The sequence below is a fragment of the Lepus europaeus genome, chromosome 1, assembly GCF_033115175.1.
Source record: "Lepus europaeus isolate LE1 chromosome 1, mLepTim1.pri, whole genome shotgun sequence".
Taxonomy (NCBI): Eukaryota; Metazoa; Chordata; class Mammalia; order Lagomorpha; family Leporidae; genus Lepus; species Lepus europaeus.
Window position 1 is genome coordinate 37,301,268 of NC_084827.1, and position 1,042,580 is coordinate 38,343,847.

At 40.2% G+C, this 1,042,580-nt stretch overlaps 3 protein-coding genes and 1 pseudogene across 7 annotated transcripts; 3 read left to right on the plus strand and 1 right to left on the minus strand.

Moving 5' to 3' along the window:
* The first annotated feature begins 166,051 nt into the window (after nucleotides 1-166,051).
* On the plus strand, nucleotides 166,052-688,029 carry CACNA2D1 (calcium voltage-gated channel auxiliary subunit alpha2delta 1). 2 transcript variants are annotated; one of them, XM_062209404.1, is made up of 38 exons: nucleotides 166,052-166,192; nucleotides 258,171-258,252; nucleotides 280,849-280,965; nucleotides 440,884-440,943; nucleotides 484,944-484,985; nucleotides 512,752-512,881; nucleotides 560,768-560,899; nucleotides 577,510-577,579; nucleotides 580,041-580,091; nucleotides 582,345-582,444; nucleotides 607,489-607,647; nucleotides 613,518-613,622; nucleotides 629,082-629,160; nucleotides 630,051-630,100; nucleotides 631,321-631,410; nucleotides 635,487-635,564; nucleotides 637,416-637,490; nucleotides 637,750-637,824; nucleotides 645,321-645,392; nucleotides 648,135-648,206; nucleotides 653,406-653,467; nucleotides 658,904-658,980; nucleotides 660,894-660,954; nucleotides 662,318-662,415; nucleotides 664,205-664,292; nucleotides 665,277-665,339; nucleotides 666,017-666,120; nucleotides 667,354-667,440; nucleotides 668,624-668,691; nucleotides 669,101-669,139; nucleotides 670,496-670,567; nucleotides 670,863-671,015; nucleotides 671,104-671,156; nucleotides 672,699-672,754; nucleotides 673,153-673,282; nucleotides 675,417-675,526; nucleotides 675,897-675,979; nucleotides 683,972-688,029. In XM_062209404.1, the coding sequence occupies exons 1-38, from the start codon at nucleotides 166,089-166,091 to the stop codon at nucleotides 684,086-684,088; spliced, it is 3,264 nt and encodes a 1,087-aa protein (XP_062065388.1). In that variant the 5' UTR covers nucleotides 166,052-166,088; the 3' UTR covers nucleotides 684,089-688,029. The 2 variants fall into 2 exon arrangements, with proteins under 2 accessions (XP_062065388.1, XP_062065473.1); XM_062209489.1 differs by having other exon boundaries at nucleotides 645,336-645,392.
* On the minus strand, nucleotides 588,915-590,342 carry LOC133765142 (zinc finger protein 330-like; annotated as a pseudogene).
* Nucleotides 688,030-723,678: 35,649 nt separating the features above from the next.
* PNRC2 (proline rich nuclear receptor coactivator 2) lies at nucleotides 723,679-724,109 on the plus strand. The gene is given in 2 exon segments (XM_062195467.1): nucleotides 723,679-723,919; nucleotides 723,922-724,109. Coding segments are annotated over 2 exon segments (429 nt in total).
* Nucleotides 724,110-862,130: 138,021 nt separating this feature from the next.
* Nucleotides 862,131-939,500, plus strand: HGF (hepatocyte growth factor). 4 transcript variants are annotated; one of them, XM_062209781.1, is made up of 18 exons: nucleotides 862,131-862,213; nucleotides 869,263-869,428; nucleotides 872,844-872,956; nucleotides 874,383-874,497; nucleotides 879,411-879,553; nucleotides 885,704-885,824; nucleotides 887,665-887,783; nucleotides 905,954-906,128; nucleotides 909,716-909,843; nucleotides 917,772-917,874; nucleotides 919,759-919,892; nucleotides 925,512-925,550; nucleotides 926,762-926,858; nucleotides 931,015-931,089; nucleotides 931,889-932,035; nucleotides 932,956-933,062; nucleotides 933,192-933,337; nucleotides 935,826-939,500. In XM_062209781.1, exons 2-18 carry the CDS (start codon nucleotides 869,364-869,366, stop codon nucleotides 936,000-936,002), a joined length of 2,004 nt encoding a protein of 667 aa, XP_062065765.1. In that variant the 5' UTR covers nucleotides 862,131-862,213; nucleotides 869,263-869,363; the 3' UTR covers nucleotides 936,003-939,500. The 4 variants fall into 4 exon arrangements, with proteins under 4 accessions (XP_062065765.1, XP_062065595.1, XP_062065683.1 ...); XM_062209611.1 differs by lacking the exon at nucleotides 862,131-862,213 and adding an exon at nucleotides 862,367-862,614; XM_062209699.1 differs by lacking the exon at nucleotides 862,131-862,213 and adding an exon at nucleotides 862,367-862,614 and having other exon boundaries at nucleotides 879,426-879,553.
* The last annotated feature ends 103,080 nt before the right edge of the window (nucleotides 939,501-1,042,580 follow it).

Sequence of the window (1,042,580 nt, forward strand, 5' to 3'; positions counted from 1 at the left end):
CTTCTTCCAGGTCACTCATGTGGGTGCAGGGGCTCAAGTACTTGGGCCATCCTCCACTGCTTTCCCAGGCACATTAGCAGGGAACTGGATGAGAAATGGAGCAGCCAGGACTCATACGGGATTATGAGACATACATAATTTATACATAGGAATTTTTATGTTAAAATTTTATTCTATGGGTGGGCATTGTTGGTGCAGCAGGTTAACCCACCATTTGAGATACCTGTATCCTATATCAGAGTTCTGGTTCCAGTTCTAACCACCCTGTTTCAGATCTAGCTTCCTGCTAATGCATCCTGAGAGGAAATGGATAATAGCCCAAGTGCTATATGCATGTTATACCGTGCATATGCGAGACTCAAATGTAGTTCCTGGCTCCTGACTCAGCCCGGCCCCCAACCCTGGCTGTTGTAGGTGTTTGAAGAATGAACCAGCAGATGGGATACCTCTCTCGGTCTCTGTCTCTCTCTCTCTCCCCCTTTGTTACTCTGCTTTCCAAGTAGAAGAAAAATAAACACATGCTTTTTAAAATGTTATGCTAAAATTATCTTGACATAATTTTGCTATGCATATATGATTAATCAGTGACACAACAGAATTAATATTTCAGTGGAGGAAAATATTTCAACATCATGAGAGTTTTATTTCAAGGTTGTCAATGGATCATGACCTGATGGCAGTTGTCAGAAATACAGACAGAATCCTTCTTCAGGCTCTTCACATCCAGCAGTCTTATTTTTAAACTCCTTCACCCACACCCACAAAGTTGACTATCTGCTTTATAAAATGATGAGAGCTTTAATATTTCTCCATCTCTCATCCCTGTCAGTTGTCAACAGAGGTCAAACTCATGTGGATGATCTTAATGAAATCTTCTAAAGGTAACAGTTTAGAAAACCTTTTTCATTTCCTAAACTAAACTCATTTTCCAACCATTAATATCTCATACCTTAAACCTTCCTATTGGCTTGCAGCTTATAACCACCACTCCACTTGTTGCCCAAATCCAAACCTAACAATTACCTTAGATCTTGATTTCCCTATCATTTTTCTTCTTCATTCTATCATTGTACCTGTAAAATATTCTCTAAGATCAACCCAAGTCTTTACCCCTATGAAAATCATTTTATTTCACAGCCTCAACATTTTCCAAATATGTTGCGATAACTTCACATCATCCTAATTTTGGCTTCTTCACAATGGAACTTCTTCCCTGTACATTCTTATTAGGATGCTTCCCTGTTTAGAACTCTTAAAGGATAGCTCAATATCTGCTGAATAAAATTTAGGTTCAAAAGTGTGGTAAGACGTACCCCATCAGCTGTCTCCCTTTCTCCTCTAGCCGTCAAGTTTTCTCTTTGTAAACCTGAACCCCCCTAATCTCCTTCTGCCCTACTCACTCTTCACTCCAGACCTTGCCCAGTCTTCACACTCTCGACTTTACTCATTCACATTCCAAACCTCACTCTGGGAAGCATTTCTTCACCTGTATGTTCTTCCCCCATACACTAATTACCTCTTCTCTACGTGTGATTTCATGACACTTGATAGCATATGGAGTGTTTTATTACAAAAGATGGCTGCCTGTGTTCTTACTAGGCTAGGCTTACAGAGCTAGATGGCAAAGGCTGGGTGATATTCATGTTTTTATCCTCAACACCTAACATAAAGCTATGTATTTAGCAATAGCCCAAATGTTTTACAAAAATAATAAATGTGAATGAAATAATGAATTCAAACTGTCCTATTTATTTTGTTTTTATTTATTTATTTGAAGGAATTACAGAAGGAAAGAGAGAGACAGAGAGACAGAGAGAGAGAAATCTTTTATCTGCTGGTTCACTCCCCAGATGGTTGTAATGGCCTGAGCAGGGCCAAGCTAAATCCAGGATCCAGGAGCTTCTTCCAGGTCTCCCACATGGATAGGAAGGGCCCAAGCATGTGGGCCATCTTCTGCTGCTTTCCTAGGCTATTAGCAGAGAGCTGGATTGGAAATGGAGCAGCTGGGATATGAACCAGCACCCATGTGGGAATGCTGGTGTCCCAGGCAGTGACTTAACCTACTATGCCACAGCACCCATCCTTACTGTTTCTTTTAGCCAATGAATATCCTAACTTCTGACCATAGTATCAAGCCTTTTACAAAGCATGTCCCTGACCTAGAGGAGAATTGATGCTGCTTTCACAGAATGACATGGTAAACTCATAACCTCAAAGAAACCATTTAAGTAAATTCCATTAAAGTAAACCATTTAAGTAAATTAAGTAAAAATAGTCTAATCAGCTAACAGTTATGCTTGGAACTTTCTATAGTAAACATAGAGTGTATTTTGTAAGAAATGAAATTCTGGACCGGCGCCGCGGCTCACTAGGCCAATCCTCTGCCTGCGGCGCCGGCACCCTGGGGTTCTAGTCCCAGTTGGGGCGCTGGATTCTGTCCTGGTTGCTCCTCTTCCAGTCCAGCTCTTTGCTGTGGCCCAGGAAGGCAGTGAAGGATGGCCCAAGTGCTTGGGCCCTGCACCCGCATGGGAGACCAGGAGGAAGCACCTGGCTCCTGGCTTCGGATGGGTGCAGCACTGGCCATAGCAGCCATTTGGGGGGTGACCCAACGGAAGGAAGACCTTTCTCTCTCTCTCTCTCACTGTCTAACTCTGTCAAAAAAATTTAAAAAAAGAAATAAAATTCTGCATCTATAAAGAATGATTACAGTTATGAAATTCTTCCATTTAAATTAATTTGATATTTTTAAGAAATTGTATTTGGCAAAACATTAATCTTGTAGAAAGTGAAACTGAATTTTAAATCACATAAATAATTTTCAAGGTCACAAAGGGAGGACTGAACCAGGATAAAATATATGAATTTGATATACCAGTTAATTTTTTTCTAATCATCACATTCACAGAAATATATATATATATATATATATATATATATGGAAAGTACATAACAGCATGATTTTATTTTGTCACCTCCATCTCTAAATATATGAAGAAATATTAAAATAGATTTATTCTAGTTGTATACCTACCTACTAGAAAGTTCCAGCGATGACAAAGGTAATTATGTTTCTTGTATACAATCCTTTCATTTTCAATTCTTCTTGAACTTAGCACTAGTAAGATTTTTTTCTTGTGCCTTTTGTGCCTGTTTACCCCCAGAGCTGTCAAGGCTATCTCCTAATGTGAAGAAGAAATTCTTTATCTTAAAATAAATGTTATCTAAAAATAAATGCAGTACAGTGTAGCCACCCAAGTTCACCCTGTCCCTAGCAGTCTCAGATGAATATGCATCTCTCTGACATTCTAACAGAGCAAGGGGTAAGCTCCTTTCTGGAAAACTGACAGTTGCTCAGCTAGGAGAGGCAAGGGGAAAGGAGTAGTTCACTCTCCAAGTGATGTGTTTTAAGCCGACGGTCCTCTTCCATTGAGTTTAACCTCTCCAGACATCTCCTACAGAAGAAGGACTTTTCTTTGACAATATCCAAGTGCTAAAGAAAATATCTATACTGACAGGTATTTTCCTAGTTTAAGGAAAAGCCCTGATGCTTGAATTTGCACATGATGGCAAGAACATTTGGATTTCTCAATATTAAAAAAAGTAGTTTAAGAATTTTCTAGGAGGCACAGAATCTAGGTAGAACTGACATTTCACCTAAACCTTAGTAACCTAGAAGTGACTCCTGGTCAGTGATGAAGAAATCACACCCCTACTCTTTGAATTGATTAATATTCATTCAGTCTATTCATCTATTCATTCCTGAAACAAAGTAAGCCTCTTCTATGTGTCAATCATTATGAAAGGCACTGATAGAACGTCTAGGGTAAGATGAGCATTGGGATGAAAATGTCACGGAGAACTCTGAAAGATTCAGTGCTCTCATTGATCCCTAAAAGAGAAAGAAAACTGGTCCAAGCCAAAGAATCAGTTTGTGATTAGAGCCAAAGTGAAGAGAGGGGAAGGCATTTGGCACAGGGGTTAAGTTGCCACCCAGGACTCTCACATCCCATATTGGAGTACCAGGTTTGAGTCCCTGCTCCTTCACCTTTGATGCAGTTTCCTGCTAATGTACACCCTGTGAGACAGCAGGTGGTGGCTCAAACACTTGGGTCCCTATCATCTACATGGGAGAACAGGGTTGAGTTTCTGGATCCTGCTTTGGCCTGGCCCAGATGTTATTGGCATCTGGGGAGTGAACCAATGGATGGAAAATCTCTCTCTCTCTCTCTCTCTCTCTCATTCTCTCTCTCTCTATCTCTCTCTTTCTTTCTCTCTCCCTCTCCCTTCCCCCTTCTCCCTCTCTCTCTCTTCTCTCTCTCTCTCTGTTGAATAAAATGAAAATGCTCACATAATATATACATATATAATTTTTAAAAAATGATTAAAGAGAGAAAAACATTGTGACATACTGGACAAAGCCACCACTTGCATGCCAGCATCCCACATGGGTGCTGGTTTGTGTCACAGTTGCACCACTTCCAATCCAGCTCCCTGTTAATGGCCTGGAAAAACAGAGGAAGATGGCCTGCATTCTTGGACCCCTGCTACCCATGTGGGAGGCCTGGAAGAAGCTTTTGACCTGGCCCAGTCCTGTCTGTAGCAGCCACTTGGGGAGTGAACCAACGGATGGAAGATTCTCTCTCTCCCTCTCTCTCTCTCTTTCTCTCCCTCCCTCCCTCCCTCTCACTCTCCCCACCCTGTAACTCTGATTTTCAAATAAATAAATAAACCTTTAAAAATAATAATTAAAGAAAATACTTGGCACATGTACAAATAACTGTAAGAAATTTAGTAATACCAGAACTAATTCAGAATCAGCAAAAATGGAGAAAAGAAAATTGATTTAGGTATTGTAAAAAAGTGAAATCTAGAACAGGTGTGTAGCAAAGCTGTTACGACACTGCTTGGGGGGACTGGGCTAGCATTCTATATGGGCACCCATTTGAGACCTGGTTGCTCCACTTCCAATCCAGCTCCCTGCTAATGCACCTAGGAGAGCAGCAGAGGATGGCTCTAGTGCTTGGACCACTGCATCCACATGGGAGACCCAGAAGAAGCTCTTGGTTCCTGGTTCCAGCCTAGCACAGCCCCAGCCACTGTGGCCATTTGGGGACTGAACCAGAGGATGGAAGATTTTCTCTTTCTCTCTCTTTCTCTGTCCTTTCTCTCCACCCCCCCCCCACCCTTTCTCCCTTCCTCTCTCTATATAACTCTTTCAAATAAATAAAAATAAATCTTAAAAAAAAAAAAAAAACACTGCTTGGGACACTCCCATCCCATATTGAAGTGACCGGGTTCAAGTCCAAACTCCAGTCCTGATTCCAGCTTCCTGTTAATGCACACCTGGAGCAGCAGCAGGCATTAACTCAAGGACTTGAATCCCTGCCACTCACACAGGGGCCCTGGATTTTATGCCAGCCTCCTAGCTTTAGCCTGGCCCAGCTCCAGCTATTGCAGGCACTGGGAGAGTGCATGAGTACTCCGAAGATCTCACTCTGTTTCTGTCTCTCTGCATTTCAAATTAATAAAAGTAAATACATTTTGAAAACAAGATGGAGAGTCAAAAAGAATCAGTGATTTGCTGGCAGAAATCAGAGAAGCATGACATTTCCTTTTCTGATCTGGGTGGCTGGCTGAATAATGGTGCTATTTCCTGCATGAACAAAAAACGGGGAGAAAGAGAAGGCGGAGAAGGAGGAAGAGGAGTGTGGGTAAGCCTGAGGAAGAAGAAACAAAGTTAGAGCTACCCATGAAATATGCAATGGGGCTATCAAAAAAGCACATTTGCAGGGAGATATTTGGACTGTATTTTAGTGTGGGGTTTGCTAACATGGAAAGCATAAGTGGAAATTCTACTTTTGAATCTTTTAATATTTTCTTCTGAAAATTTACTATGTATATATATAAATAGTTTAAAAAGTCAAAGTTTTTGACAATACAAATTCTTTTATTTATTTTTTATTTTTATTTTTTTATATTTATTTTTTGACAGGCAGAGTGGACAGAGAGAGAGAGACAGAGAGAATCCTTTGCCGTTGGTTCACCCTCCAATGGCCGCCGCAGTCGGCGCACTGAGGCCGGCACATCACACTGATCCGAAGGCAGGAGCCAGGTGCTTCTCCTGGTCTCCCATGGGGTGCAGGGCCCAAGCACTTGGGCCATCCTCCTCTGCACTCCCGGGCCACAGCAGAGAGCTGGCCTGGAAGAGGGGCAACCGGGACAGAATCCAGCGCCCCAACCGGGACTAGAACCTGGTGGGCCGGCACCGCAAGGCGGAGGATTAGCCTGTTGAGCCGCGGCGCCAGCCCAATACAAATTCTTTTAACTCTGCTGCTCTTTCTTCTCTTCCTTGCCTCCGTATTTCTTACTAGCATGCTGGACAACCATTCTTTGACTGTTCCCAGTCTTAGGTATTACATATTGACTTCCAGTTATGGAGGGCGAGGATTTACCTCTTTCCACAGTTTCGCTGATTGGAGTCTTCTTAACATAACTGCATCACAATTGTATCTGGAAAAATAATGTATTTTTATTGCTCTAACTGTGTAAATATTATGTACAGATAAGCGACCCAGTGTGTTTCTTTTCTTATACAAGTTTGTTCTCTGAGGAGTTAATTACAGTCAATTTTTTTTTAAGATTTTCTTTATTTATTTGAAGGGCAGAGTTACAGAGAAAGAGAAAGAGAGGGATCTTCCATCCACTGGTTCGATCCCCAAATGGCGGGAACTGCTAGGGCTGGGCCAGACTGAAGCCAAGGGCCAGGAATTCCATCGGAGTGTCCCGTGTGGGTTGCAGGGGCCCAAGCACAGGGAGCTCGATCAAAAGTGGAGCAGCTGGACTCAAAGCAGCCTTTGGGAACTCGTACACAAACCCCATTCATTCTCCCTTCCCCAGCCCTGCCACCGTGTTTCACAGAGTTCTCCAGATGCTTTCAGGGCAAGAGTGAATGAAGGACATTGGAAGAGCAGGGGGGAACTGGAAACACTACATTTCAAAGTTTAGGTGCGATGATAACTTGTCTGAATGCAGAATTCTAGCTTGGCTGTTTCCTGGCACCCCCTGTATTCCCTGTCCTGTGGTGAGTGGTATCAACTGTGGCTCCATTATTTCAGCAGTCGCTACATACACAACTCACCATGAGGAGGATCAGTATCTTTTCCCTCTTTCCATACAGTACTCAACCACGTGTACTCCTCCCAGCTTACATGATGTCATCACAGAATTGTGTCCTCTTTAACATATTATGATATCACTTGATTATGTTATACAGTCTAGGTACTTAAACTTCCTGTATATTTCTTCCATTTCTCTTGCTTCCAAGAAATAAAAAGTTAATAAAATATTTAATAAGCTCATTTATCAGCTTATTTTAAATAAAGATGAATAAATTAATAAAATGAACATATAAAAAGATATTTTAGACCTATATGTTTAATAGAAGCTTACAATATAACTAAAATTAATATCTTACTATCTCATGGCTGACGCTGTGGTGCAGTGGATGGGCCGCTGCCTGCAATGTCGGCATCCCATATGGGCGCTGGTTCAAGTCCCAGCTGTTGCACTTCCAATCCAGCTCTCTGCTGTGGCCTGGGAAAGCAGTGGAAGATAGCCCAAGTCCTTTGGCCCCTGCACCCACTTGGGAGTCCCAGAGGAAGCTCCTGACTCCCGGCTTCGGATCAGCAAAGCTCTGACAGTTGCGGCCATTTGGGGAATGAACCAACGGATGGAAGACTCTCCTGTCTGTCTCTCTCTCTCCCTTCCTCTCTCCCTCTCTCCCTCCCTCCATCCCTCCCTCTCTCTGCTTCTCTATAACTCTGCCTTTCAAATATATATATATATATATATATATATATATATATATTATACATATATATATCTTACTATCTCAAGCTTACATAGTTAATGAACTTTTCATGTGCATAAAATTCATCTATTTAAATGAATAGTAGAGAAGTTAAAAAGATAAGTTTTCCATCATATCACCCTATGCAAAATCAACTGATACTTTGCCATCTCTGCTTTCTCTGATGTTTCAAAACTTAGTCCTCACACTCAAGAAAAAAAATTAGTAAGCAATTACAAAGTACCATCACTTAACAAAGAAACAACTCAGGTTCCATTATATTTTATGTTGAATTATTAACATAAAATTGGGTAGTAAACATATGGATTGTCCTTTTAAAAATATAAAAGCTGGCTGGTGCCGTGGCTCAACAGGCTAATCCTCCGCCTTGCGGCGCCGGCACACCGGGTTCTAGTCCTGGTCGGGGCACCGGATTCTGTCCCGGTTGCCCCTCTTCCAGGCCAGCTCTCTGTTGTGGCCCAGGAGTGCAGTGGAGGATGGCCCAAGTCCTTGGGCCCTGCACCCCATGGGAGACCAGGAGAAGCACCTGGCTCCTGCCTTCGGATCAGCGCGGTGCGCCGGCCGCAGCGCGCCAGCCGCGGCAGCCATTGGAGGGTGAACTAACGGCAAAAGGAAGACCTTTCTCTCTCTCTCTCTCTGTCCACTCTGCCTGTCAAAAATAAAAAAAATATTTATAAAAGCTGTAAATAGTGGGCAGTAATTTTCTCAATGTAGGAATTCTGGAAAGCATCCACATCTAAGAAGAGGAGGGTATCGATCATGAAAGGCTAGGTTATGTTGCAGTAATAAGCACTTTCCAAATCTCAACAAATTAGATTTACAAAGATTTACATTCTCACTCAATTTCGACGCAGCTCAGCTGGGGTCTCTCCACACATTCATTCTCCTTCTGGGGCACAGGGGAGTCTCCATCTGGAGTATTGTTGTCCCCTTAGGAAAGGGAGTGGATGAGGGAGGATGGGAGATGAGAGAAAGAGAGAGGTAAATAACTGGCTTCAAAATTTTACCTCCCCCCACCACCAACATCAAATATACAATGCCTCTCACATTTTCTTGGTAAATTAAGCAAACTGTATGGCCCCCATCCTATTCTCCCAAGAATTACATTTTCAAGAGGAGAGCTGGAAACACTTGGTGAGTGGCATTCATAAAACCCATAAGGAGCTATACAAAGAATGCAATGGAAAAATTAGAGTAAGAAATATAGAATTCTGAGATGGATAAAAAGCCGGAAAAAATATTACCTTGGCTAAGTAAATTTCCAAAAACATATTCAGAAACATTGGAACAAAGCTGATAAGCAGCTGCATTCTCTCTTTAGTAAATTGATTCCTTATGGATCACTGTGAATCAAACTCTGATTGTTTTGGTAAGAAAAATGCAATAGACCATTCTCAACCTATGACAGTGCACTATTTGAATAAGGAAACAAATTGATGGTGGTCTTATCTGCATACCAAGGGCAACCTCACCATGTTTGAACATTGAGGAAAATGATTTCATCTCAGTTTACCTGCATAGCACAATAACTAGAAAATATGCCATCAAGAAATCCTCAATCAAAATTAAATCTACTGGTTTAATGAATGGGAAATGCCTGACAATGTGAAGCAGCATAAAGACTATTAAATGCATCACAAAGGAAATTATGATACAGTTATCTTCTTAGAACCTACATGTTGGGAAAATTCTTTGTTATTATTATTAACATCTCATAGAGCTACATAGAGGTTGATTCACACTCAGAGAATACTGGGACAATTATAACTGTAATGATCCTTTTGTACACTAAGGGGCGCCAGGACCATATGTTTAACATGAAACTGCTCCATTGGGAGCACTTCTCTGCCAATATCTTATATCTCATTGTGATACTTAAGAAATGGCACGACTATTTAGGAAATAATTCCACCAAACCAAGACTCATGGTAGTCCTTGGAGGGCCAACTGAATCATACTAAAGAAATGAAAGTCTCATTCATCTTATTAAAAGTATTAATATCACTTTTAAAACCTGTTCATAAATTAACTTGCATAGCACCGTCTAGATTAAATCTCAATCAACTTAGACAAGAAATCCTGAGCCTATCTTTTGAAGCCTAATGAGATGATGAAAATATTATTTTATTATCCTTATATGTCCAAGGCTTTATCTGGATTGAAGAGCCAATAGATTGGACCAAATGATCTCATATATCTTCTCCACTCTGCTTAATATTGGTATGCATGAAAAACCAGGTCCCAATTCACAAAGGAGTTTTTAAAGAGAAATAGCAGGCATCACCTGAGATAGATGAGGAGTTCTCACACCTTCCTGCTTCTCCACTAACCATCTACAATCCTCCTCCTTTCCAGAAAGTGCCTGGCTTGGAGACTCATCACAGTGCTCCATAGTTGAGGAAAAGATCCACCTACAATTGAAGGACCCTTATGGGGGAGAGGGACAAGAAACTAGGCCTGGGCAGATATCAGGGGCTTCTTAAGAGGTTGGATGTTCCCCAGAGTCCAGCGGGCAGGACGTTCTCTGGGAAGGAAAAGTCAATCCCCTTCGGAGAGTCTCTAGGCATGCCCAGAGCAGAGCTGCCACTCCCCTTCGGAGAGTCTCTAGGCACTCTCCCTCAGCACCTTCCCTCAGCACTCTCCCTCAGCACTCTCCCTCAGCACGTTCCCTCAGCACGTTCCCTCAGCACGTTCCCTCAGCACTCTCCCTCAGCACTCTCCCTCAGCACGTTCCCTCAGCACTCTCCCTCAGCACTCTCCCTCAGCACTCTCCCTCAGCACTCTCCCTCAGCACGTTCCCTCAGCACTCTCCCTCAGCACTCTCCCTCAGCACTCTCCCTCAGCACTCTCCCTCAGCACTCTCCCTCAGCACGTTCCCTCAGCACTCTCCCTCAGCACTCTCCCTCAGCACTCTCCCTCAGCACGTTCCCTCAGCACGTTCCCTCAGCACTCTCCCTCAGCACTCTCCCTCAGCATTCTCCGGTATGCTAATTGTCCCTCTGAACTGACCAATCCTACGCATGCGCATTAGGAATATGCTAATTCGTTGCCTATATAACCTGTGTGAAACTGCCGCTCAGGGCTCCTCACTGCCTGAGGTGGGGGCCCGTTTGTGCAAACGTTCAATAAAAACCTCGTGCTTTTTGCATCAACTGGTCTGGAGTCTGGATCTTTGGGCGTCCTCCCAAGCAAGTGGGCATCTCTGCAACTGAGAGGTCCAACACAATGACTCTGTCACTCCAAGCAGGGAAATAGGTCTTTATAAAGTCAAATAATACATCCATCAAGAAAAACCATTTCGTCATAACTTCCACAGATTTCCAGAGCAATATTCTCTGTCACTGTAAACTCACAGTACCTCTGGGGCTCAGGTGGTAAAGTAAGGAAGCAAAACCTTGCAGCGTTCAGGCAAAGCTCTCCCTGAGTCACATAGCCAGGAGGTGCTGCAGTCAGAATTTTAATTAAAATTTGTTTGATCACAAGTTCCTACTTCTGATGTAATTAGCACATTAGTTGTTGCCAGATTGGTGCACAGAGAAGGATTTTTCTAATATGTCTGTATTTATAGTAGCAATAATCTTAGCTCATCCATCCTCCTTTAGATGTGGTGCAAAAGTGTGTTTCTACAGAGAAAACACAGTTTGATGTCATCTCTGCACATCTTCTAAAAGTTAGATTGGTTCTGCATTTATATTATTCCTTTAAAGGAATATAATATAAATTCCTTTGAAGTGGAGTATCCCTCATAGGGCCTGACCTATAGCTGTCACTTCACAACCCATAACTACCATCACAATCTGTCAGTTTCATAGGCTGGTCTGTCTATGGATGCCTATAGGAATAAGAAGTTAAGTAAGAATGCAGAAGACTCTCTCTTTTGAGTACTTGTCAAATCACTGGACCATTTTGTAAACCAAGTGAGACTGAATGTATTTGTATATGTACATATCAGTACACATAGTTTATTTATTCATCAACAAATATTTATTAATTGTTTACACAGGTATATGAAATCAGAAGATGAAGGTTTCAGTCGAGCATATGAAAAAAGGCAAAAAAAACAGATTTGCATCTGTTTGACACAGATAAGTCATTTTTATATTGCTAACATAGTCAGAGGTTAGAAAGGAAATTTTCTGTACTTTATGCTTTTTTCATTCCTATAACCGATATGAGATTAGTGATAAAAATTCATGTCAATAGGAAGATTATGGCCAAGCATGTCATTTCTGCTTCTTAGGTAGTAGGTATAAGAAGGACTCTGATTTTTAAAGGTATGAATCAAGATTCTCCTAAATCAGACCCCATCTATAGAGTTATTTATAAGAGGTTATTCTTGAACGTTGGTCATTCAAGAGAGTTTAGTAAAAGTGATTGAAATTCTCCTTGAGATAAAGACCAGTTAATCACTTAAGCAATTGCCTTAGTTTAAACATGATTTGGTTCCCTAGCTTTCACGAAGTGCCAAAGTTGTAAATTGATGGTCGGAGACTTGATCCAATTGTGGTGTCTAGGAGAAGCTGGTTCTCAGGAGAGAATGGTGCTAGAAGCCTGAGCCTGACCCAGCTTTTCTCTCTCCTCTCTCTCTCTCTCTCTCTCTCTGCTTCCTGGCTCACCATGAGGTCCTTCCTTGTCAGGGGCTCCAACATGCCATCTGCCACCAACAGAGTCTGCCCAATCTTGGGCTGTGAGCTAAAATAAACCCCTTTCCTGAATAAACAGCACATCCTTGGTATTTAGTTATAGTAATGGAGCTAAGACAGCAGTTAACGTGAAACTAAATTTGTATGTGCATGTCTTCCTGGTTATAGATAAACGCAAATAGACATCATAGTGTAGGTTTAGCGTTAACTTCTGCCAGCTTTCTTTTTCACCAAGGAGTCAGCGAAAACACACAGCCTGCATGCTATTCCTACTCATATTTCAATCTCCTTTAATCTTTCAGCTCTGCACCACCTACTGGCCTCTTTCGAGTCGCACAGGGACCAGATCCTGCTGTCTCCATCAGAACAGTGACTGCTCTACAGTCAGCTGCAGAGGCAGGTATGTGCAGACTAGACTCCGCACACAGAATCTTGGTCGGTCTTATCTCTAGCTGTGCGTAGGTTTTTGAGCTGCTAAAATTAGTACGTTTTCACTCCTTAGCTACAGACCCTAAGCTTTCCACAGTTATTTACTGTGAAGGTCATCATAATACTCTTCATGTACTTTTCAGCGTTGCACACACTTTCTTCTGTCCTGCCCACTATGGAATTCGAGTGTTGTGTACAATGGTGGGTTTTTAGTGGGAAAACAGAACCTCTGGACATACATCAGTTGTTGGTTATACAACCTGTTTTATGTTCCAGGCATAAGTAGTGTAAGAACATAGATTCATTTTACCTAACAACCCAAAAGAGCTGAGGGAGGTGCAGAGAAATAAAGAAATGAAGGTCTACACGGAGCCAGATTTTCTAAGAAGCTACGGAAATCTGATTGGTGGGGAAAATCTCCCGAGTCCAAACGGCCATATGGGCCCAACCCTGATATCCTGAGGTGTCACATTTACAAGGACTTTGCTGCAAGAGAGCAAGAGGATATTCTGTGGCTTTCCCAAAGCCACAGAGCCAGTAACTGGCAGAGATGGACTTTGAACCCAACAGTTTCTCTCCAAAATCCAAACCTTAACACAAGAAGAGCACCATGTTTCCTAGCAACTATTGAATTCCATGATATTTGCCCAAAATCCTAAGCCCAAGTCTCACTACCCAGTTTCCCAAATGCCTCTTTACTTGTTGATTCCTGTGCACAAGACTTGAAACATAATAAATACTCGACGATGGAGATAGGGATTAATATTGTCCTGCAGTAGAAAATCTCATTATTCTTATTAAAATCTGTGGAAAATATGTGCTGCGTTGACTTTCCATATCAACACTGCCCCATAAGCAGTTCCATGCACTCTCTAGGGTTTGTGCCAATCTAGCAAACCACCAGCCAGAGAGAGACACCTCTTCCCTCTGCACCAAGTTACACTTGCTGGAGTTTCACAAAATGTTTTGAACTCTATAGAAAAAAAAAAAAAACAGATGTTTGAGTAGACATTTATTTTTATAACACTTAATATGTGATTTATTTTAAATTCCTGTATTCTAACTGGCCTTCAGTGATAAATAAAAATCTACACAGAAACAAGATGTTCAATAGGTTATTGGGATTGAATTGGTGAAACACTGTCTCTGATAGAAATGGCACAGTCGGGGTCAACATTGCAGTGCAGAATAAGCTGCTGCCTGTGATGTCGACATCCCATAAGAGCACAGGTTTGAGTCCTGGTTGCTCCACTTTCTCTCCAGCTCCCTGCTAATGTACCTGAAAAAGTAGCAGAAGATGGGCCAAATACTTGACCTTTGCACCTACATGGGAGACCAGGATGGAGTTCCCTGGCTTGTAGCTTCTGGCTTCTGGCTTCAACCTAGCCAGTATGGGCTGTTGCTGCCATTTGGAGATTTAACCAGTGGATAGAAGATATTCTCTCTCTCTCTCTCTCTCTCTCTCTCTCTCTCTCTCTCTTCCTGTCTATTCTTCTCTCTGTGTAGCTCTTCCTTTCAAATAAATAAATAAGTCTCTAGAAAGAAAGAAACAAAGAAAGGGCAGACAGATGATGGGAAATTATTCAGTAAGATTACTTATGTGGTTCATCAGGGTTAATATTTGGAAAGACTGCACTGATGTGTGTGGTCTACCATCTCCAAAACCAGACCTTGATAATTTCTACTCAAGAGCAAAGACTGGAGAATGAAGGGGAAAAAATGTTCTTTTTCTTCCAAGATAATGATTTGAAGGCCTGGATTTGGGGTAAGGTGACTAGCTAAACAAATTGGAAAACCCAGAATGATGGATTCTTCCATGGCTCTCTCCCAACACTTCCCACTCCAAGTCTCTGTAGTGGTAGAGCTTCCTCCAGGAGAGGACATTCCCACTTTCTGTCAGCTGGATTCCAACTGAGAATAGATACAGTAGCTGACCTGAAGGAAAGAAAAGGCAAGAGGACTTACTGCCTCCTGAGGCTCAGGAATATGGTTGTAGATGCTCCTTGTCCCTGAAGTTGTGAGAAATGACAATGGACTCCAACGAGGTTAGCAGGACTCCCCTGCGTGGCTGAGAAGTTCCCGCACATAACCTCTGCCCGCAAGGCCAGAACAGAGACCCAGGAGTCCACTCTGCAAACTGTGAGGTGACTACGTTCTCAAGGTCAAGGCCTTGTGGAAAAGATGGGCATCCTGGAGAGAGTCCCACACATCACTGAAACACCTGCAAGCCGCGTTAGTGTGGGCCCCTGAAGTCATAAGGCAAGGCTGTGGGTGACAGCTGAGATGCTGAGCACAATCCCAGGCTGTGTCACAGGACTGAGGGCTGATGGGGACTAAAGGCCTCCTAGGCCTTCAGTAACAGTGGAATGAAAATACTGGCTCCTGGGGCCGGCGTTGTGGCCAGTGGGTTAAGCCGCCACCTGAGATGACGTCACTGCAAGTGGCAGCTCTACCCGCTATGCCAGAGCGCCGGCCTCCTTTCATGCCTTCTTAGTTTTGCTTCTTTCTAATTGCTTGATTCCATTGTTTGTGTACTCAATTATTTAAATGTTGTTTTCTTGTAAAGAAATTCTTTTTCTAAAAAAAGATTTTATTTATTTATTTATTTATTTATTTGAGAGGTAGAATTACAGAGAGAAGCATTCCATCAGCTGGTTCACTCCCCAAATGACTGCAAAGGCCATAGCTGAGCTGATCAGAAGCCAGGAGCTAGGAGCTTCTTCCAGGTCTCCCACGTGGGTGCAGGTGCCCAAACACTTGGGCCATCTTCCACTATCTTCCCAAGCCATTAGTAGAGAGCTGGATCAGAAGTGGAGCAGCTGGGACACGAACTGGCGCCCATGTGAGATGCCAGTGCTACAGGTGGAGGCTTAGCCTACTAGGCCACAGCGCCAGCCCCAAGAAATTCTAAAAATGTTTCTGTCAAATAAAAGTTTTGAATTCCATAATAGCAGACAATATCTGCATATTTTTACAGTCTAACATATCATAGGTGTAAGAAGTTTCTGAATCATAGTAAGGATTAAAAAAATTCAAACTGTTCAGGCTATGATACAATTTTCCTAGTGTGTTATAGAATGGATAAAAGGGAGGGTATAACAAGGAAAGTGTATCAGAGGTCTTACTCTGAAAGTTAATTGAGATTTTAATGACAAAGCTGATATGGATGTAATAACCTTCAAATGGCAAGGAAGGCAGAAGATGGAACAGTTCCCTTTTTACAAATCAAAAGTTCCATCCCAGGAAGGTTCCAAAAGAACTCAACATCCATGAAACATTGACATGGACTCTGATCAATTATTCATCTGGAAAAACTCCTAGGAGAAATCAACAAAAATCAAATTGCAAACACATAGAAGAAAATGGTCTGAGGCCAAGAGCAATCCGTGCCTATCCTGTCAAAATTGTCTGATTTCCACCTGGAGATAAAATTGAATCTGATTAAGGTGAGGTTTGAAATTCACCACAATACTTTAGCTTTCTTTTTTTTTTTTTTTTTTTAATCTTTCTGGTCATTGTCTTCTAAATTTCTTTCCTTTTGTTTTCTGCATACAAAATACTCCATACTACTCCAAAATGTTTATTCTAATTTTAAGTAAAATACATGAAAATACATGTTAAATAAATTAGATTTCAGAGGAGATGAATGACTGCCTCTCCTGAGTGGGCTCTAATTGGCTGAATTTGAAAACTAAGCACGGTCTGATCCCTTGAGCTGTTTTTGTTCCTCATCTGGTACCAATGCTCTTAAGAACTAAAAATAACCTGACTACTACTTTAGCAGAGTGATTCTGAAGGAATTGTTAGAAATGGAGTCTCCCCAAACTGCCCAGATATTGAAAGCTTTGGGCAAATGGGATCCAGTGGAGTTGATGAAATAAAAACAAGAGAGCTTTCTATAAACTCAGTTTTACAGAGACAGAAAAGCACAGCAGGAACTGTCACAGGTCCTTGCTTCTCCTCTCTTGTCGCTGGGCAGGGATTTTTCTTTGCATTTTGCTTGAGTACGGTTGTTTCAGGCACTCAATGTACACCCTCTAGCCAATTTTCTAAAGAAGAAAATACTACATATGCTTTAAAATGTGGACTCTTTGTACTAGTCATAGAAGAGAACCAGAGATATGGAAGGATTTAAATTAGTTCTGTTTCTCAAAGTCCATTCATAAAACCTCTTTAAGTTTAACCTTTCATGCTTAATGTCAAAAATAGCTCATGGTTCACCATTCAGCTCAAAACTAGATATAATGTCAGAATATGTCTTTCCGTGTCAGAAATCCCATCCTCTCTTTACTTAATCCAGTCAACATCTTTCTGTCAACCATTTCCTTAAAAACAAGCAAAAACTCTTATTAAAACTATAAACCACCACCCCTAAAGAAAAGGCTGACACAGATGTTCACAGTGGCACTGGGACTACTGAGTTTATGGTCTGTAATTTAAACACACACAAATCTGGTCACACACACAGAGAAATATACATGCAGGCTTATCATTTTGAACACAAGCCCTCCACTTTAGGAAAAAGTATATTTTTTTAATAAACAGATCATTTTATATCTTACTTACTCAGTATTAGTTTTATCTTCCAGAGCTCACAAATTAATATAAACAAGCAAAATTTTAAAAAATTTTAAAAGCCCCACTGGTGATGTAGTTTGCATCAAGCTCTTTGTGTTCCTAGGCATTAAGCTGGAACTTCACTCCAGCCTGTGAAGGGTCATTAGTCACCACAGCACCTGAAGGTTCCATATGCTTCTGACAATCCCACTTGATGGATGTGCTCTCTTATCTAAGATTTATGGTTGTGCCCATGAATCATCACCATATATAATTCAAAAACTGGCATCTGCCCTTGTGCTAGCACAGTTTATTTTCCCATCAGTGTCAACATCCTATTTTTAGAAGTTAAAATTAATTTATCCTAATAAAATAGGTAACAATGTGTGTTTATGAGACTAAGTTAATTAGAACTTTAATTTGCTAATTGGGAGATGAAATATTTGCCTCCCAGGATTAAATGTAAACTTGAATTATATGGACTAGATGTTTGGGTAAGTAGAGAACATTCAATTTTTAGAGATTTTTGAACTTGGAAATCAAAGTGGAAAAGCAAGTAAATTGATTTGGATGACTACCTGGCCTATAGGTCTACATTAGGTTATCCTACATACCCACTCTGCTTCTACGAATCAGGATGAAATGTAAAGAGAAAATTGTTGGGATCTGAACTGAATCATACAAGCAAGTTATTCTTTACACAAAGAACAAAGTAGGTGCATGGACACACAACGTGAGTGGAAATCCAGGAAGATGCATTCCTATCTTATAAGCAGACTGGAAGAGTGCTAAGACTACCCACCAGAGAGTCACTCCACTGATAAAACTTTTCCCTAATAGCTCTCTAGTGCTTCACGAATGGGCTCTCTGGTTTATCCTATCATAAAATATCTCTGAAAATCTATCTTGATCTTCTTTCCCAAATTCACTCTGTCATTTTTATGTATCAAATTGCTAAGTGGCCCTGGACTTTATAAAATTCTGTTTTCTTGGAATTTGGTTCCTATTTCTATCTTAAAGTAAAACAAAATAAGACCAACAATAATTTGAAACTCGTAGACATCTTTCAAGGGCAGATACAATGCATCCTTATGCTCGTCGTGTTCTTTTTGGCAGAGTCAATGGCTCCCTCCCTCTCTTGGAATTCTCTCTGTGTCCACTTCTTACTGCATCCATTGGTGTCTAGTCACATGTAATTACTGTCTACTAGATTTTAAAAGAATTTAAAGTCTATGCAGAGTTCACCAATCTGAATACATGACAGAGAGAAAGCAGACAATGAAGTTTGGCTTTTGGAAAACCATAGCACAAGTTATGGTGATAAATGGCTACCTATCCACAGACTACATGGAAAGTGGTACAGATTGTAACTATAAAAAACATAGTGCTTCTAAGAGGGGTTAGCTGCTGCTCCTGTTTGGCCAATTCTTCTTCAGTTAGAATACTAGATCAGTATTGGGGCCAGCATTGTGGCTTAATGGATAAACCTACCGCCTGCAGTGCTGGCACCCCATATGGGTGCCAGTTCGAGTCCTGGCTGCTCTACTACCAATCCAGTTCTCTGCTATGGTGGGAAAGCAATGGAAGGTCGCCTAAGTCATTGGGCCCCTGCAACCATGCAGGAGACCTGGAAGAAACTCTTGGCTCCTGGCTTCGGATCAGCCCAGCTGAGGCCGTTGAGGCCATTTAGAGAATGAACCAGTGGATGAAAAACCTCTCTCTCTGTAACTCTGCCTTTCAAATAAATAAATAAATATTAAAAAAAAAAAAAGAGTACTAGATCAGTATGTTGACAGCCTCTGATTTTTGAGGCAGGTTAGGAATGTGAAATTTCATATGTAATCTCTATTTATTGAAATATTGCGACTAACTTCCCCAATAACATTTATATTGTGGACTAGGAAAAACATGGATTCTAATCATGGAATGTTAGAGTTAATCAAGGCTAAGTCCTGAGCTACCTTCTCGTTGTGTCTTCTTTCCCACAGACAATCTCATTTCACCTATGTAGAACCGCTTTCACCTCTAGGAACATACTCAGAAACTGATATTACTAATTCAAGAGCCAAACATCCAGCTGCATACTCGACATCCCCTCTTTGATGATTGTCCGTAACACTTCACATTATATACTCAAAACCAAACTTAGGATTAAATGTTCGCCACTCTTCCAAGGTAATACACATCAACATGCCTAACGATCAATGTGATTGTGCTAACTCTAATCCTAGCACCTGTGCCTGAAAACTTATTTGTCTCAACCCTTTACCCAACTGACCACAATGTCAATTTTTCCATTCTGATTTCAGCCTCTTACTTTCAATGCCTTCTTTGTTTCTCTACTGTCTTCTCACCCACTAACCACTTGCAACAGATTTCTAACTTCTCCCATAAATCCTCCAGTGCCTCTCCAATATTCTTGAAAAATGCAGCTAAGCAAACTCCCCAGAATTCAAGTCAGGCAGTGTTTCTGTGTCGCAGAATGGATCAACATTTGTCCATTACTTTCTGGGATAAAGAATAACACAACCAGGCCAAGCTAAAAAAAATCTCACTAGCAAGGCTCTGTCTAGTTTGGAGTCCCAACCCTCACATTTACATTGCCTGTTCTCACAATCCACCCCATGGGTTTTTTAAAGCTTTGCTTTCTCTTATCTCCTGCTAACCCTCATTCATGTCAGCTCTTCCTCAGGTTTCTCAACAAACCACAAAATGCATTTATTTCTACCATACACTACAACATAGCACTGTTCACAATTTTTTTCCATTTTTTATTTTAATTTTAATTCATTTTTAACAAATTCAGCATGAATTGTAGCTATAAGTCTAAGAAGATAATGACATTCCTTTCCTGCTTCTGCCCTCCCTCCCAACAAATTTTTAAGTGATAATTGTAATATCTGTTTCCCTATAGAGATTTTACAAGAATAGCCCACAAAGGCAAGAATTCTCATTGATTTATCTTTATTGTATCCTGAAAGTAAGCCTAGAGCCAGGCAGGAGGTAAGTAAAAATATTTATAAATAAATATAAACACTAAAAATATATCATTAAGTTAAAATGTTTAAGTAGATAGATGAATGAAAATGAGGCTGGTCTCAAAGTCCCATTTTTCTAATTTCATAATAAAAGGATGCATCTGTGAGTGAGAAGATAGAACTGTTTAAAATCCTAATGTACTATACACCTTAAATTATGTTTTGAATCACTATTCTGGGAATAAGGAAGTATAAAATATCTTACATTTATATTAAATGTGTCTATATTTACTAATGAAGCTATAAATAATTTGAAACCACAAACAGGAAGTATTTGAGACAAGTTCTTTTCTAATTTCATTCTTAGAGGAGAAGAGAGAGCTTGGGGAGAAAATATAACCTTTAGTTCTCAGGGAGGTGCCTGTGCTCCTACTACGAGATATTTTTCAGTTAAGATTTCCCCCCATTCTACTATAGACTGATCTTTCCCCTCTTGTGCAAGAAATAAGATTACTGTGAGTGAGATTTTAACCTCAAAATGAAAAAAAAAAAAAAACCCCTGTATATAAGAATAAAGGCTCTCTGCAACGAGAGAGGAAATAAAAATCAGTAGTGATTAAGAAAATATTTGTTAGGGGCTAGTGCTGCGCGTAGTAAGTTAAGCATCTACCTGCGGCACCCACATCTCATATGCTCACCTGTTTGAATCCTGGCTGCTCTACTTCCGATACAGCTCTCTGTTTATGGCCTGGAAAAGCAGTGGAAGACGACCCAAGTGCTTGGGCCCCTGCACCCACATGGGAGACCCAGAAGAAGTTCCTGGCTCCTGGCTTCGGATATGCCCAGCTCCAGCTGCTGCAACCATTTGGGGAGTAAACCAGTGGATGGAGGAACTCTGTCTCTTTCTCTCTGTGTGACACTGCCTCTCAAGTAAATAAATACATCTTTTTAAAAAAAAGAGAAAGAAAGAAAATATTTGCTAACCATGAATAGTCAAAGAAGGGCATAAAAGTACTTTACTAACAGCATAGAAAATCACATAATAAAATAATCTCCTTGCTTTCAACATTTAAATTTGAAACAGTTTTGTTTTTCTCAGTAAAATGCTTAAATGATGCTAATTCAAATGCTCTTTACAGAAGTAAGATTTGCTAAAAATACATCTCAGGTTTTACTTATTTTCAAATATATATGTATAATGTAAATTTTGAATATTTGATTATATTTATACATAAAATTAACAATACACAATGTAAACATTTACATCAAAATTTATATTGTGCATATACACATTGATGGAGACTTAGAAATTGAGAAATAGACTCTTTTTTGGTACTTTTTAAGTATTTATCATTTTTCAAAATATAGACCCACTTTTGCAGAAAGCCTGTATTGGCTGCCCGTTCAGTCCTACTTCATGGTATTTGATGGACAATGTGGTTTTTCGCAAGGGATAAGTAAGAATGGTATTTATGACTACAACTTCTGCCCCTTACTGTTCTATTTTGCATTTCCAATTATGATGTACTTCAGGGCGGAGATTCCATGCAACTGTTAAGATGCTGCTTGGGGCCGGCACCATGGCTCACCTGGATAATCCTCCGTCTGCGGCGCCGGCACCCCGGGTTCTAGTCCTGGTTGGGGCTCCGGATACTAGTCCCGGTTGCTCCTCTTCCAGTCCAGCTCTCTGCTGTGGCCCAGGAGTGCAGTGGAGGATGGTCCAAGTACTTGGGCCCTGCACCTGCATGGGAGACTGGGAGGAAGCGCCCAACTCCTGGCTTCGGATCGGCGCAGCGCCAACCATGGTGGCCATTAGGGGAGTGAACCAACAGAAGGAAGACCTTTCTCTCTGTCTCTCTCTCACTGTCTATAACTCTCTCTTTGTCTCCCTCTCTCACTGTCTAACTCTGCCTGTCAAAAAAAATTTTTAAATTAAAAAAAAAAAAAAAGATGCTGCTTGGGACACCCACATCCCACACTGATGTGCCTGGATTCTAGTCCTGGCTCTGCTTCCAGTTCCAATTCTCTGCCAACGTGTACCCTGGAAGACAGCAGCTGATGGCTCATGTACTTGCTCACTGCCACCCATGAGGGAGACCTGGATTGAGCTCCAAGCTCCTGGGTTTGTACTGGTTCAGGCTTGGGTGTTGTAGGCATTTGGAAAGTAATCTAGCTTATTGGGAGATCTTTCTCTCTTCTATCTTTCTCTGTCTTTTGAATAAATAAAAATTTAAGAAGAAAAATAATATACTTCAGTTATTTTGATTGTTTTTTGCAGCACACCATTTAATATTTATAAAAAATATGTTGGGAGAGGAGGTTCCAAGATGACGGAGTAGGGAGGGAGCTTACTGCTCTAGCCAAGGGGAAGATAGTTTTAAAAAAGTGGAGGTAGTGTAGCCTCAGGGAAGAGTTAGGGAGAAAACGGCACAGGAAACTCTACGGAAATTAGAGGGACATGGTGGACCTACGTGGAGGGCATGGGCGCCCACGGCTCAGGACTGCAGCAGCGCTGGGAAGTAAGGTGAGAACAGACCGCAGCAGCCCAAGCGACTGGCAACAAAGCAGCAGGAAGCGCCTGGAGGGAATGAGGCTTGAAGCCCCATGGGAGAAAGTGCACCAGCCAAACTAAAGGAGGGAAAAAAAAAAAGGACGGGATGGACATGTTTCTCTCTCCCTGATCACTTTACAACGATGTCCTGTAACAAGCCAATATATTGGGCGCCATTTTGGACATACGTAACAGTTGCACGAGCTCATGGCTGCACCCGGCAACCAGCCAAGCAAAAAATGACCTACAAGAAAAATCTCTGTGAGTGAGATCCTGTGGAAAGAAGCCAAACTCCTTCCCAGCATTCTTCAATGTTTTTGTGCTGTGTACTTCTCTGGTAACTGGGGCTATTTCTCAACTAACTGTTCACTAAATGCAGAAAATAAAATGTATCAGATTTAAAAAGAAACAAATCACATTGAAATGCCATGTTGAAAACTTTTAATGTGTATTTTAATTTTAAAATACCATGATGTTGAAGTGGTCACAAATTTTAACAATATTTTGAGAGAACTGCGGTGATATTTGAAAATATCCATGATTTCTATTTTTGTCAAAGTCACTGGTACTGTTAACATTATTATGGCTTATTGTGTACATGCTTTTCTAAAGATTTAATTATTTAATTGAAAGACAGAGCAACAGAGAGAGGGGTAGAGATAGAGAAAGAGAATAGAGGTAGAGACAGAGAGAGAGAGAGAGCTAGAGGGACAGAGACAGAGACAGAGGGAGAGATCTTCCATGTGCTGGCTCATTCCCTAAATGGCTGCAACAGCTAAGGCCAGGCCAGGACAAAACCAGGAGCCAGGAACTCCACCTGGTCTCCCACATGGGTGGCAAGAGCCCAAGGACTTGGACTAACTTCCACTTCCTTCCCAGGCACGTAAGCAGGTAGCTGGGTCAGAAGTGGAGTAACCAGGACTCTGACAGGCACTCCAAAATGGGACACCAACATTAAGCAACACAAGCAGTGGCTTAACCTTCTGCCTCCCAATATTAGCCCCTGTTGTCTATATTCTTAACAGAAGATAATCCTAAACTAAGAGAGAGAAGTCTTCCATCCACTGGTTCACTCTCCCATTGGCCATAAGAGCCGGAACTGAGCCGATTTGAAGTCAGGAGCCAGGAGCTTCTTGCAGATCTCCTATGCAAGTGCAGGGGCCCAAGGACTTGGGCCATCTTCTACTGCTTTCCCAGGCCACAGCAGAGAGCTGGATTAGAAGTGGAGCAGCTGAGAACACGAACTGGCACCCATATGAGATGCTGGCACTTCAGGTGGCAGCTTTACCTGCTTTGGCACAGCGCCAGCCCCAAAACAATTCTCGAAGTGTCAGCTACCAAGTTTGACACTAACCTTACGTGTGTGTGATATTATTAAAATATGCTTCTTACTCTCTGCTCTGAGAAGAGGAAGCCGGAGGCTTCGTGAGCGGGAAGTGGTCCAGAAACTGCTCAGGTATGGATGTAGGTGGTTGAGCAACAGACAGTCCTTCCTTCTTGATTCTTCACAAAGATACAGCTCTCTGCAGTGCATCTGAGAAGCAGCAGACAACCCAAATTCTTGAGTCCCTGCCGCCATGAGGGAGACTTAGATGGAGTTCCAGATCCGAGCTTTGATCTGACCCAGTCCCAGCCATTGTGACCATTTGGGGGAGCCAAGATGGCGGAAGAGTGAGGACGCACACAACAGTTTGGGAAAAGAAATTTTAACAAGGGTGGAGTTACTGTACCCTTAAGAAGAGACTCAGAGGAAAAAACTGCAGAGGAAACTCTTCCGGATCTAGTGGACGTGACACGGAGGACCTACGAGGAGCGTAAGGTGGCCCACAGCCCCGCCGCGCCGCGCTGCGCCACGCGGAGCCCTGCCGAGCCCTGCCGAGCCCTGCCGAGCTGCACAGAGCCGCCCTGAGCCGCACCTAACAGCGCCCGGCTGCGCAGTGCCGACCTGACCCGACCTGCACTGAGCCGCGCCACGGACATGGGGGCCACTAGAGTTGGGAAAACAGTGAACCCAGCTACAGAAGCCCACCCACAGAATTTGAGCCCCGGCGCTGGAAGCACAGGTAACCCGAGATGTTGGCCGCGAAGGTTAGATGGTGGTCCGAGCTCACGCGGGGGGAAGGGGGAATTACACCAGGCTGACTGGAAGAGAAAAAAAAAGGGGGGGGGGGGGGGACCAGCTGGGACACTAGCCTCTGCACTCTCCTTGCAAACCCCAGAAAGACAAAGAGCAGGGACCACTTTACATAAGAAAAACAAACTCTTTAGCCTAGGCAACACTGAAGAACCAAACAGCTCTTTGGCCACACCTCCAAGATGCCAAACAAACGTAGAAACCAAAGCAACAAGAGCAAGGAAGTCACTCTCATGCCCCCAAATGAAAAAGGCACCCCAATCCAAGATTATGAAGATGAGATAGAAGAAATGCAAGAAGCGGATCTCAAAAAATTGGTAAGATCATTAAGAAGCTCTCAAAAACAAATTCTTGAACTACAGAAATCCTTAATGGACAAGATAGAAAACCTCTCTCGCGAAAATGAAATATTAAGGAGGAATCAAAATGAAATGAAACAATTAGTAGAACAAGAAACAGAGATAGTGACGAGAAACCATAATGAAATGAAGAATTCAATAGATCAAATGACAAACACATTAGAAAGCCTTAAAAACAGAATGGGTGAAGCAGAAGAGAGAATATCGGAATTAGAAGACAGAGAACAGGAAAGGAAACAGGCAAACCAAAGAAAAGAAGAGGAAATTAGAAATCTAAAAAATATTGTCGGGAATCTACAGGATACTATTAAAAAACCGAACATTCGGGTCCTAGGAGTTCCTGAAGGCATGGAGAGGGAGAAAGGATTAGAAGGCCTTTTTAGTGAGATACTAGCAGAAAATTTCCCAGGTTTGGAGAAGGACAGAGACATCATAGTACAGGAAGCTCATAGAACCCCTAATAAACATGACCAAAAGAGATCCTCACCACGACACGTCGTAATCAAACTCACCACAGTGAAACATAAAGAAAAGATCCTAAAATGTGCAAGAGAGAAACGCCAGATTACTCTCAGAAGATCTCCAATAAGACTCACAGCTGACTTCTCTTCAGAAACCCTACAAGCTAGGAGAGAATGGCGAGACATAGCCCAGGTACTAAGAGAGAAAAACTGCCAACCCAGAATATTATATCCTGCAAAGCTCTCATTTGTGAATGAAGGTGAAATAAAGACCTTTCACAGCAAACAGAAATTGAAAGAATTTGTCGCCACTCGTCCAGCCCTGCAAAAGATGCTTAAAGATGTGTTACATACAGAAACACAGAAACATGGTCACCAATATGAAAGAAGGTAAAGGAAGGAAACCTCACACCAAAAGATCACAGGAATTTCAAACCATATATTAGAAAGTATCTTTGGCAAATGGCAGGGCAAAGTTACTCCTTCTCAATAGTCACATTGAATGTTAATGGCTTGAACTGTCCAATTAAAAGACACCGATTGGCTGATTGGGTTAAGGAACAAAACCCATCTTTTTGCTGCTTACAAGAAACCCATCTATCCAACAATGATCCATACAGGCTGAAAGTGAAAGGCTGGAAAAAGATATACCATGCCAACAGAAATGAAAAGAGAGTGGGCGTAGCCATCTTAATATCGGACAACATAAACTTTACCACAAAAACTGTTAGGAGAGACAAAGAGGGGCACTATATAATGATTAAGGGATCCATTCAACAGGAAGATATAACGATTATCAATGTATATGCACCTAATCACAGGGCACCAGCTTATTTAAAAGACTTGTTAAGGGACTTAGAGGGAGACTTAGACCCCAATACAATAGTACTGGGGGACTTCAATACTCCACTCTCAGAGATAGACAGATCATTAGGACAGAAGATCAACAAGGAGACAGTAGATTTAAATGACACTATAGCCCAAATGGATCTAACAGATATCTACAGAACATTTCATCCTACATCTAAGGACTTTACATTCTTCTCAGCAGTACATGGAACCTTCTCTAGGATTGACCACATACTAGGCCATAAAGCAAGTCTCAGCAAATTCAAAAGAATTAGAATCATACCATGCAGCTTCTCAGACCACAAAGGAATGAAATTGGAAATTAGCAACTCGGGAATCCCTAGAGCACATGCAAACACATGGAGATTGAACAACATGCTCCTGAATGAACAATGGGTCATAGAAGAAATTAAAAGAGAAATCAAAAATTTTCTGGAAGTAAATGAGAATAACAGCACAACATACCAAAACCTCTGGGATACAACAAAAGCAGTGTTAAGAGGAAAGTTTATATCAATAGGTGCCTACATCAAGAAATTGGAAAGGCACCAAATAGATGAGCTTTCAAGTCATCTCAAGGATCTAGAAAATCTGCAGCAAACCAAACCCAAACCCAGTAGGAGAAGAGAAATAATTAAAATCAAAGAAGAAATCAACAGGATTGAATCCAAAAAAAATTACAAAAAAATCAGCCAAACGAGGAGCTGGTTTTTTGAAAAAATAAACAAAACTGACACCCCATTGGCCCAACTCACTAAAAAAAGAAGAGAAAAGACCCAAATCAATGGGATCAGAGATGAAAAGGGAAACGTAACAACAGACGCCGCAGAAATAAAAAGAATCATCAGAAATTACTACAAGGACTTGTATGCCTGCAAACAGGGAAATCTATCAGAAATGGACAGATTCTTGGACACATACAACCTATCTAAATTGAGCCAGGAAGACACAGAAAACCTAAACAGACCCATAACTGACACAGAAATTGAAACAGTAATAAAGGCCCTCCCAACAAAGAAAAGCCCAGGGCCAGATGGATTCACTGCTGAGTTCTACCAGACATTTAGAGAAGAACTAACTCCAATTCTTCTCAAACTATTCAGAGCAATCGAAAAAGAGGGAATCCTCCCAAATTCTTTCTATGAAGCCACCATCACCTTAATTCCTAAGCCAGAAAGAGACGCAACATTGAAAGAGAATTACAGACCAATATCCCTGATGAACATAGATGCAAAAATACTCAATAAAATTCTGGCCATTAGAATGCAACAACACATCAGAAAGATCATCCACCCAGACCAAGTGGGATTCATCCCCAGTATGCAGGGATGGTTCAACATTCGCAAAACAATCAACGTAATACACTACATTAACAGACTGCAGAAGAAAAACCATATGATTCTCTCAATAGACGCAGAGAAAGCATTTGATAAAATACAACACCCTTTCATGATGAAAACTCAAAGCAAACTGGGTATGGAAGGAACATTCCTCAATACAATCAAAGCAATATATGAAAAACCCACGGCCAACATCCTATTGAATGGGGAAAAGTTGGAAGCATTTCCACTGAAATCTGGTACCAGACAGGGATGCCCTCTCTCACCACTGCTATTCAATATAGTTCTGGAAGTTTTAGCAAGAGCCATCAGGCAAGAAAAAGAAATTAAAGGGATACAAATCGGGAAGGAAGAACTCAAACTATCCCTCTTTGCAGATGATATGATTCTTTATTTAGGGGACCCAAAGAACTCTACTAAGAGACTGCTGGAACTCATCGAAGAGTTTGGCAAAGTAGCAGGATATAAAATCAATGCACAAAAATCAACAGCCTTTGTATACACAGGCAATGCCACGGCTGAGGAAGAACTTCTAAAATCAATCCCATTCACAATAGCTACAAAAACAATCAAATACCTTGGAATAAACTTAACCAAAGACGTTAAAGATCTCTACGATGAAAACTACAAAACCTTACAGAAAGAAATAGAAGAGGATACCAAAAAATGGAGAAATCTTCCATGCTCATGGATTGGAAGAATCAATATCATCAAAATGTCTATTCTCCCAAAAGCAATTTATACATTCAATGCAATACCAATCAAGATCCCAAAGACCTTCTTCTCAGATCTGGAAAAAATGATGCTGAAATTCATATGGAGACACAGAAGACCTCGAATAGCCAAAGCAATCCTGTACAATAAAAACAAAGCCGGAGGCATCACAATACCAGATTTCAGGACATACTACAGGGCAGTTGTTATCAAAACAGCATGGTACTGGTACAGAAACAGATGGATAGACCAATGGAACAGAATAGAAACACCAGAAATCAATCCAAACATCTACAGCCAACTTATATTTGACCAAAGATCCAAATCTAATCCCTGGAATAAGGACAGTCTATTCAATAAATGGTGCTGGGAAAATTGGATTTCCACGTGCAGAAGCTTGAAGCAAGACCCATACCTATCACCTTACACAAAAATTCACTCAACATGGATTAAAGACTTAAATCTACGACCCGAAACCATCAAATTATTAGAGAGCATTGGAGAAACCCTGCAAGATATAGGCACAGGCAAAGACTTCTTGGAAAAGACTCCAGCAGCACAGGCAGTCAAAGTCAAAATTAACATTTGGGATTGCATCAAATTGAGAAGTTTCTGTACTTCAAAAGAAACAGTCAGGAAAGTGAAGAGGCAACCGACAGAATGGGAAAAAATATTTGCAAACTATACTACAGATAAAGGATTGATAACCAGAATCCACAAAGAAATCAAGAAAATCCACAACAACAAAACAAACAACCCACTTAAGAGATGGGCCAAGGACCTCAATAGACATTTTTCGAAAGAGGAAATCCAAATGGCCAACAGACACATGAAAAAATGTTCAAGATCACTAGCAATCAGAGAAATGCAAATCAAAACCACAATGAGGTTTCACCTCACCCCGGTCAGAATCGCTCACATTCAGAAATCTACCAACAACAGATGCTGGCGAGGATGTGGGGGAAAAGGAACAGTAACCCATTGTTGGTGGGAATGCAAACTGGTTAAGCCACTATGGAAGTCTGTCTGGAGATTCCTCAGAAACCTGAACATAACCCTACCATACAACCCAGCCATCCCACTCCTTGGAATTTACCCAAAGGAAATTAATTTGGCAAACAAAAAAGCCATCTGCACATTAATGTTTATTGCAGCTCAATTCACAATAGCTAAGACCTGGAACCAACCCAAATGCCCATCAACAGTAGACTGGATAAAGAAATTATGGGACATGTACTCCATAGAATACTATACAGCAGTAAGAAACAACGAAACCCGGTCATTTGCAACAAGATGGAGCAATCTGGAAAACATCATGCTGAGTGAATTAAGCCAGTCCCAAAGAGAAAAATATCATTTGTTTTCCCTGATCGGTGACAACTAACTGAGCACCAAAGGGGAAACCTGTTGAAGTGAAATGGACACTATAAGAAACAATGAACTGATCAGCTCGTGTCCTGACTTTAGATGTACAATGTAATACTTTATCCTTTTTAGTATTTGTTGTTGTTGTTGTTGTTCTAGTACTAGTGGTTGAACTCTGTAATTAACACACAATTATTCTTACGTGTTTAAATTTTAACTGAAAAGTGATCCCTGTTAAATTTAAGAGTGGAAAAAGAGAGGGAGGAGATGTACAATTTGGAAGATGCTCAATCTGACTTGCTGCAAATGGTGGAGTTAGAAATGTGCCAGGGGATTCCAACACAATCCCATCAAGGTGGCATGTACCAATGCCATCTCACTAGTCCAAGTGATCAATTTCAGCTCACAGTTGATGGCTCTGATAGGTCTAAGAGTCAAAGGGATCACACAAACAAGTGTCTGCTAACACTAACTGATAGAATCAAAAAGGGAGAGAAAGATCCAACATGGGAAGCGGGATACACAGCAGACTCATAGAATGGCAGATGTCCTAAGCAACACTCTGGCCTCAGAATCAACCCTCAAGGCATTCGGATCTGGCTGAAGAGCCCATGAGAGTATTGTAGGCATGGAAAGCCAAGATACCATGGAAAAAAAAAAAAAAAGACCTAAATGAAAGATCTCTGTGAGTGAGATCCCAGTGGAAAGAACGGGGCCATCAAAGAAGGAGGTACCTTTCTCCGAAGGGAGGAGAGAACTTCCACTTTGACTACGACCCTATCGGAATAAGATCAAAGTCAGCAAACTCTAAAGGCTTCCATAGCCATGGCAACTCATGACTAGAGCCTAGGGAGATTACTGACGCCATGAACAGGAGTGTCAAATTGTTAAGTCAGCAACAGGAGTCACTGTGTACTTACACCCCATGTGGGATCTGTCCTTAATGTGTTGTCTAATGTGAAGTGATGCTATAACTAGTACTGAAACAGTATTTTTATACTTTGTGTTTCTGTGTGGGTACAAACTGATGAGGTCTTCACTAATTATATACTGAATTGATCTTCTGTATATAAAGAGAATTGGAAATGAAAAAAACAACCTGGTGTTAAAATGGAAATGGCATAGAAAATTAATTAATTTTTTAAAAAAACTATTATGTAGTATCTCTGTCTTTAATGTGCTGTACATTGTTATTTAATGCTATAATTAGTACTCCAATGGTAGTTTTTTCACTTTGTGTTGCTATATGGGCAAACTGTTGAAATCTTTACCTAATATGTACTAAACTGATCTTCTGTATATAAAGAGAATTGAAAATGAATCATGATGTGAATGGAAGGGGAGAGGGAGCGGGAAAGGGGAGGGTTGCGGGTGGGAGGGAAGTTATGGGAGGGGGGAAGCCATTGTAACCCATAAGCTGTACTTTGGAAATTTATATTCATTAAATAAAAGTTTTAAAAAAATATGCTTCTTATCACATATGTATTGCATTCACATTTTTGCTTTTGATTCTAATTCAAACAATTCTTCGACACCCACAAAAATTAGAAGATGACCAAGGAAAGCACACAAACCAGCAACATGTTGATAGGCTGACCTTCTCCTATTGTCTAAGGAAGGCATAGCAGTTTTGTTCTGTGGAGATGACTCTCCACCAGGTTATTCCACTGTCACCTGTCAGCTATGTCCAGTGGCAACCGATTAATTGCACCTTCTGGAGGTGAGGGCTTTTTTCAAGGAAGGGGATAGATGTTGAAAGCTTTAACTTAAAACACATTAGCTCTCAGAAGGCTGTCTCTTGTATATATGACCACCTTACTTAGAGACATAAGCATGAGGGGAAAAAGGAACTTCATTTTCAGGGGAGTGTTTGCTGTCAGAAAATCAAGGCCAGTGGACTGAGTTGCCTGAGGCCTCTCCTGACTTCACCCCCAGGCAGAGATGTGTTAAGCAAGGCTTATTTGAATGGTTTATCTGGGCCTCTTTATTACCATGTGTTTCTTTTATTTAATTAGAGAATGATGAATGTTTACCTTGTCACTTTAGAGTATGTTCTCTTAAATACATTTAGTATTGATAACTCTATCACTATGTTGCATCAGCATGCCTGAAACTTTTGGGGGAAGCCATTCTGGAAACTTGAGATAAGCAATACTTTTTCCTCCAGAAAAATACATTTTCAGGAATCATGAATTTTGCTGAGTTTTGAGGTGTTTACTGACAACCTCACGTTCCTCCATAGGCAGTCTTGTAGTTCAGTTCAGGACTTGTTAAAATTCTCCGGCTTCTATGATTTTCACACAATGACAAAGTAATCTGTAGAAATGTGTCAAGGCCATTTCTCTGCAAGCCATATCTATAAAAGATAAGTTTAGGGGCTGATGTTGTGGCATAACAGGTGAAGCCAGTGCCTGCAACATTAGCATCCCATATGGGCACCAGTTCAAGTCCTGGCTGCTCTACTTCCAGTCCAACTCCCTGCTAGTGGCCTGGGAAAGCAGCAGAAGATGACCCAAGTGTTTGGTCCCCTGCACTCCCATGGGAGACCTGGAAAATTTCCTGGTTCCTGGCTTCTGCCTGGCTCAGTTCCACTGCTGCATCCATCTAAGGAGTGAACCAGCTGATGAACGATTCTCTCTCTCTCTTTCTCTCCCCCACCCTGTAACTCTGATGCTCAAGTAAATAGATACATCTTGTAAAAAATATGTTTATTGACTATACTTTTTTGGCAACAAAATAATCTCAATGATACTTATATTAATTTATTTTTGATCATATTAACTCTTTTTTTATATATTTTTCTTCAGTTAATTCTCACCAAACTCATGGAAATTGTCATACCATGGATCACCAAAAATATTACATTATTCATAAGAGATACATTCATAATTACATTTTATCTACTTTTAATATCAAATCACATACATTGATCAGGATATATTACTCTAGAACAGTCAGACGTACAGAGACATATTGAATGACGAAAGAAATTTCCTATGTATCGTAGGCAACTGCAAATTTGCTGGTTGTTTGGAATTTAGTGACAAGAAACCAAAGCTGACATTAAAGAGGTCATAAGCACTCACTTCCTAAAGATATACCCCCAAAATGAAACTCAGAATCTTCCCCTCAGGATTTGCCATGGACAGCAGAGTGGTTAGTTACACAGGACTGGGCTGGTCTGTCCACACTAGCAAATCACTTCCTCACTCTCCCTCAGTGTCCTCAGGAATGGGGTTTGTAAGAATTACAACAATAACGCTTTTAACAGTTACACTAGCACATAATCAACGCTCAGTGGTAATTATTTAGCATAGAAGTCTCCATATTTTCTGTGCTTCGGTACTCCCCTTTCTAAGTAACTACTTCAGAGTTATTGTGATAACTAACTGCCAACATGAATGTCAAAAAAAATAGCTACTCAATACATGTGTCAATTTGTAATTATTTTATCCATGGTTAACACAACTATCCTCTCCCCAAGGTGTGTGTGTGTGTGTGTGCAAAACACTGGGGAACAGAAGACACAATCACAAAGACTTGTGTGTGGGGAGCCCAATGGACGGGGAAGTGTGTCCTTTGATAGGCGGTCATTTCCAAGCAAAATGAAGGGGCAGCTCTACCAGAACTGGCAGAATGTCCCCTGTAACAAGTGGTAGGGACACCACAGCCTTCTCTGGAGCCATTTTGGCAACAGACTGACTGACATGTCACCAGAACTCTTCCTCACCCCCGCTGACTGTCTACACTCCCGAATCTGATTGTCTACATCCCTGAACGTGATTCTGATGATGTGGGTAGTTTCTCATGAAGAGAGGGACAGGAGTGGGTTCTTTCAGCAGAGGATGACAAGGGATGTGCATCAGGAAAGGTTATTACTGGAAACTAGAACTACTTTAGGTATTTTGAGCAAGAGGTAACATAACAGAGGATCTAGTAATTAAAAATCAGTGGCAACAGTTGGAGAGACGAGCACCAGGCTAGGCCTCCAAGAATGGCTCCAAAATGCTTCTCAAAACTCAAGAAGCCAGGAAACAGACACCAAAACTGTGCTGCAGAAAACTTTAATAACCTCAACATAACATCTAAGATCAGCAGAAACAAACAAAACAGGTGAAGCTTATAAAGTCCCCATATTTCTTCTGTCTTCCAGTGTTTCTGCTTTGGGTACAATTGGCAAAACCTGTTTTGTGGCAAGCACTCTAGCAGCCAAGAAATCTAAGAAATGTAGTCTCGACAATCTTTCTCTCTCTCTCTCTCTCTCTTTCTCTCCCTCCTCCCCCTGGATGAATGGTTTCTTGGTGGTGAACCAATTATGTATGCTAATTTGGAAATGTAGTTTTCAGAGGCAATTTTCCTTAATGATGTTTAAGCACACTAAGACCCCATGCTGTAAGGCAGAAGACAGAGAGTTTGATGAAGTCAAGCCATGGTCTACTTCACAAGGAGTTTCATTGCTGTTGTTGTTTCAATCAATTCAGAGACAATATGGGAGTTAACTTGAAGTCAGAGATGGACTGAATCAAGTTGGAGAGAAGGAAAAGTCATCAAGTAGCCCTGGTTCATGTTCTGAATGAAGGTATCTTTACAAAGCAGACAGAAAAGTCAGCCGACCTTACAGATGACTTTTTCTTTTTCAGAGTTCGTAGATAATCATTTATTCCCTTTAAAGTGTCTGATCAATGTGTTTAAAAAATCCTTTAGAAGCTGAACTTACACTGTGGCAACATTTCAACTCTTATTTCAAGGAGGGACCAAAAGCTCAGTATACCTTTTGAATTATTTTTTTCACTGAAAGAAAGGAGAAGAAATGTGGGCAAGAAACTCACAACTTCTGAAAGCATACAATGATAAGGTTTTGGTTTTCCAAAAAAATGAAATATTTGATGCGACGGCTACAATTTTATACATTTTTAAATATCATTAGAGAGATATTCCCTGTGAGTGTTACCTTTCAAGGACGACATACATACTCAGTTAATCACCAATAATCCATTCATCCAGTTTATGTATAGCCACAGCCAGTCTACTGCCCCCATTCCAGCCTACTCTTTGCTTTTTACAGTCCTTCCATTTGGAAATGAAAGTCAGGATCCTTGCCAATAACAACCACCTCCAGTGTTTTCAGCATTGCTACCATCACCCTGGCAACACAGAAGACAGGACATAAATAGTTGCACTGCCAAATTTATCTATTGCCTTGTTGTGCTGGTGGGAGTTAGTATTGTCAAGGGAAGTTCATACAAAAGATAAAAGTAAATTTTAACTCATCAATGACAAAATTTTCTAAAACGTGAATGCACATTTTTTAAAATTAATTTATTTTAAAGGCATTGAAACAGAGAGAAACACAGAGCTCCCACCCATTGCTTCACTCCCTAAATGTCTCCAACAGCCAGGGCTGGGCCAGGTCAAAGCCAGGGGACTGGAACTCAAACTAGGTTCCCAAGTAGGTGTCAGGGACCCATGTACATGAGGTATAATCTGCTACCCCCCAGGGTGCTCACAGGCAGGAAACTGGAGTTGGCATGAGGGCCAGAATTCAAACTCAGATATGGGATGCAGGTGCCCCAAACAGTGCCCTGACTGGTCTGCCAAACACCCACCCTGTTTTGTTTATTGAGACCAGTAAGCAGAAGTGTAGATAAAATATGGACTCCACGAAGGTCAAGAAAATACCTGTTTCATTTCCCAGCACTGAGCACCAGTGGATGCTCACTAAATAGTTATTAAATGAATGAATTTGTCCAATACAACAAGGGGTCTCTTACAGCAGAAAGTTTGGTATTATTTCTTTACATCCCTGCTTTGGTAGCATTAAAACACTTTTACGAGTCAGGGTCCAGAATATTTTTCATGACAAATTTTATTAGTCATGAATGCAGAGAGTTCATAATGTAGATTCAGGGAGCAGTGCAAGTTGTTATTTTCAATAACTGTATCCTGTATCAGAGAGCTCATTCCAGTTCCAGCTGCTCCACTTCCGAACCAGCTCCCTGGTGATGCACCTAGGAAAGGCAACAGATGGTGGCCCAACTGCTTGGGTCCCTGTCACCCATGTGGGAGACCCAGATGTAGTTCCTGGCTCCTGGCCTCAGCCTGACTCAGTCCTGGTAGTTGTGTGCATTTGGGGAGTGAACCAGTAGATGGAAGCATTCTCTCTTTCTCTCTCTCTCTCTCTCTCACTCACTGTGCCTTTCATATAAAAAATAAATATTTAAAGAATAATGCAGCTTCAGTTAAACTATCTGGTACAACAGACATTATGTATAACCAGACATAATGCTATTGATGCCATCAACATTTTCAACATCGAGTTGGGCTTTATGTACCTTTTTAAAAATGTATGGCATTTCTGCCTCTCCCACGGCACATGTGGTAGATATTTTGCACATAAGAACACCTAGACTCTAAGAGGTCGACAAGTTCAGCAAAGTGATTGTCACAGAAGACAAGGCTTGAACTCAGCTTCATCTGGCTTCAAAGTCCACATTCATTCTGGTCACAAAACTGCCCAGGGTGGGAGGGAGGGCAGTGGTATGGTCCAGCAAGGCTGGCACCCCATAGGAGCACTACTGGTTCAAGTCATGGCTTCTGCTCTTCTAATCCAGCTCTCTGTTAATGTGCCAGGGAAGGCAGCAGAGAATGGCTCAAGTGCCTGGGCCCCTGCCACCCACATGGGAGACACAGAGAAAGTTCCCAGCTCCTGGCTTCAGTCTGGCCCGACCCTATCCATTGCAGCCAATTGGGGGTGAACCAGCAGATGGAAGGCTCCCCAGTCTCCATCTGGAAAATCAGGAGAAAGAGAGGAGACCCCTCATCTTCAGTACTTTAATGGGCCAGATGCTCTTGTTGGGGATATTAACCAGGGTCAGCTAACTGGGAGGGAACTGCTAACTCTCCAAAGGCATCCTTGGAACTCCTTGACATCCAGCCATAGGAACCAGAAACAACAACTTGCTTTTATTTTTCTTTATTCTTTATTTTAATCTACTTACAAGTTAGAAAGAGTGAGAGTGAGAGTGATAGAGACTGTTCATTCATTGGCTCTCAAATGCTGGCAACAGCCAAGGCTGGGCCAGACTGAAGCCAGGAGCCAAGAACTCTGTCTGGGTCTCCAACATGGTCGGCAGGGGCCCAAGTACATGGACCATCCTATGCTGCTACCTCCCAGAATGCATCACCAGGGAGCTGAATCATGTGAGATCCAGGTGTTCCAAATGGCAGCTAAACCCACTGCACCACAACGCTTGCCACAATTCCTTGTTTCTTAATCCAGAGCTGAATTTCCACCAGATGGCACCAAATCATAACAGGGGCTGAAAGGGATGGATTTAAATTTGCTTTTTCTTTGAAAGACAGACAGATTGAGATCTTCCTTCTGCTAGTTCACTACACAAATACCCACGACAGCCAAGGCAAGGCTAGACCAAAGCCAGAATCCTGGAACTATCCAGGTCTTCCACCTGGGTGGCCAGGACCCAAGAACTTGTTGCCCTCTAGGGTGGTGTTAGCAGCAAGCTGACTCAGACTGGAGCAGGCAGGACTCAAACCAGGTACTGCAATATGGGATGTGGGCCTCTCAATCTGTGACTTAACCATTGCACCAAATGCCTATCCCAGGGGGAGATTTTAGATCCTGCAGGCAAATCTCTGGAAATCAGGAGCCTGCTTCTTTAAATCAGGAGTAGATACTTACCCAGCCTTGAAATAAAGCAACCTCTTATTTTATGCAGTTGGGCACACTTCTCCAGCTGTGACAAGGTTTTACTATAGTTGGAGCGAATTTTTCTTCCTCCCTGCTTGCACATAGATCTTTTCTTGTTAGACTTATGGAGCTTGAAATGGAATGGTCCTAAGAAGCTGCCTAACTTCATTTAGCTAAACCTTCCAAATGGCAGGTCCTTTTTAATATGCATGATTCAAAAAAATCAAATTAAATTTTAAAAATAATAATCTGCATGATTCCAAACCCTTTATTAACCATTAAGATGTGATGAAGCTATTTTCCATTCTGTTCATTTCTCTAATTTTTAAATTAAAAAAATATCAAGGGAAATTGTCATTCACTCCTTGAATCAAACATGTGGCACATACCTAAAGGATGATGGACTTTAATTAGCACCACAAGATGTTCTGAACATTCCATCTTTCCTTAAAGCTGTTAGAAATCTACTTCTTAGGATGCTGTCCACTTTACATTTCCAAAAGCAAGCCCCCTTTCTCTTCTAACCTCATTTGGACAGACACTGTCAGAGTCCTGGTGGCCTCTGTTGTTCAAACAGTGGAAATATATAAAGTCCTGGGCAGGCATTGTGGCACACTGGGGGTAAGCCGCCGCTGGGGATACCTGCATCCCCTACTAGAGCAAATGCTTCAAGTTCTGGCTCCTCCACTTCTGATCCAGCATCCTTTTAGTGCACCTGGGAGGCAGTAGAAGATCACTCAGTACTTGGGCCCCTGCCGCCCATAGGAGAGACAAGGATGGAGTTCCTGGTTCCTGGCTTCAACCTGGCCAAGCCCTGACTGTTGAGGGCATTTGAGGAGTGAACAAAAGAGTCTCTCTCTCTCTCTCTCTCTCTCTCTCTCTCTCTCTCCCTCTCTCTCTCTCTTCCACTTAGGCTTTCAAATAAAGAAAGAAAGAAAAAAGAAAAAAGCCTTAGGACTTAGGACTTCAGTATCTCTGGGATGGTCCTCACCACAAATTTGCTGACATGATAGGAATTCAAAATGGGTTCATTAAACTCCTTATATTTTTAAAATTTTTATTATTTGAGAGACAAAGGGATGGCTTCCATCTGCTGGTTTATTCTCCAAATGCCCACAACAGCCAGGCTGGCCCAGGAGCCTGTAACTCAAGCCAGTTCTCCCACGTGGTGGCAGGACCCAATCCCTTGAGCATCATCTGCTGCCTCTTGGGGTCTCCATTAGCAGGAAGCTTGAGCAACAAGCCAGGGCCAGGCACTCCAAAGCAGGGGCCTTAACCACTAGGCTAAATGTCTCCCTCTTACCTTTCTAACACTTGTTTGTAAAACTGATCCATGAGAGTCCAACTGGGATACAACGTCCATACAATTGAAGCAAATGTTTTATAAAACAAGTTTTTTAATGCTCAGCTGGAAGTGTTCGTTGAAAAAAACAAATCAGAAACACTAATTTTAAAATGCGAACTATTGCTATACTTGTAAAGAAAGAGCTTGATGAAAATTGTACACAATTAGTGAAAGAGGAAGAACTAGTAGTTAATACTCGTTCATATTGCCTTTAATTTCGCCAGCCGCCGCGGGATCTGACACAGGGCCTGGTGTGTGAGCTGCCCCAGCACCTTGGCTGCTTGGGACCGTCTGTCTCCACTCTTCCACAGGGCTAGTTTGAGTCAGAATATGACATTGTGATTGTGAGGGGATCTGATTCATGGGAAACCTTCACTGGTGTTGGCTACTGTTCCTGTCATCGCTGCTATCCCAAACATCTCTGCAAGATTCACTCACTGCAAGCAAATCCACGTGGGTTTATGTAGCATATCTGCAGGAAGTGAATTCAAACTCTTAAAATGCAATAGCAGACATCAGGTATTAGGTCTTGAAATCCTCTTAAATGGGACTGGCACCATGGCACAGCGGGTTAAGCTGCCACCTGCAATCCTGCAACATGAGCTTCAGCCTGGCCACGGAGCCACTACTGTTGCAGCCATTTGGGGAGTGAAACAAAGGCTGAGAGTTCTCTTTCTCTCTGTTATTCCCTCCCGCCTCTCTCTCTCTCTCTCTCTCTCTCTCTCTTTCTCTCTGCCATTTGCTTTTCAAATAAATAAAATAAACATAAAAAATACTCACATTGTTAGCATTCATTTTAAAGAATAAATAAGTAAGTCCTCACAAATGTTTGCAAAATGAAATTAAGCAACTGAAGGAAGATTAGCTTAATAGAGACACTGCAAATAACATTTTACAACAGATTAATAATTTTACTACTATTGAATATTTTATAACATGTTAATTCTAAAAATGTGTAAATATAAATTTTTATATTTTATTTTATATATTAATATTTTATTAAATTTTAAATTTTAAAAATGTATAAATATAAAATTTATGCTATATATGTAATGCAAACTGGTTAAGCCACTATGGAAGTCAGTCTGGAGATTCCTCAGAAACCTGAATATAACCCTACCATACAACCCAGTCATACCACTCCTTGGGATTTACCCAAAGGAAATTAAATTGGCAAACAAAAAAGCTGTCTGCACATTAATGTTTATTGCAGCTCAATTCACAATAGCTAAGATCTGGAATCAACCCAAATGCCCATCAACAGTAGACTGGATAAAGAAATTATGGGACATGTACTCTATAGAATACTATACAGCAGTCAAAAACAATGAAATCCAGTCATTTGCAACAAAATGGAGGAATCTGGAAAACATTATGCTGAGTGAATTAAGCCAGTCCCCAAGGGAAAAATATCATATGTTCTCCCTGATCGGCGACAACTAACTGAGCACCAAAGGGGAAACCTGTTGAAGTGAAATGGACACTATGAGACTTGATCAGCTCTTGTCCTGACTGTTGATGTACAATGTAATACTTTATCCATTTTAGTATTTTTTTTGTTTTGTTCTAGTACTCTTGGTTGAACTCTGTAATTAACACACAATTATTCTTAGGTGTTTAAATTTTAACTGAAAAGTGATCCCTGTTAAATATAAGAGTGGGAATAAGAGAGGGAGGAGATGTACAATTGGGGACATGCTCAATTGGACTTACCCCAAATGGTGGAGTTAGAAACGTGCCAGGGGATTCCAACACAATCCCATCAAGGTGGCATCTACCAATGCCATCGCACTAGTCCAAGATCATCTTCAGTTCACAATTGATCATAATGATAGGTCTAAGAGTCAAAGGGATCACACAAACAAGACTAGTGTCTGTTAATACTAATTTATAGAACCAAAAAGGGAGAGAACAATCCATCATGGGAAGCAGGATACACAGCAGACTCATAGAATGGCAGATGTCCTAAATAGCACTCTGGCCTCAGAATCAGCCCTTAAGGCATTCGGATCTGGCTGAAGAGCCCATGAGAGTATTGTAGGCATGGAAAGCCAAGACACCATGGAAAAGAAAAAAAATGAAGACCTAAATGAAAGATCTCTGTGAGTGAGATCCCAGTGGAAAGAATGGGGCCATCAAAGAAGGAGGTACCTTTCTCTGAAGGGAGGAGAGAACTTCCACTTGGACTATGACCCTATCGGAATAAGATTGAAGTCGACGAACTCAAAAGGCTTCCATAGCTTTAGCAGCTTATGACTAGAGCCTAGGGAGATTACTGATGCCATAAACAAGAGTGTCAAATTGTTAAGTCAACAACAGGAGTCACTGTGTACTTACTTCTCATGTAGGATCTCTGTCCTTAATGTGTTGTCCAATGTGAAGAAATGCTATAACTAGTACTGAAACAGTATTTTTACACTTTGTGTTTCTGTGTGGGTGCAAACTGATGCAATCTTTACTTAATATATACTAAATTGATCTTCTGTATATAAAGATAATTGAAAATGAATATTGATGTGAATGGAATGGGAGAGGGAGTAGAAGATGGGAGCGGTGCGAGTGGGAGGGAAATTATGGGGGGGGTGTAAGCCATTGTAATCCATAAACTGTACTTTGGAAATTTATATTTACTAAATAAATAAATATATTTTTAAAATAATATTTTACTATTAATATTTACTACAGATTAATAATTATATTCATAAGGAAGGGTGAAGAGCAAGTTAACAAATCATGAGGCTATTCCATTCCATTTGAAGAAAGTATTTTTTAAAACATGCTGCAATTTCATTATTATATGTTCATTGAAAAAAACAAAGAAAATATTTAAGTACTTAAACAGAAACTTAAGAGTCACCTTAAATTCCACCATCTGAGGCCAGGGCTGTGGCGCAGCAGGTTATACAACTTGCAGTGTTTAGCATCCCATATCAGAATGCCAGTTTGAGTGCTGGCTGCTTGGCTTCTGATACAACTCCCTGGTAATGTGCCTCGGCCACTGCCACCCATATACGATACTAGGATGGAGTTTCTGGTCCCTGGCTTTGACCTGGACCAGCCCTGACTGTTGGAGCCATTTGATGAATGAAATGGAATGAGATATTCTCTCTCTCTCTCTCTCTCTCTCTCTCTCACCCTGCCTGTCAAATAAATAGATAAATCTTTAAAAAGAAAATCAAAAGGCATCTTTTAAAAATTCCATTATTTAAAGGGAAAAGTGTGTGTGCATGTAATTTCTATAAACTTTAAAGATAAAATTTTGATGTATAATTGTTCAGACTTTTTCTTGTACATCTATGAAGACTTGAAAAGAAGGAGGGAGTGGGCCTATGGCTGACACAGGAAACAGTGCTCAAGGCAGAGAAAATAATGCACATGCCCCAAATTGGGAGCATGCCTAGTGTGTTCTAGCAACATTGAAGGGAGTGGTATAGTTGGAATATGTGGATAAAAGAAACAGTAGGTTAAGATAAGATAACCAGTTAAAAGTCTAAAGATTGGGGCCAGTGCTGTGGTGAAGTGAGTTAAAGCCCCAGCCTGCAGCACCGGCATCCCATATGGGCACCAGTTCAAGTCCCAGCTACTCCACTTCCAATCCAGCTCCCTATTAATGAGCCTGGGAAATTGTGGAGGATGGCCCAAGTCCTTGGGCCTCTATACCCACGTGGGAGACCCAGAAGAAGCTCCTGGCTCCTGGCTTTGTGGTCAGTTCAGCTCCAGCTTTGGAGCTATTTGGGGAGTAAACCAGCAGATGGAAATCTTGTCTCCCTCTCTGTCTCTACCTCTCTCTGTATCTCTGTCTTTAAAAAAAAAAATTAAAAAAAAAAAAAAGAAGTCTAAAGATTATGATAACTTGTTCCAGAGCAATGACAGTAGAATTGGGCAAATGTGATTTCATCTGCACATATTTAAAAATTACAGGCAAAGGGCTAGCACTGTGGCATTTCAGGTAAACCTGCCACCTGCAACACCAGCATCCCATATGGGTGTAGGTTTGAAACTCCTCTGCTCCACTTCCGATCCAACTCCCTGCTAATGTGCCTGGCAAAGCAGCAGAAGATGGCCCAAGTGCTTTGGCCCCTGCTCCCACATGGGTGACCCGGAAGAGGCTCCTGGCTTCTTACTTCAATCTGGCCCAGTCCTGGTCATTGTGACTATATGGAGTGTGAACCAGCAAGTGGAAGATCTACCTCTCTGTGTCTCTCCCTCTCTCTCTCTCTCTCTGTAACTATGCCCTTCAAATAAATGAAATAAATATTTTTTAAAAATTACAGGCAAAAAGATTTATTGATGAATTGAAAATGATATGAGTTCTGCTGAAAGACAGTAGCCAAGGGTAACTCCAGGTTTTGTGTATACATTTTTAAGAAGACGGGAGTTGCCGTTTACTGAGTTTGAAAGGAACACAAGAGGATCAGATTGGGTACAGAGTGGAAAAAAATCAGGGGATCCATTTTGAACATAAGTTTGAGAGGTGTAGTACAATTCTAAATGGAGATATGGAGTAGGCAGTTGTGTGAGTCAATTTGGAATTCTGTAGAGAAATTCAGTATGGAGATATAAATCTGTCAGCACGTGCCTGGTTGTTAAAGTCATTGAGAATGCGTGAGATCCTCTAAGGGGTATAGGTGGAAAAAGTTTTCAGGTTCAAGCTGGGTGGCACTTCAACACAGAGAGTTTAGGGAAACATTGAAGAACCAGTCAAGAAGGTTGGGAAAGGGTAGACAGAAAATTTAAAGAAAATCACAATGTCAATGAAGAAAGTATTTCAAGAGGGAGGGAATAGCCAACAGTGACAAGTGCATCACCTAAGTTCCTAAATTCCATGGCTGAGACTTGACCAGTGGATTTTACAACATCCAAGTTGTTCACTGCTCTCCTACTGAGATAGAAAATTTATCTTCAACTGTCACTGTTGTCTTTATATTTCAAATACCTCCCCACTCTGAGTAATGGACTGCTACTTACAGCAGAAGCAATCAGAAGAGGAACCACACAGTCCCATAGTATACATAAAAATGTGGGCTCTGAGCCACAGCCAATCCATCTGTAAATGTGGTACCTCATGTCCTCCACTCCCTTTGGATGCTGCTTTAGCAACACTCCCTTCCATTGCCATTATTTTCTCTGAATGTGAGTATTCCCATCAGCATACAAACTTCCAGAAGTAAATGCATCAAGCAAATCAATTTGTCCTTCTTAAAGGATGCACAGAACCATTTTTGACTGTGATTGAATAGCAGTCATCTCTCTACCTACTTTTATACATTCTCTTGTCTTTTTAAATCTTTATTTGTTTAAAAATATTTTATGAGTTCATTTTATTTACTCAAAGCATAGAGAGAAAAAGAGATAAACAGGGATCTTTCATCCACTGGTTCACTTTCCAAATGCAACAGCAGGGATTGGGCCAGGCAAAAGACAGGAGCTGGAACTGCAACTGGTCTCCCACATGGGGAACAAGCTACTTGAGGCATCATTTACTACCTCCTGTGGTAGGAAATTGCAATGGAGAGCAAAGCTGAGACTCAGCCGCAGGCACTCCAACATAGAATTTGGTCATCCCAAGCAATGACTTAACTGCTGCACCAAACACTCCCTGCCTCTTTTTTTTTTTTTTTTTAGGGGAGAGAGGATAATGTGAAATTGACCACCTTTAAATTCCACAACTTTTAAAATTATTTATCTGTTTGAGAGGCAGAGGGACAAAGGCAGACATATAGAGAGAAAACTCCCATGTGCTGATTCACTCCCTAAATGCCCACAAAGCCTGAGACTGGACCAGCTCCAAAGCTGGGAGCCAGAAACTCAATCCAGGTCTCCCATGTGGATGGCAGGAACTCAAATACTGGAGTCATGTCTGCTCCTCACAGGGTCTGCACTGCAGGAAGCTCAGACATTGAATCAACCACTCAGATGTCAGAAGTGGGCATCTTCACTGGCATCTTAACCACTTGGCTAAATGCCAGCCCCCAAGTTCTGGTAATCAGTTATTCTTTTAGTCAGTATCATAATCCACCTGTGTTGAGATTTAACTCTTTTTTAAATGTAAAAAGTCTAATTATGGGTCAAGTACAAGTTTATACCTAATTATCAATGATACGATTGATTTCCAAGTCATCAATGCTATCTGGAGATTTTGACAAAGAGTCTGATTCCATGGATCTGGAGTGAAAGAGCACCAGGCTTTTCTAGTTTAGGGAACAGGTGTTGCATGGCATTATATCCAATCCCACTATGTCCTGGCCTGGAGTGGCCTGAGGCTCCCTGGTAGGTGACTCTTCTGGGCAAAATATCTCAGACTTACTCTATCAGAGATAAGAAGTTTATTTTCAGTCCAAGACACTGCACTAGGTAGAAGATTTAAGTGGTTTAAGTGCCTCAAGTGGCTTAAACTCAGTTAAGGATAGCAACATCCAAACAACTCATTACAATGCAGTGTGGTCAGTTCTTTAGTAGTGTATCACAGAGACTCATCAGAAGGGACCGTCAACCAGCAGTACAGGAGAAGCAAATTTGGTCTGAAGACCACTTACATGGAAGGAAGGGGTGAAGAGATAGAGAAGGAAACACAGGAATTAGGGAAAACCCTAGGCCTCTGATGTCATGAAAACCAAGGCACATTCATGTGGTTCTGGGATATAAAATGAAGAATCAGAAGCAGTTAGAAATGGGAAGGTAAACTCAACAGTCCGGATTCACAGAGAAAATAGGACCAAATCTCATGATGGAGATTTGACAAATTTACCACAAAGGCCACTGAGAAGTTGATTTTAAAATCTCTCTACGTTCTCCCATGGAGCCCTGGTGTGGAGTAGTCACCTGTAAGCTAGGAGTAAATGAGGGCAAGAGGAGCAAGGCAAATAAAAAGAGAAGCAGACACAGCACCCTGAAATGGGAATCTGGGGAAAAAGTCAAAGTTGTTATAGTCCCATATGGGCACCGGGTTCTGGTCCCAGTTGCTCTTCTTCCGGTCCAGCTCTCTGCTGTGGCCCGGGGGGCCAGTAGAGGATGGCCCAAGTGCTTGGGCCCCTGCACTAGCACTGGAGACCAGGAAGAGGCACCTGGCTTCAGATCGGCGCAGTGCCGGCCGTGGCGGTCATTTGGGGGGTGAACCCACAGATGGTTCACTCTGTCTCTCCTTCTCTCTGTCTCTCTCTCTCTCTCTCTCACTGTCTATAACTCTACCTGTCAAATAAAAAAAAAAAAAAGTTGTTGTAGTCATCCATGGGTCAGATTTCCAAAGTAAAAAGTCTCCGTTTTTAGGTCACAGCGCATTTCTGGCCACTTCTGGCATCTGCTTGAGTTTTAACAGGCTTGTCTGCATGATGTTCCAGCAACATCCGTAAATGTGAAAGAAATTAGTCAATAGCCACAATATTTAATCCACATAATGTCAAGTGATCAAGTCCTTCATCGCATTGAGGAATTGTTTTGGCATCCACCATCCTGCCCATCTATAACCATCCAAAGAATTGATTTTTGAATCAGAGGTACTTTAGGCAGATTGTGAAATTTGTGAACTACATTAGTGCTATAAGGTGCCAGGATGGGGCATGCTGAGAGGCAGGGTTTCTTAGAGCCCCGACAGGGATGCTGCCAAGCCCTGGCAGCCATGGAAAGTGGGCTATTTGCCCAGCATACAGATCTTCAACTCTCTGTGCCCATTTACTCACTCCTTGGCTTCCCTTCCCTCTCCTCCCATCAAAGCTCCTCTCCCCCACACACCCCAGAGGACTTGATGTCAGCTAATTATACCTTTATCCGAGTTTGGATAAATGCATTCTTTTAAGTCTTAGCAAGAATGCTGTGTCCCCTCTTAAAATAGTTTCAGAAATAATAGGCAGGACAACTTTGTGCACTGAGAGAAGACTCTTCCTTCCCCAGAGCCTCTGGAGGAACTACCCCCCACAGATCCAGACCCAGCTGCACCTGAGCCCATTGGTTAACGGACTCCAGGAGAAGTATGAAGCTCCTCCTCTGTAACCATGGTGACAAGGGTTGCTGTTAGACTGTCCCACCTCCAGTCTCCCTTTCCTGATGACAAGCACCCAATGTTTCCATGCTGGGGTTACTAAACCTTCATTGTATCTGTGTAGTTTGTGTAGGGTTAACCTCCCCTCAGACTCCCAATGAGCATATGATTTAGGTCTAATGAGTTTGAGTATCAGGTTCCCCTGGGCTCTGTGAAGGGTTCATTGTTAGGCAAACCAAGTAGGCTATCATGTCAGAGAAGCTAGGGCACAGTTACCAGCATTCTAGGCAGGGACAAGGCAGGGCCAGTGAAACTTGGTTTGGAACTTTGCACAGAAGGCATGGCTCTCCATTTCTGAGTTACCAAGTGGGATGCATTGAAGATGGAACTACTTGCTGTGAAGGGAAGCATGTCTGAAGATGATGCTGGGAAAGGAAAGCAGAGGGAACCAAGAGGAGACCCTGTTTCCCAGCTTTAAGATCCAAGTTTGAGCCACTGGTCCTTTCCATTCTGTGTATCAGTGATTTTCAGTCAGGTGTCGTTAGATCGTGTACAATATAGATGACATAAATCATCAAATATTCTAGCAGTTTCTGTCTGTGGGATTAGACTTCTTGGCCAAATCCAGAATAAATCCTTGAATATGCTTCCATGTGGTGAGAGCTTAAAGGACATCCTATTGCTCCCCAATTCCCTTTCTAGCCTAAAATTTCTCTCCCCTTACCCTAAAGTCTGACTTGTCTTTTACATTTTTTTAAACAGATTGTGCCACAGTTGTGACTACTGCCTGAACTACTTTACGAATTTCCGCTCATGGGATTAGTTTAGCAGCTCCATGGGATAGTTGCTATTTTTATCCTGTTAGTACTAGCTGAGAAAACTTGGCCAAGGTCACACCCTCAGTAAGGGGGGTGGGGGTGGGGGGATAGAGGAAGCCAGGTTTCCACTGCTGAGAAGCCTAAACCTACTAAAGCATTTTTTAACTTCATATTTTATTTGTTGTTTTTTGAGATAACATTCTGAGTTTACATTATAGTCAAAGGCTTCGTGGCTCTCCGAAATAAAGAGTTCAACAAATAAAAAGCAGGAAAATAGGCAAGGGCCATACGCAATAAATGCATGAAAAGATGTTCAACTTCACTCCTATAAATTTTTAAATTGTCACAAAACATTAGAGCTGTAGTAGTATAAAACTCCCATCTATTTGTTTGACAAAGAAGCCTTGACATCAGTGTTTCTTACTTCTGGCTTGATGGGTTTAAGCATCTGTGGAGCTTAAAAATCAACTGCTTCTGGGGTCTCACAAGAGAGTCTGTTTAACTGATTCTGATTGGGTTGTGAACACCAATATGTGTTCCTGCTTATAGGTTTGCTAATATGTAACCCATATCACATCAAAGATCAACAATTTTCTTGCTTCAGATCTGGGCATTCAAAAGATGCCAAAGCCTCCAAAACTCTCCGAAACCTCATGAGCTTCCATATTATGTACACTAGAAAGCAGTTCCGACTTTGAGAGATTATTAAGACAATCCATTATAATATATATTTAAATTGCATATGATATTTGTAGAGATGAGAGTTGGTACCACAGTTCCTGAACCCAGGAAAAAGACATAATGTGAGCAATGGATGGCAACATAATTAAAGTCATTAAATTTAAATAACTACAAATGACCCACTTTTAGCTTATATTGTTGCTAAATTAAGAGTGATATGGGAATTTTTTTTGTCATCCATAACTTGTATATGACCTAGATAAACTTACCAGCATAAAATAGTGCTAATTTACATATTGTTTACACCCACAGAATGTAAACTATTTCAGACTCGGTTCTCCCCTTTGTGGCTGGATTCTGGAATGAAGAGATAATGTCTAACTTTTCACTTTGCCACCTACTCCCTAGATACCATATCCAATCCCTACTGTTCCTCTAGTTCTTAGGGGTCACAGATCTGTAACCCTCATAGAGAAACACATCTTAAGAGTTATGGCACAAAGTTTGCTTTAATAAATCTCCAGTCGTTGCTTCTAATTAATTAATATCCCTTATAGCCCTGACAATTTGTGTAACTTAATTAATATCCACTAGTATTCCTTTCATTCCATTTCCAGAATTTTAAAAAATATTATCATTCCAGCTAAGTGTAAATTAACATTTGCATGCTGATGATAGAATAAATTCTTAGGCCTACTTGACTTCTAATATCTTTGTCATTGGGGGAGGTGAGAAGCTGTTTTTCTGAAATATCAAAATATTACTTAAGTTTAATAAAAGCTACATTCATAATTCTGATAAATAAAATCCTAATATCTATAACCCTAGTGTTTTCAACAACTTTCCTGCTACCTTTCACCCATAAATTTCTAAATGTTTCAGTTTGCTTTTTTTTAAAAGATTTATTTTATTTATTTGAAAGACAGAGTTACAGAGAGAGGTAGAGACAGAGAGAGAGGTTTTCCACCCACTGGTCCACTCCCCAGATGGCCACAACGGCCGGAGCTGCATCGATCCAGAGCCAGGAGCCAGGTGCTTCTTCACGGTCTCCCATGTAGGTGCAGGGGCCCAAGGACTTGGGCCATCTTCTACTGCTTTCCCAGGCCATAACAAAGAGCTGGATCGGAAGTGGAGCAGCCGGGACTAGAACCGGTGCCCATATGGGATGCGGGCGCTTCAGGCCAGGGCTTTAACCCATTGCTCCTGGCTTCGGATCAGCGCAGCACCAGCCGTAGCGGCCATTTGGGGGGTGAACCAACAGAAGGAATACCTTTCTCTCTGTCTCTCTCTCTTTCTCTCTCTCACTGTCTAACTCTGCTTGTCAAAAAAACAAAAACAAAAAACAAAAAACATTTAGTCTTGAAAGTCTTATTTTTTAGGCTAATTATTTGGATTTGTAATGACCTATTCATTGCATCTTGCATCTTGAAAAATATTATGAAAGAAACACTATCTAGGTTATTTGTAACTTCTAGTTTATTGACTCAACACAAATTAATTTAGTATAGCCAGTCAATATTAAAAGAACTCAATGCTATATCACGAAATAATTTATGCATTCAATAGTTGGAGTGGAGATTTGTGGGTCTTTTTGTCCTTTTAAAAGAGCTGTGATGATTCATTCAAAAATATAATTGATAAAATGCTCCTCAGGTAACTTACGCTGTTAAGGCTTTAGAAATAAATAATGGGGGCCAACATTATACCGCAGCAGGTTAAGCTGCCACTTGGAACATCCATATGCCATATCAGAGTGCTGCTTTTCCACATTCTGATCCAGTTTCCTATTAATGTGTCTGGGAGGCAGGAAATGATGGTGCTAGTATTGGGTTCCTTGCCACATACATGGGCGACCATATGAAGTTCTAGGCTCCTGGTTTCTTCCTGGCCTAATCCTGATTATTGTGGGCATTTGGGGAGTGAACCAACAGATGGACAATCTCTCTCTCTCTCTCTCTCTCCCCACCCCTGGGTGTGTCTGTGTGTGTGTGTGTGTGTGTCCCCCTGTCCCCCTTGGTCACTCTGCCTTTCAAATAAATAAATATTTATTTATTTATTATTTATGTATTATTTATTTATTATTTATTATTATTAATTATTTAGTGTGTGTGAAGTTGCATGTTTATTTCAAATGTTTTGAAAAAATAGATATTGTATTAGGAAAAATGTACTCAAAATGATAAACTTCTACATACTAAGGGATAGGGCAGGCATCTGGCCAAGAGTCAAGACGTCCATGTCATATGTTCAAGTATGTAGGTCCCAACAGCTTCCTGCTCTTGTGGACTGTGGGAGGCAGTGACGACAGCTCAGGTGATTGGGTTCCTGCCCCCCACATGGGGATCTCAGACTGTGTTTCCAACTCCTGGCTGCAGGCCTGGATTAGTCACGACCATTGTCAGCTTTTGGTGTGTGACCAGTGGATGGAAGCTCTCTCTTTTTCTTTTTGTCTCTAAAGAAAAGATATAAAAAACACTAAGGGAAAATATGAGCACGTTGTCATCAAAGTGTGTGTGTGTGATTCTGAGAGTGGAGATGGATTTATCTGGCTGACTATGTAATCTACTTCTAGACTTTAGTTCCCATACCCATGTGTGCATAGGATGATGGGTTGGGGGAAGAAAGACCTCAAATACTTATGAATTTAAAAAAAAATTGTACAGCTTATTGCAAAATACAAATATTACAAATTTAAAAAGAAATGTTAAAGCTATTTCTATTCTTCTAAAATGCACATAGAAAATACTCTTCTGATTTCATTCAACTGAATTTGTACCTAGAAGAACATTAAAATTGGGGTCATATGTTCAGGGCCTGGAATAATCAGATAAGACCAAAATAGTAGGGGGTTCTGGTTTGCCATAACTGAATTATATGCTCTTGAGAGGACACAATGTTCAGCCCTATATTGTATGATATTGTTTAATTATTTGCAATAGGCCAATTACTCAAAATTTTGGTTATATTAAATCAAGCATGATCCCACAGACACAAGATCAGGAATGTAGTTATAAATTGACGAAGCTACCAGTTGCTGGTAGTAACAGTTATTGCATTACACATATTCTCTCTGGTTGTATGTTAAACATTTCATCTTTGGTTTCTATTTTCCCCACAATTTCACACTTGCATACTAAAAGAATAGTGAATCTTATTTGTAAGTAATTTAGATTCTTTGAAACTCAGTATCTTGTCTGCTGGAGTAGACATAGTGATAACTTAGGGATTTATGGGAAGAATGAAATTACTGAATGTATGTGAAAGCACCTTTCACTTTGCTTCATGTATAATAGAAGTTTCTTCCTCTTTCCTTTTTTGGTTACAGTGCAACAATCATATTTCATTGTCATTGTCTTTTCTGATAATTTCACCGGATCCAAACCCACATTCTCTATATAACAGTCCGGAACATCTTTGACCCTAAGTCACTCAAGCTATTTTTTTTTTCCTGTGTATTAGCGAGCTCCACGAACTATTATCCACAAATCATTATTTCTGACGCCACTCTCCGAGGTGTGAGCATCTGCTAGCTGTGAGCAGAGGGTGCAGCTGTTGTTCAGAGACCATCTGGGCTGTGTTGCCAAGCAACTGCTGCAAACCAAATCCCGGGGCAGGTTGCTTGCCCGGGCGCACCTGCCTGCCGACCCAGCTATTTATTTAATTAAAAATCTGTTCCTGCACAACAGCTTGGCCGGAGAGGCAACAGAGAAATCGATTACGACTGTATTAAATGACCTCCCCATATTGTTTCATTGACTATTCATTGCAAATCAAAAATGTCCCTGACCACCCCCACTGACTCTTATTGACTTTGCAAAAAAGTGTGCAAGAGCAAAATATAGGTGGGTCCTATTTGCCTGTCAGAGAAATAGAGAGCAATCTGTCAGGAACATTGCCACATGAAATAAACTGTGCCCCAAATAAAATGTTTCATCAACAAGAGAAGCTTCTAACAAGAAGATACTGCATTTTTACTTGCAAAGGAAAAGCAGGGATTTAAAACATGGATTTACTATGAACTGGGGATTGGGAAAGTCAATCTTTTTCCATGGTCTAACTTGCTTTCTTTTTTCTTTGCAATTAAGAAAAATATTTTACCATTTCAGGAGCATGAGAATCGCTCTTACATCGCACTGGTTCTCTACTCCCATACCCTTCTCCCCACTTTCAGAATTGACAGAGACTCAACCAGATGATTGTCAAGCATTAATGCCATTCATTGAAATTCCTTTTAAAACTACTGGGCGTGGCAGGGGCTGGGGAATGCTAGTATACAGATCAACAAGCTCTGTGCTTTGAAACTCAAGTACCCTTTTCCCTCCTAGGAACAACTGGATCTAATCAGAATTTCAACAGGAAGGAAATATACAGGTCTCTGTTGTGATTGTGCAACAGGTTCCTTTTTAATATCCCTGAGATCAATACTTTAAACCGGAATGACAATAACGAAGTGTTCCCAATTTTTATGGGAGCTACTGAAGTCAAGTAAGGCCTTTATGAAGAATTCAGTGTTTGTTTTATCATGAAGAACAGCATACATTATTATTGATTTTCCTTGAGTGATGTATCAATTACCTGTGTAAGGGAAGCTCCTGTTCAGAAACATCAATAACATACAAATAATAACAATGTGATATTAACGAAAGCTCACATTTAAAGACTATAAGAAAGAGCTTCTTAATATTCTACGTGTGTACGTGCCTGATTTTCAATGGTTTTAAAGTTAAAATTGGGATTAAAACGTAAAAATTATTGCCAACATAGCAGTATATCAGTATTCTTGGTTTAGTGCATTGCCTATCTTCGCTCAGGTGCAAAACTCCTGGGCTTCTGTTTTTGCTACCTGCTGCTTGCCCATGCCACATTTACAATCACATTTCTGTTGTCACTGAGATTAACATTACTTGTACTGATTATGGACAATGCTCAACATTAATAAGGATCTCTGACTGTAAAGATATTTCACAGTGTTTATTTCCGATACAAATTTCACGAGAATATGCCGTAAATTTTCCTGGTTCAGCCTTTTTATTTCTACAAGTGGTTGCTTTCAGTAGCCTGTTTATTTCTGTGGATGCTGACAGTAAGCAGTCATGCGCTATTCTCCCTCTTATGCCTCCTTACAGTGTTTTCCTTTGTTCTCCTCAGCCTTTTCCTCCTAACTAACACATACCTTGAATCTTCTATTTGATACAATCTGAGCCTCAAAATAATTTTAAATCTAGAATATTATAATTTCCTTTAACTCAAATCGTTGTTCTTAACTATAAAGAAGCAACATTTGGTCAGAATTTTCTTTTGTTTTAAACCTGAACATACCAATAAGAAGACTGCAACGTATGTGTATAAAGACTCTTCTCAGGGCAGGTATCTGGTATAGTGGTTAAGGTGCCATTGGGTATAGATGTAACACAGCAGGCTAAGCCACTGTTTCGGACCCTTGCATTCCAAATCAGAGTGCCAGTCCAAGTCCCAGCTGCTCTGCTTCTGATCCAGCTCCTTGCTACTAGTGCACCTGGGAAAGCAGCAGGTAACAGTTAAAGTCCATGTTTCCCCGTCACCCATATGGGAGACCTGGATGGAATTCCTGGCTTCTGGCTTTAGGCTGACCCAACCCTGGCTGTTGTGGCCATCTGGGGAGTGAACCAGTGAATAGAAGATAGCTCTTCTCTCTCTCTCTCTCTCTCTTCCCCATCTCTCCCCCATCTCTCTCTCTCTCTTTTCCTTTCCCTCCCTCCCTCTCTCTCTTTCTCTCTGCTTTTCAAATAAATATTCAATGTATATATTACTATCATACCAAATTCAAACTTCAATATTTTTTCTGATTTAGTATGTTCATTCAGAATCAACTCATTCTTCAAACTCCAGCAAAATATCATTTCTTTTGTCAGAATGCTATCTTTTCTGCTGTGTAGTGATTTTCCCCCTTCGGCTAGTATTTAACATTTATGTCTACGTGTCTTGATTCCTTGGAGCTATTGATAGATATTATTGATTGAAGATTATACTGTTCATTCATTCAGTTATAAGCTAGGGATTGTGTTGGGGAAACAAATGGTAAATTTCCTTGTAATCTCAAAGATTTTAAAAACAAGGCAGGGGCTGGCGCTGTGGCTCACTAGGCTAATCCTCCACCTGCGGCGCCGGCACCCTGGGTTCTCATCCTTGTTGGGGCCCTGGTTCTGTCCCGGTTACTCCTCTTCCAGTCCAGCTCTCTGCTGTAGCCCAGGAAGGCAGTGGAGGATGGCCCAAGTGCTTGGGCCCTACACCCGCATGGGAGACCAGGAGGAAGCACCTGGTTCCTGACTTCAGATCGGCACAGCATGCCAGCCGTGACGGCCATTTGGGGGGTGAACCAAACGGAAAGGAAGACCTTTCTCTGTCTCTCTCTCTCTAACTCCGCCTGTCAAAGAAAAAAAACAACAAAAAACAAAAACAAAAACAAAACCAAGGCAGGCATCATTTGCTGATTTGTGAGAAGAAAAGAAGGGAAAGTATTGTTAGAGATCAGAAATCACAACGAATTGTAAGGCGGTTTTGCTTTTGTGTCTAGGAATGTGATAACGCTATATTAACTAAAGATCTAAAACTGCTATTTCTTCTGGGAAAATCATCCTGGCGATCCAGAAATGTTTCAGATTCAACCTGCTCAGACCTGTACTCTAAATGTCTCTCCAGACATGCTTCTCTGTGTTCTGAAGTTCCCCTTCGGGTGCTCACTCTGGAAATTCTGCATGTCATTCTTTTTTTTTTTTTTTTTTTTTTTTTTGACAGGCAGAGTGGATAGTGAGAGAGACAGAGAGAAAGGTCTTCCTTTTTGCCGTTGGTTCACCCCCCAAAATGGCCGCTGCGGCCGGCACATCGCGCTGATCCGAAGCCAGGAGCCAGGTGCTTCTCCTGGTCTCCCATGCGGGTGCAGGGCCCAAGGGGGCCATTCTCCACTGCACTCCCGGGCCACAGCAGAGAGCTGGCCTGGAAGAGGGGCAACCGGGACAGAATCTGGTGCCCCGACCGGGACTAGAACCCGGTGTGCTGGTGCCGCAAGGTGGAGGATTAGCCTGTTAAGCCACGGCGCCAGCCTCTGGATGTCATTCTTAACACTCTTCTTGTATCCCACAGGTTGTATTTACGAGAAAAATATCTCCGCAGCCTCTAATCAGCATCTGCTGCTGTGTGTTTTTACTAAGGGTCTGTAATCAGCTCCTGGTAGTCCTCCTGCCTCTACTCTCAACTGTCTCCACCAATCACAGCACACGCCTGCTCAATGGTTTTTCTGCTTAAACGTACAGTGGCTTCTTGTTGCCTGCTAATGAAGTCTGAAGTTCTCAATGGCCTTCCAAGAACCGGACTTCATTTGGAATGTCCACTTCAGAATTACTTCCCTGATGAAGTTTTGCCCAATTCCACCAGACATAATTCAACACTTCATCTTCATCCTTTGTATATCCTGCATTATTTATATGCCTGTCATAGCTCTTAGGATTCCTTACTCTCATGGTGTTCAGTAAACGCTGGCTACTGACCGTACTGTCTTCACCAATCTGAGACAAACTGTGACAGCTTCATCTCCTTTAAGTGCTCCTCTTCATTTCCCCTTGAGACTGAACCCCTATAATGTGGAGGCAGGACCCAGCCTCTCACGTGTCTCCCTCAGCCCTAGGTATCCTTGCCCATTCTTTACCGAACGGAATTCACTGAATTGAGGGTGTGCTACAGCTGGACCCACAAGATTCTAATCACTGACACAAGAAGTCATCTCCTTCTCCAATGGATGAAGCCTTGTTGGCCAGCATTGTCCAGGGGGCTTTGTTTAGGGGAATTACGGGTCCAGGCAGGGAAATTGCAGGTCTGAGGCAGAAGGTAGCTACCACTTACATGTAACCCCCAGACCAACTGAAGCCCACGTGTTTACCATAAATTCTCTCAAGAGCACAGCATCACTGACCAATCAGAATAAAGCCACAGAAACCACTGAGCAACCAGGGACCTGGACATGAGCTGATCAGACACATCTCAGCCCCAATTTCAGTCTATAAGAACCTTCATCCCAATTCCTTGGGGAGCCTGGGAATGAAGTACTGGCTGGCCGGCTCCTGGCTCTGCGTGTGGCAGTGAATGCCTATTTTCTTCCACAGCCCCGATGTCAGTGATGGGCTTTCTGCATGTTGGGTGATCCAACCCTGGTTTGGGGGTTCTATAGCTATACTTCCAGCTAGTTTAGGGGTTTGTTCCACAACAACCTCACAATGCATCCTTATAAAGTAATTCCAAAGACATGAAGTCTTGTAAAAAAAATTATAAAGGGCCGGCGCAATGGTATAGCAGGTAAAGCCTCTGCCTGCAGTGCTGGCATCCCATATGGGCACCAGTTCTAGTCCCAGCTGCTCCACTTCTGATCCAGCTCTCTGCTATGGCCTGGGAAAGTAGTAGAAGATGGCTCAAGTCCTTGGGCTCCTGCACCTGCATGGGAGACCTGGAGGAAACTCCTGGCTCCTGGCTTCGGATCAGCGCAGCTCCGGCCGTTGAGGCCATCTGGGGAGTGAACCAGTGTATGGAAGACCTCAATCTCTCTCTGCCTCTCTGTAGCTCTGCCTTTCAAATAAACAAATCTTTAAAAAGTGATAAAATAAGCATATTTCAGTATATGGGGAGAAAGAAGGAAACTCATAGTCACGGATTAGAATAATTTGATCACTCTTGGAGTATAAAACCATAGTTGTCAAATTTATAAAATCACTGAAATGTTAGGAAGCGATGAGAAAAATAGAAATTTTGATAGCATCAATGTATGTCTGCCAAATTAAGGTTAGGACGGCTCGCCAGTGATGCCAACGATCACCAATCAGTCTTGGCAAAAGACACCAGATAGAAAAAGGCTAACTACTGTGTGAAGGTGTAGGAACTTCCTTTCCTGTCTCCTAACTCCACCTCCCCATTATGGATCCTGGCACCCATAAACACGAAGATAAGACACAGCCTAGAAACATATCAGCAGGAGATTAACTGGCTCTGTGCAAAGAATCGAAGGATTGTGTAATGTGAATCTAGATGACATCATTTGAAGCCCTAGCAACCGTGGGCTTCCTGTTCCCCCAGGCCTCATCCTTAAGACCTGAACCCCACACCCATCACTCCCTTGTCATTCTTCCCAGGACAGCAGTGGCTTATTGCTAACACAAACCTGAAGGCAGCGCATTAGATTTATAGGGTGAGGAATCAGAAGGGAGACAAAAAGAGAGAGAAAGCAGCAGAGCATGGAGCTGTCTGCTCTTTGCAGGCCCTCTTCCCAGCAGGGGCTGGTTTGATAGCTTAGAGAAGTTGCTCTCAAGTCTCCACCTCCTTGTGGATTCCATAAGGACTGAGTTACAGTTTTTGTACTTGAGGTTAAAAGGAAAGGAAAACACGAAAACAACACAGCTGAGTTTGCATTCTTCAGAATTTTATGACGTGCTTGTTGAGCTGAGAGTTAGCTATTTTGCCATGGAGTGTGTAAGGCCTGATAGCCACCCTGAGGGATTCAACAATGAAAACAAAGGATTACAAAGGCCCCTGGTACTTGTCTTCCTGGAAACCACTGGGACAAGAAAAGCGGAAGCTGGATCTGAGACTTGACCAGAAGGTTCAGAACCATAAGGACATTTCTAGCAATGGAAATTGCGTACTGAAGAGCACGGGGCTGCATGAAATCATGTGGTGGTTAAAGAGAAGGAACTGAAGGTGGTATACATGACCCCGGGTGTGAGAGTCAGCTTTGGGATGGTGTGACGATCTGGCTCCAGGCTTCTGCTACCTTTGGTGGTCCTGCAACCCTGACTTACTTTTCTTTCTTAAATTTCTATTTCCTCTGCGATAACATGAGGATAAACTCATTTCTCTGTCATGGAGTTTTTGTGACGTTTCCTATTAATTTTGTGAAGGGCTTAGCATAGTACCTAACAGTGTATAGCAAAGTACCACTTAATGGACAATAACTTACTAGTAGTTCAGTACGATTGAACCACATGGCTGGATCAAAAGTGGCCTTGCTAAAGTGCCATGCTAAAGAGAATCACTGAATTCTCAAATCGTACAAAAATATCTTTTGTCCTTTTAAGTCTTGCAATGGATTAGAATTGATTTGGGGCACTTACCCCTGATGTTTAAAAGAAACAAATACCTCAAAGAAAACAAGCCTCAAAGAGAAAAGTGAAAAGGTTCTCTTTCTTACAATGCTGCAAAGTGTATTTATACAAATGACTCAGAAAAAAAAATGCATTTGCAAAGAAAGTGTGTACTGTGAAGAGACCTCAGGGTAAGTAAATAAGAAAATGGCAATATAAAAATGCCCCCTTCACATACGTTATTGAGCGTCTAACGTAAAATCAATGGAGAAAGAACACATGCAGTTTTTATAGCCTTCATGTGATGTGCTATTGATGCTGGTGTTAACATTCAGAGCAGCGCATGACCTGGAGTTCCGTTGACTTAGATGTCATTACTACCGTACATCAGGACAGGACGTGTGCTAGTCTCTGTCACTTGGATCCGTGACCTCTCTCCCATGTGATATGTAGTTTAAGATTTCAAACAAACACTAGACCTTGTGTTATGTTTATTTAAGGACTTCCTTATCCTTCGCTTCCTTTTGCTTTTATTTGAAAAAGGGAGGCTTCCAAGAATTCATGGAAAATAGAACTAAAAGATAATACAATTTTTAATGAAGCTTCTTTTAAAGATTTATGTACTTGAAAGTCAGTATTAGAGAGAGAGTGAGAGATATCTTCCATCTGCTGGGTCACTCCCCAGATAGCCACAATGACTGGGTCTGGGCCAGTCCAAAGCCACAAGCTGGGAGCTTCCTCCAGGCCTCCAACATGAGTGGCAGGGGCCCAAGCATTTGGATCATCTTCTGATGCCTTCCCAGGTGCATCAGCAGGGAGCTGGATGGAAAGTAGAGCATCAGGGTCATGAAGAGTTGCCCATATGGGATGCCAGTGTCACAGGCAGCAACTTTACCAGCTACACCACAATGCCAGCCCCATTCATGAATTTTTTTTTTTATTAGACAGGCAGAGTTAGACAGTGAGAGAGAGAGAGAGAGAGAAAGGTCTTCCTTCTGTTGGTTCGCCCCCCAAATGGCCGTTACAGCCGGCGCGCTGTGCCAATCTGAAGCCAGGAACCAGGTGCTTCTCCTGGTCTCCCAGGCAGGTTCAGGGGCCCAAGCACTTGGGCCATCTTCCACTGCCTTCCTGGGCCACAGTAGAGAGCTGGAAGAGGAGCAACCGGGACTAGAACCAGGCGCCCATGTGGGATGTCAGCGCCGCAGGCGGAGGATTAACCAAGTGAGCCACAGTGCCGGCCCCCCATTCATGAAATTTTTCAAGACTCATTATATTTATTCCTGCCCTCTACCTTAAGATGGCTGGATATTTAAATAAATCTGGCAAATCTTTTATTCCCCAGAAATATGTGTGAGAATTACCATTTGTTCAGATTTTCAGGGAAATATATAAGTTTTCTTCCCAGTTTAAATATTAAATGACATTAAGAACCACTTAGCCTATTTGGGCTTCAGTTTCTACACTTAGAAAATAAATCAGGCACTGGCATTGTGGCATAACAGGTAAAGCAACTGCCTACAATGCTGGCATCCCATATCGGTACAGGTTCCTGTCCCAGCTGCTCCATTTCCAATCCAGCTCCCTGCTAATGGCCTGGGAAAAAAGCAGCAGAATGTGGCCCAAGTGTTTGGGCCCCTGCCACCCACATGAAAGACCTGGAGGGGGCTCCTGGCCCGGCCAGTGGAGCCATCTAGGGAGTGAACCAGCAGATGGAAGATATCTCTCTCTCCCTCTCCCTCTCATTCTCTCCCTCTCACCCTCTCCCTCTCACCCTCTCCCTCCCCTCCCCCTCTCCCTCTCTGTCTCTCTTTGTGTGTCCCCCTTTCAAATAAAAGGAACATAAATACATTTTTTAAATTCCATTTAAAAATAACAAGTCATTTAAATAACTGTATGCTAAGACCCCATCCATGAGCTACGGCTTTTTGACTGCTCTGACGTTATTTGATGGAAAACCAGCAAAAGTCTCAACATTATTTGAAAGTAATAAAGTGGTCAAGGTTTCTGGCTTTAGAGTTAATGCAGCCAGTAAAACACTGGACACCAATGCCTTTGGCGAACACCTCATGACAGTTTTGTTTTGATGACTCTGAATGACACGGAAAAGCGGAACAACTCTCGCTCATTAAGAGTTTTCTAAATCTGAACTTTTCAATACAAGCAGAGAGCGCAAATGTGTTAGAGCAGCTGGACTGAATATCTCGGAGATTCCAATCACTCTCTCGGTTTCTCATCTCCAGTGATCAGATTCTGCTGTTTCCCGGGGAAGCAGCTGCTCCTCCACTTTCAGTGAAAATGTTTGTCTCCCAGAGGAGCTCGGCTCCCCGGTGCCACGTATTGTCCCAGCCCACCGGAACTGGACTCAATCTGTGCATGCATTTGCGAAAACAAATACATTTGCCCTAATTTGAATAAATACTTCCAAATATTTTGTAGTATTTGGGGGGAATAAAGAAGATTCTGCAGTATCTTTGCATATAGATAATAAATTGACAGACCGCAGATACTAATACATGAAATAAAATTATTTAATTTCACATCCAGACAATCTTGGAAAAATTGAATGCCACTTCTTATGGTACAGAATAAAGAACTAAATGGCCATTTCTCTTCATCGATATAGTCAGTTTTATATCCTGCATTTTATACAAAGGAGTGATTTTTACCTTTTAGAAATCTCAAGATGTCTGGATGTCAGCTTTTAGGTCACATCTTTTACAAAGCTTATGTAATCACTACCTCCTTTTTATTTGTGCAAAACAATAAGGCTAAACCTGCATTTATTCCAAACAATAGAAGTTAAATCCTGCCCTACTTAGTTATACAATTCATTAATATGTTTCAGTATATTCAAAATGTTTTTCCAATTTTGAAATAAACCACTCCAATATATTTCTCTTCATTTTGAATACAATGTAATAAGAATTCTTATTAATTATTAGAATTAATTTTTATTAATTAATAGAAACTACCAACAGATCACAAAATTTTTGTTAAATTATGCATAAGTGCAGTAGTGTTGACATTATTATAAAGAATATTTTTTCATACATTTTACCAAGTCTTTTGTGGTAACAACCAGATCATATTAACTAAATAATGAGATTTTTTTTCTCAAGTAGCAACGTATTGTGTGTGTTATCAAATATTGAAAGAAACAGATAGTTTTCCCTCCACAATAACCTGACACAGTCTCAATTCAGTATATTTTAATATCCTGTTTTTATAAACATTTCTTAAATATTTTAACATTTTTTCTATTAATTTTTTATTTGAAAGGCAGGGAGAAAGCCAGACAAAAATGTTCCATACACTGGTTCACTTCCCAAATGCCCAGAACAGCTGGGCCTGGGCCAGACAAAAGCCAGGAGTTCCAAAGTTCAGTCAGGTCTCCTACGGAGGTGGCAGGAAACCAGGCACTTGAGCCATCGAGTCACCTGCTGCCTCGCAGGGTGAGCATAAGCAGGCAACTGGAATTGGAAGCAGAGCCAGGCACTAGTGTGGGATGGGCCATTCTAGGTATTTTCTTAACTACTCTGCCATATGCCCACTCCACAAGCCTATCTTAAATTTTTTTGAACTCTAGACTATAATATTTTCTTTATTTATTTTAAAGGCAAAATTCTCTTTACAGCTATGAAGTTAAGACTAATTTGGTCATTGGACAGACTTAACAGGAATGATAAGTCAATGTCAAAAATCCAATTGTGATTCTTGCTAGGAATACTACTTCTTTAGAATATCTTCATAAAAAATCACATGATATTTTATTGAAAAATTTGATGCCATAAGAATAAATGAATTAATGACATTATTTAGCTGGAAATGTTTTAATTACAAATGAGCACTGAGGGTCAGGATGCTCCAATGTATATAACAGAATTATGAGATTGTAGCTAATTATTTCAATATAAAAAAAGGCTTGTCCAACATGACCTATCTAGTCATGGTATTCATTATTCTAATTCGCTTTTAATTAATTCCTAAGGGCTCCAGAGTATTAAAAAAGAAAATACTGCCATATCAACTGCATGAACATTTCCTGGACGTGGTGGTCAGGAATTCTATTTCCAGAGTCTATTCACCATTCTAATTAGCTGGCTTTTAAAGAAAGAAAAATCTAAGGTCTTTTCTGCCCAGAGCAAGATCAAATTAAAAGAATAGACTTCTTTTAAACATATGGACTCTCCTTGTAAGCAGATAACTGTATGATTAAAATTCTCTAGATGAAGTAAATAGGCTATTAGTGAGCATATTTATAGCAGACATTAAAATCCATACAAGGTAAGAAATAGGTTTTGTTTGCCTGTTTTTGAAATGCCAAGATCACCCAAAGCAGAGAAGGGTTGAGGGGCTTTTTTGGCAGCAATTTCTTTTTTCCTCTCTATTTCTTTGAGAAGCAGAGAGAGAAAGAAACAGAAGGGCAGAGTGAGAAGGAGAGAGCACTCTCATCCATTGGTTCATTCCCCAAATGCTTGCAATGGCTGAGTCTGGCCAGGATCAGGTCAGGAGCCAGGAACTCAGCTTCGGTCTCCCATGTGGGTGGCAACTTAATTGCTTGAGGCATCACTGCTTCCTCTCAGGGTATACATTAGCAGGAGTCTGGAGAATGGTTTCATGCCCAGGAATGTGGGTACCCACACAGGTATCTTAACTGCTAGGCGAAATATCCGTTCCCAGAGCAGTTTTCAAGAATGGAGGCATCAGGAGACAGTCAAGTACTCCTAAGCACTAAACCAAGACAAGCACCAAGAAGGGCTCATTTGATTTACTGATATGGAAGTTGCTAATTTCCTTGGCAACTGCAACTTCAATGGAATTGTTGGTAGGAAGAAGCCAGATTGCACTGGGATGAGAAGTGAGTAGGAGGCAAGAAAGAATTCAAGGCGAGTACAGAAACCTTCCAAATGTTTCGCTGTGAGTCAGGATGAAAGAGAGACAGTTTGGGAGGTGACGGGAGTAACAGAGTTCTTTCATCATGTTCAAAATGCTAACAGCATAAAAGCAGGGGGAAAAGAAATAGGTTGACCTGGAAGAGCAAAATCAATGAAACAGCTTCCCTGAGAAGGGGAATTAGGTAGGAAAACACCACACCGCTTCCAATTTTAAGAAAAGTACAGTATTACAAAAGTAGATTTACTCATTGGCAGAGTGTTGAGCATTTTCCTTCTGATGGTTTTCATTTTGAGGTAACAGACATTCTCTGTTTAAGGTGAAGGGGGACATAGGGTGTGGTGGTATTGCTAAAACCCAAAAAATAAACTGCTTGAAGTGGAGAATTGGGGGGAAATTGCTGACATGCATTATTTAAGACAATAATGAATTTAAGGGCAATGCCCTTAGGGTAGCCAGGACAGTTGAGCCTCTGTAACCATTGGCTTTTCATCTGTGAATTCAATCAGCCACAGATGGGAAACATAGGGAAAACAGATTTCATCTGTACTGAATATGTGCAGATATTTTTTCCTAGACAGTATCCCTGAAACAATAGAATATAACTATTTAAGTAGTATTTACATTGCATTAGGTATTACAGGTAGTCTAAGATGATTTAAAATATAGAGGAGCATGTACCTAGTTTAAGGCAAATACCGTGCCATTTCATTTTAGGAACTTGAGCTGCCATGGGTTTTGGTATTGGAGGGATGTCCTGGAAGCAAACCCTCATGGATACCAAGGAACAACTGCATCGGCAAATCTCAAGCATCAAAATCAAATACTAATCTAATTAAGCCTCTAGGTCTAATTACTGGTTCACAGGAGACAGAAGGGATAAATGGATGATAAAGGACATCAGAAGACAGGATCAGTCAAACTCCGTGGGATACAAGATTTCATTGTAACAACTAATAGATGGCATTTTTAAAGGGTAGGGCCGGGGTTGTGGGGGGGGGGGGGGTGGAGTAGACATTGGGTGTGGCAGTTAGACCACCACTTAGGACACCTGTATTCCATATTGGGGTGCCTGGGTTCAAGCCCTGGCTGTGTTCCCAATTCCAGCTGCCTGCTAATTAGCATCTTGGGGCGCAGCAGATGACGGCTTAAGTACTTAGTCCCTGCCACTCAGGGGAGAAACCCAGATTGAGTTCCAGGCTGGTAGCGTCAGCTCCACAGAAGCCCCAGCCTTGCTGTTGTGGGCATTCTCTCTCTCTCTCCCTTCCAGTTAATTAATCAGTTAAAAACAGAATAAAATGGTAAGGGGCTGCTGTATGTTTACAATTAGGAAAAATCAAACATTACCTAGATTATTGATCATCAGAATTATTGCGATTTTTTGTTAGGTTTGCTAACAGTGGGGTAGTTATTTTTAAATGGCTTGAACTGAGGGATTATAGACTGAAGTATTCATGAGCAAACAGATATTACATCTGAGGCTTGTGGTGAAATATCTCCAGGAAAAGTAAGACGCGGAGAATCAGAGCAAGAACGACAAAACACTGATAATAAATGTTGATAAATGACATGGCGACAATAATCACGGGTATCTCTTTCGAACTGCTTGGCTGGGAAGAGGCATAATGTGAGGCAGTGTTAACGGATGCACCTTTGAACAAAGGGGTTTCTCTGTTTTAGGTGATACTAAAACGCATTTGCGTGCTGATGGAAGTCACCCAGTGGGTAGGAAGAAACAGGTGCTGCAGGGAAGAGAGGAACTACAGGAGCAAAGCTGCCTGGGCCTTGACTGAAGATGGGATGCAGAGCACAGCGAGGGAGTCAGAGCGAGCCTTTGGTGCAAGCAGAGAGCCCACCCGGAGTTCCTAGGGACACTGCTGGCTTCTCACCTCGGGGCAGGAATTCAGAGTTCCTGCATGACTACTTCTCCTTTGGTAAGTCAAGTACAAAGCAAGATGAGAGGAGTGAGTAGGAAGACGGTGAGGGGCTGAAAGAAGCTTGAAAGGCAAAGACAACTGTGAGGGAGTGCTTGAAACCCAGCGGGTGCCTTTCACGTGAGGACTGTGTTCCTGCAAGCCCTGAGGAGTGCACCTGCTTGTGGCTGGGCCCTTGGAAAGAGCACTGCAGGCCTCACGTTGTTTTTCCCAGGACAGCATGCTAATGTAAATTGACTTTGGGAAGAACGTGAGTAGGGGACAATGCTCAGTGATACAAACTTTGATGTAGCTACTTGCAGATCATGAAATGTGAAAAAAAAAAATTATATTTGAGATAACACAACCCAGAGCACTTGCATCTCTCACTTCAGTCTTCAAAAGGCTATGAGAATTCTGTAGAATTTTCCATATGAGTTTAAGTAGAGATTGATACTTCAGGTTCAATGTCAGTGACAAGCCTTTGGCCTAAGAGATAAGATGCCCGTGAAGATGATTGTATCCCATATCACAGTACCTGGGTTTTCAATACCTGTCTCCCTGTCTCCCCAACTCCTGATTCCAGCTTCCTGTTAAGCAGACTCTGGGAGGCAGTTGCTATGGTTGCAATAGTTGAGTTCCTCTTACCCAAGAGGGAGTCCTGGATTGACTTCCTGGCTCCTGGCAATGGCCTGGCCAGGCTTTTGCAAATATTAGGGAAGTAAAGCAGCAGATGGAAACTCTGATCTCTACGTGTGTGTGTGTGTGCGTGTCCATGCCTCTCAAAAATGATAGACTTCACGTCTTTCTTTACCTCCTTGGAAGATGTGTGCTTTTGTAATCACTGCGGAAGAAGGAGAGAGGCCAGATGAAAGGGAAGATGTGGAAGGCGCCATGAAACTTCATTAACAGCTTTGAAACCAGGCGGAGTTCGCTCTGTGCCACGCAGTGCATAGCAAGTGAAATAATCATAGATTTACACTCCATCCTGGAGGAAGTGGAGTCTGAAGGCCAATTAGACAGAACAATTTTTTTCCCAATGTGTCAAAATAATGCAACTGGCTGTGCTAAATAAATTCATACTGGTGCACTGCTGTGAAAATTGAATGATTAATAGCCTTCAGTATTATTCCTGCTTGGTTTAAGACACAGCAGACTGATGATTAGAGGGCCAGTAACAATACATTTCCAGGTAGATGCTACAAATTCCATTTTAATTGCCTGCTTTTATGTCATATATACTCCTAGATTACACTTTTGTCCATTCTGCAATTTAACAAAAAAACCTCGGGTAGTAGGCAATGAAGCTATAACTTAAATACTTCTCCTATATGGGAATGCTTACTAACAAATTCAGCAAATCTGACATACTCACAAAATTGAGCCACAATAATGTAAAAATATATATCTGTTTGTTTTCATATGTAATGCTTGATCCATAATGACTCTCAAATAAAAAATAACTTTAAGAAGAAAAAGTGAGTAAAAAATATTTTATCCATGTCACAAAATGGTGGTACTTTATCATAGCTATTTAAGATTTGCAATTTCTATTAAAAAAAATAAAGTGTCCCTTGGGTCTTTCTATTATTATTATTATTATTCTATTATTATTTCTATCTTTATATCTAATTTCATTTGCACACTGATTCTTTTCTCTTTGAGGTTTCTACAAAGTGATGAAGAGAAAAAAGATAGATATTGAAACAGATGTTTGTTCTAGCAGTTAAGACACCCATGTCCAATAACAAAGTTCCTGAATTTGATCTTCAGCTCTGACTCCAGCTTCCAGCTAATGCAGACCCTGGGAGGCAGCAGTTGTGGCTCAAGTAATTGGGTTCCTACCACCCACGTGGGAGACCTGGGTTGAGTTCTGAGCTCCCAGTGTTGACCGCTGCCCAACCCTGGTCTTCACAGGCATTTGGAGAGTGAATCAGTGGATGAGAGGTCTCTGTCTCTCTTTCTATCCCTGTTTGTCTGTCTCTCTTTTTCTATCTCCTTGTCTTACAAATTCAAAAATAAAGTATATATATCAACTCATCCAAATTCTGTTGTCCATCTTTACAGAAATAAAGCTTCATAAAATATCATATGTCAAGTTTTCCAAACTGAATTTGTATTCAGTGTGATTAGCATCATCCACTCATTACAGGAAAATACTGGGAAATATGGATAGATTCTTTGGCAAAGCAGTTAAGACACCATTTGGGATGCCTGCATCCCACAACTGAGTGCCTGGGTTTGAGTCCAGATCCACTCCCTTCTCCACCTTCCTGCTAATGTGCATTCTCGGAGGCAACAAGAATGGAGCACCTGGATCCCTGTTATTCATGTTGGGGACCCTGATGGAGTTCCAGGCTCTTGGCTTCAGCCTGGCCCAGCCCAGGCTATTTTGGCCATTTGGGGAGTGAATTTGGAATCTCTCTCTCTCTCTCTCTCTCTCTCTCTCTCTCTCTTTCTTTTTCTCTTTCTCTCCCTCCCTCCCTTTTTGAAATAAATAAATGATATTTAATGTGAAAAAGATCTTTGCTAGTCTCTCTTCTATGAGTATTTTTTTTAATTTTTATTTTTTCATTTGAAAGAGTTACACAGAAAAAAGGAGAAGCAGAGAGAGAGAGAGAGGTCTTCCATCTGCTGGTTCACTCCCCAATTGACCACAACAGCCAGAGCTGCACCGATCTGAAGCCAGGGGCCAGGAGCTTCTTCCGGGTCTCCCATGTGGGTGCAAGGGCCCAAGAACTTGGGCCATCTTCTACTGCTTTCCCAGGCCATAGCAGAGAGCTGGATCAGAAATAGAGCAGCCGAGACTCAAACTGGTGCCCATATGGGATGCAGGCACTGCAAGCCGCGGCTTTACCCACTATGCCACAGCGCTGGCCCCTCTGCTATGAGTTGAATGTGTGTCCCAAAAAGCATTTACTGGAGTCATTTCCAGTGTTGAGGGAGGGGAGTAATAAGCAGGTGATTAGATCACTAGGGCTCTGATCTCATGAACATATGAATGCCATTATCACAGGGGTACAATCCACATAAAAGAGAAATTGCCCCCTTTCTCTCTGTCTCTTCTCTCTCACCTGCCACCATCTCTTGTTCTCCAGCCTTCTGCCATGGAGCAACACAGCAAGAAGGACTCTGCGGCAGACGGGCCCCCCATCCTATTCCTCACCACCCCCCGAGTGAAATGTGTGCTCACTATAAATTTCTCTACTCCGTTACAGGAGCATTCTGCAGTGAATAAACTGGCACCTAGATTAATAGTCTCATTTCAAAGTTATTACATGCAAAACTAGAGTTTTGACGTGCCAAATAAATAGTAAAAAGCAAACTGAAGATAATAAATGGCATTTTCTGTAGTGCTTTTAACGAAATGATGTAATGAACAGTAGGTAATCACTTACACCGGAGTTAGTGGAACTGTGAATCCCCTGTGGCCAAATCAAGTTCATGGAGAAGAGGCAGGCTGGCAACTGTGTATGACATAAGACGCTGTTGTTCTGCTCACAATCTGAGTTTACCAAATCATTATATCATACACCCGAGGGGTAGTCATAAACAATTCAAATCCTCCAAGAGCTCCCATGGCCCGTCCCTCTTATTTGAGAATTCTCTTATCAGCTGGCTTCTTCAGTAAGTGCAACCAATTTAGAGCTCTGTTCCTGAGAAAGTACTTAGTCACAGTGACAAATTTTGTAATTTATCAAAATCGGACTATCGATAAAGCCATGACATACCTTCACCTTTTTGTTTTAGTTCTGTTCTCTCTACAATTTGATTGTATCCTATATTTCAGGATACAATAAATTTTAAGAATTTTTATTACTTATTTGGAAGGCAGAATGAGAGAGATGGATCTTCCATCTTCTGGTTTACTCCCCAAATGGCCACACTGGTGGGGGTTGGGTCAGACCAAAGTGAGGAGCCAGGAGATTCATCCAGGTCTCCCACATGGGTATAGGGGCCCATGTAGTTGGGCCATCTTCCACTGCTTTCCCAGGTGCATTAACAGGCATCTGGATCAGAAGTGGAGCACCGGGATTCGAACAAATGCTCCAAGAAGAGATGTGACATGGCAAGTGGCTGCTTAACCCACAATGTGCCACCAGCCCTGCCCTGCACATGGTAATTTTTATCTCCACAACTGTAAGAAGCACAGCATATGAGTGGCACCTGAATCACAACACAGTAAGTGTGAGGCAGACTCACAAAAGCAATCCATTCAATTCAGTAATTTAGTCCTTTTAGCAGTTAATACAAATCCAAATATTTATTTAAGTGGTATTGATTAGTTTGAACAAAAACTCTGAAAAAAAAATGCCTTCTTATTTCCAGCCCATTTTGATTGCTACATGTATTTAGCATTAATTTAACTACTTGAGTATTTTTTAAGATTTATTTTATTTTATTTGAAAGGCAGAGTTGCAGAGTGGCAGAGGCAAAGAGAGAGAGAGAGAGGTCTTCCATCCACTGGTTCACTCCTCAGATAGCCGAAACAGCCAGAGCTGTGCCGACCAAAAACCAGAAGGCAGTAGCTTCTTCCGGGTTTCCCCTGTGGGTGCAGAGGCCCAGGGACTTGGGCCATCTTCCACTGCTTTTCCCAGGCATATTACCTGGGAGCTGTTTAGAACTGGAGCAGCTGGGGCATGAACCAGAGCTCATATGGAATGTGGGCATTGCAGGCAGCGGCTTTACCCCCTATGCCACAATGGCAGCATCCAAAGCACTCTTTTGGTTTGGCGAAGTGGCAATAAAACCACCAAGCTCTAGACACTAAAAGGACATTATGTACTCATCGCTTCCCTCCATCAGAGATAAGTCACTGACATAGACTCAACTCTTTAGTGACAAGAGTCAGGTCCAGGGTGCTGACCAAGTTACTCTCTCAGTGAGTAACTGCTTTAAAACCATCAATTCTCTATCAATTTTTATTAACAATGATTTCTACTTAGATTCTTGTTATACAATATGTATACATTCTACAAAAATATTAACAGGACACTGAAAATCACCAGCAGTCTAAGCCTGCGAGATGAACAGTTAACAATCTGTTTCACTTTTTTCCAATCTTTTACTATATCAATATATACAGCGGGTTAACACCCTGGCCTGAAGTGCCAGCATCCCATGTGGACACCGGTTTGAGTCCCAGCAGCTCCTCTTCCAATCCAACTCTGCTATGGCCTGGGAAAGCAGTAGAAGATGGCCCATCCAAGTGGGAGACCCGGAAGAAGTTCCTGGCTCCTGGCTTTGGATCGGTGCGTGAACCAACGGATGGAAAACCCCTCTCTCTGTCTCTACCTCTTTATGTAACTCTTCCAAATAAATAAAAATAAATCTTTAAATATATATATATATATACACACACACACATTTATTTAACAAGACTATACTAAACATGAAGATGTATAACCAGTTTCTTTGAACAATTATTTATTTGTGTTTTACTCAGTATATTGGTTTTCTATTCCTGTGTACTAAGTTATCACAGTATTAGCTTTTTAAGAGGAGGATACTTTTAAGAAATTTGTGGAAAGTAAAATTAAAATATAGGTTTATTTGGGTACGAAAAAAACCTCTGAAATCTATGCACAGCTGTTTTGTGGTATGTATTTTCCATGAACTTTCTGAAGCAGCCTCATACATCTGCTTTCTGTGGGTCAAGAGTCCAGCGCAAGGGGCTGCCTCCTCTGCGTGGGGTCTCACAAGGCTGCAGTGAGTCAGCTGGGCACCATTTTCATCTGTACCCTGACAAAGGAAAAGTTTGCTTTTCGGCTCAAGTCAGGTTTTCGCCAGAATTCACTTCCTTGTTGCTGTAGGACTGGAGGCCACAAATGTTTTCCTGGCTGCCTAGCTGGGAAGGCTGCAGTTCCTCTGGGCGTGGGCTGTCTGCATTTCCTTAAAGCTACTTGCAGTTCCCAGAGGCTGGATGCAGTTTCTTACCGTGTGCTCTTCTCTACTTCACCAAGAATGCAAGCGGGGGCTGGGTGTTTGGTGCAGTAATGCGATGCTGCATGGGACGCTGGCATCCAACTGCTGGCTCCAGTTTCCTGCTAATGCACACCCTGAGAGGCAGAGGGGGATGGCTAAAGTCCTTGTGTCTCTGCCTCGGTTGAGTTTGGGATTCCCCGGCTTTGGCCTAGCCCAGCCCTGGCTGTTGTGGGCATTTGAGGAGGGAACTAGCAGATGGAAGATCTAAGATCTCATTCAGCCACTTTGTCTTTCAAATTCAATGGGAGGCGGGAGGGAGGGAGAGAGAGAGAGAGAGTACAAGCTGAGTCTGTCACACCAAGTATGTCCCATTTCTCTTTTGAGAGCATTTACCCTATTAAGTCAGATGCATCCAAAATAATTTCTTCTTGAATTAACTCAAAACAAGTGATTTCAGACCTTAACTATGCAAGTCATAGGTCCCACCCCTACTCAAGGAGAAGGGATTAAATAGGGGGAGAACATAGAGCGAGAATCAAGGGTACCACATTAAGGTCTGTCCAGCATACACCAGATCATTCAATCAACTAAAAATGATAATTTCAAAGGCAACTATTTTTATAACTGTTTGTTTTTAGTTGTAGTATCAGAGAACTATGACCAAGTTAGTTTAGAACATAAAAAAGATTTGTAGAGCAGAAGAAAGCCAATTAAATGTTGAAAGAATGACTGAATTTTTAAATCACCCTTTTCCAAGAAAAATTCAAATAAATGGTATAAGAAAAGATTCCCAAGGAATCTTAAATTTTTGAGTGAAAGATTTTTGGAGGATAAGTTATCTAGAAAATTCCAAAGTATCACTTCATAGATTATTCACTACAAAGTAAATTAATAAATTTTAAATGGAAAACTGTGACAGGTTTTAACCTTAGCAAATCACCAAGTTCAACCAAACAAGTGACGAACTGAGAGTATATGCTTACCGCGCATGTGCCTTGCTGAGGACACGTCACCTGTTTATCAGATGAGCCAAATAGAATATCCTTCTGCTAGCTCAGAAGTGACCAAATATCAGTAACTCTATGGCGCAAGCAGATTTGTAAGTGGTGAGAGTGAAGGTAGCGGGGGAGAAATTCTGCAAAACAAATGCCCTGGGCTCTTCCAAAATGTCAACATCACAACACACAAAAGCAAAACCCAGGAAACCATGAGTGATTGAATTAGGAGACCAAAGTGCACAGTAATTCTTGGCATCGTGAAATTCTTCATTAGACTCTTGTTTTTACTTTCTTATATTTTTATTTTACTTCTACTTATTTGAAAGACAGACAGCCAAAGCAGACAGAGAGATCCCCATCATTGATTCAGTACCCAGATGCCTACAACAGCCAAGTTTGGGCCAGTCTGAAGCCAGGAGCCTGGAAATCAGTCTGGATGTCTCATGTGAGTTGCAGGGACCCACGTACTTGAGCCATCACCTGTTGCTTCTCACCGTGCACGTTAGTAGGAAGCTGGAAGCTGAAGCAGATCTGGAACTCAAACCCAGGCAATCCAGTATGGGATGCATCTTGACCACTGAGCCATTTTCCCACCCATGGATTCTTGATTTTTGAAAAATCAAATTGGAAAACAAAATTAGAAGATAGATTATATATACAGTAAATGCATTATATGAAAGTTGAGCCCAGTGCTGCAGCTCACTAGGCTAATCCTCTGCCTGTGGCGCCGGTACTCCGGGTTCCAGTCCTGGCTGGGGCACCAGATTCTGTCCAGGTTGCTCCTCTTCCAATCCAGCTCTCTGCTGTGGCCGGGAAGGCAGTGGAGGATGGCCCAGGTGCTTGGGCCCTGCACCAGCATGGGAGACCAGGAGAGGTGCCTGGCTCCTGGCTTCGGATCGGCGCAGCATGCCGGCCGTAGCAGCCATTTGGGGGGTGAATCAACGGAAGGAAGACCTTTCTCTCTGTCTCTCTCTTTCTCTGTCTCTCTCTCTCTCTCTCTCATTGTCTAACTCTGCCTGTCAAAAAAATAAATAAAAGAAAAGTTGAATTTCTTTAATCAAGTAATTGTATTGTAGAACAATAGAAGACATGGGCCAATTCTTAGGGGATATCTGCCAAAGTACTGAATGGTGATGTGTAGTGTCATGCTATCTGCAAATAAATCTGTGTGTGTGTTTGTGAGAGAGAGAGCAAGATTGCTGCATTAAAACACGGATCATGGCATTGACTTTGGGACCAGGTAGTAGGCAGTAGTTGGAAGAACCTTGACGAGGCACCTGGTAAGAGTTTGAAAGTGTTTGCATAAGATGGAGAAAAGGGAATTTCTGTCATAGAGCACAGAGAAGTTTGGCAGTACTAGCACCTGGGATAAAAAACAAATAGAAAGGATTCCTAATGAGCTTGCCAATCCAGCTGGGAAGATTTCCAATCAGAATTTAAAAAGTGGAAACCTACTTCTCCTAGTTGCCTGTCTTAAATCGAACTGTCCTCTAAAAATCTTTTTAAAGCGCTAACTTCCAGTACCTGTGAATTTGACCTTATTTGATAATAGATTGCCGATGTAATCATGTCAAGAAGAGGTCATCAGAGTGGGCCCTAATCCAATATGATTGATGTCCTTGTAAGAACAGAGGAGGAGAGAAAAACACACAGAGAGACGTGGGGAGAATGTAACATTACAGCAGAGACACAAATTGGAGTGCTGTATATACCAGCCATGAAACTCCAAAGATTCCTGGCAACACCAGACATTCAGAGAAAGGCATGAAGCGATGCTTCCCTAGTCTCTTCAGGGAGAGCATAACCCTGTCCACACTAGATTTTGGACTTCTACCCACCAGAACCGTGAAAGAACACTTTTCTGTTGTTTGTGGCCACCCAGATAGCAGCAATTTCTTCTGGCAGACCTTGAAAACTGTGTATAATAAAATGCATGAACAAAGAGATGAACCAGCAAAAGACCCTCTTTGGTTACTGAGAATTTATAAAATAACACAAAGGAGCCAGGACTTTTGGGGTTTAAAAATAAAACTGTTTCATATCCCCAGCTTGTCCTAGAAGACATCCACAAATAAGACATGACTTGGGGCAAAGATCCCTCCACAGTACTCCTGTAGGACCTCCTGTTTAACACACAGAGATCTAATTGACTGAAAAAAGCTTGCCAAGGAGCTGAAGAAGGCTCTGCACGGTTCTCTCCAGCAGGCAGGCTACAGCAGCCTGTAGGACACTGGCTCCCAGAGACCTCCCTCCAGGCTCTGCAAACAGGAAAGCCTGTCTGAGAAGCTACATGCAGATGACTGTCATCTAGATAATGGAGAGATCTCCAATATGGGTCATAGAAAGCTGGCGACAGTGGCTGTGCAAAATGCCAGTGTTCCATGTTGGAGTGCCTGGGTTCAACTCCTGCTTCTGCTCCTGCTTCCCACTTCCTGTTAAGGTGGCCCCTGGGACACTGCAGTGATGGCTCAAGTGGTTGGGTTCCTGTCACTCACCTGGAAGATCTGGACAGAGTTCCCAGTTCAGGCATGTGGGGAAGTGAACCAGTGGATGTGACTTCCATGTTTCTCTCTCTCTCTCTCTCTCTCTCTCTCTCTCTCTCTCTCTCTCTCTCTGCTTCTGCCTCTCTATAACTCTGTCTTTCAAATAGGGAGGGAAGGAAGGAAGGAAGGAAGGAAGGAAGGAAGAAAGGAAGGAAGGAGGAGAGGGGAGAGGAGGGGAGAGAGAGAGGGAGGGAGGGAGGAAAAGGCTTTTGGCTTTCCTAACTTTTAAGAACAAGAAGAAAATGGAGGAATCTATTCGAGTACCAGTGTAGGCCATTTCTCACCCAAACGGCAAGATGATTCAGTCAGTATGCCTCAGAACCCAAATTATAGAGCAATGAGCTTTTAAAATTATTCCCAAGGAGCTAAACAGGAGCTGAACTAGGCCCTAATCAACAAATGAAAATCCTCATTTGGATTTCAGAATTGCTGTGAACCAGTGGCTTCTATGTGGCTCCATTTCTTATTCTCTCCTCTTCTTCATTAGGAGACTATTTGATTATATGATTATTCTCTTACCTTCACAGTTGTACGTTGAGTTTGTGTGTAGCAAAAAATTACTCTCTTTGATTGATAGGTCTTCAGATGGGAAGAAACCATCTCAATAAACAACATCCAAGGATAGTCACCTGGACCTCGCCCAAGGAACCAGATTCAAGTAGCTTCTCCAGCACCTAGACCAGAATTAGATGACACAGTCCTAGACTAAGGTTGTGATGGTTGTGAGACTTCATGCTATTGAAAGGGAGAAGGAGTTGAGTAGCGTTTGCAAGGGGGAGGGTGGGCTACAGATAATTTGGGAACTAAGATATACTGTGACAGACTAAGGATGGTCACAAATTGTCTGATGCTCACTCACATACAGGTGGGGTCCATATACCTTTCCTTTCGATGTGGGAAGACTCTGTAACTGCTTTGACCACTAGAATATGGCAGAAGTCATGCCAAGCTAGATTTTGGGCCCCAGCATTAAGAAATTGGGGGCTGGCGCCGTGGCCCAACAAGCTAATCCTCCGCCTAGCCGCCGGCACACCGGGTTCTAGTCCCGGTCGGGGCGCCGGATTCTGTCCTGGTTGCCCCTCTTCCAGGCCAGCTCTCTGCTGTGGCCTGGGAGTGCAGTGGAGGATGGCCCAAGTGCTTGGGCCCTGCACCCCATGGGAGACCACGAGAAGCACCTGGCTCCTGCCTCCAGATCAGTGCAGTGCGCCGGCCGCAGCGGCCATTGGAGGGTGAACCAATGGCAAAGGAAGACCTTTCTCTCTGTCTCTCTCTCTCTCACTGTCCACTCTGCCTGTCAAAAAAAAAAAAAAAAAAGAAAGAAAGAAGAAATTGGGAACTTCTATTTCCTTAAGAAACTCACCATGCTGTGAGAAGGCTGAGCCATACAGAAAGGTGTTTTAAAATGTGGTGTTTGGGGTCAGCCTGGTGGTGCAGCGAGTAAAGCAACTGCCTGTGACACTGGCATCCCATATGAGCACTGGTCCAAGTCCCAGCTGTTCTGCTTATGAACCATCTCTCTGCTGATGTGCCTGGGAAAGCAACAGCAAATATCTCAAGAACTTAGACCCCTGCCACCCACATGGGAAACCCAGTTAGAGCTCCAGGCCCCTGACTTTGGCCTGTCTCAGCCCTGACTATTGAACTCATTTGAGGAATGAACCAGCAGAAGGAAGATATTTGTCCTCCTTCTCTCTTTGTAATTCTGCCTTTCAAATAAGTAAACAATGAATCTTTTAAAAAAATTTTTTAATGTGGATTGTATTCATGTATGCTGAGCTGAGAGGCCAGGAGATGTCTCACTGAAAACAGTTCTTTGCTCACAATTCCCAAGACAAGAGGCACATAACACCACGTAGAGATACACAAGTCACCAGAGTCACTCACGAGCCAAGAGTGAGAGACAAGCATGGGCAGGAGAGTTTATCACGGTTTCACAAAAAAGGCAAGGGAAGACAGGATAAGTGGGATTGTGATCAGCTAGCTTGAGCCATTTTAGGAGATTCTGGGGAATGGGAGTTGCCTCAACCCTGGGATGACTAGCGTAGAGGAATATTGTAGTCTGGAGTGTAAGTCAGATAGAGGAGGCTGTTCAGAGCATGGGCTCTGGATCAGTTAGTTTGTATTTTGAAGGTATGTTCCTGGAAGATGTGCTTGCTGTCTTTTCTCTCTCTCTCTCACTCTCTCTTTCTCTCTCTCTCTCTCTCTCTCCCTCTCAATATTTACTTATTTATTTGAGAAGTAGAGTAGAGAGAGAGAGAGACAGAGATAGAGAGAGAGACAGAGAGAGATCTTCCATTTGCTGATTGGTTCCCCAAATGCCACCAACAACTGGAGCTGGGCCAGGTTGAATTCAAGAGTCAGGAACCCTATGCAGATCTCTCATGTGCATGGCAGGGGCCCAAGTACCGTCATCTACTGTCTTCCCAAGCACATTATCAGGAAGTTGGATCAGAAGTAGAGCAGCTGGGACTGGAACTAGCATTTCTAGTGGCCACTTAACCCATCGTGCACAATGTCCACTCTAAAGTTTGCTGTCTTTAAGGACTGTCTTGTGCTGGGAGGTATGATTTCTTCCCAGACAATAAAGCCTTAGATTCTAGAGTATCAAAAAATAAGAAAATAAAGTTAATATAGAAGGACAGGCTGGTCAACAGATAGCCATGCAAGTGGGTCATGTTAGGTATTCAGTTCACTGAAACCTACAGCTAACTTCAGCCACAGTCATTAGGCAAACGTACCACATGAGAGACCCCAGGCACAAAATCACCAAGCTGATCCCAGCCAGCCTCCAGAGTCAAGAAAGCTAATAACAAACCACATTTTAAACCACTAGGTTTTGAAGCCTACAAACCCCAACAGTAGAGAAAATGAAAGTGTGTCTGTCAATATACACATGTGAATCCACCCCCACAGAGCAAATCTGGCAAAACAGTAACAATTGGTCAATCTAGGCATAGTCTTTATGGATATTCTTTGCAGTATTATTTCAATATCTTTGTATATTTGAATTTCTTTAATTAGACATTTGAGAAGGAAAAAAAAACAAAGAAATACAGAAAAAATATCTTCTGTGTGAGATGGACATGAATTCTTACTGTTTTATGCCAGCCAGAAAGAGCTAAGCCTTTTTGTTAGGCTGATGATTAAATGGCAAGAAAAGCAGCCCCATTGTGGGTGAAGCCCAGATAATTAGAGCCCTTCTGCTCTCACCATAAGAGGAGAAGAGATGCTCTGTAAACAAAAGAAATGTGGAAATATTGCTAGGACTAAAAATATTCTCACATTAGGCAACTTTAAGAGATCTGGGGATTCCTGGCATTGCCTCCCAGCAAAATCTTGGGGGCAAAAAGGTGTTTTTACATTTTTGTAATTGTATATTACAAATGCCATAGCTTTCAAAAATGAAATAAAGGCACTAGACTGACTCATACATGGAGAGGTCCGGGAGCAGAGGAGGCGTCACACAAAGTTGATCATTATTTCTAGACGATATCAACAAGGTTTCTTTTCTGTCTTCCTCTGCCTTTCTCAGGGACAGCCTTAGCCTAAGCCTCACTCCAGTATGGCAGCCACTGGATCCCAAGGCTACCTGCACTCTCAGACCTTCAAAAAAGAGCAAGGAATCTTAACAATCTGAATTGTACTCAGACCAAATGCTGTCTATGCTCACAAAGTCCCAGGCCATAACTGTCTAGAAGGTGGAAGGTGATCATCAGCTCTTCCTTGCTTGTATGGTCCCTCTCACAAGTCCAGAGTGATATCAGTATCTCCAATACCACCAAAAGGAAACAGATCTGCCAGGAATGTTATAAGAGAAAATAGATCCTGCATGGACAACCAACCAATAACCACCTAACCATGTATTCTCTCTACATTTCTCATCTACTTATTCTGCACTTTGTTTCATTTCTTCTTGTGCTACAGAATAACCACTGGTCACCACTTCTGAGTTAACACAGTCACTCTTATATTAGAAAATCTTTGTTCCTAGGCAAATGTATGGGAAATGTGTCTTAATTTGAGTTATGTAACCAAAAAGTATGGCCATGGCCTGTGCTATAAATTGCAATAAGAAAGAGGTACCTAGTACAGTCATTTGGTTATGGTAAATAGATTCACTGAAAAAGGGATTATGAAGAGGGCTGTGTAGCCAAACAATAATTGTTTGCTCCAATGTTCATCATGGATGAGCCATTGGCTGGTGATTTAAGACAGTGTAAGAGCCAGGCTCCAAGATAGCTCTCAATGAGCTTGATTCTTGGTATTCATGCACTATGTGATTTCTTCCCACACTGAAATGGTGTGTGCTTTATGTGAGTTCTGTGGAAATTGCACAGTGACATCCAAGGCTAGGTAATAACAGGCATTGTAGCTTCTGCCTTGATCTGTTAGATTGCTCTCTCTAGGAGAAGACAAATACCAGTTGTGAGATCACTCAAAAAGCCAAAGAAGTTCACATGGGAAAAAAAAAACAACTGTGGACCTCATCCAACGCTAGTCTCATCCTACTTGGATGAGGTTTAACAACTCTGGAAGTAGAACCAGGAACCCTGGTTGAATGTTCAGATGATTATACCCTCAATCAATATCTTGACAACAACAGAATTTGTTATGCATATTTCTAATCTCTATCTTGTGAAAGGAAGATCACTGGGCAGGCATTTGATGTTGCAGTTAAGATGCCATTTGGGATGTCTATATCCCATATCAGAGTGCCTGATATCAAGTCCAGGCTGCGCTTCCAATTCCAGTTCTCTGCTAGTGCAGACACTGAGAGGGGGCTGGTTGTCACGCAAGTACTTGTGACCTTGCCGCCCACATGGTGGGTGAGCCAGAGTAATGAGCTCCAAACTTCAGCTTGCCCAGTCTTGCCTGTTTGGAGACTTTAGGGGGTAAACCAATAAATGGAAGGTGTGTGTGTGTGTGTGTGTGGTTGTATCTCTGCCTTTCAAATAAAATGAAAATAAATAAATAAATAAAAATGTTTTGGAAAAAGGAAAACATTTTAGCACTAGATGTGTGTGTGTGGGGGGGTGTGCATTCATCCCAGGATTAGGTATTATATTTTATTAAAAGTTCTTTTAGAATCAAAAGAAGATACTTTAGTTTTCCTAGTTAGATACTGATTTAGCTTCATTTTTATAAGAATTAGTTATTGTGTACATATATACATATTCCGATCATTTCCCCTCAGTTGTATAAATCTGATTATTAAGGAAGAAATTGAAGCCTTTAAGAAATTAAGGAACTTATCCAAGTTCTCTTGGTTAGTCAATGGCAGCCCAAGGATTCCAGACCACATGATTTTACCTCAGAGCTCATGATTTTAATCTTTGCATTTTAAGGGGATCAATCCGTAGTCAAAACCCTAAATGCTCATGATTTAGTAGGGAATTAGGACTGGTGGTATTTTATTTAGGATTTTGTATTACATTCACAGGAGATTGCTCTCTATATCATTTATACTATATTTTGACATTTGGATGTCAGAATAACGATAGCTTCATAAACCAAATTGAAATGTTACTTCTCTCTGTCCAGATTCTGTACCAGTTTATAGGGTAAAGAGCATATATTCTTGTAAAATATGAAATAATGTATTTTGAAAGTGTGGAATCAAATTACCTCTTTCCAGAATTATTTTGAGACTATTTTGAGTCATATATTTTGATGGTTTTTGTTTAGAAAGAATCACAAATTTACAGAAGAGAAAGCTTTGTTTAATGTATGTTTTGAAAGCCAGTTTGTCAAATTGATATCCTATCATCTTTTAATAATTTACTGTGTCATTCCCATAAACAAGGACTTACCATCTATGTAACAACAATGCAACCATCAAAATCAGGAAGTTAGTGCTAAAACATTTTTAATCTTTTCTTTAAAAGGATTTTATTTAGGTATTTGAAAGGTTGAGTTGGGGTTGGGGGGGAGAGTCAGAGAGAAAAAGAGATCTTCCATCTGCTGGTTCACTTTCCAAATAGCCACGATGGCAGAGGAGGGGCTAGGCCAAAGCCAAGAGCCTGGAACCCATCCTGATCCTCCATATGAGTGGCAGGGGCCTGATCATTTGGACCATCTTCTGCTGCCTTCCCAGGGGCATTAGCAGGGAGATGGATTGGAAGTGGAGAAGCTAGGACTCGAATGGGTCCATGTGGGATGCCACATTGCAGACTGTGTCACAACACTGGCCTCTACAATTTTTATCTTAATGCCTAGTCACCATCCAAGTGTTCCTATTTGTTCCAAAGATGCATTGCTATGACTTTGGAACTGCTGTAGTTGGTAATTGCTTTGTGGTATGCCTTGAGATTTGGTTTATTTTCTGGTATTTCCTCGTGATTAGATTCAGATGATGTGTCGTTGGCAGGGGCAGGACATAGGTAGCTGCACCCTCTCCACGCTGCATCCTTTCAAGAGATCCGTGATTACGATTTTACCCATCACAAATAATGATTCATTTTGACCACTTTATTAAGAGGCTGTATACCAGCAGTCTCCATTGTAAAGTCACTCTGTGGAATTAGTAGATGTTTCATGTAGAGACACTACAAATCTATGTAAATATCTTATTCTTTATCATAGTTTCACTTTATTCATTTATTTTAATTGTATCCATGGTTTCCCACTCTATCCAATGGTTTATAACACACTACTACCATTATTAGGCTCTCCTTCCCGCCTCTGATGTGGCCAGTGGAAACCATTTCAAGCTGGTACTTGTGTTCTTTTGACATGTTCCCTTCATTTTTGAACATTTCTTTGTCTGTGGCACAAGGTGTTCCAGGTTCATCTTGTAATTTCATTGCTCAAGAAATGATAGTAGTATTTCTTTCAGAGGTCTTGTTACTTTCAGTGAGAAAGGTTTTGGGAAGAGAAGATCTAAAATCTTGTTGCTTGAGTTATTTTCTAAGTAATGGAACTGGGTAATGGAACACCCCTGCCTCTGGTGTTTAATTGCCCTTTGTTTATTTTTCTTTTTTATATGTATTTATTTATCTATTTGAAAGTCAGAGTTACAGAGAGAAGGGGAAGGGGAGAGAATCTTCAATGGCCAGGACTAGACCAGGCCAAAACCAGGAGCCTGGAACTCCATCCTGGTCTCCCATGTGAGTGGCAGAGACCCAAGAACTCAGGCCATCTTCCACTACTTTCCCAGGTGAATTAGCAGAGATCTGAATTGGGAAGTGGAGCAGCTAGTACATAAACCAGCGTCCACATGAGATGCCAGCATTGCAGGCAGTGGCTTTGCCTGATACACCACATCGGCCCTTTAATTGCCTTTCTTACCCAGCTTGAGCCATGACATCCCACCCCATGCTGGGCCACAATTCTGTATGGATGCTCCCCTTATATTGCTTGACACCTCACGCTGGGCCACACTCCCTTAAAATGACATTGCCTCATCCTGCTTAGGTTCTGAGTCCCCACACAAGGCCACCCCTACACCTGTTTGGGTTGGCCCCCAGCTTTAGGCTACTTCCCTTCCCACCTACCTTTCTCCTTTCCATCTAATAGCTTTGGGACTGAGTTATTTGGAAATGAAAAGGAGTAAACCAGAAAGGAAAGGAAGAAGTGAGAATAATTTTTCAGTAACTGTTCTCAATTTCCCCAACTGTTATTCATTTTTTCCTAATATTTAATCATGAAGCTTTCTTTAAATATTTTTATATCAGACATATTTAGTCATAATGAAAATCCCAAGTAGAGAATTTGACAGACAAAATGCTGATCATATCTATTAGGAATTTTGGAAGACAGTTCTCCACCAGTCTGCCACAGGTCTTCATGTGTAGCGAGAGGAGGCATGGATTCTCAATCTCTGAGAGATTCCACCCTATCCTGGGCTATATTGTGAGGGATCTTTTGCAAACAGCCTTGGAAGACAGAGATTCTATCTCTTTCAAAGAAGGCAGATTTGTGTTCTCTGCCCCATAGGGCAAAGAGGTCTTTCTCTGGTGTGAAGATTTAACAGGTTTACTTGCAGCCTAGTATAAAAGCTTGGGGGCTTCCGTCTTACAGCACAATCCACTATGCTGTGGGCCCTCCTTCTCTCACCTGGTGGGAGCTGGAGTTTGAGGACCTGGCACAGGAAAGCGATAATACTCTCGCTCCTCATGATGCTCTGAGCAGTACACACCGTGCTTTGCCTTGGAATCAGGAGCCTCCTGTCTTCAGCCAGCATCTGTGAGACTGTGCAGGCCACCTTGAAGAAGATATTTCTGTGTTGTAAAATTGTTTGTTAGCAAGCATCCATGAAAAGAAAGTTCAAGACAAAAGCCATCAGAGGACACATAAAAATGATATGAAGAATTGCCTCTCAACCAGAGACATAAATAAGGAGAGCCCTACAATTTGCTCCAATTTACTGCCTGAAGAAGGGAGCCAGGATACAGTGCGGGGAGGAGCAACCCAGGCAGAGCCTCCTCAACTTCCTGAGCTGAGGAAACTTCCATCCAGTGTTGACTGCCAAGGGTGGGCATTTGGCCTAGCGGGTAAGACACTAGGGAGGATACCTGCATCCCAAATCATAGTACCCAGATTTGACTCTGGGCTCTGGCTCCTGACTCCAGCTTCTTGCTAATACAGATCTGGAGAGGCAGTGGCGATGGCTCAACTACTTGGACCCCTGCCACTCATGTGGGAAACTTTGGATTGAGTTCCTGGATCCTAGTGGGGACCACTGCAAGCATTTGGAGAGAAAACCAATAGATGAGAGTGCTCTCTCTCTCTTCCCCATCTCTCTTCCCTCTCTCAAATAAATGATTTTTTAAAGAAATTTAACCAGTAGTGATTTTTATTTTTTAAAGAGAAAGAAGTGGTGAGCTCCAAGGTCTCTCCTATGTGCCTGACCTTGTTCAGCAGTGTTATTTATAATGGCCCAAAACTGGAAACCACACAAAGGTTCATTAACACAAAATATGTAAGTTGTAGTATAAACATTCAATGGAATAGTACTCAGCAATAAAAAGGATGAATTATTGATATATACCACAATATGAGAAATATCAAAATAATCACGCTGAATGAAAGCCAGTCAATGAAAAGAGTGCATGTTATATAAAATTCTGGAAATTGCAAATTTACAACTGAAATAACCAGTGGATGCCTGAACTGGGAGTTACAGAATAGCGTAAATTTGGAGATGAAATTTGTATGTTAACTTGGTTGTGGGGATGATTTCATGAAGGCACACATATGTTGAAGTTTATCAATTTGTGCACTTTAAAATATACACATTTTATTGTATGCAAGTGATACATTTAATAGATCTGTTAAAATGTGGAGAAAACAACCAGGGAAGAGTGGATCTATTAAATTCTGCAGTATCCAAATCGATTTCTGGGTTGCTTTTTTTGTTTTCTCACTTTTACGTTTAAAATGTCTTAAATTGAATGCTGAGAGCATTTTTGTGCTGTCATTTAGTAACAGTATTCATAAAATTAATTTGCTTTCTACTTCAAATTTGACCACTCAATCTATAATTCAGTTTTGAATTTCGTCTTGATCCAATCACCGTACAGAGAAGTTGTGTTACTCTTTAGTTAGTGGGGCTTTTTAATGTTAACTAATGGCTTGCCTTTAGGGTAGATAATATTGCCAGTAGAATCTCGGCTGTGGTTGTTTGCTAATTTCCTCAGAATCCTGGGTGGTCCCAGATCCCCTCCCAGGGCAGTGCCTCCACATCCTGAGGCACTGGCAGCTCAGGGTTGGTCTCTCCTGGGAGAATGGCACTCTGCCACCTCATCTGAAATATCAGAGCCCTGTCCTCTGGAGCAGCCTGGAGTCACTGCATGACCGGCTGGTAGAGAGGTGTGCAAGTCCAGCAGCTCCTGTCACCGTGAAAGACATTGCAGAGGCAGTTACATGCCGGTGTCCACTTCTCAGTAAGCTGGTGTAGAACTTACTAAGACCACTCCCTTGCCTGGCCCTTTCCCCATTCCTGTCCTACGTCTCACTTCTTACACGGTCAGAGGTTTTGCTTTGTTGTTTTGTTTTGTTTCTGAAAGGCACTATCTCAATAAAACCCAGGAACCCAAATCGCTGTCCCATCCTCTGCTTCAGGGAATCTCAAGCTAAGATAGCAATTTACCATGAATTTTTAAGTATTTCATGGATAGTTTAATAAAAATACATATGATATACACACACATTGATATACTTTATTTATGCATATATATTATATCAATCCTATTTTGAAATAGAAACAGATGCTCCCTTTCCCCGAAGTACTGTTGTTTCCATTTCTTCCCTCAATCCAGGCAGCAGCAGTAGCTTTCTACACATACTACTGAAGGGGAGAAAGACTGACATGACTGAGAGTAAGGAGTCAAATGACAGTCACAGCTGTGTGGTTTCCCAGGCGACTCCTGAAACCCACTGCACTGGAGATAACCTCGATAGCACAGATGTTTACTTGCAAGACTCCCCCTACAGGGGCAAGCGTTGTGATGCAGTGAGTTAAGCTGCTGCTTACAATTTTCACATTCCATATAGGGGTGCTTGTCTGAGTACCAGCTCCACCGTTTCCAATCCAGCTTCCCACTAATGTACCCGGGAGGCAGCAGATGATGGCCCAAGTACTTGGATTCCACTCAACGGAGGAGTCTTAGATTGAGTTCTGATATGGACTAGGCAGGCAGCTATGTGGGTCTGGTGAGCTGGAGGTACCTGCAAGCCATTAACCCCGCCCCCTACCTCCCATCGCATATGGAATTCTATTCCCCTACTTGTCTATTCAAATGCTCCCTTTTCTGGGATGCATCTGTTTCATCCTGGACCTGGGGGGTGGGGGGGGGGACTGCCATGAAAATAGGATATTGAGCTCCAGCTGGAATTTATGGAGGTACCACAAAATTCCCAGGTGGCCTCATGCCTGCTGCAGAGGCTACCCCAGCCCTAACCTCATGAAGGAAGTCAGCACTGGTAGGAGCGCTCTCTCTCTCTCTCTCTCTCTCTCTCTCTGTGTGTGTGTGTGTGTGTGTGTCTTCTGCCACAGATTATGGTTGGAAGACTGCCAGGTATTCTCTCTGCTTCCCCTCCCCCACGCCTTCTCCTGTGGGACAGATCTTCTGGCCCACTGCCCACCCATGACAGATATTTCTCTGTGTGGGGCAACCCATGCTCACACGTGTATATGTTCACTTTATTACCTTTTAAATAATAAAACTTGGTATCAGTTTGTGCACCTATACATGTCTGTACTTAATGTGCTTCTCTGGGTGAAAGGCAAGATCCTGGGGAAAAAAATAATAATAACCCCTCACCCACATCAGTTCCCAGCTTCTGCTTTGACTTGGCACAGCCATGGCTGTTGTGGCCATTTGGGAAGTGAACCAATGAATGGAAGATCACTCTCTCTTATTTTTTTTTCTATTTGACAGGCAGAGTTATAGATAGTGAGAGAGAGAGACAGAGGGAAAGGTCTTCCTTCTGTTGGTTCACCCCCAAAAGGCCGCTGCAGCCGGCGCTGTACCAATCCGAAGCCAGGAGCCAGGTGCTTCCTCCTGGTCTCCCAGGCAGTGGAGGATGGCCAAGCACTTTGACCATCCTCCACTGCCTTCCTCGGGCCACAGCAGAGAGCTGGACTGGAAGAGGAGCAACTGGGACAGAATCCAGCGCCCCGACCGGGACTAGAACCCCGTGTGCTGGCGCCACAGGCAGAGGATTAGCCTAGTGAGCCACGGCGCCAGCCATGGAATGCTTTATGATTCTATCTTCTGGGAAGACAAAATGAGGATCAGAAGCCACAGTGTTAACATGAAGAAATTCATCCTTCGGAAAGAGTTCTCTTCCCATTGTAAATCATATTCTGAGGAGGAAAACGAACTGGCATTAAACAGGGTTTTATTTATAGGAAAGAAAAATGATAGCTCAATTCTTTTTAAAGAGAAGTCACACCAAAAGCTCCTAAGAAAGGAAAAGACTCTCTCCTTTGCAAATGTCCATATTGCCCTCTGAATCTCTGTCCAGTTATGGGAGCCAGAGCACGTCGTACACAGTGATGTATTTGCTTTTGTTCACAGCATGTTCACAACAAGGCTATGGATTCTGGGTCAATAGGCTGCAAATGAGATCTTAGATTCTATTCTTAAAAGATTTCATTTTTCAGCACTAATGAGGGAGGGACACAGAAAGAAAATAGTAATATATATTAAAATATATCTATATATATATCTATATCTATATCTATATATCTATATATATACATTTAAAAACAAAACTGTACCATCCATTGAAAATGTTTACATTCATTGATCCTTACTTTAAGGATCCCAACTTAATCTCAACAGCATGATCCTTACCATGTCTGTAAGCTTAACATTACTTGAAAATCCAATGGAATACATGATTAGTTCCTATTTCTTCCTTGGTTATAAAGTGAAACAACATTCGGAATGCCTATTAGATAATCCCAACCCATCCATGTGCAGAGTTTTCTTCCATGAGCACGTAAGAGAATTGTAAGGAGGCACGAAGGCTTCACAGAACATAATTGGCTCCATTTTAATTGGACCCTCGAGAAAGACTGCCCTGCTGCAGCTTGAGGCTTTTCTCCTGGGAATAGAAAAACCACAGCTCCTTGCTTGCCCGTTTCATTCCTACACATCTTTAGCATCAATTTCAACTGCAGAGATGGTAATACTAAAATATTTATTAGGAAAAAGTTAACTAAACTTCACGGAAAGAATTTCTTCATAAATCTGATTCTATCTCATGGAGTTTGCAATTTTCAGCAAGTTTGTTTTCAAACTTGAGTGACTGAACCCATTGGTATATTTTGTATATTTGTAAGACAATTTTAAGCCTATGAGTACAAAAATAAAATAATTTCCAATTATAAAATATTAAGCAGAGATTATTTACAGGAGCAGAGAAGTTAAACTAGGATTCCTGGATTGAAATAATCTTTATTTTTTTTCCTGAAGGATTTGTTGCTTTCTTTGCACCACAGAATGTTCTTTTTTTTTTTTTTTAATTTTTTTGACAGGCAGAGTGGACAGTGAGAGAGAGACAGAGAGAAAGGTCTTCCTTTGCCGTTGGTTCACCCTCCAATGGCCGCCACGGCTGGCGCACTGTGGCCGGCACACCACGCTGATCCGAAGGCAGGAGCCAGGTGCTTCTCCTGGTCTCCCATGTGGGTGCAGGGCCCAAGCACTTGGGCCATCCTCCACTGCACTCCCGGGCCATAGCAGAGAGCTGACCTGGAAGAGGGACAACTGGGACAGAATCCGGCACCCCAACCGGGACTAGAACCCGGTGTGCCGGTGCCGCTAGGTGGAGGATTAGCCTGTTGAGCCACGGCGCCGGCCCACAGAATGTTATTAGTTTTGTGTTCAACTAGTATAGGTTCTTGAGAAATTGTTTTAAATACCAATTCTCCTGTTCACTATTGGAATAGTAAACAAGCTTGTATCATAGTTTTGTTTTAAGTCATCTTTGTCGACAAACTGAGTTCCATTGTTTTCACTGACACGTGCTGATTGAACATATCTAAGAGGCCCAGGGTGATATGGGGTACAGTGTAATATTTCCATTCCTGTATACACTGTGTAACCTTCAAGTCAGGGTAATTAGCACATCCATCAACTCATACATTTGTCATTGCTTTGTGGCCAGAACACTCAAAAGTCTCTCTTCTAGGTATTTTGAGATATATAGCACATTGCTGTTACCTACAACATAGTATGGGAGCAGAGAATATTGGTCACCAGGGACTGCAGAGAGGAAAGGCAAGAGAGAGAGGTGGTAGAGGGAGGTTGGCCACAAGTACAATCCAAGTCTCTTCCAAATCACTCTTTCTTCCCTGGTCCCAATTCCTGTGTTGCTCTCCTCAGAGGGGGCTCAGCACATTCATCTTTCATCTGTTTTGTGCATGTAGCAACTCTTGCAAAGCTCCTAGTGGCCTATACTTGATTGGTGTTTGTAGCTTGACGATGCACTCCGGTGAGGGCCAGATCCATCATTGCTGAATTATTGAATTATCTGGGTTTAAAATAATACAAGGGCCAGATCCATCATTGCTGAATTATTGAATTATCTGGGTTTAAAATAATACAAGTTACTTTCAGCTATTTTCTCTTCCCTCTGAATTCATAGAAGACTGTAAAAATAAAAAGATCACATTTCTTTCACCAAGTTGCTGACAAGTAAGAAACAAAGGAAAACAACAAATAAATTAACAGAGAAGTCAAACCAGACTAAATTTTGACAAACCTAAGGAATAACTAAGAGTTTTAATAGCAATACTTTGTTTTGTAGAAGGCTTATAAACATGATTGCAAAAGACCTGAAACAAAAAAGTGACTAACTACTCTAGGTAAACACACTAATGCTACAAACTGGATTATTATATTTTCAATCATGTGACAATCCCTGAACTAAGGGGACAGCACTGTGTCCTAACGATCACCCCCAACAAATCCTTGAGCCATTGTCCCACTTTGCTAATCTCTTCACCCTGACTTTCTTTAAATTTGTTGTGGAGCCACTTCCTTAATGAAGCAATCTCTGCGATACACCCACCGGAAACCCATAGTTGTCACATCTTGACTACAGAAAAGGTATGACTTAGTCAAGGCTTTATTTTACAGCCTCTTGAATGCTGGTCTGTTCACACTTCCTCCTACCTTCCTCTCTTGGTCCATAATCTTTGGTTTCTGTAAAAGAGCCTATTCTTATGCTGTTTGAACCTCATCTTTCACCCACATACATCCTGCGCTGTTCAGGTAACCATGACGATACCTCACAGGGCTGAGGTTATGCGCCGTATGAAATGCAGCCTGCTGTCTTAAACTTGTGAGCCCACCTTAGCCAAAATATGCACACATACACACAAACACACACTCACACTCACACAAAGAAGTCTCCTATGAAAACCCCATGACATCTGGGAAAGCTTCCAACATCACGTGTGCCGTCAAACAATTTAATGAGTGGGAAAAGAGGATGATTCCTTTGCTGGGAACGAGCAAAAGCATACGAATCTTTGCTACTACAAAAATAGTCTCTAATTCTTTCTAAATTATTCCAAATGCTTTCACTTCTTCAGTTTTTGCCTGCTTAAGATAAACGTTGTTAGACACATGTGCTAGTTAATAATCATAGCATGGCTGAAAGGCAATGTGTTTTCTGGCTTGTGATTTAATTACTGCTCACTTAGTCACTCTAATCAGACAATTGTGGTACACCACGAAGACACTGGTCAAGGAATAAGAAATATTAAGATCTGGGGCTATGATAGCAATTACTGGACTATCCACTCTGTGTTTTTTGACCTATGAACTCCATCCTAAGATTTTGTTGACTCAGATTTACATATTCAGTCATTACCTCTTTACTGCTAATGCAAACATCTCTCATTCTGGCTTCTCTACCAAGCTCCAGTTCATTACTGTCTTGAAAAAAAGAGCATAAAACTCATTCAAAATAAGTCTTTGCTAGAGCATTAGTGGAAACACTGAGTCAGACACAGAGAAGAAAAAAAAGATATTGCATGTTTTCTGAAAACCAGGAGGACTTACAATTGAACTGGAGGAATAAGTCATGTCATAGTGAGCCTTTGCTCTAAATGACCACTTTCCTTACTAAACTGGAATGTATCTGATGGTCAGTACTGCTACACACTGTCTTGCATGGGCTCCGGGAAGTAGGAGGCAGGCACAGCCCTTGGGGAACTGGCTCCTCTCACTCCCATTTTTTTCTCCTTCCTCTCTGCTTCCTGAGTTCTTGCTCTCATCTCAGTACTCAGGATCCTTTTTTTTTTTTTTTTAGCTTTTCCCTCTATCATTTAAATTCCCACTAGATCAAATTGAAAATTTGAAATCAGAGCTCCCAACATATTGCCAGTCACAAACGTTTCCAACCGAATCAAATTTGCCATTGAAGGGCAATTCCATAAACCTCTTGTTTCTCCTATTTATTATCTCCCAAAATAGGCATATCTATCTTCTCACAAATCAGCATTGATTTTTCTCACAAGAGAATCCTCCAAAGTGAGAAATGGGCAATATTTCATATGGTGAATTGCTATAGAGTACGGAGTCATTATGTCACACCAGATGTCTTAGAATCTGAGCTGCAGTGGAGTAATGGTTAAAAACAGGAGATCTGGATTCGAATTCCAACACTTCCACCAACTCTTTGTGACTCTGAGACATTGCCTTTCAAAATTCTGCACTTTCCTTTTCTCTGCTTTAAAACACAGATAATGACGTTGCTTATGTTATGGAGAAGTTAGGAAGATTAAGTGAATGAAGCCATGTAAGGGTTTCCCACAGCTGTTAAGGAGTAGAAGTACTCAAGAAATGCCAGCATTTGTTGTTTTGAGGATCATTATCAGACAAGCCTGCAGAGAGAGCAGGGCTATCACTTCCAGTGGGAGGGTCTGAGACCTCAAGTGATTTAAAGTGCACAGCAGAAAATATCAACGAGAGGCTCCCACCAGTAAGAAAAAGCAAAAGCCTTTTTTAAAAGCTTGCAAGAACATAGTTGGTTGGAGAGTAGAAATAATGTCCAGAAAACATTTCATGGAATGATTCTATGTGGTCAGTGTGCCTTAGTCTGGAGCACGTTTTTGTTTATTTATATATAAAGTGTTCCTTATCAAGGCTCATTTGTCTTCAAAGCTAACAAGATGCATTTTTGTATTTCCTTCTGTCTTTGGTTGGGTTCTTTGGAAGCTGAAATTGAGATTAAGATTTTTGTCCAAATAATTTCTTAAGGAAAGGGAAGTGATGGCGGCAGGATCAGGCAGGAACTGTGGTTTCTGTCTGAGACCAGTTTCGTTGAGAGACCATAGTGGGAGGCAGAGGTCTCCCTCTGCAAACATCAGACTAGAGAGTCAGATTCAGGTTGAGCAAGAAGCAGCCGTTGTACCCTGATCTGGGGAGGGATAGCCTTCTGGTGACACAGCTCTAAGGGGAGACTCCTGAGAGAAGGAACAGCTGTTGTTCAACACCCCCATCACACACAGTAGCTGAAGGTTGGGTGGCGGGCTGTATACAGCCAAAGGGCTTTGAGAAGGGACCAATACCATCCACTACGTATTTGATTTATTTTCATTCAGGTTGTCCTCTGTCTCCCTGGACTGTACACAGGAGACCAAAGCAGAAAAAGCCTTCTGTTGTTGTGGGGGACCTCTTCTGCTGTGTGTTATGCTTCTATGTATTGATACGTAAACCGATGTTTTCTCTGGCTCCATTAATCCAGGGGATGTGAACGAACAAACAATGGCAGTAACAGAAAATAACTCTAAGCACCCACAGCAGAACATCTGTCCATCTGGCTCCCATTGGGTGTAGCATCTCTCATGTGTGCTCCCCCTGCCCTTCATCTCGGAGTGCCTGTGCTCTTTCCCTGAGCTAGTTCTGTCTTCCAGCCAGTAGGCTGTCTCAGGACATTTCTGCCACTGCTTTCTGATCTCAGTGGGGCTGGGACTATATCCACATGTTTCTCTGAGCAGTCATTAAACCAAACTGAGTAGAAACATCCCTCCCTTGTGCTACATTCTAACCATCATTCTGTTCAAACGTCTTCCAGGATGAAGTGCTACTCTGTGCCATCAGCCTCCCTCAATGACTATAGAAGGGTGATGGGCTCACACTTACAGAGCTCGTGCCAACAGCACAGACAAGAAGGTATCACTGTGTGTGGATAATCCCATTTATTCTTCATAACAATCCTACAAGGTCAGCACTCTCGTATTCATTATCTAGATGAGGAAATGAAAAAAAAAAAAAAGGTGGGGGAGAAAGAGAGAGAACAAGAGACAGAGAAAGAAAAGGGATGAGGGATGGGAGAGAGAATTTGGAAAATACAACCAAGAAAGATATAAGCTGAGATTCAAACTTCAGTATTGTTTATCTCAGAATCCATGTACTTAAAGAATATATATATATATATATATAATATATGTTATACATATATGCTTTTCTTTCTTCCTTTTTTATTACAATGTTTTCCTCCTTTAGACTTTTGCATAAATTATAGTGCACACAGGGCAAGCTAAATGGAAGAATTGTTTGCAAAACACAATCATGTAAAACTCTGCCCTTGGACCAAGTTCTTTAACGGTTCAAAGTTAATGTCTCCCCATTTAGCGCTTCATCTAACAGTTTTAAAGTTTATTCTTCTTCTTGCATGGTTTAAGTGTCGTAAATGGGCAAGCCAGAGATCAGCTTTGAGGACAGAGAAGCTATTTAATAAAAAAGCCATTTGGTTGATCTTCTGTATTCCTATTGTATCTCATATGTGTGTCTTTACATGTAGTATATGTCATTTCCAAGATATAATTTCAAGATCTGCTCATATATAAAGCAACACAGAGATACAATAAGAATGTAGAACAATCAAAAGACTGAATGATAAGGGTAAATTTTAATAAACATTGTCTTTTAAAAACAGTAACAGCAAACTCTTATGGAGTTTCAAATACTTTGTTAATAATAACACAGAAAGCAAGAATGCCCTAAATGGAGTTCAATGGTCCAAAGTCCTGGCATTATCTGGGGTTATCATCAGAGTAACCACATAAAGAATAATAAAACAACATGCAATTATCAGTCTCACAAAGCAAATAAGAAAAATAAGAAAATACTTTATCTAAAAGACTGAGACAAAGCTGAAAATGGGAGCACAAAAAAAGACATACAGAGTGCAGAAAGTAATGCGGCGGATTTCACGTCAAATGTAGTGGTGGTTACATCATCTATAAATAGACTAAGCATTCCTGTTTTTTTTAACAAAGATTATATATAACACTGGATTTTTTAAAATAAAAAAGAAAACATCACAGCAGATACCACAGAAATACAAAGGATTATAAAAGATTGTTATGATCAACTATACATCAACAAACTGGAAAATTTGGAAGAAGTAGATGAATTCCTGGACACACACAACTGACCAAAACTGAATTATGAAGAAATAGAAAACCTGAACAGACCTTTAACAGAAAGCTGATATATGGCAAAACGCATTACTATCAATAAATAGAGAAATGTCACAATGAAAGGTTTAACTCACTAAGATGATATAATTCCAGACTTTTATATGCCTAATAACCTTGTTTTAATATATAAAACAAAAATATATGAAAATAATAAATTTACATAGCTTCAGACTATTTAACACATATTTCTTTGTAACTAACAGGACAGATAATACATGGAAGATTTAAACAACCTTATTAACAAAGAACTAATTAGCATATTAATAAGCATTACATCTAAACCATAGAACTCATATTCTTTTTAAGTTCACACAGAACATTTAACAAAATTGACCGTATGCTAGATCGAGCAAGTCTCAGCATTCTTTAAAACACTGAAACAATACAAAGTATTGTTACTTTTTTAATATTTGTTTATTTGAGAGTCAGAGAAAGACCAACAGAGTGCTTCCTCCCATCCATTGATTCACTCCCCAGTGCCTGCGCTGGCTCCCCAGGGACAAAGCTGGGAGACAGGAACTTAATTCAGATCTTCTGTCGGTGGGAGGAACCCAATCATTCAAGCCATCACCACAGCTTCCCAGGGTCTGCATCAGTAGGAAGCTGGAATCCGGAGCTGAGTCAGCAGTGGAACCCAGACACTCCAAAATGGTCTTGGGACTTTAACTGATTCCTTGACAGCTAAGGCTAAAAACCTACCACAAAGTATTACTTCTGATCAGAGTCATGGAGCTAGAAATTAAGAGCAAAAGAAAACAAACAAAAAATCCCAAAAAGAAAACAAAAAAGTTGCAAATGAAGCAATGCTCTTCCAAAAATCCTGTCTCAAAAGAGAAATCGCAATTGAAATTTAGAAAACAATTTAAATAGTGATAATGGAATACATCTTACCAAAACATATGAGATGTGGCTAAAGCCACACTGAGAAGGAAATTTGTACAGAGGCAAAAAGATCGAAAAATCAATAACTCAGCATCATCTCCAGAAGCAGTAGGCGCACATAGCAGACAGATCTGGATTTCCTCATTAAAAGGAACCAGAAGAGGTGAACACTTGGCACAGCAGTTCACCAGTCAATTAGGATATCCGTGTCCTGCCATACGGTGCCTGGGTTCCATACCTGGCCCCCGCTCCTGACTCCAGCTTCCAGCTCATGCAGACCCTGGGAGGCTGTAGTAATGGCTCAAGCAATTGGGTTCCTGCCACCCACATGGGAGATGTGCTTTAGAAATGATTTCAAAAAAAAAAAAAAAAAAGCAGGTAGCTCAATATATCTTATCTGCAGGGAGAGCTCGAATGAGTAGAATGAGCAAAAAGCTGTCACTAAAGAAGTCACTCACATTGCTGGTAAAGGGAGGTGGCTGGCAGTTTGCAGGTGACACGATGACCTCGTTTTTGTCTCTTTAGATAAGATTGTGACGTGTCCTTGTTCTGTCTCACTTTATCATGGTCTCAGAATGACTTGTCTGTTGCTGATCTTCCTAAGAATGGTTGTGTTCAGCAGAACAGCTCCACACACTGCAACACTGCAGCCTGGCCGTGGCACCAGGCCATCCAGGACCACACAGCCCCACATGCTCACGACAGAACTGTCTCAGGATGGCAAGGGCTGCTTGCTTCTTTCTCTACTGTTTGTCCCTAAAAATACATAACAAAGCTAAAAACACAGTCACTAATGAGCTAGTGCTGAGTCTAATGCCAAAAGTTAATGCAGCATATAGTTCTTAAAAAATGGTAGCTGTGCCTCGGATAAATATTTCAAGGAAAATGGGCATCATTTTGCCTCCTGCATGCATCTGACAAATACAGTGTCTCATTGGAGGAGAGTTCCGTAAGTAACCCTGAGGGGAATATAAAAATGAGGACTGGATAGTGATGGTCTTTTAAAAGCTTGCACTTCAATCATATATATGAAAAATATTTCTAACATGGACCATTTATTATAAATAAGAAAAAGTGGGGCCAGCGCTGGGCCTGCAGCACCAGCATCCCATATGGGCGTGGATTCAGGTACCAGCTGCTAGTCTTCTGATCCAGCTCCCCACTAATGGCCTGGGAAAGCAGTGGAAGATGGCCCAAGCACTTTGGCCCCTGAACCCATGTGGGAGACCTAGAAGGTGCTATGTTATGGCTTTCTCTGGCACTGCTATTGCAGGAGAGCAGGGGAATGCCACCAAGTTACTGCCAAGTAGGAGACAAATCCAAGTTCCCACTCAGCCTCTGTGAAGACCAGAGAAGGAATTTGTCATTCTGATGAGTAGAGGCGGAACTCAGGCTCCCTTTCAGGCCTTTGCTGTCAGCACTCTGACCAGAAAGGGTAGGGTGTTTCCTTGTTGCCGGTTGGAGGTGGGAATTCCAACCTCTATTGACAGAAGGGCAGAAAAAGTAGCCTTGCTGTACTGGGTTTGGGGAAATCTTGATTCTTCACTACTCCTCTGATGCCACCACAGTGCAATCAGGAAAGGGTGCCTAACTAGGCAGCAGTTGGAGGAAGACAATCTTAGTGCCTTTTGTGCTGTTGAAGCAGAATACCTGAGGCTGGATAACTCGTAAAGAACAGACATTTATTTCTTACAGTTCTGGAGACGTGGAAGTCCAAGGTGGAGGGACCCATATCTGGCAAAGTCTTACTGCATCATCCCATGGTAGAAGAGAGATGGGCAAGAGAATGAGTGTACATGAGGAAGAGTGAAGGGGAAAGAGAAGGCTTTATCAGGAATCTCTTCCCATGATAATGACATTAATTCTCAGATTTAATCACCTCTATAATGGCCCAACTCTCAACCCTGTCACATTGGAGATTCAGTTTCCAATGCACAGACTTTGAGGGAGATGTGGAAACCACAGCAAAGGCCAGGTTCCCCAAACAGTCTCCACTGACACTGAGGGCAGGGGCCCTCCTTTCTGTCCAGTGGGGAAGACATTTCAGCTCCCTGTTTGTTCTTCTCTGACATCCAGGATGGTGGGTTGGCCCACCTGGTTACACTCTGGGAAGGTGGAAGTCTAGGCTGTCCACTTGATGATCTTGGCTGTCAAGAGGCAAGGGATAGAGCCACTGTTGCGTTTTTGGTGCTTGGTTGAAATAGAGTCACTTTTTTCTTATCTAAGATATTTTCTTGGAGGCAGGCCCTGTGGCACTGTGGGTTAAGCCGCGGCATAGGATGTCAATATTCCATATCAGAGCACAAACTTGAGGTTTGGCTCCTCCGCTTCCAATGCAACTTCCTGCTAATCCTCTTGACAGGCAGCTGATGATGGCAAAGTGCCTGGGTTCCTGCCATCCATGTGGGAGATCCAGATGGAGTTCCTGGTTCATGGTTTTGGACTGCCCAGCTGTGGCTATTTTGGGTATTTGGAGAGTGAACCAGCAGATGGAAGATTCTCTCTCTCTCTCTCTCTCTCTCCCCTTCTTCTCTCCCTCCCTTTCAAATAAATCTTTATAAATAAATAAGTAAACTGCTTCCTCCTTTGCTAAATGTCTATTTCCTGGTCAGCTGGCTACAGTGATTGGACTTTTGTTTGAATTATTTGTTTCTGTCTTTGTTTGCCACTTTCCCAGAACCTGGTCTAGAATCTATGGGGCAAATAGAAAACCTAGGGAGCTGCTCATGCTTTTCCTTTGCTCCTAACATCTCTAATGTGTGTGCCTTCCTTCCAGCATGTTTTTATATTGATGTATAATGGCAGGATTTTCAGTTGTAAGCACTGGTAGAAGCAAGAGTCCAAAAATAAACTGATTGTGTAAATTAAAATTCAAAATGTGTGTTTATCGTCAAGTCCATCAGTGAGGATTTTATCAAATGAGACTATTTGATGAAAAGATGGTCATCTCACATGACCTTTAGCATCCAGTTTGTTTCAGCATTGCCTTGAGAAAGTTCTGTTTGACATGAGTAACAGTTACTCCAATGTCCTTTCTCCTTGGCCTATGAGCCACAGCCAAGAATCCAGCTGTTGCTTATTTTGGTAAACAAAGTGGTACTGGCTCAGAGTGACACCCACTTATTTACGTGTAGCTTAAGACCACTTTTTCAGTGCACTGATATTGCAACAGAGACTTCTATGGCCTACAAAGTTGAAAATGTTTGCCCCTCTACAAAAAATGTTCACTGACTTACTTTAAATGTTTCGCTTTAATGTCTCAGGACTCTTACATGCTAATTCAACCTGAAGCTGAAATGAAGAATAAGATATTTTATTTCAAATATGAACGATTAGCTACATTCAATAATTTGTTATTTTAGTCAATAATTGGGTCTTCAGACATTTAAACATCCATAATGGGTGAAAAAAAATTACAGGTTATTTTTTCTTCATGTGATTCATTTAAGAAAATAATAGGTATCAAAGAAAATCATAGATGTGTCAGCTGGGAAGCCAAAATTTACCAAAGCCTATTTATTAAGACATGTTGAGTTTAACAATTTAAATGTGTTTAATTTCTTATACATTATAATCTCAGCTGAAACATTGTGGCGTTCAAACTCAGCATGACCCAAAAGAGCTTTTCTCAGTAACATAGTGAAACCATGGTTTGGGTGAGAAATACTCTAATGCTCAAATAAGAGAAAAAGCTCCAGGAATGACTGTGCAACTTTTTTTTTCCTAAGACTGCACGGCCTGTTTGAGAGCGAGCTAGGAAACTGCTGTTGCTATGGGAGAGTGAGAAGTGGGAACTGACACGAGTTCAGATAGGTGGCATGGGCCCGATCATGCAGAGCCTCACCCATCGCAGCAAAACCTTAGATTACGCTGGAACTGAGCAGCCACTGGAAGGTCTGGGGCCTAGGAATTACATGATTCAACCAAATTTTTACAAAGAACACTGTAGTTAACAGAAGGTGGGACTGTAAGAAAGTAAGAGGAGAGGAGCCGGCACTGTGGCGAAGCAGGTAAAGCCGTGGCCTACAGTGCCAGCATCCCATATGGGCGCTGGTTCAAGACCCGGCTGCTCTACTTCCAATCCAGTTCTCTGCTATGGGCTGGAATAGCAGTAGAAGATGGCCCAAGGCCTTGGGCCCCTGCACCCACGTGGGAGACCTGGCGGAATCTCCTGGATCCTGGCTTTGGATCGGCACATCTCCGGCCATTGTGACCATCTGGGTAGTGACCCAGTGGATGGAAGACCTCTCTTTCATTTCTCTCTCTCTCTCTTTCTCTCTGCCTCTCCTCTCTCTATGTAACTGTGACATTCAAGTAAAATAAATAAATCTTAAAAAAAAAAAAAAAAGAAAAGAAAGAGGAGAAAGGTGGATGCTGGTTAGGGTACTATTACAAGAGCTAATGGAGGTTTGATCTGGGAAGTATAAAATAAGAATTGGCTGACCTTGGTTCTTGGGAGGCAGCCTCTAGATCCTTGAACTATCCTGGGTGATGGGAATGTCTGGGTCTTCACAGCTTCTGTTAAACAGGTTAGAAGGCTCTTACGTAGCTACAACTACGAAGGGTGCTTCAGAATGGGAGCTGCATAGGGCAGACAGTCCAGCTGGGGGATGAGAGGGCTTTGGGCCACACAGGAGCCTAATCTGGGAAGACAGGAGTGAAACCTGGAGACTGAGTCCAATCTGTGGCCACTGAATCAGTTCTTCGTGCCTATCATGAAACCCCAAAAGAGATTCTGATGGTTACAGCTTGGGTGAATTCTCCTGGCTGGAACCCCTGGACATCCAGTTCTCCACTGCTGTGATTGGAAGGTGACAACATGGGGAGAGGACACAGGCAGCTCTGGCATTTGAGGCCTCCCAGACTTCCCCCTGTGTGTAGCTCTTCTTGGTTTGTCCTGATTTGTATTCTTTTTGCTGAACTACAACTTCGATAGGAAGGTGAGTGCTTGATGGTCGCTAGTGAACTCTCAAGTCTGAGGAGGTGGTGGGAACCCCTAGATTGGTAGTCAGTTGGTCAGAAGTAGGGATGGCTCAGTTGGCACCGTGGCTCACTGGGCTAATCCTGCGGCGCCAGCACTCTGGGTTCTAGTCCCGGTTGGGGTGCCGGTTCTGTCCCGGTTGCTCTTCTTCCAGTCCAGCTCTCTGCTGTAGCCCAGGAGGGCAGTGGAGGATGGCCCAGGTGCTTGGGCCCTGCACCCACATGGGAGACCAGGAGGAAGCACCTGGCTCCTGGCTTCGGATTGGTGCAGCACTGGCCGTAGCAGCCATTTGGGGAGTGAACCAACAGAAGGAAGACCTTTCTCTCTGTTCCTCTCTCTCACTGTCTAACTCTACCTGTCCAAAAAAAAAAAAAAAAGAAGAAGTAGGGATGGCTCTGGGAACCCCTGAAGCGGAGCTGGCATATGCCGCAGGGCAGCCTGGTAGAGAACCACGCCCTTGGCCGGTGAAGCTTGGCCTAATTGCAGGTAGTGTCAGAAGCCACTGCTGGTGGTGGCAGTGGGTGATGATGCTAAAGGGTCAGGTTTCTGAAATGTCTTGAAAATAGTGTTAAAGGATTTACTGAGGAATACGATGAGAAGCGAGAGATAAATGGAGGATTTCGGTGTTGTGAAACTTCTTTACTGAATAAAATATACAAGGGTTTCATATTTATACATATATTATGTACATATATTCATATATTTGAGAGGTAGCATTATGGAGAGAGGGAGAAACAGACAGATCTTCCATCCACTGGTTCAATCCCCAAATGGTCGTAACTGACGGAACTGGGTGGATCTGAAGCCAGGAGCTTCTTCTGGGTCTCCCACATGGGTTCAGGGGCCTAAGCACTTGGACCATCTTCTGCTGCTTTCCCAGGCCACAAACAGAGGTCTGGATCATAAGAGGAGCAGTCAGGACACAAACCAGCACCCATACAGGATACCAGCACAGCAGGTGGAGGCCTAGCCTACTACACCACAGCGCCGGCCCTTCATATATATTTTTATAAGAAATATAAAAGGAATATCTATCTGTAGACTTATATATATATCTCCATACCTATCTCTATATATTTTATAGTTATGTGAATGTTATGTTATATATTATAAAACATAATTTATGTACACAATTAAAATTTTTAAAAATTAAAAGGCACAGTGATAGAGGATAAGAGAGAGAGAGAGTGAGAGATCCTTCATCCACTGGTTCACTCACCAAATGGCCGCAATGGCCAGTTTTCTGCTAGGCCAACGCCAGGAATCAAGAACTCCATCAAGGTCTCCCATGTGGGTGGCAGGGGTCCAGGCACTTGGGTCATCTTCTGTTGTTTTCACAGGCACATTAGCAGGGAGCTGAATCAGAAGTGGAAAGGGGCCGGCATTGTGGTGCAGTGGGTTAACGCTCTTGCCTGAAGTGCCGGCATCCCACATGGGCGCCAGTTCGAGACCCGGCTGCTCCACTTCTGATCCAACTCTCTGCTGTGGCCTGGGAAAGCAGTACAAGATGGCTCAAGTCCTTGGGCCCCTGCACCCACGTGGGAGACCCGGAAGAAGCTCCTGGCTCCTGGCTTCGGTTCGGTGTAACTCCGGCTGTTGCGGCCAGTTGGGGAGTAAACCATCAGATGGAAGACTTCTCTCTCTCTCTCTCTCTCTGTCTCTCTGTCTCTCCTCTTTCTGTGTAGCTCTGACTTTCAAATAAATAAATAAATCTTTAAAAAAAAAAAAAAAGAAGTGGAGAAACAGGGATGCAAGCTGGAGCCCATACAGGATGCCGACTTCTCAAGCAGTGGCTTAACCAGCTGTGCCACAATGCTGGCCTCTCATTTATATTTTTATAAGTAAATGTAAGAGGAATATATATCTGTAGACATATGTATATGTGCCTAACTCTCTATATTTTATAGTTATGTGATTATGTTATATGTCATATAATCACAATGTTAGCATAGTTTATGGAGTAAATTATGTATACATTATTTTTCTAGTATAAAAGGGGAACACCCATGACAAGTTATAACTATTGTACTTTTCTTTGAGTAATCATATGTAAATTTGCTTTTAGGCTTTTAAGGATATTTAAATTTCACATATTGAAGGTGTTTAATAACTACTTGATGTTTGGTGATAACAGTATAATTTGTCTTATGTTGAGGCTAATCAACCTAACTATATCAATTGCCATTTGTCTGAATTTTCCAATTCTTACTAAATACCATATATATAATTTTATGGGTAATTTTTTATGTCACAAAATACACAAGCAAAAAAAAAATGTACAGTACTCCATAGAACATTGGGCATGCTATTTCTGCCTTATAAAGGATTAACATAACTTAAATTGGGGATTATTTCCATTTACTATTTAACATAAGGACCTATGGGAAAGAATGGACAAAGTAAGTATTGAGCTACTTCTTTGCCCAGAAAAGCTAGGGAAATTGTTCAGTTATCATTCCAGGGACTGATGGTAAAAAGCTGGGGATATTTGAAATACAGGTAGGAAAGTGCAGCTATCAGGGAAGAAGAGACAAGGACCAGCCTCAGGCATGTAGCAGAAGGCCCCCAAGGATGCAGAGGTCCATGGCCAGAAAGTCCATCATGGGGGAAAGGCTGGTCAAATAGCCCAAAATGACAGTCTGATGTTGAACTTGAAGTTCTTGCCTTCTGGTGGGTTTTTGATCCTACCTGTGATCTGATCACTAACAATATTAACAAAACTTCAGGAAAATTGTTCACAACAAAAAAATTTTGGGCAGTGCTTTGGGAAAATAAAGGAAGGGAATAGTATTCAGTCTGGGGCAAAGAGGGTAGGAGAAGGTGGGAGGCCCAGGAGGGATGGAGCAGGTGAGTGTAGTGAAGCCTGAGGCTGAGAGGTAAAGGGAACCCTATCCCTACCCACTTTTGCTCCAAATGAAAGACCAGAATTCCTTCTATTGTTCTTTGCGCATTAAAACAAATGTTGCCTCCAGAAGGGCTGAAGGATGCAGGATTTGTCACAGCAAGAGGAAATGAACAGGTGTCTACGCCAGATGAGAGTCCCTCCTGTGTGACAGTCAGCACTGAAACTAACCACAACAGCCAATCAGGAAGGCGGTAAGTGTTCAAAGAGCAGGCAGACTTGGCTGGAGTGCCACCAGGAGAACAAGCCCTAGGAAATGTACTGTAACTTTCCTGGCAGGGACCGACCAGGCCTCCTTATGGGATTCTACAGGAGCTAAAGGGCCCAGCATCTGAACTTTTTCTAAATCCTTGCAACAATATAACTTTCTTAATATTGTGCACTCTTGCAAAAAATGTGGCTTTATGCACAGAGGTGAGAGGAGATGCAGTGTTACAAGAGCCCCTCAAAAATAAATCAACACAACAGTACCCCTTAAGGGTGTGATTGGTTTCCAGTGTTATCCCAGTTGGATTGGCGAGGGGTTCATTTTTAGTTGTAAAACATTTATGTGCAAGATAAAATGTATTCAAAGTGAAACACATACCAAGAGTTAGTGAAACCAGGGGACTCCACAAAATAGTTTGGATACCACTGTGCTTAGGTAGCTAAAGAGTAAAAAGGATCTACAGAGATGACAATGTAGCTGATATGGATGGGTGATAAATTGCAACCCTATGGGAGAACTTATTTTCCTTTACATTCATTAGGAAGTGATAAGGCTAAACAAATATACATGCTATAAATGCTATACCACGTTCAGCCATGGGGTCACACATTAACGGTATGGTTCAAATGAACCTTTGATTTCTTGTCCACTGTTCCTGGTTAGTGACCAGGCATTTGTGCTATGGACTGAACTGTAAATCCCTCAAATTCGTATGTTGAAGTCCTCAGTTCCAGGACCACACAACATGATTGATGTGGAGACAGGAGCTTATAATGGTGAGAAAGATTAAGTGAGTTTGGGGCCAGTATCCCATATGTGCACTGGTTCGTGTCCTGGCTGCTCCATTTCCCATCTGTCTCCCTGCTAATGCGCCTGGAAAAAAGCAGAGAGGGGGCCCTCGCTGTGGTGTAGCAGGTAAAGCTGCCGCCTGCAGGGCCAGCATCCCGTATGGGCGCCGGTTCGAGTCCCGGCTGCTCTTTTCCAATCCAGCTCTCTGCTGTGGCCTGGGAAAGCAGTAGAAGATGGCCCAAATCCTTGGGTCCCTGCACTCACATGGGAGACCCGAAAGAAGTTCCTGGCTCCTGGCTTCAGATTAGTGCGGCTCCACCTGTTGCAACCAACTGGGGAGTGAACCAGCAGATGGAAGACCTCTTTCTTTCTCTCTGCCTCTCCTTCTCTCTCTGTGTAACTCTGACTTTCAAATAAATAAAATAAATGCTAAAAAAAAAGAAAGATGACCCAAGTTCTTGGGCCCTTGCAACCACATGGGAGACCTAGATGAAGTTCCTGGCTCCTGGCTCCTGGCTTTGGACTGGCTCAGCGAGGGCCATTGTAACTATCTGGGTAGTGAACCAGCCGATGGAAGATCTCTCTCTCTCTCTCTGTGTAATAACTCCACCTTTCAAATAAATATATAATTCTCAAAAAAATAAATAAATAAAAAAGATTGAGTTAGTTGGAGTGGACCCCAATCGGTTTTCAGTGGTTAGGAGATGACAACATACATGGAGACACTGGGAGGTACACACACAAACACACACACACACAGAGGAGACACTGAGGGAGACCACAGAGAAAAGTAGTTATCTTCAAGCCAAGGTGAGAAGCTTCTGGTTAAAAAAAAACGGCCCTGCTAACACCTTGGTCTTGGGCTCCCAGCCTCCCAGACCAGAGAATAACCTTCTGCTGTTTAAGCCACCCAGCCTACGGTATTTTGTTATGGTAGCTCTGCCAATTGACATGATTTATAAAGTTCACATCCACTTAGAAATGGATTTGTTGGTTTTCAATAGAAAGAAGCCATCTGGTAAATCCTTATCTAACTCATGATTACTGGTGCAATGCCATAACCAACCATCAACTCCCAAGGAACCCATGCAGACAGATCGCATGAGCTGGGAGCAGAGGCCACTTGGGCAAATTCCAGGTGGCTTAGTGAGGTTCCTGTCATTGTTTAGAATAATAAAAATATTTTCTTTTGATACTTTGATGCCTTTTCCCTTCAAAGCAAGATATTGTATTTGCGAAAGTACTGATAATGGAAAACAAAGTCATTTATAACAAGTTTGAGGGTATCAGGACTCCAACATTTACACTTAATAAATACTGTGGTAGTTACTGTGTGATCCTGGCTACATTTATGGGCCTTATAGTGCCTTGGACTTGGAAAGCCTGTGTGGGGGCTGGCGCTGTGGCATAGTGGGTAAAGCCACTGCCTGCAGTGCCGGCATCTCATAGGGGCGCCAGTTCAAGTCTCGGCAGCTCTACTTCCGATCTAGCTCTGCTATGGCCTGGGAAAGCAGTAGAAGATGGCCCAACTCCTTGGGCCCCAGTACCTGCGTGGGAGACCTGGAAGAAGCTCCTGGCTCCTGGCTTCAGATTGGCCCAGCCTCGGCTGTTGAGGCCAATTGGGGAGTGAACCAGCAGATAGAAGACTTCTCTCTCTCTCTGCCTCTCCTTTTCTCTCTGTGTAACTCCAACTTTCAAATAAATAAATAAAAGCCCGTGTGTTTACAGGGGCTGAAATTGTGGTTCTGCAGGTGAAACTGCTACCTTCGGCAGCAGCATCCTACATCAAAGTGCCGATTCACATCCCAGCCGCTCTGCTTCCAATTCAAATTCCTGCCAACGTGCCTAAGAAGGCAGTGGAAGATAGCCCAAGAGCCACCCATGTTGGAGACCCAGCTGGAGTCCCTGGTTCCTGGCTTCAGCCTGGCCTAGCCCCAGTGGTTGTGACCATTTGGGGAGTAAACCAACAGATAGAAGATTCTCTCTCTCTCTTTCTCTCTCTCTCTCTTTTGTGGCTCTCTGTCTCTTTCTACCACTATTCATTTCAAATAAATAAATAAATCTTTGAAAAGCCTATGCATTTGCTTTTTAGAAGATTAAATGAACACTATGCATTTCAATAAGTATACTGTCACTTAAACTCGGAGAATTGTATGCACTCCTGAACTGACAATGACAAAGCTATAAGCAGTTTCAGGGGTATATGTCAAATCACAAAGAGCTATACTTACATGAAGTGACTGGCTAGGCTAGATGTTTGGATAGGTGCATACAGCTTCAAAAGAATCTATATACTCATTTAGATTGAAAAATTAGAAACTTCAAAACTTTCACTGGAAAATTTTCGAAGGCATGGGAATGGCATGGATACACAAGCACGAGTAACTAGTAAAGAACAGTTATAAAATTTTCAATGTCATTTTAAAGTCGGTACTTTAAAAGGTTTGACTCACTGAAGACAAGTTTTGATCTATATCATGCACGCACACACACACAAAACCCAACTTATTTAAATATTGCAGTGTGTGAAATAAAGTCGCTCTTCAGGCACAATACAGCTCCGCTAAAGGTGACAGAAAGGAAACTGTAATTGCCAAATATAGTACTGCCTTTGGGGAAAAATTCTAGAACATGAGGACACCATGGCAATAATTAGATGAATAAATTTAGAGCAGCAATACATAGTTTTAATTAAAAATGTATATTGTTTTTGGATTTTTCCCAAGCTCTTTCAAAGATTCAGATAGAACCAGCCAAAATCTTGGTGATTTGTCAGCAATCCTATATTATAAGAAAATCAGAAGTATAAAGAATTTACCTAACATAAAGAAAGCCTTCTTTTGCATTATGTTTAACACCAACATAGAAATTAATTCAGTGATTCAAATGCATGGATTTTCACAATTCATCATTTTAAAAGTTAACATCACTCTGGTGTCCAGGTCATAAAAGGACATTGAATTACATCAACTAGAGTCATGCATGAGAAGTGCACTCATTCTGAATCTGTAAACAGAGATGAGCTAAATGGCCTAACTGGATCAAATTTCAATGTTATTTAAAAGGCACGATGACTTTGTTCAACAGAACTATCAAAGATGGTAGGAAAGCTATGTTGAAAATATATTTTAACAAGCATAGAGCAGAGCAATTATTTAGGTTTATCTATAAAAGTCATTGGCAACCTAAACCAGTAGTCAATCAACAAGTGTCCAAGAACACTGCTACGGACATAAAAAATTATAATTTCTGACTCTAAAGAAATTTATATTATGAGAAGTAGATAACATAAATTTTTTTAACATTTATTTAATGAGCATACATTTCCAAAGTACAGCATTTGGATTACAATGGCTTTCCCCTCCCATAACTTCCTCCCACCCGCAAGCCTCCCCTTTCCCGCTCCCACTCCCATTCACATCAAGATTCATTTTCAATTCTCTTTATATACAGAAGATCAGTTTAGTATATATTGAGTAAAGATTTCAACAGTTTGCCCCCACATAGCAACACAAAGTGAAAAATACTGTTTGAGTACTAGTTATAGCATTAAATCACAATGTATAGCACATTAAAGACAGAGATCCTACATGAGGAGTAAGTGCACAGTGACTCCTGTTGTTGACTTAACAAATTGACACTCTTGTTTATGGCGCCAGTAATCACCCTAGGCTCTTGTCATGAGATGCCAAGGCTATGGAAGCCTTTTGAGTTCACTGACTCCGACCATATTTAGACAAGGTCATAGCCAAAGTGGAAGTTCTCTCCTCCCTTCAGAGAAAGGTACCTCCTTCTTTGATGTCCCATTCCTTCCACTGGGATCTCACGTGTGGAGATCCTTCATTTAGGTCATTTTTTTTTTTTTTTTGACAGAGTGTCCTGGCTTTCCATGCCTGAAATACTCTCATGGGCTTTTCAGCCAGATCCGAATGCCATAAGGGCTGATTCTAACTGATGTGATTTTCAACTAAAGTTATGACATGAGATAGCTATTCCTGACCTATTGGTATTGTAAGAAGTAGATGACATATTCACGTGAAATATAATTGATGCAATTTTCAGCAAAAGTTATGACATGAGGTAGCTATTGCTGACCTGTGACAGCCAGATAAGGTTATTCCACCTAAGTATAGTTGAACTGGTACTTGAAGGATATGTTACAGTTGAATATGATAAGAAGGTGATTTCAACAAAGGGTGAAGATCAAGAGGATACTGTGCATGTTTGGGCCAAGTCAAAGACAAGAGCCAGGAACCTCATCCTGCTCCCCAACATAGGTGGTGGGTTTCCAAGTACTTGAGTTACTTCCTGCTGTCTTTCCGGGTGCATCAGCAGGGACTTGGATGGGAAGCAAAGCAATGGGACTCAAACTGGCACTCTGGTATGGAATGCTGGCGGGTGGCCAGCGTTGCAAGCAGTGACTTAACCCTCTACGCTACAAAGCCATCTCCTGACAATTGACTTATGAGCTATCAAATAATAAATACTTAAATTCAGAATCTCCAGGATAATTATTGAGGGAAAAACTGTAATTGCAAAATATTTGGCAAACATATGCAGTACCATATTAACATAAATGATAGAACTTTAGAACAAAAGTGTTTACAAAACAGAAATAGCATTTTTTTTATCTTTTGCCATTTTGTGGAAAACAAATTTATTTCAAGCTTCCAGGTAAAATTAACAAAATATGTAAGCTTATCCTTTTTTGCCAGGTATATAATCTTTTATTACTTTATTGTGATTTTAAAATTGATTTCACAATGTGGAACATTCACAAAAATGTCAATTACTTTTTCCCTGCACAGGTATTTTTAGGGCATAGTTTGGAAATATAAGATATTTGATAGGGATGTTTGGCACAGCAGTAAGACACTGCTTAGTGTACCCCAACGCATGTCAGAGTGCCTAGGTCCGGGTTTGAATCCTGGCTCCACTTCCCATTCCCGATTCCTGCTATTGGGCACCCTGAGAAGCAATGGTGATGGCATTTGAGTCCTTGCCACCCACATGGGAGATCCAGATAGAATCTCTGGCTCCTGTCTTTGGACTGCTCTAACTCTGGCTGTTATGAGTCTTTGGGAAGTGAACCAGTGAATTGAAAATCTCTTTCTCTCTGTATTTCTCTGTCTCTCTCAGTCTCTCTTTCAATCTCTCTCTTTCAAGTAAATTAAAAAAAATTTTAAATAACTTTCAACAAAAGTACCTAAATAGAAAAGTGTAAGCAGGTGGCAGAAATATTAACATTATAAACACAATAAGGTAAATCCATTATATTTTTACTATCGTAACAGTAGTACCTTAGCACAGACTAAAAAACTACTAAGGAGGAAATTAGAGACATGATTAAGTCATTTAGCATGTGCTACAAAGCAAGGGTTAACCAAAGAAAGCGGAAACTACCAAGAAATAATTCAAAAGGGAAATGCAGTACCGGCATAAGGCCACTAGAGGGGGGGTGAAAAACACTGCCACATTCCATATAAATATACTTCTGCAAAGCAACCTTTCATTTAATCAACAAACGACAATTTATTACTTTTAAAAGCATTAGTTATTTTCATGGTATTTAGTTATAAGAAAAGTAGCTATACTTATATTTGGAGATAATTTATAAACTAATAAGCTGATGACTTGATCTGAGCCAACCAACCAGAAATCATGCTCTTAGCTCTTCTGTCTTTACTGTGGCAGGCATTAGGCCACCTAATTTTAATAAGTAATTTTTAAAATTTCTATTTATTTATTTGAAATGCAGAGGGAGATAAATTGCAGTGTTCTTTATCCATTGATTCACTCCCTTAAATGTCCAAAACGGCCAGCGCCAGACCAGGCTAAAATCAGGAGCCTGGAATTCAGTCTGAATCACCCATGTGGGTGACAGGGACTCAAGGACTTGAGTTCCCACTGGCTGCCTCCCAGGGTGTGCATTAGCAGGCAGCTGGAAGGGAGAGCAGAGTAAAGACTCAAACTCAGGCATTCCAGTAGGGCGTACAGGGGTCTCACATGGTATCTTAACTGCTGCCCCAAATGCCTGTCTCGCTACTTAATTCTAACGGGACATACCTGAAAACAAGTTGAAAGCCAAGATACTTTATGTTTCAGTTATTGTGACTGTGTATCACTTAGATGAATCCAATTCATTTAATTTAACAAAACAAAGCAATACTTATTTAAAATGTATGTTTGTCATTCAAGTATAACTTCACCCTGTGATTATACTGTGGCAGAAACCTGCAGGCAATTTGCTTATGAAAAATGTTTAAAGAAATTGTAATTCATGATGAATCCCAATGTTACTTTCTTAAGTGTCACAAAAGCTCATCTAATTCTTCAGAGTGTCTCCTATTCAGCCATAAGTTAATTTAAATCAACTTGATTATATCAATGCAGCTAGAAGTCATTTAGCTATTTTATTTTGAACCTGAAACTGCTGCTTAAAAGGTTGGAGAACACATATACCATTCTGTATACATGCTTCCTTCTCAAATTTTATAAGTAGTTAGTCCACGTGGGCTCTCTCTCTTATGTTTATTCAAAAGTCAGAGAGACAGAGGGAGAGATGGACAGAGGTCTTCCATCTGCTGGCTCACTCCTCAGTTTCCCACAAGAACCAGGGCTGCTGCCATCCATCCACATGCAACCTTGAAGCTTTTCATCATTTTCAACGTTTTCATTTCTAAATGTTTTACAAGAATATGTCAAAAAAAATCCACAGACAAATGGAATTAAAAGATACCTTTATTTTGGTGCAAAACAATTGAAATCAAATATATAAGAAATTTTAGAAAACTTCAGGGTAATTGTGTACCATGAAAAAACTATGCATGGACTTTCAAAATTTTTTGACAAGAAATTTGAGTAAAATGGACCTTTCATTTCATGTTTACACTAACTTTCTGAAGCACCCTCATATATAGTATTGCCTTAGGTATCAAAAAACTTGACAATTATTTTTAATCAAAGTTTCACATTTGCTTTTTCTAGCCCATAAATGTTACAGTAACATTTAATTATACATTGTGATTTAATGATAATTAATACTGATTCAATAAGTACTATATTTGGTTCTTTGCCTGTAATGGTTTTCTCTCCCTCTCTCTCTTTTTTAAAGATTCATTTTATTTCTTTGAAAGACAGAATTACTGAGAGAGGTAGAGACAAAGAGAGAGAGAAAGGCCTTCCATCTACTGGTTCACTCCTCAAATGGCCACAACAGCCAGAGCTGAGCCAATCCGAAGCCAGGAGCCAGGAGCTTCTCCAAGATCTTCCACACAGGTGCAGGGGCCCAAGGACTTGGGCCATCATCCACTACTTTCCTAGGTCATTAGCAGGGAGCTGGATCAGAAGTGGAGCAGCCAGGACTCCTGTCCATATGGGAAGCTGGCGCTGCAGGCCAGGGCTTTAACCTGCTGCACCACGGCACCAGGCCCCAGCAACAGTTTTCTTTTATGTAATAATGATGATCATATGAGGGCTAGCATTGTGGAGCAGCAAGTTAATCCACCAACATCAGCATCTCATTTTGGAGCAACTGTTCAAGTCCCAGCTTCTCCACTTCCGATCCAGCTCCCTGCTAATGAGAAAGAGAAAGCAATGGATGATTGCCCAAATGCTTGGGCCTCTGGAACCCACGTGGGAGTCCCAAATGGAGTTCCAGCCTCCTGGTTTCAGGCTAGCCCACCCCCAGCTGTTATGACCATTTGGGGAACTTAGGGGATGGATGATTCTCTCTTTCTCTCTCTCTCTCTTTCTCTCTCTTAGTCACCTGCCTTTCAAATAAATTAATAAATAAATCTTTTTTAGAAAGTAAGAAAGCAAAAAGAAATCATAGGATAATACAACACTGAAGGAATAGCAGAATATTGACACAAAAAGGCCATTGGACTATCAGAGGACATAGATTCTTTTTCTGACTCTACCACTTAAGTGATAACAAGCAACTAACAAACTTGTGAACCCTGGTTTCTTTACTTAACTCTAAATACAACTATAGGGACTGACGTGGCATAGCAGGTAAAGCTGCTGCATGCAGTGCCAGCATCCCATGTGGGTGCGAGTTCAAATCCCAGCTGTTCCACTTCCAATCCAGCTCTCTGCTATGGCCTGGGAAAGCAGTGGAAGCTGGCCCAAGTCTTTGGGCCCTGTGTCCACGTGGGAGACCTGGAGGAGGCTCCTGGCTCCTGGCTTCAAATCGGCCCAGCTCCAGCTGTTGTAGCCACTTGGGGAGTGAACCAGCAGATGGAATACCTCTTTCTCTCTCTCTGCCTCTGCCTCTGTAACTCTGCCTTTCAAATAAATAAGTAAATATTTAAAAATAAAAATAGTAAGTACAACTGTGGTAGCCACATCACAGAGTTTTCTGAAACTGCAAAAGACAATGTATTAGATGTTATTGTACGAATTGTGAAACATGCGGAGGTACATTCATGATCCTTACTATGATTAACGTTACCTCTAACCAGAGACCCAAAAAGTATCAGAAGATCAAAAAGGAGCACGTGACAGCTTATAAGTCCATAGCACAATTAAAGAATTTAAAAGTTACTACTTAAATAGGACAGATTCTTTTTTTTTTTTTTAAATAGGACAGATTCTAATTAAAGTTGTTGAGTGTGCTTTTCATATACAAAATATCCCGGGTAAATACCATACAATTTAGCGTTGCTTAATTAAACAACCCATGAAAGAGTATAGGAGGGCTAAGTTTTGACAAGGAGGGTAGATCCAGATTGTAGAGGGTTTTGAATGCCTGTTTAAGACAGTTGTCCTTCGTCTAAGAGGAAATGGGGACTCACTGAATGTGATTGAATAGGATAATGATACATTTTCAATTTAAGAAAATTAATTTTACAGGTGGGTGACTAGCAAAGCAGTTAAGATGGCACTTGGTATCCTCATATCCCATATGAGAGCACCTGCGCTAGGGTCCTGGCTCTGCTTTTTCTGATTACAACTTCCTGCTAATGCACTTTCCGAAGAAGCAGGTGATGGCTCCAATAGTTGGGTCCCTGCCACCCATGTGGGAAACCCAGATTAAGTTTCAGGCTTCTGGCTTCTGCCTGGTCTAGCCTGGTTGCTGTAGGCATTTGGGGAGTGAATGGAGGATCTCTGTCTCTCTCTCCGACCCACTCGGTATGTGCATATCTCACTATCTTTCAAGTAAAATGAAAATAAAATTTTTTTTTCAAAAATGTGTAAGAAGGGACTGGTATTGTGGCACAGCGGGTTATGCTGCTGCTTTTGCTGCCAATGCTGGCATCCAGGATGATCACCAGTTCAAATCCTGCCTGCTCCACTTCTTATATAGCTCCTTCTAGTGTACCTGGGAAGGCAGTGGAGAATTGCCCAGATGTTTGGGCCCCACCACCCATGTGGAGAGATAAGGATGGAGCCCCAGGCTCCTGGTTTTGTCCTGACCCAGTCCTGGTTGTTGCTGCCATTTAGGGAGGGAACCAGTAGATGGAACAGATCCCTCTCTCTTGCTCTTGCTCTCACTCTGACTCTGCCTTTCAAGTAAATAAATAAATCTTTTAAAAAAAAAATTTAAAAAAACAACACAGGAGACAAAATTGACAAACCATTAGCTAGACTAACAAAAAAGGAGGGGAGATTTTATTATGTAAAATCATAGCTGAAGCAGGAGACACTACAAATGACACCATAGAAACACAAAGAATTGTTAAAAGTTGCTATGAGCTGTTATATAACAAACTTGATAACTTAAAATAAATGGACAAATTCCTGTACACTTACACCTTACCAAGATTGAATCATGAAGAAATAGAACACCCAGGCAGATCAATAATAAATAATGCAATTCAATCAGTAACTAAAAGTCTCCCATTAAAGAACAGCCCAGGACCAGATGGTTTCACTGCTGAATTCTGCCAAACCCTTAAAGAATTAGCATCAATTCTTCTTAAATTATTCCAAAAAATAGAAGAGAAAGGAATTCTTACAAGCTCATTCTACAAGGCTAGCATTACCTTGATACCTAAACCAGACAAGGACACGCACACACACACACACAAAACAGCTATAGGCCAAGATCTTTGGTGAACATAAATGCAAAATTCCTTGAAAATACTAGCAAACTGAATCTAATAGCACATTAAAAAGATTATTTCACAAATGTATAGGCTTGGTGAACTAGAAAATTTTATTTTTATTTACAAGATGATCAAGGTGTCTATAATAATGACTTAGCACTTAAAATGAACAATTTTTTCCCAAGAGGAAAAGTCCAAAAATTCTTAAATTTAGCTCTCTTAGAACATCAACTAGATAGGGGTTCTTACGGAACCCTCAATTGAAGTAATTTTATAAACTTTAAAATTTCACAAATTCTAGGACTAAGAACTACAAACACTGTATTTTTATTTATAAAGTTACTACTCAAAGTGTCCACTATATTGACGCAGTGCTTAAAATAAAAAACGTGGCTAGATGAAAGATACTCACAAGTTAACATAGCTTAATATAAATAAAGCAAAAGACTGAAGGTGCCTTGATGAGCCGGCTTGATTCCATAAACCCATAGGTTTGGTCTGGCCTTTTTATTAGGGTGTCATAAAATCATGCATGCAAGTACGCACACAACAGTGAACGTGTCCTTTGGATCAGCAAAAGGTCAAAAGGAGCAAGCACCTAGCACGCTCACTAGTAGCACAAAACTCCTTGCTCAACCACAGCTCAGGCAAGCAAGGATGGTTCAAAATGCACAAATCAATAAGCATGATATACCACGTCAATAAAATGAATGAGAAAAATTACAGATTTGGAAATTACAGATTTAGAAAAGGCATTTGATAAAATACAACAACCCTTCACGATGAAAACTCAACAAATTAGATATAGAAGGAACATACCTCAACATAATAAAGGCTATATATAAGAAGCCAAAAGCTAACACATACTGATTGATGAAAAGCTCTCTAAGATTGGGCACAAGGACTGGCATTGTAGCTCAGTGGGTTAAGCTGCTGCTTGAGGTACACACATCCCGTATCAGAGTGCCAGGGATTAAACCCCACCTGTGCTCAGATCCAGCTTCCTGCTAATGTGACTGAAAGGCAGTAGATGATGGCTCTAATACTTAGGGTCCTGCCACCCCCTTGGGAGATCTGGATAGAGTTCCTGGCTCCTAGTTTCAGCCTGGCCCAGACCTGGCTGCTATAGACATTTGGGGATGAGGGGCCGGCACCGTGGCTCACTTGGTTAATCCTCCGCCTGAGGTGCCGGCATCCCATATGGACTCCTGGTTCTAGTCCCGGTTGCTCCTCTTCCAGTCCAGCTCATTGTTTTGGCCTGGGAGGGCAGTGGAGGATGGCCCAAGTGCTGGGGCCCCTGCACCCTCACGGGAGACCAGGAGGAAGCACCTGGCTCCTGGCTTCGGATGGGTGCAACGCCGGCCATAGCAGCCATTTGGGGAGAGCACCAACGGAAGGAAGACTTTTCTCTCTGTCTCTTTCTCTCACTGTCTATAACTCTATCTGTCAAATAAATAAATAAATAGACATTTAGGGATGGAAGACTTACCTCCTCTCTCTGTCACTCTGTCTTTCAAATAAGCAATTAAATGAAATAAATAAATAAATAAAGGTTGGGGCCAGTGCTGTGGTGTAGTGGGTAAAGCCGCTGCCTTCAGTGCCGGCATCCCATATGGGCACCGGTTCAAATCCCAGCTGCCCCACTTCTGATTCAGCTCTCTGCTATGGCCTGGGAAAGCAGTAAAAGATGGCACAAATGCTTGGACCCCTGCACCTGCAATGGAGACCCGGAAGAAGCTCCTGGCTCCTTACTTCAGATCGGCACAGTTCTGCCTGTTGCAGCCAACTGGGGAGTGAAACTAGCAGAAGGAAGATACCTCTCTCTCTCTCTCTCTCTCGCTCTCTGCCTCTCCTTCTCTCTGTGTGTAACTCTGACTTTCAAATAAATAAATATGTCTTTAAAAAAAAAGAAAATAAATAAATGAAGTTTTTTGGGGAAAAAAACCACAGTGAGATATCACGTGTCTCCAGTTACATTGGCTATTATCAAACAGACAAAGATAACAAATGCTGGCAAGAGTATGAAGAGGGAGCCTTGCACACTGTTGGTGGGAATGTCAGTTAGTACAGTCACTGTGGAAAAATGGAGGGTCTTCAACAAAAACAAAAATAAGAAGTGGGCACTTAGCCTAGCAGTTAAGACATCTGCATCCCACATCAGAGTCCCTGGGTTCAATTCCCAGCTCCAGCCCCTCACTCCAGCTTCCTACTGACCCAGACACTAGGAGATAGTCATGATGGCACAAGTATTGGGTTTCTAATATCCACATAGGAGACCCAAATTGCATGACTTGCTCCTGGCTTTGGCCCTGGCCCAATCTCAGCCATTTGAAGAGTGAGCTAAGAGATGGGAGCTTTCTCTCTGTCTCTCTCTTCTCTCTCTGCCTCTCAAATCAATTAGTTTTTAAAATAAATTTTTAACTAAAAATAGAACTACCATATATGATCCAGCAATCCCACTACTGGGTATATATCAAAGAGGAAGGAAGTCAGTCTGTCAAAGACACATCTGCACACCCATGTTTATTACAGTGCTATTCACAGTGGCCTAGCAACGGAGACAAACTGAATGTGTCTCCACCGATGAGTTGTTAAAGAAAATGTGGTACCCAGACAAATGGAGTACTACTCAGCTGTATTAAGGGACAAAATCCTGTCATTTGCAACAACATGGATGAAACTGCTTTATGTTAAGTGAATTAATCAAGCACAGAAAGACAAGTACCATACAATCTCACTCATGCATAGTCTAAAAAAAGAGTGATTTCATAGAAGTTAAAAGTATAATGGCGGGGGCCAGCACTGTGGTGTAGTGGGTAAAAACCACCATCTGCAATGCGGACATCCCATGTGGGTGCTGGTTTGAGTCCCAGCTGCTCCACTTCCAACCCAGTTCCCTGCTAATGACCTGGAAAAGCATCAGAAGATGACCCAAGATGCACCCACATAGAAGACCCGGATGAAGCTCCTTGCCCTTGGCTTGCTGCAGCCACTTGGGGAGTGAACCAACAGATGGAAGATACCTCTCACTCTGTCTCTCCCCTCCCTTTGTAACTCTGACCTTCAAACACATAAATAAATCTTTTTTAAAAATGTAATGGCGGTTACCAGAGCCTTGGCAGGAAGAGGCAGGGAGGAATGGGGAAAAGTTGGTTAGTAGGTTCCAAGGTAGTTAGATAGGAGTAGGCAGTTCTGGGTTCTATTTTACAGTAGGATGGCAATAAATAATGCTATTGAAGTGTATATTTTTTATTTTAAAAAACCTGGAAAATAGAATTTTGAATGTTTTCACCATGAATAAATGTCAAATGTTTTCACCATGAAGAAATGTCAAATATTTAAGGAGATCTTTATATTTACTCTGGTTGGACATTAAAAATGTATGCACATATCAAAACATGACATGATATCCCAAAAACACCTGCAAATGTTGTGCTTCTGTTAAGATATTTTTTAAAAAGAAATGAAATCAGGAGACCTTACAAAGCTAACAAGACAGAATGAGCCAGCCTTTGGGTTAAAGTCCACAGTGAGCACAAGACTGAACCCTATGCATTTCATCAGTTTTTCAGATACAGACATAACATATGGCGACCTTACAGAAATCCTCCTTAACTGGCTACCTCTTCACGAGAAATCCATTTTGGCTTATTTGTGTCTTCATGAGTAATGAAACTCATCTAAATTTAGCTGTGCCATGAAATTGAATCCCACGACTTAAATAATAACTGGCATCTATTGGCATGTGTAGGAATAAGCGTGTTAATATACTCCAAATCTGTTGGATACAACATGACAACTTATTCTGCATATCTTTTAAAAGATCAGCTGTTTATACAAATCAGGATGAGTTTAAATATACATTGGTTTCAATAAGGAAATTTCTTTTTGTTGACCAATGGCTTCTTTACACAAATTCAAGTACATTTAAAAGTCTTATGACCCTAGGAAACACCAGAAGTAAAGTCTTCACCAGCAACAAGACATAATGCTGATGCTAATTTAAAGGAAAAAATATTTCCGTCTCAACAGCTGTTACCTGCTGTGTTCAGACTCTCCACAACATGGCTTCTCATTTAAACGTAGAAATGACTGATGTCAGGAGAAGCAGTTCTTGCTGCTTAAATGGCAGTGGGTAAGCGTCCCAATTACCAGCCAAATACCAAGAACTTGATAGATATGGTTTCTGCTGCTGAGGAGACAGTGTGGCTTCATAGCCCTGCAGTAAAAGTAAAATCAGAAGCTTGCTGGAGTTGACTTACAACAAGTCTCAGCATTGGTTGGAGACGGGAATTAATCATTCTCAAAGTCAAACCAGCTCAACAAACATGTTGGCAACAAGACTGCACGTAACAGGAGCAAACTATGTGGAAGCTTCTTTGTGCATTATTTAATGGACTTGAATGAGGAAATATAATGAACTTTAGGACATTAAATAAGCAAAAGATTTTATGTATTTAAGAAATAAATTTTTAATTTGTATCTTCTCTGCAAGAACAATAAATATAAGCAAACAAAATTCAATCTAAACTTTTTCATAATCTTTTAAAAAGTGCTGCTTTGAGAGTTAGCATTGTGGAGTAGTGGGTAAGGCACGCGTGCATCCCATATGGGCCCTGGTTCAGAGTCTCGGCTGCTCCATTTCTGATGCAGTTACCTGCTAATGCACCTGCGGAAGTAGCAGAGGAAGGCTCAAGTCCTTGGGCCCCTGCACCTATGTGGGAGACCCAGATGACACTCCTGGATCCTGGCTTCAGCCTGGCCCAACCCTGGCCATTGTGACCACTTGGGGAGTGAACCAGTGGATGGAAGATCTCTCTCTGACTCTCTTCCCCTCTCTGAACTCTTTCAAATAAATAAATAAATAAATCTTTTTAAGTATTGTTTTAGGGAAGGCGCTTGGCCTAGAGGTTAAGATGCCACTTAGGGGCCCTGCATTGCACTGCAGCGGGTTGAGTCTCCGCCTGTCACATGGACATCCTGTATCAGAGCCCTGGTTTGAGGGCTGGCTGCTCCACTTCAAATCTAGCTCCTGCTAATGTGTCTCAGAAAGCAGCAGAAGATGGCCCAGGAGGTTGGGCCCTGGATGGGAGACCAGGATAGAATTCTTGGCTACAGGCTTCATCTTGGCCTAGCCCCAACTGTTGACTGTTATAGCCTTTTGGGGAGTAAACCAGCAAATGGAAGATTCTCTCTCTCTCTCTCTCTCTTTCTCTGCCCCTCCACCCTTTGCCCCTCTGCCTTTCAAATACATAAAATAAATCTTAAAGAAAAAAAGACATCCCTTGGGATGCCTATGCCCCACATTGGAATGCCTGCGTTTAAGTTGTAACTTAGCTCCCAGTTCCAACTTCCTGCTAATGCATGGCTTTGGAAGTGACAGGTAATAGCTTAAGTACTCAAGTTCTGGCCACTCACATGGGAGACTTAGATTGAGTTTCTGGCTCCTAGATTCAGCCTGGCCCAGTCATGGCTGTTGCAGGCATTTTGAGAGTGAACCAGAGAGCAGAGGGTAGAAGATATTTCTCTCTCTTTCCAAAAAGCAAAAGTGTTGTTCGATCTGTAGTTGCAGAAGTATTCTTATTTGATGTGTATATAGTGCCTAAAAACATGTCATAAAGGAAAACATTCTAAATATATAAAACTGATTTTATATATACAACTGATCATGTATATAAAACTGGTTTGCATATATATAATCAAGTACTTGAGTTTTTTCTTCATAATGACAATAATTTATTTGATTTATTTTCTGAATTGATTATTCCAGTCCAGTGAACTAATTAAAAGAATAAATGGATATTGCAATGATGGTAATAGTGCTGAGTATCTCTATTTTATTTATGACTTTGTTCATAACTTTTTCTCTAAATTCCTAGTCAAAGGGATTGTCTTAAGTGAGCCAAATTAAGGCATTCCAGAGGAGAGTATTTTGCTCAGTGGTTGTGAAACCTGCATCCCATATCAGAGTGTCTGGGTTCAAGTTCGGCTTTTTCTTCTGAAGCCAGCTCCCTGCTAATGCACATGCTAGAAGGCAACAGGTGATGGCTCAAGTGCTTGAGTCCCTGCCATGCACAGGGGAGACCAAGAACGAGTTCTGGCCTCCTGACTTTGACATGGTCCTGCCCTAGGTGTTGCAGGCATTTGAGGAATGAACCATGGGAAGGAAATCTCTGTGGGTGTCTGCCTCCATCGCTCTGCCTTCCAAATAAATAAATAAATATTTTAAAAAAGAAATTCCAGCTTGAGGTGCTTAAGTTTTTTTAAGGTTTATTTGTTTATTTGGAAAGCAGAGTTAGAAATTCTGTATCTACTGGTTCACACCCCAAATGACCACAACAGCGAGGGCTAGACCAGGCAGGAGCCTAGAGCCTCAAACTCCATCTCGGTCTCCCACGTGGGTGCAGGGGCCCAAGCACTTGGGCCATCTTCCACTGCTTTCCCAGGTTCATTAGCAGAGAATGGATAGGAACTGGACCAGCTGTGACTTCAACTGGCACCCATATGGGATGCCAGCATTGCAGGCAGCAGTTTAACCACTGTGCCATAAGCTGGTCTTGGGTTGCTTACTTTTACTAGAATTTGCTGACAATAGTAGTCCTTGGGTGACTAGAAGCCTTAGGTATGAACTTGACCCTTTTTCTTTTACTTATCTGTCACAAGATTCCACTTTCCAGTATGCATTTTAATCTCAGAACATTGCTTTTTCATAGTGCTAAGGGATTAATAGAGAACAAAGGAAACAAATGTATAAAGAGTGGCAGGAAAAATTACCTGACAATAAGAAGCCCAAATTCAATCCTGGTAACACAGCTAATGAAGGAATTCTCTTAGTTGCCTTGTTCCTGTTGTTTTTATATATACACATAAAAGCTGGAGTTAGCTGGAGTTGTGTTCCCTGAGATTCTTCTGGTTGTCCAATTTATTATTCTGATTGTGTGAGAGGTCAAAATCAATCATTATATATTATTGAAACAACATGTCTTAATAAAACAGAATGGCAGCACATTTTGTTTTTGTTTTTGTTTTTCGCAGAAACCAATGCATCGATTTTAAAACAACATAACTCCATTTCTATTCCTAGTTCAAGAAGTAGATCATAGACTACAAAGTTTGGTATAATTTGTGAGGATCTTCTGAAAGCCTCTTATATACATTCTTATGTCTGTTCTAGATAATTCATTTAACATTGCATTTACAAGTAACCACATTTTTCTTTTGGAAATAGCAGTCAAAATCATTTAGTTAGGTCTTGAAACGGCAGTGTTTGTAAGCTGTCATAGAGCAAAAACTCTATGTAATGGAAAAATTGTGTAGGGTAACTATTAAAAGCTGTAAATAAATCACCACTTCCATTATCTTCAACTGAGATCACTGAATACAAATATAAGTCAAGGACTTACAAGTGCTGAAAATGGTATCATTTTTGCAAGCTATCAGGTCATCCTGCCTCAGCTTTATGAGAAATGAGAGAAGACATGAGACTCCTGAATCAAAAACACGGGACTTTTTTACTCCTTGAATCAGCTGACAACAGAGCACCAGCTTTTAGGCCTTAGCCCAACTCCTGGAAGCAGAGCTGAAGAGGGGCAGGTGTTACCCATGCATGCGGTGAGTGCCATTAGTGGAGAGGAGTCCTGAGCTGAGTAAACACACACTTTATAACCGACAGTGAGCCTGACTAACCTTTGCCCCATAAGGAAATACTACATCTATTTATGTACAACTATAAACATACCTGTCTTTTGCTCTGGAGGGAGTCATTATCCCATGCTTCCAAGGTTGTTCCTGTACAAACATCCTTGGGAAGATCATCCAAAGAAAAAATTACCAGTTTCTCCACTAGCAAGATGTACAGAAATCCAAGGTAACCATGGAAAATGACTCCCAGTGACATGTGACCTCAAGCTGTTTAAGAATGGTTCATCAGAATTGCACATGACCATTGTTTTAATGATTTGGTGACTATTTTAAAATTTACTTTGTGTGAGTGAAGTTGAACATCTTTATTTAGTAGAACCATGAAGCCTTTGACTATAATGTAAATTTAAAATATGTAATCTCAAAAAATCATGACATTAAATTGAAGAAAAGTGAATAAACCTAAGAGACAAAAAAATGGCTAATCATCAAAGCCATATTAAAGATACATATTATGCTATGCTAAAGCTGTTTGCATTTTAGATAGCTATTATAATTGGAATTCAGGACAGTAGTAAGACAAAAAATAAGGAAGAATATAATTATTTATTTATTCATTTATTTATTTTTGGCTTATTTGAAAGACAGAGGCATACAGAGATCTTCCATCTGCTAATTCACTCCCCAGATGACCACAACAAGCCAGGGCTAGGCTAGACCAAAACCAAGAACCAGGAACTCAATTCAAGTCTCCCTCATGGCTGGCAGGGGCCCAGCTACTTGAGCTATCATTTGCTAGCTTCCCAGAGAGTACATCAATAGGAAATTGGAAACAGAAGCAGAGGTGGGGCTCAAAACCAGGTTCTCCAATGTGGGATGTAGATGTCCCAAACAGCATCTTTACAGTTGCACCAAACACCCGCCCTGAGAATATCATTTCAACTCAATAATTATTTATGCAGGGTTGACTCTGCTAAAGGCTGCTATCTGAGTCATAACTTTCCAAAGCCAAAGCCAATGATCAAACCTAGGCTCTCCTTTCAGAGTGGTGACCACATCTCAATCCTCCAACACCATTTCTCTTGATTTCCAGGATGCTGCAATATCTTGGTTTTCCTCTCACGTGATTGGTAGCTTCCTCCTTAGGTTATTTTGCTAAATGTTGCTTATATGACACAACTAATTTTACTTTGTCTTTAAAGTTTTTAGCTCTTCTTCTCCATCTAACTTCTCTTAAGTTGATCTGATTGCATCTCACAAAAGATTGATATGTCAGTTACTCTGATCTGATCATTACACATTGTATACATTTATTGAGAAGTCACACTGTAGCCCATAAATATGTGTAATTACTATGTGTCAATTAAAAAGAAAAAACATGTAAAAAAAGGAATGAAATTCTGAAAGACATTACAACAGGGATGACAAACCTTAAAGATGCAATGCTAAGTGAAATAAACCAATCAAAAAGACAAATACTATGGGATTCTGCTTGCCTGAGAGACTTCGGGTTGTCAGAAATCATACAGACATGGCAGGCATTGTAGGGTAGTGGGGTAAGCTGCCACTTGGAATACCTGCATTCCATATCAGAGTGCCAGTTCAAGTCCTGGCGACACAACTGCCAATCCAACTCCCTGCTGGTGTGCCTGGGAAGCAGCAGATGCTGGCTCCAGTACTTGAGTTCCTACCATATATGTGAACCACCCAAATGGAGTTCCCAGCACCTGGCTTCAGACTGGCCCAGCCCTGGCTATTGCAGCCATTTGGTTGGAAGCTTGCTATATCTCTCTCTCTCTCACTCTCTTTCTCTGACACTCTGCCTTTCAGATAAATAAATCTCTTTTTAAAAAATCATAGAGACAGGAAGTATGATGGTTTAGGGTTAGCATTTAGTGCAGTGGTTGACACTGCTTGGGACGTCGGCATCATATATTGGAGTCTCGGGGTTTGAGTCCCAACCACTTAGGGAGTAAGCAGGAAGATCTCATCAAAGCCATATTAAAGATACATATTTATGGGTTACAGTGTGTCTGTCTGTCTGTCTCTGTGTTTCTCTCTTTCAATGGAAAGAAGAAAGAAAGGAAGGAAGGAAGACAGGGAGAATGGTGGTTTCCGAGGAGTGGAAGCCAAGGGGTGGTAGATCACTGTCTAATGGGCATAAAGTTTCAGTTTGATGAGATGGAATGAGTTATGGAGATTGATGGCGGTGACTGCTCAGCATGAATGCCACTGAATGGTACGCTTAAAAGAAATTAAGATGGGGGCGCCAGTTCTGTCCCGGTTGCTCCTTTTCCAGGCCAGCTCTCTGCTGTCGCCCGGGAGTGCAGGGAGGATGGCCCAAGTGCTTGGGCCCTGCACCCACATGGGAGACCAGGAGGAGGCGCCTGGCTCCTGGCTCCTGGCTTCTGGCTCCTGGCTTCAGATTGGCACAGCTCGCCGGTCGTAGTGGCCATTTAGGAAGTGAACCAACGGAAGGAAGACCTTTCTCTCTGTCTCTCTCTCTCTCTGTCTAACTCTGCCTGTCAAAAAAAAATGATTTAAAAAATTTTTAAAAAATGAAAATAAGATGGTAAATGTTACATTAAATGTATTTTACCACAACAAAAAATGAGAAAAAGATAATTTTTAAAAATTTAATCAAATTCATAATTTAATTACCCAAATTATATCCTTGGATGATATAGTCAGTCTTTCTAGATCACTAGACTCATTCATGCAAGCTGCATTCATATTTCTATTAAAATATAACTGCGATGTCAAACTCCTCACATGCAGTAGAGAATCCTTGATTTACTCCAATCCATCAGGATCAGTTTCTCCTCATTGATTCCCTATTTTAGGTAAAGGCACAAATGTCCACTCAATTGTTGAGGTCCCAAATTCAGAAGTTGTGCTTGATGTCCCTTTTCCATACCTTTGATAATCCATTAGGAGGTCATGTTAGGATTACCCCAACATACACATGGCATCTGCTCACTGTCTCAAATACACCACCTTTGCACTAGCTATTATCATCTCTTGCTTGTTCTACCACATTAAGTTCTCAAATGCTTTATTCTTGTCTTTTTTTTTTTTTTTTCCTTGACAGGCAGAGTGGACAGTGAGAGAGAAAGAGAGAAAGGTCTTCCTTTTGCCGTTGGTTCACCCTCTAATGGCCACCGCGGTAGGCGTGCTGCGGCTGGCGCATCTCGCTGATCCGATGGCAGGAGCCAGGTGCCTATCCTGGTCTCCCATGGGATGCCCAAGCACTTGGGCCATCCTCCACTGCACTCCCTGGCCACAGCAGAGAGCTGGCCTGGAAGAGGGGCAACCGGGACAGAACCGGCGCCCCGACCGGGACTAGAACCCGGTGTGCTGGCGCCGCAAGGCGGAGGATTAGCCTGTTAAGCCACAGCGCCGGCCTTATTCTTGTCTCTTAATCATTCATGTACAGCAGTCAGAAGGACCTTTATAAAAGTGCTTTAAAATTTTTCCAATGATTTCTAATTTTCAATGGAATAAAACCCACCTTCTTACCTCTTGTGCCCTAGAAGATCCTGTAGCATTAACTAGTGTTTACTTCTGGATTTCTTAAAAATTTTTATTTATTTATTTATTTATTTATTTGACAGGTAGAGTTATAGACAGTGAGAGAGAGAGAGACAGAGAAAGGTCTTCCTTCCATTGGTTCACTCCCCAGATGGCCGCTATAGCCGGCGCGGCGCCAATCCGAAGCCAGGAGCCAGGTGCTTCCTCCTGGTCTCCCATGCGGGTGCAGGGCCCAAGCACTTAGGCCATCCTCCACTGCCTTTCTGGGCCACAGCAGAGAGCTGGACTGGAAGAGGAGCAACCGGGACTAGAACCCAGCGCCCATATGGGATGCCGGTGCCGCAGGCGGAGGATTAACCAAATGAGCCACAGCGCAGGCTCCTTATCTTTTTATTTATTTATCTCACAGGGAGGGAAAAAAGGAGGGAGAGAAAAATCTCCATCCATTGGTTCACTCCGCAGATCCCCACAGTGGCTGAGGCTGAGCTAGGCCAAAATTGAGAGCTGGTAGCTCCATCCAGGTCTCTCACATGGATGGCAGGGACCCAATTACTATTGTCTCCCAGAGTGTGCATTAGCAGGAACCTGGAGTTGGGAGCAGAGCCAGGACTTGAACCCAGGCACTCAGATATGGAATATGGGCATCCTAAGCAGGATCTTAACCACCAGGTCAAACACTCAACCCTTGGACACTCTTTTTATGCCACCGTCCCAGATTGTCTCTGAGCTTCACCCACCTTGTCTTCTTTATTTCTGCAAGCGCATCACACTTTTCCCCATCTTGAATTCATTTCACTTGCTTTTCACTTCCCCTGGAATACTCTTCAGTTTTCTCTGTGGTTGCATCTTTTTCTTAGTAAGACCTCAGTTTAATTGTATCTCAGAGAGATTCCTCGAATTTCCCACCTCTTCCAAATCACTCACTCACTCACTGTAGCAGGCACATTTACTTGTGGATTCTGCAGTCTTTCTTTGATTACAGAACCTTGATAGGATCACATACCCTGAGGAAGAGAGTCTTCAAGGGACCCTGGGGCCTTCCCAGCCCCAAAGCACAGTTCTTGATTATTTTAAGGCCATCGAGACTGTCTGAGACTACGGAAAACAGATTGGCCTGGAATAAACCAATCACGGAATTCTGGAGAAGCTTTGGTTGGAGGCAGGACATTCAGCTTCTAGAGAAATGTATCACCTTCTTTAAAAGAATGTTTCTAGGCGCCTGGCTGTGGCGCAGCAGGTTAACGCCCTGGCCTGAAGCGCCAGCATCCCACATGGACGCCGGTTCTAGGCCCGACTGCTCCTCTTCCTGCTGTGGCCTGGGATAGCAGTACAAGATGGCCCAAGTCCTTGGGCCCCTGCACCCATGTTGGAGAACTGGAAGAAGCTCCTGGCTCCTGGCTTCGGATCAGCTCAGCTCCTGCCGTTTCAGCCAATTGGGGAGTGAACCATTGAATGGAAGACCTCGCTCTCTTTCTGCCTCTCCTCTCTCTGTGTTACTCCGACTTTCAAATAAATAAATAAATTTTTAAAATGTCTCTTTAGGGGCCAGCACCATGGCTCACTTGGCTAATCCTCTGCCTCCGGGACGGGCGTCCCATGTGAGTGCCGGGTTCTGGTCCCAGTTGTTCCTCTTCCAGCCCAGCTCTCTGTTGTGGCCCGGGAGGACAGTGGAGGATGGCCCAAGTGCTTGGGCGCCTGCACCCTTGTGGGAGACCAGGAGGAGGAGCCTGGCTCCTGGCTTCCAATCAGCACAGCGTGTTGGCCATGGAGGCCATTAGGGGGTGAACCAACGGAGGGAAGACCTTTCTCTCTGTCTCTCTCTCTCTCTCTCTCAATGTCTAACTCTGCCTATCCAAAAAAAAAAAAAAAAAAAAAAAACTCTTTTTTTTTCTTTTTTCTTTTCTTTTTTTTTAAATTATTAAACTTTTATTTAATAAATATAAATTTCCAAAGTACAGCTTATGGGTTACAATGGCTTCCCCCCTCCATAACTTCCCTCCCACCCACAACCCTCCCCTTTCCCGCTCCCTCTCCCCTTCCATTCACATCAAGATTCATTTTCAATTCTCTTTATATACAGAAGATCAGTTTAGTACATATTAGGTAAAGATTTCAACAGTTTGCCCCCATATAGCAACACAAAGTGAAAAAAAATACTGTTGGAGTACTACTTACAGCATTAAATAAGAGTGTACAGCACATTAAAGACAGAGATCCTACATAATATTTTTTTAAAAAATTAATTAATTTTCTATGCCATTTCCAATTTAACACCAGGTTGTTTTTTTTTTCATTTCCAATTATCTTTATATACAAAAGATCACTTCAGTATATAATTAGTAAAGATCTCATCAGTTCGTATCCACGCAGAAACACAAAGTGTAAAAATACTGTTTCAGTACTAATTATAGCATCACTGCACATTAGACAACACATTAAGGACAGATCCCACATGGGATGTAAGTACACAGTGACTCCTGTTGCTGACTTAACAATTTGACACTCCTGTTCATGGCGTCAGTAATCTCCCTAGGCTCTAGTCATGAGTTGCCAGGGCTATGGAAGCCTTTAGAGTTCGCTGACTTTGATCTTATTCCGATAGGGTCATAGTCAAAGTGGAAGTTCTCTCCTCCCTTCAGAGAAAGGTACCTCCTTCTTTGATGGCCCCATTCTTTCCACTGGGAGCTCACTCGCAGAGACCTTTCATTTAGGTCTTCATTTTTTTTTTTCTTTTCCATGGTATCTTGGCTTTCCATGCCTACAATACTCTCATGGGCTCTTCAGCCAGATCCGAATGCCTTAAGGGCTGATTCTGAGGCCAGAGTGCTGTTTAGGACATCTGCCATTCTATGAGTCTGCTGTGTATCCCACTTCCCATGTTGGATCTTTCTCTCCCTTTTTGATTCTATCAGTTAGTATTAGCAGACACTTGTCTTGTTTGTGTGATCCCTTTGACTCTTAGACCTATCAGAGCCATCAATTGTGAGCTGAAATTGATCACTTGGACTAGTGAGATGGCATTGGTACATGCCACCTTGATGGGATTGTATTGGAATCCCCTGGCACATTTCTAACTCCACCATTTGGGGCAAGTCCGATTGAGCATGTCCCAAATTGTACGTCTCCTCCCTCTCTTTTTCCACTCTTAAATTTAACAGGGATCACTTTTCAGTTAAAATTTAAACACCTAAGAATAATTGTGTGTTAATTATAGAGTTCAACCACTAGTACTAGAACAACAACAACAACAAATACTAAAAAGGATAAAGTTTTACATTGTACGTCTAGAGTCAGGACAAGAGCTGATCAGGTCATTGTTTCTTATAGTGTCTTATAGTGTTTCTTATAGTTTCTTATAGTGTCCCCAGGATACCATTCTCTGAAAATGACTCCTGAGACTCTCAGCTATTTTACAGTCCTGAGGATATCCGGGCAAGAGGACTGGCCCATATGCTGAAAATTTCAGAAGAGAAGAAAAAGTTTCTATAAATGATAAGATAACAGAGCTGTGGAATTAATCTGACTGGAGCTTTTCTAGCACCTAACTTCATGTCATGTGAGACAATAAATATCCATATTCACTAAAACTATAGCTTTTTCCCCTTCTAAGTTGAGACAGGAAGCCTCCTCATGCTATGTTCAATATGTTGTTGTCCTATTTTTTCTTCTTTTTTTTTTTTTAAGATTTTATTTATTTATTCATTTGAGAGGTAGAGTTACAGTGAGAGGGAGAGACAGACAGAAAGGTCTTCAATCCACTGGTTCACTCCCCAGATGACCTCAATGGCTGGAGTTGAGTTGATGCAAAGCCAGGAGCCAGGAGCCAGGAACCAGAAGCTTCTTCCAGGTCTCCCATACTGGAGAAGGGGCCCAAGCACTTGGGCCACCTTTTACTGCTTTCCCAGGCCATAGCCAAGAGCTGGATCAGAAGAAGAGCAGCCAGGATTCAAACTGGCATCCATATGGGATGCTGGCAGTGCAAGCAGAAGATTAACCTACTGTGCCACAGCACAGGCCTCCCTATTTTTTCTTCTAAACACCTTCCTCGATGAGGTCAGAGACCTCATTCACCTTGTTCATTTCCATACTAATTTATACAGCACCCAGGATGGTGCCTTGGGCCTGGCAGGTACTCAGTAGATTTTTTTGAATTGATTAATAAATGAGTGAGATAAAATCAATGTCAGAAAGAGCTTATAATAAATTAAAAGGAATAAAAAATGTTTCATACACCCTTGCACATGTAATAGGTGTAATAATCCTTTGAAATATGTTAATGTGCTTTTCTTTCATCTTTCTGTGCTGTGTAATTTGCCCCCAATCATCTATTTTCTTTGAGGAGGATTCGGGTTGTTAAAGAAAGAGAAAGAAGTAACCATTTAACTTTTAAGAATAAAGTAGGTTTTTATGAGTGATTTACAAGACAATAGTCTACACTCCATGTGATTTTCAAAAAGAAAAGAATTTTCCAATTGTTTAAACTCTGTTAACATGCTAAGCTCTCTAGCTGTCCCAGACCTGCAGCAAGGTAGAAAAACATTAAGAAAGTGATTCTTGGGCAGACTCAACGCACCAGCGCTGGAACGCGAGGTGAGCCGAACCTCCATAGCCCGAGATACCAGCAGGCAAGCGGAAAGAGGAGGCTAGAGGGAACGAGGCTTGAAACTCCGTGGGGAAAAGTTCACCAGGCTAACTAGAAGAGAGAGAAAAAAAATTAAAAAAGTGACTGATACGGACACAAGTTTCTCTCTCTCCGCTCACCTCTCACAGGCGAGCAAGACAGAGCAGGCGCCATTTTGGACATACGTCATAAGCAGGGCGACCTCAGGTCTGCACCAGCCCTGAGCCTAGCAGAAAAACCTGACTCTGGGGGGAGGGGTGAAATAACAGGAGATTAGCATCTAACTTGGCAACCCAGTGGGAGACTGCAGGAGAACTGGAGCCCACACTGAGGGCAGCACAGATTCCCTGTGTGGTCCTTGGGAAAGAGCTTCCGATCTCTGGCTCCTGTGGGTATATCATTTGCCTGCTAACTACCTCCAATTACGTTCAGCTGTGCGGAATTACTTCCCTTTTAAATCAAAAAAAGAAAGAGATTTACCACACCTAACCTGGGAGTGTCATCCTTGACACACCCTCAACCCTGAGGAACCAAACACAGCTCTCAGTCCACACTCATCTCAAGCCTCTAAGGCTCCACTGAAAGCAGACAGTCCACTTAATATAGAGCCATAGTGTAACAAGAAAAAACACCACAGTGAAGAAACCAAATATCTCCAACATGCCAAACAACAAACGCAAAAACCAAGCTAACAAGAACAAGGAAGAAACTATGACACCCCCAAATGAAAAAGACACCCCAATTCAAGATTATGAAGATGATGAGATCGAAGAAATGCAAGAAGCGGATCTCAAAAAATTGATAAGAACATTAAGAAGTTCTCAAAAACAAATTCTTGAACTACAGAAATCCTTCATGGACAGGATAGAAAATCTCTCTCGTGAAAGTGAAATATTAAGGAGGAATCAAAATGAAATGAAACAACTACTGCAACAAGAAACTCTGATAGTGACTAGAAATCATAATGAAATGAAGAGTTCAATAGATCAAATGACAAACACATTAGAGAGCCTTAAAAACAGAATGGGCGAAGCAGAAGAGAGAATATCAGACTTAGAAGACAGAGAACAGGAAAGGAAACAGGCAAACCAAAGAAAAGAAGAAGAAATTAGAAATCTAAAAAATATTGTCGGGAATCTACAGGATACTATTAAAAAACCCAACATTCGGGTTCTAGGAGTTCCTGAAGGCATGGAGAAGGAGAAAGGATTAGAAGGCATTTTCAGTGAGATACTAGCAGAAAATTTCCCAGGTTTGGAGAAGGACAGAGGCATCTTAGTACAGGAAGCTTATAGAACCCCTAATAAACATGACCAAAAGAGATCCTCACCACGACATGTTGTAATCAAACTCACCACAGTGAAACATAAAGAAAAGATCCTAAAAGGTGCAAGAGAGAAATGTCAGATCACTCTTAGAGGATCTCCAATTAGACTCACAGCAGACTTCTCATCAGAAACCCTACAAGCTAAAAGGGAATGGCGAGACATAGCCCAGGTACTAAGAGAGAAAAACTGCCAGCCCAGAATACTATATCCTGCAAAGCTCTCATTTGTGAATGAAGGTGAAATTAAGACTTTTCATAGCAAACAGAAACTGAAAGAATTTGTTGCCACTCATCCTGCCCTGCAAAAGATGCTTAAAGATGTGTTACACACAGAAACACAGAAACATGGTCACCAATATGAAAGAAGGTAAAGGAAGGAAACCTCACAGCAAAAGATCACAGGAAGCTCAACTTCTCTTTGACATAGAATTAAACTCTGATGCTCTGTTAAAGCAATGTGTTAAAGTAATCTATTATGTTCTCTTGATGTCTGTTACCAGACTTTAAGTTTCTATAATGGAAAATGCTATTAATACAAATGTTTGAGAATTAAAAAGTCTAATGATCTTGTGTTACTAGACATGATAGTTATCTTAATGAGAAAGCCCCAGAGGCCTAAAGGGTTAAATACCTGTAAAATCCTACAGGTGCTTTCAAAAATACTGTGAAGTAAGCAAGTGCCTCTTGTTGGTTGATGAGTTTATAATTTTAAACATGGCGACTTAAAGTCTTTTGTCATCCACAGTCATATATGATTTGCTGCTCATAAAACTAAAGCGTTGTTGGTTCTGTGTTTAGCTGTCCTCCTATAGGTTCCTATGGACTTTTTCCAGCCACTTTTATTGTATTCAGTACTTTGGGATGGCTCTGTAAACAGATGAAGCCAATAATGTATTAACAGTACCAACTGAGAGAAAGTATGGTTAACTGAGGTTTCTAAAAAGAAAAAGCAATTCAAATCAATTGGCAATCTACAAAAAGAGTTAAAGATTTTAAAAGCTATTATTAAAATTGCTATATTGGTCTATTATGCTATATTATATGTGTGTACATATTGTATGTCCACATGGGGAAATTTTATTAAGAGTTTTATTTTAAATGGCTTATAGATAAGATTGTCCATAAATTTAAGCTGCTAAAATCAATCAAAGATACATTTTAATTTGTGTGACCTGAATCTGTGTATCATATGTTTTAGACTTGTTGGTAGAAAGAAACTAAAAACATTTTAGATGGTTGTGCTTAAGTTTACTGGCTAAACAAACTACACCTTGTTAGATTATTTAAGAGGTGTTTTCAAATACATGATTCTTAAAATTTGTAGAAGGCATTGGACCTTCTGGTAAATGTTTTCTTAAGTTGTTATCTAATGGTTGAAACAGTTTGCTAAGTATTCATGTGATATTGCTATTGTCAGCAAGCGATCTAGGACTTGCTCCCTCACTTCTCTATTCTAAGCCCAACTTGTTCTTTCATTTCTCTATTCTCTTCAAGGTAGGAAACTAATTCTATTATAAAGGAATCTGTAGGATGCACAATTTAATCTTTAGACCTTATAAAAGAGATGGCTAACATTTTTCTGCAATAGCATAGCCAAAATAAGAACTTAAATAATAATCTCATAGCTAGATTCACTTCGCCATCAGCGAAGTATACAGTAAGTAGAAAAAACCTCCCTTTCAGACCAAAGGGAAAGAAAGTTTTAAAGTGAGAATATAATTTTCCTCATGGGCATTGTCTACCTTAGAAAAACTACTACAGAACATGCCTGTGACTATAGACTTGTAGTTCAGGCCACCGAAGATTAGAGATGGGACACGGGCACTCCCTTGACTTGCATCCTCTGGTCTGCTTTAACACAAGCCAGGAGGAAAAGAAAGCTCGGCATCAGAAGCAATGGGTGGCAGGCCTATTAATGGCTGATCTGTACAGTGATCTGCCCTCAAGGAGACCCAACAGGCCAGTCCACTGCAGTGGCTTTCAATGTGGTAAGCCTGGGCTTCAGCAGAAGTCAGCTTGTGAAGAGCCCTGGCAGCTCTGCCAAGAGTTGGATCACTGGAAATGGACCTGCCCTGGAGTCGAAGGATGCCCAGGTCAGAGCCACAGATCTTATTGGCTCTAAGCTGAAAAGCCCTTCACTCAGCCCAACTTCCAAAGGGACCACTGCAGCTGAGGGGATGGTCAAGTAGGGTCAGCAACATTGAAGGCAGAACTGTAAATTTCTTGTTAGAGATGCCACCTGCCTTTACCTGGCCAGCTCTCCTCCCAGCCCAGCCAAGTAATGAAAGTCAACAGAGTGCCTTCCCCTAGGAGGTTCACACCTCCCTTAGGATATACCCCATGTGAAGAGATAGATAGGTCTGGGCCTCTGAATTTACAAGGCCTAAAGCCCATCAGATTATTATCAAGTCCCTTCTATCAGGTTCTATTTGCCTCTCAATCAGAAAACTTAATTGTAGCTTAGACAGCACCTTTCTTAGCTCCTCTAATAATGACTCTGTCCTTTGTTCTAGGCCCTGTCTAGTGCACTTGGGCCTCATTCCTTTGTAATCATAACCTCTACTCTACCACCAATGGCTCTACTCCCAACATGTGTGTACTGATGGTCCTCTTCCCCACTTAATGCTGTATAATTGTTCAAATCTGGTAAATGCCACTCTTAGGATCATTGGTTACTATCCTCACTCTGTCTTTTATGACCTTGTCTAAATATGATCAGAGTCGGCAAACTTGGAAGGCTTCCATAGCCTTGGCAACTCATGACGACAGCCTAGGGTGGTTACTGGCACCATAAACTAGAGTGTCAATTTGTTGGGTCAACAACAGGAGCCACTGTGCACTTGCTCCTCATGTGGGATCTCTGTCCTTAATGTGCTGTACATTGTGATTTGATGCTATAACTAGTACTCAAACAGTATGTTTCACTTTGTGTTTCTATGTGGGTGCAAACTGTTGAAATCTTTATACTAAATTGATCTTCTGTATATAAAGAGAATTGAAAATGAATCTTGATGCAAATGGAAGGGGAGAGGGAGCGGGAGAGGGGAGGGTTGCGGGTGGGAGGGAAGTTATGGGGGGGGGGAAGCCATTGTAATCCATAAGCTGTACACTGGAAATTTATATTCATTAAATAAAAGTTAAAAAAAAAAAAAAAGATTAAAAAAAAAAAAAAAAAAAAAAAAGAAAGTGATTCTTCCCACCTGTTGAGGGAGACAGGTGAGAGAGGTTTCCAGGTAGGAAGGCTGGGAAACATCATGAAGAGGCTTAAAGATCATTGGAAAGGCCTGCCCTGTCATTATCATAAACACCGAAGGAAGGAGCTCTCTATGTGCAGGAGTCCCAGAACCACGGAAGACTGTTGTGAAATGCAGAGACATGGCTCATACTTCATCTTGGAAGTGTGAACGCCTGGAGTGAAGAGCTGCGTGCCTCAAAGGGACAGAGCCCAGCTCTGCAGAGACAGAAGGCCCTCCCCAGCAGAGAGGAAGTCAGCAAGGATCCGGGGAGCATAGTATAAACCTGAAGAGTTCTCAACCTCTGCTACAAATAGGTATCTGTAATCCATACCTCACCTTCCAACTCCACCAAACATACCCAATTGCCTGCTCAGTATTTCCACTTGGATGTCAGATTGAAATCTTAAAATTAGCATACTCCCCCAAGTTAGCATACCAAACCCAGAATTCTTGTTCTATTCCTTTCTCCAAATCTTCCTCCTCCTGCCTTGTCTGGCTCAGTAAATGTTAACTCTCAGACCAGTTGTTCAGCTCAAAGTCTGGAATGGGTCTTGACTTCACGCCGAAGCGAATTCTCAATTTCAGCAAGGTGGACTGTTCCCTGCGTTCACGGTACACTCACGTGAGGATGAAGCAAGGAGGCAGAGGGATCCAGGCAAGGAAGAGACCCATCCTTAGAACCCAATCCTGTTGGTACTTTTCTCAGACTTCCAGGCTCAAGAACCATAGGAAAATAAACATCTGCTTAGGTAAGCCCCTCAGTCTACAGCTTTCCTTATGGCAGCCTAAGCCGACCACCGTCGGCTGCTGTCACAAGTCCATAGGCTCCAATGACAGAGGTTTATTTTCTCACAGTTCGGGATACTGCAAGGTCAAGATCAAGGTTCTGGTGAACCTTATTTCTGCTAAGGCTCTCTTCCTTTCTTGCAGGCGGCTTCTCAGGATGTCCTCATGCTTTTCCTCCATGCAAGCATCAATCTATCTTCCTTTTCCTGTTAGGACACCATCCTGTCCAGGTGATCACGTGCAAATCAGGCAGTCCTAGGATGGTAGGTTTCCTAGCAGTATCCCCACCTGCAGTTTTCCTGTCCTGAGAGGGTCTCCAGATGGAAGGCCCCACCACACTCACGTGACCTGGCCCTGGCTTGCTCGGAAACAAACGTCACGCTAACTGCGAACAAGCCTCTTCACACTCTGGCCCCAGGGTTGCTCTTCTGTTTCATTTCCCACCACTGCCACAAACATCTTCCTCCTCAGCCTGCAGAAGCTGTGTCAAATTGCCCATGCTGCTGTGCGGCTTCACAACTTTAAGCTTCACCTAGGAAACTCCATCTTCTTACCAATCCTACTTCCTCTTAGCGCAGACTCCACTGATGCTTCACATCCTGGCTAAACGCTTGCTCCTTTGCTAACCCCAGGGTCATTCTGTTCTGCACACTGCCATTGCATCTTGAATCCCCCAGATCCGATCAGTGGCCGCACCTATTGCCTGTGTGTCCTATGCTAGATTGAATTCAAAGCCTCAGTGCACCTGGCCCAGGAAACTGTCCTCTTCTCGCCTGGGGCTTTTCCATCTCGAAAGTATAATTCAGGTGCACCCACGAATCCTCAGTCTAAAATTTCTCTGGAGCATCTTCCCAGTCTCCTGAGATTAGCTAGGCTTCCTGTAAACAGCCCCCCTCTCCTTACACTTATATTTTGGCTGCATATTTATTTATTTGCTGTTTTTCTCACTCTGAAATAGTGATTGCCTATCATCTATCTGCTAGACGTAAGCTGTCCAATTCAGCAGCCACTCACCACATGGGGCTAATGAGCACTCGCAGTGCAGCTCATCCAAACTGAGATGTGTTGTAACCATAAAACAGATACAGGGTTTTGAAAACAGTACCCAAAATATGAATTATCACAATAAATAATTTTTATGTTGATAACCAGTTGATAATCTCTTGGATATATTGAAATAAACAAATTATCAAAATTCATTTCATTTTTTTTCTGTTTAATCTTTTTAACCTGACACTAAAAAAATCACAAATTTCACATATATCACAAATTATGTTCGTATTAGATAGCATTGCACTATATCATGGCTTTCAGGAGTGGAAAGTACATATATTGATTCTCTAGTTATTATTTTATGGCCTCAAAATAAATTAATTACTGAATAAATTAATAAATGGCAAGTAATCAGTAGAAAAATAGCTGCATCATTCAATTAGCCATAAGTGACAAAATGTGCATAGGTCGTATGTTACAAATCCATCAAAATGATTTTAGATCCATTGTAAAATGATCGTCTTTGGGGGAAGTTAAACAGTATAAGAAATCAAGGACAAAGAAACTATCCTGAAAACCCTATGTTGGCAAAGTTTTGACTCTAAAAATACATAGATATTCTGACTCGATTTTAATAAATTTTTTTTCATTTGAATCTGTGTTTTGGGGGCAACTCTGATTGTGCCTGTCATAGGCAGATGCTTCTGTTCTCTGAGACTGGAGACATAGGAATCAGTAGGTGGTGATGCAGATGGCAGAGAGAGGGTGGAGTGACATTTCAAACTGTGGGCGGGACTAATGCAAATTTGGCAGCCCAAATGGAATTTCTGTGGGCCTGACAATTTTTGCAAGACATCTTGTTTCGAAAGCAATCCACATCTACCCACCTCCATCTTTAATACACACAAGAGGGTCTTTAAAAAGTTCACGGAAATGCACATTAGGAAAAATATATGCACAGATTTAAAAAACTGTTTCATACCAAAATAAACTTATCTTTAGTTCCATTTTCCTGTGCACTTTTTGCAGTCCCTTCATATGTATTACATACATATAACAGAAAGAAAGGGACTTTAATCCTCTCCATTGGAAATCTTATATAATCATCAAATGCAAGAGATTCCCCCTCAAAATTTAACTTATGGAATCAAACTTTATATTTCTAACACATAGGAAACCACAGGAATTTCTGTGAAAAGTGATCTTGGGTAGGCGTTTGGCGTGGTGCTTGAGACGCCACTTGGAACACCCATATCCAATGTTGAATGCCTGGGTTTGATTCCGGGTGCCACTCCCATTTCCAGCTTCCCGCTAATGTGCTCCTTGGGAGGCAGCTAGTGATGGCTCACGTATTTGGGGCCCTGCTACCCATGTGTGAGACCTAGATTGAATTCTGGCTCTAGGCTTTAGCTGGCCTAGCAGTGGCTATGGTGGGCACTTGATCTGTGAAGCCGTGGATAGGTATTCTCTCTGCCTTTCAAATAAATGAAATAAAATTTTTAAAAACTTAAGTTATCTTAAACATAACAAAATATATTTTGTTTTCCTTATATATTTAATTATATAAAATATTATATTATAGGCTGGTGCCGCAGCTCAATAGGCTAATCTTCCGCCTGCAGTGCTGGCACACCGGGTTCTAGTCCCGGTCGGGGCGCTGGGTTCTAGTCCCAGTTGCCCCTCTTCCAGGCCAGCTCTCTGCTGTGGCCAGGGAGTGCAGTGGAGGATGGCCCAGGTCCTTGGGCCCTGCACCCCATGGGAGACCAGGGGAAGCACCTGGCTCCTGGCTTCGGATCAGTGCAGTGCGCTGGCCGTGGCGGCCATTGGAGGGTGAACCAACGGAAAGGAAGAACTTTCTCTCTGTCTCTCTCTCACTGTCCACTCTGCCTGTCAAAAAAAATATTATATGCATACAGTTTTATAGAAAGTGTGAATTATTAAATCTGATTTTTTAAGATTAAGTGACATTGGATTGCATGGCCATAGACTACAAACCACCTGAGTCAAGTCAGCCTCTACACCAAGCCCTGCCAGCATTCCCAATACCATTTCTAAGTAATCAGAGTGGAAGAATTTTTTTAAAGATTTATTTTATTTATTTGAAAGTCAGAGTTAGAGAGGTAGAGACAGAGAGAAAGGTCTTCCATCCGCTGGTTCACTCCCCAAATGGCTGAAATGGCTGGAGCTGTGCCGATTCAAAGCCAGGAGCCAGGAGCTTCTTCCAGGTCTCCCATGCGGGTGCAGGGGCCCAAGGACTTGGGCCATCTTCTACTACCTTCCCAGGCCATAGCAGAGAGCTGGGTCGGCAGAGGAGCAGCTGGGGCTAGAACCGGTGCCCGTATGGGATGCTGGTGCTTCAGGCCAGAGCATTAACCTGCTGCGCCACAGCGCCAGCCCCAAGAATTTAATCTCTATGTCCTTGACCCCTACTTTTCTGTTGAGAAAGTGTCCTTTAGCTAACTGATATCTTCTCAGAGAAATCTTTCAACAAAGCCACCTCTTTCAACTGTCTAGCAGTAAGAACTCATTGGGCTATATCCTCTGTTTTTAAAATGTGCTCGATCAAGGCCATCGCTTTGCCATAGTGGGTAAAGCTGCTGCCTGCAGTGCCGGCAACCCATTTGGGCACCAGTTCGAGTCCCAGCTGCTCCACTTCTGATCCAGCTCTCTGCTATGGCCTGGGAAAGCAGTGGAAGATGGCCCAAGTCCTTGGTCCCCTGCACCTGCGTAGGAGACTGGAAGAAGCTCCTGGCTCCTGGCTCCTGGCTCCTGCCTTCAAATCGGCGCAACTCCAACAGTTGCAGCCAACTGGGGAGTGAACCAGCTAATGGAAGATCTCTCTCTCTCTCTCTCTCCTTCTCCTTTTCTCTCTCTGTAACTCTGACTTTCAAATAAATAAATAAATATTTAAAAAATAAAATAAAATGTGCTTGATCATCAGAAGACCAAACATGTTCCTGCAAAAAATTAACTTTTTGAAAATTATTTCAGCTGACATTCTGTAGCTATAGGTTCTGCACTTGTAGGTTTAACTAACTAACCATGAATCAAAAATATAACTATGAGGCCGGTGGCCGCGGCTCACTGGGCTAATCCTCCGCGTGCGACACCAGTACTCCGGGTTCTAGTCCTGGTTGGGGCGCCAGTTCTGTCCCGGTTGCTCCTCTTCCAGTCCAGCTCTCTGCTGTGGCCCGGGAAAGCAGTGGAGGATGGCCCAGGTGCTTGGGCCCTGCACCCGCATGGGAGACCAGGAGGAAGCATCTGGCTCCTGGCTTCAGATTGGCGCAGCACACTGGCCGTGGTGGCCATTTGGGAGGTGAACCAATGGAGAGAAGACCTTTCTCTCTGTCTCTCTCTCACTGTCTAACTCTGCCTGTAAAATATATATATATATATATATATAATTATGTTTACAATGGTTGTATCTCTACTGAACACTAAGACTTTTTTCTTAACATTGTTCCCTAGACAATATGGTATAACAGCTATTTATACAGTATTACACAACATTTCCATTATATCAAGTATGATAAGCAATCTAGAGATGATTCAAGTGTAGGGGAGGATGTGCTAGGTTAATGCAAATACTATGCCATTTTCTGTAAGAGACTTGGGCACCAAAGGACTTTGATATCCACAAAGTCCTCTGTAGATGGCAAAGGATGGCTCTCCTTCCAGTATTCTCATCGACCAAAGCTGTAGAAAATTGTATGTTTCTTTTTTATTTGACCAATAGAGTTCGACAGTGAGAAAGGTCTTCCTTCCGTTGGTTCATCCCCCAAATGGCCGCTACAGCCGGAGCTAACGCCAATCGGAAGCCAGGAGCCAGGTGCTTCTCCTGGTCTCCCATGAGGGTGCAGGGTCCCAAGCATTTGGGCCATCCTCCACTGCCTTCCCAGGCCACAGCAGAGAGCTGGACTGGAAGAAGAGCAACCAGGACTAGAACCAGGAGTCCATATGGGATGCCGGTGCCATAGGCGGAGGATTAACCAAGTGAGCCACGGCGCCGGCCCTGATTGTATGTTTCAAAGCTGAAACTATTAACTGACTATGATTTAAAAGACCCACATGTTTAGCAAAGTTTAATAAACATTTAGTCCTGAATTCCTGTTGAATTTAATTTTGAGTTTTTCTGGAGTAGGAAAAAATAAGAGATACTTACATAATCAGTAATGTAAGAGGCTCTGGAGTAACCACATTTTTATACATTCTTGGTTGGCATGCATAACATTATAGCTACAGTGCAAAGTAATTCGGAATTATTTGGTAAAACTGTGCATACTCAGCTACTCAAAAACGCATTTTCAGGATTTTGTTCTAAAAAATTCTCAAATATGTGAACCAAGAAATAGGTGCAAGGATGTTCATGGGAACGCTGTTGATGAGAACAAACAATGGAGAACCACACAAAGGTCTATTAATATTGATAAAAGGACTTAGAAGTGAATTTGTACATTGTAATTCTACACCACAATAAAAATGAATAATCTATACCTAAACCTAAGATGAAACTACCCTGTGGTCCTAAAGTTGAGGGGAAAAATAAGACGTGGAGACTATAAACAGTAAAATTCCATCTATATGAAGTTTTCAAACATGCCACATCAAACTGTGCTGATCACAAATGCAGGCAGAGGAGATTTAAAAATATTAAATTTATAAATTTAAAAATATTTTTTAAATATAAAAAAAAAGCTCAAAATAGTGATTGTGTGGTGAATGAGAGAAGCTACTGGAATGAGGGCAGGGCTAGCCTGGCCTCCCAAGGTGCACTGGGAAAACCCGGTTTCCTAGCCTGGGTGGTAACTACGGCAGTGTTTGATTTATACTTAGAGTCTGTTATGAACATTATCCACCAAATATATTTAGAATTATTGAAAACAGGGTTATAAAGGAAAGGAGAGGAAAAATAATAGGGACTAAGAATGACAGAATAAGTGGCAGGAAACAAGAGCGAAATGTTGGCCATGATGACATAGGCTCAGTAACAGTAAAACGGTGATGATGGTGGTGATGCTATAGCACCTGATGTTTATGGAGTAGCTGTTATTTTCCAGGCAATGTTCTCAGCTGATGTGTGAGAACACTAAGTCGCTTAAACATTGCAATAACTCCATGTGACAGGTTCCATTACTACCTACACTTTTTTTTATTACTAAACTGAAGCAAATACAGTCCCAGGGAACTTGAAGAAGTTCCACATTTTGTAAGTGGCAGGGCAGGGATCCCACTGCAGACAGGCTGATTCCTTAATTCCGTGCCATCTAAAGTGTCCGAAAATCGTGGTCCCCAGGCAGCAAGCGCGTGATTTGCTTTCTGCCTACCTGGTGCAGTTTCCTTGAACTGTCCTCAGTCTTTCTCAGAGAAAAGGAGGGTCCTTAATGGGCACTTTGCTCTTTGGCAGGGAAGTCAGCCAAAGTGTTTCAGCTGGGAGATCAAAAGCTTATCTGCAAGGTGGGTGTTTGGTTCAGTGGTTGACATGCTGTTTGGATGCCTGCTTCCCACCTTGGAGAGCTTGGGTTTGAGTTCTAGCTCCACTACAGATCCAGCTTCTTGCCAATACGTGCTTTGGGAGGCAGCAGAGGGTGGCCCAAGTACTTGGGTCCCTACCACCCACCTGGGAGACTTGGATGGAGTTCCTGGCTCCTGGCTTTGTCCTGGGCCAGCCCTGGCTGTGGCGGGCATTTGGGGAGTGAACCAGCAAATGAAGATTTCTCTCTGTGTGCCTCTGTCCATCTCTCTCTGCCTTCCAAATAGTTAAATAAAAATACATCTGAGTCTGTACTTCCACCTTTTGAGAAAGTCTGGTTGTCGTATCTTCTTAAGACTGGTGATCCTGGGGCCAGCACTGTGGTGTAATGGGTAAAGCCACCGCCCGCAATGCTGGCATCCCATATGGGCCTCGGTTTGAGTCCCAGCTGCTAGACTTCCAATCCAGCTCTCTGCTATGGCCTGGGAAAGCAATGGAAGATGGCTCAAGTTGTTGGGCCCCTGCACTCACATGGGAGACCCAGAAGAAGCTCCTGGCTCCTGGCTCCTGGCTCCTGGCTTCAGACCAGTACAGCTCTGGCCGTTGTGTCCAATTGGGGAGTGAACTAGCAGATGGAAGACTTTCTTTCTCTCTCTCTCTCTGCCTCTCCTTCTCTCTCTGTGTAACTCTGACTTCCAAATAAATAAATAAATTGTTTTAAATAAAAAAAGACTGGTGATCCTTCCTGGGATACTAAATTTGGAATCTGTGGTAGAATTATTGGGTCACTTTTTAAAGATACATTTTCATGCATTACTGTATGAACATCTTAGTTCCTTCATTTTCTTCCCAAAGAAACAATAAGCCTTATGCACAAAATAATATTTCATTAAAGAATAAAATGAGATACTACTACCTCCCACATTTTCTGCCCTACTGAGGGCAGTGTCAAGGCTAGATATCTGTACAGAATTCCAAACAAGGAAAAGTTAGAAGAGTCTATATATTTCTCAAAAATATCACCACATAGCGTAACCACCTTTTATTCCTCATATCATTGTGATGACATTATTTGGTCATCACAGTATTTATTCTTATATTTTATCATTCCAGTTAATAGAAGTCATCATCAAACAAAATTATATGTGAGTCACCAAAATGGCCAAAAAAAAAAAAAAAGAGTAATCATTGAGACAGAGTCACCCTCCCTTCATTACCCTCAGCCTTCATCCCATGCCCTGGACGGTGCTGGTCACTTCCTTCCCAGCTCAAGTCTCTGCAGAACCTAAATCCCCTCCAGCTCAGTCCACACTGCACCGCACAAGTGAGGGCGTGAAAGGGATCTAAAGGGTTCTCCAGACTCAACGCAGCAAACTCCGCTATTTCTAGCTGCTATCTCAAAGCTGCGCCTTTCCAAACTCCTTTCTCTTTTTTCAAACAATGTGTCATTCTGTTTTGCTTTTAAATATTTACTGGTGATTTACTTACTTGAAAGCCAGAGAGAAGGAGAGAGAGAGAGAGAGAGAGATAGAGAGAGAGAGAGAGACTTCCATCTGCTGTTTCATTCCCTAAATGCCTACGATAGCTAGGGTTGAGGCAGGCCAAAGTCAGGAGGCACAGGGAACTCCATCCAGGTCTCCCATGTGGGTCTCAGGGACAGAGGTACTTGGGCCACCAACCGCTGCCTTCTTAGGCACATTAGCAGGAAGCAAGGTGGATCAGAAGTGGAGCAGCCCGATCTCTAACTAGGCACTCCAATATGGGATGCAGGCATCCTAAATAATGGCTTAATCTGCTGCACCAAAATGCCCAACCCTTACACAAGTTTATTCATTTCTGTTTTACTCTCAACAAATTAGTAAATTTAGCTTCAAGTTTCTCACCTGAAGAAGGGGAATAAGGAAGCAAGACTGCTTTACAGGGTCATTGTGACAATTCAGTGAGAGAAAACAGGGGGAACATATAAGTGCTTAATAACTGGTAATTTGCTTAATTCCCATGAACCCAGCTGGATAAATACACTTCTGATCCAGACAAGAAGAAGCTCCTGGTCCTGGCTTCAGCCTGGCAAAGCCCTGACCATTGTGGTCATCTGGGGAGTTTCTCTCTCTCTCTCTCTCTCTCTCTCTCTCTCTCTCTCTCTCTCTCTCTCTCTCTTCTCTCTCTGTATCTCCCCCTCTATGTGACTCTGTTTCAAATAAAATAAAATAAATCTTTTTAAAAGACCCAAATAATGACCAAAATATCATTTAGTGTATATGAGCAGCATCAAATACTCCAAGTCCTCACCCCAGCAAACCAATTCGATCACTGACTGTTTGCACCTGCTCCAGTGAGACAGTATGTGGCAGGCCCCTGCCCCACCTGCTGGAAAACAGGCAGTGAAACCACAGTTTTGCAAAGATTGCCCAGTAAGAGGAAGTAGACATAAAGGGATTGGCACAAGCCAGATGCATCCAAGGTGGTGTCCGGATTAACCACTTGCCAACCTTCAGCCTCATTATACCTTCATTGTAATCCAGTAACATGGTAAAAACCACTGCCCTCAAGCCAAGAGAGTTTACAATTGCCATGACAACCAGCAAAGATAGAAAAGGAGTGGAATCCTGGGAATCACCACCCTTTCCCAGAAATAAGTGGCATGTTCCACACAAGTCTAACACACATTTGTCAAAATCCCTAAAGAGGAACTGAGACAACCCACAGGGGCTGGTCTGTCTGTGGGGCAGTCTGCTTCTTACCACTTCATCCGCTAATTAAAAACCTCTTGCTTTCACTGGGCTGGCTCATCATGCATTTCTATCTTTCACTGAAGCCAAGAAGCCAGCCCAAGCCGTGGGGACCCACAGACGATCCGCTGTTGTGCCATAACTCCAGTATCCCAACATGCACCAGCCAGGGGCATTTCTACGAGCCAGGATCAAGGTAGCCTTGCAGCTGGTTGTTTTCTGAACTAGGGACCTACCGAGGCCAAATGGACTTCCCTCTCATTTCACGATGGTTTGCACCTAGTTACCAGCTTCCTGGCCTCTCCTTCTCTGTCCCTCCCTTTTGTCCGTCCTTGTGGGGACTGCTAAAGGAAACTTCCAGTTGCGCGTAACTGATTGTGTTGCTCCTCTGTTGAGTCTTTCTAAGCATTCATTACCGAACGAGCAGAACTAAAATGCATTGCTTAGTTCTTCTTTTTGTAGCTTCATTCTGGATCATTACTTCTTTTCCCTCTCCCTCTCCTTTCCTCTTCCCTTTCTCATCCTCCTGACTTCCTCTTCTCTTTCTTTTTCCCCTCATTCTCCCTCTCCTTCCCCTTCTCCTTACCCTTCTTCCCCCTCTCCCTCTTCCCACTCCTTCTTTTTATTTATTTTAAATGAAATCTAACACACTGGCTTTTAAATACATTTTCCTTTAACATGGCAAACTTTTTCCTGTCTCTTGGCCTTGTGTTCCTAGGACTACTGTGAGTATTTCCTCGCCACTTCTGGTTTTCAGCCCGTAGACTTCAATGTGCTTAAGTGTGGTTCTTTGCTTTTTATTTATCCCGATTGGGTTTCTCAGCGCTTCCTAAATCTCTGGCTGACAGCTTGCACCAGTGTTGAAATTCACGACCATTCTCTATCATCTCTCTGCAGATCCAGTTATGTGTGTGTCAGACTTCCATTCTGTCCCCCAAGCAGCTCTTATACTTTGCTGTAGTTTTGTGTTTTTGTTTTTTCTTTTTTTCCTCTCTTTACTCTGAAGATTTTCCATAGGCTTGTATTTCAGTCCTCTAATCTGGTCTTTGGCTGTTCAATCTGCTGTACTTTTTTTTTTTTTTAGCTCTAAAATTTCCATTCAACTTTTTATAGGTTTCAAAGCTCTGGCAGAATCCTCCACCTTTTCATCTGTTCCATATTTTCTCTTTTTTCCTGAACATCTGAATCAAGATGATTGCAATACCCTTGTCTGTGTCTCCACATTAGGAAATAAATAGTCTCATAGAGATTTCAAGTTTCGTTATCTCCCACTTTCTTCCTGGAGGAAGATCATATCAGTAACTTCTGGATTGAGGTTTTCATAGCATTTTATCTCATTCTATGTTTTTGCTTCACGTCCAGCATACACTCTATGGCTTTTTATAAAAAGACTTATTCATTTTATTTATTTGAAGGCAGAGTTACAGAGAGAGAAGGAGAGACACATAGAGATCTCTTCCATCTGCTGGTTCACTCCCCAAATGAACTTAACAGCCAGGACTGGGTCAGGCTGAAACCAGGAGCCAGGAACTCCATCCAGGTCTCCCATGTGGGTGGCAGGGGTCCAAGCAGTTGGACCATCTTCTGCTGCTTTCCCAGGCACATCAGCTGGGTGCTGTGTGGGAAGGGGCCCAGCCAAACCTGCAAACTGGCATAGTGGTGTCCCTATGGGATGCAGGTGGCAGCTTAAGCCACCACACTACAATGCCAGCCCAGCTCTAGGGCTTTTCAATGTCTGACTTAGACCTTCCATGAAAGGCCCCACATTGTCATCTTTGTCCCCTAGGCATGGTGACACTCTTGAGAACCCTGCTATGCTTTCTGGAAACTTTCTTCTGAGCTTCTTAAACTGGCCAGGTGTCAGGCACAAGTCTCCCATCCTCTCTTCTCATCACGAACAGAGCCCCCATGGGTCTCCTCCCATTTCCCTCCCTCCCCGACAACTAAGCCTGGCAAGAACACTGAAATCTCTCCTGTGATCCACAGTGATCTTATCCCCAGGCACAGCCCACAGTCCCAGGTGCTTACTGAGGAAACCATAGCTCATTTCCCTGCAGTCCCCCTGAGTCCAAATTTTGGCCCTTTGCTCTGGTTTAGTTAGCAATCTTTGATGCCTTTAAATATTTTATGTGGGGTCAGCGCTGTGGTGTAGCAGTTAAAGTTTCCAGCTGCAGTGCCGGCATCCTATATGGGTGCCAGTTTGAGTTCCAGCTGCTCCACTTCTGACCCAGCTCTATGCTGTGGCCTGGGATAGCAGTAGAAGATGGCCCAAGTCCTTGAGCCCCTGCACCCACATGGGAGACCCACAAGAAGCTCCTGGCTCTGGCTTCAGATCAGCCCAGCTCTGGATGTTGTGGCCATTTGGAGAGTGAACCAGTAGGTGAAAGATCTCTATTTCTCTCTGTCTCTGCCTTTTTGTAACTCTGCCTTTCAAATAAATAGATATTTTAAAAAATACATTATGTGACTTTTCTGCTTGTTTTTCAGAGTGCTGCTTTTTGGGGTGCTGCTGCTGATTTCCTTCTGTCAGATCAAGAATACAGCTCCGGTGCTCCACGTGGTTTGCCTCCCCCTGGAGTGATTTCACCGAGCTACCTACCACTCCTCTTCTACATCCTGCCCTGTGAAACTAACTATTCACTAACTCATCAATCCCCATCGTGTTGTAGTGGAACTCTCCCCCAGCATCTTGTACTATGGCTCTTCTCAGTGTCTGCAATTAAATGTGCTGTTTGCTTAAGGCCTTTCCGTGACCAAATTGTAAGATCCAAGGCAACAGAGACCACTATACTTTGCATATGTGTGCTCTCCTTCCCAGGAACTATTGTAAACTTTGACAAATGAGAGGTGTGTGTTCCAGACCTTCCTCTGGGTTGCCTACCCTTGCACTCAGTTCTGTAACTAACCAACATTTTCGTGCTTGATATTTCACTTCCCAGAATGTAGCACCAAGTACCCTAAACCAGTGGATCTCCACCTTGGCTACAAATAATGTCCTGGTTAACAAGGCCTTTATAAATAAGCATCATTTTAAAATATTCTGTTTTCTGTGATGAGCACTTGTCATAGCAGTTAAGAGGCCCCATGAGATGTCCACGTCTCATATCAGAGTGCCTGAGTTTGAGTCTTGGATCCAGTCCTGATTCCAGCTTCCTGCCTATGCACACCCTGGGAGGCAGCAGGGAACTGAGTTCCTGCCACCCACATCAGAGACTTGCAGGCATCTGGGGAGTAAATCATAGGACAGAATCCTGCTCTCACTCTCATTCTTACTCTCTGCCTCTCAAATAAAAAAATAAATGAAAAAAATTTAAATAAACTACTCTGTTCCATGTATGATTAATATGTATCAGTAACAAGGGCAGGTAATTGTCCAACAGCCTATAGCACAGAATTGAATTTGAGGATCCCATGCACCTAGCCAGGACAAATATATTAGTAAGTTGTCTCCATTGAAATGCAGGCAGAAATTATCTGATTTGCTGTTATACAAAGGCATTGGTGTATGTGTGTGTGTTCACATGAATAGTCAAGGAACTGTCACCCATTTTAGTTAGGTTTTCATTTTTTCAAATTCCAACCAGAAGCTAAATACAACTGGAGACTGGTAAGCATTAATTTTACTCCAATTAAAGTATGTGACCATTAAGCAAAACTTTTCTTCATTTTGAAGGAAAAGAGAGCTGTACAGTAGTCTTTCCTTATGTTCAGTGTGCAAAATGATTTCTGCTTTTAGAACCTCGACACCCAATTGTTATTTTTTACAATTTAATGTGCTGTTTGCTTAAGGCCTTTTCCACTCTAAAAACCCTGGGTGGGGCTGGGGGAGGTCTTTAGGTCATCTGGGGGCATGTCCTTGGAGAGAAGAGGTTTGATTATCTGAGTTCAGGTGCTGCCTAGCTGTTCTCTCTCGGCTTTCTGGCTCAGCATGTGATCACTCCTTCACACCGGCAATGACCAGTGTCAGCCGACACACGGCAGCCAGACCACCCCGTCCTGAGCTGTAACCTCCAACCTGGAAGCTGAAACAGACCTTTTCTTTCCCAAGAATCTCCTCTTGGGTATTTTTGCTGAATTAATGAAAAGCAGACTAAAACAGTAGGAAAGAACTTTGAGTGTGGTTGTTGTAACTTGGCTGATGTAATTATATCAGAACTCTGTTTTAGGCAAAAAGCTCTCAACTATCTAAAAAAAAAAGTCTGTTTTTCCGAAGATTTGCAGTAATTTAAATTGTGGACCAAAATTTATGTAGCTCCCAGAGAGGGTACATTTGATTCCTATTGCTGCCATTACAAATTACAAAAAAAAAAAAAAAAATACAGTGGCTTAAATCAGCACAAATTTATTATCTTCTGACTCTGGAGCTCAGAGATCCAACACAGATCTCTTGAGCTAACATCAAAATGTCAGCAGGGCTGCATTCCTCATGGAGACTGCAGGGGAGAGTCTGTTCTGTTGCTTTTCTAGCATCTAGAGACCATTGCATTCCTTAGCTCTGAGGACTCTTTTCATGGTAAAAGCCAGCAAAGGCATTTAAGCCTTCATTCTTCCTGTCTCACTTAGAAGAGTCTTCTAATTACATTGTGCCTACCTGGATCATCCAGGATTATCTGCTGTTCTCCAAGTCAGGGAGCAGCCTTAATCCCACCTGCAATCTTGATTCTCCTTTGCCGCGTTATATGGCATATGCACAGGTTTAAAGGATTTGGATGGAAAGCCTTTTAGGAGCTGTTGTTCTTCCTACCATTCCCCACTCTTCCCTTCAGAAGCAGTCATGGAGGATAACGGACAAGAACAAACCTCCCAGAAACTGAGACCCAGCAGCTATCAAAGAGAATAGAGAAGGAAATCCGACTCAGAGATGGAGACCAGGGTCTGAGAGATCTTATGCAAGGGTAAATATTTTGCTCATGTCTGCTCAGCAAGACTTTGCCATCGCTGAGGAACAAGAGCTGCTGTGTTTAAATACAGGCTCCTTTTTGCAAATGAGGATTGGTGCAGCAATCTTTTCACTGCCCAATCTTTGTAGTGCAGGTGAGTGGTGGGAAACTTGGATTGTGGAGACCCATGGAAACCTGTCCATTATGTAGAGGTCCTTAACATGAAGCTGGATAAAGACTTGGGACAGAAATGGAGCTTAGAGAAATAGAGAGTGTTCCATGTGGGGAAGAAGGAAGCAGGGATTTTTATGGTTAAAGGGTAGTCTGTGACAGTCAGCTGATTTACCACCAGAATGAGTGCCCCAGCTTCTGCAGCATTTCAATGAAGTTACTGCCCTCTTCTGAGTTGACCTCATCGTTTCAATTAGATGATTGAGACAGAACAGATTCTCCCCTGCAACCTCCATGAGGAATCTAGATTGGGTCATATGAGTGGTTTAACCCCAAAGCAATGACAGCAGAAGTCATATGCTGTTAAGAAGTGGATACTCCTTGTCCAGTCTCCTTTTGTCTGGATGCAAAGGACCGTGCCCTAGGAGACAGCGGATTTTCAAGAAGGAAAGAGCCTTGTTCTTTGAAATGCTACTAGGAGAAATCTGCTGGTGACAGGCAAGTCTGCATGGACTACAAAGTGAACAAAACCTAATTTCCTTCTCTGTGAAGCTATCAATATTTAAGGGTTTATGTGTCACATAAATCAACATTAACATAATACAGAATTTCCTACAGAGCAAGCATGGTAGCACAGCAGGTTAAGCCACTGCCTGGGATGCCAGCAACCCATGTAGGAGTGCCAGTTCGACTCCTGGATACTCTGCTTCTGATCCAGCCCCCTGCTAATGCCATGGGGAGGCAGGAGATGATGGTCCAGGTACTTGGGTCCCTGTCACCTACAAGGGAAACCCAGAAGGAATTCCTGGCTCTTAGCTTCCAGCTGGCCCTGTTCTGACTTTTATGACCATTTGGGAAGTAAGCCTGCAGATGGAAGCTCATGCGCTCGCTCTCTCTCTCTCTCTCTCTCTCTCATTCTGCCTTTCAAATAAATAAATAAATATTTACAAAAATAATGAATTACCTACATAGTGAGAAAAACTCAATTTATAAAAGTAGAAAGTATTGTAGAGTGAATTCAACTTTCCACTACTAAATATCAAAATTTATGAAAACCATAGCATGAGTGGACATTTAGTTCTATTTTAATCAGTACTAAAAGGTGTAGCTATTTAGGCACAAAAATGTCCATTTTGTTGACTATTCCGTTGGATATGCCTTAAAAAGTAAGAACTTGTTAAAACACATTGTTTAATGTAATTTAGCATGAGCCTCAATCAATTTTTATTTTTAAGGGTTTTGGTTATGTGTGAATTTAACTTGTCAAATCAGTTCCAAGGCTGAGACTATTTTTTATATTAGAGATAAATATGTACATGTATGTATAAATCTTTTTAAAAAGTGGTATACATAAGAACAAATTCCATGGACCTAGATATTTGGAAGTACTGAACAGATAATAAGAATTAACCCATTTCTTTGCCCTAGTTTTTCATGAGGTAAAATATTACATATGTATTTTGGCTTTGGAAATTATTTTTATTTTTTAAAATATTATTTATCTATTTGAAATACAGAGTTACAGAGAGAAAGGGAGAGAGAGAGATCCTCCATCTGCTGGTTTACTCCCCAGATGGCCTCAACAGCCAGGGCTGAGCCAGGCTGAAGCCAGGTGCTTGTAGCTTCTTCCAGGTCTCCCACGTGGATAACAGGGACCCAGGTGCGTAAGCCATCCTCTGCTGCTTTCCTGAGTCGTTAGCAGGGAGCTGGATTGGAAGTGGAGCAGCCAGGACTTGAACCAGCAGCATTGCCAGCGATGGCTTAACCTACTATGCCACAACGCCAGTCCTGGAAATGATTTTCAAGTTCTTTTGTCTACAAAATTCTTTTAAAAATATTTTATTTATTTGAAAAGCACAGTGGCATAGAAAGAGAGAGGCACAGAGACAGCTTTTCCATCCGCTGGTTCACTTCACAAATGCCCTCCAGGTTGGGCCAGATGAAAGCTAGGAGCCAAGAAGTTCATAGAGTCTCCCACGTGAACGACTGGGACACAAATACTTGGGCCATTATCTGTTGCCTCTCAGATGTAGTAAAAGGAAGAAGAGGCAGGACTCAGTGTGGCTCTCTGACACAGGATGTGGGCATCCCATACAGGGGTTAACCTGCTGAGCCTCAATGCCTGCCCTGCAAAACTCTAATTTAAATTAGTAAGTTTTATACCACTGAATCTATATATTTATTTATGCCAGTCTTTGCCTTAGTGCTCCTATCTGTTCACTCATATTAGTTGACAAAACAGAAGTAAAGAACCCAAGCACCCAACTCCAGATGACACAGATTTCCTTGGAAAATTCTGAATGAAGAGAAAGCTGAATACATGTCTATATCTTCTCTGTTGAATTCTCTTCCCCTCTATAGCCACATTTTCTTTGGAGTATCCAGATTACTTTTCTGCTCAAGGCAATAAGACTAACTCCTATTTTTAACCACAATAAAGAATTTTGCTTTACTTTTGGCTTTGTTCTCTGAAAGGATTCTGTGGCCTATATAAATCCATGTTTTATTAGAAACGGTGAAAATGAATGAAATTGTCCTTCAATGCCACTTAAAGTAGACTTGAGAAACATTCAAGACTGTTTAGAGCATTTTACTAATAACATTTTCTTTTTATTGTTCTTACAACTTATATTCATGGTAAATTAAATAAAATGTCCTATTCAATCTCAGAGTGAAATACATGTATTGAATCAAATCTATACTGATTTTCTTACCAAAAGCAAGCTAACTTTTTAAAAATGATTTATTTTTTGAAAGTCAGAGTGACAGAGAGAGAATGACAGAGAAACTTCCATCACTGGTTCACTCCCCAAATTGCCACAACAGCCAGGGCTGGATTAGGCTGAAGCCAGAATCCTGAATCCATCAGGTCTCCCAAGTGGGTGGCAAGGGCCCAAATACCTGGGCCATCATCCACTGACTTTCTAGGTGCATTGGGAGAAAGCCATGTGCCAGTGTTAGTGACCTTGACCCATGCAAGGGAGAAGTAGATCCCACCAGCAGCTTAACTCAGAAACTGTTGCTAACAGGAATGCCTGATCATGAAGTTCACCTGACTGAACCACCCTTCTCCTTGTGTCCCAAGGTGATCCTGGGTTACAGGCTTTGGCCTACACATTTGTGTTCTATGTGTCATATCCTTTATGTCGTCCTCTCCCCTTCCCTGGCCCACCGCACCTCACATCATCTTCCACTCTGATATAGTCACTTAATGAATAATGTACATATAAACAAATAGTTCTGGAAGTGCAGTCCCTTGCCCAGCAGAATCAGAGTCACTTGCAATTTTGGTAGAAATTCAGAGCTTGGGCACCAGTAATCTGCTTTTATGGAAAAGATTTATTTATTTGAAAGTCAGAATTACAGAGAAAAAGGGAGAGAGAGAGAGAGAGAGGGAGAGAGAAATTTTCCATTAGCTGGTTCACTCCCGAGATGGTCACAAAAGCCAGAACTGGGTCAGGCAGAAGCCAGGAGCCCGGAGCTCTGCTGGGGTCTCCCACGTGGGTGCTAAGGGCCTGAGGAATTTCCCAGGTGCGTTCGCAGGGAGCTAAATTGGAAGTGGAGCAGCCGGGACTGGAAACCTTGCCCCATGGGATGCTGGTGCTACGGATAGTGGCTTAACCCAGTAATCTGTTGTTGAACAAGTCTGGAAAGTGTTTGTGACACATGCTCAAGGCAGAGAACCATTAGCCTGTATGGGCGACGCTGTAATTTTGAAAGGACAACCACAGCCTTCTTGCTGCCATTGGAGTTTTCTCCCAGCAGCTCTTGCATACAGCCTGGACTTCCCTTTCCAGGGGCTGAGTATGTGCTTTGAAACTGCTTAGAAGAGGACAAGCCCTGATGTTTACACAATAGACCCCTCCCAGGAATCAATTCTGAGCCTTCAGGGGATAATAGGGATGTGGTTTGCTTACACAGGCACCGTGTCAAACTCTGATCACTTCTTGCAAGTCTTGCTTTGGGCCTCATAATTATATTTACTGAGCCCGTTATTTCACCAGAGACAACCATGCCTACAACACTGGCAGTCTGGTCATGTTTTCAGGCATTTAAATTATATTCAGCTGTATTTAGTGTATTTTTCGAGTTCTACAGCCATAACCACAATCAATCTTGGAACATACACCATCATCCCTAAAAAAACACCATACATATTGGCAGTCATTCCTCACCTCTCTCCAACCCTTGGCAAACATTAATTACATTTATATCTCTATGGATGTGTCTCATCTGGATATGTCATACACATAGGGTTATACGCTATGGGGTCTTTCAGGGGCTGCTTCTTTCACCTGGTATGTTTTCAAGATTCATCCAGTATGTTTCAGTATTCCATTTTTATTGTTAAATAATGTTCCATTGAATGGATATACTGCATTTTGTTTACCCATTCATGGGCATTTCGTGTGTTTGTATTACTATGAATATCCCTGCTATGAGTATTTCATGTACATATTTTTGGATGAGCTTTTGTTGTTTGTCTTTCTTAGATAAATATTTAGGGGTGGAATTGTTGGATCATATGGAAACTCTATGTTTAAGCTTTTCCAAAGCAGCTGCTGTATTTTAACATTCCCACTAGCAATGTTATTTATAAGAGTTCTTGACTTGCTATTCTGGGCACAAGTTTCCAATTTTAATACTTTTTAAGTAACAAAGGCATCATGCATCAGAACATTTATATGTAACACATAAACATATACATGTAACACATAAACATATACATGTAACCCAGCTTCTGAGCAGCAAGGAGAAATATAGGTACCTCTCGATTCTTAACAGAATGTTTAGCTCTTAGTATGTTAATAGCAAATGAATAGATAATTCATACAGACAGAGTAGAAAACTGAGAGAATAAATATATAAATGAATGATTAAAGACACACAGTTGCATTTCCAGTCTGTATCATGGTGAGCTCTTCAGTCACATTATGCATTTACATCTCTATATTCTACAGGTGTGAGATAAAATTTGGCCTTTTTTTCCACAGTGAAATACAATAAATCACTCTTGATGCTATTAATATAATTAAGTGATCAGTCCATCAATTAATATTTCCAGGGTTATCAATATAAATATTATTTTGCATTTACAAAACTTTATGGCTAGAATGGTGATTGTAGAGCTAGATTTGAAGCTAAGCAGAAATTTGAATTGCTCAGGCTCCTAATTAAAGTTCACATCTTTCATGAAAGCACAGCATTTGTTTCAAAATAAAGACTGATACAAAAATGATCATTTGCAATACATGTATATAAGTTGATGATTGCCTGTATTTTAACATTATGATTACCATTTTAAAATAAATATTATTTTTTAAAAAATTTGACAGGTAGAATCATAGACAGTGAGAGAGAGAGAGACAGAAAGGTCTTTCCTTGGTTCAATCTCCAAATGGCCGCTACAGCCGGTGCTGCGCCGATCCGAAGCCAGGAGCCAGGTGCTTCCTCCTGGTCTCCCATGCGGGTGCAGGGCCCAAGCACTTGGGCCATCCTCCACTGCCCTCCTGGGCCACAGCAGAGAACTGGACTGGAAGAGGAGCAACCGGGACTAGAACTGGTGCCCATATGGGATGCCAGCGCCACAGGCATAGGATTAACTTAGTGAGCCAGGGCGCCGGAAAATACTTTCATCAGATTTTTTTAAAGTTCTCAGTCCAGGAGTTTGGTGCAGGAGTTAAGTTCATGCTTAGGATGCCTGCAACCCTGTGAGAGTGCCTGGTTTAAGTCCTGACTACTCTGCTTCCTATTTCAGCTTCCTGCTAATGTGTACCCCGGGACGCAGCAGGTGATGGCTCAAGAGCTTGGGCCTTTGTCACCCACATGGGAGACCTGAATGAAATTCTGGGTTCCTAGCTTCAGCCCAGCCCATCCTTGGCTGCTGTGGGCATTTGGGGAATGAACCAGTGGATGGAAGATTTCTGTCTCTCTCTGCATCTTTGCCTTTCAAAAGACATTTTAACAAACTAAAAATTTTTAATAAATCTGTTATAAGAAACAGCACTGAACTCAGCTATTTGTCTTAATGTTTCATTGAGAAAATAAAAAATAAAACATTTGGGGATCCAATAGACTATACCAGAACAAAATGCATTGTCAGAATTTACTGATCTGATTGTCTTTGTGTTGTCATATTCACCTTTTTAAAGCTTCTTATTTACTTGATCAAGGTGAGAATATTTTGTTTCTGTAAAATGTTTCATTTTTTTCTTCTCCATTGAAAGGGAAAAATAATCAGTAATGTGAAGGTGTCCTACTGAGGTACTGCTGTTTATGGAAGAACGGTACATGCAGCAATAAATATGTGTAGCCAGTGACTTAATGTAGAAGCAAAGTTGAAGTATCTGATGAATGTAAATGCCATTTACAGCCTTACTACTTCAATATCATAAATATTCTTCTCATTGTACAAGTAAAAAGATGACAACATAAAATAAACTCTACACATATACATAAATGATACAAATAAAGAAATAGATGTGATGTGCCGATCTGAATTGCAGTTTTATTGTTTTCAAAGCAGTGTTTCATAGGGGATCCAGATAATTATTTTTTAAATATGAAAGTTAGTATAAGCTTCCCACAGTGATTAATTACCTAAAATGGACTATGTCTAGGAGAGAGGCTAAGGATTTTTATGTTTTTAAATTTGTTTTCACTTATGTATTTGAGAGGCAGAGAGCCACAGAGATAGAGGGAGACAGAAGGAGAGAGCTTCCATGCACTGGTTCAAACACCAAATGCACAAAAGAGTCCAGGAGGAGGGAACTCAATCCAGGTCTCCCACGTGGCTGGAAGGAGCCCAAATTGAGCCAACACTGTTGCCTCCCCAGGATCTGCATTAGCAGAAACCTGGAGTCAGGAGCCAGAGATGGAAATTGAATCCAGGTGCTCCAACATGGGATGTGTTTGTCTTAACCGGCAGACTAAATGCCCTCCCCAAGGTTAATATTTTGTATACAGAAAAGTTCTGGTCACTAGGAATCAGTATGCCTTCAATGTCAAGGTCACTAACATTTGTCTGAAATAAGTACAAAGTTAAACTGGTATCTGTCACATTTCCACACAGAGCCAATACTTGTAGTTCTCATCCAATACTATACAGATTGAAACATGTACTGGCTGACTTGCTGAAAATTTTATTTTTAATAAATCTTTCTATCTTCCTTCCTTTTTTTCTGTCCCATGTAGTGTCTTGGACTGCTGTGCCACATGCCTGCCTGATTTTTTAATGAAAAATGATAGTTTAGTATCATAAAAATATTTCTATAATACCAATAGCCATTGGAATTTACATTTTATTTGGGTGAATTTTATTGTATCTGAATATACATATATATATATATATATATATATATAAAGTTGTTAAAAACAAATTGAAAAAACCCTGTATTACATATTTCCAATCATTATTTTTCCAGTTAAATCTGCCTTCATACATTGTATTTCCAAAAAGGTTTACTGATTCTTAGACAGCATTTTCATTCTTATAGGCTTTTTTCTAAATCAATAGTCTCAACCTTTATCGATCTCGGGTGTACTAACGTATTAGGTACATTTCAAAGAATGCACAAACATACAAATTTCAGAAGAATGAGTAAAACAGTAGTACTTTCTCAGAGCACAAGTACATGTTAAGATTCATCAAATGTTTGCCACACGCTGGTTAATTGTTCTTACGAGTAGTTGTTCAGTAGTGTTTACAGTGACTTGCAACACATACAAGGATTTGTTTTCAGCTGAAGTCCATGAAGAGGGAGAAACTTTCAACTTGAATGGCCACATGTTTATCTGTTTTCCTCAATGTCCCTGACTCTGGGCATGGCTATGGATGAACCAAGGATCTAACTATTCTATACAGCATTATCCTCATCCCATAGCATTAGCCTCATGATTTAAGAAATTGAAAACTAGAGCTAGGAAGGGTAAGAGACTCTATCTACATATCTCAGCAGCTAAACAGCAGAGCAAGAATTGGACCATAAGGCATGGTGTTTAAGAGCCAGGGAACTTGGCCGGCGCCGTGGCTTAACAGGCTAATCCTCCACCTTGCGGCGCCGGCACACCGGGTTCTAGTCCCGGTTGGGGCGCCGGACTCTATCCCGGTTGCCCCTCTTCCAGGCCAGCTCTCTGCTATGGCCCGGGAAGGTAGTGGAGGATGGCCCAAGTGCTTGGGCCCTGCACCCGCAAGGGAGACCAGGAGAAGCACCTGGCTCCTGGCTTCGGATCAGCGAGATATGCCGTCCCTAGCGGCCATTGGAGGGTGAACCAACGGCAAAAAGGAAGACCTTCCTCTCTGTCTCTCTCTCTCACTATCCACTCTGCCTGTCAAGAAAAAAAAAAAAAAAAAAAAAAAAAAGAGCCAGGGAACCTGAGGCCGTGTGCCTGGGTTCAAATCCTAGGCTGCTCCAATTATACATGCTGTGGATAAGCTTTGTAGATACATCTGTGCCATTTCTAATACACCACCACATGTCAGCATAGTTATCCTTAATAAAGGAGGAGTTCCTAATGATTCAAGAGTCAACAGAATATCTGAGATCAAGAGTGTAGAATATGGGGTGGGTGTTGTGGTGCAGCAGGTTAAGCCTCCACTTGGCCCCCTGGCATCCTTATCAGAGTGCCTGTTTGAGTTCTGGCTGCTCTGCCTCCAATCCAGCTCCCTGCTAATGAGCTAGGAAAGAGGCAGTAGATGGCTCAAGTACCCAGGCTCAAGAACCCTGGCAGAGTTCCTAGCTCCTGGCTTTCACCTGGCCCCGCCCCAGCTGTTGCAGGCATTTGTAGAATGAATCAGAGGAACAAAGATCTCTCTCTCTTCCTATCTGCCTTCCAAATAAATAAATCAATCTCTCTCTCTAAAAACAACAACAAAAAGCCTGGATATTAGATGGAGGCCCAGAATATGGACGAGTTCAAGTTTTCTTATGAACAAATGAATGTGAGACATGGGAAGGAGCCTGAGACACATGGCTCAGCACAGAGTTCATGAATATTTTTATAAACATGAGCAATTTTTCAGGGTAGAACAAGTTGATCACTGAAGTAGCTAAGTCCTTGTTGCCTTTTTCTCTCCTAATCCCGTTTACTCCTTCCTATTGTTGTTCATGAGCTTTGGTGGAAAAAAAAGAAAGTACAGTTAGAAAGAAGTTGTTCCTAAGGTTGAACAGGAAAAAGACATAGGTATCATTAAGGGTCATGAGTGATTGACCATAAAAATTACATACAAAACAATATTTCACATGCAGTGGATTATGATGTTTTCCCAAGTTTATATAAAAATCCTTGGCGCAGGCATTTGGCTGAGTGACTTCAGTGCCAGCTTGTGGTGCCTACATCCCATTTGGGAGTGCCTGGTTTGAGTTCCCCGGATCCAGCTTCCTGCTAATGCTCACCCTGGGATGCATGCCACCCACAAGCTCCTAGCTGTGGTCTGAACTAGCCCTGGCTGCCGCAGGTATTTTGGGAGAGAACCACTGGATGGAAGATCCTTTCTGTCTGCCTCTCCTTCCTTTTTTTCTTTTCCCTTCCTTTCTCTCCCTGCCTCCCACCTACCCTTCCTTCCTTCCTCCCTCCCTCCCACCTACCCACCCTTCCTTCCTCCCTCCATCCCTCCCTCCCTCCTTTCCTTTCTTCCTGATTTTACTTATTTGAGAGGTAGAGTTACAGTGAGAGGGAGACAGAGAGAAAGATCTTTGCGCTGGTTCACACCCATTGGTTCTTTCCGTAGGCCGCAATGGAAAGAGCTGCGCTGATCCGAAGCCAGGAGCCAGGAGCTTCTTCCGGTCTCCCACTCGGGTGCAAGGGCCCAGGGACTTAGGCCATTTTCTACTGCTTTCCCAGGCCATAGCAGAGAGCTGGATTGGAAGAGGAGCAGCCAGGACTTGAACCTGCGCCCATATGGGATGCCTCAACTGCTTAAAACATTTAGGACTGGCACAGGCTGAAACTGGGAGCTAGGAACTCAATCCAGGTTTCCACATAGGAGGCAGGCACCCTGCTACTTGAATCATCCATCACACGCTGCCTCCCAGGGTCTGCATTAGCAGGAAGGTGGAACTGGAGCAGAACTGGGACTTGAACCCATGCACTCTGATGGGATACAGATCCCAAGTGGCATCCCAACCTGTCAAATAACCACCCATCCCAAATATTTATTTTTTTGTTTTAAAAGATCAGTTAAATATTAACATCAGGCAACCTGTTCTACTTTTAAATTATAAAAAGTGTCTTGAATAATTATTCCTGTTTTCAATAAAATTGGAAGATAGTGGATATATCTTATATTTGTCTAGCAATAAAATTTTTCATTAACACTGAAGTAAATTGAGTTGTGCTACCCTTTCACTCACTTGTGCTACCAAGTTTGTTCACAGTTTTTGGCCTTCATATTTCTTGTTGTCTAACTTTTGTTTTTGGGGGGGGGGCATTGTGTTTATCTGTATTATGTGAACAAACTCACCCTTTCCTTCATACCATTTCTCCATCTTTTTTCAATTTTCCTTTTCTCTGTGGAATTGCTCTGTGCCTTTACTAATTTTACCACTTCTTTTCCTCTTGTATTACTTAAGGAAAAAAAAAAAAGTCCCTCTGTGTGAAAGACACTGAGCTATTGCCTTTTTGGGGGAAAAGAGGTCAAAAGAAGGGGTGGAGCAGGGGTGGAGTGAACAGGATGATTAAATTGGGGAAGAAAAGCCAAAACAGAACTGAGTTGTGTTCCTGAGACCTGATGAGCCACGCTGGTCTTTGTTCAGACTGATTCAAGTCTCCAATTCACAAGAGTGGATGAGGGATTGTTACCAGGCTGACAGTTTGATAAGAATGCCTTGTTATTGAAAGGGAAAAGTTTTGCATATTTTGAGAAATAAAAAAGAAATTTAAAGGAAATGTGTTTCCAATCCACTATCTGATCATCTTTTGAAAGGGCTAAGGACTCAGATATGGAATAAAAAGAATTTTTAGAGCCTAATAGAAATTCACAGAAGTGACAATGTACATAGTCTTCCCAAAGAAAACAGCTTGCTCTTGTTACAAATAGTGACATGTGCAATGACATCATTCAGTTAAGAGCATTATTAATGGAAGATAGATTAAATATCACCGGACAGTAATCAACCTCTAAATCTCCATTTTGGAATGCTGATATTTTAAAGTTATGCATTTGGTTATTTTAAAATAACAGAAAATTCATCTGCAAGTATCTTGACAGCATAAAGTATATTCTCAAAAATGAATGACATCTGAGCAGAAGACAGATTGATCTCTTACAGCAACATCTAAGTAATAAAATATGAAGGCATCTTCAAGAAGATCACAGAAATGTCTATTACAAAAAAGCTATGCATGGATTCCAGTTTCTTGCCAAAATTATTTTCTAATTCCATTTTCCATGAACTTTTTGAATTGCCCTTGTACGTGCAGCTTAAAATTGTAAACAGCTCTAGCCATTTTAGAACAACATTGCTAAGTCCCTGTCCTTAGTTTGAAAGGTACGCTGTGTTGAGATACTGCTAGGTCTGTCATGAAAACACAATAGCATATCTGATGGCATTCAACATCCTCCCAAAGATTTCTTCCCCAAACTGTCAGAAACCCTTAGGAATTATACACTATCACCTTGTACATCTTAAGGAAAATACTTTACTGGATAATATTTGCTCTATACTGAGTTTCAAATGTTTTCAAATACCAAACTTCAAAGTTTATATCTCCCATCTGTGATAGATGGCAATAATATCATCTCTAGTTTACTCATTTATCAGTGGAATATAGGATTTTCATTGTAAGTTTGCTGGGATGGTCATACGGTCACATGTTCTCAATGATAATGGTAGGAATTTTAGTCGTATCAATCTAAAATATGAGGCTGGGGGAAAAAATCGCTCTCTTGCTTTCTCTTCCATCTTCATTACAGCTGGGGGAGAAACCCCAAGACTGTTTTGTGGGGCTTCCATGGGCACCTGTTTAACAGACTAACTTGTATATTACCTGTGCCTTGCAGTAATTAGTTATTGTTCAGGAGGTGAACTTGACCCATAACATACCCAAATGCTTACAGAAATATACTCAGCTACACTGGTGTTCCATTGTGTTTAAAGAATAAGAAAAGCCCCGTTTCAGAAGACTGTATCCATAAAAGCAAACAAACAAACAAACAAAAAAAGAATGAAAAAACACCCAAAAAACAAAAAAAAGCCAGAAAATTTTGCAATAATTATGGGTTTGATCATTTCAATTTTTGCTATCTACCTCTCATTAACCACTTTCCATTGTGTTTCCATTCTTGGTGAATATTTAGATAAATAAATAACTGTATTCTCTATTTCCCTTTATCTATGTAGGCCCAAGAATGTGGCTTCCATATTCCTTTGTTCTATAACTCACAACTCAAAACAAACAAAACAACTAGCTCTAACACTAAAGAAGAATCTTATTGTGAAATCTAGATTTTTAGAGTTGAATAGAGTTTGTTTTTTAAAAAAAGAAAGTCATGCTGTAGGCCCTGATTGCTTTCTAAGAAGTCCTTGTGTTTAGTGAGGGAAAGGGGAAAGGAAGAATAAAAAGTTCTATAAGAAATTCAAAAGAAAAGTTATTATTGGGTTGAAAAGATATGATGGCATTTTTAAATAGCTAGTTTTTTTTTTTCTTAATGCTCAAGTTAGCATAAGTTTGCCAATCGAGGACTCCAATGGGCAAGTAATAAACTTTCAATAAACATTTGCTTCATGCTCCTTTCCGTCTGTTTAGAAAAGGTATTTCTTAAGAGTTTATGCCATTCTCTGTCAATTGGGTCATGGAAAAATTTCTTCTAAGTAATTGCCTTGTTTGTAGAAAATATTTGAACACTTTTATCATTAAGCTTTGTTTGTTAGAAAGGTGGAGAAAGAGGGAGACCTCTCAGCTACTGGTTCAGTCCCCAGATGATCACATAGGCATGGCTGGGCAAGGCTTAAGTCAGGAGCCTGGAACTCTGAGTGTCCCATGTGGGTGGCAGGGACCCAACTATTTGAGCCATCGCCTGCTGCCTTGCAAGATACATATCAGCAGGAAGCTGGAATGGAGAACAGAGCCAGGACTTGAACCCAGGCACTCTGACATAGGATGCAGGCAATCCCACGCAGTGTCTTAACCATCACCCCAAACATCTACAACCTGCACCCCTTTATATAACTTCTGCAAATCTGTTATATGCTTACTCCTGTTCTGTCTTCCTTGGTTTATTTTTAAAAACATGTTTTTGTTTTTAATTTGAGAGGGAGAGAGGGCGCTCCCATATGTTGCTTTACTTCCCAAATGGACAAAATGGCCAGGGCTGGGCCAGGCCAAAGCTGGGAGCTGTGACCTCAATCCAGGTCTCCCATGTGGGTGGCAGGGACTCACTCACCTGGGCCATTACTGCTGCCTCCCAGAGTCTCCATTGGGGGAAGCTGGAGTAGGATCCACAGCCAGGTAGAAACCCAGGCCTTCTGATGTGGGATGCGGGCATCTTGACTGCGGCCTTAACAATTGGGTCAAGCACCTGCCTCCTGTGTTTCTTAATTTAGCATAGTTTCTTTCCCATGTTGCTTTTTCATGAAGGCCTCTAGATGCTGCTTTACTTTACAAATACTGATGATAAACTTTGACTTAACAAAAATTCACTACACATCCCCTCACCTGTTCTGGGAATGGCTACTTCTGAGTTTCTTTCTAATTTCCTTCACCTGAGATATTCTCAAAGAGAGGATGGTTGAAGCTTTCTGTTCCTTTGTCTTTAATGTCACATATGTCTGTGCATAGAAACACAATATTCCTTAAATCACAAGTATATCTGATTATGGCTCTTCATATACTTTCACTTACATATCAGCAAATAAAGACCTTTGTCAAGGTTTTCAACACGGTTGTCTTAAAATATGCAAAAAAGTGGGAAATTAATTATTGCCTTTTAAAGATTTTTGGCCAAGAGTAATTATTTTCCTTTTTTTTTTTTTTTTTGCATTTTTGAATCTCTGTACAGGAGAACAAAAAAGGAGAGAAGGAATTAGATAATTTTCATTAGGTTACTCTGTCTTATTCTAATTGAATTTGGAAAAAAAACCAAAAATATCCTCCTATGTACATACAAACATAGGCTGTTATAAAAATACAAGATAGAATTTCATGTTACCAATATTCATAGCATAATCTCAAACAAAAAAAAGGAGTAAGGGTAAGTATTTCATGGCTATTAGATTTTTATTGTTTTGTTCATATTTTGTTAATCTAAGGGTAATGTGCATGAACAAATTCAGCATTTCTATGAAATAACTGAGCTACCAATTATAAATGTTTTGCATAAATTATATTGCCCTTGATAATTTTTATCACGAATGAGAAATTTTGGTGAGTTAGCAAAATTTTATTAAATTAATAAGATACGATTTTTATGGAGTTTTCTGAAACAATAGAGCTGAACTAAAAAAAAAAGAAATGCATTGTAGAAGGCTATAGTGAATCCAACAGAAACATAAAGCTATGTTCGGTGAATGTTCTTGTTTTAGCCATCATATACAGGAAATAAATCCACATTGAATATCCTCATTAGAAAGGTTCAGGTCGGTAAAAGCAATGAATGGAACGGCACACAACAGAGTATTAAGGAATGACTTAGGCTCCCAGCTGATAGCCAACGCTTTCAATAAGAATTGTAGAAGCATCTCTCCCTTCAAAAGCCTCAGATATTGGAGAGCACAGCGCCTCATCACAGCAATGCCAAGAAACGGAGGTTTGGCTCAAAGACCAACGAAGTTAATCATGAAGCCTGCCTTACCTTCTCCAGGAGTTTATTACATTCTTTAAGGCTCTCCTGCAAAACATACAAAGTTGACAACCGGTATACCACAGTGGGAAGTCTGGAGTCCTTAATGGAATAATTGACAAGATATATGATGATGACGTTTTCACGCACTGTGTTATGACATAGGCACAGAGTTATCACATAGACAATAATGAACTTCTTTCACTCTGGTTTTCTTACTCCTCATGCGGGGGAAGAAAATCTGCCTTAGAATCATTAGAAATAAAAAAACAATGATGGACTTGACACTATTTGGTTGTCTTAGTTTGGAGTGGAAAGCTTTCTTCGGTTATATAAAATACCCTCTGGAGCTCCACTTCTCAATCCCATTACACCCCACTTCACCCCTCACTGGCTGCCAAATTCTCTTTGCCTAACATAAAACAAAGTAAGTTAAGTCTCGGTGGGGTGCCCTTTGTGAGGCCACTCAAAGCAGAAAGAGAGACAAAGAGCAAGATAAAGATGCAGAGCATAAGGCAAACAAGAAAAAAAGAAAAGAGAGGTAGATGGGGAGCAAGGCCAAAAAAACACCGCTGGACTGAGCATCATAAAATCATATACACTTAAAATCTGGACCACCACCATCACCACCACCACCACCGGTCTTCGGAGAGGTCGCTTTCAGACGACTGGAAAATCCATTTCGAATTAATAAGGGCCTTTCTTCTTTCATTCGTTCCTCCTGGAACTAAGGCACTAAGGGCTAATTATTAAAAACAGGTACTTGGCTAACAACGATAGGCTGCTTTCGCACACGCACAACGGTCACTTTTCTCATCAGGAGCTGGGCCCTCTGCGCCGCCGACGCGGCTTAGCAAGTCTGAGATGCTCAAGCAAACTTTCCCACCCTCGACCCGGCAGGTCCACGGCTACGAGGAGGGCCCAGGGCCAGCGCCGCGGGTTCTCTCCCGGGGGTGGCCGGCGCGCGCCCAGCCCGGGCTTCCCCGGGACGGCGGCGGCGGCGGAGCGCGCTCGGCTCGGCACCGCACGGCACCGCACACGTCGCAGCTCCCCCGGCCCGGCGCCTGGGCGCGCGGAGGGCCACCTGTGCCTGCTGCGGCCGCGACGTGACACACCTGAACGTGCCCTGCAGCGGCCGGTGCGGTTCAGGGGCTGCGGGGAGCCCGAGGGAGCGAGGCCTGTGCGCCCTCCCCGCCCCCGCGCCGACCCTTCCCTTCCGAGCTGCGCCTGGGAGAAGGGGGCCGCCGGCACAATTAGCACAGGGGCTCTGCCCGCCCCGCTACCCACGGGGCGCAGCCGGGCACACTGCCACCTGGTAGAGCCCCCCACCCCCACCCCCCAGTGGTGGCCACAGACCGGGTCTCGAGTCCCCAGGCAGGCGCAAGAAGGGCTAAAGGGGGCTGCGCCGCCTGCGCGCGCGGAAATAGCGGCGGCCCGGGGCCTCCGCAGCCCAGCCCGGCCGACTCCCACTTTGGGGAGTTTCCTGCCTGCCTTGTATGGTGGGCTGCTCCCGGCCCCGTCTCCCCGCCCGCCCCACCCCGGCCGCCGCCTCCAGCCTCGCCGGCCCAGGCCGCTCGGAGCCGTTCCCCTCCCACCACCTCCACCCCGGCCCCTCCTCCGCGCCCGCCCCCGCCCCCGCCCGGGCAATCGCGGGAAATAAATCAGGGAGGAAGCGCGGCGAAGGGAGGGCGAGCGTGGGGTGTGCGCGCTCGGGCGCCGGCGGCACCGCCGAGGTCTGTTGGCAAAAGTCGCCCTTGATGGCGGCGGAGGCGAGGCAGCCGCGGCGCCGAACAGCCGACGCGCGCTAGCGGGGTCCGCCCGCCCCTTTCCCAGAGCCCAGCGCCGCCGTTCGCCGCCGCCGCCCGCCCGCCCGCCCGCGCGCCGTTCGCCGCCGCCGCCGCCGCCGCCGCCGCCGCCGCCGCCGCCCGCGGGTGGCAGCGCCGCTCGGTCCCCGGCCCCGGGGCCGGCTGGGGGGCGGTCGGGGCGTGTGAGGGGCTTGCTCCGCGCTCGCGATGATGGCTGCGGGCCGCCCGCTGGCCTGGACGCTGACACTTTGGCAGGCGTGGCTGATCCTGATCGGGCCCTCGTCGGAGGAGCCGTTCCCTTCAGCCGTCACGTAAGTGGGCGCGGGGCTCGGCCGGCCGCCGGCGCGGGTGGGGAGCGAGCGGCGGGCGGAGCCGGGCGGGGTGGGCTCCGTGGGCGCTGGAATGCGCAGGGCCGGGGCCGTCGCGGGGGAACGAGCGCCCGCGACTCGGCGGCGGCCGTGCCTCACTCACGGCTGCTGCCGGGCTCCCGGCGACTTGAGGAGTTCAGAGGTCCGGAGGGGACGCGGGCCGAGTGGTGTCTCGGCGGTGCGCGTTTTAGCAGGAGCTGGTGGGGCCGGGCCCGTCCTCGGGGAGGCGCGCTCTGACGGCTGCGGTGTCCAGAGCCGCCCCGGGTCCGCACACGGACCGGGCGCGCTCCGCAGCTCCTGGCGCCCCGGAAGCCGCCCGCGCCCGGCCCCCGCAGGTGCCGGGACCACGCGCCCGGACCTCCTCCGGCTCGCGATCTCCGTCTCAGTGCCAGCTCCCAGGACGGGTAGATCAGTTCACCCGAGCCTCCTGCCCTTTTTTTTTTCCCCCCTTTCCCTTCCCATTTGATTTTTTTTAACATGTCTAAAATAACTTTGAAATAATAATAGTAATAATAAAAAAAATCCTGGCTGCAATTTTGGAAACAGACTGTGTAAAGGTAGCAGGAAAGGAATGGGAAATCTCAATATTCTCTTAGGAAGCAGAAAAAAGCTGTGGACTTCAGTCAGTGGCACGCATCAGTGTGTACATACATATGTATTTTTAAAACGCGCCAAATAGCCTACCCGGCAGGCTGGGGATGCATTGATTTTGGTTCTTGAAGCTACTTCCAAGCTTCTCGGAGTAGGTGATCTTAAGTGCATGAGTCACTCCTAATGCATTGCACATAACAAAATAAAACCCAAGCCCAAGGTAGCCTTCCCGGCGTTGAGGCCGCTGGGAGCTGTTTGCTGCGCGTTGTGGGCACAGCGCTGGGGTTTTGGGTGGGTGCTCACGGAGACTGGGTACCGGCTGACTCCCTGCAGCTGTGTCCGACCTGGGATTCAGGGTGAGGAGTGGTTACAGCAGGTGTCAGTGCAGGCATCCCCAGGCCGCACAAGGGCAGTGCCTGCTGGGTTTTTTTTCCCCCATTGATTTGGCAGGAACGTTGGATGATCTTTCCGATTGTAGGTCCTTTTTGTTAGAAGCACAGGGGGTGACTGTCCTCTTCACTGGCTGAACATTCCAGCCCCATGTCTTAAAACACACACACAGGACGAGGTGCCCTAAGGATGCTGCAACAGTCGTTCACTCCTAGGAGGAAATCACTCTCGCGTTTGTTGGATTTTTTTTTTTTTTTTTTGAAGGCTTTTGGTAGGTGGGCCCAGAAAGTGGGAACGCAAACCAGCTTGTTTCGTGTCAAAGACAGAAACTGCGCTTGAGGAAGCAGTGGTATTCTTAACGTGTCCAGATTTCACCTTTTCGGAGTGTTGTTGTTTTTAACTGGCAATTTGTCACCATTTCTGTCATTTGGAGGGCGTGCATGGTCACACCATCGGGAAAAAGGACTTTTCAAAAGAGAACAAAATGTAGCGTTTTAGGTATGAACGTGCCAGGGTAAAATATTAATGTGGAAATTCCTATTGTAAGAAGGACATCCACCAGCAGTGCTTCCCTGAAATTCAAACGGCTCAACTTTCACTGTGAGCTGTTTACCAGGCATTGGGGAGAGACTAAATAGTGGGCTGAAGTGGGGGTCAGGACATCACAGTTGAGAGGATTTGAAATGTTTCTGAACAATGGAAATTCAAGATATTTTCAGGTTACATGAAACGTTAGTTATTTCATGAATTAAGAATTGAATGAAATATCTTGTAGAGCCAAGTCAGTGTCCTGTAGGTAGTATTAACAATATTTTTGGCAGGATTCTGTATCTTCAGGTGTTTATTTGGAAATTAATGAAACCCATGTGCAAAGGGGAGGAGAAATGACAGTTGATGTTAGTAATGTATCTTAGATTTCTGAAAAAACAGATTAAAAAAAGGTGACATTAATTCATCAAAATGTAGTGCCATTTGCCTTTCTTGCATAAAAATAATTCATAGGGGATGTTTATCAGAAGGATCTCAAGTCTTGGAAAAATTTCAAGTTTATCAAAGCTGAGTACAGAGGTTGTAGCTGTTCCTTAAGGCAAATTATGCTTCTGTGTATACATTTCTCTGGAAACCATTAGTAAACTCTCTTGTTTTCCTGGCAGTCTTGTTTTTCAGAGAAAAGGTAAAATCTGAAGTTTTTACCATTAGAATAGGGAGAACATGCCATTAACACACTGTAAAATTAATTAGGTGGTAACTGGAGTTGGCCTTGAATTAGAATTAGTTATTTGAAGTTTTTTTTTGTTTATTTAAGTAGGATGTTTATAATAGCACAAATGGCTTAAATCCTATTTACAAAACATTAATATCATCCTAAATCTTTTTCTGGTTTAACATGAATCCTAATATAGCATATTCTTCTGGATTAAAAGAGTAGTTTAATTTATCTAAGAGTTAACATTGAAATTACTGTTTTTTTTTTTTTTCCTCAGACAAAGGAATTTTGATGCTATTCTTTCCCAAGGTTAGGTGTTTCTTTTTTGAACTGTTTGAATACAGTGCGAAATAAATACGTGAAATGGAAGCAAACAGCCAGTGGGTATTGGTTTATTGTAAATGGAAATGTATTATTTTCATGTTATATTATACACATATTACAGTGGTGTTTTAAATCATAGTTTTCCGAAAAGCTCTATTTAAAATTTCTTGGTACAGATGTTAAAAAACTTCTGTATTATAATTGAGGATTACTTGTATCATAGCCAGTATTATAACGTTAATTTGAATCTGTCTTTAATTTTAAGACTTTCTTTAAAAATATTATTCTTACAAGCATTGCAGTTATAATATTATGTCAATTGTATTAAAGTGCCAGTCAGTCACCAATAATTGTCTGAAAGCCCATTTACCTAAGGGGATTTTAATATAAAACTGTTCAGTGGTGTAAATTTATAATTAAGAATTGCAAGTGCCTACAGGAAATAAGCATAAAGTCTCATAAAGAAATAGGACTTTTGGGGTTTAAATACCTAGGATGTAAATTTTTTTTCCTGTTGATTGGCAGATTTGTGTTTACAGACTATGGAAAATAAATTTCTGTGTGTCATGGCATTGGAATGCATCTCTATTCCATTCCTTAAAGGTGACATAGTTCTCCTTTGAACTTAACAATTTCTGTTTGCATACTGCATATACAAGGAAATGTGACTTAGGATAAAATGTGTGATAAAAGATTTTAAATGTAAACCTAAAAACAGTGACTGTTATAAATCCCTTTCTCAGTTCTTTAATTGGTTTCCATCAGTTTAATCACAGGATTACATTGATTATTCTACAGGTGTTATGTTTAAAATATGCAGTAGTAAATACATTTTTCCCATGTAAGTAGCAACTTAATGACAGACTTATTAATTTTATACCTGGCTGTATGTATGACTGTTTGGCTTGGTGTTTGAATGAGCCAGAGTGAAATGGATATAATCTTAAAAAAATTTTTTTTTGGAAAGACAGGAATTTGAGCGCAGTATGGTGCAGGAAAGGAAATCAGATGTGCCTTTAGTATCTCCTTTTTCTTCGCTGTGGCATTCATTAAGTTAAATGCAGTAAATACATATTACACCAGAATATGTAGCAGGTGGTTCATTTTGAAAATAAAGACTTTACCATTCTTTCTCTTCAAGGAAACCTGGCTGCGTAGATATCCTTCTATTATTTCTCCCAACATTTATAACCACGAAGTGTTCTTTCTTCTAAAAGGACTTACACACAGGGAGTTTTTGCAAACACAGAAACAACATGTGCAAATTATGTATCACATTCAAATTTAGCCCTTATATTTAGGAGCATGTACTCATAAGAAACAGTTTTTACAATTCCTAAACACACTAATTTTAAAAATCATGCCTGTAGCAAACTGTGTTATTTTATGTATTCTCTGGGCTGTCATTATAAGACACTTACGTGGAAGTTCTCTTCTGTTCCCTATTTTTCGAAATAGATGTGACATTCCAAGAAAGCAGTCTTCTGAATTCAACTCTTACTGTCTAAGATGTGGCTTCAAGCTCTAACTTTTAATCTGGAAGTCAAGTGGGTAAAATGAAACATATTTTGGACAAATTATGCAGTTTGATTGTCGTAAGTGCCTTAATACGTATGGATATCGTGGACCACACAGTTCTAGAATAAACATGCGTAGAATTTTGGAAAAAAGAATCGGATTGTGTTTGCATAGTTCTGAAAAGTCACTTTTCGTTGTTACGAAAGGGACAACCTTTGGTCACTTGCATTAAAAGAAGTGTCGGCAGTAGTGTTTCAGACAGCGCGTAAGCGGCTTACCCCAGGGGAACTCCGTCCTATTATGTCCACTCCACATTTCCTGAAAGCTGCTGGTGTGCGACAGGCAGGGTCACTGCGTGTGTCCACCAAGCCTTCCCTTTCATGGGCTGCCTATGAGTGATGCCAGACCTGTTCCCAAGCCTTGCATGCAGTTGCTTTCCAGTACAATTGAAACTGGGCCGTGGTGGTCAGCCATGTAGCTGACATAGGACTCGCTTTCTCTCGTTTGCGCACTGGCATGTGAAAATGGTGATGTGGTGTTTATAGAGCAGAAAGAAAAGATGATGGACTGCAGGATCCATTCATTGCGTAGAACTGTTAGAAGGCAAAAATATCATATTTACTTTCTCTTGAGGTTCAAAACACTAAGGTTGCACAATGAATTTGTCTAGACTGTGTAATTACAATATTCTGTGTACTATAATATTTGTGTGCAAATGTGCATATGTTTGTGCATGCATACATATTTAAAATTTCTAGTGGTTATGTTAAAAACAAACTCTAGTAGGATAAGTTTATTGCCAGGTGTTCATGCTTTAAGATTTCTACCAATCCACAACTATTTACAGGGATTAAATCTCATTCAGAATATTTTTGTACCATTAGCATTTAAGCATAATTTGTCAAAAGAATCAAATGAGATATTGCATTAAAAAAGCAGCTTGAAAATGTGGAGTTAACATAACTGATGGTTAACAAAAGGAGTTTTGCCATCTTTTAAACAAAACTAGTATGAAAAGGAAACTATTGTACTTGGGATGTTGGGCACCTTAAAAGTTCTTTGCACACTAAGCAGTTTTATTTTTGCCATTCAGTTATGGGCTACTTTGAAATTTGTAAGAGTTAAGCACATTTGCTGGTGTGAAATATTCCGAAACACATTTAGGAATGAAGATGAACGCACGCAGGTTTGAATTGTGATTGTCAAGTATAAACCTTTAAGTATCCCTGCTTTGTTGGCTATAAGCATCTTTTGGAATAAACTGCTGTTGGTGATTTTGTAAGAGTCAAGAAAGTGGCCACTGTGCTTTTGAATACTGCCATTTGTTTATACAGGTTCCAGCAAGGTTATGAGCAAGACAAAGATTGATGTTGTCTCAACACATTGGCACACCTCTATAGTTAATTTCAATAATTCATAATGGGGCTGTTATATATGAAGCAATATTTGAAGTTCTTTTTGAATATGAATGTGGGATATTTCTGGCTAAATGTTATTTTAACATTTGCTTCAGCTGATTTTTTTTTTAACCATATGCTCCGTGGATTAAAAAAATTTTTTGGGATACATTTAAAATTCTGTGTCTTATATGGAGGAACAACTTAAACTAGAAAAGATGGCAGTGGAACATAATGGTGCTGGCCATTTTAAATGCTCTGGATTTAGGAATAATCTTACTGTCTGTTAAGTTCTTTTTCCTGAAAGTTGAGAATTCATGATGATGGTTTCCCGGCAAATAATGAAAAATAATTCCTGAGTTTTATTTAAATAAAGCATTCTTAGTTTCCATCTGTCTCTGTCTCTCTCTCTCACACACAATTACTGTTAATCATAGTTTATTATTTGCATTTAACGTCAAATCAAAGGAAGAATTTTTGCGTCTCCCCTTCCCCCTGGAGTTTTTTGTGGCCAGACCTTAATTTCAAGTCCTTCTGATGGTTTCAGAGGGACCTCTTTTTACCACCATTTCCCTGAAAGGGGGACAGTTGAAGGATCTCGACCCATAGATAAATCTGTAGTGCCTAACCAACACTTGCACCAGAATTGTCAGGCAGCCTCAACAAGAGTTGCTTTTGACATTTGCCCACAATGCTATGGGAATAATTGGGGGAAAGAGCTAATAAAATTGTTTCTTTGCTAAGGCACATATTGTTGGACTCCATCAAGGGATGGTTAAACATCAGTGCCTTATTTTGAGAGTTCAAAGAGGAATGGCTCAGATCAGTGGGCTCAGGAATACTGGGAAAATATCTGTTTACAAAAGTGATGTGCAGGCATTGTGCTGCATGTGTGAGTGGGACAGAGAAAGGAAGCCTTAGATTTAGGAGGTGTGAATTTACATTGAAGATGCGAGGTGGAGCAGTTGGTTATTTTTCTTAGCCTCCCTCCCCCTTCCATTTGAGCTGAAGTGTGATTTACTACCCAGGATACTTGATTTTAGAGACCTGAATACTCGATATAAGACTTAGGGACCGAAGATAGGAAAGTTGTCTGGATCTCAAAATACAGAAGCACTTGCAAATTCTCACTTTATTTATAACGCTGGGGAAATGCTTCATCAGATGAGAAATATTAGTATAATTTTTAATTAAAGTTTTATTAAGAAAAGTTTATTAAAAGCTGATCATGCAGACAGAACTTTGGTTAGCAAATTTCTTTCATTAGATCACAGGAAAGGAAATAACTTGTAGGTAGGCAGCCTTGTAGGCAGTGCGTGATGGTGAGTGGTTAGCCCTCCAAGAAAACAGTACATTTCATTTTTAGAAATAGTTTTGGTTTATATACTTTTTTCAAATTTATTTGTGAGGCACGGTGAAGAGAGAGCTCTTAGATATGCTGGTTCACTCCCCACATATACATAATGGCATGGGATTGGGCCAGGCCAAAGCCAGGAGCCAGGGACTCCATCCAGATCTCCCAGTGGATGGCAGGGGCTCAAGTTCTTGAACCATCATCTGTTGCTTTCTCAGGTGCATTAGCAGGGATCTGGATTCCAAATGGAGCTGTCAGGACGCAAGCCTGCACACTGTTATGGGATGCAGCATTGCAAGCAATGGCTTAATGTGCTGGAGTGCAGTGCCAGCTCTCTCCACAATCTCTTTTAAGGTCTCCTGCTTCACATATTTTTAACATCAAATTCAATTTAATTAGACAATTAATGCCATCATTATTTGGTGGAAATTGTGTCCTGCACTGAGCTACATGCTGTGAATACGATTAAATGGAGGAAGAGAGTCCCCAAGGAAGACATTCATAGTGCCAAGCTGACTGTGAAACTGTGGGATGCATCAAAGCATGAGCGAGTTCAAAGCACATTGCATGTGGAAGTATGATCTCAAGAAATGTGGTCTGTTCTGTGTTAGGCATGGAGCTTTAGAGTGGGAAGCGATGCAGGGGCAGGGCAAGGGCAGGGTACTACTGGCTCCAGTCTAGGTTCTAAATTTCATGTGTCATGATGGGCCGTGTTCATAACACATGAACATATCATGGTCATGGTAGCCCCACTCTTTATCCTGTGCTGCTACTGGGATTTTTAAATAAATAATTTCAAGGGGCTGGTGCTACAGTGCAGTGGGTTAAAGCCCTGGCCTGCAGTGCCAGCATCCCATATGGTTTCCGGTTCGAGTGTCAGCTGCTCCACTGCCAATCCAGCTCCCTGCTAATGCACCTGAGAAAGCAATGGAGGATGGCCCACGTCCTTGGGCTCCTGCACTCACGTAGGAGACCTGGAAGAAGCTCCTGGCTTCAGATCGGCTCAGCTGTGTCCATTGCAGCCATCTGGGGAATGAACCAGAAGATGGAAGACTTCTCTGTGTCTCTGTAACTCTTTCAAATTTAATAAATTAAATCTTGAAATTTCAAATCAAAACTGGGGGAAGATGGATTAAAGAGGGCCAGTATTTAGGGTGGGGACAATGAAAGCATTAGTAGGCTATCATAGCATTTGCTGAATGAATGATGCATGGGATCTAAAAAAGGATATTGGCAGTGAGGAAGTGAAACAAGTATGGGATAACTGTTGGGCTTTGGTGGTTACAGAATTTGAAGAATCAGGAAGAGAATAGTTGGAGGTACATCATGTTTCATTGCACTTTGTGAGCTGGAGAACCCCGGAGGAGCTATTGGCTGATGTTGTGGTAATAGGCTCACTGTTGGATGTTCTGAGTTGGCTGGATCTTGTAGATGTCTCTAAACCTTAGACGTGTATATCCCAGGGGAGTTTGGAGGCAAAGTCAGAGCAGTGCCTTTGAAGCCAGAAGAAGGGATTGTTTATTTATTTCTAAAATTATTTCATAGTTATGTGTGTGTGTGTGTGGAGCTCCCATTCACTGGTTCATTCCTCAAGTGCCTGCAACAGCTGAAGTGGGCTGGGTGAAACTCCAGTGCTGTAAATTCAGTCCACATCTCCCAAGTGGGTGGCAAGGAGCCAACCACAAATGCCATCACCTGCTACCTCCAGGAATGCACATTTGCAGGAAGCTGGAATCAGAAGTGGAGCCAGGAATTGAACCCAGGCCCTTCAGTATGGGATGCAGGCCTTGTGGTCAGTGGCAGGACCACAAGAGCCAACACCTGCTCCAGTTGTTTGTGATGACAGGCACTGTGAGGTTGAGAAGAAGAGCTTTCACCTACAGTTTAATTTGCAGAGAAGTGATGCAAGGTGGTCCCTTTAAGGAGGTCATCAGGCCAGTGATACTTGAAAGCAGTTTCCGAAGAGTGTATGATTACAGTGGCTTGAGGAGCTGGTGGAGCTGGGATATGAAGATAGAAGGTGAAGGCTGTTCTTCCAGGATATCTGGCAATATTTGGGAAGACTAACTTCAGGGAAGACAGGTTGAGGGATTTGGGATTCTTTTGTTTTACTTTAAGAATTCTGTTAGGCCATTTGCAATAACAAGTAGTAGAACATTATCCACTGTCTTATTTCAAAAAGTAGACTGTTTTATCTTTAGTAAGCCTTACTTGATTATTTGAAAGGCAGAACTACAAGAGAGGGAGAGTGATATCATCCATTCACTGATTCATTCTCTAAATGCCTGTGCTGGCTGGGCCTGGGCCAGGGAGAAGCCAGGAGCCAGGATCTGCCATATGAATGACAGGTACCTAAGTACTTGAGTCATCACTTGCTGCCTTCCCAGGTGCATCAGCAGGAAGTAGAATCAGATGTGGAGGTGATGGGGCTGTCACTGTGGCTTAGCGGGTTAAAGCCCTAGCCTGCATCACCAGCATCCTATATGGGCGCTGATTAAAGTCCTGGCTCTCTACTTCTGATCCAGCTCCTTGATAATGCACTTGGGAAAGCAGCAGAGGAATGCCCAAGTTCTTGGGCCCCTGCGCCCATGTGGGAGACCTGGAGGAAGCTCCTGGCTTCGGATCAGCTCAGCTCTGGCCATTGCAGTCATTTTGGGGAGTGAACCAGCAGATGGAAGACCTCTCTTTCTGTGTGTCTCTTTCTGTAACTGTCAAATAAAACACATCTGGAAAAAAAAAAAAGTGAAGGTGAGACTGAATGTGAGTATCACAAGAGACCGCTGAAGCCGCTGCAACACAGTGCTCTCTCTTGGAGTATTTTTAAATGTGGTGGAGCTGGATGATCAGTCACAGAAGTTAGAATCAAGGGTGTGCCAGCGGCTGCCAAAAGGAATGAGACTGCCATCAGGATCATGTCTCAAATCAGCCTCTGCTTTTCTTTGTGTAACCGGGAGATCAGCTTTGGAAAAGGGACTCTGGTTGCCTGACCTTGAACCACTTCTCCATACCAGGCCCCAGTCTCAATAGAAGGTTACATTGCAGAAGCCCAGTTGCTGTTACCCAGGATGGCGGAAAAGGCAATTCTCAGAAAAAGGCGCTCGGGGCTGGCAAGGGTTGTGCAGACAACTAAATAAGTGTTACCAGAGGGGAGATTTGAGCATATCAGAGGAAGCAGACCAAATGGCAGAGAGATGAAAGTGCCGAGAGAGGCCGTGATTGATGGGTGAATGTTCTGACAGAGGCAGGTGAGCAAGGGATCAAGACAAAAACAACGTCTTACAAAGTAACTTTTGAAATATGAAACTGCCTTGAGAATTGAAGCAGATGGTTGGGATATGGGCTGGGTACAATTTTAATTTACGGGAGATGGTTTTGGAGGAATGTTCCAAATGACATATTCCGTTGTCAGGAAGGAATGACGTGATTCTAGAATGTAATACATACAGGTGGTCATATTCAAATTTTGAGATACCTAGAGTATAGAGTTTTCTTTTTGCTTGGTGGTCACTAGACTCAAGTTACCACCCACTACATTCCTTCTGGACACAGCAACATTTGGTTGTCTTTTGTCTTTGTTTTTCATCTGCTTCTTTCCTAGGAGAGATTATCGTCTTGAGGATGCATGTAGTTTTATGAGATGTCATCAGATTTTGTACGTGTATGTGCTTGTAGTAGAAAGATACTACAGCAATATAATTTAAAAGGAAGCAGAAAGAACAAATGATCCTTGCCATTGGTGACTTAGCATTGCTTATTTATTAGGTTCTAGTGGTGGTTTACTGGTGCTGCCCTGGCTGTTCTCTCTGCATCATGTCAGTGTAGGGTAGATGTTGGAATGGGAGCAGATCCTTGACAAGAAAACACAATCATAAGCCTGAGCAAGCAGTGAGCAAGCAATGAGAACATTCCTGCAAAGCACATCCCTGGGTGACCCTTCCGGAGGCCTCCTGGGTCTCCTGATGATCTGGAAATGACTGGCAGCTGCCATCACAGCCACGTTCCCTGAGTTCCCAAGATGAATGAATGCATGAATGGTTAGGATTGCAAGTGCCAGCAGATCTGAGAATCCATGTTGATCTCATTGGTAGCGTTGAGTGTGGAAGAACCACCGTGCAGTTTGTGTCAAGAGAGGAGAGGTTAGGGAGGACTGTTTCTCCTTCAGTGACTCCGCTCTTCATTTCCGTGGATACTCACACAGCCTCTTTGAGCTCGTTTTGATGCCTGCCTTCAGGGATGAGCACTAGTAATTGCAGTCATCCTTCAGTCATTATAATGTTGCTTTCCGATATGTTTGAGCTCTTTTTTATATGCCAGCCAGTACTGTGAATCAGTACTGTCTTGGTGCTTTGGTCCATTTAACCTTCAAGCCAGTTCTCCCAGATAAGTATTGTTCTTATCTCTGTTTTAGAGATGGGGAGATTTAACTTGGAGCTAAAATTAATCCTAAACAGCTTTTAGAGCCCCTCACTCTACCTGCTGTGCTTGGCTGCCCTTGGCAGGAGCATCAAGGTGTGAGCAGCCATTATCTCACCTCTCACCTGGCCCCAGATTCTAGTAATCAAGGTGAAGGGGGAAGGAGCCACTGGAAAGCAGTTTCTCCATCTTTAGAACAAGGATAATTTTTTTTTAAGATTTATTTATTTATTTGAAAGTCAGAGTTACACAGAGAAGGAGAGGCAGAGAGAGAGAGAGAGAGAGAGAGAGAGGTCTTTCATCTGATGGTTCACTCCATAATTAGCTGCAATAGCTGGAGTCATGCCGATCAGAAGCCAGGAGCTTCTTCCGGGTCTCCCACAAGGGTGCAGGGGCCCAAGGACTTGGGCCATTTTCCACTGCTTTCCCAGCCACGGCAGAGAGCTGGATTGGAAGTGGAGCAGTTGGGCCTAGAACCGGCGTCCATATGGGATGCAGGCACCTGCTACGCCATAGAGCTGGCCTCATGTTTGGTTTTTAAAAATTGACTTCTGTTAAATATTTTTTGTTTAAATTTGAAAGACATACACACATGAAGTGAGTGAGATAGAGATCTTTCCTCTGCTGATTGACTCCTCATATGGTTGCAGCAGCTGGGGGTAGGCCAAGCCACAGAAGCCAGGTGCCAAGACCTTAATCCTGGTCTCCCCAACGGGTAACAGGGGCCCAAATCTTTGAGCCATCCTCTGCTGCTTTCCCAGACACCTTAGCAGGGATCTGAATTGGAAGTTGAGTAGCTGGGACACAAATCATCACTCCCATGTGGGAAGCTGGCATCACAGCAGTGGCTTAACCTATTGTACCATGATGCTGGCCCCGAGGATAATCTTACTCTTGCAGCCTGCATCATGGTGTTGCCGTGAGGATCAAGAAAAGAGTGCATGGGAATGTTGAAGGGCGAGTTAATGGCCAGGCTTTATTATTTGTGTCTTTGTGTGGTCTTTCTGTGTTCAGAAGATCTTGAGATCATTGGTGATAGTGGTTCAGTGAGCTAGATTACTGTGCTAATATATCTTTTGGGCCACAAAACAAAACAAAACAAACACACACTTGAAATGAATGCGAAAAGAAAAGCTTAGCAGGCCTTAAAAATGTCTCTCTCTAAAATGCATGTAACCTTTTATCATGAAAAGGAAATGAAAGGTGATGGAGTGGAATGCAAGTGGACTTGGACGGGTGAAGTGCTCTGTCTCTAGGTTAAGGACAAACTCGGTGACCTCAAAGGGACCCTGAAGAAAGCAGCAGCACAAAGGATGGGATGTGTTTGATCTTGACATTTCAGCCAGCACCTGTTGTATGAGAACTGTGCCACGGGAGATCGGATCTATTTTTAAAAGTCATAATTCTGCCACTGATAACCTCTCATCATTGAACAAAGACATGCGTTTTTGCAGCCTCAAAACAGAATATTTGAAAGTTCATAAATGAATCCATCCATGATGTTTGTAGAAATGATTCCATTCAACCTCATGGAGTGAGTGAGTACAGATAGTAACATTGAGACCAGTCGCATTTTTTTAGCAACCAACACAGAAGTCTGCAAAAAATCTGCCAAGAGTATACCCAAAAAAGGCCAATTTTCACTCGACTCATCCCAGTGATGCTTCCTTACACTCATCTAACCTCACCCGTTCACTTCACAATAGAAACGGAGCCAAACCTTTCGCACTACACTATTCTGTTTTGGTAAAAAGCAACATTGAAGTTTTCTGCTTCATATTTGAACTGACTTGTGGAGCAGAGATATTGTAGATTAAGCTACTGGTTAATACCATGACTAAAGAGAACACATCCAGGATAACTGTTGAAGCAGGCGGATGGCTAGGGCAGGCACCTCTTTTTTATAGCAGTCATTTCGACATTTGCCAGAGAAAGGAACGTGTAGAATTCTTAGGATGTTTGGCACTTTAAAAAAAGAGCAGCCCTTCTTTCTGTGACATTATATTAGAATTGACTTAAATTTTCAAAAGTGTTTGAGGACGTCAGTGTTTGGGACATGGGATGCCTCCCGAGGGTTGGTGCACTGTGGGTGTGCGTATTGCTTTAAACGAAACCTATCATATGCTTGGTTGTCTCTGCAAACACCTGATTTTCCTGTCAACATCAACATAAAAATTGGGATTAATTTTCATGAGGCAATATTTTATTGTGTAGCATGTGTAGCTCAGTTCCCAGGGGGTTGATCCGTGAAAGTAAAGGTCTACTGGTGAGTAATTGTTTAAAATTTATATTAATCCTCAGTGGTAATAAATAAACATGGGGGAATGGTAACTCATCACAGAGCAAACCATGCATGATAATTAGATGAGGTCATTCATCTCCTTAAATTGTCAGATGTGACACAACCTGTCTGTGTGGTGTCTAAGAGCCAGCTGAGGCCCTGGGTGTAAATGGCCATGACAGAGGGGGGCCATTTGATCCAAGCCTCTGGTTTTTCACAGATGTCCCCATGAATCTATTCGTATAATATGCACCAGGGTCTAAAACCTGGCGCCCACAAGCTGCCCAGGATGTGTATTTTTCCTTCTCCTTTCAGTTTCTTTGGTAATACTATCCTAATGGCAGAGAAACTCATACCAACAAACATGTGTATGATTTTGATATGGCACACATTTATAAATATTACATTGTGTAATGCATTAGCCTTACATAGAATATGTATTAGCATAAGGATTTATATGAAATGAAAATTAAAATATGAATGACATACATGTATGTAGAGTTAGAGGTGTGACATGTATATAGGATCTGTAGGTTTACGAGACATTGTAAAATCTGAAAATGCTTTGTAGTATCCACAAGTACCTTCTTACCTATCAAGGACTGTAATTTTCATCAGGAGTAATTGGGACATCAAAATGGATGTGGTGTGTGCTTGCTGATTGTTGCTTTCAGTTTTACCTCTCCTGCCATCCTGCTGCTTCCCATCTCCCTCACCAACACCGTGATGCGGCATTACTGCACTCGTGCCCCGCGGTTGCCAGGCGTGTTGACAGGTATTGCAGTAAAGCCGGGGCCACCCTCGCCTGTCTTCTGAAAGTTCAGAGAACTCTGTGTAGGTGGCCAGGTATGGTGGGAAGAATTGGGGTTTGAGGCAGGCAGTCCCGGGGTTAAACCCTACTGCTGAGACAGCCTGTGTGGTCACAGAATGTTAGTTTCCTTTAGCTTTGTTTTCCTACTCTATGGAGGAGAATCACACTCTACCTTTAGGGAAAATCATGAAGCTTAAATGAGAGGCAGTCAAGTGCTGGTGTACTACGTATTTTCCTCTGAACTTAGGGCACAAATAGTGGAATGTGTTGGGTCCTTTTCTTCTAATGCAGCCATTAGATGTGGAGGTTTTTCTTGCAGTTCCAGTGCACACCTGGAGGGATCTCTGGAGATGATTCGGATTCACTTCATTTTCTTGAAATGATTTCTTATACTTTTTAAGATTTATTTATTTGAAAGAGCTACATGCAGAAGGGGGGGGGGGGAGAAAGCAAAAGGAAAAGGAAAAAGAGGGGTCTTTAATCCACTGGTTCACTCCTCAGTTGGCCACATCCATCAGAACTGTGCTAATCTGAAGCCAGGAGCCAGGAGCTTCTTCTAGGTCTCCCATGTGGGTGCAGGGGCCCAAGGACTGGGGCCATCTTCTGCTTTCCCAGGCCACAGCAGAGAGCCAGGTTGGAAGTGGAGCAGCCGGGACTCCAACAGGTGCCCGTATGGGATGCCAACACTGCAGGCGGTGGCTTTACCCGCTATGCCACAGCGCTGGCCCCCTCTTGTATTCTTTGCATTAAACAAATCAAAGCACTGGAGAAATCATTCCTAGAAAAGACCTAAGAAGGGAAGACCCAAGTGGAAAGAAAGAAAGAAGGAAAGAAAACACTCCAGATGGTTCCTTGTTCCATGTCCTGAGGTTGCTTTTAAGATTTTTTTTATGCAGTGTGTGACGGCTTTTTGTCTGAAACTGGATTTTGCATCAGTGGAAGAAATGACCAACTTTAACCTGCTTGTTGAATGCATAACCTCTCTGTTTACCACAGTAGGACGGATTCCTGCCAAGACACCCAGATCTGTGTTTAAATGTTTCTGAGTTTCTTATCCGCGCTTGGAACCATCAAAGTCTCATTCTTGTACATGACTATGGCACATGGTGTGCTTGCTGCTTTGTAATAAGCTTTTGTCATCCAAACCATAGGACTATCTTTTCAGTCCTCAAAATGTTTCCTAGCTAACACCACATTAGAGGTATAGAAGACAGATTCGTTCATTAAAAATAGATGCTTTTGAACATTAGGGTTTACTGATCTCATTGAACTTGCCTGGTTGCTTAATGGCTGAGCTCAACAATTTGATAGCTGGATAACTGACATGTTAACCTTCCCATTGGTGAAACTTCATAGGGATTTCGGGAGAATGACCAGTGTTAATTCATGCCTAGTGCTGGCTCCTAGAAAGCATGGCCCTTGAACACTCCTGTGCCTGTGGACGTGTTCCTGAGAAAGGGAGTTCTGCCCCTGCATCTGGTTGAAGGTACACTCACCTGCATACAATGAAGTCATTGATCTTGAATTCTTATGTGCAGAAAAGGCAGCTTTAGTGGCTCATTATCACCTGATGATTTGGGGTCTGTGAAAGAGAGCCCGCCCCCATTTTTTCACCTGCCAGTATTTTTCTAGTAATTGCTGCAAACTGCCTCAAAATGGTAAGTTTAAAACTATGCAAGCAATCATTGCTATGGTATCTGTAATATATGATAATGCCTTTTTTCTTAGAGATGAGCACCACACATGTTACCTTGAATAAGAAATGATTATTATGAAATGTTTTTATTAAATTAGGCTTTTTTTAAATTTATTTTACTTGAAAGGCAGAGTTAGAGAGAGAGAGGGAGAGAGAGGGAGCGTGCACGCAAGCTCTTTCCATCTGCTATTTCACTGCCCAAATGGCCACAGCGGCCATGGCTGGGCCAGACCGAAGCCAGGAGCTTCATCTGGGTCTCCCAAGTGGGTGCAGGGGCCCAAGCACTCCCATCCTCCACTGCTTTTCTAGGCCATTCGTAGGGAGCTGGATTGGAAGTGGAGCACTTGAACCTGTGCCCATATGGGACACTGGTGCTGCATGCGACAGCTTAACCCACTATGCCACAATGCCAGCCCCAATTGTGTTGTCACTTAGTGCTAATTTACAATAGAGTTCAAGGCATTGTAAGGTCTAGAAGAGGTATCTGTACAGGATCTTGTATATGTGGCCCTTTGTTGTGCCCAGTTGATTAGCTTTCTTCTGGACAGGTGTGATCAAATGAGAGAAGTCGGAAAAGCCATTAAATACTCAACACATACACAAAAATGATGTGAATCAGAATTTACAAAGGCAATAGAAAGCTGCTCACCAATTTAAAGGAACCAGACAAAGCTTTATAACGGCATTGTATATAAGGATACATAGAGACACTGAATTCCATGTTTAAAACTCAGCAAGAAACATTGATTGTGCTTTGGTATTTTCTATGGGAGGTAGCATATTACCACAAACGCTATGGTTTGAAGTAACATCCATTTAGTACCTCACAATCCTCAGGGGGAGGAGTCCCGATGCTCTCTTCAGGGTCTCATGAAGCTGTGGGACAGTGTAGACTGCTCAGTTCCTTATAAGGCTCCCTTCTCCCCTCTCAAGCGCAGATGGCAGTGCAGACCCAATGAAAGTTCTCTCACAGCGTGGCAGTGTTATTTCTTCAGTATCAACAGGAAAATCCCTGTTGAGAAAGGGGCCCTGTCTCTTTCAGGGGCTTTCAACTCTTAAGGTGGACCACCCATGATCACTCTTATCAGCTCACAATCAAATGGTTTGGGATCTGGCACCTAACTGAATGCCTTCATTTTTGCTGTATGAGGGGAGTTGTCATGGGAGTGGCATCCCGTTCGTGCTCAGGGAGAGTGGGCTTCACAGGGGCAGGGACACCTGGGAGCCATGTTGGATTCTGTCCACCACAGATTGTTTTGTTCAGCAAGCATCATAAACACACCCAGAGCTAGAGAACGGGGGCACTCATTCCGTTCCCACTTCAGCTGTTCATAAGCTTTGGAAACACTCGAAAGCGGCCGGAGACATGTCATTCGTTTACCTCTAAGTGGACTGTGATTTGTGACATTGATTCTGATCCATACTGTAGGGAAAGAAAATTCCAGGAGCTCATTAACTGCTCATTAGTGGGGCTGTCATGATTAGCCAGCTGGACTCTTCTCCGTCTGTGGATAAGGATTCTCTGTGCTGTGGTTTAAGCTTGTTTATAGTGTTATTGTTCATAATACGTTGAAAAAATTGTAAAACAATTTTGAAACGTAAAACATTAAGACAGTTCTCAATCAGGGTTTGTATTTGTATTTCCTGAAAATGTGTGCGTTCTGCTTGTATAGACAAGGCCTCCTTTAAAATTCTAATCAGCGTTTATTATTTGGCCAAATATCTATGTAGAATGGTCATGTTCTTTGATATTTCCATGACAAGTATTAACTGAATAGGTTTAGGTGAATAACTGAATTCTGCTTTTCAAAGAAAAATACTGATAAAATACTTGTTCTCAAAATCAAGTACTGGGTGCTCACTGGTTTACCCTAACAAGGGGTGCCCTTGTAAGTTGTAGACAGGTGTTCCTTCACCCTGCCCTCTGCAGAGGTCATCATTTTGCTTTCAGAGTACTGCTGGCTGTCTGATTTGTTCAGGATTTGTCTTTTAGCATTAATTAATTTACTAACACCAGGGGACCCTGGTCAGAGCAACTGTGTCATCCAGTGCTTTTCACACCAACTCTGCTAAAGGAGCAGGCCTTATTTATTTAGTAAATTTCATATGTGTTGCAAATTTCTATTTCTGTGACATGCAATAAAAAGCAGTTAATGGAAAAGTGAAATAAAAAAAAACACACACAAAATACATAGAGGGCCTCATGTTGAGGTGCAGTGGGTTAAGTTAGTAATTTCCAATGCTTGACATCTCATATCCGAGTGCCTTGTTGGAGTCCCAGCTGTCCCACTTCCAATCCAGCTTCCTGCTAAGGTGCCTGAGGAGCAGCAGGTGATGGCTCAAGTTCTTGGGCCTCTTGACATCCATGTGCAAGAATAGTATTGAGTTCTGGGCTCTTAGCTTCAGCTTGGCCCAGCCCTAGGCTGTTGTAGGTATTTGGGAAGTGAACCAGCGGATGGAAGATCTCTCTCTGTGTCACTCTGGCTTTCAAATAAATAAATATTTTAAAAATACACTATAAATCTTGTTTTTAAACAATTAGACTCAATAACCATAAACTCTTTCACAGTGTAATAACACTATCTAGAATACTCTGTTTCTGTACTTGTGGACTGACACGAACAGTTCACAGACCAGCAGCATCTGCAGAGCAGTCTAAGTGCCTCTAGTTTATTTGAGTATTTACAGTGACAAAATTGCTGTTTTCAGTCTGAATATGGCATAAAATGAAAGTGGGAGACTCACATTTGATGACTTCACATTGAAATGCTAGGTTCCAGGCCATCAAAGAAGGAGGTACCTTTCTCTGAAGGGAGGAGAGAACTTCCACTTTGACTATGACCTTGTCTAAATATGATTAGAGTCGGTGAACTCAAAAGGCTTCCATAGCCTTGGCAACTCAGGACAAGAGCCTCGGGTGATTACTGATGCCATAAACAGGAGTGTCAATTTGTTAAGTCAACAACAGGAGTCACTGTGCACTTACTCCTCATGTGGGATCTCTGTCCTTAATGTGCTGTACATTCTGACTTAATGCTATAACTAGTACTCAAACAGTATTTTTCACTTTGTGTTTCTATGTGGGTGCAAACTGTTGAAATCTTAATATATACTAAACTGATCTTCTGTATATAAAGAGAATTGAAAATGAATCTTGATGTGAATGGAAGGGGAGAGGGAGTGGGAGAGGGGAGGGTTGCGGGTGGGAGGGAAGTTATGGAGGGGGAAAGCCATTGTAATCCATAAGCTGTACTTTGGAAATTTATATTCATTAAATAAAAGTTAAGAAAAAAAAAAAAAGAAATGCTAGGTTCCACTTGAATGCTTATCTTCCAGTTTATTAATTGGATCACACTGGTGTTTTCCTTGAAGCAAAAGTCACTTTTGATTTGAAGGGAGCCTTCTATTTGATTGTTAAATGCTGTAGTCCCCTCCCAGAATTTTACAGGATTTATAAGCAAATAAGGCCTTTCATGCTTTCTCCTTGGAATGTTTACTGTTTGCTATGGGGTCAGACAGTTGCTGTCAGCTGAGCATTTCCTTTGATATAGCGGTGATGGGAAGGTTGAGTTTCCTCTACTCTTTTTTTTTTTTTCCCCCTTGGATGATCTTATAAAGCATATTTGGCCAATGGGGTCAAGGCTATATGGAAAATCTCCACTGATGTCTCAGATCTCAGAGTGCCTACTGAGGTTGAAAATATACATCTGGTTACTGTACTGAAAGTCTTCCAGAATCAAATGATATCATTTTTGTGAAAGGCAATTAAAAATTTTCCAGGAATGGAATCTGCCTTTCATCTTTGGTGCAAGTGTTGGCTTAGCTAGACATTTGCCAAAGGTGTTCTTTATGGCATGTAGCGTTTTTACCAAATGAAACAGCGCATGTTAAGTTACACCAGTTGACGAGTGCCACATGGTGTTTGTGTTTTACTTTATACCGTTCCCAGCAGTCATTTCTAAGTGATATTGTCGCTGTATACAGGTTCTTCAGCAATTGTCTCAAGCACATCTTAGAGTGTCCACAGAGTGCCAAGATACAGTGGGTTCCTAGAAAACCTGGATGATGTGTTTTAGGGCTCTCTTGAGGGATTCGCGTTCTGTTCTTTACTGGATCACTTAAAACTAATTGAATTATGCTAGATCCTGATTTATAAAGATGCTGCATCTCCTGGATAATAATTAGAAAGGTCAAGAAGAATACCAGTATTAACAGTGCTAGACAGACTCTTGTTAAACTTCCCTGTGTAACTATTCCCTTTAAGTGATTTTTCAGGTTAAGCTAAAAAAAAAAATACCTCATTGATAAGTTCCCTTATAACCTCGTGGATCTCATAGAGTATATATTATAGTTACTTCCATGTAATTGGAGAATCCCCTTCCAGAAAGAGACTGCAATTTTGAGTAATACAGAGGCCAAGATTCTAAGACAAATCTGCTGAAGTCTCTCCAACAGAAATTGTCCATCACCTTGGTAACCATTAGAGTTAATTATTGCAATAAAATATTAATTATTATTACATTTAATGTGCACATCATTTATAGCATCTTGGCAAGATGGCTCTCATACAAGATTTTTAATTTAACTTACGCAATTTGACCAAAAATATGGTGTGAACATTTGGATCCAGATGTTCTAATAAACTTGCCATCTAAAAAGCTAGTATTGTTCTTGTGAACAGCTTTGGTTAGGTGTTGGCTGGGACTTCTTCCTAGGGCTGCATGGAGCCACAGGAAAGGAATGCGTGTGTAAGAAATATATATGGATGAAGCCACCAGAACCAGGATTCTTATCTCCAAATTATCTGTAAGATCATTCTGTTGATCTGGATGGCCTGGAAATGAACTTCTTTGCCTTAGCATTTCTTATCCCTAACCATCCTCATCTCCCACCAGACTGTGAGTCATGGAACACTGGTGCGTAGAGGCAGCCCCAGGTCAGAGCATACCCTGAAAGTGAAGGATGGGTTTAACAGTGTGCATGGCAGCCGTGCTGGGATCTGACTTCACGTCCCTGTGTCTCCCTCTCCGTACTCTTCTACCAGTCTATTTTCTCCTTCCTGGGGTGCCCACAAATTCTTTCTTCCAGGGTCAGGAATCTTTCTGCCACGGGCTGTTTGGATCTTTATAACATCATTTTTGGATCATACAAAATTATCAGCTTAAGTATTAGCCTGCTATGGATTTATTGAATTATAAGTTGTGTGTATGGTTGCCCTGGTGTGGGGGGTAGAACAACTGATTTTGTGGGCCTTATACAGTCTGGGCTGAACATTCCCCACATGTGTTCCTTGATTGATCTAATCCCTGCTTTCATGTTGCACTCACAATTTAAGTACTGCTCCCTATTAAAAAAAAATCCAAGGGAACCCTTCTTTCCTAAATCATTGCATAAATAGGATTTTTCTAAAGATGCTATTTGAAAGGGAGTTTAAGAAATAAAAACTCGGGGCCGGCGCCATGGCTCACTTGGTTAATCCTCTGCCTGCGGCACTGGCATCCCATATGGGTGCCAGGTTCTAGTCCTGGTTGCTCCTCTTCTAGTCGAGCTCTCTGCTGTGGCTTGGGAGGGCAGTGGAGGATGGCCCAAGTGCTTGGGTCTCTGCACCTGCATGGGAGACCAGGAAGAAGCACCTGGCTCCTGGCTTCGGATCGGCTCAGCGCTGGCTGAGGCAGCCATTTGGGGAGTGAACCAATGGAAGGAAGACCTCTCTCTCTCTCTCTCTCTGTCTCTCTCTGTCTCTCTCTGTCTCTCACTGTCTATAACTCTACCTGTCAAAAAATTAAAAAAAACCCTTCAATGTGGGCCATTAAATGTAGACCATATGTTTATTTTATTTTTTTAAAGATTTCTTTGAAAGAATTATACAGAAAGAAGACAGAGAGAGAGAAAGAGAGAGAGAGAGAGGCCTTCTGTCCGCTGGTTCACCTCCTGGTTGGCTAGAGCTGTGCTGATCCAAAGTCAGGAGCCAAGAGCTTCCTTCAGGTCTTCTACGCGGGTGGAGGGGCCCAAGGACTTGGGCCATTTTCTGCTGCTTTCCCAGGTCATAGCAGAGAGCTGGATCAGAAGTGGAGCAGCCGGGACTTGAACCTGCGCCCACATGAGATACCGGCACTGCGAGTGGTGGCTTTACCTGCTCTGCCACAGCACTGGGCCCCACCATATGTGTAAAGAGATGATGTTTCTGTCTCTGCTGACCTGTGTCTGGCACTGCCATGCACTGTGTGGGAGGAGGAACTTTGGGGGATCTGCTTCTGAAAGGTTGCTCAGCAGATTTCCCCCTTTCTAAGATCAGATACTGTCTACCCGGAACATCACATTCTTTGCCAAACAAGTCATTTCTGGGGGCCATTTGGCCTGGCCATTACGACTGTGGTTCAGACACCTATGTTCCAAATCTGATGGAGTGCCTGGGTTCAATTCCTGACTCCTGATTTCAGCTTCCTGCCTATGTAGGAGGCCATGGTGATGGTTTAAGTAGTTGGGTCCCTGCCACCCAATGGGAGACCCATCTGGGAGGTGAACTCTGCTGTGGGCATTTGGGGAGTGAGCCAGCGGGAAAGTCATCATTTTAGATAGGTATCAGTGGAACGTGATGCTCATAAGGAGGTCTGTAAGAAACTAAGCATGGCCAGTAGAGAACTCCCATGAGTGCGTGTGGTATTTGTAACAATAATGCCAGAGTTCGATATAATGAGATAATAGACAGCAGAATATTGGTGTGGCAACCATTAGGGCAGGAGAGACAGATGCTTTGAAGGACATGCACTTGCAGCGTAGAGGGTGGTTGAGTGTTGTATTTAAAGAGTTCAGTGATAGCAACCAACGTAAGAGGAAAGTGCAGCCTGATCCCCACTCCCCACTCCCCACCCTCCACTTACTAGTTTTTTCCTATTCTGTGGCACTTTGAATTAAAGGTCAGAAATTTATCAAAGGCAAGTACGCCACAAAATTGTTGTTTATAAATAATGACAAAGATTTGGAAAACATTGAAAGCAGCTGTTCCTTTATGTCACAGAAAATATTTTCTAGCATTTTTTAAAGAGGCAGAATTTGATTTCTGCCTCCTAGGTAGGGAGTAAATTTCTGAATACTTTTCTCGTATTTTTATCTGAGCATGGTTCTATTTCTGACCGTCGTGATGTGCTGGGTTAAAAGCAGTGCAGGTTTTATCTTATAAAGGAGACACCATCATGAGTTGGTAATGGGGTGACAAACTGGAAACGGTGTGCTGTTTGAAATCCTCAGTTAATATTGCATGTGATTTAGCCTTACATTTTGTAGACATCAGGTCTCGACCCAGAAGATTGATGATTCATATTCCTGACCCATCCTTGGTCTCTCTATTCTGACGCAGTGTGATGCATTTTATGATATTTGTTTTCCATAATGTGGACAACTAGAAAAACAGTATCAGAGAAAGTTGGCTGAAATTAACTGAAGGCTTATTATGAGGCACCTATGGGAGAGAAGTATTACCACATAGAATTTATGCAAAAACACCTATTTTTTCCCCCATAACCTGAGGCAGAGTTTCTAATTCCCAGCGTTGTTGGCAGTTTGAGTCAGTTCTTGGGGGAGTTCTGGGGGAGTGTTCTGTGCACCAGCGTTTTGTCACATCCCCTGAGTGTTTCAGTCACTAGTACTGGGTAGCAGGTATGCTGTTCAAACAGGCAAATTGGTGAGATCCAGATATTTTCTAGATTAAGCTGTTAGGCTCAGTGCTTGGTGAAGCCGGCAGTGCCATTATGTAACGTAGTCGGGTGCACAGAGGGTGGCATTCCCCTGTTCCTGGAGGTGCATGCCTTTCCTGAAGGGGAGGATTCTGCAGCAAGCCATGTTGTCACCAGAAGTGTATCCGTTTGTGTTCTTCCCTGCTGGGTCTGGAGCAGAAGGGAGACAGTGTCACCTGTCATTGGGCACACACTGTGGACAGTTGCCAGGGTGGCCTTGGGGCATGCTGTAATTATCACAGGGCGCACACTCTGGCTAAAGGTGTTAGCCTGGCGCAGCTGTGTGGTAGACCAACAAAGATTTTCTTGATAGGAAAGGCTCCTCCTCCTGGCCCTCCCCTCCTGCCAAGGGAGAAATTACAGAGGTTCCCCCCCCCCCCCCCCCCGGTCTCCCAAACAAGCAGGGTGCAACTGGGAGAAACTGTGGAGCCTCATCTGTCGGCAGGTGGTGTTCCGTCTTGGGTGTGATGTTGAAATTTTTGAGAGCTGTGCTGAGCTGAGCTGGTAGACCAGAAGCATCCTGATGAAGGTGAAAAGAAAACTGGGTGTCTGCTCACCGACTTCTCGCAGAGACAGAGCGCATTTGTCCTCTGTGGGGCAGGGCCCTTACAAGGAAGACAGCAGAAAGTGGAGTGGTGCAGAAACAGAGCGAGCCCGGTGAGTGCTGTCTACATGGGTTAAGAGGGGACACCGCTACGAGAGAGGCCAAGTGGAGACCCAGATTCTCTGTTCCCTGGTAATTGTCTGCTTTGTTCTCTCCAAAAGTCATTTTTGTGTTTCTTTTTTTTTCTCTCTGCGGAGAAATAATACCCGATTTTACCTCTCTAGGTGCTTGGACCTAATGGGACTCTTGATGTGTTTCTGAACCACTTTACTCTAACTTGGGAGATGCTGAAAAGATCCCCTTTCCACTGGTTGGCATCTCCTTTTCACGCTGTCTGCTCCACCACACCTCTCTCATACATCATTTTATTTACACAGCATAAATACATTGCATTTTCACTGCAGTCAGAATCTGTTGCCTTAGGCTGGCATTGTGGTGCTGCGGGTTAGGCTGGTACTGAGACACTGGCATCCCATATGGGTGCCGGTTTGAGACCTGGCTACCCCATTTCTGATCCACTTCCCTGCTAATGTGCCTGGGAAAGCAGCAGAGGATGGCCCGAGTGCTTGGGTCCTTGCATCCACCTGGGAGACCCTGAAGATGTTCCTGGCGCTTGGCTTTGGTCTGGCCCAGCCATAGCCGTTATGGCTATTATGTTAGTGAAACAGTAGATGTAAAGATATCCTCCCCCCCTCCATCTCTCTCTCCTCTCTCTCTCCTCTCTCCTCTCTCCTCTCTCTCTAACTGTGCCTTTCAAATAAATAAAAATAAATCTTAAAAAGAAAATCTGGTGGCTTTCTGTGCATTTTCCTCCCCTTTTAAAAAAGTTCTCAATCACTGCCTTTTCCTTTTTCTGTTACAGAAAATATGGCAAACGTTAACTTCCTTTTTTTCTTTTTTTAAGATTTATTTATTTATCTGAATGTCAGAGTTACATACAGAGAGAGGTCTTCCATCCACTGGTTCACTCCCCACCCCAGTTGGCCACAATGGCTGGAGCTGTGCTGACCTGAAGCCAGGTGCCAGGAACTTCCTCCCGGTCTCCCTCGTGGGTGCAGGGGCCCAAAGTCTTGGGCCATCTTCTCCTGCTTTCCCAGGCATTAGCAGAAAGCTGGATCAGAAATGGAGCAGCTGGGGGCCCGGCACCGTGGCTCACTTGGTTAATCCTTCGCCTGCGGCGCCGGCATCCCATATGGGCGCCGGGTTCTAGTCCCAGTTGCTCCTCTTCCAGTCCAGCTCTCTGTTGTGGCCTGGGAGGGCAGTGGAGGATGGCCCAGGTGCTTGGGCCCTGCACCCGCATGGGAGACCAGGAGGAAGCACCTGGCTCCTGGCTTTGGATCTGCTCAGTGCCGGCCGAAGCAGCCATTTGGGGAGTGAACCAATGGAAGGGAGACCTTTCTCTCTCTCTCTCTCTCTCTCACTCTCTCTCTCTGTCTCTCACTGTCTATAACTCTGTCAAAAAAAAAAAAAATGGAGCAGCTAGGAATTGAACTGGTTTGAACTGGTGCCCATATGGGATGCTGGCACTACAGGTGGCGGCTCTACTCGCTACGTCACAGCTTTGGCCCCATTAACTTCTTTTTAACAGCGTTTATTTTGGTTTAGTTCATGCCTTTGTTTACTTTCATGTTGTTTGTTACTAGGATCCCTTGGTTTCCACCTGTCGTTGAGCCTAATGGCTGATGTTGGCCCTTCCTTCTCAGAAGTGGCTGGGTTTACACAATACATTGTGGGTCTCCTGTGCAGATGCTGTTTCACCCATGTGTTTCACTGTGCAGTCCACCATCTGATGTCATCTTTAGGACATTTAGATTGTCACGCACGTATGTGGTGTGTGTCGGATAAGCTTCTATGCTCATGTCCGGATTGCAGTTGTATTAACTCCAGTAAACCACTATTATTGAGAAAGACTTCCTGCCTCTTCCTTTTCCAAGATCTACTCTTTTTTTGTTTGTTTGTTTTTTAAGATTTCATTGATTTATTTGAGAGCTGTTCATTCCCAGCATGGGACGCTCCTAAGGGTTGCTGTGTGCCCCCCTCAAATTTGTAGGGATTCTAACCCCCAGGCCCTCCGAATGTGACTTTATTTGGAAATAATGTCTTTGCAGTTGTAATGACATAGGCTCAGTTCATCCTAGAGCAGAGTGGGCTCCTAATTCAATATGGTACATGTCCTAATCATAGAGAAGGACAACAGGACACAGACACCCATGGTGACAGTGCCTTGAAAGATTGGAGTCATGCTGCCACACGCCAGAGAACGAGTAGATGCTGAGAGAATGAGCAAGCTTGAACCGACCCTTCCCAAGAACTTACGCACAGAGCTTGGCCTTGCTGATAGCTTTATCTCAGAGTTCTGGCCTCCAGAACTGTGGGTCTGTGCTTTTTGTGGCTCTGTCGCCGTAGCCCTAGCAAAGTTCGGGCACCAGCGCTGTCTCCGAGCTGCTGTGTGTAGAGGCCTTCTAGGTCACACTGTCATCATACTCTTGAGTTACTCAGTGGTTTGCCAGTTGAGATGAGACTTTATTACAGATAGTTTCATTAGGACATTTAGTAGTGCCTGCTTCCTTTGTTTAGATTTCCAGATGCTCTTGCTGGAGGGGTGGACACATGCTGACCCACTGTGACAGCTTGCTTGTCTTCTGGGCTTTGTTACTCAGCTGAGTAATTCTAGATTTAGACCACAGGCTCTGTGGTTCCAGGAATAAGATGCAGTACCTTTAAGCTGGAGGCAAAAATGCAGCGTGCCATGGGGCCTAGTCCCACGTAGCCACGCCATGGGTTAGACTCGATGTTGGGAGCTGCCTGACCAGAATGGCAGTGCCTGCAGCCAAGCTTGTCTTTGAGGAACTGCCAGCCAGAATTCCAGGCGGTTTCCCGCCACTCTCCGACTCCGTGTCTCGGGAGCTTTCTTAGCATCTCGTATAGAGAGAGGCTTATATCCGGTGTGCCTTCTGTACTCCTCTCTGGCACGACACCAGCCAATCTGCTCCAGGTTTGGGGAATGTGTGATGGGTAAATAGGATGATGCCTGCCAAACAGACTTCCCAAGAAATACAGAACCCTTGGCTTTTGAAGACTTGTTTTATAGAAAAAAGGAGGCTAATTTAGAAAGCTTTTTGTCTCCCCTTCTTTTAATAGGTAATGGTAATCTGAATTTCTGTTGGGATGTTATAAGTTAGAACACTATGAATTACTAGTATGTGCTTTTTTAGGATGATGATGATATGATTATAAATATGAGTGGCTGGTTATCACCGGTGGTTTATGCACTCAGGTCACAGCAGGGTATGCTTCCACGATGTATGTGTGGGGGAGGTGTAAGGTCACATGGAATGAAAAGCCAGGCTCACTTGATTCCAGCTTTTTAGAGAAAAACCTTTGATGCGTGTGTCCTGGAAACATCCGCCTCCCTGGAATGGGTGACGATCACTTGCTCATTTGTAGATGGCATCCATGCTGCCAGCGTCTCCCCCTCTTTCCACCGGCCACCTCGGGCGGGATGCTGTTAACACTGCTGCTCCTGTTTCCCACAAGTTAGTCCTCCATATACCATGGTCCACAGTTAGGTTTAGGCGGTCTGCCTACCCTTTATTTATGTTGCCTGGTTTCTTGGAGGTCTCCCTTTCCAAGCTGTGCTATAATGTGTGTGCAGGGATAGATGTGATTTTTGTGCTAGTCAGGGGACCTTGGGTCACCACTAAATGTGTCTGCATCTCCGTTTCTTCATTGGTAAAATGGGTTCAAATGCACTCGCCTACCCCGCTCCGTGAGGCGATGTGAGAGTGAGTGATCTGAAGACTCAAGAGCACAACATTGGCCTGTGCTGGCAGACTGTCCACATCCCTCGCTCAGCCACTGTTTTGGGGTCATGTGACGCTGAAGTCACAGTTAAGTTGGTTTCTGACCTTGTCTCCTTCAGACAGGAGTAATCACATACTATGCATTTGCTCCATAAATTCCTTCCAGGCTTATTTGTTAGCAAACTCAATAATATTTTGACTCTTTAGTATTCCATCTTCATTTATTTTTATTCTAGTTCTTTGTTTAAATTTGGTAGATGTAAAATAAGTTACAGTGTTATTCATGGTATTATACCCATATGATTCAAGGAGTTTTTCACTATATATGCATGTCATATATTAAATTATTAAATATTATCAATAATATGTTGTAAAGTTGTTGGTTTATATAGGGACTCACTGATAATACAATAACTCTTCATTTCTCTCTTTCTCTGTCTCAAAATGAAGTAAAATAAGGAGCAGGTGTTTGGTCTGCTGGTTAAGAGGCCAGTTTGGATGCCTGTGCTCTGTAACAGAGTGAGTGGGTTCAAGTTCTGGCTTCAGCTCCCACTTCCAGCCTCCTGCTGATGTAAACCTTAGGAGGCAGTAGGTGATGACTCAAGTAATTGGCTTCCTGCTACCCATGTTGGGGACCTGGATTGAATTCCTGGCCCAGCTCCGGCTATTGCAGTCATTTTGGGAGTGAACCAGAATGTCTGTCTTTGCCCCTCTCTCTGGCTTTCAAAAAATACAATATTTTATAAGCATTTCAAGCCACAGTTTAGCAGTGTATTAGTCTCGGGAGAAGAGAAGCCAATAGAAAGGCTCTGTATCTTTGGTACTTTATAGCATACCTGTAATAGTACTGGACACATTAAATATCTGCACCTACCACCTTAAAAGCTTTACTTGTCTAAATGATTTCTTTAAACAAATATTTTAGCTGTAATTAAGAATTGTTAAATATGGAGCTATTTGGGAAAGAAAAATATCGCAAGAAGAATTTTCCATAATCTATGAAAATAGAACAGTTTCCATCATCTGTCTTTGAAAGGAATAGTGGAGCTTGAGACAAAAGCCTGTGTCAGCCTTTGTCCTCGTTCTCTGCAGGGAGGTGCTGGTCAGCAGGGTGAGGCACGTGCAGCTGAGACCAGAAGGACCCTGAGCTTGCAGGTGCATTGGTTCCTTGGCAGAGAAATCGGCGCATGAGTAGAAGAACCCTTGCTGATGACCCATTTTCCTTTGAGTAAATGTTAGATACTGGGAAAAATTAATAAGTTTAATACAAAGTTCCTTTTTATACTGATAGAAAAATGTTTCTTAGTATACAAAAGGTAAAAAGTGATTGACCAAGAAATGTCCAATTAGGGTTTGCCTGGAAAAGTGATACAAGAAATAGTAATATAGTGTCCCAAACACTGGGTAGGGGTGGGTGGGCATTTGGCACAGTGTTCATCACATACAAGAGTGCCTGGTCTGAGTGTTGGTCCCTCCACTACCTGTCCCGCTTCCTGGCACTGTGCACCCTGGGAAGCAGCAGTTGATGGCCCCAGTACTTGGTGCCCTGCCACCCATGGGGGAGACCCAGATTGAGTTAGAGGCTCCTGACTTCAGCCTGGCCCATCCCTGGCCATTGTGGGCATTTGGGAACTGTTCCAGGGAATGAATGACCTCACTCTGTCTCACTGCTGTTTAAATAAAATGAAAATAAATCAATAAAAATTTTAAGAAAATGTCTTAAGGTATAAAACAAATAATATGGATTTGGGGGCAAATTCAAATAATATTTCTCTAATTTTTAAGGGAAAATGACTAAGTTAAGAGAATTCAGTGAACTAAACACCACTTAGCAGACTGCTAATTCTTACTGAAATGGCTTTTAGAGCTTGCTTCCACCATCATTTTATTATGTCTGAGACAACCTGGGAAATTTTTCTGTTAGTGCCAGATTTAACAAAATATTTTGATAGTCTCAAGGGAGAGGCATAGTGTTCATTCTAAATAGATCTTTTGTATTCTAAACCTTAAAAAATATTATTTACTTAAAGTGTGGAGAGGGGAGCTCCCACTCGCTGCTTCACTCCCCAGATACCCAAAACTGCAATGGCTGGGCCAGACCGAAGCCAGGAGTTGGGTACTCCATCTGGGACTTCCTCGTGGGTGGCAGGGACCTAAGTACTTGAGCCTTCACTGCTGCTTTCCAGGGTCTGCACTAGCAGGAAACTGGAGACAGGGTACAAAGCCAGGCTTACAAAAAAGGGATGCAGGCATTTTTTTTTTTTAAAGATTTATTTTTTACTTGAGAGTCAGAGTTACACAGAGAGAGGAGAGGCAGAGAGAGAGAGAGAGAGGTAGGTCTTCCATCCGATGGTTCACTCCCTGATTGGCCACAACGGCTAGAACTGTGCCAATCTGAAGCCAGGAGCTTCTTCCGGGTCTCCCACGTGGGTGCAGGAGCCCAGGGACTTGGGCCATCTTCTTCTGCTTTCCCAGGCCATAGCAGAGAGCTGGATCAGAAGTGGAGCAGCCGGGACTCGAACCGGTGCCCATATGGGATGCTGGCGCTTCAGGCCAGGGCATTAACCAGCTGTACCACAGCGCTGGCCCCAGGGATGCAGGCATTTTAACAGGTGTCTCAATTGCTAGGCAAATCTTTTTTAAAAGTTTTTTTTTTAGAAGATTTGTTTTATTTATTTGAAAGTTATAGAGGGAGGTAGAGACAGAGAGATCTTCCATCTGCTAGTGCACTCCCCAGAAGGCCTCAACGGCTGGAGCTGCGCTGATCCGAAGCCAGGAGCCAGGAGCTTCGGAATTCCAGGTCTCCCACGCCGGTGCAGGGGCCCAAGGACTTGGGCCATCCTCTACTGCTTTCCCAGGTCATAGCAGAGAGCTGGATGGGAAGTGGAGGAGCTGGGATTAGAACTGGCGCCCATATGGGATGCCGGCGCTTCAGGCCAGGGCTTTAACCTGCTGCGCCACCGCGCTGGTCCTGCCAAAGTTGACTTTTTAGAATGACCTCTGGTGTTTGGTGACACAATCCTGAGGAGGATAGCTCAGTGATGTTATTTGAGATGCAAAGTGGTAATAACCAGCAGTGAAGCAGAATTTTTGTGGAATCTCCAAATCTGGCTAACGCAGTGTGCGTGTGTGTGGGTGTGGGTGTGTGTGAGAGAAAACGGGAAAGAGGGAGAGATCCTGATTTAGTTTTTTAGTTTTGGCTTGAGCCTTATGGATTTAGCATCTCAATTTCCATGAGATGATTTTTTTTTTTTTACTTCCCAGCAAATGAGACCTCTCTTGTGCATGCCTGTTATGAAAAATGTACGCTAACACAGAAGATCCTTGAGTGAACTTCACTGAAATTGTATATTATATTTTAACATTATTTATTTATTTACTTGAAAATCACAGAGACAGACCAAAATCTTTATTACCTGGTTTACTCCCCAAATTTGTCCAACAGCTGGGGTTGGACCAGTCAGAGCTATGAGCCCAGATCTCTGGGTCTGCCACATGGGTGCCAGGGACGAAGTATTTGAGCCATCACCTGCTGCCTCCAGTGTGTGCATTAACAGGAAGCTTATACCACAGTGGGAACCAGGACTTGAACCAAGGCTCTCTTACTGGGGATACGGGCATCCCAAACACTCACCCCATAACATATTTTAAATAATATTGCTTCTTGATTATTTGAGTCATCAGCTGTTATTTGGATCGACAATAATCTGCAGGATCTATCGTGCCAGATACCAAGCAGAATGCCAAGACTTTTCTTAAGTTATTTAATTCTGACCTAAATCCTATAAAACAAGGAAGGACCTTATTCTCTCCTTTTTCTAAGTGAAGAAACTCCAGTGTTGAGCGATTGAACCGCTAGTTGTGGACATAGATGATGACAGTGGGCAGGGATACAACTTGGATCTCTTGATTCTGCGTTTGTGCTTTCGAGTATACATTGTGTTACCTTCTCATACAGAGCTGCTTGGGTGTCAGAGCACTGAAAATAGCATTTAACATAAGAATAACTTTAGTTGGAACATGATAAGAACATCGTAAGTCTGTGGTTTTCTTTTTTTCTAGATTAGTGATTTTTTTCCCAAAATTATTTATTTCTTTGAGCATCAGAGAGAGAAATGGAGAATTAGAGGGAGAGTTCTGTCATCTGCTGGTTCGCTCCCCAAATACCAGCAAAGGTTGGAGCTGTGATCTAAGTCTTCATGTTGATAGGAGGAACTCGGCCACAAGAGCCCTCACAGCTGCCTTCTAAAGTCTGCATGAGCAGGAAACTGGAGTCGGAACCGGAGCTGGGAGACTCTCCTGGGCACTGCGGTGGGAATGTGGTTTGTGAGAGGACGACATTTAAATTTCTGTCTCTTTAGATAAAGGAACATTTTCTTAAACTCTTGCTTCTGCCCTACACTCAGATACCTAAGGTGTCGATGGAATGAACATTTTATTTTCCAGAATAATACATGGGGCAAAAACATAATCAAGTTAAATAGGCAAATGGATGTCGAAGAAGCTTATTTTATCATGCAATTCTGAGAGAGAGGGAGAGAGAGCACGTGCACAGGAGAAAGCAAGCAAGAGGACGCAGACTTGAAAGATTACCAGATTCTCATTCCACTCTGAATTTGAAACAGCTGGAATGAATTCAGTGAGGCGGGCTCACTTCTGAAAGCGAGGGCTACAGAAAGTTAAAAGACTCCTGGCTTGGTGCTGAGGTCACCTGCTTCGTAGCAGACTAAAATAGAAGACTCTAAGTGTTAAAGAATTCATTCTGCCTTCCCAGTGCTTTCGTAGCTTTATTTTTAGACCTGTGCTGCCAGCACTTTGGGAGCATTGTTTGCCCTCATGTGCTCGCTCAGTCACACTTGCTTCCTGACAGGTGAGGGAGACTTGCAAGCCAGTCACCTGGCATCAGCCATCCTTGGTGTGGCTGCCCCTGGGGACCCCTGAGCTCAGAAAACAGATACCCTGTCTACTGCCTGTTAACGTGTGCTAGTTTCTTTCTAAAGGCCCATCAGTCAGAATGAAAGGGTGTTAGATATTGGTACTAGAGTGGTAGAAAACATTTAATAAGAAGTGGATTTGATATAAGAGTGATAGAAAATATTTAATAAAACATGGATTTGGCAAACCACTATGATGGATTGATTTGCAGGGAATGGATGAGAAGGTATGTTTGAGGGCCTCCCTTAATAACCCAAGCTGCTGTCATAAGAGTCCCAGACCATATTAGCATTCCAGTGTTTTGGTGATCACATTTTTATTTTTGAAGTTGTGTAGGTGTGTTTACTTACATTTCTGAAGAAATTAGAGAAATGACTATTTTGAGATTCATCTTGAGCATGCTGTTAACTCAGAAGAAAAGCAAGTGTTGTAATTTAAAAGGTCATGTTAAGAGTCATAGTTTCCAACACTCAAAGACTGAAAACCAGGAGACAGTAGTGAGCAGAAGAGACCTCCAACATTGGCTTTTTCAAGAACTGTCCCCATTTATGTTGTCCACCAGAATTGGGAGAGAACAGTGGTTTTCTATCACACATACACTTGGAATCACCAGGTTAATTTGGATAAATCACCAGTGCCATGGCCTTACCCTGGAGATTATGATAATTGGCTTGCTTTTGGTATAAAAACAAAACAAAGCAAAAAAAACTCCCCAGATGATATTACTGTGTGCTCAGGGTGGAGAGCCACTGGGTCAGAGAACCCAGCAATAGGAATGGCTTCTGTTTGTGGCCAGTACTGGCTTCATCTAGGGCTCTGCACTTTGTTTCTTCATATTTCAATTTCTTGTGTTAAGAGGCTGTTAGGAGGCCGGCGCCTTGGCTTAACAGGCTAATCCTCCGCCTTGCAGCGCCGGCACACCGGGTTCTAGTCCCGGTTGGGGCACCGGATTCTATCCCTGTTGCCCCTCTTCCAGGCCAGCTCTCTGCTATGGCCTGGGAAGGCAGTGGAGGATGGCCCAAGTCCTTGGGCCCTGCACCCGCATGGGAGACCAGAAGTACCTGGCTCCTGGCTTTGGATCAGCGAGATGCGCCGGCCGCAGCGGCCATTGGAGGGTGAACCAACGGCAAAAGGCAAGACCTTTCTCTCTCTCTCTCTCTCACTATCCACTCTGCCTGTCAAAAAAAAAAAAAAAAAAAAAAAAAAAAAGCTGTTAGGAGAAAAGCAAAAATCAGTAGTTTTCAATATACAAGCAGTAATTAAAGTAAGTCAGGTAACTGTCATTACCTGATAGTCTACACACAATTGTCAGTTATGTTATTTGTTGAGTACCTACGATGTGCAAGGCACTTATGGAGAGTCTAAGGGGTGTGACCTATTTATTCTCAAGGAGTTTCTATCTGGGGAACAGACAGGCATGTACAGGGGTGCTATAGTGAATGCAGAACAAGTATCAGCTTGCATGCTCAGGCAGTCAGAGAAGCTTTAGAGTGGGGGTGACAGTTGCACAGTTCCCAGGTTCTTGGTTTGCTGTACTCCCCATCACAGCTTTGAGCATTCATTCTCTTTGAAGCTCTGTGGGTAGCTACAAAGTAGCTGTCTGGTCTTCTCCCCATACATAAATATTCCTCATTAAATCACACTGTCTTGGGACCATCTTTAATTAGCTGATCATCCTGTGTTACTACTGCCTGGTACTTGCATAAGGATGTTTATACCAACCAGGTTAGCTTTTGATTTGACTTTAGAAAAAATGACTAGGATTTAGGTGCAAGCACAGTAGGTAGTAGGTTGGATTTTCCAGCTTGAGGTCACAAAGAAGAAAATATTAAACCAAAGTAGAGTCTACACCTTGATTGCAGAAAGAAGGAACATTATTTCAGCTTCGGCAGAGTCCATACCATTCATCTAAATGCATTTTTCTTATGTTCACAACTTCCTTCTGGTGCTAATTGCTCTTATTTAGTAAAAAGTAAGATTGAAGAGTTTCCAGTATCACACACTAGTAAAACATCTCATCAGGATTCAAGCATCATCTAGCAGCTTGCCTGATCTCAAAAGCAATGTTCTTTTCACTCTGCTGTGCTTCCTCATATAAAGGAATAATGGAAATAGAAAAAGTCTCGGAGATGGAAAACTGGGATTGTCAGTCCCCAAAGTGGATGTCATCCTGATGGAAGAAGAGGGAGCCACTGAGCATTTTTGAAAGGGGAATGTATTTTAGAAGCCTATCTCGACAGGTATAAGGTATATCAGTTCAATAAAAAAATTTGATTTATTCAAAAGCTGTTTATCAAAGGTGAACTATATTCCACACAGTCTCTAGTTCCTGGGCATGAGGTTTCATTGATGAGTGCTTGTCATTGAGAACTCTTTGTGGGATGTGCTTTGCTACAAAAACTTTGGGGATAAAACCACAGCATCTTCCCTTCACATGTCATGTTTAACCAGCCTGTTGAATAACTGGGTCCTAATTGGGATTTTTCTTTGCTTAATTGTGATTGATGGATTCCAGGGGGATAAGACTCCCCAGGGATCACTGAGGCTTTTGTTGTAGCTCACATGGTCTCAAGGGGATGAAGGGATGGGATGGAAGGATGGAAAGAAGAAATAATGGAAAGGGAGAATGGGTAGAATTTGGTTCTATGATAGAAATGAAAGAGATAGGAACAGTCATACGTAGTGGCAAAAGAATTGATCCAGGTGAACTTTCTATTGCCTATCGACTCCAATAAAGCTGCCCCCATGGAGAACTGTGTTCGTTTTAGATGTTGTCTGCTGTGAGAATCTCCCTTTTGTGTTGTTTTTTGTCTGTGCTCTTTGAACCTTTATGTTTGTTTCACACAGATTTCTTAAAACTTCTGCTGTATATGGGATGCTGTAGTATCCCCGTGTTCCAGATATCATTGATTTTTACTCTAAGTGTGGAAATAAGTTCATTCACAGCACAGAACATCCTGTTTATGAAACTTGATATGTAAGACTATGAAAGATACCACTTTTGGCACATTTCCTTATATCTTCAAAGAGAATTCACATTTTGAGAGATTATGGGAGGGATTATATAGTAGAAAGAACAGCAGATTATTAAACTAAGTGGTACTATTCCTGTTTGTGGTAAAGAGAATGTTAGCTATCCACCAGATCTGATCTACAGGTGATTTGAACTGACTGGATGACCAACAGTCCTTGGAGAGTTTTTATGTATTATTAAGTGTCAATATTATGGCTAGAGCAACAACTAAAATTGACCTCATGAAGCACAAGAGCTTTTCCTGGGCTTCCTAAATACTGTGCTCCAACTCAATGTGAACTGAGCTGCTCAACAGAGGGAGGGGCTAGGAATTGTTTGCAGTGAATTCTCAAAACCTTATCTGTGCCAAGCATAAGCTATAGAGTGAATGTATCAGTGATCTTACTTACCATGCTTGTTCCTGTTTTTCTTCTGTATGTCATTGTTGCTACTGATAAATATATTTGATATTCACCAGCATTTTTGTTCATGGGAACTTTTTCCTTCAAATATATTTTTGATGATCAAATGTCATTATGAGAGAGAGAGGGAGGGAGAGGGAGAGCGAGAGCAAGCCAACTCTTTTCTGTTGGTTCATTGTCCAAATGTCCACAATGGCCTACTTGGACTGGAGCTAGAGTCAGCTTCTGGGAACATGATTGGGTCTTCCACAAGGGTGGCCTAAAACAAATTACTTGAGTCATCTCTGCTGTCTCCCAGGTCTGCACTAGCAAGAAGCTACAGTCAGGAGCATGAACGGAAGTCCCAGGATCCATATAGGAGTTCTGTGTGCTCTCAAATATCTTGAATTTCTAAAGATCAAAGGTCAATATCATTATTAAAACTAATCTTCACTCAAACATTTTAGCAAGCATTGATCTTATTAGTCATTTTTGTGCACAATGCACAGATTTTCAAAAAAGTCAGTTAATAAGTATTAAATAGCAATAATCTTCCAATATTGGGAGATATAGGAGACTATATTTTATAGATGTATAGAAATATTAAGAAATGTTTGGTGCAGTCATATTTTACTTTAGTGACTTGAAAAACTAACACAAGTAAAGGGGCTCAAAGGCGGATGTCAAGTCCATTTCCCATTGCCTCCGAATGTCCAGTCTATTTTCATAGCTCTGGCAATGTGAGCTCACACAGTGAGCATGCAGCTAGTGCATCTGTGTTCTTGTGGTAATACCGCTTAGAATTTAGCAGAGTGAAAGACAACTGTTAGGCAGTTGTTAATTTAAGCTCTGCCAATCACATTCTTTGGTCTCCTTATGATATTTGTAGAGAGGCAGTAAATAGAATATTTGATGGTTGGGCTAGGTTTTATATATGTAGATGTGTCATTTGAATTCACTGAAGCATACTACTGATTTATTATAATTATTGAGCACTAATTTTTTGCTAGAAATGATCCGGATAAAGTGGGAAAGAAAGTGGGAAGTCTAAAAGTTGAGAATTACTGAAACATGAAAAAAGATTCCTGGATTAAAGCAGATAAGAACTCATTCATAAAGAGCAATAAAGTGAACACCAAAGTGTGATTTCTGAGCCAGGGCTGCTACTACAAGATGAGGCATCTTTTCCTCCTCCTATGTAGCACAGGCATCTGAACCATAAACCTGAAGTTGGGAAGTGTAAGGATATGGTTCTCTCTGGTGATGGTTGGACAATGCCTTCTAAAGAGACACCATTCAAACTAGAATGACCACATTGGGAAAGTAGTTCCAACTGCATAGCTATGATGATTTGCACCATGTAATACATAAGCGCACACTAAATCATGTTCCTGGGAATCCTCTTCTGAGTTCCACAGGCAGCATTTCTGTTGGCCCCTGAGCCACAGTATGAATTCCTGGATTTTGTCTTTTATCTCCCTAGCTACTAGCTAGGAACATTATGAAGCCATAGCTAGCTGTAGAACTAACCGATGAACAATACCAGAGATTGTTGTAATGTTTTTACTTAGAAGTAATTTCTTCCAGCTTTGGAATATGATTCTGTTTTTATAATAAATTTGTCTTATATTTGTATCTTAACTTAGAGATCTATTTTTAAAACTTTAATTTTATGTCATTCTGGACCTTCTGTTATATTTTTTTTGATACGTTAAATGCATATGTTTAAATAGAGAATGTACTAATGGAGTATTATTTTCTTGTTACTACTGTTGTCTTAGGCATCCATTTTCACGTTCAAATTGAGAGCAGTTCTTGCACAATGATCACATTTTATGTCCAGAACCCCCAAGAGTAGTGACCAACTAGAAAATTTATAGTATTCCTCTTTACAGGGGATCATAAACTTATCTTAATATCAATAGCACCTCATCTAATCAGTTCTTAATTTTAATCAAGTTTTAAAACCATCCACACAAATGAGAGTAACTCTCAAAATCAGCTAAGTCAGGAAAGAATCTTGCATTCCTTGAATTCCTCTGTTTAAATCCCCGCTGGGTGTCCCAAATAAATATAGATTTAGTATTTGATTGACAGTAACACATGTTGAAACCTAATCCTAAATTCTCTGCTCGGATGGACCATATTTGGCAACTCATGGCTCCCTCTGGACTCACTGATCCAGCAAAAAATATCTTTTCTGTTGACTACAGAGTGACACTGCCTGAGACACAGGGCCCAGGTTGTGGTTTTCGTTTTACAGTTGAAAAAATAATAGGGTATGACATGATGAGGTGATTTGAAAAGTTATGAAGTGATGCTAAGTGTGGTATTAGTGTGAACTTCTGTACTGTATAGGAAAGCAAGTTTGCAAGACAGGTAGCTGAATGCATTCCTCTATCATTGAACTTCATCTTCATTTAAGCCTTCATCAACAGTGATAATAGCAAACTTTTAACAATTAACCTTGACCAATTTAAGAGTTATTCTCCCAAGTCAGAGCTGGCGGTTAATATGTGGGAAAGGCCTGGCTGGTGCTGAGCTTTGCAGAGGAAGGGGTCTTGTGACAGACATCCTCTGAAATGAAGCTGATCTGTTCTGCCTGTTGTCCCTGCTGGAGCTCCGTAGCTATCCATGTTCCTGCCAGGCCCTCTAGGCTGCACCTGTCATTCTGTGTCCTCCTCTGGCCCACTCGGAGGCCCTTTCAGGTCACTGGCACCCGTCAGCCGCTTCCAGGTCTCTCTTTGGCTGGGGTTTCAAGATCTTATTTAGAAAGTTCCATCCAAATGACAGCCTGCTCTGTGTCTTTTGGCGTCTTTCTTGGGTTGCCGATTTAGTTTTAGTGATTGGGGGTGTTCTAAGCAAACTATAATTAACTTTACCCATTTATACTGATTAAAAACTCTTCAATTGTAGAATTGCTTGATACGTTTTTCACATTCAGTTTGAATATTTACTTTGCTGCTATATCTAGTAAGGGAGTGTGGTTGAATTTGAGTGCTTTGGAAGGTCAAATAGTCTTAAAATGGTCTTGAAATTTTTTCTATGTACGTTAGAAAAATATTTTTTTTTTTTAAAAAAAGATAATACTGTTTTTTAAAAAAGCTTTCTCCTGGAAAGAACTGGAATAATAGATGTTGTCAGCCTTGTGAGGAGATTGAAGAGGACACGTGGATTGCTTGTTCTGCATTATTCAAATCTTCCTGTGCTATGTGGCTTCCATAAGGGGTGGGTGGGTCCTGACCATCTGAATCAGTGCAACACCTTTCTCTAGATACTAGTGAGATCCAGGTTGGTCTAGAAGGAGGTCCAGAACCATTGTTCAATAAACAGGCAAGAGAATATTGCTCTGGGATATAGATATAAAGTTTGGAATTGCTGTGCTGAGGTGTTAGCAGAGAAGGGAATAATATGAAAATTAGCTGCAGAGAAAGAAAACTGGAGTCCTAATTAGATTACACTTGGAAGTCCACCCTACTTTAGAAATTTTACGAGTGAGCCAAAAATAATTCCATTAATTGTGTAAGCAGTTTGAGTTATTTCTCTCTGACTACCAAAATAAATGGCACTGGGCAGGTGTTTGGTGCAGTAGGTAAGCTACCACTTGGGTTGTCTGCATCCCGTATGGGATTGTCTGGGTTTGAGTTCTGGCTGTGCTCTCAACTCTCTATTCCTGCTAATGTGCACCCTGGGAGGCAGCAGGTGAGGGCTCAAGTATTTGTGTCCTTTACCTGGGAGACCTAGATGGAATTCTCAGCTCCTGGCTTCAGTCCTAGCCCAGCTGCCTGATGGGAGTTCTATGTCTGTCTGTTGGTCTGTGTCTGTCTCTTTCTCTCTGCCTTTCAAGCAAATAAAAAAAAGAACTTCTAACTAATACAAAATTATACTTTTTGACATTTCTCAAATATATTAACTCTAGGATCTTTCTTTGATAAGAGTCTTGTCATCGTTGCAATTGCAGACTGAACATCTTGACTTCAGTATCAACAAGATGTGTTTAACCAGTTCAAAGTTAGTGTACTTTTCAGCCCCGTCTTCTCTCATCTCAGCCTTCTCTCTCCTTCCTTTTCTTTGTCTTCCTGTGTATTCTAAGTGGAATCTTCAGAATCAATCCAGTACCTTCCCCTTTTATGCTCTCCAATCCTCTTTCCATCCAAATCTGATTGGCTACCATGTCTTTTCTGGCCCCATTGCTGTTGGCTTAGCTTGAGCTTTCGCCTCCTGTTAATTCAGTTATGAAATTTCATTATTATAAATAACCACATGTTCATGTTCTGCCTTCCAACCTCAGTGATTTGCCCTCTGTATTGCAGTTTTGTGTCTTAAAAAACAAGCAAATAGGAACAAATTGTGATCATGTCCCTCCATTATTTAAAAGAATTTCATTGGACTCATCGCATGTGGGATCATATTTAGAGTCTTCAGACTCTAATTTTTTCATTTAAAAAAGATTTTAAAATTGTACATATTTATTGGGCAGTATGTGAAGTGTCATTACATGTATGTCTTGTATAATAGCCAATCAGGGTAAATACATTTATCCCTTCAAACATTTAACTTTTCTTTTTAGTGAAAACATCCAAAATTCTATCTTCTGGTTTTTTAAATAAGGAAATACAAAGTATATTAGCCTTAGCTTCTTCACTTAACAAAGTGACCTCCAGTTGCCATTGCCAGTGACAAGATTTTATACTTTTGATGGCTGAATAGTATTCCATTGTGTATATGTAACACATCTTCTTCATCCATTCATCACAAGCCTCTGCTTGTGACACTGACATCCAATTTCAGAGTGCTGTTCTGAGTCCCAGCTGCTCTGCTTCTGATCTAGCTCCCTGCTAATGCTCCTGAGAAAGCAGAAGATGGTCCAAGTGCTTGGGCCCCTGCTACCTATATGGGAGATCTGGATGGAGTCCTGGCTCCTGGCTTTGGCCTGGCCCAGCCTTGGCTGTTAAGGACATTTGTGGAGTGAACCAGTGGATGGAAAATCTGTTTTGTTCTCCCTCTGTCTCTCTGTTGCTGGGCCTTTCAAATACAAACAAATAAATAAATCATAAAAACCCCACAAAATTGTCGTTAACTCAGTAGAGATAGTGACTTTCATGAGGCTAAAATTTTTATTTCATTTATACTAGCCACAAGCCAGCCAGATTTTGTGAATATTTGTGTATGTGTTTGTGTGTGGTATGTGTGTGTATGTCAGATTTGAATTGTGACATAAAGGTAGGTTCTGTTCTCCATTAGAGTTGTTTGTGATTAAATGAAAGAGGAAGAGAACAGAAGGAAGATCTTAAGAAGGATGGGAAGAAGGAGGGAAATAGGAGAGAAATTGTGGTGGTAATGCACTGGGTCCTCACTTAGAAACGAGTGCAGTGACTGTAAGGGGACATTGAATTGTCATGTCTACGAGCAGCGTTTTAGGTCTTTGGTTATCGTAATGTGAGTGCACCACACACACACACGCACACACACACTTGTATATATTTACTCAGCATATCATCAAGAATTAAAAATAGTACCAGCTCATTCTTGATCTGAAAAGTCTTCCTTGAACCAGTTTTCCAGCTGGGATGATGTTTGTCTTGGATGTGGCAGAGAAGTTAGAGAGGAGCACGTTGGCTGTTTTGCTGCAATAAAAATCACAAAGCCATAGCGACCATCCCCTCCCAGCTGCGTTCTTTCTGCCTCATTCTGTTGGTCTCTGTCCTTCCTGTTGGGACTGGGGCTCTGAAGCTATCGTTTCCTTTCTTGAGCATTACTCGTGTGGTTCAGCTTCAGACTTCGGCAGTCTACGTGGTTAAGAAATGACTTCAGCACTAGATGTTGAGGTCAAAGAGTGATTGGTGCAGCCTTCCTGTGAGGCCTCCTCCTTGGCTCCCTTCAGTACTTGTCTGATCTTGTCCCACAGGTACCTCTACCAGAGCCCCTAACACATTCATGACCATGGTGGTTGGCTGTTTGATCTCTACCTCCCTGCTGTCTTTCCCTCCTTTTATCATCTAATAAAAGCCACCGTTGTCTTTCATGTAAAGCTTGACCCCACTCCCGTGCTAGTTTGGTTAAGTCTGCTTTTACCATCTCTGAGCCTCGTCTTTGTAACACTGGCTGTCACGTTGCAGGGCGTAGGGATGATTACATGAGATCGTATATGCTTAGCACATCCTCTAATACGACGGTGTATGCCTAATAAGTTTGGCTGTCAGAGGAATGTAATTGCCTCTTCTATACTAATAGGGTTCTTTGTGCAAATACCTCATTAAAACACTTGTTGCTGTGAATCATAATCACTGGTTTGCCTTTGTGTTTCTCCACTAGTTTGTGTGCTCTGTCAGCACGGATCTCTACTTATTCAAATGCTCAGCTCGAGGTAGAATTAATATTTTTCTTAAGATTAAACAGTTGCAGGGTGGGCATTTGGGCTTGCTGTTGGGATGCTGGGTGGGATACCTGCATCTCACATCTCACAGTGTCTGGGTTTGATCTTAGCTCTGCTCCTGACTCCAGCTCCCTGATGGTGCAGATCCTAGGAGGTAACAATAAGTACTCAAGTGGTTGGATCCCTGCCACCCATGTGGGAGACCTGAATTTAGTTCCTGGCTCCTGGCTTCAGCTCCTAGCTGGGACCGTTGTGATGTTTTGGGGGTGGGCAGATGATGGGAGTATGCTCTCTTTCTGGCTCTAGGACAAGGATGCAACACATACAATTTGAAGAATTCAAGCTGTACGACTTCAGAAAGAAAAGCACTGAAATTCACAGTGTCAGAAACTGGTTAGAGGGGCCAGTGTTGTGGTGCAGGGGATTAATCCGCCACTTGAAACACTGGCATCGTGCATCTGAGTCCGGGTTCCATTCTTGGTTGCTCCACTTCTTTTTTTTTTTTTTTTTTGACAGGCAGAGTGGACAGTGAGAGAGAGAGAGACAGAGAAAAAGGTCTTCCTTTGCCGTTGGTTCACCCTCCAATGGCCGCCAGGGTCGGCGCGCTGCGGCCGGCGCACCACGCTGATCTGAAGCCAGGAGCCAGGTGCTTCTCCTGGTCTCCCATGGGGTGCAGGGCCCAAGCACTTGGGCCATCCTACACTGCACTCCCGGGCCATAGCAGAGAGCTGGCCTGGAAGAGGGGCAACCGGGACAGAATCCGGCGCCCTGACCGGGACTAGAACCCGGTGTGCCGGCGCCACAAGGCGGTTGCTCCACTTCTGATCCAACTCCCTGCTAATCCTCCTGGGAAGGTAATGGGGGATGGCCCAAGTACTTGGGCCCATGCCACCAATGTGGGAGACCTGGATGGAGTTCCTGGCTCCTGTCTTCAACCTGGACCAGCCTTAGCTGTTGCAGCTATTCGAGTGACAGCCATCTGTTACTCTGCCTTTCAGCTAACTTAACAAATAAATCTTAAAAGAGATTAGGCATTTTAATCTCTAGTTGGAATTTTATCAGACTTTTGTTTTCAGTGAAGAAATATGAATTAAGTTGATCATACTGTCTGGTATCAGTTATGGGGTTGTCAAATTCTATGACCCAGAAATGCTTGCTTGCTTTTATGTAGATTATATTGCCAATCTGAAGTACAGTCATTTTAATATTTTGAATAGCAGTTTAGAATTTGTTGTTATAATCGTTAGCTTTCCTTACTAATTGGATTCAGGAAACAGCAGGCCACTGCCAGGAAAGCTAAGCTTAAATTTACAATTTAACACAAAAGTGTGTAGACAGTGAATTGAAGCAAAGGACAGTATTACAGACTGAGGAATAGCTATTCTGATATAAAGAAGTTGGGAGTACCAGAACTCCCCAGGACAGATATATATTGTGTACCCACAAAGTGGGATTCAACCCGGAGAGCCAGATGGTAAGAGACTCTGGTTGACTTAAGAGGATCCAGATGTTCCTCATCACCTTTAAGATCTAGATTTGGAACCTATGTGACTACATCCAGAACTCTGCATTATTTATACATTACAAGAAAAGCTTAGCGGATAAAGGACCTACATGGCAGTTGAAATTATAAATTTTTAAAGGATATTTTCAGTTTTATTTCCAATTTTTGTTGGAAAGGCAGAGAAAGGGAGAGAGAGCGAGAGAAAGAACACTAGCTCTTGATGATTAACTCTGCAAGTGCCTGCAACAACTTGGACTGAAACTCCGAGGCAGGAGCCCAAGTCAATCCAGGTCTCCCATGTGGATGGCAGGAATCTAACCACTTAAGCCATCACTGCTGCCTCCTAGGGGCTGTGCTGGCTGGAAGCTGGAGACAGGAGCCCCAGTGAGTATCTGATGTGGGATGCAGGTGTCTTAACCACTAGGCCTAATGTTCACACTGAGAAGGTAATTTCAGTTCAGGAAAAAAAAAATGGTACTAAACCTTGAGGTTGATTTAAGGCGTTAAGGGCTGAGTATTTATATCTTGAATTGTACAGAGGGAGATGTTATCTAATAATTACTGAAAGTTGTAAAATATATTCAAAAGCACGAATAATTCTGTAATGCTAAAAAGAGGAAATGATGGAGAGCATTGCATCTGTAGTTTTCTTAACACCTTTATCTGTATTACCTCCCATAAGTGTATCAGGTAAATGCTGGGAATGTATTTTATTCCCACTTTATTTTTTTTTTTAACATGGAATGACTGAGATTTGTAGTAATTAAATGACTTATGTGCTTGACTCCAGTTACTGTGTTGTTTAGCTATGAAATATTTCTGTTGGCTGAGATATGTAGTACTAAACATTGACCACAATCTGAAGTGTTATATTACAATGGCAAATAGACATGCATGCTATTCCAACTTCCTTCAGACAGTTTATTGTACTTAAATAGCCTATTAATTGTACTCATGAACAACTTAACATTCAATGCAGTTCCTCCAACCCTTCTAGAATACACATCTTGGTAGGTTTCAGTGAAATAGTTGTGGTAATTGGGGTGCTTTGCATGCTTAGATGACATGTGTGCTTAGAGTTTTTTTTTTTTTTTTCTTTTTTTAATGCAGCTGTATTACTACTTTAGTACTATTAAATGAAAACATCTGGGGCTGGCACTATGGTATAGCAAGTTAAAGCCCTGGCCTACAGCGCCAGCATCCTCTATGGGTGCCAGTTCGAGTCCCGGCTGCTCCACTTCCTATCTAGCTCCCTGCTAATGCACCTGGGAAAGTGGAAGATGGCCGAAGTCTTTGGGCCCCTGAACCCATGTGGGAGACCCAGAAGAAGCTGCTGGCTCCTGGCTTCAGATGGGCTCAGCTCCGGGCATTTTGGCCATTTGGGGAGAGGACCAGCAGATGGTCTCTGCTGTCTCTGTCTCTACCTCTTTTTGTAACTCTTTCAAATGGATAAATTAAAAAAAAAATCTAAAATCTGAAGAGCAGAATGCCATGGATAAACAATGATGAGTGTGTTTCATTTCCATAGCAGCAAAGCACAGGGTATAAGGGATTGGATCCTGGAGTCAGGATGCTCGACCCTGACCTTGTCACTGACTAGGTGTGCAGGGCCTGCCCAGTGTCCTTTCCTTCTCTCCAGCTGAGTTAAAATACCACATCACCCATCATGCATGCCATCAGAGTTGCTTTTTTCATTTTTGTTGTTATTCACTGTTGTATTCCTTTTGTCTAGGATAGTGCTGTACATGCAATAGGCATTCAATATTGATTTTTTAAGTAACCTACCAGGTGAAATGACTATTACCTACCCACAGAATAGTTTGAAAGTAAGCTACTTACCATAATTCATAGCAAATGTATGAAACACTAGTTGTTGCTATCATCATTGTCAATCATTTTTATGATTGTGACTGAAGGTTAAAGTGATATAAAGTAGTAAGAGAGCTGGCATTTGGGAGAAAGCCCCTGCATCTGGGAAAGTGTGTATCTAGGGGTTGTTTCATGTCACTCAAATGCCCATGAACCTCCATCTCTTCTCCTGTGTCTCATAGAAAATTAATTGATTCCTGTACTTCTAATGGCTGAGTCCATCCTCAGTTTTGGAAATCTTTTTGAAGAAGAAAAGATTCTAGAAACAGAAAAGCTCCCCAAGTGTCCCCCCTCCCCCACTGCGAAGAAGTCATTTACATGTCTCCTATTGGGAATGGCCTCTTATTCTGTGTTTTAGGTACAAGACCCACTGCTCTCAAAAAAATGCCTGCAAGCAAACTGACTGGCTCAGAATCCATCTGTAATACCTTGTGCTCTCCTCTGTTGGTGCATTTAACTGCCTTCGTTTTGAGTCAGTTGGTTAATTTCCTCCTGATTTTCTGTGGGTAAGAACTCAGTCTGTTTATCTCCAGCCTTTGTGTTACATACTCCTCAATACAAAGCAAAGGCTCAATAAATGCTTAATTTTCACCGTTGACCTTTGGCAGTTTTATTTTTTACTTTTTATTCCATCTTTTTGCTGTTTCCTCCATTCTTAGTAAAGGGTTGTTGCTGCTGTGTTTCATTCTGATGTTGCATTAGAAATTGATGAGGTGTCTACTTTAATATAATAAGAAATCGAATATAAATTCTATATATATAATGAGGAATTCAAGTGTCTAGTTATTTTTAAGTATATTTGGTTTTATGCTTTAGCTTGGAAAAAATAAGCATTTCTTTGCAATTATGATTCTTAGTTTTCTCAGTTGTATTTATATGGAAAAGGTGCAAAGGAAAGCTTTTGCGTGCATGCTGTGTAGCCATTGGTAGGCAACCCAGGAGACCTTAGACCTGGCAGGGACAGATATTCTTATGAATGGAATCTAATTGTTGGAAACAGTTTTTCAACTGTTCATTTCATCCCATTAAAATAATTATAAAAATGTACAGAAATGCTTCCTTTATGTCTGCTGTTACATTGAAATATGATAGCCAGTGGCTTAAACATTATTTCCGATTCCCATGTACATATTATTGGTTGTTCATTCTTTTTGTTCAAGTGGATGGAGAACTGTCAGTTGAGCCATTGCATAACATACACAAATTTTTGCGTTCTTCAGCATGTATTCAATTATGTATTCATTGCATCTAAGAACATTCATAATTGCTGTGCTTTGTGTAAGAAGTTAGTATTACCTTATTGCAAGATGAACTTCCTGTCCATTATTTCATTCAAATAATGCATGTCTGTGCAGAGATAAAATTGTTATATCCAAATACAATTTCAAGGTAATTCAGGTGTTACTGTCCCTTCCCTACCTTTCTTTCTCGTTTTTTCCCTCTCTCCATCCATCCATTCCTTTCTATTATGTTTGGATCTTCAGGACACAGCTAGAGGACTATAACCCGTAATCTCATATTTATGAAATTCATGGAAGATATTGTTTATAATACAATCAGATTGATGTAACCCCTAGAATATTACCTAGAAAAGGGGCAACTTCTACGATTAGGGCTGATATGTTTGTTTCTCTTCTCTCTGTTATTCTAGTGACTTACAGCAGCAGCTGAACATTTAAATCCAAAGGGAAATATTCCTAAATTAGAATTGTTGTATTGACGTGGGAGAAGACCCAATAATTTTCTTTCTTCCAAGGCACTGACCGTGTATTGTTTTATCTGTTCTCCCGATCACATTAGTAAGTGCATTCATTATAACCTGTTAGCAATTTAACGTATCATCCCTCATAGGGGTCTTTTTAAATAAAGGGACATTTAAAGAAAGAAAAGTTGCTATGAGCAGGGGACAACTAATTACAGTTGGGAAGGGAATTTAGACTTTCTAGTACCTTTTAAACCCTTCACGTGGGACCACAGAGTTCAGCTCTGCAAACAGCTGCCTTCTACATGGCAGGAATCTGTGCAGAGAAATACAATGGGAGGGAAAAAAAAATCTGTTGAAAACATTTAAGGAATCTAAACGTCAAATATATTTATTACTTTTGTGCTAGATTCTATTTTGGCTTGCCACAACATGGTACTCCTCTGTCTTCTAGGTAATTAGAATCCACTGTTGTGAATTTAAGCAGCTTATTCTGGGTCATCAGAAGCTTCAGAGTCAGAATCGGGTGAATCAGAGAGAGAGAGAGAGAGAGAGAGAGAGAGAGAGAAGTGGAAATGGCACTGCATCACTGGCCAGCCGTGATTGACCCATTGATGGAAGTGATGAGGAATTCCCTCTGACACCATACAGCATGCAAAGTCCATAAGCTGTCTCTGTCCAGTAGCATACTAGTGTGGCAGATGTGTTGCTAGGTTCTAAACCCATCTTTGGCTCACTCCCTGCCTCCACCTTGGTCCTCTGGGCTTTCTGTGTCATTATAAGTGCAGATGACCTGTGAGTGATGCTCAGTATTGACAAGTACAGTGCAATCAGCAGATGCTAAGATATTGATGGGGATGATTGTTAATGGGCTTGTTATCCTGCTCATCTGTACAGCGTTCGGTGTAGTTTTGGTCTTTTCTGTCTGCGTTTCCACACTGTGTACCTCAGAAGGGAGTAAGACCCCTAGACTGTTTTGTTTCTGCATGAGGAACACAAGAGGTTACTGTCATAATAGCATTGGCCTCTATTTGAAATACTCTTAGTACATGAAGTTACTACATCACAAAAAGGATGCTTCTTTTTAAAACTAGTAATTTCTGGGCTAGGCGTTTGATACAGTGTTTAAGCTGTAGCGTGGGACTTTCGAATGTCATACTGGACCAAGTGCTTGGGTCCTGGCTCAGTTCTCCATTTCAGCTTCCTGCTAATTCGCACCCTGGGATGCAGCAGATGATATATCGCTCAAGTCTCCGGGGCTCTGTCACCCGTGTGGGACATTCAGATTGAGTTTTTGGCATCTGGCTTAGGTGTGGCTAGTCCTGGTTGTTGACAGAATGAACCAGCAGACAGGGCAGCTCTCTGAATCTCTTTGTCTTTGCACCTTGCAAATAAATAAACTAAATCAAAATTTAAAAACTATACACTTTCTATGATGACTGTTTTAAAAAAGTTTAGATTTTTATGACTCAGTTTCTTCATTAGCATTTTCTACATTGGATACTTAGTGTTGTGCCTATTTGTGTGGGGCAATATTGTTCCATAACTGATTGTTATTACCTCAAGGAACAGTGATGTCTTTTTAAGATTCTTCCGGGGGCCAGTGTTGTGACGCAGACAGGTAATCCACTGCCTGTGATGCTGGTATCCCAAATCAGAGCGCAGGTTTGAGTCTCTGCTGCCGTTCTTGTGATCCAGCTTCCTGTTGATGCTTCTGGGAAGGCAGCAGATGGTTGCCCAAGTATTTGGACCCCTGCTGCCCACATGGGAGACAAGGATGGGGTTCCAGGCTCTTAGCTTTGGCCTGGCCTAGTGCTAGCCCCAGCTGTTACAGGTATTTTTGGAGTGAGCCAATGGATGGAAGATTTCTCTGTCTCTCCCTCTATTTCTCTCTCTCTGTAATTGCCTTTCAAGTAAAGAACTGTTTTTTTCAGAAATTCATCTATGCAGGAGCTATGGGGCTGGGCCTTCCAGGACCTCTGGAACTGTAAACATTTACAGTAACTCCTCATTAATGCTTTTCTAGAAATTGCATTCTGCATCTTGGTGATTCAATTTGCATTAGCTTCTTTGCTAATTGGCCACTTCTTGTTGATGATGCAGTCCTTAGACTCTTTAGGGATTCCTTAAAGCAGATTTTACCAGACTTCAACTCTGTTTCAACTCCACGTTACTAAAGCAGGGAGCATACTCTACTTTCCCAAGAGGCTTTTCTTTCACTCCAAGAAAACACTGAGTGTTTGCACACAGGTAACAGTTACTGACCTGCTTACTTTTTTCTTTCTTTCTTTTTTCTTTTTCTTTTTTTCTTTTCTTTTTTTTTTTTTTTTAGTGATTTTTATTTACTATTTGAATGTCAGAGTCGTGCAGAAAGAGAGTGAGAGAAAAAGAGAGAGACAGACAGGTCTTCCAGCCACTGGTTCACTCCCGAGATGGCCTCAATGGCTGGGACTGGGCCAGGCTGAAGCCAGGAGTCAGGAGCTTCATCCAGGTCTCCCCAGTGGGTGCAGAGTTCCAAGCACTTAGGCCATATTCCTCTGCTCTTCCCAGGCCATTAGCAGGGAGCTGGATCAGAAGTGGAGCAGCTGGGACGTGAACCCGCAGCCGTATGGGATGTCCGTGTCGCAGGTGGTAGCTTTACCTGCTACATCACATGCCGTCCCAGATTTTGATCTGCTTTCTGTTAGAGGAAGGTGATGACTGAGGAGACAAATTGCTCTTTCCAGTCTAATTCCTGCAGATACTGACTGACCTTGAGTAAATGCTGGAGTGCTCTGCTGATCCACCCTGACCTCGTCCTTTCTGTCAGCCTAAACTGAAGTCTGGACTCTCCAGGTTGCCTTCCTTTTGCCTCATCTGTCTGTTCCTGGGGATCCCAGGGACAGTCCCTCAAACTCTCACTGTTTTCTCCCTGAGCTCATCCATGTCTTTCAGTCATTTATTTGAAAAAGAGAAAGTAAGAGAGAGAGAGAGAGAGAGAGAGAGAGATCCATCCCCCATCCACTGGTTCACTCCCCCAAAAGCCTGCAATGAGCTGGGAACTGATTCTAGGTCTCCCACATAGGTGACCGGAAACCAGTCACTTGAGCCATCACTGCTGCCTCCCAGGGTCTGCCTTAGCAGGAAGCTGGAGTCAGGAGCTGAAGCTGGCCAGGAACACAGGTGTCTTAACTGCTAGGCTAAAGGGCTGCCCCATGAACACTTTTTTTTTTTTTTTTTAATACTTATCAACTGCAAAGTAACGTGAGGTGTTTTGAACTTATCAACAAAATTATAAAGTATGTAAACTTCATGCAATATAGAATTTTAACTTCAAAGAATGGTTTATGTGAGCATTTTATTTATTTATTTATTTACCAGGCAGAGTTTGACAGTGAGAGAGAGAGAGACAGAAAGGTCTTCTTTCCATTGGTTCACTCCCCTAATGGCCGCTACGGCTGGTGTTGCTCTGATCCAAAGCCAGGAGCCGGGTACTTCCTCCCGGTCTCCCATGCAGGTGCAGGGACCTAAGCACTTGGGCCATCCTCCACTGCCCTCCTGAGCCACAACAGAGAGCTTGACTGGAAAAGGAGCAACAGGGACTAGTACCCGGGGTGCCGGCGCCACAGGCAGAGGATTAGCCAAGTGAGCCACAGCGCTGGCCTATGTGAACTTCTATTATGTACAAAGCATCTACTGAGTTCTCATCACGTGCACTAGTTCATATAATTCCTCCACAAATCCACTGAATTAGATACTGTTACCTGCATGTTGAAGATGGGGAAACTGTGACAAGGAGCGTTCATGGTCACAGAGCAAGGAAGAAGGAGGCATGGGATCTGTGGGTCAGCAAAGTGGGCCAGCTTTGTACTTGGAAAGCTGCTGGGACAGGAGAGGAGTATGTCAGTCCGGAAGTGGTGCTGTCTCGGACTGTTTTGCTTCCTGGACATCTAAAGGCTGCTTTGTTAACAGAATGTATATTTAAGAATGGAGATAGGCTCACTAGGCTAATCCTCTGCCTGTGGCACCGGAACCCCGGGTTCTAGTCCCGGTTAGGGCACTGAATTCTATCCCAGTTGCTCCTCTTCCAGTCTAGCTCTCTGCTGTGGCCTGAGAGTGCAGTGGAGGATGGCCCAAGTGCTTGGGACCTGCACCCGCATGTGAGACCAGGAGGAAGCACCTGGCTTCTGGCTTCGAATTGGCACAGCATGCCGGCCGTAGCGGCCATTTGGGGGGTGAACCAATGGAAAGGAAGACCTTTCTTTCTCTCTTTCTCACTAACTCTACTTGTCAAAAAAAAAAAAAAAAGAAAAAGGAGATAAAATATAAAGAAGCCATTACATCTTAAAGCCACCGCATATGCAACATATACATGAGTATATTGGCATTAATGTGGTAAGTGCCACCACTGTGAGAATTCTTCCGTGTGCATTAGATACTTAAAGGTGGTAGAAATGACAGCCCAAGCCATAGCTTTCTACAAAAGAGAATAGTCTATCACGGAACCTCTAAGAAACAAAAGAGAACAACAACAACAACAAAACTCCCTTCCTGGTTTGATGATCACCTTCTACTATTTTACAGTTGCACAGTTTCTTTTTCTTTCTGTTCTAGGAATCAAAATTCAGTGTCAGATCTTGAGGAAGGACCCTAAACATATTGGCTTTAGCAGTATTCCCATCCCTGTCCAGGAAAGGTGAGCGCTGGTGCAGGACCTCATGTTGGTTTTAAGCAGTTGTTGTCTTGCTCGTCCCCTGTGGGGAAGCAGTGGAGCTGCAAGTTTAGTGCCCTTTGATGGCCCTGACTTGTGTGTGGCTGCTCCCTGCTGCCCTGATCACACCCTGCTGCTGCTCTCTGTGTCTCCTGGAGCTGCTAACAGCAGACGCAGGGCGACCTTCCAGGGTCTTCTGTGAATGGAAAATACCATGAAGGATGAAAAGTCACCACGGAATTATTTTCAGTTGGGAGAGTTTTGCTTTGAGAACAGAAGACTGCTGGTTAAAACATAATCTGGATTTTATTTTCTACCCCATCTGTTCTCTAGTTTGTTACACCTCCGTTCAGCCACTAGGGAAGTAGCCAAACAAAACAAAAATAAACCCCGGCCTCCTCTGATTGTGAAGTTCAAAGAAATTTCGAGAATATTGGCTAATTTGTTTGAGTTTATGAGTCGAAAGTCAGTACTTCTTGTTTTCATATGAAAAGAAGACGGTTCTGCCAGTAGGAAGATGAAGAGATGGAGAGATTAGGTCGGATTTAAATTAGAATTCAGGAGCTTCTGCTGTCAACCTGCAGAATCTTGGCTTCTTCCCATGATTCACTGTCCTAATGTACTTGATTTCTTTCACTACTTTGCACTTGCATCTAGCTCAGATGATAACACAACAGTTACTACGGTTGTTCTTAGGTATTTTGAAGTGGAAAATACGTGAAATATTATAGGAGAACTAATTTTTGATCAGTTATTTCTATCAGCTGCTCAAAGAATTAAGAGCTGTTGACACTTGACATTTTGCTGGTATCATTGTGGGAGGATCATATCAATACATTATGTCTTCATACATGAAATTTGCCATTTCTTGGCACTTCCTAGCCTGATTTAACATTTGTAACTTTAAAAGCAGCATTATTAAATTTGGAGGTGTGACACAGTCCAACAGTCTTAACAAAAATGTGTGTTGTTGGATGTAGGCTTCATCCTTACTGATCCGGTGTTGACATTAAATTGCACATCTCCAATAATATTCAGAGAAATGACATTCTTTTGAAGTAGGAGAAAGATTGGGGTTGCAGCTAAAATGCTTTAAATTTTAGGTTGTAAAGAAGCCACAGGTAATTCTAAGAACTGTATATCACAAAGATGTCTGCCTTCATCAGTAATATTTTCTACAATTGTTTATTAAATAAGAATAGCAACAAAAAGCAAAACAGCCTGAAGAAGGGATAACAATATGTTTTGCTTCAACAGCCATCATTGTAAAGACATTTAATGATTTATAAAGGTATGTAGCCATTGGAAATAGCATGTTTTTCAAAGAGCCATCTTAAGTGCAATAATTAGTAAGTCTCTTAGAACTGTACTGTAAACATTATATGTGATATCTTTAATTTGCTACCACTTTATCCCATTGTATATGGACTGCGTGTGTGTGTGTGTGTGTGTTGCAGGGTGCTAATCTACTTGCTTACATAGATGCGATTATTTTTGCTTGATTGTTAAAAAATAAATAATTATAATTTTTTACAGTGAAATGGGATTAATAATTTTGCATACAGATTACTTAAATTCATGTGGAGCTGTTAATATATGTATTTGAGAGGCAGACACACAGATACACACCACACATGTGGATACACAGAGCTTTCATCTGCTAAATTCACTCTCCAAATGCATTTAGTGACGGGGGGGCTGTTCTGAGATTGAAACTAGGAGCTGGGAACTAGATATTGGTCTCCCGTGTGGGAGGCAGGAATCCAACTATGAGAGACGCATCACTGCTGCCTCCCAAGCTGCGCATTAGCCGGGAGCTGCAGTCAGGAGCCAGAGCCCTGTTTGGACACAGATTCAATGTGTCCAGTGTGACTGCAGTGTTAAATGCCTACTGATTGCCTTGGGGCTATACTTTGTTTCATTCTTCCTACCTGCCTCGTGTATTTCTGCAAAGTGCAGGTTCTTAAGAGCACTCCCTTGGCTTGGGTTAGGATTCAGCATGTTAACATGTGATTTGCAACAGGAGTCAGTTTCATCCCTCAATCTCATGTACAGATGTATCTCAGAAGTATTGTATATTTTACACTTTATTGCATTGAAGCAAAGTTTCCATAGGAGAATGTGGCAGGAAGTAAGAACTGAGACTCTGGTTGATGAAAAAGGACAGATATGCAATACTGTTGTGTAGATGCGTGTTTTTAATCCTTTGCTAAATGCACTTGGCGCAGTGGTTATTGCTACAAGGAATGTTGCAAAAAAAGGTCCAAGAATGCATTATCATTCCCTGCCCCAAAAATGTTCTTAACTTACCTGAAAAAGTTCTAGTTCAGTTATTTCTAGTGTTTTTTTTTTTTTAAATTCTAAACCTAAATATTAATTCCAGGATGTTGTTAACGTTATGTAATAAAAATACAATGTCAGCAAATGTAGACAGAATAGCTGGTGTCTTGCAGTAGTGTTCCCAAAGTGTGTTTATAAGTGAATTCTTCAGAAATCAAATCATATATATTATGAAAATAAGCAATTTCCAGTTTGTAAAGCCCATTTAACCTACACGGTAACAGATTTGTAATTGCAATAGCAGTATTTCAACTCTCTTTGACCAGCAGGCTTTTGGGCTCTTTTACTCATCATGGGCATCAATGGGAGACGTTGTTGGGAACCAGAGGCAGCCAACGGAGCTGTAGGGGCAGAGATACATAGGAAGAAGTCTGCTTCTCTAAAGAGCTAATAATTCCTTGCAAAGTAAGTTGTGTTCCATGCCAGTGTAAGCTTCTGCACTTTTCTTTTTGCAGCAATGGGAGCAAAAGCTCCAGCCTCTTTGCATGTCCAGATAGCAGGACCCTAAGGGAAGAAGGAGCAGAACACAAGCTGAGCAAAATAGGATCCTGCCCCCCTGGGAGCTGGTGAGGCAGAGAGAAGGCGGGCGATTCTGAGTCATCCTCTTGTGCAATAGTGAAGTTTCATAAGAGCTGTTGGAGAAGGAGGAGGGAGCCATTAATGCAAGCAGTGGGGAAAGCATTTATATTGGGTCTGCAATTCACTGGCAGCTAAAGGGTGAAAGAGCATCTCGGAGCAGGAATGTGATTTATGCCTCATCCACATGCATTAAACGATTCTTACATCAGGCCCCAAGGTTTTCCCCCATCCTGCACCAACATTCTGTAAGAAAGAACTCCATCTCTGCTCTTTTCAGTAGTGAAAAATGTATTCCATTGATTTCTGCTCTTCTACTGATTTCAAATTGTATAAAATGTTTTATCCTCCCTGAAACCAGTCTCTTTTTTTGCCATTTTTACAAAAGGCAAACAAGCCTTTTTTTTTTAATCTTTACCATTTTAATTGCAATGTTTATTTCATATTGTAAGTCTGGACAAACCTTTTTTTTTTTCCTATTTTTCCCCTCTTCTCTCTCAGTGGTCTATTTTTTTATTTGAAAATATCTTACAGCTCAACTGTATATATTAGTCTGCATGGACTGCGATACAGAATACTATATCGTGGTCACTTACACCACAAACATTTATTATACTTAAAGTGCAGGCCAATTTGATTCCTAGAGAGGGTCTCCTGCCTGGCTTGCTTTGGTGATGCACCCCGATGTGGTGGAGAAAGGGCTGGCTCCCATGCTTTCTCTCTCTCCTCTTCTAAAGTCATTAGTCCCATTGTGTAGACCTTGCATCTAACTCTAATTACCTTCCAAAGATTCCATCTGCAAGTAAAGTCGTTATGGCACCTGGGACTTCAACATATGTGCATTTAGCAGTGAGGGGGGTACATGGTAAATAGTATTCGAATCAAAACCAAAATGCCCTTAGAAACCTTCAGTTGATGCATTAATTTTAGTCAGATTCAATGTGATACATGAGAGCTTTTTTTGTGTGTGTGTGCCTACTGTAACTGAAAAGAGAAGCCAGCTGATTTTTCTGCATCTCACTGTTTCATAGTTTCGATCCTTGCTCCGCAGGGTAGACATGTACTTCAAACAGACTTGCACATTTTGCCAGCAGCTGCTTTGGCTTGTTTATTTTAAAAAAATCATGTGGTTTTTCAAATATGCAATATTTTTGTCATCTTGATTTGGTATAAAGGGGTACTTTGTGAATATTTACTGATGTCAACATTGGTGCTTTTGATTAGTATGACTAGAACTTTAATTAAATGGAAATGGAAATCTACCGTGTGCATATATAGCAAATAAGCATTAATTAAGTACTTAATTCAAAGAAGGGTATACATGCAAAATTTCAGATGTTCCTGTGGAGGTGGGGGCAGGGCAGATGAGAGCATCCCCAAGCAGTGAAACCAGCCTGCCTTATTCTGAAAATCTTGGCTCCTGCAGCGTTTGCTCCAGCCACACACCATGTTGGAAGTGTTTACTACCGATTCATTTTGTCCCTTTCCATCAGAGTGTGTTCTCTCTGTCCCTTGTTTTAAATATCCTCCTTCTATGGTCTTCCTTTTTCTTATAACTAGCTGTTAAAACTGCTCACTCTCTCCCTTCCTCCCTCCCTCTCTTTCTCTTTATTTTTCTTTCATTCTTTCTCAGTCCACATTATTTGCAGCTCTATCTCTCCTTAGTGTTTCTGGTGCTAACAAAGGAAGAATATGAATCTGGATGGCAAAGGTGACCCTAGGGCCAGCTAGCTTCCTTGTGATGAAAAAGTTCAGCCTCAGGGTCAAGTTTTCTCTTTGGGAATAGATCAGTGGCCAGTGTATCTCAGCGAAAAGCTGAGGTACAAGTTCTGTAAACTTGTCTAGTGGAGAAAAGTACTCAAAATGAGTTGTGATTGATTTTCTGATCAGGGCTGTGTTCTGAATGAGATGGTGAGTGTGTGAGATTCCCTCCTGGTCACACAGTGGAACTGATGATTTGTCAGAAATCACAGTGCCGTTTCAATAGAAGCAATTGAGTTGTTGAAACCCAGCCTTGAGACTGGGAAGAAGTATTAAGTCATCTGCAAATCCCTTCCTACCATGATATATTTTTATACAGAACTGTCTCCAAATATATTAACGCCCCCCACCCCCCCCCCACCCCCTGCCTGTCCTCTTTTGGGAACAGAACAAATCTTTGTGAGCACCAGCCATATAATAGATTTCATCCCATTTCTAGCTATCTAAACATGTCACTTAATTCGTCTTAAATACCAATAATGCATCGAGTCTTTTCAGAAGCACCATCCCAGGCCATGTCACAGTTTCGTAGCACAAAGCATCTTATGGGGGAGGTGGTCCTCTGGCACTTACTTAGACAACCAGTGACAAATAGAAGGTCAGCTCTCTGATTTAAGGGGTCAGCATCCTTTCTTCTCCGGAGGGCCAGTACCCCGCCCACCGCCCCTCCTCTCACAGCTGTCTGAATGGTCTCTGTGAATGGGCCGGCACGCCTGTGTTTTGGCCTCAGCCCCTCTTAGTGCAACACTTGAAAAGAGCAGGTGCGGGTCAGAAGTGAATGGGATGGGCCCAGGATCACTGCTGAGGAAGCATGTTCAAGCAAGTCACCAAGTAATCTGGGAATGACTATGGACAATGAAGACAAAAGAACACTTTGGAGTGGAGATCACCCCCTTGACCCAGGAGGGCCCTGGGATGAGAGCTCTGGGAAGGGCCACTTGTTTATGTTTGCCTTTCACTTTGGTTCTGGTGCATTTTAGCTGTCAAGAGGAAAGAAAGCTCTGGCCATCAGAAAATTTCCTTAAAGTTCGTCAAATTCCTTTGTGTAGTTATTCATGATTATCTTCCTGATATCTTGGGAGAACTCTGTATGTGTTTATAACCCAGCTTCACATTAACCTGCATTTCTGTTATTTTTGGGTTCACAATAACTTTATTCCACAATGTGCCTCTTAAATAATCTCAAATATGATGTAGGTAAAATACATTCATTCAAAAAAATCGATTCAGAAATACTGTGTTTCTATGAAAATTTTTATATTTTATTTATTTTCCTGTTTGAATATAAAACAATAATATAGAAAATAAAATCATACCAAGTTAAAGAAAGGGAACAGACCAGTGCAAACCAGAAGGGAAATAAATGTGTATTGTCATTTATATATGGATACCGTGAACTAATTGTTTGAGGAGTTGAAGTATTTTTCCTGATGCTTAGGTATGACAGAAAGTCTTACCATGTATGGTTTTTCAATACATGAGTTGTTGAAAAATTAATAAACTCAGGACTGGATTTTGTAAGCTTCTTTCCGTAACGACTAAGGGTTAAGTACCAGTCACATTTAGTAAAAGTAATTTTCCAGGGTTTTAGGTTATTGTGGTCTGATAATCCTTGCCCTCCATATAAAATCCAGATTCCAGAGGGGTGTTTTTCAAACTGTTGCTCACGAAGTAATTGTACTCTTCCGAGCTAGGCTAATGATGAAGGTGGCCGCAAATAATTTGAAAATATGTTCTATTCAACCCTTTTGCTTTTCAAAGACATTCTTCATATACATCAATAGGAAGTGAGTATTTTCTAGTTTCTGAGTTTTTGTGAAAATTTCTACCTGATGGAGATGCTTATTGAATGAATGCACTTTCCTCCCTCTACATTTCTATAAAAATGTTGGAGAGTGTTTGAAATTGCAGTTGGTTTTTGTTTGTATAATAGTATCAGATCATTCGAACACTTGAAAATCAAATGATCTGTTCTTCAAATTTATACAGTGACCCAAAGTCATGGGATTATTTTTATCTGTGTATGATGTCTGCCATAAAAGTAATGACATAAAATTGTATTATGAACTTTCTGAAAGCTCGTATTGTTTACATATATTTGACTTTTTTTTTTTTTTCGGACAGGCAGAGTGGATAGAGAGAGAGAGAGAGAGAGACAGAGAGAAAGGTCTTCCTTTTGCCGTTGCATGTATTTGACTTTTTATACCATTCCGATCAGTCATAAAAATCACTTTTGCATTTTATCATATTCTTTGGAGGTGAGAAAATTTGAGATTTGAAATGCAAGTTAACACTACACAGAGCAGAGAAGCTAGGTTATGGGAGGGTGAAGGGATGTGGCAAGGTACTAATTATTTTTTCACTTCTCCTATAGGAGCAGTAAGAAATAGTGCCTAAAGCCTATGGATAGTGCAATAGAGCCTTAAGATGCTGTTTAATCAAGAATAATGGAAACATTAAAATAAATTGATAATTCATGTAAATTGGAAGAAGGAAGTGAGAAGGATGAACATCAAGGAGAAGATAAGCAGGGAGTAGCCAGGAGTTAATTGTCATGTATTTCATAGGAGGAATGAAAGGGATTTTGTATGGCCTACAAAAGCAAAAAACAGAGGTTAAAAACAGACAATCAGATTCTGAGTGTAGCTCAAATGGGAAATAAAAAAAATGGAGAAAATGTGTATACTTCCATGGAATAAAACTGGGTACATATTGGGGCCAGCGCCATGGGGTAGGGTAAAGCTGCTGCCTGCAGTGCCAGCATCCCATATGGGTGCCGGTTTGAGTCCTCGATGCTCTATTTATGATCCAGCTCCCTACTAATGGTCTAGGAAAGCAGTAGGAGATGGCCCATGTCCTGGGGTGCTTGCACCCACGTGGGAGATCTGAAAGAAACTCCAGGCTCCTGTTTTCCGATCAGCCCAGCTCCAGCCATTGTGGCCATTTGGGGCGTGAACCAGTGAATGGAAGATATTCTCTCTCTCTCTCTCTTCCTCTCTGCCTATGCCTCTCTGTAACTCTGCCTTTCGAATAAATAAATAAATCTCAAAAAAAAAAAAAAAAAAACCAAAAAACAAAAAACAAAAAAACCACCTGAGTATATAATGAGAAGAAACATTTATTTTCATTTTGTAACCTTCCATACCATGGCTTAACCTTTATAATTCAAGGAGTTAATAAGTGGTTCAGTAGATGTGTTCAGTTTGAAACGTCAGACGTTTGAGTAGCCAGTGATGCTTGTCCTGGGAGAATAAAATTGGGCACACAAACATGTTTCCTAAATGCTCCTTTTTGAGATACTCAAAGATATATTGTTTTTTCTGAAATTAGTGCAGAAGCTTGTCCTAAGAGTCATAATGCTGGTGTATGATAAATATATAATATTTGTATATGATAGGATATAATGTATAATAGTATGGATTTGTTAAAGTGCTTTTCAGATTTTAAACGGTAAATATTAGATGCTTCTGTTATTCATTAAGGTTGTCTTTGAAGTGCTTTTCTGGTGAGGAACCAAATGTTTTCCATAACTTTACAAGGAAGAAAGTTGCATGGAAGGTATTTCCCTGGCTTCTTGTGACCATGCTTTGAAATTAGTTCATCAGTGGTGACTTGCACTAGTCCAGGGAATCTGTAATTATTAAAAGCATCCGAATTCATTCCTAATGCAAGTGGTTGGAGGATTAAATTGAGAAACTGAAATAAAAACCAGGTACTGACCTAAGTCATATGTGGGACATAGGCAAATTGCAATCTTAACACTAATCCAGGTGCAGTCTGTTTTAAGCTTGAGCAATCATGCTAGGGGATTTCTGTGTTTCACCAGGCGAGATGTAGTGTGCTATTACTGTCTTAGTTTTAGAACATAATTAGTTTCAGACCATAGTCTCACGGTGGGGGATGCTTTCCCAAGATGGAGTGTTGGGTGCTCTAAAATGGAGTCCCTTCTGTCCGGGTGTCACTTCACCACTAAGTGGACAGTAGAGTTTATCATGTCAGGAAGAAAATGTTTTGGTATTTCTGAAAGGTGCTACAAAGAAGGCTGTAGAAATACATGTACCCTTGTTCTTGTTTTTGGAGACTTTCAAGGAGCTATGTGTGCAGGCAGGTTGATTAGTTTCCACAGAGGCTCTCCAGGCGACTCATAGCTCATTGGTGTTGAGGGCCAATGGTTTAGCAGCAGATAATTTTTCCTGAAACTAAGAATGCTTAAGTATTTGTGTAGTCAGAGCTAATGGAAGACAGAGATATGAAGAACATTTGCTAGGCCCAAGGGGCTTCCTTTTCCGTCTTCTGCCTGCATTCTTGGCAGGTTTACAAAATTGCTAAGAACCACACTGGCCATACTATTTCTGAAGTTAAAACAGGGGCCAAGACAAGCCAACATGGAGAGCCGAATCCCACAGATGGCCATAGTTGCATGGATCCAATATAACAGTCCTGATCTAAATAGAAAAGAGAATTTAATGCCTTCCAAAGCCACTCTGAAGCTTTAATCAATAACTGGAATGTTAGATTTTTGGCAAAATAAGAGATGCTAGATTTTAAAAGCTGCCTGCATGACCCCAATAAAAGAAAATCAATTTTTATTAGGAATGGAACCTGGCAGTTCTGCACAATTCATCCAGAATTTCCTTGACAAAATTTGAGTAATGGATTAGCTCTGGTAGAAATTAGCTAATTTTTTTGTGACTTAAAAATGATGTATGAGAAGCTTCAATCAATAATAGTTGCATGAGAGAACAGTTTGGAAGTAGGCAAACAGCATGTATAATACAGTGTCATGTGTATATAATTATCTCAGCATGCCAAGGGGTGGCAGGCAATCTACAAGTGGCAGAGAATTGATAACCCTCCATTTCATCGTTGAGCATTTCTTCCCGACGTTGTGTGGGTTCTTTCGATGTTTTCATCCATTGCCTTTGAGATTTTTCTTAAAAGCACGCACCCGACGTTGTGGAATATGGCTCACTTTCATAAACAGTGAGCTGAGCGCTGTTGAAAGCCAGCTATTTTATTTGTCAGTCTTTGAGAAGTCTGGTAACAATGAAGAATAAAGTCAGGCTCCGTACCCCATGGAAATGCCATGCATATGCATGATTCAAGGTTGTAACCCACATGCATGTTTACAAATGAGACATAGAGTGTGTGTGGAAAATGCAAAACCATTCCTTGCCTGTAGGAAGAGTTTAACCAGGGCCGACCCAATGGAATGAATGAAATGCCTGCTGTTTTTGGAATATCTATTGTTTACTCACTGTGAACAGAAGATATAGCTCTTAGTCAAAGCTTCTGTTTTTTCCTTTTGGTTATTTCTCTTTGAAGAGAACATTAGCCTTGTACTTAAAAAGAAAAGCAAGGACAGTATCTACTGAAAATCTTGAGTAGTATGCTGTCATTGTCAGGTTCCCGGCTGTTTTATATTTATGATAACAATAGGGTGAGATTTAAGAGTAGTGCTGTTTCATTTCCAGCTTGTGAATGACAGGTATTTATTGAGCTTCTGAAGATGGATAGCAAGCCAAAAGACTATATGCTGAAATCCCCTGGTTATTTAAAAAGAAAATTTGGTAAAGGTTGGGGTCCAGTGACATTTCTTACCAAACTCCCCAGCTGTTGAATTGGACATAATCAACTAGATGCTTGTTTGGAGACAAAGAATTGCAGATTTCTCATATTTCACAAAAGGCAGGGTGCCTGCTGCCTTGCAGAACTCCTTTGTGACACCTGTTTTCTGTATGGCCAGCTCCAGCTGACACAGAAACAGGAGGATGCTTCGCTTGGTGGTGTTCTGCTGATGGGCGCTAGGGTGTTTGCAGTGATTAAGCTGCCTCCTGGAGCCAGGAGAGCCCAGGGCCCAGCACCAGTAACAGATTGTCTCCCCCAGAGACCTCAGGGATGTGCTGTTTGGGACTGCAGTTGATGAAGACAAGTCTACAATGAAATCAGTGATATTTGGTGGTGGTTGTGGTAGCGGGTGGGCTTGAGTGTTTTGACTAAGCTGTATGTAAAGAAATACAAGTCGGGCCCTGGCCACAAATGTCTGTGCTTTTGCAGAGGGGGAAATAAACAGGGAAAGCTCATCAACTTTCTGATATAAGCCACAACAATTGCAGAGCTGTGAGAAGTCTTCAAAGCCATGTGTGGCTGAGTGGTGTAGACAATGTGCCCTTGGAAAAGAGAGAGGAGAGAAAGTACCCAGGAGTTGGGGCAGCCAATGGGGAACACCTTGTACAGATGGAGGCTGGATCTGGCTCCACTTCCCGCCTCTACTCCTCCTTTCTCTTATGATCAGGATGGCTAGGCATTTGATCTGTGCACCTGCAGTGCTAACAGGAAAGATTGGATGATGTGACTGGGAAACCTCTGTGTCATTGAACACATCTGGGAACAGTCTTTCATGATGTCAACCCAAGAACTTGAACTGCAAGCAGCCAGCAGTGCCTTTGTGTCCTCCTGGAACCTGGAATAGGACTTTGAGCGATAAGGCCGTAGATGGAGGCGATTTTGTATAATCACAGATGTCCTGTGGGTGATGCGGTGAGGGCAGACAGCGCAGTTGTGAACCTGAATGATCCCTCTGTGTGTGTGTGTGTGTGTGTGGACAGTACGGGAACATTGACTTCGAAAGTTGTATGTTCGTATTTTCTCTGTACTACATATTTTCTGTGTCTTTGAGGAGGAATTGCCAATTTTTCAATTGAATTATCCCCAGAAATTCAGGCCCAATCCAATAGTCGTAGGGGTAAGGGGATACATGAGGAAGTTCATGGAAAGATAGAATAGAATTAAAAGTGAGTTTATTTTGCTGCAAAAAATGATTTTCATAATATGTGGAAAGCATGTATTATGAAGAAACTATACGTGGACTTCTAAAAAATTTGCACCAAAATAAACTCTTAAATTCCGTTTTTCTAAGAAGTTTTTGAAGTTGCTTTGTGCACATGTCTCATATTCCTTCACATTATTGCTCAGCTTGTTGAAAATTAGGCAAGCAGAATCTGATCTCTAGATTCTAAATCCAGCCACATACTTGATTCTTTTTATGCCCCCCCCTTTTTTCCTTCTTAAATTATCATGTTGAGATAGGATTTCATGAGGGTAAACTGAGCTACCTTAGCAACACTGTAGACATAGCCCAGAGGGGTGTTAATCAGAGGAATAAAGACATTTCACCGTGTCAACTTTCTGGACTCTCTGTCTTGCCTAATGATGTGAGGAGAATTGGTTGGCTCACTTCAGGACTTTTGAGCTCCCCTAATGATAGCCATAGGCTGATTTAATCAACAAACCATGCAACTGCAGTAATTGTGAATCAGATCCTTGTGACAAAACAAATGTGTCACAGCCAATTGCCAGAAGATATCATTCTTCTGTACTCTGAATATTTTTGTAGGGTTTTTTGTGTTGTTAATTGTACATTTTAAAAACCATCAAGAACATAATGAAAAGCATTGCGATACAGAAAGATCTTATGAAGGTTCTGCTAAATCTGAATCCTGGTTCTTGTCATTTAGCTTTGTTTTCCCAGTTATTTACTGGATCTTCTGGTACTGAGAGTGCAGCCACTGTTTATTCTCCTTTGGATAGTGGATATAACGATGACAAAGCAGGGATCCAGGCTTAGGAGGAGGGCCTGTGTGTGATACGTGCAAGTGTGAGATGTCTTGATCCATTTGTGCACTTCTCTGGGGAAGTCTCGGGCAATTAAGTCCACCTATTACAAATAGAGGCCTCTCCATACACAGTGATTTGGTAGGAGAATGGGTAATTCCTGTTAATGACTAGTACATCTGTTCATTTATATTGTTTTGTATTGGTGCTTAATTAGGTGTCAAGTTGGAAGAGAAGGAGACCGTGAAAGCGTGATTCCCTGCTAAATGTCAGAGACTCTTCCTAAATTACCTGTCTTTCTAACAAGCAGGAGACACTGAGACAGGCATTGTGTTCTTCTGACCTTAAAACATTTACCTTGTCTTGGAGAAGTGTAGTGTTCCTTGGGAAGGGAGCTGTGTTGATTAGTTTGCATTGAATGTCACCCATGTCCAGTTTCATGGGGAGTGACCCTTGTCAGTCTTTAGCTGGCAAACAGATGGAGGGCTTCCCATGGGTAATACGGTTTTTCTTAAATAGCCTTTCTTTCTCTGTAAGGGTTTTCTTTAGAAAATATTCCCCTGATTAAAACTGAGGCTATATGAATTAAAATCACAACTTCCTCTCCCCCTTAGATGTGTCTGGATACAAGCAAAAGAAACTACAATTGTGTATTTCCATTTTAAAATGTTTGATCATAGATACACTAATTTTAGAATATAGATAAACTAGTACATAGAGTTATGTGGTGAATAACAGCAAGGATTTAGAAATCCAACCTTTGAAAACAGAACAAGAAAAGATTTGTGGTAGAATGGAGATCTGAGGAACCAAGTGTTGTCTCTGTTAGCTCAGGAGTTGCTAGTGTCACAGCCTAAGAGCCCTTTTAGTCAGCTAGAAGGCATGGTTTTCATTTCTTATTGATGTCAGTGGGTGGGTTGAGGTCAAAGATTGTTAGTTTTCGCTTGACAACTCATGCTATGTCATCAGGCAATATGATGTGTTTTAATAAAATTTATGAATTATGTATGAGACCCTGTAACAATTAAAAAGGGGGAATTGACAGCACAGAAAATGAAGTTCTTAGAAATGAATCTTGGGGCCGGTGCTGTGGCACAGTGGGTTAATACCCTGGCTTGAAGTGCCGGCATCCCATATGGGCGCCTGTTCTAGTCCCGGCTGCTCCACTTCCGACCCAGCTCTCTGCATGGTCTGGGAGCGCAATGGAAGAAGGCCCAAGTCCTTGGGCCCCTGCACACATGTGGGAGACCAGGAGGAAGCTCCTGACTTTGGATCGGCACAGCTCTGGCCATTGCAGCCACCTGGGGAGTGAACCATCAGATGGAAGACACCTCTCTCTCTCTCTCTCTCTCTCTGCATGCCTCTCCTCTCTCTGTGTAACTCTGACTTTGAAATAAATAAATCTTGAGAAAAAAAAAAAAAGTGAACCAGCAGATGGAAGACCTCTCTCCCTCTTTAAAAAAAAAAAAAAAGGAATCTTAATGGGCGATGTTGGCTTGAAGAGAAGACTGATCTGGTTCATCACCTTGAATGTGAGTGTGTGGAGAGCTTGTGTGGGGTGTGCAGTTTTCCTTAACAAATGAGGAAAAGGAATGAACATGATAGCGACAAAATGAGTCGAGAGCTGGTGATTATAGTAACTTGAACTGGAAGACGCTTTCCAGTAAAAATAAGGAAGTGAGTTAAGACTGCCTTACTAGTAAAGATCGAAGTCTACAACCTACTGGTATTCTTGCTATTCGCGTTTGTAATCTTTCTCTTTTTTAAGCTGTGCCTTCAGGAAACACTTTGGCTTCTAGACCCAGCAGTATTTCATCACCCATTGTTGTGGAGCCTTCTCAAGGCTTCAGAAAATGTTACCAGTTATTTAGGATTTTATCAACAGTTTTCAAGATTCTCAGTCATGTTTTAAATTTGCATGAAAATAGTATTTTAGGTAATATTAGGAAGTAAAACTCTGCTTCTTCATAGCATAGCATACATTGCCATGATTGTATATAGACTGAGGTCTTGCCTCATTGAATTTATTTATTTATTTTTTTAAAGATTTATTTATTTACTTTGAAGTCAGAGTTAGAGAGAGAGAGAGAGAGAGAGAGAGAGAGAGGGGTCTTCCATCCATTTGTTCACTCCCCAATTGGCTGCAATGGCCAGAGCTGAGCTGATCGGAAGCCAGGAGCTTCTTCTGGGTCTCCCACGTGGGTGCAGGCTTCTGCTTTCCCAGGCCATAGCAGAGAGCTAGATTGGAAGAGGAGCAGCTGGCACTCGAACTGGCACCCATATGGGATGCCAGCGCTGCAGGCGGTGGCTTTACCCACTAACGCCACAGCACCAGCCCCCAATTTATTTTTTTTATACTAACCAAATTTGTATGTTATTTATTGGAGAATTGTTTCATGCATATCTCAAATGCAATGAAGAATCTCACACTAATTTCCAGAGGAGCAGTCAGATTTTTGTAGGCATTGTCATGCTAATATTACCTGGAAATTTGGAAATGCTATGATGAAGCTGCACATATATTAAAGGTAATAATTTATTTCTTATTAATATTTATTTGCCACATTTTAATTTTTGGGACGGCAACATTGGAAAAGAAGTTAAATACAAGTTAATTATTGCTGCAGTTGAGAATACTTTTTGTATTCTGCAAAAGTACATGTGATACAAATCATAAGATACAAAATGATAAGTTTTTAAACTTATTGTTCAATATATGAAATTGAAATTCAGTTAATTTCATTTTCTTTTTCTAATAACAACGCTTATTAAATATAGTAAAAATACTATGGGGAATTTTAATAAAAGACTGAAAATGACAAACAATACACAACGTTCCAAGCCTATACTCTTGTAAGAAAATTACACATTAAACATTTCATAGAATTTCATTGAAGTGAAAGTTTTAATCTCATCAAGGACAGGTGACTTTTCAGTGGATTTCTATATCAAGGATGGTTTTTCCAACGTACGTACGTAGTCATTCCTTCTTGAAAAACTTAAGACTACAGATCAGCAATGTATTTATTTCTCAGCCTTAAATTTTAGTTCTCAATGCTGTAGACTTTGTAGTACAACCCCAAGACTTAGTGAAGACTTACTACGGGGATGGGGGGCGCATGTTGTGATGCAGTGGGCCAAGTTGCCACTTGGGACACCTGTGTCACATATCCGAGTGCCTGGATCAAATCCTACCTGCTCTGTAGTTCTGATTCAGCTTCTTGCTAATGTGCCTGCAAGGCAGTGAATGATGGCATGGGTAATTGGGTTCTTGCCCCTTACATGGGAGACTTGGATGGAGTTCTTGGCTCCTGGCTTTGGCCTAGCCTTGTTTTGGGTGTTACTTGTATCTAGGGTGTGAACCAGGGGTAGAAGATCTATCTCCTTCTCTGTGGCTCTCCCTCTCTCTTTGTCACTCTGTCTTTCAAATAAATAAATCTTCACAAAGAGGCTTATTATGGAGCAGACATTGTTGTAAGCTGTTTATATGTAAGGTCATTTAGTTCTCATCAGAACCTATGACTTACATCCAATTATTATCCTGCTGTTGAAGAACTGTCCCTGTTTCATCTCACAAACAGCCAAAGCAGGATTAAAATGCAAGACTTCTGGTTCAGAGCCCAAGAATTTATCAGCCACTTTGCTGTACCACCAACCAGGAGGGAAATAACTCCAAATCATATTTCTTTCTATGAATAGGTGTGAATTAGCTTTAAAATTTTAATTTTCATTATACTGTATGTGACACATTGCATTGCAGGAGATTCAGGCAGACAGTAAATTGTACAGAATGGAATCTAGACATAACCCATCTCCCCACTTCTTTACTTGCTCTCTGGTTGGCAGTTTGTCTTTCCAGTGGTGTTCACTGCTTGTGTTACTCATTGTGACAGTGCACATATAATTGGATGCTTGTTTTCTTAAATATGCTTATAGATAAGTTCATAATCTGTGCACTGTGACTTGCTTTTCCACTGGAGCAATTCACCTTTTTTCCATGAATAATTTTTTTCATGACTTTATTTTCCATTCCATTTTAAACTCTTTGAGAGGCTGAGTTACAGAGAGAAGGACGGACAGAGAGAAAGGTCTTCCATCTGCTTGTTCATTCCTCAAAAGGCTGCAGAAGTTGGAGCTGGGCCTGTCTGAAGCCAGGAGCTTCCTCCAGGTCTCCCATGTGGGTGCAGGGGCCCAAGCACTTGGGCCATCTTCTACTGCTTTCCTAGGCCGTAAGCAGAGAGCTGGATTCCAAGAGGAGCAGCTGAGACTAGAACCGGTGCCTATATGGGATTCCGGATGCGGGTGGAGTCTTAACCTACTATACCATAACGTCGTCCCTTGTTTTTAACTTTTAATCATTCCGTGGGATTGATAAACCACCAAGCACTTAAGAATTCCACTCACATAGGAATATTTAGATGGCTTCCATTTACTTCCTGTTACAGATAACGCCCCAGTGAGCAGCCTTGTACAGAGTACTGTGTGGAGATCTCAGCATTTTCCTGAGATGAGACCTAGAGATGAATGGGTATTTTTCATGATTTTCTTTCAGAGGGAACACATGCAAACGCACACATACAGATACACACAGTGATATATACAGTATTTGTTGATGGTTTTGAATTTGTGTTTGTGTATAAGATATTTTGTGGGTGTTTTTTTCTTTTTTTTTTTTTTAACAGGCAGAGTGGACAGTGAGAGAGAGAGAGACAGAGAGAAAGGTCTTCCTTTGCCGTTGGTTCACCCTCCAATGGCCGCCAGGGCCGGTGCACCGCGCTGATCCGAAGCCAGGAGCCAGGCGCTTCTCCCGGTCTCCCATGCAGGTGCAGGGCCCAAGCACCTGGGCCATCCTACACTGCACTCCCGGGCCACAGCAGAGAGCTGGACTGGAAGAGGAGCAACCGGGACAGAATCCAGCGCCCCGACCGGGACTAGAACTCGGTGTGCCTGCACCGCAAGGCGGAGGATTAGCCTATTGAGCCGCGGCGCTGGCCCCAATATTTTGTGTTTTAATTATTTATTTGGTTATCAATGAGCTTGAGTTTCTTTCCAATAATTTTTGTCCTTTTTTTGCTGATAATTTCTACTTCTCTTCCTGCCAGTGATACATGTTTCCTATTGATTTTCTACTAGTTTTTCTTATTAATTTTATTAAAATTAATAATTTTTATTAAAATTTATTTTTCCTATTAATTTCCTACTTAACTGTGTAGATTCAGTATGTCTTCTGTTTTTTCTTTTGGATTGCTATGTAGGCATACTGTTGGCAAGCAAAAAAATCTTTTTCTTTTTCTTTTTTCTTTCCCCAGTGTTTATGTTCCTTATTCCTTGGCTTATCCTTATTCATTGTATGTTTTCAACCATGAATCTGATTGATAATGTTTGTTAAGTTAAGGAAGGGTCCCTTTTTAACTTAACGTGCTTTAACAAGAAAACAAATTGAATACTGAGGGCCTGCACTGTGGCATAGCAGGTAAAGCCGCTGCCTGTGGCGTCGGCATCCCATATGGATGCCAGTTCACATCCTGGCTGCTCCACTTCGATCTAACTCTCTGCTAATGTGCCTGGGAAAACAGCAGAGGATGGCCCAGGTGTTTGGGCCCCTGCACTCACGTGGGAAACCTGGATGTAGCTCCTGGTGGCTGTTTGGGGAGTGAACTAGCAAATGGGAGATCTCTCTCTCTCTCTCTCTCTCTCTCTCTCTCTCTCTCTCTCTCTCTCTCTCCGTTTCTCTGTAATGCTGCCTTCCAATTAAATAAAATAAATTTTTAAAAATTACCATGAAATGGAATTCTCTTCTGATAATTTTATGTAAATTAGTACTGCACCACGGAGAGATTTTCAGAAAATATTTGACTTAGAGGATGACTGGAAATCTTTAAGGAAAACTATTTCTTTAAAATATTTATTTATTTGAAAGGCAGAACTGCGGAGAGGCAGAGAGACAGAGACAGAGGCAGACATCGATCGATCGATCTTCCATCCACTGGTTCACTCCCCTAGACAGCCACAATGGCCAGAGCTGAGCTGATCTGAAGCCAGGAACCAGGAGCTTCTTTTAGGTCTCCCATGTGGGTGCAGGGGCCCAAAGACTTGGGCCATCTTCTATTGCTTTCCCAGGCCATAGAAGAGAGCTGGATCAGAAGTGAATCATCTAGGACTCAAACCAGCGCCTGTGTGGGATGCTGGCACTGCAGGCAGTGACTTTATCTGCTACGCCACCATGCCGGCCCCAAGGAAGACTATTTTAAGGAGAATTTTTTTCTAGCAAGAAAAATATAAACATGAAGGATCCTTGAATTAAGAAAATGGAAAGTATGTGATGTCGTTAGTACCATCCAGTGCTCAAAATATTTCGGATTTCAATTTTACACAAAATGGTCTTCAAGTGAATTCTTGTCATTCTGGAGTGAGTACAACCCAAAGGTCATTGCTGTGTACAGCAAGAGAGGAGAAAACACTGATAGTAAGATTGGAAGGATGAGGCTGGTGCTGCGGCTCAATAGGCTAATCCTCCGCCTTGCGGCGCCGGCACACTGGGTTCTAGTCCCAGTCGGGGCTCCGGATTCTGTCCCGGTTGCCCCTCTTCCAGGCCAGCTCTCTGCTGTGGCCAGGGAGTGCAGTGTAGGATGGCCCAAGTGCTTGGGCCCTGTACCCAATGGTACAGGGAGAAGCACCTGGCTCCTGGCTTTGGATCAGCATGGTGCGCCGGTCGCAGCATGCTGGCCGCAGCAGCCATTGGAGGGTGAACCAACGGCGAAAGGAAGACCTTTCTCTCTGTCTCTCTCTCTCACTGTCCATTCTGCCTGTCAAAAAAAAAAAAAAAAAAAAAAAAAAAAAGATTGGAAGGATGGAAAGGGCCAGTTTGGGAAGAGTCCTCACAGAACATTCAAAATGTAACTTAATCTAATGTACCTGGACGTTTTGGAACAGGAGTAACATAAGCATATGTGAAATATATAAAGTAAAACATTCATTGGGTTTAATATGAATAGTGTAACAACTCAAAGTAAGATAAAATAATACATTGATTTGCTTAAGTCCAAAAATGCCACGATATCCTGTTTCCAATTTAATTTCAGATTCTGATTATGACTTTGGAAGAGAAGTCAGCTATGGTATCATTACTGTCCTGCTTCACAGAACTTAATGAGCTTCTAAAAGTAATTTTAGCCATTGGCGAAGACATACAATGTTAGAATAGATAGTACCCTCTGTGTATTTCTCTGCACAATTTGTTTGGCTGCTTTTCCCTGAAGAAACTCAACATTTATCCTAGTCTGCCAGTACTTCTGCCAGTTGCTGATGGTCCCTGGGTTGAGGTTTCCACAGGTGCTGAGGCACGTGCCTACTGCCAAAGCAGACATAGGCAGTTGAGGCTGTAGGTAGCTAACCATATCAGCAACGGGGTGCAATGGCTCCTGAGAACAGAGCCACGCAGGTGTGTGCGCTCAGAGCCCAGCAGTTCTTGCTGTCTGATTACATGGAGGTTGGCTGATTCAGTGGCTTCCTTCCTTCTGGATTTCCTACTTTTTTGTTATTGGGAACCAGTGATCCTTTTATTTTTCTTCTGACTTCAGCAGAAAATAAAATTTAAATAAAATTATTTTTTTAAAATTTAATTTAGTTAAACTTATTTTTATTTTATTTATTTTTATTTAAACTTATTTTAAATTTAATTTATTTTAAAATATTCTGATGGATTAAGACATTTGAAAAAGAATTTTTTTTTATATGTGCTTTATGGCCCATGCATCAGCCACGATTCAATTCCCTCATTTTCTCCATTCCTCTAGTTAAAAAAGAAACAGAAGTTACTGGATTGAAGACCATGCTTTTCTAGGAGAAACCTGGTTTATTGCTCCTTGCTGATAGAATAATTTGACCACACTCTTTGCTCCCCTCAAAGAGCCAGCCATTTATTTTTTCAATTAATATTTTTATTGGGTGACTGTTTTATCCCAGGGCAAAGCTGAGTGCTTTTGATTTCAGCAGTGAAAAGACCCTCTATCGTGCTGATTACCTTCTCCTGGAAAAACAAGAAAATAGACAAGATAGTTGCAAGGTCACGAGTGTCCTAAAGAAACAACTAGAGGCTGATTTGGAGGACAGAAGGCAGGGGTGAAGTCCTGAATTTAACTGACTTGGTCAGGAATGCCTCTGGGAGGTGGAGCTGTTTGATCTTGAAGGGAGAAATATGGTAGGCAGAAGAAGTAGCAAGCGCAAATAGTGTGCTCTTCAAAGATGACTATCAGAGGCTGGCGCCGCGGCTCAATAGGTTAATCCCCCGCCTGCGTCGCCGGCACACCGGGTTCTAGTCCCGGTCGGGGTGCCGGCTTCTGTCCTGGTTGCCCCTCTTCCTGTCCAGCTCTCTGCTGTGGCCCGAGAGTGCAGTGGAGGATGGCCCAAGTCCCTGGGCCCTGCACCCGCATGGGAGACCAGGAGAAGCACCTGGCTCCTGGCTTCGGATCAGCACAGCGCGCCAGCCACAGCGGCCATTGGGGAGTGAACCAATGGCAAAAAGGAAGACCTTTCTCTCTCTCTCTCTCACTGTCTACTCTGCCTGTCCAAAAAAAGACTATCAGATATATAGAGACAAGTTCAACAGTGTCTTTCTCCTCAAAACAATGGTGCATAGAGGCACATGGGCCTATATATCTATCTGTGCTGTAGCAATGTGGCATCTAGGAGGTGGGTGAGTTTTGAAGTAATTTTTAATTTGCTTTATTTCTTTCTTTCTAGAGTCTCATGCTAAGGTTTCTCCAGTTTACTAGCTAAGAGAGTAGCAAGTAAGGAAGACCCTGGTCAGGATTAGAGAGAACAAGAAGATCTGCTCCCAGTGCTCTTGTGTGTCACCCACTAGTAATGAAAGATAACTGGTAGGGTCATACAAATTAGGCAGTGTGACATCAGCCCTTGTTTTCCTTATTAGCCACCCAGAAAAATGTGAAAACTGCCTATCATGTGGAAGTAGCATATGTATGACTGTTCAGTATTCAGAGCAATGAATTCTTTTAGAGCGATGTTTTTCCTGAAAGTGTTCATGTAGAAGTGTAGTGAGAATGCAGAGATGATCCAATATAAACCCCATTGCTGTGCAGGGAGCCAACCTCATGACTGGTATAACCAAATCACCATTCAGTTATTGATCTGTCATTGATCTACACAACAGAAATCTGTGTTAAATGAAACTCATCCACACTGAAAGGATTTATTCTTAAGCAATAAAGATCAAGGAACATACTTTTTCTAGCAATAAGTTGAACATCAGTGAATAATACTTTCTATAAGTTAGAGACAAAGAGATTTCCCATTTGCTGGTTTACTCCTCAAATGGCCACAACAGCCAGGTCTGGGCCAGGCTGAAAACAGGAAGTTAGGACTCCATCCAGGTTTCCTACTTGGGTGGCAGGGACTGTAGTTGAGTTATGAACTATGCTCCCAGTTGCAGTAGCAGGGACCTTGGTTGGAGGTGGAGTAGCTGTGACTTGAACCAGGACTCTAACCTGGTAAACAGGTGTCCCAAGCAGGCTTAACCCACTGCCCTATGATGCCCGCCCCTCCTTTCACATGTGTTTTGAAAAATGGAGCACTATTTCAAGGCTCCTTTTCCCCCCACTCTTCATGCCTTCTCTTAATTTTCCCCCCTCTTTGGGCGCTCTGAATCTCTTTCAGTTCCTTCAGTTTTATTTTTCTTCTTGTAGTCTGATCTGTACCAAGTGGCTATGCCACACATTCTGGGCGTGGTTGTTCACCAGGAACATGGTGTTTCCTGTGGCTTCCCAGCCCAGTGCATGTCCTCAGATGAGAGACCTGTGGTCCTGGTAGCTCCCTGCCAGGTGAGTGTGAGGAGAGACTTGTGATGCACAATGGAATCCCTGCAGCAATGATCGTATTCTGTGCTTCCTTTTGGTAGGTGTTAGGAATTGGATGACTTGGATACTTTTGTTTTTTTTCTGAGAATTTTTTTTTAAATTGAAATTTTATGTATTTAAAAATTTTTTAAAGGTTTATTGATTTATTGGAAAGCCAGAGTTACAGAGAAAGGATGGAGGAGAGAGAGAGAGAGAAAGCGAGCGAGAGAATGAATCTTATATCTGTTGTTTCACTCCCCAAATAGCTGCAACCAGCCCGAAGCCAGGTGCCGAGAACTCCGTCCAGGTACTCCTGGCCTCCAACGAGGAACTCCAACCAGCCACTCCTATATGAAATCCCAGCATCACAGGCCATAGCATCAGGCCTTTTAGTTGGAAATTTTAAGTGATAATAATCATTGTTGGGGCTGGTGCTGAGGCGTAGTGGGTTAAATCCGTGGCCTGAAGTGCCGGTATCCCATATGGGCACCCGTTTTTGTCCTGGCTGCTCCTCTTCTGACCCAGCTCTCTGCTATGGCCTGGGAAAGCAGTAGAAGATGGCCCAAGAAGATAGGCCCCTGCACCCACGTGGGAGACCCAGAAGAAGCTCCTGGCTCCTGGCTTTGGATCAGCACAGCTCCGGCTGTTGTGGCCATCTGGGGAGTGAACCATCTGATGGAAGACCTCTCTCTCTCTACCTCTCTCTCTAACTCTTTCAAATACATAAAATGAATCTTTGGAAAAAAAAAATCATTGTAAAAAATTAAGCACTACAGAAACATGGGTAAGAAGTAGGCTTTCTTTTCAGTTGCCTGACAAGTCGAAAGATAAGCATGCCATAATTTCCTTTGCACCCAGAAAGACCTTCAGACAGTTTTGCCTCCAAATGGAAAGGTTTTTAGCAGGTAAATGAATGCCTCTCACAGGACATGTTTGGGATAACTGACATGATCCTCTCATGCGTGCCGTGTAACTGCATAAAGGAACGTCTGCATTAAGTAGGAGCTGGGCTAGAAGTCCAAGGTGTTTGCTGCTTCTGCAGTTTGCAGACCCAGAATTGATGTTTGTGGTTTGTATCAGTTGAGAAAGAAGTTAAGTTAAATATTCAGTTACAAGAGGTTCAAAATGCCAGTGAGGCCACGTTGCTGCTCAAGAGACAGAGCTTTGGGAAAATGTACCATGGAGCGTTTGAAAAGACAAGAGCAGGGGAGCGGTGCAGTGGAGTTTTTTTTTTTTTTTTTTTTTTTTTTTAATACTTCTCCTGCTCTTGCTGACCTGGCACCAGTAGCGTGAATTCTGACGGATTGCATGCGTGCACGTCCTTTTGTGTTTGTGTTTGGCGAATGGCAGTAAGGAGGGCCATGCAGCCTCCCTTCTGCAAGGGAATGTTTGGAGAGAGAAAAGAAGGGCTGGCAGGCCTGTGGGAGGTTGCTGAGTCACATGTGATTCACAGATTCAGCTTTGGAAACCTTTACACTTGAACGTGACGGTGCAGGGAGGTCCGTTTTGAAGCTGCTGTGGAAATCCACATTGGGGTGTGCGCTAAATGGAGCACTAGGAACAGTGACAGGATGACTAATAACGGGAAAAAATTAGAAGCCTGCCACAGCTCATCTGTACAGTTGATGTTTAATTCATGAGACTGCCTGCCTCATGGTTCTTTCATTTTCAGTGGCATGAGTTACATGGGTGTAAATCTTAGAGCGGCGCCTCCTCATGTCACAGGGCTCATCGGCGCTTCCTACCTGCTTCTCTGGTGACTTCAGGTGATCCAGTCTCCATGTCTGTGCTTCTAATCACCGAATAATTATTTTAACTAGGAAAGAGACAGTCATTAACACAAAGGAGACTCCAGGAGATCAGCCTTCGTGTTTTTAAAGTGGTTATTTTATAATTTACATTTCAGTAATCATCCTGTCATTTACTCCCTGATAAAGGGAACTAACTATACCTGACACAGTGATTTTCTTCTTTTCTTGTAATAATGAATTATCTGGTATTAAAGATTTAACTAGGAAAGTAATTTACTGTGCATGTATGAATCATGTCTTACAGTATATTTTCTATAAAAATATTTCAGAGGCAGAGAGATGACAAAAAGAGAAACACAGAGCAAGAGCGCTTCCACCTGTTGGTTTCAAATGCCTGCCACTGCCAGCCTTGGGCTGGGTCAAAGCTGAGACAGGAACTCAGTCCAATTCAGATCTCCCATGGGGTGGCAAGGACTCAATTGCTTGAGTTATCACCCTGTTCCCAGGGTCTACATCAGCGGAAGCTGGGGTCAGGAGGCAAAGCCAGGATTGGACACAGGTAATCCCATGTGGGATGTGGCATCCTAACTGGTAGTGTCTTTATCACTAGGCCAAATGCCTGAGTGTTCGTTCTGACTTACTGGGCACAGAGGCTTAAACTGGATTTAGCTACATAAAGTGCTATCTTTTTCTTTATTATTTTTTCCCTTTAATTGCCTAGATTTTGACCTACTTTTCAACATATGATGCACAAAAGGCAATAGTTACATGACACTATTGTTTGAACACTAGCATACGTTATATGTAATTTGTAAAGTCAATTTAAATAAAAAATGCTTAAGATTGTGACCAGGCAATAAATGAAGATATCTTTTGACATTTATGTAAACTCTTTTCTTATAATTCATCTTTGCAAAGGAGTATTTTGATAGATCCTCCATCCTCTGGTTCACTCCCCAAATGAGTGCACAGCTGAGGATGGACCAGGCTGAAGCCAGGAGCCAGGAGCTGCTTCTGGGTCTTCCACATGACTGTAGGGGCTCAAGCACATGAGCCATCTTTGCCGCTTTCCCAGATGCATTAGCAGGGAGCTGGGTAGGAAGTGGAGCATCTGGGAGTCGAAACGTAGTCCATATGAGATGCCAGTTGTGCAGGCACTGGTTCAACTCGCTGTGCCACAGCAAGGCCCCATAGGCCAATTTTTATATCAGTGAATCTTACTGTGTATATTTGAGGTTTGCAGTATATATAATGCAACATATTTAATACCTAATGACATATTTACTTTAGTGAAATGATTAACATGTTTGTTATCTCTCAGTTGCTTTTTGTGTGACAAGGGCAGCTAAACTCAAGTTATTTAGTAAAATTCCCTAAAACAGTGCAGTGTTATTAACTTTGGTCCTCATGTGCCTTAGATCTTCAGACTTGTTCATCCTATGTATCTGATCCACTTCCTCTGTTTCTTCTCCCTCCCTCTCCCACCACTGTTTCACTCTCTATTTCTGTGTGTTTGATCTCTTCTTAAACATAAATTCATTTTTAATCGGCATTTCTCATTGTTGATTTCACTGTGTTAATGGGGAAGAACAATTTGATTTTAAAGCAAGCAGTCAGGGCGTTTATTGATATTAACAGGGCAGTTGAGGGAGCCAGCTCTAATCCCCACGCAAGGGGCCATCTTCTGATGAGAAAGTGCAGCTGAGACCATCAGCTGGGCCATAGGACAGTGCGTGTGCTTCTCGGGCAGAGAGGGTCACTGCTGTGACCCTACGTGCTGCGGGGGCAAAAGGCCAACAGCAATGAAATTGCAGTAGATTGTTCAAGCTGGAAAGCTGTTTGCCATCTCGTGTTTGGAAATGTCATTCCTACCTCTCAAGTCCTGTACTGAATGAGAAAGTGATAAAGTACTGGAGGTGGAGTGGACCATCTTGGCAGTGTTTCTCTCTGATGATTTTCAGAAAAAGAGTTCTTGTCTTTCTGATTTGCACGTTGATACATTTGCATTGATGTCTTTTTGATTGTTGACTGATCTCGGTCTTGGAACGGCTGTCAGGCAAACAACACCATGTGAACTGTGCTGGGCCTTGGTTCTTACCCATACGTTTGTTTGTGCACTTGAAGTTGCATCATGAAAACAGCCAAGGCCAGCTGCAGTAGTCGTATTTCCCATTCACTCTGAAAGATGTCATGTTACTTGTAGAACATTTTATGTTGAGAAACAAGTCAGGGCTGACTCTACATGTGACCTGCTACTTTCTGTCAAGTATGTGTGCATGTTGTGAATCGTATGAGAGTCCATCTTTGGGAACATCATGCACAATGCTGAGAAAGTCATGTTATGTAAATGAGCACCATAGACTATCTCGTTGTAAACACAATAAATAATGCCTGATGAATTTGATAATGCTGATAAAAATTTGAAAATTTCATTTGAGGATAATTTATAAGTAATCATGTGCATATTTTCTCAGATTTTTTTTTTAAAGATTTATTTTATCTATTTGAAAGAGTTACAGAGAGAGAAATAGAGATAGAAATCTTCCATCCGCTGGTTCACTCCCCAAATGGCTTCAACAGCCAGGACTGGACCAGGCTGAAGCCAGGAGCCAGGAGCTCCATCCAGGGATCTCACATGGATACTGGGCCATCTGCTGCTGCTTTCTCAGGTACATTAGCAGGGAGCTGCATTGGAAGTAGAGCAGCCAGGATTTGAACCAGTGCTCCTATATGGACGCAGCATAACAACTGGCCACTTAACCCCCTGTACTACAATGCTGGTCCTCCCAGATATATTTTTCAAGGAGAAAAATACCTGAATCATCTCAATTATTTAAATCTTTGTTTTGTAACTATAGATAGCTTTTCTCTTGTCATGTAAAAATAAGACTTCCGTAAATGTCACTTTTTCTCTACATCAATGAAATGGAATTTAAACCCAGGGCTATGACATTCTAGAAAAGAGAAAATAAGAGGCATATCTAAATTTATGATGAAGGGAGAGTTGATGGCTACTATCTGGTGGTTTAATGATAAGAACTGAACCACTTTTTAAAAAAATTTTATTTAATGAACATAAATTTCCAAAGTACAGCTTATGGATTACAATAGCTTCCCCCACCCCCATAACTTCTCTCCCACCCACAACACTCCCCTCTCCCACCCCCTCTCCTCTTCCATTCACATCAAGATTAATTTTCAATTATATTTATATACAGAAGATCAATTTAAAACTAAACCACTTTTCAGATCACTGCATCCATTAGCACTTTTTAAGTAGTTAATTTAATAAATTTTTACTCAGTTGTTTATTTTACTCATTGAAAGGCAGAGAGTGAGTGAGAGATCTTTCCTATAGCTATATATAGAGAGAGAGATCTTCTATCAGCTAGCTTACCCTGTTAATTCCTATAATAGTTAATGCTGGACCATGCCAAAGCCAGGAGTCCAAAACTCGATCTGTGTCTCCCATGTGGGTAACAGGGATCCAAACGCTTGAGCCATCACTTGCTTCCAGGGTGTGTATTAGCAAGAAGCTGGAATGAGGAGTGGAGCCAAGTTTCCAGCCCAGGTACTCAGATACAGGACGCCAGGGTCCCAAGCGGCAGTCTAACTACTGTGCTAGAGTTCTGCCTGAAGGTAGATGTCCTTTATTCACTTAAAAGAGCAAACTGCTCTGTCATTTATTAACTCTGTGACCTTGGGCAAGCACCTTCACCTCTGTTCTTTTTGAATTTTGTAATCTGTAAAGTGAGACTAGTTAATATAGTGTCTACCTCAATAGATTTTTTTTTAATGAGAATTAAATAGTTTGTTCTCTTGGCTTGTTTAGGACAGCTACTGATGCATGGGTGCTCAGTAAATATTACCTGTTGCTTATCAAATATCTTTTGTCTATTTAGAACTATGCTAGAGATTCTCAGAATATGCAAATATAAGATATGCCCATCCATTCTAGGGAATTAACTGTTCTTGTAGAAATAGCTCTAATAAAAGACAGTCTATTAATATGTGTATCATTCTTTGACGGGTTGTTCAGATCTTAGAAACTTAATGGGGTGGGGGGAGGCTGGCGTTGTCATGCAGTGCATTAGGCCACTGCTTGCCAGCTGGCATCCTATATAAGCACCAGTTCGAGTTCTGGCTGCTCCACTTCCAGTTTAACTCCCTGTAATGTGCCTGGGAAAGCAGCAAAAAGTGGCCCAAGAACTTGGACCCCACCACTCATGTAGGGAGAACCCAGTGGAGTCCTGGACTGCTAGTTTTTGCCTAGACACAACAGCTGGGGCTGGGCCATTTGGAGAGTGAACCAGCAGATGGAAGATCTCTTTCTGTCTCTCTGTATCTCTCCCTCTCACTCTGTAACTCTGGTTTTCAAATAAATTAAATCTTTAAAAACTAAAAAGTCTTGGGGAAAAAAACAAAAGATATAGGAGTCTGAGGACTTGGATTGGCCTGAAGAGAGTCTTGGAGCACAGCCTTGCAGGCTGCTTTTCAGGAGTGGAGCCTTAAGGGGGTGATTTCAGCCATGATGAAGGAACCGACAAAACCCACTTGTTTGTTATAAAGCAGATGGCTTGCCTGCACATACTCTTCCATGTGGGAAAGGGGACGGCCGTTTGAGTCAGAATCCACACAGGGCAAGCCTTTGAGTACAGTACGGTATTTGGAATATTGTGAATGCCCAGCCAGTAATTCAGGAGACAAGAGAGATGCAGAATTTTGTATCATGACATTGAATAATGTTTACATGCTTGAATTAGACTAAAAAGACATTTTGTGAACAATTTGTAATGACTGAGAAAAAAAAAATACAGTGAAACAATGCAAAGGAAGATCTTCCCTGAAGTGAGTGGAGTTTTGGTAATCAGCAATTAGAAGTGCAGCTCATTTGGTTCACAGAAACACCAGCAGCAGATTGCTTGGCCACGTGGGACCTCTTGGTTGGCAGCAGGCTGGAGGTTGTAAGTCTGCTGTGTGAGGGCAGGATGAAAACAAAGCTCTGAAGGCCTCAGGGAGCAAATCCCCAGGACCCAGGAAGGAGCGCTCTGGCCCTGCTGCTCACCTGCAGAACAGCCTTGCTGCCAGCCCTCAAGTGCATTCATCGCTGCTTTGTTGTCTTGGATGCTGGTAACAAATGGCCGCAGTGGAGGCAGAAAATATTAACTAAATAAACAATTTTTTTTTTTTTTTTTTTTAATTTTTGACAGGCAGAGTGGACAGTGAGAGAGAGAGACAGAGAGAAAGGTCTTCCTTTTGCCGTTGGTTCACCCTCCAATGGCCGCCGCGGTAGCGCGCTGCGGCCGGCGCACCGCGCTGTTCCGATGGCAGGAGCCAGGTGCTTCTCCTGGTCTCCCATGGGGTGCAGGGCCCAAGCACTTGGGCCATCCTCCACTGCACTCCCTGGCCACAGCAGAGAGCTGGCCTGGAAGAGGGGCAACCGGGACAGGATCGGTGCCCCGACCGGGACTAGAACCCGGTGTGCCGGCGCCGCAAGGCGGAGGATTAGCCTGTTGAGCCACGGCGCCGGCCTAAATAAACAATTTAAAACCACACAGAAAAATCCAAAATGACGGGAAAAAAGTAGATTTCATGAAGACCGTTTGGCCTGGGAGAATGATGCATGTGATATTTGTCAAATGGGTTCACACACACACAAAATGAAGGCAAAGAAACAGGAACAGCTGAACGTTCAGATTTTAGTGATACAACCTTTTTTCCTACTCTGCAGTCCTTTTCCTGTCCACTCTGATTAGCATGGTCAGATCTCTTTCTGCATTTCTTCAGGATTGTTCTAGATAAAAATGGTATCCTAAGGCATTTCAATTTCACACTTGAAGACAGTTTCTAAAAACAGAGCAGTAACATAACTGAAAAATGGTTTAAATTGGGAATAATTTCAGGAATTGACATTCCTGGCATGACACCCATCTCACAAAACAATCCTATGGCTTAATGCAAGATACTAAGCATTCCTTTCTTGCAAAAAAAAATATAGAGTTATCCATGTTTTGAAACATGCATATTTAGCAAAATTGCATGTCTAGGTTATTAAATCTTTGGCTTCCTTATGTTATTTTTATCCAACTACAGGAGCACTGTGGGTGGTTTATTATGTAACAAAAATAGGAGCAGTTTGGCATTGGTAGAATATTTATAGCAAGTGGAACACTTGACTTTTGAAATATATGATCTTATTCCTTCAGATTTACGAATAAGCTATTTATATATCAGCACAATTGAATTCAGGCAGTTTGTTAGATCTTTTGATATTTTAATTCTGCCCTCTCCCTACCCCTTCTGCCCCGCCCTGCTCCGCTCCACAGGGCATAACTATGTGTTTTATTCCCTTGAGTTAAAAATAAGATTATTTCTTAAAAAAAATAGTGTCATAGACAAGAAAATCCTGTTAAGATACAGCTCCAAATGCTACAAGCTTATCAATCTAATGTACCCCTCCTGTATATCCATTACTTTAACAAATATACTTCTTTTCTTTTCTCTATGATGTATCTCTCGTTATAACTTTTCTAAAAGAAGTTTTATTTATTTCAGAGAAAGAGAGATGATTGATAGAGCTCTTGTATCTGCTAGCTTATTCTCCAAATGCACGAAACTATGAAACTGGGAGCTGGGGACTCAATGCAGGTTTCTCATGTGTGTATGTGTGTGTGTGGCAGGAACCCAATTACTTGAGCCATCACTGCTGTATCTTAAGGTCTGTATTAGCAGGAAGCTGGAGTCAGGAGTTGGAGCTGGAAGTTGAAACCAGGTTCTCTGATGTGGGAGGTGAGTTTCCCAACCTGTGTCTTAACCACTAGAGTAAATGTCCCCGCCCATTCCTTCTTTGTCCCTGTGATAACAGCAAGTGGAAGAAGTAGAGGAGTGTGCAAGAAAGATGTCTGTTTTAATACTCTTTCCTTACAACGGGCAGGAGGTGTATCCACATTATGTTCTTTTCCAGAGAACTTATCTACCTCAAAAACAGGAAGGACAGTTAGTCTTGGGTAGGACCTCTTGTAACATGTCTTAGCTGTTTCTTTGACTCCGTTGATCTACCCTGGCCAATTCTCTAATATGTTTAGCGTTTAACATAATTCAATAAGTAACCATGCAGACTTGACACTTTGTACTCAACTGTGACACTTAATAATAAATTAAACAGGATGCAGTTTGTGCCTTTCTGAGTTTGATGTTCCACCGGTGCATGCAAGATGGAATAGATGACCATCTTTCTCTTTCTGAAAATAGAGTCTTTGGAACCATATGCACTACTCTTTCGAAAGCTGTATTAAGACAAACCCAGCCACCAAAGGAACAATACTAATTGGATAGCAAACTTGTTCCTCTTAAACATAATGAAAATTTGAATATTTTATATTTTGCTTTCAGAGTTTGGGCTGTTTCTGTACTAAGAATGAAGAATAGAGGGAGGGATCGCCATTCGTTCTTTTCACTGTGTTGTGCCCAGTCCTGTCTAGAATGTTGATGCCTCTGTTTGCACCTGAGATTTGAAGCCAGGCAGTAGAAATTTCTAACAAGCAGAGCTAAGCATGCTCCTGACTTGCCAAATTGGAAAATCCAATGCGTTTTCTTAAGGAAACAGTTTAGTTATTAGTCTGCTTCTATTGTACTTAGCATCACTGAGTATTCAGGAGTTGGATGAAGTTTCTTGAACTGGCTGGAAAGCATAGTTTTCATTTATTTCTAGCAAATATGCTCAAACTATTAAAATCTTCTGAGAGCAACCTGTTGTATTTCATTGTGAGCTTAGGGATTTGATCTCTGTGAATGTATGTTTTTTCAAGTGATTTAAAGCAAGATATAGGTTTGTACGTAGGCCATGTATTCCCTTTAGCATTTTCTTTTGATAAGATTATTAGGCTTAAATATAAAAAAGAACAAGAATATGTTGAAATTAGATAATACAATATCTTCACATTTTCCTGCAGCTATTGTGATAGAATTTTCAGTTTCTTAAATAAGCACTAATTATGAGTGCAATGTTGCCACATTTTAATGGATATTTTCAGTAGTCAGTTATTTAAAATGAGCAGGGATCTTGAAGTTGCCAGGACTTACTTGACCTTGTCCTCCTCCTCTACTGCTGTCACCTGCTGCATGTTCACCTGAGAACCTTTCCTGCCTGATTTTGCCAGCTCCAGCGTGAGTGGGTGAGACATTCACACTTCCACCCTGATGAGTGCTGGTGGTCGCTGATGGTCTCCAGTGCAGTGCCCATCTGTTCTTCCTAAACCTTTAATTTTTTTCACTACCCACATCAATATACCTAACAGTGTACACATGACTATAACTCTTTTATTACACAAATAAAATAAAGTGGAATGTCTCAACATCTTGCTGTAGTTGTCATGATTATTTCCATTTATCTCAAATCCTCTACATTGTTCCTCTAGTCTCCATGGGAGACATATCCTCCTCCTCAGCCATCCGTGAGGGTTCTTTGTCTCTTTCTTAGATGTTGTTTGTTTCTTTGAAAGTCACAGGACATAGGGAGAGCAAGAATGAGATAGAGATCTTCCAATGCTGATTCACTCTGAAAATGCCAGTAACAAGCAAAGGTGGCTCAAGTCAAAGCCAGGCCCAGAACACCAATTTAGTCTCCCACATGTGTGGCAGTGGCCCAAGTACTTGTGTGTTGTGCATCAGCAAGAAGCTGGGTTGGAAGCCAGTCGCTCTGATGTGGGATACGGTGGCTTAACCTGTGATATCATAATACCCACCCTCTGTTTTTGCTCATTTCTTAATTTCACCTGCCCCTTTAATAAACCTCACATGCTTGGCGTAGTGTTTCCTGCACTCCATTCTTACCAAGAATTTAAGTTTTCCCTGGAACCTTTGATGTCCCCTTCTCCACATGGCTTTCCTCTTTTAGGTAGAAACACGAGCTTAGCGATTCCAGAATTGATTCCCTTGCTGTCTGCTGTCCGGTTTCTACAGCTTCTTTCCTTCTCCTCACGGACAATGTGGATGTGTTTCTGTCACGTTCAATGATGCTGCAGTTCCTGCCTCTCTTCAGAAGCTGTTCCCTTCGCTGGCTCCCGGGAAGCCATGGCTCTGGGTTTCCCTCCCCATATTCTATTCCTTGGTCCCTTGCTTCAAGTGTTGTTTTCCAGAGTTCTGCGTACTGTGTTCCTCCTCCTGCCCTCCAGGTGCCCTCTTCCCTCTGTCCTTTTGCGCATTCTGACTGAGTCTGTACAGTCCGTGGGGATTTTCTCCTTTATTCATTTTCAGAAAGGCAGAGTGGTGGTGGGGGGAGGAAAGAAGAAGAGAGAGAGTTAGAGATGATAGAGACAGAGAGAGATCTCCCGTCCATTGGTTTACTCCCTACATGCCTGCAGCAGCTGGCACTGGGCCTGGCCAACACCAGGAGCCTGGAACTCCATCCAGGTCTCCCTCATGGATGGCAGGGAACCAAGCACTTGGGTTATCTTCCACTGTCTTCCCTGGAAGGTTAGCAGGGAACTGAACGGGAAGCAGAGCAGCCGGAACTCCATCCTAGGCAGTGTGGCAGTGGGATGTGGGGATCCCAAGCAGCCTAACCTGCTCTGCCACAAGGTCTACCCTGGGGCTTTCCTCACTCCAATCCTATGCACTTCTCAGTCACCTTCTGCCTGTCTATAAATGACCTTGAGTATCTCTACTGAGTGTCGATATTTGAGTTTCTCAGAAATACTTCCAATTCACTAAGAACAAACTCATCAGCGTCCCTCTCAAGTGTTCTTGCTCTGGTACTTTCTGTACCAGAGTGACCCTCTCGTCATCCAGCTGAGACACTCTGGATCATCTGCAAGTCTTTGTCCTGTTCACTCTGTGTCCAGCAGCATCGGGAGTCTCGCTGTCCACACTTGAGGAGTTCTGTGCAGCTCACTGCTTCCGTTGCTCTCTCCTCCTTGTCCCTTGCCCTCTCTTGTCACCGTGGAGGTTGAGTTTTCCTTTTTTCTCACCTCTTCCCTAGACTCTCTTCTCACTTGCAATCCTCCTGCTGAGCTACCACCCTGTTGGTGTCAGGGAAGTGATTTTGTCACGTTCAAAGACACACACTTGGTCTTGTCACTGTCTGACCTCTCATTTTCTGGCGGCTCCCCATTCACTGTGAATACAATTGAAATGCTTCAGAGTGGCCCGTGCAGCCCCGAGTGTCTTCCTTGCCGTTCCCTTGAGCCCTCTCTGACATCCTGTCCTGTTTGCCCAGCCACACTTGCTGTCCAGCTGTTCGGAGTTCTCAGTGTTGCTGATGATGCCACGTCCTAGCTCCCTTTGCCTTCCGTGTCACTTCTTTTTGTTCTCTGTCCCACCATCTACTTTAATTACCTACGTGCTCCAGAAAGCCTCCTCTGTTAGCTTTGTAGACCACTGCTCAGTAGTCACTGAATGAGTTTCCTGGTTCCTGAAACCTGTCCCACCATATTCTTTTTTTTTTTTTTAAGTTTTATTTTATTTATTTGAAAGCCAGAATTAGAGAGAGGTAGAGACAGAGAGAGATCTTCCATCTGCTGGTTCACTCCCCAGATGGCCACAACAGCCGGAGCTGCGCCGATCTGAAGCAAGGAGCCAGGAGCTTTTTCTGGGTCTCCTGCGCGGGTACAGGAGTCCAAGGACTTGGGCCATCTTCTGCTTTCCCAGGCCATAGCAGAGAGCTGGATCGGAAGAGGAGCAGCCGGGACTAGAACCGGTGCCCATATGGGATACCGGCACTTCAGGCCAGGGCGTTAACCCGTTGTGCCACAGCGCTGGCCCTATCCCACCATATTCTTGTTCTCCTCTGCCTCCCTCCCCTTCTTTAGCCCCAACTTGTACCTCTGTCAGCACCTTCTTTTGCAGGTTCTAGTATTTACTGAATGTGTTAACAGAATGAACCACAAATTCCTCCTAGTGGGTACATGAAAAGGCTTTATCTTCTGTGTAGAGCCTTCTGGATAAATGTAAGAACACATTGCTAAGTGATTATACCTGTGAGAGTACTTCAAGTACATTGTGGAGGAACGGGAGTTGAGGTCTGATGGGGTAAGCTGCCTCTTAAGACTCCTGCGTGCCATATTGGAGTGCCTTTTATTGGAGTCCTGCCTCCTCCACTTCTGATACAGTTTCCTACTAATGCGATCCTGGTGGCAGGTGAAGGCTCACTTGGTTAAGTCCCTGACATCCATGTGAAAGAATAGGATTGGGTTTGGGGTTCCTGGTGTTGGCCTGGTCCAACACTGGCTGTTGCAGGCATTTAAGGAGTGAACCCACAGGTGTAAGATCTTTTTCTGCCTCGTTGTTTTGCCCTGTTATTCTTACAAATAAATTAAAAAAAAAAGATTATGGAAAAAATGGATAGCATATAGTTTCCGTAAACTTTTTTTTTTAAAGATTTATTCATTTATTTGAGAGGCAGAGTTACAGAGAGAGGTCTTCCATCTGCTGGTTCACTCCCCAAATGGCCGCAGTTGCTGGAGCTGGGCTGATTTGAAACCAGGAGCTTTCTCCAGGTCTCCCACATGGGTGCAGAGGCCCAAGCATTTGAGCCATCCTCCACTGCTCTCCTAGGCCATTAGCAAAGAGCTGGGCTGGAAGTGGAGCAGCCAGAACTTGAACTGATGCCCATATGGGATGCCAGTGCTGCAGGCAGAGGCTTAACTTACTACGCCACAGCACTGGCCCCTCCATGAACTTTTGAAGACCCCTTGTGTGTGTTTGAGAATTTACCAGGAAAGAGAGATTGATAAGGAGTTTGCAAATGTGTCTTCCCTTAAGTAATTTTTCACTATTATGATCAATGTGCTCTCTATTTCCTTGCCTGTATGATTTTTTAACTCACTGTGGAAACACGGAGTGCTTGTATGTTTTAGGAAGAACAGGTAACACCTCATATATTAGAAAAATAATCCGTGCTCCTATAAAGCATCGTTGACAGCTTGTCAGTGGGGCAGAGAAGACTGGACATGTCCTGAATTGCTTTCCAGCCCAGATTCACCTCAGTGAGCATTCACAGTGACAGTGCACTCCAGTGTCAAGTTAGAATGTACTATTTGGATCCTTTTGGAATAAATCAGAATTTAGGCATGAGCTCAGTTCATTTCATTACGTATATTGATTATTTCTATCTCCCTTTCCTAGCTGAAGGTACATATAACACTTCTCACTATCTGTCAGTGTTGAATTATGTTTGAGAAGAGATAATTTGTTTTTGCTGGGTTCTAGGACTTGTTCTGTCAGTGCTCAGAGAAGTGAGATAGTTTGAATGAATTAGATAACGATGTTGGGGAGTGCCTGGCCTGCTGTTTAGGATACCTGTGTCCTACATCACAGTGCCTAGGCTCAATACCTGGCTCTGGCTGCTGACTCCAGCTTAATGCTAATGCAAACTCTGGGAGGCAGCAGTGATTGGTTGGGTTTCTGTTACCCATTGGGAGAACTGGGTTGAGTTCTCAGCTCTGGGTTCTGCATGGCAGAGACTCAGCAGTTGTGAGCATTTGGGGAGTGAGCTAGAGAATGGGAGCTCTGTGCTTCTCTCTCTGTCTCTCTCAAATAAAAATTTTAAAAAATAAAAATATGTTGTCGGTGGTTTTTGCCCCTACTTGTACCCTACACTATTTGTTCTTAACCTAAAAATAGGCCACAGTTTTATATTTATCTAAGAGTAATATTAAGAATATTAGTTTGTGTATGGTCAAGTAGGGTCAGCAACATTGAAGGCAGAACTGTAAATTTCTTGTTAGAGATGCCACCTGCCTTTACCTGGCCAGCTCTCCTCCCAGGCCAGCCAAGTAATGAAAGTCAACAGAGTGCCTTCCCCTAGGAGGTTCACACCTCCCTTAGGATATACCCCATGTGAAGAGATAGATAGGTCTGAGCCTCTTAACTTACAAGGCCTAAAACCCAACAGATTATTATCAAGCCCCTTCTATCAGGTTCTATTTGCCTCTCAATCAGAAAAATTACTTGTAGCTTAGACAGCACCTTTCTTAGCTCCTCTAATAATGACTCTGTCCTTTGTTCTAGACCCTGTCTAGTGCACTTGAGCCTCATTCCTTTGTAATCATAACCTTTACTCTACCACCAATGGCTCTACTCCCAACCTGTGTGTACTGATGGTCCTCTTCCCCACTTAATGCTGTATAATTGTTCAGACCTGGTTAAGGCCACTCTTAGGATCATTGGTTACTATCCTCACCCTGTCTTTTATGACCTTGTCTAAATATGATCAGAGTCAGCAAACTTGGAAGGCTTCCATAGCCTTGGCAACTCATGACGACAGCCTAGGGTGGTTACTGGCGCCATAAACTAGAGTGTCAGTTTGTTGGGTCAACAACAGGAGCCACTAGGCGCTTGCTCCTGATGTGGGATCTCTGTCCTTGATGTACTGTACATTTTGATTTAATGCTATAACTAGTACTCAAACAGTATGTTTCACTTTGTGTTTCTATGTGGGTGCAAACTGTTGAAGTATTTTATACTAAATTGATCTTCTGTATATAAATAGAATTGAAAATGAATCTTGATGTGAATGGAAGGGGAGAGGGAGCGGGAGAGGGGAGGGTTGCGGGTAGGAGGGAAGTTATGGGAAGGGGAAGCCATTGTAATCCATAAGCTGTATACTGGAAATTTATATTCATTAAATAAAAGTTAAAAAAAAAAGAATATTAGTTTGTACTTTTCAGATATTCGCATTAGCTTGTAAGTAACAGAAAGTATAATATTAGAATGACATTGTGTGATCATTCATTTCAGTGGTTCTGCAAATTTCTACTTTATACTTCCATTTGTTTTTTGTGTCGATACTCATTTACCTTTTTACTATCCTAGTCATACAGCATGATTCAATAAATGCTCTTTTTTAGTTTAATTTTTTCTAAAATATATCTAGTTTCAGTGTATTTTGGTCTCTAAAGAGTTTGTTCCACATGTAAATCCAGTCTCTTCGTGTGTTCCTCTAAGGCATTTCAGCTTCTTATGACCGATGCTCAGTTTTCTTTCTTTCCCTTTAGTTTATCAGCTCGCTGTTCTTTTCATAAGCCTCCTGCGTTAGAATCCCTTTGCCATGTCATGCTTTTGTTCCACATTCGAGTTTTGATTCTGTATGTTTAAGTTCATATGCAAAAAAAAGTTAGTGAACTTGTACTTTTGGAATTCTCTACTAAGAAGAGAATACACATGCAGTTAAATCTCTGATTCAAATTATACATATATATATATGTAGTAAGAAGTTGAAATTCATACTTAAATTACTTATTTTTATTCTTACTAACTTTCTAGTATTTCCTGTGTTTGGTCAGCAAAAAAATATTACATGAGGATGAAGAAATTAATTGTATGAAGGAATTGCAAGTTAAATTATATTCATTTATAATTGATGGATATTTGGTAATGTTTTTAATGCCAAGAAACAGTGAAGACAGAACAGTGATTTAGTAAAGTTTTGTGATGTCTATAGCTCATATTTTAAGATATTCATTTCATTAAACTACAAGAGTACTTCAAAAGTTCATTGACAAATGAAACAAATTTATTTTGATACAAAAAAATGAAATCCATGCATAGATTTTTTATCTTACTTGTTTTCTAAGAACTTCTTGAGATTCCCTTATATATAACTGAAAAAAGATCTGAACTTTAATCCTTCAATCATAATTTTAATGATCAAATCTTTGCTTTAAAATTTCAGCTTTGATCTAGTAATTTTAAATCTAAGTATCTACTAAGGAAATAAAAGACTTTTAAGCTTCATGTACTAAGATATTTACAGTGGTTAAAAGCAGATGACATCATAAATTTCTTTTAAAAAGAGAGGGTTGTCAAATATATTATGTAGAGGTACTGGAATATTAAGTGGCCATTAAAAAATAAAATGTTTACAAAATATTTCTAATGGCATGGGAAAGGATTTACGATATGACATCAGTGAGACAGATATGTGAACTTTATATAATGTACTTTTAACCAAATGGAAGAATTTTAAGAGATTAGAAGGGAACACATCAAATTGGTAAGGATGATTAGTCCTGGGTGGTAGAATTATTCATGCATTTTTTTCAATTAATCTTATTTAGTACACTGTTACTGTTGGTTTTGGAAGACATATGCCAAAAGACAAAATCCATAGTTTAGAATTTAGTAATCATTTTTATGAAATTTCAAGAAAAAATAAGTATGTTTTTTAAAAAAATAGATGTTTGTCTTCATATTAGAGAAGGCATTATTATAATTTTTCCCTTTTTGGTTTGCAGGCATTCCTAAAAGGTTATACATTGAAAGTTCAATCTTTTTGTACACTGGGAGGCTAGACTTAGTGGGATCTAAGAGGGAGAGAAAAGATTTAAAGGCAATTCAACCAAGTATTTGAAGCATGAACGTGGAGTATTAGTATGTGGATCTTCATGGGATTTTCTCTCTTCTGATTTTTGCAGTATCAAGTCATGGGTGGATAAGATGCAAGAAGACCTGGTCACACTGGCAAAAACAGCAAGTGGAGTCAATCAGCTTGTTGATGTGAGTAAAACCCACCAAGAGACTTGTCCACCTTTTCTTTCATGTGAATGCTATTCTGTCTTCTAGGAAGCTGCCTTTCTGGGGTTGGCAGCTAGGATAGGATTTGTCATTGGAAGCTAGTGGTGAGTTTGTGAGAGAGACCTTGGTGTAGCTGGTTATTGTGATCAGGAAGTGGCCTCTGAAGCTTAACTTTCGCGCCACACCCTACTGTTCACACGGCCTCCCTCAGATGAGATCACATAGTGCACATTCTCCAGGCACCACCGTGTTTCCATTCTTCAGAACATCCTGCAGAATCCTTCATAGAGTGGTAACCTCAAGTACTGTGTTGGATTCTTTTGTCTTTTGAATATCCTCAGTAGGAACACACTTTTCTTTCTTAGAGGGTGTATTTTATTTCTTCTTTTAAAGATTTATTTAATGTATTAATTTGAAAAGCAGAATGACAGAGAAAGAGAGACAGAGACCTTCCATCTGCTGGTTTCACTCCCCATATGCGTGCGACAGCCAGGGCAGGGTCAGGCCAAAGCCCGGAGCCAGGAACTCCATCCGGATCTGCCACATGGGCAGCAGGGACTAAGTACTTGGGCCATCTTTCTTTGCCTTCTGAGGCATATTAGCAAGGAGCTGGACCAGAAGTGGAACAGCCAGGATTTAAACCTGTGCTTGGATATAGGATGTCAGCATTGCAAGTGGCAGCTTAACCTGCTGTGCCATAATGCCGGCACCAGATTTTTGTCTTTAAAAACACTTGAAAAGTGTTTACAGCCATTAGTCATCGAATTAGTCATTGAGACTGTTTATAAAGGTTTAGGCACAAGGGACGAAGATACTTTACAGTATGATTTTTCTTACGATTTCTAAACTGCTAGGTAAACCTGTGTGTGTGTAGTTTCTAAAATTGCTTTCCTTGGTTAAGGACATGTTCTTGGTTCTGTGAGATTTAGTAAAAAGTAAACGTGTTTTCTTTTAGAGTCTTACTAATTCCGTATCAGTGTAAGTAATGAAAATCAGTGTCAGTCTGAAAATTCTCTTGTGTTCTTAGTGATGCAGTGAGGCCTTCTATGTGCCAAAACTGCCATGGGGTAATGAGGTGAAATGGTATAAAGGCAGTTTCATGTTCAATATGTGACTATTTATGCAAGTTGAGTATCCTTTATCCAAAATGCTTGGAGCCGGAAATTCAAAATTTTTCAAATTGTGGAATGTTCCCATATACATTATGAGATAGCTTATGGATAGACTGTAAGTCTGCACATGAAATTGATTCATGTTTCATAAATACCTTATCCACATAGTCATATCCACATGGATAATTTTATCCAATCTGTTTAGCATACCTGTGTTTTGAATGTGACACATCACACAAAGTCAGGTGTGGAGTTTTACACTGTGGCATCATGTTGATACTCAAGAACTTTCTGAATAAGAGCATTTTGGATTAGGAATGCTCAATCATATGTTGATATTACTCTCTGGGAGAAACTGGATTGTACAGTTAGCTTATGTATTAATAGAACTTAATAAATAAACCATAAACAAATTCTTCAAATATTATTCCAGAATTTCTTAAAAATGTTTGCAGGTTTTAAAAAAAAGTTTATGTATTGAGAGACAGAGGAAAGGAGAGAGAGAAAAAAAGAGAGAATTTTCTATCTATTAATTCAACCCTCAAATACCTGCAAAAGCCAGGGCTGGGCTAGGCTGAAGCCAGGAGCTGGGAATTCCATACGTGTCTCCTACATGGGTGGCAGGGCCCGAGTATCTGTGCCATCATCTGCTCCTCTGAAGTTGAATTAGCAGGAAGGTGGGTCAGAGGTAGAGGAGCTGGAACTGGAACTGACACTGCATTATTGGATGTGAGCATCCAAGTGGCTGCTTAACCCGCTTTACCATAGTGCCCACCCCACATTTATTGCCTTTTATTTAAGACTGTTAAACAAGCCTAAATGCAGTCTGAGCATCCCTGATCTGAAAATTTGAAATCCAGAATGCTTCAAAATCCAAAATGTTTTGAGCTTAGCATGATGCCACAAATGAAAAATTGCACTCCTGAGCTTGTGTGATGGGTCACGGTCAAAAGGCAGGTACGTTAAAGATACTGGATAAAATTGCCTTCAGGCTATGTGTATAAGGAACATAAACCAATTTTGTGTTTACACTTGGGTCCCCTCCCCAAGATATCTTATTATGTATATATAAATATTCCCAAATCTAAAATCATATCACATCTAAAACAAATCTTGATCCAGTCATTTCAGGTAAGAGATATTCAACCTGTATCTGTGAAATAAAGAATGTATTTGAAAATTGAAAAGTGTTCCTTGTTAATAGCAGTCAGGTTTAATTCCAGTCGACACCCACAAAGCACATGATGTGTCCCAGGTGCTGTGCAGGCCACCAAGGGTACACAAAGAAACCCAGTTCCTGTCCTCAAGGAACCTAGTTCTGGTCATCAAACATCTTGATTGCTGCCAGCACAAAGCTGTTGTAAGCTGACACTTGGGGATCAGCAGTGACTCACTGTTAGGAACATGAGTGAGAATATGAAAGTAAGTAGGATAGTCATTGAGCTGCTTTTAAATGATGGAGTCTGTGAATGTTCCCACAAGTAATTTTCATCTAAATACGATTTAAATTGATGGAGGGGAAGGCTCAACAAAAATGAGAAAAAAAAAAAGAGAGAGTATGGATTCTGTATTGACGGAGAATATAAATAAACTGCCTTTGGGAGCCTCTCCTGCACTCCTTCAGTCTTCTCCCGCCTGAAAAACCGCTTGCATGGCTGACCTCCTTGTTAGGTTTGGTGCCAACGTGTTGCCCAGTCTGCATTTGCAGTGAATCGTTCTGTGGGCCCAGTCTTAACCTGATAGTTGTTATGGCTCTAGGAACTGTAGAACACCAGGAAGATTGTAAATGTTGATGAGTGAGTAAATGACCTTGTCTGGATTAGGTTAACAGAATAGAAGGGAAAGGATGAAAGAAAAATCCTCACAGTTTTCTGTTTAGGACACACATACCTCATTACAGTGAGCAAAAAATGACAAAGAATTATATAGGGGACATTTGGGGACATTAAGCCTATTGGTTAAGATGACATATCCCATGCAGAAATGCCTGGGTTTGATTGCCAGGTATGGCTGCTGATTCCAGCTTCCTGTAAATGCAGACCCTGGAGGCACCAGGTCATGACTCTAATAATTAGATTCCTTGGGGTCCATCCAACCCTTGTGGGAGACCTGGATTAAATTCCCAGATCCTGGTTCCTTTTCCTTGGCTCAGGCCTGACCATTGCATTAATTTGGGTAGTGAACCAGGGATGGCAACTCTCTCTGCCTCTCGCTTTCTGCCTATCAAATACATAAGTAATTTTGAAAAATAATTGTATATTATGTAATGGAGAGCACTTTTAGAGATACAGTAGCATTCATTATTGGAAAAAATAATTCCAGTATTAGAGTGCATGAAATGTGTCATTTTACAAAGATCAGTAATTTCATGTGCTTCATTCCTGATGCCTACAGCAACATGATGTGCACAGAAGGAATTAATTTCTTTGACCATGAGAACTTAAAGCAAAACCTGGTGAAAGGATGAGACTGGAGGTTGTAAAGTGAGGACCAAAGGTTGAATAAATGGAGGAATTCAGCATATCTCTGGATGGAGATTCAGTGCCATGGAAATGATAACTCTTCTGAAATTAATTAATGTAGCTGTGTTTACTTACTTCACAGGGCTCAGCCAGCTTATAACATGGAGGCCAAGAACCAATGCATTGTGGCAACATAGGTACAACAGTGCATCTTGGCAATTTTATAAAAACTGCTTATGGCTTCCTAATATATTAGTCTAGGGAAAGTCTATAAATGTTACTGAGTGCCTTAGCAGAGAAGAAATTTTCCCCAGGTCTCTGCCCATCTTAAGTTAAAGAACAAGAATGAGGAAGCATAAGTAGCACCCTTGTCCTGGATGAACTCAATTTTTTTTAAGGGAAAAAGTTTACTGTTGGATGGGACCCTCCTCCCCCCCCCCCCCATGAATTCAAGTTTAAAACTAGCTTTTTCTCAACTCTTTTGTTTTCTAATCATTTGGAGAATACACATATGTAAATTGCATATGCTAATCCACAAAGTAGATGAAGTAATTGAGGGGAGAAAAAAACATGGAAAACAAAGAGGTCCTGCAGTTCTTTTCCTTTTCCTTTTTTTTAGTGCATTTAATGTGGAAGAACCTTTTCAAATGCTAAAGCTAATGCAAAAGCCAAAGGACTTCGTTTTGTCCCCATTAATGCTAGCAGTGTACTATGCCTGGTTCATACATTACCTCAGTAGTCTGCAAGACAGACAACGCAGCAAGCATTGTCATCTTCACTGTGCATGAGGGGATTGTTTGCAAGGTTGAAATTTTGTTCTAGGTTACACAACTGTGAAACTGAATGTAATTCTGAAATGTAAAATAAAAATTTTTGTGTGCTTTAGAATGTATATTAGCATTTTGCATTTTTATAATTCTATGTGTACTTGGGGGAAGTAAGCACATCCCCAACTAAGTACAAGGTTAGCATATCTGGTTCTGTTACGGCTCTTTTTAAAAGATACAAAAGCCAAGGCTCAGCCACCAACATTTATCCACTCCTGAGCATTTCCATTTGAATTTCTTTAAAAAAAGAAAAGTATAGAAGGAAATTCTAAGATGTAAATTTACATGCATAATTTAAAACCTTCTTTTCTTGTTGGTATGCGAAGAAATGGTTTTGTGTATATAGCCACAGATAAATCACCAAGAATGGTAACAAACAATAAATTCTCCCGGGTTTTACCATGATGATCGTCCAGCTGAAGCAAACACAATGAGTATGCTTTATGGAACTCTATAGCATATCCTTAAAAATCATCTTTAAGGCTATACTTGGGTTTTCTGATTGCCAGCTTTGTGATCTGGCCAAGATATCCAATGTCCTGGAGTTGCTGGGATTGGGGATACAATGTATATGAAATATTAACATCTGATCAGAGACCTGCAGAGTGTTCTGCTAAGAGGAAGCAGACCTGGGCAATCAGAAGTATGTCCTCACTGCATTCACACCAGGAACCACAAACTGCTGCCACCCGGAGCTGTCACTCATGTCACTCTTTTCTTGACACCTCAGAGGCCTTGCTCATTAGTACTTTTTCCTAGCCTCCTCTTCCTTCCAAAAGAAGGATTTGACAGCTGTCATTTACAGGTGCTCATTGAACTCTTTAGTGATTCTTTGATCTCTAAACAAAAGATATTTGGTAGTAGGAAACAGGTGAGAAGACAGTATTTTGAAAAAAGTTTTTCCTCATTCCCAAGTAAGCCCAATTTTCTTGGGAGAATTGGAGACAGGGGCCCAACAGCCCACCAACAGTAGTGGGAGAAGCAAGGTGCCAGGATGCAGAATTTCAGGAGCTGCTTGCTCTCATGCTCCTGAACATGCATGACTTCCAGAGGGAGGGAGCTTCCTTTGGCTCTGCCCTTGCCTCATGTCAGCCCGGGCTGACATGTAAAATAAAAATTTTTGTGTGCTTTAGAATGTATATTAACATTTTACATTTTTATAATTCTGTGTGTACTTGGGGAAAGTACTGGGGCCCAGGGACGGTGGACAAGGGCTCATTTCATCTGAAGCTTGTACTCTGCTTTGCTGGATTTGCAGATGTCAGCACCTGTGGCCAGCACATTCGTCCCTGGCCTCTCCTGTGTGTTTCCCTCCAAGCTCCATCTACATAGAACGTCAGATCCCCCTGGCAGCTTTATGAGACTTCAGACTTCATGCACTTGTAATCTAAGAGAGGTCACTGATACATGCTTCCTGGTTGTGACAGAGCCGCTGCTTAAATGCAGATGGAGTTAGAATTTGTAGAAGGTTAGGTTAAAACATGCAAATATTTTTATGAAAGGCGGTGATTGAATTTTCTTTTCTGCGACATTTATGTTTGAAAGTGGACTCATTCTACAGTGTTGTCATGGAACTTCCTGGCTTTTGATTTTTTTCGTGATCTTATAAGTTAGCATCAAAAGCACTACCTGGTGCTGGTGTTGTAGTGTGGTAGGTAAAGCCACCACCTGCGATGCCAGCATCCTGTACAGGTGCCAGTTTGAGTCCCTACTGCTCCAGTTCTGATCCAGCACCCTGCTAATGTGCCTGGGAAAGCAGAAGAAGGTAGACCAAGTGCTTAGGCTCCTGTATCCATGGGGGAGACCTGGGAGAAGCTCCAGGCTCCTGACTTCAGCCTGGGCAAAACTCAGCCATTAAAGCCATTTGGGGAGTGAACCAGAGGATGGAAAAATCAATCTTTATCTGTAACGCTATCTTTCAAATAAATAAAAATTTAAAAATCTTAAAACAAAAAATACTACCTTTGTGTTTCAGTATGCCACTCAAAGATGTAAAGGTGAAATGTGTCCAGAAACAGTCTTCATCAGTTCTGTCATCTTGTGTAAGTTGATAGTGGAGAGCTTAATGCATTAACATAAGCACAAAACAAGGTGCTCAACAGGAGGTGGTTAGGGAACCTGTGGTGATTCTGACCACAGAACAAGATGCACAGGCAGCAGGAAGGGCTGGGCAGCTCCTGGGCCAAGAGCTGCAGCAAAGTGGCTGGGTGATTTTAGAATCCCTTTCCTTGCTGATCAAGTGAGCTCTGTACTAAGTTTCCTTTCTCCCAGAAATGTTGTAAGGGCAATAATCAATACTTGGAAAAAAGTTCCAAGCTTGTTACTTTTACTGAGCAAGTAGAGCTATTTATTATTTTATGTTTAGGTTTGTGTCCAGGGTGGCCTTGTTTCCCTCAATAATGAAACACTGTAAGTCAGTTATTGGGACTCTACCTGCATCTCTTTTTTAAAAAAAAATATTTATTTCCTTATTTAATTTATTGAAAAAGCAGAGAGAGAAATCCACTGATTTATTTCCCAAATGCTTATAGGAGTTGGAGCTGGGACAGCCTAAAGTTAGAAGCTGAGAATTCTTCGATTGATTTAAAAACTTTTATTTATTTGAAAGGCAGAGTAACAGAGCAAAGGAGAGAGTGAGAAAGAGGTCTTCCATCTGCTGGCTCATTCCCCAAATGCCTGTCACAGCCAGGGCTGGACCAGACTGAAGTCTGGAACTAGGAATACCATCCTTGGTCTCCTATGTGGGTAGCAGGTATCCAAGCACTTGGACCATCATCTGCTGCCTTCTTAGGCACATTAGCAGAGAGCTAGATGAATAGTGGAACAACTTAGACTCAAACTGGCGCACCAGTATGGGATGCTGGCATCTCCTTGGCAGCCTGACCTGTGCCACAGTGCCAAGAACCAGGAATTAAATTCAGATGTCCCTTGTGGGTGGCAGAAACCCAGATACTTCAGCCGTTACCTGTTGTCACCCAAGTTGCACATGATCTGGAAGCTGGAAGTAGTAGCAGAGGTAGGACTGAAACCCAAGCACTCTGATATGGGATGTGGGCATCTTAGCCACTGTGACAAACACCCACCTCTCTTGATTGATTTGAAAACTAGAATGAGAGAGAGAGAGAAATATCTTTCATACGCTATTTTACTACCCAAATGCTTGCAGTAGGTAGGTTTGGGCCAAGCCTCAATCATGAGTCAGGAACTCCATCCCAGTCTCCCACATGGCAGGGTCCAAAGTAATTTATCTACATTAGCAGGGAAGTGGACTAGAAGCAGAGCAGCCTGGACTCAGAACCAGCACTTGTATATGGGTTGCAGGGGTCTCAAGTGGTGGCTCAGCTTGCTCTGGGCCACAGTTCTGGTCCATGGCATTTTTTTTTGTTGTTGTTGTTTTTATTTTGTGTGTTTATTTTTCCCCATAAATTTTTGCTTGATGAATATAAACTTCATAATTACAACTTTAGGAACACCATACCCACCCTCCTGCTTCTCTTCCTCCTCCCTCTCCAATTATCATTTGTTTACTAAGATCTATTTTCAGTTAACTTTATACACATATGATTGACTCTGTTAAGTAAAGAGTTCAACAAATAGTATTAAAAAACAAACAAAAAAAAACTGTTCCTCATCAGTTGAGACAAGGGCTGTTCAAAGTCATTGCTTCTGAAAGTGTCATTTTAGTTCCTATAGATAGCCATTTAGTTGCTCTATTAGTTGTCACAGATCAGTGAGAACATAAGATACTTGTCTTTTGGGACTAGCTTATTTCACTAAGTTGTTTTCCAGTTTCATCCATTTTGTTGCAAATGACCAGATCTCTTTCTTTTAACTGCTGTATAGTATTCCATGGTTTACATATCCCATAATTTCTTTATGCAGTCTTCAATTGATGGGCATTTGGGTTTATTCCATATTTTAGCTATTGTGAATTGAGCTGCAATAAACATGGGGGGTACAGTTAACTTTCATATGCTGATCTTATTTCCCTAGGGTAAGTTCCCAGGAGTAAGATGGCTTAGTCATACGATAGGTCTATATTCAAATTTCTGAGGTATTTCAATATTGTCTTCTGTAGTGGCTTTACCAGTTTGCATTCCTACCAGCAGTGGATTAGTGTACCTTTTTCCCCCACATCCTCACCAGCATTTGTTGTTTGTTGATTTCTGTATGAAAGCCATTTTAACTGCAGTGAGGTGAAATCTCATTATGGTTTTGATTTGCATTTTCCTGATGGCTAGTGATTCTGAGAATTTTTTCATGTATCTGTTGGCCATTTGGATTTTCTCTTTAGAAAAATGCCTGTTTAAGTCCTTTGCCCATTTCTTTACTGGGTTGTTTTGTTGTTGAGTTTCTTGATGATCTCTTTATATATTCTGGGTATTAATCCTTTATGAGTTGTCTAGTTTGCAGATAATTTCTTCCCATTCTGTTGGTTGTCTCTTTACTTTCCTGAGTGTTTCTTTTGTAGTACAAAAGCTTCTCAATTTATTGTAATACCACTTGTCAATTTTGGCTTTGAATGCCTGTGCCTCTGTGTTTTTTTCCAAGAACTCTGCCTATGTGAATGTCTTGCATGATTTCCCCTATGGTCTAAGGTCATAGATTTAGGTCTTTAATCCATTTTGAGTGGATTTTTGTGTAAGGTGCAAGGTAGGAGTCCTGCTTCATACTTCTGCATGTGGAAATCCAGTTTTCCTGCACCATTTGTTGAACAGACTGTCCTTGCTCCAGGTATTGATTTTAGCTCTTTTGTTAAAGTTGGTTGTAGGTGCATGATTAATTTCTGCTGTTTCTGTTCTGTTCCATTGGTCTTTCCATCTGTTTTTGTACTAGTACCAGGCGGTTTTGATTACAGTTGCCCTGTAGTATGTCTTGAAATCCGGTATTGTGGCGCTTCTGGATTTGTTTTTGTAGTATAATATTGCTTTAGCTATTCAGGATCTCTTGCATTCCCATATGGATTTCAGCATCATTTTTTCTATATCTGAGAAGAATGTCATTGGTATTTTGATAGCTTCACATTGAGTCTGTAAATTACTTTTGATAGTATGGATATTTTGCTGATACTGATTCTTCCAATCCATGAACATGGAAGATTTTTCCATTTCTTTGTATATTCTTCTATTTCTGTTTTCAGTGTTTTGTAATTCTTATTGTAGAGATCCTTGATAAACTTAGTTAAATGTATTCCCAAAGTGGTGCTTTTCTTTTTTTTTTTTTTGTAGCTATACCCAGTTTGCTCAGAGGTTTCATCATGAAAGGGTATTGTATTTTATCAAATGCTTTCTCTCCATATATAGAGATAATCATATAGTTATTTTTCAATTTGTTAATGTGATGTATCACATTGATTTGTGGATATTGAACCACCCCTACATACCAGGGATAAATCCCACTTGGTCCAGGGGAATTATCTTTCTGATGTGCTGTTGGATTCAATTGACTAGTATTTTGTTGAGGATTTTTGAGTCTATGTTCATCAGGGAAATTTGTAGTTCTCTTTCTCTGCTGTTTCTTTTTCAGGTTTAGGAATTAAGGTGATCTGGCTTCATAGAAAGAGTTTGGGAGTATTCTCTCCCTTTTGGTTGTTTTGAATAGCTTGAGAAGAATTGGAGTTAATTCTTTAAATGTCTGATAGAATTCAGCAGTGAAGCCATCTGGTCTTAGGCTTTTCTTTGTAGTGAGGGTCTTTATTACTGATTCTTTTTATCATTTATTTATTTATTTGAAAGGCAGAATTACAGAGAGGCAGAGAAAAGAGCAAAGTCTTCTATCTGCTGGTTCTCTCCCAAGATGGCCATATTGCCTGTAGCAGAGCTGATCCAAAGCCAGGAGCCAAGACCTTCTTCTGGGTCTCCCATGTGGGTTCAGGCCCAAGGCCTTGGGCCATATTCCACTGCTTTTCCAGACTGTAGCAGAGAGCTGGATCAGAAATGGAGTAGCCAGGACTCGAACTGGTGCCCATATGTGATGCTGGCACTTAAGATTGCAGCTTTACCCACTGCACGCCTATTACTGATTCAGTTTCCATCTTTGTTATTAGTCTGTTTAGGTGTTCTATGTCTTCATGGCCCAATTTAGGTAGGTTGTATGTATCTAGGAATCTATTTCTTCAAGCTTTCCCGGTTTGTTGGCATACATTTCTTTGTAGTAATTTCTGATGGTTCTTTCTATTTCTATGGTGTCTGTTACAGTTCCTTTTTCATCTATAATTTTATTTATTTGGGTTTAACCCCCCCCGCCCCCCCCGCTTTTATTTTGATTAGTTGGGCCAATGGTTTGTCAACTTTTATTTTTTCAAAAAACCAGTTTTTCATTTTGCTGATATTTTGTAAATTTCTTTTTGGTTTCGATTTTGTTGATTTCTTCTCTAATTTTAATTATGTATTTTCTCTACTAGTTTTGGGTTTGGTTTGCTGTTGTTTATCTAGGTCCTTGAGATGCATTGATAGCTTATTTACTTGATGCTTTTCCAATTTCTTGATTTAGGCACCAATTGCTATAAACTTTTTTCTTCACATTGCTTTTGCTATATCCCATAAGTTTTGATGTGTTGTTTTCATTTACTTCCAGAAATTTTTTGATTTTTATTTTGTTTTCTTCAGTGACCCACTGTTCATTCAGGAGCAAGTTGTTCAGTCTTCATGTAGTTGTATATGTTCTAGAGTTTCCTGTGTTATTGATTTACAGCTTCATTCCATGTGGTCCAAGAAGATGCATGGTATGATTTTGATTTTTTTGAATTTGCTGAGACTTGCTTTATGACTTAGCATCTTTTTTCTATCTTTTCACTTTCAGTCTGCCTGTATCCTTGTTGGTGAGATGTGTTTCTTGTAGGCATAAAATAGACGGGTTTTGCTTTTTAGTCCATTCTGCCAGTTTGTGTCAGAGGTGGAATATTGAGACCATTTACATTCAGGGTGACTACTGATAAGTAAGGACTTTGCCTTGGCAGTTTCCCATAAATATTCCTATTGTTTTCATTGCCTTCACCTTCTTTCATAGTGATGACCATGTTTCTGTGGTGCAGTATACCCTTTAGCTCTTTTGTAAGGCTGGATGGGTGGTGACAAATTCTTTGAATTTCTATTTGTTATGGGAGGTCTTTATTTCACCTTCATTCATAAATGAGAGCTTTTCAGGCTACAGTCAGTATTCTAGTTGACAGTTTTTTTCTCTTAAGACCTGGACTATATCTTGCCAGTCTTTCCTAGCCTGTAGGGTTTCTGATAAGAAGTCAGCTGTGAGTCCATTTGGAGATCCTCTGAAAGTAATCTGGCATTTCATGCACATTTTATAATCTTCTTTTTATGTTTCATTGTGGTGAGGATCTTCTAATTCTTTTTTTTTTTTTTTTTGGTCTAATTGTAATATTTCAGAGGTTTGTCTTCTTACTTGGATATTCTTTCTTCTACTCCATTGAGTTTGTTGTGTAGACTTTCCACAGCATTTATTTGTTTTATTGAATTTTTCATTTCCAAAATTTCATTTTGGTTTCTCTTTAAGATCTCAATTTCATGGGAGAAATTTTCTTTCATTTTCATGTCATGTAGATTTCATTAGTTTATGCATTTGCTTTTCTGTTTAGTTTTAAGTAATCCTATAATCAATTTTTTTTTTTTTTTGTATTCCATTTAGGGCATTTCTTGTCTCCTCATCCTCACATTCTAGTGTTGAAGTATTGTGTTCTTTTGGGGGAGTCATGTTGTCTTCTTTATTGTTGTTTCTTGGGTTGCTGCATTTATTATTAGTATTTGTGGAGATACTTTTTTTTTTTTAATTCATTTTGTTTTCTCTTGCCTTGTGATGGCTTTTTATCTTTGGACTGTACCTCTGTGGGTTAGTGGAGTGTCTGCTTTTTCAGTGACTACCTTGAGGTGGGTGGTGGATGTGGTCAGGGAACTCTGTCCAGTGCTCCATGGTGAAGGCAGGATCAACGGTGACACCCAGGTTGGGTGTGAGGAATCTCTTCTCTTTTTCTTTTTTTAATGGGAGGGGTGGTTTGTTATGCTCTGTTGATTTAGTCTCAACTCACTTCCTCTCCTCAAAGGAGACCAGTGCCTGGGCTTTAGCCCTAGAGGGTACAATACCCAGGCAACTTGTGATAACAGTGGTTAATTACATTGATTTTTAAAGCCACAGAATAATCCCAAGGGGATTTCTAATCTTAGGATGACTTTAAGTGTTTCATTAACAGGTGTTAAGTCTTTTCTTTGTTACCATTTTGTTCCAGTATCTTTAATTAACAGTTTCTTAAGTGACACTAGTATTGAAGGCTTAGTCATTTAGTATTTCCTCCAACTGTGTCTCTATCACAGTGGGTCTAAGTCAGGGGCAGTTTTGTCCACCAGAACCTTTTTAGTGATGTTTGGAGATGTTTCTCAGGATCATTACTGGGGCTGTGGCTGCTCCTAGCTTCTTTCCAGCAGCATAGAACCCAGTGCTCTGGCTTAGGGTCCTACACTGCATGGAACATTCTTCCACTATAAAGATATAGGTGGTAGCAAGTGTCAATCAGTACACTTTGAGGTTGAACAACTGTTGTGGAGGGACTGAAGTATTTGAGGCATGAGTGAGTGCATGAAATTCTTGAAGTGCATGTATGTCTGTAAAACTGCCTACCAGTTTTGCTAGGTAGCAGTTAGTCTTCAGCAAAAGCACTTGTTCATAAGATAGGACAGTGAAGGTGAAATTAAACTGGGCTGCTTTTAAAAATCCCTTTGTTGGCAGTGAAACGAATTTCAGTCATTTGGGGTTAGAGACATTAAACAGGCAGCTCACTCAGCCTATGGTTAATTATTTTTTAATTTAGTTTTAATAGAATCTAGTGTGATTTCTTTCACTTACATTGCAAATGAATTTTCAGGACAAAATGCTTCCTCAATTTCCAATTTATGTATGGCTTCAGATAGGGGAAGTAAAAGAGGCTAGGTTGGTAAAGTATCCATAGAATTAAAAATTGATATAATACTTATTTTTGTTTTACTTTTTTATTCTAATTACTTAAATATAATCATCTGTTCCTGTGTATGTGTGGAGAGAATCGGAGGCATGTTTGTCACCTGTTCTGTTTCTTATGTCTTTAACATGTTGCTCACATGTGTCACTGTGATGTCCTTGCGCATATAACCACGGCAATTAGTAATGTGTGCCGGTACACTAGTTCTGATTTCATTCTTCTAACAGTAGTGTTTCATTTGAAATGAGATGTATCTACAAAGCATATTGAATCTGTTACAAATTGATTTAAAATAAAAAAAAATGAAAGAAAAAAAGATGTGGTCTCAGCTAAGAAGCTGTATCATATCAAATAGAGAATAATAGATAGGAGAGCTCTTGTGTTTGGTGTTGAAATGTCAACTTGTTGCAGTTATCACAGGGTAAAAAACACTCTAGACATTTAAGAGTATGACTGAATTACGTGTGTGTATGTACACTCAGATATATGTGTATGTGTATATGTGTGCATGTATGTGTGTATATTCAGGTGACATTTATAGCAGACAAACTTACATTCTACATTCTTCCTGTTTATTAATAGTGAGAGAAACCACAAGTTTTGATCTAGGTTTTATTGATTTAAAATAGCTTAGAGGGGACTGGCACTGTGGTGCAGCAGGTTAATCTTCCGCCTACGGTGCCAGCATCCCATATTGGCACTGGTTCTAGTCCTGGCTTCTCTTCAATCAAGCTCTTTGCCTGTAGCTTGGGAAAGCAATAGAGGATGGCCCAAGTGCTTGGGCTGCTGCACCCACGTGGGAGACCTGGAGGAAGCTCTCTTGCTCCTGGCTCCTGGCTCCTGGCTTCAGATCAGCTCAGCTCTGGCTGTTGTGACCATTTGGGGAGTGAACCAGCAGATGGAAGATCTTTCTTTCTCTCCCTTTCTTTGTCTGCAACTCTGCCTCTCAAATAAATAAATAAAATCTTTAAAAAAATAGCTTTGAGTTGACTGCGGAATAAGATACAAGCCAATCTTCTGACTTTTATAACCTTCCATAATTGTTTCAATTTGATTTTCAGTCTTTATTTTCTAATAATTACTTGTGTCACACATTCTTACTTCTTTTATCCCTTGTTGAAGTACACATTTTCTCTGAGGTGTGGTTATGATCTCATCTTTCTATCATGCACATGTGATTTTACTTCACCTTGAATTCTCATAACATCAATGCCTGTGTCTCTAAATTAGGGCACTGCTATTTTCTCTCCTACTGATAATTCCTTTTTTGTGTATTTGTTATTAGAGTATAATTTTTAAATTGTTGCATTTACATTCCTTACATAACTGCTGAGCACCTTAGTTAGCTTTATTATTATTATTATTTAAGATTTATTTTTATTTGTTTGAAAGGCAGAGTTACAGAGAGAGGTAGGTATCAAGAGAAATCTTCCATTTGATGGTTCACTCCCCTAATGGCCACAACAAACGGGGCTGGGCCAGGCCTAAGCCAGGAGCCAGGAGCTTCTTCTGGTGTCCCAGGTGGGTACAGGGGCACAAGCACTTGGGCCATTCTCCACTGCTTTCCCAGGTACATTATCATTGAGCTTGATTGGAACTGGAGCAGCTGGGACTTAAACAGGTGCCCATATGGGATGCTGGTGCTACAGGCCAGGGCATTAACCTGATGTACCACAATGCTGGGTCTTGTGATTTTTTTAGAAAGATTTATTTATTTATTTGAAAGAGTCACAGAGAGATGGAGAGACAGAGAGAAAGTTCTTACATCTGCTGGTTCACTCCCCAAATGGCTGCAATGGCCAGAGCTAGGCCAACCTGAAGCCAGGAACTAGGAGCTTCTTCCAGGTCTCCAACGTGGGTACAGTGGCCTAAGCACTTAGGGCCAACTTCCGCTGCTTTCCCAGGCCTTTAGCAGAGAGCTGGATTGGAAGAAGAGTAGCTAGGGCTTGAACTGGAGCCCACATGGGATGCCACAGGTGGAGACTTCACCTGTGACAACACAGTGCCGGCCCCAGCTTTATCATTTTGTTAAGTCCAAAATAAATAAATAAATTTTACAATAAGGACATGAAGCTGTCGTGTTTCAGCCTTTAAATTCCCAGCAGTGCCTAACATCGTAACCAGTATCTCTATCCATTTGTGAGTTTAAGCAATTGATATTTATTGTGTTGGGCACATACCAGTGTATAAAACAGACAAAAATTTCTGGCCTCATGAAACTCCTCCTCTGGTGAAGGTAAATAGAAAATACATGATAGCCATGATTTTAATGTGAATTTATGTACAAGAGTACTGGAGGATATTTGCATATGCTGAAAAGTAGCAAAATAGAAATCTCAAGTGTTTAAAATTTGGAAGGCCAGCATGGAGAGAGAAAAAGACGGCTATAATTTACTTAAAAGGAAGTTATAGAGAATCAAATGTATTTTTTTGAATGATGCTAACAAAATGCCATTCCTCTTATACAATAAATATTATAGCTTCATAAATTTCCTCAGACTATATTGGATTAATATACTTTACCAGTATTTGCATTAAGTTCTTTACTCAACTGTGCTAAACATAAATGACAATATACTGAAGAGTACCGAAGAATAACGCGTTTTGAAAGTTTTACTTTTGTTTAAGAGATGTGGTTATTTGGGGTGGACATTCAGTGCAGACATTAAGATGCTTGCCTCCTCTATACCTGGGTTCAAATCCTGGCTCTGGTTTCGAGTCCAGCTTCCTGCTAATGTGCACCCTGGGAGGCAGCGGGTGATAGCTTGCATGATTGAGTCTCTGCCATCCATGTGAGAGACCTGGATTGAGTTCCTGGCTTCCAGGTGTGGCCTTGCCCATCCCCTGCTTTTGCAGGCATTGAGGGAGTAAACCAGCACACAGAAGTTAAGTCTCCTTCTCTCTGCCTTTCAAGTTAATAAAAGTAAATTAATATTAAAAATGAAAGATGACATTATTTGCTGTTTTCATCAAAGGGGAAGATGAAAGAGGTTGGAAAATCAGGGGTTTGCTAGAAAATAATGCATCATTTTAGGCAAAATTCACCAATTTTCTTAGGAGAAAAGTAGGTTTACTTTTATTTTCCTTTTTGGAAAATATATTCTTTAAAAAATTATATTTGTTTTGTTTACTTTAGAAGCAGAGAGATTAGGAGAAAGAGAGCGCCTATTTGCCTGTTCATTCCCCAGTGCCTGGAAGCCAGGAACTTAAGTGAGGTCTCCTGTGTGGGTAGCAAGCACCCCAGCTACTTGCACCAAACACTTTTCTGGCAATATGCGTTCTACCATTGATTAGACCTAGACTCACCAGTTGCTTCTCACTTTGGGTGAAGGAACCTTTGCATACCTCAATATTTCTCTATGTTGGCCAGCTTAGATTATGATAAAACTAACAAATAAAAAGAAATATCCTATTTCTGAATTGTCAAGTATCTTTAGTTAAGGGATCTTTGATCCCTGGAAGTGACCAAGCATCGTCATAATGTCATTCTTTTGTGTTAACACCTCTTGAGATATAAGACATTCTCAGTTGCTAGGGAATACTTAATGGAAAAAAAAAAATCCACAAACCGGTCCACATTGTAAAGTTCAACAAACATTAAGTGAAACTGATTTCATGGCTACTGAAGTCAACCAAAGTGACAGTGAGTCTCTTTTGTTGCCAGAATTAGCATTGAAGATACATGAGTTTGAAGTCAGCCAATGAATATAGTAAGATGATGGTGGGAGATAATGTAACATTTTTCTTGTAATTCCTCTCCTGTTCTTAGGAGATAGAATCATCTTTATTCATCCAGTTCATCTAACTTTTATACAGTATATGCATGTCCATTTTGATAAGTTTTGCTTCTCTGTCTAGACTTTCTTCTTAGAATCTCACCCAACCATGATGGTAATAATGACTGTCCTTGAGCTAATTTCATTATGTTCTGAAGCCTACAGGAAATTGTACATTTTTGACCGCAGTGCTCATTTTTCATATTCATCAGAATCTAATGACTAATGCAGTGAAAGTGCAAAGTGATAATTAATAAATACCATTCATCACAGTTTCCAAATGCAGTCTTTGTTAGGATTTCTGGTTTCAGGAGCAGTGGGTCACTTAGAGAGTTTACTGTAGAAGTGTTCATTAGGAATGCAGCCAGCTGAAGTTGGGAGCAGGCTGCGTCTCAGCAGGAATGTAGGGTTTGTAGATGAAACTCACTGGTGAGGAGAAGGGTGGTGCAGAACCTCTTCCAGAGGCTGATCCTTCTTGTTGACTCTCAGTGGGGAGCTCTGGACCACTGCTGACTCATTGCCACTGTGACAAAAAATACAACTGGCTTCAGCCAATGCCAACTGATAGTCTTGTCACTCTGTTGATCGTAAAGTCCTCTGCTTGTCTCAGCATCTCTTTCCCGTTCCTGTTTCTTCAAATCCGGCAGTGTTGGGTTGATCCCCTCTCAAACTGCCCTTGAACTATCTCGCCCTGAAAATCTAGGGTCATCTTCTAAATCTTAAGGTCGGTTGATTATCTGCAGACTTTGTTCCCTGTGCTATATAAGAACATACTCACAGGTTCCGGGGATGAAGATGTGACACCATGGTTTTATCTGCTGTCACCATCCCTTCTTTTGCTCAATTTCATCTGAACACTATCTTCCTTCCATGAGTCTTTTCAATTCTGCTTCTGCTTATGGCCCTTGATCTGTGGTATTCTGTCCTGTGGCTGTCGTATGGTGAGAAAATGTCATTGGTTCAAAATGTTAACACTGCTTTTCCGGATCCTTATAATTGGGCGCTCTCAAACCACTGGACCAGAAGCCGGCCTGCTTGTTGGTCTGAAGTGAATCCTGGCGCAGTCGTTCGAGGGCCAAGGGCAGGGTCATGTCTTGGAATACTGCCAGCCGCATGTAGGGAAGCTAAGGGCCCCTTTTTCGACAGGGGTTGACAGGAGGAAACCTTCCCCAGAAGGCCAGCTTTGAGCATGGCAGAAATGTGGAGTGCACGACATATCCCACGGAAGAAGTCGCAAGCACCTGCTGGAGGATGGGGTAGTCACAGTTTGTGAGCTGAAGATGTAATATACAGACTCTAGACTGAGTTTCCCTTCGGAGAACTGAACTTGTTCGTGAGCAGCTGTTCTCTCTCCCAGGATGGGCAAACTTTAGAAATTAAAACAGTGCAGATTTATTGTTTCACAATGCTGTCAATCATAACACTAATCACTTAAAGATTAGCATCTTTCTGTTCAAAACACCCTTTTGAGCTCCATTAAGGGTTTCATCCGTTCTGAGATCCAACTCCTTGCAGTGTTCTCTGACATTTGTTATTGATTTTGCTGCTTGGTGTCTGGGTACAAGGGGGAAGCTTATGGGACTAGGTGTCTGGTGTATTCGCTCCTGTTTGTTCTCTTGACTAAGGTTATAGACATGATTGCTAGTAAGAACTGGCCAAAACCTGCGGCCTTCCCAGGGTTCCTCAGTTCTGGGTGATTCTTCACCATTGTCCCTTAGCAGGACCTCCGATTTCCACTGCATTGAGTTTCTCTGGGCCTGCTAATAATGCTGTCTCCTCGTGGGTGGACTGATCCTTAACACTCTGCTCCTTTCCTGCTTACCTCGTGGGGTTTTCCTGGAGTTCCTGCTGAAGCCCAGGGGGATTCAGGACTTGGAGTGGCCCTGCAGACCCCCTTTGCCTAAACAACAAGCCACGTTACCCTTCACCTTCTGCCGCTCTGAAGAGGGAATCCCGCTCCTTCCATGCCCACATTCCAGTCCTGAATCCCACCGTTCTCACTAATACAGTGGTGAGTGATGTACATTGTTTTAGATTTCTTCAAGTAAACAAATAGTGTTGCGTGAGTGAAACACCTTAAAGTGGCATAGAGTAGCTGCCTAAAACTGAGTGCTACTAAGGATCTTCTAGGCCATCCAAAACATGGAAGCTTCCATTTCCATTTGGTCTCTGTGGAGTGTCTGTGTTACGCTATGGCATACTCCTCGTGTGGTGTGTTGTAACTTCCAAAACATTTCTTTAGGAATTTTGGTCAGCTGTTATATCAAGGAGATATTACTTTGTGAAATCACATCAAAATGTATCATTTTGAAAATTGTCTTAAATCTATGAACCAGGAGCCCAGAATTGAATCTGCTGCCCCATCCTGAAGGCTGCATAGGCAGGAATTCCTGGCCAGAGCCAGGAATCGAACACAGCTCTTCTGATACGGGTTGCTGGTATCTTAAACTATATCCTAACTGTTGGGCCAAATGCCCACTCCCAGATTTCATTTTTATTTTAAAGATTTTATTTTTGTTTCCTTGGAAGGCAGAGCTATAGAGAAAGAGGGAGAGGGAGAGGGAGAGGGAGAGGGAGAGAGAGAGAGATCTTCCATCCGCTGATTCATTCCCCAAATGGCTATAATAGCTGGGGCCGGGCTAGGTGGAAGCCCCGAGCCAGGAACTTCATTGGGGTCTCCCACACGGGTGTAGGGGTCCTGGAGGCATCTTCTGATGCTTTTCCCAGGCACATTAGCAGGGAGCTGGATTAGAAGAGTAACAGCCAGGACTCAAACTAGTGCCCATATGGGATGCTGGCATTGCAGGTGGTGGCTTAACCTGCTATGCTGCAACGCCCGGCCCTCGATTGCATTTTAAATACTAATACATTAATATGTCCAGTATTACAGATGGGTGTCTTGTTTTAGTGGTAGAAAGAGTTAAAATAGAGTTAAAAAATAGCTTACACTGTGAAATTGTGTTGTAGTCTTAAGAACCTATTTGGAGCCTTCTACTCTGGAAATCGTGTATGAAGCACTTCGGGAATCTTTCTGAGAGCCTTCAGAGAAGCTGTCACACAGCAGTGAATATTGCATTTTTTCAAAAGCAGGAACTAGTTCTTTTGGTTGGGTCATTATTCTAATTTTAATTCGTGTGTTTCACCAAATGAGACATTTCAATTTTGGTTTTATATATCAACTAGTACAGCTGGTATTTACAGTGCAGCTCTGGACCCAAATTTCTTTATATATTTGAGAGGATATACATACACTTGGAATACATTTTTTCTTCAGATTTATAATCCATTTTTATTTTTTTAAAGATTCTATTTATTTGAGAGGTAGAGTTACCGAGCGAGGAAGAGACAAAGAGAAAGGTCTTCCATGCATTGGTTCTTTCCTCAAATGGCCACAATGGCTGGAGCTGAGTCTATCCAAAACCAGCAGCCAGGAGCTTCTTCTGGGTCTTCAATGTGAGTGCAGGGGCCCAAGGACTTGGGTCATCTTCAGTGCTTTTCCAGGCCATAGGCAGAGAATCGGAAGAGGAGCAACTGCGACACAAGTCAGCACACTTATGGGATGCTGGCAGTGCAGGTGGAGGCTTAGCCTACTATACTACAGTGCCAGCCCCCATAATCATCCATTCTTTACACTGCCTGGTAGTGTGTCTGACACATGTAGGCACGTAAGTAGTGGTTGAATAAATGATATGAAGTGCAGGTTGTGCATCTGAACTAATCACCACCAACTGTGAAGCACACTGTATTCCTTACACCACAGGAAACAGGTTAGACTTGAGCTAGAGAAGCAAACGTGATATTCATGGTACAAAGCACCACTGCATTTCAGATCAATTAGCTCCATTGGTTTTACTGCAAAGCACTCAATATCCTGGATCAATTAAAGTGGTGTTGAGTTCTAACTATTTGTATCCCAGATCAATGAATCTATCCAGAAATTCGTGTTCCTGAATCTCATCTTAGGTTTCAGTGAAAGAGGGAGCTTTGCGGTGGACAGAGTTCAGCATGGATGAGCTGGACGTCAAATAGGACTCGATAACTGCTCCTCAGCAGAGAGCGTAATTAGTTTGGTGTAGTATGCAGGACTCCTGGAAGAAATCACACTTTATGTTCTGTCACTAAATTGATGTGCCTTGAAGAGTTTAAATCAAAAGCTGTAAGATCAAAGTTCAAATGCATATGGACCATATCTCATAGATGGAATAAGGCAATCAATTTGAGGAATAAATTTTGATTTAGATCTTTTACAGTATTCACTTGTAGTCAAAATTTAAAGTCCATATAAACAAATAGGCTCTGTATGAATATAAGCTAATGATGTTGCATCAGTGTCCATGGAAAGCCAGTGTTCACCAGTAGCACCCAAGCCCAGCTGGGACTGGACTGTAGGACCTGTTGGTAGTAAAGCAGAATGCTGGATCTGTGCCTGCAAAAAAGCAGGGTTGAGCTGGTTCCTGAGTGTTCCTGGATTCCCTTCCCAGAAGATGGTAAACACCTGCCAGGCCCTGGCTTTCAAAGATGGTTTAGTCATGCATGTGCACCCCATCTGTTGTAGGCACAAGGGATTTCCTTCTCAGCTCAGCCCTGCAGCCACAAACGCTGCTACCCCTCCTCCGGTTTAATGCTTCCTGTCCAGCAGGGAGTGTAAGCCCCTGTAAACCAGGTGCTGACCCTGCCACTCAAGGGACATCCTTCTTCCATAGACCCGGAGGTGAGCTGGAAGTGCAGCTGGGTTTTCTTTTGCTACTTAGCTTAATTTTGGTATCGTTTGATTCAATGATTTAAAACAAGCATTTAATTTGAAATAAAAAAGACCGTATTACAGTAACCAAAGTTTTAGTTTACATGGAATGACCTTCAGCTCCTCTGTATGGGAGGGAGCTGAAGGGGAATATAGTAGGGGCCTCGTTCTCTCTCCTTCTCCCTCTCCCCTTCATCCCCCCTTTCTCTCCCTCTCAGATTTAGCAATATATCCAGAAGACTCAGAGTTCCATGTGTGGAGCACAGTGAAGGGGTCTCCTTCTGCACATCCTCCAAGGCACAGCCCTTCCCCCACCTCTGTCCACCTCCTGCAAGTGTGTCACTCTCAGTGGTTCGGTTGTTCCATTTGCTCTGTGGGCTTCCGTTCTCTCCCACTGCCAGAGGACAGTTGATACAGGGTTTAGAGATTGTACAGCAACCTCTGGATTGCACAGATAACCACTGTGGTGCACGATGTTTTACAACCTGGTAACAAACCGGTATTTTGGCAAGCTGGTGTTTTCTAGCAAATTTATATTTACATACTTTTTTTCCTTGCACACTCTTCTAAAAGATCCAGATGAAGAAAGAAAATGGTGGATTTTTCTAATCAGTTGTTCAGAGTTTTAAATGTATTCTAATGGGGGCTTTTGAGCCAAATAAGCAATTACTGTTCTTATTAATTTTCCTTTCACACAGATTTATGAGAAATATCAAGATTTGTATACTGTGGAACCAAATAATGCACGTCAGCTGGTGGAAATTGCAGCCAGAGACATTGAGAAGCTTCTCAGCAACAGATCTAAAGCCCTGGTGGTGAGTCCATACGGGATCTGCTCATGTGACTAACTTCCATTCCTCATCTTTTTTTTTTCTTGCTTTATCTGATGATTCTTTGCAGTATGCTTTCTTTACCTTGGTAACTCTGTTCATCGGCTGTGATCATACAAGATGTGACACCATGAACTCAAAATAATCAGTTATCCTTTTTCTTGGTACTGCTTTATTTTCATATAACTACAGATTGTTATAATACATAGGAATAGTATATGCAATCAACATTTACATATTTTTATGTATGTGTGCCTAATATTAAGTCAGATTTAAGCATGTTCTTTTAACAGATAAAATCCACAAATAATACCAACGTCCTTAACAGACAGTGCTCTTATCCTATCACCCCGTCTTCCTGCTGGAAATGGCTAATATCCTTGATACTTGATTACATGTGTTTTTTTGCTTAATAGAGTTGAATCTGACATAGGAAGGTAATTTTTATTTTGCTTATTTCTTAGCCCTATTAAAATCATATTTTTATATGTAGTCTTTGGAGACTTGTGGACAGCACTAAATCTTAGGCATCATCCCTCAGTATCCACCACGGGGTGCCTCCAGGAACCCCTTGGATAACAAAATCCAGATGTCAGGTCCCTTATATAAAGTGGCCACAGGTTTGCACTTAACCTACACGCATCCTTCTGTGTGTTTTCAATCAGCTTCAGATTCCTTGTAACACGCAGTGCAATGTAATGCCATGGAAATAGCTGTTACACTGTGTTTAGGGAATAATGACAAAAATTCTGTTCATGTTCAGGACAGGTGTCATGGTTTTTCTGAATATCGCACTAATCTGGAGGTTGACTGAATAGACTATGTTGTTTGTACAGTCATAGCTATGTTAAAGTTTAATTCATAAATTAGCCATAATCAGAGATGAACAATAATTACTACTGTACTGTATTCAGTCTTGTTGTGATGATATGCACTGTCTGCATGATGAGATGAATGTGGAAGGAATAGTGACATAGTGTTAGGCTAATTGTGAGGGCTGAAGACCAGCACTGCCATTCTTGGTCAGTTGATCCCATAACTGAAGCTTCTGTATTAACAGGTTAGTAGTGGAGACCCAGGAAAGAGGGCTCACTCACATCCCAGGTGAGACAGAGCAAGATTCCATCATGCTACGCAGAGCTCCATGCCATTTTAAAACTTTCAGAGCTCACAGTAACATGTTATTTTCTGAGAAAGTATTTCAATTTGTGCGTTTCTTCTCTGTTGTCAAATTCTTATCTGGATTTATTTCCACATAGATGCTACTATCAATAGCAATGCTGAACTTTCTTGAACAATTTTTAGTATAGGAAAACCAAATAGCTTGATTGTAAGGAATTTAAAGAATTAAATCTACAGCATGTGACAAAACAGTTGTGTCATCATCAATTGAAGCATCTACTAGCAGCATGGGTCCTCACTGGTGCTTGTCTGGCCCACATGTGAAGTGTCTGGTACCTTAACTATAGGCAGTTCAGTGGGTGTGCAATGATGCCTCTGCTCACCCATCACGAGAAAAACATCCTGTCATCATTAACCATTCTGTTGCCTCTTCACTGAAATATCTGTCCATATGTTTTGCACATTTCTATTTATTTATTTTAGATATTTACTTATTTATTTGAAAGGCAGAGCAACAGGGGGAAGGGAGGGAGGGAGGGAGGGAGGGAGGAGAGAGAGAGAGAAAGAGAGAGAGAGAGAATTTCTATCCATTGGTTCACTCCAGAGATGGCCATACCAGTCGACCAGTGTTACAGGGACTCAAGAACTTGAGCCATCGTCTGCTGCCTCGCGGGCATATTAGCAGGGAGCTGGATAGGAATCTAGCATCCAGGACTCTGACACTTTGATGTGGCAGGTGAGTGTCCCAAGTGGTGGCTTAACATTGCTGTACCAAGACACATGCCCCTAATTCTTTGGTGATTTGCAGGTTAGGTACCATAGATAGTAATTCATTTAGTTATATATAATATAAATACCTATTTCCAGTTTGTGCCTAGTAATTTTCTTTATTGTGTATTTTGATGAGATAAATTCTTAATTTTAATGCAAAGTCAAATTTTCATTCAACTGTTCGTATTTTGGGATGTTTTCTCTAAGAAATTTTTCTTAAGGCCTGCATTTTGGCACAGCAAGTAAAGCTGCCACTGGGTGATATTGGCATCCCATATTGGAGTGCTGGCTCAAGTCTTGGCTGCTGCACTTTGATCCAGCTCCCTGCTAATGTGCCTGGGAATAGCAGCGGAGGATGGCTAAAGTGCTTGGGGCCCTGCCACCCACATGGGAGACCCAGATGAAGCTCTTGGCTCCTGGGTTTAGCCTGGCCCATTCTTGGCCATTCTGTGATTTGTGGAGTGAACCAGTGGATGGAAGATCTGTCTCTTTCTCACTCTGCCTTTCAAATAAATTTTTTAAAAATCTGAAGATTAAAGAGAGGTTGGCATTGTGGTGCAGCAGGTTAAGTTGCCACCTGCAACGCCAGCATCACCTATGGGTGCTGGCTGGAGTCCCAGCTGCTCTACTTGCCTTCCAGCTCCCTGCTAATTCACCTGGGGAAGCAGTAGAGCATGGACTAATTGCTTGTGCCTCTGCATCCATGTGGGAGTCCTGAGTGCAGTTCTAAGCTCCTGGTTTTGGCCTGGCCCATTCCTGGCCATTGTAGCCATTTGGGAAATGAATTAACAGATGGAAGATCTCTCTGTCTTTCTCTCCCTCTCTGTAACCCTGCATTTCAAATAAATAAATAAATAAATCTTTAAAAAAAGAGAAATACTTCCCTACCTGAGGTTTTGCACTTATTTTTAAAATGTATTTTATTCTAAATAGTTACACATTTTGTCTTTCACAATGAAGTATTTAATCTACTTGTAGCTGGTATTAGTATATAATTTGGGGCTGCTGTTCAAATTTTTTTGAGCCTATTTTCCTGGGCTCATTATTAACTAATTTGGCTTCCACAGCGAGCTCCCGTGACCAAGCTAGACACTGAGTGGCCAGGTACTTTCCAGTCTTCTTCTTTAGAAGCATCTTCACGAAACTTGCACTTGCTCTTTTTATTTAAGCTTTCATCTCTGCACATAATTATCCAGGAAAATATCTACTGGGATTTTGATGATGATTAAATTGACTTGAGAAGAATCAGGTTTATATATATATATATATATACATACATATTATATATATAATATATAAATATATAATATATAAATATATAATATAATATATAATATAAAATATAATAATAATAAAATAATATACAATATAATAAATATAATAAATATATATATAATATATATATAAATATATATATTTGCTCTTTCTGTTGATAACCAGGACATTCTTTCCACTTGGCAGTTTTTTAAACCATTCAGGAAAGTTTTAAAAGTTTCCCATAAAGTTCTCATACACATTGTATTAGAAAAAAAAAAAAAAAACTTAGCATAGGCTAAGTTCCTCTTTTTTTTTTTTTTTTGACAGGCAGAGTGGACAGTGAGAGAGACAGACAGTTAAAGGTCTTCCTTTGCCGTTGGTTCACCCTCCAATGGCCGCTGTGGCCGCTGTGCTGATCCGAAGGCAGGAGCCAGGTGCTTCTCCTGGTCTCCCATGTGGGTGCAGGGCCCAGGGACTTGGGCCATCATCCACTGCACTCCCGGGCCACAGCAGAGAGCTGGCCTGGAAGAGAGGCAACCGGGACAGAATCCGGCGCCCCGACCTGGACTAGAACCCGGTGTGCCGGCGCCGCTAGGTGGAGGATTAGCCTATTGAGCTGCAGTGCCAGCCCTAAGTTCCTCTTAATCTGTAGACTTCATTCCTGTTTTTAAAATTTTACTTGTGAGAGAGAGAGAGAGAGAGAGACAGACAAGGACACAGAGAGATACCTTACTCACTTATTGATTCTTCAAATGCCCATACTAGGGTCAAAGCTGGAAGCTGGGGCACAATTCAAGTCTCCCATGTGAGTGGCAGGAGCTCAATCACTTGAGCTGTCATTGCCTCTTCTGGAGGCAGGAGCGGGAGCTAGAAATTAAACCGTCTATTCCAATACAGGACCCAGTTGTCTTAACTGCTATGCTTAATACCCACCCCAAATTTCAGCACTGTTGTAGATATTTGTACCAAGGGTACTCTGAATTTTTGATTACTTGCCACTCACAGTTTTGAATTTCAGCCTCCTGTGTTTTATATATAGTGTGGCCTTCAGAAATTTTTCTTATTTTCTTGGTACTTATCAATTATTATGTTTCATAAAGTATTCAGGACCTTGTAATAATGTGTCCAGAATGTGGCTTAGGTAATGCCAAATTGCTAAAAGTTCAAAGATTTAATTAAAAAGAAGGCAAACTTTTCATTCCTGGAAAATTCAAAGCATTATGATCTTCAGCATTGAGGATATGGATACTATTTAAAAGCATTTAGAGTTTTAAATGTTTGCAATAAAAACTTAAGTAGCCAAATAAGGCATTTTCTATTAAGTGATTACTATCCTGGGGGCAGGTGAAAATGATTTGATTCCTCTGGAATTGATTTTATGGATTTGTGTCCTTCCTGTGGATGTAGGAAGCAGGTAATTTGGATATCGAAGTCCTTGCAAAAAGTAGAATGAAAAATTTGTGTGTGTGTGTGTGCATGTGTTGCCTTAATTGGATTAATGTGGAAGCCTATTAAGACTTCTTTCTTACTCACCATTGAACTGAAGCTCAAGACACCTGGTGTGTTATTAGCATCCTGGGGTAGCAGAATAAGAAGACTCAATGGCTAATTAAATGTGGAATTAGTTAGATTTGATGTCAGGGAGAGAGATTTATGTTTGTTTTCAAACTAAACATTCTTTATTTAACTTCTTTGATTCCACAAAAATAGAAAACACATTATTCAGAAGAGAAATATTTTGAGGCTGATTGAAAAACAGGTGCTACATTGTGTTGTAAATGAATGCAAAATGGCATTATTAATTTCCTTCTATTTTTGTTGTATGCTTATACTCAAGGAGACATTTCAGTTAAAGGAGCTTTAATTTATCAGGGTAGGGTAGTAATGTAATTCTATAGGTAACTGCAGTGGAAAAATCATGAAGATATAAATGTGAGGTAGGTGATAAAATATAATGCAGGATAGATTAGATAGTGTTTTGTCATTATTTCTTACACTAATCCTGTGATTTGGACATTGTTTTTGGTCTCATTTTTCAATGAGGAAACTAGGTCTTTGAGGGTTCCTGACTTGTCCGAAGAAATGTCCCTAATAAGTAAAGTGTGCCAATGCATCTCAATCTGTAATGTGTGTACAGAGTACCCTTGCTTGTGTGAAAATGCAGATTTTTATTAAATAGATTGGTCCAGAGATACCACAGTTCAACTAAGCTCCCAGGAAATACTGATGTTTCTTGTTCAATGACTATCTTTGAACAGCAGGAGTGAGAGGATTCATTCAAGAGCATCTGACTTCATTCTTACCTCTTACACAAACAGATCCTTTGGTCTGCCGAAGCGTATGATGCTAACATGAGAGAAATTATGGCTGGGTAGAGTTGTGTAAACTACGATTCATCCACACTGATTAAGAATTGGATGCTCCTATTAATAGAATATGCTGAAATGTGATGCTTTTTTTTTGTGTCTGAATTCTATACCAATTGGCTATTTTCAAAAAATTTATTCAGTAAAATAGGATACATGGTAGTATGGAGACAGTTTTCATTTTTGAGTTTGAAATTTTTAAACACCTTTATTCTTACTATTAGGGCTATCAGCATAACTGAAGATACAAGTGTAAAATCTGTGAAAGAAAATAAGTCTTATTTTATATGCATACTAAAAACTTAACAGTTCATATTTAAAAATTTGGTGTTTTAGAAAAAGGACATGAACAACTGGATTTTTAAACTTTTTCCTGGAATGATTGTTTTCATATCTGTAGTAAATGCTATTGTTCATGTCTGCACAGAGATTTTATATATTTGAACATTACATTCTAATTCTGTCTTCTATAGCCTGTTGCTTCATGCTTTGGTTTGTATTTATTCAGATGTTTTCTCTCATTTCTTCCCCTTAAGTTTTCAGTTTTCAATTTCAGCATTTATTTTGACTTTTTAGTCACACTTTATGGTCTTTTGATCAGCTCCATTAACCAGCCTTGGGAAGAGCTGAAAGAAAAATGGATGCAAGAGAACTTTGTTTTCAAGCCATCTCTTTGATGGCAAAATAGACCTTTGTACCTAAGTAGCTGTGGTTGTATTTGTAGGGATGGGGCTATATAAATTCATGTTGTGATCCTGGTGATTCCAGTGCATTAGTATTAGGAAATCCCATGAGGTAGACACCCTAAACACTTATTCATTCTTGTTCTATGAATGAGGAAACCCAGATGACCCAAGTTCCTAACTATGATTGTGTAGACAGCATGGGGTCATGGTAGAATTTAATTTTAGGAGTACTGTGTATTCCAGTCTTCCTCTGCCTGCCAACACTCCTTCCCCTGAAGGTGACACTAATAATTTTTGCCATTTCCTTTCTAACATTTGTCTTCTAAATGACTGTGTTTCTGGTATGTGCTGTGTTTATGTCTCACACAGTGGCTTCACTGTGATGGTGATTCCACTGACATTGTTGGACTATTCTTAAGCAATCTCAAATCAAACAGTGTTTGGAAGCAAAACAAAAAGTCATTTAACCTTGCTGTTAGCACTCATTTTGACCCACAGTAGGCTGAAATATCTGCAAATTTTAATGAACAATTCATGAGAGAAAGCTTTTGAGCAAGAGCCCAGCCTCCCATGGCCCATCCTGAGAGATGGAGGCAAAGCAAGTCAGTGGCCTCCATTGTTCACCAACTGGTCCAGCACAGAGGGGTCTGCTTGGTAAATGGATGTCTCAAAGAAAATAGGATCAGGGTTATAAAAACAAACTTCTCTAGTTACACTTTTCCAATAAAGATTTATCCTATGTGTCTTGGATTGTCCTGCTAACTTTAATTATAACTGTTGCAATGTAATAGGAAGTTTTAGGTATTGTGATATGCCCCAACTCTAAACTGAACCTTGATATTCAGCTTATGATTAGATTATGGGAAGAGAAGGCTAGGCAAATGACTACCAGTTTCTTTTTTCTTGGGAGGACTAGTTTATTGCTATCTAACCAATTTTCTTTTGTTTTTTTAATCTCTGTGCCATTGGTTCTCCATCTTCTATATTTGTAAGCAGTCACCAAGAGTTTGATAAAAAATGCAGATTTCTGATCTTCAACCCTAGAGATTTTAACACAGAAGTATAGAGAGTAATTCAAGAAAAATTAAGGCCAGGAAGTGAGAAAGGTATTGAAGGAAGCCTTGTGAAATTCTTACAGACTTAAATAAGAATTAAAAACGTATGGTATTTGGCTGTTAGGTGTCATTGATTTACTTTTGTGAGAGGAGATTCAGTCGAATGTGGTAGAACTTAGCAGTGTTGCAATGTGTTTGAGAACTGGGAAACTGTCAAGAACTTTGTTTAGAGTTGCTTAAAATTTGGTAGGACAGAGAAGGGGACATGCATAGCACAGCTGAACACTTTATCCCTTTTGTCTGTTTTTGAGCTTGGAGGGCATATAAACATACTTACAGTCAGGAACTAAGGAATCTGTGAACGTTGAATATTAAAAAAATGTTGAAGAATGATGTTTAGCAAAAGCAGAAAGAGGACCAGACTAAGGTATGTTCTCTTTGAAAGGTTGACAGGATCTTTTGCCTGGAACAGAAGAGATGATTAAAGTAGTTGGTGTTTGGTACAGGGGTTAAGCCATTGCTTGGAACGCTAATGTATTGGAATACCTGATTTGAGTCCTCACTCCACTTTCAACTCCAGCTTCCTGCTAGGAGGTGATGACTCAAATGGTTGGTTCCATCCCACCCATGTAGGAGACCTGGATTGAGTTCCAGCCTTCTGACTTCAGTCTGGCCCAGCCCTGACTGTTGCAAGCATTTGGGGGAATGAACCAGCAGATACAAGATCACTGTTTCTTTCTCTTTCTCTCTGTCACATAAAAAGGAGGGGAGGGTTAATAAATATAAAAAAGGTTGAGTTTGCAGGCAGAGAAAATTTGGAAATCACACTGAATAACCACTTTTGTGTTGGTTGAAAAAGTTTGTTATGATATTTTATACAATGAAGGTCTTGCGAGCAGTGGTGAAGATTTGGAGGAATAAAGTAATAAATGGAGTCTACTGTAAGTAGTTACTTAAGTAGACTCTATATGTACTGCTCTGTAAGTAGTAGGCTGTACTTTTACTCTACTGGAAGTAAGATGACTGATGAATGTGTTTAGTGCCTTGCTGACACTGGAAATGAACAGAAGATACAATATCCTCTCAGTTTCTAAAAGTGCAGTCCTGTCCTGTGTAGGGGTTTGAAGGAGCATCTGAAGATCAGTGTTTTGAGTGTGTGCGCGTGTGTGTGTGTGTGCACGCGCACGTGTGTGTTTTGGCTATTCATCTGCAATCTGTCCTTTGAGTATAAACTTTACCAGCCCGATGGAAACAACAGAAAAAATCCCCTTAAAAGAAGTGTGAAATATTGTGCCATTTTTTGGCCCCCAAGTGCAAGTGTACTTACCCTTCTTTTTAATCCAGTGTAAATGTCTTTCACAGGATTGTTCAGAGAGCTAGCGCATTTCCCTTTTAGTCTGCGCAGTAAAGAGATCTGGCAGTCTGCTATTTGTTTTGCACAGTTGGGATGACTTTTGTTTGGATTTGATACATGTTTGTGGATGCTAACAGTGAAGTCCTGAGACGAGGCAAGGCCATGAGAACGATGGGTGGAAACAGGTGGGCACGATAGGGTTGAAGTGTAACTGACAGTGCAGCATTGCGATTGTACATTGTGGTATCTTCAACAAAACAAAACAAAACAAAAACAAGACATGATCCCAAGAGAAGATCAAGTCAGTTGGACAACTACCATTTCCAGAGGGTGTAATTATAATCAAACTCAGATTAGGTATTTTAATTGATTAGCTGAGATTATTTTTAGAAGTAAAACTTTTCTATGGCATGGAGAAAAGGAAAAGTTGCTAACTAAAATACAATTAATAGACAAGCCATTTAAAGGGATATGTGAATAGATTTTGAATTTATTTTTCTGCATGTAGTTATATGTCTCAAGAGATTTCTAGCTGTTGAATTTTGCTACTAGTGTCCAGCTCACTGGGCAACCCTTGACTGCAAGGGCGATGAGAAATGCAGTTTTTCTCTGGGCCACTGCCTTTGTACAAAGTTGGAATACTCTTAATAACATGTGTATCCAACCAGCTGGTGTGTATGTTATGACTTTTTTCAAGATTTGTTAGGGAATAGAATCTAGAGAAAATTCACTTTAAAAAAGCAGAGGAGAGCAAAAAAAAAAAAATTGCTTTAATTGGCTTTTTAGAAAAACTATAGAGTCTCACCCTTTAATGTAAAACTCACATTCTTCAATTAGCTTTCTCTAACATGGCTTGGCACAATATGAGCAGGCGTCTAATGCAAGAACTGTTCAGTTCACCTAGGGTTGAGGATGGGCACAGCAGCTTTCATAAGCCTCAAGGATATTCAAGGATTGGTTAGCAATATTTGAAGTATCTGAAAAAGTGAACCATATTGGACAGGGTCTGATAATACTCAAGAATTAAGACTTCAAGAGAGCAGACGTTGTTATAGGGATAAAGTGTAAGTTCAGAGAGAACAGTGGGGAAATAAGAAGTGGGAAAAGACAGAAATGCAAGAAGTGGGTTGTAACAAGCTAGAGGCATGAATGAATGAACTGGTTTCTGAAATGCATGTGTGGAGTTTTAACAGAAGGGAGTGAATTAATAATTAGCATTTATTGAATGTCTGCTTTAGTCCAGACACTTTGCTAAATTTTTACTGTGTATTTTAAACACAAATTCTATTCTGCACAGTCAGTATAATTGTCATCATTTAAAGATGAGAAAGTGAAAGCTGCAGGAAATCCAATAATTGGTTCAATCTTATACAGCTAGCAAAGAATCCAAACCTAGTTATATATTCTTAGAAAAATAGTTGATGGCTCCTTGTATACCCACTTATTAGTTTAAAAGCTTACAAACTTACTTAGTTTTCAGCATCAGCTGAGACTAAGACTAGGTTGCTTCCCTAGACTTTACATAGAGTGAGTGATTTGGACTTGGGGGTTTTTGTCTTTTGTTTTTGTTTCTTTATTAATTTGACAGGCAGAATTATAAAGAGAGAGGTGGACAGACAGACACTGAGACAGAGAAGAGAGAGAGAGATCGATCTTCATTCACTGGTTCACATCCTAAGTGGCCACAACAGCTAGGGTTGAGCCAGTCTAAAGCCAGGAGCCAGGAATTCCATCCAGATCTTACATGCGAGTGACAGGGGCCAAGGCACTAGGCTGGCTTCTGTTTTCCCAGGTGCTGGATCAGAAGTGGAGCAGCAGGGACTCGAACTGGCTTCAAGATAAGATTGCAGTTATCCCTAGCAGTGGGTTGACTCATTGTGCCACTGTGCTAGCCCCTGGGGTTCTTGTATTGAGGTTACCTAGCTTTTAGTAGTTCTTTGCACCATCTTCCCACATGATGTCTCAATAACCAAAATATTTATCTGTCATTTGTGCTCTGTCTAGGTGACACATAGCTATTATAACTAATAAAGGCATAATACTTAGGCCTGAGTGGGGTCCCATTGTACAACTCTATTTAAATCCTTTAAAATTGGCATCATAATCTATTTTGTATGCTTGGTAGCATCTCCTGCACTTGCCTATCGCACAGTGCAGCTGATTTATCTACTAAACAAAATATGGCCATAACCTGCAGAATGTATTTCCAGCTGGTGGTTCATGGTGCCCCTTGAGTTTCAAAATCCAGTCCTCACAGACTTGATGGAACCCTCAGTCAGTAAGACATCTTCTCCCTTTTGGTTTGTTTTTTTGCCGATGCTTATGAGCATGTTACATACATACTTACAATACTCCAAACTTTTGCTTTTTTAATTTATTTTTTATTTCTTTCAAACTTTTGCTTTTAACAATATGATGTATTGAGGAGAATCTTGACTTACACTTCAAATATGATTAGTAGAGCTTCAGAATTACGTGGAGATGCTTTGAAGTATAGGCCAGCTGCCAACCAAGGAGGTGCATATGTTTTCTCCTGGCATTGAGAGGCAAAGTAGTCTACAAGCACCTGTCTAATTTTGTTAAAAGATTTGTTCATTTACTTAAAGGAAGAGTGACAGAGAGACACAGTGCGAATGATCCATCTTCCGTAAACTGGTTTACTCTACAATGCCTACAACAGCCAGGGCTGGGCCAGGCCAAAGCTAGGAGCTCAGAATTACAATGGGGTTTCCTGCTTGGATGGCAGGGGCCCTAATGAGTACTTGGGCCATCATCTGGTAGCTTCCCAGGCGCCTTAGCAGGGAGCTGAATCAGAAGCAGAGGTGCGAGTACTCTAACCAGCACTGATGGACGTAACTGTTCCAAGTGGTGCCTTGACCTGCTGTGCCACAGCGCCACCCCAAACACTGTCTATTAATAGTCCTGTTCATTGTTTGATCTGGAAGTAATGTTTGATAGCACTTTACATTCTAATACATGGTTTTATTACATTTGTCAGTACATTTTTGTATTTGATAATTGCATTTTTTCTTAGTTTAGATCTTAAAAATTATTACATTATTAAATTATTATTAAATGTATTATTAAATACATTATTTTATTGCCATCTGAAAATAGTAAACACTATTCACTCAGCCCCTATTTCACTCAGGACTGGTGCTATGGCACAGTGGATTACTTGGGCACAGTGGCACACTTGGGGTGCCAGCGTCTCATACTGGACTGCTAGTTCAAATCCCTGGTGCTCTGCTTTGGATCCAGTTCCCTGCTAATGTGCCAGCAAGGCAGTGGATGATGGCCCAAGTGCTGCTTGGGACTCTGTCACCCAAGTGGGATCCTGACCTGGATGGAGCTCCAGGCTCCTAGTCTCAACCTGGCCCAGCCCTGGCTGTGGCAAACATTTGGACTGTGAACCAATAGATGGAAGATATTTGTCTCTCTGTCACTCTGCCATTCAAATTAATCTTTAAAAAAAAGAATGTTCTTTCAGAACATCCAGTGTTTCCAAAGGCTTCAACAGGACATGCCTGTATTTCTTCAAACCATTTGTTAATATGTTCAGTGGACAGTTCCAGATACACGGCTACATTTCCTCTCTTAAGTTTACATATCTTTGTAGCACCTCTACGGATGTTTAGATCTACGGTAATTATACTGATAGGAATTTGGGGCCCGGCGGATGAGATGGTGAGACACTAAGTGCTGCGTGCAGGCCCCTGTGGCTTTCAGGAGGAAGGAAACAAATGCATACACCTGCGCTGGGCTGCTCCTTGCTGCACACCCAGCCCTCTCATCCTTACAGCACTTTGTCCTGATTAACATACTATGGAAAGGCTAGTGGTGAAGTGTTTTTAAACAATGCTTTCTGTTGTAAACCACTCTGTGGAGAGGGTGACTCCCTCCCCACTGCACAAAGCAGTGTCAGCACCAAAGCGTGCTTGAACTCAGACGCTTTTGTCAGCAAGGTAGTTGTCAAATATACCTTTAAGGTGGAAAGCACGATGAGTGGGCTACTGCACCTCGTTCTGTAATGGAAGGCTCAGATAAGGGAAGGTTTTCCCTAGACCAAGTTTCTTTTGGGAAAATAGTGTTTTCACAGACTTAAGTTGGTTTCTGGATGGGAGACAATATTTAAAATATCAACACAAACATTACTGCGTTGGCAAATTTGGCAAAGCTAATATAGGTTCTGATAACCTAGCACTTGCAGACATTTAAGCAAAAGTTTGTGTTTGGTTTGTGGCTTAGATTGAAGTCAGTGAGAATTAGCTGAAGCCACTGGCAGAGTTCATACAGGTGGGACCCTGCATAATTGGTAGCCTGTGACAAGGACTTGGATGAACAGGTAAGAGTTTCAACCTGGCAGCGACAGAATTCAACCGCGCTCGGGTTCTTCTGAGTGTGGGCTCATCTGGCTTCACTGCCTTACATCTGTGTAGGCAACCCAGAGATAATTAGTGCAGGAGCTGGAACCCAGGCTTGGGTTCTGGGCTACTCATACTGTTCCCTTTCTGTGGTGACAGTCATGGGATTTTACCTGGCAGGCCGAGAGTCTGTGAAATCTACGATTGTTGTTGAATGATAATCTCAAAGTAAGAAAACAAAAATCCGTATATGCGCGGTTTTTTTAGAAGTTCATGAAAAGTGTGTTAGTTTAACGGTTGAGATGGCTATAGTCCACATTGGAGTGCTGAGGTTCAATTTCTGGCATCCACTCTTGTCAGCAGTTTCCTGCTAATGTATACCCTGCACATCAGAGGTGATGGCTCAAGTATTTGTCTTTCTGCCACCCATGAGGGAGATCTGGATTGAGTTCCTTGCTTCCAGCACTGGTTCTGGTACAGTTCAGTCATTGTAGGCATTCGGAGAGTGAATGAGTGGATAGGGGCTCCCTATCTGTCTCTCCTTTTCTTGCTGCCTCTCAAATAAACCAATACTTTGCAAAATAATTTGTAAGAGTTCATAGGCAATGTGTATCATGAAAAAACTGTGCATGGGTATCAGACATTGGTTTTTGAACCCCCTTATGTTGTTTCATCTCTTTTTTTTTTTCCACAGAATAGCCAACTTGTGTCCACAGAAGTGTTCAGATCTGAATATGCTAGTTAATAGTGTTTTGCAGTACATAGAGAAGAAAAGTGATAATCCAAAGCTACTTTTTTTCTATTCACAAAAAAGGCATCTAAAAACAGAGCTTCATGGCATTGCAACAAGTTGAAGACAATCTAAGCCAATTGTGTTTGCTAACATGAAACACCATTTGGCCATTGTTGGAGTTGGACTTTAAGTGGTGTCCAGATTCCTGTATTTTCAGTGGACTTTTCAATCTGTTGGTGTTTGGTTTTCCCTTTTCTCCTTTGACCTCTTGTTTGTCTCCCTCAGAATCACAAACTCTAAACTGTCCTCTATGAATTCATTTCCTGATCTTTCCCCAGGAGCATGGAATTAGACAGCATTTGTGAGACACCCAATACCATTGTGCCTTTTGTGCACACACAGGAGTTTTTTGGAATCTGTTCCTCACAGTTTTGCAGCTCCTGTAAAATCAAGACTGTGTTTGCAAACTTAGGTTGTTTTTTTTGTGCTTTCCTTAAAGTCTCTGGATACAACTTACTAGTACCTTGATAGAAAGCTCTGCTAAATGAACTAAAGCACCATAGAATCAGGAATTTTGAAAATTCATTTGTCTAGCTTTATCCTCAGAAAAAGGAATTTCCAGGGATTTCCAGGGACTGGTACTTTTTAGTGCAGTTGCTTAAGCCACTGCTTGCGATGCCGGTGCCCCCTTTGAGTTCCAGCTGATTGGAGTCCTAGCTGCTCTGCTTCCATTCCAAGTCCCTGGTAACGTGCCTGGGAAAGCTGCAGAAGATGGTCCAAATACTTAGGCCCATCATCCATGTGGGAGACCAGGGTAGAGTTTCAGGATCCTGACTTCAACTTGACCCAACTCTGGCTGTTGGAACAATCTCTCTCTCTGTCTGTTTCCCTCTCTCTCTCTGTCATTCTGACTTTCAAAAAAAATTAAATCTTAACAAAAAAGAGAGGATTTTCTAAACCATCAAACAGAGAATTGGCTTTCTTTTCCCTAATGTTATTAGTGATTCAACTTCCACAATTTATTGTGCAATTATTGTTACCTAACTTGACTTTTAAGAAATTACCTGTCACATCCATATCTTTGTCTAACTTATGCCTATTTTATTTTCTGTACACTATATGTATTGACAGTTGATTGACATTCAGCTTAGAATATCTCACTTTGTGTGCGTGTATATGTGTTTGTGTGTTGTGGAGGTGGGGATTGTAGGAGTGGTATGAGTTGTCATCATCTCATCATAGTATAGTATCCTTGGCAAATCATGTTGCCTGTCAGTTGCTAAGCCATCATTATTGCCAGACATTGAGTTAAATGCTTTACACACGTTATCAAATTTAATCTTAAGGATAACCTTAGGAAATAGATACATAACTGTGTCTGAAAAATCAGACAATGTCTGCCTCCGATCTGTGTAATTTGTTGAATAATGAAAGCCTAGACAATCCAACTGTGTGGTGTCAGGTAGGATAAGTTTTAAACCTACTTATTTCTGACTTCTGTCAGGGCTTTTCAGTAAGAGCTGCAGATTGTTTATTTGGTGTAGAGCTTAAGACACCACTTGGGATGCTTGTATCCAAGCTGGAGTGCCCAGGTTTGAGTTCCTCCTTCACTCTGATTCAGCTTCCTGCTAACACATAACTTTGTCACTGGAGGTGGCAGCTCAAGTAGCTGGGTCTCTGCTGCCGACATAGGAGACCCAGATCTTTTTTTTTTTTTTTAATTAATTTATTTGAAAGGCAGAGTTACAGAGGCAGAAAGAGGAAGAAACAGTAAGAGAGAAAGAGACATCTTCCATTTGCTGGTTCATTTCCCAGATGACTGCAATGGCCAGGGCTGGGCCAGACCGAAGCCAGGAAGGAGCCTGAAACTCCATCTGGGGGAGACATGGATTGAGTTCTTAGATTCTGTGTCCCGGCATTGGCCTAGCTCAGCCCTGGCTGTTGTTGGCATTTGAGTGAATCAGTGAATGGGAGCTGAGTCTGACTGTCCGTCTGTCTCTTAATATCGCTCACATACATAGTAAATTTAAAAAAAAATGTGCTGTAGTTCTATGACCTAATGAGCCCTGTTTTTTTTAAAATTTTTGTACGCATATTTTTTTCATTTTCCATTTTGTACTGTCTTTTGGAAATTATTAACATTTATTCTCTATCTTAAAGCATAGAGGCCAGAATAAAATGTTTAAACATAGTAAGTACTATGGCAAGGCAAATTATAACTGAAAATTAATCATTTTTCATTAGAATATGATCCAGCTGTAGCAGAAGCTACTTTCATGGCTCATATGTGAGACGATAATATATATTCGGTGATTCTGGTATATTATACATGTATGAATATAACTGTGCAAGTATAGCCTTATTGTCAATAATTTAAAATATAAAAATCTAGTATAAGATGAAGTTTGTCTAAGAGGCAACCATCCAGAGAAAAGCTACCTTTTAAAGTTTAGTGACTACCTTTTAGTACCTGTATGTGTGTGATTATCAGTATTTTGTAACGATTTCTGTGTGATTGGACATTAATTAACAGGGTCTTTTAAATAGCTTTGTAGTATTCCCTTATATGAGAATATTTAGCCAGTCTTCTATTGGTAGAAATTTTGTTTACTTATAGAACTAATGCTGTTCAGAGCACATCTTTACATATATGTAGAAAGATTTTTATTTACCTTATTTAAAAAATTCTTAGAACAGGAGTGCTTAAGTCTAAAGGATTTGGGGGCTGGCATTGTGGCACAGAGGGTTAAGCTGCCACCTGTAATGCTAGCATCCCATATCAAAGCATTGGTTTCAGTCCCAGCAACTCTACTGCTGATCCAAATACCTGCTAATGCACTTGGGAGGCAGCAGATGATGTTCCAATTGCTTGGACCCCTGCCAACCATGTGGAAGACCCAGATGGAGTTTCTGGCTCCTGGCTTCAGACTGAACTAGCTCTGGTAATTTGCGGCCATGTGGGAGAGTGAATCAGCAGGTGGAAGATTCTCTCTCTCTCTCTCTCTCTCTCTCTCTCTCTCTCTCTCTCTCTCTGCTGTTCAGATAAATAGAGTAGATATTAAAAAAGGATTTTGAACATTATGCTTTTCTTTTAAGGAAATAAAAATCTTTATTCTTTCTATTCTTTGCTTCTCTCTCTTTTTCATTTATTTGTTAGAAAAAGGGTTTCTGACAGACTTGGAGGGGAGTGACTGCTTCCATGTTTGCCCATTGTCTTAGGGTAAATATATTTTTGTATGTAGGACTTGATTTTAAATGATATACTCTTAATTATTATAATAATGTCAAAAACTCACGCTCTTCTCTGCAGATCAGTGCCTTTGCTGTTGGGAATGTAAGCAGTTCGGAATTAAGAGGCTGGTTGGGCAAACATCTGTCTCCCAGATTTATCTGTCAGAAAGCTCAGCCTCGGAGTTGCAGTTACTGAGCACCGATACAGCCCGCACGCTCTGCCCTGTGTGTGTGATCCCAGCCATGGGCACTGGGCCAGCTGGCCGCGCCGAGCACGTGTGGGCCTGAGGCTCCAGGGCACCTGACACTGACAAGACCCAGTGTGGCTTGACAGCCCAGGCATTAGTTACAAAAGACTGTCTGCTTCTTCCCTGCCTGGTTTGTTCATTTCTTGTCCCAGCACTCATTACTCCCCAATTACATCTCCTCCTGTAATTGTTGGTCTGTTGTGAACCAGTCGGCCCTGATTGTTTACGCTGTCGTTTCTGACTAATTCTAGACCTGTGCTGCAAAGGGCCAGTCACAAATAGTAATGACCCATTTCCTACCCGAGAGTTTACAGAGAATTTGGTACCCACTATATCTTGTTGCCTGTGCAATTTTCCCTCAACACAACAACAGAATGTGGCCTATTACACAGGAGAATAATTAGGTAAATCATCCAGGATGATATTTATATACTCAGAACTTTTCCTTAAAATATGGACATTCCCATAACCATTGTTGTTTGTGGCTCATAGCAATGAGTTTGACTCCTACCTAGGTCTTTGTTTTCATTAAATGACCGCTCCCATCAACTTTCCCCCTTCCAGATAGGAATTTGTAAACTGGAGATCGGAATAGACAAATACAGTATGTAACTTCAGCTGTCTTCGGAACTATATTTTGGCTCACTAGTTGTATCCACTGAAATGAAATTAACCCTCAAGCTTTCTCAGTAGGGAGAGAAACCAACAATGTTTTAAAAAATCTCAAATATCTTATAATAGCAGTGATTTACCAAGTGTTTTCCATATAGAAGACACTGGACTAAGGACTCTATTGGTGTTGACTTACTTAATCCTTACAAAATATTTCCACACTTGGCATTAACGTTGTCTCCATTTTATAGAGATCTTTTGTGCAGGGATTTGTGCAGAGATTTCTTTAATTCCCAAGCTTGATGACATCATTTCTTCCTACACTGCCTTGCACTTGTGTGTATCAAGACCCACTACTGAGTTCTCTACGCTTACTCCATTTAATTCTTCTGTCTTCCCTTCTTCTCCCACCTCTTTTCTTGATTCTTCCTCTCCCTCCTCCTCCTCTTCCACTTCTCCTTGAGTAAATATGATGAGTAAGCACAGAATTAAGAAGATTTAAGCATATTACCCAGGGTCAGGCAGTAATAGGTTGCTATTTTTGTTTCACAATGAGATTATGTATTGTCATGTCTTATTTTACATGAGAAACACTGTGTAAAAGAGCCTGTAATGGCAGCTTAATTGAATTGCAGTGTATGTGCTATGGGGGGAGCTTGAGCCAAAATTAATATTTTGGAGTCCTTGCTCTTTATTTAGATAAGAATAAAAAAAAAAAAAACAGCTCAAATGAAGCAGACAACATGGTAAGATTTGAGATTTATTTAGAGAGTGAGAGAAATGCACAGGAATGTGAGGGCTTTATTAAATGGGAGAGTGGGTCCGAAAGAGTAAATGGGAAGCTCCGTACCAAAAGCTTGAGGGCCAGGCCAGGGGCCACGTACGGGAGTCTGCAAGCCAGAGGCACATAGGGGAGGGAAGAGAAGGGGCAGGAGTGGTGGCAGAAAAACAGTGCGCTCAGCACGCCCCAGACCTCTTATTCACTTTCTGAAAGGGGAGTGGTTACATGGTCTGATTGGCAGGTGAATGGATGCAGGTGGATGGATACAGGTGAGATGAGGTATGGGGCAGGAGATCTGGCAGGGGGTGCGGGGTGTGGCCTTCAGCTCCTGAGCCTAATCTCATCTCCCTGTTTGGGTCCCATATCATAGGTAGAGGGAGAACTGAAGGAGAAAAAGGAAGCCATGGAGAGAAGGAAGGCGAGGGAATGCGGCCTTTCAGTCCTCTGGTCTTACTGGAATTAAGTTATTTGTATAAAAATGTGTGGTGGATTTGTCAGGTAATGGATACACAGGTCATAAAATCCCTCATTTCTTGTTGAGCTCAATGTAATCATTTAGGCTGAAAACCAGCAATTATAGAGCCACACACTGTGCTGGGGCTTTTACACCCCTAAGTGAATATATTCTGGGGATATGTTTTAGGGATTCTGTGCTCTAGGTATTAACACACATTGTATCAAGATATATCAAGATAAAAATTAAGTTTCTGTTACAATTCCTGAACTTGAGCTTAGATACTGTTGTGGGACTCTGGACCCTGGCTGGGCTTGGAGAGAACCCCAACTAGTATAGTCCCAGGTTCTCATGTAAAAATGCACCTGGGAGACATGGATAGAAATTTGCAGAAAAGCAGAATTTGTTGAAAAGCACAGGGATAATGCTCACTCAGACATAAGTGTGGGCAACCTGATGAGAGAATTATCCCTACCTGAGTTGGAGTCGACCTTTTACAGGATATGGGGTGGTGCTTGGACAGGGCCTGATTGGATGTTCTAAGGAGGCAGGGTTGGGTTGAGGATGTGGTGAATGTGGTGATCTCCAGGAAGGTGTCATGGCATCTGGAGCATGATGGAAAGTGAGGCATAGCTCCAGAATGAAGAATGGCCGTGTCAGCCCTGTTTAATCTGAAGGGAAGGTAATAGGATTTGGGCTTTGCATGAGGCTTGGGTGTTGGCAGTCCTTAGCTCCTGGCTGCTTGCTAGTTAACCTGCCTACCCTCATCAATAGCATGCAGTTACTAAGCTTAAAAGCAAAGAGACTAGTAGCTTTTTTACATATCGTGCTGCTCAGTTGGTTTTTAAGAAGTGAACTCTGGTTCTTCCAGACTGTTGATTACAGGCAAAGATGCATAACCAAGTAAACCATTTGCGATTGTAAGTGTAAGGTGTGCTTAATTAACTGAGTTTTAATTACCAATGGTGACAAATGCAGGGCATGTGTAGAGTGGAAAGACCAGAATGCTCATCTCTTTGAGAAGGGAGAGAGGCGTCACAGGAGTGGGATAGCTTAGACCTGCAGAGAGCTGAGTTTAATGCAATCATCTAGGAACACCCCTCTTGGGATTTCATTCTTCATAAAATGTATAGGTGTTTGATGCATTCACTGTCCTTCTTCTGCAGCACATAATTGTCTACTGGAGCCTTATGGTTTTTGCAAATGATGCTATGAGTGGAGAACTGCTCTTTCCTGAATTTCAGCAAGGCCAAATGGCCAGGAAAAGGGGTGGGGGTGGGGGACAACTGCTAACTGTTCTTCCTCCCTTGTAGAGGGCAGCCTCTAGCCTCCAGCTGACATCTCACGCCCACTGCTCCTCTGTGGAAAGCCAAATCAGAAATCCAGAAGCTGAGGAGCAGCAGGTGGCGTGGATCTCGGCCCTGAGAAAAGTTCCCACCTTTTAGTTACCACTCAGCTTATGTGTTTCAGATGCACTCGCTGATTTCTCAGCTGCATAAAAGGCACACTGAATAAATGCTAGAAGGAGGACAGTTTAAAGACTTAAAAGCAGCTCCTGTCAAGGCAGGCCATACTTTTCTTCTCCGCCACCCTCATGCAGGGAAGTTACCCTGTGATCCGCCTGTGTTTTATTGCCACATAAGTAGGCGTCCGTTACAGTGGGAGCTGGTGATGTACACTTGTGTTTGTGTGACAACAGTAATTTCCCACTTCTCCTTTCAGTGACAGCATTTAAGATGGAAAATAATGTATGCGTTTTAACAGAAACAATGAGCCCCAAAGGCTTCTGGGTCCTCTTGGTAGCTTATGTAAATTCAGAATCCCATGGATGGTACAGCTAATGCTTAAAAATTGCATAATATTCCATAAACAGTAACCTGTGAAAGACTGGGGCCACCAATATGTGCCTTCAGTGACATCAGTACATATTTTATGGGGATACTTTGTACTGTAAAAAGGTAAGCATTACTTGCAATTTAAGATTTATTTATTTATTTATTTCAAATACAGAGCAGCCTGGGAGGGGAAGAGTGGAGAGAGCGAGTGAGCTTGCATCAGTGGTGACAGGAGAATTAGAGTCAGCAAGATCACGGTATTTGTTCTTATTTTTACCAGTTTCATTCAGAGAAAGAATAACTTTGAATGTTTACAAGGGCATTTAGTAATGAGCACAAGTAGTTGAGTTATCAAGGACATGCAGCCATATGCACACGAGCCATTCTCACTGAGAGTGTAGTTGTGGAAGGATCCAGCATTATGACTAGAACCGTGCATTCAATACTGTTAAGACGGGTTTTGGGGCCAGCGCCAATGCGCAGTAGGTTAATCCTCCTCCTGCGGCACCAGCATCCCGTATGGGCACCGGTTCTGGTCCCAGCTGCTTCTCTTCCAATCCAACTCTTTGCTGTGGCCCTGGAAGGCAGTGGGGATGGCCCAAGTCCTTGGGACCCTGCACTCACACGGGAGACCCGGAAGAATCACCTGGCTCCTGGTTTTGGATTGGCGCAGCTCCGGCCATTGCGGCCATCTGGGGAGTGAACCAGCAGATGGAAGACCTTAAGTCCTTTCTCTCTGTCTCTCCCTCTCACTGTCTGTAATTCTACCTCTCAAATAAATAAATAAAAATCATTTAAAAAATGGGTTTTCTAAATTCTTGAAGTTAGTTACTATATGAGATCTGAAACTACCTTATTTATTTCTTTTAGTCATTCTTAGGGATTCTGTTTAAATTTTATAAATGTAGATTTTAAAACAAGCAATTTATCAGTTGTCAAGGAGAATATAGTAGATTTCTGCTCTTTGGAGGTTTATTTTGCTCAACCTTTTGATATCTGGTATTCTGATTCAACAAAGGAAATATTAGTGTAAAGGAACTATTTTTTTCCTGGTGACATTGACCTCAGACATGAATTAAAATTTCTATCCATTTCTTAGAAAAATGTAGCAAGTAATTTTCTGAAACTCCCTAAGGAGGAAAGAGAATCAAGTTACACTTTGGTTAATTCTGATACTTGTGGCACTAGATGATTTATAGATGAAACGCACTTTGTGGTGAAATGTGATAATGAGTATCTTTATCTCTTATTCAGGATATAATTTTCTGGAATATTGTTTGCCTCACCTTCTTCATGTTCTAAGTGGAATATGACATTTTATTTTGAATTGACAACTGAGTTTCTAAAGGTTTACCTTGTCTTTCAGTGTTGTCTCACCTGAGTTTTTGGGGGCCAACAGCTTTATCTTTACCTTTCTCTTTACTTGCAACATTTTCAACATTCCCTGAAGGAATGTTTGTTTCAAACAGTAGAGTTTTAATTTTTTATGTAAGGAGGCTTGAGTTCTGGCTTTTCTTATGTTTTTTTGAAGAAGGGAAAAAAAAGTCGGGGGCTCTTCTAGATTGAATGTAGGAACCAATTATTCCATCCTGGTCTCCCACATGGGTGGCAGGGACTCAAGTACTTGGGCCACCACCTGCTGGCTCCCAAGTGCATTAGCAAGAAGTTGGATCAGAAGAGGAGGAATGAGGACTAGCACTGGAACTCTGATATGGGATGCAATTTTCTCAAGCAACAGTCTGTTTATCTATCTATCTCTATCTATCTATCTATCTCTATCTATCTATCTCTATCTATCTATCAGCAGAGTGACAGAGAGAGAGAGAATATTCCATCTGCTAGTTCAGTCCCCAAGTAGACACAGTGGCCAGGGCTGGGCCAGGCCAAAGGCAAAAGCCAGGAACTCCATCCTGATCTTCCACGGGGGTGACGGGGGCCATCTTCTGCTGCCTTTCCAGGCACATTAGCAGGGAGCTCGATCAGAAGCAGAGCTGCTGAAGCTTGAACACTGGGACGCTAGTGTCACAGGTGGCAGCTTAACATCCTGCACCACAGTACCTGCCCTAGGGTACAGAGACATTTTCAGAAGTTTGTTTATTTTGAAAGGCATGGCGAATGGGGCATAGATCTTCCATTTGCTTGTTCATTTCCTAATTACTTTTAAGAGCTGGGACTGGACCAGGCCAGAGCCGGGAACCAGCAGCCAGAAACTTCATCCAGTTCTCTCACTTGGGTGGCAGAGATCTAAATACTTGAACCATCATGTGCTGCTTCCCAGGACGTTCAATAGCAGGAAGCTGGATAGGAAGCAGAAGCGAGACTTGAACCCAGGAAGTCTGATATAGGATGTAGGTATTCCAGGTGGTGGCTCAACCTGCTTTGCCACAATCAATGCCTGCTCCTAAATTTTGATCCAGTTTGGTAATTTCTTTTAGTGGGAGAATTCTGTTCACTTAACATTTCGTTTAATGACTGAGAAACTTTCTCTCCATTATACACACACACACACACACACAAACACACACACGCACACACAGAGAGGGAGAGGGAGAGGGAGAGGAAGAGACATACACCCTTACCTCTTTTAGGAACCTGTTGGGAACATGTTACAGAACTCCTCTCTCTTGGCTGTCTGAGATGAGTAGAATCCCAAAGATGCTTTCCTACTTTCCAGTTCTTACACTCGGTTTCCATACAGATTCCAGTAAATGTTTTCTCCTTTGGGGAAATGAGCCCTGTAGAGTTCTTTCCCCCCTTGGATCTTGGTACAAGTTGAATTGTGTGCCTCCAGAACTTATATGGGAATCCTCAGTCCAGTACCTCAACCTGAGACTTTATTTGGAGGTAGGGTCTTTAAAAAGATAAACTTAAGTTGAAATTGGGGTCATTCTATTGGATTCTCATGTAAGATGATTGATGTCTTTATAAAAAAAGGAAACTTCAGTGCAGACATGTGCAGAGAAAGACCAGGTGAAGACAGGGCCAAGCCAAGCCCACAGTTCCCCAGAAGATACTCGCCCTGCTGACAGATTGATCTTGAAGTTCCACTCCTAGGCACTATGAAAATGCAAATTTCTATTATAAAATTTATTTATAATGTAATTAAACTTATCTTCATATAAGATAAGTTAAAAAATTAATTTTTAAAGCAGTTTAGTTTACCTATCAAATTTTTAAAAAATAAATAATTTACAATAAGTCATTTTTAAGTCAGTGTAAGTAATTAATAAAGAAGATGAGCTTCAAATAAACTTGAATCAAAATTGATACCCTCCAAGAAATTTTGTCACAGAAAAAGGAAAAGAGGCGTAGATTAGTGCCACCTCAATAAGGCACCAAATGTAAGAAAAAGGACGCAGAACAGAAAGGACACAGAATACAAACTCACAGCCAGACCGAATTTATTCAGAGAAAATAAATCCATTGCCATCATGCTCACAGAGGGAACATTTGACAGAGGCCCTGACGCCAGCAGGCTGGGCCCTTTTATATCTTATGTGGGCTAGGGATGGGGGAGGGGGGTGGCGGTAGGGGAAGATGAGCTTTTCCATACTGGTTCTTCAGGTTTGGCCCACTGGCTTCCAAACCTGGGGAAAAATGCAGTGGGTGAGGTGGGGAACAGTATAGGATCTGAGGCTTATGTCCTTGTTCTATTACTCCCCAGATACCTACAGCTGCCAAGGGCTAAAGCCTGGGATGGGAAACTCAATCCTTATCTCTCTCCCGAATGCCAGGAACCCAGCTACTTGAGCCATCACTTCTGTCTTCTTGGGTCTCCATTAGGGTGCTAGATTCAGGATCCAGAGCTGGGAATTGAATTTAGGAACTCTTATATGGGATGGGGTGTCTTAATTGGTGTCTTTTTATTTGAAAGGCCAAGGGAGAGGGAGAGGGAGAGAGATAGGGTGGGGGAGAGAAAGAAAGAGAAATCTTTCATCTACTGGTTCACTCCTCAAATGGCTACAGTTGCCTAGACTGGGCCAGGCTGAAGCCAGGAACCAGGAGCTTCATTCTGGTCTCCCACGTGGGTGGCAGGAGCTCATGTATTTGGGCCGTCTTCCATTGCTCATTAACAGTGAGCTGGGTAGCAAGTTCAGCAGTGGAGCAACCAGGGCTTGAACCAGGGATGCCAGCTGTGCCACAATACTGGCCCCTAATTGATGTGTTAACCACTAGGTCAAATACGCACTCCTCCACTGACTGTTTTATAAGATGATAATATGCTTAGGAATCTGGAGTAGGAGAGACAAAGCTATTTTTCTTTTTCTCTCTCCCCACCCCATTGTAGTATGATGTAGGATTGTCAAACCCAACTTGCTAAAGTCCTGGTTAACAGTCCTATTTGCTTTGAATCTTACCATTGTTATTGGTATAATGATGGAGGAGATTATCTCATGTATTTCAGTACTGTATTTAAATGTCATTATTAGTACCACTAGGGTTATTGGACATTTTTCAAGTCAGAGAGAAAGAACAATTTTTTAAAATCACACATGGAGGCCGGCGCCGCGGCTCACTAGGCTAATCCTCCGCCTTGCGGCGCCGGCACACCGCGTTCTAGTCCCGGTCGGGGCGCCGGATTCTGTCCCGGTTGCCCCTCTTCCAGGCCAGCTCTCTGCTGTGGCCAGGGAGTGCAGTGGAGGATGGCCCAAGTGCTTGGGCCCTGCACCCCATGGGAGACCAGGAGAAGAACCTGGCTCCTGCCTTCGGATCAGTGCGGTACGCTGGCCGCAGTGCGCCTACTGCGGCGGCCATTGGAGGGTGAACCAACGGCAAAAGGAAGACCTTTCTCTCTGTCTCTCTCTCTCACTGTCCACTCTGCCTGTCAAAAATAAATAAATAAATAAAAAATAAAGTCACACATGGAAATTGCTAAATTTTTTTTTCTCACAATATTTGAACCAAGAAAGTTCAGCCCTAATATCTTTTAAAGAAAAACCTGGCATGCAAAGATTTGAGTCAATTAATTCTTTTAGGAGATGTAATACTGTTAATATAGAGTTAGCACACCTCACTGGTGTTGTATTTTTCTTGCATATTATTGACACTTCACCTGTTTGGTATGCTGACTCCAGAAGCAACTCAGAATACTGTTATTGCCAGAAGTCTCATTATCCTGATTTTTGGAGGAATTCGATGAAAACAATTTTCTTGGGCTTTCTCACCTTCTCTCATGACCAGCACATACAGCTGACTGGAAAAATAAATGCTCTTAGCATTTTGAACACAAGTATAGTTCCTTTCATCTCTGTAAAAAATTAATGAAGACAAATATAACAGTTTTTTCTTCAATTTTCAACTGAGCCAAGATGGCAAGCATAGCAAATACAGAAGAAAATAAAATCTAGCAATCTGAAATATGTATCTATCTGCTCTGGCAACCTTTGATCCTTTCAGATTGAGCTATAAAAGAAACCCAGACATTATTAAGATCGAAAGGGTAAACAGATTAAACATTACTTATTCATATGATTCTTTTATAATGGTAGGTATTCTTCCATAGAAGCTTTGGATATAATGAAAATAGACCAAAACAATAATACCTAGTTTTTTTATATCTATGTACATATATATATATGTAAGTATATATACACACATGGACATATATATGTACATTTATATATATATATATAAAACAATTAGTAGACATCATTTCTGCAATATAAAATGTAGCTTAATTTTTTATTTGGCATTGCAGTTAAGGTTTATTTATTTGAAAGACAGAGTAAGAGAGTGAGAGAGAGGCAGGTATACCTTCCATCCGCTGATTCACTCCCCAAATGCCCGCAACAGCCAAGGCTGGGCCATACTGAAACCATGAGCCAGGAACTCCATCTGGGTCTCCCATGTGGGTGTCAGGGTCCCAAGCATTTGAGCCATCATCTGCTGCCTCCCCTCATGCACATTAGCAGGCAGCTGTATTGAAAGTAGAGCAGTGGAGGTTCAAACCAAGCACTTGATATGTGATGCACACAGTCCCATATTAACTCCTTGTGTCACAACACCCACCCCTATTACTTACTGTAATATTTTTAAAATTAGAAAATATACATGTTTAATATAAGAAATATGAGAGTCAGAGGTACGTTAAATCTCATTATTGAAGACAACTATGCTTCATGTTTTTGGTATATATCACTCCATTATTTCTATAAATATTTAAGAGTTAAGTTTAGCATAGAGGTTAAGATGTTGGTTAGGATGCCTGCATCCTGTAATGAAGTATGTGGACTCTACACCTGCTGTATCTCCTGACTCGAGCTTTCTGCTAATGTAGACCCTGGGTGACAGCAGTTATGGCTGAACCATTGGATTTCTGCCAGCGAAGTAGTTCATCGCTCCCACCTTCAGCTTGACTTAGTCTTGGCTGTGGCAGGCATTTGGGCAGTGACCCAGCAGATGAATTCTCCTTGTCTCTGTCTCTGCCTGTCTCTTGTCTCTCAAATGAACAAATTAAAATGCATGTTGCATGCAGCACTCTCACAAAATACATTGGACCAATTCAAATGCATTTTCTCAGTTAATCTTCACAGTTACTATTTTAGAGAAAAGATATCTGAAACTCAGGTACATAAATTTCCAAAGATCACAAGATTAATTGGTCACAGATCAGGACAGTTTGAAACTGAACACATGCTTTTCGTCTCTGAATTTATGTGTTGTTATTTTTTGAACATGTCATAGCTGCCTACATTTTCCCATATTATTCCTTTTGATAATGATATTTAAGTGTTGTTTAAACCATCTTTCTTGACACACCAGAACTTAACAGTTTCTTTTGGGCACAGGCACATGGGAGTACATGGGACTGATGGTTCTAGTCCCTGCTACTCCACTTCTGATTCAGCTTCCTGCTAATATACCTGAGAAGGTAACTGGTGATGGCTTTGAAAGTATTCTCTATAAAAATATAAAAGTAGATTATTTGCTAAGAATAATACACAACTTGATGTAAGAATTCCTCATTCATTAAATTTATTAAAGAAGAACTAGATTAGAGATAAAAATATTGGGCCATTCTTAAAAACTCTGTGTATAGGTAGGGAAACAAATCTATTTTGAACTGTAGATAATGTGATGAAAGAAAATACTAAAACATTTTATTAGTGAAAAATATGCATCAAGCTATTCACCTAAGACATTAGGCCATATTATTGGGATATTAAACCTCCAGTGTCTGTCTACTTTCTTATCATCTCAACTTTAATACAAATGAGATGAAATCACAATATGTAAACCAGGTTGCAATGTTTATATTTGGATATTTATCAAATCTTCCTTCTCTTGTAGAGTTTAAATTTGCAAGTTGTCAACAGTTACTTCATTATAGTCACTTATACAAGTCACTGATACAAATAATACAAGTAATTTATATATTGAAATATTTAGTCTGTATATTCAAAGGTGAGATTATATGGCCATCATTAATATTTTTAAAACTTTATTCGTTTGTATTTGCTTTAAAATCACAGTGACAGTGGGAGAAACCAATAGACAGAGATCTTCCATCACTGGTTTCCTCCTCAAATGTCCCCACAGCTAGGGCAGGGGCAGGCAGAAGCCAGGAGTCCAGAACATGATCTGATTAGGTGAGAGGAACCGAAACACTTGGGGTGTCACCTGCTACCTCCTAGGGTGGGCATTAGTGGGAAGCTGGGCTGAAAGATGAGGCAGGGCTTGATCCCTGACACTGCTGTGTGGGATGTAGGTGTCGCAAGCGGCAGCCTAGCTCACTGCACCAGAGTGCCTGCCCCCATGATTATTTTGATTTTAGGAAGTACATATCTATATTACTGTTACTTATAGTGTTTTCATTCATTCTTAGATTTTATCTTTATTCATTGTAGAAGTTGGATTAGATATGACTCATTACTGTTCTGATTAATCTTGGTATTCCAACTACTGTAGGAAGCTTTCCTCTGATTGGCTATGATTTTTTATTTTTATTTTTTTATTTTAATTTTTGACAGGCAGAGTGGACAGTGAGAGAGAGAGACAGAGAGAAAAGTCTTCCTTTTGCCGTTGGTTCACCCTCCAATGGCTGCCGCGGTAGGTGCGCTGCGGCCGGCACACTGCGCTGATCCGATGGCAGGAGCCAGGTGCTTCTCCTGGTCTCCCATGGGGTGCAGGGCCCAAGGACTTGGACCATCCTCCACTGCACTCCCTGGCCACAGCAGAGAGCTGGCCTGGAAGAGGGGCAACCGGGACAGGATCGGTGCCCCGACCGGGACTAGAACGCGGTGTGCCGGCGCCGCAAGGCGGAGGATTAGCCTAGTGAGCAGCGGTACCGGCCTGGCTATGATTTAATAATGTCCCTCCGTTGTTGATATTCAAACTTTGGGAACCAAAAAAAATAACTACCAAAAAATAGTCTGCTTTACCCACTTAATATATAAAAATATATATTTATACATATACCTGATAAAATTCCATAAAACTTGATAATGTATGCATTACTCTTCATTTCCAGTATTGCTTTATGTGGACAAAGTGATTGGTATGTTTCTTCAAAGAAGCCCTTTGCAGATTCTCATTCTTGTCTGTACAAGTTATTTGTCATTGAGGATGCAGTCTGTGCTCTTGGTTAGCCTTGCGAAGTCCTAACATGATGTTGTCAGCCTGCTCTCTCTGATCTGACATGGTCATTCCTCTTCAGCCCTCGCGATGCTTTAGGCCCTGGCTTTCCTCAGCTTCACTCTTGCTTAGAGCACTGAATCTGGGATTCCCTTTGCTAAGAAAAAAATCCTACTCCTTTGCACCAGGTCAGATGGAGACGATTTGGCGTTTGCCCTTGTGTTTACTTAGTAATTTAATTGTGTGCACTTTAACTTGCCTCATTAAATAAGACATTTGTAGGAGCTCTCATTTTCAATAAATTCTATAGTGTGATTGAACTGTAGATGAAATTTAAAACAAAGGAAGCTTATTTATGTGTTCTAGTCCCCAGTTTTAGATAAAAAGAGAAGATGCTGCCATTCAGATGTTAATAGGATTATACAAAAGAGTGGAAAACCTGGGTTATGACAAATTCTGAAACAGTTAAACATGGACGTACTAAAGAGAAGGCTGTACAGTGTCTGTCGCTCTCTAATGGTTTGTCTCTTAAGAGTAATTACAGTAATGGTCTTTTGCATATATATATACACATACATACATAGATTACTAACCTCAGAAATTAAAGAGATGAGTAGTCTCTGGTAGCGTTTGCACTGTCCTCAGCTTCCCAGTCTGTGGAAGATGTTTATGTGATGCTGATCTTCAGAGTCATTATTTACTGGTGGAGCACTTTAAAAATGCATACTAAGTATTAGTAATTCCTATTGAAATTTATGATTTTACAAGAGCTACAAATATTTCTTTGTATGGAGTGAAAGATATTTTTGCATACCATTTTCTAATTAGGGTTGTATTTCATAATAATTTTAATATACTTAATGAGGAACTTAAAAAATTTTTTTATTAAAACCTCAATTGTACCCTAGTTGATTCCAATTAAAACTCCCCCTTAGCAATAAATTCTGCTTCTGATATATCTATAGCAGAAGGGTAATTGTAGAAAATTATTTTGGGTCTCATTTGGTAATAAGGTTGTTTATGAAGGTAGATGAATACATAATTATTTTTAAGATAGTTTATTACTCATTTGGTTTTATAGTAAAATGCTTTATTACTGGCCTCCAGCATGTTAAATTTAATGCATTCCAGAGAGGATGTGCTATATGCCATGAGCTGAACAATGCCCTGGGACACGGATACTAGAGAAGGCCACAGCTAGATTAAAAATGCTGAAGGTAATTTGTAGATTAAATGCAGACTGGACATCTGTTTGTTTCTTTGTTTGCATGGTAGAGACGCTATTTATTCTGTGATTATGGTGACACTTGGGATTTCCATCTCTTTTTGCTAATATACTGAATTCTTTGTATTGTGCTAAATAATTTACAATGATGCTATAAGAAATACACTTCTCCTTGAAGTAACCTTTTGAAAGCAGGTGGTATGTTGTGGATTGTTTTTCAGTATCTTCCTTCTTTCCTTCCAAAGTCAAGGAATTGGTGTCTAGTCAGTGTTGGCTATTAGAAGAAGTTTAGGTTGCTTCTTAATTTTCAACCCTGTTGTTGTATTGTTGAATGGGGTATTTATTTTTATTTTTAAATTATTTTTAAATGATTGTAACAATTGTACATACTTTGGGGGAATTATGTGACATACAAGTGTATATTATATAAAGTCCAATCAGTATAAATATATCTCCTGAGTCATTTATTATTTTTATATGTTGAAAACATTCAAAATCCTACCTTCTAGTTTTTAAATTTTCAATAGAGAAAATATGCAGTACTTTGATATTATAATCTGTGTGCTGTACAATACAACCCCTGAAACTTCTTACTCCTACATAGGAGTAAGACTTGTCACCTTTCATTTTAATGTCAGTTCTTTTTAGGTGAGAAATTATAACATCTTAGACCTGAAATTTACAAAATATGTTGGGTATTTATAGGTAGTTTTCAACTATACACACAAATCCTTTTATAATCAAGTAGTATATATTGGAGTCTTATTAAATATCAAATACAAGTCCCATACATACATCCTGGAGATGTAAGAGTTTACATTTACCTGTGTATGTGAGTACTTCAAAATGTGTGTGGAAAGCAGATTTATTTTAATGATAGTTTATTTTGGGGCCCCAAATTTTGAAATCTGTGAAGTTTTTTCATAATTACTTTTTCTGTGAACTTTTTGAAGACCATTCAGATCCATGGATTTCAAATTTTCTTTTTTTGTAGCAACAAAACAAAATCATATTTTAATTCTATTTTCCATGGGCTTTTTGAAGCACTCTCATATATGATTATATATGATAGTTGGAATAGTATACAAGTGAAACCGTAAAGAAAATACAAAGTGTCATAAGGATACATGGGAGCGAATATTGATTTTACCTTGTTGAAAGGTGGGCTGGGGTGAAGGAACCTTATAGCAACACTTAAAATCAATATGTATTGAAGGGAAAATGTGCTTGACAAGGCTTAGAAAAGACATATACTAGTTGATAATATACTAAGATAATGCCAGTTATCCCAGGCCTACATTTCTTAAATTCATCAAAATCCTCCCTGTGATTGCAAGAGGGTTTCTAATGATGTGCCTTTCTGCTAATTAATCGTGATAGCATAGAGCTTTAGCTGCCTTGTAACGATATTGTGCTTAAGGCTGCAAATTTTAGCTTGACACAGTGAGCTAAGTGATTCAGATGTCACAAAGGCTCAGAGATGTGAACCCCATTTAAAAAGGGTCACTTAGAGAGGCAGCTTTTCCTGCTCAATATCTACATGTTAATCTAGTATGCGTATACTTTGTTGCTGCCTTTGACCCCTTCATGCTGTCACAAACGGGTCCTGGACTTTAGCAGTAGCAATTCATTGCTTTTCGTATTCGATAAATCATGGAACCATCTGTCCTGCTAAATTTTCAAGCCACACCCTCCCCTCCCCCAAATACAGTATCTGAGTCGAGTATACTTGAGAGGTAATTTATTTTTTTCTGGACATGTTTGGCTTGGTGCTATTTTTTTTTTTTCCATTTATCTCACAACTATAGTTATCTTTTTGTAGACAAATAAAACTTTATGATGTGCAACATAATGTTTTGAAATATGTATACGTTGTAGAACAGCTAACCCGGAGTGATTAAATATGTGTTACTTCATATGCTTAATTACTTATGGTGAGAACAATTCAAATGTTCTGGACAGTTTTCAAGAATACAGATTATTGTTGTTAACCATTGTCATTGTGTTGTACCATTAAGTATCTTGAACTCATTCCTCCTGTGTGAATGAAATTTTGTATCCCTTGACCCATGTCTCCCGAGCTAGTACTGAGATTTAATGTTTGAATTTTCACTCGTCTGAGGTTGAGCCTGAAGCTCAACCACGACCACATACAACTAAATTAAAACCAGTAGTCTACAAAGTAAGTATCAATCAATATCATTCTGAAATGATAGGAAAGTTTCCTATTAACCTTACTTTTAAAGTTCTGTGTATTTGAGAAGAGGGAGGAGAGAAAGAGAGAGTGCTCCTATTTGCTTATTTACTCCCTGAATGCCTGCAATGGCCAGGACTGGGTGGGGCCAAAGGTAGGAGCCTGGAACTCAGCCCAGGCCCCCTGTAGGAGGGTGGGAGCCCAACTACCTGAAACATCAACTGCTGCCTGCCTCCTTGTGTGTATATTAGCAGGAAGCTGGAATCGCAAGTGCAGCTGGCCCTCCAATATGGAATGTAGGGTTCAACTGGCAACCTAAATGCTGAGCTAAATGCCCTCATTTTTTTCGCTCAGTTATATATTTGAGGGAATGGGCAAAACATTGTTTTTCTTTCCCAAAAATGTCTCAAGTTTCACTTTCTTTCCTGAAAGATTGTGTGCAACTAATAATTAGCTGACAAATCTTCCATCTGTTTCATGTTCAATGCAGCATGTAGAAAGATTGACAGATTGTAACTACTGGCTTCTGTATATTAGTTATCTGCAGTTACCAGGTTTGGGACTTATTTAAATTTCTTCTTTGTTCTTTTTGTCAATTATTTAGATTTTCTTAAAATGAAGATACCATCTTGTAAAAACAAAGTTAAACTATTTTAACAACAGAATACATGGGCAGAAAAATACAAACTTAAAATTCTGCTCTTGAATTTACAGTTCCATCAGTAAGCTTACAAAGTTTCAGAATGATATTGATTGATACTTACTTTGTAGACTATTGGTTTTAATTTAGTTGTATGTGGTCGTGGTTGAGCTTCAGGCTTTAAGCTTGGTAATTGTCCGTTTTGTTACAGGAGATCCCTCCTCAATTTTATGTGTGCTCAATTTCCTGATTCATGGAATATGTTTTTAATATTAAGAGATAGCTAATGTTATGAATTCTTATTAATCATCAGTTAATCTGCATTTTATCTTTAGATATTTTTCTTTCCAAAGCATTAAAGAGCTCATATCAGAGTATGGACAGTGATATCAGAGTATGAAAAGTCGTATTTCTGTTCCAGCAGAGAAGTCAGTGACAGCAGAACTAAATGATGAGTCATGCCATCACCTGGGAATTTCAAGGCAAATAACTCTGATTCCTGGATTCAAGAAAAGACTTGTGACAGAGGGGCCCAGTATCAAGTTAAATATTTTCTTGTGCTTCTATGATATAGCTGCCCTTTATAGCAAACAAATATATTTGAATGTTATGTAATAAAGACTGTTTTAGGGCCTGTGTTGTGGTGCAGCGTGTTAAGCCGCTAGCTGTGATGCCACTTGGAATTCCAGCTGTTCCACTTCCAGTGCAGCTTTCTGCTAATGAGCCTGGGGAGGCAGCAAATATTGTCCCAAGTACTTGGACCCCTGCCACCCACGTGGGGAGACTCAGGCTCTGCCACTGCCGCTATTTGTGGAGTGAACCAGTTGGATAAAAGGTCTCTTTCTCTATCTCAGCACCCTCTTCGCCCCCACTTGCCCTTTCATTCTTTCAAATAAATAAAAAAAAGATAGTAATTTTCACTATCAATTTAAAATGTTTTTTGAGGAAATATGTTTATTAATTTAAGTTTACAGTAGACATTTCATGTATGTCCAGAAATATTTAAAATTTTTTCCTTAAAAATTATTCATAGAGGGGCTAGCATTGTGGCATAGTGGGTAAAAAGCTGACTGTGGTGCCTGCATCCCATATGGGAGCCAGTTTGAGTCTCGGCTACTCCACTTCCGATCTAGCTACCTGCTAATGCACCTTGGAAGGTAGTGGAAGATGGCCCAATTTCTCATGCCTCTGCATCCATGTGGGAGACCCAGAGGAGGTTCCCGGCTCCTGGCTGCAGTCTGGCCCAGCCCTGGCCAGTGTATCCATGTGGAGAGTGAACCAGCAGATGGAAGATCTCTCTTTCTCTCTGTAACTATTAGCTTTCAAAAAAATAAAACTTTAACTTTCAAAAAAATAAATATTTAAAAATTATTCATAGAAAAGAGGAAGGGAACAGGTGTCTGGTACAGCAGATGAGCTACCTCTTGTCATTTCAGTGTGCCTGGCTTCAAGTGTTGGCTCTGCAAATGGAGACCCTGCGAAATGGCAGGTGATGGCTCAAGTACTTAGTCCCTGCCACCTACTTGGGAGACAGTGCTTTAGTTCCTGGCTCCTGGCTTCAACCAGACACAACCCTGGCTGTTGACAGGCACTGGGGAGTGAACGAGCTGATGGAAGGTCTTTCTCTGTTTCTGTCTTTTTCTCTTTGTCTTTCACACAAATAAATAAAACAAAAAAATTTTAAGAAGGGAAAAAGGAAGTTGTCCCATAATTGAATAATTCACAGGAATAGAGCAAGATTCAACAAAAGAGAGCTGTGGAAACTCCCAAGAGAGTTCAAGGCAGCTCCAGAATTTTGTTTATGATTTACCTACATGCTGAATGCAGGTGAGTTCAGGGTAGAGTGTGACTCAAGAGATAACACATGTTGAGTACTGCTCCTGTACTTGTTTTTAGTGGTGGGAATATGTGCGTGTGGCCCAGATATTCCTATGAACTTGGCTTGTGTGGACAGTGAGCTAATAACATGCCTGCTCTCCCCTTCCCAGTGGCCTGGAACTAAGAGTGATCGCTTATCAGCCCAAAAGGTTTTTTGATCTATTGCTATTGACCTTGAAGTCTCTGCCTCCCAAACAAATAAATAAATAGTAAAAGGATGAAAAGGCTACCTCTGTGAGGATAAAGGTTATATGAGACAACAGTGTTATACAAGGAATGCTAGCAAACTTTTAGAAGCAGAAGAGTGACAACTGATTTAGTGGAATTGATAATATAAGTTTGAAGAACACAAACTGTATTGAGGATTAAACCCATTTGTACCTCAGAACTCTAGAAGATTTTGGAAATTGGAGCCACACGATATGTTTGAATGGCGAGGTGCAATGTAGGGGTATGGCAAGAGGATTAGTCTGGAGTACCTTTGCAGATTCCTCTCAGAGTCCACCCTGTGTTGAGTCCAAGAAGCTGTGGTTCATACATAATCAGGAGGCATCAACTCTTGTAGAATTCAGTTAGGTCTGCTCTTTGAGCTGCTTTCAAGATCCCCAGCATCATTCTCTCCTGAGTCCCAGAATTAGAACTGTTCACAGGCTTACTCTGTGGAGCTATTGGCCCAAGCAATGGAATGGAATGTATGGAGTTCAGTAAAGTGGGATCTAACAACTGAGCAGCCAGATCCTTAGCTGATAACTTTGTGGTGCATTCCACAAATCTGCGAAGCTGTGCAGGCACAGGGGCTTTCAGTTAGATTTTCAGGGGCAGGTGTTGTGGTGTAGCAGGAGAAGCTATCTCTTGGGATGCCCAGGTTCTGTGTTGAGTCAGGTGTGAGTCCTGGCACCTGGGCTTCTGATCCAGGTTCCTGCTAATGCATTGTGGGAGACAGCAGATGATGGGGCAAGGACTTGGGCCCCTGCCACAGACATGTGAGGCCTGGAAGGAGATCCAGGATCTTGGTTTTGGGTCTTGGCTTTTGTGAGCATGTGGGAAGTGTCCTGGTGGATGGAATCAATCTCTGTGTGTCTGTCTCTGTTGTTCTGCCTTTCAAATAGATGAAAATAAGTAAACATTAAAAAATAGCGTTTCTGTGTCCAAATATTAACTTTGAATAGATGATGATACAGATATTTGAGGAAAACTTTAAGTAGGATGAGGAAGTCAGAATGACAAATGAGAGAAAAAGAAGAAAAAAGACAAAAGGAAAAACAGACAACTGAGACAATTTAGGAAGCAGAAGAAAACTTCAAAAGAGAGCTATGATAAACATCCTTTGATAAGAAGTCTTTCATGTTTGGAAACTATTATGAGAGTATTTACAATGATAACAGAAATAAAAATGTTAAGAAGGGGAGGGGAGATAAAGTTAAGGACGTTGTCCTGCAGAAAACAAAACAAAGCAAAGAAATACAAAATGGAAGAGTTCCAAAATAAAAAGAAACAGTGAAGGGGAGAATGTTCTTTTTTGTGTGTGTATGTAAGCATTCATGGATATGTATGCGTACATATGTATGTGATTATCACAATATGGATTGATTTATTATGAATACGTACTTATGTAGTCTCATAAATACTATGTTATGTATCCCCAGGTATAATTTCTCAAAACTAATGGGCATGAAATCTGAATTGAAAAGAATAAGTATGCAGGACAGTGGAAGAAAAGGACATTAGCCAGAACTGTCAGAATATTAAAGAAGTAGCATTACAACTACAGATAGAAAAAGCAGCCAGCATTGGCATGATGGTTCAAAACGCAATAGACGTTTCAGTAATTACTCATACTAAAGGCAATGTAAAATGCCTTCAGGATTCCAAGGGATGGTTATTTTCATACTAGGATTATGTATCTACACAAGTAAACTAGGAAAATTCTCAAGAGATTGTTCTCCCATGCAGGTTTTCTCAGGAAGCTTCTAGAGAAAGTACTCCTAACAAAATGAGGAGGCAAAAGATCAAAGGAATACATGGATTTTTTTTTTTTCTTTCCAACCTAAGAATTGTAAACAGCAAGAGGCAAGACAATTGCCTGGCTAGGAGTTGAGCAGCAGGGTGGGAGTTTGTTCCAGACCGGTGCAGCATGATGAAGGTATCCAGGAGTGATGTCCCCAAGGAAAACATGAAACAGGCATCGCCCAATATGTTGGACCCCATTGAAATGATTGGTTTGTCCTTTAGAAAACCTTAGATTGTACAACTCCAAGGAAATCACAAAGTTGTGAAAGAAGGAAAATGTAATGACAATACACTGTGTTGCTGAGTGGTGAGTAGATGTTTGTTATAATTTTGTCAACACTGAACCGTAAACTACAAAAAATTGTTCCTAGCTATGCTGGAGAAGCTCAGGGAAAAAACAAATGTCTGTATGAGTGTCCATGTGTGTGCAGAGTGCAGAAGGCAAAATGATATAATTACTTCTCATTGAAGGAATGTTATGGAAATTATCTACATTTAAATACTTAAAGCAATTTTAACATCATGTAATTAAAAATTGAGGTATACAGGGCAGGCCCTGTGGTACAGCTGGTAAGTCACTGCCTGGGAAATCTATATCCCATATCAGAGTGCCTGGGATAGAGTCCTGCCTCCACTTCTGACCCAGCTTCCTGCTAGCACGCTGGGAGGCAGCAGAAGACAGCTTGGGTTCTTGAGTCCCTGCCACACACATGAGAGACCAGGATGGAGTTCTGGGCTCCTGGGTTTGGCTTGAGCCATCCCTGGTTGTTGCAGTCATTGGGGGAGTGAACCAGGAGATGGAAGATCTCTGCTTCTGTCTGTCTCTCTCTGTGTGTCTCTCCCTATCTCTGTAACTCTGACTTTCAAAATAACTACATCTTTTTTTAAAAAAATGAAGCTACATTGAAAATAGGCAGCTCTGGGGACTGGTTGGGATGGGAAATGGTATAGCTGGATTTTGAAAAATCATGTTCTCTTTTTTTTTTTCCTGAAGAGACTTTGTAGTACTGTTTGACTTTTAAATTAAATATTTGTATTTGATAGAAATACAATTTACTTAAAAATGAGTTTCATGTATGTAATTACTGATTGTAAGTGAATACTCATATTTTTTCATTTGTGTTCATTACTTTTATAAAATGTGATGTTAACATTCTCCCCAATTTAGCTTGAATTCTTGTATCTTGTCTAGGTTTGTGCCTTTTTTGACCTAGGGTCATAGCGCTGAAAGATGTGTCGGTTCTGTTTTTGTCGGTTTGCAGTTACCTGGGATTGAAGTAGCGCATGTACACCTGGGAAGTGCCCTTCAGATTCTTTCCGTGTTTCCCCTGTCTCTCTCTCCAGTCCTCCTTTGACAACCTCAGTCATGCAAACCTAGAGGACAGAAGGACTTCTGAAAGGATACTCCAATGTCTAGTCTTCCTCTGCTTTCATTTGTTCTGTAGTGATTCGCAGCGAAAGTTCAGAAATGGCAGTAGGGCTGTGAGTTTTTCAGGAGGTGGGCACGGAAGGGTGATGGGAAAGGTGAGGCAGAAGCACTTCGGTGGAAAGTGATTGTCTTGGAGAATGGCCCTCGACCCATGCCATTGGTAAGGGGGCTGTCTCAGGAGCACTTCCTGATCCCCGAGACATGCAGTCGCGCTAGCTCAGAGGAATGGGCGTAGTAGAAAGACCAGCTCCTTCTGTTGAATTCACATCGGTGAAAAGACTGTAAATATTAGTGCTTTCGCAGAGATGACTAGGGTTCAGAGTCTCCAGCTGGACAAGCATTTGTGTTTGCTGAAAGAGAGTCAGTATGAATGATCCATACATCAGCTGTTACTAGTTAAATGGTGGTTCTTTTTGCTTCTGAGCAAAAGAAGTGAGTAATGTTGGTGAGAGTAATGTTTTATTTTATTTTTTCTATTTGAAGACCTTTCATTTATCATACTGGAAAGGTGCAAGTTTATGATTATCTTCTTGGGAATGATGAGTCCTTGTTTCTGTGTCTGTTCTCCTGATTTATCAACTTTTTACAAAATCCAGGGCCTCTCTAAACTTCTGTCCATAAACAAATGCTGTATTCAAATGAATAATTCAAGTAGTTCGTTGTATCTAGAATCGGCATATCTGATAGCAAATACAATACTGTGCACAAGGAAGCCTTTTGTTCTTTTGCAAAAGAAGCAAAAAACTGGGTTGAGGTGTCAAAGATGTTTGTGCTAAATTATGTATACTTTGGACCGTTCTCCATTCTGAGGGTCATGGCTGGGGGATATATTTAAATACGGGGTTGAATAAGTAGGTTTCATTGTACTTGCTTGCATTTGATAAATTCAAATAAAATCCTTCTTTTAGTTCATCCTAAACAAATCTCCTTTGGAAAGGACAAACTGCTTCTGTTGGGCCCATTGAGATACACAACTATATAGGGACTAAATATTTGTATTGTGTGGTTATGGGGACTTTCTGATAGGTAGTGGCGGTTGCAGGTTGGCTCCATGACTGTGATTTATTATTTAACTATGGGCTGTGTTCATTGCCGCAGGGAGCTGCTCTCCCTGCAGCTCCTTTGAGATCTGTGACTGTCAGAATACTTTGCACAGTGGCTTGGACATCATTCTCAGTTGCAGGTTCCCTCTGAACTCCTCCAAAGGGTTCATTTTCACAACCTCAGCGGAGCACGCAGAGAATTCATGCCTAAGCTTATTGACTCTCTGATATCCAGTGTGTTCAGAGGAGCATAAAACCATAGGCAGCTGTTCTTTGGGGTCCCAGTTGTCAGGTGGGAAATTAAGAAGAGCTCCATGCTGCTCTAAATAATTAAAATTAATACCAGAAGAAAACCTGCTCAATTAGCATCAGATTCCTTCCAGATACTGAATATTAAATTGGTGTCTGCAGGAAACAAGTGTGTATTTGTGAGGCACAAATATTTAAGCAGGGATAATTTTTAATCTGCACTACTCAACAAAATATATCAATTCAGTGACTCTTAATGAAGAAGCTAAGTGTTCAGACGTGTGTGTATGTGTGTGTGTGTGTGTGGGGGGGTATAGGCTTGTGCATATTTATGTGTTTGAGAAACCGACTTCTAATATGCAACCTTCCTTCCATCTTAACCCCAGGCCCCTCAACTCCCTAAACAATCCGCCCTTCTTTAAATTTTCTTAAAATCACTCAAAGATAAATCTGGGAGGATATGAGTGGAAAAGAGTAACAAAAAATACCGTTTAAGAAATATAAGCTTTCATATTGGAGTAAATGTCCAGAAGATACCTGCAGCAGTTTCCTCTGTGGCACTGGAAATCCTCTCCATAAAATCCTTGGGATTATTGTACTGCAAGCGTTCGTAAGAGCCCATAGCACAGACAAATCACATTAGCTTGAGTAGGCAGTGTTGGAGGCTGTACTGCCTAGATGATGCTGTGATAAGCTCCACAGTGGAAAATTCTGTAACCAAGGTGTGATTTCGAATTCAGAGAAGTTTTGCCCTTAGCTCTGTGGCCATCAGGGCCTTATCCTTGTGTTCTTGTCTTTAAATAGTTTGTTTTCTCATTACTTTAATTGTCTGCATCCTTTTTCAAAGGCCCATCAAAGAGAGCTTGCTAGAATACATGGTATTTGAATCATTAAGGAGTTGTTTTATGGTACCCTAGATCTGAAAGTAGAAGGTGCATTTTAATGCTATCATTTGAGAATTTGGGTCAGCTCTTCTGGGAGCTCTGAGTTTGATATTCATTTCATTTCTCTGCTACATTTTCTCCACTGGAAAGACAGTGCAGCGAAGCATGTAGGACAGATGTTGTGTCTGAGAAAGAAAACAGAAAACACAACTGCAGTGAAGTACACTTGGAAGGGAAAACAGAATGAAAATTGCTGTTTCTCAAGAACATCCCAGTCAAGCAAGTAGATTGTCCACTTTTCTTTTTTTATGATTTACTTATTTTGTTTGGAAGACAGAGAGGGAGAGAGATCTTCCTTCCACTGGTTTACTAATGAGATGGCCACAATGGCCAGGGCTGAGCCAAGTTGAAATCAGGAAGTACTTCCAGGCCATATACATAGCCAAAACACTTGGGCCATTTGCTGCTATTTTCCCTGGCAAATTAGCAGGGAAGTGGATTGGAAGTGGGAAGTGGAGCAGCCGGTGCCCAAATTGCCTGCATTGCAGGTGGCGGTTTTACCTGCCACGCCCCAAAGCTGCTCCCTTGGGGCAGTTCTTGATGCCAGTGATGTTACCACTATGCCTACATGCCCATATATAACCTAAGTTAGTAAGAAATCAGTCTTTGGAAATAAACAAGGAACTCTCTGAGTGTACAGCGGGAAACAGGAAGTCCAGCTTAGATTTACCACTAGTAAATCTGAGTTGACCTATATGTCAGTAAGGGGAGCAAGTCTGTAAGCTACCTTCCCCCCCCCCCCCCAAATAAAACCACACACACATTTCACACATTTGTGCTAATTGTTATTTGCCTGAGTTGAAGACAATTGCTAAGCAGAATGTTCAAAGGCTAGTGATAATAAGCAGCAAATGACCTGTACATTAGATCAACTTATGATTAAGAAAAGGAGTATTGACGCTTTTAATCTGTGTATGCTTGTTAAATAGGGATTAGGCAGAATATAGATTGCCTCTACCTTCATTTCCCATGATCTGAACCTGCTGTGCTTGTGAAACCTATAGATAAGGTAAATGTTTCAGGCAGCCCATGGAGCTGTTTACATATTGGAATATATACACACACATTTACATTCTCAAGGAGACCAGTAACATGGCTGAGAAAGTGAATACTTTTAGAGACTTGAAAAAAAGAACATTTTTCTGTGACTTCCTTTTTGTTTATCAGAACAAACTTAAGCTTTTTAAGGTCAGAGGAGTATGGAGACATGATCTAATCTGCTTTCCCCTCAGAAGGTCAAGCTACATCAATAAAGCAGAGTCTGACTGGAATATGAGCGTAGACTAACTTAAGGGATCTGAGCAAAACTGGAAAATCAAAGACCCAGATTATTACTTGGAGAGGTGTCTATGACTTTGTCTTCTGCTGTACAAAGCTATAAAATTCTTGCATGTCTTTTTTACTCTGGATAGAATCTTGTGTCAATTTCAATGAGTTATTTTATTTGTTGGATAGACAGTGGAGTTGGGTGTTTGTGTCTTGATAAATAGTTACTGAGTAAATTTTCCTGTGAGTGCTTATAAACCTGTTTCTTCTTCAGAGATACAAGAAAAAGTCAAGGAGCATGAAGTCATGGGAGCAGAGCAACAAAACAGATGGGCAGAAACATGAAAAACAGTTTTCCAGGCATAGATGATGTCAGCCTGCCCCACTAAGGGGTGCTTCTTGGTTGCCTGGGACCTTTGCTCCCCAAAAGGCCTTGATGTTCCGCTGTGATGACTGAAGCAGCAGTTGGCAAGTGATGTTCACAAGAGCTATGACAGATGAAGAAGTGCTGCAGAGACAGAGGAGAAAGAGTGGAAAGCAATGGGGGCGTGGTAGAGCAGAGACAGGAAAGGAGTAACCAACAAGGGAGAGGGACAGCACCAAATATTGCTGTGAACCTGAGAAAAAGCTCTGGGCTCCTAAGGGTTAGTTCAATGGGATTTGTCTGTGGCTTTTGACTCTTTGATCTACAAATAATAGAACTCACTATCCATTCCCATACACATGAGGGTATTTTTAAAAGTTCATTCATGCACAGATTTCAAAAAAGTATTTGTACCAAAATGAACTTACCTTTGAATTTCATGTGAACTTTCTCATGAACTTTTTGAGGCACCCTTGTACTAAACACTTAACTGTATTTTCTCAATTGTGCCTATGTCCCAGTGTATCAGCAGGTAGGAAATGTGCTTCATAATCCGTATTCTTCCCAGAGGTTCCTGTAGCCTCCGTTGTCTGTCTCTTCAATATGTGATTGCTAAAATAGTTAGGGGAACCATATGTTCCAGATTGTCAGGGTAAGCCTTCTCTTGTCTGCCATCTCATGTATTTATGGATTCTACTTGCTTTGACACACCAGAGAGTTCCATTTTGACAATCTAGCATATGGTCCACTGGTCATAGCAGATCCAATCAGAGTACTGCAAGCTGAAGCTTTTGTAATCATGGATGGTCCTGTGTCTGACACCTTCTAACCATCCCCTACACGGCTCGTCAGCTCTCTTACCACAGTTATGTGCTTCATCTAGAGCTGGAGAGTTAATAGTCAAGGTCATGTTTTAAGAGTGTATGTGGGATTGACCGGCTCGAGGGCCCCTCCTATATATGGTGACACTGGCTGATCCATGAAAGGTACTGCAAGATGACCCAGGCTTGGGATGTGGAGGGGGTTGGAGGGGCCTGGGCCATGTCAATGGAGGAGGACCATGGGAGGTGGCATCTCACCTAGTTGCTCAGCAGCAGGCTTCGCTAGGCAGCCCTTGGATGGGATTGCAGGAGAGGCCGAGTCTCTCCCAGCCTGGGATGGATGGCCAGGGCCTCCTTCCAGAGTGGAGGAGGAGCGGAGTCTCATAGAGAGAAAGGGGGTGATCATAAGAGGGCTTTTCTCAGGTGCTGTGATTAGCAGTCCCATGGGAAGTCTCTTGTTCAGGAGTTCAGCTTGGCAGCAGGAATCTGTGTCTTCAGAATCTATAGCTTGTTTTCTCTTCCTGGTAGATGTGAAGTGGGGTTTTGAGGGGTATAGAAAGGAGGCAGTTTCTAAGTGGGTACAAAGTTGGGCTGTATTTTAAAGGAATTGGATGTGAGTTTGGTTCATTGAAGGGTTGGATCTCTCTCAGTGTGACCCAGTTAGAGACAACCTAAGCAAACTACAGACTGTTACTGTGACTGGGGTGTTGGTGCTTTGCCATGGTTCCTTGTTGGTTCTTAACCTTCAGGTGACAAAGTGGAGTCTTCAGGGGGCCGGATGGGGTTAGTGCCCTTGTAGAAGGCTGGAGGGAAGGAATTTACTCTCAGCCACTCTTCCACCTTTTATCATGTAAGATGGAGGCAATGGTGTGCCATCTCTGAAGCAGACAGTGAGTCCTGACCAGACACCAAATCTGCAGGTGCCATAGTCTTGGACCTCTCGGCCTCTCAAGCTGTGATTTCTGTTATTTGTAAATTATGTAATCTAAGGAACTTTTTATTGTAGCACCAGTGGTCTGAGACAACTTAGGTTTACCTCGCAGTGAGCTGAAAAACGTGGCAAACACCTGGACAATCCTCGTTGTCTCTTTATGTACCCATTAAGCCTCCAGAGCACATCTTAATGAAGCCTGCATGGTACTCATTCTTTGAGAGCTGTGGATTCTCAAATGAGATGCTCATGTTTGTGCTGGTCTCTGTGTCTCTTCATTTAAAAACATTTCTATAGATTTATCAATCTTTATACTTCCTGTCTTCATTATTTTGCTTAGATATGCTGTGTCCTGAATTATTTAGTTTTTCAGTTTAGTCTGTTTTTCTGACCTTCTTTGTCCCTTACATTTAATCTCTTAATCCATTTGAGTAAGTTTTTGTACATGTGAATAGACAAATGCCTCACTTTTTCTTTTCCTTTCCAAATGGTGATTTGATTGGATCAGATTCATGTCTTTACTTATTAGAAATGCTACCAAATACTTTCTATTTTGTTTCTAGGCTTTAAGATCTGTTCCGTTAATGTCTTTGTATACTATTATAACGTATCAGTTCTGTCCCCGACTCCCTCATTGTGTAATTTAATACCTGAGATTTCATGTGCAAACATTTTATTTAAGCAATTGATATTCTTCTTGGTGATTATTAATGTAATTTTATCAGAATCTTTCCATTATCACATCCCCTTTCCTCATCATCTCATTTGTAGTCTTAATTCCTTATAAACTAGCTTTGTAGATTCATGGAGATTGTTCTTTTGAAAGTCATCATCAATGTTTTAATTCCTCTATGCAATTGATTGTTACCAACTCTTTTCAACATATTTGGAATTTTCTAAAAAAAGATTGACTTTTTTATTTATTTGAAATGCAGAGTTAGAGAAAAGGAGAGAGAGAGAGGGAGAGAGAGAGAGATATTTTTCATCTGCTGGGACTCAAACTGGCACCCATATGAGTTATCTTTCTATTACTCACCAGGCGCAACCTTGCACAGAGAAGCATTTGATTGCCCTCTCCAACTAGAAGGAAGCTTTGGGGAAGATGGCTTTGAATATGTGTCATAAAGCATTAAATAGCCTGAGGATGGACAGGTTGAATTCTGGAACAAAGACTGGAAAAGATTACTACACTACTTGTGTTTTTGCCTGAAAAGAGGTTTCCGTAACGCCTCTTTTGAATAACTGCAGGTGGATTGTATTCTTCAGGGAAGGTCTCATATGGACAAACAGAACCACAGGGGCAAGTTTCTTGGTGTACTTCATAAGGTATGTGGCAGATAGAATCCATCTCTTCATTAGGATATTTAAGTTACAGTTCCATCACCAAGTTAATTGTGCTTCAGAAATTCTTAAAGCCCCCCAGTCGGCATTGCCGTAGATGACATTGACCATTGTACTTAATTTGATTCTTACATTGGGTGAATGGCAATGTTTCAATGGATAATGTACATGTTATGGGAATGTGCCTTTTGCAGCTGAGCTGCCACCTCCTCTGCCAACCCTACCATACATGCACAAAATAAATTTCAACTAAACACAAAAAATCAAACAATTTGAAAAATGTGTTCTCATTTCTTGCTTTGGATATCTGTATTGATAACCCAATATATTTTTCCCATTATATAATTTTATCAATGAAACATTTTCTTTAATAAACTGGAACTAGGAGAACATATTATTTTATTTGTTGACAGTACAGGAATTAGAAATAAGAAAATGGGATGATCATTTGGGCTAAGGGTACTTTCAGAGTCAGACATACCCTCTACTTGTCAAGTGTTTTCCTCACAAATCCTGCTACCCTCTTGGTGCCCACTCCCCTAGCCTGTTCCAGGTGATGTAGTCCATGGCTTTGAATGCTTCAGTCCCAGCTCTTGTGAGGAGTTAGACAGGCTAATAGCAGTTAGGTGAGTTGGAAGGAAGTTAGGTCAGTTTTATCAAAGATAGGATTTTAATCCATTCCTTCTGATTGTTATTCTGTTCATCCCCTGATTGATTATATTAGGTGTGATTTTCAGAAAGAGGCCAATCAGAGTCACCTGGTGTGTAAAGAGCCAGCATTGGCAAGCTTCTTTGGTAATTCCTCCCTTGGAATCCCCCTCCTGACTTTCAAGAAATCTCACTTTGCTCACTGTCCCTGTCCGTGTGGAAATTCGTCTTCAGTGTGAAACAAGAACTGAGATCGCCCTCACCCTCATCCACCACAAGCCTCTGACAGATTTTTCTGGAAGTTGTGGGAAGGAACCTCTTTTTGGTAAAGATATTTCTCAGCTTTCCTAGATCACTCAGTAGAGTGAACAAAGTTGCAAGAAGAGATTAAATTTATGGTATGTGGAAATGTTTAAAATATTGTGGCAATTTAGAGATTGGCACCATAAAAATTTTTATTATTACAGAAAATATAACTTTACACCTACAGGGAGAATTGCCATTTTGTTTATTAAACTTTTTATTTATTTGGAAGGAAGATTGACAGAAGGAGAGAAATGAGAAAAACAGAAAAATCTCCCATCTCTTGGCTCGCTTTCCAAATGCTCACATCAGCCAGGATTGAACCAGTAAGGGCCTGGGAACTCAATCCATGTCCCCTACGTGGGTTTCTGGAACAACACTTTGAGCCATCACCTGCTGCCGTCCAATTTGGGCATTAACAGGAAGCTAGCATTGGGTGTGGAGCCAGTACATGAACTCAAGTACTCTGATATGACATATGGGAGTCCCAAGTAACACCTTAACTGCTGTGCCAGAATTCCTGCCCCAGAAGTGCCATGTTAAAATGGCATTATAGAGTTTTGAATAAGCATAATATTTTAAATTTATGAATTATTTCAACTCAGTTTAAATTCAGGTGTACCTGCATTTGATGTTTATATTCCTATCTATATCATATTGATGTAAAGTCTGTGTAAAAGTAGCCTTTTTATAATATTCTTTTGTATTGTGTGCCTGTCTCTCCTGCTTGGTCTGAAGTTAGGCTTCTCTGGGACCATGTGGGAGTCTGGATCATAGGGCACTTAGGACGATCATGCTCAGGTGGTCAGTCAGCAAACAATGAATCGCATCTCACATCTGGATGTCCCTGTTTCCAGATCCAGCAAATTCCACCATGATTGGGCCCATTTGAGTTGGCTTTACAATTAGTTGTAGCTGAACAAAACTCAGTAGACCTACCTGTTGCCATGGAAATGCAGAGAGCTACATTCCAAATTAGAGCCTAAATTCTTGTCTTTGCTCTTCCATTTATTTGTAGTTTGACCTCATGCAGACTATTTCTACGTAAATGGGGTAGGCTGAGATGATATAAAAGACTCCTTTGGCTGTAAACTTCTAGAATCTTCTGATCCTAAATTGGTTTTTGAATTATAAGTAGGGGAGAAATAACATCTGAATTTCAGTTAATAATGAAGATCATTAGTTTCTTCCTAAGCTACACTAGTCCCCTAGATATTTTTGAGCAAAAAAACCTACTAACCTTGGGAGAAGGAGGGCAGGACTATGTGCTCTTTTGGACATGTTAAGATGGCTCACACCAAAATTGTATCTGTGGAGATGTTAACAGGGGCAGAAAATGCTGCAGATTCCCTGTTTAATTACATGAGCTTCGGGTTTTGTCTTTCTGAGATTTTTGGCCCACAGGCTTCTGAAAATTACAATTTCTTCATACTTGTAATACGCAGAACTCTTTCCTTTATATATGATGTATGGGTACATGTCCATGAATGTGCACACATGTGTTGTTTTTACACGTGGAATAATACCTTGAAATAGAGGCTAGCCACAACCAGACCCTTTATTTTCACTTATTATTCAAAATCAAGTATATTGTTCATATATTATGTTTTCAACTACTGCCTTTTCCAAGGCACATGATTTATTTTATGTACTTTTATTTTAATGTATATTGGGTTTTGTTAGTTTTGTTTTAATCCCTATGACTTTTTCATGTTGCTTATAAGTGAAGACATGGAAAATGGAGTGACTATTATAAAGTTCTTTTGTGTCTTCACAGAGATCCAAGACTAATTTACTTTTGATCATTTAAGCTGTGAACAGAGACCAGATTGCCTGAAAATTACCTAGACAAAATTCAGTATTATCAGATACAGTTGAGTTTACACTTTACTTTTTTAAAATAATTATAGGCCGGCACCATGGCTTAACAGGCTAATCCTCCGCCTTGCGGCGCTGGCACACCGGGTCTAGTCCCAGTTGGGGCGCCAGATTCTATCCCGGTTGCCCCTCTTCCAGGCCAGCTCTCTGCTATGGCCTGGGAAGGCAGTGGAGGATGGCCCAAGTGCTTGGGCCCTGCACCCGCATGGGAGACCAGGAGAAGCACCTGGCTCCTGGCTTCAGATCAGCACGATGCGCTGGCCGCAGCGGCCATTGGAGGGTGAACCAACGGCAAAAAGGAAGACCTTTCTCTCTGTCTCTCTCTCACTGTCCACTCTGCCTGTCAAAAAAAATTAATAATTATAAATCTACAGGATATAAAAATTATTTATATAATTATTTTATTCAAGGAGGCTTATTTTTTCTGGTTTCAACAACATATGAATTTTTTTTAAAGATTTATTTATTTATTTGAAAGAGTTACACAGAGAGGAGGGGAGGCAGAGAGAGAGAGAGAGAGAGAGAGAGAGAGAGGTCTTCCATCCGCTAGTTCACTCCTCACTAGGCCACAGTGGCTGGAGCCGTGCCAATCCGGAGCCAGGAACCAGGAACCAGGAGCTTCCTCTAGGTCTTCCCATGTGGGTGCAGGGGCCCAAGGACTTGGGCCATCTTCCAGTGCTTTCCCAGGCCATAGCAACAAGCTGGTTTGGAAGTGGAGCAGCCAGGACTTGAGCTGGAGCCCATATGGGATGCTGGCACTGCAGGCGGTAGCCTTACCCATTATGCCATAGCGCCGGCCCCCCAACAGATTGATTTTTTTTTTCCAAAGATTTATTTATTTCTTTGAAAGAGTTAAACAGAGAGAGAGGAGAGGCAGAGAGAGAGAGAGGGAGGGGGGGAGGGGGGTAGGGAGGTCTTCCATCCAATGGTTCACTCCCCAGTTGGCCGCAACGGCTGGAGCTGCGCCGATCCGAAGCTAGGAGCCAGGAGCTTCTTCCAGGTCTCCCATGTCTCCCATGTGTAAGGGCCCAAGGACTTGAGCCATCTTCTACTGTTTTCCCAGGCTGTAGTGGAGAGCTGGATTGGAAGTGGAGCAGCCGGGTCTCGAACCAGCGCCCATATGGGATGCAGTGCTTTAAGCCATGGTGTTAACCCGCTGCACCACAGCGCCGGCCCCCCAACAGATTGATTTTTAAAGGCAAACTGTTAGAGAAGAACAGGTTATGGAAACCCTGCAACCTAAGGAGAGAGCAGGTATGACAAACTAGATGAGGTGAGATTGTTCATTATTTAAGGAATTCACTTGAGTTCAGTTCATACAGATTCACCTGCATTCAGTTAACTACCTGAGAAAGAAGTTGTTCACTCTTTCTGCTCTCTGAGATTGGTAACAATTGATGGTTAGGAGGAGGAGACATCTTAACGACAGCATTATTGGCCATTCATTTTGGTTTCTAAGCAATAGAGATCATTTGGTTGGTGATCAGGGTCTGTGTATGGCCTATTAATCCGCAAAATATGCCCTTCCCTAGAGTTTGGATTGGCAACTTTTCTGAAGTGGGCTGTGCTCCTGGTTGTCTTTGTGAGGCTGGAAATGAGTAAACTGTGAGAACTGGAGTGCAAGAAGGAGCCTGTGCTCCCTTACTTCTCCAGGACATGCCCATTCCAGTGCCTCTGTGAAAATGCAGATATGCCCTGGGGCAGGTCCACCTATCAGACCCAGGAGAGTCACCTTCATGAGAAAATTTGTTTTCTTTCATTCCATGCAAATATGCAATTTGACCCAAAAGACAATAAAATTTTCAATGAACTAAAAACCTTGGCATGATTTTTCTGCAGAGCTGGCCTGGATGAGAGACTGGGATGTGTAGCTGAAGGTAGGTAGGAGCCTGTAAAGGAGCCAAGAGCTGGAGTAAAAGATGCTTTTGCTTGGATTCCTAGGAACTACTGGGAGCCAACTCGCATGATTGTCATTGTTGGCTGAGTAGGATTTCACAGGAGCTTTCATTGAAGCCCACTCACCTCTGTTGCTCTGATTCATTAACATTTGACCTGAAGTTTGGACCTACAAGTCCAGTGAAACTAATAAAGCTGACAACCTGGCAGGTCATCATGGGATTTGAATCATTACGTTGTTTATTCCAGAGATAAGTTGAAGAGGACTCATGAATTTTAAAACAAATTGGGTAACCATTTTTGGAACTTAACTTAGCTGCATCTCAAAAATGGGAATTTCTTTTTGTCAGGAATATATGCAATTTTGTTTGTCGCTATCAGGATATTAGATTAACAGTCCTGCTTCAAAGAAATAAATTGTTTTCGTCTGCATTATAAATTTTGTTAACACTATAAGAGAGTGACATCTACAGGTAATCTGTTTCTGGATCTATACTTCATTTATGAACCTCAGTATGCATGTGTGTTATGGAAGTTAAAAGCCCTAAACATTATAAAGAGAAAAAAATTATTTTAATAATTTTAGTTATGTGCTTTTAGTGATAGTGTTTAGGAATATTGTCTCAACATATTTGGTGCATATACAGACAATTATACATATATATATGTATACATACACATGACTGTGTGTATCTGTAGTTGCAGTTGGAGATTGGTCAGTGTTGTTAGGTCAATTTTTTTTTTTTTGACAGGCAGAGTGGACAGTGAGAGAGAGAGACAGAGAGAAAGGTCTTCCTTTGCCGTTGGTTCACCCTCCAATGGCCACTGTGGCCAGCGCACTGTGGCCAGCGCACTGCGGCTGGCGCGCTGCGGCTGGCGCACCATGCTGATCCGAAAGCAGGAGCCAGGTGTTTATCCTGGTCTCCCATGGGGTGCAGGGCCCAAGCACTTGGGCCATCCTCCGCTGCACTCCCGGGCCATAGCAGAGAGCTGGCCCGGAAGACGAGCAACTGGGACAGAATCCGGTGCCCCAACCGGGACTAGAACCCGATGTGCCGGTGCCACTTGGCGGAGGATTAGCCTATTGAGCCGTGGCGCCGGCCAGTTAGGTCAAATTTTTATCACTTTTGGCTTATGTACTTGAGTCTCTGCCACCCACGTGGGAGACTCAGACTGAGATCTGGGTTCCTGGTTTTGGTCTGGTCCAGCTCTGGTTGTGGTGAGCATCTGGGGAGTGAACCAGCCAATGAAAGATCTCCATTTCTCTCCCTACCTTTCAAATAAAATGAAAATAAATAAAAACTTTTCTATCATTGTCATAATTCTATTAATGTAATTATGTTTATGGTTCTGTTCTGAGTATAGCAATGTACTTTAACAATCTACTTTAACAATCATTATATAGAAAAAACAGTGAAAGACAATTAACTATTCAAATACAGAATTATACTGACTTTGCCATACAGATGAATGGGAACATCCTGATAAAATCATTGTTTCTTAGGTAGTAGCACTTTGAGCTGTCTTTAAAGAGCCAAACACATATTGATTTGTTTAAAAAAAATATAAACGAAGCCGGCGCCGCAGCTCACTAGGCTAATCCTCCGCCTTGCGGCGCCAGCACACCGGGTTCTAGTCCCGGTCGGGGCACCGATCCTGTCCCGGTTGCCCCTCTTCCAGGCCAGCTCTCTGCTGTGGCCAGGGAGTGCAGTGGAGGATGGCCCAAGTCCTTGGGCCCTGCACCCCATGGGAGACCAGGAGAAGCACCTGGCTCCTGCCATTGGATCAGCGCGGTGCGCCGGCCGCAGCGCACTACCGCGGCGGCCATTGGAGGGTGAACCAACGGCAAAAGGAAGACCTTTCTCTCTCTCTCTCTCACTGTCCACTCTGCCTGTCAAAAAATTAAAAAATATATATATATATAAACGAGAGTGTTAATGTATAGGTCACTATAAAGTTTAGCTAATCTCAATCAGCCAAAGTAAATAGACTTAAAGACTCTGATCAAGTAAAAGTACCTGTTGACTGGTCTGCGAAGAAAAGTGATTACTTAATTGGTGTACATGTAAAGGTGATGATGGGAGTGCAGACGTGGGATGATCTGCCCTTTATGGAGGCCTATTCCTAGTAAGTAGCAGTTCAGAAGTCCATTTTTGGTCCACTCAGCTCTCCAGAAAACATAATTGTGTTGTCTGTCAAACATCAAATATAATATCATCTAAAAACCATTATTTAGTGCTGACTGTGTGCATGGTACAGCACTGTTGCTTATGAGATAAGCTCTTTGATGTCTGAGCACAGCTACTCTTTGCCTTCCAGTGTGTACCGCCTTTAATCAGCTTGGCAGGATGAAGTGTTGCTTGTGGAAAGTAATTACAGGTTTTCAATGGAAATAACAGTATGAAGCCAACTAGATGGTATTTGTCCCACTGGAGAGCATACAAAAAGCATACACAAGCTATGGGACCTCTGCAGAGAGACCCCTTCCAGAGATGATTATAGAGGTGTTTTTGGGGCTGATAGAAACAGAGAGCAACCTGATGGGGGGTTGCACGTCGCCTTGGGTGAGCAGCTGTGCTATCCATTCAGGAAGATCAGAGAAGTTAAGGGGAACATGTTAAATAATAGGCTAATGCTGATGGGGACATGCCTCTCTGAGATGGGTTTGAATTTGAAGATGTGCTTAGAAAAGAGGAAGTGGTATTGAAATTTTAATTACTTGGGCAAACAGTTCCAATGTGACACGATTTCCATTCTTCTCAGGGAAGTTGTATGGCAGAACCAAGGATTTTGCTATAGGTTCTAAGTAAATTTTGATTTTGAAAGGAAATAAGTGTACACTGTGACTTAATTGGCAGCATGAGAGAGCTGGCTGCTTGGTGGGAAAATCTGTGCATTGTGCAGCTGTGTATATATTTCATATCAGATTTACTTAATGTGTGCCTGTGCGATTGGTTCATGAGCAAGTGATTTCCATTCATTACTCTTTTATTGCTACCCAATTTAGGTCACAGTGTGTGTCCTTGCACAGAGTGACATGTGGCTTGTTTTACCATCCCCTTACGTTACGTTATTTTTATGCATGCACAGGGCAAGATATATTAACTGTTCCTCATTCAGCCATTCATAAATACATCTATACAACAATTGTTTATTCATTGAGTCCCTAAAATATGCTAGGCACTGGTTTAGAGAAGAGAAACAGCAAACAAAAATAATTGCCTCCCTCAGGGACTCTTGATCCCAGTGGGAGCATGCAAGTGCATTGCCTTCACAGGAGTCTTCCCTATTGTCTCCTGCACGCACACACACACACACACAGACTTTGGTATCAACACAGCATTCCCCTCTCTGTCATGTGTGAGTAAGGATTACCTGGAAGTGACAGATTTCAGTGAAGGAGGAAGGACTAGAAAATATGAAATCCATAAACCAAGAAGGGGGACAGTATAAAGAGTATGTGATGGTCACCTTAGCGCTTATTCAGAACACAGTTCTTGGATCCCTGCTATTTGGTAGGCAATTTTCTAGGATTTAGAGATAGAACAGTGTTCAAGACAAGCATGTTTTCTCACTGTCATTTCACATTTTGTGAAGTAAGAGAAATCAACAAGAAACGAGTAGAGGTTTTGTATGGTAGAAAGTGCTTTGAAGATTGGAAAGCCCAGGGACATAACTCTTCATCTGTCTTCTGTGTAGGCTGCTCTCAGTTTGACAGTCTGCTTGGCTGTGTGCAGACACACGTTTGCCATTCCAGGAAGAGGGAGCTGTGAGGCCATGGGTTCCAGGATCAGAAGGCCTGATGTGGCAAGAGCTTAATGAACAAGTGCAAGAGTGTTCAGGAGGAGCTGGGAGGGGAGCCAGGGGACAGATGACATATGGCCTTCCAGGAAGCCTTTGCAATGTGTTACCATGACTGGGGTTTTTCTTCACTAGAAAAATTGCATTCTCATTTGTAAGAAATTGAATAAGACAAATAAGTAGATGGGGGGAAAACTTCCAGTTCTACACTCTGGTACAAATATTAACTCTGTGATACTTTTTTTTTTTTCACTTTTTTTTTATTAAACTTTTATTTAATGAATATAAATTTCCAAAGTACAGCTTATGGGTTACAATGGCTTCCCCCTCCCAAAACTTCCCTCCCACCCACAACCCTCCCCTTTCCCGTTCCCTCTCCCCTTCCAATCATATCATGATTCATTTTCAATTCTCTTTATATACAGAAGATCAGTTTAGTATATATTAGGTAATGATTTCAACAGTTTGCCCCCATATAGCAACACAAGGTGAAAAAAAATACTGTTGGAGTACTAGTTATAGCATTAAATGAGAGTGTACAGCCCATTAAAGACAGAGATCCTATATAATATTTTTTAAAAAAATTAATTAATTTTCTATGCCATTTCCAATTTAACACCAGGTTTTTTTTTTATTTCCAATTATCTTTATATACAGAAGATCGATTCAGTATATAATTAGTAAAGATCTCATCAGTTTGTACCCATGCAGAAACACAAAGTGTAAAAATACTGTTTCAGTACTAGTTATAGCATCACTGCACATTAGACAACACATTAAGGACAGATCCCACATGGGGTGTAAGTACACAGTGACTGCTGTTGCTGACTTAACAATTTGACACTCCTGTTCATGGCATCAGTAATCTCCCTAGGCTCTAGTCATGAGTTGCCAGGGCTATGGAAGCCTTTAGAGTGCGCTGACTTTGATCTTATTCCAATAGGGTCATAGTCAAAGTGGAAGTTCTCTCCTCCCTTCAGAGAAAGGTACCTCCTTCTTTGATGGCCCCGTTCTTTCCACTGAGATCTCACTCACAGAGATCTTTCATTTAGGTCTTCTTCTTCTTCTTCTTCTTCTTCTTCTTTTTTTTTTTTTCCTTTTCCATGGTATCTTGGCTTTCCATGCCTACAATACTCTGATGGGCTCTTGAGCCAGATCCGAATGCCTTAAGGGCTGATTCTGAGGCCAACTCTGTGATACTTTTATTTTCCTTCCTCCTTCTTCTTTTTTTTTTTTTTTAATTTTTGACAGGCAGAGTGGACAGTGAGAGAGAGACAGAGAGAAAGGTCTTCCTTTTGCCGTTGGTTCACTCTCCAATGGCCGCCGCGGTAGCGCGCTGCGGCCGGCGCACCGTGCTGATCCGATGGCAGGAGCCAGGTTTGTATCCTGGTCTCCCATGGGGTGCAGGGCCCAAGGGCTTGGGCCATCCTCCACTGCACTCCCTGGCCACAGCAGAGAGCTGGCCTGGAAGAGGGGCAACCGGGACAGGATCGGTGCCCCGACCGGGACTAGAACCCGGTGTGCCGGCGCCCCAAGGCGGAGGATTAGCCTAGTGAGCCGCGGCGCCGGCTGCCTTCCTCCTTCTATTATGTATACCCATGGGTACTTGCTATTATAGCTGTTAATACTGTTGAGTGACTGATGCCATCACCATGCTACCTACAGTACAAATGTTCCTCAGTAAGGGCTGCTTTACATGTTTCTCAGATATGCTGAGTCCCTGGCTGTTAAAATCACTCCTTTCTAAAGTTTGGAATGCCATAAAGGAGGTGATATTCATTTAGGTATCATAGAATTCATCTTTTAGAGGCTATGTAGCCCATCGCTTGCTATCTGAGGTTATAAATATTATTTATTTAGAAAAAGTTAAAATAGATTCAAGAGGAAAGAAAAATCTGAAAGAGTTTTATGATGTAATTGAACACTGTGTTGGTCTAGCCATTTCCTCCCAATGCCCATTTATCTTCCTTCACTTTAATTAGTAAATGCCTAGAGGTAAGTTTTTCTCAACTTTCACATAGGGATCACCACAAAATCTACTATTTGTCATGCATAAAAAAGAGAATGTCTTTATTCAGAGTTATGACTTGATTGTCATTGCTTTAGTTGTATTGATAGCGGTAAAACTAGTAGTCCAAAGACCAAAATCAGCACATTGAAAATTAGCAAACGTGTGTGAAATTTAACCCATTAAGATGGGTCCACTTGAGAATGATAGAAGATACATACCACTGCAATTAACACATTTATATTCTATTGGAGTGAATATTTTTTGGGATAAAGTATGGGAATGAAATTTGCTAATGAACCAAATAATTTTACTTACTGCATATTGCAGAGATGTAAGAATAAATGACTCAGGAATTTAAGACTGAATTACAGTATTTGGCTATTGGAGAAGAAACTCTGGAGAGAAGCTTGGTTTTGGAGAAAGCTGTGACTAGACTTTTCTGTGCATTGCACTTGTGGCAATGGTAGATTTTCTTGCTGTAGCTGCCTGCCTAGGAGTACATGGAATTAGAGGATTGATGCTTCTGAGTGGGATGGCAGTGGATATGTAGTTTCATTTGGGTGGCAGTGAGCATGGAAAAGGAAGTGCAGAGGGCTGACTGTGTGATTATTATTATTTTTCTTTTGACAGGCAGAGTGGACAGTGAGAGAGAGAGACAGAGAGAAAGGTCTTCCTTTTGCTGTTGGTTCACCCTCCAATGGCCGCTGTGGCCGGCGCATCGCACTGATCCGAAGCCAGGAGCCAGGTGCTTCTCCTGGTCTCCCATGTGGGTGCAGGGCCCAAGCACTTGGGCCATCCTCCACTGTTTTCCCGGGCCATAGCAGAGAGCTGGCCTGGAAGAGGGGCCCCAACCGGGACTAGAACCCGGTGTGCCAGCGCCGCAAGGTGGAGGATTAGCCTGTAAAGCCACAGCGCCGCCTGACTGTGTGATTGAAACACTGTTTTTACAGAGTCTAACGGGGATCCGGAGCCTGAGTTTCATGTCAGTTATGCCATTAACACGTGCTGCAAAGGAAGAAGTTTGCATATGTCAGTGGTTTGTAGTTAAATAGGGAAAACAGTTCAAGAAACATGGTTATGAAAAAAAAAGTTCAGCTGGATTTGGGCAAATGAGTGTTGGTGGGGTCAGGTAGAGCCTGTAATGAAATGACTTAAAACAACAAGTAAGACCCAAACATATAGCTACCAGGAATTTAGTGTTGATGACATTAAGACTCTGTATTCACACTTAACAAAATATCTAAAATTAAAAAAAAAGAGAGAGATTCAACGTCTATTGTTGGCCAGCACAAACTGGAGCTTACATACAGTGGTGTGACAATATTTATTTCACAACAACTGTTTATGAAAATTCTCTGGCAGTACCAACCCTACAATTTGTCAACTCCTAAACACGTACAGTAGAAAACAGTGCATACATCTACTAAAAGATGTGTTTTGTTCTTTTTAAAAGCTCTTAACTGGAAACAACCCTAATGTCCATCATCCGAAGACTGAATAAATATTCATACAGTCGCATACTACACAGCAAAGAAAAGAACAGATTACCTCAACACACACCAGCAGTTATAAATCTCACTGTGATAGTAATGTGCCAGAGAAATGAGACGTAATATTACAGAATCCATGCTAGATGATTCAGCATATATAAAGTGCAAGAAGAGACAAGATTCACGGTGACAGATGTCAGAATAGTGGCTACCTGTTGGGATGGGAGGATAGTTGTTGACTCAAGAGCACAAAGGTATGTAGATAAACACATAAAAAGTGAAAGAAAAATAAAGGAAACTCAAAAATACCTTAGGAGGGAACAGCTAAGAACTTAGGTAGGAAGCCAAATCACGAATCTTTAGAGCTGAAGTTCAAGATAAGGAGACTAGAGAGGCAGAACAGTGGTGCAGAACTGTGTAGCAAAATTAAGGCAGAAAGCTCTCTCTTGCACACTGTTTGTGTCTTAGGCATCTCATCTTCGAGTAGTGATTACTGTTGCTAACTAGAACATTATTTGAGTTACTTATAGAGGACTTTTCTTTCTGGATATTTAAGTGAAATTTGTGTTGATTGTTAATAATGTTCAACTGGAGCACTTTAATAAAAAGGAAATGAACTGTAGTTACAAAAAAATAAAAATGCTATGACCTGGGATGGCAATGTCTCTTCCTGAAGGAATGTGCAGTCCGGTGGGAAAGACTGTTGAATAGGCACACACTACTTCTATATAGATGATTTAATTTCCGTGGGCACATACAGAAGAAACTCCTGAAATACAGAGAGGACCGCAGGGCGTTCCAGATGGTGCACAGTGGACAGTTCACAATGCATGAAGGAAATGGTGAGATACAGGAAAGTCTGTAGAATGTGGTTGTGAAGTAGCTGGTGTGCATGTGCCTTGGGAAGAAGGCTCTATGATTGAGGGTGGACACGTGTGGTTTGGAGTTCTGTGACCTGTCTGTAAAGGGGTTGAAATGGTTCCTGTTTTGTAAGTGTTAGAAGAATTAAAGGCCTAAAGCTTTGGTTGCCATCATTTTAGTGAGAGTGTCCTTGTCACACCAGGGAATCTATTAAAAGGAAGAAGAAAAGGCGTGGGGGAAGAGGAGTGAACATTTAGTGAATCTATCCAAGTACGTGGATTCCATTCCCAGCTCTGGTTCCAGACACCAGCTTTCTGCCAATGCAGACCAGAATGGAGCAGTGGTAGCTCCATTAATTGGGTTCCTGCTACTCGTGTGGGGACCTGGATTGTATTCTTGACCCCTAGCCTCAGCTGTGGCCCTGCCCTTGCTGTTATAGACGATTGGTGGGTGACCCAGTGGATGGAAGTATTCTTTGTCTGTCTCTGTGTCTGTCTCTCTTTTTGGCTCTAAAATCGTTAGTAAAGCTTTAACTAGAGGATGAAAGGAGGAGATGAGAACTGGTATCTTCATAAACTGGCATGAACAGCTCTGGGGGGGTGTAGAGAAGTTACAGATCAGAGGGGTTCACAGTCAGGCACAGGAAGACACCAGGGAGAGAGAAGTGCAAAAAACAAGACAGAGAAAGCAGCTTAAAGTAGACAGTCCACAAATGCAGAAGAGAGGAAGAGAGGAGGGGAGTTGTGTAAGATATGCTGAATATGCTGAATAGGAGGCTCAAAGGACAAGAAAATATCCCAGGATTCTGGTTTGCAGAATCGAATGGACTCTGGCTTTTTTTTCACCAAGAAAGAGCATGCAAGATGGGCATCTACTTCCAGTTTGAAAAGGCCTGCACTCCTGACAGTTTCCTGCGCCCTTGCATCCTGGGCTGCACCATCCTTTCGGTTTCCCCTCTGCAGCTTCTCTATGGGTCTGAGCTCTGGCTGCGAGCTTCCTGGACACCCTTTTGGCTGTCCTGTCATAAGCCGTTAGCAGGCTCTATACATGTAGGGGCTTGGAAATGCCCCCTGGTTATGGAGTCCTGTTCACCATTCTTAGTTGATCCTCTTATTTATCTTTTTAAATCTCAAATATCTCTACAGTTCTATTTTTCTCTCATTTTATCAAAAGCCCATTTTAGCTTTTCATACTTTTAAGCATTATGCAATGTACCAGCACTGCATAGCCCAAACTAATTTCTCAACATTTTCCCCTAGTAATTATTGTCCACACTGGCCGATGCTGCCTCTTATTTTTGAATATCTCTGGCTTTGGTTAAATACTATGAGCCAAAGAAAAGAAGGAGTAGAAAATATTTGGTTGGAAGGACAGTGAATAGCTTGGTTACACCAATAAATATTTTAAAAATTTTTATTTTTTAAAGGATTTATTTATTTGCGAGTCAGAGTTACAGACACAGAGAAAGAGACAGAGAAAATCTTCCATCTGCTGGCTCACTCCCCAAATGGCCACAATGGCAGGAGCTGGGCCCTTTCAAAGCCAGGAGCCAGGAACTTCTTCTGGGTCTCCCACATGTGTGGCAGGTGCACAAGCATTTGAGCCATCCTCTACTGCTTTCCCAGGCCATTAGCAGAGAATTGGGTTGGAAGTGGAGCAGCCAGGACTCAAACTGGCACCTGTATGGGATGCTGTCACCAGGAAGCTTAACCCACTATGTCACAATGCCTGCCCCACCAATAAGTCTTTGTAATTAAATACCAAACAGAATATCTGTTTCTCTTGCTCACTCTCTTTTTTTTTTTTTTTTTTTGGAGAGGCAGAGTTAGACAGTGAGAGAGAGACAGAGAGAAAGGTCTTCCTTCCATTGGTTCACCCCCCAAATGGCTGCCACGGCGGAGCTGTGCCGATCCGAAACCAGGAGCCAGGTGCTTCCTCCTGGTCTCCCATATGGGTGCAGGGCCCAAGCACTTGGGCCATCCTCCACTGCCTTTGCAGGCCACAGCAGAGAGCTGGCCTGGAAGAGGAGCAACCGGGACTAGAACACGGAGTACCGGCGCCGTAGGGGGAGGATTACCTTAGTGAGCCTCTGCGCCGGCCAGTTTCTTCCTAAAGTACCTTTATTAGCTCTCCTACTTTCAAAAAAGAATCTCTGGAAGTGAATTTCATATCTAGGGCTTTTTCAGTTCAAGCACTTACTGGATATTTATAGAGATAATACCTAAAACAGCATGTCTTAGCTGCTATTATCGAATATTGAATATCCTTTTAAAAAGGTTTTAATTTGGGTGAAATAATGATCAATTTTAATCTTTCCACATTCCAGTAATATTTGACTGAAACTTTTGTTTATAAGATATTGAAAAAGCAAACTTTTTGCCAAAAATAAATTTTCTTCTGCCTATATGAAGTAATTAAGTGACTTAATTCACCAAAAGTAGGAAGATAAATTTTACTCTTAATTTTTTTTTTTTGTTCAGATGTGCAGCTTATAGAGTCTGTAAGTTTAAGGTGGTCAGCTTTGGAAGCTTTAACGCCTTCAGTGCAGTAGGATAGTTGAGTCTACAAGAAGTATGAAGTGCTGGCTATACCAACCATGTCCCTGTTTAGTACTTCTGCAAAGAACCTGCAGACTAATCAGAGAAATGGCCAGAGACTCAGGAGCGTTACCCAGCAATGCCGTATTATGTGTTTACATACTATAATAGAAAGTTGTTAGATGAAATATTAGCAAACAGATTCTTCTGAGCTGTTTTGAATTTAATTTCACTTGGTGCTGGAGCATAAATAATTGAGACAGTAAAAAAAAAAAAGAACTATATCATAGAATCTGTCAAAAAAGTAACATCTTTTAAGATCAACATACAGAAGTTTAACAATCCAGAGAAAAATGGGCAGAGTGGAAGAAAAGACATTACACACAGTCAAAATGCTAGCCAACATATAAAAAGTGCTTATCATATTCCTAGGGAAATGCAAATCAAATCATTGCTGTTAGCTTTTTTACAAATACATTTTTACTAGGAAAACAAATGTTATTTTTAAAAATAAAGGATCTTTATGATTTTGATATTTGCCTTGAACCTATTTGAATGGCAAGTTTCAAACAGGCTTAATTCTATATACATTTGTTGAGAGTCTTCTAGTTGATGAGTCTGTTGGTTCCAGAAAGACTGTTCTGTGATTGAAATGCATTTATGAAACAAGGCAAATACTTTCTGGGTTCAGTCTTCTTTAGAGTATTAAGTTCTTCTTACTGCTTATTTGAGCGTGGAAAAAGGTCTCACACATTTTTGTTAGAAATGAATTAAAGAACTTTTCTGATGATAAACTTGTGCAGTATTTTGGATTTCATAAAATACTTTTCATGAGTTCATGTCTACAACCGCTATGGTTTGTTTCACAAGGATCTGATAAGCGAATTCACACCCATTTTCACAAAATTTTTCTCTAATTTGAGAGCATTTGCAGAAGCGTGTTAATTAGGCTTTTGAAAACCCAGGTTTGTTATAACCACAGTGGCCTACAAGAGAGCTTGTCTCCCAATAACCTATAGCAGGACCCTGCTATTGTAAACCTGAAATCAAAACCTGGTTTCAAACAAATGAAAGAGATGTACCTCATTATTTATTATCTAAAGGACAGGCAATTTTTCTTTCATTTTCCAAATTGGTTTATTGAGTAGAAATATTTTGCGGCTTTTTTCCTTGGTAATTGAATGGCTCCAGGATGGCTGTCTCGATATAATTTTATAAGAAATAGTGCCTAAGATACACACAAATATGTCATCTTGTAGCTCAAATAGATGATTTTGCAAACTCAAATAAATGGCCATCTGTTTATTTTTTCATCATATAATCAGTTAAAACCATTAAAATAAGTTAGAAGAAGTATAGCTGCATGGCTCCATGTTCCCTCTCATTTCTCAGGATGAAATCCTATAATAAGAGTGAAGGAAAATACAGAAGAAAATTCTGAAAAAACTGGAAACTTTACAGTTTAAGAAAATGGACTTCAAATTATGGCAAGCAACTGTAGCATAAGATTCAGTTTTACAATGAATTCATCCTGGAGACAACTACATAACATTTTCAAGTAGAGTCCAGTGGATTGTTGAGGTTTTTTCTAAGGACTTGCAGTAAAAGGTAGATAGACATTCAGAAAAGAAAATGCGCCCAGAGCAGATTCAGTGAGTCCCCAAAGTCAGCCAGAAGGACCTGTCACAAATGAGATTTCAGAGTGAGATCCTAATGTGATCTTGGTTAAATATAGAGACAAAATCTATACAGATACCTCCCCCAGAAAAGAAAACGAACAAATCATTAATATGCATGGTTTAGATTTGACCCCAGAGATCTTAGACCAAATATGACTTAGTTTTGCGTTGCTCTAGGAAAATTGTAAGGCGATATTTAGAAAAAAAATTATGCAGTGAGATTGAGCATTTTAATTTGAGAAATAGGGCTTTGGTTCTAAGGAGCAGATGCTCAACTGTGGATTGAGAGACCTGATGCAATTAAAAGATGTTTTTAGGTGTGTGTGGGGGGGATCAGTCAGCCATGGATCGCCTGTCAGGCCTACCTTGGCCAGCTTTCTGTGTGACAGATGCAGTCAGATTTTCCAAAGTCTATTCAGCCAGCCATTCATTTGGCACCAGCTCCACCAGCAATAACTTATAAGACCTGGGTTTGGAAGAAGACTAATATGTCAAACCACCTCCTCCCTTTTAATATAAAGAGATCTGATGTGATACTGCAGTGATAGGAGCATGCCTGAAATTAGGATGACTTTTCAGGAAAGGATCAAGTCAGATTGCAAACAGAGGGAAGATACCTAATTAGGAGAGTCTGCTAAAGGTCTCGGTGTATATTCTGTTCCTTCAGTGTATGTGCGTACATGTAGCAGAATAGAGAAGTACAGCTCTTTAAAATAAGGTAAGAATGTCTTTTTTTTTTTTTTTTTTTTAGAGTAAATGGTTTGTTATCAATTGTGTGTCTAGGATAACACTAATTTTATTAAAATCATAGACGAGGCAGCAGGTGCATCTTGAGTAGCAAAGTGGAGCCTTGAGACACTAAGTCATTTACTGGAGGCACAATTTGATTCAACTGATACGCTTTCCCTGGTCCATTCTTTTCCTTTTCTTTCTTCGTTTCTCTTCAGGTCAGAGGCTGGCAGCATAATTAAAATCTGAATTATTTATGAGGAGCCATTAAAGTTGGTGGCTCGCAGATTAGTCAAAGACAGCAGGGCTGACACTAAGCCGCATTTCTTTTACTCTCACAATAAATGATACCTCTCCTATATGCTGTGAAAAAAAGCATGTGGAGTTAGTTTTTATAAGGAAAATATGAAAAACATTGAGACTGTTTACATTGTGATTCCATTCTCATTATAATGCACCAAACAGGTCTTTTGTGTGTGTGTGTGTTTACATAAAAAATGCCTTTCAGCCAGTAATTCATTAATATTGAATAGGAATGTAATTACCAAGGGGAGCAAATTTGTCGATATATAGATATGATTAGAACTATAAATATACATGCAACGGGTATCATTAAGTGTGCTTTTGCTATTTGGACAGGGCCATTGAAACAGTTCTGAAACATCTGTCACCAGCAGGATATGTTGGGAAGCAGAAGAAATGGAAGTGATGCCTGTTTTATCAAAAGCGTTAGATTTGTAGACGTAAACATCATTTAAAAAAATCTGCCAATTAAAATTACTTTACAGCCCTAACGTCAGTTTTGAAAACAGTGAGAGCCTTCATAATAATACGGAACTAGAAGATTCTGCAGATTTTCAGAGGAGAATACCCCATCTTAATGTGTTTATTTCTAACCTTCTCCCAGTCGTGGGGGAAAGGCACACTGTGATGGGTTTCATTGCGCCCAGGGGTGGCCCTTCTCCTTTCTGCTTGCCCTACCCATGTGAATTTTATTCATTTATTTAGAGGAAAGTCAAACATCTTTTTGATTTTCTTGCCTGTTTTCTTATCCATGAAAAAAAGACCAATAATGATGGATAATAGTTTGGATGGCTCTACTATAGAAACCAAGTCAATATATCCAAATTTTTATTTTCATTTTTTATGCCTCTTTTTAAAGATACTTTCAATCAGGATAAATTGCTGCCCTTTGGAAATAATCACTTTTATCTAACACATGTTCAGTTATATTCCTTTCTAATTTCAGAGTTAGTTCTGTGGATAGGGTCCATCTCCTGATTTTTTTTTTTTTTTTAAATAACGTCACAAGCGTCTGTATTTTTTTTTTTTTTAAGTTGGAGAAAATGCTTTAAAAATAATGCCGTTCAAGGTTGGTTGTTGTAACATAGCAGGGTAAGCCACCACTTGGGATTCCAGCACCCATATTCAAGTGCTGGTTTGATTGTTGGCCACTCTACTTTCCATCTGGCTCCCTGCTGACATGCCTGGGGATGCAGCAGATGATGGCCCAAGTCACTGGGCCCCTGCCACCCATGAGGGAGACCCGGATGAAATTCTAGGCTGGTGGCTGCAAGTTGGATCAGCTCTGGCCATTGCAGCCATTTAGAATGTGAACCAGTGGATGGAAAATTTCTCTTTTTGTGTCTTCCTGCCTCTCTGTCACTCTGCCTTTTTTTTTTTTTTTTTTTTTGGACAGGCAGAGTTAGAGAAAGGTCTTCCTTTTCCATTGGTTCACCCCCCAAATGGCCGCTACGGCTGGCGCGCTGCCCAGATCCAAAGCCAGGAGCCAGGTGCTTCCTCCTGGTCTCCCATGTGGGTGCAGGGCCCAAGCACTTGGGCCATCTTCCACTGCCTTCCCGGGCCACAGCAGAGAGCTGGACTGGAAGAGGAGCAACCGGGACTAGAACCCAGGGTGCTGGCGCTGCAGCCAGAGGATTAGCCAAGTGAGCCGCGGCGCCGGCCCACTCTGCCTTTCAAGAAGTAAATACATAAGTAAATATTTTCAAAAATAATGCCCTTCAGGTTTAACCAATCAAGTGTATGCTGAAGCTTTCTGTATTCATCTGGAGCCAAAGGATCAAAGCAGTTTTTCTCAGCATAGTGATGTGTGCATGTAGAAGAGTCAAGCATCTGTCCTTGTTCCAGAGCTCTTGTCTCTTGTGGGAGACTTCCCGTCTCCTATGCAGACTTTTACAGTTAAGGCAATGATGTCATATGATATAGCAATGATAACAGTAACAGCTACTGCAATGGTAATCTACATTTACTGTCTCTTGTTATTTGTTAGCATGGGAACATCACATGTTATGTCATTTTTAGGAGAAAAGATAGGTTGATCAGCTTCATAGTGGCATTTGAAATTGGTCTTAGGTCCAAATAAGTCATTCAGGAAGAAACATGAGCCCATTTAGAACACTTGAGGTCTTTGAAAGTAAACAACCAATGAAGCATCAGACTTTACTATTTTTAAGATATCATTTACCTGGCCAGCGCCGCGGCTCACTAGGCTAATCCTCCGCCTTGTGGTGCCGGCACACCGGGTTCTAGTCCTGGTCGGGGCACCGGATTCTGTCCCGGTTGCCCCTCTTCCAGGTCAGCTCTCTGCTGTGGCCAGGGAGTGCAGTGGAGGATGGCCCAAGTGCTTGGGCCCTGCACCCCATGGGAGACCAGGAGAAGCACCTGGCTCCTGCCATCGGATCAGCGTGGTGCGCCGGCCGCAGCGCGCCAGCCGTGGTGGCCATTGGAGGGTGAACCAACGGCAAAGGAAGACCTTTCTCTCTGTCTCTCTCTCTCTCTCTCTCTCTCACTGTCCACTCTGCCTGTCAAAAAATATATATATATATCATTTACCCAATCTTTTCCACTTGGCATGACAATTTTATGTGTATCTCAGCATGCTTTTAAGGTGTGCTATGTGGAAGTGACTGCCACCTTTAGGATGTAACCTCAGAAGTGTTTGAAAAGACAAGGCTTTCATGGATTAGGACCTTAAAGGAGATTTCCTCAGTCTAAGGAAGACTCACTGTAATGAAAATACCAGAGCAAAGGAGTCCTCTTTCCGTAGGTTTCCACCACAATTTGCTCTGTGAAGAAAAAAGAGTGGAATGAGAAGTCTGGAGCTAAGAGTCTTAGGGCCACATGCTGATGCTGTTCCAGAGAGAAAGGGCTATGTTGCCCTTGTGTGTTGCAGGGTCCCCAGATTCTGAGAGCCTCCACAGGAAGTGTTGAAGCGAACTTTTGAAACACTTTATAATGCATCTCTCTCACCATCGACTGATAAATCAAACCCATGCCTCTGGGAATTGTGATGTCATTGAAGCAAAGTTACTGACTATATGGTTGTCGGAGCTATTCTGATACCAAGTTATTTCCCAATTCCTCTTCCAGGGAAAGGGTTAATTTTATTTCTTTTTTTATTTTATTTTTTATTTTTTTTATTTTTGACAGGCAGAGTGGACAGTGAGAGAGAGAGAGAGAGAGAGAGAGAAAGGTCTTCCTTTTGCCGTTGGTTCACCCTCCAATGGCCGTCGCGTTAGGTGCACTGCGGCCGGCGCACTGCGCTGATCCGATAGCAGGAGCCAGGTGCTTCTCCTGGTCTCCCATGGGGTGCAGGGCCCAAGCACTTGGGCCATCTTCCACTGCTCTCCCTGGCCACAGCAGAGAGCTGGCCTGGAAGAGGGGCAACCGGGACAGGATCGGTGCCCCGACCGGGACTAGAACCCGGTGTGCTGGCGCCGCAAGGCGGAGGATTAGCCTATTGAGCTGCGGCGCCGGCCTAATTTTATTTCTTACGCCATGAGAAGTTCAAAAAGCATGCTAAATACATTAACTGACTGTTTGACAATCAAAATGTTTCTGTTTCTAGAGTATTTGTGGGCTCCTCCAATTTGTGCAGGATACTCTGCTTTCAGGCCCTGCTTGTTCCCATTGACGAGCAAGTGTTGATGATACCCACTTCAGTTGATTGGGTCTCCATGCTAGGGAGTAGCAGAAGGTACCTGGAGTTAGCCTGAGTGTGTAATTCACATTCAAATACAGGCTCAATGCCTTGGTAAGTTAATGTGTACCATAAAAGTAGTCCAGAGAGGTTCATGTTAGAGCTGTACTTAGCTCTCTCAGAGTTGAAACACTTAATGTGATAGGAGAGCATACATGGAAAAGGGCACTGAGCTATCTAGGATTTAAAATAAAACTTAAAAACTACATTTTACATTTCAACCCTCCACCAAGTCTATCTGGGCTGAGGCCATATACAGTGGTGCTTTCTTGTGTAGCTGATGGCACTCAAATAGCCTTTTCTACTCCATGCATCTGTATCCATCTACCTTGTCATCTCTCTTTCCATATCTGTCTCACTGTTTATTCAGCAATTAGATGTGTGATTTTAAGAATTATAATTTCCTTCTAATAAGCAGAAAGTGCACCTTAAAAGACGTGGGCTTATGTAATCACCTACTAGGTCAGATGAGTGATTATTGAATAAAAAGAGCATTATCTTTGGAAGACACAGGTGTGATGAATATTTAAACAGTTTGAAGTGAGCTTTCTTGGTGGTATATTTCATGTTTTCCTCTATAATTGTTTAGAGTGACATTGCAGGTTTGTCAGAGCAGAGGTGGTTATGCCCTGTGAGCATCAGTTCTGTAAACTCTGCAGGCTTGATGCACTTCATGTAAGCTGGAGGGCCTGGATGTTGGGCCTGCCAGGAATGCTAATGGGTAGAAACTCTTCCTTAAGGAAGACAGTGTGTGTCACTGTCCATTGAATTGAGCAGCCTCACATGTTTTCAGATTAGCCAGGGAACAATTTTTTTTGGTTGACATTCTCAGAAACATTATTTTTCTGCCCTCACCCTGGGGAGAAGGATTAAGTGAAAACTAGAATCTGAAGGAAGTGAGGAGGAGGAGGAAAGGCATTGTCACTATGGGGAACTTTATTTAAAAACTCATGGAAAATGCATGCTGTGAAAAAATGCATGGATTTCAAAAACTTTTCACACCAAAGCAAACTTATCTTTTAATTCCATTTCCCACTAACTTTTTTTAGAGTGCCTTTGTATTCTCCCTGGGGTGGAGAGGACTTGATTTCTCCAGTCGTATAAGAGGGACTTGCTGAAGTCCTTCCCCTTTCAAATCCAGCATCTTCAAACTTCACTTGTATCCACTTGTCCCTCTTTCATCCCAGTCCCCCCAAAACCATTCTTTCTTTTGCTGGAAGCTAGATGCTTCATCTGCTTTCAAAAGCTTTTGCCTCTCATCTTTTCAACTTTGGGCTCTCTCTTCACCAGCCCGTGTTGCCTTGTTTCATTCTTAATCTCTTCTAGTTGGGCTGGCAGCTCTCTCAAAGAACCAAAGTGTACAGAAACTCTAATCTGCTTTATCTTTGTGAGATTAAGTGACAAACAAATATTCTCAAGCTCTGTATGTTTCCTTGGTTATTTGGTTTATTCTTTTGCTTTATGGCCAAGTTTATGCCAGAGCTTCCCAGATTTTGAGATTTTATAGACAAGTGTATTTTTTTTAAAATATGGGAACCAATCCAGATGACTAACAATGACTGTATCTTACCAAAGGGAGGATAAGAACATTAAAAAAAATGGAAGGACATATTTATGACTATTCTATTCTAACTACTTGTTTTAGGGTTTATAGAGTACTGGAGTGTGGAATTTGTATTCTCACATGTTAACTCCTTTATTTCTTTATTGTGATATCATTTTTCCATGCTGTGCCTACATTTGTGTGTCAGGCATTCCCTTATTGGCCTTAACTCAAAACAGGGAGTATCCCTTAAGTCTGGATTGAGTTGCCAGTGGCACATGGGAATAATCCAAAGATGTAATATGCATTTTCCCTGAAAAATAGATGACTGGCACTGAATTTGTGTTTGCATTGTCAGTACATGGGTAATGTATATGATGGATGGTTAAAAACAGAGACTGGTGTGGGCTTGGGGCCAGAATCCTGTTTCACATTCGGTGCCAGTCCTTTCGAGGAACAGAGCCTACTAGGGCTGCTAGGCTCAGCTAAAAGACCTTATGTCAGCCACAAAAAGGGAAAAATGAACACTTTTCTTGACTGAAACTCACAGATATTTTATTTTCCTTTCTAATGAAATATATTAAAGCTTGACACAGACACACATACAAAAACAAAGATAATTGAGTTATAATCTGGATAAAACTAGGAGCAAACAAACAGCTTCCAAGTTGTAATAAATTAGGGTAGAATTGTTGCTACTGCCTTCATCACTAATACCATCTCTCATGACACCTTGATACATATTGTGGGGAAGGCATTGGAAATGTTGAAATTTGTGATAGTAGGTATTATTTCCAGTGATGATAATGTAATAATGAGCCCATACCAACTAAGTGATTCGTTTGTGTAATTTATTTTATTTGAAATTGTGTTGCTTTAAATGTTAAATGCCCTAGATATTTTACTTAAGTCATTTGTAATTTTCTTTTTTCAAAATAATATCATCATAGCATCTTTTATTAGGTGGTTTGATTAGGGGTCTTCATTCTCAAGCTTCATTTGTAAGCTAAAGATTTTCTAAAGAGGACAGTAAGCTCATAATTCTGATGTACTGTAAAACAATTCTAATTCCATACTACTCTCTTTTATATGTGCATTATATGTGCAAGAGTAATCAGTGTACATCAGTATCTTCTCCATATACACATGAATGCAATGCTTACATGCTCTACATGGTCAGCACTACTCTGTATGACTAGGCATGGTGATCTTTTGCAACATGTTTTAGGTAACATTCACAGTGAATTGTACAAAGTAAGAATAAATACATGCATCTATATCTTCTGTTTAGTACTTGACTGCAGGTGTTCATAGTATCCCACAACAACTTAGCTCAGGTTCTGATTGTCATACTCTCATATATGTAGACATGCATACATATTGGAAGACTGAGCATGATTCCCAGTAATTCAGAATGGCTGCCTCTGTGAATGGGTATGAATGACTGTATGAATTGACTTAGAGCGTGGAGGTAGTAACCTGAAGGACAGTTGGCTGGTAGTTTAGGTAAGGAACGGAGGTCGTAGAGAGAACCATTGTCTGTGGTGACGACGTAGATGTTGTTCCTGGGGGAGACACCCATTCTTGTGACCTTCCTGTACCACTGGAGAGAGATCAGGTTTTACCTTGTCCTGCAATCCATGTGATAACATTATATCCACACTTGAGAGATGGAGCAGGCCAAGGGTCCTGGTAACACCAGAACTCACAATCCATAAAGCTGCAAGCTGACTCTGGAAACCAGTAAATTAAACAAGGTGATGGAGTCTGCCCTGTCAGGTCTTTTAAGCCAGTTTTCTCACTACCTGTGTTTATAGATGTTCCTTACATATTTCAGCAAAGACATGAATGATAGCCTAACATTATATGTATCTGAAATGCCACATAAAATATCAGACCTGTGATAATTATTGCTCCAAAGTATATGACACACCATATTGCTAACTCAGAAACTGATGTACTTCTTGAGGCAAAAAGGGAGGCTGCACAAGCTAAAAAGATGTAAATGCTTCTCCTGTAGGTCTTCATTGAATTACTCCCTTCTACCATTAAGAGTTTCTCCCAAAACACAAGAGTTTGTAACACGAATAATTGGGTAACACTCAAAATCTGCTAATGCTAACTCTGTGATGATGGATGTGTTAATGAGTTTGATTGTACTAATCCCTACCTAATGTTTATGAATGTATCAAATCTTTAATTTTTATTTGTCAGCTATACTTCAATAAATCTAGAAGGAAAAAAAAAGGGCAAAATGAATGGAAGTTTAAAGAAAAGTGAACTAAAAACAGGTTTATGAGAACAAGCAACCTTTGTTACTTTACTTTTTTCCTTGTTAACCACATTTCTGGAGAACAGGATATCTGAGAAATTTTTATTAAGTGTTGTTTGTTCTGTGTTCACTTTTGGAAGGATGGAAGAATTAACCAAATTAAATTACATAGATGGAATGTGTTGAGAAAGTAGAAGTGATCTATTTAAATCTTAACGATGTAGGGGCCACCATTGTGGTGTAATGGATTAAACTGTCTCCTGTGATGCTAGCATCCCATGTGGGCACCGGTTCGAGTCCCAGCTATTCCACTTCTGATCCAGCTCCCTGCTATTATGCTTGGGGAAGCAGTGGAAGCTGGCCCAGGTGCGTGGGACTCTGCACCCATGTGAAGACTCTGATGAAGCTCCTGGCTTCTGGCTTCAGCCTGGTCCAACCGAAGCAGCCATTTAGGGAGTGAACCAATGGATGGAAGTCTCTCTTCTCTGTCCCTTCATTTGTCTCTGCAACTCTGCCTTTCAAAGAAATAAATAAATCTTAAAAAAACACACACACACACAAACCATTCATGATGTAGAATTCATTTTTAATGGCTCCTTATTTAGTGTGTAGCAAAGCAAAAATATACATTTTGTATTTCTTATTGGTAAATTAGAATAAAGATTAGCTACTTTGTTCAGCTGTTTTTATTTTTAGCTTTTAAAGATAGATTCTTTTATTTATTGGAAAGGCAGAGTGACACAGAGAGATCATCTATCCTCTGGTTCACTCCTCAGATGTCTGCAAACACTAGAGTGGGGCCAAGAGGAAGCCAGGAGAGAGAAATTCCATACAGGTCTCCCACATGGGTGGCAGGAGCCCAAGTACTTGGGCCACCGTCTGCTGCCTTCTTAGGCTGTGGCTGTCCCAAGCAGCAGTTTAGCTCAATAGTGCCATAGTACCTGCTGCAAGCACAGCAATTTTAATAAATTTATATATATTATTAAATATATATATTTTTATTTGAGTAGGAGTGAGTGAGCATCAGGGCTATGGTGGGGGGTTGAGAGAGAGTGAGAGCTTTCCTGGTGGGTCACTCATCAAATGCCTCCAAGAACTGTGGCTTTGGGCCAGAGCAAGAGGTAGGAACTTAACCCAGGTCTTCCATGTGGGTGGCAGGGATCCAGTTCTTTGAGCCATCACCTCTGCCTTCCAGGGTGGGCTTCAGCAGGAAGCTAGAGTCAGTAGCCAAAGCCAGGAACTGAACAAGCTCTCCCATGGGCAAACTAGGCCAAACCTCCACCCCTGGTAGCATAAATTTTCACTGTTTTGTTTTCACATCAGATTAGAAACCTTCAGGCACAGAGTCAAAGGGAGGGGAGTTTACTTCTCAAATGGAGATGTCAAGGAAACAGAGTTCCTTTCCAGCAAATCTGCCACTTGACCTCATGTTTCTTAGCTGTATAGGAACACACTAAAATCAAGGTCATTTGCTTCAGAGAACCTGCTCTTGTACCTTGCCAGTTCATGGACTATAAAAATCAACAGGACTAGAACCCAGCACCCATATGGGATGCCGGCATCGCAGGAGGAGGATTAACCAAGTGAGCCACGGCGCCGGCCCCTCAAAGATATTTCTAATACATGCTTTGAACTTCCTGTGATCTTTTACTGGGAGATTTTCTTCCTTTACCTTCTTTTGTATTGATGGCGTGTTTCTGCGTGTAACACATCTTTAAGCATGTTTTGCAGGGCTGGATGAGTGGTGACAAATTCTTTCAATTTCTGTTTGCTGTGAAAGGTCTTTATTTCACCTTCATTCACAAATGAGAGCTTTGCAGGATATAATATTCTGTGCTGGCAGTTTTTTTCTCTTAGTACTTGGTCTATATCTTGCTCTGTTCCCTCCTAGCCTGTAGAGTTTCTGAGGAGACATTTGCTGTGAGTCTAATTGGAGATCCTCTGAGAGTAATCTGGCGTTTCTCTCTTGCATTTTAGAATCTTTATGCTTCACTGTGGTGAGTTTAATTACAATGTATCATGGCGAGGATCTCTTCTGGTCATGTTTATTGGGGATTTTATGTGCATCCTGTACTTGGATGTCTTTGTCCTTCTCCAAACCCGGGAAGTTTTCTGCTAGTATCTCACTAAAAAGGCCTTCTAGTCCTTTCTCTCTCTCCATGCCTTCAGGAACTCCTAAAACCCGAATGTTGGGTTTTTTAATAGTATCCTGTAGGCCAGCGCCATATCTCACTAGGCTAATCCTCCACCTGTGGTGCCGGTACCTCAGGTTCTTGTCCTGGTTTGGGTGCCGGATTCTGTCCCAGTTGCTCCTCTTCCAGTCCAGCTCTCTGCTGTGGCCCGGGAAGGCATTGGAGGATGGCCCATGTCCTTGGGCCCTGCACCCGCATGGGAGACCAGCAAGAAGCACCTGGCTCCTGGCTTCAGACCGGCACAGCGCACCAGCTCTTGCGGCCATTTGGGGGGTGAACCAACGGAAGGAAGACCTTTCTCTCTCTCTCTCTCTCTCACTGTCTAACTCTGCCTGTCAAAAAAAAAAAAAAAAAAGTTTCCTGTAGATTCCTAATAATATTTTTTAGATTTCTAATTTCCTCTTCTTTTCTTTGGTTTGACTGTATACTTTCCTGTGCTCTGTCTTCCAAGTACGATATTCTCTCTTCTGCCTCACTGATTTTGTTTTTAAGGCTCTCAAATGTGTTTTTTATTTGTTCTGTTGAATTCTTCATTTCATTTTGGTTTCTCTTCAATATCTCAATTTCATGTTCTACTGAATTCCTCATTTCATTTTGATTCCTCCTTAAGATTTCATTTTCATGAGAGAGATTTTCTGCATGGATTTCAGTAGTTCATGCATTTATTTTTGATTACTTCTTTTTTTTTTATTAAACTTTTATTTAATGAATATAAATTTCCGAAGTACAGCTTATGGGTTACAATGGCTTCCCCCTCCCAAAACTTCCCTCCCACCCACAACCCTCCCCTTTCCCGCTCCCTCTCCCCTTCCAATCACATGATTCATTTTCCATTCTCTTTATATACAGAAGATCAGTTTAGTATATATTAGGTAACAATTTCAACAGTTTGCCCCCATATAGCAACACAAGGTGAAAAAAAATACTGTTGGAGTACTAGTTATAGCATTAAATAAGAGTGTACAGCCCATTAAAGACAGAGATCCTACATAATATTTTTTTTTTAAAATTAATTTTCTATGCCATTTCCAATTTAACACCAGGTTTTTTTTTTTTCATTTCCAACTATCTTTATATACAGAAGATCAATTCAGTATATAATTAGTAATGTTAAGTCAGCAACAGAAGTCACTGTGTACTTACATCCCATGTGAGATCTATCCTTAATGTGTTGTCTAATGTGCAGTGATGCTATAACTAGTACTGAAACAGTATTTTTACACTTTGTGTTTCTGCGTGGGTACAAACTGATGAGATCTTTACTAATTATTTTTGATTACTTCTAAATATTCTTATGATAAATTTTTTGAGTTCCATTTCTTGCATTTTTTTCTATCTCATGAACTTCATAGTCTTGTGTTGGAGTGTCACGTTCTTTTGGGAGCGTCATGTTGTGTTCCTTGTTCTTGTTTCCTTGGTTTTTGCATTTGTTGTTTGGCGCTGTGGAGATATTCTTTGGTTTCTTCTTTTTTTTTTTGTCCCCGCTGTGGCGGCTTTTTTCGTTATACTATGACTCTAGATTAAGTGGACTGTCTGCTTTTGGTGAATCTCTAGAGGCTTATGGTGGGTATGGCCAGAGAGCTCTGTTCAGTTCTTCAGGGTTAAGGGTGTACCAAAGGTGACACACCCAGGTTTGACGTGGTAAATCTCTCTCTCTCTCTTTTTTTAATTCAGAAGGGAAGTAATTCCGCTCAGCTGAACTCTTCTCCTTGATGGCAATCAGTGCCTGAGCACTAGCTCCAGTAGGTATAATATTCCCATGGACCACACAAAGGATCTTTGCAGTCCTCAGTGTAAGCTCAGATTCTCCTGCAGTGTCTCTCACCAGGTAGCCAAGGCCACCTGAGCTTGTGGCATCTCCCGCCGAGACTACTCATGTCTCAGCCACACCCCATGAGTTCTCCCACACACCCTCAGTTTTTTTTTTTTTTTTTTCACAATCCCAGTTCATAAGATCCACACATTCACTAGGTCTTAGTCTTCTGTTATTACTCCCAACCAGAGTCAGATTTTTCTGTTTGGCTGAGGGCAGGTGCAGCCCTGAGCTGGCGCAGTTGTCATGTATGTCCAAAATGGTGCCTGCTCTGTTGTCTTGCATGCCTTTGTAAGGTGAGTGGAGAGAGAGAATTTTGTCCGTACCGTCCCTTTTATTTTTTTCTCTCCTCTAGTTAGGCTGGTGTACTTTCCCCCATGGGGCTTCAAGCCTCCTTCCCTCTAGGCTCTTCCTGCTGCTTTTCTACCAGTGTCTTGGGCTACTGCAGTTTTGCCTCACCTCTCTTTCCAGTGCCTGTGCGGAGGAGACTCTCGGCAGCTGGGCTCCATCCACCATGTCCCTCTAATTCCGGAAGAGTTTCCTCTGCCATTCTTTCCCTAACTCTTCCCTGAGACTACACTATCTCCACTTTTAAAAACTATCTTTTCCTGGACTATCAGTGAGCTCCCTCCCTATTCCGCCATCTTGGAAACTCCCTCCACTTTGGATCTGGCTTCCTGCTGTTTTATTTGGGAAGACAACAGCTGATAGCTAAAGTGTTTGGGTCTCTGCCACCCACGTGGGAGATCAGGATGGAGTTCCTGGCTCTTGGCTTCGGACTGGCCCAGCCCTGGTTGTTGGGGGCATTTGGGAGGTAACCCCAGGATGACAGATTGATCTCTCTTTCTCTCTCTCTGTTGGTCTGCCTTTCAAGTAAGTCTTTAAAAATGTACACATCAGGTTCTATGACATAATTATGCCAAAGTCTAAAGATTTTCTATCGCTATTGTTCTTTGCCAACCTGACAGTGATGGAAAGCAGTGTTTCAGAAAGGCAAGTGTTTGACGTGGCCAGCAACCAAGGCACTCTGAAATTGAACACAGGAGCCCCAACTCATATCTTAACCACAATGCCTCCCCATGGATGCTGTTTTATATAATTTATATGTAGCCACATTCTATTATTGTACCTTACATATGAAGCTGCTTCAGTTAGTATCAGGTTAAAAAAAATGTTACTCTCTTGGTTTTACAAAACTGCCTTCAATTGTTTGAAAATAAGGCACTTGCTTTGTATTAGCTGTGACGAGGAAAACTTGGATTCTGATATTACCTTTCACATTCTGTAATGATTGAAACCCTGTTTTGAATGATCACGTGAGCCTCAGCACAATTCCGAGAGGGTCGAACCTGGATGTGGCTCTTGTGTGGGGCCAGAGGGCACCCTCTGTTCTCACGTTGCTGGAAGTGCGCCTGTCCCCAATTATCTGTCTTCAAAAAGGGAGGGTCATTAGTGAAGATGGCTCTCTGGTGGGAGACATGTATGGATCTACGGAAATCTGCCAACAGTTTGCAAAGAACAGTTAACAGTGAATGCCTCACTGCTGAGCAGGCACCATTAACCTTACGCGTGAAGCCCTTTATCATTGTCGTTTTATTGTAGTTGTTATTATTTATAAACATAGTCGTGACCTGTGGCAATGTAGACTTTCTAACAGAGTTACCGTGGTACTCTGTCAGCCTTGTAAAATCTACAGCTCTTCTTTGCTGGGCCTGCTCAGGATTTTACAGTTGCTAGGTCGGTGCTAAAAGAGGCTGCTGCTCAGTGCCATAGCCTTCACCTGAGCTGTGATACATCTTTGTGTTATTTCTTGAGTCTGTTTCTCTAAATTAGAAACTAAGTTGGCTTCTTTGGATCAGATATTGAGGTACCTGGAGGCTTCTTTCTCTCTCTATTTCCTAGACTTTGGATTTATTTATTTATTTTTTTGTATAATATTTGTCTTTTTCCAAACCCCAGGTTCATTGAAGAGTGACTAGATAATGTTAAAATGTCATTATTTTAATCTTTCCTAAGGAAAATGTATAAGCTTGATACAAATGATTATGGAGGTACTCTCTTAATCTTTAATATATAGTTTACAAAAAAAATGATTTTTGCCAACCTGCTATCATGCAGTCTGACCACACCTGTGCTTCTGTGAAGGAGTACCAGCCTGGCCAGTAGCACATGTCCAGAGTTGGATTTGTTCAGGGCAGCATTCGAGGGCTCTATTGGGCTGGGTAGGCCTCTCTGCCTTCACGCCCAGAGTCACACATCCAAGTATGGCTTGGGAAATGTTGGCACAGTTTAATTTCACATGAGTTTGTTACTGAATGTGTTTTTCTACTCCAAAATCACAGTCTTCATTATATATTTCCCAAGAGACAGGAAAGAGGAGAAAGGAGATAATATGGCCGGCATTCTAGGGGCTTCTGCAACTTGTGCTCTGTTCTGCTTCCCCTTCTTACATCTGGTGACTCAGGTGGAGCAGAGACCTGCCTGGAGAAGCAGGAGAAGGTCCCAGGTGTGAGGAGCCTTGTCTGCGCCTCATCTCCTCTGTGCAGAGAGAAGAGACACAATTGAGCCAAATTGGCACTGGCCAAAGGCAGTTTGCCTTTTTCGTAAAGGTCTAAATTATCTGGGTATTACCCAAAATAGGGAAAATACTTTGACCAAATGGTTGGCAATTGGATAAGCTCGTATCTCAGCCATTTGTTGAGCAAGGAAGATAGTCCCTTCTCTCAGCTTTCCTACAACCAACATATCTCATACCTGCTAACCCATTCACAAAACAACACTTCATACTCTCACATATACACCACCACGTCCACATATCACATTCTCACATACATGCTAGCACACACTCAGGTACACACATTCACAAATCAGCTTAAAGAAGAAGCTTAGTCACATCAACATCAGTAAAATAATGTTTATAAAAAATGTTGATAATGTAACATCAAAAAGGTATGATGGCAGCTGCTGTCTTACCAGAGTTCCAGTTTGAGTCCGGGCTGTTCCACTTTCTATCAAGCTCCCTGCTAACGGCCTGGGAAGGCAGCAGAAGATGGCCCAAGTGCTTGGGCCCCTGCCACCCACATGGGAGACCCAGATGGAGTTTCAGGCTGCTGAATTAGTTCTGGCCCTGCCTTGGCTGTCACAGGCCTTTGCTGAGTGAACCAATAGATAGGCAATCTTTCCACATCTCTGCCTTTCAAATAATTTTTTAAAAGATCAATAAGATAGTAATGATTTAAATCTGTATTAATATTTCTAGACAGACATAAAATACGGAAGGATATAAGGCTATAGACTGTGTGTTTATTTTGCTTATCAGTATTTTGTAGTTTTTTATGATGAGCTTGAGGCACTTATAAAATAAACGAATATTTTTTGGTGTTATTTATTTTTTTGGACAGGCAGAGTTAGTGAGAGAGAGAGAGAAACAGAGAGAAAGGTCTTCCTTTTCCATTGGGTCACTCCCCAAATGGCTGCTGTGGCTAGCGCGCTGTGCTGATCCGAAGCCAGGAGCCAGGTGCTTCCTCCTGGTCTCCCATGTGGGTGCAGGGCCCAAACGCTTGGGCCATCCTCCACTGCCTTCCCAGGCCACAGCAGAGAGCTGGACTGGAAGAGGAGCAACCGGGACAGAATCTGGCGCCCCAACCAGGACTAGAACCCGGGGTGCCGGCACCACAGACAGAGGATTAGTCAAGTGAGCTGTGTCACTGGCCAATGTGTCATTTAAAACCTAATAACCAATGAAGGTTCTTGGACCAGAGACTTAGGGCTCTGATAGGATGTTACTGACATTCTGCAATAAGTTTACCCTGAATAAATGATCCAATACATATATGCAATAGAATACCTGTCCTTTACGTAGGTGAAGCCCCAAGTATTTGTCACTCATTATAATAAATGACTAGCTAACATGGAAAGGAGGTGTAAATATGTCAAGAGCTTATGCTATGCCAGAGGAAAAGCTGCTAATACCGTTAAAATTAACCACTAACACACATATGTTTTATTCGTCAGTATTGCCAGTTTTTCATTGGTGAAAATGGAGACCTGGAAACCTCCTCTCTCTGTTTTAGAGGCTTATTTATTTGAAAGGCAGAGTGACAGGCAGACACAGAGAGAGAGAGAGATCGTCCATCTGGTGATTCACTTTCCAGATGCCCACAACAACCATAGCAGGATCAAGCCAAAGCCAGGAGCCAGGAACTCCATGCAGTTCTCCCACATGGGTGGCACAGACCAAAGCACTTGAGCCCTTATCTGCTGCCTCCTAGGATCCATTAGCAGGGGGCAGGATGGGAAACAGCGTATCCAGGACTAAACTAGTGCCCCAGTACGGGACGCTGGCATCCAAAGCAGCAGTTAACCTGCTGTATCAAAGCATCTGCCCCGTAACCTTCTATTTAAAGTGAATTTAACAGCACTACGAAAGAGTTTTCGAACTTTCTCTCTTTCTTTCCTCACACCGCTGTGGGGAACTTGCAGCCTTTTGAGTTACTGAATGTTGAATAAAATTTCACTTTTCCCCAAAATTTGGGATTCTGTTTTAATCCACAAAGTGCATATACTTGCAAGTTTTAGCATATACAGTTCTCAGTTATTCCATAGCTGGAGCTTGCTTTCATCTTTGGAAACACTAAACCAAAGGGTTCTCTTCCCCTTGGAAGCCATTAAAGGTGAATTTCAATTGTGCAGTGGAGACTTCTGTAGGAGTGGAGAATTACCCTGGGGTTTATCCAAGACAAAAACAAATTATGCATTGGTGCGGGGCTAAGCAAACGCTGAGCTCCAGGGGATTCAGAGAATTCTGCCTCGCCTGTGATGACAGTGATTTGAGGAAGACAGTAGTTAGCCCTCGACACTGCGAAACCCTAATGTTCCCTGGCTGGAGTGGATTTGCCATGGAATAGCCTGGGAGGCAACACGATGCCTCACTTGTTTGGCACCAGTGCTGCTTCATTTCTTGGAGTGGACATCCTGGGGGATGCTGTAAGTATTCTCAGGAAATCAGCTCCAAGCCTTTTGTTACATTTTTTTATTTTATTCCACTTTTCCCAAGTGTGAGAGTCAGTGTGATCAGAAATTTTTTTTCCCATGCATAATTCATATGATTGTGATGGACAGCACTTTTAAAAATAATGCTGGTAACTGTGTTTATATATGTGTGTTAAAGTTGCAAAATTGAGGCTGCCAAAAAAGGGATTTTGCTAACAGATTTTTTAAACAGCCTTTGAGACTTGGTGTTTAGCTAATCTTTAATGCTGTCCTGTTAAGTGTACAGTTTTTTTTTCTTTAAGATTTGTTTATTTGAAAGAGTTAGAGAGAGAGAAAGAGAGAGGTCTTCCATGTGCTGATTCACTCCCCAGATAGCTGCAGTAAAGACAGGAGCAAGGAATTTCATCTGGGTCTCTCATGTGGTGCAGGAATCCAAGTACTTGGGCCATCCTCTACTGCTTTCCCAGGCCATTAGCAGGGAGCTGGATTGTAAGTAGAACAGCCTGGACTCAAACCAGTGCCCATATGGATGCTGGTGTTGCAGGCGGCAGCTTAAGCTGTTATGGTACAGTGCAGGCCCCTCAGGTGTATGTCAGTGGATGCCCTGTGCACCTTCCTGAGGATGAAATCCGTGGGACATTTTGGTTTGCACTCCTGACCTGTGCACTCACACCCATCACAGCTCCTCTTTGGTTTCTGAAATGCTTCTTTGCCTCTTCAGTTGAAGAAATGGATACATTATCTGTGCTGAGGTACAAATCATATTTGTAAATGAACATTCTCCACTGCCATACATTATCTGTGCTGAGGTACAAATCATATTTGTAAATGAACATTCTCCACTGCTAGTGATGCATTTTCATGATCTGTATTGCTTTTCTCCTTCTGAGTATTTCTTTAGGTTTCTCTGAAACTTAGATTTAGCTATATATTTTTTATCTTGTATTTATCAAACTTTTCTGATCCATAAGTAAACTTTAAAATTACAAGAGAAGGCCGGCGCCGTGGCTTAACAGGCTAATCCTCTGCCTTGCGGCGCCGGCACACCAGGTTCTAGTCCCGGTCGGGGCACCGATCCTGTCCCGGTTGCCCCTCTTGCAGGCCAGCTCTCTGCTGTGGCCAGAGAGTGCAGTGGAGGATGGCCCAAGTGCTTGGGCCCTGCACCCCATGGGAGACCAGGAGAAGCACCTGGCTCCTGCCATCAGAACAGCGCGGTGCGCCGGCCGCAGCGCGCCTACCGCGGCGGCCATTGGAGGGTGAACCAACGGCAAAAAGGAAGACCTTTCTCTCTGTCTCTCTCTCTCACTATCCACTCTGCCTGTCAAAAAATAAAAAAAAATAAAAAATAAAATTACAAGAAATACACAGTCTTGTAGAAAGGATAGGATATAATGATTAATCAGATTAATATTAACTGGATATAATGACAGTAATCAGATTTCAGCTTTAACATACACGCAGGTAGTTTTAAACTAAGTATACCTTAAAACATTAAGTCGAAAATGTGACTGGTCACTAGCCCTATTTCTGCCATCCACTTGGCACATGTGTAAACCTGAATCCATCTTGTGTAACATGGGAAAACATGAAAGCTACTCACAAGGTAGTTTTTTTTTTTTTTAAAGATTTATTGTATTTATTTGAAAGTCATAGTGGGGGTGGGAAGAGACGGAGGGAGAGATTCCATCCATCTGGTTCACTCCACAAATGGCCATGACAACTGGGGTTGGGTCAGACCAAAACTGGGAGCCAGGAACTTGATCTGGGTCTCCCATGTGGTTGGTGGGGGCCCAAGCACTTGGGCCATCTTTGCCTGCCTTCCATGCACATTAGCAGGAAACAGAACCAAAAGCAGAGCAGCTAGGACTTGAACCTGGGCTCCCATGTGGGATGCTGGCTCCTCACACTGTACTTAAAACTTGTTAAGTGCTGCTGTCCATGGAAGAAAGTTGGAAGAGGATCCCTGGGTAGTGAAGAACTGTGTTCTAATTTTCCTCCCAGGTGACCTTGTTTTTCTGTGCTGGTAAACATCCTGTAATCATAACTATTCGGTGTTTTGGATTTTGTTTCCCCCTTTGTTTTTCTTCCCCTGTGTATAATTTTGTTTTCCTTTTATTTCAACTTACATTAAGACATTCACCATGGTGTTAAGTCTTTCAGCAGTTCCGCATGTGCTTTAAGCGTGTTCTTTGATTCAGTTTAACACAGGTAGGTACTGCTTGATCTACCGGAGAAAGCTAAAACTCAATCTAAACATCTAAGCACATAACAAAAAAAAGTAACAAACATTTTAAAATGCAATTAAGATTAATATTTTAGATTGTTTTCTTCCTTGTGTTCAATTTCCTTTTCATTTGGGGGATTTTAGGAACCTCTTTGATAAATAAAGTGATTTGTGGGTAGATTTGGGATACCTCATCCTGATTGTCATGAAGATTTGAACTTCAAGCTGATTAAAATATCATAAATGAATATACATATGAAGTATCCATTGCCTTTGAGATGAAAATGGCAATTTTAATAAAAAATGCATTTTGTTTTCATGAAACATTTTCCCTTGAGAAGTTCAATGCCTTTGAAAAACTAATAAGCCCATAAATTATCTCATTAAGGTGCACCTTCATTAATGAATGAAAACTCTTTCCCTCTCATTTAAAGATACAAATTAAGGTGAAGCACCGAAGGGCGCTACTTCTGAAGTAGTCTTATCAAGGAAACATGAGCTCAGCCCAGAAAATTCTTAAAAGTCTTTGGTTCCCATTCCCTTTGTGAAGCCACTGTGAGATTTCTGGTCATCTTTGAAAAGGGAAATTATGACCTTTAAGTACAAGAAGCACTAACCATTTTTTAAAAACCCAAAAGGTAGAGCAAGAGATAAACAGTTCTGTGACTTCACTCTTTGAGGCGATACAGAGTAAAGGTGAAACATTTGGACGTGGACTTGGACTCTGGGGTTCTCTTGCTTGCTGATCCCCTGTAGGTTGGTGAGGGAGTGGGCAGACCTCCCTGACCTCTACCTTCTGACCCCTGAAGGGGAACCTGACAATGCCTTATTTATGAGTGTGTGATGGGGATTAAGAGAGGAATGTATGTAAACCTCCTACCTTATTGCTTGTCAGTTAGCAAGTGTTCCTCATTCTTGGCTATGTTAAAAATGATTTGATAATAATCATTATTGACAGTAAGGAGTCAATATTTGGATGGCTAATCACTTTTAATTAGGAATTTTATTTCCCTATCATTGGAAAAGAGAAGAATCTATCTTACCGTAGTCATCTTTCAAAAATGTTTGCAAGGCAAGAACTCCTTCTGCAACATTGAATTTGAAAGAATCTGTTACTAAAATCAGTTTTTTTCCCTCCCTTTAAAAAAGTGATTCATAAATGAAAGTAAGTGGCATTTATGGAGAGTGGGATGGTCGATAGTAGGGTAGGAGTCCAGAGAATTTTAAACGAAGAGGAGCTTAGCTTTGAAGTAGGCAGACATACAGGCTAAAATTGTTAAGATTTGTGAACTGGAAGACCACGCCTTTGCCACGCCCCTGTGTGGCCTCATTCCCCTACCTGGCCACACCTGGGTGCCCACCAGCCAATCAGGTTAATTAACCACTCCCCTTTGGAAGTGGGTTAAAAGCTGGACACGGTGTGGCCTGGCCTCTCTTCTTCCCCCGGCCTCTTGCCAGGAGGGGGGTTGCTGTAGCCCTGCGCCTCCAGGGCACATGGCCTTTGAGCCATGTGCTCTAGGCTTCCTGGCCTAGATACAGGCCTAGATGCTCTTCCATGTGGCTGGTTCCTGGTGCTCAGTATGAACCCCTATTTACCTCCCTCTCTTAAATAAAGCTCTCAACTCTCCTATGCATCTTTCTCACTAAATAAAAGCTTAAAATGTACCATGCTGCCTCGTTTATCTGTGCCATTATTTAAAATTCTTCTCTAAATATTAGGCAAGAACCCTCTTGGGCTTATTAATATTGGGGATTTAGTAATAAGCCCGTGGTGAAATTGTATGGCACCCCAAATTCCGGTAGCACATGTGGCACCTCAGATAGCACTGCTGGGGAACTTGAAGGGGCCACATTTCAGTGTAAATTTTAAGGGGTCTTTTCTGATTTCAGCTTCACATACTTCTTTAAACATTTTAATAAGACAAAATATTAGTACAGCACCATTTAAAATGTTTTGATACAGAATTTAAATATTTTGAACACAAAAAAATCAATTTAGAATTTATCAGAATGTTTGATAACATTACTATCTAGAGTTAACTGTACAATTCTTGAATACTTTAAAACATTTCTTGAAAATTATGTGTGGTTTTAAAATGTGGTGACTTTCATAGTACAATGTTTATTTCCTAAATGTCTCCCTAATGTGATTTTCAAGGCATACCTTTGAAATTAATGTTATACAAAGATACTTTTTTTTCCACAAAATATTTTTTTCTGCACTAAAATCAGTCTAAACTTGATTCATAAAATTAGCTTGGAATATGTAGATCTGTGTATAATACCTAACAAGCAAACCCAGAAAAGACATGCACACAGAGACTCCATTTGCAGAAGGAAAATTTTCTAAGTTATCTAATGACAATTTCTTTTGTGTTTTCAATTTCCTGGAGGAGCTCTTTCGCACTTCCCAGAGGCCTGATCTTTCAGCGGCTGCTACACTAGGCAGTTGATGAACGAGGAAGGAAAAGTAGACTTTATCTGAAAAAAAGTAGCCCCTAAAACCTTAGAAAAAAAATGAGAATAAACTAGTAAAACATGAGTATAAACTATTTAAAATCCACAAATCAAATTCTTTATTTAACAAAGGAGTGGAATGGTGGTGGTGAATTTGAATCTAAGGTACATAACTTGTTTTACTCTCAGATTTTGAGAATTTCTTGTAATACCTGAGGCCACCGGTTATGTGATTGCTTTGTTTTCAGTCTCTGGTTTTATATCTTAGACTGCTGTCTGATGAAGGTAATATTTCAGAGAGTTTAGATAACTGATTAAACATTTTGCTTTTCTGATTTGTGTATTATAGTCTACCCTATACTAATATTTTTACTCCTGGCAATCAAATCCATTTACTGCTGCTTTCATGATGTTCAGTTTCACATAATGTCAATCCCTCACTGTGTGTTATGTATTTCCAGCTTTGTTTTTCTTTCTTTTCAAGCTTCATAGTATTCTTCTGATGACAAATTTTAGCCTGTTTCTGTGAGTGGAGCAATTGAGAAACGCTTTGGGAGAATGGTTTTAGAAACTTGGTGTTCTGATGATTAAGTGAGCTGGAGGGGGTTTCATCAGCATGGCACTTCCTCCCATACCCAGGCTCCTGTAGGACAGTACTGAATAGTAGGGGAACGTATGCCTTTAAGAATGCAAACAGGCAGCATTATTTCTGCCCTTAGCTTGCCATTATGGTAAATGTGTACTGTGGGCCCAGCATGAACGCTTCTGATGTGCTTCCCCTCCTGTCCCTTCCTTGCATTCTTGACCCCTCACCCCTTTCTTCAGCAGGCAGCCTCCCAGTGCTCAGGAGATGGAAATCTGAAATGAGAGATGTGGGTGGAATCCCTAGATCTCTTGGGACCTCTTTTGTCATGAATCCCCAAATTGATCCCACAGGTTTCAGCTGCGTATTCCCAGGACATTTGAAAGTTCATTGTGGATATTGGTTTTTCTTCAGCTGTCTGACCTTAAGCAGGTCAGGTCTGCAAAGCAGTTCCTTGGAGCTCCGGTCCTTGAATTAATGCAAAATGTATTCCGGAATAGCACAGTTTGCTATGCAGCTGCCTTATGTAGACAATAAAATATAGGAAAAATAAAAGTGTTCAGGCTTGAAATAAGAAGACATAGTTTTGTATCAAGTAAGTAAAACTCTATTAACCTAAACTGTTAATAAATCTTACAAAGGTGTCTGATTCATAATCAGACTAATAACTGCTGAGAAAATATGAAATGAGCAATACAGATTTGAGTTCTATCAGTACTGACTCAAAGGCTACTTTAAGTGCTGGGTTAAATCCCCAGGTTTGTGTAATTTCAATTTAGTTCTAATTTTAAAATATTTCTCTAACTGTACTTTAAAGCACTTTTTAATTAAGACATTGAGATTGCTTTCTAAGTGAAATTTAAGAGTTCTTCAGGAACTTAGTAGGATAGATGCCAGTGTAATGGCACAGCAGGTTACGCTGCCACTTAAGACATTGGCATCCCATATCATGTCGATTTGAGTCCTAGCTGCTTCACTTCTGATCCAGCTCCTTGCTAATCTCCCTGAGAAGGCAGCAGAGCATGGCTCAAGTATTTTGGCCCCTGCCACCCATGTGGAGACTAAGATGGAGATCCTGGCTCCGGGCTTCAGCCTGGCTCAACCCTGGCTGTTGCAGCCATTTAGGGAGTGAACCAACAAATTGATTCTCTCTCTTTCTTATCTGTCTTTTCCTGTTTCTCTTCCTCTTTCTCTGTAATTTTACCTTTCAAGTAATCTTTTTTTTTAAAAAAGAATTTAATAGAATAAATTGATGAACTATTTATATAAAAGAACAGGAAATAAAAGATATGGTTTGTGAGATTTTTTAATGTATTTATATTGCCAGGTTAATGATATACTTGTCTCTAAACATGACATTTTTATCTATTTTTATTTTTAAAATTTTTAAAAGATTTATTTATTTATTTGAAAGGCAGAGTTGCAGAGAGGCAGAGGCAGAGAGAGAGAGAGAGGTCTTCCATCTGCTGGTTCAATCCCCAAATGGCCACAACAGCCAGAGCTGGGCTGACCCAAAGCTAGGAGCCAGGAGCTTTTTCTGGGTCTCCCATATGGAGACAATGACATGGGCCACCTTCCACTGCTTTCCCAGGCCATAGCAGAATGCTGGATTGGAAGTGGAGCATCTGGGACTCGAACCGATGCCCATGTGGGATGTTGGCACTGCAGCCTGTAGCTTTACCCGCTAGGCCACAGTACCAGCCCCTAAATATGAAATTTTAAAACTGTGTTCTGTGTTCTTATGAAATTAAGATAACTGTTTTCTAGATCTAGACTTAGATCCAAAAGATAAAATAAGATTATTATATCGAAGATGACATTAAAACCCTCTTGGATTTTGTCTGTAGTAAACTAGAATTGAGAAGAGGAAGGGTTGCAAGATAGTTTGGGAGCTATTGGTTTAGATGTCATTTGACATGGAGGAAGAAACTGAGACTTACACACGTTGATTGCTTTGCTTGAGTGACACAGCTGGTAGGTGAGTACCAGGAATGGGATTTAAATGCTAGTCTGTGTAACTCCCAACATTGAAAATCCTCTTCTTTCTCCCATAGACTGTCAAGAGCATCCAAAGCTGTAGCATGTGTCCTTTCTTCAGCACCATCAGTGTAGTGGTGCTGTCATTTCTAATTTGCCCACTCTTAGCTAGGTCAGCAACATCTGTACTAGTTGTTGCTTCCTTATACTCAGTATCATGATCATTTTACCATGGACCCTGAGAGGAGTACAACCAGGGTGGCTGAGAGCCCATGAATATTAAGAAACTGGAAACTAGGCCCACAGTGGTGGTGTGTGTGAGCAAACACACCAAAAGCCCAGGGCAAGTTCTGGTAGATTCTGTAGATACACCATGAAGCTCCCATGGGACCCTCCTGCCTTGTACAAAGTAAATTGCTGGGAAGGAAAAATGTGGTCACTCCTACTGCTGTAGAACAGCAAACTGGTTGGAGATGTTGCTGTGGAACCCCCCAAAATGGGTCGGCTTGTCTGATTCACAGAAAAAGCCCATTGCTGAGTATTGGGTGTTGGAAGAAAGAAGTTTACTGCAGTGCACAGAGCAAGGAGTGAGGAGCTATGGTTTAGTTCCTGGTCTACTCCAAGGGTTAGAGATGAAGGAAAGTATTTAGGGGTTGAAGTTAGAATGAGAGGTGCATGTTCAGGGTTTGTTTAGGTTCCTGGTTGGTCAGGGTTTGTATATCCATGCTTTGATTGGTCAATGATCCTGTGTTAAGAAATTTCTATGATGGCACAAGTGGCCTTCAGTCATATTGGAGAGGCTGTGTGCAGTTGGTTACTTTCTGTCCAAGACTCGGAATTAACAGAGAAGAAGCCCCTTGAAACAGTACTGACCATGACCTGAGACCTACTGGAGAAGCAAATGACCTTATGAGTGGTGATCAGACACCGCCCTGTGCCCTATGGGCTGCTGGTGTCAGAGGTGGCAACTTTACACCACAGTGTAGATCCCCTCATTGATCTTTTTCATTCAACAGAGATTTGTGTCAAATCTACCATGTGTCTAACACTGTGATGAGTCTTGAGAATAGGAAGATGAAGGGATCCAGTTGGCATGTTCTCGGGCATCAACCAGTCTCTCTGCAAAGACAGATCACCCATATGTGGGACATTATATGAAGGAAATTTTTATTTCAGTAAACACTTAATGCATACGCACCGTTTATTAGGCACACAGATAGCACTGGAGATATCAGAGAGGCTCCGTAAGATTCCTTCTCAAGAACACAGACTTCCCTGGCAAACAAGCAATCACATCGTCTTTGTAATCCAGTGGGACAAGGGATTGTCAGAAAGGCCTTGGGAAATGTGCCTTGTGAAAAAACTATGCGTGGATTTTGAGACTTCATTTTGCACTAAAATTAAGTCTTAATTTCATTTTCCCTAAATGTTTTGAATGCCCTCAAACAGTTATTCCTGAAGGTGTCTCTTGAAGTTACATGCTTGGTTCTGGGAAGCACAGAGGAAGGAATATCTGAGGCAGCAAGAACCATACTGCTACCTAAATGACCTAGAGAATACAGGAAGAAAAGCATCTTGAGAAAAGCATGGTGATGTTCATAAAAACTTTCACTGTGAAAGACCCTTGGACACTAGCTTGCTGTTGAAAATCAACAGATTATTTCTTCAACTTAATTATTCCATTATCTATCAATTCTGGGGTCCTGGGTTGATACCTGAGAATATCAGGGTAATTCACAAAGTCTGTGGAAAATTGAAATTTAAATGTTTATTTTGGATAAAAAAATTTTGAAATTCTAGCAATTTCTCTATAACATGAATTTCCCATGATCTTTTTGAAGACCATTCATCAAAAGTGACTGTGACATGGTCATCCTCTGAGACATTTGCTTGTAGACAAGTATAAAATGACTCATAGTTAACCTTCTTGAGATTGTTTAAGATGGCCTTTTTGCTGTGTTGTATTTATTTAAGACTCTTTCTCAATTTGCTATGAATGTATTTTTTCAATTCAGTTCAATTTAATATAGAGCACCATTGGTTTGTTTCTAATGGATACTTGAAGTAGGAACTAAGTAAACTAAGATGTTTACCATCTTAGTGATGAACATATAACAAAAGAAAAGGCTATGGGGGAGGGAGGAAGTATTTATGAAAGAGTAGTGGACGCCAAGGGCCCTGAGCCCTTGGAATTGGCTGATGTACACCATGGAAGCAACACGGACAGAATTGATGACACATATGCACATGTGCCACTGTGTTTCAAATATGTATGCTGCTTTCCAATAAAAGAAAAAGGAAATGATTTCAAAGAACTCTTGATTGTCTAGTAAGATGTTGTGTGTTTCCCTGTTTCACAAATCTAACGAGCTCTGTTAGGAAGATTCCATGACATTTTAGATGATAAGTTTTTCAAAGGCTTTGGAAATCACCCTAGGAGAGGCAGTAATGTGCTCATTCCTGGCTTCTAGTTGTATGTTCACGGACTTGTGATGATTTTTAGCGAGCTCTTGGCTTGTAGCCCATGCTTATGTCAAAGCCTTGATGATTTTAGGCATTTTCAAATTCAGTGACTTTGATCATGAGGCTTTCTCTTGAGATCTGATCTGCTTAGGACCATCCTTAATGAGATGATTAACAGCTTCAATATGTACTTGGGCATGCCTGCTTGTGTAATCTTTGGCTTCTTTCCTGTGTTGTGACTTCGGTGAGTTGAAATGTCAAAAATCAGATGAAGTTCCAAAGGTTGGCATAAGTCCACCTGCTAATGAGAGCATTGGGAAGTATAGATCTGTTGCATGTTGGTGGTTGGGCACTAGACAGACCACATGAATTCTGCTCCCTCCTCCCTATGAATTTGCTGAGAGATTTCCTATATGATAAGGTTTCAGGGCCTCTGCCTTTCAGCTTTTCCATCCAAGAAAGAAGATAATACTTACACTAACATATAAGATGGTTGAAAGGATGAAACCAGGTTTTACATGAGATTGCATGTAGGAATAAATATTACTTAGCTATAAGAAACTATGAGTGAAAGTAAACAGAATTAATGCTTGTGTCACCCCAGCTGTGCTTGGTATTTCCTGATCTTTTAGTTGACATCTTTAATTTCTAGGTAAGCCACCAGTTGCATACCTGTGCACATGTGTTTTGTGACTTTGTGCTTATGTACTTGAACCATTTACAATATAGCTGAGGAAATTGTATTATATGCTTACGGAGTATAGCATAGTGGACTTACTCTGAGGGTTATTTGTCATGTTTGCAAATATTTTAAGTTAGTATGTATTTTAGTTTACAATCTGTACCTTTGGATTCAGAGAAGAATCCCATTAGGAGATCAAAATATTACCAGGAGCATATACATTCTTCATAATATGGTTGTAAAATAAAGAGTACTTAAATAGGTCAGATTTGAAGTAACTCAGTCACACCTCTCTGATAGCTAGTTCAGTAGACTAAGATCCCAGAAGATTGGGTAGGAGAGAGTTGGAAACAACCTAGCAGACTAGCTGGGAAGTGTGTGTGTGTGTATGTGTGTGTGTTTTGCCAATAACACTTTTAATTCTGATCACTTATTGAGCAGAAATTCACTGAGCTAACTTTAGAAGTGTTAATTGTTGCATTTTCTGGTTATTTCCTGATTTACCCTAAATTGAGAAATTTGCTGTGTGTGGGAGATTACGACTGGTATTAGTATTTTGAATTTTGTTAAGAGTGGGAGACTTGTAAAGCTTGTGTTTAGGATTTAGAATGTTTCTCATACTTTCCCCTTATTCTGAGTTTTTATATAATTTATATGTGTTGAAAAAGTATATAGCTATTAGAAAAAGACACTTTAAAATATGCTTATTATAAAGACCATGTCATAGAATTAATACAATAATTTGGATTTTTATAGGTGCTAGTAAATGATTGAAGTGTACCTGTCCAAGAACATTTGAATTTATAATTGAATTAAAATGCCAAGTTAGAAACGTAAATGGATTCAACTGTTGCCTAGGAAAGGGAATTTCTTTTACAAATTTCTTATTGAGTTATATGTTATTTTTCTCTTCAATTATAAAGTTTGAAATTTAGAATGAAATCATCCATCATAGATGGCAAATTGGATTTGTGGAATGAAATATCACTACTAAGAACATATCAGTCCAAAGAAATCAAAAACACTAGTTTTTCCTCTTCACTTGTAATGTTGTCAAGTTAGATACTTTCAGGAAAATCTCCATCTAAGAAATACTACTGAAGAGGGGAAAGAAGCTTCTAGTAGCTTTGGTTGAATTCTTGTTCTAATTTAAATTGGGGAAGAAAATGCTTATTCTCAGAAAATGTTTTTCTGACATACAATTGGTTACTGAAGAGATTAAGTTACGAATGTCACATTTAATTTAAAGCAGAAGAGAGGAATAACATTATCACAGAGAACTGTGCTTTTCTGTGAATGTCAAGTACAACTTGCTGAAGGTCTCTTGGAAAACAAGAAGGAAGGACTTTGTGCATTAGTTAGGCATGATTAGAGCACCCAGCAGTTTAGAATACAGATGCCAAAGAATAGTATTGATACCTACTGTGAATGCAGGATGGCTCCTGGAATCGCCCTTTCTCTTCTATTGCAGGGGAAGGAGCTTACACTGCTAAAGAGGCTTGATTCCAAAGCCTCTCAAAGACTGTAGAAAACAGTGTTTTTGGCCAGCGCCAAAGCTTAACAGGCTAATCCTCGGCCTTGCAGCGCCAGCACACAGGGTTCTAGTCCCGGTTGGGGTGCCGGATTCTATCCCGGTTGCCCCTCTTCCAGGCCAGCTCTCTGCTATGGCCCGGGAAGGCAGTGGAGGATGGCCCAAGTCCTTGGGCCCTGCACCCCGTGGGAGACCAGGAGAAGCACCTGGCTCCTGGCTTCGGATCAGCGCGATGTGCCAGCCGCAGTGGCCATTGGAGGGTGAACCAACGGCAAAAAGGAAGACCTTTCTCTCTGTCTCTCTCTCTCTCACTATCCACTCTGCCTGTCAAAAATAAAACAAAAAAAAACAGTGTTTTGCCTAGCAAGTGGTGTTTCACATCCTCTAATTCTCTGTTTATTGGTTAACTTGGTAGCAGTCCCTGCAGAGACCTTTTCTCCTTGTGGCTTCCCCACCCCTCTACCCAAGGATTTATTTCTCTTAACAGAAAAAGGATCTTGTTAGCATGGCGCTGTGTGACTGCAAATGTTCTGTGAGTCTTCCCATTTCTGTTCAGTTCTTAAGAGGGTTACTCAGGTAACATTCGTCCACAGTTTCTGGCACGCAGTCATCGCTATCTAAGGCAGGTGATGAGTATATTCCCATTAGATAGGTAAGGGAATGAGTCATGGAGATAGCGGCTTCCGGAGTTCAGAGACATCATTAGGGCTGGCCCACAATGACATTGTAGGAATACATCTAAGCTATCCTTGTCCTCTTGTGTACTGCCCATTGGTTGTCACAGGACCTAAGATCCACCCACCAGAGTAGTTAGGCAGAGCTACTTGGCATTTGAGGCAAAACCTAGAAAAATAAAGGAAATCGGGGTACTGGAGCTGTGGCATAGTGTGCTGAGCCTCCGCATGCGGCACCAGCATCCAATATGGGTGCTTGTTCGAATCCCAGCTGTTCCACTTCCAATGCAGCTCTCTGCTAATGGCCTGGGAAAAGAGCAGAAGGTGGCCCCGAGATCTTGAGCCCTTGCACCCACGTGGGAGACTCGGACAAAGCTCCTGGCTCCTGGCTTTGGATTGGCCCAGCTCCAGCCATTGTGGCTATCTGGGGAGTGAATCAGAGGATGGAAGATATCTCTCTGTGTATTTGTCTCTGTTTCTGTGTGTTATTCTGCCTTTGAAATAAAATAAATAAATACATCTTAAAAAAGAAAAATGAAGCAGATCTAGACATCATGACATCATGAGAATGAACATAAAGGTGCTGGTATGAAACTTTAATATTAGAATAGACTCACAATGGAACTTTGATTCCATGTTTCCTTTATTCCAGCTTTCGGTGTTACTGTCAGCAAACCTCACTTATTTGGTATGGCAGAATTTCAAGTGATTTGTGAGAATGGGATGTGTCCCAGGCAATTTCAAGGGTTGTAGGAGGTGGTGAATGAATGATGCTGCCACTGCTTTAGAGGTCCTCACTTCTGAGCAGTCCCTCTGCCCTTGGTGAGTGTGCTGGCAGCATTTTCAAATACACCAAAGTATTCACAGGGGTTATGGGTGGGACCCTGGTTGTCTGCCGGTGCACGTGTGTGATGTTTCTTTTGGGTGTCAAACATTATAACTTTTTTATATGCAGAGAAAAGAGTTGATTTTGATCATTGCATCATGGAGAATATTTGAGCGAAGTGCTTATTACTTTTTATAGCTGCCATTCAATCTGTTTTGTAGTTTTAAGAAAAAGGAGAGGAGTCAAGTGTAAGTATCACCTTGTTAGGTATTATTATCCTCTTTTAGTTTATTCGTTTCCTCTGGGGACTATGTTTTGGTAATTTTATTCCCTCTTAAGCCACACTTCAGGTCACCCTCAGGTGAGGGAACCTTTTATTATCTGTAGAGTGATAAATGGCAACACTTGAACTTCTGATTTTGTTAGTAATTTTCACAGATCATTTTATTTAATGCCCATTCTATTTAAATCAAGGCTGTTATGAGTTCAGAAAGGTATAGGGATATGCTTGTTCTTTTAGAAACAGAAGTAGCAAAAAGTATTCTTCGAACCTGTAACATGTATAGGACAAAGCAAAATGTTTCCTGTTTTTCAAAATCAGGTTTTTATGTTCATAAATGTTTCCTTATGTTAACTACTTAAAATCTTTAAAAAAAAAGTTATTTATTTGCTAGGTAGAGTTAAAGACAATGAGAGGGAGAGACAGAGAGATCTTCCATCTGTCAGTTCACTCCCCAAATGGCCACAGTGGCTGGAGCTGTGCTGATCTGAAGCCAGGAGCTTCTTCTGGGTCTCCCAAGCAGGTGCAGGGGCTTAAGAACTTGGGCCATCTTCTACTGCCTTCTCAGGCCATAGCAGAGAGCTGGATTGGAAGAGGAGCAGCCGGGACTAGAACCAGCACCCATATGGAATGCAGGCGCTGCAGGCAGAGGATTGACCTCCTGTGCCACAGTGCCAACCCCAAGAACTGCTTGATTCAGTTTCATTTTTCTCTGCTACCTGGTTGGACTAAAAATTCAAAGAAGATGGTTATGGCCCCCTTGTGGTCAAATATAAAAATTTCAGCATTCAAAAAACTTTTTTCTAAAACACTGTTTTTGAAAATTCTAAAGCAGTGATTTCAAAAACATAAAAGAGCCCAATAGATAATAAAGATATCAGTTGATTGAATGCTTAATCAACATATGATCAGATATCCGTTTTCTTACATTTAGATTATGTGAATTTTCCAACCTTCTGTGATGTTTAGTTTATGTGTGTTCATATTCATAAAGTATTAAAATTATTTTTATGGGGCCCCTGTTGTGGCATATTGGTAAAGCCTCTGCCTGCAATGCTGGCATCCCATATGGGTGCTGGTTCCTGTCCTGGCTGCTGCACTTCTGATCCAGCTCCCTGCTAATGGCGTGGGAAAAGCAGTGGAAGATGGCCTAAGTACTTGGGCCTCTGCACCCATGTGGGAGACCGGGATGAAGCTCCTGGCTCCTGGCTTCAGCCTGGCTCAGGACTGACTGTTGCGGTCCTTTGGAGTATGAACCAGTGGATGCAAGGTCTCTCTGCTTCCATCTCTCCCTCTTTTCTCTCTAACTTCTGGCTTTCAAATAAACAGTATACATCTTTAAAAAATATATTATTATGACACTGATGCTTAATTATTTATAATCTAATACCTAAAATCTCTTTATGTAGAAAGATTTGAGACAGCATGTATTATGTGTCTTTGGTAGTTACATCCTAATTTTTAAAAAATACATTTATTGATTTGTTTGAAAGAGTTACAGAGAGAGGGAGAGACAGAGATCGTCCATCTGCTGGTTCTCTCCTCAGATGGCTGCAACGAGCAGCAATGGGCCAGGCCAGCTGAACCAGGGTTGTCTTCCAGGCAGCAGTTTTACCTGTTATGCTACGGTGCCAGGTCCAAATCCTAACATTTTAATTAAAAACAGTTATCTAGTTCCTCATTAATTCATTTGGCATTTTTATTAGGAGAAGCATTTTTGCCATATTAGACTAAGTATTAATGAAAGTAAGTTTTTGAAATGTTTTCTCCTTTCTCCTATGTTTTATGTTCTACATAATAATGAAAGGCATTAACATCAGAGAGCATATACCTGAGTGTATATTTGTTTTCAAAAATTATTTAAAATTTATGTATTGGAGAGAGAGAGAGCATGTGTCCTTGCTGGTGTACTCCCTAAATGCCCATAATATCTGGGGCAGGGCCCAGTGCCTGAGCCAGGATGTGAGTACCCAGTCTACTTCCAGTTTGGATGGCAGGGACCCCATTACTGGAGCCATCACTGCAGCTTTGCAGGGTCAGAAGTGGCAGGAATCTATACATAGGAGGTGAAGCTAGGAATCAAACCCAGGCATTCCAGTAGGGGACACCAGTGTCTAACCCACTACGCTAAATGCTCACATTCTGAACTCACAGTTCACTTGATAATGTATTACAAATGGCATGGTAATTGATCTTGTTGTAGTTCTGTTAAGATTTTAAATGACTTCTAAGTGAAAGAGTGTTGAATTTGAGGGCTTGTGTCTTTTTACAGAAACAACTTTAAATACTCAGAAAAGATAATCAGCATTTGGGACAATTGCTCTGTAAAGTAGCTTGTGAAAAGTTACATAAGATTGTTTTATGGCTCAATCTCTACTTAAAATGTGCAAACAGATGGTAGTGAGCAAAGCAGGAATATAACTGCAAATATAACTGCTATCTGTGAGTCGTTTTAGTGAAACATCATCTTTTTGGTTCTGATGTGGTTGTAGGAGTGGAAAAGGGAAAGAGGCCATGTAGTGTGTGGGGTGTGTCCCCACTTTGAAACATTCAAAGGCTGCACCGCCACGATGCCGATTGATATTCCTATTCTCATCAGGTCCGCTCACTGGATCTCATGGGATAAGCTTCTATCTTCAGGGAAGAAATAGAAGAGCTAGCAGAAATTAAATGAATACTTCAATAAAGGTCACAAAGAATTTATCAGGGCTTTGCTAGATTAAAAAATATCTGTGAAGGCAAAACTAATCTCTGGTGTTAGCCGCTAAAGCACAAGGGATACTCCTCAGATGCTGGTAATTCCTGTGTTTTTTGGTGTGAGAGCATCACATGAATACGTTTACTTGTTAAAATTCATGATAATTTATGCAGTTTTCTGCACACATACACACTAGTCTTAATCGATAAACTTGTTTTAAAAAGAGAAAAACAATATTTGTAAATGCCTGTAGGAGGTTATACGTTCATGTGAAAATATTAATATGTCAAGGATAAAGCAATCTTCTCTGGAATACAGCTTTTTGAAGAAAACATGTTATGATGCTTTTTAATGAACTCTTCCACTTGAGATAAATTATTTTATGACGAATGTCTTCTCTATAAGCTGGAAGGCAGGTGAGTAGGGAAGGATTGTCTTCTAAATGATCAATTAATTGTTTCCTTACCAAAAGAAATTAGTTAACTGACTGTTAATGTTGGGACACTTCTGCTTGAAAGCTCTCCTGAAGTGTCATATAATGAATTTATTATTTGTGTGTCCTTGTGTGTGTGTTTACTATAGTAGAAACGATATGGATATGTTTTACCCTGAATCTATATGGCATTGAACAAGTCTTAATCTTGGGTTCTTTTTTTTTTTAAGATTTATTTATTTATTTGAAAGTCAAAGTTACAGAGAGAAGGAGAGGCAAAGAGAGAGAGGGAGAGAGAGAGAGAAAGAGAGGTCTTCTGTCTGCTGGTTCAATCCCCAATTGGCTGCAATGGCCAGAGCTGTGCCAGTCTGAAGCCAGGAGCCTCTTCCGGGTCTGCCATGCGGGTGTAGGGGCCCAAGGACTTGGGCCATCTTCTACTGCTTTCCTAGGCCATAGCAGAGAGCTGGATCTGAAGTGGAGCAGCCAGGACTCCAACTGGTGTCCATATGGGATGCCAGCATTGCAGGCGGCAGCTTTACCCACTATGGCACAATGCTGGCCCCAATCTTGGGTTCTTAATTTGTGAAACTGGGGGCCAGTGCGCCGAAGTTCACTTGGCTAATCTTCTGCCTGTGGTGCCGGCACCCTGGGTTCTAGTCCCAGTTAGGGCGCTGGATTCTGTCCCGGTTGCTCCTCTTCCAGTCCAGCTCTCTACTGTGGCCTGCAAAGGCAGTGGAGGATGGCCCAAGTGCTTGGGCCCTGCACCCTCATGGGAGACCAGGAGGAAGCACCTGGCTCCTGGCTTTGGATCGGCACAGTGCCGGCCGTAGCGGCCATTTCGGGGGTGAACCAATGGAAAGGAAGACCTTTCTCTCTCTCTCTCTCTCTCTCTAACTCTGTCAAAAAAAAAAAAAAGTAAAACTGGGAACAATTACTGTATAGTTGGCACATTAAATAAATGACACATAAGAAAGGCTGTAGCACAAGACATGGCGCATGAGATGTTTTCAATAAAAATTAAGCTTCAGACTCATAGAATGGCAGATGTCCTAAACAGCACTCTTGCCTCAGAATCAGCCCTTAAGGCATTCGGATCTGGCTGAAGAGCCCATGAGAGTATTCTAGGCATGGAAAGCCAAGACACTCTGGCAAAAAAAAAAAAAAAAAAAAAAAAAAACACCTAAATGAAAGATCTCTGTCCTTAATGTATTGTTCAATGTGAATTAATGCTATAACTAGTACTGAAACAGTATTTTACACTTTATGTTCTGTGTGGGTGCAAACTGATGAAATCTTTACTTAATACATACTAAATCGATATATAATGATAATTGAAAATGAATCTTGATGTGAATGGAATGGGAGAGGGAGCAGGAGATGGGAGGGGTGCAGGTGGGAGGGAAGTTATGGGGGGGGAAAAGCCATTGTAATCCATAAACTGTACTTTGGAAATTTATATTTACTAAATAAAAGTTTAAAAAAAAACTAAGCTTTTTTTCCTCTTCCCTTCCCTCCATGGAGACTTGACCTCAATATACTGCTGCAGATGGTTGAATTTTCTGACACAGAATTTGAGAAAGTAGATATTTGTTACTTTAAACTGTGTATCGTTTGTGAAAGCATTAGGCAGGTGAATCTTTATTTTGTTGGTTGTGGATTGATCAGTGTGTTGTGGTTATGGGCCACATGAGGGTGGTATCCTAATTTGGGGTGCTATTTGATTTTAAATTTTAATAATGTGATAGTTCAAATCTGTAGTACTGGCAACAGTACTTTGGAAAGTTACTTGCTTTATAACAAATATATGCATACTCTTTAGCCTCACACTCCTATTGCTGAATATATGTTCTCAGAAAGTAATTTAAGAAGTAGGAAAAATGCTAAAAAACCACAAACATGGAATAGTAAAAAATTACCTCTAGTGCAAATGTCACATGATCATGTAATTATAATTTATTCAGGGAGTTACATATTTAAAAACTAATACTGTGAAAACTTTGTTAAAATATGGCAAATGTTTCATGGGGAAGAGTAAAATTTAAAAAGTCTATGCTTATTTACTAATGATTTATTATTTATTGTAACTATACACCTGAACATTGACTTTAGAATTGGGGAATTTGTTAGCATCTCTAGAGCTTATGATGGTGGAATCTGGGATAATAATATTCCTTTAACATCATATATTTTTCCCTTTTCACCTGGTGTGGGTGACATGGAGAGGAAGAGTAGTGTATAATAAATGTCAGAGCAATTACTATCTTATTAGTCCTAGAACAGTTTTCCTGTCACACTGATTTCTACTTACCATGCATTGTGATTTTTGTGGGTGACAGTACAGTAAAACTATACAACTCAGATGTTTTGCTGTAGAATTCTGTTTGCTTCTCCCCACAACATACTTTTGAAATTTGACCTATATGTCTTTTAGAAAATGTAAAAGGTAAGTGTGAATTCTTTGACAAGCACAGTTAATGTAGTAGCAAAGAGGAATGTGACGAGGCTTCTGGAAGCTTCCATGTTCAGTGGCCTATCTGTGTTTCCCGTGGCCCTTCTTTTGCCCTTTGTTTGCAACATTCGTAATAGAACAGTGGAATCTCTCTCCATTCCCACCTTGGGGTTGGAGGGCACTTTCTTGAATGTATGGGTGACCAGGCTGTGTTCCCAGGGTCAGCGTAAATATTGGCTGTCTTTTTTGGTTGGAGGGAGGAGATCTGTGGGCTGCTTTCCAGTGCCACACTCTAGGACCAGAAACACAAAACAACCCAGGAAGGGCTGGGCAGGCTGATGTGATGAATGGTATCCATGTCCTACCACCTCATTAAAAGAACAGTTCAAGAGGAGCACGTGCTGATGTAGTTTTCTGAGAATTTATTTATTCCAGAAACATTTAGCACAAGCCTTGTATGGACAGAGGTAGAGATGTGGGAACCTCCTGATGAATGTGACCTGGGCCTGGTCTCCAAAAGCTTACATAAGACAAAAGTTTGTGCTGCTCAGTTTAGCTTTCCTGAAATGCAAGTTTCTTCTTTCGCTTTTTATACTTCATGAACTAAAGCCAAGGAAGATTTTATTATACGAGTACTGGTATTCTCAGATAGATGTAAATTAAATTTCACATAAGCTTGTCTGTATATTTCTAGAAGAAATAAAACTGGCATGATATCTGCTGTAGGGCTTATTTTTTTCCTTGCTAGAATCAAAATTTTAATACATTCTTTGAAAATACCATTAGTGTGAAAGAAACAAGAGTTGTACCTGTTTGCCAGTAACTACTGGACAGTAATAAAAAAAATAAAATCCACAGAAGTACCATTTTTTTTTTAAATGAAAGAGTAATTTTTCTGTCAAAGTGAAACATATGTATCCACTCTTAGATCCATTTCCAGTAGAAATATGTAAATCACCAAAAGATAGGCACTAACATTCTGGAATGTTCAGACCAGCATTTTTTTTTTATTTTTAATAAACTCAAGCTAAAAACAATATGAATTTGTCTTCCCGGGTTTATTTCTTCAGAGATTATGGGTCAGAGTTTTGTTGTCATCCATAGTCTCACCCTGTTGTGTTTGCTTACACAGTCTTCATTGCGGTAGGAACCATATATAAGTGGTGTCATGACACAAGGGACAGGGAAAGTGATGCACCCTGCAAGGGCTCCACATGTGGGAAGTCTCCTATGTCTGGGGCTTGGCCTGGGATTTGTCAGTTCCCTCCCTCTCTCCCTCCCTCCCTCTCTCCCTCCCTCTCTCCCTCCCTTTCTCTCTCTCTCACAATTAGACTATACCTACAGTTTAATCTAAGTCTATATCCTCTGAAAGAATCTGAGAGGATTTTATAATAGACAACTTATTTATGTAAACTGAGAGACATTTTATTCAGTAGTTGAATATTTCCTTACTTGATGATGACTTTGTTCACAAACACTATTAATTGCTACCAAAAAAAAGAAAAAGAAAGAAAACACACTGACATCCTCTGTGGCATTGTATTTGGAATACTATGAGGTTAAAAAAGGTCATGGAAAATGAAATTAATAGGTAAGCATATTAGTGCAAAGAATTTTGGAAACCATGCATCGTTTTGCTCATACATTTTCCATGAACTTTTGGAAGGCCCTTGTAGTTCTCAGTCTAAGTAAACATTAGAATCATCTGGGAAACTAAGAAAAAGATTATTTTTATTTTTCATCTACTTGAAAGGTAGAGTGACAGAAGAAAGGACGTAAGGAGGGAGGGAGGGAGGGAGGGAAAGAGAGAGCAGGATCTATCTTCCTTTCTTTGGTTTACTCACCAAATGGCTGCAACAGTCAGGGCTAGGCCAGGTGGAAGCCAGGAACCAGGAACACCATCATGGGTCTCCTACTTGGGCCCTCTTCCGCTGGCTTCCCAGACCATTTAGCAGGAAGTTCTATTGGAAGCAGAGCAGCCAGGACTGCAACTGCAACTTTAATAGGGGATGTGGGCGTCAAAAGCCATGGTGTAACTCATGGGGCCACAATGTTTTCCCCATCTGGCAAAGTTTTGACCTGCCTTGGTCCTGCATCCTTTAGGAATCCCAGTATAATTGGTGTGGGTGGAACCTGAGCTTCCCTTAGGCTTTTAATGTGTCTGGTATTGAGATCCGCTGGTTTAGAACACAGTATACAATTAAACGTTGACAGTAATCCTGAGAAGTTGGTTGCGCCGTGGTGGTTCCAGGTGTATCAGGTATTTTAATACACCATTTTGAGCTGGCACCGTGGCTCACTTGGCTAATCCTTTGCCTGCGGCGCCGGCATCCCAGGTTCTAGTCCTGGTTGGGGTGCCAGGTACTAGTCCCGGTTGCTCCTCTTCCAGTCCAGCGTTCTGTTGTGGCCCGGGAGGGCAGCGGAGGATGGCCCAAGTGCTTGGGTCCCTGCACCCGCATGGGAGATCGGGAGGAAGCACCCGGCTCCTGGCTTCGGATCTGCACAGCGCCAGCCGTAGTGGCCATTAGGGGAGTGAACTAATGGAAGGAAGTCCTTTCTCTCTTTCTCTCATTGTCTATAACTCTACCTGTCAAATTAAAAAAAAAAAATACACCATTTTAGTAAATCCTCACCAACATCTTATGTTATTTTCTCACTTTTAAATGTGATGAAGCGAAATAGAGCTCACAGTGTTTAAATAATTGCTCCCAGTAATTAAACACTTTAAAATCATACAACTCCAGGTCTTAATCACAATTCCAAGATAAAGACATCTCTAGGAGCCTACAGGTTTTTGTAACTAATCTTTAGCAAAACCTGATCTGATCTTGTCCTCCTTTTTCCTATGAGGTTGGCCAGGTGCCATCCTCTTGCCAGCTTAGACTGATGTGCATTTGCTACCTCCCAGTTTCTGTAGATAAAGAGTATGGCATGCCCTACCAGGGGCTTCTGCCCTGGGCTCCCCAGGCACCATCTCAGCGAGTTCTGGCCTCCTCTTGCAAACTTGGGGGTTGTTGGCGGCACTCATTTCCTGCAGCTGTGGTACTCATGGTGGCTTGGCTCTTCAGAGGGAGTGGGAGAAAGCCTCCGCTACATCAGCTGTGGACCCTTTGGTAAAAGCAATGACATGGTTAGGCCAGGCCCACCCACAAAGTGATTTCCTTGTTTGTTGACTCAGTGTTAAAGGATTAGGAGTCTTAATTATAGCTGCAAAAACTGCTTCACCTTTCCCATTTACACTAGTCCCCGCCTTACCTGTGGCTTCACTTTCCCTGGAAGTCAGAGGTACTCTTGTCAAGTGCAGTTCTAAATTATTAAGTGGAAAGTTCCAGACTGAAAACTTTCACATTACACACTGCTCTGAGCAGTGTGATAAAATCTCACGCCGCTCTTCTCCGCACTGCCCAGGATGTGACTCATCCCTTTGTCCAGATATCCACACTGTCTGTGCCAACAGTCTCTTCCTAGCTGTCCTGTTTATCAGATTGGCTGTCAGGGTATGGCCGAGCTTGTGTTCAAGGCATCCTCATTTCACTTAATGATGATCCTAGACCACACAAACAGTGATGCTGACAATTTCATTATAGTAGTTTATTATAATTGTTTTATTATTAATCTCTTACTGTTCCTCTTTTATAAATTGAACTTCATCATAAGTATTTCTGTATAGGAAAAATTGTGTATGTAGGGTTCAACAGCCATCCGCTGGGCTACTTGGAAGGTATCCCATGTGGATAAAGGTGACTACTATAATATGAGTGATAATCATCATTCCCTGTCTCCACCTCCACTCTAGGGCCTGGACTTGAATATCATGGGGCACGAGTCTTGACACCTATTGCAGATTCTGCCTTCCACAAACTGGAACTCTTTTAATAAGAGATAGACAGGTGCCGATGTGAGTCCTGGCCACTCTGCTCCTGATCCAAGTTCCTGCTAATGTGTCTGGAAAGGCAATGGACAATGACCCAATTCCTTGTCCCCCTGCCACTTATTATGGGGAAACCTTGATAGAGGTCCTGGCTCCTGGTTTCAGCCTAGATCAGTCCTAGCCATTGCAACCATTTAGGGAGTAAACCAGCAGATGGAAGATCCCTTTCTTTCTCTCCCTCTGTGTCACTCTGCCTTTCAAATAAATAAGTAAATCTTTTTTAAAAATGAGACAAGGAGCAGGCATTGTGAAGTAACAGATTAAGACACTGTCTGTGATGTCGGTATCCTATATGGCCAGGGATTCTAGTCCCAGCTGTTCCACTTCCAATCTAGCTTTCTGCTAATGCACCTGAGAAAGCAGCATAAGATAGCCCAAGTGCTTGGGCCCCTGCACCCACGTGGGAGACCTGGAAGAAACGCTTTGCTCCTGGCTTCCGTCTGGCCCAGTCCCAGCTGTTGTAGCCATGTTGGGAGTGAACCAGCAGATGGAAGATCTTTCTCTCTGTCTCTCCCTCTTTCTAACTCTGACTTTTGAATAAATAATTGAATCTTTAAAAAAAAAAGCACCTTTAAAAAAATAAAAATGAGACAAGAAAGAAACAAAACCCATCCATACTTAAAAGAGGTGAGGCTATAAACAACTAGCTTTTGTGTGTCCCACTAAATGTGATTGTATATTGGAGAAATAATGGATACTGGAAGTGTTAGTATAATGTGCAGAACATTCTGCATTCCAAACACTATGTGGGTTCTTATTTTCAGATAAACCATTGTAGATCTGGAATAAGCAGTAGAGCCGAGCAGAGCATATCTAATCAAGTACAGAACAGTTGAACACTGGGCCACACTGTTATCAAGTGATATTTTTATTAAGCCAAGTTAGTCTAACGAATTTCCCTTCTGCAGTCTGTCGACCCATTTACCTGAAGAACCCATGTAAATCACTCTTATGGATAGGCTTGTAATTTCAAAATCAAAGAGATTTTAATAGCCTGCTATTTTATCTTCTCAAGGCTCAAATCTTATACCAGAGCCTTGTCCAGAATCAACACCAGACTCTCAACTTTGTCCTTCATACAATTTATTTTATTCTCCTTTGGGAACATTCTTTGCGCTGGTCTGTCTCAGTTCCTAAAGTTCTTTTTCTGTTCTCTCTGAGCCATTTAAGGCCATGACAATAATTTCAGCTGACTCATTTTCAGCTCTCCTGTCCTGTGTCATGTTCTTTCAGGCCTAGAGTTCTGAACTCAATTCGGGTGAATCAATTCGCTCTCAATTCCATAGAGGGGTATGGACACAGTTTTATTATATTTGACTTTCTACATCATAGAGTCAGTATTTTTAATTATTTTTGGACTTTCTATACCCTATAGCCTCTATTGTCCTCTCTATGATACCTTCTGGTTTTACTAACCTACGTCCACGATGTTCAAAGAAGATATTTAGAAAGATTAACATGACTTTGGAGAACTAATAAATACCAAGGTTGTATGAAATATTTTGCTGCCCTTGTGCAAATAAGAATTCTGATATTTTATGTATTTTCTATAATGCAAGGAGAGTGACTTCTGAAGCTGTTTTTATATGACAAGTTAAACCAGGAATAGTAAATGACTTAACTGATCCTTCTTTACAAGGAAATGTTGAAGATATCTAGCACATAATAAAGTATACAAGCATATAATTTGAACATTAATGGAGGGGGCAGAAAGAGCAGTCAACTAAGGTACTTTCTAGGTCTAACATTAGAGGATCAAGCTCCTTTCAATCTCCTGTGTTTATTTTTTTTCTTCCTTTGGGATATTAATAGCAAACAGATCCACAGATGAAAAAAGCTAACAGTGTGGCCCATCTGGATTGCTGATATAGTGGAATATTGGGTGAGCTGTTTCTTCCTCTGCTCAGAGCCTACTGCAGTGGTTGTGAAGCTCATTTGCTTTTTATTAAAAAAAAAAAAAGAAGAAGATTTACTTATTTATTTGAAAGGCAGAGTGTCAGAGGGAGGGAGAGAGACAGTGAGAGATATTGTCCATCTGCTGGTTCATGCCCCAGGTGGTGGTAAAAGCTAGGAACCAGAAACCCCATCCAGGTCTCTCTCTTGTGGATGGCAGGAACCCAACAACTTGCACCATTATCCCCTGTGTCTCAGGTGCAGGAAGGTGGATCAGAAGGGCAGAGTAGCAAGGACTTAAATCAGCGCTCTGATATGGGATACAGGCATCCCAACTGGTGGCTGTTGGAAAGCCAGCCCCATCAATGGCCCCCTCAATTGCTTTTTATTGCTCCCTCTAAGGAGCCAATAGCTAGCAAACTTCTCAGAGCCTGTTTCTCATCTAAAATGCAGTTCAGCCTTTTCTCTTGAAGAGTTGTTGTGAGGATAAATGAGAAAAGATGAGTGAGATGCCTTGTAGAATGTGAGTCAGCTCTCAATACATTGGCTACAGAGCATCCCAGGTGGCTGGGGGCAGTTGTGCATTTTGAGCCTTTCCTTCATTGCTTTGAGAAGCCCTGAGAAGCCATGAGTCTTTGGTTGAAGGAAGTTTGTGTACCATCAGTGCGACTGCTGTTCACCTGTGTTTTGGAAGAGTTGTCTGTGACTGACCCCCAAGCAAGCCAATCAAACCTTTCTCGAGGACATACTTTACAAATGATTTCATATTCAATACTAAAAACCAGTAAAGTAGAGTTTGGTAAAAAGTTCTTCACATAGACTTTACATTTTGGAATCAGTTTGATTTTGAACAATGGTTAGGCTACTTTAAATATTATAGCATTTAGTTTATGTCTAGGTCTTCGTACTATCTTAAGTCTGTATTTGCATGGAAACTCAAGTAAATGGGTCATTGACTCCCATTTTAGAAAGTCCTATATTTTAAAACAAAATAAAAACCAGAATTCAATACCTCTCTTACCTCAACACATTACTGAAACCAGCAAAGCTTCTCTTCCATACAAAACGTGTGTTTGTGTGTGTGTATGTAAAATAAAGACATACCAGCAAGTGTTCATACCAACTGTGTTGAATAGGCTTGTGTCTGAATCTGTTTAGTCGTGGATTGCCTTGAAAAATTGATTTAAGATATGGATTTTCTCAACAAAATGGATATTCAATGTCTACACAAAATTTTGTATACAATTTCTAGAGATTGTCTGAACTCTCATCTTCTATTCTGTTAGATGGTTCTAGAACCTCACTTTAACACCACAGTTTGATGTATTTGAGTCAGAATGAAAATCAATGGGATTAGATTAATTTTTAAGTGAGGTTATGGAAGTACAGAAAAGTGAAGCCATTCAGTCATAAACATAAGATTATGTCAGGGAACTAAACCTATTTCTTAATTCCTGCTTTACCCATTCTCTCTTATATCCTATTGCATATAGCAATTTAATTCCAACATCAGCAAAGGGATACTTTACTTAACTGTGCTTTTTTTTTTTTTAAACTTTGATATTTGTTCTTCGCTGTGAATGCATCTCAAATCCATATCTTAAAATTCTTGTACACATTATGACAATACATGCAAATTTAAATATATGCACATATATTCATATGTGGCATTTTCTAGTGGTTACCTGTTTAACATTTTGATCAGTTGTTGCACATGTGTTAGCTAATATTTTTTAACGGTAATATTTAATGACTGCTTATCACTAGTACTTTGGATCAGCTTAAGGTTATACATACACATATATTTATATATCAAGAATACTGCTAATTTAAAAGCCAGTTTACTATTTTGATTTTTGGCATTTTCATTTTTTTAGTTTTGTTTATATTAATTTTTAATTAGTTTTTAACAGAATCCATGTGATTTGTAAAGGAGCAGCTGGGACTAGAACCCGCGCCCATATGGGGTGCCAGTGCTGCAAGCAGAGGATTAACCTACTGCACCATGTTGCCAGCCCTTCTGTTCCTGCTTTCTACAGCCAAAATCACATGCTTGTCAATGATTTTGTCCTACTAAGTAAAATGCTTATTTTCTTAAAAAGATGTATTTATTTATTTGAAAGGCATAGTTACAGAGAAAGAAGGAGAGTCTCAGAGAGAGAAACAAAATCCTTCCATCCATTGGTTCATTCTCCAAATGGCCACAATGACAGTGGCTGGGCCAGGCCAAAGCCAGGAGCCTGGAGCTTCCTCCAGGTCTCCCAAGTGCATGCAGGAGCCCAAGCACTTGGGCCATCTTCCACTGTCTTCCCAGGCAGTTAGCAGGGAGCTGGATAGGAAGTGGAGCAGCGGGGACATGAACTGGCATCCATATGGGATGCTGGCACCACAGGCCATAGCTTAATCCTCTATGCCACCACACTTGGCCTGTAAATTTTTTATTTTTAATAACATTCTGTAGCTGGTTTTATCCTCATAGATACCTTGGAGGAAGAGTTTGTAAATTTGGCAGACTGGAGAATGGAAAAGTTTTCATGCTTTGGGAACCAATGCATTGAAATAACAGAGTTTTTTAGAACAAGTTAACAGCAAATTAGCATCTCAAGACACAACCCTAGAAGCCAAATACAAAAAAGAAAAAAACTAACAGCTAAAAATCCTGAAAAGAACTTTCATTTTTAATTGGTTATTTATGCATTTCTCAAAGAACTAATTGTTATAATTATTTAGCACCTACTGTGTGGAAGTCATTATGTCAGATGTTTGACATTAAAAGTAAGAGCTCAAGTTTTTAATAAATGACAATAACCTGTATTAGGGTTTGACATTGTAACATAGCAGGTAAAGCCACTGCCTGCAAGGTTGGCATCCTGTTGATTCCTGTTCTTGGCTGCTCTACTTCCATTCCAGCTCTGTTAATGGCCTTGGAAAAGCAGCAGAAGATGGCCCAAGTGTCTGGATTCTTGCCAACCCACGTGGGAGACCCGGGTGAAGCTCCTGGCTCCTGGCTTTAGCCTGTCTCAGAGCTGGCCTTTGCAATCACCTGGGAAGTAACCCAGTGGATGAGATTCTCTCTCCCTCTCTCTCTCTTCTCTCTCTCTCTCTCTCCTGTCTCTGTCTCCTTCTCTCTATATAACTCTGGCTTTCAAAATAAATAAGTATTTAAAAATAAGCTATACTAAAGGAAAGATGAAGTGTTTGTGATGAGGTAGAAATCAGTAAGCAGTCCTGTGACTTGAGGAGAGAGGGAAGTCAGCAGGCAGGCAAAAGGGCTACGTTCACCTGCCCACGGGGATAAAATGATCTTCATTTGCTGCCAGCACCCTCAAACTTGATAAGACCTTATTATGGCTCAAACTAAGCCTTGCTCTCTCTTGAAGCTCCCTCTATTCTCACTACGTACCGTCTAATAATATGTATGACTGTCTAACAGGCATCCATGACTGCAGTTACAGGTAAATGAGGTATAGCTGTAGTCTTGAATGGTTCCCCAGGGTGCTCAGGCCTCAACTGATGGTGGATCATTTTTGCTTCTGGTGATTGTTCTCTTAGAAATTCCTTCCCAGAAGTCTCATGACTGGGCCCTCCCACTTTCCACTGTCTTCCCTTCATGCTGCATCGTTGTGCTGCTCCTTTGGAATCTGCAGCAATTCTGTTCTGCTCACTGCTTCCCACACACTCTTCATTTTGCTCAATTTTTTTTTTCTTAAAGAATATTCTGTCACATAAAGGAATGTATCCTGCTTTAGAGTTGAGGTTAGAGTTCCTCATGTCCTGGTGAAAACCTTTGGCCTTAGAGACAGATTAGAGAGAACCTCTTACTTCATTTGTATTACAGCTGGCAGGTCTTCCACCACCCAGTACTGCTCAGCTTTTCAGAATTACAAGAGTTTTTCCTCTTCATATCAAAATCATGATACTATTTATAAAAAAAAAAATTCTATAACTTCTTGGTGATCATTTTAGTGTGTTATCTGAATGTTTAAAAAACCAATATTTTTGTAATGCTGAATTGATTTAATGGTTATTTATTTTTAATGATTTATTTATAAGGCAGAGTTACAGTGGGTGAGAGAGGGAGAGAACGAACTAGATTTTCTATCCTTGCTTCACCCCCAAAATGGCCGTAACAGCAGCTGGGCCAAGGTGAAGCCAGGAGCCATGTGGGTGGTAGGGACCTAAACACTTGGGCCACCTTCTGCTGCTTTCCCAGACCCATTAGTAAGGAACTTGTTCTGAACCAGAGCAGCTGGGACTGAAGCTCAAGTTATCATATAGGGCGCTTGCTGGGTTCCAGTCTTGACACCCCGTTGACACTGCTTTTCTATTAATAGGCAGTCTGGGAGGCAAGAGCTGGTGGCTCAAGTACTTGGGTTCTTGCTACTCTCATGGTAGACCTGCATTGAATTCCAGGCTCCTGGCTTTGGCCTGGCATAGTTGTCCCTGTAGTGGGGACTTGGGGAGTGAACTAGCAGATGGAAGATCTCTCTGCCTGTCTGTATTTCTCTCTGTCTCTCTCTCTTTGTGTATCTTTGTCTTTCAAATTAAAAAGACAAGAAAAGAAGGAATCCCAGGTCATATCCTAACTCTGATAGGAATATGAAGAATCTGTGTAGGGAAGATGTTAGGAGTGACTCTTAATGCGTAACGTTCTGTCCCGAAGTGTCATGCATGTTTGAGATGTGCTTTACAAATTGTCTTTATCTAAGCACTCTAACACAGTGTTCTCCAGGTGTGGTCCAGGAACAACTGTCTGGGAGCTCCTCAAGTCATGCCTGAGCAAGAAGCACTCCATATATGGCACAGAGCCGAGAGTTTCAGAGGAAAAGGATGGAGGGTTCATTGACTTTTCAAAAACTTAAACTTATGTTGAAGAAGTGTAGTAGAACAGCAAACTACCCACCATTATCTCTACTGACTGTTAAATTGTTTCTTTGTTTTCAAATCTCCCTGCTATTCTTGTCATTACTTCTCTTTAATCTAGTAATTTGCACTTCATTACTCTTGTCATACTGTGATTTTATTAACTGAATTAATACCTAGCAATGTCTTAATTCCTTGGCTTAATTTCTAATGAAGTAACTTTCAATGAGTATGAACCACACAACCATAAGTTTTTGGAGGTTCTCCATAATTTTTGTAAGCAATCATGAGACCAGAACATCTTGAGAAGTGCTAATGGGGTAAAATTGGTGTCCATGACAAAAACAAGTGTGTTTATTTCATCCACACATGATAAAGACCCATCTAAATCCAGGCAACTAATTTTTTGGAAGTAGATTTACATTGATTTCTGAATATAAAATCTACATCCTGTGGATTTTGGAAAATCATGGTATTGATTTCTAGTAGACTTGCTTAATGAAGTTCACAGACCCTTTGGTTTGATGGACTACAGATGCCAAGCCTTTTCCTGGGTTTTAACAGATATCAAAGGGCTGACGCTGTGGCGTAGTGGGGTGAAGCTGCCTCCTGCAGTGCTGGCATCCCGTATGAGTCCTGGTTCAAGTCCTAGCTGCTCCACTTTCAATCCAGCTCCTTGCTATGGCCTGGGGAAGCAGTAGAAGATGACCCAAGTGTTTGAGCCCCTGTAACTGCATGGGTAGACCTGGAAGAAACTTCTGGCTCCTGGCTCCTGGCTTTGGATCGGCCCAGCTCCGGCTGTTGCAGCCATCTGAGGAGTGAACCAGCAGATGGATGATCTCTCTGTGTGTGTCTGCCTCTCTCTCTCTCTGTGTAACTCTGCGTTACATATAAAATAAATAAATCTTTTAAAAAAATAACAAATATTGGCTGGCGCCATGGCTTAACAGGCTAATCCTCCGCCTTGCGGCGCCAGCACACCACGTTCTAGTCCCGGTTGGGGCGCCGGATTCTATCCCGGTTGCCCCTCTTCCAGGCCAGCTCTCTGCTGTGGCCAGGGAGTGCAGTGGAGGATGGCCCTAGTGCTTGGGCCCTGCACCCCATGGGAGACCAGGAGAAGCACCTGGCTCCTGCCATCGGATCAGCGTGGTGCGCCGGCTGCAGCGCGCCAGCCGTGGTGGCCATTGGACGGTGAACCAACGGCAAAAGGAAGACCTTTCTCTCTGTCTCTCTCTCTCTCACTATCCACTCTGCCTGTCAAAAAAAAAAAAAAACCAAAAAAACAAAAAACAATAAATAAAAAAATAACATATCGACAAGGTTGACTGTAGACCGTCGGCCCTCTGTCAGGAAATGGAGAAAAGTATGGCTCCTGCTAATCCCGTGGAGCCTTTCGTTAATGATTGTGACTTTTGAATGACATGCTTTCTACTTTGAAAGAACAAACAGGCCAGCGTCGTGGCTCACTAGGCTAATCTGCCTGTGGCGCCAGCACACCGGGTTCTGGTCCTGGTTGGGGCACTGGATTCTGTCCCAGTTGCTCCTCTTCCAGTCCAGCTCTCTGCTCTGGCCCGGGAGTGCAGTGGAGGATGGCCCAGGTCCTTGGGCCCTGCACCTGCATGGGAGACCAGGAGGAAGCACTTGGCTTCTGGCTTTGGATCAGCACAATGCGCTGGCCACAACGCACCGGCTGTAGTGGCCACTTAGGGGGTGAACCAATAGAAAAAGAAAGACCTTTCTCTCTCTCTCTCTCTCTCTCTCTCTCTCTCTCTCACTCATTCACTCACTGTCTAACTCTGCCTGTCCAAAAAAAAAAAAAAAAAAAAAAAAAAAGCAAACAGATCAGATGAAAAGACTACAATATTCCTTATATTATGAAAATAAGGTAATAATTTCCTAAAGATTCTCCATATGAAAACACATTGAGAATCTGTATATGGTTTTTCTGCCTCTAAAATATTTTTTATGAGTATTCTCTTTAGGCGGTCCTTTAATTATTGATACTTAGATTTTGTTCTCGGCAAAATAAAATAAGTCAAAAGGCATAGATCTGAAAGTTGTTGGGTTATTGGGACCTAAAATATAGTAGGAATTTAAGGATCAAGCTTGTAATTTTCATGTAAGTATATATACATAAAGTTACCTTGTTCACTTTTCAGATAGTTTTCATTTAAACTTTTTTTAATGAAAAAACTTAAAGTGGGATTTTTTGCTAAAAATGATTGTTTTTGGAGTATATATATTTTTAAAGATGTATTTATTTGTTTGAAAGTTAGAGTTGCAGAGAAGCAAAGGGAGAGACAGAGACAGAGACAGAGAGAGGTCTTCCATCCACTGGTTCATTCCCCAGATGGCCGCAAAGGCCAGAGCTATGTTGATCCGAAGCCAGGAGCCAGGAGCCAGGAGCTTCTTCCGGGTCTTTCATGTGGTTGCAGGGGCCCAAGGACTTGGGCCATCTTCTACTGCTTCCCAGGACATAGCAAGGAGCTGGGTCAGAAATGGAGCAGGTGGTACTTGAACCAGCGCCCATATGGGATGCTGGCATTACAGGTAGTGGCTTTACCTACTACGCCACAGCACCAACCTTGGAGTATATTCTTAATAATTAAAATATAACAATGTCACCTAGGCTTCTGGTTATAACTCTTTTATAAATAAATTCACTAGCTAGTGGGTAGTCTATTAATTGTTTTATGGTTAGATTCACACATGGAAACAGAATGTAGAAGTAGAAAGGGCTGTGATGCCTTCATTTCAGTGTTACAGAAATTGGAAATTAATTACATGGAGACCCAATTATGCTTTCTTACAAGCTGAAAATGTGTAGAAGCAACTTTTATGAAATATGCTATATATTGTAACGTGATCATCAGTCATTAAAAACTAGCAGATCACTTCTTCCTGAGTGACAAAGATTTGACCTGCATGACTTTTCTCCATATTAGTATAGACACTATGGGTCTCTTTTTTTATTTTTTATTTATTTATTTTTTAATTTGAAAGACAGAGTTACACAGAGAGAGGTGAGGCAGAGAGAGAGAGAGGTCTTCTATCCGATGGTTCACTCCCCAATTGGCCTCAATGGCTGGAGCTGCGCTAAACCGAAGCCAGGAGCCAGGAGCTTCTTCTGGGTCTCCCATGTATGTGCATGGCCCCAAGGACTTGGGCCATCCTGTACTGCTTTCCCAGGCCATAGCAGAGAGCTGGATCTAAAGTAGAGCAGCTGGGTCTCGAACTGGCACACACATGGGTTCCTGCACTTCAGGCCAGGGTGTTAACCCATTGAGCCACAGCACTGGCCCCATGGGTCTCTTCTTGAGAGACTGCAGTCCCAAAACACTTCCAATGTTTTCAGACAAGTGCTTATTAGATAACTACCTCAGACAGTGGTGGGCTCCTTAGGCTATAGCATAGTCATCTTAGAAATGCATAAATTTTAACCACGTCTTTGTGATGAATGCTTAAAATTTGCAAACACTATTTGCAGCATAGAGTGCAGAAAAGAAACTGCCCTCAAGTGGTGGATTCCATGAAGACCATTTGGGCAAAACTTGGCTACTTGTGCTCCTTTGTGTTAATTGTATGCCAATGTCTTTATTGTGATAATACAAAAATAAAGAAGTAATCCAAAATTCGGAACTGTTCAGAAGGTTAACTGGCTCTCAGCATAACATAAAATACATGGACTGTCTGAGAATTCTAGAAAGAACACAGCATATTCTACCAAAAGGCACATATGCGAGACTGAGGTGCAAACTCTATTGGGTTTATTACTCAAGTGCTATAAAGAAAAACAAATTTCATATTGATAGCAAAGCTTAGATCACTCTTCCTTGATCTGTTCTTTTCTCCTGATCAGTAATCAGATTCATAACAAAAACAGTACATATGTGCATACTGTAGAAAAATCTTATAGAGTAAGGCGTCCTTATCTTTACCAGGAAATACTTTGAATGGGAACAGTCATGAATAAAGCCTGCAGATTATTTTGATGTTTGCTAGAGAACCAATACTTTCAGGCTTCATAACTATAGAGCTAAGGAAAACATTCGGCTTGCTCCTTGCTGGTTGTCTGAACTTGACTGAAAACCAAGCATCCTTGAATATCAATTCTTTGCATGTCTTAAATGAGGCTAAGAATAATATCTGTTCGAATGGGTTGTTTTGCAAAGTAGATTATCTAGTGATGGTGAAGCCCTCATACAGTGTCTCCCGGATTATGAAATATCTCAGTGTTCATTAGCCATGGTGTTGGTGGTGGCGTTGCTCACTACAATGGGCAAGAAAGAACCAAAATGCAGTTTTCAAAATGGACAATTACTGATATCTTTGTCCCCCAAACTATTCTGAATTTCAGTAGCTTTCTTTAACTTCTTTTATTTCAAATGAATAAGACAGAATAATGTTCATGGTGATCATAATGATTTTTGTGTGTGAAATCGCACTATGCATATTGGGTAGATTTTGTATTTTGGGCCACATTATAATAATTGAGATAAAGGTGCTAAAATTGTAGTTCTACATGAAATAAAACTTTCTGCCTCTTTTCACTAAAAAAATGTATTTTAGTTGCCTTTGGAATTTATTTGAACCTGTCTGTGAAATTCTTTATATGAAAGACATACTCACGTCAGTGTACCATAAAGTGAAAATGTTGATTTCTGTTTGTTCTGATTGAGCTTTCCTGTTTTAGATCTTCCAGCTTCAGGATACTGTCACCTTGTGTATGTGACTTGTGATAAATTCAAAGTGGGTTGCTTTACAGGGCCAGAAAAAAAGATAGTTGAGAGGAACAAAAAAAAAAAAAAAAAAAGCAAAAAACCCTCTTAAAGGCTGGGCCAGTCAGACAGATGACATGAATGAGCAGGCACTGAGCTTCTGTGGTTTATGGAGAATGGTCAAGGACATGATGAGAAAGGAAGCAACCTTTTATGAAGCAGGGGACTGGAAGAAATTCTCAGTGGTTTCGCATAAAGTGAGTGTCACTGAATGCAATTAATTGTGTCTTCACTGTCATCTTCTTAGCAAATGGGATGATTGGAGCATTCCTCTGGTTTCCTCTGCTTCTCTTTCCCTCCCCATGTAGTGAAACTTGTTTCAGCTCGCAGCAGTTTGAAGATCAAGAGTTTGAGAGTTTATTGCTAGTTGTTGGTTTTTTTTTTTTTTTTTTTTTTTTGGATAGGCAGAGTAGACAGTGAGAGAGAGAGACAGAGAGAAAGGTCTTCTTTTCCGTTGGTTTACCCCCCAATGGCCGCTGCGGCCAGTGCACCACGCTGATCCGAAGCCAGGAGCCAGGTGCTTCTCCTGGTCTCCCATGTGCAGGGCCCAAGGACTTGGGCCATCCTCCACTGCACTCCCGGGCCACAGCAGAGAGCTGGACTGGAAGAGGAGCAACTGGGACAGAACTGGCACCACAACTGGGACTAGAACCCGGGGTGCTGGCGCCACAGGCAGAGGATTAGCCCATTGAGCCATGGCGCCAGCCTATTGCCAGTTTTTGTTAATCAGATGTGTTCACTAGTTTTTTTGTTGCTTACTTAGGGAGATTTTTTTTCTCCAGGACATTTTTCTCCTTTGGTCCTCTACTTCTAGATTCCTTGTGCTTTTTTGCTAGGAGTCTGGCCTTTGGGCAGCTGAAATATTGGACAAAGTGAGACCATTCTTGGGACTAAAATATGTCTTATTATTGCAATAGTTGAAGCCTTAAAATGTTTCACATAAGGAAGAATAAATTAGCAGTTTGGCTTTTGGAAAAGGGAAGTTTGGAATATTTACAATGAAATAGTTCATGAATATGTAGCAAGGCAAATCGATTATGATGAACTGCTTCATAATCTATGGTTATTACTGTGTCTAGAAAGATTTGCTTTGTGTGGTGAGAAATTTAAACAATATAAGGAATATTTGGAAACAAAAGGAGGAGTGAATGTCAGGAGAATGGAACCAGAAAGAGAAGCTAGTTACTGCTTTTAAATGTGCCAGAACAGGAATTCAATACCAGCAGTATTTTCCCAATGACATGCCCTTGCCCAAGACCAGAACACAGTTTGCGCCTTCCTGTTTTGGTGGGCTCTCACTTCTGGCCCTTTTTGTGACCTCTCTATGGGATTGTTTGAGACTTGTGAACTCCTCAAAGTGATCCTGGACTGACATGCCATCACAGGGTTACTTTGAGATGTATAGTGCAGTTAGGTATATTTCAGGCCACCTAATTCTACAAGATAAAGAGAACTGCTTGCTAGAAGGCCACTGTGTAACGCGTCTCCACATTGAGGTAGCCACATAAGTGAAAAGAAGAGCCGTGGTTTTGTGATGAGTGGTTATAGCCAAAGTATCTGTCAGTGAAAATGTGAATTAAGCAGAAAAGTCTCCTTGAGGCAAAATGAATTTCAACTAGTGAAATTATTTTCTAAGGCACAGCAGGTTGCCACTTGGGACACCTGCATGCCATGTTGGAGTGCAGGTTCAAGTCCTGGCTATTGTTCTTCTGATCTGGCTTCCTACTAATGCATCCTGGGGGGCAGCAGGTGTTAACACAAGTACTTGAGTCCCTGCCACTCAAGCGAGAGACCTGGGTTGGAGTTTCCTGTTTCTGGTTTCTGCCCGGCCCAGCCCTGGCTGTTGTGGGAGATGAACCAGTGGATGGAAGAGCTCGTGCTCTCTGTCTCCCCTACCACTCCCCACTTTGCAAATAAAGACGTATTTAGGAAGATTCATTGAATGTCTCTTACCTATTTATATCTTATGGGACTGTAGAATTATTTATGTTGCACAGAATTTTAAACAACATAATAGATAAATGCATGTGATTCTAAGGCAAGATGCCAACATTTAGAACTAATTTGAAAATCTGTTTTTAAGGTAAAGCAAATTTTGAAAATTTTGCTTTTAAGAAAATTATTACTGTGAAAGAGGTTTTGACATAAAAGAAGAAATTATGGTGAAGAAGAAATATAATCTAATGAAAAGACTATGGCATTAAATTTTGAGCAGTACTTAAAATTAGTTAAAATGTCTAACATCAGGCCGGTGCCGCGGCTCAATAGGCTAATCCTCTGCCTGCAGCACTGGCACACCGGGTTCTAGTCCCGGTCGGGGTGCTGGATTCTGTCTTGGTTGCCCCTTTTCCAGGCCAGCTCTCTGCTGTGGCCCGGGAGTGCAGTGGAGGATGGCCCAAGTGCTTGGGCCCTGCACCCCATGGGAGACCAGGATAAGCGCCTGGCTCCTGGCTTCAGATCAGCGCAGCACTCCGGCCACGGCGGCCATTGGAGGGTGAACCAGTGGCAAAAGGAAGACCTTTCTCTTTGTCTCTCTCTCTCTCACTGTCCACTCTGCCTGTCAAAAAAAAAAAAAAAATTCTAACATCAGGACATAATCAGGACATAATAAATATTGAAAAGATTTAACAGGAGAAATTTTAAAAATGATTAAAATAGGACTAATGCATGAGTTACTTTAGTACTTAATTGCATTGTGTATTACATAATAACGTTTATTGCTAACTCATGTGGCAAGTTTCTGAGGTGCCAGATTTTCCTTGTAGATGTGGAGATTCAGATTCCTGACATATTTGGAGCAAAATTATAAGATCTCTTGGTACTTTCATGTTTCTGATATGTGACTTGGTGCATTTATAAAAGCCTCTTTTGAATAAATTATCTTTAGGAACACTGAATTGAGAGCTATTTCTCTCTGTGAATGTTTCCCAGGAGACAATGTTGATAAAGCTGAAATGAGATGTGTATGTCTTGTTGCTTAGTTTACTTCATAATGATTAAACCCTTTGGAGGCTTAGAAATGCTTTCTGAACCACATGCATATTACCAGGAAATTGAAGAGTTAATTGATTTTCTTGATGCTTGCCACAAGGAGTAATTTTGATAGATTGAGAAGATAATTCATTGTATGTACAAGGATTTGTGCTGAGAATTGACATGTTTTTCATTTAAACCATGCCGGTTTTATGAGTTATAGAACAGGTGGTTTGCTTTGTGGTGATGCTGGTGTTGAGGACTGAGGGGCTTATTCCCCACCGTGCTGGGTGTTCTGACAGTTGACCAAGAAAGCTGCCTTTGTCCAAGGACTTGCCCCCTCCATGGAGGCAGCTCATATCCAGCGACTTGTTGATGAGGGGCTGCAATCCCATGTGAAGGACGCATATCATCCATTGACTTCTATTGAGAACAGAAGAACATTAGGTCACTAACTTAGAGCAGCTGGTAACAGAGTGAGAAAATACCTTTATCAGAGGAGATAGGTCAGTTTATTTCTCAAATGTTAGCAGGAATTATGACAGTGGTACACTGGACTGACTGTTTATCAACCTCTCCATCCCCCCAGATTCCTTTTTTTTTTTTTTAATTTTTTAAAATTTGTATTTAGTTGACAGGTAGAATTACAGAGAGAGAGAGAGAGAGAGAGAGACAGAGACAGAGACAGAGAGACAGAGAGACAGAGAGAATGGACTCCCTTCTGCTGGTTCACCCCCCAAATGGCCGCTACTACCGGCCCTGTGCCGATCAGGAGCCAGGTGCTTCCTCTTGGTCTCCCATGCAGGTCCTGGGCCCAAGCACTTGGGCCATCCTCCACTGCCCTCCTGGGCCACAGCAGAGAGCTGGACTGGAAGAGGAGAAACCCGGACTAGAACCCAGTGCCCATATGGGATGCCGGTGCCACAGGCAGAGGATTAGCCAAGTGAGCCACAGTGCCGCCCCCCTCCCCCCTCCCCCCCCAATTCTTATGTTGTGTCCCAACCTCCAAGGTGATGGTACTAGCAGGTACGGGTCTCTGAAAGTTCCATGGAATATGAGGTGGAGCCTCTGTTCGTTAGGATTAGTCCTCATAAAGAGCCTGGAGAGCGAGAGTATCCCTTCCACTGTGGTAGGACTCATCAATGAGGTGCCACCTGTGAACTAGAAACTGGGTCCTCACCCAACCCCGAATCTACTCGCACCTTGGTCTTGGAATCTTCAGCTCCCAAGAGAGTGAAAAAGAAAATTATGTTATTGGAAATCTGCCCAGCTTATGATGTTTTTGTTATAGTAACCCGGGAAGATGCAGACAGGTGGAGAAACGGCTGCAGGGCATCCCAAGTTTACAGAGAGTCTACACTCTTTGGAGGTAACAAAGAAGCAGGGATGAGGTACACAGCTAATGGAATTTCAGCATGACAGCGTGGGTGTTGTGGTGCGGTGAGGTAAGCCACAACTTGGGACACCTGCATCTCATGCCAGAGATGGTTCAAACCCCAGCTACTCTGCCTTCAATCCAGCTCCCTGCTAATAATGCGCCTGGGAAGCAGCAGGTGATGGCTCAAGTACTTGGGCTGCTGCCTCTCTCATAGGAGACCTGGATGGAGTTCCAGGCTCCTGGCTTCATCCTGGCCCAACCCTGACCATTTGGATAGGAGACCAGTGTATGGAGGACTCTCTCTCTGTGTGTCTCTGTCTCTCTCACTCAGTCTCTCTCTTTCTCATTGTACTTTTCAGATAAATAAACAGATCTTTTCAGGAAATAATTTCAGCACAAAAGTCCATGAAGTGCAAATAACAGAGACCTAAAATGAGGACAGAAAAGAGGACTACGACCCTAAAGTTAGAATTTTACATGGCAACACAGGGGAAAGTATAATTTGCCTCTAAGGAGGAGAGTGATGTGATCTAATGTGTATTTTAAGCATGTGCTCTTATGTAATTTTAATTGAAAGCAGGTTTAATTGAAAACAGGCCTTATTTTTGTTGCTAGTGAGCTTGTACAAGCTTGTCAAATTGAATAGGTGGCATGCCGGAAGAAAAAGAACAGGTTTATAACAGGACCAACAGATGAACAGGGTGAGCTGAGCATCGTCTGTATCACGTTCAGGTTTAGTAACAACCTGGTACTGCCCCTTGGTCTATGAATTTTAGACATATACCCAGGATTCCATGACCACATCAGCCTGCAAAGGGATTGGCTTCTTGAGAGGATGTCTCTGTGTCTGTATAAAATATTTTTGAGAGATCTATTTGCAGTTTATCATGTTAGAAAACAGCCTAGGCTATTGGATGTCTGGATAACCAGGCTTCCACTTGGTAACTCTCAAATCTACTACACATCTGCACTGAGATAATAAATCTCTCAAAATAACACTTATTTCTTCATTTTGGGGGATATAAATGACATGTTAGATCAGTATATTTCAGTTCCACGAGACATAAATAAAATTTACATTTCACTTCTAAAAATTGTACTAGGACATTAACTTTGAACATGCCAGAGAAGACCCAGTTCAAAGGTCTGGTAGCTTCCATCATAACTGGATGAACCATGGCTCCTCTGTTATGTATGAAGGCAGAATTTCCCCATGCTGAACAAACTGTGGCACACAGGAACTCTAGGCTTATGTTCTATTATGTTTATCATTGCAGTGGAAAAAAATGAACTGCCTCTTACTTAGTGGTTCCGTGTGAGTCCTGGATTGAATCTTACCATTGCTGCTTGTAGAAATGCCAGATGGGGTTCAGTCTACCAGTTGAATTTGAATTTCAGGTAAACAATGAGTCACTTTTTCAAAGTGACTAAACGTTGCATAGGATGTGCTTACTGTACACAAGGATTCCTTGCCTATCTGCAATTCAAATTGAGCTAGGGGTCCTATATTTTGATTTGCTAGATTTGGCATCTTTTCTTGGGATTCTTGTCTATCCATGCACCTGTCATGCTAGTAAGAGTGATGGAATGTTGACTCATCCTAGCCTTGTTAGCTAAATCTCCCTGCTCCAAAAGGAGCCTCAGAACCAAACTTGTGGTATTATTATCCAAGAAGCTATGCTCTACAAACAGTAAACTAAAACATATCAGTGAGCAAAAAAATGTTTTATATAACTAGTATCTGTCTAATAAACCTCTGTAATGATTACCTATATACCAACAAATCCTTCTTATATTGCTTCAGAATTTTCATGTATCTAAATTTCAGTATGAGAAGGTGGACACAATTCCATTAAATGTCTATGTGCATCTTGCTTTTCCCCTTCTCTCATGGGAGTTGCTTCTAGGAACAGAGAGAACTTATTAGCTCAGAGGGCATGGACATTGTGAAGTCCCTTGATGCCTAGTGCTGTGCTGATTCCTCGCTCTGAAGAAATCCATCTTCCAAACCAGAGTCTACCCATGGACAAAGCCTAATTTCCTGAAGCTCTGCACAAGCTGTGCAGACCCCAAAGCCCTGACACCTTCCTACCGAAGTCCCAGACTGAGCTTGAAAAGTCCTGCTCCTCCAATTCTGTGGTCTCAGATTGAAAGCACAACCCCCTAGGGAAAGCCCCTTCAGGGACCTGAAGATTTAATGTTGTGGCTGTGTTTTCCAGACCTTTGCATTCTTTCTGTGGTGACCTCTTCCTGCATATCCTGTAAACACAGACGACATCAAGGCACTCTGAGTGTACTTCCAATCATGTTGGCATTCAAGTTTTAAACCACTACCGATGCAGCATCATTTTAAAGAAAGGTGTTTTGAATTAACCTTAGTAAACAAAATGAGTCCAGCATTAACTTCCTTCCTCAATTCATTGTTTCAATAATATTTGTAATCATCCCGCTCTGGGTTAGATTCTGTTCCTGGGGACTATCCTTATTCACATTAGCATCTGGGAAAAAAACCTGATTTGATGTTTAGGTTGAGGAATTTGGAATCCCTTAATGACTGCAGATCTCCCCAGAGAATTTTCCCATGTAGTGTCGTTTGCAGTATTGTTAGCAGTTCTTTTTAATATTTTTAATTTAAGTTTCCCATGATGATTTCAGATTCAGCCTTACCTGGGGGATTCTTTTAGATTGTGTTGTAAATGTCGGTCTGAAAGTACCAAAATTATACTTTGGTTTGTTAATTTCTCGAAACAAAGAGGCAAGATTTACTGGATTCAGACAGTGCACAAATATGGCATTGCCTATACAGGGAGCCATTTGGCAACAAGGAAGCATTTCACAACCTCCATTGTTTCAGAAATAATGCCTGTTTTTGTTTCTTTGACTATAAGAAAGAACTGGAGATAGAAGTTGCCTGGCATGTTCACAGAAACAAGCTCGTTAGCCTTGGACTCTCTCCTTATAACTGTTGGGAACAGTAAAGAAAAACCAATCTGTTTATTCCCTGCTCCATATGCATGAGGCCGCCTATGAGGCAGTTTGATTGACACACTCAGTGTAGTTGTCTGCTTGCTTTAGCGCAAGCTGCGGGTTTGGGTTCACCTATCACTCACTTCCACTTTGCTACCAAGGTCTATTGTGGCTTTTCTTTTCACTCTCTAAATGGTGTTGTGATGAATTGCCCACGAGGGAATTTTTAGGACATCTTAATCCCAGTCTGACAGAAATCCCTCTGATAAATAATCTACCAACCCCTATGCCAAATGCAAGTGGATCAGTGGACAGAGATTTACGACAGCTTTCACAGAATGAAAAGTAGTAGCAGGAAGGATTTGCTGTGCACTGAGAATCGAGCGAGGGTCCCCATTTCCCAGTTTAATTTCTGCCAGATACATCTGGTGGGAATGTACTCTGCAAAACAGTTTCTTTAAAGCTGTGATGTGTGTGTGTGTGTGTGTGTGTGAGAGAGAGAGAGACAGACAGACAGAGACAGAGACAAAGAGAGAAGGAATGGGAGTGAGAGAACATAGGTTCACCTGTGTTTGAATATTGCTTCACTGATGGAAAATATTGAAAATTGCTTTTCGTAGGGCAATTATTACAAATTAGTTTTATGATTTCAGAAAACTTAAAATCTACTCTGAGCAAATTTAAAGGCTAAACACATAGTTATTGTCCATAGCCAGGTGTACAGTAGATCCCCTGGACATATCCTTAGCTGAGATTTTGTATAAGATGGGGTTTACTTTGATGGATATAAACTGATAAAATTAGATCATGATCGTGAATAGTGATAATTCTGACAAAACAAAAACTCTTTACTTAGTGTAGGGTTAATCTTGCATATATAAAGTTAATTAAAATTAGATCTTAGTAAAAAATAACAATGGAATAAGAGAAGGAGGAAGAAGAAGGGTAGCATTGTGAGTGGGAGGGAGGGTAGAATAACTGTTCCTAAATGTGTATATATGAAATGCAGGAAGTTTTTATATATTAAATAAAATGTTTCTAGGTAAAAAAAAATTACAGAATTTCAAAATTGTCAATAATTTGTCTAAGAATAAATTATTGTCAATAATTTGTCTAACAGTTGCTAAAGCAAGTGTGGGGAGAGTTCTGTGACTCATAGATGTGGAACAGTAATTCAATACAATAGGTCACTTAGTTTAAGTGATTTAATTTTGGTTCAATAATGAGTTTTTTGCTGAAAAACACATGGGAAGTTACCTGCAAAAGTGTTAATTGCATTATAATTTGATGTTTGATGACAAGTTTTTCGGATGTGACCTGTGTGATACAAAGATTAAGAAATTTGATAAATTGAACAATTACCCTGCAGTACATATTTTTTCAATTTTCATTTATTTATTTCAGAGTGAGAGAATGAGCACTAGATGGAGCGAGAGAGCAAGAGAGCACACCCCATCTGCTGGTTCACTCCCTAGACACCTGGGCCAGTGTCAACTTGAGTGTCAGGGACCCTACTGCTTAATTCATCACCTGCTGCTTCCCAGGAAGCTCAAATGAGAATCTGAGAGCTAATTGAAACCAGGCACTGTAATGTTGGAAGCAGGCTTCCATACTGGTGTCTTAACCCTTAGGCCCATTGCCCACTCAAGCCTGCAAGACTTTAATGTAAATTCTATAGTTTTATGATAAATTATGAATAATGTCAAGGCATTACTGCTATAAGAGTACATGTCAAAACAGACTCTAAGTGCCCTCTTGCGTGTATATTATGTACATGCATTTATTTATACATACATGTGCAATCTGTTTCCTTATTGAATATTTAAAAAGTGGAAAACAGTGTTATGGGTCAAAACCCAAATTTAGTCATATATAGCAATTCTTGCACCATGACACATAGACTGAGTTCTGTCACTCTCTTTGTATAGTGACAGTCCCCTTCCCTTGCCCTTGAGGTGTACAGTGCAAGTTCAGAGCAAGTCAGAATGTGACATGTTGCTGTTTGCTCTTACAAGACAGCTTTATAAGCTCCTTAGAGAGGGCGAGAGGTGGTCTTTCCACTTCAGTAATGAAGAAAAGAGGGGGTTTGGGCTCTTGTGTACCCTCTCAAGCAATGCATCACATATATTTTTGTATATTTTGAAAACAACCTTTAGAAAGGAAAAACCTGTAACCTCCTAAATCCATAGAGGTCATTAAAATAGGCATATGGTTGCTGCCTCTGAAACAGGACTGTGATTTTCAGAACAAACCCTGCAGAGGTTATTAAATTCCAGTAGGTACAGGTGTCTGTCTGTTCCTCCACCTCTGGCACTGCCTGCAGGTGACCATGTGGTCTCATTAGGGCTGCAGCACAGGGGCAGGGATCAGAGTTGCTCTGCTCTGGGGTCTGCAAAATAAGGGGCCTGTGCATGCGTGTGTTGATGTCCAAATTAAACCGCACTGCACCCTTTCTTTTCTAAAGTCTCACATCTCCTCTAATTAACCATGGAGAGTTGAGCATAGGGTCTTTGTTAAATGAAAGAGATCTTATAGTCGTGGTAATACTTTATGCTTTACAAAACTTCTCATGGTCACTGTGTCTCCTTTGACCCATCAGTCTCTGGAGGGCAGTTGCTGTTGGACATGCAGGACAAGAGAGCACAGGGAGGCACTGGGAGAGGGGGTGACTTGGCCAAGATCAGGGAGCTGGCTACAGTCAGCCTGCTTCCTTCTGAGACCTTGGGCCAGGTTTTGCACCAGGGGCTGGTAACACACCTCCAGCCTCCAGACTTTCATCTGCTTCCCCGGGAGAGTTTGTGATGACATGGAGGGTGATTTGGTTATGGCAATCAAGGCTACTGCATTTAGGGGCTGAAAAGAGAGATTCTCCCATGAAAGGAGGACTGAACATCGGGTAGACTTGGGTTGAGGGCATTCACAGTCGCCAGGCCCATCAGGAAAGCAGGTTTTCATAATTTCCTAAGTATGCTTAAATCCCATCTAATGCACTTATTCCTTTTTTGTTTTTATAGATAAATCTACATTCATATGACTAAAATGTGTTTATTTTCTAAGGAGTACTAAAATGATTAAAACTGAATAATTATAATTTCTTGTCTTAGTTTCTAGCTGTAACATACACATGATATCTTTCTCTATATTTTAATATACTCTATTCACTGTTATTTTTCTAAGTGAGTTATGTCACTATGGGAACAATAATTTTTACCCTTTTTTAATTTTGGTATCCTGCTATATCTTAACACCAAATGCACTACTTTCTTTCTGCTATGCTGAGACCTAGAAAAGAGATAGATAATGAGCCTCGGGCATTGCCTGAAGAAGCAGAATGGGAACTGTTCTTTTTGCAATTAAATTTGCATTTGTGGGATATTTTAAAATTTTATTTGAACGGAGCTTATTATTTTTTTTAAGCATCTAAATATCTAATTTGACTTGTTGAATGTTTAGTAGTGGTAGTTTTTTTATTAGACAAATTATGAAATAAAATTTTAAAAATACATGGCTGCTACTTATTAAAAATTATTACAATTAGGAGCTGGCTTTGTGGCACAGCAGGTGAAGCTACCACCTGTGATGCCTGCATTCCATATGAGCACTAGTTGAAGTCCTAGCTGTACCACTTCTGATCCAGCTTGGTAATGTGCTTGGGAAAGCAGCAAAAGATGGCCCAAGTGCTAGGGCCCCTGCCACCCATGTGGGACAGATGTGGATGGAGTTTCAGGCTCCTGTCTGTTTTGGCCATCTGGGGAGTGAACTAGTGGATGGAAGATCTCTCTCACTGTAGATTTACTTTTCAAATAAATAAGTAGATCTTTATATAAAATAAATGATTTTAAGTTATTTAACACTTTAATTTTACCTTCCTCATTCATGGAAAATAATTTTTTTAATTACTCATTTATTTAAAGGATAAAGTGAGAGAAGGAAAGACAGAGAGAGGGAGTGATATCGAGAGATCTTCCATCCACTGTCTACTCTCTAAATCATCAAATGTCCAGATCTGGGTCAGGCCAGAGTCAGGAGCCACGAACTCTATCCTGGTCTCCCATGTGGCTGGCAGGGGCTCCAGTACTTGAGCCATCATCTTTTGGCCCCCAGGCTCATCAACAAGAAGCTGGGATCAGAAGTGGAGGCAGAGACAGACACAGGAATCCGAAAAGCAGTGTAAGCCTTTGTTCCACAACACCTGCTTTGTGAAACAGAATTTTTAAAAATCAATACATGTGGACCAGCATTGTAGTGTAGCAGGTTAAGTTGCCCCCCTGATGCCAGCATCCCTTATGGGCACTGGTTCATGTCCCAGCTGCTTCACTTCTGATACAGCTTCCTGCTAATGGCCTGGAAAGACAGCGGAAGATGGCCTAAGTACTTGGATCCCTAAGACCTGGAAGAAGCTCCTGGCTCCTGACTTCAAGCTTCCGCTGGGCCCAGCTCTGACTGTTATGGCCATTTTGGGGGAGTGAACCAGCATATGTTCTACATATGAATGTGTGTGTTTAGTTAGGCATGTATGTGTGGTAGATATGTATGTGTGTTTAACTGCCAACAAATAATGAATAGTATGGATTAAATGCAGTTAATTGATTCACATTGGACTCATAATGTTAGTTCCAGAAATAATAACTCAGAATTCAGTAATTTGGGAAAAGATGCATAAAATTCACATTCATGTCATATTTTGTTAAGTGCATATTTTAAAGTTATGATTAATAGAAGTACTATAACCTCAGAAAAGCTGCCCTTTAGACAGTAATGGGCGCCTTCCAGATAAAAGCACATTCAGTGTGGTTTTTTTTCCCTTCAACTTTTAATTAGCTGGTTTTTTTAAAGAATGTTTAAAGCTGTACATCTATCGAAATGAAAAGAATTGGAAAAGGCATATGTAATAATAAGATGGAAATCGCTGGAGCAAATCGATTGAACTTGGCTCAGCCTTCTCTTTGGGAATGATTCCAGTGTGTATCACAACTCTGAGGATAAGCTTTTTAATACTTCAAAGGGTCTGCAATTGTACATTCTATGCTTTGAATTTATGTTTGTGTACATCTTATTTTGGAATACTTTTACCATGGAGAGCTATTCGAAATGACATTTACTCTACAAATAACAGTGGCTGCCTTCTTCTAGGATGGTCTAGTGGCTTAGACTGAGTTGTAACCAGTTTGATCTGAACAGCTACAGTGGCGGTAAACCCTGGTGCACTGCTGCCATGTCACAGGTGCCTCCCTCAATGCCTGACAACTGATGACTGGGGGCACCAGATATGAGTGGAGCCACCTAGTAGTGGACATACTTGAATGATTAACAAACATATATACTCAAACATTTGTTTATTTATATTTATTTTATGTGTAAGGTAGAGTGACAAGAGACCCAGAAACCAAAAGCCACAGAGAGACCTTCCATTCACTGTTTCACCCCTCAGATGCCCACAGCATCCAGGGATGGGCCAGACAGAAGCCAGGATGTAGGAGCTCCGTCCAGGTCTACCATATGGATGGCAGGAGCCCAAGCACTTGAGTCCTCATCTGCTGTTTCCCAGGATACATTTTAGCAGGAAGCTAGGTTGGAAGCATAGTAATGGGTTGGAACTGGCACTCTGAAATGGCATTCCCAAGTAATGACATAACTACTGTGCAAAACACCCACTTTTGAACATATCTACTGTAAGATTCACTTTAAGATTTATGTATTTTTTATTTAAGACAGAGACAGAGATAGAGATTGATTGATTGATTGATTGATGGTCCATCTGCTGATTCATTCCCCAAATGGCTGCAACAGACAAGTGTGGGCCAGGTGGAAACCACAAGCCTGGAACTCCATGCAGGTCTCCCACATGGGTTGCAGGGACACAGGTACTTGGACCATAATCTGCTGCTGCCCCAGGCACATTAGTAGGAAGCTGGATCAGAAGTAAAGAGCCTGGGACTTAAGCCTGCACTTGGTTGTGGGATGCTGGTGTTGCAAACAGCAGCTTAAGCCCCTCATCACAACACCAGCTCCACTTAAAGGTTCTTTTTAAATTGTGTTTCTTATTAAGAATCCTTTATAATGTGCAAATCTCTGTTATCTATGCCTATGTCATTCTCTAGTGTCGGGTTTTCTTTTCCATCTCTCTTTTTTAAACATTAATCTTTTTGAAAGGTAGAGTTACTGAGAGAAAAGAGACAGTTCTTTCATTGCTGGTTTACTCTCCATATGGCTGCAACAGCCAGGACTGGGCCAAGCCAAACCCTGCAACTCCATCTGCATCTCCCACATGGGTGCCAAAGCCTAGGCAGCTGCGCCATCTTCCACTGCTTTCCCAGGTGAATTAGCAAGGAGCTGGATCGGAAGTGGAGCAGCCTGGACTTGAACTCGCATTCGGATATGGGATGCTGGCATTGTAGGTAATGGCTTAACCCCCTGCATCACAACACTGGCTCCCATCTCAAGGTTCGTGTTTTTTTTTTCCTTAGGATTTATTTAGTTATTTGAAGGTCAGAGTTTCAGAGAGAAAGAGAGATTTTCCATCTGTTAGTTCACTCCCCAGATGGCCACAATGACCAGGGCTGGGACAGGCCAAAGCCAGGAGCCAGAAACTTCATCCAAGTCTCCCACATGAGTGACAGAGGCCCAAACATTTGCACCATCTTCTGCTGCTTTTCCCAGCCATCGACTGGGAGCTGGGTCAGAAGTGGAGCAGCTAGGACTTCAACCTGTGTCCATAGGGGATGCTGGCATCACTGGTGGCGACGGCTTTATCTGCTATACCACATTGCTGTCCCTGAATCTCAGGGTTCTCTAATCTCAAAAGCTATATTCCTGGGGCCTGTGCCGTGGCACAATAAGTTAATCTTCCACGTGCGGCGCCGGCATCCCATATGGATACCAGTTCTAGTCCCGGCTGCTTCTCTTCTGATCCAGCTCTCTGCTAATGGCCTGGAAAAGCAATGGAAGATGGCCTAGCTCCTTGGGCCTCTGCACCCATGTGAGAGACCTGGAAGAAGCTCCTGGCTCCTGGCTTTGGATTGTCGCAGCTCTGGCCATTGCGGCCATTTGGGGAGTGAACCAATGGAAGGAAGACCTTCCTCTCTGTCTCTCCCTCTGTCTATAACTCTACCTCCAGATAAAGAAATATCTTAAAAAAAAAAAAAAGCTAGTCATTCTATAAGCTTCAGTTAGATAAATGATACAGCTTTACATTTCTGAATTATTCTATGGTTTATATATAGCTTTCTCCCTTGAATGTCCTTTTGGGCATTTATTCCTTTTCTCAAATACATCGTCTTCCAAAGTATAGAATAGCTTTTAAATAGGGCAGGTTCACAAGCTGGCAGTATTTCAGAGCAAAGAGTGAGATATTGAAGGATCAAAATGAAATAGTATAAAAACAAGTCATTGAGAAATAGAGCTAACAAAAATAGTGACTTAGTACAAATGGAAAGCCATACAAAGAAAGCATAAGAGCTGAGGTTCTTGGGGTAGGCATTTAGCCTAGTGGTTAAGACAACAGTTAGGATGCCTGTAGATTTATCTATAAAAACAAAAAAGGAATAAGTGCATTAGATGGGATTTAAGCATCAGAGTATCTGGGCTCTGTTTCTTTTCTTTCTTCTTCTTTTTTTTTTTTTTGACAGGCAGAGTGGATAGTGAGAAAGACAGAGAGAAAGGTCTTCCTTTTTGCCATTGGTTCACCCTCCAATGGCTGCTGCGGCCGGCGCATCTCGCTGATCCGAAGCCAGGAGCCAGGTACTTCTCCTGGTCTCCCATGCAGGTGCAGGGCCCAAGGACTTGGGCCATCCTCCACTGCCTTCCCGGGCCATAGCAGAGAGCTGGCCTGGAAGAGGGGCAACCGGGATAGAATCCGGTGCCCCAATCAGGACTAGAACCTGGTGTGCCGGCACCGCAAGGCGGAGGATTAGCCTGTTAAGCCACGGCGCCGGCCTGGGCTCTGTTTCTGTCTCTGGTTCCCTACTCTAGCTTCTTGCTAATGATGTCTCAAGTAACTGGAGTCCCACCCCTTGCATGGGAGACCTGGACTGAGTTCCCAGCTCCTGGGTTCCTGACTTGGCACCAGCCCTTGCTGTTATAGGTATATGGGGAGAGTAAGCCAGCAGATGTGAGCTGTCCCCATCTATTTGTCTGTCTCTATGCATTTCCAATAAATACATGAATGAAAAGATCCTGTGTTCTTTATTCATGAGAGAGAAGATAAAAGTAAGGCTAAGTACAATTGTATTTATTCTTTTCAAGATAGAAATAGCCTTTTTAAAATAAAAGTATACGCTTATTAAAGAAAAAAAAAAAAAAACAGAGGCCAGTGCTATGGCATAGTAGGTAAAGCTGCGCCTGCAGTGCTGGCATCCCATATGGGTGCCAGTTCGAGTCCCAGCTACTTCACTTCTGATCCAGCTCTCTGCTTTGTCCTGGGAAAGCAGTAGAAAATGGTCCAAGTGCTTGGGCCCCTGTACCCACGTGGGTGACCCGGAGGAAGCTCCTGGCTCTTGGCTTCGGATCGGTGCAGCTCCGGCCATTGCAGCCGTTTGGGGAGTGAACCAGTGGATGGAACATCTCACTCTCTGTCTCTCCTCTCTCTCTTTGTAACTCTGCCTCTCAAATAAATAAATCTTAAAAAAAAACAAAAACAAAAAACAAAAAACAGGGCAGTAGAAAATGATTTAAGGACAGAAACAAAAAGATCTCATTATGTTATCACCCCATATTATATTCTAATTAATATAATTACATGAATGTATGAATGCTTTATAAATATATAATATGAATTATCAAACATTAATTCCATAACCTCTCTTTTTGCTAAAGCATACATAATACTCATTCTACTTGGATTTATTAGAAGTTTAAATGAATATCAAGAGAACAAGGCCGAGGCACACTAGGTTAATCCTTCGCCTGCAGTGCCAGCATCCCATATGGGCACTGGTTCTAGTCCTGGTTGCTCCTCTTCCAGTCCAGCTCTCTGCTGTGGCCTGGGAAGGCAGTGGAGGATGGCCCAAGTGCTTGGGCCCCTGCGCCCACATGGGAGACCTGGAAGAAGCTCCTGGCTTTGGATCAGCACAGCTGCGTCCCTTGCGGCCATTTGGGGAGTGAACCAATGGAAGGAAGACCTTTCTCTCTGTCTGTCTCTCTTTCTGTAATTCTACCTGTCAAATAAATAAATAAAAATCTAACAAAAAAAACCGAATATCAATAATTTTCGTAGCACGTTTTGCTGCATTATTTGTGATAGATATGCATATGTATGTGTGTGTGCACACTTAGTTTGTCACATTTTTTCTTAAGTGGAAACTATAGAGGTTGCCAACTCCAGGCCAACAGTACTCTGATTCCTTCCCCTTAAATTTGCTTTACTCATTCTTGCACTTTTTAATGTGAAACCATGCTGATGTACTCTTTTTGTATCAGTCTTCAGTCCCAAAGAATAATGCTTTTGGATTCTTGATGTGTATTGTATGGCAGGCATTTCTCCTTTCTCATTGATGAGTTGCAGTCCATTCTGTAAATCCTTGCATAACAAAATTTGTTTCTCTAATCTTGCGACATCCATTCATGTGTCTTGAACAGGTTGCTGTCACAGGGGATGCAGTGCCTGTGATGGTCACTGAGAAAAGCTGATCACAGGTGTCTGGAGGGAACGTTGTCTGCCTGAAGGCTGTCCTATATGGACAAAGTCAAGGATTCGCCATGCTTCCTTGTAAACGTGAGGAAGTGAAAATAAACAATCAGAATCCTACTTTGGGCATCATGTACACTCCTCACATAGTCATGTTTTCATATTTTGGAGTAGTTTGAGTCTATGAAAAGAATGGCATTAATTTTGAATAGAAAGGTGGTCCCAACTGTCACTGGAGCAGTGTAGCAGTGTAGTATTAATGAAGTCGAGGATTCAGGTTGTACTAGGTTTCTGCTCCACAATCCCTTTGTTTTCCTTGGTGGTGGCCTAGAGGACACAGGTTTGCTCTAAAATGAAATCCCAAGTATCTCTTTATGTTTGAGTGTAAATAGGAACAATCCATTTATTTTCTGCTTCTCATGCTCATGTAGATAGAACCCAGGGCATTTAAAAGTGCTGCACAAACGCTGATACCTGACTTCTACCACCAGACCTCCTCACTGCAGTGGTCTGGGATCCCACCATCATATCAAGATATTTAGAATTTTCCCCGATCCTTCTAATGTGCAGCAACATTTGGGAAATACCGCATTGGAGCCTTGTTGCTCCCTGAGTTCCATTCTAGGTAGGAATGTGGAGGTCCAGAGAGGGAAGAGATTTGTCTAGAATCCACACAGAATGTTAGCAGCAATGTCAAATGGGAACATAATATCCTTGCACTCATTGAAACCTCTTTTCCAGTCATTCTACTGCTTCTCTAGGTTTTTAACCTCTGCGTGCCTCAGTTTCCTCATTTGCAAAGTGGAGATCTCAACCTACCTGGTAGGGTTTTTGCATTATGTTGTCATATGGAGCAAACAAAATTTTGCCCGCGGCGTGCTTGGCACAGCATTTGACCTACAGAAGATGACACTCTTTGTTTTCATTACTTTGTGCAATATATTAGAAAATCATATGTCTGTCAGTTCTGGTCTTTGCAGCTTGGTGACTTGTGATACATGGCTTACAACATTGTGGCACTGACATGATTTTAAACACTTCTAAAATGTTGAAGGAGAAAAATAAGTTTATTTTTAAAATGTATTGTCAAGCACTTATATATATATGTGTGTGTGTGTGTGTGTGTATGTAAGCACTTAATAAATATATTATCCAGAAATGCAGTGATAGGATGAAATTAAAAATATTCTGTTCTTGTTCACCACATAAATTTTAGATTTGTTTTGAATATGCCTAAATATTACATCCTGCCACGATAACAGTGTTTTTCCTTTAAAGCTCCTTAATAAATATTAATCTTTCTATAAATTTGAATCTCTCAAAAAGTAGCCTTTCTTCTCTGTGTTAAAATAATCAGGTTTTACTTGATAGTGCAGTGCTTAGCTAGATTTTTTTCATCGACTTGGTTTTATTCAGTACTTTGATTTTTAAAAATTATTTATCTGAAAGAGAGAGAGAAAGAAAGAGAAAGAGATTTTCCATTTACTGGTTTATTCTTCAAATTCCTGCAACAGCTGGGACCTGGCCAGGCCAAAGCCAGGAGCCTGGGCATCAGTCTGAGTCTCCCCCGTGTGGGTGGTGGGGATCCAACCACTTGAGCCATCACAGCTGCATCCCATGCTGTGCTTTAGCAGCAAACCGGAATCAGAACAGGAATGCAAACACAAGTGCTGCCATATGGGATGTGGGCATCCCAGCTGGTATCCTCACTGCCGTACCAAATGCCCTCGCAGGACTTTGATTTTTAAGAATTCACATAAGAAAATGTTATTTTCCCTCAGAAGTAAATGAGGGTTTTAAAATACATTTATTTATCCCTAGATATTGGCCCTACTCTGTGCCCCCACCCCCAATGTGTTACTTCAGAGCTGTACTCCTTTCCTCTCACGCTACCATATCATCCTGTGTTTTATAACAACCAATCGCTATTCAGAGATATAAGAGAAAGCACCAGGCGGCAACATCTTCAATTTGTTTGCCCAGCGTAGTCTCATCCCTAACCGTTCACCTTGCTGATGGATTTCTGACTCGGGTGAATCACACTCTCACTCTGCTCTCTGCACCTCTTTCCTGACTTCAGTGACCTCTCTGGTTCTTTCTTAAAGCCAACAAAGCTACAGCCAGGTCCACTGAAGAACCATAAACAAGCAAGAATATCCGGACCTCCAGGCCCACCAAGGTCATGTTGGATCTGCTCCTTACTGTGTCTTAAATCTTTTCCCATGTTGTTGGTCCTGATGCTCCCTGCTATGGGAGCTCCTTGGCTGTCTAACTGGAATCCCTGCTGAGGGTGGTAGTCCTGTCCACCTTTGCCAGCATTCCTTGTAAGATTATTCAGTGGCATTTTTTTTTTTAATGAGAAAACTAGCATAGTAAACTGGTGAACATGTAGCTCCTCCTATTTGAAAAATTTCATTGCCAGTATTTAGGATTATAAGTGCCAAGTGTCTTTTTACTGAAGCCATAGTTATTAGACCACATAGGTAGGACTTGCAAAATGATTCCAAAATCACTTCTAGCTTAGCTAAGCTCCCGCTTTGAGGTCATGTAATAAAAAGAAATGAGGATACTTGGCAGGAGTCGAGAGTTATGAGTTACCTGTAACAAGTAGGTTACAGGTCACCAGAATTCAGATCTGATGGACAGGCTCCCGGCCATCTGGGCAAGGAGTCCCCATTTTGAAGTGATGCCTTCAGAGATCCCCAGCGGAGGAAGATCTGTAACACCCCTCACACTGCCCAGGAGATGGATCAGCACAGCAGTCTGTCTCCTTGCAGCTGACCAAGGCCCTTTGTGCCATCCTCTGTCGTCTTTCTCCTGACCCAGCCATTAAGGGTGGCAGCAGGGGTGGGATGGTAGGCACAGAGCTTGGTATCAAAGTCGTGTGAGGTAGTCTGTAAATTTCCCAGTCTAAAGCCAGGCAGTGAGAAGATGGAAATGTTTCATTTGATAGAGATTTTGTTAGGTTGGCTTTTTTTGTCAATGCTCAAAAGTGATTAAATGAATACATGATAACGTTTCAAGGAGAGTTAGGGAAAGATTTCAAGTTGCAAAAGAGGAAAACAGCTATTTGCACCAAAAATATCTGATGGTAAGCAAGATCTTCAAATATTTATTTTCTTTTTATGTAGTTTCATTTTTTACCACCATCCCACCAATCCAAACCTAGGCCTCATCATTATACTGAGAGGGGGGAGGGTGTGGGCATTTGGTCTAGCAGTTAAGATCCTGAGTTAGGATCCCACTTTGAAGTACCTGGGGTTCCATGCCTGGCTATGGCTTCCAATTCCTCAGTACAGACCTTAGGAGGTAGCAATGATGGCTCACGTGGTTAGATTCCTTCCACCCTTGTGGGAGACCAAAATTGAGGTCTAGGTTCAGGGTTGCCACTGATCCCTCTGCCACCCACCTGCCCCCATGACAACGAGGGCCTTTGAAGAGTGAGCCAGTGAACCAGTGGGTGGCAACTATCTTCCTCTTTCTCTCCTTCCCGCTTTACCTCCCCAAAATGAATATTTTGAACAACTTTCATCACCTTCCTTACTTGATTATCTCCTAGTTAGTCTTAAGACATAGTTCAGGGGCCAGCATTGTGACTCAGAACACTGGAATCCAATATGGGAATTGGTTCAAGTCCCCGAAGCACTGCTTCCAATCGTGCTCCCTGCTAAAGGCCTGGAAAAAGCAGTGGAAGGTGGCCCAAGTACTTGGGGACCCTATCATCCCTGTGGGAGACCTGGATGAAGTTGTGGGCTCCTGGTCTAGACCAAGCTATTGTGGCCATTTGGAGAGTGAACGAGCAAATGGAAGATTCTTTCTCTCCTCTCTTGTTCTCTCTCTTTTTATCTCTCCCACTCTCTCTGTAATTCTCCCTTTCCTATAAATAAATAAATGTTAAACAGCAGCAACAAAAAGACACAGTTCAGAAATCACCGGTTCAGTGGAACCCTCCCCGCTCAGTATCACATCCCACCCCATTTATGTAACATTGAGTGTTCCCTTGTGTGTCCTGATAGTACACTGCTCACTCCATCCAACCACCCATTGCCCTGATTGTCGTGGCCCTGTGTCTCTTGTTAGGAGACTGTGTAAACCTTCAGTGCAGTGGCTGTCTAAATGTGACTCTGAAAAGATAGTGTAAGTAGAGTGCTAAAAAATACCCAAAACATCAGAAAAAAGCCCATTTTTAATCAAAGATGTGAAAATGCTGTCCATGCCCATTATGACCACTTTCTTGAGTCTACTTGTTCTCTCTCTCTCTCTCTCTCTGTCTCTCTCTCTCTCTGTCTCTCTCTCTCTCTTCCTCTCTCTCCCTCTCTCCCTCCACCTCCTCCCCCCCCTACTCTCATCCTCCACCTCTCCCCTCCCCCCCACTCTCATGCTGGGTACTCGACCTCCATTATCCAGTACTGACACAATGCCTTGCCCTAGAGACACTTGCGAGGGATTTTTCATCCAGGCTTCCCAGTCCTCCCTGCCCCACAGATCATGGTTCATCGTCTGTTCTTTTTCCTTCCAGACTTGACCTTTGCCAGATAGTGCTGTTAGGACTGTCCTTGCCCAAAGTCCGAAAATGGCTTCAGAGCTCATTTTTCATTAAAATATGTCACAATACGAATAGGTATTAACTGAAAATATGCAATGTTGCTTTTCCTCTCTCCTAGGGAAGACTTTTAATGTTTCTGCTTGGACTTTAGCTTCCTAGCTGTGACTCATTTTTAAAAGTGAAGATTGAAAGAAGAGTCGCTGTGACATCACTGTGTGACTGCCCCAGCTCTTGTGTACACACAGATCAGTAAGGGAAGATAATGTTTCATTGTTTTTGTTGTTATTGTTATTCCAGCACAAGAAGTAAACACATATTTTTTAACTCTGTATAAATTACAGAAGATAATTTATCTTTTATTTGACTTTTTTTTTTCTTGGCACAAAGCAAAATGAAGTTTGGTCTCTTGAAAGGTGGAACTGAGATAGTTAGAAGGGCATCTGTGCCATGCCTGACTCTCAGAATCGTGTCAGCCAGGCTGCCACAGCAGGGATTGCCTATGGCAAGTGGTAACCCAACTCCCAACTCCTGCTCATGGGAGGATGGTGGGGACTCAGCCACTGGCTGGCACCAGGGCGTCAGAGGATACACGGGGCACCAGCAGGTACACTGAAATGTTCCCTACTAGAGTCTGTTTATTTTAGAAATTTAAGTGGCTCTCTTATTTCATTGGAACCATTACCCAGACAACAGTGTTGACTCATAATTTTCATGCCAAAATTATTGCCCTCAGATCTCAATGTGTAATTACTATGGTTTTGCAGCTGTGACTCTTTTCTTTAATTCATGACATCCAGTTGATAAGATATACATAATAGATCAATGGAACATTTGGAAGCCATTGTTTTATAAGCATACGTAGTCTTGGCTTTCATTCAGTATCACCAAGTGAACTTTCAGGTTGTATAGCAGATAATCAAAGATAAAACACCAGGTATATACTTTTGACTAGCAAGTTAAATACATTTGTTCTTAACAGTATCTACTCAGATACTGAATTTTGGATGGATGTAGGGTGAGGGTAAAAACTCAAAAAATCTACCAGTTTTCTAAGAAAAGCAAGAACAATTCAGAAAACTCTACAGTGCATTAAACATTTTTATACTCCAAAATTGTATGCATCTCTATAGATTATGATATGTTAAACTCCAATAAATGTTTTACTTAGGTTCTTTTGAATTCTGTATAAATGATACATTTTATTTTGGTTCATGCTAAATCATTTTAGGCTTAAAAATATTCTTGCAAACCCACGCATCTCAAAAGATTTGGCAAACTACAATGAGAAAAATTATGGTTAATTCCAAAACTGCTAAAATATCCCAGATATTTGTCAATTTTCCAAGGACTATTTTGAACACACATGGTAGAAGAGAATAATTTTCTATTGTTGTCTGGCCATTAGTAATTGAAAAAGAAGATACTGTATAAATGTGTATTGTTGGAAATTGTTCCTGAAAAATTTCCATCAACGTATAACATTAATAATATTGAAACATTTTTTTTTGTACCTGTTTGGGCTTATTTACTGTTGTTGATTATGAGGGATCAAAACCCAGGTAAAAATGCAACTTTGTATATATATAACTGTGAAGCTTCAGGTTAATTCCTTGTACAACCCCTTGGTATCAACACATCACTCACCAATACAGATTAGCAGAAAAAGCAGCTGATAAAGGGATTAGGAACTAAACCAAATGGCTTTCCTTGCAATTTACTGATGATTTCAAAGTGACCTTGCAAAATGCTATTATCTGAGTAATATTTTCTGTGCAGGTCAGGGTAGGTGCCTTGGTACAAAAGAATAACAATTTGTTTAGCAAACCTTGTAACTATAGAGACCAACTGTGCTGTGTGTGTGTGTGGGGGGGTGGTATTCATGTTAGATGTTGCACACATAAAATAGAAGAAAGGGTTGCTTAAGTTTTTAGCATTTGGACACATATATAGACTCAGTGGAGAGCATAGAGTTTGGCCCCCAAGTGCTTGCACAATTTGGAACCACCTCTGAAGCACCTTGAGTGTTTACTTTCTCTTTTCTTTACTGGTTCTGTTCATCTGGTTACCTTAATAGATGTTTCTTCTTTTTTTTCTTTAAATTTAGTGGCTTGCTACAACTTTTTACCTTTAGATAAACATTTGTGAAGATTTATTTATTTGAATGTATGTACACACACACACACACATGAGAGAGAGAGATCTATCCACTAGTTCACTCCCCAGATGGCTGCAACAGCTGGAACAGATTGAAACCAGGAGCCAGGAAGTCCATCTATGGGTGGCACATGGGTGGAAGGGGCCCATCTACCACTGTCTTCCCAGAAGCATCAGCAGGGAGCTGGATAGGAAGCAGAGCAGCCTGGATGTGAAAGGGCACCCATATTGGATGCCATTGTCACGGGTGGTGGCTTAACCTACTGGGCCACAATGCCGGTTCCACAAATAGATGTTCCTCAAGAACTGACCCTTGACTGTTTACATTCTCTTTGTATGATCACATTAAAATTGTTTACATGTAAGAAGATGGCTCTCAAGGTAGCTCCCCACTGCAAAATATTGAGATCTGTAAACAGACTCCCAGATTGCATAATGCACCCTAAAACCTTAAGTTCAGCATTCATCGTGTCCCTTCTTCAAGGTTTTGTGATTGAAAAAAATTGCTCCTTTTCAGTCATATTTTTGCTTTGCCATTTATGGACCCTCCCTTCCACACCTTGCAGGTTTAAAGGAGCTTCAAGTTAGGACAGGAGTTTCTGCCAGAAAAGCGACATCAAATTCAAAATTGAATTTCCGGTGATTTAGATTTCTTTTTAGAAAATACTATCTCCAACATGAGATGTTGTCACTGTACTCTCTCCATGGATTGTGTCCTACATACTTGTCACCTTCAAGTGCCTTCTTGCATTGGGCTTCAGGAGACGAGACTACACCACCTCAATCAATTATAATTTAATCTCTCCTTATGTAGAGTAACTGTGCCGGCCTTATCCTGATTCCCACACTTGTGTACATAAACTCAGCTGAACAGGATGGCTATTTGATATGATTTGCTTTCCTTAGGGCACTGTTATTTCATTCTAATTCTGCTGCTTCACTCTGCAGGCTTCATATTCCACTGAGATCCAGAAGGGGACACCTATCCTTGGCAGTTTTTTTTTTTTTTTTTTTCTGTGTGAAGCATACAGCAGCAGATATCTTGTTTTAAAGATTTTTCTCCATCTTTAGAGAAAATCAATTAATTCATTATCAAATATGTATGATAGTGTGTATACATGTATGTGCCTGAGTGTACCTGTGTGTATGTGCTGTTTTTCATTCGCTAAATGACTTGGGGCCTATTCTGAAAGAGGCTGCATATTTTTATTACGATAATAATGCCTATTTAAAAAAAATTAATATTTATTTGAAAGGAAGAGTGACAGAGAGAGGGGGTGGGAGGAGGAGAAAGGGAAGAGAGACAGACAGAGATTTTGCATCCACTGGCTGTCTCCACAAATGGCCACAATAGCCAGGGCTGGATCACAGCAAAGCCAGGAGCCAGGAATTTCATCTATGTCCCTCATGTGGGTGGCAGCAGTCCAGACACTTGGGCTGTCATCTGCTGCCTTCCTGGACTCTTTGGCAAGGAGCTGGGTAGGAAGCTGAGCAACTAAGTCTAGAAGTAGTGCTCTGATCTGAGATGCCAGGGTCCCACACTTAACCCACTACACCACAACACCGGCTCTTAATAATAATGGTCCCTTGGGGTTACTGTGCTTGGCCCTCACTGCTAAGGGACTAGATGTCAAGTCTCCCTCATTTTCTTTGGAATCTCATTGAATGTTAAATTGTTTTAGGGCACAAAGTCATCTTACATTTTTTGCCTTCCCATTGCTCTGCATTGTAATTGTAAAATTCTTGAGGGTAGGAACTCTATTTTGGTGCTTATTGTAACATATCTTATAGTCTAGACCAAGGTGGAGAGGGATAATGAAAAGTAATTCAGGTTTTTAAATGCATGGATTTCTTAAAATATGACTTCACAGAGTTCTTTGTAGCGTGTGGTTAGATTTTTGGGAGAGGGGCACAGTGTGTACTTAGTAGATATTGAGCAACATAATTCACTCTTTGTGTTTCTAAGATGAACGTGAATCCCGATGGAGAGAAAAGCGTATCTGATTAAGTTTGTATATTGCAGCCTTTTCTTTTGAAATATACACGTTAATGCTATAATTCAGTTTCTCCATTTCTTTGCTTTGTTCACACTTTTTGCTGCTTCCCTTCAGTTGTGTTTTTCTGCACACAGGTACACATGCATGCTTGCACACACGAATACCTCTTTTACAAGCAAAAGAAATTAGTTGGGTTAGTCATCTTGTGATTTTGACTTTTTTTTTCCCCTTTAACTCTTTCTTTGATTTTAAAAAACACAAACCCTTTTAAAGTCAAGTCTAAGTTCTCCTTGATAGAAGGCAGAAATGAGTGGAAGGAAAAACCAAAGGGTTCATACAGGATAATATTCAAAGCAACTTTCCAGTGTTCTTTGAGCTAGAAGGTGGTGATTAGTTTTTCAGATTTAGAGAAAGTGTGAGACAACCTAATTAAACACCTTTTTACTGAAAAGCAGCTTGATAAATCCAGATTGCTTTGGGAAGCCCTCAAAGCTTTTATCATAAAGCTAATACTGCAAAAGTCTTTTCAACTAATAGCTTTTGAAGAATTACTTCCCAAACTGGAAATAAATCATAACTATGGTTAAATAATTATGCATGTTAGAATTCTTACATTAGATGCAAAAGTGTATCTTAACATACATAAAATATATTGTCAATAAATGCATAGTAAGCACATTTCCTAATAATAGTGAAGGCAAAGTGATATAATAGTTTTATGAGTCTTTATCTCTTAGATTTCTCTTTATAAATCCTCATAGGGCAGTGTTTTGGCATAGTGGTTATTTTGGCCCTTGGGATGCCTGCATCCCATATAGGAACTTGGGTTGGAGCCCCTGCAACTCTGATCAGCTTCTGGCTACTGTGCACCTTGGGAAGCAGCAGGGGATGGCTCAGTAGCTGGGACTCTGCCTCCCATGTGAGAGACCCAGATGGAGTTCCAGGCTTCTGGCTTCCTCCTGGCCTGGCCCTTGCTGTTGAGGACATTTTGGGCTGAACCAGTAGAAGGAAGATCTGTGTCTCGCTCCATCTGTCTTCAAACAACATGAAAATAAATTTAAAAATTAAATCCTTAGTAAAAAAAAAAAGTCATAATGCAGGAATTGGGTGGAGATAAGGAAAGAACAGCAAATCTTAATAGATCATAGGTTTATTAGACTTGTACATAAACCTTTGTCTACTTTATGAACATAATGTTTATTATTGCTCTCATTTGTAATATACTTATTAAATGTGACTTACTTTCGTGCACTTAGAGGGGAATAAATTTGAAAACTTTCTGATGTCAGTCAAGAACATACCTTCCTTTCAAAGAAGAATAGTTTTGTGGTTGACCTTTTTGGCTTTTCAATTCCCAAACAGACAGGTTCTTTCTGTGATAGGACTTGACTCTGTCAAGTGAGAGGCACGGATCCAATGACCTCTACGATCCATTCCAGTCTTTAACAACACAGGATTCTATAAATTGATTTTTCTCCATGATGCCAGGAGGCAGTGGTGATGGATTTAAGGGTATTGTGCGGATTCCTATTTTATTGAGTGTGGTCCAAGACGCCATCAGAGAATATTTGATATGATAGTATTGGAGTCTGAAGAGGACAGAGATTGCAGTTAGATAATGGGAAAGGTTGGTATAAACTAATCCACCCACTATAGAGTTGATTAAATTTATCTTTCTGGGAATTGACTGTGTGGTGGTGTTTTATATTACAAACGAGATTTGAGGAAAGTTAATGAAGCCGAATCCTCGTTAGGTGGCCGTGTGATTGATAGCAGAGGATTGGTATTGTCTTTCGGTAATTAATCTCCTTTGTGCCATAGGAAAAAAATTTTTTCTGAAACAATTTATTCATAGTTAATACAATTATGGATATGAAGCAATTAAAGCTTGGCTCATATTCAGGATAAAGGAAAACTAATTGATACACTGAATTTTTCATGCAGGGAACAAGAGCAAAACAATCCAGCCATGCAGATGAAGTCTTCTGTAGAGGTGAATAACAGTACCATTGTATCCACTTAGGTTGTTTACTTTCAATTTTAGAACTTCGCCTGACTCCTAAAAAACCTTCAGTGAAGAGATCCATATTGGCAATTTCTCATGAGTGAACACTAGGCTGTTTGATTGCAAACTCCACAACAGGGAAGTTTCCCAAGGCTGATTCTTGATGACATGAATTTCAAACTCACTTATCTTGGAATTGTTTTAGCAATTAAGTTTCTGGATCCCATTATTCCATATATTTAATGTAATCCTTAAATTCATGATTTTTAAAAAAAAGTTTAAATTCTTCCTATTGCAAAACCATGAGTTAGCCCTCATGTAGATGCTGTTTTTTATTCATTTGTATGTTTCCAACAGCTGGCCTAGTAGAAAGCTTGATAACAACACAAAGAAGGAAAGCTGAATTTTTCTTATGAAATTGTTTTTGCTCGTGTGCTTTTCCCTTCTGTCTCCTTCTGTAAGAATCATGCTGTTTACTCCTCATTCATTCCCTGTCTGCACTGCTCTGAAGCTTTACCCAGACTTGCCACATTTGGCTGATACCTCTCATTCTTCTTTTTATTCTATTTGGAAAGATAAGGAGACTCAGAAAAAAGATATCTCCAACCCACTGGTCACTCCCCAAATGCCTGCAACATGTGGGGCTGGACCAGGCTGAAGCCAGCAGCTAGGAACTCAGTCTGAGTCTCCGGTGCCTCACATGCCACCCTGCAGGGTGTGCATTAGCAGGAATCTTGACTGGGAGTAGAATAGACAGGACTCGAAACCAGAAATCTGATAAAGTATGTAGCATCCCAAGCAGCACCTAAATCACTGTGCCAGTCACTTGCACCTCCATGAAATTTTTGAAGTATCCTAATATGTGTCCAAACTAAGCCCCATCCTTCTCTTTCACTTACCTTTTTAATCATAAGTGTCATTGAATTTTCTGGTGGAAGTAATAGTGGAGTTTCTGAGTAGGAAATCCTACTCTCAGAATGTTTTTTTTTTTTCCAGCTTTTTAAAATCTCACCTTTTGTTCCATTGTTGCAGTCCATTCTTTTCCACAGCAAAATTTCTACTCTTATATTATCAGGATGGGTACTATTTAAATAGGTTTTGGCCATACAACCCTATTTCACTTGGCCTAAATTCCCAGCTACTTTCTACAGCGAAGTAGTGGAGTTCAGTGCGGTAGGGAGACATGAAGAAAAATGTTCCTCACTATCCATGTTAGATTTCTTCCAGGACTTCCATGGCTACCAAATCTGGAGATGCTCAAGTCTGTTATAGAAAATGATGAAGTAGGATCTGGCATTCCCCACAGCAGTTAAGAGCCCACTTGGGACACCCGCATCCCATGTTGGAAGTGCCTGCTTGGAGTTGGGACTCCTCTGCTTCAAATCCAGCCTCCTGCTAATGCAAGCTTGGAAAGCAGCAGATGAAGGTCTATGTGCTTGATTTCCTGCCTCTCATGTGGAAGGCCTGGATTGAGTTTGGGACTTCTGACATTAGCCTGACTCAAGCCTGGCTGTTGCAGGTGTTTGGGGAGTGAAGCAGCAGGTGGAAGAATCTCAATCAATCTCTCTCTGTCTCTGTCTCTGTCTCTCTCTCCTTTTTATATAAAAATAAAAGAGAAGTATTTGCATATAATCTAGGCATGTACTTCCATATATTATGTAAACAGTTATTATACTATATTGTTTTAGAATCAAAACAAGAAAAACATTGGTATATGTTCAGTACAGATGCAGTTTTTTTCTGAATATTTTTGTTTTGCAGTTGATTGGATCTGTGGTTGTGGAACCTGAGGACTTGAAGAGGGAACTGAAATCAGATGGAACAAGATGCTACTAATTTATAAAATAAATGCAAAGTTGATTAGATACTGAGAATCTTTTTGCACATGTTCAGTTGGCTGTTTGACACATACCTGGAGCTCTTCTGTAGCTGGAATGTAAAGAATTAGTCCTGTTTATAGTTTGTCTTCTGCTTATGTAACATTGAGAACCAGTTGTGTAAGGGCATTCATCAAGAAGGGAAGAGGCAAGGGCTCTGGAATGGGCTCCTCTATTAAAATTCCTATTTCTGTGCCACTGAGGGTCCAGTGATTTAGGGAGGGCTTGAGCCTGCTGATGTCTGTCTGTTTATCCATCTATAAAATGGAGCCAATTGTAGGATCTAGTAAGATTATAGGAAAGATGGATGGATAGTTCATGTTAAGTATTGGGTAAAGGATAAATATTGAAAATATGTCACCTTTTATTATATGTGTGTGCATCTGTATGTTTCATTATAAGGCATTTATATATTTGTCATTATGTATATATATATATACATATATATATATATGTGTGTGTGTGTGTGTGTGTCATTATGATATGGTAACTGAGATACCATATGTAAAGCTTACAATTTGGAAGTTGGCTGCACATATTTTAGCTTCCATTCTTAACACATAATGTGCATTGCATAGTGGATATACACTTTTAATTTTTCTTAAAAAGGCAAAAAAATAAGCCTTCTTCAACTTTGCATTTGATTGCCAAGAACTTAAAGTTTAGGAATGGGTGTTGTAGTACAACCAGATAAGCTACCCCTTGGGATGCCCACATCGTTTCAGAGGTCAGTTTGAGCCCCAGCTACTTGACTGTTTCCACTCAGTTTCCTACTGATGCACCTGGGACGGTGACAAATGATAACCCAAATACTTGGGGCCCTGCCATCCATGTGGGAGACCAGGATGGACTTCTAGGTTCCTGGCTTCTGCATGACCCAGCCCTGGTTGTTGCTGGCATTTGGGGAGTGAACCAAGAGATGGAAGAAGATACATCTCTGTGTCTGTCTGTCATTGTGCCTTTCAAATAAATACACCTCAAAAAAGAACACATACTGAAAATGCAATAATTAAAAAAAAGAACTTAAAATTTTGTCAGTGTTTAGAAGTCTTATATCTAAGAAATGTGAGCAGAAAATTATAGGATGATAGTATTAGAATTATTCAGAGAATGTCTAATAATGCCAGTTACTGGAAGCTTTTATTGAAATCATTAGAACTCACTTGAGAATAAGAGAAACAATAATTGTATTACTCAAGTTAATGTAATACTAAGTAGCTACTGAATCTTTTACAGCATTAAAAACACATTCTCTAGAAAAAGGGAAAACAGGACATTTTTTTCCAAGTGATAATGAATAATGTTTCTGATATTTAGAAATCGGAGTACACTGCATATTTGATAAATTTGATTGACTGATTTATACATCATACTGATTTTCAGAGGCCTAGGAGGAAAGTTTACACAAATGAAAGGGGCAAACCATACACAATTTTATCTACCACAGAATGTGATATCTTCAGCCCTCCCCAGTGTAGTAACAAAACGAAGAGGAAGAAAGATTGTTTCCATAGCAACATTAGCAAAACAGAAAATTTGTCTACTCTTTCGGATCACACTTTGCTTTTTTAAGGACAGCCCACTCGTCAAACTGGCAGCTTGTGTGAGTTAATTAAACTCAAAAGTAAAGTAGTTAAAGTATAAAGAAATTAAGACTACCGGTCAGGAATGATAGATAGTTTACAATTTAGGAGTAGCCTGAGGAAAAGGAAACAAATCTGCTTTGTGACAAGTGTGGGTGGCTGGGCGGGGGTGGGGAGCTAGAGAGAAGTGAAATCTCAGAGCTGGAAGGCGCCACAGCAGATTGAATGGGACAGTGTCTTTGGAAGTGCTGTAACCTAGAACATAGAGGTCCATCCCTGTGGATTCCGCCTCTAATGAAATAAGGTATCTCTTTCTTCCTTTTCCCTTTCCTAATTCATAATAGCTGATGTTGACTAAGGTGTCAGTTATTTTTTTTTTGGGAAAAATTTCTTGAAAAAAAATTTTTTTATGGGGCCAGTGCTGTGGTGTAGTAAGATCACCCTCTACCTGAGGTGCCAGCATCCCATATAGGCACGGGTTCATGTCCTGGCTGCTCCTCTTCTGATCCAGCTCTCTGCTAATGTCCTGGGAAAACAGTGGAAGATGGCCCAAGTGCTTGGGCCCCTGCACCCACGTGGGAGACCCAGAAGAAGCTTCAGGCTCCTGGCTTTAGATTGGCCCCGCTCTGCCCACTGTGGCCATTTGGGGAGTGAACCAGTAGATGGAAGACCTCTCTCTCTGTCACTCTTATTTCTGTCACTCTGGCTCTCAAATGATTAAATATTTAAAGAAATTCTTAAAATTTTATTTGAAAGGCAGAGAGACACAGAGGGAAGGGTTGGAGGAAGATAGAGCTCTTCCAGCCACTTCGGAAATGCCTGCATCAGCAGGAGCTAGACCAAGCAAAAACCAGAAGACTAAAATTCCATCTGGATTTCCCACAAGGTTGGAAGGAAACCAAGTATTTGAGCAATCATCTGGTGCCTCCCAAGCACATTTGTAGGAATTTAGAGCAGAAGTAGAGTGGCCAGGATTAGAACCTGGGTACTCCAATATTGGATCACTGCACCAAACACCAACCCTGCCCCTCCAGTCTATGTTAACCCCTAAAATATTCTGAGAAATGAGTTTATTGTATCTGTTTCTCTGACAAAGAAACAAAGTTTTTTCCATGTTGGTGGAATAAATTGAATTCTTCATTGACCAAACCCTGCTGAAAAGTTGAACTAAAAATAAAAACCAACTTTGGAATTATACTCAGAACAGCTGAGTGAATGTTTGCGATATAATAGGTTACCACCTATTGTTAGGAATTTGTTGCATTTTTGAGTTCCTTAAATTTATGTGTTGTACCTTATTTGGAAAGTTAATAATTTATACTGTTTTGAAACTCAAATTTGGTAAGGGAAATACAATGCTAAACAATTTAGGGATTATAAAATGTTGAAAGATAAATTATGAGACAAGAAGTGGTCCTTTACTGATAGGATCAACCTTTTAAGTTAGTTTTCACTGTTGATGAACAGATACATTTCTGATAGAGCCAGAGTTCAGCCTGCTGGTTTAGATCCTTTATCAGAGTGCCTGGTCTAGATGTTGTGCTCCTGGGTCCAGCTTCCTATAATGCAGAGTCTGGGAGACAGCAGTAATGACTGAAGTACTTGATCCTGCCATCTGGGTTGTGTTTCTGGCTTTTGGCTTTGGCCTGATCCGGCCCACGTTGTTGCGGGCATTTAGACAGTGAACGAGTGAAATACTCCTAGGAGCCCTTTTAATGTGCCTTTTAAATAGATTCATCTTCAGTGTCATATATATGTCAACTTATATGCATTTATATATCAAGGAAGTAAATATAACTTACAAAAGTATGCTCTCATAATGTATATAAGTAAGTATATATATAGTTTTTATATATTTTTGCCTCAATTTATGGTCCTTGAAAAGAGTTGAGGTATTTAGATTCATCTTCTGTCCCATTTAAAAATTTTAAAGAAGTAGGAATAAAGTGCTAAAAGATAATTTTCACAGGTACTTCTCAATCTAGATATTATTCCACACCCTCGTGTTGATTATGTTAGTTTGGATTAGGTTTAATTAAACCATGTTCTTGCCCTTTCCCTAGACTAATGAGACCCGCATGGGCTTTGGTACATTTCTAGACTTGTGCCAAGGCTTCACAAAGACCATCCGATGGTGACAAGTGACCTTGCAACCTCTTCTCTGATCTTTCTGAGAAACCTCTTTCAGCCTCTTTCTCATCTTTTGTGTCCTTCAGCTCCTTTACGTTACCAATTTCCTGTAGATATTTGATCGTTTTCGTACAAGTAGGGCAGTTTTCCTCTACCTTGCATAAACTTCTATGCTTTAGGCTTCATTTGACAACCAACATAGTTAAACCAAGATAAAACCCTGAAGCCCACACAAGTTCCTGCAAATTGTGAGTGGTGAGGTCTCGAGGATAAGTAGATTTGAAACCACTAACTAGTATCCTCTGTTCCAGAATGAAGAGAGACAAAGAAAGGTAAGACTAAGGAGTTATAAGACTAAAATCTAAAGCAAACTGACAATAGGGTATTTCAACGAAGAAAAATAGTAAGGTGACTTTAGATAATTACCAAATGCAGTTTATTAATGCGAATGAATGATTTTTAGTGCATTTTGTTGAGGCGTTGGTAACATTTCTCCAGATTCTAGCATACATTTGACTAACATCCTGTGATGTGGTTTCACACATTTCGTCTAAAAGACAAACGCCATTTTGCCTTGTTCATTATTTTACAGTTTCAAAATAAAATTAACTTCTCAGAGATGAAATTTTTCCAACTATAATAACCACTAAAGGCAAGATTCCAGATTATGGCTAATTTCTGAATGGTTAGCATTTCAATTAGTGACTTCTGTCTCACCTATTTATGTCTGACGCATCAGACTTACTAGGTTTATTTTTCCAAAGATGAACCATACAGCAAATGCTTTTTTTTTGTGATTGGTTTCTTTATCATGGCAGAAAGAGCTTACTGTGAACATGAGACTTCTGCTCCAGCAGTGCTTGAGAGTGGTGCTTCTCCAACCTCGGTGTACATCACAATCGGCTGGAGCGTTTGTTAAATCATAAACTGCGTTTCTGATCTGAGAATTTGGCTAACAGGTTCCCAGGGGATGCTGCACCAGCTGTCCGGGCACACTTTGAGACTCACGGTTTAGCAACACCAAGACTCTGCAACAAGGTGTAGACTGCATGGGCGATTAAGAACTGCTGCTGACAAAGTGAAGACAGCATCAGTTCGATACATGATGGTGGGAGTTTGCAGGTCGAGATGGATCAATGAACATTTCTTTTGAAGCAGACTCAACCAGATATGATATGTCATGAATCTTTAAATACAGTTGCTTTCTTGGCATCCATTTTGGGGCCCGGTAGAAGTTGCTTCAAACACAGTGAACCCTGTCACCTTGGCCTTGTTAAAATCTTTCCCCGTGTAGTTTACCATTTGTTCTTCCTCTCCCTGACAGCTGCTGACCGCAGTCTCCCCAATGCTCAAAACCAGAGCCTTGTAGATAAGTTCCCCCTGCTGCGCATGTTTCCCTCTGTCACACTCTGCCCACACACTCTCCATCTCCCTATTCCTATCCTCCTTCTCCTCCTCCTGCTCCTTGCCTTCTCTCTTTCTCTCTCTCTCCCTCTCCTGTCAGAATTCTCTCTCAGCTTCCCACTGGCCCCTTCCTGGATTTCCATGGCTGTAGCAGCTTCCCATGTTTGGAGAACAGGTTGACTGATTGTAGATTCACTCTAAAATCCCAGAGTGGCTTTCCATGTGTTAGCTTACATCTCTGTCACAGACCCAGCTAGATTATATTAATTTTTTAAAAACCTCTAGTAGAGTGTTTTCCAAGTTTAGTGCAAGGAGAAATCATAGCCTATTAAACAGGCAGATTTCCAGGAGTGACGCCAGGGATAGAATCAGCATCTTTGGTTGGTGGTGGGACTGGGCAGAGTCTGGGTGAGATTCAGGTGAGTTGAACAAGCTCCTGCAGAGATTCTTTGCAGGTGGCAAAGTGTGGCACAGATAGGGAAATTACATTCAGTTGAACAATCTTTTAGCTTTGTGCTGTGGAGACAAAAAAAAAAAAGTGATGCTAATGATCAGTTGTGTATTATTTACTTTGGCCACTGCCATGGGAGTTTTGATGTTCTTACTGAATGATAGCTCCTTTCCCCTGGCTTCTGTATTCCAAGAGTCTGCCAATTTTCTGGAGCTAATTATAACTCTGAAGATTAGACTTGAAGCCTCGTGGTTAATTTCAAAAGCAGGCCCTGAATAAGGCAGATCTGGGCTAGAATCTAAATAATACGATCCAGAAGCCACGTTCCAAAGTTTTATTTTTCACTTGGCCACAAATAGAAAAATAAATGACTGGCCTGGTTTCAGCTAGTTTTATTTATACATTTTGCATATATTACACATTACAGCTTACCTAGAAACAAAAATAGTTTGTAGTATGAGGTTTTCATTTCACATTACCTGGCATGACATCAATGCAAGGAAATAATTGGCTATAAAAAAAACCCTAATCAACAAAACCGTGTAGTGCACTGCACACAGGGTAAGACGTGTGTTGTTTGGCTTACTGTGATTTACGATGGATCTGGATGCTTCTCTCGTGTCATCATTTCAGTATTTATGGAGGCATGGAGATTCCCAGGTACAAGTGGAGAGATGCAGAAAAGATGCCTTCGCCCTGCACAGGGACAGGGACGCCATGCAAATTCATCAAGCACCTGGTGTTCTGGTCTCCTTTTCTTTTGGTCTCACTTGGGGAAACTGAGGCTTCAGTAGGTGGGCGTCCTTCCCAACTGAGGCCCTCTAGCTTTAGCTTCTACTCCCAATTCTCCCCCCCCTTCACTATTTGAATAGCGATAAAGAAGTGACCCACCTACTTTATTCCTGTTCGGAATTCTGTTTGAGTATTTTTAATGAAAGGTATATTCATTCATGTATGTATCCAATAAGCGCGCTTATATTTTGAACGTTGTTACTTAGCCCGTTCTGTTTCTCATGAGAAACAACGAGCAAGAAGACAACCTCCCCCATTATTTTTTTTTTTTCTTTTTTATAAACTTAAGTGGATGGACTGGTGCTAAACTAAACATATTTTTACTGGGTTTGGTAAAGTCATTCAATATTGAATATTTGTCCTAAATTAAAATCAAATTATATTTAAAAATTGTGTAACCTGAAATCAAGTTTGGTGTGCCTTGCTAGGGGGAAAAAAGTGGGGGAGGCGGCAAGTAAAAGATGGTGATTGTGATTAAATGCTCCTGGTTCATGGCATTCAGTTAAAACAGGAAGTCTGCCAAAGCACGATTTAGGCAAGCATAAGATGTAACAGCAGCATTTGATGGTCTTTGTAAGAGTGGAATTGCTAACAGTGAGGGGGCGGTGCGTGTCTCTGGTTAAGTTGCCTTGCTTAGGTAATGGGGTGGAGCCTTTCAAACTGCATGAGCAACACCTGTGGAGCAAAGGATGGCTTCTTGCTGAAGAGAAAGAACGGGTAGACTTCTAAATAAGGCCTGTTCTGTGTTGGTATGCTAAAGGTGCACTGTGTTCTCACTGAAGTTGGGTGCCATAAAGTTAGGCTGGTGGAGATGGCTCAGGTTTTATTTTCCGAGACATTCTGCCTTCTTCCACTCATTGTCTTTACATGTCCTAAGTCCTCAGCAAAATGCTGCTCTTATAGCACTGACCTTAGCTGATGTCTTTTTTTTTTTTTTAATGTTGTTGATGGTTTTTATTTAATGGATACAAATTTCATATGTACAGCTTTTAGGGATATAGTGTTTTCTTTCCCCCATTCCTGCCCTCCCACCCCCACTCCCATCCCACCTTCCACTCCCTCTCCCATTCCATTTTCCATTAAAATTTTTTTTAATTGACTTTATATACAGAAGACCAACTCTATACTAAGTACAGATTTCAACTATTTGCACCCACACAGACACACAAAGTATAAAGTACAGTTTGAAGACAAGTTTTACTGTTAATTTTCATAGTGCAACTCATTAAGGACAGAGGTCCTACATGGGGAGCAAGTGCACAGTGACTCCTATTGTTGATTTAACAACTGATACTCTTATTTATGATGTCAGTGATCACCAGAGGCTCTTGACATGAGCTGCCAAGGCTATGGAAGCCTTTTGAGTCCACAAACTTTTTCGATTTTTAGACAGGGCCACATGCAAAGTGGAAGTTCTCTCCTCCCTTCAGAGAAAAGTGCATCTTTGATGTTAGCTGATGTTTTGTTCAAGGTAAGCTATCCCTTGAAAAGGTGATAGCTTTCTTCCTAGGAGATTCTTCCCCTCATGAAGTTAGTTGATGGAATTTTCTTTGTCATTGATCTCACACACACAACCTGTTGGGAAAAAGAATCAGCGATATCAATATTATGTAGCATTTACAGATTAAAAAAATACACTCTGAACAATGTCAGCAGATACAGGCCAATTCATTGTAGAGGTTGCTGTGGGTTGGGAAAGGGGTCAGGGAAGTGAATCAGGTGAACTTCCAGGTGATTTGTGACATGTTACTTATAAAATGAGAAGGAGAGCTGGAGCTGTTGAACCCAGGAACTCTGATGAGGATGTGGGCATCTTAACCACTAGGCCAAACCCTGTCCCACAGACATTCTTCAGGGCCCTACTGTACTGTAACAATTGATGAAGCTTGATGGAGCAAATACCAGGTGCTGGCCATAGGATATGATAAATGTGTATCTAACTGAGTCCCTGTACAGGACCTCGTGAGCAGATATTATGACTGTCAGGCTCCAGTCATCTCCCTCCCTTAGCTTAAAGTTTCTTTGCAAATGAACTCCTTAATAAAAATAATTCAGCGGCTCGCGCCGTGGCTCACTAGGCTAATCCTCCGCCTTGTGGCGCCGGCACACCGGGTTCTAGTCCCGGTCGGGGTGCCAGATTCTGTCGCAGTTGCCCCTCTTCCAGGCCAGCTCTCTGCTGTGGCCAGGGAGTGCAGTGGAGGATGGCCCAAGTCCTTGGGCCCTGCACCCCATGGGAGACCAGGAGAAGCACCTGGCTCCTGCCTTTGGATCAGCGTGGTGCGCCGGCTGCAGCAGCCATTGGAGGGTGAACCAATGGCAAAGGAAGACCTTTCTCTCTGTCTCTCTCTCTTTCACTATCCACTCTGCCTGTCCAAAAAAAAAAAAAAAAAAAAACTCAGCACATTCAGGGAAGGATTCATCTGGCTCTCCAGGGTCCCGAATCACAGGACTCACGAGGCCATTTCTCTCCTCCTTAGATGACACTTGAAGCTCAGTCTTGTCCTGAGGGTTTTCCCCAGGTACTCCAGGCCCTCAACAAAAAGAAGCTCCCACCTGCAGGTGCTCCCAGACTGAAATCTGCCCTCCCAGCATCAAAACTCCCCGAAGAACCCCATCTCCCTGTGTCCAGTTGTTACAGGAAGGACAATGACAGTCTCAGTGCTCCTCACATGAAAGAAGAATTTCCATGTGGACAGGGGCAGTGAGCAAAGCAAGATTTATTGAAGTCAGAAACCTCCTGCTGCAGCAGTCAAGAGGAGGGGCTCCAAGGGACAAAGACCCTGAGAAACTTTCCGCTGTGGGGTCTTTTATACACAGTTTCAGGGGATAAAACAGCAGCTAGCCATCAGTCAGATGGTGGGATGGAATTGTAATCCTGCTAGCTTGCTCAGGATAAAACAGAAAACCCATCAGTTGGGTAGGACTGGTAATTTTGTCTTGCTGTTGATAAAACTAGACACTTATTTCAGGGATGCTATCAGCAATTTGGTCTTGGCTAAAGGCAGCTTCTGAGGAAAAGTATGCATTTTTCTCCACTCTTAAAGGGGACTCTGCGTCTTATTGCAACAGAGACCTGACCTAACTGTATGTCTACCTCCTCACACAATCCAAGGGACTGTGCACAGAGACCTTCTCATGAGCTGATCATGCACCTGCCACCCCCAAGTTCAATTTATAGGGCAACCTGGGGATTAAGTGACAGCTCCCTAGCTCTTTTCTCTGTGCTTTGAAAATGAAAGCCTACTTTCTCCCGCAGCCAGGCTGTCTGTGATTGACTCAGTGTGCATCAGGGAATGGAACTCCATTTCAGGATTCTATAATGTATATATGGTATATGTACATAAAATCCTTTTAGAAGCAAGAACTACGCCTATATTTTTGTTTCCTAAACCCTTACACATAGCAAGTGTTTTGCGAATTTTTATTCAGTAAAGCAAAGGTATGTTATACTACTTATCCTAAATACTTTTCTTGCAGCCCAGTTACGTATGAATTTATTTAGTTGCCAGTTATCAGATGTTGAAGCATGCCAAAGTTAACTCACACTGGTTAGTCTATTCATGTTTTATAGGGTTTTAACCTTAAACCATAATTTTGAGCCTGATTTCTTTAGCCAATAGAGATTTTTTTCCAAAATATTGGTAATGTTACTTCATACAAACATTTTAAACAATATGCAGGTATAACAGATACAATAAAAATAGAGCAGCTTCTATACACATTAAGATTTTCATAGTAAAATCTTTGTGCAGTAGGATATAACAAGTTGCTAAAAGGCTTTGGGAGTATTCTACTGGACACTTATATTTATACGAATTTCAATAAACTGCATTGTTTCCCGTTATTTAGTTAAGGTTCTTAGAGAAGAGCATTTTATCTTTGAGATTGAATATGTATAATAATAAATATTCATGGAGGAATTGTGATCTTGTCTGTTGAGATTTTCAAGAGTTCCCATCAGCATAAGAAAAGCTGGAGAAATGTCACATCACACTGTCTGCCCCTCCCCCTACTTCCCAGGAAGTTAGTTGGGAGGGCATGGCTCAGTGATCTGTTCATCTGTTTGATACCATTTATGGTAAAAAATAAAATAACATTGAACTCATTGACTGCTTTATTCAGTTGTTGCATATGCTTTTGACTCACCATTGTGTTCTGTAGACACTAGCTTTTCCGCAGGGCCAAATACAGTGAAAATTTTGGGATCACCCAGGGATTTTCATTTATTTAACTCTCACTTACATGTTGAAATGGTTGTCAGTGGTCATAGTTTTCATAGTGTTTATTCTACATTGTTATTTCTGTGTTTCAAATGAAAGGAAAACAGTACTGAGTTTATAATAGCTAGGTATTTGTCATACCAAGTAGGAAATACATAGGTAGCCAAGTCTTTTAGTTGCTGTAAAAATTAATTTCATTGCCTTCAATTCCATCGGTAGTAAAAAGCAGCACCAGAATTGGAGACCAGATCTGTTCATTATACTCTAAGCTTCAATTTAATTGATATACCTGAATACCTTCATCTGAATCTGCTGTTTTCAATAGGTATTGTTAGGCCAATCAAGTGATTATGCTGATCCTTTTAATATGTTAACCTGTTGATGAATGTAGGTGAAACTCATTATAGTGATAATTACATTGTCAACATAGGAATAATATAATATCTTAAGGATTTGCTAATCCTTATTGGTTGTTAACTGTTTGACTATGAATAACACACCACACACCACATGCATCTTTTACTTGGATTAATCTGTTAGAGATATCTATTACCCCTTTATTAAAACAAAAATCTGGACATACATTAGCCTAAGAAATTGTTTTGGAATTTAGTGATATTTGTTTGAATGGTGTCTCTAAGTCCTTTCTTGCTTTTTTTGCATGAGTATCAATGTTATTGAAGTCTAACTGAGCTGTCATATGATCCCTGACAGTTTTCTTTCAAGGATATCAAAAGGAAAAATGTTATAATTAAATATTTAGGAAACTCCTTTTATCTTTAATCTGAATTAATTTACAGTCTGGGAAGCAAATTATTTATAGGTTTGTTTCTAAGAGATAATGTATTTAGATATTGATTACAGAGAGAGAATTATGTCTTTATATACCTTGTAATTATACAGCTTTTGTTAGATTTTCATATCACTTGACAGGGTTCAATGCTGGTAGAAAATATGACAAGAAGTAAAGGTTGAGAATGAATGAGCCTTCAAGGGAGCTGATCTTTTTCTTATCTGATTAAACCTCTCCTATTCTTTCCTTTTTTTTTTCCCCTTCTTGGAGACTACTGCATATCCAAAGCTGTTTTTACTGATTAGCAGTGATCCCTTAGGATTTGAGGATAGGAAATATGGAAAGTCAGTTTGCAAATCAACACTTTGATTTTTTGTTGCCGCTCTGTTCTTCATATTTCATAATTTTTATTAATTTGCTGGGAAGTTTTCCTTTGACCTGAATTACATTTCTGTCAGGGTTTTGTTTCTGATACTACAACATGATCAGGGTGATTACACATTTTGTAGGTGTTATGGGAAACTAAAGAGTCTTCTTGAGGAATGAGCAGAATGTTAGGATTGTTCATTTTGTTAAAGTTGTGAGTCCTTCCAATCTTTAAAATTATTTTCCGTTTTGATGTTTAAACACATAAGTAGGGAGCTATGCATTCATAAAACAGATAACACATTGTACATATCCTTTGTCCACATATACGTGTTCCCATATACACATGTGTTATCTCATTTTTATAAAGCTTTCAATGAGCCTTTCTTATTTATTTTAATAAGAGCAAATTAAGGTTCAAATTTCTCCCATTGGTATCCCTGCTGAGCTAGGTTCTTTCTTTGTGTCTAGTGTTCTCCCTGGTTGCAATGCTTGGTACTGTGTTGTACCATGTAGTAAATTAAATGTGAAAAATACATTATCCTTTTTCTGAAATTATTTTTATCAGGTATACTTATACAGCCAACTATGAAGAGAGGGATACTCACATTTTATTAGACAGGGATTTTATCAGTTTTAACACAGCTCACCCATGGCGTTTAGTGGTAGGTTACTTGCTTTATAAATAATAGGTCACTTGACTGGAGCCAGAAGTTCCAGAAGTGGAGACTTGAAGTGTCTAGAAGATATGTAAATTTCCTGTAAGGAAGGTCCAACTGATTTTTGCCCCAAGGAAGGGCACCATCAGTGATTATGTTTTTCCAAAAATAGATGAAATATCTAAAATTCAGTATTATGCCTTTCTTGGAATGAACAAAGATGATAGCAGTAGTTGATTTTTCATGATCATATTTGTAAATTTCCAATGTTGGTATATAAAACATAGAAGCTTTTCAGATTAAAATGTGTTTGGTGAATCAGAGTGCCTAGAGTGCTGGCTCTGCTTTCTGGTCATAAGCTCTGTGGGAAGCAGCTAGTAATGGCTCAAGTGGTTGGGTCCCTGCCACCCCTCTTGGAGACCCAGATTGAGTTCCTGGCCCCAGACTTCAGCCTAGCCCAGTGTTAGTTGTTTCAGGCCTTGGGGGAGTAAAGGAACAGATGGGAGTCCTGTCTCTGTCTCTCTTTCTTTTTCTAGTTACTCTGCCATGGAGCAGCTGGGACTCGAACCAGTGCCCATATAGGATGCCAGAGTTGTAGGCAGAGGCTTAACCTGCTGCGCCACAATGCAAGTGGCCAAAATTCTTTTTTTTTTTCCTAAGGAAAATATGCACTACATTGTTGTTAATAGTTCCTCTTGTTCTTCATTTTTGCCTAGCAGCTGATAGCCAATACTGTTGTCATAGAAGCAGACTGTGAAGTATTTTCCTTGAAGTTCCATCTTGGGGATTCTTAAACTGAGATGTCCCTTTAGGAGATACTATAAGGTCACTGGTGATACCTATATATTAGCTTAGAAAATGAATAGATTATATTAGTATACTTCTGGGATAGAAGCCAGTGTGCTGATATGACAGCTGGTGTAATGGAATGATTCCATTGTCCAGTGTAGACCAGGCTTCATTAGGGAGAGCACACACTGAGAAATCGTTACTGATCACAGGTGACATAAGCCTGCCAACTGCTATGAGATTTAAACTTTTCTAAAGCCTAGCCAGATAAACCCCATTACTTAATAAGTGAGTGTAGTACATTTACGTTTATTGCATTTGTTGTTACGTTTGGCCTGTTTCTGCCACCTTCTCTCTGCTGTGTAGCGAAGGTCACAGGTAACCTCAGTCTTGAGCTGTCTCCTCAGTGGTACACAGGGGCAAGCAGAACGCTAAGAACTCTCCTTGCTCTCTCTGCCCAGCACTGCTCTCAGCGCTTATTTCATTCTTTGGCCAACGTCTGTGGCAGGTTTTCACATGAGAAAATGTGATAAGAGACTTAACTGTTCTCAAAGTTGCACAGCTGGTGGGCGGAAGGTCTGGAATTTACAACCCAGTGGTTTGGTTCCTGACTCTGAATCACTGCATGGTACTGTCTTCTGGGAAGGCTAATCACATGGGAAAAATGGTGGTAAAACTGGGAAATAGAAAGAAAAAAAAACCTAACAACTATTGGGGAGAGGGAACACAAGTGCCTACAGAAAGTCATTAGATGACACTAGACAAATGATCTCTAACAGAATATAATGGAATACAATTTTGAAGGTGTTAAGGACAAATAGGTGATCGTGGAATTGTCTGATTAGTATTCGAGAGAGATGCTGAAATAAAGCTATTTTGAGATGGGGGGACTCTGAGTTTATTCTCTCTCAGGTAAATCTCTGAAAGGTCTATTAAGAATGGACTGCAGGGCCAGACAGTTAACCTAGCGATTAAGACACTCACGTACTGTATCTGAGTGCATGGGTTTGAGTCCCAGTTCCTGGTCCCTGTCTTCAGCTTCCTGCCAGTGATGACCCTGGAAGGCAGAGACAATGGCTTGAGAAATTGGGTTCCTGCCATCCCAATGGGGGAGCTAGATTGTGTTCTTAGGTCCTGGCTTCAGCCCTGGCCACTACAGGGAACTGTAATTGGTTAGCTGGTTCTCTGCTTCTCACGAAAAAAAAAAAAAAAGTATTGCAGAAAAGAGGAAATTATTACATTTTTTGTGGCTTTTTGTGAAAACTATGCTATATTAAAAAGGTGCCTAATATAGTGCTCAGCACACATTTATGAATCTTTCAGTGTCATTTCCTGTCCACTAATAGAAATATATGCTATAAAGTTCTTTAAGTGTATTTTCCAACAAACTTCTTTTATCCAAATTTAATATTTACTAAATTTTTTTTCTAATAACCAAAATATTAGTAATTTGAGGATACTTTTAAAAATATTTATTTATTTAAAAATCAGAGTTACAGAGAGAGAAGTTAGAGAAAGGAGAGAGAGAGATCTTCCATCCACTGATTCACTCTCCAGATGGCTTCTGTGGCCAGGGCTGGGCCAGGCTGAAGGCAAGAGCCTCATCTGGGTCTCCCAAATGGGTATAGTCACCTAAGCACTTGGGCTGTCTTCCACTGCTTTTCCCAGGCCATTAGCAGGGAGCTGGATTGGAAGTAGAACCAGCTGGGACTTGAACCTGCACCCATGTGGGATGCAGGAGTCACAGGTGGCACCTTACCCGCTGCACCACAATGAGAATGCTACTCTTAATGATGCGGAGGCATGGAACCCAGTGATACTCAAAATGATGTATTATTTATATTGCCAAAGAGTCAATACTCATACATCAAGTTGTTAAATGAAAATTTAGAATTTATGAATTGTAAGTATGGAGTCTTGTGTCTTTTTTGTGTCCCCAAAATTGATTACAAAACCCAAGCATTCTATATAACAATCACAAGCGCACGTGGTCATGTGAATTCCAACATTTATTTTTCTTGTTTTTCAGCGCCTGGCTTTGGAAGCAGAGAAAGTTCAAGCAGCCCACCAATGGAGGGAAGATTTTGCAGTAAGAACTCTTTTTAATCACTCTTAAGTAGATTGACATGGTGAATTTGGCTCATTCTGATTACATTACAGTCTTTCTTTATAGTGAAATCTTAGGGTGTTGTGAGACCAAAAAAAACAGCTGTTCTTCGTTGCTTTAAAAAAAAAAATTGTTTTTGAGTTACTAATGCCTGTTAAGTGACTCAGAAATGTTCTTGTTCATGTTCTGTGTTTTATAAAGCAAATTTAAAAGCCTCTTGAAAAGTTTTTGTATATTTAAAGGTATTAAAAATTTCATTAAAGGTAGTCCTAAGTGACAGTATCTGAATTGTCTTTCGAGATACTACGAATACACTGTTGAAAAACATGCTGTATGTAACTGCTAGGAGGTTTGCCTATTATAATCACCTTGATGGTAGGTCTTGTGATTAAAGTAAGACTGAATATATTAAACCTGCTCAAATTTAATTTGCTTCACATTAGCTAGCAGTAATCTGTCTTCATTTCTGGCCTAATTTTAGAAAGGCTGGCGGACTTTAGCTCTTGCATGTTAGTTTTTTCTGTAAACTTATTTTGTGCTCCGAGAGTCCCTCATTTAATTGTGCAAATGGCAGAGAACCCCTTTGTCCTGAGGTCAGTCTCCCAACTCTGTACCCTTCTATAGCTGAGGAGCAAAATAAAGTCTCTCTTCCCGACTTGGCCAAATACTTCTGCTCCGAGATTTGAATTTATTTGATTGATAGTGAAAAAATGTCTTCAGTTCCTCATCACAGAACAATTTTAGACAACTCTTTATGGGATTGTAGCACCCATCTTTAAAATAGAATTAGAAGGTGAGAGATTGATTATGCTGTTTAATATTTTGTAAAACCGAAGTCTCATGTTTGGAGCTAGGAAAGTTGTGCTTCCATGGAACGCTAAACTAAGGTTTAGGAAATCTGCACTTTTCTCTGTGTTTTTATGGTTTTGTTGTGTATCAAAGGAAAATACATTAAGTGATATTAGAAGGGTACCTCAAAAAGCTTATGGAAAATGGAAATAAAAGATAAGTTTTTGGTGCAGAAACATTCTCAAATGATAAGTATACTTGGTCTTCAAAATTCCATGGAAAATGTGTTTCATGGGAAAACTTTGCCTAAATTTCAAAACAACTTTACACCAAAATATACTAAAAATATACTAATATTAAATGGAAGTGACTCCCAGTAAGAACAACTGGCATGGCAAAAGCAGTGTAAAGTATAATATATGTAAAGTTAGGCAATATAGTCTGCCTAGTATTGTATAGTACCTTTGGCACTATTTTAATTTAAATCCTGAGTAAATTGGAGAACTTAAAGGCTCACTAAGGTCACACAAAATCAGCCTTTGTAACGTATAGATTATATATGTGCTGATCAAAAAACTGTTTTTTATCTACATTAAAATAATTTGGTAGTATTTTAATTAATCATTTACTAAATTGTATATATATATTTCTGTTTTCAAAGGCATAATGATCTAGAAAGAATAACATGGCAAGGAGGGTTTTAGTGATGGCTTTTATATTATTGATGTTTCATTTGACTATTGCTTTCTGCATAGAAAGTTTCCTTCCCCAGGTGTACAGTAAATGCCTTAACTTTGGGCTAACACTACGTTAGCATTTTGCTAATACCTTTTTGCCTGCTACATGTAATGGGTAACCCTAATGTGTAACACAAAAAGACTCAACACATGTTGGCTATTACCATATTTTATTGAATTCAAGCCATCATCAATTGTTAGACACTGTGTCATTTTATTTATTTCATTCTTTAAAGCAAAAGAAGCCAATTCAACTCTGAGATGCCAGTGATTTTAATTGTGTTCTTGTAAGTTGTCAAAATGTGAAAAAAACAATTTATAATGAAATGTAAACCCTCATTTACATACTTTCAGTGCCTGTATACTCAGTCTTAGACTCATGTAGTTCCACAAAAAATAGAAAGTTTACTCAGTGAGTGTTAGGACTATTAGCAAAAAGTGGTCACCGAGTGGGAGAACTCTTGAACAAATTCTATTTCTGATTCTCCCCAATGACCTCACAAGGTATTTAGGAATTACACACATATTGATACGTCAGAAGAGACTGTTACAGGGAAGACAAGCAAGGCCACTTTCAAGCCTTGTCAACTCATTTCCTGAGTAGTCTTCTTGAAGGAATGCGGGTGATATTCACAGGACACCTGCCTGTCATGGTTTATACCCTGAGACTTGGTATTTTCCATATCTTACCATGCTGGTCAGACATCAAGTCTTTACAATAGGCCTGCCTTTTGAAATGTCAGGTGGTGATTGAACATGGAGATTGAAGGACCATTTTGCGCTTAGAGAATAGAAGCTGAGTGAAGGTTACCTAACCTTAAGACTCAGAGAAGTGAAAAGTAAGACGCACTTGTCCCATTTTTTCCCCTGATAAACTGGGTGGTGCTTTAGTTTAGAGATAGATAGATATAACTAAGTTAAATACATCTTTAATGCCAGAATACAAGTCACATTCCTGGTTTGAAACACAAACTCATCAACATTAGATCTCTCCTTGTTTTGTGAGAAGGCACAAAAAATTGCAGATTAAATCTGTATTTTCACCATACATTTGAAGCTAAGTGCTACCATCTCCCACAAGGCCCTCCTTTTAAACTTTTTAATCCTTTCATCTTTTAAGGTATTTAACTATTTGTATCAGTGCAGTAGTCCTTTAATGCCATCCTTTAATAATTTAGCACTGAGATGATTTGGGAGGCAGAAATAATTTCCTAAAAGGTACATTAACATTTCAAAAAGAAATATAACATTCTGCGTCTTCCCTCAAGTACAAGTGGGCAAGTTTCATTAATATTACTTAGGCAAAATGTTGATTAACATTCCCTACTGTGTAATGTAGAGAAATCTCATGAACAACAAGAACAAAAGGCATGGCAGGATATGCTGGCAACAACAAAAGGTGTCCTGTAATTCTCACTTTCCCTCAGCTCTGCTTAATTCCCAACTGAACGTACAATGGAGGGAACAAAGGGTCTGCACTCTAAATGGATTAAGATTTATGCGGTCGTGCATTTACAAGTTCAAGCCAATATTTGTAAATAAGCTGTGTCTACCAGCTGCCTTTCAGGTCTCCAGGTCACTTATGGGTGTTACAAGTGATATTTCATGTCACTGGTGATTGACAAATTATTTTATTAAGGACAGCTGGGAAAAAAAACTTCGAAAACTGTGAATGAAATAAATGCAATTATTTCTGCCAAACAGATCTTTTCCAATTGCATTTGAAATCTCATTTGATTGCATTGCAATGGTTGGTTAACTAAAGCAATTTTGCTTCCAACTAAGCCTGCAATATTAATTGTCCCTACACATGTATAAACATAAGGGGTGTCTAATTTGGATTTTAATAACTAGGAACTTTATGTAGGGCTTATTAGCACCAGCTAATAGGCTGAGTACAGACATCTAGAAATTGGCCAGTAAATAAAACATTTGAAGAGCTCTTTTCAGTATAGTTTCACAGAAGTCAATTAGAAGGTGGATATTTTTCTAGTGAAGTTGAATGTTATTGAATGTGAATAGGCTCATTTAGTTCATCAATATAGCTTTAATTTTATGATTTTTAAAATCATTTTGCCAAGTCATACTTTCAAATGTCACTTTATAGTACTGAAAATTTTGTGTTTTATGAGTGAAAATAATAGGAGCTGATATTAGGTGTTTAATCATTTCATCTATCCTCATTCATTTCACGGGATTGCATTGTTCTTGTTGATTGTAGCACAAACATTTGTGAATATGGGGAATAGGAAAACAGGCTGTGTTTTCTTTGGGTACAACTCATGAAGACAAATACTGTTCTAAGTGATGACTTGGTGTGCGTCCTGGATGTGAAATCACGGATTTTCAGAGGTGAAAGGTGGAGGAGCTGCATTCTGTCTTAATGACCAAATGCGTTTGATGGATCATGAACGTAATTTAAGGCTCTGGTTTGGTTTAGTCTTTCTTTGTTTCTTCCTCTGGTTGTACTGCCCTTTGGCATCAGAAGCTTGCATGGTTGTGTATTTCCACAATATTTTTGCTGTGTAGAGGAAACAGTGTATATCATTGCATCTTGGAATACTTTGGAGATTTTGTCTTGTTATCAATATAGATTAAAAGGGGCTCTGATGCAAAATATGCTTATTCAAAAATTGTGAAAAACTGATTTAATAAGAAAAGTCAGACTACTCAATAGTGCCTTGCTGTTTTTGTTCATGTGTTCTAACTAGAATAAATATGCATGGTAAGAGTGTTTTAACACTGAAGGAGAAAATAGTAACCATGGACTTTAAATTGTCAGCTATCCTGGATGAAAGCCTATACCGTTTGTTTTCTATATTGAAAAAGGAAAGAAAATAGTTATTATCTGGAGAAAAAAAATTAACGTTTAAGAATTTTTAATGTTTTCTATGATCTCCCTTGTCTCAGTTTTCTATTATTTCTACCACAGACAGAGTCAGTATAAGCACATAGGTACAGTTAGACACCCTAATGATGTATCCTATGATAATGTAAATGTGGAAATAAATGAGGCTGGGTAAATTTTCCATGTCCCTCCCCCATCCCTCCACAAATCAGAAAGAGGGGTAAATGTTAGAGGGGGCCAGGCATCCCTTAGTTAGGGGATGGGGAGGTGGAGGTGGTGTGTCTGTTTATTAGGACCCAGTCTGCTGCCTGAATGTCTCATGATGCCAAGATTATGAAACCGGTGTTAAATTATGGAGAGATTCCCAGAACTGCTGCCAAGCTTCTGAAAATTCCCATCACGAAGAGACCCCAGGATCATCCTCGTTGATATTTAATCTGGAATTGATTCCTGCCACCAGCTGGTGCCAAATTGCAGCTGTCAAACGGGTTTTTGAACTCAGACTTCCTTAACCTCAGTATGACTTTAGTTGCATTTTACTGAAAATTTTGGACACTACTTTTATACAATGAAGGGTGGTGGTGGTGGTTATAGTAGTCATTTCTAAATTGTAAAACAAATAAAAGATGTAAAAATTGAATTAGCATTACAAATTACCATAATGTATGTATAATGTATGGTCTATGAAGATTTACTGCATAAATTTCCATCCAGTTCACTTCATGTTTAAAAACTTCCAGTGACTCTTTATTTCAAATATATGTTGGGTCGAGGCTGGCATTATGGTGCAGCAGGTTAAGCAGCAGCCTAAGACTAGGAGCACCAGTTTGAGTCCTAGCTGTCCAGTTCTGATCCAGCTCCCTGCTAATATGCCTGGGAAGGCAGTGCCAGGTGGCCCAGATAATTGGGGCTCTGTGCCCATGTGGCAGCACCAGATGGAGTCCCATGCTCCTGATTTAGGCCTGGCCATTGCAGCCATTTGGAGAGTGAGCCAGCAGAGGGAAGATCTCTCTGTCTCTATCCGCCTTTGATTAATATGTGTGTGTGTGTGTGTATCTTTCGTATATATATATATATATAATATGTGTGTGTGTGTGTATACACATTATATATCTATATCTAGAGAGAGAGAGAGAATGAAAATGAGACAGAGAGAATATGTGTATACCAAGCCCTATCTGACTTGGCCCTGTCTAACTTTATCTAAGGTTTCTATTGCGATATTTCTCTTTCAGCTAAATACCAATACCTAAGCCCAAAACACAGAGTAAACTGCTTGATTTTTTAAAGCAATATTATTTTCTTTACCCACAGATGTTTTGATGATTTCAGCCTAGAAAACTGTTCTCTCTCCACTTCTTCATGACTTTGCCCCACCAATGTTGTATTTGTTTAGGCCTTCCCATGAGGCTAGTGCTCAGTGCTGCAATTAGAAAACGCTCTGGATGCATGCATACTATGTCTGAATGTCTGGATTTGACTCCCACCTCTGCTCCTGAGTGCAGCTGCCTGCTGATGCACACCCTGGGAGGACTTGCACACCATGTGGAAGACTTGGATCGAGTTCCCAGCTCCTGATGTGATCCTGGCCCAGTCCCAAGTGTTGCAGGCATTTAAGAAGTGGGCCAGCAGAGGGCTGATATCTGTCTCTCTGCCTTTCCACCAAGTAAAAATAAGTAAATAAGTAAATTTAAAAAGTTTGTTGAAAATGGGATTAATAACTAAATTTAAGTAAATACATGATCCTCTAATTCCCATTATATTCCTTTTCAAGTACATACCCAAGCGTATAATTTTCTTGTCTCCATCTTCTGGGGAGTCTGTCTTTCCTGTTCTTCATCTATATTTCTTCATTATTTGTTTCAAAGGCAGAGAGAGAGAGTGAACGAGTGAGCTTCTGACATCTACTGGTTCACTCCCTGCGTGCATGCCCAGCCCCAGGACCTCGGAGTTCAGTTTGGGTCACCCATGTGGTTGTCAGGAGCCCAAGTGCTTGAGGCATCCCCTGTTGCCTCCCACGGTGTGCATTAGCAGAAAACTAGAATTGGGAGTGGGGCTAAGACATGAACTTGGGCATCTGATAATGGGATACGGGCATCCCAAGCAGTATTTTCACCACTGTGCCAAACATCTGCCCCTGTTCCTCCTTCCTTAGGAAATAATCAGTTGACTTCCTGCCAATGAATGTATGAAAAGTGATTCCTCAAACGTGAACTGCCTAGTGATAAGAATGGTGATTAATGCATTATAAGAAAACCATAATCTAGTGCAATCCTTGACAGATAGTAATGATTTTTGTTAAAAAGAACATACTTGTAGTAATAGATACCTGTTTTTACTTGTAAATGTTGTCAGTATTATTGGAGAGATAACAAAGAATTTGTTTGAACTGCCCTTTGTATGTGTGAATATGTTTGTCCACAGTTGTGGTATACTTACAGAGCAGTGGGCCTGGAGTTATACAATATGTTGTGCATTTTTGGCAAAACAATTATCTTTTTGAGTAGAATTTTCTTTATCTGAAAATTTTTGGCTTGTGGTTGCCATCAGCAAATTCATCTCTGTGAGATGCACAATAGTTGTCACTCTGTTTCCTTGGCATCATCTCTCTCCCAAGGAAAACGTTGTTAGAAACTCCAGGATTTTTCCCAGGTGTTTCCAGGGAGGTTGGCACCACCCCTTGATAGCCATTCATCTCATCTGGTGATCATCTGCCAGATGCCGTTAACCACTGTGCTCCATTTGCCATTGCTAAATCCCAAACTGTGAAGTCCTTGAGCTCTCTGCAGCATTGCAGGCAACTAGAGCAGAAGCAGAGCAACCTGAACTCAAGCTGGTCCTCCAGCTGGCATACCAGCATTGCAAGTGGCAGCTGAACCCGCTGTGCTACAGCATGGCTCTTGCCTGCCTTCTTTCTTTCTATTCCTTCCTGCCTGTTTCCTTCCTATTTTTTTTTAACATGATCTCAGATGTGTTCTAAATCCGGGGCTCTTACTCTGTCATCTTAAATGCCCATATAGCCAGAGATGCCTTATCCATTTTACTGAATTTAGAGAATATTCCACCCCACTTCTTTTGTCACTCCAAAGCCTATTGATCCAGCTGCTTCTGCGTTGTAGTCTTGCTACCCTGACAAAGAGTTCATTATTTTCTCTACTAGTATAATGATCATCTGTCAGCATCCCTATTTCAGGTAATATATCCAATGTTGAGAATTAATTCTTAATTCCTACCTCTGCCATAACCATGCATAGTTCATCTGCAAATTCTGTCAATTCCAAATCCACAATATGTCATGAACACATTTCTTTGACTTTACCTCTGCCACTGCCATTTTTGTCTAAAACATCCACTTTCTGCATGCAGAATAATTGTGAAATTACTCATCATGTTATGAGAGTTCGCACTTTATCCTATGGTATCCACAGATTGGCTTTACAAAGTTATAATAATGGGATTCAGGTCACACTCTTCCATAAATATTTTGAGATGAAGGAACTGGAGCGATCTGCGAGGCAGGAAGGTCTCTGTCTTCCTCGCCCACTCCCCTTTTTCCCTGAAGTATGTCCTGAGAGTCTCATTGAAGACATGCCCTTCCCCTGTTAGAGGAAAGGGGTCTCCTTATTTTGAAGATTCAGGGACATGAAGAGTGTGAGCTATAGGCCTTGTCATGTTCCCACAGATTGGGACCACTAGATCATCCTTTTTCACCCAGTTCTACTTCCCCACATCTGTCCACTTTTCTACTAAATCTTGCATAAAGTATGTCGTCTTGTTCCTTTGAGTCTTCATTTCCTTACTAAGGTTTCTGTCTGATTCAAAAGTTGCAGTAAATAAATTTGTATTCTTTTCCCTCATTAATCTGTTGCCATAGGAACCTCAGCCATAATCCTGCACAAACTCTATAGTCATGACTCAACTTCCTTCTTTTTTTTTTTTAAAGATTTTAATTTATTTATTTGACAGGTAGAGTTACAGACAGTGTGTGTATGAGAGAGAGAGGTCTGCCCTCTGATGGTTCACCCCCCAGATGGCCACAACGGCCGGAGCTGCACTGATCCGAAGCCAGGAGCCAGGAGCAGGTGCCTCCTCCCTGTCTCCCATGCTGGTGCAGGGGCCCAAGGACTTGGGCCATCTTCTACTGCTTTCCCAGGCCATAGCAGAGAGCTGGACTGGAAGTGGAGCAGCCGGGAATAGAACCAATGCCCATATGGGATGCCAGCGCCACAGGTGGAGGATTAACCTAGTGCGCCACATCGTTGGCTCCATGACTCAACTTTCTGATCACAGTTCAGAAAGTTCATGGACAAATGAAAAGACAAGATAAGTTTACTTTGGTTCCCAAAGGTTTTGCATTCCATGCTTAGTTTCTTCACATTACAAATGTTCCATAAGCTTTGTGGAGATCTCTCATTGTACATGGACAAGTGAGACTTTTGAGACCATCAGTTAGATACAGAAGAATCAGGAGACTTCTGTTTTGGAAAAAAAAAAAAAAACTTTAATAGACAATTTTATAAGATAGTGATCAAGGTTGATTTGCATATCCTGACACACACAGTTTTAGAAAGAACTAAGATGAACAAGTTGTAAAATTTTAAAGCAGAAAGTCAGCCAAATACCAGAACAGAATAGCATAGGTGATACAAACCCAAATTTAGAAAGCAACTTGACGCATTTCTCAAAGTGCCTGTGGGAACTGTGCCGATTTAGCAGCAACAACAGTAAAATCCAGGCCATACGTGTAACAACAGATAAAAAAGAGCAAAATATTACCATTTGCCAAAACTAATGATAGAAAATGTGAAGTCTTTTTGTGACTACAGATTTAAGATAGTAAATGCCAGACACCTGCTTTTGCTCCCACCGAAGGCATATTTTGGGCCAAAAGCAAGAAAATCAAAGAGAACTTATAACTGCTGAATGTTGAAGAATGGGATTGTAATATTGTGTGTGATAGGACATACTAAGTTAAATAAATGACTAGATTCTAAAAATTAAAAAATCGTTACATTGCAAAAACCAATTGAGTTTTGCTTTTTGCTGCAATGTTTCTCCGTTCTACTGAAAATCTTCTAAGGATTACCTGGAAAGATTTTTTTAACCCCCAATTCTACCTTACACCTTCCCACCAAGGTTCTCAGGAACCTCCAATGGATATGGAGCCAGGACTGCAGATCTCTTTGCAGTGAGTCTATGTAACTGATGTCATGAGGTTAAATAAAGCTCAACCACCCCTGACTGGACAGCTTACTGATTATGAAAAGAAAAATGATGAAACAAAATGCAGTTCTCTCTCTCTCTTTTTTTTTTTTTTTTCAGATTTATTTATTTACGTGAAAGAGTTAGAGAGGGAGAGACAGAGATCTGTCTTCTGGTTCACTTCCAAATGGCTACATAGGGCAGGATTGAGCCTGGCTGAATCCAGGATCCAGGATCCAGGAGCTCCCTCCAGGTCTCCCTGGATCTTCTGCTTTCCTAGACGCATCAGCAAGGAGCTGGATCAGTAGTGGAGCAGCTGGGACAGAACTTGTGCCCATGTGGGGTGCCGACATAGTTGACAGCAGGTTTATCCACTGTGCCACATGTCAGTCCCTCAAACTGCAGTTCTAAAGCTTAAAAATAAGACTGAATGGAAAATAAATTTGATTTAGACATAAAAATTATTGATAATCAGGGGCCAGCACTGTGGCAGCTTGGGTTGGAGTCCTGGCTCTGCTCCCAACCCCAGCTTCCTGCTGAGGAACACCCCAAGAGGCAATGGTGATGACCCAAGTGCTTGGGTCCCTGCTACCTACAGGGAAGAACTGGATTGAGCTCTGGGGCTCTAGGCTTCAGTCTGGCCAAGATTCCACTGTTTGATTCATTTGGGGAGTGAAGCAGCGGAAGGAAGTTCTTGAGTGTCTATCTCTGAAATAATTAAATCTTTACAAATCTCTACAACCAAAGATATCCCTCAAAAGCATCATGTTCCATTTATCTATTTATCTCTTTTGGTATGCATTTTTTCATGAGATACAAAATAAGACCCAAGCATTATATATGAAGCATGGAATGCATGAATTTATTATCAGGGTAATTTCCAATTTGAATCATTGAGCATGTTCACATTTCTCCATACCTTTTTCACTCCTCTCAGGTCTTCTTAAATTATTACTTTTATTTAAAAGTATTTAATCCAAAAGCAGAGAGAGAGAAGCATACAGAGAGCCCCCATGTGCTGATTCACTCCCTGTCTAAAATAGCCAGAGCTGGGCCAGGCTGAATCCAGGAGCCTGAAACTCAATATGGGTTCCCCACATGGGTTGTTGAATACTTGAGTCATCACCTGCCTTCTCTCAGGGTGTGCATCAGCAGAGAGCTGGAATTGGAAGTGGAACCAGGACCAGGGCACAATTTATGGGTCATGAGTGTCCGAAGCATCATTTTTAACCACTGTGCCAAGTGCGTAGTGAAAGTTATTACTTTTACATTGTTAATATTTTTTTTTATGCATTGTAATCATGACCCGCACTGGTTAATACTGGTTGTAAATACAGACAGACAGATCTCCCATCCACTGCCTCACTCCCCAGATGTCTGCACCTACCATGCTGGAACAGGCCAAAGCCAGCAACTGGGGACTCAATCTGAGTCTCCATGTGGGTGCTGGGGACCCACCTGTTTGAACCAGCACCTCTGCTTCCCACTGCGCACCAGCAAACTGAAATGGGTAGAGGAGCCAGGACTCGAACCTAGGCCCTCTGATACGGGGTGCTGGTGTCCTGAGAGGCAGGTGGATTACTGTGCCAAATGGCCACCCCATGTTTCTGCATTTTGATGGACTAAATTGTATCCACAATACTTTTCACGGTAGTTACTCTACTGCTGACCTATGTCCCTTTTCAATTCATAATTTCACTGGCTTTTGTTGTTAAGTACTTTGAAAAAGGAGAGAGTTGGCCCATTCAAATCCAGAGCGTGTGTGTGTGTGTAGGCCTGAGAATATCTGGCCATTTCACACACGCAGTAAGCATTGGAAAGGTATGTTATTTCTTTCCTCAATCCTTTGGGACGTTGCTTCACTGTGTTCTTTCAGTGTTAAAGTCTGCAACCAGTCTATTTCCAGTCCCTACATCCCGCCTTGGAGTGGCATGATTTCCTCACTGGTTTCCTAATGATTCAGTCTTCATTCTTGAGCATGAGCTAAGAGTGACTACCTTGTTATGAACTGTTTGGTATTTTCCTATGAAAGTTTTAATTTTGATTCAGAGATGTTTTCTTGCAGCATACCTGTGTGTGTTTTAATGCCCCCTTCTTCATGAGCACTGCTTAGTGTTAGTGAACCACCTTTTCTGTTTTGCATAGCTGGTATCTTCTTTAGTCTTTTAACTGCTCTGTTGTTATTTTGTTTGTTTTGTTTTCATGTAGCTTCTCTAATGTGGCATGCATCTACCTTTTTTCTCTACATTCAGGCAACTTCTTTGCCAACTTAACTTTGTAACCTCACCTGCACAATTTTATCTCTTTGTTTTCTTTCTCCTTTTGTTTTTTCCTGCCCATTTCCCCCACCATTTTAATGAATAGGATTGTAATTTCTCTGGGATCATGAAAACCATAGGCATTAATTCTTCCTTTTGTTTTAGGGTTTCATGTCTGTGGGTAGTGTTGTTTCCTTCTTTCCCCTTTCCCAAAAAGTGGCTCTGCAAGATTTCTGAATCTCAGAATCAACTAGCAGGTTTATGTAAGGTGATGAGGAAAGTTTATGAAGAGAGGATGTAGGGTGGATTAGGGCTTGTATTTAGATGAATTATCTCCCGTACCTCACAAATAGGCTCTTTCCTTTGTGCATCCCAGGAAGCTTTTCAGTGTTTAAGAAGTCCTTTTTTTTTTTTTTTTTAAGGATTTATTTATTTCTTTGAAAGTCAGAGTTACACAGAGAGAGGAGAGAGAGAGAGAGAAAGAGAGAGGGAGAGGTCTTCCATCCGATGGTTCACTCCCCAGTTGACTGCAATGGCTGGAACTGTGCCGATCTGAAGCCAGGAGCCAGGAGGATCTTCCAGGTCTCCCACATGGGTATAGGGGCCCAAGGACTTGAGCCATCTTCTACTGCTTTCCCAGGCCACAGCAGAGAGCTGGATTGGAAGTGGAGGAGCCGGGTCTCGAACCGGCACCCATATGGGATGCTGGCGCTTCAGGCCAGGGTGTTAACCCACTGTGCCACAGTGCTGGCCCTAAAAAGTCTATTAAGACTTAGAGTGACACTATGAAGTCATGGCTTTTTTTGTAATATGATGATCCTTATTTTTCGTCTAGAATTTATTAGGAAAAAATGAAAAAAACTGTAGGTGGTTGTAAAATTAGCTGCATTTTCAAAGTCAAAATAGGGCATTTCCACACAAGTGTTCTTGAAATAAATGTGTATATATATTAAATTTATTTGGAGGCAGAATGAGATACATGGATAGGGATAGCTGGTACACACACACACACACACAGAGAGAGAGAGAGAGAGAGAGAGAGAGAACGAGCTAGTGGACTTTCCATTACTGGTCCATTTCCCGAATGTATGCTGGCCAGGAACTTAACCCAGGTCTCTCATGTGGGTGGCAAGGACTCAGCTACACTATTACTGCCTTCCAGGATCTTCATTGGTAGAAGGCTGGAATTGGGAGCTGTGTCTGGGAATTGAATTCAGATACTCTGATGTAAGACATAGCTGGCTTCCCTGGAGGTATGTATCTCATTCTGCCTTAGATACCAGTAAGCTATTAAAAAAAATTCTGCTTTAAAGCAAATTATTAGAAAATATGATGAAGAAAAGAAATGCAGTTTAAAGCAATGCAAATCTTGAGAGTATGGAGCAAGAACTGTCGTATTTAAACACATACCAGAAGTCACCATTTGCACATGAAATGTAATGATTTTACTAGGAAGAGTATATTGTCCATCATTCAAAAGGATATTTGATGTCTAGCATTAAGTGTATAGTCATTTTTTAGTGTTTAATGTTAAGTCTTTTTATCATGAAGAAAATAAAATGTATTATACTTAGAATAACATTACTGATAAAGAAGATTGCCAGGCAACATGCCAAAAAGAGTTTACTTACTTCTTATTGTGACACCTTTAGCAAATTTTAAAATTTCTAAGCCACAGTTTTTTGCTTAATTAAGTGGGAAACAATATTGGTGCCAATAGCAGAGTTGTTTTACTTAATTGAAATCACGCAGGTGAACCTTTGCCCAAGACTCTTGAGTAGGTTTTCGCTTAAAGGAAATACAAATAATGCTACAATATTTAGAACTGAGAATGTTTCCAAAGTTGACCTAACAGCAATCAGTTAAGTTTGTTTTGTTTTTTAATAAAACTTGGCTCAAATGTCTACTGTTTACTTCGTAGTGGGCTCTTCTGCAAGGTATACATTTAGCAACCTGCAGTTGTCATCCACCTTTCACGTACACAAAGTTGTTATATCCCACAGAGTTTTGATTTGCTCACAAAAGTACTGTTTCCTTTTTGAAATGTAATTTTAAAAATTTCCAAATGAGCACATTTGGCATGTAAAGTAACAACAGCAGTAGAGGATCAACATGCCCTCTTTGATAAATTGTACGCTTGCATTGTGCGAAGATAGGGGTATATAAATATTCAGCCTGGCTCTTTAAAGCCTAGTGTGTTGGGCGAGAAGAATCTTCTATCTGCTTGTTTACTCCCCAAATAGGTACAACAGCAGGGGCTGGGCCAGGTCAAAATCAGGAGTTTGAACCTCCATTTAGGTCTCGCATGTGGATGGCAGGGGCCTGAGCACTTGGTCTTTTTATGCTTTCCCGGATGCAGTGGGGAGCTGGATCAGAAGTGGCGGAGCAATCCTCCGCCTGCAGCGCCCGCACCGGATTCTAGTCCTGGTCGGGGCGCTGGATTCTATCCCGATTGCTCCTCTTCCAGTCCAGCTCTCTGCTGTGGCCCGGGAGTGCAGTGGAGGATGGCCCAAGTGTTTGGGCCCTGCACCCGCATGGGAGACCAGGAGAAGCACCTGGCTCCTGTCATCGAATCAGCACGATGCACCGGCCACAGCGCGCCAGCTGCGGTGGCCATTGGAGGTTGAACCAACAGCAAAAGGAAGACCTTTCTCTCTGTCTCTCTCTCTCACTGTCCACTCTGCCTGTCAAAAAAAAAAAAAAAAAAAAAAAGTGGAGCAACATGGGACCTGAACTGGTGCTCCCATATGGGACATCTCCAGCGTCACTGGAGATGGTTAACCTTCTGTGCCACAATGCTAACCCCTTCTTTTAAGCCTTTGGGCTCTCCTGATAATAAGTCTACAATCTTAGTGTTTGTATGAACTTTGGAATTCTATTACCTTATTACTCACAGTAACTAAATTCTAATACATTTTACATGTGCACACTTTTATTTGAAAATCTGAGACATTTATGTTTGGGGTGGGGGGTTGTTGGATTTTGAAATAAAAATCATTAGTCACACTCAGGAGAGTGCTCACCGCAGAATCCAAGTTGTCATAAGTCTAAAGTTGATGTTTGATGGTCCTACAGCCAAATTCTATTTTCAGAATCCTTGTTCTGAGTGAAAATGACCAAATCATATATTCAATATGACTTAAGCCTGTTTCTTTGCCTAGAAGGAAAACAAACTAAACTGACAGAGAATATCAATGTTTCCTTTATTTTATTCTTATAGATACTAATCCTGAGGCTTTCTGGGAGGTTTTTTTTTTATTATTTTTAAACAGGCTTTTCTCTGACAATCTGATTTATGGAGTTATTTTATTACATTAATAAGCTAGATTTTAATCCCCTAAATTTCTTCTGGTGGCAAGTGGAGAAGGTTGGAGGCCTGGAATGCTTTTAATCCACAGAAAATGAAATCGCAGTGTGTGACATTGTCACGCACCTTTGCTCTCCTGTCTGCATTCACACAGAGTAAGCAGAGAAGCTGCAGAAGTTTAGAGCATTGGGAATGGGTGGCACACGTTGTGGGGCCTGCTTGCTGTTGTGTTCTTTTCTCAGTACTCAAAATGTCAAGGATATTTCACTGATGACTATAAATTGTTGTGAGCCATGCTCTGAGACTCACAGAGAAAACAACAATGACAAGAAAAAACAAGGTCTGAGTACAAAGGCCCCATTCGGCCATGCTGCCAGCTTTGTGAATTTAGCATGGGGGTGGACCATTGTGCTGCTACTCACAGCCCTGTTGAAGAGTGCCCGAGCGTCCTTGTCTTTCAAGTTCTTCAGGAGATGTGGAATTCAAGGCTATCAGGAAGGACGCTACAGTCACCAAAACCACTGATTTCAGAGTATCAACCATCTGATTGTGGTCGGGCAGGAAACCTACTTAATGGGGTTAGTGCTGGTCAGTTTGTAATGTGGAAACTATAAAACGTAGTCCATTTTCACAATAGGTTATAATGCATTTATAAACAGAGGACTTTGAGAAGAAGCCCAGCCGTATTTAACTCACAAAAAAGAGAACTCCACCAGGCTTTCCATTTTCGTTCCTCTCCCCTTTCTGCTCCAAAAAGAAAACAGTGAAGAGCTTGGTTATTACTGGATATTATGTCTACTAATTTCTCATTTTTTGGGAGAAAAATGATTTTATTTATATCCTATTGAATTAAAAATTTTGAGTGTCAGCACTGTGGTACAGTGGATTGAACTGATGCCTGAGAACCGGCATCCTATTTCAGTCCCAGTTGCTCTGCTTTCATTATAGCTCCCCACTAGTTAATGCGCCCGGGAAAGCAGTGGAAGATGGCCCAGAGGACATGGAACCCAGCTACCCATGCAGGAGATCCCGATGGTGTTCCAGGCTCCTGGCTTTGGCCTGGCCCAGCCCTGGCTGTTGCGGCCATTTCCGTAGTGAACCAGCAAGTGCAAGATCTCTGTCTCTCTCTCTCTCTGTCAATCTGCCTTTCAATTAAATAAAATAAATTTTTTCTTTAGAAAAAAAAATCTTAGTACTTTCTCAATTTTTTATGTGCTTTTGAAGGTGTCACTTCATTCAGATGGGAAATATATGTGATATCCCTTCTTTAAAAAGTAGAGAATGTTAACTTGAGAATGTGGCGTGAAAGCTGATTAGACAGAAAATTAGAACTGACATGTGAGTTGCTTAAGGATTGATTGACCAGCTTCTCCCTTGGAAAGACTGATCTATAGCAGTCATTTAATTTTAACTGCATCCAGCTTCCCCTGGAGTTTTATTTGTGGACAGGCAGTTTGGTGAGAAGGGCTTCCTGCTGGGTTAACTGATACCCAAAGTAAATAGAAACCTAGAGTAAAGGGAAGTCAACCAAACCCGTAATTAAATAGGCGTGATTGGCTCTGATGGTAAGGTTTTCTGAATGAAAGCAAAAGTGTGGAGAACGAAATTGACCACATAGTGTACCAACATATTGTATGTATGACATGAGCTGCTATGTAATTGCATCTTGGTGTGCCATTGATCTGTTCAATCTTAGCACTATGTCTTCAAGGTTATAAAAATCTATTTGGTGTTCTGTATCCACTTTTCTTCATCAGGAAATTGGTAAAAAAATTAAATGAGGGAATAAGGAAAATACTGGATGTAATTAACATATGATGGCTAACAGTGTCAGAGTGGATAAACCATGCTGAAGATCAGTTTGAATAAAAACACCGTGTTTTTTTACTGACAGACTGGACTTGAATTCTCCCCAGCTTTTAGCTGTCTATTTTCGCTATGATGGTGATGCATACAGCAATTGAGACAACAGTTGTGCTACACACACCCTTCCTTCATACTGATGGAAGTTTATTTTCTTTCTCCATCCACCCTTTCTTTCTGTCATCAGCATGTGACTGTCAAGGATAATTAGTGAGAGAGGAAGTGCAGAGAGACCAGTTTAGAGCACATTCCAGCTTTGTGGAACTAATTTGCTTTTGCTAATGGCAGAACATACTACCTGGGAAGCTCACCAGGAGCGAGTATTTTTGTATAGAAGTTGAAAGCTTTGGATTTAGCACTGCCTTACTTAGATGCGTGTTTCATTTATCGATGTGTTTATGTAGAGATACAGTTTAAAAATAAGTACTATACTAGTGTCACATTAGAAAATGAAAAAGGATGTTAATTTACTCAAGGAAGTCACATGAGCTGTAGTGTTAGATACACCTGTGTTAATTTTTTTTTTTTTCAGCACTTACTGACATTGAGAAATTGGCTTACTTACTGGAATCTCAGTTGTCTCATCTGTAAATTGGAATGTGTACATCTCCTTAATATTTGTGGCTAGTGTGGCATGAGCTGATATAGATTCTCATACTAAGAATCAACGAACACCACATTTTTGTCCATGACTTGCTTGATTATAGAAGACTCTACAGAGATCCATTGGCATATATTTTTAAATCACATTTTATATCTTATAGTGCAGCACAGTTGTTTTCAATAGTGATGTGAGCATGGCTATGTTTTATGCACATGCTATATTATTCTTTCCAATATTGGAAAAAAAATGATTGCCTGTTTTCTCAGATCCTCTTTTCTCTTCTGCACATGTACAAAACTCACATTTTTTCAAAAAATGCATTTAGTTTCATGACAGCAATGATTGAAAAAAATTAAAATGGTTTTTGGTATTATCTTTTGCCTTATATCCCAAAAGTAATGATCATATATGCAGAAATGTGGAGAGAGGAAATTGGAAGGATCTTTTTGTGTTTGCCTATTATTTTTTTGCCTCTCCTACAGGCTTTGATTACAGGAAGAAGCTTATTGCTTCAGGCAAAAATCTCATTTACCCTTTGCATCAGACAAGGAGAATGATCTACTGATCAGGATTTTCTTTTCTCCTAGTCTGTCAAGAAGCTTAAAGCTAAAGGTAATCCTTAATTATACAGGCTCTATAATAGTTACCTTTTTCCTCCTTCCAAGAGTTTCCTTTCAAAATTATTACTGCTGAGGTATTTATTTTAAATCACCTACTCAGTGGATTTTTTGTATTTGTTGTTTTCTTGAAGAGTTTGATCCTATGTCTTAAAACAGTACTGTTTAATAAGCATTGGTGGATGGAGAAAAGAATTTAGAGAAATCTCTACCAGCTTTTCATGTACAATTTGCTTTTTTAATAGTCAAGAGAGGGGGCCAGAGAGTGGCAAGATGGCGGAATAGGAAGGGAGCACACTATTAGTCCGGCGGAGAGACAGGTTAATAAAAGTGGAGATACTGCAGGGTCAAGGAAGAGTAGGGGAAGAAACAGCAGAGGAAACTCTTCTGGAACTAGTGATTCACAGTGGACCTGCGTGGAGAGCGTGGGAGCCCAAGTTCGGGACACCAGCGGCAGAATCAACACACCAGCGCTGGAACGCGAGGTGAGCCAAACCTCAATAGCCCAAGACACCAGCGGGCAAGTGGAAAGAGGAGACTAGAGGGAACAAGGCTTGAAACTCCGTGGGGAAAAGTTCACCAGGCTAACTAGAAGAGACAGAGGAAAAAAAATAAAAGTGACCGATACAGACACGAGTTTCTCTCTCTCCACTCACCCCTCAAAGGCGAGCAAGACAAAGAGCAGGCGCCATTTTGGACATACATCATAAGCAGGGCGACCTCAGGTCTGCACCGGCCCTGAGCCTAGCACAAAAACCTGACTCTGGGGGGAGGGGTGAAATAACAGGAGATTAGCATCTAACTTGGCAACCCAGTAGGAGACTGAAGGGGAATTGGAGCCCACACTGAGGGCAGCAGAGATTGCCTGTGTGGTCCTTGGGAAAGAGCTTCCAATCTCTGGCTCCTGTGGGTATATCATTTGCCTGCTAACTACCTCCAATTACGTTCAGCTGTGCTGAATTACTTCCCTTTTGAATCAAAGAAAGATTTACCACACCCAACCTGGGAGTGTCATCTTTGACACACCCTCAACCCTGAGGAACCAAACACAGCTCTCAGTTCACACTCATCTCAAGCCTCTAAGGCTCCACCGAAAGCAGACAGTCCACTTACTATAGAGCCATAGTGTAACAAGAAAAAACACCACAGTGAAGAAACCAAATATCTCCAACATGCCAAACAACAAACGCAAAAACCGAGGTAACAAGAACAAGGAAGACACTATGACGCCCCCAAATGAAAAAGACATCCCAATTCAAGATTATGAAGATGATGAGATCGAAGAAATGCAAGAAGCGGATCTCAAAAAATTGATAAGAACATTAAGAAGCTCTCAAAAACAAATTCTTGAACTACAGAAATCCTTAATGGACAAGATAGAAAATCTCTCTCGTGAAAATGAAATATTAAGGAGGAATCAAAACGAAATGAAACAACTAGTAGAACAAGAAACTCTGATAGTGACTAGAAATCATAATGAAATGAAGAATTCAATAGATCAAATGACAAACACATTAGAGAGCCTTAAAAACAGAATGGGTGAAGCAGAAGAGAGAATATCAGACTTAGAAGACAGAGAACAGGAAAGGAAACAGGCAAACCAAAGAAAAGAAGAAGAAATTAGAAATCTAAAAAATATTGTCGGGAATCTACAGGATACTATTAAAAAACCCAACATTCGGGTTCTAGGAGTTCCTGAAGGCATGGAGAGGGAGAAAGGATTAGAAGGCATTTTTAGTGAGATACTAGCAGAAAATTTCCCAGGTCTGGAGAAGGACAGAGGCATCTTAGTACAGGAAGCTTATAGAACCCCTAATAAACATGACCAAAAGAGATCCTCACCACGACATGTTGTAATCAAACTCACCACAGTGAAACATAAAGAAAAGATCCTAAAATGTGCAAGAGAGAAACGTCAGATTACTCTCAGAGGATCTCCAATTAGACTCACAGCAGACTTCTCATCAGAAACCCTACAAGCTAGAAGGGAATGGCGAGACATAGTCCAGGTACTAAGAGAGAAAAACTGCCAGCCCAGAATACTATATCCTGTAAAGCTCTCATTTGTGAATGAAGGTGAAATTAAGACTTTTCATAGCAAACAGAAACTGAAAGAATTTGTTGCCACTCATCCTGCCCTGCAAAAGATGCTTAAAGATGTGTTACACACAGAAACACAGAAACATGGTCACCAATATGAAAGAAGGTAAAGGAAGGAAACCTCACAGCAAAAGATCACAGGAAGCTCAATTTCTCTTTGACATAGAATTAAACTCTGATGCTCTGTTAAATCAATGTGTTAAAGTAATCTATTATGTTCTCTTGATGTCTGTTAAATTCTAATTGTTCAAAAAAGCTGAATTTTTATTAAGAGCTATGGGCTATTTAAATATGTGCTTATTTTCAAAGATTTGAATAATCACCTGTAACAATGATCAAATTTGGTCTATGTTATGTCATGATTTTAAGGAATCTTATTTTAACCAGATATTTTGGATTTTGAGCCTTCTTGGCATTCTTGACAGGCATTCAAAAAATCAAAGTTTCAAACAATCTGGTCTCTAAAATTTCCAGTAAATCCTGGACTTTGGTTTTTCCAGTTTGGGCCCAACTGAAAAAATCAAAGGACCTGTGTCTCTCATCTTATAGAGACACCAACTAATCAGGCTATTTGGATTATATTAGAAGTACTGTCAAGATGTGATGTGGTACCAGACTTTAAGTTTCTATAATGGAAAATGCTATTAATACAAATGTTTGAGAATTAAAAAGTCTAATGATCTTGTGTTACTAGACATGATAGATATCTTAATGAGAAAGCCCCAGAGGCCTAAAGGGTTAAATACTTGTAAAATCCTACAGGTGCTTTGAAAAATACTGTGAAGTAAGCAAGTGCCTCTTGTTGGTTGATGAGTTTATAATTTTAAACATGGCGACTTAAAGTCTTTTGTCATCCACAGTTCTATATGATTTGCTGCTCATAAAACTAAAGCTTTGTTGGTTCTGTGTTTAGCTGTCCTCCTATAGGTTCCTATGGACTTTTTCCAGCCACTTCTATTGTATTCAGTACTTTGGGATGACTCTGTAAACAGATGAAGCCAATAATGTATTTACAGTACCAACTGAAAGAAAGTATGGTTAACTGAGGTTACTAAAAACAAAAAGCAATTCAAATCAATTGGGAATCTACAAAAAGAGTTAAAGATTTTAAAAGCTATTATTAAAATTGCTATATTGGTCTACTATGCTATGTTATATGTGTGTACATATTGTATGTCCACATGGGGAAATTTTATTAAGAGTTTTATTTTAAATGGCTTATAGATAAGATTGTCCATAAATTTAAGCTGCTAAATTAATCAAAGATACATTTTAATTTGTGTGACCTGAATCTCTGCATCATATGTTTTAAACTTGTTGGTAGAAAGAAACTAAAAACATGCTTGTGCTTAAGTTTACTGGTTAAACAAACTACACCATGTTAGATATTTAAGAGGTGTTTTCAAATACATGATTCTTAAAATTTAAAGAAGGCATTGGACCTTCTGGTAAATGTTTTCTTAAGTTGTTATCTAATGGTTGAAACGGTTTGCTAAGTATCCATGTGATATTGTTATTGTCAGCAAGCGATCTAGGACTTGCTCCCTCATTTCTCTATTCTAAGCCCAACTTGTTCTTTCATTTCTCTATTCTCTTCAAGGTAGGAAACTAATTCTATTATGAAGGAATCTGTAGGACGCACAATTTAATCTTTAGACCTTATAAAAGAGATGGTTAACATTTTTCTGTAATAGCATAGCCAAAATAAGAACTTAAATAATAATCTCATAGCTAGATTCACTTCGCCATCAGCGAAGTATACAGTAAGTAGAAAAAACCTCCCTTTCAGACCAAAGGGAAAGAAAGTTTTAAAGTGAGAATATAATTTTCCTCACGGGCATTGTCTACCTTAGAAAAACTACTATGGAACATGCCTGTGACTATAGACTTGTAGTTCAGGCCACTGAAGATTAGAGATGTTACTTGGGCACTCCCTTGACTTGCATCGTCTGGTCTGCTTTAACACAAACCAGGAGGAAAAGAAAGCTAGGCATCAGAAGCAATGGGTGGCAGGCCTATTACTGGCTGATCTGTACAGTGATCTGCCCTCAAGGAGACCCAACAGGCCAGTCCACTGCAGTGGCTTTCAATGTGGTAAGCCTGGGCTTCAGCAGAAGTCAGCTTGTGAAGAGCCCTGGCAGCTCTGCCAAGAGTTGCATCACTGGAAATGGACCTGCCCTGGAGTTGAAGGATGCCCAGGTCAGAGCCACAGATCTTATTGGCTCTAAGCTGAAAAGCCCTTCACTCAGCCCAACTTCCAAAGTGACCACTGCAGCTGAGGGGATGGTCAAGTAGGGTCAGCAACATTGCAGGCAGAACTGTAAATTTCTTGTTAGAGATGCCCCCTGCCTTTACCTGGCCAGCTCTCCTCCCAGGACAGCCAAGTAATGAAAGTCAACAGAGTGCCTTCCCCTAGGAGGTTCACACCTCCCTTAGGATATACCCCATGTGAAGAGATAGGTAGGTCTGGGCCTCTTAACTTACAAGGCCTAAAGCCCACCAGATTATTATCAAGCCCCTTCTATCAGGTTCTATTTGCCTCTCAATCAGAAAAAACTGCTTGTAGCTTAGATAGCATCTTTCTTAGTGCCTCTAATAATGACTCTGTCCTTTGTTCTAGACCCTGTCTAGTGCACTTGGGCCTCATTCCTTTGTAATCATAACCTCTACTCTACCACCAATGGCTCTACTCCCAACCTGTGTGTACTGATGGTCCTCTTCCCCACTTAATGCTGTATAATTGTTCAAACCTGGTTAATGCCACTGTTAGGATCATTGGTTACTATCCTCACTCTGTCTTTTATGACCTTGTCTAAATATGATCAGAGTCGGCAAACTTGGAAGGCTTCCATAGCCTTGGCAACTCATGACAAGAGCCTAGGGTGGTTACTGGTGCCATAAACTAGAGTGTCAATTTGTTGGGTCAACAACAGGAGCCACTGTGCACTTGCTCCTCATGTGGGATCTCTGTCCTTAATGTGCTGTCCATTGTGATTTAATGCTATAACTAGTATTCAAACAGTATGTTTCACTTTGTGTTTCTATGTGGGTGCAAACTGTTGAAATCTTTATACTAAATTGATCTTCTATATATAAAGAGAATTGAAAATGAATCTTGATGTGAATGGAAGGGGAGAGGGAGCGGGAGAGGGGACGGTTGCAGGTGGGAGGGAAGTTATGTGAGGGGGAAGCCATTGTAATCCATAAGCTGTACACTGGAAATTTATATTCATTAAATAAAAGGTAAAAAAAAAAAAAAAAAAGAGAGGTGGCCAGTGCTGAGAGTGAACCAGTGGATGGGAAACCTCTCTCTCTCTCTCTCCTTCTCTCTCTGTTAACTCTTTCAAATAAAATAAATAAATCTTTGAAAAAAATTGTCAAGGGAATAAAGTTCCTGTGTTGTGCAATGCAGTAGGGTGATTATAATCTATAATAATTTATTACTGTTTTATATAATTTAATTTTTAAAATTTGAGAGGCACGCACACACACACACATACACACACACGCACGGAGAAAGAGAGAGAGTTGTCTTTCTTCTGCTTGCTCAGTCTCCAAATGAAACCAGCAACCAGGGCTGGGTCAAGCTGAAACCAAGAACCTAGAAAAATCATAGTCTCTGAAGTGGAAGGCAAGAAGAACTTGAGCCATCACCTGCTACCTTGCACTGTGCCCATGAGCAGGAAGCTGGAATTGATAGTGGAGCCAGGGCCAAATTCTAGCCAGCATGTTTAACCACAGGTCAAATGCCTGTTCTGAGTATTATATATTTTATAAAGAACTAGAGATGAGAGGTTTCCAACATACATACACACACACAGACACACACACAAAAATACATGATATGTTTGATGTAGAAATGTCAAGCACCTTGATTTGATGATTATACATTCTATAAGTATACTGAATTGTCATATTATATCCCATAAATATGTATAATTATGTGTCAATTAAAAATCAATCAATGGACAAAACATCAAATACTACTTTCTTTTTTAAAATAACCATTATGGTGGCCTCTCAGTACTACTTTCTTATTATCCAGATACATAATCCCATTAGAAATCAGTGATTGATCAATTAAACATCAAGAAGTAGTCACATTACTACTTAGTGAAATTAATGAATGAAACCTGTAGTTAAAAGGTTGAAGACAATGGGATTTGTAAACTTCATGTTTTGTCAGATCTGATGATCTATTATGTCCTTTTACATAATTTGTAGTTTTGTATTCTTTTTATTTTTAAAAAAAATATTTATTTCTTTGAAAGAGTTACAGAGAGGCAGAAGGAGAGAGAGAGAGAGAGAGAGAGAGAGAGAGAGAGAGAGAGAGAAAAGAGAAATTCCATCTATGTGGTCACTCCCCAGATGACTGTAACAGCCGGAGCTGCACGGATCCAAAGCCAGGAGCCAGGAGTTTCGCCTGGGTCTCCAACACTGGTGAAGGAGCCCAAGACTTGGGCCATCTTCTGCTGCTTTCCCAGTCCATAGCAGATAGCTGCATCGGAAGTGGAGCAGCTGGGACTCGAACCATATGGCGGCTTTACCCGCTATGCCACAGCGCCAGCCACTGACTTATTTTTTTGTTTTTTCATTTTAACTGCAGTCAGAGAGAGGAGAGATGAGAGAGATGATGGAGATGGAGATGGAGATGGAGCTTCCATCTGCTGGTTCACTCTCCAAATGGCTCCAACAGCCACGGCCATGCCAGGGTGAATCCAGGAGCCCAGAGCCCAAAACTCAATCTAAGTTTCCCATGTGAGGCATCACTAGGTTTTTTTCTGGGTGGATCAGAAGCAGAGCAGCCAGGAAATAGTTCACTAGATACTCCACTAGGGATGCAGGCATCTCAAGCAGAGAATTAGCCCCTGTGCTGAATGCCTGCCTCATAGTTTGTGGTATTAGATACAAATCTACATCCCAGAGTCATTTCAGTGAAGTTTGGGGAGGAAAAAGGCACAATGAGCTTATTTTTAATTATACAATTGAATAATTGCCTTCTACTTACAGGAATTCAGGTTTCACTGTGTAAACTATCTACTGAAAATAAGATCTAAGAATAAATATTTATTTACTAAATATATATATAATTTCTCAGAAAGCTGCTTTGACCTTCCTTTACTCTGTTTATATATGACTAGTTTGCCTTTAATTCAAAAATAAGTACCCAGAATTCCATGTGAATTCTGAATCTCTCCCTTGGCTTATTGTCTGTCTTCTCAACAAAATAACTGGTGGCAACAAAACCCCAAAAAGAAGGAAGGTGACTTGGGAGACACTTAAAATGGTTTGTTGATTCTGTCAAGAGCTCAGCATTTCAGGTACCACTGACATCAGAAGCGGCCTCTGACTGGGAAGAGTTGCTGCACTGGTCCTAGTTACGATTTAGACAAATTGCGTCATCTGCGGTTTGAACACAAGCTTGTAAGCTGCAAGATAGTCAGGTCGTGGACGTCAGCCAAAGTGATTGATGGAATGACTGGCAGATAGCACGGCCATCTTTCTCTCCTGTGTTTTCTCAAATAACCAAAAGTTTGCATGCTGCTCAGTTATCAATATCAAATCATTCTGATATTGCTTTAGTGTATTTCAATATGAAAATTAAATGGGCAATGTCCACAAGTTCTTCTAACTGTGAAATTTGCAGTACCATATTAGCATACTGTGTGTTTCACCACACAGAAACACACCTTAGGCTGGAGCACTTTGTAATGTTGGTGTCACTTCATTAAGATTATTGTTCCAGGTTTAATTTCTTAAAGGTTTATTTATTTATTTGAAAGTTGGAGTTAGAGAGAGAGAAGGAAAGGCAGAGAGAGGTCTTCCATCTGCTGGTTCACTCTCCAATTGGCCGCAATGGCTAAAGCTGCACAGATCTGAAGCCAGGAGTCAGGAGCTTCTTCCGGTTCTCCCTTGTGGGTGCAGCGGCCCAAGGACTTGTGCCATCTTCCACTGCTTTCCCAGGCCATAGCAGAGAGTTGGATTAAAAGTGGAACAGCCTGGGGCCGGCGCTGTGGTGCAGCAGGTTAACACCCTGGCCTGAAGTGCTGGCATCCCATATGGGTGCTGGTTCAAGACTCCGCTGCTTCACTTGCAATCCAGCTCTCTGCTGTGGCCTGGGAAGGAAGTGGAGGATGGTCCAAGTCCTTGGGCCCCTGAACGCATGTGGGAGACCCGGAGGAAGCTCCTGGCTTTGGATCAATGTAGCTCTGGCCGTTGCAGCCAATTGGGGAGTGAACCAGCGGAAGGAAGATTCTCTCTCTCTCTCTCTTTCTCTCTCTCTCTCTCTCCTCCTCTCTGTGTAACTCTGACTTTCAAGTAAATAAATAAATCTTAAAAAAAAAAAAAAAGTGGAACATCCGGAACTTGAACAGACACCCATATAGGATGTAAGCAGCACAGGCGGCAGCTTTATCCGGCAGCCACGGCGCCAGCCCACCGGATTTAATTTCATAACTAGAGTCTAGTGACAGAGCATTCTCTGCTTCCCTGAGAATTTCTTCAAAGAAATTTTAAAAAATGTTGCAAATAACATACACGTGTGTACATATATGTACTAATGTTGTAAATATATCTTATAGATAAAGGTTGCCAGATTTAGCACATAAAAACAAGATGCCCAGTTACATTTGGATTTCCTTTAAATAAATCGTTCATATAAGTTTGGAAAATGCTTCTAATAAAGCTTATTGTCTGGGATTCAAATTTAATTGGGCGTCCTATGTTTTGTCTAACAAACCTATTTTGTGAAGAGTAACATTTTCTAAATACTGTATTCTTGAAAAATGCTGAGAGTTGAATGTTAAGTGTTCTCACCACAAAAATGATAGTTACCATATATGGGGTGACACATATATGTTAATTAGCTAGGTTTAGTCATTCCACATTTTTCTTTTTCCATGGTTGGACTTCACAAAGTTTTCATGCCAAAGTAAATGAATCTTTAATTTTCATTTTCAGTCTTTTAGAAGTACTTTCTGTACAATTTAAAAAAGATTTACGGATATATTTGAAAGAGTTACAGAGAGAGAGGAAGAGACACACACATACACACACACACAGATTGATCTTCCATCCACTGATTCACTCCCTAAAAATGGCCAAAACGACTGGGGCTGGGCCAGGCTGAAGCCAGGAGTCAGGAGAGTGCAAGGGCCCAGGTACTTGGGCCATCTCCTGCTGCTTTCCCAGGCACATGAGCAGGGAGCAGGAGCAGGGTCAGGAGTGGAGCAACCAGGCCTCAAAACGGTGCTCATCTGTGATGCCAGTGTCATAGGAGGAGGCTTTACCTGCTATGCTACAATGCAAGTTCCTATAATTCCTAATTGCTCCAGATAAATACATACAATTTTAATACTAGTTTTATAAAATAGCAATGAAAGCTAAAGATTCTTTCTCATATATTAAAGATGACTTAACCTTAACATTCCTTAAATTCCAGTGTTTATTAAGATCCAGTTTCTCTTTTGTGTGCTCTAAGGAATTTCTAAGCAAGACGAGGCTAGTCACAGGATGATGAGTGAATAGTACCTTGTGTACACTGATGTTTATCAGCATTGATCATTTGGGGTTTATGCTATATTCCCTTGCAATATGGTAAAATATAGCTTGAGCAGATGCTAATTTCACTGGATCTGCTTCTAAACTGGTTATATTTTTACTAAGCAAATAATACATAATAGTGGCCAACACATACAACACATTGGAGGGAAAAACACAGCTCTGTAATTTTGCAAGGAGGAAGTTGTGTCTGTGAAGTTTAATTAGGTGTTGATACAGCCTATTCATTTTTCTCACCTGAATATTGACTTTGAAATTGCTGAACTCTTTAAATGTAAAATATTTTTCAGACTGAGTTTCTTATGTGCTAAAAAAAGGCAACATGATCAAAAGATAAGCATGCTGTTATGTTGCCATGTTCACCAGCACATCTAGAATGCTAGTTTAAAATGCAGACAACACCATAATTGGCTTGAATACTGCAGTAGCATTGCTGTGCACTGAAGTGAAACTGCTTGCTATTTTTGAAATAATTTCATTTAGGTGTGACTTTCAGTCCTCTGTCTCAGTCAGTTAATCTTTTTACCTCATCACTTATACTAGATAAATGTCTATTTTTAAGTTTTAGGCAATTTTTATCTGAATTTCAACTTTCTCTTATTCTAGGCATATACTTGTATTATCAAAGTAAATATATTCTGGGTACCTAAATAGTGGCCTTAATGATAATTCTATTTTTTCTTTCTTTTTTTTAAATTAAAGATTTATTTATTAATTTTATTTGAAAGTCAGAGTTACACAGAGAGAGTAGAGGCAGAGAGAGTGAGAGAGAGTGAGAGAGAGAGAGAGAGGTCTTCCATCCGATGGTTCACTCCCCAGTTGGCTGCAGCAGCTGGAGCTGCATCAGTCTGAAGCCAGGAGCCAGGAGCTTTTTCTGGGTCTCCCACGTGGGTGCAGGGGCCCAAGGACTTGGGCCATCCTCCACTGCCTTCCCAGGCCACAGCAGAGAGCTGGATCGGAAGCAGAGCAGCAAGGTCCCAAACCGGTGCCATATGGGATGCTGACACTTTAGGCCAGGGTGTTAACCCGCTGCGCCACAGCACCGGCCCCGATGCTAATTCTATAAAACAATATTAAAATAATTGGATTTCTAGATAATATTAGTTATACATGTATATGTCCTGAAAGTTTGCAAAATTCTTTCCCATAAATTGTAACATTAAGTGATCATTGAAACCTTTTGTATTTGGAACCCCTCAGCCCAACTAATACATGAAAAGACGAAGTAACTTTGCATAGTTTGTTGCCGCAGATTAAGACTTGAATTAGAAGGAAGGGCATTTGACTTAGAGTTTGGGACACCTCCTCCCTATATTGAACTGCCTGGATCTGAGTCCATTTCTGATTCCTGCTTGTTGCTAATGCAGACTCTGGGAGGCAACAAGTGAGGGCTCAAGATGTTGCATCCCTGCCAGCCATGAGAGGCTTGGGTTGAGTTCCAGCTCCCTTCTTTGGCCTGTATTGTGGTAAACCAGCAACTGATGGAGCTGTCTCTGTCTCCCTTTCTTTCTGCCTCTCAAATAAATAAAACTAACAAGACAATATCTTGAATATTCTAGAAATGGATTACAGTTTCTAAAAATTATGCTTTGTGAAATTTAAAGCAACGAATTTATTCATATATGTCTGAGAACTAAAGCATGATCCACAAAATTTCCTTTCCCTGTCTTTCCTTCTCTCCACCCCTCTCCTTTATCAAATTTAGACAGCAGATGAAACTAGGACTATGTTGAGAGTCTTTTGGATTTGTTGGAGAGTTTTTGAATTGTTGCTTTCAGAAACTAACATTTTAACAATTATGCATGTTTTAACTAGAGTCAACTTATATCTGAATCAGTGAATAGTTTGAATTAAAAAGCTCTTTGAAATATAACTTAATTAAATACTAAAACTAGGCTAATGAGGTATGGGCTGCTAGGAATTTTTGTTTCTTTACAGAGTGATTAAGTGTTTCTAAGATATCTGGAATTATTCTTTTTATTTGCTCTGCAATAGCCTTTCTTTCTACTATTTGTAAAGTTATTTTTACGGAGAGGTAGCACAAATTTAAGACGTAATCTTTATCCCCTGTATTAAGAAAGTGTGATCTCTGTTTCTCTTGAATATAAATGAATGTCATTTCATTTTGTTTTTGAAAGATAGCAGTGTTTGATCCAGAGGAGTTAATATATCCGACAATGGAGACATGGCTGGCTTGGTTTTGGTTGGTTGAGTTTAAAGATGTTTTTTATCACAAAAAAAAAAAAAAACAAAAAAACCCTGCAGAAACATGGTTATTATTTTTCAGGCATAAATGAATATTTGTACTTATATACTGTAACTTAGCCTTTGCAGACAAAAGGAAAAATGATGTAAATGTTCTTCCACCATTTTCCATGCTTCCCCAGAAATGTGTCAGATTTCAGACTAAAAAAAAATCAAGGGAAGTTTGCCTTTATTTTTCAGAACAGGAACCTGCTCTCCAAATTCTGTTGGGTATTTACAAGAACAGGCAAGGAACTCTTCAGAGGCTCTCTGAATACACAGAGGAACCCAGCCACCAGGTCTTCCTGTTTTCTCAGTGGGGACATCAGAACAAGGAGGCAAAAGGCTTCCAGAGAGCAGAGACTGACTGCACATTTTCCAGAGGAGGACTCAAAGCCTGGAGTCACGCTGAGTAGCTTGTCCAAGAACCAGGGGCTCAGGAAGCCCTTCCAGGACCTTCCAGTGACCCTCCCACACGCATGCGTACATTCTGGTGGCTTCCTACTTCATAGAATCTGCAAAGCTGGGCTTTTCTCCACTGGTCAGGACCTCAGGAGCACTCCCCTCCTCCTCTCCCACCCACAGGCATGAGCATGTCCCATTGGCTTCCTACTTCTAGCATCTGCAAAGCTGGGCCTTGAGGACTTCCTCGGGCCACTGGAATGTGCCAGAGTAAGCACCCTGGACCCTACCCCAGCATCCTTACTCTTCGGCTGTGACAAATTTTAATAATAACATGCAGGTTCTCAAAGGAACTGAGCTTTTACAGACCCCGGACTGGATGCCTTTGCTGTGTATCTCACTTTTTGTGTTGATCCCCTCTCCAAAAAACCACAGCAACAACGAAGTCTTTACCTGTGCTCAGATCTTACTTTCTGTTTCTGGAGAGCCACATCTACAACAGACCTTGTCTGTAGAGGATGAAGACAACAAGTTTCCAAGGGAGGCAGGCTCGCTCAGTAGGACTTGACACTGAGGTCTGCTTTCTCCACTCACAGTGCTCAGAATACTCAGCGCTGTGGATAAGTGTGGGGCCTGGGAATGGGTGCAGCTGATCTTTGAGTCAGGCTTCTCCCATGCGTTCCTGCCAGTGAGATAGCTACTGTCGTTCTCCAAGATGCATAAAGAAAATGCAGAAGGCGCAGTGAGAGGTACTGGGAGGGTATCTACGTTTGATGAGGTGGGGAGGTTTTCCATTGCAAAGAAGGATTCCTTCACATCCATGAGTGTATTCTGGAGTCCCTGGAGAAAGAATGGCATATTCCCCTCTGCTTTACAATTCCCTCCCACACATCTTGCCTGTCCCACTCTTTTCTACCTGTAAGGGGATCCACAGGATATATGTGTCACTGCTTACTACTTTAGCTTTTGCTTTTTTTTTTTTTCTTCACTAAAGTGGGCTAGTCCTGGCATTCCTTTTCCTAATGAGGCGGAACATCCTCTAATACCCTATGTTCTTTCTAACTAAGTCCCATTGTTTAGATTTCTAGTTTTATTCTTGTGGGAAGGGCTTCAAAAACTGTGAAAAATCCAATAGCTAAGACCTGGAATCAACCTAAATGCCCATCAACAGTAAGCTGGATAAAGAAATTATGGGATATGTACTCTATAGAATACTATACAGCAGTAAAAAACAATGAAATCCGGTCATTGCAACAAAATGGAGGGATCTGGAAAACATTATGCTGAGTGAAATAAGCCAGTCCCAAAGGAACAAATATCATATGTTCTCCCTGATCGGTGACAACTAACCGAGCACCAAAAAGGAAACCTGTTAAAGTGAAATGGACACTATGAGAAACGGTGACTTGATCAGCCCTTGTCCCGACTGTTGATGAACAACTTAATACGTTATCCCTCTTAGTATTTTTGTTGTTTGTTCTTAATACTATTGGTTGAATTCTGTAATTAATACAGTTATTCTTAAGTGTTGAAACTTAACTGAAAAGTGATCCCTATTAAATATAAGAGTGGGAATAAGAGAGGGAAGAGATGTACAATTTGGGACATGCTCAAACTGACTTGCCCCAAACGGTAGAGTTAGAAACGTACAAGGGGATTCCAATTCTATCCCATCAAGGTGGCATGTACCAATGCCATCTCACTAGTCCAAGTAATCAATTTCTGTTCACAATTGATCATAATGATAGGACTAAGAGTCAAAGGGATCACATAAACAAGACTAGTGTCTGAAAATACTAACCAATAGAATAAAAAAGGGAGACAATGATCCAACATGGGAAGTGGGATACACAGCAGACTCATAGAATCTGTCCTCAATGTGCTGTACATTGTGATTTAATGCTATAACTAGTACTCAAACAGTGTTTTTCACTTTGTGTTTCTGTGTGGGTGCAAACTGTTGAAATCTTTACTTAATATATACTAAACTGATCTTCTGTATATAAAGAGAATTGAAAATGAATCTTGATGTGAATGGAAGGGGAGAGGGAGCGGGAGAGGGGAGGGTTGCGGGTGGGAGGGAAGTTATGAGGAGGGAAAGCCATTGTAATCCATAAGCTGTACTTTGGAAATTTATATTCATTAAATAAAAGTTAAAAAAAAAGAAAAACACACAAAAAAACCCTGTGAAAAATCTCTATTATGAAAAAAACAGTGCATGAATTTCAAAATATTCAACAAAGTAAACACCTTTCAATCCAACTTCCCACAAATTTTTTGAAATGCCATTGCACATAAAGTTATCTGTGTCAAAATTTATAAATCTTGTCTTTTAAGATTACTGTTTTATAGGGACTTAAAACTCTAAGCTCCACAATGATGTATTTGGTTTGATAGTATCCATTTTCACCTAGAGTGCTGAAGCACAGTGAATAATGGGGAGTGGGACTAGAGCGAAGAGAGAGGGTGGGGGAGTACAAAGAATAAGATGCTACAAAATTGCTGAAATGTTTATCAATATAGTATCTTCCAGAAGATCAAAGCTATTGGATATCAAAGCGATTTTGTCAAGGTTTCAATGATCCTCCTGTTCGTGTATCCTGTAATAGACATCTAAATGCTAACTTCTCCCTTCTTTCCTACTCTATATAGCTCCTCATGCCCATTGAGAGTTAAAATTGATACAGTGATTACCAACTTAATGTTTCTTGAGGCTCTGACTTGGGCCACATTATTTTATACTCAGTAATTCACTGACCATAATGTAAGTCTTGTCTGTGTTAGTGCGATTATTTTCTGAGGCTGATAACAATTAATTTGGAGATGATGCTAATAATACCACTGGACAAATTAACACACCATATTACTAGGATATCACATATTGTTATGATCAAGTGCTGCTACCTTTGATCATGTGTCAGAAAGAGCTGTGGGTTGTCTAAGTCAATAGGATGAAACATAAAAAATGAAATATTTTGGTGGATTAAATTTGAATGCTTTACATAATTATACCCAATGCTTCATGAGAGCTATAGATTAAAGTAGATTCTTCAGCATTGTGGATGTGTTCAGTTCTACATTGGGAGATGTGGTGCCTGGAGGAAATAATATATTTTTTTAATATGCTTTCACTTCTCTCCTCCAATTTAAGATGTATATTTATTGATTCCATTTGGAGCACCAAAATAGCTTACAGGCAGATTCCCTTGAAAGCTTATCAGATGAAGAAATGAACTGATATAACTCTTAATGTTTAGTACGAATTGATCTCTTTTGAAGTTAAGAATTAAGGAACTCAAATCACAGTCTACTTGGAATCCCTCTTCTTTCTTATAGGAGTGAAAGTGCTCTTACATTTTAGCTACTTTGAAAACTTTTTAAAGCTGTTCATTTTTCTGTACAGACGCACTGTGTGTGTGTGTGTATGCGCGCGCACGCTGTTGTAATTTTATCAGAATTTCTGGTATTTTCTCACAGTTCTGTGATCTTTATTTATCAGTCCATTCAATAGCTGGCCAAACAACGTTCTAGACATTGTGATAACATTGATTATAGCCTAATAAAACACTCTTCTTATTCAAATTGGAATAATTTAATCTTTTAAATTTAGGGTTTGTGAAAACCTAAGACTAGCTTGATTTCTTAGTTAAACTATTTTTTTAACCTTCTACTCTAGAATTTTAACTTTCACACAAAATAATTTCCATATCAGAACACACCTCTGTTTTTATTACACAAATGTGATCTAAGAGAAAATGAATCAAGACTCTATAGGGAGCATAGTGTTCGTAAGGGTACCATCAGTTGTAGGAGTTAGAAGCCAAACTCTGAATATTAGCTTAAGGAATAAAAGAAGAAATTTCTGTTCCTGTAACCAAGAAACCAAATGATAGAGGTAGCCTTTGGTGTGGAAGGATTGAGGATTTAACAGGCTGGACTTTCTCAGACATAGTTACTCCTGGACCTCTTATTACAGCCAGAGGACTACAGAAATGGACTATTGTTGCTGGATAGACTTACACTTTGCTTCTAGCTGTGGTCCGAGAAGAGGGGTCGTAGAGCCTAGCAGTCAAAGAGAATCACATGATAGGACTTAGGGAAGAGTGAGGATTTTTTTATAAAGATTGATTTATTTATTTGAAATTCAGAGTTACACAGAGAGGAGAGGCGCAGAGAGAGAGAGAGGTCGTCCATCCTCTGGTTCACTCCTCAGATGGCCACAACAGCTGGAGCTGTGCCGATCTGAAGGCAGGAGCCAGGAGCTTCTTCTGGGTCTCCCACGTGGGCTGTCTTCCACTGCTTTCCCAGGCCATAGCAGAGAGCTGGATGGAAGTGGAGCAGCCAAGTCTTGAACCAGTGGCCATATGGGATGCCGGCACTGCAGGCGGCGGCTTTACCCGCTACGGCACAGCGCCGGCCCAAACAGTGAGTTTTTTAAAGATGAGTTTCTGTATAGGAAAGGAAAGAAAAATGTCAAAGTAAATCCACATGTTTACTTTAGTTTTTTTTTTTTTTTTTTTTTGGACAGGCAGTTAGTGACAGAGACAGAAAGGCCTTCCTTCCGTTGGTTCACCCCCCAAATGGTGCTGGCGTGCTGCGCTGATCCAAAGCCAGGTGCTTCCTCCTGGTCTCCCATGCGAGTACAGGGCCTAAGCATTTGGGCCATCCTCCACTGCACTCCCGGGCCACAGTGGAGAGCTGGACTGGAAGAGTAGCAAGCGGGACAGAAGGGGCACCCCAACCAGGACTAGAAATCTGGGGTGTCGGCGCCGCAGGCTGAGGATTAGCCAAGTGAGCCGCGGCGCCGGCCTACTATAGTTTTTAAAATGTGGAAAACTCTGACTTATGCCTTGCGTGATTAAATAGTTTGGATGTTAGGATGGACAAGCAAACTTCTGGTTTACTGTAAGGGTGGAATTTATCTAGGCAGGAGTGAATGAAGATTCATGTGTGAAGAAGGTAGAGGGGTAGAAAGAGTATTTTAATCAGAAGTTCAGAATACAGCAATACATTTAGTGGACAAGATGCGTATGGAGTAATTAATTGATGACTGTGTTATACTTCTAATGATTTCATTTTATTTTTCCTTTTAAAACAAAGCAGGTTTGTGGTGAGGCTGATCTGTCACTCCTGGGAACCATCATATCCCCTATTGGTGGAAGGTCTGATTCAAGTTCTGGCTGCTCTGTTTCAGGCCTTCCTTCCTATTAATGCCTCCCTGGGAGGCAGCAAGTGATAGTTCAAATGTCTGGGTCCTTGCAATCCACATGGAGCACGCTGAATGAGTTCTGGGCTCATGGCTTCTGCCTGGCTCAGCCTTTGCTGTTGCAGGTATTTTAAGAATGAGTCAGCACATGGAAGTTCATGCCTTCTCTCTCTCTCAGTATGCCCTGCCCTCCTCCCACACTCATCTGCCTTTTAAATAATACTTAAAATAAAGAACAATGACAACAACTAGTAACTTCTAATATAGTAGTGGGCCCTTTGAGGAAATTATGAGGAATTTTCAAGAAGTTCATGGGAAATGGTATTATGAAAAGAGTATGCATGGATTTAAAAAAATTATGTCAGAACAAACTTACCTGTGAATTCCATTCTCCATGAACTTTTTTGAGCACATTCTTTGCATGAATTAAATAGACTCAAAGCAAACTAACTGAACTTGAAGTAAAATGATGTTTAATTAATATAAAATACCAAATAAAGTTAATAAATCAATGCTATCCATATGTAGTTTTGGTTTTTCTTTCTCCATATAAAGCATTAGTTCCCAACACCACTATGTGTGCCTAACAGCTCGTTCAACTCTTTACATCATTTGTCTTGTTTACTGTCTCTTGTTGCATAGTACACATGCTGGTTTACTGGGTGAATTCAGTCTGAAACTTTGGTAACACTGATTTCCAGAGGGACCTATGCCTATTTGATTATCCCTTTTTATATTCCAAATTCTTTGTTATATATTTTTAACATGGTCATGTGTTGTAAAACTCAAACAGGATGGCCTGAGAACACACTTTTCTCAAGGATCACTGTCTTGGAAACATTTGTTTTGCATTCCCATCCCCTCTTTCTCCTGTACCCCACAACTGCACCGATGTTTGAATTCCTTTATTCATACAGTGCCACAGTGCTGCTATAATTTGACACTAGGATAGTGGTTGGTTTTGACAGAACTGGTAGTGGTGTGTATGTGGTTACTAGATATTATTTTAAAAATTAGACTTTCAAATGAAATGATGTAGTTACCATTAACATAACTCATTTTTCTTGAAGAGTATCACTAATGGTCAACTGATTGACTTCATGTTTGTAACCAAGAAGCAGTAAAAATGACAATAAGAAGCACATATTTTAAAAAATGTTTATAGCTGAAAATGCAATTGCCCAAAATTTGTCAAGCCGTAGATGATGTGCAGAGCTGAGGGGTGAGCCAAGAAAAGAGAGTTAGGGAATTTGACAGGAAGTTATTTTCTATTTGAATTGTAAAGGTATCATTCATTTTGTTGTTGACTTTAAATCCTAATTCCCAGTTTCAATATTTGAATCTATTTCCTGGCAACATCTTATTTGCACGTGGAATCTTTGAACTTATTCCTCAGATTTTTAACATAAACTATTCATCAAAGGCCAACTTTTATTAGAAAGTGACGTGCAAGGGACTGTCACTTACAATCTACATTTTTAAGATGGAGCGTTCTATTTTGCCCAGATTTAATTTTTGACTCCCAGTAGATATAGGGAGGCTAAAGTAATTTATGTCTCAACTTGCTAGGGGATGTTTTAAATTTCAGTAAGCAGCGATATTGTATTAGCATAGACCATTTGGGTAAATTTGCTTCAAGGAGATAATAAATAACTAAACTACTTGGTAAAAAATCAGAAACAAAACAATTTGTTCTTGTCAGCTGGTGGTACTTAAATTATGAAAAATAGCTCTCCAAAGACCTGACTAACCCACAAATCTAGTTTGTGGCTATTGCTGGCTTTATTCCATTGTGCTGTGCATAATGCCCTGAAATCCAGTAAAAACTTGGATGTTTTGAGTGTGAAATGCCTTCGAAGATGATGTTTAATTATTTTCACTGAAACAGTTAGGCAGAGGATAATAGAGAAACAAGATGACTAAATTCTGTCACCTGTGCCTAAAGTAATTAGTTTATGTGCCATCCTTTTAATTAAAGTATTTAGTGGTGCTGGTACTTTGTGGAGGAGGAACTGAGAGAGTTTTGAGTGACAGGATAGGCAAGGGATTAAGAAAGAAACACAGTTAAACTGATCAACCGGAGTGGGGAGGGGTCAGTGTCTGAACTCCTTGAAATTCAAATTCTCACTGAGTTTGAAAACCAAGGTTTTGGGGGCTGGCACTGTGGTATATAGCTGGTAAAGCCATTGCCTGTGACACTGGCATCCCACGTGGGTGCCAGTTTGTTTTCTGATTGCTGCCCCTCTGATCCACCTCCCTGGTAATGGCCTGGAATAAGCAATGGAAGATGGCCCAAGTATTTGTGCCATTGTCACCCATGAGGGAGACCTGGAGGAAGCTCTTGGCTCCTGGCTTTGGCTTCGCCCAGCCCTGGCTATTGTGGCTATTTGGGGAGTGAACCAGTGCATAGATCTCACTCTTGCTCTCTACCTCTGTCTCTGTCTCTGTCTCATCTCTCCCTCTTTCTCTGTAACTGATTTTAAAATAATTTTGATTAAAAAGAAAAGTATGAAGTTTTTGGATGATCATGCCATCTAAACATTAGAAGAGGTACTTTTCATTTATAACATGCAGAGTGATCAACTCATCTGTATCAACTTGCTCCCACATTTGAGTTGAAGGTTGAGAACTGGCTCCCTAAGGTCATGGTGTAAATATTTTTCATCTTTGTTTTCTCCAGCACTTAGCATAGAGAAGGTCACACCACACTATGAGTTCAATTAATGGAATATGGTCTACTGTTGACTGATAGAACACAAATCTCTCTTCAGTCTAAATTGGAGAGAGGCAGGGACAGGGTCAAGAGGGAAAGAATTCAGTTGGGATTTTGTCTCCTCCTTTAATTCCACCCCTTTGTGGAATTTAGATATATTTATAAGTAGTTAAATTTCTCTTAACTATTAACTCAATTTCTCGTAATTTTATGAAAACAGAACTTGGTGGAGTTGGTGTGAATTTTCCTTTATTCCTGAGAATTGCTCCCTATCCTAATTGTGCTTTTGGATGTGTTTTGGTAGTTCATTGATTTGCACACTGATTAGTTTGACATCACTACTTATAGAGCAGAGCAGACAGCTACAAGTGAAGGGTTATGGAAGAGAATTACTGTTTCAACTAAAATCATCTTAGCCAAATAACTGTAAAACTATATATACAAGACTCACAAATAAATCATTGCCATTTTCTTTACAAAATATGATGGACTGAGAGTAAATAAAAGTTTTTATACAGTTGCATAAATTAAATGATAGATGAATGTTAAGCATTGTTTTATATGACATTTTGCCTTAGAAATATACTGGATTGACAGATTGAATATAGTTTTTCCAGATCCCGATGCTCTGTATGAATCTACGCTTATGAAAATTTATCAGAGGAGTTTTTGTTAGGTGAAAATCATTTAATAGTGAAATGGGCAGACTATCAATGAAAAATTGAGAGTTTGAGAAGTTAAAGTCTACTTACTCAAGTGAGATTAAAAAAATACTGCTGTGCCAAAATAAATATCACATTTTTTTATTAAACTTTTATTTAATGAATATAAATTTCCAAAGTACAGCTTATGGGTTACAATGGCTTCCCCCTCCCAAAACTTCCCTCCCACCCACAACCCTCCCCTTTCCCGCTCCCTCTCCCCTTCCAATCACATTATGATTCATTTTCCATTCTCTTTATATACAGAAGATCAGTTTAGTATATATTAGGTAACGATTTCAACAGTTTGCCCCCATATAGCAACACAAAATGAAAAAAAAATACTGTTGGAGTACTAGTTATAGCATTAAATAAGAGTGTACAGCACATTAAAGACAGAGATCCTACATAATATTTTTTTTAAAAATTAATTTTCTATGCCATTTCCAATTTATCTTTATATACAGGTTTTTTTTCATTTCCAATTATCTTTATATACAGAAGATCGATTCAGTATATAATTAGTAAAGATCTCATCAGTTTGTACCCACGCAGAAACACAAAGTGTAAAAATACTGTTTCAGTACTAGTTATAGCATCACTGCATATTAGACAACACATTAAGGACAGATCCCACATGGGATGTAAGTACACAGTGACTTCTGTTGCTGACTTAACAATTTGACACTCCTGTTCATGGCGTCAGAAATATCACATTTTTTAGTCTAAGGCATGGAACAGCAACTCTTGCATATTCTGCTACGGTCTCTCTTTTCTTTTATAAGCACACGAACTTGATTCGGTGCGTCATCATTTTGTTGTCTTCTATAAAACGTCATATTTTTGTGCTTTGCCTTTAAATTTTGACCTTGTAAGAAATGAGCATTATATTTAAGAAGAACTCTTTGAGAGCAGAAATACAAAATACTCAGTTACAAGAAGGTGTATGAATGATTGACATGCAATGTAATTGTATGACTAATTTATTTGCTTCAGTTTGATTTGAAAAAGTCATTAAGGAATTGTATGTCATCCAAAATCCAAAAAACCTGTTCAAATGCATAAAATCCAAACTTTGGGATATACATATTTGATAACAATTTTCAAAGCAATATATAGTTTCTGAAAGAACAGCAGAGTGGCAGAGTTTTGTGTAAAATATAGCACAATAAAAAAGGGAAGACATTTGGAAATTGGCCGTGAACTTTAGGATTTCTTTTTCTTTTCATTTAATTTTATTCACAGTTTATCTTGGCAAGATCAAAACACTTAGTTTGAGGGGCCAGTGTTGTGGTGCAAATGCATTAAGCTACCACTTGTGACACCAGCATGCATATGGGAATGCTTAGTCCCTGCTGCTCCGCTACAGACCCAGCTTCCTGCTAATGCACGCAGGAAAGGCAGCTGAAGGCAGCCCAAGTACATGGCCTACCATGTGGGAGACCAGGATGGTGCTCCTGGCTCCTGGCTTTAGCCTGGCCCACACCTGCCTGTTGTGGCCATGTGGGGCCCGAAACAGGAAGATCCCTTTCTCCTCTCAGTCTCTCTCTTACTCTGCCTTATGAATCAATAAATACATCTTTAATAAAAAATACTTAGTTTGAGCTAATACTGGAACTTTGTTTATCATACTTGCATCCTTTTCTTAAAGTATTTGAGGTCCCCTTAATCTTCATTGAGTAAGCGCTCCTCGTTTGTTATGGGACCTAGTGTCACACACGGAAGTTGACTAATCAATGTTGTTTGAGCCCTGGTACAAGGATCAAGTGTAATTCTGTGCACATGGGATATATTATTTAATTAAGCTGTAACCATTACTTTGTCTAAAGGGTAAGAGTAGAGACTCTAAGCTGCTTGGCTGCTTTCCCGCCTTTCTTTGCACAGCAGTTTGCACATTTAACGATTTAATGAATCTCTGTTAAAATGATGATACTGAATTGCTTGAAATTATTTGTTTTCAAAATGTTTCAATTCTGTAAATAGAAGCAAGCAAATGTCTGAAAATGTAAAATGAAGATAAACTTATTCAGTGCTTTTTACATTCTTTTACATACACATTCTTTCTTGAAAGTTATCTCCTATGTATAGATTTCAAAGTTGAATGTGAGATCAATAAACTAGTAATTAGATTTGGTTCTCAGGTGGATTCAGAAAATTGCCCCGCTTTATATACGTGATGAGTTGTGATTCTGTATTTTAACTCTGTTATAAAACTTATTGGAATGCTTCAGGAATTAGAACTTTTTTTGCATGTTAAAATTCTCTTGTTTACTTTTTTTTAAAAAAAACAACAAACAGTTTTTAAAATGCTCCATTGATTTTAAGGGAAATAAATTCAAACTCATGGGTATTGTTCACAGTTTTGAGTCATATATTCCATTATTTGTAGTTGTTGGTTTGTTTAGTGTTCACAAAGGTCTGTGTATTAAATTTATTCTTATGTTTCTCTAACAGAAAGGAGACAGATTTCTGTGGCAAGTAAATTTGGGGAAAAAATATCGCTTTGTTCTTGGAGATTTGTAATGGACAGTTGCACATCGAGGTTCTGTGAAGTCTTACCAGGAAGAGAAACTTTTAATTTTTGCTTGTTGTTTTCAAAATTCTAATAACCATGGAATGGTTTTTCCCTATGTGATATCTGCTAATATGTCAAAGAACTGACAGTTTTTCAGATAACATTTTAGTAAGAAAAAAAAATCCCTAAATTAGTGTTTCTCAAGCTTTTTTTTTTTTGTTTTCAAAAAACTTACAAGTATCTGTGTACCAAATAATATGGGATCTACACATTTTTCTTACTACAACTTCTACATAGAAGAGAAAATGTGGTATTATAAGTTTTGTCTTCACTGAATTATACCGCTTATACAATAATGTGACCTCCTTTCCTCATCTTGTGATTTTGTCATGAATTCCACATAATGTGATCTTAATATAGCTACTCCTGCTTTAAAAAATAGTAATGTATATGTAGATATGTCATGTTTATATATGACGTGAATATAGAAAAATGTTGAAGTTGTTAAACATAAAAAGCTCTTTGAACTCTTCTTCATACTTTTCTGTATTATTTGAAATATTTTAAAGTGAAAAGACTAAAGATTTAGCTATTTGTTTTTACACGATTTTATAGTATCTGTGGATATTTGATTGGCACAATGTTCAACTTACTATGGAAGACCTGGAAAACTGGCTCTATCTACAGTCAATTTCGGAAGGGAAAGGAAAAAGGCAATTCGCACAAGTATCTTAGTTTTGCATTTTGTAGAACTAAACTCCGTTCAAAAAACAGGAATTTTAAATTCCTTGACAATTTTTTTCCATTCTTTCTTTTCCATTATCTTTCTTTTTTTAAACTTTTATTTAATAAATATAAATTTCCAAAGTACAATGTTTAGATTATAGTAGCTTTTTCCCCCCATAACCACCCTCCCACCCACAACCATCCCATTTCCTACTCCCTCTCCCATCCCATTCTTCATCAAGATTCATTTTCAATTATCTTTACATACAGAAGATCAATTTAGTATATACGAAGTAAAGATTTCAACAGTTTGCACCCACACAGAAACACAAAGTATAAAGTACTGTTTGAGTACTAGTTATACTGTTGCTTCACATAGTACAACACATTAAGGACAGAAATCCTACATGGTGAGTAAGTACACAGGTGACTCCTGTTGTTGATTTAACAATTGACACTCTTATTTATGATGTCAGTAATCACCCGAGGCTCTTGTCATGAGCTGCCAAGGCTGTGGAAGCCTCTTGAGTTTGCCAACTCTGATCTTATTTAGACAAGGCCATAGTCAAAGTGGAAGTTCTCTCCTCCCTTCAGAGAAAAGTATCTCTTTCTTTGATGGTACATTCTTTCTGCTGGGATCTCACAGAGATCTTTCATTTAGGTTTGGTGTTTTTTTTTTTGCCACAGTGTCTTGGTTTTCCATGCCTGAAATACTCTCATGGGCTTTTTAGCCAGATCCAAATGCCTCAAGGACTGATTCTGAGGCCCAAGTGCTGTTTAGGACGTCTGCCATTCTGTGAGTCTTCTGTCTATCCTGCTTCCCATGTTGGATTGTTCTCTCCTTTTTAATTCTATCAGTTAGTATTAGCAGACACTGGTCTTATTTATGTAATCCTTCTATAATACAATTTCTGGCCATAATACATGCATTTTATGGTCTATTGCAGCAACACTGACATGACAAGAAGTGTTGTCCATTTAAATTAATTCTTGATAAAGTGCCAGTGCTAATTCATCAATTTGTGAGAGTATAAGAGTAATCATGTGTTACATAATCTAATTATTATATTTCTGAATTGTTTCTTTTTTTATGAGTTGCACAAGTAAACTTCTGCCAGTATTACACAGATGCACATTTCTGAAATAATCATTTCAACACTGTACATGTATGTATATCTGTTTTTAAAATCATGTTTTTAAAATCATGTTTTAACAAAGTGTTAAGATATTTGTCTCACAAGCTTCTTAAGTTATCCTGTTTATTTAATGTATATGTATATTAATTTGTGTATATATCTATCTGTGTTGCATTTGAAATACAAATTCAATTTGTTTTTTTCTCAAAAAATCCTCCTCAGACCTATACTGAGATCTGTTTCCCAATGCAAGATATGTTCCTTTTTTAATTCCACTGATAGACTGTTTCAATATGTCCTCAGCAAATATTGGCTAAAGATTTTTATGGAATATCTTGAGAAAGAAATACTCTGAGATGTTTATTATTTAAAATGTATGAAAAATGTACTCCGTGTTTGATTCAGTATGTTTTGTTTTCACTCTAAAATACTCTTTCCTTCTTTTTTTGTGTAGAGCAATGAAGTTGTCTACTATAACGCGAAGGATGATCTTGATGTGAGTATTTCAAATTTAACTTTCAAGAAAAATTTTGTTGTACTAGGATGATTTGTTTTATAGAACCAAGAGAGCTAGCAGATTTAGTTTTTTAAGAATGTGTGAATATGCGGCCTCCAGCTGGATAAGTTGCCTCCTGCAACAGTGGCACTGCTCTGGCTGTTGTACTTGCAATCCAGCTCCCCACTAATGCACTGGGAAAGCAGTGGAAGATGGACCAAGTGCTTGGACCAAGTGAGCTGTGGCGCCGGCCTGTTCAGGGTTGTAATGCTCATGTGTACCAAGGTAAATACTCATTGAGTCCCTGCCACTCATTTGGGAGTTTTGGATTGGGTTTCTACCTCCTGACCTCATCCAGGCCCAACCCTAAGTATTGAAGGCATATGGGGATTTAACCAGTGAATGGAAACTCTGTTTTTCTCTGAGTACCACTCTACTTACATTAAGCACCGCTGTGCTTTCACAGTGCTTCAGAGTTTGCATACATGCCCCTTACAATTGGGAAAGTTTATACAGGTTAGGTATTTGTGATACTTGAGCTAGACTCAGTATCTTCTTCATAATTTGCCTACACAGATGGTCATTAAAATACTCAAAACACCCAGTAAACAGGAAAACCATTGCAAATGTGATCCTATTGGATGTGCTTTGTTTGAGCCACTTCCCATATAGAAAAAAGCTAAAATACTATTGCGAGTTAGAATAATGTTTATAAAAGAATTCAGTCCATTTTTGGGGCCATGAGGTGAACTTGAGCAAATTAAATCAAAACCCTATATGTAGCAAAATATCAGCTTCTAAATTTAGAATTTGAAAATGATGGTTAGGATTTAGAGAAATAAAACTTCCATTTTTTAAGAACAGTGCAGATAATGTTTTTAAAAATAATGACACTGCAATAATAATTTGCAAAGATTGTTTTATAGGAAAAAGATGGCTAGGATAGAAGTCAGAGACCAACTCATGTCCTACTCCAACCCTAATTTATATTCACCAAATATGTATTAAAAGTGTGATACGGTTGAAGAGGTGATTCATAAAACTCATTCCATTTCTGAGTGTGCTTAGATTCTAGGAAAAATATTTATCTTTATATTTACATGTATAAAGAATATGATCACATTGCAAAATTTGATAGTCAAGAGATGAAAAAGCACATGCATTACCCTCTCACTTGCTGTAATTGTCTTAAATTTGTTGCCTGTTCCAAGTTTCTCATCAACATATTTGTTTACTGACCTCTGTGATTTGTTCTGTGACCACATTATTAAGTAATGTAATCATTCCCTGTGCTGTGAAACAGTTGTTAAGTCATTGTTTTGAGTTTGTAGAACACAGTTCTATTAATTCTTCATCTGATATGGAACTTATAAACATCTCTGTGCATTTAAAATTTTTCTCCAGAATTTTAAATTTATTTTAATATGCACTCCCAGAAGTGGGAATATGGAATAAAAGGTTTTGTATAGTTTAATGAGTATTGCAAAATCATTCACAGAAAAGACCAGACTGTTCTCAACTGTCATCAGCCATGTTCAGAGCAATTATTTTCTAAATAATTTCTCAACATTATACTAAAAAATAATATAGCACATTGTATCTGTCACCTCGACATGGGGAAATCATGGTTTTGGGGGTGTTACTTGTCAGCTGTATGATCTTATGTAAGTTCTTAACCTGAGTTTCAGTTTACTTACCTGTGGAGTCTCTGTACACACTTCTTTTTTTTTTTTAAGATTGTATTTATTTATTTGAGAGGCAGAGTTACAGATAGACGGAGAGACAGAGAGAAAGGTCTTCGATATTCTGGTTCACTCTCCAAATAAATGGTCGGAACAGTTGGAGCTGGGCTGATCTGAAGCCAGGAGCTTTTCTGGGTCCCCCACATGGGTGCAGAGGCCCAAGGACTACTGCTTTCCCAGGCCATAAGCAGAGAGCTGGATTGGAAGTGGAGCAGCCAGGACACGAACTGAGCCTGTATGGGATGGTGGTGCTGCAGGCTGAGGCTTAGCACAGAACTGACCCTTATACATACTAAATACTGACTACAGGAAGATTTTACACACACATCAACTCAAAACCTATTGCTTGACACTGTAAGGGTTAATTAAATGTTATTAACTAGTAGCTACATTAATTATCTAATATATTTTTGGAAAAACTAATTTATTTTTCTTTTTAAAACTTTATTTTTTATATAACATTTTGAATTCACATTATATTCAAAGGCTTAGTGTTTGATTAAATGAAACACTCAAAAAATAAAGATTTAAAATGCATAATTCAACAGAAAATAGTTAAGGACTATTCATAATAATCATTTGGAAATATGTTTCACCTCACTTACATAAACTAATTCTTTTTTTTCTTTGAGAGAACATATTTTTAACTTAGATTATAGTTAAAGGCTTAATGTTCCCCTAAAGAGTTCAACAAGTCTAATTTTTAAAATAAATATGTGGCCGGCGCCACGGCTCACTAGACTAATCCTCAGCCTGTGGCGCCAGCACACCAGGTTCTAGTCCCGGTTGGCGCGCTGGATTCTGTCCTGGTTGCTCCTCTTCCAGTCCAGCTCTCTGCTGTGGCCCGGGAAGGCAGTGGAGGATGGCCCAAGTCCTTGGGCCCTGCACCCACATGGGAGACCAGGAGGAGGAAGCACCTGGCTCCTGGCTTTGGATCGGCGCAGCGTGCCGGCTGTAGCAGCCATTTGGGGAATAAACCAACGGAAGGAAGACCTTTCTCTCTGTCTCTCTCTCTCACTGTCTAACTGCCTGTCAAACACACACACACACACACAAAATGTGAGATCACTTATTTAGAAAAAATATTTTTATGCAGTCAAGAAATTATAAAGCATTTTTATATTAATTTAATTTTAATCTATGTGTCACCTATTTCCCCATGGATTTGTGCTAACATAAAAAACAAATGCTTTTCAAGAAATGCTGTCTAAAACCAGGGAACCACCATATACATACATATTTTCTGTTAGGTGTTTGGGAAAACATTTTTATTGCACCTAAATACTTAACTGTGTTTTGTACTTCATGTTATTTATGTCAGCTACGGAATCCAAATTGAAGATGTGGCTGTCTTTGCTTAGGGAAAGCAAAAATGTAATTTGTCAAGAGAAAATAATGTGTGTGAGGGATCCCATAATATAGTATAATTCTGCTTGTTGAGACTATGGACTCTCAGGTCAAATCTCAGTCTGGGTTGAAATAGAACTTGAATGCTGCTCATATCATCTGGTTTTCTAGATATGGACTATTTCACGTAAAATCTTGGGAGGATTTGTATAGAACTGGAAGATAATTTATTTTGTACCTCATTTAAAAAATTTGGTTGCAAAGCTTAATGTGCTTTAGAAAGGACAGTACTATTGTTCCTGTAAAATCGTAAGACCTTGAATAAAAATGAACCCTGTTGTATTAGTATGTCAGTTTGGCTTTTGTGGAGGGTCCTCACATGCAGGTGTGCCTAAAGCTAGACAGAAGTTCAGCCTTCTCTTCTTTTACACAGGCTGATGTTGTAACTCCCATCTGCCCATGGCTTTGGAGGCCTTCCCTCATGTTCTCGTCTCTCCCCAGCCGAGCTTTTCCATGTTGTGGTCCAGTGTCCCTGCTGTTTGTTTTTCTGCATTCCAGATAACAGAAAGGAGGCAAGTGGCAATGCAGGGCCTGCTCTCTGCCTTTCATGGCCTGTTCTAGAAGCTGCACCTGCCCCTTCCTGCCACAACCTTTGTCCATGATTTAAGGACCAGCCTAGCCTCCTTGCAAGAGGCATGAAGTGTATTTTCCTCCCCTTTGGATGGGCATGTACTGAAGCAGAATGTCCCGTTCTGTTACTAAAGAGAGGAAGAAATAGTAAACAGGAGATGATTCATTAGCAGTTTCTGTATTTACCTTTCAGTTTGCTTTTCTCAACATTTTAAAGTTAATGATAATGCTCCACTCACCTGTCTGCGCGTCTTTTATCATCTATATGTAGTCAAATCCTTCAGCTTAAGAAAAAAAATCACTTTTGCAGTAAAATATGAAATGCTTTGTGTTTCCCAGTCTTTCTCGTTACCGTGTTCTTTGATCACTGTGATCTAATTATTGTATGCTATGGAAATATTTACTCTTACCGTGACGGAAAGTCAGGAACTCTCAGTAAATATCACACTTTGATATTCCACTTCAGGATTTTCGGTGGCTACAGGTTATTTTTTCAGAGATTCTTAAACTTCTGTGGCTGATGACGTTTACTCACCCTCACCTGAAGTTTTGCAGTGCAAGTACATTTAATTAGGTGTTCAAGGGTGAACCTATGGCACTGATGTCAGATGACTCTTGGCTTGGCCACATCCCTTATCGGAGTGCCTGAGGTTCAAGCCCTGCCATCACTTTCTTTTTCTTTCTTTCTTTCTTTCTTTTTTTTTTTTGACAGGCAGAGTTAGAGACAGAGAGGAAGGTCTTCCTTCTGTTGGTTCACCCCCAAAATGGCCACTACAGCCGGCCGCACTGTGCCAATCTGAAGCCAGGAGCCAGGTGCCTCCTCCTGGTCTCCCATACAGGTGCAGGGCCCAAGCACTTGGGCCATCCTCCACTGCCTTCCCGGGCCACAGCAGAGAGCTGGACTGGAAGAGGAGCAACCGGGACAGAACTGGCGCCCCAACCGGGACTAGAACCCGGGGTGCTGGTGCCGCAGGTGGAGGATTAGCCAAGTGAGCTCTGGTGCCGGCGCCCTGCCATTACTTTCAACTCCATCTTCCTGCTGAGGGAGTATCCTAGGATGCAGTGGTGATGGCTCAAGTAACTGAGTCCCTATGTGAGATACCCCCGAGTTCCAGGGCCCTGACTTTAGCCTGGACAAGCCCTAGTTATAGCGGGCATTTGGGGAGTGAATCAGCCAATGCAGGATCTGTCTCCCTTTCTCTGCCGCACTGCCTTTCACATAAATAAAGTAAATTTTTTTTTTTTTTATTTTGACAGGCAGAGTGGACAGTGAGAGAGAGACAGAGAGAAAGGTCTTCCTTTTGCCGTTGGTTCACCCTCCAATGTATTTTGACAGGCAGAGTGGACAGTGAGAGAGAGACAGAGAGAAAGGTCTTCCTTTTGCCGTTGGTTCACCCTTCAATGGCCGCCGAGGTAGGCGCGCTGCGGCCGGCGCACCGCGCTGATCCAATGGCAGGAGCCAGGTGCTTCTCCTGGTCTCCCATGGGGTGCAGGGCCCAAGGACTTGGGCCATCCTCCACTGCACTCCCTGGCCACAGCAGAGAGCTGGCCTGGAAGAGGGGCAACCGGGACAGGATCGGTGCCCCAACCGGGACTAGAACCCTGTGTGCCGGCACCGCAAGGCGGAGGATTAGCCTAGTGAGCCACGGCGCCGGCCAATAAAGTAAATTTTAAAAATATCATTGAGCATATATAATCAAATAGTCACATAGTAGTACCATCACATTGTTTTGGCTTGAGGTTGGCTCATCCTCATTGTTTTTGTTCTGGATTTTCTATATACCACTTCAGTTGTGTATGTTTATTGCTGAAACTCCTCAATATCCTGTATTGAAAATTGATGATTTGAGAATATATAATGGGAGTTTTTCATCTTATAAATCAATATCTAATGAAGCAATGCAACGACTTAAAATACTAAATACTGAGATAATATTATTAAAAATATATTTGGGGGCTGGCACTGTGGCGTAATAGGCTAAGCTTCCACCTGGGGTGCCAGCATCCCATATGGGCACCGGTTCATGTCCTGGCTACTCCTCTTCCAATCCAGCTCTCTGCCTATGGAAAGCAGTAGAAGGTGGCCCAAGTGCTTTGGGCCCCTGCACCCATGTGGGAGACCCAGAGGAAGCTTCTGGCTTCAGATCAGCCTCAGCTCTGGCCTCTCTGTCCATTTGGGGAGTGAACCCGTGGGTGGAAGACCTTTCTCTCTGTCTCTACCTCTCTCTTTCTGTTGCTCTGCTTTTCTAATAAATAAAGTCTTTAAAAACAAAGTATATATTGATCCTCAGTACTTTTCAATGGTGACACAAATACCTGAGAACCAGATAAAGTCTCTATTTTAAATATTATATCTATGGGAGGGGACTAAGAGATTGTAAATTCAGAGTCTCTGCTTATATTTTTAACTTTTTTCTGAATTCATGAGAGATAATTTGTTTTTCCTCTCCTGTTGTTGATAGAAAAGGGATCATTTTCTCAGGCAACAACCATTTTTATTTCCTCTCCAAGACAATAATCAAGTTTTGACATCAGCCCCATTTATTTATGTGTTATTGAATTGCTTTCATTTTCTTTTAGTCACCTTAATTTTATGTATATTCTTTTGATCATCTACTATGAGTATATAAATATTCCTAAACATTATATTCATACATTTTATTCAGCTGTCAGGATCTTCTAATCACTTATTGTCGAGCCTGTTTGGTTTTTAAGACCCTCCAGGAACTTTTCCACAATCCTTCCCAAGCAGACATAGCACTTGATAACAAAATGGCAATTTCTTCCTGTTGAAGGCACTACTACCAATCTTAAATGATTTCCTTAGTAGGCTTGGTAGAGAGTGAGCTCCTGGAGGATGTTCTTTTGTGGTTATAGAAGCTGACATAGGTCTTACAACATCTAGTTTGTTGTCATCACTCAGTAAAGTTTTCTTTCCCAATAAGTCACTGAATTTAAGTTAAAATTAAAGCTTCATTCTACATGACTGTGGAATGGCCTGGGAACACACAATTTTTATATATATATATATATATATATATATATATATATATATATATGCGCCAGGCATACTCCCCAGTTTCTGTTCTCTAAGCTTTTTTTTTTTTTAATTTTTAAAGAAATCCTTTCATCACCATTCCAACCTAACACAGATCTGTGTGGATATCTCTAATTTGGAGAATTGGAATTGAAATTGATTATCTCTAGGAAAATACTTGCTGTTAGTGAATGCCTGAATTGTTGATCAGAAACCGTCCCAAATGTTAGGGGTCATTGTCTCCTTCTAGTTACAAACATGACAACAGTAAGGAGAATTGCTTGGAAAATAATCTGTATCATCTGACCTTTTTATAGTCTTGAGACTAGATAAACTTTTTTTCCATTTAATACTAACTAAATATATACATATTTATGTGTAGTAGAAATGCAATAGGTTAAAGACACAGAGAAAAATGTCCTTACCTGTGAGCTAATGTTACTTCAGGTAAAGAGAAAAACAACATTAAATCTATGCTTATTGTCCCCAATGAAAAAGCCACTGATCTATAAAAAGTAAACCAAAATAAATCATCCAGACAAAATGCTAAAACAATATTCCCATTGGAAGAACTAGCAAATTTAATAATGTGAATTATTCATCAGTGATATTCAGAGTGAACTTGAGCAGAGTTCTCAGAATGGCGAAAATTAAGAGAAATGATGGGAAGAAGGATAATAAATCTGAAAGTCAAAATGCAGAGCTGTGATCCTAACTGACGTATTTCCAAAGACCAAGTCAAAGTGTATGGGTTAGAGAAAATCTGCTAGGACTTCTTGCAAGGAAATAAGTCTAACATTGAAAATAGAAACCTGCAGTGTTTCAGACAGAGATGTTTAAAAGTCAAGACCATTTCTAACAGAAACTTGTTCCAGGATAGCCACGATTTCTAGTAGGCAGCTAAATATTTAGTTTGGTTGCTTGGCAGAACAGCCTCAAATAGAATTTTATGTTTAGCTTGTGAGGAAAATTTGAAAACCAGTTGCTGAAGTTTCCCAAGCAAATGTGAAGTTACGTGAAATAGCAAGGCCAGATTCAGCCGCAGACATGAATATAGTTTGATGGACTTAATGTTAAAGACAAAGTGAATTTGAATACCTTGGCGTGTGTCACACTCCCCAGCTTGTCACAGTCGCACTCCTCCTTACTGTTGTACTCAGACTACTTCACATCTATATATATCATAAGGAATAATTTGAAAAAATGCCTAAGGGTTGAATAGGATGAAAATATCAGAACCCCTATGTTTCAGGAAAAGTGGGGGTACTGAGTGGAATGTAAAATTTAAGTGGCTTGGCATGAAGGTAGCTCTCATAAAACACGCCAATCAGAACCAAAGAAAGCCAGGAGTTTAGTCCCTGTTGGAACCAGGTTTAACATTGGAAATTCCCAATTGCTGCTGTTCAACAAGCATTGTGTGTATCACCAATTTCATATTCAGACATAAAATGCCACATTCAAGTATAATCCATCGCTTTCGTTCATTAGAATGATGACACGTGGCTTCACTTAAAGAAGCATTCAAAGGTGATCAATTATTCCTATCAACTGTAAGCTCACTAGTAATTAGAACTGAATTGGTTTATGGGGAGCTGTCGGGTTGAAGCTCTTCAAGGACTCTGGTTTCAGACAATTCCTTAAGGGCGTTTTATTATATCTATGTTCCTCTGCTCAGATCCATGCTATTTATATTCACCTTGTGGCTACAAAATAAATACTGACAGCCAGATTTCACTAAAGCAGTGACTGAAATAAGGAACAGAATTAATGTCCCCTTAGGATTGTACAATCTGATAAAATTATGTCTGTAGTCATTTAAATAACATTTCCTCTTCAAACTTAAAAATGCAGGAATAAGCGGATGAGATTATTTGGAGAGATACAGTTCTCATGGAAGGAACTATGGCCTAATTGGAAATTTAAGATACTCCTTCCAGTGTCTAGTTAATCTGTAGTAGTTAATGTTAACATATTCATATTTTAAGTACCTGATCATGATATCATACAATTTTTCCAATCACATGCTAAATAATTCTTCAAAACAGATTCACATAGTGTCCTCCGGTTGAGACTTCCTTGGTTTTAACAGGCAGTAATTGGAGTTCTTTTCTATAAGTATGCTAAGCAACTTGTAATATAGTTCTGGCTTTAATGCTGTAATAACTTACACTATTATAAAGATATACAACTTTGATTTCCTCTACTAGATGTTTGGAAAACTGAGGTGGGGAATCTTAATTTTATTGGTTTCTTTGTATTTTAAAATATTTTTAATTGACACATAAAATTGTACAAATTTTTGGGAGTACATATGTATTATATCATGATTCAGTCAAAATACACATCTCTGTCTCTGGGAGTATTTATCATTTCTTGAGGTTAAAAGCATTCAAAATCCTTTCTTCTATCCTCTTTGAAATGTGTAGTACATTATTCATCTCTATTTAACCTCCCATGCAATTAAACACCAGAACATTTTTCTCCTGTTTGTAACTCAGTGCCCCTTGTTGATCAACTGTTCCCCATTACACTCTCTCATCTCCTCTTTCATAGCATAGAGTAATTGTGGATGATGAGCGTTAAATCTCTGTGTTCCAATAACAATGTTATTTGTAGTGGTTCTAGGAATGTGTTTGCTTCCTTAGCTGATGTTATATAAGCTATGTAAATAGGTAATCTTTACAAGCATGGTGAAAATTCCTGTCTTTTGTTTCCAGGCTACTGGAAACAAAGTTAACAGAGGAAGTCTAAAAATTAGCTTTTACTATAGACCATAGGAATTAATTTTTAAGCTTAATACTTGTTTCCTTTGTTCACCTGATGAGGCTGCCTCATAAGATGACAGAGGCTGTGGAGAGCATTCCCTCATCTTTCCTCACTGCCCCTTGCTCTCCTTACACCCAGGGACAGTCATGAGGGCTCGAGTAACATCATAGCAAATGTGTGGGAGTGGACATAAGCCTAGGAGTTAACACCCACCCCTGCATCAGAGTATCTGGTTTCCATTTCAGGCTCTGGCTTCTGCCTTCCACTTTCTGCCAGTGTAGACCCAGGGAGGCAGCGGTCATGGCCCAAGTGTTTGGGTTCCTGCCAACCACAGGGGAGAGCTGGATCGCAGTTCCTGGCTCCTCTGGAGATGGCAGCCTACTGTGGAGTGAACCAGCAGATTGAAGCTTCCTGTTTCCTTCCATCTGTCCTTCTTCCTCTCACACAAAAAGAAACAAACAAAATGTGATTTCTCATATGTCCAAAACCAGGTCATGTTGCAGAATTAGTGGCCCTAGTTAGAATGTTTGTCTGCAGTTACTACAAGTGATATAAGGATCAGGCTTTTTGGTTCCTTGTCTGGGCAGATACGTTAAGCTAAGTTATCATGAATTTTTGTGAAACATGAACGCAGACTTGTTATAATACTTCATAAACTAAAGCTCTGTCTGATTCTACATACAATTAAAATGTTAGATTTTTTAAAAAAAGATTTAATTTTTTTATTTGAAAGGCAGAGAGGAAGAGAGTGTGAACAAGATCTTCCATCTGCTGGTTCACTCCTAAAATGGCCTCAATGGCCAGGGCTAAGCCAAATGGAAACCAGGAGCCAGGAACTCCATCCAAGTCTCTCACCTGTGTGGCAGAGGGGCCCACGTGCTTCAGCCATTCTCCACTGCTTTCCCAGGCAGTTTAGCAGGGAGCTGGATCAGAAGTGGAGCAGCTGGGATTTGAACTCATGCCTTGATAATCACGCAGATCTGATTAATACACACTGTATGCATGTATTGAAATATCACATTGTACTCCGTAAATGCCAAGTTATTGTTTCTTAAAAGTTGTAAAAATTCATTGAAAGTAAAAAAGTTAAATATGGACAGAGTAATGGAAACATGAAGTAAATTAAAATTCTAAATCAAAGCTGTCTCCAAAATTTGTCCCTTAAGTCTTGATACAGAATAGACCCTCTTGACTCCCACACATGACCAGTACCACTTTCACTACATTTTACTTTCCTTCTCTGAAAAACATTAAAAGCATTTCCAGACATGGAACCAAAAAGCCTGATCCTTATATCACTTGTAGTAACTGCAGACAAATATTCTGACTCGGCCACTAATGCTCCAACATGACCTAGTTTTGGACATATGGATCACTGTGAAATTTAAACAATACACTGCATGTAATGTATTGACTACCAATTATATAATAAGTACAGTTACAATCCAGTACAAATGCATTCTTTGACAATTATTGAGCTACTTATTTTCAGTGTACAACACACAGGGAAACATTGAATAAATCAGATCTTACATGTAAATAATTAATAGTCCATCTCTATACCATCAAATACCTGAGGATTCAGCTTGGACCAACATCAGAAATAAAAGCTATGTACTATAAGATAGATTTTCTATTTTTTGCTATTTGAATAATTAGAATACATTTCATTGCTATTTGATGCATATCCCTACTACCTCATTCTAGAATTACATTTGTTTCCATGAAATAAAATGAAATCATGAAAAACTGGGCCTTTAAAAAGACACTCAGATGGGACTTTATGTTAGAATTAATTTTAATGTAGACAAGGCTCAGCTAAGAATAAAATAAATAGCAACCTAACAGTCAGGGGAATTCAGCCGTCTGGCCATATGTCCAAGACAGGTCAAATTTTCAAGATGATCAATAAAATAAAATGCAGCCAATAAACCCACTAGGTTTTATCACCTGGGAATTCTGGGTTGAACTGATTTCATTTGGAGTTTGTTGAGAAACATAGATCTTGGAATTAGGTTAATAAGGGTTTGTAATGATCTGATTTCTTTTTTGCTGACTTTGGGGATTAAGAAAACAGTGCATCTTGCTGGCTCAACTCAAGCCTCCTAGGGAATTTGCTTCACTAATCTTCAGGGAACTTAGAGATTTATTGGGGTAAATTCCCTAAAAACCTAAACTATGACTAGGAAAGAACTTGAGAGTAGATTTTCTTAGATAATTGATACATTATTAATTTTTTTTTTTTTTTTTACATTTTAGGCTTTTATTTAGTGAGAAAAATGTACAGGAGAGTGAGAGCTTTATCTAAGAGAGAGAGGTAAATCTGGGTTCATATCGAGCACCAGGAACCAGCCACGTGGAGGAGCATCTAGGCCAGGAAGCCTAGGGTGGGTGGCCCAAAGGCCACGTGCCCTGGAGGCGCAGGGCTACAGCAAACCCCCTTCTGGCAAGAGGCCAGGGAAAAGAAGAGAAGGGAGAGAGATAAATCTGGGTTCATACTGAGCACCAGGAACCAGCCACGTGGAGGAGCATCTAGGCTAGGAAGCCTAGGGCAGGAGGCCCGAAGGCCACGTGCCCTGGAGGCTCAGGGCTACAGCAAGCCCCCTCCTGGCTAGAGGCCAGGGAAAAGAAGAAGGATGGACACACTGTGTCCAAGGCTTTTAACCCACTTCCAAAGGGGAGTGGTTAATTGACCTGACTGGCCAGTGGGCACTCAGATGTGGCCAGGTAGGGGCATGAGGTCACACAGGGGCATGGTGAAGGCATGGTCTTCTAGCTCCCTTTAGATGAAAACAATATATCTTACAGATTCCCAGATAGTGGGTAGTGATAGGCTACGCTTATGTAGATTATAAACCCATTGAGCTTGAGTATAGAAAAATATAATAGAAGAAATTATTAGGTAGCTTTATCATCAATAACAGTTCCCAGAGATAATCAAGGAAGACAGATACAGTATGTTTGTCTTAAAGAGACAAAGGCAAAAGTTTTACTTATCCTTTTTGCTCTGAATTACTGAAGTTTTCTGACTGGCTTATAGGAACAGTCAGGCATGTCTTTCACATTCACCTATAAAGACTTAAGAGGTAGAAGCTGAATCCCAATTTCATGGAGGTAGTCTTGCTCAGTAGTACCTGGTAAGGTCCCTTTTATTTAAACTGCAACTGATCTGAAGAGGATCTTATGAATGGCTTGTTCAGGAATTTCTAATGTTGGAGTTTTTTGTTAAAAACTCCTTGATTCCTTGGAACACTTTTTGTAGTTCCCTTGTCCAGAACAGTGTCTGTTTCAGAAGCTTTTAAGCAAACACAAAGATTAGAATCCAAATCCTGGAATCCATCACAACTTTTGTAGTTACCCTTTTCAATACGGAGTCTACATTAGGGCATCTTTAAAGCTATACACAAAAGCTTGGAATCCGAATCTTGGAATCCAAATTCCATAGCATCCTTGACAGTTAATTTTTCTTTAGAAATTGAAAAAAATAATACTTGAAATATTGACAAATTGCTTGCATTGTGTTTATGTTTTTCTAAATATTATATGATGATGCAAAACTTCTATTTTGTGTGTGCATTGTGCTGTTTCTCTCCAACACATAAGTTACATCCATAAAAAATAAAATGGAAGGTGATGATGTGGTGCCTGTGTTGCATGTTTTCTCCCATTTGTGGAAGTCTGAAAGACAATCTGGATGTAAAATAGAGATTGGGTTAAGAAAGGAAGATGATGGAGGGAGGAGGCATGACACATACCAAAACACAGTCAGATGGAGGGATATATTCTAGTGTCTCACAGCTCAGCAGGGTAACTGTTTCACCATGAGCTATTAACTATGTTATGAAGAACCAGAAGTGGGACTCAAAGGATCCAAACATAAGGAAATGATAAGGAAACGGAATTGCTAATCACCCTGATCTGATCAGCGCACACTGTATGGGTACATCACTTAACACTGATTTCTTTTCTTTTGGATGTATACCCAAAAATCGGAGAGCTGAGTCATGGGGTAGACCAGTTTTCATTTTCTAAGGCAATTTTGCACTGTTCCCCATTTTCTTCCTATCCTTACCGGTACTTGTGATTCTTTGTGTTTTTGATAATAGCCACTCTAAGTGGAGTGAGGTAGTATCTCATTGTGGTTTTGAGCTCCTATTTAATTGTTATGTGTTTGACTTGTATATTACCCAACCAGCTTTGTCATCCACAGTTGTTAGATTACAGAGGCCTTTCAGCAGGTAAAATGAACTCTGTGTGGCTAAAAGGCTGTGCAGACTTGAAGTTGTAGATTTCCACCTATCTGATCCACTCTGGATACCTTAAAATTCATGTGTGCATCCCTCTGTGGAATACAGTCCCCTTAGGATTCACTGGGAGGGGGGGGACACACTGTAAAATTCACAAGAAGGTAAATTAGATTCAATTTCTTCTAGGAATTCTGCTGTGTGTTTTTAGAGGTTGCTTTCAAAAAAGTCTCTCAGCTTGATGCATTTTTAATGCTTTGCACATTTGGGCACATGCTCCTTTTGCAAACACAGTTTAAGCACTGGTTTTCACTTGTTCTGGGTTGGTGGCATTTATAGTGGGTTTCTGGAGTCCCAGGGTTTGATCTTTGGTTAGGTCTTAGCTGTGTGATATGAGCAAGATATCAAGAGAATATAATTATCTTCATACTTTGCAAAGTTCTTTTTTTAAAACCTTTTTTTTTATTTTTGCCCTGATGGTATTTTGAAAAGTATTGTCTATCATAATATTAAAAATTACTTGAATTTTCTTGAAGTAGAATGTTTTCATTTAGATTTTCTTTTTTACAGTATAATGTATGGTCTTCATGGTTTCCATGGAAAGAGCTGTATGGAACTTTCAGACTCTAAAATCACAGAGTGTTCTTCACAGCCCCCAAATAAAAATGTCCCTTGGGGCTGGTGTTGTGGTACAGCAGGTGAAGCTGCCTCCAGCAACATCAGTGTCCAGTATCAGAGCTCTCCTTCTAGTCCAGCTGCCCCACCTCTGCTAATGCACCCAAGAAGACAGTGGGCAGTGGAAGATGGCCTAAATACTTGGGACCCTGCCACTCCATGGGAGAACAGGATGGAGTCCCTGGTCCCTGGCTTCAGCCTGGCCCAGCTCTGGCTGTTGTAGCCATTTGTGGAGTGAACCAGTGATGGAAGGTGGATCTCTCTCTCTCTCCCTGTCTCACCCTTTCTCTCTCCCTCTGTCACTCTGCCTTTCTTTTTTTTTTTTTTTTTTTGGACAGGCAGAGTGGTCAGTGAGAGAGAGAGACAGAGAGAAAGGTCTTCCTTTGCCGTTGGTTCACCCTCCAATGGCTGCCGCAGCTGGCGTGCTGCAGCCGGCGCACCGCGCTGATCCAAAGGCAGGAGCCAGGTGCCTATCCTGGTCTCCCATGGGGTGCAGGGCCCAAGCACTTGGCCATCCTCCACTGCACTCCCTGGCCATAGCAGAGAGCTGGCCTGGAAGAGGGGCAACCGGGACAGAATCCGGCGCCCCAACCGGGACTAGAATCTGGTGTGCTGGCGCCGCAAGGCAGAGGATTAGCCTACTGAGCCACGGCGCCGGCCCTACTCTACCTTTCAAATAAATAAATATTTAAGAAAAGGAATGTTCCATTAGCCTCTACCTAAATACAGATCACATATTTTGATGTAATGCAGGTATGAATCTAATTTTGTTCTGTTACCTCTTTCTGAGTCTAGTAATATGAAAATTTCATACATCTTGTGGAATTCCAGTCTGCCCCTGTTCCTATTTTCCATACACTGACTTCGGTGTTAATGCTGGGGGCTTTCCTTATTTTGTGCTGGGTCCTGCGGCAGATGAGTCACAGGCATTGGTTCATCCTGCAGAGCAAGCACACATCAGGGGCCTGCATTGTGGTCCAGTGTGTTAAGCCTGTGCTTGCAACCCTGGCATCCCATAATCTGAGTGCTGGTTTCAGCCCTGTCTATTCTGTTTCCAATCCAATTCCCTGATAATGCTCCTGGGAAGGCAGGGAACAGATGATGGCCTAACTACTTGGGCCTCTCCAACCCATGTGGGAGACCAGGAGTTTCTTGGCTTTTGACATCAGCCTGGTCCTGCTTCAGCCTTTGAGGCCCCTTTAGGGAGTGAACCGGGAAGATTTCTACCCCCTCACCGTCTGCCCCCCCTCCCCCTCCCTTTCTCCCTCTGTTCTTCTCCTTTCTTAGCTGTGCTTTTCACAGAGATAAACAAACCTTTAAAAAATAAATAATACATCAGTTTCATTTCAAAGATATTCCAACATTATGTGTTCCATTTTTTAATGTTAATATAATCCTCATCAGCAAACTGGATACATCTTTGGAGAATGTCTATTTTTGTCTTCTGAGTTTAATTGAATAAAGAAGTTACTGTAATTATCAGGATCCCTCTTTAACCTAGTTTAGTTTCTATTCATGTGTTTCATATCCTTACTTAGAACAATTATGACGTATTTGGAAACGCGTATATTAGAGTACTTCAACAAGTTCATGGAACTGTGACCTGTGATATATTTTGTGAATGGCTGGAAGGGAGCAGCTCAGAGGCTCTGAGCTTGGGGTGGTGATGAGGAATTGGGGTACTGATTGCCTGACTTGATTGGTACACATTGTGTAACAGTGTGCCGCAGATAGAGCCTTTGGCATTAACTGTATGTTCATGGAAAATTGAGTTAGAAGTATGAGTATATTTTACTACAAAAAGTATTTTAGCAATTCAAAATTACTACAGAAAAGAACATGTTTTGAAAACATGCATGGATCTCAAAGAGAAATGACCAAATAAAGATACTTTTAATTCTGCTTTTCCACTGATGTTCTCAAGTGCCCTTAGACATATGTTTTGCTTTAATAGCCTCTGCAGTGTCAGGTTTCTTAGCGTCTGAGTACAGTTTCAGCTGCTTTTTGTTTCCTACTTCTCCTAAACTCTCTTCATCTCAGACTGTTTCCTGGTTTTCCTTCCCCTTTGTGTGTAACTACGATTACTTGAAGCAAATGTGAAGAGGGCTGGGCAGTGTGGGACAGTGGCTTAAACTGTAGCTTAGTATGCCCATACCCAGTATCGTAGTGCCTGGTTCAAGTCGCAGCTACTCCTTGTCTGATCCGCTTCCCTGCTAAGAGCTCCTAGGAGGGACCAGTTGAGTGCTTGGGCCCCTGCCACCCACGTTGGAGACCCAGATGGAGTTCTGGTTCCTGGCCTTGGGCTGGCCTACTCTGGCATTTGGAGAGTAAACCCACAGCCAGAAGATCTCAAATTTTTTCTCTCTTTCTCTTTTGCTCTCTCATTCTACCTTTCAAATAGACAATTAAATATTTTTTAAAAATAAAGAAGAATATACAAAAGCCTAACAGTAAATTGATCTTTAAGATCTAGAATTAGGGGCAGGCATTGTGGCATAGCAAGTTAAGCCACCACCTGCAATGCTGGCATCCCATAACTGGTTCCAGGCTTGGCTACTCCACTTCCTATCCAGCTCCCTGCTCATGGCCTGGGAAAGCAGCATAGGATGGCCCAAGAGCTTTGGCCTCTGCATTCACTTTTGTTTTGTTTTGTTTTTAAGATTATTTATTTATTTATTTATTTCAAAGTCAGAGTTACACAGAGGAGAGTTAGAGAGAGAGAGATCTTCCATCTGATGATTCACTCTCCAATTGGCTGCAACGGCCAGAGCTGCGACAATCCAAAGCCAGGAGCCAGGAGATTCTTCTGGGTTTCCCATGTGGGTGCAGGGGCCCAAGGACTTGGACCATCTCCTACTGCTTTCCCAGGCCATAGCAGAGAGCTGGATCGGAAGTGGAGCAGCTGGTACTCGAACTAGCTAGCGCCCATATGGGATGCCGGCACCTCAGACCAGGGCATCAACCCGCTGTGTCACAGCGCCAGCCCCCTGCACTCACTTTGGGAGACGAAGTCCTGGATCCTTGCCTCAGTCTAGCTCAGCCCTGTCTGTTGCTGGCTTTTGGGGAGCGAAACAACAGATGGAAGATTAATCTCTCTCTCTCTCTCTCTCTCTCTTACTCTTACTATAACTTGGACTTTCAAATAAGTGAAGCATCTTTAAAAGTAAGAACTAGAAATAATCAATTTTGGCCACAGACGTTATTAATATGTCTTTCATGTTGATTTCTAAAAATTTTTTAAAAATTTTTTTCTGTTTTTAAAGGAGAGAGAAAAAGAGAGTGTGCTCCCATCCTCTGGTGTACTCTCCAGATGTCCCCAGTGGCCAGGAGTGGGCTGAGATTGAAGTCAGGAGTTAAGAATTCAACCTAAGAGTCCATGGAGGTGGTAGGAACCCTATTACTTCAGCCATCACCACTGCCCTCCCTGCCCCGACCCCAGAGTCTGAATTAGCAGGAAACTGCAGTTAGGAACCTGTGCTGGTGGTAATGAAACCCAGGTAGGCTGTTATGGAACACAGGCATCTGAGCTGACATCTTGATCCCTAGGCCAAATGCCTCCCAGTCATGTGAATTGTAAAACATTCTTTTCCTAGTGTGCATAATAAATCGCCTCTGAAGAATTAAGGCCCTGGGTTTCTACAGGATAAATTTAGAATTTTAATTACTTGAAGAACTGGAGAAGTCATACAAATTCATAAGAAAATTTATTGCTTCTTTATCAAACATTATAATTAGCTAAGCTTGTGTTTTGCAAAGAAAGTATGGCTGCTTATTAAATTCTTAGTTTTAAAACTTTATTTTCTTAGTGTTATATTCTGATAAATTAAAAGTACAAATATTAGCCGGCGCTGCGGCTCAATAGGCTAATCCTCCGCCTAGTGGCGCCGGCACACCGGGTTCTAGTCCCGGTAGGGGCACCGATCCTGTCCCAGTTGCCCCTCTTCCAGGCCAGCTCTCTGCTGTGGCCAGGGAGTGCAGTGGAGGATGGCCCAAGTGCTTGGGCCCTGCACCCCATGGGAGACTGGGAGAAGCACCTGGCTCCTGCCATCGGATCGGCGCGGTGCGCCGGCTGCATCGCGCCAACTGCGGCGGCCATTGGAGGGTGAACCAACGGCAAAAAGGAAGACCTTTCTCTCTATCTCTCTCTCTCACTGTCCACTCTGCCTGTCAAAAAAAAAAAAGTACAAATATTATATTTAAGCCCTTAGTGCATGCGTACTCAATGTCATCTAACTCCTTTTTTGGCTGCTGTTTGTTTTCCTAAATCTTTTCATCCGCTTACTCCTTCTCCAAGTGATAGTTATCCTGAATAAGAAAATAACACTTAAACCAAATAAGTCAGGATATTCAACAGCATCCTTACTGCCAGCGTAAAAGGTGTTTTATTTAATATTCAACCTAGCCTTACAGCTGACTTGAACCCAGACTGAAGAGAGCCACACACATCTTTCTTTACCTTCTGTCTTCACTTGGATGTTTTTGACTGCAGTTCCTTTGATGCGTGTCCAATTCTCTGTTTTTACTCCTTAGTTTTAACTTATTTTTTTTGAAAGACAAAGGAAAAACTCTCATCCAGTGGTTCAGTCCCCAAATGCCTGCCTTGGCTAGGGCTGGACCGAGGCTAGATCTTTGAGCCTGTGGGCTGCAGGAACCCAGTCACTTGAGCCATCAGTGCTGCATCCTAGGGTCTACATGCGTAGGAAGCTGGAGTCAGGAGCCAGAGCCACTAATTGACACTCTGCTATGGGACATGATCATCTTAACCCAAACCCCTAAGTTACCATTTCTCACTGATTCAAGTGATTTACCAAAAAGAATTTCTTCTATAGGAGTCAAAACCTGTAATCACTCTTAACTAGTAGATTAGCACAGGTAGTTTAGATTCCAATAACTAGTGGATAAAGAAATAAACATTACTCTTATTTTTTTTTTAAGATTTATTTATTTACTAGAAAGTCAGTGTTACACAGAGAGAGGAAAGGCAGAGAGAGAGAGAGAGAGAGAGAGAGAGAGAGAGGTCTTCCATCCGATGGTTCACTCCCCAATTGGCCACAATGGCCAGAGCTGTGCTGATCTGAAGCCAGAAGCCAGGAGCTTCTTCCGGGTCTCCCACATGGGTGCAGGGGCCCAAGGACTCGGGCCATATTCCATTGCTTTCCCAGGCCATTGCAGGGAGCTGGATTGAAAGAGAAGCAGCCGGGACTAGAACCAGTGCCCATATAGGATGCCGGCACTTCAGGCCAGGGCGCTAACCCGCTGCGCCACAGCGCCGGCCCCAAACATTACTTTTCAGTTCACAGTGTTGAGATCAGTATGCCAGTATACCTGAATATTCAGACTTGGCCCCTGTGTGAAAGCCTTTTTTGAATAGGAACTTAAAATAACTATAAAATCAGTAATAATTAAATTAGTTTCTTTAAGGTTTATTTATTTTATTTGAATGGAAGAGTGAGACATACACACACACACACACAGAAAGGGAGAGAGAGAGAGAATGAATGAATGAATGAATGAAAATCTTCCATCTTCCATTCACTGTTCACTCCTCAAATGACCACAACAACTTTCGGCCAGCCAAAGCCAGGAGCCAGGAACTCCATCCAGGTCTTCCACATAGATCTCAGGGGCCCACCTATTTTGCTCATTACCCACTGCCTCCCCAGGCACATAAGCTGGATCAGACAGTGAAGCAGCTAGTACTTGGACTTGAACCAGTGCTGCAATATGGGATGCAAGCACCACTATGCTCATGCCAATAACAACTACACTGTAAAACTTGTAAGTTCCTGTATTAAATAACATCCATGAAATAGCTGTAAAAGGTAAAATCAGGATTTGGATGGGCATGTGACCTAGGATTTGAGAGACCAGTTGGGATGCCCACATCCCACATCAGATTACCTCGGCTTAGGTCCCAGCTTAACTCCCAGTACTACTCCCCTGCTAATATGTACCCTGAGAGGCAGCTGGAGCTCTTGCACGTGGATGAATCCATGTCACTCACATGGGGGATCTGGATTAGTTCCCAGACCTAGCTTAGGCCTGGCCTGGCTCCAAGTCTTGACTATTGGGAGCTCTTGCTCTCTTGTCTCTAAGGTATTTAAAAAGTATGTAGAGATAGAAATTTGAAAATGCACACACATACACTAAAGAATTGTGTGCAGGGGTATAGCCTCTGGTTCTTGAAGAGTTTGGTTCATCATACTAATTTCAGTCATTCTCTGGTGTATAGAGATACCGGTTGTGATACTATACTTTCATTGATGGTCTTAGTGAATGATTTTTACCCAGTGTCAACTACTTTTTACAGTTTTTTGAGATATAAAAATAATGGAGAGCAGTAGGAAGGAAGCAGAGGCTGAGCTGTGTGGTGAACGGAGTTTATCAGTGAGCTGGTACAAGCTGAATTGTGCAAACTCTAAAGTATGCATCCGTTACAAAAACATAGGTGAAATACATAAACTTTTAAGCTTTGAGGATTTGCTATAAGCAAAAGTGATGTCAAATTAACATGAAAAAGGGTAAAATATTAAAATTCAATAATCTAAATAATGCAATACATTTACATTTCTTTCACACATTATATTAAATAAATTTTAATAGAATATCACAAGGAAATATCCATCCTAGGCGTGTTTAGTTTGAAATAAATAGGCAAGAGCCTTTTGTGTCTGTCCTAGAGGCATCACTGTGACTTTCCACGCGGAATTTGCTAATAGGTTCTGTTTGTAAAACTGAGTGACCTACCCATCCAGCACTGGCTCATGTCTCGCTCAGTGTCTGAGTGTTCTCATCTATTATTTAACAACTGAAATTATACTGAGAAGAATCATCTGAGAATCACGCATCTCATGTTTCTCTTATGAGTTTTCCCAAATTCCTTTGAGGATTTTTTTTTTATAAATCACTGGCTCTATTTTTCTGTACACAGTTGTACATGGTAGTCTGTGGACTTCAGACGAGATATTTCATTGAAAACAATGGAAAGAGATGATAAGCTATTTTTTTATGTGTTCTGAAAAACAAGAAAAAAATCTATTTTTTGTTTGATCTGTTTATTTAGCATAATTAGGCAATATGTGTAAAAAGTCAATCAGTTCCTTTGTGCCTAATATTTGCTGCATTTTCAATTAAATTTTTTACTGTCATACTATGTAAATAAAGATGTGAATTATGATATTAGGAACAGTAATTTCATTGGGTTAGATTTGGAATTTGTAATACTTTTATGAAATTACTTTTATCTAGATAGACAAAAGGGAGAGCCAAGGAGAACAATTGTGTTAGCTGGTATTTAATATATTTAGCAACTTTGCATTAAAATGAATGTTGACACATGATTATGCAAGTTGAGAAATACATTATTATTTTAAATTATTCCTTAAAGCCCTTTATATGGTAATCTATAAATGCAAGAATCTCCATGAAATATATTTAAAACTGCTAATTTTTAAGTAGTAGAGGATTCTGAAGAAATATAAGTGGTTTTTATCTTAAGTAAAATAAAGACTTAAAAATTAGTACTTTTTTCTGATCACAAACGTAATGCATGCCCATAGTATGACTGGAAGAAATAGGAGGGCACAAAGATTAGCAAAATAATTTCTCTTGAAGGGTGTTGTGGCACAGGGGTTAAATTGCCACTTGCAATGTCTGCATCCCGTATCAGAATACTGGTCCCAGTCTGTGCTCCTCTGCTTCTGATCCAAGCTTCCTGCTCATGCATCTGGGAAGGCAGTGGGTGGTGTTTGGGCCCCTAACACCCATGTGAGAGAGACCAAGGTGGAGTTCCTGATTCTTGGCTTCCACTGGACCCATCCTAGACCATTCCTGTCATCTGGGGAGTGAACCAGCAGATGGAAGATTTCCCTCTCTCTCCCTCTCTCAAGTAAAATTAAGTAAATACTTAAAATAAAATTAAATTTTTTTTCACTGCTGTGAAACCAGCAATAACGCTAGCTGTGTGTACCTCCACTTGTTTCCTTTTTGATTAACATACAATTTTTTTTAAAAAAAGGATTTTATGTGTTTATTTGAGAGAGTTACAGGCAGAGGGAGAGACAAAGAGAAAGGTCTTCTTCCATCCACTAGTTCACTCCCTAGATGACCACAATGGCTGGAGCTCTGTTAAACTGAAGCCAGGATGCAGGAGCTTCTTCGCATCTCTCACATGGATGCAAGGACCCAAACACTTGGGCCATCTTCCATTGCTTTCCCAAGTCATAGCAGAGTTGGACCGGAAGAGGAACAGCTGGCACTCAAACTGGCGCCCATATGGGATGCTGGTACCTCAGGTGGAGGCTTAGCCTACACCAAAGTGCTGGCCTCAACATGTACTTTTTAAACTTAATATCTTTTACAACAAATATAGCATTTATATACATTGTAAATATAATTACTCTTACATTTAGTAACAGTATAAAATCATAGCTCTCATAATTGTGACCATTCGGTCCTTGAATATTCAGTTTTTTGGTCTGATTTAGTTAATAAATCACATTTCTGTAAACATCATTATTGATAAATCTTTGCTGTCTCCACTCTGCCAATAAATATTTCTTGAAAGAAGAAATGAAGTATTTGACCATACCACATATTCCTAACTCTGACTCATTCTTGTAATGATCTTTCACTCTCTTCATCCATGTAGAAAATCTACTACACTTCATGTATCTAAGACTTTGCTAGAAATAAATGTAAATGGCATTTCTGGGAATGGTATGCTCACAAAAATAATGTGTTATTTTCTAAAATTACAGAACTAGGGTTATAATTTTCAGAAGTGCAAATGATTTTATGGATTCTTTAACTCAACTTAAGTTTTGAAGTTACTAATTTAAGGTGAAAGAACAAACTTCTGGGCAAGCATTTTCTGATATTTAAAGTGGGCTTAAGAATACTAACCAGAAAGATCATTTGGGATAAAATAAGTTAGCATACTTAGGTTCTCATAGGCAGTGCCAGGCTCAAGGTAGATGCTAAATAAATGCTTGCTGTTATTAATTACAATGTAGGATTCATTAGAAAAGATTAGAAGAGCTAATATTGTAAATTAGCTTTAATTTTTAGATTTGTTGTCTAAAATGAAGTTTACAAATGCATGTGAGTCTTTTTGTAACATACATTTCATCTGTCATTATTTTATTCTTTATTATTTCTCACTTCTTTTAATATTTTAAAAAGCACATACTGTTTACTTCCTGTCACTTCTTTGAAATGTTTAATATTCTGATTATTCTCTAATTATGTGTCATAGAAGCAAAATAGTTTACAGGTTGTTTCTTGTGTTACCTGAGAATTAAACCTCATTTCACTTCTTCCTCTTGTGATCCTATTAGTTCCAAGCCCAATTGAGATCTATATTCAGATTTAAAAAAAAAAAAAATTATTTCCTTACTTGAAAGGCAGAGTTTCAGGGAGAAAGGAGAAATACAGAGAGAAATTTTTCATCTACTTGTTCATTCCCCAAATGGCCACAATGGCCAGGCTAAAGCCAGGAGCCAGGAACTCCTTCTCCTGTCCCACATGGGTTCAGGAACCCAAGAACTTAGAACATCTGCTGCTGCTTTCCCAGGTAGATTAGCAGGGAGCCGTATTGGAGTGGAGCTGCCTTATCTCGAACTGTTGCCCATATGGGATGCTGGTGACACAGGCAGGGGCTTAATCTGTTGTGGCACAGCAGCAGCCCCTCAGTGTTTAAGTGTCACCAGTAGATGTGCTATTTCTTCAGTGTCTGTGCAGAAGGCAGCTGCCCCCTTGAGGTCTGCAATTTGTTCTCTGGAAGGAGGATGACATACTCCGTCAAAAAAACAAAAAACAAACAACAACAACAACAAAACTACATCTGTAGCCTAGCATCATCTGTTTTCCAGGTCAGGAAGCTGAAACCCCAGAAACAGTGACTGGTCCAAGTCCAAGATGTTATTAATGTGCAGAGTAGAATCAAAACTCCTGCCTCTTCTCCACTAGACTTTGCACTTGTATGTCCTAAGTTGTCTTCCACATAATAGGTGTTATATTGGGGAAAAATGAGTTCTAGGACTTTGTAAACTTCAAATACTGGGGTAACTACAGCTCTCTTTATTGTAAAAAAGCTCAGAGATTCCTGGAGGTGCTAAGGCACTTTGTTATTTTCTTTGTAGAAAAATGGAAAATTGCTAAGTGCCCCAAATAAAAATATTGTTGATTGTCTTTTTATTAAACGTAAATTTCCTCATTAAAAAAAAATAGAAAATGCAGCATTTCCCCCAACTTGTTTCAGGATGGCCCTAACCCGTATGGAAGGACTATTTTCTTTTAAAACATTCTTTGACAATTATTACTCACCACATTGCTAGTTACATCCATCTCTTAGTCACAAAAATAAAGGTGTTATACATAGATGGCGTCAACATTTATGCATCCTTTAATAGGCTTACTGCTCATCAATCTTGGCTATGTCACGAGGCGGTCTACCAGAGAACCGTGGATATCTGACTTATGCTTTCGGCAAACTGAGTTGGTATGGCCTCCAGAGTGAGCATGTATCAGAATCCCCTGGAGGTCTAGGCAGACTAGAGATGGCTCACTGGGTCCAGGCATTCTTGGGCCCTGCAGCCATGTGGGACACCAAGAAGTTCCTGGCTCCTGGCTTCAGCCCGGCCATTGTGGCCATTTGGGAAATGAACAAGTGGATGGAAAATTTCTCTCTGTGTCTCTCCTTTTTTCTCTGTAACTCTTTCAAATAAAGAAATAAAATTTTTTTTTTAAAAATCTTCATATACATCTCAATATCTAGCCTGAGCATCTGCATTCCGAGAAGTGTCAGGGGACACGGATTGCACCTGGAGGAACCTCTGCTTTAAAATGCATGTTGGGACTCTTCCTAATGCTGCACCTTGCAGCAGGGAGGAGTAGTTACACCGTGAGTTGGAATCTTCATTTTGTTCCCCTTGTTAGTGCAGGCCTTTTCTTTCCAAGTCCCCTTTTCTTACCTGAGTCCCTAGTGGGCAGGAACAGACAATGGAATCTGAGTTCTAAAATGCCTGAAAATTCACTGTTGAATCCAAAATAAGAAATTCAGATATCTGGTGCATATTTTGTAAATTCATTTTGTTGATGGGAAGACAATTATGTATTTATGGTTGCCACCCAAATAAAACAATGATCCATTTTCAAACATTTTTACCAGTGACGGATTTTACAACCCTTGGTGTGCATACACTCGTACACACAGCCACACCTGACAAAATCCTGGGATTCACAAGGCAGCTTTTCCTCTTAGACTGAGTGTGCTCTCATGTTTGCTTTCAATAATGTTTCATTTAAAGAAATGGTTTGGTCCTGACCTAGTAATCTGATTTCATTACCTCCTGATGGGTACAACCTACAACTTTAGAAGTTATTGTTAAGAATAAGAGGGGACAGCCTTGTGATGCTGCAGGTTAAACCACCAACTGTGATGCCAGCATTCCATAAGAGCACCAGTCCCAGCCTTGCTGCTCCACTTCCAATCCGGCTCCCTGCTAATGTACCTAGGAAGGCAGTGGTAGGTGGCCCAAGTGCTTGGGCCCCTGCCACCCTGTGGGAGACCTGGATGGTGTTCCAGACTCTTGGATTCAGCCTGCCCCAGTCCTGGCTGTTGCTGCCATTTGAAGAGTGAACCAGTGGATTAAAGATCTATCTCTCTCTGTCACCCTCTCTCTGTAACTTTGCCTTTCAAATATATAAATAAATCTTTTTTAAAAAAGAATAAAAAAATTCTATTGATCCTACTTGTGTCTAAAACGTCTGCAATGTTGCAATTTTTCTGTTGCATTTTTTAGGGAAAACATAGGCTCTCTCTCTCTCTGTGTGTATATGTAGTTAAAATCGTCAAGGTTACTAATGTATTATCTGGTCATCTAAATTTTCAAGACATTATGAAAAGTTGAACAGTGCCAATTTGTAGACCTGTAGCTTGGATTTTGCCGCATTCTTGTGACATTTTCCATTTTCTGCTTATTCAGTTCAGTTTTCTCTTTTGTTTGTCAGGTGTCCCCGTAATATGATGTCAGAAGTGATTTTTTTTTTCTTTCAGTATTGTTTGGGGAGTGTGCCACTATATGGAAACAGATCCATATAGTGATGGAATTGAAAATACAGACTTTAATTATTTTGAAAGTTAGAATGTCAGTGAGGGCGAGAGACAGAAAGAAAGAAAAGGAGAGGGAGAAAGCGAGATTTTCCATCTGCTGGTTCACTTCCCAAATTCCTATAAGTACCAGAGCTGGCAAGACTGAAGCCAGGAGCCAGGAACTCCATCCAGGTCTCCCAGAGGTGGCAGGAGCCCAAGCATTTGTACCATCCTCTGCTGCTTCCACAGGAGCATTAGCAGGGAGCGAGCTAGGAGCTGCCTGGACTCAAACCTGTGCCCTAATAGGGGGTGTAAGCAGCTTAACCTGCTGTGCCGCAGTGCTGGCCCCTGCAGGTCTGAACTTAATTTTTAAAATATGGTTAGAGAATAGTTAAATACATTTCAAACAAAAAAAGTTCAACATAGTTGAATCTTATAGATGTGTTTTGGATAAATAAATGAAATTCCCAGTTTCCTGCTGGTGCAATACAAATTTCATGTCAAATGCATGGTTCCAATAGATGGAAGATTAATCTTTGACTTTAAACTCCTGTGGGATCTGCCTGACTCATTGATTGGAACTTGGTTCCTACCTTTGGAAACAAATGAACTGAAGTTAGGATTTAACTGTATTGAGAGGTACAGTGGGTCTCTTCTTTCCTGTATACTTTACACAATTTATATTTATACAGTGTGTTTTTCTTAAACACATTGATACACCGGGAACACATGCCAAAATCAAATTAATATAACCAAAAATTGTCCTTCATTGCTTGTTGCTGTCACATGCATCATGAGTTGTCAAACCAAGAGTTGTCCTCAATTGCCTAACATCAATGTAATAATTGTAACTGGTAAATTTCTTTTAAAGTGGATAATTCTAACCTGGTATTATTGGAAAGCATTTATCCTGGTTTTTAAATGTACCTTACCTTAGTAAGTATTATAAATAGGAAGGCTCTGGATGATTCCAAATGACTGCAGGATGGAAGAAATCAGGGAAGACATTAGTTGTGTTGTGAATGATACCATGAAGATGTATTGTGGGTGCTAACACCAGAGTGGAAGTTTGTGTATCCAGTGCCATCATCATACTGTATTTAAAACTATTCTTGTGGCTCTATTTTTTTGAAGAATGTGTGTTATATGCTTTTGTTTTGTGGAGAAGTGTGTGTGAAAATATCTGTTAGTGCACGTTACAAAATTGTGTTTATTATCTTTTCCTGTATAGCCTGAAAAAAATGACAGTGAACCAGGCAGCCAGAGGATCAAACCTGTTTTCATTGACGATGCTAATTTTAGAAGACAAGTATCCTATCAGCACGCAGCTGTCCATATCCCCACTGACATCTATGAAGGATGTAAGTAAAAGGATCGGAGTGCCTGCTGGAATACCATCCTGTCCCTCAGTTTCTGTAGCCGTTTCTGAGAAACAGAATAGGAGCTAATGTGATTGTTTTATTTATGTGTCACCTAAAAGTCTGTGGTAAACTCGGGTCCGAGTAAAAGTAGAAATCTTGAGTTTTGTGAGCAGTTGCTATCCAGAGGCCTCACTGAGTGCACTGTTATAGGAGGTCCACATTCAGGGAGCTGTCCTTCTGAACTACCGCATGGTACATAGTTCAGCTTCCCTAGTGACAGGTGCACAGGGACATTCTGTGTATTCTACACACCTGTATATGCTGCACACTTGCATGTCCACCGATTGGTAAAGGGAGAAGGTTGTTCATTGTACACTGTCCCTGGTTCTTACTGCTAATTATTGCATATGTCTCTCTCTTTCTCCCCTCTCTCCTTCCCTCCATCCATCCCTCCCTCCCCTACCCTAGGATGTAGGGAAAAGATAGCTCTTCCCATTTATTGTGGTTTCAAGACAAAAAGGAGTGTTGGGGCAGGGGGAGAGGAATAAGCAGGAGGCCTAAAGAAGTAGAAATCCACTGTGGAAGTCTTAGCCTAGATGGCTTCCCTGGGGTAGGGTGGGATGAGGAGAATGGTATGCTTAGGGAGAAAGCATGTGCAGTGGGGTTTCTAAGCCACTCTGTCTGCAGTGAGGGCAGAGCCTGAGAACCCCATGGCTTCTCCTGTCCCAGCCTAATCATTGGTGAGGATGAACTGTGTCTTGGGAACACAATTGTAGCCTTTTGGTTTTCAACATTATCCACTCTCTAACCCATCCCCCCAACCCACACCTCCGGTCCTGCCTTCTCACATAGGTAGACTAAGGAGTTGGGGGTTAGAACCACTTGAGACTTTGCAAGATACCTTTTTAATATTCTTTTTAATTACAGAGGCCTGAGTATATAGAGCTGCCTAGGTTCTAATCTACTTTTAGCACCATTGTTTTTTGGGGCAAATCCTTCAGCTTTCTGGACAAGCATTTCCTCATCTCTGAAATGAGGATAAGATTACTAATCTGATAGATCATTTGAATATAAAATAAATTGGCATATTTAGGTCCTCGTGATATCGCCAGGCCCAAGGTAACTGCTTTGTAAGTGCTTGTTGTTATTACACGCTTACAAATCAAAGTTTATTTAGAGTCAAGAAATTTAAAGGACTAACATTGTACATAGGCTGTGAGTTTTAGATTCACTCAAGATTTGTTGTTACAATTTAAAATGCATATATGAGTCTTTGTAACATAAATTTATCTCTTGTCAAATTATTTGATTCAGTCTTTTTGTTTTTTTCATATTTTAGAAAGTACATATTGCTTGTTTTCTCTCCATGCTTTAAAGATTTTGAACATATGATTGTTCTCTATCTGTTGTAGAAACAAAATGGTATGTAGGTAATTTCTTGTGTTACCTTAGAATTAAACATAATTTCACTTCTTTACCATTCAGCTCTTACTATTATTAGGTCTGATTCCTATCCTGAATTATCTGACGTTTGGATTCAGACTGTTTTTTTTTTTTTTAAATTTGACCACAAAGTATGTTATTTTTTTCAAAAATTATTTTTGATATTTGCAATTACATTTGTAACTATTACACTAACTTCAGATAATGCCACACCATACATGCAAAAACATCTCAATCATTTATTTGAGACACTGGAGAGACATATGGATAAAGAGTCCTCATCTATTGATGCAATCCCCAAATGCCCATGCCAGGGGCCAGAAACTCACCTTGGGTCTCCCACATAGTGGCAGGGACCCAACTACTTGAGTCATCACTGCTGCCTCCCAGCGTGCGCATTAGCGGGAAGCTGGAATCTGGAGCTGAGATGGGACTCAGACCCAGGCACTCTGATACGGGGTGCAGGTCTCCCATCCATTGTCCTAACTGGTAGGTCAAATGTCCACCTCATGTTTCTCATTTTATTTTTTACAAGAATATTATATTTTCTAGGTTACTTAGTATTACCTTTTCTATTGTGTCTTGTTTGTTGGGTATGCCAATTAAATAATAATCTTATTCCTCAGTGTCTTTTGAGTTCACATTGGAGGAAAACAACTGAGTGGATGTAAAACGCTTAAGTCAAAATAGTTTTTGTCAATCCCCTGGATATCATGGCACTATTCCAATCACTGTGATAAAGAGAATTGAGGCTAATCTGAGTGCTAATTGGTTAGAAACATAAATCTGTGTGTTTTTCTCTTCTTTCAAATAGCTTTTTTTTGAAGATTATTTATATAAAAAGTATTATCTATATAAAAAAGTATTATTTATATAAAAAGTTACAAGGTAGGGGGAGATAGAGGAACAGAAAGATCTTGCATCCACTGATTTATTCCCCCAATGATCACAACAGCCAGACTGGGCCAGGAACTAAGAGCCTGGAACTCCATTCAGGTCTTCCACCTGGGTGGCAAGGAGCTAAGTCCTTGGGCCATCTTCTGCTGTTTTCCCAGGCACATTAGCAAGCAGCTGGGTCAGAAGCAGCACAGCCAGGCCTCAAACCTGTGCTCTTACAGGATGCCGGTGTTGCTACACTGCAGCACCAGGACCTCAAATAGCTTTGATCTGTGGAACATTTTGTTGATAATGTGTATATGCATGAAAGTCTTGTATGTAAAGGAGTGTAGGACGGAAACCTCCCTGACTAAATCTTCATGCCATAACAGAGCCCTGCCTGCTCACCCCTTTACGTTCCTTAGAGGGAGTCCTGTTTGTCTAGGATTGATAAGATGGAGTCTGTACAAGTTTAGGTTATTGTTTGATTATTCAGCAGCCATACAGTCCATGGGAGGGTACTAAGATACTTTCCATGAGGGTCTTCATTTCTTTATTCTTAGAACATTTTTTTTTCTAGTTGAAATAATATTTGTATCTGAAGTCCTCCTGTATTTTATGCTGGAATAAAAATCTGACATAAAATAAACACATAAAAACTTTTTAAAAATTTTTTTTTTTATTTAGTGAATATAAATTTCCAAAGTACAGCTTATGGATTACATTTTTTTAAAATTTTTTTTATTTAGTGAATATAAATTTCCAAAGAACAAAAACTTTTTCAAAGATTATTAATTTGCACATAGGTTACACATATTTTTAGTCAGTATCCTATAAGAGTTTTGACTTTGTGTGAGTAATGTTTCTCTTTGCAGTTTGGAATAAGCAGAGAATAATTTTACTAAACTCAGTAAAAGTTACGATTTTGAAAACCACTGAGATAAAATACCTGAATATGTGTTTTCAGAAGCTGTGAGGTCCTGTTTGGAGTGTGCCACGATTGGTAGGGAGCAGTAGGGAAAGCAGCCCTGTCCCTGGATTATTTACATTGTCTCGCTAGTCTCCCCGTTGGTGTCTCCGTCTGCAGTTTCATCAGCAAGACTCTACCCTTGCCTGGCCCACACACCTTTAAAATTCACAGCCCGTGACACGAGCTGCACGAGTAAATGACAGGAGATACCTCAGCAATGGCAATAAGACCTGGAAAATTTAATAACTACTGGCATGCTTCATGCAGCTCCTCAGAACTTATCAGATTTAGAGGATTGTTCTAGGTTTCTGAGTTTAATCAATTCGAAAGTGCACTTTAATTAAAGGCTGCACTGAAGGGAACAGCCTCTTCTTTGCGTTATTGTAGCTACAGTCTCATAAAAAGTCTCGTGTTCTAATTTCTGAAGTCCCTCAAATTGAAATGCGAACACAACATGTAGAATAGATGCTCTTGAGTATTTGCAACTTTACTGTAAGAAACGTGAAAAGCTTATCAACTCATGTAACAAAAATAAAAATGAGTGATAAAAGAAAGATAACTCCAGACTAGTCTCATTTATGAATAATGATGAAAAAAAATTTAAAGAATTGCCATGTGAAAATAGTGAGGTATCAACAGAAGAACACATGTGCAGTATGTAACTGACCTATGAGTTGAGTAAGCTTGCATGGTTATCAATATTACTATATTCTGGACAACTCAGACAGATGAAGCCTTCAATAGTCTTGCACCCATTTTAAATTAAAATCTAATCCATATAGCACTACCAGCAACCACAACTCAGCACACTAAGAATAGAAGTTACCTGTATTTTTCAAAGCCTAGCAACTAGAAATTCATAGCTGGTGTCACTTATCAGTGCATTAATAGTGTGTTAGAAATGAAGAAGAGGGCTAGCACCATGGCTCACTTGGTTAATTCCCCACCTGTGGTGCCGGCATCCCATATGGATGCCGGGTTCTAGTCCCGGTTGCTCCTCTTCCAGTCCAGCTCTCTCCTGTGGCCCAGGAAGGCAGTGGACGATGGCCCAAGTGCTTGGGCGCCTACACCCGCATGGGAGACCAGGAAGAAGCACCTGGCTCCTGACTGGGGATCGGCGCAGTGCCAGCTGTGGCAGCCATTTGGGGAATGAACCAACAGAAGGAAGACCTTTATCTCTCTCTGTCTCTCTCACTAACTCTATCTGTCAAAAAAAAAAAAAAAAAAAAGAAATGAACAGAACAAGGATGCTGGCTGTCCATGGTCTGCGGCATCTTTCTGGACCCTCTGCAGGCAAATAAGACAAAAGCAGGAGAGGGAAGTCACAGATAGTGGCAGCCAGGAGGAGTCCACATGGCGAATCTAAAACATTCGAGGGAAGAACCACAAAAACGTTTAAGGAATTAACATATTCTAAGGAGATTATATATGATTGATATTAATAAACTGGTTTTGTTCCTGTATATTAGCAATAACCAATTATAAACTACAACAACAACAACAAAAAAAGAACTCTTTCACAGTAGCCACAGGAAATATCAATGATTTTAAAATATATTTTGAACCAAAACAGTGCCATTAGTGGTATATTTCTATATATTTTTCAAAAGAAATATATTTGGTAATTTCACATTATAATCTGTTTTCAGATCATCAGTTTCTCAAGTAGTTAATAACTGATATTAGATTCCATTTTAGTGACTTGTGGTTTTGAATATTATTCACTTATAATAATTCTAATCATCTTACTTTAATAAAAACAATTGTCTGACCTTCCACAAATGCTAGAATTCCAGGCGTGTGCAATCCTGGTGTAAAAATGAAGTACATTTATTTATATATTATAGTGTCAAGGTTCAGTTGGAATACATGGGTGGAAATATAAAGCCCGAGAAGAATGGGTACAAAATCCGTGTTCTTTGAATGCATTATGTATTCATCTTCTTCATCTGCAAAGTAGGTTAATAAACCTTAGTGGATTGTGGCATATATTGCTGGTGGTAATTAATGTGAGGAGTCTGACAGATAGGAGTTGCTTCCATTTTCCTATTTTTAGAAAAGATTTGTTTATTTTTATTTGAAATGCAGAATGACAGAGAGGGAGAGAAGGAGGTGGGAGAAAGAAATAGAGGCAAAGGGGGAGGGAAGGAGAGAGAGAGGGAAAGAGAGAAATTTCTTTTCTGTGGATTACTCACCCAAACGGCCACAAAGGCTTGGCCTGGGCCAGCCCAAAGCCAGGAGCCAGGAACTTCCTTCAGCTCTCCCAGATGGATGGCAGGGGCCCATATGCTTGAGCTATCTTCTGCTGCCGTCCTAGGTGCATTAGCAGGGAATCGGATCAAAAGGAGGGTAGCTGGGCCTCAAACCAATGCTTGGCTATGGGATGCTGGTGTCACTAGTGGCTGCTTATCATGCCACATCACAATGCTAGACATTTTTTTTAATTAATTTGAGAGGTGCATGTGCACGGCGTACACACACACACACACGCACGCACAATGATAGAGAAGGGGCCAGCGTTGTGGTACAGTAGGTGAAGTCACCACCTATGACACCATCATCTAATTTCGATGCCAGTTTGTGTCCCCACCTCTCCACTTCTGATCCAGCTTCCTGCTAATAGCCAGGGAAAACCAGCAGAAGATGGCCCACGTGCTTGGGGTCCTGCCACCCATGTGGGAGACCAAGATGAAGCTCCTGGCCCCTGACTTCAGCCTAGCTCAACCTGACCATTCTTGGCCACTTGGAAGCTGATGGAAGATCCCTTCCTTCCTTCCTCCCTCCCTCCCTCGCCCTCCCTCCCTCCTACTCTTACTCTTACTCTTACACACTCTCTCTCTTTGTAATGCTGACTTTTACATGAACTAAAGAGAGACTGAGAGGGCAAGAGCAAGAGAAAACCAGCTCCCATTCATGGGTTCACTTCCTAGATTCCTGCAGTGGCCTCAGGCTGGGCCAAGGACTGAAGCTGGCAACTGGGAAGTTACACATCTTCCGCATGGTGACAGGAACCCAATCACTTGAGCCATCACCACCTCCTCCTGCGGTGTGCGTTGTGAGGAAGCTGGTGTCAGGAGCCAGAGCCAAGTATCTGTCCCAGGCACAGCAATATAGGACAAGGGCACCCTAATGGGTAGGCTGAACATCCAGCTCCCATCTTCCTAGTTTTTTTTTTGTTTTTGTTCTTTTATTTTTAAAAAAATTGCAGCAGACATTTAAAAGTTAATGCATTTTATGTGGTACTATGTGATGTTTTGTTGCTTGTGAATATTGTGTAATAGGTTGGGTATTTCAAACAAATAGCATTTCTTTATAGTGAGAACATGCAAAATCCTATGTTGTAGGGTTTTTTTTTAAAGAGAGAAATCTACTGTACAGTAGCATGTTCTATAGTCACCCTACTGTGCAGCTGAACCCCAGAACTTCTTCCTCCTAAATAGCTGTAACCTAGTACCCATCAATCAGCCTTTCCTATCCCTCCCTCCTCACATTTCTCGAGCCTATGAGAACCACAATCATACTTTGAACTTCTGTGAGGTCCCCTATTTCTTAGAGTCCACATATGAATTAGATTGTGTGATATTTTGTCTTCCCATGCTTGTTTTATTTCATTTCAGTAATGACCTCCAGTTCCATTTATGTTGTTGCAGATGACAGGATTACATTTTTATGGCTGATTAGATTATTTCAGTTTCTTAGCTTTTGTGACTAATTCTGTAGTAAACAAGAGTGGTCTCTTCAATAGATTTAATTTCATTTGGGTATATACCCAGGAGTGGGATTACTGGATCATATGGTCATTCCCCTTTTAGTATTTAAAGGACATCCATGCTGTTTTCTACAGGCATGTACTAATCTACATTCCCACCGACAGCGTGCTACTGTCCCCTTGTCTCCACATTCTCACCAGTGCTTGCTGTCGATTGTCTTCTTGACAGCAGATAATCTTACTGGAGTGAGCTAATACCTCATTGTGGTTTGATTTTCATTTCCCTGATGATTAGTGATACTAAACATTTTTTTTTTTTCGTTTACCTGTTGGCCATTTGTATGACTTCCTTTGAGGAATGAAATCTTTGGTTAAGTTTTTCCCAGGGTCTTTTTTGTTTTGTTTTGTTGTAGCTACTGGAATTGAGTTTGCTTTCTTGGTTTCTTTATCAGATGGTACACTCTTATTTAACAATTCTACTAGATTTGTTCATTAGCTTTGTATCCTCCAATTTTGCTGAATTTGGTTAGTAGGTCTAACAACTTTTGGTGGAATTTCTGGAGATTTCTATTATAATAAGATCATGTCATCTGCAATCAGTGACAGATTGACTTCCTCCATTCCAGTTTGGATACCCTATTATTTATTTCTGTTGCCTTAATGTTCTTGCTAGAATTTCCAGCACCATGTTAAGTAAAAGTGGTGAAAGTGGATGTTCTTGTCTTGATCCATGTTTTGGAGAGAAAGCCTTCAGCTTTTCCTCATTCAATATGATCATTGTTAGCTTGCGATAATTGGGCTTTATTGCATTGAGGTATCTTCCTTTTATAGCTAATTTACATAGTTTTTATCATTATGAAGATGTTGAATTTTATCAACTGCTTTTCTGCATCTATTCAGATTATCATTAAGATTTTTGTCATTCATTCTGTAGGTGTGTATTAAATTTATTGATTTGTACATGTTGAACCACCCTTGTATCCCTGGGATGGATCCCACTTGATCATTGTAAATGATCTTTTTAATGTATTTTTAGATTAAATTCCTGTATTTTTGAAGGTTGTTGCATCCATGTTCATCAAGGATATTGACTTGTAGCTTTGTTGTTGCCACATCTTTGTCTAATTTTGATTTCAATGCAATACTGGCCACACAGGATGACTTTGGAATACTTCCTTCCTCTTCTATGTGTTGAAATAACTTAAGAAGGATCGATGTTAATTGTTGTTATAATGTTTGTGATAATGCATCAATAAAGTTACTAGTCTTGGCCTTTACTCTGGTGGGAGTTTTTTAATTACTAATTCCATCTCACTGCTCATTATTGATTTGAGTATTCTGTTTCTTCATCATTCAGTCTTGGCAAGATATATGTGTTCAAAAGTTTTTCCCACTTCTTCTAGGTTACAAATTTTTTGCCATGTAATTGTTCATAGTAATCTGCAGTTATCCTTTGCATTTCTGTGGAGGTTAGTCATAATGTTTCAGTTTTCATTTCTGATTATGTGTAGTTGGATCCTCTTCATTTTTTTCTTGGTTAATTTATCTAAAGGTTATCAATTTTGTTTATCTTTTCAAAGAACCAGTTTTTTCATTTTATTGATTTTTGATTTTTTTAGCCTCTATGTCATCTGTTTGTGCTTTGAGTTTTATTATTTTGTTCCTTTTAGCAATGTTCAACCTGATTGCTCTTGTTTTTCTAGTTACTTGTAGTGCAATGGTAATTTGCTTATTTGAGATATTTCTGGTTTATTTTTAGATATAGGTATAGATTTCTATAAATTCCCTCTCTAATGCAGCTTGTGCTGTATCTTAGATTTTGAAAGTATGTTGTGTTTTCACTTTAATTCAATTCAAGAAGGTTTTGCATCTACTCCTTGATTTCTTCTTTGATCTGCTTATTGTTCAGGAGTAAGTTGTTTCTTATGTGTCTAAGTAGTTTTCAAAGGTTTTTTGTTGTTACTTCTAGTTGCAGTGCATTGTGGTTAGAAATCATAATGAAATTTTGGTTCTTTTAAATTTATTGAGACTTGTTTTATGACCTGCCATATGATCTATCCTGAAAAATACTCCATGTGCTGTTGAGAAGAATATGGATTCTATGGCATTTGGAAGGAGAGTTCTATGGATGTCTCCTAGGTCCAGTTGACTTATAGAACAATTTAACTGCTGTTTCTTTGTTGACTTTCTGTCTACTTGACCCAACATTTCTGAGAGTGGTGTGTTAGAGTTCCCTACTATTATTGTACTGGAATCTGTCTCTCCCTTTGGGACTACTAGTATTTGCTCTATGTTTCAGTACTCCAATTATGGGTGCATATATAAGTTTTATTTACTGTGCTGGATTGAGGCCTTTATTGTTATAACATTTCTGGCTTCTGTTTATTGCTTTTGACTTAAAATTGGTTTTATCTGATAGAAATATGGCTACTCCTCCTGCTTTCTTTTATGTTCTCTTTGCATTGAATATCTTGCTCCACCCTTTTAATTTCAGTATATGTGTGTCTTTAGAGTGAATTGTGTTTCTCATAAATAGCATATACTTAGATCCTACTTTTTAATCCGTTTTGTCACTCTGTGTTTTTTTAACTTTTATTTAATAAATATAAATTTCCAAAGTACAGCTTTTGGATTACAGTGGCTTTTCCCCCCCATAACTTACCTCCCACCCACAACCCTCCCATCTCCCGCTTCCTCTCCCATCCCATTCACATCAAGATTCATTTTCAATTATCTTTATATACAGAAGATCAATTTAGCATATATTAAGTAAAGATTTCAACAGTTTGCACCCACACAGAAACACAAAGTGTAAAGTACTGTTTGAGTACTAGTTATAGTGTTAATTTACATTGTACAGCACATTAAGGACAGAGATCCTATCTATGTGTTTTTTTTTTTAAAGATAATGAAAGAGTGGCAGAGAGAGAGAAGGAAAGATAGGTTGAGAGAGAGAAAGAGAGTGAGTGCTTCCATCTGCTGGTTCACTCCCCAAATGCATGCAATGGCCATGGCTGGGCCTGGCCCAACCCAACCCAGGAGCCAAGAAATCCATCTGGGTCTCCAACATGGGTGATAAGAACCCAGGTACTTGGGCCACCATCCACTGTCTCCCAGGAGTCTTAGCAGAAAGCTGGATCAGAACCACAGAGTAGCCAGGATTTGAAAGAGTTCCAGTAAGGCATATAGGTGGCCCAAATGGTGGCTTAACCTGCTATGCCAAAATACCTTTACACCACACACACACACACACACACACACAATGGCTTTTAATTGAGTTAGTTGGCTTACATTTAAAATATTTTTTTTAGATTTATTTATCTGAAAGAGTTACAACGAGAGAAGGAGAGGCAGAAAGAGAAAGAGGGAGGGAGGAAGAGAAGAAGAAGTAGAGGGAGAGGGAGAAAGAGAGAAAGAAAGAGAGAGAGAGGTCGAGAGAGAGGTCTTCCATCTGCTGGTTCATTCCCTAATTGGCCGCAAGGGCTCGAGCTGTGCCGATCTGAATCCAGGAGCCAGGAGTTTCTTCTGGGTCTCCCATGAAGGTAGAGGGACCCAAAGGACTTGGGCCGTCTTCCACTGCTCTCCCAGGCCATAGCATAGAGCTGGATAGGAAGTGGAGCAGCTGTGACTTGATCTGGTGCCCATATGGGATGCTGGTACTGCAGGCAGAGGCTTTATCTGCTATGCCACAGCTCCATCCCCTAAAATAATTATTGATAGGTCTTACTGTTGCAGCTTTGTTAACTGTTTTGCATTTTTGTTGTAGTTCCTTTCTTTTTCTCCATCTCTTATACTCCTGACTTGTGGGTATGTGATTTTCTCCAGTGGTGTATGTTGATTTTTTGCTTATTTTTGGTAAGTCTGTTATAAGATTTTGCCATGTGGTTACTTTAAACTTATAATAACTTCTTTGTACTATAACAAGCTATCTTGAAATGATAACAACTTAACACTGAAATTTATATTTATTGAATAAAAGCTTTCAAAAAAAAAGATAGGGACAAACAAGCACAGAAACAGATCAGAAATCCTAATAACAGTCAGCATTTGTGCCAAATTTGCCCCATGCTTTGAATTTTTGATGTCATAGTTGACCTCTTTCTCTGTTGTCTATCTCTTAATGTTTAATATTGTGTTTATAATTTTTTTAGTTCTCACCATAAAGATAAATGATTTACACACCATGTTTACCATATGACAGCATTCTGACTTTGTTCAGTTACTTATTCTTGCTAGTGAGTTTTCTGCGCTCTGATATTTTCTTTTTGCTCCTTAGCATCTTTCTTTCAGTTTCAAGAGCTCCCTCTAGCATTTCTTTTAAGACAGATGTGGTGGTGAGAAACTCAGCTTTTATTTGTTAGGGAATATCTTCATCTCTCTTTCATGTCCGAAGGCTGGCTTTGCTGGATAGAGTATTCTCAGCTGGCATTTTTTTTTTTCCTTTTGTACTGTAAAAGTCACATCCCACTCTCTTCTGGCCTATAAGGTTTGCTCTGAGAAGTCTGCCTTCAGGTGAATTGGGAATTTGTTTTGTGTTACTTACTTCTTTTGTCGTGCAGCTTTGAGAATCCTTTCTTTACCTTTGACCTTGGAGAGCTTGCCTGTAATATATGTTGGGTTGTGTCGAATCTCACTGGTGACCTTTGACCTTCTTGGACCTGTAAAGTTGTATCTTTATCTTCAGGAAATTATCTTTAATATGCTTTCTACTGCTTTGGTTTCTGAAATACTTCTTAAACCCCAGACATTTGAATATTTTCTCTTATCTTGGTGTCTTGTCAATTTTCTTCATTCCTCAATTCTTTTCTTCTTGTTTATTTTCCAACTGTGTATTTTTAAATAGCTATTCTGCAGTCTCATGGATTCTTTCTTTTTTGATCTATTCTGCTGTTTATTCCTTCTGTTGTTTTTCTGCTTTTTTGTGTTTCATTACTTCCATATTTGTCAATTCTCTTTGTTGGAATACTGGATAATTTCTCTGTGTTCTCTTGAATTATCTGGAGTTTTCTTAAAACCGCTATTTTGGAAAGGTCATCTGAACATTTGGAAATTTCAATTCTTAGATGGCTGGTTGCTGGCATCTTATTTTGCTCTTTAGGTGGAACAAGGGTTTCCTGGAGCTTCTGAATGATTGTTGAGAGTACAACAACATCTACACATTGAGGCATTAATTACAGTAAACTAGCTGCATTTCCGGCTGTCCTAGAAATTCTCAGCAGCCTGTTTCTTTTCTCTGAGACTATGGACACTTGTGCTGTTTCAGCCCTGGGTAGCACCCTAATTGTGGTTTGCCCTGATGTTTTTACCAGTTCAGTCATACAGTACTCCCCGAATTCAGGTAAGTCCCAAATCTGCAGCTCCAGCCTGCTCAGTATGCACTGGGGAAGTGTCCACGTGCGGTAGGCTCAGACTCCCTGTGCCGTGTTCACATGCTGAATCACATCTGGAGCCCCGATCTCATCGAGAGCATGGCTTTCCCCCTGCTGTTGTCTGTCACCGCCCAATGCTGCAATTGTCAGCCACTGATGTTTGCTGGGGCAGAACCCTGATCCCAGCTGAGCAGTCAACACTGGTGGGTCCTGAAACAGGTCCGGAGAGTCTTTCTGGGATTTTATCAGCCTGCAACTGAATCCCAAAACAGTCCTGTGCTTTCTTTCTTGCTGTATGCCCAAGGTTGTGGGCGGCCTGAGAGAGGCAGCCCCTTGGCTACTCAGGCAGAAGTGGGTCACACCTGGATATCACAATTGCCAGGGCCTGTGTTTGGGGCCCAGGGTGGGTACACACCAGGGCTGTGAGAGGCTGGTGTTGTCACATGCTAACACAAGTCTGTCTCCCATTGTGCAGATCTCTGCTTGACACTGGAGCACCTGTCAAGAGGCACCAGTTTAGGGATGGGAACTGTTGGGATCTGTCCAGCATTGCCTGTTAACAGCCCCGTGCTGAATTTCAGGCATAGTTTGGTGCCTCTTGCTGTCTGCCCAAGTTTGGAGGAGAGTGATAAAGGCAGCCCCCCTGGCTACCCAGACCGGCCCCAGGCTAGTTGCACCTGGTTCCTACAGTCACAAGTCCCTACAGAGTCCTTCTGCTGTCCATCAAGCCTGGCAGCCCAGATGAATCTGATCCCCCCAGAGCACAGTTCTTTGCCTGGTGCTGGACAAATCTAGAGACTCAATCTGGGAGCTGGGGAGCTGGGGGCGAGAGGCCTTTGTGCTTTATCAGATGCAGGTTCTTGGCACAGTAGGCCTGCTTTCAGATAGGAGGCCTGCAAGGCCCTGAGAAGCTCCCTCTCCTGCCCTTTACACAGCTGCAGTTTTGCTTTTGCCAGCAGTTGCGGAGGGTCACCTGGTTGTAGAAACTCAACATTATCACTCCATAGGTGTAGGCATGGGGGCTGGGGCATGGGACTTGGTCTGACTGGATTTTTTCACAGTGGACCTGGCCCTGGGATTCAGTTTGTTCTCCCTCTCCCCAGCAGGGATGGGGAGTGGGGGAGACATCTCTCCATCATCTTGCAGCTGGAGGAAGGGTGGCAGGGGGCTATTCTTGCTTTTGCTTTCTTCAGTGTGACTTTTCTTCTTATAACCAGACATGGCACTGGTCTCTCACCTGGCATCTGTAGCTCTTGTGATGGTGATGTGGGAGTGTGTTGCTGTTCATGTTGGTGTCTCTATGGGGAGGTGATCACTGGGGTCTCTTCCTCAGTCTCTACTTTGGTTCCCATCTAAATCCCCAAATCACTAATTCAAAATATTAGCATGTTAGTCAAGTCTAAATCATACCAAATAGGAGTTTTATGTGTAACGATCAAAGAATTCCAAGGAGTATTTCATGTTAGGCTCACTCTTAACATATTAGACAGAAAAACAGGCTAATAATTGGTCTACATTTTGCAGGCTGGTATCTCATTTTTCTTAAAACTGAGAGTTAGTTCAACACCACCTGATTTACATGAGCTGCCTGAAGGTTTCAGGCCCTTACAATGAATGTCCCTTCCAACGTAAGATTTCCCAGTGCACCCACTGCTCCAAGGAAGGAAACTGAAAAGCTTCTATCACTTTTGACCCACTGAAATATTTTGGAGTAGTTTTATATACTAATATTCATCCCAACCAGAAATTTGGGTCAATATACAATTGAAACAGAGTGTTTTCAGCAAGAGTACAGTCTTAGATTTTGTGTTTATTGATTTTGAAAGCCAGATTATTGCAAAAAAAAAAATAAAGTTACTTCAGTTCTAGAGGGTAGATGATTCCATACTGGTAGGTTTATGTGTTAAGTTACTAAAAACAAATGAATGTTTTTAAAAAACTGTCTAAAATGGTGTCATGATTTTAGTGTTAGCAAAGTAGCTTTTCTTTCTCTCTTTTTAAAGTGTTATTTAAATAATAAAGACTTGATTCTGAGCCATGCAACTGGAAGTCTGATTAAGTGCTAAGAAAGGGTGCCCTTAAGAAATGCAATTGATTCTGTGTCAAAGCGATCATCTATTATACTATGAGCCTTTGCTGAAATAATTAGTATTGCGTATTAGTAGAGCAGTGAAATAAGAAGGACATCATAAGCAACATGAGGGACATTGTCTGTGGTACAAAATATAGATTGTAGGGTAGGATAACTTGGTAATATTTAATAAACCTGGCACAAGGAGAAGATATTCTAGTTTTGAGATGACTTTAACACTTAAGTTTATTTTCTTCCTCCGTTGATGTTTCTGTAATGCATAAGTGTTCACAGAAAGCACTGTCATATTTGTTTCCTGAAAGGAAAATATTAACGACATGTAAAGCCAAATGCGGAAGCTACAATATTCTTCTGATCACATAGATGCTGGCACTTTAATTCATTCAGCATTTTAGAACACTAGGCCAATTAGCGATAACGGTTTTATAGATTTTGCAAATGGCTTTGGATTGAATCCCTCCCTCCACCATCAGCAGATGTTTTAGTTGAAGCCGTGACTCCTAGTGTGACTGTGTTGGTTGGCAGACAAGGACTTGAGGGAGTAATGTCCATTGAATGAGACCATAAGGATGGAGTTAGTGACCTTCGAAGAAAACATGTCTTTCTCTCTGTACACACAAATACACCTGGATACCATGAGGAACTGGGCGCTTCAAGCCATGAAGGGTGCCTGCACCAGCAGCTCATTTGTCCCTATCTTTCAGTTTCTAGACTCTAGAACGGTGAGAAAATAAGTTTCTGATGTTCAGCCATTCAGTCCATAGTGTTTTGTTATGGTAGCCTGAGCAGATTAAGCTGTAATTGTATTTCCACAGAAAAATGGCTGCAGACTGAAGCTCACTTTTGCAAGAATAGATGTAGAACAAATTATGAAAAAGTGAAGCTGTTGTTTTTCAATTTATCCTGCAGTGTATAGTTTTGAAATATATGACTTTGGATTTGCAAGGCCCTTTTAAGCAACTTAACTTACATTCTTGATTTCAATTCATTGTCTTGTGACTGGGCTCAGGCAATGAATTACTGCTCACCAGGCTCATTCCATGAGTAGGTGTTAATTGGAAACATAGTTAATTTAGCAAAGTGTAGGCATAGATAGCAATAATAATTAGATTAGTCATTTCACAGGGAGTGTGTAAGTTGTCTAGTGAGTACCTGGGCTCTGCAGACATAGAGACTGAAATTTCTATGATTGCAGACATATTTTGATTTTTTCTTTAAAAAAAAAAAAACTTGATTTTTACAACTTGATTCTTTGTCTAATCAACCAGATCATGATGGTGTCCAGGATAGTGCAGTTAAACAGATTATTTTACTAGTTGATGTAGATATTGCTGTTCCGTGACAAAGCAGTACAGTTTGAGGGTCCTCTAGAATGCCCTTCCCTTGGATGAACGTGGGAAACTCCCCCCACATTGAAACTTGAGAATTCTTTTAACCAATGGAATACTTAGAATAATTTTAAATCTTAGATGTCAATGAAAATAAAGTTGTAATTTAGCTCTTGCAAAGTCCACTTAGCTATTTTATGTAGATGTCTATTACAATGTCCAAATCCATCTTAATATCACCTACCAACTTTTTGACAAGTGCTCATCAGAACAGACCTCATTTTCTGATTTGTGCTATAATTAATAAAATTATGTCAAGATTCTTAAATGGTCAAATAAATTTGGGAAATGATATATTTTATGCACCTACTTTAGAGATTCATGAACATATCAACCTTTAAAATTTCAGAGAAATTCCTGTAGGAATAAACAAAGTTTATTTTACCCATTATTTCCTATTTATGTGTGACTATGTAAGATTAACATCCCACAAGTGTCCATCTCAACTAATAATCCTCTTATCCAGGTCATTTTATAAGAAGAGGGCATGCTACTTGGGGTAGAATGTACAACATTTTTTATAGTGAATCACTTTATACAAATGTGATTGATTATGAGAACCCGATTTCATTTTGTTAGCCTCTTAAGCTTTCCCAGTGAGTGACCCTGGATGAAGCAGACTTTCCTGGTGGCTCTCAAATAGTAGAATGGGCTGTTTCACTATTAGTCATCAACACAGACTCAGTTCAGAAATTACAATGTGTAGCCGTATGTAATGGTGAATTTCCCAACTGAGTTTGTGATTACTCTCTGTTCTCACCTTAGGTAGGACCTCATGCACACCTAGAGTGGGAAAGGGAGGAGAGGGTCATCCATTTCCTAGGTGTTGTGGAAATTTTGCCCATCAGTTAGAAGCCTGGAGAGAAAGCAAAGCCTGCCTGTTTCCAGCCTGGATGGCACAGGCCACGGCTGGGGAGATGGGTCTTGTAGATCGTTTAAGCCAACTTCCACTCGATGAGAGTTTCTGTGGGTTATCTACAGGGCTCTCACTGGGCTCCTCCTCTCTGTGGTTTCTTTGCTGTGGAGCAGACACACATCTCTTATGTGTGCAGAACCACTGCCAGTTGCTTCGTGGCCCTGGGTTTCATTTTGGATTTGCCTCCCCAGGACTTCTCCGGCCCTACAGAAGAATAGTGTTTCCTTATTTGGCCAAATAGTTAAGAAAAAGCCAGTGGCGATCCTGCTGTTCCCAGCAAGCCGCAGAAAGGATAGTTAGTTAAGAGTAATTAAAAAGGTTGTGTTTCTTTATTTTGTTTTGAGATGCAGGCACATACACACACAGAGAGAGGGAGAGGCAGAGAGAGAGAGAGGGAGGGAGGGAGAGAGAGAGAGAGGGAGGGAGGGAAGGAGGGAGGGAGAGAGAAAGAGTTAGTTGTTGAGATTATTCTTGTCCACTTTTCATTCTCCAAATGCCCACAATGGCCACAGCTGGTCCAGTATTTCTGAACTCAATCCAGGTCTCCCACATGGGTGGCAGGACACCAGTTATTTGACCCATTGCTGTTGCCTCCCAGGGACTGGCATTAGCAGTAACCTGTAGCCAGTTGCCAGAGCTGGTGCTCAAACCCAGATACTCTGATCTGGAATGCAATGTCTTAAAAGCTAGGCTAACTGCCCTCCCCAATAAAGTTTTTAAAGAAACTGTCTCAACATGTGTGGTTGGTCTTCATACTGAACCCACGTGTTCCAGCTAAGAGGAATAATAATGCCCTTATGTAGGTCATATGAATCTAAGAACGTTTTCTAGTGCACACATAATCAAGAATGAGAATTACATATCTTTTCTGAGGAAGTTCTTGTTGCTGGTATTTATCGCTCAGTGCCCTTCCTTAAGGAGGAGTTCAAATATTACACAACCTACTTATGAAATTTCCTTTAGTTCTATGTATTTTCAAAATTTTATTAATTATATTACAAAGAAAATATTCAGCGAATATTTTTGTATATGACTAAGAATATCTGGGGTTTGTGAAAATTCATTACTGCTGTATTTTTTAAGTGTTTAATGTATAATACAGATAAAAATTCACACTTTCTTTGTTTCCCAAAGGAAATGAAAAAGATCACAGAGGGAAGGAATGGAAAAGGACATGTGCACAGTTCAGTCCCTCTTTAAACTGCTAGCTCAGAATCGGGAGAGTATTTGGCTAGCTTTTATAATGGGTCTAACAAATGACAGGCCATTCAAAGATTGAAGAAGGGAGATAATGAAATCTTAAATTAGAATAGCTTCCAAAACAGACTGACAGCACTGTTCAAAGCAAATTAAAAAGGGATTGAGGATTGGAGAGAAAGTGGATGGCTGGAATTCGAGATGAGCATTTTTTAATCAGCTGGCATTTTACTTCATGGATCAGATCTTACTCAAATTTCCCCCTAGAGATATAGAGGCATTTAAAAGATATTTCTAAAACTCAGTTAAAAAAAGGGAAAGATTTTGAATGGACTAATGTCTTAAAATACAATGATCAAATTTCAAAAGAATAAAGCTAGAATCTGTGCAAATATTCAGGTTGAATTTAGTCAGTATTTATTACGATTATATCGGATTGTACCATATAAAATTTTTAGCTTCATGAATAAAACATAAAACAATACTTGAGTTCTGCAATTTCTTAAGGTACATCAAAGGCCTTGCTTTTTATTTTTTCAGTTGTAGGTCAACTTTGTTTTGCTTTTTCTTGCAAATACATACAGTAAATAAAATAATTCCTAAATAGACTAAAATATTTTTTTCATTTTCAATTCTCTTTATATACAGAAGATCAATTTAGTATAAAGATTTCAACAGTTTGCACCCACATAGAAACACAAAGTGAAACATACAGTTTGAGTACTAGTTATAGCATTAAATCAAAATGTACAGCACATTAAGGACAGAGATCCCACATGAGGAGCAAGTGCACAGTGGCTCCTGTTGTTGACCCAACAAATTGACACTCTAGTTTATGGCGCCAGTAACCACCCTAGGCTGTCGTCATGAGTTGCCAAGGCTATGGAAGCCTTCCAAGTTTGCCGACTCTGATCATATTTAGACAAGGTCATAAAAGACAGAGTGAGGATAGTAACCAATGATCCTAAGAGTGGCATTTACCAGGTTTGAACAATTATACAGCATTAAGTGGGGAAGAGGACCATCAGTACACACAGCTTGGGAGTAGAGCCATTGGTGGTAGAGTAGAGGTTATGATTACAAAGGAATGAGGCCCAAGTGCACTAGACAGGGTCTAGAACAAAGGACAGAGTCATTATTAGAGGAGCTAAGAAAGGTGCTGTCTAAGCTACAATTAAGTTTTCTGATTGAGAGGCAAATAGAACCTGATAGAAGGGGCTTGATAATAATCTGGTGGGCTTTAGGCCTTGTAAGTTAAGAGGCCCAGACCTACCTATCTCTTCCCATGGGGTATATCCTAAGGGAGGTGTGAACCTCCTAGGGGAAGGCACTCTGTTGACTTTCATGACTTGGCTGGCCTGGGAGGAGAGCTGGCCAGGTAAAGGCAGGTGGCATCTCTAACAAGAAATTTACAGTTCTGCCTGCAATGTTGCTGACCCTACTTGACCATCCCCTCAGCTGCAGTGGTCACTTTGGAAGTTGGGCTGAGTGAAGGGCTTTTCAGCTTAGAGCCAATAAGATCTGTGGCTCTGACCTGGGCATCCTTCGACTCCAGGGCAGGTCCATTTCCAGTGATCCAACTCTTGGCAGAGCTGCCAGGGCTCTTCACAAGCTGACTTCTGCTGAAGCCCAGGCTTACCACATTGAAAGCCACTGCAGTGGACTGGCCTGTTGGGTCTCCTTGAAGGCAGATCACTGTACAGATCAGCCATTAATAGGCCTGCCACCCATTGCTTCTGATGCCTAGCTTTCTTTTCCTCCTGGTTTGTGTTAAAGCAGACCAGAGGATGCAAGTCAAGGGAGTGCCCAAGTCCCATCTCTAATCTTCGGTGGCCTGAACTACAAGTCTATAGTCACAGGCATGTTCTGTAGTAGTTTTTCTAAGGTAGACAATGCCCGTGAGGAAAATTATATTCTCACTTGAAAACTTTCTTTCCCTTTGGTCTGAAAGGGAGGTTTTTTCTACTTACTGTATACTTCGCTGATGGCGAAGTGAATCTAGCTATGAGATTATTATTTAAGTTCTTATTTTGGCTATGCTATTACAGAAAAATGTTAGCCATCTCTTTTATAAGGTCTAAAGATTAAATTGTGCGTCCTACAGATTCCTTCATAATAGAATTAGTTTCCTACCTTGAAGAGAATAGAGAAATGAAAGAACAAGTTGGGCTTAGAATAGGGAAATGAGGGAGCAAGTCCTAGATCGCTTGCTGACAATAGCAATATCACATGAATACTTAGCAAACCGTTTCAACCATTAGATAACAACTTAAGAAAACATTTACCAGAAGGTCCAATGCCTTCTATAAATTTTAAGAATCATGTATTTGAAAACACCTCTTAAATATCTAACATGGTGTAGTTTGTTTAACCAGTAAACTTAAGCACAACCATCTAAAATGTTTTTAGTTTCTTTCTACCAACAAGTCTAAAACATATGATACACAGATTCAGGTCCCACAAATTAAAATGTATCTTTGATTGATTTTAGCAGCTTAAATTTATGGACAATCTTATCTATAAGCCATTTAAAATAAAACTCTTAATAAAATTTCCCCATGTGGACATACAATATGTACACACATATAACATAGCATAATATACCAATATAGCAATTTTAATAATAGCTTTTAAAATCTCTAACTCTTTTTGTAGATTGCCAATTGATTTGAATTGCTTTTTCTTTTTAGTAACCTCAGTTAACCATACTTTCTCTCAGTTGGTACTGGTAATACATTATTGGCTTCATCTGTTTACAGAGCCGTCCCAAAATGCTGAATACGATAGAAGTGGCTGGAAAAAGTCCATAGGAACCTGTAGGAGGACAGCTAAACACAGAACCAACAATGCTTTAGTTTTATGAGCAGCAAATCATATATAACTGTGGATGACAAAGACTTTAAGTCGCCATGTTTAAAATTATAAACTCATCAACCAACAAGAGGCACTTGCTTACTTCACAGTATTTTTGAAAGCACCTGTAGGATTTTACAAGTATTTAACCCTTTAGGCTTCTGGGGCTTTCTCATTAAGATAACTATCATGTCTAGTAACACAAGATCATTAGACTTTTTAATTCTCAAACATTTGTATTAATAGCATTTTCCATTATAGAAACTTAAAGTTTGGTACCACATCACATCTTGACAGTACTTCTAATATAATCCAAATAGCCTGATTAGTTGGTGTCTCTATAAGATGAGAGACATAGGTCCTTTGATTTTTTCAGTTGGGCCTAAACTGGAAAAACCAAAGTCCAGGATTTACTGGAAATTTTAGAGACCAGATTGTTTGAAACTTTGATTTTTTGAATGCCTGTCAAGAATGCCAAGAAGGCTCAAAATCCAAAATATCTGGTTAAAATAAGATTCCTTAAAATCATAACATAACATAGACCAAATTTGATCATTGTTACAAGGTGATTATTCAAATCTTTGAAAATAAGCACATATTTAAATAACCCATAGCTCTTAATAAAAATTCAGCTGTTTTTGAACAATTAGAATTTAACAGACAACAAGAGAACATAATAGATTACTTTAACACATTGCTTTAACAGAGCATCAGAGTTTAATTCTATGTCAAAGAGAAATTGAGCTTCCTGTGATCTTTTGCTGTGAGGTTTCCTTCCTTACCTTCTTTCATATTGGTGACCATGTTTCTGTGTTTCTGTGTGTAACACATCTTTAAGCATCTTTTGCAGGGCAGGATGAGTGGCAACAAATTCTTTCAGTTTCTGTTTGCTATGAAAAGTCTTAATTTCACCTTCATTCACAAATGAGAGCTTTGCAGGATATAGTATTCTGGGCTGGCAGTTTTTCTCTCTTAGTACCTGGGCTATGTCTCGCCATTCCCTTCTAGCTTGTAGGGTTTCTGATGAGAAGTCTGCTGTGAGTCTAATTGGAGATCCTCTAAGAGTAATCTGACGTTTCTCTCTTGCACCTTTTAGGATCTTTTCTTTACGTTTCACTGTGGTGAGTTTGATTACAACATGTCGTGGTGAGGATCTCTTTTGGTCATGTTTATTAGGGGTTCTATAAGCTTCCTGTACTAAGATGCCTCTGTCCTTCTCCAAACCTGGGAAATTTTCTGCTAGTATCTCACTGAAAATGCCTTCTAATCCTTTCTCCCTCTCCATGCCTTCAGGAACTCCTAGAACCCGAATGTTGGGTTTTTTAATAGTATCCTGTAGATTCCCGACAATATTTTTAGATTTCTAATTTCTTCTTCTTAGGTTTGCCTGTTTCCTTTCCTGTTCTCTGTCTTCTAAATAGACTAAAATATTTATCATTAATTTAAAATATGATTCAAGATAAGGATTTCCAAATCTGTTTTGAAAAATAAAAACTTCCCTCTAGTGTCCAGGCGGTATAATTCAATAACCATGTTGAAGGACCATGTTTATGTGTTATCATCATAAAGTAGAATATATTTCTGTATTTTTGTGTAAATCAAGTCAGTATTCCTATTTATTTGTTTTTAGTTCTGTTCTACCACAACCTATTTCCTTAAAATGAAGTCCTTCTGTTAAAATATTCTCACAGAAGTGAATGAAGTATCCAAAAAGTTCATGGAAAAATGGAATTAAAAATTAAATTTATTTTCATTCAAAAATATTTGAAATTGATGCATAGTTTTTTCATAATATTCATTTTTGAACTTTTTGAAGATCCTTCCTATTCATTATTGTTGTAGGATGTTCTCAGTTGTTTTTAAAATTTCAGAAAGACTTTTCTTGGTAAAAAAATTGAGAAAGAAGTTGTACAATGTGAAATGTATAGTATATTGAATAATCTTTGACAAAAGTGGAAAGTGATTCCAAAAATAAAAAATGGGTAGAAAACCAAATTTTTGAATTCTAAAAGAAATATTATGAAATTCAATTTTAAAATGAAAATATACTAATGCATTTTTAAAATGAAAATATGTCAATGAATATTTAGGTAAACGGTCCTTTCCTGCTGTATTTTCACGTTGTTATTGAGAATTTTATAATACTTACTGTAATACTTCAGAAAACTTTAATGATTAAAAGGGACATTTATAAAGTAACTGGACCACTCTTTCTTTTTTCAAATGTTTGTTTAATTATTTTCATCTACTTGAAGGCGAAATGACAGAGAAACAAAGAAATTTTCCCTCTGTTGGGTCACTCCCCAAGTGCCACAGCAAGCCAGGGCCAGGCAAGGCCAAAACCAGGAGCCTGAATCTCCATCTGGGTCTCCCAAGTGGATGGCAGGGGCCCAGGCACTTGAGCCATCATCTGTGGCTTCCCAGAATGCATTAGTGGGGAACTAGAGCGGAAGCTGAACAGCCAGAACTTGAGCAGACGCCGATATGGGATATAAGCGTCCCAGAGGCAGCCTGACTTGCTGTTCCACAATGCCTCTTTCTTTGTTGCTGTTTCATTTATTTTCAGTAGACCATTCCTAAGTGACTGTTAAACCAAAGTCCATCTTATTTTATCTATCAGTAGGTTTCATTTTCATAAGAAAACAAGTGTAAGTTGTTTTATATCAGTCTGATAAGAATGGTGTCATTTACAAATTATTCACATGGAACTGAGTACATAATTTCTGTTTCTCATTCATTCGTTCAGTAAAATCACGGCTTTCATAAATGTTAAAATAGAATTGATGAATTATGGAATTAAGTAAATTTATTCAAATGATACTTAAGTTAGAATTATTTTATATCCAGTAAGTTCTTTTCACAGTTCTTTTTGCAGTTATTATACGATGGCAAGTAGATTGTGAACATGAATTTTAGTAGCTGATTTTGAGATAGGTTTTAATATTTTAATGAATAGACTATCTGAAAACTTAAATGTGAAATCATATTTACTTTGAAGATCTTTAAGTTGCTAATATGTAATTTTCCTTTATGTAATAAACTACATATTTTAGAGTTCATAAATTTCAGGTATTTTACTAAAATTCAGTGAAGTTTACTCAAAATGTAATAATACAAGCCACGTTATAACTAGAAAACCAGTTTATATGGATGACTAGAATTATCTATACATTTTTTCATAAGGCATAAATTATACTGTTTCTCACTTTCAATCAAAAAGCATATGTTAATGAAAGTAACTTCTATTTTTATGTGTTCTAAGGAAACTTGAAGATGGGTATACAAAGGCCTATTTTATAATGATCTAGTTGATAAGTGGGATTAGCTTATACAAAGAATAGGAAAAAAATCAGAATGTGCAAATGAAATTAAGGCTGTTGAGTAATTGTAACATGCATTATCATGTATTACAGTATTTTGTGAATTTTATATGGGTTTTATATACAAAAACTAGTGATTAGGGCTCTATGCCCTAAATGGTATCTCATGATCTTTTTTGCTACCTTTCAAGAATTTTAGTATCTGGCCAACCTGTCTCTACTTATCATCAAAACAGACCTTTTTCTCTATTTAGAAGAGTATTCACTTACAGATCCATGTTCCACAGGTCATGTCAGAGATCTCCTGAACATTTTGTCTTTTGTTAGGTTGGTCTTCTTATGTTCTACATGAATCATTATTGAAAGAGAAATCATGGCCTATCCAGCTCATGGGTTATGTTATTGATGAAATGAAGAATAGTTGTTTCACGGGTATATCTGCTGCCTGCTAGAGACCTCACTGCTTAGCTGAATCAGTGCAAATACTTTAGATGCGTAAGAGGACTGTATGGCTTCTGCACTTGTGGCAAGGTGGTGTTTGTGGTGGGTGCTGTCTTGTGGCTTCTCAGTGGAAGTGATAACTGTGAAGTTCAAGCCAGTGGATTTATTTTTATTTATTTATTTTTTTGACAGGCAGAGTGGATAGTGAGAGAGAGACAGAGAGAAAGGTCTTCCTTTTTGCCATTGGTTCATCCTCCAATGGCCTCTGCGGCCGGCGCATTGTGCTGATCCGAAGCCAGGAGCCAGGCGCTTCTCCCAGTCTCCCATGGGGTGCAGGGCCCAAGGACTTGGGCCATCCTCCACTGCCTTCCCGGGCCATAGCAGAGAGCTGGCCTGGAAGAGGGGCCACAGGGATAGAATCTGGCGCCCCAACCGGGACTAGAACCCAGTGTGCCGGTGCCGCAAGGCAGAGGATTAGCCTGTTAAGCCACGGCGCTGGCCTAAGCCAGTGGATTTAATTGCTGGTATTAAACCCCCCTCAAGCCTCCTTCCTGCCTCATGACCAATTGGGTGAAGTCTCATGGGTACAGTCTCCATCATTCTAGACCACAGGTTGAGTAAGGGTATAAAGCAGAAACTACCCTACTTCTGTACCTGGGTTCCAACAACAACAAGCAGTTGTTTATAGGATGAGAAGAAGCAACAAACCACTTTGGTCTTTTACTATGCTTAATTCATATACATATCAATACATAGGAAAACAAATATGTTCTGATATTCCTATCTTACTAATCTTCCTGAAATAATGCTAGTCATCTATCTATAAAATTCCCGATTCAAAGGTGGCTGCTGCTACTTTTTAGGATTTGTTTTTCCCCAAAATGTTTAAAAATAAAAGTTTTCATCTGAAAGCTTTGTCTCAAATTTTAAGACAGTTTTTTCCAAATGTTAAAGCCCTTATATTTCTCCCATCTGGAGCTGTAAATCTAAGCGTATTTTTCCCTTCTTATTCTCTGTTTTCCATTTTACTATTCTTTTTTCTTTATCCAGATTTCAAAAATATCATGAGATAACCAAAACACAATTTTCAAGTTGGACAGTAAATTGACTTTATATTCTGAGAGTTGAAAATCCATAGTTTTCTTCATTTCCAAGATAACAGATCAAAGTGTCATATAATTAAATTTTTTAAATTGAGATAGTATCTGTAGTGTATTAGTTTGCTTTATATAACTCAAAATAACTAATCTATAATTCACAAAGGTGATGTTTATGACTCTTCCCAGTGACACAATCACTAATGTTAATCTATTACAAAATATTATTTAACTAACATATACTTTGTAATTACTAGACTGGAGATCAAATTCAAGGTTCGAGACTTGAGTTTAAGCTGGGTTAGCAGGCTATGAGCAAAAAAATTATATTTAAATTATCAGTAACACATGATTTTGCATTTCAGGGCATGCTATGACATATTCTGATGCCATTACCATACCTGTAATATTTTGATACTTAGTTGAAATATTTATCACTTTGTTGTAATTAAGGGTAAGAGCGTGGCAGAAGTTGAAAAAACTGAATTCTCAGTGGATCAAAGAGGAATATTATGTGCTTTGCAGAGTTTTGATTGAGCAAAAAAGTATAATTTATAAATATATTGAAACTTTGATTTTGGAACGCCTAGAGCTTCATTCATCTCATGACATGGCATTTCACTGGTGCTGGTTCTATCACCCATCCTCACTTGTCTGCCTCCCTAGAACTTTGGTCAGTTGAGATGGAACCTTCTGTTATGGTGACAGTATTGGAGATTTGGATACAAGAAAGTTGAGCACTGTTTTCTGACCAGACCAAACCAGGGTACTTCAAGAAGGTTGTGGAGGGGCCTGCTGGCATTGTGGTACAGCAGGTTAAGCTGCTGCCAGCGTCCCATATCAGAGCGCTTGTTGGAGTTCTGGCAGCTCTGCTTCCAATCCAGCTCCCTATTAATGCACCTGGGAAAGTAGCAGAAGATGGTGAATGTACGTGGGCCCCTGCCACCCACGTGGGAGACCTGGAATGCTCAGCTGTTGCAGGCATTTGGAGAGTCAGCCAGAGCATGGAAGATCTGTGTCTCATCCTTTTGCTCTGTCATGCTCCCTTTCAAGTAAATAAAATTAATCTTTATTAAAAAGTTTGTGGAATATAAAATTAAAATGCAAGCTTATTTTGATACAAAAATCTTGAAATCCTTGCATTTTCCATGAATTTTTTGAAGACCCCCCCCCAATATCTGGTTTGAACACTCAAATTCTGTTGTTACCATGCCATTTGTACATAGGTTTTGTTATTTTCTCTGCAGATTTTCATTTAGTGTTAATGCATAGTTATCACACATTGAATCTTTTGTAAATAAGTATATCCCCCAGCATAGAAGTCTATGCACATTTAGTATGTATATTCCTTTCTGTTTGTTGTAATTATTGCCAGATATTTAAATTCCATTTTGTTTCAGTGCATTTATCCAAAAAATCATGGTGTTGCTATGTTTTATACATTTCAAAAAAATAATTATAGGCTCCACTTTGAAAATGATGTTATTTGCCAGAGAAAAGTCAAATGATATGGAAATTAATCTTTCTTTGTAATGAAAAGTGTAGTAAAAATGCACATTTTGGGGGTGCCAGCATTGTGGCATAGCAAGTAAAGATACCACCTGCAACATTGGCATCCCATAGGGCACCATTTCTAGTCCATGATACTCCACCTCTGGTCCAGCTCTATGCTAATGGCCTGGGAAAGCAGCAGAAAATGACCTGAGTACCTAGGCTGTTGCACTCATATGGGGAATCCAGAAGCAGCTCCTGGTCTGGGCTTTGGCTCAGCCCTGACCTAGCTGTTGTGACCATTTGGAGAGTGAACCAGCAGATAGAAGATCTCTTTCCCTCTCTGTCTCTCCCTCTCTCTGTACCTCTGTGTCTATCAAATAAATAAATAAATCTTTAAAATAATACACCTTTGTTGAAATCATTCTGAAAATTGAAATATATAGGATACAATTTCAAGTCTGTTCCTTAACCCTCATTTCACTTTGCATAAATGCACTTGATTCTGTGTTGCATAGTACATGTATCCTATTCATGGGTAGAACTCTTTCCAGCAAACTATTCTTCACTTCAAATTTGAGATAAAAATATATTAAATTATGAGAAAAGTATAACTTGGTAGTCTGTATTTTGATATTATTTATTTAAGTTTATTGTGAAGGATAGGAAAGACGGGAATTGTTTGGTATTGGATCGGCTGGCACTGTGGTGGTAGGTTAAGCCTCTGCCTTTGGCACCAGCATCCCATATGGGTACCAATTTATACCCTGGCTGCTCCTCTTCCCATCTGCTCCCTGCTAATGGCCTGAGAAAGCAGTGGAAAATGGCCAAAGTGCTTGGGCCCTTACATCCATGTAGGAGACCAGGAAGAAGCTCCTGACTTCAGATCAGCCCAACTCCAGCCATTGTGGCCATTTTTGGAGTGAACCAAAGGATGGAAGACCCTTCTCTGTCTCTCACTGTCTGTCTGTTTGTCTGTCTTTCTCTCTCTGTAACTCTGCCTCTCAAATAAATAAATAAACAAATATTTAAAAAAATAAAATTGAATATGACAAGCAGTGTCCTTGAGTTTCAGGGACATTTTTATTTTAATGAGTACATGTTTTTCTTAAAAAAATTATTTAAAAGGCAGAGTTACAGAGAGAAAGAGAGAGATCTTTCGTCTGGTGTTGCACTCCCCAAAAGCCCGATGAATACCTCTTTATGTTCCCACAGCACTAATACCTGTTTTATTCTACTTGAAAGGCAGAGTAAAAGACACAGAGTGATAGCTCTTTCTCTGGGCTGACTCCCCAAATAAGTTACAACAGTCAGGGCTAAGCTAGGCTGAAGTCAGGTGACTAACCCCAGCTAGGTCTCCTACAGGGACCCAACCACTTAAGCCATCATCTGCTGCCTTCCAGGATGCATTAAGAGGAAGCTAGATTGAAGGTGTAAATTCTAGATAATAAGATTAGATTTTTGGATTTGTTTTAAAAAGGGAAAATTTCTTATTAAATGATGACTATGATTGGTTCCAAGGAATAGCAAAGATCACTGGACATGGTGCATTAAGGAGAAGCCTCACTGAGTCACTCTCATTGCATTTAGAATTTCTCAAAGTTTAAAAGAAATAAATATTCTATTCTCACCAAAAAAAAAAAAAACCATGATTTTTTTTTGCATTGAGTAGATGGTAGATGGGTTATCAAAAGTAAATGCCTTTAACATAAATTAATGTTACTGATTATGCATAGAATAAGTACATATTAATTTAAACAGAGGACAAAATTATGTGATCTGGTGTCTATAGTGACTCATATACACATCTACCTTCCTGTATAAGAAGGTATTAGATTCTTAAGAGTATGTAATTTAAAAATACAAGATGAAAATCATGAAACGATGTTAAATAATAATAAAATGCACAGGCTTTTGATTTTAACTGAAAAATGTTGAAGGTGTCGCATTTAGTAAACAGACAAAAAAGCAAAGGTTGATATTTTAGTAGTATGAGTATAAAATAATTGAATCAACAAAAAATGCAAAGGCTTTGCTTCAGATTTATTTGGAAAGACTAGAGATACTTACATGAAAGATCCCAGCTTCTGTTAGTTTGATACACAAACAGAAGAAAGGAAAGCCCTCCTTTAACAATAGGAGTAAGATTAATATCAAGACAGATATATTTGGGGAAGGTTGGTAAAATTCATTTCAATATACCATCAATGTTTATATCAGAGACTGATAACCATTTGTTGAAAGTTAAATGGAGGCCGGCGCTGTGGCTCACTTGGTTAATCCTCCACCTGTGGTGCTGGCATCCCAAATGGGCGCCAATTCTAGTCCCGGTTGCCCCTCTTCCAGTCCAGCTCTCTGCTGTGGCCTGGGAGGGCAGTGGACGATGGCCCAAGTGCTTGGGCCCCTGCATCCGCATGGGAGAACACAAGGAAGCACCTGGCTCCTGGCTTCGGATCGGCGTAGCTCCAGCCGTAGCGGCCATTTGGGGGCTGAACCAAAGGAAGGAAGATCTTTCTCTGTCTCTCTCTCTCACTGTCTGTAACTCTACCTGTCAAAACAAACAAACAAAAAAAAAAATTACATGGAGTACTTCCTGAATGTAGGCCTGATTTTCTGCTTTGTGAAATACCTTCTGTCCTTAAATGATGCTGAGGAGTCAGTGAGGTTTCCTCTTCATGAATTAGCGCCCGATGCATTTCTAAGTAATTCAGTCCGCCACACAGTCCTGCCTTCTGATCATGATGGTGACTGGTGTTGGTGCCATCAGAGCTCCTGCTGCAGGCCCTGCTCATTTCACAAAACCAAAAGGCAAGTCCAGTGCAAGGGAGAGTCATGCCGTGATGTCGAGGAGGATATGTGCAGCGATTGTGGTGTCTTTGTAGTCCATGTCCAGCTGCTGTGGTTGAACTTTGATTGTACACGGCTGCACAGTCATATGGAGCCCAGCCTCTCAAGGCCCTCTGTGAGTGTGGGTGCACAATAGGTTATCCCATCATTCTAGCAGAGAAGGGCGGTGGCCTCTTCTCCATGCCCATGGCAAGCATTAGTCAAAGTGCTCTGTGTGCTAGATGCAGGCATTGTATCCCTGGGCACTTGATCTAAGCCAATAACTATTTTACAGAAAGCAAAATTCAAAACAGTGCATTAGAGCATAATAGGCTTTTATTGGTTTCAGTGTCTCTTTTGTGTGATCTCTTGATAGACTGGAATTCATAATCAGTACATTTATTTTAATGCAGACGTGAAAATCACATTTGGAAGGTACATTTTGCCATTTCTGTTAAATAAAAGGAGTAAATATTAAAATGTACTTTTAACTGATTATTCTTTAAATCTTTATTTATTTATTTATTTGAAGGGAGAGAGAGAAACAAAGGCAGAAAAACAGACAAAGGGAGACAGAGAAACAGGCAGACAGAGAGAGAGAGGGAGCGAGCTCCCATTCCCTGGTTTACTCTCCAAATACCCGCATCCGGGGTTGGGCCAGAAAGATGGAATCTCAAGCAGAGTAGGACCTCCATTCCGGACACTGTGATCCAGGTGTCTCCAGTGGCCTCCTAAACCCTGTACCCAGTGCCTGCTCCTGATCGCTTTGTATGGGAAACGATGTTCTTGTTTCGCAGAGTTGTGTCAGTGGATTCCTTCTGTGGAGCAGCTTCTCTGATAGCAGACTCCTGAGTACCGAAGCGTCTGCAGACCCTCCTGGTATCACTTCATTCATAATGATATTCCAAGTGCCACTTCAACAGTGGCCCCTGCATTTGAACTTCCACACATAGGCTTCAGTCTTGTGGATTGACACTGACCCCTCACCTGAGATCCTACTGATCTCACAGTGTTCTCATAGTGTGTTCAAAACAGGGTTTGTCATTGTTGTCTCCAAACACACTTCTACAAATGTTCTGTTCTCTATTAATAGTGCTGCCCAGGCTCCCCAGCAGGGACACTAAATTTCCTCTTTCCTCCTCTCTCACCATGGCCTCTATGTGGTAATTCTCAAAACTCCTTGAACATCTCTGCTTTTTGTGTGCCAGCAGGGTTGCTGCTCACCAGTCTGGCTGTGCCTGCTGTCCATCCTGCCTTGTCCGGTCACTGCTGGTTGGTTTCCCACCCACTTAGTCTCTCCGTGCTGGCTTCTGAATGAAGTCTCAAAAGCAATTTTTTTTTATTATTATTTATTTAACAGATAGAGTTAGACCGAGAGAGAGAGAGAGAGAGAGAGAGAGAGAGAGAGAAACGTCTTCCATCTACTGGTTCACTCCCCAAATGGCCGCCACGGCTGGCGCTGCGCCGATCCAAAGCCAGGAGCCAGGTGCTTCTTCCTGGTCTCCCATGCGAGTGCAGGGGCCCAAGCACTTGGGTCATCCTCCACTGCCCTCCCGGGCCACAGCAGGGAGCTGGACTAGGAGAGGAGCAACTGGGACTAGAACCGGCATCCATGTGGGATGTCGGTGCCATAGGTGGAGGATTAACCCAAGTGAGCCACGGTGCCAGCCCTGAAAAGCAATTTGACTTTACTTCACACTTCAGTTTATATGACCCTCTGTAATTATCAGAAGAGAATACTTCATTCCAAAATATCATAATAGGGACCGGCACTGTGGCTCAGCAGGTTAATGCCCTGGCCTGAAGTGCCAGCATCCCATATGGGCACCGGTTCTAGTCCCGGCTGCTGCTCTTCTGATCCACCTCTCTGCTATGGCCTGGAAAAGCAGTGGAAGATGGCTAAAGTCCTTGGGCCCCTGCATCTAGTGTGGAAGACCCAGAAGAAGCTCCTGGCTTCAGACCAGAGCAGTTCCGGCCGTTGCAGCCAATTTGGGGGGTGAACCATCAGATGGAAGACCTCTCTCTCTCTGCCTCTCCTCTCTCTGTGTAACTCTGACTTTCAAATAAATAAATAAATCTTTAAAAAAAAATATCATAATAAAAGGGGCTCCCAAGAACTCCTGGAAAATGCTTCTTATCTTTTCGGTCCATTTTTCACCAAGTTTTTGAAGCTCCATCTGATAAATCCCTGTGTTGTCCTTGCTGTTGTCATTGTTCCCCCTTATTCATTTTATGCCATTTGAGCAATGCCTTAGGTCTGCGTTCGCCTCCGTGCCCAGCACAAGGTGTTCCTTGCATTGGCCCCACAATCTTTCTCCCGCGACTTCTGCTGTTTAGCATTGTGTGTGTGTCCCTTCTTCAGGAAGCCTTTGGGACCATCCCCCTGTCCTGCACCTGGAAATATTTACGTAGCTTCTGAAAGGCAGGTGTTGTTAACAGAGTCTGTAATATAAAGAATTTGATTTTTAACTCTCTGATTTGTTGTTCTGACTGCATTAGAGCCATAGTAATTTGAGCATGGTTATTGCAATGTAATGGAGATAGAATTCCAAGGATGTGGTCAAGCATTATTAATAAATGGTGTTTTCTTTCTGAGTGGTTAAATATAATTCCAGAATTAGACCTCCTCCTTTCTAGGATACATCTATTACAGTAAGAATACCCAAAGTGTCCTCACTGTGCCACAGTAGTCACTAGTGCCATGTGTGTCTAGTATTTTAGTGTACTAGGTACTAGGGCAACTGTGTGAGACTCTGTCCTTGAACATTGTAGTGAATCGCAGTGAGATGAGGAGACTGTCCAGGCATTTCCTACAACACACACACAGCTTTTCAAATAAAGAATACATACATTTTCTGACAACCCAATCCTAAAGTAGCCAATTAGTCAATCTCTGTGGCATCCCCAATTTCAGTTTGTTAAAGGATTCTCTATACATTATTAGATGGTTATTGATTTTTGTGTTTCTCCTCCACCAGAATGTTAGAAGGCCTGTGTGTTTCAGTGGGAGTTGTTCTGGAGGAATCTATACACATGGCCCACCACGAGTTTTTGCAAATCAAGTTTTATTGGCTCATATACCCCTTTTTTCATGTGTTGTCTATGGAGCATTTTTGCCATAGCTGCAAAATGAGTAGCTGTGACAAACATTACTTGGACCATAACCCTAAAATATTTATCATCTGTCCCTTTGAGAGCTTAGAACAGTGTCTGGTGCATAAATGGATGATCAGAAGATGTCAGTTGGATGCACGTGTGATGGAAACCAGGTAATCAGGAGATGAAACACACAGATCAAGAGATACTTACTTAAAAGCTTTTTAGACATAGTTAGTGATTTAAAGATCTCTAAAAATTAGGCCACAACCTTTATACCATGCTCTTGCAAACATTTCCTGTCAAACAGGGTGATCTGTCAGCAAGAGCACAGTAGAAGCAGGACCAGCAAATTCTCTGGGGATACCCACCACTCACCAGTCATTCTGGCTTAGGGGAAGATAAGGAAATATTGGACCACTTGGAAGGATGTGGCATCTATCAAGTAAAAGATTTAAAAACCAGAACACTTTTATACTTTGCTTAAGGTTGCCTTTAACTTAAGAATAGGACCAAGCACAGGAGAGTTACAATTCATATATTCATGTACTCTTTCAAGCATTAACAGATACTTGTTGAGTACCTATACATGTTAATCTTCACTGGCCAGTGAGTGCCTATTAGGCATTTAGTGTAGCATGATATTCTAATTTTTGTAACAATCCTACCTAGGTATCATAGATAATGTTTTCTCCATTCTGGACTTGAAAAACTAGAAACTCATTCAATTGTACAGTTTACCGCAGTTTGTACAACTGTGCCTTAAATATAGCTTTGTCACCTTCCCTTGCCTCTTGCACAATATTTTAGGTTTAGGGTTGGGGGAGGAATGCATAACATGTTGTTGTGGTTCTTACTCTGAAGCCACTCACAGTATAATAGAGGTGCACACATAAACCAGGGCAGTGCAATGTGGAGGTATTCCAATGGCTGTATGTAGATAAAGCTATAGGAGACTAGTGAGGGAGTTTATACTCTGCTAGATGAGGAGGAGCCAGGCTGGGGAAGATGAAAGAGCACCTAGAATGAAGAAGATGCTGCACTGAGGCATGAAAGAAGGGAGAATTTGAACAAGTAGGCATGGGCAGAAAGCCAGTACCCACAGGAAAGATAGTGTATCCAAGAACGTGGGAGGCAGGCATTAGGACTTGCATCCTCTAGGGATGTCAGAACGTCTTTCATTATGCCTTAGACTTACTGTGCGTAGAAAAGACTAGGGTTTCAGTCTGAAAGAGGGGCAGAAGCTACTCTTGAAAGACCTGCTCCTATGGAGAACAACTTTTAATTAAGGAAGGCCGTTTCCACAAGTAGACTACTGTGGCAGCAGAAGAAAAGTGGGTGGAAGTGAGTTAAAACTGGAAAATCTTAATGGTTACTGCAGAAGGCCTAAGCGAGCATGTTGTGAAGTCAGAACCAAGCATAGATACCTTGGAGCCCAAAGCAGCACAACCTGGTTGTTTACTGTCCCCTGGTGTTTTTTGTCCTGAGTCTTTAAGTTGTTATAAGAATACTATATTACAAATGCTTGTTTTGATCAGGAGTTGAATTATTTACTATTTTTTAAGGCTGCATCACACTGGTTTGATCTCTTTCACTCTGACAAATGTAAATTTTGTTGGAAATTTAGCAGTATCTGTGAATGAAAAAAATACATGATTTATTAGAGTAGAAAACCGATTGTACTTGTGTTATTTAGGTAGTTGCTGAGCTATGAAGTAGCTAGGACTTATAAATTTAATGTGTCAATGACTGTAATGATTCCATTAAAACCTGAACAAATTGTGCTTACTATGTTGTAAGCATCCTTGAAACCAACCGTGTTCATGGTTTGTGTTTTTTTGAAGATAGATGTCTATCTCTGTATAAGTAACAAAATATATAATGAATGCTCTGCAAATATACATATGGACAATTTTCTATACAGTATGACTAGAAATACTAACACAAGGCTCGTAACACAACACAAGGATATTAATCCCGTGTTGTCTTCAAAATAGTGTTTCCATTCATTCCTGCCCTTATGTAATATGATTCCATGCAGCAATCTGTACTTCAGGTATTGAGATGTATTTAGTTCAGTGTGCTTTTTCCCCACTCTGAATCAGCACATGTTATTTAACACAAGAGATCTCTGTTCTGGATTACAGCTGACTTGTCTGTACTGTGCTTCTGTGCATCTGATCTTTCCATCTTAGAATCACCAGGCAAGTCTTTGTTCTAAAACTCGGTGACACAAAGCCTTAAGTACCAAGCAGCGTGGGCCTCATTGTGAGCATCACCCTTTTCCCCTGGAGCCTTGTTATCCTTCTCCCTCAACCGTATCTCATTAGTCAGCGCCCTACCTGTCTGTCCTTCTTTGTGAATTCAGCAGCCCAGATTGGATGGAGACATTGAATTCCCTTTGCAGTTGGGCAGTCTCGGGGCAAAGGCAGAAGTTCCCACATCTAATTTGGTCTGCGTTTCCTGGTCAGAGTTTCTCCTTTTTCTAACAGGAGCCTGTGTGTGTGTGTGTGTGTGCATGTTTTGGGTCTAGTATACTTACTAGATCTTACATAATGTTCTTCCTTTTACTAGGATATCAGCATATCTCTGTTAGACCCAGGATAATGATTTCAGGAACTCTGGGAATGTTCCTTTGTAAAAGTGATATGCTCAATAAAATCACATTCCACGTTAAAAGTTCCTATTACAATATTTATGATTTTTGGTTTGGCATTGCCTTATGTCATGAAACTGGTTTTGGGAAGGTTGGCACACTGTTTTCTTCATGACAGCCAAAGCAAGGAAATGAAGCATCCTTCATGTCCATGGCCTCAGGGTAGAGTGAGAAAGGAAAGGCAAGAACCAGGTTCTACTCACATATTCCAGCATTTAGCAGCTGGATCAGAATTGCTCCATGATGATACGTTTTTAACAAAATCTTTCAAATGCTGAGTGTTAAGAGATAGAGAAGATAGTAATGATAATGATATGGGCCAGTAAGTGACAAGTATTTGTAACCTTCAACAAGGCTCTGGGAGATACTCTTGTTACCCAGAGCACTCAGGTGAGGAAACAGGCCAGAGAGAGTGAAGGACCACCCCCAGGTCCAGATCTGGCAGGAAGATGCTCAGTCTGAGTGGTGGCAGTGGCGAGGAAACTCTCTGATCGCACTACATATATTCCCGTACTTGTTTTCCAAATACCAATTACTTGAAGGAAAAAGGCATTGCCAACAAGAAAAGCTGTAGTATGCATGCATAAGAAATCCCTCAATTCGGAGTCCTTTAAATTTGGTTTTAACTGCATATTCATTCCCATTTGGTACCAATCTCATTTCTATTCTCTCATAGCTGGGGATTTTTAAAAAATTGCATATTTTACTTCTCTCTTTAAGCACAGTATCTTTAGGGCATTTTAAGCTATTTTCATATGCTTAGAATTTAGCATGCTATGTGCTTACTGAAATATTATTCTAATATGTAGAAATAGAGATGTGTCAGATTACCCAAATTTCTGATGAAGATGATTTGGTGAATTTCAAGGGTTAAAATTGTATTTTCTTTTCCTAGCATTTAAGTCTAAAGTTCCTGTTTTATATGTATAAATTATATAACATTCCAAAATTTGAAATGTAATATTTTAATGATCTGATTCTTGTGCAAGATACCTGGGCAGAAGGAATGTGGCTTTATATGAAAGACACAGAGAGAATTACATATATATATATATATATATATGTATATATGTATATATGTATATATAATAGGTTGGTGTTCAAGGAAAAGAAAATAACTGACAAGACTGAGATAAAACTCTGGCATGCAAAAGCGAGCTGTTGGCTGCGCAAGACACCCGAAAGAGATGTGCGCCTTACAATTTTTTTAGATCTAGCCAAGGAAAGAACTGTAATAAGTTTTCATCTTGAAATTCATTTGACATCCACACCAGCCGTGTGGCCTATGCAAGATCCTTGGTGTAGATGGCCTTCACTTTGTTAGATTAAAAAAAAAATGACAGAAACTCAAGAATGTAAAGGATGCACTAGTGACTGAAATTCTTGGCTAACACAGTTACTAGTATTTTATTTGGTTTTTATAATGCTAGCACTAGAAATTCTTACAATGCTTTAAGGATAAATAGGTTTTTTTTAAACTTCCCTTCTATTCTTGCAATGTTTCTTCCCCCAAATCCTGACACCCCCCCACAAAACCTTAAAAATCATAATTTTGCTAAGTGGCATTAAGTCGCTCATTGAATAGCTGTTCTATTATTTTCTAGTGTCTTCCCTTTCTCTTGGATTATTCTTATTTTCTTTAATGATAAAGTGGATCTTTTTTTCCCGCTCCTTTTGTGTGCTGCACGATTTCCAGCTTTCATGAAACCCACACAGCTGTGTTGTGGGCATTGGCCAGGTGCTCAGTCCACAGGAAACTGAAGAGATGGGGAGCCAGAAGTCTCAGTGATAAAGGGGTTACAGAATTGACAAGGACAAGGGCCTCTTAATATTTGCAGCACACTGGCTGCAGGAGTACGGCTTATCTCCTCATCAGAGTCCTTGTGTGCCTTGGCTTTGCCCATCCTCAGTGGGAGGTGGATTCTGGTGCCTGAGACGTGATTACAGAGATTAGATTTGGCCTCCCTGTTTTCCGATACCTTATTAATTTTTCATTTACATTGGGCTTAGATGAGATTCTATTAGCCAAATCCACTGAAAAGATTTCATTCATTTTAATATTTATGCACACTGTCAAGTCCTTAAAGTGGATTCTTTTTGTCTGTACACTTAATTGGATCAGTAGGTTGTTCTTCCTAACATTTTTCTTTTTTAGAGATTAGAGTTGAGGAATAAAATCAGTGACATCTGGCTCATCTCATCTGTTATATGGAACATTTTTAATGACTCCCTTGTTTACTATGGTATGAAACAAGCATTTTCTGTATAGATAAAACATAAGTTCAGTTTAGAATCAGACTTACAGTTTCGATCGAATCTAAGCCAAAAATAATTTAGATCTTCTAATATTCTGTTACTGTCCAAAAAATAAAAGGGAAGAAGAGGGTGACATTTAAAACATTAAAACTAGCTTGGAAATCCTTACTAGCTTGTTAAAGGAAGAGAGTAGAGTGTGTTAGAGTTTCTGCAATTGAAATGAACGCTTGAGAACCATTGTGCTATGGAGGAAGAGGCAATTTTGTGTATCAGATTTAAAGATTTTGGACAGCCATAGCTACAGATAAAATGAAAGTGTAGAATTAAATAGCATACGGACCTTGGGGATTTAGGGATCTTGACATACACTTATATGGGTGCTGTCTCTATAGTTCTCAGTGTGTGATGTTTGTAAAAACTTTCTAGGTTTTATTTTCATCATCTTAAAAGAAAGGCAATACCAGTATCCCACTTTAGTGTTATCCTAGAAATTAAATAAGATAATGCAAGGAAAATGATAATATCTGATGGCATGCAATAAGTGCTTAATAAATCTTACTTTATTTTTTAAGATTTATTTATTTATTTGAAAGTCAAGTTACAGAGAGAGGAGAGGCAGAGAGAGAGAGAGAGAGAGAGAGAGGTCTTCCATCCATTGGTTCACTTCCCAATTGGCCGCAACGGCTGGAGCTGCACCTATTTGAAGCCAGGAGCCAGGAGCCAGGAGCTTCTTGTGGATCTCCCACATGGGCGCAGGGGCCCAAGGACTTGAGCCATCTTCTACTGCCTTCCCAGGCCATAGCAGAGAGCTGGATGGGAAGTGGAGCAGCTGGGTCTTGAATCGGTGCCCATATGGGATGCCAGTGCTTCAGGCCAGGGCATTAACCTGCTGAGCCACAGCGCCAGCCCCTGACTTTATTTGTTAATAGGAGCAAGTTTAAATAACATGCTATGTTAAGAAATGTATTTTATGGGCTGACATTGTGGCATACTGAGCTAAGCTGTCACCTACAACACCAGCATCCCATATGGAAATGCCAGTTCGAGTCCCAGCTGCTCTGCTTCTGATCCAGTTCCCTGCTAATGCAATTGGGGAGGCAACAGAAGATGGCCCAGATACTTAGGTCTCTGCCATCCATGTGGAAAAACCAGCTTGAGCCATTTGGGGAAGTAAGGCAGCAGATGGATCTCTCCCTCCCTCCTTCTCACTCCACTCTCTCTGTCACTCTACCTTTTGAATGAATAAAATACATCTTTTAAAAAAAGAAAAAATTATTTGAGGGACAGAAACACAGACCAACATAGAGCTCCTATCTGTGGATTCACTTCCCAAATGCCTCCAGTGGCTGAGGCTGGGCTGGAATTGAAGTAGGAAGAAGGAACTCAATCCTGGTTTCCCACATGAGTGGCAGAATTCAGTTACTTGAGCTGCCACTGCTGTCTTCTGGGGCCTGTATTACCAGGGAGCTCCAGAGTCAGGCATTGAACCCAGGCACTCCAGTCTGGTACTTGGGTGTGTAACTGGTGTAACTGGTGTCTTCACCAAGCCAAATGTCCACCTCAGAGTGCTTTATTTTTATCCTTAATGCAAAATTAGAACAGAATGGTAGTACTCCTTGAATGGAAACAGCATTGTAAACATTGTAGTGAGTTCTCTGTATTACCTATTTAACTGTACAACACTAAGCATTGTTAAAATTAATGTTTATCTAGTCCTTTCCATTGCTATAATAGCAATAGTTCTTAACCAAAGGCTTGTCAAAAATTATTTTATACTTTGAGTAAATCATGAATTTGTTTTCTCTGTATCCTGGCATATATTAGAAAGATGTCATGAACGATGGAGTCTTGGTTATGCATAATGAATGCGCGCACACACACACACATACAATGGTAAAGAGATAATTAATTTGATTATGGTGATTAGTGCTTGATGTATGAGTTTATGTATATCAGAACATCCAGTTTTACACTTTAAATATACATGACTTTATAAGTCAGTGATATTTCAGTAAAGCTACTTAAAACAAAGAAAGCTGTAGTTGATATAAATACGCTGAAGGTTTTTCAGATATTCATATAGAGCCTTTCATGCATGCTAAGGCCCTGAACCTTGAATAAATAAGATGTATTTAAATCCTATACAGATTTTAAAAGGACACAATAGTGAAATATTTTCTTGATTGAAGTTTGTAGAAGAAAATTGGATTTAGAGATTGTCAGTAATTCTGTATTCCATGTCATAAACAAGAAATGAGAGTCATGTATTTTAGAATTAGCAGCAGACATAGGTGTGTCTTTTGTGCTATTACAAATTGGATTCCTCTTTCTTCCCTGGAGAAGCCAGACCGAACAAAAGGATACACTACAAGAGAAAAAACGCTGAACACCAAGGCCATGTTTTTGAAAGCTAAGTATATGAAGAATAGCATATGCTCAGCATTCTGTATCAATTATCAGTGAAATCCTGTTACGCCTTTCAGAATAGAGGCTTTAAGTCAAGGTTTGCTCTCTAAGCATTCACTGCTTTTAGTAGGCATGGCCTTGAACATCTATAAAAGACGTAATTTTGCAAAGTAGAATTTTATAACAGAGATACAGATCTTCATTTCTTAAAATTTGACAGAAAATGAGAGCTAATCTTAACTCTTGAAGTAGCCATACAATACTTAGCTAAATTGATTAGTAACTGACAGTAGGTTCTAGGCTAGACTTCTACAGTGAAAAAAAAAATGCACTCATGTATTTCTAATACCAGTTCACTCATGTACTTCTACTCATAGTTAAATCAGGAGACAGAAAGCTTATGTGAAGGTAAAACACTATTTTCTGTCAAGGGTGGGGAGGAAAAGAAAGGCTATATCAAGTACAACATAAAATATATGTTATAACACACTGTCATGTTATCTGCAATTGAGAATATAAAATAAAATTTATTTTTACTGATCACTTAATTTTTTTTTAACTTTTAGTTAATAAATATAAATTTCCAAAGTACAACTTCTGTATTATAGCAGCTTTTTCCCCCATAACCACCTTCCCACCCACAACCATCCCATCTTCCACTCCCTCTCCCATCCCATTTATATTAAGATGCATTTTCAATTATCTTTAATACAGAAGATCAATTTAGTATATGCTAAGTAAAGATTTCAACAGTTTGCACCCACACAGAAACACAAAGTATATAGTACTGTTTGAGTACTAGTTATACTGTTATTTCACATAGTACAACACATTAAGGACAGAAATCCTACAGGGGGAGTAAGTGCACAGTGACTCCTGTTGTTGATTTAACAGTTGACACTCTTATTTATGATGTCAGTAATCACCCGAGACTCTTGTCATGAGCTGCGAAGGCTATGGAAGCCTCTTGAGTTCGCCAGCTCCGACCTTATACAAGGCCATAGTCAAAGTGAAGCTCTCTCCTCCCTTCAGAGAAAGGTACCTCCTTCTTTGATGGCCTGTTCTTTCCACTGAGATCTCACTAACAGAGAGCTTTCATTTAGGTTTTGTTTTTTGTTGTTGTTGTTGTTGTTGTTTTTGTTTTTTGTTTTTTTGCCAGAATGTCTTGGCTTTCCATGCCTGAAATACTCTCACGGGCTTTTTAGCCAGATCTGAATGCCTTAAGGGCTGATTCTGAGGCCTGAGTGCTTTTTAGGAATCTGCCATTCCGAGTCTGCTGTGTATCCCGCTTCCCATGTTGGATTGTTCTCTCCTTTTTAATTCTATCAGTTAGTATTAGCAGATGCTAGTCTTGTTTGTGTGATCCCTTTGACACTTAATCCTATCATTATGATCAGTTATGAACTGAAACTGATCACTTTGACTAGTGAGATGGCATTGGTACATGCCACCTTGATGGGAGTGAATTGGAATCCTCTGGCACGTTTCTAACTCTACCATTTCACTTAAAATTATTATTTCAATTATGTGTATTTTTAGGGTAATGGGATAATTCAAAATATTTGTTCAATATATGATGATTAATCATATTAGTATTTCTACTTTCTCTCCACTTCTGCTAATGTGCCTTGGAGAGCAGCAGAGGATGGCCCAAATACTGGTACCCCTGCGACCGACATGGAACACCTGGGTTGGGGGGTTCCAGGCTGCTGACTTCAGCCTGGCTCAGCCTTGGCCAGTGGGGCCATATCAGGAGTGAACCAGCATATGGAAGATCTCTTTTTCTGTCCCTCTTTATTTCAAATAAGTAAAATATTTTGAAAAAATTTGTTAAAAATTATACGTACTTCTAGGATAAAGTACAGTATTTTAAGAAATATATATAATGTGTGGTGAGCAAATCAGGGTAAATTAGCATTTCTTTCTGATGTTTATGTTTGGAGCCTGTGAGCTCCTTTCTTTCAGTTCTTCAGAAAATGTATCACAGTATTTTTAGCCACAGTCACCCCACCATGCTGTGGATCCCTAGAACTTCTTACTTGTGTCTTATGTTGTTTCCAGACCCATTGCCAACTTCCCGTTGTCTCTCCTCTGCTCCTGCCCTTCCTAGCCTCTAGTAGTTGCTATTCTATGTTCAGACCAACTTTTTTTAGTTTCTACACATGAGAGAGAACATTGCAGGACCCATCTTTCTCAGTGTGGCTGCTTTCACTCAGTGTCACCTTCAATTCTATCAGTTTTGCTGCAGATGGCAGAGTGATATTCCACTATGTATATGTGTGTATGTTTACCACATTTTAAAAAATCCCTTCATCTGTTGCTGGACACCTTGTTGATTCCATATCTGGGCTAGTGTTAATCATCCTGCAATGAATGTGAGAGTTTGGGTAACTCTTTGATGAAATGGTTTTGTTTCTTTGGGTCATCCAGCGATAGGATGGCTGGATCATATGGCAGATCTATTTTGAGTTTTTTCGGGATCCTCCATACTGTTCTCTTTAATGGCTATACTAATTTGTATTCCTTCGCATTCAGATTCTGTTTTCTTTACATTCTCCCCAGCATTTGTCATTTTTTTTTTATAGGCATGCTTACCATGGTGAGGTAATATCTTACTGTGGTTTAGACTTGCATTTTGCTGATTATTAGTACTTTTGAGCATTTATTCATCTGTTTGTGGACATTTGCATTACTTCGTTGAGAAATATCTGTTCATACAGTTTGCCCACTTTTAAATGGGATTTTTTTTTTCCTGTTGAGTATTTGGGATCCTTGTATGTTCTTGGTAGTAATCAGATAAATGGTGTGAAATATTTTCTCCCATTCTACTGGTTGTCTCTTACCTCAATGAATGCTTTCTTTGCTACAATCCCATTTGCTACAATCCCATTTGTCTAATTTTAATTTTGTTGCCTGTGCTTTTAAGATTTTATAAACACAACATAATATTTAATAATATTGGGCCATACATAAAAAAAACAGAGCTCTCAATATTATTAAATATATCTATCCAAATAAAAGAATATTTTATTTTTGATCAAAAATATTTCAGGTGCTTTTTAAAAGAAGACCATTTATTCTGGAATTCTTGGATGAAACATAGTTTAGCTACTAATTTTATTAATATTTCTGCAGTTAAAATTCAGTCTTCATTTCTTGCTCTGTACATTAAAATAAAGATGGTGACATAAGGGATGATAGTTGCACTTTAAGGGCTTTGTAATACACAATGCCAGATGAAAACTGAAACTTTGGTAAGTCAGAGCTTGTCATTTATTTATCTTTTGCGTGTTGTGTCTTTATGTGAAAGAACAATGTAGTTTTATCATCCATCGTAATATTTGCTGAAAATAAGGAAATTTTTCAAGGAATTTGGTATTTTTTTTGTTCTATCATATTTGAAACCTTTTAATAACTATGATCTCAGGGCCAGTACTGTGGCATAGTGGGTAGAGCCACCACCTACAGTGCCAGCATCCTTTATGGGCACCGGTTCCAGTCCCGGCTGCTCCACTTCCACTCCAGCTCTCTGCTGTGGCCCCGAAAGCAGTGGAAGAAGGTCCAAGCCCTTGAGCTCCTGTATTCACATGTAAGACACGAAAGAAGCTCCTGGCTTCAGATATATGTAGCTTTGGCCATTGTGGCCAATTGGAGAGTGGGCCAGCAGATGGAAGACCTCTCTCTCTGCCTCTGCCTCTGCCTCTCTGTAACTCTGACTTTAAAATAAATAAATAAATCTTAAAAAACTAAAAAAAAAAAAAAAAAAAAAACTATGGTGTCAAAAAAAGTGAGGCCAAAAATGCTTGCTGAGGATAAAGAGGCACCCAGCTAACTACATGAACTCTATGGAATATAAAATAAAAGATCTGCCAAGAACAACCTTCAACAAGTGTAATGCACTTGGCTTGTTACCCAGTTATAGATAGACTTGTCACTTAAAAAAAGATCATACATAAACTCTGCTTACAAATTTAGAGATAGGGAAATGGGGAATGTAGGTTTATGAATGTAGTGAAAATGGTAAGGGCCACATTAAAATTTAGGAAATGACATGAAGTTGGTTTAGCCTGGCCAGTATTGTGCATTGGGTTTTTTGTTTGTTTGTTTGTTTTGCTCTTTTTTTATTTTTTATTTTATTTTTTATTTCATAAATGTGAATTTACAAAGTGCAACTTTTGTATTGTTGTGGCTCCCCCCCCCCAACCTCTCTCCCTCCCTCCCATGGCCCTCCCCTCTCCCTCTCCCATCCTGCCCTTTATCGAGTTTCATTTTCAATTACCTTCATATACTGAAGATCAATTTAGTATATACTAAGCAAGGGTTTCAACAGGCTGCATTGGTTTTGTTATTCCATCATCTGCAGATTACTCCATTATTTCAGTATTATTCATCCTGAGTATGCTATTAGCAAAGAGCAGGGAATTTTTGAACACTTTAGTTATTCTGAAGGAGCTGTTTAATTTCAAGAGATTAAGAAAAGGAAAGTCTATTTATTTCAGGATAATTCTGGATCAGAAAAATAACAAAGAGGGCCAAATAAAAAAGAGTCTAAAATAGTAGTCCTTCTTCCTTGATTGTTTGCTTTGGTGATTTACATATTCTCTTTTACAATTTTTAGTTGTTTTCCCTATGGTCTGAGGAAAAAAATGCCCTCATGCTGCAATTTTTCCTACAGTTTTGGTGTTTTAATGAATTTGAATGGCATAGTTAAATGAAGGATTCCTGTTTTAAAATTCTCTGATTAAAAACAAAGACACATACTCTCTCCATAATATAAATTTCTTGAAGTAGAATTGTGGATTTAAAGACTGTGTGCATTTTGATGGGAAGAGTCAAAGTGTCCTCTAAAGAGGCTGTACCAATTTTACATTCCATGGCAGGTCCTTTGAGTTTTGATGTCTGCTTTTGATATTCATATAAAGATTGTGATTAGTAGAATAATGATTGCATTGACAAGTCCATATAAATATATACTGAAATATGAAAGTACCTGTGTCCTCCCAGCATACTGCACGCTGAGTAGCATCAGGTTTATAAATCTTGCTCCAGTGGCAGGGGGAAAATACAGTTTCTTTGATTCTGAGTAAAATTTCAAATCAGTTCAAGTCTCTCGTCAGTAACTTCTTTCTGTACTCAATTCATCTGTAGATGGACACATTTTGAGAAAAATATTTTGAAATCTGCCTTCATAATGGCTTCTCTGAAAAAGAGAGACCACAATGATAGAACTCTCTCAGGGATTCCCCTCAGTGCATAGAAGTATAGTTCCCAGTCGGTGTATCAGTGCCTAATACTTAGTAGTTGTTAAGCTAGCAAATAAAAACAAGGAAAAATTAGCAGCCTTGGAAACAAATTAAACTTTATTACAAATAATTAGATGTCAGTTGTTACTTAATATGTGTTCGAGTCAAGGAAATTGAAGAGATAGAATAGAATAGGGATTAATGATGTCTTATCTTGGTCATAAATAAACATCATTATTTGTTCAGTAGAACATTACTATAAAACTCATGAATGTTTAAAGAAAAGGACAATGTCGCTGTTTTTCTATGATGTTTTCTATAGCAGTATAAATATTCATGACAGTGCATATCAGTTCAGGTTATCTGTGTGAATGTAAAATTTCATATAACTGGCCACTTAGTGTTCATTGGATCATGCTTTTGAATATGAATTTTCTGCTATCTGAGATGCACAATGGATCTGACCCAGCTCATGAATATTCACACGCACGCAACTGATCTTTCTGAAAGTGATCACATCCATAAAGATGAATATCTTGGTAGTTCTTCAATAATGAGAACCGCATCAAGATGCTGGTCCCAGAACAGTTCCCCAGTCTCCTTGTTTTCACTATTTCTCTTTTTTGATTTTTTTTTGTCAGTGGTACAAAGTTTGAAATATAAACACCTAATGCTGTGCATGATTTAGCCATGGTTGCATTTGTTTACTCTATCTGTTATAGGTGCACAGAAAAGAGTAGAACCAAGATAAGCAGCGTTTCCAGTTCTAAGCACATTTCCCCTGTTCCAGTTCTGCCAGTTTCTCACATGCAGTGCTGCCCAAGCTGTTGGAATGATGATACCTATAAAGGATAAAGGATAAAGGAAAAGGAGAGAGAGAGAGAGAAGGAGAAAGGGAAGGAGGGAGGGAGGGGGAGAGGAGACATGGTTTCTGTGTCATTTTTTTCAGAAAGTTTCATGTATTTATTTATTTGAAAAGCAGAACAAAAGAGATTGAGAGAGAGAGAGAGATTTTCCATCTGCTGGTTCACTGCTCACATGCCCGCAAATGCCAAAACTGGGTAAAGGTAAAGCCAAGAGCCCAGAATTCAATCCAAGTCTCCCACATGCGCTGTGGGACCCAAGTACCAGCACCATCAGAAAGAATAGCATTCAGGACTTGAAACTGACACTCTTGTGCTAATTCCTGCATCCCAAACATCAGCTTAATCACTATGCCACAAGCCCACCCCTCTGACTGCTTTTTGAGTAAAGGGAAAATTATTTTCTAAGCCAACTACATATCTCATATGTTAGACTTAGGATTCTGTGATCATGGAGTCCCGTAATTAAAATCATATATAATTTTAACCCTTGTAGAATATCTCATATCATTATTGCTTCTTTTTCCTGGTAATGAATAATATACATTTGCAAAAACTGTCCAGTATCAGTGGGTACTTTTAATTAGATATCAAAATCAGCTACCTGGTGCTTATTAGCACCCTGCTTTAATTATGAATTAGGAAAATAAAATAATAAAATGATTATAAAATAAGAAAGTAAAATAAAAACCACTGTTTATAAAGACAGATAGTTCCTCTTTGTATCACTCATGTTGTCAAGTCCTGGAATGAATTTTGCCTCTTATCAAACTATGTGCATTTTTTGTTGTTGTATAAGCTTAGCTAATAAGTGATACTCAATGGTAAAGCATTTATTTATTTTTAACTCTGGCAACATACCAGTTTATGTTTGAGTACCCTAGGGGAGCAGCAATACTTGGGAGCTGTCATCTTTCAACTGTGCCCTAAGGTGATCTGTGGGTCTCCTCAGCACTGCCACTGAGGATGAGGAGGAGGAAGAAGACCAACCGCCCCCTGCTCGGTTGGATGTGTCCTAGTGGTTCTCAGCCTAGGCAGTTTTCCCTGCAGAGGCCATTTGACACAAATCTGGAGACATTTTTGATTGTCACTACTGACGAGATGGCACTGGTACATGTTGGTTAGAGGCCAGAGATGGTGCTCAACTTCCCATAATGCATGACAAAAACACTATCCAGCCAAAAATGTCATAGGCATATAAAATTCTGTTAGAAGAAAGAATCCCTGCTCTACAGTCTTTTGAGAACCACTGTATGAGAGGACTTTCACAGATAAAGCAATGAAAAATGTATGCTATTATTTTGTAAATAGATGAAGACAGATTCAGTAATTAATTATACGTTTGGATTCATTGATTCTTCTGTCTTCTTTCTGTTAGCGACAATCGTGTTAAATGAACTCAACTGGACAAGTGCCTTAGATGACGTTTTCAAAAAAAATCGAGAGGAAGACCCTTCACTGTTGTGGCAGGTGTTTGGCAGTGCCACTGGCCTGGCCCGGTATTACCCAGGTAAGTGCTCAGCGATTCCGCAGCCATCCAGTGAGACCTAAGTACCAGCTTCCATGTTCCCTGAGAATCCTGTCACCTTCTCCTGTGTTTTAAGATATGATTATTTCGCACAACTTTCCTGAGGCACAGATATCCCTTCCTACATGGCTCCGTATTGACCAAAATCACTCTAAACTGAAACCCCTAAGTAGCAGCTGGACTGGTTGGTACCTGGAATTAAGCCAGGAGGCAGTGACTCCATGAACAGGTCTCCTTAGGAGTGCATTTGGAGCAGGAAGTCACCATGGATCCTATAACTGTTCTGAGATGCAGGCCCAGCTGCCTAACCTGAGTCCAACTGTGCTTCACATTAGAGGACTGGATAGAGTTTTTAGAAACTGATTGAAACATTTCTCTTCAGGTTTTAAAGGTGCTTGAAATTTATAACAAAAGTACTCATGGTTTTCTTTAGTCAGCACATATGGATTTGTTAAAATGAGTAAGACAGGAAAGAAAAGGAAATCACAAGGAAAATAGAGCTTTCTTGTGTGCGTCATGTTGTATTAATTCTGGGGGCATTCACTGATCGTATATATATTCAGTGAAGAAGAATGTATTTTATAAATTAATAATTTTAAAAGCTTTCAGTAAAGTTCCTATATAGGAGGATGCAGAGAAATACATAGTAACTTCTAAAACACAAATGAAAAATTAATCACATGTACATCCTGAGAACCTATTGAAAACACTTAAGTGGAAAGTCTGTTGGCGTTTTTAACTTCTCCATGTTTTAGAACAAGTTGACCAACACAAAATGCACTTTAAGGCATGACTTAAGTTATGAGTTATATAGTAGATAGTTAGGCATTAAATGCCCACAATATAAATTAAAACAGGAGAGTTCTTGAAGCTTGATTTTTTTTAAACACGTGTAACAAGTTGAACTGTTCAAAATAAAAAGCCACAGCTGTAAAAATGGATGAAATGAATATTAGAAGGGGGCTTAGTATTCAAAGACCAATGAATAAAACTATCTGGTCATCATCTGGGTGAATAGTTCTTAAATTAAGTAAAGACCATAAAACTAGATGGTAGCAAATGCCAGATTGAGATATGCAGTGAAGTATTATTTGTAGAAATCCAGTGTTCCAGGAAAGTCCAAATTTATATTAAATATTGAAAAAACAACTGAGTTATAATACATCAATATTAATATCTGAAATGGGGAACTATCCCATATTACATGTTATAGCAGTGAGATTTTTCCCTTATATAAATACATTTGCAACAAAAGGGTACAACTGGAGATCTATATGCTGAATGAAATAAGCCAGACCTGGAAGGACAAATATCACATTTTCTCTTATTTACGGAAGTGAAATGAGACAGAGTAGTTAGTCATAAATATTGCCTAACTGAATGATACCATGTAAATGACAATATACTCTTCCACCTTAAAAAAAAAATATGGAGAAGAGGGAAGAATGAGGACTCTTGTGGTACTAGTAATGTTTTGTTCTTTATTTGGGTGTTAGTTATGTGTTTGTTCAGAGCATCAAAAATTATTTATCTGTACACTTATACGAATTGCTTGGTATGTATACTGTATTTCCATAATATTAAAAATTATTCACTATAATACCCTCACATTACTTCATTAACATGTTAAATTTTTAAAAATTGTTTTACTTATTTGAAGGGCAGAATAACAGAGTGACAGAGAGAAAGGGAGAGGGAAAAAGAGAGTGATCTTCCATCTGCTGGTTCACTCTCCAAATGCCCTCAACAGCCACGAGTGGGCCAGGCGGAAGCCTGGAGGCAGGAACTCAATCTGGATCTCCCACATGGGTGGCAGGGACCCAAGTTCTTGAGCCATCATCTGATGCTTTCCCAGGTGCATTAGAAGGGAGCTGAATCAGAAACAGAGCAGCTAGGAGTTGAACCAGCTCTGTCTGTAATATCAGATGCCAGTGTCACAAGTGGGGGCTTAACCCTTCACACCAGAATGCTGTTCCCAGTGTTAAATTTTATGTATCAGGAAACTAAATATTTTGATATATATGATAAGACAAAGGAGAAAAGCAACATTATCCATGTATATAATAAAAGTGTATCAGGTCTTATAAAACATATGAGTGCAGTTATAAATTGTAGGAACTAGACACCTTATATCCTATCCAGTAATACAGCAAAGAGAAGTTAATACAACAAAGAGAAGACAGTTAGCAGTGGCTCAGGATTTTAAGTCTTTCAAGACGTAGTACCTTGAGGCAGGTATTGTGACATGGTGTTCAGCCCCAGCAAGGAACACCTGTGTCTGAGATCCTGGGCTGACTCTGCCTTCCACTCCAGCTCCCTACTGATTGCACAGCCAGGATGGCAAGAGGCGATGGCTCAAGTACTTGGGTTTCTGCCGCTCCTGTCGCAGGCCTGAATGGGCTCCCTGGCTCCTGGTTTCAGCCCGGCCCAGGCCCATGTTACAGGCATTTGGGGAATGAACCAGCAAATGAAAGATCTCTGCCTGTCTTCTGTCGCTCTGCCTTTCAGACAAATAAAAAGGAATAAACAGTGGAAAATATATTACTTCATCACAAAACTCAGCATGAACAGTTAAACGAATATGTAATAGCAAATTAGGATAAGGATGAGAAACCAGAGCCCAGGACCTGAGAGAAATTGATGATGCAGGAAAAGAAAAATAGAGAAGAGTTCCAGAAGAGACAGGAAGAGGGGAGGGAGGACACATGGGCCCGGCAGGAAAGGCATGCTGTGGTACACCCGCCTTTTAAATGTGGGTCTTCTACAAGTTTTACTAAGTAACTTTCAGCTGACTAGTGAATCATCTTCTGAACTTCCCTTCCTGTTAAGTGCAAAGTCACATACGGCAGCTCTAATTTTTCTCAAGTGTACTGACATATGTTCACCTCAACTTGGAAAAGATCTTGAGATATTTAATTTCCCTGAACGCAGGCGGTCCTGCTCTGAGCACGAGCTGTGGGAGCAACCCTGCCCTGACCCACGATGCCCTAGTTTCCAGTAAGTTTAGCAAGGCACATGCAGGGACTGGAGAACTGTGACTGAGCTCATTTCCCTGCTGGAGGAGGTTCTTTAAAGACGGCTTACTTGATTAGGAAGGACTGCACTGAATGCAGTTGTGGTTTCAGGAGACCCATTGCTGAGTTCTTCTTTGCGACAGTGATGTTACCATAGATCCAGTCTCTTTCAAGAAGCCATTAAGACGCTGTTATCATCTTAAAACTGAACCACTGTGTGTTTCCTTTTATGCCAAGGCCTATTTTGAATACACTGGACACTTTCACCAAATATAAAGAGTTTTTTAAAATCATAGGACTTCTTTCTTAATTCTTCTTAAATTGAAAGAAAGCAGAGAAGAGGGGAGGAGAAAGTTCTTCCATGTACTGGTTCATTCTTCAAATGCTGGCAATGGTTGGGGCTTAACCAGACAAAAGCCAGGAGGAACTGTGACTCAAACACAGGCACTCCAATCTGGGGTCACAGTCATCCCAGCCAGTGTCTTGACTGCTATGTCAAATGCCTGTCCCAAATAATATGACTTCAAAAAAATTTCTCAGTTGACTGCATTTCCTGTCTGATTTTAGCCTTTTGATGCAAGTCTAAATAAGATAAAGTGCCTCTTTGGTCCTGCTTATTATCTGTTAAATCAAAGATTTTAAATTTTTGTTCCTGCTTATTATCTGTTAAGTCAAAGATTTTAAATCACAATCTTTAAATATTGTTAATCATCATAACCAAGACTGGAAACAGAAAATATGAGGGTACTTCCAAAGGCTCATGAAGAATGGAATTAAAAGAGAAATTTATTTTGGTGTGAAATATCTTAAAATCCGTATTTCCAAGAGGTCTTCCAAAAAGTCTATGGAAAATGCATATTGTGGGAAAAAAGTATGCATGATTTTCAAAATTGCACCAAAATAAATATATTTTAATTCCTTTTTCTTAAGTTTTTGATGTACCCTCACATGTTCCCTCCTTTTAGTACATTGGATTTTTCACATGTAAGACTCTGCTTTTAGGCTAGCATCTCACCGCTTACCCATGGGATCAGAGTAGGTCTACTAAACTTCTTAAGTCCTACCCATCAGATCCAAAAAACGGAAACACCAGTTGCTCCTCCATTTACCTGCTACAGGTTATTTTGAACAATGAGATAATATGTTGGAAAGTACTTTGGAAATGCAAAACAGTAAGCATTGCTACAACTGTGCATACCCACTAGATGAATTTTGCCTATGTCTAGTTTTCTCTTCATCAGTGGCATTAAAGAACATAATTGGAGTTACAATCAGCTGACAAGCAAGCTAAAGTAGAAATGTAGAAGATCTTAAGATGTTACACTATAATACCAGGCAGTAATATCACAAATTGGAGTTGGGCAGAACAGGTTGGTTTTAGCTTATAGCACAGTTCACTTCTCTAAATTTGCCAGAAAAAGTAAAGGGGCCAACCTAAAGGTAGTTTTCAGATGAACGGTAAAGAACTTTTTAATGTAAATATGACTCATGCAATATTTTGGGTATACTTTTACGAAATAAGTATTTGCTTCATGTATTTTATTTTTACTTTTTTCAACTTTATTTATTTATTTGAAAGGCAGTTAGAGAGAGGGAGAGACTGATGGAGATTTTCCATCCACTGGTCCACTCCCCAAATGACCACAACAGTTTGGGCTGGCCCAGGCTGAAGATAGCAGCCAGGAGCTTCTTCTGGGTCTCCCACATAGGTGGCAGGAACCCACACGTAGGCCATCTTCTGCTGCTTTGCCAGGTGCATGAGCAGAGAGCTAGATCAGAAGTGGTGCTGCTGGAACGTGAACTGGAGCCCATATGGGATGCTGGCGTAGGCAGCAGCTTAACCTACTATTTCATAAGGCCTGCCCCATGCTTTATTTATTCTTTCTTTTTTATTTTCTTTTTTATTTATTCTTTCTTTTTTAAAAATTTATTTGAAAAGCAGAGAGAGAGGGAGACCTCCTATCTGCTATTTCATTCCCCAGATGCCTGCAACAGCCAGAACTGGGCCTGGGACTTAGTCCAGATCTCCCATCCTATTATTTGAGCCATCACTACTGCCTCCCTGGGTGTGTATGAGCAGGAAGCTGGAATCCAGATCAGAAGTGGGACTCCAACCCAGGCACTCCACTATGGGATGTAAGCATCTCAAGAGGTGTCTGAAACGCTGTGCCAAATGCCTGTCCCTATTAATTTTCTTCTTTTCTGAATCTCTAAACCCCTTTTCTCAGGCTCTCCATTTCTTCCTTTATAATATGGGGGAATCTGCTTCCCTATTACTTCATGGAATCCTGAAGATCAAACAAAATCCTAAAGATCAAACATTCATCCAATAGAATTATATAATATTTTTTAATTCTGTAAGCTACCTATTTTTATTTTTCTTAAGAGAATTCTGGCCACAGAGGCATTGAAAATGAGATATTGTGCAGAAACAAGACTCTTCTGATTCACAACAGAGTCTAAAAACGTTCCTGTTCATTGTTGAGATGCTGCTTCAGCAGGGCCACACAAGCAGTTAAATTCCGGAGCCAGGCAGCCAGGACATAAATCCCACCTCCACCACTGGTGGTGGCCGTGACCTTTAGAAACTCTGGCTGTTGTCAGCTGTGAAGCAAAGAGGATAATAATGGTTAAAATGTCGCATTGCTAAAAGAAGAAAAAGCCCTAGGTATATTTCTTAGTGTATTGCCCAGATGTGGAGCAAAGGCAGAGGTGGTCACCCACCCTCAGGATATTCATGTTTAAGATCCTTTAGAAGATGTGGAAACATCAGCTTCCAAGACAGAAGTCTCTAGAGCTGACATAATATAAAGGCACTGTCCAGAGATGGTTCTGCAGAGTAGCTGGCTTGATAACCCAGGGAGATTTGAACTCTGCCACCTGTCTCTGGGCCTGTCTTCTTCCTTTGGTTGATGTGGATGGCAGTAAGCTGTGGAAATCATTCCTGCCTGACCTTTTGCCTCTCCTTCTTTCTTTCGCGCTCTCTCTCTTCTTCATCTGCTTCTTCCCTTCTTCCTTTGCAATTTGGAGGCGAGATGGGCTCTGTGTTATAATAAATGAACACTGCTATGGGTGGAGTTCTTGATTCATATAAGCCACTTCTATCAGCTGCATTTTATACTTTGGTCAGGTCATGCTCTGTCTCCATACCCATTTCTTCACCAGTAACACGAGGTGATGAATAGGATGATTTGCAAGGTGGGCCCCAATGTCATCGCCTTAGGTGTCTAGCCCTGTAGCATTTGCAAAGTCTACAGTCTGTGTTGTGCAGGGTAGATGTAGTGATTTGCCTTTGTCATTCAGTCATAGGTAAAGCTGAAACCCAAGTTGATCTCCTGGTTGTACACAGAATAGTGATGACCCGAGGCTGGGAAAGCAATGGGAGGAGATAATGTGGAGATTGGCCAACAGTTACAAAATCATGGTTAGCTAGGATGCATAAGTTCTGGTGTTCCATATAGTATAGTAGGGTGAATGTAGTTAACAATGTAGTAATGTATATTTCAATATAAATAATAACATATGATTCTGAATGTTCTCACTACTAAGTGATGATAAATGTTTAAGATGATGTGTATACTGTGTACCAAAATTTGATCATCACATAATGTACACATGTATCAAAACATCACACTATACCCCTAAATATGAGAAATCTTTAATAAGTTCATGGAAAATGCATATTATAAAAAACTGTGCTAGTTTAAGCATTTCAGTTTTTATACCAAAATAATCTTATCTTTTAATTCCATTTTCTAAAAACTTTGTGAAGTCTCTTCTTATGTACAATTAAAAGCAAAATAAGGGACAGACATTCGACCTTTTGGTTAAAATACCACTTGGGATGTCTGCATCCCATATTGTGCATGCCCAGTTCCAACTTCCTGCTAATGCAAATGCTGGGAGGTAGCAGACAATGGCCCAAGTACTTGGGTCTCTGCCACCTTGTGGGAGATCTGGATTGAGTTCCTGGATCCAGGCTTTGACCAGTCCAGCCATGGCTGTTGTGGGCATTTGGGAATGAATCAGCAGATAGAAGATCTCTGTATCTTTCTGCTTCTCAAATAAATAAATACAATTTTATGAAAACAAAACAAAACTCAAAAGTTGAAGGAGCTGGTGTTAGCAGTCGGTTAAACTGCAGCCTGCGACACTGGCATCCCATGCAAGTTTTGGTTCTAGTCCCCACTACCCCACTTCCAATCCAACTCGCTGCTAATACACCTGGGAAAGCAGTGTAAGATGGCCAGGTAGTTGGGGTCTTTCCACCCATGTGGAGACCTAGATAGGGTTCCAGGCTCCTGGCATCTGTCTGATCCAGCCTTACCTGTTGCAACCATTTGACAGGTAAACCAACAGATGGAAGATCAATCTCAATCAATCTTTCTCTCTCTGCCACTCAAATAAATAAATAAATCTTAAAAAAACAACAACAAAAAAAAAACCACTTCGGGCTGGCGCTGTGGCGCAACAGGTTAAAACCTTGGCCTGAAGCGCCGGCATCCCATATGTGCGCTGCTTCTTGTCCTGGCTGCTCCACTTCTGATCCAGCTCTCTGCTATGACCTGGGAAAGCAATAGAAGATGGTCCAACCCTTGGGCCCCTGCACCCACAAGGGAGACCCGGAAGAAGTCCTGGCTCCTGGCTTCGGATCGGCGCAGCTCTGGCCGTTGCGGCCATTTAGGGAGTGAACCAGTGGATGGAAGACCTCTCTCTCTGTCTCTACCTCTCTCTGTAACTCTGCCTTTCAAATAAAAAAATAAATCTTTAAAAAAAAGAAAAACAAAAGTTGGAACCCATGTCTCATTCATCATTCAGTATGTGCCTTGTTTGAAAATCAGGTTAAGAGCTCTTTCCTTTAGAAGTTCTTAAGTGATTTATGTAAATTAACATTAAAGCTATTAAAACTGTTTTCAATCCCTGACAACTTTGTGAATTCTTATGCGTCATAAAAACTGTAGGGACAGACTGCTCATTTCCCTATTAGCATCTCCTGAAATTGTAACAATTCCTGCAGTCATTGAGACTGTAATTAAGACTCAGCCACTCATCGAAATGCCAAGCTAGGCAGCACTTACTCTTTTTAGATAATTGGTTGCATTTACACACATGCACACACACACACACAAAAGAGAAAAAGTAAAAACCGACTTCATCTCCAGATGACATTTACCAGATGTCTTATTAACCATTTGGTCTTTCCTTTCCCTGCTTTATTTGCTCATTTCAAAACCATAGTACTATAAAAATGGGAACCAGTGCATGTAGCATTAGTGTTGAAAAGACCTTGGTGGGGACATTTCCGTATTACTGTATGTGCTAGAATTATACTGGAATAAAATAAGACCCTGTGTACAAAATTTATAGGGTGACTTTTTCCCCATCTGAGTAGCCAGTTGTTAGTAAATTGTGCAATGCTTTTTGAAAAATAGCTTGAGGATATTTTAGTCAAATAGCAGAGAGGATAGGGTCCAAAACTCTTTCTAGTTGAGTAATGAAGGAGGCTTGAAGAAGTAAATACCGAATAAATTAGATAGACTAGAGTGATAGATTTCTTACAGAATTTTAGAAAAAGTAATTATGCACTAGAGTCATGGGAGAGTTTGATGAACTTTTTTTTTTAAAAAAAGATTTATTTATTAGAAAGAGTTACACAGAGAGAGAGAGAGAGGAAGAGGGAGAGAGGGGGAGAGAGAGAGATCTGTTGGTTCACTCCCCAGATGACCAGCACTGTGCCAGGCCTAAGCCAGGAGCTTCTTCCAGGTCTCCCTGTGTGGGTGACAGGGGCCCAAGTACTTGGCCATTTTGTGCTGCTTTTACCAGGCCATTAGCAGGGAGGTGGATCAGAAGCAGAGCAGCCAGTGTGCCCATGTGGGATGCAGCAGTGGCTTTACCTGCTGTGTTACAGTGCTGGCCTCTGATGAACTTTTGATTGAAAATAAGTCAAGAGGAAAAGCAGAGACAGGCATTGTGGTATAACTGGTTAAGCCACTGTCTCGGACACTGAAATCCCACATGGAGTGCATGGTTTGAATCCCTGCTACCTTGCTTCCCATCCAGCTTCCTGCTCATGAGCATCCTGGGAGAGAGCAGATAAAGGCTCAGGTACTTGGGCCCCACTTGAGGGAGATTACAGTGGAGCTCCGAGCTCCTGGCTTTGACTTGGCCCAACCCTGGCTCTTATGGCCATTTGGGAAGTGAACCAGCAGATGGCAAATCTTCCTGTCTCAGTGTCTCCGTCTCACTCTGCCTTTCAAAATAAATACATATTTTTTTAAAGCATGAAAGGCAAAATTCTTCTGGAAGGAATGAGGGCACAAAGCAAAAAACAAACGAAAAGATCTAGTGAATCCAGTTAATCTCATAAAGAGTAATATCAAACAAAGAGATTTGGTAATACAAATTATGTGGCCTTGAAGAGAAGAATGGTTTGGGATTTGTTATGTAGGCAAAACAACACAAACATTTTGAGCAGTTGAATACAATGGTTAAGGCAGAGTTTATTCTCTTTGCAAGGAGAAAGATTTAGGAAAGCTGGACCAGAAGGCATTGCTATAATATTGGTCAGGTGACATTTTAAAGAGGTGAACAAAGGACCAGATAGGAATTTTAAAAGGAGAATCCTTAAATAGAAAAGAAGAGGATATTAGAGGCTTAAAAAATAATAAATGGAGTTAGTAACTGACAGTATAAGTTGACTATGATTTTTAGTTTGCATGGATTTGAAAAGGTTGGAGCTAATTACTATGTTGACATATAAGAAGTATTTTTATTATGTGTGGCATAGCACAAGCAGTTATGCAGCCACCTGCAATGCCAGCATCCCATTTGGGCGTTGGTTCAAAGTCTTGGCTTCTCCATTTCCAGTACAGCTCCCTGCTAATGCACCTGGGAAGGCATCAGAAGATGGTCCAAATAATTGTGCCCTTGCCATCCATGTGGAACCCAGATAAAACTCCAGCCACCTAGTTTCGGCCTGGCTGTGGCTGTTGTGGCCATCAGGGGGGGTGAACCAGCAGAGCTCTTTCTTCTCTCTCTCTCTCTCTCTCTGAACCAGCAGATCTCTCTTTTTTCTCTCTCTCTGCCTTTCAAACAAATTAATAAATTGTTTTTTAAAAAGTATTTTTATTAGGGCTATCACTGTGGTACAGCAGGTTAAGCCGCCATCTATAGCACCAGCATTTCATATGGGCACTGGTTAGAGTCCTGGCTACTCCACTTCCAATCCAGCTCCCTGCTAATGAGCCCAGGAAAGCAGCAGAAGAAGGCCCAAGTACTTGGATATGTACATTTGTGTGGGAGACCTGGAAGAAGCTCCTGGCTCCTGGCTTTGGATAGGTCCAGCTCTGGCTGTTGCAGCCATTTGGGGAGTGAACCAGCTGATGGAAGATTCTCTCTGTCTCTCCCTCTCTATTTCTGTAATTGAGCCTTTGAAATAAAGAAATAAACCTTTAAAAAATTTTATTTTGTAAATAAAGTGATTAATTTAGAGTGATAAAGTTTAGGGCACTCACAGGGTAGTGCAAATACCTATACTTACACCCAAGCAGTGGGTTTCCACTGTGAATTATGTGACTTATGATAGAGGATCCAGCAATTATGTTGTGTTTAGGAGACATATATTACATATACAAAATAATGACATGCTTTTGAAGTTATCCCATCATCCCCATTTGTGGAGGTGATTCTATAACCTCATCTTTTGTTGTCTTTTGTAGAACCTCATTCTTTTCAAAATATATCTTATTTTTCACAGGTAATAGTTGTAACAGTTGCTCACTTTAGATCCTGCTCTGGAATCAACCACCCTTAAATAGATGAAATGATTTCTTTCTTTGCTCACAGAGCAGTTAAATAGGATGCTAATGTGGAAGTTGAGAGGTGCATATAATGACTGGAGATAGAACCACGTGTAAAATACGTGAATAAATGTTGCTAAGAAATATGAATGTTTTAGAACTTTTTATCTTTTTCTGTTCCTTATTCCTCTATCAATTACTACCCTTATCTTGTGTCACTCATTTTTAGATGCCTAAAACTATCATTAGTTTTACTAAGAAAAGAAAATGTTATTGATTTAAAAGGCTTTGTCACATAGTCTTTTTAGAACTTTTTCATATATGGCAAATATAAGCTTGTTAGAGAAATATATCATTGTTGCCAGCATTGTGGCATGCTGGGTTAAGCTGTCGTGTGCAATAGTGGCATCCCATTTCAGAGCAGTCTCAGCTGCTCTGCTTTTGATCCAACTCCCTGCTAATGCACTGGGAAATCAGTGGAAGTCAGCCCAAATACTCAGGTCCCTGTCATGGTGGGAGACCCAAATGGAGCTCTAGGCTCCTGGCTTCAGCCTGGCCCAGCTGTGGCTGTTGTGGCCTTTTGAGGAGTAGACAAATGAATAGAAAATCTTTCTCCCTCTCTCTCCTTCTTTCTCTTTCAAATAAATAGGAAAAAAAAATTAAAAAGAATAAAGGAATAGGGGGCCAGCATTGTGGCATAGTGGGTTAAACTGCCGCCTGTGACATCAGCATCCCATATAGGAGCCCGTTGGAGTCCTGGCTGCCCTCCTTCCAATCCAGATCTCTGCTGATGGTCTGGGAAAAGCAGCAGAAGATGACCCAAGTGTTTGGGCCCCTGCCAGCCTTGTGAGAGATCTGGAAGAAGCTCCTAATTCCTGGCTTTGGCCTGGCCCAGTCCCAGCTATTACGGTCATCTGGGGAGTGTACCAGTGGATGAAAAATCAATCAATATCTCTCTCTCCCCCCTCCCCTCTCCCCCTCTCTCCTCCCCAACTCCCCAATCCCCACTCCCTGGTCTGTGGGACTCTTTCAAATAAATGAATTAATCTTTAAAAAAAAAAAAGTAAAGAAATTAACCATTAATACCAATTTAAAGGCAACTCCTGACTCATAAAATCAAGAAGATTTTAGAAACATAATTCTTGGGACCGGTGCTGTGGCTCAGTGGGTTAACACCCTGGCCTGAAGCACCAGTATCCCATATGGGCACCAGTTCGAGACTCGGCTGTTCCACTTCCTATCCAGCTCTCTGCTTTGGCCTGGGAAAGCAGTAGAAGATGACCCAAGACCTTGGGCCCCTGCACACACATGGGAGACCCAGAAGAAGCTCTTGGCTCCTGGCTTCAGATCGGCACAGCTCCGGCTTTTGTGGCCAGTTGGGGAGTGATCCAGTGGATGGAAGACCTCTCTCTCTCTCTCTCTCTGTCTCTCTCTCTCTGTCTCTGTGTTTCTCTCTGTCTCTCTCTCTGTCTCTGTCTCTGCCTCTCCTCTCTCTATGTAACTCTGACTTTCAAATAAATAAATAAATCTTTTTTAAAAAAGAAACATAATTCTTGTACAAACATAATTTTTTAAAAAAAATTTTAGAAGCCTATATTATAATTGCTGTGTAAATGGAAATTTGGCTTACAAAAATAGGGAGTTATTTCTTGGTCACAGTTCACATTTTCTGTAGGTGACATATGTTTGAGACTTTCAGATAAACCCTACCCATCTATACTTCATAAAACATACTGTGCTCATAATTATTTCTGAAACACCAGATGACTCACATATGGGCCATGAGCATGATTAAATCTTTGTGTGCCATGTAACATTATTGAATATTCCACTTAACCACACAACTTGTCTTTGTTGTCTAATACTCTTGATAATAGAGAAATATCCATTTATGTTATGTGAAAATGTTTTGGGTGGTTTACATGGCATCTGTAGAATTATCAGCAAATGACTTCACAAGAGGTTTTTTTATTTTAAAACTTATGGTGGTTTATCCTCAGCTGTAATGCTGCTTTCTGCCTATGAGTTTCCATCCTTTGTTCACGTGTGAGAAGTTAGAGAAGACTTCAGGAGATTGGACAGTGGAGACATCGAAGCCACCTGCCGGCCAAGGCAATGCCATCATCTGAACATAGAGTCCCATTACTCAGAAACAAAGTTAAAATGTAAAGATTATTTGCTTAAGTCAAGAAAGTCAGGCTGGGCACAGGATAGAAGACTGGTGAGACGCAGGCAGAGCTCCCACTTCTGAAAGAACTGCCGTGTTCTGAGGGTTCATTGCTAGGAAGAGTGCGTTCTCTGGTGAAATAGACAAACTGGCATTGCCGGAGTGACGTCTGGCTCCCTGACTGTGCCTTTCACCTCTGAATAGTCTACTCAGCCTGCCTACGGGGCTTTGTCTCTCCCCTCACAGGTTAGCTTTCCTCATACACTCCTGTGTTGCCACTGCCTCCTTTCAGTTGTTTGACTTTTTTTAATTTTGATCATCTCCAGATCTGCCTTTTTCTTCTCATGTTCTCATGTGGTTTGTTTGTAGCACCCCTAACATTCAACATAAAATGCAGACACAGCCTCCCACATGAAGACTTGGTTGAAAGGAATCTTTCCCTTTTTAAACGAATGTTTATGTATTTATCTGATAGGCAGGGTTGACAGAGAAAGAGCTATCTTCCATCCTCTAGTTCACTCCCCAAATACCCACAACATCCAGGGCTTGGCCAGGCCAAAGCCAGGATCAGGAACTCCAGCTGAGTCTCTCACCGCATGGTTGACAGGAGCCCAAGTGTTTGTGCCTCCTCTGCTGCCTTCCATGTGCAGTAGAGGGGAGCTGTACGTAAGGTGTGCAGTAGCCAGGACTCCAACCAGTGCTCCCACGTGGGATGCTGGCATCACAAGTGGCCACTTAGCCTGCTGCGCTACCGCGCTGGTCCCTGTAGTTCTCATAAATGGTCATTATCACTTTTACTGATGGCATTCGGGAATGAGACGCTCACATTTTGTGCTGTTTCTCTTCTCTTCCCAAAACTCTTATCAGAAGGCTAGAGACATCTAAGGAGAGCAGCATTTCACTTTTGCAGGAATGTTAGAAGCTCTAAGTTCATTTCAAAACGTAGCTTTCCCTATGCATGATTACTGCACGGATTATTCAGGGAATTTCAGTGTTGTTTATTTATTGTTCTTTACACTGCTTGATCTCCGATAATTCTGAGATATAAATAAGATACCACTTAAATGCCACCATGGGACTTTACATTTTAGCTAGCAATATCACAGAATAAATTATACTTTTTAATTTTACTGTTATAGAAGTATCTTCATTTAATAAAAACAAGGGATATTACATAATAGGAAATATCTCTGCAAACTTCTATGCAAACATCATTAATAATTTTAATATAAACAATCTGAAATTATGAATAATATTAAAATTTAATTATCTCACTTATACTGTAATTTATAGCCTCTTAAGTTTTCTTCTTTCATTAAGGAAAGATATACATGTCACAGAGCACCATAGCTCATATCGCAGTTCATTTCAATTAGCTGTTACATTGAAAACAGAATTCCTAGGTGCATGTTATTTGTGCAGGATTCAGAAATCTAATTTAATCTTTAAACTCTAGTTTCGTTGAATCATTTATCAAGTTCCTTGCTGGCCTCTTAATTCTTGTCTGCTGCCACTGTCCTGGCAGTGCTTCCTAATCTCACTTCTCTCAGCTCCTGTGTGCCTTTGTATCAGTCTTGGTCCCATCAGGAGTAGCTTAAACAAGAAAAGTTCGTTTTTAAAATAATGAATTAGTAAGTTTAACAGGGATGTGAGTAGTAAGAGATTGGCTAGAAGTGTTCAGAAACTCTAAATAATATATGAATACCAGATATAATATTACAGAATCTAATAGCAGGTACCACTGGGCTGAGATGCTGGGCTGAGATCAGACCTTATCGTCCATGACCTGGTAAGGCTGAGAAGCCACTGGGAGCCACATTGTAGGGATTTGCTAGAAGTCCACCCTCTGGGGTTCCAGGTATCTCACTGGCAATTCCTTGCTACAGAATCACCCGTGGGTTCTTCTGGCCATTCGGCATTGGGGAATTTGAGCCATACAGGAGCCCAGGCCTGGAGACCGTACCCAAGCTAGAAGAGCCTTGTGGAGACTGGGGGAACTGCAGCCCTGTAGGAGCAGCACTCCAGAGAACATAGCTGCACTGCAGGAGGCGGACAGAGGAAGCCTGGCTTCTGAACCCAGGAGGCAGAAACAGAAAGCAAGCAGCCTTTTCTCATCCAGTGTCTGTCTTATAACATGTGCTGGCAAAACTTGAAATTGTACCTGCTAGGGGGGAAAAAAAAAAGACATTTTTAAAGTGTTGAAAGGTTCCAGCGAGCAAGGGGGCATTTGGAGTTGAGAGGCTATAAATGTACCAGTGCAGCATAGTACTGCAAGCAGGATACAGTCGCTTTAGATGTGTGCTCCTTACCGCGAAGACTTTAACTCGAGGAGTCAGATTTTATGGAGAGCTAGTTGAAAGAGAACTGACTTGTCTACCAGCTTGCTTGTTACTTAATTCTAGGTCTACTGTCAAAAAAAAAAAAAAGTGATAATTTATATCACTGGCTCTCAGTTTCAGCAAATGCAAGAATTAAAGCAGATTTGCCATTTCAGGTACACTCCCTCTGTCAGTAGAAGACTGTGGGAGGAGTGCTCTGTTAAAACCTACTGCTTCATGGAAATGTGATGAGTCATTTAAAAAGAATAAATCATGTTATAAGATAGCCACTAATGAGAGAGATTCACAGTCAAGAAAGGGCTTAGCTGTATAAATTTTTTTGACATATTCTAATTGGCCAAATTATTCTCGTTGGCTGAGAAACCTGAGTAAAATCTTCCATAATTTCCAGATTTTCTCAGGAAAGAAAAGGGCAAAATAGATTGTGTCACGTACATCATATGGATTAGGCATCGTCCCAGACTCATAGTGTCTAAACCTGTTCAAGGAGATATTTTTTTTTTAACATAAGATTATCATCCATTTTTTCAGCATTCATTTTTCTCCATTTAATCAAAGGTGTATGTGTGTGTGTGCGGGTGTTTGTGTGTGTATGTATGTATGTATGTGCATGTAAACCTTTGTAAGGCATTTAAATTAAAATAAATGTAGACTTAATTAGAGTAAATTACATTTAAGAGTCATAAAATTAGATAAAAACTTTTTTCTAATTCTTGCCAAATGATAAAGGCTGTGAAACCAAAGCAAGATTGGTAGTCTGTCCTTCCTTCAGACAATGCAGATACATGTAGCGTTTGTCATTATCAAATATGTGAATATGAAGGTTCAAAAATTATGCCATTATATAATAACAATACCAGAAAAACAGTAGGCCTATAGGGACCAAGGCAGTAGGCTCTTGGATCAGAATAGCAGTGTAAGGATTAAACATTTGAAACTGGAGATTTCTGGTATTGTAGAGGGGAAAGTAGACAACCGTCAACACCTAGTGAAACACGCAAGTTCACAGCCAGGAAACACCTTTGTCTAAAAGTTACTTCTGAAATAATTGATGAGAAACCTGCCTTATGTTACATTTCTCTATGCTGCTGTATTGTTTTCCATTTTAAAAAATAAAAAATATGATGGAAATCAAAATGGTGTCTCCCATTGGCACATTACTGTAGATAAGTGAAATTGTTTATCAGGGACATTTAAAAAAATGCTTCATATTATTTTTGGAGAGCATATCCAATATTTTGGTTTAATTCCTCTTTTTTTTTTCTTTTTTTAGCTTCTCCATGGGTTGATAATAGCCGAACCCCAAACAAGATTGATCTTTATGATGTACGCAGAAGACCATGGTAAGAATTTTCAGCCATGTAAAAGATAAACAGAAAAAAGGATACTTTTTTTTTTAAATTAAAAAGTGAAGGAATCTTTAGGATTGAGTTGGAATAAATATTACCTACTTATTGAATGTGCTCTGTAGTTGTGAGTAAATGGCAATGATGGGTTCCAGTAGGGAACGAACATGAATATTGTTGAAGTGATTGATTGTATTCACTGCATGTGGACTGTTTTCAGATTTCTCTTCAATCTCAGCCATAAACCTCTTTCTGCTGGTGGGTATTTCCCTTGAAAGTCTCCCAATTTGCTTGGAGTGGAGTTTTACTCCAAGCAAAGATTAGATAGCCTCCATTGGTAGTTTGCCTCTAGCAGTGAACTAATGAGAACTGGCCTCAAGGTAAGGGCGGCCCCTGGTTACCTTCAGATAGCTTAGGTTTTATTATTTTTCCAAAAAAAATTTTTGTTTGTGTCTCACTACGGAAACAACTCATTCTCTTAACTCAACACTTGAAAAATGTCAATGATTGTAACTGGTCTCCTGGAGAAATAAGTTAATTTTTATCTTCTTAGAATTAATTATATTTTGTTTGTATTTTGTTAAATGAATTTAATGTGTGGAGCTTTTCTTTTTTCAAATTTTTTTATTTACTTTGAAAATCTGAGTAACAGAGGGAGAGGGAGAGAGAGAGGGAAAGGGAGGGAGGGAGAGAGGGAGGGAGGGGGAGAGAGAGAGAGAGAGAGAGAGAGAATAAGAATGAGAATGAGAATGAGAATGAGAATGCTTCCATCTGCTGGTTTACTTCCCAGATAGCTAGAAAGACTAGGACTGGGCCAGGCCAAAGCCAGAAGCCAGGAGCTTCATTTGGGTCTCCCATGTGGGTGCAGGGGCCCAGACACTTGGGCCATCTTCTACAGCTTTTCCCAGGCCATTATCAGGGAATTTGATTGGTACTAGAGCAGCCAGGACACAAACTGGCACCCACATGAGATGCTGATGTCACAGGCAGCAGCTTTACCTGCTATGCCACAACACTGGCCCTGGATGTATCTTTTTAATAAGTTCATTTTATATTCAACTTTGTGCTTTATACCCTACTCCTTTTAATAGCAATGACTTTGAGTGTGTATTCTTCAGGAGATCCTTAATATTATTTAAAAGAATATTACATGGTTATTTAAGAAATCTTCTATTCTTGGACATTCAGGCTATTTCTAACTTTTTTTATAGGAGTCAAAGAATTTTAATAAGCAATTCGAAGGACATATTTACAAGTCTTTAAATGTCCTGTTAAACTTCCCGATGACAATTTACATGAATGCTGACAATGTGTAATAGTGGCAGGTGTTATTCTTGTTAATATTACTCCAAAATGTCCTTGATTGTTGCATGTAGACAAAGACTACTATATCACATGGTTCAGGTTCAGGATTTGGTTGTTTGGGGAGAAACTTGGAAATTAAGTGCCAACAACCAGGAGAAGCAGTTAGTATCCTGAACTCTCATCTCATTGAGCAGCATGCTAGGTGGTGTGAACTAGTTTTGCCTTCGTGGGAATGCACCCACAGCCTCGCCAGCTTCCCTTCTTATAGAGAAACAAGAGTGAGTATAGATTTTAAACTCTGCTTTATCAACACACAGTCCTAGGTAGATTTTTTTCTGTGCTTCATGTTGTCTGGAAACCAATTAACATGTTGCTTGGAAGGCTTCTGAGAAGTAAGATTGAGACTGGTGGCCAAAGAGACCTCCAAAATAAGTAGAGGGCTGAGTGCAGGTGCAGCTGTCACTGCTGGGGCAGACAAGCAACACAAGTTAGTCACCTGCACTCCAGTTTCTCTCCATAATTGCTCAACCATCTGCATAAAGCAATCGCTCTTCTAGGTCTCTTTCAAAGGAAGAGATTTTGATTTTTATGGCTGAGGTTGAATTTGGGAATCAACAGTTTGAACTGATTCTCCCCATGATTCTTAAACACAGTAGAGAATCACCTCTTGAAATTCTCATTAATAACATTACAGAGTTCACTATTTCTGATTACTGGTTTGTTTCATTTTGTTGAGTTGCTCTTTTATGTTCTTAGACCATGTAGTGTTTTGCACTTAAAAATATGACAGTCTGTCACTTGTTAAACTGACTTTTCAATCCTGTGGCCCACAAATGGTGTTTAGAATAATTTTTTTCCAAAGACTGTCATTACTGAAGTTAAATTTTTCCTGCCAGTATTAAAATGTTTCTTTTGTTACAAGTATCAGAACAATACATTTAAAGTCTCATGCCTCTGGCATCTCTGATGTTATGTTAAATATACCTTTCTTCAAGCTGACATTGTGAATAAAAAACCATCCTCTCCTGAGACAGAATAGAAGTATGTTTGTGCCAGGGAAATGCCTTACCTCAGAGATCTGTAAATATCATTGCAATAAACATCAATGTTTGATGATTTGCAAGAGAAAAAAGTATTTATCTCTCTGTTTCAGGTACATCCAAGGTGCTGCATCCCCTAAAGATATGCTTATTCTGGTGGATGTGTGAGTAGCCCAACATTCCATCTTTATACACTGAGGATTTGGGAGTGTTTACAAATAACAGCCATATATTGGAACCAAGACATCTTTGATAGGTCAAAAAAAGACCCTAAAGAATAATTATGTTGACTTATATCCAAAGAGGATATGTTAAGCCAGTAGCAAAGGAAACAAAATTTTATTATTAAAATGGAAAGAATCTATGTTAGAATGGAAAAATATGTTTCTAAAGTTCAAGTGTTTAGAAAAATCACTTAATTCTAATTTTGCTGTACATTTTGAACAATATTAAAGAACAGGATTGCTAAAACTAAGCAGTTTATCTTAAAAAACGGAGAAAAACATAGAAGCATTTTAGCTGGCACTTTGTCATTTATGATTCAATTAACCTTTAGGAATTTGGTCACAAAAGAGATAAATATTAAATGTCAGTACTGGGACTTTTTCCAAGGGAAATACTGATTTGCAAGAACAGCTCCAAGAGTTTTTACACAGGTCATTTTACTTATTTGTTTCATTGTTTCGAGTTAATTTATATGTCTGAGTGCATATGTACACATTTCTAATAAGATTGAGTATGCACATGTGAACACTGAAAAGATTATGTCCTGTTATGGAGATGTACTTTTTAACACTAATATCAACTAATTAAAGCACTGAGAGTAAGAGAGTATATCCTTATAGGTCTTTTGGCTCTTTGGAAGAAGAAAAATATAATGATTTGTAGGCAAATAAGTACTTATTACAAGCAAATCTCAACATTTGGATTTTTCCCATTTTGATCTGAAATTAAAAAGTTAAAATTAGTTATCAAAGCCTTATAACCCAGCTTGAGATAGAGAGATTATTGAATTTGACAAATGTAACTTAAATGTTAATTTTTATTTAATTTATAAAAGGCATTTTAGCCACATGTTGCCTTAATCAAATTATTCTGGGTGTTAGAAGTGAGTCCATGAAGTTCTTCTCATGCACAAATTGAAATGACAGTCCAATATTTTATCATTCTGTTGGTTATATAGTAACTTCCAGAAATACTTTCTCAAATTAATATCTCTGGAAGCCAAATGCATATCCTTAGATTGAAAATGTGTATGAAATTGAAATAACCATACATTGAAATTATCTCCACAGAGATGTACTGAGATTCTTCTACATATAATGGCATAATGTAGAGACAAAGATGACCAGGATGTCATCCCTGATCTCAAAAATGATTCAGAAAGCAAAACCCCATTCTCAAGGAACTAAGATAATTGCAGAAAGTAAGAGAGAAAAAGAGTGAGAGGCGGCGCTAAAGGAACCCACAGAAGGAAGATAGCACTTTGATGTATTGTTGGATATTTAGTGGCTGACCATCTGGTCTCAGAAGTTCCTGGACCTGTCTCCAGGATTCTTGCCTGTTAGCATGAGGAGGAGGTGACTGAGCGCTGGAGGGAGTGGCTGTTACTTCAGGAACTTCACCTTGTGAGGACTGAGCCAGAGAGGAGAGGGCTGCAGAGACCACGGCCTTGGATACTGTGAAGCCAAAGGAACGAGGGAGGTTGTCTGAGTGGGGAGGGAGAAAAGTTGGATGACCAAGACACAGACTGGTTGATATCAGGGACATAAATCATTGAACATGTTGGGGAATAGTTGCAATGTTGGACATTGAGTCTCAGTTTTTAGCAAGTAGGTAAAAGAGTGAAACTAAGAAAACCTTGAGAGCTAGCACAATGGGGGCGGGTACTTCCTAGAGATGAAAGGCCAACTCTGTAAGTTGGTGAGGTTAGTTCATAGAAGATGATAGAAATGTAGAATATGTAGAGACAAGAGAAGGCCAAGCCCTAGAGATAACCATCCGCATTGGGGAGCAGAACAGGGCATTGTTGCCCACCAACCTTTAATGGGCTTTATAGCATTGATTTAACCAAGTCAAACAATGGGCTCCCCAGGGCAGTGACTGTGCCTTTTAACCTTTGGCTAACGGAGCCAGTATTTAAGATATATTTTCTGAATGAGCAAATATGCCATTAGCATCTTTATTTTTAATCAGTTGACAGGCAACTTTTGTAATTTCGGTTAGGAATGTGTATGTACTGATAGGGTGGAGCGGGGAGGGCAAGACTTCTTGTAATTCCCACTTTATCAGTCAGTCAGACTTTTTCCTCTTCTACTCATAAAGACCAAGGTATCATTTGCATATTCTATAAATGACCTCACTGTATTGATAAAATCCCTGGCAACACGTGTGGATCCCTTTGTCTGCTCTTACAGGAGTGGAAGCGTTAGTGGATTGACACTTAAACTCATCCGGACATCCGTCTCCGAAATGTTGGAAACCCTCTCAGATGATGATTTTGTGAACGTGGCTTCAGTAAGTAGAAGATGACTGCATTTTCCTGGTGTAAATCTGCAACTTCTGTCTCCACTTGACTTCAAATCCTTTGTTTTTATTGAAACAGAAGTTTTTGGTAGCTCACAAGACTGTCTCGCTGAGCTGTCTTGTCCTAGTTCCTTATTCCCATGTACCATGGCAGGCTCCTTTTTGCGTTTCTAAGAGTTGATTCCTGGGGGAAATAGTTGAAGTAATGAATATGAATGAAGCTTCTCACATTTTCTGCCTCACTCAAGAGCGTAAACACGTAATGTGAGCCTCTTTCTTTACTCACTGGTACTGCTGAACTTCTAAGTAGAGCTTGGCAGTATGATTCTATCTCAATTTTCTACTCATTGTGGTGCTCCTTTTTCATCCTGGATACATATCCATAAAGTATTATGTTTTGAAAGTATGTTTTTCTTATTAACACAAGAACCAATAGACATTTGAATGTGCTCTTACTAAAGTCTTATTTCTGAAGATACATCTTCGATCTTCCTGCTCTAAGCTAGACGAAACTGAACTTTGATGCCAGCAAAGCAAATGAGTGTTACATTGCCTCATTCTTAAAAAAAATTTTTTCAGGCCGGCGCCATGGCTTAACAGGCTAATCCTCTGCCTTGCGGCGCCGGCACACCAGGTTCTAGTCCCGGTCGGGGCACCGATCCTGTCCCGGTTACCCCTCTTCCAGGCCAGCTCTCTGCTGTGGCCAGGGAGTGCAGTGGAGGATGGCCCAAGTGCTTGGGCCCTGCACCCGCATGGGAGACCAGGAGAAGCACCTGGCTCCTGCCTTCAGATCAGCGCAGTGCGCCGGCCACAGCGCGCCGGCCGCAGCGGCCATTGGAGGGTGAACCAACGGCAAAAGGAAGACCTTTCTCTCTGTCTCCCTCTACTGTCCACTCTACCTGTCAAAAAAAAAATTTTTTTTTCAAAGATTCATTTATTATTTGAAAGAGTAGAGTTCAAAGAGAAAGAGGGGAAGAAAGAGAGAGAGAGAGAGAGAGACAAAGAGAAATCGAGATCTTTCATCCACTGGTCCACTTCCCAGATGGCCTTATTGACCAGATTTGGGCCAAGCTCATGCCATGAGCCAGGGGCTTCATCCGGGTCTCCCATATGGATGCAGGGGCCCAAATATTTGGGCCATCTTCTGCTGATTTTCTAGGCCATCAACTGGAAGCCAGGTCAGAAGTGGAGCAGCTGGGACTCAAACCAGCACCCATATGGGATGCTTGCATTACAGGCGGTGGCTTAATCCACTCGCCACAGTGCAGGTCTCATCATGCCTTATTTTAACTCATAGAATTTATGGAAAATATTCCAATGTCTGGTGGACACAATTTCATATTTGAAAGGGAAACACCCATAGACATGTTTGTGGAGGAGGAATCTGCGACAAGGCTGTTTTGTATTGAACGGGTAAGAATGGATCTGTCTCTGAAATCACTTGGGGGGAAGATGTTGAAGCAGCTGGTTTGCGACAGATTTACTGCTTTCCCTGGAAGGGCTCCACCAGGGGATAAAAAGAAGGCAGGAGAGCTGGTATAATCCCCCATCAACTGCTGCAACAAGACTGATGTTATTTATTGAGAGGAAGGGAATTCAGGTCTAAAAAACATTTCGTTTGGTATCCCTGTCCAAGGGTAGCTATGGTAAACAGGACTCAATTCTATGAGGCAGGATAAATCGAAGCTGTTTGGTAGTGTAAATAATTATGCAAGCAGCCCGGGCAAGTTCTTTCTGATGCTTCATTCCATGGGGGCTGAAGGACGCATCGCCAACACGGGAAGGAGTTGGGAAGACATCTTTTCCATCTAAATTTCCGTCTGTTTCACGTAAACCTTTCGGACTCCTTTAGTTTGTCTACACACTGACATTATTTAGTGAAACCTGATACTACATAGATCTCTGATTCATGTCGTCTGATTTTACCATCTGACGGCCATGTGTCAGCTCACATTTGTTTCAGCAGAACACAAACAAGTAACACGTAGTGATTGATCTCTCTAACGAGACGATCAGGAAAGATGCTTACTTCGTGTTGTTATAAACATTGTTCATTACAAAGGCACTGAGATGGTTGTTAACAAAATATTTTTTTTGGCGTAACAGAAGAGAAAGTCTTAAAAAAGATAGAGTTGTGAAAACATTATATTCAGTGCAGATTTGAGGAACATAGTGCAATGTGTATAAAACTAGCAGATATTAAATGTGGTTAATATCTTAATCTGTTTTTTTCTGGGAAGTGAGCCTCATTCATTGGTTCAGGGATAATTAGTTTATATGGGAGGTGATCACAGGGAGGCCACTCGAGGAGTTGGGAGTGAGGCAGGTGAAGGAAGGAAGCCAATTCAAGGACCTTAATTTACTGTAAATGAACTTATTCGGCTGAATAATTCTGCAAGCTACACAGAGCATTCGCTCCAGAGTTATTCTATCAAAAAACCAAAGAAGATGGAGAGTCCTATACCGGCCTTCTCCATTTGTCAGTAGAACAGTCAGTGGCCACAACAGGGAGTACTGAACCCCCCAAAAAATGTTAGGTGTTTGTTGTTGGAAGGCTGGCCAGCTACCTTGTCCAATCAGTGATACTAACAGTGGAGACTAGTCACAAATATGAAATACAGAAACAAAGGAACCAAGGTTCATGCATCCTGATGGTATGTTGCTTGGGTCAGAACCAAGGTCACTATTTATATTTTTTCTCCTCTAACAGCCCTCGTACCTTCCCTCCCAGTCGGCGAGCTCTTATGCTGGTAACTTATTTGGTGGGATGACCAAAACATTCAGCCCAGGAGCCTAGGGGTCTGTGCTTTCTATGCCCACTCAAACAGCACCTTCTGCATTTGTCCCTTCACAGTTGTCACTTGTCACGAAAGGCTAGAGTGAGTCTTCTGAGCCCCTGCATTGTCACCCCTCCCCATGCTGTGCAGCTACAGACCTCACGATAATCCCCAGGTCAGCTGGAGTCCTGACGCTGTCAGTAGGATAACTTTATGTTTTGTTCTGCTTGCATACTGGTGTAAGGCATGAGAGGCTCGTAGTGTCTGCATAGTAGCTGTGGACTTAAGTTGAGTGAAACCTTGCTGTGACCCTGGTAGGAAGGAGCATTGCCCAACACGCTTCTTCTCCCTACACTCCAACAGAGCAGATTTGTTTTCAGTGAAATCCACAGTTGCAGGGATTGGAAGTACAGATTTCCCACGTGGATCATTTTGAGCTATGAGGAGAGGGGATGTTCCTACTTCTTCCCCTCGGTTCCCACACTCCTGCATTCTTCCTCTTGAGGGCAGAGCCATTGGAATGGAGGGGAAACCTGATTTGTAGCCGTTTGCTACCTTTTGGTGAGCGGGAGGTAAAACTATAGTTTTGTCTTGAACAGATAGGCCTTTCTCATTAAACAGATTTAATGATATGGAGAGTCTTAGAGAAATATTGACAGTGCCGTAATGTGTGGTGTGAGTGCACACTTGTGCACAGAAGTGTGTGCTGTCCTTTCTCTCTGATGCTTTTTGAATGCTCAGGAAAGCTGCAGAGTTCAGCTCTTGTGTCTTCACGGATGCACAGTGATAGGCAGTGAGGAAGCTAAGGAATGGTTCTAAAATTGATTGTGATGGTAATTTACCCACAGAGCCTCACGCTTTTCTCTGCAACCTTGTGCATATGAGGGTGCCATTCCTTGAATGACTTACGGTGCCATCTGTATTAATACTTGAACAAAGCTGCCTTGAACCACGAGAGAAAAATCAAGCAGCTTATTTGTACGTTTTGACGTCTTAAGTTTCTTTCTCCTTTTCAGAATGGTAATTTTCATGCTTAGATCATGTTATAAGATGGCAGAACTAATGCTGCATCCTTACTAAGTATTTCTACTCTCTCCAGGGCTGGTCTTTGTTGCCGAAAGGTAGCCTGCTGCTAGACAGGGCTGAAATGCAAGCTTAGTGTAGCTGTTTTCTAACTAATCCCCTTACATGCTTTGATAGGAGGAGTGGAAGATGATAGGAGCAGCAATTCCATCCCAGCATGTTCTGATTTACAGGCAAAATTTCAGATGTTGGCACAAGAGAGCGGGATTTGTTTAGGAGTGTGAGGGAGTTTGACATCTGAGCAGTAAAATACTGCACGCCAGGAGAGGATGGAAGGAAAAATGTCTGCTGTCTGGGTGAAAAGTTAACAACCGAAGGAGATGTTGAGGCGTTTCAGGGAAATGTTCTCGCTTGGGAATCTGATCCAGTTCTTAAGTTGTTGTGAGGAAGGTGAAGCACTTGGAGTGTTCTTCCTGGAAGCTGCTCTAATGCCTGGTCCTTATCCAATACTGTCAGGTTTCTCACCAGAAAAAAAAGGGGGGGGGGGATAAAAATATCATTCTTTACAACATCTTTGCTGTTGTTTATTTGAAGAACTGTTTTCTTTTAAAAAAAATTTCTAGCTTTTGTTAAATTTCAGTCACGGAGCAGCGGCAGTTCTAGAATCGACGGTCTCTAAGTACAGATGTGAAATGAGGCTTGAGCGAGCATGGTTGGTACTCCAACTAGAATCTTTACCCCCAGTGCAGGCTACCGATTTCCTGGCCCAGACCTCTGTGTGAGGCAGGCCTGTGGTTCAGGCATCTCATTATGAACAAACCATAGTTCTCAATATGATATTCTTAAGGTCCCAAAAGCATTTGTTTTCCATGGCATGCAGCACCGGCATTTGTTGCATCAGATGGAGTGGAGACCAGCGGTTTGATGGCACAGACCCATGGACACGTTGTTCCGCATCAATGACATTATAAGGCTTATACCTGGTTTAGTGGTCTGCTGCTCACTCTTCTCAGACAATACTGATTTTCATAAGTCCTTGTAGAATTGCATTAGGGACAGTTTGGAAGCTTTGAAACTACTGGTTATACGACCTTGTAAAAGTGTCTTCAGGATTATCAGTTTCTGTCTCATTCTCTTTTTCAAAGGCAAAATTACAGAGGGAGGAGGAGAGACAGAGATCTTTGGTCTCCTGGTTCACTCTCCAAATGGATGCAACAGCTGGGGCTGGGCTAGGCTGAAGCCAGGAATCAGGAAGTCCATCCGGGTCACATTTGCAGGGAGTTGGATTGAAAAGCGGAGCAGCCAGGGCTCCAAACAGCACTCACACCTGCACTCTGTAGGATGCCAGCTTCGCATGCGGCAGCTTAGCCCACTACACCAACACGGGCTCCATCTCTTTAAATGTCGACAGAATCGCATAGAACTTGCCAAAGCGTCAGAGGAAAAGTCACATGGAAAGTGCTTGTCCACTGTGAGTGTTACTGTCACTAATATTGTTGATATTATTACCTTCTAATGCTCTTCTACCCACTGTCGGGTAACATTCATCATGGGCCTATCTTATTTCTTCAAGTCTAAGCATTAGCAAGCAATTTGCTTAGATTTGTGTACAGTCTAAGATAGTAAAGATAGAGACATCACCTTCCCCGGAAGAGATTTAAACTGCAGAGTAGTTAAACTGTTGTCTCTCTCTGGAAGGGAGCAGGGGCCAGCCACCAGCCACCCTGGCGTAAGAGCAAGCCCTTCCTCATCTTGGGATTCTTGCCCAAAAAACACCTCCCGGCTTGCACAGGTGGCCCCTGGCCCTCCTCCGTTGTACCCTGCAGTAATTAGGGTTTGGGGAACTAGAGCTGTTGCTATTGATTGTTAAACTGCCCTTTGTCTCTGAGCCGGAGGGCTTGTGGTGTCCCTTCTGTTTTCTCTGAAACTGTAGGAGGCTAACTTCTGAACTTGCAATGAGGACAAAATCCCAGGCACGTCACAGTTCCAGGCTGGACTGTTGAAAATCAATGGAGTGAGTGGGGGCTGGTTTTCATACGGAGTTGCTCTGGGCGGCAAGTGGGACACAATTTTAAGTGCTCATCTTTTTTTCTTTGAATGTGAAATACTAGATTTATTCAAAAAGAAATGAAATTGCCTGAGGAACACATCTGTAGTGATAGCGTTTCTGATATGGCTCTCAAAAAACGGCCAAATAGTCACTTTGTCAATACATTTAGGAATGCTAATTAGCACGTTCAGGACATACATTGTGAAGAAAGAGACTGGATGAGCCAGTTGCCAAAAGAACATAAATATCATGACAACTAAAGATAACATAATACTTAATGACAATTTAGATGATAACATTCATTCTGTGGACAGACATAAAAATACAGTAATTCATTTTATCTACTACATTTTGTAAAATGAGATATAATGAATTGATAAGCAGTGTTTTTATCAGTTCCCATAAAAATACTATGCCCAACCTATTGGCCCAGTAAATGTGACTAGTCTTTTGCCCAAGGCCAAAATGGTAGGATTTTGAGACATCTGCACGCAATTCATCAGGCACACATACATTCCTGCCCCTCTCGCCTATGGACACCAGCGGGCAAGCAGTGCTTCCTGGTTCCCTTCCTCCTCATAGGGACCATAACCACTGGCACAGATCCTCTCTCAATTCAGACCAGTGAGTAAGTCTGATGGCTCAGCATCAGAATCCTTTCTGCCTGCCTCCTCATCCTCTTCCTGGTAACCACCCTCCCACATTCATCAGATGAAAGGTTTTTCCAATCAGCGTTGTACCCAGAAGCTCCATTGCCCTCTTCACTGCTGGCCTGTGTTGACCTGCCAAAATCCTTGGTCTCTTGAGTTGCATGGCCACACTTAGGACCTGAAGGCTGTTCCCCTTTTTTTTTGCTGACACATATTTTTAAAGGTTTATTTATTTATTTTAAAGGCAGAGTTACAGAAAGAGAGAGAGAAAGAGGAGACACAAAGAGATCTTCCATCTGCTAGTTCATTTCCCAAGTGGCCTCAATGGCAAAGGCTGGGCCAGGCCAAAGCCAGGAGCCAGGAGCTCCATCCAGGTCTCCCACAAGGGTGCCAGGAGCCCATGCACTTGGGCCATCCTCTGCTGCTTTCCTGAATGCATTAGCAGAGAGCTGGAGAGGAAGTGGAGCAGCCAGGACTTGAACTGGCTGCGCATAAGGGATGCCGGCATTGCAGGTGGCAGCTTAAGGGGCTGCACTGTGCTGGCCCCCAAATGATCATTGTTTCCCTTTCTTCAAAGGAATTTTTTTTATGATTAATTTTTTTTTGAAAGGCAGAGTTGCAGAGAGAAAAGAAGAGATCTTCCATCCACTGGTTTACTCCCCAAATGGTCACAAGGCCAGAGAAGTGGAGCGGCCAGTACTCTCTCCTGCACCCATCTGAGATGCTGGCATCACAGGCAACTGCTTAACCTGCTGCTGCACAATGCCAGCCCCATTGCTTTCAACACCTTGCTCTTTGTTTGCTCATCTCAGAAACAAGCCTTACAGTGGAGACACGAATGTGGACCAAGCTGATGGCATGAAAACACCCTTATATATTTCTACTGCTAAATGCTGGCAGCTGGCTTGATGCTGGAATTGATCATCTTCGTAGAGAAAGAGCAAAAATAGCAACTGAGTATTCTGCCTCCATGATCCCCTACACCTGGTTCACACTCAACACACTCAGCATCAATAGAGGGCAGGCACTGTCACATGTACTGAGACGTTCCTAACATGGTCCACCCAGGTTTTACCGAAGCCACATATCGCATCCACCAAGGCAGTCCCAGTGCTGCACACACCAGCATGCTCTATGACACAGTCGCAAGACTACATCATGCACTTTTGTTTTCCCACACTGTGCATGGATTGGAAACTGCTGTACAGAATTACAAAAATAGCAACTAATGCTCAATTCTTCTGCCATCTCTGACAGTTGGTCACATTCCACTGAAGCATTCCGTGGGTGTTCAGCTAAATCTACAGTGCTTCTTGATGCTGTTAGTTGTTTTTAGCATTCTCCATAGTTCTCCACATTCTTCCTCGCACCAGACTTTCTTTTAGGCATTTTTCCCTTCCTTCTCACACATGGGCTGGGCCAACCTTGCTTACCCTTGCTGGGTGGCTGGGCTGCAAGTGCAGTAAATCCTACTCATAAGCCAGGGCTCAACACAGGCCTTGGTTTGTCCTGAGCCCAAATAAAATAAAGGTATTTAGCATGTTGCTGCAGCTTTGTTGCAAACGACATCTGGGAGAGTAATTTCATTTCATATCTGGTGGAATAACCATCCATTTAAGAGTTCAGGAAATCTTGATGTTGCTCCATAGCTCAGGTATGTCACAAATGAAAGGGTCACACTTTCTACTCTTGCTATGTAAGATGTCCTCTGGGGCCGGACAGTGTGAACCTCACCCTCACCTTACATCAAACAGAGGCCGTAAATGCAGAGCCTCAAGCTCCACCACCCAGGAGCAAGATGCACCTGGCCAGCCCTGCAAGTGAGCCTCCCACAGGGTTTGATCCATTCACTGCTATTCAGATACACATACGCCTGTGCTCATCCTGGAACTGACACTGCTTTCTGTCCATCATAGCAGTGCTAGCTGGGCATCAGATATGTATGTCAACTTTTAGATTTACTTGTTTGAGAGCTAGAGAGAGAAGTCCATGTGGTTCACTCTGAACATGGCCACACCAGCTGTGGGTGAGTGGACCGTGGGAGCCCAGGAACACAGTGCAGGTTTTAGATGATCAGAAGGAAGGGACTCAGACACATCTTTCTGGGACTTATTATTATAATTCCTCATGTTTATCACTAACCTGGATTTTTAACAGATTGGTAATTTATGGAATTCTTCATTCTGTGGGTGTTTGTGGGATATTTTCTTTCATAGTCGTTGGCTTTTGGTGGGGGTTACAGAAAGAAGGAGCAGAATTAAGGTCATTTAGAAGAATCAAGATTCTGCTACCAGAGACTTGTTCTTTAAAGGTAAAGACAAGTACTTTTAAAAACAATCTGCCTTAGAAAGACACATAGAGATATTGTGGAGCATGAAGAAATAACACTGAAAAACAGGAGAATGTAGGGATTAAAAGAACAGGCCAAAGAAATCAAGGTTACTGAGTTTTAATTAAGCGATGCTTTGCAGATATAGGGATAGTTTATAGCTAGGTGTTGACAAGTCTAATAAATATTTTTTTCCTTTAATAATTACATACATGGTGCACTAAGTTTCTGGTACTTGGAAGTTAGTTGTTTATGTGGTTTTAAAACCGCAAAGTAACATTCAAGGGAAGGCAGATATTTTAATTCTAACTCAGGTATTGTCTTTAAAAATATGAAGATTATGCTTGTGATTATAAAATAATCTGAAAGTATCCTATTATAAAAATGAAAAGAAAAAATAAGAAATGAAGGAGGAGGGTGGATGCTTGGAGCATGAGTGGGAAGTAGCTGTTAAATCTGTATAAATGAAATACATGAAATTCATTCACTTTAAAATTCTTTAAAGTTATTGATCCATTTGCTGGAGCTTGATGGACTGAGAAATGACTGTGTGTCGGTACTTATTGGTTAGTTTTTCAAGTTATATTCATTTTGTTTTGAGTATAGGCAAAAGGGGTGGTTTAGGCTGGCCTGAACTACACACAGAGTAGAATTCTTCAGAATTATTTACATTCAGTTATTATATTTGCTCTTCATTATTTAGTAGACTTGAAATTCCAAAGAAAGAAAAATGTGAACTGGTACTGGAAGTACTGATTTGCACAATGCAAACACTTTAATCTTAATTGTTAATGAAACAACATCCCATTTCAGCCAATTTCTCAGGGACTAAAAAAGCATTTGAGAACTTTAATGTAAACACTATAACTTAAAATACATCTTAGACATGAAAATCTTTTTTTGTTACGATGTAAGGAGCTATGTCCTAAAGTAATAATTCTTTCAGTTTTTCTTAGAAACTTCAGATGCATATACCGGGCATTTACTTTTTCCTACAGTTGGTTTACCTTTCTAATATTTTGTTCAGTAATTCATGCTTACTAACCTTACCCTTTGCAAATTATTGCAAAGTGTGTTTTCACTCCTGCCTACGTCTGCCCCACTTAACCTTGTGCTTAGGGATTGTCACTACTGAGGTCTTTGTCTATCCCATAACCAAGCCCCGTACTTTTCACCTGTGTATTTGACCTCAGTGGGGCCGAGTTACCGGGCAGTGTCATTCGTTCCCCGCTGGTGGTGGCTCTCACCACCGCTTGTTGCTCCCAGCCAGATGCCACTTCCCGTTTACAAGCACTCTCTGGTGAAGTCCATGAACATGTGTGTCCTTCCTGCGTGGTGCTTGTCCGTGCAGAGAGGCACTGCTTGGCAGCCCTTTCCGTTCCCCGTGGCGTAAATCCTGATGCGTCCACATCCAGTTGGCAGACGGCACCTCCCCCAGCTTTGCTCAGCTCTTTGTTCCGATGCTGCCTTCTCAGGGGCGTCCTCCTGATCTCACTCCAAATCTGATTATTCCGTCACGTTAGCCATCCTCTGTCATTCTACCACACTTCTCCTGTATCCACAGCATTGCTCTTCATCCAATGTTTCTTCCGTGTGCTCTTTGTTTGCTGTACCCCTGGTTCCCTCCTCCCCGTAAATGAGGGCTTCTCGGGGAGCAGCAGCACCACTCCGTGCAGGAGTTACTGTGTGTGCATTGTTTCTGTGCACACAGCGGTCATTCTGGAACTGACACTGCTTTCTGTCCGTTGTCGCAGTGCTAGAAGGGCATCAGGATTTCTGTGTTAACTTTTAGATTTACTTGTTTGAGAGGTAGAGAGAAGTTCACGTGGTTCACTCTGAAAATGCCCACACCAGCTGTGGGTGAGTGGCGTCTGGGAGTCCAGGAACACAGTCCAGGTCTCCCAGGTGAGTGGCAGGGACCCAACTACTTGAGGCATCACTTGTGGCCTCCTGGGGTCTGCATGGGCAGAAAGCTGGAGTTGGAGCCACAGCTGGGGATGGTTGAGAGACATTCATATGTGGGACGTGTGCATCCTCACTGGTGCCTGACCACTGGTCTAGTGGTCATATTTCTTTTTTTTTTTATGCTAAGATAGTTTATTATTTGTAGGCAAAAATATGAAATATACTGTACATGTTTTAATCATAACTATACTGTAGAAAATAATGCCATAGAAGAATATTTAATATCTGAGAAAAATCTTCAGAAGATTTTGTTAGAATGTAGAAACAAGATACTATGTAGAGAAACAGCCCATTAAATGTCTTTAAGTTTAGGTAAAGTGAAAAATAATGTGAACAGAATGCTGTAATGTTCCCAGTGGTTTCAGGAGGTAAATGATATCAGGTGATCTTAATCTTCTTCTATTGGTTATCTTTTTTTTTTTTAACTTTTATTTAATGAATATAAATTTCCAGTATACAGCTTATGGATTACAATGGCTTCCCCTTCCCATAATTTCCCTCCCACCCGCAACCCTCCCCTCTCCCGCTCCCTCTCCCTTTCCATTCACATCAAGATTCATTTTCAATTCTATTTATATACAGATCAATTTAGTATAAATACTTCAACAGTTTGCACCCACATAGAAACACAAAGTGAAACATACTGTTTGAGTACTAGTTATAGCATTAAATCAAAATGTACAGTACATTAAGGACAGGGATCCCACATCAGGAGCAAGCGCACAGTGGCTCCTGTTGTTGACCCAACAAATTGACACTCTAGTTTATGGCGCCAGTAACCACCCTAGGCTGTCGTCATGAGTTGCCAAGGCTATGGAAGCCTTCCAAGTTCCCCGACTCTGATCATATTTAGACAAGGTCACAAAAGACAGGTTGAGGATAGTAACCAATGATCCTAAGAGTGGCCTTAACCAGGTCTGAACAATTATACAGCATTAAGTGGGGAAGAGGACCATCAGTACACACAGGTTGGGAGTAGAGCCATTGGTGGTAGAGTAGAGGTTATGATTACAAAGGAATGAGGCCCAAGTGCACTAGACAGGGTCTAGAACAAAGGACAGAGTCATTATTAGAGGAGCTAAGAAAGGTGCTGTCTAAGCTACAAGTAATTTTTCTGATTGAGAGGCAAATAGAACCTGATAGAAGGGGCTTGATAATAATCTGTTGGGCTTTAGGCCTTGTCAATTCATGATCTCTGTTCTTAGAAGACCAGAGTCCCCTCACTCGAGTTATCAGGGCTGAGGTATCTCCAGTCTGCAAACAGATATGCCCATCACTCTGTTCTGTAAGCAGACAAGTCATCACCACCCTGTGATTGCCATGGTTTCAACGAGGGCATGTTTTCCAGGTAATCAGCTCTAGGTGCCATGTACCTAATGGACATATTGATCAGGTCTGAATCACAGTGTTGTTAAACAGAAATTGATCCCAGAGTATATGATCATTTGATCATTTCATTTAGGTTTTTCTTTTGGAAGCTGACATTCAAATTTCCACAGGGCTATGAAAAAATATTTGTAGTAGAACTAATACCCATAAGATTACTGTGTCTTGAGAATAATGGAGTGGGGAAGAAAGCCCCATATTTCCAGATAGACAAGTTCTGTAGAATCAAAATTGCACTGTGGTTTATTAAGAGATGGCTGAGAATATATAATTGTCAGGCAGAGATGAACTAAATACAAATTGCTTCGAAGTGAAAGAGTAGCATGGCATTAATTGATTGCTGGCAATTCTTCTAAATGCATACGATTAGAGAACTGTAATATTTCTGTAGACAAATATAAACACAATGTAATAAATATGATACACAAGACTGTTTTTTAGAAATCTGTAGAACACTCGAACAAGAAGGAACAGACTGAATATTGAGTATATCGTGATTCAAATGAATGGGAACATTTGTTTAAAAATGAAAATTCTATTTAAAGGTTTGACATATGATGATTTATCATTGTAAGCAAGCATATTGTATGTTTATAATTATAATATGATAATTCTTTCACTTGATTTATATATACAATAGTCCTTATTTATGGTTTTGCTTTTTATTGTCACACTATCAGGTGAGATCCAGGTCATCATTTTGGAACTTCCAGTTCTTGCCCAGACTTTTGTTTCAGAAAGTAAGACACTGAAGCTCGGAGGAGATTGTGGTTGTGCAGTGATGGTGGCAGGGATTTTGTGAGAGAAAGGGCCTAGATGAGACCTGTGTTTCCTAATTGAATTAAAGTGCAAATTCTTTATCAGTATGTTCAGAAATTGAAAAAAAAAATACTTCTTTAGTTTTTATTTATTTGACAGGCAGACAGGGAGGGAGGGAGGGAGAGAATCTTCCATCTGCTGAGTCACTGCCTAAATGCCTGTAACAGCTAGGCCTGTGCCAGACCAAATCCAGGAGCCCAGAACTCAATCCAGGCTTCCAGTGTGGGTCGCAAGGACCCAAGTACTTGAACCATCCGCTGCTGCCTCCCAGGTCTGCATTATCTGGAAGCTGGAATTAGAAAGCAGAGCCCAGACTCAAACCCAGGCCCTCTGGTATTGGATGCAGGCATCCTGAGGGGCATCTTAACAGCTGCATCAAATGCCCACCCTGTTTCTCTTTGGAATTTTTAAGGTTTATTTATTTGAAAGGCTGAGAGAGAGAGAGAGAGGGAAAGAGAGAGACAGATCTATCTTCCATCTGCTGGCTCATTTCTCAAATGCCTGCAACAGCCAAAGCTGGTCCAGACTGAAGCCAGATGCTAGGAACTCCATCCAGGTCTCCCATGTAGGTGATAGGAAAGCAGATACTTGGGCCATCATTTGCTGCTACCAGGCCAATGCACATCATTGCCAAAAATCATGGCTTAATAGCAGTACCTTTTTTGCTTTTATTTTTATTATTTTCTTAAACGTTTATTTATTTGAAAGGCAGAGTTACAAAGACAGGAAGACATACACACACACAGAGGGAGAGGGAGAGAGAGAGAGAAAAGAGAACTTCAACCTGCCGATTCACTCCCCAGATGGCGAGTGAACCAGGGACTTGGAACTCCATCCAGGTCTCCCACATGGATGGCAGGGGCCATCTGCGGCTTCCTTCCCAGGTGCATTAGCAGAGAGCTGAATTGGAAGTGGAACTGCTGGGCTTGACCTGGTGCTCATATGGGATGCTGGCATCACAGGCATGCTTAACCCATGCTTAACCCACTGTGCCACAATGCCTGCACCTGTCTTTAATCATATATGTAAGTCTGTATTAAAAATAGAGAAAAGAAGTCTGTGAACATGTGAGATAGAAGAGTTGGAATGTACCATTAATGGATTCCATTCATTCCTGGGATAAAATATGACATCAGTGTTTCTCACTCACTGGTAAATGCAAATTTCATTTGATAAGGAAACAGCTTGTTAGCAAAGTAGCCTGAGAGGCTGTGGTCACTTAGTTTCCTGGTATAGAAGTTTGAAGTCAGAGGTGATGACAGCCTTAGAAGCATGTTGGGAAGCTTGGACCCGAGCCTGTGCTGTGAGGTTCCTGTGTGGTTTTGGGCACTTTGCTGACATTATAACCTCGTTTCCTCAACTGTGTCATATGAAAACCAGAGTGCGTTGAAAGGTCCATGGCGATGCTTGTCATGTGTTCAGCATGGCACACATGTGACTCGACCAATGTCAGCTACTATTTTATTAATACAGGCATTATTACATTGTCTGATCATAATAATGATTATAAAAAGAATAAGTTCACAAAATGATGGAAATAGTGAAGGGATGAAAGTTCCAGAAATATACCCCAAATCTTAATTTACCATAAAGAATGGATCATGAAGCAATAATTATTCAATAAAGGGAGAAATTGGCTATTTGCAAAGATAAATAGCTTAATTCACTTGTCACCTCAGAGTGTTGAAGAGAATAAATTCTACCATGGCTAATTACCAAGATGTAAAGTAAGGAAAGAAAAAAAAAACAAAAACAAAAACAAAAAACAACAACAAAAAAACCCAAAACCAAAAAACCATGAAACATTAAGACAGATTATAAATGAGTACTTATCTGATGGGTGGATGAGTGATTTTCTTGGAGTTATGCTATGAATTCATAAAAGGGGACTGGCATTTGGCAGAGTGCTCAGGCCACCGGTTAGAATGCCCCCGTATCTCACATTGGAGTACCTGGGCTCAATGTCTGACACCTGCTTCCTGCTAACGTGTGATCTGTGAAGCAGCAGGTGATGGCTCAAGAACTCGGTTCTCTGTCACTCACCTGTGAGACCTGGATTGAGTTATGGGCTCTCAGCTTTAAGGAGTTTGAAGTGTAAATGAGTGTATGTGAGGTCTGAGTGTATGCTCACGTGCACCTGCTCCCTCTGCTTCTCAATTAAAATCATAATGGAGTAAGTTCATAGATTCAAATTAACAGGAGCAACAGGGGATGACGTTGTGGCACAGCAGGTTAGTGACCGCCTGCAGTGCTGTCATCCCATGTAGGTGCTGGTTCAAGTACCCATTTCTCCACTTCCCATGCAGCTCTCTGCTAACGCAGCTGGGAAAGCAATGCAAGATGGCCCAAGTTCTTGGGCCCCTGCACCCACCTGGGAGATTCAGATGGAGCTCCTTGGCTTCCGCCTGACCCAGCCCCTGCCATTGCAGCAGGGAGTGAACCAGCAAGGGGAAGAACTCTCTCTGTTTCTCCCTCTCTCTGTAATACTACCTTTCAAATAAATAAAATAAATCTTTAAAAAAAAGGAGCAACAAATTGGGAAAAGAGACTTAAAATTCACAGAACTCTGTGGAAATTAATGTATGAGGAAAAAGTTTTACTTGACTAGTAATCGATATTCAGGTAATTGAAATATTCAAGTACCCTTTTCACATGCACTTTAGCATAAAAAATGTTAAATGTTTAGGAGAATGCAGTGAGACTGGCAAATATCCTTTAAATTGGTGCAGTTTCTGGAAACTGTTGACAGATACAGAATTCAGAAGTCTTTTTTTTTTTTTTTTAAGATGTATTTATTTGAATGGTAGCGTTACAGAGAGAGGGAGAGATGGAGAGAGACCTCCACTTGCTGGTTCACTCCCCAAATGGCCACAATGGCCAGGGCTGGGCCAGACTGAAGCCAGGATCTAGGAAGTCCATTCAGGTCTCCCCTGTGGGTGGCAGGGGCCCGCCCAAGGACCTGAGCCATCCTCTGATACTTTCCCAGGAGCATTAGCAGGGAGCTGGATCAGAAGTGGAGCAGCTGGGCCTTGAGCCGGCACTGCAGGCAGTAGCTTTAACCCGCTATGCCACAGCACCAGCCCCAGGAATCATTCTTACCTGGGAATATATCCATACCTTTATGGATACTTATCAGCTTTTTAATGTATGATTTAGAATAATCATCTTGTTTGTAGATAATATTTCCTAGTGTCCAAATTTCTTGTGAAAAATACTTAAAATAGTTGTAGAAATATTTCTATTGGGAATATATACAGAAAGCTTAAACATAACCAGGATTCCCAAGATCATGGCCCGGGTTCATGCTTTCCTTTTCGTTTCCTACATTGCCATCTTGTGGCCACAGTACAGATAGCATCTGATACTATAATTTGTACCGCTTATTATGCAGAACTGTTTAATTTACTTTGTTTATATCAATCACATTTTATATAATACAAATGTAGTATACATTATTCATTATAATTGTGTATTATGTAAATAATTTTTACTAGTTTTTTTAATTTAAAAATAAAAGAAGCCATGTTCCAAAACAGGTGTAGGTCTGGGTTTGAAGTTTCCGTCCTTACCCATCATCCACACGGCTTGAGCTCACAGATTTTTTGCACCCTGTTTATTCCGTGTGAACTGAAGACAGAAAGCAGAAGACCAAGACGTGCTTAAGAGATTATTTGGATACTGAGCCAATTCAAAAGCCGAGAAATGTCATGTTCCATTTTCCCTGTTACAAAGTGTCAGGGCTGATCAGGGCACAGAGTACCCTTAGGCGTGGCTGCCTTGTAACAACATAGAACTCACGGAGGAGGAGGAAGATGGTTTTTGTGAAGCGGGCGCAGACTGAGGGGCCAAGATCCGGTGACCCCAGGCAGAGGGATTGCTTGTCCCAAGTCGTAGTGCTTCTGAGGTAGGACTGCGAGGACCCACTCCCCGTGTCCGTGGGACACCTGACGCTCCACGAAGGGTGCCTTGTAGTTGCCCTCCAAGACACAGGGCACAGTCTGAGGACTTTGCTGCTTCTTGGACCTGGCAGGTTGTCATCGTTCATGTCCCAGGAACATGTGACCAGCACTCCTCCACCTCCAAACCCCCTAACCCCCAACAAAATGGTTTCACGGAATGATCTGGTATGTAGCAGAGGACATCAGAACACCAAATAGCTACTGTCTTCACAAAACCAAGAGTGGGGTTTAGCTGATGTGAGAAATCAACAGTTGGTTTGGCATCCATGTGTCTTCTAGTTGGATGTGTGTGCTTGTGTAGGGTGTTTCATTGGAAGAGTTTTGGAAGCACTGGAATCTCTAGCTCATGTTTATCCCAGAAACTATTTCCAGCACTAAACTAACCTTTGAGATATGTTGTCTGTCAGATATTGGCCTTTATTTACAGCTTACTCGTGAATCAGGAGTGAGTTAGGGATCCTTTAGTGTTGAGTACACTAATTTTTTTGTTGTTATTAAAGTAATTGTAAGTCGCTACAGGTGCAGTTTATTTAACATCTGCTTTTGTGCCAGACGATGCCAGGTGCTCTACAAACCATCATTTGGCTGTTTTAACAGTGTTTACTTGGGCAGAATATTTATATTTTTGAATGCCCCAGTGTAACAGCCGTGATGCATCCAAGTGTGTCGCTTCACTGTGCATCACCATTTTGCACTAGCTTCTAATTCTCTTAAACTTCACCTGCCAAAGGTTAAGCAGAGAATTCATAGGTTTGTTTCACAAGCACGCACAGCCTACCAGTTAAGTGCCGAGGACCAAAGCTGCCATTGATGGGCTGATCATTTTCTTCAGCCGTGTGGGCTAATCATCCTTTGGCAGAATCTCTTTACAAAGATAGCACTCGAAGAAGCATAGGACTACAGCTGTGTTCCAGAGAATGGGCGACAGGCAGGCTGATAGTGAAGTGATCTGATCTCGTCAGGGACAGACCTGAAAACGGATGTGGAACTTGGTGGGGCCATCATATAAAGAAGGAAGGAGAGAGGTGGTGGGCCGAGGAGCAGCGTGTAGGGTGGGACACGAGCTGCCAGCAGAAGGAGCAGATGCTGCGTGGGGCAAGCTCTGAGATTTCTCCTGGGTGCTCCTCTGAACACTCGTGCCCACCTGTGCAGGTGTGCCAGCAGAGGTTATGCTTCACGGTTCTAGTAGGCAGCCTATGCGGTTGACTGCTGTGGGGTCAGAAAGCAATCAGTGTGATGATGGTCTGTGTTTCTGATTACAGCATGCAATATTCAGTTTTAGGGGTGGGTGCTGGGCACAGCAGTCAAGACCCATCCCATGCCTGAGTGCCCAGGATTGAGTCCTGGCTTCACTTCTGATCCCAGCTCTCTGCTGAACTGCACCCTGGGAGGCAGCATGTGGTGATTCAGGTACATGGATCCTTGTCATCCACATATGATGCTGGAGTTGACTTCCCAGCTCCTGGCCCAGCCCCAGCTCCTAAAGGCTTTTAGGGAGTGAACCAGAGGATAGATGATCCCTGTCCCACCTGTCTCTGTCTCTGCTGCTCAAATAATTTTTTAAAAAAATCTTTATTAGGAAAATATATACACACTTTGAAAAAGAAATATTTTCTTACTAGATAACAAAGCAATACTTTCCTTAAGTTTATCTTTTCACTCATGGTACACCATTTCAAAATTTGTAATGCTATAGTAGTCCACTTTTTCTCTGAAGTTTTTAATATGTGTTTTTTAATATTTACTATGAATTAGTAATTCTTTATTTTTTCAAGATTTTTTTTTTATTTGAAAGGCAGAGTTACAGAGAGGCAGAGGCAGAGAGAGAGAGAGAGAGAGAGAGATCTTCCATCTACTGGTTCACTCCCCAGATGGCTGCAATGACCAGAGCTGCGCCAATTTGAAGCTAGGAGCTAGGAGTTTCTTCCAGGTCTCACACGCGGTGTAGGGGCCCAAGCACTTGAGCCAACTTGTACTGCTTTCCTACGCCATAGCAGAGAGCTGCATGGGAAGTGGAGCAGGTGGGACTCGAACCAGTGCCCACAGGGGATGCTGGCCTGCTACGACATGGCACTAGCCCCTTGATATGTGATTTTAAATATATATGTAGGCTCTTGTTACTAAAGGCTGCAATTTCAGTTTGTGAAAATGAAATTTTATATTTCCATATAGACACAGGTGATGTATCTTTATCAATATGAACGTAAGTATGTTCTAAAAAGAGATACGTCCAAGTTGCCTATGGAGTACATGCTTGTACAATTGAAAGCTTTTAAAACTTCTCACCACTTTCCCAATAAGATTTGCTACAGGGAGGAACACTTGGTATATGATTCCTTTCTCTGCATTATTTACGAGTTTTGTCACAAGTGCAATTGTAGTATTTCTGTTATATGCCACTAAATTTGTATGTAATGAATTTGCATGTCACCAGTTAAAGTGGCTTAATGAGATGCTTCACTTTTCTATATTAAAAGCACGTCAAGGCCCCCAACAAGACTCAGGGCAACGCACCATTCAACTCTCACCTTCTGAGTAACTTGTACCTTTATGATGATCCACGGTTTAAGTAGATCAGCAAGTCAAATCCCTTGTAAGCATTTCTACTAAGGCCAGATATTGTACTGTTCATATATTGGACACCTATTTGCTGTAACTTTCAGGGGAATTCACATTGTGGTTTCAAAATGGAGCATGTACAAGAATGTTATATCAGGCCGGCGCCGTGGCTCAACAGGCTAATCCTCCACCTTGCGGCGCCGGCACACCGGGTTCTAGTCCCGGTCGGGGCACCGATCCTGTCCCGGTTGCCCCTCTTCCAGGCCAGCTCTCTGCTGTGGCCAGGGAGTGCAGTGGAGGATGGCCCAAGTGTTTGGGCTCTGCACCCCATGGGAGACCAGGAGAAGCACCTGGCTCCTAACATCGGAACAGCGCGGTGCGCCGGCCGCAGCACGCTACCGCGGCGGCCATTAGAGGGTGAACCAACGGCAAAGGAAGACCTTTCTCTCTGTCTCTCTCTCTCTCTCACTGTCCACTCTACCTGTCACACACACAAAAAAAAAAGAATGTTATATCAAATTCTCAAAGAAGGGGAAAGTGAGGAAACAGGCAGTGGCACGGTTCATTTGGACGCAACCAAGTTAACTTTTTAACATTCGAATGTATAGAAATCAGTGAATAAATATAGTGGGACTTTTTCATTCATGAGAGATGCCTGAAAGTGGAGCTCAAACTAAAAATGGGACCAGTCTTGCCCTGGTTATGTGTGTGTGACACTTTACACCTACATGCACAATACTTTATGTCTGTGCCGTATACTTTACGTACTGTTTGTCCCCACTCTCTGCAGACCTTCTGTCACCTCCCTTCTATGTTTGTGTGTGTGTGGGTTTACTTATTTATTTGAAAGTAGAATAACAAAGAGAAAGGGAAAGAGAAGGATATCTCCTAGCCACTGGTTCACTCCTAAAATGGCCACAGCAGCCAGGGCTTCGGTAGACCAAAGCTAGGAGCTGGGGACTCCCATCTGGGTCTCCCACATTTGTGGCACGGACCCAAGTACCTGGGGCATCTTCTGCCTTCCCAGGTGCATTCACAGGGAACTGGTTTAGAAGTGAAGCAGCTGGGACTCCACCTGGCACTCCCATGTAGATTCCAGCATCATGAGTGATGGCTTAGCCACCCAGCCTGTGTAATGTATGTGAGTTAGGTGGGCAGAGTTCAGTCTTCAGTTTCCTGTCTTTCCCCTGAGACATCTCCCCCTCTCATCATCTAGTACAGTCCAGTCCTCCTATCTCCACAGGAACGTGCCCTTTACTTGGTTTTCTCCTGTACCCCCTGCCTACTCCACCTTTAATCCACATGACTTTCAACCAGATTTCCAGGGTGAAGATTTCTGTTTTGCTTTTAAATCTTCCAACAAAACCTCTTTTGAGTTTCACACTTGAAATGTCATCTTTTGTTGACATCTCCACTTGCGTATCCTGAATATATTGAAATCTTACCCTCAGCTGAACTCTCTTCCCTATTCCTGAATATTCCAGAAACCAGGCATTCCCCAAGTCCTCCAGCCACCCCGGTGCCCATGGCAGCTGCCTGGCAGTTATTCAAGATACCTACTGTGTTACTCATAGTAACTCATAGTCACATAGTAAGTCCACCTCTGCACCTTATCAATTCTTTCTCAAAAACATGTCTTGAATCCTCCCTTTCTATTCATCCCCACGAATAACAAAGCCACTACCCAGGTGCTTCAGAATGTTTGTGAAAAAATGAAATTAAAAGATAAGTTTATCTTGGTGCAAAAAAAAAAAAAACCCTTTGAAATATATGCGCAGATTTTTCATAATATTTATTTTAAAATTATTCATTAGAGAGTATGAGATAGATATATCCTGTCTGCTGGTTCACTCTCCAAATGTCCACAACAGTCTGGGTGAGGGAAGGGTGACGCTGGAGCCACAAACTCAATCCAGGTCTGCCATGTGTGTGTCAGGAACCCAACTCGTTGGGCCATCGCTGCTGCTTCCGGAGTCCACATTAGCAGGAAGCTGGAGTTGGGAGCTGTAGCCAGGTATGAAGATGGGACGCAGGCATCGTAGCTGGCTGGTTAAACACTGGGCTAGTGCCAGTCCCATAATGTGCCATTTTCATGTATTTTTGAATAATCCTTATATAAACATTTTAAAATTCCATTTCTATGACTTTTTTGAAATATGCTCCTATATATTTCTCTCTCTTGCTGTCTCTCTCTCCCTCTCTCTCTCTCTCTCATCTCTCTCTCTCTATGTCTCTGTCTCTGTCTTTGTCCCTCTCTCTTTTCTTTTTCCCTATATTCTCTAGTTCAAAATATAAACTTTATGGAGCTTATCCATCTGAGTGGAAATATTGTCTGTGTAAAACTAAATGGTGCTGTAACTCCTGCATCACAATTAAAATCCAAACAGTTTTTTAAAAACTCAACTCAGCTTGGCATTGTAGCACAGTGGATTGAGCCACCACTTATGGTACCAGCATCCTATATGGGCATCAGTTTGAGTCCTGGCTGTTCTGATTCTGATACAGCTCCCTGCTAATATGCGTGGGAAGGAATTGGAGGATAACCCAAGTTCTTAGGTCTCTGCCACCCATGTAAGAGACCCAAATGGAGTACTTGGCTCCTGGCTTTGACCTGGCTGAGCTCTGGTCATTGCAGCCATTTGGGGAGTGAAGCAGTAAATGAAAGATTCTCTCTCTCTCTCTCTCTCTCTCTCTCTCTCTCTCTCTCTCTCTCTCTCTCTCCCCCCTGCCCCCCGCCTCTCTCTCTCCTACTTCAGAAGAATAGCTTGTCTGAAGCCACCGTTACACTTAGACATAGCTAAGACTCCAATGCAGAAACAGGGTTGGTGGAAAGCTAGTTAAATTGCCATCTTGCTCAGAATTACAGCAAGGCAGAACTGTGTTTTCGACAGAGACACGGTCCACTGGCATCCCCAACACTGCCCTGTTGTTAGAGTGGCTGGAGTCCCGAGGAAACAAAGAAGCCTGGCATCCTTCAGACCACCTTCTGTTGCCTTTCTTATCATCACAGCCTTGGGGGGGGGGGAGTGGATGACCCACCTCCCGTGAACGTGGTCTTCACGAGAGTCCAGTGCTGCATCTCCACACACAGCAAGTCGAGAGTGACCAGGGGTGAGTGTGACGGTGCCCTTGACCTTTCAGTCTTCTGCTGCACTTCCTGCCGGTTCAAGTGCCCTTGCGGGCTGGTGCTCCAGCATAGCTGTGCTGGCACAGCGGTGGTCATGCCCACGCGTCCACAGCTGGACGTCGTAGATCTCAGGTGCGGGTGAATATGTCTGGCTGCCCCAGAGAGCATCCTTGTCTTGGCTTTCCAGAGTCCCTCATAGCCTCAGCCTCCAACCATTTCAAATTGTACTGATGCTCAAACAGGCAAGGCAGAAAGAGGGCTAATCCGATGTGCTGCCCACCACCTAGTCCCTTGTCACTCAGTCATGCACATCGCATTCAGTGTATTTTCAACCAGCTTCCTAATGGTCTTCCCTCCTCTAAATTTTGCTCACTTTAAATCAATTTCCCACATAGCAGTTAGGGGGGACATTTACAGTTTTAGATTAAATCATACTGCATTTGGCTTAAAATCTTGAACAACTTTCCTTCTAGTCAACAGCAAAAATGCTACTTCCTAGGCATTTCCCATACACGTGGTGTGATTTAGCTCTCTCTCATGCTCTCTCTCACTCTCGCTCTGTCTCTCAACTCATTTTATTTGTCCTCATATGTGATTGAGTGGCGTTTTCTTGATCTCCTTGAAAGTCTTCCTCTTCTCCAGCATATACACACCAGGGCCTTTGCACAGGTCATTTGCCTGGGCTCTTCTTTCTGTGTCTTCTCTAGATCGTTTCTCTGAACCTACACAGGAAATGCCATTTCTTGGGATAATGTCCCCAAATGCTCAGCGTCTGAGTTAGAACCTCTCCTCTGATAGTGTGGTCTGGAGCGCAATTTCACATTGCTTTATATAGAGGGAATCATAGATTGTCATACCATACTGAGAACAGTGTGGGGGCAGCTACAGCCACGGGCTCGGTGCCACAGTGCTGCTTTGGACCCTGAGCCTCTTGTCTTTCATTAGCCTTGTGACTGGGGACAAGTTATGTGACCTCTCTGTGTCTCAGTGTGCCTGAGGGTAAAGTGAGGATACTGCTCATGATTGTTTTACACAGCATTTCAAAGAGGAAATGATGAATGTTTGTAAAGTATGTAGTAAACTCAGCACATAGCAAGAACTATATTAGTATTTACTCCCACACACACACACACACCAGGAGGCGCCAGAAAATCCACAGAACATGGGTATTACCTTCTCATTCCATTTTCCACGAACTTTTTGAAGTCCCCTTGTATGTGGCATATGTGAGTACACCTGTGTATGCATGAATATTTTACTTCATGTCTGGAAGCATAAACTTGTCACCTGCCCCAATTCTTGGCATACAAAAGGCTGCTACTACATGTTCGCTTAATAGATTGATGAGTTGTGCAGGGAATCTTATAATTAAGCTCTGTGATCTTCAGAGAAAAAAAGAATAATGCATTATATTGCTAAGAATATGGATTCACTTGTGATTAACTCATAAAAATCATTGAATTATGTGTTTTTGATCTGAGAGTATCTTCAACATTTTATTTGGCCAGTCCTCTGCAAGTTTTTCTTTTTATTATTCCCATTTTACTGATACAGCAGTCTAGACAAGGAACTTAGACAAATGACAGAGTCCATCCATGGTGAGTTGGTCATACTCATTTTAGTATCCTGAATTGATTAGCAATACTTCTATTCTTATTCTTCTCTTTTCTGAAATAATAAATGAATTACTTTATAACTTACAGAGTGAATACTCTTTATGCAGTTGGTGACTTACTCGTTTAGGGGCAGGTGTCTTGGAGTGTAGCTCTCTTCTCCCATAGCCTAGTCACTGGTGGCAAGAATTCAGCTGTGTGCGTGTGGCTCCCTGCATTCTTTTCAGTCTCTGGAGTGATCCTCTGTAAGGTCGAGCAAAGGTTGCTTTTCCGTGTTAGCACCCAAGGAAAGATTCAGCCATCAAAATGTCCTAACATCTCTCCTTGTCATTCAGTATACTATTTTTTCCAACCAGTCTTTCTTGAGGAGAGGCAATGAAAATGTTCAACTTCTCCCTGAATCCTGGGCAGGCCTCTCATATTATTTCTGGATTCTAAATCTATTTCATTGCTTTTGGATTTTTGTCTGCATGCTCATCGCATTTAAGAACTGGAAGGCAGGCACCTTATGTAACTCACATCTTGAGTTTATGAAGAAGGAAACCAGACTGTAAGAATGGAAGGGACAGGCTCAGATACTGGATGAGTTAGAGACATAGGAGAAAGTTACCACTTGGTCTTTCATGCACCTTTTTTATCCATCTGTTCACTTGTCTTAAAAGAGGAAGCAATGCAGTGGGATTGAAAAGTATAAAGCACAAATTCAATGAATACGTGCTGGCTGATTTTAATGTTCACTTACATATCTTCTTTTTTTTTTTTTTTTAATCTCTTGCAGTTTAACAGCAATGCTCAGGATGTAAGCTGCTTTCAGCACCTTGTCCAAGCAAATGTAAGAAATAAGAAAGTGTTGAAAGATGCAGTGAACAATATCACAGCAAAAGGAATCACAGATTATAAGAAGGGCTTTAGTTTTGCTTTTGAGCAGCTGCTTAATGTAAGTATCAGTTCTGTGCTTTTTTTTTTTTTTTGGTTCATTATTGAATTATAGTATCTGAATTTCAATATCCCGATAGGTACTACTCTCTAGTACTGTTTTTAATTTCCTTAGGAGAAAAGAAAAAGGTTTGTCTAGGAAGTAGAAGTCTTTCTTGAAATTTTTAAATTTAAATTTTTAAAATTTTAAATCCAAAATTCAGATGTTATACAGAATATAAATTTTCTTTCAGATCTTTTATTTCCTTAATTTTTGAAAACTGTCTTAAAATTGTGCATCAGCTAATCATTTGATTTCAGATGAGCCCCAGAGAGTTAGTTGACCTATATAGAATGTCATTGCTTTTTCTTATCTCAGTTACTACAATATTTATATTGTAATACTTATCTGGAAACTTGTGCTGTCAGTCACCAGTTAGTTTCTGGAAATATTTGAGAATTGAACTTCTAGTTTGGGTCTTTATATACAGAAAGGTCCAAATGGTAAATATATTTTGTTAAAGATTCATTTACTTATTTGAGAGGCAGTTACAAACAGAGAGGGATAGACAAAGAGGGAGGTCTTACACTGGTTCACTCCCCAGATGGCTGCAACTGCTGGAGCTAGGCCTATCCAAAGCCAGGAGCTTCTTCTGGGTCTCCCACATGGGTGCAGGGGCCCAAGCATTTGGACCGTCTTCCACTGCTTTTCCAGGCCGTTAGCACAGAGCGGGATCAGGAGAGGAGCAGCCAGGACATGAACCAGCTTGAATGTGGCTTGCTGACTCTGCAGGCAGAGGCACAATGCCTACTATGCCGCAGCGCCAGCCCCCATGTGGTGGATATTAAGGTGAACAGGAAGACAAGTCCCCAGAGTGGAAATTCCTTCCTGGAGAGGGTAGCCCTGAACCACCTGTCAGAATCTGTCCTTAAGACCATCAGACACTGGGCTGCACAGCACCCAGGTATAGCATGCTGCTGACACTGTGGCCACTGTTTCCAAATGGCCGTGTCCTCTATTTTATTGTGAACTCCTTCAAAGCTCTCAGGAAGGTCCAGTACAACACATGGGCACCTCATCCACAGCGCCCTAGCAAATGCCCACACAGGCCATACAGTGTGTGCTAGAACAGCCCTGGAGGAGGGGCTCCACCTGCCCAGGGAAGGTGGGAGAAGTGTGGCCATCTGCTTAAAATGAAACTTTTAGTGGCCAGCTCTGTGGCTTAGTCTGTAAAGCTGCCTCCTGCAGTGCTGGCATCTCATACAGGTGCCGGTTCAAGTCCTGGCAATCCAGTTTTCTGCTATGGCCTGGGAAAGCAGTAGATGGCCCTGCATCCACATGGGAGACCTGGAAGAAGCTGCAGGCTCCTGGCTTTGGCCATTTTGGGCAACGAACCAGCAGATGGAAGATCTATCTTTCTCTCTCTCTCTCTCTCTCTGACACTACTTCTGCCTCTGCCTCTGCCTCTCTGTAACTTTGCCTTTCAAATAAATAAATCTTAAAAAAAAGAGAGAGAAGAAAATGAGGTTTTTGAAGAAAGAGCAGAGGAGAGAGGAAAGATCCTTGCAAAGAACAAGAGTGGATGAAGCATGGAAGTAGGAGACAGCCCGATGCATTTATAGCATGGTGGGTGGTTCAGCAGGTGTGGGATATAAGCAGTGTTGTAGGGGGCATGGGGCGTGATGTAAATGGAAAGGCCACATGGTGTCAGTTTGGAAAATGCTCAGGAGCAAACCAATAATCCGTCGTGTGAGAATGACGCTGCTAAGTGAGGAAGCCATGATAGAGGCCCCATGTGGGGACCGAAAGTGGAGAGATGCTAAGGAAGGCAACAGGGGTAGCTAAGTGGATGGTGTGGGCAGGGGCTTAGGTTGCTCTAAGTCCTCTGAACTGGACTAGTAGACGGATAGGGACACAGGGACCCAGATGAGGGAACACGGATAGCAACCTGCTCAAGCTCCAGTACCTTGGATATGGCTGCGATATGTGGGTTGGGATCTGAGATCCTACTGTTCATACACACCATTCAGTAACAAGTAAGGAGGCTGAACAATAGAGACATGCAGCATCGCCATCTTCCAGGGCAGCCATCTTTGGTGAAATAAGTATATTTTTTAAAAATGTTGTATCTTCGTTAATAAAAATTGAAAGCTCAAAACTGTGAAATCAGGCTATTTGACTAAGGTATATATATGTATTCTCTAGTAAAGGCATAGAAATTATTTTTTTGTAAAAAGGGAATAAAAGTTCTTTTTTCTTGAGTCCATAGTGGAGTTTTTTACCTGTTGCCCTGTAACTCTTCCTCTCGGCGTGGTTGGTTTGCCTGACCGCATTCCCTCCTGCCAGTGTCAGCTGTGAAATGATCACGAGCCCCAATCCTGTTTCCGAGGCAGCCTCACTGCAGAGGCCATGCTAACTCCCAGGTCCGTCACTGGCTGCTGATCAAATACAACTTAACTCCTGTCTGCCTCTCCTGCCACTTTTCCACAGTTGTCAGCGATGCCAGTTGTGTATGTCTCATGGGTTCTGCTTTCTACATCTGCCCTATAGATGGAAATTTTCCACTGAAACAATTCCCCGCAATGCTGTGGGCTCATCTTACTCAACCCTGAAGCATTTTGTGCTAGTTCTTTTACTGTAACACACTACGGTGTCTGCTCCTTCTTTGTCCTTGCAAAGTTTGTCTTTAAGATCAGTGGCACAAATAAAAAATAGAATTATCATTTAGCCCCACAACAAGCTTCATTTAATTATTTTTTAGCATTTATTTATATTTGAAAAACAGAGTGACAGAGAGAGAGAGAGGGAGAGAGATTTTAATCTGCTACTTCACTCCCCAAATGCCCACAATACCTGGGGCTGGACCAGACTGAAGCCAGAAGCCAGGACCCCATCTGGCTCCTCCACATGGGTGACAGGGGCAGGGGCTATGTACTTGAGCCATTGTCTTCTGCCTCCCAAAGATACCCATTAGCAGGAAGCCGGGTCAGAACTGGAGGCTGGTCTCAATCCCAGACACTCTGATTTCAGATGCAGGCATCCTCATTCCCAGCCTAACCTACTACACTATAATGCCTGCCCCTCCCCAGGAAAGTATGAATAGAGATATGAGTCTTAGAAAATGTCCATCCTTACATCAAAGTAGTTGGGTTTGATTCTCAGCCCCAGTGCATCACCAGCTCCCCAACAAGACAGACCCTGGGAGACAATGGTACCGGCTAAGTAACTGGGCTCCTGCTAGCCACGAGGGGGACCTAGACTGAGTTTCCAGCTCCTGGCTTCAGCTGGGGCTGTTGGAGGCATGTGAGGAATGAACCAGTGAATGGAAGCTTGCTCAGTCTTTCAAATAAATAAATACATTTTTAAAATACCATATATCAACCTACTACTTGTAATTTTATTAAGTTCTTTTAAAAAAAACTATTTTATTTATTTGAAAAGAAGAGTTATGGATAGAGAAGAAGAGAAAGAGAGAAGGTATGAATGATCTTGCATTCATTGGTTCACTCTGCAAATGGCTGCAATGGCTAGGGTTGGCCCAGGCTGAAGCCAGGAGCCAGGAGCTTCTTCCACATGGGTGCAGGGGCCCAAGCACTTGAGCCATCTTCCACTGCTTTCCCAGGCACATTAGCAGTGAGCTGAATAGGAGATGGAGCAGCCAGGACTCTAACTGGCACTCATATGGGATGCCAGTGCTGCAGGCAGTGGCTTAATGTGTAGTACCACAATGCCAGCCCCTACATTAGATTCTTTTAATTGATTAAAAGCCAATTAGGTTAATTATTTGTGACTGCATGATTCTTTGAACAATTGCAAGTAAAACTTGTTGTGATATGTTTTACTACACCTTGAGATCTGAGAAGACTACACAGTGAGAATCATGATGAAAGCAAAATAAGTTTTAGCTTTTCCATACTCTAGTTTTCTGTAGCCTAACATCTATCTCTCCTGGGTAAAGTTATTATCATTTTATTTACACAAGTATACAGATGATCAGCAAGACCTAGTGTGTTAGCTTATGTGAATGTTTGCATTCCATAATTATAATACCTCATATTATTCCATAATTATAATACTTCAAAAAATAAAACCATGTCCTATGATAAGATCTTTTTCATTGTTATAAAACAGGCCTTTAGGTACATATTGATTTGTTGGCTTGTCAGTGCAGATAGAAAGGACAAATCATAGAATTGATTCTAGTTAGGGGATTCCAGGTATCCTTTACAAAAGTATTTTGATGATAAATATGTAACTTTTTGTATAATCAAATTTTTAGACTATGTCCAAATTTAAGAATGGTGCTTGGATGTGCCAAGGTGTATTAATCAATACTTGTGTTTTCACAACGCTTCATTGAAAGCTTTTACTGTCAGTGTTCTAACAACCTAGTCAATAAGGCGTGAGCTAATATGAAATATAGAATCTTTTGATCAATAGGGTAAAATGTTATCTTCATTATTTTTACTACAGATAATGGGATTTATGTTCTTTGAAGAAAAAGATAAAGTGTGGACTTTCAATGAGTATTCACTAAAGGAGAATTCATGTGCTTTAAAAATATTAGCCATTTTAACACCAAGGCTGTGCTGTCCCATGTGATAGCCACAATCCCATGGGAGTGCCAAGCCCTTGACATGTGGTTGTGCGGAATCAGAATGTTTGCAAATATTAAAATACACACAGAAGTTTGAAGGCATCGAAGGAAAAATCATGTATAACATCATAACAATTTTTAAGTTGATTTCATGTTGAATTGATAACATTTTGGATGACTGCTAAGTGAAATTTATGGTTAGGAATAATTTGTTATTACTCCCCCTAAGGGGACTATGAGGAAATTTAAAATTACATTTTAGGCTCGCACTCTTTGTCTTTTGGACAGCACTGAGCGAGAGAGTTGACATTTGCAAAGTAGCTGAGCATTCAGAACGCAGTGATTTTTTCTTTTTTATTCTCAGCATTTCAGCAAACACATTTTTTGCAGCCAAAGAAAGGCTAAGATCGTTGTTTCAGACCTCACAGAAGTCCTGTGTTGTAAATTAATTGTTCATTTGAATGGCCTTCCGTGCTAATCCACCGATCTCTCACGTCCAAGTCTTTGGGAGCCCTTGAGGTTTAGGAGGATTAATTGCTGGAGCTGAGCCTTTCAGGATGAGAAGGCGAGGGGTTAGGAGGATATTCTGGGAACAGGCTTCAGCACTGGCCAAAGAATGGAAAGGCCTCGCGTGTTAGGGAGTCCCTCAGGGGCTGTCATTGTGGAAACAGAAAGCAAATAAATAGAATGAACACGAAGGGAACAAATGTTTAGAAATATATTGAAAATATATATGAAAGGGAATGCACATTTTTAGTTTGTATTGTTTCTTTGGGGTATAAAATCGCAGGCACATGCAGTTGGCATCATAACCATTGATTTGTTTAAAACCCGTGTATTAATGAGTCACTGAGAGATGATTATGTGTGAGGCAGGGAGACAGCTTGGAAGGAAAAGATGAAATGTCCTGCCCCTGTGGAGTGTATACTGCACTGGGGGAGCCAGCAGTGAAGAAAGAAAATATGGACCGGATCTAAGGAGACCGAAACGCTGTGTTCACGATTGCAGTCTGGAGGGAGATTGTGATGTAAAAGCTAGTTGTAGGGGAGGTCTCACTGATGGAGTGACATGGGATCAAAGACCCCAAGGAAGTGAGCTTGTGAGGGGAGGCCCTTGGTTGGGGGGTGGGGGGGTGGGGAGCTGCGCTAACAACAGGTTCTTAGAGTGAACTTATTTAACTGGCAGTTCTACTCGTTTCTCGCAAGCTGCTCATGCTCTTTGCATATTGCTTTATAGACACTGTCAGTGATTATGGATGATATAATAGTACTGATTATTACTATTCCTTTAACAGTATAATGTATCCAGAGCCAACTGCAATAAGATTATCATGTTGTTCACGGATGGAGGAGAAGAGAGAGCCCAGGAGATATTTGCCAAATACAATAAAGACAAGAAAGTGAGTGAAATTTTTATGTTTCAATTCTAGTATTCATCTAGGTGGTTTGTAACAGATAATGGGTAGTGGTGGTGAGGGGATAATTTTTGATCGAAAACATTAGTGCCCAGTTATAAAGTCCTGTGAAACATGGATTATACACCAATAGCTGAAGTAGAAAGTAAATAGGATTTTTTTATGGAATTCACAGATATTTGGACCTGTAAGTCCTATTGGATTCTTACACAGAGAATCAGATTTAAGGAATATTTTTTTTTAAAGAATGAAATCAGAAGACAATGAAAAAATAGGAACAATTTCAGTTTTTCCAAGATAAAATATATTACATAATGTAACTATTAAAGATTGTGATAATACTCAGATTTCCTAAGTTCTCAGAAAACTCTCTATGTATTATTTTGTAGATTTACCAAAAAAAAAAAGTTTATAACAGGAAAAACTACATGCTCATTTGAAAACTGATTCAAGAAGAGACTGAAACAAAATCCTTTTATACTGTGTTACGAGTGCTGTTGCAATAAGCCATGGAGATTATGAGAACAGGGTTTTAGAGTGGGGATGCGTTTGTTTTAATGCTTATTTTACCGCCGGGAAAAGGATGCTTGGGGAGGGATCCGTGAGAACCTATTGTCACTCTGGAGTATATCAGCTTTGATCAAACTCAGGCTGATTTTGCTTTTAAGAGTCTTATCACCAGCTTATTCAACTTTCTTACCAACTCTTCACATTGTTCCCAACCTGTTCTATTAAAATTCTAAGGCTCCATTTATAACATATAACAAGAAATTTAAACTATTGCTTGTTATTTCAAAAATTCTGCCTAAAATTATGCATCTGTTCCCAAGAAAACCTCTATGGGGTAAACTGCTCATTCTCTTAGTTTTGACTGGACTCTACCGCTTGGAAAGATGTGACCCGTCATTAGTTCTGATGGGTTGTTTTGTGTTTGAGGAACACGCATGGGTTGATTATCTGAGTTACAAAGAGAGAAGAACATGAATTAATAAAAGATGGTTTGGCAGACAAAATACTGTTCATAGTGGGATACAGAGTTGACAAAAGTTTTGAAACACTTTAAAACACTCAGGTTCATTTAGTCTATATGTATTTGAATATGATCAAGTAATTGAAACATGTACATATTGATATGTAATTTCAAGTTAATTGCAAATCTTTTTCCTCAACTGTTTATGTACTGCATGTGCTATGTCATACAGTTTAAAGCAAGTCTTAGTTATTTTTTTTCTTTTGTTGTAACATTTGGTGATTTTATTTATTTAAAATATTTTTAATTTATATAAAAGGAACAAATTTCATGTATTTCATGTGTTTAATTTTAAGAGCATAAATAATGATACTTCCCACTCTACCCTCCCAACCTCCCTCACTCCCACCTGTCCTCCTCCTTCTTTTCTTATTGTTCTTTCAATTTACTTTATAATCACAAGCTTAACCTTCCACTAAATAAAGAATTCAATGAGTAGTAAGTAGAAAACCACTGTTCCTTGAAAGTGTTAGACAAGGGCGATAAACGATAATGAAATCTCAAAATGTCAACTTCATTCATATACTGTAACATTTGAATAATAGACCGAGCTGTTGGTAAATTGTCAGTATTTTTCAACTGATAGTTTGATTCTATGAATGTTTCTTCCGAAGAAATCATCAGACTGAAAAGCAGTATGAAAATACAGGTGCGTGATTGTAAGATAGAATGTACACATTTCACCTTGTTGAGAACTCCATCTCATTATTGAAAATCCAGGGAAATCCTCACACCTGGGAACATTCCAGCACAGTGCTCCTGCTGTGGGCTTGTTCACGTGCTGGGCCTCAGGTCCCACAGCTCACTGTGCAGAGCCCTGCGTGTCCCCCACTCTGCACTGTACTCGTGGGGTCTCCCTAGATACAAGGTGCGATAATACTGGGCCTGTGTCTTGTTTGACTGTGGAATTTAAGCTGCCAGCTGAAAGCACACATTCAATTATAAAATAAATTAAGTACTTTTAACAAAAGTTGGAAGTGTGAGTCTTATTATAGGACAAATTCATAATTATCAATAGACCAAGGGGAAAGGAATATTCTTCTTACTCAAATAGTCTAATAATTTTAACACTGCCATGTTATCTCTTCAGGAAAGAAGAGATAACAATGAAATAATGGTAGGAAACTTCAATTCTCCACTTTCAGTATTTGATAGAATACCCAGAGAGAACATCTGTAAGGAAAGAACTTAGGAAGAAGTTCTAAGTTCTGGAACTAGCAGACAAACACAGAGCCTTCCACCCCTCAGAAGCAGAAGGCATTTTTCTCAGGTGCTGAGCAGTGTTCTGCAGGGTGGATCACATATCATTTCACAAAACAAGCATTAACAAGTTCAAGAAGATGCATATTGTATCAAGTATCTTTAATGACCACAGTGGAATGAAACTATAAATTAGTAGCAGAATGAAATTGCCTCTGAAGATGCCATTAGCTTAAGGATAGAAAACTCTAGGAGTGGATATTGGGCACAGCAGTTAAGATGTTGCTTGGGACCCCCGCATCCCATATCAGAATGCCTGTTCTTGAGTTCTGACTCCACTTCTGATTCCAGCTTCCTGCTGATGCACACCATGGGAGGCAACAGGTAGTGGCTGAAGTACTTGGTTGCCTGCCACTCATCAGTTTCTGGTTCCTGGCTTCAATATGGACCAGCCCCAACCATGGGGGCTTTTGTGAAATAGACTAATGGATAGAAGAGCTTTGTCTTCTCTCTCTCTCTCTCTCTCTCTCTCTCTCTCTTTCTCTTTCTCTTTCTCTGTATGTGTGTGTGTATCTCTCTCTATCATGTATCTAATAAAGGATTGATAGATATAAAATACATAGGAACTTAGCACAGAAAACCCCATAAAATTAATAACCCCATTAAAAAAAATGGACCAGTGATTGTCTACACATTTATCCTAAGAAGATGTACAAATGGCCAGAAGATATTTTTTTAAAAATACTTCAGTATTACTGATCATCAGGGAAATGCAAATCAAAGCCACAGTGAGATATTACCTCAAACTTGTCAACATGGCTATTATGAAAGAAACCAAAGACAAGGGTTTAGGAAGGATATGGAGAAATTTTCACCTTGGCACACTGCTCCAGGGTAGTCAAAATGGCACGGCTGCTATTTTAAACAATATGGAGGCTCTTGAAAGAATAAAACCTAGAACTACCATAGAATCCAGCAGTCTTACCTCAGAGTATTAATCCAGTAAAGAACAGAAATCAGGATGTTGAGGAGCAGTCCCCTGTTTATTGCAGCACTCTTTAAAGTGGCCCAGAAATGGGAACAACCTAAGTGTCCATTGAAATTTGAATAAGTAAAGAAAGTGCAATATGAACACATACAGTGAAATACTAGTCAACCTTGAAAAGAAGGGAGTTCAAGGTTATACAACATGGATGAAACTTGAAGACACTAAGTGAAATAAGCGATCACAGAAAGAAAGAAATAACAGAAATAAGTTTCCCACTTACACGAGGTATCTAAAATAGTCAGATTCATAGAATCAAAGAGTGAATTGGTAGCTTCCAGGTGCTGAGGAGGCGGAAATGGAAAATTACTCATCTGTGGAAATCAGATTTCAGTGAAGGGCAATGAATGTGCTCCAGAAATCTGCTCTGGAACCTTGTTCTAGTCAGTCATGATAGCTTTGCTCTGAAAATGTGTCGAGGATAAATCTCATGTTCACCATTCTTACTACAATAAAATACAAATTTAAAAAGACACTAAAATTACAAACTTTAAAGGAAAATTTAGTGAGCTCTTCAAAAAGATCTGCAGATGTCTGTGAATCCCACTTTCTGCCCAAGCCTCTTGCTGGGGTTACTGAACGCGTCATTTACATTCATTTTTCACTCAGACAAATCAGAAATCCTTTAGAGCAACCCAGGTCAGTAAGATGCCGGTGCATCCTGAGAGCTGATGAATGAGACTGCAGATAAGTGGCACCATGGAACGAGACCCCCAAGACCTGAGACACGGGACAAAATGTTTGGGATGTTTTGTGGAATGGCCTCCTCTTGGGAATTAATCTACCTGATTACAGATAGGTTCAGCTTTACAACTGAATCCATGTTAATCTCCTCACACAGCTGTTCCAAATTAAAATATGTCCACATTCTAATCTTTACCTGCAGCGGTACCATTCCTTAGAGCTCACCCATGTGTATAAGACCTCCTTAAAAATGGTGCCAAAACGAAAATGTGCTCTAACAGAGCCCAAACAAATGAATAAAGGAAAGTGAAACCAGACGCAGAGTTGAAAGATAATCTCCAGGACCAGCAACATAAAAATATTGAATTTTCTGTAGAATAGCCGGAGGAGCGCTTAGCAATACACACTTGAGATTACTCAGTCAACTAAAAACTAGTTTTCTGTTTCTTAGTTTAATTCTCAGAATTAATATAAAAACACGTATATACATTCTAAATTAATAAAATAAAAATTTCAAAATAACTAGTAAGTTGAATGAGAAGACTAGCGGTCAAAAAGCATATGACAGATGAGGAATCATTTTCAAAAAAATGTGTAGCTAAAGGTGTAATTCCTTGATGAGAAATGCATTTTTTTTAAATGAACTTTTTTTAAAAAAGATATATTTATTTATTTGAAATTGGAATTACAGAAGCAGAGAGAGAGATGGAGAAAGAGGAGGGAGGGAGGGAGGGAGAGAGAGAGAGAGAGAAAGAGAAAGTCTTCCTTTTGCTGGTTTACTCCCCAAATGGCCACAATGGCTGGAGCTGGGCTGATCTGAAGCCAAGAGCCGGGAGCTTCCTCCAGGTCTCCTATGCGGGTGCAGCAGACCAAGGAATTGTGCCATCTACTGCTGCTTTCCCAGGCCATAGCAGAGAGATGGATCAGAAGTGGAGCAGCCAAGACTGGAACCAGTGCCCATATGGGATTTCGGCACTGCAGGTGGTAGCTTCACCCACTACACTACAGTGCCAGCCCCGCATTATTTCTAATACATTTATTTTTAAAGATTTGACTTCTTTAAAAGACTGAAAAAGTATTTTCCTATATTGCACCAGATCCAAAAGAGAGAGAAATTATCTATAACCAAATCAGAAATGGCTGAGTATGCATATGTGTCTTATATAAGTTGTCAGTTTTTCACCATATGGTAGGTAAAGGTAAAATAATTCATTGCATTCTCCACTGTGTCTCTGCCTGTCTGCTCCATTCGGCCTGAGTGAAGCCTTTGGAAAAAGTGATTAAACATAATGAATGGTATTTAACTTGTGAAATATTGAAATCCTGCTTAACAAATGCACTGCTTCTAAAAGCTTTCATTTCAGATACTTTGTCAGTTTCAACACTTCCATTTTTTCAGTATCAGAAAGGGCTATGCTTTTGTTCATAAAAACCAAATATATTATTAATGCTGAAGTTGTTGTGGAGATGAAAACAATAGAAGCCATCCATCTAAAAGGCATATTGTCTGTACATGTGTGTTTGACAGTATGGATTTGCATTCATTCTCTTAGAATGAAGTGAATGCTGACAATTCATTCCCTAAGCTATGGAAAATCTTAACAGATACATTTCTCCAGTTTTTTAGGAATATTACTTTCATACATGTTAAACTCTCCTTAATTTAATGTCTACAGAGTAGTGAAAAGTGAGGGGTAAGCAATGTGCGTAGTGCAACATGAGCTTCAGGGTGCAGAAAATATACCTGAAATGATTTCCAGGTGCACTTGTGCCACCCAGAATTGGGATTGCCCATTGTTTGTGGAAAAGGTGCCATGTTCTGCTTTTTCCGTGGCTGCCTTCTGTGTAAGGAACTCTGCTTCCGGCGTGTCTCCCCAGAGAAGTCTTCCCCACACACTCTCTCCAGAGAGACAGTCCTTCTCATTCTCATTTCAACACCTTGTTTCTTCTTATTTTCTTTCCCGTGGGTAAACCTTTTTGATTATTTTCATGACTTAAGTCACATTTTAATTTGAACATCTGTATCGATTCCAAGCCCCATGATACAGAGATTGTTTGAGTTTGTAAATGCCCATGAATCCTTAGATTCAAGGATGTACAGGAGTTGCTCAGTGTTTATGGATATCATGCCCATGCCAAGAAATATGTAGGAAATATGCTCCCAAGGTAAACTGCAAGGAGTATGTTGTAAAGAAATTTAATATTCAATATCAACATAATACTCAATAAAATATTCAATATCATTCCATATAAATGCCAAAGAATTCAATAGCTTTGTTTTTCTTTTGAAATGAAGTCACTAAAAAGAGCAGTTTTCCCTTCTAATTAGAATACAGAATAAAGCTGTGTTGATGCTCCACTCTTGCCTACACCATCTAGAAGGACGGAGTGAAGTCTCCATTCCAGACCACTGTATGGATGGCATCTTTTCTTTTGCTGTCATCCATCCAACACATGGGTCGTCTTAAGTGTTCTCCTTAGCAGTGTCATGAAGTATGTGGTGCTACTCAAGGAGGACATCTGAAATACCCACCGTATGGCTTCACTTCTGACTTCTCAGCTGATCATACTCCTTACAGAGCTACAAGGTGCCTAGAAATACAGTGTGCTCATGGCTTATCCATCACTCATCAAGGACCAAAGCCTCCACCCCCCAGACCCATATCTGTGGAGATGTGTTCCAAGAACCCCTGTGGATACCTGAAACCACAGACAGTACCAAGCCCTATGTATATTACATTTATTTCCTCTGTAACATATTTGTGATGAAGTGTACTTTAAAAATTAGGCACAGCAAGAGATTAATCATTGATAGGCTAATTAATAACATTTTTCCACCAGAGTATAATAAAGTGATGTGAATGGGGTCTCCAAAGAGGGAAAATATTAAATATTAATAGTTTTGCTGGCGCCACGGCTCAATAGGCTAATCCTCCACCTGCGGCGCCAGCACACTGGGTTCTAGTCCCAGTTGGGGCGCCGGATTCTGTCCCGGTTGACCCTCTTCCAGGCCAGCTCTCTGCTATGGCCCGGGAGTGCAGTGCAGGATGGCCCAAGTGCTTGGGCCCTGCACCCCATGGGAGACCAGGAGAAGCACCTGGCTCCTGGCTTCGGTTCAGCACGGTGCACCGGCCGCAGTGCACCGGCCGTGGCGGCCATTGGAGGGTGAACCAACGGCAAAAGGAAGACCTTTCCCTCTGTCTCTCTCTCTCACTGTCCACTCTGCCTGTCAAAGAAAGAAAAAAAAAGTTTTGGGGGCTAGCGCTCTGGCATAGTAGGTTAAGCCTCTTCCTGCAACACTGGTTCATGTCCAGTTGCTCCTTTTCTGATCCAGCCCCCTGCTAATGCACCTGGGAAAGCAGTGGAAGATGGCCCAAGTGCTGGGGCCCCTGCACCTGTGTGGGAGACCTTGGAGAAGCTCCTGGCTTCTGGCTTCAGATTGGCCCAGCTCCTGCCTTTGCAGCCATTTGGAAAATGATCCAGCAGATGAAGACCTTTACCTTTCTCTGTCTCTCCCTCTCTCTGTCTGTAACTCTACCTCTCAAATAAATAAATAAAATCTTAAAAAATATTAGTAGTTCTCTGTGATCGTTGATCACAGATAAGTGCAACCACAGAAAGTGAAGCCCTGAGGGGAGGGACTACTGTGCTACTATGTGGACAGAAGGAAACGGAAAGTGAAACCACTCCCCTGTAATCTGATAATGTGAGGCGCTTCATAAGCATCACTACTAAATTACAAACACCACTGTCATCTCGTGCTTTCCACCCAGACCTAAGACATGGAAGGGGAATAACATCAGCTTCCTCACTTAAGATCATGCTCCCCAACTTCTGTGACTATTGCTTTTTGTTTTCCCTTTTAAACAGCTGTTTTGTGAACAAAGGCAACAAATAATTGATGACATTCCTGCCTCAGTCAGACCCTGCAAAATTTCACGTATTCTTTAAGAACCCATTGGCATTATTGAAATCGGACATGACCCTCTAAAATTTACACAAAAATGTGGCCCCTTAAAATTCCCCAGAAGTGCTATCTGGGGTGCCACATGTGCTACCGGAATTTGGGGTGTCATATGATTTCACCATATGCTTATTAATAAATCCCCAATGTTAATAAGCCCAAGAGGATTTTTGCCTAATATTTAGAGAAGAATTCTAAATACCGGCACAGATAAACGAGGCAGCATGGTACATTTTAAGCCTTTATTTAGTGAGAAAGATGCATAGAAGAGTGAGAGCTTTATTAAGATAGGTAAACCTGGGTTCATACCGAGCACCAGGAACCAGGCACGTGGAGGAGCATCTAGGCCAGGAGGCGCAGGGCTACAGCAAGCCCCCTCCTGGCAAGAGGCCAGGGAAGAAGAGAAGGGCCAGACACACCGTGTCTTTCAACCCACTTCCAAAGGGGAGTGGTTAGTTAACCTAATTGGCTGCTGGGCACCCAGGTGAGGCCAGGTAGGGTGATGAGCTCACACAGGGGCGTGGTGAAGGCGTGGTCTTCCGGCTCACAAACCTAATCAATTGTAACCTAAATGCCTGCCTACTTCATTATGATAATATTAAACCTTTTTTCATTACAGCTTTTAGCTGAAGATCATAAAGTGAGCTCAATTTGCTCCTCTAGAATGGCTTTATTTGGAGTTATTTTCAATTCTTTGTGCGCCAAGAAAGGCTGATAGTGGACCACCAGTGGAAAATACTAACTCATGAAATGGTGGTATTAATTATAATTGTCATCTTTTCTACCATGGCTAATATTTGTTGAACTGATAATTTCCCATATAAAAGTGCTTTACATTCATTAGTTCATTTATATCTGAAGTAATAATAAAAATTATTATAACCATCAACCCCCAGTTTGGAAATTAGAAATCCTAAACTGGAAAACAACAATTCATTGAAACTCTTACAACTACCAGGTGGCAGAAACAGGAATTTCAATAACCCTACATGGAATGCCCCTCACTGGTTGTCCCTTTCTTCCTCCTGGTGGCTATCTTAATTATCATTTGCCTTCCAGGAACCTTCCTTCAAGTCCTCTGGCTAGAGTTTTCACCAAAAGCTTTTGCTCCTCAGAGCCTGAACAGCCCACGGTGGATTTTTCAAAATTTTGCCAGTTGCAACTAGCTTTCAGACTCTTGGACTTTATATAGAATAACCATGAAAGCTGGATTTGCAGACTTTTGTTTGTATTGCATAATATTGTAAACTAAAAGTGAGGTCTACTCACGTGCTCCAGATTCGGGTATATTTGTGAATTCTGGTAACCACTGTAGATTTTTACCCTAAAATATTCAGCCCAATCTAGTATTTTCATAGGCACGATGCCAAAAATTTTAGTACACAGAGTAGATTAATAAAACCCATCTCTGACATAATTTTTCTGACATGTTTCGATAGCTGAAGTTTTTATTTTTATTTTATTGGCTTCCTTTCTTCATAGACTCATTTCCATTATACTTTGGAGATTTGCCTATTATAAATTAAACTTGAACTCTGGGTAACTGATAAGTGTTGAGGTGACAGTTTCCAGTAACCAGATTCTGCTGGGAAACCAGAAGTTCTTATGGCTTTTTAAAATAGGTTGACCTTGTGTCTTTAGAAGATTCTTAATTGAAGACAAGTATTTGAATTTTCAACAAACAAAACAAAATAGAAAACAGATTAGCAAAAGTCAGAAATGTGGGATTTAAGTTTTAAATCTGTGTTCTATTATAGGCAACAAATCAGTAATGACATTTTAAGTAACCAAATTTGCTGATAATTAAGCAGTTTCTTGAATCAAGTAGGTTAGGCATGTTGTATCAAGCAAAGTTATTGGAATTATAAAACTCTGCTCAGGGAAAAATTAGTTTTTGAAACAAATGAAGTTAAAGCTATGTAAGTTTACAATGAATAATAAAGACCAATTTTTAACTTACAGATTTAATCTTATTGAATATGCTCTTCAGATTACTACTGCATTTATGCTTATAGAACTAAGCATGCCTCAAGAATAACAAGAATTCTTTTATTTCTCTTAGTGTAACACAGTACATAAATGGTATAAGTCTATTAAGTATATTTTATGCTACCTAAAAATTTTGCTCAGGAACAGTTATTATGTCTACATAATATTAAAAGGATACAAGTTTACCATGCCATATAAATAGAATGAAATAGCCCAAATTACAAAATAAGAGAGCTGCTGGGCCAGTTTTGGCTCTGTTCTTCCCACGTTACAAGGAACTGACCCATGTGCTGGATGACCCCAAATCTTGTCTTACTGCGATCCCTCAGGCATGGAGTAGAGACCACTCACGAGACTTCACTTCTGTCATTTAATAAGCAAGCATATATTTCGATTGTGTGTAAGTCACTACAATAGATGCCACGTTGGACAGTCTTGGAACTGTTTTAACCTAATCCAGTGTTTCTTCAGCGCCAGCCACCCATGTTCTTTCTGTCGAAGACCTGCACTCCAGCATTCTGAAAAACATGTGTCAAAGCTGATTTTGAGTGTGTACCTCGTGCGTTCCTATACTGCAAACCTCATAGAAGCAAACATTTTCACAGCAGAGCCCACCGGAAAGTCACACACCTTAACTGAGAAACATGTAGCTAGCTTTCTAGGAACTAGAACAGAAAATTTCCAGTGTGTCTCTGTTCCATGAATCTATGGTGTGATTATAAATACACTATGCCACACAAGTGGAGGAGAGTTCCCCCCACAGAAGTTAACTTTGCCTGTATGTAGTCTTGGCCTGATCTGAGGAATTTGCTTAATTAAGACTTTAGATGAAATATTTAGCTTGTCTGATTACATATTAAATATCTGCAGCTATTTTTTTTATAAAATATTTATTTGAATGACAGAGTGGCAGAGAGAGAGGGAAAAGATCTTCCATCAGCTCGTTCACTCCCCAAATACCCACAGAGCCAGGGCTGGACGAAGCAAGCCAGGAGATTGCAATCCATCCAGATCTCCTCCATGGGTGGCAGAGACTCAAGTACTTGGAGCCATCATCCACTGCCTCCCAGTGTGTGCTTTAGCAGGCAGCTGGATCAGATGTAGAGGTGTGGACCAAGTACTTTTTTAAAAAAAAATAATTTATTTATTTGAAAGAGTTACAGAGAGAGGTAGAAACAGAGAGGTCCTCCATCTGTTGGTTCACTCCCCAGATGGCCGCAACGGCCAGAGATGAATTGATCAGGAGCCAGGAGCCTCTTCCAGGTCTTCCGCGTGGGTGCAGGGGCCCAAGGACTTGGGCCATCTTCTACTGCTATCTCAGGCCATAGCAGAGTGCTGGATCAGAAGAGGAGCAGCTGGGGCTAGAACTGGCGTCCATATGGGGTGCCGGCGCTTCAGGCCAGGGCTTTAACCTGCTGCGCCACAGCGCCAACCCCAGTGAACCAAGTACTTTGATATGGAATGTAGGCATCTCAAATGATGTTTTAACCTGCTGCACCACAACACCTGACGCTGGAGCTGTCTTATATAGTTTAAATTGTTTTAATTTTACATAAGATCCTACAAACACACTGGTAAGAAATGAATACTTCAAATACATATTTATGAGAATTTAATGTAACTTATGTTTTAAATTGGATGCATTTCAAGGAATCACTTTATTTTTCCATGTTTTTCAAAACTAAGAACTGTACATTTACAGAAGTGGAAAACATCAGAACAGGGGGATCAGCATCTCTGGACGTTGGCATCTGGAATTTTAGAGTTAGTTCATTGACTGTTCCACAGGGTGGCAGTAACACAGTGTGGAACAGGAGGGATGACAATGCCTGCAGTTCCAAGTAGAAAGTTAGTGTACAGTAAGATTTTCAAATTTCACCTATTCATTATATACCTATACTATAAAATGTGTAATGCAGATGTTTATTAAATCAAGTTAAAATTTTTCTTATATGATTAACTAAAGTGTATTTAAAGACTATAATAGTAAGACATAAGACAGTGGCCCAATTTATGAAAGTAGGTTGCATTTGTACTTCTTGAGATTTCGTTAATCCCTAAGAAAAAATTTCAGAAAAATCATGCCTTTAAAATGGCTACAGTCAGGCCAATTAAAATTGAGAAAAGAGGTGTCAAATATACATTTATAATACAGGAATGATTCAGTCAAATAACGCAGCTTGTGTTAAATCACCAAGAACATATGTGAGAAAAGAACAAAAAGAAGCAAGAAATAAAAGATTAGCATATTTTTAAGCATTATAATTAACTGTGACAGAATGTACACTTGAAAACTCAACCCTCATCCTAAATAGCTTGACTTTGACAATCTCCCAGAGCTAGCAAACACATGGTAGTGAAACTTTTGTAGTAAAAGATACAGAAACAAGCTTTCCTTACTGTTTTTCTTTTTTGCTAAATTAAAGTGTGTATTTGGACTATCAGTCAAAATAGTCACGTGGTTGGATTCTAAAGTGCAGCTGCTGTGTTGTTAAAAACGCTAGCCTCCCACAGATGTAGGTCTAATAACTCATTTAGTCTTCTTCATTTATGTTTTTACTGAAAAGTATTTCATGGAAAATATTTTAATAGAACACTGCTGTGATACCAGGAACCATTACACAGAGCTGTGCTTTCATGTGAAAAATGAGGCCTGTATTCTAATGTTCGTCATGAAAGATCCACCAGATTTTTTTTTCCTTGCCCTGAGTTCATGAGATGATTGTGTAAGGTATGACAGTTAAATTGAATTATTAGTTAGGGTGGCCAATCCGCTTATAAAAATATATCCATTTCAGAGTAAGGTCAATTATGTAAGCACAACAACACTACATCAAAATATTCAGACTGCTACCCAAGTTGACTCAATTGAAAAGTTAAATGAAGAAATTGCATTGTTTTTCTTTCCACTTTTTTTATTGATATTAAGGGAAAAAATTCCATGTTTTTCATATATACAGTTTTAAGAACATACTGATACTTCCCACGCTCCCCTCACTCCCACCCTCGATGCTCCTTCCTTCCTTATTTTTCTTTTAGTTTTTGCAATGACATACTTTCAATTTACTTTATAATCACAAGCTTAACCCTCCGCTAAATAAAGTGTTCCACAAGTAGTAAGTGGAAAAACCACCCTTCCTCAGGAGTGTAGACAAGGGCTATAAGCAGAAATCTCAGGATGAGCATTCCCAGAGAAAGAGACAGGGAGAGATCAAGGAGGCCAAAGGGGGAGAACCAACCTCTCCTGTTAACTTGGAATCAGTCATTTATTACTTAGAATTTGAGAGCATGGAAACCCAGATGGCAAACTTGGATGACTTAATGAGTGACACAGCAACAATCAGGACATGTTTTGAGGGCAGGAATTAGAATGTGATTTGTGTGATCAAAACTGGCTAAAGAACAGAGAACACACATGTAATCTCTTTTGAGATTGTGCTCCAGAATTATGTGTAAAAGGTTAAAAAAAAAAAAAAGAATGATTGGAAAAGGTCAGTTCAAATACTCAGTAAGCATGAATTAGGGAAAAGCTGTAAACTTTGTTCTTGGATTTCATATTCATAGAAAATTGATATTTTGGATAACTATGTTGAACTTGAGATTTGCTTTAATATGATTACTAAATTAGTAAAAGATCAACATACGTTATAGCCCTTTGGGTTTTTTTTTTTTTTTTAGGTATCAGTGAATTTATCTTTTATATACTCAAACAATTATTTGAATTCAATGGTTCTTAATAAATATTTAAATAATTGTGATTTTTAAATTATCTCAGAACCAATACAATCCCAACAAGGTGGCATGTACCAATGCCATCTCACTAGTCCAAGTGATCAACTTCAGTTCACAATTGATCACTCTGATAGGTCTAAGAGTCAAAGGGATCACACAAACAAGACGAGTGTCTGCGAATACTAACTAATAGAATCAAAAAGGGAGAGAATGATCCAACATGGGAACTGGGAGACACAGCAGACTCATAGAATGGCAGATGTCCTAAATAGCACTCCAACCTCAGAATCAGCCCTTAAGGCATTCAGATCTGGCTGAAGAGCCCATGAGAGTATTTTAGGCATGGAAAGCCAAGACACTCTGGGGAAGAAAAAAAAAAAAAGAAGAAGAAGACCTAAATGAAAGATCTCTGTTAGTGAGATCCCAGTGGAAAGAACGAGACCATCAAAGAAGGAGGTACCTTTCTCTGAAGGGAGGAGAGAACTTCCACTTTGACTATGACCCTGTCAGAATAAGATTGAAGTCAGCGAGCTCAAAAGGCTTCCATAGCCTTGGCAACTCATGACTAGAGCCTAGGGAGATTACTGACGCCATGAACAGGAGTGTCAAATTGTTAAGTCAACAACAGGAGTCACTGTGTACTTATGTCTCATGTGGGATCTGTCCTTAATGTGTTGTCCAATGTGAAGTAATGCTATAACTAGTACTGAAACAGTATTTTTACACTTTGTGTTTCTGTGTGGGTGCAAACTGATGAAATCTTCACTTAGTATATACTGAATCGATCTTCGGTATATAAAGATAATTGAAAATGAAAAAAACAACTTGGTTTTAAATTGGACATTGCATAGAAAATTAATCAATTTTTTAAAAATATTATGTAGGATCTCTGTCCTTAATGTGCTGTACATTGTGATTTAATGCTATAACTAGTACTCCAACAGTATTTTTCACTTTGTGTTGCTATGTGGGTGCAAACTGTTGAAATCTTTACTTAATATATACTAAACTGATCTTCTGTATATAAAGAGAATTGAAAATGAATCTTGATGTGAATGGAAGGGGAGAGAGAGCGGGTAAGGGGAGGGTTGCAGGTGGGGGGGAAGTTATGGGGAGGGGGGAAGCCATTATAACCCATAAGCTGTACTTTGGAAATTTATATTCATTAAATAAAAGTTTAAAAAAAATGATCTCAGTTGAATTTTAAACTATTCACACACTTGAAAGCATGTTAGAAACAGTAATTTTGAGTCTCTCAAAACCCTAAGAGCTGAAAATACCTTTTTATATATCCCAGTCATCTTTTCCAGAGAATAAGTCATACACAAACAATCATTTGTATATACCCTAAATATTTTCATGGTGTGAGGGTAGCAAAGCAGTCACTAATTTTAGTTGATTCTAGCAACTTTCTGTATACATTTTCATCATCACATACCCTGTGGAGTAGGGAAATATTTTTTGCAGGGACCAAATGTGTGTAATATGTTTTGATGAGATGAGACAGGTAAGGTTGAGTTAGACCTGAAAGATGGCATTTTCTACTAATGAAACTTTAGCAAGGGGATAAAGTGCAGAGCACCCATGTGCTAATTTAATTTGGCAGTTGTAGTCTGTGTTTACAGTAGATCATGTGGTTTCTCTCTGGTACCTTCCTGAAGTCTCCACTGGCCTCAATTTCTCTTGTCACATTAGTCAACCAAAAAGCTTGCTTTTAATTGTCTTCACTTTGACTGTTTTGTTTTGACATCTAGTACATTTTATTCAACCTTACAGATAGCTGTTTTTCAATTCATTCAGGTACGGGTGTTCACATTCTCAGTTGGCCAACATAATTACGACAGAGGACCTATTCAGTGGATGGCTTGCGAAAATAAAGGTGACAGATGTGTTTTCTTAACTACATTTCACTAGAAGAAAAAGGACTTGCTACTTGTTTTCAGGTCTACATATTATTGTATAAAATATCCTAAGTCGTATAGAACTTTTATAGGACTTAAAGCAAGAATAAGGCTCCGAATGTGTGTTCTGTAGAGAAACACACAGCAAATTTTGATGGGAGCATCACATCCTGTAAAAATTTAGATATCTGATCATGTTACTGCACATTTATAAAAATATAGATTGTATGCAACAACTTCTCATAATACTTGTCAACTATAGCCTTACCTGAAAAATCAGGAATGACAGAGTGGCTGAATTTTGTAAAACGTAGATATTAAAGAGTGACAAGAATATTCTGAGTGGTTTAATTATTGCTTTGGAAAATGTCTTCTTGAATGTGCCTAGGTAATTAAAATTTTGTGCAGGGAGCCCATGGTTCCTTTGAACTCAGAAAAAAAAAAACACTCAGAAAAAAATGTTATTTGGAAAATAAACTACAAAAAATAGCAACAAAAAGACCTGAATTTATTCTGAAAGCTATATTCAGGCAAATATTTGGGGTAAATACAATAATCATCAGATATATAACCAACTGCATCTTTAATAATTTCTCCAATTAAAACGATATTTTTTATGGTATCAGGTTCCTTATTGTTATATAACATTAATTTTGTTACTCATCCAAGATATGTAGCAGTTTCTCATAAAGTCTACATATTTGCTGTGAGCATGCATTAATCAAATAACTTCTTACTATGTTGTCAATATTGGTGATTTTGTATTTGCTCAACTAAGTGAAAAATACTTTTTTCCTTCAAAGACATAAAATGTTTTGTGTATCTCTTTATTGTAATATTTACATATATGTTCATATATGTATTTCAGGTTATTATTATGAAATTCCATCCATTGGCGCCATAAGAATTAATACTCAGGTATGGCTTTTAAAACTTGTTTAAATTAGTTTTCATAGTATAAGATTTCTAGGTTAAAAATGCTCAATATGGAGATAGTGTTTGTAACTAAGAATGGAAAAAAGATTCACAGCCTTACATTTATATTAAAATGCTAAATGTCAGGGTTAATGTATTGGTTTTTATTTCATAAAAGTTCCAAGGGTTTTCAAACATCCAAAACTCAGGTAAAAATTATGTATATGAGTGTATTGTTATACTTCAATGTTAAAAAAGATCATAGAAAATGAATAGATCAGATTTACTAACAATCTCATCTCATGCAATTTGAATTTAATTCTAATACATATCATTTAAATGAGATTTTTTTAACTTGTAGGTACCCAAATAGAAAATTAAACAATAAGTGTTATGGATAAACCATGTAAGATTATCAGAATTTTGATAACTCAAAAATAACTCCTTAGAGGTCTGTTTACATGTTTAAAGTTTACAACAAAGATGATTGTTCTAACCTCCACTCAGTTGACAAGCTACCTGATAATTTTTTGTAGAACAAAAAAATTTAACTTAAATATGTATCATTTTTAAACACTCATAAATTATGATTTAAAATCATTGGCCAATTTTGAAAATAACTGAGAAATCTTCCAAATGGACTAAGTCACAATTGAGACTACATAACATGGGATTTCTGGAAATGCATACTTAAGATGTTGAATGTTGAAATGAAACAGCAGCTACATTAGAGTCTGCCTTCTATATTTGGAATAGTATTTCATTTATTTTCTGATATGTTTTAATGTAGTTTTGAATTTCCTCCAAATAATTTTGATATGAAAGCAAGTATGGAGCTGCTCTGTTATTTCATGTTTGTACCATTTCAGGGAGTAAATCGCAGAACCTTAAATAGTTCAGATTAGCATGAAACACTTCACAAGGAGCGTATTTTACTTATAAGCAGTTGTACCTGGGAAAAACAATGTTCTTATTGTTACTAGAAAAAAGGAACTGGGTTAGATATATCACATAAATCATGTAAGTAGAATATTGTTGCTTTAGAGTATGTAGATATACTAGATAGGGAATGCCCAAAGTAAGAATTAAATGATTATATACTTGCTGTCTTAATTTTGAGTCCACATTTATTTTTAACTCTCAATTACTTTTTTCTCTATGGAGATCTATTTTAACAAAGGATTCCTAGTTTTCAACCACAAGTGTTTTTTTTTAATGCATAGGAATACCTAGATGTTCTGGGAAGACCGATGGTTTTAGCAGGAGACAAAGCTAAGCAAGTCCAATGGACAAATGTGTACTTGGATGCGCTGGTAAGAGGCTGGGTTATTGAATATTGCACCAAACTATCATAAGCACAGCTGACTACTTCTCTGTACGTGATATTTCTCTTTCTCTCTTCATCAGATCCTCTTTATAATGCCTTCTAGCACAAGCTTCTTTGCTGGAATTTAGATAAACCACATAAAAACCTAAACTTGAATGTGTAAGAGAACCACAAGCTTAATATACCATTTTTCAATTGCCATGTTTACTATGTACAATTTCCAATCCAGCCTATTGAATCTATGAGTATTTCAGTACCTTTCTGACTTTTGAATGTAAAAATCATGCTGAAAGTATGTGAACGAGAAGGTATCTCTGCGGATGTTGAGCAAGAATACTGAAGAAATGTTGTTTGAAGTAGAGTTCTGCTTTTAAAGTAGAAGCTCCTCCACAATAACCAGACCCTCTAACGCTCAGAAGTGCCTGCAGTGCGACACGCAGCAATCATCATAACCCAATTACTTCTTCATATAGAATTTCTTGTTGCAGATTCAACCCCAGACATTTTGAATGAAACTATACCATTGGGGTGATGAAATTTGCTGTGAAAACAACACACACACATAAATTACTCCTTGAACAGCTCAGGTTTAATACAGTATTCCATCATACTTTAAAGCAGTGATTCCCCCACGAGCGGTGATTTGCTCATCACAGGTCATTTGGAAATGTCTTTGGACATTTTTGATTGTCATGGCTGGGGAGAGGGAAAGGTTCCTACTGGCATCTAATGGGTAGAAGCCACAGACACTGCTTAACATACTACAGTGTTCAAAGCAGCCCCCCTTCCACATGCATGCAACAAAGTATTGTCCAGGGGCAGGTGTTAGGGGCAGTGGCCAAGATGCCATGTGGAACACCTGCATCCCAGATCAGAGTACCCAGGTTTGAGTTCCAGCCCCACCTCCAATTCCATCTTCCTTCTAATGCAGACTCTGGGGGACAGCAGATGATGGCTCAAGTAGTTGAGTCCCTGCCGCCCACATGGGAGACTCAAATTCAGTTCCTGACTCCTAACTTCTGCCTGCCTAGCTCCAGCTGTTGCAGACATTTGATAAGTGAACTAGCAGATGAGAAATCTCTGTTTCTCTCTCTCTCTCTTTCTCTCCCTCCCTTCTGAATAAAATGAAAATAAATACGTTTTTAAAAATAATGCAATAATTATCCAACTGAAAATGTCAATGAGGCTGAAGTTGAGAAATGGTTTTTAATGTAATCCTTACTTTCCTGATAAAAAATTTTAAATTATTACACTTAATATTATTAATATGTGTAATCTTTACTAATTACTTACTAAATAATATATTGGATATAATGAAAACACTAAGCCCTGAAAAGTCACTGCTGATTCAATACCCTTTCCCCTACTTGGAGTTCAATTACATGCTGTGACTACTTTTCTAAACGCAATGATGAACCTCAAGGGGCAAGATGCAATCCATTTAGAATTACTTATCATTTGGTTCTTATAAAATAAACATATACAGGAAGTTAGAAGAAAAATAGGCACTATTAGCAGCAGCCTTGCATGCTAGGAAAGATAATATGCAGCTTGCTTCCCTTAAGCCTTAGCTAAAATTACTGTCCAGGGTTCCTTCTTGACATCACTTATTTACTTAAGGTCACATGGTCATCTAGAGCTTTGGCCAAAATGCTTCTTTTTTCCCAATCCACTGCAGAACTGTGTACAATAGAAAGAGTCACTAATCATGCCTTCCTATGGTTCCTATGGCCAGAAGTTCATTAACCCACATGTCTGCATTGCTGGTGAGGTTTGTCCTGATAGCACAAATGACTTAGGAGGAAACATGGGTTCTAAATGTACAACAAGGTGAAACTCAATGTAAAAAATAAAAACAAAGACCATGGAACACATGAATTGGCTCTTCATTGGGCACACTGAGCATTTTTTGCACTGGTTTGAGAATAACGGACCCATTGTGTGTTTGTAAGTTATTTGTCTAAAAATATCTACATCCATCAGATTTGAATTGCAAGTCAGTCATATCAACAGTTTTATCAAGAAGGAGGATTTAGAAATATTTCAATTCCAAATATAATATTTATAATGAGAAAATTCAAAGAGCTCTGGAATTTCAGAGAAGTTCCAAGTTTGGAGAGGTGTAGTGGGCTGTGATTAAAATTGATGACATTTAGTTGAACATAGGAGTTTCTGTAGTGATGTTGAGGTGAAGGAATCCAACATAAAAGCTGTAGAAGTACTGGGTGTATTGATTGAGCAATACCTAGTTACTCATGCAGATCAGTTTCTGTACTGAGAGATCAGTGCAGAAACAAGACTGGGACAAAACTGTGGAGGGTTGTTTTACTTGGGAGAAAAGTGAGCCTCTTTGTATAAGAAGAGAATCATGTGCGTTGAAGAAAGTAAGTGTTAAATAAGGTGGCAGAAATCCTATTTTATTTCTCTTTTTGTTCTCTGGAGATGTGTGAAGTGCCCAGGAGTAGGATACACATTTTGTGCCTCTTAAGAAATGAGGGAGAAAACAGAAGTTGATCATGAGGGAGTTTATCTATGATTGTCTTAAATCTAATACATTAGTAGTCTGGTATCTTCTTTTTTTGATACATATTACTATTTTTAGAAGCAAATTATGGTGTTCTGGATAAACGCAAAAGTAATGCAAAGAAAAAGATTTCATCCATATATAGTTTGTCTTAGACTACAGCATTTTAAATCTTTTTCTTATAAGCTATAATTCAAGTCAAGATCTCACCAGAATAATCTTCACTGAATTACCTTGTGGATACTACGTTTTTGTAATAAGCCTCTAATATAATTTTATTGATGGGGGAGCTTTGCATTTGGAATATTAGTATACATACTTAAGTATGTTTTGTTATCAGAAGTTCTTGTGTAGGACTAGAGAGCCAGTGTGCCCTACTGTGTCAGTTGTTCCTAAGTTATATTTGCCCCAGATAATTTGTTCAGTCAGAAGCCTCTCTGTCATTGTCCTTCCTCCCCAGTGCAGTTTCCATTGGTTTTGGACTTCCATGTGCACGACTGTAAGTTATAACCCCTCCAAGACATTTTCCCTATGTTTCTGGCTCTATGAGACCATGGTCTTTGTGAGATTTGGATTTGGAGGCCACTGTTCACACAGAGATTACCAATGTTTTCAAATCTTTGAAAATCCCCAATTTCCAACAGTAATTTTTAAATTATTCAAAGAAGCAAATTTTGTTGAAAATCTAGTTTTAGCATGAAATACTAGTTATACGTGGTGTGTGTGTGTGTGTGTGTAAAATGGCTGTAGCTGTCCATAATTGTTTAAACAAAGCAACCTTTGACTTAGATCATTTTATTTCACTACTTTCTGTGGGTCCATTCATATATGAAATTATCTATACATTGATTAAAAGGATGACATTATTTTTGTTATACTAAACTGCTAAATGAGAAAACTTTCCATTTGATGCTTTTATTCATCTTTTCTACACCATTTTACTCTGTCAAAAAGTTCTATTTGTTTTCAGGGTTATTTGAAATATTGCTTCTTTCTTTTGAATAGTGTAGTGTTTACCTAAAATATCCCAGAAATGAACTATCAGTTTCTTGTTTCTGCTGTTTACCATGTTATTCAGCTACACAGTTGTGATTTAGCCTGAAGTCTTTGGCATAAAAAATGTAAGCATGAAGCAACAAAAGAGAAGGGTAGATAAATCATTCCGAGTATTTTAAGATTGCTCTGCTGTGGAGGCCCCTGAGATTCATTCAACTATCACTGTGAAAAACTACAGGCATGGTTCCTAAAATGTTTAGTAGTTATTAATCATTTGTGTAAGTAGATAGTTTTTTACTTTATTTGCAATATCCCAATAGAGTATTATTTTACATGTTACAGGCTTCAGTAGCTGCTTAATAGGTCTCAATTATTTCCAAGACATTTTTGCTTGACTTTTTAAAATAAGCTTTAATAGATATTTGAAACAAGTGACTCGTTTTTGTGACTTTTTGTAAGTAACTACAGAATGAATGTTAAATATCAAAAGCTAATGCAAATTGTAGTTTTCATTTGCCTTTTCTCTCTGCATCTATTTTTAGGAACTGGGACTTGTCATTACTGGAACTCTTCCGGTCTTCAACATAACTGGCCAATTTGAAAATAAGACAAACTTAAAGGTTAAAAGTTAATTGATAAAATTAACAATAATAAATGATAAGCTGTGACGTTTAAGCCCAATGTTGATAAGATATTTCTATAAGAAAGCACATACAGTTTAACTATCTGATGAGGCCAAAAGTCAAAGGCAACAACAGCCTATGTGGTAACCACCTGGGAAAAAGGAAGTACAGTCACACTGTCTTGCCCTAGAGCCAAGATTCAACTTAATTCTACTATGACCTTATGCAAACACAAAGTTGTATCCTGGGAGTAATTACATGATGAATGGACAATAATATTGTGTGCACGTTTTTAAAGTGCATCTGAGATATTCATGGAGTTCACAAAGAAAAATCCAAAAACCAAAATCATGGTGATGTTTGCATTGGGTACCTAGGTATATTTATTAAATCATTCCACTTCAACTCCCAAGCAATCTTTTTTTATTCATTCTGTTACCTAAAGATCTGATTTTAATTAAGTTCTCTATTTTTTTTATTTTCTAAGATATAGGAAAAATAACAAGTTTCTTAAAAACACTTAACTTCTGTAACACTAGTAATGTAGCCAATGCAATAAAATGCTATCTACTTAAAAAGTTCTGAAAAATATGTGCCTTGCAGCTATTCTGCTTCTTATGTTTCAGATATTTATGATTTAAATATAGGACTTTATTCCTTTATCCTATCTTGATTCATGGAGAATCTGAGAATGTAGAAGTTAAGATTGTATTTTTAATACTAGATACTTGTTTTATGGTGAATGTGGTCTTCCTGACTTCAAAGAATGTTCATCTCCAATTTATAGAAAAGTCTACTACACTTAGGTGTTGTTTGTTCAGTTATTAGTAATCTCAGATGAACTCATTTTAATAACGTGGCCATAGAAAGCATTAATTATTTATTTCTCTTTGGAAGTCCATTACCATTCCTAAATACCTGTGTTGCAGTTCATTAAGGAGTAATTCTCTATGTCCTTCAAGTACACTTCAAGTACGAGTTTACAAATCTCACTATGGACTTTGAAACAGATTGCATTACTTGGGGAGTTTTTTGCTCAGATTAGGATTGGTTCACAGGAAACAGTGAGGTTGTTGACAGAACTTTCGCAATCTGCACCTATACAAAGTTTAAAGTTTTTTCATAACCAGTAACTAAATTTTATAATCTTTGTAAACATCTCAACTTGTTATTTTATGCTTTATATAAGTTTATTTGAAATCAGTATTTCCGATTCTAAATGTTAACATTGTCATGTCCCATTGGATATTATGATAATAATTTGCCATGTAATCTCCTCAATTTAGAATTAACCCTATGATGCCCATCATTTGGTATTTGGAAGTTATTATTGGCAGTTAGGAAAAGTGTTTTGAGGATCTTATTACCAATAAGATAACAGACATACTTTCGAGGTAGTCACATGTGTACAGGTACGATCAACATCAAGCATCCAATGTGTTCTGGTCCAGTCTATAAGCTAGACATTCTCATAGTTTCTTAATCATAGTTCATCGTAAGTCTGTGCACACATACATGCATAAAAACACCCTGAGCTACAATTGCTGACTGTATAGTATCAATTAAATATTAGGAGAAAAGGATACAAGAAGTCTCAAATATATTCAGTCACCCACTTCATTTAAGTTAAATAATAATGGTGATAACATAGTGGAAAACAATTAAAGCGGAGAATCTTTGTAAGTTGACACCCAATGTGCCTTACTCTATACTGAATTTATGTTTGAGGTAATATGGAAAACGACCATTACCAAAGGAAAAGGATGAATATGTACTGAGAGAGCGATTATGTAGAAATAAGTAGTTTCTTAGTGTAAAATACACTAACTCTTTGCCATCTTATTATAGAACCAGCTGATTCTTGGAGTGATGGGAGTTGATGTGTCTTTGGAAGATATTAAAAGACTGACACCACGTTTTACAGTAAGACACAATTTACTCTTTTGGTAACTTTCCTCTTTTAGAACTTAATTTACCATAACCATAAACACTTAAGTAATTCTCAAAAATTAAGTAAAATTATCTTAACAAGGAAAGCAAATGGTTAAGAGCACCCTTAAAATGTGATACCAGGTTATTCTTCAATGTGTTATAAAATGTGTATTTAATAATTGTTAAAAAAGTATAGATTTTTGATTGTGTCTCATTGATCTCTATCTAAACCTTTTTGATTATTTTTCAGCTCTGCCCCAATGGCTACTATTTTGCAATTGATCCTAATGGTTATGTGTTATTACATCCAAATCTTCAGCCAAAGGTATTTATATCTATTATTTATTTACAGTCAATAATGTTTTATAAAATTAATGATTAATATTCTTAATAGGATTGTCATTTTTAAATTCACTAGACAACACTAAACATGAAAGAACAGTCTGTAATGGGACTTTCTTCTTGGATATAACAAGACCATAGACACTAATGTATGCAAGTGTGAAAGCAGTTATCATTTTTTCTTGCCAGTGTAGCTGAACTAATATTGCTACCTAAAGACAGTGATTATTACCCACTGACCATCAGTTTCCTACATCCCCCTGGTGACTGATTAAGGCTGTATGGTAGTGAAAGACCTTGCTCCAGACGTGGGTGTGAACCTGACAAACATCAGCAATGCTCCTCTAAGTACAAGCCAGTTTCCATTGCTCTTCTCTCTGCTTTCCATCTCCAAAGGGTTTGTCTTTATACCTCTAGCCGCCTTGTAAAGTAATACAGGAAATTCAATAAGCAAAACACATGTGATGAGCGTCACAAATAGGAAGTATTTATTACCAATGATTTTCTCTGGAAGGAGTAAAATTCCATAGAGGAACCATTTTATTTTATTTCAAATGCCTATTTTGTGATATAAAATATTTTCGTAACTTACCTCATTCATATCATTTCACTGTTCATTAATTCTTCACAGGGTATTGATGGCAAAACGTATTTGGAAGTAAAATTAGACAAAATAGTATATCATAAATGCAGTTTTATGAACATCTTTTAAGTTACAGTTTCACATTGAAGATAATACTGAAGATACTTTAAACCATGAGACTAATGCATGCTATTTCCTTCCCAGACATGGAAATAGAAAATAGGCCGTGTGTTAGAAAGCGCAAATGAGTGCACATACACGCATACATAAAATCGTGTCATTTAAATAGTGTCCAAATCAATAATTAAGAACCATTGATACTGAATGCAAAAACATTAAATTAATTGCATTTTGTTTTAATATAATAAATAATGTTACATGTTGTGATTAATTTTCTATTGAATTCTTCTCTCTTTGGAACTTATTTACATATAAAATCCATCATGATATAAATATAGCAGCTAAGCAAATATAACTACTAACCAGTGTTTATTATGTTTAATATAATGTGACTATATTTTTCTGATTTGTTTGAGAGACAGAGAAACTGACAAAAAAAAGAGAGAGAGAAGTAAACAAAGGAAAAGAGTTCTCATCCCATTTTACCCCCAGATTCCCACAATGACTAGAACAGGGCCAGGCAGAAGGCCAGAACTGGGAACTTGATCCAGGTCTCCCATGTGGGTGGCAGGAACCCAGTTACTTGAGCTGTCACCCATGTCTCCCCGGGTCTGCATTAGCAGGTAGCTGGGCTGAGGAACCAGAGGGTGTTGTGGAACCCAGACACTCCAATATGGGATGCCACTATCTTAACCTCTAGGCCAACACCTGTCCCATAAATACATTGTTTTTATATAAGTATTACATAGGCACTGTTTTACATCATTGCTGACTCTCATGGGCCTTTAACTACATGTCATGTTAAATTCTCCTTAGTAGAGTTGTTTACCATTAGGTGATCAATCTATGACTTTGCCATAGCTAAAAATCTTTTATCTTTTTAAATCACAAAAGAAATTTAAAATTTTCCAATATTTGGTCTTTGTATATCCGATATCTCCTTAAAACCCCCAGCCTCAACTGGACTGCGCGCTCAGCTCTCTGCATCTTTGCTGAGTTGCCCGCCTGGCCTGGCCGGGTGTACTCTCCACTCACCCATGCAGCCCCCCCACTCCCCCAGTCTGAGCGACTGGGCACTCTCTCTCTCTCAGGCCCTGTCTGGAGAGGTGCCCATCCATCCTTACAGATGTTCCTTCCTAATAAACCTTGCTATTTTACCTCCCACTAAAAAAAAAAAAAAAAAAAGATTATATTCCTCAAAGTAAAATAATTTAAAAGGATAGAAATGCAATGTGCTTAATTTTTGGAAAGATTTCTAAATTTATAGCTACTGTATTCTTAAACTCCCCCCTCAAAAGAACTAAAATATATCATAGACAAATGAGAAAACAAGAAAAATGTACGTATGGTGGACATATATAACTCTATCATCTGATGGTAATATCATTTAGATTGTTTGCATAGTAAAGGAGAAAATTATTAGTATTTACATATTTGTTCTATATGTTGTATAACTTTCCATGTCTTTCTCTCTTTTTGTTTTTTCCTGAATCATTGGAAAAGTAGTCTGGGACATATTATCTTTCACACTTCCCAAATACATACTTTTCCAGGGGGAAAAATCAAACATTAATGGTTATTTTGCTTAAAAATAATTTTTTACTAGTATGAACATCTTTACTTTTTAAAGATATGTTTGAACTTTTATTTTCTCATCATAAACTCTGGTAGCTATCAAGTATTTTGAATTTTAATTACATAAGTTAGACCTGTTTCTAGTCAAGGAACTATCTGATCAAAATTGATTACGGGATGGAACCTTCCTTACTTGTGTCAAAATGCAGTGTGAATGAATTACCATTTTTCTGTTGCTCCAGCCTATTGGTGTAGGTATACCAACAATTAATTTAAGAAAAAGGAGACCCAATGTTCAGGTAACTGTAAATGCAGACAGACATAGCTGTGCTTTCAAATGCGCTAAATCAGAGTTGAGATGAAGCTTACGTTCTTAAAGCCTATGATTAAAGCCGTCTTTCCTGACAGCAAGCGCCCAAGCATGAGATTTCTCAATCAACTGGGGCCAAGGCATTATTAATGGTGGCAGTGGGTACGCACTGGCTAACTAAAGATTGCTTAGTAAATGATGCGATTGTAATGTTAACAATCAGAGTAATCATAATGAGATGGCATCTAAAAATATAGTTGTTACTAGTTTAAAATTAATGTCAAATCCATGTGATCCTAACAATTTGCTTGTAAAATTATTGACTTGTAAGTGAAAATAAAAATACGGTTTCTAATTGACAGTCTCTGTAAGTCATAAATTTCAAGCCCAGATTTCTTTTAGTTTCTAAAAATGTAGTTTTGGATTAGAAGTTATAGGAACTTCTCTTCAGCTAAATAAAAATATTCAGCATTAAACATAAATAGTGTGAGTTTTATTGTCTGGCAAACTCACTGCAAACTCTTGTCAACAGGAGTTAAAAGTTATGTGTATACATATTTCTATATGCATACTAAAATATTTAACATAAAAGGATACATTCTACAACTTAGTAAGAGAATTTTAGGTTCTCTAGTAATATTAAACATTATTGAAGATTGTATATGTAAGCCTACCTTTACTTAGAAACAAATAATTTTGAGAGGCAGAGGGAAAGAGAGGGATGTGGAGAAAAACAGAGTTCACTTCCATCTGCTTGACCCACCCCCAAATGCCTGCAACAGTCCCAGGCTGGACTAGGCAGAAGCCTGGAACTACGACTCAATTCAGATCTCCCAAATAGGTAGCAGGAACTCAACATTTGAGCCATCAACACTCTCTTCCAGTGTTCACCTTAGCAGAAAATTGGAATCAGAAGCAAGACTGAGGCATTGAACCCAGTCACTCAGATGTGGAATGGGGGCAGCTTAACTGACACCTTACCCTTTAGGCCAAGTATCCATTCCATATGTTTACTGTTTCTTTAAAAATACTGGTGATATTGGGATGGGCAAAGAATAGATATTAAGAAGAGGTCATAAAGCTATGAGTTGGTGAACTAGTTTGGTTCTCCCCCAGCAGCTAACTCTGTATTCTTTTGCAGTTCACTAAATTCTGTACTCCTTCAGTTTCTTCACCTGAAAAGGAGGATTGAACTAGTCATTGCTTTCTACCCTACACAGCATATTAAATGTACCTAGGCAGTTAAGTCGATGAAGTGAAAACTTCCATTTCCTGGAGACTTCTGATTTAATTGGGCCAGGAGTGGATCCCATAACTCAGTAATTGTTAAGGATCCCAGGTTGTTCTGAGGTGCAGTCATTGAACTGTGGTAGAAGTTTCCGTTCTCTTGGAGCTCCAGGACTCCACGGCAGTCTTGAGTTTTATGTCTCGGCATATGAAAGTCTTTCTATTTTCCTTGATTTCTGTAGAGATTAAAACTAGGGTTATGCCTGTTTGACATGTTATATTGTTTTGTTACTCTTTGTGCATGATTTTTTTAATTTATTATCTTAAATATTACTTTGCAAAGTCATGTGCATTTTAGTGACTTTTTATTTTTCTAGCCATCTCATATTGCATGAAAATATTATGACAGAAGTATAAAAAAATAAACAACCTGCAAAATGGTTTGTTTTATTTTTTTTTTTTTCATTCTATGAAAACCCCAAATGGCAAGCTAGCAACCACAGAATTTTCCACAAAAGTCTCAATTTGGGGCCGGCGCCGCGGCTCACTAGGCTAATCCTCCGCCTTGCGGCGCCGGCACACTGGGTTCTAGTCCCGGTCGGGGCTCCGGATTCTGTCCCAGTTGCCCCTCTTCCAGGCCAGCTCTCTGCTGTGGCCAGGGAGTGCAGTGGAGGATGGCCCAAGTCCTTGGGCCCTGCACCCCATGGGAGACCAGGATAAGCACCTGGCTCCTGCCATCGGATCAGCGTGGTGCGCCGGCCGCAGCGCGCTACCGCGGCGGCCATTGGAGGGTGAACCAACGGCAAAAGGAAGACCTTTCTCTCTGTCTCTCTCTCACTGTCCACTCTGCCTGTCAAAAATTTTAAAAAAAAAAAAGTCTCAATTTGGGGAATAATTTTTCAGTTATAAAATAGTTACAATACTACTAGTAGCTGCTTCAATTTCAAATTTGTTAACAACATTGCCTTCTGCCTCTTCCACAAATGATTGTGGTCATCTGTCCATTTATACTCAGATGTTACAATTGAGAAATATTATTCATTTAAACTATCAAGCAAAAATAATGGGCACACAGGCCCTGATGCCCGCTCCTGAGAGACTCTCTCAGTGCTTTCTTGTGAGCCTATGGTACTTCTGAATGTGTCAGGCACTTTGCCTCTGAAAGGACGTTGACAGCGTGGTAAGCCAGATTGCCATTTAAAGTTCAAGTTCTGCACTGACATGGCTCTGTTATGATTTCATTTTCTTCTCTGTGTCTTTGGATGCTGGATTGGGACATGACCTGCATATTGCCAATGCTCCCCGATAACGCCTCCTCCATGCATGCCGTTTGGGTCTGGTCATGCTATGCATTATCCATTGCATGTAAGATCAAGATTCTTCTTTCTCTTTCCGTTTTGTCATGTTGATTACTTGGGGCTTTGTGTTGCGGTGAGTTTCTTGAATTTTTTTTTTTTTCCTTTGATGTGACGGTATTTGTGTGTAGACTTATTTCATGAGACTTCAGTAAGCCATTCTGAAAAATACCATAAACTTGGAGAATCCATATGTTAGGAACTTTCTAGGTTTTGTTTCTGAAACAAAGACTTAGAAGGCATTTCAATATTGATTTTTTATTTTCTTGTCATGAAACATGTTAGTCACTAGCATTTGTTTCTGAGGCAAAGTTGCTATCCAACCAATGGACAGAAATTTCACCTTTGAAAAATATAATACTTATTTTGAATGTTACAGAAACTCCTAGTCTCCACATATGAGATCGTGTAATATTTGTCCCCCATGCTCATAGACGTTAGAAGTAGAATGGTGATTATCAGAGGCTGGAGAGTGATGGGAAAGGTTGATTAATGAGCACCAGATTATAGTTAGGTAGGAGTTACAGGCTCCTGCATTATATTGCACATTAGATGACTATAGAAAATGTTCTGTATATTTCTTTATTAAAAAGCAAACAACCTAGAAGCTATGATTTTGATGTATTACCATAGAGGTAAGTCAAGTGTTTGAGAAATTAAATATATTTGCCCTGACTGGATGTTACATTATATATGTACATATATATATATATATATAGATTTGTGTATATATATATGTACATATATATTTATTCCTGCATATATATATATATTACCCCATAATATTACCCCATAAATATGTATGTGGTTTTTAAAATAAATGTAATGCCTGTCAATTTTTTAAATATAAAGTCCATTTCCTCTGGGAAAATATTTTGGAAGCTTCTAATTATAGTATTAGAATCCATAAGCAGTGAATTTTTTTTCACAATGTCAAAGCTTATTTTTTAAAATTTGCTCTTATAAATCCTCACAGGAATAAAATGTGTTCATTGTTTAAATGGAGTTACTTTATGAAGAAGACATTTTTGTCATCATAAAATAGATATATGCCATGTATACTGTGTTATTCAGTGTCCAATAAAATATGTTTAACCTGAAGACATTGTAAATGATTGTCAGTGTCTTGAGTAGTCCATCCTATTAAAGCAGTGTTTAAAATAATGATGTTCTACACATCTTCTAGAAGATCCTGTGGGGCCAATGTTATAAAATACTCTGTGGGCCCTTGCATAACACAACATAGCTTTTATTTATTACTTCTAATTATCATATTTGAGCAATATATGTTGCAATAAACATTAAAATCTAGTTTCTAAAATTTTTCAGTTGTAAAATTATGTACATAACACACATGATAATTGTGCTGTTGCATTGAATGTTGAAATGTTAACATGGCACATTACTTTATTCCATAAGAGTTATAAAGGGATAAGTATATTCTGCTTGTTTATCCAGTAGTTCAGTAAGTCTTCATTTTGTGGGTGTTAGATTAAAATAATATCATTTGGATAAATTTGGCAGGCTAACAGTATAACTCGATAAAATTATATAAATAACGTGTCTTACTCCACAGTGAATTTTATTATTAGACATCAGCAAGAGGAAGCAGGAAGTAGGAAACAGTTTTTAGTGAACCCAGAGGTTATTATTCTCATTATATTTCAATTGCAGTAGGCAATCATTGTTAAATACTTTATGACTTGACCACAAATTTTTCTCTTACAAAATTTTCACTTAATTTGAATTATTAAAATATAAAATTTATGAGTTTCAAAAATATGAAGCAAAAGTGCATCTTTCCTTGGTTTTTCAGGAGGAAGAATAGGTCTGATGGTTTTTGTTTTACTTAGCAAATCCAAACCTAGTTTTGTAAAGCATTTTCACTTTTGTAATTTCTTGTTTCTTTACAAAATATAAATTTAAAAAGCATGCTTATATGTTGCCTTAGTGTTGTTGCCGAATAAGTTATCTGGTGGCTGTATTTTGCCTCATTGCAAAGATATCTCCAAAAATCATTTACCCACACAACTTGTAGTTGTAAATATAATATGTAGTACAACACTCTGAATGTGACTCTCTTCAGTTGGTGATTAATAAAAAGGTGCTGCATTCAAATATCACTCTCTTGTTTTGACTACTTAGTTTCATATATTTTATATGAACACACCATTACATAATTTTAGTCAATTATTAATGGACCTTAGGTAAGTCATTTTACTGAATTTCATAAGCATCAATTCGATTGCTGTGTGGCAGCATCCGTTTTTAAATGTCATCGTGCTTAGTTATGATTGTTTTCTGTGTAGAACCCCAAATCTCAGGAGCCAGTGACATTGGATTTCCTCGATGCAGAGTTGGAGAATGACATTAAAGTGGAGGTGAGTGTAATCAATGCAACTCCACCCATATCTGTGGAGATGCTTTGTGTGTCACAGTGACTATCAGGAGATGTGGGCACAAAGGGAAATGTTCTTTGTCTTAAAAAAAAAAAATCCTTGAATCATGAACTCCAGCTTTCAAAAGATCATCTGCAAAGGAATAAATATTTTATGATGAGTGGACCTTTAGTTTTCTTCATTTCTTTTTCCAAGGGAGAAAGAGATGTTAACTGTTTCAACACAAATGTGACTTGTAAACTTCGATAACAAGCTTAGACCTAGAAGATGTCACTGTTCAGCTGAAAGAAAAGTTGGAAGGGACCCAGCCACTCAACCAGGATGAGCAGCATGAGAAGAAAAGCTGCCCTGTGCTCCCGAGCACCCTTTGCTTGATACTTTCCATGTTGTTTCTAAACCATGTCATTGTCTTTGAGAGAGTCTTTTATAGTAACAAGGACAGTCACATTAAACACAAAAATAACATTTATTGAATATAGAGCTTATAGGAGGGGTCTTCAAAATATTAATGGAAAACAGATAGTATAAAGCAGCTGTGCATAGATTGCAAAAAATGTTGTCCCCAAATAAATTTATCTTTTAATTCCCTTTTCCATGAGCTTTTTGAAGTGTTCTCATACGTCAGTCATGGACTTACAAGCGCCTTTGAAATAGGCATTGAATGTCTCTTGTACTGATGAGTGGTTTGCAGTACAGAGAAATTTATTTAGTTTGTCCATTGTGAGTCAGCCAGTTGGTAGCAGAATCATTCCTTTGCCCTCCAAAGCTCAGCCATTTAGGATTTTTTTTTTCCAAATGGATTACCTCCTTTTCTTATCTATCCAAAGGTTACCATGTTTTTTTTTTCTTTTTTTTTCTTTTATATTTTATTTTATTTTATTTTTTACAGGCAGAGTGGACAGTGAGAGAGAGAGACAGAGAGAAAGGTCTTCCTTTTGCCGTTGGTTCACCCTCCATGGCCGCCGCGGTAGGTGCGCTGCGGCCGGCGCACCGCGCTGATCCGATGGCAGGAGCCAGGTGCTTCTCCTGGTCTCCCATGGGGTGCAGGGCCCAAGGACTTGGGCCATCTTCCACTGTACTTCCTGGCCACAGCAGAGAGCTGGCCTGGAAGAGGGGCAACCGGGACAGGATTGGTGCCCTGACCGGGACTAGAACCCGGTGTGCTGGCGCCGCAAGGCGGAGGATTAGCCTAGTGAGCCGCGGCGCCGGCTGGTTACCATGTTTTTTAAAAAATAACTTGTCACAGTATGTTTTAATTTGTACTTGACTCAAACATTTTGCACATTTAACCTCTCAACAGAATTTATTTATTTACTAGGAAGAACATAGACTTTGTAGTGCTGGAGTATTTTAAGTGATTCGTGAATGTTTCTTCTAAAGCATTTGACATCATAAAGTAGGAGGAAAAACTGGAGAAGAGCTTGGTTTCTAGACCCTAACTCCACTGAATGACCTTGTTGATCTCATTTAGTCTCTAAGCTTTTGCTTTCTCTCAATCATTTACTATTGTGATTGAATGAAATAATACTTGGAAAGAGCTTTGCAAAGGGTCTGGTTAGTGCCAAATGCTTTTATCAATGAGCTCTCATATGTGGATGCTCAACTTAGATGGGGAGCCGTTAACTAAATTATGATAACCATGTGCGTTTTTTAAAGATTTATTTATTTGAAAGAGACACAGAGAGCGAGCAAGAATGAGCAAGTAATCATATTCTTTAAATTCAGATTGTTTACACCAAATTTATTTACTTGTTATCTGCACTTTTTAAAGTTAAATGTAAATCACTGGTTGAGATACATAAAATGAAAAATAAGTTAAAGAAAATTCTAAGAATTTGCAGCAGACTGGTTCTTGGTTATTCTGTTTTCTCTCTCTTAAAAAATTTACTTATTTAAAGCAGAGTTAGAGAAAGAGAGAGAGAGATCCATCTTCCATCTGCTGGTTCACCCCACAAATGCCCGCGATAGCTAAGACTGGGCCACAGCTCAGGAACCTTAAACTCTATCGGGGTCTCCCCTGTGGATGGAAAGGGCCCAAGCACTTCGGCCATCTCTGCTACTTTTTCATGTGCATTAGCAGGGAGCTGGATCAGAATCAGAGGAGCCAGGATTCAAAGCACATTGTAGGTTCTACCTTAACTTGCTGTGCCAGACTGTTACACTTTGTGAATAAATATGACCTTGTTCATTTTTAAGAAGTTTAGAATTTTTTTAAGAAATGCTATATTAAACCCAAGTAAGTTTTTATAATTTTTTCTACCCCTTAGGTTTTTTTGTGTGTGTGTGCCCTGTCCCATATGACAAATAATCATAAAAACTAAAAAGTATAGAGAATACTCTTAAAAATTGCTGTATCACATGAAACAGGTTGTGTGAGTCAGGCAGAAATTCTGAGCATTCTATATTAACTGCTAATTCTGTACATCCATGTACATTTCCATAAGGTAGTTGATCATACTTTTATTAAATGTCTTAAAGAAACTAATGAGTGACTGAAGATTGTTCACTGGGAATGTTTTCATCTTCTTAAAATAATGTAAACTGACTGTAATGTAATAACTTGGAAAAATTTTCCACTGGAAAACTGCAGTTACAGGTACAACCAACTCACTTTTATTCAGTTTTAAATAAGGCAAAAATCTTGAAAAATCAGTATTTAATAGTTGTACTTTGGTAGGTCAGTTTGGTTCCTGGAATAAAAATAATTATTTCATTTTTCCTTAGATTCGAAATAAAATGATCGATGGAGAAAGTGGAGAAAAAACATTCAGAACTCTGGTTAAATCTCAAGATGAGGTAAGGATTATACTCGAATATAAAAATATACATTAAGAACAGTTGATATTTATTTGTCTTTCATATTGACTCAGTGTTTACATCAGGACTGTCTAATAAACAATTATTCTTTTTAAAGAATTTTTGAAAGATCAGTTTATTTATTTGAAAGCAGAGTGACAGAGGAGGAGAGAGATTTTCCATCCACTGGTTCACTCCCCAAATGGCCCCAACAGCTAAGGCTGTACAGGAACTCCATCCTGGTCTCCCACACTGGTGGCAGGGTCATCTGCTGCCTCGCAGGTGCATTAGCAGGATACTGAAATGGAAACAGAGCTGCCAGGACTTGAACCAGCACCCTAGTAAGGGATGTGGGAGTCTGGAGCATCAGCTTAAGTTGATGCACTATAATGCCTATTGTCTGGAGGGAAATTTCCACAGATACATTTTTTTACCCTCCCCTTTTTATAAAATTATCTTATCTTTGCATTCTTGATGTATTATGTTATTAACCATATATTATTGAAATTGTATTTTGTGTCTGTTGTTTCATAAGAAATAGAACACAGTATAACTTTGTGACATTTAGACTACACTAGCAATGCAAAACTGAACTTCATATTTAAAGGCTTTATATTTTATATGATTTATAGATCATATATATAATATATATAATAATCCTATGTTCTTTTGACATGTAAGAGCTTTTTTTGCATAAGACATGTGTCTGTCCATTATTAGTTGCATGTGGAGTACAGATATTCACATATTTAGGAAAATAAGTGAATATTTTGAAAAATATGTAAGATCCAGAAGCTTGTGAGCTGGAAATTTGATTTAAGCTTTTCTGTTTAACTTTTATCCTCTCTCCACAACCTCATCCTTTTTAGATGTACATATATCTCCTGAATTTCTCAGCAGCTCTTTCCCTAAGAGCAACTTAGGATCTAAATACGATCATTTGTTAGCACATGGCTTTCCTCACTTTAATATCTTTATGAGATGTCAGCACTGTGGCTCAGCGGGTTAATGCCCTGGCCTGAAGCTCCGGCCTTCCATATGGGCACTGGTTCGAGACCTGGCTGCTCCACTTCCAATTCAGCAATCTGCTATGGCCTGGGAAAGCAGTAGAAGATGGCTCAAGTCCTTGGGCCCCTGTACCTGCATGGGAGACCTGGAAGAAGCTTCTGGCTCCTGGCCAATTGGGTAGTGAACCAGCAATGGAAGACCTCTCTCTCTCTGCCTCTCTTCTCTGTGTAACTCTGACTTTCAAATGAATAAATAAATCTTTAAAAAAAATAATATCATTATGAGTTCCCAGTACCAGAGTACAAGGGGAGGTGTATAAATTCCAGTCCTTGTTGAAGTGTCAGCTCTGTTTCCTTAGACATTAGCCCTGCTGCTTACAGCCCTACTCCCTAGGAAGGTTGGAAGCCACAGAACGGCTCTACCACCTTCTCAGGCCATTTCACTATAAGAACTCTTTGGCCTTGTGTATTCTTTCCTCAACTTACAAAGTAATTTTTTTCCTACTAATTCACATTGCTGTTTTCCCTCTGCTAGTTTACTGTAAATTGCTGTTTAACTGCAAGCTGTTTTCCATCTTTGACCCTTTGGGTTTTACTTTGAGCACGCTGTCCTCAGTAAATACAGCTGCTCAGCTTCTGTTCCTCCGTGGCTCCCCCTCCCCTCCACATTTCTGTGTCTTTGTCTTTGCATTTCAAGGAAAGTTGTTATTTATTCTGTGAATGAACACAGTTTTTATCAGTATCCTCTTTTTTTTTTTTTTTTTTTTTTTTTTTTTTTTTTTTTTGAGAGACAGAGACAGATATAGGGAGGGAAAGATTGACAGAAAAGAGCTCACATCCAGTGGTGCACTCTCCAAATGCCCACAACAGCCAGGGCTGAGCCAAGGCTGAATCCAGGAGCTGGGAACTCAATCCAGGTCTCCCACATGTGTGACAGGAACCTAATCAGTGGAGCCATCACCTGCTGCTTCCCAGAGTCTTCATTGGCAGGAAGCTAGAATTGCGAGCCAAAATCAAGAGTCAAACCCAGGCTCTCTCATGTGGTACACAGGCATCTTATCTCATGTCTTAACCACTGAGCCAAATTGCTGCTCAGTGGTTTATATTTTTATTTATAAATTGCTGCTCAGTGGTTTATTATATTGTATGCTTTATAGAAGATTAAAACAATTACAACATTATGTGTACATCTTATTCCTTTAAGTTTTTATTTATTTTCATTTATTTGAGAGATAGAATGAAAGAGGGAAAGATATCTTCCATCTGCTGGTTTGCTCTCCAAATGGCTGTAACAGCTAGGGCAGGGCCAAGCCAAAGGCAGGAGTCTGGAATTCTATTGAGTCTCCCATGTAGATGGCATGGACCCAAGTAGAGTCATCATGACCTGCTGCCTCCCAAAATATGTGGTGGTAGGAAGCTGGACAGGAAGCAGAGGGAAGACTTGAACCCTGGCACTCCAAAGTAGCAGGCAGGCATTCCAGGCAATGGTTTACCTCTTGTACAACACCTGCCCATATTACTCTGATTTTAAGATTCTATCTGACAGGAAATTTATCTCTGTTTATCCTATTGTGGTATTTGGCAGAGACATTGAAGATGCGATGCATCTTTCACATTACAATGTGATTTCGGGTAGTTTTACCCAAAGAAGCAATTTCAATAGTCTGAGGTCAGAAATTAATTGTGAAGCACGTAATTTTTGTTGTAGGAAATCACGTAACTTTTCTTTACATCATTTTCTTTATCTAAGAGATAGGAAAAGCCATCTTACCACATCTCACAACGCTTGGCACAATGAGTTTGCAAGTAATTTTAAATTCCACACAAATGAAATGTTTCCCATGGAAACTGTCTTCACATGTGACCTGTTGAATATTTTAACCCAAAACCTGTCTCAAATTAATTTTTAAACATTTTTCTCATGGTCATGTCTTCCAGGAATCCAACTACTCTGCTGAGAAGTTCATGCATGCATCAAAAACAGTTTTTTAATTTTATGAATAAATAGTCAAATCTTTAATGCATATGCGCATACCCTCATTTTTTTATCTATTGTGGATTTTAATGGTACTACTGAAATGTTTAAAATTAGGATTAAAACATCACTTCTTAAATTTATGCTCAATGCTGTGATTTGTGGGAATATGAAAGCCATTTGTATTTGTTGTATGTACTCCATCAGTAGTGCTTTGTAACTTTTTGCTTGGACTAGTACTAGAATGCATTTGTACTTTTTCATACAAAAATTTACTGAAAATAGTGGAACTGAATGTTCTGACTCCTATAACAATTTCCTAAAAAAACAAATTTCCAAGTTAGCAGTTGGAAAATAGATTCTTGACTGTAGAAAATTAGATACTCACAGTGTTTAACATTATGTTTGATCACTTTATTACAAATTGACAGCTGGGCAAGTTTATGATTTCTTCTGATACTGAAAATGTTGCATTGTGATTTCCTGATTCAAACTGTTTCTCCAATTAAATTTTTGTTAATACATAATACTTGTACATTTTTAGAGGGTACAGTGCAATACCTCAATACATATACATAGCAGAAATCATACAAACCAGCCTTTCCATCCCCTCTCTCTTGGTTTTGAATACATTATGAGGTACATTATTGTGAACTGTAGGCAGCCCCAAGCCCCACTGGACTGTGGACCCCAACTTGTTACTTCCATCTGATGGTGTTCGGTACCTGTTATCTGACCTCTCTCTTCAGATAACTATTTTTGATGCTGTTATTCTTATAACTTGCGGAACAGCACCTCCCTGTTTTGTCTGAATAGTAACAGATATGTAAATACTGTTTCTTCCAATTCTTTTAAGAATTTTAGTAGTCTGAAAACCTCCTTATCAATCCATTCCCTCTGCCATGTACTACACTATGCACTTAGAAAGCCTTAGGGACACTTGGTGTATAGAAGCAACTGTGCATAGTTGTTATAAAAAGCAATCTGTCATCATATGTTTTCCTCCGCCTTGATAGCTTAAGGATCTAACCTCCTCCTTTAAGATTTATTCGTCATCAATAAATTTTGGAAATTAATAGTTTCTGTTACTGAGATTTGGTTAAAGGAAACAATGACTTTAAAGTGGTTAGCATAGCCTAACACCAAGTTAACATTTTAATATAAGTTTCTGTTTTGGTGAGGATGATGAAGCTGGATACAGCTTAGACAAATTAAAAGTCAGACATGTGTCATTAATGTATTTGGTGGAAGAAAGGACAAAAACATCCATAGCTCTCTGTAAAAGTCTGTAAGCATGAAGTTATTTAGCTTTGTGCTTCCTTTCCCTGGTGTATTTAGATGTTTTCCTAACCTTCAAGGATACTGAGTAATCAGCCTCTTGTGATATCATAAAAATGCCATAATGATAGCTTAGTAAGTACAATACTGTGATTATCACGTGACTGATCTAAATATACTGAATGCAGTAACTGTTAGATACTCCCACTTACTCTTAAACATACTCTAGTATGGAAATACCAGAGCCTTGGCTAATATTTCATAGTGCAGCTAGATATGGTTAGTCTGGTTTGAATTTCACACAACATACATATGTATCAAAACAACGCATATGCGCGATTTTTATTTATGTTAAACTTTTTAAAATTATTTTTCACAAAATGATGTTTTTAAGTATTTATTGTCATAAACTAATAGGTTTTGCACTTTAAAGCCCTAAAACTTTTTCATTTGGATATTAATTTCAGTCCTAAAATTTTGCTTCACACACATACACACAACAGAATAAGTAGGTGTGAAATAGAATAAATTATGCATTTGTGAAGAGGGATATTGAATGACCACAGAATTTTAAAGCAGATGCTATTACTATGCTCTTCAAATAAATTATTAAAGTATGTAAGGTATTTGGTCTTTCAGTTAAGACGCTGATTAGGATGCCCACATCCCATGTCAGGGTGCCTGCTGAGTTCAATACACAACACCAGCTCCTGTTTCCAACTCCCTGATTAATGTGCACCCCGGAAGCAGTGATGGCTGTCATAGTTTGGTACCTGCCACCCACATGAGAGACATGGATTGAGCTCCCCACTCCCAGCTTCAGTCTGACCCAGCTAGTGCAAGATTTGCATCCTGGTCTCTGCTCATAAATAAATAAATAAATAAATGCTTTTGAAAAAGAATGTCAGGCAATGATAACCATGTCATACTTTTTTCTAGAGATATATTGACAAAGGAAACAGGACATACACGTGGACTCCTGTCAACGGCACAGATTATAGGTAATTAATGATGTTGATAGGTACACTGTGGGAAAAGTGCGTGGATAAGTGTCTATCTTTAATCTTTAGTGGTCCATTCTCCAATGAGTGAATATAATCTTTAGGTTTTCTTAAGTAATTTTAATGCAACTTTCAACAAGAAAATTATTCTTTGTAATATAAGTTGTTTGAAGTTCAGAGTCTGATTTTTCAGAATGGTAAAGGTAGAAAGAAACTATGAATATAAAATTTAGAAGTGAAACTATGTATGATAATGTATATTTACATTAGGAATCATAAATATTGAAAAAAATCCCTATACTATGTAATGATCTTGCCACGCCCCTAACTTAGCCACCTGTTCTGAAGTGATGTTCTCCAGCTCCCTCAGTGTCAGAGCTACAACATCATCTTAAACTTGAGATTTGCTCATAACTTTCCAATTACCAGATTAGTTTTCCATCTGCTCCACTAACAGCCCAGTTCCAACAGTGCTTTGGCTCAACTGAGTTGTGAAACCCCTCTGTCCCTTCTGACTTGTCGCTGCCTTGCCCTCTTCCTGACTTTGTGCCTCCCTATTCTGCAGAAATTTCTTGGGTCTCATTGTTCGATTCACTTGCACTCTGTCCACTCCCTTCATCACATTCAGGTTTGGCAAACCAGTGTGGCACAGTGCCAGTCCTGGTTATCTGCAAATAATGACCAGCTCCACACCAGTACCTGTCCTTTTAGCTGAAAGTGACTAAAGAAAATACTCACTGACTGGTATATCACCTAAAATTCATGACATCTAACCACAAGTGAGCTAGTTGAGTGGTGCGTGGCGAACTCTGTAACAGTAAATTTGAGGTGCTTCTCGGTTACTTTAGATAGCTTCTCTTCCAGCCTGTGACACGTTGCTTCCATTTTCTCTCAGGTGACATCTTTTTTGCTTCCCATTTTACTGAGAAAAAAAGCAGAAGTGTCAGAGGGAAGTCCCACTCCCACTGTGCCCAAGTACTCACATCCTTATGTCCATCTTCTATTTCTACTCCTGACCTCCACACCACAGCAAGGATCTTAACACCTGAGTTACTCTGTTTCATTTCCCACCCCGCCCCCTGCCCCTACCAAACTTTTGCTGTCACTTAGCATAACAGGACGGGGTCATGGCCACCAGTGACTTAAATCAGCTGGCCTCACTCACCCTTAGCTCTCGGAATGGATCTTCCAGATGCTGCACTGAGTCCGCTCTGGTTAAGCCACATTGTCTTCCTTGCTAATCCTCATGAACGCTGGTACCCTTCTTCTATAAGGCCCTTGTACTTGCAGTTAATTCTGCCCAGAGTGACCTTGTCATTCCCTCATCTTGTTCAGAGCTTCACACACTTTCCGTCTCCTCACCAAGGCCTTCTCCAGCAATCCTATCTGAATCCTCCTGCTTCATGTTTTCCATAACCCTTGGCACACCACACACACACAGCATGTACATAGAAACTTACCTGCACTCACTCTCATTGGTCCTCTCTCACTTCTGAGTTCTCAGAGGGATAGGGATTATTGCCTGCTCCACTTACTTCTGAATCTCCAGCTCATAAGACAGGGGCTCGTAATAGGCAGTGTGCAGATACCTACAGAATTGAGCGGTTTCAGTTATGAAGAAGTTGAAGAGTTTTCAAATTGGAGGAATTTTCAATCTGTCTCATCTTGTCAGTTTCATTCAGTGGTGTCCAGAAGTTCTACTGCAGTGTGAAAGGGTGGAGGTGCCTTTGACTACATATTGATCTGCATTTAATATGTAACCTAATTAGAATACTGTGGTGTAATCAGCAATTCCACTCCTAATAAAATAAAACCAACCCCCCAGAAAATATAAATAACTTTTTAGATGAACCTACACATTTCCTGGAGCTAGGGATTTCCTTGAGCTGCAGCTTGTTCTCGCAGGAACCTGTCTCCTTTGTGTTCCTAGGATGCACGTAGAAGTACTGAAGGTGAGAGAGTACACAGCATTGTCTTCACACACTGCGTGCCAGTGTTTCTGCACTTTCAGTCTTTGACATAGTCTTAGATTTATTGAGACATACCAAAATGACTGCTTCAATAATTTTATTTCTTTCCATCTATGGATTCCTGTCTCTGATGTCCATTCTGGCGTTTCTTTACATATCCACAATCTTCAAGTATAGACAGAAGTCATCTTTTTTCATTCCTCATTCTGGATTCTTGCCACATTTAAGTTTTGGGATACACTTGTCAAAAGGCGTCGAGAAAAGAGATCTTGGAGCTGTGTCTCTCGAGAGGCTGTGCACTGTGTGGGAATGTGTTCCATGCCTTTGTTGCTGAGATGACGTTCTAGGTTAGAAAAGCTGGGTCTTTTTGATCCAACAGTGAGTCAGCGGCACCTTGGTCCTACTATGTGATAGGGACCTTTGCGGGTATTTTCAGTTCTCATGCACCCTCCTTTTAGGTATTTAAAATTGTCTTGCAAGTGTCCTCTCCACTCAGTACCTCCATCACAGCCCCAGTGGTAGTACACACACATAGTACAGGCAAATTAATGTTCTTTTCTCTGGTTCTCACATTCAATCCCTGTTTACAGAAACACTGGTCTCTTCCCATTTTCAACCAAGTTAAATGGGGTCTTCAGCTCCGCTATTCACATCACACATTTCCATCACATCCTGTCAGCCCTGTCATTTCTGCCATTTCTCTCACCATGTGAATCTCTGTTCTCCGCAAAGGCCCCGACATCCCCACTTTTGCATGTTTTTCTCAGGCATAGCTTCCCAAATCTCCAGCTTTGGGCCATATTAGGTCTGCTTCCATTGCAAATACTTCTCCCAATTTCTGGACAAACCAACTCACAAATGAAAATTTAGAACAACATATCACATACAAGTAGGCTTTGGTTTAATGAATAAAGTACCAAATTGTACCTGGTGATCCCGTGTCCTTAAGCCTTGGCTTAACATAGGTACCATATTTTGTAATAAAACAATTAACTATTTTAGTAGAAAGCTTTCTCTGTTTTAATGAACTGTTTCTTTTTATGGGGATAAATGATTAAGTTGAAGAGTATGGCATAAGTCTGTCTAAATCAGGTAACCATGTTTATGTGAGTCACAAAAACATTGCATGGGCTGTACCATCCATCTGGTGGTCACTTGTTTTACTAAACTTTAAGAGGAAATAAAGCAGTCTTGGTCTATTGGTTTTATATGGAGAGAGACACAGCAAGCATTGCAGGTGACAGAGCTGCTGAGTCAGAATGTTGGTAAAGATCTTATCTGGCAATATGTTGAAGAAATGACTTGACTTGAGATGGAAATAATTAAATTAAGTATAATTGAATTTTTCTGTAGCAAAAGATTATAGCTATTAATAACAAACTGAGATTTACAGCCAACAAAATGTATATTTGATAGGCCAATTTTAAAATTCTGTTGTGTTCCTCACAGGTTTCCACGCTGTTTTTTATGGTACATGACATGTAACCCAAGCTTGCAGAGTGACACTGTAGCAGTTGCATGATATACAGTTATCGGTTTCAATTAGAAGTTTCTCTTAGCAATAAGTACTGATGGAGCCATAAAAGTGTCCTAATTTCCCTCGAGAGGAATTTGTAGGAGGCAATCTTCAAATACTCAGTAATTCTGCTCTCCGTTCTCTAAATGGCAAGTGAATCATGAAAGGTCATCTTACTCTCAGACTGATTACATTGCTTCTTTTAATTTTCATCTCTGCCTCCTCTTAAAGGGTGTTACCCATAAAATTAATGTGGAAATCTTCATTAAATCTATGTAGCATTTTATTTCCCTGACCTTTTCTCATAAGGAAAGTGGATGAATTACTTAATGATGGAGAAAGATTTGGGAATTGGAAGTAACAAGCGTTCACTCATTTTGCTATCTTTATTGCATAATAAATTTGAAGCAAATAAACCTCTGCTTTTTTCTTTCCTGTACATAGAGTGGATTTTTAATTTATACGTTTAAGAAAAGAAGTCTGAAATTGTATATTTCATTCTATTCTATCTTGTCCATGAACAATATATAACCCAATTACAGTTTGGATATCCATCCCCAAAGCTGGGGATACATGAGGCTTGAGTGGTTAAAAAAAAACTCTGCAAATGTCTAGAAATACTCAAAAGCCTAGAAATGCACACCTTTTCCTGTATAACATTAACATCTGGAGTAAACATTAAAAGTGATTGTCAAATTGCGCCCATAGTTCTCATTCAATAAGTATGGCTTCTGGGAAATAGTGTACATGTTAAAGGTACCCTCATATTTGCCACAGACAGCTTACAAGTTTCTTTCTATATTCAATGGCTAGCAAAGGTCATTTGCACTGCACATGTGGATGTGGAATATTTAATCATGCCCTGAACAAGAGTACTAGCCGGTATTGGGGGTAGAAGAATCACTTACATACATTTGTGTTATTAGAAACCGCGTGATATTCTGACATCATTTAACAGTTCCCACACATCCTGCATTTTGTTCATTGGCAATTTCAAAAGGAAAGTTACCTACAGGATGGCTTCTTATTTTTGTGCAGTGACTAAGGTGAGATTTGATGACAGGCTTGTCTGACATTCCTTGTGTCTAAAGCATCCTGGATTCAGGCTAATGCTAACCCTAGAACTCTCCTCCAGCTTGACCATCTACCATTAGGCCAGAGTACCCCCATGACTCTTGCAGATTACACACTCAAGATGTATTTCCCATTGAGCCTAATAAGAAACTTCCAGATAACAGAGAATATCCATAGTAAATGAGCTTGAAACAAATACCACGCTCTCGTGATATAACTGAGTGAGAAACAATTGGATGAGCAAACAGTCTCTATTAGTGCTATAAAGGAATCTGAATTTGCCCATCAGTGGACACTGGGGAACCTACACAACAATTAGAATGTTAAAACCATAGGTGTGTGATCCCTTAACAGAGTATATTTCAGATAGCTCTATGATTGTCCAATAGTCATTCATGTTAATAATTCTTCCATTTGTATTTTAATAGTGTCTGTTTGCTGCAAAGCAGTTTAACAGTGTGTATAACACATTAAGGAGGGAGCATCCAATTAGTAGGATATATGTACTTATTTAAACCTACCCCTAGTGTTCATCTATTTTTGTCAAAATTCAAAATATTTAAATATAATCTTCTGCAAATATGGTAGGGATCAGTGACATTTCCTCCTCGGCTAATTTATGGTTATATCTAGTAGCTTATTTCCCACTTGTCTTTTCTGGCTCCCTATACCGTAGGCAGTTGGATGACTCTGGATGGCAAGCCTGAAATTAAGGATTCAATTTGCTGAATGCATTTTTCTCGTCAAAGTAATATGTCTTTTCCTTCCATGAGGAAGATCTTTGGATTTTCCCATGAACTTGATGTGTCTTTTTTTTTTTAAGTTATGTTTCATTTTTGTTTGTTTGTGTTTATGCTTCTCTTGTTTCTATTGCAGTTTGGCCTTGGTATTACCAACCTACAGTTTTTACTATATAAAAGCCAAAATAGAAGAGACAATAACTCAGGCCAGATGTAAGTACTGTGAAAGCAACTCCAGGCTCTATTTGTTATCTCCCAGTATCAGATGTTTAAATACGTCTAGATTTTGGAATACCCAAGGCTTCTACATTTTAGTAGGTGTGATTACCAAATCGGCAGCAATGATTCTAACCCATTCCAAACATGCAAGGAACAAGAAATATTCTACATGGATAGAATATGAGCAGGTACTCCAGTCTCACTGGCAGTCCCCTCCTCCCTTCCCTGCCTTGCTATGTGCTCATAGAATCATTGCAGTGCTGTGTCCTCTGTAGCTGTCATTCTCAAGATCTGCTAGCTGGCGCAAAGTGTTTCACATGCTAATTATCAACATGCTCTCTAGTCATGGCACTGTAAAGCTTTTCCTTTTCTGATCTTTCCTTCTTTTTCATTTTTCTCTTTTGCATTTGGCCAGAATAATACTGTGCTTGGCAATTAACTTTCTTTTCATAACCCAAATTAATGTCTCAGTAACTCCAATGGACTAGTTTGTATTTTCTTTAAGCATCATTTGGAATGTGGAGTAATTGTTAATAGTACATATTTCTTTTAATTCATCTTAATTTTGTTTCTGGTGACTAAATTTAGTGAAGTCAAATGACCATCATATCCTTTGCACATCTCTCAATTATTATTGACAATCTAATTTTCCTGTTAGGAAGAATTAAAACACAAAAAAGTACAAATCTTTTTCACCTAACTTTAAAATAGTTATGCTCATTTCTTTGTCAGTTATGTTTTGCTGTCTGCAGGCCTGGTGTTCATAACCCATTGTGGCTATCTATTAAACATTTATATTTTCACTTTCACTTGATAGATATGATGGTCTTTTAACAACCAGCAATTTTGCATGAGCTAGTTCTTTACTTGATACATGTGAGGGGATAACTAGTGAAGTCTTTGATGATAGGTAAGTGCTTCTGTATATAGCCTGACATTGGTACTGCACCTGCATTTATCACTTCGCAACACAGGCCCTAGAAATAACCACAGGACAGAGAGGGTAATCAGTCAAGATGGACAGGACAGACTTCCCAGTCTTCAAACCTAGGTGTCTTTTCTTCAGACTACAGCTGTACATAAATGAACCTTTGATCTATGCACAATATTTTTATTCAAGAAAGTCATTGAATAAAATATTGTTTGTGACCCCCTTTGCTTTACCCTCTTTTTTTTTTGTTTCCCTGCTTTCTCTTTCTGATGGATTTTCACAGCAAAAAAGGGCAAAATGAAGGGCAAGTATTTTCTTGTTGCTCGATTTCTTTCTTTTAGTACACTTGAAAATTCCACTGATATTTCCATTCCTACTGGGTATTATCCTCCGTGCTTCTCATGTGCTAGATTTTCCTCCATGGTCACTCAAACCTGGGCAGCAGAAAGGGGGGAAGAATTTGCTTGTGTTTCCTATGCAATCTGTTTCACATTCCAGTTGTTTTCTTAGAATTAAAAACAGGTGTTTTTTATTCTTGTACTTACTAATTCATACCTCATATGAAGAATGTTATTAATTCACTAAAGATATTAATGAGCTTGCTAAGATCATTTTCTTTGTCAATGTTGATAAATTTCACACTGAGATTTTAAATAAAATACCTATTAGGTAATATTGATATTCTCATTTTAAAAGACATCTTGGCTATGGTAAGGTTAGTAAATGGGAAAATTATAGTGTTTCCTCTGATATAATTATTACAACAGATGCTGTGAAGTTAATCTGTGTTATGATTTTATTATAATATTGGGAAGCATTGAGGACCTTAGTATTCATTGATGTGTTTCAATTCTAGGATATAAGTAGTGTATTTTACATTTTTTAAAAGATAATCTTTTAGTACCTTCCGTCATCATAGAATTTCAGAAAGTATGCTCCGGGTTGCCTCTCCAATCCCGTGCCATTATCTTTTCAGATTCAGAAACACTGAAACCGGATAATTTTGAAGAATCTGGCTACACATTCCTAGCACCAAGGTTGGTTTTTCTTTTCTTTTCTTTTTTTTCTTGGCACTTGTATGCATTGGAGGCCTTCAACAACAATCTGAATTGGGGTCAATACTGCTATGTGTTAATCCCATGTCAAATCATAGAACCAACTTTAAACAGAAATGTTTGTTCATTTAGATACTTACTGAGCAATTACTATGTGCTTCAAAGTGTGCTGACTCACGTATACAGTGGTGAATGAAACAGATACAGGCTCTGCACTTGTAGCAGTAGCACCCTATCTGATAGTAATCATAATGGAGAATTTTATATTTTCACTGATGAGTATATATACAAGCTGCTACTGCAGAAAATTTGTGAAAAATGAAAGATGTGTACTTTTGGTGCAATTTTGAAATATATGCATAGTTTTTTCATAATACGCATTTTCTATAAACTTTTTGAAGTCCCTGGTATACACAAATGTGTATTGTGTATCTCTGTACCCTTAGATATACATAGATATGGGCAAATCTGTATTTGTAGCATATGTCTGCAATGTTTGAACCTTGTGATTTTTTTTAAATATTCAAACACAACTGTATGGGAAAACATTTTAGTTTGTTATTATTAATTTGTTAAATTTGAGATGCAGAAAAACAGGTAGAGGGCAGGAGGAAAAAAGATTGACAGAGCTCCCATCCACTGGTTCACTCCCAGATGGCCTCAACAGCCAGGAGTGACTAGAAAGCCCAGAGTCAGGAAAGGGCTAGAATCCAACTAATTGAGCCATCACCCCTACCTCTCATGGTCTGCGTGAGCAGGAAACTGAAGTCAGGTGCCAGAGTTGGGAATTAAACCCAGGCACTGGGATATGGGACAGGGGCATTTCATATAGGGACTTAACCACTGAGTCAGGTGCCAACCCTGAAAACAAAAATCTTAATACAGTGATATTGACTCACATACTTTTTCACATGAACATTATTCCTCCTCATTTTACTTCTCTCTCATATAGTGCCCTCTCTCTATCCCTAAATAGTCAAGTTTTGATGTGTTAGCAAAATACGTAGACACAATATGCAAAAAGACTGTTAAAGCAGCTCTCTTTTTCAACTGTCTATATCTATGGTGACATTTTTCTTCATGTGCCAAAACAAAATCTTGCAACTTATTGGGTACAGATGCGTATGTGTCTTCTCTTAAGTTAGGAATTAAAAGGTAATTTGTTAGTATATAAAATGGTACAACTTTTTGTTTACCCGTATCTTAAATTAAGTTCTCATTAACATTATTAATATTCAATTATATTCAGCAGCATGAAATATCAAACTATTTTTAGTACCTCCAGATATACTGTAAAAATTTGATTTTAGAATCTGATATCCTAAAATATACTTTTCCCCCCCAGAGATTACTGCAGTGACCTTAAACCTTCAGATAATAACACTGAATTTCTTTTAAATTTCAACGAGTTTATTGATAGAAAAACTCCAAACAACCCGTCCTGTAAGTATGTATTAATACACAACAATTGCTTCGGTGCAGTTATCTCCAAAAGGCCTGAAGTCTTTGTATTATTGTATCATATTACTATAATCATGTTAGTTTGTTGGTGATGTGATTTATTTACTGCATGACTTTTTAACGGCAAAATAATTTGAGCCTTAACTTTATATATGAAAGAAATGAAATTTCACCATTAAATAAAATCAAGTTTTCAAAACATAGTAATATATATTTGCAGTAGCTAAATGTAAACAGGGTATGCTTTCCTTAACTACTCTCAAATTTAGGATAATTAATTTTGTCTTATCTTTTGAAGATTTCTTAATTGCTCCTGCTATGCAGAGGAACATATAAATTTTTATGAGTCTTCACATGAGTAGAATAAGAAACAAAAATATAAAGATATATCACTTAATGTTTTCCTTTTCTTTCTGACATTATGTTTTGATCACAGTTAAGTATATATCTTCAAAAGAAAAAGCAAGCTGTTATTTCCCAATTTATGGAGTAAAAAAGTTCAGCTAGAGAACCAAAATTTTAGTCACTCATTTTTAAACATTATGCTTGTCTTTCAGATAAATGTGCATCATTCATACTATGAGACTTCATAGAGATTTATGGATTTTTGGATTTTAACATGTTTAAAAATCAAAACATTTCTTTCCTAAATATATTTATTGTAAAAGCACTGTCAAGAACAAATGCAATTTAATGGAAATCAAGAGAGGAAAACCAAGTAAATCCAAGTTTACTTTAGTGGATATAATTTGAAAGAAAAAAAAGAGCAAATACATCTAATTGACTTTTTGTGTTCTCTTTCTTCCTCCCTGTCCCTTGTCTCTTTTCCTTCCTTCTTTCTTTTTTAAAAATCTATCAAGAAGCACCAAACAAAGCACTTTATTATCAAAAACAAAACAAAAACCTTTTTCTAAAGCTGTCTCTGAAATTTAGATTTCTCACATAGGAGAACAAATGTCTTCCCAGAGCCTCCACTTTGGCAGGAATTAGCTAGTGGCCTCAAAAGCCACTTCGAAAGCCAGTTATGGGTAGCTGGTCTACATTGTTCATGCTTGGACATAACTCTAAACTTTTCTACTCATTGTGCACCTGCTCTGAGCATAGCCTTCTAAATGTTATTTTATGTCAATGTTTATTTCCTGTTAACAAGTGATAGGCATTTCCAAGAGAGAACTAAAATATAGGATTGTGGAATCTTTTTTAATTGGATACAAAATTATATAACACTCTCATACTCCTTGCAAAGATGAGTTTTTCATAAATATTTCAGAATACCATGAAAATTGCAGTCATTCAAAAGAATGTGTGAAAAAGATTTTTCACTGCCTCTAGTTTCTAGAGAAGTCTAAATATGTTTAAAAATAGTATTTCCAGTGTAATTCATACTTGTGTTGTCTGTTCCCATCTTTTTATTTCTCATCACCATTTGTCTGCCTCCACTGCAATCTAGTAGGAAATGTTTGAGATGATTATATGTGAAAAATTGAGAATTTATAATTATTTTAATTAGAGATCATTTTATAGGCATTAGCTCATTGTTACATTTTCCTTTGACAATGTTATACCCCTATGTTATAGATTTCTCTCAATTAAAATTGGAAATCTAGAAAATTAGAAATTTAGAAAAATTAGAAAATGAATACAGACTATGTTTTTGAATTAATAGGAATATTCACTCTAACTTGCTTTTGGAGCTAGAAAATATAATTGTTTCATTACTGTCTTAAATAACTATGTGAGTGTAATAGAAGATACCTTTTCTCTGTGTTAGGTAATACAGACTTGATTAATAGAGTCTTGCTGGATGCAGGCTTTACAAATGAACTTGTCCAAAATTACTGGAGTAAGCAGAAGAATATGTAAGTATTTGTTCTTATTAATAAAAACAGATATTCTACCTTTGAGTTTAGCCTTTCCTTGAAAATCTCAAAATCATTTTACAATTGTGGAGAACTTACATTTTCAATTGTGGGTACATTTCAGTATTAATACCTGTCATTTCTCGGCTTTCCATGTATATACCCTTCGGTGTAAATAAACCAAATTAAATAAGCATGTTTGTGTATTCCAAAATCAATTATGAGCTACTCATTCTTAAGAAACTTGTATTTAGGCCGGCACCGTGGCTCAACAGGCTAATCCTCCACATTGCGGCACCGGCACACCGGGTTCTAGTCCCGGTTGGGGCGCCAGATTCTATTCCGGTTGCCCCTCTTCCAGGCCAGCTCTCTGCTATGGCCCGGGAAGGCAGTGGAGGAGGGCCCAAGTCCTTGGGCCCTGCACCCGCATGGGAGACCAGGAGAAGCACCTGGCTCCTGGTTTGGGATCAGTGAGATGCGCCGGCCGCAGCGGCCATTGGAGGGTGAACCAACGGCAAAAAGGAAGACCTTTCTCTCTGTCTGTCTCTCTCACTATCCACTCTGCCTGTCCAAAAAAAAAAAAAAAAAAGAAACTTATATTTAAAATTTGCTTGCCACCATTTCTCCCGTATGCTTTCAATGCACCAAATACCAGCATTCTTCACTACTTTTCCCTGGCATATGATTCTCACTCTATGGTGACGTCTTCTGTTTTCTGTCATGCTGGTTAAGTCCCATTCTGTCTTCACAATGTAGCTTCATCTTCATTTCCTGAGGAGCCTTCCTTAAGTAGCCTCCTATTAAGGACTTACTTCATAGATACTTCAGTTATTAAGGCATAGTTTTGCATCAGTTGGTGTGTTTACTTTGGCTTCCCTTACTTCAGGAACTTGTTTTATTTCTCTTAGTATCAGCAATACCTAAGTTAATATCCTAGGATAAATTCAATTTGGAAAAACAAAATCTTCTTTTCATGTGTTCCAGCAAGGGAGTGAAAGCTCGGTTTGTTGTGACTGATGGTGGGATTACCAGAGTTTATCCCAAAGAGTAAGTTCAAATAACATCTGTAAAAGTAAGTGCATTAGGAAAACTGTACCAAGGATCTGTACATTCCTGTATTAAGAAACCTTTCTCCAGGGAAATTGATCATCGTTTGCAGATGGCACTGGTGTCATCGTTGTCAAGAATTTGCAGTATTAAAATACTCCATTCTGGAAAATGGGATCTTAGGATTTTTTCAATGATATAGGTATTTATGTATATATATATATATATATATATATATATATATATAAATGTTTACAAGATGTTTAAAGAGAATTTTCTCTTGGTGGACACAAGCTCAAACTAATTAAATTAACATAATGATTTTAAACTATTAGCAGGATTTGTATAGCATGCCATTGTTTCCAGTGTTCCTTGATGTATCTTTCTCTGTAATGGTCGGAAGTGGACCAAGGAAGCACCAAGACTTACTAATACTAATTGGTCTTGTTCATAATTACCTGGATAGTAAACAGCTGAGTAAGACTAGCAGTTTTTCTGATTCTTGATACTGTTCTGATGTATTGCTTAGTAGTATCAGTTCCACTGTCAGCTAGCACTAACTTCCTTAGACATACCTGGGATGTAGACGTATCTGTAGAGCTCAATGCGTCCACCAAGGGAAAAGTAGGTTATCAGGTAGATTAAAGAATATGAATGATGAGCCATTTCCTCCTTAGGGCTGGAGAAAATTGGCAGGAAAACCCAGAGACATATGAAGACAGCTTCTATAAAAGGAGCCTAGATAATGATAACTATGTTTTCACTGCTCCCTACTTTAACAGTAAGTATTGCTTTGGAATTCAGCTTCCTCAATTTCTTTTTCAAAAATAAATTATTGCTGCTACCTTCTTTCTCCCAAATCAATATATTTTATGTTAACTGACCAAAATGACTATTCAAAAGCCTGCATTATATGCGAGGCATTAGAAAAACAGAAAAGAAGCATCCATTTAGTTGAAGAGAGAAAATTCTTACGTAGCATGCAATTACACAGTTGTGCAGAGGTAGCATTTCTAACAGGCATGCATAGGAAATAGACACACATGTAGAGCATCCTTCATGGCACAGCTGGAAAATATATTGGAAGAATGCTTAATAAACTAAATAAAATAGAGTAACTGATTAATTATATTTTATCAGTATTAATTACATACTGTAATATTTATAAAATACTAAAAATATTCTATTGAGTTATTTCCAAAACATCTTTCTAATTTAACTCCATTACATCTCTGGAAATAGGTCTTACCCCCATTTTCACAAAAGGGACAACTGCATTGGGACTATGCTGTGGCATAGTAGGTTAATCCTCTGCTGGTGGCGCAGGCAACCCATATGGGCACTGATTCGAGTCCTGGATGCTCCACTTCCAATCCAATTCTCTGCTATGCCCCGGGAAAGCAGTGGAGGATGGGCAAGTGCTTGGGCCCCTGCACCTACATGGGAGACCCAGAAGCTCCTGGCTTTGGGTCAGTGCAGCTCTGGCCATTGTGGCCATTTGGGGAGTGAACCAGCGGATGGAAGACCTCTCTGTCTCTCCCTTTCACTGTCTGTAACTCTGCCTCTCAAATAAATAAAATAAAAAGGGGTGGGGGCAACTGCAGTTCAGAGAATTTCAGAGCTGTGTCCAGGAACATCTACATTATAAAAAGTAACACCAAAACCAGTCTTTCCTCTTTATTTTTTCCTCTTTACTTCTGCAACCTCCCCAGCATTTTGGCAGATGGTAGAAAGCCAAGATTTGACGTGCGTGCATTATGTTGCAGAAGTAGATAAAACCAAACTAGGTAATTCCTGTCTCCAAATCAATCAATACACAACAATTCATGGACATTCCAAGTAGCTTGGTTGGTATGTAAAGAAAGAAGAGAGGAAGAAGGAACCATGCATCTCTTTATGTGTTGTATAATCTATAATCTTTAAGTAAAACACTATCCATCTGTATCTATTGATATAAATTTAATATTATCCACTTTATCTTCTAGATAAGTCTGTTTTCTTTCTTTTCTTTTAGAAAGTGGACCTGGGGCCTATGAGTCAGGCATTATGGTAAGCAAAGCTGTAGAAATATATATCCAAGGAAAACTTCTTAAACCTGCAGGTAAGCATACACACTATACACATACACACAATCAAAATTAAATGTGACCTGACAGCTACACTATAATCTCGCATCATCTGAATGCCTTAAACAAAATAATGTCAGACATGCAAATTGAAAAAAATATGTAATTTGCTATCTATCAAATTGGGGATAAAATTAAATTGATACTATAAAGGGCTGAAGAATTTAAGAGGTATTTTTATATATAATCAACAAAAATTTATGGAATCAATTTAACATAATATATTAGGATTTTAAATGCACAACTTAAAACATTGGGTTGATCTAGGAATTCCACTAGAGAAGTCTCTCCTAATACTTTCAAATAAATAATAAAGCTACATGGCCAAGGACATAAATATTTGCAATAATTTAAAGATAGAAAGTTAAACTTCTGTCACTAGGGGAGAACATAAATTATGGCATATGTACTCTATAGAGTCCTATCAGAGAAGATTAGGAAGGGATCTGTTAAAAACTTGCAAATAAATGTATAGAAAAATGACTTTTTTGGTAAAAATTAAATAAGTAAGTGAAAATACATAATAAAATTAAACATTAGAAGTGGAAGTCAGCTGAGGTGGGTGAATACAATAAAGTAAAAACTTGTTGTTGTTTTTATTTCATTATATGATTTAATTTTGTTTGAAGTTTAGAAAAAAAGCATAATATTATGGAGGCCAGATGGATGAGCGATGACCATCCTACTCCAGAGGGCAGTTTTACCCCATCAGTGGTTCTGGTATTTGGTTCACCCCATCACTCACAACTCACACCTGTTCCTTCCTTCCCTCAGTTGCTCATTTACCAGTTATTCTCTTAACCTGTTACACGTGCGAGGGGATTAGGGCAGCTTCTTAAAATACACCGCTTGAATGAAGTCATATTTATGGGATATCTTTGATATTATTATTATCACTATTATTGTCATTATTATTATTATTTCAGCTTACTGTATTAGATAATTGGCCAGTGTGTGGCCAATGAATAAATTGTTTTGTGAATATAAATGATTGATGATGTAATAGTTCAAGAACAATTAGCATCATTCCTTAATGAAGAGCTCCCCCAAAAATCTTCAGTAACTATCAGTCCAACATTTTTTTGCTGTTGTATAAATTTTCTAATATGTCATGTAGCAAAGATTGTATTACATCCATTTCTATCTTTAATTTTTCAGTTGTTGGAATTAAAATTGATGTAAATTCTTGGATAGAGAATTTCACCAAAACTTCAATCAGGGATCCGGTAAGATAGTTTTTTAAAACCTCTTATGCTACAATTATTCTCAAAATAAAATATGAAAGCTACAGGTAAGGTCCTTATAGAGCAGCAAAATAAGTTTTCAACACCCTACATTGAAGCAAAGTTATGAATTCTGTTTTTTTGATGATTTTTTGTTTGATCAATTAATAAATTATAACCTTGAAATATTTCTTTTTTATAACTTAAAATTCTAGTTTTTCTATTTATTGACTGGTATTTTCTAATGTTAAAATTATTTTCTTACAGACTAGACTGTTATTTATTTTTATTTTTATATTAAGTAAATTATTCCAAAACTTCTAATTATAACTGTAGTAACTAATGTGATATAATATAGTTAAAATCCAACTTAAAAAAAACACGAGATGATAATTGTATTTCTGTCTTTCAGTGTGCTGGTCCAGTTTGTGACTGCAAACGAAACAGTGATGTAAGAACCTTCTTACTAAATGTCTTTTAACTGTGCTATGTTCTTGTATTGCTCTAACTTAGCGTTTCATGATAAAAAAGAAAAAGGTGTGAGAATTTTTAATCAAATGCTAAATTCTGTGGATATGTGAATTCATTAATATAAGTGAATTTGAACTTATATGCTTTTAATTTCTAACTTTAAATGCTTCTTTAAATGTCTTGTCAATATGGGTGGTATTCACTTACATAGTTCCCAACTCTGAAAACAGTATAAATTGATTTTCATGCATGATTTAAATTGGGTAGTATATTCCCTGTTTCAAGGTCAATGAAATATTTTTCTCAGTTGTGAGTATTTTTTGTTTTGCTTTCTGCTTTCAGACCTCTAATTATCAAGCCAAACATTTCTAATATAAAAATATAGTGTTTTATCCTACTTGTTTTTTCTTTCTTTAATCAGTCAAGTGTTTCTTAAAATGTTACTTAAATGTATTTTTATAAAAAATCAAGACTGTGTTTAAAATAACAAAATTATACATGATTAAATATTTTAGTCTGTATCTTTTCCTGGATCATTTAGATGACCTTGAAGTGCTAAAACTATTTCTGATTTATTCTGATCAGTTGATAGTCTAACTAGTTAGCCATGTATTATCAAGCCCTGGTGGTCTGATAGGAATATGAGCATTGGAATCATCTGAGTAAATGAAAGTACTCAGAAACTTCATGCAGAACTAGAATTCAATGATAAATTTCTTTTGGTGCAGACGTTGTTGAAATCCATGCATAATTTTTTCACAACATGTATTTTCTGTGAACTTTTTGAGGACTCCCTCTAGGCACAGATTTCAAAATTGTGTACATCAAGACAAGCTTGTATTTGAATTCCTTTTTCCATGAACAATTTTTTTAAAAATTTATTTGACAGGTAGAATTATAGACAGTGAGAGAGAGAGACAGAGAGAAAGGTCTTCCTTCCGTTGGTTCACTCCCCAAATGGCTGCCACCACCAGCGCTGCACCAATCCAAAGCCAGGAGCCAGGTGCTTCTTCCTGGTCTCCCATTCGAGTGCAGGGGCCCAAGCACTTGGACCCTCTTGCACTGTCCTCTTGGGCCACAGCAGAGAGCTGGACTGGAAGAGGAGCAACTGGGACTAGAACCTGGCGCCCATATGGGATGCCGGCGCCATAGGCGAAGGATTAACCAAGTGAGCCATGGCACTGGCCCCTTCCATGAACAATATAAAACACCCTCGTATGTTCAAGAGAAGATACAGTCATGTGGATTTTTCTCCTATTTTTGTTGTAATCATATAACGGAGTCGTTTGATAATGCAGCCTCTTAACCTCTTGACTGTGGACTTTTCTTTTAATAGGTAATGGATTGTGTGATTCTAGATGACGGTGGGTTTCTTTTGATGGCCAACCATGATGATTATACCAATCAGGTATGTATATGTGGTAAGAGAAAAGTAGGGTCATCATTACAGTACCTCTTCAAACATTATTGAAATTGATGAATTGTGTCCATTCCTTCCACAAACATAATATCAAGCAGAAAAATACCTAATCTCATTTTGGTGTTTTCATGGTGACAAATGCAGATTTTCCATTGCTTTTGTTTTTTAAACTCCTGGGTTTTAGTTCATATTTTATTCACATTTCTTTTCACTGTATTGATTTAGGTATTCACATCTGGTTTAAATTTGAAAGTTTATTTTATGATTCTTTTCTTTATATCAGATTGGAAGATTCTTTGGAGAGATTGATCCAAGCTTGATGAGACACCTGGTCAATATATCAGTTTATGCCTTTAACAAATCTTACGATTATCAGTCGGTGTGTGAACCTGGTGCTGCGCCAAAGCAGGGAGCAGGGCACCGCTCAGCTTATGTGGTCAGTAGTACCCCCGTCAGATGAGCCCATCTCAAAGGGGTCCTCAAGTGCAGGTGAATGTAACATCATCTTTTTTTATGTTTTATAGCCATCAATAGCAGACATACTGCAGATTGGATGGTGGGCCACTGCTGCTGCCTGGTAAGTCAGAGTTTTTGTTTGTGGGTAGTGAGAGAATGCATGAAATTGAAATGGTAAAGTATTTGATGAAAATGTGGGTTTTGTGACATGCAAGTTGTTATTATGAGAATAGCTTTGTCATTTCTTATAGGAAACACAGGTCATGTTTATGAATTGTTTCTTAAGTGATCACTGTAGTACTTGTAGTTATTCTGTTTTTTATATGAAAACAATGTTATGCTCATGTAAATGTTAGCCACTTTTAGAAACTTCCTTTCTCTATGGATGTGCTGAAACTTTTTCTTCCCTTTGTATGATATTTAATTCCTTCCATTTTAAGCATAGTGATCCATAAAAAAATCCCTAAGTATTTCGTTTTTAATTTCTGACATAGTTGTGCACATTGGTCAAATTCATGCTGCCTCTTTACTATTAAATGCCAGGACTGGCATAGTTTTAGAGGTAGTATGTTGCTGAAAAGGACCCAGTCCTTTCTTTTCACTGTCCCGCCCTCTCTACCTCCCTCGCCCGACCTGTGCCCCACCACCTGTGGGAATAAGACATTGGAACTGTTTCCTGAGGCACTGTGCGAAGTCTGGAAGATCAGAGTTCTCACTGTGCAGTTCTGGTCAGTCAGGTAGCTGAGCTACATCTCTAGTCTGGGATCTGTTCTCACCCTCTTTTCCTCCCTCCCTCTCTTCCTTCCTTTTTCTTTCTGTATTATCACCCTGCTGTGTTATCCTACCCTTATTCCTTGTAGGTTAAATTATAACATTAATTTAAAAAGTGAGGCTTTTCTTTAAGATAAAATTAAGTGTGACTGTATCATTTTATTAAATCAGCAATCTTTTACATTAAAAATTCTGTGTTCCCTCAAAAATGGTTTTCTGGTTCAAGAGTGATTTTTTTTGTGTGTGCATTTAAGTAAGTTTTTCAAATCTCATAGTGATTCTGAAATGCTTGATTGTCTTTATCCTCTTTTATGGCTAAAGTCTCCATTCTGCCTCCATCTCCCCCCCCCCAAAAACTAATTTCAGTTCCAGTGATTCTGTACTGATATTAAAATGAAAGGTGACATGTTCTATGTGTACTAATTTCTTGAATGTAACATTACTTATCTACAAATAAATGCTATATTATAAAACAATTCATAGTTCACAAGCCCAAATCCATGGCATAAGGTCATTTATGTTTGCTTTGTCTTTCCACCACAAAATTTTTAAAACTCAAATAAGAAACCATGGATGTAAAAACCCACGCCCAGAAATATTAGCATTCTCCCTCCAAGAATTAACTACTTCTGCTTAGTAGTGTATAGTAGGGCCCCTCCTCCACTTCCTCCTGAACACTAACTCCATGACCTCACTTACAGATTTAAAAAGATGGTTGCAACGTTTTGTATAATTTACAAAAACTTATATAAATATGCTCCTAAATTTTTGATTTCTCCCAAAAAGATGTATATATGTAAGCATGTAAAAATACTCAGGTTTTCATTGTAATGTTTATAAAGGAAAATGTGTAGCCTTTTATCAGTTTGTTTGTTTGTTTTTTTAAATTCAGGTCTATTCTTCAACAGTTTCTGTTGAGTTTGACTTTTCCACGGCTCCTTGAGGCAGGTATGTGAAGATTCAGCTATTGTCATTGTAAAGATTAACAATCAAAAAAAATTTTTTTGCTGTGCTGAGTTAACAAAGAATGTGTATGTGCATGGGGGATGTGTATGTGTGAGACACAGGGTCCAGCCATCTCCTACTCTTGCAAGGTGGAATTTTTTGTCAAATATTTCTTAATGTTTTAGAAACTTCCTTAGGCCATGTGGCCTCTATTTTGTAGCTGTTTGTAGTTGAGTTCATTTACTCTAATAATATTTATTGGGTCCCTTTTATGGGTTCTCTTCATATTACAGTCAAGGGTTTTGCCTTCTGTTTTGACTTTGCTCTGGGAGAGAGGAAGGCTCTGGGGGACAGACGACAGTGTCCGCTGGTGACAGTGTCTTTGTTCTGACTCCCTACAGCTGATATGGAGGATGATGACTTCACCGCCTCCATGTCAAAGCAGAGCTGCATCACTGAGCAAACCCAGTATTTCTTCGACAATGACAGCAAATCGTTCAGTGGGGTATTAGACTGTGGAAATTGTTCCAGGTAACGTGTGTCTTTATTTCTGGAATAATCTTATTTCACTACAAAATTGGTTTCACTTTTCTAATCATTCAAAAAATAATGGAGATTACTGTTGGGATTAAACAACTGTTTTAGGTTGAAAATGTGGAGGGATCATCTGTCGCTCTGTAAGCTTTCAAAATTAGAATTTTTCAAATTAATTTTGACTTTTGTAAGTTATTCCTTTATCTATAATAATAATAATTATATGGTCAAGTTAATTGATTCTCTATTTAGGCAGAACATTAAAAAATTTGATTTTATTTTAATGCATTTTTGCCAAGAAACTGATTTAAAATTTCTAGTATAAAGTTGTAGAATTATATTTTAATATATTTAAAATTATATTGGTAATTCTAAATCAAATATTATTTTTAAATAGTGGTCACTAAACAGGTTTTCAAATATATATTCTGGAGTTTTCTGTTTTGCTTCTCATCATCTGACATGAAGAATTTAATGTTATTTTTTATTTGAAACTGAAGCAACTGGCAGAAAATAACATTTCTGAGGTTCATTGTTTATGTTTGTCAGTATCTATAAAACATTTGTGAAAGATATTAGAATTTTATTTATGAACTACACTGAATCTTAACATTGATTCTTCACATTAACATGAGACTATGAAAGTGCTGGAATTGGTTGCTAGGGGATCCCCAAATGTAGTCACTAACTGTTTGAAAGGAGTTTACTGAAAATATGAACCTTTAATACACACGGGTCAGTGTTTTATGACTTGAATTTAGTGTCTAAGAAGGAGGTAGAGGGCATGAAAAGGAATGGAAAGGGGAGGAGTCGAGCACAACCACCTTGTTTAGAGATTAGTATATCAGACCATCAATTTCAGGAAATGGAACTACAGCACTTCAGTGTCTCTTTGTCAAAGTTTCTATGTCCTTTGGCTTTGCATTAGTTGATATCCAGCAATAGCAATGTGTACTTCAAAAAACAAATTTAAATTGGGAGGTAAAGGTCAATGTAAGCAAGACATTAAGTTGAATCACGATTTTCTTATGCTTGTATTCCACATTCAGTGAGAAAAAAATTCCACTTCTTTTTTTAAGCTTTATTTTATTTATTTGAAAGGCAGAGTTAGAGAGAGAGAGACAGAGAGAGAGAAAGAGAGAGGTCTTCCATTTGCTGATTCACTCTCCAGTTGGCCGCAGAGGCCGGAGCTGAGCTGATCCAAAGCCAGGAGCCAGGAGCTTCTTCCAGGTCTCCCACATGGCTAAGGGGACTTTCCACTGCTTTCCCAGGTGCTTTAGCAGGGAGCTGCATTGGAAGTGGAGCAGCCAGGACTCAAACTGGTGTGCATATGGGATGCCAGAACTGTAGACTGCGGCTTTAACCCACTGCACCACAGCACCATTCCCAAAACCTCACTTCTTGAAAAATAAATAAATAAAGCCATAAAGAAATTGTTCAGTGATATACTCACATTTTTATGTTGGTTACAAAGGAAGGCAGAAGCAGCTTGAGGTGTGGACTAAGGGAATGGAGTTTAAAGCCTTTGATTCTCTCTACATCTGTGTTGTGCAGTGCAGTGGTTATCGGCTACCTGTGGCAGTATAATTTATTTCAGTCAAATGAGTTAAAACTAATATTTTGATCCTCAGTCTTACTTGTCACATTTCAAGTGCTCAGTAGCTTCTTTGGCTAGTGTTTGTTGAACAGCACTTCGAGAAGATATTTAGCCATTTTTGTGTTCCTGGTTTTCTTACTGTAAAGTAAGTCAACCTTGGTTCAATTTCAGTGATAAATATCACAATTCTTTAACCATGTCCCATGAAACATTTCATTCTATGAGCTTCAACTGCTAGTGCTTACTATGCAATGAGAACTAGCCCTTGGAAAACAAAAATCACACTTAAGATGTTTTCTATTGCATTTTTTTTAAGTATTCAGTTGAGAGAGGTAATATGTTTAGGCTAATATATAAAGACATAGTAATTTTTCTCTTCTAAAAATACTCATGCTGTTGAGTTAATTGTGAGGGTGATGCACTCTGTGTTTCAGTATATCGTATTTTGTCTCTCATTTTAATATCCAAGAGTCCTTGGAAGATTCCCAAAAGATATTTGTCATTCTCTGTGGTATCTTAATATTTATTTTGCAGAATCTTTCATGTAGAAAAGCTCATGAACACCAATTTAATATTTATAATGGTAGAGAGCAAGGGGACATGTCCCTGTGACACACGGCTGCTCATACAAGCAGAGCAAACTTGTATCCTTTGACTCGGAGAAGTTGGGAACAGAGTGACCCCCGAAAGCAATGCATGTTTAACCCTGTCACAGGCATTATGCTTATAAAGAGAAACATAATTAAAGTGTTGTGATCACCCCGTGGAGGCAGAAGAGACCCCCTCACCCCAGATTTGGCTTGAATGTCAAGGGTGATTGTGCCTCACGTGTACAGGCAGAGAAGAATTCACAAGCTTAGTTCCTTCTATCCCTGACTGCTTGAACTGTTGTGTTGGATGAGAGTAATGGCATAGATGGCTCTTGTTCACGTTGGGAAATAAGTGCATTGCATTGTTTATTTTTAATCATGTGAGAACAAAAATAACTTCATATTCCTTAACAAGTCTCTTTAGCTGATGGGCCAGATCCTTGTGATATGGTTAAGCAACCCAGATATCGAAAAGGGCCAGATGTCTGCTTTGACAACAATGTCCTGGTAAGATGAAACTTTTACTGGATTAAAATTCTGCCAATTAATGGTCAGCATCCACAAGAATTTAAGGAGATAAGTCGCAATTTTTAACTCAAACTTTAACGTCTTAATCATAGTTTTCCTTATTAACATGATGTACTTTCTGGTAGATAGGTTTTTATTTTTGTCATTTCAATAGTTTTCTTGGTTAGCATATACTTAACAGTTGCTTCTTCTATCTGTCCTTCCCACAAGAAATTGTACTTTCAAACACAGTTCCAATCAATTTACTAATAATCAAGGTCTAATGATTTTAAAGACTTTGTAATAAATAGTAACTTATAGTATATGTTAGTTATGGTATATGTGTTGTCTACCTTTATTTATATGCCAATCCTGAAGACATGAAAGTTATTTTTATTATAGTATTTTATTTTGTATTAGTTTTCTGTATTTAAAAACCTGCCATCCAGTTATTGTCCATTAACTTATACTTCTACTTTCTCTTATAAGAGTTTCTTTATTCTACTAGACATTAAATTTATATTATTTACCTTAATTATTTTCTCTTTCTATTGTTTTAAATTAGACAGGTCAGTTACACAGAGTTAATTGGATTAAATATTTAATGTGTATTATCTAAAGATGCTCACTACTATTTCTATAATTCAGCTATCTTTTCCTAACAAACATTGTTCTGACTTATTATATATGTAATCAGCTTTATACTTTCTAGATTATTTTAACTATTAAGAAAAACTTTATTCTCAGATGGACACAAAAAATGCTCTGCCCACGTTTTTATTATTGATTTTTAAGTCCTATATTCCCCCATCTTGTTTCTTCAAGGTGTACCTTTGCATTAAGTGTCTTGCACACACATTTAAGCATCCAGAGCATTATCATCTCATGAATGATTTATTCTGAAAAGATGTCAGAACATCTATTGATTTATATGCATTTAGAGGATTATTTATTTGTTTAGCTTATGTTTAGCTGCTCTAATATGTATAGCCACATTTGTCCCAGAAAGGGTAGGAGATTTTCAGTTACATATTATACAGTTAGATGATTTAAGTTAAAAATGGGGCAAAGAAGAAAGAAAATCAGTAGTGACTATTAGGGCTAAACAGCAAAGATGTGTTAGCTAGTAACTTCCAGTTATCTCCGAGCACTACAGGGATCATTCTTCCTGAGAGGAAAAGTGATTCAGAATCTTCAAGGTTGCCCATGCCAACTCATTGCCCAACTGTTAGCACCAGCCTTTTCAGTCTAAAGATTAAACTCACTCAGAAGTAACTTAAAAGGTATAGAAATCCTGTTTATCACCCAAAATATTCTTATCCTAGGAAGCTACCTCTTTTAATCAAGGCATTAAAAAGATTTAGCTGATAAAATTTTCCAACAATTCAAGTTCCTGCCCATTTTCTATCAGGTTGTGTGTGAAAGTACAACTCCTGCTCGGTGGCTTGGTGTGCTGGTACTGTGTTGTGTTTCTTTAGCAGTGGAGTATGTTGGTAATGCTTATCTGCTACGGTCACTGTGATTCTGCTCTGAATGGAGGCTCACATGAACTGCTAACTGCCAGCAAATTGCATGAAATCTCATCTTGTATGTCTTCTTTTCTGTGTTTTCTTTCCTTTTCCTATACTTGCTACTTTGCCCGTTATTAATAGGATCAACTTATATGCACAACGAGTCGTGCCTGTACCATGATGTCAGCTCCTATCTTCATTTTACTGCAAGTTTTCATGTGGTGTGGATGGTCAGTCACTTTCTCTAATTTTTCTTTGTTTTTGTTTTTGGCTTGAAATTTTATAAAATAACCCATATCCTTAAATTCACAATAATAAATATCCCGAAACCAGGCTATTCAAATTCCAGTGCTACTGTTGCTTTGTAAGTGGCTGATTTCAAATGGTGTGTTAAGTTTCTAATCCTAAACAGAACATATCATTTTCCTGTATTTATTTAAAAGTCATTATTTTCTCTTTAGGTGTTTGGGTATTAATTAAGTCAACATAGAAAAAAATTATATATGTCTCATGATATCACTTTTACTAAAGAATCTTGATGCCAATTATCAGAGCTAGACATTTCAATTTATGTTCAAAAATGCTAACAAAAAATTATAGGACCATTTTAATTGTTTAAGAACTTCTGAATCAGTCATTCTGAATTTTCCTTGCTTTTAAATGAATCTTGTTTAAAAAACTTGCTGGATTTTTACTCCCCAAATATTGATATTCTGAGTGAAAAGTTTTAGTACAGGTGTTTCTAAGTTCATTTTATTTAATGTTGCTTATGTTATTTGCCAAAACTTGTCATTATTTATTAACCTTTTGAAAAAATTCTGAATTTTATAAGCAGCACTAGTATCAAATGTTTTAGGACTTGGATCTCTTTTCATTGTTCTATTTATTGTTTTGAAATTTCTTTTCTGATGCTTAAGCATCATCATGATTGTGTTACTAGAACACTGTTGTGTTTTTTCATCATTGGTCTCCAGGTATTCATTGCTTAGGGAACCACTAGATGGAGATGTGGCCGTTACTATGCATGGAGGGAGCTGATGAGGGTGGGCGGGGGTGGGAGAAGAGTGTGGGTAGCAGAGGGAATATCAGAAGAAAAAAAAAACAGATTTGTTCTGAGATAGTAAAATAATAGTTTCCATTGCTGAAAATCCCAGTTAAAGAAAACCCTAGCTGATTTTAAAAAGTAAATGACTGAAAGAAAACCCACATTTTCCAAGTACACATTTGTAAAATTAATACATAGGCAGCTATTTAAAATTTTGATTTGTTGAAGAAGAAACTAAGTAATGAAATTATATGTTTTGAAAATTGTCTCTGTGGTCATAATGTAAATGAACAAACAAGAACATAACAGTATCAAATTATGTGCCGTGGTTGAGGAATAGTATAAAAATTAGATACATTTTCACCTGTGAGTCACAAGTTTACTCCATCGCAGTATTTTCAGGTAAGACTTACAGGTTACCAAGTAATGGCAAAATTTTGCAAGTGCTGTTGCCAAATGTCCGCCCCTTTTTTACCTTTATCTTAAAAAATCTGTAATTACCAGCGAATTTTTGAATTTTTCATCTAAGACTCTACTGGTAATATTTTTCTAGCATAATATTTTTCTTTTTCACCATTGTTGTTTCACAAAATAAACATGAACGTAGGCTTGACGGAATGACATCAGTACATTTGGGCAAAACAAATTGCAGGTGATAGAAAGAGCACATCTGGGATTCCTTGACATCACTCTGTCCTTGAGAAATACTTAGTGATTCGTCCCGAGAAGGCAGTGTTGATGGTGTATACTTTTCATTAGCAAAACTTGGTTAGTTATTTTAAAGCACAGGTATCAGTATGGAACAGTGAATCCCATTAATGTGATTTGAGTGTTGACGTGATGTCAAAGGAAAGTATTATTTTCTCCAAAGCCATAACTTAAAAAAAAATATTGTGAATAAAAATATTGCCAGGATAGTTGGCTGTTGTTTTTCGCATTGAGGACCAATAAAAGTCAAGATCTAAACTTCAGTGTTAGTCTAGCTGAAATTCGCAATTTGTGGTAGATTAGGTTCTGCTTACAGGACAGGAGGAAAGATAGTGTAAGCTCCAGAGTGAAGTATCTCTAATGCACTTAAAAATGACTCAGTCTGCATCTAGGGCCCTCGCACTCCGTACAATCCAGAAAGGGTAAACATTAAGGTCTCTAGTTACAAAGCTCCAACCATGAGGACTTCTTTAACACACAAATGTAAAAATGAGACCTTCTGACACAAGCTTTTGGAGGAACTTCAGTCTTCCTGAATAAAAATAACAAACCTGGGGCTGGCACAGTAGGTCAAAGCCATGGCTTTGTATGGGTGCCATTTCGAGTTTCGGCTGTTCCACTTCCGATCTAGCTCCCTGCTAATGCACTTGGGAAAGCAGCAGAGGATGGCTCAGGTGTCTGGGTCTCTGCCACCCACACGGGAGACCTGGAAGATACTCCTGGCTCCTGGTTCAGCCTGGCCCAGCCCTGGCTGTTGTGGCCATTTTGGAAGTGAGCCAGGATATGGAAGATCTCTTTGTCTCTCCTCTCTCTGTAACTCTGCCTTTCAAATAAATAAATACTTAAAAAAAAAAAAAAAAAAAAAAAAAAAAAAGGACAAACCTAAACTTTATCAAGGAAGAAAGTAAAATAAATCAGTTCTTTGAGAAATATTGTTATTTTTTGCAAATGCAATTTCTAAAAGCACATTATTGTCTTCAGAAAAATAAATAAATAGTAATCAGTCCGCATTTGGTGAGTTAATAAGTGTTAAGGTACTGTGGCAAAGAACAAATCGTTTGGTCATCGTTTTTATTAAAAGAGTTATTGTGCAGTATCCATCTGCCTACATAACTTTAAATGTAAACTTTCTTCGAGACTTACCTGAATTTGGAAGTTAGCCATGGTTTGGTAGGTGTCTTCGCTAGTGATTTGCCTTTGAAGGAAATGAAATGACAGCTATAATTCCCAAAGAGCAAACACTGAGCCTTATGACCGTACCACGTTCTGTTGGTGAGATGTATTTTAAAGTTAAATACATCAAAGATGGTTGAGGTCTTGCTGATTGCCTCAGGTTCTATTTGGGGAAAGACAGGCAAGACTAAGGTTCGGTGATACTTCTTTAACATCAGTAAATTGGAGAGGTTTGCACTATTATTGTTCCTCCTTGAACAAACTAAACCTTGACACAAAGTCACATGAATATAATTATGATTAATTTTTTTTTACTTTTAGCAAATCATTTAATGAGTAATGGAGAAGGAAAAGTAACAAAGAATTCTCAGTTGATATCTTTATTTAAGAGTCTTTTGAGAGATGTTCCCTTTGAAGAATGCTAGTAAAATTAGTCTATCATTTTTTAAAGCCAAGATATATGTAAAATGGCATAGCATTCTTTCTCTGTTTTAATGTGCTAAGCTGAAACAAGATACCAACCTGTTATTTGCTCCTATAGTAGTCTTTAAAAATAAGTCTTGTCCTGGTGTCAAGCTCTAGAAGACAGAGGGAATGCTGAGGTTTCTCCCGCATCTGTTCTTTGTGATTCAGAATGTATCTCATGTACTTCCAGAGAATAATTTCTAGTCTCAGTATATGTGGGGGCACCATGCAAAACACATGCGAAAACACGATCAGGAAACTGTTTGAACAACCTGCAGACGACAGGGACTTCAAATAATTTATCTACAGGATCACCTCCCAGATTGGAACAGACTTATCTCATCACCACATGGAGGAAATGAAACCCTCCCCCCCCCCAACAAAAAAAAATTAAAAAAAAAAAACAAATATAAAAATAATGAAGAGTCAGAGAGAATATTTTTCTTTCCATAACACATTTCTAAACCATAAAGATGTGTTTTACGTTAAGAATTTCCTTGACAAAATCTACCCTTAATACATAAAGGAGTCTCCTTTGCATGCTAATTTTTCATTCCATCTAAATAATTCTTTCCTGGAACTAGGGACTGCTTGTGGTACTCCTCTGAATGAGTGTTTCATGTTGGAAGCACTTCTAGCCAGTCAGTATGTGTGCCTTATTGAGTACCTACTGTTTACTTACCAAGGACTAAAACTGCACACCTACTATGTATCAGGCCACTCTTCTATGTGTGAAATACTTGAGCTACACTAAAGCAGTATTTTAACGTGCAGTTCAGATATAACTGGGCGTCCTGTTTTACACCTGGTTACTGCACCTGGAGAGAACATCATCTGAGCAAAGAGCAAGACAAAGGCCCTGTTGCAGAGACATCCTGAGTTCCCTGGAGTAGAGTGAGTGGTAGGGGAGAGGAGTGGAATGTGGGAAGGTGAAGGTGGAAAGGCAGCCAGGCCCCAGGCCCCAGAAAGAACACAGGCATTGTTCAGGACTGTGGATGCTGTTCTGACAGTAATGAGAAATTTCAAGCAGGCATAAAAGGTTTTTATAGTTTTCAGGAGACTATAAAATGGCAGGATAGAAACAATAAGACATGCTTTGCAGAAGTGTAGGCAAGAAATGGTGGTGGTGGCTTGGACCCGAGAGAAAGGGAGAAGTGATGGATGTGGGGGCATATGTTGATGCCAGAGTTCACATGATGTGCTGATGGTTGATTTGAGATGAATTACAGATGACTTACAATCTTTGGCTTGGTCTGCCACTTTAAAAAGTACTTTTTACTGATACTCAGAATAATAATATTTTGGAGCAAGTAAAATTTTAAATCTCCATGAGAGATCCAAGTAGTGATCTGGAAGTCAGAGAAGAATTTGGGGCTAAAGACAGAAAAGGACGGGTTATTAGCAAATACATGAAATTTAAAGCCATGGTACTGGGTAAGGTCACCTACACAGAGTACACATGAAAAATAAAAAGAGAGAGCGAGCTGACCCCTGGAAAAGTCTAGCCTTTAGAGGGCATGACAAGGAGGAGCTGAAGCCAAGGAGAGTAAGACTGACCACAAGCAACTTTCCAGGAAAGCCAGAGGAGTATGTTAACCAAAGATACATGACAAAATATATTTTTAAAGAGTTATTCATTAGAAAAATGGAGTGACAGAGAGAGGAGGAGAGAGAGAGTGAGATCTTCTATCTGTTCCCTCCCCAAGTGGCCTCAATGGGCCAGACCAAAGCCAGGAGTTAGGAACTGCATGGTCTCCCACGTGGGTGGCAGGGGCCTGGCCAGAGCACTTGGGCCATCTTACCAGAGGTATTAGTAGGAACTGGATCAGAAGTGGAGTGGCCAGGACTCAAACTGGCATTCAGATATGGGACACAGCTTAATCTGTGCTGCAGAGCTAATCCCCATGAGAAAATATTTCAGGGAAAGAATGCTATACATTGTAAAATGTTCCTGAAAGGTAAAACAGGAAGAGGGCTAAGAACTGTTTTATGATTTTGTTTAGATTGAGGAAATAAGCTTTTGAAACAGTAACATTTTCCTTCATAGATGCTTTTCTTCCAGTCTTGTCTTTAACAAACGAAATAGGAGTTCTACTGCCTTAAAATAAAATTCAAGACAAATTTTTTGTTTACCAGGTAGCAGGTGTGGTATTAAATCCCAGAAAATAAAATGAGCCAGAGTTCTTACTGTTTAGATGACAAGCTTTGTAAAATAATTGTGGGGAATGAAACTTCATGCGGTCACGCCTTCATTTACTTAATCTATTATTTTGGGTCTTGGAAGGTGGACCTTGGATTAATGAATTCCTAACAGATGTTTAGGAGGATAAGATGTGAGGTTTCTTAAAATGTAACCCACTATGTTAAAAGGAATTAGAGGACGTAAAAATGTTACAGAGTAAAGAATAACTTTGCATTAGAAGGGAACCAAATGAGCCACCACTACACTGGCAAATCCAAGTGAGCATATTCATTGCTACAAGTTAATGGTTCTCTAAGTAAGATAAACCTCTCTTTTTAGCTTACTTCTTCATTTTAAATACATATTTTCAAAAGAGGATCCTTTCATTGTTTATGGTTCAAATATGTCACTCTTTAATTCTAGATAGAAATCCAGTTGCTACAAATGCAGTATGTGATCACCTTAGAAATGGGATATAGAAGTTCATTTCTTAAGCAAACTTTTCCTTCTGACATATTCTTCCTACGATCACAATTCTTGGGAATATGAAACATAGTATTAACTTTTATTTTTATTTCTTACATTTAGTAATATATAGAATTTTTGTTACTATGAAATTGTTTTACTTAAAAATGATATTCTCTTATTACTCAACGTAACACTTATGATGAAAGCGTTTTCTTTCATAATCATCTAATCTACACTTAAATATTTAAAACACTTGACAAATGCTGCTATGGAAATTGCTTTGTCTAAAATTGCTGAACAATAATATCCAAGACACTATCATTTATTTTTTAATTAAAGCAGTTTTGAAAGGTAAGTTTAAAAAATGGGTAAAACAACAGGTTTCCCTGGAAATATCATACTAAATGGCATTCACATTTTTATTTTTTTCTTTCCAATAGGAGGATTATACCGACTGTGGTGGGGTCTCTGGATTAAATCCTTCCCTGTGGTCTATCATCGGGATACAGTTTGTACTACTTTGGCTGGTATCTGGCAGCAGACACTGCCTGTTGTGACCTTCTAAACCAAATCTCCATAATCAAACTCCAGGCCCTGCCACAACATGATCCCTCCGTTATGTTAAAGTAGGGTCAACGGTTAAATCAGAACATTAGCTGGGCCTCTACCATGGCAGAGCTCTAAGGCGCAGACTCATCAGGCACCCACTGGCTGCATGTCAGGGTGTCCAGTCCTGAAACTTGTGTGAATGCTGCATCATCTATGTATAACATCAAAGCAAAATTCTATACGTGCTCTCTTGGCAAATCTGGGAGTTTGTTGTTGCATTGTTGGTGATACATGTAAAAGGGCTCCCCATCCAGTTGTTTATGAATCATAAGAACTGTCTTGATTTTGACCTGGAATTTTGACTTGCTGCAATTCTACCAAGAAAATCTATTAGGGGAAGGGGGAGGTTGTTTTTGCCTTCACTTCTTCTGTTAAAAGTTAATTCCTGCTTTGAGTGGTTAGTGACTATATATAACAATATAATATAAAGAGAGAGAATTAACATTGGACTGTGGATGTATGAATAATGGCTAATTTTGTACCAAAAAAAAAAGATGCCGTGAATAAAATGCCTTATGAAGAATGGCTTCTCTGCCAAAAGCAAAACACAGTTGATGACCAATTAAATTTTGGTGGAGTAACGAATTAATGATTGAAATAACAACTAAGAGATTATTAAACTAAAGGTGCTTGAGGGTACAATTTGAATATGTGACGTATTTCCTCATAAATGTAAGCCCTTAAACGCTTTGATGTCACGTTCCTTTTGTTCGCAGTACAGTTAGGTAGTGCTAGCCAGATATTTAAAGATGCTATAAGAAAAGCTTGTTGGGGGGAGGGCAAATGTTTTTCTTGTGACAAATGAACTTGGGTTACCAAGGGTATTTGCATGATGCTGCTGCTATTTTAACTTTTCGGTTTGTTTTTCTCTTACTGTAGAGTGTAGTCCTTTGAAAAGTTAACTGAGTGACATTATTGTTATGTAAGAATCTGAACCTTGCAGTGTAAATGCACCTCAGTCATCTTCTAAAATGTTGTTAAACTACTCTGAATATACTGTGCAATGTAAAGTGCTGAATGATTGGGTTAGGTAAATGGTGAAATGAGAATTAATGGATTTTATACAGACTCGTGCTTTTGCCTGAAAACCTATGTACAGATATTTTAAGTACATAAATCAGATTTGACACATTTATTTTTTGAAAAGCACATATATGTTCTCAAAGAAGGCTCATTCTGGGTTTCCTCTTTGTTCTTTTCGATAGTAGCATGGACAATCCAAAAAGCGCTGCTGCTTGTGCCCCTCCACTTTAAATTCTATTATCATTTGACAGAAATTTCCATATAACCTGCTGAGGGTTTTACAGTAATTTGAACAAATAGGAAACCTTGAATCTATATGTATGCACATGATTGTGAATAATAATAATTGTTTTTATACAGCTTCAGAGGTGAAAATGGTTAGCATAGTAAATCAGATATTTCATTACAGGTTGACATGGTAGCAGAGTATTACTTATGCTTTTAAAAATTATTTTCAGGAGTAAACAGTATTTGAAGAAGGAGTAAAAACAACGAATGTGTAACTCTAGGGTAATGAGTAATTTTACTGACGGCTGAAAGTATGCAGTTTTTTTATGGTAAAATGCTTTTTTTTTTTTCATCTTTTGAACATGCCAAATAATTGGTGTGTGTAAATGCTGGAAATTTTCTTATATATCATTTTTAAGTCAGAGTTATTAACATTATCCAGCATGCTTTAATATGCTCCACATATCAAAGTTAGAACCAATTCTTTAGCATAGTTGAAAAGATATATTTGTTTTGTCTTTAGCTTTACATACATTTGTAATTCCGTCCCACCACCAATATGCCCTAGATACCATTTGTGTACATCTCCTTATTTAAGATTTTTTTCTGAACTTAAAATGGGGTAGGGGGTAGGGAAAGTGGAACCACTTTGCCAATGATTGTTCTAAGAGTTGACATCAGTTACCATTTCTAATGCACTGTCGTGATTTTGTAGTCTCATTCATAACTGGTATCAACATTTTAGAAAACACCAAAGTGATAGAAAAGAAAAATACAGAACTTCTCACTATATTGACAATATGTTTAAAATCATGTTGTTTGTTAATTAAATATTTAAAACTTATTGTAACTTTTGCTAGACTTTTAAATCATTGAAGTGTTGAGAAGCAGATATAAAAACAAAAAAAAGATAGTTTGTGTATATAAATGGCTCACATTAAAACAATTGAATTGCTTCCAGCATACAACAGACTACCTTAAAATTATGTTTAAAGTCTATAAAATATATTTTCATGGGTAATGTCAGTTATATAGTACGTTTCCATCAACTGCATTATTGTCATATTAATCATAGTTAAACTTGGCATCTCTTGACAGAACCCTATTTGATTTCTGTTCCCATCAAAATATACTTATATGCATGAGTCTTGCTATAAACCTCTATTTTCTGTTATATGATGAAGTTATATCCTGTGACAACCATGTACAAGGAAATAAATGGGGTAAGAACATGCTCTCTGCCTAAAAGTTTTTCTCATGACTGATACTAAGTCCTCATGGCTTTAGAATACTTTTTTGGAAGACAGTAATACTCATCCCATCAACTTGTTATTAAATTTACCACTGGTTTTCTGTGAGTTCTGTTGATAAGAACTATAATTCTATCCTATTATTAATATTAATTCCCAAGACAGAACAAGAGATCAATAAAAAAAGTCTTAAACTGTTTTCACTTATTTAATTTTTGCTATATTCATGTAGCTTAATGCAGTTTGTTACCAAAACACAGTCAAAATCAATCTTGCATTGATGTTAACATTTCACATTAATGATTTCTTTGTATTTTCTTCATTTGAACAACCAGCATTACTGCCAAACACCAGTCGTGGTCCATATTTGTAACAGGTTTTTAACATGACATAGTTAGCAAGTTTGATTGAAAAGATTTTTAGGTCCTGGGCCTTTAAGATTTTGGTATGATCTTTTTTCATGTTTCTAATGCTTGAGGCGTTATTGCTTAACTTGGAAAAAAAAACAGTGTTGCTGCCATTTGTAAGTTTTCCTATAATATTCCTTTTATTAACTTTAAACTGGCCTTATGGGGTTCAAATAGGCAGTATCCCTTTTAAGTGACCTTTGCAACCCAAGTGTTACTTGCTTATTTGATGCTCTCTTGTATGTTACATCTCATTTAAATCTTCGTATTGTCTCCACCAAAGCTCAAATTCTGTCTTAATTTAAAACTCTTAAGCTATTCCATTAATCATCTTAGTTGACACTAAACTGTCTGAAAGTAGAGTCAGATCTAGTGAGACAAAATGGATGTACTTTTTTTAATGTAGAATAGAAAGACTATCTCACTCAAATTTCAAATATTTTATTCTCATCTGGAACCTGTATTGTTTCTCCTAGCAGAATGTTAATATTGTTAATATTCAATGTACATTTCTGTAAAGAGCAAATCAATAAAATGAAAATATCAAATGCAGAAAAATTCCAAGAGTTTTGAAGAATTAGACAACTCCTGCTGATGGTTTCATCTACATCATTTCTAATCCACGTAATTATCTCGAAGAAATTCCACTGAGACTAATGGGATACTGTCTTGCATAGATGCCAGTTGAGTTTCCAGTGTGACCTGGCAAAGCTGTCTTCTCGTGCTGTATGATTGTTGGATCATGCTTTTAGAATACTTTTATTGAAATGCTCTGTGTGCATTCCAGTGAAAGGCCAAGTGGCTTTTGTGAACAATAGATCTCTTCTCCCCCTTTATTATGTTCTCTTGACACTTTTGTGGAAATTAACTAGCCTGATAAAAAACATTTTGTAAAAATTTGTATAATACTATTATAAAAATATTTATAATCCCAGAAAATGTTGTGTTAAATCTTGTGCAAAAACAGTATATTCAGAATAAAAGTTTATCATTTAAAGTCACCACACAGTTTGGATCTTTTGCTTTTTTTAAGGTCAACTTGAAAGATACAGAAGGCTGTGTCATAAATATTTTTTATAAAAGCAGGCCTTTCAGGGGAAAGAATTCTGGTTTGGGGAGATAAAAACCTGGGGTTACAGAGTGTTTTTTATAATTGCAAACCTCATCTCACAAACCGCTGCGCTAGTATTTCCTTGATGTAACTCTGACCCTTCTCACTGGTGCCCTCGGCACTGCAGCATTTGGGAACGTCAATCACACTTTGAACTTCGATTGTGAGAAACATTTCCTTAGGTAAATATAATGTTTACGTGGATCTTTAGAGACCTTGGGGGAAATATGAAAGTACTTCAAAAAGTTCCTGGGAAATGGACTTAGATGTTTATTTTGATGCAAACAAAATTGAAATCCTAACATAGCTTTCTCACAATATGCATTTTTCATGAATTTTTGAAGACCCTTCATATTCATGAATTTAAAAAAAAAAACAACTTTGAATTCCATTTTCTAAGAGCTTTCTGAGGCCCTTCATAGTTTGAAAGAAGCAAGGTAGAATTTCTGAAATCTGCATATCTTTCATACATCTGACATTTAAATATTTCTATGTTATAGCAAATAATGAGACAGTGAAGTGTAAGAAGTCCCCTCCCCCCAAATCTCTTGTGTTCCATTTATACCAATTTTTGGTGCAATCGAGTACAGTCTAAATCTATTTTCTGTGTCTGTCTTGGAAATCCTATGGGAGTGAGCAAACATACCTACTTGTGGGTGGAATGCTATTGATGGTCATTACTGGAAGCCTGGCCCCCACCATGTCTGATCAAGGCATTTTAGCAGGAAAACCCCTACTTAAAACTATAAGGTGGATAACATTTGTATTTTGAACATCTGGCTTCATTCTGTACCAATTTATCTCCTCAATCAATACTCTTACTCTCCAGAGACCCTCATTTCCTCTATCAATCATCTTGATCCCATTTCCACCTCTTCTGTTGGGAACTTGCTTTATCAATGCTTTCTTAGGTGTATTCAATCCCATTTCTTTGCAACCTTTTCCCCCTCTGTCTACAGACTGATTCAGGGTACTTACTTTTATTGAAAACAAACATCCATTGTTGCCTATTAATGCTATTTGTTAGACTTACAAACCTAGGAAAAAAATATTTCATATCCACAGGACTACTGTTGATAGTTCTTTTGTTTTGCTTTATACTCAACTGATTTTAAAATTTTACATCCATAAGACTTTATCTCTGGTCTCTAGTTTTGTGCTAACATCAGTATGAGGTCTTAATAATTTCAAAGTCTTGGACATGTCTTGATTCCAGAATATTTTGCTCTCAAAAGTGGAGTTATTCACAGAACACCTATACCATTTCACATAAACTGGTATACAACTCAACAATGCTATTTATTATTGAATTGGACTATTTTAAAAATGTACTTAAGGACTATAATGTTCCTACCATAATTGGAAAATCAATACAACTTGACATAATTAGTAGGTGTGCCCCATTAAAGTAAGCTCATAGCTATTGCAATGGGAAGAAATCAGTCAGCGTGTGCCTACTGTCAAATGTGCCTGTTTAACAAAGTATGTCTGTAGTGTACTTATTATAATGATAGATTAGGCAGATTTTTATAGTTCTGTCATTAATGTTTTAAAGTATAAATCTGGATTCAAACACAACTATTAAATATTAATATGTTAAAATATATATGGATGAAATATTTTTCAAAGGTGTAATTTTCTTTGGTGTGTAGGGGTTTCCCCCCCAAAAAAAAACACTTTATCATGATCATAACAGTTCTGTGGTCAATTTAAACATTTTCCATTTTTCTTTTAAAATCTATAAAATAGTTCACCATGAACTTTATGTAGTAGGAATAAATGATCTAAAACATTTTTATTGTGCCATTGTATGAAATTTCCATAAAAATAAAATGTACAAAATAAAAAGAGTTAATAGATTCTAAGTCATACAGACCAAGCAGTTAAAAGTGCTCACTTTTAACATGACGCTGTCCAGAGGAATTGAGTCTTCTGTAAGGCCACTGACTTCTTTTTGTCAAAACTGAACCAGGAACCATGGCACCAGACGCTTTGTAACTCCCTGAAGGATGTAGAAAGAAAATGTATGGGTTGGAGACAAACTAGAACAAGGTCACCGATGTCCTCTTTTGGGAAAGACCTCTCTTTTTTTCTCTTTATTTTTTTATTTTTATTTTTTTAATGACCTTCCTTTTGTGAAAGTATGTGGTGCTTGATAACTATTGTAAACAACAAATGTAATACTTGGTAAACTTGCCATCCCCTCTGCTGCTCATCCATCTTTTTAAATTTACAAATACACTAGTCTGGAAGATGTCTAAACCCAGTCACCACTAACCCAGTTCTCATGGTGAAGACAGTGTAGGCAAGTGGCGAGTAGAATCTGTTTAGACTTGGATCATGATTTCAGCACTTACTAGTGATGAACCGTGGTCACCTTGCAGAATGTCTCCAAGCCATGTTCTAGAAATAACAGTAACTACATCGTGGAGTTGCCATGATGGGAGCAAGTGGTGTCATTCATGTAGAGCACTTAGCGTAGAGCGCAGTACTGTTGAAGCACTCAATTTTACCCTCCATTGTATTTTTTCTAAAGGTTTATTTTATTTATTTGAAAGAGTTACAGAGAGAGGTAGAGACAGAGAGGTCTTCCATCCTCTGGTTTACTCCCTAGATGGCCACAGTGGCCGGAGCTGCGCCAATCCGAAGGCAGGAGCGAGGAGCTTCTTCTGGGTCTCCCATGTGGGTGCAGGGGCCCAAGGACTTGGGCCATCTTTTACTGCTTTCCCAGGCAAAAGCAGAGAGCCGGATTGGAAAAGGAGCAGCCGGGACTAGAACCGGCACTCTTATGGGATGCCGGCACTTCAGGCCAGGGCTTTAACCCACTGCACCACAGCGCTGGCCCGGCCCCCATTGTATTTTGAGTAGTTAATGTTGCAGTGACCTTCCTCTTCGTCGTTAAGTATCATTTTGGGCCAGAGCCCTAAAGATCCTAACCATCTGTGCCATTAGTTTGTCATTTAAAACTTTAATTCTTTATCCAGCTGAAGTTTCTAAACTTAAGAACACTACACAAGATACAAGAGGCCCCTGCCCTTATGGAACTACTGGTTGGGAATACTAAAAATTTAATAAGCATTTACAATTGCATGAGGTAAGTGCTATGATGCAGGAAGTAAATGTACATCTAACAGAAACATAACCTAGCAAAACAGAGTTGGCCAGAGGAGGCAGCCATGATTGTTAGCTGATGGAAGAAGGTTGGCAGTACTTAGGAGCCTGTGGAAGCCAGGAGCTGCAGCCAAGAAACGTCAATTCAGTGACTCTGGATGGAGATAGGTGGCAGGGGGCAGATTAAAGAGTGAAAAATGAGGCTAGAGGGACAAAGGGCCGGTGCTGGGGAGTACTCTCTGGATCACATGAGGTGTTGATCCAACTGGAAGCCACTGAAGTTTTGTAGGCAGAGAACAATATGATCATGTTCACATTTCAAGATAATCGCCTGGAATGAAATCTGGGTTCTTACTGGTAAAAAAAAAAAAAAAAATACAGAAAAGGAGAGCAGTTCAGCGTAACTCAATGAGGTGACAAGCCTTTGTTGACTGGCAAGAACGAAGCCAGATAGAAAAACATGGACCAGTTCTTGAAATATTGAGAAGAGGGGCCAATGCTGTGGCACACTAGGTTAAAGTAGCTGCCAGTAGCGCAGGCATCCCATTTGAGTGCCAGTCCCAGCACCTCCACTTCCAATCCAGCTCCCTGCTAATGCGCCTGGAAAAGCAACAAAGGATGGCCCAAGCCACTGGGCCCACCCCTGCCACCCACATGAGAGACCCAGAAGAAGCTCCTGGCTCCTGGCTTCAGCCTGGCCCAGCCTCCAGCTGTTGCAGCCATTTGGGGAATGAACCAGCAGATAGAAGATCCTCCCTCTCTCCCTCTCTCCCTCTCTCCCTCTCTCCCTCTCTCCCTCTCTCCCTGTGTATGTGTGTACGTGTGCAGGTCTGTGTGTGCCTTTCCCTCTAACTAACTCTGCCTTCCAAATAAGTTTTTAAAAAAAGAAGAGAAAAAAAGAGTATGGCATACTTCACTTACTGGTTACTGTAGAAGGAGAAAGGAAGAAAACAGGGTGATTCAGGGTTCTGAAGTTTAACATTGTGGTTAGGATCAATTAGGTGTGTAGCCCAGGACAGCTGTGAGGGAGGCTGGACAAATCCAGAGGGTAAAATGAACGATTAATTTCAGAAATACTGTGAATGAGCTTTTATGCAGTGTTAAGGATACAAAGATTAGATTGGTCCTTTCTGCTTAAGAATATACACCAGCATAAGCATTCTCAACACTGACCAAATATTAGAAACCCTTGTTGGCAGTGTTGTTTGGTTTTGTTTTAGATACTGATACCCAGCTCCCATTCTAATTAATTCAAAATCCTGAGCCTTCATATAGCCAGGATTACGTGTGACAATTCTTATTGCAAGTTATTTCTGTATTATACTGTATAAAACCATACTAGCAGGTTATTGATTAGATTTTAAATGAACCCATCTTATTGCATTTCTTTAGTTTTATTTATCAGAGACAGAGATCTTCCATCCCTTGATTCACTCCCCAAATGCCCGCAACACCCAGGGCCTGTCCCAGCCAACGCCAGAAGCTGGGAATGCAATCCATATCTGTCATGGGTGACAGGGACCTAAGTCCTCGGTCCATCACCTGCTGCCTTCCAGAGTGCACGTTAGCAGAAAGCTGGAATCAGAAGCAGAGCTGGGACTCGAACCCAAGCATTCTGATACGTGAGGGGGGCATCCTGAGTGGTATCTTAATACCAGATATGTGCCTTGAAACCATCTTTTTGTACACACCCTGATCCCAATTCAATTGAAATCTTGAAGGCTGTATTTTTATTATTTTTCTGTTTTGAAGAAATGATTTTCATCTTAATTAAATGGCTGTACATAGCTGATAATCAAAATCTTCATTGGGTATACAAATAGCCTACAGGTATATAAATGTTCATCACTACTAACCATCAGGGAAATTAAAATCAAAACCACAATGAGATATCACCTCACTCCAGTTATCAAAAATAATAAAAGCTTGCAAGTATACAGAGGAAGAACAACTCTCAAATAGTATTGGTGGGGGTGCAAATTAGCAAGTCATTATAAAGACAACCCTGGCAGTACTTCTAGCAATAGAGCTACCATATGAACCAGCGGTCCTACTACTAGGTATATATCCAACAGAAATGAAATCAGTATGCCAAAGAGACATCTGCACTTGTGTGTTTATTGCAGGGCTATTTGTAATAGCCAAGATGTGTGATCATCTTGATGTCCATAAGTGCATGAATGCATAAAGAAAATATAGTATACCTACACACTGCACTGTTATACAGCCATAAAAAAAGAATGCACTTCTGTCGTTTATAATATAGATGGATGGAGGGACATTATGTAAAAAAGGGAGAAGTAAGAGAGCCAGGGAGGGAGAGAGGGAAGAAAGAAAGGAGGGGGAACGGATGGGAAAATGGAAGGGAAAGAAGAGATAAAAAGGAAAAGAGAAGAAGGAAGGAAGAAGAGAGGAAGGAAGAAAGAAAGAAAAAGATCAGACACATGCATCACTTAGCTGTGGAAACTAAAGTTGTGTTGAAGTAGAGAATCGTTATTGCTGGAACTCTGGGAAGGGTGTGGGAAAGGGAAGGTTGGGGAAAGATGGTTAATGGTCGCAGGGTGCAGGTGGATAGGAGGAATAATTTCTTTTGTTTTATTTCACTATTGAGCAAACTGTGGTTGCCCACAATTACTTGAATATTTCAAAGCAGCAGAGAGGACTTTGTTCCAGAGAGGAAGAAATTATGTGTGTCCTAAGTGATATGCCATTCACCTGATATGATTGTTACATATTGTACACATGTTCTGAAATGCCACACTGTTTGCAAGAAAAACCTAGAATTACCATAAATAATTGAGTAGGGTGATGGCTGCCAGGGGCTGGGAGAAAGGAGCATACAGACAGTTGATAAAAAATAAAAATTTGGAATGGGCAGTGCGTTTGTGCAGAGGTTAGGATGTTGGCCTCCCATTTTGAAGTGCCTTGACTCTGCACCACTCCTGATTCCAGCTTCCTGTTGATGGGCACCCTGGGACAACAGGCAATGGCTCAAGTAGTTAGATTCCTGTCACTCATGTCTGAGACCCAGACCCAGATCAAGTTCCCAAATCCAGGCTTATGTCTGATATTTGGAGAGTGAACCTGAGGATGGGCGCACACACATATGCACATGTGTGTACTCTGTGTGTGCATGTGTTTGTGTGTCTCCATGTCTATGTCTTTCAAATTAAAGAAATAATGTTTTAAATAAAATTTTCTTCATCCAATGTGATGATAATTGATATCACTATTAGGACAGCTCCTTCTACAGGACATTCTGTTTTACTTAAGTCATACTATCAAATGTCTCACACCATTGAACTACCTTTCTATAAATAGGATCAGAAAATTTGGTTAATCAGGTTCATTATTAAGATAATAGCAAAAGTCAGGCTGATTCTAGAAATGGATTATTAATTGACAATCTGGTTTCTGGCATATCATATTTAATTAAATAATGATTATCCCTTAATGAAAAGGCTAATTAAAGCTTTTAAAAATACATTTACTAGGTGAGTGTTTCAAATGACTTCAGGCTGCTTGTCTCCTTGTCCACTAGACCTCAGGGAAAGCTGATGAGGACAAGAGAGAGTGTGTGGCATGTTATATGATGTCTCTCACTTCCTGTTCCCTTATCACTCAATAAATACTGACAATAGCGAATGATCAGAGTTCCTAATAGTCACTCGGTCCTTCTTAGCTCAGAAGCTCAATCACTGTGGGGCTGACTTCTGGAGTATCTGGAGAAATGTGGCATCGACAAAATTTCCCACGTGTAAGGAACATTGTCGGAGTTTTTCAGCAATGCAGAGTTTTCACAGGACACAGGGATGAGCACAGCTGTAGGAGAACTTGGGGGGACGATCTGTCTCCCCAGATCACATCAATGAGCATCCTAGAACTCACTCCAGAAAAGCACTATGCAATGAAAGATCTTGACAACAAAGAGTTGATGGCAAGCAAACGCCTGGATGGACAGGGACCTGGGTTGCATGGCTGAGCTGCAGAAAAGGCAGATGGAAGAGCAAAGCTGTCCTGGGTGCCTTCATCCAAATGTTGGAAAGCAACAGGGGTTTTTTACTGTTGTTGTTTTGTTTTGAGTGTTTGGATGCAAGTTACTTGAAAGGTTCAAGAATCAGTGAGTGAGTACAAGGACTTGACAGAGGTGGCTCCTGTCACTGCCCTGCAGCCTCAGCTGCTGTGTACTGGCTTAGATTGTTGAAGTGCTCTTGTAATTGGCTATTTAGATCAAGATGCTTGGCAAAGCAAATGGTTCCAAGAAGTCTCAACAGTTTAAGAGAAATCCAAAAAGAAAAACTGATGAGGAGGAAGTAATGTTGCCAGAGAAAGAGGTTGGAAAAACAGTCGAAAGAAATAAAAATTATACAAGGCATCTGTCTCCTGAAGGGCACACAAATCTAACAAGAGAAAAACCTGGTAGCCTTTTTCAAGGAGAGCCAGAGAGGGTGTGCAAACTATGAGGGACTCAGTAATAATCACAATTTTAAGTAACAACATTAAACAAAGAACAAATTCAGCATCATCTCAACTACCTGATGAAAAGGTTGCTACAATTGTATGAAACTCTCAAGGCCCCTTCCGAAAAGCTAAAAGATCAAACTAATACGTCAAGTCTACTGAAAATGGAGAGAGCACAGGACAGAGTTAATGAAGGTGATCCCACATTACTATAGGCAGAGTTACAGAGAGAGAGGGCTTCCACCTACTGGTTCACTCCCCAGATGGCCACAGTGACCAGGGCTGGTCTGGGCTGAAGTCAGGATCCAGGTGCTCCTTCCATCTCTCAAGTGAGTGCAGGTGCCTAAGGGCTTGGACCATCTTCCACTGCTTTCCTAGGCACACTGACTGGGAACTGGATCAGAAGTGGAGCAGTCAGGACTCGAACCAGCACCCACGTGAGATGCCAGCGATACAGGACTTGACTTAGCCTGCTTGACAGAGTATGCCCCAAGAGTATGGTTCTTTTTTTTTTTTTTTTTTTTTGACAGGCAGAGTGGACAGTGAGAGAGAGAGAGACAGAAAGGTCTTCCTTTTCCGTTGGTTCACCCCCCCCAGTGGCCGCTACAGCCGGCGCACTGCAGCCAGCACACCGTGCTGATCCGAAACCAGAAGCCAGGAGCTTCTTCTAGGTCTCCAATGTGGGTGCAGGGGCCCAAAGACTTGTGCCATCCTCTACTGTTATGCCAGGCCATAGCAGAGAGCTGGATTGGGAGAGGAGCAGCCGGGACTTGAACTGGTGCCCATATGGGATGCCAACACTTCAGGCCAGGGCTTTAACCCCACCGGCCCCAAGTATGGTTCTTAAGCATTATGTTATTTTGCATCCTAATGTCATAATAAATTTCAAGCATTTAGTTAGTAGATATGTAAACAACCTTAAGGAATTGCTAAATAATTATGAAAAGTTTTTTAAAAAAAGATCAGGCCGCATATATCCCTTAGACTTTTTGAAGTAGTTTGTAGATGTGGTGCTTAAATTATTAACAATTCAGTAAGTTTCAGGTAATAATAATTTATAGAAGGAATACATGACCAAGAATTTCTAATAATTCAAAATTATATACTCTGGTTCTTGCATAAGATTGAGAATAGAATTGAAGGGATAGGTTTCTGGAAAACAAATCTACATATATTGTCAGGCTGTGTTTTGTGGTGGTTATTTTACTTTATTCTTATTGTGATCATATATTTAATTTCTACCCTAATATTACAATGTTTTAGGACTTTTTTTCAGTATTTGCACAAATGCCACTATTTAATAAACACTTAGGTGGCATTAATTTATCTTAATATATTTGAAAGTATAATGGTGAATTTTTTTAACATTTAATACTTCCACAAATAATTTTAAGTTTTCTGAAGCAATAAACCATAATATGCTTTTTCATTTTTTAAGATTTATTTATTTATTTGAGAAGCAGAGTTACAGACAGAGAGAGGGAGAGACAGAGAGAGGTCTTTCATCCCCTTGTTTACTCCCCAAATAGCTGTAACAACCAGAGCTGAGCCAATCTGAATCCAGGAGCCAGGAGCCAGGAACTTCCTCTGGGTCTCCCATGTGGATGCAGGGACCTGAGGACCCTTCTAGGCCACCAGCAGGGAGCCAGGTCAGTAGTCAAGCATCCAGGAACCTAACCAGCACCCATATAGAATGCCCTTGCTGCAGGCAGAATCTTAACCTACTATGCCACAGCATCAGCCCCTGTGGTTGTTCAATAGTTGGACATTATCTTGTTTACAATTAAAATTGGACACTCAAATGACAGAATAAATATAGTCTATAGTTTCCTTGGTAATCAGTTACTCAGTGGAAGCACCATCAGCCTTTTGGGCTGAAGAGTTCTGCACTGGCACAAGAAGATCTCTGAACTAGCCATTTGAGGGCTGTGTCTTTATCTATTAGTTTTCTCCTGTGTGCCTTAATTAGAACCTTTCTCCTACTACAGGGTAGTTATTGTTGATGGTGATTCTCTAGAACTTCTAACAACATGAGAAGTTTTATTCATTCGGCCATATGTTCATTGTAATCTAAGTGATGATGTAGAATAAAGGCAATAGTGAACAAAATTCTGAGAGATTCCTCTAGAAAGATTGCATTAGTTTTCTATTCTCCCTGCATCTTATAAAAACAGAACCATAAGATTTCAAAATCAGAATTAGCATAAGAAAATTTGAAAATGAAGACTAAAAATAACACTCATTTAGACAATGAAGCATGCCTAAAGGACATGTGCACAAAACATTTCAACACTTAACCTAATTTTTCAAGCTCACTGAAAGAAATGTAGAAAACTGACAGAAGGTACGGAAAAAATCATAAATCAGTGTTAGTGCCAACAAATAATGTAACAGAATTCAGAAAAGAATTACACATAAAAGGAAAAAGATCTTCCAGATTTGCAGAATAAATAGAGGAAACACTGAAGCAAATAAACAACAGATAATGTTTGTGATAAACAGAAGACAAAATGAGAAAATTTTCAGAATTGTAAAGACACTTTTAAGAGGAATTAAGGAAGGAATGGTATATAAGATTTTGGCCAAGAAGATACAGCATGCAAAAAAGTAGCACTACCCAAAGAATATAACCAAAGATAACAAAATCAATTTTTAAAATTACAATGGAAAATTTTGTTAGTATATTTAACTCATCATTCAGTGATGTTATTCATTACCTTTTGTAGTAGGTTGACTCATGGCCACTAAAAGAGTCTCTGTAATGCACCTAACCTTCTAGTTTTTGAGTGTAAGTTTACTCGGAACAGGGGTCTTGGCAGATAGTAAGCTAAGACTTTCTAGGTGAGATCCCCTTGGATTATAATGCGTGGATGTTAAATCCAATAGCAGGTGTTCTTATAAGAGGCAAGAGAAGGCACAGAAAGATGAGTAGAAATCAGAGTGATGCAATTAAATGCTGGAAGAGACCAGAAAGAATTTTCCTCTATGATCTTCAGAGGGATCAAAGCCCGGCTAATACATTAATTTAGGACTTGTGCCCTCCATCACTGTGCATAAATTTTTTGTTTTGAACCAGCTTTGTGGCAAATTGTTACAGTAGCTACAGTAAACTGATATATGTGATTTACTTTATATTTGTATTAGCAGCCTGTGGATCCAATAACCAATTCACAGAAAATGCAGGGCTAAGGAACAAATTACATGTCATAAGGGAAAACAGTCTACAAAATTCAGGCTGTGGAAAATTCTACAAAGAAAACTAATCTCAAAAAAATAAGTTACGAGAAATAAATAAACAAAAGGCAGAAGCCTATAAATAAAGAGACTTAAAATTAGGCAAAAGAGATTATATCAAACTTAGAAGCTTCCGCACATCCAATAAAAAAATAGAGTGAAAAGACATCCAACAGAACATGAAAAAAGGATTTGTAAGCTACTTATGCAACAAAGGATTAATATCTAAAATACATCAATGACTCAAAAAACAACACCAGAGCCCAGTGTTGTGACATAGTGGGTAAAGCCACCACCTGCAGTACCAGCATCCCATATGGGTCCCAATTCATGTCCTAACTGCTCCATTTCTGATCCAGCTCCCTGCTGATGGCCTAGGAAAACCAGTGGGGGGTGGCTCAAGTGCCTCTGCCCACATGGGGGACCTGAATGGAGTTTTGGGATCCTGGCTCTGGTCAGGCCCTATTACATGTATCACTTAAGAATCTATTACCAAGTTGTTGCCACAGAGAAGCTGTGGCTCATTTTCGATTTTTTACTTTTATTTTTTTCAAAGAAATAAAAATGAGAAATTTATTTTTTCTTGAAAATATTTTATTAACAATAAATATACCTATTTATTGATTACAGTATAACATTTCCTTTTTTCTTTGTGTTTCTAGGGGTGCTTTTAAATTTTTTTAATTTGATGATTTTTAACATTTTGCCATATTCACTTCATATATAGATGTTATACACATATATTTATATACTACTTGTTCTTGAAAACATGAATATTAATATCATATAACAGATTCATGACAACGATCAGAAAGTGGAGAAAGAAGGTTATTTTGTCATGTAGATGGTATAATCCACTGAAGACAAAATTTATAACCATCTATATGGTAAAAAAGTTCTGATGATTCGAAAATGGTTCAATAGGGACCCGCGCTGCGGTGCAGTGGGTTAAGCTGCTACTTGTGATGCATTGCTCCGTATCTGAGTAATGATTCAAATCTCAGCTGCTCTGCTTCCGAAGCAGCTTCCTGTTAATGCACCTCAGAAAGCAGCAGGTGATAGTCAAAGTGCATGGGCCTTGGGAGACTCCTAAATCCCCCTAAATCGTGGAGTAAACAAAAACACAAGAAAGGCGTCTAGTCACTCTCAACCATGTGAAGCACAACACCATTAGCCACCAGGTAGGAAGAGGGAAAGGAATAGAAAGAAGCAACAAATTTTGATTTTCAAAGATTTATAGTGAACAGTATAGGCAGGGCGAGGAGATCTCAAGTACAAGTGTTTTTGTCTCACTTGTCTGTATCACAGCCTGATCTGTATGTAACTAGAAAAATTTTGTTTCTTAAAAAAATTTTCTTCTGCGTTGATATCTCTATCTCTTCTTCCATGGTGAAATGTCATTGTGCCCAAATGACATTAGATTGAAGAAAACGTAAGACATCAGCAAACCTATATTATAAATTACAGGTAAATACAGCTTAGATACCAAATTTATTTTTGTATGTGTGTAAAAAATGTATTTATACATTACATTACCAGATATAGCTGAACTGTTACCCCAAAATCGACTATTAGCTATATAATGCAGTGGAAGTTTGCTGCACGGATTTGTATTATATTCTTTGCCCATTAATGGAAATGATAAAGCTGTGAAACAAGAATGGAGAATCAGAAAAATTATGAGTAAAAAAGCCATGAGGGCCGGCGCCGCGGCTCACTAGGCTAATCCTCCGCCTTGTGGCGCCGGCACACTGGGTTCTAGTCCCGGTCGGGGCGCTGGATTCTGTCCCGGTTGCCCCTCTTCCAGGCCAGCTCTCTGCTATGGCCCGGGAGTGCAGTGGAGGATGGCCCAAGTGCTTGGGCCCTGCACCCCATGGGAGACCAGGAGAAGCACCTGGCTCCTGCCTTTGGATCAGCATGGTGCGCCGGCCGCAGTGCGCCGGCCGCGGTGGCCATTGGAGGGTGAACTAACGGCAAAAGGAAGAAGGAAGACCTTTCTCTCTGTCTCTCTCTCTCACTGTCCACTCTGCCTGTAAAAAAAAAAAAAAAAAAAAGCCATGAGAATGATTACAGTAAACCCAAGCATACACAGCTTCAAGCTGATCCCCCAAGATAAAGCTGTATTTTCAACACTATGGCATGCATCCCTCAATACCTAAGTGGCATGTCCTCATAGTCTCTACATAACAGTAATGTCTCAGGGCCACTCTACCCAGAGATAATGTCACTTGGGTGCACGATGACACTAAAAGGTTAACTGAAAATGATAATATGTCAGGTACACTGCTGCCCATTCGAGCACATCTGGGTCACTCCCCCTAAGCCCAAGGAACGTGTGAGACCCAAGTTATCCCAAATGCTGTTTGTCTCCTTGGATATTAAGACTTGAGGTAGTACTGGATCCCTTGTCGTGTGTTGGGAGCCTTGTGATCAATCCTGTGTCCTGCTATGTTACAATCATGGATGCCTTAGTTTGTAACACTGGAGCATTTATTCTCACCACACCCGAGTTCTCACATATTATTCCCTGCTTAATGTCTCCTTCCATTGCCATCGATCACAGCAGAAGACTGTGGGCTCCACAGAGGAAATTCTACCGCTTCTCTGACCCTTGCTCTATTTCCTGCACCAGAGTTATTCCTAGAGTTACAGAAGTTCCAATGACCTCAGCTGTCACTTGTTTTGTATATTTCTCCTTCAGTCTGTTCACGAATGTGCGTTATGAATGTTTAGCAGTGCACCTTTCAGGTGGTAGAATATTGATTCTACAAAAATAATTTCATGAAACGACCACTAATGCTTGACCTTCATTTTTTAATTTTCTAATTAAACATAGATGCAGAATATTATTAAGCTTAATCTAAATGTATCACAAAAATAACAAAATCTCTTCCTATGATGTCCTTGGCAGTATATAAATCTTTGTTATTAGCTCTCTCCCTCTCTCTCTCTCTATATATATATACACAAATACAATGTAATCTATGTTGTGTGTATATATATATATATATATATGATTTACTTACTTACTTACTTATTTGAAAGGCAGAGTTAGAGAGAGAGAGGGAGAAAGAGAGATCTTCCATCCTCTGGTTCACTTCCTAAATGGTTAAAATTGCTGGGGCTGGGCCAGGCTGAAGCCAGGAGTCTGGCTTGACTTGACTGCAACTCATAGATAATATTCTATCCAGAAATTATATGACTTTTTAAAAAAATATTTATGTATTCATTTGAAAGGTAAAGTTACAGAGAGGGAGAGGCAGAGGCAAGGAGAGAGATCGTCCCTCCACTGGTTCACTCCCCAAATGGCCACAATGGCCAGGGCTGGGCCAGAGTGAAGCCAGGAGCCAGGAGCCAGGACCTTCATCTGGATCTCCCGCATGGGTGCAGGGCTCAAGCATTTGGGCCATCTTCCGTTGCTTTCCCAGGCACATTAGCAGGGAGCTGGTTTGGAAGTTGAGCAGCCAGGACTCAAACCTGTGCCCACATGGAATGCCAGCAGTGCAGGTGGAGGCTTAATCCACTTTGCCACATGCTGGCCTCACCTGATCTTCTGATGTGGGCAATGAACATATTAATTTCCAACCCAATAATAATGAACCTCCTACAGAGGGTAAGAACAGCACTAAGCGCAGACTGGTATCGTGTGCAAATAGGACCAGGATTTATTTAACAGTTTAGGGGATAAACACATTCACGCGTGAGTGTGAGCCGCTCCACACTGAGAAATACCTAGCATGAGTGGGCCAAAGAGTTACCCACAAGTGAGTAAGAAAAGCCCAAAAAAGGTACCTGTAAGTGAGTACAGGTTCATCCCAGTGTGTTCTGAGGCAGAACAGAGAAAACGAGAGCAGTACCTGGGAGCAGGGGCTGTGCCAGAACAAGGGCTTTCTCCTGTCTTCCACATGTTTTTCTAAGGAAGGGGGTGGGAGCCCAATGAGACCTACAACTGGTGTGGGATCTGAGCATGTGCCCTAGTTTTGGGTGCAACAGGTGCATCCTAGGAAGGTGGATGTAGCAAACTGACAGTTAAAGAGATAGAGTTCCATTGCAGTGATGCAAGAATTCCCCCCTGGCCTAGAATTTCTAACTAACTGCATAGTTACAGCGTATTACTCCTGTGGTCTCAGCTGAAAGGTGCCTTTGCCCCACCCAACTGTGAGTCCTCAGTGGCTATGCTGGTGCCAGAATCTCAACCATCCTTTGCATCTCATCTGGAAATTTTCTGATCTTCCTCATACTGGAGACAACCAAGGATCTCTGTCCATACTGAGTTTTACCTATGCTATTGCATAGCTGACATGTGCTAAAGGGTGAGTAAGTAAATAGTGAAACTGTACTGTGAATATGCAAACTAGGGCCGATGCCGTGGCTTAACAGGCTAATCCTCCGCCTTGCGGCGCCGGCACACCAGGTTCTAGTCCCGGTTGGGGCGCCGGATTCTATCCCAGTTGCCCCTCTTCCAGGCCAGCTCTCTGCTATGGCCCGGGAAGGCAGTGGAGGATGGCCCAAGTGCTTGGGCCCTGCACCCCATGGGAGACCAGGAGAAGCACCTGGCTCCTGGCTTCGGATCAGCGTGGTGCACCGGCCGCAGCGGCCATTGGAGGGTGAAGCAACGGCAAAAAGGAAGACCTTTCTCTCTGTCTCTCTCTCTCACTATCCACTCTGCCTGTCAAAAAAAAAAAAAAAATACAAACTAGATTTTAAAATGATAAATTACTGGAGTAAATATGACCGAGTTTTATTTATAAAACAAAAGAATCTTGGGGGATGGCGCTGTGGTGTTCTGAGTAAAGCTGTCACCTGCAGTGCCAGCATCCCATAGGGGTGCAGGTTTTAGTCCGGGCTGCTCCATTTCCAGTCTAGCTCTCTGCTATGGCCTGGGAAAGCAGTGGAAAATGGCCCAAGTCCTTGGGCCCCTGCACCCATGTGGGAGACCCAGAAGAAGCTCCTGGCTCCTGGCTTCAGATCGGCACAGCTCTCTGGCTGCTGCGGCCATTTGGGGAGTGAACCAGTGGCTGAAAGACCTCTCTCTCTCTCTCTGCCTCTGTCTCTCTCTAACTCTGTCTTTCAGATAGATAAATAAATCTTTAAAAAATAAACTTGAATTCACATTAGAATAATCTATCCTTTAAAAAATTCTCTTGAGAATCTACTTTTATTTTAGGCTTACTCTAACCCTGTGAACTCTAGTACCATGGCTTGATTATATATAGTAGATACAAATTTTAATATTAGGGCTTACTCTGGCATAATAGGCTAAGCCTCCGCCTGTGAGGCCGACTGCAATAGGGGCACCAGTTCGTATCCCAGCTGCTCCTCTTCTAATCTAGCTCTCTGCTATGGCCTGAGAAGGCAGTGGAGGATGGCACAAGTGCTTGGGCCCCCACACCCATGTGGGAGAATCAGAAGAGGCTCCTGGCTCCTGGCTTTGGATCGGCCCAGCTCTAATCATTGTGGCCATTTGGGAAGTGAACCAGTGGATGGAAGACCTTTCTCTCTGTCTCTCCCTCTCTCTGTCTGTAATTCTACCTCTCAAATAAATAAATAAAAATCTTTAAAAAATTTCCTACTTATACAACAGCAATTAATTAAAAATAAGATAATTAGTAGCTGGATACAAATAAGAATTTAGCTATTACTAAATAACAAGTGATCTAATACATGGTGAATGTGATCTAGGCTGTTTGCAGATTTCAAGTCTCACAATGTCTCTAAGACTCACAAAATGCCATCAGAATGTGGATCCCTAAGATTAAGACATAAATACTGCAGTTTTTCACAAATGTTTCATTTTGGCTCAACACTATTCCATAATAAGACATTAAACAACACCACACTTGCTATTATTTGATTTAGGACAAATATGTGGTACCCTTTAAAGATTCTTTTAGTGGTCAAAGTATTGCATATCTAATATAGGGCCTTAGGGTACAGAAATAAAATCTGTGCAAATGATATTTTAGCCTTTGTATTAGAACTAATTAGTTTTCCTTCCTAGTTAAGTGCATTATTTCTAAAGAGAAAATCCTGATTATCAACTACTATATATATATATATATATATATATATATATATATATATATAAAGGCCTCTTGCTTATTCTTTGATGGTATAAAGAGAAAGAAAAATTACAAAAGAGCTGCAACTTCTTATGAGATACATTGGTCAGCAATGCTTTAAATTGCATTCTTGCTATTTTATTTTCATCTCAGAGTGTGGAAAATGATTTGTATTTTGTAAGTCATTTTACAACATAACTGTTGGGATCCAGGCAAAGGCAAATCTGTTCTTTTTGGAAAAAAATCAATTTTTCATTATCTGATCATAGCAGCTTCTTATACACATACACACACTTCTTACAGCACCTAAGTCCAGAAACCAAGGGATGAAATGTGATGAAGAGTCTGTGTTACCCATCATATTCCCAATGCTGAGCTCCAGTGACGAATTGACCAGGCTCCGTACCATGTGCTGTATGAGTTAGATCCACTTTAACTGACCCCAGATATTGGTCCACATGTGGAGTTATGAATCACCATCCTTTCAGCATTGTCTACACACAGATAAGTGTACACAAGGAGAAAGTGGACAAAAATAAATAACCACCAATTTGTATTTAGTGAACATAGTAGGCCCAAATGTGAGGAAAGAGGGAGCCCATAGGACATAGCCAAGTAAATAATGAACCAAGTTAAAGGCATTTGTGGAAAATGCAAAACGCAGATGTCTGGCAGTCAGTGCACCTGGTTCCCGGCCCTGATGCTGTCACTGACTACCCATGTGAGTGACTAAACTGTGAATTAATGTTGCTCCTTACAGCTAAGGCAAGAAGAGAGATGGAACACTTTATCAGACGTGGGCTGACAGGTGCACCCGAGGAAGACTATCTGCCTGGTGAGAGAAGAGGGCCAAAGGGGATTGCTTTGGCCCATAGACACCAAGTCCTGTCTGTGTGCAGGTCCAGTGCCAGACAGAAAGGTGAAGAAGAGGGACAAGGGCTGTGTTAGAGCCAAATAAGACCAGCAGTTCTCAGCCTGACTGTACAGTTGTAGCATCTAGCTCAGACTGACAACATCAGCACTTATGGGTGAAACCCAGACATGTGAAATTTTGTATCGCTCCCCAAGGAATTTTAATAGGCAGCCAAGGACGGTGACTAGTGAGTTTTGTGGTACTTGCCAGATTAGCCTGTGAGGTGGCAGATCTTAAAATGTTGTGCCAGTTCTCAGACCTGCCAGGGACTCTCAACCCAGCCCTGGGAAGAAGGTATGCAGCATAGGGAGCACCAGGATTAGCACAGCGGATCAGGGGAACAGAGTAGCTAGTGCATCCTGGATGGAACTGACAGCACCTCTGAGAAGATGAACGTGCACATCCCTAATACTAAGGGAGGGCCCTGGAAGAGGAAGCCCTAGCTCAGTGCTTCCATTAGCACAGGAAACTGGTTAGGAGAAGGGCAACAGAGCAGGCACCATGAGCTAGAACAAGGGGAGAAGCAAAACAGGTTGATGAAACTTCTGCCTTGCTTTTGTCATCAGTAAAATGAGGTTGACAAAAAAATGACTTGGAATATTCGGTGCCCATGTAAGTCATGTGCTCCATCAGAACCCCTCACAGGCCACTCGCCTCCTAGGTAAACTTTCATTCATTCCTTTCATCAATACTCTGAATCATTCATTCTGAACCATACGCTCATTCACAGACAATTCTAACATGACTTGGCACAACTGTGATGAGACCTTAGCTCTAGTTATTTTGAATGATGCTATACCAACAGCTGCTGTGATAAGAAATTTCTAAAAAAAATGAGCTTTTAAAAAATTTGAAAGAAGCGGTAGTATAATCATTTATTTAAGACATGGTACCAGCTGCACTCTGGAGAATATAACAAACATTAAGTTATATAGTAAAAGGATAAATACAAAATTAATATGCAGTATTAGAAGCTATTTTATAAACATCAAAAGAAAATTAGAATAAAAAGAATAAAAGAATAAAAAGAATTTTAAAAAACTAACACAAAATGTGGAAAAATAACTTAAAAAAAATGCTACTAAAGTTCTTAAAATAACTGAATGGTATTTGTTGAGTTTATAAGAAAATCGACAGTGGAATGGGTGTTTGGCATGGTTTTAAGATGCTGTTTGAAACACAGGCATCCCGTATTGGACTGTCTGGGTTCGAATCCTATTTCTATTCAGGACTCCAACTTTATGCTATTGAATACCCCAGAAGGCAACAGGTGATGGCCCAAATGCCTGGGTCCCTGCCTCCCTTGTAGGAGATCTGGACTGAGTTATTGGCTCCTGGTTTTACCCTGGTCCAGCCCCAGAATTGCAGGCACCTGAGGAGAGAACCAGTAAACAAATCTCTCTTTGTCTCTGCTTCCCTGACTTTCAAAACAGAAACAACTAAATACATATTTTAAAAAACAACTGCTGCAATGAAGATGTCTGTTGTCACGGGAATTAATTTTTAAAGTTAATTAGAATAAGAGAAATACAATAGGAATTTATTTTTAAAAGTTACCATGGTGGGGCTGGCATGGTGGCTCACTTGGTTAGTCCTCCACCTGTGGCGCCGGCATTCCATATGGGCGCCAGTTTCTAGTCCTGGTTGCTCCTCTTCTAGTCGAGCTCTCTGCTGTGGCCCGGGAGGGCAGTGGAGGATGGCCCAAGTGCTTGGGCCCCTGCACCCACATGGGAAACCAGGAAGAAGCACCTGGCTCCTGGCTTCGGATTGGCACAGCGCCAGCTGTGGTGGCCATTTGGGGAGTGAACCAACGGAAGGAAGACCTTTCTCTTTGTCTCTCTCATTGTCTATAACTCTACCTGTCAAATAAATATATATAAAAAAGTAACCATGGTAATTTGAAAGTTCATAAACAGAGGCTGACGCTGTGGTGTAGTGAGTTAAGCCTCCACCTGCAGTGCCGGCATCCCAAGTGGACACCTGTCCATATCCTGGCTATTCCTTTTCTGATCTAGCTCTCTGTTATGGCCTAGGAAAGCAATAGAAGATGGCCCATGTGCCTGGGCCCCTGGACCTAGATGGGAGACGCGGAGGAAGCTTCTGGCTCCTGGATTTGGATCCGCTCAGCTCCGGCCATTGAGGCCATTTGGGAAGTGAACCAGTAGATGGAAGTCCTTTCTCTGTTTCTCCCAATCTATGTTTGTAACTTTACCTCTCGAATAAAACATAAATCTTAAAAAAATGTTTATAAGCAAAAATACCCATGTAACTTGCTTTTTCATAAATCAAGATGAAAATACTGCAAGAATAACATTTGGGTTGTATGGAAGAGGAGGCTAAATGATTGAGGCTATGGAAAAATACAAATGCTGGTCAGGAAGGTGTTATTTTCTCTATGAAGGTATTGGCTACTAGTGAGCTAATCAAAGATCTCAAACAGAAGTGTGGTCCATGTTATTTGGTTCTTGATTTCTCTACCTCATTTTTAAGAAATCCATGTGTAAAAACCAGTCACAGAGGCTGGTGGTGTAGCACAGTGGTTTAGGCCAGCACTTGAGATGTTGGCATCTCATGTCTGACAGTAGATTTAAATCCCTGCTGCGCTGCTTCAGCTTCCTGCTAAAGTGCCTGGGAAGACAGAGGAAGATGGCCAAATATTTGGGTCCCTGCTATCTGTGTCAGAGACCAAGATGGAGTTCCTGGCTCCTAGCTTCAGCCTGGCCCTGCACCAGCTCATGTGGTCATGTGGGGAATGAACCAGTGAATGGAAGATCTCTTTCTGTGTGTCTCCCTCTCTGTGTCATCCTGCATTTGAAAGAAATAAAATAATTCTTTTTAAAAAGTCACATCAATTCAGTTTGCAATAGATGGCATTCACGTTGCTGGCCAACTCTGTTTCCCTTACCCATCCTGATGTGGCATTGCACTTTCTTATAACGGGGTTTCTTAATAAGAACACTTGTTTTGTTTTTCTCATCTGACCCATGTTTCTCAATTGGAGTCTTTTCCCAAGGTCTTCTTTTCACTGCCCAAAGTCAATCCCTACCTTGACCTCATTTCTCTCATCCCGCAGTTTTTCAAATAATAAATTTCTTTCCCATAGGTTCCAAGATCAACAATACTGAGAGAATCCTTCCTGCTCAATGATTTTATATGTGCTGCTGTAAGGTAGAATAGACCTCTGTGTCCTGCCCTGACGTACTCATTCTCAGTAAACCTTGGTGACTTCATCTTACTATATTTAATGTCTCTATCACAACCATAAAATAAATGACGATGAAATATTTTCCCGGGAAATAATCCAGTTTCATAGTTTTAAAAACGGTTAGCCTATGAAGAGTTAATAGTGTGCTACATGCCATGTGGATTTATTCCATGCTTTGAGCTCCATTATTAATTTATTGAAACGTGGAATAGTTTGCAGTTTCATAATTCACTGATATTATTTTAGATGTATGGTATATTCATGAGCTTTGGGGGGAAAACCATTTAGAATAGCAATATTTTAAGCCAGAAAATGAAAACACATATTATTTTTCCACTGAAAACATATTTCTAGCTGACATTATTTTTTCTGATGATCATCCATATGGTGGAGCCATAAGTAAGTCTTCTAAGACTGATGTGACATGGTATTACTTTTTAGTTTAAATTTGTGTTTTTCTGTGAGTACAAATTGCATTTATATTAATGGAGGGGTGAAGCAAAACGTATTCTTCACAAAGAGGTTCTTTTTACATTTTGTAGTTTATCTACATCATTGTTGGTAGTTATAGCAAAGAAAATACATTAAACATTTCTCTCCTTTTAGTAAACTGCCACTCCATACTGTTCATTTAGAAAGGATAGATTTTTGTTCACCTGAAGCATAGAATTTGGCTCCAGGCCACTGAAACTGAAAAATTACCTCTAAAATATTCGAAGTAACAAAGTAACTGTACTGTCTGTATTCATTTTTTTTTTTTTTGTTTCAGAAGAAGTCATTCATTTTATACCCTTTGAGCTACATGGTTAATTTATCATTAGCATTCATTTCATGATATATTTTAGGAAAGGCATATGGTTCCAACTAAAATATAGAAGTGATTTCAAGCCAAATGAAAAAGTTTGTCTTATGAAACATTTTGGAATATTTTTGCCAGTGTACACAATTTGCTTAAAGGTTGCATAATTGCTGTAACTTTTTTATTGCAAATGTATTTCTTGCCTAGGATCAAGAAATTTACAAGAAATGGAGGAAATTTCACTCATTAGAGGGAAGGAGGAAGAGGAGGAAAAAAGGGATGAAGAGGAGGAGAGGACGGGGGAAAGGAAGGGGAACAAACAAAACGAAATGGCAATCAATTAGGCTAATGGTTTTAATGAAATTAAGCAAATTAGTTATAAGACAGCAGATCAATGACCTCAATGATTCTGATGGCAGTGAAGTGTTGAGGACAGAAACCTTCTTTGATGAATTAAACAGAAATGTGGGATAAGAGACATTAACATCATGTTATTTTTATATTTGAGCTAAAGTGTTTGCATTTTGCAGTAAGTAACAGTAGGAATGAAGTTTTAAGGAGAAGTGGGGCTCAACTATTGGTTTTCGAACACTCAACTAATTCACACATGAAATGACACTGAGAAATTATTAAAATGACCTGCAAAGGACTTTGAGGGAAGCTAAATGAGGCAGTCACTGTCACTAGTCTGTGACATGGGTTTTTTGATTTTCTATCTTGTAGATTACTTTTTAATTCAATTTTAGCCACTTTATAGCAATTATGACATCCTGAATTATTTGTGTAACCACACATTCTTTAATCACAGATTTTCTTAAAGCTGTATAAAAGAAATACATGAAAATTTTCCCTTTGTATAAATAAAAAAGTTAAAAAAAGAATTACAGATTTTCTTAGCAGAACTACAGACCTATATTTGACACTTATTGTAATCTTTGCAAAATAAGCCACTAACCCAATGAAAATAATTGCATTTAATTACAATGGAAATTTGCTTGAAGTACAACAAACGCAAAATTGCTCTGCTATCTTTTACGCTGCTCAGACGTGAAAGTCTGGTACAATGAAAATTTACTTTCACTGCAGTAGAAATAGTGAGGTTGCAGGCCAGGTATTATGTAGGAAAATGTGGTAGTATTTAAAAGCCCACATCTTCCACTGTGTGAGATGAAATGGACTTGTCTGGACCTAAAGGAACAGATTAACCTCAAATTGGTTAAAGTTATCCAATATCTATGAGTAAGAAATTAAAAACATAATAATTCTGTAAATCACAAATTAAAACAATTTCAATAAGGATACAGAAACATTATAAGATAAACTGCATATACAATATACCATTACTTCTACCCAATGTTTCCAGAATAACCTCAGAGCATTGCAAAAATGATGGAGTGGGCCGGTGCCGTGGCTTAACAGGCTAATCCTCTGCCTTGCGGCGCCGGCACACCGGGTTCTAGTCCCGGTCGGGGCGCTGGATTCTGTCCCGGTTGCCCCTCTTCCAGGCCAGCTCTCTGCTATGGCCCGGGAAGGCAGTGGAGGATGGCCCAAGTCTTTGGGCCCTGCACTCCCATGGGAAACCAGGAGAAGCACCTGGCTCCTGGCTTCGGATCAGCGAGATGCGCTGGCCGCAGCAGCCATTGGAGGGTAAACCAACAGCAAAAAGGAAGACTTTTCTCTCTGTCTCTCTCTCTCTCACTATCCACTGTCTGTCAAAAAAAAAAAAAAAAAGATGGAGTAAGTCAGAAACATTCTTGTGTATATGTATATATTTATAGAAAATTCTACAAAAAAATTAAGAGAAGCATTATTTATTTATGTTACAAACCAAGAAAGTGGCACTAATAACTTTCTATTTAACAAAAAATATAAATAGAAATCAAGTGTTGCATTAAGCTATTTACTATTCACCCATAGCAATTTTTATATAGTTGGTTCCAGGTTGTGAGGTCATTTTGATTGAACTGATATTTTAAAGGGAACATCACACAACTTAGCAGCTTGATTTTGTCTCAGTTTACTTTGTTTTGCATCAAAGAAAGTTCCGTCTTGTTTTACAAATTGCTCCATACCTAACAGGTTCAAAATTATCATTACCATTGTTTATGGTGCTTTAAATAATTAATGTTTAGTTTTGTGCAGGTAAATAGGGAATATTGCATTTGGTAGTACTGCTAGCTTCAATTCCTAGAAAGTTATGTTTGTAAGTAATCTATGGCAAATATTTGTGCCTAATTGATGAACCCTAGAAGAAATTATTTATTTATTTAGAGTGCTGAGTTTAATGTATATGAGTTAAATCTGCCATCTTAAAGATATTATTTTGGCCTCCTATGTGTCTCTTTAATTGTCTTCCTGCTTTATTACAAAGTAAAAAATAGAAATTAAAATTCCCTTCGCTGAACTTGCTGTTTCTGCTTCTTTTACCCCTATAAATTAAATTGCTCTGTTAACTAAAATCTGTAATCTAGCTAACAAACCAAGAAAACAAGAGAGGAAACTCAACTTACCAATGAGTAATCAGCTGGGACATCATTACTGATCCCAAAAACATTAAAAGAATAGTAAAAACATATTATCCAAAAACCTAAGCCCATAAATTCAATAACTTAGATGAAAAATATCAATGATTTGATCGATACAAACTACTAAAACTCATCAAAGTAGATAAACTGAATAGTTCTATTAGAGAAATTAAAAGGTAGTTAAAACCCTGTAAAACATAAAACTCCAGGATCAAATTATTTCAATGGGGAATTCTATCAGATGTTTAAAAATAAATAACATCTGTCCTACGTAATCATTTCCAGAAAACAATCATAGGGAACACATATTAAGTTTTCATAACTCCAGCATGTTCCCCAAATCAAAGTCACTACAAGAAAATCTTATCTTTGTTGGGTATAGACACAAAAAACCCTAACAAGACATTAGTGAATTTTTTTTTTTTTAAACTTTTTGACAGGCAGAGTGGACAGTGAGAGAGAGAGACAGAGAGAAAGGTCTTCCTTTTGCTGTTGGTTCACCCTCCAATGGCCGCCGCCGTAGGCGCGCTGCGGCTGGTGCACCGCGCTGATCCAATGGCAGGAGCCAGGTGCTTATCCTGGTCTCCCATGGGGTGCAGGGCCCAAGGACTTGAGCCATCCTCCACTGCACTCCCGGGCCATAGCAGAGAGCTGGCCTGGAAAAGGGGCAACCGGGACAGAATCCGGCGCCCCGACCGGGACTAGAACCCAGTGTGCCGGCGCCGCAAGGCGGAGAATTAGCCTAGTAAGCCGCGGCGCCGGCCAAGACATTAGTGAATTTAATCCAGCAATGTAACAAAAAGTATAAAATATCACGGCCCACTGAAATTTATCTACACAATGAAGTGACCGTTCAATTTTGGAAAAATCAATCAGTGAATTTGGTCAAATTAGCAGATCATCTAAGAGAAAACACATGATCATTACAATAAGTGTAGAAAAAGTTTTTGACGAAAAGCAACACACTTTTGTAATGAATACTATCTGTGAAATGTAATAGAAGACGGCATATCTAACCTAATAGAGAGCACACTAAAAGTCTACAGCTACCATAATATTTAATTGTAAGAATCGGAGTGATTTCTGCCAAAGACCTAGAATATGACAAGGATTTCCTGTCTTACCACTCCTATCCAATAACATATTGAAAGTCCTATTTTGTGCAATAAAATAAGAAAAATAAAGCATATACAAATCATGGAGGAAGAAATAACGTTTTATGCAGATAACATGATTTTTCATGTATTGAATTCTAATTAATCTTCAGTTATTTCCTAGAAGCAATCCATGAATAATCAAGGTAGCAGAAAGAAAAGGAGGCAGAGAGAAAGAGAGAGATAAAGAGAAAGAGAGAGAGAGAGAGAGAGAGAGGTCTTCCATCAGCTGGTTCACTCCCCAATTGGCCACAACGGCCGGAGCTGTGCTGATCCAAAGCCAGGAGCCAGGAGCTTCTTCCATTTGGGTATAGAGGTCCAAGGATTTGGGCCATATTCTATTGCTTTCCCGGGCTGTAGCAGCTGGGACTCGAACCAGCGCCCATATGGGATGCCAGCACTGTTGGCAGCGGCTTTACCTGTTATGCCACAGCACCGCCCCCCGACAGTAACAATTTTTAAACTTACTTGTGAAAGATACCATTTAGACAATGAAAAGACAAATTTCAGACTGGGAGAAAATATTTGCAAATTGAGTATCTGATAAAGGGCTGGATCTAGAATATATGAAAAAATTTTAAATTCAGTAATAAGAAATCAAGCAACTCAACAAAAAGCAGACAAAAATCTCATTAGAACTTCAAAAACACAAATGGAAAGTAAATATATGATATTCAATATAATTTATAATTAGGGAAAACCAAATTAAAATAATAAGTTACTACTACATGCCATTAACACAAATAACTGACAATATTTACTGCAGTCAAGGCTATGGACCATTTATTACTTAAAGGAATTAAAAATAGTTCGGACATTATGCAAGAGCAATTGGTATTTTTCTATAAAGTTAAATAGATTTTATACACATGACACAGCAATCACACTTCTAGGTATTCACTCAACTGATTTGGAAACTTACATTCACACACCAAACTTTTCTATAAAAATCTCATTCATAATCACTAAAACTGGAACCAATTAGGTTGTTTTCTGAAAAGGAAATGGAAAAACAAATAACAAAAAGCTATTCAGCAATAAAAAGGATTGAGCTATTGTTTCATGCAACACATATAAATCTTAAATGCATTTTGATGAGTGAAAAAAGCCAGACAGAAAAAGGTTACCTATTTTATAATTCCACTTATATGACCTTCTGCAAGACAATGCAGTCAAGATGGAAAACAGATCAGCAGTAGCTGATGTTAGTTGATAATGCATAGGGGAAGTTTTCCATATGATACTAGGGTTATGGATACATGACCCTGTCCATTTCTCAAAATCCATGGAACTATATCCCAAAACATAATGTATGAAGATGTAGAAAATTTTTTAAAAAAATCAATCAGGATGTTGAGAAACTCCAGGAAGAAATGCATTCTGTGACAAATGAAGGTAACCATACTACAAGTAAATGACGTAATCACATTGAAGAGGAGATGGAGAGGCTGATTTAATTGATGTTACTAATTATAAATTAATTATAAATAAATAATTAAGATGAATTGCGGATGGTGATGGGTCTTATCTGTGGCGCTATCTACACCCCATACACCATCCTAGGCTCTAGCATTGCCCCCCACCGCCACCATTGCTGGAAGTCATGTGACCACATGGCCCACCCCCACCATAATGGGATTCACTGCTCTCCTACTTCCCTAACCACCCTCCAGCAAAGGTTTCACAGGAGTTGTTCCCAAACATGTGCTCTCTCTCTCTTAGGCTCTGCTCCTCTCTCTCACCCTCTTGCCCATTCCCTCCCACCCCAGCCTCCCTGCCCAGGTCTGTCAGAATTCCCCCACCGGACAATAAACGTTTCCTCTAACTCTGGTGTTTGGTGTGTTTTGTGGTGGCCTTACACTGGTGCCATGACTCAGATAGGCCGGGGGAAACCTGACAGACTGGAGGGAAGGGGTGAAGAAGGAAAAAGAGAACACGAGTCCAGAAAATGGGTCCTATTATACCTTTGGTGGGGTCAGGTAGGGAACTAGGAGTAGTGAATCCCATCAGGGTGGGAGTGGAGCTGACACCAGTGGTTGGACCATGGGACTTAGGACCAAAGCCTACTGTTCAATGTGGCTACAAGGGCCAGAGCCCAATATGGTGTCTAGGGCATAGATGGCACCACAGATAAAACAATGCCATTTTACTAACAGGCATTATAGACAATCATAAAGAAAAAGCTACAAAAGATTCTTTAATGTAGGATAGAAGTCAGAGATGTCGTTACAAACCCAAATTTAGCATATACGTACATATGATATATAAATATATTGAATATGTATACTGTGAAAATTATACACTGATACCCTAATTGAACACAGATGGGACTTTCTTAACAAAATTTAATACAACAAATTGCAACATATAAAAAGGGTACTATATCATGAACAAGTAGTGTTTATTCTAGAAAATCAAGGTTGGTTTTATATTTAGAAATAAATCAATATAAGTAGCTATACTGACAAAGAGAAGAGTGGTAGACACAAGATATCAGAATAAGACGTTTCTTGTTCACATGTCCCTGAGCAACAATCATTTCTTAACCATCCATGGGAAAAAGTGCCTTTGTGGGAGCTTTGGGATTCAGGTAACAAGTTACAAAATGCTGGTGGATCCCAAGACCTAGAAGAGTCATGTTGAAAAGGAAGACATACTCCCAGGTAGTAAGATTGCCAACTGTCATGCCATTTCCTAACTTAGAAACGACCCAATTCCCAAATAGGCTTGGCTGCAGCCCCATTTGGCCTTTGTCTTAGTATAAGTCTCCCAAAGAAAACAGAAAAATTACCTCACTTGCACCTTGAGAGATAAGCCCATCAAATTTGATACTGTATATGTACCTTGAAATGATCCTGTAACTATAGCCTCTCTCAGTTGTTGTCTGAGAGTATTAACATACACACAGTCACCCAGAGGGAGGCATTCCCATGTGTGCTCCCAGAGGTAGATCTACCTAGGGGTTAGATGTAAATCACAATCAATCCCTGGTACCAGGCCCAGGAACCAAGATCTCATTGAAGACTCAGGGAAGTCATGTAAACCAGGTCCACCTTCAATCAACTGTGATCCTAGAGGAAATCACATCATCCTAGCAACCCAGCAGGAGATTGTCTTTACCTGACAAAATGAGTCTGCAAAGACTGGAAGTGTTTGCTCCTTCAAATGCACAGACATGAACACAAGGCTGCAAGAATGGCAAAGCAAGCAAACAAATGAACATCAGGCAAATAATGCAATTATGGAAACATTAAATTAAAGCTCCAGTGACAGACTCCAAAGAAATGAAGATCTACAAATGGAAAATGAAATATAATTGCTGAAAATAATTATCCTAGCAATGCTCAGTGGCCAGAGACAACTCAGTGAAATTGGAAAAACAATGCATTAACAAAATTATAAATTCCTGAAGAAATAGAAACTATAAAGAAGAATTTAAGAGAAATGCTGGGACTAAAGGAGCAATGGGAGAATTGAAAAATTCAAGAGAGAGTTTTAAGAGTAGATTTGATGATGCAGTAGAAAGAGTGAGCTCAAAGACAGATCATTTGAAATCAGCAAGTGAGAGGAACAAAAAGAGGAAAGAATAAAAGAGATCATAAGGGACCTGTATGCCACCATCAAATGGGCAAATATATGACTTATGGAGTGCCAGAAAGAGACAAAAAAGAGAAAGGAGCAGAAAGTTCCTTTAAAGAAATACAAGCTAAAAGCATCCCACATCCTGAGAGGAATATAGGCATCAATATTCATGAAGCTCAAAGATCAAATAGGATCAGCCCAAAGAACAATAGCCTGAAACAGATTTATAACTGAATTGCAAAAGCAAAGACAAAGAGATTCTTGGAAACATCAACAGAAATACTACTCATCACATACAAGGGAATCCCCATTAGGTCATCAGAGAAATTCTCAACAGAAACTTTGCTTTCTAGGAGGCAAAGCAGCACTATAATGAAAAGCTTGAAAGAAAGGAAAACCCTGATTATCGAGAAAACTACCGCTGGCAAAGTTGCTATTCAGAAATGAAGGTGAGACAGACTTTTCAGATCAAAAAATGCTAAGTGAGGGAGATCACCACCTCTAGAAATGCCTGATGAGAACTGCTGAAGAGAATTCCTCATATTGTAACTAAAGGTGCAAATTAGAAACAACACGAAGCTATAAAACTCAATGGTGGTGTGTAAATTGCTTTTTATTTAGTATAAAAGTTAAAAGGCAAAAGTAAATATATCTAAAGCTACAACAATTTGTTAACAGATGCACAAAATAAGAAGATGTAAGATGTGTGACCAACAGCATGTAAGATGTGTGGTAGGGAGAAGCAAATGTACAGTTTCTGTATGCAACTGAATTTAAGTGGCTATCAGCTTAACTAGAATATAATATCTTAAAGGACTATTCTTGTGGATAAGCTCCATGGGAACTACAAAAAATTTTCTAGTAGGTAAATAAATGTAAAAAGAAGGAATCAAAATATACCACTATTGGGCAGGTATTTGGCACAGTGGTTAAATAATTGCTGGGGATGCCTGCATCCCCTATCGGAGTGCATGGTTCAAGACCCTCTTACTCTGCATCTGATTTACCTTTTTGCTAATGCACACCCTTGGAGGAAGCAGATGTTGGCTGAAGTGCTTGGGTTCCTGCCACCCACATGGGAGACCCAGATTGAGTTTTCAGCTCAGCCCTGGCTGTTGTGGGCATTTGGTGTGTGCACCAATATATAGAAGATCTCTCTCTCTCTCTCTCAAATAAAATGAAGAGAAGTAAGTAAGCAATTGAAACAGAAATATAAAACATTCCAAAAACCTCCTCAACTCACAGAGAAATAGAAGAGGAAGGAACAAAGGGACTGCAAAGTAATATGAAAGCAATAAACCAAATCACTTTAGTTATCCATAAATAATTACTTTAAAAGTAAACAAGCGTGGGCATTTGGCTTACAAATTAAGACACCGCTTGGGATTCCTGTGTTCCATATCATAGAGCCTGGGTTTGAGTGTCAGCTCTTCTCCCAGTTCCAGCTTCCTGCTAATGTGGGAAGGAGTAGGTGATGGTTCAAGTAGTTGGGTCCCTGCTACCCATGTGGGAGTTCTGGATTGCCTTCAAAATTCCTAGCTATGGATTGACCCACCTCCAATCATTGGAGATATCTGAAGAGTGAGCCAATGGATGGGTACCCCCAGCACCCCAACCTCTCTCTCTCTCTTCTATGCTTCTTCTTCTTCTTCTTTTTTTTTTTTTTGACAGGCAGAGTTAGACAGTGAGACAGAGAGAGAGACACAGAGAAAGGTCTTCCTTTTCCGTTGGTTCACCCTCCAAATGACCGCTACGACTGGCGCTTTGTGGCTGGTGGGCTGTGCCGATCTGAAGCCAAGAGCCAAATGCTTCCTCCTGGTCTCCCATGCGGGTTCAGGGCCCAAGCACTTGGGCCATCCTCCACTGCCCTCCCGGGCCACAGCAGAGAGCTGGACTGGAAGAGGAGCAACAGGGACAGAATCCGGCGCCCCAACCGGGACTAGAACCCGGGGTGCCGGCGCCGCAGGCAGAGGATTAGCTTAGTGAGCTGCGGCGCCGGCTCTTCTATGCTTCTTAAATTAAAAAGCAAATGTATTGCACTCTGCAATTAACAGAATTCCTGAATATATAGCAAAAAACGAGATCCAAAATATGCTGCTTACAAGAGACTCAGTTTAACATTAAGGAAAGCATAGGCTGAAAGTGAATAGTAGCAAAAGATATTTTATAAACATGGCAAACAAAAGAAAGAGTAGATCTGCTTATATCAGAAAAAAATTGGCTTTCAGACAAAATCTATTACAAGAGGAAAAAATGGTCACTATACAATGATAGAGGATCAATTCATCGAGATTATAAACAATTATAAAATTGTTTTAAAAATTGGTATATGCACTCAATATCAGAATACTTAAATATATAAAGCAAATGTTAATAGAAATGAAGGTTGAAATAGGCAGTGATATAATAATAGAAGAGGATTTAAATACCACACTTTGAACAACAGAATTATTCCGACAAAAATGAGCAAGAAATCAAAAGATTTGTATAAACAAATGGACCTAAAAGACATACACAAAATTATCTATCCAACATCAGCACAATACATTTTTCTCAAGTTCACAAAGGACATTCTTTAGGATAGACAATATGTTGGGCAACAAAATTAATCTTAACAAATTTAGGAATATTGAAATTATCTTTTCTGAGCAAGATGGCATAAAACTAGAGATTAATGATAGTAGAATTATTGGAAAATTCACAAATATGTGAGAATTAAACACTCTCACTGATCAATCAGTAAAAGAAGCAGTCAAAACAAGAACCAAGAAGTAATTATACACAAATAAAATTCTAAGCACAACACACCAACATGTATGAGATGCTGCTCTAGAAAGGGATTTTATAGTGACAGATGCCTACATTCAGAAAGCAGAAGAATATCAAATAAGCAACCCAACTTCATACATTAAGGAACCAACCAGAAAAAAATTAACTAAACCCAAAGTTATTAGAAGAATGGAAATAATAGATATCAGAGTAGAAACAAAACGGAGAGTAGAAAATGTAGAGAAAATGAAATTGACAATTAGTTTTTGAAAATGATAATAAAATTGACAAAGTTTTAGCTACTATAATCAAGAAGAAAAGAATTCAACAAAAAATTATAAATGAAAGAAGAAATATTATAACTTACACAACAGAAATACAATGGATTATGAGATTAATATGAACAAATGCATAACAACAAATTGGATGGCCTAGACAAAATGAGTGAATTTCTAGACAAACTGCCAAGACTGAATCATGAAAAAACAGAGCAATAAAGAGCAAGTTGAATGAACTAATGCTTGAAATTATTTCAGTAAAGACAATTCAATGATCAAATTGCTTCACAGGTAAAGTCTGCCAGGTATATAAAGTAGTATTAATACCGATACTTCCCTGACTCATCCAAAAATTTTCACAGGAGGGAAAATTTCCAAACTCATTGCATGAGGCCCACATTACCCTTACACCAAAGCCAGATAAGAACACTACAAAAAAAATTATAGCCAATATCACCGCTGAGTGAGTACAGTTTCAAATTTTCAGCATATCACTTATCACTATATTAAAAACAAAAGGATAAGCTTTCTTTTCAAGTCTATTTAACATAGTACTGGAAGTCCTCGTCTAAGCAGTTAGGCAGGAAAAATAAAGAAAAGGCATCCAAATAGGAAGACAAGAGAAGCTGATTCTGTTTGCAAATGCCTTAATCATATTTACAGACAACCCTAAAGATGACACCAAAGAACCATGAGAACTAAGAATTTGAGTAAAGGTGTAGGATACAAAATCAATGCACACAAATCAGAAGTGTTTCTACACTGTAACAGCAAATTATCTGAAATCGACATCAAGAAAACAATCCCATTTACCATAACATCAAAAATAACAGAATACATCAAACAATTAGCTAAGGAGATGAAAGATACGCACACTGAAAATTACAAGTATTTGTGAAGGAAACTAAAGATGCAAATGATTGGAAAGATGTTCTTCCTATGTTCATGGATTGGAAGGATGAATACTTAGAATGCCCATATTACACGGAGCAATATCCTGATTGAATGGGGTCCCTATCAAAATTCCAGTGACATTTTTCACTGAAATAAAAATAAATCCTAAAATTCTTACCTTCATAGAACAAAGGAAATTATAAAATTACACTTCAAAAATAAGTATTTTTCATTAATTATTGTAAGGCAAAATCAAAGCCACTTGTGCAGATCAAATTTAATTCTCCTCCAAATAACTTTCATTATAAGACTGTGCATAGCTCTAGTAATTTGAATTTGTGATGGGTGTTTCACATGGTAACCCACATTATTATTGACAAATGCTTACTTTTGATCATTTTCTGTTTGACAGCAGGCTACAGAAAATCCAAACTCCCAATCCATGAACATGGGAAATTTTTCCATTTTTTTGTATCTTCTTGATCTCTTTCATTAATGCTTTGTAATTCTCATGATAGAGATCTTTGACATTCTTGGTGCAATTTATTCTAAGTTATTTGATTTTTGTAACTATTGTTGAGGAACATTTTTTTTGTGCAAACTGTTGAACTCTTTGCTTAGTAGAGAGTTGGTCTTCTGTGTATAAAGTTAATTGAAAATGGATTTTAGTGGAGAATGGGACTGGGAATGGGAGAGGAAGGAGGTGGAGGGGTGGGAGTGTGGGTGGGAGGGCAGGTATGATGGGAAGAATCGCTATATTCCTGAAGTTGTACTTATGAAATGCATGAAGTGTGTATTCCTTAAATAAAAGGTTTCTTTGGGAAAAAAAAAAAAAAAAAAGAAAATCCAGATTCACAAAGGCATCCCTTAAGAAACAGAAACTGAATGCTCACAGCCTCTTCTCCAGATAAGGATGGCTTATGTCAAGGCAACTCAGAATTCTTTAAGACATTTCTTTGAAATCATGTCAAATCTTTTCTTTTGTCGGCAAGGCTGACATCATCTTTGGCAAAGTATATCTTATTGATGTCTATATGGACAAGAAATGAATAAAAAAATTCACCTTTCATTTCTGAGACTGTCTGAGTAGAAAGTCATCTTCAAAAGACAGCTTTGGGGCTCCCAGGTGTTTTCAGATAAATTCCCAATTCATTTGACAGAAATATTTCGAAGTTTGGAAAGTTATCATGTTATCTGTCTCCCGTCTCTTCCTCTAGGTTGGCAGCTTACGAAATGAATTTCTATATGTCTCAGAAGACTCCATAATATTGCCACCAGAAAAGTTCTCCTGAATGAACTCTAAAGTGTATATATTTTTTTAAAAAATGGGGCCAGTGCTGTGTCGCAGTGGGTAAAGCCATCGCCTGCAGTGCTGGCATCCTACATGGGCACCGGTTCTAATCTTGGCTGTTCCACTTCCGATCCAGCTCTCTGCTAGGGCCTGGGAAAGCAGTGGAGGATGGCCTAAGTCCTAGGCCCCTGCACCCACGTGGGAGACCTGGGAGAAGCTTCTGGCTTTGGATCCACGCAGCTCTGGCCATTGTGGCCAATTGGGGAGTGAACCAGCAGATGAAATACCTCTCTCTCTCTCTGCCTCTCTGTGTAACTCTGACTTTCAAATAAATAAATAAATCTTCAAAAAAATGAGTTTTCCTTTTAATTGTGTGGCAGAGAAATCTTAATGGAAAAGGAAACTGACTTTGAGTCATTGTATGTGTGTGTGTTGAGGGTGAATACATGGCCCCATTTTCCAGGCAGAATATTGGGATAGCTGATTAAGAGGACCAAGAATTTCATTACACTAGGGAACATTACAAGAAAATGTGTGTCTATGCTTGCCTCTCTTGCTATGTTCTGCCAATACTAACTCTTGGGAATTTAGCAAGCATTGATGGCAATGGCTTTGATAAAACCCTCACTTCCAGATTAAAACTACAGTCTCAGTTTTACCTCCCTTACTCACATGTGATGGAGGTCTGATGTGCTCAGATGCCTGCCATTTCTTTTCCCAGCCTAACTCAATTTTATCTCCATCTTTATGCCTTTGTCCATGCTAATTTTATTATTTATTTTAATTCACAAATAAGAATCATAAGGATTTATCACATACAATATGATGTTTTAAAATCTGTGTACATTGCCCATTTTGTTGGTAGAGGCAGGAGGCGGAGTCAGGTTGGGACACCAAGTGGTCAGCTGCTAGCTGGTTGGTGCTTGTGTGTTGTTTGATCCGTGCCTTGTCTCTCGCTGGAAAGGGAGGGAGGCCTCTACGTGGAGAGGCAGCGGCCGCTGTGGTTCCAGGCGTGAAGTCGCTAGGACTTCACTCACACTTGTGTACTCGGGAGACTCAAGTGTTGGCCTCAGCTCCCAGGCTGAATTCAGCAGATTGGCCCGTGAAAACTTCCGTACTGAGAGTTCCCTACTGGCCAGGGAGCAACACCTAGGATCCCGGGCCTGCCAGCAAGGAAGAGGCCAGGTGGGGGACATCCTGCAGTCTGAGAAGCAGACTGGAAGGTGACAAGGAAGCTGAAGATGGGTGGTGCAGAGAAGCAGGCCATTCCAGCCCCTCAATCTAGAGATGCCAGCAAGAACCAACAACAGCTCAACAGACAGAAGACCAAGGCTCAGAATTCCCAGATGCAGATTGTTGCTAAGGAAAGAGAAAGAGGCCATGGTTATAACTCGTCAGCAGCCGCATGGCAGACCATGGGAGATGGAGGGGAGAACAAAAGGTTCCCAGATAATGAAAACTGGAACTCGAACTTGTCAAGTCCTAACTTATTTTTAAGCTGCAAGCTAATCAGAACTATGCTGGAGCCAAAGTCAGTGAGCAGCCATCACCAAGTGTTCTTCCCAAACCACCAAGCCGCCGGGTTTCTGTTTCCTTTAATCTTTCAGATAAAGAAATAATGACATTCAACTTTAAACTTTACTTAAAGTACATGTATAAGATAAAGTGCTAATGTTTAAATTGGCCTGAAACAAATCTAACTAGGGAGTGTAATCTGTTTGTGTAGAACTGATTAGTGTAAGCATACCTCATCTCATTTGTTTTGTTGTATACACTTTGGTATAATGGTAGTATCAGTGCAACTTAAAGTAACTAAATAACTGTACTTCATACTAAGTTTCCTCACCTGAGAAACTTTGAAGTGAAACCATTCAAGTTTGGATTCCCATTCAAGTTTAGATTTAGGGAAGGACAAAGAAAATACGTTTTCTCTTGTCTGTTAGGGGAAAGTAACTAAGATTGTCAGTCATGGATCAGTAGTGAGGTGTTTAAGTCAGTGAATCAAATTAATCACCTAAGACATACAAGTATCGAGAACTAGTTGAACCTTTGAAAGCTTATGTTCTAGAAACACTCACGCTAGTAATAGGTCAACATTCTAACGCACTGCCAAAAGAAAATGTGAATTTTCCTTAATAAGTTACAGTTTAGAGGATTATGCCGTGGTGATGTGGAAAGGGCACTCAAGGGTTAGAATGAGGCACAGTATACCCCGTCGGCCTTCTTAACTGCCGTTGGAAAGGTGTCTGCCAGCGAATGCATCCAAACCATTTTTTATAGGAACAGTATTTAACGGTCACTCAATAGCTTTCAAACACATTTTTGTATTACAGCACTGCACAAGCTATTCTGACAGTGATCTGGCCTCTTAACATCCCTGGGAAGCTTGCGTAAAGTGGGGAATTGTATAATGTGAAAGTTTTAACCATCTAGGGAATGTAATATTGTGGCATATGTAAAGTGTTCTTGGCTTTTAGGCTCCGAAGAGTTTTTTAGTATGAATTTCCTGAATGTAAGACCATGGACTGTTTTTATACTATAGCCTAATTTTAAAGGTCTAAAGTATTTTTAGTTTGCCCCCGTGTAAAAGTGCCAGTGTTTGTAATGATGATTTGGATGTAAACTATATTTCAAAGGACATTGTAGTGTGTAATGAGTTTTATAATATAAATGAAAAAAATACACTTTCTATTTTTAAGAGATATAAAATAAAGCACAGGAATTCTGTCTTCTCCCCCCTCCTCCCCATCAAGCCCAAAGATGAGCTACCCTGGAGTTCCTCCAGTCTTAAAGCCTCCTTTTGGCTTTCACAAATTCTTAGGATCTATGACACAAATACACTTAAATGTGTGGTACCAGTGGAGTTTCTTGTGTGTGAGAAATGAGTAAGTAATCCAGGGGACCACCTGTATGAAAAAGACATTTCTTGCATATAAAACCTTGATAACATTTTACCAACTTGAAAGGTAAATTCCAAATGAAACTCTTAACTTAAAATTAACCCAGTTACACTGTTGTTCAACTTAAGAATTCTGCATGCCAATGCCCTCTTTTTTATTTCCACCCTATTTATTTCATGTTCATAAGCAGAGTGATCAAGTTTTATTTTTTCAGATATATCAGATAATTTAATGCCCAATTCAAATATTTGAATAGCCTAAAGACAAGCTTATATAGCTTTTTTTTTTTTTTTTTTTTTGGACAGGCAGAGTTAGACAGTGAGAGAGAGAGACAGAGAGAAAGGTCTTCCTTCCGTTGGTTCACCCCCCAAATGGCCGCCACGGCTGGCACCCTGCACTGATCTGAAGCCAGGAGCCAGGTGCTTCCTCCTGGTCTCCCATGCGGGTGCAGGGCCCAAGCACTTGGGCCATCCTGCACTACACTCCCGGGCCACAGCACAGAGCTGGACTGGAAGAGGAGCAACAGGGACAGAATCTGGCGCCCCAACCGGGACTAGAACCTGGGGTGCCGGCACCACAGGCGGAGGATTAGCCAAGTGAGCTGCAGCGCCGGCCAAGCTTATATAGTTCTTTATGTACATAATATGAACTTGAAGGATGAAATAAAAAAAAATAAACATTTCCTCTCCATGCCCCCCAAAAAATATATGTGCACTGTGGACTAAAGAAATGGAACTAACATACACATTACTTCACACACTTATTGTTTGTTAGCAAGGACAATGAAATCTATCCTCAGGAATGTTCAGAGACATTGCTGTTAACTATACCCATCATGTTCTGCACCAGATCTCTCAACTTGATCCTGTTTAGCTGACATTTTGTATCTTGTGACCAACATCTCCCCAGCTTTCACCTTCTCCCAACCTCTGGTAACTACCAACCTTCTCCTTACCTCTATGAGTTCAACTTGTTTTAGACAACCGTATATAAGTGAGATCATTCAGTATTTGTCTCTCAGTGCTTAACTTGCTTTACTCAACATGATGCCCTGCAGAGTCATCCAGGTTGCTGCAATTGACAGAATTTCCTTTCCTTTTTTTAATGGCTGAATAGGATTCCTTTGTTATAGATTCCTTGTTTTCTTGATCCATTAATCTCAGGCACTCAGGATGATTCCGTATCTTGGCCATAGTGAGTGATGTGGCAGTGAACATGGAGTGCAGACAGCTCCTCCAGACACTGATTTTGTTTCCTTTGGCTATGTACACAGTTGTGGGATTGCTGGCTGTTCTGGTAGTTGTATTACTTTTTAGAGGATACTCCATTACTGTTTTCCATGATGGCTGTACAAATTTGCATTCCCACCAACTGTTTGCATGTATTCTCTTTTCTTCCTTGCCAACGCTTCTTATTTTTCAACTTTCTGATATTCTAACAAGAGTGTGGTGATATATCATTGTGGTTGTCATGCACATTTTTCTGATGATTACTAACATTCAACATTTTTAAATGTAACTTGGCCATAAATTTGTCTTGCTTGGAAAGATATCTATTCAATTCCTCTGCCCATTTTTCCATCAGGTTATTTATTTGTTGAATGAATTGTTTATTTTTTTATATTAACCCATTATCAGAAATGTGATTTGAAAATATTTTCTTGTATTCCTTTATTTTTATTTTTACTTATGCAGGGTGACAGAGAGATGGAAAGACAGAGGGAGTCCTTCTATCTGCTGGCTTTCTCCCAAATGACCACAATTGCCAGGTCCAGCCCAAAGCCAAGAGCCTGGAACTCCAGCAGGGTCTCACACGTGGGTGGCAGGGGCCCAAGCACTTGAGTCATCCTCTACTGCTTTCCCAGGCACATAAGCAGGGAGCTGGACCAGAAGCAGCGCAACCAGAACTCAAGCCAGCGCTCTGATATGGGATGCCAGCATCTCAGGTGGTAGCCCAATCCATTCCACAACACCAGCCTCTTCTCCTATTCCTTAGTTTGCCTTTCTGTTTTGTCAATTGTTTCCTTTGCTATGCAATAGCTTATTTTTTTTAAAGATTTATTTATTTACTTGAAAGAGTTACACACAGAGAGGAGAGGCAGAGAGAGAGAGAGAGAGAGAGAGAGAGAGGTCTTCCATCTTCTGGTTCACTCCTCAATTGGCTGCAGTGGCTGGAGCTGCACAGATCCTAAGCCAGGAGCCAGAAGCTTCTTCCAGATATTTACATGCAGGTGCATGGGCCCAAGGACTTGAGCCATCACCTACTGCTTTCCCAGGCCATAGCAGAGAGCTGGATCAGAAGTGGAGAGCTGGGATTAGAACCGATGCCCATAGAGGATGCTGGCACTGCAGGCGACAGCTTTATTCACTATGCCACAGTGCCAGTCTTGCAATAGCTTTTTAGTTTGATGTAGTCCCATATGTTTATTTTTACTTTTGTTGCCTGAAACTTGGTATCATATCTAAAGAAATCATTGTCCAGTCCAATATCAGGGATATTTTCCTGTATACTTTCTTCTAGTACTTTTACAGTCTCAAGTCTTCTACTTAAATTTTCATCCAAATTTTACACATATCTGGTGTGAGACGAGGGCCTAGTTTCATTCTTCTACGTGTGGTTATCCAGTTGTCCCAGCATTGCTTATTGAAGACTCTCTTTTCCTTGTTCTGTATTCTTGGAACCTTTGTCAGTCAGTAGAGTTGTTCCTGGACTCTATTCTGTCCCATTGGTCCACACGTCTGTTATTATGTCAAAGGCCTCTGTTCTGACTACTATAGTTTGGTATTATGGTTTAAGGCAAGTAGCATGATACCTCCAGTTTTGTTCTTCCTGGTTAAGATTTCTTTGGCTACTCAGGGTCTGTTGTGGTTCCAGAATAATTTTGTGGATTGCTTTTTCTATTTTTGTAAGTAATGTTGCTAGAATTTTTATAGGAGTCCCTTTTGATCTGTATATTGCTTTGGGTAGTGAGGACATTGCAACAAAATCAATTATTCCAATCCATGATCAAAAGTTTCTTCTCATTTATTTGTGTCTTCTTCAATTTCCTTCATTAGTGTTTACAGTTACCAGTGTAAATTCAGTGGTGAATTTATTCCTATGTATTTTTGCAGCTATTATAAATGGGATTTTTAAAGTTCATTTTCAGATGGTTTGCTGTTATCTGTAGAAACACTACAGATTTTTTGCATGTTGATTTACTATTTTACCATGTTACTGAATTTGCCTATTATTTCTAAATATTTTTGATGGTATTGTTAGGGTTTTTTTCTATGTAAGATGATGTTATCAGTAAACAGAAATATTTTAATTTTGCCCTTTCCATATTGGATATAATTTTTTTCTTTCCAACTTTGGCTAGAAATTCCAGTATCATATTAAACAGAAGTGGCCAGAATGGGCAAGTTTGTCTGGTTTCTTATCTTAGAGGAAAAGTTTTCAACTTTTCCCCATTGAGTGTGATTTAGCTGTGGCTTTGTCATATATAGCTTATCTTATTCACTTTGTCTTTGCCATGTGGCAGGAGATTGGCTCATTATAGTTTTGTTTGACACTGTATTTTTTAATTCAGTAATTTTTGAACATTGTCCATGACAAAAGTGTTTTTGTCCTTTTAATAATGTTTTCTTTCTATCCCCATACCAACTATGTTTGATGTGATATCCTTTCTTAAACCTTAATAAAGTTCTTAAAACATGATTTTAAAATGTTCCATTATTTTCATTAGTCTTTCCTTCTCCTATTCTCTTGCATTGATTGACTTTGTTCTGAACTTTGAATCACACCATGAAACATTTTAATCAATTGTTTCAATAATATAACAAGGATCTTAAGGCATTTTAAAATTTTTATTAACATGTAACGTGGGTGTATTGATGGGTATGGTGCAATATTTCATCAGCTATTTATACAACAAAAACTGATCAAACCAGGCAACTAGCACTTCCATTTGATTATCTTTTCTTTGTGTTTGGAGCCTGCCAGCTCTTCTCTTCCAGTTCTTTACACAGTGAATAGTACCTTATTATGAACTATGGTCAGCCCATCATGCTGTGGAACACTGTGTCTCAACAAGTACAAGTTTTCTTTTTTTTTTTTAATTAATTTATTTTTTTTGACAGGCAGAGTGGATAGTGAGAGAGAGACAGAGAGAAAGGTCTTCCTTTTTGCCGTTGGTTCACCCTCCAATGGCTGCTGTGGCCGGCGCATCGCGCTGATCCGAAGCCAGGAGCCAGGTGCTTCTCCTGGTCTCCCATGTGGGTGCAGGGCCCAAGGACTTGGGCCATCCTCCACTGCCTTCCCGGGCCATAGCAGAGAGCTGACCTGGAAGAGGGGCAACCAGGATAGAATCCAGCGCCCCGACCGGGACTAGAACCCTGTGTGCCGGTGCCGCAAGGTGGAGGATTAGCCTGTTAAGCCACGGCGCCGGCCAACAAGTACAAGTTTTCTAATCTCCCTCTTTCACTCTATGCTTGCTAGCTTCTAGTAATCATTATGTTAAGTCCAGATATACTATTTTTTGATGTGCCACATCCAAGAGAGAACATGTGGTATTTGTCTTTCTGTGTCTGGCTTTTAATGTAATTATCTCCATTTCTGTACATTTTGCTGTAAAGGTCAGGATGTAATTTTTTCATGGCTGAATAATATTCCACTGCAGACATATACCAGCTTTTATTCATTCATTTATTGATACAGAAGGTTGATGCCATTTCTTGGCTATTGTGAACAGTGACACAATGAACATGGGAGTAGAGGTAGCTCTTTGGTGTTCTGGCTCCATTTCCTTCAGATATATACTCAGAAGTGGGATTCCTAGGCCATGGGCTAGGAATGATTTTAATTTTTGAGTAAACCCTATAAAGTTCTCTTTAGAGGCTGTATCAGTTTGTATTTCCACCAACAGTATATAAGGGAACCCTTTTCTACACATCCTTGTTCGCATTTGTTATTTTTGGTCTTTTTGATATAACCATTCCAACTAGAATGGTATGATATCTCATTGTGCTCCTGATTTGCATTCCCCTGATACAGAGAACTTTTTCATATACCTGTTGGACACTTATATTTTCTTTTGATATATGTCTTTTCAGATCCTTTACTTCTTAACTAGATAGTTTTGTAGTTGAGTTTTTTTAAGTTCATATGTATTCTGGATCTACATGTTTTGTCAAATGAATAGCTTGTAAATATTTTCTTCCATTTTATCAGCTATCTGTTCACTCTGTTATTTGTTTCCTTTGCTGTGTAGAAGCTTGCTAGAGTGATAAAATCCTATTTGTCTACTTTTGCTGCCTTGCTTTGGGGTCTTATAAAAATGCCTATATTAATATCTTGAAGTGTTTCACTTGCTCCAAGAAACTGAAATGAAGGAATCCTTGCAAACTCATTTTATGAGAACAGAGTTACCTTGATTTCCATGCCACACAAGGGCAAAACAAAAAAGAAAATTACAGACTAATATTCCTGATGAATACAGACGAAAAGTTTTCAACAAAGATTAGAAAATCAACTCCAAAGACATTAAAAAGATCAACATTATGATCGAGTGAGACTTATCCCAGGGATGCAGGATTGTTTCAGAATACACAAATCAGTGAATGTAGCACATCACGTCCACGGAAGAATGAGAAGCCTCTGATCATCTCAACAGTTGCAGAAAAATGATTCAGTAAAATTCAACATTCATTCATGACAAAATCCATGAACTAATTAGATATAAAAGAAACATAACTCAATATGATAAAGGCTGTATATGATGAGCCCTAACCAACATTGTATTGAATGGAGAAAAGCTGAAAATCTTGTCTCTAAGATCTGGAACCACATACTGAGGACTACACTCACTGCTTTTATTCAATTTACTTCTGAAAGTTTTAGCCAGAGTGACTAGGAGACATACAAATTTGAAAGAGAAAATCAAATGATCCTTGTTTCCAGATGATATGATTTAATATATAGAAAAATCTAGCATTTGGACCAGAACTGCCATCTTTTGTTAATTTGCCACGATGACAAACACAATGAGGAAGATGAGCAGCACCTCATACATGCTCTCCAGACCTTTTAGAAAACATGGAGCTGTTCTTTTGGCCACATACATGGACATCTACAAGAAGGATGATGTTGTAGTCATCAAGGGAATGAGTACTGTTATAAAAGGAATGTCCCATAAATGTTCCCATGACAAACCTGCATGCCGTTCCCATGACAATCTAGCATGCCGTTGGCATTGTCGTAAACAAAGAAGTTAAGGGCAAGATTCTTCCCAAGAGAATTAGTATGTAAACTGAGCCTATTAAGCACTCTTAGGAGCCAGGATAGCTTTCTGAATCATGTGAAAGACATGATTGGAAAGAGAAGGAAACCAAAGAGAGAGGTACCTGGATTCAGCTGAAGCCTCAGCCTGTTCCAACCAGAGAAGCCCACTTTGTGAGAACCAATGACAAGGAGCCTGAGCTGCTGAAAGCCATCCTTATCAATTCATGACATAATAAGTATATAAAAAATCAAAGACTTTTGGACTACAACATTTTAAAAAATAAAAAGAAATAAAAGCCTAAACACTCCAACAAGACTATTAAAACTAATAAAAAAATTCAGCAAAGTTACAAGATATAAAATCAACACACACAAATCACTAGCATTCTTTACACTCATAACATGCTTGCTGAGAAAGAAACTGTAAGAGGAATCTCATTCACAATAACTACAGAGGATAAAAAAGGTAAAATATTTTGGAATAAAATTAACTAAGAATGTGAACAACTTCTACAACAAAAACTCCCAAACTCTAATGAAAAAAATGAAGAAGCCAGAAAAGTTGAAAGACTCTCCATGTTCATGGATCGGAAGAATTAATATTGTTAATATGTTCATACTACTGAAAGTAATGTACAGATTCAATGCTATCCCATCAAAATACCAAAATAATCAGGTTCTTATTATTTTGAATTGATTTCTAAAGCTCAAGAGCTATCCACTTTGTAAGGAAAAATCCAGGGAGATTTCTTCAAAGGGATTTCCACTTCCTGTGAACTCAGATGGGAACTGGTAGAGACAAACAGAAGAGATGGGGGTGTGAGTGTTGAGTGAATTTCTAATTAGATCTTTGTTATCCAATCTCCTTTACAATTCTTCACTTAGAATAAGCAGTAACACAATACCACTGAAATCACCTTCCCAAAGCCTGTTGAAAGGGGTAATAATTTAAGTCAACTTTTCTGTGTTAACTAACTATCCGGTAATTGGGGCATTTTCTTAGCAGAACAGTGTCACTAAATCTCTGTCCACGTCATTATGGTTAGAGACAAATGAGTGACAGTGAGTCTAATAACTTAAGTAGGACTTTTTTATTTCATGTCATCCAACTGCTTTATGAATTGTGTTTCCCTTCACTTAAAAAGTAAGATGTTATCGATAAGGGAGTTATATTATTCTCCTCCAGCTTCCTGTTGTATCTCCAAACTGGAGTACTAGGGCATGGAGTAGTTTAAGAATTCACCTCAAGTCTGAGACAATTACTTGTAAGGCATGGTCAATTCTGTTTTTTCAAAAATATTTATCTTACTTACTTGAAACACAGAGTTAGAGAGAGCGGGAGAGAGAAAGAGAGATCTTCCATCTGTTGGTTCAGTCCCCAAATTGTGAGAGGCCAGAGCCAGGCCATGACAGGCTTCTTACAAGACAAAAAAAACTGACTAGGCCCAGGATGCCCCTGGTGTGAGAAGATGAAACCTGACACCGGGCTGTCCTTGGTCCTGTCAGCAGGACCAGGTGGAGGCAACCAATAAGGTGGGCCGTCCTGGGTCCTGCAGGGCCAGGGGAAGGAAGGAATGCGGACGTAATACTTGTTTGCCCGGGAACTATAAAAACCCCGAGAACAAAGAGAAGGGGGTCTTGGTCTCCCAGCACTGTGTTGCACTGGAGGCTGGGGCCCCAGCATGCTGGACCTACAAATAAAGTTCCTTTGTTCTTTGCATTATGGTGAGTCTCGCTGGTTATTTCTATCTGGGCAATCCGGAACACAACAAAATGGCTACAATGGCCAGGGTTGGGCCAAGCCAAAGCCAGAAGCTAAGAGCTTCTTTGAGTTCTCCCATGTGAATGCAGGGCCTCAAGGACTTGTGTCATTTTCTGCTGTTTCCCAGGTGCAATAGCAGAAAGCTGGATGGGAAGTGGAGCAGCTGGGACACAAACCAGCGCCTATACAGAATGCTGACACTGCAGGCAGTAGCTTTACCTTCTATGCCACAAAGCCAGTCCTGGTAAATTCCTGGTGGGAGGGAAGGGAAAGTCTTATTCTTGTTCTCGTGAGCTATTTATTGTCTGAATCAAAGTTGTCTTGGCAAGATTTGACTATCCATGAGTAATTTTTTTTTACTTTATTTATTTGAAAGGCAGAGTTACAGAGAGAGAGAAAGAGAGAGAGACAGACAGACAGAGAGAGAGAGAGAGAGATTTTTCCATTAACTGGTTCACTCCCCAAATGGCTGCAACAACTGTGGCTGGGCCAGGCCAAAGCAGAAGCCAGGAGCTTCTTCTGTGTCTCCACATAGGTGCAGGGGCCCAAGCCCTTTGGCCATCTTCCACTGCTTTCCCAGGTGCATTAACAGAGAGCTGTTTCAGAAGTGGAGCAGCCGGGATTAGAACTGGCACCCATATGGGATGCTAGTGCTGCAAGCTGAGGCTTCAACCTGCTGTGCCACAGTGCCAGCACCTGCAATGTGCTTCTTAAAATTATGGCAATACATTTAGACTTGCAGAGTATCCTGGGTCCAGACAGCATGTACAATGGGAGAGACTGAGACCCTGAAACAACGTTGACGTATGGTCATCTATTTCTACAAGTACAATTTATGCCCTGAGGACTCATGCCCAGCATCTGCTTTTGACACAGAGCAGCTGCTACCCTCGACTCCCCTTTTTCTTCCATTAACGGAAGGATTAATTATTCTAAAACTTCTGAGGGTATTGGCAAGGGTCATGGGCACAGGAAGGCAATCTTCTGGCATTTCTAACTCCACCTACCTAATAGAACATTCTTTTGCCCTATTGCTTGCCTGGTCATTCTATGTTTCATTAGTTCTATTCTTATGCACAAACACAAAAGGAAAATTAATGAAACCCAGAATATTTAGAAGTAGGCTACAAAATTTTAAACTATACGAAAAATATATTTTTTATTCCCCTTGAGAACATATGCTATTATATTGCTGTCTGCAGGCTGACCCTTTAATTGAGTAGGTTGTGGAGCATGATATGGGGCACCTCTCATTTTAAGGGGCAAGACCCTTTAGCATCATAATTCAGAGCCAGGACTACCTTGTGTTTACTTGGATATGGAAATAATCTTGTCTGGTGCACAGCTAGGAAAGTGCAGTGAAATCAGGGGTGAGAACAGCTGTCAAGCATACCCATAGTTCTACCGAGTGTCTGTACATGGTGTAATAATCATGAATTATTTCTTATACAGCATGAGGTATTCTGCAATTTGCTATTTTAAAGTCAATATTGGCCTCTTAACCCTTCCATGTTGGGGGGGAGAAAAGCCTAGTCTATTTATTCAATCCTCTTTGAGAAATGAGAGTCTCATAACCAGAGGGAATGGTAAAGCAATTGCCCAACTTCATTGTTTTCTTGGTCAACCTAGGCAGACTGTTGGTGATGAAACTATGGTGATGCTAAAAAAAAAAAAAAAAAAAAAAAAAAAGGCAAGTCTGAACACTCATTCCCAAAGCGGAATTGTTAGCATATCTGAAGCATCTGTACTGGTGATAACTGTCAAACTCCGCATTGAAAAATTCAAAGTCTGAAACTGAGTGGGATATTAAATACGAGGACTCTGTTTTCAAGCACCGTAAAAAGTGAAACAAAAAAATGCAAAGCCCTAAGGCAAATATATTGTGCTGACACTTGAAACCCTTACAATAGATTTTATTTATTATGCTTTTGAAAAACAAAGAACTAGAAACACACTTTCCATTTTGCAAGGTGAGATATAGTCTCTCTCTGATAATAAAAATGTAAAAATAAGGTATTTTATGTATTCAAATCCCAATGAATTTGAAATTTGCAAATGATCTCTTTCAGAGGACCTCAGGACAATAGTTTTAAAACCTCTGGTGACTATAGAATGATTCATAACCAGAAAGAGCTTGAAAACTGTTCAGCACTGATGGTTTGTAATACAAGTTGAAATAGTCCACATTGAAATGACCTCTGGTGAATTGGACTCAGGCTGAAAAAACTGTTTTGCTGGGGATCATGTTAAGTGAGTGCTAGCAAGCAGGGAGACAGGTGTTTCCTGTTCCCAACCACATGGCATAACCATATAGATTAGCCACAGGGAATCTGGCCAGAAGATTTTTTTTTTTTTAGAAAAAATAAAACTTAATTCAATTTACAACTTCTCATATGGAAATTGGTTTAGGTTTAAATTGTATTCTAAATAATTTAATACCCATAATTAAGATTTATGCTACTTTTCTTCATTTCTAATATTGCCGTATGGCACACTATCTCGGTTCCATAAATGCTAAGGACAGGTCGGCTTTTACTGCATCCCATTTGGACTCCTCACTGATGTAGGAAAATTCACTGTTGCTGCCCTAAAGGTGGAGCTTCAATCTGGCCGTTTCAGGAAGGGAGGGGGAGGAACCCAGAGACCGTTGAGACAGGCAGACAAGCAAAGCCATATTTAGACACCTCTGATGCTATTGTTTATGGATGACCGTTCAGATGAATCAACCAGAATTAACATATTAAGTGCTTGAAAATGGGAGAACTTCATTTTGCCCATCCTGCCTCTGTAGTCGGTCAGCTATGAAAGGCAGCTTGGATCACCAAACACTGTTGCTTTCACATTGCCTCAAGGATTTTTGTTTTGTCAGCCAGACAATCAACAGGAGGGAGTGCTTTCTGGGGATGATGCTAAGAGTGACACATGGTGATTAGGTGATCTCTGTATTTCTGTGGCTCTCATTCCCCTGGAAAACACTCGCCCAGCAGACTCTGGAAAGTCAAGCTCGGCAAGGCACTTAAGCAAGAGAATTTCCAGATTCTGTGCCCTGCTGCGTAGTCCAGTAAATCATCTGATTAGGTGAAAGGCAGGGACAGAGCGCAAGGGGCAGACGTAGCCCTGTGCCGTTCAGTCGGACAACAAAGTGAAGGGTCTTGGTTTGTCATGGAGGAGAGGATGACATAAGGAATTCCCAAAATATCATTCACTTAGGAATAAAAGTTGTGTGGAGATGGCGAACCCTCAAAAACAGTAGACTCCCCCCATACTTTCTTCCTAGAAAGCATTAAACATTAATTACAGCTGTTTAGTCTCGGTGGGGCTGTGAGGACTGAGTGCCTAAGTCTTATGCACAAATCTGTTTTAGCGGCGTCCAGCCCAGGGGCTCAGTTTGGGAGTCAATCCTGGTGCCGCCAGCCACTGTAGCTCTGGGCAATTCAGCGCACTCCCCGCTGACTCAGTTTCTTAGCTCAAAGAGAAAAAATCTGCATGAAGAGAGGTGAAGTGATGATTAATTGAAAACTAGATGAAAATTCTGTACCAAAATTCTGTACCAGCCATCTGGTGGGTGGGGGGGTGGGGGGTGAGCCAGACAGAGGTCTTTTGTCCTCTTTCTCTCTGCTTCTGCCTCTCTGTAGCTCTGCCTTTCAAATAAATAAATATTTTTTTTTAAAAAAATTCCTAATAATGTTAAGGTGTTCTATGGGTTTTGGGCTTTATTTTCTAATTTGTTTGGGACTCTATCTTGCTACTCCTGCTCTTCTTTGTAATCCTGGCTATGAAACCTTGAAGAAGGTGGCACTTTGGTAAAAGAAACTGATGGTTTGGTTTTTATTTTCTTTGTTGCTTCCCATCGCCTTTTTTTTTTTCCTTTTGTGCTGAGTCCTGAATTTTGTGGGCCCTAACAGCTATGCACTGAGGATCTGCCCACACAGGTAGTCATTTCCTGGGCTGTAGGCTGAAAACACAAAGACTCCGCTTGGTGGCAAGGATTTCTTCAGCTCTGGACAGATGTGAGCAGATTCAGCCAAAGGTAAGGGGGTGGGGAATGGAGAGCTTTCCCTGAGCAGTGCTTTGCTGGTACCTTTCAAAGTGAATATATATATATATATATATATATATATATAATATGTGTGTGTGTGTGTGTGTGTGTAATACCTCCAGGTTACAAAGCAAAACCAAACCACAGTTATGTAATTCTAAAAGATTCCTAAATCAGTATTGGCATTATTTTTAAAACACTAGACTTCAAAGAAATAACCCAAGAATTCTTATGACCTCATACTACATATATTCCATTAAACACACAATTTGTAAAACATATTTCAAATGGTTGCTCCCCAGAGAATACGCCTTTGTGAAGACTATACACATGGACTATTTCAACTGTGTGTGGTTCTTCTTCATTTTTCTTATTTCTTCACATACAGGACAGGCCTTGTAGATGAACAAAGATAGGGTGTATTTTCCAGGACAAAATTATCTTTGGGCTGTGATCAAGCATGAGAAATTTCCACCCTGAGGAAAAATATTTGAAGGTTACAAAGTGAATGTCAGTTCATGGTGAGTACGACTTTCATATTGTAAACATACCGTACTTCAACTATGTCTTCTATGGAAAAGAATCAGAAACTCCTAAATTATGTATCCTCTGGTAATATACAGACTAATGATCTTCCTAAAATGTTAGGATGGCCAAGAGTTAGAGATGCTCCCATTCTGCAGATGAATAAGCAAACATACCTATGACTGCAGGGAGAGAATCGATTCTCATTTTGTGACAGAAAACAGCTTTTGTTAGAGTGGCACTTCTAGCCCCATGCCTGTGCCTGCACACTGTTCCATTGAGGGAGATGGAGGAGATTCAACTGAACAGAGCGCTATGAGTAACTAGCAGCTGCCATGGGTCAGGGGCCAAGCACCAGAAAGCAAGAACTGTCTGTAGTTGATGGTAGTGACTGCATGGGCCACGCCCGAAGAGCTGGCAGTAGATCCCGGTGCTCCCCCCTGTCTGCCTAAGCGTGGACTCCTTCCTTAGCATTTCTACACCTTGGTCTCCTCATCCGGAAGGAATGAATGGTTTATCAGGAAAATATTTATTGGCCTAACCAAGGCTTTCTCTATGGTACTAGAAGCAACGGAGCTGTGTGTTTCTTATGGATGGATCTCTTCTCCAGAACAGCCTTGGCAGCCCATGACCACGACAGGGAAAGGACCCTCAGGAGAGTCGGTGGGAAATTTAGTGTGAACTAGCATACTAAGAAAGTGAAGAACACAGGGGGGAAAAGTCACATGGAAGGAAAGCCTGAGGAATATCATGATACAAGGCTGCCAACACGGTGTGAGAAAACACGTTTAAGCTCTGCAATGAGCGATTTGTGGCAGGAGGAGGGAGAAAAAAATCACAAAGAAATTTTGTAGCTATAAATTATGAAGGATCTCCCAAGAGCATGTGGAGGATGCATGGTCACATCAACCGGACACCCGGATGTCTTTTATTATTTTTTTTTAAGATTTATTTATTTGAAAGTCAGAGTTACAGAGAGGGAGATACAGAGACAGAGAGAGATCTTCCATCTGCTGGTTCACTCCCCAAATGGCCGCAACGGCCAGGGCTGAGGCAAGCAGAAACCAGGAGCCTGGAGCTTCTTTCCAGTTTCCCATGTGGGTGCAGGGTCCCAAAGGATATGGGTTATGTTCTGCTGCTTTTCCCAGGCCATCAGCAGGGAGCTGGATCGGAAGTGTGACATCTGGGACATGACCTCGATTGTCACAAACAGCTGTTGTGAGATTTGTGTCCTGGGAGGATTCACAAAATGACCAATGGCAAAGGAAAGATAGCTGCGGCTGAGATAGAGGAGTAATTATTTCCTCTGAATCCTGGAAAGTGAAATCAGGACAGGCTGTCGTCATGTGACCAGAAGTGACGAAGTGCTAAGAATCCCACCCGGAAGACAAGTTTTGGAGCTGAAAAGAACATTTAAATTTTTGGAACTGAAAAGAGCATTTAAAACATGACTGCCTATTTCAAGCACATTGTTTAAAGCACATTTGTTCGTGTTTGACTTGGCAGGTGAAATTGATATCATTATGCGTCACAGGAGACTTTCTATTCTAACCTATATAAATATTTAAAACTCATAAAAATAATAAATACTTTTTAAGTACATACCATATGCCAGGTACTGACAATTCACTTCCAACTGCTTTTGATGATTAGAAATAATCTATTTAGGGTACCTAAGAAGGTAACCCCTCAAAAAAGGGTAGCTATTATTTTTCCCACACCCACACTGTTGGAAACAGAGTATGAATTGGAACCAATCTGTGCTCTTTTACCTACCATGCTACCTTTTTGAATTTCTGCGAACTGGTTGAATTCATACTCTCAAAAGGATAGATCACTGTTAATCCTTTTATTTTATTCTGTTCCTATCCTTGATTTGAATTCACTTTTCTTGCTTTCCTGTATGATCTCAGCCTGCCCCTAAGCAGTACATTAATTTTTATAATAAAACCCAGTTTTATAGATGTCATTGTCTTTATTAACTCATAGTAGATTAAGGGAAATTAGATACTAGAAACAAAAACTAATGTGTGTATTATGGAAGTAGGAAATACATACACACACACACATACACACATACAACTGGAAATGACAACTGTCTTCTCTTATTTTAATTTTTTAAAAAGATTTATTTATTTATTTGAAAGTCAGAGTTACACAGAGAGAGGAGAGGCAGAGAGAGAGAGAGAGAGAGAGAGAGAGAGAGGGCTTCCATTGATGGTTCACTCCCCACTTGGCTGCAACTGCCGGAGCTGTGCCGATTCAAAGCCAGGAGCCAGGAGATTCTTACGGGTCTCCCACAAGGGTGCAGGGGCCCAAGGACTTGAGCCATTTTCTACTGCTTTCCCAGGCCATAGCAGAGAGCTTGGATTGGAAGAGGATCAGCTGGGTCTTGAACTGGCACCCATATAGGATGCTGGCGTTTCAGGCCAGGGCGTTAACCCGCTGAGCCACGGTGCCAGCCTCTCTTATTTTAATTTTAATTTATCCAATTTCAAACAAGATTCTGGTATATCTTTTTTTAAAAGATTTATTTATTTATCTGAAAGTCAGAGAGAGTAGGAGAGTCAGAGAAAGAGTGAGAGCGAGAGCAAGAGAGAGAGAGAGAGAGAGAGAGAGAGAGGTCTTCCATCTGCTGGTTTACTCCCCAATTGGCCACAATGACCAGAGATGTGCTGATCCGAAGCCAGGAGCCAGGAACTTGGGCCATCTTCCACTGCTTTCCCAGGCCATAGCAGAGAGCTGGATCAGAAGTGGAGTAGCCAGGACTTGAACCAGCACCCATATGGGATGCTGGCACTGTAGGTGGCAGCTTTACCCACTACGCCACAGCCCCAGCGCCTGGTATATATTTTTAAAATTTCCAAAAGCTGGGGTAGCCTTTGTGGTGCAATAGGTTAACTGCCATTTGCAACACTGCAATCCGATAAGAGAGTGCTGACTTGAGTCTTGGTTGCTGTGCTTCTTATCCAGCCCTCTGCTAATGAACCTGGGAAAGCGGCAAATAATGGCTCATGTACTTGGGCACCTACCACTCAGGTGGGAGACCCGGATGGAGTTCTGGGTTCCTGGCTTTGACCTGGCCCTGCCCCAGACATCGTGTCCATTTGAGGAGTGAACCTGTGCATGGAAGATGTCTTTCCTTCTTTTTCTTTCCCTTTCTCCCTCTCTCTGTCACTTTCAAATAAATAAAATAAATCTTAAAAATATAAAAATTAAAAACTACCCCATATTCACTATCATTAAGGTGTCAAAATCTTGATTTTCAGAAAATAATCATATTTGAGAATCCAAAGAAAAATAACAATATATTTCAGTTCCCTTAGTGAAATCTGTTATGACCAAGCCACATTAATATTTTTGGTTTAATGGACATTTATAAAAGTTTTCATAACTGTGTTGTTTGGATATGATTTTTGGACAAGTAAAAGCTAACATCTCAAACAAAAAGATAAAAATGTAGTCTTCCTCACATACAGAAACTGCTCTTAAAGTCATATTCTCCTCTCATATATGACATGTGTTTATTAATTAATAATGTTTATTTTGATTCAAATTGGAAATTGATGTGACCTTTGAATAATTAAAAACCAGAAAAGTATATAGAAGATACTATTGTATAGATATTTATCCTGTCATTCTAAAATGTTCATTATTATCATTTTCTTTTTTTTAAGATTTGTTTTATTTATTAGAAAGGTAGAATGAGAGAGAGAGAGAGAGAGAGAGATAAAGATCCATTTCTGTTGGCTCACTCTGCACACAGCCTCAATGGTCAGGTCTCATAGAGTTTGAAATCAGGAGCCAGGAACTCCACCAAGTTTTCCCATGTAAGTGCAGGGGCCCAAGCACTTGGGGCATCTTCTGCTGCTTTTGCAAGCACATTTAATGGGGAGCTGGAAAGGAAACAGAGGAGCTAAGACTGAAACCAGGCTCTGGATGGGCAGCAGCCTAACCCTCTAAGCCACAACACCAGCCCCTCTTTTTTATTTTTTAATCAATGGAAGCATATTGTGTGTGTTGTATTTTCACTTACCATATTAGTAACAGTATCCCATCTAAAAATTCTTTGAAAATATATTACACATTTTATGTCTACAACATAAAATGAAATTTGGTCATTTCTCTATTGTTAGACACAAAATTGATTATAGGATTTATTGTTTGTATTTTTGCTAGTATAAATCTATTTGTAACAAACATTTGTGTAACTAATACTTTATATGCATACATGGTTGATAACTCATTTAGAATTATAATTAGAATGCAAGATTCGATTTACATCCAAAAAGCCCTTTGTTCCAAGAGGAGCAGAGGTGGGGAAGCAAGACCCATCTCTTTAAAAACCCCCAGCCTCAACCGAACTGGGAGCTCAGCCCTCTGCCTCTCTGCTGAGTCTCCCGCCTGGTCTGGCCAGGTGTAATCTCTCCACTCAACCATGTAACCTCGCTCCCCCCACCCCACAGCCTGAGCGACTGGGCACCCTCTCAGGCTATGTCTGGAGAAGTGCCCATCCATCCTTACAGATGTCCCTTCCCTAATAAACCTTGCTATTTTACCTCCCACTAAAAAAAAAAAAAAAAAAAAAAAAGAATGCAAGATTCAAAAAATCATTTCTGAGGCTCTTAATACAGAGAGGTTTTGTATGGTCAGTTGCTTTCATGTGGATTCCTGTATACTTTCTTCTAGCTTTTTTTTTTTTAAATTTTTTTTTCTTTGACAGGCAGAGTGGACAGTGAGAGAGAGAGACAGAGAGAAAGGTCTTCCTTTACCATTGGTTCACCCCTCAATGGCCGCGGCTGGCATGCTGCAGCCAGCGCACTCCAGCCGGTGCACCGTGCTGATCTGAAGCCAGGAACCAGGTGCTTCTCCTGGTCTCCCATGGGGTGCAGGGCCCAAGCACTTGGGCCATCCTCCACTGCACTCCCAGGCCATAGCAGAGAGCTGGCCTGGAAGAGGGGCAACCGGGATAGAATCCGGCACCCTGACCGGGACTAGAACCCGGTGTGCTGGCGCCGCAGGCGGAGGATTAGCCTAGTGAGCCGTGGTGCCAGACAAAAATATTCTTTTAAAGAAAATTAATATAGCCCTAAAAGCATTCTCAATAGTCACTATGTAATTTTTATGTATTTTCTTTTTCTAAAAAAAAAAAAAAAACTTCTTGTAAAAGTCATTATTTTAAATTATTAAAGGAAGTAGGGCAAGTTCATTTGAATAAATCTGTCCAGAGATCTCAAAATGTACAGAGTGGAATAAACATTTATTGAATTTTAACAACCTGGATAAAGTTTCTGGATCCAAAGTTTTCCTATGATGTTTGAAAAATCACCATTCATTTTTTAAAACCAGAGCTTAAAACAATTAGGGCAATGTTTATTAGAATATTTGAATCTGAAAGAACAAAAATGGAGTGTGTTCTGGATTTAATAGAAGGATGGGACCTCATCTTGCCTTTTATTTCCTCACTGTTGGCCTCTCCTCTATTCTCCTGTCTCCCTTTAGCAACTGTTAGAACAATGACACCGCATTTTGACCTGTGCCTTCAAAAAAAAAAAAATGATAGTTGGTGGCCTGCTGTCCATATAAATGCAGAAGCTATTGAAATAGATTACACTGTGGCAAATACATCAGAGATGGAACAGGCACTTGGTGTAGTGGTTAAGCTGCCAAATGAGAGATGACTACATTCCATATTAGAGTACCTGGGTTCAACTCCCAGGTTAGCTCCTGAATCCAGCTCCCTGCTAGTGTGCACCCTGGGAGGCAGCAAGTAATGGCTCAAGTACTTGGATCCCTGCCACCCACGTGGGACATCTGGATTGAGTACCAGGCTCCTGTCTTACAATTAATCCAGACTGTTATGGGCATACGTGGGAAGTAAACTGGTGGATGGGTGATCTCTGTTTCTCTGTGTCTCAATCTCTGTCTTTCAAATAAATAAAATCAATAAGTAAACAATTTAAAAATATGTCAGAGAAATCAGTATAATTTCCTGATTTTCCAAGAAATAATTGTTTGGAAATCATCTTACCTGTTTAATCAATTAAATTGCCTTACATTTAATGCTGTATTCTCAAAAGAATAGTTAAGCCCTATAAAATCTTGAAGGTTAATTACAACTGTAGGGGAAATAATGCATTGGAAAAAGCTTTTAATAAATTCTTCCAGGCCAAATTTGCACAGCTTATTTTAAATCCACTGTAGGAAGCATGAGTATTTTTAGCTTTGCAATTTCAGACAATTCCATCATAGACATCTCTGGAAGGATCTGAGTTTATGTTTTTTGTATTGATCTATCTAATCTCTTCTTTAGAAAATTTATTTATTTATTTGTTTGTTTATTTGCAAAGTAGAGTGACAGAGAGGGAAGGAGAGACAGAGACAGAAATCTTCCATCAGCAATTTCACTCCCCAAATAGCCACAAGAGCCAGGGCTGGGCTAGGTTGAACGCAGGAACCCAGAATTCCATCCAGGTCTCTCACATGGGTGGCAGGTACTCAAGGACTTGGACCATCATCTGCTGCCTTCCCAGGCACATTAGCAGTAAGCTAGATTGGATGCAGAGTAGCTGTGATTCCAACTAGTGCTCCTATGTGGCACCTGATCAAGTATTTATGCTTGTTTTTACAGTAGTCATAACTACTACTGGACCTCACAGGACATCCAGTAAGTTAGACTTTTAAAACAGCTATAATAACAATGACACTTTTCTCAATTTGGTGGTTAAATTAATTGCTTAATGAAAATTCGTTATTACAGACACTCTGCCCCAATTCTGTCCCTGTGTATCATAAGGTTGTTAATCAGCAATGCTTTTTCACTGTCACTGAATTGGATGTTGGCTGGAATAATGATTGCAATGGCTACAGGTCATTGAGGGACTGCTCTGTGCCAAACCCTCCACAAGTAAATTGAATGAAAACTGTATGTTCAACATCAGTGACCCATTGTTCTTACTAGGAAAAGAAGTACAGAACTATTAAACAATTTCCCCAAAGCTTATAAACAGCAGAGTCAGCATTTCAAACCCAGATTTGGAAGCTCCCAAAGTCTTGCTTTGTACACTAAGAACTAAGACCCATCTCTTTCTATGGTTAAAAAAAAAAAAAATAAATAAATAAAATAAAGGACTCAGGCAATAATAAAAAGCAGGACAGGTATTTTCTACATGAAGTGCATTCATTGCAACTGCTGGGAAAACACATCACTCTCATGTTTTCACAAGCCTCTAAATTCATGGTGTTGACAATTTCTGAATGTGGGACAGTCGTTTGGATACCACAGAGCAGGTGAGCCACAGGGCTGGCTGACCCAGTCTCTGCATATAATCATCTTTTAAATGATATTGGACCACAGTTTGTCTCCCCATGAAACAATCCAACCCTAGCTCTGTTTTCTCTCCAAATAGTTTATAGAAAGAATGCTTCATTTTTTCTTTTCTTTTGACAACATACCTCCTTTTCTTCTCATTAAGAGGTCACAATAGAGTAAAACAACTTGAGTAAAACATGTAACAGTCTTAGAGGCATGACTTACCTCTCTGAGATTGCCTCATTATGTATGGACCCAAAAAGGGTCCTAATGAGCTTTCTTTTTTAAAAAAATTTTTAAAAATTTTTGACAGGCAAAGTGGACAGTGAGAGAGAGAGACAGAGAGAAAGGTCTTCCTTTTCCATTGGTTCACCCCCCAATGGCCGCTGAGGCCGGCGCACTGCGCTGATCCGAAGCCAGGAGCCAGGTGCTTCCCCTGGCCTCCCATGCGGGTGCAGGGCCCAAAGACTTGGGCCATCCTCCACTGCACTCCCGGGCCATAGCAGGGAGCTGGCCTGGAAGAGGGGCAACTGGGACAGAATCCGGTGCCCCGAGCGGGACTAGAACCCGGTGTGCCGACGCCGCAAGTGGGTGATTAGCCTATTGAGCCGTGGCACTGACCCTAATTAGCTTTCCATTATAGCTCCAGGCTGAAGACAAAAGTCAGCTTACAAATACACATGGTTTGCTATTGTAACTACAGCTTCAGTGTTCTCAGTCCAGACTAAACTGCTTTAAATTAGTAAATAGATTCTTTCAGGGCCGCTGCTGTAGCACAGTGGATAAAGCCACCACCTGCAGTGCCGACATCCCACATGAGTGCCTGTTCAAGTCCTGGCTGCTGCAATTCTGATCCAGCTCTCTCCTATAGCCTGGGAAAGCAGTAGAAGATGGCCCAAGTGCTTGGGCCGCTGCACCCCTGTGTGAGGACCTGGAGGAAGCTTCTGGCTCCTGGCTTCAGATCAGTGAAGCTCCGGCAGTTGCAGCCAATTGGGGGGTGAACCAGTAGATGGAAGACCTCTCTCTCTCTCTCTCTCTCTCTCTCTCTGCCTCTTCTCTCTCTGTGTAACTCTGACTCTCAAATAAATTAATAAATCTTAAAAAAATAGATTCTTTATTGTCTGCTTAGGTTTTACTTTTAAATAGTTCTACATTTCTTATTGAATTAAAATACATGCACAATAAATGCTGATTGTAAGCAAACAAAATCTGTAGTTATAATATATAAAATTTCCTTTTTCCCCTAATGCTTTCAGTGGCCTAGCATAATGGTACTTCTTGATCTATGCTATTTTTAATTTCTTCTTTTAATTCATTAAGGTGAATTCATGTACTAATTTGCTTTCCCTTCCCTTAACAGCACCATATAATTTCATCAAGTTGAAGGACACTAATTCGATAAAAAGAGATGTTGTGTGATGAATGCCTTCCATCTTAGCCAGAACTCTCTTAGCTGCCAAGGCAGCAATCTGATTTGTAATCGCTCAATCAGTGACATCCAATGGCTCAGTCACATGCAGTGAGAACAGATAAGAAGAGCCTGGCACACAGTCTACAGAAATGTCAGCTCCAAAGCGCAAAGAGCAGTGCAAATCACACAACTGCCCGTTGGATTTTGTCAGGCACCGATTCCTTTTTCTCTCTGTTAGTCATATTGATTATCTTTGACCACAGATGCGCTTCTCTGGGTGGTAGGCGGAACGGCCATCTGCAGCTCTGTCCTCAACAACTCCCACCTCTGAAGCACAAGAGAAAAAGCATTCTGTCTCCTGCTTAATAAAAGTCTTTCCACGAGGTTCTGCCTGGGCACAAGGCTCCACTTGGACCACCAAGGCTGGGGAAGGAAATGTTGTTGCTGACCTAGCTGGGGTCCCTGCAATGTCTCCAGTGCCTGCAATCGTCAACTCTCAACAAGTATTTATGGAATAAAAATTCCAAAGATGGCTTTGTTCAAATATGATATAAACATTGGGAAAAAATTTCTAAGTACTTCATAAACATCCTGTGTCTGTAGTATACAACTATTATTGTAATTTTATTTTTAAAAAATATTTATCCATTTATTTGAGAAGCAGACACACACACACACACACTCAATGAGAGAAAGCGGAAGACAGAATTCCCATGTGCTGATTCACACCCCAAGTGCTCACTACAGTTGGCACGGATGGAAGCGGGGAACTAGGAGTCCAATCTAAGTCTGCCATATTGGTGGCAAGAACTCAATTACTTGAATCATTGACCTGCCTTCCAGGGCCTGCATTAGCAGGAATCTGGAGTCAGCAGTTGGAGTCAGAGCTGGGTACTGAATGTAGGCAGTCCAATATGGGATGTGCTTTTTTTTTTTTTTTTTTTTTTTGGACAGGCAGAGTTAGACAGTGAGACAGAGAGAGAGAGAGAGAGAGAGAGAGAGAGAAAAGTCTTTCTTTTCCATTGGTTCACCCCACAATGGCCCCTGCGGCTGGCGTACCACACTGATCTGAAGCCAGGAGCCAGGTGCTTCTCCTGGTCTCCCATGTGGGTGCAGGGCCCAAGGACTTGGGCCATCCTCCACTGCACTCACGGGCCACAGCAGAGAGCTGGACTGGAAGAGGAGCAACCAGGACAGAATCCAGCACCCCAACTGGGACTAGAACCAGGGGTGCTAGCGCTGCAGGCAGAGGATTAGCCTAGTGAGCCGCAGCACCGGCCAAGGGATGTGCTTTTCTTAACTGCTAGGCCAAACTCTTGTCCCTGTTCTACAAATTTAAAACATAATATAAAAATCGTCAGTGTATTCACCGTATATTAAAAGATAATGATGATAATCTATTTTATATATAAGGAGACTTCAAACTATTTAAGGAAAAATGGAATTAAATGAAAGTAAACCTTTTTGAAATGCATGCATAATTTTTTATATAACGCATTTCCATTTATAGCCCTTTGGTATGGTTAATAAATTTAGGGGCTGGTGTTGTGGCATAGTGGGTTAAGCTACCTCTTGCTACACCAGCATCCATATGGGTGCTGGATTGGGGCCTGGTTGCTCCAGTTCCCATCTAGCTCCCCCTGCTAATGGACCTGCAAAAGCAGAAGGAGATGGACCAAGTACTTGGCCCCTTGCACCCATGTGAGAGATCCAGATGAAGCTCTGGCTCCTTGCTTCGGCCTGGTCTAACCCTAACCCTGGCCACTGCCACAATTTGGGGAGTGAACCAGCAGATGGACCATCTCTCTTTCTTTCTCTTTCTTCCCATCTCTCTATCTCTGCCTTTCAAATAGATAAATAAACCTTTTTAAAAATCTAACGTTTAATCCATCTGTTTATAATAATAATAATAATAATTATTATTATTTCAGAGGTGGAGAGACAGAGAGAGAGAGATTAAAAAAAAAAAAAAAGCCAGAGAAAACAACCATCTGCTTCTTTGCTCCATAAATGCCTGCAACAAGTAAAACTGGGCTCAGCTGAAACTCAACGCCACTGTTCTATTTGGGTGGCAGGAACCCAGCTATCTAAGCCATTACTGCTGCCCCCGAGGCCTGCATCACTGAAAAGCTGGAATCAGTGGCCAGAGCCAGGCATTGAACCCAAGCACTTACTGGTGTGAGACATGTGCAACTTAACCACTAGGCTACTGTGAGACAAATTAAAAACTGATAACAACAAGCACAATTTTATTGGTTGTGTGGCAACTGAAGTCAGCTATTCATTGGTAAATTATTGAATATACCTTAATAAAAAGTTAACAATGTAAAGTCTTCCTTCTCTCCTTTTAAAATGTATTTTATTCTTAAAATATTTTATTTATTATTTTTGAGATGAAATATTATTCAAAGGAATGCTGATTCCACTGAATGAAGAGTTATCCAAATAAAATGGAAAAAGACCATAGTGTAGCAGGAATATAAGCAAAGGCTATACACAAAAATCAAAGGAAGAGCATTGTGGGGTAGCAGGTAAAGCTGCCAATCACAATGCTGGCATCCCATATGGGTGCTGGGTCTTGTCCCTGTTGCTACACTTCTGATCCAGCTCCCTGCCAGTGGCTCAGGAAAAGCAGCAGAAGATGGCCCAGGTGCTTGGGCCCCTGCTACCCACTTGAGAGGCCCAGAAGAAACTCTTGGCTCCTAGCTTTGGCTTGGCCCAGCCCTGAGCATTGTGGCCATCTGGGGCATGACCCAGGAATGGAAAATCTCTCTCTCAGTGTCTGAATCTTCCTCTATCACTATAACTCTCCCTTTTAAATAAATAAATGAATAAATCTTAAAAAAATCAATGGAAATATATGTTCAGCTTCACTCATATACATTTTTAAATAGTCACAAAACCATTAAAATTATAGTACTATATAATGCTAGCAATTTGAAAAATATTTAAGGCAAAGTTTGACAAAATACTTATTTCTTTTTTTTTCTTGTAGTTTTCTACCCCCACATATTGAATATGTATTAAGTGTGAGGTCCCAGTGTAGCTAGACATACATCTATTTGTTAAATAATCCCTGCCATCATTGATCTGATAATTTAAATATCGAGAGGTCTGCAAGATGCCACTTCCACACTTGATTAGTTTGCCTTGATGAATCTGTATGATGTTTTCTTCATCTCCTTTAACATACATTAATTACCTCTTCACAAATATTTAATAATCCTCTTTATAAGTTCAATTAACCTTTAAGAATATAGAGAACCTGAGTTAATATCTTCTCGGCAACTATTGATATTGTTCATTTTAATGTCATGCAAATTGTAGGACCATATAAGCCATGGTCTCAGACTTTTCAAAATAGACATCAGATTCTAATTACTGTAAGTTGAAACACTTCTAAGAAAACGTGTTTAAACTATGAAATATTTGAAAACTTGCATCTGTTGTGAGACACATCACCGTTTTGACGTCAGTGCCTTAACCACACACGCTACTTTTTACTTGAATATTAACAAAATTCCCCTTGATGGTGTGTTTATGATCCACAGCTAGTCTTGGGAAATGCCTTTAGCATTTTCTTATGATGAGTGACTCTAGAGAGCAAATAGTCATCATCAAACAATTTGTATTGGTTTATGTAGCTGCTTATAGTCTCTTACAAAAATAAAAAATAAATATCCTGTGTACTTTGAGAGGGAGAGGGGGAGAGAGAGAGAGAGAGACTGAGAGAACTCTGAGCTGCCGGATCAGTCTCCAAATGCTTCAGTGTCTAGAACTGGGCCAGTCCAAATGCAGGAGCTTGAAAGTCAACCTAGGTCTCCCATGTGAGTGGCAGGAACCCAATTACTTGAGGCATCATCTGTTTTTTTTTTTTTTCCCCACAGGCTGCATTGGCAGGAAGCTAGAGTCAGGAGTTGAATCCAATTACTCTGATGTGGTATATGAATATTTTAACTGTTAAGATAAATGTGTGAACTTTCAAAAGGAATAAACCATGAAAATCGCAACTTGCAAAACGTGAATATTCTCACAACTATGAATACATCCTATCACCTCTACAGCTATCATAGTGATTCGAGCTACCATCACCTCCAGCCCAAATTATGGCAAGATTATTACAACTATCTTCCAAACACTTGCTCCTAGAATATGTTCAGCACTGCAGCGGAGAATCCTGGTAAATAATTTCACTTTTCCATCTTGAACCTCCCAATGATTTCCTAGGGTATACAAAGCCAAACTGGAAAAGCCCCTCCTCTGTCTCCCTTAGCTCCAACCTTCAGGATTAACCACTTACCAAAAAGAATTCCCTCAGGTGAGGGAGTGGCACAGCTGATCCTGCACTGTTTGAATCACCAACTGAAGAAGTCATTTGCTTCTCCAATAGACAAAACCTTGTTTGCCAGTATTGTCTGGAAGGGTTTGTTTAGGGGAATTCTAGGTTTGGGCAGGGAAAATTCTAGGTATCTGGTAGAATGTTACTATCACCTATAGGTAACCCCTTCATCCCAAACTTACTGATGCCCACCTGATCACCATAAAATTTCCCCCAAGGAGCACAGCATCAATGACCAATCTAAGGAGAGTCACTGAGCACCACAGACCAGCCAGGAACTTGGTCACAGGCTGAACACTCACCTTTCAGCTCTAACTTTGATCTATGAGAACTTTTACCCCTAACCCTTTGGGAAGCCCATGGATTAAGTGATAGATGACTGACTCCTTGCTCTGCATTTTGCAAATAAATAGCTTTTCTTTCACCACCCCAATGTTAGTAATTGGCTTTCTGCACATCAGGCAATGGGACCCAGATTTGCGGCTTCTATGGCAATACCTCCAAATAGTTTGGAAGGTTGTTCTGCAACACTTTTCAAGTTGCTACATGACCTCATGCAACAAATACTCCTTCCAACCCTTGCTAATTTCACTCCAGCCAAATGTGGCTCCTGAATGTTTTTGAAGCAAGCTAGTTGGTTACACTCTTGGTTGCATGAGTCTTACTTACCATCTGCTGCTACCTCTGTATAGAACACTCCTTACTAATAAATCCATATTGTTTGCTCCCTCGTCGCATGAACAGGTTTCAGCAGTCCAGTTTTATAACACTTATAAATAAACCTGTTAAGCTTCTCAGGACAATGCCAGCATTTGGATTTAAAACAAAACAAAGCAAAACTAAGCAAGTACATTTCTTATTGATGACACCTAAATGGGCTTTGTAGCACTTTCATCACACAGCAGATCCCATCCATTTGCTCTACTTCCCCTGAGCCATCCTACGTGTTAAGTCTGTGTTTTCAATCATGTCTCTCTTCTGTGTTATACCTTTGATGTCTCAGTGAGTCCTCCTGTGTTTGCTGGTATTCTGGCAGAACATGGTTCATAACTCAAATGGGTAATTTAAAAATATATATATATATATATGTATTTTTATTTATTTGAAAGGCAGAACAATGGTTGGGGGGGGAGAGAGAGAGAGAGAGAGAGAGGTCTTCCATCTGCTGACACTCTCTAAATGTTTGTAATAGCTAGGACTGGGCCAGGCTGAAGCCAGGAGCCAAGAGCTCAATCTGGGTCTCCTACCTGGGTAGCAGGGGCTCAGGTACTTGAACCATCATTGCTGCCTCCCAGAATCTGCATTAGCAGAAAGCTAGAATGGGGAGTGGAGCCAGAACTCAAACCCAGAGTCCAACCATAACAACTGAGCCAACTGCCTGCCTTCAAATGAATAATTTAAGAGATAATTAGGGATTATTTATAATGAATGGGAAGGCTTAAGGGATTGCAAAAGCATGGAGAAGGACCCAGATGTTAGCAGCAACTGGAGTTCAATGCCATGCCCTGGAGAGATGGCAAAAGGGAAAGAGCCATTGTTTGAATGTAAAAAGCTGAGTGAGAAACCATCTCCTAGTTTTGCAGAGAAGTTGCTTGCCCAGAACTAGGAACTATAGACAGAGAGACAGAGGCACCAGGGAAGAGGAAAGAATATCTGGCATCCCTCCTTTCATTGTGTGATTGCCTGCTAGGGCCTCACGTTGGCTGCACTCAGAGGCCAGAGTGAGGGAATCCAGGAGATGCACCACGGCCATTGAGAGCACAGAGTGGAGAAGAGAAAGTCCGAGAGCAGATCTGGAGGGTTACGTGGAGAATGACCGCAATCACAGCTGTCCATTCCTTCCCCACCCTGCATCTACTTTGTTTAAAAAATGGCTGTACCAAATATGATTCAGTGCTCTAAGACTGAGCATTTTAAGGCTCCTTTCCCATCAGTAGGGATAAGGAGTCATTTCTCTGTACTTGGAAAAGTTGGCGATGCTTGTGACTGTTCCTTGATCTCAGGGGTTTGTCAGCTCTTCTCTCTGCCATATTGTAGTGCAGGTTAACTGTGATGGTGTTGTTGGTTACGAAGACACTCTGTGTGTCACTGCAATGCATCTAAGGTGCTTGCTTACTTCTGTGTGTCACATCTAGCAAACAAAACTCTTCTTTTTTCTCTCTCTCTCTCTCTTTTTTTTTTTTTGACAGGCAGAGTGGACAGTGAGAGAGAGACAGAGAGAAAGGTCTACCTTTTGCCGTTGGTTCACCCTCCAATGGCCGCCGTGGTAGCGCGCTGTGTCCAGTGTACCGCGCTGTTCCAATGGCAGGAGCCAAGTGCTTCTCCTGGTCTCCCATGGGGTGCAGGGCCCAAGCACTTGGGCCATCCTGCACTGCACTCCCTGGCCACAGCAGAGAGCTGGCCTGGAAGAGGGGCAACCGGGACAGGATCGGTGCCCCGACTGGGACTAGAACCTAGTGTGCCGGCGCCGCAAGGCATAGGATTAGCCTAGTGAGCCGCGGCGCCGGCCACAAAACTCTTCTACTTTCCAGGGAATGGACCAACTATTTCCACTTTTCTCTGTATTAAGAAATCCATTGGTTTGTGATTCAGTAGGTGCGTATCATGCGTGAGGCACTTATTTGCTCTAATTGTATCAAGAAGAGCATGTTGGATTAGCTCCAGTTCCTGATCATCTTTGAGAAAATCCACAGTCACGATCCAGTACCCGTGCTGTTTTAGAATGCCTAAAGAGACAAGTTAATTAGGGACGTGAGAAGAATCGCAGCTCTGCATTTTCCCAGATGTTAATGTCAGTGGTAATCTCTGTGATTCTCCTAGAAATGAAGTGTGCCCTTGAGTGTGCTATTTTGGATGGACATCTGCATTTATAGGAGCTTTAGCTCTAATTTTTCTGTCACACTAGCCCTTTCTCCAAGGTCAGGTCATGATGTGGGGAATTTTACCGGTTACTGAGTGTCCATTCCCATGGTGCCTGTTTGGGCTGGGTAAATAACCACAGGATGGATTTCGGGTTCCACTGGGAGATTGATTCAGACTGGACTCCAGGGATCAAGTCACATCCATCAGCTTCCATTCTAATTGGTGGATATTGGTGACATTTTGGACTTCTAGACAAATAAGTGCCTCACCTCAGTGAAGAGCCTGTATCTAGTTTACTTTATAATAAAATCTATGTATTTCCATCTCTGATGTCAAGTTCTGCCATGCCAGAATCCCAAACATAACAGTTGAGTCAAACGCCACTGCCCCTCCATGTGAGGGGGACTTAGTCATGTACAGCTTGCAGCTACATGGCAGAGTCAATTGTTAAATGACCACAGCCACAATGTCTCTGGTTTAGGCTTACTTCTTGCAGCGATGGTCCAGGAGTATCTTATAAAAATTAAATTCAAAGATCTCACCTCCATCCATCATTGCCCACTTGATCTCTGACCTATGAAGTCAGTCACTACACATTGGTAAGATCTTCAAAGCTTTGAAGAAGAGAGTACCCTTTGGCCTTCCCAAGAAGAGACAGAAGGTAACAGAAGAATTTGCAAAACGTAGGTCCAGTCCAACATTCCATTCCTTCTCATGCCTTGCTTTAGCACCCTAGGAATTCTTCTCGTCCCCATTTCATTGATAACATTTCACCATTGAGTTCCATTTTCATTCAGTAAATGAACCAATGAGATGGTTAAATCTGCTTCCAGGCGCTTGAGCTAACATTAAATTTATCCCAAGTGAGTTTCCCTAAATCCTGCTAAAATCAATCATGTTTTATCCTATTTGTCCTACTACTCTTGTAACTAATTTCTCCCTATATTGCCTAAACCCATCACAATGCAAATAGGCCAGATCCTTTGTGTTTAAACTGCTTAATGGAGTAGATGGCATGATTTTATGTTTGAGCTATTTTAAGTTGTAAATCTCCATATAGGCCTGTAGGTAAGAGAAATTGGTGTAACATCTAATAGGATCCATTACAACTTGTTTTTGCTGAAGTTATTTAAAGTCTTCTAAAAAGGAGAAGTTTGTTGTCTTGGTGGATAGGGTGGAAGAAGAGGGAGTTTTCTCTTCCCAAGAATATGGAGAAGGATTTGCATTTTCTGTGATTTCTATTTATTTGAATCTGCTCAAATGTCCCCATACCACCCGTCAGGACACTATTCCCACTAAGCCTATATTCTTCACTTAGGAGAAAAGACTGAAGGTATTTCCCATATCAATGGAATTGCAATTCTTGAACCATAGTAAGCAGGCTTTGGGCTGGATGTCAGTCAGGTCTCCTCTGTAACCACGTAAAATAATCCTTTCACAACTCCCTTAATACTTGTTGAGTCTCCACTTATGTTCTCAGCTCGGACTTCCAGGTTTTTCTCATGCAGGTTCATCAGAGAAAGCATGCACTTTTCATAATTCTCATTGTCACTGTTATGGTGATAGATTGCACTACCAGAAGCTTTGCCAGTGCTTCAACTCCTACCCACAATCCTGTGCCACTGCTAATGATAATTTGAGGTATTCTAATATGTTTGCAAGCCACAAATTAGTACTATCTGATTTTATTCCAACAGGGAGACTTTGTTGCTTGTTTCCATCAAATATGAGATCATTAGTTCCTAAATCCAATTTACATCTGTTTCTTGTGGCCAAAGGCAGTAAAAAATAAGTTATCCGGAGTAATCTAGGCAGGAAACAATACAGTCAAAAGAGTATTTCAGCAATTTAATGCAGGAATTGTTTACATAGATGTCATCAGAATAAAAGGAAGCAAGGGGGTATGGAAAACCACTTGGGGAGAATCACTGGATGGAGCGTTAACCTTCCTAGTGTTCCTGGGAGCTTGGGATAGTGAGTGATTAAGAGAAACTGGCAAAGTCTGTGTCCACAGAGTGGCAGTTGTCCGATTTAACTACGGCTAGGAGAGTAGATCATAGCCACGGTCAAATCGTAATCCATGGTGGGGTGGGGGAGAAGTAAACAACCGGAACCCACTCACTTTTGACTTCCAGCTTGTAACTTCCAGGATCCAAACTCAGATGGAATCCAGAGGACAAGTGGCCTGGCTGATGAAGCACACAGAGACATCTGGAGTCACAGAATAGTACAGAAAAGTGTGGAGAATGGATCTGAGTAGGCAAATGGGATGGAACTAGTACCCTACTCTGACCTCTGAGCACCTATGGAAAACTACAACATTCCCTGCCCTGGCACTGTTTCTTTAGGATTCCCTGTTTTATTTTCCTGCATAGCGCATATCATTTTTAATACACTATACCATTTACTTCTTCATTGTATCTGTCTCCTCCACTGGAGTGAGGGTTCCATGAATTTTCTGTTTTACTCATAGCTATATCCCCAGTGTCTGATTAATGCCTGGTGAATAATAAGGCTTCTATAAATGGTGGGTGACACTATTTCAAGCATAACTATAGCTGTTAAATTTTTAAGTGTTCTAAAGTTGTCCGAGGACTTAAGGAAGACTCTGACATGTACTCCACCAAATAGAATTAACATTTTATATCCTAATATCAAATGAAAATGTCCTCACTATGTTATGAGTTTATAAAATTTTATGTCTACTGTTTTAACTTTGTTGTTTCAAGATTTATTATGAAAGGCTAGAGCATTAAGAATTTTAAAAGGCTGGTGACTGTTTAAAATTTCGGATTGTTCCTGATGACATTGTGGATTCTTATATTACAGGCCAACAGAGTGGATTTTCTGGATAGGTGATAGCATTCAACATGCATTGAGCATTAAAATACCACCAAAGTGTGGTCACATATGAGGCCCATGTAGCATATACTATATTATACTTTTTGTTGAAATAAAGATAATGCAAACAAGGGCCAGCATTGTGGTGCAGCAGATCAAGCCACAGCTTGCAATGCCAGTATCCCATACTGCAATGTCAGTTCAAGTCCTAGCTATTCTGCTTCCTGCTAATGCATTAGGATGGCAGCAGAATATGAACCATGTACTTGGGTTACCACCACATAGTGAAAGATGAGGATGGAGGTCCTGGTTTCAGGCTTTGGCCTGGCCCAGACCTGATTGTTGCTGGCATTTGGAGACTGAAACAGCTGATAAAGATCTTCCCTTCACTCTCTACTTCTCTCCATCACTCTGCCTTTCAAAGAAAGAACTAAATCTTTTTAAAGAACAAATTAATACTAACAGTTTGGAAATTCTTTGTTATATTTAAATAATCCAATAATTTAGATCTCTCTCTCTCTCTCTCTCTCTCTCTCTCTCTCTCTATATATATATATATATATATATATATATATATATATTCCAGATGCCTGTAATTACAGGGACTGGACCAGGCCAAAGCCAGGAGCCCAGAACTCAATCTAGGTCTCCTATGTGGGTGGCAGGAACCCAAAGATTTGAGCCATCATCTGCTGCCTCCCAAAGTGTACATTAGCAGGAAGCTAGAATTGGAAGCAGAATTAGGATTTGAACCCAGGGCCTCTAATATGAGATGTAGGTACCCTGAGTGGCAATTTAACTGCTGTTTCAAACACCCATCCCAATAATCCAATACTCTCAGTGTATTTTAGCTACTTGGCTCCTCCAGTTTTGATTTACGGGTTCAGTTCTTCCTTGCTCTTTGACCTTTTAGTTTGATGCATTGCTATCATTTCATCTGTGATTTTTTTTTTTTGCCACACTTATGAAAAAGCCTAATTTCTCAGCATACTTTCAAAGTATGTTATGCTTTTGTAGCATTCTTATTTTTCTAAGTAGATGTTTTTACAGAATCATTTGTAATTACCCCAGCAGGTCTGTAATCACACACAGTACATTATTATTTCAGTAGGACATGAAAAACAATAACATTGTTGATTGCAAGAGCCTGAGGAAAGACCTGATTACAATTCAGGAAAACAAAGACAAAAAAGCAGATGAATAGATACAATTTATTATAATTGAACATTAAGAGGTCACTGCAGCTGCACAGACCATAAGAACAGGTGGGTTTTTAAACAACACTGCTTTGTTTACTTATTTCTTCCTTGCTTTATAAAAATAACACATGTGTATGCCCACTGGAGAAATTTTGAAAAAATATGTCAAGGCAAATCAAAATCTATGCCATTTGGAAAAACCTCTCTTAACATGTGAATTATCTCACTTTATAAAAGAAACTATGGTATATGTAAATGTGATCTTATTTAGAAATAGAGTCATTCGTAGATTAACCAGGTCAAGACGAGGTCTACTGGCTTCCGTGAGTCTTAAACGCTTAAGGCCACTGTCTTTATAAGGAAAGGTAGCATGGAAGACAGTGATGCCCCGGAGACAGCACTTCAGGGTGGGGACATTGGCAGCTGTTGTGCTGACAAAACCAAGACACACTAAGGACTCCTGGCTTGGAGAGTCTAAGAGGGCCAGGTAGACAAACCTCTGTAGGCTGGTTCTTCATTTCAATAGATGTGTTTTTCCTTAGTGTGGTTTTGTAAGATGTATTTGTGAGGGACCTCTCCTCACTCAGAGAGTGCCGTGTGTGTGTAGAGTTGTGTGAAAACTTGAGGGTTTTCCTTCTCATGTGTGACTTTTCCACCAAAAGCCCCAGCACAAGAATGATTGCTCTATCATTACACAAACACAAGAGCTGTTTTTAGGTTCTCTTCTTCCCTTGTCTTGAATGGCAAGTCTTGTGAGCCCTAGCTTTAGTTGGAAGTCTTATTTTCAACGCTACACTGGGTTCAGAGTCAACCCATGTTCTCTCTTGCTATGGGCCATTAAATTCCAGCCTTCTACATGTGGGAGTCTGTATTTGTGTCCAGTTCCTCCATCCAAAGCATAAATTAGTGAATTTTCCATTTTGTCTTTATGTTGCTTCTTTGTTTCTGGCATGAAAGCTTCAAATTTCCTTCTGGAAGCTTCAATTCTCTTTGTTTACAGTTCAGCTATAATAGGAACATAGATATGTAATGTTCATTATTTCTTAGTGCTTCTAGCTAGTGTGGCTAGTGTTTGCACCTCAAGCAAAAATACAATCATTTGCATTTTTCAAATCATGAAATTAGATAATGACATGTCATTCTATTGTTTGGGCTTTGGCACATCACTGCATTTGTCATCTTACTGTCTCCTTGTGGAATTCACTTTCAGTCTTGATGGAATGATTCCTGTAGTAGTTTTCTTCAGAAAGTGTTTTGACAGTAAGTGAAATTCCTGTATGTAAGGAAAATTTTTTATTCTATATATCACTGAAAGTTTAGCTGAGTATAGAACTCTGCAGCCAATATTTTAAACAGTTTTACTGGCCAAACAATTTTTATTTGGAGTTGTGTTAAGTTTCTTACTGCTCACAGCTTCTACTCCCTGTAGGCTTGGAGCAGTTTTGGTGTTGCTGCTACCTCCCGTGGTAGACTTATTCCTCAGAGTTTTGTTTACATTCTTGGTTACCAAGTCATTTTTAATTTCATCACCTCTTTGCAGTTTCTTAGAAATCCTAATAACTTCTAGTGCTTAAAAATTTTTATTTATTTTAAGCATAACATATTTGATTCTCACATTCATAAGTGTTTGCATGCATACATGCATAGATACCCATATAGTCATATGCACCTAATTTTGTTACTATGACCAAAATATTTTGGGGAAAGAGGGTGCTATTGTGGATATTCACTATCTGAAGCAAAGTTCTCTTTTGTGATACCTTATGAAACACATTTTTCCACTTAAAATCTTTAAAAGTAGCAAGACATTTAGCTCAGGTTAGACATACTGGTGCCATTAACTCATGCTAGTGTTGTCCATGTTTACCCACCCCAATTCAGTGGCTCAACACAGCACAGGTACTGCTCATATCACAGGTTGTCATGGGTTCCACAGATGGTGGCTGGAGCCCAGGCTTCTCCTTGTTATGCCACCATATTGAACACATTTCCTCCAGTTATTGCAGTAGGAAGAGATCATAATGTGGATGAACATTCAGGCTTGGAAACAGCCAACATTTGTTCCAGCACATTCCCGAGCCAGAGCCAGGTACTGATTCCAACCTACTTGATTGCAAAAGGCCAGAATGCAATGATCCAAGCGAGAGATGTAGGTGTTGTGGATAAGCTATCCTGCACAGATGAAGTTAGCAAGAGATCCAGGAAATCCTAAGATGAACCACACCATTACATTACAATGTCCCTGTGGTAGTGGTAGGAAGATGTAGTCAAGTTCTTTAAGTCCTGCACTGAGAGAACAGCAAGAAATTGTGAGTTCACAAAGGGCATATAGTTAAGAGAGTCTAAACACCAAATGCAACACATTTTGAATCCTGCTTTATTGGAAGAAAAACCTAGATCATAGAAGAAGCATAATTCCCTTTCAGTACTAAAGATTTATAGAACAATGGATACTTTGCGTAACTTCATATCACCATTTCTTAAGGGAGGTAAGTATTATTTTGCTGGAAATTATTGATATGATTTGTTGCAAAGAATTTGTGATTTTACCCAGTTCTCATCTTTTAAAGTGACATTCACACATATACATGCCTACTTTTTCTTGTGTTACCTGAAAGCAAAACTACCTGCCCAACTTTGCCTCAAGATGGCTTACATACTTCATATTGAGCTCCTTGTATAAAGAAGTGGTTGTGGTTGAACACTAAGCACAAGAAAAGCCACCAACCCAGAATTTTCTCTTCTTAGTCATACCCCAATAACTAAGCTGACTCCGGTTTCTAATCACTGTCATTCTTTTGTTAGATTTAACTTTACCTCCAGAGACAGCACTGGCATTATAGTTGAAGTTTTTTTATCTTGAACACCATACTCCCTATGTGCTTTCATTTTTAAACTTTTTTATTTATTAGAGACTCAGTATAATGCTGATATACCCGAAACATGATCTTCAGTCTTTAGACAATGGCTTCCATTGCTGAACCCAACGTGCAGTTAAGTTGTGGAAGAGCCCTGTTTGTAGTCAACAAGGAGAAGATGGAGGATGAATCTGGCAGCAAACGGCCAAACTCTTAGCACCACATAGAATCATGTCTGAATTTGTACGGGGGTGGATGCAAGTGCTGAAACCCTGGGTCACAGAAGGGCCACAGCAACAAAGAACTGTAATGCCTGTGGTTGGCTATCAAGGCTAAAGATAACCTTGCATTGAGAAGCTCAGATATTCCTCAGTACTCTTGACATTACAATCAGTTCTTTTTTGTCTCTAATTTGATGGGGCTTATTCGGGCAAGATCTGTATCATTGATGTTGAGTATGCCAGAAGCAAATTTTAAAAAATCAATACAAGTGATAGGTAAGTGTGCTCACTGCACCACTTTTTCAAGTTTCTTGTTGAGAAATTTTTGTTGTTGTTGATGTTGTTTCAGGTGATTGTACACATCACACTGTATAGTATATGTATTTATTATGTAAAACAGTATAAATTCACATCTATATTCTCATTAAGTAGTAACATTTTTAAAATTTATAACTGACTTCAAAGGAGTTATAGAGTTATTGTATGTCTCTGTAAACTTCTGCTTGAGGAAAAATAATTCGTTATTTTGATAGCAGACACAAGGTGTCTGTTTGCTTGGGGGGCTGCCAAATAATTAGTCTCAGGGAGGACTTGCTCAGAGGAGAGCCTTATTGACTTGTGTATGAAAGAGACAGCGGGGAAATGCAGTTCCCTAAATAAACTGCCTTCCTGGGAAGCTGATTTGCAGGGCTTTCATAGCCAGGGTTATAGATGTGTCAGGGATGTAGGTAAGGGAGAGTGGGAGGGCCCTTCCTGTTCAAGCCACACATGTCTGCATACATTGCTTGTTCAAAACTCTGACTCAGTTTCTTCTCTTGGAGCTTTCCTTGCGTGTGGTGGTCTGGCCCCCTGAGTACCAAGTGGCAAGATCAGCTTTTTTCTTTTTTCTTTTTTTTTTTTTTTTTTAATTTTTTTTTTTTTTTTTTGACAGGCAGAGTGGACAGTGAGAGAGAGAGAGATAGAGAGAAAGGTCTTCCTTTGCCGTTGGTTCACCCTCCAATGGCCGTCAGCTTTTGGCTTGGTGTTGTGGCCTATTGGCACTGCCATACGGTCATCCCATATGAATGCCAGTTCAAGTCCCAGCTGCTCCACTTCCGATACAAATCCCTGTTAATGTGCCCAGGAAAGCAGTGGAAGATGGCCCGAGTGCTTGGGCCCCTGCCTCCACATGGAAGACCCGGAAGAAACTCCTGGCTCCTGGCTCCTAGCCTTAGACCAGCTCAGCTACAACTATGTGGCCATCTGGGGAGTGAACCAATGGATGGAAGATCTCTGTGTGTGTGTGTGTGTGTGTCTCCTTCTCTCTCTATAAACTATGCCTTTCAAATAAATATTAAAAAAAAAAAAGATCAGCTTTTCTGGAATATCTTCTGGAAAACAAGCTCAAATGAATAAACTTTCAGATTTTCTGACCCTGACTTGCCCAATCCTACACTCCTGGCTAGCATTCCTATTACGAGTATGAAGTATTAATGCATGGAGTTCCTAGTGACTCTCTCATTTCACACTCTTCATGAAGATTCTTCTACAATGTTCAAGTTTTAGGTGAGCTGTACCCTGCCATCACTAAAAAGGTCCCCAAATCTTCCAGTTGGTATTAAAACAACAAATTATTCTACCTACCAGTGATGCCTACGTTGTATTAAAAATAACAACAAGACTACAAAGTGGCTTTATTGCCTGCTGTTCATAACCTTGTAGATGTGTCCTTGGTCTGCACGAAGGTCTGTGCATCAGACAAGATCAGCACCTACAAGAACCTGTGAGTTCAGGACAGATCATCCTCCCTCTACCCCTCCTGGACTTTTGTGACTAATGTAACCCCATACAAATCCTGCTTTATAAAAAACAAAAGAGGGGAATGTTAGGAAACTGGCACAGTTTTAGCCAGGTGGCGGCACAGCCCAGCTACCTGAGCCAGGCTCCACCCCCATCCTAATGGGATTCACTGCTCCTGCTTCCCTGCCCGCCCTCAGGCAGAGTTTTTAAAGGGCCTGTTCCTGAACACGTGCTCTCTTGGCTCTGCTCCATGCTCTCTTGGCCTCTCTTCTTCCTCCTCTCTGTCTCTCTCTCTCTTACAGTCTCCTTCTCTTTTTCCTTCGCTGCCCCTTCACTCCGGTCTGTAGGGTGTTCCCCAATAAACCCTTTCCCTTAAAAAAAAAAAAAAAAAAAGATAGTGCCCTCAGGACAGGCATTCGATGTAGTGGTTAAGGCACCAATTGAGAGGACAGCATCCAATACTGTAGTGTTGGGGGTTGAGTTCCTGATTTCCGCTTCCTGCTAATGTACACCCCGGGAGGCAGCAGGTGATGGCTCAAGTACTTGGGTCCTTGCACTCACATGACAAACCTGGATTGAGTTTTGGCTTCAAAATGGCCGAGTCCCTGCTGTTACAGGCATTTGGGGAGTAATTAAGCATTGTTGTTGTCTCTCCACGTTTCAAAAAAAGACCATGCTGCCATAAGAATTACCAAGTGGCCTTTCACATAGTATGTGCTTTTCTCTCTGCTGTCTCTTCCCAGAGTGAACTTTTCTTGGTGAGCTCTGCTGTTTAGAGTCTCCTTGTTCTGCTGAATAAGTTAAAATGTCGAGGAAGGGGTAGTAGGACATTGTTGTTCTGGTGGTCAAGCTTTGTCTTCTAATGTGATTGTTCTATAACTAAAGAGAAATTTTGAGTTTTTCTGTTCCTTGTGTATGTTTCTGAACTGCCATAGAAACTGGGCTAGAAGCTTGAAGAACAGTCAGGAACTAGTTTAGGGACACCTTATGAGGGGAGGTAGATGTTTTCAATAACAGAGTGGAATGTGTAGTATTAGGCACTGCTTCCACGAATCTGAACTTTCTTTGTGGGGCTGAGAACACACAAACTGTCATAAAAGTGGGTGTTGTTTTAGGCCATTCAAGCCGTGGGTTGTTTGTTTTTGGAATGCACAGAAAATAATAGCGGCTGAGTGAGTAGAGGAGGGAGGGGCGTGAGAGCAGCAAGAGCACAACAGTGAGCGCAATCTCATTCCCAATGTTCCGGTTCTGTAGCAAGTGCAGAGAGGGGCTCATTGTTCTTTATCATGCTTCATACCATATACACATATATACATAGAAAATGATATTGTATATTTTTCTCTTTGGTGTGTGTCTCATATTACATGGAAACAATTTATCTTAGACTACAGCACTCACTGTTGTGTGGCAAAACATGTCAGAGCGGGGTCAAAGCGTGACTAGGTCCACGTTCTTAACTCTGATGCAAGAGCAAATTCAGGGGCCTGCACTGTGGCGTAGTGGGTAAAGCCACTGCCTGCAGTGTTGGCATCCCATATGACCGCCAGTTCAAGTCCCTGCTGCTCCACTTCTGATCCAGCTCTCTGCTATGGCCTGGGGAAGCAGTAGAAGATGGCCCAAATCTTTGGGCCTCTGCACCCATGTGGGAGACCTGGAAGAAGCTTCTGGATCCTGCCTTTGGATGGGCATAGATCTGGCTGTTGCAGCCAATTGGGGAGCGAACCAGTGGATGGAAGACCTCTCTCTCTCTCTCTCTCTCTCCCTCTCTCTCTCTGCCTCTCCTTCTCTCTGTGTAACTCTGACTTTCAAATAAATAAATAAATCTTTTTTAAAAAAAAAAGAGCAAAAGGATGAGATGTAGGTAAAGGCCAACACAGGAACAAGATTTATTTGCAGGCAAAGTGAAAGTATGCACCCAAGGAGTGTGGTCATGTGCAAGAGAAAACTGCACTCAATCAGGTTTAGGTCCATGTCTCTATATGACCTGGAGGCACAGAGGGAGGTGTCTAGGGTGGGGTTTACGTGCATACTCACGTGGGCAGAACTGGGTGGGATTGAGTCCCATTCATTTGCTTGCCCTTTTGTTGAAATCTCAGAAGTGTCATGGTATCAGATGCATCATGGGAATAAAAGTGTCAGCCATGGTAATGTTTTGTTAATGACATTATAATGAGCTAAGTGTCATCAGAGGGAGGCAGCTGGCAGCCATGTTGGACATTTTTGGCTGTCCCGATTCGGCTGACCAGTGATTTCCCCCTGCATGGGCGGGGTGGGGCTTGGAGTGATGTAGAGAGGGCTGCAGCAAAGGTAAGGCAGTGGGGCAGGGCTGGCAACCCCAGCATTTCCTTGCTAACTACCACCCTGCCTACATCAGTAAATTGCCCCTCTTTTCCAATGAAACTTTTCTTTCATGGAAAAGACACAAATGCCATAGAGTAGGAGTCCTTTCACAATGGACAAGTAGAAATTTCTGATTCAGACTTGTTACTTTCTATTAATTTTACGTTTCTAAGAAGCTTGGACATTGGAAACACCAAACATGTTCTTTCCCATCAGATTTTAGAGACTTAAAAATCCAGAAGATATAAAATGTTCTCTTGCTTGCATTCTATCCTTTACATTTATTTATTTATTTTGCTTTGCATGATTGTGGTATGTAAAGAAAACACAGGTGCCATTAATCAATGCACACTTGTTGAGCACCTACTATGTGCCTTATGCATTTTGTGGTGATTAAAGCATGAAAGTCGCCTGCTTGTGGCTGTGTAATGCTTTTCAGCTACAACTGAAGAGTGTCTTCAGTGCATACAATTGCATACTATTAGTTTCCTAGGACCTCCATGATAAACCCCCACAACATGGGTGGCTTACAATAGCAGATTTTATTTCCTCAACTTTGGAGTAAAGAAATTCGAGTTTAGGGTGCCAGCGAGACATGCTCACTCCAGGCCTTCCTTGCCTCTTCGGCTTCTGCAGGCTCCTGGCATTCCTTGGCCTGGCGCTGCACACTCCAGTCTCTGATGTGGTCTCCACCTGACCACCTTCTCTTTATCGTCGTATTCTCTCCTCTGTGTGTTTCTTTTTCTTTTCTTTTTTTTTTTAATTTTTTACAGGCAGAGTGGACAGTGAGAGAGAGAGAGAGACAGAGAGAAAGGTCTTCCTTTGCCGTTGGTTCACCCTCTAATGGCCGCCGCGGCCAGTGCGCTGCGACCGGTGCACCGCGCTGATCCGATGGCAGGAGCCAGGTGCTTCTCCTGGTCTCCCATGGGGTGCAGGGCCCAAGCACTTGGGCCATCCTCCACTGCACTCCCTGGCCACAGCAGAGAGCTGGCCTGGAAGAGGGGCAACCGGGACAGAATCGGTGCCCCGACCGGGACTAGAACCCGGTGTGCCGGCGCCGCAAGGCGGAGCATTAGCCTAGTGAGCCGCGGCGCCGGCTCTGTGTGTTTCTTATAGGATCCCTTGTCACTGGATTTAAGGAACCACCTTGGTACCCAGGATGATCTTTTATGGAGATCTCTAACAGAAAAGGCCAGATACAGAGAGAGACAGAGAGAGGGACAGAGAGGGAGAAAGAAAGAAAGAGAGAAACAGAGAGATCCTCCATCCACTGGTTCATTCTCCAAATGGTTGTAGCAGCTGGGGGCTGGGCCAGGAGCCTGGAATTCCATCCAGGTCTCCCTCATGGGTGACAGGGGCTCAAGCACATAGATCATTTAAAGCTTCTTTCTCAGGTGCATTAGCAGGAACTGAATCGGAAATAGAGCAGCCTGGACTCGAACTGGCACTTATATGGGATGCCAGTATCGCAGGCAGTGGCTTAACCCACTGGACCACAAGGCCAGGCCCAATATTCTTCAAATAAAGTCACTCACTTGTTCCAGATTTAGAATGCATTCATCTCATTTGTGGCCCAACACTTAAACCACTACAGACACTAATCCAGAATTTACACAATTATGTGACAGTGCTTATTAAAATATTTTTTTATTTTTATTTTTATTTTTTATTTTTGACAGGCAGAGTGGACAGTGAGAGAGAGAGAGACAGAGAGAAAGGTCTTCCTTTGCCGTTGGTTCACCCTCCAATGGCCGCCGTGGCCGGCGCACCGCGCTGTTCCGATGGCAGGAGCCAGGTGCCTATCCTGGTCTCCCATGGGGTGCAGGGCCCAAGGACCTGGGCCATCCTCCACTGCACTCCCTGGCCACAGCAGAGAGCTGACCTGGAAGAGGGGCAATCGGGACAGAATCCGGCATCCCAACCGGGATTAGAACCCAGGGTGCCGGCGCCGCAAGGCGGAGCATTAGCCTATTGAGCCGCGGCGCTGGCCAAAATGTTTAATAAATATGTAGGAATTAGCTCCCAATATAATTTTTAAAATTTGAAGCCAAGAAAAGGTTTCTTTATTTATTTTTTATTCAGTCATAGACAGTCATGTTCTTTTGACCCCTAATAAAAGTCCATCATGTATGGAGTCACTCTCCATTGGGAGCTGAATTATAAATTCCTGGGGAAGGAATTTACCCAACATTCACTTTGTAGAGGGAGAAGGGATTCTGTGTGAAATACCCATTGCCCTTATAACTTACACTAAATAGCAAGATGAAAAATTTTCCATACTTTGGAGAGAGAGCAAAAATAATAATAGGCCTGTGAATTGGACTTGGGGTGCAGGGCGTTGTGACACCAGCATCCCATGTCAGGGTGCTGGTTTAAGTCTCAGCTGTTGTGCTTCCAGTCCAGGTATCAGCTAATGCACCTGGGAAAGCAATGGCTGATGGCCCATGTGCTTGGGCCCCTGCCACCCATGTGGGGAAACCTGAATGAATGTCTGGCTCCTGGCTTCAGCCTTGGCTATTGCAGCCATCTGGGGAGCGAACCATTGGATGGAAGATCTCTCTTTCTGTTTCTCTCTGCATTTCAAATACATGAATACATTTGGAACATTAATAGTCTCATACTGAAACATCCATTGACTGTATTCCTTTGTCACATTGATTTAGAAGTTAAAATTAATACTCAACACTAACTTCTTTACAAACCTGTGCAGAAATTATTTGGGCTATAGTGGGTGACAGTTGATTAGCTCAATACACACCTTACAACTTCTGTCTGTTTATACAATCCAGTAACCTTAAATTTAAGTATTTCTGGTGGTGCTTTATTCAATGTCTTTGTGTGATTTCCTAAAAATAGTATTCCTAAACATGAATTTAAAACATCAAGAAAATATTGCAAATCTTTTTTCCTAATTGAGAGCAACATAAAGTTTAGAAAGCATGTTTCACCTGTTCTCAAAGAAAAACAGCATAAAATAATTGTCAAACATCAGTGATAACAATGCTTTCTTCAAGCTCTACAGGGACCTAAGTGGTACATCTTGTGATATAAAGAGTAGAGAAGAGCCAACACACTGGGGAAGTCTGTCTCTGTGTGTGTGTGTGTGTGTGTATGAGAGAGGGGGAAAAGAGAGGGAGAGAAGGAGAGAGAGAGAAAGAGAGAGAGAGATCTGGGGAACACAAGCAATTTCGTTTTGCTAGAAAATTTGTTTTGCTTATTAAATATTTTTCAGAGCTCATAAATAGAACATGTGGTTTTTAAATAAAGTGATATATTTGAGCTAACCTTGTCTTTTTCCGAGTGGGAAGCATTCCTTGGACTAATCCTCCAAATTTTGATGGTTTGTATCTAATGAGGACAATTGGGCTCCATTTCCATCACAGACATGCACATGACGGATCCAGGGAGACACGCATGTCTTTGCCAATTCCTCCTTCTGTTAAGAAGGGCATGCTTTGCTCTCCGGCACTGCTCCAGAGGAACAAGACTTATCAGGAGATCTGAGTATGAAGAAAAAAACAAAGAATAACAGGGAGTTCCATGATCCGCCGTTGAAGTGATGTTTGAGACATCTGAGGAATTATAACATTCTCAGATAGGCTGAACCTGTGAACCACACTGTAAGCTGTCTGTAGTTCCGACAGCAGCTCAAGATGCATCCACAGGAGGGGAAATGCTCCCGAGCCTGAAGGTGGAATCGCTCACGCCCTTGTGCACGCCATGGCGATGGATGGAGTGGCATCTCATACGCGGCCTGCCTAAATCCAGCAGACAGAGGGTGTGATACTGTCAGAGCCTAGGGTTCCTTGTTCTCGTGTGACAGCATGAGAGAAAGCAGGGGTTGTCACCAGTGGTGAGTAACATCCTATAGTGAATCCATGACGATCAAGGAGGAAGTTTTGTATGTTGGAAAAAAAATGCACCCCAAATAGTAAAAGTACAGGCATGTTTTTCCTGCAGGCCTAAACTGGACACATTTTATTTCCTTTCATAAATCACTAGCATTAACTTAACATTAGAGGAAAATATGTACGGATGTTAAGCTGTTTGCCATGAACTAAGAGAATGTAAGGCTACAAAAATTGATAACCCTCTGTGGTTTCTTGATGCATTCTTTGCAAATAAATCAAGCTGCATGTAAATGATCATTTAAGCAGAAAAAAATGCCAAGAATTCTGTCCATGAGCATAAATAAATTTAGTGGACATTCTGCATAGTATAATTTATAAAAATAATATTGTCCAGTTTAGCCTTTTCCTTTTCAGAAGAAGATGACGGCTTTTCTACCGTCTGGCTATCCTGATTGGATGATACGTCAGGAATGCAAACAAAAGGGACTTTTTTCCATTTAAGTTTTTCTGAATTATTATTGCCTTCCTTAACTACTAAATAAATAGAACAATCATCACAATAATGTTACTACTAACATAAGCGATGCTTAATCAGGATTCATGGAGGATGTTTCGTTTGTAACTTTGATTCCTGTTGGTGGGATTAACATTTTCAAGGTTTCCTGAAATTCATGCATGACACATCGTTACTTTAAGAGTGATATTTGATTTATGGTTTCTGATGTTTACACTGAGTCTATATTTAATTAATGGTAGTAGCTGGTTGTCAGAAAGTCATGTATTCGTAGAAGATAAAGACAAAATTTGGGGCCCCTTTAAGACATTTGTAAATGTAGGTCTAATTAAAACGCATCCATTACCAAAGTCCCTTTAAAAACTGACTTTGAAGTACAATATGTCCTTATCATAAAAATTCTTTGGAAGGCAAACATTTTCTTTCACCACTACAATGTCTTATCAATTTGTTTCATGAAATGTTTACTAAAATCAAGGACAATCTTATTCTGGTAAATATGATGGAAACATAATCAATAATGGACATCACAAACATTAGGTCTAAAATGAATCTAATTAATATTTTTATATTAAGATACACTTATTTGGAGATGACTTTAAAACTTCTTATATCAATTACATGGAGTTTAGTTGAATTAAACCAAGTTCAATGTTGTATATTATTTGATTTTCAAAGACTATATCTGTTATTTAGCTTTTTCACAAGAATAAATTTGCAAAATTTGGACAAGTACTTGCTTTTGCAATAGGTTTCATAAGACCACCATTGAGCATATTTTCTTTTCTTTTTTAAATTTTTTATTTATTTTCTTTTTTAAATATTTATTTATTTATTTGAAAGTCAGAGTTACAGAGAGAGAAGGAGAGAGAGAATATCTTTCATCTGCTGGTTCACTCCCAAATGGCTGCAGTGGCCGGAGCTGTGCCAATCCAAAGCCAGGAGCCAGGGGCTTCTTCCAGTCTCCCATGTGGGTGCAGGGGCCCAAGGACTTGGGCTATCTTCTACTGCTTTCCCAGGCCATAGCAGAGAGCTAGATTGGAAGAGGAACAGCTGGGACTAGAATCGGCACTCATATAGGATGCCAGCACTTCAGGCTAGCGCTTTAACCCGCTGCACCACAGTGTCGGCCCTGAGCATATTTTCATTTATATAAATTTATGGTGAAATTGACTTACTTCTTGTTGTCTTATCAATCTCTAAACATTCTTTACCCAAATGCACAAAGTTTTCTAAATGTAATAGGCCACCAGATCTTTTAGCTGCAAGAAAGTATTGTTGTCACTCATATGTACTGAGAAATGAGTTCCTTAAACAATCCCCTATATCTGCGTGTGTGTGTGTGTTTGTGTGTATTGGGTGGTCCTATTCCTTTGTGTGTGTGTGTGTAATATACTTGTTTGCTAATTGGAGGTAGCTACAGAGCAATCATTTTACTTCTCTTTCTATGAACTTTACATATTGTGGCAGTCATTGAAGCCATGGTGATATAGCAAGGCTGCTAAACAAATGTTCAGACAAGCAAAACAAATTCAGGCACATAACAATATAATTCTTTCCTTTATTCTCTTTTCTTGCAAATAAAAATTGCTTTTAAGTTATTATTTTACTTGTTACTTTTTGAGATAACATGTCTAGTTTACATTATAGTCAAAGGCTATAAAGGCTACCAAATTAAGAGTTCAATAAATAGAAATGAAAAGACCAAAGTCTAGCAGGAAAATAGGCAATGGTTACAGACAATAAGCAAATGAAAAGCTTTTCAACTTCACTCCTATAAAATAAATTTTAAACTAGTCACCAAATCATTAAAGCTATAAGATTATATAATTCCTATCAATTTGTGTAGCAAAGATTTTTTTTTTTTTTTTGACAGGCAGAGTGGACAGTGAGAGAGAGAGACAGAGAGAAAGGTCTTCCTTTTGCCGTTGGTTCACCCTCCAATGGCCGCCGCGGTAGGCGCGCTGCGGCCGGCGCACTGCGCTGATCCGATGGCAGGAGCCAGGTGCTTCTCCTGGTCTCCCATGGGGTGCAGGGCCCAAGCACTTGGGCCATCCTCCACTGCACTCCCTGGCCACAGCAGAGAGCTGGCCTGGAAGAGGGGCAACCGGGACAGGATCGGTGCCCCGACCGGGACTAGAACCCGGTGTGCCGGCACCGCAAGGCGGAGGATTAGCCTACTGAGCAAAGATTTTAAATGAAGTTTGAAAAAACACTGTGTTTACAAAAAACTGACACCTGGATTTTTTTCCCCAAGTACATACAAAAACAGAGGACCCAGTTACATGAAGCCCATATCCCTGCAGCCTAATTTCAGCAGTATGTCTGACTTGTTCATTTCTTGCTTCTTTCCAGTTTATTATTACACCAATTCGTACTCTATATTGTTTCATCTGTGCATACTTCAGTATATCTCTAAATGACAAGTATCTTAAATGAAAATGCAGGCACAATATGATTGACACCTTAAAATGAATAGTTTATTCTTCCTCTGTGTACTTTTCAAGCGATTGACTCATTACTCCTCATAATGTTCCAGTCTAAATTTTATGTTATTGGGCTATCCTATTATTTTAAAAAAGTTAGATCAACAATAATAACAGTAGTCCACAGTAAGTTAGTGCTGAGGCAGGTACTATGCTAATTGTTTTATTGGTGTCAAATATTTTATCTTCAGAAAAACTTTGTAGTAGGTGTTATTACCTTTGTTTCTGTTTGGATTGAGATCTACATGAAATAAATTTCTGAAGTCATGATTTCAGTGGTAGAACTGATTCAATTGCAGGCATCTCTTTCCAGTGTCTCTCCTCTTTCTTATGCACTTTCAATATAATTTAGTCTATTGAGGGTAAGGAGAATATTAGTAGTAGATTTGTACCCAAGAAAGTAGACCACCTTTTTGTGGAATTGCATGTGTATTTGAAAATTAAAATTCTTTTACTCCTTCTTTCTTTCCTTTTCATAGTAAATTATTCAAATTTTACTCATCAACTCAAGAATGCCTATCCACTTCATAAATTTAGTAGGAACTCCCATTTTATTTTCTGAAAAATAGTTTCTTCATACTTTGACATATAAAACGAGAGCATTTTTTTACGTAGCTAAGATATTTCAGAGCCAATAATATTAGCAAATTAATTTGACAGAGAGAGAGAGGGAGAGAGAGAGAGTCTTCCATATACAGGTTCACTCTCCAAATGCCCGCAATAGCTAGGGGTGCACCAGGCTGAAGCCAGGAGCCAGAAACTCCATACTACTTTCCCACATCAGGGGTATCAAGAGCCTGACTACTTGGATCCTCTTCAGCTGCCTTCCCAGGTGCACTAGCAGAAGGCTGAATTAGCAGTGGAGCTGCTGGGACTGAAACTCCCACTCTGAAATGGGATCCTGGTGTTGCAAGTGGTGGCTTACCCCACTGCATCACAATGCTGGCCCCTAAGGAATTAATTTTTTAAAAGACATTTCAAGATATAATTTTACTGAATACATTTAAAAATGGATTCCACAACTGAGGTTGACTTCTATCAGAATATAGACTGTAAAGCTTATCAGATTCAAGACCCCAAAACTAAAGGAACTATCAAAAATTTGGAGAATGCACGGAAAGCAGTGAACTGCACACAGGGAACACTGTCTACAGAATGGGCTGGATTGAATGAAGCTGTGGTAAAGTTTTATTTGAAGGCATGTGTGTGGTTGGGATGTGCCTGGATTGATAACTCCAACTGTTCTGTGTATTTTCACCTGGTGCTGCCATTGTTCTGAAGCACCAAAGCAAATATTAATCGAATGACTACAAGCATCTTTTCCAAATGATTCCTGCACGATGATGTATTACTTCAGTTATTAGGATTATCTGCTGCACAGGACACCATCCTGCCAAGACTTTTGGAGGCTACAGGAGTGGATACAGCTCAATATCCTCAAATGGAGAGCTTGAGAACATAGTAAGCAAGTATGTGCTATATGAATTACATTTAAAATGTCCTGAATGTGTTTGAATGAAGGGAAACCATAGCAACAAACAGAGGAGAAACCAGGACAGCTTTGTGGATGGGATTCTTGATTCATTTTTTAAGTCCCCTTTCCTCCAGCTAACAAGGCTGAAAACCTTGGAGGCAATTCACATTGCTTTCTGGGCATTAGCTTGCATTTCCAGTGAGATATCACTGCTCCTTATTCTACCTGGGGACCATTTATTTCTTCATTCGCAGTCAGCACCATAAATCAGGACCATAACTCATTGCTAAATTTTCAATTTCTCTCTTTGTTGAATCCAACAAAGCTGCCAAATTGATCTTCCTACAGAGCAGTTCCGCTGTTATTAGAATTAGGGTGCACAGGAAATGCAGCTGAGAGGATGAGAATTCTTTGAAAAGCATCAAGCCCCTCAGAAATGAACATATTATTACTGTCCAGGCCTATAGTTCACAAGTTTTAATGTATAACATAGTCACCTGCAGGGCCGGGGAAACCATGCATTGCTGAGTCTTGCTCCCAGATTTCTCAGTTCTCTGGGGCTGAGGAACAGTCCACGAGGTTGTGTTGCTAAGAGCTTCACAGAGACTAATGAGGACACTGATGTCAGACCTTGTTTTCAGAGGCCTGGTAAGAGGACAATGCACCAGACCCATGAGCAGGTGCAAGTCCTTGGTCCAGTGCCCTGTGTGCTGCAACACTATCCTTATGGAAGTTGGATGGTCCATTGAAATTTAATTTTATTACTATTATATCCAACTGGGGGCTGGAACTGGCTTGAATTGGCTTTCAAGGACGATTTAATGGGGCAGGTGTTGTGGCCCTGTGGATTAAGCTACCACTTGGGATGCCCACAATCCATATTGGAGCACTGGTTCAAGTCCTGGCTGCTCGGTTACCAATCCAGCTCCCTGCTAATGCACCTGGGAAACAGCAGATGGTGGCCCAGGTGCTTAGGTCCTTGTCACTCTCATGGGTGATCAGGATTGAGTTGCAGACTGCTGGCTTCAGCCTGGCCCAGCCTTGGCTACTGTAGCCATCTGGGGAGTGAACCAGCGGATGGCAGCTCTCTGACTCCATCCCACTCCCCCCCACCCACCCACATACACACACACACACACACACTTTACCTTTCAAATAAAAAAAAATCATAAAAAAAGAAAAAGCAATTTTTTGCATCAATTCTGAACTTTGGGTACAGTGACATCATTGTATCTCAAGTCTGCCAAGGCGTCAGTACTTACATGATGAAAACAAACAATAGTTACAAGTCAGTTTTTCCTTTTTTTGTTTTCTAAAGAAGTTATTCCACCCTTCAATATCCCCTTTTACTTACAATCACATACCTTTCCCCAGTTATATTATCTCCCACTGTACATTTTTGCCAAACAGATTTTGTTTTCAAATAAAAGGAATCATATTTTGTATGTGTTTCACAGCCAGGGGCGTTTGGTAATCTCTGGCGATGGTTTTGGTGTTGTCCCCGGGATGAGGTGAGTGATTTCTCTGGCAGTTAGGAGCAGAGGCAGAGAATGCTGCTAGTGGCCCTATCAGGCATCGAGCAGGCCCCACAGCAAAGAATCATCCAGGCCCAAAGGTCAACAAGGCTGATGTTGGGACTCGACTCTGTACAGTGTCTGTAACTTGTTTTCTTTACTCTAAATGTTTTACCCACAAATATCTTACTTCATTTTCAAAGCAAGAGTTTAGTATTTGTTTATAATTTGTATGATGTATTTTTACTTTAGAGTATGACTTTTTTTACTATTGCAATGATTATAATACCAGATTTTTATTCATTGGTTTCTTTTTTAAAAAAGCATTTAATTGACAATTTATAGCTTTATATTTTATGGCATATGACATAATGCTTTGCTCTCTCAATATTTCTACTCACATATATATAGTAGAATGACCAAATCAAGCTAATTAACTTGTGTATTACATAACACATTTCTTTGTGATGAGAACATTTAACATCTACTCTTAGTGATTTTCGAGTACATAATGCATTGTTATTGGCTATAGTCACCATATTATACAATGAGTACGTTTAATTTCTCCTTTCTGGTTTTGGACGGTGCTGGCATTCTTTTATGATTGCCAGCACACCAATGATTGGATCCATACAGAATTTCCATAGTGTTTTGGCTGCTGTAATAATTTTGGAGCTTCTCACCCTGATTGGCCTTTCACAGTCTATCTTTACTGTGAACTCTATTATGAACCCAGGCTTTGAGAAATCAATTGACTGGGAGCAAAAGCAATAGTGATAAAGTTTTGCTTTAACCTGATTCCACCTTATGGAAATAACTGTATCATCAGGCACTCAGACAGGAAAATAAAAGGGAAGAATGTGCAGGAAATATAGACCATATTTTTCTGCTTTCCTTCTGCTCAAAAGGCTGGATTTTTTTTAAAGATTTATTTATTTATTTGAAAGTCAGAGTTACACAGAGAGATAAAGAGAGGCAGAGAGAAAGAGAGGTCTTCCATCCGCAAGTTCACTTCCCAGTTGGCCGCAATGTTCTAGGCCCTGTTCTCTTCAGGCTGTAGCTTCTCCAAAGGACATTTCTTTTCTTTTTTTCTTTTTTAATTTATTTGAGAGGTAGAGTTACAGACAGTGAGAGAGAGAGAGAGAGAGAGAGAGAGAGACAGAGAGAAAGGTCTTCCTTCCATTGGTTCACTCCCCTAATGGCTGCTGCGGCTGGCGCTGCACCTATCTGAAGCCAGGAGCCAGGTGCTTCTTCATGGTCTCTCACGCAGGTGCAAGGGCTCAAGCACTTGGGCCATCCTCCACTGCCTTCCCAGGCCACAGCAGAGAGCTGGACTGGAAGAGGAGCAACCAGGAGTAGAACCTGGAGCCCATATGGGATGCCGGCACTGCAGGTGGAGGATCAACCAAGTGAGCCACAGCACTGGCCCCTCCAAAGGACATTTCATCCAATAGCCTTCATTAATCCACTTTGAAAATGACTCCCAAATTTGCATATTTTTAATTCCTTTAAAATTTTTTATTCTCTTCTTTAAGATTTCAAATTATTTTTAACAGATTCAGTGTGATTCATATGTACAATCCTAAGAACACGATGATATTCCCTTCCTCCCTCCCTCCCTGCCTCCACTTCTCTCACCCTTCTTACTACCCCCTTTCTTTATTATTGAAAAACTCTAGCTTGAGATTCAAGCTCACAAAACCCACAATTTACTTGACATTCCTATTTGGATGACATAAAAGTAATTCTGACTCAGTATTTACAAAATGTTTATAATTCTCTCCCAACTATGATCCTCTAACATTTAAAATCTCACATATTCCATATTTAAAATACTTTTTGTAATCCTTGCACACCTCTTCATTTAAAAGTTGTCTCCCCGTGTTCAGCTTCTGTATTACCCATTCTTATCTCCCTATCATACATTCTTCTCACTAGATAGCTGTCTGAAAATACTTTACCTCTTAAAAATCTTGCAATGATTTCCTATGCTTTAGGATAATAATCAAAAACTTTGATGTGTCTCACAAACCAAAGAGCTTGAAGTGACTTATTTCTTTCTCCAGGAACATATCACACTAATCCTCCTTGGTCTCTCGGTGACAACCATCTTGATTTTCTTTCAATAAACAGTCCCTGGAGGGTCAGTGCCTTTGCACATGCAGTACCCTTTGTCTTACATCACTACTCCCCCATCTTTGCTTGCAACTAGGATCTTAGTTCAAATATCATCCATTGGGAAAGTATGCAGAACTCTTTTCCTATAGTGTATTTTGTTTCATAGGTTTTGACAGAGTTATAATTTCATAAGCATTTCTGCTTTGTTTGATTAATGCCAATCTTCTCAACAGACTATATGCTCCACAATAAGCCTGTTTATGCTCACTCTTTATAGCACCAATAATATCCAGTAATGACTCAGTGCATATTATCAATTGTTGAATAAATGTGTCCTATAATGTGGAACAATGAGAACATATTTTTTCTTTTTTAACTTCCTTACCTCTAATAGATCAGCAAGAAGTGTTCTTTTCTACAATCTTCAAGTCATTCTAAGAACCTGTCTTCAAGACAAGACTGCAATGATTGTTAACTCTAGCTGCATATCAGAATCATCTAGGGGGCTTTTAATAAATACCCATATCCAGGCTCACTGCAGACCAATTAAATCACCATTTCTAGAGGTGGGGCTCGGGCAAGTTTTTTTCTTTAAAGTTCCCCAGGTGATTCTAATGTGCAGCCAGGGTTGTGAAATGTGGCCTAATGGATGAAACCTGAATACCCAATTGTTCATAAACACACAAGCCATTGCTCTCCACCTAGGACTTTACTCTTTCCACTTGAATGGTACTTGTTTGCATTCATTCACGTATTTATTCAAAGAGGATAATGGTAATTTTAAATAATAATCTATTACTAAATGTTATATTTATTACACTAATATTGAGTTGCACATAATGTTATTGGAAGAAAACACTTTTTACTAAGGGTTCTGAACAATAGACTCGTTCCAGATTCTGACTTAAATTTCTTCCCCTGAGCTGATAGGATGGGTTTAATTATAACTTAAACCCTAGGATTTTCTCTGCTCATCCTTCCTTCTGTGTATTCCTTGAACAATGCAGTAGCTTTTTCCCACTGGTTGTGCAAATGTGATAATGAAAACGTGGTTTATGCAAGAAAACCCATGAACCACTTCTGTCAAAGAGGCATATCACCTTAGACATATTTCTCTTTGGGGCCTGTGCTGTGGCATAGTGGGCTAAGCCTCCAACTGGACACTGGTTTGTGTCCGGGCTGCTCCTCTCCCCATCCAGCTCTCTGCTGTAGTCTTGGAAAGCAGCAAAAGACTGCCCAAGTGTTTGGGCCTCTGCCACCGAATGGGAGACCTGGAGGAAGCTCCTGGCTCCAGGCTTCGGATTGGCCCAGCTCCGGCCACTGTGGCTATTTGGGGAGTGACTCAGCAGGTGGAAGACCCCTCTCTCTCTCTCTCACTCTGCCTCTCTGTAACTCTGCGTTTCAAATACACACACACACACACACACACAAAAACAAAAACAAAAACAAAAAAAAAAACAAAAACAAACAAACAAACAAAAAAAACAAAAAAACTAAAAAAAAAAAAAGGAAAAAGAAATATTTCTCCTTTAACCTGAAACTGACAGGGACCCTTTTTGAATTGCTATAACCAAGTGAGAGGACAGTGGTTAGAGATGTGGTTGCAAAAAGAGAAGCTGAGGAGCCGAGCCGTTGGGGCGGGCAGGAAAAGTAGAAATATTTTAAAAAGACGTGGTGAAATCAGGAAGCTTTCCCTGAAAGGACGTTGCTGCCGGAGCAACTGAGTCATCCTCCCAGTATTGTCTGTCCTAGATACGGTGAACAGGAAGCGAAAGTTCAGTCTTGCTTACTGTCAATTACCATCCACATAAACAGACACAGGAAGATCAAACGGTGCTGCTTAGCCTTCATGCCCTTGGACGTTTTGATAAATATGTTAGCTGTTTACTCAACATAAATATTAAACTTCTGGACCCCGAGGCCAAATTTTAGAATTTCCCTTTTGAATTCTTCTCTTTTAAAAGCACTCTCCGTTCCCACACGTTAGCCTGCAGGGTGCTCCAGCTTCCCAGCTCCGTGCCTTGCCTCACTCTGCTGGCCAAAGGGGACACCATCCTCAGCACGCAGGCCTCTCCTGAACGTAAACTTGGTGCCAAGGAGTAATCCCTCGGGTCACTAATGGACATTCACACATCTGAGAATGCTGTTGGGAAGCTTCTGAAGTGGAACGCGATTCCAGCTGTAGCAATCACAGGCTGCTCGTGTTTCCTGGGGAGACTCGGGGGAATCCAGCAACTGCCTATTAGCGAGCCGTAAATCTCACCAGCAATGATAAAGCTGATGCCGATGCTCCTGGAAGAAGTAGGAACGAGTGAATTGCAATTAAAAAACAGGACCGTGAACCTTGGCCTTTTCAAGGGACAACAGGCCCGGCCAGTTAATGAAGAACATGAGAGGATAAGCGGCAACTGTAAACATTTCTTATATCTCGCTTCAGTTATCATCTTGGTTTCAAGCAGCATCAAAGAGGAAGCTAAACACCAAGGGTCCAAATTAGTCTGGGAGCCATATCTAAATCTCCAACAAATATCATATCGTTTTCAACTTTTTCAAACGTTGGCTTTACATATGATTTGGTCACTGTTAAGACAGGGAGCTGAAGTGTTTGTAAATGCTAACGTCAAGGTATCACTGAAGATTATTGAAGAGCTTCAGAAACAACCGTCCAAAGAGTGTAATTGTAATGGGAAAAATAAAACTCAGACTATCACACAGTTTACTCGATGTCACAGGTTGATGGCAAAAAATTCATGGAAAATGGAAATAAATGATAAATTCATTTTGCAACCCCCAAATGAAACCCATGCTTAGTTTTTCCATAACATACATTTTCCACGAAAATGCTGAAGACCCTTCACACAGGAAGCTTGATGACAACTGCAGAGGTTTTATTACTGTGCCCACTTGGCAGATGAGGAAACTGAGATTTAGGGAGGTTGAGAAATTCAATGGCAACTTCACAAGATCGAAATGACAAAATAAGGACAGGAACTCATCCACTTTTGTCTGTTTGCAAAGGGTGTTTGATATTCCCTGACGCTTCCTACTGTGAATCTCATTGGGTTCTGCTGAGGGAGTCAAGGATGGGTGAACATTTGAAGATCAGGGGCTGGCGCTGTGGTGTAGCAAGTTAAGCCACTGCTTTCAGCACTGGCATCCCATATGGTTGCTGGTTCGAATCTCAGCTGCTCCACTTCTGATCCGGCTGCCTGCTAATGTGCCTGGGAAAGCAGCAGAGGATGGCCTAAGTACTTGGGCCTGTGCAACTACATGCTCCTTGCTCTTGGCTTTGGCCTGGCCCAGCTCTGGGCCTTTAGGGCCATCTGTGGAATGAACCAGTGGATGGAAAATCTCTTCTGAATGTCTCGCCCTCTATCTCTATGTAACTCTGCCTCTAAACTAAGTAAATGAAAATCTAGAAAAAAAATTTAAAGATCACAAAAAAGAGGTGCATACCAAATCTCAAATACTCCCTTAGATATGTTGTGGTTTTTTTAATGACAGTATGGTGAAAAAACAGTGGAATCTGTTCAAACATAAACTGATTAAACTTTCAGAAAATGAAGTGAACTCTCCCATTCTACCCCAAGGAGACTGACTTATGGTGGAATCGATCTTATGGGGATGCAGGCAGTGAAGTGTGATGCTTTGGCTGAAGTACAGTGAGGAGAGGTAATACAATTTAAAAGACCTAAGAACAGAAGACACAGGAATGGTGAAGAATATCTTACTTCATTTATACTTTCCAGAATTTTTACATTACTTTTATGCTTAGTCTTTTTTTGGGGGGTGGGGGGTGGGGAAGAAGAGCCACTCTAAAGAAGGTGCAGAGCTCTTCAAAGAAGAAAACAAATTCTATATCCCACCCAACACCAAATGCACCCAAATGGTAAAATAGTATCTGAAAGATAGGACCATCCTAACTGTGGACAAACAAGAACTTCAAACCATGTGAGATGGGGTGGGGAGAAGCTTATGATTTTATGAGGGACTTGTGAAACATTCTCTCTGAGCTGGACAGTTTAAACGTTTTTGCAGTTTATTTAAACTTGATAGCTTGACTTTGACTTTGATAGTTTGACTTAAACTTGATAGTTTGACTCCTTAGACTGTAAGTGAAAATCTCACTGGGTAAAGTTCATTCCCAAGAGCATGGGACATTCAAGTGAAGAGCATATTCCAAGGTGAGGAGGGTCCTACCTAGTGAAAACAATAATTTTGTTGCTTTGAAAATACTTTTAGTCTTTTTGACTAAAATCTTTCAGTTGGTTGTTTTAAGTAGAATAAGTGGCTGCTCCTTGTTATATAATTAAATTCCTGTTCTATTGCCAGCAATCCATTGGGATGATTCAGGAAAAATTTGGCCTAGAATATTTTACAATTGTAATCTTATTTACTTTGGCTGTCAAAAAAACAATCAAGACAGATGAGTTCCTCCAAAATCTAAATTCTGTGTCAGGTATATGCACTTTCATTTCTTAATTTTAAAGGATGCTTTAGAATAGGAAAAAACAAGAATGCTATCTGATTGTTTCTCAGAGAAAAACTTCATTCATTAGACATAACTACTGCTAAGATATATCAAAATGGGCTCCCTGTGCTGAAACCACACAATTTTCACACAGTTTATTTGAGTAAGAAGATTGTGGGATGAGGACATTTCAGGCATGGAAAGCCAAGACACTGTGGCAAAACATGTCCTACATGAAGGACTGTGGTGGGTGAGACCCCAGGGGAAAGAAGTGGTCATCAAAGAAGGAGGTACTTTTCTCTGAAGGGAGGAGAGAATTTCCACTTTGCTTATGGCCTTGTCTAAATACTGCCAGAGATTGTGGATTCAGAAGTCTTCCATAGCTTAGGCAGTTCGTGTCAAGCACCTTGGGTGATCACTGACTTCATACATAAGAGTGTTAATTGTTAAATTAACAACAGGAGTCTCTGTGCACTAACTTCGTATGTGGGACCTCTGTCCTCAAAGAGTTGGATTATAACAATGTCTAAGTGCTTGCAAAAGATGTATCATTCTCAGGTGCTTTTTTATAGTTAATTAAGTTTCCAAAAAAAGAAGTGAAATTAAATTCAATATGCAATGACTTTGAACAACTCTTGTTTCAACTTTTTCTTTTTTTGGTTTTGTTTTGTTTTTGTTTTTTTCCATGCAAATTGTTGAACTCCTTTATAAAGTTGGTTTTCTGTGCATAAAGTTAATTGAAAATAATCTTAATGGAAAGAAACAAAGCATGCTCCATTTTTTAAAGTGTTTTCGCGGGATGGTGGCAGTGGGGGTGGGGGTGGGGGTGGGGGTGGGAGTGGGGGTGTTTAGCCTCCCTGGCTCCTGGCTTCAGCTTAGCTTGGTGCTGGTCACTGCAACCATATGGGAACTGAACCAGCAGATGGCAGGTTACTTTGTTTCTCTCTCTCTCCCCTCCCCAATGAATGAATGAATGAATAAACACATAAACAAATTTTTAAAGTGTTTTCATGAAATAAAAAAAAATTTACCAAGAGCTTAAACATCAACTACACATGTACACTAACAAGAATCTCATCAATGTTAAAATGTCTGTTTAAATCTTTAATGTCTATGTGCAGAACTGTAAACTTGTACACTTAAATTTTTTATAGTTCCTCTACTTTTTCTTTTTTTTTTTTGACAGGCAGAGTGGACAGTAGAGAGAGACAGAGAGAAAGGTCTTCCTTTTTGCCGTTGGTTCACCCTCCAATGGCCGCCGCGGTAGGCGCGCTGCGGCCTGTGCACCGCGCTGTTCTGATGGCAGGAGCCAGGTGCTTCTCCTGGTCTCCCATGGGGTGCAGGGCCCAAGCACTTGGGCCATCCTCCACTGCACTCCCTGGCCACAGCAGAGAGCTGGCCTGGAAGAGGGGCAACTGGGACAGGATCAGTGCCCCGACCGGGACTAGAACCCGGTGTGCCAGCGCCGCAAGGCAGAGGATTAGCCTAGTGAGCCGCGGAGCCGGCTGCTTATTTTTTTATATTTTTTATTTGATAGCCAGAGAAACAGAGAGAGCTCTTTTTTTTTTTTTTTTTTTGATAGGCAAAGTTAGACAGTGAGAGAGAGAGAGAGAGAGAGAAAGGTCTTCCTCCCTTTGGTTCACCCCCTAAATGGCCTCTATGGCTGGCACTGTGCCAATCCAAAGCCAGGAGCCATGTGCTTCCTCCCGGTCTCCCGTGCGGGTGCAGGGCCCAAGCACTTGGGCCATCCTGCACTGCCTTCCCGGGCCACAGCAGAGAGCTGGACTGGAAGAGGAGCAACCAGGACAGAATCTGGCGCCCCGACCGGGACTAGAACCCAGGGTGCCGGCACCACAGGTGGAGGATTATCCTAATGAGCCATGGTGCCGGCCTTTACTTATTATTTTTACCAAATATTTTGTGCCAAGTTCCTACAAAGTTTTAGAATTAGCTTCGTATCATTATTTTAATAGCTTCCCAATATTTTCTGAAATGAAATATTCTCTTTTTCTTGGACGTACATGCTGGTTTGAATATTTTACAATTGTAAATTGTGATGCAATAAAATAGTTCTTCCACTGCATATTAGAAAGGAGCTGGATTGGAAGTGGAGCACCTGGGATTCAAACCGTTGCCCATATGGATGCCAGCTCTGTAGGTGGTGGCTTAACCTTCTGTGCCACAGTGCTGGCCCCTTGAAGTATGTTTCTCCAGACTTTGCTTTAGTGGTCCGTGACTGCACTGCATAATGTAGCATCTATACATTGGGTATAGCAACCTGCTTTATTTTACTTAATGTTTTACAAATGTCTTATTCTTCAACTATTGTCATAATTCAAACTTTCTAATTAAGAATAGATTATGGGGGCCGGTGCTGTGGCCTAGTGTATAAAGCCGCTGCCTGCATTGTCGGCATCCCATATGGGCACTGGTTGAGTTCCAGCTGCTCCACTTCTGAACCAGCTCTTTGCTATGGCCTGGGCAAGCAATGGAAGATGGCCCAAGACCTTGGGCCCCTGCACCTTCATGGGAGATGTGGAAGCTCCTAGCTCCTTGCTTCAAATCAGCCCAGCTCTGGCTATTGCAGCCAATTGGGAAGTGAACCAGTGGATGGAAGACCTCTCTCTCTGCTCCTCCTTCTCTCTCTCTGTAACTCTTTCAAATAAATATATAAATCTTTAAAAAAAATTATTTATGAGACAGACTGATGCTGTCTACTGGTTCACTCCTCAAAGGTCAAGTCAAAGGTTGGAGCTGGTCCAAGTCAAAGTTGGGTGCCAGGAACTCCATCCAGCTCTCACAGGTGGGTTGTGGGAGGGCAATTACCTGAGCCACCATTGCTGACTCCAGTGTTTACTCTAGCAAGACACTGAAAATTGGGAGCCAGAAACAGGTGTCAAAAGCCCAGGCCCTTGGTGTAGAACATGGGCATCTTAACCAGCAGTTTAACAGCGAGGCACTGCCTGACTAGCTCAAATATGTGTAATGACTGCATAATATTCTTTATTGGTGGATAATCTGCCATCATTGGTCATTCAAGTTGCTTCCAAATTATTATTACTATGTTCAAAGGAAGAAGCACATATATGTTTTGTGTAATTATTGAATTATTTCCTTTAAGTGACTTCCTGGAAATGAATTAATAGAAACTGCTGTGCACTTACAATTTTATCTTTTTACTCAGTTGAACTTCTTACATTACTAATGAGGTAAAATATATTTTCCTTTCTCAAATATATTTTAAGCTGTTCAATGGTGACTTTTGTTGTGTAGTAACTTTGGTTTCTGTGTTTTTATGTAAATAAATTGATCAGTCCTCCCCTTTACAATATTTGGCCTGGATTTCTTTTTATCAAACATAGCTCCTCCTGCACAAAGATGATGAAAATCATCTCATAAATGTTTAATATTTTATACATTAAATGTAAACTTCTAATAAAACCAGATTTGTATGTATGTGAAGCAGGGGTAGGTGACATAGCTACATTTGTTTGGGTAATTCTTTCAATTAAAATTTTAGTGTGTGTGAAGATACTGCTGCAATTTCTTTCATGTCTGTTGATCCATGTGTTTATTCTTACTCCCTCTGACAACACACAGGGCTTGTTTGTTCCCTTTTATTATCTGATGGGCAGATCCCTTGCATTCTCTTTCAAAACTTGCTCTATTTCCTTGTATTTATTTTTCAAGTAAGCTATAACATGAATTAGTTGAAGAGCACACCCTGGTAGCACAAGATAGTCAAACTAATTTCATAGAAAACTCACATCTTCACAGATAGGGTCTCCCCATTCAGCAACAATATGCGCCTAACTATTCATATTTTCTCTCACTTTCGTGGTTGAACTTTTCTTTATTTGGATCATCCCTGTATTGGTGTTTAGGTTATTTGGTTGAAAGCAATGAAAGGAAAGATTTCAAATTAGTAGTCCCTATCTGTAAACAAAGGAAAATAAGTTCAGAATAAATGGAGGGCCAGAGTGACTATGGGGATCCTGAGAACAGCCTGTGCCGGTCATCTCTCTGTCCCACCATAGACTAGGATGTTGCTGTAGAAAGAGGGAGGAAGAAGGGAGAGTAGAGGGCTCAAGTGGAAGGTCCTCCTTGTAACCTTAGTGTCATTGTCAAGGTGAATAGAATTATAATTTTAATTCATGATGATTAACTGATTAGGCCTGTCAAATAAATAGATGACTTAAAAAATCTGTGGGTACAACCTGATGAGGTCTTTACTAATTATATACTGAATTGATCTTCTGTAAATAAAGAGAATTGGAAATGAAAAAAAACAACCTGGTGTTAAATTGGAAATGGCATAGAAAATTAATTAATTTTAAAAAAATATTATGTAGGATCTCTGTCTTTAATGTGCTGTACATTGTTATTTAATGCTATAATGAGTACTCCAATGGTAGTTTTTTCACTTTATGTTACTATATGGGGCAAACTGTTGAAATCTTTACCTAATATACTAAACTGATCTTCTGTATATAAAGAGAATTGAAAATGAATCTTTATGTGAATGGAAGGGGAGAGGGAGTGGGAAAGGGGAGGGTTGCGGGCGGGAGGGAAGTTATGGGAGGGGGGAAGCCATTGTAACCCAAAAGCTGTACTCTGGAAATTTATATTCATTAAATAAAAGTTTAATAAATGAAAAAAAATCTGACTTTATTAAATTTTCAGTATTCTTTTAATCATAAGGATACCTTTCTTTCTTTGTTTTCTTTAAATTCTCTAGGAATTCTCTAATATTACATACAAGTAATAATAATTATTTTGTTTTTTCCATCTTAAACTTTATGTTAGATATTTCCTTATTTTGTTGCCATATAGGGTATAACCTAATATACTGGTTATTGTCATTTTTTTGTTGTTCTTAATTCTAACAGAAATGCCTTTAGTAGTTTACTGTCCAATATTATTTTTGATTCAGGTATATACTTTTTCCCAAATTAGGAAAAATTCTTTCAATCATCAGGCTATGATTATAGCTTAAAACTAATAATGGCTATTGAATTTTCTGAAATGCTGTTTAGTATATATTGAGATGTAGCTTTTTTGCCATTATTTATCAAACTAGTTACTTTTATCAGACTTGTTTTGTTGACTTATCCATGCACTCCTGACATAAAGTCTCCTTTGTCATACTAATTACTTTAATAAGAACTTTGGACTTGTTCATTTGTTATTGTTGTATTTCTATCAACACTTTTGTGTAAGCTTTAGCCATAATTTTTTGTAGCCAGTTTGGTAGTGATTAGTTTTGAACTTTCATTTTCCTCTTAATATAATCCAAGAGTAAGCTTTCTATTTCTTCCCCCCCCCCCCCATGCTAGGGTTTCCCAACCTTGTTTTTCTTGGTGTTTTGTGTCAGTAATTTTTTGCTCTAGGGATATCCCGTGCATTTTAGAATGTTGGGAAGCATTCCTGGCCAATATCTTCTGGAAGACAAGAGGAATTCAACCTTGCTCAATTGTGACAATTAACCATGCTTCTGATGTCAACAAATGTTCTCTCACAACCCAAAAACCTCCTTCTGTTGAAATCCATGGTACATATTTTGGAAAAGTTTAGAGTTGGTCTTAAGTTCTCTGTGGAGTCATTTGAATACGGGCCCTTTTATTGGATGGCATGAAGTTCTTAGCAAGTTCTGGGCTCTCTGGCTTCTCACACTCAGATGTTTAGTTCGAGCACGTGTACTAGGTTCCTGTCATTTCTACCTGGATGATTTGTATTTTATTGATGACGAGGAAATTGGAGCTCAAGTTTTCAAATTCCAGACTCTACAATGGAGCTTTAAGAAGTTTAGAGAAAGTGGAATTGAAAGATAATGCCCTTTTCCTATGAACTCTTTGAAATTCTCTCATCCATTTATTAATGGAATATTCTCCAACTAGTAAAAACAGCAATATTGTAGTAAGAAGAGGGTAAGGGATAAAACCGAGGCGAAATGAGATATGAATTAAGAAAAATATTATCTCTCAAAGAATTATCCATAGAAAAGAGACCCGAGTTTCTAGCCTTAGCTCATTCTAACTTTGCTTTACTTCCTAGATAATAGACAAACAATTACCCATCACTCAGAGGCTTTAAAACTAGATTGCAGCCATCCATCCCAGGAAGCAGACAGGCAGCATGTCCTAAGCAGCTCGACCCAGAGGCACTGGGAAGGAGCTGACTATCCCTCAACCTGCTCCTTCGAGAGGTTTGATTTGTCTGCTCTCAGCATGTACCCTGTCCACTCATTCACAGCCCTGAGAAGCAGTTGGGTAGTCTACCAAGAGGGCTGGCCCACCATAGTAAAGGGGAAGCACTTGCCCAACTCAGTCTCTCACAAGAACCCCATCTCCACTTCAATTGCTACCACAATTGCCCAAGTACCGCTGGGAATCCAGGCCCCTGTTTAATCCTCCCACACTGATTGATGCCCTTTATCTACCACAATTACCAAACTCAGAGTCACTGGTAAACACACGAAATCTCAGAGAGTTGCATGCCAGCCTGCAGACAATTCCACAAACCCCTGTAGCCCAGGCATTGAGATAGTCAGAGGCATCGCAGACATTGATTGTAGCAGAGAAAGCTGCATGGGGACTATACTAATATGCTCACCTGGAATCAAAGCCAATGCAGCCTTCCCAGCTGAAATTCTAGAAGTCAACACCAGAAGAAAGACTTTTACCATTAAAGTCACTCCATACAAATGGAAAAGGGAATTGATTTGCCTGCTTCACAAATAGCAACTTAGAGACACAAGCAGCATGAAAAAACAAGACAACAAAATACCCTCAAATCAACAAAATAACTTTAAATGAAAAAAATAACCTTCAAGTGAACAAAATAACAATGGATCCCAGAGGAAAGGAAATCAATGGATTACCCCAAAATAATTTTGAAATAATGATTTTAGGAAAACTCAGTGGAATACAAGAGACTAGATATAGAAAATATAATGATGTTAGGAAGACAACTCATGACCCCAGTGAGAAATCCATCATAGATTGGGATTATAAAAAGAATCAAACAGAAACCCTCGAGATGAAGAATTCAATGAATGAAATAAAAACAGAGTTGAGTAGTGAGTCTTGTAGTGCAAAGGGTTAAGCTGATGCTGGGGACACCTGCATTCCAATCTGAGTGCTGGTTTGAGTCCTGGCTCTTCCACTTCTGATACAGTTTATTGCTAATGCACCTGGGAAGGCAGCAGATGATGGTTCATATAACTGTGGGAGACCCAGATGGAGTTCTGCACTCCCAGCTTCAGTCTGGGTATTTGAGGAGTGAACTACCAGATGCAAGATCTCTCTCTCTCTCTTTCTCTCTCTCTCTCTTTTTTTTTTTTTTTGGCTTTCCAAATAAATAAATAATCCTTTAAAAAAATAAAAATACAGGTGACAGCCTCAATAGCTGACTGGTTCAAACAGAAGGAAAAAATTTAGCTTAAAGAGAGGTCTTTTGAAATAACAAAGTAGAAAAAAATAAGAAAGAATCAAGAAATCCTATGGGATTTTTGGGATAACATTAAGCAAGCATATTTGCACTGTGGGTGTTTCAAAAGAAGCAGAGAGAGGAAAAATCATAGAAAGCTTATTTAATGAAATATGAGCAGAAAACTTCCCAAATCTCAAGAAGCATATGGACATCCAGGCCTAGGATGCATAAAATCTCTAGGGAGGTTCAAACAAAGAAGTCCTCCATCAAGGTGAATTATAATCAAATTAGCAAAAGTCCAAGACACATAGAATTCTGAAACCAATAAGACAAAAGTATCAAGTAATATATTAGAGAATATTTATTATTACAGAAGGTTTTTTTTTTTTTTTTTGGAAACCTGACAGGCTTGGAGAGAATGTGATATATTCAAATCTTGAAAGAAATAAAAAAAAAGAAAAACTGCCAGCCAGAATACTATACTCAGAAAATCTATCCTTCATAAGCAAAGGATAAATAAAGACTTTCCAAGACAAGCAGTAACTTAGGGAACTCCTCACTACCACATCAGACTAACAGACACACAGAAGAAAAAGAAGGTTGACTATCACTGTGAAAATTCAGGGTATAAGATTCACTAGCAGAACAGGTACACAACAGGGACAGAGAAAACCATTATCAATACAGAAAACCACCAGATAATAAAGATGAGAGAGAGAGAGAGAGAGAGAGAGAGAGAGATTCAAAGTCTCTACAAATGAACCAGAAAGAAAAATGACAAGAGTAAGTCCTTACTGTTAATAATATTGTTGAATAGCAACAGACTAAGATTCCCCAACAGAAGGTTTACATTGGCTGAAAGAAAAAAAGAAAAGAAAAGAAAGACCCCAATGATGTGCTGCCTAAAAGAAATTCCTTCAATGGAAAAGGTAAACATAGACTGAAAGTGAAGAGAAGATATTCCACAAAAAGAGAAACTAAAAGAGTACGAATAGTAGCAAGTAGCTATAACTACATCTGGTAAAATAGAATCAAGGTTAAAATATGTAAAAAGAGACAAAGAAGGTTACTGTACAATGATAAAAGGATGAATTCAACAAAGGATATAATAATTGTAAATATGGACCCCCCAACATTGGAGTACCCCATTAAATAAAGTAAACATTATAGATCAAAACGGATGGAGACTCCAAATAGTCAGGGACTTGCACTCCTCAATTTCATCAATGGATAAATCATCCAGACCAAAAAAAAAAAAAATCAAAGAAACACCAAACCAAATGGACCAAACAGCCACTTATAGCGTGTGTCCTTCAATAGCTGCAGAGTGCACATTCCTCTCATCAGCACAGGGAACATTCTTCAGGACAGACCACATGGTAGGCCACAAAACAAAACAAATCTCCACAAATTCAAAAACGTCAAAGTCATATCATGTATCTTCTGGGACCACAATGGAATAAAAACAGAAATAAACAAGAAGGACTTTAGAAATTATACAAAGATGTGGAAATTAAACATAATTTTGAATAACAGATGAATCAATGAAAAAACCAATAGGGGAATTAAAAAATTCTTGAGACAAATAAAAATGGAAACACAATATACCGAAAGCTTTGGGATACAGCAAAAGTAGTACTAACAAAGAAGTTTATAGCAATAAGCGTCAATAACATAGAAATCACAAATAAGCAAGCTACTGATTCAACTCAAGGAATTAGGAAAACAAGACCAAACCAAACCCAAAATTAGTCAAAGGAAAGACATAACAAAGATCAGAGCAGAAATACACAAAATAGAGGTTAAAAATTACAAAAGATCATTGAAATAAAGGGTTGTTTTTTAAAAAATTAGCAAATTTTTAGCTAGACTGACCAAGAAAAAAAGAGAGAAGACTCATATAAATAAAGTCAGAGAAGAAAAATAAGACATTACAACTGATACCACAGAAATACAAAGGATAATTAAGGACTATTGTGAGCACCCAAACACCAATAAATTTGCAAATCTAGAATAAATGGGAAATTTAACTATGGAGACACAGAAAACCTGAACAGACCAATAATGGGTAATATAATTGAATCAGTAATTAAAAGTTTACTTACTAAGAAAAGCTCAGGGACGGATGGCTTCATAGCTTAATTTTGCAAAACTTTCAAAGAGCAACTTATGCTATTCTTTTCAAGCTATTCCAAAAACTTAAAAATGAATGCATTCTTCCAAACTCAATCTCCAAAGCTGCCACTATTCTGAAACCAAACTAGACAAAGACACACATAAAAAAAGAAAGTTACAGACTAGTATCATGATAACATAGATGTAAAAATTCTCAATGAAATATTAGCAAGCTGAACCCAACAGTATATCAAAAAGACCATACACCATGATCAAGTGTGGTTTATTTCAGGAATGCAAGAATGGATCAACAAATGTGAAAAAACAAATGAAATGTACCATATCAACAGAATAAATAACAAAACCATATGATCATATGAATGTATGGATGCAGAAAAGCATTCAATAATATTCCACATCTCTTAATTTAAACAACTTTAGCAAGTTAAATATAGAAAAAATGTAGCTCAACACGATAAAGGCTATATATGATAACCTATAGTCACCATCATACTGAATGGGAAAAACTGAAAGTATTTCCTCTAAGATCAGGATCAAGAAAAGAATGCCCAATTTTGCCACCATTTATTTAAAGATTTATTTATTTATTTGAAATCAGAGTGACAGAGAAAGAGGTGAAGTAGAGAACAGAGAGATCTTCCATTTACTGGTTCACTCACCAAATGGCCAAAATGACTGGGGCTGGGCCAAGTTGACCAGGAGTTAGGAACCCCATCCAGGTCTCGCATATGGGTTTGCAAAACCCAAGCAGTTGGGCCATCATTTATTTCTTCTCGGGTGCATTATGGATCAGAAACAGGGCAGCCTGGACTTAGACCAGTGACCTGATTTGAGATGCCGGCATAGCAGGCAGTGGCTTACCCCACTGTACCCCAGCACAAGTGCCTCATCATTAAAAAAAAAAAAATTCTTTGAAAAGCAAGGTTACAGAGAAAGAAAGAGAGACAGAAAGAGACAAAAAGAAATCTTCCCTCTACTGGTTCACTCCCTAAATGGCTTCAACAGCCAGGGTTTGGCCAAAATGAAACCAGGAGCCAAAAACCAGGTCTGGGTTTCCCACGTGGGTGTCAAGAACCCAAGTACTTGGGCCATCTCCACTGTCTTCCTATGTGCATTAGCAAGCTGGCATCGCCAGTACCGTGTTGATAACACCAGTCTCCATTTTCACCAGTTTTATTCTGTATAGCACTGAAGCCAGAGCATATAAGCAAAACAAAGAAATAAAGGGCATCTAAATAGAAAAGAAAATAATCAAATTATTCCTGTCTGTGTACGACATGATTTTATATATAGAAAAACCTAAAAGCTCTATTCACCAAAACCTGCTAGAATTGATAAGGAAAGTTAAAGGATACAAAATCAACATACAAAAATCAACAGCATTTTATATACCAATGATAAGCTTGAAAAAGAAACAAGAAAGCAATCCCATTTTCAATGGCTATAAACAAAAAATACTTTAAAATAAACTTAACCAAAGAAGTGAATGATCTCTACAATGAAAGTTACAAAACAGTATTAAAAAAATTGAAGAGGACACAAAGAAATGGAGAGATGTCATATTCAAGGATTGAAAGAATTAATATTGTTAAAATGTCCATACTATTCAAAGAACTTTAAACAGTCAATGTATTCCCCATCAAAACACAAATGACATTCTTTACAGAACGAGAAAACAAGCTTGAAATTCATATGAAACCACAAAAGACCCCTTATACCTAAAGCAATCCTGAACTCAAAGAATAAAACTACTGACATCACCATACCTGACCTCAAAACATACCACACAGTTATCATAACCAAAACATCATGGTCCTGATATACAAACATGCACAGAGTCTCGTGGAACCAAAAAAATCCATGCATCTACTACTAACCAATGTTTGACAAAGGGCCAAAGACATACACTGGAGGAATAGTCTCTTCAATAAATGGTTCTGAGAAAACTCAATATCTGTATGCAGAAGAATGAAATTAGGCCACTATCTCTCACTCTATACAGACATCTACTTGAAATGAATCCAGAACTTTAATATAAGCCCTGAAATGATGAAGCTAGCAGAAGAAAACACAGGGGAGTATTTCAAGACATCCGTCAAGGTGATGATTTCTTGGATAAGACCCTAAAAGCACAGGAAACCAAAGAAAGAATAGACAAATGGGATTATATCAAACTACAAAACTTATTCATAGCAGAGGAAATAATAATTAAGAGAAAACTTACAGTATGCAAGAAACTATTTGCAAACCAATCATCTAACCAAGGTTTCATATTCAAAATACATAAAGAACTAAAACAACTCAACATTAAGCAAATAATTTAATTAAAAATTTACAAATTACATAAATACTATTTTTCAAAAGAAAATATACCAATACTCGGCCGGTGCCGTGGCTAATCCTCCACCTTGCGGCGCCGGCACACCAGGTTCTAGTCCCAGTTGGGGTGCCAGATTCTATCCCGGTTGCCCCTCTTCCAGGCCAGCTCTCTGCTATGGCCCGGGAAGGCAGTGGAGGATGGCCCAAGTCCTTGGGCCCTGCACCTGCATGGGAGACCAGGAGAAGCACCTGGCTCCTGGCTTCGGATCAGCGCGATGCGCCGTCCGCAGCGCCCATTGGAGGGTGAACCAACGGCAAAAAGGAAGACCTTTCTCTCTGTCTCTCTCTCTCACTATCCACTCTGCCTGTCAAAAAAAAAAAAAAAAAAAAAAAAAAAAAAAAAAGAAAAGAAAAGAAAAAAAAAAAGAAAATATACCAATACTCAACAAGTATATGAAAAAGTGTTAAATGTCAGTGATCATTTTGGAAATAGAAGTCAAAACCAGAAGGAAGTATCATCTTACCACAGTTAGAATAGTTATACCCAAAAAGGAAAAAGATAACAAATGCTGGTATAAATGTGGAGAAAAGAACTTTATACATTGTTAGAAATGCTAAGTTAGTACAGCCATTATGGAAAACAGTATGGATACTTCTCAAAAAATGAAACATAAAACTACCAGATGATCCAGCTCTCCTGCTAATGGGTTTCTAATCAAAGGAAATAATACCAGTATCTCAAGAGATATCTATATTTATATTGCAGCATAGTTTACAATAGCTAAGATATGGGATCATCTTGGGGTCCTCGACAAATGAATTGGTAAATTATGGTATATACACACAATGGAATATTATTGAGCCATTAAAAATAAGTAAATCCTACACTATAAGATATAGGCATAGGCAAAGACTTCTTGGAAAAGACCCCTGAGGCACAGGCAGTCAAAGCCAAAATTAACAATTGGGATTGCATCAGATTGAAAAATTTCTGTACTGCAAAAGAAACAGGAAAGTGAAGAGGCAACCAACAGAATGGGAAAAAATATTTGCAAACTATGCAACAGATAAAGGATTAATAACCAGAATCTACAAAGAGATCAAGAAACTCCACAATAACAAAACAAGCAACCCACTTAAGAGATGGGCCAAGGACCTCAATAGACATTTTTCCAAAGAGGAAATCCAAATGGCCAACAGACACATGAAAAAACATTCAGGATCATAACAATCAGGGAAATGCAAATCAAAATCACAATGATGTTTCACCTCACCCCAGTTAGAATGGCTCACATATAGAAATCTACCAACAACAGATGCTGGCGAGGATGTGGGGAAAAAGGAACAGTAACCCATTGTTGGTGGGAATGCAAACTGGTAAAGCCACTATGGAAGTCAGTTTGGAGATTCCTCAGAAACTTGAATATAACCCTACCATGCAACCCAGCCATCCCACTCCTTGGAATTTACCCAAAGGAAATTAAATTGGCAAATAAAAGAGCTGTCTGCACCTCAATGTTTATTGCAGCTCAATTCACAATAGCTAAGACCTGGAATTAACCTAAATGCCCATCAACAGAAGACTAAATAAAGAAATTATGGGATATGTACTCTATAGAATACTATACAGAAGTCAAAAACAATGAAATCCGATAATTTGCAACAAAATGGAGGAATCTGGAAAACATCATGCTGAGCGAAATAAGCCAGTCCCAAAGGGACAAATATCATCTGTTCTCCCTGATTGATGACAACTAACCGAGCAACTAAAATGAAACCTGTTGGAGTGAAATGGACACCATGAGAAACAATGACTTGATCAGCCCTTGTCCTGTCGAGGAACAACTTACTACTTTATTCCTTTTAGTACTTTTTTGTTCTACTTAATACCATTGGTTGAACTCTTTAATTAACACACAATTATTCTTAGGTGTTTAAATTAACTGAAAAGTGAACCCCATTAAATATAAGAGTGGGAATAGAGAGGGAGGAGATGTACAGTTCGGCACATGCTCAATCTGACTTTCCCCTAATGATAGAGTTAGAAACGTGCCAGGGGATTCCAATTCAATCCCATCAAGGTGGCATGTACCAATGCCATCTTACTAGTCAAAGTGATCAGTTTCAGTCCATAATTGATCATAATGATAGGATTAAGAGTCAAAGGGATCACATAAACAAGACTAGTGTCCACTAATACTAACTGATAGAATTAAAAAGGAGAGAACAATCCAACATGGGAAGCAGGATACACAGCAGACTCATAGATCCTACATACTCCCATGTAGGATCTCTGTCCTTAATGTGTTGTACAATGTGAATTAATAGTTTAGTACTCAAACAGTACTTTATACTTTGTGTTTCTGTGTGGGTGCAAACTGTTGAAATCTTTACTTAGTATATACTAAACTGATCTTCTGCATATAAAGATAATTGAAAATGAATTTTGATGTGAATGGGAATGGGAGAGGGAATGGGAGAAGGGATGGTTGCGGGTGGGAGGGAGGTTATGGGGGGAAAAAGCTGCTATAATCCAAAAGTTGTACTTTGGAAATTTATATTTATTTAATAAAAGTTTTAAAAATAAGTAAATCTTGTCATCTGTGGCAAAATGGATGGAACTTGGGGATATTACGTTAAGGGAAATAAGCCAGGCACCAAAAAGACAAAGACCACATGTTCTCATCTATTTGTTGATACTAAAAATATTGAATTTATAAAAGTAGAGTGTAGAATTGTGGTCTCTAGAAGCCAAGAACTGTAGGAAGAAGAATACCCAGTACCAGAATAAGTTATCTAGGAGTAATAAGTTTTAGTGTTCTATGTCACAGTAGGCTAACTGAAATTACAACAATTTATCAGATATTTTATAAAAAACTAGAAGAAAGGAGCTTGAAAGTTCTTAACACAAAGAAATGATAAGTGTTTGGAGAAAACAGAAATGCCAGTTATCCCATTCTGATCATTTTACATTGTATACATGTATTAAATTATTGTACTATATGCCATAAATATGTACAAATTATTATATGTGAAATAAACACATAAAAATTGGGGAAAAATCCCTTGAATGCTTATTTATATGTTGAGAGTTAAATTAAGGCTGAAGAGAGGCTTGTACAATAAAATGAAATGTTAAATCTAACTAGATAAGTATAGTAGAAGCTTTTAGAGTCCTTAGTTCAGAAATTCAGCTGTAAACTATTGCTTAGTGCCAAAGTGAGCAACATCAAAGTTGATGCTACCTGAAAGGAAAAGGAAATTGGAAAACATGGACACTGGAAAGGTCTTTTGTGACTATATTGGGTCTGTCACACTATCCTGATATAAAACTAATTATACAATTATGTTATTAGTCATTAGTATCACTAAGATGTATTATTGTTAATGAAGACAAAATCAGACAGTTAACATACACAGAATCCCCTTGCCTGTGCACCTTTTGAAAAGGCAGATGTGATTTATTTAGCAGACACATCATCAGATCGCTGGTAGCTCCTGGGATCCTGATCTGCCGTGCCTCAGATAGGCATGCGGTTGACACTGGGGGGGTCAGAGCGCTAGCAGAGGAAGGCACATCCAGCCCAACACGTACAACAGAAGCAATGGCTAAAGGCAATGTTGGGGTAATAAGGAAATGCAGCAGCAGGATTCATTTTGAAATAGAAGCAGACTTGTAGTCTCAATCCAGTTACAATCTCAGCTACTCTGCTAGGCTTTAGGGACCAGGCACGTGTCCTAGAATGGCAGAGTATCAGTCAGAAGCATCTGCCCAGGTAAACAGACAGGGACCCAGGCATCAGAATCAAGATTCAAATGAGAAGGAGGTAAAAGCTGAGTCGGCAGAACACAGCTATAGGTCATGGCAGGGGTGACGTATGTTTAGTCTCACTGTTGGCTAGAGCTCCAAGGATCCCACCAGGATGCAGAGAATGTTGAGTCTGCAGGTGGTTTGCAAGGAATTCCAGCTGTGCGGAAATCGGGGGTTCAGCCTTGAAAATTTTGCTTGACTGTGCATTCAATATGAGCTTATTTTTGGATGCCAAAAAATGTAATAGAGTCATTATCTTCACATTGGGCCATAGTGTTAAAATGAAAGAGAGAGGTCTAAAAATGCTTTATTTGCTTAGTTCTGCATATAAAATTCTATGTGGCATAGTGACAGAGTGACAGTTTAGGAACAAACTTAATTGCTTGGGGTGTCGGGCATGTAATGCGAATGAAGCAGACTCAGAATTAGAACCAGAGGGGTGGAAGAGAGAGAGAGAGAGAGAGGGAGAGAGACAGAGAGAGAGAGAATGAATACAAGAAGAAGAAAGGAAAGAAGGAAAGCAGCCAAGCAGGCAGGCAGGCAGGACAAAAAAGAAAACAGAAAAAACAGAAAAGCAGCAATGTGCTGACTGGTCTCTGCCACTCTGCCTGCCTCAGATTTGGGAAGGCAGAGAAAACTGGCACAGGCTGCTGTGAACCGCTCATTCGCCTATGGAAAGTGGCAAGTCCAATACATACAGGGCTTTTGCTCTTGGGAACTTCAAATATTTCACAAAATGTGGGGTTCATATATTCCTATGTCCTATCTTCTGATTTTTAATATTTTCAATGGATTTTTAGCTCTCTGCTGGTCAAGAGAAGTATGATGCAAACATGGGTCACCAGTGTGGAACTACCCCTCAGAGTAGCAGGCAGCAAAACATAAGTCGTGGTTTTTCTCCTCAGAGGAAAACCATAGGAATTGTTGAGTCCAGACAAATAGTGATCTACTTCAAATATTACCAAGACTATCAGGTGGCAACATTTTTTAATTTAATTAAAATGCAAAATCAAGAATAAGGAAAGCAGACTTTAAAACACAATAACTGAAATTTCTGCACTTGCAATGTTTAAAAATGAAAAGAACAATCACAAGACATATAAAAGTAAAGGGTATGGAAATACCAGAGTCTTGTTGTGCATGGCCATGCTGTAGCTGGTGGGTGACAGTCACTGAAACAATGAGTGAAGGCGTGGATCTGTAGGACACCGGGGTCATCAGTTTCCAACTTGTGGCACTTACTGCCTTTAAGCGGGAGTGGCAACAGTGCCCTTTCTGGAATGCAAAGAACTTAAGAACTCTTTCCTTCTCTGCATCCAACTCTTTGCTTCTCAAATGGGTGAGTATATTCAAAAGAATCATTTAAATGGGGCAGACACTTTGCTTTAGTAGTTAAGAAATAACTAAGATGCTTACATCCTACCTGGAAGCACTTGAGTTTGATCCCCAGCCTGGACTCCTGTTTGCAGCTTCCTGCTATTATAGAGCCTGGGTGGGAGCAGTGAAGGCTTAAGCAGTTGTATTCCTGCAACCCCGATGGCGATGGCGGGACTTAAATTGAGTTCTTGGTACCCAGACTCAGCTAAGGCCATTGCAACCATATGAGCACTAGCAGGTGGGAACTCTCTTTGTCTTTCTGCTTCTCATGTAAAAAAATAAATAAATAAAAATTTTTAAAAAGAATTGGGCTAGTTTTTGTTATATATTCTTCATCACTACCTTATATTTAATGTCAATGTGATAAGTACATTTGCTACTTCAAAACATTCCTTATATTAATATTATCTTTAAGAAATAACATCTATTCCCTTTTTTATTTTCCCTTTTGTTTTCTTTGATCATTCTATTATGAATTTGCTACTTGCTTACACATGAGTAGCAAGATGAACCAGTTGGTCAAATCTGTGGTTGAAAGTTTACAGAGATGGGTTAAAATTATGAATCCTGTACTTATTAGTCATGTAAATTAACTAATTCCTACCTGCCTTAGTTTTCTCTATTAGATAATATTTGGTTTGGTTTTCTAAAGTAAAGTTAATTTTACTTCTATAATAAAATATAAATATCTACTCCACAGAGTTGAAATAATTATGGCCCATATTTGCCCTAAAGTTTGCAATATACATTTAGAAATAATCCAAATTCACTTTCAAGTAATACCATATTGTTTCATGGGCAATGCAAGTACTTTCTAATCGATTTTTCCAATTCCTCCCTCTAATCCTGTATAAAATTACTGTCATTAATTTCACTTATCCATAAATTATAATCATCAAATAGACTGCTGTTATTATTTTAGACAGACTGTTATCTGTTAGAACAAATAAAAATAAGGAAAGTAAAAAATATTATTTTGTTATCTCTTATCTTTTCTCTAATGGTTATCCTCTTTTTACTAGACATGAGTTTATGTTATATAAAGTTTCATTCTCTCTGAAGAACTTTTTAACATTTTGGAAAGCAGATCTGCCTTTGACAGATCTGTTGGTCAGAAAAAGTGTTTCTGTTAGTCAGAAAAAGTGTTTAATTCTCCTTTAGTTTTAAAGGGTAATTTTGCAAGCTACAGCCTTTTGAGTTGGTAGGGATTTTTGTTTTCTTTCAATATGTTGACTATTTCTCTCCACTTTTTCCTTTATGGATCTAGGGTTTCTGAATGTAATTCTAATTCTACTTGCTGTTCCTCAGTAGGCATGCTAGCCCTTTTTTTGCCTGACATTTTTCAAGATTTCTCTGTCTTTGATTTTTTTACATTTTGGAATATGATGTGTCTAACTACTGAATGTTTAGTATCTATTTTGCTTGTTATTTTCCTAGTTGTTAGATATGTGCTTTGGGGTCTGTTATTAATTTTTGGAAAATTCTGAGCCATTGTTACATCAAAAAATTCCTCTGCTCTAATTCTTCTCTATTTTTACCAGTATACATATGTTACATCTTTTGTAATCATTCCAGCTAATGGATCCTATGTTCCATTGTTTTTCACTCTTTTTTCCTTTGCATTTCCATTTTAGAAGCTTCTATTGGCATATATACCTCACAGATTCTTTCTACAGCTGTGTCATCTACTTATGGACCCATCAAAGGCATTCTCCATTTCTGTTACAATGTTTTTGATTTCTAGTGTTTCCTTTTTACTTTTTCTCAGAAATTTCATCTATCTTCTTGCGGCACCCATCTGTTCTTGCATGTTGTTCACTTTTTCCATTATAGGTCTTAGTATTTTAAATGCAGGCAACTTAAATTCCCAGTGTGATAATTCCAAGATCTTTGTGATAGCTGGCTTTAGTTCTGGCTTTGCCTCATTGCAGTGTGATTTTTGCTTTTTAGCATGCCTTGTAATTTTTTCTTAAAAGCCAGACACGATTGTCACATCAACATATATAGACATTTCATGTGAGGGCTTATGTTTTTCTCTTGGTGGTTAGAGTATGTTTATGCTTACAGTGCTTATATTTGCTATAGCTGTGGTATCAGTGGCTATGATTTCCTTTTGTGTCCGTGGTTTCGCCTCTTATGTGGTTTTTCAATTTTCTTAGAGACTACTTCAGTAGGGTCTGAGGTCTGTGGTTCTGTGAGCTGTGCTTCTGCTGTTCCTCAGGAGTGCTATTGATGTGGCACAATGGGCAGGCGAGGTTTCTAGGAGCCCCGTGATGGGTCCCAGTCTTTATAGGGATCCCAAATTGAAAATTTCCCTCCTCCCAGGTGGTTAAAGTCCCAATCAATTAGTCCATGTGACATCTCCAGCAACTCCTCAATTATAGGTGTTGAACATGTTCTTATGGTTCTGTCGCCATTTGCAGTGTTCTGCTTTTGGTGAGCTGTCATTCTCAAAGAAGAGGAGTAGGAGTGTGGGTGGGAAGAATTACTGTGTTCCTAAAGTTGTATTTATGAAACGCATGCAAATAAATAAAAAGAAAAGAAAAAACCTCTTCCTGTCTATCTTTCCAGCTTACCTTGTGACCTCAGTTCCCTGGCTGACCTAAGAATCATTGTTTTCAGTTTGCTTGGCTTCTTTCATGTCTGGGAGTGATGTCTTCCAACTTTCAAGTTCCTTATGTGTTGAATAGAAATCAAAAGTCAAGCAGCCCATTATAAACAATAAATATTGTGTCCCTTCATATATGAATTATTTACATACACATAGTTGTTATTAATTTTTATTTAAGCCTTTTGTTATTTTAAAGAAAATTCTCAAATTGGGAAAAGCTTTATATAAAGGAAAACTTGGATATGTTTAACAAGTCACAATTAGATACATTTTCTGACTCCCAGGCATTGAAAACTATATATTTTAATTAAAATATTGAAATGAAAACTCACATGTAATTTGTGTGAAATTTGTTGATTTTCATCTCAGAGTAAAGTGCCACATTATTTGAATGACATCATTACCTCAACTAGTGCCTTTGTGTACTGTCTGTCAGCTGCTAGAATCCAAGCATCCGAAGTTATTGTTTCATGATGGAAAGTTCTTTTGCCAAGTAAGAACATTTCCCTAATCCAGAACTCAAGGTTATATTTACAACCATTTCTCCCCTCACACAATGAGGTTTGTGAAATAAAATTATGTATATTTTGCTTACAGTCACCATTTATTTTTCATGAGTTAATCTTAGCTCTCTGAATCTCATCTTAGACGTGGCTCTTCCAACTCTGAGGTATTATTCAGTCTACAAAGTCAGTTCAGAGTTCAAAAAAAAAATAAATTCTGAAATCCCACTTGGCATAGAAGAGCAGGTGCAGCTTTTTCGGCGAAATCCACTCTTCTCTTGAGGGGAGGGAGGATCTGCATCAGATCTCTTGAAGCCCCACCGTTGCCTAATCAATAAGCATGGTTTCCACTGAGATGTGTGTTCTGATGAAACTGTTCACCGGGTGTGCACTCAAGATAGCCAGTAGGAGCCACATCTCCCTAGCATAGAGTTACGCCTTGATTGATAACTCGACTAGCAGATACTAACTCCCTTTAGCACAAAATCTCTCTGCTCTTTTTGTAAGCATCTATTTCACTTAATAGAAGCTTTCCAGAGTGAAGTATTTCACTGAACTCTTTTTGTATTGCAATGGCACAAAATTGCTTCCTAGATAACCTGGTTTGGTCTCCTTCATCCTGCTAAGGTAAAAAACATGTCCCCTCTAATATTCTGTACACGTCCTAACAAATAAATTGGCCTCCTTATTTGGGGGCTGTCAGTTCTGTTTAAAGAATGTAGTCAGAAAACCAAGCTGTGTTAATCCAATGTACCTTTCTGGTGGAAAGTCTCCTGGGGCATGTGTTTTAAGACCAAGGAAATATTTGAAGGCTTTAAATCTGATCTTTCAGACAGCTGTACTAATAATTTTACTAAGAAGTTTACAGGAGAAGATGAAGGAAATAAAAATCTATAAAGTCTTTGGTTGACAGTTGAAAAAAGAAATTGGATGTAGTCTCCTTAGCCTCAGAGTGGCACATTACATAAATTACAGCACTGTCCCCAGACTCAACGGGGACAGATATGGCCATTGGGAAGCATATTTCTAAATATGTAAGAAAAAGTGAATATGAATATAAATGAAGATCAATATGCATACTGATGTGCACATAGCATGAAAGAGACAGAGAGAAATGTACCCATGTGTATGTTACATATATACTAAAAAGTACCATTTAGTTTACCTTGATTGAAAGTAGTCTTGAAAATAAACATTATAGTTAAGTAAACAAACATCATATCATTTAGCTCAATGCATACATAGACTAAAAACTGAGTTTTCAAAGTATGAAAACATCTCCATAAAAAAATGAACAATGCAGTTAATCATTATTACATGCTTATAAAAATTTTTCTTTTCTCAGATCATATCATTGACACAGAAATGAATTACTTCTATATATGTCTTCATGTAGATGAAGGGTGCCATAACAGACCACAAGGCCTGAGATAATGGTTATCACTTTTTAGAACAGACAAAACAGTAAATTATAGAAAGATGGAGAGAAGAGGAAACCATGGCTAGAACAGGAGGAAACAGAAGAGAACCATAGAGTTCATGATGAGAGGCGGGACTCCGAGGCTGTTTGGGGAGTTAGTGAGTACATATCCCACCTGCACACTTTCGGGTTGAACCGATGAACTGTTGCTTTCCCACTGCTTTCTTTTAGTTGAACAATTATTTTCACCTGGATCATTGCTCCTTAGCTCCCCTGACAAGTGACGAGGAACTGAAAAACCCGGCAGAGGACAACATGATTCTCACACGGCCAGGCTTTGTGGACTTTCTGGAGCAATGGACCACAGAAGATCCTTGGTGTAGTGGTGTGTGTGTGTGTGTGTGTGTAGGGGTTAAAACTGATTGTGTCATTACCAAAAATAGACCCTGAATGTCACTTTCTAGGGGCTGGGGGGCATGGTAGTCATGGGAGATATTGATCAGAGGGTTTGAACTTTTGGCTATATGGTAATTGGATATTATGGGTATCTAATGTGCAGCACAGTGATCATGTAATATCTTGTACTGCACCGCTGACTTGAACTTTTATGGAAATAGATCTCAAGTATCCTCAGTGGACATGTGTGCTCGCATACCTGGTAACTATGTGTGGTAATGGATGTGTTGATTGCAATAATCATTACACATTACTTTTGTACAGCAAATCCTCATAGTGTACACATTGTATACTTTGGATATGTCAATTTTACTTCAGTAAAGCTGTAATAGAATAATAGCATAATTGTGTTATATACATGTTATATATATGTTATATATTTTTTTCCTAAGAAATTGAATCAACCAGGCAAAGTTTATATAGTTTCCTTATTTGTATTTCATCTTTTTTCAATTTGGATTTTTGTGTGGAAGGCAAAGCCAGCATTCAAGATACTTATTAACAGTACAGAGTGAGGACTGTTTTGACCGAAAAAGAGGTCCACAAATACAAAGTCAACAGGGCCAGTGCTGTGGCATAATAGGCTAAGTATTCCATATGGGCACCAGTTCCTGTCCTGGCTGCTCTTCTTTGGATCCGGCTCTCTGCTATGGCCTGAGAGAATGGCCCAATTGTTTGGGCCCCTGCACCTGCATGGGAGACCTGGAGGAAGCTCCTGGCTCCTGGCTTCTTATAGGCCCAGCCCCGGCTGTTGTAGCCATTTGGTGAGTGAACCAGCGGATGAAAGACCTTTTTTCTCTGTCTCTCCCTCTGTCTGTAACTCTACCCCTTAAAAAAATTTAAAAATGAAAAAAAGTCAAATTTATATTTAATTATATAAAACAATAACTTTCATAAATGAGTTAGCATTTAAAATAATAGGCATTATAGGTATTATATGATGAGCTAATATCAGTAAAATATTCAGTAAAGGACACAGACTAGTTACTTTGCACTTTGTAGCCAATAAATTCATCCAATTTTTCATGCCAATTTTTTTGTGCAAAAATATGCATTAAAATGTTGTTCAAAATCTATGCAAATAAGAATAAGAACATTAGCCTTAACTGACTGCATGCATGATCTCATTAAATGCAAGCAACAACTCTGCATGGTTAGTATCATTTTTATCCACATTTAGTGCAGAGAAACCTACAGAAATCACAGAAATGGCTTCTCGTGTGGCTTGAGCCCTTGACCTGCACCCTGGAGTTGCAGGTGTTTATTTCCATTGTACCAGGTTCAAAATACATGAGCCAGGAAAGATTTTAGGTATATGCTTCTTTGTCCTATGTAGAGACTTAAAGAAAGAATGAAAAAGAAAACACACAAGCAATTTTTGAAATGATGTTTTAATGTTTGGACAATACAGTTCAGCTCAAGATGTCCCATAAACTATTCTAAATAGGCGTTTGTAGACACAGGTCCCTTTATCAGACAATTACCTGACTGTCCAACAAAACCACCTTCTTAAACATTCCAATATGTTGTTAAGAAAAAGATATGAAGTGTGATGTAAAGTATTAAAACACTTAAAAGCATGCCTGCACTTCTTTGGTGAGTGCACATGCCATTAACGAAGGTATATAAACTTCAGAACATAACAGCAGTGTGAGGAGAGATTTACTTCATGTGAGATGCTCTGCCCTCAAAGGGTTAAATGTGAGCAGAGTTAAAAAGCAGAAATCAGGCTCCTATTAGTCTTGAACACTAATCTTGTTGACGGCTGGAGTGTTTCCTTATTTTATCCATATTTATTATATTGAAGGAGGGTTATGCCATGGTGACTAATGACCAAACATCTGGACCTAGTGACCCTTAAAATCCTGCAGCCATTGCTGTTCACAATTAAATACCACATGAACCAAAATGATATTTGGGCTTCACCAGGACAAATTAGTGTGGCAAAAGCTGAAGAAAGAGCCTCACCTCCAGCTTTGCAGACACCCCAGCTTCCAGACATTTTAAAATACAAAACTGAAAAAGTGGAATGCCCTGAGTGCCCCATCCTCATCCTGGAGCAAAGCAAAGTGGAAGGGATATTTTCCTAAGAGAATGAGTGTGGGGGCTGATTGTTGTGAGTCCCGGGAACATTTGTTGCAGAAATTGTACCCCCCAGGATTTTTGATTGAGCTGTGGAAAATGAGAAGGTTTCATGTTAAATAATCGGTAAACCTCATTTCCAGAGTAATTAATTCTGACTACAGACCGATAGTGAAAGGGAAGGGAAGGCAAATGTCGTCATCACCATAAGGAGTATTAGTTAAAGATGAGTGAGTTTGTCTTCCTCCAGGTACAAAGGCACAGAGGCAAGAGAACAGATTGGATCAACAATAAAAAAGACAGAAATTGTCAAACAGAATGCATAAAGAACACGAGTTAAACAAGAACCTTTGTGGTCGTACATGTCCTGGACTGAAAGAACTGTGCTCTACCAAGCTTGTCTGTTTTCCCCTCCACTTACTGAGAGGAGGAAGAGGAGCTCTGGTCGTGTGCAGGCAAAGGTGTAGAAGGTAGCCTCTCTGCTTGGATCACGGTACCTGAAGGCTTCGTGATTTAACTTGGATCTGAAGTTCAAATGTGTCTCCCAGATTAGGGGAGACTTCCAACATAATGATAGAAAGCGTTGGATTAAGAAGCTTCAGAGGGACTTGCATTATGACATAGACTGCTAAGCGCCTGCTTAAGACACCAGCATCCCATATTGCAGCTCTTCTTTGAGTCTCAGATGCTCTACTTCCCATCTAACTCTCTGCTAATGTGCCAGGGGAAGGCAGAGAATCATGGCCTAAGTGCCTGGGCTCCTGCCACCCATGTGGGAGATCTGGATGGAGCTCCTGGCCCCTGTTTCTGGCTTGGCCCAGATTTGGCTGTTGCAGGCATTTGGGGAGTGAATTAGTGAATGGAAGATCTGTCTCGCCCCACCCCACCTTCACTCTGCCTTTCAATACATAAATAAATCTCATATATATTTATATAATAAATTTTAAAAATCAGAGACTAAATGTACCAATCATGTCAGCCCACAGCTTCAACCAAGAAACCCACGTCTTTAATCTGAAATTCAAACTAATATAGAACAAATACAAAGCAGCAATAACCAGCCCTCAAGCTCCGTGATTCTCTGAGGTGCACAGCAACAGGTTTTGGATAAGACAATAAGAGAATGGAGGGGAATTCATATAAACACTCCTTTGGGAGGATTATCCAGTCATAACCCATATTAAATATGAAAAAGATGAAAAGAAGTCCCAGGCCTGCTATGAAAAAAATGCTGCTATAATTGTAAGGACACAGTATGCAATATAGGGTAAAAATCTTATGGAATAGCCAGAAGGTACTAAAAAGATGCCTTTCAAAAATACTTTCACATCTAGAAGAAGCTCAAAGGAGCATGAAATCAGTGAAACAAATAAAGACAAGGATGAGGTACTGAAATAGCAGAGTAATATAAATTAGACTAGGAAACAGGACACAAATTGTGACCAAAATCTTAGCATTATAGAATTGACTACAGAACATATAGATCTAAAAACTAAAAGAGCGACATAGAAAAGACAATGTTTTTAAAGTAGTTAGAGAAAAGATGATTCATACTGGGTTCAAAATTAACACCAAATTTATGGAAAACTAATGTTCCTGAATTCAAGAATAAATCATTAGGGAGTGATAACAAATAATAAACAACAGATTTTCACAGGTACATCTATAGAAAATCAGTAGAAACAAGAGGCTAACTCAAGAAATATTATATTTCAATAATTAGACACAAGATTGTAGATATATAAGAATGTAATGAATGAGCTTGATCTAAACAGATAAGAATAAATATTGTATCACAGGAGTATCACTTCTTCTCAAAGTTATTTAAATCACTTATTTATTTATTTATTTATTTTTATTTGAAAGGCAGCAAGATAGAGACAGAGAGAGATCTTCCGTCTGCTGATTCACTCTCTTGAGTGCCCACAACAGCCAGGATTAGTCCAGGCTGGAGCCAGGATTCTGGGACTCAATTCAGGTCTCCCCTGTGGAGGCAGGGACACAACTGCTTGAGCCATCACCTCCTGCCTCCCAGAGTGCTTATTAGCCAGAAGCTGGAGCAAGAGCAGAGCCCTGGAGTCAGGATTCAAACATAAATGCCCCAATATGCTTGCATCCCAAGTGGAATCCTAACCACTGCATCAAACACCTGCCACTCAAGTTATTTTCAAATATTTTTTAAAATGGTATTTTTTAGACAACACATTCCAACACGTGTTATAAAACCAATGGCAACCAATGAAATAAAGCGTCCAGCCACTGTGTATAAATGGATAGGCATATAATGATATTTAATATCAGAATAGAAAGTGTTCAAAATGAAGCTACAACATTATACCTGAGCTCAGAAAAGAATTCATAGCATTACACTTTAGTGATACATGCTTGAATGCAAAATGTAAAAGATCAAGCATTTAACAGAAGAAAATAGATAGATGACAAAATAAAACTAAAGAAAAAAGAGGTACAAATAGAGTTTGAAGCAGAAGTGACTGAATTAAAAAATGAAAAGATAGCATTGATAAAGCATAGAATCACATTTAAGATCAAATAATTTAAAATAAAATAAAATGAGGAAACATGATTTCACACACCTATGGAAGACAGAGTAGAAAGGCACAGATACAGAGGTAATTTAAATAATTTTAGCATGTTTTTGTAAAAATATATGTAGCTAATTGCAAAAACTGGAAGGAATGGAAAATATTCTACAATAAAAATCAAAATAATTAAGTCACCAAAATAACAAAAGCATGCCCCAAAAGAAGAGAAAAACATTGAATAAACCACTGACCACGGAAACAAATGGCCACTGAGTGTTTGCATTAGCACTTTCCCCAAAGTGCAGGGCCTAGGTGATTTCTCAGGTAACCTCTTTTTTAATCCTTGTAGGAACAGACATTGCTGATATTATCTCATGTGCTCCACAGCAGGGAGCTAAGTAAGTCAACATAACTCTAATTACAAAAAAAAAGAAGCAAAGAAAATTTGTCATGACTGTGTTTTACATGCTTTCTCGTATCTTCTAATATGAGTTTTCAAATAAAAAAAGCCACTTACAAAGGATTCCTTAAGGTCATCTGTTCTACTTCATGACTTGAAGGTACAACAGTAATTCAGAAACTGTACTTTCCATAGTCCGTGCCCTTTCTTCCCAACACAAGGTAGCTCGGATTTGTATCCCATCAAAAGAAAAGTGAAACCCAGATGAATTCAGATTCTTCCGGTAGATTACACACATCCGCAAGTATTATCTATCTATCTATCTATCTATCTATCTATCATCTATCTACCTATCTATCCAATCTAAATATCTATATATCTCACTCCATGTGAATATGTCAAACTGGTGACAATGGTATCAATTTCAAGAGTCAAGAAGCCAAGTCAATAAACGTTTGTTTAATGCTCATCTCTTCCTGACTGAGTAGTTTGCAATCCATAGGAAACCAGCTGGAGAATGCTTAAAAACAACACATCCAAAGGTAGACGTCATAGATAACAGGAGTTAGATAAGAGAAAAGCGCATTATCAAAAGAGGTTAATAGATGTACTAAGAAAAAACATTAAATTTTCCAAATTTCACGGAACTCTCTCAATGGGACTATTTATTTTGCTCAGGTGATATATCACGCATCCAGACCAGCATTGTGGTGAGACAAGTCCAACTTGTTTATGAAATAATTCTGAATTTCTGAAATGTGGTTACCTCTTTTCCATAAACGAGTTCAGCAGGCACCATTTGTTGATAAGCATCATATGGGAGACTGGAGGGTTTGCCATCGTCAGAAAGGAAATCAATCATAGGCTTGAAAATAGAATCCACATGTGCAGACTTGCAGAGCTGCTTGAGCCACCGGCCAACACTCTCTCATCACACTATATTAGCTCTGCTCTGTCCAAGGAAGATTGTTAATGGTGAGTCTGATTAGACTATGAAACTTGATCCCAAAGGCACACACAGAGACGCCATCTCATACAGCATTTAAAATAACTTTAGGACCTGGAGGATATCATTCGGTGTTAAGAAGTAAATATCCATCCAAACGGAGTGAGCCGTTTTAAGAAAATTTTGAGGGATCATGACCCACTGTGACTGGCACTGTTCAGGACAACAATTAGAAAATAATTAATTAAATTTTATGGGTGACTTTTGTTTCTTTGTTTTGCAAGAAGAGCACCATATTGTTGGTATTTCTTGGCTGATAGTAAGAAATATATATCGTTTTGTCTCCATACTTTCTTTCTCTCTCTCCCTCCCTCCCTTCATTAGCAAACTTATTCTGTTCCAAGTCCTTTCACAGGATAGAAGGGGCCATTCCTATAATCACAGTATAGTGACAGAGACAGACACGATGTATAAATTTGGATCCTTCTGATGGCAAATGAAGAAAACCGAACCTGAACTAGTTTAATCAGAGTACTACCTGTTAGTAAGAATGGCTGAAATATGTATGTATTCAAATGGCTTCAGTCATAGCTGGATCCAGGAACTCAAATAACATTTTAGGACTCATTCTCCTCCTTTTAATATGTTAGTTGTTCTCTTCTGTTGAATGACTTCATTTTATGGCATGCTTCCAATAAATAATGACAAATAAGACTCACACATTTACATGATGTTCAGAAATTGGCATCTCAGAAGAGAGACCCTGTAGCTTTAACATTCACATTACTTTCTAAGTGGATTTTGGTTTTCACCATTTGCAGCATTTGTTGTGCCCAAGCTACTCATTGTACCCTCAGAAATGTAGTATTGTGATGAGCTTTGATTTGGGTTGAGTGCCTATCCTGCCAGGAGGGGTTTGAAGCCAGTTTCCCCCTGAGCCACAGGGACTGAAATGGGGAGAAACAGTTTAGCAAAAATTAGGTAGGAAGATAAAATGCCCATAAATAAGGATATTTTTAAGGTATATTGATGTAACTTAGCTATTATGAACATACAGATGAGCTTAATCAAAGCATGGAGGAGGTGGTGTCCAGTATTCTAGGATGGGGAGAGTCACGGAGGGGTTTAGAAAATAGGCTAAAGTTGGTTTAAGTGTCAAAATAGAAAGTAGATGCTTAGTTTTAGGCCAAGGTAGCAAAATATAAGAGAAAGAAGAGAGACCTTGAGTAAATGTATGGAGACTGTATACATGCATATGAGAATCTGGGTATAGTTCATTAATTATGACAAAGATACTAATATGAGATGTTAATGGGGAAATAAGGAGTGGGCATTTGGGAAATCTTTTATATTACTACTTTACAATTTTCATTTTAGAAATTTAAAACTATTCAAAAATAAAATATTAAAAATGTATAGAGACATGGGGCCGTCACTGTGGCATAGATGGTAAAGTCACTGCCTGCAGGGCCAGCATCCCATGTGGGCACCGGTTTAAGTCCCAGCTGCTCCACTTCTGATCCAGCTCTCTGCTATGGCCTGGGAAAGTAGCAGAAGATGGCTCAAGTCCTTGGGCCCCCGCACCCCTGGGGGAGACCTGGCTCTTGGCTTTGGATTGGCCCAGCTCTGGCTGTTGTGGTCTTTTTGAAAGTGAACCAGCAGGTGGAAGACTCCTTTCTCTCTCTGCCTCTGCCTCTCTGGAACTCTGCCTTTCAGATAAATAAACAAAATTAAAAAAAAAATAGAGATAACACAGAAATCAAATTACTTTGTTATGTACTTATCAAGTGGTAAAGCCTTAATCAGCAAATAGGTCCATATGTAACTGTGTCTGACTTTTATTCAATGAAATTTATAAAGTGACCAAAAGCTCAGCAATTGTCTTTCTAAAAACTTATTTATTTGTTTGAAGGAGAGATACAGAGACAGATTGTTCATCGGTAGTGCACTCCCCACATACTTCCAACAGCCAGAGCTGGGTCAGGCCAAAGCTGGAAGCCAGGAACTCAATCTGGGTCTCACATGTGGTTGGCAGGGACCCAAGTACTTGAGCCAACATCTGCTGCCTCCCAGGGTGCACATGGGCAGGAAGCTCAAATCAAGAGAGGAGCCAGTACTCAGATCCAGGCATGCAGTTATGTGACACAGATGTCCCAAATGGCATCTTCACTACTGCACCAAACAGCTGCCTTGGTTGTGCAACTTTCAAATCAAATCTAGTAAAATAAATCTAACTTGAAATTAGGGAGAGGATAGAATGAAAAAAAAATATTTTTCCCTTTAGGCATTTGCCACACTATTGATGCTTTCTGTGGAATTAAGAGATAAGGACTTAACAATTTGAGGCTTAGTGATGCTACTTTCATTGGCGGTTACTCAACAAAATGTGGATGATGTAAAGTAACCTCTTGTTTGTACCTTCAGCATTTAGAGATAATCTTCTGGTTGAAAGAAAATCGTCTTACATGACAAAAAAAATTTTTTGATTAAAATCTAGAGACTCTTCGATGTTACCATTTACTTCCTTTTCCTTCTGAGTTAGTTTAACCCAACTAGAATCCTTTTCTAAAGTTCTGATGCCTTTCCACCTTGATCTCCTACATCTGTTTTCCTCTGTCCAAGATGTCATTAACTTTTCCCAATTCTCTAAGTCCTCAAGTTCATGGCTCGGTGATTGCAATAATGGAGACTCTAGGCAATGTTCATTGCAGACAAATAGCTGTGCCTTGTTTTTCATTGCTATGTCTTACTTCCAATGAGAATCTCACAAAAGCTCATAACATGTACCTTTGATAGCATTCTCCTCTTATCAAAAACACTGCCCAGGCCGGTGCCGTGGCTCAATAGGTTAATCCTCTGCCTGTGGTGCCGGTACCCTGGGTTCTAGTCCTGGTCGGGGGACTGGATTCTGTCCCGGTTGCCTCTCTTCCAGTCCAGCTCTCTGCTGTGGCCCGGGAGTGCAGTGGAGGATGGCCCAAGTGCTTGGACCCTGCATCCCATGGGAGACCATGCACACCAGCTGCAGCGGCCATTGGAGGGTGAACCAACGGCAAAAGAAGACCTTTCTGTCTCTCTCTCTCACTGTCCACTCTGCCTGTCAAAAAAGAAAAAAAAAAACAACCGTCCATATTTATATCTTTTCACCAGGGGTGAGGAAACAAGGGAACAAAAAATGAGGAAGGGGGTTAATGATCTCTTGCATTTCTAGTTTAAAAAATATGGGTTCACTAAGAACTCTGCATGAATTCAGAGAGTACTTTTGGGGCCGGTGTTGCGGCACAGTGGGTTAAATCACTGCTTATGATACAAGCATCCCATATTGAAGTGCCAGTTTGAGAAGATGGCCCAATTACGAGGGCCTCTGCCTCCCACATGGGAGACCCAGAAGGAGTTCCTGGTTCCTGGCTCAGCCTTTGCAGCCACTGGGGGGAGTGAATCAGTGGATGGAAGATGTCTCTCTATCTCTCCCCCTCTCTCTTTCTGTCAATCTGTCTTTCAAATAAATGGATATATAAATCTTTTAAAAATATATTACTCTAACAAAGGTTGTGCTTTCTTTGATATTTATTTTTATGACATTTATTCATTTCCTATTCCAATGTATGTATGTATGTGCATATATTCTCCTAATAAAATTGCCGTGTTATTTAGTCTTCATTTTAAAAGAACTTACTTAAAGCTCTATTTTGTTATTTAGGCATTTTCCATCTTTTATTAAAATTAATGCACACATGTTAATGTAACATAAATATTTTCTCATTGTACCTGTGAGTCAAATGAAGAAACCTCTGTAAATAAATAAAATTCCTAAATCTTTTGCTTGGAACAGGCCAGTACACTCTTAGGTAATGGGGCATCTTAATCTCCAGGCAGGTGAAACTTGAAGGCTGAGAAAGGCTGCACAGGTGTTTCAATTAACAGTGTTCTTGATGAGCTGAAGGATAAAACCAGTGAGCAATGATTAGCGTTGGGATTTCCAGGAACCCAAAACATTTGATGACCAGTTTGATCACTTTTTAGTAGTTTGATTTTGAGCAAATCAATGAACCTTCTTGAAATGCATTTTCTTTGTAAGTAAAATAAAGATATCTAATTTTTCAGGACAACTGGGAAGAATTGATGAGAAAAATGTATACAAACTTCTTTGCAGTGGGTCAGTGGGTCTTCAACATCATAAGTAGGTTCTCTGTAAATAGGACTGTTGTATGAGAAACCTACCTTGGAGAAGGTGGAGTAGCTCCCAAGGACATGGCAAAATGAAGTCAATGAACAATGTATGTAAATAAAACAAGCTCGGGTCAGATAGAAAGTTCCCCAGCCATAGTCTAGAAAGAGCTTCACTTTAGTGTGCGCTTTCCTGGGTCTAGGGGACAGGAGGTATGGCTACACACCATTGGTTCAAAAGTCTGGTACGTCTTCAGTGTGCAGGTGTATATATTTGATTGTCTTTGGAGGGTGCCAGTACACATTGTGTGATTTTTCAGTCATTCCCCAATGCAAACTGGTGTCAACAGTTTGTCTGAGGTACTTTTAAAACACAGCTCCCACGCCCCACTCAAAATCCACATGTTGCAGCTAGATACTGTGTATTTTCAGATAGTTCCCTAAAGATGCAGATATGTGTGTGTGTTTAGCTGATACAGGTTATTCTCTCCATTCTAATTCTGTATTTCTCACATCAAGTTATGGTTTGGATTCCCATGAGAGCCCCCGTGGAAAGAGAATTGGCTGCTTCACATGGGGCGATATCTCCAGTTTCCAATGCCACCATTGAGAATTGCCCTTGTGGCTTACCCAACTTTTACTTTGAGTTAGACTAATGTATTTACTATAAACCACTTCAGGTATGTTGGCCAAATAAGATCTTCACACTTCTTGATTGTGAAGATCAGATGACTGCCTAAGGGATCTGTTGAATCCTGAAGCAGAATCCTGGCAGAAGCCAATCGCCCCAGAGCTGCCCTCTCTCTATAGACCACATTGCTGGCTATAATGGCTACACGTCCTGAGTTGACATGCTCATATTGTTCTTTGAGTTAGCATTAGTTATCGCTGAGTATCAGAGTGAACAGGGCTGACTCCTCATTCAGCGAATGAATTCCATCACAAAATATTGTGAGGAAACTCCAGGGATGCAGGTTCTTGAGTGGATATTGGAGGATGCACTGCTGTGTGGCATCTACAGTCATATTTGTGTGGTGCCAGGACAGGGGTTAAATGGAACCCCTGTTGGAGAGGGTTAGGGCTTGGCGATCTGATGAGAGTCTCCACATATGCATTGCCCACTTTATGATAAAAAGAGGAATTCTCCATTTTGCCAACTTTTAAAAAACAAAGCAAAAATGAGGGACTCAAGACCATTAAGTAATACTTAAAAATAGTCCTGCTGCCTCAGCAAGCAATCCCCGTGTCGGCGCAAGGCTTGGGGTGGACCACATGATCTGGGCAGACGGCTAGGCTAAGTTCAGGGTGCCGTACTGGGCTCATAGGCAAGACTCACAGTGGGCCTTCATTCCCAAGTCCCTGAGAAGAGAGGGTTATTCTGGGGCCAGGTCTCCTGCACAAGGGCTGTGGCTCTGGATTGAGTTAAAAACCAGACTCTTTCCTTCACAGGCAAAGCCTACTCCAGAAAATATCAAAATGTCAAGATTATGCCATGGTAAGTGTATTTTTGCCATAAAGTCTTGCTTAGTTCCCTAAATTGACTTCAGCATTTCTGGTGTGACAACATGTGCAGCTCCACTTCCCCCTCCCAGTGCTGATTTCTGGGGGAGTTGAAACTCAGTCCTGTATTGTCTCATCCCAGTTCCAGATAAAACTATTTTTAAAAAGTCTAAGGGAGACGCTCCCACGAGGGTGCAAGGTGCCTTCTGGCAGGCTGCCAAGATCCCGGAGCAGCTCCACAGAGAGCCACGCAGGCCGGGCTTCTGTAACTTCTTCCCTCTTTAAAACGTTTTTAATGTTTGGTTTAATACGCTCTGGGAGGTGTCCCAAACACGATGACTTTCCCTTGGATCCGTGCTCTCTTCTGAGACCTGAGTGGAGGTTGTTATAAACCAGCTGATAGGAAACGGAGACTGTGCCTCTTCCCCACCTCGTGGCCAAGTGCAGACAGGCAGCCCCCATCCCTGCCCTACTGTCCTGAGCGTCACATCTTGAGTTGTGAGTGGAAGAGCGAGATACGGAGGTGCAACAGGAAAACACATTCCGCTCCCTTGCTTTTTGTGTTAACAGGCACCTTGTGTGCATGAGGAGACAATGCAGTTTTCTCTGAATAGGGAGGGCCGTTTGCATCTCTCAGCACTGAGAAGAAAAGCGGTAGGTGTGAGTGTGTGCACGTGTGTGATCTGTGCAGCTCCCAGGGCTGTGCCAGCTTTCACCCGCCAGTCTCTGTGGCCATGCCAAGCACTGGTGGAGCCTCAACTCCACTTCCTGATCCCAACACCTAGTCTGGGAGGCATTCTTTGTCCTATTTCACATACAAGGCAAATGGAAATTAAATGAGTGTCTCTGGAAGCTAAACTGATATTTGATTCACTTTGCCTTACTCCAATCTTTATATATTTTCTTCTTAATCTTCTTATTCTTCATTTGAAAGTTAGAGAAGCAGAGAGAGAGAGAGAGAGAGAGAGAGAGAGATTCCATTTTCTAGTTCACTCTGCAAATGCCCCCAGCAGTTGAGAGGGGCCTGACCAGATCCAGGATCCCAAAACTCCATCAGGTCCCTGATGTGGATGGCAGGGTCCCAAGTACTTGAGCCATCACTTACTGTCTCCTAGGGTGCATATGAGCAGGAAGCTGGAATTGAGAGCTGAGCTAGAACTTGAGCCAAACATTCTGTTAGGGGATGCAGGTTATCTCAAGTTGCATTCTAACTGCTACACGAAACACTCACCCTTTTAAATACTTTCTATGTTAACTGTGATTATGATTAAAAATCTCAGTAATTAATAGTATTTCATATAAAGAATTCTGTGGACAAAATTATGGAATGGAGGAAATCTGTTCTTTTTGCTTCAAGGTTGCTGATTGATAGATAATATAGTAGGATATTTGTAACCAATTTGTAAAAATTCTTACTGTAGAAATCATAACATGAAGCACAGTCTTGTTTGTTTCCTTCATGGTAAGAATAAATAGAAGAAATTATATTACTAATTTTCAAGTGAACAAAGTCTATTTATGTGCATGTTCATTAACTAAAGAAATACCAATAGGAGGGTCAAAATTAAGCAAAACCATAAGATGTCCTAAAATGGAAAATATAAGCGTACAACTATGATATTGTTTCATGATTAAATTTGTAATTAAATTTAATTGAATGCCAGTGTGGTTTATCATTCTCCCATGCATAAAATGAACTAGTACCCAACTATATTACTGCATCTCTTCAAGGAGAGAAGAGAGAAATGAGGTAACTTGTAAATCTTTAAAATTATTTCTGGTATTGATTTATTTTCTTACATTATAAATTAAAATTTTTAAATTTCCATGTTGAAAATTCATGAGTCTAATTTTCAACAAAATGTAAATGTAAATTTATTAATTTTTTTTTAAAGATTTATTTTATTTATTTGAAAGTCAGAGTTACAGAGAGAGGTAGAGACAGAGAGAGAGGTCTTCCATCTGCTGGTTCACTCCCCAGATGGCCGCAATGGCCAGAGCTGTGCAGATCTGAAGCCATGAGCCAGGAGCTTTCTCCAGGTCTCCCACACAGGTGTAGGGGCCCAAGGACTTGTGCCATCTTCTACTGCTATCCCAGGCCATAGCAGAGAGCTGGATCGGAAGTGGAGCAGCCAGGACTCAAACCGGCACTCATATGGCATGCTGGTGCTTCAGGCCAGGGCTTTAACCCACTATGCCACAGTGCTGGCCCCTATTAAAATGGTTTACAAGTTTATTTGCAAAATCATCTAGTTGTATCCCATTATGCTCACAAAAGCAGGCACCTGGATGTTTCCTTATGCATCTGTTCCCCTGGTGCTGCTTAATAAGACAAAAATGCTACAAAATACACAGCATATGACAACCGGGAGAGGAGAAGTTCTGTCAGCTGCAAGTGGACAGAAAATCAAGGTGGCAGGGGCTGTCCTGCTTAACCCTCCAAGAAACTGGAGATATATGTCTACTTATTTGAAGTTGTAAACATTTGTTTATTTATATCCAACTATTTTTTAAAAGATTGATTTATCTGAAAGATTTACACAGAGAGAAGAGGATACACACACACACATACACACCTTACATCAGTTGATTTACTCCCCACATGGCCACAACAGCCAGGGCTGGGCCAAGCTGAAACCATGAACCTGGAGCTTCTTTCAGGACGCCTACATGGGTGGCAGGGTCCCAACACTTGGGCCATCCTCTGCTGCTTCCCCAGGCCAAGCTGGATCAGAACTGGCACAGCCAGGACTTACCCTGCACCCATATGGGATACCAGCATTGCACCCAGCAGCTTTACCTGCTATGCCACACACCAGCCCCTTATCCAACTTTTTTTTTCCTTGAAATACCTTTTCTTCTATTACAAAATTTTTATTTATTTATATGTTAATTTTTATTTCATGTATTTGAAAGGTATAGAGACAGAGAGAGAGTTTGATTTCTATTCATTGTTCACTCCCCAAATGCCTGCAATAGCAAAGGTGGTTCAGGCTGAAGCCAAGAACCTGGAACTCAATTTAGGGCGCATATGGGTTCGGATACCCAGTCACTTTAGCCATCACATTGCCTCCCAGTGTGGGCATTATCAGGAAACTGGAATGGATAACGGAGCTGGGCCTTGAACCTAAACACTGCTGTATGGGGTGTGGCATCGCAGGTGGTGGCTTAACCACCATGTGAAATGCCTTCCCCTTTCAAAAATTATTTAAATCTTTATTAATCAGATTTCTGATTTTAAGCATAGTTAATGTGGCTCACTCAATTTCCTAACTTTATGATCCACTGAAGTTATCCCATATGCACATACATTTGTGATTTTCTCATTACAAAGTAATAGAAGATAGAATTTTAAAGCTGTAATCTCATAATAATAATAGTTAACATGTGCTGTAAGCACTTTACCTAATTTAATAGTCACAAGAGTCCAGTAAGATAAATACTATTATCCGCAGTTTACATTGAGGGAACTGAATTCCAGAGAAGACATATACTTAAAAAGACAAAAATAAATGTTATTTTTCCAAAGCCACTATGACAGAGTTGGGACAGGAATAAATTATCTTTTTTTTTTTTCTCATTTCAGTCCAGCTCTTTTTCCACACAGACTTGTAGAGAAGACTTAAAATATTTAATTTTACAAAATCAAGAAAACATAAACTATCAATGACTGGATCTAGCCTAGGATTACAAAATATCATAAACACATTATGAACAGAAAGATGTCATAGCATTCCCAAGCTCTAAGTGCTGAAAAAACTCTTTGCAAGTGCAGTGCACGCATTCATTTTCCATTACTATAACACATTTCTTAGGCTGGATAATTTACAAAGAAAAGAGGTTTGTTTAGCTCAAAATTTTGGAGACTGAATGTCCAAATAGAAATGGCCCTGGCACTATCTGGCCTCTCCCTTCATGGTGGGTGTGCAGGAGAGAGAGAGAGAGAGAGAGAGATCACTTGGCAAGACACAAGCAGAGAGTAGGCAGGACCTTGTCTTGCTCTGATGATAGCTAGGGTCCAGTGACGAACATTTAAATCTCTTTCAAGGGTAGTGATTCCAGGGACTGGCATTGTACATAGCCTGGTAAAGCCACAGCCTGCGAAGCCAGCATCCCTACCGGTGCAGGTGTTGAGTCTTGGCTGCTCCAATTCCCATCCAGCTCCCTGCTAGTGACTTAGCAAAAGCAGCCAAGTATGGCCCAAGTGTTTGGGAGACCCAAATGGAGCTCTCAGCTCCTGGCTTTGGCCTCGCTCAGCTCTGGCTAAAGCAGCCATCTTGGGGAGTGAACCAGTAGATGAAGATTTCTCTCTCTCTCTCTCTCTCTCTCTCTCTCTCTCTCTCCCTCTCTCTCTCTGTAACTCAGGCTCTCAATTAAATAAATAAACCCTAAAAAAGAAGAGGAAGAGGAAGGTAGTGTCCCCAGCAAGACCTAATGACATCCCCTTAGGCCCTACCTCTTTAAGGTCCCACCTCTTAACAGCACCACCCTGGAGGCCAGGCTTCCAACACATGACCTTTGGAGGATAAACCACATCCAAACCACTGCATGGCATCAGATAGAGCAAAAGGAGAGAAAAATGGGCAGCTGAATCTTCACCTTCTCAGTGACATTGATTTCTTTTATAACAGTGCTCTCTGTGGTCCAGGGAGGTCACCCACCCTTGTGAGAGGCCCACAATATTCTCTTGTTCCTCGCTGCTCCAGCTCTTTGAGTCCTGCAAGGTGGTGATGGATGGTTTTCTGAAGGGCGTCCCCAACCCTCAGCTGGTAACACCGCCCGCCATTCTCTGAGCTGAGGATCCAACAAACCAGGACTCTAGGTGGTGCCTGGTCTGGGTTCCCTCCTTTCCTCATGATTCGTTTTCCTTCTCAACTGGCCTATCTGCTCTTCCTGCTGCTCTCTGTGCTCCACCTCCTCTTTGTGGTGGCACGAGACCTGCGGGACGCTGCGGTTGCAAAGGGCCTGATGGTGTGCTGGGCCGGTGCACACGCTTCTTGGTCTTTCCCTCTCACACGGCTGTCAGTTCTGCTGAGTCCCGCTGCTCCCCAGGCTCCTGGAACAGGAGAAGCAGGAGGAGCGTCAGTGCGCTAAGCGAGAGGCTCAGTGACCTCCCTGCGGGGACAGCAGGCAAGGCCCCAGCCCACAGCACTAAGTCACCAATGTGATTGTGCCTACAAGTCAGAAACTACATGTCTATCTTCTACTCTTTCCATAACTATGAAATAGCATGCCAGGCAAACACTCTGTAGCAAAGACTTTTCAACTTTCTGATGGGTTCACTAGCCAGGTATTTATAAGTAAAAAGTACCACCTGGACCCCCCCCCCAAAAAAAAAAGTTTGCATACTTTGTGTTGAGAAGGATCAGGTTGTCATTTACAAATTACAGATGAGATCCAGGGACAAAACAGCCACTTATCTGGGGTCCAGATAATCGAACGTGAATAAATGAGATTTCTGAATAAGATGCTTTAATTTTCCTTACGTAAATCGGAGTAGTTTAGTTCTCCCGGCTTCCTGTTCTTTATGGGAATGGCATTCATTCGTGAGTGGGGGAGCCACAGTTCCAGCTGTGCTTCCGGCACTGTCAGGGCGCTGTCTCTCTACCACCTTAAGTCCACCAGGTCCTGACTGAGGTCTGGCTCTCACAGACACGATTTTTTTTCTAGTCATCTGGAAGGGACCAGAGGATTGGAGTCATCGCCTACTGTTTCCACTCCTTCAGCGTCTAATTATGACCTGTCCCTCAGAGTTATCATTCCTTCATCTGCGCGTCCCGCTTTCACTCCCGCAGCTACTTCGCTACTCTCAGCTTTCATCGCCTCCGATGTAAATTACTGCACGAGCCTTCAGGGTAAGTCCCTCGCCTGCAGTCCATCATCCACCACTCTGGCCTCAAATCAGTGGCCCGTCAATGTCCACAAGCCACTAGCCAGTCCAAACACTGCCGGGCTGTCTGTGTCTCGCTAGTCTAAGTCTCCATTCTGGGAGTCGGGTGCGTACTCCACGCTCCAGGGAATCTTTTCCTGCCGCTCCCACACGAGACACTGCTTTCTGCTTCAGAGCTCTGTCGTGAATTATTTTCTCTTCCTTCCTTCCTAGCCCTTTCCCTTTTAGTCAACTGTGACCATCATTGGAGGCTCAGCTTGGAATCCTTGTCCCTGATGTTCAATGAGTACAAAGCACGTTCATAATGAGTTCTCCACTTTCTGCAGTCATATGACTTCATCAGCATTGCAGTATGATGTGTTTGTCTTAACAAAAAGACTGTAAATACTCCTGTGTAGACTAATATTAGCTGTACCTTTGTAGGATCAGAACAGTTGAAGGCATAGTACTGTTGTCACTAACTGATAGATTCACTAACTAGGCATTATTCTTTTTTATAATGGGAGAAACCTGGCAAGGATTTCTCAGTATCAAATTCCTCAAGAAAGTTGACACCTATTCTAGCCTATATATGTCTCATGATTTTAACTTGCCTTATGTACTTATCCAGAGCTAAATATTCCGAATATTCACAGATGATAGAAGTATCCTAATAATAATAAATAACAAACATCCTTTCTCCAAGGATCAGAGATTTACATGCAGAATTATATGCTATATTGAAATTCTTTACTATTTCAAAATGTAACTCTGAGGACTGTGAGATAGTCTCTCTTGAGTTGAAATAGTAAAATTCTCTCCATTGAAATATCAAAATAGAGGAACATATTGGGGCCAGCATTGTGGTGCAGCGGGTGAAGCATGTGATACCAGCATATCATATTGGAGCACTGGTTCAAGTGTTGGATACTCTGCTTCTGATCTAGCTCCTTGCTAATGTGCCTGGGACAGTAGCAGATGATAGCACAAGTATTCCGGCCCCTGCCACTGGTGTGGGAGATGTGGGGTGGATTCCTGACTCCTGGCTTCAGCCTAGCCCCACCCTGGCTATTGTAGCAATTTGAGGAATGAACCAGTGGAAGGAAGATCTCTCTCTCTCTCTCTCTGTCTCTTTCCCTCTCTCTAACTTTGCCTTTAAATAAATAAAATAAACCTTAAAAAATAGATAAACATGTGTATATAGACACATGCCTGCATTGCTGTATTTTTGTTCATGTCCACAGTATAATTTCAAAACCAAAAAAGTCTCAGTTAGGTATCTGAATTAAAAAACCTAGTTCAAGTTTCTGCTGTTTCTGCTACTTATTCAAACTCTTTGCAAAGGCAGAGAAGAAACACGTTGTTTCTAGTAAAATGAAACGGTGCATAAAATCCCCAGCAGTTCAAAACTTGGCATTCTGGACTTTTTCACGAATTACAACTGCAAGTTTAACAGCCAACCTTTGGGACTTCAATGCACCAGGTAGGGATATTGTTCCATAGAATAATTGCTCTCCAGGGAAAAGGCATTTCGGTGACTTTCATGTTATAAGGCAGCACGAGTCAGTGGGTCATTAATCATTAGTGAGTGTCACTGAAGAGTTTAAATATAAAGAAAGAGTCCAATGACATTAAAAATCAGGGTGGAAAAAAAGGATTGTGCAAATTTTCATGACAATCTGATATACTGACACTAAAGTTTCATACCTATAATATATGCAATATCAGGTCTAAAAATATGAAAAGAGATTTAAAAGACTGACTTATTACATTAAATAAAAATGTATGCTTTTGAAGCTAATTCTTTCATGTGTAGAAGAAGAGCAGAGTGGATGGAAACCAGGTAATGCATTTTTGTTTTAAGATTTGTTATTTGTTTGAAAGGCAGAATGATGGAAAAAGAGGGAGAGAGACAGAGAGAGAGAGAGAGAGAGAGACAGAAACAGAGACACATAGAAAGAGAGAGAGATCTTCCACCTACTGGTTCATTCCCCAAATGCCTGTAACACCCAGGGCTGAGCCAGACTGAAACCAGAAGCCAGAGACTCCATGCCAGTCTCCCACATGGGAGGCAAGGACCCAATCTGCTCCCAGGCTCATTGGCAGGAAGCTGAAATGAAAGCAGAGGAGCTAGGACACAAACCCTGAACTGTGATGCAGCATGTTGGGATCTCAAGTGGCCTCTCAACCCACTGCTCCAGCACGAAACCTGGATAGTCAGAAATACAAATCCACGTTTTTTATCTTGGATTTGATTTTGTTTCTGAACTTTTTAGAAATTTATCTACAAAGGCCTAAAAGAAGCAACTTGTGATAAAGCCAAATAAGAAATCAGATGTTTAAATAAAGTGAAGATTTTATTCATTTATTTGAGAGTCAGAGTTACAGAGAGAGAGGGAGAGATAGAGAGAAAAGTCTTCCATCCACTGGTTCACTCCCCAAGTGGCCACAATGGCTGGAGCTGAACTGATCCAAATCCAGGATCCAGGAGCATCTTCTGGGTCTCCCCCATAGGAGCAGGAGCCCAAGCACTTGCACATGTTCCACTGCTTTCCCAGGCCATCAGCAGAGAGCTGGATTGAAATAAGAGCAGCTGAGACTAGAACTGCCGCCCATATGGGATGCTGGTGCTGCAGGTGGAGGCTTAACCTACTATGCCACAGCACTGGCCCCAGGTGAAGAAGTATTAATAGGAGGAAAAAGAGGGGTGTTATCTTTTTCCCCAAGTCTTAGCTTAAAGATGGCTACTGCAGTCATGAACTAACTCCAGCCCTAAACTCACAAGATGATCAGGCAAAAAGAGAAATAGACTAACAGAACGCCAGGCACACACACACACCTCCTGGCACTCATTGGCAGGGTAAGTGATGCGGTGAGGTGGTGATCAGAGGGGCTTCTGGGTAACTCAAGCCAACACACTGGGACAATGTGAGGGAGTTCACAGAAGAGCCAGGCGGAGAGTCCCAGCAGCTGAAACAGCCTGACAACCTCTCCCCAGTGGTAGTACTTCTGGAAGTCCCATTTTGTTGCAATCCCTGTGGCTCTAGGAAGGCAACACGTGTCTTGGTGACAGAAAGTCTGACCGTTTCTCTTAGGCACCAGTGGCTGAACGACTAAGTCTAACTTGACCGCTGTCCTTGCCTCTATGACAAGTGGCTGTCTACTCACAGCAGCCACCTGTTTCCTTCTCTTGTCCTCATCATGTGCCCGTCCCTCCACATGGATGCCTGGCCCCATGTAGACCGTGTCAGGTCAGGGTAAATGTGGTTAAACCAACGAACAGTGCTGAAGGGAGAGGGAATACCGAACTGAGAGTGGGACTTGGTAATCCTGTAAGAGTACGGATCATTGCATGAGACAGCATCTTCCAGAAGAACATGGAACAATCATGGGAAATCTACGGCTTTGTGCCTCCTGGCTCCTACCTCAGGGCAGTGAGCAGCAGGCAGGATGAGGAGTAAACACTGCACCTTCAGGCCTGCAGGGACCTAAAGAACCACCCCCCAAAAAGCAAAAGGACACCAGAGACCTTTCCAAAGGGTCCCATATGTGCACAGTGCTCAGAATTTCAAGTCCAAAGATACAGCAATGGGCTGGGCTTAGGAAACACGTGAACACTTAGTTGATATGGCGCTGGCTCCCCAGATGGGAGAGCAGGCATCTGAGCAAGCAGCCCACGGCAGTGCTACACTAAGCAGGAAGTGCATCCACCCAAGCAGAATCCACGTCCAGTCTAGGTGCAGCAGCAAGAGCAGCAGTGCGGTACCTGACAGGCACTGAGTCCTCCTTATGGACCCAGGCCCATCTCAGGTGCTCACAGCCACCGTACTGAAACATGTGAAGATGGTTCCGTGATTTGACTTCGTTTTGCTTTGTATTTATTTTCATTTATTTGAGAGGCAGAGAGAGACAGATATACCCATCTATCTACCTATCTATCAATATCTATCGATCGATAGATAGATATTGATAGATACATATGAGAGAGAGAGAGAGAGAGAGAGAGAGAGAGAGAGAGAGATCTTCATCCGGTGGTTCAATCCCCAAATGCCCACAACAGCCAAGGCTGGGCCAAGCCAAAGCCAGGAGCCAAGAAGTCACTCCGTTTCTACCATGTGAGTAGCAGGGATTCAGGTACTTGAACCATTATCTGCTGCCTCCTAGACTGTACTTTTTCAAGAAGCTGAACTGGAAATAGAGGTGGGACTCAAACCCACCTACTCCAATATGGGATGCAGGCATTCTCAAGTGGTATCTTATCTCTGCACCAAATGCCAATCCCTAATTATAGTGGTAATAAATAAGTTGCCAAAGTTCCTCAGGGTGTCAGTGATAAACTCTTGATCTTAATTCCTACCAAGACCCTCAAGAATTGTTTTAAAACAGATGCAGAGGAGCCAGCATTGTGGCACAGAGGGTAAAGCCACCACCTGTGATGCCAGTATTCCATGGGAGCACCAGTTTGAGTCTTTGTTGCTCCACTTTCAACCCAGCTCTCCCTGCTAATGGCCTGGGAAGGCAGTGGAGGATGGCCCAAGTACCTGGGCCCATGCACCCATGTGGGAGACTTGAAAGATGCTCCTTGCTCTAGGCTGTTGTGGTCATTTGAGGAGTGAACAAGCAGATTGAATATCTCTCTGTCTCTCCTTCTCTTTCTCTCTTTGCAACTCTGCCTTTCAAATAAATAAGTAAAGCTTAAAAAGATGCAGAAACAGGATAAATGCAAAATCAGAGCTTCTTGTGTATACTTGGTATCCAATCAAACATTTAAAAATAAATGTTAAATATATTATCAAAAAAATTTTAGTACAGAATTCAAGCAAAAAGGAGCAAAATAAATGAGGCTGTAGATGAAAGTGAATGTCAATTTAGGAAAAACCAAAGTTTTTTCTAAGAGAACCTGAAGTCACTTTCTCTGGAAGCTGTAATAAGCACTTTACCTATCCAAATATGATCACATTAATTTAATTTAATGTATCTATAGCTATAGAATATGCAAATATATTTATATCTATTTTACTTGCACAAACATATGCACCTTACACATGTTTATAAATGATTTTGGAGGTTCATTAGAACCACTTAGTTTACAATGGTTCTTTGGCAAGACTTCTCTCTTTAGTAGAGAATTAATTCCTGAACATGTGTACTCAAGGGTTCAACTAAGAATTATGGCCTTTCTTCATGCACAGTGCTGTCCAAAAGGCTCATATATTACTTTACTATGATTCAAATTTGTATTCCTATTACGCAGATTGAAGTGTTATGCTGAATGTGTAGTGTTTTGAGACCCTTTTGAGCAATGAATTACTGGGTTCTGGAAAAATCACATTTGTGGGATATTTTTAAAATTTAAATGGTGAACACTTTGCTTTAAGATTTATTTATTTATTTGAAAGGCTGAGTTACAGAGAGAGGAGGTGGTGGGGAGAAACAGAGAGAGAGAGAAAAATTTTCTACTACTGGTTCACTCCCCAGATGGCCTCAATGGCTGGGGCTGGGCCACCCTGAAGCCAGGAACCTGGGACTCCACATGTCTCCCATGTGGGTGGCAGGAGCCCAAGCACTTGGGCCATCCTCTGCTGCTTTCCCAGGCCATAAGCAGAAAGCTGTATTGGAAGAGGAGCAGCTGGGACACGAACCGGTGCTTACATAAGATGTTGGTACCACAAGAAGAGGCTTAACCTACTAAGCCACAGAGTTGGCCCCAATGCATGAATTTCAAAAATCTTTTGTATTTCTAAGTTCATACTTTTAATTCTATTTTATGGAATTTTTGATGTTCCTTAGAATTGCTTTACTCTTGAAATAAATTGTTAGGTATGTGATGATTTAAAAAGGATCAGGTCATTTAGAAAACATATTTTCTGGGAAAAAATTTATACAAATGTAGTCATCTACATGTGAAAAGGATAAAGAGGAGTCTGTGTGCATCTATTTTTTTAAAGGTTTATTTTATTTATTTGAAAAGGAGATAGAGTTCTTGCATCTGCTGATTCACTCCCCAAACTGCAACTGGCCAAACTCAGGTGTCTGGATTGGTCTCCTACCTGGGTGGCAGGAGTCCAAGCACCTGGGCCACCTTCCACCGTCTTCCTGGGAGCATTAGCTGAGAGCCGGATTGGAAATGGAGTAGCCTGGATTCAAACCAGCACTCCCATATGGGATGCCAGAGTCAAAGCCAGTGGTGAACCTGCTGCCCCACAGTGCTGGCTCCAAAGAGGAGTCTGTTTGCATCAGTCCGTACTTAATTGGAAATTTGTTCTGTGGGTAAATTCCCAAGACCAAACTTCATATCAGGTTAAGGAGGAGAAGTCTCCCTTCCTGTATACACAGGTATACAAAGGGCCCCTTTCTTTCATTCTTCAAAAAATGAAGCAGCGATGAAGGGTAACTAGAGTGTTGCAGAAAAGAGGCAAAATCACAGTTAGAGAGATAGGTAAACAATGAGAAGAATATAATAAATTGATGTAGAAAGAAACTCTTAGGACCACGAACAATGTATGGGCTCAGTGAAAAATCAAGATTTGTCCATTGTTCCAAATTTATTAAAGACTTCAGGATGGCCACAGCTGAGTATTAAACCCAAAGTGAGACCTTCTGAACATGGGCCCCTGGGAGACTGCACCAGCTGCACACACATGAAGCAGCCTTGCTGGGAGCACAGATGCAAACTTGAATAAATCTGTATGGAATACCATCAGAGGGTTCCACAAAAGAAAATAAGGCAACATCAGGAGAAGAGCAAATAGAGACAAAAGAGAGCTCATGGAAACTGCATGAGTTTAAGGATACATCAAAGATCTCCTTCAGTTTATAAATGGGGCTGAGATCTGCTAAATGGCTGTGACTTTAGCCTTGGCCTCTGCATATCCGAAACAAGTGAATGTCTGCTTCCATGCAATTTTAGCATAGATGTGAAAAGGGATTGTGCTTAATGGAGTCTCGTTGTCATATCAATGCCGGTAGGAAGCATTGATTAGTAGTAGTCATTTCATTAAATGTGTTTTTTCTTTATCCCTGTTGGACCCAAAAGAATCGTGTGTGTCTAATATGTTGAAATTCTTTCAGTAGTCCATGTAAAATTGCATATTTGTTATTTCCAGAGTAAGATTCTGTAATATCTGTGATTACAAACTGCTGTTATATGAAAAATGTAGTTATTTTTAAAAAATTAAGAAATAAGCTGACAATTAATTTGAACATGAAACAAACATTCATATCTCAAATCTGTAGGTACTAGGGCCACAGTAGAGCATATGAATGTTGTAAATACTGCAAGCATTTTCACCTGTTTATGTTCTTGGAAACTCACGGTAGTCCTCTGTAGGAGGCAAAGATCCCTGTGTCCATCTGAGATTTGAGAATAGCAAGGCTCAGAGAAGTTAAGTGACTTGACCAGCATCTCCTATGTAAAGTGTGTTCAGGTGAAAGCAGCCAATCCAGAATCTGTTGCATAAAACTCTGTTTACTGGATGCCATGCTATCTTTTTAGGAGAATTCTGCATGTCTTGTGTTAAATTGTTATTTCATAAATGAATTGGGAGAAGTAATTATCTTTTTTTGAGTCCCAAAGGGATGTCTATTCTTAAGGAAATGGGAGCACTTGTTCTAAATAAACCATTCAACCTGAATGGTTTTTTAATTGTCTAAAGACTCCTGGAAAGTTTATTTCAGATTGGTTTCCAAGTTGCATCAAGATGATTAGGAAGTGGGTGTTGACCAATGTGGAAGCTGGAAGATTGCCAGGCTGTCACGTCTACTTCAGACAAAGCAGTTTTATTTGTCTTCCATGGCAGGTGTTTATCTTCAAAAAAAGAAAAAAAAATTATTTTATTTGTTTGAAAGGCAGTGGGAGGGGCCAGTGCTGTGGTACAGTGGGTTAAAAGCCTGGTCTGCAGTATGGGCATCCCATATGGGTGCCGGTTCGAGTCCTAGTTGCTCCACTACCGCCCCAGCTATCTGCTATACTCTGGAAAAGCAGTAGAAGATGGCCCAAGTGCTTGGGCCCCTTCCCCCTGCATGGAAGACCCAGAAGAAGCTCCAGGCTCCTGGCTTTGGATCAGCCCGGCTCCTGCTGTTGCAGGCATTTGGGGAGTGAACAAGTGGATGGAAAAGCTATCTCTCTCTCTCTCCTTCTCTCTCTCTCTCTCTCTCTCTCTCTCTCTCTCTGCCCTGCTTCTGCCTCTCTGTAAACTTAAAAAAAAAAAAAAAGGCAGAGTGAAAGAGAGATGGACAGAGAGACAGAGAGGTCTTCCACCCACTAATTCACTCCCCAGATGTTCACAACTGCCAAGGTCCAGGTTGAAGCCAGTAAACGGAAGTTCCACCTGAGTGTGACACACAGGTGGCAGGAGTCCAAGCACTTGGGTCATCTTCCACTGCTTTCCCAGGTACATCAGCAGGAAACTGGATCAGTGGTAGAGCGGCTGGGACCAGAACCAGTGCTCTGATATGGGATGCTGGCATCACAAGTGGCAGCTTACCCTACTGTGCCACAATATTGGCCCCACAGCCCTCTTTTGAAAAAAGAATTTTATGGCTTAATTAACTAGCTCCAACTAATTAAAATAAAATAAAATGTTGGAAAATTAGAGGTACACTGATATGCAGTTGTCAAAAACTAAGATTCTTATCCACGGTCTCAAAGACAGCAAGCGAGTGACTAGAGCTATTACTCCATGTCTATTGATCTGCTTACTATAAATATTTACATGAGCGTACCTTGCTTATGAGTTCAGTTTTAAACTCCTTTTCACTTATCCTATAGTTTGAAGAATACCATTTCTTCAACATTGATACTAACTGAAGCGTATTAGATACAATATTATTTTACAAAAAGTAAAGTATGATCATTCATGGTTATAAGTTTTTTAAAATTTATTTTCAAACCTTCCAAGCTATTCCTGACATCATCATTTCTCCATTTCCTATTGTTCCCAGTTCTCAGCAGTTCCACTTTTTTTTTTGTGCACACAAACCGTGATCATATTTTCCCCGGAAAAGACCCATCTTCCATAGCCAGCCACGTGTAAAGCCGGGATTACTTGTAAGTGCTTAAATCATGCATTTGCACCTGCGTGGCAGAAATGCTGAATTGTACAAATGATTTGCTCTTGCCAAGTTCATGTCTACTGGAGCCAAACCTAACACAACTGTGGCGTCTTCTCTCCCTTGCTGCTCCTAGAAGTTTCTCCTGTGCTGTGTTGGACCCTTGTACTCCAATCCTGTTAATACATTAGCCATCAGTTGTTAAACTCCTCTCCTGTACCAGGCACGTTACAGATATTATTTTTGAAACTCAATACAACTCTGCAAGATAGTTATTTGTTTCCATATTTCTCAGATGAGAAAGGTATCGGTCAAGAAATTGAAGCAATGAGTTACAGCAATCATCTCTGTGTTTCATTGCCACTTTATCACTTCACTGTCTGGGGACCCTTCTTTCCAGACCTTGAAGAGAAAATTTGATACAAAATTTGATATATTCCCTTTAGAGTGGCTTTTTGTAAAAAAGCAAGACAGCCTAGACCTAGTTGGGAAATTAATTGTATCATGTACGGAGGAGTTGCTGAATATTGTTTTTCTTTATATTAGTTTACCCTTCTGATTTTTTTTTTGACAAGATCAATTCTCAAGCAGCAGTATTTTATCCAAAGTATGTCAATTTCATTATAAAGTAAACATTTCTTAATAGTTTTACTTTGCAAAACTGTCAACTATGGATGGTGTTGTGTATGAGGGTTATTAACTTTCTTGTTAGTGCCATTGTTATAAGTCCTTCAAATTCATGCTTCCTTCCAGGTGGAGGATCTGCCCTTCAGGCACGTTGTCACGTTTTTGTGTCAAATTTGCTGCTCAATTTGGTTCATTTTGAATACATCATATAAAAATTTAAAAAATGACTTTAATGCAACAGTATTTATTGTTTTAGGGTTTAATGTTGTTCTGAGTTGTTTCAGTATTTAATATTGACATGGGGGAAATAAATGAATGATCTATTTTTCCATAGACATATGATTCTGTTACCTTCAAGAATCGGGAAACCAAGTCCCAGAAGGCATTTGAAGAAGCCTGGTTATTGGGGAGTGAAGTGCTGTTCTGTAAGCACATTGAAATTACTGGAAGTAGTAGTGGAATTATCTCTTATTTTCAGAGTTATACATTTATCTCTGTCATTTTATAAAGAATTTTTCTATTTTTATTATATAAATTAATGCCTTAGGTCAGGCTCAATTTTTATTTTATTGAATCTTGATTTTTTTTTAGTTCAGTATATAATTCTACAACATTCTATTTGGTACCAGAGGTAAAAAAATAAAGTATCACATTGATTTCTATTGATTCTGGCATGCATGCATAGGTAGCACTAGAATTCATAGGCTGGCAAAGTAAATGTTCCTCTTATTCTAGTTTATACAGTTTGTTCCACATAATTAACGGGAAACTAAAATAATTCTTTAAGCTATAGTTTAAGCATTTAATATTTCATAATCAGACTTTATTATTTTAAAAATACAAATTAGATAATAATAATAATAAATTAAATGATAAATTAAATAATAAATTTAATTAGAACATTCATTATCTTTGCTCTTCCATTTTTTAAAAAATATCCTAGGATGGCACTTTTTTATATGAGAAATCTTGAAAAAGTTGTCCTTCAGTTTATATGCTACTATTTTAACCCTCTGGTTAAGTACACCCACATTTTATCAATTACGTTGATAGATGCAGAATAGTTTATAAGAGACACTATGGTATTGTAAAAAAGTGTTCTGGACCTTGAATCAGAAAAACAGATTTCTAGGTCATGTTTACCAGGACTGGCTGGGCCGCTGCAGCAAGTGGCTTCACAGACCTGAGATTCGTAGCTTAACCTGCCAGGGACAGTGCTTAAACCATTTCATTTCCAGCCCTTCATCATGTAATATTCTAATGAGGCTATTCTTTGTTCCCCTCTACTAGGAAGTGACAGAAAATGATGGAGGAAGCACTAGAATATAAGGTTTTATTTATTTTAAAGATGTTTGACTAAAATTAAAACCAGTATCATGGTCTTCAAAAGGAATCTCTCTCTCTCTCTCTATCACCCTTGTCTCTATAAAGTTTAAATATTAAAGAATTGCCCTGTGTGTGTTCTTAGGTTCACTGGCAACTATTAACTTAATGTGACATTTCCTTCTTACTTTTTTTGGAGAAGAGAAATCAAATTTAAAATTAAACATTATAACCCTTATTATTTCATTCTCTGTAACGGCACCAAATGGTTTACAAATGAGATTAGTATGTATTTGAGAGAGAAATTTGCAGGTTAACCTTCCTGATACTGGTTAATTGCAACCTTCTGTTAGTCTATAGTAACCTTATTTCCAGGGTTAGAGCCAGTTTTTTGTATTTGTTCTTCCAAAGGGACCATATGTCAAACATCCTTGGAACAGGGTACAATTTAAATTACTGGTGGTCTACTAGTTATTTTCACTCTAGGAGAACAAATGCCAGATGCAGTATAGGCTGACTTTAAAGAGCATTTTAAAGAGAAGGAAGGGAACGGTCTCTTTCTCAGATCATGGGATCCACCCATGGCTGCTCTGCATAAAAAATCTCATTCTGGAAAAACTCAATTCATATTTATCACCATGTCCTTTGAAATGATTCCATGAATGAAGTGTAAAGCAGTCGCCCGTAAGCAAGACATAGCTCACTTGTGATCCCTCGCAATGACTTGGATTTGCATGCCTTATTTAAAGAGGAATTGGTGGTACAGACTGTGTCAAATCTGACTCCAGGTTACTTGATGATGTCCTGTGGTTTTGTTTGGAAAACCAGGATGAACAGCGATTGGATGATCAGTTTACATATATCATTTGCAACAGCGGATTTGCTAATTAAGCATGAAATAAGTTTGAATGCTAAAATAGTTTTTTTTTTTTTTTCCTTCTCTGTTGGGCAAAGGTTTCCTGGAGATTTGGCTGGTATTTTCTGTTTCTCTGTACAACTCCTTCTCCATTTTCCTCGCCTGATCTCCAAACACACACTGCTTTCAGGGTGACGCTCACACTCAGCATAAGCCATTAAATGTGACTTCTGCTAACTGCTCAGTGAGTTCTGGTGTGAATTGAGGGGCCACCGTGGCCAGCTGTGCAAGCCTTTGATCTTTTATTTACAGTTTGATTTCATGTTTTGGTGCTGGAGGAGAATTCTTAACCAACACCGGTTAAAAGGCCTGAGAAGTCTAGAGAGATTCTTTTCAGCCACTGTCTAATTAGTGGGAATCAGTGACTAATCTTTTCAACACAGGCTATAGCCCAATGAAGCAAATAACAACCACTTATTTTTTCCAGCCCAAAGGAAATATGTACACTACTTTTCTAAATATATTTTCTCTTGTGCCTTGACTTTTTTCTAAACTACAGTTATATTGTCACTGAGAGTAATTTAAATAACGTCTTTTTATACTGAGTATTGTCTCATGAACTTATTAAAAAATCTGCAATGTATCTGAATTGCTTTTGCATTTTTACATAATAAATGAATGAGATTCTTTAAGGTATTACTTAGGGAAACCCATATCAAATAAGGAATTTTATTAAAAGAAAATATCTATCTAAAATGTCTTAAAATATATATAATATATATATTTTAAAGTTATTTTTAATTAGAGTAAAGGTTACAGAAAAAAAGTCTTACAGGCATGGTTAAATTTGTTAGCATTTAAATCTGGAAAGTATAAATACTTTCATGCATTTGATTTAGTAAAGCATACATACACATACTCACTGACGTGTACACACTCAAGGATACCGAAAAAATATTTCTGGAAGAATAAAATTAAATGCAAAATTTTTTTTTGAAATCCATTTAAGAAATGGGGTACAAGGTTCTGGCTTCTGCTTAGCCCAGCACTAACTATTGTGGGTATTTGGGGACTGAATCAATGAAAGGAAGATCTCTTTCTCTCTCTCATTCTCTCTCTCTCTTTCTCTCTCTCTCACCCTGGCTCTTACTCTGTTCTCTGCTTTCAAAATAAATAAATCTTGAAATGCATACACAATTTGAAATCTGCATAATTTTCTCATAGTATGTATTTTCCAGGAAGTTTTTGAAATCTCTTTGCATGTACCATTAATAAATATTTACAGAGCAGTTTATTCAATTGTCTCTATCTTATGTATAATTAAGAAACTATATGAAAGAAAAAAAGAAACTATATGAAATGGAGGAATATTTAGAAGCAAAATGATATAATTCTCTTACATATAAATGCATTTCAAAATCAAACCTTGGAACCCACAGCGTCTAACCTGTTTCTTAATGAGAAGATGTTGTTTTAGAGGATAAGACATTTAATCCAGAATTAATTACAATAAATCTACAGAATGCAAAACCTACAGTAACTTCTTCATCACTTAGTGGAATATTTCTTTTGATGTTTTTATTTGTAAGTTTTCCATTATATTTAAAAGCCAGGGAGAGAGGGAGATTGTCCATTCACTGGTTCAGATACCAAATACCCACAACAGGCAGGCAGCAGCTAAGAGCTGAGAATCCCACTCACGTCTTCCACATGGGTGACAGGGACCTGGTGCTTAAATCATCACATTTGCTAACTCCCCAGGATGCACATTAGCAGGAAGCTGGATCCCAAATACAGGAGCAGGGACTGAACCAGCTACTTGGGTATGAAATGCAGGGCTCAAACGAGGCATTCTGATAGGAGACGCAGGGGTCCCAGGTGAGAACTTTAACAGCTAAATCAAATGCCTGTCCTGGAGTATCTTGAGTGATACAACCTCTTGAGTGACACCACCTTAGCCCCTGAAGACGCTGGAGGTATAACTATCCCCTTCTGCCCTTTGCAAGACTACTATGTGGCACAGAATGGATGTCTGGAAATGTAACTGGGAGTGATTGTCCAATGAGCATTCTATCAGAAGGCATCGCTTCTCTTGCTGTTACTGCTTTGTGCCAAAAGTAACATTTGCATTTGTAAAAGCTGATCAGTGCCAGGGTTTTTGTCTTTATTCTTGGCTTTTTGTTTGCTTCTTTGTTTCACCATATCATAAAGAAATGACTAATTTTGGCATTGTATGGAGTGGATAAATCTGTTGTGAGATGAGACTTTAGAGTTGAAAAAATATATTTTGATGCAGCAGGTTAGGCTGCCACACAAGACACCAGCATCTTGTATCAATGCTGATTGGAGTCCCTGCCATTCCACTTCTGATCCAGCTCCCTGCTAATGTTCCAGTGACAGCAGTGGAAGATGGCCCAAGTCCTTGGGTCACTACCACCCACACAGGAAACCAAGATGGAGTTCCAGGCTCCTGGCTTCAGCCTGGCCCAGCCGGGTTCAATGTGGCTATTTGGGGAGTGACCCAGTAGCTGGAAGATTCTCTCTCTCTCTCTCTCTCTCTCTCTCTCTCTCTCTCTCTCTCACTGTGTGTGTGTTCCTTCTTCTCTCTGTAACTGCCTTTCAATACATAGATAAATCTTTGGAAAACTTTGAAGACAGCATAGATAGATAGACAGACAGACAGACATAGTCAAGCTGAAACAGGGAGCTGGGAACTCAATCCATACCTCCCATGCTGGTGACAGAGCCCCAACTTCTTGGCCATCAACACTGCCTCCCTGTGTCCCCATTACCAGAGGGCTAGAATCCAGAGCCTGAGGCTGGCATGAAACCAATGCACTCTGATAGGAGATGCCAGCATCCCACTTGGTATCTTAACTGCCAGTCCAAATGTCCTTCCCAAACCTAGGGAATCTGATCACAGCTAGAATGGGAGGGGATTTGGTCTGAGGCTCTGAAAACTCATCAGAATTCTCTAGGCCATGAAATACCATGGTTGTGTTTCAAGGTCATTCTGATATAGGATATATTTGAATACCGATCATGGAGATAATGGAGAAATGTTGAATGTTATTAAGTAGTAAAAGAAAGAGGTGACAAGAATGTAAACTAATACAGCTCTATAGCTGAAAAGTAATAAAATATTATTTGCAAAAGAAAACATTTGAACAAATCGTGGTGATTGATTTAATAAAAGAGGGGAAAGAGGAAATGATTATAAGAACTGATGTTTTTTGCTTAAGACATTTCCACCAGTAGAGATAAGGAGAGACAGCGAGGGTGTGTGAAAACGATAATGCATTCTCTTTTGGGCATTTGGGAGAGATTTTCACAACATCTATGAGGTTGGTGCTCAGTGATTGCCAACCCAAATCCCGATCCCAGGAGGAGGTAGGTATGCGACGTAAGATAAGTGTATCGTGGCAGAAGTCAAGGGAATGGTAGAGGAGGCAAAATGTAATCATTACAACAATAACAACAACAATATTAATAATAATAAACAGATGCCATCTGTCTCATATTAAGTTCTGCAGGAGCAGAGCCTGAGACAACAGTCCAGGTATGAATGACTTATGAAGGAAGTCCCCCATGGGAAAGTGTGGGAGGAGGAGGGAGGCAAGACAGAAGGACAGGAAGCCAGACAAAGGCGGATTCCTGCAGAAGGCAGCTTCAGGCTGTCAGAGTGTTGAGGGGTCCCTCCCAGAGGCAAGGGATTGGGGTCCCCTTAGTATCGCTTAAAAATTCTCAGGCTCTTCCGGTTCCCCCTCTGAAGAAAATGCACAAATGCAGGATATGGAAGGGAAAGGCGTACAGTGGATGGATGGATGGATGGATGGATGGATGGAGGGTTGCATGGATGGATGGGTGGATGGGAAGAGCACACACTGGACAGAACAGCTACCTTATGCTCTACCAGGGAAACTCTGTGGCTATATTGTGATGTGTGTTGGGAATATGAAGCACTACTGTGAATGGAGCATGAGGTGACTGAAATAATTCTGGGGTGGGAATGAAAAACTTTGGCTCAGAGTATCTTCTAGGTCCAATGCAACAGGAGATGGCATTTCTTGGCCTCTTTATGCAAGTTTTCCAGTTGGTTATGTGGATAAAATAATATTTGCCTTCCTGACTTGGAAGTAATGTAATGAGAAAGTAAGAAAAAAATTTAAGCTTGAATTGAAGAATAGTTTTCAAAAATCTCTTTTTGGAATGTTGTGACTATTAAAAGAAAAATAATTGTTAGTAAACCTTATATAAATGCTAAATATTGCCATCAAGACATTTCTCCAAAATGGTATCACTACAAGTAGGATTGAAGGATGGGAGCGAATCAGCTTGATCAGTAATTATTAAAATTTATCTCTTGAGAATAAATACCAATTGTTCAAACTCCCAAGAAAGGAAATTTCTGTCACCAAACAGCTAAGAACTTTGCAAAACCAAACACAGTGTCTATTCTTCTCATGGTGAAAAGTAGGCTGGGAGACAGGTGTTTAGCCTGGCAGTTAAGAAAGTACCTGGGTTTGCCACCTGGTTTCAACTCCTGACTCAAGTTTCCTGCTAGTGTAGACGCTGGGAGGCATCAGTGAGGACTAACATGATTGGCTTCCTGCCACTCTGTGGGAGACCTCGGTTGAGTTTCCAGATGGAACAGTCCTGGTCATCAGTCATTGAAGGCATTTCGGAGAGTGATCCAGTGGATGAGAGCTCTTGAGCTCTCTTTCCTCCTTTCAAAGACATAAACCTAAGAATTAAAAGCAAGTAGAACAACGGATGCACATCATAGATAATTAAAGCCACTTAGTAGCTGTGTGTTTTTAAAGACCTCATTTAACGTTTTTAGCTTCAGTTTACTTGTCTGAAAAATGGGGGCTGATGCACATGTATTGGAGTTACTTGAGTTGTTAAATGAATGGATTGCTTTGAGAAACTTCTGACTCAGACAGGGAGCTCAGAATCTGCTGGCATATGTCCATATGGATTATAAACTGTTGAGTGCCATGGAAGGAGTTCAGCAAATATGTGTGGAATAAATGGCTGAATCCTATGCTATGATTCTTTGGCTGCTAAAAAGAATGAGACTACTGAAGAATAAACAACATGCTCTCTTCTATTCTGTCCCATAATAGTGTCCAGTGCACAACTGAGATTAGGAAAAATGGATTCACTGTGTGGTTAAAAGAATCTCCAGTCGATTGTACCATCCTCACAGCTCATTTCCTAAAAATGGGGGTTTGGGATTTTACTTTTGTCTTATGCATTACGTATAGGTTGAAATCATTATAATTTCAGTCATTTATAAAAGGTTTGTTTTACACATAAGTTGGTATCTGGCCAGTGGTCCATATTTTTTAGTCAAGAAGATAGCCTAGAGGATGTCAGTTGAATTAGAAAAATTGACAAGATTAGGGGCCAGTGCTGTAGAGTAACAGGTAAAGCCGCTTCCTGCAGTGCTGGCATCCCATGTGGGCATTGGTTTGAGTCCTGGCTGTTCCACTTCTGATCCAGCTCTCTGCTATGGCCTGAGAAAGCAGTAGAAGATGTCTAAAATCCTTGGGCTCCTGCACCTATGTGGGTGACCGGAAAGAAGCTCCTGGCTCCTGGCTTCAGATCTGCCCAGTTTTGGGCGTTGCGTCCATTTGGAGAGTGAACCAGTGGGTGGAAGATCTCTCTCTCTCTCTTTCTGCCTCTCTGTAACTGTCTTCCAAATAAATAAATAAATAAACATTTTTTTAAAAATTTACAAGATTGAAAAGATCACCTAAATGTGATTAAAAGGAAAAATCTCTTTCAGCTGCTTCCTCATGTACATTATCTATGAAAAGTTTCCTTTTGTCCACAATGTTTTCTGTTTGGTAGCAACCTGGAGTTGTGCTCAGCATTTCACAGTCTGCCATCCGTTACAGTAAAACACTTAGCGGAGGGAACCGTCCAGTCCCTGCCCCGGGTGTAGTTGGGGATCTGTGTGTCTAAAAACATCTAGATTCTGCACTTGTTTCTACTCCCAATTAAATTCTGTCACCTATCAGTACCCTACAAAGCCCACAAAAGACTTTAGAAAATGGCTTGATCCTAAAATGAACAGAGTCCCACAAGTTCTATGTGGATCAAGCCTGGCACAGGAACATGGTAGGAGTGGGAGAGAGGGTGGCAGCTGGGCTACATCACCCTCTGCTCATCCAACTTGACCAAGGGTAACCACAAATTCCAAAGCCAACGCTTATTCTACATTTCCCCACTTGTTGTTTAGTCTAATATACTTTCTGCTTAGCCAGTTCCATTCAAGATTGTCTAATTCTCTCCCATTTGGCTTTGGCAATGCATTCTTGTCAATGGGTGACATGCTGAAAAGTTTCCATTTTTCTCCTTGAGAAAGAATGTGGAACATGGACCTATTCAATTTTGGTTCAAGGGGATTCCATTTGCTAAGACTTTTCAGAGAAAATAATGCTAAGAGTAGCTGAAATCATTTGAGTACTTGATATGTGAAAGGCACTGTGATAACATCAAAATTTATTTAACTTTTAAAACAATCACCAAGGGTCTGCAATAGCATAATCCTCAGAGACTGGGCTCTTGTAATTAAAAACTCCCCAAAACAATAAAAAGTGGATCATTATCTCTCAAGCTTCACAGAACCTATAGAAAGTCATGCACTGAGTATGTAATAGAAAAATCATATGCAACAAAGTAATATATCTTTAGTAGTTGCTACAGGCAATTGAGAGACATCCAAAGACAAACGTGAATCTAGGAATCCTCAGGGAGAATATCTATCTTTAAAAAGAGAGAATAAGAGCAAGAATTCAAGGTAGGAGCATTGGAATGGAAAAACAAAAAGGAAAAAGCATTTCAGAGAATGCCAGGAATAGCCTGGCTCCTGCCGAAGGGCCAGAGCCCGAGTGGCACTCGGGGGTGCACAAACACTGTCTTCTCTAGACCAGTGGCTTGAAGGCCTCCCAGGAGTTGCAGAATTCTTGAGTCAAATGACCCCTGGTTTGCTCCAGCTGAAATTGCTGGCCCACGTGGAGTATCCAGATGGACAGCAGACTGGGTCTAGAACCACAGCTTGTCATTTTGCCCTTGTTACTTTTCCTGCAAACTGAATGTCCATGCTGACAGTGTACCTCTGTTCATCATGTTGCAGTGCATGTTGAGTGATTTTCATGGCATCAGATCCTTGGATTCTTCCCACAAACTGGAACATAATAGGTGCTCAGGGAATGAATAAAAGAAAAGCCAAAGAAGAAAATCCATGTGGTTGATATAGCCAGAACTTTTGCTTTCTTGTTCCTCACATCGAGATTTCTCAACTTAATTTTCTGCTATAATCTTTCTTCTCCCAGATTAAGTCTGCAAAAGAAAGAGATGGAGAGTCCTGGGTCTCTTTCTCCCTACTAGTAATTATTTCCTCCAATCAGGATGTAGATTCAAGGGTGGCCAACACTGTCAATCACCCTGCTACCCTCTTTTGAAACTCACTGATTATGGGCAAAGTGCTTTGCATGTAATCACCTCAATTACTCAGTAAAACTTCCTGTGTTCTTTCAGCCGGGTTTTGCATTTGGATTTTAAAAGCAACTTTCCTACTCTGTCCTGACAATCTTTTAAAAACGTACTTGGAAAGCATAGAAGAAAATACATGTTAGGCATGGCCACACATCTAGCTGTCCAAATTTAGCTTACCCTGTCTAAAGCTTTCTTAAAATCGCAGCAGATAAATAGGGATGGGAGGGACATCAGAATGAGTGGGTCTTATTTTTTTTTTCCTTTTTCTTTTCTGAGGGTGCAGATTCCAGGGAGATTGCAAGCTGGGAACTTGGTCAGCAAGCAGGCTGCTGCATTTGAAACCATTCATTTTGTGAGAAATTCCTCTGGCATGAGGTGCTGGGGTAACTTCATGGGCTATACTTCCCTGGCCTTGAACTTGGCTCAAAACAAAGCACAACACAACAAAAAGCAAAAAAAGGAAAAAACCTCCAAAAAACAAATAAAGCAACCACAGCAAAAGGCCTTCTTTGCTGGAAGGTCCACGAGAGGGAATGAGAGCTTCCGAACGAGCTCCTGTCTTGATCCCTGAGACCTACAGGCCCGGGTGGCAGAGTCTGCAGCGGGTGGCTGCCAGCTTCTTCCTGGGCATGTGAGCTCGCAGGACTGGGCTGAGAACTCCTTTCCCTATTGGCTTGGTGGCCACGGTCCTTTCAGAAGAACCAGTCACTGGAGCCACACAGTGCCAGGGGTCACGGATCTCCCTGGGTAAACCCAACACATCAGTGGAAACCCAATCCTGGGCAGTGTTAACGAGTTTTAGTGGTTTCCTGTTCAGTGATCTCCCGCTTCGTTTGGAAAATTCACTCAAGACTCTATCAGCACCACCTCAAAACAGGCACATGCAGTTATTAAGCATCTGTGATACTGCGGAAACGGTGCCAGGCACTGGTGGTGGGGAACCAAACAAGATGCGGCTTCCAATTCTGGAGGTCACGGTCGAATGAAGAAAGAGCTCCTTCTAACGTCAGCGGCTGGAACCCTCCTCTTCCTACTCCACCCTGAGCTTAGACATTCATTCTCAAGAGGTTATTTGTGGTGGGACAAAAATCAAATGAAGCCAGAACTGCCTAAACTCTATTTTTAATAGCTCTGTCTATAACATACTCTAGGCAAAATCTCCACACTCCAAACTCTGAGGCTCCATTCTCAGTGTGTGTCATATGAGAGAACTCGAAGCAGAATTCTAAATTGTTCACTTGGCAGCTTAGTCCTTTCCGATTGCTAAAATAAAATACGTTAAGTTGGGGTGCATATAAGCAACTGAACTGTAGTCGCTATTTATCGACTTGTTTGCTGCTTCATCACTAAAACACAATGGCCTGGGTACCTATGTTTATCTTGCTCACCAGTGTATCTTCAGAACCTAGAACTGTAATTAGCAGAAAATCATCACGCATTACATTCTTATACAAAAAAAAGATGAAAGAAAGAAGTGAATATTGAAAACTCAACGGAAATATGTGAAGGTGTCTGATTAAATATTGAGGTTTCCAAATTCAATGAGATCTATTAGATGTCATGAAAGGGCTATTCCTTGGCAATGAAGAGTCTTCTGAGAAGGGAACTTGGGCATAGAACCAAGTGAAGGAATCAACTCGGGACTGGCCAAAGGTACAAGACTGGTCCGGTGTCTGAGGAAAATAAGAACACAAAGTATGGTAACATAAGTGATGGAAACCAAAGGGAAAATGATGCATAGTGAATATTAGTGACATACATCTAAAATTAAATTGTTCTTGTCCAGGTAGCTTCAAAGACAAAGCTATGTAAGCCTTATCTAGATGCTAACACAAATCTAATTTTCTTAATTCTTATTAAAAATAAATAAATAATATGTTTTAAAATTACTTTAATGCATTCTCATTTTTGGTCACAAAGGTCCTTGAAATAGTTCTATAATGAATTTTTAAAGAAAAAAAATATGGATTTATGTATTTGAGAGGCAGAGTGGTTGGGAGACAGACAGAGAGAGAATGAGTTAGAGATAGAGAGGGAGAGCTCCCATCGGTTTTGGTTCATTCCTTAAGTAGCTGCAGTGGTTGTGGTTGGACTGGGGCTGAAGCTAGGGACCAGCAACACAATCACTAATCTAAGCCATCCTTGCTGCCTTCCAGGAGCAGCACTAGCAGGAAGCTGGAGCTGGAATCCGGAGCAGGAGTTGAGACTGAACCCAGGTTCTCTGATGTGGGAAGTGGCACACTAACCTATGTCTTAACCACTAGACCAAGTATCCAATGCCAGAGTGATGTTTTAAACACGCATTTGGCCTGTGTCCTTTTACATCATATTTACACAGTATAAAATATATGATGACAGAGAAAATGATAATATAAGCTGCATATGGGTTATTCCATATTATATATGAAATTATCTTTATTTATATTAGAACATAATACTTGGCCTATGACATTACCTCACAAAGCTTGTAAATAATGAATTTTTTTAAAAACCTGGTGAGAAATTTGAAATCCATGCACAATTTTTTTCATAATATACATTTCCTGTGAACTTTTTGATGACCCTTCATACGTGATCTTTATCTTCTGGAATCAGTAGTCTTATTTATAGACAAATGTATTATTAGCAATAGTTCAATAGATGAAAAAGATTATCAAGAGTGAAAGTATTTCTATTGGCATGAAATTAAAAATTAAATTTCAATTATTATCATTTTGATTTTATTTTAATGAAGCTCTGTGCCTTATGAGGTAGTTGCTTAATAATTTAGCTTTTACACTTGCTTTAATTTTTGACTTGTATTTTAAATCTCTTTTTTGTTATGATATATTTGGTGGGAGTCAATAAGTGGTCTTCTCTGTTTTTATTTCAAGAACTGCAGTAAAATGAGCAATTTATAAAGCAATTAAAGCAGAAAGGGGTCAGCATTGTGGTGCAGTGGGTTATGCCTCCACCTGCAGTGCTGGTATCCCAAATGGGCACTGGTTCGAGTCTCAGTTGCTCTACTTCTGGTACAGCTCCCTGCTAATGGCCTGGGAAAGCAGCAGGTGATGGCTTAAGTACATGGACCCCTGCCGCCAACATGGCAGACCTGGATGGAGTTCCAGGCCCCTGGCTTCAGCCTAGTACAGCCCTGGCTTGGGGCCATTTGGGGAGTGAACCCAGCGATTGAAAGATCTCTTTCTCTCTCTTTTAATCTCTCCTCTTTCTGGAACTCTGCCTTTCAAATACATAAGTCTTTAAAAAGATAAAAAAAGTTCTATTGTTTTTAGAAGTCATTTTCCTTTTTGTCCTTAGCAACAATCCATTTAAATTATAGAAACATCTGGAAAATTCACAACCTCTAGTCTCAGGACCAAATCCTGTATACAATTTTAATCAGAGTAGTAGAAAATTATGTTAATTGTAAGCACATTATAAAGAGACACATTTGAAAGCTATGGAGCTGATCTCTACTGAAAAACACTTATTTTTCATTGTTAAATATATCGAGTCATTAAATTTTGTGGAATTCATATTTTAAAAATACTCTCCTGCTAGAAGTTCTTAATAAAGCTATCAAAGTCCCTGGAAAAGAAAATAGTTTTGAGTTCTGACCTTTTAAGAAAAATGACACTAAAGTATTATTTTAAGAAATAGTTGTGAACTTACTATTTATAACCTCTCTGCCCATACCTTGAATATGTGAGTGTATGTTTATACATATGCATTCATTTTCCATTGATTTCTTTAAAAAATTCTTAGTGATGGAGCCGGTGTTGTAGCATAGCAGGTAAAGTCACCGCCTGCAGTGCCAGCATCCCATATGGGTTCTGGTTCAAGTCCTGGCTGCTCCACTTCCCATCCAACTCCCTGCTAATGGCCTGGGAAAGCAGTAGAAGATGGCCCAAGTGCTTGAGCGCTGCACCAATGTGGAAGACTCAGAAAAAGCTCCTAGCTCCTGCCTGTGGATCAGCCCAGTTCTGGCCATTGGGGTCATTTGGAGAGTGAATCAGTGGATGGAAGACCTCTCTCTCTGTCTACCCCTCTGTCCCTGAGTCTCTTTCTCTTTCTGTAACTCTGCCTTTCAAATAAATAAATAAATCTTTTTAAAAAAAATTAAAAGAGAAATTTACTTCAGAATAACTGTAAATTTAAAAAAATTCTCAATGATGAATAAAATTGAAAATGTAGCACAGAACATATAGAACATTTTAAATATTGATTTTAATGTATTTTTTTCTGTAAGTATTACATTTTAATGTTTATACTGGCCATCTCAGTCCAATATTTTGTGCCTAATGTTGGCTGAGCCAACGTAAAACAAGGTGATTTTATCAAGTCCTACATGAATTCAAAATACAGAGGAAACAAGGAAGATAGGATAGGTGACAGTTGCCCCCTTTTTAAGGTGCTCCTCATCTGTCTCCCTCAAGTTCTTGACTTAGATTTATCCCCACAGGATTTTGATTATCTGCCAGAATGACCAGAACGCAGGCAGAAACAAATCTGTTCTAGAAGCATTTTTTTTTTAAATGCAATTGTAGGTGCATGAGAGATAAATGCTAAAGGAACTCATTATTTTCCCAATTAGCTGCAACCTGTTTTGCTCTGCTGGTTGACTTCAAGAAGTTATTTTTCTTCCTCATTTTAGACTTCCTTCTGAAACCTGATTTTTTCCTCTTTGTCTTTTTTCTTTTTCACAGGCATTCTGCCAAATCTTAATAAATTTAGTGAGGTCTGGCAACTGTGTTTATATTTTTGTTGAACTATGAAGAGCAAGGGTTCATGGAGTAGATAGGAAAAGAGTGTAAAGTGTCATTTAGTTAATTTAAAACACATTATTGGACACTTATTCCTGATTTTAATGGCATTATAATTAAATTTTATACCAGTTGAAAAACAAGGAGCTATGGTTTTAAAAGTGAAGGAATATTTCAAAGACTGTTCCTAGTGATTTATAGACATTTGTTATAGCTGCTTTTATTCTCATGTTCTAAATATCTTTATTTTAATGACATTATTTTCCTACTTGTAGATTTTGGTTTTTGAAAAGCAGGCAAAAATTCTATGACTAAATGTTTACCCATTAATATTACATAATCATATCATATATAAGCATATGAACTGACAACCTTTCAAGCATGGGTTAAAAAACAGATTACATGGGAAAATAACACTTTAAAATTACAGGCTTTATGAGGATTTATTACGTGGGAATGGTTTTACTACATCATTTTAATACTGCCATAAAATATATTGATGTACATTTTATATTTTATTGTTCCTAAATACCCACAAAGTATGTAAACGAAGTTTCACAAGGGTGCCTGAAGAAGTGATACCACATCAGCTCCGAGAGTCCACAGCAAACAGAACCTGGGCAAGGAGAATTTGCATCTGGGCAGAAATACTATGCTTTGCTCCCACAGTACCCAGCTCAGGGGGTTGTTAAGAGGATGATATGATTTGAGCTATAAAGGTCTTTCCCAGTTTGGGATATTTAATAGCCCGTCAATAGATGGTGGGTTCTTCATTCTAAGAATTGAATTCTATTAACATTTCTTTGATTTTTAGCTCACAAACAGAGGTAGTCAGAACTCTTCATGGATTGGATCATGTTTACTGCAGTTTTTATTCTCTGGATGTGCTGGTTTAACAGGGCATTTGAGTAGCTGGAAGGATGGGATGGGGTGAATCCTGTGAAGCAGTACACATTTTTAGGTGGAAGGGAGTAGTCATTTCTTGGGCTAAAGGAGGTGGAATCATGGCCACATGTTCAGAAGGTATAAAGTAGGAGATTTAAGATCTATATGATGGACACTTTCTAATAGGACAGTGCACTGCTCAGCAACAGAAAGAACTGGCTGACAGGGTAGTTGGTGGTTTGCTTGTCTATGAAGAAATATGAGAGGCTAAGTGACTAGTAGTTGAAGTTGTTGTTAGCAACAACAGGTAAACTAGGATTCTAGAATCAATATTGTACTTCTATGTTCAAGAAATTTGCAACCACAAACAGGGTTCAGAAAAAAAAATGTTTGGTGAAGTAGAAGTAAGTGAGGATAGAGTGGTTTTGAGTAATAATTGATAGTTGGCTTGTCCATGCTCACCTCCCAGATGGGGAGCAATCCATGTTATTATTAGTGGGTAGATTTCTCCCCATTTCCCATGTGTAACCAAAGTTAAAATTAGAGGAAAAACCCCTGTCTTCTTTCCCTAGATTGTTGTGCCGTATTTCACTCCTTTTTTTTTTTTTTTTTTTTTTTTGCCAGAGTCTTTTTTTGTTCAAGAGAAGGATCTGGATTCTAGTCTTAGATTTGCCATAGAATCAGTGCTATTATCTCAGTGCCTCACCTGTTAAGTAAAGATCATAAGAGTTTCTATTGACATGGCTCACATGAATATATATATATATATATATATATATATATATGAACTTATTTAAAAAGAGAGGAGTGGGCACTGTGGTGAGACAGGATAAGCTACCACTTGGGATTGGGTTAGAGTGCCTGGGATTGAGCCCTGCCTCCACTTCTGATCTAGCTTCCTGCGAATGCACCTAGGAGGCAGCAGATAGAGTTCCGGGCTTCTAGGCTTAGCCTGGCACAACTCCAGCTGTGGGAGCATTTGCATAAAAGATCTCTCTCTCTCATTCTTTGTCTTCCTTTCCTCTCTCTCTGCCACTTTGCTTTCAAATACATATTTTTTTTTAAAAAGCATGATATAGAATGTACTTAGAATGGGGAGTCTGATAAACCCTGTTATTCTATATAGTTTATAATTAATTTATTTAAAACATTTTAAAGTAGAATCAATATGGACAGTAGTCTGGTGATTTTTTTTTACAAGATGTATTTCTTTATTTTGAAAGGCAGAGTTACAGAGAAAGAGAGAGAGAGAGAGAAAAAGAGAGATCTTCCATCCACTGGTTCACTCCCCAGATGGCTGCAACAGCCAGGGCTGGGCCAGGTCAAAGTAAGGAGCCAGGAACTTCTTCTGGGTCTCCCACGTGGTGCAGGGGCCCAAGCACTTGGACCATCCTCCTCTGCTTTTCCCAGGTCATTAGTGGGGAGCTGGATCAGAAGTGGAGTAGCCTGGACAAGGGACATGAACTGGTGCCCATATGAGATGCTGGCATTTCAGGCAGTGGCTCTAGCAGCTATGTCAGCCTCCTGAACACTTTTTAAAGTTATTTATTTGTTTGAAATGAACAACGACACACACACACAGCCAGAAAGAGAAAGAGAGAGAGAGAGAGAGAGAGAGAGAGAGAGAGAGAGAAATCTTCCATTTACTTATTCACTCCCTAAATGCCCTCAACATCCAGGCTAGATCAGGCCAAAACCAGGAATCAGGAACTCCATTTGGGATTCCCTAGTGGGTGGCAGCAATCCAAGCCCTTGGGCCATCATTTGCTTTCTCCTACGTATATTAGCAAGAAGCTAGATCAGAAGCAGAGGTGAGAGTCAGTCCTATCCACTCTGGTACAGGATGCAAGCCTGTCCATTTTAAATTACAAAATTCCAGTAATTCTAGTTATTTTTAAATTACAAAATACAGTGAAAATAAGGTTATAGAAACTGGAAAACAATGACTATTATTCACTAGCCATGGTGATACCCAAAACTAGGATAACTGAGGCAGAAACAAAAAGAAATAAATCTAGTTCTACTTACTTACTTAAGAGTTTAAAAAGTCACAAGAAATGTAATGCACAAAATGGAAATACAAAATTAAATGTAACAAAAGCATGAAATAACTTTAAATACATATTTATTATTGCATATAATCTCTAGTGGCTCTCTGCAGGTTATTATTGTTAGACGTATTGGTAGAACATGATTCCTCCTTTGGATGGAGAATATGTCTCTTATTTCTCTGAATGACCTCATATCTATTAGTACATTGGACACTCAATAGTTGTTCGTGTCATTTCCCGGCAGGTGCAAAAACTGGAGCAGGTTTTCACAGATGATTTATATTTGTAATAAGATGTGTAAATACAATAGTCATGCAAGGCATAGTGGATGGGCCAATAAGGTAAGAAAGGGGTGGATAAAGAACTTTCAATCAATCCCTTTACACCCACAGATCCTGGAGGATGTGGCGAGGCTTTTTAGCAAAACCCATTTGTGTTTGACAGACTTTGTGCAATTCCTATAACCACTTCTCTGCTCCTTTTAAATAAACTATTTGGCAATTTTTTTTCTTGCACTATTACATCAATTTTTCAGTTACATTTTACACTACAACTTTTAAGTCTACCTCCCAAAGGAGGGCTCTGGGAAGCCTTGGGGTATCAGATGAACTCTGGAAAAGTGCCAGACATAAAAGAGTCTCCAAGCAGGATAATACTGGTTGTAAAATCCTCCTTCCTAAGGAATCTGAGTAGATAAAGGAAAAGACAGTTTTGCAACTTCCCCTTTCAGAGATACAGATCTCTGTCTTTCAAAACAACACTATTGTTTGCTAATCTTCCTGCAATGTCAAGTGTAATTTTTGTACTTTCTTCTGATTACTTGAATAAACAGCACATTGCAAAATGCTTCTTTTGGAGAGTCCTTAATGCACCATTGCACAGGCCACGAAGAAACCACTAGGAGGTCAATCAGCACAAATAGTTTCTAAAAACACAACACTTTCTTATATTAATCCTGAAATCAAGGCTTATTTGGCTGCTTACTAAGGATAATGCAGAGAAAGAGGTAAATTGGAAAGATACAGTGGGAGATAAGACCTGACTGACACCTAGAGGGAGTTTATAAATACTCAGGGAAGGAAGACACATGTGTGGATAGATGTCTATTGCTGTTATAGCAAAGTTACTGCCAACTTAGTGGCTTAAAGTTACTCAGCTACACTTTGTCTTGTTAGGGTAGGTCTCAAGTCAGAGTGACAGCAGGCCAGTGCTCCTTTCTGAAGGCCCTGGGGATGGTGGCTTGCCTTTTCTAGAGGCTGTCTGTGTTCCTTTTTTCATGCCCTCCTGTCTCCTTCTCCAAAGCCAACCACTTTAGAGTTCTCAGATTCTTCTCTTAGCTATAGGATCCACAGGATGGGCTCACCTGGTCAGCTCAGAGCATTCTTCTCAAGATCCTTCATCAGTCACAAACGGGAAGTCCCTTTCGCTATGTGGAACATCGCAATCACCAGCTCCAAGGTTAGACCTGGACATGGTGGGGAGCCATTGCTCGGGCTACCACAATATATAGCATTACTGTGATATCTTCATCACGTAGTAAAGTCCTCCACTGTTGCTTTTAATCAATGGTTGAAGAAAATGATTCATGAAGTGGGGCGGGCCTTGTGGCACAGCTGGGGATGCCCACATGTGTATCAGAGTCCCTGTTTGAGTCCCGGCTCCTCAGATTTGGATCCAGCCTCCTGTTAGTGCATCCTGGAAGGACACAGAGGATGGCCGAAATACTTGAGTCCCTGGTGCCCTCACGGGGGACCCAGATGGAGGCGTAGGCTCCTGACTTCAGCCTGGCCTAGCCTTGGCTGTTGCGGGCATTTGGGGAGTGAACCAGTGAATGGAAGATGTTTCTCTCCCTCCCTTTCTCTCTTTCCCCCCACATTCTCTGACATTTCGCTTTTCATTAAATAAAATAATAACAATTTTTAAAAAGATAAATAAAATGGTAAAGATATAAAGAAAATATATTAGGTTTCTTATCTATTAGGAAATGGATGCTATTTATACATAAATTTGAATCACATGGCTTTTGCTACAGAACAATTTACTTATTTCAAGTCAAAGATTTAACGATTTTAGTTTAGAAATTGTAAGTATATGTTTATAGATATATTGTTGAATGTTGTTACGACTAACAAAACTAATTTCTAATGTTAATGCGTGTTCATCGCTCCTAAGATTTACTGTTACAAATGACATACCACTTAGGAGAGAATTAGAGCCCAAATCATCCCAATGTAGCATCAGTGGGTGTGGCTGTTGGGTTTTGTCTTAAGTCTTGTGTAGAGGCATGCAGCAGAGAATGGTGATCCATGAGAGCTAGAACTCCGCACGCTTTCAATTGCTCATTTTGTAAACTAGGAGATTTCAGTCACCTAAAAATCTGGCTTCCGCTATACGATGAATTGGCTTTCTTTTGAGTAATTTATAGTGGTTTTGGAGAACAGATTTTAGTTGTATGGTCTTATGTGTGTCAAATATACTTGTGTGTAAATATGTATATATGTGTGTGCATGAGCTAAATAGTGGTTCACTAGTATCTTGGAAGACAGATACCAAACACTTGGACTATATTCAGTGAAAACAAACAAAGCCTATTTAAAGTCTAAACAGCTTTTAAGAATCAAGAAGATACTCTAGACACTGCAAGGGGCTGTGATATACAAGTGGCTAATAGCCATTCATCAAGTACTCTGTAGATTGACTACAAAGTGTGGCTAGCTTGTTCTTTTGAAATTAAAAAAATCCGTTTAAATTTTAATGTTGAGAAATGAGTCAAAATAAACTTTTGGATAAAGTGTATTGGTATTTTGTCTGTCCTCTCACTTTTTTTTTTAACTGACTTACTGATATAATACACAAATTCCCTTGGTTTTTGGATGCTACATTTCTCTTAAGTAACTTCAAGAGCATTCTTTCAATGACATTTATCCAGGCAAGATGTCAATGCAAAGTCGAATAGACTGAAAATTGCTTGTGTCTTTTGAGTGTTTTATTTATATATAATTTCTCACAAGCAAAATCTTATAAAATGGATTTATGTGGCTTTTTCTGCTTTCCTTCATTAGTTAAGACAAGAATGCATATGGAAAATTTAAACTCATATTTTGATTTACTTAAAATTTCTCGCAAAATACTAGCAGACAGGGGTGGTGCTGTAGCGTAGTAGGCTAAGCACAGGCATCCCATGTGGGCACTGGTTTGTGTCCCAGCTGCTTCACTTTTGATCTAGCTCTCTGCTGGTGGCCTCAGAGAGCAGAGGATGATGGCTCAAGTGCTTGGGCCCCTGTGCCCACATGGTAGACCCAGAAGCAGCTCCTAGCTCCCAGTTTTGAATTGGACCAGCTCCGGCTGTTTTGGCCATTTGGGTAGTAAACCAGCAGATGGAAAACCTCTCCTTCTCTGGTACTCTGCCTCTCAAATAAATAAATAAATCTTTTAAAAAAATACTAACACAGAGTTTGGATTAAATAACTGCTAAGTGCTACAATATTTCCTAATCTCATTATGACAAGATCCTATCTTCCCTCTGCATGGTATTTTCTGTTTGCGATTGAATGATCAAAAGAAAATTGTAAATGCTTTGGTATCAACAGGAATAATAACTACAACTGTAGCGGGTTGACTAAATACATGCTTTGGATGTGCTCTGTAGGCCTGCTGTCCATGGTAACTGTCTTGACCCTCACTATAATCACTTTGCAGCTGAGTATAGGGAATTCGTTTGTCCAGCTTCTCTGTTAGTGGTGTCATGAAAACTTGTACCAGCTGGTCTGCCCTTTGGCTATCTCACTGTTTACATTAGAAAATAAATAAATAAATCCATGGTGAAACATGTTAAATTGTAGAATATGAAAGCCGTATATTATACAAAGCTTCGGAATTCAAAATTGAGCAAGATGCAAAGCTTTCCTCCGGTGATAGCCCTCCGGATAATGCTGAGTCACCAGAAGGTGTGGCCACACTTAGAAAGTTAAGAAGTTGCCTCTGAGGAAAGAAACACAGAAAAAAAATATTTGAATACCTATAAGTGTAAGAAATATTTACCTAAATAGGTTAATTTGGGAGATGAACAGAGGTAACAGATATTTTACTTTACTTCTTTTTTTTAAATTTATTTATTTATTTGAAAGTCAGAGGTACACAGAGAGAGAAGGAGAGGCAGAGAGAGAGAAAGAAAGAGAGAAAGAGAGAGAGAGAGGTCTTCCATCCACTGGCTCACTCCCCAACTGGCCTCAATGGCTGGAGCTGCGCCTATCCAAAGCTGGGAGCTAGGAGCATCCTCTGGGTCTCCCACGTAGGTGCAGGAGCACAAGGACTTGGGCCATCTTCCACTGCTTTCCTAGGCCTTAGCAGAGAGCTGGATCAGAAGTGGAGCAGTCAGGACTCGAACTGGCGCCCACATGGGATGCCAGCACTGCAGGTGCAGCTTTACCCGCTACTCCACAGCAGTGGCCCCTTACTTTATTCTTAATGGAGAAAGCTGTATTTCTCTTATTAATATAAAAAATAAGAAATAACACATCAGTGGTGCGAAAGATTTTCAGAAATTTTTATGAAACTTTCTCTTTTATCAAGGAAAGAATAAAAGAAGCTAAAAAGTGCTGTAATCTGGGGTTCCCTGTAGTGGATGTCCCACTCAAAGTCATCGTATTCAATACGTGAAGCTTGATTTTGCTTTAGAGCTGTACCGTAAGACCATCGAGCTCATTCAAGAGCATTTTTTCTCTCTTGATTTGGGATTAGATTGAAACATCAGACAACATCCTTCATCCATGCTTTGGACGCGGCATCTTCTATCATTTTGGCGTACTCTGTATCTCTGTAGCTCTGGTTTACATCGGGAATTGCAAAGGCATGCAAATAGGTGAGATGAAATGGATAGGGAATACAGGTGGTTTCAGGAATCGTGGGTTTGCTTCTCAGTATCCAGTATTCCACGGTTGGAGAAAAGATGTCTTTCTGGTGGATTTGTCGGTTTCATAGCTCTGTGAAGCCTCCTTAAGCCCAAAGAGGGCAAATACCTCCAGTCTGTCAAGGACGCTACCTTTCAGAATGAGGACTCTTAAGACCACAATTTAAGAATTCAAGTAGCAGGTTCTTCAAAAACATGGACAATACTGATTATTGAGCATTAACTAGACAATGCAACCATTTAAAAAATTTATCCAGGGGCTGGCATTGTGGGTTACTTGTGGTGCCTGCATCCCATATACTGATGCCTGTTCCAGTCTTAGCTGCTCCACTTCTGATCTAGGTCCATGCTTTAGCACGAGAGACAGCATGGGTGGCGCAAATGCTTGGGCCCTGCCACCCACCTGGGAGACCCAGATAGGCTTCCTGGCTCTTGGCTTCAGCTTGGCCCAGCCCTGGATGTCACAGGCATTTGGGGAGTGAACCAGCACATGGAAGATTTCACCCTCCCTCCTTCTCCCCCTCTGTCACTCTTTCAAATAGGTGAATAAGTAAATAAGATTCTCTAATAAAATTACCAAGATACATTATAGGGAACTACACTATCCTAGCATTAGTTATGTAACTCTTTAAGTAATCTATAAGTAAAGCTAATACACAAGATATGCTGTGTATAGTCTAGCAAATTATGAAGAAATCAAACACACACACAATGTCCACAGAAGTAACATTCCAACAAGGGGAGCCTTTTCCTCCCCAGTTTGAAAAAGTCATTTCTGGTACTGAGTGCCATCTGGAAAAGGGGGCTGCCTCAGATATCCCCAAGACCACAATAAACATGCAACATGTACATATAGTAAAAAGAGCCCTCGATTTTATGACGTGACTTTTAAGATGCAAAATAAATGGATTACACAGTTGCCTCAAAAAACTCCTTATTGTGAATATCTCAGTTGTCTTACACTCATGAATTTATCATCATTGGATTCAAAACTCAGAAACAAAGAAATAGATCCCCCAAATTCCTGCACTTGACTCACATGCCAGTGCTACCACAAGAGGTGTGGGGGGGCTTAGGCTTTATAAATCTGGGGGCTCTGCAGATCTAACAAAGCAGCCCACACCTGGACTTACATAAAAGCCGACCTTGACACTCACGGTGAGGAGTGTTCCTTAACAGGCCCCTGGATTCGGAGAATAGCCCCTCCTGGCTCAGAAAACTGAAAATGGAGCTTCAGAGTTTAGTTCTAGCTCAGATTTCCTGGTGTTCTCAATGGCTGTCTTCCCTTTACCACCCAAAGACAAAGCACAGCTCAATTCATAGCTGTTCTTTAGTTTGGGACTAATGACTAATTCCGTTTTTTTTTTTTTTTAAATAGAGGAGCACCTTTTTTTTAACCCTCTCTCCATACTTGGTTTGCTCTACCCTCTTGATTTTTCTTAAGATTTATTTATTTATTTGAAAGTCAGAGCCCCGCAACCCCCACCCCTACCCCAGCCCTGCAACACACACACAGAGACAGAGACAGAGACAGAGACAGAGACAGAGACAGAGATACCATTTACTGGTCTACTCTCCATTTGGCTACAACAGCAAAGGCCAGACCAGGCTGAAGCCAGGAGCCAGGAGCATCATCCAAATCTCTCATGTGCATGACAGGGGCCCAAACACTTGGGCCATCTTCCACTGCCCTTCCTAGGCCATTAGCAGGGAGCTGGATCACAGGTAGAGGAGCTGGGACAGGAACTAGTGCCCAACTAGGGTACTAGCATCACAGATGGAGGCTCCACCAGCTATACCAAAATGCCTGCCTGGAGACAAATTCTTAGAATATGCACCATGCTATTGCTTTATGGGCAGTGGTGACTGCATGAAAAGAAATTATTTCTGTTTAAGTATATATGCCATATTTCTAGAGAAAAAATAACCTTGCTATTTTTATGTGCATGACAATTCTTACCCTATCATGATGTACTTGAACTGTTACTGTTGTTTTCCTGGATGCTGCCTTGTGGTCTCACCACAAATTCTGCAACAGACTTCCTGGGAGTGTGGCAAAAGTCATGGGTGACTGGCTGAATCTATGACTTGACTGAGTAACCATTAGAATCCTTTTAGTGGACCTTCAAAGCTGAATGCATGGAAAAACCACTTTACATTAAATCAACAATGTGTCCAAAGTCCTGTCCCTTGCTTTCAATTAGGTCATTTAAAAATATTTATTTATCTGAAAGGCAGAGAGTCAGAAAAAAAAAAAAAGAAAAAAAAAGAGACAGAGATCTTCCATCTATTAGCTTACTCTCCAAATGCCTGCAACAGCCAAGAATGAGTCAAAGTCAGGAGTCCAGGATTCAATCTGCGTCTCCCTTGTGGGTGGCAGGGGCCTAAACACTTGAGCCATCACCTACCGCCTCCCAGGGTGAGCATTAGTAGAAAGCTTGAATTGGAAGCAAAGCTAGGAGTCAAGTCCAGATACCCTGATAGGACCTGTGGCCATTCCAGGCAGCATCTTTTATTTTTTTTAAAGATCTTATTTATTTATTTGAGAAGTAGAGTTACAGACAGTGAGAGGGAGAGACAGAAAGGTCTTCCATCCGCTGGCTCACTCCCCAAATGGCTGCAATGTCTGGAGCTGCTCTAGTCCGAAGCCAGGAGCCAGCAGCTTCTTCCTGGTCTCCCACGCAGGTGCAGGGGCCCAAGGATTTGGGCTGTCTTCTACTGCTTTCCCAGGCCATAGCAGAGAGCTTGATTGGAAGAGGAGCAGCCGGGACTCGAACCAGCACCCATATGGGAAGCAGGTGCCACAGGCGGAGGATAAACCTACTGCGCCACAGTGCTGGACCCCCCCCCCCAGGGGGCATCTTAACTGCTAATGGATGACACGGTTATTCTCACTTTTCTTGACATCTTTAATTATCATTGTCTTATTTTGCCTTTCTGCTGGAACCCAGAACATTTGATGATGTTTACACCAATCATCTTAGATTGGATCAAAATTATCTAATAGAAGTTTCTGCAGTGATGGAAATATTCTGTATCTGCATTGTCCACTATGGGAGATGCTACAGACACATGTGAGGGACTGAGCACAAAGAGGAAGCCTCGCTCTACTGAATTCCCACTAATTCACTTTTGAATTTACATAGCCACATGTGGCTTACACTACTATTAGGCAATGTAGGTCTAGGTTTGGCATTGACGTTGTATCCACGCTCCATAATTTTGCAAATAATTATGGTCATGCCTGCTTGCAATATTTTCTGTTTCATATTTATGTGTTTAAAAGTGATTTTTGTCTGACCCAGATTGTAAAATTGGATGAACTTTTAATGTGACTATTTTCTATTTTGGTAGTCATCAGTATAAATCATCCAGGGGTGAGGCTTTGAGAAGAAAGATGCCAATCTAGAGGGTAGAGCCTACAAAGAGGGGGAGAATGAGGAGATAAGATTGTGTGGAGGGGCCCATGCTGTGGTGTAGTGGGCTAAGTCTCCACCTGCAGCACCGGCATCCCATATGAGCACTGGTTCGCATCCTGGCTGCTCCTCTTCTGATCCAGCTTTCTGCTATGGCCTGGGAAAGTAGTGGGATATGGCCCATTGGGCCGTTGCACCAATGTAGGAAACAGAAGAAGCTCCTGACTTCAGATCAGCCCAGCTCCGGCTATTGTGGCCACTTGGGGGAATGAACCAGCAGATGGAAGACTTTTCTCTCTGTCTCTCCCTCTCTCTGTCTGTAACTCTGCCTCTTAAATGAATAAATAAATCTTAAAAAAAAAAAGATTGTGTAGGGGCCGGAACTGTGGCTCAGCGGGTTAGAGCCCCAACCTGAGGTGCTGGAATCCCATATGGGCGTCAGTTCGGGTCCCAGCTGGTCCACTTCCAATCCAGCTCTCTGCTATGGCCTGGGAAAGCAGTAAAAGATAAGTAGAAGTAAGTGCTTAGGGCCACTACACACACATGGGGGACCTTGGGGAAGCTCCTGGCTCCTGGCTTCTGAATGGCTCAGCTGCTGCCATCGCTGCCGTTTTGGAAGTGAACCAGTCGATGGAAGATCTCTCTCTCTCTCTGTGTGTGTGTGTGTCTGCTTCTCTCTGTAACTCTGCCTTTCAAGTAAAAAAAAAAAAAATTAAAAAAAAAAAGATTATGTGGAGAGGATAAGCAATGCTGAAGATCAAACAAGTGTTTCTTTCTGTTTTCTTTTTAAAGATTTATTTTATTTATTTGAAAGGCAGAATTACAGAGATGGAGAGACAGAGGAAGAGGTGGATCTGCCATCCACTGATTTACTCCCTAAACGATCCGATGATCAGGGCTGAGATAGGATGAAGCCAGGAGCATCTGAATCTCCCATATGGGCGGCAGGGGCCCAAGTATTTGTGCCATCTTCCACTGCTTTCCCAGGTGCATTAGCAGGGGGTAGACTGGAAGAAGAGCAGCTGGGACTTGAATCAGCTATTATATAGGATGCAGGCATTGCAGGAGACTGCTTAAACTGCTGTGCTACAATGCTGGCCCCAAGGGCGTCTGTCCTAGATGTGGGGGGAAAACACGGTATAGAAATATGGAAACCACTAACGATTCAGTTATCCAGTAATAGAGCTGGAAGGAATATCAGAACTCTTTCAGTGTGGATCTATTTCCATGTGCAATAGCAGTTGATAACTGTCTCTCCCTCTCTCTGTCTGTAACTCTGTCTCTTAAATGAATAGTAGTAACAGATTCACCTAAGCTACATTCCTATCATCCCTAAATCTTGATTTTCTTACTCTAAGTCACTGATGATAATAATACAAACCTCTGATTGACATACCACTTTTTTCCAGAGCAAGAGTAAAGGGTAAGTGAAACAGTACATAGTACCTGTCATATACTCAGAGCATCCCATTTTGGTGGCAGGAAAACTGGGATGTTAGGAGACTGACATCCCAACTAGTAATAGACTTACAAGAGTCATCAGGGATTAGAAGCCAGGTGTATAACTAAACAGACTATGGGACTGGGAGCTGCAAACACAATGGCATCTCACATGTGCCAAGCACTGAACAAATGACATGAACAGTTCAAGGGCACACAGTATTAGTGATTGCAGATCACAGGATCAGATGAGCCTATTTGCCAAGTTCATTTTCACAAATGTCTCTTGTGGTTGAGGAATCTGAAGACAAAGGGGTGTGTGTATGTGTGTGTGTGTTTGTGTTTAGCCAACTGTAGCCTTTGAAATATAATAATTAATAATAATTAATAATTCAATAAAGTTTGCTGTAAGGATTAAGTAAGTTTTTAAGAGTACTTAGCATCATGTTTTGCATACACTAAAGGTTTAGTGCAATTAGCTATGATTTCTTTCTTTCATTTTAAAAAATGATTATTTATTTGAGAGATAGTGTCACAGAGAGAGAGAGAGGAAAAGAGGTCTTTCATCTGCTGGTTCACCCCCGCCCCCCAGATGGCTGTAACAGCCTGAGCTGGGCTGATCCGAACCAAGAGATTCTTCTGGGTCTCCCTCGTCAGTGCAAGGGGTCCAAGCCCTTGGACTGTCTTACACTGCTTTCTCAGGCCATTAGCAGAGAGCTGGATTGGAAGAGAAGCAGCCAGGACGTGAACTGATGCCCATATGGGATGCCAGCGCCACAGGCAGAGGCTTAACTTATTATACCACAGCACCAGCCCCTACCTATGATTTCAATAAAGAGAAACCAAATAACTATGGTCAAAAAGCAATGTAACAGAGTGGTAATTTGACCTAGCAGTAAAGACACTGGCTAGGATGTCCTTGTGCCATCTGGGAGTACTCGAGTTCAGTCCACAGGTCTTCAGCTTCCTGCTAATGTGTTCCCTGTGGGGCTGTGGTGACTGCACAAGTGTTTGGGTGCCTGCCTCCCACGTGGGAGAGCTGAACTGTGTTCCTGGCCCTGATGGGTATTTAGGGAATGAACCAGCAGATGGGAGCACACACGCTCTCTCTTTTCCTCTCTTTCTCTCACTGTCTATCACTCAAATAAAAATTTAAAGAAAACTAAATAGTTAAAAAATTTTTAAAAATAGTTAAAGAAAAATATGCATGCATACTTTTATCTCTGTGAGTGAGATCCCAGTGGAAAGAACAGGCCATCAAAGAAGGAGGTACCTTTCTCTGAAGGGAGGAGAGAACTTCCACTTTGACTATGACCTTGTCTAAATAAGATCAGAGTTGGTGAACTCAAAAGGCCTCCATAGCCTTGGCAACTCATGACAAGAGCCTTGGGTGATTACTGATGCCATAAACAAGAGTGTCAATTGTTAAGTCAACAACAGGAGTCACTGTGCACTTATTCCTCATGTAGGATCTCTGTCCTTAATGTGTTGTCCAATGTGAATTAATGGTATAACTAGTACTGAAACAGTATTTTACACTTTGTGTTTCTGTGTGGGTGCAATCTGTTGAAATCTTTACTTAATATATACTAAATTGATCTTCTGTATAGAAAGATAATTGAAAATGAACCTTGATGTGAATGGAATGGGACAGGAAGCGGGAGTTGGGAGGGTTGTGGGTGGGAGGGAAGTTATGGAGGGGAAAAAGCCACTGTAATCCAAAAGTTGTACTTTGGAAATTTATATTTATTAAATAAAAGTTAAAAAGAGAAAAAAAGAAAAATATGTGTTACATATTAAGGTTAGCTGTCGCAAAACACACCAAACACTGGAATAAGGGAAAGGGTTCATTGGGGAACACCAGACCGGAGTGAAGGGGCGGCGAAGGGAAAGAGAGAAACAGAGGAGCTAGCAAGGAGAGAAGAGAGAGAAGAGAGATGAGAGGAGCCGAGAGAGAGAGCCAAGAGACCAGAGGAGGAGGCTAGAGCGAGGAACCAAGAGAGCACAGGGGAGAAGGGCCAAGAGGGAAGAACCAAGAGGGCAGAGAGCAGAGCCAAGAGAGCACGTGTGCAGGAACAGGCCCTTTTAAAACTTCGCCTGAGGGTGGGCAGGGAAGCAGGAGCAGCGAATCCCATTAGGATGGGGGTGGAGCCTGGCTCAGGTAGCTGGGCCATGTGGCCAGCTGGCTAAAACTGCGCCAGTTTCCTAACAATATGCATGTATTTTTTATATAGGTTTAAGTTGTGTTTACTGTATTTAATGTGACAATGAATATTTTTAAGATGCAGGGCAAGCGTTGTGGGCCAGTGGATTAAGCCTCTACTCAGGATGTTGGCATCATACATGGGAGCGCCTGGTTCAAATCCGGATTCTGCTTCTGATACAGCTTCCTGTTTATGCACACTCTGAGGGGCAGCAGGTGATGGCTTAGGTACTCAGGTTCCTGCTACCCACGTGGGAGACCTGGATGCAGTTTCTGGCTCCTGGTTCCGGCCTAACCTAGCCCCAGCTATTTCAGGCATGTGGGGAGTGAACCAGCAGCTGGGAGATCTGTGTGTGTGTGTGTGTGTGTGTGGTGCGTGTTCGTGTGACACTCTGCCTTTCAAACAAATAGAAATACACTTAAAAGAAAGAAAACAATTAGAGCAAAAATATTTTAAAATGTGTGATCTAGTCCTGTCCATCCCACACTGGTTTTGCCTCAAATTCATAACTATAAATGTTGCTATGCTTATAGACCACATTCTGCTTTCCCTGAGAGACAGGAAAAATACCTGCCAGAACTCACTCACAGAAAATCCAGCATCTTCCAAAGCGGCTTTAATCCCTAATAAAGCACAGGAGACCCAGTGGGGCAATTCAGGGTCATGGCCAGGCAACGCAGAGACCAGAGGTCCCCAAAGTGTAATGACAATAAAAAGAAAGGAAACTGGCTACTTGGGACACCAGAGAGACACTGACAAATGACTTCTGCGTTTGTCTGGTTTTGTTTCTATAAGGAGAAAATGATAAAAGGGCAGGATTAGCAATAGGAAGAGGCAATAGAAAATGGGTTCCTCCAAAGGACTTCTCTTAATCCCTATTTTTAGATAGCCTTCGACCTCAGGGACCTATCAGACAGGTGGGTTTCTCAGTTGGTCGGAGGTGGGGGTGGGGAGGGTAGGGGAAAAGGAGGGAAGATCGTGCTGGGAAGATCACTTTGCAAATGACCTTAATTTTGCCTGTGGCCGCTTCTGTGCAGCCCCCCGGGAGCTCCCCCAGTGTTCTGTCTGCTCGCCTGCTGGCCACCCCACTGTCAGCGGTACAGACTGGGATCGTCACTGAGACCCATCTCGGACATGCCCGGGGCAGTGCTCTCTCACTGGCCATCAGAAATAAAGCAAGCTGTTGCCCACAGTAGTCAGAGCATCCACCTTGTGGGGCAGAGACAAACCTTCCTCCTCCGGGTCCAGTGAGAGGTGTGGGTGGTGCTCTCGCAGCCGGCTCTTCAGCCCTGCACCTGGACCTGGGGAGCCATCGGGGTGCGCAGGGTTTGGGGCAGGAGAGGAGAGGCCCACTCATGATTCCTGACTGCAAGCACCAGGAGGGATGTCGGTGGACTTTAGTCTCAGAACGGGCACACATCCCCATATGCTTGGGTGTGTGTCCAGGGAGCCAGGAGCACAAGCACGCACAGTCCAGCCTCGGTATATTTACCTGTCAGGAATCAGGCAATGGACAGATGTGCACATGTGATGTGTACATGGGTACATGAGGCACCGTGGGTGAACGTGTGGCCACGGGGGAACTGAGCACAGCTCCTGATGAAAGCTGCCTGCCCTGAGCCTGTGAGAGGGGCAGTTCTCCCACCTGCCTCCTGGCCGCTTTTGTTTGTTGATTTTCCTTCTGCAATCCGGTATGGGTGCCTTCACTTACCTCTTTCTTACCTGGCCTGGGACTTGCCTCAAGCTTTGCTCCCCCCTCCCTCCCCAAGCTATAACCCCGCGGGGGGTGGGGAGGAGGGGGAACCGGTGTCAGGGTTTGGAATGTCCAGACTGCTCTCGCTGTGACACTGCCCAGATGAGGAGCTCGGGGACATTTGGCTGCAAGACAGCCCTTTGCTCTCCTCTGATGCTGCTTCCCCTTCCCTCCCCCCCACCCCCCAGATATGTAAACACTTGTACTTTGCTGTCTCGATGGAGCGAATTGGTCCTCGGCTTGTGCCTGCAGATTCAGCTATTGGGCTGAGCCTGGCTCCTCCCTTCCGACTCGGATAGGAGCCACTGGGATCTGGAGCTGGCTTCCAAATGGAAGTTGGCCTCTGGCCAGGTGACCTCCTCTTTGTAAGTTTCTTTCCTAGGCAGGGGTGGGGGAGGGGGGAGGGGAGCTGGGGTCTGTTTGGTGGTGTTGGTGGGGAGGGGTGGGGGGTGAGGGAAGGAGGGGCTGGAGGAGAGTAAAAGGGCTGTGTTAAACAGTTTCTTACCGTAAGAGGGAGTTCAGACCTAGATCCTTCCAGTTAATCACACAACAAACTTAGCTCATCGCAATAAAAAGCAGCTCGGAGCCGAGCCGGCTCTTTTGGGCACTGACTGCGAACAGGATTCTCTCAGCCAGGCAGCTCCTGCAGTGGGATCCGCCGGCCCGGCCAGCAGCACCATGTGGGTGTCCAAACTTGTGCCAGTCCTGCTGCTGCAGCAGGTCCTGCTGCATCTCCTGCTGCTGCCCATCGCCATCCCCTACGCAGGTCAGTGCGGGTTTTCCATGATGACAAGGATGATGACTTTAACTTTCGCTGAAACCCTTGCTTTCTCTCCACCACACTCCCTGGACCTGGCTCCCAGCACCCTTTCTGAACTCAGTATGGGGTATTGGTTTTTAAGAACCTCTCATTATACTTTCTTTTTTTTTCTCTGTGGAAAAGCATTTACAATGATAATTAACATCCCACAGTGCCACATCCCCTCTTCCCCACCCTCCCCCCTGCCAGCAGCCAACCCAGTCCCCAGCCCTGCTCATTTAGCCCCAATAGCCCTGGCTGATGCGGCAGGAATGAAGCGCTCACTCTGGCTGCAACTTTGCGGGTTTGAGCAAGTTCAAAGCTGAAGATGGGGTCTGGTCTGAAGACCGGGAGAGGCATGGTCAGTCCGGCAGGGACTCATCTGTTCCCTGACAACCCACCACCCCTCATCCCGCAGCCAACCTGCTAGGATAGAGTGTGACTTTACGCAGGTCTTCATGGGACGAGGTAGATTAAAATCTACGCATATGCACGTTACAGAAATGAAAGAGAAAGCCAGTCTTCTGGCTCCCTCCCTCTCTGGGCATGCATGCCAGCTCTTTTGGAACCGCAGTGCATGGGAAGCCAGACCTGTGGGACTTGGATGGGAGCTGCATGACCGCTCCTGTCAGTCTCCCACTTTCTTGCCGAGACTTTGCAGGTTGCGGAGGAGTTGCTTTGGCGCTCCCGTGACCAGAGGTTTTAGAGATACCGTTGCTGCTGTGGGAAATTTTCCCTTGTTATCAGGACAAGAGGAAACATCTGTATTTGGTTGTATCACACCGTGGCGCCTGGGGTGCCAACAGGAGAGGCAGCGAACACACGGGGAATAAAAGAAAGGGATAAATGACCAGATGGTAGACATGGATTTTTTTTTTTTTTTTGCAAAGAAACAGAGCTGGTGCATCTTTTGAGATGAGATAAACTAAATGTGAAATTTATCAGACCTCTGATCTACTTTCTGACGCAGTACAAGGGTTGAAGATGCCAAGAATTTGCTAAGTGATAAGGCAAACCACTTGGCTTTCTTCTGTTTTGTGAAGTGGTCCTTATGACACGGTTTGGGGAGGGTCGATTGAAAGCACTTAGGTTGGATTCCTGAAGTGGTGAAGAGAGCAGGTTGTCATCCTTGAGATGTATTGCATGAAAAAGGATTCTTCTAGGACATTGCCGGTGTAGGGGATTTGAAGTATAACCTGAAATCTTGGCTCTGGTTTTGATGACTTTCCTTTGAAAAGATTAAGATGTTGCTGTTCTGGAGGAGAATACAATTACCTGGAATTATCTGAGCTAAAGCAAGGGAGCACAGTGTGGAAAACCCAAACAGTAGATCCACCATGGACAACATCTATTTGTTTTTGGCATGCATTATGAAGTTTTGGCAGGAGATGCACATCTGTAATTATATTTCACTTTGGCTAATGTTGAAATGACTGTGTTTCCTGAGTATAGGGAGAAATCAGCCCAAGAGTGCGCTGGCAGGCAACAAGAGGCCAGTTGAGAATTACAGATATGTTGTGAATAATTCTTGAAGTGGATGATGCTAAAATTGTCATCAGAAGAGTGGACCTACTTTTGTTTGGGTGGCAAGTTTGTCTTGATAGTTTTTTTTTTTTAAATACCCTTCAAAATGAAAACCACTGGTAACATTCTTAGTATATATATAGAAACGTTTTGGTTTTTATGTCATCTAGTACTGAACATTTAGAAGTTTTCTTTTTCTTGTTATTGTCCCTTGCTTTGGTTACACTTTTGGATTTATTCTATGAATCTATAGTTGCACATATTGCAAATTCATAATTGTTAGAAAAACAGAGACTGATATAATATATTGACATGCAGTTAGTTTCCTAATAAATACTCCATGTTGTGCACCCAAACCATCCTTGTAGGAGTTGGTTTCTATAGAATTACCTTCTATTCTTTGTCATCAACTCTGGAAACAAGTAGCCAATCCTCTGTAGCAAAAGAAACGTAAGTGAGCACCTGATGCCAAAGAATCCTTGGGGATGTTAAGATAGACAAATGAGAAAGGAACCTGTATTTCCTGAGCACCTGTCATGGACCAAGTTCTGAAGTAGAGCTTATTTAATTCTGATGAGACTGGCATTTTTGGATTTATTTTACATGTGGAAATGGAAGTTTAAAGATGTTACTTATCTTTGTTCATTAACATAGTAGTTGAGATTCCTCCCCAAGGCTGTGGGAATGAAATAAGTGATTGTGGTACCCCCAACCGTGAAATTAACTGAAACTTTCTTTTGAAAAATCATCTGGTTAAGGAATATTAACAAAGAAAGAGAACCATCCCTGGGTGTTAGAAATATGATTATACTGTGGCTAAGAGTCCATTTCTAGCTTGACAGATCAATATAGGCTTAAGGAATAGATGGCGTCTAAGGTATGAAAAGATGGGCGGTAGCATGGCTGGAGAAGCCAAATACCTGAAGGTATGGGCATGAGAAAGGGAAGGGATGCCCCAGAAAGACCTCCACACAGCAACTGAAAGTAGTCTCTGGGGACAGGTGTACCGGGTGAGGGAGTTGCCTTGGACGGAACCGTGAGTGTGGTAGAATGGATGTGTTGGGTGTCCTGCTAGACCGTGTGGTCTCTGTAGTGTGCGACAGGGACAGCAGCTGAAGGCGTTTACGTTGACAGGATGATTGACTCAAGCTGGACTTCAGAGTGTCGGCTCCAGTTGCCTAATGGAGGGAGAGTTGTAGGCAGACACAGACAGTAAAGCTGGAGACCCTGAACCAGCAATGGAAAGGAGGAAGTGGAGGAAGGAGCCATCTAGAAGGGCCCCTATTCTCATATGAACATCACCTCATTTTTTAAGTCTCCTTGGAAGAGACCACTGTGTCTCTATCCAAATACCCGCATTTGATTTCAATCTGACACCTTCTCTTCTTGACATCTTAATTTGTGAACCAGTTGCCTTCTCTAAAGAAGATTGTGGCTTTGAGAAACTCCCAATAGAAACATGGAGACTCATTTGTAATCCTTGTCCCTGGGGAATTTAAAATCTCCAGTCACAACCATTCCCTTCCATTAATTATTTGTATACTTTCATCTTAACATCTTGCCACTTGGAACTGTTAATCACTAATCATGTGGGCAGGTTTCTCAGAATATGTGAAGTCAGAGTCCTACTTCTTTCTACACCCTGCAAATCCTTTCCTTGCATGATTTGCCTTTGAAGTCAATGGTTAGTCCACACTGAGAAGAAAATATATGAGGTATTGAGAGAAATGAGTGTGAGGCCAGGGACTGGGGAGGAGAAGTGTGTCTTTCTTCAAGCACCTTGATACTTTTGACCCTACTTTCTGTGTGCAGGTTTTCACTAGGATTCTAATGATTTCAGTTCTCAAATAAGGACTTCAGGTTCTTCAGGAAATAGAGCTCCCAGAATATTTTCCCATACTGGGATAAAAGGAAAAAGACGTTACAATTTAAAGCATGACAAATTTGCAGTGATCTCTCACCCTTTGATTTCATTTCAATATTTTGTTTATAAACTTCAACTAACAGTCACACACACAAAAAATAGTAGAGAAAACTCTGATCCAAAGATATTTTTGAGTTGCTTCCCAAATTAAGCTTGGCTTTTAGCTGTTTTCAGTAAAACAAGCATCAGTTGTTAATACATATGGTAGAGAAAGTAGAAACTATTTTCAGCAAGGGAATTTTATTTTTAGGTGACTTCTCTTTGGACATTTTCTTCCTTTGAATAAACAATTAATTTTATAAATGCACAGGTTACACACTGAGCAACTTGCTCCAAATTCATATTTTAAAGCAATTGGTAAAATTGCTGACATATCAGGAAAAGTTTCTATGCCATATGTAATGAGAAGTGAATCCTGGCATTTGGTTCCGATGGACGCTGATTAATTTTTGCAGCATCAGGAAAGCCTTTCACTTCTCTTTATTCTCTGATAAAGGATAATCATAGACTTATTTGCTTTTCAGAATCATTTTTGAGCTTTAGATGAAAGGTAGTGATGGAAAGTTTATCAGCAAGCAAGAGCAGACTTTTTTTCTAATGAGGAACTACCACACATTCACACATTTCCATAGAACAAGTGAGGCTCTGTAGAATTAAACACAACCAGCCACTCCATGGAGATCTCTTTTCTGCAGAACAGTCTTCCTTGCTTGCCTTCTTTTTGCCTGGTGTTGAGAGAAGAAACCACTGCACCCACCAGATGTGGTTCTCTGGTGTTTGATAATAACAAATGCATTACGAATAAAATATTTACCTTAGATTTATTGAATATTTTAGTGCTTTTTCTCTCACCCTTATACATGTATAATTAATGCATCCGGTCAATTTTAATTCTATATTTTTAGTTAACAGAATTCATTTGAGAATATATACATAAAATCCTTTCATTTCACTGGACAGATGTTTTTAACAGATTTTTCCATGTTAACTACTATTTATTTATTTAATATTTTACTAATGTTTTGAAATAACCTATCTTAATCTGTATTCTACTCAAAGGCTTAGTGGCTCTCCCAAATAAGTTCAACAAATAAAAAGTAACACTGTTATTTATTTTTAAAATATTCAAATTCATATAGGAAATCATGATTATTATGCTGTATAACATTTTACAATGCCAAAGAAATAGTGTAGTGAGGTCAAGGAAGGAGAAAGTCTAAATGGAAAAACTTATCTCCCATTAACATATTTCTGTGACAGAAACCAATTATGCCTTCTTTGCTTGGGAGAATAACAGTTTCTTCTCTTACACCATAAATTAAGGGATGAAATTTCAAAAATAAGACTGATACTTTGTTTATTTGTAACATTTTTCTTAACCAAATTGATTTCCAAACATTTACTTGATGATTACAGTTTAAGTAACTCCCATTAGTTCAAAGTTAATATAACTTCCATTTTGTAGATTGAGTAATTAACAGTTCAAGTAATTAAACAGAGTCATTTGGCAAGTCAATAAGAATGCCAGAATTATCATCTGTCTGCCAACCTTATGCAAACCATTTGGTCTGCACTCCATAAATAACATGCTGATAGATTGTTTGGTTGATCGAATTTCAATGTTAAAATGTCTTTTAAATTATATTTGTTGTGTCATACCCATTGCATTTTGTAGGGCAAAGAAAAGCTAAAAATGAAAGCATCATTGGTGCTAGTGATCAGAGTGTTACAGAGGACCAGACCTCTGGAGGACTTCATCTTTTCTCTTCTTTTCTGAGAACTTCAGGTTAGGATAGATGTTAATGACTAGTATGTGCATGTTCAATACACCAACTGGAGCTACTGAGTGCTGACAAACCTAGGATTATGATGCCATCCTCAGCTCCTCACTCTGCTATCCATATTTCCAAATTTTCTGTGCAAAGTTTCAACCTCTCATGTTGAGACATTTTGCCACATAGGAAGACAAAGCAAAGCTTTGCTGGTCTACCATCCAAGTTTCTTCTCTGTTGAATGCTCTAACCCACACCTTCAGAGAATGTTTACACACCATGCTTCCATACACATTCTTAGCCATTCCTAGATAAAGGTGGCATGGTTCACAGTGGGGGTCTGAAAGTCAGGCAGCTGGGTTTCCCCTGCGAGATCTTCTAAGTGGTCAGTTACTTGACCTGTATCTGGATCACTGCCTTTGTTCTTAGGGTGTTCAAAAGCATTGACAGGCAGAGGGCGTGATCAAATCTCTTGTTATTATCCAATAGCTGCCATCTATTAGATGTTTGGATCCGCACTGTGAAGATGGTGGTCATGATTAAATTTGAGGTTACTTTGGGAAAATTCAGAAAAAGAAGCAAGTTCTTGGTACTCATGCACAAGGTGAAGTCTTGCATCATGGTTTAGTTCTGTTTTCAGGTTGTTGTTTTTGTTTTTGTTTTTTCCCCACTAGGAGGCTTCATGCTATCTAGTGGTCTTGCACTTTGATGAAGATAAATGAAACTGCTGCATTAAAGGATGAAGGTTTACATACATTTGATTCACAGCATTTGGCATGATCTCAAGATAAACAGATCAGTGCCACTGAGAAGCAGTGCCCACAAGCACAGACAGCATTGATGTAGTAAATAAGAGAAGGGCTAATATCAAAATGGTCTGAAACACTTCAAAGAGCAAGTTAGAATTATTCACTATCCTGTTGTTAGTGAAAAGTTTCTCACCTGTCTTTGAACTGGCTTATTTAATTAAAAATGTAATTTGCATAAAGAATGATTATAGAAGAAAATGCAAAATATGAATTTGAAGTGTGTTGTGATATGCTTCTGGCACCAATGCTTTTGGGTTGTTTGGAAAATGTCACTTCTTCAGGGTGAACTATCCTACTTATTTGATAATTATTTCTCTAGGGTTTATTTGCTTCTTTAGGATGAACTCTGTTCTAATTTTTGAAAGCATCATTCATTTGAAAGACTGTAGGTGAATAACTCCCTGCTTACAATATCCCTCCCTTGCTCTTAACTATTCCTCACTTCATTTTTTGCCTGCAATCTTTGCAAGACTAGTAGGTTGCCAGATAACATTGTTATCTTGTAGATGATTCTTAAGCATTTTTTTCCCATATGAACCTTCCAACATTTCTCCTAAATGTATTTTAAAAATTTTCCTATTAATAGAGGGACAGAAGAAGAGAAGAAATACACTTCATGAATTTAAAAAGTCAGCAAAGACGATTCTTATCAAAGAAGACCCATTACTGAAGATAAAAACTAAAAAAATGAACACAGCAGACCAATGTGCCAACAGATGTATTAGGAATAAAGGACTTCCATTCACTTGCAAGTAAGTGATTTAATTTTGTTCTTAACATAATTTCCCAAATATAGCATGTGCACATTATAATCATGTTTCTTTTATTCAATGTAATTTGTCCTTAAAATTGTAAATGTGGTCCTCATTTCACTGGAAGATTTAGCTGTCAGTGATGGGAATATGGCTTGAAGATGGGAGATCACAAAACTCTATATTCTGCAATCCAAAGAGTCTTTATTTATGCTTTCTCATATGAAAAATTGAATGTGGGGTCCTATAACCCAATGAGATGGACTTTTATCTCTTTCACATTTTTAAATAACGTATTCAGAATAAACTTATGTTTTCTTGCAAAAGGAATGCAGAATTGAGCAAAAGCCAGAATTTACTGCAATTTATATCATTGTCTATAGGGATTTAAATCAAAGAATTGATTTGAAAGAATTAGATTTAAAAACAACAACAACAAAAAAAAAAAAACCTCGAAAAGATTGGCTTGGCATCAGTAGCCCACACTGTTTCAGAGGAGTTAGGGAATGACGATGAAGTTTCAGGTGAAATGTCGTGTAGCAATTCAGAGTGCTGAGGCGACTCAACAGAGAGTTGCTTATCTTTTTCTCTCCCTGCAGGCTCCTAGGGAGGAATTCCCCATAACATCAGCAGTGAGCTTTAGGGAGATCTGTGGTTTTGAGTCAGATAGGTGACACTTCATGTGACTAGCCTCCCAGATTGCTGGAAAAAGCTGCATTTCTCGTCTTCATAAGCCTTCACTACCCTCACACATGTTCTATTCTTTTATGCCCTATTGTGTTCCATTGCTAGGACCAGGATTGCACACATGATTCTGTCCATTTTGACATTTGCTCTATGACATTTGGATAGCAGCACACTGCATGAACACAGGGTTTAGTGATTGCCATGATCAGATGTCCTAATTTCATATGGCCTAGCCCAGGGAGATGAGTGTTAGGAACAGGAGGTGAAAAGACAGGGGCAGAGATGGCCATTCCCAGGGGTGGGCAAAATGCAATCTACTTTCTGTTTCCACTGCGAGGCTGCCACTGTCAGGGAGCATTGCCTGGCCAGAGGGGTGAGAATTGAGACTATTCCTAGGGTCATGTTATTCCCTGACTTTCCTGTAACTGCCTGAGGTCTCCTCTGAACCCACACCCAGCTATGCAATGGATAGAGATGTACTTCTGTCAATCCTGGAGGTTGCAATGGCATTTTCCCCCTTTCGGAGTTGAAAGGGCAGAGGGAGTGCAATGGGAGAATTGCATTGCATTCTTGTATATGAGGTTTCATACTTGCCTACTGTATTCTAGTGAAGTTATATTTAATCTCCAAATTTATGATTGCCTATGCAGAAAACCACATGTTCCAAAGTTCTTCTGCCCAGAAATGGTTACATCCTCCTCATCTGTCTATTGTCAAATAGGTGTATGTACATATATATATATATGCTTATATATAATATATTGTGTACATGTACATAGATTACATATATTATTTGGGATTGAGAAATAAATTAGTTATTCAGAATTCAATGGTCATACTATGATATTCCAAAATTAAATCTTTAATAAATCATAGTATCTTGTTTGCAGACTTGTTATTTGGAAAGGAATCATTGAAAAAACAATGAAAAAACAACATAATCCTTTAAAAAATACCAACAGATTTGTTTGAAAGCATCTAGGAATTGAGTAGGCATGGGTGGACCACTCTCAAGCATTCCCCTGTGAGGAAGTATCAACATGATTGATTTTTAAAAATTTTTTAAATTTATTTTTATTATTTTTTTTATTTTTGACAGGCAGAGTGGATAGTGAGAGAGAGAGAGAGAGAAAGGTCTTCCTTTTTGCCGTTGGTTCACCCTCCAATGGCCGCTGCGGCCGGTGTGCTGCAGCCGGCGCACCGCGCTGATCCGAAGGCAGGAGCCAGGTGCTTCTCCACCCCCATGGGGTGCAGGGCCCAAGGACCTGGGCCATCCTCCACTGCCCTCCCGGGCAGGGATTCAAGTTCCTCTTTGCTAAGCAGAGGTGACCAGGACGCCTGATTCTAAGCTCTGCAGACGATGGCCAATTCATGAACTTAGGAGAATTAGGAGGCTTTCTTCTTTTAGTGCTGACTGAGTAACTGGTACTGGATAAGTCCCCCAGGGCTAAACAACTATAAAATAGACAAAGTAAATTCTTGAAAAGAAGATGATAATTCAAAGAAGGCTAGGATAAAGACTCTTACATTTAAAAGGAGATGCAACTCATGGAATTTTACAGCTGCCCACACTCCATATGGAGATGCACAATACGATAGAGAAACACATTTCAGAGGGAGTATGTCATGGCAGTGGAATGAGAGAAAAGAGGTTAATGACATCAGTAAACTGGAAAACCTGTTACCCACTTTCCAGATGGAATCACTTTGTAAAAAATGCTATTACTTCTTGATATCTATCATTTTGTTCTTTGTGACCAACCCCAAAAACCAGTGTAATACTTAGGAATGCTGATTGTGGAGATGTCACCTGCCAGCCATTTTCTTTGATTTCTTTCATATCAAAAGCATATTCTATAATCTTAATATTTTAGTTAAAATGCTTATAGGAAACATTGCCTTAAATAAGCGGTTATCCTTCTGCAAAGATTTCTATAGCCTTTAATAAGCTCCTGTGCTTTATAGCTCATTAAGAAGCCATATTTATCCAAAAATTTCCAAACTTATTTGATTTCAGAGCCTCTAGGAGTATCTTCCATCCACTGGTTCACTCCCCAAATGGCTACAGTAGCCAGGTTTGAGTCAGGTTGAAGCCAGGAGACAGAATCCTGGTCTCCCACATGGTGGCAGGACCACAAGTATTGGGGCTATCATTTACTGTCTTCTCAGGCATATTAGCAGGGAGCTGGATTGGAAGTGAGTAGCCAGGACTCGAACCAGGGCTCCATTATTGGATATTGGCTTGCAAGCCATGTTATTACCCACTGTGCCACAATGCCAGTAGGTGGGTGGTAATTTTTCTAATGGACCTTAGGAAATTCCAATTTAGAATATATTTAACACGATTACAAATTTTGGAAATTAATCATGATGTTTCAAATTGAATCATTTGCATATAACTGTAGACAAAACCTTCCAACTTGCCATGCTTGTAACAAAAATAGTCTTCATAAATAACCCAAGTAGCTGTGTTATATAGTGAAACCCTTATTTTTCAATAAGTCATTTAGAATAACCCAAGAACATTTCAGAGTATTCAGTCTGATATTTAAATCCACACTGGCAAAATGTTAATTTTGTTCTTTCTTGTTTGGCCATCAGCATGGTAAGTTTAAATATCACTCATATTTTTATGTGTGTATGCATCTGTTTTTATACTGCCCTCCTGGGTAAACCACATGCTCATTGTTTAAAAGCTGTATAATCATTCAGATTTTTTTTCTTTCAGGGCCTTTGTTTTTGATAAAACAAAAAAACGATGCCTCTGGTTTCCTTTCAATAGCATGTCCAGTGGAGTGAAAAAAGAGTTTGGTCATGAATTTGACCTCTATGAAAACAAAGGTAACTGACCTCCCTCTAAATAATGCATTAGGAAACAAAGTACAAAATACATATAGTAATTTCCTGCCACAGTATACTTCCCAACTGGTTTTTCTGTTATATGCTGTATGTGTTATGAAGTCATTTCATCGGTTAAGACAGGTGAAGCTGGATTTTAGACTGAAGAGAGGACTTCCTATACTTTCCATAATCTAGAGGCCCTCTCCCCCTTAGTGATTTTCTAGGTGTTTCTCCTAGAGCTGGGATTCTCCATGTTAATTGTAAAGTATCCTTTCTAAGTGATCAGTTCAAAGTACTCCATGGCAAGTTTTGAACTTATTATAGTATTTTATGTTTTAATAAACTCTAGATAATCAAAGTGATAGTGATGATTACTGATAACATAAAAATGGAAATTTTGGAAAACAGAGTAATTAATATACTGTAAAAAATCTTTAGAAGAGGACTTGAGGCCACATTATTTGTTATTTTCGTATATTTTGGTGGTCTGCAATTGTATTGAAAAGCATTTATTTTGTTTGAAAGTATAATTATATAAATGAAATAACTGTGTATTGTTAACTATGAGTTCTACAGATTCTCTTATCACACTAATAATTATTATGGATTACACTTGTGAAAATAGCACTTATTTCTATGTTTCTTCAAAAATTCATCCTGGGCCCCATAAATTTGGGTATTGGATACTATATACAGGTGCTTCCATGTCAATAGTATACATTTTTAAATAAAATAAAAAATTAACTTATGATAGAAAATGAAGTAATCTCCTTATACCCCAAGAATTTGCAGTTCTTACACATAGTTAATGATCTAATACAAGAACATTCTTACTTCAGTCTTTCTTCTCGGTTGCTAGCAACTGCATTTGCCATTATTTGATAGGAATATGCAGCTTGTTACTAAAAGTTGTATAAATCGTGATAGCAGCAGCAGTAGCAAAAGTATGGAAAACAGTCACCCAGTGTAGTCATCTTTTATAAGCGTGGTGATACACAAAAAGCCACATGGTTTGCTGAGATAAAGAAGGGCCGTTAATTCATTTTATTATCTTAAGAAAATTTCTGAATTCTATATAGGTTTAAAAATCACTTAGTTTTTGTTTCTAATTTTTTCTTAAAACTGTATATTTGAATAAATCACAAATGTCTGGCCAGGACAGAGATTAATCTCTGTATATACTCACAAAATTAAAAATTCTCACTCATCGGCCTGTTCATTTGTTTTGGATTGTTCTGGAATGTGCCACTCAGAAAATTCTAGCAGAAGCTTTAGGCAGTATATTTCAATGTTAGTTGAAATTGTTTAGATGTTCCTTAACTTGTAAGTACAAGCTTGAAATGGATTTTATTGTATTTTTTCTTCTTCCATGCATATAGCCTATGCTTCACATAGTTATGACATTTTCCTCTACTTTCTTTGCTAGACTACATTAGGAACTGCATCATTGGTAAAGGAGGCAGCTATAAGGGAACAGTGTCTATTACTAAGAGTGGCATCAAGTGTCAGCCCTGGAATTCCATGATACCACATGAACACAGGTAAGAATAGTGTGAAGAGAAGTCTCACATGAGGTCTTCGGGATAATTCTACAGTTCTGTACTAGCTTGCTCAACTTTATTGCCTCATATTAGGCTGAAGATTATGTGAACTCATGATGGGAATCTAGAAAAAGATGAATACATTTACCATTAATGTATGCCCCAATATAGTCTTACCTCAGTGCTTTAGTGTGTTGGTCACGGTGTTTATGAAAACATAATGAGTATTTCATTCTTTCCCATTTACCCTTGGAGAAAGTGCAGCCTTATGCACACGGGCAGGTGGACTGTGCCAAAGTGGAGGTGGGTGAGATTCTGGCCTCAGTGAGAGCTGAGTGTTCTTCCCCTTCAGTGGATTCCGAGCTTGACTGTGCATTAAAATCACCTACTGCTCACCTTTGAGGAAGCCTGTCTCCCAGGTGGCAACGTGGGTTAGTTATAGCCAAAAATCTCCAGGGGAAGTAAGGCACCAGCACTTCATAAACTCCCCAAAGTACAGCCCACATTGAGAACCATGGCTCAAAGCTTGGATCAACCTGCTTCCCTATTTCACCTGTTGTCCAAAGACTCCAGAAAACTTCTTCCATAGAAGCTAAGTTTCTTGTCTGAAGAGGATGGTTGTGTTCATTATAACAGATGGATTCTATTTAAAGACCAGTAAACATAGTATCTATCTGTTCATTAGACTGTGAGTTCTCATCCTGATAGGAAAAAAAAAAAAACAAAACAGACATATCTAATGCCTGCCGAATGCCAAATATAGCCTCAGATTTCAGGACTTACTTCACAAATAATTGCAAGAACAACTAAAGTTCTTTAAAACAGCTCTCCTCTGGTTGGTGAACTCCATTGAAAGATTTTTGTTAACCACGCGCCAAGTGCCTTGCTGAGCAGTTGACTTGGTTTATTTTATTTCATCCTCAGGAGAACCACATAGTGGGTAGTTTTGTTAGTTCTATTTTATATACATGGTGAAAGGAAAGCACAAAGAACCTTGTAAATTTTCAGGTTCATAGACAACTAGTAAGTGGTTTCCCTAGAATGGAAGCCCAGCCAATACTACTCTATAACATGTGCTTTTAAGAATCCCAGGGCACGAAACACTTGGCCTATCCATACAACACATGCTGTGTCTTCTTTTAGTCATGGGGGTGATGACTCTGCCTTGATGAATTCACTTTTTATTCTATTCCACTCTTTTGGCATCATTTTTGTAAGCTGACTTTATTTTAGTAAATAGAAATGAGTGAATTGACTGAAAAATAAAGAGAAAGATTTCAAGGCTTCACACTGGGATCAGAACATGTGATCCCAGCATAATTAACACCAGCTAGTAAGTGTCCAAGATGAACAGCCCTATAGTGTTCAAATAATAGAAAACAATAATTTCCCCAAATTACTTACAACTACACAGGAACACCTCTGAAATGTAGTATTATCTTCACATTACAAACTATGTAATTGGGTTTGTTCTCTTAAGGGTTTGCAAGATGTTGCTCCTTGCATGGTAAACAAAACATCTTATTTAAACAGATAGATCTAAGTTTCCATGAACAAAAGAATAGCATTTGAAATCAATCCTACCTAGTTCAGGAGACTGCACTGGACTGACCTAGTAGAGGTCTGATTTCAACCCAAGTTCTCCATGATTGTGATTCTCTGCTAGAGGAGTAGATGTGAAATAGATCTGTCTGGGAACTGGCTTCCAAGTCTGATCAGCTACTTTTACCAATGACTATTTCCTAGTGATACAGATGTTTACAGTCCAGAGGATCTTTTCTGTCCATCAAATCCTCTCTTGTGTCCAGTAAGACCAACACTTAATTTTCAGCAATTAGCAGCCTATTGGAATATCTGAATGATAGCTTGACACTTTTACATTAAGTGTTAACTCATGATTAATTTTATGCGAAAGAGAAAAAGAAATATGCCTCTGTCTGGAGGAGGGATTTATTGTTGACTCCCTAAATGGAAAAATTTGACAAGTGACTTAATAGGAAGATGATGATAGATGGTGAAATTAGTATTGAAGCTTAATCAGAAGAGCAGGTGACCTGATATCTACATCTTTATCCTTCATTAGCCACCCAGTATTCATAAATGAAGCAGATGATGGAACGGTTCAAGTTTCCTTTGAACATAGTCTATATTAAAAGAAAAGAAAGGGAGGCTAGCACCCAGAGGACGTAGTTTATATTTCACAGTATATTTGGGTATAACCCAATTTTAAATATTTCTTCACTTATCTATCTTAAAGCCTGCTAGCAGCAAGGACAAAGAGCTAAAAATAGTCTTATGCAAATAAAAGCATATTACAGAGCTACTATCTGGCTCAAGGCTTATGTGTAATAGGTTCTCATAAGCATTTGTCGAATGAACACAGCTAATTGAACAGAGCAGGGCCATCCTCTGGCCAAGCATGGGATGCTACATATTGGCAGCCTAAACATGTTGTTAATTTGAGTAAAAGGTCAAAGACATGAGGTCTTCAAAAAGCTCATGGAAATTTCTTGCTTTATCAAAAGAGTATGTATGGTGTATCCAACAGACTTTGAAGTAAACTCATATACCAATGAAGAGAAGAGATGATGCAGATGACCCTTTAATATGCATCCTGAAGAATTGGTTAAAAGTTACAGACAGAAGCACATCTCTTCATTTTATTAACTTTGGTGGGGGCACTCTTTCTGGCTGTTTCTCAGTTTGATTTCCACTTTGTCTCTTTTCCTTCCCACCTGAATGTTTCATACTAACTAATTGACTGATTCATTCACTGCTTCTTCCCAGCTTCTCTTTGGCTTTACAAATCTGCTGGAAAGGTATATGTGTGTGTGCATTGCTTTCCATGTGTGTATGGAATGAAAACTCCTCTCTAAAACATTCAATACTGAGCATGTGTCTATTGAACTTGTGATAAACTTGGAGAAATCTTGTTCAGTCTATAAATCGTATTAAGTGAAGACATTGAAACACTCAGAGAGTTAATAAACTGTCTAAGGACCAGTGTCATATATTAAGTCGGCTGCTGTATATGGAGCAATAATGTTGGCTTTGTGATTAATAATAGCTTATTCTTTGTGCTGTACCAAGATTTTTCATAAAAGAGTTACAATAGAATTTTCTGATGAGAATTTAAGTTCTGCTGTACTTTATGAAAATATATAAAACAAAACTAAATTTTGATTCTATCAGGAAAAAAAGTGTTTTCATATAGATTCACCATGAAAAGTGAAGTGTCAAAAATGAAAGAAAATAAAGTTGAAGCAATGTAACAATTAAAAGCTATGCTAAAATACTCTGGAACAATGGCACTGAAGCTAAGACAAAGCACAAATGACTCTATTTTTGAAAACAAATTACTGTTATGAACTGTGAAATGATAATAAGGTTTAATTGCATCATAATTTTTGTCATGTAGCCTAATGTCTTATTTTCATTTTCCATATTGAAATGATAGTGAAATAAGAATATAGACTTATTATCTGAATGCACTTTGGAGTCACTAATGTTTATACTATTTAATTGGTTCTTTAAAAAGGTTTATTTAATAAAAAGTCTTTTAGAGTAGGCTAGTTCTTTTTGACAGATAGTTTATATTTTCTAAGGACTTGATTATGGTGAACATTCATGTCCAAATGAAAAAATTTTATTGGAAAATATTGCTGGATACCAATGCATGTCTGTGTTCATTCTATGGCAAAATATTTTTTTTAAAAAAAGGTAACTTCTTAACTAGAAGTTGTATTGGGTAGGGAAGACATTTCATTCATTCATATTTACTTACAGATGGAAAACCTTGGTTTTTATTTAGTTAAGTACCCTCTAGAAGTCAGAGATCAGTAAAAGTAGAAATAAAGCTTTGTAGCAAAAAACAAACTGAATATTGAAAATATGACTGTATTTGCAAAAAACAAAGTTTACTAGTATTATCTATAGATGCATATTAATTATTATGTTATTTTGTATGAAGTCTAAAAGACAAAGTTACTATTATTGAGTCCACTATAAAATACTTTAGCTTTTCTGATGTGTTAGAATACTTTATGCTAGTGACAACATAGTAATAGATATTGCAGTTACTGCACCCTATCACTGGGAGAACCAAGCCCAGTCACAGCCGACTTTTCAAGATTTTTGAAGAGAATAGACAGTTAGGACAGAGTAGACTGCAACATGAAGTGTACCCAACAAGAAGTAGAATTTGTTAAGTGTCAGTATTTACGCTGTCATCTCTCTGAACTTCTCAAAACAACTATATAAGTTACAAAGTTTTCAGTTATGGTTATACTCAGTGTGCAGGTAAGCAAATAGGCTCATAGAGGTTGAATTTTTAGCTGGGATCGTCTCATAAGAGAAAGAGCTGAAGTTTGAGTTCTGGTTTAATTAGATTCTCGATCCATTTTTTATGTTAGTTCATAAGTTTGTTTCTCAATTGTGTAGGGGGTTGGATATGGGTAGAGGAGAAAAGGGAGTATTTTTCAAAAGTAAAACAATAAACAAACAATAAAGATCTCAGACAAGGAGTAATAATAATAGTGATGTTTCAAAGTCCCTTGCAATATCCTCAGGTCTCTGCTAAGTGACCTTGATCCAATTATTTGCTTCCTTTGAGTGGAGTTTTAACTGAATATTAAACAACGTGAGTTCAGTTCTGATGTGTTCAAGTATTAGCAAATCAGAGAGTAGTCATTCCTAGCTTGATGTTGAACATAGAACTGCACAGTGAGGTGAAGGGTATCAAAATTCAAATATTTTAAGAGTGGGCGAAATGGCAAAGTCCAACTATAGGAAGGCATATGGGATAAAGAGTTTCTGTACTTTCAAAACAAATATACCTACTCATTAGTAAAATGAATAGGCCCCACATAAAGTTGCATGCTCTTATACTGTAATGATTATCATTTTAAAACTAGCTTTTTGCCTTCGAGCTATCGCGGTAAAGACCTACAGGAAAACTACTGTCGAAATCCTCGTGGGGAAGAAGGGGGACCGTGGTGTTTCACAAGCAATCCAGAGGTACGCTACGAAGTCTGTGACATTCCTCAATGTTCAGAAGGTAAATGAACCTGAATGCCACGTGGGGCACTCTATTCCCCCTCTGTGTAGAACTGTAACTCCCATTAAAGGTGAACAGAAACAAATCAATCACCCTATATGTGTTGTTTATTCCAGTGCAACTATCAATCGTGATTTGAGCCTTTTTACCCAATGTTTTGAAAACCATCTGATGATCACCAGATGAAAGCAAAGTGAGGGAGATAGTTGTCAGTCTGAATTCCAGCATAGCCTGAGACCTGCATCTGGGGTGGGTGGGAGAGTGGGCTTGCTTACCACCTGTCCTTATTAGCAAGGCCAGTCTTATCCTTCCAATACCTGGTTCTGCTCCAAACTGCTCTGAAGTGGGGTTGGCAAGGGTACATGAATCCAGAAGACAATATAAGCTCGACATCCCCAGGTGTGTTTTGGTGGAAATGGGGATAGAACTGCTTGACACATGGACTGGACATGCCATTCAGAGTAGTATCTGAAGAGACCAAGTAGAGGATCCCAGCCATCTTGAATGCAGAAACCCTAAGTCCACCTCTGTACCTCCTCCCCAGCATAAGGGCATTGTCCACTGAATGACTGGCAAGATGCAAGAGTGACCATTGGGGCAGTCTATGTGGTTTTTATTTTTCTTAGTTATCTAGCTACCAAAAAGCTAGGTTTTCCAGTTCCATCAGAAACTAAAACTCCAAAAATTCAAATGAAGCATGGATTTGCATTATATTAGAAGTTGATTAGGATTTTGAGATTACTTTGGGTTTGGGGAGGGGCTGCTTGAATGCCATGCATTTTTATAGTAAGAGATCTTACTGTGTGTTAATCAAATATTTTTTGAAGTATTTTCTTCATGAATATTCATTTAATACTAGATTGATATTTATTACATACAAAGTAAAGGCCATTGTCATCTAATTGTCACAGAGAAGGTGGATTTGTTTTCTGCTGTTGGTTAATTTAAAGTCATTGACTTCATGTGCTAGAGCCAGTTCCATTTCTGTTTGTAAATTCTTACTTTCCATTCCATATCATATTCTGTTCCTTATAACTTCTTCATTGTTTTCTTTTCTTTTAAAAATAATAAACTTATCTGTGATAACGTCATGAACAAGTCTGTTTTGTATGAATAAATCTGTAATTAATATTTGTCTTAAATATGCACATTAAAAAAGTCCTTACTATTAGAGGGATCTGCATCACCACAGCTTTCTGAAATTGAAAATCATTGGCAACAAATATATTTATTGGTTTTGTTTGACCTGGAGAATTGTTTTCAAATGCAGGTAACCTGGTTATATTTTAAAGATCTTAGCATTTTATTTTATTTTCTTAGTCTTTATGGGAAGGTGATTTTTCAATCCCTGGTTTCTAAGAAGAGACTTTATCAAAATACACAAATGTAGATCTGGGACACCAGGTGGTTTTGAATGAGCCACATGCTAAATAAGAAGTAATGGCATCAATTGTATTTTCTGGTTTTTTGTTATGATGCAACTCTCATCCTCTCACAGTTCCAGGTCTACATATCCTAAGCAAAGGGCATTGCTCCTTAGTACTAATGGCTCATGATGCTCTTGGCCACTGTGGCACTAAATGTTGCAGATTTGCAGTTTCTGGAAACAATTAGAGGTCTGACGAGAGTAGAACAACCTTCCCATGGGAAAATGGAATCAACACCTGCCCCGTAGGCTAAACTTGTTTTTAGTGACTGTGACTTGAATTGTGATATTTTAAAATCCAGATAAAATGAACAAAGTTTTATTCGATGAAGAGGTTCCAAATCAGCATTGTCAGTACATTAGTGGAGAAAACATTATTTTTAAAACAGATAATGCAAAATGTACAAAATAAAGTGCATATGATATCCATTTCTACTAAAATACATGAGAGGTAGAAACCTCAAAATCTAATGTAGTTAAACAGTATAATGATTGGCCCATTTTCAGCTGTGAATATCAATTTATTGAATAGCAAACTCCAAATGCTACATTGTTATGGATGACTTAACAATTATCAAGTATTCTATATATTTAAACTTAGACAAGAAAAATACCTGTGGCCAACTTTTTGTGCTGTTCTTTGGAAAAGGACGTAAAGAGCAGTATATATGTTTTTACATTTTTGCTACTACATTAAGTGCTTGTCTAAATAGTCATCTGAAATTTGTCTAATATTTTAGATCCTAAAGGTATCTGATAGCCAATCATTAATATTGTTTTTTTTTAAATTTAAACCTGAAATACAGCAATCATTCCAAATGATTACCACTGATCTTTTATCATATTTAGAAACTTTCAGTTGCATAGGGGAATGAATTCAAATGATACATTGTATAACATGGTACCTGTAGTCATAATATATTGAAATATACTAAGAATTGATATTAAGTTCTCACCCCAAATGACTATGGGTATTATATTTATTATATACCAATTAGCTAAATTTGGTCAATATATAATTTATCAAATATGTCATGCTAGTTACAATTTTTTACCTGCTTATTTCTTTGAAAAGAATCCTACATAATTATGTAAAGAATAAATGAATAATTAATTCAAAATTACAGAAAGTTAATTTTATATAATATCCAATTTTTGCTTTAGCATTTGCTTGGCATTTAAGGTAAATAACTTATTAGTCATTGGAGCAGATGCCAATTATAATGATTGTCAAATATTCATTTTCATTAAACCATCATCATTATTGTTAGATATCTTACACTTAAAAATCCCAACAATTTCAAAAGTTTAAGTATAGAGTCTAGAGAAAAAATTTTGAAAACAAAGATTTAAATAAAACTGTTTTTAGAAATGTGGGTTTGTGAGATTATTTATATTTTAAGAATTCATTTGCTAAAGAAATCATCTGCATGGATTTTTCCAAGATATCCTTTATGGGAGTAAAATCAACACTGATTAATAGTAGATTCAGATACTTAAAATAGTTGTTTTACTCTTTAAATCCACATTGCTTGTGGGTTCATGACTGAGCAAAGGGAACACAAATTTTGAGTTTTTTTTGCTAATTATTATGGTGAGAAATTATAAAATTTCTTGTTCTTATAGTGCGATTTAGGTATAGTTTTTGTAGTGGTCTTCTATTGTTTAGGCCAGAGCTATACTTAGAAAATAGACTGCATTTATGAACAGAAGCTATTATTTAGTTTGAGTCCATGTGATGTGGAACAGTGCTTTATTTCTCGTTACTGCTATTATGTTGGAAGCACTTGTCAGAATGGTTAAATGGTGCATTGGCAATGATAGAGCCAAAGGGTGATCTTCACACCCCTTTCCCTGTTACACAGTTCAACTGTACTTGTTTCCTTGAGTAGATGGACTAGGTTCCCACTTGGACGGCTTGACGCTGAGCTGAGAACATGTAGATGTTTCTTAGAATTCCACAAGCTTGAAAAGTTAAAATGGGGTCCAAATTAGGCTTTCTGGAGTGTTTATAACTAACCTGATGGTTTGGCTCATGAGTAGAAGAACAAACTTTTCATTTATTTCCCTTGGAAAAGTGGACCAATCTAGTGGGTTTTCCCTTGGCCTTCTGCTCCCCCTCCTCCAATAAGAGGACGTTTAACAGCAGGACAACTTGCTGTTGCAAACAAGAGGCAAAAATAATGATGGCAATGCTGGAAGGGGCAGGGATATCGAATCCTAGCATTATTGCATTCAGTCTGTTCAAGTCTGGCCAGTTAGAATGTGTAGGAAGTAAGGCAAAATATGGAGGTCAAAAAGGCAATGTGTGATAGTGGAAAGAACACTAGACTATGGGTCACAAGCTCATGCTCCAGACACAGGTTTGACATTCTGTTTTAGGTAAGTTCCTTAGAACATCTTTTAGCCTCATTTTCCTCATAGCACCAATCAAGGATATCTTATATGTTAAAAGTGTGAAATCAATTATATAGATAGATAGATAGAAACCTATAATGTATTTTGCATCTTGGTTGTTTCACAGGATATTTTGAATTCCACTCCAGTAACTTTCTTAGCCTTCCAACAGCTAGCATTATTCTTGCTAACTGTTTTTTGGTTATTTTTTATATTGTTAGGCCAACAAATCTTTCTCTCTGCACTTTACTAGAAATTTAACATCCTAATTCATGTTTCTGAGCCATTTTATTTTTTCTTTTTATACCTTTCCAATTGTCATCCATCCTTCAAAGGCTGGATAAAATCCAATCTTTCTTAAACAAAAAAAGCATCATTATCACCAAACACTGAGAACTTTTAGTGTGGAGCATATTATCTACAAATTTGGTTCTCAGAGTGAGGTACAGGCACCAGCAATTTTGCCATCCCCTGGCAGCTTTCTATTAGTTAATGCCTCAGCCTACATTAGCTGAATCAGAATTTTCCCTTTCACAAGATCCGAAGGTGATTTTTATGCACATTAATGTTGTGGAAACATTGATCAAACACTCATTCTGGAAAGGAGTCATCCAACAGAGTCATCTGCTTCATTTGTGTAACTACTTTTCCTTAAGGATATTACAATCTACAAGTTCAGAAAAAAATGTCCTATACTAATGCCAATAGTACTGTTTCTCAGAAAATAATTTTATTTGCTTTCATTAGAAAGAAATATACTATTATAAACTGTTGAAGGAAAGATAACAGATATATTCTGATTCCTGAGTATTATGCAAGAGTAGACATTGCACATATGAGTGCTTATGTTTAATGTGTGACTATAGAATTCTATTTTACTGTTTCATTCAATGCGAAAGAGCAAACAACAATGGTAGTGCCCTATCATTTTCTTTAAAGATATCAAATCTTGCATTCTTTTAAGAAAGGAAACTAAATAAATCTGTACCCCATTCAAATGCAGTAAAAGCTGTAATGTGATGATGCATAACCTGTGTTGAACATTTCAATGTGGAGAAGATCTTGGTTGACCTGAACACCTTTATCAATATGCTCCTGGAGGCCTCTCATTTATAGCTCAGGTGCATATTGTTTGTCGTCTGGAAAAATTCAAGTATCAAATGAAGGGCAGCTGAATTGGCCCCTTGTCTTACTTAGTTCACGAATTGACCTACATGAAAGGAAGTAGATGGATCAAGTCAAGTGGTCATGCATTTCAGAAAATTAATAGTCAAGGCCTTATTTGATTATAAAAATCAAAAAATTCAAAAATGATGATTCTGAGATTACATTCAAAATTACTACACATACTTACTAGGCTGGATCCTAATGGGCAAAATGAAACACTGATATCTTCCCCCACTTTTACTAAAGTTAAATGATCAGTAATCACAAGATACAAATTACGTGTTGGGGAAATTTGCCGGATTTGTAGGAAAGCCAAGCAATGATTTATTCCACAGGATGCACGCTATGCTACAAATCAACCTATCCATTTGAGAAGTCTCATTTTCAGCTAGTTGAGGTGTTGCAGAGTTTTCGATGTGACATAAGAAGCCAGCCAGAACAATTAATTGACCTTCTAGAATCATCAGTGAGATCCTGCATAATTAGATCAGCTTATAAATTTTAAAAAGAATGAGTACGAAGAGTTCAATAGTAGGTCATTTTCTAAGCTAGATAAAAGCATGAGTCTGCCCAGCTATTCAACATGGATGTTTGCTAGCAGGAAGGAGTTGTGAATTCTTTTTTTAAAAATATCTGCATTCTTTGAATTGTACCAGAATTCCATCTGAACCTGGTCTAAAACCAGTCAGTTACTGATTATGCCATAAACTGTCAGAGTATACAGGTGCCCAATGTACATTGTGGAAATCCTGTTTTTGTGTTTGGAGTGGAGAGAGCAACACTATTGTGCTGACAGTACACACACTGAGACCCTTACATTTTAGAGCAGTAATAGAAAAATCCCCAGGGTCTATATTTCCAATTTCTACATAACTTTTTGCACAGTTATTAAAAGTTAAATGGACAGCATCCTGACACTCAGGTCAATTGGTCTGATAAAAGTTACGAAAATCTCACTTAAGCCTTGCAAAGGGTTCTGCACGGTGTATTTTATGCCACTGGTGATGGACATTAAACTCTACTTTAAAGAGATAAGGATGTGTGTAGGGTTCTGAAATCTACTTTGAAAAACAGGTGATTTACTGTTATTTAAAAGGGACAGTGGTGTTCTTGATTTTGCTGTCACAAACAATTAACGTGCCCTACTTTAATTTTATTAGTTGAATGTATGACCTGCAATGGGGAAAGTTATCGAGGCCCCATGGATCACACAGAATCAGGCAAGATTTGTCAGCGCTGGGACCATCAGACACCACACCGGCACAAATTCTTGCCCGAAAGGTAAAAGCACGGAATCATGCTTCCCACAATTTTTTCCACAAGCTGTCATTTTGCTCCATGACAAGCAGTCATGAACATTCTCTTTCTATGACATTCTCCTGGTGGGGCTTGGGCCTAAGATTCAGAACTCCCTGATTGCTCAGGGTTCTTCTGACTGAGGTGTTGGAGTCAGGGTACATGGAGGAAAGTCTTAGGGCTAAGAGATTTATAACAGGTGCATGAGCACACAGGCCATGCTTTCAATGGGCCTTGGCTGAGGAGATTAAGGGTTCCTAAGATCAGGGTGGTCCTGAACTTGGGACCATTGCTGAGGTGCAGAGTGGAAGCACTAAGAGAGGCTCCCTCTTTCCTGCCAGTAACATCACTAAGATGGCCAATTCAGTAATGGTCATTTTGACAGGCCTGTGTTGTGGGAGGAGGCACCATAGCTAAGTGCAGACTGGTCTCCTTGTGCAGAGCTGCTTCAGAGACTCAGGTACTCTGGACTCACATAGGTAACACCACGATCTAGGTCATGTTCATAGAGAGGGAATGAAAAGTGGAGCAAAAATTCCACACTTGCTTTCTCCTGGGGCATTATTTTTAGTGCTTTCTTTATTTGAAAGGTAGAGTGGCTGAGAGAGAGGGAGAGATGGAAAGTGAGGGAGAGAGAGAGAACTTCCAACCTCAGGTTCACTCCTCAAACGCCCATAACAGCTGGGCTGAGCCAAGAATTCTATCTGTTCTCCCAATTGGGTGACAGAAATCCAAGTTCCTAGGCTATGATCTGCTGCCCACCCAGGTGCCCTAGCAGGAAGTTGGATAAGAAGTGGAGGTGGATCTCAACCTCTGGAACTCTGGTAGGAGGTACACACATCCCCCGCGGTACCTTAACCTACCATACCACCATACCCTCCCTTAACAGGTGTATTTTGAAGGTGCCAATATGGATGGCCAGTATGGTGAAGTTAAGCAGTTAAGTCTGTCTTCTTTCCCAGGAATAGATTTTGAGCTCAAATAGTTCCCCAAACCAAGGATGTCTACTGTTTATTTCATATAAAACTTTTAAATTGAAAAAAAAAGGAAATTCCCAGAAATCCATTTATTTTTCTGATAAAAGATAAAAACCATGATGAATTACAGAGGAGACTCCTTCCCCATCCTTTTTTGGAAATTGCTGGAAGTTGTATTTTCTTTCTCTTCCCCCTCCTCTATTGCTTTCTGTTAGTTGTTGCTCTTTTAAGTGAAATTAAAACTCACTCTGGTGTATCTTTTAAGAGCATTTTTTTTCTTACCAGAGAGAAGAGAAGGGATATGGTAGCAATTAGTATCAAGTCACTAATTCCAGACTAGATTTAAAGGGAGGTGGGCTGGGCTGGGGAGAAGGAGTTGGGCTCCTTGCACTGGTGGAGGTGAGGGCATGACCTAGAAGGTTCTGTTTCCCACATTGGGCTATCATTAGTAACAGAGCTATTGAAACCCCACTTGCAGTGTGAACTTAAAGCCTGCCCTAGTGGAGGGCCTGTTTTCTTAATGAGCATTCTACAGGGGGTCATGTTTATGTCATCTGTCCTTCACTGGGGCTCTGTGAGAAGGGGACTCGGTTTGGGACCTCCGTTGGTAGACAAGTACCAAATGGACCTAGCTTAGCAAAGGGGATGGCAGTCTGCACTTTGGGAAAAGTGTCAATTAGTCCATTTAGTAGTCAATGATTAGCAGTCCTTACAAGGCAAGACAGAAGAAATGTCCTTCTGTCCTAGCTAGTGGTATCCAAACTAAGAGGGGAGTTGTTTTGCAAGCTGAGGGCTGGGTGGTGACTCCAGGCAGATTTACGTGACACTTTTCTTGGTGTGGTTTGCAGATATCCCGACAAGGGCTTTGATGATAATTATTGCCGCAATCCTGATGGCAAGCCGAGGCCATGGTGCTATACTCTTGACCCTGACACCCCCTGGGAGTACTGTGCAATTAAAATGTGTGGTAAGTTAGGGTCAAATTTATTGCTTCCTTTTCCTTTCATGGACTGGATCTAAGCAGGCGATTATTAGTGAGGCAGGTTAACAACTATTTGACTCGATGCTTTCACGTGTGCAGGTTTTAATGTTTCTAAAATGGGTTACGTCATCCTACCTCATCTTTTGCATTTTTCAGAGAGCCGTTATTTTGCAAGAGGTAAAAACACAAGTTCACACATAGATGGAAGATGTTTATGCCTTGTGAGAAAGTCCTAAATGTTCACATGCTATCAAGAAAATAAGAAAAGTTCTCAGATGAAGAGAAAGCCCAGGGCAGGTGTGCAGCATCACAAAGTCAGTAGGACAGCAGAAGCTAGCACCTTGCTTCTTACCCTTCAGTCCTGCGTCCTTGCCACCTGTCTTCTTTGGGCACTTCAGCATGAGCTGGCTGTGAACTCCTCTGGTGATTGACAGAGGCTGCAGTTGAGAATAGTTAAGTCCAATAGGAGCTGCACATGGATGTCTTCAGTCTGCTGTAGCTGGTCCCTAGGCCCCTGGCTGTCCTTGCACCTAGCCTGTATGATGATCCATCCTGTGTTTTTAATCAGTCTCTACTATTCTTTTCTTTTCCTTTTTTAAAAAGATTTATTTATTTATTTTTTAAAGTCAGAGTTACACAGAGAGAAGGAGAGGCAGAGAGAGAAAGAGAGAGAGAGAGAGAGAGAGGTCTTCCATTCGCTAGTTCACGCCCCAGTTGGCCACAATGGCCGGAGCTGTATTGATCCAAAGCAAGGAGCCAGGAGCTTCTGGGTCTCCAATGGGGATGCAGGGACCCAAAGACTTGGGCCATCTTCCATTGCTTTCCCAGGCCATAGCAGAGAGCTGGATCGGAAGTGGAGCAGCCGGGACTTGAACTGGTCCCCTTATGGGATGCTGGCACTGCCCTTATGGGATGCTGCCACAGAGCCAGCCCCTTCTATAAGGTGGGCCTTATCTAGCTCTGCTAAATTTATGCCGAAAAACTTTTTTTTTCTTGTGATATCCCTTGAAGTCCAGACGCAGGGTCCTCTCCTCCATGGTTAACTGATACATTTTTGCTTTTCTCTGAAATTGTGTGAGGAGACTTCATGGAAGTTTAAAAAGTTCATGGAAAATTGAATTAAAACATGTTAATTTTGATGTTTATTTTGATGTTTGAAGTCCATGTAGAGTTTTTTCATCATATGCATTTCCATGAACTTTCTAAAGACCCCTCTGTAGACCTGTTTTTGTTTCTTTGAATTCAAGTCTCCTTTTTTTACAACTGGATTCTAAAGTGCTTTCAGATCAATAGATTTCATAAATACTTTAAAGTGTCACGCTGTTATAAGTTAGCTTGATAACATAAAGGTTTGCATTTATATACAGAGACATAAAATAAATCAACTGCCTAAGGTCGGGCACCGGCACCCAGGGTAATGTGCATAGTTATGAGGACATGGATAGGTATTTGCATCTTTCCCCATAGCAGCATGATGACAATATTCTTCTAGACAAACCTGATTCAGTGATTTTCCCACTGTACCCATGCCAAGGTCAATGTCGCTCCACTGTGACTTGCTAATAAAAGGAAATGTTGTGGACACCTGTTGTAGAGCCCATAGAAAGGGGATGTGCCAAGCATATGTGGACTCACTTTAGGGTCTAGAAGCTTCTCAGAGGGAAACGTAGTGTTCCCAGGAAATGCAATCACCTGCTTTATCTTTGAAAATAAAACAAAGATCCTGTGACAGTGTTCCATCTGTATAGATTGGGCTAGTTCCACTCATTGATTTGTTTAATCTTCTTAATCTTTCCTTCATCCTAGACCAGTTAAGGACAATAAACCAACTGTTCCCCTTCTGTTGTTTTGTGTTTTAGGTGATCCTATAAGTCTTGTCTCTGCAATAAGACCAGTGTCAACACACATGCGTGCACACACACTCACCTGCAAATTCACCCTTTGACTGGCATGCACACACTAAGACACCCAAGTGTTGCCCTCCTCAGTTCAAAAACAATATTTAGGATATTTAAAAAAATATATTAGGAGAGAAGACAGATAGAATTAATATGATGCTTCCTAAATATTAAAGTCTTCTTTTTATTTTTTGTGAAAAGAGGAACTGACCAATGATGAAATTGACATGCAATAAATCTAATGGCTTTCTTAGAGAGTAGTGCTTATCAAATATTAATTCTAAGAAAATTATCATAGAATTTGTCAACCAAACTTACAATATTAAGATTCAAATAATCTCCTGAGCTTTGGGAATAGTTTAGAAATACTTTATTAGAGGATGATATTTTAGTTTAAGAATATGTGTACCTATGATAATGGTATAAAAATAGAAATAAAGTGATGATTGTTTTATTGAAGTGAATGAAGTACAACTGGTACTCTGGAAACCTTAGATAATCTTTTCTGAATGTTTTTTCAAATGTTTATGCTGATATATAGCAAAACTTGAAGTGCAAAACCAGGAAACTTGGTGGTGGTTTCCATTGTATCTTGGTTTACTATTGAAAGATAACATATTGCCAAAGATGTTTTATTGTCTCATAGCTTCTGTGGGCCTTGGGTCTGATGTGACTCAAGTGAGTTCCTTGCTTTGGGTCTCACAAGTTCATGATTAAGGTGCCCACCAGTCTTGCCATCTCATCTAAGACTTAGCATCCTAGTTTAAGTTCAATATCAGTTTCTTGTGGTTGTGGCTGAGATCTCCAGCTTTAAGAAGCTGCCCACCATTCTCTGAAATATGACCCAGCCCACAGTCTGGCAGTTTCCTTCTTTATAGTGGTAGCACAGTTTTTTTTTCCCTACTTGCTTGCACTGGTTGTAACAGATAATTGATGATTACTTTATATTTCTATCATTAAATTCTTGGGTCAACTTTCTGGTTCTATCAAGCTAGGTAAACTCATCCTTGATTTTTAATGTGTTTAAATAAAAGATTAGAGTTGATGATTGTGTCACCCTGTTGATGGTTGAATGAAGGTGGTTAAATTCTGATTTGATCACATGATACCTGTATTAGAAAATCATAATTGCCACAACTTATCCAACACCTAGAGAGAGGCATTATCTATCTCGTATTGATAGTGCTTATTTCAGTTGTAAAACGTGGCTGTGATTAGGCCAGGTGTGAAGACATGTGTGCTCACAGCAGCTCTGCAATATTGAAGATGTGGTGGGTGAGTTTACGTGGGTATGGAGTAACAACAGAGAAATTAAAGAGGATGAGAAAAGCTCAGTTGATATGAGGCAGATCAAGCAGGAAACGAGAAGAGCTCATCCGGTTGCCATGAATGGAAATCGAAACAGGAGAAGTGGTCCTATCTCCTTTAGGATTGAGAGTAGTGATCTCCAAACTGCTGTCCAGGAAACCCAGGGACATACGAAGATTCTCCGAAGGTTCTGTGGGCACGGACAGCTAAAAGGGCTTGAACTCCCAGCTCCTTTGCTTCCTTATGGATTCTTCTCCAAAGTGCTCTGTCTGAAGTGAAAGGGCTCCTCAGCAATCAAGCGAGTTCAATATCCTGAAGTTCTTTTTCTTTACTGCCTTTTCCCACTGTACTGAACTCTTATTCCTCCTGGATTTTGTGATAGTGCATTGCTCTGGGGACATTAAAATTGGTGATATTTGAAAATACTTTAAAAATGTTGCTTACTGCGAACGACTAATAATTGCATAGCTATGCAGAATATATACTTATACAAACACATGTGTGAATTTGCGTGTATGTATGTCTCTGTGCATTTAGTATATTGTGCATTCATTTCTCAAATCCTGTGGCCATAGGAAATTTAAAGAATTTAACTTCAACATATGAAAGTCTTTCAGAGAAATATGATGAGGTGAGGCAGAACAGACTCTCCAACATAAAAGACAAGCCAATAAGAAATGAAATCCTGTGAGTCAAGGCAATAGACAGGTGAGAAAATCAAGATGAGGAAGAATAGAACAATATTAAAAAGGTAGAATGCAGTGCAGGGGGCTGGTGTTGTGGCACAGTGGGGTTAAGCTACCACTTGGGACACCTGCATCAGAATACCAGTTTGAGTTTTAACTGCTCCACTTCCCATCTATCTCCCTGCTAATGGGCCTGGAAAAGCAGTAGATGATAGGCCAAGTCTTGGGCCCTTGCCACCCACAGACCAGATGGAGTTCCTGGCTCCTGGCTTTGGCTTGGTCCAGTCCTGGCTGTTGAAGTTATTTGGGGAGTGAGTCAGCAGGTGGAAGATTCTGTCTGTCTTTTTCTTCCTCTCTCTGTTGCTCTGTCCTTTTATTAATTATTTTAGAAGAGAATGCATAGTTCATGTAATGACAAATTGGATACAGTGGGAAATGGAGCAAGGACAGAGAAATGGCTAAAATATTGCCCAACTTGTTTAGGAGATGAAGCATATGTAAGCATGGTATTAACTGAGAAGAGAGAGTAAGTTTAGTTCCACTCAGAGTGAGATGCATGTGGTTGGCTTCTGTGCTCACAGCAAATCTAAATTCAGTCTTCTGAATAAGGTCATGGAACATCCCCAGTGAATAGTAATGGCAGAACCTGAGCCTAAGTCAATGCCTCCAAGCTTGAGGAGAACACCAAGAGGGTTGTTGGCCCCTTCTCATGGCATTCATTCAATAAGTACTTTCTGAAAAGCCTTTATTTGTCAAACCCTTTCCTACGTTTTGGGAGACAGAAGGGAACACATCAGACCAAGGCTTACGGGAGAATTGAATTTTTAGAGCTTTAGCACAAGTGAGTAAGCAAAAGCAGAAGCTGTGTTGGTATTGGGATATTACACCTTTCAGAGCCAAGATTTGAGCGCTACTGTCAGTTCCTCGTTTGCTGAATGAACGATAAATTTGTCCCTGTCATCTGGCATCTAAGCTTCCATGTTACAATCAGCGTATCTATCCAAGGGAAGGAGGAATGTCTCTTGTTGTCTGATGGATGTGTGTCAGGGCGCCCTGGGACAGGCCTTCCTCACCTCCCTTCACCCCGTCTTCCTCAGAAGAAGTATCTGCCCAAATGTCAGCAGCCCACAAATATTTCAGCTATGTGACTCTTAACAGAGTTCTGGGCATAGGGGATTTTAAAACATTGCAAATATATAACAAGACTGAAAATCCCATCGAGTGCCTGAATGAAGCATGGAGTTTCTTAGATTTGCCCCTGAAGTAAGTTCATATTCTGAATAACAGTTTGTTCTATCTGTTCGTTCACTGCTTCTCAGAGAAATAAAAAATTGGTTGATACTAATTGTGTTTCTCTGAAGTGAACTTCAATGGGTCCTCGGTATTTGAAAAATTGCCTGGTGATTGATGTCCCTTGGTACATCTCATTAATTAGTTACACCAGTTCACAAACTATACCTTTATACTATCTATTGTTATTGGAAAGTCCAAGTTATTTATGTGGTTATAAGAATTAATACTCTACTAGAAATAAAAGCAGTCTTCAAAAGTTGATTAATGCATTAAAAATTAAAATTATATACTCATTGGATGTTAATAGATATATCCTGAATGAAAAAGTCTATATTTTTCAGAAAAATAGGGAAATCATTGGCATTGTAGTCAAATATCTTTAATGTCACCTCAATAGAAAACAGTAAGTTTTTTTTTTCATATTTCCTTCTGCCTTCAATATTTTGATATATCACATATCACAAATCATCTGGAAACTCCAGTTTGAAGTACAAGTGTGTGTGTGTGTGCATGTGTGTGCACTTACATGAAATTTTAAATTATTATTTTAACTGTATGGGATACACAGTGATAATTGCATACATATAATCAATGTTGAAGGTCAAATAGGTTAGTCAGCATTTCTATCATTTTAAATATAAAATTTTTTGATGAAGACTTAATAACTGTACATACTTATGGTATATGGTAATGTGATATTTCAGTAAGTTGAATTGTACTGATTGAACAGAATAATTAATGTTTCCCCCTTTCCTTGTCATTGCTTTGTTTGGAATTTTTGAGCTACTCTTTTATTTGTTCATAAAATATGTATTGGGTTATTGTGAATGTCATCACCTCATCATGCTATGGAACACCAACACTTACTCCTATCCAACCGTGTTTTAGCATCCATAAGTCAATACACTTCTGTTTCTCTCCTCCCCTATCCTGCCCAACCTCTCATAATCAGTACTCTGCTTTCAAATCAGTTGTATTTTTAGCCTTCACACAGGAGAGAGAATATGTGGTAATTGTCTTTCTTACTCTAACTTATTGAACTTATATAATGGCTTTCAGTTCAACCATTTTGCTGCAAATGAAAGGATATTCTTTTTAGTGGCTGAGTTATATTTTACTGTGCATTGATACCAAATATTCTTTATCCACTCATCTGTTGATGTTTATAAGGGTTTATTCAGTATCCTGGCTATTGTGAATAGTGCAGAAATAAATATGATGGTGCAACTATCTCTTTGATACACAGATTTAATTTTCTGTAGATATGTATATACCCAGAAATGGATCATGTGGTAGGTCTATTTTTAGATTCCTGAGACATCTCCATTCAGTTTCCCATAACGGTTGCACCTTTTCTTTGCATCCTGGCCAGCATTTGTTGTTTCCTACCTTTTTGATAATAGCTAATTGAACTGAAAATATGATACCTTTTCATGTTTTTGATGTGCATTTCCATCATGGCCCTTAATAGTGATACTTCAACATTATCACAGAGAGTTTTGTTGTCCTGGACCCTAAAAAGCATCTTGGAAAACTTAGGTGCCCCTGGATTCTTTGAGAAAAATGTTTACTACTATGTAAGAAAAATAAAGTTAATGTGGCTCCCTTAGTGTACACTAATTGGGATGGACTTTTACAAGCTGTCTGCTTTGATTGTTCCCAGCCTCTTACTATCTGCAACTTACGCTGGTGGAGACCTCTTCTGTCACTATCTTTTTCTCTGATTTTCTTTGACAATATTATAGGATGGTCTATTCTATCCATAATAGGTCCTAATATTTACCCAGATTAAGATCCCAAAGCCTAGAATAATTCTAGACATAGAGAGCTCTCTTCTGTTTTTCACATGGATCCGTCACCAAGTCCTGTCATTTTTGTCATCTATATAACTTCTCAAACATAGACATTTCACTCCATCCTGGTCTCATTCATCCAAGATGGCATGATTTGCATGATAAATGTTTGGCCTTCTGAGTGGCATTGCACCTCTATCCATTGTTTTCTGCTCTAACCCCCTCTTTATAAGGCAAAGAAAATGATGTTCTTAAAAATGAGGTTGTGTCATTTCTCATCTGGGCACTCCACCACCCTTCCTCCACCACACACTTGTACAACTCCTACACACACCAATTAAAAACTCTCCAATGATTTCCTTTCATCCCAGGATAAAAACAAAACCAAACCATCCTCCATTCCCTCTAACCTCATGCATGACTACCTACCACATTTCTCTTTGCTCTCTTGCTCTCTGTTTGAGCCACAGTGGTTTTCTTCTTATACTGCCTAACTTCCATGTCCTTGTTGTGCTGCCTTTACTCACTGGTCCTTCTGCTTTGAATAATTTCCTCTTCCTTTTTCACCTAGTTGACAGCTACTTGTTCAAATTTTAACTCTGTTGTCATTGCTTCCACTATCAATTCTGTATTTGACCTCCCTGATTTGGTCAAATCCCATATTATATTTCTTATTACATATTCATAACACCATTCTCCTCTCCTTCCAGGTACTTCTCAGTGTCTTGGTCTTGTATTTATTTTCTATTTTTAAATTTTATTTTATTTTATTTTTTTGACAGGCAGAGTTAGACAAAGAGAGAGAGAGAGAGAGAGAGAGAGAGAGAGAGAGAGAGAGAAAGGTCTTCCTTCCGTTGGTTCACCCCCCAAATGGCTGCTACGGCCAATGCGCTGAGCCGATCCAAAGCCAGGAGCCAGGTGCTTCTCCTGATATCCCATACGGGTGCAGGGCCCAAGGACTTGGGCCATCCTCCACTGCACTCCCGGGCCACAGCAGAGAGCTGGACTGGAAGAGGAGCAACTGGGACAGAACCGGCACCCCAACTGGGACTAGAACCCGGGGTACCAGCGCCTCATGTGGAGGATTAGCCTAGTGAGCTGTGGTGCTGGCTGTATTTATTTTTGAAATTGTTTAGATAATAACTCTTGTTATGTGAATTTGCAAGCTCAAACAAAGCAAGGGCCATGTCTGTTTTTTTTTTTTCTCTCCTTGTGATCAATACACTATCTTGCCCATTACTAGAGATCAGCAAATATTTGCTGAAGTAATGAGTGTTACCTTCCTAGAAGCTGGTAGTTTATCCTTTTTCTTTCTCAGTCTCCTGGTGTTTCTTTTGTTTTTCTCAATTTTCACGTAAAAACTTGATTTTCTCACATATTATCAACCAGGAAGATTTTGCTACATACCTTTCCCCCAGCTCATCCTCAGGTTTCATTTCTCTCCTGAGCTGGTAATGTTCATTTGTTCCTTCTGGTCTGGTCTTGATGAGTTTCCTCTTACCAGCAAAATGGGCCAGTCTTAATTTTATCTTTATTTTCTCCTCTTCCTTCTCTTTATTATTTTTTTGAATTTCCAGTATCATTTTTTTATTTTTTAATTTTTTAAAAAGATTGTTTATTTATTTGAAAGTCGGAGTTACACAGAGAGAGAAGGAGAAGCAGAGAGAGAGAGATAGGTCTTCCATCTGCTGGTTCACTCCCCAGTTGGCTGCAATGGCCGGAGCTGTGCCAATCTGAAGCCAGAAGCCAGGAGCTTCTTCTGGGTCTTCCCAGGCGGGTACAGGGGTCCAAGGGCTTAGGCCATCTTCTACTGCTTTCCCTGGTTATAGCAGCTGGTCCAGGATCATTTTCAAAGTATGACCTAGAAAGATCTTTGGTAGCTAAGATTTCTACTCAGTATACTGCTGTGGACTGAATTTCATTCCTACCAAATTCTTAGTTTGAAGCCCTAATCCCTAATGTGATTATATGTTGACATAGGGATTTTAAGATGTAATTCATACTAAGTGAGTTAATAAGGATGCATCCTAATCCTACAGAATTGTTGGCATTAGAAGAAAATGAGATCTCTTTGTCTTTTAGCATAGGAAGAAAGTGGCCATCTGCAAGCCAGGATCAGGGCTCTCGTTGGGAAGCTAATTGGCCTGCAACAAGGTCCTGGGTTTCCCAGCCTCAAGAACTGTGAGAAATAAATTATGAGGTTGAGCCACCAAGCCTATGATATTTTGTTATGGCAGAATGAACAGACTGTCTAGGTATGCTGCCATTGGTAACAACTGCAAAGTATGCTTCTTCTTAGTAACCAACGAACGTTGACATCTTTTTAAGAGAATGTACTCATCTTTCAAAATTCACTGTGTTTGTGCATTGGGAAATAATTTTAACAAATTATTTTCTTTGTCAAAGAAAGTTGATTGTCTCATTGAATCTTATTGATTCATCCAAGGCCAGAATAGAGATTCATAGAAATAACATGTTATTGTATTCCGAGTCAGGCAAAAACAATGCTATCGATCCCCTTTCTTAAGGGAATAATTTTGTAGTTGGAGGTCTTTTCTAAATCATCTTCTAAGGAATAGGACTTTGGAATTAAAGGTTTTTCATGAAAGTCGTGTCTCCTGAGCATTGTGTACCAGAAGAGGCTTGGATCAAGTCCAGGGAAAAGTTTCAGATACAAATCCTGGCTGCACATGGAAAGCAAACGTGCAAGCAATTTGAGGTCTGTACTTTGGAGGTCTTCACTACTTTCCCATGTCAAGTTTAAAACAAGAAGCTCTTTATGATGAGCCTGATCCTGCCCTTTGTGGCCAAAGAGCACAAGCACGGATGATGGGAGAGTGGCTTCATACACTGTTCTCAACCTCCAGGGACCATTATAAAAAATCCTATTTCAGTTGCTCTTCGGTAGCTGGGAATAAGAAATAGTGGGTTGGGGTTGAACTACTCCAAGGGGCGATCAGGTAGTTGTCCACTGGCTGGTGAAGCAACTTGCTCTTAGCACAGGAAGATGATCAGCAATAGCTGGCCCTCACCAGGAAATCTAGATTTTTCTTCTGTAAGGGTGTTGGCAAGGGTAGGGGAGAGAATGATGAGTGTAAGATTCACTTATCATCCATGCTTGTGGCTCTTCATAATCAACAGGTGCTCTGGTGCTCTCTGGGTGGTATTCTCAGACCCTCATAGGGGTCATGTGGCCCCCTGAGAAGGCTCTGGCCAGCTCTTCACAGCAAACAGTTGATCTCATGTGTCATTACTGATCTTATCCCACTGATGTTCATCTCTTGGGGGTGGGGAGCAGGCTGTTTGTCTTAAGAACTAGGTGACAGTCAGTTCTAGTTCTTGCTCTCTGCCCAGACTTGAGACTCCCTTCCGAACATGACAGCATCAGAACCCAGCACAGCCCCAAAAGCAAAGTGAAAATCATGTTCCAAGAGGCACGTACTGCATCTGATCATGGCTTCATAGGACAGAGAAAGAATTCAACAGTAAATGTTGCTGTCCCTGAAAGCATTTCCAAACTGAAAACTTTGTGTCTGTCATCAAAGGAAAGCATTCCTTCACTCCTAGGCCATTGAGGATTCCATTAAGTGTCTTTGCATCTGCTTCCAAAGCGTGGCTACCACTGACACGCCTGGCAAAACATTTGATTCGTGAGGAATGCTCAGAAGAGTTCCTGGTATTTTCCGTATGATTTTGGTAGACATACTTGCAAAAATATTTGTGTATGTGGGATGCTGTTTTTTAAAAGCATGTTGCTTTGTCTAAACTTGATCAACTTCAGCTGATCTTTGGGGATGTTCCTGTGGTGGTTGTTTGACACTTGGTTTGGCCACAGGAGACTCTGCAAACCTCCCTCCTTTGGGTCCATGTTAAAAGATTAAGTGCAAAGGAATGCTTCCCCCAACATTTAATGGGCTTTTCCCAATCAGTTATCCTGAAGCATTTGTGTTGGGTTTGCAGCAGGTTTTGATACTTATACAGTAGGGCAACAGCAGGAATCTGTTTTACTGCAGTGTCAGAATAATTCATGCTGTTTAAATAGTAAGTACATGAGCAGCAGGGATCAAGCATTTAGATCACAGTGAAATGGTTACAGAACAAGTCATTCATCAGAGTCCTCGTCTGTGAATATTTATTAAACAGCTCCATGAAGCCTCGTGAGAATTCTTATTTATTAATGAAAACCACTTAATTACCTTGTTGTACAAATATATCTTGATTCCTCTGGGTTAGTGGTTCATACATTGTCATTTGAATTATATCATTTTTGTTTATGGGGTCACTTCTAGCAGCTGAATGTCAAACAGCATAAATACCAATGCGCCAACTTCAGAAGGGACTTTGTAGTTAAAGAGAAATACTGCTAACTTGTGGTCAAAAATCATGAGAAATATTTCCAGCAAATCGAAACAAAAGGAAAAGAGGAACTCTCAAGATAGTTAATCTTATATATTTTAAGACTTATTGGTTTATTTGTTTGAAAAGCAGAGTTTCAAAGAGAGAAAGAGAGAGAGACAGAGAGAGACAGAGATGTTCCATTCTCGGGCTCACTCTCCAAATGGTCCCAACAGCCAGATCTGGGTGAAACCAAAAAGCCAGTAGCTTAGAACACCATCTGTGAGTATTCCCACATGGTGGCAGGGTCGCAAGTGGTAAGGCCATTACCTGCTGCTTTCCAAGGCACATTAGCAGGGAACTGGATTGGAATCTCACTTCCCCCGGCCACTGCATCAGCTCCTTAAGGCTATATATATTTTTAAAGACATGGATGTTTATTAAAACAAAAGACAAAAATGATGATGTTAGCATTTAAATTCCCTAACACTTTTTTCTAGTTTTTTTTTAAAGACTTACATTTTATTCATTTAGAGTTAGAGAGAGGAAGAGAGAGAGAGAGAGAGAGAGAGAGAGAGAGAGAGAGAAAGGGAGAAAGGGAGAAAGGGAGAAAGGGAGAAAGGGAGAAAGGGAGAAAGGGAGAAAGGGAGAAAGGGAGAAAGGGAGAGAGAATGAATCTTCTGTCCACTGATTTACTCAGCAAATGGCAGGAGCTGGGTTGACCCAGGTCTCCCACATGGGTGCAGGGGCTGAAGGACTTGGGCCATTTCTGCTTTCCCAGGCATATTAGCAGGGAGCTGGATTGGAAGTGGAGCAGATGGGTCTTGAATTGATGCTCATATGGCATGCTGGCATTGCAGGCAGAGGCTTAACCTGCTATGCCACAACGCCAGCCCCACATTCCCTACATCTTGACAAGGGAGCCCTACTGGAAAGATGTATTTGTCCAGTAGTAGGATTTTGTATTTTTATTAATGTGGTGCCATTCTTTGTATTCTAATTTTAGAAATTCCAAAATATTTTATCTTCCAAGTTAAAATCTGGCAAACAATCCATATTATTTAAACCAAATACAGAATTTTGGTTTTTATTTCACAATTTTAACATTTTTAGTGAATATTTAGTGACTTTAAATTTATAGCTCAGGCTTTAAAACATAGTAATAAAAGTTCAAGCCGGTGCCATGGGTCAATAGGCTAATCCTCCGCCTGCGGCACCGGCACCCTGGGTTCTAGTCCCGGTCTGGGCACCGGAATTTGTCCCTGTTGCTCCTCTTCCAGTCCAGCTCTCTGCTGTGGCCCGGGAGTGCAGTGGAGGATGGCCCAAGTCCTTGGGCCCTGCACTCGCATGGGAGATCAGGAGGAAGCACCTGGCTCCTGGCTTCGGATCAGCACGGTGTGCCGGCTGCAGCGGCCATTGTGGGGGTGAACCAGCGGTAAAAGGAAGACTTTTCTCTCTGTCTCTCTCTCTCACTGTCCATTCTGCCTTTCAAAAAAAAAAAAAAAAAAAAAAAAAACTTCAGAAAAAACTGTTTGATGTAGTGATTCAAATAATGAGGATCTTAGAACTGCTATTTTTTTTAACTTTTATTTAATGAATGTAAGTTTCCAAAGTACAGCTTATGGATTACAATGGCTTCCCCCCCATAACTTCCCTCCCACCCACAACCCTCCCCTTTCCTGCTCCCTCTCCCCTTCCATTCACATCAAGATTCATTTTCATTTCTCTTTATATACAGAAGATCAGTTCAGTATATATTAAGCAAAGATTTCAACAGTTTGCCCCCACATAGCAACACAAAGTGAAAATACTGTTGGAGTACTAGTTATAGCATTAAATAACACATTAAAGACAGAGATCCTACATAATATATTTTTTAAAAATTAATTAATTTTCTATGCAATTTCCAATTTAACACCAGTTTTTTTTTTCATTTTCAATTATCTTTATATACAGAAGATCGATTCAGTATATACTAAGTAAAGATTTCATCAGTTTGCACCCACACAGGAACACAAAGTGAAAAATACTGTTTTAGTACTAGTTATAGCATCACTTCACATTAGACAACACATTAAGGACAGATCCCACATGAGATGTAAGTACACAGTGACTCCTGTTGTTGACTTAACAATTTGACACTCTTGTTTATGGCGTCAGTAATCTCCCTAGGCTCTAGTCATGAGTTGCCAAGGCTATGGAAGCCTTTAGGGTTCGCCGACTTTGATCTTATTCTGACAGGGTCATAGTCAAAGTGGAAGTTCTCTCCTCCCTTCAGAGAAAGGTACCTCCTTCTTTGATGGCCCCATTCTTTCCACTGGGATCTTACTCGCAGAGATCTTTCATTTAAGTCTTTTCTTTTTTTTTCTTTTTTCCAGGGTGTCTTGGCTTTCCATGCCTACAAACAAACAAACAAACAAACAAAAAGAACTGCTATTTTTAAAAGTGAATGATTCATTGATCAAAGCTGATTGGAGACCTATTCAGTTGTGGTGTGGTGTTAGCATTAAGGATACAGGTTCTGAACTTGACACTGACATTGTAGTTGATAAATTGGCAGTGAAATATTTTCTTCAATGTTTTTACACAAATGCTCTTTTGTAATATAGATTTGCCTTTTCACAGAGACTACTAAACTTAGAAAATTTGCTCTCAGATTAAGAGAAATACTCACTCATTCTCTATTAGTGCTAAATTTTTTTTATCATTCTTAATATTTTCTATTGATCATGTGTTGATTTCTTAATAAATTAAGATAATATTTATTTACCTTAGTAAACTCACTGTATGTTTTATTTATTTATGTATATGGAGGAGAGGGAGAGAAGGAAAACTCTCATTTCCCACATGGCACTGGGCTGGAGCCAAAGCTGGGAGCCGTCAACTCAGTCCAGGTCTCCCACATGGGTGGCAGAAATCCAATTACTTTAGCCATCACTGCTCTCATGTCGGGGTCTGATGTAGCAAGAAGCTGGAATCAGGTGCTGGTGCTGGGTACTGAACTCAGCTACTTCGGCACAGGCATTCTAACTACTCGGCTCAACAACCCACCCCTCTCTCTTTTTATACAGTAGATTTAAACTTGCTCTTGAATTTTAGGCTCTATGTATTACTTCAGATGTTCATTATCGTGGGTCATTTCCATAAGATTGTAACTTCAAGAAGTTTTTTATGAACAAATCACTTTGACATTCTAATCACCTTTATCTTAAAACACATCCTGGAAGTGATTCTTGATACTTAATTTTAGGTTGACAGTCTAGGTAGAATGTCTAACTCCCTCCCCTCTGCTCGGCTTGTTTTAACAATGCCAAGTTGCCTTTGCATAGCAAAGGAGGCAGCTCTCTGAACCTGCATCCACAGGTAGATCATCCGGGGACCGTATTCCTTTTGGCCCCATATGTTCATTCTTGATGGGCTTAGCCTTGAACTTGTTTCTCTGAGGTATGCTGGGCCCACATCTGGCCCTGGGTGGTCCTTGTTGACATCTGGGCTCAGGGAGCCTGGGTCTGTGACTTGCACGTTCACAGCGCTTGAGAACAGGAGTTCAGGAGTAAAGAAGGCAAACAGCACACATAAGCCAGCAGGAGAGGAAGGAAACCCAGGTGTTCCAGCAGGTGGCAAAACCCAGCCAAAGTGTGTTTGCAGTGGCTGCCCTAACTCAGAATTTACTCCAGTGTAAGGACCCTGGACTCTCGGCGGAAGTCCTGAGTTGGTGCCTGAAAGCTGAGTGTCTTGGTTCCTTTTCTGAGAGCTTGACCTTGGCTCCCTGTTAGGGAGGCTGGGAGTCAAGATGAACTGGCTGCATCAGGCAAAGACCTATTGAGGAGCTGGGTCTCATAGCTAGGCTCTCTGGCATGGGATGCAGACATCTCAAGTAGAGGCCTCTCGGCTTCACCAAACTCCTGCTTCAGCCTCCCTGAGCACCCTGAGAAAGGCATTCATTCCTCTTGTGACCCAGTCACCTCTTTTTTTTTTTTATTTATTTTATTTTTGACAGGCAGAGTGGACAATGAGAGAGAGACAGAGAGAAAGGTCTTCCTTTTTGCCCTTGGTTCACCCTCCAATGGCCGCCACGGTAGCGCGCTGTGGCCGGCGCACCGCGCTGATCCGATGGCAGGAGCCAGGGGCTTCTCCTGGTCTCCCATGGGGTGCAGGGCCCAAGGACTTGGGCCATCCTCCGCTGCACTCCCGGGCCACAGCAGAGAGCTGGCCTGGAAGAGGGGCAACCGGGACAGGATCGGTGCCCCGACCGGGACTAGAAACCGGTGTGCTGGCGCCGCAAGGCGGAGGATTAGCCTAGTGAGCCGAGGCGCTGGCCTTGTGACCCAGTCACCTCTTAAAAACTCCACCTCCTGGGGCCGGTGCTGTGGTGTAGTGAGCTAAGCCTCTGCCTGCAGTGCCATCATCCCATATGGGTGCTGGTTTGTGTCCCTGCTACTCATCTTCCTATCCAACTCTCTGCTGTGCTGTGGCCTGGGAAAACATTAGCAGATGGCCCAAGTGTGTGGGCATCTGTATCCACATGGGAGACCTGGAAGAAGCTGCTGGCTCCTGGTTTCAGATCAGTTGCTGCCATTTAGAGAGTGAACCAGCAGATCGAAAACCTCTCTGTCTCTTCTCTCTGTCTGCAACTCTACCTCTCAAATAAATAAGTAAAATCTTTAAAAAAATGCCACCTCCTAACATGGCCATGGTGGTGGTCAGATTTCAACATGAATTTCAGAGGCGACAAACCATACTCAAACCATAGCAATGGAGGAATCCAAACTTCTCTTCTTAAGATATGAAGCGAATGAATTGATTGATTCCTGGGGAATATTTATTTTTGCCTTTTCCCATCATAACTTTATAACTAGATGTGAAATACAGCAAGGCAAGCTTGACCTTTCACCTGTTTCTCACTTACCACCCTTTCAAAGACTTTTCCACACTCTCAGTCTCTTCTTGTCACTTAGCACCCACCTCACAACCTCAGAAATATAGTAACTTAATAGCCTTTGTTTTGGTGAAATATTGTAGTTCCTCAAGAGCTTTGAAATTCATCTGATATCGAATTCAAGTCACGAAGGACTTGTGTAACCAGCAGCAACACTTTCTATACAAGACCTTTCTCCCAGGTTGATAATCTGTGTTCTTCCTGAATCAATGTGTATTACCAAATCACTATATATTAATTTTCTGGCCTATTGGTTCACAATTACTGCTGTATAGATCAATTCCTGGATATTTTCCAACCCCATTTGAATTTCTTTTTAACTTAGGATATATGAGTCTTATTTTCATTCTCTAAAGTAGGTATGTAAGAAATTGAGACTTTTTGTGAAATGACCTGAAATAAAGGTATGAATTGGAAAATTAATGGGAATCTGAATGTGACTGAGGTGGTCATCAAAGTAATCTTTCCCCCTCTTTTCAGAAACCTTCACAGAATAACTTTCAGCTTAGAATGCACTTAATTTGCCTAGGCTCAGTTCCTGACACTTAAAGATACAAAACACCCAGCCACATCTTGTAGTTAACTGTTTGCGAGAAACACATCTTAATGACATTTAAGAGCTATTTGAAACAATTTACGGTACTAAATGTCAAAAATATTCATGGGTGTGCGTTGTCTCTGAAGACACATTGAATTCTGACTTCTCTTTTGGAAGGAAGGTAGTAAATTTAATTACATAATGGGGTAAAGCAAAGCAATTAATTCAAAATTTAAGCTATCCTTAGCAACTTAAAACTTGAGCTTTAACCAGGGGTATCTTGAATGACCATTTAGGTTGCGAAGATAGCTGGGGGATTTGTACTGACCTTATCAAACCATAAACAGTTTCATGTATGTTTTGAAAATATTAACAAATTTTAGAATGCCTTGAGTTATAACTTAGTACATATTAAACACAATGTTGGTGTTGTGGTGAAGAGAGCTAAGCTGCCATCTACAATGCTGGATCCTATATTAGAATGTCAGTTTCATTTCCTGGCTGCTTCATTTCCAATCCAGTTCCTTGCCGATGTTCCTGGGAAAGCAGCAGAAAATGGCCCGAGTACAGACCTCTGCTACACATTTGGGAGACCTACATGGGGTTCCTACTTCTTGGCTTTGGCTTAGCCTAGCCCTGGCCATTGTGGCTGTTTTGGGTGTGAACAAGTGGATGGAAGATCTTTCTCTCTCTACCTCTCTCTCTATCTATTTCTCTGTGTCATTCTCTTCTTAAAAAGATCTTAAAATAAATCTTAGAAAGAAGTACTATTTGTATTTTTTAAACAAAATTTTTAAAAATATTAGAGGTAAAAAGGAGACAGTTCTGGTTATGGTAAAATGTAAATTTATACTTTTTTAGTTTCTCAGGGTTTCTTTATCTCTGTGAGGTATGGTAAGCATTGCAATTGGATAAGCAGGAAATAGAACTTTGTAGCAAAACTGATTTTCTTAACACTAACAAATTGATTAAAAGAGAATCTTAACATACAAATTTCAAATAGATTCAGCATTTTAGAGGGCAATCATGGTCCATTACATCACTGATTCTAGATATTTGAGCAATCTGATTTTAGAAATAATCACATAATTATTTCAGAAATACTACCTGTTCAGTGTATATAAGTTATAGTGATAAGTGAAACTAAAAGGTCTTTAAGGAATTTTTCAAGCACAAACTAATTTCAGGTTGTAATGAAAGGGAAATTGGAACAGTGAGAATAACACTGTTAAGTTGGAATACTTATTGGACTTAATTATTAAAATATTGTAAATGACAGAAAAATTCTGGTGGCAAAATGCAAATAAGCTCAAAGAGGAAGGTGACGTGTTGGAAGTTGTAATTGAAGCTTCTTTCTTCCAATAGCTCACAGTATTATGAATGACACTGATGTCCCTATGGAAACAACGGAATGCATTCAAGGTCAAGGAGAAGGTTACAGGGGAACCATCAATACCATTTGGAATGGAATTCCTTGTCAGCGTTGGGATTCCCAGTATCCTCACCAGCATGACATAACCCCCGAAAATTTCAAGTGCAAGTGAGTAAATTAAGCCAATGTTACAAATTTCAGTAGACCCTGGGGGAAATGAGGCAGAATGGCTACTTTTTACTAATTCCTCTGCTAGTGCTACTTGAACTTGACTGTGCCAGGAGATAATCAGGAGGTAAAAGGCATATTTATTTTTTCACGCAGAGATTTGGATTCGTTAAGTCTGAGACTTGACTGTCAAATGTACATTTCAGTAAATCCTCTTAAGTGTTTCTGATCCAGAGGGTTTGATCCTCTGTGCCTAGGGAATGTATCTCTAAATTATTGATTTGATTTTTTTTATTAATGTGTAATAACTCATACAGCTGTATAGGGCACAGTGCAGTATTTCACCAGACGCACACAGCCTAAGCTGATCAAGTCCAGCATGTGAATCTATTCCTTCTGTTGAACTGTTTCTGATCAAAGCCTTGATCTTCCAAATTTATTTAATAGATCAATTAATGGTAAAGATAAACAAGCATGTTTCAAACTATCCCTTCTTAAATTCTCAGGTTAGCTTTAAGGGAGATTCCATATTTCTTTTTCTATTAAATGAAAAGGCATACCTTGATTTCAGCCAATATTTTGAAAGCATGAGTTGGCAGCCTTAAACACCAAGGAATAAAATGATGTTTAAAAGCTTATGAGAATGTTTTCTGTTGTTTCTGGATTGGCTTTGGAGAACGGGGAAGCAAAACTCTCATTGCGATGAATCAAGCCCTTGAAACTGCCTTTGAGTGTCAGTCATTTCTTGGTTGTGTGCGTCTCCCTGGCTGATTTTTTTTCACCATGTGACTTTTGTTGGACAGAGCCACAATGCCATGTGTTTTTAAATTGTCCACCTTGTTATGAGGAACATGAAATGATTGCTTTTGAGATTTATAACACACATGTCATTCATAGTGCTTTGCTGAAATAGCACCTATAAATAACATATATTGGCTTTATATAATTGGTTTTTAATAAGACACCCTACCATTTCAGAGCAGAGAGTATAAACAATTGTTGGCCCATCCACTGGAGAGGGGAGATGTTTTGTGGACTTGTGTGCTTTAGCGAATTCAGTTATTTATTTGTTGAGATAGTAAATAGCCATCTGTTAAGATTCTTTTTCATTATTTTATAATAACAAAATTTATAGTTGTCATTCTAGGTTTATTTCTCTCATTTCCTTCCCAGCCATTCAACCTCCATTCCTGACCCATTTGCACCTCAGAAAAAAATACTGAAGTAGAGAAAGCACAGAAAGTGAGAAAAGATTAATTAAAAGGGACAAAGGAGACTGCATCAAACGCTATTCACACTTTTTGCTAGATTTCAATTACTGCTAATACCCAAATAAATAGTGTATGTGCTGATACTCTGACCTTTGTAATAAAAAGAATTATTACAGAAATTGAATGCATAGACTTCACCATTAAAATCTAATTATCAAATATCTTATGGTCAGGCTTTATTGATTTTAGCCATCCTGTCTTAATTTAGTTATTTGGTCAAAATAACCAAACAAAATGTCAGTAAGATAAAAAGGTGAGCCATGTTAGTAAGCTGATAAAATCTGTCTGAATGTTCTGCTCAGAACATTGATTTACTCTTTGCTATGAGAGTGTTTCTGAAAGATCATGGAAAATGGAATTTAGGAATGTGTTTATTTTGGCAAAAAAAGTTTGAAATCCATGCAGCTTTTGCATAATAGGCATTTTTTATGAACTTTTAAAAAATTCTAATGTATGGTTTTCAAAATTTTTGAGGCAAACTAAGCTTACCTTTTAATTCCATTTTTCATGAAGTCTTTGAAGCCTTCTCATATTTATGAGCTGGTACAATGGGCCTGGCTGATCAGGTGTCTCGAGTTCTGTTAAACTTTATTTGCCTCAATACTGAGACTTCTTACAAAACACGGTTTTTGAAACACTGTAATTAACAATTCTGCCTGCCCGGAACCTACATGAATCATATAATCATCAAGTCACTTTGGTAGTTGTGAAAAATTTTTTCTTTAAGACAAGGGAAAGAAAATGAGAAAAAAATATTTGAGCAAACCTTGGCTTTTCTATTTATTTAATCTAGCTTTTATTTATTCTAGTTTCTTCCAGATACCAATTTTAAGGGCATGTCTAAACTGAGAATTTTGTTAATAGTTCTTTACTTAATTATCTTGCCTTAAATTAACAGTCTAAAATACTTAACTGAGCAGTTATCCATAAAAATTATAAATGCATATCAAGTTTATGTAAAACTTAGAGCACACATTTTGTACTGACATTAAATTTTAGAACATTAACACTAACTGGTTTCGAAGAAATAAGAGTTTCTTCATCTATTCTAACTAATAACTTTGTGAGAAGGCTATGAGGTTGACTGTGGGTCACTATCCTGAACTGTTACCACACAATGGCCCTCTTTATGACAATGATGCTTCTCATATCCTTAAATCACACAGTGGCAGAATCCACTTGGAAAGGTAGACTATTACTTATTGACTTTCTAACCAAATGCAAGCTTCTTTCTCAACAAATTTTCAGTTTCTGATGGCCCAATTGGATATTAATAAAATTACAGAACTTCTGATTGGAGCTAAGTGATACAAATACTGTGGTTTCCAATAGACTGAATATTAATTTTGTGAAATTATTAGCCAAGAATCTATGAAAAGAAAGGCCATGCCTGCTTAAAATTAGAGAATATGTCTTAAGACAGTGAATAATTACTTCCATATTTTCTCTTATATGAACATTATATTGAGGTAGAAAACCACCTAATTCCTTCCAAATAGAAAGAATATTAACATAGTCATCCTTCTTGTTGAGAATTATGCATTTCTAATTAAACTATCAATAAAATAAAGGATATACATGGATTACACTGACAACTTACTCTATGGTTAGGTTTTTGTGTTATTAGACCTTAGTTTTACAGAAATATTTATAAAGAGTACAAATAAGTTATCTAAATCAAGAACTACTGTGTAATTGAAAACAACCTAAGCAGAAATTATATAAATCAAAGAAATAGAGAATTCAAAAAGAAAAAGCTATCATGTTTTTGGGGCAAACATTTGAATAGGTTGAGCTTATATATATATATATATATATATATATTTTTTTTTTTACAGACAGAGTAGACAGTGAAAGAGAGAGACAGAGAGAGCTTGTATTTTCAAATGAGAGTAGTTAGTGACTATTAATAATAACTTTTCTCCTGCAGAGAGATACATGTTGTTTCAACATTACATATGGGCCATGAGAACATAATAAATAATAGGCCAATGTTTTTAAATGAGAGTCTGAATTTGGAGAATGAGTGAGAAGAATATCATGGTCTCTATTTGTTTTTCTCATGAAGTAGTAAGGTTTGTGTGGAACTGTGTGCCTATGGAAGGAAAAGAAACTGACATTTAATAGCATTTGTTTTGGTAATTCAGGCATTATCCAATGTATATACTGAATTCTAACTAGCTATAACTTTCCTAAGTCCAACAACTTACAGCTCTATTTATAAACATGCATATAGCCTGGGATTCTGGATATGCATTAGTGTTGACTTCACTGACATAAGAATTCTATTTACATCAACACGCTTTGTTTCATTAGGGACCTACGAGAAAATTATTGCCGAAATCCAGATGGGGCTGAGTCACCCTGGTGTTTCACCACTGACCCAAACATCCGAGTTGGCTACTGCTCCCAAATTCCAAAATGTGACGTGTCAAGTGGACAAGGTAATAGCTGATATTTTCCAGTGTGAGCATGATTAAATTCTAGGGAAATGCCTGAATGTAGGATATATTTTACAGCAGAAGATCAACCCCTTGATTCATTGATTTTATGGCTAGCAGACAAAATCAGCAAGTCTGAACTTGGCTTTCCTTTATCTGTTCCTTCACTCACCATCTATCTATTTATTTGAGTGTATATTAATGCTAGGGATAGTTCTAGACACTGGGCATTATACACCAAGCAAAACTAAATTCTTTGATCCCGTGGGACTGAGGTCCAGCAGATAGAAAACAAGCAAAATTGAAATCCTGGTGGGGATATTATGTTAGTTTGTGGTAAATGTTAGAGAGACAGAGATGTCCCAGAAATAGAGGAGATTGGAGTTGCCATTTGAGAAGTGGTCAGAGGTGAGCTCATCTGTTAAACTGCTCATTATGAGGAGGTCAAGGAGGTGAGGGAGTAGCATCTGCCAGCTCATATGAATGTAAAGAGCATCCTAGGCAGAGAAAACTGGAAGTACAAATGGCCTGGGGCCAGAGAGTGCTTCAGCCGTTCAGGGAGAGAAATAAGCACATCACTGTGGCTGGTACACAGTGATCAAGACAGAGAGCAGAGGAGATGCACTTAGGGAGGTGACAGGGCTAACATGCATCAGCATGGTAGGAATTCTACCTTGTCCTCTGAAAGAGAAGAGACGCTGTAGAATTCTGAGAAGAAAAGTTACATGGTCTGACTTAACATTTTTACTGGCTCACTGGCTGCATGATGGGAAATAACCAGAATTCTCTTCCTCCTCCTCCTCCTCCTCCTCCTCTTCTTCTTCTTCTTCTTTTTCAATTTTACTTATTTATTTGAGAGGTGTATTTACAGACAGAGAGAGGGAAACACAGAGAGAGATATCTTCCATCCTCTGGTTCGCTCCCCAAATGGCCGCAATGGCCAGAGCTGTACTTGATCTGAAACTGGGAGCCAGGAGTTTCTTCTGGGTCTCCCATGCTGGTGCAAGGGCCGAAGTACTTGTACCATCTTCCACTGCTTTCCCAGCCCATAGCAGAGAGCTGGGTAGGAAGAGGAGCAGCTGGGACTTGAAAACCGGTGCTGTTATGGGATGCCGGTGCTGCAGGCGGAAGCTTAGCCTACTATGCCACAGCACTGGCTCTGAAAATAATCAGAATTCTTGACAAGGGTTAAAACACAAGAACCAGTCAAATGGTTGTTCCAGGTGTACAAACAAGAGATAAGAATGCAGTGTAGCTCTGACCTGTGGGATAAATCACAGTTCTACTTGGAAACAGATGCTGTTGAAGACAACTCTTTTCAGGAACTATATTGAAACAGGTTTGCAAGAGAAATGGTTTGTTGCAGATTAATAATGGAGAGCTCTGGACATTTGTTAGTGTCTAATAAATTTAAAGCTATGATTTTTTAAAATGTTTATTTATTTTATCTATTTGAAAGGCAGAAAGAGAGACAAAGACACCACCCCCCACCCCCAGCAGTTCATCCACTGATTCACTTCCCAAATGCCTGCAACAGCTAGTACTGGACAAGCCCAAAACCAGGAGTCAGGAACTCCTTCTGGGTCTTGCATGTGAGTGGCAAGGGTCTCAGCACCTGAATCATTATTTGTTGCCTTCCAGAGTCCAGTAATAGGAAGCTGGGTCTGAACCCGGGGTGCCAGGACCCTCATTGGTCCTCTGAGACAGGAAGCAGCCACCCCAAGTGGGTTTGAACCCACTGCACCAAAATGCTGTCCCAGAGAGTTATGAGTTTTAAGCAACCATATTCTATTTCTCATAAACTTAACCATAATGGTCATGGTCAGTCTTAAATCACGCTAAAAAGCCCAGATAGAATGTTCTGTTTCATAGGTGTTTTGCTCTCTGTATACTTCCTCCATCCTGTAACTGTCCACAGTGCATTGTTTATATGCAACTCTGAAAACAAAGCTGCAGAAGGAAGAGGGGATGAATCCCTTTATAGTCAATCTCCCTATTTGGCAGATTTTAAAGGTCAGTTGGAAATGAAGTCAAAGCCAGTAATTAAGGGATATTTGGAACCAGCTGGGTCTTCTGCACCCTTGTCTCATTCACTTGAACAATTGCTGAGAGTGTGTGAGTGATAAGAGGAAAAGAGAACAATGTTTTATAAGCTTTTGGTGCCCACTAAGATGTACTCACATAAACCTATGTCACTTAGAAAAAGATTATATGACAGAATATGAGGATTTTGGCTTTAGGAAGTTAAGAAGATGCAACTGTGTTTTTTTTTGTGTGTGGTTTTTTTTTTTTTTTTTGTAAGTTGGTTCATTTATAGATAAAGAAATTGGGCAATTGGGCTTACAGAATTTAAGTAACTTGCTTAAATTCTTAAATTGGCACAGTCGCAAATAAATCTGACTTTCCTTCCAATGACGGTTTCATTATTCCACTCTTTTTCTCTTTCCTTCATTTTTTTTAAACAATATATTGTTCTTCAGATATGTTGTATCTGATATATGCAATAGTGCTAGACTCTGCTGGTTAAGCCATCACTGGAATTGTCCACATTCTGTGTCGAGTGCCTATGACTGAGTCAGCAGATGATGGCTCAAATAACTGAGTCTGTGCCACCCACTGGGAAAATCCTTTGGAGTTCCTTGATCTTGTAGATGTTTGGAAAATGAATCAGCAGATAGAAAAATTCCTCTCTCTCTCTAAAGCAGAAATACACTGTTAGCCAATTAGACAGGAGCCAGGAGCTCTATCTAGGTGACCATGTGGGTGGTGGGGACACAAGTAGTTGACCCACTATCCCCTGCTGCCTCTAAGGATGTCTTAGCAGGAGATTGCTTCAGAAGCAGAGTATCCAGGGTTCAAACTGGCACTGTGGGATGCCGGAGTCACAATCAGTGACTTTAACTCACTGCTCCACAACGCTGAGCCCGAAGGAAAGGTTTCCTTTCTCTCTTCTTCTTCTTCTTCTTTTTTTTTTTTTTTTTTTTTTTTTGACAGGCAGAGTGGATAGTGAGAGAGAGAGAGACAGAGAGAAAGGTCTTCCTTTTGCCGTTGGTTCACTCTCCCATGGCCTCTGCGGCCAGTGCATCGTGCTGATCCGAAGCCAGGAGCCAGGTGCTTATCCTGGTCCAATGCGGGTGCAGGGCCCAAGCACTTGGGCCATCCTCCACTGCCTTCCCGGGCCATAGCAGAGAGCTGGCCTGGAAGAGGGGCAACCGGGATAGAATCCGGCGCCCTTACCGGGACTAGAACCCGGTGTGCCGGCGCCGCAAGGCAGAGGATTAGCCTGTTAAGCCACGGCGCTGGCCTTCTTTTTTTTTTTTTTTTTTTAAAGATTTATTTATTTGAAAAGCAGAGTTACAGAGAGAGATAGAAAAAACAAGAGAGAGAGAGAGAGAGAGAGAGAGAGGGAGAGAGAGAGAAGAAAGAGAGAGAGAGAGAGAGAGAGATCTTCCTTCTGATGGTTTATTCCTCAAATGTCTGCAATAGCCAGAGCTGGGCCACCTTGAAGCCAAGAGCCAGGAGCCAGAAGCTTTTTACCAGCTCTCCCACTTGGCTGCAGTGGTCCACGAACTTTCCCAGGCTATTAATAGGGAGCTGGATCAAAGTGGAGCAGCCAGGACTTGAACTGGTGCCCATATGGGATGCCAGCAGTGCAGGTGGTAGCTGTACTGCTATGCCACAGCACTGGCCCTGAAGGAAAAGGTTTTAACTTACATATTTTTCATATATGCGAGCATTGCATTTTGTGTTTATGCTTTGGAAATCAATTTATCATGCACTACAATGACTCTAAGTTGTTTTATCAGTGTCAAATCCTATCCTATTTGAGTTCTTAAAGTTAAGTCCAAATGCCTTATAGTGCTGTTATAAATAAGACCCAAGGATATGAGAACACGAGAACTGGATATACTTATATTCTTTTCACAGTGTTTACTGATCCCTGGACAAGTTATTAAATAATTCATTTAGGAGCGGGTATTGTGGTCCAGTTGGTTAAGTAGCTGTTAAGATGCCCACATTCTATATCTGAGTGCCTGTTCTAGTTCTGGCTGCTTCATTTATGATCCAGCTCCCTGCGAACACATCTAGGAGGGAAGTAGTTGATGGTCCAAGTGCCCCTGCCACCTGTGTAGGACACCTGCATGGAGTTCTGCCTCCTGGCTGTGGCCTGGTACAGCTTCAGCTTTTGTGGGCATTTGAGGAGTGAGTCAGCAGATGGAAGATTTCCGCCCTCCCTCCCTCCATCCCTGCCTCTCTTCCTCCCTCCTTCCCGCTCTCTCTCCCTCCCTTCCTCTCTCTCCCCCCTCTTTCTGTCACTCTGCCTGACAAATAAATATTTATATTTATTTATAACCACCTCTATTAGGATTTCTACCCTATTATTATTATCAAGTTGCTTTTATTTTTAACTGATACATGGAACTTGCACATATACACCTGGTTCCTTGTGAAGTTTCGAAACATGCATGGGTTGTGTAATACTCATCCTTCTCTTCAAACATTTATCATTTCTTAATGGTGAAAATATCCTAAATCCTTTCTTCCAACTTTTTTATAAAAACAAAAACCAAACACTATGCATTATTATTATTTTTTTTTTTTGACAGGCAGAGTTAGACAGTGAGAGAGAGAGACAGAGAGAAAGGTCTTCCTTTTTCCGTTGGTTCAGCCCCCAGGTGGCTGCTGTGGCTGGTGCGCTGCGGCCGGCGCACTGCGCCAATCTGAAGCCAAGAGCCAGGTGCCTTACTTTGCTATGCAACAGAACACTAGAAATTGTTTTTATTACCTAATTGCAATATTGTACCTGTTGGCTAACTTCTGCCCATTTCCCTCATCTCCTTCCCTTCTAAGCCTCTGGTAGTCACTATTCTGCTCTCAACTTCTTTGAGACAAACTTTCCAACGTTCTACATAGGAGTGAGCTCACGTGACACTTGTCTTTCTGTGCTGGGTTTATTCCACTTAACATAATTACCTCCTGTTCCATCCACATGGCTGTCATCCCTTTTTGATAGCCGAGTAGTGTTCTATTGTGAAAATGCACCACCTTTTCTTTATCCTTTCATCATTGGGTGACACATAAATTGTTTCCATCTCTCAGCTATGGTGAATACTGCCCCAGTTAACACAGAGATGCAGGTGTCTCTTTGACAGACTGAGTATATATCCAGTCATGGGATTACCAGGTCATATGGTAGTTCTGTTTTGATTTTTTGGGGGAACCTCCAAATTGTTTTCCCCAATGGGTGTACTCATTTACATTCTCACCAACAGTGTTCAGGCGTTTCTTTTTCCCTACTTCCTCACCAGCACTTCTAAATCTTTTGTGTTTTTGATTTATAGTCAATATTACTGGAATAAGGGGATAGCCCATAATAGTTTTGATTTTAAAAAGTGGAAATAATCTGTAGTTTACCAACATTAAAATATGGAATAATCTTTTTTAAAAAAGTTTATTTATGTTTGTTGATTTAAATGACAGAGAGACACACAGTCAGAGAAAGATCTTCCTGCCACTGGTTCACTCCCAAAATGCTTGCAATAACTGGACATGGTCATGCCAAACCAGGAGCCTGGAACTCTGTCCCAGACTCCTATGTGGGTTGCAGGGACCTAACTGCTTGAGCCATCATCTGCTGTCTTCCAGAGTGTGCACTGGCAGAGAGCTGGAATAGCAAGTGCAGCTGAGACTCAAAACTAGGCAGTCCAATGAGGGATACAGACAGCTTTGCTTAAGCAGCATCTTAACCTCTGCCCCAAATGCCCATCTCTAACACAGAAGAATTCCCATGCTGATATACATTTGTAGATAATAATTTGCAGTCAAATCTACAGTGTTTATACAAATTATCAATGTTTAATAGATAACGTTTTTTAAATGTTTGGTATGTTAAAATATGGATAACATCTCTTTTTAAATGTAGAAGTGCAACACACATATTTGGAAGAATGTGATTTTTTTATATTAGATTTCTTTTGAAAAGATAGTCGCCTCCAGGGCCGGCCTTGTGATACAGCAGTTAAAATGCCCTTGTGATGCCTGCCTCCCATATTCCAACACTGGTTTGAGTCCCAGCTGCTCCACTCCCATCCCTCTCCCTGTAAAATGTGCCTGGGAAGGCAGTGGATGGTGGTGCAAGTACTGCTACCTGTGTGAGATACCAGGATGGAGTTCTGGGCTTTGATTTGGCCCGGCTCTGACTGTACGTCCATTTGGGGAGTGAAGCAATGGATGGGAGATCTTTCTCTCTCCTCTCTCTGTCACTGTGTCTCATACTTTCTCACTCTGTTTTTCAATGAAAGGGATATTAAATATTAAAAACAAAAAATAAAATTGCTTTCACTGAACTTTGAAACAATTTGTGCATCAAAATGAGTAACAGTAATAGATTACTGTCTATATCACATTGAATAAAAAGGAGTCCAAGAGTTCCCTTCCACTTTGGATCACTAAGTGGATGAGAAAGGGAAGAGGTAAAACTAGTATTTAAAGACGAATGTCGGCCGGCGCCGTGGCTCAACATGCTAATCCTCCGCCTAGCGCACCTGCACACCGGGGTCTAGTCCCTGTCGGGGCACTGGATTCTGTCCCGGTTGCCCCTCTTCCAGACCAGCTCTCTGCTATGGCCCGGGAGTGCAGTGGAGGATGGCCCAAGTGCTTGGGCCCTGCACCCCACGGGAGACCAGGATAAGCACCTGGCTCCTGGCTTTGGATCAGCGCGGTGTGCCGGCTGCAGCGGCCATTGTGGGGGTGAACCAACGGTAAAAGGAAGACCTTTCTTTCTGTTTCTCTCTCTCTCACTGTCCACTCTGCCTGTTAAAAATTTAAAAAAAATTTTAGAAATGAAAGATAATCATTTTATAACCAGCCTAAAAACTGACTCATGAACCTCACCAAAGTTTGTATAAGTCATTTTGTGAAAGTAGGTTTGGCTCGGGTGTTTACTTGATCTCAAAGGCCCTACCCATTGGTCTTTTGCCCTACTTTGCCAAGTAATGGAATGCGTCAGCAGTGAAGGGACCAGTGGACATCACAGGTCAGGAGTGCTCTGGGAAGCACAGAGCACCGCCCACACCATGCTCCTGTCAAGTAGCTCACGCATGGTTTCATTCATGAGAAAATAATCAGACAAGTTGAAATTAAGGTGGCACATTTGCCAAACAGCTGGCTTGGGTGACTCAGAACATTGATGTCTTAAAAGACAAAAAATCAAAACGCAGGGAAGGTGCCTCATGTGTGAGCATTCATGATGCTTTTCTTGACTTTTATGTGGAATGAAATTTTTCAGAAGAAAATGTTAAGATATACAAATATCATTCTGAAAATTCTCCTTTTCTTAGTATCCCAAAGGGTCGTTCATTTAATTTTTTCTCTCTTTTGATGTTATTTGTAATATTGAAATTTGCAGGGCTGGCATTGTGGTGCCATGGGTTAAGCGGCTGCCTACAATGCCAGCATTCCATATGATGCTGGTTCAAGTCCCAGCTGCTCCACTTTTGATCCAGCTCCCTGCTATGGCCTGGGAAAGTAGTGAAGAATGGCCCAAGTGCCTGGGCCTGTGCCGCCCACGTGGGAGTGCTGGGTGGAGTTCCTGGCTCCTGTCTTTGGCCAGGCCAGCTCCAGCCATTGCGGCTGTTTGTAGAGTGAACCAGTTGATGGAAATCTTCTGTTTCTTTTTCTTTTCTCTCTCTCTCTCTGTAATTATCTTTCAAGTAAATAAATAAATCTTAAAAAAATAAATTTGCATAAACACCTAGTTTAATGGAGAAATTGGGCTGTACACATAGATCCTTTAATCCTTTAATGTTTATTTGCACAAATTTCAGAGTGCTTTGTTTTCATTTTTATGTTAGTTTTCATATACTTATAAAAATGTCTTGGTCTTATCTTCCCTAATATTCATAGTCTTCCTCTTATACCCTTCACAATAGATTGCTATCGTGGGAATGGCAAGAATTATATGGGCAATTTATCCAAAACAAGATCTGGACTGACGTGTTCAATGTGGGACAAGAACATGGAAGACTTGCATCGGTGTGTATACCTCCTTCTTTCAGTAAACAGAATGTAGTGATAACAGGAGACAAACATTATTATTTCTTTATTATTTTATATGCAATAGTAAACCCGTAAAAATATTAGATTTTTGGGGACACCTCATAACATTGCCTGTCTGTAGCACCCTTCTAATTATGCAACTCGTGCAGTACTCATTCATTTCTAGACATTTTCTGTGTGCTCTGCACTGGAGCCATGGATAACATCCACAGAAAGCGGGCACATACTTTGGTTTCACCTTTGGAGAAGAATATGGACATGTTGAGGAAACCGTTACATACCTTAGCATGACAATGTCTAATTAACCGATGAATTTGGTGTTACAAATAGTGTGTGCTATAAGATTACTATGTTCTCATAATTAGCAGTAGTTTTTGCAATCAATGTGATCACTTTTATATGTGTAGATACCTGGTTTATTGGTTTAGAAAAAAAACTATGTAAGCAAGAAGAAGAGCATGATGGTTTTACATGTTGACTCTGGAAGAGCCATGGGACCATGGGACTTTAGAATAGTTCACTAGGCTCTCTGATTTTCAGCATCCTCAAATGCAATAGAGAAAAATCTTAGAGCCTGTCTCAAAGGTTGGTCTGAGTTTGTATCTGTATAGAGTTGATGGTAGAATGTGGCACATAGTCAGGATTAGGTGTGTTTCCTGGTGTTACTGATCTAGAACATGAACCTGTGTCCAGAAAGATAGTCCTGATTTTCTTGGGTAGGCTTTTTCTGATTTGTTTAATTTGACACATCAAGAACCTCAAATGTGGTAGGTAGTAATAACACAAAACAAATTCAGCTAAACGTACAGTTTTAATGACTAGATCAGAATGTCCGTGTAAAATGTCTTCACTATGTTGAGGTCAATGTAAATATTGATGTTACGTGAATGGATGTGGTCTCATGAAATAGCTTACAGCACTTTTGCTTTTCTTTTGTAGTAAATTTAATTACGATGTAAACCAGAGCAGTTGAACTCTTACTCAATTATAGGTCAGAAAATCATATATGACTTCTGAGATTTCAAGACTTAATTATTTTGTTATCATATTGTTCTTTATTATCTCTTCCTTGTACTTTTTTGGAGCGATATTGCTAGTGACAAGTCATATATATCTGAAACATGAAAAAAATGCCTTTATAGTAGCTTGCATTTTCTATTTATTTTATGAATTTGGTCTTTGACATCTGCTTGCTCTCAATCTCTTTATTTTTACTTCTTTATTTCTTACTTCTATTATTTTTAAGCAGAAACAGAGTGACAAGATTTCTCATAATCCCATATATGCTAATTATGGATCCATAATTCTATACTCTCAAGTTAGAAAATGTGTTTCCAATGGTGGGTGTTGTGGTACAGCAGATAAATACGCTGTTTGGGACACTCACATCCCATATTGTAGTGCCAGTTGGAGTCCCAGCCCCTCCACTTCCTATCCAGCTTTCTGCTAACACACTTGGGAAGTGACAGCTGAAGTACTTGGGTCCCACACATGCACGTGAGAGACCAGGATGTCATTCCTGGCTCTTGACTTTGGCCTGGCCCAGCCCTGGCTGTTGCAGACATTGGGGAGTGAGCCAGTAGATAGAAGATCTCTCTTTCTCACTATTTCTACCTCTCTCTCTGTGTCACTCTGCCTTTCAAATAAATAAATAAATGCATCTGAAAGAAACAAAAAATGCTTCCAAATTATAACAGCAACAGAATAGATCTCAAACAAGATAACAAAAATTCACACTAAGTATAAGCCTGTGTTGTATCTACAAGGAAAGCAAACTGTGGGCGTTATGTCTTCCTGTACTAGTTGTTTCTCTTGGGTAGCATAAAAGCTACTGACGCGTAGAGTTTGCTGTTTCTGCAGCCACACCTTCTGGGAACCAGATGCTAGTAAGCTGAACAAGAATTACTGCCGGAATCCCGACGATGATGCCCACGGACCCTGGTGTTACACAGGGAATCCTCTTGTGCCTTGGGATTATTGTCCTCTTGCTCGTTGTAAGTACATGCAGTGTTGTTTTTCAGTTGGGATCTTTTAAATGTACTGCCTCTCCTCTAAAATGATAACTTAATCAGTGATGTAAATAATACAGGACATCTGGCGTCGATCCCAAATGAGAATGATCTCCAGAGAACAGCACAGACACACACACAGGCACACCACACACAGTCTGTCTCTCTTCTGTCTTCTAAACAAGAAGGAATTTTGCTGATATTTAAAAAAAAAAAATTCTCCTCTGAGAAGTATCCCATTTGGAATGTAGAAGTGATGAGTGGCCATGTTTCTGACACAGCCCGACTAGAAAGACCATTGCATACTCACAGCACCAGGACTAACTGTGACTAATAGCACCTGAATACAACACAGTTCGCAGCAAAGTCCTTAGTCTCTAAGAGACCCACGACCAGATGTGAAGGGGTGGTGCTCCCTCCTCTTCAGTAGTTAACCTTACAAGACTGGGGAGCCCGAAGATTTCCACCCACTTCTCTGAGTCCAAGATAACCTTATTAAAGGCATGCTAATGCATACAGTAAAAGATATATGTAAAACACAACCTATTTTCATATATATTATATAAAATTCATCTCTTATACTTTATACAAAAGAACTGTATATCAGTAAGACAAAGATGTGAGACTCAGGGGAAAAGTAAGTACAAGAAATGAGTCTTCAAAAAAATATAATCCTCAAAGACATTAAAATTTACTAGTAAGAAAAAAGAAATTAAAAAAGCAAATCATAAAATGATTCTTCATGCACATGAGTAACCAGGCTCTCTCAATCATATGGTATCTGGAATACAATGAAAATCCTTTCTGGAAGTCAGTTTGGGAATTGTATCCGAGGTGGTAAGAATGTTCAGAGCTTTTGACCTCTGCTGTCCTGATATTGAGTTGGTTAATTGGTTGTGTGGGAGGCCATGCTGTGCATGGGAGGACGTTGTTAGTGTCCCTGACCTCTGCCACTGGATGCCTGTGTCACCTCCCCTCCCCCAGCCACGACAACCAATCAGAAATGTTTCTGGGCATTATCAGTGTCTCTTGGAGAGCAAGCTGCCTCATCCGGGAATGTGGATGTGCATTAATACCTGTTGAGATGGAAGAATGCCTTCAATGTGCTATAAGTGCTTTTGTGACTTTGTAAGAGCCTTGTTTTAATACTGTGTTTCTTGTGAGACAAGCCAGTAGCAAGTACCTTGAGAATAGAGCATAATTCTTTATCATAAAAAGAGAAATGGAAATCCTAGCTATCCTGATTTGATGGTGACACTCTATATACATGCACTGAATTATCACTGTGCCTCATACATGTGGACAACTGCTATGGGTCAATTAAAAAGAACAAAAATAGGCCGGCGCTGCCGTGGCTCAACATGCTAATCCTCCGCCTTGGCGCCAGCACACCGGGTTTCTAGTCCCGGTCGGAGCGCCAGATTCTGTCCGGATTGCTCCTCTTCCAGTCCAGCTCTCTGCTGTGGCCCGGGAGTGCAGTGGAGGATGGCCCAAGTGCTTGGGCCCTGCACCCCATGGGAGACCAGGAGAAGCACCTGGCTCCTGGCTTCGGATCGGTGCGGTGCGCTGGCTGTGGCGGCCATTGGAGGGTGAACCAATGAAAGACCTTTCTCTCTGTCTCTCTCTCTCACTGTCCACTCTGCCTGTCAAAATAAATAAATAAATAAATAAAATAAAAGAACTAGGTGGCAGAAATGTTGGCTCTAAATAAGGAAATGCAAACACAATCTGTATTTTCCTTAATTTTTGTCATATTGAAGAGGTAATTTCTCTCACATAAAGTGGACAAGCTAGTCGTGTTTCATGAAATTGTAGCATTAAAAGGAAAACTTATTAAATAGGATGCTCATCAATATGCCCGTGATAAAACTTGGAACTGCTCATCTTATTTTCCTAACCTAATAGGTTAGGAAATTCTTTACAACAATACATAATTAAGCATAGATATTTGCAAAGAAATGGTATTTCCTATTATTATATTTTTGTTTCATGAGGTATGATCATACCTTTTAATTTAATTAATGTCTTAGTACTATCCTGTCACTTTTCCCATATTAGAGTTCGCATAGATTCCATTAGTGTACTGTCAGGAAAGATATCTTCCAAGTTTCATGCTAAAACCAACAAGCAGACTTCCTTCTCCAGGGAATGCTGTATGAAAACATTTTCAATAATTAAACCCTTATATTTTCTAAATTCTAGCTTCACCAAACTGATAATTTTTTGTAAAGTCTCTGTAATTGAATAGTCTAAACAAGGACGACCTCATAGAAGTCAAAAGTATAATGTTGATTTCCAAAATTTGGGGAAGAAAAGAGGGATGAAGAAAGGCTACTTAGCAGGTTCTAAGGGAAAGTCCTATAGGAGAAAGTTCTATTTCCACTGCACGGAAGATGGAAAATAGATAATGCTAATAGACTGCATGATTCTCCATTTAAAAAGGAAAACCTAGAAGGTAGGATTTCGAATATCTTCACCATAAGGAAATGTCAAATGTTTGCATAAATAGATATATTTATCCTGATTAGATATTATGCAATGTATACAAATATGAAACCATCACATGGAAACCTACAATGTGTGTAACTTTTATGTATCTATTAACTTTTTAAAAAGATTTTATTTATTTTATTTGAGAGGTAGATTTACAGAGAGTGAGAGGGAGAGACAGAGACAAAGGTCTTTCTTCCGTTGGTTCACTCTCCAATTGGCCGCAATGGCCAGAACTGCACTGATCTGAAGCCAGGAGCCAGGTGCTTCTTCCTGGTCTCCCACATGGGTGCAGGAGCCCTAGGACTTGGACCATCTTCTACTGTTCTCCCAGGACACAGCAGAGAGCTGGATTGGAAGAGGAGCAACCGAGACTAGAACCAGTGCCCATATGGGATGCTGGCGCTGCGGGTGGAGAATTAACTTACTATGCCATGGCGCTGACCCCTGTTAATGTTTTTTGAAAAACAAATTACAACCAAGGAGTGATAGAGACATACAGAATCCAAAATGAGGGCGGGCTTTGGCACAGCAATGGAGACCCTGCTTGGTACATCTGCATTCCATAACTGAGTGCCTGGGCTTGAGCTCCAACTCTACTTTTTATTCCATTAACACAAGCTGAGGACCAGCAGGTGATGGTCCAAGTACCTGAGTCCCTGGCACCAGTCTGAGAACCTGGATTGAGTTCCAAGCTCCTGGCTTCACCCTGGCCCAGTCCTGGCTGTTGCAAGGAAATGATCCAGTGGATGGAACACCTCTTTCTATCTGCCTGTCTCTGCCTCTCTCTGTCTCTGTCTCTCTGCCTTTTAAATAAGCAAAAATAAATATAAAGTAACTTTTAAAAGGAATATACAGTGGGCGAGGAAGAAAGAGATGTTGGTGATCTGGCTTCTGAACACATTGCTTTCTCTACATGATTTCTGATTTGTAAAAAAATCATAACAGCTCAATCTAGCATGTGGAGAGTTAAGAGTAAAAATGTCTGTAGATTCCCAGGATGCTGGGATTTGGTTTATAAACCTAAAGAAAACAGATTTTTAATTATGTAGAAGTCTTCCAACTAACATTTTTAAACTAAAAGTCAGGAATGTGGTGTTGAAAGACTTCAGGGTGTTGCTAGTATTTGATTAACTGCTATTACAGATAACTCATTTTTATTTCAATGTATAACAAACATTAATTTTAATAAATATTTTTACACTGTCATTTTTCCAACTAATATTTATAGCCAGGATTTATTTATGTTTTCTCCCTGGTGAAAGGCTACTAAAATTTATCTTTAGAAGATTTGAGTTCTTATTATTTATTTATCTGTGAAGACTGTATCAATCACTTTCACACTGTACTTTTCCCTTACAAGAGATTCTTCCATATTTTTCTAAAATATTTATATAGTGATATATGACATGTATTATCAAATATGCAAAAATAAAAATTAAGAGATGCCTATGTGTTTGTGTGTACATATGCATACTGCATTCTTAGTGTATCTTAGAAAAATTTAAAGTGTTAGCTATTGAGAATACAGCTTCAACTCAGACTCCCAAGTAAGAATTCCAGCCCAATAACTCTGTGTCTTGAGCAAGTTACTTAACCTACTTTTTTTTTTTAAGTTGCACAATAAAAATATCCACTTAGCTATTATGAACAGTGATGTTGCAATTAAGCAGTCAAAAACTTAACCCCTGTTTCTGTTTTCATTTATTTATGCATTTGAATTTTTGTTGACTGCTTTTTTCATTTATTCATGCATTTATAATTTTTGTTTAGTCCTATATCATGGACTATGTATACAAAAACACAAACACTGCTTCTTTTTTTAAAGACTTATTTATATATTTGTTTGAAAGACAGGGGGAGGCAGGGAAGGATATCCATGCATTGATTTACTCCCCAAAAGACCACAACATCCCGGTCTGGCCCAGGCCAAAGCCAGCAGTCAGAAACTTCATGCAGGTCTCCCATTGAGGAGCAGAGGCCCAAACATTTGGGCCATCTTCTGTTGCTTCCCAGGTGCATTAGCAGGGAGCTGGCTTGGAAGTGGAGCAGCCAGGACTCTAACCTTACCTGCTGATGTGGGATGCTGGCATTGCAAGCTGTGACTTAGTGTGCTGCACCACAACACCAGACTCAGACACTGTATCTTAACCTCAAATAGTTTATGGCTTGGAAGGGATACAATTACATGAACAATTACAAAGCAATGTAAAATATATAGGCATGGGAACATAGGTGTCTACTTGGGGAAAAGTATGACATTATAAAATTTTGAAATTGAATCCAAACCTTAAGAATATAGTAAATGAAACTATTTTAAGGTTTTCAGAAGAGCTCATGTTTGATTCTGATGCTATACGAACACACACACACACACACCTGTACTTTGCCATAAATAAAGCTTTTATCATTGACTTGTTTTCCTTCAAATTTCAGTTAAAGCAAGCCGTATTAGGATGACAAGCATTCTTCAGATCTGTGTCATGTGATAGAGATAGTGGGGAAACTTGCAGAAAGGAAATAAGAATAGAATGTGATAGTGAAGTAGAAAAGGCCTACAAAACAGCTTCTCAAAGTTTTGCTCAAAGTGCATAACAGAAAATGTCTGTCTTCCAGAGCGCAGCGATTTTGGAAGCATGTTCAGTTTCCATTATCCTCAATCATATAAAATAAAAGTGGTTTCTAGAAGAAAATTAAATGGGCCAACTGACAACAAAACCAAAATGGTCTCCCTGCATGAAAGATTGAAGCAAGCAATAATGAGCAGTGAAATGCCCACTAGGCATGATGTTGAGCATCTTGGAAGAACGGGGCAACTCCTTGCTGCTGACAGAGTGACTCAAACCACCAACAGCCATGAAACCACACACAGAGACTCCACTGTAACACAATAGGGCTCTCCTCAGATCACATAATAATAGCAGGCATGTTCCTGCAGTATTCTCCAGGGTGACACAAAATTACTAAAAATATGCTTTATCATTCAATAACACATCAAGAATATTTGTAAATTACCCAATTAATTGATCCTTGGATTTTTTTAGCATATCTTTTATTCTATAGCAGAAATACATGTAAATGAGTTATGTAATGTACATATATTTATTTTTACAGGTGAAGGTGATACTACCCCCACAATAGTGAATTTAGACCGTAAGTAATTTTAAAATCGGAATCTATGGGAATTGGAAAAGAGGTCATTATTTTCTTTGTAGAAAACTATCCATATTGACTTGTATCCTAAAAATGAGTTGAAGTATTTATTTTCACTTGAAAAAAATTTGATGTCTATGTGTAGGTTTAGTGGAGTTTCAAAAACCAGTGCATACTTAATATCAAAATGCAATTCTCTATCGGTAATCTACAAGTAGTTATATCTGCCTTTGGCTGTGAAAAGAGCCTTTGCATTGACTTTTAACTGGGAGAACTATACTGAGAGCTGAGCACCTTTAGCTACGCCATCCTTCCAATGAAATCAAGGAGCTGAAGTCAGAAAGAAGACTCCCAGCAGACTGGGGGGCTGTGGAGCGCCTTCACCCTGCTTCATCTTTGAAGCTCGTTGTACGCCTGCCAGTCTAGTAGGAAAAAAAAAAAATAACACACTCTAAGAGGTCCAGTTAATCCTCGATTTAAGAATCTTTGAGGAGTGGCTTGGTTTTGATCCTCACTTATTTCTTGGGTTGAAGGATGTTGCTCAAAGGTTTGGACTTAAAAGACCCCTGCTGTACTCCATGGGGCTGAGGGAGAAACGAAAGTCTCTTCTAGACCTGGGCAGAAGTAGAAGTAGGGTAAGGTGAGGGACATAGAAGCATTCTGGAAAATGTTTACTCCAAATAATTTTGTCTTGTGTCATTGGACACAATGACTTGGGCTTAATGGCTATGCTACTTGCATACAATTTCCATAAATCTAATATTAGTAACATATTCCACTATAAGTGTATTCTTCCTGTATAAATTCAGAAGTAAGAATATAGATCCCCTCCCTGGCTATTGATCCCTATTAACATTTGGAAGCAACCATTATGAATAATTTTCATTTTATGTTGAGAGTGTTGAGGGAGATACATTAACATGAGACCTGAGAATTTGTTCTCAGCACACGATGAGAAAAGCCACTGTCAGCATCACAGCATGCCTGCTGGCTCTGAGTTGATTAGTTTTCCTGTGTCACTCGCCAACCTAGATGAATGAGGATGGCAAGTGTGTGGCCTGATGTGGCACCGTGGTGACATAATGCCTACTCTTTCTCCAAAATGCTCTTCTGGAAGAGTTGTGCTAGTTTTGTTTGTCTAGCTGTCATTGCATTTAAGAAAAACTGAGATGCTGATAATTTCCAAATGTTTTGTTTGGTCCTGTTTTCAGATCCTGTAGTATCTTGTGCCAAAACAAAGCAATTGCGAGTTGTCAATGGGATTCCAACACGAACAAATGTGGGATGGATGGTTAGTTTGAAATACAGGTAACTATTTCCTTTTTAACTGTTCACAGAAACCCCATATGTATTGACATTGACCTTAATTCCAAGTGATGCTTTGGTTCTGACTCAGAAAAAGACAACTAGACAGAGAGCTATTATATACATTTAATATACATAGTTCTCATGTATATGTTAGTGATTTTTCAACCTAGGATATTATTACTTTATTTTTTAACATGTCTAGGTATAATCATATCAGAAATTTTGTATTTTTTAAATTTCTGACTTTTCCTTGTCATTCAAATGAAAAGCAGTCATTTTTAATTCCAAAGTATTTGTTATGAAGAGAATTCATTATCTGTAGTTGAATAGTGTTGATATTATTATAATCAATGTGAGAAACAGCACTGTTCTGGCTGCTCCTCTTCTAACCCAGCTCTCTGCTATGACCCGGGAAAGTGGTGGAGGATGGCCCAAGTGCTTAGGCCCCTGAGCGAGCTTCAGGGACCTGGAGGAAGCTCCTGGCTCCTGGCTCCTGGCTTCGGATCATCCAGCAGATGGAAGACCTTTCTCTCTGTCTCTTCCTCTCTCTGTAACTCTACCTCTCAAATAAATAAATAAAATATTTAAAATCAACAACAGAGCCACACTTAAAAATTAATGTGGATAAAATAAAGTATTTTTTTTAGATTTATTCATTTATTTGAAAGTCAGAGTTACACACAGAGAGGAGAGGCGGGTTGGGGGGAGGTCTTCCATCTGATAGTTCACTCCCCAGTTGGCTGCAACGACTGGAGCTGTGTAGATCCGAAGCCAGGAGCCAGGAGCTTCTTCTGGGTCTCCCATGTGGATGCAGGGGCCCAAGGACTTGGGCCTTCTTCTACTGCTTTCCCAGGCCATAGCAGAGAGCTGAATAGGAAGTGGAGCAGCTGGGTCTTGAACCGGAGCCCAAATGGGATGCCAGTGCTTCAGGCTAGCACTTTAACCCTCTGCGCCACAGTGCCGGCCCCAATAAAATATCCTTAACATGTCTATTTCTCAGTACTTCTAAAAAATTAGTGACAGGCGTGGACATTTGGCTCAGCAGGTAGGATGCAGGTGGGGATGCCTGTGTCCCTCTTCTGGACCCTGCTCCTTCTCATGCATCCAGCTTCCTGATAATGTAGACCCTGAGAGGCAGGGGTGATGGCTCCGGTGTGAGGCCTGTATGAGCCACCTGGATTGACTTTCTGGCTTTGGCCTGGGCCCATTCCTGACCACTGTGAGCATTTGGGGGAAGGAACTAGTGGATTGGAGCTCTCCCTGCCCTTCGTTCTCCCCCTTTGTGTCTCTCTGTCTCTCAAATGCATAATTTAAGAAGAGAATCAGTAGCAGGTTCTATTTAAAATCACTTTGAAAGTTACATTGTCAGTAAAAAATTAATCTAGGTAATTATAAGAATTAGACCCACACAATACCAGTTAAAATCTGACCTTGTAACTTTCCATCTGCTGTGTATATTAGTCTATAAGGTGATCAGAATGCCAAAATCTCTTTCCATATAATATACATAATGTACATATGTCAGAACCTCTTCATGCAGCTACCAAATGCACCTGGATTCTGGGTGCTGTTGTTCCCACTACACATTGTGGTTTTTCTTGCTCTACATTTTGTACCTAAAATTCCCTCATTTTTCAAAACCCCAATATTTATTTTTACTTACTTATTTAAATCTCCATTTTAAAAGGTATTTATTTATTTGAGAGGTAGAGGGACACCCACACAGACAGAGATGCAGAGAACACCTAACCACTGATTCACTTGCCAAATTCCCACAGCAGCCTGGACTTGGCCAGGCTGAAGTCAGGAGTTGGGAACCCAGTCTCCCAGGTGGGTGGCAGGTGCACTACGTCGGCCATTACCAGCTGTCACCCAAGCTGTGCATTAGGAGAAAGCTGGAATCAGGAGCTTTCCATCTAAAATAGGATGCAGGTGTCCCAGTCTGGCGTCATAACTGGCAGGCCAAATGTCCACTCCAGTTTGTGTATTCCCTCTTTTAGTAAACCCTTCTTATTCCTTCGCCCCTAGCGACTAAGTCTCAATGATACCAAAATCGGATAGTAACAACTTGAAACTGAATTGCTTTTGTTAATTAGCCAATTCTTATTAAATATGGAGTTTATATCCTTTGATACATATGAATTTGGATCACCCCAATATTGTAGGAGGTAGCCTCTTTTCATACATTTTTCTCAGGAAATAATTCATCAGATTTTATAAATACTTATCTGATGATTGTAGTGTAGCTGTCCTATGAATGTTGTACTGGAATAGAATTGTGAAGCAAACTAGAATAGTAAACCCGATTGTATAGTAAAGAGTAAATATTTATTAAATATTTTTAAATATTAGGAATGTTTAATTTTCTTTATTATAGAGAATGTACTTTATTACATAAATTTAATGAAGTTGATAGAAATTTAATTTTCTTTACTATAGAAAATGTCCTAACAATCCATATCTGTGAGTTAGTCTTTCCTATCCCTTAACTTATTTGGGAGGCAAAGACACACATACACACACACATACACACACACACGGGTCTAGAGAAAGACAAATAGAGAGAGTTCATATCTGCTGGTTCTCTTCCTAAAGCTCACAACAGCTGGGGTGCTGAAGCCAGGAATCAGGCACCCATTCCAAGTCTCCCAAGTGGGTGGCAGGGGCCCACGTGCTTGGGCCATCCTCCTACCTCCCAAGATGTGCTTTGTCAGGAAGCTAGAGTCAGGAGTTGGAGCTGGGTAGGACCCAAGCACTAAGATATGGGAGCTGGCATGCCACCTGGTAGGCCAAATGCCTGCCTGAACCTGTAGCTCTCCAGCACATCTGTTTAGCAGTAGAGGAATCAGTAAGGATATTTCTTTGGAGGACCCCCTCCCTAAGGAAGCAGGGAGCCCCTTTTTCAACCCGATCAGAGTGCTGTAAACCTCAATGTTGTTTTCTTTAAAACCCAAGTCCTTAACAACAACAGCTGTTTAGTTATTCTTCCAAAACACATCCTGGGAGGAAAGGAAACTATAACTCGATATATACGCTTATCCTCCTGTGTGGCGAAGGTCATAAATAACTATGGTCTCAGTCTGGGAACCTTCTACTCGTACCCTCTGAGCGCTGAACAGCTGTATTCACTGGAAATGGAAATTGTGAAAATGTGTCCTTTCTCCACATCTCTGCCAAAAAAGCATGGATTCACAGATTTTAGGTATCAGCAAATATGTGTACAAGACTGCTCATTTTCTACAAACATTATATGAAATCGCCCTTGATAATTTGTTTTCATTTATAAATGAAACATTATATTACTGGCCCTACACTGAACAAAGACATTTATTAAACTCAGTTATATTTTAACATTGAAATTAAATAGTAGGGAAAGAACAGTTTAGAAATAATATAACATGTAGCTATCACTGGATGGTTTCCATCAGAACTTGAATTTGCATTTCTCATAGCCAAACTCTAATAAAAGTTTAGATTACTATAGTTTTCATTCTATTTTTCCTAGATCTGCAGCATATGCTTTCTCTCACAAAGAGAGATGCACATGTGCATCCAGAATAGGTACTGGTGTGTGTAAAATTGAGTCTTTCAAATCACACAGAAGCAAAATTGCATAAAATCATAATCACATCATGTAAAAAAGTATTTGCTAGGCAGGCGCCACGGCTCACTAGGATAATCCTCTGCCTGCGGCGCTGGCACCCCGGGTTCTAGTCCTGGTCGGGGCGCCAGATTCTGTCCCGGTTACTCCTCTTCCAGTCCAGCTCTCTGCTGTGGCCTGGGGAAGGCAGTGGAGGATGGCCCAAGTGCTTGGGCCATGCACCCGCATGGGAGACCAGGAGGAAGCACCTGGTTCCTGGTTGCGGATCGGCACAGCACCAGCCGTAGTGGCCATTTGGGGATTGAACCAATGGAAGGAAGACCTTTCTCTCTTGTCTCTCTCACACTAACTCTGCCTGTCGAAAGAAAAAAAAAAAGTATTTGCTGCGATCACCAATTACTACCTTTCAGATAAAACGGCCCCTCAATTGGGTTAATATCTTCGTTTTCCTCTCTGAATTATTTGTTTCCAATAAACAGTCACAGGTTTTTGCATTAATTGGCAGACACTCTTTCTGCCCAGATGTCACTCGTTTCTCTTTCCTCTTTCCCATAGAAATAAACATATCTGCGGAGGATCATTGATAAAGGAAAGCTGGGTTCTTACAGCAAGACAATGTTTCCCTTCTCGGTAAAGTGATTTTGAAATCGGTACTTGTTTGGGGCACTTAATGATTAAGCTTAGAATGTGTGTTCATTTTATAGAGATTCACCAGCATGGGGATGGATGCATTAATGTCTTTTTGAAATTGAGCTTCTAAGTCTTGGACTTCACTGGTATTTTTGTCCTTGGTAGGCTTCAGCTCAGTTCTTTTCATGATCAGCATTACTGTCGCTTGGGGAAAATTTTTGCTTTGAATTATGTAATAATCTGTACCCCCGCCTCCCGCTGGATAGAAAGTCTTCTTTGGAATGATCAACAGTCCTCTCTTAGTTCTAGCTTTTCATTTCTAAAGTACAGCCAACCCACAAAAATCAGCCTAACAAAGATAAGGACAGGGCTTGTATAAGCTTCCTGATTCTCATCAAGGTTACTTTGGTTTTGTTTGTGTAAAACTTCCACCTTTATGAATAAAGCAAATATATACATCACACAGATAGCTCAACAGGTGCACAACAATTATAAATTGTAAATCATGCAACGGGCTCTACCTGAGCATGTTTCACAAGTGACTTACCATCTAGGGAGTACAATCAAAGCTTTTTAAATAGCCCTTTAGGACTTTCAGAACTTGAAATCTCTTTCTGCTTAGATATGCTTGTAGGATTCAGGCTCTCCCATAGCTAACGTGCTGCTCTTTACTTGCACTTTAAGTAAAATTTAAATGGAAGCTGTTTAGCTGCCCTTGTAAGCAAATATAATTAAGCATATAAGTGAGTAGCATTAGCCAGTTTGTAATTGTATTTTCACATTTTAATATTTTGCCCAGAAATAAAGACTTAAAGGATTACGAAGCGTGGCTGGGGATTCACGATGTCCATGGAAGAGGCGATGAGAAGCGCAAGCAGGTGCTGAACGTCTCGCAGCTGGTGTACGGGCCCGAAGGGTCTGATCTGGTTTTACTGAAGCTTGCGAGGTTGGTTCCTGCAGCGCAATTTACAGACTCAATGTAGACTGGACTTGTTAAAGTGTTTTCTTCCCTACATGACAACTCTTTCCTGCTTGTGTAGATCTATTGTGAAAGCACACGTCATAGCTCATGTGTACACACGTCATGTATACACACCCATGGCATGTATGAACACACATATGTATATATGTGTATACAGATATAGACAAGAGAAGTTGCACTGACAACATTTTCAAATCTGATTAAATAAAGTTGGACCAACACTGATCAACCTACTTAAAACTGAAACTTCAGGAGTAGTATGTGATGACTTTAAAATGTAAAATACTGGCGGCGCCGCGGCTCACTAGGCTAATCCTCCGCCTTGCGGCGCCGGCACACCGGGTTCTAGTCCCGGTCGGGGCACTGGTCCTGTCCCGGTTGCCCCTCTTCCAGGCCAGCTCTCTGCTGTGGCCCGGGAGTGCAGTGGAGGATGGCCCAAGTGCTTGGGCCCTGCACCCCATGGGAGACCAGGAGAAGCACCTGGCTCCTGCCATCGGATCAGCGCAGTGTGCCGGCTGCAGCGCGCCGGCTGTGGCGGCCATTGGAGGGTGAACCAATGGCAAAGGAAGACCTTTCTCTCTGTCTCTCTCTCACTGTACACTCTGCCTGTCAAAAAAAAATGTAAAATACTGATTTTTTTAAAAAAATACAGTGACCACTTATTCTTAAATATTACCAAATAAATGACTCATTTCTCTGCTACCTGCTCTGGATTTCTTCCTTTTTTATTTTTCTAGAGAGATTTCTTTTTATTTTTCTCTGCTTTTATTCTAGGAGTAAGACTTCATTCTCTCTAAATATGTGAAATATGAGCACTATATTTTAAATGCTAATTTTCCTTGAGTCCACTTGAGGGTTCTGAATGTCATATCTTCTCTTTTCAGACCCGCTGTCCTGGATGATTTTGTTAGCACGATCGACTTACCAAATTATGGATGCATCATTCCTGAAAAGACTGCTTGCAGTGTTTATGGCTGGGGCTACACCGGATGTAAGCTAGTTTTTAAGACGTGAGGGAATATCACATTTATTTTTTATGGGAAATCAATGTGTATTTGCTTCCTATTTTATCCTCTTCATTGTATGCTCGTTAGACTTACCTTTTTTTGCACCAATCTAGTGATCAACTCTGACGGTCTATTACGAGTTGCACATCTCTATATTATGGGGAATGAGAAATGCAGTCAGCACCATCAAGGAAAAGTGACTCTGAAGGAATCTGAAATATGTGCTGGGGCAGAGAAGATTGGATCAGGACCTTGTGAGGTAAGAAGGACGTTCTTCACTCAACAGCCTATGTTGTTCCTCGTATTTTGCATTTTTCTGTTTATTTTTCCCAAGTCAAAATAAATGTACATCCAACTTTCCTAGGAGTTGAATTGCAAAAAAATAACAGCAATGATAATAACCTTCTCTTAACCTTATGATTTTCTTTTAACTAATTAATGAGATAACCCATGTGTCATTTGCAGCAAACTGATGACTTCTGTCTCTCTGAAGAACATTAACCAAATACAGCCAGAACCCTGAGGGAAAGCTGCTGAAGTTAGAAGTATCCAACTCAGTTTTACATAATAGCTTGCATTTCTGTTATGTTGTCCTCAATTTACCTGATTTTACCCAAATTCTCTCTAAATGATCCCGATTAATGATATTATGAAGAGATACACGCCTGGCTTTAACCTTTCTGGAGTGTTTTTGGTTCAGCTGGCATGTGTGGAAGTGTCCAAACAAATTCTATTTAGGAAAAAGACCTAATGGTCAAAGTTTGTGACTTTAAGAGCTTGGACATTTTCCTTTGTTAGGCAATGGTTCTGTCAACTTGGCTGTGTGCCTACCCCGATTGTACATGGACAAGCTGTTAAATGGTTATTTTTGGTGCATTTGAGATGTGAGAGACATAGTTTTCAGGCCTTGGAGCTGGGACTGTGGGATACAAGTGGAGCAAAGCATGAAATGAGTTGAATAAAAAGGCAATGTCCTTTGATAGGTATGGAAATGCACGACTCATGTGTGGAACGTAAATATGTTAAAGTGCACGTGTTATACACCTTGCTCTGAGATTTTATTCCTGAGGAGAAAACACTGAATTACGGTTTCAAGAACTGCTTTAAAGTGATATGGTTAGAAACAGATCTTGTGCTTATAAACATTTTCAAATTTGGTGTACTTCTGGCAAAATGAGTTTGAGTGTGAAGTTCTACCATGAGAAAAATAAATACACTTTATAAAAAAGAGAGAGAGAGAGAGAGAGAGAGAGAGAGAGAAATCTAACAGCTCCCATGAGCAAGATGTCTCAAGCTAGACAGAATCTCATCAGATCTACTTGTCCTGGCCTCACTGCCAGTATGAAAAGCAACTTGACAGTCTCTTCTCAGAAGCAGCTTTTGCTGTGGGTTATTATCTATACACTTTGAGTTTCCTCACTTCATATATTTGTGATATTTTTCCTTATCGATGGGACTCGAGTTCAATGTGTTTTGTCACTTCTCAAAAAATACACGTTTCCTCCAGAGCTTTTTTCTGGTATCTATCTCTGCCGCTGCAAACGAGGCATTGAAAATGAAATCCTCCCAAATGCTGGCGCAGTAACAATGGCATCGTGTTTAGTGGAAGTCTCCAAGGTGAACTGCTTGGAAGAGCTCTGCTCTGTGATCACAAGTTCATTTGTTTAGCACCTCCAGTGGCATGGTTTATAGAGAGGCTGTTAGGATGAACATCTCCCCTTACTGTTTGATGCTCTATTTCACCTCCTCCTTGACTTCTCCCATCCTAGAGTGTTGGCAGCTCTTTACTTTCCACTTGCACCCCAGAGCAAAAGTCTTGCCATGGTGTGGTTTTTGTCTCACTACATCTCTGTTGGGGAGAAATTAAAATAGCCAAAAGCATTCTTTTTTCATAGAAGGAAGCCAAAAGTGGTTGTTGCATACTGAGGAAACTGCATGCTATATGAAAGAGATACAGTACAGTTGTAAAGGTTGTGTATAAAAATATGTGTAGCCATATATATATAATATATATATATATATAACTATATGCAAATACACATGAAAAGACACAGACACACATGAATCAGTCAACCTATCTATTCTTTCTATCTGGCGGGACAATAGCGTTACCATACAAGGGAAATAGCAGGAAATCAGGCTTTGTTCCAGAAAGAAAGTATAGTTTTTATCCTCCAGAAGTTAGTGAGTATATTAACTACTATCTCCAACAGTTAAGTGGAGAAACATTCCTTGGCCAGAAAAACAATTCTAAATAATAAATAAAATTATTTTATCAACCACACTTTTTTTTCTATTTAGCTTGTTATGATCATGCAAATTTTCTACAATTGACATATTTTGAACATCAGAAGATCAAAATAAATATAAAAGCTACCTGTACATATGAAAATTAGTATTCATCAAATTAAAACCTTCAAAAAATATAAAAGCTATTGTATTTAAAAGGTCTCAATGGTTATGTGTCAGTTTTTATCCAGCAAAAGGATGAGAATATTTTTGGAAAAGGCAAGTAATTCTTAAGTGAATACGGCACTTTGAACTTTCTACTTATCTTAGTCTTATTTGACAAATTTAGTGTACAACCAAAGACTAGTACACTAGTTGGTCTTCCCATCTCAGCAGTAGTTACTCCCATTTAGTGTCTATTTACCTTTGAAATGCAAATCAATGTAGGATAAAGTTACAGAGTCCTTATTTTTGTTTCGGAAATAATTCTTTATTGTTATTGCTTGCCTTCCACCTAGGGGGATTATGGTGGCCCACTTGTTTGTGAACAACATAAAATGAGAATGGTGCTTGGAGTCATCGTTCCTGGTCGTGGATGTGCCATTCCAAATCGTCCTGGTATCTTCGTCCGAGTGGCATATTATGCAAAGTGGATACACAAAATTATATTAACGTATAAGGTGCCACAGCCATAACTGAAGTAAGCAAGCCTGAAGCGTCCATCGATACAGCTTTCTTTCACATGAGGATGTCAGAGTACGTGGAATTAAAGTGTCACTCACAACAACCCTGAGACAACTACTTGAGTGTCATGTTTGTTGAGATACTCATTAATATATATGGGTGTTTTTGTTGTTTTGTTTGTCAGTGTTATTTTGTAAATGTTGAAGTGAGTTAAGGTACATGCAGTAACATATCTCCTGAAGATACTTGAATGGAATAAAAAAGCAAAGGTATAATTTTTGGATGGTAAAAGATTTAATGGAAAAGATCAATCAATCTCTCTATGCTGCTTTCCAAGGTTAGTTTCTTAATAATGAATACCTGAAAGTTACAGATTATTTTAACCTCACCAAAACCATCAATACCTTGTGTCCTTAAATTTTAACTCAATGTTAAATTACCTTTCATATGCCATCTGTTATAGTTCATTTATTTCTCCCCATCACATATACTGCAATTCTGATATACAGGCACATGTTTCCAAGAACACATATGCAAGTACCCATGTGCACACACTACAAACAAATCATGGTTTATCTTATGTAATCTCAAAATATTCTGGATTTTTTTTTAGATTTTTTTTTTTTTTAGAAAAAAAAAAAAAACATTTCCAAAGACCAGTAGAAATGTTAAGGAAAGGTGTCAGGTATAAGTGACGATTTCGTTATCTGGATCTAACCTGCACTTGATCTTGATCCCCCGCCCCCCAGCCCCAGTTGACATTTAAAGTGTTACAGAGTGGCCCTGAATCTAGTTGTCTGAGTATCTGCTATACCAAGTATTTTATACAGTCTCTTCTTAAAATATTTGTATCTGTAATATTTCTTTCCTCCAGATTTAGGGCCAATTTTTTATGCAAAGTATTTGTAGATCTGTTTTCCTAAAGCATTTCTTAAGTTCTTAGACATGTATCTAACTGAAGAAGATTGAAAATGGGTTGAGTCATTAAAAATGTATTTAAATAGGTTCATTCCTTGCTGCTGTTAATTGGCTTCTAGCTCACTATCTTTAAATTTTAAGAATTATTTAAGAGGAAAATTTCTGTGTCTCTACGGTTTTGTAAATAGCTTTCATGAAATCATGCATTAAACAATATCTTGGAGAAAAAAATGAGAATATTTTTTCAAACTGGTAGTCTTTGAGCCTAATAGAACTTTATTCAAGTCAATGAAAAAAAATTAAGAGGGAAAGAATGGAACTAGTTTATCCAAATTCTATTCAAATTTTTCTTAAAGTTTTAATCTGCTAAACCAAGTATTTTTTCAAGATATCCCCATTCCTTAATCCATTTTACATAGCTCTTTCCTGATGCCATCGGAGACACTCTTGTAAGCTGTTTTTTTTGTACAATGACAGCCATATTGTCATATTCATTATTGTATTTGCTATGATGGGCTGAAGATCATGTACTTGTGGAGAAATGGGATAACAATGACTTCTAGGATAGGTCTGAATTTTCCGAAGATCTTCCTTTACAGAACATCTTTAAAAATCATAATTGGAATGCTGTGCGTCCAGCACTCTAATTTCTCTGCTTTGATCCTCTTGAGTGCTCTTTATCAAGGCCAAGGATCCAGATAGCGTCCCAAGAGCATTCTCTGCTCAATCTTGAGTAAAGTGTTTTTAAGTTTACTGAAGAGCTGAGTTTACAGAGTATAGATAGAGCTTATACAAATTGTGCCTTTTTTTTCTTTTGGTGACAAAATACTCATATTAAGAAGCAAGAAATAGAAGCAAGGGGATAGCAAATTTGTTGCCAGTTTACATCATTTTATCTGATCGTATTTCTCTTTCCCTTAGATAATACACCATATTAGTAAAAATACAGAAATATCAAAGGCACATTGTCAAAACATTGAAATATGCTCATCTAAATATGTTCATGTTCATATAAGTCATCCTTTTCCTTTCCTCTTGCTGAACTTGGCCAAGTTGTATTGATTAAGTCACATATATCAATTATATTTGTAAAACTATTATAAAAATTGCAATAACCTTAAATACTCATAGTTTCAAATATTTCTTTGTGTTTTTCTCTATATTTCCATGGAAAGAGAGATAGGGATGTCCTAAATATAAGGTGCAGCTAACTTTTCAGACCTTTTAATTCAGTATTTTCTACTTTTATTAATGAGTGAAAATACCAGTATCAGTAAATCACCAAACATGGTATACACAGTAATTTTTTTGGGTTTCCTTTATAACAGAGGGAACTGGGGGCAATTGACAACAAAAGCCAGGTGAGCAAGATGCAGGTTATGTTAGGTGGTGGCCCAGGGTACACTCATGTCACTGTTCTCTGGTGCAAGATACTAATTATTGGGTCTTTTCTGGATAAAGTTCAAAAAATAAAAATGTCCAATTCACCCAAAAAGCTATTTTATTTTGTGGCATCACCATAAAGGACCCTTTAAATGAGAAGTTCTCAGTGCTGTGTTTGGTTTCGGCTGTTGAAATAACGGTTATATGCTGTTATAATTGTAGACATTTTCTTATGTCTACCGAGAATAGAAATGTAAAATTAAAATATTTGTCATACTGCCTCTGCCGTGCAGAAGGGATGATAATCCTTTTGTATATTTCCTTAATTTTATTGTAAAATGTGTAATGACTTTTACCTGTTTGCTGTGGGCAGGTCCTCAGTAAAAGGGTTTACATTGAGTCCATCTCTAGTATTAACAGGCTCTTGCTTGCTACCCAAGTGTTTCAAACTGTGGGACCCGTGAGACACTGGATGGCAAGGAAAATAACAGCAATGGCATGTGATAGCAAAACTGTATTTCATTTATTCCTGTGAATATTTCTTGTTGGTACCAATGGTACTGTACAAAGTGAATGTTATAGCCACAACATTCTCTCTAAAAGAACACTGTCAAGAAGTGGGAAATTGCTGTCAGGCACTTTCTGCTTGTTTCTGAGCGTTGTATTCTTTAAAAACTCATGTTCACAATATAGATATCAAGAGGAAAATGATTTTAATAAACTCTTATAGTAAAGAGCCTTAAATTGATTTACTAAGGTTAGAAAAAATAATGACTCTCAAGGGACTACTCATTTGGAAAGTACATTTAATCTGAGTAGAAATACAGTTTGTTTTTTAAACACATAGTTTTAAAAAATTTTCTTTTCAAGAAAAAGTCCAAAAAAGAAGCTATTTTTTGATGTTCAAATGAGTTCAGAACCAAGAATTTACTAGTACAAAAAAAAAAAAAGATAATTCTTTGGACCTTATAAATCTTGACAGTGTAACTCTTAAGTAGGTTCATTTCCATTTGCACAGACAGTTTCTGTCTTTAGGAAACTGAAAATGGAATACTGTGGATGTTATGACTGTTTGTTTTGTGTGTAAATAGGAAATTGATAAGCTGCCTATTGAGTGGTATAGCTGGATGCTTACCCAACAAAGAGAACACTGTGGTTATGACTTGTATTATAAAGTTTCTGTAGTTAATAAAGTTGTTATTTTTATAACCATGATTATATTATTATTCTTAATAATAATAAAATATTTTATCAAAATGTTTCCTTTCTCCTATAATTATATACATACATATATTAGTATCTGTCCTAGAACTTTAATGCAGAAAACAACATTGATTTCATTGACAAAAATTTCCTATAGAACTAAGGCAAAAGTTATTTTATTCCAACTTCTTTTTCTTTAACTTTTATTTAATGAATATAAATTTCCAAAGTACAGCTTATGGATTACAATGGCTCCCCCCCACAACTTCCCTCCCACCTGCAACCCTCCCCTCTCCCGCTCCCTCTCCCCTTCCATTCACATCAAGATTCATTTTCAATTCTCTTTATATGCAGAAGATCAGTTTAGCACATATCAAGCAAAGATTTCAACAGTTTGCCCCAACATAGCAACACAAAGTGAAAAAACACTGTTGGAGTACTAGTTATAGCATTAAATAACAGTGTACAGCACATTAAAGACAGAGATCCCACATGATATATTTTTTTTTAAATTAATTAATTTTCTATGCAATTTCCAATTTAACACCAGGTTTTTTTTTTTTCATTTTCAATTATCTTTATATACAGAAGATCGATTCAGTATATACTAAGTAAAGATTTCATCAGTTTGCACCCACACAGAAACACAAAGTGTAAAAATACTATTTTAGTACTAGTTATAGCATCACTTCACATTGGACAACACATTAAGGACAGATCCCACATGAGACATAAGTATTCCAACTTCTATCCATGGCAATGTTAGTGATCTTTAGTAAACCATCACTCTCTATGCACTTCCATTCCTCCACTTTGAAGTATGATTGTTTATTATTTCTTTTTTTTAAAAAAAATGTTTTATTTATTTGAAAGGCAGAGCATCAGAGAGAGTGGAAGAGACAGAGAGAGGTCTTCTATCTGCTGATTCATTCTCCAAATTGCTGCAACATGTGGGGTTGGGCCAGGTGAAAGCTAGGAGTGAGGAGCTCATCTGGGTCTCCTATGTGGATGGCAGGATCCCCAAGATTTGCACCATCTTCTATGGCCTTCTCAAACACATTAGCATAGCTAGTTCCATAGCTGGGACTCGAACTGGCAATCTGAAATGGGATGCTGGTGTTGGAAGCAGTAGTTTAACCTTCTGTGCCACAACACTGGCCCTCATTCAGTCATTTTTATATTTGCAATAATAGTAATATGCTGTATTTGCCAATATATACAAAATATTGTCATGGATGACAATCAAATTTCATTTCTCACCTCACAGTATACTACACAGGCAACTGGGGTACATCTTCATAACAGTCATTAAATAAGGAATAAATATGAATCAAGCAGGTTAAGTTAATTCAAATTAGAAGAACAAATCATTAATGATCTGATCAAAGAGAGCTGTATAATAGCACTGATTGTTTCAAATGACATTATATTACTCCCCCCACCCTACCCCCACAAGTGTTACTCTAGTAATTGTTCTGGCATGAATACTAATCTCAAATGATGAGTAATGTATCTAATCCTGTACCTTATGTTAAGATATTTGATTTTAAAAAAAGATTTATTTATTTATTTGAAAGAGTTACACAGGGAGAGAAGGAGAGTCAGGGAGAGAGAGAGAGGTCTTCCATCTGCTGGTTCACTCCCTAGTTGGCTGCAACAGCCAGAGCTGCATCGATTCGAAGCCAGGAGCCAGGAGCTTCTGGGTCTCCACGTGGGTGCAGGGACCCAAGGACTTCTACTTCTACTGCTTCTACTTCAACTTCTACTGCTTTCCCAGGCCACAGCAGAGAGCTGGATCAGAAGTGGAGCAGCTGGGACTCGAACTGGTGCCCATATGGAATACCAGCACTGGAGGCAACGGCCTTACCTGCTACACCACAGTGCCGGCCCCAAGTATTTGATTTATGAATTATTTTTTTTAAATCCTAACTTGGAAAAGAGACAGAAACAGACAGACATGGAGAGATCTTACATCCAGTGACTCATTCCCAACTAGTCACAACCACCAGGGCAGGACCAAATCAAAGCCAGAAACTCAGAGCACAATCACCATCTTCTATGTGGGAGGCAGTGACCCAATTACTTGAACCATCATTGGCTGCCTCCCAGGGTGCATATTAGCAGGACGCTGGAATTGAAAGTGGGACAGAACCCAGGCACTTCAATACGAGATGAGAGAATCCCAAGCAGTATGTTAAACCCTGCACCAAACACCTGCCCTTTCTATTGATTCTGATTAAAGTAGAATATATGCACTTCTTCATTCATGACGCCAGTGAGAATATATTAAATATTATAGTGTTGATTCTTTTAAATTTGTATTTTCCCCTCTATTTTCTAGAACTCCATTGCATTCTAAATTTAATTAACTTAATTTATGTATTAATTCATTTAATTTGATTAATTTGTTTAATTTAATTCTAATAGAACTCCCTTTATATTCTGCTCTTCTGAGTAGAATCATCCTGAACAACTCCTATAGGAGATGGAATCTGAACAGGCTTCTCCATGACTTGAGGAAGCAAACTATATAACGATCTGGGGTTTGCCAAATAACACTTGGAAAATGCTTTTATTGGTTTCTTGATATAGTTTATCTATTTCGTCTTTTAAATTATGATGCTCTAATTAGCCACCATCTATCAATGTCCTGAACAAGATCACCTTGGTCTGCATTTCCTCTACCTACTAGTCTGGGAGTTCCATTACAATTGTATTTTATTATTCTCCTATGCATGCACTGTTCTCAACTTAGAGCATCCTAAAACAGCAGTCAGCAACCTTAGCTCCAAATTATAAGGCTCTTGGGTAAAATTTACATGAAACGCTTTATTCTAGGAGTGGGTGTTTTGGTGCAGTGGATTCAGCTGCTAGCTGGGGACACTGGCATCCCATGTCAGAATGCTGGTTGGAGTCTGGCTTCTCTGCTTCTGATCCAGCTCCCTGCTAATGTGCCTGGAAAGGCAGCAGAGGATAACCCACATACTTGGGAGTTTGCCACTGGATGGAGTTCCTGGCTCCTGGATTTGTTCTGGCCTAGTCCTGGCTGTTGTTAGATTTGAAGCCAGTGGATGCAAGTTTCTGTCTCCTTCCACTTCCCCTTCTCCTCCTCCTCCTGCTTTTCTCCTCCTCCTCTCTCTCACTCTGGCTTTCAAATACATAAAAAAAGATATCTTTTCAAAAAGGGTTATATTCTGCACAACTTGTATTTTTTTGTCCCACATATTTACAAATATTTTAATTGCATATGTTATTTATGAAGGCAGAAATGTTACTTCAAGATAAAAGGAATATTTGTAGTGATTGGGGCAGTTTAAAATATTATAAAGAATATGCTATTCCCTAAAGCACATCTAAGCAAAACAGAAAACATTCAGCAAAGGAAAGAAACTCATTTTTACTGAATATAATTCAATAGAAAAATAAATAAAATTTAAAAATAAACTGGTTTATTATATTACATACACTAGACCATCTACTTGGAAAAGGGAAAAATTACCAGTTTTAAAGGGTTTACAGATTTTTATTTGTAAATGTGTTTCTTAAAAATTTTTAAAAAATTCTTAGATTTTCCGTTTGCTAATAGATAAAGACATTTATTTTACCAAACTAGTATGGCTTAGATTAAGCTGGTGAGCATTTTCCCATCTGGTTTTCTTCCTTGAAGGGTTGATGTCATCACATTGAGGGGAAAAAGGATCACATCAATTATTGCAAAAATATCTTGAGTCAACGACAGTCCACTCACTGTTTATGTACAGATGGGTACCTGCTGGGTACTGAAAAGTTTCACAAGATTATTACTTAGCAAGAGGTTTTCATCTGATGAGCTTTCATAACTGAGCGAAGTCAACAGGTTACCATGTTACAATGAAATGAAGCGCAGAAAAAGCGGCATTTTTGTATTGATTTTTCCATGTATTTAAAAATCTTTACAAATATATTGCCTAGTTTCTCTAGCTCTGACTTTTAGACAGTTTCACATCTATATGCAGTCATAGTTTATCACTGTGTTCTAAAACAGAGAATTTACGCATTACAAAAGAAAAATAGTGAAATTACACAGAAACTTGGCTTTTTAAAGTGATGAAAAGCCACTAAAGACCTTTAGAATGAAGAAGAGATGGTTCAAGAGTGATTCCTAGGTCTTTCTTCAATTGTTAACAAAAAAACAAAAACGAAAAACAAACTACCCTGAGAGGAAATGCTCAGATTCTTTTGGTTTGGAAGAAAGAATCAGGAAAATAAGGTTAGTACTCCAGCCAGACATTTTAGGAACAAGGCAGACTGACTCAGCTGGGAAGTCTGCAGGATACAAAAATGAAGAAGGAAATTATGAAGAAGGAAATTCACAGACTGTACCTGGCAGGGCCATTTCTGAAACAGGAAATCCTGAGTGACTTAGGTAGGCTCTACCCAACCTGGTCTCTGTGAGACATCACTGTGTAGAAACCTAAAGAAGACCCATACCCTCTGGGGGCTTGTGTAAGCTCTGGAGATGCTGGGGTATTTTAGAAAGATCACTCTGGGGGCTGACATTGTGGCATAGCGGCTAAAGCCAGTCGGCAATACTGGCATCCCATATGGGCTCCGATTTGTGTCCCGGCTGCTCCACTTTTAATCCTTCTCCCTGCTATTGGCCTGGGAAAAGCAGAGGAATATGGCCCAAGTGTTTGGGCCCCTGCCATCCACATGGGAGACCTGGATGAAGCTCCTGGCTCCTGGCTTCAGCCTGGTCTAACCCTGGCCATTGTGGCCATCTGGGGAGTGAAACAGGAAAGAGGATTTCTCTCTTTCTCTGCCTCTCCCTCTCTCTCTCAGTAACTCTGGCATTCAGATAAATAAATATATATTTTTTTAAATTAGAAGATAGGTTACTCTGTAGCAGAAGAGTAAAAACCTTTGGATGGTCACGGGTGCTCTGAATCTCCACGAGGAAACCTGAATGGTGTAGTCTTCAAATCACAGTAGGACAGAGCTCCCTGACTATCACAGGGACACTATTTCACAGCCACCTTCAGGTTCCGGAGTTGTGCTAAAGGCAGTACAGAAAACCGTGCCTTGCACGTTGACCTTCTGAGCGAGAGGTGGTGGTAAGTACGTGGTCTGAGACTCCTAGAGTCTTCATCATGTATAATACTTCATTGTCTCCAAAGCACATCTCTTCACTTGCAACGTTTCCAAAAACAATCTTCTCTTTACATGATTCACCCTTTTCTGCTCAATTAGAGTGAAATTCAGTTATGTTGGCAGGTTTAAGGAATGTCTTTCTTGACATATGTGTACCATCTAAATATGAAGGTGCTCAACATTGAAACCTTTCTGTGTTTACTTGCCCTCACAGTGTTCCCTCCTGCTGCTGAAAATCTCTGCCTTTGGAAGAAGGAAAAGAAAGACAAGTAAGGATGACAAGAGGAAAGAAAAATAAAAAAAGTAAATGGAGACAAGCTAAAATAAAAATTAATTAGGAAAGATCTGGGAGGAGCTTTCTGGAGGCGTTTCATGACCCCAGAAGTAAGAGCAACAAAAAGATCTAAGGCATGATTCTTCTTTATTAGACTCCTTCTCCCTTAATCACGATCACTTGTATTTCCCAAATCCACTTGTAAACCGATCATGAGTCATCCCCTGGTCACTAAGCCTAGAATACAGACGCAGTTCTTCACATGCACAATGTGATGTTCCTAGTCTTTCATCTTCTCTGCTACTTTGTTACCTGTTTATGTCCTCAGTGACAGTTTTTTTTTTCTCCCAGCTGCATTGAAGTATGATTGACAAACAAAAATTATAAGTAAATAAACAAATCTTTAAAAAAATATTATTTAGGGGCAAGCAGTTGCCCTGTTGGTTAAGACTCTGGTTGGACTGTTTGCATGTAACATTAGACTATCTGGGTTTGAGACCTAATTCTGCTTCCAGTTCCCTCTTCTTGCTCCTTAAAAGAAAGCAGATGATAGCTCACGTGGTGGGGTTCCTGTCACCTACGTGGGAGATCTGGGCTGATTGTCTGGCTCTCAGCTACAGCTCGGCCCAGCCCTAGGCATTTTGGACATTCGGGGAGTAAGCCAGCAAATGAGAAATCTCTCTGTCTCTCAAATAAATAAATAAAGATTTATTTAAAAATATGTGTATACTTGGCAGTAAAAATGGTGTTTGATATATGTATGCATTATGAAATGATTACCACACTCAGACTAATATATCATGACCCTGTGTGGTTAGCATTTGGGGGATATGTGTGTGATGAAAACACATGATTTTTACTCTCAACAAATTTCAAATATATGATATATTATTACTAACTATACTCATCATGCTGTACATTAGATATTCAGATCTTCCTTGTCTTATAACCGAAGGCTTGTACTCTTTGACAAGCAAGTGAAACACAAAGTTGCTTCCTGAAATATTTCACCTCCTTTCTTGCCTCCAAAGGATTTGGTGTCTTTCCATCACAGTGACTTACAGGTGGTGTGGATGTGAACTTCAGCAAGGCAGATAGTGGAAGAGAACAGAGGCACTTGGTGGAGACAGAGGCAAACGCTCAGCTGTCCAGAGGACTTGACCTCACTGCTTGGGTCTACTCCCAGCCTCAAAACTGGATGCCTCCCAAACTGAACCCCAATCTTTCCTTGCTCTTTGATCATCTCAACAAAACAAATCTCACCGGCTTGCTTAAGCCAGAATTGCTAAGTCATTTTCTCCCTGCTTTTGTGGCCCTTTTGACATCCTGGCAGTCACGCAGACATCAATTTTGCTTCCTGAATACAGCCGGGATCACCCACGTGTGGCCACCTCCAGAGCCTCCACTCGCCCACACCCCAGTTCCACAGTTTGCCTTTACCTTCACTACCACCATAATCTGAAAATACGCTTCCCCACATACATTCCACCTTCTATCCCATTTCTAGAGTAGATTTTCTAAAATGGCATTCGTTTAACATCTTCCAGCAGGAAGAACTTGCTGACCAATACCTATATGGTGATCAATACCTTTAAGAACTGCCCCTGACCAATCAACTCCTACAAGGCGTCTTTTCCTTTTGTGCACAATATATATTCTAGCTATGCAGGGCTCTTTCAGATCTGGGACTAGGCTAAGCTTTTTCTTTCTTTGAAATTTTTGCATTTGCGATTCTTTCTGCCTAAAATTATCCCCCTGCCCACGAATTTTGCCTGACTAATGCCTGCTTCATCCTTCAATTTCGATATCACCAATTCTCCCCACCCACCTTCCTGATGCAGTCAACATTCCAAGGGATGATGCGCTTCTATTCAGGGCACTTGCCTCAAGGATTACATTTTTATTTGCTTACGTACATTTTTAGGTGCTGTCTCTCCCACTAGATTTCAAGATCTATGAGAACATGGGTGAGATGTATGTTTTCATGCTTGTGTCTTTCACTGGTACTACATAATGCATAAATATTTTTAAATTGATTATATCAGTAACAATCTATTGGCATTCTTTTTATTCCTTTCTAAAATGCAACCCCCGTACAATGTCTAAGTTTTGTTCACAATTTTTTATTTATCTATTTAAAAAACTTAGTTGAAAGGCAGAGTGACAGAGAAAGGGAGAGACAGAGAAACAAAGAGATCTCCTGGCCACAGGTTCACTCCCCAAATGGCCACAAAAGCAATGGGGCTGGGCCAGGCTGAAGCCAGGAGCCTGGAACTCCATCCTGGTCTCCCACATGCATGACAGGGCCCCAAGTACTTGGGCTCTCTTCTGCTGCTTTCCCTTGTCCATTTTCAGGGAGGTAGATCAGAAGCCGAGCAGCAGGAACTCAAACAGTTGCTCTGATATGAAATACCAGCTTAACCCGCTGTGCCACCCTGCCAGCCCCTATTTGGTTCATTATTGAAACAGTAATATCTAGAAGTTCTCTTGGTGGTAATACTGGGGAAGTGATTTCTACCAGCCTCTGTCACGTGCTTCTTTTTGAAACCAACACATGTCGATGAAGCACTGACAATGAGAGTGCAGGGTGCTGGGTGCTGGGAGTACAATGGTAAGTAAATAACAGTTGGCTCTTAGCCTTCTCATACATTCATAGACACCTAGGTGGTTGGCATGAAGCACGCATTGGGAAATGTCAATAGCATCTGGAATGAGAGTTCACTGATCTTTCCAGCTCATCCTCGCTCATTCTTGCAATATTGTTATCATCATAGATCCTGCCAACTCGAATATTAGTTTTTCCATCGTGTGAATACTTCGCTCACTGCATTCTGAATTATTGAGCAAGCTTTAAAGTTATTTTTCTTTAATCTTCTCCTCTCAATTTTTCCAATTTCCTAATCTTTTCAATCATGTCTCTTCTTCCTCACATTCTCACGAGTGTTATGATGCTGTCAGTAGATTCGAAGATTGATGTATTTATTATCAAGGGAATAATGTAATTTTTCCAATGGTGAGAACACTAGCGATTTTTAGAGATGAAATTACAAAGATTTCTTTGGCTATTGTGAAACTGCCCAATGTCTTATCTTCACAAGTTTTTCATTATATTTGAGGATGATCTTTTAACAGGAGATAATGCTTATTCCATGCTTATGATTCACCAGGGGCTGACTTTCATCTTCTTGAATCATCCCTGCAACTTTACAGAGACAGATTCTACACCTGTATCTATCTTAGAGAATAAGCAGTGTTCCAATAACCTGTACAAACACACTGAGGGGCGGATTTCCCAGGAGTTCTGCTTGACCCTTTTGTTCTACGCTGTCTGCAGAACATTTGACTTCATTATTTTCCAGAAAAGTCGGAAGAGGGGAAACTCATTTCAATAAGAAAATGCTGCCACCATCCAGACAGGATATGAGCAAGGAGCTATGCAGAGGTCAGACTGCTTTCTGAGCTGGCCTCTCTCAAAGCTCTGTGCACCATCACCTGGGGTAAGCGTGTCCTCGTCTTCAGTCACAGAGGGCTAACCGAGGAGCTGCTTGTAATGCCGACCGCTGCAGAGCTGAAGGCAGGTAAGGGCTGGTTCAGCCAAGAGCGTTCTTTCTCTTGAATGGGGGAGAGGTGTGTAGCTCTTGACCAAGAGGAGCGGCAGACCTGTGAGAGAGAAACAGTAAGAACTCTGGAGAAACACATAGCATCGAGAATTCTAAGGAGCCCCAGGGGGGAAAAAGCTCAGAATTTATTATGAGAATGAAGAAAAGCAGTAATGGTTCTTTGCCCTTTATTGCGTATACCACAGGGTGTTTTATGAAAGAGAGAAACACCTTCAAAGAGCATTATAATCTTTTACATAGGGTCGCTTTGCATTGTATTACGTGGACTCATGGACTTTGACAGCTGTCAAAGCCTGTTAAAATCACCACCCCATTCTGATATGGGGTAGGCAGGCAGCTAGCCAGGTCTATTGAGCTGGAAGTCACCAGCCTGCATGTAATTCTATCCTCTTGCTTGTCAATCGAAACACCCCTTTCCCAGGATGCAACTGCTTCAACCAAGACCTAAAGAGACACCATGAAAATATGGAGATTGAGCTCCATGTGGCATTTGTGGAACTGCCATATAATTCCCAGGTGGCTTCACACCTGGAGGCACCTCCCCCATGTTCATAAAAAAGTCTAACAGTGGGAGGAACTCTCTCTCTCCTTTTCTTCCATCTTGGACCACAGCTGGAGGGGCTGCCAGGTAATCTCTCCCTGTTTCCCTCCTTCAATCCTACTCTTATCAGGCACATCATCCAGGCCACTGCCCACTCATGATGGGTATCTGGGGCAACTCTTGCTCAGGTGTGTGTGAGTGTGTGTGTGTGCTCTCACTTTCTCGCCTTTTAAATAAATCTTATCACTGTGTGACCCTTATTTGTATCAGCACCAAGAATGTTCGTCTTTGTGCATGACAAGGACCTGGAGTGAAAAATCAATACTTCTTCACCCACATTAATTCTAAGGTGGACAAAAAGAGAACCAAAAAGTTCAGTGAGTTGCCCAGAGTCATCCACATAGAAGCAGAGCCAGTCCTGCTAACAAGAGATGCTTCTTTTAAAATCCAAAACCTCGGTTTTCTTATTCACTTATTTTACAATGAGATAAAACACATAAAATACATAATATGAACATTCAATTTGAAAAGTCCCAAAGAACTGCAGTACTTTAAAAAAGTATGAAAAAAGGAAAAGTGTAAATTTTGAGAGAAAGAACTCAGGGTGACGAGGGGCCTGGGCATCTTAGATTTTATCCCAGGTTCTTGCCTCACATAGAAATAAGGATTGTAGGCTGAGGTATTGCACTGTACACAGGTGGGAGCATGATTTATTCAGCAGTAAAAAAAAAAAAAAAAACCACACATTCATGTGTGAGTGTGGATCACTCCATATGCAGAAATACCCTTCAGCAGTGGGCCAATGTTGTCCAAAGACAAAGAGGGAAAACCAGAAAAGCACCCTCACCATGCTCAAGAACCAAAAAGGGCTCTCCCCTGTTCTCAGCCTCTTTGATGAGGTAGGAAGAGTACCTTAGCATGCGTGCTGCAGTCTGGGAATTTTATAGTACCTCCACGTAGAGTTTAATATCTACATAATCATGGTGTCTCCCCTTCTTGGTCCCGGATGAGACACGGGCATCCTGAGAAGCTGTGCATTTTTTGATCATCAGGTAAAGAGAGAACATTATACTGCAGGGCTGTAAGGGTTCCAGCTCATTTGGACTTGACTAGCTGCCTACCTATTCACACTGCATTAAATCTATCACACAGCTTGAGGTTTGATGTGTCTCCCAGAGCTCAAGAGAGTTCAAGTGTTGGAAACAGTCTCCTATGCAACAGGGTTGAGAGGTAGGACCTGTGAGAGGTAACTGGGTCATGAGGGCAGAACCCTTCTTGCTGTTATCACACTAGTGGGTTTGTTATTTCTAGAATGGCATCCTCATAAAAGATGAGCTCAGTGCCCCTTTCCCCTCAATCTTCATGCATCTGCAGGTGTGTGCTCTTCCATCATTTGCAGAACAAACTCCCATACTAGTTGGAGGCATTGCTACAGGGCACCCAAACCTGGATCCACTTGCTGATGCACATAAAGCCAATCACTTCACTGGGGTAGTGGAAGAAAGTTGGTATTTATTGCAAAGTACAGAGCAAGGCGCTGGATAGTGATTGCCTAATTCCTGGGTTCCCTGACAAGTTAGGGGGGACAGTTCTTAAAGATTAAAATTGGGTCTGAGAGATGCACATTCAGTTCACATCCAAGTTCCTGGTTGGTCAGTGGTGCTCATGACCTTTCTTTGATGGGTCAGTGATGCCATGCTCTTAAGGGAATTTATGGTGCCCAGGTGGGCTTCAGTTATGTGTGAGTGGGAGTTACCTTCTGCCCCAGACCTAGCGTTTCCTTTCGTGGACCTAGAATTCCCCTGAATAGCCCCCTCTGGATAATACTGGCCAACAAGATTTATCTTTTGGAGAGCAAATGATTTCTGGAGTTGGTGATTAGAACCTTGGAGGGCCAGTTGTTCCATTCCCTCACTCGAGTGAATTCCTCTTGATAAGTGGCTAATCCTAAAGGACAGACAAAGACACCTGGGGCCAAGGGAGACAGAGGAGGGGCTGGGTCCTGTCTTTACAAATCATAGGGGTTGGGGCTGAATCATGAGATGCCTCCCATCATGCTCTGATGCAGCTTCTCCATCTGGGATCTTTCATCCTCCTGAACTGTGAGCCAGCACGTTTCTGATCTTTTTAAGTGCCCTCTCCTCAGGTATTCTGTTACAGCGGCACAAAGCAAACTGAAACCCAGCCTAAAGGGATCAGGAATCAGACCTGGCAGAGGAAGCCAATGCCAGGTGCATTTCTAGCAAATGCCTATGTAAGGAGAGAGCCACGGCACATCTTCACTGGGTTGCTTTTCTTCATAGTGTGTAGTCCAACCCCACTCCTAGCTGGGGAGAAACTCTTCCGGGAAAAGCCAGAGGGATGAATTTGTTGGCAGAAATGTGGTGAAAATGAAGCAGGCAGAGTAAGTAAGGGCACATGCTAACAGCTTAAGACAGAATAATGATTGCAGTGCTGCCCCCTGCAGTCCCTGGGGAAATAACCCTGCCTCCGCTAACCAATTCAGAAACCTGCAAGAGGTGCTGACCTAGAAGAGGTAATTTTATTTTTCAATGCAGCTTTGGAAGATTGGCTTTGTGTGCAGATTCACAATAGCTCTCACTGGCTCATATAGATCCAGGGGCGTTTTCGGGCTGTGCAGACCTGAGAGAAGATGAGCTCTAAAGTTGCCCAATTTGAAACTCCAGCTCTAGGTTTCCCAAATATGAGGTTAGATATTGGCACTAAAGACTTATTGATACGATGTATAGGGGCCAACATTGTGATGTAGTGGGTTAAACCATTGCCTGATGTGCCAGCATCTCAAGTGGGCAACAGTTAGAGTCCCAGCTGCTTTGCCTCTGATCCAACTCCCTGTTCATGTGCTGGAAAAGCAGCAGAGGATGGCTCAAGTGCTTGGGTCCCTGTACCCAGATGTGAGACTTGGATGAAGCTCCTGGCGTAAGCCTGCCTCCGCCCTGACTATTGTGGCAATTTGGGGAGTGAATCAGCAGATGGCAGATCTCTCTCTGTCTCTCACTGTCTATCTCTCTCTCTGTGTAACTCTGTCTTTCAAATAAATAAAATAAATCTTTTTTTTTAAAGGGATGTGTAGCTCTCATGATGGAGATATACCTCAGTCACCTTTGTGTATAGGTTTGAACCTTCAGACTCTGTCTGATTGTGTGTATTGTGAAGCTGTCCACATGTCTAAAAAGCAGATAAAATGCCCTCCTGAGTCCAATGCTGCCCCTGAAGACTGCTGTCACCTTGGTGAAATAGTCTCCCGTAGGGAAGAGCTGGGGTTGGTCAAGGAAGTATCAGATTATTTGAAGTCATATCATTTCAGTGTGGAATCAAGGATGCTCAGTTGCATGTTCTTGACTTTCCTGTCTTTTTATGTGGAAGCAAAGGTGGACTGATCAATGTTACCATTATGAACATCATCACTTTGTGACCTGCATTTCAGGTGGCTGAAGTTTTTGGAACTGTCTGCTGATGTTACACCTACAGTTGCTGTTTCTGGAATGCAACAGGATCTTTGAGTGTTTACTCAGGAAGACAGATTCATGTGCAGCTCTTGGCCTACATCAAGAAATTGGATAGGCACCAAAAAATGAGCTATCAGTGCATCTCAAGGACCTAGAAAAACAACAGCAACAAAACCCAAAACTAGTAGGAGAAAATAAATAATTAAAATTAGAGAAGAAATAAACAAAATTGAAACTAAAAAATTACAAAAGATCAGCAAAATGAAAAGCTGGTTTTTGAAAAAATAAACAAAATTGACACAAGTGGAATTTATCCTGGGTATGCAGGGATGGTTCAACATTTGCAAATCAATCAATGTTATATGTCACATTAACAAATTGAAGAACAAAAATCATATGATTACCTCAATAGATGCAAAGAAAGAATTGAATAAATTACAACACCCTTTCATGATGAAATCTTTAAGCAAATTGGGTATAGAAGGAGCATTACTCAACACAGTTATGGCAATTTATAACAAACCCATGGCCAGCATCATATTGAATGGTGAAAAGCTGAAAGCATTCCCACTGAGATCTGGAACCAGACAAGGATGTCCACTCTCACTATTGCTACTCAATATAGTCCTGGAAGTTTTACCCAGGGCCATTAGGCAAGAAAAAGAAATCAAAAGGATACAAATTGGGAAGGAGGAAATCAAACAACGCTTATTTGCAGGTGACATGTTTCTACAAGGTAAAGTGACAAGATATAGAATCAACACAGAAAAATCAATAGCTTTTATATACACAGACAATGCCATATATGAGAATGAACTTCTAAGATCAATCCCATTCACAATAGTTATAAAAAAACCAAATACTTTGGAATAAATTTAACCAAAAATGTCCAAGATCTCTACAATGAAAGTTACAAAACATTAAAGAAAGAAATAGAAAAAGACACACAAAAAATGGAAAAATCTTCCATGTTCATAGACTGGAAGAATCAATATCATCAAAATATCCATACTACTGAAAGCAATTTAAAGATTCAATGCTATAGCAATCAAAATACCAGGGACATTCTTCTCAGATATAGAAAAAATGATGCTGAAATTCATATGGAAACACAGGAAACCACAAATAGCTAAAGCAATCTTATACAACAACAACAACAACAAAAGCTGGAAGAATCACAATACCAGATTACAAGGCATACTACAGGGCAGCTGTAATCAAAACAGCCTGATACTGGTGCTAAAACAAATGGATAGATCAATGGAACAGAATATAATTGCCAGAAGTCAACCCACACATCTACAACCAACTTTTCTTTGACAAAGGAGCTGAAATCAATCCCTGGAGCAAGGGCAGTCTCTTCAACAAATGGTGCTGGGAAAATTGAGTCTCCACATGCGGAAATATGAACTAATACTCCTATCTTACACTCACACAAAAATCCATTCAAAATGGATTATTAAAGACCTAAATCTATGACACAATACAATCAAAGTATTAGAGAACATTAGGGAAACTCTGCAAGACATTGGTATAGGCAAAGAGTTCTTGGAAAAGACCACAGAGGCACAGGCAGTTAAAGCCAAACTTTACAAATGGGATTACATCAAATTGAGAAGCTTCTGTACTACAAAAGAAATACTCATCAAAGTGAAGAGGCAACTGACAGAATGTGAGAAAATATTTGCAAACTCTGCACTAATAAAGGATTAATAACCAGAATATATAAAGATATCAAGAAACTCAGCAACAACAAAACAAACAATTCAGTTAAGAAATGGACAAAGGACTTAAACAGGCATTTTGTTGAAAGGAGCAAATCCAAATGGCCAACAGACACATGAAAAAATGTTCAGGATCACTAGTCCTCAGGGAAATGCAAATCAAAACCAAAATGAGGTTTCACTGCACCCCAGTTAGAATGGCTTTCATACAGAAATCAACAAACAACAAATGTTGGTGAGGATGTGGGGAAAAAATACTATAATCCACTGTTGTTGGGAATGTAAACTGATACAACTACTGTGGAATACAGTATGGAGTTAACTCAGAAATATGAATATAGACCTACCATATGACCCAGTCATCACACTCCAGGGAATTTACTCAAGGGAAATGAAATCAGCATATGAAAGAGTTATCTATACTCCCATGTTTATTGTAGCTCAATTCACAATATCTCAGATATGGAATCAACCCAAATGCCCATCAACTGAAGACTGGATAAAGAAACTATGAGATAAGTATTCCATGGAATACTACACAATGATAAAAAAATGAAAACCTGTCATTTGAAACAAAATAGATGGAAATGGAAAACATCACACTGGTTGAAATAAGCCAGTCCCAAATGGACAAATACCATATGTTCTCCCTGATCTGTGATAACTAGTAGAGCACCTAAAAGGTAATGTATAGAAATGAAATTAACACTTCAAAATGCAAGGAGTTTGAATAGTCCTTATCACAACTGTTGAGTAATCTTTATTTTTTTCATACAACTTGTTGAACTTTTTATTTAGTATAGAGTTAATCATATGTGTTTAAAGTTAATTGAAAATAGGTCTTAGTAAAAAATAAGAATGGAAATAGAAGATGGAGGAAGAAGAGGGGTGGGAGTATTGGTGGGAGGGTAGGTATGGTGGGAAGGATCACTATATTCCTCAAGTTGTATTTAAAATGCATGAAGTTTGTATACTTTAAATAAGAGGTTTCTAAGGGGAAAAAAGAAAGCTTATTAGCAAGTAAAAAAAGAGATTTATTTACTTATTTATTTGAGAGGCAGAGTTGCAGAGAGAGAGAAGGAGAGACAGAGACAGAGAGATCTGCCATCTGTTTGTTCACTCCCCAGAGGGCTACAATGGCCATGGCTGGCCCAGAACTAAGCCAGAAACCTAAAGCTTCTTCAGGGTCTCCCATGTGGGTGCAGGAACCCAAGCACTTGGGCCATTCTCTAACAATTTCCCAGGCACACTAGCAGGGAGCTATATCAGAAGTAGAGTAGTCAGGACTTGAACTGCACCCATATGGGATGCTGGCACAGAAGGTGGTGGCTTTACCTGCTATGCCACAGCACCAGCCCTGGTTTCATCTGTTTTTAGGTGGCTTTCCTTAAAGAATCAACTTTCCCTGCAGCAAAAGTATTTCAATCTTGGAGTGGTTAACTGGGCTTAGCTCACTTACAGCTTGAACATTGTTGCTTTCAGACCCCATAGACATTGCTCTCCCATGAGTCTATCTCAAGGTGTGTGTGTGTGGGGGGGGGGGATGAGCTTTAGCTTCCGTGTTGGGTGCTGCCCAGGGTACTCACCACTGAACCATGGGTTCTGAAATATTTGCTTTCTCTCTGGCCTGGTAATTCAGGAGTCATTAGAAATGGGGACTCCTCTTTTGTGACTGCATTAAATTCTCTTCATTCCATGTCATGGGAAAAAATGACTACTCAAGGTACCATCATCAGGTCTATATTCCAGAGAGCTGGAAAGAGGAAAGAAGGAAGGAACAGTACCTTCTCTAAGAAAGCATTCCAAGGAGCCCAGGCACGGCTCCATTGGCTGTAACTTAGTCACCTGTCCAAACAGCTAGAGGGGAGGCGACTACAAGTAGTATCTCAGGATCCACTTGCACAGCCAAATATTGGGAGTTCTATTACCAGTGTAGAACTGGAGGATGGATTTGTGGGAATACTAATGAACGCTATGATACAGGATATTTGCTTGTCTGTAGGTGAACTCTAAATATTCTGTCTTCTCCCCACCTTTTCAGAATTGTTCATCATTTTGAGCAGGAAACCTAGCAAGACATAAATAAGGAAAGTGAAAAGATCACAAACTAGTATTATCATAATACTTCCTTAAAGGGAGTGTTGACAGAAACAATTACTGAACTCACCTAGTAAGAATAACATTTTTTTATTAGGTATTTGTCAGGGGTTCCAGTAAGTAATCCCAGGGGTTGGGCTGAGTCTGGGAATATTTAATCAAGGCCAAACATATTCCTACATTTCCCCACTTGTCTTCACTTGTTTATAGTCCTAAGTTTTCATTCAGATATATTTTGCTTTTTTCTTACATACACTTTTTTTTTGCAACCAATTTTGCATTATGTTTTGTGGGAGAAAATGTATTATGTAATCAATTTGTGAGTTTAAAAAAAGGCAAAAAAAAAAAAAACAAAACAAAAAATCTTGTTATGAGTACTTCAAGTAACATTCCTGTGATTTCAAGATAGTGGCTCAGTATGAGAGATGGATTTCATACAGGACAGAAAGTGGAGCTGATATTTGTAATGCATTTTTCTAACAACCATTTCAATTAAAATTAAACATATGTATATTCCTATGATAAAGAAAGCAACACATGGGGCCAGCATTGTAGCATAGGGGATAAAGCCACTGCCTGCAATGCCAGCATCCCAAATGGGCTCCAGTTTGTGTCCTGACTGCTCCACTTCCTGTTCAGCTATCTGCTAATGTGCCTGGAAAAGCAGCAGATGATGGCCCAAGTACTTGGACTCTTGCAGCCCATATGGGAGTCCCGAATGGAGTTCCTGGCTCTTGGCTTTGGCCTTGTCCCCAGTCCTGAATGTTTCAGGCAACTGGGGAGTAAATCTTTCTGTTTCTAGATTAGAAATGGAGCAGCTAGGACTCACACCAGTGCTCTGATATGGGACCTGGGTGTCCCACGTGTGGCTTAGCCTGCTGGGCCATAACACCAGCCTCTGGATTTCTAATGCAATCTTCCTGATAATCCACAGGTACATGCATTTTACTGAGACTCCATTAGAAACTTGGGAGCCAGGCATGGTGTTAGCTATGCAGTGATGTGCATTCAATGTGCTCATGTCCCACTGTGACATGGCTTCATGTTCGTTGTTTGGTCACATAAGGCTGCGATAGCTAATGCAGCTCTTTTGACAGATATGCTGACATCATTGCTGTATCTACGAAGTTTGCATCCTTATTTTGAAGTACTGCATATATTTCCAGGAGTCCATCATTTCCTGCTTGTCTATAATTACAAAAATGCCGATACCAAGAGAGCAAACTGTTTAAGAATGTAAACCTAGGCCCTGCTCTAGGCTACGAAATTCATTATTGTAACTCACACCTATTTATTGAGCAGATGTTATATGTCAGGTGCTGTCCTGAGCCTTCAGAACACAGCAGCAATTTACCCAAGGCAATAAGTATATATAAATATATATAAACACGCGTGTATATATATATATATTTTTTTTTAAATAAAATCAATGGTTTTAGAAATGAGAAAAAAGTCGGATGATAAAGAACTCAAGGGAAAGGTTTAAGGTATCAAATCGATGACCAAGGAAGATCATGCGTGTCTCTGTGAAGATCGTGTCTGAGCAGATGGAGGAACCAGGATGCTGAATGCATGCACAAGCGCTGGCACAACCCTGGAGATTTCTAGAGCAACACGCAGGTCGGCACTAGTTGGCAAGTGGTGCGCGAGAGGGAGGTCTGGATCTAGAGAGAGGGCTTTGCCGGCCGAGACTGGGAGTTTGATAGAAAGCTCTGCTGCAAGGTGGAGCAGAGTGCACACGGCGGAGGGACTTGAGATGGCTGTGCAGACGCCATGCGGCTCTCACACCCGGGTGCGGTCCATCTGCAAGACTGAGTCACGTGGCCAAGCTGGTATTAGAGCTGTGGATGGTGTAGTCCTGCCCCAGGGAGGGGCAGGCAGCATTTGTGACTGGTAATGCAATCTGTAACAGTCAATGCCTGCCACTTTGAGGGTCCTTTTCTCTCCCAAATACATCCACGACACAATTCAGATAGCACTATTTAAAATTTAATTTTCTCAATTTTGAAAAAGAGTTCTGACTATTTCATTGGAACAAAAAGTTCAAGAAGGCCCCAACTTTTTCTGTACTTAAATCTCCAGATAAAGAATTAAGTAAAGTGAAGGAGGTGATTATTTCTGAAGCTCTTTAAAAAATTTTTTTAAAGATTGATTTATTTGAAAGGGAGAATTACAAAGACACAGCTTCCACACACTAGTTCACTTCCCCAAATGCCCACAATGACCAGGCCTGGACCAGTTGGAATCCAGGAGCATGGAACTTCAGCTGGGTCTTCCACATGGGTGGCAGGTGCCCAAGCATTTAGGTCATCTTCCACTGCTTTCCCAGGTGCATTAGCAGGGATCTGGGAGAGAAGTGGAGCAGCTGGGACTCAAACTGGAGCTCATATAGGATGCCCATGTAGCAGGCTGCTGCTTAACTCACTGTACCAGGAGACTGGTGCCTGAAGTTCTTTAAACATACGATCAAGTTGCCTTCAAAACAGGATGGCTTGAAGTTAATTTTTCACTGACAATGTATGAGAAGTTGTCAATGGCTCATCTTTCCTAGTTTGCTTATGGCTTCTTGTATTTTGATTTCCTCCTGTAAGACAATAAGGATACTTTCTCTCCTTTGACTCCAACTGGAACTAAAATATGAGCATGTCAATGTAGCTCTGAGATAGATGGTCCTTGTCATGCCTGTCCATGGACTTGTGGAGTGAAAAGAAATAACTTATCTTGCCAAAATCTAGGATGTTCACATGGCTTATCATCATGGCATAAGCCAGGGGACCTTGACTGATAGAATTACACATTTCAGGGGATTAATGCCAGGACAGACTGAGACTCCCTGCTTGATGGTCAGTCATTAACAGCACTCAATAAACATCAAGATCCTCTGGAATTAGAAAATAAATGGTGGTCGTGGCTGAGGCCAAAATTAAAATTCAGACAAGCAGAAAGTCCAAATGGAGTGGTGTTTATATTGAGCTGAGCTGTCACTCACAGATGACATCAGGCTGGGCCAGGGTGAGTGATGTCAGGGACTTACATATTGTTATAAGTATCAGTATTAGTGCTTGGGAGCAGGGCTGAGGAGGCTAGCTCTAGTTACACGTATAGAGAAACAAGTATGCAAATGTTTATCATAGAATTTTTATTTTACTCAAACATGGAAATGACATGAATATACAGTTTCAGAATGATTTCTTATATGGTGTGACCTCATAGATTTACTCATATTTTGCTAAGAAAATATGTTTGTTGCTGAAGTTACATGTGAAAATACATGTAGGTATATATGAATGTGAATGTATATGTACATATACATATGTATGTGTACACACACGCATGTGCACACATACACACAAACACACACACACGGAGTTGAATCTCCATCTCTGGGGGTTCCCCATCAGTGGATTTAATCAACCACAGAGCAAAAATATGAGAGATAAAATTATATCTGTACTAAACATATACAGAGCTTTTCCCTCAACATTATTCCCTAAACAATGTAGTGAAATGGCTACTTGCCCACAGCATTTACATTGTATCCAGTATTATATGTTATTTAGAGATGGTTTCAACTATATGGGAGAATGTGTATAGGTTGTGTGCAGACACTGTATCATCTTATATAAGGGACTTGAGCATCCTCAAATTTGGGGGTCCATAAGAGTCTCTAGGGCTACTGAGACGCAACTTCTTGTCTTACCCAATGCAGAGAAAATGAAAGCAAAAATTGCTAGATGGCAAGAAGGCAAAATGCTGAGATTTAGAGAGCCATAAACTGATAGGCATGGGAGTGATTTTAAATGATTCTCGCTCCTTTTTACTGAATCTCATCACTCTCTAATGTATGAACATAAGTATTTAATACAGAAAAAATAGGGTTTATAGGATTTGACAGGTAGCACTGTATGGCTGAGCTTAGAACAACAAGATTTACTTGAGGGAGAGCAGAAATTAAACGTGATGTATTGGATTAGCAGGGAATTTCAGTTGGTGTTTTTCCACATGTTGCCTCTCAGCCTGGGGATTATCTAAGCAGCAAACATCATATATACAAATACAAAATGTCCGTAAAGTGTTTAAAAGAGAAAATCTGAGTTCCCACGTACAAGACACATGGCAATTTGCCCCTGAACATTACCAATCTTTCTTTGTGCAACTTGGAATGAGTCTCTTTCTAACTCCATATTAATCCACTTCATAATCTTATAAAACCTGCAATTTATCACTTAAAAAATGCCACAAGCTTGCTTTCTTGAATCCAGCTGGAGTCTCTGGAAACACGTCCTTAGTGGCTGAAGGTGTGACATGCTGAGGTTTAATTTTATGCTATTTATCAGCCTGGTCCCTGATTCCTTTTGCTTCCAATGCTGTGTGGGTAAAGAGAGAGATTTATCTTGATTTGCTTAATATTAAGCCTCCCAGATTGCCTGTGCGGTCCACGTACAGCTGCAGCATTGGTAGTGCGTAACCCTGAGTGAGCTTGGCACGTCTCTGCAGTCACCCTTCCTGCACTTTCTCAATGCCAGCTTTGTCTTCATTACAGGAAAGCCACCACTCCTTATTTTTTGTGCTTGCTGGGTCCCTGTGTTCAAGGAACGGGTGTTTTGTTTTTAATGATAGTATTGGTGTATTATCTTAGTGTAGAGTGAGTGGCTTGATGAGAAGTGTGTATGTGCATGTGTTACCATTTTGCATTTATAATACCAATAATACACACATGTGACTTGAAAAATACAAAGAATGCAGACCAATAGAAGGTAAAAGTAAAAGTAACACACACTCACAGAGATGACATCAGGATTTTGGTGTATGTCATTTAAGCAGGATTCCATTTGTGTATATGTATACTTTTTCCCTGAAATATGATCAGCCTACAGAACTGTTCTGTAATTTGTTTTTAAATCTCAACTTACTAAATAATGTTTGTCACTCATGATCACATTTATAAACTATTTAAAAATTATTCTACATGTATTTGTATTTAAAATGCAGAGGTCAGCAATCCATTACAAAACTCTTGCCTGTTGGGTGAATAGATATCACATATCGCTATTACTTTCACTTGTTTTTCCCCCTTTCTCCATCACACTGCTTAATCCCCAAGATTTCCTAGTGGCACTTTCAAAATGAGTAATAATTTTGACTATCCGCATAAAAACAAACATCAAACAACCTACTTATTTCAGTTAAAGATAAAAAGAAAAGGAAATGAAACATTGTACTTCATCATATGCCAGGAAATATACCAGGAACTTTAAATGTATCAATTACCTTTTATCTTCATAACAACCTGGAGGATAAAATCCTTTGGTGGCAGAAGGTTCATTGAGCACCTACCATGTGCACAGAGCTGTGTGAACTCTGTCCAGCTGTGATACGAATTGGATCAACTTGGCCGTTTTACCAAAGCAAGGGAAAACGGGTTGCACAAGGTTCAAAACAAAAAGCGCTGGATGATTGTAAATACGGCCTTTGGTTTTTCATGACACAGTTCAATGTCACTTACTGAAGTGTCTGTAATATTTGACATTTGTTTTACATTGCTCCATGACTAACCCCTCTCAATATAAAATTTAAGAATCTTTCTAAAAGTAAAATTTAGAATTTGATTTCTAAAAAGCCATATTTAAGGACCTCTGAAGGCTTCTCACTCCTCAAGGAGCTGGTTTCAAATTCTCAATAATGTGCAGAGACCACTGGGGCCCCGTTGCCCTCGGTTCCCTGATACCATCCTCATGCAGAGTTACTTTTCTTTCACCTCACGTGACATATGTGCTGGCTCAATAGCTTCTGCACGTCCCTTCTATGCGTTCACACTGCACATCTAAATTGTTACCACCTCCAGGAAGGCCTTCAGATTTTCCCCACAGAGAATAATCACTGTCCCCTGAGAGTTGTTACAGCAATTTTGCCACATCTTTATGATCGTGTGCATCATAATAGCCTAATCTAGACAATTACGTTTCAGTTTCCACTAGAATATGAATATTGGAAAATTAAGACTTGTGTTTGAGGCTTCTCTCTCTCTCTTCCCCAAAGTTGAGCCCCTTGGCTGTCAGGAGTCAGCACTAGCAGCTGCATCAACACCACAGAATACCTTGAGGTTGGATTCCTACTCTGACCACAGAATATGAAATGACTAAACCTATAAAGAGAATATTGGGCAGCTTCAATCTACAGCTGTCTCTTTAAGGGAAAGTATTTTTGTGCCAAATGATGATGCCAATTGTGTCCTAAACCTTATTCTCCACTGCGTTCTATTTTTACTTTAGGGTTGATATGAAAAAGATGAGGATGTAGGACAAGGGTATCTCCCCACTCCAGGACGATTCAAAGAACCTGCCAGCATTTACTGTGCTCTGAGCTCCATGCCATGCATACCACTCTGCTGGACAGCAGGAGATGACCTAAGGAACAGTCCCCCTGCTCTGCACCAGGGCCTCACCTGTAGCTTCTCCATTCATCATTTTCTAGATCTGGTAAAACCACCAGTTGAAAGTCATTCCATGTCCCTTTAATAGAATTTCATTGGCATTCGAGCCACTTTTAATTCCTCTTTATAAGATCCTTTCTTTTATGATTTTAGAAACAGGATCCTTCCAATGAGGGAAATGAGAAATTCATTTCAGTAATATCCTGTCTTTTGAACTTGATTTCCTCCTAGGAACATGGTTCTGGTTGTACTCATACTTAGATTTTCATATTTTTTTTTTCAAATTAAGTATTGACTTTCAAAAATCAAAACTCAATCTTTATTTATAATAAAATTGTATCTGATGAGAGAACACCAACATGTTTATTCGTTGCCTTATGATGACATTTAAACTTCCTGCTTCCAAATATTCCATAATATACTACCGAAGAGCTGTTATTTTTTTTTCTAAAGATGTATTTCTTTACTGGGAAGAGAGGGCATAGTGAGGGGGAGAGAGAGGTCTCTACCTACTGGTTCACTCCCCAAATGGCTGCAACAGTCTGTTCTGGGCTAGACGGAAGCTTGGAGCCAGGAACTCCAAACAGGTATCCCACATGGGAATCAGGGACCTCAAATACTTTGGCCATCATCTAGTGTCTTCCCAGACACATTAGCAGGGATCCAGGTTGGAAGCAGAGTAGATGGGACTTGAACCAGCATTCCAATAGGGAATATAGGTGCTCCAAATGGCAGTTTAGCCAGCTGTGCCACAACCAGGTTCCCAGCCATATATGTAAGCATAGTATTGAATTTATTTTCACAATGATGAAAGGATGTGTTACATGCATGATAAGGTAGGGAAGGCAGTGTGGAATAGCAACCCTTTGAACATCATCTGGCAGGTATGAGGAAAGAGTCTCTGTTCTCCTTGCTGTAACCCAAGACTATGTGTGGGGAGAACATGCTTGCCCTTGTCTCATGCCACACCTGCTTCTGCTAAACCCATTGCTAGCTTTTCCTAGGAGGAACTTGGTACTCTGCCTGATCAGAGCTAGAATATTATGTAAACCACAATACGAAGCAAATGGAGTCACTATGACTTTAAAAATGGTTGCTGTTACTGGTTCTTTCTGTTCCACTTCTTTCCTTTTTTTTAAAAAAAATATTTATTATATTATTTATTTGAAAGGCCTAGTGATGTAAAGAAAAAGAGAGTGAACCAGCAAGAAGGAGAGAGATCTTCTATCTGCTGATTCACTCCCCAAATGTCCACAAAAGCTAGGGCTCGGCCAGGCCAAAGCCAGGAGCCAGGAGCCTCATCTGGGTCTCCCAAATGGGTAGCAGAATCCCAAACACTTGGGCCATCTTCTGCTGCTCCTCCAGACACATTGGCAGGGAGCTGGATCCAAAGCGGCTTAGCCAGGGTTCCAACCGATGCTCCTATGTGGGATGCCAGTGTTGCTGATGGTGGCTTAAACCATTGCACCCTAACCAGTCCTCCACTTCCTCTGTGTAGGCAGCTGAGAGTGTATGAGCCTAGCAGAACCTCCAGCTCTCGCTACCTCACCCAGCTAAATGTATTTGCCCTATGCCTATCTGTAGATATTCTCTGTTTCACGTCTCTCTTTCTGTCAGGTGTGCAAAGCTTTCGTTGACCCCATTTCCTGTGCATACTCTTACAAACTGTATTCCCAAACTTCTGGCTCTTCCTCTCATTATTCACGTGCATATGACCACCAAACAAAGCACATACCATTTCACTTGCTAACTCTCCCTTTCCTCAATAGAATATAAAGTCAATGAATAGACAGGAGTCTGTTAAACTCTGTAATGCTAGTCTTTGATATCTGCTTATCCAAATGGAGGAGTTAAATCAGATTTCAAAACTCAATGTATCCCTGACCTTTCAGGAAGCTAGAATGCTCGAGTTGATTATTCCTCTCTTATGATGATAGTGTTTTCCACTATCACTTTATTTCTTATGGATTTCATGTGTATGTCCACATGTTGTCTTCTTCTTTGGAATATGATTAGCAAAAAACATGACAAGAAGCATGCAACAAAGGGGCCGGCCCTGTGACACCGTGGGTTAAAGCTCCAGCCTGCAGTGCCAGTATCCCATATGGGCACCAGTTTTGAGTCCTGGCTGCTCCGCTTCTGATCCAGCTCCCTGCCTATATGCTTGAGAAAGCAGCAGAGGATGGCCCAAGTATTTGAGTCCCTGCACCCACATGGGAGACCTGGAAGAAACCCCTGGGTCCTGGCTTTGGCCTTGTCCAGCTGTGGTTGTTGTGGCCATTTGGGGAGTGAAACAGTGGATGGAAGATCTCTCTCTCTCTGTGTGTCTGTCTCTACCTCTCTCTGTAGCTCTGCTTTTCAAATAAATAAAAATAAATCTTTTTTGAAAAAGCAGGCACTAAATAAATGTGTCAATGGCCACATATCCTTGCCTTTCAAAGTAGGTAAGTACACACACACATCCACTTTCGAAGAGGTATTTAGATTATAATAATAGCTGCTTTTAAGCAGATTGTGCTTTCTTTTACATTTCCACTTTATTTTTCTAACTGAAATTGCCTTGAAAGGTTCTACCAGTCCATGCTAACTATGAAATCCCATGCCTTCATCTTATACTCCATCCAATGACCTTTCCATAACCATTTGAAACATGCAGTGCCAACTCCTTTTGAAGTTCACTCTTATCCTGACTTCTGTCTTATGTCTTTTGGGACATTGCATAGAAAATACCTAAATTATGTTCACTGTGTTCTCAGTACCCTGCTCTGCCTGTTTATAACCCCATTTTAATTACCAACCACCCAGTTTGTCTAGATTAAAATCTTAGCATAATTTTTAATATTGCCCCTTACTCCCACACCACATCCTATTATTCAACAATTTTGTGCATTACCCATGTTATTTGTTCTTTTTTTTTCTTCTTGAAGTCCTTATCTTTTTAGAGCAGCTTTAGGTTCTCTGATTTCTCTTTATGTTGAATTCCTGTCATTTCCGGCCATGAATTATCAAAATTCCTTCTTAATTGGTTATATTAGCTTTCATTTAGTTGTGTCAGAATTCCACATCCTGGTAGTTTACTCAAACCAGTTGAGATTTGTTGACTTATTATGTCAATTATACACCATACAATCATGTTGCACCAAAAATAGCCCTAAAATCTCAGTGGAAATTTGATTTTGCTTTGCTCAGTGTTTGAGGTGGCCTATCACATCTGCTGCCATCTGGCTTGATGGCTGACCTGTGACTTGGGCTGTCTCTCAACTTCCAGTGAACTAGCTTGGGTTTGTTGTTATAATAATGACGTGAGTTCAGGAGAACAAGTTGCCCGAAGTCTCTGGAAAGCCAGTCTCATTGCTGGTATGTGGTAGCTTCTGCTGCATTCTACGGGCCAGAGCAAGTCACGTGCCTATCCTGCACTCAAGGAATGGAGAATAGTTTCTGCCTCTTGATGGGAGCAGCTGAAAACTCACACTACAAAGGGCACAGGTGAAGGGAGGGGAGGAATTGGGAACATTTTCATACCCAGTCATATAGGCAAAAAATGGGAATGGGGTAGAACTGGTGTTAGGAGATTAGATATAAAGACAATTCTATCAGCAACCACTCTCTCTCTTCTCTTCAGTCCTAACCTGCAATTCTCAGCCCAGCTTATCCCACAGGACTTGGACTCAAGTTGCTTGTGGCTCATGCTGTTGGTAAAAGCTGGCTCTTCTGCAGCCACAACCTCTGACAAGTGTAGTCCAGCAGAAAGCCCAATATTCTATGCCAGGCACACATACCCAACTCCCTGATCCCTTGTAGCCCGGGACAGAGGATGTTATAATTAACTCAGATAGCTAATTGTCTGAATCCATCCTCTGACGGTGTCATAGAACATCCTAAACTGTGTCATTGATAGATAAGAGGCTTATTTAACATACAGCTGTGAAAGCTGGAAGTCCAAGATGTGTGACCACATCTGCTCTCCTTCCTGGGAAGTGCCTCAGGCTGTGCCATGCATGGCAGAAGAGTGGAAAAGCAAGCAGATGTGTGTGGAAGAGGGGAGGGACAAAAGGGCCCAGACCCTTTATAACAGCCAACTCTCATAAGAACTAACCCATTCTACCAGGATATGCCAATCCTTCCTAAAGGTCTCACCTCCCAACACATCTACACGGCTAATAAAATTTCCCCATGAATTTTGGCAGGTATAAACCACATCCAAATGGTAACATTGACCCAAGCAAGGTATGATGCCCTATGGTTCCAGAACCAGAAGGAAAAAGGATTTTTTTAGTACAAAGGGGAAGAAGACTGACATGAGAGCAAAGTAACAGGACCTGGTCTCGTGTGATTTGGCTCCTTTACCTTCTCAAGCTACACAGTACCACTGCACATACCTCGGACGACAGGTCTCTTCATGTCTTTTCCCAGCTTAAATGCCTCCAATGGCGCCTTGTTGACCACAGTTAAAATGCAAGCCTTTTAGCACAGTATGCAAGATGCTTCTCAATTTATTACAAATATATCTCTTTTTTTCTTTTATCTGCTCCCTTTTCCCTTGATTACCTAAAAGCATCACATATTTTAAACATACTGACCTATTGACCAAGAGAGAAATGTACCAGGAAATTTTGCCAAAGTTTCAATTAAATGTTTATCATTAACTCAGCCCAAATCTAAATCTCCTGCGTTGTTTCTTATCAGACATTTCCAACAATCAAGGAAGTGTGACTGAATCATCCTATATTTCTCTTCCCAAACTCCTAAGATTCTTTTATGATTTACAAAGGAAGTACCCCTCATATAGAATATCTTTCCCCTTTGTTTAGTCTCTACTTGGACAATCCTAATTATTCCTCAAGTACTAGGGCAATAAATTGCTCACTTAGCTATCTTTTGTAGTCCCTATTATCCTGTATTCAAATTACATGTAGTTTTAAGTATCATTCCGTTCTTTTTTAAACAAGATTTAAAAAATTTATTTACTCATTTGGAAGGCAGAGAGATTAAGAGAGCACTCATTTGCTGGTTCACTCTACAAATGCCCACCTGAGTTCAAAGCCCAGAGCTGGGAACTCAACACGGGTCTCCCACATGGGTAACAGGAACGGAAACACCTGAGTTGCTACCACTGTCACCTGAAATCTACACCTGCAAGAGGCTGGAGTCAGGAACCAGTCAAGTATGGAGTCTAGTCCCTCCAGGATGGGATGCAGTTATTTATTTATTTATTTATTTTTGACAGGCAGAGTGGACAGTGAGAGAGAGAGACAGAGAGAAGGTCTTCCTTTGCCATTGGTTCACCCTCCAATGGCCACCATGGCCGGCGCACAGCGCTGATCCGAAGGCAGGAGCCAGGTGCTTCTCCTGGTCTCCCATGGGGAGCACTTGGGCCATCCTCCACTGCACTCCCGGGCCACAGCAGAGAGCTGGCCTGGAAGAGGGGCAACCGGGACAGAATCCGGCTCTCCGACCGGGACTAGAACCCAGTGTGCCGGCGCTGCAAGGTGGAGGATTAGCCTAGTGAGCAGCGGCGCCGGTCTGGATGCAATTATCTTAACTGTGGTCTTAACTGCTAGGCCAACACCTACTCCTGGCAATCTTTTCTTTTTTTTTGGTTTTTGACTCTCTGTGTTTATTTATTTATTTATTGTTTGTTTGTTTGTTTATTGTTTTTTACTTATTGGAAAGGCAGAGTGATGGGGGATAGAGAGAAAGAGAGAGAGAGGATCATTTATCTATTGGCTCACTCTCCAAATGCCCACAGGAACTCCATCTGGGTCTCCCATGGGGGTGATAGAGTTCCATCCTGTTGACATCCAAGGTGTGCATTTCCAAGAAAGCTGCATCGGATGCAGAGGTGGGAATCAATCCCAATTACTCTGATATGATGTGCAGGTGTCCCAGGCTTTGGCTTAACCTTCAACACAATACCTACTCCTAACCCTCTGTGTTTAACATGTCCAGACCATATTACCTGCAGAATAATTACAGTAGTTATTTTGTGCAATACTTAGGTGCATATAAATGCAATGTCTGAATACAAAAGGTTACTACGTAGATTTAAAAATATTTGCAAACCTTGGAAAGAAAAAGCTGTTTCAATCCCAAACATTAGAACAATGATGAGTGATTGATGTAAAATATTCAGTGCTCTCCAAAAGCTCTTAAAAATAGCAGAGTTTAATGAAGCTCAATGCTAACTTTTAAACTTTGTCTTTAAAATTTCATTATTGTATTAGTTATGAGATTTTCTGTCCTCTTGTACAAAACCTGTGCCACTGTCTTTTGAAATTAAATATCTGATATTTCCTCTTCAGACTAATTCAAATGTATCCTCTTTGTAAGCAGAGATAGATGCATTTTTGCTTTGTTCTATAAGACCATACATGCTAATGATAAATGAGCAGAGTCTGCGGTTACATTTGTTCTTATCTCCTTTGAAGCAGAAATCTGGCAGTCTCTTATCTAAACTTTAACAAGTGGAGATAAACCTTGATAGAAAAATGTTTCTGGACTGCCATCGCTTTTAGCAAGAGTAAACTATTTAAACTAAAAGCAGCTGTTTGATTTTTTTCTAAAAAATAAATCTAAAAGTAAAATTCTCTCCAAAGAATGACACACAATCCAATGTAGCTTTCAATCAAGCACAGATGCAACTGTAGGGCTCATTTATCTGTTCTGAATGTAAGGCTATTTTAGATGAAGTTCTTTTGGCTTTAAAACTAAAGTGGTTATTGAAATAATGTTCCATCTACTTCATTAGTATGATCAAGGAAGTGGGGCTAATGTTGCAGTGTAGGCTATTAAGCTTATAAATATCTGTATGTTGTTTTTCATAACAGTTGATAAGTCCATTTGCCAGATTTTAACTTATGCTCCAGCCACTGGGAGATCCCAAGAAAGTTCTGAGGGTACATTCTTGGCTCCTAATGAGGGAAGACAATCCCAGAAAAGAGTTCCTGTTCCCATCCAGAAGGAAATTCAGAAGAAAAAGAATCCAAGAAGAAGAGAAAAATATAAATACTAGCAGCCGGGAAGTCAGAAAAAAAGTTTCTACATTATGATGGGAGAAATTTATGTTTTCAAAGATGAAAACTGTGGACCCAGTGTGGCCCCTCTTGTTCCCAGCCAGCGTACTGCTCTAACTTCCCAAGCTGAACTGAGCTGCAGACACAAATAGAATCTTTTCCTCTTTCTTTCATGCTCATCCTTTGGGATATTTTAGCAATATTTTTATTGTAGATGTATTAGGTAGACGTTTAATAAAATATATTGTGGCTTTAAGTTGTTTCATTAGTTGAACCTCAAAATTCCTCCCTCCCACCTGAAACCCTCCCTCCTTTCCCCTTCCCCTTTCTTTCCTTCCCACCCTCCCTCCTCCCTTCCTTTTTTCCTTTTTCCTTTCCACAGTAAAAGAGAGCATTATTACCACTGGGAAAAAGAATTGTTCTCCATTACTAGTCAGTAAATTTAAAACATGGATATATTTGTATCACATAATAAGAATGTTAATTTAAACTAAGTTGCTTTATACTACAGCATGTACTCTGAATCATTCCTTTCAAAGAAAGAAAGTCACAAAATTTGACTTCCAAGTTCCTGTTGCACTTTCCAACTCTTTGACATTTGGCTCAAAAGCACACATTTTATCTTTAATGATAGTCAAAGTTTACTTTAGAACTGAAGTTAAATATTTTTTTTTCTTATTTACTCTTTTGAAAGAGAGAGAGAGAGAGAGAGAAAGGGAGAAAGAGAGTGAGAGACCAGGTTGGGGGACAGTTCCCATCCACTGGCTCACTCCCCAAAATGCCCACAATGACTAAGACTTGAACCAGACCAAAGCTGGGATTCAGAAACTCTATCCAGGTTACACCTATGAATGGAAGGAATTCAATTACTTGAGCTGTCACCACTGTCTCTCAGGGTCTCAATTAGTAGGAATTCCAGTGCTAGATCTGGGTATGGAACTCAGGTACTCCAGTGTGGGATGTGAGTGTGTTCACTGCCATTTTCAAAGGTCAAACGCCTGCTTCTAAAGTTACTTTTTATTATGCACTTGAAATGTAAAGATTCTGAGCTGTGCATGTGAACAACTGATTTCTCCTTTGGATTTTCTTGGGTAAATTTATTTATTTGTGAATTTTCCTTATCTTTGTCCTTTGGGAGGCTTCAATCTTGGAATAAGAGTTTCTTGTGTATTGACAGCAACACTCAGTAAGTAAATGAATTTGAATACTACTCCTAATTTAAAACTATGGAACAATTTCCTTGCCACAGCCCTGCATGTCACAGTTCTGATTTTTCTAACTAAAATTATTGTGACAGTTGATAGCAGTGAAGGGGCAGGGTACGTTTAAATTAGGAGGATTGGAAGGAGGTACAGAACATTCACTGTGAGGCAACATCAGCAAGAAAAAGAAAGCTAGAAGCATCCCTCAAAAAGAAGTTGCTAAGATTTACTGTCACCACAGCTGAAGTTGTTGAAAGAATTAGCCTCTTTAAATTATAGTGTGTGTGTGTGTGTGTGTGTGTGTGAGTGAGAGAGAGAGAGAGAGAGAGAGAGAGAGGGAGAGGTGCACTCAGGGTTTCCTAGCACTTTGTCTCTAAACTCTCCTTAGGTATTAAATATACAAAAATGACCTCATCACAAAATAGTGGTCTAAATAAGCCCAGTTTCATAAGTTTTATCTAACTAGATGGAGAGATCTACTTTTTCTTGCTCCTTCAAAACAGAAGTGTGATTTAGTAGAAGAGAGAGCTTTCGGGAGCAGCTTTCGTGCAAAGCCCTGGGTATAAAGGAAAATTGCTTTTGGAAGTATCACAGGCTAGTTCCTATTCTCTGCATTCTTCGGACAGCTTGACATCCCTTGAAGCAGTCTGCTGGGTTCAACAGGGGCAACTCTTCAAGTTGATTCTTGAGCATCGTTTTCATTTGCTCATTCTTTCCTCTTTCTGCACAAATTTTAATTTATTTTTCACCTTGACTAATTATCTTCTATACTGTTCATTCCACATCAGTTCCCAGGTAAAACACTGTCCCATGGCTATTTCCTAAAATGTTCTACTGTTTATTCCTCAAGCCCTTCTTAATTTTCTTGTAAGCTGAATAGACATTTCTCTGTCAACACACAAAGACTCACTCTTCACACTTACTGCTTGTTGGTGGTGGATTGATGTTGACATTGGGCTGGGGGATGCACTGATGCCTGGAAAAGCCTCTCACTATCAGTTCTGATTAATCAAAAGGGATTATATTCCATATGTGCTCCCTAGCATTCCAATCAGTAGACTTAAACAACAGCATCACACCTTTCTTTCAACTTTATGGTTTAATTCACCATGGCCTGGTACAATATTTTATACGATGCAGAAATCTCTGTCTTGTTGACTTTTTTTTTTTTTAACACATTGTCATGCCTCCTGTGGTTAAAAAATCCATGCATTTGATATTTTCCCAAAGTACTTAAGAAGATCTAAAATTCTTTTCTGAGTACAAACCTAGATCTAATTGCTGATGCCTAATGCCTCTATAAGTTCTGAATTGCATTTGAAATTAAATATTCCGTTCTCAAAAACAGAAAGTATAATGAAGATATTTTCATGGTTGCTTCTGCTATACAGAGTGTATGTATTTTACTTTGCACATATCTGAGTGAAATGTAGTTATCAGAGGATTTAGTCAGGTCTTACTTCTGTTTGGCACTTTCTAAACTCTTTTAAGACATTAGCATTTGGAGCTGGCACTGTGGCATAGTAGGCTAAACCTCTACCTGTGGCATGAGCATCCCCTATGGACATCAGTTCAATTCCTGGCTGCTCCTCTTTCAGCTTGCTGCTTATGGCCGGGGAAAGCAGTCGAAGATGGCTGTAGTGCTTGGGTCACTGCACTCACATAGGGGACAGGGAAGAAGCTCCTGGCTCCTGACTTTGGACTAGCTCGGCTCCGACCATTATGGCCAACTGGGCAGTGAACCAGTGGATGGAAGAACTTTCTCTCTGTCTCTCCCTTTGTCTGTAACTCTGCCTCTCAAATAATAATTTATTTTTTTAAAAAAGACATTAGCATGTATGCATAGTGTAAGGGACATGTTTACTATAAATGTGGACACAGTTTCCCAGTTTTATTCCAATATTAAGCAATGGTATTTTTACAAAGCAAACTGGACTTTGTGTCTCTCCTCTATTGGGAGATAAAAAGATTCTTGAGGAACAATTAAACAATTGTTTAATTAAAAACAATTAAACAGTGCCTCTGCATTTTCCAAAGATTTTGTTTTAGTTCAATAGGTTATTACTAGAATAATTAACAATAATTTTAAGTTAACTTTGTTGTATATAAGGACATTATATATTCAAATGTTAAATGCCTGGAGAGTAAATTCACAATTAAATTCTTGGGAAAATGTATAATCACATGTAAATTAATATATTTTTGTCTACTGTGACACAATACTTGTTGACCATGTGTGGTCTTAATTTTCAAGAAAATTATAACCATATTTGTGATTTATTTGTTGGTAATTAGTTTGTGCAGGGGCTTAGCAATGCCTTTATCTGTGGTTTTAAATTTCTTTTTAAAAATTTTTAAAGATTTATTTATTTATTTGAAAGGCAGAGTTACAGAGGCAGAGGCAGAGGCAGAAAGAGAGGTCTTCCATCTGCTGTTTTTTTTTTCCCAAATGGCCGCAACAGCTGGAGCTGGGCTAACCCGAAACCATGAGCCTGGAGCTTCTTCCTGGTCTCCCATATGGGTGCAGGGCCCAAGGACTTGGGCCATCTTCCACTGCTTTCCCAGACCATTGCAGAGATCTGGATTGGAAATGGAGCAGCCAGAACTTGAACCCATGCCCATATGGGATACAGGCACTGTAGGTGGCAGCTTTACCTGCTATGTCATAGCACTGGCTTCTATTTTTTAATTTCTTAAATAACTTCACCCAAAATCTTACTGGAAGATAGTTTAAAAACAAATAATAGAAATTAATGAATTCTGAGAGAAAGAAAATATATACTATAAATATTATCAGAGATAATAATTACCAATATGTGAAACTTTAGCCCTGTTTTGGAGAGAACAGAGAATTGTCTGAAAAATATTCAATTATAACTAGTGATAACATCTAATCTTTATGTTGAGAATTAATATTTGGCAAAGTGGATAGCGTCTGCCCTTGCTAATATATATATATATATATATATATATATATATATATATGTGTGTGTGTGTGTGTGTATACTAAACAAAGATTTGTACAGAGGAAGAATCAGCGGTGCTTATTGAGAATTTCACTGGTAGTGCGAATGTCACATAAATATTTAGTAAAAGGAAACCCGAGGTCGCCCGTGAGCATACATCTGCTACTGAAGAGCCATAGCTCCTTGTCGCACGTCTTTTCCTTGATGTATGGCAGGAAGGAATGTTTAGAAAAAAATGGGAAAAAAAAGGAAACTCCTAACAAACATTAAAATTGTGAGTTCATCATAATACAAGCATGCCCCATTAAAAGATTCTGGAAAAAAATATCTGGAGCACACATGAGCAAGACAGCTGTTAGGTTGCTGTGAGGTTAAACAGATTTAGAATATCCCCATTATACTCCCCGCATGTTAATATCAGGGTCTTCCTCAGAGCGATTAATATTAATGACATTACAAAGAAAACAGTGTGTCTTTCTTTGAAAAAAATCAGATTTTGCACATCATTTTTGAATTGACTCAAAGTTAAGAGTATTTAACTAAGAAATGTTATTTTAGGCAAGACTGAAGAATGCTTGAAAGAAATCCAAATGAGAAATGGAAAGTATTAAAAGATTGCTGCTACTTTCACAGTCCTACAAAAAAAAGCAAATTGTTCCTTTTCGTACATTAGATTCTTTAACATGCTCTCACAACAATCTTTTGAAGGCTATGAAGACAGCAAAAGCAAATTCCAAAACCTGAATGAAGTGCAAAGATACAGTCTGAGAAATGTAACTCTGAAAGCATTTATTTCTCAGAAATTATTTAAACCATTATGGATTTAGAATATTTGCATAGTCTCTCGCTCTTTCTTCCTCTTTCTCCATTTTGCCCCACCTCTCTCTCTCTTTCTCTCTCTTCTCCTCCTTCCCTGTCTTTCCACACTCCCTCCCTGTTAAGTTCCCAAAACGATTTAAGGTACCTTATATGGAAACACATGAAAATTAGAAGCTAACTGTCAGGGTGTAACAGGAAAACAGAAACTGCTCTAATCACGTATAATATAGTGAATTCCATGGAAAAATTGTTTACACAGGCGATAGACGGGGGAGAGGGCAAACCCGGGACAATGAAGCAACACAGACCTCGGCAGCAGCAGGAGGCAGCTGCCATCCTTTGGCTGAAGGGACCGGGCTGTGGGGCTGTGCCAGCAGAACATGGGGACTGCAGGCTCCTTGCAGGAGCCAGAACCTCCGCAGGCCCATCTGGCAGGAACCGGGGCATCCACGAAGCCGCAGCTGCTGATCGCATCCCACAAGAGAGAGGGGAGGGGAGAAGCCCTCTGGTTCTCCCATCCTCTGGTCTCCAGCCATTGCAAAGTTTCTCTTATTGGCTGAACACAATGGAACACAGCTGAGGGGAGCTGGGGACAGCAGCCTGCAGGGCTGTGGGTGCAGGTCAGGAGGAGCCCAAGCAGATGATCATGGACATGGGGAAAAGCCCAGGCTTGGTCCAGTAATGTAAATGAGACACGAATGTGAGAGAGAATTCCAAATGAAAACAATGACAGCAGTCTCGCAGTGAGCAAAGATGAGAGGGTTGTTTGCAAAACTCTGACTCACATATCACACTAGTTTGCTAGTGGAGGCAGCCAGTCCCCAAAACATCCTGACTGGTTGCAGAGGGAATTATAGACAGCTGCACAATTTACAGAGTCAAAAACTGCTCCAGGGATGGGCATTGTGGTGCAGGGGCTTAAGCTGCCACTTGGGATGTGCACATCCCATATCTGTGTGCCTGGGTTTGAATCCAGCCTCTGCTTTCAACCCAACTTCCTGCTGATAGGCACCCTGGGAGGCAGGGGATGATGAGTCAAGTACTTGGGTCCCGCGTGGGAGACCAGGATGGAGTCCCTGGCTCCCGACTTTGGCCTGACACATCCACAACTGTTTTGGACATTTGGAGGCTGAACGAGCAGATGAAGGATCTCTTTCCCCACGCCACCTCTTCTCTCTGCTCTGTCTCTTTCTCTCTCTCTTAGATAAATTTTTAAAAAGAATTACTCTGAAGAGGCACATGACATTTTATTCTGAGGAAAAGATTGTGAACATTTTATTTATACAAGATGTCAAGTAACATCATTTGAGGCACAGATCTTGGAAAGAGTCTTTTTTATTTTTTATTTTTATTTGTTTAAGATTTATTTATTAACTTGAGAAGTCTGGACACTGATAGAGAGAAAGAGAGACAGAGAGAGCGGTCTTCCATCTGCTTCCATCCACAAACGGCCACATGGCCAGAGCTGCGCTGATCCGAAGCCAGGAGCCAGGTGCTTCCTCTGGCTCTCCCATGTGGGCACAGGGACCCAAGCACTTGGGGCATCCTCCACTGCTTTCCCAGGCCATCAGCAGGGAGCTGGATTGGAAGTCGAGCAGCTGAGACTTGAACCAACGCCCATATGGGATGCCGGCGCCTCAGGCAGATGCTTAACCTGCTACTCCACAGCTACAGCCCCTCATAGGACTTCTCGATGCCAAAACCAGCAATGAATTTTTTTCTGAGTGTTCCAATATAGAAAAGGAATAGAGGACATTTGTATTAGCTTTGCCAATAACAGTGAACTTTTCATAAACATTAAGCAAGAAGAACCCAAGACTCAACTCTCTAGTACCCTTGGAGAGCTACTTAAATTTGTTGGTCAAGGGGCCTGTGTTGTGACATAAAAGGTTAAACCACCACCTGCAACACAGGCATCTTATATGAGCATCAGTTTGAATGCCAGCTGTTCCACTTCTGATCTAGCTCCGTGCTAATGCACCTGGGAGGCAGCCAAAGACGGCCCAAGTGCTTGGGCGCCTGCCACTCATGTGGGAGACTTGGATGGAGTTCTGGGATCCTGGTTTTGGCCTGGCCCAGCCCCTGCATTTGCAGCCGTTTGGAGAGTGAACCAGCAAATGGAAGTTCTAGGTCTGACTCTCTTCCTGTGATTCTTTCAAATAAGTAAATCTTTTAAAAAGATTTGTGAATCAGACTTAAAGCTGTTGTGTTTTCCCAGGCAACTGCCCTGGATTAATAATCAATCACAGGCCGATGTTGTGGTTTAGCTGGTAAAGCTGCTGTTTGCAATGCTGGCATCTCACATGGATGCCAGTTCAAGTCCGGTCACCCTACTTCTGATCCAGCTCCCTACTAATGTGCCTGGGAGGGCAACGGAGGATGACCCAGGTGCTTGGGCCCCTGCACGCACTTGGGAGATCCAAAAGTTCCTGGCTTCGGCCTGGCCCATCCCTGGCCATTGCAGCCATTTGGGGATTGAACAAGTAGATGGAAGACCCCTCTCTCTGTCTTGCTTACTGGTCCCCCTGCCCCATAACTCTGCCTTTCAAATAAATAAAATTAATCTTAAAGAAAAGTCAATCACATATTTCATAATTAATTATGGTATTAATAATAGCAAATTCATTTTATCCAAGATCAATGTGAAATGTAATCTACTCAGTGACCCTTGTCTTTTCCTTTCTCTGTTAATTAGCTGACATTTTCTTTCTTTCTTTTCTAGGACATTTTCTTTCTTTTCCAGAGATTTTCAGTAATTAATGTTTGGGCCAAGGCCATACAACTTGAATATAAACAATATGTAGTATAATCCTAGTTTATATATATATATATATATATATATACATATATAAATACTATAATATAAAATTATTGCTGATCATTGCGCATCATAGCCAAATTCTACTAGGACACTATAAAGAGTCACAAAACAAAAAAAGAGACTTGAGCTCTAAAGGTTACTACTCAAATACATACAGTCTTCTTTTGGAAAGTTATTTGCACACCATGTGACCATTCTTTATGCGCTATGTGACTATTGTCTATGTCTCACAAAATGCAACTTAGTTTTGGTGTTATGTATAAATGTCTTATACTAAAAATGTGAAAATGTCTGATGAAATGTATCTGCTGAACATCTAACTAGAGTGGCTATGTTTTTTTCTCTCTAGAAAATAACAAGTCAGTTCCCTTTGCATCATCATGTCGAGGTCACTAAGATCAGATGGTAGTTATTAAAAAGTGTAGAATTATCATAAAATATAATCACCAATTATTGGAAACAGTATTTTTAAATTTGTTTTTGGAATGTATTTGAAAGCCAGAGTTACAGAGAGAGAGAGAGAGAGAAAGAGAGAGAGATGGCTCTTCCATCCTAAGGTTCACTCCCCAAATATCTGCAGCAGCCAGGGCTGGGCCAGGCCAAAACTGGCAGCCTGGAACTCCATTCTGGTCTCCCATGTGGGTGGCAGGGGCCCAAGCACTTAGGCCATCTTCTGCTGCTTTCCCTGGAATATTAGCAAGGAGTTGGATAAAAAATGGAGTATCCAGAACTCAAATCTGCACTCATATGGAATGCCGGTACTATAGGAAGTGACTTAACATAAAGTATCACAGCACAGGCACTACACATATAATTTTGAAAAAAGAGGCATAAGAGGACTGTGGTTGGGAACTCCAATTCAAGTTCATCTGGGTGTGTGCATTGTGGTATAAAAGGTTAAGCTCCCACTTGGGATGCCCACATCCCTCATCGGAGTACCTGGGTTTAAATCCTGCTTCCATCTCCAATCCAGCTTCCTGCTAATGCACACCTTGGGTAGCTGCAAATGATGATTCAAATATTTGGTTCCCAGCCACCCAAGTGGGAGACCCAGATGGAGTTTCTGGCTCCTGACTTCACTGTGACCCAGGCCTCCCTGTGGTGAGCATTTGAGGTAAGAACTAGTGGGTGGAAGATCCACCCTTGCCACCTCTCTCTCTTCCTTTCAAATAAATAGAAATAAACAACTTTTAAAAAGAAGTAATACTCTCACCCACCCACTCTCCTTTTTTTAAAAAAAAAAACAAAAAAGAATCTGGCTTAGGGGCCTGGAACTCCGTTCCAGTCTATTGTGGGGGGCAGGGACACAATTAGTTAAGCCAGCATCTGCTGCCTCCCAGGCACAAGAGTAGGAAGCTGGATTGGAGGCAGAGTAGCCAGGACTTGAAACAGCACTGCCATATGGCACACGGGTGTCCCAGGCCTAACCCACTGAACTGCAGTGCTAGCCCCTAATTACGTTCTATACAGCCTTGGGAAATCTACTTCTCTGTCCCAGTTTCCTTATCTGTGAAATGAACATTATATTAGACTCTTCTTCATTATGTTCTTAAGATGCATTAAATGAGTGAATATTTGTTAATTTCTTAAAATCAAGGTTTTGCATATACTGATTGCCATAAAATAGTAAATTGTAACTGAAACTTCCAGTACATTTATCTTTAAAATATATAATAAAATTATTTGCATATTTATAAAGAAAAATTATATTACTTTGTATAATTCATTTTTTAAAAAGATTTATTCACTTATTTGAGAGGCAGAGTTATAGAGAGAGAGAGAGAGAGGAACAGATAGAGAGAGGTCTTCCATCCTCTGGCTCATTCCCTAAATGGCTGCAACAGTGGAAGCTTGGCCGATCCAAAGCCAGGAGCCACAAGCCTGCTCCAGGTCCCCCATGTGGGTGCAGGGGCTAAAGAGCCCAGGTTATCCTCCACTGCCTTCCCAGGCCATCAGCAGGGAGGTGGATTGGAAGCAGAGCAGCCAGGTCTCAAATAGGTTTCCATATGGGATGCCAGCGCCGCAGGTGGAGGCTTAACCTACATAGCCACAGCTCTGGCCCAAAAACTTTGTATAACTCTAACTTGAACAAGGCATATTACAAAATTCACTCTATATTTATAATAAGCCAGCCATTGACCTATAGGTAGTTCCATGTGAGCATGGATATTTGTCCTGTCAGAGTAAAGCAAAATATACAGAGTTTTCTTTACTATGTTTTAATGATGTACACTCTTACTACCGAATTCTGTTACAGCCAAAAGGGTGGATGGGGGGAGAATCAGAGTAGATGTTTGAAGCTCTCTGTACTCATGGAGCTAGGAAAAAATTAGATGACTTAAGATAAAAACACAGCTGAAGGATGGTTACGGCTAAATGCCTGGAATATAAACTCTCTGTTAAGTATTCAAAAGCCGCCAACATCTGGCTGGCCATTTATTATTCATCCTACTTCCTAGGGGGACTGTTGCAAATGAGAAAACACATGTTGATTTGGGATCATTTCAGTCAAAAACTCTTTCTTATGCAAATATTTATCTTAAATTCCTTAAAGCTACTAATGAAGGCAAAGATTTTGAACAGACAATAGAATATTGCTAACACTGGGGACCCAGCGGGTGAGGCAGGAGGGCAAACTTTTCCAGGATAAACTGAGATTCCTGTTGTGGAATGCTTAGGCAAGCCGCCTATATTGTTTATATCTTGGGAAAGTATGCCCGTGTTGTTTTATAAGCAGAAAAAAAAAATCACATGCAGAGAGAGAGAGAGATTCAAACAAAAGTGAAATGTTTTATCAAAGCCATAGCAAAGATGCAGTCATTATTATATTATCTCATTAAATCGCAGAGGCTGCCATGAAGTCGGAAGCTTTTCTCTTAATCCCTAGAAGAGAGAATTAAGCAGCTACGATGATTGTAAGAGTATGATGCTATCCTGGTTATTTTCCATCTCCCTTGCCAGAATGCCGTGGACGGGAAAGAGGAGGGCTTGTTCTGTCTCTTCACAACCTTGCCTACATTGCTAGAACACTTGGTGTACACAACTCTTTATCCAATTAACGAATCTCAAACTCAGGCACTGTTAAGATCACACAGACAGAAATTTGTTAGACCAGGTGCAAATTAAAATCACCAGAGATGATTGTTTTTGTGACAATATGTTAAAGAGTGAAGAAACAGAGAGCAATGTTGTCACAAGTGCCCATCTTGTTTTGAAAACAAACCAAGCTTTGCACAAACCCACTGAGATGTCCCAGTTGTAGTATCCATTTTCTCAGAAACAGCTGCATGACCTTGGGCAAGATATTTAGCCACATGACAGAGTGAAAGTCTCGTTATTAGTGTAATGAGTAGTAAATACACTCGTGACATTCTTAGGACATCATCTGACTTTTTTTAAGATTTATTTTTTTTTATTTAAAAGGCAGAGTTACAGAGAGGCACAGGCAAAGAGAGAGTGAGAGAGAGAGAGAGGGAGGGAGGGAGAGAGAGAGAGATCTTCCATTTCCTGGTTCACTCCCGCCATGGCTGGAGCTGGGCTGATCCGAAGTCAGGAACCTGGAGCTTCTTCTGGGTCTTCCACTTGAGTGCAGGGGCCCAAGGACTTGGGCCATCTTCTACTGCTTTCCCAGTAGAGAGAGAACAGAGAGCTGGATTGGAAATGGAGCAGCTGTGGCTCGAACAGGCACCCATATGGGATGCCAGCACTGCAAGCGGCGGCTTTATCCGCTACACCACAGCACCAGTCCCTAATCCTGTTCAAAAATAGGCAAGAAGAATAAAACTTAAAGAATTAATTTTAAAAATTTTTGACAAAAAATTCAGTCCTCCTCCAGATAGTGCATGTTTCTGTCTGAACTCCTTATTATATTTTATTTTTTTTAGTATTAATAAAAATTTTATTTCATTTACTAAGGCAGCATGAGATAGTGAGAGAGAGAGATTGGTTCACTTCCCAAAGATGCACACAACAACCAGGGTTTGACTAGGCTGCAGCCAGGAACTTGGAACTCCACCCAGGTCTCTCCTGTGGGTGATCCGCGGCCCAAGCAATTGGGCCATCACCTGTTACCTTCTCAGGATACATAAGCAGGAAGCTGGACTAGAAGCACAGGAACTGAAACTCAATCAGGCACTCCCAGCATGGGATGTGGGCATCCAAAGCCTGTGTGCTAACCCACTGTGCTACAACACCTGCCCCTTGTCTTTGTTTTAAATGTGTCTCTGGAGATCCTGAATTGTCAGAAAGCAAAAGAAGTCACAATTTTTAAAAAATTTTGTTTAAGTTATACAAGTTTCATGTGTTTCATGTGTACAGATTTAGGAACACAGTGCTGCTTCCCACCTACCCTCTCTCCCAATCACACTCCAGCCCTTCTTCCTCCTCCTTCTCTCATTCCCACTCTTAATTTTTGCAAAGATCTATTTTCAGTTTACTACATGATCATATAGTTAATCCTACACTAAGTAAAAAAAATTCAACAAATAGTATGAAGAAAAATAAACACTATTCCTCAATGGAAGAGACAATTTATATCAGAATATCTCTCACCTAGAGGCAGCCTTCATTACATATTATGATGCATTCACTTAGTCATCAATGAGATGCAAATATAAATATCAGTCTATCTTTATAGAAACATACATGTGAATAGTTGTATAAACCTACAATACACATATACCTATTCTACAATCATTCTTGATTCTAACTATTGTTTGATGTTAATGTTTTACTGAAAGTTTCTATTTCAAACACAAAACTAGAGATTTTTTTGGTCAATTTTTCTAGTGCCGTAGGTGGCGAAATTTGTCCAAGTTTCTAAGTGCTAGTTTAAATAGAAGGAACAGCCAAAGAACAAAGTCAAATTCTTCTGACTACATGAGGCCAAGTTCAAAGGAATTAAAATCTAAAACTCCTTTCTCTGTTTTTTTTTTTTTTTTTTTATTTTGCTCAGTCTCCTTCAAGACATTCTTATTGACTTGGCAAATGTGAGCATCCTTAATATTTGTAGCCTGGAATCTCTTCCATGGAAGTCACCTCAGAGTTCTGATCAGGGCCCCACTTCTAAAGGAACTCAAGTCTTCATAGGATAAATGAGATCCTGACAGCAATAGCCCGTGGCCCATCAATTGAAGTGAATGAATGAATGAATAAATAAATAATGGTCCATCCCAGCCCCAATGTAAAAAGAATTATTTTTTGTAACTACTGTACTCCAGAGTCTAACATGGTGACCCGGTAATGTCTCACATAAGGAAAACAGCTAGAGAAAATCTGGTTTTCCTTCAAAAGATGCCATTTTTGTCCTTACTGTCCAGAGTTCACAACTCTTCATGGGTTCTAGAACTTTGTCTGGGTCCTTAGATTTAATGTATATTTCTTGTAAGCACTGTGGAGTTGGTGTTGGATAATTAATGCAAGTCAGCAGTCCTGTCCTTTCACTGGACTCTTAACGATTTATTTGCAATGTTTTCAGTAATGGATTTAGTCTTATAGCTATCACTTTACCATTGGTATTTCATTGCAGCGTTGTTTTTCTTGCAAGATTTGTCTCCCTTGATTCTTCCTCTTGGAGTAGGAAATAGTTTCCTTTCAGTTATTCTGTTTCCCCCCCTCGATAGATATTCATTATACACTTCCAATTTTCATTTTAATGCTTACCTTCAGAATAGCAACATGTATCCTAGACTTACTACAGTGTGATGTATATCAGTATTTTGTCATTTCTCAGAAAATGCAAGGGCCATTCATCACTTAGATCTCCCTTTATTTCTCATTTTTGTGGGTTTTTTTGATAGATATATTCACATTAGATGACAATTGTTCTGTGTAATCAATAATCATTCAGATTTACCTATTGGGTCCCCTTCTCTCTGTTTCCCATCCCTTTCTGGAGTGCTATCTAGTTAAATTTCATTTCCCCTTTCTCTCTAAAAGACATCTGCCTAAACCAAATTTTCTCAGGCTTTTTTTTTTGGCCTGAAAATATCTTTACTGTGCCTTGACTTTTTATCACAAGAGTAATTTTTAAATAATAAAAGGTATGAGACTGATCACTCTTTTAAAACATATGGAAAAATCTGTAATCTGTTCTACATGCATTTCTTTCTTAAATTTGCAAATCACCCATTTTAAAGTAGAATGGCCTAATTTGCAAGACACTATCCATTTCTGAAAGGGATCCATGAAACTCTAAAATCACCAAAAAGAAAAGATAAATCCTCTTGTTAAAATACTTATTCTTCTCCACTGAAGGAAAAACTGCATCATTCTATTCCTCTATTGAAATCAAAGGAAAACATTTATATTCAGGCATGAACAATAAAATTGCTCTTTGTATTATATATGGATGTTTCATCATATTCCTTAGGAACAGCATTGCATAATATTACGAACAAAGTCACAGATTCTGAAAAAAAAAATGTGGCCTTTAAAGAGTGCTATGGGGGCTGGAGCTGTAGTGTAGTGAGTTAATGCCCTGGCCTGCTGTGCCGGCATCCTTTATGGGTGCAGGTTCGAGACCCGGCTGCTCCACTTCTAATCTAGCTCTCTGGTAGGGCCTGGGAAAGCAGTAGAACATGGCCCGAGTCTTTGGGCTCCTGCACCCACATGGGAGACCCTGAAGAAAAAAAAAGAGTGCTATGATACTTACTCCAAAAAGTCCAAATGAAAACTGCAGCCTGCTGCAGGCATGACATGCAGAGTCTGAAATATGCTCAATCGTTATTTGCTCTATTTATAGACAAAACAAACAAACAAACAAACCAAACCAAACCAAACCAAACCAAAACAAAACAAAACAAAACAAAACAAAAAAACAGGCAAAGAACTGAAGAGGTTGAAGGCTTCTAACTCAGTTTACACTACTGACCTCCTGACCTATGGTTTTCCTAATAGATTCTTTCAACAAGTGAAACTGAGGACTTCTACCAAGGAGAACTCTGATTAGAGACCATTTCATGCTGATCGCAAAACAAAAATAGTACAGGGAAGAAACCTTCTTTATCTTTCTTCTTGGTCCTTATTTGGCAGCTTAAAATAAGACTTGTTACACCAGCAGTCAAACATTTCTAGGTACAAATGTTTCCCCCAGACTAGCTTTTACTGAAAACAATTTAATGAACAGTGTACTATTCTTTGCAGTAATTGGTTGAAATAGCATTGGGTGCAAAGTTATATTTTATTGTTAAAATCATCAGATTTTGTGTAGGGTCTTGTGTCCAAACTATAATGGATGACACAGAATTTCCATCTTTATAACAATGACACTGATAACTTCATCTTGTACATCCAAAGCTGCCCCATACTGTAGAGATCCTGTGCTGCCTAAATGATCCCAAGGACCACCCTGTGAGAGCAGGAGTTTCTATTCCAAGGAGGACCCTGAGAAAGTGCTGAAAGCACTCAGGCATCCTGGTGGTAACTGGCATGGCTTTGTGAGTACAGGTATAGACGACTTCTGTGCCTCTGAAATGCTCAGTGTGCTCTGATGATCTCCCTGATGCATCCCTTGGGAAATGTGGAGCTCTAGTAGCTGAAGAGAGTTTTTTAGGAAGTACTTGTTGATTTCTAAACTAAGAATAACTTACTATAACTAATCCTTCCATGCTGATCATGAGTGTCTATATTATTTAAGGAGATCACATTTGAACAAAATGCATGTTCTGTGGAAAATTTTGTGTCTGGATCACTTTCTTCTAGTCACAAGCTAGTGATATCCATAACAGGTGCAGTGGCATTACAGAAAATTCCACCTGACAGGTTTAGGAAGCTGGGGGAAGCTGGATGTACAGCACAAAGGGCAACTTTATGGTGGATCTCCATGGTGAATAGCTATCTTGTGCCTTCTTATAAAAGAATTATGAAACTGGATCAAAATTACTTATCAAGTTCACAGACTAATTGATTTCACCATTGGTCAACTTTACTCAAACAGGACTTGACAATTCATGTATTCAAACTAGGCAACTTCTTACAAAACAACACCATTCCTGCTGAAAAGGCACCTACTGATATTTCATAAGCTACCTCATATGTTGATCAATCTGTAACTTTGGAGGTAATTGGTCAGTGAAGATGATCTCTGTCTTTGGAATCCATGAGTTTTGGCAAGTGTTAAGTTCTGAATGTTTGTTCCACATTAAGCAGCTTATCTGCAACAGCATAAAGCAAACAGCCATTCTTTTCATCCATTAAAACATGAAACCAGGAGAAGCACCTGGCTCCTGGCTTCAGATCAGCATGGTGTGCCGGCGGCAGCACATGGGCCACAGCAACCATTGGGGGGTGAACCAACGGAAAAGGAAGACTTTTCTCTGTCTCTCTCTCTCTCACTGTCCACTCTGCCTGTCAAACAAACAAACAAACAAAACCATGAAACACTTTGCTATCATAACCTGTGCCAAAAACAGAGTAAGTCAAGCCTTCTGGGTGCCTAATCTCAGCCACCTCTGCACTGTTGGATACTTCTGACATAAGATTTTAGTTGGTCTCCTTTGAGGGGACCAACTAGTATGACAGCAGCAAGCAGAGGTGGAAAGCACTTAGTTTTTTTTGAATGCTCATGACACTGATGCACTAGACTAGGTAAGAAACAGAGCTCTGTGACTGGAAGGAGTAGAGGACACAAGGCGAAAACCTGTGCTGTTGCTGGGACTCACCCAGCCATCTAGGCAGAGGAGTAGTTGACTTGAACAGGGAGGCTTAGTGAAGCAAAGTGAGAATGAGTATTTAGAGGTTGTTCTGTTTGATGAATCTGCAACACCATCATTCCTGCCGGGAAGGCAAGGGGGAACTGACCTCTTGGACTTTGCAAACCAGGTGATCTCCCTAGAGGAACTTAGCCAGTGAGGAGAGCATTCCCTTCCCACAGAACTAGCAGAGAGAGAAATCAGAAGAGGTGCTGGAAGGGATGTATGGTTGTGGAACATGAGGATAGCATAGGAATGTCTCTTGTCAGTAGGCAACTGGATAGGTCCACTCATCTAGGACCAGGACCCAGCTGGTCCCTTTGAGACCTGTGTATTGTGGCAGATTAACCCAGAACTAAGGCAGACAGCCTCCCCTTGCTAGCTCCTGTCTCTGCTGCCATCAACTCCACCTGAGAAGAATCTCAGTGCTGGTTTCAAGAGCCTCCATCTACCCATAGCTGTTCTCACAGTCTGTGGGATCCCATCAGATAAAACCCCAGTTCTCAGTTACTTCCCTTTTATTGTTTTGACTGTCAATCTTCTTTTCTCTTTTATTATTTATATTAAAATGTCTGCAGTCAGTCTTATTTCTGGCTCATTAATGACTATGAGTACTGCAGAGATTTTCTCTTAGTCTTTGGTTTTTGTGTTTGAGATGGGACTAGGCCAGGTTTTCTTGCATTTATTCTGTACATGTTTATAGAGCTTCTTGGTTCTGTGGTTTGGTGGTCAAATTTAGCTTTTGAAATACTTGCTGCTAGCATATTTTCAAATATGATTTCTGCCCCATTATTTCTCTCCTTTTTTTGTCTGGATTGCAGTTACCTACACATCAGAACTTTTCACTGTGGTCCAAATATCTACTATACTCTTATTTTTGTTTTCTATCTTTTTTTCCCACTTTTCTTCAGTTTTAACAATTTCTACTGATCAGTTTTCAGCTTAGAAATTTTCTTTCTGCAATCAATGTCTGTTAAACCCTATCTATTGAGTTCTTTTTTAAAATTATTATATTTTTCTTTATTCTTTGATAAAATATTTATTTACTTGAAAATCAGAGATAGAAATAGAGAAAGAGAGAGGAAGAGAGGGGGAGAGGGGGAGAGAGAGGAAGAGAGAGCAAGAGCGAGAGCAAGAGAGAGAGAGAGAAGAGAGAGACAGGAAGAGACAGAGAAATATCTTCCTTCTACTGGATCATTCCCCAAACGGCTTCAACAGTCAAGGCTGGGTCAGGCCAAATCCAGAAGCCTGGAATTCCATCTTGAGCTCCCACATGTATGCCAGGGGCCCAAGTACTGGGGCCATCTTTTGCTGCCTTCCCAGATGGAACTTGGATCAGAGGAGCAGTTGACTCTTGAACTGACACTCCATAAGGAATGCTGCTGGTGCAAGAAGCAGCTTAAATTGCTGCCAAAAAAAAAAAAAATGCTGGCCCCTTGGAATTATTATATCTTTCAGTTCTAGGATTTCTTTTTGTTTCAATTTTTTTGTATTTGTTTAAATTGACAACAATTGTGTGTATTTATCTTGTACAAAATGGTGCTTTGAAATATATACATGCTATGGAAATGTTACATCTAAGTAACTAATATACATATTACCTAACTTTTTTTTTGTAGGGAAAATACTTTATGCCCACCCTCTTAGCATTTTTTTCTTTTTAATAATCTCACATTTCTGGGTAAAATGCTCTAGTTTTTTCATGTATTTTACTGAACAGATTTAGTTTTTATAGAAGTCTCATTTGAAGAGTAGGTGATATGGTTACTTTTGCTATGAATTTTATTTTCAGTTCTTTTTCTTGCTGGTTGATTGATGCTCTTCAGTTCTTTTTCTTGTTGGTTGATTGATGCTCTTGGGATGTCTGTAATTGTTGATTAATGATTACTGCCTATGAAAGTGTTTCTTTCCTGGATGTCTTAATCCAGGGAAGGTTTAGTGGTCTGGCATTCTGTCAGAGTAGGAGAAGATTGCTATCAAAGGAGTGAAAGCTGTGTGTCAGCACCTGTGAAGAGTGATCCTACCTGCCTTTCTCCCATGGTGAAGTCCTGTAAAAGTCTCAGCTGAAGACCTGGCTTGTGCTCGGGGTCCGTCTTCTTACTGTAGTTTTTCTATTCCCAGCTTGATGTTTCTGCTATGGTGTTTTAGTTTGTATTATCTCTATGGTCTCAGGCTTGTGTTCCTGGACACTTACCCTATGAAGCCTGGAGATTAAGAGGAACCTTCAGGAAAAGCAGGGCAAAATGTCATGGCCGCTGCTCTCAAGTTCCGTTTGCTCTGTGAACTTGACTTTTCAGTACCCAGCTACCTCAGAATCCTCATCTCCATGCTTTGCCAGTCTACACTCTTCAGGTTTCCTAAAGTACTGAGTCATTGAGAAGTGTGAACTAGTTAAATATATGCAAATGCTTTGGGTTGAAAATTAGTGAAAAAATGTGGGCTTACCTTAATGTGGTTTCTTTTCTTCACACCTTAGCACAACAGATCCTGTCTGCCTTTGAACTCCTCCAATGCCTCCTGGTATACCTATTATTTTTCTGGTTTATATAGCATTTATAGTTATTCTCAGCAGGCAGGTTTGTTTCTTACAGTTTGCTTAAACACAGTCAGAAGTGTGAGACAAAAATGTATTTATTCATACTTTATTTTCTGGGTCCTTCTAAGATGTATAGTTAAGGTGTGATTGGTTGAAATTGCATGTAGCATGCTTCTATGTAGAACAAAGAAGGCAAGAAATTTGCAAATGTTTTTCAACAAATATGTATTGAGGAAGAACTATGGAATGAGTTCTTTTCTAAATGCTAGAGATATATTCATAAAAGTGAAAAACATTAAGCAAATATCCCTGCCAACATGGATCTTACATTCTAGTGAAATAAAGTAGTCACAGCAGAAATTAAAAAAAAAAAAAGAGATATATACTTTCAGTAACTTTTTGGAGGAATTTTATAACTGATTAAAAATGTATAGTCATAGCATAATACAAAGTCACCTATGAGAATGATACCGAAACGTCTATGAGCATGGAGCCATGTGCTTTCATGCTGTCAGTCACAGCAGCCACAGCACTGCTAGGATCATGGTATTTGATTTCTCAGTTTTACTTGTTGAATCAAATGTGGGATTTGTTGTTGGATTTTGGTTCTTGGCTTCAGTTTGCTCAGACCAGATATTTTCTGCTATTGAAGTGGATCCATACTTTAATTCACCTTCTGCTCTGCTTTCAGTATCTGGACTAATTTCTTGGGATCTAAGTGTGTTTTCTAGGCATTCACACTTGGCTCTGCTGTCACGTCGAGAAATCTGTAACTGCCATGGAATCAATAATATAGAGGATACACAAGGCAATATTTTCAGAAAAAGTTTTATTGATTTATTTGAAAGGCAGAATGACAGAGGGAGAGGGACACACACACACACACACATCTTCCATCTGCTGGTTCATTCCTAAATGCTTGCAATAGATGGGGCTGGGCCAAGTTCAAGTCAGGAGTCAAGAACTCCATGTGGGTCTCTTATGTGGTTAACAGAAACCCAAGTACTTGGGCTGTCATCTGCTGCCGTCCTACTCCGTTAGCAGGAAGCTGGTTTGGAAGCAGAGGAAGCATGCCATCCCAGGTACTCCAGTTCCAGTATGGGATGCAGGTGTCCCAAGCAGCTTGAACTTGCTGCACTATAACACCTGCCCTGCGGCAGATCCATGGCTCTTGTTTGTCCATTGCATGTGCTTTATGTAGTTCTTAGACCCATGACATTTGAAAACAATATTCATGTCTGTATGCATGTGTTAGTATGTTTTCTTTCTTCTTCCTTTTTTTGCAGGATCTGTGAAGAACAGATTATTTTCTATAATGTGATACTCATTTATTAAAATAACTTAGAAGTGTTCTGTTAGATCTTTTCATCCAAATCTAACCAGTCATCAACTATTTTTTTTTTTTTTGACAGGCAGAGTGGACAGTGAGAGAGAAAGAGACAGAGAGAAAGGTCTTCCTTTGCCGTTGGTTCACCCTCCAATGGCCGCCGTGGCCTGTGCACTGCAGCCGGCGCACCGCGCTGATCCGATGGCAGGAGCCAGGTGCTTCTCCTGGTCTCCCATAGGGTGCAGGGCCCAAGCACTTGGGCCATCCTCCACTGCACTCCCGGGCCACAGCAGAGAGCTGGCCTGGAAGAGGGGCAACTGGGACAGAATCCGGTGCCCCAACTGGGGCTAGAACCTGGTGTGCCGGCGCCGCAAGGTGGAGGATTAGCCTAGTGAGCCGCGGCGCGGGCTTGTTTTTAATTCTAAAACCTGAAATCTCTCAGGTCTACCCATTTCTCCATATTTATAGTGCCATCACATGTCTAAGCCACCAATATTGTATCCCCAGAAAACTGTAATAGACATACTAAGCTCCTTAAACTTCATTCACCAATAAATCATCAGAGTATTGTTAATACCAGCTTATTACATTGCTTGCTTCTCTCCTTGCAAGCTTTCAGTAAACCCTCATGCTACTTTCTAAAATGTACATAGACTAATGTACACTTATGAACATGTCCATCCTTAGCATTGCCCAGCAGTCCAACTAGAGAGACTGTAAAACTCCTTGGCTAAGAACTAATCCTCTGGAGCCACTTCAAGTTGTAGCTCTCCTTGCTAACTATGTAATTTTGGGAAAGTTATTCAACTCTCCACGCCAAGTTTTTCCCTTTATTATGGGGATAAAATTGTGTCTATGTTATGTGGTTATTGTGAAAATTCAATGAGTTTTAAAATGCATTTAGAACAGTACTTAGAGAGTACTCTACAAATATCTTAATGAATAATAACTTTTGCATAATGTAACCCCTTTCTTGTCACGACATTTACTTCCACGTATCCTCCAAGCTACTCACACATTAATCATGCTTTAACATTAGGCTTACTGAGGTTTTTACAGTTTTATAAATACGTTTAGGCCATTATTTGTATTCACCAGCTTTTCATTATTACAGAGAAATATCTGTGGTAACTCATTGTATAAGGAAAAAAGGTTGATTTAGCTCACAGTTGTGGAGGTTCAAACCCAAGACCAAGTGGTCCCACTTGTTGGGCATCTGGTTAGGGCTACGGAAGGCAGTGTTGGCTCAGAAGTAGAGGACGGGTCACATGGAGAGCAAGGAAGCTGAGAAGGTGGCTGGACCCAACCCAGGCTTTTATAACAACCCTCCCATGGAAAATACCTTTCAAGTACATGTGCTCAATAATACAAGGACCTCTGTCCCACTAGTTCACCTCCTAACTATCATAATTGGATTAAGTTTTCACCCTCTTACTAGCATTAATTTAGGACTTTGAGATTTAATAGTCTGCATGAGTTTAGTGGCCAAGCAATGCCTAATTTACACTTAAGATCTTTGCATCTCCTTTTTTATAATGTCTTCACACCTACTGTTGCTGCTTTTGTATCTACAATGTACCTTTGTTTTCTGATTTCTGACAATGAAGATTTGCTTATGAGTCATTAGCCTAACGTTTCACTACAAAGAAGTGATTGTCATAATTTCAAATAGTTCTTCATGACTTGTTTCATTTCTGGATTGAATGTCTTATGGTGGAATCTCTCTGTCATCAATATCTATATATGTAAAGAACATATGAGCTGTCAATAATTTCTGTTGAATTATTATGCTGAGAGAGTAAAAGTGTACATGAACACCCTACTAAGATTAAAAAAAAAAAAAAAACCTCTCATGTAGGTGGATGTGTGATGGTGGGTGAGAGGGAAATTATGTAGGGTGGAGAAACTGAGTTTGAGGTTCTATTGGGAGAACTGTGGATTGTTCAGGAAAGAGGCAATATTTTTTAATGTAAAGACAACTCTAACAGTAAGGTCCAGAAATAGAAAACCGAATAGCTTGGATTAATACCAAGGAAAATCTAGCTAAAATAAATATCAAGCACAATTTTGTCAAGTATGAACTGTACCTAATATGGGTATTTTGTTTAACATGGTTAAGAGAATGGCTTTTTTTTTTCCTCCCTGCTGGGACTTCTTTGGAGGATCCTGTGATTAGTCAGTCTTTTCTTGTCTGTTTCCTTTTCTACCTGCCAGCTCTCTACAAAGACAGTTTTCACCATATTAAGCCAATTTTTCCCCCTCCCAAAGAGGCCCCAAACCATAAGAAACCACAAATAGGCATGTATGTCTTTGAAGATGAAGGGTTGCCAAAGCAAAGCTTTCATACCAAATCAGACTTGAAACTCTAATGCTTTCACACTTAAAACATTGCAGTTTCATGGGGATGCAGTATCCAAGAAAACCACAACATCTAAAAAATTTTCAGCACTTCATGATGTTAAAGGATGAATAAATGACACATAACGTTTTGATTAAAGTAGAAATCTAATACAATAACAGTACCATTTATCGTTGTATTAATTTCTTTTAATTTAAACAGTTTAAAAACATTTCCAGCCTAAGTAAAACCATGATGTGAAACATCATGATGTATGGTATAGGATTCATTTAAAAATGACAATACTAAAGGGGAACATAGACAAGGAATATTATGCAGAATCTTTGCCAGGAACTGGATTTCAAAGCTAAAAATAAACACTTGGGGACTGATGTTGAGGTGCAATGGGTAGAGCTGCTGTCTGCAATGCTGGCATCCAGTATAGGTGCTGGTTTGGGTCCTGGCTGCTCTGTTTCCAATCTGTCTCCCTACTAATGGCCTGGGAAAAGCAGCCAAAGATGGCCCAAGTACTTGAGCCCCTGTCACCCATGTGGGAGACCCAGAAGAAGCTCCTGTCTCTGATTTTGGCCTGGTTCAGCCTTAGCTGTTGCAGCTACATGGGGAGTGAACCAAGGATTGGAAGATCTCTCTTTCTGTAACTCAGACTTTCAAATAAATAAATAAATAAATAAATAAATCTTTAAAAAATAAATAGTAGGGTAATGAAACTGAAGTACATGACATCATTAAACTATCTGCAGTGTGTCATTGTTTAATGGTAAAAAGGGCTACCTGGATTTTAAAATTTTATTTTATTATATGTGTGTACATATTGTATGTCCACATAGGAAATTTTATTAAGAGTTTTATTTTAAATGGCTTATAGATAAGACTGTCCATAAATTTAAGCTGCTAAAATCAATCAAAGATAAATTTTAATTTGTATGACCTGAATCTGTGTACATATGTTTTAAACTTGTTGGTAGAAAGAAACTAAAAACATTTTATATGGTTGTGCCTAAGTTTACTGGTTAAACAAACTACACCATGTTAGATATTTAAGAGGTGTTTCCAAATGCATGATTCTTAAAATTTATAGAAGGCATTGGACCTTCTGGTAAATGTTTTCTTAAGTTGTTATCTAATGGTTGAAATGGTTAGCTAAGTATTCATGTAATATTGCTATTGTCAGCAAGCGATCTAGGACTTGCTCCCTCATTTCTCTATTCTACGCCCAACTTGTTCTTTCATTTCTCTGTTCTCCTCAAGGTAGGAAACTAATTCTATTATGAAGGAATCTGTAGGACACACAATTTAATCTTTAGACCTTATAAAAGAGATGGCTAACATTTTTCTGTAATAGCATAGCCAAAATAAGAACTTAAATAATAATCTCATAGCTAGATTCACTTCGCCATCAGCGAAGTATACAGTAAGTAGAAAAAACCTCCCTTTCAGACAAAAGGGAAAGAAAGTTTTTAAGTGAGAATATAATTTTCCTCATGGGCATTGTCTACCTTAGAAAAACTACTACAGAACATGCCTGTGACTATAGACTTGTAGTTCAGGCCACCGAAGATTAGAAATGGGACTTGGGCACTCCCTTGACTTGCATCCTCTGGTCTGCTTTAACACAAACCAGGAGGAAAAGAAAGCTCGGCATCAGAAGCAATGGGTGGCAGGCCTATTAATGGCTGATCTGTACAGTGATTGGCCCTCAAGGAGACCCAACAGGCCAGTCCACTGCAGTGGCTTTCAATGTGGTAAGCCTGGGCTTCAGCAGAAGTCAGCTTGTGAAGAGCCCTGGCAGCTCTGCCAAGAGTTGGATCACTGGAAATGGACCTGCCCTGGAGTCGAAGGATGTCCAGGTCAGAGCCACAGATCTTATTGGCTCTAAGCTGAAAAGCCCTTCACTCAGCCCAACTTCCAAAGTGACCACTGCAGCCGAGGGGATGGTCAAGTAGGGTCAGCAACATTGCAGGCAGAACTGTAAATTTCTTGTTAGAGATGCCACCTGCCTTTACCTGGCCAGCTCTCCTCCCAGGCCAGCCAAGTAAGGAAAGTCAACAGAGTGCCTTCCGCTAGGAGGTTCACACCTCCCTTAGGATGTACCCCATGTGAAGAGATAGATAGGTCTGAGCCTCTGAATTTACAAGGCCTAAAGCCCAACAGATTATTATCAAGCCCCTTCTATCAGGTTCTATTTGCCTCTCAATCAGAAAACTTAATTGTAGCTTAGACAGCACCTTTCTTAGCTCCTCTAATAATGACTCTGTCCTTTGTTCTAGACCCTGTCTAGTGCACTTGGGCCTCATTCCTTTGTAATCATAACCTCTACTCTACCACCAATGGCTCTACTCCCAACCTGTGTATACCGATGGTCCTCTTCCCCACTTAATGCTGTATAATTGTTCAAACCTGGTAAATGCCACTCTTAGGATCATTGGTTACTATCCTCACTCTGTCTTTTATGACCTTGTCTAAATATGATCAGAATCGGCAAACTTGGAAGGCTTCCATAGCCTTGGCAACTCATGACGAGAGCCTAGGGTGGTTACTGGCGCCATAAACTAGAGTGTCAATTTGTTGGGTCAACAACAGGAGCCACTGTGCACTTGCTCCTCATGTGGGATCTCTGTCCTTAATGTGCTGTACATTGTGATTTAATGCTATAACTAGTACTCAAACAGTATGTTTCACTTTGTGTTTCTATGTGGGTGCAAACTGTTGAAATCTTTATACTAAATTGATCTTCTGTATGTAAAGAGAATTGAAAATGAATCTTGATGTGAATGGAAGGGGAGATGGGGCGGGAGAGGGGAGGGTTGTGGGTGGGAGGGAAGTTATGGGAGGGGGAAGCCATTGTAATCCATAAGCTGTACACTGGAAATTTATATTCATTAAATAAAAGTTAAAAATAAAAATTAAAATAAGAAAAAAAATTTTATTTTATTAAAGACTTCAGTTTTTTTTTTTTTAAAGCAGGTCAAGACAGCTCAATTGAGAGGAAGGCACAGAGATTTCTCATCTAGCCCCTGCATGCACACTCCCCCACTATCAATACCTCCCACCGGAGTGGCACATTTGAGAAACTTATATTGACTAATCAGAATAACCCATGGCCCATAGCTTGCAAGAGGGTTCACTTTCAGTATTCTATAGCATACGGTTTGCACAAGGGTAGAAGAGGTTTCCATCCTTATAGTATCTTGGAGAATATTTTCTCCAAGATAACATCCTCTGTTCTTTGCCTGTCCATCCCTCCTTATCCACCCAAGCCCTGGCAACCACTGCTGTTTCCAATGCCTTCAGAGTTTTTATTTTTCTGGAATGGCACGTGGCTGAAATCATACAGCATGTTCTTTTATCAGGCTCACTTCCTCCACTTAGTAACATGCATTTAAATTTTCTCCACATCTCTTCATAGCTTCTTTTAGGTGCTGAATAATACTCTATTTTCTGGATGTACCTAATTATTTACTGCTGCTAAAGAACTTGCAAGTTTTGGTGACTATAAATAAAGCTGCTGCCAACATCTGTGTGCCAGTTTGGGGTTGCTATACATTTCTGCATCCTTGGAGTAAGTATAAGAAGTGTAATAACTGGGTTACAAGGTAAGAGTATGTTTAGTTTTGTAAGGAACTGCCTAGCTGCCTTCCATAGAGACTGTGTCATTTTGCTTTCTCACCAGCAGGGAATGAGTTCCTGTTGCTCCACATCCTCTGCAGAGTTTGCTGATGTCGACTGGACTATTTCAATAGGCGTGTAGTGCGACTACCCCAGAAACATGTTTGTAGAGATTACATGTCTTCCTTCTCCTCTAGCCCCAGATTTAAAATTATGAATGTGCTAAAATACTCTTTTTGATAGCTGTGCTTCTTTTTGACAGTGAGTTTACTATAAAACTTCATTATCACAGTGTATCTTTTTTATGTTTTTGAAGTACTTGCTCTGTGCCAGACTGTTTTCAAATCACCTCACAGACAGTAAGTCATTTCTTCAAAAAAAAACCCAAAAAAACCAAAAACACTGAACAGTGTTATTGGAGTACCACCGTTGAAACTATTTCACAGATGACATTGCAAAAACGGAGAGACACTGGGTCCACTGACAGAGGTTACCACAGCTTTCAAGTGGCAGAACTGAAATTTGAAACCCAGCAAGCCTCAATCCATGTGCTTTTTCACAAATACACTGTCTAGACTCTCTTTCCATCTGTTTCCCTCCCAGCCTAAACCAATCTGGCTTTCATTACAGTGAAACTCTTTGCTAGGGTCACCAAGTCCTTCTTAATTGCCAAATCTTCTGGATGGCTTTCGGAGCCTATCTTGCTTCACTTCATTGCTATAATTAACGTTATTATTCACTTCTCCGTTGAAACTCTCTTGCTTAGCTTCCATAAAATCAGTCTCCATTTTCTTCTTATCATTTGGTCACTTAAAAATTGCTTTTTTATTCTTCCTCCTCCTTCAACACCTTATTTTTATTTTATTTTCTAGTTTTGTTTTGTTTTAATTCAGTCCTCATCTTTTTCATGCAAGTTTATCTGAAAGCTGATTGCTCTATGTAACTGTTTTCTGAATATCTGTACCTAGACATCTTACAGTCAATCAAAACTCAACCTGACTAAACTTAATTCAGTAGTGATTTTTCTTTTTGAAACTACCTCTGCTTCCTTTAATCCTTGTCTCTGTGTATGGAAGATCCATTATCTGGAAAGCCAACTTCTTTTACGTCACGCTCACAGCCATTGCTTTGGGATGGGTCCCGTCAGATCCCACCACGATGGCTGTAATAGCTCTGCTGATATTTCTTCAACTCCTTCCTCCCCAACCCTGTCTCCCACAGCAGATGTACAGAGTAAAAGTTAAAAACAGAAGCACAGTCTTAACCACTCCCGGCTTACCATCCTTCAATGTCCACGTGTCATGCACAAATTGAGGTGGGCTCAAGCTGCCAACCTGAAAAGGCCGCAGGCCATAACCCTTCCTCACTCTCCCAGTATGATACTGTTTCTTCCTCTGTGAGCAACCTTCGAATCTTTTATCCACAGCCAACCCCTGTAAGGAAGACTTTGCATGCTCATTAGCATTTATTCGCTATCCCCAAATCAGTACTCACTGAGCTGAAACCAGCTTTTGTGCACATTCCCAGAGAGGTAAAAAATTTGAGTTGCCCGAAGTGCTCCTTCCAAGCTGTGGTGGAGCAAGGACACATTCTTCCTTCTTGGCTCTTACACTAAACACTGTCATTAGGTGACCTATTTAATGCCACATTTTCCACATTCTTATCCTTTTTGTTGGTGATTTTACTGTTTAAAGTGGTCCCCAAGCTTAGAGTTGAAGAGCTGTCTGCAGTTTGAACAAGATTTGGCACTCCAACTATGTAGATGTTTAAACCCTTCAAATCTTTTGTTAATGGTGCCAGGAGGGTGGAAACTTAATCTAATTATGGTCTCCGAAGGTAGGGCCCTCGGGAAGTGAGTGAATTGAATTAGGTTGCTCAAGTGGAGCCCACAGTGGAGTCACGATGCCTTTATAAGGAGAGACCACATGGATGAGGCTGCTCCCTGTTTCTGCTTCCTGGATCACCATGCAATCTTGCCCACACACATGTGCCGCCATGCACTGCCCTCCTCAGAAACCAGACTAGTAGGGCTACCTCCATAACCATGGGCCAAAATCAACCTTCCTTTGTAAGTAGCTTCTTGCAAATATTTCAGTTCTAGTAACAAAAACCTGACTAACACAGTCCCCGAGTACAGGAGAAAAATATGTATATTACATAAGTTTCTTGCAGGATGAGTTACACTGCTGTTTGTCATGTATTCAACATTGATCAACTAACAATATATATGTACATTAACTAACCTGTGTAACAGAATTGCTCATAAAACAGGATTGTGTAATTTTAAGCTGTATTTATTGGTAACATGTTTATTGTTATTTTGTAATATATTATAAACCCAGGCAAATAAGAAATGTCAATAGGTTAATGTTATTAGGAATTAAGATTTTTCAACAAGTGGGAAAATGCATAATATAAAATCAAATGAGTGCAGAGAAATAGCTATAAACTTATATGTGATTTGTAACTATCAGTAAGATGTAATAGTTTATTTTCATATTTCTAAAATGAATATATTTTCATCTGAATTTATTGAAAAGCTATAGAAATAATAATAATCTAGCCAAGAAAGCAAAGGCAGTTTTTTTTTCTTTGTACTATTTGTTGAATTCTTTACTTAGTGGAGAGTTAAGCTTACGATTATAAAATGAACTGAAAGTATGTCACTGTAAAAATTAAAGAATAAGATATGAAGGAGAAGGGAGAGTGGGAGAGTGAACGGGAGAGAGGGTAGAATAGGAAGTATCACCATGTTCCTAAATCTGTATACATGAAATACATGAAATATGTTCACCTTATATAAATAAAAAATTGTAAAACGAAAAATTTTTAAAAGTGGGTATTTTCATGCCATTTCAATATTATTATTTACATGTACCTGATTAATTTACATTCTTCTCATTATGTTGTAGTATATTACCAATAAAAAAATTGAGCAAAAAAATGAAGCAGACAACTTACTAGCAATTAACACCTCTGCCACTCAGATTTTGGTCTCTATATGTGATTTCTTAACAAAGAAGTCCAGGGCTCCTTGAAAAAAGCATTGCTTCCAGATTGAGGGCAACAAAAGGGCGGGATTGGTCCTGGAACTTCTGTGCCAGAAATGAAGGCAGTTATCCAATATCACCAAGGTCTAATTAAAATTTCGAAACAAAACTAGGAAACTATGTGAAAACATTCCCACTGGCCTAGAAATGGAGGAGCTACAGCAACAAAAGAAAACAATAATGTCAATGATTGAAAACATAAGTTACTACATGAATATAATTAGAGAAAAAACACTTACTGGTCATGTTTACTTCTGATGAATTGACAGGACAGAAACTCATCATTCTAAACCAGAAATTGGCAAACTTTATCTGTGAAATAAAAATGCTTGAGGTAAATATTTGAGACTTGGGGTCCACGTGGATCACTGTTCCATCTTCAACCATCTCCTCACCCCAACTCTTCCTCCTTCACCTCCCCCTCCCTCTTTTCCCTTTTTTTCTTCTTCAACAAGCCTACGTATTTTTTATGTTGCAATCCTTTTTGTTTTTATCAACTCTTTGAAAAATGTAAAAACCAAGCTTAGCTTGGTGAGCTTGAGTCATGTATGAACTAGAATAAGCTAGCACCACTTCCAAAAATAATTTTGTCAAGGTGAATATAACTGATTTAATTTGGACTTCTTTAAAAAAAACTGTATTTTAGGATAACCAAGTAGTGGATGAAAGAATGTCTTTATAGAAGTGCAGCTAATGAGTTCAGAAGTAATGATGGAATTTTGGACTTTTAACATTTATATATCCATAATGAGATAATGGTACAAAGCAATGATAGTTATACTGAAACCATACTGCAAAGGTTGGTGGGGAATTACATACATGGGTGAATTAACTACAATCCCTTTAGTTCAGTTTTTCCCAAACTTTGTCACTCATTGGCAACACCTTGGTATCTTCAAAAAATACTAACGTCTGATAGCCCACTCTCAACATTCAGTTTTAATTTGTAGGGCTCACACCTGGATCTGAGGGATTTTTATAGCTCCCCTGATCAATCTAAGGTTATTAAAAGTGGAACAACCTGATGTTATGTGGCTCCTGATGACTTGTAACAGGAAATACTTCGCATTGCAAAACCACATAACTGTTGCTACCTATGTATTGCTAACAAACACACAAACAAAGGCACCCCAGGAAAATATGGCATCACATTCTGGTAGCCTGCTTCATATCTCACTACTCCAGGAAAAGTTGCTTATTATAGTTCTGAAATAACAATGTAAAAGAAATGCTAATTATAAGGTGAGAACATTTTTTTGAAGTAATGATATAGCTAGTACTGAAACAGTATTTTTACACTTTGTGTTTACGTGTGGGTGCAAACTGATGAAATCTTTACTTAGTATATACTGAATCGATCTTCTGTATATAAAGATAATTGAAAATGAAAAAAAAATTTGGTGTTAAATTGGAAATTACATAGAAAATTAATCAATTTTTAAAAAATCATGTAGGATCTCTGTCATTAATGTGCTGTACACTGTTATTTAATGCTATAACTAGTACTCCAACAGTATTTTTTCACTTTGTGTTGCTATGTGAGGGCAAACTGTTGAAATCTTTATATATACTAAACTGATTTTCTGTATATAAAGAGAATTGAAAATGAATCTTGATGTGAATGGAAGGAGAGAGGGAGCGGGAAAGGGGAGGGTTGCGGGTGGGAGGGAAGTTATGGAGGGGGGAAGCCATTGTAATCCATAAGCTGTACTTTGGAAATTTATATTCATTAAATAAAATATAAAAAAATAAGGTAAGAACATTTTTCTTTCCTATCCATTGCTTTCACTCAATTTTTAAGTGAATGCCAAATCTGTAATTAACCAATTAAATTTTCCCAGCTTCATTATATATTGCTCACATCTAAAAATTTTCCTATAATAAAAAAGTGTGTCAGATATTTAAGTTGATCCATGTGAATGACTTTTTTATTGATAAAAATCCATATTTTCTTTTAGAATAAACTATCTTTACCTACATCTAATCCTTCTTAAGCAAGCTGTTATTTTAGCTTCAACTGTAATAAAAATATAATTTGCTTAAATGCACTTCAAATTTATGGGAAAATTTCTAATTTGTATCTATAGAAGTATTTCCCTACAAATTTAGCCTGCTTTGAGACTTTCTTATGAATAATTTTCTCTTCATCTTTTGAGATTTACTATTTCCAATAAAATATTGCACAATGACATGTTCATTCATCCTGACTTTTCATTACTAGCAGTTCCTTGATTTTAAAAATGAACTTGCTTTCCATGCCTAAAATATTCTCATGGGCTCTTCAGCCAGATCCAAATGCCTTAAGGGCTGATTCTGAGGCCAGAGTGCTGTTTAGGACATCTGCCATTCTATGAGTCTGCTGTGTATCCCGCTTCCCATGTTGGATTGTTCTCTCCTTTTTAATTCTATCAGTTAGTATTTCAGACACTAGTCTTGTTTGTGTGATCCCTTTGACTCTTAAACCTATCATTATGATCAATTGTGAAATGAAATGGATCACTTTGACTAGTGAGATGACATTGGTACATGCCACCTTGATGGGATTGAATTGGAATCCCCTAGCACGTTTCTAACTCTACCGTTATGGGTAAGTCAGATTGAGCATGTGCCAAACTGTACATCTCTTCCCTCTCTATTCCCACTCTTATACTTAATGGGGTTCACTTTTCAGTTAATTTAAACACCTAAGAATAATTGTGTGTTAACTAAAGAGTTCAACCAATAGTATTAAGTAGAACAAAAAAAATACTAAAAGTGATAAAGTATTAAGTTGTTCATCAACAGTCAGGACAAGGGCTGATCAAGTCACTGTTTCTCATAGTGTCCATTTCACTTCAACAGGTTTCCTTTTTGGTGCTCAGTTAATTGTCACCAATCAGGGAGAACATATGATATTTGTCCCTTTGGGACTGGCTTATTTCGCACAGCATGTTTTCCAGATTCCTCCATTTTGTTGCAAATGACCGGATTTCATTGTTTTTGACTGCTGTATAGTATTCCATAGAGTACATGTCCCATAATTTCTTTACCCAGTCTACTGTTGATGGGCAATTAGGTTGATTCCAGGTCTTAGCTATTGCGAATTGAATTGCAATAAACATTAAGATGCAGACAGCTTTTCTATTTGCCAAATTAATTTCCTTTGGGTAAATTCCAAGGAGTGGGATGGCTGGGTTGTATGGTAGGGTTATATTCAGGTTTCTGAGGAATCTCCAAACTGACTTCCATAGTGGGTTTACCAGTTTGCATTCCCACCAACAGGGGGTTAGTGTCCCTTGTCCCTTTTTCCCCACATCCTCGCCAGCGTCTATTGTTGGTAGATTTCTGAATGTGAGCCATTCTAACCGGGGTGAGGTGAAACCTCATTGTGGTTTTGATTTGCATTTCCCTGATTACTAGTGATCCTGAACATTTTTTCACGTGTCTGTTGGCCATTTGGATTTCCTCTTTTGAAAAATGTCTATTTAGGTTCTTGGCCCATCTCTTAAGTGGGTTGCTTGTTTTGTTGTTGTGGAGTTTCTTGATCTCTTTGTAGATTCTGGTTATTAATCATTTATCTGTTGCATAGTTTGCAAATATTTTTCCCATTCTATCAGTTGCCTCTTCACTTCCCTGACTGCTTCTTTTGCCGTACAGAAACTTCTCAATTTGATGTAATCCCAAATGTTAATTTTGGCTTTGTCTGCCTGTGCCTCCCGGGACTTTTCCAAGAAGTCTTTGCTGGTGACTTTATCTTGCAGGGTTTCTCCAATGTTCTCTAATAGTTTGATGGTGTTGGGTCATAGATTTAGATCTTTAATTCATGTTGAGTGAATTTTTGTATAAGGTGTGAGGTAGGAGTCTTGCTTCATGCTTCTGCATATGGAAATCCAATTTTCCCAGCACCATTTATTGAATAGACTGTCCTTGCTTCAGGAACTGGTTTTAGATCCTTAATCAAATATAAGTTGGCTGTAGATGTTTGGATTGATTTCTGGTGTTTCTATTCTGTTCCATTGGTCTATCCATCTGTTTCTGTACCAGTACCATGCTGTTTTGATTATAACTGGTCTGTAGTGTGTCCTGATGCCTCTGACTTTGTTTTTGTTGTACAAGATTGCTTTAGCTATTCGAGGTCTCCATATGAATTTCAGTATTATTTTTTCTAGATCTGAGAAGAATGTCTTTGGTGTTTTGATTGGTATTGCATTGAATCTATAAATTGCTTTTGGGAGAATGGACATTTTGATGATATTGAATCTTCCAATCCATGAGCTTGGAAGGTTTTTCCATTTTTTGGTATCCTTTTCTATTTCTTTCTTTAAGATTTTGTAATTCTCATTATATAGATCTATAACGTCCTTGGTTAAGTTTATTTTAGGCATGGAAAGCCAAGACACTCTATCACAAAAAAAAGACCTTAATGAAAGATCTCTGTGAGTGAGATTCCAGTGGAAAGAATGGGCCATCAAAGAAGGAGGTACCTTTCTCTGAAGGGAGGAGAGAACTTCCACTTTGACTATGACCTTGTCTAAATATGATCAGAGTTGGCGAACTCAAAAGGCTTCCATAGCCTTGGCAACTCATGACTAGAGCCTAGGGAGATTACTGACGCCATAAACAAGAGTGTCAAATTGTTAAGTCAACAACAGGAGTCACTGTGTACTTACTCCTCATGTAGGATTTCTGTCCTTAATGTGCTGTACATTGTGATTTAATGCTATAACTAGTACTCAAACAGTATTTTTCACTTTTTGTTTCTATGTGGTTGCAAACTGTTGAAATCTTTACTTAATATATACTAAATTGATCTTCTGTATGTAAAGATAATTGAAAATGAATCTTGATGTGAATGGAATGGAAGAGGGAGTGGGAAAGGGGAGGGTTGCAGGTTGGAGGGAAGTTATGGGGTGGGGGGAAGCCACTGTAATCCATAAGCTGTACTTTGGAAATTTATATTTGTTAAATTAAAGTTAAAAAATGAACTTGCTCTTATTTTTGTATACATTGTATATTGGTAAGAAAATTATTGCTATATTTTCTTGAATTTTCTGTGTGAAACTCATCTATCTCTCATTAAACTCAATGGCTAAATTAAGTATCTTTGACAAAATGTTTGACTACTTGTATTTAAAGTGATCGTTTCTATATGGCATATTTGAAAGGAAATACATACAGATAATTCTGGGTGTGTAAATGGGAATGTCATGTATGCGGGTTGGGAGAGACACTTTTCTAATGTCTGAAGTGTGTTGTTGTCACTCATTTTACTAATTGCTGAGTGGACACTTTCAGTCAGTTTCAGCCAGGGTGCTTCCTTGAATAATTTTCATTTCTACAATGTCCTCCATCTTTTGAAATTCCTCCATTTAGCCTCTGCTTCTTTCAAATTTTCTTAAACACGTGTGTTCCATGTCTTTGTCTATGATTGGTTTGGAAGGATTACTGGATTTTATTTTGTGTCTCAAGAACTTGATTCATTCTTTTTTTTTTTTTTTTTTTTTGACAGGCAGAGTGGACACAGAGAGAGACAGAGAGAAAGGTCTTCCTTTGCCATTGGTTCACTCTCAAAAGGCCGCCGTGGCTGGCGCACTGTGGCCAGCGCACTGCGCCGATCTGAAGGCAGGAGCCAGGTGCTTCTCCTGGCCTCCCATAGGATGCAGGGCCCAAGCACTTGAGCCATCCTCCACTGCACTCCTGGGCCACAGCAGAGAGCTGGACTGGAAGAGGGGCAACCGGGACAGAATCCGGTGCCCCATCTGGGACTAGAACCCGGTTTGCTGGCGCCGCAAGGCAGAGGATTAGCCTATTGAGCCTCGGTGCCGGCCTTGATTCATTCTTTTAGAAGATTCATTACAATTGCTTCTTATATTTTCAGCAGCCATCCTTTCAATTTCTGGTAATATTTCTGGTTATTTGATGCATGATTTTTTCCATGATAGCCTGATTTGGTTTAAGAAAAGTAATATAAATGTAGATCAATAGCCCAATTTTATCAGATAATATTTTCAAATTCTAAAACTTAGTTATAGGTCTTGTGTAAAATGAGAGTACTCTTATTAATAGTGCTTAACTGTATTTTAGTGAGTTTTTTTAAGGATCTATTCTGTTTATTTGAAAGGCAGAGTGATGGAGAGAGAGGGAGAGACACAAAGATTGAGATTTTCCATCCATTGATTCAACTGCCCCAGATGGCCACAGCAGCTAAGACTGAGCCAGGCTGAATCCATGAGCCTGGAACTCCACTGTGATCTCCCTTGTGGGTGGCAGGGGCTCAAGAACTTGGACCACCTTCTGCTGCTTTCCCAGGCATACTAGTGGAGAGCTGGAGCAGAAGCAGAGCAGCCAGGACTTTAACCAGTGCTCTAGTATGGGATGCTGGCATCACAATCAGTGGCTTAACACGCTGCAGTACAATATGGGCCCCTTTAATGAGATTTTTAATGAATACTGCATCTACTAATATAAATAACTTACACAATGACGAGCACTTTGTAAGCCCTCAATTCATGTTAAGTATTACTTTAATTATTATCTATGTGGTTATATCAATCCTTGCTGATTTTTGAAAAGGAGGGGCTGGGTGAATTATCTAACATCTGCTGTGATTTTTTTTCTGCTTTGATTTAGGTCTGTTTCTCCCATAAGCCTGTTCTGTAAAGGAGTACCCTTGAGGGCTGGACAGCAGCACTGGAACTCAGTGTGGTTGGAAGGGTAGGAGGCCGAGCACTACCAAATCAGGAAGAGATGTGCACGGGGCATTTCAGTGGCTCATGGCCTTTCACCCTTGGGTGGAGATGTCTTTGCTGTGTGATAGCTTAGACTCCAGAGCGACTTCAAGGTCTGCTTCTCAGATGCCTTGGTCTGCAGCACCCATATTGGGATGGCCCCCTTAGCAGATGGCTCATTTTGCTTCCAGAGCAGTTGTTGGTCTGCAGGCTAAGGGAAAGACCCACTGGGCCCATCTGATTGAGCTATTCAGAATGAAGCTCCCTTTAATTACTCTACTGATTAGCTGAAGGCTTACTCAAGGATTTTGAGTTTATTGAATCTCAGCATGGAGCTCTGTAAGGACTTTGGTGCTCTTATTGTAGACTTGGAACTGCGGGATTCTTTATTGCATTTCTCTCACAATTCAAATCCAGTTGTTTTGTACATCCCAGGATTTTTACTACTTTCAGCACTTCCTTGGATCCTATTTTTTGTTTTCTAACATTTTTATAATTCCTGTCACTTATTTATATTCTAAAAATCATTTAAATTATGCTTTAGATGGAAAGGCTATGATAAATTTGGCATTGGAATCAAAATTCCCAGCTAGGGTCCTGTGTTTTGGAGCAGCAGGTTGAGCTGAAGCTTGCAATGCTGGCATCTCATATCAGAGCTCTGGTTGGAATCCTGGCTGCTCTTCTTCTGTTCTAGCTTCCTACTAATGCACCTTAGGAAGGCAGAAAATATTGACCCAATTACTTGGGCCCCTGCTACACACATGGGTGACCAGGGTGGAGATTCTGGCTCCTGGCTTTAACATGGCCTCGCCCTGGCTGTTGTAGGCATTTGAGGAGTGAGCCAATGCATCAAAGATTCTCTCTATCTCCTTTCTCCCTCCGTCACTCTGCGTTTCACATAAATAAATAAATCTTTTTTAAAAGTAAAAGTGTGTAATAGTGAGGTTAACTTTCATGATAGCCTATGTGTTTCTTTACCTTTTTCATTTTTTGTTAGCTCTGAAAAGGATCAGAATGTGTCACCCAAAATATGTGACTTTCACACATCAATTATTTTCAGTTGAACAAATTTGAAAAGAAGCAGCCGTAGGAATGGCTTTCTGACCCCTTTCTTGCTACCTACCCATAGGTATCAGTATCCTCTGAGAAAGATGTCCTCTTTGTACCAAATAGAGAACATTCTTATCACTGGAGATGGGGATATGGCAGACAAATTTGTACAAAGAAACCTACAGAGATAACCCTCATTTTCCATTTGTTTTCCCCATCTATATCTAGTTACTTTCCTCAATTTACTGTTCCTTTCCTACAGGACTTTTTCTTTCATCCTCTCAAGTCACCACAACTTATCATCCTTTGTTAAAATGACATAGTCAGGTGCAGGTGTTGTGGCACAGCAGGTTGAGCTGCTGCTTGGACACCGCATCCCACATTGGAGTGCCTCAGACCAAGTCCTGTTCCTCTGCTTCTATTCATCCTCCTGCCAATACAACGTGACAGGTAGTAGATGAAGGCTCAAACAGATATGCTTGCCATACATGTGGGACGCCCAAATGGAGTTCCTGGCTCCTGGCCTCATCTTTGCCCAATTCCTCATGTTGCAGGCATTTGAGGAGTGAACCAAAGGAATGGAGAATGTCTCTCTTTCTTTTTCTGTCCCTTTCTGATATCCCATCTTTCAAATAAATTAACAAAATTTTTAAAAATTATATATTTAATAAGCTCACAGCCATATCCACTTCTTTGGATTAAGTATATATAATATATAATGTATACCTGATATATATGTAGTGTTCAAGAAGTTCACAGAAATGAAATAAAAATAAAACTTACCAAGGGTGAGGAACTTTTGTAAGTGGACATTCCAGCCTTGTAGTCCAAATCTAAAGAATGGAGGGTCCTGGGAACTTATCCATGTCAATGCAGTCATTGTTATATTATTAACTGAAGGAGAATGGCTGCTCTCTAAAGATTTTTCAGGATTAGGAAACCAAAAGAACTCCAAAGGGGCCATATCTAGCACTGTAAGGTGAAAGCCTAATGATTTCCCATTGAAACTCTCACAATGGTGCCTTGGAGTGAGCAGAGGATTGAGTGGGAACATTACAATTGTGGAGAGGATCTCTCTGGTGAATATTTCCCAGAAGTGTTTCTGTAAAGCTTGGGCTCACTTGCTCAAAACTCTTTCCTAATAAGTAGATGCTTTAGTTCTTTGACCCTACAGAAAATTCCTTGAGTTGTCCACAAAAAGTGTTGCCATGACCTTTGCTCTTGAATGAACCATTTCCCCCTCTTGGTATCTTTTGCTTTGATCATGCTTTGTCTTCAGGATCACACTGATAAAGCTGTGTGTCATTTCTTAGTACATCTATAAAGAAAATGCTTCAGGATCTTGGTACCTACCACTTGTTGAAAAATTCCAATGAAAGCTCTACTCTACTCTTATCTGCAGTTGTTCTATGTGTAACTGTTTGGGCATCCATTCAGTGGAAAGTTTGCTTCACTTTCATTCTTCACTCAATGTGAATGAAAGCTTTTGTCATATCTTGCTGATGGTATCAATTCTTCTGTTAATCACTGATCCTCTTTAACGAGGGCATGAACAAAATTTATTTTTAACGAGGGCATGAACAAATTGATGTGGATGGCCTGCCACTGTGGACTTCATCTTCAACATTGCTTCATCTCTTCTTAAAATGAATCATCCATTTGTAAACTGTTCATGTCCTTGGAACATCGACCTCATAAACTTTTGGTAATACATCAGTGATTTCACTATTCCTCAACCTATAGTTTACCTTAAGGTTCATGTTTATTCTTGATTAAATTTAGCAGAATTTATGTAGCTGTGATAGGAGATCTTTTTAAACTGATATCTTTCCTAGTGCCAAGTTAATATACATTTATTTAGGTGCAAAATTTGAAAATCAATGCATAGTTGTTCCATGATATTAATTTTCCATGAACTTTCAAAGCTTTTTATGCCAGAATAAACATCTTTTAATTCCATTTTCCATGAGCTTTTGAAATACTCATACAAATAGCCTCATATATATATATATCCTCATGTATATATAAATATTTAATGCATTCATAAACTTTTCTTCTGTTAATCTATATTTTGTTTATTTAATTTTTGTCCTATCTATGGAACCTAAGAGGATAGAGTGTTTCTTCTTTGTCAGATCCATTGTCATAGTTTTATTGGTTTCTTGATGCCTCACACTCAAATCTGCTTTCTGAATCTCTTTAATCTGTCCTCCATTTCCCTCAATTTCTTTAAGAAAATGAGATTCATAGTCATAAAAAACTCAACTTCAACTCCATCCCACAGGCTAATCTATCTACAGTGCCCTAAGCATTATTTTATCTTTTATCCATAGAATATGAGGGACCTTCCCCATGGAAGCCCATATCTGTATCCAAGCTCTTGGATCCATGTCCTCTCTAAGGAGTTTGAACCATTGTTTATCTGCTCCCTTCTCTATCAGTTCATTGATCAACTTTCTTCTGCTACAAATAACTTCTTTATACTCCTCATTTCTAAGTACCATTCTAATTCTCTCATTCTCTCTCTCTCTCTCTCTCATCCGCTCTTGCTTATTAAAGGAGTTATTTTGAGAGAGACCCAGTAGTTATTCTTCCTCGATCACTTCTTAACAAATTTTCGATCAATTAATCATTGTTTCTAGACCAATCCAAACTATCAAGGCAAAGGCTGTAATGCCAGCCTCTAAGTTTCTTTTTACTTTGGATCATCTTACTTATGCTCAGTACTTACATTATATTTCAGCTGACAATCCTGCACTGGATTTTACACCAGGTATTTAATTCTTGACCTGACTAATATTCTTATCTTTAGAAAAAATATATAAATTCACTTACTGAATAACACTTATGTGTCTCACATGTAAAACAAACTCAAATCCTCTTTCAGTCCTCTCTCCTTTCTCTCAATTCTATGACTCAGATTTCTTCTTGCATTTCCCATATCACTTAATGAGTCCTCCTCCTTCTATACAACACCTAAGAGAGGAACTTGGGGCACTGCCCAGGCTGCTCCTTGCTCTTACAAGCCACATTGAAGAGTGTTGTCCTTTTCATCACTGGTGTATGTAAAACATGTTCTCCCCTTTTGTTCCATTTGCACTGTATTGCCTTGGCTTTGATCTTCTTTAGCTATCATCTGGGCAACTGCAACTGAGTCCTGTTTGACCTATGCTCCAGTTTGTACCCGTGAAAGACTTGTTAGAGGGGTGGATGTTTGGTGCAATGATTAAGATTCCTCAACGGATGCTCACATCCCATATTCTAATGCCTGGTTTTGAGTCCTGGTTCCTATGTTTCCAATCTGGCATCCTACTAATTCATAACCATGAGATGGTGGCTCAAGTTCTTGGTTTTTTGCCACTCATGTGCAAGATCTGGATTGAATTCTGGATTTCTGACTTCAGCCTGGCCCAGTCCTAGCTGTTGCAAGCATTTAAAAGTGTGTGCCAATGAAGAGATCTCTGTCTTTGTCTTTTTTTTTTTTTTTTTTTTTTTTTTTTACAGAGTTAGACAGTGAGAGAGAGAGACAGAGAGAAAGGTCTTCCTTCCGTTGGTTCATCCCCCAAATGGCTGCCATGGCCGGCTCTGTGCTGATTCAAATCCAGGAGCCATGTGCCTCCTCCTGGTCTTCCAAGCAGGTGCAGAGGCCCAAGCACTTGGGCCATCCTCAGCTGCCTTCCTGGGCCACAGCAGAGAGCTGGCCTGGAAGAGGAGCAACCAGGACTAGAACCAGCGTCCATATGGGATGCCGGCGCTGCAAGCGGAGGATTAACCAAATGAGCCACGGCACCGGCCATCTTTCTGTCTTTCAAATAAAATGAAAATAAATGAAAACATTTAAAATTACAACACATTCATATTCGTGAATCCTAAGACAAACATGATTATATCATAGTTTTCTTTCTGAAAAATCATCACTTAAGATCAGCGTGATCTCATATTCAACCTTCATTATCTGTCATACCATTTCTTACACTTAACTCACTGCTTAGACACACCCCACCCCCATACCAACACATGCTCTATGCTATTTCACATTTCTGTGCCTTTGTCAGTCTGTTTCTGATCATTGCAAGGGACTTCCTTTCATTTGTAATTTGTTGAGCCAATAGCACACGTGCGGACTCTGCTGTTGTAGTACTTCTTCAGGGAATAGTTTTCTGATTTTTTAAGACTTAATTAAATACACTCCTTCATTGTAAGTCTCTTTTACCTAAATTACCATAGTAAACCTAAATGATTTTTGTCTTTCCCTTTCCCCATGAAACTGTAGATTTTCTTTGGAGCAGAGATGTTGTACAATCCATGTTTTTGCCCTCACTGTCAAGTTCAGTATTTTGTGTATATGTAACATATTGCCTTAGGAAACACACATAACTGAATTGTTTTCAGCTTGGATTTTGAAAATATGTTCTGATAAGTGTAATAAATTTTGTATTTTAAACTGTTATTTATCTTACTGAAGACATTTTAATGACAGTACATTATTTGTCTTAGTGATAATACTGTAATAATTAAAATAGATGAAATAAACTTGTTAAGCATTATTTTTATTAATGTTCCTATTTATATTACTTATTTTGAAAGATAAGATTAACAACAAATTTTACATTTAAATATATGAAATAGAGGAAAAATTTAATGTGTGAACTATTAATAATCATTGAAATGAAAGTCAATTTGCTTGAGGCTTAACACATCACCCAGATATTATCTCTGTCTACTTAGTTTCCCTATTATTTTTATGTTGTTTTCTTCCTGTTTCTGTTCTTTTTAATTTCATAATTTTTTGCAACAGAGTTGTGTATTTCATGAATGGCTGCTGCAACTATTTTCTTAAAATTTGGAGACTGATATTCCACAAGACCAAATACTACAGTTTCTCAGTTGAAACATTAGCTCTTAAATCCATGAAGACATAAATCCCTCTGTTGGTTTGCAGAGTTCTATTTGTGGATCTGCAGTCTATCTTCCCAGGATGAGTCCGTGACCTGAGAAGACCCTGGGGAGCTTTAGGCCATCCCCTCGTTTGATTGACTTGTCTGTTAGAAGGGGAGACCTCCTTTCATCTGTAACTCTACGGTCTATCCCATCTCCAGATATCTTGTGTGTCACTGTGTTTCACTGATGCTTCCTGATATGTTCCAATAAGTTGCACTCTCTTGCCAAAAACGATTGTACCATCTCTGTTTTTATTGGTTGGCCATTCTCCCTAGGGGTCTGACGAGATTGCTGTGAAATGAAAGTTAATATTGGATCCTGAGAGAAAATGTTAAACGTATAAAACGCCAGGGAAAATGAAAAGACTCATTATTTTTGTATTCTACTTTTAGTTCTTTAATCTTACTGTTTACGTTCCTATGAAGAAAAAATGAAATCTGTTATATGACCCTTCTAAGTGTATCCAAATCGGGAGACCCTAGTGAAGAGTCGTTTACATCCAGAGAGAATTAGATCATCCAGAGGATTAATTCGATGAAATGTGATTATATGGAAGTAGACAGGATTTTGGCTAAGGACTGACTTTCTAGAATACTGGATTTCATGTATCTTAGTCTATGGATCATTTGGGGAGCATCAACAATCCCCGGTGTTGACTGACTGATTGAATTATTTTCTTCAGGCAGAGTCGACCTGGTTGCTACTCTTCTAAGCCTATAACGCCAGTGACGGCAGAACAAAAATGGCCCATGATGAGAGATATACTGCCTTTCCTGGCCCTTCAGGTGCCCATGATGCACATACAATGAAAGGAAGGCCACCAGCTTTGGCATTTGACACACAAATTTGCCCTCTGGCTAAAGCATTGTTATTGATATCACAGCCTCTTCCATGCAGGAACAAAAGAAAAATCATCGATTGTCCAGCATTCCTTATAGCATGAACATAAATATGGACAGTTCTTAGTATGTAGGAGGAGAAGGCAAATACTTGTTTTCCACTTTTGGTAATTATCCATCTTTTCTTTTTTCTCCCAAACCTCAACTCATTCTCTTTGGACCAGCACCTGGAAAGCTTGCAGGAAAGTTCTGTGTGTTCCACTGGCAATTTTAATTGCATTGAAACAGTATCTTCACTGAGGGTAATCATCTCTGGTGAGATCAGTTTGTCTGACCAATCTGATTAAATTAAAAACCAAGCAGAACAGTTTGATTGCCCTATTTTATTAATCAAGATAACAGAATGGTTAAAGGACAGCCAAATAATTACCTCATTAAAAATCATGAGTATTGTAGTAATACTTTTTAATCTCTATCTGTGATTTAATATGGAAAAGAGGAGTAATGAAGAGGAAACAAAATTAACATTTCTAGTCTTAGAAATAAAGGTTCTATTCATTTTTGGAGAATGGTAATCAAGAATGAAGAACAACATTATAATCTAGAATGGGTGATAAATTTAATGGAAAAAAGAGCTAGAAAATCCTTTCCTGTGACATAAAATCAGCACTCTCGAATTTAACAGTATTGTAGTTTAATAGCCTTTTTATTGAAGCAATATACACATAAAATATGCATGTTGGAGTCAGTGTTGTGGTGCAGCAGGTTCAGCTGCTGCCTGTGATGCCAGTATCCCATGTGAATATTGGTTCAAGTCCCAGCTGCCCTACTGTCAATCCAGCTCCCTGTTAATGTGCCTTGGAAAGCAGGTGTTTGGCCTCAGATAGAGTTCCTGACTTCTGACTTAGGCTTGCACAGGCCCTTTTGCTTCAGCCATCTGGGGAGTGAACCAGTGGATGGAAGATCGATTTCTCTCTCTCTCTCTCTCTCTCTCTTTCTCTCTGGATTTCATCATATGAATACAGCTAAATGTATTGATCTATTATTAATGGATATATGTTTATTGAATATGTGATCTTTCCTCTACTGTTATGTCATTTAGCTTTATTATGCATTTATTTCTGAATTTTACATGTCATTGTTTTAGCTGTCCAATAAAACATCAACAAAATCTTATTTCAGCTTTAATAGTATTTGATTAGCAGCAGACTAAGACCTCCAACTTTTTTCTTAAATATTTTCTTCTTATTTTTTCTTTTTCCATTTCAACTGAAATTTTAGAATCTAAAATATCTCTATAATGGCTTGTTGATTACTCTGTGGAGTCTTGTAAAACATTGATTAGAGTCATTACAGAGTATCTTATGTTTTTTGATTTAACTAATAGGACTTTAAAAACTGTCTGTTTCTGATTACATTGGTTTATGAGAATATAATCCATTTCTTTCTAGTGTGAGCTTGCTATATGTACTTATTTGCTTTATATCCTATAACTGAGCTATATTTGATTTTCTTAGGCAAATTCATGTCATCTATCACTTTGGGGTGCTTTCACCTTTTATGGACTTACTGTATTTGCATTTTCTCTTCAATATGTTTTTGAGGTGGGCCAACAGTATTGTATATATCAGCAGTTTATTTCTCTTTAATCATTTAATATTATTGCATTAAATGAGTACATCACAATTTATCCATTTCTACTAGTGGACATTTGAGTTGTTTTCAGTTATACACGTCATAAATAGCATGACTAAGACATTCTTACACAGGTGTTTGTGTGGACATATGCTTTTTATTGAGTACATACCTAGAAATGGATTAAGGCATGGGTAAATGTACAGGAAACTCCCAATCAGTTTTCTCAAGATGTTGTGACATTTTATACCCAAACTGTAGCTGCTCAACATCTTCTTCAACATTTGATAATGTCAGTTTTGTTTTGTTTGTTTGTATGTTTTCCTCTAAATTTGTGTAAAATGGAATCTCAGTGGGGTTTTAATTACAAATCTACCATATACATAATAATGTTGCCATATGTCCATGAGCTTTTGGCAAATCAAAATTCTTCATCTATTGAGACATGTGTTTAGCCTAACAGTAAATTTATCTGCATTCCTGATGGAGTTCCAAGATGGCTGAATAGGGTATAGCCGCACCAACTTAAGCTGCTCTGGGATATGAAAAAAATAAGGGTCTGACTGATGGAAATTTTCCATGAAGAAGTGAAAAAAAATGAACAATGAAGACTCCATGGATAAGAGGAGAGAAGAGTCACAGCTAAAGCCAGCTGCATGCTGTGAGCTTCCACCTTACTACAACGAGGTAGGAAGAAATGGCCACATGACCCGCCACTACCAGTTTCAGCTGAGAGGGAATTCCACAGTCATCCACTGACTATCACCTCAGCCTGGAGAGCTGACTGGGGTCTAAGCAACTGCCGGACTTGGAGCAGGGAAGAGCTATTGCTTTCCTTTCCTCCCCTCCCCAATTCCAGCTGAGTGCCCTGCTCAGCAGGGAAAAGTCACACAACACACCCAAGTTCTCCTACCAGCATCATAGAGCAGGGGAACGTTTTGGGGCAAAGCAGAGATAACTTATATGCATCCTGCAACTGTGAGAGTTTCTGGACATTAGCCCCAGAGCTATGCTCACATACTCTACTTGAGCAAGGGGGATTCACCTTAGCTTCAGGGGCTAACACTGGAAGCAGCCCATAAACTATCTGCTCCCATTCTGGGAGATCATAATAGTGACCCCACTATACCTTGCAACTCCGGGACTGTAACAATTCATTCTAAATTTCTCAGTGCCACCAGAATCTACCTGGTAGGCAAAAGGAAGAGTCTACCTGAACTCCATTTCTCTGGACTCATACCTTCTAGAGTAAAATCTCCTATATAACTAGTAGTCACCCTGCAGGACTGCAACAGGGTCCAGTTCACATTCCCTAATCCTTGGACTAGGGCTATTGGTATAATAAGCGACAGCACCAGCTAGACTCTCTTAGCAGGATCTGAAGAAGGGTTCATCCATATCACATAGCCCTAGAGACACAGCAATTGGTACCACAAGCCCCAGCATCATTCAAGCTTGTCAGTAGGACAAGAGGGCAGCTACCCCTGTCTCCCTCAGCACCAAGAACTAGGCCCTGGCTATCACAAATGCTAGGGATACTAAGACTGAGCTCTCTGTGGACCAAAGATACACACCCAAGGAAACCCTTATTCATCCCCAAGCCACACTTCTGCAGCACTATATACTGCATCAAACTAGTCCACTGTGTCACTTATACACACAGCTGACACTGATTAAGACCAAAAAAATCACCCACAGATTACACTTCTGAACTCATCAAGAGCCAGAGCCAAAGCCAAAGCATTAACCAAGCAATACCCTTCATTCTAGCTAGACCATAAACTCTTTGCAAATAAAACCTACTCAGTAAAGAAAAAAGGACAAGTACAGTAGACAGGCAGGCATCAATTTAAGGACATAGGAGACATGAAGAAGCAAGGTAGCTTGACACCTCCAAAATAACAAAATACTCCTACAGAATTAGATCCTGAACTGAGGAAGTCTGTGAAATGACAGATATAGAATTAAAAATAATGATTGTAAAGAAACTCAATGTGATGCAAGACAATACAGATAGATTGAAGAAGTGAAGAAATCAATGAGTGACATGAATGAAAATATTATTAAGAAGATCAAACTTATTAAGAACAGCCAAATGGAAATATTGGAAATGAAAACTTCAATCAGTGAAATAAAAATACAATTGAGAGCTTTTACAACAGAATAAACCAAGTGGAGGAAAGAATTTCTGACCTTGAGGACAAGAGTTTTGAAATAATTCAGATAGAAAACAAAGAGATAAAAATTAAAAATAATGAAAAATGTCTACATGAAATATGGGATACCATTATCCGACCAAATATTTAAATTATAGGTATTCCTGAAGGAAGAGAAAAGGAAAAAGGCATTGAAAATCTGCTAAATGAAATAATAGTTGAAAATTTCCCAGATCTTCAAAGAAACATGGACATCCAGATACAAGAAACTCAAAGAACCTGAAGCAGGTTCAACCAAAAAATATATTCTCCAAGATATGCCATCATCAAATTGTCAAAACTTAATGACAAGGAGAAAATCCTAAAGACAGTGAGAGAAAAGCACCAAGTTACATATAAAGCAAAACCAATTAGATTAACATCAAACTTCTCAGTGGAAATCCTGTAGGCCAGAAGAGAGTGGGATGATATTTTCAAGGTCTTAATAAAAAACAAACAGAAAAAAAAAAAACCACCACCAACAACAACAACAACAAAAAAGCAACAAAACCCTTCCAACCAATAATATTATATCCAGGGAAGCGATCCTTTAAAAGTAAAGGAGAAATAAAATATTTTCCAGACAAGTAAAAACTGAGAATTCACCATTACCAAGCCAGCCTTATAAGAAATTCTGAAGGGAGTCCTGTATTAGAAGTAAACATCACGAAAACATGTGACACCACCAGATTCATTTTCAGAGCATGTAGAATCATTATCAAAGCAACAAAATGACAGGTCTTGGTTCTGATCTATCAATACTAACCTTGAATGTAAATGAATGAGTTCATCAATCAAAAGACAGGTTGGCTGAATGGATAAAAAAAACCACAACCCCATTATATGATAAATATAGACTGAAAGTGAAGGGTTGGAAAGAGTAGGCAAATGGAAACCAAAAATGAGCAGAATAGCTATCCTGATATCATATTAAACAGACTTTAAATCAAAAACTGTAAAAAGAGACAGATAAGGACATTATATTTTGCTAAAAAGTTCAATTCAGCAAGAAGACATAGCAGTCATAAATATATATGCACCCAACACAAGACCCAGACTTATACAGAAAATACAATTAGACCAAAATAGAGAGATAGACTCCAATACAATAATAATGGGTGACATCAAAATACCATTCTCATCAATGGACACATCATCCAGACAAAAATACAATAAAGGTTCATTGGAGTTGAAATATACTATGGAGCAATGGACCTAACAGACATTTACAAGACATTTCACTGAACAGAATACCTATTCTTCTCATCAGCATATGGAGCATTTGCTAGGATAGACCACATATTACACCACAAATCAAGTCTCAGCAAATTTAAAAAGAATGGGATTTTGCCATGTCTCAGTCCATAAAGGAATAAAACCGTGTATCAGTAATAAGAAGAACAATAGAACACTCATAAATACTTGGGAATTAAACAACATGCTACTGAATGATCAATGGGTCATTAAAGAAATTAAAAAGGAAAATAAACACTTTCTGGGAGTAAGTGAAAAAGAAAACACAACATATCAAAATCTGTGGGATACATCAAAAGCAGTATTAAGAGGGAAGTGTATAGCATTAAGTGCTTACATTTAAAAAGGAGAAATGCCTCTGAGGCCAGTGTTGTGGCATAATAAGTTAAGCTGCTGCCTGAAACCAAATGGGTGCTGGTTCAAGTCCCATATGTTCTACTTCCGATACAATTCCCTATTAATAGGCCTGGGAAAAGCAGAAGAAGATGGCCTAAAATGTCTCAAATTAATGATATAATGATGCATCTTGAAGATTTAGAAAAACCAGAATAAACTAAACCCAAAATCAGCAGGAGGTAAGAAATAATAAGGATCAGAACAGAAACAAAAGAACTTGAAACTAAAATACAAAAGTCAACAAGGGCCAGAGCTGTGGTGCAGTGGGTTAAAGCCCTGGCCTGAAGTGCTGGTATCCCATATGGGCGCCGGTTCTAGTGCCGGCTGCTCCTCTTCCAGTCCAGCTCTCTGATGTGGCCTGGAAAAGCAGTAGAAGATGGCCCAAGTGCTTGTGCCCCTGCACCCATGTGTGAGACCCGGAAGAAGCTCCTGGCTCCTGGCTTCGGATCGGCACAGCTCTGCCTGCTGTAGCCATTTGAAGAGTGAACCAGTGGATGGAAGACCTCTCTCTCTGCCTCTCCTCTCTCTGTGTAACTCTAACTTTCAAAAGGCCAACAAAACAAAAAGTTGGGGTTTTTTTTTTTGAGAACATAAACTAAATTGATAATCCTCTGACCAGACTACCAAAGGAAAAAAGAGAAAAAATTCAAATAAATAAACTTAGAGATGAAAAAAGGAGACATTACAACTGACACCACTGAAACACGAAGGATCATAACAAAATATCAAGAACTATATACTAATAAACTGGAAAATCTCAAAAAATGGATAAATTCCTTGATTCATATAACCTTCCAAGATTAAATTAGGATGAGATAGACTATGTAAGTAGACCCATGACAAGCAATGAGATTGAAGCTTTAACCAAAATCTTCCATCAAAGAAAAGTCCGGAACCTGATGACTTTACTACTGAATTCTACAAAGCATTCAAAGTGGAAGCAATTCCAGTACTCTTAAAAACATTCCAAAATTTTGAATAGGATAGAACTCTGCCAAGCTTTTTATGAGGCCAGCACTGCTTTGACACCAAAATCGAAGGCACGCCATGAAAAGAAAACTACAGACCTATATCCTTAATGAATATAGATATAAAGATATTCAACAAAACACCAGCAAATTGAATCCAAAACCACATCAACAAGATCATGTATCATGAGGAAGTGGGATTTATCCATGTAATGCAAGGGTGACTCAACATTTGCAAATCAATAAACATAAATAAAGCACATCAGAATAGAACGAAGAATTAAATCTTTATGTTCATCTCAATAGATGCAGAGAAAGCACTTGATAAGATTCAACAACTCAGCTGGCGGCACGGCTCATTAGGCTAATCCTCCACCTGTGGTGCCGGCACCCTGGGTTCTAGTCCCGGTTGGGGCACCGGTTCTGTCCCGGTTGCCCCTCTTCCAGGCCAGCTCTCTGCTGTGGCCCAGGAAGGCAGTGGAGGATGGCTCAAGTGCTTGGGTCCTGCACCCGCATGGGAGACCAGGGGAAACACCTGCCTCCTGGCTTCGGATCATCGGCGCAGTGCACCAGCCATAGCGGCCATTTAGGGGGTGAACCAACGAAAGGAAGACCTTTCTCTCTGTCTCTCTCACTGTCTAACTCTGCCTGTCCAAAAAAAAAAAAAAAAGATTCAATAACTCTTCATGATAAAAATCCTCCACAAATTAGTATAGTAGTATAGTAGGAACATTCCTCAATGTTATAAAGGTTATAAATGACAAACCAACAGCCAATATCATAATGAATGGGAAAAAAATGAAAGCTTTTCCCCGCAGATCTGGAACAAGATAGGGATATCCACTTCCACCATTCGTCTTTAATATAGTACTAAAAGTTTTAGCTAGAGCAATTAGATTTAAAAATAAACATACAAAAACAGTAGTTTTTTTATATACTAAAGATGAATGCACAGAAAGAGAAATCAATAAAGAAATCTCATTCACCATATACACACACAGAGACTCAAATATTTAGGATAAATTTAATCAAAAAATGAAAGACCTCTACAATGAAAATCATTAAACATTGATTAAAGAAATCATCAAAGGTACAAAAAATGGAAAGATATTCTTTGCTCAATAAGTAGAAGAACCAATATCATTAAAATGTTTGTACTACCTAAAGCAATTTATAGATTCAATGCAATCCCTATCAAAATAGCAATGGCATTCTTTACAGCATTAGATAAAGCAATCCTGAAATCACAAAAGATCCTGAATATCCAAAGCACTTCTGAGCAAGAAAAACCAAGCTGGAAGTATCAGAATACCTCACTTCAAAGTATAATACAAATCTATCCTAATTAAAACAGCATGGTGGCGGCAAAAAACTGATGCATACATCAATGGGACAGAATACAGAGCCTAGAAATTAATCCATTTACATGCAACCAACTGACTTTTTTTTTTTTTGACAGGCAGAGTGGACAGTGAGAGAGAGAGAGAGACAAAGAGAGAAAGGTCTTCCTTTTTCCGTTGGTTCACCCTCCAGTGGCCGCCGTGGCCGGCACGCTGCAGCCAGCGCACCACGCTGATCCGAAGGCAGGAGCCAGGTGCCTCTCCTGGTCTCCCATGTGGGTGCAGGGCCCAAGGACTTGGGCCATCCTCCACTACATTCCCGGGCCACAACAGAGAGCTGGACTGGAAGAGGGGCAACCGGGACAGAATCCGGCGCCCCGACCGGGACTAGAACCTGGGGTGCTGGTGCCGCAGGTGGAGGATTAGCTTAGTGAGCCGAAGCGCTGGCCAACCAACTGATTTTTGACAATCCAAGTCTCTCTCCTGTGTGACAGCAATCCAATTACTAGAGTTCTCACCACTGCCTCCCAGTGTTGCAGGGTATAGTATTCTGGGTTGACAGATTTATCTCTTAAGAATTGGAATATCTCGCCATTCTCTCCTAGCCTGTAGGGTTTCTGATCAGAAGTCCACTGTGAGTCTAATTGGAGACTCTCTGAAGGTAATCTGGCATTTCTCTCATGCAGATTTTAGAATCTTTTCTTTCTGTTTTACTGCGGTGAGTTTGATTAGAATGTGTCATGGTGAAGCTCTTTTCTGGTCATGTCTATTAGAAGTTCTATGTGCTTCCTGTACTTGGATGTCCCTTTCTTTCTCTAAATTAGGAAAGTTTTCTGTTATTATTTCACTAAAAAGGCCTTGTAATCTTTTCTTTCTTTTCACACCTTCAGGAACTCCTAGAACCCATATGTTGGGTTGCTTGATAGTATTCTGTAGATTCCCAACAGTGTTTTATAGTTTTCTAATTTTCTCTTCTTGTTTTTGGTTTGACTGTATAATTTCTTGTGCTTTTTCTTCTAATGCAGATATTCTTTCTTATGCTTCACCAATTCTGTTGTTAAGGCTTTCCTTGACTGTATTTTTAAAATTTATTCCATTAGATTCTTTATTTCATTTTGATTTCTCTTTAATATCTCAGTTTCGTGGGAGATATCTTCTTTCATGCCATGTACAATTTCAGTAGTTTGTACATTTGCTTCTGATTACTTCTATGTAATCCTATGATCATTTTTTTGAATTCCATTTCTGGCATTTCTTCAATCTCATCACCTTCACAATCTAGTATTGAAGTGTTGTGTTCTTTTGGGAGTGTCATGTTGTCTTCCTTGTTCTTTTTTCTGGAATTGGTTTGTTTGATTTTTTGGCATTTGTGGAGGTACTCCTTGGTTTCTTCTTTGCTTTTTCGCTGTGGTGGCTTTTATCTTTGTACTATGCCTTTGTAGATAAGTGATGTATCTGCTTTCAGCAAATATCTAGAGGTCTGTGGTGGGTGTGGTCAGGAAACTCTGTTCATTTCTCCAGGGTGAAGGGCATGCCTAAAGTGACACACTCAGGTTTGGCAAGGTAAATGTCCTCAATTTTTTTTTTTTTAATCAAAAGGGAAGTTTATTCTGCTCAGCTGAGCATCAGAAGCAATGGGTGGCAGGCCTATTAATGGCTGATCTGTACAGTGATCTGCCCTCAAGGAGACCCAACAGGCCAGTCCACTGCAGTGGCTTTCAATGTGGTAAGCCTGGGCTTCAGCAGAAGTCAGCTTGTGAAGAGCCCTGGCAGCTCTGCCAAGAGTTGGATCACTGGAAATGGACCTGCCCTGGAGTCGAAGGATGCCCAGGTCAGAGCCACAGATCTTATTGGCTCTAAGCTGAAAAGCCCTTCACTCAGCCCAACTTCCAAAGTGACCACTGCAGCTGAGGGGATGGTCAAGTAGGGTCAGCAACATTGCAGGCAGAACTGTAAATTTCTTGTTAGAGATGCCACCTGCCTTTACCTGGCCAGCTCTCCTCCCAGGCCAGCCAAGTAATGAAAGTCAAAAGTTTCTTTTTTGTTAGTTTTAGGCTCATGTATATTTTGCCATATGATATGTTTTTTTTTATGCATGGGTTTATTTATTTCCTCTTGAATATGTGACTTGATTTGATTTGCTGGCTTTAGAAAATTCTTTGCCTTTATATTTTCCAATATTTTTTCTTTTCAATTCTATCTTTTAAAAAAAGATTTATTTATTTATTTATTTATTTATTTGAAAGACAGAGTTACAGAGTCAGAGGAAGACACAGAGAGCGATGTCTTTCATCACTGAATCACTCTTCAAATGGCTGCAACAACCAGAGCTGGGCCCACCAAAGCCAGGAGCCTGGAGCTTCTCCCAGGTCTCCCATATGGGTTCAGGGGCCCAAGGACCCAGTCCATCCTCCACTGCTTTTCCAGGCCATAGCAGACAGCTGGATTGGAAATGGAGCAGCCAGGACTCAAATTGGTGCTCATATGGGATGCTGGTGTCTCAGGCGGTAACTTAACCTGCTATGCCACAATGCTGACCTAGAAATGTCCATCTTAACATAGATGTTTATATAAAAATCTAGATCAGATTTTCAAAACTAAATATAAAGTGCATATATTTTAAGAATAAATGGATTTATATTATATTAAATACATTGGATATTATAATTGTAGATTTTTTTTTTTATTTGACAGGCCGAGTTAGACAGTGAGAGAGAGACAGAGAGAAAAGTCTTCCTTCCATTGGTTCACCCCCTAAATGACCACTACGGATGGTGCAGCGATCTGAAGCCAGGAGCCAGATGCTTCCTTCTGGTCTCCCATGCGGGTGCAGGGGCCCAAGCACCTGGGCCATCCTGACTGCCTTCCTGGGCCATAGCAGAGAGCTGGACTGGAAGAGGAGCAACTGAGACTAGAACCCTGTGCCCATATGGAATGCCGGTGCTGCAGGCGGAGGATTAACGTAGTGAGCCACGGTACCAGCCCTATAATTGTAGTTTTAAAACATAGTTTCCTTGTGCCATGGGGCTCCAAATCCCATTAAGTTGGCAAGGTACCAATGCCATCTTACTAGTTTAAGTGATCAGTTTAAGTTCAAAATTGTTCATTTTTAAAAATTTTTGTTTATTTATTTATTTATTTATTTTTGACAGGCAGTGTGGACAGTGAGAGAGAGAGAGAGAGACAGAGAGAAAGGTCTTCCTTTTTCCATTGGTTCACCCCTCAATGGCTGCTGCAGCTGGCGCGCTGTGGCCGGTGCACCGCACTGATCAGAAGCCAGGAGCCAGGTGCTTCTCTTGGTCTCCCATGCGGGTGCAGGGCCCAAGGACTTGGGCCATCCTCCACTGCATTCCCTGCCACAGCAGAGAGCTGGACTGGAAGAGGAGCAACCAGGACAGAATCCGGCACCCTGTCTGGGACTAGAACCCGCTGCAGGCGGAGGATTAGCCTAGTGAGCCATGGCACCAGCCCATAATTGTTCATAAAGATAGGATTAAGTGTCAAAGGGGTCACATAAATAAGACCAGTGTCTGCTAATAATTATTGATAGGATTAAAAAGGAGAGAATGATCCAACACAGCAAGTAGGATACACCGCAGACTCATTAAATGGCAAATGCCCTAAACAGCAAGCACTCTGGCCTCAGAATCAGCCCTTAAGGCATTTGGATCTGGCTAGAAAGCCCATGAGAATATTTCAGGCATGGAAAGCCAAGAAACTCTGGCAAAAAAATGACCTAAATGAAAGATCTCTGTGAGATTTCAGTGGAAAGAATGGACCATCAAAGAAGGAGATAACTTTCTCTGAAGGCAAGAGAGAACTTCCACTTTGATTATGGCCTTGTCTAAATAAGGTGGGAGCTTGTGAACTCAAGAGGCTTCCATAGCCTTCGCAGCTCATGACAAGAGCCTTGGGTGATTACTGACCTCATAAATAAGAGTGTCAATTGTTACATCAACAGCAGTTACATCAACACTTACTCCCTATGTAGGATCTCTGTCCTTAGTGTGTTGTACTATGTGCATTAACAGTAAAACTACTATTCAAACAGTACTCTATATTTTGTGTGTCTTTGTGGGTGCAAACTGCTGAAATCTTTACTTAGTATATACTAAGTTGGTCTTCTTTATGTAAAGATAATTAAAAATGAATCTTAATAAAAAATGGGATGAGAGAAGGAGTAGGAGATGGAATGGTTTGCAGATAGGAGGGTGGTTATCGGGAAAAAACTGCTATAATCCAAAAGTTGTACTTTTGAATTTATATTTATTAAATACAATTTTTCTAAAAAAACATAGTTTCCTAAATTTTGACATTTTTTCATTAAAAAGTGGTCCATCCTTTCCTTTAGAATCTGCTCTTTCCCTTTAATCTTTTTTTTTTTTTTTGACAGGCAGAGTGGACAGTGAGAAGAGAGAGACAGAGAGAAAGGTCTTCCTTTGTTGTTGGTTCACCCTCCAATGGCCGCTGCAGCCGGCACACTGCAGCCCGTGCTGCGACCGGCGCACTGCGCCGATCTGAAGGCAGGAGCCAGGTGCTTATCTTGGTCTCCCATGGGATGCAGGGCCCAAGCACTTGGGCCATGCTCCACTACACTCCCTGGCCACAGCAGAGAGCTGGCCTGGAAGAGGGGCAATTGGGACAGAATCCGGCGCCCCGACCAGGACTAGAACCTGATGTGCCGGCGCCGCAAGGTGGAGGATTAGCCTATTGAGCCATGGCGCCGGCCCCTTTCCCTTTAATCTGAGGGCACTATGATGCTTTGATCAGTAGAGTATGGAAGAAGTAAAGCAATATGACTTTAGAGGCTGTTTTAAAAGATAAGGTGCTTTATTTCCCAGATAATTTACTGTTGATCTCCTGGGTCATAATGTAAGAAGTCTGAAGCCACCTTGTCTTATGAAAAAACAAGCCACATTGAGAGGTCAGGACAGGCATGTTGGTTGACAGTCCCCACATAACCATTCTTAGACTCATGCCAGCACTAGATCTGGTTATAAAGCAGCCTCCTAACCGAAAACTTCTTAGCTTTAAACTCTGCTGATCAAGTCTTCTAAACTACAAACAAAGCAAGCAATTCCTGCTGTGAACTCTGAATTGCCTCCCAGAAAGCACACTGTCTGGGTGTTTTACTTCATTTCATTTAATCATTTGGTTTCATTTTATGGTTTCCTCTTTTCTTTCCTTGTTAAAAAAGTACAGGATTTCACCATACTATCATTTCCATGAGACCGAATTAAAGCCTTTAAAAACAGTGTGTTGCTACAAGAAAGGATTTTCCCCCTTTATTCTTAGAGAAATAGTTAAAGCTGACTTTGATAATATAGCGGGGATGAGATGGCATTCTGGTGCAGGGTTTAGGCTGTCACTCGGATGCCAGCAGCCTATATCAGACTGTTGGTTCAACTCCGAGCTTCTCTGTTTCCCATCCAACTTTCTGCTAATGAACACCCAGGGAGGCAGCAAGTAATGGCTCTAGTACTTAAGCCCCCGCCACCTGTGTGGGAGACCTGGAAGGAGACCAGGCTCTCCCAGCTTTGGCTTGGGCCAGAGAATGGAAGATTCCCTCTCTCTCTCTCTTTCTCTCTCTCTCTCTTACTCTGTCTTTCAAGTAGGAAACACACACACACACACACAACTAACCGTTAATAAAATAGTATAATTGAGATAGTTGCTTTCTGGTACTGACAAGTTCAATGCTGTAATTTTCATTACTACATGGAGCACTGGCAAGGTTATAAACCCATAGGCAAGCATAAGCCTTGCAACTGTATGATTATGTTTCCTTACAGTTGGTCATTCTAAAGATCTTGGATGGGGATGAGTGTTTTTGCAGGTTTCAGTTGACAGACACTAGATTGTGTTTATGATTTAGTTTCTCATTACACCACACGGATCCAAGTGCAAATGCAGTTATTGTGTCCATGTCTTCTATATTTTAATGACATGTCTACAAAGTACAGAATATATATTCCCTCACACATGTGTCATTATTATGAAGATATGTATTATCATTATTATTATTAAGCAAATTAGCCAGACTTTGACAAATGTGTACTTTGATAAATGTGCCTGATTCTGCAGTAAGAAACTTGCACAAAATCTCATTTAAATCATATAATACTCAGGATAGGGAATTTTTTTAAATTCTTTTTTTTTTTATTTGACAGGTAGAGTTACAGAGAGTGAGAGACAGAGAGAGAAAGGTCTTCCTTCCGTTGATTCACCCCCTCAAATGGCCACTACAGCCGGAACTACATTGATCTGAAGCCAGGAGCCAGGTGCTTCTTTCCAGTCTCCCATGAGAGGGCAGGGGCCCAAGCACTTGGGCCATCCTCCACTGTCTTCCTAGGCCACAGCAGAGAGCTGGACTGGAAGAGGAGAAACCGGGACTAGAACCGGTGCCGATATGGGATGCTGGTGCCGCAGGTGGAGGATTAACCAAGTGAGCCATGGCGCCGGCCCCAGGATAGGGATTTTTATTATTTCTGCTTTATATAAGAAACCGAGCCTTAGAGAAAACAAATAACTTGCAAACAAGATGGAATCGATGCATAAATATTAAGGCGGGATTGGATACAGGACCATTGTCAAGGCTTCTGATTTTGAAACCAAATCTCAGCAATTTTCAGACTAAATTTTCATTTGCTTTGCTGCTCAGTATAAACATTTTGCATGTAAGGAAAGCAGAATCTGCATCAGCTTCTAATAAGCCCATATTTCTGAAGTCAAGATTTTATGATTCTCATCATTAGCCAATACAACTATAAATTGTTATCTAGAACTATTGTCTACTTAAAGTTTGAGCAATTTTCATATTCACTATCAATTGTTACAGTTTTATGGTTGAATAATTCTCACCAAGATAGTTATTAAGCAAGAAGAGACTATCATATTCTTAACTGAGAATGCATTTTTGAAACATTTGTTAGTCTCTGTTTCTGGAAATAGGTGGCAAGGTAAAGGGTGTTACTGCATGCCTGCAGCCAAATTGGGATTCCAGCACCAGGGTGCCTGCAACGTTGCCCCAATGCAAGTGAAGGAGAGGTGGACATAAGTGTTTGTTACATGCCTTTCACAAGGTATTTCATTTGCCTGGGCTGGCAGCCTAGTGCCTAGTTGTCTAACACAAACAACTGACGGTCCCTAACAAGACACCCTTTGGCTCTGACCCATGTCCAGTTTATGTCTTACCATGGCTCTGGTGCTGGGAGACTGTGTTTCCCCATCATCCCTAGGAAAAATCTGGTGTGGGATAGCATCTGGTTCTTCAGATGGAAGGTGCAAACTCAGTACACCATGAAATAGGAAAGCAGTTCAATGACTTTAACTTACAGATCCTGTGCAGGGAGGGTGCAATGTGTCAGTAGGGCAGCCTTCCTCTCTGGGAAACGGAGGCAGGAAGGCAGAGTCAGGCAGCAAAAGTGAGTGCATTGCAGCCAGGAGTAAAGTCGCTGCCACTTATCATTGGGCTGTATGTTCCAAGATCCCTTGTGGAAGTTGATAACCACAGATAGAACCAATCATATATATATATATATATACATATATATGTATATATATTAAAAATCATATTGTATTTTACTATGTTTTGGGAATATGGTTGTTTGTAGGTAACTAAAATCTTGAAAAGCAAAGAAGAAATTATAGACAAGGGAGAACTACTGTATATTTATGTACAAATCACATATACATGAATATTTCATCCATATGGGAACAGCATATGGGTCATTTGAAGTTCTAGGACAAATGCCTGAATGGCCTTTTTAAAAGAAGCTTCTAGAAAGCAGGGAGCCCATCCTGATAGGCAATAGAAGTACGCTCTTTTTTTTCTTTAAATAAGCATTTATATGGTGGAGTGACAAAGAGAAAGAGACAAAGAGAGTAAGAGAGTAAGAGAGAGAGACAGAGAGAATCTTCCATCTGTTGGTTCATAACCCAAATGGTCAGATGGCCAGAGAGTAGGCCAGAATGAAGCCAAGATCTAGGAATTCCATCTGGACCTCCCATTTGCATGGCATGGACCCAAGTACATGGTCCATCATCTGTTGCTTTGCCAGACATATTAGCAGGAAGCTGAATTGGAAGTGGAGCCATCAGGACTCAAACTGGTTCTCATAGGGATGCTAGCGTTGCAGGTGGTGGCTTAACCTTCTGCACCAGGATACGGGCCCCAGGAGAGGTGCCTTTAGGTTCTTATGTCAGGCTACAGTATTTGGGCATGGCATTGAACTGGAAACGGAGCCAGTGATGACTGAGGCCTGTTTCTGGCGTGAGAAAGTCAAACTTTTACTCCAAATTGTTGCTGAGGTGATGTGAAGGTAGAAGAGTTCGTTATGAAGGATTTATGGAGGAGAAGGAAGTCTAAAAAAATGCCAAGGCAAAGTCTTCATTTGGGGATCTGAGATCCCATGGATAAAGAGAATGAACGGAGTTGTGATGACTCCCCCAAGGTCACTACCAGATGGCTTCCTGTCTCATTAATTCATCCCATTTCCTCCAAAGTTCAGTGTGCACACATGCAGATATAAATCAGTGACTAAGAAGATTAGTCATAAAGCAAGGAACTGTTGTTTATCCAGTTCCTACTCTTCAGTTATTCTTCAGAGTCCTTGTTTGCACCTCGTGGATTATAGGGAGTACTTTATCCTGCCTGCTTCATGGCTCTTGATATGCTGCATTTTAAATAATCCTTTGTGGTGAGAGTAACAGAAACTTTAATGTTCCCCTCATTTCTATGATTTGTACTGAGGGTTTGTTATTGAATTTCAAAGACAAGGGTTCTAATTTTTTAGGACCATGGGTTACTACTGAGTCGCTGTTGAAGTTTTCATTTCCTTGTGGTCAGTTTTACTGAATCAAGATCTTCCAGTTTGATTGCTCAGCATTAGTCATCATCAATCAGATTTGGAGCCTAATCATTGTCATAGGTCTCTGATGTCATTTATGAAGGAAACCTTTCTTTATTGCATTCATCATGTTTGTGTTTTTGTACCCCATATTTCAACAACCAGTTTCTAAATTTAATATAAAGGAAAAGAATGGGACAAATTTACTCTTATTTTAAATTCAAAAAATTTGGTTTTTTTTAATTTCCACAGAGAATGGAACATTGATATTCAACATGCTGCAGATAATCCTAAAGTTTTATTTTCCTATGCTGGGACTATGTGTGTGACTTATATAAAGCACCAATCGGACCCCCTTGACTAAACTTTGGTTTTAGAAATTGCACCGAAACATTTATAAAAGTAGTGAAAGCAGGTATGTAAATGAGTTCGGAAGTTTCAAAGCCCATCCCATCCAGACAACATGTGAAATGGTGATAGCAAATATACTCAGAAAAATTGATTTGCAGGAATATACCTGTCTCATTGTCCTGGGAAGCTTTAAGGTGTTTTTACACAGATGAACTACACTTGAGGACCTGAAATCATGGGGCACAAAATATATGATCAAGATAAGACAACAATGGCAATAAGAGAGTGATGATTTGAGAAAATTCATGTTATTTATCCATAAAGAGATTATTTAGAACCTTGAGTAGATAATGATAGTTCTTTGTGTTAATTTTTAAATGTTAATGTTTATGATATTTGGAAAATAATTAATAAATGTTTCTGTGGTTTTAGAAATGTAGTTTTATTTTTTGAATAACTGTTAGAAACTATAATTCCACAGTGCTTGTTTTCATTTTCTATTCACAAACTCCAACTTTTATAGAAGGTTGAAAAACTCAGTGTCAAAATGATTATATAGGAGAAAATATCTTTATTTCTTTTACTCGAAATTTTTCTGAAGATTATTTTAAAATGGACCAAGGTATTATGACAATTAATTAAAAGAACAAAATGCAAGACCTTAAACTCAAGATAGATATTCCAACAATTATCAACAGATTTTAAAAGGAAAAGTATAATTTCTGATAACAGAAAGTATTCCTAATGACAGTGCTTTCTAATAACCTTGAAATGATAAAATTTCTAGGTAAAAATATAGAGCCGTGGGTTTTTAATTGATTATGGTATATACCAGTATTTAGCTCAAGTAAAAGAATGGGGTCATTTTCACTTTTGTTCTCCCATTAAAATTCCCATGATATCTGGAATGTCAGATTTAGATAACACTAAAGTGAACATATTTTCTATTTACCACTCTAATATGCAAATTAAACAGGATAGTACTATCAAGAAAGAACATAAATGGGCAAATATTGCTTTTTCCTTTTCCACATAACACCAGTTTTCAAATGTCCATCTCACTCTGCTGCTAAAAAAGTGGTTTTTTTTTTTTGATTGTTTGTTTTGTTTTGTTTTTTTAATCCTCATCTATCCCAGCCAAGGATAGATTCCAAGGGATCATTTAAAGCATCTATGGGCGACTCCTCTGCATTCCCAGAACTTCGTCCAGCTCTTCACTTTGGCGAGAACCAGTTCATCTGCCAGTGATAACAAGCTGGAAGAGCTGCTGAAGCGGCTTGGCCACAGGGGCCAGATTTCCCAGTGCCCCTCTGTAACTGTGGTCTGGGTCAAACCCTGGCTCCCCCAATAGGTCACAAATGGGTAGGCCAAGATTCTGTGAGATCTGAGTGCCAACAGATTGTTTGGCCAAAACTTCAGTAGTTGAGATGGGATGAAGAGTGGGTGGAGTGATTATCAGCAACATGACTTCTTAACAGTTTACTGAAAAATCATTGACAAAAATCTATGATGGAAGAGAGATTTCAAAAGGTACATAATAGAGAATGATGATGCTATCTGGAAGGAAAATTTGAAAAGATAAATGTAGATGCTTGTCACAAAGAAGGACATCTGTATGTGAGAAAGCATGAGAGAAAAACCTACAGTGGTTCTTGCACCAATCCAGTGACATAAAAGTTTACGTTTATTTTATTATTTCTATATCCTTTTTAAAGACCACATATTATGTAAAACAAATTTATATACTATAGTGCTCCAGCTATGGACTATTATTATTTTTTAAATGTTTGCTTATTTATTTTTATCTTCTTGAAAGGTAGAGTGACAGGAAGATATACACACACACAGAGGGAGGGAAAAGGAGCAAAAGAGATTGAGAGAGAGAGATACGCAAGGCTTAGATCCACTGGTTTACTCTCCAAATGCTTGCAAAAGCCAGAGCTGGTTCAGGCTGAAGCCAGAAGCCAAGAACTCCATCCAGATCTCTCATGTGTATGGCAGGGGCCCAAATGTTCCAGCTAGCATCTGCTGCCTCCCAGGATACATTAGCAGGAAGCTGGATCAGAAGCAGAGTAGCCAGGACTTGAACTGACACTTGCATGTGGGATGTGAGCATCCCAAGTGGCTTCACCTGCTGTGCTGTGAACTCACCCTGTGGAAGGATTCTATTCTAGCTGATGGCGAATGCACTCTACCAGGAGAAAAGTAAAAATGGCAATTTTTATTTTGCAAAAACAATATTGAGACTTTTGTACTTATTTAAGTATCTGACCGAGGATGACATTTAAAAAATATCTTTTTGTTTTTCAAGTAGTTTCTGACAAGTCACAGAGTTAAACTAAAACAGCAAATGTTGGGGATAATTTTGTTAAAGAAACATCATATTTTATGAGTTAAAATATAACTCTCAGGTTCTTAAAACAGAAATTTATTCCCATGCCAAGATCATTTCATACTGCCACGTACACATTAGTTTATTTTTGAAAAAAATAAGAAAATCTTTTCTGTTATTTTTATGGCGATGTTTAAAATTGATGTTACTTTTCCAACCTGCCAGTTCCAAGTAAATTGGATAAAAAGCTTCCACATACTGCACATTTTGATAAGAAAATCTTAAATGTCTACTCTCAGTAGCTATCAATGGTACACCCAGAAGCTATGCTGTCATTCTGAATTGATCCATCTGAGTTATCACTTAAAAGTAAGATAGTTCTTCAGGATCAAACACATACAGATGTGCAGGACTTATGGTACAAATTAGAGGAACAAAAATGGTTTTCAAAAAAGCCAACCTGTTTAAAATGCAAAATTGTCTCTTAAAAATTCTCTTTATGGAAATACGACTTTCGCTGAAGTTTTGTCTATACTGGTAATCATCCTCTATGAGATTTGCCAACGTTCACTGTCTATCCCCACTGGAAAGAACGAAAATGGATGTTTTCCATCTGCAGCAAAATAGAGTCAAAACAAATGTATTTAAATTGGAAACATTTGTGGCTAAAAGAGCTGTTCTCCATGAAAACATCTGGTTGCACTTTTAAGTCATTGCCAAATAAACGCATGCTGGAAAATCTATTTTATGCCACACATGGTCACCCATGTAGATGTAGCCTAAACCTGTTTTTATTTGAGGTCAACACCCTATCTTAGGGAGAAAAGTGCAGATTTGTGAGAGCGCACTGATTTTTGTAACAATACTGCAGGAATGGCTGTGGCAGTTTGAACATGTCTGTTTTCTCCCAGACAAAAATGAAATCGGACAGTGCTTTTGTTACTTCTCGGGCAATGCAAAGACCGGTGCGACTGATGGAGTGACTACTTGTGAACAAAGACTGCTGTGGTATCGGATTTCAGCTAGCTCTGGCTGTTACTTTTTTCTCAATTACAGAGACTTAGAGATAATGAACTGGAAAGTTGTGAAGGAATGGTATTTCAGAATGTTTGGTTGACGAGATTATTAGTTAGGGTGAGCAGCCTCCAAACATCAGGAAATTCATATGAGCAGTTTATTTTTCACTCAGTCCTAGGGTAGATGTTTGCTGGTGGGTGCGCAGCTTCGCCCGATGTCATTCAGGGCTCTAGGCTCTTTGAGTCCCATGGCTCTCTTGTTCCATAGCATCCCAAGGTCACTGGAGGGCATTCCCTATCTGATCAGCAATGTTCACAGGCTCAGACCTGGAACTGTGTGCAGTACTTCCTTCCACATCTCTGCAGCCACACCTCATGAAAGGAAGGCCCAGAAAGGTCCTCTAGGGGTGCTCCAGGAAAAATAGGATATGGATTTGGTGACTGCAGTAACCTCTGCTACATGCAGGAGAGGGGTAGAGAATTCTTCAAATGTTGAAACATGATATTTTATATTTTCTCATGTATGTATATGCATATATATATATATATATAGAGAGAGAGAGAGAGAGAGAGAGCAATGATCAGGGTCATATTAGCCATTTCTGGGATTAATGAACAATTCCCATACGGATATCTGCTACACATAAAGTAACCCTTCAGTGTCCTTCTGAGAGCATCTCAAAGGCCCTTGCAAACACACCTGCTACTGTCACACAGCCTGATGGGTACCACTGTGCTCACTCATTATGTGCCCCTTCCTGCTCCAGCCCACATTATCTCTGGATGGGTCACCAGCAAGGTACTGCTGCTGAAATGCGAGACACACATTTGAAGGCAAGAAGACAGAGACCTCCGGGCTGCTTGGGTCACACATGTACTGTTGCATAACAGGTGCCAGCCTGTGAGAGGTAGCCAGGCATTGCTGCTGCTTTTCCTCTTTGTCTCTGAGTCCCTCTCAAAGCAGCTTCTTCACCTTCTGCTGCAATGCTTCTCTCTGTAGGCACAGGTACTCATTTTAGGCCATTATAAATGGGCATATCCAGGCCTGTCTAAATCCCTTATGTTCAATCAGTCCTGCATATAAATGATCATATTTAATCATGACAATAAACTGAAGAGATAGATCTAAACTATTATAATTATTATTGCTCCAATTATCCGATGAAGAAATGTAACTTCTAGGAAGTCAAGCAGTTTGTCATTTCTAGCAGGATTGTAGACCAAATCTATTACAATTTAGGCTCTTAAGCCTGAGCAATGTTGCTTCTTTTAAGATTCAGACAAGGCCTTCTACATTCTTTTCAATTTTACTAAATATACCTCAACTTCACCTGTTTCTCATTACTTTTCTAAAATGTCTATAGAGAGAATGGTGCTGCTTAACTTAAAAGAGTCCAAGGTTGGTACTCTAATAAAACTCATTGAATTCCATGTTCAAATTAATGTACTGGTAATGAATAAGAAATTCTATGTAAAAGTCTATTGCAATGAGAACCGTGTTTGCTAGACTAAGGAGACAGCCACTATGTCACTTGAGCAAATGTCTGTCCCTGAAGGAATACATGTTAGGTATTACCAAACCTTATGACTGTCCATGTGCAGCTATAAATTTGGGATTTCATGTGCAATTTCCAGATTTTTAATGATAGGTATTGTACTCACTTTTTGGGAAACAGATTAGTTTCCAATCTGCAATGCCTGAATGTCTCTGTATCCCTCAATTACTTGTCTGGATGGGAAGAAAGAGATTGCATGCTTCTTTGTTGCTTCTACTCCAGATTTAAGAACCTTTACACATTTAATGATTCACTAAGACTTTCCTGTATTCAGTCATTCATACATGCAATTCATACATTCATTCATTATTCTATTATTTAATGAATTCTGTGTACAGGACACACAGAATAAAGACACAAATAAATGATCCCTCCTTTCAAGGTGCTCATATTTGATTTGAGAAAGAGACACATCGGCAAGCAATTACAATACTTTTTGAAAAGTGCAATAATAGTGGAGGTAGTAACAGTCTGGGAAGGTATCTGACTTCTATCTAACTGGAAGCTGTCTAGGGAAAAACACAGAAAGAATAACAGGTACAAATCCTACAAGGCTGAAAACAGCAGAGTGCAGCTGGGAAAATCTAAAAAGTTCCACACTGCTTGAGCAGAAGAGGTTTTGGGGAGTGGTAGAGCCCAAAAGATAAAGCCTTGTGAGAATGAACAATATCTTGTAAGGCAAGAGTTTTGCTAAATATGAACATTTATTTTATAGCACACCTGTATTGACTAGCATATTAAGAAGGATATGTTTGGCTATTCTCTTCCTTGGGAATGCATGTATTCGTGCTTGCACACTATCACCTTGCTACCAGTGCACATGTGCACTTACTCACTGAGTAATGAACATATTAATGAATAAAGCTGAAGTTGCACACCTTAGAATATTTGTGCTAAAGTTAACATGCAATTTTTCTCTTTTTGTAACTAGACTACAAAGAAAATAGAGGCAATTAGACCTAAAATCATATATTTTATAAATAATCCAAATGTGAATATATTTACCAAGAGTACAACTTGATTGAAAATGTCATTTATCTGAAATTTTTGATCCTATATCAATATGGTATAAAATTTTAAGACAGATAGATATTCCCAGTAACAGGGATTATGTAATTCATCTTGCAAAATGGTGGTAATTTGGGGAGTGAAAGGGCACTTAACAATTGTTCCAGGCCTATTCCAGGCCAGTCAGATGGATGGTCATCTTACCAATATCCACAGAGGAAACTGGCAGGAAGCATGTTTCAGGCATCTTAGAGAAGTCTCTAACATAATGATGATGAAAATGAAGTCATGACTTGATAGCTTCCTGTTAACACCATTATTAATTGATTTGTGTGCCATGGACCCAACACCACATACAATGCAAATCATATTATGGGTGTTAGTGTATCTATTTCACACACACAAAAAAAGCTTTAAGTCAACATTTCCTAAAATAATGCAATAGCTGTGACTGAATCACTGTAGTGTCTGTGGCTGTGCAGATAGGATCTAAAGCCCAGGGTCTCTGAGTGTGATCGTTAGCAACCATTTTGTTTCCAGTGTAGAAGGTTATAAAGAAAAGTTAGAGAATTAAATGTTAAAGTACCCTCATTCTTTTATTTTGTAGGTATAAAGATTACTTCTAGATAATTATATTCAGAACCGAACAACATTGTTTGAAAGTATTGAATACACAGGTCAGGATCTGGCAAGTTTATTTAAGAGGGCACCTAAGATGGTAACAGCTAAAAAAGAATGACAGGCCTGGTGATGGTGCACCTAGAAAACAGGATAATTGAATAAGAAACTACAATACTCCTCTTCAAGATCATGAGACAATAGTAAGAACTGCAGTGAGGCTTCTCAGGAAGTGAGAACCAGTGTAATTACTCTGACCTTTTCTAACTGTCTATTTCAATCCCAACAAAATCTTTTCCAATATTCATTTTGCAACAGATTGATTGGGTGTGATCCATCACTGGTTGATAACTTAAAGAATTCAAGACCTGGCTATTTTTCCCAACTGCATAAACAATGAAACTTTCAAAGGAACATTTTAGAAAAGCTAAAAGAGAAAAAGAGTAACTTGCTTTTGATTTTCTCCTTCATTCCCTATTTTTCAACACAAACATTCTTTGTGTAGAAGAAAACAAAACAGAGTGCCTGTTAACTGTGTAACTTTCTATCAGACATAAAGTAGCAGATTTTTTTTTTATTTTTAATTTAGACTCTTTGAAGTATTGCAGGACATTTTAAAATAGAAGGTAATTAAAAAACCCTCTGGCCAACCAAATAACCATCAAATATCTGAATGTTTTAATAATCCCTCTAAAATAAATGATATTGCCCTAAATAAACATATCAACTGGAAAATAGAATGCTACTTATTAAACTCACACCTGTATCTGTTAGTTTGGTAGTTTACATGAGAGAATTCATAAAATGGATGGGAGTTTATCCCAGTTATAAGATTAATAATAATTCAAAACCCAATCATGAACCAGTTCCTCCAGGGGATACTTAAGCTTTTGGTTCAAAAGAGCTTGAGTTCCTCACGAAAGATCTGTATTTTTTCAGGCACGCAACCAGTGACTCACAGGATGAACAAGAGAGCCAGTTCTCTCCATTGCTTCCCCCACCCGCTCTCCTCTCCTCTGCTTCACCAGAACACACAAATTAATTGGCTGTTTTTAGCATGCCCTTCTGTTGCTTTTCTTAGATCTTGACTTTCAAAGATGCTTTCAAAATCTATAGTTGTTTTGTATATTACACTATATTCCAGAAGGATCCAACAGACAAATATTGAAAGAAGAAAAAAAAGAATATTTTACTGAGCTAATGTTTAACTAGATATTTTATTTACTAATATTTCTTTTGTTATTGTTTGAAAGGCAGGGAGATGAGAAAGGGGGGGGAGAGAAGAGAGAGAGAGAGAGAGAGAGAGAGAGAGATCTCCCATCTACTGATTTCACACCTCCTCCTCTTCCCTGCCCCATGTGCTTGCAAAAGCCAGGGCTGTCCCAAAACCAGAGCAAGGAACCAAGAACTCAATGCAGGTTTTCTTATGTGGGTGGAAGAGATCCAACTACATGAGCCATCACTACTGCCCCCAAGAGTCTGCGTTTGTAGGAGCTGAAGTCAGGAGCTAGAGCCAAGAATTAAATCCAGACTGTGTGATATGTGACACAGGCATTTAAATGCTAGGCTAAATGTCTGTACCTCCATAATATTTCATTTTTAAATGTCAAATAGAGATATTAATTCTTTCCCTACTTGGTGTCCATGTACAAACATATATAATATGTATATATATATATCATACATACACAAACATTATATAAACATATAAATTTCTACATCTTTCTATCTCTATCATCTATCATCATCAAGCTAGCTTAGTTATCCCTACATATAGGCCTTGGGCAAAACTATGAAATCTGTGTTTTAATATGAAAATAAAATCACCAGTTTTCTAGACTATCTTTTTCAAGGATTTTTTATATAACTGTTTTGAAAGATAGACATAGCATCTTCATCTAGAACTCGAGGTTGGTTTCTTTACTTTCCAGTATAACAAAGTTTCTCTTTTAAGGAAAGATCAGACAGACTTAGTGTTGCTTATAAAAATTTTGAGTTCCCCAAGCTCAAAGTTTCTCTCCTCTAACTTAACTTATTGCATGTATAGGGAACACCTGGTCCTCTTGATCTTACTTTGGGGAATTTGAGACCTCAGTACCCAGTGTGAATGCTGACACTCTGGCTTCTGCAACTCCCATGGGCAGTAATGTCCTTTGTATCTGACCCTAGAGTGTTATGTCTAGTACCAGCATCCATGAACCTGTGGGAAGCCAACATCTAAGATTGCAAGTAATACAAAATCTCAGGTCCCTCTTGGTTGTTAGTATGAGAAATTCAATATATCACTCCAGTCACAAAACCAGATCATCTTAGTGCATAAATCAGTCTAAATTGGAAACCTGTAGAACAAAACATATTTCAGATTTGAGCTATGCCTTAATGGCAAACAACTACAAACACCAATAGGTGCCAGACTCTCAGGAAGTAGCATGGTGTAACACTTGTGATCGAAGGCATCTGAATCAAAAAAGAGATATTACATCACTGGATACTGTATAACCCATCATTTTCCTCCTTTATAATATGTGGAAAGCTGCTCTGCAGAGAATATGAGGTGATGTGTAAAAAGAGCTAGCAAAGTACAGGATATATGAGAAGCACTCAACAAATATTTTATGTTGTTTTGGAATTACTTGGGATACCTCATTAAATATTAAAGCCTAGAACTGAATTTTGTAGACCCTTATATTGCACACCCCATGAGATTGTAATTTAAATATTTTCGGAAGTAACCTATTCTATTCTGAGTTCTGTTCTACATCAACACTAACAGTAAGATTCCAATGTAATGTTATAAAACTTTCCCTGAAGAATTACAGCGTCTTTATACAAGTATCTACAGAAACCTCTTGCAAACAGCTGGTAACTGTAGACGGTTGCCTGTGTGATGTAATCCATCTTCCACACCCACCATCAAATAGTTTTAATTTACAAATCTGATTATGTCACTCTTCAACTAAAACATTCTTCCTGCAGAAGAGAGTTCAAATGACCTAGTAGGCAGTATTTCATATTTCACCCATTTCTTGAATTCCCCTCTCCTGTGCCACACATCCCAAAAAGAGTTGTCATGGTCTCCAATGTACCTTCATTTGCTTATATAGCTTTATGTCCAGAAATGCTTTTCTATAATTTCTTCTTTGTGAATTGTACCGTTCTCCAGGAACCAGATCAAATATCACTTCTTCAGTGAAGTCATGGCTTCCCCAGGATACTGAGTCACCGCTCCCTAAATGATCATCCAAGAGAATGATGGACACACCTACTAAGGCATGGGTGATAGGGCATGGGATGGTTTGTGTACTTGGGTCTCCATGTCTACTCATTTTTGTGTTTCCAGTGCTCAGGACAAGGAAAAGTTTATTTGTGTGATTGAGACTGTGTCTATCATGATATTATGCATCAAATTCTCTTATGAGAATTTCTTCTGTGTGAGTCTTAAGCGTATATATTTTCTTAGAATATTATATTCAAATCAAAAACTGGTGATCACATACTGATTTGATTTATGATATTAAAATGGAGTTTGGAATGTCCTTTCATAATAACTTTGAATTTTAGTATGATTTCCATATCAACTGTGACAGAGGGAGTGGACATTTAGCCCAGCAGTTAAGACACTGGCTAAGACATCCAAGTTTCACATTGAAAGGCCTGGATTTGAGTTTTAGATCTAGCTCTTCACTCCAGCTTCCTATCAATGCAGACCCCAGGAGGCTGCAGTGAATGCCCAGGTAATTAGATTCCTGCCACCCATCTGGGAGACCTGGTTTCAGTTCCTGGTTTCTGGAATCAACCCAACTCAGTCTTGGCTATAGTAATTATTTGAGGAGTGAACCAGTGGATTGCAGTTTGCCTTCTCCCTGTCTCTTCTGATTTCTCTGCCTCTCAAATAAATCAGTAACTAAGGGGACATCAATATAAATGAGGAAAGGGCTGGTGACATAAAGGATGATGACTTCCCAGAGGAAGTGATATTATCAAAAAACTTCACATTGACTAAAGTGTAAAGATATCTCACAACACTGAAATTGTCAAGGATAAAATGAGGGAAGTAGATCCAGATCTAGAGAGGAGTGGATAATTTGCCAAAGCACAAAACAGATCCTTGCTTTGTAATATAAAATGTGGTGAGAACTTATGCAATGAGAAGAAGGCAAACATTGTTCAAACTGCTCTTGGTAAGATTTGATGAAGAAATACACCTTAGTTCTCATTTAAGTGATAGTGTATCAGATGGTATTACTTTTATCATTTTTGCATTTCTTTATCCATTCCTAACATATGAGAGTTTTTAATATTGTAACAAGTTTTCTAAAAGTATTGCAATAATCATGACTTTTCCTATCAATTATTGATTTCCAAGAGTTTATCTAACATTTTTATAGCTCTGCAATAATGTATAAAGCAACGACTATTTTTATATATGTGGTTGCTTATAACATGGCTACAAGGCACACATAATGGAGATTGTTTTGTAAGTATGAAGTGTAAATATCTTTCTATATTCCTGGCAACATCCTACTTTGGGTACTCCCTAGCTTTAACACAGAATGCTATAAATCTCTCTACCATTCAACTCATATGGATCTTTCTAAAACGAATTTGTGCTCATGCCTTTCTTAAAAGTGAATTATGGGAAGCTTCTCTGTAACTCACTACACAAAAAAGTTCCCTGCAATCCTACTTTTGGTCTTATTGATCTCTGCACCAATGTTTAATTTTCCCCTTTCCTATTCTCCTTATTATGTGAATATCTGTACAAGTGAGTGAATGAACAAATGTTTACTGGTAGGATATTTTGTAAATAATAAATAAGCATTTTCCAGAGTGTAATTCTCACACATGCAGGAAGGGGTAAAACGATCTGCTCTAGTGCTGGCAAGAATTATTGGGAATTCTATTTATACTTCTTTTCCTCTAAAATGCAAAAAATAAATAAAATTTTAATATTCACATAGGAGTGGCATTCTTACTGAGTGACTTGAAGATGTCACAGGTAGTAACAAATTAAAATTTAAGATGCAGAATATAAAGTGAAGATTATTTAACACTGCTGCAAGTTAGGGGTACATTTTGAACCTGAAAAAATTGTAAGAATTCATCAATAAATGCATGACAGTAATAATGCCCACAATGGAGGTAATAATTTTTCTTCATATAGTGAAACTTAGCTAAAAGAGATCATGTGAAGCAAAAGATAAAATGAAATTCATTGTTTGCTATCAAAGATTGATTAGGGTTCACCGACTTTGATCCTGTTCTGACAAGGCCATAGTCAAAGTGGAAGTTCTCTCCTCCGTTCAGAGAAAAGTACCTCCTACTTTGATGGCCCCGTTCTTTCCACTGGGATCACACTCACTGAGATCCTTCATTTAGGTCTTCTTCTTCATCTTTTTTTTTTCCCCCAGTGTGTCTTGGCTTTCCATGCCTAAAATACTCTCATAGGCTCTTCAGCCAGATCCAATTGCCTTAAGGGCTGATTCTGAGGCCAGAGTGCTAGTTAGGACATCTGTCATTCTATGAGTCTGCTGTGTCTCCCCCTTCCCATGTTGGATCCTTCTCTCCCTTTTTTTTTATCAGTTAGTATTAGCAGACATTAATCTTGTTTGTGTGATCCCTTTGACTCTTAGGCCTATCAGTGTGATCAGTTGTGAACTGAAATTGATCACCTTGAACCCTAAAGGCTTCCATAGCCTCGGCAACTCATGGCTAGAGCCTAGGGAGATTACTGATGCCATAAACAAGAGTGTTAAATTGTTAAATCAACATCAGGAGTCACTGTGTACTTATGTCCCATGTGGGATCTGTCCTTAATAGGTTGTCAAAGGTGAAGTAATGATATAGCTAGTACTGAAACAGTATTTTTACACTTTGTGGTTATGTGTGGGTGCAAACTGACGAAATCTTTACTTAGTATATACTGAAGCGATCTTCTGTATATAAAGATAATTGAAAATGAAAAAAAAAAAAACCCTTGGTTTTAAATTGGAAATTACATATAAAAATAATCAATCTTTTTCTTAAAAAAAAAATCTTGCAGAATCTCGATCATTAATGTGATGTACACTGTTATTTAATGCTATAACTAGTACTCCAACAGTATTTTTCTCACTTTGTGTTGCTATGGGAGGACAAACTGTTGAAATCTATATATATACGAAACTGATTTTCTATATATAAAGAGAATTGAAAATGAATCTTGATGGGAATGGAAGGGGAGAGCGAGTGGGAAAGGGGAGGGTTGCGGGTGGGGGGGAAGTTGTGGGTGGGGAAGCCTTTGTAATACATAAGCTGTACTTTGGAAATTTATATTCACTAAATAAAAAAAAAAGATTGATTAGAACTAATC

What these genes read in the sequence shown, in the direction of transcription:
- CACNA2D1 (XM_062209404.1), top strand. Translation starts at nt 166,089, where the DNA reads ATGATGGCTGCGGGCCGCCCGCTGGCCTGGACGCTGACACTTTGGCAG. An exon ending in AGAATGACATTAAAGTGGAG is followed by an intron (nt 645,393 to 648,134) that starts GTGAGTGTAATC and finishes ATTTTTCCTTAG; the next exon opens with ATTCGAAATAAAATGATCGA. An exon ending in CACTGCTCCCTACTTTAACA is followed by an intron (nt 666,121 to 667,353) that starts GTAAGTATTGCT and finishes CTTTTCTTTTAG; the next exon opens with AAAGTGGACCTGGGGCCTAT.
- HGF (XM_062209611.1), top strand. Translation starts at nt 862,527, where the DNA reads ATGTGGGTGTCCAAACTTGTGCCAGTCCTGCTGCTGCAGCAGGTCCTG. An exon ending in TGACCTCTATGAAAACAAAG is followed by an intron (nt 872,957 to 874,382) that starts GTAACTGACCTC and finishes TTTCTTTGCTAG; the next exon opens with ACTACATTAGGAACTGCATC. An exon ending in CACAAATTCTTGCCCGAAAG is followed by an intron (nt 885,825 to 887,664) that starts GTAAAAGCACGG and finishes TGTGGTTTGCAG; the next exon opens with ATATCCCGACAAGGGCTTTG.